The sequence below is a fragment of the Homo sapiens genome, chromosome 5 (assembly GCF_000001405.40).
Source record: "Homo sapiens chromosome 5, GRCh38.p14 Primary Assembly".
NCBI lineage: Eukaryota > Metazoa > Chordata > Mammalia > Primates > Hominidae > Homo > Homo sapiens.
The window spans coordinates 111,067,080-112,141,538 of record NC_000005.10 but is presented as its reverse complement, the minus strand read 5'-3'; the positions used below and the strand labels follow the sequence as shown (position 1 = coordinate 112,141,538).

Here is a 1,074,459-nt window from a genome sequence, read left to right as displayed (position 1 = left end):
TAAGCTGAATACTGGGGGAAAAGGTGATATGTATAGTTTTAAAGCATCATTAATATCTTAAATGTTCACATTTTATTTATCATTTTGGTAAATGTGCCACTTTAAACACCAGAATAGTTTCTGATTTTGGAATCTGGTGGTCAGGATGAGATGGGGGTATGGGAAGAAGTGCAGTGTATTCTCATCACCAGTGGGGACCAGACTGGGATTACACTTTCCCTGACAGGTTTCTTAAGTGATTTGTTTTAAGACAAGGTGTGCATTCTGTGTTCAGAGCCACACAGAATCTTGGATTTGGAGAATCAGTTTCCCCTCTGTTCTGTTAGCCTTCATCTGCATGCTAGCCTTGGATGACTCTGAAAAGAGAGTGTGGCCATTCGGCCTCTAGGTCAGCAAGGTTTGGTCTAGAGTCAAGCCAGGATCTTAGGGCTGTGGTACCTGACATTACTATATTCCATGTTTGATATTTGGTATTTGGTTGTCACCTAACTGCAGACCTCTTTCCCTAACATCAAAAAGGTACAGAATTCTAACCATAAGAATAAGAATTCTATATAAACCCAAATCACTTTTCAATATGGACCATTTGAGACAATAGATCTTTTTATAATATTAAGGAAAACAACCCAATGAAAGTAAAAGAAACCCTCAGATCAGTATCTATTAGATACAAATGTGCCTCAGAAAGGTGACCAAAAAAATGTTCAGGAAGGGCAACCCTGCTTAATCAATTTAAGCTTTTAAATTACAGGTTTGAGCTGAAGCAATTACTTTATTGATAAATATAGAGAAAATGCCAGCCATTGGAACCACTTAACTTGCATTTGTTCAAAGCACTAAATCAATTAGAGAAAATTTTGTAAAGTTTGGAATTTTACTGTAATGTTACACACACTCAGAATGAAAGGGTTGTTGAATCTGCATATAGATATATATATAATATAGTTACTGTAATGTGACACATACTCCAAATGAAAGAGCTGTTGAATCTGCATATATATATATATATATATATATATATAGTTTTGCAGTAGTTGACTTCCTTCCAAATCTGCAATTTAAAAAAGGAAGAATAGTAACCAAACATTAAAACAATTTTACATCCTTTATCTTCAAGTTTAGTTGAAGATATTTGAAAAGTCAGGATAGTTTTTCGTCTTTAGTGGCTTAGACATGTGTAGAAAACCAGAATATAATTCAGGTATTTTCTACAGTATTATTGTTACTAAGTATTATTCTTTACAAATTTATAGATAACAGCTGCCTCCAATTTTGCTGTCTACAAAGAGATATCCATCTGTGGTGGCTTCCTTTTACTCTTTGAGTTTCTGAATTTTTATATCATAGGCGAACTTTGCTCATATATGTATTTATTTTTAATTTTTTAAAATATCCCTTTTAATTTGGAAAAACTTCAGATGTACAGAAAAGTTGCAGAGTGTATAGCAAGGTCTTGTATATGCTTTACAAATTTCCTTCTAATGTTAACATCTGTAGTGGGCTGGACTGTGGCCCCCAAAATATGTTCATATCCTAACTCCCAGAGTCTGTGAATGTGGCCTTATTTGAAAATAAAAGGTCTTTGTAAATGTAATTAGGTTAAGAATCTCAATATGAGATTATTTTGGGTTGTCCACTGTGGGCCTTAAATCCAATGACAAGTATCCTTATAAGAGACACACTGAAGAGAAAATGCAGGGAGAAAAGGGAAAAGACTAGTTTTTCTACTGATATCCCTTTTCTGTTTTAGGATCCAATCCTGGGTAGTACATTGCATTTAGTTGTCATGTCTCCACAGTCTCCTTGTGGTCCGTGATAGTTTCCTAGTCTTTCCTTGTTTTCCATGATCTTGATAGTCTTAAGCAGTACTGGTCAGGTATTTTGAAGAATATCCCTCACTATGGGTTTGTCTGCTGTTTTGCTCATGATTAGACGAGGCTGTGGGTTATGGGAGAGAGTATCACAGAGGTGAAGTGCCCTTCTCATCACATCATATTAGAGAATATAGTATACCTATCCACATGACTTATCACTGGTGATGTTAATCTTGACCACTTAGATAAGGTAGAGTTTTCCAGTTTTTCTTACAGGAAAGTGACTATAGGTTGAGCTTTCCCTAATCCAAACATTCAAGATTCAAAACACTTCAATATTTGAAATTTTTGAATGCCAATATGATGCCACAAGTGAAAAATTTCATATCTGTCCTTATGTGCTAGGTCCCGGTCAAAATGCAATCACATCACACACAGTTTATTCAGCATCCCAAAGGGAAGAAAGAGACTTGAGCCCTCTTCAGCTGCAATATATATTTTCTGTACATGCCCAGTTTCCTCCATGCAAGCACACAAAAGAAGTGTAATAAAATGGCACATGTGCAGGCCAGACATGCCATTGGCAGGTTCCCCCCAATGCCCTATGTGAGGCCAAGATTTATGTGCATTCCTTACTGTGTTTTTTTTGCTTATTCTATGCTCTGTGGTGTGAAGATATTGTTGAAAATGTCAAAAAAAAAAAAAAAAAACCGCCTGTTTATACCCCTTGGGCAACAGTGGTAAGGAAAAGAGAAAGCATTTTTACTTATCCATAGCACAGAAAGTCAAGCTGTTGAAGAGACCAGGTAGCAGTATAAGTGTGAAACATTTTACAGAAGGGTATAGTATTGCAATGACCACCACATATGACCTAAGAAACAGAAGGATAAACTGTTGAAGATCTATGTGGAAAGTGGTGGACAGAAGTTAATGAGAAATAGAAAAACACTGCATAAAGCTGAACATGAAGATCTTGATCATGTGTGAACAGAGTGAATCCATCAGCACTGCAGTGAACATGTGCCACTTAGCGGTATGGTAATCAGGAAACAAGCAAAGATCTATCACAACGAACTGCAAGTTGAAAGGAACTGTAAATATTCAACAGGCTGGTTGCAGAAATTTAAGACATTGAAGAAAAGACTTGGCATTAAAGATTTGTGGTAATAAAACATCTGCTGCTCATGAAGCAGTGGAGAAATTCATTGACGAGTTTCCAAAGGTTGTTGCTGATGAAAATCTAATACTAGGACAAATCTATAATGCTGATGAAACATCACTGTTTTGATGTTATTGACCCAGAAAGACAACGACTACAGCTGATGAGAAAGCCCCTAGAGGAATGAAAGATACCATGAACAGAATATCTGTGCTCGGATGTGTTAATGCAGCACACACACATAAATGTACACTTGCTGTGTAGGCAAAAGCTTGTGTCCTTGCTGTTTGCAAGGAGTCAATTTCTTACTAGTTCATTATTATGCTAACCAAAAGCCTGGATCATCAGGGACATCTTTTCTCATTGGTTACACAAACAATTTGTACCAGTGGCTGAAGCTCACTGTAGGGAAGCTGGACTGGATGTTGACTGCCAGTATTATTCCTTGACAACTGTTCTGCTCAGCTTTCAGCTAAAATTTTCATCAAAAGTAATGTTGTTTATGCCATGTACTTTTCTCCAAATGTAATTTATTAATTCAACCATATGACCAGGGCATCCTTAGATCAATGAAAAATACATTTCTTGAACAGCATAGTAGCGTGGTGAACAGAGGCAAGTGTGTGAAGGTTTTCAAAAACAGTTTAGCATGAAGGATGCTGTCCATATATGCTGTTACCAACACTTTGAACAAAGTGACTAAAGACACAGTTGTATATGCCTGGCGCAACCTCTGGCCTGTGACTACGTTTAGTGGTGGTGGAGAACAATGTGACAACTTTGAAAAATTCTGTATGTCAAATAAGAAAAAATGATCTCTGAACTCTTTACATATGCAAAAAAATACCTTCAGAGTCCATCAGCAAGCTGGAAGAAGTGGATATCAAAGTTTTTAATATTGATTGTGAGGCTCCAGTTGTTCACTCATTGACTATAGCCAAAATGGTTCTGAATGAAAGTGATTGTGATAATAGTGTTGATGAAGATGATGTTGTTAACACTGCAGAAAAGTGCCTATAGACATGGTGAAAATGCATGTTGGGCTTACTGAAGGACTAGAGCAATCTGCACTCATTGCAGAATAAGAAATCATGTCAGTTTATAAAATTAAAGACAGACTTTTAAGACAAAAACTGTTGTCAATGAGGCAGATGACTTTGGAGGAAACATTTTTTTTTTCTTTTTTTTTTTTTTGAGACAGAGTCTTGCTCTGTTGCCCAGGCTGGATTGCAATGGCACCATCTCGGCTCACTGCAAGCTCCACCTCCCAGGTTCCAGCGATTCTCCTGCCTCAGCCTCCCGAGTAGCTGGACCTACAGGCTCCTGCCACCATGCCCAGCTAATTTTTGTATTTTTAGTAGAGACAGGGTTTCACCATATTGGCCAGGCTGGTCTCGAACTCCTGACCTCATGATCTGTATGCCTTGGCCTCCCAAAGTGCTGGGATTATAGGTGTGAGCCCCCGCATCCGGCCTGGAGGAAACATTTTTAAAAGCCATTCGGCAGAATGCTTCCTTCTCCCCAGAGGACCCACTTCCTGGTCTGTCAGCTACTTCAGATGTTTCTTCTCACCAAAAAAAAAAAAAAAAAAAAGTGCACAGTAACCTTTTAATCAAAACACAGCATCATGGGTGGAGATTGAAAGCCTGCCGATGTTTGTTGTTGCTGTTGTTTAACAGAGGATACGGGTATTCTGTTGATGCTACTGTGCTGCTTAGTTATTGTGAACTCATTATGTTTTATGCTGTATTAATGTTATATCATTTTTTTACTGTTAAGTACTATGTGAATAAGTGTGAGAAAATGTTTGCTTATTGGTGGCATATAAATTTAGAGTCAGGGGTGATGATGCCAAACAACCACAGATCGTCTACATGGATGGCTGAGGTAGTGACACCTTCGCTTTCTGATGGTTCAATGTACACAAACTTTGTTTCATGCACGAAAATACTAAAAATATTGTACAAAGTTGCCTTCACGCTACGTTTATAATGTACACATAAAACACAAATGAATTTGTGTTTAGATTTAAGTCCCATCTGCAAGATATCTCATTATGTATATGCAAATATTCTAAAATCTTGAAAAAATCTGAAATCTGAAACGCTTCAGATTCCGAAGCATTTCAGATAAAGGATACTCAACCTGTATTTTCCTTTTACATACTCAATTCTTTGGAAGCCAGTCTTTAAGCCCAGCACATACTGTAGGAGCTAGGAGGTTAAGCTACATGTCCTTTGTGAGAGGGTGTGTGGGGAAAATATCCACATATATTATTTACAATTTGTCTGTAAAAAAAGGTGTCTTTCTTTTTTTCCTCCGTCCCTCCCTTACGCTCTATCTCCCTCCCTCCCTCCCCACCTCTCTCTTCCTTCTTTCTACACTTCTTTTCTTTAATCATTTATTTGTATCAATATTAGTCAATATTGATACATTTATATCAATATTGATGCAGTCCATAATCTAATTCTGCATTACAATCTAGTCCAACATTATCTTGTTGCCCAAATTGTTCTATCATTTTTGCCACTTATTTTTTTTAAAAAAATTACATTGTATAGTATTGGCTTAAGATTTTTTTGTTCCCTAGCCTATTAGTTATCTATTTCTGTGTAACAAATTACTCCAAAACTTAGTGATGTAAAAAATAAACATTATCATGTCATAGTTTTAATGGATGAGGAATCTGGATGTGGCTTAACTGGGTGCTTCTGGCCCCTCACAAGGCTGAAATCTAGTTGTCAGTAGGATCCTCAATTGAAGAGGATCTGATTTGAGGCTTATGCACATGGTTGCTGGTAACCCTCAGATCCTCACTGTCTGTTGAATGGAGACATCAATTCATTCCAATGTAGACTTCTGCATAGAACAGCTCACAAAATGGCAACTGGCTTCCCTCAGAGTGAGTGAGTGAAAGAGGGTGCCCAAGATGGAAACCACAGTCTTTTTGTAACCGTACCTTAGAAGTGACATTCTATCACTTTTGCCATGTTATATTTATTACACTTGTGTCACTAGTTCAACCCACACTCAAGGGGAGGGAATTATAAAAGAGCATGAAGATGAGGAGGTGGGAATCACTGAATGTCATTTTAGAGGCTGCCCACCACATCCACTACTCTATAGTTACATCCAATCACTTCAATTAATTAGAATGAGGAAAGGGAGAAGAAGGAGGTTTTGAAAAACAAACCACTGATGGATTAAATGTTTTGTTTGCAATACCTTTTGATGTGATGCCACATATTTCATGATGTCACCTCTTACTCTTATTGGTAATGTGTACATTTATTTATTCATTCATTTAGGAGTATATTACATGTAGCTTCCAAGCCAAATGTGACTTTGCTGAACCCAGGGTGTGGTCTACCTGAGATTTTTGGAAAACCTTTTCTTTCCTTTAATAAATAGCACCTGTTGCACTTATAGGTCATTTAGGTCCAACCAACTGAGCATCACTTCCACCAGTTGTCATGTGAGCAGAAGTTGAACAATTAGTGACTGTAACAGAAGCTAAATGTAATCACTTTCATGATTTTGAGTTGTTCATATTGAATTCCATACAAATTGTCACCTCTATGCAAATAAACTAGAAAATCTAGAAGAAATGGATAAATTCCTCGACACATACACTCTCCCAAGACTAAACCAGGAAGAAGTTGAATCTCTGAATAGACCAATAACAGGAGCTGAAATTGTGGCAATAATCAATAGCTTACCAACCAAAAAGAGTCCAGGACCAGATGGATTCACAGCCAAATTCTACCAGAGGTACAAGGAGGAACTGGTACCATTCCTTCTGAAACTATTCCAATCAATAGAAAAAGAGGGAATCCTCCCTAACTCATTTTATGAGGCCAGCATCATCCTGATACCAAAGCCGGGCAGAGACACAACCAACAAAGAGAATTTTAGACGAATATCCTTGATGAATATTGATGCAAAAATCCTCAATAAAATACTGGCAAACCAAATCCAGCAGCACATCAAAAAGCTTATCCACCATGATCAAGTGGGCTTCATCCCTGGGATACAAGGCTGGTTCAATATACGCAAATCAATAAATGTAATCCAGCACATAAACAGAACCAAAGACAAAAACCACATGATTATCTCAATAGATGCAGAAAAGGCCTTTGACAAAATTCAACAATGCTTCGTGCTAAAAACTCTCAATAAATTAGGTATTGATGGGACGTATGTCAAAATAATAAGAGCTATCTATGACAAACCCACAGCCAATATCATGCTGAATAGGCAAAAACTGGAAGCATTCCCTTTGAAAACTGGCACAAGACAGGGATGCCCTTTCTCACCACTCCTATTCAACATAGTGTTGGAAGTTCTGGCCAGGGCAATTAGGCAGAGAAGGAAATAAAGGGCATTCAATTAGGAAAAGAGGAAGTCAAATTGTCCCTGTTTGCAGATGACATGATTGTATATCTAGAAAACCCCATTGTCTCAGCCCAAAATCTCCTTAAGCTGATAAGCAACTTCAGCAAAGTCTCAGGATACAAAATCAATGTACAAAAATCACGAGCATTCTTATACACCCATAACAGACATACAGAGAGCCAAATCATGAGTGAACTCCCATTCACAATTGCTTCAAAGAGAATAAAATACCTAGGAATCCACCTTACAAGGGATGTGAAGGACCTCTTCAAGGAGAACTACAAACCACTGCTCAATGAAATGAAAGAGGATACAAACAAATGGAAGAACATTCCATACTCATGAATAGGAAGAATCAATATCGTGAAAATGGCCATACTGCCCAAGGTAATTTATAGATTCAATGCCATCCCCATCAAGCTACCAATGACTTTCTTCACAGAATTGAAAAAACTACTTTAAAGTTCATATGGCACCAAAAAAGAGCCCGCATTGCCAAGTCAATCCTAAGCCAAAAGAACAAAGCTGGAGGCATCACGCTACCTGACTTCAAACTATACTACAAGGCTACAGTAACCAAAACAGCATGGTACTGGTACCAAAACAGAGATATAGATCAATGGAACAGAACAGAGCCCTCAGAAATAACACTGCATATCTACAACTATCTGATCTTTGACAAACCTGAGAAAAACAAGCAATGGGGAAAGGATTCCCTATTTAATAAATGGTGCTGGGAAAACTGGCTAGCCATATGTAGAAAGCTGAAACTGGATCCCTTCCTTACACCTTATACAAAAATCAATTCAAGATGGATTAAAGACTTAAACGTTAGACCTAAAACTATAAAAACCCTAGAAGAAAACCTAGGCATTACCATTCAGGACATAGGCACGGGCAAGGACTTCATGTCTAAAACACCAAAAGCAATGGCAACCAAAGCCAAAATTGACAAATGGGATCTAATTAAACTAAAGAGCTTCTGCACAGCAAAAGAAACTACCATCAGAGTGAACAGGCAACCCACAAAATGGGAGAAAATTTTCGCAACCTACTCATCTGACAAAGGGCTAATATCCAGAATCTACAATGAACTCAAACAAATTTACAAGAAAAAAACAAACAACCCCATCAAAAAGTGGGCGAAGGACGTGAACAGACACTTCTCAAAAGAAGACATTTATGCAGCCAAAAAACACATGAATAAAATGCTCACCGTCACTGGCCATCAGAGAAATGCAAATCAAAACCACAATGACAAATCATCTCACACCAGTTAGAATGGCAATCATTAAAAAGTCAGGAAACAACAGGTGCTGGAGAGGATGTGGAGAAATAGGAGCGCTTTTACACTGTTGGTGGGACTGTAAACTAGTTCAACCATTGTGGAAGTCAGTGTGGCGATTCCTCAGGGATCTAGAACTAGAAATACCATTTGACCCAGCCATCCCATTACTGGGTATATACCCAAAGGACTGTAAATCATGCTGCTATAAAGACACATGCACAGTTCTGTTTATTGCGGCACTATTCACAATAGCAAAGACTTGGAACCAACCCAAATGTCCAACAATGATAGACTGGATTAAGAAAATGTGGCACATATACACCATGGAATACTATGCAGCCATAAAAAATGATGAGTTCATGTCCTTTGTAGGGACATGGATGAAAGTGGAAATCATCATTCTCAGTAAACTATTGCAAGAACAAACAACCAAACACCGCATATTCTTACTCATAGGTGGGAATTGAACAATGGGAACACATGGATACAGGAGGGGGAACATCACACTCTGGGGACTGTTGTGGCGTGGGGGAGGCGGAGGGATAGCATTGGGAGATATACCTAATGCTAGATGATGAGTTAGTGGGTGCAGCGCACCAGCATGTCACATGTATACATAGGTAACTAACCTGCACGTTGTGCACATGTACCCTAAAACTTAAAGTATAATAATAAAAAATAATAATAAAAAACAAAACAAAACAAAACAAAAAACTGGGGAATTATAAAGAACTATTGATGATAAATATTAACAATTCCACTTGTATTCAACTTGTCTTAAAATTAGGTCTAGGTACCTTTAAATAAAATCATTTATTTGTTTCTTTTAATTAAAAAATTAATTCATGCTCTCTGCAGGAGACTTAAAAAGGATGAAAAACCCAAAAGAACACAAGAGCTACCTCAGATTATACATCTTATTGTTAACATTTATTTTTATTTTTATTTTTATTTTTTACTTTTTAGTGCTAACATTTTGATGCAAAAAGCTTCCATATTATTTTATTCATGTGTTCTGTATACATATCTTTAACATACATGTGTGCACACCTGTATACATATTTATATATATATATATTTAACAACATTTGTATCAAATTTGTGGAATACCTAGAAATATATTCTGAATATTTTCTTAAGTAAATCCCTCTTTTAGCAAGGACCCTCTGAACTTAACCAGTGATTGTCACTGAAATTCCGTGCATGTGAGTTTCTACTTTGTGGCCACCTCTGGACTCATCCAGTAAACATATATTGGCTGCTGACTATTGGCCAGGCACTGTGCTGATGGCTTATTTGACATGGTTCTTGGTTTCCCTACATTATAAGCTCCTGTTTTCATTATTCTCCTTTCACCATGGGCTTGACAGGGATCCTGGCACAGGGGAGAGTACCAGCCAGAAATTTGGAAAACTCAATTTTTGTTCCAGCTCTGCTACTAACTGGCACAAATAAAAACTAATAGATAACATATATTGAATATTCACTATGTGCCAGCTGCTGCCCAAAGCCCTGCACTTATACTCTCATGTATGGTTCCAAAAACTCTGTGAGGGAGATGCTATTATAAATAACCATACTCATTTTACAAAGGAGGAGACTGAAGCCAGAGAGATTAAGAAGCTTGCCCAAGGGCACATAACTACTAAGTAGTGGAGTAATGATTTAATCCTGGTAGCTGATTCTAGAGTTGATGTTCTTAATCACAATGGTACTTTTGAAGTTACTATGAAGAGATCGTCTCTCTAGGCCTTCATTTCCTCATTGCAAAAATGTGGAAGTTGCCCTAGAGTAGACGATATCCTTTCCAGGTCTAAATTTTTGAGTTAGTCTGCATTAATTTAACTTTATTATTTTAATTTGGGATTTCTTGTTTGCAAGTACAATATGATTTCATCACATGCATCATTAACTTTCCAAACTTCAAAGTTTCCCCAAATGAAAAGTGAGAGAAAGCCCCAGTTAGGGAGAGAACTAGAGAAAAAGTGGAGGCAAGAGTAAGAAAATTTGAATAATGCTGGGGATTGAAATAGTCAATAGTCAAGACACGTTTGTCAAGAACCATGGAAATTCGTGTATAAATGATTTTATTTTAAAATCATTTTATCACTGAAAACAGAGAAATGTACTGCTCAGGTGACCAGGTGAGTTACTGATGAGATATTCACCTACATTCTTGATGAAAGTGAAGTATTAATTGGATTCAATGGTAAAACTTTCACAAATGATAAATTAGGAGAACCAATAAACTCATCTTGCAGAGTTGTAAAAAAGTATAATGTCTGTTAAAATGTCTCTGAACTTCAGAGATCTGCAGAATGAGCCAAAGTGGGGGTTTACTGAGCCCAGACCCTTAAAGGTGCAAATGACTCCATTCTCTGGTCTTTTCCATTTTTACAGACATTATACTTTTTAAGCACTGTAAAGTATTTTAAGGATAATCTTTACTGTATGTGATTTTTTTCACTTACAGACTTTAAAACCAAACCTATAAGTAAGCTGTAAATCCATTTTAACAGGTACCTACTCAAATTAAAATTTATTGGAAAGATGCAGGAGTATATCACAGAATCAGAAAGCGAATATTCATCTAGCTTTCCAAGAGACTGGGTCCATGACCAGGAAAATCATTAGGGTCTAAGATAGCAATTTTCTGGCTCTTTTTCTTTATTCCTCTGCCCTGTCCCTTCCCAAAATACTATATAGGAGAACCCACTTTATTCTTTTTCTCTTTTCACACAAGCTTTCTTTGCTTCTCCATGCATGGGTGGAAAATGGCCACCCTACACAGTCTTCCAGGCCAAGCACTCAGTAGAGAATGACCAGTGTTTCTGAGACTTAATTTGAAATGTTTGAGAGAATGTGCAGTCTCAGGTCTGTGGGGCATGAGAGAGTAGGGCCCTATGATCCACTTTCTAGGAGAAGCCACGGGGAAAGATCCAGATTCAGAACAGGAACTGATAGGCAGTGCATGTTAGCAGGCCAGCCACTGATGTCCTGACAGAAGTTTCTGGGTCCCTCGAGCAAGACTCAGAGCACTGGAGAGAGTTGCTGGACTCACAAGGACCCCACAGACAGAAGTGAGTGTCTCTGTGGTGAGAGAGGACCAGATAGGCCACAGATGCTTTAGTAGGTGACCAACAGTATAACACTGTCAAATCCTTGGGGACTTAGACACAACCAAGGAAAGAGAGAGTGAGAAAGGAAGAACACCAAGCCAACAGATTAAATTTTCTGCCTTTTTAGCAAAATGGAGCTTGAAATAAAAGCTAGGCTGAATTATAGAAAAGTAATATTACATTGCTATAGAAAAGTAATATTACATGGCACACCTGCTGTGTGGGCTGAGACTTGTATTTGATATAATGGAGACCTTTCTGAAATTGCTGGGATTCCTTATGTAGCACGTTTCTGAATTAGCATTACTGACATACTCTAGAATTAGGGCCAGGTCATTGGCAGGGCAATAGCCATGGTCCTGTGCAGAGACAAAGTATGTGCTCAGAAGGCTTCTGTGATTTCAGTAAAACCAGTGGGTTGTAATGTGGCCAAGTTGAAAAGAGCTCTACAAAAATGCCTTAAGGTTTTCAGGCAACCTGAGGAGGGTGGACAGAAGGAGGAGAGGACAAATGTAACCTGAATAAAGTCTATGGTTGGATTTGAGTTCTATGCACGCTAGGAAAGTAGTTAAAAAGGAAGGTGCACGAGATATTCTTTTTAAGGCATTTTTCTTAGACTCTGAATTTAGAATGGACTTCGAAGAGGGAAGAGTGGTTCCAGCAGCAGTGGCTCAGGGCCTGCCAGATGGCACAGCTGGGCACTTATCACAGCAGGTCTTTTGGGATGCCCTGCTTGTAAGGCAGCTTCTAAGGTAGAAGGATCCTGGTGCCCTGACAGATGGGTGTCCCCTTAATGTGCTGTGGATTGACGTGGTGGCCTGGGATGCAGTCAGACACTCTCTTGGGAAAGGAGATGGGACTACTTAACAAGCTTCAGGAGAGCACTGCTCTGCATGGGAAGGTGGACATTTCTAAGACTCCAGTGAAGCACAAGCACACCCGTATTTTGTTTAGTTTGTAGGAAAAAAGAAACATTTTCATGGCAACTTTTATTTATAGGAAACCCTCATCCAGGAGGAAAGTGTCTCAGAAAATGAAAAAGACCAGAGAGTGGAGTCATTTGCACCTTTAAGGGTCTGGGCTCAGTAAACCCCTACTTCGGCTTATTCTGCAGATCTCTGAAGTTTGGAGACATTGTAGCTTTTGGATATGAGGAAGTTCTGGTGGAGATTGAGGTTGGGGAGCCTGCTTACAACACCTGCCACCTTATTTAGGTCACAACAGCTTCTCACTTCTCAAGTAAACTGGGTCCCTCAAGGTCTTCTCTCAGTTCAGTGGAAGTGATGGGTGAGTTTGAGGGATGGATGGTGAAGGCACTATTGGTGGGAAGTGGGTGAATTTCATGGGTAATCTCAGATAAGGAGCATTACCAGGGGAAGAATGCACCCAAGGTCTCTTCTTACTTATCTCATCTTTGGGGAACTTGGAGAAAACATCACTCTGGCAGTCAGGCTGCTTTGTGCACAACAGTTCTCATCCTATTGGGATTCGGACCCAGATTCAGAACAGGAACTGGAATGTGTGTATGTTTGGAAGGGGTCATTTGGGGAGGGTGAGGATAACACCAAGATGTGAAGGAAGTTTTCCTTGCAGGGATGTAAATATTTAATTCCACAGGAGATTATGATGTAATACCATATTTGGGATTTATTTTTTACTTCCTTTGGCACATCTTTTCTTTCCCAATTGGAGCAGATGGGCAGCTCTGAGCTCATCACCTTGGGGAAGGGAAGTGACAGTGTAGAAAGAGTCTCTCCAGAGTTGTGTTCCAAAACCCTAGGTCCTTAGATAACTAAGAGTATTTTGGGAAGGGACAGGATATTTAAAGAAGCAGAAGGAAGAGAACAGGGCTTCCCCTAAGATTAGAGTTAAGATCCCCTGGGCTGGAGGGTGAGAAGAACCCGCTGAGCTATTGGTAGGTCTCAGAGAAGCCCTCCGAGACGTGGTACCTGAATGCTATTCTAGAGAAATGGCTTTATGGAATGCCTCACTAGTGGGGCCACAGACGACCTCTCAGATATTCCCATGCACCAGGGTGGGGGTGAGGGGGAGCAGCAGACAGTTTCCCACACTAAGATCTCCAGACTTTTACCTTGTTCAACTTGGCTCATGGTCTTCAGTTCATGTGGGCCTTTACCAACTCATTCTTTACAGTGAGTGATCTATGTGGCCCCTTCCAGTCAGAGGAAGGGATTGGAATATAATTCTTTGATTGTTCTTGCATTAGTTGCTTGTGTGCCCCTGGAGACAGAGGTGAAGTTAACTCCATTATAAACACTTGAACTGAATAAGGAAGAAGTTAGTTTCCCAGAGGAAAACTGGGGTAATGTGATCTGGAAAAAGGTGAATGGATACTGGGTAGAAAAATGACATTCTCTCTTTTTTTTTTGAGACAGAGTCTCGCTCTATTGCCCAGGCTGGAGTGCAGTGGCATGATCTCGGCTCGCTGCAAAACTCCACCTGAAAAATGACATTCTTTAAAAAGTTAAAAATGTTGGACATTTCTAGGCAGAAGAATGATATTCCACAGAGTACATTGTAAAGCTTTAGACAATTGGTAAATGGGAGGTAGGATGAAAGGAAAAGTCAGATCAAAGGGCAAAGGGCTAAGCTGGATGGGATTAAATCCAAAGGACTAGGGAGAAAAACACTTGGGTCAAGCCTGGAAGTGACAAGGATAAAGCATAGAATAGGTAGACGGTGAGGAAGGCACTAACTTCTGGGAGTCTGAATCTTGGTGTAAAGTTGTTTGTCCAGTAGTCCTAGGCCCTTCACTCTTCTGGAGTATTCACAGAGGACCTGAGACTTTTGAGGGTAGCTAACCAGAAGACACACTATTTAGATGAAGAGTTTTACCTAAGTACAATAAGAAGTTTCCAACGATTATTCATGAAGTAAGAGTGTGTTGTGCCTTGCTCTCTTTTATTGTCTCTCTTGTTTCCTGCTTAGGGTAATTATTATTTTTAAAAATAATTTAATTTTTTAATTTTTAATTTTTATAGGTACATAGTAGGTGTATATATTTCTGGGGTACATGATGTATTTTGGTACAGGCATACAATGTGTAATAATCACATCAGGGTATAGGGTAATTATTTGAAGACTGTGTAGAACAAGAGTAAAATTAGTTTCCCTAAAAGATCACTGGAGTTTTCTCCTATGCTTTTTGCATCACAAGTGAGATTAACTGGAAAATGACAGAATTGAAGATGTGTTTCACTTGTTTTAAGCAAAGGCCAGCTTTAATATAATGCATTTGTGGGTCCTTCATTCTGAAAATAATTATGAGCTGATTTATGTATTACAGAATCTAATTGTTGCTTTAAAGCATTAAATTATTCCTACAGAGCTCCTGAAAAAAATTGTGAAAGATATAAAAACAAGAATATTTAACATTTTATATATTATCAGATGGCTATTAGTATTTTAGCAAGTCCTATATTGTTATTGGATTTAGAAATATATGTTATTATTGTTTTGAAATTGGCAGTAACTTAGACTGAAGCATTTTATTAGAAAAATCAAGAATGAAAGTGTCTTTTCTATGAGAGCGCTGGTTAGCTTTGCATTTGTTTTGGAGATTTAATAGTTGCCATATGTTAGACCTGTTAAATGAATGATGTAATTTAGGCTGCCTGTTGTCCTGCCAACTGCTTCATGCTGCCTCCTCACTTTTAGTGAGCATTACTCCAACATGTGCATATATCACCCAGCAGTAGCTTCTTATACAATCCTGTTAGTCCTTGGGTTCTTAACCCCATCCATCATCTATATAGGCTCTATCTCCTTCCCTCCAGAACCTCGGCTAATGAAAAACAATGGTAGATCTTGGCAAAGAGTGTGCTTGGAGGATAATAATCAACCTAATATTCTGGCTAATGGATAGAAAACCAATGATAAGGTTGATGCTTTAGGACAAAATCACAATGGATGATTAAGAGAATTCAAATTTCTCTACAACATGAATGACAGATAAATGATTTTTTTTGTATGAAACATTAGATGGTACATTTCTTTATTTTTGTGAGCAGGATGATACAATAAGAATGACTACAGCAAAAATAAAACTCATATGTTGTGTGCCCCTTGCTTGTGCCACCTCTAATGACTCTTACCTAAGAAGATGAAAAGTTCCACCTGAATATCTCAGATATTTATGTAGCTATAACCTATATATATATATTTTCCACTTTATAAATGAGGAAGCAGAGGGCCAGAATTAATCAATGACTTGTTCCAGGTTGTCATTTATATCAGTGTTAATGATAAGGGAATTGCTACGTATTTCATTTTTTAAAAAATTATGTTAGGAAAAATCTATTATCAATGATTCAATAAATCGAATTGAAATGGATTTGTCAGCCTAGGTTTCACAGTGTTACAATCATCTACAATTTTTACCATCATTTTCCAAAGAGTAAGTCAGTTAGTGAGACTTTTTCAGCATTATAAGGAGATCCTAGGATTTGCCACTGAGAAACTTCAAAGATCTTAAAATGTCTTACATATTTAAATGTTAGGACTACTTATTTTAACTCAATGCCCTTATATACTTTCAATATGGCAGATTTCTTTTTCTACTTTATATTTACAAGTTCTCTTATTTTTTTTTCCTTTATGCCTAGGGTCAGAGAGATAATTTTCTTTAATTTACACCTTTTACATGGTTCAGCAGGACCTAAAATTAATCCTTTCCTTTATGGGGAGTGCATAACAGTTGTACTCTTATGTAACCTGTTGGCTCCCACGTGTCATCTTAATGAACTTCCCCATTTCCTACTGTTTTACAATCTGTGTTTTTGGCATCTTGAAACTTCCTGCACTCTTCTTCCTTTGGTGGGTGTATTAGTTTGCGAGGGCTGCCGTAATAAAGTCACAAACTGAGTAGATCAAACAACAGCAATTAATTTTCTCACAGTTCTGGAGGTTAGAAGTCCAAGATAAGGTACCTGTAGGGTTGATTCTTTCTGAGGGCCACGAGGGAACAATCTGTTCCGGGCCTCTTGCCTTGGCTCGTAGATGACCGTTTTTCCCTCGTATCTTTACACTGTCTTCCCTCTCTGTCAGTGTCCAAATTTCCTCTTCTTACAACACCAGTCATATTGGATTAGCGCCCAATCTAATGACCTTATTATAGCTTAATTATCCCCGAAAAGACCCTATCTCCAAATATGGTAACATTCCGAGGTACTGGGGATTAGGATTTCAATATATAAATTTTAGGGGATGGGGACACAATTCATAACAAGTAGGAAAGAAGAGCACAGAAATATTTAATGTCACATGGCATTTCTGGATTATTGAGATTTCATGCAAAAATATAAATCTTAATTATCAGGCAAGAAACATATGGATAATCAGTTACGTAGTGATCCTAGTCTTCTGATGGTCAAAATGCTAACCAGGGAGGACATATCCCCTCCTCCATGTGAAGAAAACAATGCGATCTGAGTTTGCAAATGTGTGGAGAGTGGGGATCTGAAAACAGAGGTGGGAAAACAGATCCTTCAGAGCCTTCCTTGCACACCAAGTGGTAATGAAAGTTAGATATTTTAAATCACGTAGCCATGTTTTTCATTCAGGTTATAACACATATACAAGCCGACACCCTTCCCAAAATTTCGGCATGGTAGTATATTGAATATATGCTGTTTCATGGGAACATATTTTTCTACTGTTTTGAAGCCTTCAAATGTAGGAAAAGATCTCTAAATAATTAAAAAAGATTGTACAATAATTCCAAAATTTTCAAATGGATCAGAACCTATTTCTCTGGAGGCATTATTAAACACAGAACTACATAAAGAATCAAGTATTACTGTTAATAGGGGACAGATGAGATTAGAAGTTCTGTAAATACCTTCTGACTTTTAGTGACATTGTTTCCTCCTCTGAATCAGAAAATGCGATTGTGCTAGAGATCTGAATGTTTTTCATTATTATCTAGTGAAAATGACTTAGGAGAAGGCTGGTGGGTGGTGAAATTCTAGAGATGGAAATTAGCTTGGTGGTCAATCCTGGGGATTATTGTCAGATCAAATCTAGGTCTGTCTGCTGTGATCATTGGGCTTCCAGGTTAATTCTGGGTACAATCCCAAAAGTAAGGTTTAGTTTGGGGGAGGAGAGAGTGGAAGGAAGATGCCCTCGCCTTTTTCTCCCTGATAATTGACCTGGCCCCTTAAAGTGCTGCTCTGGATTAAGGACGCCAGACCAAGATCTGTTAGGGGCTAGACCTTCTTCCTACACAGTGGTCACATTCAGAAGAGGGCAAATGAAGGGAAATGGGGGAACCAATACCTCCACTCAACTGTGTCTAGTAAAGGTTCTCGAAAAGGCTTGTATGTCACATTCAAGCTTAACATGCTCCTTTTGAAAGCACACATTTCTGTGTGCTGCCCATTTTGCTTCAATTAGTCATGGATAAGGAGGATTACATTATATTGGAGTGTTTTTAGCAGGGTTTTAGCAGGAGTTTCTTACATTAATCTGCTTGCAGTTCTTTAGAGTCACACTTTTGAGTCACACTTAAATTAGGGTGAGTCTACCCTAGAAACAATGGGGATTACTCTCAGGTGGTGGTGTTTTTTTGTTGTCGTTGTTCCTAAGCAGAAATTTCTGGAGCTATTATAAAGAACAGTGCTCACTAATATGCTTAAGTCTAGAAATTGCTGTTTCATTAATAAGTAGAAACTGGACAGCTTATCCCTTTTCTCAGAAAGTATTAGTGATTTCCTGTGGGAGGCAAGAAGTAGGAGAAAAACGCTTCCTACGCTCTTCCCTAGTTTGTATGTTATTTTCTGTGGCCTAAAGAGACATGCTTCCTCTTCTCTTTTCCAAATTTATCACTTTCTCTCTTATATTCAATCGCAGCACACCCACGGGGACTAATTCTCACCTCTGTGATTTTTGTTGTACATTTCATCATTTCTACAATTCTTCCAAATTGTAGAAATAATCTGGGGGGACTCCAAAAAGTGAATGTATATGTATTCTTAGAGCTGTCATCTCACTTGCTTTTAAGTTACAACACCAAGCGGAATTTTAGTCAACCTTCCTAAGTCAGTTAAATACAAAGTTTGGATGTAGTCCAAGGCTTATAGTTTCTGTTATTTATTGAGTTTTCTGCAATGGACATTTTAATAATGGGGAAACAATTATAGTGACACATGACAAGTCTTTATCTTGTAGGTTAGAGAGGAGAATGATATAAATGTTCTCTCCTGTCAGTTTCGTCTGTGACATGAGTAGATCAATTCAATGTGTATGTTCTTCAGATTCTCAAGAGTCTTGGTTCAGCGGAAGGACTGGGCTCATTGTGTGTGTGTTTACTGTCAGTCATTGGTCAAGTGGTGAATATCCTGGGCTCTTGTATTGACATTTTGGGGACTTTCTTTTCTTTTTTTATTTTTAAGCAAATTAAGGTTTGCTAGAGTTAGTGGTTATGTTAGGCTACACAATTTGAGAGGAGAATTGGTAGGATTTGGAAAGGGTTTTTTAACGAAAGCCTCAGGAGAAGTGTCCACTTATATTTTGGAGCATGGACTGAATAGATTAGTCAAAAAGTGGTCAGAAAAATAAGCACTTATTTTTCTTAGTACTCATGTGAGGGCAGAGGGCTGAAAGCAAGAACACAGCCATGTTGCCTAGGAGCCAATTGTAGCATACTGCTAAGCATAGACTATTTTTGATAAATGTTAACCATCTTCAAGATGATAAAAAGATAAGGAAGACAAGCCATATTCTTTCTTTTTATAGGACCAATCAATATCATTTTGTATTTCAACCAATTAACATGCAAAGAGGGGATTCCAAAGAGATACGCAAATATGTTTCCACAAAGAAATCCAATTTAGAAGCAAGAGATTTTAATGTCCTTGCTGGTCACGAGGTCAGGGTTGTATCTCCAGTCAACTGTATCAATTAGTATTGCTCTATATGTAAAACGACCTAATTAAAAAAACCCACTTCCTTAGAGAGATGTGGAAAAGGACACAAGTAATGATTCAAAGAGGCTTTGAAAAGTAGGCAAAGCTACTGTAATCCGTCAGAAATGTATTGACAATTTAGGGTATATTTATCATATCTTCTGTTCAAATGAGCTAAGGACTCACGATGTTGCTTGGACTGTAAAGAAGAATTTATATAAGGTCTAATACGTGAAACTTGTCTTGACATTCAAGTAAAAAGATGTTTAAGGCAAATGAAAGTGCAGGCAAAAATAGGACTGGGGAAAGGGATGAATCACACAGTCAGAGCTGTAAAGACCGTCAGGGGAACAAGATGGATGAGGTCAGCTTGAGAGCTAAGTTGGGAGCCTTGGAGTCAAATGGGAGATGCTATTTCTCATCCCAGCATCCCAGGAAGGATTAACATTCCAGGACTGGAATCATAAAAGTCTCTAAGTATGATGCAAAGTCAGTTAAGAATGAACTAAAACTTGGGCAGGGTGAATATATGAGTAGTAGATGTTGAGGGTGGAGATAGCAGAATAAGTAAAAACTGCAGAAAAACTACACGGTGATTTTTGACAAAAAGTGGTGACAGTACTATGAATACCTGGCAATGAAATAAGCAAACCTGCAAAGCAGGTTCACTGTGAACTAGATATCAACTTGTCTGAGTCTGGTGAGACGAGACACACACACAACACACCACATGAAGCAAGTTTATTACTTACAGATAGGTAGGAAGGGACAACAGAAGTGTAGAATTCATTGCAAGTCAGTCAGTCCCCCAAGGCTTAGGAAAGCTTCCTGTGGAAGATGGAGTCTGCTTCATGTGCCCTATTTGCACTGCAGCTAAGGGACCCAGGAAAGCAGCCCTCACTAGGTTTTATACCCCAGGGTTGCTAGACTCACTGGGCTAAAGCACTGAAGGGCATCCTGTTTCTGGGGGACTGGAACAGAGCCCAGGATGTGCTGGCCAGTATCTCCCTATTTCAGGATGTTACATTCTCAGCACACCCTATCGCTATTCTTGAGAAATAGAAGTGAGAAAGGAGGGATCAGCACAGGGCCAGTCCAACGTGCTGAGAGCTGTCCTGCCAAACCTACCAGATCTAATGGACTTAACAACTTGACTGTGTGTCCACATGAGTGTGAACCAGGAGGCAGGTCCAGCACTCAGTCTCACCATCAACTAGGGTGCAGCCACATCCCACATGCTGGCTAAGAAGGGAGTCCAGGAAGTGGGCATGGAAACTACAGCCCTTGCTTACTTCACATTTCCCTGGAATCTAAGGAGCATGGTAACTCTGTGAGCATTCTTGAAACTGGAATTTTGTTAGGATGATATTTGTTAAGCTTTGTCAGTTATCAGTAGTGAAAATTGTCGGAAAGAAAATGAAAAGCATCATTTGCTTGTTTCAGGGACAGGTAGTATGGGAGAAGTGGGGTGCAGCAGGGTGTCTATCTCAGTCTATAGGGAGAATCGGGGGAGAGAAGTGTCTATAACAGTGATTCTCAATGTGGGTGTGGGGGATTTTCCCCATAAAGGAACATTCTGTAATGTTTAGAGGCATTTTTTATTATCTTGACTGTGGGAGGACATGCTACTGACATCTGGTGGGGAGAGGCCAGGGATGCTACTAAGCTACACTGCACTGGACTACACCTCCTACCTACCCAACAAAAGATTACTGGGTTCAAAATGACAACGGTGTGGAAGTTGAGAAACCCTGGTCTAGAGGAAAGTAGATAGTTCAGCTGAAAACAAGGGAAGTGAATGAGTCTCACCACCAGGCCTGGTGTGAGAAATGGGTGAACTGGGACCCAGTGGGAGGGGAACTGGTACAAAGAAAATAATGTCCCAGGGATGGGAGTAGGGTGGTGTAGAATAGAGTGGGGAGTATTTGGAGGAACATCCTACATTCCTTAACAAATGTATCTGGAGGAGAAGCCAACATCTGTTACTTTAGAGGGGGAGTTAATCTTTTCCCAGTTCCTTTTCTGGAGAGATTTGTGGTCAAAATAATTCTTGTCTAGTTAACTCGCTTTTACCATCTTCAGAGCCAGAAGGAAGAGATAAGATCTACTTCTTCTTTTAGGTCTCCTCTACCTTGAGCAAAATCTTTGATTAACGCTGTTCCTCCCTTGAGCTATCCTTTGCTTCTGTATTTCCTTTAATGGCCACTGAGTGGTTTATGCTTAGTGCCTCTAGTTTCTCCTAGCACAGTCTGTCGTTACCATTCCACTCAGCCTATTCAGTGAAGGTCATTGGTGTCCTCCTCCCTGCTCCACCCAGGCTCATTTGAATAGTTCTTACCCTGACTGCTTCTGTTTGGCAGTTGGCACTGTTGTTTACACTTTTTTTTCTTGGAATTCTTACCCTCCTTTATTTATCTACACCCTTCTTGCTCCACTTTTTCATCCCCAAATCCTTCTCTTGCTTCTTTCCTCACTCAGTGCTTACTCTGGGTTCCCATAGCTATAGCTCCTGTCCTACTTTCTTTAATATATTTTGCTGGCAATGTCACTTCTTCACCCTCCTCCATCAACTCATTATGGAAAATTCTTTTATCTAAAACCATTAGTCCTGTTTTTTCTAAGTTACAGACTGTTAGTGCCAACCTACTGAACAATTCCACTTCACTTCCATGCCATAATATCAAATGTATATTTGAGTACAAAGCTTATCATATCCTTTTTCATCAACTGCTGGAAGGTTACATGATACCTTTATGAGGACCCAGAGAAGGCAGGACGTAGCAGCTCCTGCCTATAATTCCAGCACTTTGGGAGGCTGAGGAGGGAGGATCACTTGAGCCCAGGAGTTTGAGACCAGCCTGGGCAACATAGCGAGATCTCCGTCTCTAAAAAAAAGTTATAAATTTAGTTAGGTGTGGTGGTGTATGCCTATAGTTCTAGCTACTCAGGAGGCTGAGTGGAAGAATGGCTTGAGCCCAGGAGGGTCAGGCTGCAGTGAGCTATGATCGTGCCATGGCACCCAGCTTGACTGACAAAGTGAGACCCCTTTTAAAAAACAACAACAAACAAACAAGCAAAAAGATGCCCCAGAGAAAAACTCCTCTGACTTATATCTGATTTCCTTCCTTGGCACATGCTTTTCCTGTATCTCCTTACTTGCTTTTATCTCAAGACTTTGGATTTCTGCTCCAGTAGGAAGATTCGTTTTGTCCTGTCAGTGAACACCCATTACTCACCATGTTACTTATGCACAAAGGTCCCAGTTTAGTGACACTGTACTTTCTCATTTCACCCACACAAGTTTATTGTGCATGAAATTTCCACTTTAGTTAGTCTGGATTTTGCGGTCTCTCACTATTGTGCTGGCTCACAACTCTTAGAAGGTCATTCTTTTACCTTTCACTTAATCCTTGCTATGCTATTATCTTCTAGGTAATATTGGTGTTTAGGCAAGAGTCTCCACTTCCTTGGGTCAAAGGGTGTAAGCTATGGAAGTTTCTGGCTCTGAAGTAGAAGCTAGTGGGAAAAATTTGGGGGGCATGGAGGCCTTTTGGAATGTTCAAAATCACATCATGCTGGCAGCTGCCCCGTGTAAGCTTGGCCATAGCACACTCAGTGCTACTTCTGTTTAAACCTTCCTGCTTTGTATGGCCATTGCTACCCTACCAAGCAGGAACAGTGAGGTCTTGAGAGTTTATCAATCAGGGCAAGAGCAAAGGATGGAAGATGGAGAGAAGTAGAAGGAAATTAAACCGAGTGCCAGGGTTTCCTTTTTCTACCTATTGTGCAAATAATTTAATAAGTTTTGTGTGCTTTACTTTAAATACAGTTTTGAAAATTGCATGAAATGAATTTTTGCAAATCAAGTTCTATTTCAAACATAGTATTTAAAATTCATTCTGGTAAATTCCATTAGGTTGCAAGGAGTGCTTAAAAAATATCACACTTTCATTTCAGAAAAGCTGTTCCTTTTAATATCAGGTTTGTTTGCATTTACTCCACATTTGATTTCATAATCACAAAGCCAAGAAAATAGTTTCTGTTCTGCCACCGGTCAATAGCAATATTAAAACTGTCAGCTTGAAGCTGGCCCAAAGAGAATGTAATAATCTGATATTTCTTCTGCTTTTCTATGTTGAAAGCCATGATGAGCAATTTAGGTTAAAATAGTACTCTGTAGCCCAAATTAGCCACACTATACCAAATCCATAGCAGATTTTCACTTCTTTTTGTGCCATTATGTTTTATTCTTTAATGCCATCCAGTTTCTTTTCTACTCAGAAAAAAAAATTATTGGAAGTTTTTTCTTTTTTTTTTCCTTGACATTTCTAGAGGTAAGTAAAGGAAATTACTGAGTGCAATGAGAATGATGTGATATGTGGGATTGTATTTAGGATACATTGGGTAGGCATTTACCTCTGTGTTTGGTTAGTTCATGAAGAGGATTATGAACAAAGTCAGAAATTCATATAATTTAAAAAAACATATAATTTCTGTTTTTCCTGGCATTTTAACTATGTTTCTTGAAACACTAATTATGGGGGGAAAAATGAAGCTAAAACTTCTTAGCTGGTGACAGCATTGGGTTTTTCTTAGAATTGGCAGAAAAGTTTAGTAAATATATTTAAAACATCTATAGTAATTCAGTTTTATTGAGATTTTAATGTTATAGAATGTCAGAGTAGATCCTGTTGTTTCTGTAGGTTGATATTTGGCAGGAAAAACCCCCACCACATTTCACCAAATGATATAATAAAATTAGACACTTTTTGGTTTGATTTGTTTGTTTTCTACTTTTGTGGCATATCAGTGTTAGAGATAACATTGTATTCATCTCGAAAAGTGCTATTTAAAAGGCAGGTGAAATTCCATTACTGCCAATTTATAGAAGCATGAATTTCATAATGGCAAAAGCAAGGCCTAATGCAGCCAGCAGGTAGCCCTGTTTTCTGGCTGTTTCATCTTGCAGATAATGTCACCAAAGTATAATTTTGCTATTTTGCTTAGAAATTATGTAGTGTACCCAGGGAAGGTCCACAGAATATAACATGAAGGCTTGGGATACATTTACCAGGGTCTGAAAAACAAGTGAAAAGAAATGGCATCCTGTATCATCAGGATTTGTTTCACCCTATACTTTTAAATTAATATGATAATAGCAAGCCTTCAGTTGCATAATAGAGATATGGGTGGTTTCACATGGGATGTTTTTCTAATGTGAAAAATTCAACTGTCAGTTTCAGAACTGTTCCTTTTCAGGTCCCTGTGAAAACCTCTGTGGGTTATTATTTGCCAAGTGCTGACAGATTTTCTCATTTCTCTTCCTCTCAGTCCATTCTTCTTACAGAATACCAAATAACCTTTTAAATATGTAAGTCAGATCCCAGCATTCTGATTAGAAACATTTCAATGGAATTTTATCCCATTCAACTTAGAACAAGAGTCACATTCCAAGCCATGCTCCACAATACTCTATACCAGCAGTACTCATTCATTTTGGTTTCAGGACCCCTTTGTATTCTTAAACATTGTTGAGGTTCTCCAAAATACTTTGTTACATGAGTTATATCTATTGATAATTATATTAAAAATTAAAGCAACATTTAAAAATATTTGTTAATTCACTTAAAAATAACAGTAATATACATATTTAATAAAAAACTATAATTTTCAAAAAAAAAGGTATTGAAAATAATAGTATTGCCTTACATTTTTGTCAATTTCTTCAATGTCTAGCTTAACAGAATTTGGGTGAATTCTCATACCTAGTTTTTCATTTAATTTATTGCAATCCCGTATGTCCTTTGTCTTGAATGCTCAGGTCCATTTCACTCAGGTCTCTGCAGATGGGTCTCCCTTTTCCATACACTTATGTAGTCACTCTTCTTCCCATTACCCTGTTTTACTTTCTCCATAATATTTAAAAGTATATAAAATGATATTATCTATGTTTATGTTTATCATCCATCAGTACCTACTCAATTGTAAGCTCCACTTAGGCAAGGACCTTGTCTTATAAACCGTTGTGTATTAGTTTTCTATAGTTGTCTAACTATCCCCAAATTTAGCAGCTTAAAACAGCAAAGATTTATTATCTCCCAGTTTCTGCGGGTCAGGAACCTGGATGTGGCTTAGCTGGGTTCATCTGGCACAAGACCTCTCCTGAGGTTGTAGTCAAGTTAGGAGGAAAGATTTGCTCTTGAGCTCATGCCTGCAGGCTTAGATGATCTGCTTTCAAGCTAATTCACATGGGCCAGGGATGCCTCCCTGTATGGTAGTAGGCTTTCTCCAGGGTGAGAGGGCCTCCAAAACAGAAGCCACAGTATTTTCATAATTTAATCTTGGAAGTGACATCCCACCACTTTTGCCATTTTGTTTATTGGAAGAGTCACTAGGTCTAGCCCACACTCAAGGAGAGGGGATTACAGGGTAAATAATAAGAGGCAGAGGACATTGGGGGCTGAGATGCTACCTAACATCAACTGTATCCTGAGGACACGGCATAGCATCTGGCACATAGTAGGTGCTTAGTAAATACTTGTTGCATGAGCATAGTGCCCATGAAGTGCTCAGAGGGTTTGGTTTGGTTTTCTGAGCAGAAGGGGGTCATTTGCCTTGGAAGGCTCTTGAAATCTATGGTATTATTCAGGGCTTCTCTAGTATGTTGTGTTATTTAGGTAGTTGGTATAAGCTTATATAGAAAGGAAAATATTAATTTCTTCTATGGGATAAAAAGACTTGTTGCTGGTGCCTTCTGAGGCTTAAAGTAAAAAAATGGTTGAATATATTAGTCCCAGGCTGTGATGTGTTCCTGCAAAGGAAATAGAAAGAATAATATTTGTTTCACCCATTCTTCTTCTTATATAACATTTTATCATCTAGAGAGATTGCACTCTTGTGGGGCCATTGTTCTCTTCTGATATCTTTGTTTGACATCCCCAGGGCAAGGAATACATTGAGTTGTCTGGCTGGCTATATTTGTTCTAAGATGTAGTAGTTGCAAATTCATTAATGTTATCCATAAATAATTGTAAGCATTTTCTAAAAATTGCAATATGGCTGAATTTTATTTTATGACATAGAACTGCCATATGTACTTTTAAATTGTAATACTATTTTAGGTCTTTTGATGGAAATTATAGCTAGTTTTCACTCTTAGTCACTATATAATAACATTTTTTACACTTGTTTCTGGGACTGTACACATTGATCAATTGTTAGTATGAATCAGTCTTTAAAATGTTTTCCTCTATGAGGCTCAGCTGGGAGGATTTGATAATTTCAGTAGAGAATGAGAATAAAGGAAAGGATACTGTCAGTGAATTAGAAGTAAGTCTGGGCTGGATATCTGGTCAAGAAAGGGGTGACCTAAGAACAATGTAAGCCTGAAAAAGGCAGGTTTCTAAATCAATCGAGAAAAAAGGGGCTGGAGTATTCAGAGACCAAATACATTGATTTTACTGTTTTGCTTAGGGTTTTTCAAGTGTAGATAATGTAAACATCATGGATAGAGGTTTTTTTCCAGCAGGCCTCTTGTGATGATGGGATGACCCTCTGGGATTTCTCCAAGTGCCCTAACTTAGGCAGAGTGATGTGATTTAGGAACACAGATTTTGGTGTCAGACAGATCTGGACTTAATTCTCTGCCCTGTCATTTTTGACCATTAGTGGAGGACATAATTCCTATACTTTATAATTGTTAAAAAGATCATGTGGGAAAATACATGTGACACAAATGCCTGACATATACACTAGGTGTTCAATATTTGTAGCTCTCTATCCTCAGCTGAGATTTGGCAGAACCCACAAATCTCGCTAACACATTTTCAGTTAGAGAGTTCTTTTTTGTGGACACATTCAGATTTTAATCAAGCCTATATTTGCAACCCAACAAGAGCTCTCCTTAAAACAAAGAAGATAGCCAAAGTTGGGTATTATTCTATTTGCTACTTACGGTCTCTGTGTATTAAAATTATTCCCAGGGAGTTTTATGTATGACAAAATCCAGAAAAACTCAGATTGCTCAGCATGGGTAGTCAACTCCACAATTAAAGTTGTCATCAAACATCAGGCTTTTTCACAGATGATGGAAGTGTTTTGAATAAAACCTCTAAGTGCTATAAGGAGAGAAGTAGTCCCAGAGAGTGAGAATTGATAATATATGGACAAATTACTGAGAGTGTTGTGTAGTCTTCAGGCTGTCTCATTGTTTCAGCTCAATGAATCTTTAATTCTCGTGAGACAGTGTTTTCCAAAAGCATTATGGGTAATTGGGTTAGTCTTTATGCTATTTAACAAAACATATTTATAATTCTTAGTTATATTTTGAATATATAAAGAACAGACATCCATTTACTCACCACACACTCAGATTTAAGAAATAGTCACAGTTTGCCATATTTTTATGGGCTCTTTTTTTTTTTTTTTTTGAGACGGAGTCTCAGTCTGTCACCCAGGCTGGAGTGCAGTGGCACAATTGCGGCTAACTGCAACCTCTGACGCCTGGGTTCAAGTGATTCTCCTGCCTCAGCCTTCCGAGTATCTGGGATTACAGGCGCCTGCCACTGCGCCCAGCAAATTTTTGTATTTTTAGTAGAGACAGGATTTCACCATCTTGGCCAGGCTGGTCTTGAACTCCTGACCTCATGATCCACCCACCTCAGCCTCCCAAAGTGCTGGGATTACAGGTGTGAGCCACCACGCCTGGCCTGGGCTCTTTCTTTTTAAATTAAATTTGTGTTTTTGCTAAAACTTCAGTCTCATCTCTTCTCCCTCCACTTCACTACATTGAAATTAGTATGTTCTTTTCCATCATGTTTTTATTCTGGATTACAAATATGTATATCCATAAAGAATGCATGATATTACTTTGTATGTTCTTTTAAAATTACATAAATGGTATCACATTACATGTAGTATTTTGTACCTTATTTGACCCACAATGCTTTTTAAAAAACATTTGCCACGTTATCGCATTAACTAACATGTAAATTTTATTATATAAGTGAAGTATTTTTTATTTCCCCATTCCCCACTGATAGACATAATTCCTTGCTTATTTATAAACAATGCTATATACATATCCATCTATATGTCTCCCTATGCACATGTGACAGAGATACTTTAGGTTACATTCTTATTGTTTATTGAATCATGGGACTCAAATCTTTATTCCTCTGTAGGAGTAGTATACAGTCACATCCTTGCCAAGGTCTCATGGAGAGCAGAATTTACTTGCCTGCTCTGACTTTTGGCTTGCTTGACCTTGTGATTTGCCTTGGCCAAGGGGATGTTAGCAGACGTGACGCAAGCAAGTATTTGAAATGTGTTTGGGTATTTCAGCATGCTTTTATGCTCTCTGCCATCCCCATGAGAGAATGCCTTGGGTAATCTGTTGAGCCCAAAATGAGGAAAGACAGATTTGGAACCCAGAACAGATTTGGAATCATCCCACAGCTTTGTGTCAAGCCTGGCCATGCCTGGACTTCAGCTGAAGCCTCCTCACCTGCAGACAAAGGAGTAAGAAATAAGTGTCATTGTTCCTGTGACACTAAAATCTTGTCATTGCTTTTTCTAAAGCAAAAAACTGACATACATTATAAATTTTATTAGGTATTATAGCATGCAATGTATTTATCTGTATTGTTCCCTATAGTCAAATAATTGTTTCAACTATATGAATTATATCTATTTTTTTTGGTAAGAGAGAGATTTTAATTTCTTATTTAATATATCTTTTATAATGCTTCTGGAAACCATTATTTCTATTTTATGGTATTTTATTTCTGCAAACCAAATATAGGTGTTCCAAAAAGAAAGTATCTAATATGAGGAAAGTTGTAATTTCTTCCACCAGTAGACCCATACAAAAGAAATCCAAGACAATTGTGGGTTAGTACCTAAGGATTGGCCTATATAATTCCTCAGTTACCAAAGGCCCCAAGTATTGTTAGTTCGTGACATAGTTTACTTGGCACAAGAACTAGAATAGCAAAGACAAACTTAATCCATATTGTAAAACTATTAATATGGCTAGAAAAACCATCCACTTTAATATGTGGTTGATGTAACTTTGGAGAGAAAAATATCATCTAGAGAAATTTTATGGATAAAAGTATTTCTCATACCACAGAGGACAGTGTTTCTGAAATGTGAGAAGGCATTTTGAATACTGGGCTTCCTTCTATACATAGGTAATTGATGCTATCTTGGAGGCTTACAAGATGGAACTTATGTGTATTATAAGTATGCAATTATTTTCCTTTAGAAACAAGAGATTTTCACATAAAACTATACCATTCAGGCCAAGAAAGAGAAATAGATAGGTGAAAGCCATTAGTGATATTGAAAATGGACTGAAATTGGCTTAGCTACTTTTGAATTTCCTTACTACAACTCATGTGAAAAATAGAAACTAAGTCCAATGAATCACGAGTCATCTAGGAGGCAAGTTTTAAGGAATTTCTCTGAAGGGACCATTCAGACCTGTTAATTCTTATCAGTAAATCATAACTTCTTAGGCACTTTTAGGTCAGAGGAAACTTGGTTAGAAAGAGATGAAGCTGATCCTGGTCATTTTTACTTTCTTGCTGTAGTTGAGGAAAAGAATAATATTTGGTTAGGTGACTGTCAGTTTCAGCTTTTAGACTCCTGAACTAATAATAGCTATCATTTGTTGAGTACTTGCTATGGTTCATGGCCCAGAAACTGTACTCTTTTTTTTTTCAAACATGATCTTCACCCTCAAAAGATGGTGAAACTGAGGCACACAGCAGTCACATTGCTGGTAAGTAAAAGAGCCTAGATTGAAGCTACCTCTGTTTGGCCCTTGGCTGTCTGTACACATTGCCCCCTCTGAATGGACAACATGAATTGAGTGTTTGTTGCATGTGAAGAATTACATAATATTGTAAAATGTGCAGACCAAAAATGTCTATTTTTAGGTCTTTTTTCCCCATTTATTTCAGAAAAGTTACAGTATACCACTCTTTACACCTTTGAATTGAAATGAATATTTCTCTCTCTTATAACTAACAGTATATACATGTGCAACTGCTTATTGTCTAAGAGGAAAGAGCCTTTAGTGTGGTGAAATCACTCTTTAAAGCTTTGAGAAGGGGATTCAGAAACAAATTTGCTGAAGGGGATTCCCTGGCTTTTAATGTTGAATATAGCAGAATTATTTATTGCCTGGATCAGAACTTTGCTTCCACCATCTCCAATTTTGTTCAGCTTTGAGACAGAGAAAATGGTCTTCGGGTAAATGGGCTTATTCTCTGGCTTGGAGTGGTCAAGAGGCTGGGTTCTGACCCAGGTACATTTCCTAGGGGAGCTTGGGAAAGATTTCTTCTCCCAGTGAGAGACAGCTATCCCTTTGTGCTTTTTGTCTTTGCAATTCTGGTGGAAACATGATATTTGGAGCTTTTGCAGCCACCTTGAGATCATGAAGATCTAGAGAATTACAGAGATGCAGCTTAAAGTCACCTGATTATTGACACTGGGAGAGGGCTGGAAATGTTTGCTGTTGAACATGATCATTTACTTTCTCATTCTAGTTGTTGGTAAAAACTATACCTCAACTCTTCTGTTTCTTAGATGTTTATATGAGAAAGTTCTATCTTGTATTAATTCATATATCAAATTTGATTCTCTATGTAACTATAATATATGACATATACATTTGCTATGAACTTTTGCACAATAACGCAATTAAATACTGTTATTTATTGAGAACTAGGTTATCAGACTCTTAGTGGTCTAATAACTGTACAATCTTATGTGATAATAATTAATGGCAAATCATTTGAATGTGAATTTTTCCATCCTAATTTTATCTTGGAATCTAGCCCCTTGAGTCTTACAATCAATTATGTTCAGAATTGTTAACTATGTTTTCAAGTAGCCTTGACACTGCAGGAGCATACTTAAAGATGACCTCTTGACTAATCTCAGGCCTGATTGGGACACTTTGCCTTTTTAGGAACCAGCGCTTTGTCTTTGCCTGGGGAAGCTCAGGCAATAGTCAATACTTATTAAACAAAGTTAAGCAGAAGTAAACCCAAGCTCAACTTATCAAGGATATGAGTCATACTGGCAGATTTGGGGTGGGGGAGAGAGTACGTGTGTTTTAGATTATATTACTTAAAAGAAGAACCTGAGGCAGGGATTTGGGTATATGTGAGTTAACAAGGAAATGCTTCTCAGGAAAAATCTGTAAGGGAGTGAAGGCAGCAAAATTGGCAAAGGGGAGGCATTGAGCAATGATATGGTCTTGGATAACATCCAGCCTTGGCCTGATTTGCAGAGGGCTCTGGAGTGTAAGTGGTTCCACCTGGAGCTGTCCGGTCTCCAGGCAAGAGGAACCTGCTCTGTATTCTGTGTTAGCCAATCATTGGCCATCCTCAGGGGTGGGCGTGGCATGGTGATAATGGTGATGTGATTTTCCAGGCATCTCCAGCTGAGGCAATGCTCTAGAGATGGTCACAGGTATAAGCTGTTAGCTAGAGCAATTTCAGCAGCTGGGAGGTGAGCTTATCTATCCACAAAGGTTATCTGAGAGGGGCAACAACTTCTACTGCTGTTAGTTTACCTTTGGGTATAAACCTCAACTTTGAGGAAAGAGTTAAATTCAATGGAAAACAAATTTGTTGAGTGCCTACTATGTGCAAAACAGTATGTTGGGGCAAAAGGGGAACACAATGTGGAAGATCTGTTGCCCTCAAGAAGAAAAAACTGTGCATATCAGCAAGGTATCTCTTCCTGAGGCCGGTCTTCGTTAGCGAGCTTGGTAAGTTGTGATTTCCTATGAAGCTCTACTCTCTATACTGTACTATTCCTATAAAGATAGTCAAATACATTTTAAAATACATACTTTAAAATTAGATATAGGTAAATTGTCTCCAAGGTTATTTCTACTGCTTGAAACTCATTGTGAATATAAAAGAGCTGACTTCAAAAGTTTAGACCCCTTCCACTCATGTAGAAAGGAAAACATTACGTACCACAGCTAAAGGAAAATTAAAATTAAGCACAAATATTTGAGACCTTTATTTGGTTGTACCTTTGGTATTAGAATTACAAAAACTATAATAAGGAATCCTGTGTTTCCTGTGTTTCTAGTGGTCAACATTTGCAGACTTGGGTATTAAATGGAAAACATAAATTATGTTTTCAGGCTTTATGAAATATAGTTTGACTTCTCAGCTTTACTGAAAATGAAGCCCCTGTTATTGCATTATTTTATTCATCAAGAGATGTGTAATAAAAAAGTGTTCTAAAGAAGCAAAATGAGTGCCCACTTTAGTAAACATAGGAAAAATTTCCCTTATAAGGTATGACTCTTTAATTCCACCTGGAATTCATAAATTAAAGAGAAGTATATTTAGAATTTATTCTCTTGACAGAGGAATTTTTATTTGAAACAGACCTTTTAATTTATTTAGGATGTGTTGATAACTACTGCACTCAGAAAACACCTAGATCAGGGGATTAGAGGATTATTCTGACTGCCTGACAGAGATGACCTACAATCAGATTTAATTATCTCCTTTTCACCAAGAAAATGAAGTGGGACTATCCCTGCTATTTCTGTTCCTATTTCTATGCAAACCTTTCTTTCAAGGCTGCCTTTAGTGTACATGTGGCACCTACTGGGTGCTGGCTGTGTCCTAGCATCCCAGATATAGCAATGAACAAAGAGGAATGGCTGTTGTCATTGTGGCATTTCTAGTCTAGTAGAAACAACAGGCATTTACTCATTTTCAAGAATTAATTTGGTGATCATAGTTGTACAAAGTGCTGTGAAGGAGCTTGTGGTTTGGAAATACATGGTGCTCTTAATCTTAACAGTACAGAACAGGGACGTTTTGGCAGAGGTAGAGGAAGGATGGCCTAAAGATAATTTGCCCCAATCTGAACCTTCTCTGGGATGGTCCTGATTACTGTATCTCTGTGTTGGATCCAGGAGTTTTGTTTGAAGAGTAATATTGGTTGTGTCTGTGACTGGGCTTCTACAAATGACATTTGGAAAATACAGGAATATCAGGACAGTGGGAATGGAGACAAGGAAAGCTCAGAAGTTTCTCGTTTTCATGCAGTAACCTAAAAAAAAAAGTGAAATAACATTCCTATAATAAAACACTGTTCGTGGCTATTTTTACATCAGTATTTTAAAGACATCTTTGTTTTCAACCAGATTAAGGCTTTATACTATTTCAGAATTTCATTGAGACTCAAGGTCAGAAATACTCAATTCTTCAAAATGAGCAAAAAGTAAAAAGTAACAATAATTTTTGTGTAAGGACACAGCTTTAATTACTTTGTCTCCCAATTTAGTTCTGTGATTTAAAAGTAACTGGTGAATTAGATGAGAATATACTCCATTTAACCAGAAACCTAGTGTTAACACATTCAGATACTAATTTATCTTCATGTTTCTAGAGCCTTTGCTGCTAATTCAAGGCATTATAATCAAATCCTTAGAAATTTTGAAAGCATTAGTTTTGTACAACATTTTTGGATGAAAATGTTATTGCATGTTCAGTGTTGAAAACTTAGAATATTCAGAATTCACCATGAAAATAAGAATAACCTGTATTCAGTTTTTTCTCTGCTTTTATATACATTTTTGTTTGGTATGCCATGAAAATCTTTGCAAAAATGCTATTAGCATGTAATTTATATTGGGAAGTGGTTTTAGGGAACAATCGTGATGGACTAGGAAGAGTGAGACTGGGAAGGAGGAAGTGTCAATCAAGTGACTGCAATCATGTGTCACTTAATGGTGAGGATATGAGAAACGTGTGGTAGGTGACTTCATCATTGTTCAAATGTTGCAAAGTGTACTTAAACCTAAATGGTATAGCCTACTACACACCTAGTCCATAGGGTATATAGCCTGTCCCTCCTAGGCCACAACTCTGTATAGCATATACCTGTACTGAATTCTGGAGGCAACTGTAACACAATAATAAGTATTCATATATCTAAACATAGAAAAAGTATAGTAAAAATATGGTATAATAGATTAAAAATGGTAATCCTGAAACCATCTGCCAAAGAGTTAAAGAAATGAATGATAGAAGTTCTTGAGGCAGGATGGCAGATAAGAAAAGATATAACTTGCCGAAACACTGAAACTCTCTCCCTTCTGAGATAAAAGAACTGGCTGAAATTTGTCATAACCAAGGTGGCTGACTGGAGTTTGTGCAGAACAAGCTTGCTGATGTTACAGCCTAAATTTCCACTACATGTTTTATAGTAATTCCACCCTGAATTTGCACATTCAATCCATAAGGTAGCATGAAGAGATAAGTGTGCATGCCCAAGGGCTTTCTAGACCTTCCCCTTCCTTCCACCAGTGATCTGCTAATCTCAAAATCCACCCTCTAAACCTCTTCTAATAAAAGTACTGTCTTAAAGCCAGCATGGGGAGACAGATTTGAGCTTGACTCCTGTCTCCTTGGGAGTTAACTTTCAACATAAAGCTTTTCTTTTCTCAAAAACCTGGTGTCATAGTATTGGCTTCGAATGCATCAGGCAGAGTCCCTTTCGCTCAATAACAGATAATACACCTATGTAGGGCACTTAGCATGAATGGAGTTTGCAGGACTGGAAATTGCTCTGAGTGAGTGAGTGGTGAGTGAATCTAGAAGCCCAAGGACACAACTGTACACTACTGTAGAGTTGATAAACACTATACTTAGTCTACACCAAATTTATTAAAAAACTTTTTTCAATGATAAATTAATCTTAGCTTACTGTAACTTTCTTACTTTATAAACTTTAAAAATTTTTAAGCTTTTTGATGCTTTTATAATAATGCTTAGCTTGAAACACATTGGACAGCTGTAGAATATGTTTTCTTTGTATCCTTATTCTAGAAGATTTTTAAAATTTATTATTTTTACTTTTAAAATTCTTTGTTAAAAGCTAAGATGCAAGCATAAGCACACACATTAGCTTAGGCCTAAACAGGGTCAGGATCATCAATATTATCGTCTTCCACCTCCACGTCTTGTCCCACTAGAAGGTCTTCAGGGCAATAACAGGCATGGAGCTGTCATCTGCCATGATAACAATGCCTCCTTCTGGAATAGCTCCTGAAGGACCAGCTGGAGGCCCTCTGAGAAGCTGGGAGGAATGTGCCTCAGAATTATCTACCTGAGGGTCGAAGAGGAGAGCAATTATATCCCTTGGTTCTTACACCCCCATGCTTAGGGCTTCTCTATGGACTATTAATTTCCTGCAATTCAGGCTCCTTCATGCATCCAACAGACCACATGGGTTCGGCAAGTGTCCCACACAGCAGCATCAGAGAAACCCTGGGTCAGACAATGGGAGATATCTCCCTCCTTTAAATCCACTCCATTACAGAAACTTCACTATGGCAGTGGCTACAACATTTCCAAAAGACTTAATAGAGGAAGGTTAGTAGAACAAGCAGGTTGTTGCTGCTGTCATTGTTCTGAGCCTACAATGGGTATTTATCATCTCCCATTTCTACCACCTGTTCTGGTTTCTTCCACCTTCAGGCAGCACTTCAGAAAGCCTAGGTTTCTATCAGATATAGTGATCTAGACCTTCATTCCTGAGGGATCTGAGTCTTCAATGCTTTGCCCTTACTGGGCCATAATTTTTTTTAGCTCAAATGTTATTTAAGCCTCAGATTAACCCTATGAGATGGGCAATCATTGTTGTAACAGTGTTTTTAATCTCATCTTAATGTTCACTAAGGAAACACGAGGAGATGTCCTAGTGGGTTTCTTGGGTTTCAAATATGCTGTTTCCGGTTCCCATTGTATAGTGGCAACTCTAGCACCTCATGGTATTCAGGGCCAATTATCTGTACCCCCATGGTGATTTTTTTCTTTGCCTGCTATGACAAAGTCCATATGGTTGTCAAAACTCCAGGTTGAGTGGAACCCCGGCTGGGTCTCTTGAAGGAAGTATCTAGTAGAGGATAATGTTGAGGGGACAGGAAGCACAAATTCTGCAAATGAGTCATGGAGTGTGATAATGAGAGACCAATCCTATTTGCATCCTGTTTTTGTATTCCAGCTATGAACAACATAGCCTGCTATATTGATCACTGATTCCATGCCTATAACTTCATCTGGGAGGATGGTGCCCTGACCACATAGAGTCTTCTCCTAGAACTGGCTCCTTAGTTGAGCCTTTAATGGGCCATTTCATTGTCCTGTTAGGCTGTGGACATGTGTCCATTGTTGTATCTCCTTCACTGCAAATTACTGCTTTGAATCTTATGCCAGTGAATCAAGAATCTGCCAGCTCTCGGACAGCTGTTTTATATTGACCATAGTTGTAGAAAACCCCTGGTAGAGATGAGGGACATGCTACACCTGCATGCATTTTGTTTCCATAGCAATGGCTGTTGGCAAAGGTGGGTCATGAGGGTGTGAGGTAGGGTGTAAGATGTGTAGAATATACTCTGTGTGTTGTTTTGTAACTTGCATGTTTTTTTGAGTCAGTTTGTATGTGTTTTTTTTTACTGTTTTAACCTGACCTTATTAGTTCTGCTCATTTTTTGGTTTTTAAAATTCATTAATTTCTGGTTTTACACTTATTATTTTATTGCTTTTTCTTATGGGATTGTTTTGTTTGCCTGTTCTAATCTATTGAATGTAATGCTTAGATTTTCTTTTTTTTAAATTAACAATGTAAGTATTTGAGGCCATATATTTTCTTCACAGGCTATGTAGCATATTGGAGTTTTCTTGGTAATAATTTTCAACCTTTATTTCATTATTGTCCTTTTAAAAAGAAAAAATTTAAATTTATCATTAATAAAAAATGGTATAGTGAAGAATAAAATTTTGTTGAATAGAGTTGAGCTTTGGTCAACCACAAATGATTTTAATGTCTAATATTTTTCACTTCCCAAGAACCAATTTTCACCTCTTGGGAGGTAATATACTCTCTGTTGAGAATGCATCATTTAATAAATACTTCCTAAGCACTTTCAAATTTCATTTAAGTCTCAGATTAGCCCTATGAAATAGGCACAATCCTTGTTGTAATATAGTGTTTTTAATGTCATTAAAGACATTCTGTGATTTTGGGTTTCTTCTTTGACCTAAAAGTTGTTTGACAGAGAGGTTTTTTTCTTCAACGTTTTATTTTGAAATAATATCAAACTTTCAAATAAGTTGCAAGAACAAAGAGCCACCCTATACTCCTGAGTCAGTTTCACCAATTGTTCACATTTTACCACATTTACTTTATCATTCTGTCTCGCTCTTTGGCACCGCCCCTGCCGCCCCCACCCCACCAACCACTGCCCACAATTTCTTTTCTGAACAAATTTACAGTGAATTGCAGTCAAGATGCCTTATTTCCTCTAATATTCAGTATGCAGTTTCTGAAGTAACCACTATACAACCCAGGTAATCACAGTATAACCAACTGAAAGAGAAAATTAACATTGACACAATTCTGCCATTGAATCCAGAGACCCTACTTACATTTTGCTAATTGTTCCAATAATACCCTATAGCAAATGGATGCAAGACCTAATCTAGAATTACATGTTGCATTTAATTGTCATGTCTCTTTAGTTTTGTTTGGTCTAGAATAGTTTTAGTATTTTCTTGTCTTTTGTAACTATGACATTTTTAAGGTATACATATTATTTTTTTGCTTTGGTTGAATGTCGCCTAATTTAGGAGTTCAGTATTTCTTCACGATTAAATTCTATTTATGAATTTTTGGCAGGAATATTACACAAGTACTCTGTTCTTCACGATGTATCATATCAGGAGATATACAATGTCAATTTGTCCCATTTTTGGTGATGTTAAATTGAATCATTGGTTTGAAGTGGTGTCTGTCAGTTTTCTCTTCTGTGAAATAATTATATTTTCCCCTTCCCCTTTGTAATTAGTTAAGTACTTTGTGTGGAGAAATGTTGAGTTTATATAAATGTTTCTCAGCAAACTATCTCCTATTACTTTTAGTACCCATTGTTGATTCTTGCCTGATTCAATTATTACTATGATGGCTGCAATTTTTAAATTCTCTTATTTCTTTAATATTTATTAAAAAGAAATATATATTCCTACATATTTCTATGAGCTTGGATGCACAGATTGGAACACTTTATTATCACTATTAATTTTAATGCTGAAATTGATACAGTTTTGGCCAGTAAGAACCTTCAAGCTGTTCTTAAGTTTTTTATGACAACAACGGATCATATGATGCCTTCTGCAAGACTTGGTGGTATTTGCAAAAACTATGGGAGGCACAGAATGTCTGGTTGTCTCTATTTTTGTCATGTGAACATACTATATCTCTTAATTCATTGAGTTCAAAAATAATCATTACCCAGTGGTATAGGGCATAATAGAAAGGTAGAATTTGAGATAAGGAATTAGTTTCTTATCAATCTCTGAAGGTGACCAATGACTACTTTTTAGTATCATTATAAACTTATGGCTTAAATATGTTTGGTAGATTTCAATTCATGGCAATTATTGTCTTTATTGAAGCTCATCTTTAACCAGTGGAAGTCTCTCCAAGTTCTTGAATTTTTGGATGTAACCCTAATAATCTTTGATAGTGGCTTCTTATCTGGCGTGACAAAATATTCCAGATTTATTTTATATATTTCTTGTTCTAGCTCTGTAATCAGCCATCTGAGACTGTATCTCAATCTCTCAAAAAATTTTCACCCCCCAAGAAAAAATCAAAATTTTTTAATTAAGCTAAAATTAATATCTAATAACTAAAATTAAAGTAATTAAATTAAATACTAAGAAATAAGATTTTTTTTCAGGTTGGGTTGAGCTTTGGAAGATCACAAACAATTGTAAGACTTTTTTCATCCCCCGTAAACCAATTTTTTCCCCTTTGGGGGCAATGTCACCCCTACTGAGAATCATGCTGTAAGATGCCCTAGTAGAAATGATATTTTAAGACCACAATCTGAGCACTAGGAATACAATTTAGTTTTCTTTCCTCTATAAGTCACTTGTTCTTCTTTTTTTAAATGCCTAATGGATATTTCACTTTTTCTTTAAACTCCAGAAATTCTACTAGCATATGTCTTGTTGTTAGTAATTATGAACCTTCATACGTAGTTTAGGGGATTTTTTTTTTTTTCAATTGATACAGAGTCTTGCTCTGTCGCCCAGGCTGGGATGCAGTGGCATGAACACGGCTCACTTCAACCTCCACCTCCTGGGCAAGTAATCCTTCTGCCTTAGCCTCCCAAGCAGCTGGGACCACAGGAATGAACCATCATACTTGACTAAAAAAAAATGTTTTTTGTAGAGATGGGGTTTCACCGTGTTGTCCAGGATGGTCTCAAACTCCTGTGCTCAAGCAATCCTCCCAGCTCAGCCTCCCAAAGTGCTGGGCTTACAGATGTGAACCACTGTGCCCAGCTGGGAAAATTTTAAGGAAAGTTTTATTAAATTATAGTTTTTAGTAAATGTTCTCAAATCTTGCTTAGGTTTTCTTTTTTCAGGGACTCCTTTTATCAGTATAAATTGTCTTTGCTTATGTTCAATATTTACCACTTTGTCTTAAATCATTTTTAACTGTCTTCATTGCTTTTATATTTTTGTCTTAATTCCCTTTTAATTTTGAAAATAATCCTTCTTTTCATCTTATCATTCTCATAAGACATTACATACTATGTCTATTTGCTTTTCTGCTCCTTCATGTTTATTCTTCATTACTAAAATGGTTTTTAAAAAATTTATTTTGAATTATTTTTTGAGCTGTCACTTCATTTATGAGTTTTTTTGGATTCTGATGTTCTTTCATATCTTATACTATTTCTTAATATCTATTAGCTCATTTTGAAGTAGTTTGTCTGATATGTGGGCACATTTTTCTGGCATGCTTTCATTATTGGTAGTGTTTTTCTGCTTCTTAGCCTTTTTTTTTTTCTTATATCAAGGCGTGAAATTTGACCTCAATTGTTGTCTCTCCAAATTTTTATGAGAAATTAGTTTTTCTCAACTTTTAAAACACATGGGCCAGGATAGTATTTCTAACTTCTCATAGTTTTCCCTATTGTTGTTTTCAGGTATACCCAAGCAAGATAGTGTCTTGCTTTCTGAGATTTCCTGGCCTCTTTCCATAAGCCCCTTCTCCTCTTTTGTCTTAACACTATCCTGCTCAATTTGATATACCCCCAGGAGTTTCATCCCAATGTGGGGGTTCTGTTCTGGAAGAGAGCCCCAGCTGATCACTTCTGAAAGTTCATAGACTGCTCCATTCAATTCAAAGCTTATGAAATACTTATTTTTCTCACCTGTTTTAGATTTGGAAACTTGGCTAGTTTCTGCCTCCATTCTCAAATACGCTCTCCACGCTTTCCAGTGAATACTGGTTGGCTATTTGGAGGCTCTCCCATTCTCAGGTTCCTCACTTGCTCTGTGATTACTCTGCTTTCTCCCACACAGATTTGATACCATGCAGGTCTCTGGTGGATGTTGGTGACTTGTCCTCACACATTTCCATTTTGAGGTTGGGAACATCTTATCTACTTTTGCTCTAAGCATTTCCATTGGTTTTTGTTTATTTGTTTGCTTGTTTGTTTTTTGGTTTTGCCATTTAGTTGCCCTTTCTTTTTCTGATGCTGGCATTTGGGAGTTTAAAAAACTATGTCACTGCTATTGCCATTATTTTTCAGAATTCATAAATTTTTTTTTTTGACATTTACCATCCATCATGCAGGCTGTGGCAATATTGCTTCTTACCTGAAAATGAGAAGATACAAATGGGAGTCACAGACTTTTTTTGTAGCATGAAAACAGTATTAATCTTACCACCTTGTTTTAGAGATGAAGAAACCAAAGACCATGTTGGTTCCTTTGTTTATTTATCAATTTATGTTCAAAGAGATCTGATAATAAGGAATGCATTTGGAATTTAATGTAGCAGGGTACTTGAAATATTTTAGGAGCTCTGTATATTTTTATTGTGCTCATTCAAATCAAATAGACATTTCTCTATGCTCCTTGAATCCATAAAGTTTGTATTAAAAATGTGAAGTTATGTTCTTATTGACCATAATTCAACATATTCCACTAAGCATACAATGAAACAGTTTTTCATTATTATTTAGTTTCCTTCAAGCTGAGCTTGGAAATAAAGAGTTTTTAAGGACAAGAGGGGAAACGCTGAAATAAAAACAACAATTAATTTAAAAGCCAGTTAATGTTTATTTTGGGGGAGTGCATTTCTCTAACTGGAGGTTTATCACTTAAAGTTCTTCTAAGTATGGCCTGCCATATTTGTTCGTTTTAACAAAATTAAGATAATTAGAATAATGTGAGTAAGAGTTTTCACTTTTTGGTTTGGAGAGAAAAAAGTAATTTTAAAACATAAAGGCCAACTTGCTGTTTTCTTTTTATTCTTTTTGGAGAAATGTCTCTTGCTAGCGGAATTTAGGAAATGAAATAATTTATCATCATTTCAACAATAAGTTACCTGAGCCAAGATTTCAGAATGGACATAAAAATAATTTTCATATTTGTACTTTCATTTTTTTTTTTTTTTTGAGAGGGAGTCTTGCACTGTTGCCCAGGCTGGAGTGCAGTGGCGCTATCTCCACTCACTGCAAGCTCCGCCTCCCGGGTTCACGCCATTCTTCTGCCTCAGCCTCCCGAGCAGCTGGGACTACAGGCACCCGCCACCGCACCCGGCTAATTTTTTGTATTTTTAGTAGAGATGGGGTTTCACCATGTTAGCCAGGATGGTCTCGATGTCCTGACCTTGTGATCCGCCCGCCTCGGCCTCCCAAAGTGCTGGGATTACAGGCGTGAGCCACCGTGCCCGGCCCGTACTTGTATTCTTTAATGATGCCTACTTCCCAGTTAGGTCATTTCTATACTCTTGCTTGGTTATTACTAAGCCAAGAAAAGAGAATCTGTGCTGAGGACATATTTATGAATTGGCACTGAAAGAATCCACATTTTCCAAGGACCAAAATCTTCAAGGAGAATTAGGAAAACTGTTGAATGACCACCCAAAGAACACCATAGTAAATAATATACAGTAAAAAGGAATAGAAGAAGAGAGACAAAAGGAAAAATACAGGGAGATGAAATTGTGGAGGTCATTGTACAGCAGATTACAACTATTGGGCAAAACTAGAATGCCATTGTGTACCTCCATATTTCTCTTCCACAAGGGAGAAACACACACACACACACACACCCCTGGAATGACCTTTCAGTTTCAAAGCCACATTTAGATACAGCTTTTATATATATTTCTGAGGGAAAAATTGAGGTGGGAAAAAGGAGGGAAAGAAAATTACTGGTTATACTAGAGATAGATTACTGGAATTTAGGTACATTTACTTAGAGTCATATTTTGGCACAATCACTATAGCTGTCATTGATCAGGTCTTCTCAACTCAGAGATGTACAGGGTTTTCAATATTTGCATTTTGTATTGCACATTGAGTTGTAATTATTTATTATATTGAAACCTTCCACAAGTAATGATAGTGAGGCCTTAAAAATTCTAATGTCTGTGTAGTGATAATGAATAGATTAATTATGCCACGTCTATTGAACTGTGTCACAGAAACCAAACTTGTAAAAATGCAGGCTTAAACTTTGAGATCACAAGTCTGTATCAGCAAGAGTACTTTGATTGCAGGTAACACTAAAGCTGAGGTAAGCAATAGAGGAGACTTAACGGTTTATGTAACTGGAAGTCCCGAGTTAGGGCAGACTTAAGATTGGTTTGATTCACCAATTCAAAAATGGCATGAAGGGCCCCTTTTCCTACCGTTTTCCTTTCCTGCTTTCTTGGTTTCATTTTTATACTAAGGTGGAGTGCCGAAAAGGATGTTGAAACACTACAAAATGTTATGACTGCCAGCTACTCCCAGGATCACAGGCTTCCTCATCCAAATCCAGACAGAGAGGGAGAGAGCTGGCTTCTCAGAGCTCTCGTAGAAATGCGTCCATCAAGTATTTCTGTTATGTCTGAGAAATCATGATTTTTCTAACTTTATTTTTTTATTATTGACATTCTACCTCAAAAGTTTTTCCTTTCCTTCCCTCCTTCCTTCCTTTATTTTTTGTCTTTCTTCCTTTTTCATTTCAATATGGATTTATAGATTATTATTTTATCCAATGTATTATCATCTGCTATGATCATTATTTATTTTAATGCTCAAACTCTCCCAGTTTTGGTCATACTTTGAGCACTTCTTACTTTCTGAAACAATGAGATGTTCTCAGCTCATTTTGTACTTTTCCTATCCTTGCCTTGGAATCAGTCATTTCTCCAAGGTAGTCCTATTCCTTTGAGTGGAGAATAGTGTTTAGAATTTAAGATCTAGGCAGCCACATGTGCTTGTTGCTACTGAGTTGTTTTTAAATCTAGGCCCTCTGTCAGAAGGTGGAGGGAGGGAGGAGGGAGAGGACCAGAAAAAATAATGGGTACTAAGCTTAATACATGAGTGAGAAAATAATCTGTATCACAAACCCCCATGACACAAGTTTACCTATATAACAAACCTACACATGTACCCCTCAACTTAAATAAAACTTAAAAAAATTCTAGGCCCTCTTAGAAACTTAGATAAGAAACACACACACTCACACTCACATAATTTCTTAAAAGATTGATGATATCTTAAAAGGTTTTAGGGTCAATTTGCTATTTAATTGTAGTTGAAAATGAAAGGCAGTTTATTGATCTTATGATTCTAGTTTGGCAAAATATATGTAAAATGAACCATTAAATACCTTTAACCAAGAATAGAATTTGAGCCCCTCGAATGATGTGTCTGCACTTAAAAACTCAACAAATGATCTATTTGTGACTTACGGTCACTAAAGAACTAAAGATTAGACCTGGGCCATCGATGTTAACCAATAAAAACAAAGCTTTGTTTATATCTATATATCTATGTGTGTATCTATTTTGGTATGTGACCGTGAAATAGATTTGAAGTTATCATGTCCATTTTACAGACAGGAAATCAGAGAAGACCCTTAGAGTTTTAGTTACAGTCTTACTAGGATATGCTTTCTGATCATTAGTTCAACTTGTGTTTCAGTCTTTGCTGCTTTGTGAACAATGCAATTTTCCAGGACAACCCCATCATTTTAAGCAGTGAATACCTTTTACACGCTTTCTTTTGGTAACTGCAAATGTCTTGTCAAGGAGTCTAGCTCACTGAGGCTTTCAGAGGCTAGTCAGTATACAAAGTTGTAAAAAAAAATTTGAATCCTGAAATTTAGGAGGCTATATGCATCTTCTTGATATGTACCTCAACAGTGTTTGTCAAGCTTAGGGTCTTCTGCATGGAGTTAGGAAGGTTTCTTAGCTTTCCTTCCAGGAACACTTTCTGGTTACTCATTGGCCTAATTCATAATTGTGTGTTCCAATTTTAAGCTATAGGTCGTGCTTGGTATCAAGTCACAGGACATGCCCTGTGGTGTTGAAATTTGTTAGGAAGTTAGATACGTGGTTCTGTGGAAGTAAGAAATGGCATATATGAGTGATACAATTAATCACAGACGCATAGGCTTCCTTTTTGAGAGAATTTAAAAGATTTTTAAATCCACAGGTACTCCTCTTTCAATAAAGAATCAGTTCAGGATAAAGTTGTAGAAGAATTTCTTCACTCCCTGTGGAGCAGATTTAGACAGCCTACCAGGGGCAAAGTTGGCTTCCTGTATAAAAGGGAAAACATTTTTCAAAGTCTTGTATTTAGATCTTAAGGATTACCCAGTTGACCTAATGCTAAATGACAAGTTAATGGGTGCAGCACACCAGCATGGCACATGTATACATGTGTGACTAACCTGCACATTGTGCACATGTACCCTAAAACTTAAAGTATAATAAAAAAAAAAAGGATTACCGAGTTGAAACTTCTTAATTAAAAGCAGGAAGCAAATAATGTGCTAAAGGGTGGTAGAGAGATCCAGGAGATATAAGAAAGAGTGGATATTTATAGCTTTCTTTATAAAAGAAAACGTGTAAACTACTTGAACCCTCTTAAAACACTTCAATCTAATTAACTCTCACCATTATATTTCAGTGAGATTAATTTAGAAATATTCTTAAGTTCTATATTCAAAAGAAGAATGAAAAAATCCATAAATTATGGTTGACTTGTGTGTTAACTGAATTCATTTAGGGTGACTCTGTTTAGTAAGTATATATTACATCTCTAACAGGTACTAGTCACAAGACATTAAAATTTTTTTATTTTAATTTTTGTGGGTACATAGTAGGTGTATATGTTTATGGGGTACATGAGATATTTTGATACAGGCATGCAATGCATAATAATCACATCATGTAAAATGGGGTATCCATCCCTAAAGTATTTATCCTTTGTGTTACGAACTACCCAATTATACTTTAGTTATTTTGAAATGTACAATTAAATATTCTTGACTAGTCACCCATTGTGCTATCAAATACTGTCTTACTGTGTCTGTTTTTTTAATACCCATGAACCCTTCTCACTTACGCCCCCAACGCCCCCAATACCCTTCCCAGTCTTTGAAAACCACCCTTTTGCTCCCTATCTTCATGAGTTCAATTGTTTTGATTTTTAGATCCTGCAAATAAGTGAGAACATGTGATGTTTGTTTTTCTATGCCTGGTTTATTTCACTTAAAATAGTGATTTCCAGTTTAGTGATCCATGTTATTGCAAATGACAGCATCTCATTTTTCTTTATGACTGGATAGCACTCTTTTGTATATAAGTATCACATTTTCTTTATCCATTCATCTGTTGATGGAAACATAGATTACTTCCAAATCTTAGCTCTTGTAAACAGTGCTGAAACAAACATAGGAGTGCAGATACCTCTTTGATATACTTATTTTTCTTTCCTCTAAGATATACCAAACTTCCTTTGAGCTGGAACATATGGCAGCTCTATTTTTAGTTTTTCAGAACCTTCAATTTTTTCTCCATAGTGGTTGTACTAACTTAAATTCTTACAAAACAGTGTGCAAGGGTTCCCTTTACTTCACATCCTTGCCAGAGTTTGTTATTGCCTGTCTTTTGGATATAAGACGTTTTTACTGAGGTGAGATGATTGCTCATTGTAGTTTTGATTTGCATTTCTGTAATCAATAATGTTGAGCACCTTTTCATATATCTGTTTGCCATTTGTATGTTTTCTTTTGAGTTATGTCTATTTAAATATTTTTTGCCCATTTTAAAATTGAATTATTAGATTTTTTCCTATGGTTGTTTGAGTTCCTTATATATTCTGGTTATTAATCCCTTGTCAGACGAGTAGTATGCAGACATTTTCTCCCATTCTGTGGGTTGTCTCTTCGCTTGGCTGATCATTTCTTTTGTTGTGCAGAAGCTTTTTAACTTGATATGATCCCATTTGTCTGTTTTTGGTTTAGTTGTCTGTGTTATGGGATTTTGCTTAAGAAAGTTTTGCCCAGAGCAATGCCCTGGAGAGTTTCCCTATGTTTTCTTATAGTAGTTTCATACTTTGAGGTCTTAGATTTAAGTCTTTAATCTGTTTTGATTTGATTTTTGTATATGGAAAGAGACAGGGGTGTAGCTTCATTCTTCTGCACATGGATATCCGGTTTTCCCAGCATAACTTATTGAATAGATTGTCTGTTCCTTGGTGTATATTCTTAGGACCTTTGTTGAAAATGAATTCACTGTCTGTGGATTTGTTTCTGGTTTCTCTATTCTGTTCCATTGTTCTATGTGTCTGTTTTTATGCAAGTACCATGCTGTTTTGGTTACTATAGCTCTGTGGTATAATTTGAAGCCAGGTAATGTGATTTCTCCAGTTCTTTTTGTTTAGGGTAGCCTTGGCTATTCTGTCTCCTTTGTGGTTTCATAAAATTTTATGATTTTCTTTTCTATTTCTGTGAAGAATGCCATTGACATTTTGATAGGGATTGCATTAAGTCTGTAGATTGCTTTGGGTAGTATGGACATTTTAACAATATCGATTCTTATCCATGAACATGGAATATCTATCCGTTTTTTGGTGTTCTCTTCAATTTTTTTCATCAGTGTTTTATAGTTTTTATTGCAGAGATCTTTGATTTCTTTGGTCGAGTTGATTCCTATGTAATTTTATTTGTGACTATTGTAAATGGAATTGCTTTTTAAATTTTTCAGATTTTCACTGTTAGCATATAGAAATGCTACTGATTTTTGTATGTTGATTTTGTATGCTTCAACTTTACTGAATTTGGCAGTTCTAATAGTATTTTGTTGGTGTCTTTAGATTTTAATATAAGATTATATCATCTTCAAACAAAGACAGTTTAACTTCTTCCTTTCCAATTTGGATGCTCTTTATGTCTTTCTCTTGTCTGATTGCTTTAGCTAGGACTTCTAGTACAATGCTAAATAACAGTGATGAAAGTAGACATCCTTGGCTGGGTGCGGTGGCTCACACCTAAAATCCTAGCACTTTGGGAGGCTGAGGCATGCAGATCACAAGGTCAGGAATTTGAGACCAGCTTGGCCAACATGGTGAAACCCTGTCTCTACTAAAAGTTAGCCAGGCGTGGTGGTGCATGCCTATAGTCCCAGCTACTCAGAAAGCTAAGGCAGGAGAATCGCTTGAACCTGCTGGGAGGTGGAGGTTGCAGTGAGCTGAGATTGTGCCACTGCACTCCAGCCTGGGTGACAGAATGAGAGACTGTCTCAAAAAAAAAAAAAAAAAAAAAAAGAAAGTGGACATCCTTGTCATGTTCCAGATCTTAGAGGAAAGGCTTTCATTTTTCCCCCATTTAATATGATACAAACTGTGAGCCTGTTGTATATGGCTTTTATTATATTGAGGTATGTTCCTTCTATACTCAATTTTTGGGAAGTTTTTATTATGAAGGAATGTTGAATTTTATCAAATGCTTTTTCAGCATCAATTGAAATGATCATATGGTTTTCATCTTTCATTCTGTTAATATGTATTATAGTGATTGATTAGCATATATTGAACCATCCTTGCATCCCAGGGATAAATCTCACTTGGCCGTAATGAATGATCTTTTTAACGTACTGATGAATTTGGTTTGCTAGTATTTTGTTGATACAGGTCGGTATCTCAATATTCATCAGAAATAGGGGCCTGTACTTGTTTTTCTTTGATGTGTCTTTTTCTGGTTTTGGTATTAGAGTAATACTGGCCTTGTAGAATAAGTTTGGAAGTATTCTCTCCTCCTGTATTTTTCAGAATAGTTTGAGTAGGATTGGTATTAGTTCTTCAAATGTTCGGTAGATTTCAGCAGTGAAGCCATTGGGTCTTGGGCTTTTCTCTGTGGGGAGACTTTTAGATTATGACTTTGATCTTGTTACTTGTTATTGGTCTGTTCAGGTTTTGGATTTCTTCCTGGTTCAATTTTGGTGGGTTGTATGTGTCTAGGAATTTGTCCGTTTCTTCTAGATTTTCCAATTCATTGGCATATAGTTGTTCATATTATCCACAAATGATCCTTTGCATTTCCGTGGTTTCATTTGTAATGTCTCCTTCTTCATCTCTGATTTTATTTATTTGGATCTTCTCTCTTTTTTTCTTAGTCTGGCTAAAGATTTGTCAATTTTAACTTTTCAAAAAACCAACTTTTTGCTTTTTGTATTGTTATCTTCATTTCAAATTTATTTATTTCTGCTCTGATCTTTATTATTTCTTCTGCTAAATTTGGATTTCATTTGCACTGATTTTTCTAGTTTTTTAAAGATGAATCATTAAGAAGGTTGTCTTCTTTTTTGATGTAGTCACTTATAGCTATAAATTTCCCTCTTAGTACTCCTTTTGCTGTATCCCGTAGGTTTTGTCTTCTTGTTTCCATTATCATTTGTTTCAATAAATTTTCGGTTTCCTTAGTTTTCTGATTGATCTCCAGGTCATTCAGAAGCATATTGTTTAATTTCCATGTATTTGTATAGTTTCAAAAAATCCTCGTTACTGATTTCTAGTTTTATTTCATGTAGTCAGAGGAAATGCTTGATTTATTTCAATTTTTTTTGAAAGTTTTGAGACTTGTTTTGTGACCTAACCCTTGATCTATCCTTGAGAATAACCCATGTGCTGAGGAAAGGAATGTGTATTCTGCAGTTATTGAATGAATTATTCTATACATATCTATTAGGTCCATTTCTATAGTGCAGATGAAGTTCAATGTTTCTTTGTTGTTTTTCTGTCTGGAAAATCTGTTTATTGATGAAAGTGAGATTATTGAAATCTCCAGCTATTATTGTATTGGTATCTCTCTCCTTAGCTCTGATAATATTTGCCTTATATATCTGGGTGTTCCAGTGTTGGGTGCATATATATTTAAAATTGTCATATCCTCTTGCTGAAATAACCCCTTTTTCATTATACAATGGCCGTTTTTTGGTCTCTTCTTATAGTCTTAAAATCTATTTTAGCTGATAAAAGTATAGCTACTCCTGCTCTCTTTTGGTTTCCATTGGCATGGAATATCTTTTTCCATTCCTTTATTTTCAGTTTATGTGTGTCTTTATAGGTGAAATATGTTTTTTGTAGGCAAAAGATGATTGGGTTGTCGTTGTCTTTTTTTAATCCAGTCATCCACTCTGTCTTTTGATTGGAGAGTTTAGTCCATTTACATTGAATGTCATTATTGATAAGACTGATTCCTGCCATGTTGTTATTTATTCTCTGGTTGTTTTGTGGTCTTTTCCTTTATTTTTTCTTTCTTGTCTTCCTTTATCTCTGGTGATATTATTTAGTTTCTTGCCTTTTATTTTTTCTGTATTCGTTGTATGTTAGTTTCAGGTTACCAAGATGTTTGCAAATACTGTCTTACAACTCAGTATTTTAAGTTGATAACAATGCTGTTTGCATAAACAAACAAGCAAAAAGAAAACTAATAAAGACTCCATACCTTAACTTTGTTCCCTTACTTTTAAACTTTTTATTGTTTCTATTTATATCTTATTGTACTGTCTACATCTTGAAAAGTTATTGTAGTTATTACTTTTGGTTTATTGTTTGGTCTTTCTACTCAGGAGAAGTTTACACACCACAGTTACAGTGTTATAATTTTCTGTGTACTTACTATTACCAGTGAGTTTTGTACCTTCAGATGATTCCTTGTTGCTCATTAATATTCTTTTCTTCTGGGTTGAAGATTTCCTTTGAGCATTTCTTGTAAGACTGGTTTGGTGTTGATGAAATCCCTCTGCTTTTTTTGTGGAAAGTCTTTATTTCTCTGTCATGTTTGAAGGATATTTTTACCAGATATGCTATTCTAGAATAAAAGTTTTTTTTCCCTTCATTGCTTTAATATTGTCATGCCACACTCTCCTGGCCTGTAAGGTTTCCACTGAAAAGTCTGTTGATAGATGTATTGGAGCTCCATTGTGTGTTATTTGTTTCTTTTCTCTAGTTGCTTTTAGGATCCTTTCTTTATCCTTAACCTTTTGGAGTTTGATTATTAAATGCCTTGAGACAGTCTTCTTTGCATTAAATCTACTTGGTGTTCTATAACCTTCTTGTACTTGGGTATTGATATCTTTCTCTAGGTTTGGGAAGTTCTCTGTCATACATTTGAATTAACTTTCTACCCCTATCTCTATCTCCTCTTTAAAGCCAATAACTCTTAGATTTGCCCTTTTGAAGCTATCATCTAGATCCCACAGGTGGGATTAATTGTTTCTTAGTCTCTTTTCTTTTGTGTTCTCTGACTGTGTATTTTCAACTAGCCTGTCTTCACCCTCACTAATTCTTTCTTCTGCTTGATTACTTCTATTAAAAGACTCTGATGCATTCTTCAGTATGCTAATTGCATTTTTCAGCTCCAAAATTTCTTCTTGATTCTTTTGAATTATTTCAATTGCTAATTGCATTTTTCATCTCCAAAATTTCTTCTTAATTCTTTTGAATTACTTCAATCTGCTTGTTAAATTTATGATAGAATTCTGAGTTCCTTCTCTGAGATATCTTGAATTTCTTTGTGTTTCCCCAAAATAGCTACTTTGAATTTTTTTTCTGAAAGGTCATATATCTTTGTCCAAAATTGGTCCCTGGTGCCTTACTTAGTTCATTTGGTGAGGTCATGTTTTCCTGAATGGTGTTGATGCTTGTAGATGTTCTTTGATGTCTAGGCATTTAAGAGTTAGGCATTCATTGTAGTCCTCTCAGTCTGGGCCTGTTTGTACCCGCCCTTCTTGGAAGGCTTTCCAGATATTCAAAAGAAGTTGGGTTTTATTCCAAAAGCAATGGCAACAAAAGCCAAAACTGAGAAATGGGATCTAATTAAACTAAAGAGTTTCTGCGCAGAAAAAGAAACTACCATCAGAGTGAACAGGCAACCTACAGAATGGGAGAAAATTTTTACTATCTACCCATCTGACAAAGGGCTAATACCCAGAATCTACAAAGAACTTAAACAAATTTACAAGAAAACATCAAACAACCCCATCAAAAAGTGGGCAAAAGTTATGAACAGACACTTCTCAAAAGAAGACATTTATGTAGCCAACAGACACATAAAAAAAATGCTCATCATCACTGGTCATCAGAGAAATGCAAATCAAAACCACAATGAGATACCACCTCACACCAGTTAGAATGGCGATCATTAAAAAGTCAGGAAACAACAGGTGCTGGAGAGGATGTGGAGAAATAGAAACGCTTTTACACTGTTGGTGGGACCATAAACTAGTTCAGACATTGTGGAAGACAGTGTGGCGATTTCTCAAGGATCTAGAACTAGAAATACCATTTGACCCAGCCATCCCATTACTGGGTATATACCCAAAGGATTATAAACCATGCTGCTATAAAGGCACATGCACATGTATGTTTATTGTGGCACTATTCACAATAGCAAAGACTTGGAACCAACCCAAATGCCCATCAATGATAGACTGGATTAAGAAAATGTGGCACATATACACCATGGAATACTATGCAGCCATAAAAAAGGATGAGTTCATGTCCTTTGCAGGGACATGGATGAAGCTGGAAGCCATCATTCTCAGCAAACTGTCACAAGGACAAAAACCAAACACCGCATGTTCTCACGCATAGGTGGGAATTGAACAATGAGAACACTTGGACACAGGAAGGGGAACATCACACACCAGGGCCTGTTGTGGGGTGGGGGGGAGGGGGAGGGATAGCATTAGGAGATATACTTAATGTAAATGACGAGTTAATGGATGCAGCACGCCAACATGGCACATGTATACATATGTAACTAAACTGCACATTGTGCACATGTACCCTAGAACTTAAAGTATAATAATAATAAATTATTTATGTTAACTTTATGTATTTATTTATTTATTGAGATAAAGTCTTACTTTGTCACCCAGGCTGGAGGGCAGTGGTATGATCTCGGCTCACTGCAACCTCTGCCTCCCAGGCTCAAGTGATCCTCCTGCCTCAGCCTTCTGAGTAGTAGGGAACACAGGCACATGCCACCATGCCTAACTAATATTTGTATTTTTTGTAGAGAATAGGTTTTGTTATGTTGTCCAGGCTGGTTTCAAACTTCTGGACTCAAACGACCTGCCTGCTTCAGCCTCCCAAAGTACTGGGATTACAGACATGAGCCACAGTGCCTGGCCTGATTTTTGGTTCTTATGAAGGTGATTTGTTTGGCGTAGACAGTTGTTGGCATCCTTGCAGGAGAGTGGGGGACACTCAGTGGAAGCCTTTTATTCCACCGTCTTGCTCTGCCCCCAAAAGATACTTTGAGAAGTAGAGGTCTTGCATTTTTATGTTTTATTCCTTTTCATTTTTATTCCACTGTGAATGAGAAGTGATTGGCTGTATGTAACTCAGAGCAATTCATTATACTTCATTCTGTTTATTGTATACACAAAGAATATTTCTTCTGTGGGCACTGCCGCAAATGTCTGATGGTTCTATAGATGACATTTCTTTACATTGAAAATATTGGTTAGTGGTTTTCTGAAAGAGTTCTGTCTGGTCATCTAAACTTTGGCTGAAAAGGTAAAGCATATGTACGGAGAATTTTACTACTAAATATTGTTATTGTAAAGATTTATTATTCTATATAAGAAAGTAAGAAACTGTTGTATCCCCCTTATTTTTTAAAGTTAGATTTTCTCAAAGCTCCCATCCTAGTAGATTGCACAGAAATTCTATCTCAATTATTAATAAGGCTCTTTCCCTACCACCCAAATCACCAAAATGTCCTGGGGGTGCACCACAATCTACAACATTATGTTCCTCTGGTCTTTAATCTTCACTGCTCCTTTCCTCAGCCACATAGTAGCATTGTCACTTCTGTGCCAAGACAGGGCATATAATCTTTCCCCAAGGCACTCAGGGATATGATTCTTAATATTCTATGCTCATGTCTCTTCTACAGTTCACTTTTAAGATATGTCAGAAAGCAAGTCACTTTTTGGGGAGCGAATGCCGTCAGCACATCTCTGTTGCAATAAACTGGTTCTCCCACTCTTCAAGAGAAGCTGCCCTACTTCCTTTTCCCCTACATCAAGTCCTCATCTCCCTCTTCTCTTTATCTGGAATGACCTAGTAATCTTTTTTATGTCTTTAAGTATTTGAACATAAAAGCTAGGGAGGGATATTATCTCAATAGTTTCTGTTTTATATTTGAACATACCTCACTTTTGAGGCAAGGCAAGGGAAAACATAAGCTTAGAAACCTGCTTGGGATGGAGGGAGAAAATTTCTATGGATGGGAGAACAAAAAAAATTGATATTTTGATAGGCTATTCAGCCTCATATTATTTTTCACTCCTTGAAAGAAAAATAAAAGACATAATGATATTTAATGTTTAACTTTTAGTAAGCACTCTCTCAAAATATTTTAGGAATCTAAAATAGCTTTGTTGTAGTCAATGTGTCCTGAGCAGAAGAAAGTTCTTACTTATGTAACTTCTTTTCTAAAGAAAGCTAGAGAAGTTGAGCAAATAAATCAGCCCAAGGTTAGAAGTAAGAGAGTGAGAGGAAGCCTCCTCTTCATGATGTGTGGGCTTGTCGGAGCAGACCTGCCTTCTGGAGAGGACCTTAGTAGGACTAGGGGTGAGATTAGGTGGACACCAGAAAAGTATAACACTTAGTACCAGACCTGAACTACTGGGTTGGCTATTTCTCCATATTATTTTGGTAATTCCTCTGGCTCTCTATCAACATGAATCTGTAGGAAGTGATATCCACGGAAATCCCAAGAAAGAATCTACCCCTCAAAGGAATTTAAGGACCTTATGAGATGACCATTTAAAAAAATCAGATGATTTATATTATTTATATGAAGTCTGTAGGAGGTGACTATTATCTAAATAAGGCCTGAAACTATAAAAATTCTAGAAGATCACATCAGAAAAAACCTTCTAGACATTGGCTTAGGCAAAGATTTCATGACCAAGAACCCAAAGCAAATACAACAAAAACAAAGATAAATGGGTGGGACTTAATTAAACTAAAGAACTTCTGCACAGCAAAAGGAACAGTCAGCAGAGTAAACAGACAACCTACAGAGAGGGAGAAAATATTCACAATCTATACATCCAACAAAGGACTAATATCCAGAATCTACAAGGAACTCAAACAAATCAGCACAAATAAAGCAAATAATCCCATCAAAAAGCGGGCTAAGGACATGAATAGACAATTCACAAAAATAAGATATACAAATGGCCAACAAACATATGAAAAAATTATCAACATCACTAATAATCAGGGAAATGCAAATCAAAACCACAATGTGATACCATCTTACTCCCGCAAGAATGGCCCTTATCAAAAAATAAAAGAAAAAATAAATGTTGGCATAGATGTGGTGAAAAGGGAACACTTCTGCACTGCTGGTAGAAATATAAAGTAGTACAACCACTATGGAAAACAGTGTGGAGATTCCTTAAAGAACTAAAAGGACTACTATTTGATCCAGCAATCCCACTACTGGATATCTGCTCGGAGGAAAAGCCATTATACAAAAAACATACTTGCACATGCATGTTTATAGCAGCACAATTCACAATTGCAACATTGTGGAACCAGCCCAAATGCCCTTCAATCAACAAGTAAAGAAACTGTGGTGTATATATATATATATATATACATATATATACCTGTGTATATATATATACATATATATACCTGTGTGTGTGTGTGTGTGTATATATATATATATATATATATATATATATATATATATATATATATATATACAGGTATGTGATGGAATACTACTCAGCCATAAAAAGGAATAAATTAATGGCATTTGCAGCAGCCTGGGTGGGATTGGAGACTATAATTCTAAGTGAAGTAACTCAGGAATGGAAAACCAAAAATCATATGTTCTCACTCATAAGTGGGACCTAAGCTATGAGGATGTAAAGGCATAAGAATGATACAATGGACTTTGTGGACTCAGTGGGAAAGAGTGGGAAGGGGGTGAGGGATAACAGACTACAAATTGGGTTTAGTATATACTGTTCAGGGGTTGAGTGCACTAAAATCTCTCACAAAGCACCACTAAAGAACTTACGTGACCAAATACCACCTGTTTCCCCCAAAAACCTATAGAAATAGAAAAAAAAATATTGGGTGAATCACCTGAGTTCAGGAGTTTGAGACCAGCCTGGCCAACATGGTGAAACTCTGTCTTTACTGAAAATGCAAAAATTAGCCAGGCATGGTGGCATGTACCTGTAATCCAACCTACTCGGGAGGCTGAGACAGAATTGCTTGAACCCGGGAGGTGAAGTTTGCAGTGAGCCGAGATTGTGCCATTGTAGTCCAGCCTGGGTGACAAGAGTGAGACTCAGTCTCTAAATAAATAAATAACCACAAATGAATAAAATATGAAGAATTAAATTTTTGCTTTAGTTCTAAGTGTTTTTTTGACATACCGTGCTACTACTTCATTGCAAAGCTAGAGAAATAAAGACATGGGGTTAATAATTTTCTTTTGATTTCTAATTTTCATTTTTACAGAAAGGCATGAAAATCTTTGAATAAAATCTAAGACGCAAAGTGTAGAGATTGTTTACACACATGTAAAAGGAAAATACTACCACATACGTAGAGATGGAGAACATAATTTCATTTTCTCTGTAAATATCTTGAAGAATGTATATTATTTAAATAATGAATTCTGCTTACTGATTTTTTTCTTTTTTTTTTTGAGGGGGATGGAGACTTGCTCTGTCACCCAGGCTGGAGTGCAGTGGCGTGATCTCAGCTTACTGCAACCTCCGCCTCCTGGGTTCAAGCGATTCTCCTGCCTCAGCCTCCCAAGTAGCTGGGATTACAGGCATGTACCAACACGCCCCGCTAATTTTTATATTTTTAGTAGAGACGGGGTTTCACCATGTTGGCCAGGCTGGTCTCAAACTCCTGACCACAGGTGATCTGCCCACCTCAGCCTCCCAAAGTGTGCTTACTGATTTTGTGTTCAGTAAGGCCCGTTGGGCCTTCTTAGTGAGATAGGATTCCAGCTTTGCTTACTAGATAAAACACAGCTGCTCTGCTTATCACAAGGCAGAGTGTGTTTACATCCCAAGTCTTGTGATTTGATGATGCAGCCGGTTCAGTACCATTCTGATGTTGCCAACTAGTTGCTTTACATGATTATCCTACTTTAAAATACAAAACTGGAACTGGAACTTTAAGAAGTCTTGAATTCATTGATTTCCTTGAAATATCTTGTAGTACCTTTTAAAATATACAGTTGTATAAATCTCACTGAATCAGAACCTCCTGTTAGTAGAACCCAGGAACCCTCTGGTCTTGTCAGCCACTTCTCTTTCAGAAATGATACCATCTAAACCATCTGCAAACCACTTAGTAAAGTGATAGGTGTGGGGGAATTCTAGCTTAACTTTTTATTAATCTTTAATTAGATTTAAAATGTGTAATCAGAGAATTCTGAAAAGGGAAAACAGCCTCAAAATAAAGACAATTGAATTTTAAAGGTTTTCTATTTGCCAACTTGTTTTCATTTGGCACAGAAGATCTTGAAGTATTAAGATGCTCTGTGAAGTCATTTATGACTAATTAGAATAGAACTGCTGTCCTCAATTGCATATTCTCTTAAACTGCCAGCCACTCGCTGAGATAGAATGTGAACTTATCCTTCTGTTTGTAATATTTAATGGACTTTTTGGTATTAAACAGTACAAAACATCCATTAATTTAGATGAGTCAATTCTAAACAGTATTTATCGGTCTACGTTGGCATCTCTGACGTCAAGATCTTTTTTTTTCTGTTTAATTTTCTTTGAATAAGAATTTGGTAAAACGAAGTACAGGATGAAGATAAAGATTGACAGTGTCTTTTTATAGAATAAATAAGGACTTCTTTCATAGCAAAATAGTCTAACTTTAAAAATTAAAGATTTTATAAAATGGGCAAATTATTATGATGTTGATTTTTTTCCCTTTAAGTGAATAATCAAGTCAGAAGAGTTACTTCATGTAGTTTTACCTTTTTGAACTCTATAAATGGAATCATTCTGTGTGCTTCTGTGAGTGCCTCCTACTGCTCAACAATGTTTTTGAGATTTTTCTCTATTCATGCTCTTTGTATATTGTTTATTCATTTTCTTTGACGTGGATATTTCAGAGTATAAATATGCAAGTTTATTTATCTGTTCTATTGATGGATATTTAGGTTATTTTCAATTTTCTTTTGTTACAAACACTATTGCTATGAACATCCTTCTAAAAACACTGTATTGATATATAATTTACACACCATAAAGCTCATTAATTTACAGCATACATAAAGCTCAATGGTTTTTAGTGTTTTTACAAAGGTGTGCGACTATCATCAGAATCTAAGTTTACAACACATCATCAGCCTTACCAATTAGCAGTCACTCCTTCTTCTCAACCTTGTTTCCCCCGTCCCTGGAAACCACAAATCTACTTTCCATCTGTATAGATTTCCATATTCTGGATATTATACATTAACGGGATCATATAATACGTGGCCTTTTGAGTTTGGCTTCTTTCACTTAGCATGATGTTTTCAAGGTCCATACGTGTTGTGTGTGTCAGTAATTCATTCTTTTTTGTTGACAAATGGTATTGTATGGATACACCACATTCTGTTCATTCTTTCATAGGTTGATGGACATTTGGGTTGTTTGCACTTTCTGGTTGTTATAAATAATGCTGCTATTCAGGTACAAGTGTTTGTGTGGACTTAAGTTTTCAAACGTTTCATATGAAGATAACTATTAGTGAAATTGCTTGGTTTTGTTGTAATTCTGTGTATAACATTTTGAGGAACTTATAAATTGTTTGACAAAGTGGCTGTAACTTTTAGATTCTTATTAGCAATATATGGGAGTTCCAATATCTCTACATCCTTGCCAACACTTGTTATTGTATGCTTTCTTGATCATAGCCATCCTCATGGTATGAACTGGTATCTCATTATGATTTTGATTTGCATTTCCATAATGACTAATTATGTTGACCTTCATGTCCTTATTTGTCATTCATACATCTTCTTTGGAGAAATGTCTGTTAAAATCTTTTGCCCATTTTATAATTTGACTGTCTTTGTATTGTTGAATTGTAAGAATTCTTTATTCTGCATATAAGTTCCTTATAAGATATATAATTTGAAAATACCTTCTCTCATTTTGTGGGTTGGCATTTCACTTCCTTGGGGTGTCTTTTGAAGCACAACCTTTTTTAATTTTGATAAAGTCCACTTTATTTTTGTTTCCTTTCTTGGGCTTTGACACTAAAGAGTTGCACCTAAGAAACCATTGCCTAATTTGAAGTCCCCAAAAGATGTGTACTGGCATTTTGTTCTGATATATTTATAGGTTTAGCTCTTACATTTAGGTCTTTGATTTATTTTTGAGTTAATTTTTATATGTGATGTGTGACAGGGGTCCAACTTCATTCTTTTACATGTGGATGTTTGTTGCCCCAGCACCATTTGTTGAAAACTTCTTTCTCTCTTGAATTATCTTGGTGTATTTGTTGAAAACCAATTGAATGTAAATTTAAGGGTTTATTTCTGGACTCTCAATTTAATTCCATTTATCCACATGTCTATCCATATGCCAGTACTACACTATCTTGATTACTATAGGTTTGTAGTTAAGTTTTTTTTTAAAATTGGGGTGTAATTTTTTACACTAGCTATGATAACATTTATTTGATCTAAAAAGTTTTACATGTTAATAATAGTATAAACTTGTAAAATATGAAAAATAGCAAACAATGAATATCACTGATAATTCCACCAACCAGAATTAGTATTTTAAGACCTTCTTTTGACTTCTTTTCACACAGCATTTTGAAGTTGTTAGCTGATCCACATGCAATGTGGTGAGCAGTGACCATATTTTCTTTGTAATACTAGAAGTTTCAGGAAGCTCTCATGTAATATTTAAACTTTAATATTTTAATAACTTAGATCTAATTGACTCACAAATGACAAAGGGAGTTTTTTATTTGCAACTTATAGTCCTCAATTCTGTTTGTAAGAGGAGACAGTTTACTTTTGTATATGATACAGAGTTTTTATTGAGCTGAAGTTGGATTACCTTGTGTTATTTCTCCTTTTTTTTTTTTTTTTTTTTTTTTGAGACAGAGTCTTGCTCGGTCACCAGGCTGGAGTGCAGTGGCGCGATCTTGGCTCACTGCAACCTCTGCCTCCCAGGTTCAAGTGATTTTCCTACCTCAGCCTCCTGAGTAGCTGGGACTACAAGCATGTGCCACCACGCCCAACTAATTTTTGTATTTTTAGTAGAGACAGGGTTTCACCATGTTGGCCAGGCTGGTCTCGAACTCCTGACCTTATGATCCACCCACCTGGAACTCCTCAAGTGCTGGGATTACAAGCATGAGCCACTGCGCCCAGCCTATTTCTACTTTCAATTACCTCCTATATACCGTTACATAATTTCTATTATACTCATAATCAAAGCTAGTTAGAGATTGGCATTTATAAGGTTTCTAAAAAGATCTTATCAAAACTAGTGGTGACTCAATTAGACAAAAAGTCATCATAATTATAACAGAAGCAGTTTCAAATATAATCAACTGGGTTCTAAATACAGGCACACTTCAGAGTTATTGTGGGTTCAGTTCTAGAACTCTGCAATAAGTGAGTTTGCAATAAAATGAGTTACTTCAATTTTTTAGTTTTTCGGTGCATATAAAAGCTATGTTTATACTATACTATAGTCTGTTCGGTGTTAAATAGCATTATGTCTCAAAAATGTACATACCTCAAATAAAAAATACTTATTGCTAAAAAATGCTAAAGATCATCTGAGACTTCAGGGAGTCATAATCTTTTTGCTAGTGGAGGGCCTTGCCTCTTCCTTTGCATTCACAACTTGGCTGTTTGTTATAAGAGGCTTAGCTTTTGGCCTGTCTCAACTTCTAACATGCCTTCCTCACTAAGCTTAATTATTTCTGCCTCTTGATTTTAAGTGGAGATGTGCAACTCTTCCTTTCACTTGAACACTTAGAAGCCATTGTAGGGTTATTATTTGGAGTCTTTTCAACATTGCTGTGTCTCAGAGAATAGGGAGGCTTGAAGAGAGAGAGAAATATGGGGGAACAGCCAGTTAGCTGGTGGAGCTGTCAGAACACACACTACATTCACCCATTAACTTGGCCATCTTATATGGGCATGGTTCATGGCATTCCAAAACAAGTACAATAGTAACATCAAAGATCATTGATGGAACTAAAGACAAAAACCACATGACTACAACAATGTATAAAGGCTTTCAGTACCATTCAACACCACTTCATGTTAAAAACTCTCAATAAACTAGGTATCGAATGAACATACCTCAAAATAATAGCCATCTGTGACAAGCCCACAGCCAATATAATACTGAATGGGCAAAAGCCGGAAGCATTTCCTTTGAAAACCAGCATAAAACAAGGATGCCCTCTTTCATCACTCCTATTCAACATAGTATTGGAAGTCCTGGCCAGAGCAATTAGACAAGTGAAAGAAATAAAGGGCATCCAAATAGAAGGAGAGGAAGTCAAACTATCTCTGTTTGTAGATGACATAATTATATACCTAGAAAACCCCTAGTCTCAGCTCAAATGCTCCTTCAGCTGATAAACAACTTTAGCAAAGTTTCAGCGTACAAAATCAACATCCAAAAATCACTAGCATTTCAATACACCAACAACAGCCAAGTCAAGAGCCAAGCTAGGAATGCAATCCCGTTCACAATTGCCACAAAAAGAATACATATCTAGGAATACAGTTGCCAGGGAGGTTAAAGATCTCTACAATGAGAATTACAAAACAATTCTCAAAGAAATCGGAAATGACAAACAAATGGAAAAACAGTCCATGTTCATGGATTGGAAGAATCACTATTAACATGGCCTTACTGCCCAAAGCAATTTATAGATCCAATATTATTTCTATCAAATTACCAATGACATTCTTCACAGAACTAAAAAAAACAATTTTAAAATTCATATGGAACAAAAAAAAAAAGAGCCAAAAGAGCCAAGGCAGTCCTAAGCAAAAAGAACAAAACTGGAAGCATCACATTACCTGACTTCAAACTATACTACAGGGCGGTAGTAACCAAAGCAGCCTGGTACTGGTACAGAAACAGACACATAGGCCAATGGAACAGAATAGAGATCCCAGAAATAAGGCCACAAACCTACTTGACAACGCTGATAAAAATAAGCAATGGGGAAAGGGCTTCCTATTCAAAAAATAGTGCTGGGATAACTGGCTAGCCACATGTACGAAATTAAAACTGGACTCCTTCCTTACACCATATACAAAAATCAACTCAAGATGGATTAAAGACTTAAATGTAAAACCCAAAACTATAAAAACCCTGGAAGACAACCTAGGTAATACCATCCTGGACATAGGAATGAGCAAAGATTTCATGATGAAGATGCCAATAGCAATTGCAACAAAAGCAAAAATTGAAAAATGGGATGTAACTAAAGAGCTTCAGTACAGCAAAATATACTATCCATAGAGTAAACAGACAACCTACAGAATGGGAGAAAATATTTGCAAACTATGTATCTAATCAGGGTCTACCATCCAGCATCTATAAGGAACTTAAATTTACAAGAAAAAATGCATTCAAAAGTGGGCAAAGGATATGAGCAGACGCTTTTCAAAGGAAGACATACATGTAGACAACAAGGATATGAAAAAAGCTCAGTATCGCTCATCATTAGAGAAATGCTAATCAAAGCCACAGTGAGACACCATCTCACACCAGTCAGAATGACTATTTTTATTAAAATGTTAACAAATAAATGCTGGCGAGATTGTGGAGAAAAGAGATCACTTATATACTGTTGATGGGAGTGTAAATAGTTCAACCATTGTGGAAAACAGCAGGGCAACTCCTTGAACTAGAAGCAGAACTACCATTTGATCCAGCAATCCCATTACTGGATGTAGGCCCAAAGGAATATAAATTGCTCTGTTATAAAGACACATGAACGTGTATGTCCATTGCAGCACTATTCGCAATAGCAAAGACATGGAATCAATGTAAATGCTAATCAATGGCAGGTTGGATAATGAAAATGTACACATACATCATGGAATACTACACAGTCATAAAAAAGAATGAGATCATGTCATTTGCAGGGACATGGATGGAGCTAGAGGCCATTAATCTTAGCAAACTAATGCAGAAACAGAAAACCAAATACCACATGTTCTCATTTACAAGGGGGACCTAAATGATGAGGACACATGAACACATAGAGGGGAACAACAGTCATTGGAGCCTACTTCAGTGTGGAGGGTAAGAGGAGGGAGAAGATCTGAAAAAGTAAAAAATTGGACAATAGGCTTAGTATCTTGGTGACAAGCTGCACAATAAACCCTTGTGACATGAGTTTACCTGTGTAACCTCCACATGTACACTTGAACCTAAAATATAAGTTAAAAATTCAAAAAAGAAAATTTAAGATTAAACAAGAAATAGAGAAAGCTCTTTGTGTTGTGTAATGTTAGAGGCTTTGAGAAGGCTCCCATCCCAACTCCTCTCATCCTCAAAATTAGGGATTAGTTGATAGAATTATAGAGTGCTAGACAGAGTCAGATTCACCTTGAGGTTAATGGAGCATAAGCTTGCACAGGTCCCTTTCAAAGTCTTGAAAGGGGCTCTATAGAAGTTGTTCATTTAGAAATACACATATAAAAACAGTTTCCATGCTCGCACGCACACACAAACACACACATTAAAGCAGGTCGTTTGCAGAAATAAAGTATTTTCAACCAAAATTGTTAAGAATTTTGTCTCTTTCTACCCTGGCTTCCCTTCCATCACATATCTAGAGTTGAGTACCATTAGAGTAGAAGTCATTTTGGGAATCTGAATAAGGGGAATTTTAATTGTGGATACATTTAGTTTTGCTTTAGTGGGAAATATTTATATAGCTCACAGTCACTTTGTACAGAATTGTTTTCGCTTTCACTTCTAATCTAAGAATGGCTTCCAGGAATGTTTCTTCTGCACATTATGTTGACTCATTTGTTAGCTATCACAGCATGAAGATGCAGAACTAAGGTCAAGACATGATATGAATGTGTCCTATGGCACCTGGCCCCCAAAGTATATGAGGAGTAGAAGAGAAGCAAGGCTTGAAATATACATAGCTAGAAGCTAGTCTATGGAAAATTCTTCTGATCATTAGACATTGTAAAATTGTGAATGAAGGATAAAGTTTTCATTGAGGCCAAGTCAAAAGAGAAATTTCCTTCCTAAAATAAATATATTGATAAGAAGGCAAATACAATTATAAATACACCATTTTTTTTTTGGTGGAAGTCACCCAAAATAGAATTAATCAGAATTGTTCTTTTTAAATTTCCTGCTGATTTGACATGAAATACTGACCTTGATGAATGTAATATAAAATTCACATTTAGCTACTAAAATGAGAACATCAATGACAAAATGGTTAATGAGTATTGTCAGTTCAAGGAATAGTTATGACTGGTCATTGTACAAAAATTTCTTTTTATCTTACAACTCCTACAGGAAAAAAATTTTACAGTTTATATTGAAAAGAAACCAGAAGTTCTCCTAAAGTTGATAACAATCCTGAACACTTACATGATAACCAGTAATGAGCTAAAAGGAGCTAACTGGAGCTAAAATAAACTTTCTAAATTATCACTAATAGAATAAACTTTGATCAACCATGCTAAAGGCAAGACTGAATTTTCTTGCCTTGTCTCTGTAGAAAATGATATTCATTGTCGTGTGAAAAGATGACCAGGGTATGCCTCCAATAATGTGGCAAAACTGTATTATTAAGAGAGATGACAGGCAGTTAATTGATTTTTAAAAATACTAGGTGCTTGTGATATTTATGGTATTTTTTGTCTCGTTTTCTTTATTGTGATTGAATCCAATTTAAATTAAAATATGAAATACTTAACAATTATAAAATCAATATTTGCTGTGGGAAACAGAAGAGATCTACAGTAGTATTTACAGCTCTTCAATTTGTTTATAAAGGAGGCAATATAACAATTTTAACATACTTTTAAACCTTTTGCCTCTAGAAGATATATCAATTAGCAGACAATATTCAAGGAAATCAGTGCTGCATAGATATTTTTGGTCTACTAAGGTACAATTTATAGTACAGAACCGACACAATACTGCAGCAGAAACCATAAGTTACAAAGTGGTAACTCTCACAGACAGTAATTAGAACTACCCTGTCCTATATGCCCCTCCAGATATAGCAACTTACATTCTTTGAGAAAACAGGTTCTTTACCTGACTAGGATACTTCACTGGTATTTCCAAACTAAAACACTTTCCCACTCAACACTGGTTTTTAAAAACCATTAGAACTTTTAGTTTTATAAGTTGCAATTAATGAGTATTCCTTTAAAAAGAAACTATTTTCAAAGATAATGTATTTTACTTGTTGAATTCACTTATAGTGCATTTGATTTCAAGCAGAGAGATAATTACCAAATATAGCAATTAAAAATTTTTAAATATTCAATTCATTAAATAATTGCTACACATCAATCTTCTAAAAGGCCTCAGACTAGACACTGAGGAGAAAAGAACATTGACCAAAGTATCAACTTCACTCTTCAGAAGCTCACCTAATGCAACAGTATACATCATTGTTACACAATTTACAGATACTCAGTTATTCCATCAAGCAGAACATTGCAGAATTAAGTTCAACTATTGAAATCTACATCCAGGCCGAGCATGGTGGCTCAAGCTTGTAATCCTACCAATCTGAGAGGCCAGGGCAGGCAGATCACTTGAGGTCAGGAGTTTGAGGCCAGCCTGGCCAACATAGCGAAACCCCATCTCTACTAAAAATACAAAAATTAGCCGGATGTGGTGGCATGTGCCTATAATCCCAGTCACTCAAGAGGCTGAGGCAGGAGAATCATTTGAACCTGGGGGGTGAACGTTGCAGTGAGTCAAGATTGTGCCACTGCACTCCAGCCTTGGCGACAGAGTGACACTCCATCTAAGTAATAATAATAATAATAGTAAAATCTACATCCAGAGGAAGAGATAGGAAACAAATCATCAAAATCAAGGAAACTCAGGTAAACTTATGTCAGAAGATGACAAAAGTGTAGCATGTGTTCAAGTCTTAAATGTAGTTATTAAGTTAATGCTTAGTGTCCCTCCATTTGTACTAGAAAGGGCAAAAGAAACACCACTCTTATCCTCCTTTACCAAGGTTAAAATTAGGATCAAGCTCCACCTGACAAAATTAAGAGACTGAGGGACACGTATAAAAGGAAAAGTGAGTTTTGCCATAGAAATGGGTTGAAGGGTTTATGGACCTATTGGATATTTATATGAGACTCAAGTAATTTTTTCCACAAATTGACAGAACAATGACCCAGACAAGATTGCTTCCTGTTTTGCTGCCAAAACACCAGGCAAAACAGGCAACATGTTCATCATGGCTGAGGGTAGCTCTGACTACACTGGTACTATGTAATATGTTAGTTTCAAACCATGTTAATGTCATAAAATGGCAAGCATTGCATCTTGCCAATTATAGCCAGTTCATTATTAACATTACTGAGTGAATCTTATATATGATATAATTCACTACAATGTAAATAGCCATTTATATCCTGAGGAATTCCTCACCGAGACTATATGGAATATTTTTGATCAGTGGAGAAGACACATTAAGTAGCTTTATCCCATTGCCCATAACTCTTATATTTCATTTTATTAAAGGTATCATGCAATGAGAGTTATGGTATTTATCAGCTCTTGAAGATCTTTTTTCTTGTAATTTCTGTTCTCATTATAAATAAATGCCCATGTTTATACATAAAAAAAGATCACCAAACACAGATCATTAAAACAGATAATAATGAAAAAGTTTGAAATATAGCAAGAATTACTAAAATGTCACAGAGACATGAAATGAGCACAAGCTGTTGGGAAAATGGCACTGAGAGATGTGCTCAACACGGGATTGCCACAACCTTCAATTTGTAAAACAAGAAACAAAAGCAACAAAAAAAAAAAACCCAGTATCTGTAAGATGCAATAAAGTGGACTGCAATAAAATGAAGTATGTCTGTATGGACAAATGTCAGCATACTACTATATTCCCCAAAGGGAACTGTCTGCCGGGAAAGGTGATGATGGCACTTTTTGTTTATGTGTGATTTATTCCTAACTCAAGGCTATAGCGTTTTAATGCGTACTATGTGAGACCTCTGTCTCTCCAGGCCTTTGAGACAGCCCTTTTGGAAAAATTCCTTTGAGGTAGGTGAGAGATCCTCCATCAGGAGGTGGGGCGACAAGAGCACGGTATGACTGATGATTTGAAATCAGTCGTATTGAAAGATTGATAAAGTTTGAGGAAAATTAAATTATAGGACAAGTGAAGTATACTCACTACACTACAGTGACAATCCAAGAATTAATCTAAATCCAATAAAGTTTTTTTATATAAAGAAAAAAAGACCCAAAATAAAATTATCCGTAGATGGTAAAATGCTAAAACCAAGAGTTACTTTTTCTTTCTTATCACACATCAAACTTATCCTTAAGTCTTGTGGACTGTACCTTCAAATACATGTTAAATCTTTCTACTTCTCTCCATCTATAGAGCCCTACTCTACTCCTAGCTATGTCATCTCAAACTTGTGTGTCTCCTGGCATCTGTTCTTTCTTCCTTTTATGCCATTCTTCATACAGTGGACACATTTTTGCAAAACGTAGGTTGAGTCATGCCATTTCCCCATTTAAAACTCTTGATGATTTATTGTTGCTCTTTTATAAAAATCCTCAAATCAGCAAAGAAGCGGCTGACATGTTCAGTAAAGAAGTATGTATATTAAATAAGAACCAATATAGAAACAATACAGAAATATTAGAGAAATGAGTGACAATAAAAATGAGTGAAAGGATAGAAACTTAGCCTCTGTTCTAATGTCAACTGGTTATACAACCCACTTAACCTTTTAAAAGAGACTCCAATATCTAGGGCCTGTTCAGTTTCAAAATTCTAAGGATTTATGTTTTGTCTTTTCGGATGCTGAACAATTAAAGGAGAAAAATACGTCAATTTCTAAATAAACAATACCTTTAGTTTGCGTAATGCTGTATGGTTTAAAAAATGTTTGTACATGAGTTACCCCATATAATGTCTTTAATTTCTCCCTTCTTTTGCTTTTTCCAGATTAAAAGATAAAACATAGTTTCCCAAGACTTCCTGTTCCTTACTCTACCTTGCCTGTTCTAGAAAATGTCATGCAGTATGTTTGTCATAGGATACTACTACCTTTAAAAATAAATTTCCATCTTTAGTTGAATTTGGGAAATAAAAATAGCTCAGAGACACTAATACTTGCTAACATGGTAAACTTTGAAGAATTTTACTATGTACAATCTAGTTTGAATAATTCTATAAAAATTTCACAACACATAAATTTATGAACATAGATGAATATTTTCAGGTATATTTATTTTTGTTCCTAGAATATGTAAATATAACTTGAAATATACCAATGGTCTGAATAATGATTCTGAAAATTCTTTTAATCCAACTAACAAATTAAAATTTTATATCAATACTTCATTGTAGTGTGGCAGGTCTGGCTGTCTGCAGAAGGAAAGTGGAAATCTAGAGGAAATGAAATGGAGAATGCTCAGGGATAAATTTCCATCATGCACATGTAATATTCTGCTATGTTTCTGATAACCTCTAAGCCCTAATTTTCTAATGGAATGAGATAACTCTGTCAGAGGCAAAATCAGTACTTTGAAAGTACACACCAATGTTCTGTGAAATTAGAAATTGACCTTATTTTCCTTTATAGAATAAACACAAGTGGGCTTACATATTTGGAGCATATATAATATTTGAAATAAATTTTAAATGCTTTAAGTGTGTCATTGTATATCTTCTTATTGATAACAGATTAAAATATAAAAAAACTTGATTCTATAAAATATGGTTACTAATCAAGAACAATTTTTGTTTTAATAACTGCCAGTATATATTTTTCTAATTGCAACTTGAACAGAAATAATGTATTTCAAATCCTAGATACTTTATTATCAATTAATAAGGTAATACCATTTTTCCCCACAATCCTTATGCTTAAAATTTATACTATTACTAACTTGGGGTGATTATACATATACAATCTTTATGACAAAATTTTTTTCACAAGTAACAAATTGTTGACTATAAATTAAGTTGCTATGTTAACTCTGTAAGCTAACTATAAAAAATTTTAGCTGTTAAGATATTTCAGATAGATGCATTGTTGAGATTATTGAGTTAATTCACCCAACCAATATTTATTAAGTTCTTTATATGTTCCAGCCATTTGGCTAGTTGCTGTTCTAGCTGGGGTCATTTGAAAGGAGAGGTAGATAGATATTCAGCATAAAATAATACAAGAGTTTCTAACTAATGTCTTGAGATGTATCTGCAGCTTGGTTATTAGATATTAAAGACATTTGCTATTGCTACAATTTCTACTACTATGATTCTTTTCCATATTTGTTGTCTTGGAGACAGTATATGGTTAAGGGAATGGGCATTGGGGTCTCCATGGGTTCAAGTCCTAGCTTTGCCAATTACTAGTCATGTGAATTTGGGGGAAAGTATTAATTTTCCTACCACACATTTTTTTTTCACTGGAAAGATGAAGATAAGAAGGATCCCACTGGCCTCTTGAGAAGTTAGAATGAGATATTGCTTGAAAAACACTAAAAGCTATTCCCAGAGGTTGTATGGTTGTTATACTTTTAATGAAAAACAAAGTGATTCCTGAGATCGTTGTGGGACCTTTCTTTTTTTAAAAAAAATTAAAAATATTGTACCTTAATTTTTTGATTTTTTTAATTGGCAAATAACTGTACCTATTCATGGGGCACATAGTGATGTTTTGGTAGATATAATGTATAGTGTTTGGACCAGGATAATTAGCATATTCATCATCTCAAACATTGATCATTTCATTGTGTTTGGAATGTTCAACATCCTCCTTTTAGCTATTTAAAGCTATTTAATACATTATTGTTAACTATAGTCATCCTATAGGATATAGAGCACTAGAACTTATTCTTCCCATCTAACTGTAAATTGGTATCCTTTCACAAATCTCTCCCTATCCCTCAAGACCTTTGACACTCACTCTTCTTTTGTTGGAGCCTGTAATCTATGAATTTCTCTTTCCTGACTGACTCCCTTTTTTGCTGGAGCATATCCTTCAAAAGGGGGCATGGGTTGTCCTTTTGTGTCTAACCTGTTTCTAGTTTGTCATCATACTTGGTTGATACTTTGGCTTCAAACAGAATTTTAAGTAGAGATAATATTTCCTCAGATTTTAAAGCATTGTTCCACTGTCTTCTAGCATTCAGTACTGCTGTTGTGAAATTTGATACCATTCTTAGTCTCACTTTTGTATTCACAGACTTTTTCTCTCTGGAAACTTTTAGGATCTTCTCATTTTCTCTGGCATTCTGAAATTTTGTAAAAAGTACATATGCTTTCATTGTTCTAGTCACTTTATTGGCCCTTTCAAACTCCAGATGCTTACCTTTTAGTTCTGGAAAACATATCTTGTGTGATTTCTTTGAACTATTCTTCCTAACTATTCTCTCATTTTGGTATTGCTGTTATTCATTGGCTATCCTGAATCAATTCTAGAGAGTTTTGTTCTGTATCTCTTTTACCTTTCCTTTTATATTTTCTGTCTATTTATTCTACTTTCTTGGTAATTTCTGTTTTAACTTTCTAGCATTTGAATGATTTCTCTATTTTGGATGTATTATGATGATAGTTAATTTCCAGGAGCTCTTTCTTATCTTCTGATCATTGTGTAGCTTTCTTACTTTGTTTTATGAATGCAGTATCTTTTCTCTCTCATTGAGTTGATTAATTATACTTTATTTGAATTGTTCTCTGCTGTCGCTTTGTTTCTATCTCTTCTTTCAGCTTCTTGTTGTTATGTTTTTCTTTCATGTTGGAGGTAGGTTGAGCAGGAAAGGGTTAACTCAGCAGGCCTGGGTTACTCAAATCCTGTACATTTCAAAGAAAGGCCTGCCTTTAGGATTGGCTCTTGGCTGGCTCTTGGGAGATAAATCCTGAGTCCTTGGCATAGTCTGACTGATAAGATGGCGTTTGTGTCCTGGAGGCCTTGGTCACCCTATACCAGTTTGATCAGATATTTTATGCTAACCATGTGATTTATGGTGAATGCCTGTTTTTGCTCTGAATGATGGGGGCTGAAGTGTGAGTAGCTCAGATTAGTCATACATTGTCTTGCTTTCCTGTATAACTGACTCCTTGATAAAAACCTGTACCTCAAAACTCAGGTGAGCTTTCTTGGTTGGCAACACTTTCATTGTGTCACATGTCATTGCTAAGAAATTAATTGCAGCCCTTTGTGACTCTACTGGGAGTAGACACCTGGAAGCTTGTGCCTAGTTTCTCTTGGAATTTGCCCCATGTGTCCTTTCCTTTTGCTGATTTTTGTATATATCCTTTCATTGTATTAAAATATAGCCATAAATGTAACCACTTTTCTGAGTCCTGTGTGCCCTTCTAGTGAATCATTGAGTCTGTAGATGCTCTTGGGAACCCTCAACACATGGGTTACTTTTAATTGACTCTTCCTGTTCTACATAAGGGACTAAATGCATCTTGGACTCTCAGAACATGAAGACAGTATTTGTTTATTTTACTGTAGGGCAGTGGTTCTCAAAGTGTTGTTCAAGGACCCCTGAGGTCCCAGAGAACTTTGTAGGGAGTTCATGAGGTCTGTATTATTTTCATATTAATGCCAAGATTTTATTTGCCTTTTTCACTACATTAACTTTTGTGCTGATGGTGCAAAACAGTGATGGGTAAAACTGCCGAAGCCTTTGCCATGGATGAAGGAAATGGCACGAAGGTATACTTAGTATACTTTTAGTATATTCTTTACCACCACACACTGTTGTAAAAAAGAAATATGCTAGTTTTACTTGATATTGGCCTTGATAAAGCCATAAAACTTGTAAATTGTGTATACATCTTTTAATTTTTCGTGTGAGAAAATGGGAATTATGCCTACTATTCTGCTGCATTCTGAAATACAATGGCTGCCTCAAGGAAAAGCACTAGTGCAATTGAATTGAGAGTTGAAGTCACCATTTTTTTTCATGGAAACCATTTTTACTTGAAAGAATGACTGACTGAAAAACTGGTTATGCAGATGTGGGTATTTGCCAGACATTTTTTGAAAATAAATAAAGTGGCCTTACTGGTAATGATAAAATGCAAGCTTTCAAAAAATCAGAATTTGGAAAACTTGTATTGGCAACTAGGAACTTAAGAGCTTTCCAGTAATTACCAAATTTTCTGATGAGATTAGTGGTAATATTAACAAGTGTAATTTTTTGATATTATGTAACGAAATTTGTCAACATTTGGGAGATCTTTATAACTCTGTGAACAAAGGTTTTCCAAATGATAAATGCATGATGCTACAAAATTCCATGCATGGGTAAAAATATATTCAAAGTGCAGGACAGACTTTACTGTAATAGAGTCAAAAAGTTCATTGATGTGGTTTCAGATTCTGCCTTGCAATTGACCTTTAAGAAACTACTCCTTTTCAAGTTGGAGTGTAGTTTCAATCTGCAATTATCTCAAAGGGCTATTAAAATACTCTTCCGTTTTCCAACTATATATTGCTGGGAGGGTGCATTTTTTTCACAGACTTCAACAAAATTTACGTGTTGCAATAGATTAAATACAGAAGCAGATATGAGAATCCTGGTATCTTTTATTAAGAGAGACATTAAAGAGGTTGCCAAAAATACCACACTTCTACTAAATTTTTTTTTGAAAATATAGTTATTTTTCAATAAAACATTTTTTATATTATGTAGTGGATTATTGTTATTTTGAAATGAATATATATATTTTTTAAATTCACAGGTTAATTTCTAATATGGTAAAACTTGGTAGATATAACCTACATAAACAAGAGCTTCTTGGGATCTGCAATGATTTTTATGAGTGTAAAGAGGTTCTGAGACGAGAAAGTTTGAGAATTGCTATTATAAGTCTTAAGGGAGGAAGTTAGTCTTTTAATTGGGATGAGACCAAATGTTGTTATTTGTAGGTGCATTTCTCTGAAATTCCTTTTTTTTTCCCCCACTAGAGAACAATCCTTCAGTTCCCTGACTTGGAGCTTTATGATGGCATCTTGAGTTTGAAAGTCCTTTAGTTCACTGAGTAGACTTTGCGTTAATTTTCTAGTTTTCAGTCGTGTGTCACACTTCTCTCCTCCATTCTGCTTTGTGGCCATAACTCTGGGATCCTTCTGATTTTCTTTCTCCAGAGAATAGCCTCGGCTCTCCTGTTGAGTTTAGGAGCAGAAGCTAGGTCCGTGCTATGGTTCAATTTTTGTTTCCATTCCCCTATTCCTTTACTTTGTTGTAGTAGTCCCCACTGCTCCATCTATCTTAATCTTCCAAAAAGTTGTGCTTCCTTAGTCTCTGGCAATTTCCCTCTTGGCATTGTTTTGGGTATGTGCTAGGCTGAATAATGGCTCCTTTCAAAGGTAGCCATGTCCTAATCCCTGGAAATCATGAGGTTTTCTTATGTGGCAAATACTTTGCAGATGTGATCAAGTTAAAGATCTTGAAATGGGAGATTATCCTGGATATCCTGGATATGCAGGGCTCCAAATGCAATAACAAGAATCCTCATCAAAGAGAGACAGGTGGAGATTTGTAGCAGGCAGAAAGGGATAAGAAAATGGGACCACAAAGGTAGGTTGGAATAATGCACCCCCACACCGAGGAATACTGGCAGCCATCAGAAGCTGGAAATGGTGAGGAACAGCTTCCCCTCTTCCAGAGGGCTCGTGGCCCTGCTGGCATCTTGATTTCTTCCTAGTGATATTTATTTCAGACTTCTGGCTTCCAGAATTGTGAGGGAGTTAATTATTACTGTTTTAAGCCACCAAATGTGTGGTCATGTTATAGAAGCTTCAGTAAACTAATACAAAGCAAAGGGTTTTTTTTTCTTCATTTTATGTTATGCAATGAGGTTTCGAAAGGTAGAGCAGGTAAATGTATAGGGCCTCTATATGCTATGTAAAAACAGAAGCTTTTTAATGAGCTTCTAACTGCCATAAAGGTGAAGCAAGTTTGGGAGAGTGAACATTTTACCAGAATAGAAATTCTTCTGATTATTTGGGGTGACTCAGATGTCCTCAGGGGGGCCTTAGATTTCAGTCACTCTTTTTGAATTCTCCAAAAAGGAAGCACATCCAAATGGTTGTAACTTATCTGGAGTTGTTAGAACTAGCCAATGACAATCACAAATTGTTTATCCAGTCCTAGAACTTGGAAGGATTGGGGAATCACCAGTTTCAGAAAGAGGGGATGGGTTATACCTCACATTTTACACTATTGCTCTGCCGTGGGGCATTATACAACTTTCTGTCTGAGCTGTGTGATCATTTTCTCTCTGTCTCTTGAGCTTTTATGCAGTTTAAAGAAAGGAAGAAGAATTGTTGCTTCCCCAGCTTTTCCCATGTTTGATGTTAATGATGCTTCTCAATTATATTGTCTGCACATGTGCCAGAGATCATGGAAAGCTGCAAGGGAACATAGGTCAGGGAAAGTTGGAGCTGTAGTAACACGGTGTACGCATCGTGAGGCCGGTGGAGAGAGACCGAATGATGGAAGTGGGCACTGGAAAGCGTGCCTTTCTTTCACAGTCAACAAAGATTTAGGTAGCCTTCACCATGTGTGTAATTCAGTACCACAGCTATTTGGGGAAAAGAGTAACCTGCACCCTGACCTAACTTTTACATGAGGAATCATAATACACAAGAAATTATAATGCACTTAAAAAGATACATACCTGAAGGGAATAATTTCTGAATTTCTGGAGGTAACAGAAGTAAAGCAAAACATTTAAAATCTAGATTTGCAACATTAAAACAAATAAAGAGGCTATTATTCAAATTGTATCAAGACATTAGAGAGAGCTCAGAATTTATAACACAGTTGGGATTCAGATATTTTCTGCAAATTAGATTTTTCTTTTTTTCTTATGAATAGAATCACTTGGGAATATTTCCTGGTAGATATAGGCCTTTAAAAATAATGATGAATAAGAGATGACTAGTAAAAACTAAATTAACAGGATAGACCAAATGAACAGAATTATATTAGACTGAAGCAGGAAAATGACCATTTTAGGCAGCATTCCCCCTGGGCTGTAATATGTCTAATGCTGTTGTTTATAGTACTTCATATGCTGCTGGTGGTCAGTGAAAGTTTAAAACACAATCAGTAACATGTTCTGCAGTAATAAATTTTACTTTTGGCTGCAGAGAGACTTGAATATAAAAATTACTGTCTACTAATTCAAAAAACCACTTCCCCCAAATGAACAATTGCCATTAATCAATTCTTCCCAGTTGCTTGGCAACTTTTAAATAACTAGCAGATGTAAAGAGATGCATTTCTTTAAAAAAATCACTGAATATTGGATAAGCCACTGATTAGTGTTTATGATAAAACTGGGGGGGGGGAATTGGGAAATAAGGAGAGGAAGAATCATAGATGAAAAATATGTGCAGTCATTAGGGCATAAGTTAACAAATGGCTAGTATAATAAATCCTGGACTTAGAGAATTTATAATTCCTTTCTTCTGTCTGCGTTGTTCCAGACAGGTCTAATGTTTACAGATGTGTGTGTGTGTGTGTGCGCGCACGCACGTGTGTGTGTGTGTGAGAGAGAGAGAATAAGAGAGAGTAAAATAACATAATGTTAAAGGAAAATAAAAGACAACAATACAAAGGCATGGATATTAGAATGAAGCAAGGGGTGAGGTGTACAAAAGATACAAACATATTTGTGGCTTTGGAGATACAGAAGTATTCCTGAGGCTGGGGACAGGCAGGTATTTTCTGAAGTCTTAATAGAAATGGCATTGTGTGATATAATGAATGACATTCTTGACAGAGCTCTTCTGTGGTGCGTTGTTGATTGTGCACATCTCAACATAGGTCAATGGCTTCACACACAACAACGATTGAGCAAAATTATTTCTACCAAGAGCTGTTACATGGACCATGTATATAGCTGGATGAAAGGACCAGAACTTTCTTCTGAGGCAAAGGTGCTCTGGAAAGGAATGAGTAGAGGTAGCTGGGCTTGCATGTCTTTCTGACCCTCTGTGCTTCTTTAGTGCTTAAGAGTCAAGAAATGACTAAGTGCATCTACTTTTACAGAGGAGGAAGTGGCTTTCTGCATAAAAGCAAGAAAAATGGAATGGACTGAGGCTCATTATGTACATTTAAGCAGCCTATAACTTGCCCTTTCCTCGTTAATTACATAATTCTAGATGTGGACCTAGGTAGGCTCTTTATCCTCTAGAGGAGCAGTTATTTATACAACTAAAAATCCACAGAGTATGGATAAAATACGAATGTGCTTTAATGATCCTTTCTGTCCGAAGGCCCAGTGGGGCTAATTCAGAGCTACCCACATTGCACAACTTCAGAGGGTATCATTTAAATGGAATTTTATGAGAACTTCCAGGAGTTCCTGGAGTTGTGCTACCTAGACGTTCTGGGAGAATCTTTTGCCAAAGAGTGGCTATAAGAGTTGCTTTTCTCCTATTTCAAGCAGGGTAAAGTGCATATAAATATTAAAGAAGAGATGATGGTGATGTCTCAAGTAAGCTGAGTCTGCTTTTTTTTTTTGGTCAAGAGAAGAGACAGAATTTCCATGATTAGTTGGCAGAGATGCAAACACAGCACAGACCACCTACATCTGCTAGACACTCTGTTGGCGTGATGACTGTGGGACCATCTGGTAAATGTATTTTTCAAATAGGTCAAAACGTAACTCATATAAATATAAGCACCTGTCAATGATTTCACTCAACTCATCAATTAGTGCAGTAATCAGTAATATAGAAAGCTGATTCCAAGTGTATTTGAGAAACTGGGTATTTATAGGAAATTCAATAAGAGAATGTTAAGATGAGATTACTAAATTAGATTGGAAACTTGTTCATGGCCTTAAAGGCAATAAATGATAACATATGGGGTAATTTTTTTCCACCAGATAGAAATAATTTGCATACAATTTAATACTCTTTTTACAGAATCAATTGGGTGCAGTCCTGATTCTTATCAGGAAATGTTAGGCATCCTAATCATAGCAGAGGTGATTTAGGACTGGGCTGCTATTGGGTTCTTAATATTAATTTTTATTAACTTATCCTGAGTGCACACACAAGGCATACTGGATCAGAGAGAGATTTCTTAAGCATGTCAGCCCCTGCTGCCCCAGACTTCACCTCTGGGATGATGTGATAAAAGCGAGGCCAAATGTTCTGCTGGAGTAGCTGAAGACTGCAGAGGTAAAGAACAAGAAAAATGATTTTTATCTGCTTATAATGGGGAAGGAGGTAGCAGCAGTCCCTTCCCCTCTTGAAAGGGCCTCTTTGAAAACATAATGGACCTGAATCCTTACTCCAATTCTTTGGTTTATAAGTGAAATCTCTCCAGCATCCAGAATGCCCTGTGTGTCTTGATTTTTACCACCAAGAAATGTCTCCAAGTTCTGAGGCCTGCTTATTCCTCCTTGAAATGTAAATACCATCTTCTAGATGACGCTCCAGTCTGGGAAATAACCATTTAACACTTTGGATCTTTTTGGAAGAGAGTAATTAGCTCCATCATGAGGGAAACAAATGTTAGGGAAACAGACCTAATCCCTATAGCATGTAAAAAACGTTTCTAGGTGAAACGAAAAATAAAAAAATTGCATATCTTTATACTGTACACATTTTTTGGAGGGGTGTCTCAGGAGGTTAGGGCTTTTGGCAGGAACAAATATTATAGGTCAGTGGTTCTCAAAATGTGGTCCCCGGACTAGCAATGTTAGCATCACTGGGAAATTTTTAGAAATGCAAACTTTTTAGATGGTATATTACATCAGACTTACTAAATTAGAAACTCTGGGGGTGGGGCCAACAATCTGTTTAATATGTTCTCCAAGTGATTCTGATATAGGCTACAGTTTGAGAACCACTGCTGTAGGCCATGTGTTCATGAGATGGTCTTAATATTTCTCTTTATTTCCTACTGCTGTCTCTTTGCTCCCTATCATGTATTGTTGATTCTTTATCAATGAACAAAAAGTCTTATCTGCTGCCATGGTAAGATCTACTTTCACTGCAGTGGGTTTAATCGTAAACAGAAAGAGTAAATTTATATGAAGGAAGCATCTTATTATAATGAAGAGATTATAAGATTTCTATTTCTGAGGGGCTTTAAAAATTAGATGAACAACTACATATTTTGGATTATTTAAGTATGGACATCTGAACAGCAAGGGGGCTGAACCAAATCATTGTGGACTATTTCAGTTTCCTCGAGACAAACAGTATTTGGTAGACCAAACAATAATTTACTTTTCTAATTGAGGAGAAACTGAGCAGGATCATGAGTAGTAAGATCCACCATGCATAAAGCTGACTTTCATCATATTTTATTTTATATTCCATTCTCCATCACCAGTACATGTAGGAAACAACAATGGCTACTCTTACATGTTTTGTATTTTAATGTTTTTAATTGGTTGAAATTTTGGTGTCATCTCTCTCTTTTGATACAATAATTATTTGAAGTGTTCGGTGGTGTGTGACACTTGTTTTCTGGTACTCACAAGGCATACATGAGAATTCCTTTGATGTATAAACAGTGTATTCTCTCACACAAAAGTTAGTTCAGTCTTATCAGTAATAACTCTAGGAGCTCAAGAGAAACTACCTATTTGTTCAGGTAATCTGCCCTTCTGGAACATTAGTAAATTATATCAGACCACATAAAATTCTGTTTTTAAAATCCCCAAATAGTTTCTTGAAATTCTCTTTCAGCTTTATGAATCTCAGCAGACAGAACATCTGGGATTGATGACAGACATTTCCAACATTCTTCTTCTATTTCCATGAACATAAATCCGATTTTCCAGGTTTTCATGACAAATATCAGAAGAATTAACCCATAACAGAGAAGAAACACATAGTAAGGAACATGTAATTACTAGCATGGTGTTTCTGTACTGTAGCGGTGCAAATGTGGCATAAGAAAAATATGACAAAGAAGAAAAGAAACAAATTTAGGTAACAGTATGTTACTTAAAAAGGGAATAATCCAGGTTAATATACATACCACCATAGGAAATGTGGATGCTTCAGAAATAGAGAATGTTTGCTTGTTTCTTATATCACCCATTTTCATAAAGCAGAATTGTTTTTATGAACTGCAGAATGACTCCTTGCAGTGCTATACTCCTTGTTGCCTCTGAGATTGGTTTGGAAGGAGCAGTCATTATTTTTTAAATTGCAGTGTTTGTCCAAGTTTCTGAGATCATTTTGTTGTAGTTTCAATAGATATTCCAAATGTGAATGTCTGAATATAAGCAGTGTACACAAATCTTTTTTTTTCCTTTCCCCTTGAGGGCTTGCTCTGGAGAGGGAAATTAAACAAACAAACAAACAAAAAAGGCCTACCTTGTAGGAAACGTTTCTATGTGATGACTCAAGTAATCTCTCCTTTTAACTACTTTTCTATTCTGTTTTACTTTGATTTCAAAACTGCTCAGCATACCAAGTTGTGGAGAATCACTTTAGTTCTTTAGTTTAAGGGGACAGTTTCTGGCTTGGCTTGATGGGCCCACAATACCAGAGAATAATAAATGCCTGGACATTCTTTATCAAATTCTCTAAATAGGGAAAAGTGTTTTGGTTATACCTTCTTCAAGACAAAGTCAATTGAAAACATTTTGTTGAACATGACCCTGCTGGTCTGGCATATGCTACAGTGGTACGGTGCTTTGCCTAAACACAACCCCATCCTTACCGCCCCCAAAGGGGAAGGCAGAACAAGGATCAGCAGTCCTCTGGATTGTGCATTTGTCACTGCTCTGTTGTGACCTCCCCTCATCTCCCACAACATGGCCCACATTGTCCCAAGGGCTCTGGCTTTCTTCCTTTTATGTCTTCTGTTTTAACTGAGCCTGGAGTCTTGTCTCATTAGATGATGCTACTCCTTAACTTCTTACTTCTTGTGTGTGTTTGGTGCAAGGGGTTGGGAGGTGCCCTGTCTCAATGAATCTGGCTGAGGACTCAGATGCAGTCCTTCCCTTTTGCTTTCTGTACCCAAAGACAGAATACGCGATCTTTTTATTTTAATTGTTTAATAACGAATCATCCAAAGGGGTAAAGAAAGGGGATAATAAAATGAGCAAACTCGGAGAGGTTAAAAATATTTAAGAAATCTGACAGTTTCTTGCTTCCTTTAGGTCCTTTCCAAATCCTCCATTTTCTTATTGCCCGCCTTGAAAACCAATTCCACAATGGTGTATGACACTATGTCTTATGTGTTAAGAACCCAGAAAACAAATCCTAACACAGCAAAGGAATGAAAGGTATTGGCTACGCAATACATTTACTCAAAACAAGCTCAGCATAAAGATAGAGAGGATGCAGAATTGGTTATAAAACTGATTTCTAAAAACTAACTGAAGTCTCTATGCAGTAAGATTTCTTAATACATAGCCTATAAAATTGAAAAATGCATTTCTTTACTGAAACAACAGAATGTAACCTTGCCATGCAGATAAAAATAAAAGGCTGAGGTGGTAACTGAAGGTGTCTTTGTGGATTTCAGTACCATCATAGCTAAGATTTACAAATATCACATTCTATTCCCTGAGAAAACTGGAACGATTGTTTTGCTGTCCGCATCCTTGTCCTTCTTACTTCTGTAATTTGTGCACTTGTATACTATAACTATTCTCCTTCAGCTAGTACAGTTTCTATGACTCCTTGGGAATACATTTCTCTGAGACTACCTGCCACTGAGCAATATGTCCAAGCCTAATATTGTGCTCCTCCTTGGGAAGGAAACTAATAATGCTGACTATAAAGTTAACTATAGCACAGTAAGCCATCCACATTTTGTGGTTCTAAGTCTTTATTCTTGGCAGTAGAAATGTGCTTGGTGGTTAATTTTATACCATGCTGCAACTGAAGAGTTTGTGTCTGACAGCTTTAAATTGAGAAAATGAGTATTTTTGAAACAGCCCAGTAACTATTGGTATGAATCAAGTAATTTTGGGCTACAAATGGATAATTAGTAAAATCCACTCTCTTCTGTAATTTTGTTGCAAGGATCTGCTCCTGCCATGAAAAGAAAAGTGGGCATTAAATCTAAAACACATTTTCTTTAACTCTAGGGGTGCCTATGGTACCTTTTCCTCACTATAGATTGAAAGCAAAATGAGATTTCTTGCCTTAAGCTTCTCTTTGGCTTCCCAGAGCACCAGGCTTCCTAGGATGGTGAAGCAGGATACAGGAAAGACCTGAGTTTGGCTTCCTGTGCTGGGGATAATAATAGAACTTACCTCCCAGGGTTATTGTAGGATTCAGTGAAATATGCCTGCAAGACTCTCAGCACACAGCTGGCGCATAGCACTTAGCAAAGGCTATCGCCATTATTAATATCAGCTGCCTCCTTGGTCAGAGTGTCAGTTTCCTTATCAGTAAGATTTGGAATATATGAATCATCCCCATATCCTATATCTTTCCTCAAGGCATATACTGAGTGTATGTTATTTTTCTTTGTTAATTTTCTCTATGTTAATTTTCTTTCCTCAAGAGAACCAGGGGACACGTGTCTTCTGGGCTGGATCTAGAAATGTTTCCATGTAACTATTTTATTTATTGGTAAGATGCTGGCAGGAAGAAACTTTATTTCATTATTTATTTTTACCTTGCTCTTGAACTCTTTTTGTCTGCTCTGCCTTCTTCATCCTGGGAAATGATTTCAGACAGATCCCATAGTTTTCTAATCATATTCAGGAATTGGAGAAAGTCTCATTTTCAGATATTAGAAACTTTGAGAAAGTCTCACTTTCAGATATTAGAAACTTTGGTTTTATCTAAATACAAACCTCTATCTCTTACCCAATTAAATTTTTTCCCCTTTCCCAGTCTGTTCCCGCCCCAGGATTGGAAGGCAACCCACAATAGGGAAGAGGAGCATAATTTACCCTTTGATGATCCCTCTTGGATTTTTCACCCCTTCATCCCTATCCTTGAAGTTGTTTCTGGCTCTTGCAGGGTGAGGGAGAGGAAGGGAAAGAGGAGAGGGAATGGGACAGGAGAGTCTAAACTGAATGAGCTGGTGTTGCTGCCCCTCTATGGCAGTTGCCCAAATGCTCTTCCTCTCCCAGGCTGCTTTGTGGGTTTCTTAGGAAGCTCCAGTGTAGGGAAACTTCCATCTGCAGTTTCTTGATATAGATGATATTTTTCTTTTCTTTACTTTTAGTCATTTTATTTTCAGGTTATTCTTTTCTGGTCTGGAAAGCCCTTGCCCTCCCTCCCTTCCTCTCTCCCTACCTCCCTCTTAGGCACAAGGGTCAGCTGTCCTTTCTGTCGGTCAGACAACTTTGCATTATTAGTCTCTGCATTTTATTTACAATCCTAAAATCCAGTTGGAACCAAGAGGTCTATGTCTTTCCCTGGCTCTTTGAGAGATAAAGGTGGAAGGTTAGATGCTCTCCCCTCTCAAAAGCTGTATGGGGGACAGCGATGTGCAATTTTCATTCTTCTTTAAAGTACAAAAGGGAACCACAGTGGACTTCCAACCTGAGCAATTTCAACCTGCCTGCCTTCCTGATTTTTTTTTGTCTGACATGACTTATCTAAATCAGTAGTTCTCCAGCTTGAGCAAGCATCAGAATCACCTGGAGGGCTTGTTAAGACACAAATTATCCCACCTGCAGAGCTTCTGTTTCAGCAGAGCTGGGTGGGGCCTGAGAATCTGCATTTCTACAATTACCCAGGTGATACTGGTCTACGAACTACACTTTGAACTACTACTTGTCTAGAGCAGGAGTTTTTCATCTCTGGCTACATTAGAATTATCTAGGAGAGCTTTTTTTGAAAGATCACTGTCAGATCCCATCCCCAGAGATACTCATTTAGTTGGTTTAGGGGTAAGAGATGAATAATGGCATGTCTAAAACTCTTTCCAGGTGATCCTCCCAACTCTGCCCCAGACCCTGTGAGAAGTTGTTTAAGTGTCAGGTTCCCACTTTCTGAAAAAACTTGTAGGTTTGGGGGTACATGTGAAGGTTTGTAACATAGGTTAACATGTATCATGGGGGTTTGTTGTACATATTATTTCATCACCTAGGTATTAAGCTCAGTACCCAATAGTTATCTTTTCTGCTCCTCTCCCTCCTTCCACCCTCCACCGTCAAGTAGATCCCAGTGTCTATTGTTTCCTTCTTTGTGTTCATAAGTTTTTATCACTTAGTTCCCAATTATAAGGGAGAACATGCAGTATTAGGTTTTCTGTTCTCGCATTAGTTTGCTAAGGATAATAGCTTCCAGCTCCATCCATGTTCCCACAAAAGACATAATCTTATTCTTTTTTAAGGCTGTGTAGTTTTCCATGGTGTATATGTGCCACATTTTCTTTATTCAGTTTGCCATTTATGGTCATTTATGTTGATTCCATCTCTTTGCTATTGTGGATAGTATTACAAAGAACATTCATGTGCATGTGTCTGTATGGTAGAGTGATTTATATTCCTTTGAGTATATACCCAGTAATGGAATTGCTGGGTCCAATGGTAGTTCTGCCTTTAGCCCTTTGAGGAATTTGCGTACTGGTTTCTGCAATAGTTGAACTAATTTACACTCCCACCGACAGTGTATAAGTGTTCTCATTTCTCTGCAACGTCACCACCACCGGTTATTTTTTGCCTTTTATTAATATCCATTCTGACTGGTGTGAGATAGTATCTCATTGTGGTTTTGATTCACATTTCTCTAATGGTCAGTGATACTGAGCTTTTTTTCATATGATTGTTGCCTACATTTATGTTTTATTTTGAGAAATGTCTGTTCATGTCCTTTGCTTACTTTTTAGTGGGGTTGTTTTTCTCTTGTAAATTTGTTTAAGTTACTTATAGATGCTGAATATTAGACCTTTGTCAGATGCACAGTTTACAAACATGTTCTCCCATTCTTTGAATTTTCTGTTTACTATGTTGATAGTTTCTCTTGCTGTGCATAAGCTCTGAAGTTTAATTAGATCCTACTTGTCAATTCTTGCTTTTGTTGTGGTTGCTTCTGGTGTCTTTTGTCATGAAATCTTTGCCTATTCCTATGTTCGGGATGATATTGCTTAGTTTGTCACCAGGGTTTTTTAGTTTTGTGTTTTAGATTTCAGTCTCCACCCCGTCTCCCTGCCCTCCCGCCGAGACAGAGTCTCACTCTCTCACCCAGGCTGGAGTGCAGTGGTGTGATCTCAGCTCACTGCAACCTCTCAACCTTCACCCATTGGGTTCAAGGGATTCTTGTGCCTCAGCCTCCTGAGTAGCTGGGATTATAGGCAGGCATGTGCCACCATGTCCAGCTTTTTTTTTTTTTTTTTTTTTTTGTATTTTCAGTGGAGTTTTGCCATATTGGCCAGGCTAGTCAAACTCCTAGCCTCAAGTGATCTACCCACATCATCCTCCCAGAGTACTGGGATTACAGGCATGAGCCCCTGTGCTCGGCTTGCATTTAAGTCTTTAATCCACCTTGAGTTGATTTTTGTGTATGGTGTAAGGAAGGGGTCCAGCTTTAATCTTCTGCATATGGCTAGCCAGATATCCCAGCACCATTTATTGAATAGAGAGTCTTTTCCCCATTGTTTGTCAGCTTTGTTGAAAATCAATGGTTGTAGATGTGCAGCCTTATTTCTGGGCTCTCTGTTTGGTTCCATTGGTCTATGTGGCTGTTTTTGTACCAGTACCATGTTGTTTTGATTATTGTAGCCTTGTAGTATAGTTTAAAGTCAAGTAATGTAATGGCTTCAGCTTTGTTTTTTTTGCACCTGACTATTCAGGGTTTCATTTTGGTTTGATAGAAATTTTTAAATAGTTTGTTTTTCTTGTTCTGTGAAGAATGTCATTGGTAGTTTGATAGGAATAGCATTGAATTTATAAATCGCTATGGGCAGTATAGTCATTTTAATATTGATTCTTCCTATGCATGAGCATTGACTGTTTTTCCATTTGTTTATGTCTTTGATTTTTTTTTTTTGAGCAGTATTTTGTAATTCTCATTGTAGATATTTTACTTCCCTGGTTAGCTGTATTCCTAGGTATTTTATTCTTTTAGTGGCAATTGTGAATGGGATTGCCTTTTTTATTTGGCTCTCAGTTTGGCTGTTGTTGGTGTACAGGAATGCTAGTGGTTTTTGCACATTGATTTTGTATCCTGAAACTTTGCTGAAGTTGCTTATCAGCTGGAGGAGCTTTTGGGCTGAGACACTGAGGTTTTCTAGATACAGAATTATGTTGTCTGCAAATAAAGATTGTTTGACTTCCTCTCTTTCTATTTGCATGCCCTTTGTGTTAGTCCATTCTCACACTGCTAATAAAGACATACTCGAGACTGGGCAATTTATAAAGGAAAGAGATTTAATTAACTCACAGTTCAGCATGGCTGGGGGAGGCCTCAGGAAACTTATAATCATGGCAGAAGGGGAAGCAAACATATCCTTTTTCACATGGCAGCAAGAAAGAGAAGTGCCAAGCAAAAGGGGGAAAAGCACCTCATAAAACCATTGGAACTCTCATGAGAACTCCCTCACTATCATAAGAACAGCAGGATGGGATTAACCACCCCCATGATTCAATTACCTCCCACTGGGTCCCTCCCTGACATGTGGGGATTATGGGAGCTACAATTCAAGATGAGATTTGGGTGGGGACACAGCTAAACCATATCATTGCATCTCTAGCCCCTCCCAAATCTCATGTCCACACATTTAAAAGCACAATCATACCCTTCCAACAGTCCCCCAAAGTCTTAGCTCATTCCAGCATTAACTCAAAAGTCCAAGTCCAAAGTCTCATCTGAGACAAGGCAAGTTCCATCTGCCTATGAGCATGTAAAATCAAAAGCAACTTAGTTACTTCCTAGATACGATGGGAGTACAGACATTCAGTAAGTATACACCCATTCCAAAAGGCAGAAATTGGCCAAAAAAGGGGCTACAGTCCCTATGCAAGTCCAAAATTGAATAGGGCAGTCATTAAACCTTAAAATTTCAAGATGATCTTCTTTGACTTCATGTCTCACATCCAAGGCACACTGATGCAAGAGGTGGGCTTCCATGGCCTTGGGCAGCTCTGCGTCTGTGGCTCTGCAGGGTACAACACCCCTCCTGGCTGCTTTCATGGGCTGGTGTTGAGTGTCTGGCTTTTCCAGGTGCACAGTGCAAGAAGTTGGTGTATCTACCATTCTGGGATTTGGAAGATGGTGGCCCTCTTCTCACAGCTCCACCAAGCAGTGCCCCAGTGGGGATTATGTGTGGGGGCTCTGACCCCACATTTCCTTTCCACACTACCCTAGCAGAGATTGTCCATGAGGGCTCCACCCCTGTAGCAAACTTCTGCCTAGACAGTCAAGCATTTCCATATATCCTTTGAAATCTAGGCAGAGGTTCCTAAACCTCAATTCTTGATTTCTGTGTACCCACAAGCCCAATACCATGTGTAAGCTGCCAAATCCTGGGCCTGAAGCAATGGCCTGAACTGTATGTTGGCTCCCTTTAGCCACGGCTGGAACTGATGCAGCTAGGAGGCAGGGCATCATGTCCCAAAGTTGCATAGAGCACAGGAGCCCTGGGTCTGGTCCATAAAACCATTTTCCCTCCTAGGCCTCCAGGCCTGTGATGGAAGGGGCTTCCCTGAAGGTCTCTGACATGCCCTGGAGACATTTCCCCCATTTTCTTGGTGATTAACATTCAGTTCCTCATTACTTCTGCAAATTTCTGCTGCAGACTTGTATTTCTCTGCAGTAAATGGGTTTTTCTTTTCTATCACATCATCAGGCTGCAAATTTTCCAAACTTTTATGCTCTGCTTCCTCTTGAACTCATTGCCTCTTAAAATTTCTTCTGCCAGGTACTCTAAGTCATGTCTCTCAAGTTCAAAATTCCACACATCTTTAGGGCAGAGGCAAAATGCCACGTCTTTTTGCTAAAGCCTGACAAAGGTGACCTTTACTCCAGTTCCCAGAAAGTTCCTTATCTCCATGAATCTACCTCAGTTGATTGTCCATAACACTATCAGCATTTTGGTCAAAGTCATTCAACAAGTCTCTGAGAAGTTCCAAACTTTCCCACATCTTCCTATCTTCTGGGCCCTCCAAGTCTCTAAGAAGTTCTAAACTTTCCTACATTTTCCTGTCTTCTTCTGAGGCCTCCAAACTGCTCCAACCTCTGCCTGATACCCAGTTCCAAAGTTGTTTCCACATTTTCAGATATCTGTATAGCAGTGCCCCACTCCCTCAGTACAAATTTACTGTATTAGTCCATTCTCATGCTGCTAATAAAGATATACCTGAGACTGGGTAATTTATAAAGTTTAATTGACTCACAGTTCAGCATGCAGGGGAAGCCTCAGGAAATTTGCAATCGTGACAGAAAGGGAAGCAAACACATCCTTCTTCACATTGCTGCAGGAAAGAGAAGTGCCAAGCAAAAGTGAGGAAAAGCCCCTTATAAATCCATCAGATCTTCTGAGAACCCATTCACTATAATGAGAACAGCAGCATGGGAATAACCGCCCCTGTGATTCAGTTACCTCCCACTAGGTCCCTCCCATGACCCCTGGAGATTATAGGAACTATAATTTAAGATGAGATTTGGGTGGGGACACAGCCAAACCATATCACCCTTTATTTCTTTCTCTTGCCTGATTACTCTGGCTAGGACTCCAATATTATGTTGAATAGAAGTGGTGAGAGGGGGCATCCTGTCTTTTGCTGGTTTTCAATGGGAATGCTTCCAACTTTTGCCCATTCATTATAATGTTGGATGTGAGTTTGTCATAGGTGGCTCTTATTATTTTGAGGTATGTTCTTTCAATAATTTATTGAGAGTTTTTAACATGGAGGGTTGTTGAATGTATCTTTTCTTGGAGGGTTATTGAATGTATCTTTTCTGCATCTGTTGAGATAATCATGTGGTTTTTGTCTTTAGTTCTGTTTATGTGTTGAATCACATTTATTAATTTGCATATGTTGAACAAACCTTGCCTCCCAGGGATGAAGCCTACTTGATCATGGTGCATTCACTTTTTGATGTGCTGCTGGATTTGGTTTGCAAGTATTTTGCTGAGGATTTTTGCATTGATGTTCATCAAGGATATTGGCCTGAAGTTTTCTTTTTTTGGTCATGTCTCTGCCAGGTTTTTGTATCAAGATGATAGTGGCCTCATAGAATGAGTTGGGGAGGAGTCCATTCTTCTGAATTTTTTCAAATAGTTTTTGTAGAAATGGAACCAGCTCTTCTTTGTACATCTTGTGGAGTTCAGCTGTGAATCTATCAGGTTCTGGATTTTTCATGGTTGGTAGACTATTTATTACTGATTCAATTCCAGAGCTCATTATTGGTATGTTCAGGGAATCAATTTCTTCCACGCTCAGTCTCAGGGGGGTGTATGTGTCCAGAAACTTACCCATCTCTTCTAGATTTTTTAGTTTGTGTGCATAGATGTGTTCACAGTAGTTTTTAATGGTTGTTTTTATCTCTATGGGGTCAGTAGTAACATTCCCTTCAACATTTCTAATTGTGTTTATTTGGACCTTCTCTCTTTTCTTCTTTGTTAATCTAGCTAGTGGTCTATATATTTTATTTTCTAAAACAACTCCTGGATTCATTGATCTTTTGAATGGTTTTTCTTGGCTTGATTTCCTTCAGTTCACCTCTGATTTTTGCATTTCTTGTCTTCTGCTAGCTGCAAGGTTGATTTGTTCTTCTTTCTCTAATTCTTTGTTGTGAGATTGTGTTGTTAATTTGAGATCTTTCTAACTTTTTGATGTGGTTATTTAGTGCTATGAGTGTCTTTCTTAATACTGCCTTAGCTGTGTCCAAGATATTCTGGTATGTTGTATCTTTGTTCTCATTATTTTCAAAGAACTTGGTGACTTCTGTTTTAATTTCATTATTTACCCAAAAGTCATTCAGGGCATGTTGTCTAATTTTCATGTAATTGCATGGTTTTGAATAATTTTAATTGTGCTGACTTCTATTTTTATTGTGCTCTGGTCTCAGAGTATGTTTGGTATGATTGCATTTCTTTTACATTTGTTCAGGATTGTTTTATGTCCAATTATGTGGCTGATTTTAGAGTATGTGCCCTGTGGTGATGAGAAGAATGTATATTCTATTGTTTTGGGGTGGAGAGTTCTTTAAAATTCTATTAGATCCATTTTGTCCAAGGTCGAGGTTTGGTCCTTTGTTAATTTTAGTATCTTTGTTAATTTTAATATCTTTGTAAATTTTATGGCTCAATGATCTGTCTAATACTGTCAGTGGAGTGTTGAAGTCTCCCACAATTATTGTGTGGGAGCCTATATCTCTTTTTAGATTTCTAAGAACTTGCTTTATGAATCTGGGTGCTCTTGTATTGGATGCATATATATTTAGGATTGTTAGATCATCTTGTTGAACTGAATCACTTACCATTATATGCCCGTCTTTGTCTTTTTTATCTTTGTTGGTGTGAGGTATGGTTTTTTTTCTGAAATTAGGACTGGAACCCTGCTTTCTTCTGTTTTCCATTTGCTTGGTAGATTTACCTCCATCTATTTATTTTGGGCCTATGGGTGTCATTACATGTGAGATGAGTCTCTGAAAACAGCATACCATTGGGTTTTGCCTTTTTATCCCACTTTCCTCTGTGACTTTTAAGTGGGGCATTTAGCCCCTTTATACCCAAGGTTACTATTGATATGTGTGGATTTGGTCCTGTCACTGTACTGTTAGCTGGTGATTATGTTAGCCTCTTTGTATGGTTTGTATGGCTTTACAGTGACACTGGTCTGTGTGGTTAAGTGTGTCTTTGTATTATCTGGTAGCAGTCATTTGGAGGACATAAAACACTCTGTCCACTTGAGTCACTGGAGTTCTTTCACAGCTTCTTTCTCATCTCTGCATGTGGGTGTTCCTTTAACTTCAGTGTAGAGTGAGGATAGTCAATAGACTTTTTTTTTTTTTCTGGGTGTATTCACTGGACCAAGGCATTGTGCAAAGTGTTTATTTGAAGCTGCCTTTTTGTCTCTGGTTTTAGAGGTGGGTATGTTAGTGAGGTATTTTTGGTGTTGAAGCTTCGAGGTGTGATCCAGCAGGTGGCACTTAGGCTTATTGGTCAATTGGTAGACTCTTGTTTGGTTCTGTGGCTCCCCTATGTTTTCTCACAGTTTGGCCATGTTCCCTCTTAATGTTCTGACAGTGTGGGTTCTTCTCCCCCTCGAGTGCTGGCTGTAGATCATGACTTGGCACTCCTGGACTACCCACTGCAGCTCTGGGGTGATCTCAGTGTTTATGTTCCTTCCCCGATTTGTAGGCAGCAGAGAAAGAGATCTTAGTAATAGTTGTGGCCAAGGATTCTTTGCTTGTCTCCTGGGGGCTCCACACCAGAATGATGCAGGTCAGCAATTGCTTAGTGCAGTCAGATCAGGATGGAAGGTCTGTGCTGTGGGCCCAAGCCAGGGGTTCGCTGTCTGGTGATGAGCAGCGGGGTGTGTATGGGACCCATGGGAGATGGACTGGCCTCCTCTCCTTGGGTCAACTGCAGCTTGTTGGAGGTGTGGATAAGGTACTTAGGGTTTTTGCTCCTTCATTATTCCAAGGATGGTAAGGGCAGTTCCACTGCAGAGGGTGTAGCAGAGAGGCTTTCATTTGCCCCTGGAGGCTCTGTACAGGGAATTGCTGGGTTGCTACTGGCTTAATAGCTCTGGTTGGGTGTGTCTGGAGGCCCAGGCCTGGAGGACCTGCCAGATGAGGAAATACGGAAACAGACACCCATGTAACCATCTGGCCACTTTTCCGTAGGGCTGCTGTGAAATGCTTAGGGCCCACTCCAGTCCGTAGTTGCCTTGGATTTTCTAGAACCTGGAAGTATCACCAGTGAAGTCTGCAAAATGGCAAAGATGCCAGCCTGCACCTTCCTGTGGGAGCTTTTTCCCAGGGAGGTATAGGCCTGTTGCTGGCCCAAAGGAACCAATAGGATGTGACTGGAGACCCCATTTGGGAAGTCCCACCCAGTGAGGAGGAACAGGATCAGGGACCCACTTAAAGAAGCAGTCTGGCCACCTTTTGATAGAGCAGCTGTGCTGGGCTGGGGGTTCACTTCAGCACCTGGTCACCTCAGACACTCTAAAGCCCAAAGGCTGGAATGACTGAGTCACCCAAACAGTAAAAGTAATGACCAGCCTCTTACTCTAGCAGCTCTGTCCCAGGAAGCTTACAAATATTTGTTGGCTGGAGAACACTGACAGGGTGGCTGGAGGTCCCACTTGGGAGGTCCTGCCCAGCGAGGAAGAATGGGATCCAGGACCTACTTAAAGCAGCAGTCTGGCCACGTTTTTGTAGAGCAACTATGCTGTGCTGGGGCATCCCTTTTCTCCCCAGTCGGCTCAGACTCTCCAATGCCTGAAGGCTGTAACAGCTAAGTTGCAGAAACAACAAAGATGGCAGCCCACCCCTCCCTCTGGGAGCACTGTCCCAGAGAGAATTCAACTCTTTGTTGACCGGAGAACACCGACAGGCATGGCTGGAGGCCCCGGTTGGGAGGTCCCTCCCAGTGAGGAGGAATGGAATTGGGCACCTGCTTAAAGCAGCAGTCTGGCCATGTTTTGATAGAGCAGCTGTGCTGTGAGTTACCTTCTGCCCCTGGTCTACTCAGAATCTTCAAAGCCTGAAGACTGGAACAGCTAAGGCACCTAAACAGCAAAGATGGCAGCCCGCCCCCTCCCCCCATCCCCCTAGGGGCTCCTTCTTAGGGAGGTACAATGTCGCTACCAGTGGCTGGCTGGGATTCCAAGCCAGTGGGTCTTATCTTGTGAGGTGCCATGCAAGTGGGGCCTACAGACTGTCACAGCTCAGCCCGCTGGATTTAGCATTTTTCCTAGGGGTATATATGGGGGTCTAAACTCACACTTAGCCAGAGCTGCAGCTACTTTTCCTGGACAGCCTGAGTATCTAAGGCTCCAGGGTCTCCAAACATGCCTGAGCAGCTGCTCTGCCGAGACTCCACATAGCTCTGTCTGTTAGACTGAAGGCCCTTGCGGTGTGGGTTCACAAGGAGCTCTCCTGACCCTAGGGTTGCAAAGATCCATAGGAGAAGCATGGTTTCCCGGGGTCACATGTTCACTCATTGCTTCTTTGGGTGGGGGAGGTTCCCCTGGCTCTGGGTTGCTCCCAGATGGGCTGTTGTTCTGCCTCTCCTCCCCTCCCCTCCCCTCCTCTCCTCTCTCCTCTGACAGAGTCTCACTTTGTTTCCCAGGTTGGAGTGCAGTGGTGCTATCTCAATTCACTGCAACCTCCATCTCCTGGGTTCAAGTGATTCTCATGCCTCAGCCTCCCAAGTAGCTGTGACCACAGGCACACGCCACCATGCCCAGCTAATTTGTATTTTTAGTATTGATGGGGTTTTGCCATGTTGGCCAGCCTGGTCTTGAACTCCTGACCTCAAGTGATCTGCCCACTTTGGCCTCCCAAAGTGCTGAGATGACAGGCATGAGCCACAGCGCCTGGCTGCTGTCTTGCTTTTCTTCATTCTCCATGGGTCAAGTTGTTTGCTTGATTATTCCCAGTGTGAGTACCTGGATGTTTCTGTTGAAGGTATTGTATTTACTCACTTGTTCCATTCCTCTTCATGAGAGTCATGCACACTAGCTACTTCTAGTCAACCATCTTGGCCTCTCCCTCAAGTGATACTTCTCTTGCTGAGGGTTTTGGGCTTCCTCTTGGGTCTGGCCCCTGTTGCCAACTCCCAGAATTTCTTGTGGAGTAGGTTCCTCTGCAGGCAGTGCTCATGCTTGCCATTTGTGGATGTGTGCCTGCTCCCACTGCAGCACTCTTCTCACCCTGGGTCAGTTGTAAACCAGGCTGTGTCACCCCCTAGTTCTGGGGAAGTACTAGGGGGAGATCGCACCACTGCACTCCAGCCTGATGACAGAGAGAGACTCCATCTCAAAAAAACCAAACAAACCATTTTGTAGATGTTATAAGTTATTTTAAACTGATGAAAATCAAACTTTGATTACAACAAAATAAAAGAAACAAAGGAAAAACTAAAAATCTATACACTTTAACTTCATCCTCCATACATTTTGACTTTTTATTATCTACCTTAAATATTTTTTTTTTTTTTTTTTTTTTTTTTTTGAGATGGAGTCTCGCTCTGTTGCCCAGGCTGGAGTGCAGTGGCGCGATCTGGGCTCACTGCAAGCTCCACCTCCCGGGTTCATGCCATTCTCCTGCCTCTGCCTCCCAAGTAGCTGGGACTACAGGCGCCCACCACCACGCCCGGCTAATTTTTTGTATTTTTAGTAGAGACGGGGTTTCATCGTGTTAGCCAGGATGGTCTCGATCCCCTGACCTCGTGATCCACCTGCCTCGGCCTCCCAAAGTGCTGGGATTACAGGCGTGAGCCACCGCGCCCGGCTACCTTAAATATTTTTACATTGTCTGTCTCTCATCAGGTTGCTGTGGTTATTATTATTTTTGATATATTTGTCTTTTAGTCTTCATACTAGAGATATAAATGTTACATACCATGATTACAGTATTAGAGTATTCTGAATTTGTCTGCTTACCTAATATTACTACTGAGTTTTATTTCTTAATTGTTTTCTTTTGGCACTTTATCATCATTTTCTTTCAGATTAAAAAACTCCCTTTAATCTGAAATGGGTCAGAAATGACCCACTTCTCATAAGATGGGTGTAGTGGTGTGATGGTTAATACTGAGTGTCAACTTGATTGGATTGAAGGATGCAAAGTATTATTCCTGGGTGTGTCTATGAAGATGTTGCCAAAGGAGAGTAACATTTGAGTCAGTGGACTAGGAAAGGCAGACCCACCCTTAATCTGGGTGGGCACAATCTAATCAGCTGCCAGCAAGTCCAGAATAAAAGCAGGAAGAACATGAAAAGACTAGACTGGCTTAGCCTCCCAGCCTACATCTTTCTCCCTTGCTGGATGCTTCCTGCCCTCTAACATTGGACTACAAGTTCTTGACCTTTTGGCCTCATACTGGCTTCCTTGCTCCTCAGCTTGCAGATGGCCTATTGTGGGACCTTGTGATTGTGTGAGTTAATAGTCCTTAATAAACTCTCCTTATATATATACATCTGTCTCATTAGTTCTGTCGATATGGAGAACTCTGACTAATACAGAATTTGAAACTAGGAGTGATTCTAGAGGAACAGAATATTAAGGGTGGAGTTCTTTGATTGGTTTTGGGGTTTCTGGAGTTAGCTGCTTAATGTGATTAGACCCAAAGATGCTAAGGACTTGACTCCTAATAGTATGGAGAACATTGATAGTCCTTGGCATGAACTCTTTAGAGAGTTATGCAAAATAAATGCATTTGACACTTGTGATTCACTAATCATCAGAGGCAAGGAGTTTAGTGACTCTATACATAATACCTTTTACCATATGCGGAGAACCAGGGAACATAATGAAGTTGGTTGGTTGCTCCTGAGTTCACTGGACAAAGTGAAGAAAGGAAATGATGAACTCAGGGATTCTAACTCCCTGCCTCAGAAGCAGAAACTGAGTCTCAAATCTTCCAAGATTGCCCTGAGTGAGGATCTTATCTCCTGTAGAGAAAGAGCTAGAATTGTGGAAAATCAGATACAGGCTCTTATCATGAGAGTGGCTGACCTGCCATGAAAGGTGTGTGCACAGCCTTGCCAGGTGTCTACTGTTAAAGTGAGGGCATTGATCAGAAAAAAATGGGACCCAGCAACTTGGAATGGGGATGTGTGAGAGGACCCCAATGAAGCTGGGGACACTGAGCTTATAGACTGTAATGAACCTTTTTTTGCCAGAAGAAACAGCTTCCACATTCTCAGTAGTGGCAACATCCTCTCCCTGACCCATGCTTCCATCAGCTTTTCCACCATTGTCTGAAGAGATAAACCGTACACTGTCTGAGGCAACAGTGATGGCCTCCCCCAAGGCAGTTGCCAGGCAAGACAATGTTGATTCTCCTCAGGATCCACCCCCACACCCCTGTTTGCTTTTAGACCTATAACTAGACTAAAGTCCCAGCAGGCCCTTAGAGATGAGGTTCAGAGTGTAACCCATGAGGAGGTCAGCTACACTCAAAAAGAACTACTTGAATTTTCTAATTTGTATAAGCATAAATCTGGCGAACAGGCATGGGAATGAATATTAAGGGTGTGCAATAATGGTGGGAGGAACAGAGGTGGATCAGCCTGAATTTATTGATTTGGGCCCACTAAGCAGGGATTCTGCATTTAATTTTGCAGCTTGGGGAGTTAAAAAAAGGTTCTAATAGTTTGCTTACTTGCTTAGCTGAAATATGGATTAAAAGATGGCCCATTGTGAGTGAGCTGGATATGCCTAATCTCTTTTTGTTTACTGTAGAAGAAGGGATCTAAAGGCTTGAGGGATAGGGATGCCAGACTGGATTAGTCACTTTTGACCTACTTATCCCAGATGGGAGAGTCCAAAAGATATATCCTTTACCAATACTTTGTGAAACAGATCTGTGAGGGGAGCACCTGCATCCTTGAAGAGCTCTGTGATTGCTCTTCTCTGTATGCCAGATATTACAGTAGGAACTGCAGTCACTCAACTACAAAATTTAAATGCAATAGGAATAACTGATCCTGAGGTGCCAGGGGCCAAGTGGCAAGTGGTGGCACTCAACCTTCAAAGGCAAGGTGGGTGTAGCTACTATAATAGACAGCAGAGGCAAAGCAGCCATCAGAATAGTCTGACTCATGTAGAGCTCTGGCTTTGGCCAATAAATCAGTTTTCTCATGTAGAGCTCTGGCATTGGCTAATAAATCAGTTTTCCTAGAAGTGAAATTGATAGGAAGCCTACTGCATTCTTATTTAATTTTTATAAGCAGCAAACTTCCAGGTTGAATGGGCAACAAACTAATTTGAATTATAAAAACAGAGAATCACAGCCCCTCAATCAGTTTCCAGACTTGAGCCAGTTTACAGACAAGAAGCCTTGAATGAAGGGGAGGCGGGGTCCCCTTGAGGAAGGACCTCACTACATTATTGACAATTTATGCAGTGAATCTTTGTCCCATCTTTCCCCAAGGAGACCTCCGGCCTTTTACCACGGTAACTGTGCACTGGGGAAAGGGAAATGATCAGACATTTCAGGGACTACTGGACACTGGCTCTGAGCTGATGTTTATTCCAGGGGACCCAAAACACCATTGTGGTCCTCCAGTTAAAGTAGGGGCTTTTAGAGGTCAGGTAATTAATTGGAGTTTTAGCTCAGGTCTGACTTAATGTGGGTCCAGTGGGTCTCTGGACTAATCCTGTGGTCATTTCCTCAGTGCCATAATGCATTATTTGTATAGACATACTTAGCAGTTAGTACAACCCCCATATTGGCTCCCCAACTAGTAGGATGAGGGCTATAATGGTGGGAAAGGCCAACTGGAAGCCATCAGAGCTGCCTCTACCTAGAAAAATAGTAAATCAAAAACAATATTGCATCCCTGGAGGAATCACAGAGATTAGTGCCACCATCAAGGACTTGAAAGATGCAGGGGTGGGGATTCCCACCACATCCCCATTCAACTCTATTTGGCCCATGCAAAAGACAGATGGATCTTTCAGAATGACCATGGATTGTTGTCAGCTTAACCGAGGGGTGACTCCAATTGCAGTTGCTGTACCAGATGTGGTTTTATTGCTTAAGCAAATTAAGACATCTCCTGGTACCTTGTATACAGCTATTGATTTGGCAAATGCCTTTTTCTCCATTCCTGTCCATAAGGTGCACGAGAAGCAATTTGCCTTCAGCTGGCAGGGTGAGGAATATACCTTTATCATCCTACCTCAGGAGTATATCAACTCTCCGTCTTTGTGTCATAATCTTATTCAGAGAGACCTTGATCGCCTTTCACTTCCGCAAGATACCACACTGGTCCATTACATTGATCATATTATGCTAATTGGGTCCAGTGAGTGAGAAGTAGCAAACAAACTGGACTTATTGGTGAGACGTTTACATGCCAGATGATGAGAAATAAATCTGAGTAAAATTCAGGGACCTTCTACCTCAGTAAAATTTCTAGGGGTCCAGTGGTTTGGGGCCTGTCAAGATATTCCTTCTAAGGTGAAGGATAAGTTGCTGCATTTGGCCCCTTCTACAATCAAGAAAGAGGCACAATGCCTAGTGGGCCTGTTTGGATTTTGGAGGCAACATATTTGTCATTTGGGTGTGTTATTCTGGCCCATTTATCAAGTGACTCAAAGGCTGCCAGTTTTGAGTGGGGTCCAGAACAGGAGAAGGCTCTGCAACAGGTCCAGGCTGCTGTGCAAGCTGCTCTGCCACTTGGGCCATTTGACCCGGCAGATCCAATGATGCCTGAGGTGTCAGTGGCAGATAAAGATGCTGTTTGGAGCCTCTGGCAGGCCCCCATAGGTGAATCACAGCAGAGGCCTCTAGGATTTTGGAGCAAGGCCCTGCCATCTTCTGCAAATAACTACTCTCCTTTTGAGACAAAGCTCTTGGCCTGTTACTGGGCTTTGATGGAAACTGAATATTTGACTACAGGTCATCAAGTCACCATGCATCCTGAACTTCCTATTATGAACTGTGTGGTTTCTGACCCATCTTGCCATGAAGTAGGGCATGCACAGCAGCATTTCATCATAAAATGGAAGTGGTGTATATGTGATTGGGTTTGAGGAGGTCCTGAAGGCACAAATAAGTTAATGAGGAAGTGGTTCAAATGCCCATGGTCTCCTCTCCTGCCACCCTGCCTTCTCTCCCCAAGCCTGCACTGATGGTCTCCTGGGGAGTTCCCTATGATCAGTTGACAGAGGAAGAGAAGACTAGGGCCTGGTTCACAGATGGTTCTGCACAATATGCAGGCACCACCCCAAAGTGGACAGCTCCAGCACCACAGCACCTTTACAGGACATCCCTGAAGGACAGCAGTGAAGGAAAATCTTCCCAGTGGGCAGAACTTTGAGCAGTGCACCTGGTTGTACACTTTGCGTGGAAGGAGAAATGGCCAGATATGTGATTATATACTGATTGCTGGGCTGTAGCCAATGGTTTGGCTGGATGGTCAGGCACTTGGAAGAAGTATGATTGAAAAATTGGTGACAAAGAAATTTGGGGAAGAGGTATGTAGATGGACTTCTCTGAGTGGCCCAAAACTGTGAAGATATTTGTATGACCTCAGCAGAAGAGGATTTTAATAATCAAGTGGTTAGGATGACCCGTTCTGTGGACACCACTCAGCCTCTTTCACCAGCCACCCTTGTCATGACCCAATAGGCCCATGATCAAAGTGGCCATGGTGGCAGGGATGGAGGTTACACATGTGCTCAGCAACATGGACTTCCACTCACCAAGGCTGACGTGGCTAAGGCCACTGCTGAGTGTCCAATTTGCCAGCAGCAGAGACGAGCACTGAGCCCTCGATATGGCACCATTCCTCGGGGTGATCAGCCAGCTACTTGGTGGCAGGTTGATATATTGGACTACTTCTATTATGGAAAGGGCAGCAGTTTGTCTTCACTGGACTAGACACTTATTCCGGATATGGGTCCACCTATCCTGCATGCAGTGCTTCTGCCAAGACTACCATCTGTGGACTCACAAAATGCCTTATCCACTGTCATGTTATTCCACACAGCATTGCCTCTGACTAAAGCACTCACTTTATGGCTAAAAAAGTGTAGCAATGGGCTCATGCTAATGGAATTCACTGGTCTCACCATATTCCCCATCATCCTAAAGCAGCTGGATTGATGGAATTGTGGAATGGCCTTTTGAAGTCACAATTACAACACCAACTAGGTGACAATACTCTGCAGGGCTGGGGCAAAGTTCTCCAGGAGGCTGTGTGCTCTGAATCAGCTTCCAATATATGATACTGTTTCTCCCATAGCCAGGATTCAGGGGTCCCGGAATCAAGTGGTGAAAGTGGAAGTGGCACCACTCACCTTCACCCATAGTGACCCACTAGCAAAATTTTTGCCTTCTGTTCCCTCAGCATTACATTCTGCTGGCCTAGAGGTCTTAGTTCCAGAGGGGAGAATGCTGCCACCAGGAAATACAACAATTATTCCATTAAGCTGGAAATTAAGATTGCCACCTGTATACTTTGGGCTCCTTCTACCTTTTTTTTTTTTTTTTTTTTTTTGAGACGGAGTCTTGCTCTGTCGCCCAGGCTGGAGTGCAGTGGCGGGATCTTGGCTCACTGCAAGCTCCGCCTCCCGGGTTCACGCCATTCTCCTGCCTCAGCCTCCCAAGTAGCTGGGACTACAGGCGCCCGCCACTACGCCCGGCTAATTTTTTTTTTGTATTTTTAGTAGAGACGGGGTTTCACCGTTTTAGCCGGGATGGTCTCGATCTCCTGACCTCGTGATCCGCCCGCCTCGGCCTCCTAAAGTGCTGGGATTACAGGCGTGAGCCACCGCGCCCGGCTGGGCTCCTTCTACCTTTAAGCCAACAGGCTAAGAAGGCAGTTACAGTGTTGGCTGGGGTGATTGACCTGGATTATCAAGATGAAATCAGTCTATGAAGAGTATGCATGGAATACAGGAGATCCATTAGGGCGTCTCTTAGTATTACCATGTCCTGTGATTAAAGTCAATGGGAAACTACAACAGCCCAATCCAGGAAGGACTACAGATGGCCCAGACCCTTCAGGAATTGGTCCACTCTTCTAGGAAAAAAAACCATGGCCTGCTGAAGTGCTTGCTGAAGGCAGAGAATACAGAATGGGTAGTAGAAGAAGGTAGTCATTAATACCAGCTACGACCACGTGATTGTAATTGTCATGAGTATTTCCTTCTCTTTTTGTTAAAAACAGGTTTGTGCATGTATACACTTCTACTAAGAAAATATCTTCGTTTCCTTTTTTCCTTTATCATGTGACGTAAGATTTATTGACTTCATATCAGCATTTGTGTTGTTAACTTTATGTATACACATCATAGTATACATATAAATATATCATAATATATAATATATTGTACATATGCCTATAATACACATGTTAATGTGTATTATGTATTTGTATATATACATATATCGTGTATATATGCATATATAATATGTACATACACGTGTGATGTAGGTATGTATATATATGTATTTAAAAATATTCATGTGATTTCCTATTATGTAGGGAAAAACTCACTGCAATTGATTGTTTACATGGCCTCTATTTCAGGCAAAATTGTTTATCTTCATTAATCTTTTAGTTTAGTAAGCAAAAGGATAGCTGACACAGTTAGGATTCTTAGCTAAAGAACTCTAAAGAAATAGGTGACATATACAAATTAGAAAATTTGATGAAGGATCAATTACAAATATGTTGGTGGGTATAGGAGAACCACAGGTTAGTGCAAGAATCCAGAGCTAAGGGTGTGGAATTTTACTGCCCCTACACTGAAAGGAACAAGGGAAGGGAGATGCTACTAGAAGCCAGAGAATAGATGGTAGGAAACAGGTTGAGAGAACCAGTGACTTTCTCTTCATGGATGCTGCCAGTTTTAAGTGACCCCTCCAAGAAGGGAATCAGAGGAATAATATCCTCACTTCATTTTCTTGCATCTTTACTTTTTTGCTTGAGCTTCCCCATTGGCTGAACCCAACCAGAAGCTTAAATTCACAGAAGCCTTTTGGGTAAGAGCAGAGTGTAAAGGAGGCATAATGAATCTGTATAGGCCAAATAGAAAATAGCTAAATATTTCAGTCTAAGCATGTATCCTTACATTGTCTGACAAATCTTATGGCTTAGAAGCATGGTATGCTAACTTAATATCTTCTTCACTCTACTAATAGAAAGGAAAAACACCTTTGCTCCCTGAATACATGTTACTAACTAGATAAGGATTAATTTACATTTTTATCCCTATCCTCTCTATTTTTTAAAAATATTACTCATTAAAAATAAAGTATATGGAACCAAAAAGCAAACAAAACAACCCTAATTATTAGTCTAGGTAAATAATCTATAACATTTCTTTTATCTACCTGTATATTATATATATATGAATATTATTTAAAATGAACAATACATATTAAGGTACATGAACTATTATAGATTTGAACTGATAATACTAAGTTCCCAGCTTAACTTTGCTGGTCATAATGATGACATCAAAAAGATCTTTCATCCACTATTATGGTAATTAAGTAAATATTTGTATCAATCAAGGCAGGTTGGGTTATAGAGCTGTAATAAATAATTCTCAAATTGCAGTGGCTTGAAACAAGAACACACCCAAGGATGGCCAGCAGCAGGTCTCTGCTCTTCACAGTCACTCAGAGACCCAGAATGAAGGTGCACCCCATCTTGTGATACTGCCAACTCATATGATCATATTTATGTGATCAACATGGCAGAGCAGAACTCTGGGGGGTCTCACAGCAGTAATTAAATGTTTCTGCCTGGAAGAGGCACCCAGCAGTTCCACTAATAACATTGATCAGAATTAAAAATTTGCTAGGAAGTAGAGTTTTCTGTGTCGAGGAGGAAGATCTGAACATTGGTGAACACTGATAATGTCTACCACAGCATGAGGTTCATTTCTGTCTTTAGTTGAATGAGATGAAGACACCTTATGAATTAATACTCTTTCTCTTTTGTATATTCTTTCTTGATACTCAGCCACAATCTGCCTCTAATTTTAATCTTTGTATTTTTATTTTATTTTATTTTAGCATTATCTTCTCCATTTCTTCTCTCTTTTTTGAAATTATACTTTAAGTTCTGGGATACATGTGCAGAACATACACATTTGTTACATAGGTATACACGTGCCATAGTGGTTTGCTGTACCTATCAACCCATCACCTACATTAGGTATATCTACTAATGCTATCCCTGCCCTGGTCTCCCATCCTGTGACAGGCCCTGGTGTGTGATGTTCCCCTCCCCATGTCCATGTATTCTCACTGTCCAGCTTCCACTTATTAGTGAGAACGTGTGCTGTTTGGTTTTCTGTTCCTGTGTTAATTTGCTGAGAATGATGGTTTTCACCTTCATCCATGTCCATGCAAAGGACATGAACTCATCCTGTTTTATGGCTGCATAGTATTCCATGGTGTATATGTGCCACATTTTCTTTATCCAGTCTATCATTGATGGGCATTTGGGGTGGTTCCAAGTCTTTGCTATGGTGAACAGTGCTGCAATAAACATACGTGTGCACGTGTCTTTATAGTAGAATGATTTATAATCCTTTGGGTATATATCCAGTAATGGGATTGCTGGGTCAAACGGTATTTCTGGTTCTAGATCGTTAAGGAATCGCCACACTGTCTTCCACAATGGTTGAACTAATTTACACTCCCACCAACAGTGTAAAAGTGTTCCTATTTCTCCACATCCTCTCCAGCACCTGTTGTTTCCTGACTTTTTAATGATCGCCATTCTAACTGGAGTGAGATGGTATCTCATTGTGGTTTTGATTTGCATTTCTCTAATGACGAATGATGATGAACTTTGTTTTCATATATTTGTTTGCTGCATAAATATCTTCTTTTGAGAAGTGTCTGTTCATATCCTTCACCAACTCCTTGTTTTTTTCTTGTAAATTTGTTTAAGTTCTTTGTAAATTCTGGATATTAGCCCTTTGTCAGATAGACTGCAAAAGTTTACTCCCATTCTATAAGTTGCCTGTTCACTCTGATGATAGTTTTTTTTGCTGCACAGAAGCTCTGTAGTTTAATTAGATTCCATTTGTCAATTTTGGCTTCTGTTGCCCTTGCTTTTGGTGTTTTAGTCATGAAGTCTTTGGCCATGCCTATGTCCTGAATGGTGTTGCCTAGGTTTTCTTCTAGGGTTTTCATGGTTTTAGGTCTTGCGTTTAAGTCTTTAATCCATCTTGAGTTGATTTTTGTATAAGGTGTAAGGAAGGGGTCCAGTTTCAGTTCTCTGCATATGGCTAGCCAGTTTTCCCAGCACCATTTATTAAATAGGGAATCCTTTCCCCAGTGCTTGTTTTTGTCAGATTTGTCAAAGATCAGATGATTGTAGATGTGTGGCTTTATTTCTGAGGCCTCTGTTCTGTTCCATTGGTGTATATATATATATATATATATATAATCTATTTTGGTACCAGTACCATGCTGTTTTTGTTACTGTAGCCTTGTAATATAGTTTGAAATCAGGTAATGTGATGCTCCAGCTTTGTTCTTTTTGCTTAGGATTGTCTTGGCTATATGGGCTCTTTTTGGTTCCACATGAAGCTTAAAGTAGTTTTTTCTAATTCTGTAAAGAAGATCAATGGTAGCTTGATGGGGATGGCATTGAATCTATAAATTACTTTGGGCAGTATGGCCATTTTCACAATATTGATTCTTCCTATCCATGAGCATGGAATGTTCTTCCATTTGTTTGTGTCCTCTTTTATTTCGTTGAGCAGTGGTTTGTAGTTTTCCTTGAAGAGGTCCTTCGTATCCCTTGTAAGTTGGATTCCTAGATATATTATTCTCTTTGTAGCGATTGTGAATGGGAGTTCACTCATGATTTGGCTCTCTGTTTGTCTATTATTGTAGTATAGGAATGTTTGTAATTTTTGCACATTCATTTTCTATCCTGAGACTTTGCTGAAGTTGCTTTTTAGCTTAAGGAGTTTTGGGGCTGGGATGATGGGGTTTTCTAAATATACAATCATGTCATCTGCAAAAAGAGGCAATATGACTTCTTCTCTCCCTATTTGAATACGCTTTCTTTCTCTTTCCTGATTGCCCTGGCCAGAACTTCCAATACTGTGTTGAATAGGAGTAGTGAGAGAGGGCATCCTTGTCTTGTGCTGGTTTTCAAAGATAATGTTTCCAGCTTTTGTCCCTTCAGTATGATATTGGCTGTGGATTTGTCATAAACAGATCTTATTATTTTGAGATACATTCCATCAATACCTAGTTTATTGAGAGTTTTTAGCATGAAGGGGTGTTGAATTTTATTGAAGGCCTTTTCTGCATCTATTGAGATAATCACATGGTTTTTGTTATATGATGGATTACGTTTATTGATTAACCTTTGTATTTAAGTTTGTTTTTGTGGTAGCAGATAACAGTCTTATTTTTTCATGTTCAGCACTCCCTTAAAGACCTCTTTTAAGACAGGTATGGTGGTAATGGATTTCCTTAGGGTTTGCTTGCCTGTAAAGGATTTTATTTCTCCTTTGATTATTAAGCTTAGTATGCTGTTTTCAGGAGAAAGACAGGACTCCCAGTTCAATAAATGATGTTGGGATAATTAGCTATCCACATGCAGAAGATTGGAACTGGACCCTTTCCTTACACCACATTAAAAAAATCAACTTAAGATGGATTAAACACTTAAACATAAACCTAAAACTATGAAAACCCTGGAAGAAAATCTAGTAAATACCATTCTGGACATAGGCCTTCACAAAGATTTCTTTGTGAAGACTCCAAAAGCAATTTCAACAACAACAAAAAAATTGACAAGTGGGACCTAATTAAGCTAAAGAGCTTCTGCGCAGCAAAAGAAACTATCAACAGAGTAAACAGACAATCTACAGAATGGGAGACAATATTTGCAAACTATGCATCTGACAGTTGTCTAATATCCAGCATCTATGAGGAACTTAAATTTACAAGAAAAGAACAACCCCATTAAAAAATAGGCAAAGAACACGTATACCTATGTAACAAACCTGCATGTTCTGCACATGTATCCCAGAACTTTAAAAATTAAAAAATAAGCAAAGAACATGAACAGACACTTCTTAAAAGAAGACATACAAGTGGCCAACATGCATATGAAAAAATCCTCAACATGACTAACCATCAGAGAAATGCAAATCAAAACCGCAATGAGATACCATCTCATAGCGGTCAGAATGGCTATTAAAAAGTAAAAAACATAACAGATGCTGGCGAAGTTGCAGAGAAAAGGGAACGCTTATAAACTGCTGATGGGAAGGTGAATTAGTTCAGCCACTGTGAAAAGCAGTTTGGAGATTTCTCAGAGAACTACCAGCAGAACTACTATTTGAACAGCACTACCCAGCAATCCCATTACTTGATCTATACTCAAAGGAATATAAATTATTCTAACATAAAGACACATGCATGTGTATGTTCATCACAGTACTTTTCACAACAGCAAAGACATAGAATCAACCTAGGTGCCCATCAACAGTGGACTGGATAAAGCAAATGTAGTACATATACACCATGGAATGCTACATAGCCATAAAAAAGAGTGAAATCATGTCACAGGCAGCAACATGGATGCAGAAACAGAAAACCAAATACTGTATGCTCTCACTTATAAGTGAGAACTAAACATTGAGTACACATGGACATGAAGAGGGGAACAATAGGCACCAAGACTTACTTGGTGGTGGAGGGTGGGAGGAGGGTAAAGATTAAAAAACTACTTGCCAGGTACTGTGCTAACTACCTGGGTGGCTAAGTCATTTGTACACCAAACCCCAGCAACACGCAATGTACTCACGTAAGAAACCTGCACATATACCCCTGAACCTAAAATAAAAGTTACAAGAAGATTAAATAAATGAATAATCCTTGGAGTTCTGTTACCAGGATTTCTTTCTTCCTGAGGTCAGCTGCAGTGGAGTTTTGCTCATCAAAGAGTCATCATTTTGAATTTTGGATCTGTCTTAAGATGACCACACGTTTCACTTGAAGAAGAATCTAGAAGTAGACTATAGAAGGAAAAGACTATCTTGCTCTAAATGCATATATAAGATTTGAATTAAAGTGACTGTGAGGTACAATTATTTAGCAGTTATGAGGGCTGTCATCCAGAAGATAAAAAGGGTATAAAGAAGCAAGCTGTTATTTTTTTTTAACGAAGGCTGCCCAGAGACACGTAAGGTGTGCATGTGTCTGTCAAATATACACACCTCTAAACTATTACCAAGTTACAGAAGATGGGTTGGTGCTTACTGCCATATCTGTAAGTCATCCCTATGTTTAGCAGTGTAACAAAAAATAAATTCCTCAGGGAACTTTGGCTCTCTGTCTTCGAAATAATTGATGTGTTGATTGGGAGAGTTGGTTACTAAACTATATTTCTCTAAGCACCTTCATCATTTTTATTATTGCCTACACTGTGGAAATATAAATATGTAGGAACATACAAAATAATATATATAAAGCAATGTAATATATTGTTTATTATGTAATAGTCAATACTGTACTAAACTGAATTGTTATGGTACTGACCCAATGCAAAGAAGGATTCAAAAATTTAGTTCAAAAGGTAAAAACTCTCATCTTTACTCTGCTGAGTAAGGATAAAAATTCCTAGGAGGCCTTCTGCTGATAAGACATTTCCAAAGTATTAATAAGGAGTAGTACTGTCCAAGTAAGTTCTTTGATTCTTAGTTTTATTGGAAACATCACAAACTATCTTGATATAAACAACTTTCTGCTGCTTCCCCAACAGAGTTCTTAGATTGCTGACTTGGCAAAGTACAATAATTTCCATTTCTTTTAGATCATTATTTATATAACTCAGCACTAGCTTTCCAACTTTTCTTGCCTAATGGTTCTTAAAATCAACAATCTGAGCACTTTAGAGAGACAGATTGTGTCAATGTTGGGTGTTAAAGGTAAAGCTTTGATGGAGACCATTCCATTCTCTTCTATCTTTTCAGTCATTGAGCAAAGAGGGAGAGAGGCCACAGCTGGGATGGAAGTAATAAACTGTCTCTATGGGGGGCTTAAGATAAAGACTGGGTAAGCAAAAAGTAGGAGTGAAACCAATGTGGAAGAAATGCTTTTTTTCTAAGCTTGCTTGCATTTTTATTTCACTTTGAAATATTTGATCATTTCAAAAATCATATATACTTGTTATAAAAAATTAAATGCTGTGCAAATATTTAACAATAAGATGAAATTCCTCTATAATCTTACTCTCCAGAAGCAATTGTGACCAACAGTTTGTAGACATTTTTCCAGAACTTATTTTTCATATTTTTATGTAGCAATTCTTTCTTCTCCTTCCCCTATTGTTTTTCCTCCTCCTTTGGCTTCCTCTCTTCCTTTCTCTTCTTCCCTTTCTCCTTTCTATTTATCTCCTACACTTTTCATTCTCCTCTTCTTATTTCTCTTTCCCAGAACCCCTTTTTTCATTTACTCATATCCCTATTTCTCATTTCCCCCTATTCTTCTTTCTGTTTCTGTACTCTAAATTAGTACACACAGTATTGCTGGATCAAAGATTCTTAACTTGTAACATTTTAATAGATTCCTAATAAATATTTTGCTGGTCAATGTATTAGTAATTGCTCTACCAAGTAAAGTTGCGTTAAGCCTCTCCAGACACTCGTCAGTACTGGCTAGTATCAATATAAAGATCTAAATTAATCTTTGCCGATCTTGTTTTAGTTTGAATTTATTTCTTCTTTTCATAAGTTTATTGGCCCATGATATTTCTTTTATGAGTTGCCTGTTCATGTACATTTTTTCCCGATTGGGCTATTTGCCTTTAATAACCCAGTAACTCAAAACAAGGTTTGCCTTGTGAATTGTTTTATTGTTTGCCTTTAAACAATACTTATTTATACATATATGCTAATATGGTATATATTAATATCTTAGGTATATTGATATATAGTGATAAAGTGTAGGCCTTACTAAGTTATTTGATTCTTAGTTTTACTGAAAATATCATAAATTATCTTGATATAAACAACTTTCTGTTATCTGGAGGAAAAAGAATAGGGGAAAGAGAAAAAAGAAATTGCTCCATGAAAATCTAAAAAATAAAATTTGGAAGAGTGTTGCTGTTTCTGTGCATTGTCTATACTTTCTCCTTATTGTCTCTATTTATTTTGCTTATGTTGTATTTTGCCTTGCAGAACTTTCTAATTATCTGAACATATGTTTTCATAATTTCTTCTAGTTCTTATGTCATGCTTATAAATATCTCCTCCATTCTAAGCTTATAATATTTACCATAGTTTCATTTAGTTTTTTGTGAATTTACTCTTCAGCTCTTTGTGTACATTTTTCATCTTTCTGGAATATATTTTGTAACAAAATATAAGGTAATGGATTCAGTGTAATTATTTTCCAAATTGCTGTCCTTTTCCAAGTGGCTAGTTGATTGTAAAACCTTCTTCTTTGAATAGTTACATTTCCCCTCTGCTGATTTAAAATACTGTCATTATCAAAGACTGTATTTCTATATACTTGGGTCTATTTTATTTTGCTAATTCTGGCTATTTCTGTGCTGATACTGTGATGTTTTTATTTACTGTAACTTTAATATGTTTGAATATCTAAGAGGCTTTTCACTTTCCTTTTGCTAAAATACAGAGCCATTTTAAAAAAGTAGAGTGGGGATATTACTGACTTTTATTTATTTATTTATTTATTTATTATTATTATACTATAAGTTTTAGGGTACATGTGCACAATGTGCAGGTTAGTTACATATGTATACATGTGCCATGCTGGTGCGCTGCACCCACTAACTCGCCATCTAGCATTAGCTATATCTCCCAATGCTATCCCTCCCCCCTCCCCCACCCCACAACAGTCCCCAGAGTGTGATGTTCCCCTTCCTGTGTCCATGTGTTCTCACTGTTCAATTCCCACCTATGAGTGAGAATATGCGGTGCTTGGTTTTTTGTTCTTGCAATAGTTTACTGAGAATGATGATTTCCAATTTCATCCATGTCCCTACAAAGGACATGAACTCATCATTTTTTATGGCTGCATAGTATTCCATGGTGTATATGTGCCACGTTCTCTTAATCCAGTCTATCATTGATGGACACTTGGGTTGGTTCCAATTCTTTGCTATTGTGAATAGTGCCACAATAAACATACGTGTGCATGTGTCTTCATAGCAGCATGATTTATAATACTTTGGGTATATACCCAGTAATGTGATGGCTGGGTCAAATGGTATTTCTAGTTCTAGATCCCTGAGGAATTGCCACACTGACTTCCACAATGGTTGAACTAGTTTACAGTCCCACCAACAGTGTAAAAGTGTTCCTATTTCTCCACATCCTCTCCAGCACCTGTTGTTTCCTGACTTTTTAATGACTGCCATTCTAACTGGTGTGAGATGATATCTCATTGTGGTTTTGATTTGCATTTCTCTGATGGCCAGTGATGGTGAGCATTTTTTCATGTGTTTTTTGGCTGCATAAATGTCTTCTTTTGAGACGCGTCTGTTCATGTCCTTCACCCACTGTTTGATGGGGTTGTTTGTTTTTTTCTTGTAAATTTGTTTGAGTTCATTGTAGATTCTGGATATTAGCCCTTTGTCAGATGAGTAGGTTGCAAAAATTTTCTCCCATTTTGTAGGTTGTGTGTTCACTCTGATGGTAGTTTCTTTTGCTGTGCAGAAGCTCTTTAGTTTCATTAGATCCCATTTGTCAATTTTGTCTTTTGTTGCCATTGCTTTTGGTATTTTAGACATGAAGTCCTTGCCCATGCCTATGTCCTGAATGGTATTGCCTAGGTTTTCTTCTAGGGTTTTTATGGTTTTAGGTCTAACATTAAGTCTTTAATCCCTCTTGAATTAATTTTTGTATAAGGTGTAAGGAAGGGATCCAGTTTCAGCTTTCTACATATGGCTAGCCAATTTTCCCAGCACCATTTATTAAATAGGGAATCCTTTCCCCATTTCTTGTTTTTGTCAGGTTTGTCAAAGATCAGATAGTTGTAGATATGCGGCGTTATTTCTGAGGGCTCTGTTCTGTTCCATTGATCTATATCTCTGTTTTGGTACCAGTACCATGCTGTTTTGGTTACTGTAGCCTTGTAGTATAGTTTGAAGTCAGGTAGCGTGATGCCTGCAGCTTTGTTCTTTTGGCTTAGGATTGACTTGGCAATGCGGGCTCTTTTTTGGTGCCATATGAACTTTAAAGTAGTTTTTTCCAATTCTGTGAAGAAAGTCATTGGTAGCTTGATGGGGATGGCATTGAATCTGTAAATTACCTTGGGCAGTATGGCCATTTTCACGATATTGATTCTTCCTACCCATGAGCATGGAATATTCTTCCATTTGTTTGTATCCTCTTTTATTTCCTTGGGCAGTGGTTTATAGTTCTCCTTGAAGAGGTCCTTCACATCCCTTGTAAGCTGGATTCCTAAGTATTTTATTCTCTTTGAAGCAATTGTGAATGGGAGTTCACTCATGATTTGGCTCTCTAACATCAAATTTGTAGATTAATCTGAGGAAAAATAACACTTTTAAACTACTGAGTCTTTCTGTTCAAAACTAAACTAGTTTTTCAAGTCTTTTATGTTCTGCAGTAGTTTTATACTCTTTTTCTTATAGAAACTATGCATTTCTTGTTAAACTCTCCTGGAATGTTTTGTAGTTCTTGTTTCAATTATTGATATATTTTACTACTATGTTCTATAAGAAAATACAAAGCTATTTTTGTATATTGAATTTGGGTCCAGGTAAATGCTAAATATCTTGTTTTCTTCTAGTACTTTCTTACTGGCTTACTTTTGGTTTTCCAGATACACAATCATATAGTCTACAAATCATTAAATTGACTTTTTAAAAATGTTTCTAGATCTTACTCCAATAATCTGTTTTCAGAGTTCTTCCAGAGCAAAGTGAATCTCTAATTGTAATATTGGGCATCCACTCATCTTGCTCCTTATTTTTAATCATTATGCTTCTAGCGTTTTAAGATTAAGCATGATCCTGGCTTTTGGTTATATATGCTATTATCTTAATTTAGTAACTAGACATTTTTACTATATTGACTTAAGTCAGAAATCAATAACTTTTTAAACCGATTTTTATAAAGTAGTTTTTATAAATGAATTTTGCCATTTAGATGACTATATTATAAAATTCATTTTATAAAATCATTTTTTGCCATTTATTTGGATGACTATATGATGAACATTATTAACAGAATTCTTAATTTTGAGCCATCCTTGCCTTCCTGAAAATATGAACTTTGTTTTTTATGGTGGCAATGATATGCTAACTTTACAAATAATTTGGGAAACATTTCTTTTTTTTTTTTTTCATGTGTTCTGGTATAGTTTAAATAGCATGGAATTTTTATCCCTTGGAGATCTGAAATAATTTATTTGTGAAACTGTCAGACTTGGTGAAATTTGAGGAAATAGCTCTTTGAAAGTTAAAATAACCTACCATCATGGATTATTTAATTAATATAGTCCAATTATTTAATATAGTCCAATTATTTAATATTGTACAGATTGTTATTTAAATTTTTATAGAGCTACTTCCTCAAACTTCCTTGATCCCAGGAGTTGAAGGCCAGTCCGGGCAACATGGAGAAACCTTCTCTCTACCAAAAATATAAAAAAATTAGCCAGGTGTGGTGGTGTGCACCTCCTTCCAGCTACTCAGGAGGCTGAAGTGGGAGGATCCCTTGAGCCTGGGAAGCAGAGGTTGCAATGAGCTGAGTGAGATTGCTCCACTTCACTCCAGCCTGGGCAACAGAGTGAGGCTCTGTCTTAAAAAAGGGGGAGGGGAGAGCATTAGGACAAATACCTAATACATGTAGGGCTAAAAACCTAGATGACGGGTTGATGGGTGCAGCAAACCACCATGGCACATGTATACCTATGTAACAAACCCACACATTCTGCGCATGTATCCCAGAACTTAAAGGATAATAAAAAAAAAAAAAGAAAAAAACCCAGAAATTTTTAATTTGAATCATCCACTTTATTTTGGTTTAAGTATTTATTCGCTCAAAATTAGGCAAATCTTTCCATACATAGGCATACCTTGGAGATAGTGTAGGTTTAGTTCCAGACCACAGTAATAAAGCAAATATCATAATAAAGCGAGTAAAAACTCACACACATTTTTTGGTTTCCCAGTGCATATAAAAGTTACATTTATACTATACATTAGCCTCTGAAGTGTGCAATAGCATTATATCTAAAAAAAATGTAAATAACTTAAAAATACTTGATTGTTTAAAAAAGCTAATGATCATCTGAGCCTTCACAAATCAATCTTTTTGCTGGTAGAAAGGGTTGCCTCGATTTATTTATTTATTTATGTATTTATTTATTTATTTTTTAAGACGGAGTTTCGCTCTTGTTGCCAGGCTGGAGTACAATGGTGTGATCCCAGCTCACTGCAACCTCCACCTCCCATGTTCAAGCGATTCTCCTGCTCAGCCTCCCAAGTAGCTGGGATTACGGGTGCACACCACCATGCCCAGATATGTTTTGTATTTTTAGTACAGATGGGGTTTTGTCATGTTGGCGAGGCTGGTCTTGACCTCCTGACCTCAGGTGGTCCTCCCGCCTCAGCCTCTCAAAGTGCTGGGATTACAGGTGTAAGCCACTGTGCCTGGCCTGCCTCGATTTTGATGGCTAGTGTCTGATCATGGTGGCGGTTGCTGAAAGTTGGGGTGGCTGTAGCAATTTCTTCAAATAATACAACAAGGAAGTTTGCCACATCGTTGGACTCTTTCATTCATGAAAAATTTCTCTGTAGCCTGCAGTGCTCTTTGATAGCATTTTACCCATTGTAGAACTTCTTTCCAACTTGGAGTCAATTGTCTCAAACTCTGCTGCTACTTTATCAACTAAGTTTATGTACTATTCAGAAAACTTCTTGTCATTTTAACAACAGCATCTTCACCAGGAGTGAATTACGTTTCTAGAAACCTGTTTCTTTGCTCATGCATAAGAAGCAATTCCTTATTCATTCAAGTTTTATCGTGAAATTGCAGCAATTTAGTCACATCTTCCAGCTCCCTTTTTAATTGTGGTTCTCTTGCTATTTCTACCACATCTGCAGTTCCTTCTTACACTGAAGTCTTGAACCCCTTAAAGTAATTCAAGAGGGTTGAAACCAACTTCTTCAAAATTCCTGTTAATGTTGATATTTATATCCACATATAACTTGTGGCAGCTTCTACATCTGTGCTTGCTGCTTCACCTTACACTTTTAAGTTATGCAGTTGGCCTCTTTTGTTAAACTTTATGAACCATCCTCTGTTAGCTTCAAACTTTTTTTTTCTGCGGCTTCCTCACCTCTCTCTGCCATGATAGAATTGAAGAGAGATAGGGCCTTGCTCTGGATTAGGTTTTGGCTTAAGGGAATGTTGTGGCTGGTTAAATCGTCCATCCACATCACTAAAACTTTCTCCATATCAGTGATAAGGCTGTTTTGCTTCTTATCATTCATGTATTCACCAAAATACTACTTTCTTACAAGCGATGTGAAGGACCTCATCAAGGAGAATTACAAACCACTGCTCAATGAAATAAAAGAGGACACAAACAAATGGAAGAATATTCCATGCTCATGGGTAGGAAAAATCAATATCGTGAAAATGGCCATACTGCCCAAGGTAATTTATAGATTCAATGCCATCCCCATCAAGCTACCAATGACTTTCTTCACAGAATTGGAAAAAACTACTTTAAAGTTCATATGGAACCAAAAAAGAGCCCACATCGCCAAGTCAATCCTAAGCCAAAAGAACAAAGCTGGAGGCATCACACTACCTGACTTCAAACTATACTACAAGTCTACAGTAACCAAAACAGCATGGTACTACTACCAAAACAGAGATACAGACCAATGGAACAGAACAGAGTCCTCAGAAATAAGACCATACTTCTACAACCATCTGATCTTTGACAAACCTGACAAAAACAAGAAATGGGGAAAGGATTCCCTATTTAATAAATGGTGCTGAGAAAACTGGCTAGCCATATGTAGAAAGCTGAAACTGGATCCCTTCCTTACACCTTATACAAAATTAATTCAAGATGGATTAAGATTTAAATGTCAGACCTAAAACCATAAAAGCCCTAGAAATAAACCTAGGCAATACCATTCAGGACATAGGCATGGCCAAGGACTTCATGACTAAAACACCAAAAGCAATGGCAACAGAAGCCAAAATTGACAAATGGGATCTAATTAAACTGAAGAGCTTCTTCACAGCAAAAGAAACTACCATCAGAGTGAACAGGCAACATACAGAATGGGAAAAAATTTTTGCTATCTACCTGTCTGACAAAGGGCTAATATCCAGAATCTACAAAGAACTTAAACAAATTTACAAGAAAAAAACAAACGACCCTGTCAACAAGTGGGCAAAGGATATGAACAGACACTTCTCAAAAGAAGACATTTATGCAGCCAACAGACACATGAAAAAATGCTCACCATCACTGGCCATCAGAGAAATGCAAATCAAAACCACAATGAGATACCATCTCACACCAGTTAGAATGGTGATCATTAAAAAGTCAGGAAACAACAGGTGCTGGAGAGGATGTGGAGAAATAGGAACACTTTTACACTGTTGGTGGGACTGTAAACTCGTTCAACCATTGTGGAAGTCAGTGTGGCGATTCCTCAGGGATCTGGAACTAGAAATACCATTTGACCCAGCATTCCCATTACTGGGTATATACCCAAGGGATTATAAATCATGCTGCTATAAATACACATGCACACGTATGTTTATTGCGGCACTATTCACAATAGCAAAGACTTGGAACCAACCCAAATGTCCAACAATGATAGACTGGATTAAGAGAACGTGGCACATATACACCATGGAATACTATGAAGCCATAAAAAAAGACGAGTTCATGTCCTTTGTAGGGACACGTATGAAACTGGAAACCATCTATCTGAGCAAACTATCACAAGGACAGAAAACCAAACACCACATGTTCTCACTCATAGGTGGGAATTGAACAATGAGAACACTTGGACACAGGGTGGGGAACATCACATACCATGGCCTGTTGTGGGGTGAGGGAGGGGGGAGGGATAGCATTAGGAGATATACCTAATGTAAATGACGAGTTAATGGGTGCAGCACACCAACATGGCACATGTATACATATGTAATAAACCTGCACATTGTGCACATGTACCCTAGAACTTAAAGTGTGTGTATATATATATACAGGCTTTCTAAACCTAGAATTCTGATTCTATGGGCTGGAGTTTTGCTAAATGTCCTGGTCACCTCATCTCAACCAACGAATAATTAAGGAGTGCCAGCTATGTGTAGAACATTGTGCTTGGACCTGCAGAAGGCACAGTTCCTATGTTTTGGGGATTAGTTCTCTCTATATCTAAACAAATTAATAAAAACAAACAAAAGTAAGATAAAAAAAATTCCCTTCAAGAACTTCCCCTTTGCATTCACAACTTGGCTAAGACTGCAAGAGGCCTAGCTTTCAGTGTATCTTGGCTTTCAAAATGCTTTTCTCACTAAGCTTAATCTTTTCTAGCTTTTGATTTAAAGTAAGAAACATGTGAGTCTTACTTTCACTTGAGACACTTAGAGGCTATTGTAGGGTGATTAATTGGCCTAATTTGAATACTGTTGTATCTCAGGGAGTAGGAAGGCCTGAGAAAAGAGAGAGAGATGGAGAAACAGGTGGTTGGTGGAGCAGTCAGAACAACACAACATTTATCCTTTTAGCTCACTGTCTTATATGGGCATGGTTTGTGGTGCCCAAAACAATTACAAAAGGAACGCCAAAGATCACTGATCACAGATCACCATAACAGATATAATAATAATGAAAAAGTTAGCAATACTGTGAAAAGTACCAGAATGAGACATAGAGACACAAAGTGAGCAAAGCATGTTTGGAAAATGATGCTGATAGACTTGTTTAATGTAGGGTTGCCACAAAGCTACAATTTGTAAAAAAAAAAAACACCATATCTGTGAAGTACAATCAAGGGAAGAACAACAGAATGAGGTATGCCTGTAATTTTCTTACTTTATGGAATATTTGTGTTTTCCCCTCATTCTTATTCCTAATTTTGTGCTTATTGATTGTGTTATTTTTAAATATTTAGGAATTCAGTTACTTAATTTTTCGCTTTAGGAGTTACCTCTAGGATTATTCATCTATTGTATGGCATTGCTACTTTCTAATTAATTAATCTTGCTTTTAAAAATTATTACTATTTCATTCTACTTCCATTAGGTTTATTTTGTGTTTAAATTTCATTTGATTAATGAGTATTTTTATTTTATATTTAGTAATATTGTGTTTGTAGATTGTGAATCTTCTTCAGTTTTTTCCTTTGTTTTTGTTAGGCCATTTTGAAAGTTTTACACTGATCACTTAGTGTATTATTATAACTAATAGTTATACAGGTTTTTTTCAAGAGTGGTAACATTACTACCAAGGTCATTGTGAATATTTATATTATTTTGAGTCAGTGTGTGCCACGAGTTCTTTCACAGTCAGTGTTCTTCACTTGTGATTTTTTTGTTTTGAATCATTTTCCAACTGGCTCTATTAAGACTTCATGCATGTTTCTTTTTCAGAAAGAGCTTTTAAGTGATGTTATTCTAGAAGTATTGCAAAATTGAACATTTCCTCCTGCTCTGTAAATGTCAGCATGTCTCAATATATAGTTCTTGAGTTCCATCCCCTTTCTTTCATCCTTTTGGAGATGTAGTTTCTTTGTCTTTTTGGCCTTGAGTTTTTCTGAAGTGAAGTCTGAGTTTATTCGTTGTTTTTTTTTAAACATTTGTAGGGGATCTGATTCTTCTCTTTCAATACTTACAAGAGCCTTTGTCTTTGGAATTCAGTAATATCATTAGGAAATATCATGATTTTAAAGTTATTTGTTCATGGAACACAGCAAGCCCTTTCAATATGAACATACACATTTTCTTTTAGAAAACAAATGTTTATTGATAAATAATTTCACGTTTTATTCTCCTTTTTATGTAATGACTGCCTTCCAAATCTACCCTCTTCATTTCTGTGTTATTTTCTTGAGCTATCCTTCCATGTTACAACCATGTTTCTGCCAGGGTTGGTTTATCATCTCGCTGTTTCCAATTTGGTTTTCGTTTTCTGTAATGGTGTTTTCCCTTAGCTATCCTGGCTCACTTTTAAATCTTCCTCAGTCAAAATAGCATCTCACATTTGTTCTCTTGCATCTTTCTCTTTGCTATAATTATGGATTTAGGATATTTTGTCTAAAATTTTCTTCTGTTTCCTGTAGTATCTATTTCAAAATATTTTCTTCACCTGCCTTTTATTATGTTTCATTCTTTTTTCTTTCCTTTATGCTATCAACCTTATTAGATTTTTTCTGCATATAATTAATTTTTGACTGAGGTATCAGTCACGGTTAAGGTGCAGATACAGGAAGCTACTTTAGCTACTTTAAGTGCAAAGCATTTACAGCTGGAAAGTTTGTGTTACAACATTACCAGAAGGACAGGAGAAACAAGTTCGAAGCTGGGCTACAAGGAATGATTCCTAGAACAGTACTCGAAAACTGGTATACCATGGTAGCTACTTCCTCTGCAACAGTTAAGCTGCCATGGTAACAGGTGGGAGGTACAGGCACTGGTGGTTGGGTAGATGTGGTAGTAGGAGTTTATAAAAGTTGTCTTCTGATTATTTAAATTTTCATAGTGAAGTTGGAAGCAAGCTCATCTAAGAATGAGGAAGCAGGAAGAGATGATGAAAATTTGAGGCAAAAGAGAAAAAGTAAAATGGTTTTCTAGGAGAGTAGCAAATGAACAGGCTAGGGAAATGTAGTATGAGAGTCAAGGAGTATTAGAGGGTGGTTTTAGATTTGCAACTATGAATTCAAAGTGACACCAGACAGGGTAATTGTGTGTTTTTCTTCAGCCATGTCCAGCTACGGGAGTACAAGTATGGGATGGTTGAAAGGTTACATTTAACCAGGGTTAGACATTTCCAAGTCATTACATTTCCAAGACATTACAATGATGGGGAGAAAGGGGAAGTAAGTTAAAGGTATAGGAAGGATTATAATGATCGACCATGGAAATAAAGCTAGGTAAGAGAGAGAATATCAAGAATGTTGGGGACAGTAAAATGTTGGTAAGACAAATAAGCTGGAGTCTGGTGGGGTCAAAGGATTGTTGGAGTTGGGGTGCTAAATGGAGTGAGAGGAATAAAATGAGGTAGTTATTCAGTAGTAGGATATGTGAAATTATGATTATGTGGAGATAAAAGTTATAATAATAAGGTCTATGGTATGACAACTAAAATAATGTTGAAGACAAGATCATTGGAGAAGAGTTCAAGCAACTGAGAATTTAAAGGGTCATCTACATGTATATTAAAACTCCAAAAATTAAGGAAGGAATAGTCATGAGGATACGGACAATGAGCCAGAAGCGGAAGTATTTGAGAATCAAGAGGGAGTGATCTGGGGGAAGTTCTAGAGATGGGGCAACATTGAGAGACAGGAGGTGATATACTATGATGCCAAGAAATGTCAAGCTGGAAGTTTTTAGGTAGACTGAAGTGAGAAAGTAGCAATAAGCAACAGAGAAGATCTCCACCCACTCCCATGCTCAGCAATATGAGGGCAGGGAGAAAATCAGCCTTTACTTGAAAGGACTGTGTGGGGAAGCAGTGCCAAGTTTACCTTGTGAAAAGGAAGTAAAAAGATAAAGGGAACATATGAAAGAAGAGGCTGGGGATGGGTGAGATTATGGTGATGATGGACAGATTATGGGAATCTGAAGGTCTAGTAGGAGGATTTCAAGAAGGATGAGAGAAGGTAATAGAAGAGGCGCTATCAGAGCCTTATGGAGATCATAGGGTAGGAGATGAGTGTCGAACGAGACATCTGGGGATGTTTAGTTTAAGATAAAAAAGACTAAAGGCCACAATAAGATTCACCTTGGTTAATTCAAGGTGAGTGGTAGCAAGGCTGAGTGTTATGGGCAGGAAGAGTTATGTGCTTGAAGCTCCCTCAAGAAATGGGGAAGCAAGTCTTTGACTCAGTAAATGAAACCCAACTGGACCCTATACTATAGGGTTAATAAGCCTGGGGGAGGCATTTTCCTGACTTTGACACAGTCCAAGGATTTACTGTGGACCCCAGGTCAGGGAGGGGCTCTTTTTTGAACGTTAGTGGAGTTGAAATTCTGGGGAAGCTTGATGCTACTTTATGTAGCATCTTCATCACTGGTAATCTAGGTAGAAGGCCTAGAGGAGGACTGATCTCAGTCTCTGTGAACTGTCCTTACTGATTTCTGGTGAGTGAGAATAGGGTTATAGATGGGGACCATTGATCTTGCTGTTTGTCAGAGTGTTGTTTCTAAACACTTTCTCTTGAGATCTGATTAATCATCTGCCTTAAGACATGTGTCACTGTGTGTGCATGTGTGTGTGTGTGTATAGGGTTGAGTTTAGGGTAGTATATAAGAAAAAAGGACCGTCTTATAATTTTTTTTTTTGAAATATCATAATGATGGATTATCTCAGGTTCACACAAACTAAAGATATCACAGTACATGTATGTGGTACACATATGTATGTACGCATGTGGGGGCAGTGCTACATGGTACCTTCTTCAACTTTGCCACATGGTTTGTCCCTGAGTATGCAAATCTAACTCAAGTTGGGTGCTTCTTTTTTCGTTCCATGGTTCCACCTGACCATTGGTATTTTCCCTGGCTACTTAAAGGATATTGGCCTATTTATTTATCTATTTGTTAATGTTAAGATATTTAGGTGACAAATAAAGATTATATATATTTTCAAAGTACACAACATGATTATTTGATGTATGTATATATTGTATAATAATTATAAAATCAAATTAACATACCCATCACCACACATGCTGTACCTTAGATCCCCAGAACTTGTTTATTTTATAACTGAAAGTTTGTACCCTATGATGAACATCTGTCCATTTCTCCTACCTCCTAGTCCCTGGTAACCAGTGTTTTAGTCTCTGTTTCTATGAGTTTGACTTTTCAAAATTTCACATGTATGTGAGATCTTACAGTATTTGTCTTTTTGTGTTGGGCTTATTTCACTTACCATAATGTCCTCCAGGTTCATCTGCGTTGACATATACATTCCATGTTCATTGCAGCATTATTCACCAAGGTATGGATTCAATCTTAGAATTTGATGGACAAATGGATAAAGAAAATGTGGCATACACATACACACAAATGCACATATACACATATACATACTATATATAATACATTAGAATATGATTCAGCCAATGGAAAAAAAGGAGCTCTGTTTTTAAAAAATCTGCACTCTGATCAAGATTACGGAGATAGATTTTCTCTCTCAGTATTCTCCTGTGGTTGGGTTTAAATTATATATGGAAGAGTAGATATTATTGGAAATCTTTATGTTGTGGTAGTTCCCTAGTGTTATTAAAGATGATACGTTTGTCTTTAGATCAGGTTTATGTTATTTATTTTAATAGACCTCAAGAAGAATGGTTATGCAGGTATGTTCTCATGGTGCCATCTTCTTGTAAGTCTTTGCTTGTGTCTCTTGTTTTCTTACTAAGTAACCGAGTATTATCTTTTCAAAAGCTTTCATTTATATGTTGCTAGAGTATGTGTTGACTAAATTATTAATAATTTTGCTGATGTCAACAAAGAACATGGATCACTAGGTGATACTGATGTCTGCACATATCCATGCTACTCACAGTTTTTCATGACTTGAGGAGAGAATTCAAAGCACATAGTATCATGAACACAGTCACAAATATTAAATATTTTTTAAACGTTCAAAATATCTTGAAGTTAAAATATTTTGAGATTGTATTAGTTTTCTATTGCTGAGTAACAAATGATCACACATTTAGTAGCTTAAAACAATATTCATGTTGTTTTGCTTACCCTTTCATAGGTTAGAAGTCTGGCATGGCATGACAGAGTTCTTCGTTAGATTATCACAGGGCTAAAATCAGGGTATTCATTTGGATGAATTCTCATCTGAAGACTCTGGAAAAATTTGCTTCTAAACTCATTTTTTTTTTCTGAGACGTGTTCTTGCTCTGTTGCCCAGGTTGGAGTGTAGTGGTGAGAATATCTGCTCACTGCAGCCTCAACCTCCTGGGTTCAAGCAGTCCTCCTGCTTCAGCTTCCACATAGCTGAGACCATAGTGAATGCCACCACTATACACAACTAAGTTTTATATTTTTTTTATAGAAATGGGTCTCTCACTCTGTTGCCCAGGCTTTTCTCGAACTCCTGGGCTCAAGTGATCCTCCCTCCTTGGCTTCCCAAAGTACTAAGATAACAGATATGAGCCACTGCATCTGGCCTAAATTCATTTTTTTGTTGTTGGAAAAATTCAGTTCTTTGTAGTTGTAGGGCTGAGGTTTGTCTGCTTTGTGCTGGCTGTTAGTTGAATGCTGCTTTCAGCCCCTATAGGCCACCCACATTCTCTACCACATGTGTTAGTCAGGGTTCTCCAGAGGAACAGAACCAATAAGATATTTATATTTATATTACTTGAATATTTGTTAATATTTATTTATTATAAGGAATTGGCTCACGTGATTATAGAGGCTGAGAAGGCCCATGATCTGCCGTGTGCAAGCTGGAGACTGAATACCCACAAGAGCTGGTGTTACAAGTTCTAGTCTGAGTGCAGAAGACTGATGGCCCAGAGTGAAAACAGGCAGAAAGAGTGAATTCTACTTTATTCTGCCTTCTGCTCAATTCAGACCTCCAATGGATTGGAACAGGCCCACCCACATTGAGGACTGTAGGCTGCTTTACTCAGTCTATTGATTTAAAGGATTCAAACTTTTAAAGTGTCTTTGGAGTCATCAAGAAACATCCTTACAGACACACCCAGGGTAATTTTTAACCAAATACCTAGACACCTGGTGGCCCAGTCAAGTTGACACATAAATTCACCATCATGTCATGTAACTTCTTTCATCTTCAAAGCCAGTGTGGTAGGCTGAATAATGCCTCACTCAAAAGATCTCCATGTCCTAATCCCTGCAACCTCTGAATGTGATAACTTATATGGCAAAGAGGATTTTTGCAGGTGTGATAATTAAGATTTTTGACATGGGAGATTATCCTGGATTATCTGGATGAGGCTGATGTAGCCGCAAGGGTCCTTTTATGGGAGAAGGCAATACGACAATGAAAGCAGAGATTGCTGCAATACAGCTAAGAGCCATGGAGTGCTGAAGCTTCTGGAGCTGGAAGATCAAGGAACAGATTGTCCCCTGCTGCTTCCAGAAGGAACCAACCCTGCTGACACCTGAATTTTAGCCCCTTAAGACTAATTGTGGATTTCTGACCTCCAGATCTGTGACAGAATACATTTACATTGTTTTAAACCACCAAATTTGTCATAATTGCTTACAGTTCAATAGCAAATGTATAGTCTGCAATGGGGAATTTTCCCCTCATTAAATCTCACTTGCACCTTGAAACTCTCTTAACTTCCTCTCCTGAAACCACAGGGAGAAAATTCTCTGCTTTTAAAGGGCTTATGTTATTAAGCCTGGCTCACTTATAGTTGAGTGCTAACTTAAGGTCAACCGATTTGGGTCTGTAATTATGATACAAGTACAAAATTCGTTCACAGAGGCACTAGTATTTGATTGAATAACTGGGAGAAGATGTATGTATACAAGATGCCAGAAATCTTGGGGGGCTGTCTTAGAATTTTGCCTACCACAAAGATGGAAAACTTTTAAGGTGTCTTGGGAGTCATTTAAACTTTAAAATAATTTAGACTTGAAATTTACTTGGTCTTATGGTTATTAGAGATTAAAAATTTTCTAGTTTTTTGATTTATTTAGGAGTTCCACTGCAATTCTGAATTAACATAGGAACATATTATATCTATCAATTTTTATGACAGGAAAATTTATAGCCTTCCACAAATACTGTCTTTCTTTGCTTTCTCTAAGTTTTCTTCCTGATCACAAGATCTACTGCCTTACAATGCATGAACACACAAGAAATGGTTTTCATAGCTCTACCTTAAGTTAGCCAAAAGACACATGTAGTGGCTTTACTTTGGAGACCTGCCTCTGGGGTTTCTCTTGATTGCCACATCTCCTTTTGTTGTTGTTTAGGGATATATTTTGTTTTTTCACTGTCATTTTTAACTATCAGCCATCTCAAGAAAATAGAATACTATGTCTATTTGGTCACCTGTATTATTCATCTATTGTCAAGCATTACTCCTAACTCTCATAAAGATTAAATTTCTTTTTGTGGACTGTGTTTCTTAATGAACATTGTTTCATTTTCTTCTTTGTGTATTATTTTGAAATATTTTTTTTATTAGTGGCAGAGAGCATCCAATGGGAGTAAAATTTACTTCCATTAGAAGCTCTGTTATAGTTTGTAAACACTGTTTATCTAATAAACCAGCATTTTGTTAGGAAAAGATCCTGGATCTCAATAAAAAATTAAAACTGAGTTATGTTTCTTTAAGAGGCTCACTTGAAAAAAAATAAACACCTTCTTAATATTCACTGTGAGAACCAAGTGTAGTGTTTTTAATTTTCCAGCTAGACCAATGGAGGGACACAGGTTAAAAGAATAACATCATAAGGTTTCTGAATGTGCCAAATGCTTTCCCTACAAACGTCTTGGCTATTCTGTAAAGAAAATCTCACAAGAAAGATGACACTGCTTTACAAGCCCTGCCTGAGATCTGAAAACATGAAAATTAGGCATAGAAATGTCTGAAATGGAAGAATACTGGGAGGATATTTAATTGAATTATATTCTTTCAGTTGTTAAGTCCTTACACACACATTTTCATTTAATGTGAAACCTAATCTTGCTAATTTGCCAAAAGAAAATGTCAGATTAGTGATTAATTTGCTTTCATCAAGATGTTTATTGGAACCTGATTATATTAGCATGTATTCAGCAAATAGTTTTTATATTTCTTAACTTCCAAGTAATACATCCTTGCAGATTTTACCAGTTATACTGCTAATAGATACAAGTTAGGCTACTTAGTTTAAATTTTTATTTTATATAGTTAATCATTTTTAATACTAAATCTATAACTGAGTTGGGAAAATTAATTTATTGATGGTTAGCTTTCTAAGTGTGTTTTAAAAATCATACATTGTGAAATAATTCTGGGGTTTATTTCAGTGTATGGGCTGTATTAATAATAAGCTATTACCAAAATAATGCTCTATAACCTCCAAAACTTCATGATTTACAAAAACATGAATTTATTCCCATGCTCAAGGGTGTACATTTGACTGCAGTTTGATCTAGGCTGGCGGAGTTGGGCAACTCTTCTTCAGCTGTTGTTTGGGGTTACATCTGCTTTACATGTCTTTCACTGTTCTTGGACCAGTACGTCTACTCAGCAGTTCCTGTGTAAAGAGCGAGAACACAAGAGCCAAACTTAACTGTGCAAACAAGTTTAAGGCCTCTATGCCTATCATCCTCTAAGGTTCCATTGGCTAAAGTCAGTATGTGCCGGAACCCCAAATCCATGGGACAGGGAAATACGCCATGCCCACAGAGGGGTGGTGAAGGGTAGGAGGAGTAAGTATTTACTGAACAGTAATCTGGATAATCCAAACTATTTCGTGTGTTTTGTTCTTTATGTTAAACACTGTATAATACCGAAAGGATCCCTTTCTGTGAATTGAGGTGCAGGTAAACGATCTCTTTTTTTAGGCATCTAATAATATTATGGTTAAGTGTTAATTTAAGTGTAAATTTGCCAATCCTTATTTTAGAATCCTGAGATGAATTCTTATGTATTTAAGCAGCTATTTGACTTGTTTTTGGTTATTTTCATTACAGATATATAATCATGTATATTATATACATATATATATGATGGATTGATAAAGCTCACGCATTACTTATTCCTCTTATTTTTCCTCTAAGAGCAAACATAGCACTGGTAGGACAGAATAAGTAGAAGAATGGATGCCCTGTTAAACTGCCTGCTCTTCCAAGGCAGAAGCCATATCTGTCTCTGCTGCTGTGTCTCAGGACCTAGCCCAGTACATTGCTCTGAGTAGGCTGTCAGTGAATACTCAACCAACTGATTACCGACTTGCAAGAGAGTCAACCACTGTGGTGTCTTATTTTATCTTGGCTTCATTTTGCATTAGTACATACAGTACCAGAGAATACAAGTAATATTTTCCTTATTGTGATAAAATACAAATGACATAAAATTTATCGTTTTAACAGTTTTTACTTATTTACTTATTTGCTGTAACACATGCTTCCGCTTTCCTTTTTATAAAACGATAATGTCCAAATGGTACTTTCCCATTTATTCCCATGCTTTTATTACATTCACAACTGTTGTACAATGATTGCCACTATGCAGTTTCAGTAGTTCATCATCACCCCAAATAGAAATCCTGTCCCTATTAAGCAGTTGATCCTCGTCCCTCTTCCTCCAATCCCTTGGCAAACACTAATCTGCTTCTGTCTCTATGGATTTACCCATTCCAGACATTTCATACAAATGGAATCATATAGTATTTGGCTTTTTGTATCTAGCTTATTTAGCATCACGTTTGCAAGGTTTATCCATGCTGTAGCATATTAATACAGTCATCACTTGGTATCTGTGGGGGATTGGTCACAGGACACACCCCCACATACCAAAATTCACGTGTGCTCAAGTCCATTATATACAATGGCACAATATTTGCATATAACTTATGTCTTCCTGTATACTTTAAATCATCTCTAGATTACTTATGATAGCTAATACAATATAAATGCTATGCAAATAGTAGTTAAAATGTATTTTAAGAATGTGTATTATTTTTATTGTTCTTTTATTTTTTCCCTAAATATTTTTGATCTGTGGTTGGTCGTATCTATGGATGTGAAACCTGTGGATACAGAGGGTTGACTGTACTTCGTTTGCATGGCCAAATAATATTCCATTGTATAGATATATCTATGTGTTGGTTGATGGATATTTATGAAAATAATGTTTTATATACATAGTAATTGATTTTAGATATCACATGAGATCTAATACATTAACAGTCTCAGAGGTTTTGTTTGATTCCCTCTGGAGAACACATCAGTGGAGCAGGACTGTTCTATTAAGCTGAGTTGGAAACAGAAAAAAAGAGAACTGGAAGATTTTCTAGCAAAATAATATTAACACAGTGAATGGTGAACTTCCACTGCCCAATTAAACTGTGATAGTGTGATTTATTTTTTAAGCTTCAGTCAAGATTGTTATGATCAGATATCACAATCACTTGACAGCAATTTGGTAGGGAACCAGGAATTGCAGCTGCTTATTTTAATTGTGACTTTACTCATGTATCTTTTACTTATTTGCTGTAACACATGCTTCAGCTTTCCTTTTTATAAAACAATAATATCCAAATGGTACTTTCCCATTTCTTCCCATGCTTTCTGTGCCAATTTTATGTGCATTTTCCAACCTCCTTCTGCTCTCCAGAAATGTTTTAAATCTCAGATCATGTGAGATTCTGATTTAAGATTTAAAAATACTTCCCTCCCTGAAGGTTTATTACCCAATTAGTATCTGAAAGGAGCTGCATAACTATTTCATTATCCATAGAGTCCAAGAGGAGTGCAATGGAATTAATTTAAAAGCTTGGAAAATAAGATATATGAGTAAAATGAAAGGAATTGGCATTATGTAACCTGGAGAAATGAAGGCTGAAATCTTTAATACATGAAGGACTATAATATAGAGGAGGATGAATGATTTTTCTCTGTCTTCCAAGAGAATAGAATAAGAGAAAATGGATTTAAGCAATAGCAGCCTGGATTTAGATCAGAAATAAAAAAAAGCTTTCTAACTCTAGGGAATGTAAGGTGGTTTATCAGTGTCCTTGTTAAGACCCAGCAAAGATTTAAGGAAAAGAAAGTGGAGGGGAAGAATTGCTTTGACTGTTAACATTGTTTATTAAGAGATGTTTCTAAATACCCTTCCTTGCAAATGTCTACACTATGATAGATTACTACCTGTTTTGGATGATCACAGCCCCTAAGGAAAATAACAGGCACCAGACTCCCATGTTTCTCCTCCATAGAAGTGCCTACTACATTCTTTCCAGGAGGAAACCATTTAATAAAATTTAGTTAAGTGAATAATCCCCTCTTCTTAAAGATGAGACAACTGAAGTAGTGTAATTGTCTACCCTCAGATCAAGCAGCTAGGATTAAATTCACACAGTTATTTAAGACAAAATGTAGATTTGTGGCAGAAAATAGATTTCTACCTGTTTTGGACCTAGAACGCTGGATAACAACCTGGAACTGAAACTTGAGCGGAAGCACTTCCTGCAATGCCCTAGATGCCTGGAGGGTTTATGGATCAACAATTCAGTAACCTTCAATCAGTGAAGTCAGTCAGTAACCTGGTTCTAGTGAGCACGATACATCTAATACAGAGCCATTTATTTTAAAATGATTAAAAATAGTACATTTGGTAATTATTTATTGAGTCCCCACAGTATATGAGGCATTGTGTAAGTCCTAGTGGGAAGCAATTCATAAGATAAGAAAGATGCCTATGGAATAACTTGGAGCTGAACTATCCCTCCTTTGTAAGTCATCCATGCAGTATGAAGGTTAAATGTCAGGGAGAAAGTAAACAGGAAAAAGCCAAAAGCAAGCAGCTTTGTGTTTTCTCTGAAGGTATCAGAGTGCAAGCTCACAGACTTATCTCTCCACCTTTTTGTCCAGCCTAGGTTGACCTGCTCCCCTCAGCACTTCACTGTATTCTACTTCCAGCATGTACTTGTCAGATCCCCAGCTCCTCCTATGCAGACCTATAACCTACATTTTCATTCTCTTGGTGCCTCAGACATCAGGACTTCCATGGTTCTGAAGGGAGGGACAGCAGTTAAAATGGCACTTGAAGGACTACTGTCTTGGTCCAGGGTGGGTTAGTCACTGGCAGGGCACAGACAGGAGCCCTGGGCCTAACTCTGAGGTGTCAGCAAAGAATCTTGTTTTAACTTGTATGAGAGAAATAAAGTAATAAGAATTAAAATTTATCATGGAGTGAGGAAAACTGTCAAGCAGCATTGACAGTAGATGCCGAGAAGTAAAGAGGAAAAAAAATTGTTAAAATATTAGTTACAACAAATATGTAAATTGGCAATTAGGTATAATTGCTATGTACCACAACAATGATCATCATTAAATGTCAGATTCATTTAGCATATAGTTAATTTCATTGCAATATAACCTATTCCTTTGCTCATTTTTCAAAATTATTTGCTTTTGTGCCTGGTTGTCTGTTCGGGGCATATAACACAATATAGGGAACAACACCCATTTATAGAATAAAATATCCATCTCTATAATTAGTCCTGACATTGGGTTGCTGTTTCATAGATAATGCTGGTTAAAAAAAGATTGTTATGTTGAAATAGATAATATTTCAATGATATTTCTAACCTGAAACAATTGGCATATTGTTTTAGTTGCCTTAGCTGCCTTCCCTAAAGAAAACATATTTATTTTCAGGGCTAGCTGCTGTTGGCATAATAATAAATTGTTCTTAATATTAAGTTGAGAAGAAATTTAATCAGTAAGACTGTTTTAAATTTGGCAATTTTAGGATTTCTAGTTTCTACCTCCTGCTTCTTTAGCAAAAATTGAACAGAGAATTCAGTTTTCTGTTCATGAGATACTTTACTCAAGCATTGCCTAAAAAAAATTTTTTTTAGATAAGATTTAACCAGAAGATAATCAAAAGTAGTTTTTCTCTTGGCCATGTCTCATCCTTGGTTGGGCATTGCTTTTAACCTTGATGAAAGTAGTATTAAGTCTGTATTTTGATTTTAAGATTGAAAAGTTAATGTAGGCACTAAGGAAGTCAACTAAAACAAAACTTGGGAATAAACTTTTACAATTATGAGAAAAAAGGCAATTAGTTCCTTGATATCAGATAGGCCCTGGGCTGACCCATTTAATGAAATTTCTTTAACCCTCTATTGTCTATTATATGGGTTGAGCTGTAATTCTTTGTCATCAATTTGATGTTTGTTTGGTTTTTTTCTTTTCCCTTGAAGGAATTATCCCAGATTCTTGGCAGCCTTCCTAAACTGCAGTGGAACCAAGGACTTTGTGTATTTGAATTTTTAATTGTAAACATTGTGACAAGCATTTGCAAACTGGGAGTTGGCAGAGTTGGTGTGATGTCATAGAAAATAATTTCCTTTGTTTTATTTAAAAAAGGTTTCCAAGTTTCCCCAAGTAAGTCTGGCTTTTATCTCAAGCTATGAGAGAGCCGTTTACCAGATGTCAGAATCAAGACATTGTCTTTGATTTCTAAGGACTTTACCCTGGGTGACCTGGATTATTCCTCTCTGTGAATTGAATGCAAACCTCTTAAATATCACTCCATTTCTCCAGGGCACTGCACTGACTCCTTCTTCCATTTATCTTGCCCTATTTATCTTCAACCTTTGTCTTAGGCAATACTTTCTCCCTCTCAATTCCCTTAGCACAAAAGTGATTCTCAAACACTGTCATATCCTTCAAATATTTTCAGAAAGAGATATTGATCCCCAGCCTGATTTCATCCTTTAGAAACATGCAAGTTACAGATTCATAAGTCTGATGTCAGTTAGTGGCAAAATCCTGTACCAGATTATTAAACAAGTGGTTTGTTAGCACTTAGGATAAAATTCAGTGACGAATTATAAGGGTCTGTCTAAATTTTCTAGGAACAAATGGCAAACCAATTTCTCCTTTAAATAGGTTCCCTGATTGGGAAGTCTGAGAAACTAGATAGGGCGTTTTGATTCTGGCAAGGCATTTGAAGTACTTGCTTGAGATGGCTTCATGGACAAGATGGAGAAAAACAGATCGGTGTGAAACGGGATGTCTGGTAGGACAGTTGTAGCTACTCAGTAAAATTATATAATTTAGGAGGTGGTCTTTAGGGGTATGTCACAAGCTTCTAGTCTTACCCCAACCCTAGTAACCATTTTGATTCATACTTTGGATGGACCGTGGAAAGCCCTTTTTCATTCTCTTGTTGACTAAGTCCTATTTGATCTTCAAAACCCCATTCCAGTGTCCCCTCTTAATGGAAGTCTTCTGTCACCCTCAAGTCTGATTTAGAGGTCTTTGCTCTGTACTCCTAGAGAGTTTTTCATGGTGCTTACCACACTGTACTGTGGTTCCTCATTTACCTGTTTTCTTTGCTAGACTATAATGTCCTTGAGGTCAAGTTTTATTTAACTTTATATCCCACAGCATCTGGCACTTAGTATCCATCAGTAAAATTTTGTTGAATAGGTGAATGGATGAGTGGATTAATGCTATATTTATCATTATTTTTACATGACACAAAAATACATAACGTGACAAATAACAAAATTAAGATTCTGAGAGAATAAGTGCTTTAAAAAATGGGTCCAATTAAAAAGATTAGTATATCTCCTTCATTGATCCTACCATCTTTTATTGTCTCTTATCCCCTTGCTATTCCATCACTTGTTCACCAAGCTTAATTTCATGCTTTATCCTTATAATCACTGTTTTGTGCCTCTCTGGATTTGTCTTTGACACATGTATAACTCTGGATAAATACAATTCTTTACTTACATCATGGATAAACATGGCTGGGGATAAGCCCACCACCATGCTGACTTGCCGCACTTTCAATTCATGACCGCCCACATGAAGTGGGCTCCTAGCACAGCCAGCAATCATTGTCTACATCCCTAATCCATTTTCTCACCAACTCACTCAGATGGCCATTTTAGACTTTTCCCTGTCTCTCCAAATGCTATCACCACCTCCTCATTCTTGCTCTCAGGAGACGACCATTCTTCCTGTTCACTGAAGTAATGTAAGCAATCTGATGAGAATTTCCACATCATCAACACTTCCTGTGCACCCACATACTTTGCCTTCCTTCATTTTTTAGAGAGATGAATTGTCTTTTGACCCAGCACATAGCCACCATTATATACTGGATCCCACTTCTCTCATTTTCACAAGAATATCATCCCAGCAATTACAGCATTCCTTACAGTCATGTTTTTTCCTCTCTACTGTGTCATATTCATAAGCATATAAGCATGCTAATATTTCCATGGATTCATAAAAAGTTTACAACATCAAAGAGCCTCATTAGAATCATTTTCTAATGATTCTTTATAATCAGCACCACATTGTCCATTTTGTCGTCACCTGCCTGTCATTTGCAGCCTTGGAGATCACACCATCTCTTAGCACAGCATATTGTAACAAACTGATCTTCTCCTATTATGTGGTGTGACTAAACATGTCTAATCATAAAAAGCCTTCTTTTAAAAAACGAAAAATAAGTGATTCGAATGCTTATAGTATTTAAACTCTCAGATAAATTATCTTCTGTTGTACCATAAACAGTTGTTATGAGGAATTTAAGAAAGTGTAATGTATATAAAGAACTTAGCACAATACATGGCATAGAACAATTGCTTAATAAATGATTTCCATTATTATTGTATAATAAATTAATATATATTTAGAAAATTGTGAAGAGATTCAGTATTATGTAAATAATTTTGCTTAGCTTAAAGAGAATACTCATAAGCAAGTGAGATCTGTGTCCTCAGACATGAAAAGCTCTTATAAGGAAAGGGACCTATAGTTTATGTGGAGTATCATCATGCCCAAAAAGGACAGAATCACCGTTTTAATATATAGACAAAATTCCTAGATGTGTGACCCTGTCAGTAGTGCTCTGGCCTGCCTTAAGAGGAGGTGAGGTCTCTGTGCCTGCAAGTATTCAAATGCAGAGGGTACTTATCTGTCACAGATACATCTGAAGAATGCTTTTACAGGTTGGGAGGCTTGGGCAGATGACAATAATGTTCCTTGCTCCACGAGTACACGTTCATATATATATTATATGTATTATTTATATATTATGTTATTTATTATATATTATTTGTATATATTTATTTATATACATGTATCCGTATTTCCATTAGAACTGTTCCCATATGTTGTCCATATTAGCTGATAAGTTCCTAGGTAGCAAGAGCCATGTCAGTTTTAACTGTTTTTTTTCAGTCTCTAACCAAGTGCTAAGAATATTGTAGATACTTGGTATTAGGATTAGACAAGCTAATTGAATATTTTTCTTTCCATTGAAGGAGATTGAGAGTTTCCATCCATTCCTGGAAATAATTAAATTAGGATTAATGATTATCTATACAGAGAATCTATACTGCATGGCTTGATGTTAGACAAGGTGAGAGATTTTTTTGCTTATTCAGCCTGTCACTTTCAAATCAGTCAATAAACATTAAGCGCTTCTTACTTTGCATTAATTATACTTGATGTTAGGGAATCAAAGATTATAAAGAACTTTTCAGCTCTATTAATGTGATTTGTATTTATGCTGAAAGACTATTTAGATGTGAAAAATATTTAGATGTGAGAGATATGTGGGGAAGGTTTAGCCTACTTGATGAGGAAACTATACTAAAAAGTTTTATTTTGAATATACTTATGTAAAAATTCATGGTTGTATTAGATGCAGTTATTGTAGTTTGATAGAAAACCCAATCTAGGGCTGGGCGCAGTGGCTCACACCCCTAATCCCAGCACTTTGGGAGGCCGAGGTGGGCGGATCACCTGAGGTCAGGAGTTTAAGACCAGCCTGGCCAACATGGTGACACTGTCTCTAGTAAAAATACTAAAAAAAAAAAAAAAAAAAAAAAAAAAAAAAAGCTGGGCTACTTGGGAGGCTGAGGCAGGAGAAGCACTTGAACCCGGAGGCAGAGGTTGCAGTGAGCCGAGATCACACCATTGCACTCCAGCCTGGGCGACAGAGCAAGACTGTGTCTCAAAAGAAAAAAAAAAAGAAAAGAAAAGAAAACCTAATCTAAACTAGCTTAAGCAAGAAAGGGAACTCATTGGATCATGTTTCTGAAGTCTAGGGTATTTCTTGTTTTTAGCACTGCCAGATCCAGTTGACAGATATAATGAGAATGAAATCACCCTTTTTATCTTGGTGCTACATCCCTTCAGAATTTGGCTTCCTTCTCAGGTGAGCTTTCTCCTTGGGCTGTCCCCTAGCAGCGCAGACTTGTGTCTTCCCAAATTCAAGCACAACAGAAAGGAAAGAAATTCTCACTTAGTGTCTATAGCCAAAGGTCTGGAACCATCTCTGATGTGGTCATGCGCTCTTTGCTTAATGAATTGTTGTGCTTGCGGATAGGGAAATGATGTTCTGATTGACTCTTAAAGATCAAATGTTCACCCCTAGACCTAGGGATGGAATTGATTGTATCTGAACCACTTGGTTTGAGAGTTGGCAAAAGTATCATCTGGGCCGTGTTATTCAAGGAAGAGGGAATAACCAGTGAGCAGCCTCACAAGTATCCACAGCAAAGATCCCTGTGTGAGGCGTAGAACTGTTAGAAACTGCTGGAGTTGGTAATAGGGAAAAGAACATTGGTGATCAGATAGTCTATTTAGAAATATGGTTTACTGTGTTTTCTCTAATTGTATTATGAGACAGTTCCTTTTTTCAGTATTACAGAGCAAATATACTGTTAATTCATATAATAAGGTATTATCTGGTTTGCAACCTATTTATATTGACCCAGGGACTCTTTTGAGAAGCTTCAGATAGACAGGAGGGGTTATAATGGAAACACCTCTAAAGAAGAATGTGCCTTTAAAGACTTTTAGTTTCTTTGTGTTGCTAAATGTGTAACTACCCATGAATGTGCATTACAGATAATAAATGTTCCAGGTTTTATAGCATCTATTGCTTTAAGCTTCCCTCATGAAACTGCCAAGTCCTTCCTCTTTATTAAAAAACAACTGCAACAAGGGCAGCAGCAAACAGCTAAATGCTCCGATGCTATCCTTAAAGACATATTGTGAAGAAGAATATTAATTTATTTTCAGAGGGGAAAATACATATAATTTTAATTCTATATTATATAAGAATTCCATGGATGCATTACAGGTACCTTCACTCTGCCAGATGCTGTGAATTTATAAATTCATGTAATTATTACAAAGCCCAGCAAGGCAGATCTTATCTCCATTTTTCACATTTCTCAAATGTCTGATTACCCTTGCCTATCTATTTATATTTCAAAGAGAAGCAGTAAAATACTGATTGGAATCAGTGTGTTTGGATGGGACATATAGACTGATGGATATTATCAAGATGGCTAGCAGTCTTTTCCCTCCAAATATGAGTTTCTGTTGATTTTTATTCTGGAACGATCCTCAGAAAAAGGATTTTCCAACTTCCTTCCTGTGGGGTGCAGTGATGGCTTTTAGCATATTGACTCTGGGCAGGCAGAGGGGCTTAGGGATTTTATTGTTTTTTTTATGCAGATAAAATTGAATCTCCAGTTTTCAGTAAAGCACTGTGCCCCAGCCTCCTCTGTGCTTGATGTCCCATTCAGGCACTGGGTTAGTAGTTGGGTGAGATGGGAGAGGTATGGTTGCCCAGCTGTAGAGACAGGGACCTGAAGTTTTCACTGCTCCCTATATGGACTTTCAAACTGGCTTAAATAATGACTGCCATCTCCATTTCCTGAGAATTTCCAGGGTTCTGAGGATCAGATTGGCTTGCTTCTCATTGATGTCATGCCAGTAGGTTTTATCTTCCTGATGAGTCATTTACCATTTCCCCATATGCTTTCTGCAATCATATATTTGGCTCAGGGTTATAGAGATCTCCTAGTTGCACAGAAGTTAAAGTTTTTGTTACCCATGTCTTTTGAGAGTGATTTTTAAAAGAAGTGGGCAAAAATGTCTTTACTATCTTGAAATCAGATGTCATCTAACTTATAATTCTCTCTGTCAGTTTCTTCATATGTAAAATGAACTAGTGGCTTCTAAAGATGTAAATTCTACCATCATTATTGTTTTTATACTTCTATAGTGGGGTGTGTGTGTGTGTATTAAGTTACTAGTTTTATTGATGCAGGACAAATTTTTCCTGTAAACGAGGTTTGAAAAATAAAATCTTATATGTTAATTAATTTTATATCATGTATATTAGTACAAGTTCAGATGTATGTGCAATGATGTTATAGGGTGCCCCATATAAAAGTGATTAGTTAATTGAAGCATGTATTTGAAATGGGACATCTTCTAAGCAGACTAAACTAGATATATGAGAAAATGTGATTGTTTACTAACTGCCCTAGTATAAGAGCCCTGTGGCTTTGAAAAAAAGTGACTTTTCAAAATGCAACCAATCTAAACCTTTTATTTTAGGTGACACAACTACTTGATTTTAAAATAGTTAAAAAATACTAACCTTATGTAGGAATGCTAATGCATCTTTCTTTTTGGAGTGAGTCGTTTATTCTATTATGATTCAGATGCTAACTCATGAATTGGAGAAATAATAATTTTTAAAACAATTTTTAAAACTTCTATGCTCTTCCATTGTAAAATCTTAGGATGTAACAGTTCCCCTGGGGGAATTTACTCTTAGAAAGCCAGTTACAAAATAATACAATATAAAATAAATTTCAGTCTGCATTTGGGATTTGCCTATAACACATCAGTCTGATCCATAAGCCAAAAGAAACATTTTTATTTATGCTTCCATTCTCCTTCCCTCTTTTCTCTCTCCATTTCTCCATTTCTCTTCTGAGTGCCTTTAGTTCTGTTTTGTCACTAAGAAAAAATTCTTACATGTTTGACCAAAGGCCAAAGGTGAATGCCAAGTAAATTCAGTCACTTCTTTGAGGATTAATGATGGGATTTCTACCCAGCATGCCCCAGGTTTGCTGTGTCCAAGTTTTGCCAAGATAAATCTCTGGGCAGTCCAGTACTTGTTTGGAAGAGGACTTGAGAAAAGTTTAATCATTTCTGGGGTTGGTTTTTTGACAGGTCAGCAGAAAACTGCTTTATTGAATCCAGCTTAATGTATTTGAGTAAGATTCAGGAAATAAAGAGTATTGGCTTTGGCAGCAGGTTTGGGCAATAGGCAAATGCAGGGCGTTCTCAGGAAAGCCACCAATAAGCATATGTATCTCTCAGGAAACAGAATACCAGGAACCCATAAAGAAGCCAGTTTTCTAGCTGGGTAGACATCAAGTATCAATTGTTCCTAGACACAGTTGGATAGAGAAGGAAAAACTGGGTCCTGGCCTAGGTTCATCATATGACCATGATCTCTAATGACAACAATAGCAGTGTCAGCAAAACCATGGGTTCCCAGAAAACTCTCCTGGTATCTCTAGTGAAGACCTAGGAATAGAAGGATAACTAGAAATCAAATTATTATGAAATAGTGGTGAAGAAATAAAAATGGGAACATCAGGCACAGAATGAATGTACAAAGGAAAGAGGAAGGAAGTGAAAACATCCCAAAAGAGTCCAAAGGGACATGTGTTCCTATATGCCATGTCATCTAAGAAAGATACTGGCTACATATGGTTCTTTTGAAGCCCTAAAGATTTGCATTTCTCAGGAGTGATCAGGCCCTGAGAATCTGACTCATGCTTACCAAAATACTTGCATGACTGAGGTCAACATAAAAATGACAATTTATTAACAAAGGAAAATATAACTACTATGTGGCCTGGGAGTACATGCAAGAGCATGATCACCACAGTCTTTCCCCTGGAGACAAACCTCCGTTAGAGACTTCATCATGGCTAGAAACCATGGGAAAAGTACAATGATTTCAGGGATAAAATCTGTATCATTAGCCTGTTCTTTCCTCAAAGTCAAGCAACTTAGGAATCAGAAGCTGCCTGGTGATCTTGGATGCAGAACAAAGGGTCTTTAAAACCAAAGGTCTAATTGTACCAGTCTAGGGACATGTGATGCCTCTATTTCTTGAGAGGGATGGTTTTTCTGAACAGGCCAGGGTAGTCACAGTCTGATGGAAATGGCTCCCAAGATCCAGTTCTTGCAATACAGCAGCTTTGCAATTAGACCAGAATAAGCATAAGAAATCTCCCTTTTTGATTTACTTGGATTTTCAGGCTTGTTCAAACCTCATTCCTAAATCTACTTTTATTTGATAATGGAGTGCTTCTATGCAAAGGTTTACTTCACAGCTGATGTTCACCACCTGTACTCTCCAGGATCTGTCTAGCTCTTTCATCAACCAAGTAGAGAATCAAAAGACAATGAAATAGAAGTAACCGTGCATATACAGTAGTCCCCCTTTATCTGTGGTTTTGCTTTCCATGGTTTCAGTTACCCACTAAAACAGGTAAACACAGTACAATAAGATATGGGGGGGGTGGTGGTTGGGGAGAAAATGAGACCACATTCACGTAACTTTTATTATAGTATATTGTTATAATTGTCCTATTTTGTTATTAGTCATTGTTGTTAATATCTTACTATTCCTAATTTATAAATTTAACTTAATCAGAGGTATGTATGTATAGGAAAAGAACATAGTATATAGGATGCAGTACTATTTGCAGTTTTAGGCATCCACTGGGAGGTCTGGGAATGTGTCCCCGGCATTTCCAGTCTTCATTGTTGATATGACACTGGTCAGTCCTCAGAGTTGCAGTTTGGCTTTTGGTTAAATATTGTGGTAGGGAGAGATGTTTCAGAGTATATCATTTATTACTTATTTCCATATTCTTTACTCTTTGAATTAGGAAGCCTATATTGGCGGGAGGCTCTGTGATTCAGGGTATCAGTTCTTCAGCTCCTGAGTGTGTTATTACAGATAACCACATAATTGATTCCAGCGGGGCCCACTGATGAGGATGCTAACATTCCATTTTAAACCTGAATCCCCTATGCCCTTAATCTGATTCGTAGACTATAGAGCTATTCCCAGTCCCCAGGAATTAGTGTTAGCTCAAAGCCAGCAAGCAGTAGTACAAAGGGTGTGTTTCACATTCCCCAGTGTAAAATTATTCCATTTAATGCTGTAGGTGCCTGTGTAGATGGACAATATAAATAGAGAACATTTTTTGAGCACTTACTATGTGTCAGGCACTATTCAAATACTTGTTTCTAAATATTCTAAATGCTGGTATCTCCATCAAATATCTAAGGGCCTTGTTATAAAAAATGTTTTTTCTGGGCTCACATAGGGACATATATAAGGGATGGGCAAGCTACACATGTTAAACCCTCCACATATTCCATCTCTCCAAACATGGGCAAGCTACGCATGTTAAACCCTCCACATATTCCATCTCTGCAAGCAAGAAATGGGTCTCTAGGCTAAATGTCTGGTAAATGTCTCTTACATACCCATGGATCCACCTCATTTTCTTGAACTGCCGCATAGTATTCCATTGATTTGATAACCCATGGTTTATTTATTCTCTTCCATCAACAGACATTATAGTTTCTCTGTTTGTTGCTACTTCAAACAATACTTCAATGAATAGTTTTATATGTCTCTGAACACATGTGAAGGTTTCTGTAGAATTTCTACCAAAAGGAGGCTTTAAGTTTGTTTACATTTTGCCTCTGTGTTTAGAGAGGCCAAGTCCCTTTATCCCTTCCCACTTAAAGAGAAGACGCAGTAACTATAGTTATGAACTATGAGGAGCAGAGATAGAAGGCTTTTAAGGAAAAATCAGTAAATGGTAAATGGAACACTTCCAAATAAACAAATGAACAAACACATAGGCAAAACCCCTAAACCCACAAACACCTTAACCAGTAATCTTGTCTTAATAATGAAAATCAACTTCTGTGTAGATACCAGAAAACTGAAAATAGGGCAAGCAAATCTTGGCCCCAAAATCTGAGTAGGGACAATTAAAACTTTAGAATAGGCTCCAACTTTCAAAAGACAGATTTAAAAACACAGTTTTCTAAGCCAATTATATAGAGTGTAGGGTTTTACATATCCAATGCTCTCATCTATTTTTTCCCCTCCAAGCTTACAGGAAAACACTGTTTATTTCTGACATTTGGAAAAGCTGTTTCAGCCTCAGTGTTGACTGATAGTAATAGATATAAGAATTAATAAAAGAGATGTATTTGGTGAGTCACCAGCACAAGAGCTAAAACAGGCCACATCCCAAGGTAAGTGAAGCAGAACCTAGCATCATCCCATGGTGTTTTGAAGCTATGATTGAAAGTCAGAAGGGAGGAATATGTGTTTGCCAAGAAACATCAATGCTTTTGACTTCTTTCAACCTAGACTCATTGGTGGCATTTCCAGGGAGCTGATGATGTCTGGAGGGGAGAGTATAAATCTAAAGTCAAAAGCCTTGCTGAAATAGATTTGCTTTAGCTTCTTATTTTAAATGCATACATGTTTCATGGTGAAAATTTTGAAATGGAATATGTTAGCAGGAAGTGATAGGCTAGTCTTCACTGGTATTCAGGCAGGTCTGCCTGGTTTTTCACTAAGGGTAAAAAAAAGCCCAGGAAATCTCACATTTTTCATATTCCTACTCATATCCTCTTAATAAAAAAGACAAACCTAAAAACAAAAAAAGCCAAATACTTCAATTAACGAACTTATTCTAATAATGAAAATCAGCCTATATAGATATCAGAAAACTGAAAAATTGAGAATAAACAATATCATTGATTTGATATCCCATATCATTATAATCACAATACTTTATCGTGTTTTCCAGTAAAGAAGTTTCATACGTAATTGACTCTGATTTTAACATAAAGAATCCTAAATTTATCTGTTCACTTTGCAATTAAAAGTGTTTCTCTAATTTGTTGATGAATCTCTATCTTTGGATAGTATTATTGTTACTATGAGGTAGTAAGGGCCAAATGTATGGATCAAGGTGTCTCCTTCAAATTGTCACTGCTTCTTTTCTAGTAAAGAATATGTAGAATTTCTTCCTTCATCTACTTTGGGCTCTTGCTTGACATTTAATTCAGTTATGTGGGTTCTGGTGAACTTACATATTCTGAATTAAGTGGAAAGGCTTTACTCCTCCATTCACTGTAGCTCTTTAAACAAACTAAAACAAAGACTCCAAAAAACATCTTAGCAAAAATACATAGCATGTATATATGGGCTGAATTATGTTCCCTCAAAAATCCATATGTTGAAGTCCGAACTCCCAGTACCTCAGAATGTGACCATATTTCGAGACAGGGTATTTACAAAGACAACTAAGTTAAAATGAGGTCATTAGGGCCAGTCTAATCCAACATGACTGATGTCCTTATAAGAAGAGGAAATTTGGACACTGACACAGAGAGAAGATGATGTGAAGGCACAGGAAGAAGACAGCCACCTAGGAGCCCAGCAGAGGTGCCTGCAACAGACACTCCCCTCACAGCCCTTCAGAAGAAAGCAATGCTGTTTACATCTTGGCCTTGGACTTCTAGCCTTTGGAAATGTGAGAAAATAAATGCCTGTTGTTTAAGTCACCCAGTGTTTCTTTTTTGTGGAGGTCCTAGCAAATTTATACTGCATGGATGCTTTATTCCTCAGATTTCCCTGCTTGAAATCCTCATACCACTTCAGATTTGAAAAATAATCTCTACACACTAAATAAAAGGTTATTATTTGTTTCTCTCCCTGAACTCAACATGACATGAGTTTTGTGTCTTCACTGGAAAATATTTTAAATTTTTTTAAAAATGTATATAATATAAATATTAAATATATATTATATAGACTATATAGTATATATCAAATATATATGCTATATATTTTTAAAAATTATATATAAATATATAATATATGTATTTATATATTTAATATATATAAAATGTATTGTTTTGCTTATGGCCTATGTATCATTTTAACATTATCCAATTGCTGGCTCTCTGTCAGGGGCCTACATTGCATGTATACTGTAGGATCTTCCACCCGCATATGCCTGGATTTCTTCATGATTTTTTTCTACTTTAATGATGGTTTGTTATTAATTCATAATTTCAAGGGACCTAATATATAACTGATTTTTAAAATGTCTATAAATTAACAAAGAAAAGACTAATCATACTTTTTGGCATTATTAACAGCTGTATTCCCATCTCCTGATTTTTAGATATGCATTTAACTTGCTTTCATGGCCTGTGGCCCACAGGTTAATTATATAGTTTGTTGTTTTAGGCATCTGGACAACTTACTCTTCGCTATAAAAATTTATTTTTCTCCTTTCATACTTTTATCTATGTAGAATACTGTCTCATTACCTCAAGACCAAACTGAATGTATGAGTGCAAGATAGGCAAATTTGTGTCACAGGTCAAGTGTCATGCCCAGTTTGCCCTTGGCAGGTAAATTGGAAATAGGGTAAGGATACTCTGAAGCCCTTAGTTTTGAACTTACATTCCAATTGGATTATATGTATATTTAAGATTAATGTCGCAGTGAACACATAGAATTAGTTTGTGACTTATGAGTGATTCCTTACTCTTCACTCTGGGTGTTTGGGAGATAGTGACTAAATGACATTTACAAATAGCAAATAATATGATTTCAAAATTCAATCTCCAAGGCAAGTATGCATACAGATTAAGATAAATTTGTAACCCTTGCTGGTGGTTCTGCTTTGGCATGAGATGGTTTCTTTGTGTAACTAGCAACTGCAGATGGTTTATAACTATCAAAGGGACTGAGGATTAATGTAGATATTTTACAATCTGCTGTAAGCATCATTTGTATTATACATTTATATGACACAGTAGGTTACAATGATAGATTTGCTTTAGGTTACTCTGAAAATATTTTGAAAATGATAGAAACTTTTATATATAGCCAAATGGTTTAATTGATCAATTCTAGTGATATTCCTCTACAAAAAAAGGCATCTGGTCAGATAAAACTGCTTTTGCTGACAAAGAAAATAAAAAAGAATGGTCAAATAAAAAGTAATTCATCTATTTATGCTTTCATGAAGAAACAAATATCATTAGCTTAGGAGCTTTATGGCTTTTAAAAAACTTGTTTCTTATAGGAATGATGTGGTTTAATGTTTGTGTTATTGTATTTTTGTGGTTAAATGTGTCAGTGGTTTAATATGGGAGTAATCTAAGAGAGGGTATTGTAGGAGGAGATTGAACTGAACACACATCTAGCTCTCCTCCTGCCCTAAATTCCTTATGTGACCTAAAAAAGATTACACACACACACACACACACACACACAGAGAGAGAGAGAGAGAGAAAGAGAGAGAAATTCAGAATAGTGTTGGCAAGAGAGAAAGAATGTCATCAGCCGGTAGAAAATTGTGAGAATTTTTGCAAGTTAGAAAGGACACAATCCTGAGAATCCCCAAGCTGAGAGTGACCTAATGTAGAGAAGGAGATCAAGTGACAGCCATCACAGTAATTAAACAGGAGCTAAAATCTGAACAGTACAACTGTTCTGTCCTATCATTTACGCCACTATACTAAATGGCAAGCACAAATAGAACTCAATGTCAGGCTAAGTCTGAAAAGTATTATCAAAATTAATCTCTTTCGGGTCTGAGCAAGAAGAAGATCAGATTGTGGACTGACTTGAGATGCCCACGGGCATGAAGCCAGGAAAAAAAAAGGAGCACTCTGCTGTCAGGAGGTTAAACCTTGAAGTGCTTCTCTGCTGAACTCATCACCTTCCTAGGCTGGCAGTCAGGAGAGGGCATGAGCTCCTTGCCTACCTGCCAGTCCATGCCTCAGGAAACTTAACAGACACTGTCCAGTAGACCCACCTTAAATATTTACATAGAACCTAAAAGTAGCCTTTTCACTCACAGTTGAGACCTGGTGGAACATCAGACCTATATCACCACAGAGGATTGATGAAAACCAATAGGAGGACAAGGATGAACTAACAGAGCCACTGATCCAAGGTTATAAAATAAATAATTCAAGGAACAGATGAAAACTTAACCAAAGACACTTTTTACAGATCTTTAGAGAGAATCAAGTGGTGATTATCTATTAAAAGGAAAGAAGAAAAAGGAGGGAGAGGAGAAGGAGGAGAAAGATAAGGCTCTTAGGAAGATGAGTAATTAGAGAAGACAACAGTGGTTATAGATTGGCAAAGTAGAAAAAAATCTAATGCAAGGAAAATAATTAATTAAAAAACACTTAACAGGAGTTCCAGAAAAGAGAACATGAACATAGTAAATGGAAAAGATGAAAAGGAGGTAACAGAGGAATTTCCCTTGAGCTGAAGATTTGAGTCTTCAGATTAAAAGGGTGCACTTATGTGTCTACATCCTACTGAAATTTCCAACCTCAAGATTAAAAGAAAATTTTTAGAGCTTTTAGAGAGAAAATAAATCATTTAATCAGTCAAACTCACTAACATGTAGGTGAGAAATAAGTGAATAATCAGACTTCTAGAGGCTTTTTTTTTTTGTCTGTGAGCAGATGGAAGACCTTACTCCCACTCTTCATGCCCACGTAGATTAATTTTAATTTGGTCCTCTGGTTCAAACTTGACTGATTATCTTAATCACCTGTGAAGCCTTTGAAAAGTACACATCCATGGGCCCTACTCTCAGAGATGTAGGTGTATTAGATCCAGGGTGTGGTCTGGGAATCTGTATTCTAAAGAGCTCCTTGGTTTGGAAACAAGTGACTTAGCCCACAGACACTGATGACTCAATTCCATTAGCTGTTTGGTGCACGTGGGGCTCCATTCCATGGATATGAGCTCCTCACGCTAGACCACAAGGCTGACTCAGTGTGTTCTGTCTGAGGCCATATGAGTCTCATATGGCCAGCACCCAGGCCACAGAAATTATATTCATGGCTTCTGCTTTTAGACTAAACATGTCTTAGATGACAAACTATAAAAAGATGTAAAATATTTTTGCAAATCCAACTCTATTGGTAGCCGTTATCTTTCATTTCTGACTCCCCAATCATTGTTTGAAGGCTTAAATTTCACAAATAGAACTAAGGGTTCACTAAGAGTTTTGCAGTAAAGTTGCAGCTGTCCCATTCATGTGGATTTAATTAGAAAGATTTTGCCAATAACATTTTACAGATTTATCTTATTTGTAGAGAAACCCCCAGAGTGCCCTTTAATCCTGTCAAATGTGTCATTAAGGGAATATCTTACACCGATTGCATAATCAGAAGTTATATGAAGTAAAGGTGCAGCGTCTACAATACAGTACATGACGTAAGCTCTGACCAGCAGGGTTAGTTATGCTCAGGAAGTCAACTATCCACCATCTTGTCGGATCCATGCAGTCTTAGCAGACTTTCTTCACACCATGGATGATTGAATCCACTACTCTTTGCATGTTTAAAGACAGAGAAGGCAGATTCTCTGCAGAGAGACGTGAAGAGAAGGTATGCCATGCCTATAGTTGAACGCTGCAGTGGTAGGTGGTGTGAAACTAACTTTTTTACCTTTTTGAAGTATTAGGAAAGAAAAAGTATGTAGGTGAAAGTGGAATGTAATTTCCAAACACTAATCAGATGAGAAGCATTAATTTAGTGTTACTTTTCTTTTGGTCTGCTTTTGAAACAATGGCAGACTTTTGAAGGCTCTCTCCTTTCTTTCCTGTTTGAATTTATTTTCTGATTACACTTTAATACAATAAAATAGATTCATCAGAAACTTTCATGGCATTTCCCTGCCATGGCTCTTTTTTCACCCTGATTCTTCTCTCCAGTGTGTTCCTTTGTTCCTTTGTTTAGCCTCATAACACTCTTTCAGCCTCATAACACTCTTTCAGACTGTCTTCAATCTTAAAGGAAAAGGAAAAACTGAAAAAAAAATTAAACATTAAAAAAATCACTTTTATAAGAAGCAATTCCCCTTTTGGCTACACTGAACCTCACTAGCATTAGTTTATGTGGGTATTGTCCAGCCAGCAGAGCTTCCCTTTGGAGGTACAGTCATTCAATTTCTTTGATACACACAATGGTTAAATATGTTTCATTTTCATTTTCTAATCAGAAAAGAAGAGTGCTAAAATAAAATTTGGCTTCGAGGAAATCTGTGTGTTCAACTGAGTGTGTTGGAATTTCCAAAAGATTATGCTCCTTTCAGGTCCAATAAGTTAGAAGGAAATTTTGATTGCGGTGCCTGGTACTTGTAGAGAATGTGATTAAAAATTGATTAAAGGCCTATCCAAAGATATAGTTGAGATACTAGCTATAATTTTAGAAGATAATAAAAGTCATGACCTGTATATTTCTAAATTTCTTTTACAGTTAAAGAATATTTGCTTGACCCGATGAAATAAAATGAAACAATAAAAACCTAGTTTATATAAGAACCCCAAATACAGTCCTAGTCATCAAATCCTAATAATTGTGTGTCCAGGGGAGAAGAGGTCCCAGTAATCCTACTTTAGCCTTTACATGTTTGTGATATTTATTTTAAACACTTTAGGAAGTCAGTATGACATATATTCCTCTTTCCTTTTCGTTAAATTGAAGACACATTGAGTACCATAACTACACTGTAGAAATAGAATACTGATTCTATTAGAGAAAGGTGACATTTACTTTATCTTGATTTAGAGGATAACTTATGTAAATTACCAAAAAAAGGCAGGAGATGTCAAGTCTTTCGCATAAAATTCAAGTGAGATCAACACATTCATTGACACATCACTGAGGGATAAATTTTTTATTGCATCCTATATATTTGTTCTAAGAATTCTGATTATATTTTTATTGTTAAAAGCTACTACAGATAGTTTGGTCACATCTTAGAAGTAATGAACGGTCACCATGACCTCATTCTTGGGAGTGTTGTCATTTGAGACCTTGTGTTTGAAAAGTGTCCGGAACTGGCAGTACTGTTGATGTGCTACTCACCTTTTACATCTGCATACATTTATCAGAAGTGGATTTGAGGTTTGCATAAATATTATGCATTTTAAAAACTATACTACCACGTTCTTTTTGGTTTCTTTTATTGTTAGAGTCCTTACTGTGTAGAAATAGTTTTTAATATTCCATTATGTTTAATTATTTTGATAAAATAGCAAGTTTACACTACAGTTTATTTTAAATAAAAATAAGTGCAAAATAAAAGTTTAAAGTAGACTTTGCCACAGTTTTTGCAAACCTGGCTTTTTGCTTTTTGTTTTCATTTTTTTTTAATTGTGGGAAAATGTTTCTGGAGAACCTCAAATGAAATAAAGTTAGACACAGAGTCACATTTTAGAGGCATATAGAGAAAATGTGGCTTTTTGTTTGCATTATTCTTTTTTACTCTGTACGGTGAAAAATTGGTTTTATTTCTTATCATATATCAATAATTTTTTTTTTTAAATTTGAGACAGTCTTGCTCTGTGGTCCTGGCTGGAGTGCAGTGGTGCCATCTCGGCTCACTGCAACCTCCACTTCCCAGGTTCAAGTGATGATTGTGCCTCAGTCTTCTCCTGAGTAGCTGGGATTACAAATGTGAACTGCCACATATGGCTAATTTTTTAAAAATTATTATTATACTCTAAGTTCTGAGCTACATGTGCAGAAGGTGCAGGTTTGTTACATAGGTATACATGTGCCATGGTGGTTTGCTTCAGTCATTAACCCGTCATCTACATTAGGTAGTTCTCCTAATGCTATCCCTCCCCTAGCCCCCCACACCCCGAGAGGCCGTGGTGTGTGATGTTCCCCTCCCTGTGTCCATGTGTTCTCATTGTTCAGCTCCCACTTATGAGTGAGAACATATGTTGTTTGGTTTTCTGTTCTTGTGTTAGTTTGGTGAAAATGATGGTTTCCAGCTTCATCCATGTCCCTGCAAAGGACATGAACTCATCCTTTTCTATGGCTGCATAGTATTTCACAGTGTATATGAGCCACATTTTCTTTATCCAGTCTATCATTGATGGGCATTTGGGTTTGTTCCAAGTCTTTGCTATTGTGAACAGTGCCGCAATAAACATATGTGTGCATGTGTCTTATAGTAGATGGATTTATAATCCTTTGGGTATATAGCCAGTAATGGGATTGCTGGGTCAAATGGTATTTCTGGTTCTAGATCCTTGATCTAGATCACCATACTGTCTCTTCCACAATGGTTGAACTAATTTACACTCCCACCAACAGTGTAAAAGCATTCCTGTTTCTCCATATCCTCTCCAGCATCTGTTGTTTCCTGACTTTTTAATGATCGCCTTTCTAACTGGTGTGAGATGGTATCTCATTGTGGTTTTGATTTCCATTTCTCTAATGATGAGTGATGATGAGCTTTTATTCATATGTTTTTTGGCCACATAAATGTCTTCTTTTGAGAAGTGTCTGTTCATATCCTTCACCCACTTTCTGATGATGTTGTTTTTTTCTTGTAAATTTTTTTAAGTTCTTTGTAGATTCCGGAGATTATCCCTTTGTCAGATGGATAGATTGCAAAACTTTTCTCCCATTCTGTAGTTTGCCTGTTCACTCTGATGATAGTTTCTTTTGCTGTGCAGAAGCTCTTTAGTTTAATTAGATCCCATTTGTCAATTTTGGCTTTTTAAGAAACAAATTATATTCTGCTTTACGTTACTATTTTTTAAACATATTGTATCCCCTTCCTAGTTTCTACACTCTTTTGGAGTTTATATACCTTCCCTAAGATATAACCAAATCCTGGGCACATAGGTGCATTGATATTAAATAAATGCACAACTCAAGTTTCTACTTTACATCCATATCACAAAGCTTGGCATCAAATAGTTTACAGTCTATTTGAGGAGAAAATTTGTAGGCTAACCGTAATGCAAAGTAGGATGAAATAAACACTTTAATGGTGATATGAGTAAAATAGTGGTGAAACCCAAAGTAAGAGTGATTAGCATAAATTTGGGAGTGGAGGAAGGAAGGGGATTAGTATAACCCTCACAGAACAAGTGACATTGAGCCTGAGTCTTTCAGAATCAGGAGCACTTCTGTAGGCTAAGGAGGTAGAGGAAACATGGGTTTCTAGCTTAGGAGCTGTAAAAAGCACTACCCATATGGAGAATAGAAATCGGCCCCATAAACCTGGAGCTTATCTTCTCAGAGGGAAACAGTAGCACCACATCACCTCTGTTAAATGCACTCTCAGGAGTTCAGACTTTGTTCTGCTCAGAGAAAAGAGCCAACAAAGATTTCTGAAGGAGAAATAACATACTATGGGCTCTGAGACTAAGGAGAATGACTTTGGTATCAGTAGGTGGGGTTAATTGAAGCAGGGTTCTCCAGGCAAGGTATGGTGAGCCTCTGAGTTAGAATGATAGTGAGAAAAGAAAGGGAGGGGACAGATACGGGTGACATTGTGAGGTATAGTTAATAGTGCATGGAAACAGCCCTGTCATTGTCCTTATCATACCAGAGGGTTTCCTTGTACTTGCAGCACACAGCTGGAATCCCTGGTATGACACACAAGTCATTTTCCACCTGCATTGATTCCTTTCTCTTTTCCCTTTTTCTTCCCACTCTCCTCGTGCAAGCATGGCATGCTGGGCTCCACCTATGTAAACCTTCTCTCCGTGCTTTATGCTCTCACATGTCTCCTTGGTTTTGAATATTTTATTCGTTATGCTGGATGTATTCTTCCTTTCTCTCCAGTTTCTGAACATCTACTTAGTTTTTAAAAGCCCAGCTCAGCTGAGCATGGTGGCTTACACCTATAGTCCCAGCTACGGGGTTGGGGAGGGTTGCGTTGGGAGGATTGCTTGCACCCAAAAGATCAAGGCTACAGTGAGCCATGATTGTGCCACTGCACTCCAGCCTGGGTGACAGAGTGGGACCCTGTCTAAAAAACCAAAAACACCCAACCCAAATGTTACCTTTTTTTGGAAGCTTTCCTAACCAGATCTCTACTGCCCCCAACACTCCCACATCCATTGCTCCCTGGACTTAGTCACTCTCTCCCTTGCCTCCCAGAGCAGTGTATTTATCCTTTTAAAATAAAACTAAACACACAACACTATACACCCATTAGGCTAAAATTAAAAATTGTGACAACACCAAATGCTGGTGAGAATGCTGCAAAATTTGATCACCCACACATTGCTGGTAGGAATGAAAAATGGTACAGGCATCCTGGAAATAGTTTGAAAGTTTCTTTTTTTTTTTTTTTTTTTTTTTAAATGTAAACATTCAACTATCATATGACCCAAAATTGTACTCCTGGGTGTCAATCCCAGAGAAATGAAAATGTATGCTCACACAAAAATCTGCACACAGACATTCATAGCAGCTTTATTGTGATAATAAAAAACTGGAATTACCCCAGATGTCCTTCAACAAGTGAATAAACTGTGGTAAATACATACCATGGAATACTACTTAGCAATAAAAAGGAATAAACTATTGATAAATGCATTTGCATTTATCTTGGATGAACTTCCAGACTATTATGCTGGCAACAAGAAGCCATTTCCCAAAGGTTACAAACTGTATGTTCTGAATAGCTTTCTCATTTTATAACTGCAGTCTGTTTAGTAGCAATAATCTTGATGCAGAGTTTACATTTTCATCTCTTTGCCAAGGAGACTATCACCTGACTTTTCTCAAATCTAAGTAGTTACGTGTCACTTTTAATTAGCAATTAGAAATGGACGTAAGAGGTGGAGCCAAGATGGCCGAATAGGAAGAGCTCCGGTCTACAGCTCCCAGCATGAGCGACACAGAAGACGGGTGATTTCTGCATTTCCATCTGAGGTACTGGGTTCATCTCACTAGGGAGTGCCAGACAGTGGGCACAGGACAGTGGGTGCAGCGCACCGTGCGTGAGCCAAAGCAGGGTGAGGCATTGCCTCACTCAAGAAGCGCAAGGGGTCAGGGAGTTCCCTTTCCTAGTCAAAGAAGGGGGTGAGAGACGGCACCTGGAAAATCAGGTCACTCCCATCCTAATACTGCGCTTTTCCGATGGGCTTAAAAAACGGCGCACCAGGAGATTATATCCCACACCTGGCTTGGAGGGTCCTATGCCCATGGAGTCTCCTTGATTGCTGGCACAGCAGTCTGAGATCAAACTGCAAGGCGGCAGTGAGGCTGAGGGAGGGGCGCCCGCCATTGCCCAGGCTTGCTTAGGTAAACAAAGCAGCCTGGGAAGCTCCAACTGGGTGGAGTCCACCACAGCTCAAGGAGGCCTGCCTGCCTCCGTAGGCTCCACCTCTGGGGGCAGGGCACAGACAAACAAAAAGACAGCAGTAACCGCTGCAGACTTAAATGTCCCTGTCTGACAGCTTTGAAGAGAGCAGTGGTTCTCCCAGCACGCAGCTGGAGATCTGAGAACGGGCAGACTGCCTCCTCAAGTGGGTCCCTGACCCCTGACCCCTGAGCAGCCTAACTGGAAGGCACCCCCCAGTAGGGGCAGACTGACACCTCACACGGCCGGGTACTCCTCTGAGACAAAACTTCCAGAGGAACGATCACACAGCAGCATTTACAGTTCACGAAAATCCACTGTTCTGCAATCTCTGCTGCTGATACCCAGGCAAACAGGGTCTGGAGTGGACCTCTAGCAAACTCCAACAGACCTGCAGCTGAGGGTCCTGTCTGTTAGAAGGAAAACTAACAAACAGAAAGGACATCCACACCAAAAACCCATCTGTACATCACCATCATCAAAGACCAAAAATAGATAAAACCACAAAGATGGGAAAAAAACAGAGCAGAAAAACTGGAAACTCTAAAAAGCAGAGCGCCTCTCCTCCTCCAAAGGAACGCAGCTCCTCACCAGCAACGGAACAAAGCTGGACGGAGAATGATTTTGACGAGTTGAGAGAAGAAGGCTTCAGATGATCAAACTACTACGAGCTACAGGAGGAAATTCAAACCAAAGGCAAAGAAGTTGAAAACTTTGAAAAAAATTTAGACGAATGTATAATTAGAATAACCAATACAGAGAAGTGCTTAAAGGAGCTGATGGAGCTGAAAGCCAAGGCTCGAGAACTACATGAAGAAGGCAGAAGCCTCAGGAGCCAATGCGATCAACTGGAAGAAAGGGTATCAGTGATGGAAGATGAAATGACTGAAATGAAGCAAGAAGGGAAGTTTAGAGAAAAAAGAATAAAAAGAAACGAACAAAGCCTCCAAGAAATATGGGACTATGTGAAAAGACCACATCTACATCTGATTGGTGTACCTGAAAGTGACGGGGAGAATGGAACCAAGTTGGAAAACACTCTGCAGGATATTATCCAGGAGAACTTCCCCAATCTAGCAAGGCAGGCGACCATTTGGATGCAGGAAATACAGAGAACACCACAAAGATACTCCTTGAGAAGAGCAACTACAAGACACATAATTGTCAGATTCACCAAAGTTGAAAGGAAGGAAAAAATGTTAAGGGCAGTCAGAGAGAAAGGTCGGGTTACCCACAAAGGGAAGCCCATCAGACTAACAGCGGATCTCTCGGCAGAAACTTTACAAGCCAGAAGAGAGTGGGGCCAATATTCAACATTCTTAAAGAAAAGAATTTTCAACCCAGAATTTCATATCCAGCCAAACTAAGCTTCATAAGTGAAGGAGAAATAAAATACTTTACAGACAAGCAAATGCTGAGAGATTTTGTCACACCAGGCCTGCCCTAAAAGAGCTCCTGAAGGAAGCACTAAACATGGAAAGGAACAACCGGTACCAGCCACTGCAAAATCACGCCAAATGGTAAAGACCATCGAGGCTAGGAAGAAACTGCATCAACTAATGAGCAAAATAACCAGCTAACATCATAATGACAGGATCAAATTCACACATAACAATATTAACTTTAAATGTAAATGGACTAAATGCTCCAATTAAAAGACACAGACTGGCAAATTGGATAAAGAGTCAAGACCCATCAGTGTGCTGTATTCAGGAAAGCCGTCTCATGTGCAGAGACACACATAGGCTCCAAATAAAAGGATGGAGGAAGATCTACCAAGCAAATGGAAAACAAAAAAAGGCAGGGGTTGCAATTCTAGCCTCTGATAAAACAGACTTTAAACCAACAAAGATCAAAAGAGACAAAGAAGGCCATTACATAATGGTAAAGGGATCAATTCAACAAGAAGAGCTAACTATCCTAAATATATATGCACCCAATACAGGAGCACCCAGATTCATAAAGCAAGTCCTGAGTGACCTACAAAGAGACTTAGACTCCCACACAATAATAATGGGAGACTTTAACACCCCACTGTCAACATTAGACAGATCAACCAGACAGAAAGTTAACAAGGATACCCAGGAATTGAACTCAGCTCTGCACCAAGCAGACCTAATAGACATCTACAGAACTCTCCACCCCAAATCAACAGAATATACATTTTTTTCAGCACCACACCACACCTATTCCAAAATTGACCACATACTTGGAAGTAAAGCCCTCCTCAGCAAATGTAAAAGATCACACATTATAACAAACTGTCTCTCAGACCACAGTGCAATCAAACTAGAACTCAGGATTAAGAAACTCACTCAAAACCGCTCAACTACATGGAAACTGAACAACCTGCTCCTGAATGACTACTGGGTACGTAACAAAATGAAGGCAGAAATAAAGATGTTCTTTGAAACCAACGAGAACAAAGACACAACATACCAGAATCTCTGGCACACATTCAAAGCAGTGTGTAGAGGGAAATTTATAGCACTAAATGCTCACAAGAGAAAGCAGGAACGATCCAAAATTGACACCCTAACATCACAATTAAAAGAACTAGAAAAACAAGAGCAAACACATTCAAAAGCTAGCAGAAGGCAAGAAATAACTAAAATCAGAGCAGAACTGAAGGAAATAGAGACACAAAAAACCCTTCAAAAAATTAATGAATCCAGATCAACAAAATTGATAGACCTCTAGCAAGACTAATAAAGAAGAAAAGAGAGAAAAATCAAATAGACGCAATAAAAAATGAAGAAGGGGATATCACCACCGATCCCACAGAAGTAGAAACTACCATCAGAGAATACTACAAACACCTCTATGCAAATAAACTAGAAAATCTAGAAGAAATGGATAAATTCCTCGACCCATACACCCTCCCAAGACTAAACCAGGAAGAAGTTGAATCTCTGAATAGACCAATAACAGGCTCTGAAATTGTGGCAATAATCAATAGCTTACCAACGAAAAAGAGTCCAGGACCAGATGGATTCACAGCCGAATTCTACCAGAGGTACAAGGAGGAACTGATACCATTCCCTCTGAAACCATTCCAATCAACAAAAGAAGAGGGAATCCTCCCTAACTCATTTTATGAGGTCAGCATCATCCCGATACCAAAGCCTGGCAGAGACACAACCAAAAAAGAGAATTTTAGACCAATATCCTTGATGAACATTGATGCAAAAATCCTCAATAAAATACTGGCAAACCAAATCCAGCAGAACATCAAAAAGCTTATCCACCATGATCAAGTGGGCTTCATCCCTGGGAGGCAAGGCTGGTTCAATACATGCAAATCAATAAATGTAATCCAGCATATAAACAGAACCAAAGACAAAAACCATATGATTATCTCTACAGATGCAGAAAAGGCCTTTGACAAAATTCAACAACCCTTCATGCTAAAAACTCTCAATAAATTAGGTATTGATGGGACATATCTCAAAATAATAAGAGCTATCTATGACAAACCCACAGCCAATATCATACTGAATGGGCAAAAACTGGCCGTAAGACAGGGATGCCCTCTCTTACCACTCCTATTCAACCTAGTGTTGGAAGTTCTGGCCAGGGAAGTTAGGCAGGAGAAGGAAATAAAGGGTATTCAATTAGGAAAAGAGGAAGTCAAATTGTCCCTGTTTGCAGATGACATGATTGTATATGTAGAAAACCCATCATCTCAGCCCAAAATCTCCTTAAGCTGATAAGCAACTTCAGCAAAGTCTCAGGATACAAAATCAATGTACAAAAATCACAAGCATTCTTATACACCAATAAGAGACAAACAGAGAGCCAAATCATGAGTGAACTCCCATTCACAATTGCTTCAAAGAGAATAAAATACCTAGGAATCAAACTTACAAGGGATGTGAAGGACCTCTTCAAGGAGAACTACAAACCACTGCTCAATGAAATAAAAGAGGATACAAACAAATGGAAGAACATTCCATGTTCATGGGTAGGAAGAATCAATATCGTGAAAATGGCCATACTGCCCAAGGTAATTTACAGATTCAATGCCATCCCCATCAAGCTACCAATGACTTTCTTCACAGAATTGGAAAAAACTACTTTAAAGTTCATATGGCACCAAAAGAGAGCCCACATCACCAAGTCAATCCTAAGCCAAAAGAACAAAGCTGGAGGCATCACGCTACCTGACTTCAAACTATACTACAAGGCTACAGTAACCAAAACAGCATGGTACTGGTACCAAAACAGAGATATAGATCAATGGAACAGAACAGAGCCCTCAGAAATAACGCCGCATATCTACAACTACCTGATCTTTGACAAACCTGAGAAAAACAAGCAATGGGGAAAGGATTCCCTATTTAATAAATGGTGCTGGGAAAACTGGCTAGCCATATATAGAAAGCTGAAACTGGATCCCTTCCTTACACCTTATACAAAAGTTAATTCAACTTGGATTAAAGACTTAAACGTTAGATCTAAAACCATAAAAACCCTAGAAGAAAACCTAGGCATTACCATTCAGGACATAGGCATGGGCAAGGACTTCATGTCTAAAACACCAAAAGCAATGGCAACCAAAGCCAAAATTGACAAATGGGATCTAATTAAACTAAAGAGCTTCTGCACAGCAAAAGAAACTACCATCAGAGTGAACAGGCAACCCACAAAATGGGAGAAAATTTTCGCAACCTACTCATCTGACAAAGGGCTAATATCCAGAATCTACAATGAACTCCAACAACTTTACAAGAAAAAAACAAACAACCCCATCAAAAAGTGGGCGAAGGACATGAACAGACACTTCTCAAAAGAAAACATTTATGTATGCAGCCAAAAAACGCATGAAAAAATGCTCACCATCACTGGCCATGAGAGAAATGCAAATCAAAACCACAATGAGATACCATCTCACACCATTTAGAATGGCAGTCATTAAAAAGTCAGGAAACAACAGGGGCTGGAGAGAATGTGGAGAAATAGGAACACTTTTACACTGTTGGGACTGTAAACTAGTTCAACCATTGTGGAAGTCAGTGTGGAAGTCAGGGATCTAGAACTAGAAATACCATTTGACCCAGCCATCCCATTACTGGGTATATACCCAAAGGACTATAAATCATGCTGCTATAAAGACACATGCGCACGTGTGTTTATTGCGGCACTATTCACAATAGCAAAGACTTGGAACCAACCCAAATGTCCAACAATGATAGACTGGATTAAGAAAATGTGGCACATATACACCATGGAATACTATGCAGCCATAAAAAATGATGAGTTCATGTCCTTTGTAGGGACATGGATGAAATTGGAAATCATCATTCTCAGTAAACTATCGCAAGAACAAAAAACCAAACATCGCACATTCTCACTCATAGGTGGGAACTGAACAATGAGAACACATGGACACAGGAAGGGAAACATGACACTCTGGGGACTGTTGTGGGGTGGGGGGAGTGGGGAGGGATAGCTTTAGGAGATATACTTAATGCTAAATGACGAGTTAATGGGTGCAGCACACCAGCATGGCACATGTATACATATGTAACTAACCTGCACATTGTGCACATGTACCCTAAAACTTAAAGTATAATAATAATAAAATAAAAAAATAAAAAATAAAATAAAAAAAAGAAATGGACATAAGAATATATGACATGAAATCATAATATTAGTCAGTGGTCAAATATAAATCCAGTTATTTACATCATAGTTATATATCACTTTTAATGTCACTTTGTAGGGAACTGTTGACTGTAAAACTAGGGTGCAGATTCTAGTATCACAAATGTATAAGGAAACTTGAGTTATTATCTCGCTCTATGCCCTGATTGTGATGATCTGGAGTAGCAATCGATTTTCTTCTTGACAATGTCTAGGCATTTATTCATATTACATACTCTCCTTCAGCCAATTCTTGAGTTTTATCAACTGATTTTTTATGGAATTATGTTCTATGTCCAAATGAAATGCCTTTCATTAGCAGGGACTATGTTGTACTCTCTTCGTGCTTCTACAATCTTCTGTTGTTTTACGTAACAAGGCAGATACCCCTATTATGTGTGTTTATTGATTGGATCAATGGCTAAACACATGCTTTAATTTTATCCCATTGTCTCACATCTGAGCCTTTAAGGAAAACAGCATCAAGCCTCTCTCAGTCATGAAGATGATAATCAAGTCAGCCCTTAGTCTTCTCTAAGTTAAGGAACTCTAATATAACCTTTTCCTATGTAACCTAATTTTCTTTGTTAATCATTCTTACTATTTTACTTTGAATCTGCTCTAGTTTCCACACATCTTTTAAAAATTTGTCACCAATTGGACACTCTGTTCCAATGAGATCTCATTAATTGTAAATATATCAGATTGATTACTTCCTGTTGCCTGCAGATTATTCATGTGTTACCTGTTTTCCTTAGGCCTCAACTTTGTGACTGCGCTACATTGTAGGCTCTTGATAAATATTTGTTGAATGACTAAATTTGTTTACAATTTGGTGATATTAATCTTTCTTTTTGGGAAAAGTGTACCAAGATGTGTTCCTATCTGGCCCAATATCACTTATGTTAGTAAAAACAGCTGTTTCTGTTTTTACTCAAAGAACAGAGCAAACATCCAATTGACAGCCATAGGCTGTCAGAATTGCACTTACCCTCTGACCAGGAAGGTACAGAAGTGCCAGACTTACCTGCCTGATGCTGTCCTCGTGATGCCGTCCTAGAAAGAGCCTCATGTGGTTGGATTTCTGGCAGGCCTATCATAGCAATCCTATAGATATAATCAGGCACACCCTGACACCTTTGTGACATATTATAGCATCATATTATGTTTTTGGCAAGGGTTTTTTTTTTTTAGTTTTTTTGTTTACTGAAAAGTAGGAATTGTGTTTTAGTCACCTTGTGTCTTGCACATAGTAGGCACTCAAGTACTTGTTGAACTAGAGGCTGAATAAATGGAATTTTCATCTTATGATAGTTCAATGAAGATGGCCTGTTTAATTTTAATAATAGCAAGCAATAAATATTTTCCCATTGATAAGCTGAGATTTTTATGCTATTAGTAGAGCAAATTTGTCAAATGTTATTGTTTCAGCATTCCTGGGTTCTATTTAACTCAGAGTCTGTCTTTATACAAAGCAGACGTTCAGTATTTTCCCAGTGTTTTCTAAACTGGGAGTTGACCCATAGGGAGATCATGGGCTATTCTCAGGAAGCCACAGAGACGCAGCCCCTGTGCTCTGGATAGCTGCTTGGGGAAAAGGCAGTGAACTATGGGTGACCTGGCATTCACCACCTACTCCCTCCCCTTGGGCACTTCCTCCTTTCAGATTTGATGTGATAGTGAGGGGGAGACCAGAAATACCTCAGAATTTGTAAGATGAAATGTGAACTTATTTTGTGTGGACAGTAGATGTGAGTCATGGAAAACCCAAGGGACTTCACAGGATAAAAAACTTTAAGAAGTCCTGAGGTAACCTCAGGCTGATGCTAATTGAATTCCCTTGACAAGGAATCTTAAATGAAGTAGAGCAGTTACTGTTTTGAAATGAGCGCAAGGAAAACAATTTTCCCAGGGCGTTTCATTGGAGATGAAAAGGTCACTCAGATTTTGCAGTTACCAGTCATGTGCAAATCAGAGCTTGGATTAAGTGAGGATTCAATCCAAGGGATTTGGAATTGGAAGTCTTGGATTTGTCCTGCTAATTTTATTATTCTTATTAGTTGAAAATAGTGTGATTTCCTTTTACCATCAAAGCTTGAAATGTGTCAAGTAAAATATCAAAATGTCTGTTATCTTTAGAAGGGGTTCAGGATAAATTGACAGTCTTAACAGTTGGCATTAGGTTTGATTTATGTTTGTTGTATCTCAAGGTGCAGATATTTACTTTTCTTTGTATTTTAAGCATCTCACAGAACAACCTCCGATTCATGATTTCATCATCCCCATAGATAGTAGTTTCTTGGGACATTTCCAGTTTAAGCCAATTTCCTGGGGAAATTCTTAGTAGCCACCTGTTCTAAAAAATGTCCTAGAAAGAATGCAGTTTACTTCTTTTCTGAACTCTAGACTGGTAAGTCTTTTAGATACCTCAACCTTGAAATAACAGACACTTTACTTTCAATATGCCCAATATTGAACTAATTGTATCCTTAGCACTCCTTTCTTTCCTACATTCCTACCCTCCCTCAACACCTCCGTCTCCTGTGATCTTTACATGTAGGCTTTTTTTCCAATGAAGTTCATGGACCTTTACCCTGCTTGAAGGGGTTACCCATAAACTTTCTAGGTGCTCCCCCTCATTCATGGAAGATTCTGGGTGGATTCTGGCTCCCAGTCTCTTTCCCCCAAGTCCACCATTTATATGAATTGCTTCAGTATCTATGTAGATGACTGTGACAAACTTCATTGATCGCCTACCCAGAAGCCACCCAGTTGTTCCTTTTTCTTCCCATACAATAAACCCTGCTTTTTTTCATGTAGAAACATGTTCAGCCCCAGGAAATGAATGATGATTAGTTCAACTGGTGGTTCTCATTCCTGGTTACCTATTAGAATCTTCTTAAGAGTTAAAGAAAAGAAAAATACCACTACTAGGAACCACCTGAAAGAGTCTGCCATGATTGGAGTGAGATAGGGCACAGATGTTAATGTTTTCTAATTTGTTAGTTACTTTGCTGATAATTCTAATATGCAACCAGGCATGACAACCCTGGCTCCAAACCCACCATGGCAAACCTCAGTACACTTTGTGATTGGTCCAAGGCTATGCATGCAAAACAATTTGAGAATTTCTACCAAGGCTTTCTGGGAAAACTTTTTTTTCATGATAAAGAATTTCATAAGAAAATATCTGTTTTGCCCTTTCCATTTCTTCTGTCTTGGTTGCTGTCCTAAGAGGATGCTTGTGGCTATTGTAGCTATCTGGAAACTCTGAAGTGGTAAATCAATCTGATAAAGATGGCAGAATGGGAGAGGGTAAAAATCCAGGGTCTCTGAGGTCATTGTTCAATCTGTGAACCAACTGGGCCTGCCTACCTCTAGACTTTAGGTGAGATAAGCAGTAGTCTTACATTAAGGCCACTGTTTGTCAAATCTTATGTGTTTTGCTAAAAGTACATTGAAGATAGATTGCCCCATCCAACCTCCTACATCAAGGGTAAACAAACTCTTTCTGTACGGGCCAGATGGTAAGTATTTGGGGCTTTGTGGGCCATATAGTTTCTGTTAGATCTACTCAGTGCTGCCATTGTAGTGCAAAAGCAGCCACAGACAATATGTAAACAATTGAATGTGGCTGTTTTCCAATAAAGTGTTATTTACACAACCAGATTTTACCGGTGGGTTATAGTTTGGTGAATCATGTCCTAGATCATCATTAAGAAGTGGCATGGTGGCCGGGCGCGGTGGCTCACGCCTGTAATCCCAGCACTTGGGGAGGCCGAGGCGGGTGGATCATGAGGTCAGGAGATCGAGACCATCCTGGCTAACAAGGTGAAACCCCATCTCTACTAAAAATACAAAAAAATTAGCCGGGCGCGGTGGCGGGCGCCTGTAGTCCCAGCTACTCGGGAGGCTGAGGCAGGAGAATGGCGTGAACCCGGGAAGCGGAGCTTGCAGTGAGCCGAGATTGCGCCACTGCAGTCTGCAGTCCGGCCTGGGTGACAGAGCGAGACTCCGTCTCAAAAAAAAAAAAAAAAAAAAAAAAAAGAAGTGGCATGGTATCAGCTTTTGCAGGGTTAACTACATCTTTTATTTTTAAATATTTTCCTTTTTTGAGACAGAGTCTTGCTCTGTTGCCCAGGGTGGAGTGCAGTGGCAAGGTCTTGGCTCACTGAAACCTCTGCCTCCCAGGCTCAAGTAATTCTTGTGCCTCAGCCTCCCAAGTAGCTGGGACTACAGGCACGTGCCACCACACCTAGCTAATTTTTTTATTTTTTGTAGAGACAGGGTTTGGCCATATTGACCAGGCTGCCCTCAAACTCTTGATCTCAAGCAATTTGGCTGCCTTGGCCTCCCAAAGTGCTGGGACTGCAGGCGTGATCCACCGTGCCTGGCCCTACATCTTTTACATTTTGAAAGTAAGAGATTAACTTTCTCTTGTGGGGCAATGCAGGACACTACTGGAGAATTGGGAATTTAGTACAGGAGAGGCAAACAGAAGTGTGTTACCTAGACTAAAAGGGTAAGAGAGAATTATGAGGAGGCAAGAAACTTACACAGGGTCCCCTTAGAGGTTTTAGATGGTCCTTAGTAATTTTAGAGATTTTTATCATAAGAACAGAGCAGTGGGCATTGCCTCCATCATCGCAAACTTTATGAGATTTCCTGAAGCAACAAAATCTATTTTGACTCAGACCTTCGATGTTTGTTATTTGAAGAGAGAAATATTTACTGACATTTATAAATGATGGTGGGAGGACAAAAGGGCTAGATGGGATTCCAATTTATCAGACTGAACATCTGGGAGTTTCCTACTGAATGGACAGGTTTTTCCTCCTGCAGCAGTCTTATTTAATGGGACATAAAATCTGGTCTTTGACACCAGCTAGCTTTTACCCACCAATTCTTGTATATTTTGGCGACCGCCTAAAAGGTGCTATCTGACTTGCACAAAGAACTTTCACTCGGATCTGATGGAGGCAATCAGTTCTGCATTGTGGAATTTTCCCTCTGAGGTTTCTAGCAAGACAGTGAGACTCATTAGGCCTCTTAGAGGAAGAAAAGGAGCCCACTCTTCAGCTCCATAAGGCCCCTGCAATTGTCCAAATAAATTGAGTATGATTGCTTTTCTTCCCTATTTCACCTTTAGCTACCTTTTCCCATTTACATTTGAATTTGTTTGTATAAAAATTATGGAAGCATAGTTGCTACCTTTAGGGAGGGGTAATAGGAGCCTTGGGTAGGAGGTCAGGGAGACGTGTAGTTTGTTAGTATTCTTGTATAATATTTGAAATTTTCCATTTGCATATATTACTTTATAAGAAAAGTTGACATTTACCTGTATTTTAAAAATTGTTGGATGAGTGCATAACAGGTAGCCTTAGTAGATGAAAGTGGTAAGAGAAGGGTGTACTGTGTAATTCATTTAGGTCTTTATGTATACAACTATGTGTACTTACAAAGTACAACTATGTATACTTATGTAGTTGTATACATATTGTCCCCCAGCAGGGCTCAAAACCTAAAGTTAGCCAATGCCTATGAATATTTGCCAAAGAATGCGTATATAGCTGCCTTGCCTATTCACACAAGCGAAAGCTTGAACACTGATAAAACTACGTAACACAGGTCTGTGAAGTTTATCTATTGAGAATTAATAGCTCGGTAAATGTTACACTGGTTATGTCCATCCCAGTATTTGTTAGGACCATGGCCGCTGGGCCCTAGATAGACATTTGCAGTATGACAAATGTCTGCCTCCACCTGTCCATAGTCGACTGAGCTAGACTAAGCCAAGTAGCAGTAGGAGCTGATGGTGCAGTTGAGGAGAAGATAAAATTATACATGCATAAATGTCATGAGAAAGAATAGGAGCTGTGGGGGGTTATGAACAAATAGAAGTTATAAAGAAAGAAGCAGTAAGTAAGTAGAGGTATTAATGTAGAAAAATGCTACTAGGTAGATGTTGAGGAAACAGCTTATTATTATTACAGGAGAATTAAGAAGCTATAACAACAGAAACAGGAAATGTAGAGAGTAATTGATAGTATATCCTTTAATAGTATGGCCATTAAAGAGAAGATGTGGAAATTTTGCTGTTGAAGTCCCCAGTGCAACTTTTGTATTTGTGGGGTTTTTTTTTTTTTTTTCTGTTTGTGGATTCCTAGGAAGTCTCTGTTTTTGTATCTTTTTATAGTTATCCCCCTTACCTTGACTTAGCCTGAGTGACTCTGTGTTTTTTTCCAAAAACCTAATTCAGACCAAGTGAAAATTCCTGCTCTAGACCTCAGTCATTTTCTCCCAAATAGAAGATCTCTTTAGCTAGGGAGGCTAGGTTGGCATTATTCTTAATGGCTATGTCATGAATCTTAAGTTTCATGTTAATAGGGAATTTATAAAACTCCAAAGAATGTTTCAAGATCTACAAGTAAAAAAGTGCAAATGATATGCAGAGACTGAATATAAAAGAGAGAGGAATGTGTATGTGAGAGGGAGGGGTAGCTGAGTAGAGGAGAAGAGAAAAATTGTGAAATAGATTTCCTCTGTTCATTTCTCTTCCTACCCTCTCCAGGCACACATCTTGCACCCATTTCTTTCTTTCTTTCTTTTTTTTATTATACTTGAAGTTCTAGGGTACATGTGCACAACGTGCAGGTTTGTTACATATGTATACTTGTGCCATGTTTGTGTGCTGCACCCATTAACTCGTCATTTACATTAGGTATATCTCCTAATGCTATCCCTCGCCCATCCCCCCACCCCACAACAGTCCCCGGAGTGTGATGTTCCCCTTCCTGTGTCCATGTGTTCTCATTGTTCAATTCCCATCTATGAGTGATAACATGTGGTGTTTGGTTTTTTGTCCTTGTGATAGTTTGCTGAGAATGATGGTTTCCAGCTTCATCCATGTCCCTGCAAAGGACATGAACTCATCCTTTTTTATGGCTGCATGGTATTCCATGGTGTATATGTGCCACATTTTCTTAATCCAGTCCATCACTGATGGACATTTGGGTTGGTTCCAAGTCTTTGCTATTGTGAATAGTGCCACAATAAACATACGTGTGCATGTGTCTTTATAGCAACATGATTTATAATCCTTTGGGAATATACCCAGTAATGGGACTTGCATCCTCTTTCTACAATTCTTGGCTTCCCCAACCAATTTTACTTGAATTGCCATTGTTATAACCTATTTTTCTTCTTCCACACTTTATATTATTCTAGGGTTGAGATACCTACAGAGACCTGAAAGACATTGCAAATTAATGAAGCAGTAGGGGATAGGCTTTTTTGCTTGTTGAACGTATAGGATATTTCTCATTTCCAAAAAATGTATGTTCTGTTTAGTCAAGTCAGGTTAACTGCGGTAACAAACTACCCTCACATCTGAGTGGCTTAACATAATATATTCCTTTTCCATGTTACACAGCAGAGTAGATTTGGGGCTGTGCTCCATGCTGTCATCCAGCGATCCAGCTTACTTCCAGTTTGAAGCTCTATGACTCCCTAATCCTCCACGGAATCTTTTGCATTTGGATAAAGGAGAAGTTATGAAGAAGGTACCTCCATTTTTAACTCTTTCAACCTATGTGATCCTGCCGCTTGATCACATTCTGTTGTTCTAGATTCCAAAGGGCTGAGGAACGTAGAACCCATGAAGAAGAAAAGGACACAGATGCTGGTGAACACGAGAAATCTCTACCATATGTAGTCCTCTGAATTAGCAGGGAGGTGGCAGACACTTCTCTTTGCTTACTCAAGAGGAAACAAAAGCTTCTAAAGAGCAAGAGCCCTTCCTCTTCTTTAATGTTGCTGGATCCTTGAACCTGCCTCCCACAACTGAGACTATAAAAATGCCAGACACGTTTCTTTCCTAGCATCCCTTTCAGCTACAGACAGCCCTAAAACACACTTCCAGTGAGACATAGGTAAAATATGACTGATTTCTTGCCTGATATAATGAAAAAAGTGCAAAAGCAGTGGTATTTTCCTATTCCTTCCTTCTTTCCTCAGTTTGGGTACAGTTGAGGGAGTGCAGCTGTCTTGCAATCACTGGGCAACAGGCTGGAGGATGAAGCCAATGTGTACAAGAGGGTAGGGTGAAAGAAACAGCCTGGGTCCTCGATAACATTATTGAGCTACTGAACAACTCATAGGCCTGTTCAGCTTTGGGCTTTCCTATTCTGGGAGAAAAAAATAAAACAACCCTTTTATATAGGCTTCTCTCTGTTTGGGTATTCTGCTAGTTGCATTCCTAAACATCCTAACTGGTACACTCATAGCAGGTTCAGTGGAGTGATGAGGATGGGAAGTGACGGCTGTCATTGGAGACTGATTAAACTGAATTCAAAGTAGAGAAACAATGGCCATAAGAAGGCTGGCTGTGATGGGAGGTAGGGAAAAAGGAGATTCAGCTTAGAACTTTTTTCTATAGGACAGTGTATGTGGGGATTAAGGGTACAGACTCTGGATTCAGAAAGACAGTGGCTCAGGTTCTAATGCTATCATTTATTAGTTATGAACAAGTTGCTTAATCTCACTTAGGCTCTTTTTCCTTGTGTGTAAAATGAAGAATAAAGCAGAGCATATCAAAGAATTGTTGCAAGGGCTAAGTAAAGTCACATAGGCTAAGCTCTTAGCACAGTGCCTAGCAAGTGTTTAATACATGTTAGCTATGATTTAGGTCATCACTGATCTCTAGCCTTTTATATCTACTAATGCATATCTCCCCCTGGATTGCCCCATACATACCTCAAACTTCTAGAGTCTGCCCTTTCCCTCCCTCCCACCATATGCTCTTCATTTCTGCGAATTAGGCCAATGTCTTGGGGTAGCAGAAGGACATGTGGTGTGCTGTATGAAACTAGATGTTGGGGCTTGGGCAGATTTGATTCATGGAGCATGCTATGAGCTGTCTGGTTATCCAAGGAGCCCAATAAAAGCTGATCTCATCCTACTGATTGAGTTTGCTGACACTCTCATCATTTCCTTGTACAGTTTTTATGGTTCAGAATGACTGTTGCCAGCATCTAGAAGGAATTACTTTTCCAGGCAGTGCAATCATGCTATTTATCAAAAGAAACATTGGACAATCAGAATGGGCTGCAGAGCTGTGTCCTGAGCTGTCTGGCCAACTCCCGGCAAGAAGCTTCTTTGTCCTTTAAAGACTGAACTTTATCCTCAAGCAGTAACAGGACTGGAATGAAAGGAGTTTGGAATTATTCTGCTTTGGTATGTGAAGAATAACTTACTGTGTATGCATATGAGGGGACATTTTTAAAGGAAGAAAACAATTATAGGATGTTTGTCTCTGCCTCACTGACCTCTCCATTTTAACCTTGTTCATTTTGCTTGAAGGATGTTTTGACTCTGTTTATGAATACAAATATTTTATGTAATTCGTTCATTTATTCAATATTTGCTTATTGTCTTCTCTGGCCTCAGCACTGCTGAAGGTACTGGGATACAGTGCCACATGAGTCAGAGGAGGTTCCTGCTTCCAAGGAGGCTGAGCCTCAGCTTTTGGGGTACATGGTGTAACAGACCTGGGATGAAGGGATTGGATATGGCAAAGAGGAATGTTCCAGGAAACAAACATCAAAATTGTTTTAAGGGGAATGTTGGCTGTAGAACCTATACCTCTTAAAATGTCAGAGATGCCATAGAACAAATATTAGTTTTTCTATCATGCTTCTACCTATAGTTTTTCACTACAGCATTGAAATATGCAGAGCTCCTATTTAAGTCAAAAGCTATTGTATAATCTTTTCTGAATGAAGGCAGTAATTACTCCTTATAATATGGTTTATTATAAGAAACTGATAAAATGTTAGATCTCAAAACAATATGCACAATAAAATCCTGATACAACATAGTTAATCTATACTTTGGGGGTTTCTTTCAATTATCATTATAAAAAGGTTTCACTCTAACAAGAAGAGCAGATTAATTTGTAAAAGAATTAGATATGCTGGTTTAGTTCAATAAAGAAAAACAAGCAGGAGGAAGAAATGTGGATATAGTGAGACACTGACAAAGAATACAAAGCATCAGTGAGTCCTTAAGATAAATCTACTTCAGCATTTTGTTCTAATAATTGCAGGTGAAATTAACTATTTTTGGGGAAGAATAACAGGAATGAATCAATTCTATTTCAGGTTGACATTTTGATGTCAGGTTTTAAGCATTTGTAATTTCAAATTGAGGAGGTTAAGAAATGGAAAATATGGCATTTGAAAATTTTAATGAATATCTATGTTTATGGATACTGTTTTTCTATGTAATATGTATGCATTTTTAGTATAACCATTTTCTTTGTCAAACACCTTTTTTAGAACCACACCCCTTTCTAAAGTACCCTACATCCCTTGAGTTAATCTCTGGGCTTCTCAAAAGAGTCTTCATGGAAATAAACTGATCCTATACCCTGGCCAGTCAGTGTCCTTCTCATTTTAGAAATGAGAACAATGCCCATTCTCCTCCTCTCTGAATTGCTGGAGCTGTGAGTTGTGGCACTCAGGGGGGTCAGTGCTCACGTTTTCTACCATGTGTCTTGTCTGCAGAGCCGAAGAGAAGATGAAACACGAACCCAGAGGAGCAGGATGACAGACAGAGTCCCTTGTTCCAAATGTTTCCAGGTTCACTGCCAGATTTCTGTTCTGAATTGTGTAAGACAAACTGCTATCCTGATTTGCTCGTGTTTGTTAAGCTAGTTCAAGTTGGGTTTCCATCACATGCAACCAAGTGATTCCTGAACTGGTGCAGTCATTCCCACCATTGCCCCGTGAAAGCCTTTCCATTAATTCAGGCTTTTCAGCCTATTTCCTAAACCCCATTTGTGTGCCTTCCTCTGCATCTCTGCATTGTAACTGCCATCACTTCATTCCCTGTGGAAGTGCAATCCTTACTTAGCATCCATCCCAAGTCCCTCTACCATTGTACACCTCTGGCCAACCACCTCAGCCCTCAGCATTCCCTCCATTCTTGGAACTCACGTGGTCTTTGTTCTCAGTATGTGATCACTGGCTCTTTCCTTTTCTCCAAACTCCTTGAGTACTGAGACGGTATGTCTTAGCTTTCTGTCTCTGCAGTGCCTTAAACATTGTAGCTACTCAGTTTTGATAAATATGATGTTGCCAACTATCATTTTATAGGTATGTAAGAATCTTGAAAGTACAATGGGAAATGAACTTAAATATAATAACTCATTTTAGCTGAGTAAGAATTTTAGAATTAGGTTAAATTGAACAGCAGTAGTTCTTATAGTGATGAGTTTTATAGGAAGATGCTACTGTATTGTACACATACACCCTGTTTGTCAACGAGGATGTATATTGGAACATAGGATTGCTAACTTAATTAATGTCATACAAGGTTGTTATAGCACAGCTGTCAAGACCAAGCATTCCTGGCATTTTATGTTGATGTTGAATACCTTTTCTATTTTCTTCAACTGACTTGAAATTATGTCATGCTCCTGGCCCAGTCGTCTTCTAGGCAGGTCAATTGTCCCATGCTACAGATATGTTTATGATGCGTTCTAATGTCACCGTGCTTCCACCAATCCCTGAAAGAAATTGTCTTTTGAGCTTTACCCTGTTTCCACATCTATTTCTTTGAGGGTAACACCAGCTGCCTTACAACTTAAATAAATAATACAGCATGATATTTTCCTTGCATTCTTGGATGCAAGCCCACCTCTATTAATTCCAAACATTTTGTTAGCTGTTAAAGTGCTTGACCAGACCCAGAATAATTGGCAGAAATAAAGACTGAGGAACACGGACACTATACAGAACACACTCACTGTAGAAAGGGAAAACACAGTCACGGTAGGAAGGCAAAATGAGAGAACTCAGCAGTGAGCATTTTTTAGCTTGTGTATAAACTCTTGCAGTCAAGTGCTTATTGTAGCAGTCAGAGCACAGAGAAAATGTTCAGTATTGGAGAACTGAAATAGAGTGTGTATGTGTACTGATATATGTGTACATACTTTGGGGAAATATTTCCAAAACAAAATGCTTTACAACAAATTAGGGGTAGATAAAACAGCATTAAACCAGGTAACTTGGACAGAAAAAGAAGTTAACTGTAAACATATATTCAATGTTTCTAAATATGCCTTGTTTGCTGAACACAAATGGACTCAAAATGTAGTGCTTTGATTTAGGCTTGTGAATAGAAATTGAAGGAGAGAGATCCTTAAATGTAAAAAACTAAATCACAAAAATAACAGACCATAAGTCAGAATACCAAGGTAGTCATAAGCTTGAGCTGGAATGATGATTATTCTAGTTAGCAAAAACAGCAAGGTAGAGGAGAGACTATGATAAGCAGAATATAGGAACACAGAAATTTCAGAAAAGTTTGGGTCACAGGGCTTGGCAGGCTGGTGAAGGTCACCAGACTAAATATTTTCGCAGGATGCAAGACTTTTGACTGGAAAATAAACTCTGTTCTGGTGAAAATTCTGACAAGCCTCCATTCTACTCAAATGACTGGCATCTGTATTGTTTAAAAATAGTTTTGTATGGCTCAGGAAATGTGGGAGAAATACTTTTTTCTCAAAAAAGCTAATACCTGCAAGTGTTGCGTGTGGATAAGAGATAGCTCAGCATCACAGATCCATTAGGTTTCATCTTAATAAGAAAAACAAATTACAACCATTTTTTTTTTAAAAGGGGGTAGCAAATTTGCTATGCAGGGAAAATTATAAATTAAGATTTCAGCTGCTGGCACTGCAAGATCAGAAGAAATGCTGAGGGCTATATTTTTGAGAAATGAGTACAGTAAAATACAGAGGAAAGAAGTCCCTCTTCCTGTTGTGCTCCTAAGATGACAGCATAAATGGTCACATCTACTTAATTCCCAGGAACTGCATCACTTCTCTTTCCAGCAGGGCCAGTTTCATGGGTGCACAACCTGGTGCAGCTACACACAACCCTTCTCTCAGAAGGGGCCCCGTACTTGATTTAGTGCTCTCCTGTTGCTCTCTTGAATTCTTCATAATTTTAGTTTTGTGCTTATGGAATAAGGAACATCTGCATGAGCAGAGGAGCCCCTGAAGGTGCAGCCCACATGGGTTCAAGCTGGCAGGCACCCTAGCAGCAGGCAGTGGCACACAATGAGCATCTGACCTGGCAAGCACATGCCTTAGGCAGTCTGGGATCCCTTGGCTCCCCTAGTGGGGTGAGGTGCAGCTGGGGGTCAAGACTCGGGTCTAGATTGGTGGTGATGACAGCAGTATCCCTGGCCCTGAAAAAGAGGTGGGTATGGCGTGGGGGCAGCACTGGGACCTGGACTGTGACCCCAGTTTGCAGTCCATCTTGGGAGCCCATCCCTTTGACTTGTGCACAAATATTAATTCTCTGCTTTGAGCTCTGACATAGGAACTGCTGCCACTAAGGCAGTAAATGTTGTCAGTAAATAATTAAAAAATAAAATCATATGAATGGACATTGCAATTAAAGCAGATCAGTGAGCCATTATGATTCTTCAAAGAGTTTAGAATCTTTAGGTTTGAAAACCACTGCAATCCTGAAAAACAAATATCCACAGACGTAGAAATATGATAGTTCTATTTTTAATTTTAATTTTTAACTTTTTGAGGATGCTACGTACTGTTTTTCATAATGACTGTACCAACCACATTCAACATCAACAGTATGCAGTGGTTCCCTTTACACTACATTCTCATCCATACTTGTTATTTTTTTCCTTTTCTATTAAAACCATTCTAACAGGTGTGAGGTCATATCTCATTGTAGCTTTAATTTGCTATTTCCTGATGATCAGTGATGCTGATCATTTTTTATATGCCTGCTGGCTATTTGTATGTCCACTTTTGAGAAGTGTCTATTCAGATCCTTTGCTCATTTTTAAATAGGGTTATTTGTTTTCTTGCTGTTTGAGTTTTTTATACATTTTTTATATTTAACCCCTTATCAAATATATGGTTTGCAAATGTTTTCTCCCATTCCATAGGCTGTCTCTTTATTCTGTTGATTATTTCCTTTTTTGTGCAGATGTTTTTATTTTGATATACTCCTTTTTTGTCTATTTTTGCTTTGGCTGCCCACGCTTTCAGGGTCACATTAAAAAAAATCATTGTCCAGTCCCATGTGAAGGAGCTTTTTGTTTCTTAGTGTGCTTTTCGCATCATTTTCTTCCAGTAGTTTTACAGTTTTAGGTCTTAAATGTAAGTCTTTAATCCACTTGAGTTTACTTTTGTCTATGATATGAAATAAGGGTCTAATTTCATTCTTCTACGTGTGGGTATCCAGTTTTCCCAACACTGTTTACTGAAGAGGCTGTTCTTTCCCCATTATGTATTCTTGAAATGTTTGTCAAAAATCAATTGACCATAAATGCATGGATTTATTTCTGGGCTCTCTATTCTGTTCCATTGGTCTATGTGTCTGTTTTTATGCCAGAACCATACTGAATTTGTTTACTCTAGCTTTGTAGTGTATTTGAAGTCAGGTAGTGTGATGCCTCCAGCTTCATGGTGTTTTTTTTATTTGTTTAGTTTTTTGTTTTTTGCTACAGATTGACTGGCTACTCAAGGTCTTCTGTGCTTTCATACAAATTTTAGAATTGTTTTCTCTATTTCTGTGAAAAAAATGTGATTGAGACTTTGATAGACATTACATTGAATCTGTAGGTCACTTTCAGGTATATGGATGGGGAGACATATTTACTTTAATCAGTCATTAGTGTAAAGAAGTAGATCATCAACAAATTTTATTAGGTCTGATGAGAAAAGTACTACAGTGTACATCTCTCCTCATACCAATTTTGAATCCTTTAGAGATTGTTTCTCAAAGCATAATCTATTGAATTCCTGTGTAAATAAGTAAATAATAAATATATACCCGGACTAGGGGAAGGGGAACTTGTTAAAAATGGTTTCTCCCTGTCAACATCACATCGGAACACCTAAGGATGCTGCCTTGGAATTCATATTTTTAACAAGCTCCCTAGGTAATTCTGATGCACACTAAATTTGGAAACTGCTGTCGCAAGAGAAAGGAAAGGCAGAAAAATGAAGTTTTGAGAGCTCTGGCCAGCAAGACTTCTTTTTTCTTCTTTCTTTTTTTTTTTTTTTTTTTTTTTTGAGATGGAGTCTTGCTTTGTCAACCAGGCTGGAGTGCAGTGGCATGATTTCGACTCACTGCAACCTCCGCCTCCTGGGTTCAAGTGATTCTCCTGCCTCAGCCACTGGAGTTGCTAGGCTTACAGGCGCATGCCACCATGCCCAGCTACTTTCTGTGTTTTTAGTGGAGGCGGGGTTTCACCATGTTGGCCAGGCTGGTCTCAAACTCCTGAGCTCAAGTGATCCACCCGCCTCAGCCTCCCAAAGTGCTGGGATTACGGGCATAAGCCACCACGCCCGACCCAGTAAGACTTCTTGCCATATCTAGTGCTTCAAGGAAATGCGTGATGAGGTGGTGGGGAATGGGAAATAGGCACGCTAGAGGCCTGGAAGTCCTTAGGAGCTTGAGACAGTGAATGTGTCCGTGAATCACCGATACAAAGCCAGCACAGGTAAATCCTGTAGGAACGTTGACCAAATGCCTGTAATATTGTTGAAGAGCAAAAACACTCAGACCAATGCCATCATTTTGACAGCGATGTAAGAAGAGACCTATGTATGTAAGCAGATATGTTTATTTTACTAGTTGTCTTAGACACAAAATAATTTCAAAAAAAAATTAGAACCACAAATTGTAGTTCTCAGTACCAGATTTATTTTACAATCGATTGTCAGGCTTTTACTTAATTATAGTTGAAAAATTACTCCTGGAAAATGCCTAGCAAATCCATGTTGTACACAACCTAGAAAAGAGATCTTACAGAGTATTTAGGAAGAGGAAACATTTTTAAGTTTTTACAAAGCATAAAATGGAAAGAGAATTTCCCCTATAATTCTATTATTAGATTTTGTACCAAATGAGTGTGGAAGTACAGTTCAACATGTCTAATAGAGCTTTGTTCAGAGACAGCAAGAGTTTTGCTCCACAATTCTTGAGAATGGAGCAACTTTCCTTCACTAGTCCCCACCCTTCTCAATCCACCAGTACCACATTTTTACCCAGTGACCCTCAGCTTTCTGGGATACTCAAGCTGTAGAATCTCAAGGTTTAAAATACCAAGTTATTTATTCTAATCTCCTCTCTAGGACTTAAGTCCAACCTACAGTATATGTAAAACTGCTCCATTCTAGTAATGGAGACCTTATTCTCTCTATGGCAGTTCTCATTGCTAGAAAGAAAACCCAAATTTATCTCCTCTTTTATTTTACCCATTGTACATTGAACTTTTGAGGGCTGCTTCAACATGACACCTTTTAAAAATATTTAAAGAGAACAATCAATTTACCTTCTTTCTCCAGGCTAACCATCACCAATTCCTTTCTCATTTAGGTTATAGAAGATGGGGGAACGTTTATCTTCTTTATTATGGCTACTGTATGTCTATTAATACAACCCAAGATTATATTAGCTTCTTTTCTGATTGAGAGTCACACTCAGGTTAAGCTTGCAAGTGTATGAAATCTTTATGCCTTTCCCACAAATGGTTCTGTGATGTCATTGTCTCCCTGCCTTTGTTGGGTTTTATCTGCTTTTGTTCAGTGTCCTGGTCATATAGCTTTTTATTTCCTGTTTCTCCCTTTCAGTGTATTTGCTTTCTGTCTCAGCATCTTGAAATCTGTAAATGTGATGAGCACAAGTTCAATATTTTTAACCGTGTCATTGAGCAGGCAACATTCTGTGTTCCACCATTAGAAACATTTTTAGGCTGGCAATCTTCCATTAATCAGTATTTGATCATCATCTAGTTACAGATCCTCCTAAATGTCCTGATATCTGGTTCATATTTCTCTAACTTGACCATAGATTTTCAAATTCCTTTATACTCTCTGGATGCATTGTGTCTGTAACATTTTCCTAAGTCAGTTCTTTAACTCTATCTAAAAAGAAACAAAGTTTGACCTATTTTACATCCACCTGGCTGAGGCAGTGGGTTGAGTGGTGATGAGCAGGTTGTGAAGGGCCTTGAAAACCATGCTGAGGGGTTATGACTTTGTTTTGTAGACAACAGGGGGACTTCTGCAGTTGAGCAGAGAAGCAATATAATTGCATCCAAGTGTGATATGTAGTACTGCCCAGATGCTGAAAGAAGCTGGGATCCAGACGTTCTGAGAAACTGAAGCTAGAAGTAGTGGGGCTAGGGCATGCATCACACATGACACATTAAGGAGGGAATTCTGCAGGAAAGGTCATCAGTTTTTGGCCATAGGACATTTTCCTAACTGAAATGATGGTGTTGAGACATTCCTGAAGCTCTTTCAAAATCAGATTGGCAACATGACTTCCTCCTTATACAGAGCCAAAAATCTTCCCTTTGCAACTGCCTCCTGTTTGTCCTGGTTCTCCCCTAGTAAGCAACTTTGAAAGCTTATCTAATCATCTTTCTGTATAACAACTTCTTAAATATTTTAAAACAGTGCTCATTTTTCTTTTATTCAAACTAAACATGTCCAGTTTCTGTACTAGAAATGTTATGGACTTAGCCATTATCTGAAATAGGGGAGTAATTTTCTTATGCAATAGGTTTTACTGGAAAATGTAAATCCAATTTTCATAACTTATCTTTTCTTATACCAGTAGGGTTTAATATGTAAAGAAAGTGTTTTAAACCTGAAGTACCTTTTTTTTAAGATTTTTAAAAAGGCATGAATGATATCTCCCTAATTTACTTGGTTTCTAAAGCAACATTTTCATTAAAAAAACTATACTAATTAGACCTTTTAGAAAATAAGAAAGTATAATTAATTGAAATGTTTTTGCTTGAAAAGCCTTTTTGTTTGTCTTTAATGTTGAAAATAGTTTCCTGACATAGGAAATGAAGAGAAGCCTAGTTAAATTCCTTTAATTTATTTAAATTTGTATTAGAGTGGTGCAAAAGTAATTGCACCAACCTAATAGGAGTTTCTGCTATTGTTCTGCTCATCCATGGTAGAAGCAATTTAAAAACTTTTTTACTTTTCATGAATTATTCTTTACCAAACAGCAAAAAACAACCAGGAGGCAGGTTGAACCAGGTGAAGGGAAAGAGAGGGAAAAAGATCTTCTTTTTTTTTTTAAATTAAAAAGTTTACAAGTTGGGGAAGACAGAAAAGATCACACACAAGGCTGTCACTTCACACTTGGAAGGTTGCACAGCGGCCGGGCAGAGGCGATCCTCACATCCCAGATGGGGCGGCAGCTGGGCAGAGGCGCTCCTCACTTCCCAGACAGGGCGGGGGCCGGGCAGAGGCGTTCCTCACAGAGAGGGAAGAAGATCTTCTAATGCCTTGGCTGGAGCAAAGAAGCTATGGTGATTGAAGGTAAAATCATAAAAGTGAAAAATCAATCTTGATGGACTAGCTTGGTGTCAGGATGAGGACTTTAGCTTTGCTGTGGTAGACAAAATGGAAGCCACTGCAATTCTTTAGGTGAGAGGGAATGAATTACAATGTCTGAAAAAAATTAATCAGGAAGCTGTGTAATACGAATTAAAGTGAGCCAGGAGATCATTTGCAATAAACTAGAAAGGAGTTTTTACATTTTGATTATGGCGAAGGCAATGACAAAGAAAAAAATATAAAGAAAGAATTTGTTGGACAAAGGAGAGAGAAGTTACTGTGTGAATGTTAATGGTGCATGACGGGCTCGTGCACTGAAGTTGTTGAGCTCTATCCACTAGGTCAGGGTTTCTCAATCTAGCACTGTTGGAGTATTGGGCTGGATAAGTTTTATTGTTAGGGGGCTGTCCAATGCATTGTAGGGTATTGAGTAGCAGTCTTGATCTCTACCCAATAGATGACAAAAAGTACCCCAAATGGGCATTTTGTTTGACAACAGCACAAATAAAAATGTCTTTAGACATGGCCAGATGTCTCTTGGGGGCCAGATGTCTCTTTGTTGAGAAGCACTGGCCTAGACCCTTTCTTGGGCACAGCCATTCTTCCATGCCTAACCCCTGGAGAAGCTGTGCTGGTATTCAGCATTTTCTGTTCATTGAACTACCACAACTGACTTATGATCTTGGTTCCCTTACATAGTGGACAAAAAACAGATTGGAAAAATGGAGAAAGAGGACAGCAAGCTTTTTAAAGTTTTGTTAGTTTTATTACTTGTTTAAAATAATATTAAATAAATGCTTAAGTATATAAAGTAAAAGGAATTTCTTGCCTTCATTTTCTGTTTGATAATACTTTCCTTTAAAGCCCATGTTTTCTGCTTTAATTCTCCTTTTTTCCTCCTTCTCTCATTTTTTGAATCCTGCCTTTTTACTCTGCTTTCATGTTTTTCCTGTCTTATCAAATCTATATATTTGTTATTGCAAATCATTTTTAGAAGCAGGAAAGGTAGTAATAAACAGCAGCAAGAGATCTTATTAGCTCTATATCACTTCCCCTTCTGTTAGTAGTTTCTCTTCTCAATTCTACATTTTAAAAATCCCAATACCAATAATTTCAAGTATTTATAACCTAATTTTAAAAACAAAGCATAGATTAAAAGCAGATTGATTATAATGAAGTGTTGAGTTGGAGCCAGTATCTTTTATACCTTTTAATTTCATTTTAATCAATAGATATTCTCCAGGGAACTATAACTTTCTGGTCTTTCACAATCTGCATGAATCTCTTGATAATGGCTAATTTCTTAAAGACAAATTCTTGCTGAAATTAAATTAAGATTAATTCCATGTTCTTCCCTACTCAGTTTTTAATCATCTTCTTTTCTCTTTGATAAGCTTTTCCTGAGAGATCTGAATCTTTAATATTTCTTGCCCTATTCAGGGACACAAAGTTCTGCTAGATTATAATGTAACTTGCCCTGATACAGCATCTCTGGGTGTGATCACTGACCATCATCTGTGGATCTTAGAGGGAGGCCATTCACATCACGGTTGCAGCCTGTTAACCTGGGGGCTTCAACCTGTGCTATCATTTCTTCAACTGTACATCCTCCTCATTTACTGAACTTTGATTTTTTTTTTAAAGAATAACTGGTCCTACTTAGGAGACATATCAAGCACTTGTAATATTTGGGCCTTATTTGAATCCCAATACAAACAAAATATTTAAATACATACACATTTATGAGGTATTGGAGAAATTTGAACATTGACAGTATATTTGTTGATGTTAGCAAACTGTTATTTTTAATAGATATCATGACTGTATTGTGGTTTGGTTTTAAAAAGAGTCCTTTTAAGATATATAGTGATATGTTTACAGATGAAATGACATTATAGCTGGATATGTTTCAAATGAATCTAGGGGAAGATAGGGGAGATGGGTGGGATATAGACAGAGGGAAATGGGCCATGAGTTAATTGTGGAGCTGGGCAATGGTGAGCTTATGGGATGGGGTTTATTATTTTATTATGCTCTTCTCTCTAGTGTGCATATGTTAGATATTTCATTTTTCATAATAAAAATACACATCATCATATTTAATGACAGCAAAAGTTAAGAGAAATGGGTGAAAGATACAACCTCCTGCCAATAATTTAGGTGCTCAGGGAAGGGGCCTCTCTTCAGGCTCTGAGTGTGTGTATTAAATATTTTAATTGGCTTAGATGAATTTTATTTCCCTTTCCAGTGATTCCTTTAGGTAGGGTATGTGATGCAATTCTTGCCTACGAGGTGGGAGAATGTTTGCTGGGGTCTTCAGGGAAAGGTTTTCTTATACCAAAAAAGAAACATCAGAGGAGATGGCTTCTTCTCTCTCCGGGTGTAGTCATGATTGTATATAATATCTGGAGCTGTTGCAGCTATCTCATGATTATGAGGGGCCTGGCCTGAGAGCAAAGTGAGAGAGACCCTAAGGATGGCACAGTGGAAGATGGAAATTACCAGGATCGCTGATGACACTATTGAACCACTGAGATAAACAATGTTAGATTTTCCTTACGTCTGGACTTCTTATTACATGGAATAGTAAATGTTCTTATTGTTTAAGTAATTTTAAGTTAGAATTACATGGTTTCTTTTTTTTTTTTTTTTTTTTTTTTTTTTTTTTTTTTTTTTGCTGCTGAAAGCATTCTAAGTAGACTATGTGCACCTTCCACAACCTAGAAATTGTAATCTCTACAGGTATATACCCTAAAGAAGCTCTTGTACATGTAAGCTGGAAGGCATGTTTAAGAATGTTCATAATATTTTTTATAATAGAGCCAAACTGGACACAGCCAGTTGTCTATCAACAGTAGAATAGGCTCAGCATGGTAGCTCACTCCTGTAATCCCAGGACTTTGGGAGGCTGAGGCAGGTGGATCACTTGAGGCCAGGAGTACTAGACCAGCCTGGCCAACATGGGCAAACCCCACCTCTACTAAATATACAAAAATTTTTAGCCAGGCATGGTGGCACACACCTGTAATCCTAGCTTCTCAGGTGGCTGAGGCAGGAGGATTGCTTGAACACAGGAGGCGAGGTTGCAGTGAGCCCAGATGGTGCCACTGAACTCCAGCCTGGGTGACAGAGTGAGACTCTGTCTCAAAGAAAACCCCCCCAAAACAGTGGAATACATGACTAAAATATGGTATATTTACATATATGAAATATGTGGAATATTATACAGCAATGACATGAACAAATTATAGCTCTATACATCAACTTTGTTAAATCTCAAAATATATGTTAAATGAAAGATGTCAGATAAAAAGTTTACATATGATGTGATTCTATTTAATAAGCAAAAATTAGAAAATACATTCTTGGGGAATAAGTAGTAAAACTATTAAGCAAGGGAACGGCTATTACATACATAAGAGAACGATTTACCCTAGAGGGAAGAAGGAGGTACAAAAAGGAGTGGCATGTGAAGGTTTCCCTGGGACTAACAATATTCTCATTCTTTATTTGGCTGGTGATTTCACAAGTGCTTGCATTATTATTATTAACTTTTAAAATGTATATCTGTTTAATTGCTCTTCTATGTGCACATTGGTATTACTTCAATAGAATTTTTTAAAAAGTCCTTACCAACACAGGCAGTGTTGAGTGGTAGAAAAAGAAGTGGATATGAAGTTAGAAAAAAATTAAAATCAAGATCACCACTCACATTTTTCTTGTTTTGACCATGGCACTACCAAAGGCTCAGTTTCTGTTCCTGTAAAATGAAGAATTGAACCAACTGAGTCCCTTCTTGCTGTAACTTTCTATTTTTTAATCAGTTATCAATTCATTCTGTCTTTTCTTCCTTTTTCAAGCTCACAAACTACTGGTCTTGAGTACAAACTGTTTGAAATTTGTGAAATTGATCACAGAAACTTCTGCAGTAAATACAACCATGAAAACAGCATGGCTAGTAGAAAGCCCTGAAATACATCTCTGGGCAGGGTTTCAGGGAGAAGTTTAGTCTCATTTAATTGACTGTCTCAGTTCTCAAATTGCTCTATTTCTTCTCATTCTGAACTTGGTTTAAATGGCCAGTTAAAAAACATATTTTTTGTGCTTTCTTGGTGGAATTATATTTTGGTCTAAGGCCTGTAGCTTATGGTCAAGAGAGTTTCTCTGAGATGCTTGATGCAGGAGTTTTTCTGGACCCCATTGTTGGACTTGCAATGGGGGTGCCCCATTTACTTGGCCCACCACGCTCAACCTCTTGTGTGAGGGAGTACGTGAGCAAGCGAGTATGAGATCTGGCTGGCTGCTTTGGGCGCTGGCAGGAGCAGGCTCCATGCAGGCCCCATGGCGTTGCTCAGCTGGGGGTGCCTGTGACCCCTGAAGCCCCAGAGGGTTTTTCTCTCTTAGCTCTGCTGTCTGTGGACAGCCATGTGTTATCCACTCAGTGGGCCCCTTGCCTCGTTGCGCAGGGCGGCTGCCCTCCACCAGCAAGGGCAAATGGCCAGTGTGACAGCCTTTTTTGGGTATCCACACATGTTGGGTCCCAAGCTCTTGTCTGCCGTCCAAAAAGGATGAAGTTGCATGGACACTTGAAGGATGGTGAAGGTAGAGAATTTTATTTAGTGATGGAAGTGGCTGTCAGTGGAGAGGGGAGCTAGAGAAGGGATGAGACAGGCAGATAACCTTCCCTTAAGTCTGGCCATCTCCAGCCATCTCTCCTCCAAAGTCCAGCAGTCCCTCTGAAGTCAAGTTATCTCTTTCCAGTCAATCCACTTCTTTCTCTCTCTACCGACTGAGTCTTGGGTCTTTATAGGCACAGAATGGGGGATGGGGCAGGGCGTAGGTAATTTTGGAAAAGGCAACATTCAATTAACAAAAAGACATTATTCAGAAATAATCAACTGAGAGAGAGTGGGCAAACAGGGATTGGACTGCGGGTTTCAAGCTTTTTGGCTCAGGGATATGGTTTTGCTGGGGACCTGCCCCTGTCTGCCTAGGATTTCTCTGCCTCCTACATCTATCACCATCATTCTGTCTGAGAAATTAATTGGGTATTTAGATGCACAGTTTAGGGAAACAACTATTTAAGAAAGGAAAAGCTGCTTGAACATTTCTTCTGTGATACTGATTTCTCTCCTTTTGTAGATGAATGGGGGTTTGGGATTGGAGAATGCCAGGGGTGCTCTTTGTGCTTCAGTTTTATTATTGCTTTTTGGCTCAGTCATCTACATCAGTGATTTTTTTTTAATGATGTAAGTTTAGGATCATGTATTCTTAGCTAAAACTAATGAATAAAGGCATTTTCTCAGGCAAAATAAAGCATAGGAAAGGAACTGTAGGTGATTAAAAACAAAATGTAGTCATCATTGGTCAAAGCTAGGATAAAAGAGCCATGGTACTGGAACTGAACTATTTACAGCACTGAACTATTTAGGCAACCTGAGCTTGGTTCTTGTGGAGGCTGCTAGAGCACGAATCCTGCCTCCTCCTCTGGGATTTGTCACTCAACACTTGACTGGAGCCTGAATTGAAAGAAAGCAGGACTTCCCTTTTTAAATGATCATCTCAGTTTTTCTTCCCTTCTTCCAAAGCTTTTAGCTAATTGCTCACTGACATTCTCCCCAATACTTCTGTTATAATTCTACATGATTTCAAAATCCAGGTAGAATAAAATAAATGGCGTGAACTCTCCTGTTAAGTCCTCACCACTCAAAATGGTCACTTCATGTGTTTATGTTGTTGCTTAGTCTCTAAAGGCATTTATATTTGGAGCTCTAGTTCATAAAACCAGGAGAGATTAGGGAATCAGTAATATTCAAGTCTTCCTGAAGTGTAGGATTCAGAACAGGAAGACATTATATGCAGGAACTATAGGGTCACTTGAAATCCATAAATGTAGAGTAAATAAAAGCAAGTATTTTTCCTCTTAGAAAAATGGCAAAATTTATAATCCTAAAATACCATATAAAAACCCTTTGAAGTTGAGTGAACAGAAAACAGTCTTAAATGAAACTAGAATATTTTCAGAGCATGTCTTTACCATTTAAAGGAAGCCAGGGAGAAAAACGGTCTTACATCAAATGTTATTTTATTTTATTGTCAAATTAAGGAAGCTCTGCTAAGTGGACCACAGATGAATGGAACTTGGCACTTATTGCTTCTTTTTGGACAAGAATACTGCATTTTGTGCTGCTTATTAACACTTATTTTCCTCTTCAGACTTAAATCCACTGGGCACTGGTGGCTGAGTGGGTAAGGTGTACTCATCTTGAGTGGGCTCAGTTTCTGTCCCGCTTACAAATAATCCATGAGAAGCAAAGTGCTGCAGCTCATGGATCAGTGGACTGACAGCCAGGGAACCTTCGTTCTGGCCTAACTACTTATGTGGCCTTGAAAAGTCTTGTCACCTCTTTGGGCCTCAGCTTCTTCACTTGCAAAGTGGGAAGGGTTAAGATAAATGTTACAGACATTGGAAGTGGAAAGTAATTTGTCAATGGGCAGAAATCTAAAATATGACCAAGCCAGGACTTTTGCCATACCATGTCAACATTTTATGACTCAATAAATGTTTTAAAAATATTTCATAATGTTGGAAGTTATTTTGGCTCATAGATTGATTTTTTAAAATTACTTTATAGTCTTTACATAACTGAAGGATCAGTTTTTCATCTTTTACAGCTTTATAAATACCTAACTGCTTAACATTTTTAATGTAAAACTTGCAAGGCATTTAAACTTTTAGACAATATATAGACGTCTATTTCTAGACTGTAAACTTAAGTTTAGATACAATGAGAATGAGTCAGAGTTAAGTGTAAATCCCATGTTAGAATACCAAGCTTGTTCCATTTCTATTTGTCACAACTGCTCCAGTGAGCCAATTCAAGTGGGCTCTAGACCTTTACTGCCCTTTGATTTTCTAAATTCTTGCCTACTCAGATTGCCTAATACAGTACTCATGAACTATTATATTCAAACAGAGATGAGGTTTTTGACCTATCCCCTGGATTGTTTTTCACAGTGATGATGGATTTACAAAGATCCATCTATTTCTATTGGCATGCCCTTGTTAACAATGGCACATATTTTTGCAAGTCCTCTCTGTGGAATTAAATCAACCTAATTGATCAGTGTGTCTCAACCCCCTTCATATTAATCCATTAAATATGTTAAAGAATGAGTGAGTGATTAATGCCATTTTAAAGGATCAATCTATGACTTTGACCTACTTGGGACAGCTGAGGTATGGAATAAAGTAGTGAGTCAGGCTTTGGGATGTTGAATATAGTGAGATTTCAGAAAAACAATTGAAGATGCACACAGATTCTCTGATTTTTAATTTTGCTAGGTGCGAATGTTAAAAATCTCACAGCCAGTGTTAAGAATCAACATAATTTGTAATAGAATGAGCTATTTTTATACTCAAAAAGTTGTGAGGACAATCTCAGAATTTAAAAAATTAAATTAACAAATTTAGTTTTTTGAAAAACTTGACTCTGATTTCTTCATTTGGGCTAGTAATAAGCATGTCTTAAACTGGCAGCTGTCCATGGACCAGTATTTTGGTATTTTCCCACCTCAACTATTTTATTATTTTCATTTCATGAAAAAATCCTGGTTATAATACATATAATAAATGTATAATACATATAATACATGAAGTTGATTTATGAACTTCTTCATGAGCCACAATATACAGCTTGAAAATTAATGCTGTATGGTGTATATACATCAGTGGAATTGCTGGTTTGTAAGGAATACAAATGTTCAGTTTTAATAGAAATGATGATAAATTGCTTCTTAAAGTGTTCAACTTAGTAATTTTTTCAATGTCTTTATATACAAATACCATTTTTCATAATTCTTTAACTGTTGATATTTGAGGTCTTAAAAGTTCATGTCAATTTTGACCATAGGTCAAAAATCGTATATTGTTTTAATTTGATTTTCTGAAGTTTTACAAAAATATATATTCTGGATACTAAGTTTTCTTTATATCTAATCTAAACGCTCTTCAATGCTGTGTTTGCCTTTTAATCATGTTTAGACTATCTGTGTTTATCTTAAATTTTAAATTTAGCTAATGTACATATAGAAAAGTACACATGTATGTATACAGCTGGATGAATTTTCAGAAAGTGTAATCACCCAGATCAGAAAAAAGAACATCAGCCCCCAGAGGCTGCCTTATACTCCTCTCTAATCACTACTCACTTACCCCTTCCTCAAAGTTAACCACTATTCTGATTTCAATCACCATAGACTAATTTTGCTTACTTAAAAATGTACATAAGTGAACTCACAGAGTAAGTTAGAGTATATTTTGATGTTCAGCCATTGTACATTTTATATAGTCAAATATATTTATCTTTCTTTTTGCTTTTTTTGGCAACTTGCTTAAGAAAACCTTTCCCACCCTAACTCATGCTTTTAATAGGTTTGCAGTTTTGATTCCCACATTTAGTTTCCTAACCAATCTAATTTTTTTCTTGTATGAGGTAGAAATATAATTTTTTTTTCTTTCTGAAAACCAAATGTACTGCATTGAACAGTGTCCTTCCCCAGGGATTTGTGATATACCGTAAGGCTATCTATTCTGTCTCATTACTTTATTTGTACATTCTTGTGAAGATAACATGGTTTAAATTATTTTTGATGTCTTGCTATGTGGTAGCACAAACTTCTAATGTTATCCTTAAAAAAATTCTTGATATTCATACAGCTTTATAAAGTAAATTTTATAATCAGCTTGTCTGTGTTTTTGCAAATTCTTATAGGAATTTTTGATTGGAATTGCATAAAATCATAAATTATTTAGAGAATTTTTTTTAAATGTTGAATCTTATCCATGAACATGTTTTGTTTTTCTAATTATTTAATTCTTCTTTATGTCTTCAATAGCTTTGTGCATATTTTAGCTAAAAATCTTGTGTATTTTAGATTAAACTATGTGCTTCTGAGTTGTTAATATTTTGAATGAAATTTTTTAAATTGGCTATTAAGTGTAAAAATAAGTATAAATGTTTGAATGAATATCAATTGTGAGCCCAGAAACTTTGCTGAATTTTCCTCTTAGTTTTAAAACACTGCATTTTGCCTTCCTTGGATTTCTCTATGTGGTAAATTTTATCAACTATGAATTGTGACAATTTTGTTTCTTCTTTTCTCATCTTTATATCTCATTTGTTTCTCTTATTGCATTAGATGGGATTTATGTCCAATTTTTTTTCTGGATAAAGACAATTAGCTTTATTTATGTAAATTAGAAAAATTAAAATTATAGTATTATAATTCATCAACTGTTTTAATTCTTAACAATTTAAGAGTATAGATATAAAACATAAAATAGAATATATCACATTACTCTTTTTTGAGTTAAAGTGTTTTCTTATTTTTACACATAAATTTTATGATATAATGAAAAATAATGTCTCTTATTCTTGCTTTCATGGGAATGCTTCTAAAGTTTGTTATTTCATAAGGTGTTTGCTGTTAGCTTTCGAAAGCTTCACTTTAGCATGTTCTCCTTTGGTGCTACTTTGCTGGGCTTTTTTCTTTCTTTTAATCATGAATGGGTATTGTTGCATTTTTATCAAGTTCATCGTTAATCTATTGAGATGATCATTTAAATTTTGAGGTAGTCAAATGTATATTTCTTGTCCTTAATGCTTTTCTTGTGACTTTTTAAGTGTCTATTTTTCCCTAATGTATTTACATTGATAGGCTTTCTAATGATGAACTATACTTCCTAACTTACCTGGTTATGTTGTATTTTGTACACATACCTTACATATATAAAATTACAGATATATATGTGTGTGTGTGTGTATATATATATACACACACATGAAGTTGGACTTGCTTAGCTCATATTTTAGTTAAAAATTTTGCATTCATGTTCATAAGTGAAAATGGATTATAAATCCTTTTCTTGTACTCTATCTTGGTTTGGTGTAAATATTATATTAATATCATAGATAACACATTTTCTTTTTTATTATTTGGAAGAGTTGTTATAAAATAGGGGTTATCTATGCCTTCTAGTTCATATAAGATAGGTATTATTTGTGCCTTTAAGTTTTATAAAACTATATGGTTATGAGTCTTTGGGGAGGGGTGGTTTTTAAAACTACTAGCTCAATTTGTTTAATATTTATTGACTCTCCATTGAGATTTTTAAAATATTTTATAGGTAGGTATATGAAATTTAACATTTTCCAGAAAATTTCCCATTTTATCAAATTTAAAAATTTATTGCCATTAAATAGCCCAAGATTATTATTTTATCAAATCACAATTATAACTGATGTTAATTACCATTTTAAATTCCTGATATATTTAATTTGTGTATTTTCTCTCTCTCTCTCTTTTGCTCTTTCTTTCTTTTTCTTTCTCTCCTTGCCTCCTCCCTCCCTCGCAATTGTTATTTATTAGTAACAGTCTCTTCTTTCCTCTCTGGACAATTGTAATATTTCTCTATAACTTTAATATTCTGAAATATCACTCTACTGTATGTCATTGTACTTAACTGGCATTTTATTTATTTATTTATTTATTTATTTATTTATTTAGAGACATGGTCTCATTGTGTCATCCAGGCTGGAGTGCAGTGGTGCAATCTCTGCTCACTGCAACCTCCATCTCCCAGGTTCAAGCAGTTCTCATGCCTCAGCCTCCCAAGTAGCTGGGATTACAGGCATACACCACCACGCCTGGCTAACTTTTGTATTTTTAGTAGAGATGGGTTTTCGCCACATTGGCCAGGCTGATCTCAAACTCATGGCCTCCAGTGATCTACCTGCCTCCACCTCCCAAAGTGCTGGGATTATAGGCATGAACCACCACGCTCAGCCTTAATTGGCATTTTAAATATGAAGACCCACATCTTTACTTCTGGATAACTGTCAACCACTAGCTTTTTAAAAAATATTGTTTTTACTCTTTCTGTAATTCCTTTTAGATATTTATGATTTTTATTTAGAATTTTTTAAAGTTTATATTCTTCATGTCACTTGATTTAAAAAAAAATCTAATTTGTCTTTCATTTTGGAAATTTTTTTTAGGTCTCTTCAAATTTACTAATTTTTTCAATTGCTTTAATCTAGTATTTAATTCTTTGAGCTTTTTAATATCAATATACTATTTCACAACTCTGTCGGTTTCATAAAAAGTATTTTTTCATGTCTTTGAAGACTTTAAATATACACCTTTTAAAATCCCCTTATTGTTTTGTTATTTCTGTTGGTGTGAGTTATGTCTGTTGTTTATTTTCTTGCTGCAGACATTCTCATATGTTCTGCAATTCTTGTCTGTGAGCCCATTTTCCTGAAGAATTCTCCTGTCTCTGAGCTCCCTTGTGTCTGTCCTGGGTTGTAGAGGTTTCCCTTTGAGGATATCATGGTGGTATCTACCCAATCTGTAGAGGCTCTCACTGTTCCTTGGCAACTTCTTAGGTTTGTGTTTCGGCTCTGGATTTTTTGGATTTAGAGAGGGTAACAAGCCCTCCAAATCATATGACAGAATAAATTTTGGAATTACATGGGAAACTATATCCAATCAGGGGTTAGGTGAATGATTTGCTTTCCAGGTCCTGTTCTTAAACAGGAAGCCCAACGTTTTTGTTTTTTTTTTTTTCACTACAGGAATGAGATTTTTAGTTCCAACTCTCATCCCTTATGTTAGTGTTGAAACTCCAAACCTTTTGGCTCTGTCTACTCCCATGCTCTGCCTCTTACACCGTGGGTTGCTAGACTTTAGCTCAAAATCGTGACATTTCTGGCACCTGGATATTTCTCATTATTCTTTTCTTTCAAGCTGTGTACATAAAGACAAGTGTAATTTAACACATTTTACTTAGTATTTCTAGTTATTTGAGTGGAAGCGAGTATTTCAATCGGTATTTAATGTCATCTTGACTTGAAAATCTCCACGAAGTTCCCCTTACACAGACTCAGAAAGAAATTGCTTACAGGTCTCTGTATAAGGAAAAGTTGTTTTTCTTATCACAAGTCTTAGAACCGAATGTGTTTTTTTTTTTTGTTTTTTGTTTTTTGTTTTTTTTTTTTCTGTATTGGCCCCCTGTGTAGTTTATGGCCAAATTTGTTGTTCACATCTAACACCTATAGATACAAGGTCCTGGATGGCCTGCATTTATGTGATTCTTTCGCTGACTCACTCAACTATTAATTTTATACTTCTGCATTGTGTGAATTTTTATAAAATTTCTCATTTTTTGTAGGATGAGGTGGCACATAAGAATAATATTTCTCTTTGAATACATACATACTGTGATAATCCCAGGTATTGAGATGGTACTCAACAAATGCTGGCTGAGAGAAGGAAACTCTGAGAGCTGGCTCTCACCATAACCTTTTACTTATTCTTCTGCTTTCTGTTTCTGTGTCAGGCAGGCATAGCTTAAGTCTGATAGTAGAAGAGAATATCAACGAATGGAGACACGTTCTTCTTTCTAGTGAAAACAAACAACCAGGCCCACTAGAAAATTCAGTTAGCCTTCTTCCTCATGCATCTTCATTGGAAAATTAGTTTGTTCTTAGTTATTAATTTAACAAACTCCCATCCTGCTCTTTTTAGCATTCTTCCTTGGCAGCCAGCAATGAGTCATGTGCAACAAGGGTTTTATGCCTTTCAGGCTGATCTTCATTGAAAGAGCAGCTTGGAAATTTTTGTTTTTAAAGAAAGACTTTTAATAAACTGTTTAATGTTGACTTCTCAATGAAGTTACATTCTTCATTTCTTGATGGTAATAGTTTTTGCTTTTAAGTCACTGTCCTCACTGTAGCATGAAGGGAACCTGTCACTCTCTATTTTACATATTTATTACTTCCTGCTTTGTATCTCTGTTCCCTACCCTTCTTTATCTCTTTATTTCTTTTCCCCTTTGACATCAATATTTTTTGAGCTTAGGAGAAAATGTTATTTTCCAATCTAACAGTGGGCACTTTGAAGTAGAGAGAAGTTATAATTTGTTAATGCAAGTTACTTCAATGGTATCAAAATGCATCTATTTGGAGTTCTAAAAAAGTACCACTCTTTAACAATTTTTGGAGCTCAGAAAAATCAAACCAAAACATATCACTAGTAAAACCAATGATAACATTGACAACCTCTGCCAAACCAAGAACATGTGTGCAGTGAAGCATTTCCTTTTCCTATTAACATAATTATTAGCCATTGCCTAGAAATTTCTCTTTTTTTTCTAACCCAAAGAAGTAATCTGCTTCCCTGTAATTTTAATTTATTGATTCCAGCTTTTCCTCTGGATATGGGCATAAAATATAAAATCCCTCTTTCACCTGACAGTTCTTCTAATATCTGAAGATGATCACATGACATCCAATATGCCACTGCAGAGCCTATATTTTTCCATCTTGGCCATAGATAGATGTAGATATAGATATAGATAGATCATGAGAGACTTAATCATGTGCTTGGCTGAAAGCTAAATGTCAATTCACTTTACCTCAAGTTAGATTTGCAGAGCCCTAGAACATAAAGTTACAATTCCTTAGCAGGCATATACCTTACTCTCTGGCCCTAACCCATGTTAAACATGCTGATACTCCCTCAGGTACACATGGTGATACTTTGAGGATGTGAGACTGGGATGTATCATCCCCAGGGGTAATTATTTCAATACACTTCCCTAAATATATTACATATTTCCATATTGTTGTGCCTTTCTTTGTCTACACTGGTCCTTCAACCGAGATGATTCTTCTCCCCTTTCACTGTTATTTGTCAATATGCAACTTAAATATCACTTTCTAAGAAATTTTCCTCCTCTTTCCCAAGCAGAATTCATTGTTCCCTGTTCTATTCTTCCTGGACACTTGGTTCCTATCCTCGTTCTTTCCATTCCATAATGTAACCTAAGTGTCTGAGGTTTTTGAGGGCAGGGACCATGTCTTTTTAAAATTTTTTGTATTCTCACTACTTAAACTTACAGAGTTGGCCTGCGGTAAATAGTGCACGAACTCATGATGCCTGAAGAATGAAAGAATGTTCAGATAAAGTTGGAAAGAAGTTTTTGGTGATGACTAATCTCATAGAAAAAAGAAAGATAATAGAGGAGGAGGTTGCCAGTGATGCAGAAGAAAAGTCTTTGGGAAAAAAAGTTATAGCCTCAGAGGGTTCTAAACCCAGGCATAGAGTGTTCAAAAGGAAACTTGTTGAATCAGCCCCAAGATATCCCATGCCCACTGCCATGTTTGCTGCAATGGCCACACAGCACCAGCTTGTGCACTGCCCATCTGAGAAGTTTGTGCTTGACAGGGCTTTGAGCCTATGCCTTCCTAAATCATTCACCCTGCAAGGTGATGCATTGGTTGAAGGAAATTGGTTGAAAGAAAAAAGAAAGAAAATAATTCTGAAGGAAGACAATAACAACATGAGAGAAAGTTGAAGAAGAGGGCTACTTAGTAAGATATCTAATCATAAAAAGCGTAATTTCAGCTGCAGCAAAGTATAGGTTAGACTATCATAATTTGACAGGTACATGTGATAAGACTTAGAGGACATGAGGCAGGGACTCATGTCTTCATGATGCAAATAATGCATGCATGTGGTAAAAACAGTACAAGCAAGGTATCAAGTAAAAAGTGAAGAGTCCTCCCTTTCACATTCCCATTCCTACTCTCTAATTTTTTATATATCTGTTTTGTAAGCTATAATACAGAGAGATTCCATATATTCTTCACATACTTTCCCCAATGGTAACATCTTGCATAACTACAGGACAATAACAATCAAGAGATTGACATTGATACAATCCAACCAACTTCCCCCTCTTCTTTTTCATCCTGTTCCCCATGCCTTAAATTTCCTTAGATCAACAGCCTTTACTGTAAAACAGAGGCATAAACTGCGATTTCAATGCTCTGGGTATGTTCCAATAACTGCCACACAGGAGATTCTTTCTTCACTTCTTGTCCTATTGCTATCTCCAGCTACGTCCTTGCCTCATTTACTTGTCAAAGTTGTAGAAATATCCACAAGGAAGAGGACTGCTCTTACCATAACCAAATAAATAAATAATAATAACCTCGACTGGTCAATCAACACTTGCTATTCCAACACAAGATAAAGAAGAAATAAAAAGCAGATTTCTTTCCATCAAAGAGCATGATGAAAACCAGATAATCCCAGATGTACCTTGACAGGGAACATCACCCTGGGAGCATCCAAAGGCACAGATGAATCCTTATTTCTTTGACTGTATTCTCATTCTTGCCTAACTGGCTGGCCTTAGGTGTAGATGGTAGAGACGGCTCTTAGGTGATGCAATGTGGAGACCAGGTGTCCCATGTTGAAAAAGACAGGGCTTCTTTCCTCTCATTTCTTTTCTCCACTTGACAAAGGCTTCTGGGAAAACACTTAGTTGTATGATTCGTCGGGAAAGGGAAGGAGTAGAAGGCCGTATATTGCAGGCAGCAAATTAAGCACTGTAGAAGAACTTTGTCCACATGATACAGACAGAGATTCTGAGTGATAGTTGCCTGGGACAGGAGTGTCAGGAAAGAGAATAGGATATAGGGTTTGGAAAAGAGGAGCTCTAAGTGAAATCAAATGGGGAGGTATCCACTTTTGTGCCTTAGCCTCATCTTGGTACAGTTATATGATTGCTCTATTATTTCTAGTATTACCCGAAAACATATGGCATACCTCGCAAACATGGATATAAACCATTATAACAACTCTAGGATATTTAAAATGAAACCACAAATAAATGGACACGATTTTAAAACTTTTGAGATTTTAAGTGCTGGTGAGCATGAGGAACAAGGAGAATGAATATATTTTTATATTATTGAGGGGAATGAAAATTGGTACATTACTTTAGAGAATATTTAGAAACATTTGGTAAAATTGAATACTCATAGAGCCTTCAACCCATCTATGTGACTGCTAAGTTTATACCCTAAAGTAGAAGTTGACAAACTTTTTCTGCAAAAGATCAAATAATAAATATTTTCAGTTTTGTGGGCTATACATTCTCTGTCATAACTGCTCAACTCTGCCACAGTAGTATGAAAGTAGCCATCAGCACTATGACCACCGCTATGTTCTAATAAAACTTTATTTACAAAAACCGATGGTGGGCCATATTTAGGCTACAGGCATTGTTCGTTTACCCCTGCTGTAAAAAAAATACTAAATCATCTACATAAATAGAAATATATAAGAATGTTCATAACAACATTGCTGGTAATAGAAAAAAGTAGAAACCTAGGTGTCCACTAGAAGAATGAATAAATGAGATGTTATGTATATGTGCAGTGCAGTGCTATAGCATAATAAATGAGTAAACAGAAGCCCTCCATAGCACTATAAATAAATGTGGCAAACACAGTGTTAAGTAAAAAAGCAAGAAGGATGCATACAGCATGATACAATTTATTTAAAGTTTTAGAATATATGAAACAATTATATACATTGTCTTCAGAGATATTCATATGTAATAAAAGTATAAAGACATCTGTGGGAAAGACAAACACCAAATTCAGGATAGTGTTAACCTATGGCAGAGAGTAAGGATAGTGCTCTCAGGGAAGGGCAAATAGGAGACGTCAATTGCACTTTGAAGGTTTTATTTCTTAAGCTCATGGAGGATGCACAAATGGTGAGTAAAGCAGTACTCATACTATTTCCTAGACCTTTTTGTGTCTCAAATGTTTTATGATTTAAAAGTCCCTAGGGTGATGATGAGCTTTTTTTCATGTGTTTTTTGGCCACAGAAATGTCTTCTTTTGAGAAGTGTCTGTTCATATCCTTTGCCCACTTTTTGATGAGCTTGTCTGGTTTTTTTTTTTTTTCTTGTAAATTTGTTTAAGTCCCTGGAGATACTGGATATTAGACCTTTGTCAGATGAGCAGCTTACAAAACTTTTCTCCCATTCTGTAGGTTGCCTGTTCACTCTGATGATAGTTTCTTTTGCGTGCAGAAGCTCTTTACTTTGATTAAATCCCATTTGTCAATTTTGGCCTTTGTTGCCATTGCTTTTGGTGTTTTAGTCATGAAGGCTTCGCCCATGCATATGTCCTGAATGGTATTGCCTAGGTTTTCTCCCAGGGTTTTTAAGGTTTTGGGTTTCACATTTAAGTCTTTAATCCATTTTGAGTTAATTTTTGTATAAGGTTTAAGGAAGGGGTCCAGTTTCAGTTTTCTGTATATGGCTAGCTAGTTTTCCCAGCACCATTTATTAAATAGGGAATCCTTTCCCCATTGCTTGTTTCTGTCAGATTTGTTGAAGATCAGATGGTTGTAGGCGTATGGTATGGTGTTATTTCTTAGGTCTCAGTTCTGTTCCATTGGTCTATATATCTGTCACTGGTCATTAGAGAAATGCAAATCAAAACCACAGTGAGACACCCACCATCTCACACCAGTTAGAATGGTGATTATTAAAAAGTCAGGAAACAACAGATGCTGGCAAGGCTGTGGACGAAAAGGAGCTCTTTTACACTGTTGGTGGGAGTGTAAATTAGTTCAACCATTGTGGAAGACAGTATGGCAATTCCTCAAGGATCTAGAACCAGAAATAACCATTTGACCCAGCAGTCCCATTACTGGGTATACACCCAAACGATTATAAATCATTCTACCATAAAGACACGTGCACATGTATGTTTATTTCAGCACTATTTAGAATAGCAAAGACTGGGAACCAACCCAAATGCCCATCAATGATAGACTGGATTAAGAAAATGTGGCACATATACACCATGGAATACTATGCCGCCATAAAAAAGAATGAGTTCATGTCCTTTGCAGGGACATGGATGAAGCTGGAACCCATCATTTTCAGCAAACTAACACAGAAACAGAAAACGAAACACCACATGTTCTCACTCATAAGTAGGAGCTGGACAATGAGAACACATGGACACAGGGAGGGGAACATCACACACCAGGGCAACCTAGATGACAGGTTGATGGGTGCAGCAAACCACCATGGCACATGTATACCTATGTAACAAACCTGCATGTTCTACACATGTATCCCAGAACTTAAAGTAATATATTTAAAAAAAGCATAAACATCATTGAACAACAAACAAATAAAATAAATAAAATCATTTGATGGGATTTCATTATGTGTAAGGAAAGGAATTTTCCAAATAAAATTTTGTTGTTTACTTAAAAAAAAAAATCCCTAGGGCTTTTAATTTTGAATGTCTTTTCCTGTGCACTAGACTGCAGTTTTTGACCCACTGTTGATGCAAGCTGCAATCACCTCAACTCTTTGTCTCATTCAATGGTGTGGCCCACATGTTCCATGTTTTCAGCCCATTTTATAGCATATTTAACATGACAGCATTTGTGGTGGACAATAAATATGCTTTAATTGCCTTGGTTGGCCAGCAGGATTATTATTTGTGATTGGAATAGATTGCTATGGGAAATTGCTGGTTGAGGAAACAAAGAAAGAAAGGGTTTCCAGAATTTCATTTTGTTTTTTCCTTTATTTGTCTTTAGTTACTTTACTATGACTTTAGTTTTCTTGCTCAGGTTCCATGGTTTCATTGTTTTTCCTTGTGTTTTCTCTTTGTACATCCTAGGAAGAGATTAATCAGCAATATTGTTCTTTGTTATTTATCTTTGCTGGATGAGTTTTGGTCACCAAGTCTTCAAGTTAGGTGACTTTCTTGTTCTCTAGAGAGGATGAGAAAAAATTGGAAATGCCTTATACATGGGGAATTGATTAAGTTCATATTTTTCCCACACTGGAAAGACTCATAGTCATGATATGAGTCAGACACAGCTGGGAACATTTCATCTACTTACAGTGAGCTGTTCTATGCTTGAGAAAGGTGACAGACTGATAGGGCAGGAGAGAGAAGTGTTGGATTTGTTCTGGTGTTTCGAAATTTTTTCCATAAAGGCATGTCTTGGACAACCAACTCACTTTTGCATGGCCGTTAGGCACAGTTGTCAGGGAGGGGCTCTTGTTTTTGTCTCTACTGGGTACATAAGACACATGATTTTTGAACTCAATAGAATTGAAATATTCAGGATAGATTCTAGCCTGTAGATAGTTGATATAGAACCAAATACTGCCAAAGTGTTTCTCTTATATGTATGGCATAGGCCAGAGTTGAGTTACAATGAAGACATGAGGCATATAGTTTGCATGGTTGTTTTTCTAAAATAGTGGGAATTCATTTCAGTGAGACTTGGCTAGCATTTATCCAGCACACTGCAGTCTATTTTCTCCACAGCTGTTCGCTGCCATACATTTCTGATCCAAAATACAAAACTGTCCAAAAATGTGGAACACGTTGACCTGATCTTTCCACCAGGGAAATAGCATTACAGGAAAGATGAAATTACTAGAATGAGGCTTTTGTGGGAAATTAAATATGTCTGGATTTATCAGGAAGATTAGTTTCCTACCTCTTTCAACAGCAATTTCTTTTTATTATTCAAAAATTGGGACTAACAAATGGATTTTCTAACAAATACAGATATTCAAATAATTTAATATGGTTCTTGGAAACTGAGGTGGCAGCAACGATTGGATTAGAAATTATGAGAAATGTGAGTGAGGTTTACAGGTGTAGAATATAGCGTGTGAACTTGCTAACTGGTAGTAAATGGGGCAGAGAAGTCTAGGAGTCTCAGTAACTCAGAGGAAGACATTTGTAAGATCAAGGAGGAATATGTTTAATTACTTTCTAATGTACAAGATAACTAAAATATGCTATCAAATATTGCTTGCGAAGATGTCCTACTTTATGTACAACAAGAATTTAAAATCACTGCATTCATGTGCCATTCTGAAGAGCACTCACCTCTTAGAAGGAGGAAGAGTATAGTATTAATTAATAGGCTAATATTTATAGGTATTCGAACCTCTATAGATACCACGTGGATGATTTCTCTTTCTAATTTAGTTTTTGTGTCTGTAAAGAACAGATTACATTACCTCATAGGTTTGTTGTGATAATTTAATAAAATTTAAGGCAGTTAGCATTAGCATAATTCCTTGCACTTCCAATAAGCTCTCAAAAAATGGTATCTATTATAATTGCATAATACAATTTATATATAAATGTAAAAACATGAACTCTTTTTCAAAGTCAATAAATACCCTCCCTCTTTATATAATACAATTGAATATTACCCATTATTTATTATGTCATATTTCTTATTAATAGTACTAAGATAGATAATTTAGTTCAGTTCTTAATTGAAAGAACATTGAATCTGAATTAATAAAATCTGAATCAAAAAGGTTTTTTCTCTAGCAAGTTTAGTATGTAGGATCTCCTAAGACAATGTTTTACTTAAGAAAGCGTTTTTAAGTAGCTACTGTGTACAGACAACTATGAGATATTGTGGAGGAGTGGATACAAAAATAGGGACTTCTATAGTTATACATTATTTCTTTGAATTTATACCTTTTAAAATGTCAAAGTTATTTTTGTTAAGAACGTGAAAAGTATAAACTGTGATTTGGAATCTTACAAATAGCCATTGTCCTAGGAGAGTTAAAACTCATTAACTAAATTATGCTGTAGAAAAACATTGGAATAGTTGTGAGGAGACTAGTATATTCTTATTTTTATTATTTATAGGAATTATTATATTTTCTTGGTTGGTTGGTTTTGGTTTCCTAATTGGTTGACTACAAAACTGGAAGAAGCAGAGATAATTTTGGAGGAAGATGTGGCTGCTCTTGTAACAGTAACATTATAGACCTGATCTTCTCCTAGCAGGGTTCCTGATTGGCCTAATTCTGCCCAAATTAGAAGGCTTAGGTAGTGGTGGGCCTGGGGCCAAAAGGAATTTATTTTTTGTTGGGAAAGAAAAGTAAAGAGGAAATTCAATGCCCTCTACACGGGTGTCAGCCTCTTAAAAAGAGGCCCTGATAGAGGCTGTACTGAGGGACGTCCCTGGGCTTTCTTTACATGTGACTTTACTAGAAAGAATAAGAATAGGAGGGGAGGAAATGACCAATCCCATGTGACAAATGAGAAGGAGTTTTCAGGGGATTATCTTTTACTGTGGCCTGAAAAACAAATGCATCATATATAAAATGAAAAACTTTGTATTTTCTGGTTTTGTTATTCAGATCAAACAATATTTAACATGAAAGGCTTTAAAATGAAAATCTTCATACATGTATAGATTAACATTGTGAAGAACTTCAGTGTAGGGCCCACACTTCAAACATTTGCCATTTGTGATGTTGGCAGTACTTTGTTAAGGTTCATTTGAGGATCTTGTTTTTTGGGAGCAGCTGGTGGCATAAATTCTATGCCCATTTTTTTTTTTTTAGAAAGAAACTAAAGCAAAAATAAAATTGAATTAACTTGACAAAATCTCACCAATGGATGATTAGCAGAATTGGCAACTCTATATTATTAGATTATCCTGCTCACTAGCTCGTTCAAATTTATTTTCTTATGTGTGTGTGTGTGTGTGTGTGTGTGTGATCAAAATCTCTTTGGAGAGTCTCCTCTTTTCCACTCTTAGTCCATTTGTGTCAGGTAGGGCTCACATGCTCCTTAGCTTTGGGAATGGCAATGTGTCCTGGGTCTGCTTACTGTATATACAACTTGTCCTTGGTTACAGTGATTGGTTAGGGTTGGGCACAAGATCCAAGGTGAGCCAATCTACAGTAAATGTAAGAAACTTGCTGATGCTGTCTAAATGAGCTTGCTAAATTGGTGATCACCTTCCCTCTTTTTTTGCAAACGTTCTGATTGAGAATGAAGCAGATCCTGAGGAAAAACAGGGCTGTGAAGGGCTGTGAAATAGAGACATAGTGTCCTAATGATATCATGTAAGACCCTGGATCCAACTATCCTAAAGCCAGATTCAGTTCTTACATTCCTAGTTCTCTGTGTCAACAATTTCATTTTTGTGGTTAATTTATTTTGAGATTACAGTATGTCACTTTCAACAAAACAAACCCTTGTATTCTTTCTGACTTTCCTCTTTTCTTCTGTTTCTTCTTTCCTTTTTCATTTTTTCTTCTTTTTCCTTTTTCTTCTTTTTCCTTTTTATCCTTTCTTCTCTTCCTTTCTCCTGTTACTTTAAAAGTTCTACCAGGGCCTGTTGTGGGGTGGGGGGAGGGGTGAGGGATAGCATTAGGAGATATACCTAATGTTAAATGACGAGTTAATGGGTGCAGCACACCAACATGGCACATGTATACATATGTAACAAACCTGCACGTTGTGCACATGTACCCTAAAACTTAAAGTATAATAAAAAAAAAGTTCTTTATAAGAAACTATAGCAAATAGGATCAACTCATATGGAGCCTTGAAAACTAGGATAAAAGCATTAGACTTTATCATTTATACCCTAATTTTTTAAATTTTGGAAATAGCATGATAAGAGTTAGGATGATAACAAATGTGTAATAAACTATGAAGAATGAAGTGAGTGCGTGAAGAGGGGTTAGGGTGTTGTCCAAACCTTCAAGGAAGAATTGTTACCTTAGAATGTTAATCTGTTAGAAGTAGAGATGTAGGGACAGGTGCAAATAATAATAGTCTTTAAGGGAAGCATAGGTAGAAATTGTTAACTAATCAAATATTAGGGATAAAGGAGAGGTGAAGATGATTCTGAGGTTTTAAGCACCTATGACTAAAACACAGATGGAACAAAAATTTATTATCAATAGAGAAATGAGGATGGGGATGAACTAACTGAAGTCTGCAGGGGACTGTAGGTTAGGTTAATTTGTGTTCTTGCTGAGTCTGAGCAGGGGCTCAAAGAAGCAGGTTTGGAACTCAGACATCATTGCTGAAAATACCAATCTTGAAGTCATCCTAATCAAAGTGATCTTTGATACTGTGGGCCAGAATTGAGTCAAGAGAGAACCAATCAAGTTAAGAACAGATATTCAAGAATTTAGCTGTGGGAAACAAATAAAATTGGAAAGAGAAGAAGGCTGGTTGTCATGGCCCATGCCTGTAATCCCAGCACTTTGGGAGCCCAAGGCTGTGGACTGCTTGAGCTCAGGAGTTCAAGACCACCTTGGGCAACATGGCAAGACGTCATCTCTACAAAAAATACAAAAATTATTCAGGCATGGTGGTACATGCCTATGGTCCCAGCTGCCTGGGAGTCTTAGGTGGAGGGATTGCCTGAGCCCAGGAGGTTGAGGCTGCAGTAAGCCAAGATTGTACCACTGCACTCTAACTTGGGTGACAGAGCAAGACCTTGTCTCAAAAAAGAAAAAAATGGAGGAAGAACAAAGAGGAATGAGAAAATAGGTACAGGAGAGAAGTGTCAAAGTTCGAAAAGTAGGAAGAAACCTAACAATTGTACTGATAAACCAAGGAAGATTTAAATTTCAAAACAAAAATTGGTGGTCTCAAATGTTACAGCAATAAAAGAGAATGTCATGTAGGCATCCCTCATCCAATATACTAAGAAGACTTTTGGAAATTTTCATAAATAAAACTTCACTGATATCTCATCAAAACAAATTCTAGGTGGGATAGAATGAAACATAAACAAATTAAACTAGGGTACAAATTTGAATATTCATCAGCTCTCTCAATAGAAGAAACATTTCTAAGCTTTGAAGCGATAGAAAACCTCATAAAAGGAAAGCTCATTAGAGTTGATCACATAAAAATCACAATTTTCTTGAATGCAAAAAACGTAAGTTGCTGAACAGAGTATATGCAGCAAAATATGACCAGGAGTTTGTCAGTTTTATAAAGAGCTAATCGGAAAAATCCAAAGAAACAATTCACAAAACAGAAAATTAAGTATGGCTTATTTATTTGTTTCCTCTACTATATCCTCCAGTTAGAAAGAGGATGCCCTCTAAGCTCCATGAGGGCAGAGCCTATGCTTTTGCTGTTTACCACTGCAAATCCAGCATTTAACCCATTGAGGTAGGGGTATTTCCTCAGACAGAAATGTAAAAAGAGGCATAGCTTCAGCATGAAAATGAATTCAGATTTGTCTGCACTGGCTTCGCAGTGCAGTGGGACATCGAAGTTGAGATTTCAGTGCCCATCTATAATACAAAGTTCTGGAGCTCAGGGTAGAAGTTCAAGCTAGAGATATAGGTTTAAGAGTAATCATTTGGTTTGTAATTGATGACATGGACTCTTCACCACCCAGGGAAATGTGTATAGAATGAGAAAGGGCTGGGGAAGGAATGCCAAGGAAGCCCAGCATTTAAGAGCAAGACAGAGAAGGCAAGGAAAATCAAGGCAGTATGTGCCTATGAGAGTTCAGGCAAGAAGATGTATAGGGAGTTCAATGTGTTTCACAATAGGCAGCATAACCGGCACCTGATGAATGCTCAAAAATGTTAGCTATTATTAATATGGAAATGACTAATAGCAGGCAGCTTTATTCATATAATATTGAACTTGCCAGAGGACAGAGTGGAGATGCAAAAGAGGAGCCAGTTGTCATAGCTGCCTAGAAAGCTGAAAATGGAAAAAAGGAAAGAGGACTACAGGAGACAGCAGTGATGAGATGGGAGCCACATATGTATAGGAGATCAAAGGGGAGAAAGGGGAGAGGATAATACTTTTAACCCCATTTATTGAGTGCTGCCTAGTGCCAGATGCTGTTCTTAGTGCTTTAACTGATTCAGTTTCAAAACAGCCTTACAATATAATTACTAGACTTAGTCACATTTTACAGTCAAGGAAACTGAGAAATGGACAGTTCCAGTAACTTGCCTAGTGTTGACTACTACTATGAGATGAATACAGGATTTGACCTCAGGCATTCTGACTTTTGAGTCCATGTTCTTAATCTCTTTTATGTACAGCCTCTTAATTATATGGGTGATGACAGTAAAATATTTTGACCAAATCTGGAGTATAAAACTCTATTTTCAAGGGTTTTTTAGTATCATTATCTGATGCTGTTTTTTTTTAAAACTAGTGCTTTAGAAGTCTTTAAAGAAGAATATCAACTTCTATATCATTTCAGATTTCTTTGCAATTATTTTGTACCCTGTCCCTGATTTTCAGTCTTGAGTCACACTTGCTGCTATTTGATAGCACAAACTGCTTTGCAATGAAAAAAAGACACCTGCAATGTTGCAGATGTAGTTAGTATGATGCAGGCAAGACACCAGGAAGAGCAAAAGCGCCTATTTTAGGGACTGTTTTTAAGCCGCACCAGGGAACCAAAGCAATGACTGCATCACATGTGACCATGACTTTCACTTTTCAGATGGAAAGGCGACTCTCATGAGATTTTTTTAAGTGAGAAAATTCAGAATATGAATCATTTTTATTTTAGTGTTATTTGGTGTCATTCGAAATAAAAATATTAAAAAATATAAACATTTTATGGTAAGCATCAGGATTGAAATTTTATTAACAAATAGCAATTAAATCCTGGCTAACAATGTTTGCTAAGATGGTTACCATAAGAAAATAACTTTTGTGAAGCTAAGTTAATATAACTGTTTTTATGGTAATAAAATGATGTCTCATGGAATCGATCTTTGAGACAAGTACTCTTACCACAAAAGCAAAACAAAACAAAAATTAGTTCTGCTATCCTACAAAATGTTGTACTGAATTTACCAAAAATCTAATTCAGAGTCCACACACGGTGTTAAAAATGCAGGCTAAGAAGTAGTGAGTATATTATTGTGGTGATATAACACATAGACATGTCTAGGAAGGAAGACATAGTTGTAAATAAGCTAGAATCTATTTAGAGGATAACAGAATGTAGATTTACATTCCTTTGGTGGGATTATGTTAGGTCAGCCTCTCAATTGGTTTTAAAACAGATATGGCATGCTCTGGTCCAGAAACATTGAAGCTTTTATTATCAATCCCATTCCTAGATGTCCTGTCTGAAATGCTAATATTAATAATAGGCTTGCATTCATCAAATGTAAAAGTGTTAGGAGCAGAACTATGTCATCCCCAAAATTTATATGTTAAAATCCTAACCCCCTAATACTTCAGAATGTGACTCTATTTGGAGACAGGCTGTTTACAGAGCCTGTTACAGTGCAGTTTACTGCACACTGTTTACAGTGCGCAGAGGAGGACACAAACAGGTACAGAGGAAAGACCATGTGAAGATGTGGAGAAGACAGCCATCTACAAGCCAATGAGAGAGGCCTCAGAAGAAATCAATTCTGCTGACACCTTGATCTTGGAATTGTAGCCTCCAGAACTATAAGAAATAAATTTCTGTTGTGTAAGCCACTCAGTCTGTGGTACTTTGTAATGGCAGCTTGAGCAAACTAAAACAAAAAGGTGTGATGTTGGGCTTTCACCCAGGTTTTATACTCTAGATTATAACAAGATAATTAAATAACCAGAAAAATGACTGATTAATAACTTCCCATATGATCTTCATCAGTTTCTTCCTTTGCAATTGAATGCCTATTTACAATTCCTTTGTGAAAGAAAAGTTTGATGTCCATTTATTTCTTGGTAACCCAGAGATTTCTGGGATCCCATAGTTATTCTGTGGTTTCTCCCAGCAACAACCTTAAAGCAAGAATCAGGGTTTGCTCCCTACCCCAAAAAAGAAATGTGTTTTATAAAACATAAATGTACTTTGTGGATTTTACTGAAGACTTATTGAAGACATTATATGACATATCCATACCCAGAAATCTCGACCTTGCCCTATGTGCCTCTCCCTTTGGCTGATTTTTAATCTGTATCCTTTCACTGTACTATAACCAAAAGTATAATGGTTTTATTGTGTCCTCTGAGTCCTTCTAGTGAATTTTGGGGCATGAGTGTGGTCTCAGGGACCCTCAAACTTGCAGTGAGTACCAGAAGTGAGAGTGGCCTTGGGCAACTCCAAACTTGCATTAGGTTTCAGAAGTGAGGGTGGACCTGGGTACTCCTAATGTTTGCATGAGGTCACCTGCCTCTCTTCTCTGTCTTCAGAGTCGGGGCCCATCCCTATAATTGTGACTCCCCTCCACTAGGACAGAGTAGTTGGGTGATGAGTGGTGTGTGGTAGAGAAAGGCATGCCTACTTTAGCTCTTCTCTCCAACGTTTTTGCCAGTTGGAAGGGATGGGAGATATGTGTCTACTGAATTCTCTTTCTGTGGACCTGGAACATGGCAGACAGACAGACACTTTGATCTCCTTGCCAGTACGACTTCATGTCTGCTGTAGTTTGGAGTAGCAGAGAGAAGGCAACAACTTCCTGGTTGTCTTCTGAACTGTACTTTGATAATCAGTAGGTAGAAAAGAGAGGGAACAGTATTTCAAGAACTGTTTTTGTTTTATCTTTTATCCCTATCCTTAAACTATATTTTGTTTTTGGTATTTCGTAGTCTTTTTTCAGGTAAGGTATATTAGGCATCTTTATTTATCACAAAAGGCTATCACAGTGTTTCCCTTTATGTAAGGAGTAAATTGAAGGAATAGTTTTGTTTTGACAACTTACTGTGCTATTCTTGTAGAGTGGCTAGCAGTGGTAATTTTTCTTTGAATGCAGTAATTCAGATTGGGATGTACACTTGATTCTTCTTCTTCACTGTAAATCTGTAAAGTTTCCATGAACGCCAAGTTAATTGAACATTGAATGATTACTCCCACAGGAAATAAAGAGTCAGATTCCTATAAGCCTGTGATAACAGTATTTTTGTCAGCTGATCAAAACATAACCTTGTCTTATATGTGTTTCTTTTTAAAGATAACGTATTTAATATGTATCATTGATTCATTAACTTTGGACTCATGGCCAACAGCATGGATGAAGCTTATCCATTTTCTCCATAAGGCACATAGCAGCCCTCTTGTGCTCAGGAACACTAGATAGAGTTTCTGTATTACACTTGGGGACCATTTTAAACAGCAAAATCACCAACAAAAAGCACAAAAATTCAAATAACGTGGTACTAAATAGATCATGAAAAGGACACTTGTTTACGGTAAGAGCTGAAACAAAGAGGTAGAATATTGCCTTGTTTGACCTCAGCTGTGCACTTGCACGTGCGGCAACTCGAATTTTTTTTTGCCACACTGTGCTAATGACCACTAATGATCACAGACATGCTGCAAATACTGATTTCAGGGTTACAAATAAATTTAAGTGAGTAGGCAACTTCCCAAATATGGAATCCACAAATAATGAGGATTTCCCAGACTGTAATGTCTGGGAAAAAATGCTGATTGCTCTAAAGTATCTTTAAAAGGGAAATTGATGCTTTGGTTATGATGTCCTGGCTCTGCCAGAAATGATAGCTCCTTGTATTTTTCCTACTCCATCATTCCAGAGGAGACAGGATCAGAATCTCTGCCCCTTGAGCCTACTTTTTGCATCAGATGTTTGCTGTGAGAAGTAATGAGTCTTGTAAAGGAATGTGGTTCATTTGCTAGGAGGTGTTCCATGCTGGAAGATGTGAGGCTCCATGGACTGTTTGTCAGGAATAAAAGTAGTCGTAGGGAGAGGGTAGAAAAAGGAAGGAAGACCAAGAGCAAGGGGGACGGTAATTTCTAGGCATGATTAACAGCAACAAAAAATCTATCTGTGAGTCTATCCTAGATAGATTATGAGTAAGATACTAAGTAAGATCAGAGTCTCTCCAGTAATCGATGGACTGATCCAGGTTGCTTTTCCAGCTACTACAAGCCATAATGGCAGGGTTACATTCTTTTCATCCAGTAAGAAAACTACTTTATGTTTGTTACAAAGTAGTCATTATCTATCTTAATTGCTTGTCAAAAGGTTTTGAGAGTGTTGTTAGAGTTCATGGGTGATCTCTGAGCTGCTGACTGCAGTATACTAAGCTGTTGATCAAGAACAATAATGGTAGCTAGTATTCACCAGCTTTTTATGCCCTAAGTTCTGTTCCCAGTACTTTACACGTACGAAGGCATTTAAAGTTTACAATAGGCCTTTGAGGTTGGAAATGATATTATCCCCAACATGATATTATCCCCGGCATAGGTTCGGTAACTTGTTCTAGAGGTCACACATACAGTAAGTGACCGATCTGAAATGCAAACTAGGCCATGTCATCTGCCTACAGAGTCCATACTCTGATACCATCAGCCATTACACCATACTGATTTTTCTCAAGGAGAAAATGAATCTTGAAATTTTAGTTTAAGTTTCACTTGCCTGGATGCAAAGATTGATTTTAAATTGAGGAGCATACTCTTATCATGAAATAAAATAAAAATAGGATGCAATTGTTGACAATAAATCTGGGTAGTTTTGGCTTATAAAATGTTTATCTAAATTGTGTTCAGTAATTTGGTGATCCATCTGATGACTTTATTAAATAGATAGGATAACTGGAAAAGGAAAGTAAGAATCAGCCTTTGTATAACAGAAACAAACTATGAGTGAGGGAATGGAGCTCCCAGAGAGGAGTGCAGCAGGGGGCAGAAGTCCAGTGCCCTGGGTGAGCATGGCCAGGAAGAGTGTGTTACTATGAGAACTCATAGACCAAAGCTGGAGTCACTGGTAATCTTAGAAGGACTGGATGGACACAGGGCCAGAGGAAACCCTGAGGGAAAGCTGAGCCAGAATGGAGTCAAGGCAGAGAGGCAGACACTGAGGTTAGATTACAAGAGCAAGACAGAGCAGGCAGAAATGGGTGCAAACGTCAGCACAAGGAGAATTTGGAGAGGACTAAGAAGTCAAGAGCAGGCATAAGTTGGAGGTCAGCTTTGGCCAACCTAACTTTGAATCAGGTGACCAGGTAAATTGGAGTCATGGACTGTTGGGTCCAGTACCCTGTGAGATTATGTGGGTGACAGGCTGCTGCCCACTCAAATGCTGAGTTACCTGGTGGGACAGGAAGAGGGAAGGATCTGGTACAAGAATGAGAAGTAGAGAAGCCTGGAAAAGTACCCTTTAAAGGAGTTCAAAGGAGTTGGGGACTTGGGGCAGATTTTTCCTTTGGGGAAAATAGATGGGTCCTTTCTACCTGAAGGTTCTATTTTGTAATTGACATGGTTGTTTTATACTTTAACCAGGATTGTGTCTCTTCAAACTTTGTTGCACTATCAGAAGGGAGGATGTTAATGCTCCTTTTCTCTGTATGCAGTTAGATAGCTGCAAGTTCAGGGAAGAGAGGAGGTAAGTGTTGAGAGCTGTATATAGAAAATTAGTATTTGAAAAATACAACGGGAATAATCTTTACTTCATACTTGGAAAGAGACCATTAAAAAGCATTCAAAAGTCTTGAACAATTCAAGTTTGATTTGTCCATTTAGTGAATCATGCTTGAATACTACGTGCAGGATTCTGCTAATCTTGGAAGTTATTCCAGTGAGAAAGACAGTTATGACCCCTGGACTCTAGGGTGTTACACTTATCTGCTACACTTTCTCAGTAAAGTCCAGTTTTTGCTTTTGGCATCATTTAAAACTGAAAACCTCAGAATGTACTGAAGTTTAACTGTTAAGCTCTTCTCTGATTATGTTGTGAATTATTTGTTAGGTAAGATCCCTCTCCTCTGAAGGTGAAAGGTGCTGTTCTCCTGAAGGGAGTGGCCATTCCTATTGTCAATTGTAAAGAAATTAATCCCAGGGCAGGAAATGAAGTCAGGGAGACAGATGCTGGACCGTAGTGAAGGAGAAATGCTTCTCTGGGGGCCTTAGGAGAGCCCACTGTCCAAGGACACAGAGTCAAAAACACTTCCATGAGTGAGAATAATTCGGTTCTTGCGCATGAAAATAGCACCTTGTGTTAGACAAACACCTAGATGGCCTAGAGCTGCCCACTCAGAAAGTAGGCATTATTAGTACAGTTCTAACTCATTTTCTTTGCTGTGTTACGATTACTTTTCTGTGCACCTTTAGTAAAAAGAAATTGTCAAGTTTCCATTTGGTTTCTGTTCTCTCTGTAGGGAATCAAGGAGATTGTAGTCATGCATTTGGGACAACTGTGTGGGAGAGTAGCGACAGCCTTTGTACAGGGTTGAATACTGTTACACTAAAATACATGTCCTCAGAATCTCAGAATGTGAATTTATCTGGAAATAGGATTGTTGCAGATATAAATATTTAAGATGAGGTCATACTGGGATAGGATGGGCCCTGTATTAGTCCATTTTTACACTACTATTAAGAAACTACCTGAGACTGGGTAATTTATAAACAAAAGAGGTTTAATTGACTCATAATTCCACATGGCTGGATAGGTCTCAGGAAACTGACGATTATGGTGAAAGGTGAAGGGGAAGCAAGGCACGTCTTACATAGCAGCAGGAAAGAGAGAGTGTGTGAAGGAGGAACTGTCACACACTTATAAAACCATCAGATCTTGTGAGAACTCACTATCATGAGAACAGCATGGGGGAAACTGCCCCCATAATCCAGCCACCTCCCACCAGGTCTCTCCCTCAACACAAAATTATGGGAATTACCATTCCAGAAGAGATTTGGGTGGCAACACAGAGCCGAACCATATCATGCCCTTAATCGGATAGGATTGATGTCTTTATAAGAAGAGGAAAAAACCACACAGAAACAAAGACACAGGGGAGAACACCATGGGAAGACAAAGGCAGAGATTAGAGTGACTCATCTACAAGCCATGGGGCACCGAGGATCCCAGCAACCATAAGAAGCTAGGAAGAGGCAAGGAAGCATTCCCTCCTAGAGCCTTCAGAGAGAGCATGGCCCTGTTAACACCTCAGTTTTGGACTTCTGGCCTCTAAAACTATGGGAGAATAAATTTCTATTGTTTAAAGCCACTTGGTTTGTAGTCCTTTGTGATGGCAGCCCTAGAAAACTAGTACAGCCTCCTATCAAGGTGTGGTACTAAAGCCTGGGGCATACCATTAAAATGATAGAAAGGGGATGGTATTCCTCTATTCTAAGATGTGCATTTTACATTTCTGAAAGAGGAGTGGACGTTACAATTTTACTCTATTTTAATGTGATTGTTGCAGGGATAATCTTATCCCAAACCAGTTATGCCCTTATTTTTGTCTATATTCAAACTTAATTTTTATTTTATTCTTATTGGAAAAGTGGAAACTTGATCAAGCTGCCTTTATCTCTGCCTTCTCCCTGGAGTTATAGCTAAATTTCAAAGTACCTGTGTAGTAAGTGCCACAGTGTAGAAAGGAGTAAGACTTCATTTGTTCTGTGTTCTGTAGCATGCCTCCCTGCAGGGGTACATCCTCCCCTCTAGTCCTCAGTCCTTGGTCTCTGTTGTTCAAAGCTTAGATTTCCTGTTTCTTTGTGCCTGGCCCTTCAGGTCCATTGGTCCTCTCTGCTAAGTCCAAGCCGTGCTGGGGTAAGTTGATCTCTGGGATATTGTGTAAGGTCCTATCTGCCTACATTCAGTAAACAGCCTCTCTCTGTGCTCATCAATTGGCTGCAATAGTTCATTTATCTGCTTTCCATTGTCACCTCCCTCCCATGTGATCATGAGCACAGCTTGGCTGCTCTGAGTGCAATGTATCAAAGGAGACAGTGGGGAAATATTGGAGGGAAATTACCAGTTTTCAAAAGTACTGTATATCTACATTTCTTATCTAGAAAAATAGTTACTAAAAGCTTTTAATCCTACAAAAGTACTATTTCTTTCCCTGATGGCCCTTCCACACCCCTTCTACCCACTTGCCCCACCCACCCTACTATGTTTCGGATCTGGATCCAGAATGTGTTCTTCCATGACAGTAGCTCCCATAGGCAAAGCAGCATCTGGCTCTGTGGGCTCTCCAAATTTGTGTAGGTAAGTCTGGCTGGAATTATTGCCTCCCTCACCTGGAGGTTGCTGCCTCTTCTCCCAGGAGGTTCTCCATATTTCCAGGACAGGCTTGTTGCCGCCAGGCTGCTCAGCCACCTGTGTTAGCAGAGCTTCCCACTGGGATAATCCTGTGTTGGGCCTCAGATAATGGGTATTGAGCAACTCATTGCTTAAGACAGCAAGTAATGTAGGCTGATTCCCCACATGGAACTGCGGCCATACATTCCTCCTGAGAGTCAAGGAGAATTCTCTGAGCAGCTCATGTTTAACTCCAGGGAGCAAATAGACTCAGTGAGCCTAGTCTATTTTTCTTTTCTGGTCCTATGTGGCTTCACTCAGTGTACCTGTAACTGAGTATCCCCATTTTTCTAAGAGAAAGAAAATGAGTTATTTTAATTACTATCTTTTCATGTTCTTTTCTCTTTCCTCCTCTTCCCCTATTTTCCACTTCCTACTTAGCTCTTTAGAAATGCAATTATAACCTTTACCTTCCCTTCACCAGATACTCCCTATATGGTAAGCTTATCTAACTATCCAACTATATGCTTACTTAGAAGCATAAGAGTCAGAAATCTCTCCTAACAGGAGCTTGCCCCAAGAGACAACAGTCAATTTATAACCCAACGTATGCCCGCAATGGAACTCTCTCTCACCTGGAGAGTATCTTGAGACAACATTCACCTTACAACCTAGGTCTGCCCATGATGGTGGCAGCTCAACCATCTGGTAGATAAGACACCAAAGCAAGCCACGTAGACCCTGCACCTGCTCATTCCCTCCTCTGCATACTATTTGTGCAAAGTCCCCCTTTAAAAGCCTCTGCTTTCTGTCCCCAAAAGGAAAATGGTACTTTAAAGGAAGGAGGCTGTACTTCTTCCCCTAAACTAAGCTTTGGAATAAAGTCACCTTCTTTATACCAAACCTCGCTCTTTTTAGCTGAATTCTGCAAGTGGTGAGCAACTGAACCTGCATTTTGGTTACAGACCCTTTCTGGTTTCTGCGACTATCTAAGTCCTCCCTAGCTTCTGGGTTAGTAGCTGTGGGTTCTCTTTATAAATGCAGTCTACAGTATAGACTTTCTTTCAAGTAGAGCAAAAAGAATTCTTCAGGTATTCTTTCGTTCATAGAAATTCTGGGACTCAGTGATACCCTTCTCAGACTTGCTGATGAATTGGATATGGGAAATTGGGAAAGCTGTAGACAAGAAATCCCTCATATCAGGGAAAAACTGGAATTTGAAAGTTTGGGGAGTGATGGGTCTGAGTGAGAAGAAATGTAGTCATTCTGTCCTTGGCTTGGATGGCAATACTTCCTCTGTCTCTCAATAAAGGGGTATGGGCAATGAGCTAATAAGCCAAAAAGGAGTCCAAACAGATTTACCTGCCACTAGGGCCAAGGTGCAATTGTTATAGTATTAGAATCCCATCTTCTAAAATTTGACCACTGAAAAATTATTCCATAATTCCATTTATTTTCTTTTGGAGATCCCTTTTAAGATAACAAATACCTAAATGACAGCATGTCTCCTTCCTACTAAGGATACTGACTAAGGAAAATAATCTGTGTCCTCATTTGAACCACAGTTATAAAAGCAGCCTCCTTTCCCGGGTGGCAGACAAAGTGAAAACAGCAGGAATCAAAGACAGAGAACCATAGGCATGGAGAGAGAAATTGGGGTTCCTTATATATCCAATTGCATACATTTGTTCCCATAGATCACATTTCTGCTGAAGTCTTAAAGGGTGGTTTAACGTGGTTTGATTTTAAGAGTCAAAAAAATTCTTTCAAAGTTATAATGCTAAGGAGGAGTTAGAGGCAATTATTACCTCCTCAAAGCTCCCTCTCTGAAGGATCTTTTTATTCTGGGCATGTCAAACTTGGCCCAGCTCCAGGACAGAACCGTTTCCTTTATGGGACCTTGTCTGGTTAGGGTAAGTCCTAATCAACTGCTGTGAGTGGTCTTCCTACTCACTGTAGGAGTGTGGGGCTTCACTCACTTGACTTTCGGGCTTAACATGATAGAATCCAGGGATTCTGTTGCCAAGGCACTACCAGTCAAGAGGGCTTTGGCTTCCGCGGCAGTATGAATCATAGGTGAATTACGTGACCTTTTAGTTGGCAGAGGCATGCTAATTCAGGGTCTTATATACCAGATATCAATATTTAAGAAATCTCTGTAAGTTTTTTATTTATACCAAATGTTTCAGATGAAACATTTTCCTGCAGTAATAAAATAAACATTTTAAAAGGAGGGGGCAAAATGTTGTTGTTTAATAGGAAACAAGAAACTAATCTATATGTCTGGAGTTTTGAAGACAAGTCCTGATCTTTTTGAATAAATGTATATGAGTCCTACTTGCTACTAACTGCACATTGATAATTCTTGTACTATTTCTGACTCAAGATCTAAGTCTAAACTTAGATGCTGTGGATTACTCAGATAATGAATGTGACTGTATAACTGTGGGATGGCTATGTTATTTTGAGTATAGTGTTTTGGATTATTTTGATCATTCATGTTAATACATTCCATTCAGTGTATATTGTGATGAGCTCTTTCTCATCCACACCCATATTTCCATGTGTTTGGTACAACATTTATGCCCCAAGAAATGCTCATAGGTATTTTTATTGGAGGAAAGGAGCATGGAGGGGACCATCTATAGTTACCCTGCCTTTGAGAAATTCTAAGTTACACAAAAATTAAACAGATTTTCTCTTTTTCTTTTCTTTTTTTTTTTTTTTTGCAAAAAGTCTCCACGGTCTTTAATATGCTTTATTTTTATTTTAAAACTCAAAGTCTCCCCCACTCTTTTTGTAGAATATCAGTTAGTATCATTCAGGATACTTTTTCTGTAAGAAAGTTTGGGAAACACTATTCTAAGGATACAATGAGATGCAATTGGTTTAATCATAACCAGAGTGATTTCAGCCTCTCACCAGATGGTTGTGAAAGTAATGCCCTGGAACAACTGTTGTCTCCTTTTTCGGAAGGCCTAATGAGAAAGATATCTATTTATCTCAAAGAGCATTACGCAATCTTTCAAAAAAAGAGAGAATGAACCAGAAGACCCATGGAGGAACCTGTAATTCTCTGGTTTTAGGATGCAATCTTTTAGAACATTTTATCAATTACTATGCCTTTGTTTGAGAAGGTCAGAGAATCCAATCTTAGAAATTGTTTTAGTTATCTACTGCTGCATAACAAATGTCCCCAAAACTTAATGAGTTAAAACAACAAATATATATTATCTCACAGTTCCTACAAGTCAGAAATTCTGGAGTGGCTTAGCTGGGTTGTTCTAAGTCTCTTATGATGTTGTAGTCAGAATGTAGGCAGAGACTGCAATCATCTGAAGTCTTGACTTAGGCTGGAAGGTCGGCTTCCAGTATGACTGACCTACTATCGATTGGCAGGTGACCAACTAAACTCCACACCATGTGGGCCTCGCCTTAGGTTGTTTGGGTGTCCTCATGACATGACAGCTAGCTTCAACCAGTCTGGGTAATCCAGGAGAAAGTGACTAAAGAGGAAGCCACACTGCCTTTATGGCTTAGCCTCTGCAGTTGCATACCATCACTTCTACTTTATTCTGCTTGTGAGAAGTGAGTCACTCAATCTAGCTAAATCCACTAAATCATACTCAAGGTAGGGGAATTAGGTTTCATCTCTTACAGGAAAGAGAATCAAAGAATTGTGGACATATTTTAAAACCACCACAGAAGGTTTAAATACTAAGGGCACAAGAAGAAGGGGCAAGATAAGACAGTGCCTGGATTATTTAATTCAGCATCTCAATGCCTTGTCAAAGATCCAAATTCTTTCTGTCTTCTACCCTGCCATGCTCAGTGTCTTAGCTGTATACTCAGGCTAGTTCCCCACATAGATGCACAATGATGGCATAAGTAAGAGCTATCATGTACCATCACAACATCCAGCAGGACAAGTGGATTGTGTCTTCATTGTGACATTATTTTTGAGTAAGGAAACCTTTCCTGGAAGACTTAACCTGGCTTCTGTCTTAACTCCTTGACCACATCTGTGTCAGATGCTCATGACAAAACCCATAGCAGGCAAGAGGAGAGAGACTGCTGTGAGTGACTTAGACCAGAGATGTATGCCTGAGCTAGGTCAAGTCAGCTGTGCTGAAGGACACTAAAACAAATTAGAGTTCCCTTTACAAGGAGAGAGGGAAATAGCTACTGGGCTTGCAATTAACAGCTAACTAACTGTGAATCCTTGACCTCCTTCTAGTCACAAAGTCATGTGCATAGGTCTGACGACATCATTTCCTTTGTAGAGTATAAAAGCTTACACTTTAGACAGAAGATCAAGTCTAGGGAGCCCTTTAGCAGCTCTTGACATAAAACTCATTCTGGTTAAAAGGTGTAAAAAATTTCTGAAAACATAATCATAAAATACATTTTTAACAATATCCAGTGTTGATAGAAGGGAAAGTTTAGAGATTAAACTAAATTCGCCACTTTCAAAGAAACCATTATATCTTTGAGGGTGGGGGACTACATTTATTCTCATTTGGTGTTAGTAACAGATGGAGTGGAATTTGTCCTTATGGGAGCCTAACATTTAAAGAGAAATCCTGAGCTGTGTAATCAGTTAACTTGGTTGCCTTATATCTCATCTCCTCTCTGTTTCACCTCTCCCCTTCTACCATCCCCTCTGCTCTTGCTAAATCAGAGTATTGCATAATTCAGGCAATTGAGGGCCATAGGCCTAGTTGCTCTTGCCTCGCCCTTTTCCTGAGACCCTGAGAGCAGTTCATGGTGATTTCAGCATTGCTCACCCCAAGTCTAGCTCTCCAGCAGTCTGTCATGTCTCAGCTTTACTGTTTTAGTCATTTCAAGGAGTTTTTAGAATTACTGGACAATTGCCTGCAGACAAATTCAGGGGAATATAAAGGAAAGGAAATGAAGGAATAATCTGCTCCTTGAGAGGAGGACTAAACTTGCTTAACCCAGAGGAATTTGGCTAGATGCTTTGCATTTAATAGGTTTTCATTCATCCATTCAATCACTTAATCACTTATTTAACTTTTAGTCTATCTGTGAGTGTCAGTTTCTCACCATTCAGAGAGCAAGTAAAGGATTGAGAATGGAAAACATGGTTTGCCACACAGGAATTGCCTTGACAAATTGAATAACACAGAAGTTCCCTAAGGATTTTGCCAGCCATGAAAATGTGTAAAGGTTACTGTGTGGATTTCTCATTTCTTATAGAATTCTGCATCAATCATGTACATATTTGAGAAAGAAAGGAAGATTTCTATTTAAAACCAACTTGACAATAATAGTGGAACCTAGGTTAAAAACTGTCTAAATATATGTGGCCAGCACAAGCTTTAGAACATGTGGTACAGAAAGATCCTTGCCCTGAGGCCAGACCTCTGCAGAAGTGGTTTGCTGGTATTGGCTCCAAAGGCCCTTAGGCTTCCTACCATGGTAGGTAAAGAACCAAGGACTCAGTAGCTCCCCAACTCATTGGCTCTCCTCTTTAAAACACTTTGGCAAAATTCCTTAGTATACTAAATTTTGCTTTTTCTTGAATTATATATTTGCTTTAAGTAGGATAGCACTTTATAAAATATTCATATCATATCACAATTAAATGAAATATTTTGCCAAGATTAATTTAGAACTAAAGGCATTCTAGGGCCCCGTAAAAAGTTAAGCTTCTAGCAAAAGACAGTAGAATTCAATGTGTAATCTAAACTATTAGTACCATTTACTAAGTGATCCTTTTCTTTAGTTGTAGAGGGGATAAGGAGGAGAAGAGTGTTACCCATTCCACCATATTAGTACTGATTTGCTAAAACACTAGATATAAAACAAGTACATTTATTATATGCATCCTGATGGAAAAACTACATACAATAATTTAAAGATTACTGATTTAAATATTACTCTAGGGTTTTTTTGTTTGTTTTAAACTGGGACATACACACTAAGGGGTGGTATATGAAGATTTTCCAGTGGGCATGTTAGCTGAGATCTTTTTAAGGAATAAACTTCCATACTTCTAAATGTATTCTTTCCTAAATTGGCAACATACAAATGTGTCTGTGGTCTATGGGCTCTCTCTTCCCATTTCCCCTTTTGCAGCTGACTTCCTCCCACTTCACTTATCCTAAATTTGACTATGGTGCATTGCTCAGGACTTAACCACTAAGCTACTCAGGGGAAAACTTGACACTTCACAGCTCATGAGGGAGTATTGTATGAGAGGAAAACAAAGAGAGGCTCCAGTAGAAAAATATTAGAGGGGGCAACACATTATTTCATCAGGCCTCAAACTCATGGCTGAGTTCCATGCCTTCTCTATCTCTTCTAAAACTGGAATTCAGAAGTCAGATGGTTAGCACAGGGACGTAGATTCACACATATATTTCAATTCAAATACAGTCAGATTTTTTTCTGACATAAATTAAGTCTGCTTTCCTCAATTTGAAACTGAGAACCTTATTTGTCATTTTCCTTATAAGGAAAGACAATTTCTAAAAATTAAAAAAACTAAATCAGAAGCTTCAAGATTTTGAGGAAAATATATTTAAAGCATCTCTATTATGTGCCAGAAATCACCACATTTTCAACTATTTAAATTTATGATAAAAATTCTAGATGTTAACTTAAAAGTCTATGCGATGTAAATAGTTTGCAAAATTCTTTTAGGGGATATATGAGCAAAAATACTTGAAGTCTACTGCTGAAGAATGCCATATGATCTCAGGGTGGCGGGGAGCAGGTGTGGGCCATGGTGCAACTGTCAAGTGGAGAGGTGTTTAGCAATCATCTCCTCCCTTCTCTTCACTCTGCCTTGTACCAGGATTTTTCCTCACACAGATTTCTGGCTGCCAATCTTTTCCAGTCCGGGGCCTATGAAGCCCCAGACTTTTTCACAGTCCATCCTATTGTAAACCAAAAAGAGAGTGAGGTGGATCTCAATTGATTTAGAAGTTTGTATTGCCAAGGTTGAGGATGCACCTGGGAAAAAGAAACACAAGTTACAGTAGGATCTGTGGCCTCTGCCTTTCCCAAAGAGGTTTTTGAGGGCTTAAATATTTAAAAGGAAAGAAGCAAATAGGAAGGAAAGGAGGAAAGGGAAAAAAGTGGGCAGGGTAGTTACTCTTGTGAGGCCTTGATTAGAGCTTATGAACCTACATTTTACATGTGAAAGATGGAGGGAGGGGAAAAGTGAACTGTGCATTCATCTTGTGCTCAGTAAATCTATATTTTTACATAGGATACAATCACAATGTGAAATTACAGCTATCTGTTTGGGAACAAAAGGAAGGTAGTTTTTGCATCACTTAGTTCTCAAGCTTAACTTTCCCTTAGGAATAGTGGGTTTGGGCTCCCAAGATTTTCCTTTCCTTTCACACCATGTCCCATTTCCACAGAGCGCTTATCTCAGAGGGCAAGAATTTATCATGCCACCCATCCTTTCACCCTTTCTGCTAGCTTAGATAATGGACACTGGTCATTCTTTTTTGGATTGCTTATCATGTGGTTTGGAAATTTTCCCATTTTGAGTCTTGATTGGATGCTGAGCTCATCCCTCATGAAAAAATTTGAAAGCTCAAGATATTTCCTGTTTCAATTCTTCATAGTAATAGCTATTGTGTTAGAGTAGGTAGCTAGTCAGGCCTCAGTGGCGCAGGAGAGGGCTCCCCCACCACACACCAGGAATGTCAGGTGACCATCAGGTGATGGTTTGGCAGTTATCAGACCATAATAGCAGAATATAGGGCCCAATTCAGAATACTGCCTTCACTGAGGGGCCTGGCCCAGATGCAACTATTACATAGTCTCTCCCGAGATCCATCTATAGGGGAGACACGCTGGCCATACAAATCTAAGGAATCAAAGGGGAATTAGCGGAGGACTAGGGTCTCACACAGGTGAACGTGACTATTCCTGCCTGACCCACTCCTCCGGGTCCATGGATGGAGGACCTAGAGGAGTGGGTCAGGCAGAAATAGTCACACTTGCACCCAGGAGCAGCACCTTTAATGGATGCCAGGGCTCAGGGAACAAAGGAAGGAGAATAGTAGTGGGGAAGCCCCCACTGTCTTCCTCTACACCTGGGTTACTCCAAAAGGAGGGAGAAGACTAAGGGACGTCTTTTCTTCCCCCTCTCTTTCTAGATGGGTAACAAACCATCTTCAGCCTGCACTCCTCTCGAGTGCATTCTGAAGCACTGGAAGTCCTTTGACCCCAAGACTCTGAAGAAAAAGTGGCTTACATTATTTTGCACAAGGGGGCGGCCTTACCAGCTTGGGGACAGACAAACCTGACCTTCTAAGGGAAGTCTTGATTTTAATATTATCCAACAATTAGATCTTTTCTGTAGATGGAAGGGCAAATGGTCTGAAGTCCCTATGTACAGGCTTTCTTTGCCCTGTGGGACAACACAGACCTCTGCAAGCGATGCACAATCGACCCAGCTCTTTTAGCAGCCATATCTGGAACATGCATGGGGAATGATACCCCAAAGCTAAGAAAACAAATTTCTGGGGAATCCTGAGACAACTATTAAGTGTCTCAGCTCCTCTTGTCCCCATTATCCAGGGCTCCCTCCTCCAACTGCACTGTTGGCTCCTCTAGTTTCACCACTTCCAAAACTCCCCACTTCCCCAGTTTCGCTTTTACCCCTGCATGAAATGCCCAGTGGACATGGTGCCAGTAGGGTTCAGGTTCCCTTCTCATTGAAAGACCTTAGACAAATAAAAGGAGACCTGGGTAGGTTCTCTAATGACCCCAGCAGTTATATAGAGGCTTTCCAAAATCTAGCCCAGGTGTATGATCTCACATGGAGAGATGTTATGTTAAACCAAACCCTAACAGCTGCTGAGAGGCAGGCAGCTCTGCAGGCAGCAGAAAAATTCAGGGACAAATAACATGTTTCTTATAGCAGACCAAAAAAGAAGAATGGAGATAAGGTAGTGGAGGAAATTATAGAACAACCATTCCCAACAGGGAGAGAAGCAATACCCCCTGAAAACCCTGGCTAGGACCGTAGTGACCCCACAGATGAATGGAAGAGTAAACACTTTTTAATGTGCATACTGGAGGGCCTATGAAAAACTGGGGCCAAACTTCTTAATTACTCTAAGCTGTCCACAACAGATCAAAGACCAGATGAGAATCCCTTGGCTTTCATGGAAAGGCTAAGAGGCCTTAATAAAACATACTTCCCTGTCTCCTGACTCAGTTGAAGGACAGCTAGTCCTAAAGTACAAGTTTATTACTCAGGCAGCCCCTGATATTAGAAGAAAATTACAGAAACAGGCAATAGGACCAGACAGTATTCTGGAGAACCTCCTCAGGGTAGCCACCTCGGTCTTTTACAGCAGGGATCGGGAGGAGGCCCAGGAAAAAGAGAGGAAGCACAGGAGAAGGATGGAATCTCTGATGGCTGCTTTAGAGGTCTGTAAAGTACAGGATCCACTAATTGCTATCCATGTGGCAAACCAGGGCACTTTAAGAAGGACTGTCCTGGCAGTAAGAAGCCACCTCGACCCTGTCCAGCCTGTGGCAAGGACAACTAGAGGTCGGACTGCCTGCAGAGACGGAGAGACATCTCCGTCCAGAACTGGTCTCCCAAATGCTCCAGCAGAACTGATGGGTCCCAGGGCTCAATTCCTCAACTCTAGTGGCCCAAACTGCCGTTACGCCCAGGAGCCCTGGGTGATTCTGGAAATTGAAGGAAGGAGGGTAGACCTCCTTCTGGACACTGGAGCTGGTCTCTCTGTTCTTTTCCAATCCAGGCTTCCCCTCTTCCCGTAGCACGATTGTGAAGGGCATCTCAGGAAAGGTTCTAACCCTATATTTTTCTCAACCCCTTAGTTGTAGCTGGGGGGACCTACTATTTACACATGGCTTTTTAATCATGCCTGAAAGTCCCACTCCCTTATTACGTGGAGACATTTTAGCTCACATGGGAGCCAGCATCCTTATGGCCCCAGGACAGACTCTTTGACTTCCACTGGTGTAAACCAATATTAACCCAGAGGTGTGAGCAAGCCAGGGGAAAATTGGCCAGGCTATAACTGCTATACTGGTCCAAATACATCTTAAGGATCCCACTTCTTTTCCTAACCAAAGAAAATATCCCCTAAAGCCAGAGGCTAGAAAAGGGCCAGAGGTCATTATTAATAATCTGAAGAAGAAAGGCCTCCTCAGACACTGCAGTAGCCCCTGCAACACCCCAATATTAGGGATGCAGAAACCCAATGGGGAATGGGGACTAGTTCAGGACCTCTGCCTCATTGAGGCCATAGTCCCAATTCATTCAGTAGTCCCTAATCCCTATACTTTGCTAATCCAAATACCTGAGGAAATGAAATGGCCCACAGTGCTAGACCTAAAGGATGCCTTTTTTTTTTTTCTCATACCACTACACCCTGACTCACAATACCTATTTGCCTTCCAAGATCTCTCTGGCCAGACTGCCCAGTTAACCTGGATGATGTTGCCACAAAGGTTTCGGGATACCCCTCACTTGTATGGACAAACACCGTCTAAAGACCTTTCTGAGTTCTCTCATTCTCAGGGTAAAGTCCTACAGTATGTAGATGCTATTCTTCTCTGTGCTCCAACTGAGAAAGCTTCTCTGGAAGGCACCAAGGCCCTTCTCAATTTCTTAGCCAATAGGGGATATAAAGTTTCAAAATCCAAGGCCCAGCTTTGCCAAACCTCAGTGAAGTACCCGGGTTTAGTGTTATCTGAAGGGTCCAGAGCATTGGCAGAAGAAAGAATTAAGCCCATTTGTTCCTTCACCCTCCCTAAAACCCTAAAGCAGCTAAGAGGATTTTTGGGCATTATAGGATTTTGCAGGCTATGGATACCTGGGAATGGGGAAATGGCCTGTCCCTTATACCAATTAATAAAGGAAACTCAGGCAGCCAAGACCCATTCCTTGATTTGGGATCCAGAATCAAAAAGGGTCTTTAACCACCTTGATTTGGGATCCAGAATCAAAAAGGGTCTTTAACCAGTTAAAACAAGCTTTGCTTGGGGCACCAACCCTTAGTCTTCCAATAGGGAAGGCATTCAGTCTTTACATGTCAGAAAGAAAGGGAATGACCCTGGGAGTTTTAACTCAGACCTAGGAGCCAGCTCAACAGCCAGTGGGTTACCTAAGTAAGGAACTGAACCTGGTGGCTAAAGGATAGCCAGCCTGCCTCTGGGCAGTTGCAGCAGTGGCCCTACTGGTGCCAGAAGCCACCAAATAAACCCTGGAGAATAGCTTAACTGTTTATACCCCACATAATGTGGCAGAATTGCTGTCTTCTAGAGGAGGCCTTTGGCTAACAGATAGCCACCTCCTTAAATACCAGACTCTACTAGTAGAGGGATCTGCAGCCCAACTAAAAACTTGCTCTCACTTCAATCCAGCCACCTTCCTCCCAGAGGAAACTGGGGAACCTGAACATGACTGTGAGAAAGTTGTAATAGAAACCTATGCAGCCATGGAGGATCTCAGGGAAATTCCCCTAGAAAATCCAGACTGGACCCTCTTTATAGATGGGAGTCTCTTTGTGGAGCAGGGAGTCTGTAAGGCAGGGTATGCAGTAGTCACCCTGAATCTTTAAAAGTATGTCTCTTTCACTAGGCACAAGCGCCCAATTAGCTGAGCTGATAGCTCTCACAAGGGCACTTGAATTAAGCAGAGGAAAAACAGCTAACATTTATACCAACTCCAAATATGTCTTTCTTATCCTCCATGCTCATGCCACCAATTGGAAGGAGAGACAGTTTCTCACTCCTAATGGGTCTCCCATGAAATACCATCAGGAAATTAATAGGCTTTTATCTTCACTTTTCCTTCCAGAAGAAGTAGCAGTAATGCATTGTAAAGGACATCAGAAAGGATCGGATGAAATAGCTGAGGGAAATAAGTTAGCCAACCAGGCAGCCAAGTCAGCAGCACGAAAGCCTCAGAGTGCCAACACCCTTGAAGCCCCTCTAATCTGGGAAGGCTCCATCAGGGAAATAAACTTCAGTATTCTCCTGCAGAAACAGAATGGGCCATTTCTCGCAGATTCACTTTCCAGCCATCAGGATGGTTGCAGTCAGAGGATGGCAAGCTCCATTTGCCAGCCTCCAACCAGTGTAAGGTCCTTAAGACTCTTCACCAAACTTTTCATCTAGGGAAGAATAAAACTTATCAATGTGTCCAAAGATTATTCTCAGAGGAGAACCTACTAAAAACAGTCAAGCAGGTTGTTAATGCTTGTGAAATCTGCCTTAAAAACACCTCCCTCAACAGATGGCTTCTTCTCCATCGAGCTCAGAGAATGGGAAGTTATCCAGGGGAGGACTGGCAAATAGACTTCACCCATATGCCAAAATCAAGGGGCACTCAGTACCTCCTGGTGTCAGTGGATACGTTCACTAACTGGGTGGAAGCATTTCGATGTCAAACATAAAGGACCTCTGAGGTAGTAACAGTATTAATCAATAAAATAATTCCCCGCTTTGGACTCCCTAAATACCTCCAAAGTGACAATGGCTCTTCATTTAAAGCAGCTGTCACTCAGGGGATCTCAAAGGCACTAGGCATACAATATCATTTCCATTGTGCCTGGAGACCCCAGTCCTCAAGAAAGGTAGAAAAAAATGACATTATCAAAAGACACCTCAGAAAGTTGTCTCAAGAGACTCACCTCCCCTGGACTACTCTCCTTCCCATGGTCCTACTATGGATAAGAAATACCCCTTCAAAATTAAGTTTAAGCCCTTTTGAAATGTTGTATGTATGATCTTTTCTTACCAATTGTATTAGTCTGTTTCACACTGCTGGTAAAGACATACCTGAGACTGGGAAGAAAAAGCGGTTTAATTGGACTTACAGTTCCACATGGCTGGTGAGGCCTCAGAATCATGGCAGGGGGTGAAATGTACTTCTTACCTCATGGCAGCAAGAGAAAAATGAGGAAGAAGCAAAAGTGGAAACCCCTGATAAACCCATCAGATCTAGTGAGACTTATTCACTGTCATGAGAATAGCACAGGAAAGACTGACCCCCATTATTCAATTACCTACCTCCCTCCGGGTCCCTCCCACAAGATGTGGGAATTCTGGGGGATACAATTCAAGTTGAGATTTGAATGGGGACACAGCCAAACCATATCAGCTGGGAATCATAGCAAGTGTAGGGACCAGGGCTGAAGGACTAGCAACCTCTCTGTCCTACTATGAAGGCTTGTCCAAAGACTTTACAAAAAGTTTAAAGGACATTGCCCGAACCATTGATACTATACAAAATCAAATAGACTCCTTGGCAGCAGTTGCTCTACAAAATATGAGGGGACTAGACCTCTTAACTGCTGAAAAGTGTGACCTACACCTTGTTTGAGAGGAAGAATGCTGTTTCTATGTCAACTAATCAGGGAGAGTAAGGGATGCCACCCAAAAATTAGCTGATCAGGCCTCTGAGATATGACAACTGTCAGAGTCATGGGGGGCTCTTGGTCTAAATGGCTGAATTGGAGATCATGGCTCCTGTCTTTGGCAGGACCACTATTCTCCTGAGGACCTCTAGATCGACTTCAGGAGGAACGCTAGCTGCTGTTTCCCCACTCAACGACCATCTCCAGCAGGAAGTAGCTAGACAAGTTGTTGCTTAAACCCTCTAACAACTGTTAGGGTCTCCACTCCTGAGGGAGGAATGTGAGAAGAGAGAGAGAGAGGAGAGAGGAGAGGTAGATCAACTAGGCAGATAGTTAAGGCAAGGGTCCTTGGTAGAATTCCCTTCTAACAAAAAGCGTCTGTCTTCTGACAAAAAGCAGCCCAAGAGGTCATTTCTCTTTCAGCAAAGAGCAACCTAAGAGATCAGGCTGCAAACACAGATAAGGAAGGAAAGCTCTAACACATCTAACACAGAAAGGGGCCTCCTGTGTGATGTACAAACATACAGTGGGCCCCAGTAAGCACAGCCCTCTCCTTTCTTGGACATGTTCAGACAAGATGGCTCACACAGTGGGAACTGCTTTCAGCAGTACCAATTAGAAGAGCTACCTTGAACCAGGCACATCCACTTTGTAGTGTTCTGCCCCGCCTTTTTTATAAATGTGCAGTAGGAAGAGATAAGGAACATGGAGTAACTCAGGCTAAGAAGCCCATATAAGCACTAGAAAGGGTGGGGTGGGGATTCAGAAATTCATGCCTTATGTAAATGAAGCACCCCTCCACACCAGCTTGTCTATAAAAACCCTTACATTTCACTGTAAAATGGCAACCCATCTTTCTGGGACCCCTCACTGCTTCAGAGATTTTTCTTCCTTTTGCTTATTAAACTTCTGCTCTAACCTCATCTTTGGAGTGTCTGTGTCCTTGATTTCCTTGGCTGCAAGACTAAGAACTTCGGCTGACACCTCAGACAATGAGGCAGGTTTCATTAAGACAAATAGCTAATGCATGCAGGGCTTAAAACCTAGATGATGGACTGATAGGTGCAGCAAACCACCATGACACACGTATACATATGTAACAAATTTGCAGGTTCTACACATGTATCCTAAAACTTTAAAGTAAAATTAAAACATAATAAATAAAGGAATAAAAAAATAAAAATGATAATTGACAGCCAGCACCAGGGAGACACAATTTCCTGATGGTCCAAAGTTGTCACACTAAAGTGATAATTGATTGCAGGCACCAGGGAAAGGCAATTTTCCAAACAGATAAAACACTTGAAATTGGTAATCAGCTTCCAGTAAAATCTCAGGAATTGGGTGAGTAGGCTCAGGCATGCACATTAAGAGAAAAAATGATGGAGTATGACCTTCCAAGGGTATTCCACTGCAAAAGGGAAGAAAACTTCATATGAGCATGCATATGACTTCTTTGTGTGTGTGGGGGGGGGGGGTATTCTTTTTATTAATTAATTCAGTTCTTTTACTACATAATGGACAGTTCAGATCTTTCTTTCTTTCTTTCTTTCTTTCTTTCTTTCTTTCTTTCTTTCTTTCTCTCTCTTCAAGTTCTGGGATACATGTGCAGAATGTGCAGGTTTGTTACATGGGTATACACATGCCATGGTGGTTTGCTGCACCCATCAACCTGTCATCTACATTAGTTATTTCTCCTAATGTTATCCCTCTCCTAGTCCCTCAACCCCTGACAGGCCCCGGTGTGTGATGTTCCCTTCCCCGTGTCCATGTGTTCTCATTGTTCAGCTCCCCCTTATAAGTGAGAACATGTGGTGTTTGGTTTTCTGTTCTTGGGTTAGTTTGCTGAGAATTATGGTTTCCAGCTTCATCCATGTCCCTGTAAAGATATGAACTCATCCTTTTTTATGGCTGCATAGTATTCCATGGTGTATATGTGCCACATTTTCTTTATCCAGTCTATCATTGATGGGCATTTGGGTTGATTCCAAGTCTTTGCTGTTGTTAATAGTGCTGCAATAAACATACATGTGCAGGTATTTTTATACTAGAATGATTTATAATCATTTGGGTATATACCCAGTAATAGGATTACTGGGTCAAATGGTATTTCTGGTTCTAGATCCTTGAGGAATCGCCATGCTGTCTTCCACAATGGTTGAACTAATTTACACTCCCAGCAATAGTGTAAAAGAGTTATTTATGCACATCCTCTCCAGCATCTGTTGTTTCCTGACTTGCTAATGATTGCCATTCTAACTGGCATGAGATGGTATCTCACTGTGGTTTTGATTTGCATTTCTCTAATCACCAGTGATCTTTTTCTCATATGTTTTTTGGCAGCATAAATGTCTTCTTTTGAGAAGTGTCCGTTCGTATCCTTCACCCACTTTTTGATGAGGTTGTCTGTTTTTTTCTTGTCAATTTGTTTTAAGTCCCTGTAGATTCTGGATATTAGTTCTTTGTCAGATGAGGGGCCTATAAAACTTTTCTTCCATTCTTTAGGTTGCCTGTTCACTCTGATGATAGTTTTGTTTTGTTTTGTTTTGTTTTGTTTTCTGTGCAGAAGCTCTTTAGTTCAATTAGATTGCATTTGTCAATTTTGGCTTTTGTTGCCATTGCTTTTGGTGTTTTAGTCACGAAGTCTTTGCCCATGCCTATGTCCTGAATGGAATTGCGTAGGTTTTCTTCTAGGGCTTTTATGGTTTTAGGTTTTACATTTAAGTCTTTAATCCATCTTGAGTTAATGTTTGTATAAGGTATAAGGAAGGGGTCTAGTTTCATCTTTCTGCATATGGCTAGCCAGTTTTCCCAACACCATTTATTAAATAGGGAATCCTTTCCCCATTGCCTGTTTTTGTCAGGTTTGTCAAAAATCAGATGGTTGTAGATGTGTGGTGTTATTTCTGAGGCCTCTGTTGTGTTCCATTGGTCTATGTATCTGTCTTGCTACCAGTACCATGCTGTTTTGGTTACTGTAGCCATGTAGTATAGTTAGTTTGAAGTCAGGTAGCATGATGCCTTCAGCATTGTTCTTTTTGCCTAGGATTGCCTTGGCTATACGGGTGCTTTTCTGGTTTCATATAAAATTTAAAGTAGTTTTTTCTAATTCTGTGAGGAAAGTCAGTGGTAGTTTGATGGGGATAGCATTGAATCTATAAATTATTTTGGGCAGTATGGCCATTTTCACAGTATTGATTCTTCCTATTCATGAGCATGGAATGTTTTCTGTTTGTTTGTGTCCTCTCTTATTTCCTTGAGCAGTGGTTTGTAGTTCTCCTTGAAGAGGTCCTTCACATGCCTTGTAAGTTGTATTCCTAGGTATTTTATTATTTTGTAGCAATCGTGAATGGCAGTTCACTCATGATTTGGCTCTCTATTGGTCTATTATTGGTGTCTAGGAATGCCTGTGATTTTTGCATATTGATTTTGTATCTTGAGACTTTGCCTAAGTTGTTTATGAGCTAAGGAGTTTTGGGGCTGAGATGATGGGGTTTTCTAAATATACAGTCATGTCATCTGCAAACAGAGACAATTTGACTTCCTCTTTTCCTAACTGAATACCTTTTATTTCTTTTTGTTGCCTGATTGCCCTGGCCAGAACTTCCAATACAATGTTGAATAGGAGTGGTGAGAGAGGGCATCCCTGTCTTGTGCCGGTTTTCAAAGGGAATGCTTCCAGCTTTTGCCCATTCAGTACGATATTGGCTGTGGGTTTGTCATAAATAGCTCTTATTATTTTGAGATATGTTCCATCAGTACTTAGTTTATTGAAAGTTTTTAGCATGAAGGAGTGCTGGATTTTATCGAAGGCCTTTTCTGCATCTATGGAGATAATCAGGTGGTTTTATCATTGGTTCTGTTTATGTGATGGATTACATTTATTGATTTCTGTGTGTTGAATAAGACTTGCATCCCAGGGAGGAAGCTGACTTGATTGTGGTGGATAAGCTTTTTGATGTGCTGCTGGATGTGGTTTGTCAGTATTTTATTGAGGATTTTTGCATTGGTGTTCAGCAGGGATATTGGCCTGAAATTTTCTTTTTTTGTTGTGTGTCTGCCAGGTTTTGGTATCAGGATGATGCTGGCCTCATAAAATGAGTTAGGGAGGAGTCCCTCTTTTTCTATTGTTTGGAATAGTTTCAGAAAGAATGGTACCAGCTATTCTTTGTACCTCTGGTAGAATTCGGCTGTGAATCCATCTGGTCCTGGGCTTTTTTTGGTTGGTAGGCTATTAATTACTGCCTCAATTTCAGAACATGTTATTGGTCTAGCATATGACTTCTTAAACACACTGTGCATGCTCACCTCCAAAGTGCAAGGACACCATGCATGCGGGAAGCCCACCCTAAGGAAAGAATCATGGGAAAAGGGACACAAGACCCCGAAAGTATGCCAACATATAAAACCCCAAGTCAAAAGGTCAAATGCCACATTGGATCTCCACGGTGCCCATTTGGGTCTCTTCCAAGCGGGCAGAAACTTTCCTTTCTTTCCTGCTCTAAAGCATTTTAATTAACTTCCATCCCTGCTCTGAAATTTGCCTCTGTCTCTTTATCTGCCTCATGCCCCTCAGTCGAGTTCTTTCTTCTGAGGAGGCAAGAATTAAGGTTGCTGCATACCCATATGGATTTGCTGCCAGTAATTCAGATATTTGTCACAACCCCTAACAGTTGATTCTAAGCACTTTACAAGTAGTAACTCATTTAATCCTTAAACAACCCTGTGAAGTAGGTACTACTACTATCTAATTGATACATTTGAGGAAACTGAAGTACAGAGAGAGAAAGTAACATTTTTATGATCACACAGCAAGTAATTGGAAAGCCAAGATTTGAAGCCAAGGAATCTCACCCCAGAGTCTAAACTCTTAGTCACCACGCAAAGGCCCATGGCTCAGGTTTAAACAGTCGGATACAATCACTTCAGATTTATATTCAAGAGCTGGTGCTACAGAGATGTGATGATAGGGTACTCCATCTAGGACTGGGGAAGGTCTACTGTGGCTGCCACATAGACTTTTCTAAGGCAGCAATGGCAGTGATGTCAGTGATAGTGACTGGGGTCCAGGGTGGGCTGGGAGTGCTGGCCATATATGCTGTAGCTTGGAGGGCTCAGCAGAGGCCGCAAAGTTCCACTTCTGGGGTTCAATGATGACTGTGATTATGGCTGTGCAACTCTCTACCTTGTTCTCTCTCTCTCGGTAGTCCTGGGAAAATGACTCTCTCTCTATCATCAACATCTACTATATCTCTCTAATTATAAAACTATATACAGTCATATTGATCACTATATACTATATATAATATATATCTCATATGATATGAATCAGCTGAAATGGGCTTCTTTGGCTTGCGACTATGGCTCCTAATAGTGAGCTTTTAAAGGTGAGGTTTGATGCCTTCTTATGTTTGTATCCTTTTGGCTTCCAGCAAAAATGTTCTGCATAGAGCAGATGCCCTAAACACATTTGTGGCATGAATAATGAGCTGCTGCACAACAAGGTGATCGTGGATGATAGTGACTTATTGGGACAATTCTTCTAGTAATATTAGCGTTTAGATGCAAACCGTTAATGTCCCAAGGTACTGGTTATAACCAATGAACAGGCCGTGAAATCAATTTAGTTCATTGCTGCTAGCATTTTTAAAAAATGAAATAGACTCAATTATAACAGAAAACAGTGAAAATGGAGTTTATCACAGGTAGGGAGAGCAAGTATTATTTCACAAATATTTGTTTTATGTTTATATGTTTTATGTGTAGGTGCATGTGTGAGGGAATGTTGGGTTGTGGTATTACTACGGGCCAAAAATGTTTGAAAACCATGCCAAAATGGTAGCTGTGTCTGCTGGTTAATGTGTCATATTTCCTAGCAGAAGAGAAGAGGGGAAGGATTGTGAATGGTTGGAAGAGAGGCACTAGGACCTAAGTGCTTTTGAGTTCCGGTTTCCAAGAGTATGCTGTGCTGTTTCTCTGTCATTGCCTCTTGTAGTAGCCTCACCAAAATGACTCCAGCCTTTTTTTTAATGTGAGCTGGTATCTTAGGTCAGGTTCCCTAGAGGTTAACTCTGCAATGAGGATTCATGTGCAAGTGATTTATTAAAGAAATAGAGGAAGCATTACAGAGAGAAGAGTAAGGTGTGATTTCAGGCAAAGTCCCTGGACAATTTCTTCAACATCAGAGCTCTCCTGACCTGAGGCCAGAACACTGGACTTTCATTGTCTTTCACCATCAATCATTGTTTTAAAACCACCCTGGGGGAATGCAAACTCTCAGGCACTTCCAGTTCCCTGTGTGCATAGCTCAGTAGCCTGAGGGAAGTCTTAGAAATAAAAGTCCCTGATGAGGCCACAGGAAGCAATAGCACAAGGAAACAAGCACAAAGACACACAGAAATAGTCAAAGGGATTCAGAGGGCATCTGGTTTTAGCTGGTTTGAGTGGCTACCTTTACCTACAATGAAAAGGACTTGTATTAATGCATAGACATAGTTCAAGAGACTAATCAATAAAAAAGAAGAGCAAGATTTTGATAAAAATGGAAAAATCTCTTCCTGAAAGCACTCTTGGGCACATTCCTAAGTTCATATCAGATAAAATTGCATGTTTAAGCTTTTCTAACAACCTAAGACAAACGTTCAACCTTAAAAGTGTATTCTTTAAGTGGAGAGAGGCCAAAAACTCCATTTTGTGGAACTTCAGCTTGTTGGGAACAGGTGCTCAGCGTCACAAACATTAACACTGAGACAAAGGATCTCTCAGTAAGGCTACTTTACTTTCTGCAGAAAGGGTACACTCACCAGCAGTTTTGCCAGGAGAGTACAACGAAAAAAGGAGACAGGGTCATTTATAACCTGACACGTCCATCCTACTGCTGTGTCCGGTTTCCACTGGCTGGAACGGGACCTTACATTCTGTATTTGTCCCGATTGGCTAGCAACTTAGAACTTTCCAAAAGAGGCAAAGGCAGAGGAGAACAAAGGAAGGAGGAAGTAACTTGTGGAATGCTGAGAAAGGTAAGAACACCTTCAAATAAGGAAGTGGAACAGGCTATGACCTAATGCTTGCTTGGACCAGTATAAGCATGTGAGGGCAAATATTTAGGGTAAAATGTGGGAGCTAAGAACACAAAGTACATTGATTCTCTATTATGGCTAGCAGATATCTAAGAATGTTAGCATAGGTCTTTGAATAAATTTTGCTTCTAAGAGAAGTTACTGTTTATTCCTAATTGGACAGGGAGGAGTCTCTTTGAAGAGGAACCTCTACTTCACTTTTTACAAGCTAAAGACCTACTGGACATTCTTAGATGGATCTTTACAGTGATCTATGGACCTAAAGTAAGAATTTATCCATAGCTTGGTGCCAACTTTTGCCTCTGGCTGCCATTACTATTACAAAGTTTTATCTACTAAATTGACTCATATCTAAAAGTACCAGCAGCCACCAAATAATTTTGCATTTAGATGCGTAAGGATGGTTGCTTCCACTTTATTCCCTAAATCAAGCTTGGCATGCTTTTAGTTTTTAAAGTAAATCTGTAGTTTGACTTGAATACCCTCATCCATCATTAGGTAACTTTTAAAAGCTGATGTTATTTCAGGGTGGAATTCTCTTCTACTTCTCTTATCCTCTCATACCCTTAGTTTTTTGTAGTAATAGCCTCATCCCTATAATCAAATCCAGAGACGGGGAGAAGGTAGAGCTGGGAATTCATTTTTCTCCCTACAAATCTTAATTATTCCTCAAAATATTTGTGAAGTAGGAAAGCATGTTTTCAGCACCCATTCCTCACTATCATCCTCTTACCCAATTGTCTGATTAGTTCCTCCTTTTATCTTTTGTTACTGTCTCATCTGGGCATTTAGCCTCCTCATTTTACTCTTCAGTCACTTAGGACCCTGAACTATGAACTCACATCCCTGTTAATCTGGGAAGATGTCTATCCTTTGAATCTTTTCAACTTCCTTTTCTCACATCAAAATATAGTGATGCTGGGTTCCATTTATTCAAGGTCATTCTTTTTCTTCTGCTAGGAAACAGCTAGATTATCTTGCAACCTAGTCTGCTGTAATGGATTAATGAAAGGCAATGTGCTAGTTCCTTATCTCCTGAAAAACACCTGAAAAATTTTAGAAGGATATTTTATAAGACCGCTTTTAAAATGAAGTAGTGCAAAATAGCAGAAAGAGTAAAAGAATTTAGAATTTGAAATTAGAGTGACATGGGATCCATGACTCCTATTCATTTCCTAAGAAATCTTCTACAAATTACTTAACCTCTCTGAACCTTCTATCCTGCCTTTACTGTAAAAAATGGATACTAACACTTACCTTCAACTTTTGTTGTGCTGTAAAATGAAAAATTGTAAAAGTACTCAAGATATTGGCTGCTGTACAGTAGGTGTCTTACACATTGTAGCTAATAAGTAAACAATATTGTAAGCCAAATAAGTGACTCAAAATCAATTACTGGTCAATGCTAATAATCTTAATGAACAAATATTTCTTAAACACTTTGTGTAGGAAGAAAAAAATACAAGTGGTACCTATGAAATAATATTCTACTTTACCTAGGCACGATGCCAGTTCTTCTCCAGCTATTCATCAAACAACCAACTATTCCTTCATTTATTGATTAACTTATTCATGTACCTATTAAGTGCAGAAGGCTGGACTGGGTAATATGAAGAATACAAAGATGTATACATAATCCTGTATTGACTTACTGTTGAATGTGACAGAATATTCAGGTATTTTGGATAGGTTAGAAAGATATCTTGATCCTGTCTTCAGTTATTAGCCTAATAAGAATGGAAACAGCTTGCAAAAGTAAGACGCAAGTAGGGTAGCAGCAGGCTCATCTGGGGAATTACTGGTCTGAAGTTTGGGCACAAATTATTGGAGCCAAAGAAGAGAGAAATCTATATCCTTTAGGAAAGTTGAAGTAAAGATCATTTTCAGAGATACAGATAGAATAGATTATGACTCAAGCTTCAGTGGCAAGGTGTGTATACAGTCACAATATATAGAAAACAGACTAGTAGTCAAGGGCACCAGGGGACAGGGCAGGCAAGGTGCAGGGTGGATGAAGTGAGGAGGGTCAAGAAGTAATTCAGATCTGTCTGAATTATAGCAGGGCAGACCCTAGCTCATTTTGCCAGGGTGGGTTTTAGTCACTTACGGAAGCCACACCATTCTGGATGAGGGAATTGGGGAGAAGAGCATGATGAAAAAAGGGTGCAAGGAAAATACTGGAGAATGTTACCATACGAATGTGTGCACAAGATGAAAGAAAAATTAAACTGGCCAACAAAAGTTCAAGGAATGCTCTAATTTAAATATTAGATATTCTAGCATAAAATTTGCAATTCAAGAGAAGCTGGTTCTCCTAAATTTACATCTTTATAAGGTAGACAGACAGGAATTTATATTTTGTCTTTGGCACTTATCAATCGTGTACCATTAGACAAATTATTTAGCCTCCCCACAACTTAGTTATCCCATCTGTAAAATGGGGTGAAGACTAGTACTTGCTTATAGGATGGTGGTGGGCACTACCTGAAATGCTGTGTGTATATGGCTCAGCACAGTGCTAGGTACATAGTAGGTAGGCAATGAGTATAAATTATTTTCGGTTTGGATTCTATGTCTATGCAGAGGTCTCCTCAAGCTTTTGCAACTTGTCATATAATTGGTGTCTATTTTTATGTCTTTTAGATGGTCAAAAAAATAGACCCTCTCACCAAAGTCAAAAAGAGGTCAGATTGAGCCTGAATAATAGTAGCACACTTATGAGTCATTTAATTTCTTTGACATCTCCTTTTCTCATCTAGTTGTGAATTATTTATGACATCTGTGCTCTTGGGAAGAAGTCCAAGCATATAACATATCTCCAGCTCACTCCTGGAGGGTCTTTCCAAGGCCCAGGGTTTCTGCCACTTAGTATGTGCTTACTCAATATTGTCTTGATTAATGGCATTGGAAGTAGAGATAATAGCAGTGCAGAATTAATGGGCTAGATACTTTGTTATTGAACACAATTGTGTAGGGTTGAACTAACAAATAGGTAATGCTTCTGCAAAGTGTGTAAGTAAAAAATATAAAATAAGTAAATAGATTATATATTCATCAGTCTATTTAGAAAAACTTACTGAGTAGCTACTATGTGTCAGACACTGTTCTATGCACTGGTAATATCCAGAACTCTGGATGCAGATATGATATCAAGAACATTGGGTACAGGGGTGATATCCAGATTGCTGGGTGCCGGGGTGATATCCAGAACACTGGGTGCAGGGGTGATATCCAGATTGCTGGGTGCAGAGGTGATATCCAAAACACTGGGTGCAGGAGTGTTATTGAGATCACTGGGTACAGGGTGATAGCCAGGATACTTGACAACCAGTGTCCCTAGAGCATTAGTCAGAACTGACAGTGGTGGTGCTCAAACAGTATCCTGGAGGTGCTCTTCTCTGCCAGGTATGAGCCTTCTGCCAGGTGATGCCTCTCTGAAGCTTCTAGTACCAAGAAGGGGCTGGAGCAGTAGGAGATCATTTGGAGGAGTCACAATAGCAGCTATCCATGAACTAGTCAGAAATAACTTAATATTTTGAAACTTTTGCTTTAATAAGCTGAGCAAACTCTCGCTTCTGGCTGTGACCAAGATAGATAAGGTCCCTTATCACAGGGCTTCCTTTTGGAGGTAAACTTGGTGGCATCAGAGGGTTTCTGTCCTGGGGGAGCTTTGAGTTTGTTCCAGTCTCAGAAGCCAAGTTCCTCAGCTCCACAGCCTGGTGCTTTGATAGTGCCCAAATCTTCATGCCTAAACCCATACTCGGCAAGCATTTTTTATCCTTAGCACCTTTCAGACTTTTTTGAATCTTATATTTACATACAATATATAATTTTCCATAAGTTTCTTCTCAGGAAGAAAACCATTATAAATATGTGGGTCTTTCTAAGTTATTCCATTCTTAAGGCCTTTTTGGTTGTGAGAACACCCTGCCACTAGTACCCCCCAAAAAAGATAGCAGCCAATTTGTCGCCACACATTGACCCTCTGTGCTGTTCCTTTGAGAACTCTTATTATGGAAAAAAAAGATGATTTAACTTGCCTTTATAGGGAGGTAAGCAATAAGTTCTTTGTTCAATCTGTATTTAGAAAAATTGTAAATGCTTCCACGTCAAAGACTAAACTGAGTATTATCCTTCTTTGGTATCCAGAGTGAAAATTCAGGGAGGTATATGGGCAATCAGAAGTGCAGATGTTTTAACCAGAATATAATCAGGGTAAATGTGGCTTGCTGAGGATAATTAAATTTAAGGAAATGGAAAATATAACATTTTAGTCTACAACAAATTCAGTAATATATGTTCTCTTGCAAATGTGCATTATATGATAACAGTAAATTATATCGTGGCTGCTAAAACTTACTAATCAAGTCAGTCTTTTACATGAAAAGAAAGAAATCACAAGTATAGCTGTGGCCCAGGCATTTAATCATAATTGCCTCCTTAATCCATGAAAGAAGCATTTAATAGTTAGAATTGCAAGGATGATAATGCAGCGACAGCAGAGCAATGTATCCAATTTTGCATAACATGTTCATCACAAAACTGTCAGATGAATTGTTATCTGGTGTTGATAGAAAAGGCTGAGAGAACACAGCTTGGCATTGAGGCTCTGGTAGGATTTCGTGTTAGAAAATGAAAACTTTGACATGTAGGTGGAATAAATTTCATGTCCAAGCCATTATGAAAGGATAAATGGAAATTCACATAAAAATCGTTCCTGCTGCAACCCAAGTTCAAGTATCTGTTCTCTCTTTGGTGGTTTTAGATCATAAAGACTTAGAAGACACTTGGACTGCTTCATGTGGAGAAAGCAAGTTTGTCATCCAGCCTATTTCCCAATGATATCTTGAGCTGCTAAATACACTAACAGATATAGAAGCTGATTGCATTTTATTTTAACATATACTATTAATAAATCCCTTGATTAAATAATCATTAATATAAAAATAGAGTAAAAGGCTTAAAGTATTTATAATCAAACCAACTCCAAATATGCAACCTAACTCATTGTGTTTTGTTCTGCATGTCTTAAACCATTGGTTAAGGGAAGATGCTAAGCTCTAAGTTCATCTTCTTGCACCATCTTAGACTTCTTTTTATATCTCTGGCATTGTTCCCATTGCTAAATTGGCACTTATTACTTTGCAACTTAATTATCTCTTATGGCAGCAAAAGAAACTATCAACAGAGTAAACAGACAACCTACAGAATGAGAGAAAATATTCGCGAACTATGCATCAGAGAAAGGTCTAATATCCAGACCCTATAAGGGACTTAATTCAACAAGCAAAAACCAAAAAGCCCCATTAAAAAGTGGCCAAAAGACATGTACAGACACTTCTCAAAAGAAGACCTGCAAGTGACCAGCAGACATAAGAAAAATGCTCAACATCACGAATCATCAGAGAAATGCAAATCAAAACCACAGTGAGATACCAACTCACACCAATCAGAATGGCTATTATTAAAAAGTTAGAAAAACAACGGATGCTGTTGAGGCTGCAGAGAAAAGGGAATGCAGTATGGAGATTTCTCAAAGAACTAAAATAGAACTACCATTTGACCTAGCAATTCCGTTAGTGGGTATATATCTAAAGGAAAATGAATCATTCTACCTAAAAGATACATTCACGTGTATGTTTATTGTAGTGTTACTCACAATAGCAAAAACACGGAGTCAACCAAGGTGCCCATCAACAGAGGATCGGATTAAAAAAAAGTGGTATGTATACAACATGAAATACTATGCAGCCATGAAAAAGAATGAAATTATGTGCTTTGCAGCAACATGGATGTAGCTAGGGGCCATCTCAGCAAATTAATGCAGGAACAGAAAACCAAATACCACTTGTTCTCACTTATAAGTGGAAACTAAATATTGGGTACACATGGACATAAAGATGATACTAAGAGACACTGGTGACTCCTAGAGTGGGGAGGAAGAGATGTGGGCAAGGGTTGAAAAACTATTGAGCATTATGCTTACTACCTGCGTGATGGGATCAATCATACCCCAAATCTCAGCATCACATAATATCTATGTAACAAACCTACACATATACCCCCTGAATCAAAAATAAAAGTTAAAATTATTTCTTAAAAATTATTATTTGTGATGGGCTTAGGACAGATATTTTACTCATTTTTTTATTCTATTAGCATTTAGTGCAGAATCCAGCATTATAAAGAAACTATTAAATAAATAGATGAATAACACTAATAATCAATGAAGAAAATATTGGTTCAAACAGAAGATGGAAGTTTTCCATGGAAGCTTAGTAGTCATTTACTAATTTTTACCAGCTTTTTAATCAACTAGTCATCATTCATTTTCCAAAATCAATTTCCTAGCTTACTGTTGTCTTTAGCCTAGTTTTCAGCTATGTTATATTTATATACAAACAAATACTCATTAGTATTTTCTCAACCAATGTTTAAATGCCCAAGTGCCAGCACTGATCTTGGTAACAGGGATATAAAAAAAATAGTAATAATTCCTACAGGTATAGTAAGCAAAGAATTCCATGGAAGCCCTTGAGAGGAACACTTCATCCACCATGGGACAGACTTAAAAGACTTCTTGGAAGAAGTGTCTTATTAAGTAGGAGTTTTCTAGGTGAAAAAAAGGTAGATAAAGTGAGCAAATATAGTCTTGAGGGTTAGGAACAGCAGAATTTTACAATAGAATTGGTATGTGCTAAGAAATAGAAGTAAAAGTTTAGAGTAATAGTGATTATTTGTGCTATTATTAAGGGCATTTAACAATTATTATTGAAGATATACAATAAAGTTATAATAACCAAGATGATATGGTATTGGCAAAGGAATAGACGAGTAGGCTAATGGAGCAGAAAAGAGCCCAGAAATGGATCCAAACAAATAGAGCAAATTGATCTTTGGCAAAGAAGCCAAGGCAATTCAATGGAGAAAGGATAGTTTTTCAAAAAATGTTGCTGGAACAACTGGACATCCAATGCATAGGTATAAATCTAGACATTGTCCTTACAGATTTCACAGATACGAACACGAAATGGATCATAGACCAAAGTAAAATATTAAACTATAAAAGTACCAGAGTATAACAGGAGAAAATCAAGGAGACATTGGGTTTGAAGATACGTTTTTAAATACAATATCAAAGACATAATCTATGTAAGAAAAAATTGATGCCAGACTTCATAAAATTAAAAAACTGCTTGGCAAAAAAAACACTGTTAAGGGAATGAAAAGACAAGCCACAGGCTAGGAGAAAATATTTGTAAGACTTTTCTGAGAAGGAACTTGAATCCAAAGTATACAGAGAGGCTGGGTGTGATGGCTCATGCCTATAATCTTAGCACTTTGGGAGGCCTAGGCAGGAGGATTGCTTGAAGACAGGAGTTGGAGACCCTGTCTGGACAACAACACGAAACTCTGTCTCTATAAGAAATTAAAAAATATATTTTTGTAAAAGGAAAGAAAATAATAAAAAACAAACTATAGAAAGAATTATTAAAATCACATAGTAAGTAAAAAGTTTCATTTAAAAAATGGACAAGAGATATGGACACTTCACCAAAGAAGATACTTAGATGCCAAATAAGCACATGAAAGATGCTAAAAACCATATATCCTTAGAGAAATGCAAATTAAAACAGCAGTGAGTTCACTACACACCTATTAGAAAAGCTAAAATCCAAAATGCTGTAATAAGTATTGTATATATGCTAAAGGCACCCGGAAAAAGCTTAGGGAGCCCCGTAGAGTGAGCAGTTAACTCTGCCAAAGGGGATCATATCATTTGTGATATCACTAAAATGCTTTATTATCTAAGGTAAAAATTAGTTTATTTTCAAGCAATGTTGTACACTAGCATTAAAGCATAGCAATTTTGCATTAAAATAGAGTAATTTGGATACATCATTATAAAGCACTCCATCAGTCTGTATTCTTAAAATTGTATTTTGTGTTCCATTTGCTTAATTGCAGCTGAATATAGTCCATAATTCTTAAAAAGCTACTTGCCATCAATTTCGTAATAAAGTTCTGACAAAATCCAAAAAAAATTTATCTTTTTTCTTTGTGAATCTATAAAAATATTGATCTTTTACCACATGTATTAGAATACAATAAGAAACACATTGCAAAATTCCTGCCTCTATAGAGATACCAATTAAAAAACTCTAGATGTGCAACAGATATTAAAAGCCAAATAAAACAATGGTTATATTATGAGGCACTAGCACAGTGGTATCACAAGGCTTATGATGGGTTACCAAATGAACTCTGTAATTCATAAATGTTTTATACTTAGAAGAATAAAAAAACTAAGAAATGGTCAGCAAAAATTTTTAAATGAGCTCTAATCTTTGTTTTCTTGATTATATTCTTTACTGTTATTACTAATTCTTATCATAAATTAGTAATCTCAACTTTACCACTTCAAAAACCAATATAAATATTACTATGTAAGACATGTCTTAAACTTTTCCAGATTACTTTTCAGAGATTTATGTTTTATTTGTATACATTTACACAGGAATGGGTCAGATGTATTTAATTTTATTAAACCAATCAATTTGTATTAAAGCCTTAAAAAGTCATATATAAAAATACTCTGCATGTATTAATAATAGCGTATATTTGATTTAAGTCTAACTATGATGCATATAGTACTCTTAGCTTTGGTGTTTTGTTTCACTTGGTTTTTTTACCAACAGCACTAAAACATTGAATCATAAAGTTCTCTTTCGATTTGAACTTTGCTGTCTTGTGAAATTAAAATGCTGCTGTCTACATGCAGTAGCAAACGTACTTTCAAGCTGTAATCAATGATCTGTATATTTGGAATTAGAAATAATTTAAGCCACGGTCTATTCTTCAGTCTTCCATGGACCGCTATTTATACAAGAATGTTACCTTATGTTATTGGTTTAACTGTTTTATTAAGTCTACTTCAATATTTTAGCACAATTAAAAATCAATACTTATTTAAAAAATCCAAAATGGTGATGACACCAAATATCTGCAAGGATGTGGAGTGAGAGGAGCTCTCATTCGTTTGCTGGTTGGAATGCAAAATGGTGCTTTGGAAGAGAGTTTGGTAGTTTCTTACAATGTTAAACACAGTCTTACCACGTGATCTACCAGCTGCCCTCCTAGGTACTTACCCAAATGAATGGAAAACAAACTATGGTACACCCATGTGTAGAGGTCAACGGAAAATTTTGCCCTCTGCAATTTTGCTGAAAAATCATCTGACAAAAGGCATATAGGAGAAATAACATACAAATTTATTGGTGTGCATAAGGGAATTTACAGAGTGATTACCTGATATCCCAGTGGGGTTCAGATACTTACATAACCTTATTTCAGAATGGAGAGAGAGAGAGAGATATGGGGAATACAGGTAATTCTTTTGGGAGCAATAAACGATTACTAGGGAGGACAAATGGATCCCGAAACAGAGGTTAACTTGGAAATGGTTCTCTTTGAGAGCTGAATGAGCCTGAGAGACAGATACTGTCTCGTGAAGGGTCTGTTCAGGTGTGGTTATATTCTTGGTCTTGTTTTCTGCAATAGATAATGAGATAACAGAGAAGGGAAGGAAAAACAATTGTTCTCCTTGGTGGGTTCCTGCTGTCTTTATTTAGATAGCAGGGAAAGGCTCTTCTAGCATCTGTCGATCTCCAAGGGCCTTTAATTCAAAATACTCATTATACCATGGAGCCACATTTTATGATGAAGTTCCTGGGGCTCTTTCACATACAATGGAATATGATTCAACAATAAAAAGAAAATTGAACTATCAAGCCACAAAATGACATGGAGGAACCTTAAATGAATATTGCTTAGTGAGAGAAAACAGCCTGAAAAGCCTACATACTATATAATTCCAATGATATGACATTCTGGAAAAGGCAAAACTGTAGAGATAGTAAAATGATCAGTGGTTGTCAGGGGTTTGGGAAGAAGACAGGAAAGATGAATGGGTGAAGTACTTGACAGTTTCTGACCAGTTAAACTAAATACTAAGTATTTACAGAAAATATTTACACACAATTATTTATCATACAGCTATGATACTACCATGATAGATATGTGACATTATACATTTGTCAAAACACATCAAACAGTGTTAAACCAAAAGTGAACCCTAAACTATGGACTTTAGTTAAAAACAATGTATCATTATTGGTTCATCAATAGTAACAAATACCACATGAATGCAAGATATTAATAATAGAAGAAACTGAGTTGGAGGAGAGAGGGAGTATATGGGAATTATCTCTAATAGCTGCTCAATTTTCTGTAAGCCTAAAATTACTCCAAAAATAGTGTATTAATTATAAAAATATTCTTAAGATGTTTCTCAAGTATTAATGTTCTATGTAAAAATAATTTGTATAGACAAATTACTTTCATTAATTGGTAGACTAAATTGAGGTTACCGAAAACTTTTGACTCTAAAAAAGTAAAACCACCAGGAATTGTGAGCTTTCAGCCAGTGATAAGATCATAGGTCTAGAGATTAGAATAACTTGGACCTTGTAGACAGAATAAACTTTGCTTGGTGAACAATATTTTGGCTGGAAAATCTAGAGAAGAAATGTCTCCATTCATCGGGAGTGTTTTTCTCTGTGTTGCTGCTTATTTAATAAGAGATAAGCATGTTATTTAAAATGTTGCCCCTTGTTTTTTCCCATAAGAAACATCAAAAAAAGACTCAGTGTCTCTGGAACAATTACCATCACCCTAAAATGTAACCACTTCTGAGATAAATGATGAAAATTGCTGGCTTAATATTCACAAAACAGGTTACCATACCCAGCTGAAACTATGAAAATCAGTTAGGTAGAAAAAATGTAATTACCAAAGTCAGATATTAGCAAGCACAGTTCTAATTTGAGTATGACTCCTCTATTCAAATTAAACTTTATAATTACCAACGGTTTAATTCTTTCTTCTAATCTCATCATATATGATGAAACTTCAAAAATTTCATGGAGAGCTGGGTGCCGTGGCTCACACCTGTAATCCCAGCACTTTGGGAGGCCAAGGCAGGCAGATCACTTGAGGCCAGTAGCTCAAGACCAGCCTGACCAATACGGTGAAACCCCGTCTCTACTAAAAATACAAAAATTAGTCAGGCATGGTAGCATACAACTATAGTCCCAACTACTTTGGGAGGCTGAGGCACAAGAATCATTTGAACCCGGGAGGTGGAGGTTGCAGTGAGCCAAGATTGTGCCACTGAACACCAGCCTGGGTTACAGAGTGAGACTCTGTCTCAAAAAAAAAAAAAAAAAAAGAGAAAAGACAAGACAATTCATGGAAAATAGAATTAAAAGATAAAAATATAAAATATAAACTTCTCAACATAAAAGTCAGGACACTTTTGTAAGCAATAATACCACCCATGTAGTCTATCCCTGAAGAACTGAAGGTCCTAGGAATTTAACCATATCAAAGAAGTCGTTTTTACATTATTAACTGAAGAAAAATGGGTGCCTTTACAGATTTTTTTTAAGATTAGGAAACAAAAACAAGTCAGAAGCCAAAGCAGGACTCTTTAATAATTTCCCATTGAAACTCTCACGAGATTGCTCTGTTTGATGAGAAGGAGCAGGAACATTGTCATGGTGGAAGAGGACTCTCTGGTGAAGCTTTCCCTGGGTATTTTTTCTGCTAAAGCTTTGGCTAACTTTCTCAAAACGTTCTTGTAATAAGATGTTATCATCGTTCACTGCTCCTCCAGAAAGTCAACAAGGAAAATGCCTCCAGCATTCCCCAAATCTGTTGTCATGACCTTTGCTCTTGAACAGTCTGCTTTAACTTTGGACCACTTCTTTCTACCTCGTGGTAGCTGTTACTTTGATTGTAGTTTGTCTTCAGGATCATATCTGTAAAACCACGTTTCATCTCCTGTTACAATTATTTGAAAAAATACTTCAGAATCTTGATTCTACTTGCATAAAATTTCCATTGAAAGTTCTGATCTTGTTTGCAGCTGATCTGGGCTCAACTATTACAGCACATGTTGAGTGGAATGTTCACTCAAATTTGATTTTTACTTTTAAATCTTTAATCCATCTCGAGTTGATTTTTGTGGATGGCGAGAGATAGGGGTCTAGTTTCATCTTCTGTTTATGGACTCTAGTTTTCCCAGCACCATTTATTTAAGAGAGGGTCCTTACTCCAATGTATGTTCTTGGTGTCTTTGTTGAAAAATCAGTTGGCTGAAAATATATAGATTAATTTCTGGGTTCTTTATTATGTTCCATTGGTCTGTGACTGTTTTTATGCCAGTACTATGCTGTTTTGGTTACAGTAGCTTTGTAGTATATTTTGAAGTCTAACAGTGTGGTGCCTCCACATTTGTTCTTTCTGCTCAGTATTACTGTGACTATTTGGGGTCTTTTGTGGTTCCATAGGAATTTTAGAATTCTTTTACTGTTTCTATAAGGAATGTCTTTGGTATTTTGATGGGAATTGCATTGAATCTGTAGATTGCTTTGAGTAGTACAGTCGTTTTAACAACATTAATTCTTCTGATCCAGGATCATGGGATATCTTTTCATTTGTTTTTGTCTTCAGTTTCTTTCATCAGTATTTTATAATTTCAATTTTGAGGTTTTCACTTTCTTGGCTAAGTGTATTCCTGAGCATTTTATTTTTATTTTTTGTAGCTCTAGTAAATGGGGTTTCTTTTTCAGCTAGTTGTTTATTAGTGTCTAGAAACACTACTGATTTTTGTGTGTTGATTTTGCATCGTAAAACTTTACTGAATTTGTTGACTAGTTCTAAGAGTTTTGGGGTCGAATCTTCAGGTTTTTCTATATATAAGATCATGTCATCTGCCAAGAGGAACAATTTGACTTCCTCTTTTTCAATTATTTTTTCCTCTTGCCTGGCTGTGTCTAGGACTTCCAGTACTGTGTTGAATAAGAGTGCTGAAAGTGGGCATCCTAGTCATGTTCCAGTTCTTAGAGGAAAGGTTTTGAGCTTTTCCTCATTCTGTGTGATGTTAGCTGTGAGTTTGTCATATATCAGCTTCCTTTGATGCCTAATGTGTTGAGAGCTTTAATCATGAAGGGATGTTGAATTCAATTACTTTTTCTTCTAAGAAAAGTAATTAAATTCAACATCCTTCGTGAATAAATCTGTTTTATGATCATTTATAATGTGCAAACCAATAAATGTGATATATTATTACATCAGTAGAATGAAGGACAAAACTTCATAATCATCTTGTAATGATGTATGTGTCACATTTACTGGTTTGCACATGTTGAACCATTCTTGCATCCCTTGGCTAAATTCCACTTGATCATGGTTTGTTGTCTTTTTGATACGTTGTTGGATGCAGTTTGCTAGTATTTTCTTGAGGATTGTTGCATCTACGTTCATCAGGAATACTGGCATGCAGTTTTCTTTATTTGTTGTAGCCTAGTCTGGTTTTGGTGTCAGGATAATGCTGATCTCATAAAATAAATTAAGAAAAATTCCCTCCTTTTCAATGTTTTTGGAATAGTTGAGAAGAATTGATGTTAGTTATTTATAAGTTTGGTAGAATTCAGCAGTAAAGCCATTTGGTCCTGGGACTTTCCTTGTTAGGAGACTTTTTTTATTACTGTTTCCATCTCATTATTCATTATTGGTCTGTTCAGAATTTCTCTTTCTTCCTGGTTTAATGTTGGTGGTTTGTATGCCCAGGAATTTAGCAATTTTCTCTAGGTTTTTCAGTTTGTTAGTGTATAGTTGTTCATGATAGTCCCTGGTGATCTTTTGTATTTCTGTGGTATTAGTTGTAATGCCTCTTTTGTGTTTCTGATTTTATTTATTGGACATTTACTCTTTTTTTCTTGGCAGTGTAACTAGCAGTTTATCAACTTATCCTTTTTTAAAAAAAAACTTTTCATTTTCTTGATCCTTTGTATTTATTTTTAGCCTCTATTACATTCAGGCCTATTTTGATCTTTATTATTTCTCTTCTACTAATTTTGGGTTTGCCTTTCCTAATTATTTGAGGTGCATCTTTAGACTGTTTATTTTAATTTTTTCTACTTTTTTAATTTAGGCATTTATTGCTATCATCTCTCTCAGCACTGCTTTTGCTGTACCCCATAGGTTTTTGATATGTTGTATTTTAATTTTTTCTTGTTTTAATATTTTTAAATTTCCTCTTTAATTTCTTCCTTGACCCATGAGCATGTTGCTTAATTTCCATGTATTTGTACAGTTTCCAAAGTTTCTCTTGTTATTAATTTCTAGTTTTATTTCATTATGGTCTTACAAGACACTTTATATAATTTTAAATTTTAAAATCTATTGAGACCTGTTTTGTGTCCTAATATATGGTCTATCCTACAGAATGCTCCATGTGCTGATGAGAAGAATGTGTAGTCTGCAGCTGTTAGATAAAATATTTTGTAAATGTCTCTTGGCAGATTAAGTCTGATGTTTCTTTGTTGATTTTCTGAATAGATGATCTGTCCAATACTGAAAGTGGGATGTTGAAGTCCCCAGCTATTATTGGATTGGAATGCAAATCTCTCTTCAGTCTAATAATGTTTGCTTTATTCATCTACATGCTCTAGTGTTGGGTGCATATATATTTTGGTTTCTATTTGCACGGAATATGTTTTTCCCATTTTAAAACTTTCAGTCCATGTGTGTCTTTAGAGTTAAAGTGAGTTTCTTGTAGGCAGCATATGGTTAGGTCTTAAAAAAATCAATTCAACCAGTCTATATCTTTTAATTGGAGAATTTAAACCATTTACATATGTTGTTATTGACAGATGAGGACTTGCTCATGTTATGTTGTTAATTGTTTTCTTTTTCATCTTTTTTTAAGTTTTATTTTTTCTTCTTTTTTTAGAGACAGGGTCTCATGCTGTTGCCCAGGCTGGACTCTAGTGGCACAGCCATAGCTCACTGCGGTCATGAATTCCTAGGCTCACGTGATTGTCCTGCCTTAACCTTCCAAGTAGCTAGTACTACAGGAAAACACCATTACACCTGACTAATTTTTAAATGTTCTGTAGAGATGGGATCCTTCTATGTAGCCCAGGCTAGTCTCAAATTCCTGGCCACAAGCAGTCCTCCTTGATTGTTCTGTATATCCTTTGTTTTGTTCTTCTTCTTTTATTGTTTGCTTGTATGAGTTGGTGGTTATTTTGTAGCAATAAAATTTGACTCCTTTCTCTTTCTCATTTGTATATTTGCTCTACCAGTTAGTTTTATACTTTTGTGTGTTTTTATGATATTATATATTGTCCTTTGCTTCCAGATATAGCACTGCCTTAAGCATTTCTTGTTGTGCTGGTCTAGTGATGATGAATTTCCTCAGTTTTTCCTTGTCTAGGACTTTATTTTTCCTTCATTTTTGAATAATAGCTTGGCTGGGTATAGTGTTCTTGGCTGACATTTTTTTTTTCTTGCAGCACTTTGAATATATCACCTTATTCTCTCCCAGCCTACAAGGTTTCTGCTGAGAAATCCACTGTTAGTCTGATGAGGATTCCATTATAAGTGAGTTAACAATTTGCTCTTGCTGTTTTCAGAATTCTCTTTGTGTTTGACTTTTGACAGTTTGATGATAATATGCCTTGGAGAAGAGTTCTTTGGGCTGAATCTGTTTAGGAATTCTTGAGCTGCATATATCTGGATGTCTATAACTGTTGCAAGATGTGGGAAGTTTTTAGTTATTATTTTGTTGTTCAAATTGTAATTTTGAGGGGAGACAGTTGCTTCAGAGTCCTACTCTGCCATCATGTTCCACTCTCAAAAGTTTGCTGATCCCCAAATTCCTGTCTCTGGTCTAAACTTCTCTCTTACACTCCAAACTAATGCAGCCACTCCTGCTGACTGGGAGATCATTAGATAGTTTGATAGCAACATATCAAAAATATGTTTCCTCCCAACCTGCTGTACATTTACGTTTCCCCGTCTCAGTTGGTAACAATTACTTAGGCCAGAAACTTTGAGATTCAGTCCTTCTCTTTCTCTTCCACCCCTCAGCCAATACGTAAGAAAATCTCGTCTCTATCTCTAAATTATAGTCAGAGTCTTTTTAATTTTTTTACCACCTCTGAATTACCATCCTGCTCCAATTCATCTTTATCTCTTGTCTTTATTACTGCAATCGCCTCCTTCCATATTTTCCTGCTTCTACACTTTCCTCTTTATAGCTGTTCTCAACGTAACAGCCAGATTGAGCCTTTAAATTAGATTACGCCACTGCTCTGCTCAAAACTCTCCAGTGGCTCTATTTCCATCTGGTAAAAGCCAAAGTTCTAACACTTGTAACGCTCTAAATGATCCAGGTACATGTTACCTCTCTCAATTCATGTCCTATCATTCTCTCCCAAGGTTACAAGATGTAGTTGAAGTTGTATTTTGAGAAAAATTTATGGACTTGAATACTTTTGCTATTAATAAGAAAAAATTCAAAATCATTAATTAAACATTCAGTATAGGAAACAAAAAAAGCAATCAAATTTTACCTCATCTTTGATTAGTGAGAATATGGGTAATTTATATTTTTATCTTTTTACTTTTATGTTATTTTCCACAATATCATATATAAGTTTTAAAATTAGTAAAAAAATTTTGTTAGTACAAAATGAAAAATTTGGGTTTGAAAAAGAGAGACTTATTAATAATAGAGAACAAAGTTAGGAAGAACCCATTAAGCATGGAAAAGAAGAATGTAATTCCAGTTTTATAGTTGGTGCACTGTTTTAGCCATAGTAGGATTGAAATAATCAGGGAAAAGTTAGGATGACATCAAAGAAGTCTCAGGAAGATAATATCAAGTAGAACAGAGACAAGCCAAGAAAGCAGAAGGAAAGCTCACAAGTTTAACCCAGCTGGCAGTCACAAGAATTTTATTAAGTGTGGGAAAAGTATATTATATAGAGGGAGCATAGGAAATATGCCTGGGTTGAGAACCAGCTCAGATTATTTTCTGGAAAAAGTAAAATGAGCCGTTAACATTTGGCATCACATATAGTGTGAGTTGCCTTGTAGAATGCACTGGCACAGTGTTGTCTATTCTTTCAGTGCTGGATTAGTTTTTAAAGTACTTGTGTTCCAGTTATTTTCTGAATATTTACCAGCTGTAGGGCCCTGGGAAAATTGTGTAATCTGGTTGAACAATATTTTTTTAAATTTAAAAATGGGTATCCAAATATCTGCCTTCCCTATGTTGTAAAATTGTGGTGAAAATAAAAATGTATCATTATGAAAAGTGCCTTGAAAATCACAATGTGTTATTTAAATGTAATAATTTGTAGTTTATTAACAGTAGTCTATGCTGGTGTCTGTTAAAGCCAGGTTTGAATCTAATAGAGTGACCCCTGTTCTCCAAAACCAATAGTATAATCAGGAATTTAATAATATTAAATGAAACATATGATGATAAACTGTTTTGAATGTTGAGAGAATATATGGTATTTAATTGAGGGTTCCTGAGCTGTCTGGGACTAAGGATAATAAATCATATTGTAACTCAAATATCTTCTGTTAGTATTTCTCCCTGTTCTTACCCCCACCTCAGTGTCTAATAGATTTACATTCAATTTTGCATTTTCAGGAGATCTTGTAAAGATCACAGGGGTGTTTGCTCAAGATTTTTCAGTAGACAAAAGGAACCTATTAAGCAGCGAGGTCTAATTGTTAATTGAGAGTAAACGAGGCTGATCTTTATCAAATGTAAGGAGGATAAAAGAAGTTATAAGAGGTAGGGCATGAAATATGTAAGTTAATCCCTGGAAAATGCACAGATACTCCGGTTTAAATGGTTGGTAGCCTCTCTTGTGTTGATTACCTTTGTGAACATAGGCTTCTGGATATTAGTCGTTTTTATATGGTGTATACTAGGGATGATAAAATGTGTATGTAGAGCTCTGACCACTCCACAGTCCTTTAGACTCAAGTACCCAAGTACCTGCTAGACAACTTCATTTAGTTGTTTCACAGGCATATGAAACTTAACATACCTGAAACAGAATTGTTGATTTTTCCTCTAAAATCTGTTTTTCTCTTAGTCTTCCCATCTTAAAATGACCACTATCCACTCAATTGTTAAACCAAAACTTCGTTATAATCCCTGATTCTTCATTTGCCTCCCACCTCTAGAATCTATTCTTATCACTTTGATTCATCTTTATGGTTGCCACCCTAGTCCAAGTCAACGTTTTGCACATAGATTTCAATAGCCTCCTACCAATCTCTGTGCTTCCTCTCAAGCTGCCCTGCCCCTGCCCCTGCCATGAAATCTATTCTGTTTAACAGCTAAGATGATCTTTTTGAAAACAAAAAAGAATCATGTTACTCTCTTAAAGCACTACTATAACTTTCCATCACTATTATTATAAAATCCAAACTCTTTACCATGAGCTATAGCAGGGTTGATGTTCATTCAGGATGTGCTGGAACAGTCTTATCAATCGTTTTCAGACAGCATACATTCCAATTGGCTGCTGCCTATGCCATGAGTTAAGCATTTTGCCCATCACTCCTCCTTCTAAGGCCGTACATGAGCCTGTGGTTCTCAGTTACAGAGTTTCAAATGTCCCAGAGTAAATTTGGTGATATCTGGAAATATTTTTTGTTGTCATGACTGGGACGTGCTACTGGCATTCATTGGGTAGAGGCTAAGGAATAATGTTAAATATCTTACAAGATACAGGACAGCACCCTGCAGCACAGAATTATTTGGTCTCAATATCAATAATATCCAAGTTGAGACAACTTGGGTAGTAACCCAAGTTAAGGTATTAACCCTTAGATAACTCTCTTATCCCTGCCTGCCTCACCCATACTATCCTCTCCCTCACTCATTATGTTGCACTGGCCCTCGTGCTCTGCCTGGCAAATTCACTACCATCCCAGGGGTTCTCTATCATATAACCTGCTTAATTTTTTTTCCATGGCACTGAAATATCTAAAATTACCTTGTTTTGTTATTTTATTTGCTGGTTCTTCACTGTCACTCCCACTTGGATTGTCAGCTGCATGACAGAAGAAAATGTTTCTCTTCCCCAGCATGGAAAACAGTGCCTTAATATTTGCTGAGATTTTGTCTGTCCCTTCCCCGTTCCTCATCTCCTCTAGAAGCCTCACTCATTTTTCACTACCATCAATTCCTGAGCCCCACTCTGTCCTCAATCTCTAAAGGGTGTAGCAAGGTTTGAGGATAAGTTGAGGATATTCATTTCACACACCATTCTGTAACAAACACAATTGAAAGTATATTGATTTGTTTTTTAGCCTCTATCAAATTATCTCTAAATTAAAACAACTATTTTGTCAATATTCCTAGTATTAGCAGCATAAAGCTGCTTTGAAAGGCATGGTAACCAAAGCTATTCTCTGGAAACTTCTACTCAGATGGTATTCTAAGAGCTCTCTAAACAGACTATTTGCCTAGACATTCTGTACTTCAGATAAGTTCTCTGATGTTGATTAAATGTTTTATAATTGTTATTGTTGCAGAAGGTCTGATTACACTTTGCCATGATCACCATATAAATATTGTAACGACTCTTCACCTCACATGAACAGCCTCCCCATTCTGGTCTTGATATTACCCGAGTGTGGTGATGATCTTAAGGATCACATCCATAGGGCTGTCGGCTGTTGTGCATCAACAATCATGGTTTCATTGCCTGTAAGTAAAATTCATGCGGGCAGCCTGGATCATAGGTACAGTAAAGAGCTGGACCAAGGTCTTTGTTGCTTTGAATCAGTAGGTTAATTTGTCTTTGGAACTGGAGAATCACGTTTCAACACAGAAGTGGCTGTGGTCTTGGAAAGCTGCTGTTTTTCCATTTGGTTTGACTCGAGAGATCAAATTTAGAGAAAATGATAGGAGTCTCCAAATCCCACCATATTCAAATCTTGTTACAGTAGGACCTCTAACTGAAAAAAAAAAAATCCCTCAAGATTATGCTGACAGGAAACCTGATTAGAATGCATTTATTCTGAGCCTTAACCACAGAAATGTCCTTAAAAGAGGCCAGTTTTTTTCCCTTAAAACAATAAAATTGTACATTATAAATATAGCCACTTAAATTGATTCTCTTCAATACCCTACACTTGAACTAAGATAAATCAAATTTTTGTTGGAAAAATTTATTATTAATTATTATTATTTTTATTTTATTTGAGACGGAGTTTTGCTCTGTCTCCCAGGCTGGAGTGCAATGGCGTGATCTCGGCTCACTGCAACCTCTGCCTCCTGGGTTCAGGAAATTCTCCTGCCTCAGCCTCCCGAGTAGCTGGCATTACAGGTGCCTGCCACCATGCCTGGCTAATTTTTTATATTTTTAGTACAGATGGGGTTTCATCATGTTTGCCAGGCTAGTCTTGAACTCCTGACCTCAAGTGATCTGCCTGCGTCGGCCTCCCAAGGTGCTGGGATTACAGGCGTGAGCCACTGCGCCCGGCCTGTTATTATTATTAATATTACTACTACTATTTACAAAATAAAGCAATTCATAGTTTAACATCATTGTATTTTTTAGCCCGCCCTGTAAAAATTCTGTTCCCATTCCTATACACATCATACAGTTACAAGATGGTAAAATGAATTATGAATGCTCAGGTTTTCCCAAAATAATTGAAAAACCCTTAACCAATTAGCAAATTAAATTAAGACCAAATAAAAAGGTGCCTAAAAATGCATCTATCTTAAGGGTTAAATATAACCCTTAACCAATTTAACTTGTTAATTGGTTAACTTGTTAATTGGTTAAGGGTTATATTTAACCCTTAAGATAGATGTATTTTTCATGCAACTTTTTATTTGGCCTTGAATTTCTATTTTTATATTTTAAGCTGAGTGTATAGTTTTCTTACTGTAAATAGTTTTATTTGGCTTGGAAAATACAAAAAAGTTTCACCAGAAACCTTTTAAAAGGATGTTTGAATGTCACCCTAATATAGTGCACAGTGAGAACCTACAGAAGGGAAAAAAAAGCTGTAAGAATTTACCTATTTTGTCTAATAGATGAAATAACTGCACTATTTCTTTTCTTAAAAGCCCTCAATTATTTTCTAACTCACAGTTTACATAGAATCTATCAACTGAGTATTGCCCAAGTTAATGTTTTTGTGTTATTTCCCTATTTAGTTCTGAACTGTTTGTATGGTAGTTGCAATGAAAGCAAAAGGCCATCCTGATGACTGGACAGAAATTATTTGCAGCTGCTGGGATTTTTATCCTTTGTTTTGTTTTTCTGGGATTTGAATGGTATCTTCATCTAGACAGGAAGATCTGGCTGCAACTGTCATACACCAAAGCGAACTTTTCTGCCTGAGCTGGACTTCCTGTGTAATATCATGAGACCTGCTGTGGGTATGTCAATGGCAAACATGGTGAATCAATAAAGTTGTTTTTCCACTGGAGTTTTAGATTTTCTCTAGTTTAATGCTTGGTTTGCTTAATCAGTATTTTCCTTTCACATAGTAGAAGGTTCATATTGCTGGTGGGCTTGGCTTTTGTTAATGAAAGATCCACTACCCTCAGATCCTAAGAAACCCAAATTTTCGTAGGGTTTATGGAAGCATAAACCAGTGCCTTGAATGGCTGCCCTGTGGCACTAAGTCTCCAGAGCCTCTCCTCATGTTTTCTGGGTGGTTTTGTTAATACATTCAGAAGAGAAAGTCACTCTTTTAATTATATTAGATCGTAGGCAAACTGCATGCCAAAGTTTTAACCCACATTTCCTTCAGGCATTCACTCCCTTTTTTTGTTTTTTGGGTTTTTTTTCCAAAAATATAGAACAAGTTAAACTTTTTCAATGTATCATAATGTCCCTTTATTTCTAACTTTAGTTTTTTAAATTTAAGTAACATATAAACATAATGAAAAAATAAAATTGTTTAGATGATCATATAATGGAAAGTGCATCTTCAAGTAACCTCTTCATATGAATGTGTGGGATTGTGCCCTGAGTGACTCTCTTTTAGTACATTCTGAGATAGGGCTTTTCATTTCCTGTTTAATGGAACCCATTTTCCATTTAATGTTTTTTGTTTTCGTTGTATTTCTACAGAACCCCAGATACCATGAGCAGAGCACATTGTTTAGCAATTTAAGTAGATGCCCTCTATTGTATGATTTGTTTCTCTTCTTCTCCAGTCTCATTCTCATTCCTATCTACCTCTCCCTCATAGGTACCCATAGTAATGTATTCATATGCCCTTAAAAGATGTAGGTAGTCTTTTATAATATGCACTATTTTGTGTTAGTCTTTAATTTTCATGAATGAGAGTGTGTTTTTTCATTCCTTTTCTACTTTTCTCACTAAATATTTACTTATTTTGTTCCTTACTTTTCTACTTATTGCTTTCTAGTGTCTCATAGAATGCATTCACTCCTCTACTTCTACATTCTGCTAAGTTTCTTCTGGCTCCTTACTGTCATAATGACTGATATAGTTTGGATATTTGTCCCCACCAGAATCTCATGCTGAAATGTAATCCCGAGTTGGAAGTGGGGCTTGAGGGGAGGTGATTGGCTCACGATGGTGTATTTCCCAGGAATGGTTCAGCACCATGCCCTTGGTGCTGTCCTCACGATAGCGAGTGAGTTCTCGCTAGATCTGGCTGTTTAAAAGAATGTGGCACCTCTCCCCTCTTGCTCCTGCTCCCACCATGTTAGATGCCTACTCCTCCTTTGCCTTCTCACTTGATTCCAAGCTTCCTGAGGCCTCCTCAGAAGCAGATACTGGCATTATGCTTTCTATACAGTCCATAGAACCATGAGCCAATTAAACATCTTTTCTTATAAATTACCCAATCTAAGTTATTTCTTTATAGCAGTGCAAGAATGTCCTAATACAGAAAATTGGTATTGAGGAGTGGGGCATCGCTATACAGATATCTGAAAATATGGAAATGAGTTTGGAATGGAACTGGGTAATGGGCAGAGTTTGGAAGAGTTTTCAAGACTCAGAAGAAGACAGGCAGATGAGGGAACATTTGAAATTTTTTAGAGACTGTTAAATGATTGTGACTAAAATGCTCATAGTGATATGGACAGTGAAACCCAGGTTGATGAAATCTCAGATGGAAATCAGAAACTTATTTGGAACTGGAGCAAAGATCATGTGTGTTATGCTTTAGCAAACAACTTGGCTGTATTGTATCTCTGCCCTAGATATTTGTAGAATTTGAACTTGAGAGTGATAGTTTAGGTATGTGGTGGAAGAAATTTCTAAGCAGCCAAGTGTTCTAGACATGGCACGACTGCATCTAATAGCCTGTGCTCAGATATCTGAGCAAAGAAATGACCTAAAGTTGGAACTTATATTTAAAGGGGAAGCAGAGCATAAAAATTTGGAAAACTTGCAGACTGGCCATGTGATAGAAAAGAAAAGCCCATTTTCAGGAGAAGAATTCAGGCAGGCTGCTGTGCAACCTCTTGCTAGAGAAATTTGCATAATTAAAAAGGAGGCAAGTGCTGATAGCCAAGATAATGGGAAAAAGGCCTCAAAGGCATTGCAGAGGCTTTTGTGGCAGCCCCTCTCATCACAGGCCTGGAGGCCTAGCAGGGAAGAATGGTTTCGTGGGTCAGGCCCAGGACCCTGCTACCTTACCCAGTCTGAGACACTGCTCTCCACATCCCAGCCAGTCCGTCTCCAGCCTTGGCTCAAAGGGACTTAGGTACAGCTTAAGCCACTGCTTCAGATGGTGCAAGCCATAAACCTTGGCAGCTTCCATGTAGTGTTAAGTCTGTGAGGGCACAGAGTACAACAATTGAGGCTTGGGAACCTCTTCCTAGATTTTAGAAAATGTATGGAAAAGCCAGGGTGCCCAGGCAGAGTTTGGATGGGGCTGTCACAAGAACCTCTATTAGGGCAGTGCATAGGGGAAATGTGGGTTTGTAGGCCACACACAGAGTCTCCAACAGAGCACTGCCTAGTGGAGCTGTGAGAAGAGGGCCACCACTCTCCAGAACCCAGAATGGTAGATCCACTGGCAGCTAGCACCCTGTGCAAGGAAAAGCTGAAGGCATTCAACTACAACCTCTGAGAGTAGCTGCAAGGGCTGAACAGTACAAAGCCATAGGGGCAGAGCTGCCCAAGGCTTTGAGAATTCACCCCTTACAACAGTGTGCCCTGGATGTGAGATATAGAATGAAGGAAATTATTTTGGAGCTTTAATATTTAATGACTGCCCTGCTGTGTTTTGAACTTGCTTGAGGCCTGTAGCCCCTTACTTTTGGCTGATTTCTTCCTTTGGGAATGGGAATGCTTACCAATGATTGTACCTGTCGGGTCTCTGAGCCCAAGCCTGCACATATACATCCAGATGGCCTGAGGCAACTGAAGAACCACAAAAGAAGTGAAAATGGGCAGTTCCTTCCTTAACTGATGACCTTCCACCATTGTGATTTGTTCCTGTCCCACCCTAACTGATCAATTGACCTTGTGAAATTCCTTCTCCTGGACAATGAATATCAGAACCTCCCCACTGAGCACCTTGTAACCCCCACCCCTGCCCGCAAGAGAATAACCCCCTTTAACTGTAATTTTCCACTACCTACCCAAATCCTATGAAACTGCCCCACCCCATCTCCCTTTGCTGACTCTCTTTTTGGACTCAGCCCACTTGCACCCAAGTGAAATAAACAGCTGTGTTGCTCACACAAAGCCTGCTGGTGGATTCTCTTCACACGGACGCATGTGACAGTACCCCCATTATATCTTGAAAGCAAATAACTTGTTTTGACTTCATAGACTTATAGGCAGAAGGAAATCATCTCCAAATGAGACTTGGGACTTTTGAGTTAATGCTGAAATGAGTTAAAACTTTGGGGTACTATTGAGAAGGGATGATTATATTTTGCAATGTGAGAAGGACATGAAGTTTTAGGGGGAGTAAGGGCAGTATGATGTAGTTTGGATATTTGTCCCTTCCAAATGTTGTGTTGATATGTAATCCCCAATGTCGGAGGTGAGGCCTGGTGAAAGGTGATAGGATCATGGGGGTATATACCTCATGAGTGGTTTAGTGCCACCTTCTTGGTAATGTCTTTGGTATAGTGAGTGAGTTATCATGAGATCTGATTGTGTAAAAGTGTGTGGCACCTTCCACCACTCTCTCTTGCTCCTGCTTCCAACATGTGAAACACCTGTTTCCTCTTTTGCCTTCTGTCATGACTGTAAGCTTCCTGGGGCCTCCCCAGAAGCAGACACCAGCAGTATGCTTTCTGTACAGCCTGCAGAACCATGAGTCAGTTATTCTTCTCTTATAAATTATCTAGTCTCTGGTATTTCTTTATAGCAAGGCAAGAAGAGCCTAATACAATGAACATCTGTGTACATGCTCCTACAGCCTAAGTGAGAATTTCTCTGACATGCATTTTATGAGTGATTGCTGTGACATAGACCATAGACATCATTTCATTTTCTGTCTTTATATATTTATGGAAATCTATCAATCCACTGATGATCACAACCCCACTCTTGTTCTCTTTGCAGTTACATATTTGCTCATTTTGTACTCCTATGTTCTTATTTCAATGAGGTCTCGAGAGAGACTGAAGGCAAATCTGAGGGTTTAATCCAGCATTTGAAATACAGCTCAATCCATCTCCTTTTCAGTGCATTATGTTTGCTTGGGGCAAAGCACAGAAGGAGAAGTAGGAGAGAAAGACAGCATGGAAAAGACTTTTCTAGCAATGCTATACTATGTACAACAGGTTGTACACTTTTCATTGCAACCCATTACCTAGTAGTGGGACATAGACTGGTATGGTTTGGCTCTATGTCCCCACCCAAATCTCACCTTTAATTGTAATCTCCGTAATCCCCACATGTCAAAGGTGGGACTAGGTGAAGGTAATTGAATCGTGGGGGCAGTTTCCCCCATGATGTTCTCATGATAGTGAGTGAGTTCTCATGAGATCTGATGGTTTTATAAGGGGCTTCCCCCTTTGCTTGGTACTCACTCCATCCTGCCACCCTGTGAAGAAGTTGCCTTGCTTCTCCTTTGCCTCCCACCATGATTGTAAGTTTCCTGAGACCCCCCCCGCCACCCAGCAATGGGGAACTGTGAGTCAATTAAACCTCTTTCCTTTACAAATTACCCAGTCTCAGGTATCTCTTCACAGCAATGTGAAAACAGACTAATGCACAGACTAAAATAAAATATTGCATCTTACTAAAGATAATTATTGGCAATCATTAATGCTTCATAATTTAAAAGATAAGAGACTGACTTCCAACCTAAAAGCATGACAGCATTTCTAGACCCAAAAGCCCCTTGCCTTAGCTGACCCTCACCTCAAACCTATAGCCTTCAGGATCCCATTCTAAGGTCATTGTTTTCCTTCAATACTACAACAGCTGTTCCATGTAAGTCTTGTAAAATACAATCATTTTAGTAATTCATTTGACAGGACTTTTCCTTCAATTTCCAAAGATTTTGTAATTGCTGTAACAAGGTACCTCTGGGAATACTGCTATGAAGTAATCAGAATTGTGTTTTCTAGGCCAGTCAACTAGGTGGCTGTGGGAAGTCTTTTTCCAATTTGTACTTGGGTAAAGCTGAAGTAGAAATTTATAAAAATATGAATGTGTTGCTATCAAGTCTGCCTACATCTCAACAGCAATGCCCATGGACACGTCAGCACTTTTTAAAGTTCGAGTTTCCTGGGTAAAGGGATATCTTCATTTGGATGTGAACAGTCTCAGTGAAAAATAGCCAAGCAAATCCCAGATGCCAGCACATTCAGCTATATTTTAAGGTACTTAACTTCCTCTTTTCCATTCTTTATATTCATTGAAGTGTCCAAATTATAGGCTGCTACTCTGCATTGTGCAAGGCATCTGTCCCATAGCAGGCCCACTCTGCCTTCTCCAAATGGACTTCAGCAGCTTATAATTGTATCTCACTGAGAGTCATGGAAGTGACAGCATATAGAGATATTGTAATCTTGGGGATACAGTACTTTATTTGAAGTAACAATTCTGCATATGGTTAACCTTAGTTTTCTTCTTTTTAAAAAATTGCCTGGAAATACGCTTACCCAACCTCCGTCTTCATATGTGCACTGAGGATAATGGTAATACATGTCATCCTGCCACATTAGAAAGTTGCTATAGAAACCAAAGTAAATAATGTACCGGAGGGTTTAAAAGGTTTATGTACACTGGGCATGGTAGTTTACACCTGTAATCTCAGCACCTTGGGAGACCAAGGAAGGAAGATTGCTGGAACCCAAGAGCTCGAGACCAGCCTAGGCAATATAGTGAAACCTCAACTCTATAAAAAATTTAATAGGTAGCTGGGCATAGTGGCATGCACCTGTAGTCCCAGTTGTTTGGGAGGGTGAGGCATGAGGATCACTTGAGCCTGGGATGTTTTTTTTTTTATTTTTTCTATTTTTTATTTTATTATTAATCTACTTTAAGTTTTAGGGTACATGTGCACAATGTGCAGTTTAGTTACATATGTATACATGTGCCATGCTGGTGTGCTGCACCCATTAACTCGTCATTTAGCATTAGGTCTATCTCCTAATGCTATCCCTCCCCCGTCCCCCAACCCCACAACAGTCCCCAGAGTGTGATGTTCCCCTTCCTGTGTCCATGTGGTCTCATTGTTCAGTTCCCACCTATGAGTGAGAATATGCGGTGTTTGGTTTTTTGTTCTTGCGATAGTTTACTGAGAATGATGATTTCCAATTTCATCCATGTCCCTACAAAGGACATGAACTCATCATTTTTTATGGCTGCATAGTATTCCATGGTGTATATGTGCCACATTTTCTTAATCCAGTCTATCATTGTTGGACATTTGGGTTGGTTCCAAGTCTTTGCTATTGTGAATAATGCCGCAATAAACATACGTGTGCATGTGTCTTTATAGCAGCATGATTTATAGTCCTTTGGGTATATACTCAGTAATGGGATGGCTGGGTCAAATAGTATTTCTAGTTCTAGATCCCTGAGGAATCACCACACTGACTTCCACAATGGCTGAACTAGTTTACAGTCCCACCAACAGTGTAAAAGTGTTCCTATTTCTCCACATCCTCTCCAGCACCTGTTGTTTCCTGACTTTTTAATGACTGCCATTCTAACTGGTGTGAGATGGTATCTCATTGCGGTTTTGATTTGCACTTCTTTGATGGCCAGTGATGGTGAGCATTTTTTCATGTGGTTTTTGGCTGCATAAATGTCTTCTTTTGAGAAGTGTCTGTTCATGTCCTTTGCCCACTTTTTGATGGGGTTGTTTGATTTTTCTTGTAAATTTGTTTGAGTTCATTGTAGATTCTGGATATTAGCCCTTTGTCAGATGAGTAGGTTGCGAAAATTTTCTCCCATTTTGGAGGCTGCCTGTTCACTCTGATGGTAGTTTCTTTTGCTGTGCAGAAGCTCTTTAGTTTAATTAGATCCCATTTGTCAATTTTGGCTTTGGTTGCCATTGCTTTTGGTGTTTTAGACATGAAGTCCTTGCCCATGCCTATGTCCTGAATGGTAATGCCTAGGTTTTCTTCTAGGGTTTTTATGGTTTTAGGTCTAAAGTTTAAGTCTTTAATTCATCTTGAATTAATTTTTGTATAAGGTGGAAGGAAAGGATCCAGTTTCAGCTTTCTACATATGGCTAGCCAGTTTTCCCAGCACCATTTATTAAATAGGGAATCCTTTCCCCATTGCTTGTTTTTGTCAGGTTTGTCAAAGATCAGATAGTTGAAGATATGCGGCATTATTTCTGAGGGCTCTGTTCTGTTCCATTGATCTATATCTCTGTTTTGGTACCAGTACCATGCTGTTTTGGTTACTGTAGCCTTGTAGTATAGTTTGAAGTCAGGTAGCGTGATGCCTCCAGCTTTGTTCTTTTGGCTTAGGACTTGGTGATGCAGGCTCTTTTTTGGTTCCATATGAACTTTAAAGTAGTTTTTTCCAATTCTGTGAAGAAAGTCATTGGTAGCTTGATGGGGATGGCATTGAATCTATAAATTACCTTGGGCAGTATGGCCATTTTCACGATATTGATTCTTCCTACTCATGAGCATGGAATGTTCTTCCATTTGTTTGTATCCTCTTTTATTTCATTGAGCAGTGGTTTGTAGTTCTCCTTGAAGAGGTCCTTCACATCCCTTGTAAGTTGGATTCCTAGGTATTTTATTCTCTTTGAAGCAATTGTGAATGGGAGTTCACTCATGATTTGGCTCTCTGTTTGTCTGTTATTGGTGTATAAGAATGCTTGTGATTTTTGCACATTGATTTTGTATCCTGAGACTTTGCTGAAGTTGCTTATCAGCTTAAGGAGATTTTGGGCTGAGACAATGGGGTTTTCTAGGTATACAATCATGTCATCTGCAAACAGGGACAATTTGACTTCCTCTTTTCCTAATTGAATACTCTTTATTTCCTTCTCCTGCCTAATTGCCCTGGCTAGAACTTCCAACACTAGGTTGAATAGGAGTGGCAAGGGAGGGCATCCCTGTCGTGTGCCAGTTTTCAAAGGGAATGCTTCCACTTTTTGCCCATTCAGTATGATATTGGCTGTGGGTTTGTCATAGATAGCTCTTATTATTTTGAGATACGTCCCATCAAAACCTAATTTATTGAGAGTTTTTAGCACGAAGCATTGTTGAATTTTGTCAAAGGCCTTTTCTGCATCTATTGAGATAATCATGTGGTTTTTGTGTTTGGTTCTGTTTATATGCTGGACTGCATTTATTGATTTGTGTACATTGAACCAGCCTTGCATCCCAGGGATGAAGCCCACTTGATCATGGTGGATAAGCTTTTTGATGTGCTGCTGGATTCGGTTTGCCAGTATTTTATTGAGGATTTTTGCATCAATGTTCATCAAGGATATTGATCTAAAATTCTCTTCTTTGGTTGTGTCTCTGCCTGGCTTTGGTATCAGGATGATGCTGGCCTCATAAAATGAGTTAGGGAGGATTCCCTCTTTTTCTATTGATTGGAATAGTTTCAGAAGGAATGGTACCAGTTCCTCCTTGTACCTCTGGTAGAATCCGGCTGTGAATCCATCTGGTCCTGGACTCTTTTTGGTTGGTAAACTATTGATTATTGCCACAATTTCAGCTCCTGTTATTGGTCTATTCAGAGATTCAACTTCTTCCTGGTTTAGTCTTGGGAGAGTGTATGTGTCGAGGAATTTATCCATTTCTTCTAGATTTTCTAGTTTATTTGCGTAGAGGTGTTTGTAGTATTCTCTGATGGTAGTTTGTATTTCTGTGGGATCGGTGGTGATATCCCCTTTATCATTTTTTATTGCATCTATTTGATTCTTCTCTCTTTTCTTCTTTATTGGTCTTCCTAGTGGTCTATCAGTTTTGTTGATCCTTTCAAAAAACCAGCTCCTGGATTCAATAATTTTTTGAAGGGTTTTTTGTGTCTCTATTTCCTTCAGTTCTGCTCTGATATTAGTTATTTCTTGCCTTCTGCTAGCTTTTGAATGTGTTTGCTCTTGCTTTTCTAGTTCTTTTAATTGTGATGTCAGGGTGTGAATTTTAGATCTTTCCTGCTTTCTCTTGTGGGCATTTAGTGCTATAAATTTCCCTCTACACACTGCTTTGAATGTGTCCCAGAGATTCTGGTATGTTGTGTCTTTGTTCTCGTTGGTTTCAAAGAACATCTTTATTTCTGCTTTCATTTTTTTATGTACCCAGTAGTCATTCAGGAGCAGGTTGTTCAGTTTCCATGTAGTTGAGCGGTTTTGAGTGAGTGTCTTAATCCTGAGTTCTAGTTTGATTGCACTGTGGTCTGAGAGACAGTTTGTTATAATGTGTGATCTTTTACATTTGCTGAGGAGGGCTTTACTTCCAAGTATGTGGTCAATTTTGGAATAGGTGTGGTGTGGTGCTGAAAAAAGTGTATATTCTGTTGATTTGGGGTGGAGAGTTCTGTAGATGTCTATTAGGTCTGCTTGGTGCAGAGCTGAGTTCAATTCCTGGGTATCCTTGTTAACTTTCTGTCTCGTTGATCTGTCTAATGTTGACAGTGGGTTGTTAAAGTCTCCCATTATTATTGTGTGGGAGTCTAAGTCTCTTTGTAGGTCACTCAGGACTTGCTTTGTGAATCTGGGTGCTCCTGTATTGGGTGCACATATATTTAGGATAGTTAGCTCTTCTCATTGAATTGATCCCTTTACCATTATGTAATGGCTTTGTCTCTTTTGATCTTTGCTGGTTTAAAGTCTGTTTTATCAGAGACTAGCATTGCAACCCCTGCCTTTTTTTGTTTTCCATTTGCTTGGTAGATCTTCCTCCATCCTTTTATTTGGAGCCTATGTGTGTCTCTGCACGTGAGATGGCTTTCCTGAATACAGCACACTGATGGGTCTTGACTCTTCATCCAATTTGCCAGTCTGTGTCTTTTAATTGGAGCATTTAGTCCATTTACATTTAAAGTTAATATTGTTATGTGTGAATTTGATCCTGTCATTATGATGTTAGCTGGTTATTTTGCTCATTAGTTGATGCAGTTTCTTCCTAGCCTCGATGGTCTTTACCATTTGGCATGATTTTGCAGTGGCTGGTACCGGTTGTTCCTTTCCATGTTTAGTGCTTCCTTCAGGAGCTCTTTTAGGGCAGGCCTGGTGGTGACAAAATCTCTCAGCATTTGCTTGTCTGTAAAGTATTTTATTTCTCCTTCACTTATGAAGCTTAGTTTGGCTGGATATGAAATTCTGGGTGGAAAATTCTTTTAAGAATGTTGAATATTGGCCCCCACTCTTTTCTGGCTTGTAGAGTTTCTGCCGAGAGATCAGCTGTTAGTCTGATGGGCTTCCCTTTGTGGGTAACCCAGCCTTTCTCTCTGGCTGCCCTTAACATTTTTTCCTTCATTTCAACTTTGGTGAATCTGACAATTATGTGTCTTCGAGTTGCTCTTCTTGAGGAGTATCTTTGTTGCGTTCTCTGTATTTCCTGCATCCAAATGGTCGCCTGCCTTGCTAGATTGGGGAAGTTCTCCTGGATAATATCCTGCAGAGTGTTTTCCAACTTAGTTCCATTCTCCCCGTCACTTTCAGGTACACCAATCAGACGTAGATTCAGTCTTTTCACATAGTCCCATATTTCTTAGAGGCTTTGTTCATTTCTTTTTATTCTTTTTTCTCTAAACTTCCCTTCTTGCTTCATTTCATTCATTTCATCTTCCATCACTGATACCCTTTCTTCCAGTTGATCACATCGGCTCCTGAGGCTTCTGCATTCTTCACGTAGTTCTCCAGCCTTGGCTTTCAGCTCCATCAGCTCCTTTAAGCACTTTTCTGTATTGGTTATTCTAATTATACATTCGTCTACATTTTTTTCAAAGTTTTGAACTTCTTTGCCTTTGGTTTGAATTTCCTCCTGTAGCTCGGAGTAGTTTGATCATCTGAAGCCTTCTTCTCTCAACTCGTCAAAGTCATTCTCTGTCCAGCTTTGTTCCGTTGCTGGTGAGGAACTGTGATCCTTTGGAGGAGGAGAGGTGCTCTGCTTTTTAGAGTTTCCAGTTTTTCTGCTCTGTTTTTTCCCATCTTTGTGGTTTTATCTATTTTTGGTCTTTGATGATGGTGATGTACAGATGGGTTTTTGGTGTGGATGTCCTTTCTGTTTGTTAGTTTTCCTTCTAACAGACAGGACCCTCAGCTGCAGGTCTGTTGGAGTTTGCTAGAGGTCCACTCCAGACCCTGTTTGCCGGGGTATCTGCAGAGGTGGCTGCAGAACAGTGGATTTTCATGGACCGCAAATGCTGCTGTCTGATCGTTCCTCTGGAAGTTCTGTTGCAGAGGAGTACCCGGTCGTGTGAGGTGTCAGTCTGCCCCTACTGGGGGGTGCCTCCCAGTTAGACTGCTTGGGGGTCAGGGGTCAGGGACCCACTTGAGGAGGCAGTCTGCCCATTCTCAGATCTCCAGCTGCGTTCTGGGAGAACCACTGCTCTCTTCAAAGCTGTCAGACAGGGACATTTAAGTCTGCAGAGGTTACTGCTGTCTTTTTGTTTGTCTGTGCCCTGCCCCCCAGAGGTGAAGCCTACAGAGGCAGGGAGGCCTCCTTGAGCTGTGGTGGGCTCCACCCAGTTGGAGCTTCCCAGGCTGCTTTGTTTACCTAAGCAAGCCTGGGCAATGGTGGGCACCCCTCCCCCAGCCTGGCTGCCACCTTGCAGTTTGATCTCAGACTGCTGTGCTAGCAATCAGGGAGACTCCGTGGGTGTAGGACCCTCTGAGCCAGGTGTGGGATATAATCTCCTGGTGCGCCGTTTTTTAAGCCTGTCGGAAAAGCACAGTATTAGAGTGGGAGTAACCCAATTTTCCAGGTGCCGTCTGTCACCACTTTCTTTGACTAGGAAAGGGAATTCCCTGATCTCTTACGCTTCCCGAGTGAGGCAATGCCTCGCCCTGCTTCGGCTCATGCACGGTGCGCTGCACCCACTGTCCTGTGCCCACTGTCTGGCACTCCCTAGTGAGATGAACCCGGTACCTCAGATGGAAATGCAGAAATCACCCGTCTTCTGCGTTGCTCACGCTGGGAGCTGTAGAACGGAGCTGTTCCTATTCAGCCATCTTGGCTGCCTCTATGAGCCTGGGATGTTGAGGCTGCAATGAGCCATGATCACGGCACTGCACTCCAGCCTGGGTGATAGAGTAAGACCCTGTCTCAAAAAAAAAAAAAAAAAAAAAAAAGGCTTATGTTCCTAGTGTTATGCACTAAATTGTATCTACCTCTGTAATCCATTCATATGTTAAGTCCTAACCCTAGTACCTTAGAATGTGTCCACGATTAGAGATGGTCTTAAAGGATTTAGTTGAAGTCTTTATGATGGTCCCTAATCCAATATGACTGATGTTCTTATAAAAAGAGAAGATTTGGATACACAAGGAATGAAACCAGAAAAATGCACAGACAGAAGGACGACCATGCAAGAACACAATGAGAAGTAGCCATGCCATCTGCAAGCCAAGGAAAGAGGCCTCAAAAGAAACTGAACCTGCTGACATATTTGATCTTGGACTTCTGGCCTCCTGAATCATGAGAAAACATATTTCTATTGTTTAAGCCACCTCGTCTGTGGTATTTCTTATGAGAGCTCTGGAAAATGAATATACTTATTCTACCCACTTAGACACATTTTAATTTTAAAAAATCATATATGGAGTTTTGTGCCAGGTATTAACACGTTTAATTCTCATAACCCAATGAGGTAGGTACCCATTTTACAGATGAGTAAACAGAGAGAGGTGAAAAAAAAATCTGCCTAGTGTCTCACAGGTAATAAATGGTAGATGATGAAATTCAAACCTATGCACCCTGGCTCAAGAATACATGCTCTGAATTTTGGATCCAATTTGCTCAGATTCCTCTACTTAAGGAAATGAATATTAATTTCAAGCACTGTTATAAACTGAATGTTTATATCTCCCCAAATTCATATGTTGAAGCCCCAGCCCTTAAGGTGATGATATTTGGAGACTGACCTTTGGGAGGTAATTAGGGTTAGAAGAGGATGGGGCCCTCATGAAAAGATTGGTTCCCTTACAAGAAAAGATGCCAGAGCACTTGCACTGTCTTTTTTTCTCTCTCTCTCTTTCTTTCTCTCCCTGCCATATGGGACTACAAAAAGAAGTTGGCTTTCTGCAAGTCAGGAAGGAACTCTCACCAAAGCTCAACTATGCTGGCCCCTTAATCTAGGATTTCTAGCCTCCAGAGCTGTGAGAAAATAAATTTTTGTTAAGTTGTCCAGTCTACGGTATATCGTTACGGCAACCTGAGCAGAGTAATGTAAGCACCAACAAAGATTCATTTAGCATCTACTACATGGGATCAGGCACTGAGTATATGGTGGGAATAAACTGTACCTGTACTTAAGATATTTCCAGTCTAGAAGACAGGACAGACAGTAAGTATACAGAAAAATATTTTCAAAAAATGCCAACCTTTCTATGCTTTGAATTTATCCTTATCATTGAGCACTTAACATACTGCAATTTTGCTTATATATTTTGTTAAACTATTTTCTCCATTAGAATGCAAGCTTCATGAGGGAAGGGATCTTTTATCCTCAGTGCTTTATCTGATCTTCCTAGAACACTGTGTTCGTCCATTTTTGTTGCTATAAAGAAATACTTGTGACTGGGTAACCTTCAAAAAACTAGATGTGTTTGGCTCATGTATTTGGTTTGGTTTCTGGTGAGGCCCCAGCAAGCTTATACTCACGGCAGTAGGCAAAAGGGGGGAGCCAGCATGTCACATGGCAAGAGGGGGAGCAAGAGGTGGGGTGGGAGCAGGGGCAGTTGCCAGGCTCTTTAAACAACCAGCTTTCAAGTGAACTCATTACTATGCGGAAGGCACAAAGCCATTCATGAGATAATTTGCCCCCATGATCCAAACATCTTCCATTAAGCCAGACTTCTAACATTGGTGGTCACATTTCAACATGAGACTTGGAGGGGACAAAACATCCAAACTATATCAAACAGTGTCTGGCACATAGTGGGGGTTGAAGGAGTATTCGCTGAATGAGTAATTACAACTTAGGCTAAATAACATAAAATACATGAATGGAGTGCCATGATCAAGAAAAGTTTGTGAGCATCTGAAGCTTGCAGATGGTCAGAGCCCTTGCTTGGTTACAAAGCCCATGGATGAGAGAAGTGCTCAAGTGGCAGGGGGGTGGGGGACAGGCCTATCTGACTGTCGACCTCTTACCATTTTCACTGTAGCCATTTGCTGTCTTCTGAACAGTGCCTTTTCTAAGGCCTTTAAGACAACGGCAAACAAATTCATTAAAATCTAAAACTATGCCATGAAACAAACTTCTTATCTAGTGATATGGTTGGGCTTTGTTCCCCACCCAAATCTCATCTTGAATTGTAATCCCCATAATCCCCACGTGTCAAGGGAGAGACCTGATGGGAGGTGATTGAATCATGGATGCAGTGTCCCCCGTGCTGTTCTTGGGATAGTGAGTGAGTTTTCATGAGGTATGATGGTTTTATAAGTGCCTGACCATTCCTCCTTCACCCTGTTGCTCTCTCTCACCTGCCGCCATGTAAGATGTGCTTCTTCCCTTCAGCCATGATTACAAGTTTCCTGAGGCCTTCCCTGCCATGCAGAACTATGAGTCAATTAAACCTCTGTTCTTCATAAATTACCCAGTCTTGGGCAGTTATAGCAATGAGAGAATGAACTAGTACATCTATTATATGAATATTTAATTTTAGCAGACATAACAGAAAATGATAAATAACATACAGCTAAGCTTGGGTTTAATGGTCAGTTCTTCTTGGGTATTGGTAAAGGCCTTCACCAGGGGAGGTTTTAGGACTGTCTCTAGTCTAGTCCTCGTCTGAGTCTTCCTGTTCAATGATCCAGTTCCATATCTCTAACCTGAGTTACCCACCGTTTAAACTGTCCTCCTTGCTTCAATATCAATGAAGTGATTGTGGTGGATGCCTAAGGCATGTCCTCTCAGTTGTCCCTCTCTTTCACATAGCTGTAGCTGGGGATGCCATACTCCAGTGTGGCCCTATGTGTGGTACCTGGTAACACTAGTTGGTGAGGGGGGAACACCCAACTCAACTTGGTCTGTCTGAGCTTCTTCCCTGAGAGTTCAATTAGGGCCCCTTTAGAGTCTTCAACTGTAAAACCTAAAACGTAAGAGTTATATCAACCATGTTTTTGGTCATGTGTAGCAAGAGTGATAAATGGAACAAAGCTTAGGAATGGGAGATTCCAAACAGTGTTCAAATTGTCTCATGTCCAGTTGCTTCTTTAAGGCTGAGTTTTGTAAAATATTTGAGTATTATTGCACATAAGATTTTCATTTCCATTTGCCCAGTTCATGCTGGTTTCTGTCACATGGTTACAAAAGCAGATTAACTAACACAACCAACTCCCAATCTCCCTGCTGTCAGTTGCTTAAAGTTTGTTTCTAAACAGCAAGCAAATCTCTATTTTTTGAAGATCCTTAGAGTGATTCTGATGTTGGTGATCCATGGAGAAACACCTCAAGAATCACAGGTATAGAGGGTGGAAAATTATGTGAGGGTTTTCATGAGTGTGAATAACATGATATTGGTTTAGAATTATTGGAGAAAGAATGAACAAAGGATTGAAAAGTGACAGGGCAATCATGGATGGAGTTTATTGCCGGAGACCCAGGCGGTAACAGGGCCATAGCAGCAGCAACCAAGAATGAAGGAAAGATTGAGAGATATGTGGGAAATAGTGTTGATATGTTCCAGTGACAGGTTAGCTTTAAGGAGTTATGATGAGAATATTTGGCTTAGGTAACTTGTTAGGTTTGTTATACCGGTAACCAGAATCAGTAATATCAGAGTAAAAGCAGGTTTTGAAAAAGAAGGTGATTTCAGTACTGAAATATTAAGTCATACAAAATATGTTATTATTTTATTATTAGAGAATGAGAAGCAACTTAGCATATGATCAAGAGCACAGACTGCCTGGGTTTACATTCTGATTCTATCACTTAACCAAATTTGTGACTTTGGACAAGTTATTTAACTTTTCTGTGCCCCAATTTCTTCATTTATAGAATAGATTTAGTAATAATTTCTTCCTCACAGGATTCTTATGAAGATTAAGTTAATATTTATAAAAACACTTAGACTAGTGCCTGGCAGAGAATAAGTACTACATGATAAATAAATAAACTATGAATAAAATTTGATTAATGTTATGGATATGCATAGTCAAACAGGAGAGTCTGTGTTGTGCTTTGTGCCTCATCCTCACAACTTTTAAATAAGAGAATGATGATGGTCTTTCCTCACATTGGCAGATTGCATTTTCTTTTTTGTTTTGTTTTGTGAAGTTGAAGAGTGCAGTACACACAGTTCAAGAATTCAGAATCCTATTCCTGTGACTGTCTGTGGGAACTGTGTTTCATTGGAGACCAGTGGCTTGCCCCCTGAAGTGCTTTGGGATTCTGCTCAAAAGGAAAAGTTGATCAATTGGTACCCAGGCTTTATTCTTTTCTCTGAGCCCCATCACTAATGGCCAATGAAGTTGGGCTGTGAAACCAAGAAACAAGTGATACAGGAGGTAGAAGGAAATTATTTAGGCGGATAGTGAGGGCAAAAGAGTCCTCACCAGAACTTGCCTTGTAACAAAAGCAGCCCTAGAAATTATTTTTTTCTAATCAAAAGCAGCCTGAAAAATTGAGCTGGAAACATACATAAGGAAGCTAGAAGCATGCATGGGGATGTGGGAATGCCAGCAGCTGTGCCAGTAAAAAGGGCTACCTGGGGGCCAGGCATGTCCACCAGGGACAATAAGAAAGAAATGGGCAGTATAGTACAGCTCATGCTGAAAACCTGCCTGCATAATTAAAGATGGGGGTATGCACTGCCAGAGATTTGCACCCTAGGCAAATGGCACAACTGGCCCTAACCAGTTATTTGTGCTCTATGTAGATCAGACACCGCCTCCCCACCAGCTCATGTATAAAACCCCTTACATTTCACGGCAGATCGGCCATCCATTTTTCCAGGACCCCTCTCTGTAGGAGAGAGCTATTCTCTTTTTTTGCCTATTAAATTTCTGCTCTTAACCTCACTCTTTGTGTATCCACATCCTTGATCTCTGTGGCCATGAGACAACAAACTTCAGTTGTCACCCAGACAACAAGGCTGCTTCACCAGCATGAGGTGGAACTCCTTCCACTAATTTAAAATTACTTCCACTAGTAAGAAGTGTAATGAGAGTTAGGCAGAATGTACCAAAAGGGATGAGCTAGGTTAGCTTGATTGTTTCTGAATGATGTTTTTAAATTGTAATACTGTTTTATCTATAATGTAATGAGATATACTGGGAGTATACATAGACAGGGAGTAAACTTCTGGTGGTCTAAGAAATTTTATCTGGCAGAGCTCTGCATCCAAGAGCCATTATATAAATTGTTGTGTGATATTCTGAGTGGTGAAAACCACAATAAGATTTCTATGTTATCCAAATTTTATTTTATTTTTCCTGATACGTTTCTGGAAAGTGACAGCTTTCCAGAAAAAGATAATGAGAGGTTTTTAGTTTTTTTTAATTAATTGATAACTCCAGATCTGGTAAAATGCATTTTCTATCTATCTTTTTCTTTTTCTATTTGCCTCAGAGGCCTATTATTACAAGATGTTTTTAGAGTATGTATTATTTTAAAACTGAATAGTTAAGGGAACTTTTAGAAAGATAAAATTCTAAGAAGCTTCATAGTAAATAAAGTCACAAAATAAGGGAAAAAATCGCTTTTGGTAAAATTTTGGTAAGTATGCCTTGTCTTTGTTATTTCTGATTTCACTGCTTATCCCCATTTTTGATCTTTCTCCATGATCCTTCTTATACAAATCTACTCTTTGGAAAAGTTCTGATAAAATAATTATCTTGTTCAAAAGATGAGTGACTGGGAAAGGTTGTTTTTCTTAATCTGTGGTATTTGCATCTTAACAGTTTGGAGTCCAAAATAAAAATCTTTGGTAATGTGATTTCAGATATCCTAGCCTACTCAAGAGTAGAGGGACATCATTGTGTTAGATCTGGCATTCCAAGCCTATCTGAATCATCCTATTTAGTTCACTTTACAATGGGGAGTATAGAAGAGAGCAGTCTTTGAAGCACCCACCCTGTGACAGGTGGCCAGAAGCAAGGTAACACCGAAAAAGCCTAAAAATGGGTCATAAGGTATCAACTTAGTCATGCTTCACTCTCAGAACTGATGATTTGGAGGGAGAAGTGTCTCTCTTCCTCTACTCCAGCCCCAAGCAATCCTAAGGTTTCCGGCTCCAAAGGTCTTTACTGTCTTTACTCAAAGATTTAGTCACCTTAGCCTAATTCTCCTGATGCCAGTCCCAACAAGCCAATCTAGAAAAAGCCTGTTAAATTCCCCAAATTTTTTCATAGACAGGGTTACCCTCACTTGGGCCTACCATGAAATGCACAAAGCAAGGAACAACTCTAGTGGAAAACTATCTTCTTAGGAGCAAGTTACTGGAGAGAGAAAAAGTCATTTGAGAATCAAAGCACATTGATCTCAATAAGTGAAAGAGTTTATACTTTTCCATCTTGAACTCATGAAATAATTGTTTTTAGTTTTTTCCAGATTGAGTTCTTAGTTTTACCATAGAGCACACATACAGTGTTAATACAAGTGATTCATTTTAACATCTGGACTGATAAAGAGAACAGTATATGGAGAGTTTTAAAACACGTCTTATATTTAAAACATATATGAAAATGAACATGTCCTATCTTGGGCCTGTTCATTGGATACCCCAATGAACCCTGCAGAGAACTAGCTCTGGGGCAAGTGGATAATTATGTGTCCAATCTCCCTATCAACAACTTCCTTTCCCCACCCTCCCGTCCCTGGGAACATTCAGAATAACAATCACTCACCCTAACAGTGAGGCCTCATCTTTAAGCTGTTGTTTGTCTCTGTCTCCACCTGAGACTCTGACTACCTTTGTTTGTAGAAAGAAATTCAGAGGGAATGGGAAGAGAGTGGGAAGAAGATGCAAGATTTGATGGAGTAACTAGTGTTCTGCCTGCAGTCTCTCCCACAGCCCTTGTAGTAGGCAAAATAATGCCCCCCACCAAAGATATCCACATTGGAACATCTTGAACCTGTGAATACATTACATGACAAAAAGGATTTGCAGAAGTTATTAAGGTTAAGAATCTTGACATGGGGGGATTATCCTGGATTATTTGGGTAGGCCCATTCTGATCATATGAGTCCTGAATAATGGAACAGGAGGTCAGAAGAGTGCGTCAGAGAGAAGAGGTATGAGAAGGACTTGACCAGTCATTGCTTGCTTTGAAGATGGAGGAAGGGGCCAGGAGCCAAGGAATGCAGGTATCTTCCAGAAACTGAGAACAGCCTTCAGTTTACAGCCAGCAAGAAATTGGAGACTTCTGTCCCCTACAAATGAAATGAACCAAATCATTCCAACAGTTTGAGCAGAAAATGGAGTATCCTCTAGAGAGGAACATGGCTTGTGGATACCCTGATTTTAGCTCAAAGAGACCCACATTGGACTTCTGGCCTATATAGCAATTAGATAATAAGTTTGTGTGGTTTTCAGTCCATAAGTTTATGGTAATTTATTACAGTAGTGATGGAAAACTGATACCGTTCTTCTTCTCTGTGTCCTTTCTGATGACCACTCCCATTTATCTCTCCTCAGTTATTCTTCTGACTTGCAGATGAAAAATAATAATAGCATCCTTTAATGGATATTTAAGATGTGCAAGGCAGGCATTATGATAAATATATTACTTGCACTATTTAATTTTCACAACAGCAATTGAGGTAGGTATTTTTATTTCCCCAGTTTACCATTGTCCAAATGAAGGCTTAGTAGCTCAATGATACCTTGCAGTTAAATAAGTGATGCGACCTACATAACAATGGGAATGCCTTATCCCTGAGACCCAAGTTAAAATGGCTGAAATGCTGATGGTTCCCCAGCCTGTGAAAATCCAAAGCCATTTCCAGGAATTTTGTCATGTACTACTCTTATGTTCTTTTGGTAGCTAATGTAATCCAGGAAAACTTCTGAGAAGTGTTAGGGCTAACTACTTCCTCTCAAAACTTGCTGTCAAGATACAAGTGAAAGCAAGTCTCACTTCAAATTCTGTCACAAATACAAATATTTATTAAACAAGCAGTTACCAGTATGCAGGGCCAACACAGTTTGTAAACCTATAAATTAGAAAGTTTCAGTATTTTGTCCTTTAAGGTGTTCTAACCATACCTTGTACAAAACGTTCACTCAAGCAGATAGGACCATATTCCAGACAACACACTCTCCTAGCCTTACAGCTGGCACAGACAACCATCAATCCTCCTAAAATAGTGGCCGGACATCGGACTTCCTAAAGATCAAGCTTGAATATAGTGATGATTAATTTTATGTGGCAACTTGACTGGACCATGAGGATATCCAGATATTTGGTCAAATGTCATTATAGGTGTTTCCATGAGGGTGTTTTTGGATGATATATACATTTAAATTAGTGGACTGAGTAAAGTAGGTTGCCCTCCACAATGTGGAGAGGCCTCACCCAATCAGCTGAAGACTTGAAGAAGAACAAAGGCTGACCATCCCTCAAGTAAGAGAGAATTCTTCCAGTCTGATGGCCTTTGAGCAGGAAGTGAAACATTACCTCTTCCTGGATACCTGATATGCTGGCCTCTGGACTGGAACGACACCATCAACTCTCTGGGTCTCCAGGTTGCTGGCTCAGCCTGCAGATCTTGAGACTTGCAGCCCCCATAATCACCTGAGCAAATTTATAATAAATCTCTCTCTGTCTCAAATATATGTGTGTGTATATATATTTATTTATATATGCTATATATAGATTGTATATATATATATGAAATGGAACCAATAGCAGAAAGATTATACATATGTGTGTGTATATATATGGTAAGCACACATATATGCTAATGGAACCAATAGGATATATATACACACACTGAAACGTCATTATGCAGTGTTATGCTATATAGAACGAGATTTTCATATATATATAAATATATATATATATATAGTCTGTACTACATAACATTTTGGTCAATGACAAACTGCATATATGACAGTGGTGCCATAAGATTATAATGGAGCTGAAAAACTCGTATCACCTAGTGACATCTTGATGATCCCAACCGTAGGCCTGGGCTAATAGATGGTTTGTGTCTTAGCTTTGAACAAAAAAGTTTAAAAATGTTTTAAAAGATTTTTTTAAAATAGAAAAAACTTATAGAATAAGGATATAACTGTAAAATGTGTTTGTGTTTTAAGCTTACAATAGTCAAAAAGTTAAAATTAGGTTTACAAAGTAAGTTATAATAAGCTACAATTAATGTATTATTAGAGAAATAAAACTATTTTAAAAAATATATTTAGTGTAGCCTAAGTCTACTATCTACAGTAGTATAATGTACTAGGCCTTCACATTCACTCGCCACTCACTCACTGACTCACCCAGAGCAACTTCTAGTCCTGCAAGCTCCGTTCATGGTAAGTGCCGTACAAGTATACAATTTTTTAAATCTTTTATCTTTACCATACCTCTTCTATGTTTAGACATACAAATACTTATCATTGTGCTATGATTGCCTACAGAATTCAGTGCAGTAACACGTTGTACAGGTTTGTAGCCTAGGAGAGCAATAGGCTCTACCATACAACCTCAGTGGGTAGTGGGCTATATACTATGTGTATGTACACTCTATGATATTTGCACAATGATGAAGTTGCCTAACACGCCTTTCTCACAACATATTCCTGTTAAGCAATGCATGACTACACACACACACACACACACACACACACACACACACGCCATTGGTTCTGTTTTTCTAGAGAACCCTTACTAATACAGATGCCAGCCCTAAGGGTTCAGGCTATAGACCTTTCCAGAATTTTATGCCTTGTGTTAGTTTCAAAGTACTTTTAAAAATTTACACTGTACTAGTTCTGGAGTCTAGAAGTCAGAAACTGAAGGACCAGCAGGGCTATGCTTCCTATAAAACTCTGGGTAAAATTCTTGCATGTCTCTTCTTAGCTTCCAGTGGTGGCCTTCAATCCTTGACAGTCCTTGGCTTGCAGCTGCATATCTCCAATCTCTGCCTCCATCTTCATGTGGCATTTTTCCTGTGTGTCTCTCTCTTTTCTTGTAAGGATGTCAGTTATACTGGAAATGGCCCACCTTGTCTTAACGGATTATATCCCTTCCAAATAAGGTCCAAATAAGGTGCTGGAGGTTAGGACATCAACATACCTTTTGGTATGTTGGCATACAATCCATAATTTGTATTTATGTAATATTTTAACCAATCCAGACATACCGAAGACCTTTTAATTTTACCAATGAAATCAATTTTTAAAAATTAATCATGCTAATTAAGCCATTAGTTTCACGCAAGAAAATTCATTTGATGTGCTAATTTTCTTTTTTTCTTTTTGAGTCAGAATCTTGCTCTTTTAACCAGGCTGGAGTGCAGTGGCACAATCTTGGCTTACTGCAATCTCTGTCTCTCAGGGCTCAAGTGATTCTCCTTCCTCAGCCTCCTGGGTAGCTGGGACTACAGGTGTGTGCCACCACGCCTGGCTGATTTTGTATTTTTAATAGAGACAGGGTTTCGCCATGTTGGCCAGGCTGGTCTCAAACTCCTGACCTCAAGGGATCTGCCTGCCTCAGCCTCCCAAAGTGCTGGGTTTACAGGCATGAGCCACTGCACCCAGCCTAATGTGCTAATTATTCATGTCATGCTAAAAAGCCTTAGTTGTTCATGGAGGTATCAAGAGCTGTCGGTACAAGCTGGCTGGCCACCCCTGCAAGGGCATTATTAGGTCAATAGTCTACCTGGAGAGTTGAAGTTTAAGAGGCATATACACAATATAACACTATCTATGCTGAAGTTCTTTAAAGTAAGTCACAGACAATGGAACGTGTGTACAATGTCTCTTCTGATCTGCATTGACTCAGCTGCAGATACATATTTCTTCATCAAGAAATTCATTCATACGAGTCATTTCTTACATTTGCTCAACTTTAGGCTGGTCCCTCCTCTTTTTACCTACTCTTTCATCAGTTAAGAAACAAATTCCTCTCCTTGCTCCCTGCTTCTGTTGTTTTTGAGCATGCTCTTTGGGTGTCATTCTTTACTCCATAATGCTTCTCAAAATATATCCCTTCCAAGCAAATCCATTGCTTCTCCTCAGGAGAATCCTCATGATTCCGTTTTCTTTCTCTCCACATGAGCATTTGAACCCAGACCTGTCTGACAGTAGAGCCTGAGTTAGCCATGACATTATACTGCATCACCTGTATTACACTAAAACCAAGAATAGCCCAACTATAAACAAGTCCAGCACACCATGCAACTGCTGATAAGACCAGGGTAGTTAAAACTTCATTAACTACTATTAATTCAAAAGCAGCTGTACGATTGGGTTTTAGAGGGAAGATGAAATGTAAATGAACTAATTTTGGAAAGTCCTTTTTTATTTAAATAAATTGGTCATAACTACATATATTTGAAATAACACTTAAATGGAACTTCAACAAATGGAACGTAAGGAAATTTTAAAAATTACTCTCCCACTGAGCAGATGAATCATTTTTAATGAGCCTCTAGGCTTCGCTTGCTTCCTCTGATGTTGGCAATATATACTTCTCCTCAACTAGTGTGAGTGTGGAGATTCTATATCTACTTCTATATCTGTATGAGACATAAGCACTTGCATACAGACTCATAGTTGCATACAGACAAATAGCAATATTTGCTATTGCTCAAATTATTCCCACCTTGTGGCTCCCACGTATTTCTTACTAGGTTCTAAGTGAGCATGCGTGTTCTATGATAAGACCCAAAATACAATGGCTATTAGCCACACAAGCAGAAATATCTGGGTGCCTTTAAAAATAGTAAGGTGTTGTCATTGGACCACTACTCAAAAACCTATACTTGCAATTCATGTTGCTAAATCCTTAGGAATAGCATCCCTCCTTCATTGTGAGTATGGAAAATTCACAATTGTGGTAAAAAAAAAAAAAAGAAAAACTGGATGATGCTTCAAATTTGTCTGCCATTTAGATGAATTTGTGTTTGAAGTGTCATTGAAAGAACACATCTCTGCAACCTATCTGCAGAGGCAGTTCTGTAATAGAAGAGGCAAGTTCAAGTTCCATCAGGGGTCAGGCAGCTGACAGGTGATGAAAATGGACCAGCTAAGTGCTGTAGTAAACTCAGACATGCATGGCTCTTCTAAAAACAGCAGTTGTCTCTCATCTTCACCTCATTGTTATCAATGGCTATATATTGCCACTTAACACAGTATTTTTAACTGAAGCTAGAAATCTATAATTTTGTGTGAAATTTATGGCTCAATTTCTTTGAAAAACAAAATCCATTTGGGAGTTTGGTCCATTTGCCGTGAAAAATCACTAGTTTGCAACTCGTATTCTACAGTGATGACAAAAACAAAGAACAAAAACCTCCTTACTGGTGTTCTATTCATTTTCTTTGCTCTGCAAAGAAATCTGTTAACAGTTTAACTTAGGATTTCCTAACTTATTTCAACATTAAATTTGTTTGTTTCCTTGTTGAGAAGGGTGTATGAGAGCATGCTAGCTATAACTTTTTTTAGTTGTTTGGTAAAACACATTTGGAAAGACACTGGAGACTGACATCCTCTGTATTATCTCTGATTCCACGTTTCCATGAAGTTGTCTTTTCCATAATGAAATGAGATAAAGACGCGATGTTTGTCTTTGAGTTAGTGTTTCCATTAGCTTTTAAAATGCCATCTTTTTTTTCTCATTTTTAAAAATGAGAGTACCTTTATAACTTTCTTTCTTGAACTTTATAAGACCAACACCAGGGACTAGGGATAGGGGAAATGGGTAGTGACTATTTAACAGGTACGGGGATTCTTTTTGGAATTATAAAAGTGTTCTAGAATTAGAGGTGATGATTGCACATCATTTTGAATATACTAGATGTCATGAAATTATACAGTTTGAACTGGTTAAAATGGTAATTTTTGTTATATAAATTTTACCTCAATTTTCTCAAAAAAAGAAAAACTATTGTCATAGGGCTAGGATGTGTACTTACTATTAAAGGGGGCATACAGCATCAGATAAGGGTACCATATTTTATTCTGTTTTGTTTTCTTATTCGATGGCTCTGTTTCTCAAACTCCTATGTGACTCTTAATCTCCCTAATATTCAACCAAAAATTTCCTTGCTGATATTTAAACATTTCTTGCTCTATATTTATAGGTGCTATGAACTGAATTGTGCTCCCCATCCCCAATTCATATATTGAAACACTAACACCCAAGATCTCACACAATATTTGAAGATAAGGTTTTTAGGAGTAAGTAAGGCTAAATAAGACCATAAGGGTGGGGTCCTAATCCAACAGCATTGGTGGCCTTATAGGGAGGGAGGGGGAGAGAGAGCAAGTGAGCACGTGCAAGGAAGTGCGTCCTCCCCATGCATGCATGAAGAAAAACCCATGTGAGCACACAGCAGGAAGATTAAGTCTGCAAAGAGAGGAAGAGAGCCTTTGCCAGAACCTGACCTTGCTGGCACTCTGATCTCAGACTTCCAGTCTTTAGATCCATGAGAAAATCAATGTCTGTTGTTTAAGCCACTCAGTCTATGGTATTTTGTTGTGACAGCCCAAGCTAAGACAACAGGTTAGCTGAATATTAACCATCACCTTCTTTTTTTTTTTTTTAATTAAAGTTCTAGGGTACATGTGCACAACGTGCAGGTTAGTTACGTATGTATACATGTGCCATGTTGGTGTGCTGCACCCAGTAACTCGTCATTTAACATTAGGTATATCTCCAAATGCTATCCCTCCCCCTTCCCCCCACCCCACAACAGGCCCCGGTGTGTGATGTTCCCCTTCCTGTGTCCATGTGTTCTCATTGTTCAATTCCCACCTATGAGTGAGAACATGCGGTGTTTGGTTTTTTGTCCTTGCGATCGTTTGCTGAGAATGATGGTTTCCAGCTTCATCCATGTCCCTACAAAGGACATGAACTCATCATTTTTTATGGCTGCATAGTATTCCATGGTGTATATGTGCCACATTTTCTTAATCCAGTCTATCATTGTTGGACATTTGGGTTGGTTCCAAGTCTTTGCTATTGTGAATAGTGCCGCAATAAACATACGTGTGCATGTGTCTTTGTAGCAGCATGATTTATAATCCTTTGGGTATATACCCAGTAATGGGATGGCTGGGTCAAACGGTATTTCTAGTTCTAGATCCCTGAGGAATTGCCACACCGACTTCCACAATGGTTGAACTAGTTTACAGTCCCACCAACAGTGTAAGTGTTCCTCTTTCTCCACATCCTGTCCAGCACCTGTTGTTTCCTGACTTTTTAATGATCGGCATTCTAACTGGTGTGAGATGGTATCTCATTGTGATTTTAATTTGCATTTCTCTGATGGCCAGTGATGATGAACATTTTTTCATGTGTCTTTTGCCTGCATAAATGTCTTCTTTTGAGAAGTGTCTTTTCATATCCTTTGCTCACTTTTTGATCGGGTTTTTTTTTCTCGTAAATTTGTTTGAGTTCATTGTAGATTGTGGATATTAGCCCTTTGTCAGATGAGTAGGTTGCAAAAATTTTCTCCCATTCTATAGGTTGCCTGTTCACTCTGATGGTAGTTTCTTTTGCTGTGCAGAAGCTCTTTAGTTTAATTAGATCCCATTTGTCCATTTTGGCTTTTGTTGCCATTGCTTTTGGTGTTTTAGACATGAAGTCCTTGCCCATGCCTATGTCTTTCTAACAAGTCCTACCTGAGTGTCCATAGAGAAAGCCACAAGAGAGCTCTGCATTTTAAGGCAATGGAATGCATCTAAAGTTGGCAGAGAATGGCTATGTGTCCCCATCGTGTATTTTAGCATTAGTTTTTATGCATTGTTGAACAGTTTATGATCTAGACCTGTGTCACATATATTTATAGTCTTCTCCAAAATGTAGTTTTGATCAAAGTTGCTCATGATGTGACTTGGAAGTAAGTCTGGGGAAGGATGAATTGTCTAAGTGAACTTTTAAAATTAATTTCAGTGCTTTGTATCCACGTTACCTCACAGTGCTCTCTGTGGAGTTTCCATGCAATTAGAATTCAGCTTTACCCATATCAACTGGGATCACTGAAGAAAGACAGGAACTCTGATGACAAATAGCTACGATTTTGCAAGATCAGTATTAGGCTAAGTCATAACTATTTATTGCTTCCAAGTCTCTTTATCTTTTCAGGCAGCTCTCTATTAGTCTTAGTGCCATCATAATGTCATGTGGCCTATGCCATGGGTTGCTGCTTGCAATACTGGGCGAGGTGATTCAGTAGAATATGGTCAAGCTCTCAGTGTTACATGTTGCCATTCACATACCAGAGTTAAGTCTAATGTTGCTCATCCCTGGTGGCTTTAGCAGTTGAAGAGCTACAACCCTCCCATGTATTTTCAATGTTCACGAGTGGAGATTACAACAAGGACATACTTGGTTTGCTTTTTGTGTAGTACTGCAAGAGGACTGCCAAGCATTTATGATGACCATGTTGTCTTGTTGTGTGAGCTATACCACTGATACACTTTAGAAAAAATTTTTGCAAATCTAGATGTTACTAAGGGCTTTTGTTGTCCACATTGCATCCACCTCTCTGCATCTTATACTTGCTTCTCCCATCCTGGGGTATGAAGGAGGAAACACTTTAGCACTGGGAGAACTGTAGTGGTCCTTCACAGCTCTGGGAGAGGAGCATGCTGTCTATTGCTTCAGAACGAGGCAGGTACACACACTAACTTGTCTTTTAAAACTGCTTTATTTGAATACACAATAATAATAATAGACAGAATTTCACACAAAAAAAGTTTACTTTATCAACTTCCCCTTTGAATAGCTAAGATAACTGAGCAAAATTAGTATTTCTTTGCCTACACTAGGCTTTTAAAAGTGTAACATTTATATACACTAAAATACATGCTGAAAGAGTTCCTACTCAATAATGGTATGTCATTAAATAAAATCAATAACCTTTTTAAATTTCCTTTTTTAATTTAAATTTTGATAGGTACGATATTTCCATGGATCTAATATCAAAAAATATAAAAGTACACATTGAATATTCTCATTCTTCTCTTTTTTCCTGATAATCCATTTCTACTCTCAGGCAACCATTTGGACTCATTTCTTTGTTCCTTTCAGAGCAGTGTTTCTCAAACTTTTTTTTTATTATCACTACCCTAAGGAGATCTTTTAAAAATACATTATTTTCAGATTACTTCACCCCGCTCCAGTTTTAATATACAGATATACTGTCTATCTGCTTTTTCATTATATGTATGTCTTTCCATTATATACAAAAAGATTAAGGATCTGCCCTTCCCCAATAGCTACTTTTTGCCCTTCTGGGGGGTGATATCTCCCTATTAGAAATGCATGTTTTAGAGATGTTTTATTCATATTCATATATTGCCATGAGATACTATTCAGCTAAAAGAGAGCACTGCATGCCTTCTTAACTCAATAATATCTCATGGCAATACTTCCACAACATTACATTAAAAGTATTTCCATCTTTTCATTGGGTACATAGTATTTCATCTTATAAATTTTAATTAATTTACTTATTTAGGACCCCAGTAATGGATGTTTAGTTTAAATCCAATCTTTTGTGCTTACAAAACATGGTGCAGTGAGTAGGATTGAACATGTCAAGTATTGCGGTCTTTGGTAGATTAGAGATGCCATGATCTTCTCCTTCAAGAAGTTCTTGACAGTTCTCCTTCTTGACAGTTCTCCTTCAAGAAGTGTGGTCTATGACTCATTCTCTTGAATCTTTGTGAGCTCTGTAACTGCCTGACAAATAGAATATAGCAGTAATGATGCTGTGCTTGTCTCTGAGCCCAGACATTAAGACTCCATATATCTTGGAACACTTGCAGTTGGATCTAATTGCCAAGGTATGAGGAAGTCCAAACAGTCCCACATGGAGAAGAACTGAGGATCCCAGGTGATAGCTCCCCATTGAGTTTCTAGCCAAAAGCCAGCATTAATTTACTGGCCATGTGTATGAGCCATCTTTGAAAGAAAGACCAGATAATTAGAATAAGGTCTTTATGTTATTCAACTTCTCATCACTACTTGACATTAATTATGATTGCTTATTAAAGTACTTACTTTACCTTGATTCAGTGATACTACACTCTCATAGCTTTTCTCTTTTTTCTCTGGCCGCCATTTCTCAGACTCGTTATTGTTTTATTATCCTGCCCTCAAACTTTAAATGTTAAAGTTTCTTAAGGCTTGGTCCTGGACCTGCTTTTCTCTTATTTATGTTATCTTGAAGCAAACTCATCTATGCCCAAATCTTTAGCCATTTATGGAGATAATTCCCAAATGTGCATTTTCAGCACAGACCTCTTTTCTGATTTCCAAATCTGTGTATCCAACTACTCACCTCGACTTCTCTATTTGGATATTTATGGGTATATCCCACTTAGCACATATAAAATAGAACTCAAATCTTTTTTCTACCCAGTGTAATCTGTGAATGGAAGACCACCCAAAGAGAGACCAAGAAATCATTTCTTCTCTTACTCACTCTCCATGTCTAACCTATCACCAAATCATCTTGATTTTAACTCTTACTCTATGTTTTTCATGTTTCTCTCTCTCTACTACCATTATTCTGTGCCTAACCACCACCATTTTTTACCTGGACACTGCTACAGCCTTCTAGCTGATCTCTAGGGTTAATTCTTGCTCCTCTTGAATCTATTTCTACCTTAAGGTCAAAGTGATCATTAAAATTGCAAATCAGATCATACCATTCCCTAATTAAACACTCTTAATGGCCATTGCTCTTAGAAGCAGTATCGAGATATTTCATATGTCTTTTAATGCCCTAGCTGATCTAGTATCCTGCTCACCTCAGCAAACCTCCTCTTGTGTCACCCTCCTTTTTCTTGGATAAGATGAGCTACACTGGCTGTCTCCTGTTTTGTAAATACGAAATGCTTCCACCTGACTTTTTCTTCTGCTATACTTACCACAATTATAAGCAAATAATAATGCCATGGGTAGTTTTGTCTGTCGTCTTTAGTAGATTGTAAACTCGATATTTTAAGTCCTGTCTGTCATGTTCACTGCTGTGTTCCCAGAACATAGCACAGGACTTTGTACAAGAGTTACGTGATAAAAGTTGAAGGATAAATAAAGTTGATCTTCTTCTGGACTATGATTTATAAAAGATTTATAAATGTGTAAAAAGATACAGCATGGCCCAGGCAGGCAATTTTTCGAGAACGTTGCCAACTGTTTTGCAACAGTCATACATCCCTCAACCTCCCAATATTGCTGCCTTGAGGGAAAGAGCTCTGTGTCCTGTAGGTCTCAGTAGGACTAAAGCTGCCCCTGCAAGCCTCGCCGTACTCTGTCATTCTTTGGAAAGAGTTACAGCTTCCTTTTCTGGAATAAAGAAGTGGGTGCACATACTTAGCTGGCTTCCCTGCTATCTGACATATGTCTTTGGAAATATTTCAATGACAGTCTGTTTTCTGCACCAGCATGCACCTTAAATCTACCTACTATTGGAGAAATGTATGTACATGATTTGTGCATGGATAAATGCTGGAATCAAAATCCATTGTAACCATACTCAGGGAGTTTTAATTCTTGTCTAAAATTGTAGACATCTTGCCAAACATAATTGCCAAGTGAATCTACTCCCAATGGAGGTTTTATACAAAGAATTGCACTTGATTATTTGCTTGTATGATGTGACTTAATAAATCGTATTGATAAAAATTAATGTATTCCCAAAATTATACTCATTTCTTAAAAATAAGTTTTATAAGTATTTAGAAGAATAGTCATTATGTTAAAAAGGTAAATAAGAAAATCATATGTAGATGCACCATTTCATTTCATTTTTTACTTGATATTTGAATGATGTAATGTCCTTTATATCACATATTACATAGTCAGAACTATAATAACTATCTGTGCTGTGCTTTCCATTGTTATTAAAAGCTTTTTGTGGGATATTTAGAATTTTACTGGGGAACGTGATTAGGATTATCATTAATATTTATTTCATACCTACTATATCCAAGCTATTGTTATTGGTCATATTCCTACATCTAAAGCAAAATGTATTTCAGACTAGAGTCTAAGATAACCTAATGAAAAGCATTTCAAGTTATTCTCTATAGCAATACAGCAGCTGCTCTATTCTCATAGTTCTGAAATCTAATCATAAAATGACACAGTAATGTTTGTTATGGCTCCTTCTGCTATCAAATATGATGCAAAGTGATAATTGATACAAGGGAGATCTGTGGAAGGTACAATAAGCACAGAAAGAAATACTGGAGCCTATCTAGCCCTTGGGAGATCAAGGAAGACTTTCCTGAAAACATGATGTTGAGTCTTTAGGTGGATGGCATCAGCTTCTCTTTGCCTTTAGCACCTTCTTTTCCCTGGCGTATCAGTAGCCACCAGAGTCACTACTATGCCTCTCTGGCCCAAGCATTTCATGCATTAATTTGGGGGCAAAGACCTGGGCAGCCACTGCTTGGCCCAAGCAGAAATTAGGGAGGGGACGCTGCATACCTGGCTGTTTGCAAAGCAGAACCCAAACCCACCTCATGGCAGGTGCTCTAGGAAACTTCCTGATCTCTGTACCTGAGGTCTCTGAGTTCCTGGTGCCTTTGGTACTTCCTACTTTCAGAGCAGTTCACTTCTGAATGCACGCTAGCTTGTGGCTTCCTCTACTATTTCTTTCCCATCTATTTCTTCCAGGGATTCCTTATACTTTTTTGGTTTTTCTTTGTTTTTACAATTTTAAGATTATTTTCCTGGCCATTTCTAAAGCTTTGTGGCAGAAGTAGACACAGTCTTGTGTTCTCAGAACACCATCTTTATCCCACTTCCAGAGCAATCATTGTTGAAATGTTTTATGAGCCATGAACCTTAGTTTAGATAAAAGCCATGTTACAAATGTTTCCTAAGTGTTTTTGAAAGATTTGTTTATTTGATTCTTTGCTTTGGTGTAATGGCTTCTGAATATATAAAGTGTTTTCATATGAATTATCCATCCCTTCCTAACACAGCTAGTTTTCACATTGTCATTTTTAAATGGTGTCTATTATATGTCAGGTGACAAATAGGAAATAAAGTTAGAAATATGGAATATTGCTAGGGATTGCTCTGAAAAAGATGCAAAGAAATTTCCTTTGGGTACCAACTGGAAGCTGAGCTTATGACAGATTGAAGGAGAGAGAGAGAGAGACTGGACTCTGGGAGGCCAGCTAGGCAATTTCTGCAGTAACCTAAGCACTAACTGACTGGACTCAAGATTAAAGTATAAATTGCTAGAATGGATAAAGTGCAAATGGAATGAATAGTGAGAAAGAATGAGACCCTGGGTCTCATCACTAACTGATGATATCTAGGATTAAAGTGCAATACAATGAAGAAAAAGGCATAAATGGAAGAAATAGTTCAAAGAAACACATGACAGATCTTGCTGAAATGTTGGCTCTAGGTAAACGGGAAGAGGCAATCAAAGGGGGCACTAAGGTCTTCAGTGTAGTCTGAGGGAGACAGTGGTATCATTTGTGGAGACAGAGAACTCAAAAGAAGTGTTTCCTATTCCCCAAGTACACATACTCACACTGGTGCCTTGCAACTGTTGCTATAATCCCTGAGTTCAGTATAAGGTGATTTCATTTTGGACCCCATCCAAGAAAGTTTATTCCTGGAAGTCCTAGAAGGATTTCATTACAACATTTTTCACTCACAACGTGATTATGCAACTTGCATGTAATAAGAGAATCATAAGGAAGGCTCCAGAGTACTTGCCTGCCCTGAAAATTAGCCCACAGACCTGAAGTCTGAAAGAAATTTGGGTGAGCCTCTAAAATCAAATTGATGGAGAGTAAGAATGCTAATAAAATATATGACATGACCTGTGCTTTGATCCTGAATTAATTTAGGTTTATGTTTACTGCCCCCCAAGAAACAGAATTGCCATGGCACTGTTAGGAGGATGACCTGATTTAAAAAGACTGGACAGATAAAGTTGCCTGTGGGATGGTAGATATTTTTGGACTTCTCAGCAAGATTCCTGGAACCATTCTGTTTTCAGCATGGCCGGGCTTGACCTCTTTCAGTTTTTAGAAAAATAAATACCTACAGGTACGGTAGGGTAGAAGAGGGGTGAGCCAGCGGGGTACAAGGTTGTGCCTGACTCCAGATCCCATTAGCATTGCCATTTTAAGACCTGTCTCTCAACCTTCATCCCTCATGGCCTCTAACAAGCTTCCAGCCTTGGTTTCCTAATTTGCACTAAATAGCCAGAGGAGATCTTATGGGACAGAGCTGCCCTGGCACACTCTCATCTCTGATTCAAATATTGACTTTTTTCCTTGGCAAAATTTTTTGCATTCTTAAAGCAATTTGCCTTTCTAAACTTTTTATCATTTCCCTTTCTTTGGATGGATATTTTGTTGCACCATTTAAATTGTGCCTGAGATTTTTTTGGCTAGCTACAACTAATAACTACTTCATACTGTGAACTCCCTTTCTGAGTGTCTAGCAGCCAAAGACAACAATCTTTGTTCAGAATGACTCCTTCCTAGATAAAGGCTTTTCAATGGGTGAGAGACAAGGAGCTAGCTGTGTAAGCTATAATTTGAAGTACTGGGAATGACCTCTTTAACCATCTTCTTCAGTCTCAACAATTCACATTATGTAAGTCAGCTGATGGTAGAGGATACCAGAGGCACATGGGCAGCAGGATCTACCCCTGTGCAGTGCTGTGGAGTAGAAGGGAAAAGAACTTTCTTGGCTCATTTATTTTTTATGACTGGTTCTTTGGCTGGTTATTCATATATTACCTTTCCCTTTGCCTTCTTGGTGGTAAATGGGAATGAATTTGAAGGTTTTTGTGATAATTACTAAACCATAGAAATGTTTTATGTATTCTTGTTGGTGGTTGATGCTCGTAAGGTTGTTTGGAGCATTTTAGCATAATGGTAGAGGAATCTTGTTTAAAAATGGCCAGATCAAGTTCTAGCCTTTTAACAGTCTTTGATTTGGGGTAAGATATTTAGTCTTAGACTCATTTTCCTTGTATATTAAAGTGAATGAATCAGACCTTATGATCGAGAAAGCCCCTACTAGCTCCCAAATTCTTTTGAGTCAGGGTCTCAATCTCTTGCCTAGGCAGGAGTGCAGTGGTGTTCTCATGGCTCACAGCAACTTTGAATTCCTGGGCTGAAGCGATGCTCCTGTTCAGACTCCCCAAGTGCTGGGATTACAGGCTAAATTCTTATGTTTGCTAAATATTTTTGTCTAGATTTCTTCATGAGAGCTACCCTACTCCTTTCAGTCAAAAGCTGAACACAGATGCTACCAAGACATATAGGATGAGACTAGACCAGTTAATGTGGGTGCTCTGGACTTGGTGGGAGAGACCCGGGTTGTGGAAAAACCAGATCATGTAGGGAGAGAAAAGTAAAAGGAAATAAAATAGAAAGAAACCTTACTGCAGGGGAGGGAGGGGAGTGTAGAAACATGCACCCCAGACCTCTAAGTAGTGTTTCTTAAACGAGTGTGCATCAGAATCACCTGGGAGGCTGGTTAAAACACCAACTACTGGCTCTACCTCCAGAGTTTCAGACTCAGTAGGTCTGGTGTAATACATAAAAATGAGCATTTCTATCAAGTTCCCGGCAACGTTGATGATGCTGGTTGTAGGAAACTCAGAGAACCATTGCTCCCTGTCATTTTCTCATTTTTAGGTATTGCAGTCTGAAAGTGAGCATGTTAGTTATAAAGTAGACTCAAATAGCAGAGGACTGAATGGGTCTTTTTTTTTTTTTAATCTCCTTTGGAGTTGATTCCAGGCTTGGTATTGAAAGAGACTCCCACTTGGGACAGTGGCTATTGTCACTTCCTATTGCTTTTATGTGCTATAGGAAGGTAGACAGCTACTCATTTTCTCTCTGCTGCCATCCTGAGGAAAACAGAAAACAGCATATGCATCCATTTATTTTCTCATTTAACAAATATTTATTAAGTTCTTACTGTGTTGTAATCACTTTTCTAGAAGCTAGGGATCTAGCAGTGAACAAAACCAACAAAAAGCCATCTACTTGTGGAGCTTCTATTCCAGAGAGTGGTGAAAAGAATTCAAGGAATTTCTGTGTCCCAAAGAAGACAATTTAGTGATCAGTTGGATATTTTATTGATCACCTACTCTACACCCATCACCCCGATACACAGCTGACAGTAGGGTGAGACTACCATATGATCCACACCCTCAGGAAGCTTAAGACTACTAGAGTTTGATTTCAGGAGTATTTATGGAAAATGCTTCATTTTTTCACTACGTGATAAGTTATGTGACACTTAAGTTATTTTAAGGCCAGTAGTTCAGAGGTAGGACAACCATCATGTGGGCTGAAGAACTATCATTGGCTTTTGGATTCTGCTCTCCTGTCTATAACAAGCACACCTTGTGCTCACAGTAAAGCCCGTACTACACAGCACCACATGGCCCCAAGGCCTGACCTACTTCCTGCTCAGATAAACTTCTGGACATAGTGCTGCTATGGCCCACACTGTGGGGTGACAAACACTAGGACAAGACTCCCACGCTTCCTCTCGGCACTCCCAGCCCTGCTTTCCAGGGAAACCTGCAGGCTAGCTTCCATTTGTAAATCAAGCACAAGCACTTTGGATTCTGGGGAAATTTCCTATTACAGCTGTGTTTTGTCATTATGCAGCAATATTTAGCATGTTTCTATAAACATAAAAATCTGAGGTAAAATTACAAAAAGGCTAAACTGAAACATACAGAAACAAAAGCAACTTAAAATCAAGACATACTGGGGCTGGCATCAAACTTATAAAAACAATCTAGCACAGAGTAGACGACAACTGCATGTTGAAAGCATGACTACTCAACCAGCCGCCAACCAATCAATACAACTTTACTTTTTGTCAAAAGGAAGCTGAAAAGAGGGCAAGGATTTAAGTTTAAATGTTCTTTCAATGTCTCTGAAGCAAGTCATCAAACCAGTCGGTTTTTTTCAAGTTAAAAAAAAAAAATCTTCGTATCATAAAATAGGCAAATTTGAATGCCCCAATACAATCAACTTGGTGATTATTTAGGGTACCAGTAGGCACTGTCCCAGGTGGTCAGGTAGTTGAGCTAAGGATAGAATGCATTCCTTCTAGTAAAGGCAGTGTGCAGATTAGTTACTAACATGGGCTCTGGAATTCAGATGGAGATTTGGTGACACTCTCAACCTTTCCTCTTAATCTCCCATCATACTGCTTCGAACACAGTACTTTATACAGAACACCAAAGTCCAAGCCATATGTCTGAGAATAAATTTATGTCTTAGGAGCTTTAATATAAGAATATGAGTTTTTTGTTTAGGTCGCTTATTGTGTATATTAAAAAGTGAGTGTCATGTGTGGAAAGGGCATTAGGCTGTGAAACACACATTGGGTCCTTTAGAGGCTCTGACACTATCTGTATGACCTTAAGCAAGTCCATTAACCTTTCTAGGCATCAGTAATTATTCTGTAAAGTTTTACTAAAATAAAATCTAGTTCATATGTTTACGATCCCTTTGAAAGCAGCTAGATTTGGTAACCCTTTGGGATGAGCTTCTCTGTGAGCAGACAGCATCCTCGCTGGAAACCTCCCAGATCCCCCACCATGCTTCCCCTTGCCTCAGTGGCAGGTGTACTAGTATACAACTAGCAAAAGAGGGAGGAACAAAATGGAGAGAGGCCTCTCCAGCTGGTGCCCAGCAAGTTAACCAAAGCTGGCCCACCCAGGGTCTGTCCATGCTCAGGTGTTCTCTAGTAACATCAAAGAAAAGTAGACAAAACAGGACCTTCATTCTTCACAAACTTCCTTTCAGCTGCAAACAGTTTTCTTTCATCTTTTTTTTCCCCCTCCAAGCTACATTTGGTGTGCATTTTCACCTGATTTCGCCTGCATGAAAGTATTATTGGGGAGGTTGGCCCTGTGTGATTTGTCCTGGTCCTGCAACCCCTAGGGGTGGCTTTGCATGTGGGATCAGGATGGTCTGTGTTGGAGGTCTTTTGCTTCTTAAATATTAATGAAATCAGCCCCTTCCAAGAACATCCTCAAATCCCCTGAAGGTTCTTAGATGTTGCAGTTTGCATTTAGCTATTTACATTAGCAAAGATTGTTGTACAAACAGGCTCTGGTGGCCTGTCAGTCAGGGCCCTGCTGGCTTCACTTCACAGAAAGATAAAGAAGTGTGAGTTAAATGAGCCCAGCAGGCATTTAACCTCTGGGTCTGGAAAAATGTTGACTCATTGAGTGATTTGGGAGGTGGGATTATAGACCTATTTGGTTAAAAAGCTTGAAGCTCCTCAAACCAAAGCTAGTAAAAATAGTGATTAGAGCTAACATTGATTAATTACCTGTGCCGACAACTGTGCTAATAATCCCTAGAACAAATTATCATGTATAAGCATTTTATTTCTATTTTATATATGTGGAAACACAGGCACAGGGAAAATATCTTGATCAAAGTCCCAAACCAATAAGCGTTGGTAGGCAGTCTGTTTCCAGATCCTATGTTTTTAACCATTAGTCTACCTGACCCTTTGAAAATGTATTCCTTATAGGTGTACAATTTGGCATAGACACTTTCTGGAACAATTTAATACCTATTAAATTGAAGTAATTAATTCAGGAGTTCCACTTACTGGTGTCTACTTTAGAAAAATGTACCCACTCATTCACCATGAGGCATTGATTGTATCATATTAATAAAAAAAAATCAGTGACCTGAATAAACATTGGTAGGGAGGTAGATGAATAAACAAGAATTTATTCATACTATGGAATAGTACATAGCTATTAAAAATAAAACAACTAATATTATTTACGTAAAAACTGAAAACAATATTGCCTATTTTCTCTGGATCTATATGGGTGTGTAAAGATCTGGAAGAATACATGCAGAGTAATAGCAGTGGTTATTTCTGGGAAAGGGCAGAAGGGAAGGTAACAGAGCTGGTAATCAGAGGGGCTCTGGCCTTATCTGTCAAGTTTTTTTCATGTTTTATTATTCATTTTCATGTTTCACTTACGCAATGAAAAAATAGAAATTGAGAAACAGACATATACATGAATTAATTGATTAGAACTATTTTTCACAAAGGATTTCAGCTCTGGAAAACCACTGAATTGGAATTTGGAATCACAGGATGGTGGGGCTGGAAGGCACCCTAGAGATTTTCTAGTCTAACCCACATGTTTCACCAATGTAAACAGTGAAGCTCGGGGAGATTATGTAGCCTGTCTACAGCTTCACAAAGACTACTCATCTCAGTGAACCTGGGCTGCCAGACTTCTGGCACCCTGGGAGTGCTCACACCCTCACTATGAGCTTGTCAACTAGGGCTCCATCAGCAGGTGAAACCCTACAAAGTGCTCCCTGACAGAGCCAAGGAAAGGTTGGCCCCGGGCTGGGTGGACTTGGGATATGTGCTCTAATAACTCTCAGCATGAAGAACTGCTGAGCCCCTCAAATTAAAAAGCTTGTGGCCAGATTTTTCACAGACTTTATGACAATTCTCCCACATGCAAATTCATCATGAAGGAGAGTGTTTCTATATTTGAAACTACATTTTTCTTGTTTGTTTTGGGTGGCTGGGTGGCTTGGATTTTTGTTTTTAATTCTTCTTTGAGAATAAAGAGAAGGAAAAATCCTACATTGCTTTCAGCTTGTGCAGCCTCCCCAGAGGTGTGAGATATAAACACAGTCTGTTTCCTGTATGGTTTTCCCAAGGGCACTGAAAATGTGATATTTAATTGGCTGTTGCATGTCTTCAGTTCCGGCAGACACATCATGAAACGAGAAAGAGCATCTGTGGCTGAATCATGGTGCGCAAGAGCAGCTCAGGAGAAAAGAGCAGCTTCCATGTGCAGTTCAGACCTCAGATGCTCAGAGAGGGACACACTTATAAGCTTATATTAACCTTAAAAATAAGTATTTAAGAAGTTTGTATGGGGAGGAACCACCCTCTGTTGCCTTTTCTTTCACTTATCTCCCTGAGATCCAGCCCAAGCCTAGGTATCTCAGCATGGTTTTAAGAAAAAAAAAAGAAGAAAGAAAAAGAGACACTTTGGTTGTTTTTATAGGAAGGAATAGTAATAATAGTAACAAACTTACTGAGTGCTTCTATTTAAAACTTTTTTTGGTAGTTGTAATTTTTTGTAATTGAGTTGACTTTTCAGAACAGTTTTAGATTTATGAAAAAATTAAATGAAAAGCATAGAGGGTTCTTATATACAACCCTCCCCCCTCCCAAAGCTCCCCTTATTATTAACATCTTGCATTGATGTGGTATATTTGTTAACAACTGGTGAGCCAATATTTATACATTATTATTAACGATTATAGTTTACATTAGGGTTCACTCAACATTGTACATTCTATGGGTTTTGACAAATGTATAATGACAATGTGTCCACCACTGCAGTACGATAAAGAATAGTTTCACTGCCCTAAAATTTCCCTGTGCTCCACCTATTCATCCCTGCTTCCCTACCTCCTAACCCCTGGAAATCATTGATTTTTCTACTGTCTATATAGTTTTGCCTTTCCTAGAATGTTATATAGTTGGAATCATACATTTATTTTTAAAATCAGGTTTCTTATGGTAAATTAACTCTTTTTAAGTATACAGTTCTGAGTTCTAACAAGAGTATAAAGTAGTATGACCACCACCACCATCACCACAACCAGGATATATAGAGTGCTTCCACCACCCCAAGCAGTTCTCTCATGCATGTCCCTTTGTATGAAGTTCTTCAATAAGCTCTTTCAGTCCTCCCAACAACCCTTTGAGGAAGCTTCTCTCACTCTATCTACTTTAAGGGATCTAGGCACAGAGAGGTTTAGTGATTTTCTCAAGGTCACACAGGACTAAAGTGGCAGAGCCAAGATTTGAACCTTAGTGATCTGGCTCCAGAGTCCATGTTCCAGTGTCCACTTGTAATGGTTTAATGTCCTGCTTGTACACTCCAAAAACAATGACACTGTATTGAGTCACAGAACATATTACCCTAAGGAAGACTTACCTCCCAATTTGCTAGTAAAATACATACACACCCCCTCCCCCACAAAAAATGGAAAGGGCTTTCCTAAGGTCCCAAGGTCATTGATGGGATGGAACTAAAACCCAGGACTCCCGGCTTTAAATACAACCTCAATAGCATGCTTTGCTCATAATAGGTACTTCATAAATGTCTCTTCATTTGACAAGAAGAATATTTAAATTATCAAGAGTAATGATCATAAACAGGGTGATTGTAAACCTGAGAATCTCTAAGATGCTGCAAATGTTCAGCTTTGAGGCTGTGCCAGTATTTGAGACTGCGCCCCTCGTCAGAGTGTGAAGGGGACCTCACATACACTAGAAGATGTAAGGCAGCAGCGTAATACTGATAAATTCTGAGGCCCTCTTAGAGGCTCTGATGCAACAGCAAGAGATACAAAAAAATAGACTATACATGTGAAGCTAGAAAAATCACATAACACTCCCTCACTTGCCATCCTTCCTTACCTTCCACCACCATTGGGAGAAAAAGTCTTATTGTTAACAGCTGAATCCCCTAAGGTGATCTCTAGAACTCCTCACCTGGTGGAATATAGAAAGGCAAAAAGGACCTAAGCTAGTTCCCTCCAGCTCTTTTATAAGGCACTACTCCACTCATGAGGGTGGAGCTTCATGACTTAATCACTTCCCCAAAGGCACCGCCTCTTACTACTACCACAATGGGGGGTAAGTTTCAACATGAATTTTGGAAGGGACACACATTCAAACCATACTAGTATTCATGTCTTACAGGACATTGTCTCTTTTTAAAACATTTTATTTTAAGTTGACAAAAGTGTTTATACTTATCATGTACAACATGGTGTTTTGAAATACATGCTCATTATGGAATGGAAAACATGAGCTAATGTATACATTACCTCACACAGTTATTTTGTGTCATTAGAACACTTAAAATTTACTCTTAGCATTTTTCAAGAATACAATATATTAACTATAGTCACCATGTTGCACAATAGGTCTCTTTAGCTTATTCTTTCTAAGGGAAATTTTGTATCCTTTGATCAACATCTCCAACTTCCCTACCACCCCAGCCTCTGATAACCACCCTTCTACTCTCTGCACTTTCACGTTAATTGCAGTAATAGTCACAAAAGCCAAGATATGGAATCAACCTAAGTGTCCATCAACAGATCAACGGATAAAGAAAAGGTGGTCAGTCTGTCTCTCTCTCTCTTTCTCTCTTTATATTGGAACTCTCTATATATGTACACACACATACGTATATATAAAATTCCATTCTATTAATGACTTTGGTAACCTTAGGAAAGCCACTTCCCTTTTGTGGGGGCATATGTATTTTACTGTTGTAGAACACCAGAGTATCTGCAGGAGGCTTCATGGAGCTTGACTACGTCATAAAAATGAGCAGGATTTAAGTAAGTGGCTGGAACAGTGCCTGGCACATTGAAGGCTCTTAATAAATATTTGTTGAATAAAAAAGGAAAGACATATCTTATGGGATATACATATGTCATATACATATCTATGCCTCAATGTAGGCAGAGGTACAGAGGTGGAACTGAGCATAGTCACCCTGAGGCAGAAGAAACTATATCTTAGACATTGTGACTATAGGAGTACTAGATTGTCATGACCCAGTAGGAAAATGACACTGACTGTGCCAGACCCCACAAGGTATCTTATTTGAGCCTAACAATAACCTCCAGATGTGAATTCTTACTATCTCTATTTCTTACATGCCACTATTTAAGCTTCAAGTGGTAAAAAATTTGCTACAGATCACACACCTAGTGATTAATGAATTAGTAATTCAAACCCTGTTTTGTCAAACTTTAAAACCTTCATTCTTTCTACTGCATTACAGTCTTTCTTAGGGAACTGGTGTGATCAAACCTAGACACCCTCCATCAGTTCTTGAAGGGAAAAAGAAAAGTGGTGTTTTACGAAATTGGTCACAGCTTTACATATTTCAAAAAGGGTAGTAAAGGAAGAGAATGGAAGAAGGAGACTCAGCTAGCAGGCTCAATTGAAAACTGGCAACAATAATAGGAAGAACCGAATATAACTGTCATTTGAAACAAATCAAAGCAACAAGACACAAGAGATGAAGGGAAGGGAGGCAGTAAAGGTTAACCATAAGATTTTGGGGCTGACAAGGTAGAAAAAAAAATAATATTGCCTTGGAAAGAAAAGACAGGCCCAAGAAGTGGAATCATGTGGGTGAGGAGAAGAAAATGACAAGCTTTGTTTGGGATATGATGGTTTGGAAATGATAGTTAGAGACATAAATGGAAATATGCTGCAGACATTTGAAAATGAGTCTAGATAAAGATCAGGCTAAAATATAAAATTGGAAGCTGGCTGTATTGAATAAAGTCATGAGTCCAAAGCAGGAAGTGTAGAACAGAGCCTTGAATCACACCCACAACGGGAAAAAGACAAAGAGAATTCAAGAAAACTACTAAATAGAGAGTAGCTAAAGGATGAAGTTATAGCTACTAAATAGTGGCTAAAGGACAAAGACATGGATGGGTAGATAGATTATAAGCTGTAGAGAGGTAGACACGGAACTTGTCATGAAGAAGAGGTAGTATAGTTTATGGAGAAAGTGATTAACTGTCAAATGACATAAAGACAGTGTATTAGGATACTAGTTTAGCTTCTGTAACTGAGAAATCAAAATGACAGTGTTAGATGGTTCAGGGCTAATATGGTGAGTCCACAATCATCAGTGTCCCAGGCCCCTTCAGCCTTATTGCTCTGCTTCCTTGGCACTGGGCTTCCATCTCATAGTCTAAGGTAATTCCTTCACTTCTTGCATACATTTTTATTCAAGACTGCGGGAAGGAAGAAAAGGAAAATGGGCAGGGCTTGCCTTAAGAGTTGTATGTATCATATCAGTTTAGATCCCATGGCCACACCTAGCTACAAGGGAGTCTAGAAAATGTATATTTCAGCTGGGCAGCTATGTGCCCAGATGAATTTCAACTTCTTACTATATATAATAAAGCATGATATGGAAGGACCACTAACAGTCTTCACTACAGATGGATAAGATAATAATTCAAAAAATATCCCTGAATTTGACAAGCTGTTGGCTACTAAAAAAGCCTATGTAACTCTTCTTCCTGCCTCCAATCTTGCTGTCTTCCAATTCATTGTCCATACTGCAATTAGAAGTAAGTTTCTAAAAAGTGTTACTCCTCTGCTTAAAGCTTTCATTGGCTCCTCAGTGCTTTTAAGATAAAGTTCCAAACTTTAAACATAGCTAAGATCTCATAAGTATAACCCTGCTTACCTTTGAAGACTCACCTCTCTTTACTCTCCTCCCTCACACAGCCTATTACACTCTACATTCCTCCCTCAATTTCTTCAGCTGACTGGAACACCGTGTTTTTTCCCTAGTGCCTCTGAAAATTTGCATCCCCTGTTCCCTCTTCTTGGTATGCTTTTCACCACTTTGCTTGGATTCCTCCTATCGTCCTACAGGCTAGATACCATGTCTACCAGGGTGCTTTCACTGTCCTTCTAGGACTGAGTTTTGTTCATATCTGTGTGTTCCAGAAGCTCCCTGCTTGTCACATGTACCACTTATCCAAATCTGCTTTGCAGTGCTCAGTTTCTCTGTGTTACCCACAAAACTATCAGCTCATTGAGCAAAGAGGTAATCTCAAACCCAAATTTGTACACCAGAGGTTAACCCAGGGCCAGTGAAGAGTATGAGATCCAAAACTATTAGTTCAAAGGAAGAAAGGCATAACTCTAATGAGAAAAAGACCCCAAAGCTATCATTTATTGAAGCAAATGAAAACACTAAATTTCCTGCCCATTCACTGCTGTTTCTTAGGCTCAGGCTCCTCTGCTACATAATGAGGAACTTGTAACTCTGCTGACAAATGGCAAAGAAAATGAATTACTTTGACAAGGAACATTAAAGCATGGCATTCATCTTACGCACTGAAATATCGTTGGATGCCATGGTTCCATGTCTTACAGTTAGTCAGATTGTCTTTGGCAATTCACATTTCAAGGTGGCAGGGGATGGGGGGGTTGGGGGGAATTGTCTATCGTAAAGGAAGCATCCACAACTCACTATTTAGCAGAGCTGTAAAAGCTTATTTGTGCATTACCATGGCAACCACTGGCCCAACACTGCACTGTAGTATACTTGTCTAGACAGCACCAAATTCATCAGCACTTTCTCTTTTGTATGCCTGATTTTAAACAGGCAGGTGTGTATCCAAGGTGCTACTGGGAGAGAAAAAAACTCTCCATGTAGGCAAATGAAAGTGTCAAAAGCATCCTGTGAGCATCTAAATGGCTAGCATTGAAATCTGCACTAATTTGAAAGCTTTAGCATTAGTCTGTGTTTTTCTTTTTAAATAAAACCTTACTAGAAATAAAGAACTAGAAATATATCCATATGGCCTGCCAACTGTGTCTAAAAATAGTTGATGTGAAAGAAAGAACTTACTAACTTTTAAATTTATATCAAACTAAGAATCAAGAATGTTTGATTATATTCTTCTTGTCACCAGTATTTGGACACAATACCAAATTGATACCCAAGACCATAAATCAGACATGTATTAGCTTAGAGTATTTGTACTGTTCTCTTCAATGGAGATATTTGGATAGGACCAAACCTTCAGGACCCACCAGTTGAGTTTTACTGAAGCTCAGGGTCATGCATACCTGAGGCAAGAGCCTTTCCTAGGTCCTGCGTGGTCTTGAATCTTTGGCAATGTTGAAATAACTACACCAAAGATCCTCCAGGAATATTTTGGAACAGAAGAACTAGAAAGAAGACATGTACCATTTCCCTTCAGACTTGATACAACCAGTGGTTTTGGCTAGCTTATGGATATGAATAAAAACTTTGAATTATATTTGTATATAGTTAACTGTGTGTCTTGTATCTGTATATATAATTTATTGTAATTTGCTAGTAAACAGCTGGAGCCATTTGGCCCAGGTCTCACATTCAGAGAAGCCATCAAATTTAGAAATTTGACCTTGTCTCCAAACACAGATATACAGATAGACACAGGCTGACCAGATGGCATTTAACAGATAACTTTAAACTTGGGTCTATTATTGGACCATACTGCTTTGCAGGACACTATGAGTTAGTATAGTTTATAAATCCCACTATGATTGCATGGAGATAATACTTATATCACATTAGTTTGTTAAATGTAATATGTGCTATGGACTGTTTATGTCTTCCCAAAATTCATATGTTGAAACACTAACCCCTAATGTGATGGTATTTGGAAATGAGACCTTGGGGAACTAATTAGGGTTAGATTGGGCCGTGAGGGTTACAGCCCACATAGTAGGATTTATTCCCCTACAAAAAGAAAAAGAGACTCAAGATCTTTCTCTCTGTGCATGCACTAAGGAAAGGCCATGAAAGGATATAACAGGAAGAGGACCCTCACATAGAACCCAACCGTTCGGCAGCTTGATCTTGTACTTCCAGTCTCTAGAACTGTCAGAAATAAACATTTGCTGTTTAAACAACCCAGTCTGTGGTATTTTGTAATAGCAATCCAAACCAAGACAGTGTGTAAAAAAAAAAAAAAGTGTGTCATGTCTTCATTTTAAAATATGTGTCAGTAGCCTCATGGAACTGAAGCAGCTTAGGTCTTTCTCATAGCCCAGCAGTCTCTGGCATCAGTCGTCGCCTTTATTAGTGTTTGGTCCCCTAAGATTTTTTTACTGACTTTATGACATTTAGTAGATGCATAATGAAACGTTAGATTGATCAATACGTGAATGAATGAAAAATGGACATGAATGAAATAAACAAATTTTGGTTTCTAATCAAATTCTCTTAAATTATGTACAAATAGCTATTAAATGTGCCTTAGGCATGGTTAAGCTAGTGAAAGAAATCTGGTAAACAAGGAGCAAATCCAAGAAAAATATAGATTTTGGTATTATCTCATGGAACTGTGAAGCCAGACAGATGCAGAGCATAGTAAAATATCTCTAATTAGGAAAACTCAAAGGAGAAGGTAAATTTGAATTACTGAAAAGTGAGCTACAGAATATTTTTTAAAGAAATAAAGTTTCAGGAGGACCAGCAGTATCCAGGCAGCCCTCCTTGCTACCAAGATGCTCAAGAGAAGGTCAGCTCCACTGGAAGAGCAGTAAAGGAAGAGCCCAAGAGATCAATGAGCTAAGCCTGTTCCTGCAAAAGTAGAAATGAAGCCAAGAAAGGCAGCAGGAAAGGATAAACCTTTAGACAAAAAAAAAAAAAAAAAAAAAAAAAGCAAACAAAAAGGTAAAGGGAGCAAAGGGAAGTGACTAACCAAGAGACCAAATAAAATTTACCTGCAGAAAACAGAGAAACTAAAAATGAGGAGAGTCCAGCCTCTGATGAAGTGAAATGAAAGAAGCCAAGTCTAGTTAATATTATATATCATGGCTTATCAGTGATTCTTGTCTCCCTTCTTATAAATCCAGAGGAATATTTTTATCAACCATTTTGTAAATGCAAGTTTTTTAGTAGTTCTAGAAGCATTTTTAGGAAAGGGAAAATCCCACCTCTTCCCATTTTTTAAGTGTAATTTTTTAAGAGGTAAAATCATTTTCTGTTTTTTATTATTATTATTATTTTTTTGGTGTAACCAGAAAATCGTGGGATATTGACTTACGGGAGACTTTGACTGTCTTGGGTAGCAGCTTAATATTCTAGCTGGTGGTACTTTTTATCCTGTAATACAAAGCATACTAAATGGCAATATGGAGTCATAGTTGTGCACTTAACATGTCTTGAACATGTAAAATTACTTCTATTCCTATGAGGTTTCTTTTCTTTTCTTTTTTTTTTTTGGTAGAATTACTTCCTAAAGAAAACCGCTCCTTGATCATAGCTTTCCATGTCAGAATTACATGCACTCTGTAACACCTTTGGTCATGTTAGTCCTGTTTTCCTAGTAATTTTGTGAAAGATTAAAAATTTGAGTGTGTAGTATATATGATATTAAATTGTGCTTTTTTGAAACTTATGTAACAGCTTATCAACATTTAAATATATTAGTACTTGATATCATCTTAAGGAAACTTTGCTTCCAGATTTTAAGCTGAAAAGTCACTGGAATAACTGTTCAAAAAAGATTTATAACGCATGACTTTTTACATTTTGGGTATGTCTGTTAATAATTGTGTACAAATTGAAATGTCTGTGTGTGAATTCTCAACATAACCATTTAAATCTCAATTATGAAAGTAACAAATATGCCTTCAGAGAGTGATATCAGCAAGATGGCAGAATAGGAGTTGCCAGGGCTCATCCCCTCACAGAAACATCAATTTGAACAATTTATGCACGAACATACTTTCACAAGAGCTCTGGAATCCAGGTGAGAGATTATAGCACCTGTGTAGGGCACAGAAATTAAAAAAAAAAAAAGATGCATTGAGTGAGGTAGAAAGGACAGTTTCACATTACGTTTGTTATTCCACCCCAAGCCCACACAGTGCAGTATGGAGACAGATAACCTCCAAGTAGGGGAAGGAGAGTGAAGTAAGCATGTAAATTCACCTTAGACCCTAGCACAAGGTCTGCCCTACTGAACCATGATTCAAAGCTGGCCCTTGCAGTCCGAAGGCAACAGGCAGACCTCTGTGGCCCCAGGCTCCCGACCCACCCCAGCACTAGGCTGGCCCTCAGAGTCCCAGAGACCAGTTCTGCATCAGTGGCAGGCCAGCCCACATGAACCCAGGCTTTATATATATAATATTTATTAGTTATATTCATGTAAAATACATAATAATAGATAAATATATCAATCACTAGGTTGCTGTGAAGATTCGAGAATTTAGTATGCACAATTCACACAATTTGCATATAACAAGTGCACATAGCCCTTGTTAGGAATTATTGGGGTATTTTATCTCCAGAAACATAGTTAATTTGAGAGCAGAAATTTCAAAAGTAACAATAAGAGTCAGGCAACAATAGAATATATTTTTCAATGGCTAAGAGAAAACAGCTATTATATATATATAATATATATATAATATATATAATATATATATTAGTTGATATATAATGTATATCAACTAAATATTCAAGAATGATTGCAAAATAAATCTTGAAATAAATGAAGACTGAGAGGGATCACCAACAACTCTTTGGCTCTGTATTTCCTATTAAATATTACCTTTCCATATGTAAGAAATTTATCCAGATAGAACAAATGAGATAAAGAAGCAATGATGAGCAAAATAATGCTTTAAATTGTGCATAAATATAAATATTCATTAACTGTAAAAATAATTATTAATTTGAAGTTTATAAGAGGAAATTGGAACTAAAATTTTGAACACTTTAACATAAGATGAGAAAGAAAATAAAAGTCAGGTGGTCCAAACTGCTGAATAAGGTTTAGGAGGATAGCAGTAATGTTAACTAAATATAGAATTTTATGTCAAATATTCATATTTAAAAAAGTAAAACAGTGGAAATTAATTTTACACATTTTATACTTATTTTGGATTTCCACAGTAGCATTCTTTTTTCACTTTATAACTCTTTTATTCTATCTTTTTAAACATATATTTTATATGTAAATCTGTATACTGAATATTAATATTGCTGCATCAGATTTATTTTCATATTTGCCTGATATACCTTTCTATTATACCTATACTTGTCCTTTTACTTTCAACCTTCCACTATCCTTTGTCCCTCTGTTAAAGAGCATATAGTTGACATTTAGGAAATCAAATCTGAGAATCTTTGTTAACTAAATAACTTAGGCTGTTCAGATTTATTTTGTTTAGTGGCCCAGGCCTTAGACTATCCTCTGTGAACCCAGGCTCTAAGCCTATCTCTACAGACCCAGATTCCAGATACGCCTCAGTGGACCCAGAAACCAGGGCAACCAGCCTGAGGACTTCAGCACCATGGTTGCCTGTAGACCCCACCTTCCAACACTTCCAGAATCTCTAAATGGGCTGACTGGTAAAGGGCTTTCCCAGCTAAAGCCAGTCTGTAAAGACTGGAGGAGGTGCCTACCTCTTCAAATGCTCAAACATCAACACAAATCCTCAATGATCACTAATAATAAGGCTCAAGAATGACAATGACATCAACAAACGAACAAAATAAAGCCCCGGTAACTGGCCATAAAGAAACAGAGATCTACAAACTGCCTGAAAAAGAATTAAAAATAATCATCTTAATGAAGCTCAGTGAGCTACAAGAGAACACATATAGACAACTACACAAAATCAGGAAAACAAATAATTTAAACAAATAAATACAAACCATTAAAAAGAACCCAACAGTAATTCAGGAGCTAAAAAATGCAATGACCCAAGTGAAAACTTCCATATAGAGCTTAAATACTTCCACAGTAAACTTAATCAAGCAGAAGAAGGAAGCAATCAGCAAGCTTGAAGAAAGGACATTTAAAATAACCCAGAGGAACAAAAAGAACAAAAAATTTTAAAAAGTGAAGAAAACTTATGGGACTTTTAGGACACTATCAACAAAACCAATATATGTGTTATGAAAGTCCTAAAAGGAGCAGAGAGAAATAAAGGGGAAGAAAGTCATTTTAAAGAAATAACAGAAACTTCCCAAATCTGCAGTGGGAAATGAACATCTAGGTTCATGGATCCCAAATAATCAAAAATAGATTAAACATAAAAAAGATCTTCACCACGACACATTGTAATCAAACTTTTTTGCCAAAGACAGAGAATTTTAGCGAGAGAAAAGCAACTTGTCGCACAAAATGGAACCTCTAAAAAACTATCCGTGGATTTCTTAGCCAGGAAGAGTGGAATAATATATCGTAAGTACTAAAAGAGGAAAACTCAATCAGGAATATCTCACCCAACAAACTTGTTCTTCAGCAATGAAGGAGTGAGAGATAACGACTTTCTCAGAAAAGCAAAAGTTGTGGGAGTTCATTACCATTGAACTTGCCTAACAAGAAATGCTAAAGGGAATTCTTCAAGTTGAAATGAAAGGGCACTATTAACAACTTGAACTGTATGGAAATATATAATGTAAAAATATAGTCAAATTTAAAACACTCTAATATTGTAATGATAGTATACACATTACCTTTATAGCATAAAAATTAAAAGGCAAAAATGGTAAAAATAACAAATAATTTGTTAATGTATGCACAATATAAAATATGTGAATTGTGACAGCAATAACATAAAATGTCGGGGCAGAAGAAGTTGAAATGTAGAGTTCTGGGATGTGGTAGAAGTTAGGTCTTTATCAATTTAAAATAGAATGTTATAACTCTAAAATATTTATATAAATCCCATGGTAAGCACACAGAACTTGGTGCTAGTTTCTCCTTAACTAAACTCACAATATTCTGCTACCCTTGAAAATCCTCTGGAAGGAATGTAGTTACAAACTACATTGTCTCTAGCATAGCAAATCATATTTCAGGGGAAAATATATCCATGCTCCAAATTTATTATTGAAATTGAGGCTCTAGAAGTTTGGAGAGTGGAGATATCACAGACTTTTTCCAGCCAACAATTACTGTAAAGAGTCTAGGTGTTGGTAGGTGCATCAAGGAGTCACATCTTATACAAAGATATGGCTCTAAACTCAGTGTAGATGTTGGGAATCATGTCAGAATGAAATGAGATAATACATAGAGGTCTACAAGAAAGTATAGCACTCAACAGCAATGTTTCATAACAAAAATACAATCACACCAGAGTTTTCCATCCAGTAGGCCCATAGATATCTCAGGGTAAATCACAGAATGCTGACCAGAGAGGCTTGTCACCAAATGCATCTTGGACTCTAGCCTTCCAATCTATAAGATTCAAAAAGCATGAAACATTAGCAGTAAGCAAAAGCTGAAATGTTAACTCTAACCCAAAATTTTCTTATCTCTACTCTGCTTATTGACCAGAAGAGGGGTCTCTAAACCTATTCGAAATCACTGAGTCCTCTGAAACTCTAAGGCCTCCCACTAAGAAAAAATACAGGCCCGTACTTATATAAACAAACCCCTACATATAATTCAAGGGTGTGCCCTAAGGAGGAGGGAACCCCAGGTTTACGAACACCCCTACCACCAGAATTTAAGGCTTTTTAAAAAAATTAAGTCCCTGTCTACCCTTCTAGTCTCATCTGTAGACATTATGTCTTCCACTACAACCGTATCACAGTGTATCAGACCATCTTTTGTGCCTGGCCTTATATCCTATTGGTCTACCTTTTAGTCCAGCTACTGCTATAGAGACCAGCTTTCTAAAGGTATAACTTAACAATACTTCAGCTGTACCTCTTATCTCTTGATTTCTGTCCGGGGACATTCCTGAAAGGATGGAAAGAATGCTGTTGAGAACTTTCTTGACATGTACAAACCTGAAAGTACAAAGTAGTTAACAATTCATGGGGCAACCCTTGACCAGTGGAGGAAAGGAGCTGATGGATAAATATTCCCATGTTCTAGCTTTCAGGGGCACAATTCTGAGGCATGTTTTATATAGTTCTTCAGAGAGTCTGAGCAGAATTGTGCTCCAGATACCCAGTAGGACCCTACTTGATAATGCACCCTTGTATTGGTTCTTCCCTATCCTTGTTTCACTCTTCCAAAACTCCTGTACTTATTCTCTGGGATCATGTTAATAAATCGCATGCATGCAATCCCTTTTCTAAGACTATACCTTCAGAAGAAACAAACTTAAGCACACAGATCTACACAAAACAACTGTAGTTCCACCTGTATGCCTTTCCTGCTGCTCCTCCTTGAAGCTGAAATACCCTTCTCCTTTTATATTAGGCAAATCTCTTTCTCTTTCACACCCTTGCGCAAATATCTTCTGAACCACAGGTCATAAACTGGATTTGCCTCTAGACCTATTTTGTTTGGTTCATAGTTTTTCCTGTCAACATCTTTACTATTCCTATTTGCTTACATGTTTATCTCCTTGACTTGTGGAGTTAAGGAAAAAGATTGTGTCTGATTCATCTTAGTATTTATAGTAGCAGTTTATAAGTATTTAATAAAATATTGTTGACCAGTAAGTGGATATGAGACAGCTTTCTAAAGAGTGACTGACTTAAGCTAATCTAACCTGTGCCTCTTATAGGTTGCATGACCTTGGGGATGTCACTTAAACATTCAGTCTCAGACTCAATTGAGAATGCACTGGACTGCAGGTAACAGAAAACTTAACTACAGTCTCTAATGAGAGTTTGTTTATTCTCTCCTGTAACAAAGTCCAGAAGCAAACTGCTGAGCCAATATTTCTGATTCTTTTGGTCTTTCCTTCCTGGTCGCATAATGGCTATGGTAGCTGTAGTCCTTAAATTTACATACAAGGCAAGAAAAAGAATGAAGAAGAGAGACAGCTGTGTTGGTTCTTTTAATTAAGAAAGCAAACAAAACAAATAACCACCACCAAAAAAATCCCGAGCATACAAAGACTTCTCAGAAATACTAGCCGATCTCTTTTTTTTTGAGTCATGAGCCTGAACCGTGTTATATACCCCTAACAGCAGAGCTATGACATATATGTGTGGGAGTGTGTGTGTGTATAAATTATATGAGACATGCATATAATAATGATTTATACTTACGTCATTATACCTAAATCGCTAAATAACTTATGTCATTATACTTAAATCACTAAACAATGATTTGTGAAAACAAATACTAAATTGAGGAAAAGCACATTTCTCTCTGAAACACGATCAGGATGTTGTTAGCAATTTGGATGCGTTGATGGGATGAATGGATGTCAGGTGTCTTCCAAGTGTCTGCCACACTCCTACTCTGTAAAATGGAGTTAATAGTAACTAACCTACCAGTTCTACAGAGTCTCATGAGGTTCAAATAAGATAAATATATGTGAAAGGGCTTTGTAAAAAATACTATGCAGATTAATACATTGTGCATATAATTTATCCAACACTAAAATCATTATAGGTACATAAATATTTATTAAGACTTTATATTATTATAACAACTTTTGCTCCTACTTCTGACAAAGGGCCTTAAGTAATATTATATATTGAACTAACGTGGTTGTTCTTCTTTTGGAATGTATAGGACTATCCCCATAGCAATAACGGTAACCATAACAGAAAGGTCACCAACACTTCATTATAATTTAATGACAGGAAAGGAAAGAAAAATACGTCATTTTAGTTGTACAGGAGAATTTTGGTAAGAACATACTGTAACCTGACCAGGACAACTGCACTCTTAAGAAAACAATACAGAAAGCCAAAATATCCATTTAATAGCTGATTTCAGAGTCAGCATTCTGAGGCATGCTGTCCTTGGATGTGATGTACAGACATGGGCCGAATGGGAAAAACTTACATATTGAACCATCCACATCACCACCTATGACTCTGGTCATTGCCCTTCATGCTCTGGAAGCAGAATGCCTTGTGTTCCCCCAGCTAGTGAGAGACAACCACATCATAGCCTTAGGTTCTTGTTTAATTTTTTAAGCCGATTTATCCTGCAGTAAAATTTTATTAAATATTAGGCTAAAACTTTGATAACTATGATTTGCTATGCTAGAGACAATGTAGTTTGTAACAATGAAGATGAAGTCTGAGTATGTTTTGTTCATTGTACTACAGGGTTATGATTTCATGTATATTTGATCAATAGAGTATAATCTAGAAACGTCATGACATCCCATTCTGAAATACTTCAGAAGGTATTTTTTAAAAATACGGACATTTTCCCCCATTGAAACATTAAATTATCCCACTTATCAAAATTGACAATACTTTAATTGTCTAATTAAATCCATGTTCAAAATTTTCCAGTTGTCTCCAACATGTCCTTTAGAGCTCATCTGTGTATACATCAGCTACACATATGTATCTATTTCTATATATGTGTTTTTATAGATTATATACGTATCATTATGAATTCAACATATGGGTCATATAGATTATATCATTATATGTATGTCTTATAAATTTATATATGCATACAAACACACACACATATATATATATCATCATGAATTTCAAGGAAATAATCTATAAAATTGTGGGGACTGGCAAGTCTGAAATTTGTTGGGAGGCCAGCTGACAGGAAACCCTCCGATAGAAGATGCTGCTATAGATTTGAAGCAGAATTTCTTCTTCCTCAAGAAAATCTCAGTTTTGATCTTAAATTCTTTCTATTCATTTAATAAGGCCCACACATTATCAAGGATAATTTCCTTTTCTTAAAGTGTTTGTAAATGTTAACCATATTTACAAAATACCTCCACAGCCAATACCTACATTAGTGTTTGGTTGAATAAGGATGTACTATAGCCTAGTCAAGTTGACACATAAAACTAACCATCACGGTATTATTTAGCTTATTCCTGTAGCCCTATAGCCCTGTGCTGACCAGTGTAGTAGCCACTAACTTTTGAACACTTGAAATGTACTTAGTCTAAACTGAGGTGTGCGTAAGCACAAGTCCACATCAAATTTAGAAGACATTCTGCAAATAAAAAGAATATAGTGTCTCATTAATAGAGTTTATATCACATATTGAAATAGTCTTTTAGATATATTGGGTTAAATGTTTTAATTACTGATATTAATTTTGTTTTTTCATTTTACTTTTTAAATGTGGCTACTAGAAAAATTTAAAATATATATATGGCACACATATTTCTTTTGGGTAGTGCTAATCTAACCCCTGTATTTTCTGTAATCTAGAAAATAGACTCTAAAGGTTTAATTAGATTAATTAGCAAAATTGCATTGTAGATGGTGTTATAGACTTCACATAACAGTAGAAAGTATTATATTGATACTATCAGTTATTTACGGTTTGGCCACTGGAATGAGGTGACGACCCTCTGATTCCTCTATGAAAAAATTATGTTTTTCCTCTTTGTGACCAGAAGGTAATCTGACTATGCTACTTTGCCACCATATGAAATGTGTGGTTTTTCATCAACAATTCACCTAATGATTTCAATAGCAATTTATAATTCTTTCCTGAATCATTTCATCAAGCACTGAAAAATAGCTAATGTCCAATCTTGTCACTCTTTGCACATAATTATTATTCCTCTATAACATGAGGCTTTCCTGTTTAACTCAGGCTATTTGGTTGCTATGAATACTTACTAGAAAGGTAAGATAAAGTCTTATCTCTTTTAATTACCACTTTTCAAAGTAAGGAAGTGACTTAATAGCTACCATGAATGATGACAAAATACTTTTTTCTTGTTTTCTCTTTTTGAATATCATTATCAACTCATGGATTTTTTTCATATATACAATATCTTTCAATCAATTTCAACCATTATTCTTTTTGAAGCTTGGATTTTTACAACTTGGACAGTGGGAGCCCCTTAAATAAGGTTTCAGTGTCCTTTTCACAAACCTCATCAGTCCTGAAAAACTTTCTGCTTTCTGGAGCAGCAATACATCCCAGACTTACCTTGTATCTTCCCTACCTGGATCTTGAATCAGTAATTTCTCTAAGAAGCTCTGGTTCTTGATTGTAGGAAATGTATTTAGAAACTAGGATCTTCTGTTTAGAGTCAGACTTTATTCACTGTAATAGTATCTAAATTTCAGTCATAAACTTAGAAGCCAAAAAAAATTTTATTTTTCTATAAGTGAATTTCCACTGATGTCAGAAAACTAAATCTTGCCCATCAAAATAAACTTAGTACCTTCTGGATTTTCTTAGGCTTAATTGGAATTAAATTCAAGTGAATTCAAGTCTTCTTTCTTCCTCTCAATTCTTTTCCCATTTTCCCCAAGATGATACAGACTTAGAGGTTAGGGTGGAAAGAGTGTTTTGTGTTGTCCTAGCACCCAGAAAGAAGTGTCTTATTCATGTAGGGTTTGCCAGATTTCACAAGTTAAAACACGGGACACCCTTTTGAAGTTATATACACAAAAAATGTACATACTCTTTTTCCTCCTCAGTTACCAGGTCTTTGCAGACTACCCTGAGTCCTCCTTGTCTCAGCCTATAGGAATTTCCATGTCACAACCACTGCCAGCTCTCCCTGGCTATAAGAAAATTTAGAATGCTCTCTCTCCCTTCTCTGGGGCTCTGGGAGATTCAAGGCACTGTCTTTCTCCTATTTGTCACATGTCTACTTTAATGCTGGCTTCTCTTTGAAATGTTTTGTCTCCCACCCAAAGCAATAAATACCACTAATATTGATGTAGAGAGCCAAAGAAAACTGAAAGAAAGATTTTTGTTAATGTTGCCAATTTTATTTTGTTGCATATTCCTCAGAAGAGACTTGCTCTTCCCTGACTTAGGTCCTATCTCTCCCCACCTCCAGAATTTTGCTAATGTATTGCTTTTGCACAGTGACCTTCCTCACCCACACCCCTCTCTGTATATTCAGATCTACTCGTTCTTCAGATCCCATACAGACCTAAAAAGCATGCCTTTCCCTTTCTATTCTAATAATACTTCATCTTTGCCTGTTTTGAGGGGCAGTGTTTAATTCATTCATTCTTTCTATAGACATATATTAAGTACCTATTGCCTACCAAGGTTTATGTTCTTTTTACCTGAACTAGATTGCAAACTCTTTGAAAGGAGAATCAGTGTCTAGTTCATCATTACATTCCTGTGCTTAGTAAATATTTTTGAATGAATGAACGAAGGGAGGAAGGACTGAGTTAAGCATATGAATTGCTGACCACACAGATTGCAGGAACCTTATTTCTTTTTCACCTCCTAGTGCCAGAACCTGAATTCTTGGCTTTCCTCACTTCTCTTTTAAAGTTTCTTACATCTGCATCCATTTTCTTTTTGCATATCTTTCTAAGATGAAGAAGGGACCCATTTTCAGTCTCAGACTAGCCTTTCTACTCACCTTCTGGTCAAGAAATCATTTTGTCCTAATTTCCCTATGAACTTTATACAGCAATGACCTTTTTCCCCCTATCTTCAGCCTCTCCTCTGTCTTCTTCTACTCAGCATATAAACAGGCTCAAAAGCCTGAAGTCTTAAACCCACAAACCACTTATCCCAGAATGTTCCTATCTGCCTATCTTTATTTCCTTTAAGGTTACAAGTAACCTATGTTCCAGCCTTATTAAAGTATCTGATCTTCTATCTTGGTTGACCTCCCTTGCTTTTATATGCTCTTTCTTTTGCTTGAATATCCTCATTCTTTGTCTACTTAGTTTTACCTATGAACCCCCTAAATCTTAGCTCAAGGATTTCCTCCCCTGAGAAGCCTTTTATAGAAGAGCTGTTCATGCCCCTACCTTTATAATTTTAGCCTGTATCTGGCTGTATAATAATTATCTGTTGGTAGATAATGCCTCCTTCAGGCGATTGCGAGATCCTTGTGGGCAGGTATAAGGTCTTATTAATACTATTACTATTCCTATTGGCTGGCTGTGGTAGGTCCTAGAAACTTTACTCAAATAGACAAATGAATGAACAAATTAGACTAATAATTATTTTATAGCTACTGCACTGTGCCCAGAAAAAAAATCCTATGATAGTCCAAGTGAATGGGTGTGTTCCTTCTGTGGCTAGCCCTGGCAAGGGCAGCATGACCTTGGCAAAGTTGTGTCATGTATTGAATAGGAAATCAACTAACTTTCCTGTTTGTGTAATATGCTGGCCACAGGAAAGATGGATGTGTGTGGTGAGAGCAGCAAATAAAAAGACCTTCTGTGCAAGGAATGTTCCTCTCTTACATTTCATTTCATAGGAGGTGCCTTCTTGGAATGTGAACCCAAATTCAAAGAAGGTTAAAACAGATCTTGCTTACATGTGCAAAGAAAAGTAGACAGTTGTAAAAATCTTTATTCCTGGTCTGAACCTCCTGCTAAAGCAAACATAGGGAGGAAAAGAAACTTCATAATTCCCCACTTGGCTATAAATTCTTCCTACTATTCACTGAAAATAAGAACTGGGGGGAAAAATTATCTACCAAAATGAATTCATTTTTCCCACTCCAATACACATCTTAAAGATGAATAATCTGAGATGCAAAGCAGTGGGAGGTAATCTGTCCAAGGTTCCACAGCCAGTAATGGGCAAAACTGGCTCTTCAACTCAAGTTTCATAATATTTCACCCTACATTTTTTCAATTACATTCTGCTAATTATCTGCATAAGTTTTAAAAGTACCCAAAGAGGAAGGGATGGCTTCAATAGCTGGAATATATTGTGAGAGTGTAAAATAGTTTGTTTGGATATGTTTCCAAATATTACTGCATTTGCCATTTTCTTAATTAGTCTATGGCCTGATGTTGATCTTTTCTGGCACTTAAAATATTATTAGTTTGAAAATAACTATTTCATATCTTGGTGCTTCAACTACAAAATGTATGGTTCTACTTTTGGAAGCATCAGAGAGATCAATGACAGAACTAAAGAGAGCCATGGTATTTGATAATGAATCTCCCTAGTTGCCATAGGGTAGCTGTTAAGAACTGTGAAGTATGTGAAATTTTATCTTACTTATAATTTTACAAGTTTACTTCATGGATGCTGACAGAAGACATAAGACTCCTGAGTTAGGATTAAATACTTAATTACTCATGGCAATAGCAGTAGCTAGTATCTCCCAGCATTTGCTCTAGAATCTCCTGGCATTTGCTCTAGTTTTCTACTCCAGTTCCCACAGGGCAACACAAAAAAAGTCAGGTGACATCTGCATTCAGTAGGCTGATGTTACAGGAGAGGAGCCTGAGCTTAGGGAATTTGAATCTTTTATAACAGGGAGTAAAACTGCCTACCCTTTGCCCTATAGGGAGACACCATCTCTATCTTCCAAGACTGTTTGCTGCATAAACATAAACAAATATCTCAAAACTATAGTCTGAAACAAAGGAATTCAGTGCCTCTGCTCAAAGACATGCAGAAACAAAAGGGACCTATGGAGTATTGTCTCCCACTAATACCCACCGCATATTTCTATATTGCCTTGGCTTCTAATGAGTTTTCCCATGAGTATGCCACTCCATCAGCCACGCTGATCAATCTTACTGACAGAGGCTGGGACCAAATCTGTTCAAGTAGTCTTAGATAGCATTTAATTAAGGTTACCACCATCAGAACTTCAAACAATAGGATGAGGCCATCCTGCAGTACTGACCTCAATCCTGTCCCCAGGGTATCAAACCCAACTAACTCTACAAATCCCATAAACCATCAGTATTTACTGTAGAAAATCAAGTGGTTTTCTCCCTAAATTGCTTGGCCTGAGGCATTAATCCAGATACAGTATGATTTATTAGTGATGAACAGATTTTACCTCGGTCTGCAAGGAGAAAAGTCTAGAATGATTCTGTCATTCATAACAACCCTGGAAAGTGAATTGAGACTGACCTAAATGCCTTTTGGCGCTAAAGTAGTATCATTGATCAGTTTAGGTAAAGTCAGAAAAACATTTTGTATTGGCTTTTCTCATGGAATAATTGCCATTGTAGGATAAACTGTCCTGAGGGTGCACACAAATAACAAGTCAGTTATCCCTCTGAGGATTTTCCTTGAGTAACTAAAAGTAACCTCATTTTGGAGAGATTTTCACAGTCATCTGAGGGCTACGTGATGTATAGGTGGTTTTTCTTTAAACATTTTCAGGTCTTTTATGAACACCTTTAAGGTACAAAACAGTGTTTTAAAGAGGGAAGCAAGTCCATTTCTGACTTCTGCACAAGTAGTACAGTCCTGGGGAAGTAATTCTTATTTGTAATCATTGGAGCCTGCCTGGCGGGAGCTACATTAGTCAGGGACAGATGAACACTGCTTCCAATGTGGCCTCCAAGCCAGGTTAGGGCTCTACTCTTATTTAGAGTGATTGAGTCTAATCCTTGATTTTGGAGGAACTTCCTGAAGAGTCCAACTTGCCCCGTTTGTTCAAGGTACCACCTGGGTGGCATTTGTCCTACCATGGAATGACTGCGTATTGGCTATGGGAATGGGAGTGGTAAAGAGATTCAGAGATGCTATCAGGCATTTTGCCTGGAAAGCGTAGCAGCTGAGACCTTCCCCTGTTGTTTCTAAGATTTCTCAGTAAAATTAAGGGAAATAGTAACTGTATTGGGGTCAGAACCATCTGGTAGAGAATGACAGACACAGAAGTTATTTAAAGTGCTTGCAATGGTTATAGGGAGAGCCACACTATTGCATTTTCCTTCCTGAGGAAGCCTCCAGGATGGTCTTTTGTTTGTTTGTGTTCTGAGACAGGGTACCACTCTGTCACCCAGGCAGGAGTGCAGTGATGCTATGTCCGCTCATTGCAAGCTCGTCCCAGATTTAAGCAATCCTCCCACCTCATCAGACCCACAAGTAGCTGGGACTACAGGCTCATGCCACCCCCAGCTAATGTTTTGTTGTTGTTGTTGTTTGTTTTTCTGTAAAGGTGGGGTTTCGCCATATTGTCCAGGCTGGTCCCTAACTCATGAGCTCTAGTGATCTGCCTGCCTCGGCCTCCCAAAGTGCTAGGATTACAGGGTTGAGCCACCACACCCAGCCCCAGGGTGGTTTTGAAAGACATAGCTCATTAATGTCCTTTTTTCCTCTGTACCTACTGAGGTCTAAGGTTTTCCTTCCCCAGAGGCCAGGGTTGTGGCTCTACCTCCACTGCCACAAAGTTTTTATGTTCCATTCCCGTAAGAGTAACTTCACTTTGTTATAAATCATTTCCTACTCACTCTTAGACCTTTCGTCCAGAAGGTTCCAATACATCCAGAAGGTAGAAAGCGTTCTTATAACACTCATAGAGACCCTTTGTCCTACACTTGGCCTACGTGGGCCACTCAGCAAGCAGTGTACTCAACCCAGTGACCTTTATCTTGTGGGGGATGTCAACCCCACAAGAGGGCCAGATAGTGGCACCAGAAATAAGTTTTTATTCTCTAGGCCCTTTTTGTCTGGCAGCTATCTTGAGGGCGTGCCAACCAGACTTCCCTGAGGCTGCCATTAACAGAAAGAAAGAAGTGTTGTGTCCAGGAATGATCAGGATAGAACCTCAAATTTTTAAAACAGATCTGGATAATACCCATACTGCTTTCATTTTAGTTATAACTCAGGAAGAGGCTGAGAGAAGATGATTCCTTTCTGGGGACAGCCACCTACAGTGAACAAACTGTCTTGCACAAGTGGGTGAACCGGTGGGAGGAAAGAGTGGTAGAGTCAAAAATCCTTTGGCATTGTTTTTTGAGAAGGATGTTCCAACATGCCCTGATACAGGATGCCTGTGGATGATGAGAAGAGCGAAAAGCCCATCAAATATGTTGACAACCAGCCCATTGTTGAGTGGCTTTTGTAATAAAAGCCATGCATTTTCAGACTCCAGATCGACTAAAAAACTGAAGACATGCCATAGACTAGTTTCAATGGCCCAATGGTATGACCTGAGTTGGCTGATGGAACTGGTGCAATTAACACCAGAAACTGTGAGGATGTCAGTGGAGGAGAGAAACCACTGATAGCCACCAAGAGAAGGGTAAGCCCAGTAGAAAGCTAATTGGTACTTCCAAAAGGGATGTACCCAGTAGCCATGTCAGTAAAGTGATGAGTGTAAAACCACAGATGCGCTTCCAGATGGAAGCTTTCAGTAAAGGTTCCCTTTGCCAGAGACTCCAATAGGCAAAATCATCAGTTACACAGACTTGTAGCTTGTAGAGGTCATTATGGTTTGGGGGCCCTGCTTGGAATGGGCCAGAGAGATGGCTGATTTAAACTAGCGTTTTTCTACATGTTGCTCTTCCCATATAGGAGAATTCCTTCCATCACTTATGGAACAGGGAAGTACAAGTAAATAACACATCAATTTCTGCTGTAGTTTCAAGTTTAGAAGTAACAATAATAGTACATTAAATTAGTCCAAAAGGCCCCACCAATAAAATCACATTAGCTTTCCTTTATTACTGTGGGTTCTGTATAACTCTTATCAGTAGAATCATGGTGTCCCCATCCTTCATGGAACTGATGGGATGATAAATTGGGCACCTGTATGCAACAGAACCATAAAAGTTTGAGTTCATCTCCCTGAAATTCCTCAGCATACTCAAACAGGTATATCTAGCCATTAGAGACAAAGAGACCTCAGCCACACCCCTAATCACACCTTCTCTTAAAGCAGCTTAGGCTGGAGGGAGAATGGCTTTGTGCCAATAAATATGTCTTTGCATTCACATTCAAGTTTGAGTGTTGTGGCTTGTGACTCAGCCAAATAAACTGTTGATTCTTTATATCAGAAGATGAGATCATCATGGCTGACAACACCCATTTCAGCTTTCGCTATCTCTTGATTCCTCAGGAAAGCCACAATGTTTTCCTCTGGGGCTCTGAGGTTTGTATCCTTTGCCTGATTTAGGATTGACTCTTCCAGTGGCACCTTTTGTTTATTTGTTTGTTTCTGAGAAATCCATCTTAACCCAGGGTGTTAGCTCCTTCTGTGTCATTGTAAGATCTTTTAAACTTCACTTGGCTTTAACCTAAGACAGGAGTGTCCGATCTTTAGGGGGCCACATTAGAAGAATTCTTTTGGGCCACACATGAAATACACTAACATTAACAATAGCTGATGAACAACAACAACAACAAAAAAAACAGCTGAAAACTCCTAACATTTTAAGAAAGTTGACAAAGTTGTGTTGGGCCACATTTAAAGCCATCCTGGGCCACATGCAGCCTGTGGGCCATGGGCTGGACAAGCTTGACCTAAGATCTAGGAAAGTTTTCCTGAGTGGCAGTGCTAATTACAAGAATCTGTCTAGATTCTTTTGGGAAATTTTTTCATTCTTGAGTGAGTCACTTTCATCAGCACTGTACACCCAGTCCAGGGCTGTAAGAGCTGGTATAGTAGTCAATACCTCATCTGTGTTTCCCATGGGAGCTTTTCCAGCCCATGGCACGCTATGTGGGTGAAGTCATTGAGTTTAAAAAGCTAGGAATGGGTTGGATAAATTCAGTAGCTAGTCAATGTCTAGATCTCCTGTCATCCAACACAGAAAAATAGCAGGGTGAGTGGGCTATTATCCCTCAGCTCAGAAGATTGAGTTCAGGTAAAGTCTAGACTGAGAGTCAGATACCAGGTATTTACAAGGGATTTGATCTCTGAGTGCATCCATTGTGAGGCAAGAAAGAGAAAGAAATTTGATGGAGGAATTGAGCTTAGAAGCCAGAAAGAGCAGATGTAAAGGGACATAATCTGGAATCAAAGGTCAAAAACCTAAAGGGAACTAGGTATATGTGGGTGCAGATTGGGAAGAAGCCAGAAGTGTCAAGGCACATTACATTGTCTTTATGGGCCGGTGGGTGTCAGATTATCTTGCAGAAACATGTTTATGATAATCATCTCTCATTTGGTCTTCTGAATTAGAGTCTTAACTGGTTTCTCTGACTCCAGCCTCCCCCTGCCAATTCTTCCTCCATGTGGCTGCCAGAGTTCCATTTACAAAATACAAATCTGATTATGTCAGTACGTTGCTTGAAAACCCTTTTTTGGTCTCTCACTGCAAAATGAAAGTCTCAACTCCTTAGCATGCCGCTTAATGTCCTTCACAAGTTGAACACGGTTTGCTTTGCAACCTCATCTCTGTGTCTTCCCAACATGTACCCAATGTTCTAGCCACATAGAATTATATGTTTTTGTTTTTTTTTTTCCAGATACACTATGCTCTTTCATGATGGTTTGCCCTTATTTCCTTGCCTGGAATGACCTTGTCTTTCTCTGCTTGGAAAACAACTAGCTTCAGCTCAGCTGTCTCCCCCTCTAAATGTCTCTCTAATCTACAGGCTGTGATCCCATAGTATCACATGCACATTGATTATGATGTTGTGTTTGTGTAATGCCTATTATCTGTGCTGTCCACCAGGCTGTGACCTTCCTGAGAGAACTTGTCTTATTCATTATGATAGCTCCTCTACCTATTTCAAACCTTGGCATACAGTAGTCATTTATTCAATATTTGTTGAATGTAATAATATCTTAGTGATACAACAAATTGTTTGAGGCAGTAAGTTTTTTTATCATGCTAAAAATTCAGATAGGGACCCAAGTATCTAGATTATTATTAATAATAACACCACTCCACCAAGTATAATATTAATGATTTTGTATTACATAGTCATTTTTTTTATTTCCAAAGCAATCAACGGTAATTGCTGTAATTAAGCGCTCTAATCTTTAAGGCTCTTAAGTGTGAAATTAAGCTGAAGTCATCCAAGGGACAGCAGGTAAACATTGTTTTAGGGAATTAATATTTGTTTGTGGTTTTTCCAAAGAGACATATAGGTTATACATATACTCAACAATTTTTTTTTCTATAATACTCTTACTTGGTCCCAAAGTAGCACATCCCCTCCATACTCCCTCACTCCCACCCCAAACTCCAAAGTTCCTCTTCACCTATTGCCTAGAAAACAAATATCCGGCCGGGCGCGGTGTCTCACGCCTGTAATCCCAACACTTTGGGATGCTGAGGCGGTGGATCACTTGAGGTTGAGAGTTCGCAACTAGCCTGACCAACACAGAGAAACCCCATCTCTACTAAAAATATAAAATTAGCTGGGCATGATGGCACATGCCTGTAATCCCAGCTACTCAGGAGGCTGAGGCAGAAGAATCGCTTGAACCTGGGAGCTGGAGGTTGCGGTGAGCCGAGATCGTGCCATTGCACTCCAGCCTGGGCAAACAAGAGCGAAACTCCGTCTTAAAAAAAAAAAAATTCTAAAGGAAATATATATTTTGTATCAAGTTACCTAAAAATACAAAAGGTGCTGTGGAAGCATTATTTGAAATAGTTTTCTGAAGGAACCTCTGGAAAACATACTTCTTGTGCCTTTGGTACTGTCTTGGATCTCCAGAGAGTACATAGGTTTTTTGTTGTTGTTTTTTGTTTGTTTTCTTTTGTTTTTTGAGACAGAGTCATCCCGTGTGGCCCAGGCTGGAGTGCAGTGGCATCATCTCGACTCACTTCAACCTCCAACTTCCAGGTTCAAGCAATTCTTCTGCCTCAGCTTCCTGAGTAGCTGGGATTACAGGTGCACACCACCACACCCAGCTAATTTTTGTATTTTTTAGTAGAGACAAGGTTTCGCCATGTTGGCCAGGCTGGTCTCGAATTTCTGACCTCAAGTGATCCACCCACCACAGCCTCCCAAATTGCAGGTGTGAACCCCCACACCCGGCCTAGAGCACACAGGTTTTATTCAATCTGAAGGGCAACTGGCATAACCATTTTCTGGAAAAGCACTGTAAATGGATGACCTCATAACCTTGGAGGAGCAGCCTGGTTCCTCAGTAACTTGGGCATTGTGTAGCCATTTTGTAAAAATCTTTGACTCTGCCAGTGATCCTTGTCTTCATGACAAGTATTAATGAAGTGGAACTAAGAAAATATTAGTAGCCCCAAACAACCCTTCTGGTGTAACATGTTGGTTCCTTGACATTAAACTACAAGTATAGGTAGGAAGCAAACCAAACGTGTGCATCCCTTACACTGATGGTATGCAGCAGTGCCCATTATTCCACTAGTGAAGTTTTATCAAACATACATTTAGAGTAGTAATAATCCTTCACTATATAAGGAAAACATCACTGATCAATCTCAACATTTTTCCCACTGGACATGGGAAAGCCGACTACTAACAAGCAATCAAAATTAGTGTTTAAGAAAATATCTAGCCAACTATTAACGAGCAATCAGAATTAGTGTTTAAGAAAATATCTATTTGCCAATTTTACCCCAGTGCATAAGGATACACTCTCAAATAAGAAAATATTATTTGTAATAAGGCAACCCAACAAATATTAATTGGCTATTGTAATGTACATTACATGTGGGCTTATTCCATACCCATTCCAACCCTCTTTCAACTTACCTTCTTCCACTAAAATGGGGGAAAAGCTCAAAATTATACTTCCGGCTAGGTGTGGTGGCTCAGGGCTATAATCCCAGCACTTTGGGAGGCCAAGACAGGTGGATCACTTGAGGCCAGGAATTTGAGACCAGCATGGCCAACATGGCGAAAACTCGTCTCTACCGAAAATACAAAAATTAGCCAGGTATGCTGGCACGTGCCTATAATCCCAGCTACTGGTGTGTGCAGAATTGCTTCCTTCTGGTGGGTTCTTTGTCTCACTGACTTCAAGAATGAAGCCACGGACCCCTGCGGTGTTAAAGTTCTTAAAGATGGTGTGTCCTGAGTTTGTTCCTTCAGATGTTCAGATGCGTCTGGAGTTTCTTCCTTCTGGTGCATTGGTGGTCTTGCTGACTTCAGGAGTGAAGCCGCAGACCTTCATGGTCAGTGTTACAGCTCATAAATGCAGTGCAGACCCAAACACTGAGCAGCAGCCAGATTTATTGCCAAAAGCAAAACAACAAAACTTCCACAGTGCTGAAGGAGACCTGAGTGGTTGCCAGTGGTGACGCGTGGCCTGCTTTTACTCCCTTATTTGGCCCCACCCACATCCTGCTGATTGGTCCATTATACAGAGAGCTGATTGGTCCATTTTACAGACTGCTGATTGGTCGTTTTCTACAGAGTGCTGATTGGTGCGTTTACGAACCTTTAGCTAGACACAAAGCACTGATTGGTGGATTTACAATCCTTCAGCTAGACATAAAAGTTCTCCAAGTCCCCACGTGACCCAGAAGCCCAGGTGGCTTCACCTCTCACTGGGAGACTGAAGCAGGAGAATCGCTTGAACACGGTAGGCGGAGGTTACAGTGAGCTGAGACTGTGCCACTGCATTCCAGCTTGGGTGACAGAGCAAGACTGTCTCAAAAAAAAAAAAAAAATCCAAACGAGCAAAAAGATTATATTTCCACACTCCCTTGCAGTTAGAGTGCAGTCATATGACCTAGGTGCCACCCATCAGATGTCCCTGAGGGAGACCTGAATATTAAAATGAGAAACTTTAAGCTATGGCCTCGGATAGAGAATAGACCTCCTGACAAGCACCATGGAGTTAGAAGCTGGTTCTCCTGGAACCACTGTGATGGTAGATAGTTGTGTTTATACCTAAGCATGCTCAGGGCTAAGTTTTGGGCTGCAGTTGCAGTGGTTTTATTAGAGTAGTTCATGATGTGAACTGAGCATTTTTCCTACCTACATCCTTCCTGACTACGCAGTATCCACATCTGATTTTCTTGCATTCCAGGAGATTTGTGAGCTACCAAAAATCCTTTCTGTTTCAATAAACTAGTGTCTTCTGTTCTTGGTAATCAAGAATTCTGCATGTGCCTTTCATGTGCCAATCACATATTCCCTGCTTGTTAGTGTATTCTAGAAAGAGAGACAGTAAACAAAATTAAAAACATGTCATTGCAGTTGTGGAGTTAAAATGAAAAAAGCATAGGGAGCTATGGAAGATAATGAAGTTTGCAGCTGTGGACCTGTCCTATTCTCCCACCCCAATACTTAGTATCCATTTGGACTGAAGACTAGAGGTAGAAACAATGAGCACTTTGCTTTGATATGAACATTGCTGCCTAGGCCTTTTCTGAAAATATAAAGAAGAGTTTTATTTATTTATTTATTTTTCTATATTTATTTATTTATTTGAGTTTTATTTTTAATCCATTAAATGTCAAAGGATCTAACATTGCTATTAATGAGCATGTATGATAACAGAATATGAAAGCAGTTTAATGCAAAAGGAAAATAGAGTCTACATAACTGCACACTTTTTAGCTGTAATACATCACAGTTCTTAACTCTGACTAAGGAAACACTTAGGTTCTGAGGAGACGTATATCTCTTCTGTGACTATGAATTAAGCACAACACACATAACAACATAGACGATATATGTAATGCATTTATTGAACTATTCATAGCACTTTACATAAAGACCTATGTCTTACTCCTGTTTTGCTTCACATAATTTATTTATTGTAACCAATGTATACACTATACACCTATGCACTCAAGGCTACATAACTGGAACAACTGTGTGCTAAATTCACCTGGAAAAGATTATAAATAATAGATACAAAAATACGTATGGAATTCTATACACCTTTGAAATATGAGATCTACTTTTGATGAACTTTCTGGCCACAGTCAAATTAGGAATGTAATAGACTTCATCTAAAAATCCCATTAAATTCCTAATGGGATTATTGCCTTACCAATTTTAACATAAATGTGCCCTTCCATCAACATATTTCTATAGATAAAAAAGTACAATGTGTTTGAAAAAACATGGGCTTTCAAAAAACATTAAAAAAGAGCTGTGTTTCCATCCCAATGCTTCTGTTTGCTAGCTTTGTGCCCATGACTAGGTTACTTAATTTCTTGGCACGTCATTGCATAATGGGAAAGATAATATTGGTCTACAGGGGTTAGGCTCTAAAACATATTTTTTATTTATTTATTTATTTTTTGAGACGGAGTCTCGCTCTGTCGTCCAGGCTGGAGTGCAGTGGCGTGATTTCTGCTCACTGGAAGCTCCGCCTCCCTGGTTCATGCCGTTCTCCTGCCTCAGCCTCCCGAGTAGCTGGGATTACAGGTGCCCACCACTACGCCAGGCTAATTTTTGTATTTTTAGTAGAGACGGGGTTTCACCGTGTTAGCCAGGATGGCCTTGATCTCCTGACCTCGTGATCCGCCCGACTCAGCCTCCTGAAGTGCTGGGATTACAGGCTTGAGCCACCATGCCGGGCTAAAACATATTTCTTTCCCATTTTCCATTAGTGCCACTCTTACCTTTGGTCCCTCAGAATTTCTAGAAAAATCAGTATTAATTTCATTAATCTGTGAACCAATTAAAGTAGATATTTATCTGTATGCATGTATTTATGTACTTAGATACATGCTACACTAAAACTAAACTTGTAAAATACCTAAAAATACATCTGTATCTAGGAAACATCTACTTTTAAAAAGTAGTGATTAAGCTCCTGTTTGTCATCTGACTTTACAGAGTGATGATTTTATTAGAATAAGTAAGATCGTGAGATTTTTCACTCAGAAGACACATTGAATTACTCTGGACTTCTGCCAGGATATGTAAAACAATAAGAATTTAGTGAAATTTTGAAACCCAAAGACTTATCTATAACCCACAGTTTAGACTATAATCTTATAGCGCTCAGCTCAGACATTCTTCATTAATAATAAAATTATAGACAATCCTAGTTAATATTTTTATACTTGTCTATTAAATAACATAATACACATTTAGAAATTATGGTATATGTAATGTTTTTATTGAACTCTTTATATCATTCTATTTTAACAACTGGACATTTTTCTTAGGGAAAAAGTATATTGATAAAGATAAATATATATGAGTACTTTAATTAAAGTTAAAATTCAGGTTAATTCCAATTGTCAGGAGACAGAGCTAGACTGGGGATTAGATAGGAAGATAGAGATACATGCAAACATGTATGGTGCTGTAGTTTGGTTTATTTGACCCATCAAAATTTCATGTTGAAATTTGGTCCCCATTGTTGGAGGTGGGTCTTGTGGGAGGTGTTTGGGTCATGGGGTTGTATCTCTCATGAATAGATTAATGTCTTCCCTTGGAGGAGGCAGTGAGTGAGTTCTCACTCTATTAGTTCTTGTGAGAGCTGGGTATTGAAAAGAACCTGACCCCTACCCTCTCACTCTTTTGCTTCCTCTCTTGCCATGATTTCTGCACATACCGGATCCCCTTAGTCTTCCCCCATGAGTTCAAGCAGCCTGTGGCCCTTGCCAGATGCAGATGCCCAATCTCAAACTTTTCCAGATTCAGAACCAGAGCCAAATAAACCTTTTTTCAATGAATTACCTAGCCTCCAGTATTCCTTTACAGCAACATAAATGGACTAAAACATATGGCTTTTAGTTTTATAATTTTTACTTGATTCTTATTTATTGATTCCAGTGATATGTTGATGTTCTCCATTTTTCATTTATACTTTTCTGCATACTAATGACAAATATTTTAAAGTCTGTGTCACATAACTACAATATATGGATTTCCTGTGTATCTGTTTCTGTTTTCAATTATTTTCTGTTAATTGTTGACTATTTGAGCTTGTTCACTGGTATACCAAGTACTGTTTTTTAATTTACATGGTGGACATTATCCATGAAAGTTATGGAGAAAATTTCAGACTCTGAATGATTTGATGTTTTCCTAGAGCGTATTCACTTTGGATTTATGCAGGCAGCTACAGTAAGGGCAAATCAGTAGTCTAATAGGAACAGAGATGAAGCTGTGTTTCAATCTTTGTAAGGACTGGTATATTTCCATTTGACTTTACTCCTAGCATGTAAGCCTTTCAGGAATCCCGATTGATAGCCTGGATGTTTACCGAGGTCTCTCCTCTTTTGAAAGCTCTAAACTCAAATTTTTGTTGCCCTAATTCTATTATATCAAACTGCCTAAGGGTCTTCTCAGCTTCTCAGTCTCTGTCACTGATTTCTAGCTTCCCAGTCTTTTAGTTATCTGTTGTAAGTTTACAAATAACTCCAGGGAAAAGTGACACCAAATCTTGAGCTCATTATTCTTTATTCCCCTTCTCTCCAGGACCTTGGACTTTCAAGTCTTCACTGCTTTGATAACTTTCCAATGCCTTCAAAGACTTGATTTCCATATTTCCTACTTTTTTTAGTTGTTTTCAATGGGAAGGTTGGTCTGAAATGAGCTGGTCCACACTAAATGGAATTTGCCTGTGTTCTTCAGCTCTTGCTGATTCAAAATTTGATTAACTAGTTTGCAAATTAGCTGTGGTTTAAAAATAATAAAAAGTTTACTTAAAATATATATACAGAAAATATTTTAAGCATTTTCATAGTAGAAGAGGTTGTTGGTACTGTTTACAAAGCAGCATATTCTACGTAATATTACTGCAACACAAGATGCTTTTGTCTTCCAGAAAAAAAATACATAAATATTTCTTCTCCTATAAATACCCTCTTCTGAGTTCTTCTAAGCCACAGTCAAGCAAAAAGTGAAGGCAAGAGAGAGCTAAATAAGGAGCTGCTAATACCAAAGCAAGGACAATGATGCTGAATGAGTTTGGTGAAGAGAGAAAGGGAGAAAGAAAGGACATGAAACTCAACACACATCTCTGCTCTACTTGCTTCTTGTTTTATTGTTTTTTTAAAAACAGGCTCAGCTAAAAAATACCAACACAGACATTTTAATAGAGAAACTGTCTGCATTTTTTTGGTCAAGAAATTTCTTTGATGTTGACTGGTTCTAAATATTTTTCCTTTGATGTGTTTGGATTCAGATTTAGAAATATAATTGTGTCCCCAAATATGATTACATTAATGACTTTAACTAGGATTCCATTATATCTATTTATACCACATTTGAAAAGTTTTGTTTTTCATGTACACATGCTTGATTTGAAAGCAACCAAAGACAGGAGTTGATTTTTTTTTTTTTAAAGAAGGGAATGATAAAACGGAGCTAAAAATATTTGTGTCTGGAGCTACATTTCAGATTCTATAGTCTTAAATGATTCATTAGATCTTATAATTCCTCATAGTCCTAATCAGGAATACAAAAATAATATAACAAAGAAAGCATGAGAATCTAACAGGGCTGCTACACTGCACAGCTCTTAGAGGTACCAGCGGAGTGCTGTGTGCATGGTATCTTCTGAAGTATTGCAGAGCAGTGGCCCTGGGTCTAAGGCTAACATCTAGTCTGGTGGTTCTCTAACCTAATTATATATCAGAATGCACTTGGTGTGCTTTTGAAGAACACTGACTTCAGACCTACCCAACTGAAATCTGAAAGACTGGGGATTCAGAGGACTGTCTTTATATTTCTGAAAGTTACCCAGTTATTTTTACAGTACAGCTGACTTTAGAAACTTCTGGTTAAATTACTTCTCATCTCTGTTTCTAAAATATACTTATAGGATTAGATTTTTCTTGTTTTTAGGCAACATCATTAATTGGAGACTTTCCTTATCTTCTATCAATAATCCACTTCAATCACTGACAACTTTTTCCACAAAAATTCTTTATATCTTATCTAATATAATTCAGCTACAAATTAAGCTTTGTAAATAGTCTCCAATGAAACCATAAAGGCAGACAGATCACACTTCTATAATTTTTATTTTTAAATATGAAATATTTTAAATGTGTAGAAAAGCACTAACAATAATGTAACATATTTATGATCAGCCATATATGTCCCAGTTTTGTCTCTTTCCAATTAAAAAAAAAAATCAGCTCTAGCCCTGCATCATCTTTTTCCATTTCCCATCTCCCCAGAGGTTATCATTATCTTGAAATTGGTGCTTATCATTCCCACACATAGTTTAGTAATCATACTATATGTATATATAGTTAATCCCAATCATTTGTGGATTTCATATTTGTAAATTTGCCTACTCTCTAAGACTTACTTGCAGCTCCAAAATCAATACTTGTGAAGCTTTTGCAGTCATTTGCAAACGTGCACAGAGCAGTGAGAAATTTAAGTTGTTCAACGTGCACATCCCTAACTGAGATTAAGCAAGGTGGCGCTCTGCCTTCTTGTATCAACTTTCATCCTGTACACAAGCACTTTTTTTTTGTGATCTATTTAGTACCACATTTTGAGCTGTTTGTTGGTGATTTTGCTGTTTAAAATGGCTTCTGACGGTCAGGGTGATCAGATGTCAAAGTGGGAGATTCTCTCTCTACGGACTTAGCAGGATTCTTGTTAAATGTGAGCTATGGAGACCAGGCAAGGAATAGGGGCCTAGGTGGAGATCTAGTTGAGAGGAGAGCTCAAAAATCTGACTAAAGTTTGATCAAGGAGAGAGTCTTTGTCAGTATCTGTGGCAATTTTTTTAAATTACTGAAAGTGAGGCTTATTTACATTCTTCAAGACTTACCAATTAATAAGCTCTCTTAAAATCTCCAGTTTTAATGTCTGTCTGTTCCAAGTGTAGTCCTGAAATACTGTCAAGTATTCCTAAGTGCAAGAAGGCCACAATGTGCCTCTTGGAGAAATATGAGTTAAATAAGCTTCATTCAGGCTTGAGATATAATGCTATTGCTTGTAAGTTCAATGTAATGTATCAACAATGTATATTAAATAAGGTGTCTTTAAAAATAAATACACATAACACAAAGTTATATTCATCTGTTGATGAAAATGTTATGACCAGAGGCTTGCAGGAACCTAACCCCATATTTTCCCCAGGAGCAATGGTTCACTATTTGCTAATTCAGTATTCATGGCAACTTCATAGAATATGTTAGAAGCAAAATGCTTGTTCCTTGGTGCTGCAAAGAAATAGTGCTCGAACATTAATTTTCTCAGCAAGGCAATTTTTACTTCTATAGAAGGGTACGACTTGCAGATGGAGTAATGGCGGGAACACACCTGGACAAGGGAGGGGAAGGGGTTCTTATTCCTGACACAGGTAGCCCATACTGCTGTGTCATTCCCCTATTGGCTAGGGTTGGACCACACAGTCTATGCTAATTCCGTTTAGCTATTTTAAAGAGAGCAGAGGTACAAGCCAGAGTGGCAGGGTGAGTAGTTTGACAGAAAGGGTGGTTAGAGAACAGGTGACTCAGGATGATTCAGGTCAGAGCAGGTGACCAGGGGTGACTCAGGTCAAAGCAGGTGACCAGAGGAACAGATATGAACTACTGATTAGAACTGGTGGGAAAGTTGTTTACTGAAACTAGAGGCAAGCAGGTAAAGAGAACCAGGAAGTTAAACTTTAAAATGGAGAATCAAAGAATAAGAGAGCTGAACATACTGACATACTGATTCTTTGAAGAGAAACTTGGAGTTCACTATATCTAACAAGTATAACTACCATAAATAATGGGAATCAACTCTACTTACAAATAATAAATGGTATTGTTTTATGCATTGTAGGTTTAAATAGTTTATCTACCTATCCTTTTGTTACCTTTTTCCATTCCACACTATACTGTTGAGATTTATACATATCTAATTCTTTCATTTTAACCTGTAAAATCTGTACAAAAATACTACAGTTTTTTTATCCTTACCACTACAATCAGATTGTTTTCAATTTTTGTCAAACAATGGTACACTACATTACTTTACACATGCATATGCATGAGAGTGTTTCTTTGGTACATTTCTAGAAGGCCACAGTTCTTCAGTTGGTGTTGTTTCAAATACTTCAGAGAAATCATTAACTTAATCCCAATATCTCTTCTTCAGAGTCATGCAATATATCCTAATTGTTTACATTAGTTTGTAAACTGAATGCTTTTCAGCAAATCATAGCCTTAATCTCAGTTTACAAATGAAAGTCACTGGCCACAGAACAAAACAGACAACAAAAAAAGGCTTTATATTGATTATGTGAATATTAAAAATATTAGCAGAATAATTATTCTCAGTACATAATCAAGGACTTCATTTTACCCATATCTCTATAACACCACGTCACTGCCATTTTTCTGAAGAATGTATTTTTTAAAGTTTCTTTTTGTAAGGAAGTTGCTTCAAAATTGCATTTTACAATTATTATGTTTAAAATTGTTGACACCTTCAGTTAACTCTTCACAGCAGATCAAACTATTAGATTGAATAATGTGCAATTAATTATAATATGACACTGCAGATTTTCTGAATTACATTTTTAAAAATGTATGATCTAATTATTTAATGTTTTTCTACAAAATTGCCTTTAATCATCTTTAAAGTTGCATTTTGTAGTTAATACATTTCAAATATCTGATAACTTCAGTTGAGAATTCTGGGTATACCATAATAATTAATTGAAACTTGTGGAATTTCTGATATTTGACTTTCTTTCACCTACCAAAGAATGGCTCTTTCAGATGATGTGATGTAATATTTTTATTGAGAAAATATTATGTTTATGTGTTGAACTGATAAACTCAGGGTCAATTCTTACACATGTGAAATATTTTTTGTATTCTAATATATGTGTGTGTATACATACACATATATCAGTGTATGTATAACCTTTTTTTTTTTTTTTTTTTTTGAGATGAAGTCTTGCTCTGTTGCCCAGGCTGGAGTGCAGTGGCACGATCTCAGCTCACTGTAAGCTCCGCCTCCTGGGTTCATGCCATTCTCCTGCCTCAGCCTCCCGAGTAGCTGGGACTACAGGCGCCCGCCACTACGCCCGGCTAATTTTTTGTATTTTTAGTAGAGACGAGGTTTCACCATGTTAGCCAGAATGGTCTCGATCTCCTGACCTCGTGATCCACCCACCTTGGCCTCCCAAAGTGCTGGGATTACAGGTGTGAGCCACCATGCCAAGCCTCTAATATATTTTAAAAGGAAAAAAGTTAAAAATCAATTATCTAAAAAATCTAGAAAATAGCAAATTAAATCATAATAGAAAGGATGTTCTTTAATCTGATTGACAAAAACTTCAGAAATCTTACAGCATGCATCAAAATTAAAGGTAAAAATTTAAGCTTTCCCACTGGTATTGAGAATGAGAAAAGGAAGTCTATCATCACCACTTCCATTCAATGATGCACTGAGGTTCCGTCCAGTGCAATAACACAATAAAATTAATAAAAGATAAAGAGTTGTGAAGGAATAAGTAAAACTGTCATCATTTGTAGATAACGTAATTGTGATTGTAGAAAACAATAAAAAATGTACAGATAAACTGTTAAAGTCAATTTAGCAAGATGGCTAGATTCTAGGTCAATATACAGAAATCATTTGTGTTTCTAATTAGAGATAAGCACTTAGAAAATGAAAGTTTAAATAGCATAATTAAAATATTATTAAAAAGCACATCAACTAGTTATAGGAATAAATCATTTGGTTGAATATATTCCAAATTCCTATTATAATTTTGTCATAAAGCTACATTTTTTTCTTATTAGTATAGTTACTTCAACATTATTTCAGCTAGCGTTTTTACAATTTATCTTTTTCCATCCTTTTACTTTCAAATTTTTGGTTGTTATAGTGAATATTTTATTTTTATATAGTCTGCAGTGTTAGAATATTAACTGGAAATGTTTACACCATTTACATATTATAATTGTGATATATTCAGTTTAAAACTATCATCTTACTTTTTTTTGTTTGATCAGTTTTTTTTTTCTTTTCTTCTTTTGGATGAATTATTTTTATCATTTTATCATTCCATTTCCTTTTCTTGTTGATTGTTCGTGTTCTATTATGCCCTTAGTATTAGGTATTATGTATATCCTTAGTCTACCCTAGGTATTATATATACCCTTAGTATACCCTAGGTATTATGAAAAACAAGTAGCTTTATTAGACTCTAAGATAAGTTAGTAATTTTAGTACTTCTCAGACAATAAAAGGATTTGGTAATACTTTAAATCCATTTACCAGCCTCTCATCTTTTCACAATTGTTGCTATGTACTTTTTGTTTATATATGTTTTAAACCTCACAAGACATTATTAATCATTGATTTAAACATCCGTATTCATTTATATTTACCTTCTTATTTACTCTTTCTGGAGCTATATATTTTTTCACACAATATTGTGCCTCTATGTAGGATCATTTTCCTGTTGGTAGAAGAAATCTCTTTGGTATTTCTTTCTAGGCGGGCCTCTTGGCAAAGCATTCACTCTGCGTATGTTTGTTAGAAAAGTCTCTATCTCTTATTCAAAAACTTTTTTTTGGAAATATATTTTTAAAACATCAGAAATAGCATTTTTGATTAACATTTTTACTGATTACAGAATTCTTCATTAGCGTTTAGTTCTCAGCACTTTAAAGGTGCCATTTGATTACCTTCTGGCTTTCATTAATCTTGTTGAGAAATCAGCTGTTTGTATTACCTTTGCTCCCTTTGAAAGCCATATGTCTTTTATTCTGAGTGGTTTTAGATTATTTTCTTTATGTTTAATTTTCAGCAGTTTCACTTCGGTGTGACTAGATGTGGTTTTCTTGGACCTTATCTTACGTGTGGTGTCTTGGATCTGTGAATTGACATGTATTTTCTTAGAACTTTTCTTACATGGGGTTTCTTGGACCTGTGGCTTGATTTGTATTTTCTTTTACCTGTATCTTACATGGCGTTTTTTGGATCTGTGGCTTGTTATGTATTTTCCGTTTCTTTTTCTTTCTGTGCTTCGGTTTGAATATTTTTTACTGATCCATCTTCCATGTCCTTAATCATACCTTCGGTTTTGCCGAGTCTTATGCCGAGTCTTATTTTAATTCTTTATATCGGTGATTGTATTTTTCAGTTTTATAATTTTCAGTTGATTTTTTATAGATACTCTCACTGGTGAAAAATTCTATCTTTTTATCCATTTTCTTCAATATATTTACGATAACTAAAAAAAAAAACTTTCTTTGATAACTGAGTCCTTAGATGCCTGGCAATTTTTCTTGAATTACAAAGTTTTTAATAAAATTACATAAGCTGTAGATAGTTTTATACCTCATCAGAGAAAATTCACTTTTCTTCTAGAGAGAAATTAGAGTAAAAGAGGATCATTTCAATCCAATCAGTTATGGGGATGGCTCAATGCCAAGTTTCAGGCTTGCCAATTTCCAGTTTTCTCTTATTCCTAAGGAATAGTCCTACTGGGTTCTGAACTATCAACTGAAAGCCTGAATATTTACCAGGCATATCCTTTTTGGTGGATCCAGGGCAGAAAGTCCTCTTTTAGCCTTTAAGACTGTGAAAGTCTATAGTCTAGCCGGTTTCTGTTAGGTTTCTTCCTAACTTTTCCCCACACAGTTGGGGATTTGGCATATGCTTCAAGGGAAAATGTCGGCTCATTGTTGGATTCACTTCTCTAAGATTCCTCGCTAGGTTAAAATCCCTTTTTATTACACCAGTTCCTTTGGTATTCCTTTTTTTTTTTTTTCCTCTTGGTAACTTATCCCATTATTTTTATTTCTTTTAATATTCTCCATATCCTCTGTTCTGACCTCAACGCTTCCTTATTACTCCTTTCAAACTCAATATTCCTCAGTTCCTACTAACTATTCAATAGCATTCCAATACTACCAGACCAACCAGTTTCTTCTCATCAACTCCTAGAGCAATGTGTTCTTCTAATATTTTGCATATACTCCCATTCTTTTAGCCTTCCCAAGTCTCTTTGCTTATTTCTTTAAATCTCAGTCTCTCCCAGTAAATAGTGAGGGAATTTTTTATTTTAGCAGCAATACCCCCTAAAAGTCCTCAGCAATAGTCAGCACTGTACCTGGTACATAATAGTTGCTCAACAAAGATCTGCTCATTGGACGAATCAATTAATAGCAGACAGTATAAATTTCTAGACCTGGGGAGTACTTTAATCCTACTGTTTCTCAAAAGAGGGGCAGAAATCAAGCAAAAAGAAAGTTACGGAGGCAATGGAGGGGAATCGTTGTTTTTCTGCCTTTGCCCTTTCTTTAATGTTAAGCTCTTCGAATGGCATGTAATTGCGTTCACTTTATTTTGGCCCACAACATACCCTACTACAAAGATGAATAAGAAATGTCTTTCAGATGTTTGCCTCTTCCTTGTATCTTGATTAAACATTTGAAAATTTGTATAAATAGATAAGTCAGAGACTTAACTCTCTTTGCATATTTTAACTGATCATATCTGCAGGTGTTCAGTGTCCTAAGTAAATATATCAAATAATCTAAGGACATTATATTTGCATAACTGAAACTAGTGCCTTTTGATTTTTGCATAACTACCTGCCTTCAGCAGAATCCTAACCAGACAAATACTTCTGCAACAAAGAAAACTGGCTGAAGGTTAAAACTGTCTTCTTTCTCAAACATTTGTATAGTACAGTTCTAAACTATACAAATGTTTGAGAAAGAAGAAAATAATTTTCATAAGAAAATTATGAAATAATTGTGTGTTCAGAGGTGAGAGCACTTATGTAAATTATTTAAGGGTATGCACACAAAAGGATAGCAGGTTCCACATCTTTGGAATCTGGAATATAGTATATACCAAAAGAATTAAGAAATAGCACTTTCCATGCTTATGTATATTAGTTCTTTGTTTCCTGAGAGGATGGTGAAATAAATCAGCTGGGAAATTGTGAATGTGATCACTCAAAACAAAACTCTACAGCAATTTAAAAGTGAATCCTCCTTCCCCTTCTCTGTTTTCTATGGTAACCATAACAACCAGTTCCTTTCAGAGAGGTCAATTACTAAAAATAGTATGATCCATATATTACTTAACATGATCATCTATAAAGTACACTTTGGACAATATTTTTTATAAAAATTTTTGAAGACTGTGAAATATCCTCAAATTACTGATTAAAAGAAGAAAAAATATATAGGAGGATCTGGAAAATCAAATGGAAAAGACATGTTGGAATATAAGCATGAACGAATACAAGCATGTTAGAATATAAGACAGGTTAGAATATAAGTCATCACCTTTATATGCATGATTACTAACTCACAGGATTTGGTAAATGATTTATCCTCAAAAGCATGAAGATAGCTCATTTTGGAAAAATATTATAAGTGTTATTAAGATTATTTATTGAAACTGTAACAACAAAAGGAGACTTTTTTGTGGCTCTAATCATATATGCCATATGCCTTGAGGCCATCTGTTAGAAAAGTCTATAGATGAAATCACCATCAAGAAGCCAGCTCTGCCACGGACCAGCTAAATAACTTTGGGGAAGTCACTTAATATACCTGGACTTCAGAATTTTAATTTATAAAATGGGCTTGATAAGGTCTTCTTTATATACTGATGCTCAAAGCCAAATGATATACTTACTGCATTGGAACACACTTAAAGAGTAGGGTACCTATAAGATAAAATCCAGTATAGTGTAGTTATTAAAAGGTGGCATTTGGGTTATGCTGGTGTAGGTTAAAACCTGACTGAACAACATACTATCTATTGACTATGGCCTAGCTACTTAATAATGGAAATCTTTAGTTTCTCACCTACAAAATAAGAATAAATCATACACAACTCTTAGGAAATCATGACATGTATGAAGTTCTAGCTAAGATTAATATTATTATTATTCTAAATTGATGTTTATTCAATAAGTAGAATATATAATAACTAATGATAACAGTATAGTGACTGTAATTACTATATTAGGACTACCACTGAGTTACATAGAAATGGCATCTTTGAGTTATACAATCTGGGAATGAAGGTGTAGAGAATGTTAAGGGTCCCAAATACTTAATATTGGTGTGACTTTTTAGAGGAAAGAGGCAAAAAGCAAAGATTTTTTGGTAAAATTTAAAAATCTGTTACTTCTAAGTCATTGCTTAAATTGTTTAATAATATATTGACTATAATGTAGAACTGAATCTTGTTTGTGTTAATAATAATTCCAAAGCAATTTTCCTTCATCCTCTCTTTTTTTAGCTATTAATACATTACATGAAGGAATTACTGGATACCTACAATCTTAAAATATTTGGTTTTCAAAGATAATACTTCATGATCTTTGCTTAGGTCAAAGTAAATGTTAAACTAAGCCACAGTATCTTACTTTCTTAAAAACTAAAGTTTGATTGTTTGTTTGTTTGTTTGTTTGTTTGTTTGAGACAGGGTCTCACTCTTTCACACAGGCTGGAGTGCAGTGGCAAGATCTCCCCTCACCGCAACCTCCACCTCCCAGGCTCAAGCAGTCTTCCCACCTCAGCCTCCCAATTAGCTGGGACTACCGGTGTGAGCCACCAGGCCCAGATAATTTTTGTATTTTTTTAGAGATGGGATTTCACTGTGTTGCCCAGGTTTGTCTCAAACTCCTGCACTCAGGTGATCCACCTGCCTCGGCCTCCCAAAGTGCTGCGATTACAGGCGTGAACCACTATGCCCAGCCAAGTTTGATATTTTTTGCAGCAAATTTTCAGGGACCAAATTGAGATGAAACAAGTCGAATCCAATTTCATCCAATTAGAGAAACATTAGTTTTTAATTTCTTTAAGTTATATTTTCCTTTTGTAAACCGATCTTTGCTTCTCTGGGACTCAGTATCAGTGAGGATAAGGCTGAGAAAGGATCAGATCATTTCCACTTATTTATCACTGTATAGAAAAAAACCCTTTGTGATTATTCAATAATTCAAAATTTAAAAAAAACCTGCAACCACATCTGAGCTTCAGTTTAACATTAGTTCTGAACAAAAGTTTTGCTAATATCAAGAGAAGAATAAATATCCCAGAAAAATATTTGTCCTGCTCAGAATACTTCCAAAACCCTGTGTGGGCAGCACTCCCTTCTGGACTTGATGAGTTTGTGCTTTGATATGTCCCAGCTTCAGAGACTGAACAGAAGGTCAGAGATAGATTCAAACTTAGGTACCTTGCAGGAGGTGTTATATTTTGAGTGTGTATGTGTGTATGAAAGGTATAGCAAAGTCTTCGTTGAAAGAGGTGGGACCCGAGTTAGGGGACTCAAAAAGAGCAACTCAATATTGGTTTCTTTCCTACGGGAATACGAGTGACAGCTGACCAAGCACATAAAAATATTTAGCAAGCCGAGGTTGAAGAGTATATGTCTGATACACATGTCTTAATAATTGTTTTATTTTCTCAGTGGTGTTCAATATTCCAGTAATAGAAGGGGCAAATTCAGAAGGATTCATCAGAGACTGGGTCTTGCAGAACAGTAGAAAGGACAGAGGAACAAAGAGAGTAAGGCTGATGACAAGAGTGGGTCTAAAGGCGGGCATAGGCATAAGACAGAAGTGATGTTAAGTTCAGGAAGGAAAGGGTAGCGAAGGTTTGGGAGCACAAGCTAAGTGTTTATTCCACACTATTGTACTGTTTTTCTCAACAGTATGTGGTTTTAGGCTCTATAATTACTTCATGTAAAGCTCCTTGTTTTTTTTATTCCCAGTGAGCACCAGGAATCAATTGCCTCAATTAATTTGCAGAGTATTGACCAGATAAGCCAAGTAATTTTGAATAAGTATGTAGTACTTGTAATGCACTTGAAAGAATTACTTTACTTAACATTCAATCTTACCTGTCAATGTTGAAAAGTAATTATAGGACTCACACAATTCAGTAACTATTTTGTACCCCCCAAAACAAAGACTCAGTATGTATGAAACTTAATAGGGAAACCATTTTTTAGCAAAGCAAGATGCTCATTCACTTTTTGTAGTAATGGAACAGCTTATAAAATTTGGGTTCCAGAAACTACATGATACAAGAAGCTGTATTGTGGTTCTATAGGTTGAAAGTTGAATGTTATTTCTGTTTCATGAGATTACTCCAAAATAAATTGTACTTTACTGCTTTATGAAGGCAAAATGAATCTATGTGAAGCTTTTCAGGGTGACAGTAACAGAGATTCACTCAGGATACCTCAAATTGAATATGTGATTATTATGATAGTACAAGTGGAAATAAGGGCGGTTCCAATCTGGGCCATACATTGGGCATTATGGAAATGGAACAAATAGTACAGTTGATTTTGTGGAGACTGGCTCATGGCCCAGGAACTGGAAGGTTATTCATTGTCTAGTTGGCACTGGTGAGCCGGTTATCTCATAGCTCCACAGCAGCAGAGAGTCATTAATTCCTGATTTTTGAGCTGCTACCAACCATCTCACACTCTATTCTGTGTATTTTTCTGCTTCTTCCTCACAGTTTCCGTTGCCTCATGGGCTCTGTACACACAGCTCATTGTCGACTTTTCTCATATGTATCAACTGTTTCCTCTCTACTCCAACTTATTTTTTACTCCTTCTCTCCCTCCCCCAACCCCTCTTTCGGTCTAGCTATATCTCTCTCATTATTTATTTGGCTAACTAATATCCCATTTAGTCTTTTTTTATGAGATTAGTCTGATTGGTTCCTGGATCACTGCTGTCTATACTTGGCAGAATTTGCACTCCAGGCTACTTCACAGAATCTAGCTAGTCTAGAGATTTGCTGTTATTTTATCAATAACTCCACCATGAATACACACACACACACACACACACACACACACACACACACACACGCCAAAGTCCCAGTCAATGAGGTGGTAAAATTTATATGTATCAACATAGTAACTTTAGTGAAAAAAACTCTTTGTCCATTTTGTATTGTTATAACAGAATATCAGAAATGGGGTAATTTATTTTAAAAAAAGGTTTATTTAGTTCATGGTTCTGCAGGCTAGGAAGTTCAAGGGCGTGGCCTTGGCTTCTGGTGAGGGCTTACTGTGCTGCATCATAACACGGTGGAGAAGGTCAAAGGGGAAGTGGATACATGAGAAGAGGCAAAACCCGAGGAATATCCTGGCTTTATAAGAATCCACTCTCACAGAAACTGATCCATTCTCACAAGAACTAATCCAGTCTCACCTGAGAGAGAACTCTCTCACTACTGGGAATGGCATTGAGCCATTCATGAGGAATCTGTCCCCATGACCTAAATACCTGCCACTAACTCCTACCTTCCAATGCTGCCACATTAGAGATCAAATTTCAACATGAATTTTGGAGGAGACACACTCAAACAGTAGCTGACTTCTTGAAAGGGAGACTATGGTCAAAACTGCAGAGAAGGGAACTATGGATGGAGCAGGCATTTTTAGGGTTGGACTGAAAGTAGAATCATAGTCTCACAAATGAACATATGGTTTGGTTCAGAGTCATATAAATCTAAAATAAGGTAACTGGCCTATTTTGAGTGGAAGATACAAAGAGAAGTAGAAGGACAAAAAGTGAGACTAGTAGAGGCATATTTTAAAAAATGCCTTAACATCTAGATACGAAGTTTAAGTTTTATTATGTAGTCATTAAAGTGGCATTAAAAGATTTCAAACAATAAGTTGATGAAGGCAGAATTTAAGAAAGGCCAACCTGGAAGATGTACAAATGATGGAGAGGAGAGCAAGAACTTGAAAAGAAGAAGGTCATTTGTAATTATAACATAATTATAATAGTGTAATGCTAGTCACTCAACAAATATTTCTTAAGTACATACTACATACCAGCATGTACCACATGCTAGAAATACAAAGGTTAGCAATGTGGCATGGTCCTTGCTATGATGGAGCTTACATTCTGGTAGAAGACATAGAAAAGGCAGTGGCAATACTGGACAATAAAGGTTATCATAGGAAAAGTGTAGAGTGCTGGAGTAGCACATCAGAGGGTTACCCAAACATGGCTGGAAGCACAAGGAAGGCTTCCTTAAATGGAATATTATCGAAATTGAGTCCTATGAGCTAAGTAGAAATGATTCCAGCAGAGGATCAGATTGAGGGGAAAAGGGTAAGAGGCTCAGTTCCAGGACAAAGAATAGTTTGCTAAACAAAAAAGAACAATATTATTGCTTATTAGTTATTCTTAAGTAACATTTGAAAGAAAGGTTAGGATTGTTATTCTCCAATGATAGAATAACCTGATGGGACTTGATAAAGTTAGTTACATTTTTCATCTTATAAAAGAGACTACACTAAGCAGTTTTGCCTGATTAACCAGCCTAATAGAGAAGACAGGCTTTGGTTTGATTTTAAACACCAAATGTTCAGCATTCTGCTGGAAGCAGGAGATACAGTTCTGCCTGAGATAGACACCCCCTCCCCAGCAGAGACTTCCAAGACAGTGGGGAAGGCAAACAAGCAATTAGAGTAAGTGTGAGAAATTTCTGAACACCAGAAGGGCCTGAGATGGTAGCCCATTGGAGGAGAAGCCTACACATTCTTGGGTATAAATCTTTGTGCATTCTTATAGATAAGTACAAGTTAGCTGCTTAAAGAAATGAAAGAAGATTATTGCACCAGATAGAATGAAAACTATGTGTATGTGACCAGACGCAAAAGACTACAGAACTATTGAGAGATTGTAAAGCAGGAGAAAAAGTCATTTCTGTGCTTCCCCCACAGAAAGGAAAACCTCATTTATGCCTTATTTAACTGAATTGAGAGGGTTTTGTTGTTGTTGTTGTTATTGTTGTTGTGATAAAGAAGAGCCTCTTCCTCTTTCAAGTACCATCTTCACATGATATTCAGAGCTGGTGGGTTAACATTCATGAAACTTGAGACATTTTCTGTGGAAATTTTATACATTTATAAATTCTGATATTCAGAGTTGGTGGGTTAATTTCATTCATGGAACTGCTGAGACATTTTCTGTGGAAATTTTATAAATGTATAAAATGTGCATAATGAGGCATATTACAAATGTTTGCAAATTGTCCCTGAAATCTGGTTTTTTTTTCTAAGTCTCTTTAGGGTTTCTAAGCAAGCAACTACCTTTCACTCTAGTATCTCAATCCTATCTTATAAAATTGATTTTTACCTTCTACTGTTATTCTAAAAATTGTCTTTAAAACCCGCTATCTTAAAAGTAGAAATTTTCTTGTTTAAAATGAAAATTTTAAAAATAGAATATATTTCTATAAAGTTTAACCATCATAACATGATGAAATTGGTTGAATTGTTTTAATCAATATCATTTACATAATATTTGGTAACTTCCCAGCAAGATTCCTTAGTGCTTATTGGTTATTCTTAAGAAACATCTGAAAGAAAGGTTAGGATTGTTATTCTCCAGTGATGGAATAACCTGATGGGACTTGATAAAGTTAGTTATTTTTTCCATTTTATAAAAGAAACTGAACTAAAATTGGGCTTGAAATAAAGAATTTCTGGCTTTCCAGTTTAACAATGAGTCAACAACTAAGAGGTGTAAGGTTTTATTTGGGGGTTAGTTTTAAGACGAAGTCAATAGAAACATGAAGTTTTTTTTTTGTTTTTTTGTTTTTAAGATAAATTAGGTTTAATTATCTTACATGCAGCCTTGTAAAGACATCAAAATTTGCCAGCCCACATTTTTTTAAAATAGACTTTCCAAGTTGCAAATTCCCCAGCACAGTCTGTTCCCTTTCCTATAGCCAAGAGCCACATCAAGTCTGGCTCTCCCTGGAGGTCTAGGCAGGACCAAGGCAAGTCTCAGGGTTCTGCTCCCAGAGAATGATCTCTGGGAGTCTAATGCCCATACCAGGAACCTGTTAGTAAAGTACACTCACCTACCCCTCTCACATACATAACTTTAGATCAGGCCTGTCACCTAATCCACACTTTAGTTCATTTCCGAGACAAGGCCAGAGGGACCCATTCAAAATCGTAACAGAGAACTGCATCCTTCCTTTAAAACAAACAAAAAGAAACTTAGATTGGCACCAGAATACAAGAATCTAAACAGTCAGGGCTAGAAAGGACTGAATTCGATGCTTAATATCTTTCTCATGTTTGATCAATAAATCTAGGCTAAATTGCAATCAGATCAATTTCCAAGGCTGATGGCTGTAACAAATTCACTGAGTAACTCACCTCTCCCCCAAAATACTGGTGAGAAATCATTTTTCTCTTCCATATTCTTCTCCAAACCCCTTTTTAAGGCTGCTGATTTACTGTGACAGAATATGAACACACGATCGTAAATCCATTACCCTTTTCTGCAGTAGGCAGAGATGAAAGGATGAAGAGTAACACATTTTTAAAACCACATGAATCTCCAGTTTTCTGCTTGTGTGGAGATACTCAGGGACAGGGCAGGATGTAGCTAAATTGTTATCAAGCCTGTGCCATCAGAGGTAGCAGTACCCATTCATAGGGATAGTTGGGTGTATGTATTCTTTGACCCAAGGGGGCAAGAGGTGGGACAAGGGTAGAGACACACACAGCTATTTCTGTCCTTGATTTATAAGTCTATGCCTGTTCTTCTAAGCCTAACCCCTAGCTTTTTATTTTGAAAAATTTCAAACCCACAGAAGAGAGGCAAGAATAACACAATAACACTTATATACCTTTCATCTAGATTTACCAATTATGTTTCTTAATTGACAAATAAAAATTATATTTTTAGTGTGCAATAAGATGCTCTGACATACATGTACACTGTGGAATCTAATTAACATACCCATTACTTTGTTTACATTTTTGTGATGAGAACATTTAAAATATACTCTCAACAATTTTCAAGCATGCCATACATTATTATTAATGATAATTGCCATGCGGTACAGTCGATCTCCTGAATTTATTTATCCTGCTTACTGAAATCTAGATTCACCAATTGTTAACATTTTGCCATATTTGATAAATTTTCTCTTCTCTATCTCTGTGTAGTAAACATATATAACACCTATTGATTTATTTATTCATTCAGTCAGTCCTGAACTTATTTGCTGAAGTATTTGAGAGCTAGTTGCAGGCCTTGTATCACTTTACCCCCAATTACTTCAGCATAGGATGTATATATAAGCACACACATATATATGTACATACGTGTGCACACATCACATATACTATTTTGTATCTTGCTTTGTTCAGTTAACAATATATTGTGATAATAACTCCATATCAGTTTATACAGGTATTCCTCAATATTTTTAGCCACTACAAAATACTCCATTATGTGGCTGTAACATAGTTTATCCAATCTCTCTCCAGTATACGGGCATTTAGGTTGTTTTCAATATTTAGCTACCACAAATATGCAATGAATAACCTTGTACATATTTTTTCTGGGTTGTTGTAGTCTTAACTTTAGGGTAAAATTCTAGATGTGGAATTACTGGCTTGAAGAATAAATGTCTGTGAAGCATTTTTCCCCTTCAGAGCAGTTGTGTAATTTTACATTCCCACTGGTGATAAATGAAAGAGCCCATAGCCTGTGTGTTGCCATACTTCTGAAGTTTTACCAACTTGACAGGTGAAAAATTGTATCTCAGTTGAAGCTTTATTTACCTTATCATCAGTGAAGCTGAACCTTTTTTTAGGTTTGAGAGCTTTTTGTAGACGTCTTTATGGCTGTTCGTGTCATATGCCCATTTTTCCAATAGTTTCTTTTCGTTTTGTTGTTGTTGTTGTTGTTGAGACGGAGTCTCGCTCTGTCGCCCAGGCTAGAGTGCAGTGGCGCCATCTCGGCTCACTGCAAGCTCTGCCTCCCGGGTTCACGCCATCCTCCTGCCTCAGCCTCCCCAGTAGCTGGGCCTGCAGGCGCCCGCCACCAAACCCGTCTAATTTTTTGTATTTTTAGTAGAGACGGGGTTTCTCCGTGTTAGCCAGGATGGTCTCTATCTCCTGACCTCGTGATCCGCCCGCCTCGGCCTTCCAAAGTGCTGGGACTACAGGCGTGAGCCACTGCGCGGGCTCTGTTTGTTTGTTTTTTTTTTCTCTTATTCTCCTCCACTCTAATTAAGAATTTGATTACATATTAGGGATAGCAGCGCTTTCCCTGAACTGTATATTGCAAATATGTCTCCCAATTTACCTGTGTCCTTGATTTTTGGACAAATTATTTTCTGCATGAAAAATTTTATTGTTGCTTAATGTAGTCCAAATTGTCAATCTTTTCCTTTATACATACACATACACACATCTGGATTTTGAGTTACAGTTAGAAAGTTTTACCTAAACTCAAATTATAATGAATTTATCTCTGTTTTCTTCTAGTCCTTTTATGGTTTCATTTTATGTTAAGATTGCGATCACTGATGTATTTGCAGTTTATTCTTTTGTAGGATCTGAACTGTGGCATCTTTCTCTAATTGGCTATTCAGTTATTCCAAATCGTTTATTTAAAAGTCTATCTATTCCTCCAGTGTTTTGAAATGTGACCTTTATCGTGTACTGAATTTTCATATATATATTCTCTTTCTGAATTTTCTATTCTATTATGGTTCTAACGTTCATGTGCTAGTACCACACTATTTTAATTCTGAAGGCTTTTTTACATTTCTAATGGGACAATCCCTCTTTCATTTCTCTTACCTTTGTCATCTCATCTCAAATTCCTCATTAAACTTTCCCTGACCACTCCAGAAAGAGTTCCATGCAACTTTGGAATCAACTTGTTAGATCCAGGGAAAAAAGGGACTACTAGTTGTATTGGGGTTGCATTATAGTTATAAATTAATCTATGGAGAACTGATATGTTCATGACTTTATTCTCCTAATCCAAGAATAAGGAATATCTTTCTATATTTTCAAGTCCACTTTTGTGTCACTGAGGAGGACTTGTACATATCTTGTTAAGTTTATTGTTATTTCATCTTTTGTACCTGCATAATTTTTATCTCCCACATTCAAAATTTTTGAACTACTCTCTGTAAGGGATATACAACATAAAATGACAATGAAAAGTTTCCATCAGGAAATATAACTAAGAGAATATTTTAGGTAATAGGACTATCAATTATGCTAAATATTCTTGCTTTGTGACAATAATAAACATTAATAGATATTTAAAATGCAACTTTGTCTTTCCTACTTGCATTAACATAAATGCTTTGAACAATAAAAGATAAGCTTTTATTGTTCTCCTACAAAGGGAGACCCCCAAATGCTGAAATATCAAAATAAGCATGTAATTGAAAGGAACGCAATGAAAGGATAAGAAAAAATAATTATTGGAAAGATGTGTGCAGAATTCAGACACAGCAACTTGCTGTCTAGTGAATGTGCATTTTAGACAAAAAATTTAGTTGATTCCTGCAACTCTGTATCAAACTAGATTTATTGAAATCTCAGTGAATTTTTTCTTCTCCGCCTTTGATAATCACCTCTATTCATTTTTGCCAAGATCTTCTCTATTTAAAGCTTCTCCTTTGAAGGGTTTACCTACTCTCATAACTTCAAGCATCTTTTATTCAAATTTTATTTTATAAAATAGAATCCCTATTAGCAGACTTTACCTGAGTGATAACCTCTTTTTATGAACTCTGACTGTATGGCTGGTATCAATGGCACTTGGGAATTTCCACTGACCTGCTCCAACATTATATTAAAATCACCTTATCTAAAACTAAATTTATTCTCTTTTCTGAAATCCCAGTTTTTGTCTTTGGCAACACCATTCTCCCAGTTTTTTTCTTTCATCATTCCTTAGTTATTTGCAGTCAATCAGCCAACAAATTCTATGATTATCTTTTCATATCCTTTCTTGCTTCTGCTCTTTCAGCTTCTTTCTTTGGGCCATTGCCATTATCTGGTCCAGTTTTGCTCAGTCATCTAAGGAGCTCATAGTCCCTTGCAACCCACTAAATATTCTGCAGGCTGTTTTGCATCTTCAGATTTAAAAGTTATGAAATGATTATTTCCACATACATTTTGTAAAGTTGAACTGTAAAATCAATTATAATTTTCAAAAGAATACATTATGTTTTAAATAATCTTTAACCCTTAACATGTGCTGAAAGACATGTTGATTTGTTTTGGCTAACATTCAGATAATGGGATGCACTTCAGGTGACATTTTTCATGCCATCAGTTTGTTGTTTTTTACATTTGTTAAATTGCATTTTAAAAAAATACAATGCTGATCTAGGCCTTATTCATCTCTTGCCTGGAGCTCTGCCGTATGTACACTCTGTCTTTCCTGCCTCCCATCTTTCATTTCAACAGTTTCTCCTGCATTAGGTACCAAGTCCATTTCTTAGAAATATTCTGTGCTCCCCAGTGTTTTCAAGACTAGGCTTCACCCTAAAAGTCTTTAACAATTTGGGAGTCATCTGCCCAATCATTCACCTACTTTTTTTTGCCTAAAACAGTCTCCTTGCTATACTTTTTTAACAGTGTATTTGACACCTTCTTAACATTTTTCTTCATTATGTGCTTAGCCTTAATACCATCACACTTAAACTTTCAACTAAATCTTATTTTTCCTTCATGGCTCTATTAAAATTCTTCATTAAGCCCTTTCTGATCACTCTGAACAGCACAGTCTTCTCCTAACCGTCTGTGGTACTGGTTCTTAAATAGAGGTATTCAGCCGAAACCTCTATTTTAATTTAAATTTTAAAAGTACAGATGGCTGGGCCCTCTGTCTGGAGGCTGTTATTCTATGGTCCTGAGGTATAGAATGTAGGAGCCTCAGTTTTTAAAGCTCCACCAGGGATCAGAGCTGCCTATGTCATTTGCAGAGTCCCATGCACAGCAAAAATGTGTGGCCCCTTGTTCAAAAAGCAGGAGAAAATGTGCCGATAAAAATACAAGAACAGAGAGCTTTTCCTCCTTTCCCATGATCTGTCTTTCTCAACTTGTCATGGTATATTTTACTTGCTATTTAATGCCATTATTATAAGAAGTATAAAACTTAAGTTAGAATAAATTTTATTGTTCATCTTTGTATTGTACAATGACAGTTTTCAATGTACATATAAGCATATTTAACCTGTAAGTGGAATTACTGAAATTACATAATTGCTACTGTGTAGCTCATACTTGTATGTATATATTTTTTTCTTATCAGGACAGTGAAAAACTGCAAAACTAGCTCAACTGTTTTTATTTCATTTCTGGATATGCACACATTCTGCCAACACTCTCTACCTTCTGCTTTGATGAAAAAGAAGGACTGAAAAGAAAAGGAACTATGAAAGGCCTCTTTTTTCTATGTCACCATCTTTAACATAAGTGATTGGTGAATACAGATAATGAACACAAGTAAAGAAGGGAGAAGGGATAATATGATTCCTTGGTTGCCATTGCCTTCTTTTCGAATTTAAAGCAGGTGTTGGTTTGAATGTAAAGTGTGGCCTCTCTGCACCCCCTCTCTCAGCACCCCCACATTCTCAATCACATTGTAAGGGTAAATACAACTTAGAGGCTTAATTCTCCCTGTTGAAAATAAGAAGTCTCATCCTTCCCTTTTCTACTAGCATTTACTGTAAACATTTGTAATTGTAAATTCTTTCTCTTTCTCTTTGATATGTATGTAAATCTTTTAAAAACTAAATACTTTCTTTGATAGCTTTATGACACAGGAATGTCTTTCTCAAGGACAAGCCCCTGTCTCCCAGTTTCTGTGGTAGTGGAGGAGACAAGCTTCTTCAGGGAGTTGCTCCAAAACTACCTCCTGTCATAAATATATAGAAGTTTTTTTTTTCCTTTGGCTAAAGCCAATTAGCTAACACAGATGGTCACTCCAGTTACCAAGTGAATTTAGGATGAACTATATGTGACAAATGGTGCTGTCAAGTCCTCTTACTTGAGGACTAATTATTGTTTATCTTGAGAACATGCATGTAACGGGTTGTATTCACCTGGTTATATAAAAAAATGAGATTTCTGTTTTTGCAATTTCTTGAGCAGATTGGCTAATAACATATATCACATTCTGATTGAGTGCTTATTCAATAATAAAACTTGTTTTCCTCTTCTACCTTTATGGAGAGATTTTCTGGATAGGGAGAAAATTTCATTTTTAAATCTACCTCCCCAGCAATGTGCACTTTGAATCTTGCTCAACTCCCATGAACTCCACTGGAATTCTGGGCTAATGGAGCTTCATGAATGTTCCACACAAATTGGAAAGGCAAGAAATGACTGGAATGGCATGCCACACATGCGCTATCATTCCACAGGACTCCGCTGTAAAACAGATTCACAGACAAAATGATGAAGAATTTCAAGAAAGCAACAGCAGAGCATTAAACTAAGCACAGGACCCTTCTGTGCAATGGCACAAGTGGCATGCCCATGAAGCTGGCCCTGTCAGTGATTCTAACATGAAACCGTGTTAATAATCACCGATGTACAGCAAGTACTCTCTGAACCTTTGGCCCTGAACCCTAATGAAATTCTTTAAATAATGAAAATGCCAATAAGTTTTCTGCTAGTTTATTCCTTTTAAAATTACATTTCAAACCGTGTGTGGTGGCCCGCGCCTGTAATCCCAACACTTTGGGAGGCCGAGGCGGGCGAATCACAAGGGCAGGAGTTTGAGATCAGCCTGGCCAATATGGTGAAACCCTGTCTCTACTGAAAAATACAAAAAAAAAAAAAAAGTAGTTGGCGTGGTGGTGGGCACCTATAGTCCCAGCTACTCAGGAGGCTGAGGCAGGAGAATCACTTGAACCTGGGAGGTGGAGGTTGCGGTGAGCTGAGATCACACCACCGCACTCCAGCCTGGGTGACGGAGCGAGACTCCATCTCAAAAAAACAAAAATTACATTTCATTAAATATAAAACTTTACTACCAACAAACCAACAAATCCTGAAAAGGCAACATTCTTTCACTGTATTTCATATCTACCTTTACTCCAGACAAGTGGACTATTGGCTAAGCCTTAGAAATGTCTTAGTTACAAATAATTTCTGAAGTAAATAACACCCTTTGCCTGATTCAGAATTATGTACGCATAAGTAAGTAACTATGTCCTCTAGGCAGCCTTAAATCGGAAATAACTGGTATTAAGCCTAAGGTTTTATTTCTTAGTGGGAATATGAAGCCAGTCTCAGACTTTCATGCAAACATTTGCTTATGCAATACAACAGCAGATTAAAAGCATATAGGAAATTTTGGCAGTAGAAACAAGAATACAAAAAAGGGAGAAAACAAAAGAGAATTTGAAGGAATTGTATTCTGGGATTAATTATCCTAGGGCAATTGGTCTTCTTCAACATGTGTTAACCACAAATGGGATTTAACAATGATAATGTCAAATTTTCTGGGAAACAAACACATCCCATGCTCATGGGTGGGTAGAATCAATATTGTGAAAATGACCATACTGCTAAAAGCAGTCTACAAATTCAATGCAATTCCCATCAAAATGCCACCATCATTCTTCACAGAACTAGAAAAAAAATCCTAAAATTAATATGGAACCAAAAAAGAGCCTGCATAGTCAAAGCAAGACAAAGCAAAGAGAACAAATCTGGAGGCATCACATTACCCAACTTCAAACTAATCTGTAAGGCCATGGTCATGAAAACAGCATGGTACTGGTATAAAAATAGGCACATAGACCAATGGAACAGAATAGAGAACGCAGAAATAAAGCCAAATACAACCAAGTGTTAGTGAAAAGGAAACACTTTTACCCTGTTGGTGGGAATGCAAACTAGTACAACAACTATGGAAAATAATGTGGAGATTTCTTAAAGAACTAAAAGTAGATCTACCGTTTGATCTAGCAATCCCACTGCTAGGTATCTACCTAGAGGAAAAGAAGTTATTATACAAAAAAGATATTTGAACACACATGTGTATAGCAGCACAATTTGCATTTGCAAAATATGGAACCAGCTTAAATGCCCATCGATCAATGAGTGGATAAAGAAACTGTGATATATATGTATACACACACACATACACACACACACACACACACACACACACACACACACACACACCATGGAATACTACTCAGCCATAAAAAGGAACAAAATAATGTCATTTGCAGCAACCTGGATGGAATTGAAGACTATTATTCCAAATGAAGTAACTCAGGAATGGAAAATCAAACATTGTATGTTCTCATTCATATATGGGCCCTAAACTATGAGGACTGAGGATGCAAAGGCATAAGAATGAAATATTGGACTTTGGGGACTCGGGGGAAAGAGTTGGGGGTGGCAAGGAATAAAAGACTACGCACTGGATACAGTGTACACTGCTCGGGTGATGGGTGCACCAAAATCTCAGAGATCACCACTAAAGAACTTATGTAACCAAATACCACCTGTTCCCCAAACACCTATTGAAATAAAAAAATAAAAACTAATTAAAAAAGCCCAAATTTTCCAGGAAATTATAGACAAAGTTATGAAATTAGAAAAAGTCAATTTCCAAAGATTTTTGTACTTAATTTTTAGAATGAGACTTAAATGATTTTATTTTTCATTTCTCTATGATCTTATATGAATGGAAATTTACTTTAATCTTATTTGTTAAAATTAAATTTGACCTGCCTTTCAAAATTCAGCTTTGCTAAAAATAAGATAGTAAGTTGTTCAAATAACAACTATTATTATAACAGGTCAAAATATCCAAGTTAAGTCATTAAATTTAGGGAAAAAACTGAATAACTATCTAATTCATTCCCAGTAATCTGTGCTTAGTGTAAAGTCCCCAATAATAACTATGTCTGAGAGCTACAAAATGAATAATTTCTCTGTTTCTTACAGATTTGGTGGGTTTTCTTATCAGTTTTCACTTACTGCACTTTTATACATTTCTTTGTTCTCCCCTTACCTAAACTCTACTTTCCTTCTTCCATAAATGTGTTCTATTGAATTGCCTAAAATCTACCTCATGCTATTACTTCCCCTTTTCTGAGAAAACCGATTTTTCTAAGGAGACTGAAAATCCCATCCTCATCAGGGCCTTAATGGTTGGAAGGCTATTCTGACTCATTGAGGCCGCTACCAGCTCTCTCATTTCAATTATCTTGTTTAGCGGGCTCATTTCATTTGAAGATGAAACTGGCACAATTTTGTACTCATTTGACATCTGAGACTCTGCAGCCTAGCACCTCTGCCCTGCTGGCCTTCCCAGTTTAGCTGCAGACACTCTAAGAGATCCAGCAATATTATCAGCTTTATATTTAGTAAAAGAAAGTATATATTTAAGTGATGAACTCCATAAAATCAAGGGAAGACAAATCATGCAGAACATGATACTTGTAAGGTCTGTGCTCTTGCTCCAAATTTTTCTTCTTCTCTAGATTCTAATATATATAGCCATAAACCTAAATGTACTAATACTCCTTAGAGGATAACAATTGGACTAGTATTCCTCCATCATAATTTTGGAGTGTAAGCAAAAAATGCAAATGCAAGAAAATAAAATGCCACACTATAAGGACAAGCTGTAAGCTTTTAAATTTTTTTCTCTGACACTTGCATAGTGCCTGGAACTTAATGGGTACTAAATAAACAAATATTTATTGAATGGATAAATTGATGAATCTCAGTTTTCATCTCTAATCTGTCCCACAGTCTATGTGTATTTGCTACCAGTGATGTTTTTTGAAATATCTATCTATCTATCTATCTATCTATCTATCTATCTATCTATCTATCTTAGTAGACACTGCGCTTGCGTTTTCTTGTCTCTTTAGTGAACCTTGTCATTCCCAAGACTCCACTATTCCTCTTAGCAGTATGGGCCCCATTGGTTCTTCAGATTTTCCTTTTATTATCAAATTTTACATCAGGGACAGCAAGCCCTTAAATACAGTTTGGTTCTTATTTACCAGTTTGCATTTGTTCATTTGTTTAATGGTTTCATGCAAGGTAACATTGTCTCTGCAATGTGATTTTAAGCTTCTTGAGAACAGTGAAAATGCTGCAGACCCTTTTGTATTACCTATAGGTCTGACCAAAATATTAGGCAATTATAGTGGTCATTATATTATCAGTGTTTGATTGACTAAGTCAAATGAGTTATCTATTAGCACTTACTCATTCATTGCCAAATATTCACTGAGCTAGACTATGATACTGTTGTAGGCTTCAAGCAGGCATTTTTTCAAGATATTTTTCTTTTGCTGTGACTAACCTTGTAATCTCTGTCTCATAATATGATGCAAATAAGAATTACACGAGTAAGCAGATGACCTTAGACTTGCCTTAATTCTGCCTTCTCGGCTTAGAGACTTTGGGATGCCAATTAATATAGTGGTTGTGATAGGTAGAATAATGATCCCCTAAAGATATTCACATTCTAATCACCAGAACCTGTGAGTATGTTATCTTACATGGCAAAGGGACTTTGTACATCTGGTAAAGCTAAGAATTTTGAGACAGATTATCATGGCTGGGCCCAATATGATCACGAGGGTCCTTAAAAGATGAAAGAAGGAGGCAAAAGAGTCAGAGCAGGAGGTGTGAGGACAGGAGCTAGAGGCGAGAGGCAAGAGACAAAAGGAAAGAGAGACTGAGAAATTTGAAGCTACTGTACTGCTCGGGAGGAAGGAGTCACCAGCCAAGTAATGCAGTTGACTTTTAGAAGCTAAAAAAGGCTCTTCCATAGAGCCTCCAGAAGGCATGCAGGCTGCTGACAGCTTGGTTTTAGCCCAATAAAAACCATTTCAGACTTCTGACCTCTAGAATTGTAAGATACAAATTTGTATGGTTTTAAGTTTGTGTTAATTTGTTACAGCAGCAATATGAGACTAATACAGTGGTTAAGAATTCAGGCTTTGCTGTTCAAAGACCTGGCTTTGCCTCAGTGCTTCTATCTGCACAATGGGAATAATGAAAGCACATACCTCATAAAATGGTTGCTCAGCTATGCTTGAGTATTAATAAATGCATATTTCTGCTTTCTATTCTGCTTTCCATTGATTTTAAAATGTAGGCTATATCTGTCTTTTATATACTTTTGACCTATTTGATTACTTTTGACCTATTTAACCCTAGAAAGATTAGCTAACTTTTACGAAAACAATTTACTTCAAAGTAATTATACATGAATAGGTTCTTAAACAAAAATGCAAAATGACTGGATTTCAGAATTAAAGATATAAATTATTTGATTTGAATATTAATAAGAATAGTAAAAGGAATTTATCTCTCATATAGTTTAGACAAATTAAGTATCTTTCTTTAAAAGAAGTCCTAGACTATTAGGGTGATGTGAGACCAAAATTCAAAGAATATTTCAAGCAACTGTGGAAAACTTTTGATGTTAAGGGAAGTGGTTCAGAATAATTCAGATTGATTGTCTACCTAGCTTGAGTTTGCCAAATGATGGCCAAGTTTCCACTACATTCTGCTTTGCAGTCCTTCCTTGTAAAGCAGAGTCAGCAAAATCATCTTGAAGTTTCCTACAGGAATCACAGTCTGGAGCAGAATATACACCTGAGGCAGCCAGTCCACTCCCTAGCCGCTGACATTTTCATTTTATTTATTCTTGTGTTTGCATCTGATAATGATCCATCTTTGCTTCCCCATTTATTTGTATGAAGCAGAAAGACTAAAAGAAAGCAAAATAGAAACACAATATGGAAGAATATCAATGTCCCTTCGTATAAGTCATTATAATGCTACTTGAATCAAAGATACTTAAACTGGTTAACTGTTTTAAGACCAAAACAATTTATTCACATCACATTTTTCCGGCTTTTTTTCTTTTTTTTTTTTTTTTAGAGCAGCTTTAAATTCACAGCAAAATGAAGAGGCAGTTACAGGGATTTTTCACATATCCCCTGACCCCCATATATGCAAAACGGCCTCTGTGACCCAAAACAACCAGCCCAGTGATACATTTGTTACAATTGATGAACCTACACTGACACATCATTGTCACCAAAAGGCCATCGTTTACATTAGGGTTCACTCCTGGTGCTGCACATTCTACGGATATAGACAAATGTGTAATGGCATATATCCATCATGATAGCTTAATACAGAGTATTTTCACAGTCCTAAACATCCTCTGTACTCACCTATTCATCCCTCTCACCTCTTACCAAACCCCTGGCAACCACTGATTTTTTTTATTGTTTCCATAGTTTTGCCTTCTCCAGAATGTCATGTAGTTGAAATCATATTGTATGTACTCACTTCAGATTGGCTTCTTTCACTTATTAATATGCATGCAAGTTTCCTTCGCGTCTTTTCATGGTTGAAGAACTAATTTCTTATTAACACGGGATAATATTCCATTGTCTGGATATACCATAGTTTATTTACCTGCGTACATACTGATGGAGGTCTTGGTTGTTTCCAAGTTTTGGCAATTATGAGTAAAGTGCTGTTAATATGAACATCCTTGTGCAGGTTCTTATGGAGACACAAGTTTTTAACTCCTTTGGGTAAATACCAAGAAGCCCATTTGCTGGACTGTATAGCAAAAGTATGTTTAGTTTTGTAAGAAACTGTCAAACTGTCTTCCCAAATGACTGCAGCATTTGCATTCTGAACAGCAATGAATGAGAGTTCTTGTTGTTTGACATCCTTGCCAGCATTTGATGTTGTCAGTGTTTTAGATTTTGGCATTGTAACAGATGTTTAGTTGTATCTCATTGTTTTAAATTCAATTGAACTTTTATATTGAATTCTGAATGAAAACACTGCATTAACTTTATTTCTTCTCATAGGGTCTTGCTGTGTTGCCCAGACTAAGCATGGGCATAGCTCACTGCAGCCTTCTCCTCTTGGCTCCAGTGGTACTCCCACCTCAGCCTCTCGAGTAGCTGGGGGACTACAGGCATATGCCACCACACCTGGCTATAATTTTTTTTTATAAAGACAGGGGCTTGCTTTGTTACTCACGCTAGTCCTGAACCCCTGGCTTCAAGGTATCTTCCTGCCTTGGCCTCCCAAAGTGCTGGAATTACAGACATGAGCCACTGTGCCCAGCCAGAAATTTTTTACAGTAGATATGTGCCATCAACTTTACTTAGCATTCATTGAGCGTAAAGCATTATGCTAGGGAGTGAGGAGGGCTCCTGTGATGGTTAATTTTATATGTCAACTTAACTGGGCTAAAGTCTGCCCAGTTAGCTGGTAAAGCATTATCTCTGAGTGTGTTTGTGACTGTGTTCCAGAATAGATTACCATTTGAATCAGTAGACTGAGTAAAGAAGGCCCACCCTCACCAATGTGGGTGTACATGATCCAATCTGTTGAGAGCCTGAATAGAAGAAAAAGGCAGAGGAAGGGTGAATTCTCTCTCTTCTTGAACTGAGACAATTATCTTCTCCTGCCTTCGGTTATTGGAGCTCCTGGATCCCAGGCCTTTGGACTCCAGGACTCACACCTTATCACTCCTCCCCTCCCCCTTCAGACTCATACTAAATTACACTGCTAGCTTTCCTCGTTCTCCAGCTTGCAGATGGCGTGTTGTGGGACTTCTCAGCCTCCGTAATCACATAAGCCAATTTGCATAATAAATCTCCTCTTATATATCTATATATATCCTATTGGTTCTGTTTCTCTTGAGAAGCCTGACTTACACAGTTCCTAAAACCTAACAATTGTCAAAATGTAAAAAAGGCAATACGGTTGGGAAATGCCCATGTTTCATTTGAATTTACAGCACCTAGTTTACTGGGTGACTTGTGGAGAGTTCTGTCATTTGTCATGCCTGGTTATAATTTTTAATTAGTACGACATGTCCCCTATTCCTTCCAAAGGCCCATCTGTATCCTTTGCATAGTGATGTTCAACTTCCAAAAGCCAGAAAAACTAGAAATAACAAAGTTCCACCAAATAAAAAGAAACGTCATCAGAAAAAAATTTTCCCATCCTGATGTGGCTTTAATATGTGCCAATTTAACCAAGTGCCAGCCACATTTTAAATGACACACATAAAGCTAAGTCATGGTTGAATCACCAGCAGAAATAAATTTTGTTTGTTCATTTAATTCAACCAATTTCTTTCTATTTTCTCATCTCTCTGTCTTTTCTTCTCTCTTCTTTCTGTTATTTTTGGATGCTCAAAGATTGCCAAAATCATTTTTTTCTACACATTCTGTCGCATCTAGCCATTTTTCTTTTTGAAAGTATGATAGATACTATTTATAAAAGCAAAGCGTCTTGAGAAAACTGCTTCACTCTTTTTGCACATGGGTCCTGTAAAAGGAAAATCCTAGTTGTTATTTGGCTTGTTAAAACCATGTCCTTTTGTAAGAAATCAAACCATATATTTTTTATTGTGCATCCAAGTTTAAGCTACACAATCTTTACAATTATTTTCTTTTAATATGTTGATAACAAAACATATATTAAACCTCTTCCAATCATTTTATTAAGTTGGGTTAATTTGTTCTTAACTATGTCCTGTGTCATTCTATACAGGCTATTTAAGGCAGTGTATCAGAGTCTAAATAAGACAACACAAATTTGAAAATAAAAAAAGTTGACTAGTAGAATGAGACTGACAGTGTGGTAGGTTAATATGCATTCATGCAGACTACAAGAGCTTATATCATTATAAAACCTCGGCTATAAAATTGGCTCTAAGCTATCAATTATATGTGAATTTCTTATTGTCAGCCTGTCAAAATATACATATTCTAATATATTTGTTCTTCCAGAGAAACAGATAGTTTCTTCACACCTAGGTCTAAAGCAAATTATTTATGTGATAATAACAACACTGATGATAGTTTATAACTATATAGTGTTTCCTTTGTTCCAGGTAATTCTAGGGACTTTTCTCATTTAATGCCTATAACAATCCTTTGAAGTGGGAACTATTTTATCCTCATTTTAAAAGTCAGATAACAGAGTCCCAGACCTGGCAAACTCAATAAAAGAGGCAGTTCGAAACATAGCCCAATTAGACAGTTTTTTAAATGATTAATACAAAGATAATGGTAGTATATCTAAAAGAATGAATAAACAGCACATTTAATTTAAGTCACAGGGTGCCATGGCTCATGCCTGTAATCCCAACACTTTGGGAGGCGGAGGCAGGAAGATTGCTTGAGCCCAGGAGTTTGAGACTAGCCTGGGCAACACAGAGAAACCCTGTCTCTACAAAAATTAGCCAGGTGGGCATGGTGGCACACACCTATAGTCCCAGCTACTCGGGAGGCTGAGAAGGGAAGATCGTTGGGCCTAGGAGGTTGAGGCCACAGTGAGCTGACATGTCACCACTGCACTCCAGCCTGGGTGACAGAGTGAGACCCTGTCTCAAAAAACAAACAAAAAAAGTTTGTGTCAAAATGAGGTCATGTTTCTCACAAATGTTGTCAAAATCTAAAAAAAAATCAGACTTACAGAAGCGGAGAGTTGATTGATGGTTACTGGGGGAAGATGGTGGTGAGGACTGGGGAGATGTTGGTCAAAGGATATAAAATTCCAATTAGGAGGAATAAGTTCAAGGAATCTCTTGTACAATGTGGTGATTATTGTTAATAACAATGCATTGTATACTTGAAAATTGCTGAGCAGATTTTACATTTTCTCACCACAAAAAAGTGGTAAGAATGTGAGATAATAGATACATTAATTAGTTTGATTTAATGATTCCACAGTGCATACATATATCAAAACATCATGTTCCACTCCAAAAATATATAATGTTCATTTGTCAATTACAAAAGCAATAAACAATTGCTATAAACAGTTTAATCTTCTATTACAGTCCTCTTTCAGTATACTCGGGGATTGGTTGCAGGACCCTCTCCCACCCTGCACATATTCCAAAATATGTGCATATTTAAGTCCCACAGTTGGCCCTGCTGAACCCACATATATGAAAAGTTGGCCCTCTGTATATGTGGTTTTGCATCCCATGAATATTGTATACTGTATTTTCAATCCTCATTTCGTTGAACAAAAATAGGCGCATAAGTGGAGCTATACAATTTAAACCTGTGTTGTTCAAGTGTCATTTGTACTCAACAATATATCCTAAATAACTTCCCATGCAATGGAATAACTAGATCCTCATTTTAATGACAACCTTGTGTTTCAATATATGGCTCTACCATAAATCATTTAGTTACTTTCTATATTCTGCATTTAATTTGTTTCCAGCTTGTTATAATTTTAAACATGGATAGGCGAAACCTTTTAAAATTATGCTTATTTTTGAGAAAGGATATCATTCTGCTGCTCAGGTTGGTCCTGAAGTCCTGGACTCAAGTGAACCTTCCACCTTGGCCTCTCAAAATGCTGGGATTACAGGTGTGAGCCACTGTGCCCAGTAGGTAAACATTCCTGAACAAATACCTATGTATACTTTTTCTGATTATTTTCCTAAGACAAATCTCTAGAAGAGGAATTGCAGTACCAAGATGAATACAAAAAAAAAAAAAAAAAAAAAAAAAAAAAAAAAAGTTAAGGTTTTTGAAGTATAGGGTGAAGATTCCTCCAGAAAGTTTAGTCAGACTTAAAGACTCACCAGTAGGGTATGGGAGTTCTTGTTTTTCATGTATTTAGGATGTCCTGGATTTTATACTTCTCTTTTATTTTTGTCAGTTCAAAAAAATCTGATATGTGTATATCTTTACAAGAAAAATTCAAAACTTTTCATGTGTATTGATTATTTGTAGTTCTGATTTTGAATTAACTATGGTCTTTGCTCCTTTTTCTATCAACATAGTCTTTATTTTATTATTTGCTCATAATTGTTCTTTCTATATAAAGAAAACTACTTGATGGCTGTAATATATGTTGCAAGTTGTGTATCTAGGGTGCAATTTGCCTTTCAATTTTGTTTGTATTTTCTCCTCTACATAAATTTATTTTATTCATGTCAAATCTACAAATCTTGTCCTTTATGTGTTTTGAGTTTTATGTCATTACAAGGAAGCTCTTCCATTGCCTATAGCCCTAAGATCTTATAGTTATTTGCCTATTTTTTCTCTGAGTAATTTCATGTGAGCTCATATGGTTTGGCTCAAGACTATTTCTTGCCAAAAGATTAATGACAAAGAGAGGGTCAATAAAAGCTGCTAATAATCTCATATTATTAATAGAGTCCTCCTCAAGGTTAGAAAGAGAATCTACAGCTGTACTGAAAGTACAATGAGAGCAACCATGGGGGTCTATATGCTTTACCCATGGTAGAGAAACTATAGACCAGTTATTAAATGAATAAATAAGAGCAAACAGTGGCATATCCCTGCCTAGAGCCACCAAGCTTCTCTGATAAAATATGGGCTTAAGAAAATCAAGCTAGGAATTTGTCAAAGATAAGTCTATCATAAAATGTACATGCGGCACTAATAATTTTTATTCTGAAGAAAAAACATGAATGTAGACCTTTACTCTGCCTCTATTTAGGTGGAATAATACACATTAAAAATATGTTTAAGTGGAAACTTCCGCATGCATCATTAAATGTGGTAGTTTGAGAAAACAAAGTCAATTTTTTGCACAATGTGTTTGATAACATCTTTTTCTGAAATTTGTCAAGAGAAAGAAAAAAAGCTGCAATTGGGTATGTGTATGATGCTTCCCTAGAGAAACAGAAACAATATATTACACACACACACATGCATACACAGGCATACACATATATGTGTATATACATGAACACACACATATGTGTATATACGTATTTATATACACACAAAAAGGGATTTAGAATAAGGAATAGGCTCACACAGTTATGGAGGTGGGCAAGTCCAAAATCTGCCCAGCCAGTGTCCCACTTGGAGTCTGAAGGCCGGAAGCTGCTGTAGAGCCACGAAGAGCTCATGTCAGGCGGGAAGAGCTGATGCTCCAGTTCAAAGACTATTAGGCAGAAGAATTTGCTCTTAATCAGGGGATGGTCAGCTTTTTGTTATTTTTAGGCTTTCAACTGATGGGATGAGGCCCACCCACATTAGGGAAGGCAATCTGCTTTAGTCAGTCCATGGATTTAAATGCTAATCTCATACAAAAACATTCTCACAGAAACCACTCAAAATGTTTGACCAAATATCTGGTGCCCCATTGCCCAGTCAAGTTGACACATAAAATTAACCATCACCATGTGTGTAATTTTGAAATGTGATTGTGTAGCCCAGATATTACCTATGATGCCTGTCCTTTGAGATTCAAATCAAATTCATTCAAATTCCATTCCATGTGAAGTGAACGCCTGGCTGTCTCCCTGGCTTTTCCAGGAATTCTGGGTGCATGTGAGACTGAATTATGTTCTTCCCAGTCAGTTCTGACTTCATGCTCTGGCTTGAATTTTCATTTTTATGGATTTCTCATTGTTCCATGTGTGTTTTGTTTCTACATCACACAGTGTCAGCAGAGACACAGCTCAGTTTCTCTCCCTAATTTCCACATATATATGCACACAAATACAAACACACACACGCCAACACTTCGTCCAAAATATTTGTATGTATGAGAGATTTAATGAAGATATTGAGAATACAGGAAGATTTCCTATACCAGAAATGCAAACAATTTATGTTAGACATTTTTGATCATAAATATTTTGGCCATTTTGGCCCATTGAACCTACAAAAGTAAAGTGAATACACCATGAGGGGTTGCATTACAATCCACTGGGCTCAAGAACACAATATTAGAACTTTTGCTGATGTTTCTTTTCTTTTCTCTTTTCTTTTGATTTTTCTTGTTGTTGTTGTTGAGATAGGGTCTTGCTTTGTTACCCAGGGTGGAGGGTAGTGGCAATCATGGTTTACAGCAGACTCCCCCTCCTGGGCTCAAACAATCCTCCCAGCTTCCAAAGTAGCTGGGGCCACAGGTGTGCACCACCCTGGCCAGCTAATTCTTTTTATTTCTGTAGAGACATGGTCTCACAATGTTGCCTAGGCTGGTCTCAAACTCCTGGCCTCAAGCAATCCGCCAGCCTCAGTCTTTCAAAGTACTGGGATTACAGGCATGAGCCACGATGCCTGGCCTGATATTTATTTTTAATGTAAAAAATAAGAAATTAAGCTTTACCAATATCAGATCAATAAGTATATTTACAGAATTTTAAAAGAAATATACATATATTTGAAGAACATCCTCAAAAATATTTTACTGATTAACATGCAGAATAAAAAAACGCATTTGGAAATTACGGCTTTAACTACATGCCTGATTTCTTCACCTTTTTTTTTCAAGCCCTCCTTTCTTTTCTTTCTCCAATACTTGTTTCCACCTTCTGTGGCAAAAATAATAATGCCAATGAGTGTCAGTTATGAATATCTCCAACTCTCATCCATTATAACTGAACTTTCTCCAGTACTTATCCCCAACTCTATCATGGGCTTGCTTTTGGATTTCAAAGATGCATTTACTGTAGTTTTCTTCGCAACCCACAAAGCCTGGAGCAAAAGAACAATAAGATGGTTTACTTTCTCATTGTTAGGAATAACAATTGGAAGGAAGAATTATCCAGTGGTTAGTTTTAATTTTAAACAATATTTCTCTCTCTCTTTCAAACTACTGGGCATTGGAGCTGAAGTGTGTGTGGCTTCAGAATGTTTCCCTACTGAGATCACTGGGAAATTCCAGTGTCAGATGAGAAGTGGTTGTGGGGACCTTGAGCAGAGAATACAACCTGTTGGGATGTGGGAGGAAGCACAGGGAGGGGTATCCAGCAGGGCTGAGAATATAGGACAGAGACATTTCCTAAGTTAAGAGTTCTAGTGGCTACTGCTGGTTCCTTTTTTCAATTTATTTGGTCATGCCAACCTTTTTCTCAAAGACCATCAACAGTGTAAGACATCATTGCTCTGCTGGACATAGTTTAAGAAGGGTAGCATACATGTAGCCTAGTACCTGACCTTAAATAGGTACTTAATAAATATAACTTTCTTTTCCCTTCCAAGGCAAAAATAATCTGCCCACCAAAGATTCATGCCCTTCTTTACTGTTGTTGTACAGAAAAACAGCTGCCACTTCGATATACAAAATTCCTACCCCAATATACAAAATTCTGATCATTTAACTTCCCCAAGGAAGATTAACATTGATAAATCTCAAAAGATCCTAATTCCCTGAAAGTGCTGTCTTTAGATGCAACAGCATTCATTACAAATTGTACATTTACCATATTTATTTCATGCTAAATTTTAAGGACATTGAATACCTGACATATCCAGAGGAAAGTGACAAGAGTGGGAAAGGCTTCTCAAATCTTTATATCTGAGAAACATGTGACAGGCTTGGTCATATTTGGAGAAGAAAAAGAAAAATAATAGTATATCCATGCTTACTCTATTTAAATATTTAAGAGAGTCCTGTTGAAGACTTTTGGACATCTTTCTGGAGGTCAGGAGAGAGACAGAACTAGGCACTGTGGGATATTTTAACTAATATAAGAACACTGTATTAGTCTGTTCTCACGCTGCTATAAAGAACAGCCTGAGACTGGGTAATTTATAAAGGAAAGAAGTTTAATTGACTCACAGCTCCACATGGCTGGGAGGCCTCATGAAAGTTACAATCCTAGAGGAAAGGGAAGCAAGCACCTTCTTCACAAGGCGGCAAAAGGGAGATGAGTGAGGCACAAAGTGGGAAGAGCCCCTTATAAAACCATTGGATCTTGTGAGAACTCACTCAAACCCTCTAGCAATTAGAGTTGTTTAAAAATTGAATGAGCTACTTTGAGAACTGTCTAAGTTCCCTGTCTTTGGAAGCAAATGATCAGGAGCTGAATGAATATCAATGAAAGAGGCTGCTTTTGAGGAAATCGGACAATGTGGCCTTTAAAGCCTTTTCCTGCTCCACACTACGTGATAAAAAGAGAGTGACCTCTCTTCATTTTTCTTTCCAGATCCTGCTCTTGTTTTCATACTCTCTCTGCAACCCTCTTCCCTCTCCCTATCCATCTCCTTGCTACAGTTTGTATATATGAACTATGGGGACTCAGGAAGGCAGGAAAGAGATTCAAGTCTTGCTCCTGCCCCATTGTTGCCTTTCTCATCCTTTCCTCCATGCCATTTTTATTCACTGCTATGGATAATTGATATTTCCCCCAATCTAATAAAACATACTAACTATATACAGCTTCATGTCCCCTTTCTTATCCCTTCCATGAACTCACCACTCCTAAACCACTCATATATATAATTTCTGGAGTTACCAAAGTATGCACATATTTTTACCAACAGTAGCTTCCAAAGCTTCAAATAAGAATAGTCATTTTGGGCCAGGCACAGAGGTTCATGCCTGTAATCCCAGCACTTTGGGAGGCCGAGGCAGGCAGATCATGAGGCCAGGAGATCAAGACCATCCTGGCTAACATGGTGAAACCCCGACTCTACTAAAAATACAAAAAATTAGTCCGGCATGGTGGCATGCGCCTGTACTCCCAGCTACTCAGGAGGCTGAGGCAGGAGAATTGCTTGAACCCAGGAGGTGGAGGTTGCAGTGAGCCCAGATCATACCACTGCACTCCAGCCTGGATGACAGAAGGAGACTCCATCTCAAAAAAAAAGAATAGCCATTTTAAAATAGAAATGAATCATGTCTGAGTAGAATATCTCTACGTTTAACAAAGCCATGCTTCCCTTAATGAAGAAAGCATGATGGATATTTTGTGGTCCAAAGAATCTATGCTAAAGGAAGAAATGAAACAGGGTTGCTAGTGATGGATTGGCGCTTGGAAGACTTCCTCTTCTTTCTCTCCAGGCAAAACAGGATATAGATTCTGGGCTGCAGTTCATACACATCTTTAATGTTCTCCCTAGGCAAGATAGTCAATGACTGTATAACTCCAGGCCTAAGGATGGCACCACAGGAGCCCTGGGAACATAAGCCTTCCCTTGGCTAGAGCAGCTCCCCCCTGCTCAAGCACACCCAGCCTGACTTTGTAGAAAGTAATTTCTTTCCCAGATAGAATCATCATACTTTCTTTATAAAAATAAGTGAAATGAGTGATGATTGGGAACCTTGAAAAGTATAACTTTTTAATTAAATGCTGTTTTTAAATATCCATATTCCTAAAATCTCTCAAACTGAGTCCTATAGTGCTCTAGGTAATTTGCAGCCAAATAAGGTTTGGAAATGCCTTACATTCTGTTCATTCTTGGAGAGTCAAAAATGCATATTAATATACTAAGGACCTTGAGAAGTCCCGAAGAAAAATAAACTTGTTAAAATATGTTTGAAATAATATTTCTTCAACATCTTTGGCCATGCTAACCTACTTCTCAAAAACTATCAATAGTGTAAAACAGTAATGCTCTGCTGGACATAGTTTGAGAAACGTGCATTATAACAAATCAAAGAAAGTGTAGCATACATGTAGCCCACTTCCTGACCTTAAATGAGTTCCTAATAAATATTGCTTCTTTTTCCCCCATATGAGGCAAAGATAACTAGCTGCCCACCAAAGATTCATGCTTCTTTTCTTTACTGTATTTCTACAGGAAAAGAGCTGCCCAGTTAGGACTACATTCCCAGCTTTCCTTGCATCTACACAGGCATACCCACAGAATTCTGGCCAGTAAAATATGGACAAAACTAAACATACCACCTATGGGCCTAGCCTTAAAAAAAAATCCAATATCCTTTATACCTCCTGTAAGTCCATTGCTTAGCTATATTTTCTTGCTGAGGATAACATCAAAAGCCCCAAGTAGAAAATAGCAAACCTTCTATCAGCTTGAATTCCCAGATTATTTGTGGAGCAGAGTCCTCTTCTTGCTGAACTGTCCACCCCCTCTACCCCACATATATATCAACTGAACTTTATGTGATTAAATGAAAAGCAAAATTTTTTAAAGTCTTATCCCAAACTTATGTTTGTCATGCAGATTACTGAGGTTATCACTACTTGTGTAGGAAGGTCTTATAATTAGTAAACAGAAATATAAGGCCACAGATTTTCTATATGCATAGGGTCATTTATTCATTCATTTAACACTCATTATTCATTCATTTAAACACGCCAGGTTTAGGGATAAAAGGTGAGTAAGACAGAGTCTCTATCTAAAGGCAGACAGATATTTACAAAACAAAATTGGCAAATTTCTCAGGAGGTTATATTAATAGAATGAAGGAGAAAAACCACATGATTACGTTAGTAGACGTTTGTATGCCTGACAAAATTCATCACTCATTCAAGCTAAAACATGTTCACCAAACTAGGAATAGTAGGAAACTTCCTCAGATGGAGAAGGGACATCAATAAAACAGAACAAAATGAAACAACTACAGTTGATATCATGCTTAAATGTTGGAAGGCTGATTGTTTCCTCCTTGAGATCAGAAATAATGCAAAGTTGTTCCCCACAGATATCTTAACTAACTTTCATTTCGTTGCAGTCCACCTGGGTGATAAAGTTAAGCATAACTGACAATTTGAATTGAATACTTGAGCCAAATAATCTCCTAGTGTATCTTTTCCCCAACATATAGAATATACTAGGTAATCTTAGGAAGATTTTTAACCATTTAAGGAAATCAAAATTTCAAGTTACAAAATCTGCTAAAGCAGGAATTTATACACAACACAAATTACCTCAGGGAGTTAGTACATGATCCCTGCTCCTTTGCTCCTTTTCTCATGACAAGAATCTGCATAGGGATTTTAAGGAGAGATACTGTGACTATGTAGTTGATAAGTCTGTTGAGAGTGTCACCTATAGTCTGGAGGGTTGCTTCTTTCTGATACTGTGGAACAATGAAACATTCTTACCATGAGTTCACCCAGAGCCTGAAAAAAGTCTGCTAAAAAATGTCGTGTGGGGCCAGGCACAGTGACTCACACCTGTAATCCCAGAATTTTGGGAGGCTGAGGCAGGTGGATTACTTGAGGCCAGGAGTTTGAGACCAGCCTGGCCAACATAGCGAAACCTTGTCTCGTTTAAATACAAAAATTAGCCGGGTTTGGTGCCATATGACTGTAATCACAGCTACTCGGGAGACTGAGGCATGAGAATTGCTTGAACCCAGGAGGCAGAAGTTGCAGTGAGCTGAGATCATGCCAGTGCCTTCCAGCCTGGATGACAGAGCGAGACTGTCAAAAAAAAAAGAAAAAAAAAAGAAAAGCCATGTGGTTCTTTGTTGTTCTATACCCACTTACTTGAGTTTTCTACTTATTGTGTATTTTATGGGAAATTTCTGGTTTTTCTCTGTTTTACTCATCAAAATATTATATTTAGAGTTAATTTAGAACTATCAGATGCCCAGAGAATCTATTTTCAGCTCTATTTCACAGAAGAGTCAAACGTTTCCTATAGTTAAGTATAAATGAAATTAAATACCCAAAATGTAAGAGTCTAATTTGAAACACAGATTCTCCAAGTTATGAATTTGTTCCAAGTTTGGCAGAATATATGATCACATCTCTGAGGCTTGCCATTTATACTCCAACACATGCAGAGATGAATCAATGCCTTTTAAGGCGGATAACTAACAAAGTGCTTTAGGTTAGGACATTTTGAATGGGTTCAATTTTATGATGAATTTATTAGTCACACTGATAAGCTGCCAGTTCCATATACTGCAGAACTTTTTGTACTCTACATGTGGATATTCCAGGAACATGTGGATTAGCCAGGGAAATGAGAACGTGGAATTTAGTGATACAGGTTAATATGTTACAGTAAATATTTGGAGTACTACAATAATCACAGCTACCATTTATTAAGCCATTAGCTAGTATTAGGTGCTATGCTAAGCATATTATTAATGACATTTCTAGAATGTTTATTTTGTACCAGACACAAAGCTAAACACTTTACATACATTTTCTCTGTAAATCCTTATCATTATAAACATAATTAGCCTCATTTTACAAATGAAGAAACTGAGGCAAAAACCAGAGTAAATTTTTAATCACATGGTTAGTAAATAGCTGAATCAGTGTGTCAAGCCACTTGTTTTCTCATTGGCTATCCTTGAAGTTTGACTTTTTATTCCTGAAAGATGAACCAATTTCTTCCCCACCTCCCCTTGGCCCCGATAGCCTTTGTCTTTCAGGCTAAAGAACCCTTGAAGTACAAAGAATAGTACTTGAAATCTAAAAAGTGCCATGAAAACAGATATGACCCAAGTCTTTAAGCTTTAAATAGAATTAGTCCAAATTTCATCACAAAGTTGTTATTTTTTCCAAAGATCCTGGAAGTGAGGATGTATTATTTATTTAATGTAGCATAACAAATTATCCTAAACTGTGGAGGCTTAAAGCAATAATTATTTACCATTTCCCACAGTTTGTCTTGAGTCAGGAATTCAGTCAGGATACAGTAGAGATGGCCTGCCTGTGCTGCCTGATGTATGGGCTCTCAGCTGCAAAACTCCAAGACTGGGAACTAGAATCGTCAGAAGGCTTTTGCTTGCCCACATTTTTAGTGGTTAATGCTGGCTGGGTGCCCATCTGGGGCTGCTGGTCAGAATACAAACACGTGGCCTTTCCATGTTGCATGGACTTCCTCACGTAGGGGTGGCACTGTTCGAAGAGCAGGCATCGTGAGAGGAAGCAAGAAAGAGCCAGACAGAAGCCATGTTACCTTTTTGACCGAGCCTCAGAAACCATGCAGCCTCACTTATACCCCATTCTATTGGTCAAGGCTCTTACAAAGATCTACAAGGTTCAAACAGACACTGGGGCCTATCAGAAGTGGAGGGTGGGAGGAGGCAGAGGATCAGGAAAAGTAACCAATGAGTACTAGGCTTAATACCTGGATGGCAAAATAATCTATACCACAAACCCCTATGACACAAGTTGACCTATATAAAAAACCCTTGAACTTAAAGTTTTTTAAGAAAAGATGTTGTTTGTTAAAAATGAAATAATCTATATAACAAACCCCTATGACACAAGTTTACCTACATTACAAACCTGCACATATACCCCTGAACTTAAAATAAACGTTAAAAAAAATGTGGGAAGGAACATAGACTCTATTTCTTGATGGCAATGTGTCAACTTCACATTGGAAAAAGAGCATATGGGATAGGGGTTATATATTGGCGTGGCCTTCTTTGCAATGTAGAAATTGCTGCAAAAAGCAATAGTGAGGATTTAAAAGATTTCCAAATCACCTATGACTATTAGCTCCTGCTTTTTCTGTTAGTTTCATTAGTGAATTGTCTAACTGTGCTTCATATTATTTCCCTATTCTCTACCACTCAAAACAAGATTTGAAATCCAGTCTCCTTCCATGATTTACATACACAATGAAATACACTCCCCACCAAACATATACTAGCAAATAAAAATACTCCTTCAAGTCGGTTACACTGACTTGACTGATGTTTGCAGCAATGAGTGGGATTTACATTGTAGCCAAATAACTTAGAATATTGAAAACCCCTAATTTAAAAAGCTCTATGACTCTTTCCTGTGTTCCAGAGCTTTCCTCTCTCCCTGTTTCCCTCTATTTTCTTATCTGCCTCTTCTCTCACAGTAGCAAAAACTTTAAATACCTTTCATTTTCTTATGCAAAATAATTCAGTTTAGCTCTGCTAAATCTCCATACACCATACTCAGTGCATAGACTCTTTTTAAATCCAAAGTCCCACTAATGTATTCTGCTAAACCAAATGCCATCTAAATCTGAGGGTCACTCTTGCTTCCTACTCCATCTCTTTCTGCAAGAGAAAGGAACAGTGAAGAGATTTATTCCTCCAATTAAATAAATTATGCCCCATTCCCACCCCCGTGTTCTCCACGGGAAGGCAGAAGTTGCTCTGTTCAGTTGTGGTTTAAAATGACAATTTCCCCCTCTGCATTGCACTAGCGTGCATTGGATCACGGCCAGCACTATCCACTTAAGTTTTCCATCTCTGATTTCCAAAGCATTCAGGGAAAGCCTCAGCCTCAGACATTATGAATATGCCTAAGAACAGAACTTCTGAGGCAAAAATAAAAATAATAAAAAATCACAATTTAATCAAGAGAGAGCCCTCAAGTACCCATTTAATAGGTAAGCTATGTTCTTGTCCTCTCTCATACTGTACAATTCAGCATCTGATTGAGTTGCCTTTCCAAAGCCTACTGTTAAGTCCTATAAACTTTCAGAAATGGATTGACCCAGGAGAAGCCTTTATAGAAACATCTAAATATGAAAGATATACTCTCTGAATAGTCTCTAGCCAGATTCTGGAAGAATATTGGTTCTCACGGGCAAGCCATAATACAAATTCCCACTTGTTTCTCCACAGTCATGTCCTCACTACTGCCCTTACCCCCTTTCTTGGAGAGTTTGACCTAAGCCTCTCCTCCTGGTTCTCATAGCTCCAGTGAATGGGAGGGCACATGTGACATCACATACCTGTTTATGGCTAAATGAATCATGGTAACTAATCCAATTAGATTGTTTTCCTGGGGCAATGAGCTAAGACTAACAGACAGTAGCTAAAATAGTCTGAGCAGAGCAGAGCAAACCTCCCGGCAGAGACAGAAGCACAAAGCAGGTGCAGAGCTGTGTGACAGGATGCACACTGGCGTCTAGAGCTGGGAAAAGAAGTGAAGTTCCAGAAAGCCATCTAGTTCCTGCTTCCAACCCCTTAGGAGGTCTGGATGCACCCCTTGCTTTCTGGCTTGCTGAGATAGCCCAACAACACAGCAATAAGCTTATCTTAATGCATCAGCTAGTTTGTAGCCAAGTGAACAGAAATTATTCTACATGGGATGGGAGAAAGAAAAATAGGAATGTATTTTAATTTCTTTTCATATATTTCAAATAAATTTTCAAATAAGTTTATGTACTCTTTTTTGGGTATATATGTTAAGTAGGGAAGACTCATATATCAAGGAGTTTCAATAAAGTATGATTGCAACGTAAAGGTTGCTACAAGATGTTCTTCTATGATATTCGAGGACCATTAAAAAAATAAAACATACTTTAGTACTGAATGAAATGTCATGGTGAACTTCTTATCCTTGGTAACCAAAGAACTTGCTTAAAAAATCATCGTATGCTGTTGAAGTATCTCTGAAGATATTTTACATGTAGTAACCTCTGTATAGTGAATTTTATTTGAGGGGGCTTCATAGGAGAGCTTTGCAAGATGTTAAAGAATATGCTGTTTGTCAACTTTCTGAAGAAATCTCTGCTTTTTAGGGCCTCACAGCCAAACAAACAAACACAAACAAACTTGTAAAGCAATACTGAAAAATATGTGCCCATTCCAAGAAATGGAGTGAAATACATTAGCAAATTAAGAAATGTAATGGAGTGTGGGAAAAGCCTACATCACAATTAAATAAGGACTTTGACTCCATGTAAAGCTTCATGTATAACTCTTTATATAAGGAATTCATACTACTGACAATTGGCCATGAAATAGACAAAAAGGACATGGTTTAGAGGACAAGAAGTAGGCCCCACACTCACTAACTGTTAAGCACACTACTTAAACCCAGTGAGCCTCTGTTTCCTCACTCGTAGTGAGGATGACAACATTATTTACCTCAATGGGATGTTGTGGACATTTAACACTATGATGCATATAAAGCACTTGGCACGTGCATTGATGTTGTCAATAAATCTCAGACCACTTGTAGCAGTAATTTTTGTTATCTGCATTATTACAAATGTATCTGGATATTCTAGGGCAATTCTCTTAGCATATGAAGAGTTTGATGTGCTGGCTGGAGATTGGCAAGCAACTTGCCTCTGCTTGACAAGACCACTCCCACTTCTGATGTGTGCCTGTGTGTATGCATTAAATTGTTCTGTACTAAATCCTATGATTTCTGCCACCAGGTATCAGTTTCTTGGGCTTTCTTTAGCTTGTTCTACGTACAGGCAAAACAGAGAAGTTGTTTTGATATTTTGCTGTTTAACATTTCAAATTACCAGCAAAACAATGAAATTCCTGGACCTCCCATACCCTATTTATCTCAATCAGCAACCTATTTCATGTGAGCCATCACACAGGCAATCAGAGCACAATTGGACTAGATGGGGAAAGTGATGGGACCTACTAGGAGAATACAATTGGGACCTGGCCATACTTTAGTTATACAAAGTATAACTGTGATACATTTCCCTTGTTTTCTCCACACCTATAATTTCTAGAACTTTGCCAGTCTTAAACTATGCACCATGCCCTCAAAAACGTTGCTTTTTCTTCCTTAGATCACTCAAAGTTACATAAACAGCATTTTGGACTTAAAAATTGAGCTCAAAACACTCTTGTTACTGAATACCACAAATATACACATAATGGTTAATGTGCAACTACACTGAAGCATTGTCGTATTTACTCCTAGATGTCTCACCTCTCTAACATTCCCAATGTATCATTTAGGGAGAAATTTGTGTGTTTTTACATGCACGCAGTACACAATTTAAATTGTAACATAGGTCACACACTGAAAAGTGAGCTACCCGGTTTCCTCTCCAGAGACAACTACTGTTAGATTCTCATAATAAATACGTACTTAAAACACACACACACACACACACACTCACACACACACCCACACCACACACTGTAGCAAACATAAACATTCTCAGTGAGAGTTCCTTGCGAGAATTAAATTCTCATACTCTAAGTCATCCATTGTATGTAATAAATTGGCTTTTCTTCTAGGCATCAGGAATGATATTAATTATGTACCATCCATAGAAGAATTGAGGAAATAGTTACAAATAATGGTTCTGTGAGCTGTGGTTCAAATGAGGAACTCTAGTTGAGAAATACTTTCACTTAACAATCTAGCTTGGAGATTATTTATATGGGTACATATATAGCTGCTCTCCTCTTCTTCCTCCTCCTCCTCCTCCACCTCCTTCCTCCTCCTCCTCCACCTCCTTCCTCCTCCTCCTCCTCATCCTTTTTCTTATTTTTCCTTCTTTACTTTTTCATTGAGGTATAACCTAAATTAGAAAGTGTATATAGTGCACCAATCTTAAGTATATCATAAGGTAACACATGACCAATTTTATATATTTATATACCTTTGTAAACACCATTCAGATCATGATATAGAATATTTCCATCACTTTAGAATGGTCTTCCATGCCCCAGGGCAAATCTCTAGTCTAACTTCTATCACTACAGTTAGTTTTGCCTGTTTTGGAGCTTCACATAAATGAAACCACATTTGTATCTTCCTTCTTTCCTTCAACATGTCAGAGTGATTTTCCATGTTGTAGTGTAAACTGATGTTTCCATCAGCTTATTCTTTTTGTTGTTGTCTATTATTCCATTGTATGAATCGACGACTATTTATTCATTCTCTTGTTGATGGACATATGGAATGTTTCCAGTTAAGGGCTATTTTGAAAAAATCTGCAATGAACAGACTTGCGCATGTCTTTTGGTGGATATATGCATTTATTTCTCATACACCTAGGAGCAGCTGGGGTCATGCAATAGGTAGGTGTATGTTTAGCTTTAGTGAACATTGCTAAACAGTTTTCCAAAATAGATGTTCCAATTTTGATCATTCTTTTTAACAGCTGCATAGCATTACATTAGTATTCCCATCATGTATTTAAACTAGCCCACTCTTAATAAAGATGAAAGTTATTTTCAAACATTTGCTTGGAACAAAATATGCTCCAAATAATACCCCTTGACATAAATTATCTTGCACATATACAAGTTTATCTAGAGGAAAAATTATGACATGAATTTACTTGACCCAAGGATATGCTTATTTTTAATGTGAGTCTATATGACCAAATTGCTCTCCAAAGTGTTTCAACTGGTACATACTGCTCCTGGCAGGGTTTGAGGCTATTCACCTCATACTTACTGACAGTAAATCATCAAATGTTTTAAACTTGTTAATCCAGTAGTTATAAATTACATTTTTATGGTTTTTTATAGTTTTAATTTGAAAGTCTCTTATTATAAGTGATAGTGAATATTTTCATAAGTGCAAAAGCACTTATCATTCCTTTATTGTGATCTATCTTTTAATATCCTTCACCCCTTATTAGGTTCTTGGTCTTTTATTGATTTAGAAGAATACTTTTTAAATGGAAGAAATTAAGTTCTTTCTTTGTGATAGGAGTCACAAGTATTTTCCCCCAAATTGTTGTTTGTCTTCTCCCTCTGTTGATAATTGAGAGAATATTTTGGAATATTTTCTTCGCATCAAATTTTCAAAGCATATTTTACAAAGCCCTCGTCTACCCTTCTTCTGCCACCTGTAAGATGTATCTTAATCATTATTAATGAATAAAAAAATTATGCTCTAAATATACTCTCTGGATTATTAAAAATAATCCTGCTCTAATGCATATTCCCGAGAATTGAAAGGAAGACCGCATGTATAAAAGTAATTGGCAGGCACACAGAATATGAGTAGGGCTGCTGTGTTGCAAACTTTCTCAAGGAAGCAAAAGGCAGTTTGCATTCTTAGCAAGATTCTGCATTAGGATCATGTGCTCAGCTTTGACAAGTATTTATATGTGGTAATCAGCTGCCTCCTGCTACCCTAGGGCAGCCCACAAGTCACAGGGAGATTGCCAGGCACTCACTTCACACTGCTCCCTAAAGATTTGGTCATTTTGGAGTATCCCATAAAATGCCCTTAAAATGAGGATTGGTATAGAAAGAAACTTAAGGAATTGTTCTAAATGGTAATATCTCTGTGATACTTGAAAGAATTGAAGTTTAAGCCTGGTATGGTGGCGTGCATCCGTACTCCCAGCTACTTTCGGGGCTAAGGCAGAAGGACTGCTTGAGCCCAGGAGTTAGAAGCCAGCCTGAGCAACATAGCAAAACGCCATCTCTTAAAGAAAAAAACAGAAAACAACAAAATCAAACTATTACTGTGATTCTTCAGGAAAATTTCTCCTCACATCATAAGAGCATTTACTCACTTTTTCCCCCATTAGAATCTTTGCAGCCAGGGACATTTATTATTTGTATCAGTTTTCTCTTCTTAACCATAACCAATTACCACAAATTTAGCAATAAAGACAACACCCATACTTTATCTCATAAATCTGCAGATTAGAAGTCCAGGTCACCATACTGGTCCTCTGTTTAGAGCCTTACAAGGTAGAAATCAGAATGTCAGCAGGGCTGCATTCCTTTCTGGAGGCTCTGGCAGTTAATCCACTTCTAAATTCATTCAGGTTGTTGGCAGAATTCAGTTCCTTGCGGTCACAAGGCCGAGGGCCCCATTTCCTTACTGGCTGTCAGCCAGGAGCCTCTCTCAGCTCTTTAAGGCCATCTGCACTGCCAGTTATATTGCCCCTCCATCTCCAAACCCACAGAAGGACACTGACTCGTTTACACACTTTGAAACGCTGCATTCCCCTTTCTGTGGCCTTTCTCCTTGCTGCAGCTGAAGGGAGGTTCTATGTTTTTAAAGGCCCAAGTGTGATTAGGTGGGCACAACTGGATAATCCAGGATAATCATCCTATTTTAAGGTCTGCAACCTTAATTATATTAGCAAAGTCTCTTTTACCATGTAAGGTAACATATTTGGAGGTTATAGAGATAGAATGTGGACATCTTTGGCAGCCAATATTCTGCCTACCATAATATCATATGTCTTTTTCCCTTCTTCTCTCCCTTCTTCTCTCCCTCCTTCTCTCCCTCCTTCCCTCCCTCCCTTCTTCCTTCCCTCCCTTCTTCCTTCCTTCCTTTCTTCCTCCCTCCCTTTTTTCCTTTCCCTCTCTCATCTACAGTATCTAGCATAATGCTGGACATGTAATATAAGGAGAACTAAATCAATGCTAATTAGTTCAATGATGTTTCTAGAGTTCTTTGTCCTGAGGCTTCAGTCTAAATTCTGGGAATACATATTGAATGGGGAATTTGTCAAGTGGTTTATAAATTCTCAGATCAGAGTAGAAAACTCTAGGGACGAGCATGCTTTGTGTCACCTCCCCCACGGGTAAGAGCCCAGGTTGAAGGGTCTTCCTGGTCCAGGAGTGTGGTCTTTTGGTATAAGCTACACTCTTGGGATTGCCCTAAGCCCCGCAAGATTTCTCTACAAGCAGGGTACCAGGGAGAGAACACATAAAACTCTGTGTGCCAGAACCAAATTTGGACTTGACAGTGTTTTTCAAAAAATAAGAAAGAATATTAGGCACTCTGTAGAAGGCATTATATTTTTGAACAGAGAAATAACCCACTTTAGTAAAGGAAAACTTTAGATGATCTCAAACCTTAATTTTGGTCCTAGAGTCTTCCTTGTAGATAATATAGAGACATTTTTGCGTGAAAATTTTGATTATAATGTACCAAGGGGCAAATTCTTGTAGATCTTTGTTGCACAACTGAAAACAACAGATTTCCAATCCTCCCCAACAAATTTTATTAAAGATAAATCCTCATTGTTAAATATCCTCAGTAGAATAAATAATCATCTTCTAATTTCTTGAGCAAAGAGATTTTGACTATTACATTAGCTGCTAATTCTTGGTTTATGTGAAATAAAAGCACTGTGTGACCACTATTTTCTTGGAGTGGCCAAGGACCAATTAGTAACCTCCAAATACTATTTATTGTTACATCTGCTTTAGAGAAGTAGGTGTTTATTAGTTTTTATGTATGTTTATGATTCTCTCTCCCTCCTAAGGTATATCTTCCCAGAACATAGTTTACTGCTGAGCAGATAATAGTTCCTTTTCTTCTCTCCTTTTTTTGGTTTCCCCTCAGAGAATTGAAGCTCAGTCTCCTGCAAAGACAGTAGTTTAAAAAAAAATTTAAAAAAAAAGGCTCAGAGAATTGAATGAAAGTTATATGCACTATGACTTGCACAATCTATTGTCTGTTGGGATTACAGCTAGAGACATATAGATGATGTATGAACAAGTATGTTTATAGTAAAATTCTAGAATTATCAATACTATGTTGACTTAGTTGAAAACAGATAAACACGGAACCTAAAATGGAACATTTGAATATCATCATTTTGCTATTTAAGAGAAACTAAGCAGCAGTAACCATTAGTAACAAGATAACATTACCTAATCCAAAGCTGTCATGCTATGAAACACAGCATCGTTTATATTAAACTCCTATTATTAATAATACATAATAAAGAAGATTAATGAAAAGATACACTTCAGGAAAACAACATCTTTCAGGTGCTGAGTCAGAAGTGACTCCAGTTGTGTCTTCATGGGAAACATGCTGCTTTCCCGGGTCGAAGGCTGTGATTGCAGTTCCCATAAAGGACCAGCAGCATCCCTGTTGGTGTCTCGGGGGAGGGGCTGAATGAGAGGACTTGTTGCTGCTTCTCTGAGGCTGCACACCTGTTCCTTTTAGTAGAGCCAGGCTGATGATGCTTCTCAGGTGCATAAAGATGTTCCCTCAAACCAAACCATGACTTGCTGATTGCAGCTGAACCTCCAGACTTTCGGAAACTGGAATATTTCTTGGGTCAAAATGTAATCACATTTTTTAAACAAAAGTTTTGTATATTAATGATGAAAATCTCAAAATTGTTTCTATAAATTTAGTGAAACAAGGATGAACAAAAATAACAAATGAATTGTATTTCAAAACTACTGAAGAGTTTAAAACAAACAAAAAACCTTCTATTCTCTCACCTCTGGTTATTTATCAGGAGTGGAAAAATAAGGCTCTTGGCCAAATATACTGTGATTGAGATGATAATTTTACAAGTCACAGCATGAGGGCAACTAAAGAATCACATTTAAGCAGAAAACCTAGCTTGTAAATTTTCACACAGTAATTACATTTCAAGCTGTAGAGTTATAGGATTTTAGAATGTTAGTACTGAAGGAATTTGGAGAATCTTCCAGTCCAACTCCTCTGTTTTACAGATCGTGGAATTCCTAATAACTTCATTTCCTCTAAAAGTTCTCCTAATGACAGCATCTTACAGTAGCATTTATAACAACTGATTAGCTAAGTGTTTTTAATGGATTTTTAAAAAAATCATTCTATAATCACAGTTTTTTTGCTTCAGTTCTCTAGCTAAAATCGAAGTAATATAGTTCTTAGGGACTTTGCTATAACTTTTGGTTTTCATTAGGATAGGGAAATACTGAATATTGATGGCACAATAAAATCTTGCTTCTAAATATTCTATTGATTTTTTTGTTTTTTTTTTTTTTTGAGATGGAGTTTCACTCTTGTTGCCCAGGCTGGAGTGCAATGGCATGATCTTGGCTCACCACAACCTCCACCTCCCGGGTTCAAGCTATTCTTCTGCCTCAGCCTCCCAAGTAGCTGGGATTACAGGCATGTGCCACCACTCCCAGCTAATTTTTGTATTTTTAGTAGAGACGAGTTTTCTCCATGTTGGTCAGGCTGGTCTCGAACTTCTGACCTCAGGCTATCCGCCCCCCTCAGCCTACCAAAATGCTGGGATTACAGGCATGAGCCACCGCACATAAATGTTCAAGTGTGCATATGTGTGTGTGTGTGTGTGTGTGTGTGTGTGTGTGTGTGTAAAAGACTATGAAGCCTCTCACCAGGCAGTTCTGCTTTCAAATCCTGTCTCTGTCATTTATTAACTGTGTGTGATCTCAGGCAGAGTATTTACTCAGTAATCTCAGATCTGTTAAAATGAGTTAACGAATGCCTAACTCAAAGAATCTGTGAAGTGTAAGAGAGATTTCACAGGTGAATGTGCTTTACATACTACTTCTGAAAATGTACCTCCTCAATAGCTGCTCCTTTTATTCTTCCCTTCCATCATTCATGTGTCTTTACCTACTATGTGAAGCATTCTGCATCATTTTATTATTTCTAAATAAAGTATCAATGCAATTCTCCTAATAGTTGTAGGAAAAAAATTATAAAATATTGTTGTGTTCTTCATGAGACAAGAATAAGTTTGAACACTTTATTCTTCAGAGAAAAACAAAATTTCTATATTGTTTGTTTCCTGGAAGAGAGAAAAGTTCCATGCATGAACTTTAGAAAATGTTTTGAAAGAACTCATTCAAATTAAGCTGGAGCTCTTCTTCTCTTGCTTGCTGAAGAGGAAATTAGAAATAATTCATTAGCTTGGCTTAGTGGCTCACACCTGTAGTCCCAGCACTTTGAAAGGCTGAGGCGGGTGGATGGCTTGAGCCCAGAAATTAGAGACCAGCCTGGGCAACACGGTGAGACCCTGTCTCTACAAAAAATACAAAAATTAGCTGGGCATGGTGGCGCGCATGTGTAGTCCAGGGTACTCGGAAGGCTAAGTCGAAGAATGGCTTCAGCCTGGGAGGGGGAGGCTGTAGTGAGCCGTGATTGTTTCGCTGTACTCCATCCAGCCTGGGTAACAGAGTGAGACTCTGTCTCAAAAAAAAAAAAAAAAAAAAAAAAAAAAAAGGAAATAATTCTTCTTTACCAAATAATATTTTTTATTCCTAAACTGTAGGCATGTTAGCATCAACTTAATTTCAACTTTGGTACTAAATCAAGCTTGAGCTAGGTATGGTTAAGGATTAGGAAAACTAATTTTAAAACCTCAAATGAATTCTAAAGTTAAGAACTTGCCTCTGCAGCATAGAGAAATTATAGTTTCCTTTTGTAATAATCCACAAATTCTATGTATCTTTATAATATTGATTTAATTTATGAAATAGTCAATAAAACCTCAATATCTTGAACAAATCTGGCCACTATAAACTCACTTTTTGAAAGAAAAACATGAATGCTTTTATACTTGTACACAGACTCTGTCTCAGACATTGGGGTTATAAAAATTGAAAAATATTCCTGAAGTCTGGTGATAAGCAAAGCCAGCAGAAGGTTTACAATAGACATGATAAGTGCTAAACTAGAATGTCTAATTTTCTGATCTTATATTGATTGTTCTTTCCTCTTGCTCACTATAGTCCAGTCACATTATCTCAATCACGGCCTCCCTATCTCTTGAACATCTTCAGGGATTCATGCGTGAGTACCTTTGCACTTACTTTCTGCCTCTGATAGGAATACTCACTGATATGGTTTGGCGTTTGGCTCTGTGTCCCCACCCAGATCTCAAGTCAAATTGTAATTCTCAGTGTTGGGGAAGAGACCTGGTAGGAGGTGATGGGATCATGGAAGTAGGTTTCCCCCTTGTTGTTCTCATGATATTAAGTGAGTTCTCTCAAGATCTGGTGGTTTAAAAGTGTGTAGCACTTCCCCCTTTACTCTCTTTCTCCTGCTCCACCATAGTAAGACGGGCTTGCTTCCCCTTCGCCTTCTGCTATAATTGTAAGTTTTCTGAGGCCTCCCAGCCATGCTTTCTGTGCAGCCTGCAGAACTGTTTGCCAATTAAACCTGTTTTCCTCATAAATTTCGCAGTCTCAGGTGTATCTTTACAGCAGTATGAAGACAGATGAATACACCCCACTCCCCCAATATCTTTCAACCTTGGCTTCTTATTCAGGTCCTAGCTCAAGTGCTGCCTCAAAGAGGCCTTGCCTAAATACCGCTTTCCTCACCCTCCCCCCAGGCATTCTTTGCCCGGTCATTTTGTTGTTGTTGTTAATTTTCTTTATCTGAAAATGCCCTGCTTATACTAATTTGTTTCTTGTGCCTTGGATTTGTGATTGTAATTATAGAATTAAGTTCCATTAGGACAGTGTGGGGGTCTATCTTGTCCACCGCTGTAACTCTGGTGCCTAGCATTTTGCCTTGCAAATAGCAAGTGGATGCTCAATAAATATTTATTGAAGATGAAGGAATAGTGCTGTGGGGAGTAACCACAGCCATCAGGGAAGCTTCACACCAAAGGTAATGCTTAAACTGATGCTTGATGTATCCCATTTAAGATATAGGATTAACATCAAAGAAATGCAAATCAAAACCACAATGAGATGTCATCTCACACCAGTCAGAATGCCTATTATTAAAAGTCAAAAAAAACAACAGATGCTGGCAAGGCTGCAGAGAAAAGGGAATGCTTTTACACTGTTGATGGGAAAATAAATTAGTGCAGCCACTGTGGAAAACAGTTTGGAGATTTCTCAAAGAACTTAAAACAGAACTACCATTCAACCCAGCATTCCCATTATTGGGTATACATCTGAAAGGAAACAAATGGTTCTACCAGACAGGTATATATACTTGTATGTTAATTGCAGCACCATTCACAGTAGAAAGACGTGGACTCAACCTACGTGCCCATCAATGGTAGACTGAATAAAGAAAACATGGTACATATAAACCACAGAATACTACACAGCCATAAAAAATGAAATCATGTCCTTTGCAGTAACATAGATGCAGCTGGAGGCCATTATCCTAAGCAAATTAATGCAGGAACAGAGATTCAAATACGACACCTTCTCACTTAGAAGTGGAAGCTAAACATTCAGTACTCATAGACATAAAGATGGCAAAAATAGACACTAGGGACTACTAGAGGGGGCAGAGAGAGGAGAGCAAGGGTTGAAAAACTAACTTTAAGGTACTGTGCTCATTACCTGTGTGGCAGGATCATTCATATCTCAAACCTCAATACCACACAATATAACCAGGTAACAAACATGCATATGTACCCCCTGAATCTAAATAAAAGTTGAAATTATAATAAAAGCAAACAACAAAAGCCAAACAACAAAAGCAAGATGTGCTTCCAAAACAAATCAAACCAAAAAGGCACAAAATCCATAATCTCCTTCTGCTCCTATTTTCTTGAGGCTACCACTGTTGACCCCCTGGTATAAGTCATTCCACCTGGTTCTCTACTCTCCCACCAATTCTACCTCACAGACAGAGAGAGGGGCAGCTTCTTTTTGTTTATTTGCTTTAAACTGTTGTTAATGCCATCTTACAAAACCTGATTTGTAATATGCATATTATCCTATAGATTTCTTTTCCATTTTGACAGAAGGACATCCTTGTGGACATCCTTCAAGACAAGAGATATAGTTCTAACTAGAATTTTAAATAGGTGCATTATATTTCATATTAAACATGTACTACAGGCTAGGTACCATGGCTCACACTTAGAATCCCAGCACTTTAGGAGGCCGAGGCAGGAGGATCACTTGAGCCCAGGAGTTTGAGACCAGCCCAGAGAAAACAGGGAGACCCCATATTTAAAAAAATTAAAATACTAGCCAGGCAGGGCGGCACAAGCCTGTAGTTCCATCTACTCAGGAGGCTGAGGTGGGAGGATCACTTGAGACTAGGAGGTGGAGTCTGTAGTGAGCTGTGATTGTGCCACTGCACTCTTGCCTGGGTTACAGAGAAAGACTCTGTCTCAAAACAAAAAAACAAACAACCAAAAAGCAGCCATAATTTTTTTGGAAAAACACACAGCATTAACACAAATTGGGGACAAGTGGAAGAGGGAGTTGAGGAAGGTTTTCACCTTGATGGAGTACGTGGACGTGAGACCATTTGCATAAACAGAGAACAGAAAATAGTCCCAGCTATTCAAGGGAGATGGTAAGCAGTTTTGGATTAGCTGAGTTTATGATGCTTGTGGGTCCTTCAGGTAGAAATGTGCTGTGGACACTTAGACAAAGGGAAAGATGTCTGTGTTAGAGAGATTTCTGCTGCTGTTTACGTTGTAAAGCCACTTGAGAGAGCTGCCAGTGAACTATACCTATGCATAGATTCTTCGGAAACTAATAAGATTTTTTTTTTGGCGGGGAGGAGTAATTTATGGTACATTTTGTGAAAATTACTGAAAGTGTGCTCAGACTTTAAAACATAAATATAAACTTTTAAAAGCTTAAATCCAGTTTATCTAATTTCTTTCATAAAAATCTTCCTTCATATTCTATCTAACCTCAGATCAGCCTAACCCAAGTTGAAATAAAAATTCTTGACTGCTTAAATTCCTGAAGATGTGTTTATGTGTTACCAATTGAGGCTTTTTTCACGTGTGCATTCAAATTCTTAGGGTGGGAGGAATGTTAAAGTAAATTGCAGTTTGTGAAAAGTAGACAAAAAGAATTCAGGACATTTAAAACTGTAAAAGTGTAAAAAGTAAATTTTTTGACAGAAGGAATGAAGAAGTTTCAGAACTTAGCAACCAATGAAGAATTACCACTACCACCCATATGATTTATGACCAAGAAAAAATGCTTTCCTTGCCAAGTCCTTCCGAGGAAAATTCACTCACCCACCCTTTCTTGGGCCTTTGGCCCTTCTCCTTCACCAGAACCAGAAGGAAACCCAGCTCCATGGAGGAGAAATCAGTGAACTGACAATCTGAACCTGAGGTTGTAGGGAGGAAGCAACAGAACTCTAGGGGATGGCAGGAGAAAGAGGGAAGAGACAGAGGGTTAGGATGGCCTAGTTGACAAAGGGAGCAGAGGACCCAAGAAGAGAGATTTTTGGATATCCATCTGAAGTAGACTCAGTATGTGGGAAGCAGCTGAAGGTGGATAAGAGGGAATAACATTACACTTCCCTTCACGCTTGTGTTCTTGGTTCTCTAACCATAAGATTTTTCTCTGATGAATAGCAGAAGCCTTTCATTACCCTTTCAACTCTTTTCAACCCTTTCACAGTTAAGGGATTATAGCTGGAGGTTTTAAGGCACTGACGTTTTGATGCAAAATGAGGCAAATCCGTGCAAATGGAAACCTGACAATTTTTCTTGGAACTGTCCTGATATCAACTTTTAATATGAACAGTCTCAGAATCCTCTTAGGTTTTCCCAGTCACAGAGTCAAATTCTTACTGTTTTATTGTGATGCCTTTGAGGATCAACCAAAGTAAAACTTTACAGTGTTTAAAAAAAATGACTAGGACACATTTGATTCCAGCAAGTTGTGTAATTTAGAATGAAAAGGCTATATGCAACACTGAAATCAAGATGAACTTGAAGTTACGAAGTGCAGTTTTAAAAGGAACTGTAATAATATGTAAATGATTATATGTCTGTGAAGTGGGGAGAGGGAACCTCAGTTTTTTAGTTTTCTGACAATATTTCATTATCAGTATGTGGTGGAGTAACTGGCAAATGGTGTGGTTCAAAACCATTTGTGAAATAATCACCTCAAAAAAATCACAAGCTGATTTAGGAAGTGTAGGTGCCATTTTTACAAATCGTTCTGCCTGAAGAACCATTTCATACCTGGAAAATGCTAGAATTTATGGGATAGTAAAATGAAGATGAGTCAGCAAAAAAAATCAAGAAGGAGAGGTCAAAGAAGAAACCAAGAGAACCAAGTGAAGCCAAGAAATAAAGAGATGCCAAGGGATGAAGCCCTAATCATGTCCATTGGATCTGCAAATTTCTAGGCTTCTAGGCACGGCAACGAAGGTGAGCATGACGGTTAAGAGACTGAATTCTGGAGCCAAACTTCTTGGGTTCACATCCCAGCTCCGCGGCTTACACTGTGTTAAGTAATGTGGTGGCTTAACCTTTCTCCACCTCAGTTTCTCATCTGTGAAGTAAGGATACTGATGATACCTATGTCACAGAATTGATGCAAGGGCTATATAGTTCTTGAGCTAACAGTGCCTGTACACGGAGAATGCCTGCTTTAAATGCAACTTTATGAGAAATTAGGGCTTATGCAGTCTAGTCATGATTTAGACCTGGAGTCTCCAACCCCAAGGTGCAGACTGGTACTGGTCTATGGCTTATTAGGAACCAGGCCATACAGCGGGAGGTAAGTGGTGGGTGAGCAAGCATTACTGCCTAAGCTCTGCCTCCTGTCAGATCATTGGTGGCATTAGATTCTCATAGGACTGTGAACCCTACTGTGAACTGCACAAATGAGGGATCTAGCTTGTGCATTCCTTATAAGAACCAAATGCCCGATGATCTGAGGTGGAACAGTTTTCTCCCAAAACCATACCCCCAACCTTCCATGGAAAAATTGTCTTCCAGGAAACCAGTCCCTGTTGCCCAAAAGGTTGGAGAATGCTGATTTAGACAGTCCAATCAGTGTTATTAACTAGAGCTGTGATCCTATGTAACGGCCTTCATTTTTTTCTACCTCTGATTCTCATCTGTGAAATAGGAATAATAAAATCAGGTTCTCATAGCTTGTGAGATACATACTGAAATATTTTTACAAGTTAGAAAGTGCAACAAACATATGAAATTACTGTTAAATGCAAGCACCTTCATAATTCTTTATATGTGTACTTCTATGAATTCCAGAGGACCATACCATCTAATGTCTGAAGTTTCTGTCAGGGGTTTACCTTCTTGGGTATCATTACAAGAATAAAAATACTACCCTAACATTTGAAAAGAAAAACCTCCTTATTATTATGTTTTTAAGAACCTCATTCTAAAGGCAAAGATCTTTCACCTTTGATATAGTTTGGCTGTGTCCCCATCCAAATCTTGTCTTGAATTCCCACGTGTTGTGGGAGGGACCTGGTGGGAGGTAATTTAATCATGGGGGCAAGTATTTCCCATGCTGCTCTCGTGATAGTGAATAAGTCTCACAAGATCTAATGGTTTTATAAAGTGGAGTTTCCATGCACAAGCTCTCTCTTTGCCTGCTGCCATCCACGTAAGATGTGACTTGCTCCTTCTTGCCTTCTGCCATGATTGTGAGGCCTCTCCAGCCATGTGGAACTATAAGTCCATTAAACCTCTCTTTCTTTTGTAAATTGCCCAGTCTCAGGTATGTCTTATCAGCAACATGAAAACAGAATAATACAGCCTTCAATCAGCCCTTTCTTTTTGGGCCAACCCCCTCCTTCCATCTCTGCCTCTGAACTGAAGCAACTTCACAACTAGTGGTCAGCTGAAGAAGGTGCCTAAATGGAGCACCTGAAAGCATAACCCTGGATGCTGCAGGCCCTATTGAATCCTAAGTTCTGAGGCTAAGGTCAATGGAACAGGATAGTATTTTGCCTAGCTGTCAAGATGCTTAAGTTAACTTCAAAATTATATTTAGTATGTATGGAATTTGTTTTAACCATGGCATCATATCAGGGGATATGTACATATAGAGGTTTTTTTTGTTAATCCACCGTTTGGTTGGTAAGACAAGCACTACCTTGTCTATAACCAGACAGTATATATGTTATCAGCTTCTTAGAGCATGTTTCTGCATTTCCCCAGTGTTACAGAAAATACCCATTTATAATTGTAAAATTCAAAAAATTCTTCCAGGGGGAACAAACATTCTACTTTGTTAATGCAAATTCGTTAACACAAATAAGCATGCGCGTGCGCGCACACACAAACACACACACACACACACACATACAGACGTACTGGGATTTTAAAATAATTTCTTTTTCTTGTTTTAGAACAGCATTAACTACCAGTATTATTTTTACAGTTTTGTACCATGATGCAGATCAGTTTTAAGGCAAGAAGGAGGATAATTTTAAAATGTGTTTCATATGGTCTGTTTTGCGTGGTAGGATAATCTGGATAAATCTTCCTTTGAGACATTCCTTTCGTTTATCTCTTTGTTTCTGCAACAACCTCCTTGTTCTTCACCTCCAGGAGGACAAACTTGACTTTTCCAGGGATTTACAATTATTTCCAGGTGTTGAGTAAAATACAAGATTGAAAGCACCATAATTTTCAAAAGTTCCTCACATCTTACATTTGTCCTTTATCTTTTAAATGCTCTGTTCATCATATTTTATAGAGTCATGTAGGTTGTAAGTCCTCCTGTGTTTGCTTTTGCATTCATATTTCACAATTTGCTAAGTTTACATCTATTTTTCCTCCTCTCATTGTCAGCATCCCCAGTGTCAATGGCTGAGTTCCTGATATTTTGTGTTCCTCCCTGAGACTTACTGAATCGTCTAATACGAAGACACTGAGCATACTCTTGGTGTGGGTTTCTCAGTGATGAAGGGGAGAATCTCTCATCTGTGCTGCCTTCAGCAGCTGTGTAAATACAGCTGGAAACTTGAAAGTGGACAGGGTCAATTGTAAATCGGTTTCCTTTCCCTTATGTGTTTTGGAATGCTGTTCTGAGAAAAACGAGCCGTGAATTTTAGTGGAGCCCTCCTGACTTCAACTTTTATACACATATGTAAGCAACCTTCTGGGTTTGGATAAAGCCCTGGACGTATAACTTCTTTAGCTTCAGGCTCTTCCTCAGACTTTGCATTGTAGAATATCCGAAACCTCATAACAAATGCAAATACTACAAATCCTTTACTCTTCCACATGTTTGCTGCAAGGGCGGTCTATTAGTTTCCCACGGTTGCGATAACAAAGTACCACAGACCGGAGGGCTTAAACAACAGGCATTCATTTCTTTACAGTTCTGGAGACTAGAATTCTGAGATCTAAGGTGTCACTGGGGTTTGTTTCCCTGGTGTTAGATGTGTTTCTTCCCACATCTTCGTGTGGTCTTCCCTATGTATGTGTCTGTGTCCTAATCTCTTCTTAGAAAGACACTGGTCACTTCAGGTTAGAGCCCGACCATATGACCTCATTTTACCTTAATTATCTCTTTAAAGACCCTATCTCCAAATACAGTCACATTCTGAGGTACTGAGAGTTCAGATTTTAGCATGTACATTTTGGGGGTGGTGTGTGGGGGGAGGGGACACAATTCAGCCCATAACAGGAAGGAAGCATGAGGAAAAGGGAGCTGGTGATAAGAAAATTACTCAAAGATAGCTACTGGAACATCATTGAATATGTGTGTTATACATTCAACAGGTATAAAATTGAACTCAGTGTCACCCACTGATCCTCCCATAGACACTTTTCTTCCTGTATTTTCTGTTTTAGGAAATCCCATCATCATCCAAGCAGTCACAAAGCCAGAATCTAGAATCATCTTAGACTCTTTTCTCCAGCTAATCTCCTGTGCTTTCTGAACCCATAATGAGTCCTGCAATTCTAACTCCATAATGCAACTTGACTCCTTCCCTCTTTTCCTTTCCCATGCCCTCCATCTTAATTTGGGCCATTCATATTTACTCATGTGAATTACTCTAATATTCTCTGAAATTGAACTCATTTCCTCATTTCTGCCCCTTCTCCGTGCTCAAATCCATCCGCCAAATTACTCTCAGAATAACCTTCCCTGGAAAAAAAAAATCTTGTCACTTTCAGATTACATTTCTTCTACAGTTTTGCATTACTTTAAGAATAGCATTCACATTTCTTAAGCATGAAATACAATTCTTTCCCTTCGGTCTGATTGGTTGAACTTAGGTCACCTGCTTATTAGCCCATTATCAGATCCAATTCAATACACTGATTGGCTAAGATAATTAGAATCTATTCCTTGGCGTCACCTTCCCTGGATCTAGCAGGCTGTATGGGAGGGATGGAGACCAGGACAAAAATCAAGATTTCGTTGAGAAGGAAGAAAGGGATAATGGATGTTACATATGCGATCAACAATGTATCCTGCGATCTGTTCCTTCATGGAATTTATAGTCTAGTGGTGAAGACAGAAAAATAAAGTCCAAGTTCAGGTGTAGAGTGGTAAGGACAAGTGTAGAGTTCTGTACCTGGTGCACTGTGACCACAAAGACTCCTTTCTAAATGAGATCAGCAGTTCAAAGAACATTTCTTAAAAAGGTGGTGATGCCTAAACTGAATGTGAGAAGAAGGAGCAGGAATTAGCAAATTGAAGAAGTGGGAAAGGGGCCTTCCAGCAGGAGGAATAGCATGTGGAAAGGCTCAAGGGTTGTGCAACAGTGTAACTCACTGCAAAAGTGCCCTCATTCAATCTGACCAGAGAGGACAAGACATGAGGCCAGAAGGAGAGGTGGGATCCATCAGGAAACATCATATAAGTTTTGTTCTATAAAGCAGTCTATAATACCTATTGCTACTGTATATGTAATGTTAACTTATATGCTAAACACTGTACACAGTCTCACATAATACAACAATTTGGCACTATGGTATGAACTCCAACTGAAAGATGAATAAACTGAGACTAAAAGGTTAAATGACTTATCCAAGGCCACATAGAGCTGGCTCTAACCACTTTTCTACTAACCTTTCACCTGGAACTCAGACTCATGGAACTGGTTACCCCAAGCAATGACATTGACCAAAAATTAATAAAGTTGCAGGAATATATAGATTTGAGATACATTTAGCTATAATCAGGAAATACTTGAGAATGACATATCTAAGGGAGAAGAAAAATCCTGTGTCTAAAGTACATCCTTTTCTACTGAGCAAATCCTGTGAGGGACTATTCTTTGGCATACTTGCCAGGGACAGAACCCAAGAATCAGGTTCTGACCCAGGGTTTTTATTTTCTTATACCATCTGGATGTCATCAGTCATCAGTCAAATTTCTTAGCTCATGATCTGCCCCTGCCTCTGCTCAGAAGGCCCCTTTCCTCCTTCAACTTGCTGACTCTTTCTCATTCTTCACAAATTCAGTTTAGGCCTCACCTCCCTTAGCAAACTTTCTTTGAACTGCTGGTCTGATTTAGAAAGGAGCCCTGGCATCCACAGTGAAACCTGTGCAAGAACTCTACAATCATCCTTATCACACTGCACCTTCACTTTGGCTTTGGCTGTCTCTTTACCCCTTCACCCCAGACGACAAATTCCATGAAGATAAGGACATCGCCTACTTCCCTTTCCTCCTCCCTACGAAAATCCTGATTTGGGTCAGGTCTCTGTCCCTCTTCAATGCAGTGCACATAACTCAAGGGAGGCTACCTCTTTCCACCTCAGGAGATGGATCTGATTGTTAGAGCTAGTGGTTCTCAATCAAGGATGAGTCTCCCTGACCCCTTGGAACATTTGGTAGTGTCTGGATACATATCTGGTTGTGACAACTGGCGTTTCCTACAGGCATCTGATGGGTAGAGGCCAGAGATGTTGTTAAACATTATACTATGCACAGGACAGCCTCACCCTCCATCCTCACCCCGTCAAAAAATTATCTTGTCCCAAATGTCAATATAACTGAAGGGTTGAGACATCTTAGCTGAAGTCAATCTTTGCGTGACTTTGCTTCCTGACTGGTAATGGCTTAGGGATAATTATGTGCCCTAAATGATCAATCAGAGTGAAGTGAAGGACTGATATTCTATGATTGAGAGAGAGATGATAAGGTTAGAAAGTCAGACTATAGTCACACTGTGGCAAAATATGGCCTTTATCCCGTAATGGAGCAGGGGATACCATGATTAAAAAGAAATTTTAGAAGAGTGGGTCTACTGTAACACCTACAGGATAGATGGAAGAGGGCAGAACATGGCAGCTAGGAGGACTGTGAGACAGCTATAGCTACAGTTTGAGTGAGGTGACATGGCATGAGTTTCTCATATATCCTTAAGTGATTAGCACAGCCCCCTTCACCTAGAGGAGACTCAAGAATGTTTCTTGGATAGTTGGATGATAACCGTTTTCTGGAACACAACAGATAAATAAGCTATGAATCTGACCCAGTGTTCTTAATACTTAAAAATCTGTCACCTGAATGTCTATCATTACAATGAAGAAAAATTGGCCAAGAGAGGTGGCTTGTGCCTGTAATCCCAGCACTTTGGGAGGCCGTAGTGAGGATTGCCTGAATCCAGGAGTTTGAGACCGGGCAACATGGTAACATGGTAAGTCTCCATTTCTTAAAAAAAAAAAAAGAAAGAAAGAAAGAAAGAAAAATTAACACTTCTCTGTGAAAGAACATCTTAGGGAAGTTTTACATAAACGTTAAAGTCCCTGTGTATGTATGTGTTTATATGTATGTTTCCTTGTAGAAGCAGCTTTTGAACAAATATCACTGGGATAGATTTTTGGTAGTCTGATTTGATGGTGCGCCCTTGGGGTCCTTTCCCAGCCTGACCCTGAGGTGAATGCCAAAGATCTCAATGTTGAGGTGCCCTTGAGCAGCGTGTTGGGGTTCCAGACTTGCAGATCAGCCCCCAGGCGTCTCCCCTCTCCCACCACCCAGCCTATGCCTTACACCTTCCTTCCAGTACTTCCCTGGCTGGTAAACTGGCCTGAAAGGGTCAAGGGAATTTGTTGAGTTTTATATTTCTTCCCTTTGTTCCTAGCTATGGCTGCCAAATCATCTTATTTTTGCAGGAAAATTACTGTGATGTTTTAGATTAATTCAGAGAAGCTTTCAGTGGGCTCCTTAAACATCATACCCAGTGCAGTCTAACAGGCATTTGTTGTGGCAATGGCTTTGTAGTTTTAAAGGTGACCTATAGTCCCAGCAACAAGCATACAGAGAACTCAGTGCATTCTTTTAGAATTGTGAGTGTAAAGTATTGCTTTTTAAGGTTTGCTATTGCTGTACCCAGTATGTTAAATCTAAAACATCAGACATTCTGTAAACACGTTTAAAAATTGAGTTTTGTAAATTTGCCTTATTTTCTTTGTTACAATGGAAAACATTGCTTTCAGTGATTAGGGGAAAAAGTGGATGGCAAATTTAGAAGACACTATGATCCTTTATATCTTTTTTTCTTGGAAAGGCAATTTAATTAGGAAATAATCTTCTCCTGTGACATCTGAGAGTTACCATAAAATGATATCCTGCTTTATTGGCAACAGAACCAGTTTATTTGAGTTTGTTGCAAAATTTTGAGCTATTACATTACTATGAAAAGATAGATTTTAAATAAGAACGACGAGTTTACAAAAATCAGAAATGGCAAAGCACTTTATTTTTTAAAGCAATCCTCGATTTTAAAAAGTACAATTTCAGACGGGCAGGCAGTGGGGGAGCGTATAGGGAAGGAGAAGGAAGCACCAGGGGAGTATGTCTTGGGCCGATCACGCCAGGCCGCAGCTCTGGCTGGTTGTGCGCGTGTGACTGTGTGCACGTGTGTGTGTGCACGCGCAGCCACAGGACCTCTGGGCCCGGCCTTCAGGGGCGCTCCCCGCCCCGGGCTTCCCCGCGGAAGGGAGTGGGGCGCGCGTACCCAGCTGAGGGGCAGGGTCCGACCCGAGGCCGTGTGCAAATGCATCCTTCGCGGACTCTTTGTGTGTCTGAGCGCGGCTCCGCGCCGCCGCAGGCACCATTTTCTGCTTCGCTCAGGACAGGCACATAAAAGGAAGGCGGCTGCCGCCCGTCGCCGTCCTCTTTTCCTCAGATGCCCTCTGCTGCAGGTTTATTATTACAGTACGGGCCGCGCCGCCTCTCCCCACGGCCCTGGCGGGCCGCCGGGCTGTGCAGCACCCTGGCCGCCTTCACGCTTGGCGCGCCCCCAAACCGCCTCCTCCACCTCCTTATTTGTCTGAAAAGCAACCGCACGTCGAGGCGGAGAGGCTGGCCGGGGGCGGGGAGGAAGGCCGGGGATTTGCGCGCGCCGTGCTCCCGGGGCGGGGCCGGGGCGCAGAGCTGCGGGTCCGCTTTGTCTCCCCGGGGCGCCGCGCGGTGCAGTGGGGACGGCGCGGCGAGCGGGGCGCCCGGGGCGCGGGTGCGGGGTGTCGGGGCGCGCGCGCCTGTTGGCCGCTCGCCGACGGGGCCCAGAGCCGCCGATTCCTGCCGAGTAAGCAGTCTGGCTCCTAGGCGGCTGCACAGTGGCAGCAAGGCTGGGGCGCTGGCTCCGCGCCAGCTCCATCAGAATTAGCTCATTGTTCACTAGCACCCTAGCGGGAGAGAGAGGGAAAGGGAGAGAGAGAGACTCTTAGAGAAAGAGAGAGACACACACACTCTTGGAGAGAGAGCGCGAGGCAGGGAGATGATCTCCTCCTCCTTTTTCCAAGGCTGCACTTCTTGGAAGTGAAGCCGGTTTGGGTTTTGTTTCCCTTCCCCCTCCTCCCTCCTCTTCCTCCACCCCTTTCCCCTCCCCCTCCCTCCCCCAATCCCCCCTCCCCCCCCAATCTGTCTTTCTAGCATGTTGCCCTTTTTCAACCACATTTGTGTTTCAGGTGTAGAGAGGAGAGAGAGTGAACAGGGAGCGGGGCTTTTGTCTGTAAGTATATGCCATTCCTATCCCCGGCTGGGAGCGCTGGTTTCTCTTTTGTGTCGATTCCTTGCCGTTGCTCTTAGCTGGACCCTTCAACCCTGCAGAGTTCATGCTTCTTCCCTCTAAATTTTAAAGAGCTGAAGCGTGTACCTTGGAGAAATTCTGGCATTTTGGTTGTGCTGCATTCAGGCTGGAATTTAACTTGGGTTTTTTCTAAAATGCACAAGTTCGGAGGGAGAAATGAATTCTTTTGGGAAGGGGTGGGGTTTTGTGCTTGTTGGTGTGGTTAATTTTGTTCTTCTTGCTCCTAAAGCCTTGTTAGAAACTGTTGTGTTTCTTTGCATTAAATGCACTTTGGTGCATGCAAGCTTTTCCTCCCTTTTTATAAAATGAATTTGTGTCCCTCCGCCCTTACACTTGATTACTCTTTCAATGCTGCTGCTTCCGAGGGTCTTCTTAGGCATTCGATCTTGCAGCACTTTTTTCTGCATTTTCTTATAAAGCAGTTGAACTTTGGCGGGGAGGGCCTTAAAAATAAATGACTGTTTTTTTCTTGGTGATTATAATAATCTGATGTGCATTTATGTGTATCTATAATAACATTATAGGAAAACTCTAAGAGCGAATGATACCCTTTTTGAGAACTTTTAGTTTCTCCATTCATCTTAATTTTTGTCATAACTGTGTTAACAAAAGAGCGGTCTTCTGATAATATAAAGGTTGAGGGTAAATCACTGCAGCAGTATGTACATTAATGTTTATTTGGTTTAGGGAGAAGGACAGAATGGTGTATATTCCTGACTCCCCCCACCCCCCCCGCCGTGTAGGGTTTTTTTTTTTTTTTTAAACACGGAAGGTTATGTAATGCAGTGCCATTTCCAAAAATATCCACTCTGAGGCATTACACTACACGGTGGAAGGCTGATTCCTATTCTGTCGTCTTGATTGCAAATATACTGCCAGTAGTATGTCTGGGAACAAAGAGCAGCCAGAAAACAATCTATTTTTATCACTTGGTTCTACTTTTAAGTTGCTAAACCTTTTGAACTCATGCAATTTAAAGATGAACCAAACACTAAGAATAGCCCAGGACTCTGCAAAGCCAAGTACCAGGGATTCCTTTGTCCCTTAGTTAAGCCTATAGGCCACTTGGAAAGCTCTTTCAGAAATCCCAGTAGTTAACAATAATTTGCATGTAACTTATCTTAACCACAGAAAATGGTTATTCGTCTGTAACCTCTAAAGAGGCATTTTTCGTTTGCTGACCTGTGGTGAGGCGATGTGTCTACTGTATTTAAACATATTTTGCAGGTTGGTCTCCCTGGACTGAAGAGAGGGAGAATAGAAGCCCAAGACTAAGATTCTCAAAATGGTAAGACTTGGTCATCAGAGGAGATTCTCAGTACTTCTTACCAGTCTGTTACATATAAATATCAACCACCCATCTTCATCCGCCTCAACCCTTCATTGTTCTACACCCCATCTGACCTTTAAAAGGTTCTATCTCCAGTTCCTGGGAGCGTTGCAGTACAGCAATTTATGTGAATTGGATGTGGCAAATTAGTTCTTTGACTTGCAATTATTTTGAATAGAAAACTAAAATTCCTCTTTCAGAAGTGAGGATTTATTTAATTTGAACAACAGAAACTATTCGGTTCTTTAAGAAGAGTGATGTGTTGTGACACGCATGGAGGTGGTGACAGCAGTAGGGCTCAAACAAAGCCTTGGGTCTTAGAGCTAGGCCGAAGTTACCCAAAACTGAGGAGTCTGTCCAGCTGATCAAACAGCTACTGTATATGCTATCCTTTAAAGCAATATAGATGAAAAGCATGAATTTTTATATTAATGTGCCCCATCTATTTAAATATAATTACTGTTATTTTTCTCGATTTATAATTTCATTTGTGAGAGACATGTACTCAATTTTAGAAGTCAAGCATGTTAACCTCTAAATAAAAGTATAACTATTTCTGACAAAGCTTATGATCCACAGAGAATGCAGTTTAATGTTTGATTACTGATTAAGGAAACAGAAGGAATACACATTAAAAGCAGCTGAATAAGTATATTAATCATCTATGAAAAATTTCCTCTTTGGAAATAAGATGAACTAAAAAAAATAATAGAAATATCATAAAACTTTTTAGTGAAGTACAGCGTGTCCTACTGCAGATGTTTATACTCTTTAAAACACCTCTTTGTCACTTAGAATGTGTGATTTCCAAATTTAGTTTTAGTTTTTTTCTTTGAAACGAGGGTGGAATTTAATGAATCAAAATTTAATCTGATATCTTTGATGTTTTCTTTGAGAACAACCCAAGTATAAGCTTCCAAGGAGAAAAATGAATCAGGCAGTTAAATGAGTTCAGTTTGATTTTTATTAACAAGTGTTTTATTTTTTATGTATGCGTCACTTGTCATTTCAACAAGTGGGTGTCAAAGCACCACATGGACCTTGTTTGAAAATGATCAAATTAAGGAACTTGAGGTAGAAAGACAAAAGAAGTGAACATAAAATTAAGCTAATCAATGGATTTTGTGCAAATGGTTCCCAACTTCATATTAAATTCTTAATTAGCTGTTGTCATAGAATAATAGGATGGTAATAAAATCAACTGCTGTAAAGTATTTGTGTTTACTTATTTTTTACTGTGACTGGCCACATCACCTTGCCTCCAAGCTCTTTATCTCAGAACGTTACCTACTTTCTGTGACCATAAATAGATCACAGAGGTTTCATGTATGTTGCAATATGTCAGGTGACCAGTTTAAACATAAATATGACTATGGACCCTACCAAAACTAACTCTATAGATCAAGCTCAAAGAGTAAGATACCATGTTTCTGTAGTAGTAAGTAGAATGAGCTTTGTAGAAGGTAAGCATGCCTGCCAAAGCTGAGAGTGGAAGTTGGAACCATTTGAATGCAGAAAAGCAAATGCAAATTATTATTACGTGTTAATTTTTTTGCAGTTGTCGTTTATGTATGGTGGCAGAATGGGGAATCACAATTTGTTGCTCCTGGAAGGATTTTTACTCATGAAAAAATTCTCACAACTTTTTGGTGATCCTTTCATCAAGATGTCAGTCCCTTTTGGCACAAGCCCATTGCCTGAAATGAAACCACTGACAGTTATTGTCTGTGGGTGATTCCAAGTAACTTTCTAGCAATTCTCTTTTTCCAGAAAGTCTTGAGATCTTAAAAGTCTTTGCACATATTAATGTAAAAAAAGGTTTCACTTTTTTTTTTTTTAAGAAGTGATATTAGAGGTGTCTTTGTATCTCCTCTTTCTGCCTTTTGGCAAAATCAAGTTAGTTTTCTTCCCTTGATTAAAATTGGAATTACTTTGTGGACCTCTGTAACTGGCTTACTTAGAGTGAAGACTTAGCCCACATACAGTAGAAACTGCTTCTAGTGAAGCAGTAGATTTGTCTCCTGGACACCTCTAGAAAATACATAAGCATGGCTCTCCTGTTAAACTTGTATTTCCAGTTACATAATTTAAAACGCTAAAGAGGATCTAATTTCAGTATATTTTACCTATTTAGTAAAGGGCTTATTTCAAATACAAATTTATAATCAGCTCATTTTAGTGTAAGAAATTATTTAGTAGATTCCAGAATTCGTAACAGTGACTCAATATCTAGACTTTTTACGTATCTAAAATGATAATGTTTTACAACAATAATGTGGAGACACTTAAGGATTCTCGAGTCCCTTCTGTATCATTTATATATCTATAAAATATATATATAATCTATATATATCTACATATCATATATATATACATATATATATATATATATATATAAAATCAACTTGTGCAGCTCTAGGAGGCACCAATTACATGTGTTCTGTGTATGGGCCTCCTTGAACGCCACTGCACGGAGTGCTATTTACATAAAGTTGTGCATGGTGGCACCTAGGGTTGTGCAACTCAAGAGTACTGTTAAAAGTGTCAGTTTTGAGTATAGTTTGCTGTATCTTAGTTGAACAGAACATTTTTTTCAATAAGTCATTCTCCAACTTTTTGTTTTCTAGTAAATATGCCTCTCCCACCCCCACAGTTTTGTGTTTTTTTTTGCAATTAGTAGGATATTAAGTCTTCAGCATTTCTTTAATTTACATTTGGCTTTCTGCTAAATTTTAATTGCTATGATTGTATTTTACATGAGATCTATTTAGGTATTCTATTTTAAAGGCACTTGCTTTGGATAAGTTAATGAGAAGAAAACAGTTCAGAATGAATAGATGATCCTATTGAATAGTTTGAAAAAATAAGTTATTTAATCCAATGTCAAGGTTAAGTCCTGGTTTTCAACATGATTGCCTTCTACACAGTGAACTTGCCTCTCAGTGTGTGTGTGTGCCATGGACTCACAGTGACGTAAGCATGAGTTCATTATGTTTTAACAGAGACCTAGGAATTGGAACAATATAAGTTCTCTTTAAGACTGATGCTGAGCTTTTAAAACAGATGAGTTGACTCCATTGTACCATTCATAGAGCTCTGCTTTCTGTATAGTTTGTGAAGTGGCATTCATGGGCTTACAAGAAGACTCTTTCAATAATCTCTCCATTAACATAAGGTTTCCTTGTTTAAAGAAAAAGACAAAGATTGGGGAGGGATGCGGTCCTATTCATAGCTTGTACCATTGGGCTTAGAATGTAAATATACCAGTTGCTCAGTGACTCTTGATTGTGGAGATGCTGAAGAGTACCTAAGAGAATAATTTTATATGGTACTGTCTTTTTCACCACAGTTTCCAGTGAACAGTGAGGGAGAGAATTGGGAATCGTTTGAGGAATTAGGACAGTTGGGATAGTCTATTTGGGTTAGCCCAGTCCTGCTTCCTCTTGAGCTATAGAGATAATTCAGGTAGGAAAAGGTATTTGAGCAGCAATCTTAGAATAAACAGCTGTTCCGAGTATCATTCCATTTTAACCTGATACAGTTCTTTAAAAGATGTAAATCAGATCATCATCATAAATACATTGAAGAAATTTACTTTGTTTTAAATCCTGAGATGACTACTTCTAAAATAGGAAAATATACTTCTAAAATATGAATACTCTGCTAAACCAAATGAGTGAAACCCAAATTTATACTTGGCCATTAATGAATTTTATACTTTGAAGTATTAATTTACTTGGTCAGTTAAAGACCTGATGTGGCATTCAGATGCACTGGGCTGACTGGGGATCCTTGGCGTAACTTCGTGGTCCTACATTTTTTTTAATTAGTGCTGTTCCTGGTTGGAAAGTCTTTTAAGGCCATATCCTCATAGCCAAAGTGAAATGGAGGGTTGAAATAATTATCTGAATAATTATGCTCAAAAAATTGATTTTGTCTGATTCATCTTGGTAATTCCAAATGTTGCTGGAGTGATGTAGGAGTGAAGGATTTGCCTGAATTATCTGTATAATTCCCGTGTTATACAAGAAAAAACTAGGGATAAGGAAATCGTACCAGCAAATCCAATTTGAATATACCAGAGGAAAATGTACTGAATGTACTTGGATTATGTCATCTTGGTTGGTAAAGATATATTACAATATATCAATTTTAAAGGCTCCTCTACTTTGTACTGGATAGCAGGTTAATCATAAATTCTTAGTCCACATCTGTAGAAATTATGATTGCTAAGAATATTTATTGGGTGTAAATTTATTTGAAATAGATTTTTCTGAATATATTTTGTACCTAGGAAGAGCTTCAAGAATAGTTCATTTCAATGGTTTAAAAAATAGCAGTGATCCTGAAATTGATCTGTTAGTGCAAAAGTATTAACAGCCCTAATGGTTTGGGACTTAAGCATTAACACGGCTCTCAGCTAAATTCTAAATATCACTTCAGTTATTAGTAGTAATACCATGGTATTAACCAGGGTGCGATTATTTGTTAGTTGGATCATATGCATTTCTTTCCTTGCTCAACTAAATTATAGGCCCCAGAAGGTTTTATAAACTTCATATAGTGCTTGGTAAAGTATTAAGTACATGGTAGAAGCTCAACAAATATTTCATCTATGCATATTAACATCTATTAAGTTGAATTTTTTTAATTCATTCTTAATGATTTAATCGTGTTTAGTTTTTGTGAACTAGAAGTAATTTGTATCCTTAACCTCTTTTTTAAAAGAGGTAGGAAGCCGAAATGAATGCAATTTTAGTTTACACAGAAAATTATTTTCCATTATTAAAGGGATAAAACAAAGTGCGGTGAAACCATAAAGTGTGGCACTTGCCAAAAGAACGTGACTTGCAATGGCTAACCTTTCCCAGCTTCCAGAGCCACACTCCGGCAGTGTGGTGCGATGCCATCTCTCTGGGTTGGATCCAGCTATGGTATTTAAAGCTCACAGCAGCTTTTCCTGCAGCCTGGACCCAAGAGGAGCTTTACTCCCAGTATTGGAACTTTCTAGCCTTCACTTAGTTCAGTAGAAGCTATTTCTGTGATTCTGTGATGTGCAGCAAACTTAACAATGTAAAACAATATAATCTAGTGCTAAATGGTACGAGTGATGTTAGTGAGGACTGGGGATTGGGGATAGTGGAAAACTTATATTAAGAAGGTAGAAATTAAGCTGGAGCCAGAAATAGCAAGAATATGGCTATCTCCATCACTAACTTTTATACCTGTGGGAGACATTGCTAATCAACCTTGACACTCGTTATTATTCAGCTTGAGTATGATTTCAAAATCCTCAATACAGTGTTCCAGGGCGCCATTAACGATTGGAGTTGGCACAAAATTTGAAACTAGAAGTGGACTATTTGCTCCTTGAGAGTAAGTACTATGCTTTTATTAAGCTTTTTATTTCTAGGACTTAGGACCAGTCCTTATATTGAGTGAGTGAAGACTTAAGAATATTTGGGTAGATTTAGATGAGAGAGAGGAGTATTCCAGATAAAAGGAGTGCATTAGAGAGTTAGGCTTGCAAGAGTAAGCATAGTACCTTTTTACTATCATAGGGGAGATCTTCCTCCTTGTTTAGGACCTCTGTGCTGTCAAGGACAGACCTCAAAAACTAGACCTAGAAGTCAAGGACTTGATGTGCTAAGCAATAGGAAGCCCCTGAGCAGGCATCTTAGAGATGGCCCAGGGCTCTCACTCAGGTTACCAACCTGTCTCAGGTTCTTTGCCTTTTGATTGTGCTTAACAGGAAAGAACACACACACTCACTCACTTACACTTTCTGGTTAAAGGTACAGCTTACTTTATTGCTCCCTCTCACTCCCCTTAGGCTGGGGTGGAATGGTGGAGAGAAGAAAGGTCTCTAGCTAGAAGGAACTGGGAAGGGAAAAGGGAGCATGCTTATCCTTTTCTTGAGAAACTGGCAGCACTTTCATTGGCAGATCCCAGCAGGTTCAGCAGTGTCTGCTTGGCCAGAGAGTATGTTGCTGCCTTGCAAGCTCCCCGATAGAAAGATCATGCTTCCCTCCTGTGAGGCTGACTGGGTGCTGGCATGTGCTAATCAGTTGCACCCCCATGTACCTAGCTGCTTTTCTCTTTCCATTTCTTCCCGATTAACCATACTTATTGAAAATGTAAGCCAACGCTTATGTCATCACAATAAAATTGTTTACAATTTGAGGCCTACATGCTGTTACTAATGTAGTCAGTAGTGTGGTGACCAACCAAAGAGAATCTCCTCACATGATAGACGAAAATCGAGTAAAGCCAAGTCCAAGAGGGATTTTTTTTTTTTCCTGCAATCTCTTATAAATAGCACAGAATGTTACCTTGGAATGCATCAGCTGCAAGATTTTCAACATGAAATGATGTGACTAGCTCTTTTAACCCCTTTAGATGAGGTGGTACTTGTCTGTAAATCTCTCAGTAAAAGTGACATAGGTAAGCATTGCTCCTTGAATTCTTTATGCCTTCTCCACCTCATACCTTCAAGTAATTTTTTTTCACCTGCTATGTTTAGAACTTCCAAAGTTTTATTTCTGCGGCTTGACAGATAAGCCAGGAACTATATGAATTAATCCTTTATTTCTAGCCATAGTGGATTGTATTTTCTTAGAGGGAGCAGGCTACTTCTTATTCTCAACTGCCCCAGGATTCCCTCTTTCTGTGCCTTTGCTTATCTTGATTCTAGAAGGAATACACCTCCTGACAAAATAAAGCCATTCTTCAAGACTGAATTTGAATGGCAACTCCTCTATGAAACACCATAGTACATTCAGCAGGAATCTTCTTATGTTCCTCTGTATACTTATCACATGTTTAACTTTCTTCTTGCGGCTGGCTTATTTCTGCATGTTTTTCTACCCTCCGAGGTTGTATACTTGATAGAAGAATATTGACCACTTAGTAACTGAGCAACACCTTTCCCTTTTTGGTAGCAGTTGAGGCTGTGATGCCTTTTTTTTCCATTTCCTCTACCAGTGGGATGGTGAATTCAGATGTAGAAAAGTTTCATTACTGAGAGAGAACTTTCAGTAATGAAATTGTAGAGAAATTGGTGTTCTCTTTCTACAAAGTGGTTTGGTGTTCTCTTTCTACAAAGTGAAAGGAAACTCTAACCTTCACTGACATTTCCTAATGAGACCTTGGAATAGATCCCACACCATGAACCAGTCTAATCTGTGCTCCCATACCTAACTAGGATCTGGCACATCCTCAGTGATCAACAACTGTCTGCGGAATAAATGAATGAGTCAGTGGTCATGGATACATGACAATCTGTTATTTCTGGGCAGGACCAGGTTGCCCACTTTGGTATCATACAATGAGTCATGGCCGGACACTGCACTGCTGTGATAGCTTGGTTATAAGTCAGGCATTCCGGGAAATGAAATGAACAGGCACTGATGAACAATTTACTACTGAAAAGAGGCTTTCAGTGAACATTTTAGAAGGCTCAAATGTTTGGGAAGTAAGGGGGAAGAGTTAAGTGAGATCTAAGCACACTACAAAAATGACTCCTAAAATTCTGTGTTCCATTCTTTTGCACTCCTTTGGGCAGAAGAGGTCCTGAGAATCCAGAAAGCTAGGTTGGTATGGTCTGATAAAAAAGGAATATCACTTTAGGGTAGTGGCACACATCTTATCCACAACACTGGCTGTGGGGCGCCACTATGCGTGAGGGTATTAATGGTGCTTTTCCAGCGGGCAGCACAGTTTGTCTCAATAGTCTGACTGAGGCAGTCATGACAGTAGACCAAATCTGCCCTGGTTTCACAGGGTAATGAAATCTTTTAAAGTGAAATTGTTGCCCATTATGACCTTAGAATGGTTTCTAATCTAAGCTTTTTGCCTTGAAAGTGTTATGATAATCTAGCTAGAGATATTTTTAAATCCCTGATTTTAGACTGCTTGGTTCAGTGTTCCTCCTTATTTTCATGGAGCAAAATATAAATATAACTTATATTCAAGAAGGAGAAGGAGTAAATAACATAAGAGAACGTGGCATGAAAGGAAGGTCTGTCTGCCCCTTTTCACTGAAATTTGGGAACCAGAGCCATTGATTGAAAAGGAAGGGGGAGTAGCCAAGTAGTTGTTGCCAATAAAAATGCCAAGCCAAAGACTCACCAATAGGTAATTAAAACAACAGGGAGACTCATAATGTGCACAGAAGTTTTGCTGTGGCTGCCAGCTCCAGCTCTTCTCTCCCCCATCCCAGCTCTTACTCAGATCACCATCACACACCATGTCCTTTGATTACTGGAGCAGGTAACAGCCTTCCTGCTGAATTGAGTTTGATACATTTCCAGCAGGGAAAAGTACTACAGTCCAGTGGCTGAACAAGGAGAAATCTACAAAAGTTGTTTTGTTTAAAACGGGTCCAGGCATCCTGAGGACGCTTTCATTGGATAAAGTTGGTGTCTGATATATAACTTATTCTTGGACAGGAAAGAGTAGAAATTAGGAGAAGATACTGCTTCTTTGCCAGCCAACTTTCAGACTATCAAGGGAAAACTAGTCAGTATTTATATGGATAAAACTTATTGACTAAGGTGCTTATAAACATGACCCAAGTAAGGGTTTGATATTAACTATTTCCTCCACGAAGTACTGTTTCATGCCTCCCACTCAGTCATCCTAGTGAAAGCCACCCAGAAGGCTCATTGGGACCATGATGTCAAAGTCTGTTCTTGTGCTCATTTGCCAGACATTGTTGAGTGTCAGTAGATGAGTGCGCCATGTGGGTTAGGCAGCACATGGTTGAACACTTAACCTAGTGCCTTCTGCATCAGAGGAACTCAGTTAATAGTAGCTTAAAGAATGAATGCTGTGCAGGGAATGTACCCACCGTTTAAAAGCATGCAATATCGGAATTTCAGTTGTGTTGTTAACAGAATTAGAATTTGAATAGATAAATCATATGAACTAGCCCACCCCTTTCCTGAGTAGACTTCCGGGGATTTGGTGGCTTAGTTTGAAAAAATCTTTTTGTAAAAGTATTTTCTTTGCTACTTTGATATTTCCAGCCCAAACTAATGGGACTTACTCTTTGATAAGATGCTAATTGTATAGGATTAAAAACTGCCTATGAAATATTCAATACCTGCAGAATGTACTTAGTAAATATGTCTTTATTGACTGGGTAATTGAGATTATATACCTAGCCAATTTAGTTAATATAGGATCAAAAATTCTGTCCATATCTCTGAGCCCTTATCTTCACAATTTTAGTCCTTTATTAATTGGATTTAACTTTTCCAAAGCCTGGATGCTGTGGACCAGAACTGAGTCTCCATTTCTTACTGCCCTGTGGAGTCTTGGGTCTAAATATATACCATGAAATGCCCTGGCCTTGCATATTTTTTTTACTTCTTGATAATAGAATCTTAAATTGTTTTGATCTTGTTATCAAGGTCTGGGAGACAAGTCTCCACATCTTTTCATTTAATCTTTATTAAACCTGTTTTTCCTTTTTTTAAAAAAAAATGATAACCACTTTTTGAACTTTAATTTTACTATATGAGGCTTGACTGTCTACACTGGCATAATCAATCAATTCAATCAGAAATCCAATTAAATTTGTTCTTTGCATCATAGAAACAATTCATCTGATAATCATTGTGAATTTTTACTAAATTGATGAGCTATTATGTTGTTTAGATGAAGTCAGAGGGTCACTACATCTTTGACTGTGATTGAATACAGTACTCTACCTGCAATATGAGGATCAAATACAGCATACCTAATTATTTGCTATTTGATACCTTTAGGATGTTAATAATTAGTTTGTTGCCCCATCTGCATCTTTCCATTTGTCCATCTTTAGAACTGGCTGGATTTCTAATACATTAATTAAAGGTTTCCAGATGGAGTCTGGTTAAATTTATTTTTCTTCCTGAATTTATCATTCTTAGTAGTTTATATACTGCCTCTCTTGTCTGAAAAGTGTTTATATTCTTCAACTGAGAGGAACAAAAACACTTCATATTTTTATGCAGTATATGGTTTGTGTGTCTGCAGATCATTGATAAAATATTTTTTAACTAAGCAGTTTGTTTTTAAATTGAGTTAACATTTCGAAAAGCAAAGTTATAGTGAACAGGATTTCAAATGCAGTTGATGAAAGAGAAAGCTATACTGAATTAGATTGTCCATTGGTAGCCATCTGAGAAGGAACTGTTTGAGAGTTCATTTGGGGGTCATATAAAACAATCTGGTTTCTCAGCAAATGCGTTTTGTTATTAGCTGCAATGATGCTACATATTTATATTGTGCTGGACATTTCCTTCCAGGGAACATTGAAAAAAGAAAAAAACTGTGGTTACTAGTATTGCTTGGGTTTAATTAGATCCAAAGTCTTAATGTGGCCAAGCCAAAGTTGTTACTCTAAGACTGGTCTTTCCTCCAGGACTGTAGCAACACATGAACACTGGAGACCTTGGGCAGGTTCCCTGACTATTCTCCCTCAGTGTTCTCATCTGTAAAATGGTGACGATGATGATAATAGTAGCTAACACAGATCTGCTTACTTATGTGCCTGATCCTGTTGCCAGCGCTTTATATATATTTGGGTTTATTTCTTCCTTGTGGTAACATTGTGAAGATTAAATGAGTGCACCTGGAAAACCTGCCCAAAGTTAACAAAACATTATAGTGGATTGTACTATGCATTTCTACAGAAAACTGTGGGTTCCCGAATTTACATACTCTGTCTCTGTGGGTTCCAACTACTCCTGTTTATTGCTCATAGTTCCCTTCTTTTGGAGAAGTATAGTTGTGGTGTTTGGTTTACAATGGAAGAAAGACTGAGGGGAAAAATCTATGGTTGAGGTCTTCTCTTGTTGGAGAATACAGTCAGAATTTGGAATGAAAGCCTGAGTTTCCACTACTACCTTTTTCATATTAAACTACCGATGATTCTTTTTCTAGGGAACTTAAGCCTCTAGTTTGGATTTTCACAACTCTTGAAGCCTGTGTTTCTTGGGTGACAACTAGCCCTGAAACACATCTGTTTGGGTTGGGAGCTCCTCCCTTCAGTCTTCTCTGCCTCACATGGTACTGCCGGACTGAATCCCTCATCAGAGAGAAGCCCTCTACTTAATCAGACTTGGCTCCACCCAGAGGGGTTGAAAACCCAGGTGGTGTGCAGGGGCATATCCATTCTAACCCTATTCCATTCCTCTTGTACTTTTAGTTTTCTGACAGTTTTCTTAGAAGCCTCTTAGTGGCTTCTTTTTGTCCTGAGCATTTAAATAGCATGTGGATACAGATCTGGATATATTTTTTCTTCTTTAAAAAAAAGTCAGAATTCTTACCAGATAAGAATTCTGTACCCTGTGATTTACACCAATTTTAATTACATCCATCTGCAATAGAAACCACTTTCCCTCCAAATTTAGTGGTCTGTTATGATACTATTTGCTATTGAAGAGATACCAGTTTTTAAATGACCAGGACAGTGCAAGACAAGCATTGAATTGTGAAATAACTTTAGCTAAATGCTGAAGGGTTTGCAGCTACCAGTAGAAGAGGATACATTGATGGAAAGAGTGAATAGTTTCTTTTGGAATGAGCACTTCGGGGGAAAATGCAGACTTTCTGGAAAGCTCTGTCTTGCACATGTCAACAAGAGGAATGCTTTGAAATCGCTTCAGACTCTTCAAAGCAACTAACTATCTCATCCACCCAGACCAAGAAAAATCCAAAATCCTATGTCTAAATAAATACTTACCTCATCAGCCCTTAACTGAAGGCTTTAACAAAAGAAATCGTATTTTTGAATAATTATTCTTTCATGTTGTTGGGGGAAAATTTTCATAAGATTTTAGTGGATAGCACAGTAATTTTTGGACAGAAGGAAAGAAAACATAGCATTCTTGGTGACTAGAAATTAAACTTCATATAGTTATTTGAAGGTGAAACTCGGCATAGCAAACTTAAAATTATTCAAACCAGCTAATAAAAGCAAGTCTAGATGTTTCCTATTAACCTTGGAATGTGCTTGGAAAAAGCCCTGCTACTCCAGATGTCTAGTATTAGAAAGCATATCAACAGCTTTTACTCTCAATTGTGGTGAATAATACCATTCTAAAATTCACAAGTGCAGTTTGGTGTGCTGGGGCATAATATAGAATTAGTATTCAAGTTTGTTCTTTCTTTTTAAATTCTTAATATATCTTAAAAGTCGGAGAAACATCACAAGATGTCATATTCCTAATTTCTTAGTTACAAATTAAAACCAATTTATATAATGGAATAAGGTGGGCCAGACTTAGAACTCAGATGTGTTAAGTAAATATTTATTCTGGTTCCACTCCAGGGAGGTAAAAGATTTTATTAACATATTTCTTGAATTAATATATTTCTTGAGGTCACAGGGGCAAAGAAAAGCTTATGCAGTGCTTAAATGCCTGAGGGGCCTTTTTGCTGCAAGCTAACAAAGGCTGATTTTTTTTTTTTTCTTCACTAAAGAGAGCAACTATCTTGTATTGTGGCCTTTGCTTTATTATTGTTCACTCACAACTGCATAATCTCAAACCAAGTTTTAAAAAGGCTGCTTTATTTTTTTCCCATTGTTTGGAAAGGCTCTTAGATATTACTTATAAGATTTGTATCCAAGCTTTATTCTTGTGCTTTTTCTCCTGGTTTACTTTGGGCTGTTACCAGCCATTTGTACTTTGTTTTCTCTTCATTGCTGAAAAGAAAAATTGCCCATTAAAAGTCAAGATTTGAAGTGCTGAACTTAATTCCTTGAGTCCAGTCCACAGTTTGGCTCCGATTACTGTACCAGGCTGACCTCCAGTCCAAGGGAGGGTGCCTTGGCAGAAATCTGAGAATTCCTCGATCAGTGACTCCCTTTTTTGGATTTATGGAGTCTTTAGGTGGATTGCTTTGTGCTAAATGTGCTCTTATTGGAAAGGAATGGGGCTGGAATGAGAGGAACACGATGTTGCACAACGTAAATGTTTGCAGCTGACCTCCGTGTTCACTATGCTTGAATTAGCTGGCTGTTGCTGCACCTGGCCTTGAACCATGTACCATCAAAGCCCAGAAAACTCACGTAATGAATGGTTTTAAGTCGTGGTGAAAAAGAAAAGTCGGGTAATTCTGTTAACCTTTTGTGGCTGGCTCCTGACCTGATTTCTTGCCCCCCTTGAAAGTCTTTGCTATTATTCTTAGAAATGAAATTTTAAAACACTCAGCAGCCAAACAAGCAGAATATTACATTGTGGAACAGAGTGACTGTGAAAGCTCTTTGTGCTGACGATTAATTTCACATGTAAACACTTTCATTTTGTTGCCAGCAAGGAGATTTCCTTTTCCTTTCTGTGCCTAGTTAAAGTCTAGAAATAAAATTCCACAGCTGTCAGGTTCCCACATATTCATCAGTGGCCTCTCAAGATGGCTTCACGATGAGCAGAGTGAATTTAGAGGATTCCACTATTAAAGTCTGCAAAGCTTGTTTCAGACACCCCAACTCATAAGATCAAGAATTGTAAATCTTTTGCCTTCCTGACATGTAATGTTGGACAGTAACATCATCTGTGGCATAATATTAATAAAATATGAACGCTTTCTGTGCCCGTAGTGGGAATACACACCCGAAGCGAAGCTAATGCCAATGGGTTTAACCAATTAGTGAGCCATCATTGTCTTCCTTATTGAAACACAGTTGTCTCCCCCAACCTCTATTTGTACATGTTAAGGACTTACCAGGCAATGAAACTCAAGGAGTGTCAGCAGGTGCCACAAAGGCCTTCCTTTCCTTTCTAGCAGGAGGGCATTTATGAGTCTAGAGTGCAGTAGTTGGGTGTTCATAATGCATACTCTGTAATTACCCATTGTTACCACAGCCAGCTCCAGTGTGTGTGTGTGTGTGTGTGTGTGTGTGTGTGTGTGTATGTGTGTGTTTAAATTAGGTCAGTGCATGTTTCGTTTAGCCCCCAAGCCAGAATGCTTGCCAACCTAAGCCCCAGCACTTTTATTCTGCTTTCCAGAATGTGCAGAGGTTACGTACATCATCTGAATGGCCCAGTGTTCTGCAGGCTTACCTTTTTGTCTTCCAGTGGCAACGTGTTTTCCCCACTGTGTGCTTCTTCTCCAAGCAGCATTCACAAGGTTAGGCAGATCTCTAAGACTACGTCTCTAGAGAGACAGCACAGTGCATCATCTTTTGGCACCATCTAATCTTTGATGTAATGTTGTTCAGAGAAAATGATCCTTGTAGCTCATTTATGGTTTCAGTTTACATTTGGCCCTCTCATATGACCAGTAACACCTGGGAACAGAGTGGCTTTTGAGGGAGATTCTTTATAGCACCACCTCAAAGGGTTTTTGCAGAAAGGAAGTGTATGTATATGCGCATGAATTCTCCTTGAATTACAGTACTAGGTTTCACAACCTCCTGGCTAGTTAGGCAGAATAAAACATGTACACATGCAGACACATACTATTTAATTGGCAGAAAGATTATGAAATATACCCCTTTGCTGCAGAAAGAATTGATTATACAGGTTGGACCCGTGCTGCCCTAGTCGGCTTTCCTAATTGCAGGAGACAGATACGCATACCCATCCTGTTAAGTTATAAAGGACCCGTGTGTGCATTCTTTAACCCTATAGGACCCCATCAGGGATAAAGAATAACATTACAGTTATGGTCGTTAACAACCAAACCATGCAACATATCTTCATGGCAGATTTCTGAAAATGTATGTTAACTAATGAAGTAAGCAGTATTTATGTGTGTGGTGTATTTAGCCTCTGCAAAAAGATATAATCCTGCCTTTAAGTATCATTCTCATAGAACAGTCTCCCCAAAGAAATATTGATAAAGACAGTAAATGAACAGAGGAAAATACAAATTTAGAAACAGGTAATAAGTAGATATGATTCAAATTTTACCTGCAATGTAGTAGAAGTGATAGGAAACATGTCCGAGAACTTTTAGATTGATTCTGTATTTGGACCATGCCATTGAAAAATAAATAGCAAATTTTGAAATGAAAAGCTTAAAAAGTGTTTGAAAAATAATTTAAGCAATAATCTAGTTTGCATATTTTTTAGGACCTTGGGGGACTGGTCTCTGAATTTTCCCACATTTCATTTTTCTCATTTGGAGCACTAGTTGTCAGCTATTAATAATAGTTTATACTAAGCAATAATTACCGGTGAGCTAATTACTTTATAGACTTTAAAAATGCAGTTATTTTTCATGATGCACTGTCCAAAGAGTAAAACAAGCCTCAAAAGAAAGGAAAGAAGGAAGGGAGGGACAAAACCCTGAGTATTTTATTTCCAATTTGTATGCTGTGATAGAATATTGAAACTTACCCAACTATCAATACATTCAAGAGAATCAGTACGAAATAGCACATTTTCACTATAAGTAATATTTAAATATATAGTGGGTTTAAGTATATTAATTATACCCAAAAGCATAAAATTGGTATTTCCTAAGAATTGATCAAGGATATCTAAATACAAGTCATGATTAGTATATTTTAAACCAGTGTGGTTCTTTATGACGTTCTGTTGTTTTTCAACCTAATTGTCAGTGAGATAAATATAGCATCATAGAAAAAGATGCATTAACCAATATATTCAGTGACAAGTATAAACACTCAAACTTCCCCAGAATTCAAACAAAACTGTTGCATATTCTCCAAATTAAAGTAACAAAATTTTCCTTCCCTCTACTTTTTTTTTTTTAACTAGCATTTTTGTTTTCTCAATTGTTGAAGGTACGATTTGCTTTTCTGATTTTCTAATAGACTTCTGGAAGAATAGTATTCTAGAGGGTTTTGAGGATTTTATTTGGGCAAAAACAATTGTTTATTGTATACATGGAAAAAGCAGTTTTAAAAGAAGACATACTTTTTGTGAAGATTAATGCAAACTTTGGTTTGTTTAATGAAACAACAGTTTTGAGGTATTCCCATACCCAGAACGCTTAAATTTTCTAGATGCAAACCACCGAAACAACAATAGAGAATTCAATGAAGTGTCAAAAAGAAAGTTAATTTAATTGGCCTTCATGAAAAACACAAACTTGAATTCAGACAATGAATGAATGGAATGCAGTATCAGCCACGTGTCCATGTTTGGAGTGTCAGTTGATGAGCACCAAGAAGAATGGGCAGCTTTACAGTTCAGCAAGCACAGATGGACTCTAGATAGATGGATCAGCTTACCAGTTTTCTGACCCTCATATTATCAGCACTCAAAAGCTTCAGTGATAGGGTCATTGTCAGTTCCTAATATTCTGAACTAGTTAGAAAACTGAGGGCACAGAAACTCATGGGTTCATGTGGGTCTTGTTACTGCTGTGGCCCCTAGGAGCTGCAGGGAGACCTGGCTACAGGGCCACTTGCCTGCATGGAGCTTATTCTGCACTTATCCCTCACCCTTCTATCATCTTCCTTGGCTGATTCTGACAGCCATCAAATGCCCTCCCAGATGTGCTCACTGCCACCCCCATTTCCTTTGTTGACAGCACTACTGGATATTATGCTAAATGTTGGTTTTGTTTGTTGTTTAGTCTGTTGATAGATGTTCCAGCAGCTATTACATTTGACTTAACCTATATATTTCTTTTTTGTTGTTGCCCTTAAAAAGCACACTGTGTTTAGTTTGCGAGGGCTGCCATAACAAAGTGCCACAGACTGGGCAGCTTACACAACAGAAATTTATTTTCTAACAATCTGGACGCTGGAAGTCTGAGATCAAGATGTTGGCAGGGTTGGTTTCTTCTGAGGCCTCCCTTCTGGGCTTGTAGATGGCTGTCTTCTCCCTGTGTCTTCATATGGTCTTTCCTCTGTGTATCTGTGTCCTAATCTCTTCTTAGAAGGACATGGGTCACTTGAGATTAGGGCCCACCCTGATGATGTCCTTATTTTAACTTAATTGCCTCTGCAAAGATCCTGTTTCCAAATACAATCACATTCTGAGGTATTGGTGGTTAGGACTTCCCCATATGAATTTTGAGGTGATACAAGTCAGCCCATAACACATTTTTAAAAGTAAATTTTTGTGGATTGATCACCCCTGCTGTACCTGCCCCACCCCCAGACGTGAGCATCTAGAAGGCAGAAACTCTGTTTCTCTTGCAATTCCCACAACCTAACAGTGTCCAGCACTTTGCAGCTATTTCATGAACTCTTGCTGCATGAATGCAAAAAAGGTTGGTAAGAAACTTGAAGTTGAAAAGTGGCACTATTTCTGACTGCCAGAAGTAGCACCTGGCGAGTAGACTAGAACATGTTCCGATGAGAAGAAGAGGCAAAGAAAATACAGTACATTTAAACCGAGACAGCTTTTGACAGAAAGGCAAATGATTGTTGCTTGGGATCACCCATTCTCCACATCCAGCACTGGGAATGGAATGGAAGTTCAGGCCCTTGCGGAATACCAAAGGTCAGGTCTGAATCATTTGAGAGCAAAGGTAATTAATGATTGTCAATAGATCTTTTCTCTTAAGCTCTTCACTTTAGAGTCTCAAAATACTGCAGGTATAAGAAAGAACAATGCTGTAATGCAGATAGATCATATTTGTTTCCAGTAATTTACCACGGTTTCTTAAAACTAGCTGTGCTTAAAAAAATGAAAAGTTTAAATATCTCCTTTAGGTACTATGTCTAGGGATATGCTGAGTTCTTAGATACCAGCCAAGCAGGTTTTAAGAATGTAACTGAGACTCCTCTGTCCCTGCCATTTTTGGCTTAAGGTTCTGACTTTGAAGGAGATTGGAAAACTACCAGAAGGCCAAAGCAACGTTCATTTTTCTAAAAGTATACAATGATTACTTGATGATTCAAATACTAAAAAATGCCTAATGTGCTAAAAATGCCTAATAGTGAAAAAAAAAGCCTTGGTCAGTGTAACAAATATGAAGTAAGGGAGAAAGTTTCCTTAGTCATGTGTGTTTTGCTGTCAGATATTCATGTTCCCAAGTTCTTTGGCAAAAGTCATTGGCTTTTTTTTTGTTTTTGTTTTTGTTTTTTTTTTTTTTAGCAAATGGAGAGTTCTTAGAACAACAGATTGTTAGAATAGGTGTAATAATTTCTGAAAGGCAAGCTATTTTCCCCTACAAATTAGACTTTGGTGGTTTTAGTAATGATGCTTAGAAGTTAAATGTTAAAGCAGTGTCATTTCGTTAAAATGGAATATCCCAGAAAAGCACAAGAACGCAAGAATGACAATACTTACCTGACCTTGCTTTTCTTTGCTTCCTGTGCCTACAAAGTTTTTACATGTACTTTTATCAACGTTTTTGGTTTCCAACAGAACTTAATTTCTCACTAATATTTTAAGACTGTACTTGAAATATGATTTTTAAAGTGGTAATATAGAAATGTAATCACTTTATATCCATTTATATGAAGTGAATTTAACAGTAGATTCAAACTTGGGGTCCCCTAAAGTTGAGCCCAAACTGGGCTTTTGTGTGCTGTGACTTTGTTATAAGTCTGAAAAAAGCTTGTGTATTTGAGATTATTTTGTTTTCTTCACCCATTCCTGGATAAAGGAAATGTCAGAAGTGGCTGCTTGTCCCAAACAAGGCAGATGGTGGATTACTTTCTGAAGGAGCTGGGCACAGGAGAGGAATATGTGGAAAAGTAAGGTGGTTGGGGTGAGGGGAACCACATGGCTCAGAAAACAGACCCAGTCCAAAAAGAAAATAGTTCTAGCTCTTGCAGAATGAGCTCTCTTTAAGACCCAAACGTGGGTGGCGGCTGTGGACTGGTATAATTTTGAGGGAGTGGTGGTAGGCGATTTGCATTCTGGGATAATGCGAGGGCAGCAGGATAGTGGAAGGAACTGAAGTTTAGAATCTGGAAACCTAGTGTGAGTTTCAGTCCTACCCTACACTACCTGTGTGACTTGGGGCAAGTCGACCTTTTTGAGTTTCAATTTCTTCATTTGTTTAATGATAAGACCAATATTATTGGCTTATCATCAGGACAAATTAAGTAATGTATGCAAAATTGCTTTGTAAGCTAGGATGTGCTACAAATGTCACTGGTGTAGAGCAAAGATAGTTAGTTACTGTTCAATTATTCCGAAGAGTGAACACACTTAGCCATCTACATTTCCTACCCTAGATTCCCTGACAAAATGGATTGATCGGGGTATACCAAGCATTACAGTCAACTCAATGATTAGGTTACCTCAATTACGGCTTCCAAAACCAAAATGTAAACACACATCTAAGTCTGTTTGTTAATCTGTTAATGAGGTGTGACTCTTAATTGTTGTTTATTAAATGTGAGGCTTATTTATTGCAGAATTTGGAGAATCTGATCTGGAGGGAATCTTACCTAATTTCACTCTGCTTTCAATCAGAACTATATTAAATGTGAATTAGCCCTGACAGATGGTTGTTGGATTCTGTTTCTAAATTTTTTAAAGAAGATTTCACAGTTTTTCTCTAATTTCTTTTAGTAATTTGACAATTCTTATGCTGAGTTCTTCCTTAGAGCTGACCCAAATCTTAGTTGTAATTTTAAGGCCTTTCCCCTCTCCTGTCATTACTTGAAGATGGAGAACAGCTGGTCGGCAACCTTATGCTAATCATCCTTTGTATATTTAAAGAAGAGTTACTCAGTTCCACTCCCTCGCTCCACCCCCTCCCACCACCGAATTCATCAGCTAGTATTCTCTGAATCATTCATGGTGATGACACCTATCTCCCGCCCCTCCCTCAGACACTTGGCTGTTTCAGGCAGCTGGGCAGAATGTGTTGTCACTGGCCACATGGACTTGGAGAGAATCTGGGCTGCTGCTTTCTTTCCTCTTTTATTTTATTCATAATCTTTGGCCTTCTAATAAATGATCAGAATAACCCTTAACAGTGTTTGATGGAGTTTTGCAAGGATACTTATAGAATCCTTTGAAAGTTAGACCTCCCCGATGACTTAGTGCACTCAGCCAGACATACCATGAAGCTGCTACTTTGCCTGCTAAAAATAACATTGATTGATATCTCTGCTTTATTGGACTTAATCTTGGAAGACATCGAGCTGAAACTCTCCTGAGTGCAGTGCGTGTTCAGAAGCACACTAACAGTTTGAAAGAGTTAATGGTTTCCCCAGTGCTCTAAGTGGTAGTCGGGAATAAGTAACCATTGAGGAGAATTGAGCTCATTAAGGTTATCCCGTGTAGTTTCAGAGTGGATCCTGTTTTTAATCTGAATGTGTATGCTTTTGTGTCTCTATAGGTTTATTACCCAGAACTCTTTGTCTGGGTCAGTCAAGAACCATTTCCAAACAAGGACATGGAGGGAAGGCTTCCTAAGGTAAGATCCTTAGATGCCATATTGTTAACACTATTTTCAATATAGAAACAATTGTTTTAAAATATCAGAGCTTTTTCATTTGAATACCCATTATAGGCTGCTATAACAATCCATTAATCTGATACTATGATGACCTTGGAAATAATGTACTTTTAAAAAATATCCTAAAGTCCTATGACTTAAAGTTCACATTATCTTCCTTCATAAATGAAAAATTTTCATTTAAAACATGGAATCAGTTTATCAAAGTACAGTTTACAGGTTTTAAGTCTGTTCCATTTCTGGTTAGACAAACTCAAATACAATGATCAAACTAAAAGATTTCTTAAAAGTATGATGACTATTAATTGTCTGCTAATGAAGTCTGAAGGTCTGATAAGATTATCCATGAAGCAAAAGGGAGGAACAAAAAAACTGTTACATTTCTTTCTTCTAATTTTTGAGCCTAAAAACCATTTTTTATAAACGTGGTTTCATTGTTCTGACATCTTAGGTGTGGCAGTTCTCTGCCTCAAGAAAATTTGTAAAATTTATATTTTAGATTTTAGCATAATTTCTGAAACAAACAATAACAACTACTTACCAGTTTTTACTGTAGATACTGGACTTTGCCTCTTAGGGTGAATACTTGTTTGACTTCAAGCGGGGAGAGTATACTTTTTAACCAATGACTTGCTGATTTTGCAGTTAAGAAAGAAAAACAGAATCCACTGAAAATAAAATTTCTATTTGAAAGTTTCATAAGTGTAATTGACTAACGGTGAGTCCTCCCCCAGCTGTTACTGGTATTTCAATGTTTAAGAAATTATTTTATTTACACTAAATAGTATCAACAATTCCCTATCTTATACTGGCAGGCAGAAACTGAAGAGGTTGTATCAACTGGCAGTTTGCACTGAAAGAAAACAATCTTAAATCACTTTTAATCTTGCAGAGCATTTTTGAAGGTCAAGGTTGAAATCACTGGCAGGAAAGTAGGTGAACAAAATGGTTTGACCCTGCCTGAACTAGACTTGCACTGATTTGTAGAGCTGGAGTGGAAGAGAGCTAAAATAGTAGCGCTTTCCTTAAAAGACACCCACACCCCACCACCTCACCAGCAGCACACCAGCGGCACGAGCAGTATAACCACAGACATTCGTCACTGTGCCAGATCAGGGCATAATTCTCTTAAGGCAGCTGAGGCCTTCACATTAGTTCTTGCCTCATTCAGGCATCCAGAGGTCCTCTCTCTTTGATACTGGTGACATAAACCAGAGGGGCAAGACTAGGCATAGTTCCTTGATGAGTTCAGTGGTGCCTCACCGTACCCTTAGAAAGCCAGCCCTGCTGTGCTAGGTCTTGTCTCACACAAAGACATGCTCCCAGGGGTGGGCACCGTGGATCATGGTATTCAGGTCTTCTGCTATTTTAAGTTCTTTCTTCTCTAAATATGTGAATAATATTTTAAGCATAGTGTTATTTGTTCTTTTTCCAGAAGTTCCCTTCTGGAAAAGCATATCTTTGTATAATTGTAGGAAAAATAATCTTGACTTACTTGGTCCAAAGCACATTATTAACTGGGGATTAATTTCCTAGTAGTCATCTGTCGGGAGGGCTGATCCACCCCGAGGCACATTAACTGGCGTGACTTTCAGGACGGCGGGGCTGTGGGAGCCACTGGACACATCTGCCCCCCAACCCCTAGCCTCTTGAATTACTCAAGTCCCTCAGCTCTGTTGGCACAAATACGTGCTGGATGATAGAAGAACCGTTTTTCCCATGGATGAACTTTTTTTGGCTTGAATTCTTACAAGGCCTGACTTCTGGATCTGGAGAAAGAAGACTTCTTTGTGTCCCATCTTCAAAATGCCTCCTCCACTTGTTGCAGAAGCCTAAAATTCCTTTAGTTGGGGCAGAAAGCCTATTATTATTTAAAAAAAAAAAAAATAGTGGGAGGGTGTGTGGATTGAAATCAGTCAGGGGAAGAGGATTGAAATCTAGTAAATGCAGGACTCCATAGGGAGAACGCACAGAACTCTGTCTCCTCAGGAGCACCTCTCTCCACGGGCATGGTGGGCTCCAGGCCCTCAGGGTGCTTCAGTAGCACACCTCCCTGTGGGCCCTACTACCATTGCCTCATGAGGGTCCAGTCTGTATGCTTGTCTTCCACACAGCAAGTTAATGAAGGGTGAGATGGGCAGGGACTGTTACTGTTTCTGTTTCAATCTCTCTCTAAGCTTGAAATCGAATAGAGTACTCCAGCCATAGTAGGCACTCAGAAAATGAATAATTAATGAAGAAATGTATATTATCTGGGACCTTGAAACAGAAAAAATGGTAAAAATGGTAAATTCAAATCTGAAATAATCGTCACTTTCTTTTTTTCTGGAAGTGCCTCTTCCCAAATCCCTAGCTCTTCCTTTTGTTTTGTTGTGTATGTTTCATGGAGGTAGAAGATTAGTACTGAGACTGAGATTTAAATAGAGAGATACACTAACGTTCTGTATATTCACTTTTGAACAGAGTAAGTCTGAACTGGAGCAGTTTTAAGGCAAGCTGTGTAAAGACTATAATTGTTGAGTTAACATTTATCAACTTTTGGTTTTCCTTCTTTTCTTGCCTGTGACAATTAACAGCCATTGAACTCTTCATTTGTCCAAAACCTAAGTTTGTCCTATCCTGAACCATGGTAACTGGTTGACTGTGGGGTGAGGTGGGGTCGGGCTGGCAGCATTATTTTAAAGACACTGGGATTACAGTGGATTTCCTTTTTTTTTTTTTTTTTTTAAATTTTGGGACTGTGTACCAAGATTCCAAGATTGAAATTATTTTCACAACTGCAAGTAACTACCCAATATTATGCTTTTGGAAATTGAATCTAGACCCTTAAGGGTGTGTGAGTGGTGAATTATATTTTTATTTAATTTTCTGGTTTGGTCCCATTGGTATTTAATGATACCAAAACAACCTCTAAAATCACAACCTAAGATTGGAATATTAAAGTACATCATGGTTATATATGTGCAAAAAATGCTGTATGCTCTCAAAGTCCGAGACTTTTAAGTAAAAAATTGAGGCATACCAGATGTTTAATATGGAAAATCTGTACAGTAAGTAAGACTTTTTAAAGTTGAATAATCTGTTGCATTTAGTTCACCCCTGGGTTGCTGAAAATATTTATTCAATTTCAAGTTGTTTGGAAGTTACTGGTTTCTGAATTCTTAAAAAGAAATTCAGATGTGTTAATTTATAGGCCACAAAGTAAGATTATCACTTTAATCCAAGTACTTTACATCTAGTCAAACTGGCTTATTAAAACTGTCTTGTTAGAACATGTGACTTGAGCAACAAAAAAAAAAGCCCACATGTTTTAAAACCACAAAGGATAATTTCTTCCAAGAAAATGTCAGTAATTAAAACTCCAGAGTTCAGCTGAAAGAGAGACCATCGTCAAATCTTCACTGTGTTCATACCTGTACAGGGCATAAAATCTATCTGTTGTAAATGAATACCTGTATTGTGCATCATGTGGGCAGGTGTGCTTCACTGTGCTGTGCTTCTGCTGTCTGGTTGTGATGGAGAGCTCCTCTCCACTGTTGGCGCTGCAGCAGTGTGTCCGGGAAGCCACGTGGCGGCGGATCAGTAGTCACACTGAGATTGAGTTATTCTAGTCAGAAACACAAAAACCTTTCTCATCAGGATTGTGAGGAGAGCCTTAGAATAGCCCCAGTCAGTCTAGATGAGCTGAATCTCACTCTCTTCTGGCCTTGGTTTCCCCACTAGCCCCCACTTTCCTATGACCGCTGTCTGGGCACCCTCACATCATTTCTCTCCCAGACAGACACTTCCCATCTTTGGTAGCCACTTCTGTCATGCGCCGATTGCACATAGAATAAGCCATACATAGATAAGATTGATGCAAGTTGAGATACGTTTTTAAATATTTTTATTACATATTAGAAAATAGATTGTTAACCCGTCTTCATCACACCCACTGGACTCTTTTTTTTTTTTTTTATAATTATCAACTGACACTCCTGTGAGTATCTATCAATCACCCAGTCTAAGGTTGGGCCCTATCTGATACTAGAAACTGTCCCAAGAAACCTGACACTGGGGAATGCTGCCTCACACATGGCTGGCACCACCGTAACAGAAGCACTTCATTCTACTGAAGCAAAGGTGGCCAGTGTTTAATTACTTCATTTCCTCACAGACCTAATATTTACATTCAGGTGAACTGTGTTTAATATGTAAACTCTGTTTTGCAAAACAGCAAGAGTTCAAGGGTATAATGTGGGCTGGGCAGGAAAAGCAAAATTTTAAAAAATGGTTTCAGAAGCATGACTAATTTTGTCTTTTATGTGTGTCTGTCTGTGTGTGGGTCTGCCTGCTTTGCAGGGAAGACTTCCTGTCCCAAAGGAAGTGAACCGCAAGAAGAACGATGAGACAAACGCTGCCTCCCTGACTCCACTGGGCAGCAGTGAACTCCGCTCCCCAAGAATCAGTTACCTCCACTTTTTTTAATCGTAACACCTCCATTTGTATTACATATGGTGTATGGGTATTGATGAGGTCATGGTATCATATATGGGATTTTTTTCTGTGTAAATCATCAAGTATAAGAAGAAACTATGGGACTCTGAGCCTTGCTTTAGAGAATTTACAGTGGACAAATAGGTGTCATCAAACCAGTTTTTAATCATTCTGACTCAAGTGAAAACGCTCAGAATTTCACACTGTGAATCCACGTTTACAACCCTTACAGGTGGGCCTTCAGGCCTGGTTCGCTACAACAATGTCTTCCACAACTCAAACTCCCACCGCGCTCACACAACCGGTCCACTCCTGCCTTTTCACTCACACAGCTCCCGACTGCTTCTTGCAGAGGCTGAGAGTCCCCCCCCCACCTTTTTTTTCATTTAGATGTAACAAACCTAGTAGTTTATGTTCATCAATTGTCTGTATATCTCTATATTTTATCCATGTACTCTTTTGATGTATAGAAGTAGTTTGAAACTCATTGTTTCCTTGTGGTAAGTGACCGAGATGCTGCCACAGGACCTGAGACACTGATGAATGGTGCTATTTTGGACTTTCAACATGCTCCTTGGCGAGGTAGCTCTGATGGAGTTATTTTTTATTTCCATGTTCTAAGAAGGTGTTGGTACTCTGTTTCCCTGAATGTTGTTCTCTAGACTGGATTGACTTGTTTTCCTTGTGTCTTCAGTGTGGCTTTCTTCCTCAGTGTTGTAGGTTGAGCGAATGCTACCAGAGTGTGAGAGACCATTGTCTCGTTGGCTGGCGCTCACGGACATGCAGTCACGGTAGCGGGAGCAATCACAAAACTGTAATTTACTTACCAAATCTCTTCCTTTCCGTAGCCTCGCCTGCCTGACTTAGAGAAAGAAAAGCAATAATTTTACAGGCATTTTGAGGTGTCTCTTTGGGTTCTTTCTGTTTGAAAGGATATTTGTCGAAAAAAAGAGCAAAACCGTTTTAAATAAACTCCCCCTGGAAAAAAACCCAAAACACTGGCATCTGAGTGGGAATATGAAAATGACACCTTTTCCAAATATTAAATTGGAAAACAAGGTCTACAAAATCATGATACTTTTTTAAAAGGCAGAGCATTCTTTTTTCGGCAATTTTGATAAGCAAGGTGTAGATTTACATTTTTGTCCTTGCTCCCAACGAAATGGATAAACAAAAATAAATTACCATCTACTCATGGAATGTTGTTGTGTTAGCCAGTCTGAAAGCCCACCTTAATTTTTATATAACTGTCTTTAGCTCTTCTTTTGACAGGGCAGGCCTTGTTCTGAACTGTTTCGCTTCTGACTGTTAAACACCGATGACGCATGCACTGCACTTCTTCGTTTTCTTCTTGCTCCCCCATTGGCCTGAGTTTCTTGTGCATTACTCCTCTCCCTCCTTCGTTAGAATAGGTATATCAGCTGTGTAAATAGAGCAAGAAAACAGTATTCTGCATCTGTGGCATTTATGTAGAGTTGCAGTTGTGTACTGCTGAAAATGCAGGCTTTTGTAACAGTGTGATCTTTACTGATGCACTCATGACAAGTACCCAATGTATTTTAGCTATTTTAGTAGTATTTGTTCAATAAATACGCAAGCTGTAAGGTAACTGTCTGATTTGGCTCATCATTGAAGAGGCCTAGTTTTGAATGTCTTCTCTGGTTCTTGCTAATTCATGTGTTTCCAGAGCCCCAGAAGTCAGGCCAGCAAACCCAAGGGCAAATATCAAAAGAGAGAGAATCAGCTCTGCCTTTCATGCGTTTTCCCTTTTGAGGATTTTATGAGATTAGGGGCTAGGCAGTGGCTCATTAAGATGGTATTTGCAGAGCTGCCTCTGGACACAAAGCAGAATTAGACCAAGATCCTTTTATTTCTACACTTTTTCTCCCTTCCAAGGCATTCCCATACGCTTCAAAACTTACTCTTTCTCACTCCTTGCCATTAAGACCCACTCTGTGGTATTCTTTAAGACCCACTCTGTGGTATTCTTTCTTTTTCCCTGCCAAAAGAGATCTGACCTCCCTTCTTCATGGAATATGTGCACTTTTCCTCAGACAAAAAGCTTAAACTTTTGTAAGAGGATAAAAATTTGAGACAGAATTTAAAGTCATTAAGGCTTAATTCATGTGTACCCAGATACCTGGAACCTACCAGATGATAAGGTGATGATGAGCAGAGCCTTCTAGAGGTCTCATGTGACCCTGAAACCTGGCAATTCAGGGGATTCATGCACTCCCTGTGCATGAGAAATGTCTTCTGGTTTCTCCTCATCCATTACGGGAGTGAAATTTTAACTTGGCTTGTACACAGGTTGCTTATTTGGCTGGTGGGTTCAGATATTGGAGTTTCACCTCAACAGAGACTAAGGAACAGACCTGTGAGATAAAAGCCAGAGAGAGAAAAAAGAGCTAAAGTTAACAGGTAACATTGCCCCTACAGTGGGAGCTTAGCCTCTAGAGAGAGAGTGGGCATCAGATTCTCTCTGAGAAATCTTGGTTCTTGATATGTGTGTTATGTCAGGAAGGACTTTTACATTTGGGGGTTATTGAGCTTAACTTGAAATTAATGGCACATCTCAGATTTTGTTTAAGTTTCCTATTTACCCTCAATTTTTAATCTTATTAAGAGAAAGGAGCCTTAGGGCAGAACCAAATTCTAACTAACTGCTTACCAGATCATTAGAATTTCATTCTGAAGGAAAATTCTTAAAAATGACACACCACCATTTTGAGTATTAACCTCTTGATATAATAAGGGAAGTCCTTCTTAAATTTAATTACCTTTCTTTTTAAAATTTTTTTTTTATTAAAAAAAAGAAAAAAAAAACCATCATCTGAAGACTTACGTGGAGCTGGAGAATCTGCTCCCAATACAGGTTAGTCCATGGCTGTTTGCAGGATGCCTCAGTTCTTCTACTCATGAGCCTCTCCCTAGTGCTGCTTGAGTGTCCCCATAACTTCTGGCTTCCTGAAGAGCAAGTAATTCAAGAGAAAGCTGGGAGCAAGCTAAAATGCCATGACCTATTATCAGAAGTCACCATCATCTATCAATCATATTCTATTCATTAGAAGCAAGTCACTAAGTATAGCCCACACTCAAGGATGAAGGAAATTAGTTTCCACCTCCTAAAAGGAATACCAAAGAATTTATGGATATATTTTAAAAATAGCACATGATCTGAAGTTGAAGAGCTCAAGGTAATTATAGGTCAGGGTCTGCAAGTAGGAAGGGCTGAAACTAGCATCACAGCTACTTCTTTCTATTGAAAATTTTTTACAGTCCTTTGAAGCGGCGTATGAGGAGAGCATCCAGGAACTATAATACTGGGATTCCATAGCCTCCATTTATTAATCCAAGTTCAATGAGACCCAATACTAATATTTAGAGAATGTTATGAGAAGCTATAAAAACAGGGGAGCTGGAATAAATGATGTTTAAAGTTCCATCCAACTCTTTGGATTGTGGAGGTTGCTGATGACAATTCTTCAGCCTCCAGAAAGCTTGAAGTAATGATTGACTCTGCACTTTAAACTTGAAAGATTCGTGTGAGGATCCAGCAATGTTTTGTGAAGCATTGTAAGAAGTGGAGAGATAGCTGGGCTCACTTCAGAAGACCCAAATTTTGATTCAAGACTGCTTTGTTCTCTCACCAGAGGCAAACATATCACCAGGTTGCCTTTGGGAGGAGACTGCTAACAACCATTGAGCAGACATAACCTGGAGATTTGTTTTGCAATGTGTTGTATAACAATGTTGATTTAATTGCCTCAGGCGATTTCACATGAAAATCCAGGTAGAAAAGTGGAAAATATAGCAACAGTGGGATTGGAGGTGAATAGCTGCCTCCACCTGTGGATGAGGCATGTCCTCTCTTTTTATCAAACTCTCATCACCTCTTTTCTTATATCCTGTCTGCTTCATTTATTTATATCATCTGCTTGCCTCTGTTGGTATGGCAGTTAGCAACACTAATCATCTGGTTTGGGGAGGACGGTGCTGCACTTATTTTCACCAACAAAGGGCCAGGGGACGTTTTGCACTCATTTTTTGATAGCAGGAACACTTACAGGATCATGAACACCACATTGGAATCAGAGGTTCCTCAGTGCTACTCAAAACTTCTCTGCTGCAATTCCAACTCTACCTCCCTGGGCCCTCGTTAGAATCCTTTGATCATCCTCCTCCAGGGATTGAGATCACATGATAAACAATCTTGGATTGGGTCAGGTTAAGCTATATGCAGGTATGATAAATTCATAATTTTCAAACTGCGGTATGTGTACCTAAGGCTTTTCACGGATTGCATACTCAGGACAATTTTCAGGAAATTAATTTCCAGATCCTCTATATACACTATACTCTTTCCTTAAATTGATCTGCTGAGAATGAGTCTTTGTTCATACTGTTTCTTTTCCCACAGAAAAAAGATATAGGCTACCCATCCCAAATCTTAATACATTGCTCTTAATGTGACACCAAAAACCTCAGATGTAGCAAACAGAGGAAAGGTTTGATGATTAATCATAAAACCATAGAGCCTTGGGCTTTTGCCTCTTATACACATGTTAAAGCTGATTATGATGTTAGATAACATAGAAATTGGGTGTTTGGACTCACAAATAGATTTTCAGAATTCAGATGTATGATAAAGTGGAGTGATGGTAACAATTTTTTTTTTTTAACGGCTTTTTGGTTTTCTCTTCCTGACTCTTGTCAAAGAATTTCTTGCTCTTGAGGGAAAGCCATGGGAGAGTGAAACAAAGAAAATTAGTAGAAGGCACTGAATGCCAAAAATGTCTTCTTACATATAATTATAATCAATTATTTCCCATTATTGTCAATATCCTTCCCTAGGATGTATCTTGACTGGGAAAAAAAGTAACTTGGAAGAGCTAAAGCAGTATAGATTTGCCATGCTGATTATTTTAAATGTAACCAGAATGGCTTTTGGGAATGCCAAATTTTTATAAGGTGCAGTAGACAGATAGAACCCAAGGATAAAAACTTTCACATGGTTCTTTCAGATTTGATGTGCATTCATTAATAAAGTTGTCAGAACCCATTGTATCAAACCATAACATGAAACATTTATTCAATTTTATTCAATTCTTGTCTTAGTCTATTTTCTGTTGCTGTAACAAGACACCGGACTGGATAATTTATTTTAAAAAAGAAACATTCGGCTCATGGTTCTGGAGATTGGGAAGTCCAAGAGCCTGACATTGGAATTTGCTCAACATCTGGTGAGGGCCTTCTTGCTGCCTCAAATTGTGATAGAAGGGTGGAAGGGCAAAAAGTGCATTTCAACTCAGGTCCCTCCTCTTCTTATAAAGCCTTGGGTCCCATCATGGGGTCTACTCCATCAACATATGAATTTGAGGATTAATTTTTCAACATATGAAACTTGGGGAACATACTCAAACTATAGTTGTTTCTACCATTTTATCTTATAACATATTTCTTGTTTAATCATTCTCCAAAGCCAGTCAGCAGTATTCAATGCCCGTACATAATTTTACTACAGATATACCATGCCTTTTATCATTTTCCTGCTTTATATGAGAAATAGTGTATTGGTCATCTTGTTTTTATAACTTAAACATGGAAAAATCAATTATATTAGATCTTTATCTTAATTGTTTTTAGTGATCAGTTTCATAAGATATACTTTTAGTTCTCATTGATTTTTATAATATTCCTCAAAATAGCTATTTGAATTGAAGAATGAAAAACTTTTTCTCACAGAAAGTGTATCTGATTTGGCTGACTGGTTTGACAGTGAAGACTGGCCCTGCCAATGAGGTTTTATGACAGATATTTTTCATAAATGAGCTAAATCTGCAACTCCAAATTAGTGGCAATACATTTAAAACAAGAAATAAGATCAAAGCATTTTATCAAAAAGCATTGTTTTGGCAAACATGTAATAAAACTAAAAATTTGTTTGATTTTCCTGCCATTTCTGGTGATACGGGTTTTAAAAGGTGGGCCTAAGTACAAGTGTTACAGCACAATTAACAATAATTTGATGAATCTTAGTAAAGCTCTCTTGGTATACTTCCCAGAAATTGAGAAAGTAAATTATTCAAATTGCTGGAGAACAAATCTCTTTGCTAGTCAGGTGCTTCCTAGTTCACTGTTTAAAAGAAATGAAGAAGGACTTTATCAAATTGTCATGTGCCCGAAGATTAAAAATATTTTTGCTAATAGACCATTACACAAATGTTGACATATAACATAGAAGGAATTCAAAGAACTGAATTACATTGCTATAATAAAACACTCTCAATTCCTTCAACTTACATCTATAAAAACAAAAAAAAAAAAATAGAAATAGAATTGATACTGACCCCTTATTTCAGCAGTAAGTAATGTTCATTTACAGATAAAGGAACTAACTGAAAAAAGTTTATCATCTCATTAAAGGATGCATTTGCAATATAATTTTACTTTTTGTGTTTAATAATATGTTTGTTTAATCAGTAGTGTATTGATAATAATTCAATTGCATAAATTTTTTTAATGTTCAGAGCTTTATGGTAACAAAATAAAAGTAAAAAATTGAATTTAGGTATATTTCAATTGCGGATACATGTGATAGCGTAAGCAGTATTTTCAAACAAAATTATGTTACATTAAGGTAAAGATCTTTGGAGGAAGTTGAATAAAAATTTAAGTTCAAGTAGAAAAAGAAAGTCAGATTCCTAAAAGTTACGGAAGTATTTGTTTTGTTTTGTTTTGTTTTTTAAAGAATGCAACACTCTGGGGGTGTTTGCATTTTTTTTTATTATACTTTCTGAAACTATTCCAATCAATAGAAAAAAAGGGAATCCTCCCTAACTCATTTTATGAGGCCAGCATCATCCTGATACCAAAGCTGGGCAGAGACACAACCAAAAAAGAGAATTTTAGACCAATATCCTTGATGAACACTGATGCAAAAATCCTCAATAAAATACTGGCAAACCGAATCCAGCAGCACATCAAAAAGCTTATCCACCATGATCAAGTGGGCTTCATCCCTGGGATGCAAGGCTGGTTCAATATACGCAAATCAATAAATGTAATCCAGCATATAAACAGAACCAAAGACAAAAACCACATGATTATCTCAATAGATGCAGAAAAGGCCTTTGACAAAATTCAAAAGCCCTTCATGCTAAAAACTCTCAATAAATTAGGTATTGATGGGACATATCTCAAAATAATAAGAGCTATCTATGACAAACCCACAGTCAATATCATACTGAATGGGCAAAAACTGGAAGCATTCCCTTTGAAAACTGGCACAAGACAGGGATGCCCTCTCTCACCACTCCTATTCAACATAGTATTTGTTTTTAAAAATGGAATGATGGTGGGTTATCCATTTTCATGGTGTTTAGATTCAACTATATACATTATGGGAGAAATTCAACTTTCATTTTAACATGAAAACATTTATAATATGCCCCAAATTACATCCTTTAAAGTGTTTAAATATATGATGAAAAACATTACTATTCATAAAAATTACATGACAGTACATACTTTAATACAATTCTTATAGGGGATATAAAAGCAAAAGAGTTTGAAAACCTCTGAGCTAGAAAAGAAACCTAGGTGCTATGTTTTGAGGAAGTCACTCCTGGACAGAAATACTTCCCATCTAGTCTCAATGCCTGAAAATTTGTCCCATTAATTCTCTTTGATAGAAGCCCTGAAGGGCACTGGCCATTAATTTACTATACTGCGGGGACCAAGACCCTGAGGAAACAGCACCAGTGAATTTTGATGGATGGAGAAGGGAAAGAAAGGTCCAGACTCCCGGTCAGAGGTCAAGCAGGACAGGCTGTGTGGCTTGGAGGCACTGACCACACAGGGGAGTGATGAAAGAGGGTCCCAGAGAAGATGATGTCTTCCTGGGCTGCAAGTTCAATGAGTGTATAAAAGAAAGACTGGCAACTCTTCTTAGAGCCTTCACATCATTCCTCCTTGACATAGTCAAATCTTTTTAATGCTACTTTTTTTTTATTTCTCCAGATTCTTCATCACATCTCTATCCAGCATATTCAAAAGGGCTGAGTCAATTATTCCTCCCATAGGAGAAGGGGGCACAAGTCAGTAAGAGAAGTGGGATTATACCTCAGGTCGCAACCCTGTAGTACTTGAGATCCCAGTACACCTAAGAAAAGCCTATACAACAGCAAGCAGCTCATGAATCAGGGCAGAAAAAGAGGGTCATCTTTTCTTTTATTGCATGTCTCCATTAGGCTTCCTTCTGAACATAACTTCATAGAAGGAATATGAAATTAATCTATTCCCTTGCACAGTACACGGTGCCACTAATGCATGGCTTAGCACCAGGAGATCCATGTGGCTATGTGAAAGCCTCATAGAAAGAGAATTCTAATCGCTTCTCGGCCTTTTGGCTAAGAACAAGTGTAGTGGAGAATTCTAAGAATGCATTAATTTGCTGATTTCAAGTTGAGCAGCTTTATTTATTAGCTGCAACCTTTCTGAGCCCAATGCTGCTATTAATTTCCACCAACACATTGGTCCCAGCTGAGCTCAGGGCTGCACAGAATGAGCTGGCTCTTTCTCCAATGCAATAACCTTTCACATCCTGCTCCCCTTGTCCTTTTAACAACCTCAGTTCCTTTAGGCAGTTTTTCTGTGACTGGTTTTCTGGGACTTTCACCACCACTATTGCACTCTTACACAAACTCTTGTTTGCAACTGACCCAGCTTCCTTTTAAAAATGATAGCTGAGGCCTGGAAGAAATCAATGACAGAGACATCCACTGGAGGAACACACTGTATAGTGCTGTGGTTGTTAGGGGATTCTAAGACATAACTAAGTAGAAGGGAGTTATGAGTCCTATTAATGTCTAAACAGCTGCTGTAGAGCCCCAGGTGCTCTATTCTACCTATCACTTCGGGTAGTCCCAATCCTGAGCCACGTCTCCAGTAGGGTCCTATATTAGTCTGTTTTCACACTAATTCAGGTAATAAGGAACTACCTGAGATTGGGTAATTTATGAAAAAAAGTGGATTAATTGACTCACAGTTCTGCAGGCTTAACAGGAAACATGATTGAAAGGCCTCAGGAAACTTACAATTATGGTAGAAGGCAAAGGGCAAAGGCAAAGGTGACAAGAGAGAAAGAGTGAAGCAGGCGAGTGCCACACACTTTTAAACCATCAGATCTTGTGAGAACTCTATCACGAGACAGCACTAGGGGAACGGTGATGGTGAAAAACCATTACAAATTACCCCCATGATCCAATCAGCTCCCACCAGGCCCCACCTTTAACACACTGAGATTACATTTCCACATGAGATTTGGGCAGAGACAAAGAGCCAAACTGTACCAGCTCCTAACTGTAGTGCTAGTCCCAGTGCTGGTCTCAGGCACCCTGAAAAAAGGGGCGACAGTCACTTCTTTTCTTGGGGGCCATAGACCACCTCCTGTTTTCTCTTTTCCCTGGGCTTTGTGACAATGTAACTGGATATCTGGGAGAAGGGAGTAGGCAAGGAACCTCATCAGGTCTACTTAGGGGCTGTCTCACTGGCTCGTTCCTTAAAATCCCAGGGCTAGTTTCTGAAAAGCAAATGTTCATCACAGAGCAGAGGAGTGCTGCTTTCTAGGACAGAGAGGTAACTGGAACATTCCAATTTGTCATTAATAGCTAGGATTTGCTTTGTCGGATGTGATAATGAGGGGGTATTTGATGTGAGTTCTTGAGGAGGACAATTAGCTCAGAGGGACATTAAAAAAGTGTGATAGCAGCACCCAGGAAGGGTGTGAAAAATAGCTGCTTCCTTTTATTGCATGTGCAGGACACCTGAGGGGTTGTGATATATATCATTTCACATATGGGCCTTCCACAACACTGTGAGGTCACCATGCTTGTCTCAGTTGAGGGATGTTTAATTGCTCAGAGTGAAATATCTTATCCAGGATGGCAGAGCTAATCTTTACCTTTTCCATGCTACCACTTAGGAAACCTAACCTTGCCATTCAAACTTCCCCTTTTTTCATGACCTTTCTTACGGTATTAGAAGAAACATTAGAAACTAAGAAAAGTAGTCTCCAGAGAAACAGAACCAATAAGATTTATTATAAGGTACTGGTACACACAATTATGGAAGATGAGAAGTCCCATGATCTGCCATCTTCAAGCTGGAGACCCAGGAAAGCTAGTGTTGGTGTTTGAAAGCCTGAGAACCAATGGTGTAGATTTCAGTCCAGGTCTGAAGGCCTGACAACCATGAGTACCAATGACAGAAGACTGATGTCCTAGCTCAGTCAGGTAGAAGGAAGATGATTCCAAATTCCTCTGCTTTTTTGTTCTATTCAGCTATCAATGGATAGGATAATGCCACTCACACTAGGGAGGGCCATCTGCTTTATTCAGTTTACCAATTCAAATGCTAATCTCTTCCGGAAACACTCTCACAGACACACCTGAAAAGAATGTTTAATCAGACATCTGGGTCCAGTCAAGTTTACAGATAAAATTAACCACCACACTTCCCTCACATGTAAACTTGCTCTCAAAAAGTATATGTAATTCTTTCAACATAAGAACTGAAAACTCTTATCTTGGTTTTTATAAATGTATTTGTATAGCAGAAATCCTTAAACCAAAGAATAGGGTGCTAATGGTGAGATTTCAGGCATCAAAGATGGGAATTAAGAAACATGGGGCAGGATTTTACCACTACATACATGGCAGAGAAGTTGTGGTTTCTCTGAGCCTGACTTTCAGTAGAGTGGTGTCAGCCAATTGTTCCTGGGCAGGAGCACTCATGGCAGAAAAGCTTTTTCCCCTAGATTCCAGACTTCTTTGGTGTATTTATGAAGTGGATGTGTGCACCATCTGGTTGGGACATCTGTCATTGTGCTGATCTGCAGGGCTGATTCAACTAATCTGGCTGGTTAGGTGGCTGTCCCTATTCTCCCTCACTATTCCACACAGCTTCCTCCCAAAGTGGTGTGGCAATTTGAGCAAGAAGGCCACTCCCTGGTCAAGGACACCTATCAGCTACACACAGAGAAACTTCTCTGGCTTGTTTTGTTGAAAAACTAATAGTGGACAAAAACAAATGACCTTTTACTTTTTGAAGGAAGGAATTGAAGTGACAGCTTTTTGTTCTTCCATGTCCCATACTATGCCTTTGTAAGACATAAAAAGAGACAGCCTTTGTCCCAAAACTCTAGGCATGACAGAAGCAGCTATTCTCAAAGCTCACACCTGACTCCATCTCTGATACGGTGTTATCTGGGCTCCATCCTCTCTAGTCAGCCTGCATCTTCCTTGTTCTTATGGTGAAGTGGGGAGAGGGACTTTGTCCTGCTGGTTGACTTAAGACCTTCTTCTGATAACAGGCATCAATGCTACAACTCCCACCTCAGTCATCTTCATAATCTCAGGCCAATGGGTATTCCTGACACTTCTCTTTCTAATAGTGAAATGTCAAGAACAGAAAGCGTTACATATAGTGATTCTGAGAATTACCAGTCTTTCCTCCATCCATGATTATTTATGTTAAGGAAGTTAATGATGATAACTCTGGGCCAGCCAATGATGTTTACGTAGAAAGTATCTGATTAGATAAGGCATAAGTCACTACCTGAGCAGAAAAATGGAGACTAATGTGGGAGGGATTTTCCCCTTTCTGCAGTCCCACATGATTTAGCTAGAAGTCAGAAGCAGCATTGGCCCTGCTCTTAACCAGCTGCTCTTTTATCTTGACAATATTTTTTTCTCATTTGTTGTATAGAAAGAATAATACCTACTTGTCTATTGGAAAGGTGTGCTATGAGAATGGAAGGCATGTTCCCAGAGTGGTGGGTGTGCCGGTTGTGCATTTTTCTTGACCACTAAATGAGAGGTGAAGGAATGAAGGACGGATATGGGAAAGGGTGGCAGGCCTGTGGCAATCATCCAGGTAGACAGCCTAGGAGATAGAATATGGGAAAGGTCAAGATGGTGGAACTGGCAGGGGCAGGAACAGGAAAGAAGGCAGAAAAAAAAAATTCAAACAGGTGACATTGTGTGTCAACTGCAGAAAGTCCTTTGGGAGATGAGGAGAGGAGAAAATAAAAACAAATCTACAACCTGCATCCAATTTTGTTCTTGTAAGTACAGGAGAAATAGAGATAGAAGGCCAAGAGCAGAGGCAGCTTCCATGGGCTGGGGTTGTGTGGAGTCAGGAAGCAAATGGCAGGAAGATCTTCTCTATTCCAGAGTAGGTGCATGTCAGTATGATGGCCCACAAAAGTGTGATGTGGAAAGCCTTGCTACTGCTCAATTTGATGAGCCCTGGGGGCTATGTTTTCCATCTTATTCCTATAAACAGAAAATTTGAGGAGGGTCTCACACAAGTAGAAATGCCAAGTTCACTTTGAGCATTAGCGGGAGAAACAGGACCAGAATTTTTGGGAAAACTATGAAAGGAACAACTAAACCTATTTAAACCAAAGCTTCAGGAGTGGGATGATGAATGCAGAAAACTTTAATCATCACAGATAAAGCATCTTCTTGGGAGATAGTCTTTGGTAAAAAAAAAAAAAAATTCATGTAATTTCAGTCATGAGGAGTCTATTCCAAGTGTTGAAGATCATGGCACAATAACAGGGCAGCTGGGATGGCTGGCATTTTCAAGAACTTGGCATAAAAGGACTGGAGCTGAGCAGAGTACCTGTACCCAGAATACAAATAAACTACCTGAGATGATAAAAGAAGCAGAAGCACTAAAAGTACTTATGGGGGAAGGAGATAGATAAGGAGTAAAGGTGATGTGTGCAGAAAAATAAACCTCAATAAAGACAGAATATTCACATGAAGATGAACAATAAATCCATAATTAGAAGGTGGCTCCTGTTGAAGAAAAAAGCTGGGAAATATCAGCCGTATCAGGGAGTAAACCAAGCTCTTATTCTGGGAAGAAGCCAACCTGGAATGAGTAGAAAAGGATGAAAGTGCCCTAGCAGAAGTTGCAGCAGGTAGAATATCAGGCAGAGGATGTCAGGAAGGAAAAAGGAAAATGAGAACCTGTACTCAGCTTTAGAAAGGGCAGAGGAAAAGTTACATGATCATATTGATCAGTGCAGAAAAATCATTTGATGGAATTCAAAACCCATTCATGAAAAAAAAATTCTAAGAAAAATAGAAATGGGAATTTTCTCAACTGGATAAAAAGCATCTATAAAAAACTACAAAATTACACTTAATAGTAAAAGACTGAGGGTATTGCTGGCAAGATGGCCGAATAGGAACAGCTCTGGTCTGTAGCTCCCAGCGAGATCAACGCAGAAGGTGGGTGATTTCTGCATTTCCAACAGGTACCCCATTCATCTCATTGGGACTGGTTAGACAGTGGGTACAGGCCATGGAAGGTGAGCAGAAGCAGGGTGGGGTGTCACCTCACCTGGGAAGCACAAGGGGTTGGGGAACTCCCTCCCCTAGGCAAGGGAAGTGATGAGGGGCTGTGCTATGAGGAACGGTGAACTCCGGCCCAGATACTACGCTTTTCCCACAGTCTTCACAACTGCAGACCAGGAGATTCCCTCTGGTGCCTACGTCACTAGGGCCCTGGATTTCAAGCACAAAACTGGGTGGCCGTTTGGGCAGAAACCAAGCTAGCTGCAGGAGTTTGTTTGTTTGTTTGTTTGTTTGTTTTTTCATACCCCAGTGGTGCCTGGAATGCCAGCAAGACAGAACCGTTCACTCCCCTGGAAAGGAGTCTGAAGCCAGGGACCCAAGTGGTCTAGCTCAGCAGATCCCACCGCCATGGAGCCCAGCAAGCTAAGATCCACTGGATTGAAATTCTTGCTGCCAACACAGAAGTCTGAAGTTGACCTGGGCCACTGGAGCTTGTTGTGGGGAGGGGCGTCCACCATTACTAAGGCTTGAGTAGGCGGTTTTACCCTCACAGTGTAAACAAAGCTGCTGGGAAGTTCCAACTGGGCAGAGCCCTCTGAAGTTCAACAAAGCCACTGTAGCCAGACTGCCTCTCTAGATTCCTCCTCTCTGGGCAGGGCATCTCTGAAAAAAGGCAGAGCCCCAGTCAGGGGCTTGTAGATAAAACCACCATCTTCCTGGGACAGAGGACCTGGGGGAAGGGATGGCTGTGGGCACAGCTTCAGGAGACTTAAACGTCCCTGCCTGACAGCTCTGAAGAGAGCAGCGGATCCCCCAGCACAGCGTTTGAGCTCTGCTAAGGGTCAGACTGTCTCTTTAAGTGGATCCCTGACCCCTGTGTCTCCTGACTGGGAGACACAGCCCAGCAGGGGCTGACAGACACCTCATAGAGGAGAGCTCTGGCTGGCATCTGGCTGTGCCCCTCTGGGATGAAGCTTCCAGAGGAAGGAACAGGCAGCAATCTTTGCTGTTCGACAGCATCCACTGGTGATACCCAAGCAAACAGGGTCTGGAGTGGACCTCCAGTAAACTCCAGCAGACCTGCAGCATAGGGGCCTGACTATGAGAAGGAAAACAAACAGAAAGCAATAACATCAACATCAACAAAAAGGACATCGACTCAGAGACCCCTTCCGAAGGTCACCAACATCAAAGACTAAAGGTAGATAAATCCACGAAGATGGGAAGAAACCAGCATAAAAAGGCTGAAAATTCCAAAAACCAAAACACCTCTTCTCCTCCAAAGGATCACAACTCCTTGCCAGCAAGGGAACAAAATTGGACAGAGAATGAGTTTGATGAATTGACAGAAGTAGGCTTCAGAAGGTGGGTAATAACAAACTCCTCTGAGCTAAAGGAGCATGTTCTAACCCAATGCAAGGAAGCTAAGAACCTTGACAAAAGGTTAACTAGAATAACCAGTTTAGAAAAGAACATAAATGACCCAATGGAGCTGAAAAACACAGCACGAAAACTTCGTGAAGCATACACAAGTATCAATAGCCAAATCAATCAAGCGTAAGAAAGGATATCAGAGATTGAAGATCAACTTAATGAAATAAAACAGGAAGACAAGATTAGAGAAAAAAGAATGAAAAGGAATAAACAAAGCTTCCAAGAAATATGGGACTATGTGAAAAGACCATATATACATTTGATTGGTGTACCTGAAAGTGATGGGGAGAAAGGAACCAAGTTGGAAAACACTCTTCAGGATATTATCCAGGAGGACTTCCCCAACCTAACATGACAGGCCAACATTCAAATTCAGGAAATACAGAGAACCCCACAAAGATATGCCTCGAGAAGAGCAACCCCAAGATACATAATCATCAGATTCACCAAGATTGAAATGAAGGAATAAATGTTAAGGGCAGCCAGAGAGAAAGGTTGGGTTACCCACAAAGGGAAGCCCATCAGACTAACAGCAGATCTCTCAGTAAAAACCTACAAGCCAGAAGAGAGTGGGGGCCAATATTTAACATTCTTAAAAGAAGTTTCAACCCAGAAATTCATATCCAGCCAAACTAAGCTTCATAAGTGAAGAAGAAATAAAATCCTTTACAGACACGCAAATGCTGAGAGATTTTGTCAACAGCAAGCCTGCCTTACAAGAGCTCCTGAAGGAAGCACTAAACATGGAAAGGAACAACTGGTACCAGCCAGTACAAAAACATACCAAATGGTAAAGATCATCGACACTATGAAGAAACTGCACCAACTAACGGGTAAAATAACCAGCTAGCATCATAATGACAGGATCAAACTCACACATAACAATAGTAAACTTAAATGTAAATGGGCTAAATGCCCCAATTAAAAGACACAGACTGGCAAATCGGATAAAGAGTCAAGACCCATTGGTGTGCTGTATTCAGGAGACCCATCTCATGTGCAAAGACACATGTAGGCTCAAAATAAATGGATGGAGGAATATTTACCAAGCAAAGGAAAGCAAAAAAAAAAAAAAAAAAAAAGCAGGGGTTGCAATCTTAGTCTCTGACAAAACATCCCTTAAACCAACAAAGATCAAAAGAGACAGAGGAGGGCATTACATAATGATAAAGGGATCAATGCATCAAGAAGAGCTAACTATCCTAAATATATATGCACCCAATACAGGAGCACTCAGATTCATAAAGCAAGTTCTTAGAAACCCACCAAGAGACTTAGACTCCCACACAATCATAATGGGAGACTTTAACACCCCACTGTCAATATCAGACAGATCAATGAGACAGAAAATTAACAAGGATATTCAGGATTCGAACTCAGCTCTGGACCAAGTTGACCTAGTAGACATCTACAGAACTCTCCACCCTAAGTCAACAGAATATACATTCTTCTCAGTACCACCTTGCACTTATTCTAAAATTGACCACATAATTGGAAGTAAAACACTCCTCAGTGAATGCAAAAGAATGGAAATCATAATAAACAGTCTCTAAGACCACAGGGCAATCAAATTAGAACTCAGGATTAAGAAACTCACTCAAAACCGCATAACTACATGGAAACTCAACAATCTGCTCCTGAATGACTACTGGGTAAACAACAAAATTAAGGCAGAAATAAGTAAGTTATTTGAAACCAGTGAGAACAAATACACAATGTACCAGAATCTCTGGGACACATTTGAAGCAGTGTATAGAGGAAAATTTATAGCATTAAATGACCACAAGAGAAAGCAGGAAAGATCTAAAATTGACACTCTAACATCACAATTAAAAGAACTAGAGAAGCAAGAGCAAGCAAATTCAAAAGCTAGCAGAAGACAAGAAATAACAAAGATCAGAGCAGAACTGAAGGAGACAGAGATACGGAAAACCCTTCAAAAAATCAATGAATCCAGGAGCTGTTTTTCTGAAAAGATCAACAGAATAGATAGACCACTAGCAAGACAAATAAAGAAGAGAGAAGAATCAAATAGACGCAATAAAAAATGACAAAGAGGATATCACCACTGATCCCACAGAAATACAAACTACTATCAGAGGATATTATAAACACCGCTATGCAAATAAGCTAGAAAATCTAGAAGAAATGAATAACTTCCTGAACAATACACTCTTCCAAATCTACACCAGGAAGAAGTCAAATCCCCAGATAGAACAATAACAAGTTCTGAAATTGAGGCAGCAATTAATAGCCTACCAACCAAAAAAAGTCCAGGACCAGATGGATTCACAGCCAAATTCTACCAGAGGTACAAAGAGGAGCTGGTACCATTCCTTCTCAAACTATTCCAAACAATAGAAAAAGAGGGAATCCTCCCTAACTCATTTTATGAGGCCAGCATCATCCTGATACGAAAACCTAACAGAGACACAACAAAACCAGAAAATTTCAGGCCAATATCTCTGATGAACATCTATGCAAAAATCCTCAATAAAATACTGGCAAACCAAATCCAGCAGCACATCAAAAAGCTTATCTACCACAACCAAATCAGCTTCATCCTTGGGATGCAAGGCTGGTTCAACATATGCAAATCAATAAACATAATCCATCACATAAACAGAACCAATGACAAAAACCACGATTATCTCAACAGATGCAGAAAAGGCCTTTGACAAAATTCAACAGCCCTTCATGCTAAAAATTCTCAATAAACTAGGTATTGATGGAATGTATCTCAAAATAATAAGAGCTATTTATGACAAACCCGCAGCCAATATCATACTGAATGGGCAAAAGCTGGAAGCATTCCCTTTGAAAACTGGCACAAGACAAGGATGCCCTCTCTCACCACTCCTATTCAACATTGTATTGGAAGTTCTGGCCAGGGCAATCAGGCAAGAGAAAGAAATAAAGGGTATTCAAAAAGGAAGAGAGGAAGTCAAATTGTCTCTGTTTGCAGATGACATGATTGTATATTTAGAAAACCCCATCGTCTCAGCCCAAAATCTCCTTAAGCTGATAAACAACTTCAGCAAAGTTTCAGGATACAAAATCAACATGCAAAAATCACAAGCATTCCTATATATCAATAAGAGACAGAGAGCCAAATCATGAGTGAACTCCCATTCACAATTGCTACTAAGAGAATAAAATATCTAGGAATACAACTTACAAGGGATGTGAAGGACCTCTTCAAGGAGAACTACAAACAACTGCTCAAGGAAATAAGAGAGGACAGAAACAAATGGAAAAAGATTCCATGCTCATGGATAGGAAGAATCAATATCATGAAAATGGCCATACTGCCCAAAGTAATTTATAGATTCAATGCTGTTCCCATCAAGCTACCATTGACTTTCTTCACAGAATTAGAAAAAATACTTTAAATTTCATATGGAACCAAAAAAGAGCCCACATAGCCAAAAAAATCCTAAGCAAAAAGAACAAAGTTGGAGGCCTCACGCTACCTGACTTCAAACTATACTACAAGGCTATAGTAACCAAAACAGCATGGTACTGGTACCAAAACAGATATATAGACCAATGGAACAGAATAGAGTCCTCAGAAATAACACCACACATCTATAACCATCTGACCTTTGAGAAACCTGACAAAAACAAGCAATGGGGAAAGGATTCCCTATTTAATAAATAGTGCTGGGAAAACTGGCTAGCCATATGCAGAAAACTGAAACTGGACCCCTTCCTTACACCTTATACAAAAATTAACTCAAGATGGATTTAAGACTTAAATGTTAGACCTAAAACCATAAAAACCAAAGAAGAAAACCTAGGCAATATCATTCACTACATAGGTATGGGGAAAGACTTCATGACTAAAACACAAAAAGCAATGGCAATAAAAGCCAAAATTGACAAATGGGATCTAATTAGACTAAAGAGCTTCTGCACAGCAAAAGAAACTATCATTAGAGTGAACAGACAACCTATAGAATGGGAGAAAACTTTTTGCAATCTATCCATCTGACGGAGGGCTAATATCCAGAATCTACAAAGAACTTAAACAAACTAACATGAAAAAAACAAACAACTCCATCAAAAAGTGGGCAAAGGATACGAACAGACACTTTTCAAAAGAAGACATTTATGCAGCCAACAAACATGAAAAAAAGCTCATCATCACTGGTCATTAGAGAAATGTAAATCAAAACCACAACGAGATACCATCTCATGCCAGTTAGAATGGAGATCATTAAAAAGTCAGGAAACAACAGATGCTGGGGAGGATGTGGAGAAATAGGAACTCTTTTACACTGTTGCTGGGAGTGCAAATTAGTTCAACCATTGTGGAAGACAGTGTGGTGATTCCTCAACAATCTAGAACTAGAAATACCATTTGACCCAGCGATCCCATTACTGGGTATATACCCGAAGGATTATCTATCATGCTACTATAAAGACACATGCATGTGTATGTTTATTGCAGCACTGTTCACAATAGCAAAGACTTGGAACCAACCCAAATGCCCATCAATGATAGACTGGATAAAGAAAACGTGGCACATATCCACCATGGAATACTATGCAGCCATAAGAAAGGTTGAGTTCATGTCCTTTGCAGGGACATAGATGAAGCTGGAAACCATCATTCTCAGCAAACTAACACAAGAACAGAAAACCAAACACTGCATGTTCTCACTCATAAGTGGGAGTTGAACAGTGAGAACATATGGACACAGGGAAGGGGAATATCACACACCAGGGCCGGTCAGGGGGTGGGGAGCTAGGGGAGGATAGCATTAGGAGAAATACCTAACATAGATGATGGGTTGATGGGTTGATGGGTGCAGCAAACCACCATAGCACATGTATATACCTATGTAACAAACCTGCACATTCTACACATGTACCCCAGAACTTAAAGTATAATAAAAAATAAAAATATAATAGTAAAAAACTGAATGCTGTACCCCTAAGATTAGGAACAAAGTAAGGATATTTGCTCTTACTCTTCTAATTCAATGGAGTGCTAGCCAGTGCAATAAGGTGAGAAGATACAATAAAAGGCAGACTGAAAAAGAGGAAATAAAATTGCTCTGATTTGCATATATCACAACGGTCTATGTGGAAAATTCCAAGGAATCTACACAAAAAATTTCTACAGCTAATAAGCAAGTTCAGCAATGTTGACAGATATGAGATAAACAAAAAACAATTTTATTTTTATATACCATCAGTGAGTCCATGGACCCAAAATTAAAAGTAAAATACCATTTATAATCACTCAAAAGAAAATATTTTGATGTAAATCTAACAAAATGTGTGCAGGACTTGTATAATGAAAACTACAAAATGCTGATGGAAAAAAATCAAAGAATATTATAAACTTAGAGACACACCATTTTCATAGATTGGATGATTCAACATGGTAAAGATGTCAGTTCTTTTCAAATTGATATATAGCTTTAACAAAACTTCTACCAAAAATAGGCAAATAGTATCAGCAAGACTATTTTTAGATATAGACAAGAGTATATGTATATAAATTTTATATATATATATAAAATTATATGTTAAGGCAAAGGAACTGGAATAGCTAAAAGAATTTTGGGAAATAATAAAGAAGGAATGAGGCTCTGAAATTTCACTTATACAACTACAAGACTGTGTAGTATTCACAAGGGGATACATTTGTAGATCAATGGAACAGACTAGAGAACCACAAAGAGACTTACATATATTTGCCTGGCTGATGTTTGCTAAAGATGGAAAGGCATTTCAATAGACTAGGAAAGACAGCCTTTTCAAGAAAAGGTGCTGAAGCAATTGGACATCCATAAGGAAAAAGAATGAAACTCTACCTGTCAGACAACTTATATGTTTATTAATTCAAAATGGATCACAACCTTAAATGTAAAATATAAAACTAAAAAGTTTTGAAAAACACATAGAGGAAATATTCGAAATCTAAGGCTAGGCAAGGAGTTCTAAAACTTGACTATAAAAGCATGGCCTATAAAAGGAAAAAATTATAAACTGGATTTCATCAAAATTAAAGTCTTCTGTCAAAGACCATATTAAGAGGTGGAAAAAATAAGATATAAACTGAGTAAAAATATTTGCCAACCACATTTGAAAAGAAATAGTATATGGAATATATAAGGGACTCTAAAAGCTCACCGATACACTCACACATTGCTAGTAGGAATGTAAAGTGGTGAAATAGCTTTTGGTGAGCAGTTTGGCATTTCTCCAAAAATTAAACATAGTGCCGTCATATGACACAGATTCGACTCCTGAATATATGCCCAACAGAAATGAAATATGTGCATACAAAAACTTATATATGAATGTTCATAGCAGCATTATTTATAATAATCCCAAAGTGTAAACTAAATTATCAATAAACAGATATACAAAATGTGGCATATCTATACAATGCAATATTATTCAGCAATAAAAAGGAAGGAAGTACTGATACATGCTACATCATAGACAAATCTTGAAAATATAAGCCAGGTAAGAGAAGGTAGTCACAAAAGGCCACATAGTGTATGATCCTATATATATTTAATGCACAGGATAGGCAAATCTATAGAGATAAAACACAGCTTCGAGGTCGTTAAGGTATGAGGGAGGCAGAAATGGGAAGTGATTGCTCATGGAGATGGAGTTTCTTTTGGAGCTGATTAACGTGTTCTGAAATTACAGAATATGTGATGGTTACACAACCTTTTGAATATGCTAAAACTACTAACTTGTATATTTTTAAAGGGAGAATATTATGATGTGCTAATTATTTATCAATTTTTAAAAGTTAAACAGTAAACAAAGCAAACAATTCAATCCTAAATTGGCAAAAGACAAATGAGATTTCACCAAAGATAATATGCAGGTGGCAAATATGTACAAGAAGATGTTCAACATTATTAGCTATTAGGGAAAAGCAAATAAAAACCACAATGAGATATTACTACACACCTATCAGAATAACTAAAATAAGAAATAGTGACAACATCAACTGCTGATGAGGATGAGGAAAAACTAGATCACTCATTCATTGCTGGTGGGAATGTAAAATGGGACAGCCCCTCTGGAAAACAGATTGGCAGTTTCTTTAAAAACTAAATGTACAACCAACCTATGACCCAGCAGTTGTACTCCTGGTGATTCATTCATGTAAAAGCCTATACATTAATATTTATAGCAGCTTGATTCATAATAACCCTAAACTGGAAACAACCCAGATGTCTTCTAACAGGCTAAATTGGGTACACTTATACCGTGGAATACTACTCAGCAATAAAAAGGAATGAACTGTCAATACATGCAACAACTTGAATGAATCTCCAGAGAATTCTGCTGAGTGAAAACATGCCAATCTTCAAAGTTATATACTGTATGATTTCTTATATGCATCTGTCATGTTTTCTTTTACAGTTTTGCAAACTGCTTTTCCAAAAGTGTATACCACGTTAAACTCTTTATCAATAGAGTAGGCATGGATGCCTGTCCCAGAACACCTTCATCAGGTGTGGAGTGCACAACTGGTTTTTAATTTCTGCTAAATTTGTAGGTGAAAAATAGTACCCTCTTGCCTCTGTGCTTATTTATTATTGATGCTGAAAATATTTAAATGTTTTTAAATCATTTATATGATTCTATGATTAGTCTATTCATCAAGGACGAAGGGATTCCTCTGGCTCATCATGCATGAAGCAGTGGGCACAAGAAACACTATGAGCTGGTTAAAATTGGTTATAATTTGTTAAAAGTTACCATGAAACTAACAAACGGGTTGGAGTGTCAGGGGAATCCTGAGGTGAAATATAACCAAGAAGTCGAAAAGATGAACAGTACACCAAAGCAAAGTCAGAGGTGGGGTCCAAGATTTAGGCTTGGTGGGGGATGGTCAGGAAGTGATTTATTTATAGATAGCAATATTATAGCGGGAATCTTGTAAGCCAAGAGCTGAGTGTAGCTTTTTCAGGTGGAAAAAGGAGCAGGGATGCAGGTAAATATACAAAAATTGTGCAAGAATCAAATAACATAAAAGTACAAATGGCAGAAAGCTAGAGAGGCACCCCAGGGCACAGTTTTAATTCCAGAAACAAGGTTTTATTGTTTCAGTAGAGACGTAGCCTTTAACACAAATACAGCAGGGGTGTGGTTGTTTGAAGGCATTTGTGACTAGGTTGTAGATTGGGAAATGCAAAATGTGAGACTGGTGAATGTGTATGCACTTTCATTGGTGAATAAAAGCAGAGAATTATTTACACTGCTTAGGAATGAAGGTGCCAAATAAATGCTGACTGTGCTTAAGAAAAAGGGTATAAAGTTAGAAGAAGAAAAAGTGATTCCTATACATTAAGTTCTCAATCTATAAAACTGCAAGGCTAGAGAGCCCTCCTGTGAATACACATGGATGAACAGGATCTAAATTATACCTACAAGGAATGAAAATAGGCCAATATCCCAGAATCTCTATGTTGGAGAGCAGTAGAGACATCTATCTAATTCTCTGCCCTCAGCATAAATCTCTTTTGAAATATTTGTTTCTGTTAAGACCTTGAATAGCTTCTCCTTGGGTACTGCCCTTGATAGAAATTTATTTCGGCAAAAGATAACTTAATCTGTTTTATAATACTATGATTTCCAGAAAATTCTCCCTTTGAATTGACTCATTTCTATTCTCCTTCATAAATGTTATCAATAGCTCTCCCTCTGGAACCACATGAAACAATGGCAATAATACCTTTACATTTAAAAAGTTCTGACTATGTGACTCTATGTACATTATATTTTTTAGTTCCCACAACATTCAAAATAGGTAGTTTTTATTATCCTTACCTTTCCTATAAAGAAATGGAAAGCAAAAGAGATTGTGTAATATTCCCCAGTCAGTGCATGGTGACAGCCACTATTTGAACCAAGACTTGTGTCTCTGTCTGTGTCTCAGGCTCTTTTCTCTTGAGAATTTGTTAGGTTCTGCTAAACTGCCTTAGAAGTCTAATCCTGTATCCTTGTGAGAGTTAAGTTTTAGAAGCCAGCTGTTCCATAAGACTTATAGATTTCTGCCACTGAAATACTGTCACATCTGCTTCTAGTGATTTCTTTATGAAAAAGTATGGTCAGATTACATAAAAGAACAGAGAGCTGGGATTTCAGATTGTGTGAACTCTTTGGGGTCTCCTTATCAATAGATGTTTGTTTAATAAACGTCTGGGAGATGTGTGGCAGAATTTGGTTGGAGACCTGCTTTTGTTATAACCTGGTAGGGATTTTGTGAGAGGGTAATATCACTAACCCACCCATCACGAACTATTATCTACCAAAGTACCTACCATTATCTACAAAAATAAACAAAGAACCTCAGAGTCAGTGAATGATCACGCTGGCTCAGGAGAATTCGCAACAGCTGGTCTTAAAGACAGGTTTTTTTGTTTGTTTGTTTGTTTGTTTGTTTGTTTGTTTGTTTTTCCCAGGAGTGATCATAAAAGACTAAGCGATCAGATTAGTGTAGAACGGAGGCAGGCAATCAGCTTCCTCTCTGCATATTCTCCTCTCCTCATAGCCTAAGATTGCAGCAGCTCTTGGCAGGTTCAGCATTCTGTAATCTCCAATGGAGCCTTGAGGACTCGACCTCCAGCCAGGACACTTTCATACTTGCTGAAGTTCCATCTCCACCCTGGACAAACTGCTGGAAGTTTTTTTTTGTTTCACCCAAAGACAGCTTTTCTACCTAGAAAAGACTATTCAGTCATTTATTTTATTTTGAAAAATTGATATTCATTTTATTAAAGTCACCAATTTTTAATAACCTCATTCTTCCTTAAGCTTTAAGTTCAATTTACAAATCCTCTTATTCTAGTTATGCCTAGCACTTTTAGCAATCACTCTAATTGCCTTTGAACAATACTTGATCCCATTTAAAAACTAGTTAATTAAACACTTTCACATATTTTATACTGCATTTATAAGTTTAATGCATTTTATTTCTCTTTAGAGTAATTCAATTGCCTGATTGGCAAACTTTCCCAAGGACGAAGTAATCTATATAAATCTAATAAATTAAGTTTATAAATATCGTGAACTCTGAGTTCTCTTAAGTGCCACAGTAGTATATATATAGTAAGAATTTCACTGCAAACCAGAAGTCTGAATTAATTACTTAATTAGATATTTTAAATTGAAGTTACAATGCTATCACTCAAGTGCAATTTCTAAACATTACAATAAAAATTGAATATTATTTCCATAATTCAAAAGTATTAATATCGCTGGATTTTAATTTTCTAAAATATTTCTCTACTTAATTTGCAATTCTGAGTTTGAAAGATGCTTATCTCTTAAGGAGGGATAGTACCATCCTAGTTAAAGTAGGTACTAATGATCAGAATTTTTGGCTTGGGCCCTAAATGGGATGCAATAAATCTCATTTATATTTGATTCCATAAATTCAAGGAAGGTGTGGCACATGGCCTACATCTTTGGATTTAAGCCATATACATTACCTATTTCTTCCTTAGTCTATTCACAGAAATCTGCGACTCTCTTATTCCTGCCAAAATGATCACATGATTGACTCTTTGTCTCTCAATATATGAAATCAACTTCCTGCCCAGGCCTAAAGATCTTTGACCATAGCTAGATCCCTGCATTCTTTTTCATTGATTTTCTAATATTACAAATATTAAAATGAATTTTGGATGTTTCCTATGTTACTGGAAGTCACAGTTGATATGGAAATTTTACTGACAGACTTGTTTTTAACCTAATCTTTGGTTTTTATCTGACTTAATATGAAATCATTTTGGATCCTAACTCTGCTCTCTTCTCCAGTTTCATATCATCCTTGGATTTGATAAACTTGTCATTGTTATCTAAGGTATTGATAAGAATGTTGACTGAAACAGAACCCCATATGGCACTTTGGGAAGACTCTCTTCAGTTTGTCTTTGGTCCATAAATCGGCTCCCTTCAGGGATGTCATACCTGCCTGCACATGGAACTTATTTGGACTGCTTACTAAAACTCGATTTTTGGACTTCACTCTTTAGCCTAAAGGGTTGTGCCACAGGCATCTTGAACTATTTAACAACATCCCTAGGTGACTCTTAAGCAGCTGTTTTGGCATCAGTCCAAAGACCAGCTTTCAAAGCTGCTGCCTCTGTTTCTCTGTCTTGACCAAGGACAGAACTTAGACATTATCCAGTGCCATAAGTCCAGACTCACTAGGTCTACAGTACCCCCATCCACCTGTTGATTAACCATAGCCTTAGAGGAAATAACAGTCTGGCATTACTTCTCCTTATAGTGCAGACAGGTTCTAAAAGATCATCTCCTATCTCACCACTTGCTCAGGAGAATCCCCAGAGATCAACGTTAAATTCATTCACTAGTGTTCATTCTTCAATATCTGCCTTATTTTCTTTTATAAAGTTAGGTCATTTCCTCCCTTCATGCTATCCTCCTCCTCTACCACATCCTCTAGTACTGTCCCTGGTCTTCACGGTTGGTTTCTCAACAATTATCTGTGGTGGATTAGTGATCTTATTGTCAGCTTTCTCTAACCCATGAATGTAAGTTTTCCAGGCCTGGGGAAACAAACAACAAATAGTTATATATTTTAAAAATAATAAAGCCATATCAAAGAGAATTCCAGAATAAAGATGCACAAATTAGGCTCCCAATCAACAATACTAGTTGTCTTGGATACATAAAACAGAACTTGTCTGGTTTTTATCTGAATACTTCATTGACAAAATGATCCTTCTGCACTTATGGTTGATAATGACTCTACTGTGCTCTTTGTGTTCTTATTTTGTTTGGTATTCCCATAAACTTGGCCTTTTTTTCCACACTGCCTATCCTTGATACCTTCTTTTTCCAATCATTCTAATCTAAACATTCATAATGGAAATGCATTTTATCTTATGAAAAATACTGTCACCAGAACATCACCCCTTATGAGACCATCTTTTCCCAATCCCCACACTTAACTGACCTTTCATACATAACTGGCCAGTCCAAGATGTCAGAGCGGACACTCCCTAGATTTGGAGGAAGAGTGATCCAGGAGACCCAAGAGCTGGAGGGTCTGCACCAAAATCGGCTGAGGATCAAAGAAGTTTCAGTCCTAAATAGTATGTGTCCAAGGGCCAGCAGAGGACTCAAGATAGTTCCTGCAGCTCTCCCCAAGTCGAGGTGCAGCAACTCCTGTGCACCTTGCCTCACATTTGTCCAATGCATGCTGGCAATGTGAAATGAGGTTTCCTTTCACATACAGCCTGACAGTTGACAGACAAGGACTTTACTTTCACTTCACTGCTGGGTTCTTCAGCAGTTTCCTCTTTTGAGATTTCAGTTAAGCCAAGCAGATGTTTTCCAGGTGTCAGGTTTTTCTGGTAAACATAGCCTTCTACTACTAGAGTAGGTGAGAGCTATATGCCCTCTTCGAATAGTTCTCTACCTATGTGTATATTGTAATAAAAAATTATATGTATTATAGTGACTAATAGACTCAGTGCTCTCTCACTTTGTAAGCAATGAGGTACCAAAACAGTAAGACAATTCATTCTCTAAACTTGCTAAAGTCCTCACTCTTCATTCTTTCTGGTGTCTTAACACACACCTTGTATACAAGAAAGGTTTCTGCTGAGTGAAAGGTAACAATGTTGATGAGGCTCAGCTAGCCTTCAGGTAGAATCACGCATCTAAGTGTCCAGGGAACACAGGACCAAACAGCATTCCAGATCAAGGGCACCACCCCCACAGATGTTAGGCTGCTAGGTTTCCTATAACTCATTAATGCAGGGGAAAAACATCTGCCTAAATCTTCCTGATCAAACATCTATCTTGAAAAATCTCTAATTCCAATAGAAAAAAAGTATTTGCTAATATGCTTTGCCCTAATTAAAAACTCTCTAGTGCATATTTAGATAGCAATATTTGGAGCTATTGCTCATATGTGGATTTCTGATTATGGGGTTTCATATGCTAATTAACACCCCTAGAGTATATATTAAGGTTCATTTGCAAACATATACATGGAGCTGTATAGATTGACATATTTTACAAAAACAACAGAAATGATTATCTCTTCATAGAGGTCCTCCTCGAGGTCTCTTGCCTGGTTATCCCTTGATGATTGTGCTGCTCCTGGTAGACCCTCTGCCTGGTTCAGGGCTCCCTTCTCCCCTCCCTTCCTTTTCTTTCCAGCCTCCCTAACTTTATTCCAACTTCTGCTTTATCCAAAAGCTCAATCTTCTTTATTTTCTCTCACAAAAGACCTTAATGGCCCTTCGGTAAGAAACTTGACTATGTTTAAACAGGAGCCCAAATCTTCACCATCAAAAAAACTGGCCTTACTTCACCAACGTATGGAGGTCTTAGTCCTCAGAAACATAATCACTCAATCCATTTGATGCCTGGGATGAACAGGGGATGTTTGCATTCTACCCTGAGGAAGGTCACTTTATATCTTAGAATGTGCCAAGAGGTAGTTAGTTGAGATTTTATCCCCAGGACAGCTTAATTCATATCCTGAATCATCTACAATCAGCTCACCTTTATAGGTGAGTGGACAGGTGGTAAGAGGGTGAGTAGGGTTAGGAGGTGGGAAGGGTCATGAGAAAGAAGGGTGCATGGGTGGAAGGTGAGAGGGTATGGGGGTAGGAGGTGGGACTTTGGGTAGTACTCTGGATGGTTGGGCCTTTCTAGGGCCAGGGAGATATCTGTAGCACTCCAAACCTATTAGAATTCTCCGGTCCATTATATCTTATAATCCAACCGCTTAAATCCCTTCTTTCTTTTTCTCCCTTAAGCTTGGAGTCTTTGCTTAGCATGCTGATAATACTTCTATGATTCTGGAGAAAAGGAAGCCATTTTAAGTAGAAGTAAATGGAACAAAGTTTTTGTAAATTCTTATTATGACGCTAAACAGAGAATTTTGCAAGATACTGAAATTCTTGCCTCATTATAGAAGACACTGTATGCAGAGAAGATGGCCAGTGACAGAAATGAGACTCAGAGAAAGAAAAACAGCAGTGTTTCTAAAGGTTGAATTAAATTGAAATTCTGAATAAACAGGTAATAGGATTTATCATTCTGTAATAGAAGCATCATATTGCCAGGCAAGCTAAAAAAGTATAATTTTGTGGTTCTCATTCCTGTGGGAGTATTATTGACTCAGGTAAATGAAACCATGTTCACTGAAAAAGTATCTATAAAACCTGTCAATTAGAAAAGTATTGTTGAGAGTCCACTGACTGCATCTTCTTGATCTCCTGGAATATTTGATTTTTAGCTACCTTCAGGAAGAGAGTGAGATTGGTGTCTGCCATCCATCACCCACACATGTACATGAGCCACCTAACTTCATAGCACCTGGAACCACCCATAAGGCTTGATTTCAAATTCAGGGAGATGTTTTTCTCATTAAAAAAAATTTGAGAGTTTTTGCATATATTTGCATGTTGACTTTCAAACATATGAAATCATATGTACAAAAACAAGTTTGATTGCATCTTACTATTTTGTAGGCTAAACTCACTTGAAAGAATTGGCATGTGTAAAGAATTCTAAATTGATTAGGTTCTGAAGTATAGAAAAACAAAAATTGGGATACAGGGACTTAAAGAGAAAAGAGAAGTCATTTTAAAACCTTCCTAAATTCAGAAATAGAACCATCTAAAAAGAGATTTAAACCATAAACAAGCTAATTAAATCCAAACTTTCAAAATATCCTTTTGTTTAATATTACTGTATTCCTGTATTCATTTCAATAACAGAAAGACCTTTTTTTTTTCTCCTCACCCTGGGAATTCTAGGAGATTTCCCTAAGTTTATTGTCAAACTGCAGAAGCATCTGGAAAGAGTAGACACAGACCGCAGTGGAGTCTTGACATTCTAATGTCATTGAGAAACATTTCTATGTGACTGCTGTCACTTTGTGGAAATGAAAATAAATATAAAGCAGTTGATTATAATAAGGTTAACAAAAGGGTGCTTGCTCCTTCTTGGTTTTAAATTTCCTCTGAAAGAAGAATGCCTTGTGTTTTGGTTTCTTACCAAATACCTATGATTGACCTCCCTTATTTTCAGAATTTACATAGCATCTGTTACTAAATTTTTCAGAAGTAAGTTTGTTTTTCCCTTTTTTTCCAACTATAAAGGCAAAAGGTAACTGGGAAAATAAGTTCAAATGTTTTAAGAAGGTGAAACCATTCCCAAATCACATAGCCAAGAGATAACCTCTTTATTTTCCAAATCTCTCTGCTTATATATATAACACATTATACGTATCTCATGATTTTGATTTCAAAAGTCCAGTTCTTTTAGATATACTGCATGCAACTTACTTTTTTTTTAACTGAACAACATATTGTGAACATTTTTTCATGCCAGTTTATGCATCTCTCGCTTGTTTTGAATGTCTGCTTAGTATTCTGGGTTTTTTTCACTATACCACAATTTAATGAACTAGTACCATATTGAGAGACTTTTAAGTAATTTCCACTCACTCATTATTATAGACAATTCTGCAATGAAAATAATTGCATAAATTATCTTTGTGACCATGTGTAGGCATTGCAGTAGCGAGGCAAGGAAATGGTTTCTCCTCTAGAGCCTCCAGAAGTAAAATTGTAAGGAAAAAGAATAGGCAAAATTAAAGTTTTCAAACCTTTTACCAAACTACCCCCACAAAGATTGTACTAATTTATACAACCACTAAAAGCAAATTTGAGGGCTCCAGTATATTTTAAGCTTCCTATGTATAGGTGCATTGTGCTAAGCCATTGCAGATGGCATGATGCCATATCATGAGTACCTACGCCATATGGAGCTACACCCTGGCCCTGCAGAGTTCACAGGGCCACGTGTGCAGCCCAACCGCTCCGGAGCACAATTCAGTCAGCTACTGCAAGGAAAGCAAACATTTCTTTGGCTTGGCTTTCAAATCAATGAAGCCCTTCTTTGCAGTGGAGCCGAAGTCTGGGGCTCTGACTCAGAGCCACTGGACCCATTTACAAGTTATGGGTGAAATAGCAAGCCTGAAATCTCAGAAAGCTGATGTTTCTAAGATGGAAGGGATGGAGAGGGTTGTGGTTTACTTAAGCCGACCATAAACTTAAGTTCTACTCCTAATTTCATTGTTGAATCATTGAACTCCTAATTTTCATTGTTGAGGAGGAACAAAAAAGAAGTGTAGCTTTATTGGCTTTCAAACTTCAAATACTTTTAAATACACACACATAGTCACCTACACACAAACATACACATATACACATATATATCCCCCAACAAACATACACATATACACACACATACTCACCCACAAACATATACATACACATACAGAGCATATAAAGTACATTTATTCATTCATTAATTCCCATTCACCCAACACTCACTAAGCTGCTATATGCCAGGCATCATACTAGATAAACAGAGAAGGAGGAACTGGTGGGGAACAAGGCTTGTGGCCAAACTGATGCTGTGAATCCATCTCTAGTGGCCACTAAGTGTGTTAATTATTCAGAACCACTTTTCTCTACAGAGTAGAAATTTTTCTTGAGAGGGTGAAGGGCGTGACTGTTGAGCAATGCCTGGGAAAAAGAATGTGGGTCCTGGAGTTTCAAGCATAATTGGGTGAAGAAGTGGGAGGGGCACTCTGTATGCAAGGAGACAAATGCACAGCAACAAGAAAGAACAAGTTAAGGAACAACTGTGGAGAAAGCAAGCAGGGAGGTTTAGGGCAGGCTAAGGAGCATCTCTAATATGGGGCCATGGTGTTTGAACCTTTGTAGGGAAAACACTGAAGGAGTTTGAGGAGGCCAGCAACATCATGTGTCATCTGTATTCCTTTGTTCTCTGAAGAATGAATGTGCAAAGCTACCAAGTGCCATTTAGCTGCTCCAGGGGCTGGCTGGTAAAGAACATGGACAATTCCTGATACAGAAAGACAGGCGTACCCTCGGGCTTTTTGGATGCATAGCTCATGTGTTTAGACCTGTTATTTTGGCATGCAGAAAGCTGACCTGCATGGTTTTGAGTCTAGGGTGGCATAATGGGATGGACAGAATGGTGAAGAAGTACTTGAGGACCATACAGTATACTGTAATGAACACTGAACTGGAAGTCAGGGGACTTGAGTTCTACATACAACTTCCCAGCAATGAGCTATATACCATGCAAACTTAAGCAAATTAATACCATGTGTCTCTGGGACTCAGTTTTCCCACCTGTGAAATAAGGGTGTGAGGTGGACCATGTTTGGCAAGGGTGGGATATGCAGTTCAACTGTGCTGATGACACCTGAAGCATTTTCACTGTGACTCTAGGCCTGGAAACCCTGGGTTTCTGGGCTGACAACGATGCTTATAACAGGCAACATTGTACAGCTCAAGTTTCTCTTCACCCACTCCTCACTAAGTGATCACATGCCTTAGTTTCTTTCTTTGCAAACAACAAGTCACTGAGCAAACCTTACTGGCTATTTGGTCCAACAGCACAAGCCAGGAGTTCAGAGCCAGGACTAATGAATACCACTGCTGAGTTGCCAGATGGGAGGCAGGGGGCACTGTCGGATGGATGGTGTTCTTGAGAACATGGTTCTTTGCTGAAGACTGAGTGGAAGAAAGCAGAAAGGGAGACCACAGAAAGAGGAGAATACAGCAAAGTATGTTTGATCACCTATGCAGAGACACAGTAAATTGAGAAGCAAATAGCTTTAAATAAGCAGCTAAGTTTCTCACAGATTATAAGAAAAACTGGGCTTCAAAAAATTACCGAGTATTCCCCAAAAATTCACGTTTATGATCAACATTAATCTTCAGATTTCAAGGACTGACCATATGAGTCATCCATTAAGCAAGGATTTCTGAAGCAGCCCTGGGCTAAGGGCTCTTCTAGCTGTAGAAATTGGAAATCAAGATTTCACAGGCAACCCAGGGTCAATGTTGAGAGTTCAGTTTGTGTATTTTGTTGGAAAATATTCGAATACCAGGCTTTCTTCCTGAGACTGGATGTGGGGCAGGGAATTTGGCAAGATTTAGAGTTAATTCAAGTTCAGACACTGGCAGGAGAGCGACTTTGACACAGGAAAACCTTTTTGACGGCTAAATATACAGACAACACTGCCTTTCTTCCCTGAAAAACTTTGATGGTTGTGCCTCATTGAAGCCTTCCAGGGAGATTTAACAGAACAATTTCTTGTGGTTCTGTCTAGCTTTTATGATTTGATGAGTTAAATAGGTCTCCCTAGATGTCATCCTCAACCAAGGAGACTAAAGGAGAGCCCAGGGTAATGCCAGGTCATGTTACAGTATAAGAATAAAAGCCACGGGAGACAACTTGGTAGAAAAATCATCATTTTTTAAACTTTGTTTTTTGCTGTTTTGATGCAAGAGAATCAGTGAATTAGAGAAATAAGCCTGGGCCAACTAAGCCTATTACTACAGGGCCTTTGGCTATTACTTGCTGACAGATTGCTTCTGACTCAAAAATTCAGAAATTGCTCACTATTAACTGCATACTTGATGCTTATGCCAATAATATTCTTTGTTCCAGAAAGTAAAATTCGGAAAACTCTGAGGGGACTTTGAAGTAAACTGTGAAGCAAGTGGCATATCAGCATCCTGGATGCTTTGTGTAATTTTCTCTGTCACCATTAACAAGAAGAATGAAGTACTGGCAACCTGCCAGAGAAATGTTCAGTGACGGTTTGAGCGCTTCGCCTTGAGTGCGTTTGAATGAAGTATTGGATGCCTCCAGAGGTATTTGGGAAGTGAGTGTAGGAAGCAGATTTGCCTGCAGCACAACTTGTCATCTCTTAACTGTGCTCCTACATGCTGGGCCTAGAGGCAGGAGCTTCCTTCCTTTCCCGATTTTACCCTTGCAGTCCTTTCCATCCTCCCACTCCTGTGACCTTTAATGTAGGTCTCTCTATTAAAATCTTCTAGAGAAATAGCATCTAGAAGACAGCCTAGGGTTTCTAGAAAGACAGTCAGTTAAAGATGATGCCACGCTTTGCAGAGGGTTAGGGAGAGTATCAGAGTAAGGAGGAAAGAGGCTGTTACCCTGACATCGACGTCCATCATGTCGTTGTGTTTTTCAACACTTTAGGGCTGAAATATGAATGCATTTTAACATCTGTATGAACACCTGTTACGGGCTGAATTGTGCCCCCCACCCTCCCCCAAGTTCATATGTTGAAGCCCTAGTCCCCAGTACTGTGGCTGTATCTGAAGATAAGGTTTTTAAAGAGGTGGTTATAAGGCCATCAGGAGGGGCCCTAATCTCATATGCCTGGAGTTCTTATGAAGAGAAAGAGACACCAGGGATGCACATGAACAAAGGAAAGGCCCTGTGTGAGGACACAGAGAGAAGATGGCCCTCTGCAAGCCAAAGGGAGAGGCCTCAGGGGAAGCCAAGCCTGCCAGCACCTTGATCTTGAACTCCTCAGCCTCCAGAACTGTAAGAAAATAAGTGTCTGCTGTTTAAGCCACCCAGACTGTGGTATTTGTTACGTTAGCCCTAGCAAGTTAATTCAGCTTTAATGCCGGCAAACTCTCCCACTTTCTGGGTAATTTTTCCTTTTAATTCAAACAATGATGACAATAAACAAACATAATAATAGTCCCATTCTGTGCAATGTGGAAATGTGGTCATACAAGATTCTTCTCTACCCTCCTACTATCTTTAAGTAAATTTTGGAGAATTCTCTTAGGAATGCTTTTATGTTCCATTAAACTACTCGGTCATCTCTGGAACCCCCAGCCAGCTTTCTTGCTCTGGACTGGTATTTTTTTTCTCCCAGTCATTCATCTTTTACCATCTCATAACTTGCTTCCTCCTTAGGTATGGACATTAGATTCTCTCATATGGGCATTGCTAATTCCTTGAAGTACCAGCTAAGACTATGCAGCAATGTTTACCAAAGGATTGTTGTAGTACTGGGCATGAAAGGAGGCAATTAAAATGCAAAAAGAGAATATTAAAAACTGCCTTCTAAAGAGGATATCTCCTAGGAGCTCCTCCTAGGGTTTTTCACAGGCTGTCTCATTCCTTAGGCTTCCTGCATTTTACCATGAAGGGCCCACCTAACCTGTATGCATTGCAGGACTGACCTTGTTTTTTAGCCATTATTGAGGTCTCCAAATTCAACTCAGTCCCAAGAAAAAAGAAGTGTTCTCTTTTATAAACATAGGATCAAGCTATGGCTTATATTCTGCCCTAGATAGAAAGTTGACAGAGGAGAATTCTCCTCCCTTCAGAAGACATCCTCACATCCACTCACAGCACGTGTACTTGCCCACAGCAAGGGAATCCCAGGATTCTGTGTTTCATTTTCAAAGTCTTGCACAAAGTTGTGTAACTAATGGAAATAGTAACACATGACAAGTCACTCAAAATAATCTGTTCTATTACACTGGCTAATTAAAAATTAATTTTAACAAAATTGCAAAATGTCTTTGGCACATGAGAGATGACATTTCTTGACTTAGTAGAGAGCAAAAGAATCATATCTCAGCTTACTGCTTTCCCAAAGATTTTCTTAATGGTGGTTGAAAGTTGTAAACTAAGAAGAAAAAATCCCCATGAAAGAAGAACATTTGGGGATAAGAATACATGTCACTCAAGAGTACATACTTTTCTCACATTCTTTCCAACTTTAATCTTCTAATATCCTCACTATAGTGATGACAACCACAACACAGATTTCCTGACCTATACTGGTAACTGCACTGGGCTGTAAAAATAACAACAGCAGCAACAATAACAATAATAATAATTTAGAAACCATGTATTCAGGTCATCAAATGTGAGAGGCACTATGTTATTGCTTTACAAAGGTTATCTTGAGTAATCTTCATCATAACCTACTCTGAAGTAGGTAACATTACTCCTATTTTAGAGATTAAGAAATTAGATGTAGGAAAGTGAAGTAATTTGCCCCTTAATCCCACTTCTCAGAAAGTTTTTGTTTTTACCTTTACTCTCTTTTCTTTTCCTAAATTGATTCTAGGGATGTTCTTTTGTCTAAGAGAACATGATGCTGACAGTATTTTATTTAATTCAGTACTGGCATTCCTCTTAGCCAGAGTCATAAATAATGTCAGATCTCCCCTCCAACCCCACCTCCCAGGAAAACCTAATATCCTGAATTGATCTTGGAAACATAAAATGGTCTTAAAGTTAGCTTCTTCCAGATTGGTAATTTAATTCAACTGGGCCAGGAGTCAATGAGGGGCTAGAAAGACCATGATGTACATACATTGTGCTATGAGAATACAAGGTTGAGCAAGAGACTATCCCTGCTTCACAGAGCTTGCATTAGTATTGTCACCGAAGCCTCCTCTTTAGGGACAGGTTACATGGTACATGCTTTCTGTAAGTGCTTCAGGTACAATTCTATGAGGCACTAAGCTTATCCTTTGCTCTCTGAAAATAGGAATCAAATTCAGCCACATGATCCATTTGAAACATTGTCTAGAAACAGTAAAGGACCAGTGACTCTTCCAAATGGCATATAAGTGATACTCCTGGGATTTGGTGGCCAAATGTTTGCAGATAAGAAAAACCTCTTCTTTTCTAATCGCAAATGGAAATATAGTAATTGCTGGTTGGATTCCTGCTCAAACAACCTTTAGGGGAAGGGCTGAGGTGAAAGGCTGCAGACTAGTCAGCTAATGAGAAAGCACAACCCTGGGGCAGTCACTAGTCTGACTAATACTCAACTTACTGGCAAAACATTGAGTAAAGGAATTAGCAGATTGGGCAATGATAAACCATGGGCAGGCAAAGGTTGTGAAGCTATTAAGATTTCTTGGGTTGGAAAACGATGTCAACAAATTTAGCATTGCAAAATAGCATCTTATTTCAATGGAAAAAGTATTCTGGTATTGCATTAGAAAAACTAATAAATACTAATGGCTACTTCTAGGGAGTGATATCCATCCACTGAGCACAAGGCTGGGATGTGTTTACTGATCCTATCCCTAAGAGGGACAGTATTGGTCCTGTTTTTAAGGTGAAGAAACAGAGACAATAGAGGGCTAGGGTTGGGTCATTCCAGCTCATGACAGCCAATTGTTAAATTTTCAAGAACTTTTTTTCTTTTTCCTTTTTTTTTTTTTTTTTTTTGAGATGGAGTCTTGCTCTGTCCCCCAGGCTGGAGTGCAATGGCGCAATCTCAGCTCACTGCAATCTCCGCCTCCCGGGTGCAAGTGATTCTCCTGCCTCAGCCTCTCTCAGCTGAGATTACAGGCAAATTTTCAAGAATTTTGAAAGCTGATTATTAAACTGTTGGTAGTTTGAAATCAACCATGGTTGGAGTCTTTATACCGAGGAAATAAGCAAACACTACAAATTAAGCCTATTGTTTTCTTGTGGAGAGCTAGTTTTCCAGCCCACTGCTATTCAGAGAGTTATTTGTTCAAAGTCACTCTATTCTATAGTCATTCCAAAACCTGAGTTTTAATTTGCTATGCTACGTTGATTTATTTCCACTGTAAGAGGAGAGATATAGCTTAAGCTATCCAAATACCTGATAATAGAAATTTAAAGCCTATCATTAGGTATCCTTCCATGTACCAGGAATTCGTAACATTTCACATTTTCCAGTTTTGCCACAGTTTTCATACTCTTTCTCAATTTCTGTTTTCAAGTCTTCACCCAACTCTTCTGCATGAGCCATGTCCTTAGCAAGACATTATAGTAAGGCACTTAAGTATTTCTGCAAATTAATTGGAAACATATTTTGGAGGCATCTATGTAGTGTTGCTAATATTGACCTTTCCTCCTGGTTTGCTAGTCTTACCTATGACAACTTGGAACTCCATCCTTGTTCTTGTTTCCCAAGGCTTCGCCCTCTCAAACACCATAGTTCTGTGTGTTTTTACGCATTACCATTTCACCCTTGTCATCAAAAAAGGAGTTTCCAGGCCACTAGAGATCTTCCCAGTGGGGGAGGAACGGCAGCTTTAGAAGATCATGAACGAGGTTTGAGTGTTCTTTATGTGAAAACTCCTGTGCAACTCTTTTCCTTTCTCTGGGGTAGAGGTCAGTGGGCAATGGCAGTTCTGACCCTCCTTCTTTCTTCCTTTCTTGCTCATAAATTTTCAACTTCATCAGCACTTGAATCCAGTGATCTTGAAAATCTGTAACTGCCTCTTTCATCTTTCTTCCATTTCTTTATGTCTTCCTAGAGCTTGCTGTCTTTTTATTTCCTCCCTTTGGCATTTTTCTTCTTTCTCAAAATCACTCAGAAAATATGGGACTATAGTCTTAACTAGTGCAATCAAAACTTCTTCTGAAATCTCACCGTGTACAGGGTTATCTAGCGTAGGTGCCAGGTGGTGGGTGTATCTACAAGCACCAGTCATCTGATGAGCTGCTCCCTTTTAGGCTCCTAGGTTACTGGGGTAAAGATTATACTTTGTTTTGTCCTCTGGCTTTTTGCTTATGTGAGAGAACTGCTTTCTTCACATGTTAATATGAAGTGTAGTCAAATTGGTTGGGCACGGTGGCGCACGAGTGTAATCTCAGCACTTTGGGAGGCCGAGGCAGGCAGATCACCTGAGGTCAGGAGTTCGAGACCAGCATAACTGACATGGAGAAGCCCTGTCTCTACTAAAAATACAAAAATTAGCTGGGCATGGTGGCACATGCCTGTAATCCCAGCTACTCGGGAGGCTGAGGCAGGAGAATCGCTTGAACCCAGGGGGCGGAGGTTGCGGTGAACTAAGATCATGCCATTGCACTCCAGCCTGGGCAACAAGAGCAAAACTCCATCTCAAAAAAAAAAAAAAGTGTAGTCAAATTTATACCAATGGAAGAAACAGGAATATCACAAAAAATAGGAATTCTCTAAAAGACAATAAATTCTTATGGTGTAAGGTATATTTGGCTTAAAATATGTTAAAAGAAGTGGAACCACAGTTCAGAATGGAAGTCTCCTTCACAATCATTCTTCTTTCCCACCCGTAGTGCCAGAGAGATGATCCCAGCCAAGTCAGCAGACACTGAGTCAAGAGCTCTCCACCATTCCTGTAGCTAAACCAGCAAGAACCGTAGTGGAAACAAAAAGCCAGAAACTGCAAACATTGCAGGATGAGAAAAGGAAACCTCATCTCTGTAGTGAGAAGTACTATGTTCCTGGGAATGCAAGTGGTAAAGAATAAAGGATGGAGAGGAAGGTAGCAGAGAAAGAAAGTAAAAGTAAACATAAATAAAGAGACCTAGAGAATCAGGAACACTACAAAGGTCACACCCAAAGGCCTCACAGTGAGAACTCCTTCCCTGACGATATCAGGTAATGATACCAGATGACATGAGCAGGGGAAACATTCAGGACACAGCCAGTCCCACAGTAACTTCATTACAGAATATGAAGCCACAAGGAGCCTAGTGGAGAACTGGAGTCAGTGGCCCAGTCAGAGAGAGACTATGATGTCATGTATCTTATAATGTACACCAAAGGAGAGAAGAGGCAGGGCCCGTGTCACAGATCTAATGGGTAATTTTTAGGTAATGTATACACCTTGGCTCAGCTTCCAAAGAATGCCAATTATACACCCAGTTTCAGGGTGTTAAAGGCATGTGCATGGTACTAAATAAAGACCGTTGGAAACCTGGCTCCTTATATGTACCCAACTTCTGAGTAAGGGCCCCACAGAGCATGATTGTTTTCTATGTGCTGATATCCAAATTAAAGGGATGAAATAACATCACACCACTTTGGGTAGAAAATGTTAATTGCCAATCCAGTATCTATCACCCCTCCACTTTTTAAAAGTTTTACTGAAGTATAAATAACATATAATAAACTGCACATATTTAAAGTGTACCATTTGATGAGTTTGGGTATTGAACTATACCCATGAAACCATCACCACAATCAGGAGAGTGAACATATCCATCATTCCCCAATTTATCCCCCCGCCCCTTTGTAATTCCTCCCTCCCACCCAACTCTTTCTCTGTAGGCAACCACTGACTTACTTTCAGTCATTAAGGATAAGTTTGCATTTTCTAGAGTTTTATATAAATGGGATCACAGGGCATGTAGTTTGTTTGAACTCTTTCTCTCAGCATAACTATTTTGAGATTTGTCTAGCTTTCCTATGTATCAATGATACACTCCTTTTCATTACAGAGTAGTATTTCATTGTTAGGATGAACCACATTTACTTATCAGTTCCCCAAAAGATGGACATTTGGGTTGTTTTCAATTTTGATCTATCACAAATATAGCTATGAAAATTCACTTTATTTTTACCAAAAATAAAGCAAGCAATCACATCCCTGAGTTTGTTCTAAACATCAACATTACCAGTTGGGGCTGCATGCTAACTCCATAGTTCTTAGGTGCTTTTGCCATCATGGACCCCCTTCCTCCATTTAGATATTAAAATTATATTTTACAACTGCACTGTTAAACAAACACAATCCTGACAATTTATTATTGTATACTCATATTTATTGTATTCATTTTGTCTTCTGATTTTAAAAGAAATTAAATGAAAAACATTTTTGTAAGTCCCTAAAAGTATGGCGAGCTCTAGGTACTGCACCTGCTATGCCTAATGGATAAGTTGGCCCTGTGCCCAGCTAAAAGTACTTTTTTTTTTTCTTTTTTTGAAATGGAGTCTCACTCTGTTGCCAGGCTGGAGTGCAGTGGCATGATCTCGGCTCACTGCAACCTCCACTTCCCAGGTTCAAGCGATTCTCCTGCCTCAGCCTCCCGAGTAGCTGGGACTACAGGCACATGCCACCACACCCAGCTAATTTTTGTATTTTTAGTAGAGACAAGGTTTCACGATGTTGGCTATGATGGTCTCGATCTCTTGACCTTGTGATCCACCCTCCTCAGCCTCCCAAAGTGCTGGGATTACAAGCCTGAGCCACTGTGCCTGGCCCTAAAAGTACTCTTTACCAGACTCTCTTGTGCAAAGGGTAGCCTGCAACATCAGCTCAGAGTTCCTAAGAATTCTGGAAGGGATGATTCTTCACTCTTCTTTATTCTTTCTGCCTAGATTTAAGGATGCGAAATCCATAGATTCAGCAGCTATCTTGCAACCATGAAGTGATGGTGTCTTCTTACTAAGAATGGTAGAGCAGAATATAGAAAAAGATTGTTCCTAATGGTATTTTGAGTTGCAACATTACACAAGTGTCTTGTTAGATGAGAAAAAATATCCTACTTGTTTAAGCTAATGGGGGTTTGGTTTTCTGTTATGAGCAAGTAGCTTCTCTCCTAAGTCATTCATTGCTGCAGGGCCTCAGCACTGTTTTGTGGGTTAGACACAATGTCAGCACATCACACAAATCTGTTCTAAACATCAGGGAGCAGCCTAAGGACCTGGAAACTTATGTAGTAACCACAGCACAAAGGGTGACTGTAAGACTTAATAATTCTCCAAGAATAAATGCAGTGTGGGACCTTTGCTCAACCTCCCAGGTATGACTGTAAAGCAGGAGGACTGGAAGCAGCCATGCTGGCTGTCACAAGGACATGGAAGTACTCACTCTGTCATGAGACAGAACCTTGAGATCCAGGCTTTTGCTGCATACACTCGGCCAATTCTGCACTGTTTACAGCTGCTGGGAAATCACAAGGGGAAGAGTATAATAGGAAAGAGAATTGACTCAATCTTTTCAGGGATATGTAGCTCCTGGATAGACCCTTCAAAGATGGGGTAACAGGCCACCTTCTATTGCTCCAGGTTCATGCAGGATGACCCCCCTGTGGAAGAGGGCCAGGGCACAAGCTTGAAGTAGTCCCTAATCTTGCTCTTTTGGAATCCTAGGGGGTGGCAGGCAGGTGTCCCTGGATCCCTGGGCTGTGCTGAATTCCTTAGTAACCCTAGAGTAGCAAAAGAAAACTCAGCCACGCAAAATAAAAACTGTAACAGAAAAGTTTCTTGATGGCATTTGCAGGGCAAAGATGAAAAGGTTGAATGTGTAAAGAACAGCAGTTTCTACAAGTCTAATATGAAAAAGTCAGACAAGTTATTTTAGGTAAAAGGCTTTATGAGAGGCCCTATTCTACTGGGGCTGATGATGAGGATAATATCTTTTACATATTCATTTTCATTTTTATTTTTAATTTTTTTACATATTCAGCAAACACCTATTAAGTACCAGGTTTGTAAAACAGCATGAGAAGGTCAGTGACCTGGTAGGGCAGATTAGACAAAAGCAAAGACAAAATAGGCCAACAAACTAACAATTGCCATAATTAAAACATAATGAGGCATGGGAGGCACTGTGAGTATTTAGATTCCTAAACTTGTCTGCATATTGAAATCTCCTGAAAATATTTTAAAAATTCAACCACGATCTCTGGGATGGGACACAGGCACCAGTAGGTTTTGAAGCTCCCCAGGGGATTTCAGTGCGCAGACAGGTTTGGGAACCACTGATAGAGAGAGGAAGGGAGCTCTTGTTTATCCAAAAACAATTCAGGAATATTTTGAGCTGAGCCTTGAAATCACGCTACTCAAAGTGGGGTCCCTGGGAGCTTGTTAGAAAAGTAGAAACTTGGGACCCATCCCCGAGCTACTCAATCAGGCCTGCATTTAAAACAAGATCCTCAGCTGATTATGGATACAGTAAAGTTTGAGAAGCACTGCAAAGGCAAACTCAGACAGGCTGTGCTAGGAAAGCAGGTATGAACTGAGTATACAGTATATGTAGAGGAGAAGAGGGAGGAAAGATCGGGGAAGTGCACCAGGGCCAGGCAGTTGAAGGCCTTGGATCCTCTTCCAAAATACACCTCTAAGACAATATGTATATTCTAGCAATGCTGCCAGAGAGGAAATACTTTAGACCTTTCTCTATATGCTTGACTTCAAAAAAATTAAGAAAATCCAATTCATTGCCCTTTATCAAAATATTTTGGAACCCCATATGGGTTATTCACATTATCCAACTTAGTCATTCTCTTTATTCTTTGAATATACAACTGTTTTCAGACATTCAATTAACTCCTAAAGAATAAATATTTACTATAACTAGAGATATTCAGAGAAAGGTACTAAGGGCTCTATAGACAATCTGAAAAATAATATTCTCAGCATTATTGGAGTGTATAGCCTTGCAAGGTAACTACTGTAAAGAACACAACATTTATCTGTTATGTCAAGGCTCTGGTGTATATAGTCATGCCTCCATATCCATGGCGAATTTCTTCCAGGACCCCTGTGAATACCAAATCTGAAGATGCTCAAGTCCTTGATATAAAATGGATTAATCTTTGCATATAACATATGCACATCCTCCCACATACTTTAAATCATCTCTAGACTATTTATAATACATAATACAATGTAAATGCTAGGTATATAGTTGTTACACCATTTTTTATTCATATAATTTTTATTGTAGTTTTTTTTTCAAATATTTCTAATTTGCAGTTGCTTGAATCCACAGACAGGGAACTCGTGGATATGGAGGGTTTATTGTACACAAAACTCGGGTTCTTTAGTTAAGATAAATTTACTCTAGTACTTCCTGATGAAAGGATGTAATCCAATTCTATATGGTTAGTTGTTCTGAAAGGAGTCATTTTTAGAAGGGCTTTGGTCTATGTATAGTATGAAAATAGATATGCAAACGTGTCTGTGTGTGTGTTTCAGTAATATGAAAATGTTAGTAGTTTTCTCTGGTAGAATATTAGATTATGGGTAATTTTTTGCTAGAGTACAACTACGTTTTCTATAGTAGGCATGTGTAACTTGTATAATAAAATGTTATTTTCTTTCAAGAAGAAAATGGTGTTAAAAGCAAATACAATAAAATTCCATTTTACATGAGAAAACAAAACCAACAGAGGCTCTGAGTAAGGAGCTCCCAGCACTGAAGAGGGCCTCCATGCCACCCCACCCTGCCCCAGCGCTGCCCATTTTATCAAAACTGATCCCCTTCCATATACTTTATACATGATTTTTTTTTTGTAAGACTTAAAAAAATAGACTTGGTAAAAATAATGTTTGAAAACCTCTGACCTGAGCCATGGATAGGTGACTCCCTACTATCCTGAAATGCCCTACCAGGTCATTGACCTTCTCATGGTATCTTATAAATCAAGTACTTAATAAGTGTTCACTGAATAAATAACACACAGTTATGACAGGACAGGGTGAGCTGCTGTGGAAGAAAGCCATTCTGGGTTTTTGAGACAGGTAAGATCAATTTGCTTTCCTTGCCAGATGTAGAGGTAGCATTAACCTACTGTATGAGTCACGGTTCTCTAAAGAATCAGAATGAATGGGTTATAGATACAGATATGGATATAGATACAGATATGGATATAGATATAGATATATACATAATACAGATTGAGAGAGGATTGGCTCACACCATTAGGGAGGTTGACAGATCCCAAGAGCTACAGCTGACAAGCTAGAGACCCAGGAGAGCTGACAGTGTAGTTTCAGTCTGCAGGCCAGAAGGCTGGAGACCCAGGAAGAGCCAATGGTTCACTTCAAGTCCAAAAGTGGGGAAAAAAAACTGATGTTCCAGGCCAAAGACAGTCAGGCAGGAGCAACTCTCTCTCATATGGGAGAGGGTCAGCCTTTTGTTCTATTCAGGCCTTCAGTAGATTGGGTGAGACCACTCACGTTACAGAGGACAATCTATTTTACTCAGTCTATCAACTTAAACGTTAAACAAATTCAAAAACAACCTCATAGAAACACCCAGACTAATGTTTCACCAAATATCTGGGCACCCTGTGGCTCAGTCAACTTGACATATAAAATTAACAACCACAGCCACCTAGAAAAATCTCACCTTAGATGGAAAGCAGACCATTTCTAGAAGACCTGCATTTTTTTCCTGGCTTACTTTTTGCTCCCAAAAAACTTAGCTTCCAGGTTGTTCACCAGAGCCAACCCTGACTGCTCCATTAACAGAGTTGGAGGGGCTTGAGGCCAACCTGTAGACACTTCCCTGGAGAATCATTGCCCTCTACAGTTATCTGGGATGTAGTACAGTCATACAGGTGTCCCCAAAGGCAGGATATTCATTCTCTCTGGCAGCACCTTCCTTGTGCTCCACATCTATGACTGGCCTGTTGCTCCGAGATGCTTTAAGGCACGGCAGAGCATAGAAAAAAGATGAGTGAATCCGGAATCAAGTACCATACACCCCTGTTCTCCCGCTTCCTAGCTTTGTCTCCTTAGACAAGAAACTATGTTGCCTCTTTGTCTTCACCTGTAAAATGGTAATATTTACAGCTCACATAAGATTTTGTGAATCTTAAACCAGTGCCACTCATCAAACATTATTCAAGTGGGAATTCCTATTATTAATTTTTAGTAGCAAAAACTAGAAGCAATAAATTATCAACTCATCACAATTTTTACATTCAAATGACTGGTACTGTAAGCTCCTGGAAGGCAGAGACCATACCACACATTTACATAGCAGCTAGACAGACATCATATACAGATATGTGCTCAATTCAAGTTTAGATGGTGATAAAGGAATAGTTTTCTAATTTTAAAAAATTAGCTCAGGGCTGGGCACTGTGGCTCATGCCTGTAATCCCATCACTTTGGGAGGCCAAAGTGGTAGGATCACCAGAAGCCAGGAGTTCAAGACCAGCCTGGGCAACAAAGGGAGAGCCCGTCTCTACGAAAAAATTTAAAAATTAGCTGGGCATGGTGGTGCATGCCTGTAGTTCCAGCTACTCAGGAGACTGAGGTAGGAGGACTGCTTGAGCCTGGGAAGTCGAAGCTGCAGTAAGTTATGATAGTGTCACTGCACTCCAACCCGGGTAACAGAGTGAGACCCTGTCTCAAAAAAAAAAAGAAAAAAGAAAAAAGAAAATAGCTTAAAATGTTCTCATTTGTTACATATTAAATATATCTTCCAGAAATAGGGCTGCCAGATAAAATACAGGATGCCTGGTTAAATTTGAATTTCAGATCAACAATGAATACATTTTTTGGTGTAAATATGTCCCATGCAAATCATGTGTTGTTTATCTGAAATTCAAATTTAACTAGGCATTATGTAGTTTTATTTGTTAAACCTGGCAACCTTATACAGAAAAGGAGATGAAAAAATTTTATTTTAGAATTGAACATTAACATTTTCTTGGATGACAAATATTTAACGTATACCATGTGAAAATATCACATTTAGGAATTTTTAATGGTTACTATAATTGGCATTAAAAATGATTTACTTAAAAAGCTGATTGGGCCTAAATATGTGTGTTAACCTTACTAGTTTCATGTGTAAAATAAGGATAATAGTATGTAATACAGGGAGGGGTTTGAGATTTACCTGAGATTACATGTGAGAATGTTCTTTGTAAATAGATCCAAAAAAGAATCTCAGTGGAGCATGAGCTTTACTGTCTGACACATCTGCATTTGCATTCTAGTGTTGCCATTTACTCGTGGAATGACTTTGGAAAGGCTACTTAGCCTCTCTATACCTAATTATCTCATCCATAATGACGAAATAGTAATACAACTGACAACATACAATTTTTATGAGGAGAAGAGAAAATGCACATATAGTGCATAATAAAGCACTTCCTAAATGTTAGATTGTATTAAAGATCTAGAAAAAAAGTCCCTTTCTAGAAAGTCACTAATGTATGGTAACAGGAAATTATGGCCCTAACTGCAAGTATAATAAACTCTTCCTTTGTCTGAGTGTTTCTTACAATACGGGATGTTTTGTACCTGTGCTGTTAGATGCTCACAAGATGTTTTTGAAGGAATTAAGTAATGAATGCGGTGAATCGCTTACTCCATACCAAAAATGGTGACTGTCTTCGTATCCTGAACATGTCATTACAGTTTCATGTAAAAGCGGGACATTCTCTGAATGTTTAAATCAGTTCAGATCATTCTTGTTTTAATTTCATAGAGAACATTAATATTGTCATTAGAAAAATTATAGATGCTTTCATTTTAGAAATCAGCCTGGCAGGGCAATAGTGGTAGATATGTAGCCACAATCCCTACTAATACAGAGCCCTCTGTGTGTTCCTTCTACAGAAAGAAACCTAAATAAACTATTAAGCATGAGCGGTTCAACTGTTAGGTCAGGATTTCAGACCCATGGGCTGAGCTCATTGAGATGTCAGAACTATAATGGGCTTGTTCATCTCTGAAGGGGGTTCGGGGTCAGGTTCAAAAGCAAAGATTATCTAGTGAAAGGCCACACGCCTTTATTTTGTTTGTTTCCAGTGAATCAGAACAGCCTATTGTCATTGCTCTTACTATATTGGAAGGTTCTAGGTTCCTCAGTGGCTGATGAGTATGTATGTTAAAGGCAACATAAGGAGACTCAAACAGCCCGGGCAAGATCAGGAGAACCTGTCTCTACAAAAACAATTTTAAAAATTAGCTGAGAGTAGTGGCACAGGCCTGTAGTCCCAGGTACATAGGAGAATGAGGCGGGAGGATCACTTGAGCCCAGGAGTTTGAGGTTACAGTGAGCACCATCACACTCCATCCAGCCTGGGAGACAGAGTGAGACCTCATCTCAGGAAAAAAATAATAATAAAATAAATAAATAAAGGCAACACCCACGAATATATGAACTCAAATTTCTTCCCTGGAATTATCCAGTTTTTTCTGTTGCTTTATGAAGACAAGGAGTGTCTTAGATCACAGGCCACCTATTTTTCTCCCAAGGTTCAAATTTATTTGATTAAGAAGGCAATCAGTGGCTATTTGTTCCAATAGTTGTGTTGCCACTCTTCTTAACCCTATAATCTTAAATCTCGTTTTTTACAAAGTAAATTTCACCAGTTAGGCATAGAGTCATGCTTTACTACAATTGCCAAGTCTCGCGGGTTGTTTTTTTTTTTTTTTTTTTTGGAGCTTTTTAGTTCAGACGAAAAAGAGAGTTATGGTCTCTAACTTCCTGTCTATGGCCAGCTCTGCCATGGATGGCACTATGCCCTCTTAAATTCCCATTCTCTCCATCCACTCACATGTTGCTGAACAGCTTTGCCAGGATTTCATACAGGGAAGCCTTTATGCCATACATACAGCCTTTTCAGATGTCACCTCGAAATCATCTTCATCAGCCTTGAATACTTGGATCCCTAGAGGGGTTCCTGGCACCCTAAACAGCAGAGGCCCTGTGTGTGAGCTTGAGGCATGAAGCCACAGAGGCAACGGTACCCTCTGGTTGAAATGGGTTTTCAATAACCCATTTCAGCAGCTCGTGTGTCACTGAGCTGCTGCTTCTCCGCTCCTTTCAGTGAAGGGAAACTTCAAAATATTTGGGGCATACAGGATTCATGATGCATGTTGAACAGAGGGATTCATGCATCATTTAGAGTTTTCCTGTGCTTAAGGAGACATATGGCGGTCGTGTTTTCTAATGTAAATATCAGAACCCTTGGCTACATTTGTCGAAGCACAAGGACAGAATATTTGAAATCAAAATGATCTTAGAAAAGCCTGTGTATATGGTAAGCACATCTCTCAGGAGTTTCCAGACCAGCAATCTTTCTTTGCTTCGGGATCCCCTTGGAATTCAGTTCTCTCTGCTCTTTTTCCCAAAACACTCTCAGTTTTTCTGGTCTCTCTTCAGTGTTTGATGTTGATAGAGGTTATTTCTTTACTGAATTATTTGCCTATCACCCAGGCCACAGGCAAAAACATCAAAATATGACCATCCTTCCTGCCCCCGGGAACGTCACTAGCTGAAAACCTTGTGTGGTTCCTAAACATCAATGTGGCTGAAGTGCCATCTAACTCTAGAATCAGCTGTCTGCCCCTCACTCAGTGCTGACTCTCTACTTCCACCCCAAACTTATTTCTGCTCCGTAATGGTAATAGCAATGACGACAATGATAACCGAAATTTAGCCAGGGCTTCCTAAATCTCGGGGCCTTATTACTCATTTATATTCCCACATAGCTTCCTTTAACCCCCACCTGGGAATTTTGAGAGCTTCCCTGAGGATAACATTTAAAAGTTAAAATGAAACCTTGTTTTAATATTAAAAGCAATACTTAGAATTATATCAGACTACTAACATCAGAAAATACAGATAGCCAAAATGAAAGAAAGTGATAAAAGCACCCATGGCACAATCCCAAAGATCACAAGACAGCCTGGGTGTTCTTGGAAATTCTGCTGTTTAACAGGATTTAAACAACAACAAGCGCAGCGTTATGAGGCAGGATCTTGCACCCCAGCAAAGGTCCAAGGGAAGTGGGACTTTCGTTCCTCCAGGACAGAGTTGTGAGGAGGGGCCTTCCCATGCAGGGTGAGTTAGAGGTACCGGTCAGCCTTCCACTGCCCGGCCTTGCTCACTAAAAGCTAACATCGTAGCCCTTTGCCTCAGCCCTCCATCCCCTGCACTCTTCCCTGCCCCCCATAAATACCTGGGAAGTTGGGGAGAAGGGGTGGCTCCCAAATAGCTACTTAAGAGGGATCTAGGTTTGGCAGACACATGCAGCCCTGGTTGCTGGGGGACATGTCTGGAAACCACATTCACATAGAAAGCATACTGCTTTTATTTAGAGAGTATGTTTAAATAAACATACACAGCAGATGTTGGAGGCTGATGGAGACTGTAGTGGGGCAAAAATCCTCCTAAGAAAACCCTTGACATTGGACTGTGGTTGACCCCACCAAGGAGAGAAACTTCGTATCAGATTATGCCCCAATAGAGTGCCCCTGCCTAGAAAGAAAAGGCAGCCTCGGGTGGGCAGGGTGTTGGAGACAGAAGGGACAAAAAAAGGGGCCCATGACAATGGCTCTAGGTTATCCATTTGCCTGGGTCTGATTCCCTCAGGACCCAGGCTGCAGCAAACAGCTTGCTTTCTTTATCCTTATTGAATTAGAAGGAAGTCAAGGAAGCCTGCATGATTGTAAGTCAGGGAAATGTGAGCGACTTTCAAAAGCTTGCAACATCAAACTTTCCCATTGGAATAGAGCCAAGCCAGGGCAGATGTGTCAAAGTCTGCTTTTGGCTCCCTTGCTTGCTCACTCCAGGAAGGGGGAGGATGAAAGGAGAGACGGGAGAACAGGAAGGTGTACATATAGTCAGTAATGCTGCATTTGGTCCTAGGAAGGGAGAAGTACAGGTCAAAGGGGTCCCACTTATTGGCCATCACAGTCTGTGAAAACAAAAAGCAAAAACTGAAAAGCAAACAGCTCTCTGCACAGGAATAAAAGAGGAGGGAGGAGGACTTAATGGAAAGTCAGGGCTGCCTAGAGGCATAACAAATAATCACAGGCCGGAAAAGTACAGTGGAGGGGAAAAGGAGGGCTAGGCAGATTCCTCGGCAGGGCTTCGGGCTATTTTCTTTGGCATCGTATCAATTATGTTACTGTGGCCTCTTTGAATTTGGTCATCTAATGCTCTAAATAAATACACTGTCCACATTTTTACAGTCTTGGAGTGGGGAGAACCTTCTAAGTCTAACAGGAGGCCCAGAGTCCATGAAGGAAAGGTTGACAGTTTGGAATGATTAAAAAGTCAAAACTTCTTTTTGGCAAAAACCAGTTCACAAGAACAAATTTAAAAGCCAAATGAGGACTGTGGGAAAATATTTGCAACACAGATAAAAGACAAAGAGTTAACATCCATTATAGCTAAAATATTCCAATAAAACAACATCAAAAGACCAAAATCAGAAGGAGGGAGACTAAAATGAACAAATAAGAAGAGGCATTTTAGAGAGAAAATTACAATTGGTCAATAAATATTTGAAAAATGCTCAAACTGACAATTACATAATCCATAATACACAAAGGTTATTTTTTATTAAATTGGCAAAATTTATAAAATTTTGATGACATATAGTGTTTTTAAGCGGATAAGGAGGTAAACCCCTTCAAATTCTGTTAATGTGTAATTTCTGTCATGTGTAAATTCGTATGACATTTTTGAAAGACCGTTTGGCAGAATTTTTCAAATTTAAAATAAAGACATTCTACAACCCAGAAGTACCACTTACAGAATTTATTTTAGAAAAGTACTGGGTCTACTGGGAAAGGGACATGTGTGAGTGTGTGTGTGTGTGTGTGTGTCTGTATGTGTATATTGTAACACTGTTATAAGTGCAAAAAATGGGAGACAATGCAAATACCATCAATAGGAAAATGGATCAATAATTCATGTAACATCCATACCAAGGAATAGAACAAAATGACCAAAAAAAATGAGATGTATCTACATGCACTGATGTGGTGCTATGTTAAATGAATAAAAAGCTGTAACATCCCTTGGGGCTCTGCGGTTGCTGGCATCTCCAAGTTTTTGGGCACTGCCACATCCCGCCTTGTCCAGACGCCAGTGCCCAAGGAGGAAGCCTGTCACTGCACACCGGGACCAGCCACAGGCTAAGCGCAGAGCATGGTGGGCACAGGATCTGGGCCAGTAGTGTGAGCTGAGAGCAGCCTGCGAGTGAGCCCAGTGGGCCTGAGTGAAGTCCGGGCAGAGGCACTGATGGCCACCGAGATTTCTGGCTGGCTAAGTGGCACCAAAAGGAGTGTCACATAGGTACATATAGCATATATATGCATATAGGTAAGCATGTATTGCATATCCTTTTTACAACAATTAAGACAAATATCTATATATGTACACTTGTATCTACACTGAGGAAAGTATACACAAAGAAAACATACACACACACACACACTCAAACTGTTTAAAGTGGTTAAACGTAACGGGATGAGGCAAATGACTAACCAAAAATCATTTTTCATTTGTTACATTTCTTTCTTGTTTGAATTTGTTATAGCATTTATCACTCTTACAGTTAAAAAGCACAATAAAAAGATGTAAACCGACATGCATACATTCATATTACTCTCCTACTGTAAGCAGCAAAGTAATTGTAGCATAAGAGTGTGATACACAGAACAACACCTTTTCCTATTCCTTCAGTATTACTGACTAGTGATCATGTAATTTTGGAGAGAGCTCTAAACTGAGAGCAAAAGGACTTGGACTATAATATTCTTGGGGCTGTAATACTGAGTATTTCGGTAGAACCTATGAAGCAGTATTCACCATACTTCTACCTCAGTATTTATAAAAACAAAAGAGTCACTTTCTTTAGAATTCCTACTTATTAGAGTCATGATGAGGATTAAATGAGTTATCATGTAGAGTGTTTGTAAAGTAGTTGGCACACAGCAAGCGCTAAGTTGGTTTTATTATTATTGAAGTAGTAAGTGTCCCTTTCTTTCCCACCTCTATTGTGGGAGGAGGTAAAATTCAACTGATTTCCTGACTTTCCAAAGGCAGAGGTCTTTAAGGACTTCTCTAGTGAAATGAGGGCACATGGTAGATGGTACAAAGGGAAGACTGGCATCTCCTTCCTCCTGGAGGATTGCAGGAGCCTGTGGCCCCACCATGGGGTTCCTGGAGCACAGAGAAGGGGCTAGGGGAAAGTCAAGGAAGGTTAGTGAATGTCCAAAGAGCAAGGATCACTCTCCTGGTTTTCCATGGAATCAAGTCAAGGGTGGCAGAGACTCTTAGGATTCTCATGAACCTAGACCTGACTGTAGAAGGAAAAAACACAGGGGCCTGCTGGCCATTCCATGAGATTGCCAATTGAAGCAACAAACAGTTGGGCAGGAAGGTACAAGGGAAAAAGGAAAAAATGGCACTGACCACTGGGCTTCCCAACACGGTGAGCACAAGCTGGACATCTGTCCATGATGGAGGTACCACTGGCTACCCTGAGTGACAGCCTGGCAGATGATGACATGAGCTGCAGGAGACCTTGGTTTAACCAAGGGATCATCATTCTAATAAGCTTCTTTCTAAGCTCTGCAGCAAAGGGTTAAAACTAGGGGGTGGAGAATAGGGAAAGATCCTTGAGATAAGGATGCTCTGGGGTTAAAATGATAAACTAGAGTTTATAAAAACTTCATTGAACTAAAAATATCACTGTCCTAGACTAAGTTTAACCTGGAATGAGAAAGAAGATAAGGTATCTGTTCCAGAAAGATTTTGTAGCATGTGTATGTGTGTGATAGGAAAAAGGCTTGAAGAAGAAGAGGGGAAAGACCAGGAAAGGTTATGTAGTATGAGAATAAGGTAGGCTCTATGCTTGCACAGATTTCCCATCTGCTGTACATCTTCTTTCCTCTCTTTGTTCCTAAGGAAACTTCTCTGTCCCCTTTCATGGAGTCATAACAATGGAAGAGGTTCAGGAGAAAGGAATCAGCTCCTTGCAAGGTAAAAAGAGTTAAGAGGGTTTTTTTGTTGTTGTCATTGTTTGCTTTTAAATACTATAATTTTAAAACAATGTACTGGGAAGAACACTGCAAATGGAATTCAGGAGATCAAAGAAACCTGGGATAAATATCTCGAATTCTCTCAGGCTCAATTTCCTACTCTATAAAGTCTGGTATTTGGTAGCATTAGATGACTTCTAAGATTTCCTCCATTATACTTACATTATAATTTCTGCTCTACTTCATGAACTGGAAGGGACCTTAGGGCCCGTCAAAACCCTGAGCCAATATAAGAACATTCTCTGGGATAATTCACAAAGTGTGTTACATTTTATGAATAAGTGTTTTTAATGCCTTAGTATAAATTGGTACTTTTTTTAATATAAAGGAATTGTGGACCAGAAGAGTGGTTTTCTTCGTCATGTTACTAAAATTGAGTTCCATCAGTTTTGTGTGCGAGTACATTATTTATCCACCAAAAACCTCAAAACTGGGGCTACAAGCAGAGTTTCTCAGAAGTTCCTTGTAAAGAAGTATAAGGGCTAAGCCATTGCTACACCTTTGCCAGGTGATGTTCAAGGATAAATGCTTTTAGGGTTGGGGGGTTATGCTAGTGGCAACAATAGAGATACCCCTAAACTGCAGGTGCTCAATAACTGCAAAATTTTGTTTCTTGCTCATGTGAAGTCACGTGGGTCAGCAGAGCTCTCTACTATCCAGTGACTCAGGGGTGAAGGCTCTCTCCATCTTGTCTGCCAGCACTTCAACATATGACTTTAAGTTCTTCTGATCAGGAGGAAGAAGGATACGGGAGACACAGCAACAGTTAGGAACCTAGGACCAGAAGTGCCATGTCACTTCTGCTCTCATTCCTATCTGCCAGAACTCTGTCACATGGTCCCAACCCAGCTGAAAGGACCTGGAAAATGCAGGAAAGCACATGTCTATTCAGTGGGCACGAGTTGTCTCTGGATGAATTGATGCAATCAGGGACATAAAGCCACCAAGTGAGAGCAATTCCCTGCCTTGTGTGTTTGGAATAAATGACCAAAAGTCTTGGTTTTTAATCTGTGGCTTCTTTAAACTATTTTTATTCTAAAAAACACTTAGTTTTGAAAAACTGAGGGAACTTTGCTAGGAAGTGTGTCTTCTAAACTCTTCTTCATCACATCTGGAGAGGGAGTTGCCTTTAAGTGGCTGCATCACACTGTTGATTCATCATAAAGTTTAAGCCAACAAAAATCCCGATTTAATTGTTGGGAGAAATTGCTGCCAAGCCAGACCTTCAGATCCTGTAACTGTGCCATTTATTTTGCTTTAAACCTAAATGTAAGACTTTATATTTATTCTAAGTGTCATCCTGTTATTTTCAGACAATTGCTTCAGCCTTCTGAATTTTTAATTCAGTCATCTACTGTAATATCTATTTCTTCAATATTTGCATCATACAGCAATTTGGTGAGCATATCTTCTGTGTCTACATCCAAGTTCTTGAAAAACTAGGCCAAGGGCAGAGCCCTCCAATAGAACCAGAGACCTCCCTTGAGAGGCATCACGATTCATTAATAAACACAGTGGGTTTATTTGTTCCACTAGCTTCAAATCCTCCTTACCTTATTATCAACCAGTTCACATTTCTCCAATTTCTCAAGGACTTTTAAGATTTCATAGCACATCTAGATGAAAACCGAACTCGTTATCTCCCTTCCTAAGCCCCCTCCTTCTCCTGAATTATCTACCCATTAATGGCACCACCATTCAGCCCACTGTGCCAGCAATCTGGGAGCAATCCCACAGTCTCTCTCCTTCCTCTCCCTGAGAAGTGAACTTGAGTCAGTCCTGACACTTCGCAACTGGGGCTGCCATCCCCTCAAGCCTGTACCACTGCTTCCAAGGTTTTCTGTGGGTCTCTGGGCATTCCTCCTCCAGTCTATCCTCTTCATCTTCACTCAGTGATCTTTCAAAACACAAGTCACATCATATTACACCCTCTGATGAAAACCCATTGAAACTCCCCAGTATAAGGAAAATGTTAAAAATATTTAACATGTAGTTTGGCATAGGCAATGACCAAACAGAAGGCCAGCAGGGCTACTCCAGATGGAAAGCAGGGCACCTTCTATTCTCAGATCCTAAATGTTTCTAGGTGGCACCCTTCCATCTCCTCAGCCTCCATGCAGAGGTTTCAGCAGACCCCACATTTGCATCTGAACACGCTAGCTCTGCTTTCTCAACTTTCTCAAAGCTCCTCCCTCAACACAGAAAGGGTCTTTCTCCTCTGAGGCAGGAAAGCATTTTATACATTCAACCCCATGCCCTGGTTTTTGGTAGAAACTGGTCAGTCTTCCAGGTTTTACTCTATTGAAGCAGAGCCAAGGTTTTAGAATTTGAAAATAAATGAAATAAATAAAATAAATGAAATAAAATAAAATATATAAAACAAAAGATAAGCTCCACTCCCTCTCCCCCAAAGGCCAGGTGCTTAGAAATTAAAGCTTTCCAGGCTTTCTTTTTATATTCTCAGCCAGTAATTTGACTCTGTTCTGGCTGGATTCTTTTGTGTCTTTTCTTCTCTGAGGCAATCAGCCTAAGTTTCTCTGCCTGGTTAAATGGTGAAAAGACCACAAAGTAAAAAGATTTTCCGAGAAACAAGGTGACTTCTCATAATATTTCAAAATATCATCCCAATTCTTTGTTATTCCATGCACCTATACTACAAAATTCAGCTTCATGTAGGCAGGGTCCACTATTTGATTCATCTCTGTTTTTCCAGTGCCTGGGACATATTAGATGCTCATTAAATATTTTTTGACCAAATGACTAAACCAATGAACAAAGATAGACAGTATTAACAGCATTTTGCTAATCTACCAGTATGCTAATATCATAAAAAAGGGAATGGAGTGATTGGGCTTAGTTCATCTGTTGATGGTTGGCTCACATTGCAGGAGTAGAAAAATGTATTGCTTCTTTTGAACACTGCAGGGATTTTAAGACCACATCTGTGACAGTTTTTTAAGAAAAAAAAAGGGTGGATGCATAAAGAGGAAATCTAATAACATATTTGCAGATAATGGATAATCCCTGTGTACTAAGGATTCTTAATTCTTCAAATAGAAAAGATTCACTTTGCTGCCTTCTAACCTTATGTATGTTTTCTTTCATTATAACGGTAATCAATACAATTTTATAAAACGAAGTCAGTGGTTTTGTCTGGATTCGTCTTTTCAAAGCCTGTTCAACTTATTGGACTTCCCAGTGCAGAACTGGGCTTTAATAATGAGTATATTAACACAACAAAAATAAACTCATATTTTCCAGGTGCTAAGTATTAGCCCTTCTTAATTATTTCTAAAAGGCCCTTTTTTTCTCTTTCACGTGATTCCTTCTTTCTTTATGTGACATTTCAAAATAAATTATCATTGACCTTGCATGGTCCTTAACAGATTTCAGTGGCTTTGTGACATTGATCTCTTCCCACAACTGGTGCCACCTCTGTGGAATGCAGGTGAAAGCAAATATTGCTGTGTTGTTAGAAGCAGCATTATAAAGAGAAAGTAAGTGCGTGGGTTCTGGTTTGAATTATTCTACTAGTCACTCTGGGGAATTGCGTATTGCTCAGAATATGTACAATGAGCCTAAGATCATGTGCGATTACAATAATTAAATAAGATACATTACATAAGGGGACTGGTATAATTTATAACAACAATGAAGATTACACCAAATCTATGGATTAAGCAAGTAACTTGCTACCTAGATCCCACTGATCTCACTGGAAATGAGAGTTAGGTCAGAAAGTGGGTGTGAAAATGGCCTACCACACTAGCTGTCCAGATTGCCAAAGCTGACTCAGCTAACCTGGCCTGCTTGGACAGTGTCCTTCTCCCTTCCTCTGCTCCGAGTGCTTTCCTCAAGAAGTCACAGTGTTTGCAGACAGAAGAGGCCACACTGCCTACCCCGACCCCCAGTAGTTTTGCTTTCCAGTAGAATGGGTCCGCAGGCGCTTAAGGTCTATTAGCGGGTCAGGAAGCCTCTTGCTCCCCCGATCTCCAAGCACTGGATCATCACACAACCAGATAACTTATTAAATGTACAGGAGGAGAAGATTTTCTTAATGTATTGCGTGGCTACTGTATTAGCACTCTCTCTCGCTCTCTCTCTCGCTGTCTCTGTGTGTGTGTGTGTGTGTGTGAACAACTAAATATAGTGAGTTTTCTTTATCTCTTGGTTTCATTTTTATATTCAGTTCTTGAAAAGACATTTTACTCATTTTTAGTTCAAAAAAAATTAGGCCCACTTTTCCAAGCTGTTTTCAATTATGTTACTCCACCCACTCTCCATGTTTTTTCCTGGGCCCTCTTTTACCCCCTGAAGGATTTACAGGGCAGCCCTCTGCTCTTTCTCAGCCACTGTGGTCACACTGCCTCCACACACCTGATCTGATCTACAGGGAGCCTGCTGGTTCAGATTCAGAGACTGTGCCAGTTAGAATAGGAAAGTTCCTCTTCCTTCCCAGCCCTCATTCCCAAATATTTGTTGATATATGAATATCAGCCAACAGATCCTATTTTTCAAGAATCACTATGTTTCTTCATAGATTTAAATCAGTTGAAATCTGCCCTGGCTCCCCCTCCATCAAGGCTGGTGGAAAATATAATTTCAGTCCTCAATTGGACTCCCCACCTCCAAGGACTGTGCAAAAAACTTATATATTGTCAGAACATCAGGTTGGTTCTTCTGGTCATGTGCTGTGGTCGTACTGAGATGGCCTGTTGCTACAGTCCAGTTGGGGCTGTCAGCCCTAGCAGCCAACCTGAGGGCACTGGATTATAGGACCAGCCTTAGGTGCCCTCTGCAACCACCCTTGGGGTCTCTTCCCTTTGTCAGAGTTGGCCACGGAGCAATATGTGGATCTCTAATATTAGAGAAACCCTCTCACGTTCATCTCCTTACACGGTCTCTGGAAATCCCTGCCTTCTATTTCTGCTGGACTTGAAAGTCATTATCTTTTCTCTCTTTCCTCTCTGGGGTACCTGGCACCATTTCTTTAAAGGGTTTAAGCCTTGGCACAAGATAAAAAAGGTCGATATCGAGTTTTCTGTCAGGTATTAGGATGTTTGAAACAAAAGGAAGGAAAAAGACAAAGAGTAAATTATTTGCTCAAATAATATCCTGTTTGCTCTTTCTAGAATGAGTAAACTCTAGTTAAGAGAACAACCCCAGGGGATCCCTGGCAGTGGGGAGAAATGTAGTGTGGCACAGAGACATCTGTGGAGCAGCTGGGGGCGGTGGGGGGCTGCAACAGACCTGAGGATGGTGAGGGTCTTTGCTATAGCATGTGTGTGATTTCCCAGGTCTCCCAGAGTGATGCCCCAGTGAGGCATTTGGACTCTAATTTTACATTGCTACATTAGTATTTCTTCATTTTACCTTTCTTGTTTCGTGCCTCTTTTTCACTTATTGTACTTTTCTTCTTTGTCTTTTCCCAACATAATTTCAGGTTGTGCTCATGGAAAGTATAGCTACTGTAAAGTCAGATATTGTTTGTCAAGGTACCAGATGCCATGAAGGCCTGATTGCTGGGTGATTGCTAGTCACTGGGCTAACTTAATAAGGAGAGTAGCCCACAGTTCAGTCATTGTAATATTCAGATGACCCTATCAGATCAAAGGTGATTTGAAGTTTGAGCAATCACTCTGCAAGTCACTGAACCGGTGTAATGCATGTCTCTTTAATTATGGAGTCAGAAGGAACATTAGCTCTTTGCTACAACTTTAGTTTCTTATGCTTTTTGCATGATTTCCACCTTCCTGTCTTCTTTCAACTTGCAGCAAATATGAATTTCTGGGCTACTCTTTTCCATTTCACTTATTTTATATATTTATGCCCAGGTTTATAAACATTTAAGCTTATGAATGCCGTTTATTGTATTTCTATTATCCACTTTGGTTGTAGAGCATCTGCTTTCTTTCATATGCTCAATATAAAAAAAGTTTTTGGGCTACACAAATATGTTATAAGCTTATACAATTTTACAGTACATGATTTGCTGTGTCCTTTTTCCATTACAAATTGCATTTCACTTTTCTCCACTTTTTAAAATTCTATACAACAAAGGTCAGCACATAACTTCCCATGGGTCAACTCTCAACCACAGCCTAGTTTTGTAAATAATGTTTTGATGCAACACAGCTATGCCCATTCTTTCACGTACTGTCTGTGGCTGCTTTCACACTACAATATCAGAATTGAGTAGTAATGCCAGAGACTATAGATCTTTACAGAAAAAGTTTGCTGACTCCTACTATGGAACAATAATAAAAAATTATTTTCATCACTGAATCGTAGAGCTTCAGAGCTAAAAAAAAGGATAGTAGTCCAAGAACTTCATTTTAGAGAAAACAGGCCCATACAAGCATCAGACTTTACCAAGTGTTCACTATGTGCCAAGCACTGTACCTTAGCAAATATTATCTCATTTACTACCCACAACCAATATTTTTTCTATCGTATACAAAAGTAAATCAGGATACATGAGCTTGAATAACACTCCCCGGTCATACAGTTACTATAATCAATGGAGATGGTGGGATTGGACCCACAGCATGGGGCTTCAGAGTCCAGAAACAAAACCCTTGCACCATTCAGCCACTAGGTGAAATAATTTCCTCTACATTCCACAGAAACTATCAGAACAAGGACTAGTGCCCAGTTTCCTCTTGTCTCATGCCACTTATTTAAAGTAAAGATTTTTATACACCTCTATGTTCTGTGACCAAGAAAAGAAGAGGACCTTTTTTTTGTGTCTTCCCTGAGTCTTGGCTAAAAGTACACTGACTGTATGCTCTGGGGTAGGACATCTGTCCCAGCATGCCTGGAACTAGTGCTTTCCCAGGTGAGTCACATAGCTATGGCTGTGTTTCCTAGACACTCACTTGAGGGCTGACTTAATCCCTTAAGGTCTGTCTAGAGGGGCAGTGAACCATCTATTAGAGGCCCTTCAGTTCCCAGGAGGAAATGGGACTCTTCCTCCCCAAGTCAACCTGTTATGCTTAGCCTTCCCCGTGCTCAAAAAGTAGAAATCACTATTTGGATCATAAAATTTATGACTAATATTTGCAATTGGAACAAGCTTAGGGGTACATGCTGCAAAAATTATGGACTTGGCATAAAATTAAACAGCCTGTTAATGCTGTACAGGTTTTGTCAGTTACGTTAACGACTGCAGCTTCATGACTGTTGCATTTCCACATGTCAGCACTCCCGGGCCTCCACACCTATATGCCCCACTGCCTTAGAAATGTCTACCTGACTCTTTAATCAACCTACTGCTAGGGTTTAGATGTTTGCGTCCCTTCAAAGTTCATGTTGAAACTCAATCCCCGTTGTGGTGGTATTAAGAGGTGGGCTTTTTAGGAAGTGATTAAGTCGTGAGGGCCAAACACTCAAGAATGGAATGAATGCCCTCATAAAAGAGGCTTCAGGGCCAGGCACGGTGGCTCACGCCTATAATCCCAGCACTTTGGGAGGCCAAGGCAGGCGAATCATGAGGTAAGGAGTTCGAGACCAGCCTGGCCAACATGGTGAAACCCCTTCTCTACTAAAAATACAAAAAATTAGCTGGGCATGGTGGCAGGTGCCTGTAATCCCAGCTACTCAGGAGGCTGAGGCAGGAGAATCGATTGAATCTGGGAGGCAGAGGTTGCAGTGAGCTGAGATCACACCACTGCACTCCAGCCCAGGTGACAGTGCGAGACTCGGTCTCAAAAAAAAAAAGGCTTCAGAAGATGAACTGGCCCTTTTGCCATGTGAGGATGCAGTAAGAAGAAGGTGCCATCTTGGAAGCAGAGAGCAAGCCCTCCCCAGACACTGAATCTGTTAGACTTCCCAGGCTTCAGAACAGTGAGAAATAGAATTTCTACTATTTATAAGTTACCCAATTTAAGGTACTATTTATAACAGCAGGAATAAACTAAGACATTTACGTTCATGTCTTAACTCCTTAGTCTTTTGTAATTTGGTTCTCTCCTCAGGTTTCTGATACTGTCCTTCCTGAAATGAAGAGCTCCTCTACCTTAACCCAGCCTGCTAAGACTGCTACAGCAAGATTGACAGCTGGTCAGATTGCTGTCCTCATAAAAGCATGGTCATCACCTTCAGCTGGGCTCTCAAATGGAACAGCCGGGCAATCTTTGTTTCCCTGGTCAGTTTGTCTTCCCATTTCCATGTCAAAATTCCTGTCAAACTTCTGAATCTCTCACCTATCTCAGCAAATGGGAAGTCTCCACATCTCTACACCTACCTGTTCTCATGCTCCTGTCCTGCTTCGCTCCTCACATTTGACAAGGAGCTCCTCCTCCTATGAAAGGCCACTTGTCCCATAGCTTTCTTCCATCCCATCGTGTCTCAGCATCTCAGGGATCTTGCACTGATCATTGTCCCATTTTCAGAGCCGGTCCAAGAGGCAGATTACCTGAGCAGCAGCCTGGCATGCCAATTTGTAAGAAGTGAAGAGCATCCTTGAAATAATTAGAGAAGAACAGTAACAGTTAATTTAGGTTTTCCTATATAAACAAAGCATAAATTGGCCTGTTTCTTACTGAATAGAAATTTAAACCAAACAAAATGAAACAAAGAAGCATATTCCTCTGACTCTGGTCCATCACAAATGAGTTTTTGTGATCTTTCCCGTTGCAGGATGCAAGGATGTATAAGTAGAATCGCAGTGTTGCCAACAATGAAGTTGGCCAGCTGACAATTGTTTGGAGGCAAGTGAAATCCTCAAGCCTAACACAGTGGAGAAACATCAAACGTGTATTTGATTATATAAAATCAATTATATATGAACCACTAAAGAGAGAGTAAGAATAAAAGTGAGAGCTGAGCAAATAACAATTTAAATATTATGAGCAATTCTGCCTGCAGGTCCCCTCACTGCTCATATGACCCAAAATAGTGCTGTCAGAGAGGAGAAAAACTAATCCCTGGAGTGTGTACAAGGCCCATCTTCATTATCTCATTCCTCATCACACAGACACTGGAGTAATCATTACTGTCAGCATCAGTCACTGTGGTGAATCACCATTATTATCCTCAGAGTCACACAAAGATATTCAGAATGTATAGGGTTTACTTAGCATTATTGTTTTTCTTTTAAAAAAATGCTTTCATTCTCCTCGTTACCCCATAATTAAAAATACTCTAGAATTATACTTTGCATATGTACAGGCTATTATATCCTTGACATCACTGTCTAGTTTACACATGTATACATGCATATTACCATAGAGCAGTGTATATACCAAACCATGGACACTCCACTTATATTTAGTGTAAGGGATACCCAAGAATTAATTTGAGAAAACATTATTATCACTTAGGACTTTGACTTTACAACTACCCCCTACATAAGCTGCCATCCTTGTAATGTAGAGTACATTGTAACATAAAGAATAATACTGTTTTGCAGGAGAGAGTGACTTATCTAATAAATACACCCAAAATATTACCTGATTTTGAAAATTATAACAGAAAGAAGTACAGAAAAATTGGAAAACTTCTTGCCAACATGAATCTAGGAAAAAAGGACTTCAAAATATTTTGAACAAAACCTGTAGCTAACATGCTTAAGTTACTTTTATCCATAGAGATTTGGAATGAGTAAATATCCAGTTTTGAGTAAAAAAAAATCTCTGAAATATAAGACAATTCCAAATAAATTAAACGCTGTATAACGTTTAGTGCTTAGAGATCCCTTATTTGAATCAGAATTTTAATAATAAGCTATGCCATTTCTTTTATATTAAAAGTCAGTTTCCCATCCCCATTAAATATTAGCCAAATTTTTTTAAAAAATCACCTTGTTGAGGGTTCCAATTAATAGCCTATATCAATTTTGGTTTGCTATATTCTTTCATGTATCTTCAGACATTTATTCTGAACTAGCTCTTTCCTGTGTTAAAACCAAACTAAAAATCCAACGAAAAAAACTCCTTTGACCCAATGTCCTCTCCAGCTACTGTTAAATTATCTCACCTTCCCAGCCAAACTTTGTTTGAGACAAGATGTCACTCTGTTGCCCAGGCTGGAGTGGCAGTGGTGCGATCATGGCTCACTGTAACCTCGACCTCCCAGCTCAGGTGTCCCTCGCACCTCAGCCTCCTGGGTAGCTGGGACTACAGGCGTGGGCCACCATGCCTGCCTAATTTTTTGTATTTTTTGTAGAGACAGGGTTTCACCATGTTGCCCAGGCTTCTCTTGAACTCCTGGGCTCAAGGATCCTCCCACCTCAGCCTCCCCAAGTCCTGGGATTATAGGCATGAGCCACTGCACCTGGCCCTAGCCCAACTTTTTAAATTAGCTAAGGTTGTTTGCAATTCTGAAACTTGACTTATTCAGTCTTTTAAGTGGTCTCCTCAATTTAATTTCTGTTTCAATTCGTTCTCCAAACTGTAAGTTGAGCAACTTCTAAAATACAGATTTCATCATGACACTCTCAATCTTGAAATCATTCTATTGCTCTCTATTCCTATAAGGATACAGTGTCAATTCCACTGCATCATTTATGAGGTTCTCCACCACCTGGTGCCTACTACCTCACCAGCTCAGCTCTTGCTGCTCACATATACCTGGAACTCTAGCTCATTAATCTTTCCCTGTTCAGTTTCTCAATTGTGTCATGCTCACTCTCACCTAGAAAGTTACTCAGACTGTTTCCTCTGTCTGGGACTTCTTTTGTCGGATTTTCAGGGCTCTCACCCTTCACCTCTCAGCTTAAATGTGTCTTCTCCATCATGGTCTTTGTTAGGGTTCCTTGCCACATGTTGTCCTTGTGAGACAGCCAGGTGGGAGGGGGTCCCTGGAGAAACTCCAACAAGCCTGCCCACTGAGTTGGAGCCTCTGAAGTTCACCGTGTTTGCAGCAGGGAGGAACCTGGCCCCTCCTCTTCCTGTGTGGAACCTGGGATTCAAATTGCCGGGCTGGAAGTGCTCTAGCAGAGGGAGTTTCCCCCGTTTTTCCTTTTTCACTCAATGAAACCCTGCTTTACTCACCCTTTAAGCCATGGGCCAGCCTAAATTTTCATTTTCATGGCCGTGGGAGGGACAAGAACCCCCATCTTTAGCTGAACTAAGGAAAAGTCCTGCAACATTTTTGACGCACAACGTGGTGGCTTGAGAAGCCGTGAGTGAAATGGGGACTCAAAACTTCTCTCTGTTGCTCCTAAGCATTTTCATCCTCCGACTTCTGAGGGTGAGGGAAAGATGCCCCCAAACCTGGTGGCTCCCGGGGGCGGGGGGGTCAGGAGAAAGGCCCTTTCCTTCCTTTTTTGGGAAGGACAGGTGAGCAGGAAGTCCTCTCTCCCCCTCCCCTTCCTGCAGAGGCTGGGACTCATAGCCCAAGGGTCCTGCACAGCCCGCTGGCTGGAAGGGGTTCAGCTTTGAACTTTAGTTTTGAGTAAGATAGGAAAAGCCGAAGAAGTGGCGGAAGAATTGTGGAAATTAATCTTGCAGAAGAGGTTCTCTGTGTGAACTTATTAACTAAATTTAAAGGGGTTATAAAAGGTTTTTGCTTCTTTAAATGTCTAAGTCATCATTTTGGCAATAGAAATCACGTATGATAATCTGGAACTCTCTTTCGTAATATCAAGTGTTTTAAACCTTGAACATTTAACCTTGAACCTTGAACATTTAACCTTGAACCTTGAACAGCCTTCTCAAAATCAAAATTTTGAAAAGTTTCAAAATTGTCTTCCCTGGCATCTGGCTTTTCGAATACTTAAGAGGGCCCCTAAAGTGTCCAGAAAAGAGAGGTAAACAGGATTATTTGGCATGTTTAGGTACATGGGATTGCCAAAATGATGCTCAGTCTTCTTTAGGTTATATCTTGGTGAATAATGCTAATATATATTCCAAAATTGCATGGGATTTCTAAAATTCTAATGTCTGAGTATATGCTATCAATCACAATTAAGGTTTTTATGTTAAGTTATTGTAAACCACAGGGATAACCAAGCTTCTTTGTCAATTGTGTTTCTAATTTTAACTACCCTGGACATTTTGCTATTCACAGACAATTGTTGTCTTGTTTTAATTCTTTTCAAAAGATGGTTTATAATAGGGTATAAGACTCTGATAAGTGCTTTCAGATACAATTTCTGATTTTATTTGAGACAATCAGGTTTCTGATAACTTTGCAGATTGTAACATTGGAATAAAGGAAAATGTACAAGACTCATGAAGAGCTGAAATGTTCACGAATATCGAGCAAAACCAGAGTTAACTAAATGGACTGAACTCAGAAAGCTGAAGAAACCTTTTTACTTTTGCTTGGAATATTGGTGATCCTTTTTTAGTTTTTCAGAGCCAAGGAAACTTATTTTGAGCTATTTATGGCCTTTAATAATTAAGTAAGGTATACACTCCTGTGATCAAGATTTGGAGCATGTTTGTTTCTCTCTGCCTGGTTTCTCTAGAATTTGGAAACTGTGAGTATTCTTATGGCAATATAGTTGTTTGCATCAGTGCAGTAAGACTCCATTTTTCTTTTGCAACAGGACACAGTTGGAAAAACTGGTAATTTTACCAAGGCTTTGACTGGAAGGGTATGCTTCCCTTTCAGGAGTCAATCTAGATTTGCAGAGTCAATAAAAGCCTAGTGGGGAAACTAGCCTCATACTATCACCTACACAGTCCCTGTACAGGGTTACTGACCTGTGGTCAGTAAAGAATGTCACTAACAGCTCTAGGAGCTTCAAGTTTATCTTGGGACCTTAAGAGGAGAGGATCACCCAACTCACAGGTATTTGAGGATACAAACCCATGGTTGGGCTTGGCTTTAAAAGGTCTTATCTGAGATTCCTTGTGGAACAGAATTCCATCAAAGCCAATCCAAAAGGCCTATGTAGAAATAATTATTCTTGCTGCACTTTATGCAAATAATCAGGCCAAGTATAAAGCTAAAGTCTGTTTTGCAAACCACTCAGTTCCTATGATGATTTGTTTTTTAATAAATATGAGGACTGGAGAGAGAGAAATCATATTTGAAAACTTATCATACATTTGTCATTAAATTCTAAACTCACTAGTTGTTTTTAAGTCTTTGCCTACATTTTAGGTTTGCTCCTGTGAATCAACTAGCAATCCCTGGCTGCAGCTCAGAAAGAACAAAAGGGGTGGGTAATATAGAAATTCGGATCAATATTCTAGTTCTGAGCAATTATCCTGCAAATACTGCCAGGTGATGCACATCATGCGAAGGTTTCCTTTTTGGGAAAGGAAGACCAAGGGAACTAACCAAAGCTAAGCACCATGCACCCAAATCCTAGCAAGCATAACTATAGCCACCAGTTATCTGGATGTGTCACAAGACATCCTTTCCTCCCCCTTGTTGGAGGACTCAGTTCCACAGTTTCACCTTAGCATTTGGTTTATGATAAGGAGTCCATACAAACACCTCCCCACTATTCCCCAACTCCTCCAGACACATTTTTGTCCCAGACTCAATTCCAAGCTTCAGGTCAAAGCCCTAGGAAAGAAAACTGGATCTAAGGGATCCAGAGGCAAATGACAACAGAGGTTAAAAAGCACAGTGCAGGTGAGCATGGCTGATTCCTGTCAATTAAGCCAACCCCAAGCTTCCTATTTCATGGATAAAGGCCATGTTAGTATCCATGGCATAAATGAGGCCTAGGGAATCCAAGACCACTGACAGCAGGGGAGATAGGGCATATGTGGGTAAGAGCAGATGATTCCTACCCCCTAGGCCCCCCTGCTTCATGGGTACAAGCTGCTTTGGCACTCATGGTGGGACCTGACAAGGTCACCAGGACTCGGGGATGCAAGGATGGAAGAGGGAAAGAGGATGCTCTTCCTTCTTTCCCTCATGTACCCTGGGTATCTGCTAGGAAGAGAAGGGAACCAAGGATGCCTGCTCCCTTCTTTCTAGATGGGTAGCCATTCATCTTCAGTCTGTTCCCCTTTAGAATGCATCCTGAACCCCTGGGACTTCTTTGAAAAATACACCTTCTTTTTATTCCTTTCTCTTCTTTTGTTGTCTCTTCGCCAATAGGTAATCATGTCTCCATATTACAAGACACTCCCCTCAGATGCACCCTCCAAATTGGAAAGAGTTAATTCCCCAAACCTTAAACTGGTTGGCTTAGGGCTGGGGCCCACAGGAAGTGAACCCAGACACCTGATATGCAGCAAAAGGGTAAAGTTTTTTTTGCCAGTTGGGCTTTTGGCCTTCCTCTCCCTGAGCAAACTGGTAAAAGGCCTCAGAATTTTTGAGCTGTCTTTACCCCTCCCCTTGTTTTGTTTTGATACATGTTTTCTAATAACCTGGTTTGTCGGTTCTTGCCTTCAGGCCACCAAACTCCAAACAGTCATGCAACTGGAACCTCTGACAATGGCCCCTTTTGCTGGGGACCCTTATATCAGCCTCTGAGAGAGCTCTGACTGCTGTTTCCCCAAAACAACACCCCCTGTCAGCAGGAAGGATTTAAGATCGGTCTTTGTCCTTGTCCTTAATCCAATGGCAGTTAGATGTACTTCTTTAGAGGGGAGAATGAGACAGCCAGGTGGGAGGGAGTCCCTGGAGAAACTCCAAACAGCCTGCCCACTGAGGTGGAGCCTCAGGAAGTTCATAATGTTTGCAGCAGGGAGGAACCTGGTCCCTCGCCTTCCTGTGTGGAACCTGGGATTCAAACTGCCAGGAGGGAAGCACTCTAACAGAGGGACTCTGGCCTTGCAAGAGTCCCTGTTCCTCAGGTTTTTCCCTTTTCACCCAATAAAACCCTACTTTACTCACCCTTTAAGCCATCTGACAGCCCAAATTTTCATGGCCGTGGGACAGAGAAGAACCCTGTCTTTAGCTGAACTAAAGAAAAGTCCTGCAACAGTTTCCTATCCCCCTGTATTATTCACCACACTTGCAATACCTGGTTTAGTGCCTGTACAAAGATCCCATGAAGGTATCTGTCTTCTTTACCCTTTTACACTTCAGAACCTAGTATGGTCCTTGGCAGACAGAATGCCTCCAATAAATATTTGTGAAATAAATAAGAATCTAAGCGTTCCTTTCTGGAGTCTTACAATCATTTTAATTTCTTTATCACTGCTTTGCTCTGGAATTACTTCAGTTATCCTTATTTTTTTCTAGAAGAAAAATGTTTTATAATCTGAGAATATGGAATGCTTAACAAAATTGGATTGTACCCTGAGTAGATAATGTACTTCAAAAGTGTATTCAATGGTCAGTAGATAATGTACTTCAAAAGTGTATTAAAAAGAAATCAATGTTACTTCTAATTTGAAAAATGGAGATATAGAAAAAGAAGATCTGAGAATCACTCTCATGTATTTTCCCCAATAATATTAAGTCAAAAATAATATTAAGTTAAAAAAAATAAAGTACTAAGAATATTAGCAAAACATTTAAGAGATTTTAGATATTACATAGGTGCTGGAGACACACTTATACTCTATTAAATCTAAAAGCCGTGAAAGAAAAAATAGACATATTTGATTATGTAAAAGTTTTAAATTCTGTATGGGAAAAGATGTTTATGTGATTTGGCTGTGTCCCCACCCAAATTTCAACTTGATTTGTAGCTCACATAATCCCCACATGTCATGGGAGGGACCCAGTGGGAGATAATTGAATCATTCGGGGCAGGTTTTTCCCATGCTGTTCTCGTGATAATGAATAAGTCTCATGAGATCTGATGGTTTTATGAAGGGCAGTTCTCCTGCACATGCTCTCTTGCCTGCCATTATGTAAGATGTACCTTTGCTCTTCCTTTGTCTTCCACCATGATTGTGAGGCCTCCCAAGCCATGTGGAACTGTGAGTCCATTAAACCTCTTTTTCTTTATAAATTACCCAGTCTTGGGTATTTCTTCATAGCAGTATGAAAATAGACTAATACAGTAAATTGGTACTGGTAAAGTGGGGTACAGTTATTAAGATACCCAAAAATGTGGAATTGACTTTGGAACTGGGTAAGAAGCAGAGGTTGGAACAGTTTGGAGGGCTCAGAAGAAGACAGGAAAATGTGGGAAAGTTAGAAACTTCCCAGAGACTTGTTGAATGGCTTTGACCAAAAAGCCGATAGTGATATGGACAATAAAGTCCAGGCTAGGTGGTCTCAGATGGAAATGAGGAACTTGTTGGAAACAGGAGTGAAGATGACTCTTGTTATGTTTTAGCAAAGAGATTGGTGGCATTTTTCTCCTGCCTCAGAGATCTGTGGAACTCTGAACTTGAGAGAGATGATTTAGGGTATCTGGCAGAAGAAATTTCTAAGCGTCAAAGCATTGAAGAGGAAGCAGAGCATAAAAATTTGGAAAACTTGTAGCCTGACAATGCGATAGAAAAGAAAAACCCAGTTTCTGAGGAGAAATTCAAGCCAGCTACAGAAATTTGTGTAAGTAACGAGGAGCCTAATGTTAATCACCAAGATAATAGGGAAAATGTCTCCAGGACATGTCAGAGACCTTCACAGCAGCCCCTCCCATCACAGACCCAGAGGCCTAGGAGGGAAAAATGGTTTTCTGGGCCAGGTCCAGGACCCCCTGCTGTGTGCAGCCTAGGGACTTGGTGCCGTGCATCCCAGCCCATCCAGCCATGGCTAAAAGGGGCCAAGGTACAGCTCAGGCTGTTGCTTCAGAGGGTTCAAGCCCCAAGCCATGGCAGCTTCCATGTGGTATAGGTCCTGCAGGTACATAGAAGACAATAATTGAGATTTGGGAACCTCTACCTAGATTTCAGAGGATGTATGGAAATACCTGGATGTACAGGCAGAAGCTTGCTGCAGAGGTGGAGCCCTCAGGGAGAACCTCTGCTAGGGCAGTGTGGAAGGGAAATGTGGGGTTGAAGCCTCCCTCACATAGAGTCCCCACTGGGACACTGCCTAGTGGAGCTATGAGAAGAGGGCCACCATCCTGCAGACCCCAGAATGGTAGATCCACCAACAGCTTGAACTGCATGCCTGGAAAGTCAGCAGACACTCAGTGCCAGCCTGTGGAAGCAGATTACAGGGGGACTGTACCCTGCAAAGCCACAGGGGTAGAGCTGCCCAGGGCCATGGGAATCCACCTCTTGCATCAGCATGAGCTGGATTTGAGACACGGAGTCAAAGGAGATCATTTTGGAACTTTAAGGTTTAATGACTGCACTATTGAATTTTGAACTTGAATGGGGCCTGTGGCCCCTTTGTTTTGTTTTCAATTTCTCCCCTTTGGACTGTGTATATTTACGCAATGCCTGTACCCCCAATGTATCCAGGAAGTAACTAACTTGCTTTTGATTTTACAGGCTCTTAGGCAGAAGGGACTTGCCTTGTCTCAGATGAGACTTTGGACTTGAGTTTACATTGGAATAAGTTAAGACTTTGGGGGACTGTGGGGAATGCATGATTGTGTTTTGAAATGCGAGGACATGAGATCTGCGAGGGGCGGGGGGTGGAATGATATGGTTTGGCTGTGTCCCTACCCAAATTTCACCTTTTTTTTTGTTTTTGAGAAATAATCTCACTCTGTCACCCAGACTGGAGTGCAGTGGTGTGATCTCGGCTCACTGCAGCCTTTGCCTCCCAGGTTCAAGTGATTCTCTTGTCTTAGACTCCCCAGTAGCTGGGATCACAGATGCCCACCAACATGCTTGGCTAATCTTTTTGTATTTTTAGCGGAGATGGGGTTTCACCATGTTGGCCAGGCTGGTTTTGAACTCCTGACCTCAAATGACCCACCCACCTCGGCCTCCCAAAGTGTTAGGATTACAGGCATGAGACACCATGCCCAGTCCAGATTTCATCTTGAATTGGAGCTCCCGTAATCCCCACATGTCATGGGAGGGACTTGGTGGGAAGTAATTGAATCATGGGGGCAGGTTTTCTCATGCTGTTCTCATGATAGTGAATAAGTCTCATGAGATCTGGTGGTTTTATAAAGGGCAGTTCCCCTGCACATGCTCTCTTGCCTGCCACCATGTAAGATGTGCCTGTGCTTCTCCTTCACTTTCCACCAAGATTGTGAGGCCTGCCCAGCCTGTGGAACTGTGAGTCCATTAAACCTCTTTTTCATCATAAATTACCCAGTCTCAGGTGTTTCTTCATAGCAGTATGAAAATGGACTAATACAGGTGTCATAAACAAAGCTGAACAAATGAAAGATCAGGGAAAATATCTGCAATGTATTTTCCAGATAAAAATCTAACACATACAATTTTATTGATTATCTAATGCTATAAAATAAATAACCTCAAAGTTAGCAGCTTAAAACCACGTACATTTTTATCTCAAAGTTTTTGTGGGTCAGAAATCCAGGCCACATTATTGAGTTTTCTGCTTCAGAATCTTTCATAATGCCGCAATCAAGATGCCAACCAGGCTATAGTCTCATCTAATGGCTTGACTGAGGAAGGATCTGCTTCCAAGCTCATGTGGATGTTCAAAGGATTCATTTCCTCGAGGATTGTTGGGATAAGGGCCTAAGTTTCTTACAGGTTATTGGATAGGGGTCATCTCAGTTCCTCACCAAGTGGCCCTCTCCATCACACAAGCATAAAGAAGAGCCACAGAGAGAAAACTGACAAAATGGAAGTCATAGTCTTTTGTAACCTAAATGCAGAAGTGATATCCCACCACTTTTGCCATATACTAATCTTCAGAAGCAAACCACTACATCCAGCCCACACTCATAGGAGGGAGTTATACAACAGCACAAATATCAGGATGTGGAATCATAGAGAACCATTTTAGAAGGCTGTCTACCACAGAAGTATACAAATTGCTTTGATTGGAAAAAGATACCCCAACCTGAATGTGAGGATAAGAATAGGCAACTTATACAAAAAGATAGGAATAGGTAATTCACACAAGAGCAAATCTAAATGATCATTTTACATATGAAGAGACTTTCCTCTTTTCCAGTAGTCATGGAAATGCAAATTAACAGGTCAATGAGAGGATCATATTAACTCTCAGATAAGACTCAGATTAATTTATAAAGTTGAGATATATTCTCATAAATGCATTGTTAATGGAATATGAATACTACAGCCTTTTTGGAAAGCAATTTAATATCAATTAAAAATAGAACTATACATTCTTTTTGACTTAAAAATGTAATCCAAAAAATTAAATCAAGAGCATACACCCACACACACACACACATACACACACACTTACTGTAGTATTGTTTCAGTGCAAAAAACTGGAAACAAAATGGATAGCCATCAACAGGGAAATAATAAAGTGTGGTATGTGAATATGTAATATTATGTAGCCATTAAAAGGAATATATTAGAGGAAGAGGATGCCATGCCATAGAGACAGAGACAGAGAGACAGTAGACAGAGACAGAGATGTAGACAGAGACAGAAGAAAAAAAGAAAAAGAAATAAAAATAAAAATGGCAAAAAATACTATGAGACAAGTATGCATTTTTATAAATTTGCATTTGTGGCCATATATACAAAGAAATAGATTTTTAAAATTTTAATGGATTAACTCTATATTAAGTAATTGGAGGAGTTTCCATATTTATGAGTCTCATATTTAGATTATGAGTCTACTCTGAAAGTGAACTAGTAACATAGAGTACATCTGATTATAAGTGCATAAAGAAAGGTATGAGGAAATAAGCAGCGACTTGTTAATATTGCTTACTTGTGGCGAGTTTGTCAGAGGGAATGGTGTTTGAACAGCATGAGAAAGGAGTTTATTGTTTATTTGCAATAAACAAAACAAAGTTATTGTTTTTTGTTATTGCAATAAACAAAAAAAAGTTATTGTTTGTTTGCAATAAACAAAACAAAACCCAAGGTTTTATTTCTATATAAAACTAGATGTGATTTAAAAAGATAGGTATGATTTTATACCACTTATATAACAGGATAAATATATATCTTTTTGTATTCATACATAAAGAAATACAAGAAAGGAGAGTCACAAAATTGTTCGTGGTGGTTATCTGAAGTTGGAATTCCAAGTAATTTTTATTTTCTTCTTTATAGTTTTATGTATTAATTTTTTTAAAGAGCCTGTATTATTTATATAATTGAATGAAATTAAATATGCACATACATACACATACATGCATATTTGATATACATATGTACCTATATCATAAACTACTACATACTATGGATATGAAGTGAACCTGGAATGGTAGGCAAGATTTCTATAATCAAGAGGGTAAGAAAAGGGTATTTTGTGTAAAAGGCATAGCATAAAAAGAGATGCTATCTGAGATGCTAACTCACAAAAGCCAAAAGTCACATGGAAAGAAAACAAGCAGTGTGATTTGATTGGACCATAGGGAGTGGGAAAGAGAAGAGTAAGATTCTAAATGTAGGCTGCAGCCAGACTGTGAAGGGCTTCAAAGACAGTTCAGACTTTATCCAGTAAGCGGCGGGGACCAACACTGGAGTTTAAAATGACATGATAAGAATTTGATCCTGCGGCTGGGCGTGGTGGCTCATGCCTGTAATCCCAGCACTTTGGGAGGCTAAGGTGGGCTGATCACTTGAGGCCAAGAGTTCAAGACCAGCCTGGCCAATATGGTGAAGACCCATCTCTACTAAAAAATACAAAAAATTAGCCAGGTGTGGTGGTGCACACCTGTAACCCAGTTACTCAGGAGTCTGATGCAGGATAATCGCTTGAACCCAGGTGGTGAAGGTTGCAGTGAGCCGAGATCATGCCACTGCACTTCATCCTGGGTGACAAAGCAAGACTCTGTCTCAAAAAAAAAAAAAAAAAAGAATCTGATCCTGGTGTTTGGGACAGAATGGTCAAGAGGGTCCTGGGGACAGACAGTGCATTAATGAGGTTAATTATACAGGCCAGACATGAGGCAGTCAGAGTCTGAAGTGGGTTGTGTTGGGGGATGAGAGGGACACAGTGATTATTGCAAAATACAGCTTAATGATGGGCTACCTGATCTGGAGATTTTGAGGAACAAAGTATCTGCAGACACCAGTCATGCTGACACACTGTGTCTCCCCCTATGCTTGTGTAATAGAAGATGTGCCGACATTTCTAAAATAACTAAGAACAGTAATTTGTGTATATATAAACATTTACCATTCAGAAGGAGTGTGTAAGTCTATTGTCTCTTATCTTTACAGCAGTTTAGTAAAAGGTGGAAAGAAGTGGTGACCACTTTCTCAGATAAAGAAAGTAAAGATTAGAAAGGTTAAGCAAACTGCCTGCCCTTATATAGCTTAGAGTCAGCCTAAAGATTTGACCGAACTCTGTTCTTTGAGTTGGACTTCATCCCTAGCCTTTGGAAGGCTGGATAGTCTTCAAGGCTTTTAGCATTTCTGGACATGTTTATGATCAATGGTAATACCAACCACCAGATAAAATCAAATCTAATCAGTACAATGAAAATAAAACAAACAGGACTTACTATTTGAATGTATCACTAATTACCGAATATTCACTTTCAAATATAGGGTAGATTCCAGGCATAAAGTCAAAATCTACTTATGTGCTTTACATATTGAAATTCTAGCAGTTAGTAAAATTCTGCAATAACATGATTACTGTGAAAAACGTTAATTTTATATAGAAAAATTTTAAGTTGGCTTCTAAAAATATTCAGAAAGCATCTTATTGAAGCAGTAAACAAAGCTTCCATTTGTAGCAGTTTCAATAAAATTCATTTAGTAGATGATAAGAGAAGATAAGTCTTTATCTGATTAAATTACTACTAGGAAGAAAGGAATACTCAATGTCTGGGTGCCAACACCATTATTAGCAGTATCTGAGACTAGCAGAATTGTCCAAAAAATATGTTGTTCCTCAACTACCTGCACTGGAAGATGAGTGAGTATTTGGTATTGCAAATTTACAGTGTAATCATAGGAGAAATCTACTACCTGACAGTACTGATAAATTATTGTTCCTGCAGCAGGTCAAATTTTTTTAAATTGTCAATTAAAAAATTAATAAAATTGTCATAATTAAATTATTATTGGACTAGAAATATATTTTATGATGAAATGATATTTAAATTGAACTTGGATTTATTGAAATTTGATATGAAGACTTGACCATTGAACACTTTGTCTCCCACTAAACTATCTGATGTAACTAGCTAGGGAATATGAAAGCCCAGGTTCAAACTCAGTCACTGGCTTCATGCTTTGTCCTCTTCCCTTCCTACCATGCTTACTTCCACCAGCCAGGAAAAAAGATACACAGAAACTCTTAGCTTTTCAAATTTTTTAGATAGTATTGTTCTCTTATGAACCAGAGTTCCTTCAAAGCCTCAGTATTTGTAGTGAGGTCATGGCCAATTCGAGTCACCCAGAAATATAATTTGTGTTTCCTCCTAGAACCTTGAGTTGCCTCATTCCCAGAGCAAAAAGGTCCATGTGTTAATGCTAGCATTAACTGGCTTGAGTCTGGAAGGCGAGTTGATGCTGACTTAGAGTCTTATGCAACAATAAACACAGTACTATCCAGAATAAACTCTGAATGACCTAAACTAATTTCTTGGAAAGTGTTCTAGGTATTTTCCAAAAAAGACTAGAGAAATATAGGAAGTTAGCCAGTTTGGCATTGTTTTTTTGAAAAACCTGCCAAAAGTCTGGCCCCATTTGCCAGTGTCAACACTCTAGAGTGCAAACATATTCTTGTGCAAGGGACATTATGTAAGCTAGAAATTTATCTTAATTAGTCACTCTTTGTCCAAGGGTGGATGCTACAGAAGAAAGCCCAAGTGTTTTCAGAATACATGTACTTCAAAATCTCTGGTGAAGCTATTCTTAACTGCCCCTTTATGCAACAAGAGAGGAAGGCCCTTGGATAGCTTGACTGAAACAGTGTTCAAGGCCACTGGTGTTGGGGATTGTTGGTGGAACCTAGTGTGAGATCTCATTGCTTGCTTTATCTCTGTTCAAAGCATTAGAATGAAGAATGTGATGAAAGCCTTTTGCATCCATCCATGATGGGTTTTATTTCCTTATCCTTGTTTCCATTTCAGCAGCAATAACCAGATTGGAAGCATACCTGAAAAGGTTAGTCCTAGCTGAGCCTTGCTAACAGGAAGAACTTCTTAATCCCTAGGACCTTCAACTGAGAGGAGGTCTGAGTTTCACAACAAATAGCAATGTGGATAGGTGGAGAATACAGTCACATGCTGTATAATGATATTTTGGTCAACAACAGATGACATATACAGTGGTGGTCCCACAACATTGTAATATGTAATTTTACTGTATTTAAATTTACAATAAATCTGCTATATTTACTTTTCTATGTTTAGATACATATATACTTATTGATATGGTTTGGCTGTGTCCCCATGCAAATCTCAACTTGAAGTGTATCTCCCAGAATTCCCACATGTTGTGGGAGGCACCCAGGGGAAGGTGGTTGAACCATGGGGGCTGGTATTTCCCATGCTATTCTCATGATAGTGAACAAGTCTCATGAGATCTGATGGGTTTATCAGGGATTTCTGATTTTGCTTCCTTCTCATTCTTTCATGCCACCACCATGTAAGAAGTGCCTTTCTCCCTCCACCATGATTGTGAGACCTTCCCTAGCCACGTGGAACTGTAAGTCCAATTAAACCTCTTTCTTTTGTAAATTGCCCAGTCTTAGGTATGTCTTTATCATCAGTGTGAAAATGGAGTAATGCAGTACGTTGGTACCAGTAGAGTGGGGCATTGCTGTAAAGATACCCAAAAATGTGGAGGCAACTTTGGAACTGGGTAACAGGTAGAGGTTGGAACAGTTCGGAGGGCTCAGAAGACAGGAAAATATGGGAAAGTTTGGAACCTCCTAGAGACTTGTTGAATGGCTTTGCCCATAATGCTGATACTGGTATGGACATTAAGGTCCAGGCAGAGGTGGTTTCAGATGGAGATGAGGAACTTGTTGAGAACTGGAGCAAAGGTGACTCTTGCTATGTTTTAGTAAAGAGACTGGTGGCATTTGCCACAGAGACTTGTGGAACTTTGAACTTGAGACAGATGATTTAGGGAATCTGGTAGAAGAAATTTCTAAGCAGCAGAGCATTCAAGAGGTGACTTGGGTACTGTTCAGCATTCAGTTTGATGAAAGAAGCAGAGCATAAAAGTTCAGAAAATTTGCAGCCTGACAATGTGATAAAAAAGTAAAACCCATTTTCTGGGGAAGGAATTCAAGCTGGCTGCAGAAATTTGCATAAGTAGCAAGGAACCTAAGTTAATCCTCAAGACCGTGGGGAAAATGTCTCCAGGCCATGTAAGAGACCTTCACAGCAGCCCTTCCCATCACAGGCCTGGAGGCCCAGGAGGAAAATGTGGTTTCATGGGCCAGGGACTTGGTGCCTTGTGTCCCAGCTGCTTCAGCTATGGCTGAAAGGGCCAACATACAGCTTGGGCTACGGCTTCAGAGGGTAGAAGCCCCAAGCCTTGGCAGCTTCCACGTGGTATTGAGCCTGCACGTGCACAGAAGTCAAGAATTGACGTTTGGGAACCTCCGCCTACATTTCAGAAGTTGTATGGAAATGCCTGGATGCTCAGGAAAAAGTTTGCTTCAGGGGTGGGGCCCTCATGGAGAACCTCTGCCAGAGCCATGCAGAAGGGAAATGTGGGGTAGGAGCCCCCACACGGAGTCCCTACTGGGGCACTGCCTAGTGGAGCTGTGCGAAGCGGGCCACAATCCTCCAGACCCCAAAATGGTAGATCCACTGACAGCTTGCACCGTGCACCTGGAAAAGCCACAGACACTCAATGCTAGCCCGTGAAAGCAGCTGGGGGGAGGCTGTACCCTGCGAAGCCACAGAGGCAGAGCTGCCCAAGACTATGAGAACCCACCTCTTGCATCAGCATGACCTGGATGTGAGACATGGAGTCAAAGGAGATCATTTTGGAACTTTAAAATTTTGACTGCCCTGCTGGATTTCGGACTTCCACGGGCCCTGTAACCTCTTTGTTTTGGCCAATTTCTCCCATTTGAAATGGCTGTATTTACTGAATATCTGTACCCCCATTGTATCTAGGAAGAAACTAGCTTGCTTTTGATTTTACAGGCTCCTAGGGAGAAGGGACTTGCCTTGTCTAAGATGAGACTTTGGACTGTGGACTTTTGGGTTAATACTGAAATGAATTAAGAATTTGGGGGACTGTTGGGAAGGTATGACTGTTTTAAAATGTGAGGACATGAGATTTGGAGGGGTCAGGGGTGGAATGATATGGTTTGGCTGTGTCCCCATTCAAATCTCAACTTGAATTGTGGGTCCGAGAATTCCCGTGTGTTGTGGGAGGGACCCAGAGGGAAGTGGTTGAATCATGGGGGCTGGTCTTTCCCGTGCTATTCTCGTGATAGTCAATAAGTCTCATGAGATCTGTTGGGTTTATCAGGGGCTTCTGCTTTTGCTTCCTTCTCATTCTCTCATGGCACCACCATGTAAAAGGTACCTTTCACCCTCTGCCATGATTGTGAGACTTCCCCCAGCCATGTGGAACTGTAAGTCCAATTAAACCCCTTTCTTTTGGAAATTGGCCAGTCTCTGGTATATCTTTATCAGCAGCATGAAAACAGACTAATACACTTACTATTGTATTGCAGTTGCCTACAGTATTCGGTGTAGCAACATGCTGTGTAGGTTTACAGCCTAGGAGCAATAGGCTGTACCATATAGCCTAGGTGTGTAATAGGCTATACCATCTAGGTTTGTATAAATACACTCTATGATGTTTGCACAATGACAAAATCACCCTACAATGCATTTCTGAGAACATATTCCCATTGTTAAGCAATGCATAATTGTTCTATACTATCAAGTCATGTTAAGACTTATAATGATGTTAATCTTGACATATCAAGATGTTAATGTGGCATGTTTTAGGACAATAATTTCTTAGTAGGGTAGATCGCTAATCAGTAAAACTGAATTTCCTGTTTTTGTAGAACTTTGGGCAAGTCACTCTGAGCTCAGCTGACTTACTATCAAGTTGAGAGGTTGGTTGATGTGAGGCTGGTAACAAACCCTAAAATTGTGTGTGAACCATTGGACAGGAGTTCAGCTTACTGTGATATTGTGAAATATATATTTGGTCTTCCTCCAATCTCCTGGCATACAACTCTTAAAATCCTAGTAATCTTCAAAGCAATGTGTCTTTTTTTTTTTTTTTATTTTCTTAGATAGGGTCTTGCTCTGTCACCCAGGCTGGAGTGCAGTGGCATGATCTCAGCTCACTGCAGCCTCCCCCTCCCAGATTCAAGTGATTCTCCAGGCTGGTCTCAAACTCCTGGCCTCAAGCGATCCACCCACCTCGGCCTCCCAAAGTGCTGGGACAGCAGGCATGAGCTACCATGCCCAGCCCAAAGTGATGTGTCTTTGTGTATACTAATGTGTTGATTGATTGCTGGCTGCCCCAGGTAGCTTCATGGTGGAAGCTGGTCACTGGAAAGACCAAGGCATGATTCGAGGGTTGGGACTTTAAGCTTCACTCCCAGCTTTGGGAGAGAAAAAGGTGGCTAAGTGTTGAGTTGATCATCAATGCCCAATGATTTAATTAATCATGTTTACCTAATGAAGTTTTCATAAAAACCCAAAATACTGGGTTCAGAGAGCTTCTGGATAGCTGGCTGAATGAGTGGTTTCCAGAGGGTGGTGTGCCTGGAGAGGGCATGGAGGCTCTGCACTCCTTCCCTCATGCCTTGCCCTATACATCTCTTCATCTATATCCTCTGTAATATTCTTTACAATAGATTGGTAAATGTAAGTACGTGTTTCTCTGAGTTCTGCAAGCTGCTCTAGTAAAGTAATTGAACCCAAGGAAGGGATCATGGGAACCCCAATGTATAGCCAGCCAGTCAGAAACACAGGTAAAACAATCTGGGGCTTGTGATCAGCATCTGAAGTGAAGGATTGAGGGCAGTCTTGTGGGACTGAGCCCTCAACCGATAGGAGGTGATGCTATCTCCAGGTAGTGTCAGCATTGAATTGAATTAGAGGACACTCAGTTGGTGTCTGCTGCAGACTTAGTTGATTGCCTGGGGTATGGGAAAATAACCCCATACATTTAGTCACAAAAGTGCTCTGTATTGATTACTGAATAAAACAATGGGAAAGATGCTTTGGTAGTTTTTTTCTTATAACCACATACCTTTTTGGAAAAGGGCCTTCCAGTACTAACCAATGCAGTATCTGCCACACCCTATCCACTGCCCTTCCTTCAGGGATTAGAGTGAAAATAATCCATCTATTTCTGCAGTTCACACTCAAAACTTAGAGACCAGAAAGGGAAATTTTAAAAAAATCTTCCTTAGGCCAATGTCTCATTTTCCTCTGGCTTGCCCCCTTGTCTTTCAGCTCCAAATAATGTGGGCAAATGTTTATACTTGTGATTGACTTAATGGGAAAATAAAATGGGAAGACGAGGGTCAGGTTCCTCTGTCAATCCAGAGATCAGTTTACAACTCTGCTTTTCTACATTCTCTAGCATGGTGGACTTGCCCACGAGAGATGAGAATAATGAAACTTGTATGGGAAATCGTGTCCTCTGCTAAGCCAAGACCACCCAGTGGAAAAACAGAGGCCAAGCAAAGCCACAGGATAAATATTGAAAAGGATATCTACTTAGACATAAGAAATAAAATTCTTAATGTCTTATTTCTCCAAATTGTTTTTGATATAATCAGAAATTGTTTCCCCTGTTTACTCTACTTCTGTAGCTTCTTCTGAAACTGAACACTTTTTCCTTTTCAATTTTTATCTTGTATGGATCCCTTTTCTAACACCAGAGATGTTAAATGCTGCAGATCCTGCCAGTCAGTGACTCATAAATCTCCTTAGTATTAAAAATTTAAAACCTCATGGAATTTGGGCAAAACACAAAACTAGTATTGTCAGAATATTTGAAATTTTATAAAAATGAATATAAAGACTTACTTTAAATAGTATAGTGACTAAAGAAATTACTCATAGTAGTAGTTCTTATTTATTGAGTATCTACTATACATTTTAAGATACCATTGATCAAGTTTCACTAGAGCAGCCTCTGTTCAAAGGTATTTTTCAAAGCAAAAGCCTGGATCTTTCCAAAGGGGCTTCTGGAAAGTATTCAAAAAATTCAGAAGCATGTTTTCTTTTTGAGCCCTGAGTCTGGCACTGGAAATGGAATCATGGGGGTTTTGAGTCTTTCAAAACATAGTGGTGGCAACTGGTTGACAGTGAGCTATGGTGATCGTTGCCAACAAGTGGTGAGGAGGTCCTGGGAGAGGGAAGAGCTGGCCCAGTTTTGCCACTATGACCTTGTGGGTTTTCATGGCCCTTAATTACAGAGTGGGAGGCCAGATTTGAAGTGTCCTAAGTCAGCTAAGGCAGTGGACTGGATGATTGGATAACAGATTTGGGCTCCAAGGAGGGCTGGCAAGCTGCCTTTTTAGGAGCTTTCAACCAAGCACATTTGCCATTTTTCCTCCCCATCCACTTCTAGAGTAATTTTAAATAGTCATATATAGCATATATTCAGTGCTTGCTTTGTTTCAGGCTCTGTGTTAAGTAATCTACATGTATTATCTCACTTTTCCAAATTACAATTTATGAGATAGTTAATATCATTCTCTATTTATAGATAAGAAACTTGGGCCAGGTACAGTGGCCCATACCTGTAATCCCAACACTTTGGATGGTTGAGGTGAGTGGATCACCTGAGGTTAGGAGTTCGAGATCAGCCTAGCCAACATGGCAAAACCCCATCTTTACTAAAAATAGAAAAATTAGCCGGGCATGGTGATGGGTGCCTGTTATCCCAGCTACTCAGGAGGCTGAGGCAGGACAATCGCTTGAACCCAGGAGGTGGAGGTTGCAGTGAACTAAGATCGCGCCACTGCACTCTAGCCTGGACAAAAAACAATAACAAAAAAACTTATGGGCCAGGTGCAATGGCTCATGCCTGTAATCCCAGCACTTTGGGAGACTGAGGTGGGCAGATCACAAGGTCAAGAGAGACTAGCCTGGCCAACATGGTGAAACACTGTCTCTACTAAAAATACAAAAATTAGCTGGGTGTGGTGGCATGCACCTGTAGTCCCAGCTACTCAGGAGGCTGAGGCAGGAGAATCGCTTGAACCTGGGAGGCAGAGGTTGCAGTGAGTCAAGATCGTACCACTGCACTCCAGCCAGGTGACAGAGCAAGACTCCGTGTCAAAAAAAAAAAAAAGAAAATAAACCAAACTTATGTTCAGAGAGAGCTAATAGCTTGCCCAAGGTTACACAGCTAAATGGTAAATTCAGGATGTCTGACTCCTAGCCACTATACTACACCCTCCTGTAGAACAATTCCTCTCTTGCTTTACCAACTTCCACACTGCTCTTTTTTCCTAAATGCCTACACTTTTTCTTGTGCAATTTCTCCCACTATTGTAAATTACCAAGTAATATTAAAATTTTGGAGGTTTGTCTCACTTGGGAAGGTTAGATAGATCACTTGAATATGTTGTACTCTAAGTGGAAATGCCCTCCCTTAAGGTGGATAATCAGGCCAATCCACAATATTTATAAGTAAGAAGCCGAAGTCATCCAACAACTAACCAGAGATTCCAATTCTAACAGGTACAATGAAATATGATAGCTTATAGTGATGACAAGAGGCACTGCAAGATCCAAAACTACCTCTTAAATATTGATTTTGCTACTTATTAGGGCACTAATAATGTACATATTATTATAGTTCTGGTTCCAGCAACATGGGGAACTAATATGTGATATCTTCGTAATATAATTACATAGAAATTACAATAAACTATACAGCTGGAACAAAGCATAAAGTTTAAATCACAGCAGAGCTCTGAGAAAAAAGTTATATGCCAAAAATGAATGATGAAGTAAAAGTCAGAGCCCTAAGCAGCAGGTGTCTGATAGGTGGGCTACTTTTTGACAAGCTTTGATGCAGGGACCCAGGCTTTCCCTGTCTTATGGCTCCATCATCTTTATCATGTAATTTCTAAGGTCACCATGCTTATTTTCATTAAGCTGATGAAGGCAAAAGGAATACAAAGAATGGCCTTTTGGGGAAGTTTTATGGGCCAGACCTAGAAATGGCCTACATCACTTCCATTCTTATTCCACTGGGCACACATGACTGCAATGTGAAGTGTAGTCAGGCTGTGTTCCCAAGAAGAGGAGGAATTGAATTTGGAAATTAGCTAAAAGCCTGTGTCGCAGTAAGCAAAACAGCCCTACCATCTTATCATTCTAGATGCATGGGAGTTGGAAAAAGAAATATAAGCTCTTTTAAGTCTCAAGTGCTTACATTTTCAGGAATAGTAGATTGAGAAATTTTTAAGTAGACTAAGAGTTGAAAGTCTTTGCGGGTACATTCTTTTTTAACCTTACTTTTTACCTTTTTTAGATGGATTTGATGTCTCCATACTTTGATCAGGGTGAAAGGGTGATATCCAATTTTGCAGCAAGAGAGTACTTTACTTTTTCATCAATAAGTTTCTGCGTTCCCAATAGAGTTATTCCTTGATCCAGGAGAATCTGTTTTTCTTTCACTATTCAAAATTAGCACGCATTTGATGCTTTATGCAGAAAGTGTGAATGGATATGAATCAGGAGGTTAACATATCTGCATACGGGTTTAGAGGTAAATGAGTTCAAGTGCCAAGGCCAAATCTACTGAATTATAGATGTATTAAATCAGATAAAACATTAATTATTACATTTCTGGACATTTGCTTGTTAATTATCTAAGAATTTAGTTTTAATTGAGTACATGTGGACACAAAGAAGGGAAGAGCAGCACTGGGGCTTACTTGAGGGTGAAGGGTAGGAGGAGAGTACCTATCTACCTATTGGGTACTATGCTTATTACCTGGGTGATAAAGTAATCTGTACACCAAACCCCCATGACACCTATATAACAAACCTGAACACGTACCCTGAACCTAAAATAAAAGTTTAAAAAAGAAGATAAATAAGTAAATATTTTCTCTCAGAAAAACAAAAAGAATCTAATTTTACACAAAGCTTAAATATTTGTTTGATTTTCCTTAGTTTGCCTTAAAAATTTGAAATTCATCAGCTAGAGATATTAAATCAGAAGCTAAAGAGCAAAATCTAAGAAGGAGAGCTCGAAATACTCCTTTCCCTATCTGGAAGCTTTTGCAATTCTTTTTCTCCATGGGATGTGGAAATCCTTAAGATGGCCTGCCAGCCTCAGCCCAATGGAGGAAGGCTCTCTGCTCACTGGGTTCTAGATTTGCTGTTTTTCTTTCTCGTGGTAATGCTCTATCCTCTTCCTTGGGGCCTTGCCGTTGCTTTTTCCTCTGACAGGAGCACCATCTTTGCTAGTAAGCTCCTGCAGATATCAGCTTAAACCCCAAAACACAACCTCAGGAAAGCCTTTCCTGAACCACATGCTGGGTGAATGCCCTTGTAATACACTCTGTAAAACTTAGCACTTCCTTGTAGTAGTTTAGCATCCCTGCAACTAAATAATTAACTTATGAATTCGGTTGTCCAAAATTTGTTCTTCCTTGAGAATGTAAGTGCCACTGTGGGGGAGACCCTATTTGTCTTGTTCACCATTGTACCCTATTTGTCTTGTTCACCATTGTATCTCTAGTTCCTGGTTTAATGCCTGATTAAGACGGGCATCATCAGATGTTAATTTAATACATGAATATTGTGCTTTTCCATAAACAGTTTGAAGAGCCTTGCTTGTCTCCCTTTTATGCATCTCTATGACATTTTACCAAGTAGAAGGCTAGGAGAATACCCTTCACAGATCCTCACAGCTGAGAACATCCCTGTTCCCTAGTTTCTCTTTGCAAGGACCACTGGTGGCTCCCAGAACCCCTAAGTGTTCCAAATACAGCCCTACAGCACCTTCAAGGGGAAGAAAAAGGATGGTCAAGTGTTGTTTTTGGCCAGCCACATTGAAGAGGTTTAAGAAGTGTGATACATCAAGCCTCTCGAATTGTGCCTGCACTTGTTATCAGAATAGGACAAAGCCCAAGAAACCAGAAGATGTATCAAAGGTACTTCAGATCCTGAGGTAGAAATGGGGGCTGTGCCTCCTAGTATATTGCTAATAATACTGCTGGTCTAATTCCCCAGTCATTCTCTTTATAATCCTAGGGGTAAAATGCTGTTGGGTTGGGCTACAGGAAGGCTGAGGTCTGAGGAAAAGTGCTTCTCACGCATTCTCCTTATCTGCTCTCCATTCAACCATCTGAGGGGACTTTGCAATCTTAGAGAAAAAGGAATTTTTTTAATCCTTTCATGATTTCATTTCTGTCCTTGCCAGAGGGATAACTGAGAATTTTGTCAAGGCCACAGCTGCACGGGGTTGTCTCAGGTCAGTCAGAAAGACTGATCCACCCCTTAGAGTGAGACTAAATAAAACTGTAAAGTTAATAGGGTTGCGTGTTTCACAAAGATCCCTGAGAAGACTTAGGTCACCCAGGGCTACCTGACCACAGTGAGCTCCACGTGTGGACTTGACCTGGGATTCCCTTACAGCCAGGGCAAAGAACAAAATACCCCAAGAGAGGTGTTCTTTCTGTGATCTACAAGTGGGTGTCTGCGTTTCTGCTCTTAGTTTCCATTTAAAATTTCATTATTTGGCTTTTATGGGATGATAGATGTGATTCCGATTCTTGCTTCAACTATTTCTGGAGTAATAGGTGATTAAATTGCACACTTTTTTCTTCTAAGCCCTAAGAGGTGTTTGAAACTAACGTTGTGAGGAGAGAACGAACTACCAGTACCCTCTCAGCCAGCTGGAATCCTCCACATGGCTTCTTGGCTGGGACCTTCATTCAACTAGACCCTCAATACTCTCTCTCCCCAGGCTTTTCTTCACTGAGTCCTACCTTTGTGTATGTGTTTCCTGTGCCCCTTCAGCACTCATGGACTCATTTTTATCATAGTATTGTGCATAATTTCATTTCCTACATAGGTTATTCTAAATATATGCCTTCTCTTAAGTCATCTAGAACTTAATAGAGTTTTTCTTCAACCGAGCAGCAGTTCTGGAGTCATCTATTTTGTTATGACAATGTCTGGGTCTCCCCTATACCTCAAATTACCCTCTCTTTGCATATGCACTTGCCTTTTGTTTGTAGAGGTGTCAGGACGTGGTGATATGTGCATAATGCTCACACTATCATGGCATGTAACTTCCTGAGGATCAGCAGATGGGTGGTCTGAGAAGAGTAGAAAAGCTAACTTCCTGACTTAATTCTCTTATGTCCTCCACTTTCTATAATCAGTTTTTGCAACTGCTACATTATCAATACATGAATTTAATAATATAACCTGCTAACCTGCATTTACTTATAGAAATAATAAACTTAGAGAAGATAAATATAGGTTTCTGAAAGGCTAGGTGTTATTTCACAGGCTCCTTTCAATTTCTTTCTACCCTTAGAATCTACTGCAATATTCTGCACAGAGACTGCTAGCTAACTTCCATTATCTATGCTTTGCTTCTTGGCCATAGGAGACCACATCTTTAGCTGGGTGTGTAACTACCTAGCAAAAGGCACAATTTTTCAGCCTTTCTTGCAGCCCTCTTAGCTGTCATTAAGTTTCAGCCAATGAGATGTAGATATAATGGTTAAATGGAGTTCCAGGGAAAAATCCCTTAATGGAGAGTCTCCTTCATTTGTTCCCCAGTCTATAAATGTGATTTGGAGGCTTTGGGGGGCTTTTAGGGACAGAAGCCACAGTTAGGGATGATAAAACAGAGACATGGAAGGATCTTGGGTTCCTGACAACTCAGTGGAGCCACCTTATCAGTTCTGGACTGCCTACTTTTGTATTCTGTTTGTGTGAGAGAGAAATAAGAGACATCAATCTTGTTTAAGTCACTGTTGTTCTGAATTTGTCTGTTACATGCAGTTGATACTAATCCTAACTTACACAATCTACCATCTGCTTGATACCATTGATATAGAGATTAGTGGATGTGTATAAGTATTTTCAATCTATGGCTTTAGAGATAAAATGGTAAGTGTAATGACTGATTACAAGAGCTAAAGTAATTGCCAAAATTCAGGGGAATAATAAAGCTTAGAACTGTCAACTTTATATTCTGTCTTGCCCTTTCTGTCAAGTGTAGGATTATTAAAGTCATTACCTCAGAAAAAATGTCCACTGCTATCCAGTCTGTAGCCTCACATCCCTCATTTCCAACCTTGCACCCTTCTTAGTACACACAAAATGAAATTGTTTGCCAACTGTACTCAGTAAAGATTAGAGCACTTTTGCAAACAAAGTTTGGTTCCTGGACTTGAACTAAAGAAATGAACTATGGTTTACGTGAACAATTACTGGGGTGCAGAAAGGATGTTTGTTCAAATAAGAAATGAAGTTAGGAAAGAACAAGCCCAGAGTGTTGTTTATTATCATCATGTAATGAGAACGCTTCATTGTTTTCCAATTAGATACAAAAAATGTTAAACTTTGTTTTTAGCCATAGTTGTTTGAATAATGGATACTAAACTTACCAGAATGTCAGAGAGGAAAAGAGAAGAAAACAGAGGCTGTTTTACTTATTTGAAAAGAGGTAAATAAAACAAGAGGCATACTGTTCTCTGAGTATGACCTGCTACTTAGAGAGTCATGTTGTTCTCTATGTATGACCTGCTATCCAATCCACTTCTCCTTTTTTATTTACACAGACTTGGAATTAGAAACATTACACAGATCAGTGTATCTACTTAAAATAAAAAGTATAGAAAGAAGATATTGTGTAAGGAATGTCTGACTCCTTCTTAGTAATATTGACAGCATGGAAACATGTTAATTCTCTTGAGTCCAGTTGTCCCCAAATGGTGTTTTTCTCATTTCAAGCATATGATGGTGCCATATGATTGGCAAATACTCTCTGCTAAAACTGAAAATCTATAAAGAACTAAGTAAGCACGGAAAGAGCTTGGAATATCCTATTTCTGGAGTGAAATGCATCTGTGAATTATAATAGCTGCTAGTTTCATGATCCTTCACTCCTAATCCAGTTCCCAATATTGTTGAAAGAATTGTCACAACACATCACCTTTCTATCTCAGACCACTGAATTTTTCATATCATTATCAAGTTATACTCATTCAACTCTTCTTTCCCACTTTGGAGAGATGGGGTACGATTAGAATGAAAACCAAAGTACAGCCAACTACTGGTTATGTGAGAAGACTTAACCATGAGTAAGAAGTAGTAAGACTTTTCCACCCAAGTTTTGGTCTTTTTAGTCCAGCCGATGTTAACAATTATCATTACTTGGCCAGTGCCCAATCATGACTCCAAATTAGATACCTGCACCTTACCTGGTCGTGGCCACACAAGTTATTCCACACCAACATATGTAACAGGAGCAATAATTACCCTAGGTAACACACAGTGCTACTCAGCACTCAGTAGGCACTCTTCCAAGCTATATATGAGTATTAGCTCACTTAGTCTTTACAACAACTCTGAGATTCTGTTATAATCCTGTTTCAGAGACATGCCAACTGAAGCAAGAGATTAAATAATTTGCTCAAGCTCACCCAGCTACTAAATGATACACCATGGGTAGAGTGTCTTCAAGTTTCTAACCACTGCACACACTGCTTCTCTAGTACAGTAAATATAATAAGAAAAGCAAATTAGGAAACATTCAAGTAAAACTCAATCTCATCCTGCTTGGAGCCTATCTCTTTTCAATCTGCAGGAGTATTAGTAATTGACTAACTGTTGTCCCAGGTAATGATTCTACAAGGAATACTAACGACATCCCTGGGTATATATTCTACCCAGAAACTTTGCTTAGTGAAAGTAAATGTGAGTCATGCATTTAGAATTATGTCATTCTCAGACTAGTATCTTTCTAAGTCTCTGCTCCACCCCAAGTTCAGGCTTTTGAAGGCATGTTAGTGTTTATCATTCTCTGGAAATACTCCCATCCTCTCCAAATATTGCTGTGTGGACATGCCAAATGGATTCATCTGCTCTTTATATGCATTCCCTAGACACTGTACACTAATAACTCAAGGAAATGGTCTGTCATCTTTCTCAAAGCAAAAAAAAGCCTTTGCCTCTGGTTTTTCAATCCCTTGTCCTTTCTTATTTCACTATTTTTATAAATTATTAACATTTGACTTCTTTCTTAGGTAGGAGAAATAAACGAAATTAGGCTTGTTTGTTTTTATATGGGAATAGTAGTTATTTAAGCCTAATAAATCACCAGCCTGATGAATCAGGACCTGGGAACCAGCCTGACTTGAGAGTCATGCATTAAACATAGCCTCCGGGGAACCTATCTATGAAGAAGCTGTATCTGATTCTCTCTTTTGCTTCATAGATTGTTAGACTCAGGGATCTTTTTTTTTTTTTGAGATGGAGTCTTGCTCTGTCGCCAGGCTGGAGTGCAGTGGTGCAATCTTGGTTCACTGCAACCTCTGCCTCCCAGGTTCAAGTGATTCTCCTGCCTCAGCCTCCTGAGTAGCTGGGACTACAGGCACCCGCCACCATGCCTAAGTAATTTTTGTATTTTTAGTAGAGACAAGGTTTCACCATGTTGGCCAGGATTGTGGTCTCGATCTCCTGACCTCGTGATCCACCTGCCTCAGCCTCCCAAAATGCTGGGATTACAGGCATGAGCCACCGCGCCCGGCCGGATTGTCTATAACATAGAATCTATGTTAATATTTTTATTTCCAAATGGGGATAGTAAAGCCCAGGCAGTCTGAGTGACTTGTCTAAGGTCATATAAGTTTTGGCAAAGCCAGGACTGGACCTATGTCCCAGAGCCTTCTTCTGGTAATCTTGCCATTTCAACACATTTTCTCTCTGGGTGGGTGTATTAGTTTGTTCTCATGCTGCTATAAGGACATACCCACGACTGGATAATTTATAAAGGAAAGTGGTTTAATTGGCTCACAGTTCTGCATGGCTAGGGAAGCCTCAGGAAACTTAACAATCATAGTGGAAGGAGAAGCATGCATGTCCTTCTTCACATGGAGCAGGAAGGAGAAGTGCCAAGCAAGGGGGAAAAGCCCCTTGTAAAACCATCAGATCTCATGGGAACTCACTATCATGACAGCAGCATGGGGAACCACCTGCATGATTAAATTACTTCCCACCAAGTCCCTCCCATAACACATGAGGATTATGGGAACTACAGTTCAAGATGATATTTGGGTGGAGACACAGCCAAAAAATATTACTGTCCCCCCGACCCCTCCCAAATCTCATGTCCTCACTTTTCAAAACACAATCATGCCTTTCTAACAGTCCCCCAAAATCTTTGCTAATTCCAGCATTAACCCAAAAGTTCAAGTCCATAGTTTCATCTGAGACAAGGCAAGTCCCTTCTGCCTAGGAGCCTATAAAATCAAAAGCAAGTTAGTTACTTGCCAGATACAATAGAGGTATAGGCATTGGGTAAATACACCCGTTCCAAATGGGAGAAATTGGCCAAAACAAAGGGGCTACAGTCCCCATGCAAGTCTGAAATCCAATAGGGCAGTCATTAAACCCTAAAGTTCCAAAATGATCTCCTTTGACTTTATGTCCCACATCTAGGTCACACTAATGCAAGAGGTGGGCTCCTACAGCCTTGGGAAGCTCCATCTCTGTGGCTTTGCAGGATATAGTGCCCTTCTGGCTGCTTTCACAGGATAGTGTTGAGTGTCTGTGGCTTTTCCAGGAGCATGGTGTGAGCTGTCAGTGGATCTACCATTCTGGGGTCTAGAGGACGGTGGCCCTTTTCTCACTGCTCCACTAGGCAGTAGCCCAGTGGGGACTCTGTGTGAGAGCTCTGACTCCACATTTCCCTTCCACACTACCCTAGCAGAGAGGTTCTCCATAAGGGCTCCACCCCTGCAGCAACCTTCTGCCTGGATATCCAGGCATTTCCACACATCCTCTGAAATCTAGGCAGAGGTTCCCAAACCAGAATTCTTGACTTCTGTGTACCCACAGGCTCAACACCACGTGGAAGCTGCCAAGGTTTGGGGCTTGCACCCTTGAAGCCATGGCCCAGGCTCTACCTTTGCCCCTTTTACCCATGGCTGGAGCTGAAGTGGCTGGGACACAGGGCACCATGTTCTGAGGCTGCACAGAGAAGGGGGGCCCTGGACCTGGCCCAGGAAACCATTTTTTCCTCCTAGGCCTGTGATCCTGTGATGGGGGTCCACCGTGAAGGTCTCTGACATACCTTGGAGACATTATCCCCATTGTCTTGGTGATTAACATTAGATTCCTAGTTACTTATGCAAATTTCTGCAGCCGGCTTGAATTCTCCCCAGAAAATGGTTTTTTCTTTTCTATTGCATCATCAGGCTGTAATTTTTCCAAACTTTTATGCTCTGCTTCCCCCTGAATGCTTTGGTGCTTAGAAATTTCTCCTGCCAGATACCCTAAATCATCTCTTTTGAGTTCAAAAGTTCCACAGATCTCTAAAGCAGGGGCAAAATACTGCCAGTCTCTTTGCATAGCAAGAGTAACCTTTACGCCAGTTCCCAAGAAGTTCCTCATCTCCATCTGAGTCCACCTCAGCCTGGACTTTATTGTCCATATCACTATCAGCATTTGGGTCAAAGCCATTCAACAAGTCTCTAGGAAGTTCTAAACTTTTCCCACATCTTCCTGTCTTTTTATGAGCCCTCCAAGCTGTTCCAACCTCTACCTGACACTCAGTTCCAAAGTTGCTTCCAAATTTTCAGGTATCTTTTTAGCAGCACCCCACTCACTGTGGTATGAATTTACTGTATTATTTCATACTCATGCTGCTATAGGGACATATCTGAGACTGGGTAATTTAGAAGGGAAAGAGGTTTAATTGACTCACAGTTCTGCATGGCTAGGGAGGCCTCAGGAAACTTACCATCATGGCAGAAGGGGAAGCAAACACCTCCTTCTTCACATGGTGGCAGGAAGGAGAAGTGCCGAGTAAAGTGAGAAAAACCCCTTATAAAACTATCAGATCTCATGAAACCTAACTCACTATCAAGAGAACTGCATGGGGGACTGCCCTGATGATTCAATTACCTCCCACTGGGTCCCTCCCATGGCATGTGGAGATTATGGGAAACTACAATTCAAGAACAGATTTGGGTTGGGACACAGCCAAACCATATCATTGAGTGAGGGACACAGAGAAGGCCTCTTTTAAAATGTGCAAGAGATGAAGGATAAGAACTTATCATGTTATATGGCTCAGGATCTCATGTTCAACTTTTAGGAGTTAAGACAGGCATTTACTATCATTCTCCCAGGAGCTGCTTTAGGTTCTAAACTTGTAGGTTTTCTAGAATCCCCAGGAGGCAGGGTGAGTGAGGAGCACTGGGAGAAATACACAGCATGTTACTGTGCATCATGGCTTCACTATAGAGACACAGTCATAAAATATGTTGTCTTTTCTCTACAAGTCTCAATTATCTTACCTTTTTGTAGCAGCATTAATTCTAGCTCAACTCTGGTTCTTTTTAAAGCACTCTAGCTTCTGACCCTTAGAATTCCCCCAAGTCTTTGTCTGTCCTACTTCTTACCCTTGCATATTTTAACCCCTGGGGCCCACCTCCATCCCTTGCCTTGTGAGTCCTCTCATCCCAGATTCTGCATTGAATTTTCACAGCAGAAGGTAAGATTAACATCTTACCTTCCAAACCAATAGCTAGCTCTTTGACCATGCCCTAAGAAGTTTCTCTACCTGTAGCCCCTAACATCCTCCAACTGATCTCTGTAAAAACTTACAGAAAATTAGAAATTCATCAATTTCCCTTAAAGTATGGCACAAATAACTTTAGTTTCCTTCTCCTCTATTTTTCTTTCTTTGGTATGGTAGGAAGAACACTGGGTTTGGAATAAAAATAACTCAATTATGGTTCCAATGTAGTAATCTAGCAGCCTGAGTTCTAGGGAAAATGCATTTACCCCTAAAATGTATTCAGAGACTTCATTTCCTTATTTGCAAAATCAGGATGTATGACAACAGCTCTGCCTACATCATTGGTTAGATTATGGCTACCAAGTGAAAATGATAGTTCTTTTTGTTAATCATAAATTCAACAAATACTGGCACTTATTCACCATCAGGCTGTGGCTGTGGTTGGGTATAATCAATAATGACCAGATAGTCTCTCCCATCTTAGATATGAAAATAGTTTGTAAGCTGTAAAGCATTATGCCATTATTCTATACAAATTCTACCTCCTGGAGTTTCCCTGTCCCTTTAATCTTATTAATTAAAACTCCAAGTTCCAAGGCAAGCTTGACTGAAGCACTCACTGCACACCTCAGAGCCCAGGAATACCTTTGACTAGATGAATAAAGTTGCAGGCATTCTGGAGATGAGAACTCACACAGAGGTTACTAACCCCACATCTATTCTGAGAAGCTAGAGGAAAACTTCTCAAAAGTCCTTGAGAATGATAATAGGGTGGGGTGGGCTGCCATGAAGTCAGAAGCTGCCATCTGGCTTTATGCTCACCCAGCCTAGTCTTGGCTTCATACACTAGTCTCTGGATTCCACCTTGCTTCGTGTTTCAGCTAACACAGATTCAGGGATGGGGAGAGGCACCACCAGCCATCATAACCACCTCAGACATGGCCTTTTGCTTTTATTGGTTTATCTTCTAATACATCAGAAAGGCTTTCTCTCCCAATTTCCAATGCTCTCAGAAAGATTATTTAGCAGTGCAAGTGGAAGAGCAGGACTTTCATCTACCACATCCCAAATCAGCAAACAAGAGAGAGAAACATCCCAGCAGCTGTCTATCTATAACTTGCATTCTCGCAAGTTTTTAATCAATGCCAATTTTCTTGCTGTCAACACATTCTCTATAAATTTAGACACTATCTGTTAAAGATCACTTCAAAAATATAATGTTACAGGTTTTCACTGATTTTCCTGAGCCCCATTTACAGTGAACCAATCTGTGCCAGAACTTTTTGGGACTAACAGCAAAAATTCAGTCTTTGAGAAACGTCTTTTCATGGAACTAGCTATATGTAAGTCCAGAACATGTTAAATTGACAGAATATTCTTTCCTCATTCTCTCAGCTTTCTCCAGTGCCAGGACATTCTGAAATAAACACTTAGCTTGCAGCTGATTTTGAAGAGGAGGTGTCAGTGCAATTCAGGATTTTGCCATGAGGGAATCTATGTCTTTCCTTTTCATAAATAAATCCAATACTTACATAATCATTCGAGGTCATTCTTGGAACCCATGCTGAGAGTAGTGACAACTGCTGATGACAATTTTTTTTTTAAAAGGTGAAAAGGTATGAGGTATATCAAAAGCATCTTCACATCATAGACTGGTAGTGAGGAATCTGGAATCTGGTGGCATAAGTGGTCAATAAATACGGGCATATTCTATCTACTCCTCAAGAAAACTAGGACCTGAGTCCGATAAAACAGAAAATAATCACTACACACCCAAGCAGTGGCCTCACAGTGTCTACCACATTTTCCAGCAGAATACACCACCTGTGTTAAGAACTAAAGTCATCCTGCTGCTGACAGATTGTCAACAAACCTAAGGATGTGTGGTTGGGTACCACTGAGCATGGCACAGACTTGGAGATAAAACCTGAACTAATCTTTCTAAAATGCTGCTGGCCCTTAGCCATCATATCTCAAGTTATGAGCTCTGGAACAGAGAAGTATAAAATATTTAAACAACAAAGTCACATATTGCAGCATTCCCTCCTGCAACCTCATGAGGGCTAGGTCAATTCATGCTATGCCATGTAGATGGGTCAAGGTAGTAATATCCACGCTGCAATGTGTTTATTCAGCAGGAAAGATTATCCAGATTCTTCATATCCAGAATCAGTAAGATATTTCAGAGAAAGGCAATGAACTTGCACGTTGTTTATTGACCTTACTTAAGCATTTCATACCAGTGTGTCTGGCAGCTTTGGGAACTATTGTGTAAGTGGGGTTACCCAGAAATGATTTCCAACATTCTGAAAATGTTTCATAATCAAGGATTTGGTGAATTCAGTGTGAATCGCATTGCCCCTAACCTATCCTTTTTTTATAAACCAGATTTTAGCACTGAAACAGACCTTACATAATTATGCCATTTGAAAATGCAGCCTTGCTTGGCAATCCAAGCAGTGCATGTCAGTCCAAGGATCCATTTCTAATCCTCCAGTCAACCCTCCCATTTCGACAGGCTGCTGTCTCTCACTGGCACCCTTGAGAAGAGTAAATCTGAGCTGGTGACGGAACATTCTTTGCACACAAAGAAAAAGCTGCACAATCAACTACCTGTGTGGGCTCAGGAAGGCATCACAGGTTGGAAATTAGGCTGAAGAATAAGTATCAAGTTTCGAACTCTTTTGGGAAAACCCCAGACCCAGCCAAGAACCGTTGGCAAGAGCACATGGCTGAGAGCCTGGGACTTGGCTGCTTGGCAGCTGACTGATATTTGATTCTTTAAAGAGACAAAGAATTAAAATCCAATCAGCAGACACGTCTTCATAGACATATATAGACACAGCGAGCAAGTCACATATTTAGAACGGCAGAATGGTCCAGGATGATTTGCCTAAAAGCTTGTAACCAAAATGGTCAGAGACAGAATTGCTAGCCATTAGTGTCTGGGTTTCAGGCAGAGCACAGGAGGACAGACTTTGGAATCCTGACTATCACTAACAAGTTAGGTAACCATGGGCAAGTTATTTAATCTCTGAACCACCTGTGAGATGGGGAAAATAATAGGAACACCCATGCAGGGTTCTTGTGAGGACTAAATGAAGATTGTTCACCTGTGATTGTTAAACATAGGAATGGCCTCAGAGTAAATGCTCAACAAAGGAAAGCTAAAATAATTAGAGGCTTAAATTCACAACTTTTGAAGTGTTTCTTTAAACCAGGTTAAATAAATTCAGAGCCTAGAGACAGATATATATATACAAATGAATATTTGATTTATGCAGAGCAGTGGGATAGACATTTTAATAAATGAATAAATGGTACTAACACAACTGAGTGTGCAAATAAGAAAAAAGAATTCAATCTTTTTTTAATGGGTTGTACCACAAATCTAGGCACAATATAGATGCTAAATGAAAGAGTGAACAAAAAATAAATTTTGTTCAGGATTAATTAAAAGCTTAAGTGTAAAATGCAAAATTATAACGTTTTTACAATAACCTAAGACAGCAGTCCCTAACCTTTTTGGCACCAGGAACTGGTTTCACGGAAGACAATGTTTCCACGGACTGTGGGGGTGGGCCGATGGTTTCAGGATGAAACTGTTCCACCTCAGATCATCAGGCATTAGGTTTTTATAAGTAGCACTCAACCTAGATTGCTCACATGCGCAGTTCACAATAGGGTTTGCACTCCTATGAGCATCTAATGCTGCTGCTGATCTGACAGGAAGCAGAGCTCAGGCTGTAATGCTCACTTGCCCACCACTCACCTCCTGCTGTGCAGCCCAGTTCCTAACATGCCATGGACAGGTACCCATCCACAGCCTGAGGGTTGGGGAACCCTGATCTAAGATATCTTCCTGAGGGAAAGTGGTAGAGTTAAAGAGGGCATAGAGGGAACTTCTGGGTGCTGGCTGGATTTGATTTCTTGGCCCAGGAGATAGCTGTATGGGTATACATTTTATATTATCCTTTAAGCTGCTCATGTGCTTTTTACAGTCCTCTGTATGTATGGTCTCTCTTTCCCTTCATGTCCTCTGTGATCTCCATCCCTCCGAGTGCCTTTGCAGCACATCCATGATCAGGCCATTTAGAGGGCTAATCCTATTTTTAATGGAAAAAAGAAATAAAATATAATAAATATTTAAATAAATACAAATATGTTGTTTATGTGAGAGCATAGGTGGGCTAGTTATAAATACATAGTGACACCGTTTGACATAGTCCTCCTTTTGGCTTTAGTCAGGCACAAACCAAATGCTACTTCTCTCTCTCTCTCTCTGTCTCTCTCACTCTCTCTCTCTCATTCTCTTTAAAATTTCATCTGCTACTTGTGCTCACATTCTGCCCAGCTCATCTGTCAAGCTGCAGACCCCAGGCCTTTCCTGTTTGCACTGACCATTTCCTGAAAATCCACTAATTCTCTCCTGCTTTTTGACCCTTTCTCAGAAAGTTGCATCTTCTGGTTGGTGGATACATTCCTACCCATTCCTCGCTTTCTGATACAGTCTCTCAAAATGCTTCCTTTTCTTTTTACAAATTTGCCCCTTATTCCAGGTCCTCAGGCCCAAAATATTGACCTAGAGACTGCATTCTCATTTAGTGGACTTACCTTATCCTCATATGCCTATCAATTTTAAAGCAGCAGATCTAAAATCCATATTTACCCAATTACCTTTTGAGTCTACGTTAAGAAAGATTAAAATAGAATTTACAGAAATATTAATAAAAGAATAGTTCTTTGTACTATCAATGTTAAACACAAAGTATATGTTTAATAAACACTTAATAAATTAAGAAATTCCACATTAGGTTAAGCATTTAAAGCAAATTAATGTTCAAATAAAGAAAGACATTACAAACTTGGGCCTATAAGCACTAAATTGGATCTTCCTAATACACTCACGGGTAATTAGTGTTGTGTATGCATGCTCTTATTTTAAATAGAGTTCATTTTTAAACAGAAATGCTTCAGTTATTAGCTACATGTTCTATTCTCTTTGTTACTCCTCCTCTACCTAGAAAAAAATCCTGGTTATTTACTCTGCCCCACCACACCCATACTGACCGCTATTCACTTGGTAGGCAAAATATCTACAAGGGAATCATCCGTCTCTCAGTGCTAAAAGGAAATGAAGAAACAGCAAGTAACCTCTAGGTCTCATGATTTCCCCTTCAAGTAATGTCCAAAGCACACCTTCCCTAGCATTACTCCTCTCACATCAGTATCTGAGCTTTTATTTAATTCTTGCCCTAACCTCAGTGAGCTGATCCTGGCTCCACTAGGGTCAGTTTCAGTTTTTCAATCTCCTCTAATCTTATACCCTTCTTCAGAGGACGTAGGTAGTAGATCCTTCCCTAAGAGGTAGGAAAGCTTTTCCTCCAATATACTCCAGCTTACCCTGCACCCTAGGCCAGAAAGGAGACCTGAGAGACAAGCGGAGAGACAAAATCATCAGTGTTACTAGGGTTTCTGACACAGTACAAGACACCGTGGGAGAAGGAATAAGGTCAGGGAGAGGCTAGAATTTCGTCTCATGGAGACCAAGACTGTGCCATTCATATTTAGGGCAATCTGATGACCCTTTGCTGATTTTTCTAATCCCTACAGTTTCACTGCTCTGTGTCCTTTTAGAGAAAAAATAAAGTCCCAGGATAAGATATCACCTCCAGAGACAAGTGTAGATAAGTTACTTTTTTCATTCACTTATTCATTTATTTAGCATCTATATTGTACCTAGATTAGAGAAAGAATATAAAAGAGGCATAAATTGTGGTCTATAAAAACCAAATGAGAGAAAACATCAATAACCACTGTAGGCATTTAGGAGAAGAAGAAATTCTCACCAGTCAGGATGGTCTAAAAATGCCTTGTAGAGAGGGGTATCCAAACTGGAACTTAAATCTAAGGATCATTAAGGAAGGAAGGGAGGAGAGCATTGCAGATAAAGAGAAAAGCACTTTAAAAATCTAGGATACAGGGATGTGCCCAGAATGTTTGAGTACAGTAAAGAAACCACGGAAATTAATGATTGTAGAAGGAAGCAGCAGGAAAGAAGCAAGGTTTTAGGATGGTCTGTCAGGTAGAGGTGCCGGGGACTTTTTTTCTGTAGGTAATATGGGATCATGGAAGGTTTGATCTAATGGTACAGTGCAGTGAGGTTAAAGACGGGAGGCAGAGAGTCCAGCAAGGATAGTATCCAAGGTCCAGAGGAAAATGGCTAAGTGAGGATGCAGAGGAAGGCAGGGGAGGCTTGGGAGAACAAGAACAACCATTCTCTAGCGAAACATTTTTAGGTAAAGAAATCAATGTCTAAATGGATGGCCTGAAGCAGGTGTGATAAAAGGGGAGGACCAGGCCCTGCCTTATGGGGTGATGGCTTCTCTGCAGACTCTTACAGACAAAAGACTTAGATCATGCTTAGTGTCAGTGGGCAGCCTCTGTATATCATAGTGTGTACATGTATATTGTGTTTTGAGATATTGACCAATGATATTATAAAGCTACAAGATTAGAAATATAGTATTTATTTTACCTTTATCCCATATTTTAACATAAATTTTGTAATGTTTAACTACAAAATATATTAGGACATTGGTGTTTGTGTAAAATTTATAAATAAATAAGTATAAATGTATTGGAAGTGTTTGCTCATATTTTTTTAACTGATAAGGGTATGTGATCAAAAAGTTTCAAGATAAGGAATGTGAAATAACCCTTGAGTCCAGGTTCCCATCAGCCCGAGTCGTAAGCACTATCTAAAATACACAGAATATTGCCAGGCATGGTGGTATGTGCCTGTAGTCTCAGCTACTTGGAAAACTAAGCAGGAGGATTGCTTTAGGCCAGGAGTTTGAGGCAGCAGTGTGCTGTCATTGCACTTGCTCATAGCCACTGTGCTCCGGCCTAGGCAACATAGCTAGACCCTATCTCTGAAAACAAAACAACAAAACAAAAACATAAAATAAAAGAAAGTAAAATATACAGAATATGGTAATGTGACTCGTGTCACTAGAAAGAACAGAGCCAGGAGGAATTCCTCTACAGAGGTCTAGACATGGGCTTGATAAGTAGCCTCCAGGCCAAATGGAGCCCTCACTACCAGCAATACCACGGGCAAAGAAAATATAGGGTCATCTTTGATCATAAAGATACCAGCCTAGGACTCAGTTTCAAATCATGGAGATCAGTACAGCTCATTTTTAAAAACATCTTTTTCATTTTTATCATGAAGTTTTCCTGGAACATTTTATATTTTTTATTATAAAATTTTCACCTATGTATTTATCTACTGTATATATATATCATAGATTGATAATTGACATAATTATCAATCTATAATATATTCCTCATAGCAGAGAATTTGCTGTAATTATCTCTACTCTCTCTCTCCTCTCTTTCTATATATATATACACACACACACACAGACACACACACATATATCTTATAGTAGAGAATTTAGTGAATCTCTATTTAACCATTACTCAGATTTAACAAATATCACCATTTTGCTACACTTGCTCCAACTAGCCCTCGTTTTTAAATTTCTTCTTAAATTGCATTTAAAAGCAAATTCCTAAAATCATGCTATCTTACCTAAATTTTTTTCATATAAAAATAAAAATAAAGATTATTTTCTTACACAGCTTTGTCATCTAGAACAAAATTAACAATAATTCTTTGATATCATCTAACAGTCTGTTCATTTTCACATTTCTTTGTCTCAAATATGTTGTTTTACAGTCAAGTTTTGTTGTTGTTATTGTTTTGTTATTTTGTATTGGGATCTATACAGTGTCTACATATTTGATGATAATGCCTTTTTCTCTCCATCCCCCCTTTTAAAATTGTAGTATAATTTATATACCATGAAAAGCATGAATCTAAGTATATCACTTAGTTAATTTTTGAAAAGTGGATACACTTGTGTGACCCACACCGTTATCATGATGGAGAACATTTCCATCGCTGAAGACAGTTTTCTCACGTCCCTATCTGGTCAGTTCCCCACCTCGGAGGCAATCACTTTTCATAGATTGGCTTTGAACTTGCTCTAGAACTTTATATAAATACTATAAAGTACAAATCTTTTTTGTGTCTGTCTTTTTGACTTGGCGTAAAGTCTTTGGGATTTAGCCATATTTTGGTTGCACTAGTAATTCATTCCTTTTTAATGCTAAATATTATTTTATGGATATATTATGATTTGTTGAGTTATTTACTGTAGATTGTTTCTTGTTTGAGGCTATTATGAAGATAGGCACTGTAAAGCTATAAACATTCTCTTTTAAGTCTTTTTGTGGATGTAAGCTTTTGTTTTTCTGGGGTAAATATCCGGGATTGAACTTAGTGGTTCATACGGTAAAAATGTATGTAAATATAACATACATTATATGAAATTATTAAAAAATTTTTGGAAGTGTTTTTATCACTTTACACATTCACCAGAAATGTATGAGAGTTTTGGTTGAGTCATATCCTGTCAAAATGCAGCATTTTTAATGTTTTTATTTATTTTACCTATTCTAGTAAGTATACAGAGGTTTTATTTGTTGTTGTTTTGTTTTAAAGAAAAGAAACTAAGTCAGGAGAAATAAGAAATGTTCCATGTCCTGGATTTGGCTGAATTTTTTCTTCCTGGTGTAGTTTAACTTGGTTCCCTATCCCATTTATTTTCAGTAAACATTTCTGGAGCTTTTTACTCCTTTTTGTAGAGCTATGTTTTTATCTGGTATAATTTTACTTCTGCATAAAAGGCTTATTTTTAACATCCCTTATAGTGCAAATCTGTTGGTAATAAATTATTTCAGCCTTTGAATGTATTTAAAGTCTTTATTTTGACTTTGCCTTTGAAAGATTTTTTAGTGAGATAAAGAATTCTATGTTGACTGTTTTTCTTACAGTACTTTAAAGATGTTGCTTTACTGTCTTCTAGCTTATGTGGTTTCTTACAAGAAATCTGTCATCCTTACCATTATTCCTCAGTGTGCATGTAAGGTACTTATTTTCTGACTGCATTTCTGTTTTTCACCAGTTTTAAGAAATTTTATTGTGCTATTTCATGGTGCATTTTTCTTGGTTTTCTTGTATTTGGGTTTTGTTGAACTTCTTGGATCAGTAAGTTGTAGTTTTTATTGAATTTGGAAACACTCAGCTACTATTACTTCAAATATTTTTCTGACCTCTTTCCCATTTCTTCCTCCAGAGATTCCAATTTCACAATCTTTGGCTCCTAGAAGTTGTCCCTTGGTTCACTGATGCTCTACTCATTTTTTTCAACCCTTATTCTGTTTCATTCTAGATAATTTCTATTCAGGTTTCTTACCTTTTTTCTTCAATCTCTAATCTAATCAACCCATCTAGTATATTTTTCACCTCAGTTTTTATCACTAAAATTTTTATTTTTGTATCTACTATGTCTCTCTTGGTATAATCAATATTTACTCTAGTTTGTTGAGTATATGGAATAGTGTTATATTAATGCTTTCCATATCCTTGACTACTAATGCCATCATTGGTGGCATATCTGTGTTAGTTTCAATTGACTTATTTTTTCCCTCATTATGGGTTGTATTTCCCTGCCTCTCAAGATACCTGATAACATTGTATTGGATGCCAGACGTTATGAATGTACCTTAGGTGGGGATTATTTTTGTATTCCTAAATATATTCATGAACTTTGGTCTGGGGCATAGTTATATTACTTGGAAACAGTTTGATTCTTTAGCTCGTGCTTTTAAGCTTTTCAGGTTGGACCTTCAGCACAGCATTTCGTTTAGGGGTAACTATGCCCCACTACTGAAGCAAGACCCTTAGTAGTTCTCTATCTGATGTCCCATGACTTATGAAGTTTTTTATTCTGACTGGTGGGAATCAGCATTAGTCCCCGTCCTTTGTAAGCTTCAGACATTTTTCCCTCTAATCCTTTTAGTGATCTTTTTCCTGGCTCAAGGTAAGTTTCTCACATGAATGCTCTGATCAGTAATCAACTGAATATTCAAGGCAGACTGTCTATGAACTTTCTAATTTATCTCTCTGAGCATCTATGTTCTGTAGTACTTGTATTAGTCTGTTCTCATGCTACTAATAAAGACATATCTAAGACTGAGTAATTTATAAAGGAAAAAAGTTTAATTGACTCACAGTTCCACATGTCTAGGGAGGCTTCAGAATCATAATGGAAGGTGAATGACGAACAGAGTCACGACTTACATGACAGCAGGGAAGAGAGTGTGCGCAGGGGAACTCCCCTTTATAAAACCATCAAATCTCATGAGAACTCACTCACTGACATAAGAACAGCATGGGAAAGCCCCCTGCCCCCATGGTGCAGTTACCTCCTACCAGTTCCCTCCCATGACATGTGGAAATTATGAGAGTTACAATTCAAGATGAAATTTGGGTGGGGACACAGCCAAATCATATTATTTATTCTACCTCAGCCCTTCCCAAATCTCATGTCCTCACATTTCAAAACTAATCATACCCTCCCAACAGTCCCCCAAAATCTTAACTTATTTCAGCATTAACTCAAAAGTCCACAGTCCACAGTCTCATCTGAGACAAGGCAAGTCCCTTCTGCCTATGAACTTGTAGGATCAAAAGCAAGTTAGTTACTTCCCAGATACAATGGGGGTACAGGAATTGGGTAAACATATCATGGCAAATGGGGACAATTGGCCAAAATGAAGGGGCTACAGGCCCCATGCAAGTCTGAAATCCAACAGGGCAGTCATTAAACCTTAAAGTTCCAAAATGATCTCCTTTGACTCCATGTCTCACATCCAGGGCACAATGATGCAAGAGGTGGGTTCCCATGGCCTTGGGCAGCTCTGCCCCTGTGGCTTTGTAGGGTGCAGCCCCAATCTTGGCTGGTTTCACAGGCTGATCTTGAGTGTCTATGGCTTTTCCAGGCACATGGTGCAAGCTGTCAGTGGATCTACCATTCTAGGGTCTGGAGGATGGTGGCCCTCTTCTCACAGCTCCACTAGGCAGGGTCCCAGTGGGGACACTGTGTTGGGACTTCACCTCCACATTTTTTTCCTTCTGCACTGCCCTAGCAGAGGTTCTCCATGAGGGCCCTGCCCCAGAAGTAAAATTCTGCCTGGACATCCAGGAGTTTCCATACATCCTCTGAAATCTAGGTGGAGGTTCCCAAAGCTTAATTCTTGACTTCTGTGCATCCACAGGGTCAACACCACATGGAAGCTGCCAAGACTTGGGGCTTGCAACCTCTGAAGCCATGGCCTGAACCGTACGTTGGCTCCTTTTAGCCATGGCTGGAGGTGCTGGAATGAATAGCACCAAGTCCAGAGGCTGCACACAGCAGGGGGTCTCTGGACCTGGCCCAGGATACCATGTTTCCCTCCTAAGCCTCCAGTTCTGTGATGGGAGGGGCTGCTTTCTGACATGCCCTGGAGATATTTTCCCCATTGTCTTGGTGATTAACACTTGGCTCCTGGTTACTTATGCAAATTTCTGCAGCCAGCTTGAATTTCTCCTCAGAAAAATGGGCTTTTCTTTTCTATCACATTGTCAGGCTGCAAACTTTCCAAACTTTTATGCTCTGCTTCCTCTTGAAGCATATTCTGCCAGATACCCTAAATCATCTCTCTCATCTCTCAAGTTCAAAGTTCCACAGATCTCTAGGGCAGGAGCAAAATCCACCAGTCTCTTTGCTAAAGCATAACAAGAGTGACCTTTGCTCCAGTTCACAACAAGTTCCTCATCTCCATCTGAAACAATCTCAGTTTTGACTTTATTGTTCATATCACTATCAACATTTTGGTCAAAGCCATTCAACAAATCTCTAGGAAATTCCAAACTTTCCCATATTTTCCTGTCTTCTTTTGAGCCCTCTAAACTGTTCCAACCTCTGCCTGTTTCCCAATTCCAAAACTGCTTCCACATTTTTGGGTATCTTTACAGTAGCACCTCACTCTGCTGGTACCAACTAACTGTATTAGTCTGTTCTCACGCTGCTAATAAAGACATATCCAAGACTGGGTAATTTATAAAGGAAAGTGGTTTAATTGACTCACAGTTCTGCATGGCTGGGGAGGCCTCACAATCATGGTGGAAGGTGAATGAGGAGCAAAGTCATGTCTTACATGGCAGCAGACAAGAGAGCATGTGCAGGGAAACTCCCCTTTATAAAATCATCAGATCTCAGGAGACTTATACAGTATCATGAAAACAGCATGGGAAAGACCCGCCCCCATGATGCAAGTGCCTCCCACCAGGTCCCTCTGATGACACATGGGAATTATGGGAGCTACAGTGTAAGGTGAGATTTGGGTGAGGACACAGCCAAACCATATCAGTACTCTACCTTGTAAACTCCCACTTCATTGGCTTCTTCAAACACCCAGCTTCATCTCTTTAACTCAGGAAGACCTCTGAGATTTGCCTTGGTCTCCCTCCATGCACCACAGCCTGGAGATGTTCCCCAGTAAGCTGGTCAATTATAGTGGTCACTTAATTTGTCTTTGTTTCTCAGGGATCATTGTCTTTATTGCTTGATGTTCAGTGTCTTGAGAGCCATTTTTTTCCACATATTTTGTCTGTTGTTTTAGTTGTTCCAGTCAGAAGGATAAGTATATACCCTGTTACCCCCATCTTGGTCAGAAAGCACATGCTTCTGTACAAATCTGTCTTTTCAGCTCTGGAAGTAGCTGCTGAGGCACAGAGCAGCCAAATGACAGATGACAAACCATAAGGGCCAATTGAAGAGGATAACTAAAAGGCAAGACTCCCAGCCAGAAACTTAGCCTAGTATACTTTCTCTTAGACAATATGATGTTGGCAATAGCTTCACACAATTCACTCAGGTCTACCAGGAGAATCTAATGAGGCCTTGGATACAAGAGTGCAATGGTTAGGCTGAATACTAGGAGAAAGAAAAGAACAAGATTAAAGCAGGGACAGAGGCCTCAGCCTATTTTAAATTGTCTACTCCATCCTCCTTACTTCCATAGCCTCTGGCAGCTTACCTCTGCTTCTTTACCTTCTAGGAAACACAGTGCCTCCTTGGACCTTGGACCATCTCTGTGTGATCTTAAAATAAACTTAGTGCTCATCCCAAAGCATAGAGCACATATAAAGGGGCCTGAAAAGGTGTGGTTCTCAGAGTAGGATGTTAAATGATTCACAGGATGCACTAAGAGGCACACAGCTGTTGCTTTCTTAATATTTCATGCACTTCAGCCTATCCACTTTTATCATTGACTACAAAAATCTCCATTTCTAAGTCTTTTGAAGCCGATATGGGCAGTGGTGTCATGACTTGATAGCACACTGTACACTGAAAATGTTGACATCTTTCTCCTGCCTTCTCAAGGCACAGCTCAGTGTAGTGCCACCAAGATCTGGAGATTCAATCAGGATGGTTTATTGTGTGAACAGAAGATGAAGACAAAGACATAGGATGAGAGAACCCTAGTGGGAAGATTGTTAACAGGCACAGTCTCATTCCTCTATTGTAGGTATTTGTAGAATTTGTTACTATTATTATCATTAAGTCCACCACAGCCAAATATTATCCCCTAGGGGCATGTGTTAGAATGTGAAGGTTATCCTGATTGATGAAACTAGGAGCACTGGGCTTTGGCTAGGCAGATAGGGGCATATAATATGAAACTATCTTTCCAGAATATCAGTTATCTTCCAGGAAAATGCAGAATGTCTATCCTAACTTTGAGAAATCCTCATGGAATATCTGTGATGACAACGTTTCATGCTCTAATTGAACTAGGTCTACCTTCAAGGTATCCTTCAACTTACTGAGGAATAATTGGTTATACTTCAGTACCTGTAGTGATAGCTTAGAAACCTGAAAGGAAAATACTCCTGGTGAAAAACAATTAGAGAGAAGGCCTCCACGGGAGCTTAGCCACAATGCTGATTATGAGAGGATCAAATAAAGCTACACAGTTATGGGCTTCCCTAGGGAATTTTCATTCTTTTGTTCAGATTTTCAGCTAGGTCATGTCTGAAAATGAAGAACAAATAGTTCATCCCAAAGGTTTACAATTTTACAATACCAACGTTTAGACCAAAAAAAAAAAAAAAAAAAGAAAGAAAGAAAAGAAAAGATGAAGCCATGACAATGGATTTTATTTTTTTTAAGAATTGCCAAACAAATCTTCCTAAAACATATTTTGAATCAAGTCACTACGAGTTCTCTGCGCTACGTCTGCTTACTTTTTTCTTTTCCCCAAGAGAAGGAACATAGCTGATTTTACTGCAAACTTATTATGTATAAAGCATTATTTGACATTTACATGGATATTTTTATGTGATTACCCTCATTTTAAGGACTGATAAATTCAGATGATGGTTCAGAGAGCTTGAGTGACTTACCTAAAGTCCTGCAGCCAGAAGGCAACAACCAGGCTTATAGAAGCCAAGTTTGCTTGATTCTAAAGTTCAGGCTCCTTCAATTATATCTCACAGCCTATGCACCATATTTTTTTCTTTTAACATATAAGTAATCCATGAATACAGCTCATTATAAAATATTGAAGAAATACATTAGTATGTAGGGAAACACAAAAGTTCCCACTCTCCCACATCCAACTCTCAGATGCCTCCCAGATGCAATAACTGCTAACAGTTCGTACATCTTTCTGGTCTTGCTTTAACATTGACAAATATGTGTGTGCAAATACACAAAGAAATTTTTTAATAGTTAAAAAAGTTCTCAAACTTACTTTTTTTACCTACTATCATGTCATACTGATATTTCCCTTAAGCACATATGAATCCATCTACATATTTTAAACTACTACACAGCATTTCACACTTTGGATATATTTCCCTTTATTTATCACTTGCTTACAGAATGGCATCAAAGATTTCCAAATAAGCATTGTGTAAACCTGTGTGAATGTTGTTTAGATAGATAATCAGAGGTAAAATGCTGGCTAAAGGTAAATACAAGTTTTGCTATTGCCAGCAGCATATACCAGTGCTAGTTTATCTACAGTCTGGTTTCAAATCACTAATTATTGGTGAAGTTGATGATTTTCCTAACTTTACTTGTCATTTGCATTTTTTGTTCTGTGAATTGCTTGCTGATAATTTTGGTTCATTTGGGAGGGGCCCCAGTTCCTTTTCATTTTCTTATTTATATATAAATCCCCCTTCATATTACGGATATTATTTTTGTTATGTGGACTCCAAATATATTCTCTCAAGCTGTCTTTTATCTCTTAACATTATTTAAGATGTCTTCAGTCAAGTAAATTTAAATTTGTAATTATAAATTTGTAATGAGTTTAATTTAAATTTAGACAAATTTAAATTTGTATGTGGTCCAGTTTACTCACCTTTTTTACCTTATAGCATTTGGGTTTTGTGTCTTAGAAAAAAAATCCTCCTCCTTTCATTTTAACCACCTCCTTTGGTAAGGATAACCATATTAAAAAGTCTTCATTTTTTCCTAATCCTGCATTTCATTTAGAATTTACGTTGATGTGAAATTGGGCACTGATTTATTTTTTCCCAAAATGAAAGTTCCAGAGCCTATGTTTCTAGTAATGGTGGACGACATAATTTGAACTACCCTTTCTGCTGAAAATAATTGAAAAGCTAGAGGAAAAGATAAAAATTCGTTATTAAAAACACCAAATGACTAACAAACTAAAGAATGTAAAAGAATGAAAAGAGGCTGTAACTTCCAAATTAATAAAGGGGAAGAAACGGAATGATAAAATGATATGAGTCATTATTCATTTTACACATTTTTGAGATTAATTTATTAACAATTATTTAAGAGTTTTGCAGCTTCATTCATAAGTTATATTTATCTACAGTTTCCCTTTTCCATGCCATTTTTTTTTTTTTTTGATTTGGGTAGGTGAAAAGGTTATGCTAACCTCACAATTCAAGTTACCAAAACTTTCTTTATTCTATCTTTTTAATAGTTTACAAAACAGAAATTATCTGTTCTTGAAAAGTTTGGTGATCAGGATAGGCTGCCTTTTATGGTGTAGATCTTTGGGTACCTTTTCTTTTTTTTTTCTTTTTTTTTTTCCACTTTTAGCAAGTTTAGGTGCTGCTTTCCTATAAAATATTCATTTCATATGGATTTTTTCATATGGTAGTTTCCTGTAATACTAAAATTTTACTCATAATTATATCTTTTTTCTCATATCTGCTTTATTATTTTGTAGGATGTACTGTGTCAGTGGAATATCTGATGCCAAATTGGTTCTCATTTTGTTGAGGTAACTCCAGCTGTGAAACCCAAAGAGAGCTTTACGGTTTTTCCTCTGAGTTTTAAGGTTTTCTATCGTTGGTGTCATACAAAATATGTAGAAAGGCAAGGGTTGGGCCGGGCACAGTGGCTTACGCCTGTAATCCCAGCACTTTGGGAGGCTGAGGCAGGCGGATCACAAGGTCAGGAGATTGAGACCATCCTGGCTAAGATGGTGAAACCCCATCTCTATTAAAAATACAAAAAATTAGCTGGGCGTGGTGGTGGGCGCCTGTAGACCCAGCTACTCTGGAGCCTGAAGCAGGAGAATGGCATGAACCTGGGAGGCGGAGCTTGCAGTGAGCCGAGATCGTGCGACTGTACTCCAGCCTGGGCGACAGAGCAAGACTTCGTCTCAAAAAAAAAAAAAAAAAAAAGAGGAAAGGTTGTTTTCCACTTTACACTCAGACTGCTCAGCATTCAGGGGCCATTTAATATAAAAATTCATTTTTTTTTTCTCCAGATTACCCCTGGCCCCTTACCCTCTCCTTGTCTTTTATATTTTCTCATTCAGGAGAGATGTGGGAACTTCTCATCTATCCTTCATACCACTCATATTTTTAAAATCTTCATTATTTTAACACGTTTTCTAGAAGAATTTTCACTCACTATTTTTTAAAACCTTTTAGCTAAATGCATGCATCTCTTGTTTTTATGATCACATTTTTAAAAATTTCCACACTTGCAAATTGCTTCTTTAGCATAATCAACTTGTCTTGTTTTCTGGATGTAATATCTTCTCTTAAACTTCTACAGAAGTCACTTATTTTAAGGTATTCTCTGTTCTGATAACTTTTTCTTTGTGGATTATTTCATCTTCTATGTATCTGTATATTTTGCTAAATAAGCAAACTAAGGTTAGTTTGTTTCAAATGTTTTGTGATTATTAGTAACATTCTTATCTTTCCATTGAAGACTTTGCTCACTTCTCTATGGAAGCTGCTTCTGTTTATTGTAGCCTGTATCTGAGGATAGAGAGAATGTGCTGATCGGTAGGGTATGCCATGGTTTCATTTTTGGTTCTAGAATGGGTCCCTTTTCCTCCTCAGGGGTAAAAAAGTATCTAGACCAGGCTTTGGCAAACTTTTTCTGGAAAAGGCCACATAATAAATATTTCAGCTTTATGGGCCACATGGACTCTATTGTAACTATTCAACTCTGCTGTTGTAGTATAAAAACCACCACAGCCACTTTGTGAACTAATGTATATGGCTGTGTTCCAATAAAACTTTATTTTCAAAAATAGGCAATTAGCCTATGAGTTTGCCATAGGCTGACTTAGACCATTAATCCAGAGATGGCACTAATGGGGCTTCTGTTATCCAGTCCTGAATGTGGTAGGTGCTGAACAGCGGTGGCAGGAAATTTTAGCTAGAGAGGCATGGTTAAGCATCGTTTTGGGCTGTATAGCTCTACAATTTGATTCTATTCTTCCTTCTCCATTCTGAGAGGTTGTTAATATCCCTTAATAAGTTCATTTTCTGCTTAAAACAGACAGAATGAATTCTGTTATTTTCAACTTAGTAGTCTGATTTATACAGCCTCCTAGTAACTCCTCTAAATTTCTACTCAATAATGGTGCTTGTTTTCTTGTACTAGTATAAATTAACTCTACTTCTAAAATTGTTTTCTGTCATCTTTTGCAATGTACTCATTCTATCACCTTCACTACCAATCAGTTGGTTTGGGAAGAATTTTGGACAGTGAGTGCTTATTCTTCGCAGCTGTTGCCTGAGGATCTCGCAGCTTTGGCTCTTGTGGAACATATTCCTCAGCCTCCTCCTTATGTGCAACGTTCACTTCATTTATATATGTATGACATTGCCAGAATTATTCCTTCACCTTGCAAGTTATACCTGTATACAAAACTGAGCTTCAGTATCACCCCCTCCATAAGGCCAGCTCTAACTTCTCCAGACTTTATTGACATATATATGTGTTCTGAACTCTGAATGTGGTTAATATTATTATCAGTTGGTCCCAAATTAGTCTAGTTTTTTAAGGCAGTTACTATATTAATATCTAACATTTACAGAGCCTTTATCATGGCTTAAACACTTCAAAAACATTTAAAAGTGCAACTGTTCCTTGGTATCCACGGAGGACTGGATCTAAGACCCTCACAGATACCAAAATCTGCAGATGCTCAAGTACCTGTAAAATGATGTAGTATTTGCATATAACTTATACATACCTTCCCATATAATTTAAATAATCTCTAGATTATTTATACCTATTACAATGTAAATGCTAATATAAATAGTTGTTATATTTATTGTTATTTGTATTATTTTTATTGTGATGCTGTTATTTTTATTAGTTTTTGGAACATTTTTCATCCACCGTTGGTTGAATGTGCAGATATGGAGAGCTGTTGTATTAATTCATTTGGCCATTATAACTTCATGGGGCAGACTCTATTATTATTATCCTAGTTTTACAGGTAGGGTAACCAAAGCATGACATAGATTAAGAAAAGTTTCCATGGTCTTACAGTTAGTGAGTAGCACAATCAGGATTCAAATCTATAGTCTGGCTCTAGAGCCTTATCCATTCTAATGCCTCCTGGGTGTTAGTTCTGTTTCTTCTATTAAATTGTAAATAGTTCTGCATTTCTTTTGGATCCTAGTAAGGGTGATGGATCAGAATGAATGTAATTTGGTTCCTGAAGATTAATTATATCACCACGTGATTGATGTGTAGTTACCATGATATAATATCAGTGAAAGTTATACTGATCCGCTCTTATAATTATAAGCACAAAAAATAGTTACCATCCTCCTGGGAACTTTCTACGACATGTGAAGTCTTATATTCTTACATGGCTATGACTGTTTGGAAAAATTTATTGGGATCTGCAGCCATCCAACAGTTCAGAGGAACCTAAGTCATAAGTGAAAGATACAGTTTACCACAACTTCATGTTCAAACCAGTTAGCAGTCTTTGACAGAGACCATGCACATAAGGTCACCATACTCACTGGGTTACACTGCCTCTGATCATCTTCAAAAAGACAAGACTATGATTGACTTGAAGCCAGAAAATGTAGTACTCATTTTTAACACTCCAGAGGAAAAAAAAAATACTGACGGAATTCAAAAGAATCTCACTTTACCTCAGTGACCACAGAAAGGTAGATATATCTTCAAGATCTAGCTAAAGGCAATATGTGGCAAGATGACAGCTGAGAACCAGAGTTTTGATTCCCAGGATTGATGGTTCTAACAAGCATCATCTCTAAGCAAACAAATGCAGACAGAGGGATTTCTGTCAGGCAACACGATTGCTTCCATTTGCAGTGTGTAGGGTTGTTTGACGTCTTGTGAATCATAAATTCTAGAGACAAAGGAACAGATCTTCCCTCGCTTCACTTGGGAAATGATTAAATCCCTTACTGCCACTTATTGCCAGACTGCATTTGTTGGCAACTTAGAGTGTGTGTGTGTGTGTGTGTGTGTGCGTGTGTGTGTGTGTTTTGGGGGGGTAGGTAGAGTGATGAGGAAGTGTGGAAGGATGGAGATTTCCTAAAGATTTTGTCGTGTTTCTTTGTAAACTTTTTTTAAAATCTCCGAATTTGCTGCTGATTTGTAAATATTTCACTTTTGAGTCACCATAATGCTTCCTTCTCTTTAATTTCTTTCTTAGAAGTACATTTTCTTGGTACAGATTTACTCCTGTTTCTAGTCTTTTCTGTCCCCACTAATTCCTCATTGCTTCCCCTGAGGTTGTAGAAGGGAAAGGATGTGCTAACAGAGGCAGGGGCCCAACAGCATGGAGTCAGCATTGACAGTTTCCGGCCTCAGGGATGGAGGAAGACTCATGATACTCAGCATTAGAGCAAGTGTAGACATCACAAAGGGTGATTTTCCCAGGCTGCACAACTAGAAGCCTTGGAAGGGTGACTCTGAGCATGGGCTTTTAATTTGAAAAAAAAAAAAAAAAAAAAAGGAATTTGGAATTATCTTCCTCTACTGTGAGGAAAAGCCACCCCCTTGCCCAGTCTACAGGGAAGCCTTTAAAAAAGCCCAAGCTACCTCCTACAGGCCCGGGTGTTCCCATGACATTCATGAACCCAGCCCCTCTGTAATCCATAAGGGTGGAACATTTGCATCGTTTTCGAGATGGAAAATTGCTGTTAATCTTAACTCTGAAGGAAAAGAGAAACAGGAAGCCATTGGGAATGTAAAATGACATGCTGAACTTTGAAATTAAAACAAGAAAATTCACTGCCTAACTTGCTCTCTGAAAGCAGCTTTTATGTTCCCTTGAAGAAAACAAAAGGGATCTGTTTTTGAAAGATTCACTAAGTCATATATATTTGCTCACACTATTTGCTGCAACTTGGAAGTCTGACTTTGTAGAAGCTTACTGAAGTAAAGGGGTCTGGTTCACCAAAGAAGTTTCAAACACTACTTTTTGGTTTTTCTTCTCTTCCATGTTCTTTGTGTTCTTTCATTTCAAGATCTACAGCAACATCAGCTAACATCTCATAAATGTTCCTATAACTAAGAAGCACTACATGAACTCATGTTGTGTCTGTCAGCTAGAGTGACTTCTCAAACCTTTTCCATTAGCCCAGTGTGGTGAAAAGAACACGGAGAGTCTAACATCTTAGATCCAGTTTAGCTCTACCAGGGACTGCTTATGAACAAGTCAAGTAATCTCTCTGTCTTATAGCTTTATTTTCTAAAAGTGGGGAGAAAGTAGACTTTGCCAGAAAATATAAAGTAACTTTCAAATGATTTTTATCTCACAGCTCAAGCTTGTTTATGCTTAAATTGCATAACATTCACTATACAAACCATAGGAGTAGGGTCTTGGTCTGTTTTGTTCACTATAGTGTTATCAGAACCTAGAACAGTACCTGGCTGGCACTCAATAACTATTTGTTGAGAAAAGAATGAATGAACAAAATAAATAGAAAGCATTGGTTCATAAAGAGATGTGATCCAAGCTGAGTGATCATGTTGAACATGAGAAGAATTCAGCTTCTTTCATTTTAAAGGGAAGAGCCTAAAGGGAGCTCAGAATGTAAAACAGGGCTCACTTCAGAGGAAGGTCCCTTTTCTGAGCCTCTGAAAAATGTGTGCTGCTGTTATGGAGCCAAAATAGAGAAATAAATAAGATTCTCATCTACAGGTGAAGGTGGGCAAGAAAGAAAGCCTCAATTTCAGGAGCCAAGTGAACACTAGATTCAAGCATTGGCATGTAGGGTGATACACAAAAGTATGGAAAACCTCACAGAGAGGAGAGAGAAGATTAACTCAACTCATGGAAGTATGGTGGGCAAAAGCCTGTGGGTCATCAAAGTGACTCTAAATATAATTAAGAAAGCAATATGTGCTGTTACTAGGAAAGCAATCTTTTGTAATGGATGGCACTGGTCAGATCCTTTTTAGGGTGCTGCATCTTGTTTGATTTCTTTAAGTGAAGGAGGCTATAAGTAGGTTTTTTTTCCCTAAGACGGTGGATTGGAGGCTTTTAGTGTAACTCAGCCACTTGAAAATAGCAAAGTAGCGCATTAAGATCAACTCTGTGAGCTTTAATTTAAGAAAGAAAATGGAAATCCACTGGAATAGAAAGGATAGCCCAGGGGAGGAGCAGGTGGGCCAACAGCCCCTGTGACAGTGTCTGGCTTATAAAAGTGGGCAAAGCCCTATTACTTGAGAGGGGCAAAGAGGCTCCCTATTTGACCTACCCTTCCACTGGGGATCCATGCAACCCAGACCAAGGAAGAGAACTTTGAGCTAACTGGTGGAGAGGCTTGGAGACGCTGAGAGGGAAAAACACTAGGAAAAGTTGCAGGCATTTTTCCAGACCCAGGACTAAGAGCAGGAAGCCATTTATAATCCAGGCTCAATGTCAGTCATTCTTTGGCAACTCAGCAGCATGGTCACACAGACATTTTATTCTAAGGCCAGAGATTGGAGCACTTGCAATGGATTGGGGTAGGGGCCGTCACAACCAGAATTGAGTGGTGAGTATGGAAAGCATCCCAGCAGTAGGCAGTGGAATTGTGCTTCCCCCTGTTGCAGGTCTGGGGTGGTAGGAGAGCTGCTGCAGCTGTAGTTTCTCATAGGCAATGAGACTTGCATCCAGAGCCAGCTTGGAGACCTGGAACTGGTCTGCATGTGTCATTGCTGGGTGCCCCAGCCTGCTCCCTTGAGATTGTGATGCATCGGGGCCCTCTCTGCTCCATGCCCAGGGAGATCACCAGGGAGTCATAACACCCACTTAAATGGATTAGCAGCCTGAGCCTGAGTTGCCCCACTCTTCTTGTGTATAGATTGTGGTGCAGCAGGGCCCTTTCTGCTTCACATCCAGGCAGATCTCCAGGCAGCTGGAGCTCCCACTCACCTGGATCAGCAGCCTGAGCGACCCCAGCCTTCCTGTGCATAAAACATGGGTCAACAGAGCCCTCTTTGCTCCATACCGAGGCAGATCTCCAGGCATCTGGAGCACCCACTTTCCTGGATTAGGAGTTTAGATTGACACCCACCTCCTCATTCACAGAATTTGGGGCCAAGGAGGTTTTCCAGCTCCATACTCAGGCACACATCTGGGCACTCAGTGGCCACCCACTAGACCTTTCTTTGGCATTGGTGCTTGTGCCTGCCATTTGGGGACCTGTAGGCAGGCCTGTCCAATCCAGGCCCACATTTCTTTGTCCCTCTTACTCCACAGGGCTAAGCAGGGAATTCAGACGACTGTGTACTCCACAGATCAGCCTATTGCCTGAGGTAACAGAGAGCTCTTCCCAGTAAGCAAAGATCAAGTATATACCCATCTGCATTGGCTGCAGGTGGTTCTTACCCATAAGTGTCATCTACTGGTTTGTAGGTTGAACTACACAGATCAATATAAAAGCTGCCCACAGAAATGCATAAGGCTATAGAAGCAAAGCCAAAAGAGTCTACCCAAAATTCTCAACAGTCACACCCCCTAGGGAGGAGGGGAAAGGGAAAGAAAAAATATTTAATTATAAGAAAAGAAAGAAAAAATCCTATCCACATGAAAAGAATTACAAAAATTGGAAGTGCCAACATCTCCAATGAGAAGGAAACAGCACAAGAATTCTGGTACCATAGAAAATTTGGATCACGCTAGCTCTCCAGCGATGGTCCCTAATCAAAATGGAAACTCAGAAATGACACATAAAGAATTCAAAGCATAGGTTCCAAGGAAGCTCAATGAGATCCAAGACAAAACAACACAAAGAGACTTCTAAAGCAATCCAGGAAAGGAAGGAAGAGATAGACATCTTAAAAAGAAATCAGTCAGAGTTTCTGGAATTGAAAAACTCACTTAAGGAATTTCAAAATGCAACAAAAATCTTTATTAATAGACTGGTCCAAGCAGAAGAAAGAATTCCAGAGCTTAAAGACCAGTCTTTTGAACTAACCCAGTCTGAAAAAAATAAAGAAAAAATAATTTTCAAAAATAAACAAAGTCTTTGAAAAGTATGGGATTATGTGAAGTGACCAAACATATGAATTATTGGCATTTCTGAGAGAAAAGGAGAAAAAGTAAACAACTGGAAAACTTATTTGAAGGAATAATCCAAGAAAATTCCCCTAATATTGCTGGAGAAGTAGACATGGAGATATGAAAATCCAGAGAACACCTGCAAGATACTATACAAAATGAACATCATCAGGGCATATAGTGACCAGACTGTCAAAGTCAACACTAGGGAAAAAAACATAAAGGTAGCTAGAGAAAAAGGTCAGGTCATGTACAAAGGGAACCCCATCAGGCTAACAGTGGATGTCTCAGCAAAAACCTAACAAGGCAGAAGAGATTGAGGGCCTATTTTCAGGATTCTTAAATAAAATAAATTCCAACCAAAAATTTATATCCTACCAAACTAAGCTTCATAAGTGAAGGAGAAATAAAATGTTTTCCAAACAAGCAATCTCTAAAGGAATTCATTACCACTAATCTTGCCTTACAAGAGACCCTTAAGGGAGTTCTAAACATGGAAACAGAAGAACAATACCTGCTACCACAAAAACACAAGTATATAGTCCACAGACCCTATAAATTTAGTAACTACACAATAGAAACTACAAAGCAACTACCTAGCAACTTTTTGACGGAATAAAAACCTAGCATTTCAATATTAATATTGAATGTAAACAGTCTAAGCCATCCACTTAAAAGGCATAGAGTGGCTAGTTAGATAAATAAATAACTGGGCAAAAGTTGTGAAGCAGCAATTCTGTCATACGGACAGGGTTCTGCTTTTTAATCCTATTTAGCTCATTTCGGAAATTCTCGCTTTTGTTGACTGCCAACATACAAAGTAAGGGAAACTCAATATTAAGCTGTTAAGATGGCTGTATCAATTCTTAAAATCTGCAGAGCCTCATTCATAATCAGTCAATTCCTTCAAAAGCAGACATGGCATCTGTTCCTTGCTTGCTTGTTGGTTGTGCCTACCTTTCACTAGACCTGAATTTTAGAATTGCCCAGTGAGTGCTGCCAGAGTGAGTGATTGTAATTCTGCTTTCAGGTAAAGATAGTCTACATTAACACTGCTGAGTGATTCAAAAACATATCAAAAAATAGCATTAACCCATTGTATTTCCTGGTCTTAGTGTCTGAAGACGCTCACCAGTTTTCTATGTACAGTAAGGCAGCATGCTAAAATGCTTTTGTTCAGTTCTGTATTTTCAAAAATAGCAGTGTGTTCTCTGATGGTTACCTGCAGTGGCACCCTGTACAAAAAATAAAGACTTATTGCCATAAAAAATAGAAAAATAAAATAAATAAAACCTATCTGTTTGCTCTCTTTAAGAGACCCATCTCACGTGTAACGACATGCAGACTCAAAGTAAAGGGTTGGAGAACGATATATCATGGAACTGGGAAACCAACAAAAAAAGCAAGGGTCACTATTCTTACATTAGATAAAACAGACTTTAAACCAACAACGGTAAAAAAGGACAAAAATGGGCATTACATAATGATGGAGGGTTCAATTTGATAGGAAAACTTAACTATTATAAATAAGTATGCACCCAACATTTGAGCACACAGATTCATAAAGCAAACACTTTTAGACCTATGAAAAGACTTAAACAGCCACACAATAATAGTTGGGGACTTCAACATGCCACTGACAGCATTAGACAAATTATAAAGGCAGAAAAATAGGGAAATTCTGGACTTAAATTCAACACTCGATCAATTGGACTTAATAGACATCTACAGAATACTCCACCCACCAACCACAGGATATACATCCTTCTCATCTGTGCACAGAACACAACCTAAGATTGAACACATGATTGGCCATAAAACAAGTCTCAATAAATTCAAAAACTTTGAAATTGAGAGGTGACAGCGTGCTGGCAGCCCTCGCAGCCCTCGCTCGCTCTTGGCGCCTCCTAGAGGGCCTCGGCACCCACTCTGGCTGCACTTGAGGAGCCCTTCAGCCACCACTGCACTGTGGGAGCCCCTTCCTGGGATGGCCAGGGCCAGAGCCGGCTCCCTCAGCTCGCGAGGAGGTGTGGAGGGAGAGGCACGGGCGAGAACCGGGGCTGCGCGTGGCGCTTGCAGGCCAGCTAGAATTCCGGATGGGCATGGGCTTGGCACCCCACACTTGGAGTGGCGGGCCGGCCAGCCCCGGGCAGTGAGGGGCTTAGCACTGGGGCCAGCAGCTGCGGAGGGTGTGCTGGGTCCCCCAGCAGTGCCGGCCCACCGGCGCTGTGCTCAATTTCTCGCAGGGCCTTAGCTGCCTTCCCGCGGGGCAGGGCTGTGGACCTGTAGCCCGCCATGCCCGCGCCCACCCCGCCCCCGCCCCTCCTCCACCCCGTGGGATCCTGCGGGGCCTGAGCTCCCTGAGTAGCGCCACCCCCTGCTCCATGGCACCTGGTCCCATTGACCACCCAAGGGCTGAGGAGTGCGGGCACACCGCACGGAACTGGCAGGCAGCTCCACCTGCAGCCCTGGTGCGGGATCCAGTGGGTGAAGCCAGCTGGGCTCCTGAGTCTGGTGGGGACTTGGAGAACCTTTATGTCTAGCTAAGGGATTGTAAATACACCAATCAGCACTCTGTATCTAGCTTAAGGTTTGTAAATGCACCAATCAGCTCTCTGTGTCTAGCTGACCTGGTGGGGACTTGGAGAACCTTTATGTACAGCTAAGGGATTGTAAATACACCAATCAGCACTCTGTATCTAGCTCAAGGTTTGTAAATACACCAATCAGCACCCTGTGTCTAGCTCAAGGTTTGTAAATGCACCAATCAGTGCTCTGTTTCTAGCTAATCCAGTGGGGACTTGGAGAACTTCTGTGTCTAGCTCAGGGATTGTAAACGCACCAATCAGCACCCTGTCAAAACAGACCAATCAGCTCTCTGTAAAACAGACCAAGCAGCTCTCTGTAAAATGGACCAATCGGCAGGGTGTGGGTGGGGCCAGATAAGGGAACAAAAGCAGGCTGCCCAGCCAGCAGTGGCAACCTGCTCAGGTCCCCTTCCACACCGTGGAAGCTTTAGTTCTTTTGCTCTTTGCAGTAAACCTTGCTGCTGCTCATTCTTTGGGTCCGCAGTGCCTTTATGAGCTGTAACACTCACTGCAAAGGTGTGCAGGTTCACTCCTGAGCCAGCGAGACCACGAACCCACCAGAAGGAAGAAACGCAGAACACATCCGAACATCAGAAGGAACAAACTCCGGACACGCCACCTTTAAGAACTGTAACACTCACCACGAGGGTCCACCTCTTCATTCTTGAGGTCAGTGAGACCAAGACCCCACCAATTCCAGACAAAAAATGATACTAACCGTACTCTTGGACCACAGTGGAATAAAATGAAAATCAACATAAATATCTCCCAAAACCATACAATTACATGGAAATTAAACAACTTGTTCCTCAATGACTTTTGGAAAATGAAATTAAGGAAGAAATCAAAAAACTACCTGAAATTGATGAAAACAGAGACACAACATAACAAAGTCTCTGAGATGCAGCAAGAACAGTGTTAAGAGGAAACCCTACCTCAAGAAGTCAGGAAGAGCTCAAATTGATGACCTAACATCACACACACAGAGGAATTAGAAAAACAAGAATAAACTAAGCCCAAAGCTAGCAGAAGAGAAGTAACTAAAATCAGAGCAGAAGTGAGTGAAATTGAGACCCAAAAATCCATACAAAGGATTAATGAAACCAAAAGTTTGTTATCCAAAAGGATAAACAGATCATTAGACAACTGGCTAGAGTAACAAAGAAAAAGAGAGAGAAGATTCAGATAAGCACAATTAGAAATAACAATGGTAACATTACATCTGATCCCAAAGAAACAAAAAAGATCCTCAGAAACTATTATAAACACCTCTATGCATGCAAAAATCTAGAAGAAATGAATAAATTCCTGGAAACACAACCTCCTAAGATTGAATCAGGAAGAAGTTGAAACCCAGAATAGACCAATATCAAGTTCCAAGTTTCTTATTGAATCTGAAATAAGAAACCTACCAACCAAAATAAGCTTTGGACCAGATGGATTCACAACCGAATTCTACCATGCATTCAAAGAGGAACTGGTACCAATTCTACTGCAACTATTCCAAAAAATCAAGGAGGAGGGACCCTACCCTAACTCGTTCTATGAAATTCGCATCATCCTGATACCAAAATCAGGCAAAAGCACAAAGAAAAAAGAAAACTACGGGCTAAAGTCTCTGATGAACATGGACACAGTAATTCTCAACAAAACACTAGCAAACCAAATCCAGCATCTCATCAAGAGGTTAATTCACCACAGTCACATAGGTTTTACTCCTGGGATGCAAGTTTGGTTCAACATATGCAAATCAATAAATGTGATTTATTACATAAACAGAATTATGAAAGCCATATGATCATCTCAATAAATGCAGAAAAAGCTCTCAATCAAATCCAACATCGCTTCATGATAAAAACTTTCAAGAAACTAGGCATTAAATAAGCATGCCTAAAAATAATAAGAGGTATCTATGACAAACCTACAGCCAATATCAGACTGAACAGCCAAAAGCTGGAAGCATTCCCCTGAAGAACTGGAACAAGACAAGGATGCCCACTCTCACCACTCCCATTCAACATAATACTGGAAGTGCTAGCCAGAGTAATGAGGCAAGAGAAAGAAATAAAAGGAATCCAAACAGGAAAAGAAGATAAATTATTCCTCTTCACTGATAAAATGATTCTATACCTAGAAAATGCTAAAGACTTCACCTAAAGGCTCTTAGAACTGATAAATGACTTCAGTAAAGTTTGAGGATATAAAATCAATACACAAAAATAAGTAGGCCAGGCACGGTGGCTCACACCTGTAATCCCAGCACTTTGGGAGGCCCAGGCGGGCAGATCACCTGAGATCAGGAATTCGAGACCAGCCTGGCCAATATGGTGGAACCCTGCCTCTACTAAAAATACAAAAAATTAGCCAGGCATGGTGGAGTGCACCTGTAATCCCAGCTACTTGGGAGGCTGGGGCAGGAGAATCACTTGAACCCGGGAGGCCAAGGTTGCAGTGAGCTGAGATTCTGCCATTGCACTCCAGTCTGGGTGGCAGAATGAGCCTATCTCAAAAAAACAAAAACAAAAACAAAAACAAAAACAAAAACAAAATCAGTGGCATTTCTTTTTTTTTTTTTAAGACGGAATCTTGCTCTGTCACCCAGGCTGGACTGTAGTGGCACGATCTCTGCTGACAGCAAGCTCCGCCTTCCGGGTTCACGCCATTCTCCTGCCTCAGCCTCCCAAGCAGCTGGGACTACAGTTGCCCGCCACTATGCCCGGCTAATGTTTTGTATTTTTTTAATAGAAACGGGGTTTCACTGTGTTAGCCAGGATGGCCTTGATCTCCTGACCTCGTGATACACCCACCTTGGCCTCCCAGAGTGCTGGGATTACAGGCGTAAGCCACCGTGCCTGGCCAAATCAGTGGCATTTATATACAGAAATAATGTTCAAACTGAGGGCCAAATCAAAAGTGCAATCCCATTTACAATAGCCACAACAGAAATAAAATACCCAGGAAGACACCTTGCAAAGGTGGTGATAGGTATCTATAAAAAGAACTACAAAATATGGCAGAAAAAAAATCATAAATGACACAAACAAATGGGAAAACATTCCATGCTCATGGATTAGAAGAATCAATGTCATTAAAATGGCCATACTGCCCAACACAATCTACGGATTCAACACTATTCCTGAAAAACTACTAACGTTATTTTTCACATAATTAGAAAAAAATTGTTCTAAAATTCATATGGAACCAATAAAGAGCCCGAAAAGCCAAAGCAATCTCTAAGCAAAAAGAACAAAGCTGGGAGCATAACATTACCTGACTTCCAACTAAAAGGCTACAACAACCAAAACAGCTTGGTACTGGTACAAAAGCAGACACGTAGACCAATGGAACAGAAGAAAGAACCCAGAAATAAAGACACATATCTACAACAATTAGATCTTTGACAAAGTTGACAAAAATAAGGAATGGGAAAGGACTCCAAATTTATTAAATAGTGTGGTATAACTGGCTAGCTATATGCAAAATGAAACTGGACCCCTACCTTTCACCATATACAAAAATGAACTCAAGATGGATTAAAGACTTAAATGCAACACCTCAAACAATAAATCCTGGAAGAAAACTCTGGAAATAAAAACCATTCTGGACATCAGCCTTGGCAAAGAATTTATGGCTAATTCCTCAAAAGCAATTGCATCAAAACCAACAATTGACAAGTGGGATCTAATTAAATTAAAGAGCTTCTGCACAGCAAACCAAAGTGACAACAAACAGACAACCTGTAGAATGAGAGATAATATTCACAAACTCTGCATCCAACAATGGTCTAATATCCACAATCTATAAGGAACTTGAACAATTCAGCAAGTAAAAATACAAAGGGCATGAACAGACACTTCTCAAAGGAAGACATACAAGCAGCCAACAAATGTGTAAAAATGCCCAACACACTAATCATCATAGAAAGGCAAATCAAAACTACAATTAGACACCATTTCACACCAGTCAGAACGGCTATTATTAAAAAGTCAAAAAATAACAGATGCTGGCAAGGCTGCAGAGAAAGGGAGTACTTTATACGCTTTTGGTAAGAATGTAAATTAGTTCAGCCTCTGTGGAAAGCAGTTTGAAGATTTCTCAAAGAACTAAAAACATAACTAGCATTTGATCCAGCAATCTCATTAATGAATATATACCCAAAGGAAAAGAAATTGTTCTACCAAAAAGACACATACACACATATGTTTATTGCAGCACTATTCACAATGGCAATGACATGGAATCAACATAGGTGCCTGTCAATGGGAGATTGGATAAAGAATATGTGGTACATATACACCATGGAATACTATGAAGCCACAAAAAAGAATGAAAGCATATCCTTTGCAGCAACATGAATGCAGCTGGAGGCTATTATCCTGAGTAAATTAACACAGGAACAGAAAACCAAATACCACATGTTCTCATTTATAACTTTTTTTAAATTTTATTTTTATTTTTTATTGAGATGGAGTCTCACTCTGTCACCCAGGCTGGAGTGCAGTGGTGCGATCTCAGCTCACTGCAACCTCTGCCTCCCAGGTTCAAGCAATTCTCTTGCCTCAGCCACCCGAGTAGCTCTGATTACAGGCACATGCCACCATGCCTGGCTAGTTTTTGCATTTTTAGTAGAGATGGGGTTTCACCATGTTGGCCAGGCTGGTCTCAAACTCCTGACCTCAAGTGATCCACCCACCTTGGCCTCCCAAAGTGTTGGGATTACAGGCATGAGCCACTGCACCCGGCCCTCATTTATAATTGGGAACTAAACATTGAGTACATATGGACATAATGATGAGAACAATAGACACTGGGGACTACTGGGCTGGGGAAGAGAAGGAGGAGGGTAAGAGCTGAAAAACTACCTATTGGAGGCCGGGCACAATGGATCAAGCCTGAAATCCCAGCACTTTGGGAGGCCAAGGCAGGCAGATCACCAGAGCTCAGGAGTTCGAGACCAGCCTGGACAACATGATGAAACCCTGTCTCTACTGAAAATACAAAAATTAGCCGGGTGTGGTGGTGGGTGCCTGTAATCTCAGCTACTTGGCAGGCTGAGGCAGGAGAATCACTTGAACCGGGGAGATGGAGGTTGCAGTGAGCCAAGATCATGCCACTGCGCTCCAGCCTGAGTAACAGAGTGAGATTCTGTCTAAAAAAAAAAAAAAAAGAAAAAGAAAAAAAAGCGAAAAAAACTACCTATTGGGTACTGTGCTCTCTACCTGGGTGACAGGATCATTTGTATCCCAAACCTCAGCATTGCATAATATACCCATATAACAAACCTGTACATATACTCCTTAATCTAAAATAAAAGCAGAAATTATTTTTTATAAATAAGTAGGAAAAATAAGAAATTATTTAAAGGGAAGAAAAGTAAGCTAATGCATTCATTTTTGCTTTTTCTTTGGAGGAAACTAAGGGATTATGCTTTTAACATTACTTTTATATAAGGAAAAATAAGGTTTTGATTCATTGTGAATAAAAACTTCCTGACCAGGAAGTTAAGAAATTTGCAGCCAGTGTACAGGTTGCAGTCTCTTAGACTGGGTAGAAAGTACTTTCAAAACGTATCAGGAAAGTAGTCTGGCAGTTTATTAAACACAGAATTATTACGCAACCTAGCCATTTCATTCCTAGGTACATACCTAAGAGAAACAAGAACATATATCCACAAAAATTTGTACATGCATATTCATATTAGCATTATTCATAATAGTCAAAAAGTAGAAATACCCAAATGTCCATCAACTGATGAATGGATAAAGAAAATATGCTGTATCTTTATAACAGAATATTACTCATCAATAAGAATTAATAGAAAACTGATACATGCAATAACATGGATCAACCTGGAAAACATTATGCAAAATGAAAGAATCCAGTCACACAAAGCCACATATTTTATTATTATATTTATATAAAATTTATAGAATAAAAAAATTCAGAAAAAGAGGAAGTAGGTGAATATTTACCTATATCTGGGGATATGAAAAATGGGGAGTAAACTGCTAATGGATATACAATTTCTTTGGGGTTGATAAAAATAATCTAGCTTGAGGTGACAGTTGCACCCATCTGTGAATACACTAAAAACCATTGAATTCAACACTTCAAATAGGTGAATTTTGTGTCATATAAACCATATCTAAATAAAGTTATTAGAAAAATTTTTTAAGTAGACACATATGGACTGAAAGGTTCTGAGTATAGCCAGGCTGAGGCAAAGAATATACCATATGGTCTCTCACCAGCTCTAGAATCCTGTTCTGTGACTTTGACCCATAAACATACCAGATTTACATGTGACACAGAGATTAAATAGATTGGATGTTTAAAAAGGGTCACAAAGACCTTTTCATATAGATCATAAGGGAAGTTGCTTTACTCAAAATGCTTGTATACAGATGCTGTGGAAAAACAGTTAAGACTCAACTTTTACTGTCCGAAAGTAGAACGTTCTATTTGTAGAATCTAAGCCACATAGTCTCTTTCCTGAATGACTGTCTTTGACAACCCAATCTTCCTACTTCCACTCTTGCAATCCTGTACATAGAGAAGACAACATGATCTTTCAAAATGTAAATCAGAACATGCTACTTTTCCTATTGTACTTAATGTGAAATCCAAACTACTTATCCTCATCTACAAATCTCACATGAGCTGACCCCTACTTCCCTCTCTATTCTTACCTTTACCCATCAGGCTCCAGCCATATTGGTCTTTTTCTGGTTTTCTGAGGTGCAGAGCTTATTTCCACCTTATAGCCTTTGTGTTAGTTGTTCCCCCTACCAGGAATGCTCTTCCTCTTGACTCTATGTGGCTGACTGCTTCCTTCTTTTTATTCAAGCTTCTTATTAGAATGTCAAACTCATAGAAGCACACTGCCTCTTCCTTGGTGTCTATCATATAATGGAAACTCACTAATATTTGTGGAAAGAATAAATAACTGAATTAACAATTTCTTACTCTTTTTGAGAAACTATGGTGTTTATTTCCTATAACAACCCTACAAGATACCCATTTTATAAACAGAGGATTAGAAACCTGGCCTGTATAAGTTTGCATAACATCTACAGTTGTATCGTTGTTCTGTGCAGGGTAATTTATCAGGAAAGTAATTTAGTGACTCCTGGTATTTTTTCTCTCACTCTGCCAATCAGGTTGTCAGGCTTTGCATTTTGTTGTCTCGGGAATTGCTCCTGGCTTGTTCGAGAGCAGTGGTCCTTCCTGTATTTGTATATCTGTCCTGTATTTATTCTAGTTGAAGAGTTGATGCTAGTGTACTGGAGAGGTAGGAGAGGAAAGAAATGCCTTTGAAAAAAAGCAGTCTGAAAAGGAAAATTCCAGTAGACTGAGGATGAGATCTGAAGTCCTGAGGAAGAATGCCTAGTTCATTGCAATGTCCCAGTACAAAGTAATGAAGAAGAAGCATGATCCCAAATATGACGTAGAAGGCCACAGCTTTTCTGCTTCAGTATAGCTTCACCTCCCCAGGAGGGTCACAGGCATAGAAACAGGATTTCTTGGGCTTAGACCATAATGATGCTAGAGTGACCATGATGTACGGAGACAAGAAATCCATATCATATATCACTATACTGTGTTATCTTCCATTTGAGGTTGCAAAAATCTAGCAAAAGTGAAAGTCGTCCATTTCTTTGACAGAGGAGTATGAAAATTGGGTAAATATTTGACCAAAGTAACATGTCCACTAAGAATCTATTCACACCACACAAGGTAAATCAACCACTTGCTCCACAGAGACAAGTGGAGGAGTGAGGCACCCTGAGAGAAAAATCAGAGCCAGTGTCGATTGCATGGTACATTGAGGGAGGACAGACAGGTGTGTATTTTTAAATAAGAGAGAAATTTGTTATTCATAGCTGTTGCTTCAGAGGTTACAAGCTAGAGATAAACCATTACCAATTTCAAAAGTATATCTGAAGGGAATTGGCAAGAATCAGTCAATGACTTGCTGAGGGTTCAGTCATCCTGGGAATAGCATCTTTTTATCAAGGTCCACTGGGTAATTGATGGGGTTCTGCCTAAACGACTTGTCCCCCATTGGCATCTGAGGATCTGCTCCGATCTAGAGTCAGCTCCATCCTCTCAGTGACTACAGCCTCCATAGCAAGGGCCATGTTGTCCTCACTCATGAATGTATGAAAGGTTTTCTACTCACATCATCATCCCTCTGGAAAAGGCAACTCATGTTTTTTGCTGAGTGGTAGGAACACAGGACTCTGCCAATATTTAACTGATAAAACCACTTAAGTGAAATCTCAGCTGGGTTAACAAGAGAGCAATGGGTGGTCAAGCAAGATTTATGAGCTAGCACATTCCTGAGCAGTCAGGGTTACCAACATAGTACAGTTATCAGTGAACTTAAAGTTACAGATCGCCTCACTCAACTCATGAAACAAGAATTTCCATAACACTTCCTATAAAATGGTGTTTTTCTTTCTTCAGAAATCCTAATTCCATACTTTCGCAACAACATAAAAAAATAGAGGTAAACATATGCTCTTGCTGTTATTTTGCTGGGTTAATTGTCTCTATCCTCCTTCTCAGCACTTTCCTGGAACTTCCCATGGCTGATCTTCTCTCCCACCACGCCATGCTCTAAACACACTGCTTCTCAAGCAGGACGCACCATCTGATTATTTCCTAAACTGAGTTGGATACCAGCCCTGGCCCAGGACGAGACAATGGTACAAGTGAGCACAAAGACTCCTGCTCATGCAATAAGCCTGACTCTTCAGGCTTCTGCAAGTAGCCCTGCAAAAAAGTAGACACATTCCTAGTCTTTGTCCTTTCTCCTGAGAGAAGCCATCCAACTGGACATTTTGTAGACATGCCAAATGAAATCTAGCCAAAACACTTAGCACCTGTTCATTACAGGGGTTCACAGTACTAACACCATCTTTCTCTTAGTGGCACTCACATTTCTGTTTCCCTATCTAAAAACTGTCAAGTCATCTGACTCTTCTTTCACCTTCATTTCCGGTGTTTGAGATGGTCTGTATGTGTGGACTTTTTTCACGCTGTCTCTGCTTTCCCATACTCCTCCATCCAAGCACCTGGACTTTTGTCTTCATCTCCTAGGAGGTTCCATAGCCTGAAGTCTGTATCCACCTCATTCTTCCCTGCTCCACTATCAGATAACTCTTTCTAATCTATTTTTCATTATTCTTTCATTCATGCAACAGATACTTTTTGAGCTCCTACGATGTGCTGGGTACTGTTCTAGACATTGAGAATACTTTACCAAAAAATAGGCCTAGTCAGCCGGGTGCGGTGGCTCACGCCTATAATCCCAGCACTATGGAAGTCCAAGGCAGGCGGATCACGAGGTCAGGAGATCAAGACCATCCTCGCTAACATGGTGAAACCCCGTCTCTACTAAAAACACACACACACAAAATTAGCAGGGCGTGGTGGTGGGCGCCTGTAGTCCCAGCTACTCAGGAGGCTGAGGCAGGAGAATGGCATGAACCCAGGAGGTGGAGCTTGCAGTCAGCCTAGATAGCACCATTGCACTCCAGCCTGGGTGACAGAGCGAGACTTTGCCTCAAAAAAAAAAAAAAAAAAAAAAAAAAAATAGGCCTAGTCACTGCTATTTTGGAGCTTACATTTCTAGTGGAGAGGGCACAAAATAAACAAGTATGAAGTAAATCAGATGCACTTGAATTGGTGAATGCTATGGAGAGGAAGAATGCCTAGGAAGCAGAATAGAGAATGTTGGGGAGGGGATAATATTTTATATTGGGTGGTGAAGGAAGGCCCTTCTGGTAAGGTGATATTTCAGCAGAGACTTTAAGGAAACGGATGAGTGAGCATGTGAGAGAGAGTCATGGAAAGATCTACAAAAAGAGCAGCCTATATAGAGAGAACTGTGCAGAACTGTGCCAAAGTCCTGAGGCAGATGCAGACATGGTGTGTTCAAGGAGCAGCAAGGAGGCCAGTGTGCCTGCAGCAGAGTGCATGTGAGAGAGGAGAGCATGGTAGGCAATGAGGATGAGTGGGAGGGAAGAAGACAGGGGCCACATGGTGTGGGGACTGTAGGCCATTGTAAGGACTTTAGCTTTTGTACTATATGGGATTCAGAGCCACTGCAGGTTTTGAATACAAGTATAATTAGAATTTTAAAAGGATTCCTCTGACTACTTTATTGAGACTGAAGGCACAATGGTGAAATGAAGGAGACCAGTTAGGAATCCATTATAATAACCCTGGAGGAGTGATGATGGTGACTTGACTAGGACTTAGTACCAAAGGTACTGAGAAGTAGTTGTTGAATTCTGGAATTATTTTAAAGGTAGAGCAGATAGGATTTTCTGATAAGTTCAATGTGGGGTGTGAAAGAAGGCAGACACCATAGTTTTTCTCCCATGCAGTTGGAAGACATGAGTATTTATTCATTGAGATGCAGAACACCAGGAAAAGAGAAAGTTGGGGAAAGGTGTGAGAGTCAGAAGTTTTGTTTCGAACATGTGAAGTTCATTTTGAAGCATTGGAAATTCTTTTTTTAGATATTTGCATGGAAATGTCAAGCAGGCACTTGAGTATGTGAGCACGGTGTCCTGAGGAAAAACTGGGTCTGGATATAGCACACATTTGAGAGTTATCAATGTACGGATGGTATTGATGGGACTGGATGAGATCTCCAAAGGAGTAAGCTTGATGTAGGGTATGTAATAGCACTGGGGATTTTCTACTGTCTACAGAGAACAATAAGCCTTTACTCCCCAGGCTGCTTCCCGAGGCTGTCTGTAACCCAGCCTGACCCTGCCTGTTCAAAAACCTATCCTCTCCTCTGTGAGCCCTAGACACCAGCTATTACTTTCATCAACTCTTCTTTGAGCCCTAGGCATAACTTGTTCATTTTTTTATTCAAATGCTACCCATCTTTCAAGGTCCAGCTCAAATTCCACCTTTATTTATCCATTCACTTCCCAAACATTTTTTTTTTGCAAATCTATGATGTAAGTGCCAAAGAGACAGCAATAACAAAGTCAATCACTTTCCAGAAAGCCTAATCTCCTGCCTAGTTGTCTTTTCCCCGATCTTCTGTAGCTAACAAACCCAGAAATTATAATTTTCACTGACTATGGAACAAGCTTCATGGTAGACACTGGAACAAGATTGGGAAAAGGAGATAGTCACAGTCTGTTAGAGAAGCAGGCAAGTAAGCAGGCAACTGAAAAAAAAAATATTTCTTGCTATGAAAGGAGAATGCACTTGCAGTATGCAAAATAATGTCATGTTGCCCAAAGATGTCCACGTGTTAATGCCCAGAACCTGTGACTAGGTTAGTTTACATGACAAAAAGGACATTCAGGCTGCAGGTGACATTAAGGTTGCTATTCAGCTGCCTTAAAATAGGGAGAGTATCCTAGGTTTTTCAGGTGGGTTCAATGTAATCACAAAGGTACTTAAGAGTGGAAAAGGGAGGCAAAAGAGAAGAGTCAAAGAAAGATACGTGATTATGGAAGGTATGTGGTTGGCTTCGAAGATGGAAGAAAGGATCCATAAAGCAAAAACTGTAGATGACCTGTAGAATCTGGAAAAGGTAAGGAATTGGACTCTTCCCTAAGGCCTCCAGAAAAGAATGCAGCCCTGTTGGCATCTTGATATAGCATCATTAGACCCATCAAACTTCTGAACTATTGAACTGTACATAATAAGTTTTATTGTGATCTCCCTTGTAGCAACATGGATGGAGCTAGAGGCCATTAAACTAAGCAAACTAATCCATGAACAGAAAAACAAATACCACATGTTCTCACTTTTAAGTGGGAGCTAAACGAGAACACATGGACACAAAGCGGAGGAAAATAGACACTGGTGAATGCTTGAGGGTGGAGGGTGGGAGTAGGGAGACAATAAAAAACAAACTACCCGTTGGGTACTATGCTTATTACCTGGGTGATAAAATGATCTGTACCCAAACCCCCAAAGACATGCAGTTTACCTATATAACAAACCTGCACATGTATCCCTGAACCTAAAATAAAACTTAAAAAAAAGAAAAAAATTGTATTGTGTTAAACCACTAAGATTTACAGCAGCAATAAAAACTAATACTATTGCCAATACTAAAAACTAATACTAATGTTATATAATACATATAGCACTCTATGGTTATTTAACTTTTTCAGAGGTGTGTGTTACATCCCCAGTATTGGCCAATTTTCAAAGATTCAGGACAATGAAAACACCTTTAAAAATTCCCTCTGTCAATAATCATATTAGGGTTCTTTGGGTTGCAAGTAACATAAAAGTTATCAAAAATTTTCTTAAGCTGAAAAGCTGGTTCAATAATTGAAAAGTTCTGGGGTAGGTCTAGCTTCAGGCACAGCAGAAAAGAGATGCTCGAGTGGTTTTGATGTTGTCAGAAATCCATCTCTCCTCTGCGTTTCCCTCTCTGCTCACTCCATTCTCCAGCTGCACTTACTTGGTGGCAAAGATGTCCAATGGCAGATCCAGGCTTACATTCCTCTGGCTTGGCAACCCCAAAAGAAAGAAGGTGGCGGATGCTACTTGCACTTGACACACACTCAACTAGTTTCCTCTGGCTGACACTGACCCAGTCATGGTGGCCAAGGGAGTACTATAATCTCATTGCCAGATCCAGGTCATGTGCCCATCCCTGAAGTCCAGGAGATGCATCACCACCTTCTACCCACAACGTGGGGAGTGAGGGAGAATCCTTCTCCCAATAATGCTGGAGCAGAGAGTAGTTGCCAGCAACTACTATCAGGGAAGTGAAGGTAGGCAGCCTCCTACAGAACATCTGCACTGTGGCTCATGTTCCCCCAGGCTCCAGAAAGCCTTAGTCACCTCTACCTTCTACCACCTTGAGTCTACGAGCTCCTCAGAGGAGTTATTAGCAGCTTAGAATTTTCCATGCTTCTCTTCCTGAAAAGGAAGGCTCTTCAGTTAATTTTTTAGAAGCAATGACACCCTGCATCCCTACAAGTGGTATCCCAGCTAGGACCTTAATTTGTAGTGCAGGGAGATTGCAAGAGATTAGGTGCCCACAGAGCTGATTTCTCTTTCCCTGCAACCTAAATATCCCATATCCCACTGTCCTGGAAAGATGGGACGATGCTGCTTGCATTTCAAGGTAGAGAAAGCAAAGCCCAGAGTCATTACAGAAGTTGCTAAATGTTCAGCAAACAGTAGCAAAGCTAGGAGTGGATGTTCAGAACTGAATGAAGCCAAACTTGGTGATTTTCACTTATAAAATTAAGGGGGAAAAAAGCCTACCTGGCACTGTCAGGAAAGACATTCTGTTCACTATCTCACATCTTATCTCGAGCTATCATTTATCACCCCTATCAGGTACTAAAACTTGATTGGCAGAGCCCTGCACAAAATTCCAACCGACACTAGCTCATTTCTATGAGGACTCAATACAGAGAGACAAGGAAAAGGTAAAAAGAGTTTCCCTTAGCCCTTTAAGACCCGCCAGTAGTTCATTACTTTCTCCATTTCTTCAAGTCTGGCCTTATTTTATATACTGACCTAGGCACCTCAACTTCAGGCCTCAACCATTCCTCTTAGGTATGTATTGTAATGTTTTCTGAGCCCTGATGGAGAGAGTGTTCCTTATTACCCACATGCAGCCAGAAGATAGAAAAACTTCCAAAAATTCCATTCCACTAGAAACCAAGTGGAAAATCACATTGCAATTCTGTTTCCAAACTGATAAAGATGAACAATCCAATAGTGGGGACAGCAGGAGAAGTAGAGAAGAGCTTGGGAGGGAATGAATAAAGGGAGAGAGAAAATAAAACCTTAAAGCTATCTTCAAATGTCAGGTGACAAAATGAAATGAATTTTCCTTGATGCATAGAATGAAAATGTTATTTAGTCATTCTCCCAAATTTTCAAACATAAATATTAGGCTCCATATTAACCTACACAAACCAGCCAAAAATCCCATTAGGAGATCTTAAAAAGAAAGAAAATCTCTGCAAACATCATTAACTCACCCCAAAGCTGCTTCCAAAAGAAAATGCCAAGTTACTTGCCAACTAATAAAATGATACTAAGAGATGCAGGTCACAAATAAGGGAAGGCTGCAGAGTAAATAGCATCCTTGTCACCTGCAGAGCTTTAAGGGGAAACTATGAAAATGGCTGGTTTTGATTTTCCAGAGACAAATTCTCAGATGGCTTACTGCACAAGTCTTCATTTTCTGCACTTTTTTTCCTGAGGCAGCAGGAGAATTTGTGATGTCTTATTTTACATATTTAGCTTTACAGAAGGAAAGCAATATGGCATACCAGTAGGGGAAAAGTCATCGCGGTCTAAACTTTTAAAACTAAATTCAAGTCACAGTCTTGCCATGTTAATCTTTCTTGAGATACTGAGTTAGTTTATGTTCAGACTGGATGATGGTTTGGCAGGGAGGGTCCCAGACTCTCTTCTTTCTGAGCCTGAGAAGATTTTTGTGGCAGCTCTTAACACTACTAACCATACCTCCTTTGGGGAACATTCTTTTCTCTGGGCTTTGCAAATACCAAACTCTCCTAATATTTTTTTCCTAAACTTCTCTGGACATGCCTTCTTAATCTCCTGTGGGGTGACGTTTCTTTTCTTGCTGTTCCCCTGGAGTTGGATCATACCTCTTCTTATTACTGTGCTCATTCTCCTAGGGTGTTCTGGTCTGTTCCTACAACTTCAGTTGCTATCCATGTGCCCAGAGATGTCTTCCTTTCTGAGCTTCAGAGCTACATAATAACCACCTCATTGGAAATCTTTACCCCGCTCCTCAGTGCAACTGTCCTACAAGTTCTCTTACTTCTCTTCCAAAACTGCTGTGTTCTTTGTACTTCTGCCTCAGTGAATGGCCTGTGTCTCAGGATCCTTGGGGTGTCACTTTTCCAGCCAGAAACCTCTGTGGCCAGTGGTGCCTTTGCCTAAGTTTTGCTTGGGCTCCCTGGGCTCATTCTGCTGAGTCAACCTGCTGGGCTGTGCTCAGCTCACACTACTTGCTCAGCTCCCACGCCTGCCAGTGGTGAGCCAGGTGTGGAGCAGCAAGGGGTGCATGAGCAAGCAAGCACAGGGTCTGGCCACTGCACACAGCTGGGCACGCCAGCTGCTGTCATGGGGCGGGCAGCTCCAGTTGCAGGCACAGGCGCCAGCTCCATGCAAGCCTGCGGTTGGATCTGATGCACAAGTATCTTCTGCTGTGGGCACCTGTGTTTGTACAAGGGGAATGTGGTGCTGCCTGGAAGCTTGGAGATGCCAGGAACCACAGAGCCCCAAAGAGGGTGTCACAGCCCTGGCTCAGGAAGCCCCTAGGTCTGGGCTGTCTGAAAGGCTGCAGCTCTTCTCTCCTTCTTGTTGCCTACAATGTGGCAAGTAGGGTGTGTGGCGGGAGATGGGAGTATGTATCAGCCCTGTTTGTGTTACACCTCTTTCAGTCCCACCATTTGGCAGGTCCCGAGTTTTTGTCTTCCGTCCTGGAAGAATGAGGTACATAGATAACTGGAGGGTGAGCAAGGCAGAGAGGTGCTTTATTGAGCGACAGAACAGCTCTTGGGAGACTTGAAGTGGTTAGCTCCTTACTGCAGGCAGGTCATCCTGATGAGCGCAGCCCTCAGTGGAGAGGAGACCCAGAGTGGGTAGTTCCTTTCTGCAAGCAGGTTGTCCCAATAAGTGTCCAGCTCTCAGTGGAGAGAAGACACTCTCCACTGAGTGGACTGAGTGGACAGCTCCTTTATGCAGGCAAATCAACCTAATGAGCTGAGGAGACCTGAATTGGGTGACTCCTTCCCACAGCTGATAGTCCTGATGCCTGTGTGAGCCTGGCTGGGTCCAGGGTTTTTATGGGCTCAGAAGGGAGGAAGTGCATGCTGATTGGTCCACAGGTGACCATGGGTGGGCCTGGAAAATGTACAATAAGTTCTCACTTGGGGCCACTAGGAACTGACAGTCTGGTTCCCAGGCTTCAGGCCAACCCCAGCTTGAAGGTGGAGCTTCACCAGGGACCTGCCCCTTTCTGCCCAGGAGCCTGTCTGCCTCCTGCCACCACCAATCATGTTGTCCATGGTGCCCAGGCTGTTCCTGCCAAAGGGTGCCTGCAGGCCCACACAGAGCCACCCTGAGTACTCCCTTGGACTCCCTCCTGTGCCCATGTGTGCCCAAAGTCCAGATGGGGATGAGGCAGCAGGGGGCTGGGATGTCAGTGCCACCCTTAGCACATGCACACCCAGCTGGGGTTGTGAAAACACCTGGGCTCAGCCACAACTTTGCTTCACCCCGGAGCAGGCACCAAGAGTGGGAGCAGTCACTCACTCTTCACGTTCATGTGCCATGCACCCCTCACCACCCTGCACCTGGCTTGCCCTTGGCAAGTGTGGGATTCAGGCCAGTAGTGTGAGCAGACCCTGCTGGGCCGAGTGGGAGGAGCAAGCCCAGCAGATGTGAGCAAAACTCAGGCAGAAGGTGCAACCGGCCACAGAGTTTTCTGGCTGGCAAAGCAAGACCCCAAGGATCCCATGACATCAGTATCTGAAACTAGCAACATCCTTAACATATTTTTCTTGCCCATTCTCCATATCCAGTCAATCCTCACATCCTATTTTACCTTCTACATATTTCTTGAATCAATCTACCTATGCCCATCCATTTTGCCATCACCCTTATCCAAATCACGGTATCATGAGACAGTGTAGAGTATTATGGTATAGTGAGACAGTGTAGAGCCACCACCCTCATCCAAACTATGGTATCATGAGACAGTGAGAGAACTATCCCTGGAACCAGGGTTCATACTCCCACTCTACCTCATAATAACTGTGAATAAGTCATTTAATCTGTTTATGCTTCAGTTTTATCACCTGTAGACAGAGATGATAATAAACCTCATAGCATTGTGAAAATTAATGATCATACATGTGAAGGGCTTAGAAGAAGGACCAGCACATAGCTCAAGAAAGTATTAGTTGCAGTGACAATTATTACCATTATTATCATTGCTGTTATCATTATAACCCATTTTGATAACTGAATCTCTCACCTAACTTTATTTTTTTATATCCACTGACACTTCTTTCCAATTCTTTCTGCTCATTATGGTAAGAGTGATGGTTCCTAAAGGCAAATCCTATTATAATACCACCTTGCTTGTTCAGTTTACCTCAGGATAAAGCTCAAATCCCTTAACATAACTTAGGAGGCTCTTTAGTGCCTGGTTCTTCCCTGCATTTCTCTTGCAACTAGTTCCTTCTGATATCTGTGTTCCTTTTCACATGACTGAGACACTCTTCCACTTCTTCACACAGGTAACTTCTGCCCTCCTATCAGTTCTCCATTGGTTGTCCCTTATCTGTATTGGGAAAATACAATTGAAAACAAAATCTCCCATCCCAGAAAACCTCTCCACAAAGGTAGTATAGACAGAAAAGAGTTTTATTCTTAAATGAACATTGAACCAAAATATAATGCATATCACAGGCAATCCCCTAAGAGATAACAAAGACAGAAAGAAGTTACACCCTTTTTATAGCCAAGCAGATACAATAAATTATGTACATGTTTTTATAGTATGTAAGGACTTTACAGTACTATCTGATATACATAGTTCATGGGACCCTGGTAATTGGGGTAAACATCTGTGTTACCTTATTAGCTTTATCTAGAAAAAAACACACACACATGCACACACACAACAACCTTCTCACACCTTTATGGTAGGAGGTAGTTTTGCAACTTGCAGCAAGATGCCCACTGAAGTTAGATTTCTTTTTTCTTCCTTTTTTTAAATAAATTATACTTGAAGTTCTGGGATACATGTGCAGAACATGCAGTTTTGTTACATAGGTATACACAAGTCATGGTGGTGTGCCACACCCATCAACCCATCATCTACATTAGGTATTTCTCCTAATGCTATCCCTCCCCTAGCTCCTCACCCCCTCACAGGCCCCAGTATGTGATGTTCCCCTCCCTGTGTCTATGTGTTCTCATTGTTCAACTCCCGTTTATGAGTGAGAACATACAGTGTTTGGTTTTCTGTTCCTCTGTTAGTTTGCTGAGAATAATGGTTTCCAGCTTCATCCTTGTCCCTGCAAAGGACATGAACTCATCCCTTTTTATGGCTGCATACTATTCCATGGTGGATATGTGCCACATTTTCTTTATCCCATCTATCACTGATGGGCACGTGGGTTGGTTCCAAGTCTGTTATTGTGAACAGTGCTGCAATAAACATACGTGTGCATGTGTCTTTATAGCAGAATGATTTATAATCCTTTGGGTATATACCCAGTAATGGGATTGCTGGGTCACATGGTATTTCTGGTTTTAGATCCTTAAGGAATCACCACACTGTCTTCCACAATGGTTGAACTAATTTACACTCCCACCAACAGTGTAAAAGTGTTCCTATTTGTCCACATTCTCTCCAGCATCTGTGGTTTCCTGACTTTTTAATGATCGCCATTCTAACTGGTGTGAGATTGTATCTCACTGTGGTTTTGATTTGCATTTCTCTAATGACCAGTGATGATGAGCTTTTATTCATATCTTTTTTGGCCACATAAATGTCTTCTTTTGAGTAGTCTCTGCTCATATCCTTTGCCCACTTTTTGATGGGCTTGTTTTTTTCTTGTAAATTTGTTTAAGTTCTTTGCAGATTCTGGATATTAGCCTTTTGTCACATGGATAGATTGCAAAAATGTTCTTCCATTCTGTAGGGTGCCTGTTTACTCTGATGATAGTTTCTTTTTGCTGTGCAGAAGCTCTTTAGTTTAATTAGATCCCATTTGTCAATTTTGGCTTTTGTTGCCATTGCTTTCGGTGTTTTAGTCATGAAGTCTTTCCCCATGCCTATGTCCTAAATGATATTGCCTAGGTTTTCTTCTAGGGTTTTTATGGTTTCAGGTCTTACATTTAAGTCTTTAATACATCTTGAGTTAATTTTTGTATAAGGTGTAAGTAAGGGGTCCAGTTTCAGTTTTCTTCATATGGCTAGCCAGTTTTCCCAACACTATTTATTGAATAGGGACTCCTTTTCCCATTGCTTGTTTTTGTCAGGTTTGTCAAAGATCAGATGGTTGTAGATGTGTGGTGTTATTTCTGAGGCCTCTGTTCTGTTCCATTGGTCTATATATCTGTTTTGGTACCAGTACCATGCCGTTTTTGTTACTGTGGCCTTGTAATATAGTTTGAGGTCAGGTAGCGTGATGCCTCCAGCTTTGTTCTTTTTGCTTAGGATTGTCTTGGCTATACGGGCTCTTTTTTGGTTCCATATGAACTTTAAAGTAGTTTTTTCTAATTCTGTGAAGAAAGTCAATGGTAGCTTGATGAGGACAGCACTGAATCTATAAATTACTTTGGGAAGTATGGCCATTTTCATGATATTGATTATTTCTATCCATGAGCACGGAATGTTTTTCAATTTGTTTGTGTCCTCTCTTAATTCCTTGAGTGGTGGTTTCTAGTGCTCCTTGAAGAGGTCCTTCACATCTCTTGTAAATTGTATTCCTAGATATTTTATTCTCTTTGTAGTAATTGTAATTGGGGATTCACTCATGATTTGGCTTTCTGTTGGTCTATTATTGGTGTATAGGAATGCTTGTGATTTTTGCACACTGATTTTGTATGCTGAGACTTTGCCAAAGTTGCTTATCAGCTTAAGGAGATTTTGGGCTGAAACGATGGGGTTTTCTAAATATACAATCATGTCATCTGCAAACAGAGACAATTTGACTTCATCTCTTCCTATTTGAATATGCTTTATTTCTTTCTCTTGACTGATTGCCCTGGCCTGAAGTTAGATTTTTATCCAGCCACAGAAACTGGGAGATAGACGTGCCATCTCTCTTGATGCTTGCACTTCTTATTTAATTTTTTTTTTTAAATTTTAAGTTCAGGGAATACTTGTGCAGATTTGTTATATGGGTAAATTGCATGCCACTGAGGCTTGGTGTATGAAAGCTCCTGTCACCAAAGTAGTCAGCATAGTACCAGATAGGTAGCCATCCAACCCACACCCCCCTCCCCTGTCATGCAGTCCCCAGTGCCTGTTGTTCTCTTCTTTGTGTCCATGTGTATTCAGTGTTTAGCTCCAATTTATAAGTGAGAACATGCCATATTTGTTTTCTGTTCCTTCCTTAGTTGTCTTAGGATAATGGCCTCCAGCTGCATCTATGTTGCTGCAAAGGACATGATTTCATTTCTTTTCTATGGCTGTGTGATATTCCATGATGTATATGTACCACATTTTCTTTATCCAGTTTACCACTGATGAGCACATAGGTTGATTCTATGTCTTTGCAATCATGAGTAGTGCTACAATGAACATACAAGTACTTGTGTCTTTTTGGTGGAACAATTTGTTTTCCTCTGTGTATATACTCAATTGTGGGATTGCTTGGTTGAATGGTAATTCTAAGTTCTTTGAGAAATCTCCAAACTGCTTTCCACAGCTGAACTAATTTATATTTTCACCAGCACTGTGTAAGTGTTCCTTTTTCTCTGCAGCCTTTACAGTATTTGTTTTTTTTTGTTTTTTTATTAATAGCCATTCTGACTGTCTCGTTATAATTTTGATTTGCATTTCTGTAATGATTAGTGATATCAGCATTTTTTCATATATTTGTTGGCTGTGTGTCTGTCTTCTGTTGAGAAGTGTCTATAGAAAACCTACAGAATGGGAGAAAATAGATGCAAACTATGCATCCAACAAAGGTCTCATATCTAGAATCTATATGGAACTTAAATCAACAAGCAAAAAATGAAAAATCCCTTTTTTTTAAAAAAATGCTTGCAGTTCAAAGAGATGGCTCTCAGGTCCTTGAGAAAGACATTCCTTGGTAATGAAGCTGATAAAATAATTTTTATATATTTCAAAGAGAAAGTGTTATCATTAGAAATTTTACTTTTTTGTCTTTTTAATTTTAATTTTATTTTATTTCATTTTAAGTTCTCGTCTAGGAAACATGTGCATGATGTGCAGGTTTGTTACATAGGTAAACATTTGCCATAGTAGTTTGCTGCACCTATCAACCCCTCACCTAGGTACTAGGAAAAAAGGAGAGACAGAAAATCTCTTCCCTTCTTTTTAACAGGGAGAATTTAGCCTCTTATTTTTAATTTGTATTTGTCTTTACACCTTCCCCAGACTATGCTATGAGCCTGCCATGTCTGATCATGGTACTCTTTTCTCCCCCTGTATTACACTTGATGCAGCCATTCAGTATTTCATTTATTCACTACATAATGAGTGCCTACCAAGTGCTGGATACTGGCTATACTGTGGTTAAAAAAACTGACATGGTCTTGTCTTAATAAGTCTTACAGTCTGTTGAGAGAACTTGACAAATAATTAAACAAATAAATAACTGTATATTTTAAAATGTGATAACTATAAAACTATTGTTTTCAAACAGAAATATTTTGTTCAAGAATGAATTGATGATTGAATAATTACATTTCCACAGCTCTATAATTTAGGTAAGAGAAATTTCTTGAACAGATAAAAAAGCAAACATTAGGACAAGAATCTATCTCTATCCCCCATAGAGTATGTCTCCCACTACCTTGTGGTCGAAATGAATTGAGAGAGTGAAAATTAGTACATGTTGCTATCATCTGTACCCCCTACCTTTAGATGATAAGAGGATGATGTGGACAAAATTATGAAGCTAAAATATTACCAATGCTGACATAAGGTCAAGCAGTCAAGTTGTACGGATTTAAAACCAATGCTTTATTTCACAGGACACTAATTAGGAAAAATACCCAATTCTCTGAATGTTGGCTGACTGGTAACCTCCCCCTGACCCAGACTATATATTTCATTTTAGGACTTGTGAGAAAGAGTTAGATATCAGAGATTTACATGCAAGAAAGAGGCAACATCATTACCAATTCTAGCAAGCCTTCTTCCAAAGGTCCTGCCATGTGAACAACATCCGTGCCTGATTCTCACTCCCATCCTAAGTCCTAGCCAGAGAAATGCCTCACTGCTCTCCAAGATAAATTTCATCATTTCATTCTACGCCTTGACCTAATTTTATTTTAAATGTCAACTCTGGTTCCGCCAAAGAGGCTCTCTACTTAGATGTAAGGATGGCATAAACAACTTTTTAGAATCTGATTTTGGTTGTCTGAGAGAACATTTTTAAAGATAAACACCCTAAGAAACAATGCTCTAAAACTGTAGCACTGCCCTCTAATTCCTGTTTGTTGGTCTTGGGAAGGAAGAATTCAAGGAGAGTCAATGAATTCGTGTGTTTCAGAATCTCCTATAGGGATAGGAGTTTCTAATTCAACAGGCCTGGGTTGGAGCCCAAGAATTTAGTTGCTGAAAAGTTCGCAAGTGATGCTGATGCTGCTGGTCTGGGGACCATACTTTGAGAATCACTGTTTTATGTCAATGGTTCTTAATCTTGACTGCATATTAGAATCATTGGAAGTGCTTTTTAAAAAAATACTGATAACAGAGTACTATACCAGACCAACAATACCAGAATCTCTTGGAACAGAGCCCAGCCATCTGTATTTTTTAAAGTAGCACAGAGATTCAGGGTTGAGAACAACTACTTTTAATAAAACCCTTGAAAAAGAAAGCAGAGTAATGAAGGGAAATTAGAAAGGATAGTGAGTGAACATCAGTGAACACTCTCTTTTAACATGGCAGTATAGAATGTATAGTATAGAAGGTATAGAACGGAATCAGAGCATAGTAGATTAAGATTATGTGCTTCATAATCTTAATCTACTATGAAAGATTGGACCAGATTTCTCCTATGAAAGATGAACCAGAGAAGGGGAGTGACTTGACCAAGATTTCACAGCAAATTAATAGCTGATCTGACTTGACCCCAAATCCTCATGATTTCTAGTTCAGTGATTTTTTCCCCTAACTAAACTTGGATTCCAGTCTGATAGTCCTTAAAACACTTAGAAGAAATTTATAAAACAATAATAAGCAGACATGAAAATACAATGAGATAAATAGCATAAGATGGGAACAGCAACAACAAGGTGAGTCATTTATCTCAGTCTAGTAGAGAGGGGTAAAGAGAGGAGGTAGCATTAACCAGTGGAGTAAAAAGGACAGTTCAGAGGAAGAGAAAAGCACAAGCCAAGGCACAGAGGCTAGAATGACATACTTTGTGAGGCATTGGAAAACCTTTCAGAAGAGTGTAGCCTAAAGAGAGAGACTGGTAGAGCTCAGATCTTAAAGGATCCAGAATCTTATAGATAATGGGGCAGGCACTGATGCGTTTTAAATAGTGGAGTGTAGAATAATAACAGGGTGATATTTGCATTTTAGATAGGTCACTTTGTCAGTGGCAAAGGAGATTGATTTGAGGAGAGCTAGCCTGAAGGTAAAGGAAAAATTACAGTGCTGTTGGAAGAGTTTAGGAGAGATATATTCATGGTATAAATTAGGTCAGACATATAGGGACGGACAAGGAGCAATGGATCTGAGAGGACTTTGGAACTGGATAACCTAAGACTTAGTTATTGATAGGAGGTGGAGTATGGGGAAGGTGGATCAAGGATGATGCCAAGCTTACTGGACTGAACAACAAGGAACAACTGTCATGAGGTCAGTGGGGCAAAAGCATGTGTCGAGATGATGAGTGCCATTCGGAGAACACTGGGTATTCAGTAGGTTATCCAAGTGGCAATGTCTAGTATGGGATGGACGTGAGACTTACATGGGAGAAGAAAAATTATTAATGATTCCCATTCAAAGAGGAAGTTAGGATCACAAAAGTAGCTGAGAAAAACCTGCAAGAGAAATTCAATCATGGAACTTGGCAGATGCCAACATTTCAGGGGAAGGTGGAGTCAGAGGGGGCAAATAAAGAGAATGAGAATGTGGTAAAGCCAAAGTACTTACATGTGGGTCATCACCCCTCTATACTTTTCTTCTGCCCCTCACCCATGCTTTACAAAGAAATCTATATTCAGACCCTCATTTCCTGCCTCTTCCCCTTTGCAAAGTAGTAAGGAAAGTGAAAGGAAGACAAACCAACTAAGTCTACATAATCAAGGGTGGATGGAAGAAGTGAGTGAGAGAATAAAGAAACAGAATCTTATATCTGGGACTGAGAGAGAGAAATTTAGAGGTTGTGGTATAAGAGGCTCCAGACCAGCTGTGAGGTTTAAGAAAACATGTGAGTGATGTAGGAGTCTTTGATAAGTGAGGGTGAGTTAGATTCCCTTTGATATTCTTTGAGGACCAGAGACTAAATTGCTTTGAGTTGTTGCTCTGGACATTTTTGAAAATGTCTCTAATAGAGTCTGAGCAATATGACAGTCAGATATTATAGGGTTATAAGAAGAAATCATCAAGAAAGTAGGAGATGACCCAGAAGAAAGTAATAAAACAGAAACCAATGAGAAAAAGAAGAGGTCCATGTCATCAAATGCAGCTGAGAGGTCAAACAGCCAATGTCAACTATTGTCAATGCAGTTTTGGATGAGTTAGGAGTCAGAAATCAACAGGCAAAAGATGAATGCGACATAAAAAATTAGAACAATGAGTTTGCTCTCCTCTAAGGAGAAACTTGACTGATAAAGGAATGAGAGAATTCAGAGTAGCTAATGGGAAATAACAATATTTTTGAAGTGAGATACCAATTTATACATGTGCAAAGTGATTGATCCATCAGTTCAAACACTTTGATTCTCCCTTATTCGCTAGTCCCTGGGTACTTTATCTCTGAGCCACTCTCCTCATTATTGTTGTTTAGCTGTACATTGTTCTCATGACATGATGCTAAAGAAAGAATCACTAATAAGAAGGAATTTTGCTTATTCAAGAATATTTGAGAGACTGCTTCCCATGCTTTCTTGCATGCTTCCTACAAATGTTTTGTTGTTTATTTTTTTTTTCATTTGATAGTTTCCTTATGTATTAGGGTTTTCCAAAGAAGAGAACCAATAGAAGAGATATAGATGATACTGATATAAATACAGATATGATATGGTTTGGCTTTGCGTTCTCACCTAAATCTCATGTCAAATTGTAAACTCCACGTGTTGAAGCAGGAGCCTTGTGGGAGGTAATTGGATGATGGGGGTATTTTCTTTTTTTTAATTTTAATTTTCTTTTTTTTTTTTTTTTTTCTGAGATGGAGTCTCGCTCTGTCGCCCAGGCTGGACTGCAGTGGCGCGATCTGGGCCCACTGCAAGCTCTGCCTCCTGTTCACACAATTCTCCTGCCTCAGCCTCCCGAGTAGCTGGGACTACAGGCGCCCACCACCACGCCCGGCTAATTTTTTTGTATTTTCAGTAGAGAGGGGGTTTCACTGTGTTAGCCAGGATGGTCTCGACCTCCTGACCTCGTGATCCGCCCGTCTGGGCCTCTCAAAGTGCTGGGATTATAGGCGTGAGCCACTGCGCCCGGCTGATGGGGGTATTTTCTAATGCTTTAGTACTGTCCCCTTATTGCTGTCTTGTGAGTGAGTTCCCATGAGATCTGTTTGTTTAAGCATGTGGCACTTACCCCGGACCCCCACCCTCTCTCCCCTCCCCTGCCCTTGCTCCATCTTGGTAGGACATGCTTGCTTCTCCTTCACCTTCAGAGTCATGATTATAAGTTTCCTGAGGCCTCCCAGCCATGCTTCTTGTACAGCCTGCAGAACTATGTCAACTAAGCCTCTTTTCTTTATAAATTACCCCATCTCAGGTAGTTCTTTATAGCAATGTGAAAACAGACTAATACAAGATAAGAGGAGATTTATTATAGAAATTGGCTTATGCAGTTTTGGAAACCAGAAAGTCCCATAATCTGCTGCAGAGAACCTGCAAATGGAGAACCAGGAAAGCTGGTGGTGTAATCACGTCTGAATCCAAAGGCCTGAGAGTCTGGGAGAGGATGGTTGTGGTGTAACTTCTGGTCTGGGTCCAAGGAGCTAGAACGCCAAAATCTGAGGGCAGGAGAAGCTGGATGTTTCAGCCCAATTAGAGACAGTGAATTTGCCCTTCCTCTGCCATTTTTGTTCTATTTAGGACCTCGGTAGATTGGATGATGCCCACCCACGTGGGGAAGGGCCATCTGCTTTACCCACTTCATCAATTCAAATGAGGATCTCTTCCAGAACACCCTTACGGACACCTAAAAATAATCTTTTGCCAACTATCTGGAAGTCCCTTAGTGCAGTAAAGTTGAAACACAAAATTAACCATCATAGCTTGTAAAAAATTATTATAGAAAATTGTTAACAAAAACCTGATGTCAATTCTCTTTTAATTAAAAATGTTTAAATTACATATATTTCAACAGTAAACATGGTGTCTCTATATAGACTAACCTTTGTGCACACTGGGAATAAAATGTCTCCTGCTTACTTTAAACAAGGCAATAGCTTCTTTAGAGAGGAAGATTTGTTTAAGAATCCTCTGAAAAAGTTTTAAAGCCCATGACCATTCTTACATTCTTACTTGCAAATTCAAAAGTCTCTTTTTTGGTGATTTCCAGATAAGATAAGCTTGCCTTGAAAGCAGGCTTGGCAACAGTGCGCTAAGAAAGTAGCACAATGTCTCTTAAACTAGTGTAACAGAGTGGACATTCCACTGTTAGATGTCCATTCTTTAGGGTTTTGTGTTGCCCTGACTCAAAATGTCAGACCAGTGCTACCCAAAAATGTGACCTATAGAAGAGCAGCAGAGGCAAAAATGGTAGAAATGCTGACTCTCTGCTCCTACTCTAGATCTACTGAGTCGGAACTGCTGGGATGTAGGGCTAAAGAATATGTTTTCCCAAGCCCTTCATGGCACTCCTGTGTCTGCTGAAGTGTGAAATGTGAAGGCACTGCCCTAGGCTCCTGAGAAGGAACTATCTTATTTATCTGTGTTACATACTTTTTTTTTTTTTTTATCTTTGCAGACCTATTTCCCTGCATTCTCACAGTGCTATGGTCCTAAAAAAAGTTGATCTGCATTGACGGTATCAGCAATATTCTGTGGGCTTTGATTAATAGAAGGTGCCACAGGAGATTGAATAATGTGAAAAGAATGAGGTCAAGATGTTTATTTCTGCCCAAAGTCCATCTTGCAAGGCCATCGAGAGCTGACAGCTTCCTAGAACTGAAGGTCACAGCTTCTTGTCAGTTAGCCCTTTCCACACAGCTCTCTCTGACTCAGTCTTCCTCCTCTCACCTCTTCTTTAGTGGTAGCAATGACTTCACCACCCCTGCTGATAATAGCCCCAGGAAGTAACACTGTTCATTCTTCATGACTTAACTCCAACCTACTCACAATTTGTAAATAGTCAGTTTATGATATCCTCCTGAAATCACACAGTTTAAGTGTGCCAGCTTTTCCTTTCAGGACCCTGAGTGACAAAATCCATGTTTCCAATGCCTAGCATAAGGATTAATAAATATTTATAGAACGAATAAATGAAGGAAAAATACACTCGAAAAGGAATAACCCTCCTCATGGGTATCAGTCATTAATAGCTTAGTGACTTTATAAGGTTTTTTAAAAATGCCAGCTAACAGGCTAATTTGAAAATGGGATATGAAAATATGGGATATGAATTTTAATACGCATGAGGTCCATAGCACTCTCTTTGAGAAGACTGGCCTGAAGGCAACCTCAATGCATTAAATGGGAGGTGATTTCTCCTGGCAATGAAGCTCATCTAGTCTACTTATCTTAGTTGCAAAAAATAAAACAGGTCTGCACAGTCACAAAGGAGAAAAAGATGTGGTAGACAATTTAAAAATAATGAATAAAGTTTCAAAATTTAGCAAGGATGGTTGGTGAGAGAAGAGTATTTTGCAGCAGTAAATTAACTCCTGGCTTTTACGGGCAGTACAGAATATCCAACTGGCTCATGCTTAAGATGTGGCAATATTAAGAACAAAGATCTAGTGCTTGGAATGGTGCCGGGTCTGTATTATCACTCAACAGATATTTTGAAGGATGACTATTTTCTTTTATCAAAGAAGAGATCTATAAATATTAATGTCCTCTGTCTTAACGGCATCTGTTCATCCTTCTTGTTAACAGATCTGTGGTACATGGCCTGGCCTTTTCCAACATTAGAAACCAGTGACTATGAGTCACGAAGACCTGGAAGACTGGTAGTTTGGGACCTAGTGCACAACCCACCCCACCCCAGCCCCATCACCTTATTTTATTTCCTCCAGTTCAGGTTGCCAGACCCATCTGTAAGCACTTATCATAATGTGAACAAATGCACATAGATGAACAATGAGCACTGTTTGTTTAGAGTGATGATATACTGGCTGTGTATCCTCTGTATTTTAAAAATTCTTTTCTAAGGACAACTAAATTTACCAATCAGTTTATCCAAGCAGGCAATCCTGGAAAGATATTTTTTGAAAAAGTTTCCATCTGCCACCTAATGTTGTATATCCAGACCTGCTTCTTTTATCACTTCTTACACCCAAAGTTCTCTCAACACATCTTGATTCAACTCTTCAGATTTCTATTCTGGCTCACCACATGTCAAATCTTGCTAAGCAAATGGAGAAACAACACTCAACATATCTCCGCCTGTCAACAGCAACATCTGTGTTCAAGTCATTAAAGACTAGAACCTGAATTTCATCCCCCTGCTTTTTCTCAAATCACACTCTGCAAGGAATGTATACAGGAACTTTCTCTTATTATTACGGGTTGAGGTATGCAAGGGCTCAGAATCAGTGCTCTAAGGTTTAGCATTTTGTGCCTTGACTAGTAATGAAAGTAACTAATCTCCAAAAAATTTCTCAACTACGTGATGCATATCTTGCCTAAGAAAATGCAAATTTAGCAACTCTGCCAGACACAGCATACCTTCTACTGAAGATGAGGAAGTCTTTTAAGCATAGTCACCAGTATGAAATGCCATCTGGTTAAATTGTTTTAACCTCCGAATAGTGGTGTCTATAACTGTGCTTAAATTTTTTGTACTTCACTCCCTGCAAGGATTATCTCTACTTGAGAGCACTGAATGCCAGTAGATTATATGTTCTCAAAGCAGAAAACAGATACTAAAGCCAAAACATTAATCATGCCCAAGAAATGACACTTAGTCCAGGCAGAAATGAGTATGTTTGAGTAGCTAGTAAATTGCAATATTTAAAAATCCATCTGAATAAAATTTGAATGAAGGAGTCATTCTCCCCATCCAAAAAGGTTGGTGGAACAGTAGTTTTATATACTATTAAAAGTAAGACATCAGGTTTTAAAATTTAAGTAGGAAAGGAACATTGGCCATAGTTGATTGTGTGTGAGGGTTTCATATCTTACTGCCCACATTGTACCAAGTGTCTAAATATCAGATAATTCATCACATATCATCAGTCCCTGTTGGAAATTCCACGATCATGTCAAACAGTAAGTCAAAGAGGGATCTGATCACTCTTCCACTTACTTTGTTCTCCTTTTCTTTGTTATCTCACTGAATGGTAACCTATTTACCCAGATGCCCCAAGTGAAATTCTACCATCTCTAATCAGTTATCAAGTCTTCTTTCTATTTCTATTTCAAACCCATCTTTTCTTCTCAACTGCTAATGTCTTCATTTTGTTCCTCAAAATTTCATATCTGAGTAAGCAAAACATTCCTCTAATTAGTCTCCCTGACTCCATACTGTTTATCTTTCAATTAATTCTTCATGTGTAGGTCAAATTGGTTTTTTGAAAATCAAATATGATCCTTGGTTTAAACATCTCCCAGTAGCTCTCAAATCTTTAATTGATTTCTTAAACTCCAAACTCCCATTATGGCACACAACTGCTTTGAAACCTGGCCCCAGCTTGCAGCTTGCAGCTTCAGCCTTATGTCTTGCCACTCTCCATCTCACATTTTACATTCGGAGTATAACGAACTACTTGAGGTTTCATGAGCAAGGCCTGATCTCTCCGGACTTCACACACTGGCTTAGATCTCACTTGGAACAACTGTGCCCCATAAAGCACATTTGGCAATATCTGGAGACATTTTTGATTGTCAGGACTGAGAAGGGTTCTACTGATAGCACAGGGCAGCCCCCAACAACAAAGAACTGTCCAGCCCAAAATGTCTATCATGATGGGGTTGAGAAACTCTACCCTGGTCCCTTGTCTTCCCTTTGCAGCAGACACAGTATCCATTATTCATCTTGCTTTTAATAATCTAACCTCCCAAGTTTTAGTTGGGCACACAGTCACTTCATTAGACTGCAGTCCTCAGCCTCCATTGGAGCTGAGTGTAGGCATGTGTGCCATGAAGAGTTCACATAGCAGGCTGAGTCTGCTCTCCTTAGTAAGGCCTACTTGGAAGGGTGACCTTTGGCTTGCATCTAGGAACCTGGATTTCAGGAGGGTTCTCACCAGTCCCCAGTATGAGTGGCTCACTGTAACTAAACTGTACAAGAAATATAGCTAATGCTGAATATCTTCTTTCCTCTGAGAGTCTAGAATCTGGGGATATGCTCAGGCAGAGAGGGCCGACATGACCAATCCCAATTAAAACCCTGGTACTGCATCTCTAATTAACTCTCCTGGTAGATAGAATTTTATATTTCTCACAATTTGTTGCAGGAGGAATTAAGCACATCCTGGGTGACTCCACTGGGAAAGCACTCTGAGGAGTTTGCAGCTGATTTCCTCTGGACTTTGCCCCAAGTGCCTTTTCCTTTTGCTTATTTTCCTTTGTATCCTTTGCAGCAATAAATGTTGGCCATGAGTACAACTATATGGTAAGTCCTGTGAGTTCCTCTAATGAATCCATGAAACTGGGAAAACTCTGGGGACTCCTGACAAAACATGTGACTAAGTTCTGGTCAGTAAGAAGTGAAACAGAAGTCAACTTCTGGGTCAGATGCTTTAAATAGGAAATTGTTTGCCTCTCCTTCCTCTTTTCCCTCTTCCTGTACACTGGATTGTGGATATGGTACTCATCAACCAGCTTTAATCAGATGGAAGAGGGCCATACCCTAGAGCAGAGGTTGGCTAATTTTTTCTGTAAATAGGCCATACAATCTCTGTTGCAACTACTCATTTATGCCACTAAAGGAGCCATGGAGAGTACATAAATGAATGTGCATGGCTGTGTTCCAGTAAAATTTTACTTACAGACACAGGACACAGGACAGATTTTTCTTGCAAGCCATAGTTTGCCAATTCCTGCCCTAGAGGACAGAGATAGAAGGCATTGGAAGGCCCCTGACCCCTGACCCCCGAGCAGCCTAACTGGGAGGTACCCCCCAGCAGGGGCACACTGACAGCTCACAGGGCCCAGTACTCCAACAGACCTGCAGCTGAGGGTCCTGTCTTTTAGAAGGAAAACTAACAAACAGAAAGGACATCCACATCAAAAACCCATCTGTACATCACCATCATCAAAGACCAAAAGTAGATAAAACCACAAAGATGGGGAAAAAACAGAGCAGAAAAACTGGAAACTCTAAAAAGCAGAGCGCCTCTCCTCCTCCAAAGGAATGCAGTTCCTCACCAGCAACGGAACAAAGCTGGATGGAGAATGACTTTGACGAGCTGAGAGAAGAAGGCTTCAGACGATCAAATTACTCCGAGCTACGGGAGGACATTCAAACCAAAGGCAAAGAAGTCGAAAACTTCGAAAAAAATTTAGAAGAATGTATAACTAGAATAACCAATACAGAGAAGTGCTTAAAGGAGCTGATGGAGCTGAAAACCAAGGCTCGAGAACTACGTGAAGAATGCAGAAGCCTCAGGAGCCGGTGCGATCAACTGGAAGAAAGGGTATCAGTGATGGACGATGAAATGCATGAAATGAAGCAAGAAAGAAAGTATAGAGAAAAAAGAATAAAAAGAAATGAGCAAAGCCTCCAAGAAATATGGGACTGTGTGAAAAGACCAAATCTACGTCTGATTGGGGACCTGAAAGTGACGGGGAGAATGGAACCAAGTTGGAAAACACTCTGCAGGATATTATCCAGGAGAACTTCCCCAATCTAGCAAGGCAGGCCAACATTCAGATTCAGGAAATGCAGAGAACGCCACAAAGATACCCCTCGAGAAGAGCAACTCCAAGACACATAATTGTCAGATTCACCAAAGTTGAAATGAAGGAAAAAATGTTAAGGGCAGCCAGAGAGAAAGGTCGGGTTACCCTCAAAGGGAAGCCCATTAGACTATCAGTGGATCTTTTGGCAGAAAATCTACAAGCCAGAAGAGAGTGGGGGCCAATATTCAACATTCTCAAAGAAAAGAATTTTCAACCCAGAATTTCATATCCAGCCAAACTAAGCTTCATAAGTCAAGGAGAAATAACATCCTTTACAGACAAGCAAATGCTCAGAGATTTTGTCACCACCAGTCCTGCCCTAAAAGAGCTCCTGAAGGAAGTGCTAAACATGGAAAGGAACAACCAGTACCAGCCACTGCAAAATCATGCCAAAATGTAAAGACCATCGAGACTAGGAAGAAACTCCATCAACTAACGAGCAAAATAACCAGCTAACATCATAATGACAGGACCAAATTCACACATAACAATATTAACTTTAAATGTAAATGGACTAAATGCTCCAATTAAAAGACACAGACTGGCAAATTGGATAAAGAGTCAAGACCCATCAGTGTGCTGTATTCAGGAAACCCATCTCATGTGCAGAGACACACATAGGCTCCAAATAAAAGGATGGAGGAAGATCTACCAAGCAAATGGAAAACAAAAAAAGGCAGGGGTTGCAATCCTAGTCTCTGATAAAACAGACTTTAAACCAACAAAGATCAAAAGAGACAAAGAAGGCCATTTCATAATGGTAAAGGGATCAATTCAACAAGAAGAGCTAACTATCCTAAATATATATGCACCCAATACAGGAGAACCCTGATTAATAAAGCAAGTCCTGAGTGACCTACAAAGAGACTTAGACTCCCACACATTAATAATGGGAGACTTTAACACCCCACTGTCAACATTACACAGATCGAGACAGAAAGTCAACAAGGATACCCAGGAATTGAACTCAGCTCAGCACCAAGCTGACCTAATAGACATCTACAGAACTCTCCACTCCAAATCAATAGAATATACATTTTTTTCAGCACCACACCACACCTATTCCAAATTTGACCACATACTTGGAAGTAAAACTCTCCTCAGCAAATGTAAAAGAACAGAAATTATAACAAACTATCTCTCAGACCACAGTGCAATGAAACTAGAACTCAGAATTAAGAATCTCTCTCAAAACCTCTCAACTACATGGAAACTGAACAACCTGCTCCTGAATGACTACTGGGTACATAATGAAATGAATGCAGAAATAAAGATGTTCTTTGAAACCAACGAGAACAAAGACACAACATACCAGAATCTCTGGGACGCATTCAAAGCAGTGTGCAGAGGGAGATTTATAGCACTAAATGCCCACAAGAGAAAGCAGGAAAGACCTAAAATTGACACCCTAACATCACAATTAAAAGAACTAGAGAAGCAAGAGCAAACACATTCAAAAGCTAGCAGAAGGCAAGAAATAACTAAAATCAGAGCAGAACTGAAGGAAATAGAGACACAAAAAACACTTCAAAAAATTAATGAATCCAGGAGCTGGTTTTCTGAAAGGATCAACAAAATTGATAGACTGCTAGCAAGACTAATAAAGAAAAAGAGAGAGAAGAATCAAATAGATGCAATAAAAAATGATAAAGGGGACATCATCACCGATCTCACAGAAATACAAACTACCATCAGAGAATACTACAAACACCTCTACGCAAATAAACTAGAAAATCTAGAAGAAATGGATAAATTCCTCGACACATACACTCTCCCAAGACTAAACCAGGAAGAAGTTGAATTTCTGAATAGACCAATAACAGGATCTGAAATTGTGGCAATAATCAATAGCTTACCAACCAAAAAGAGTCCAGGACCAGATGGATTCACAGCTGAATTCTACCAGAGGTACAAGGAGGAACTGGTACCATTCCTTCTGAAACTATTCCAATCAATAGAAAAAGAGGGAATCCTCTCTAACTCATTTTATGAGGCCAGCATCATCCTGATACCAAAGCCGGGCAGAGACACAACAAAAAAAGAGAATTTTAGACCAATATCCTTGATGAACATTGATGGAAAAAGCCTCAATAAAAAATACTGGCAAACCGAATCCAGCAGCACATCAAAAAGCTTATCCACCATGATCAAGTGGGCTTCATCACTGGGATGCAAGGCTGGTTCAATATACACAAATCAATAAATGTAATACAGCATATAAACAGAACCAAAGACAAAAACCACATGATTATCTCAATAGATGCAGAAAAGGCCTTTGACAAAATTCAACAACCCTTCATGCTAAAAACTCTCAATAAATTAGGTATTGATGGGACGTATTTCAAAACTATAAGAGCTATATATGACAAACCCACAGACAATATCATACTGAATGGGCAAAAACTGGAAGCATTCCCTTTGAAAACTGGCACAAGACAGGGATGCCCTCTCTCACCACTCCTATTCAACATAGTGTTGGAAGTTCTGGCCAGGGCAATTAGGCAGGAGAAGGATATAAAGGGTATTCAATTAGGAAAAGAGGAAGTCAAATTGTCCCTGTTTGCAGACGACATGATTGTATATCTAGAAAACCCCATCGTCTCACCCCAAAATCTCCTTAAACTGATAGGCAACTTCAGCAAAGTCTCAGGATACAAAATCAATGTGCAAAAATCACAAGCATTCTTATACACCAACCACAGACAAACAGAGAGCCAAATCATGAGTGAACTCCCATTCACAATTGCTTCAAAGAGAATAAAATACCTAGGAATCCAACTTACAATGGATGTGAAGGACCTCTTCAAGGAGAACTACAAACCACTGCTCAAGGAAATAAAAGAGGATACAAACAAATTGAAGAACATTCCATGCTCATGGGTAGGAAGAATCAATATCATGAAAATGGCCATACTGCCCAAGGTAATTTATAGATTCAATGCCATCCCCATCAAGCTACCAATGACTTTCTTCACAGAATTGGAAAAAACTACTTTAAAGTTCATATGGAACCAAAAAAGAGCCCACATCGCCAAGTCAATCCTAAGCCAAAAGAACAAAGCTGGAGGCATCACACTACCTGACTTCAAACTATACTACAAGGCTACAGTAACCAAAACAGTATGGTACTGGTACCAAAACAGAGATATAGATCAATGGAACAGAACAGAGCCCTCAGAAATAACGCTGCATATCTACAACTATCTGATCTTTGACAAACCTGAGAAAAACAAGAAATGGGGAAAGGATTCCCTATTTAATAAATGGTGCTGGGAAAACTGGCTAGCCATATGTAGAAAGCTGAAACTGGATCCCTTCCATACACCTTATACAAAAATCAATTCAAGATGGATTAAAGACTTAAACGTTAGACCTAAAACCATAAAAACCCTAGAAGAAAACCTAGGCATTACCATTCAGGACATAGGCGTGGGCAAGGGCTTCATGTCTAAAACACCAAAAGCAATGGCAACAAAAGCCAAAATTGACAAATGGGATCTAATTAAACTAAAGAGTTTCTGCACAGCAAAAGAAACTACCATCAGAGTGAACAGGCAACCTACAAAATGGGAGAAAATGTTCACAACCTACTCATCTGACAAAGGGCTAATATTCAGAATCTACAATGAACTCAAGCAAATTTACAAGAAAAAAACAAACAACCCCATCAAAAAGTGGGTGAAGGACATGAACAGACACTTCTCAAAAGAAGACATTTATGCAGCCAAAAAACACATGAAAAAATGCTCACCATCACTGGCCGTCTGAGAAATGCAAATCAAAACCACAGTGAGATACCATCTCACACCACTTAGAATGGCAATCATTAAAAAGTCAGGAAACAACAGGTGCTGGAGAGGATGTGGAGAAATAGGAACACTTTTACACTGTTGGTGGGACTGTAAACTAGTTCAACCATTGTGGAAGTCAGTGTGGTGATTCCTCAGGGATCTAGAACTAGAAATACCATTTGACCCAGCCATCCCATTACTGGGTATATACCCAAAGGACTATAAATCATGCTGCTATAAAGACACATGCACACATATGTTTATTGCGGCATTATTCACAATAGCAAAGACTTGGAACCAACCCAAATGTCCAACAATGATAGACTGGATTAAGAAAATGTGGCACATATACACCATGGAATACAATGCAGCCATAAAAAAGGATGAGTTCATGTCCTTTGTAGGGACATGGATGAAATTGGAAATCATCATTCTCAGTAAACTATTGCAAGAACAAAAAACCAAACACTGCATATTCTCACTCATAGGTGGGAATTGAACAATGAGAATACATGGACACAGGAAGGGGAACATGACACTCTGGGGACTGTTGCGGGGTGGGGGGAGGGGGGAGGGATAGCATTGGGAGATATACTTAATGCTAGATGACGAGTTAGTGGGTGCAGCACACCAGCATGTCACATGTATACATATGTAACTAACCTGCACATTGCGCACATGTACCCTAAAACTTAAAGTATAATAATAATAAATTTAAAAAAAAAGGCATTGAAAGACAATTCTCCATGGGTCTTACTTTTCTGCCTTTTCTGCCCAGCTTTGAGCAGGGGTTCTGAATTACTCTGTTTTCTTCTTTTCTTTTCAAGGCCCATGGTATAGCAAACAGCCTTGGAAGATAGAGATAGTGTCTTCTTCCAGAGCACTGGGAAAATGTGTTAACTACTCAGGATAGTAAAAACAATGTCTTCCTCTGGGGCAAAAGTCAGGCAGACTTACTACTGATTATGAAAGATTTCATTTTCAAAGTTTAGGGTTCCTTTCTTATAAAGTAAACCACTGCCAGTACAGATGTCTCCTGCTCCTTTCATTGTGTCCTGTGAGATTTGAGCCTCAGGTAACTGGAACAAATGCTGATATTCTGGCTCCCACTATTGCGTTGACTAATACGGTCCGTTGTTGCTCTGACCCAGGAATCTCGTATCTGTTTCCATTCATGGAACTATGACATGTGAAATCATTATCTCACAAGTAGATAAAATCTCAGACCCTTCATGTTCTTGACAGTAGGAACTAGGGTTCCTAAATGACGTAATGATGTAGAGCTTCCTACATCCTTGCACTACCTTCCCATGTTGGAATTTTTATAAAATGAAGAGATAAATTTGTAACTTGTTGAGGCACTGGAGAGCAGCTTAGCCTGTACCTTAATACTCCTCTGCTAATTCTTAAACATCCTTCAGTTTCCAAGTTAGAGGTCATTACCTACAAGAAGTTTCCTGTGATGTAGTCCAACCACCCCCCAACAACACACACACACTATCCATCCAAATTCTGTGATAGCCCCCACTGCAATGTTTCCGTTGCATTTTATGTATATCCCTATCAAAACAAGTACATTTTCTGAATCATTGTCTGTACTCTTTGTTCATCTGTAAGTTCTTGAGAGCAAGGATCTTTTCTTCCCCTATCTTCAAACCTATTACAGTGACTGCCATGTGACTAGACTCAAAAGCATTTGTTGATGCAGATGATCAAGCGCATTTCACTTCCTGTGCTTCTTTACTACTCATCCCATGGTGTGCTTGGCAGTCAGATGAGTGAAGGCAACATCATTTATTCAGTCAGAACTCCACTTGTGGTATTCCCCCAAAGCCTTCCAAGCTCTAATCTACATGTCAAAAGGAGGCTCACTTTAAGGATGTACATGTTTAAATTTAGGGGTGCACATATTCTAGACCACACATAGCATTTAATGCAGTGGAACAGGATATACATTTAAAGGATGTATATACCTGACTTCTAGAGTCAGGTCCAGCATTTAAAAAATTTTACCCGGTGAACTTTGTATTCATTTACCACAGGACAATACTTCCTCCTGTGTTAAAATTAGGGTACCAGAAAGTTCCAATAATTCAGGTGTTATAACTTTGAGAAATATTTTCTAATATAGCCAAAGGACAAATGACCCATAATGGGACTACTTGTCTTGTTTGTGAGGGACAAACTGTTTACTCTTTGGCCAGGTTATCTGGCGTTTGTGCATACTTCAAATATTGTTCCACTCCACATTTTCACTACTCTCTACAATGGAGTTCCAACCGAACACCTACTTATAAGCCCTCCTCTGTTTTTGGAAACAGCCCCACCGCACATGTTGAAGCTGTAATTTGCTCATGCATATGGTTTCTCTTCCTTTTCCCCATAACCATGCCTGGGTGTTTATCCTCTGAGGATTCACGTCAAGGTTGCATGAGATAAAGGCTTGATCAGTACTGAGAGCACTTAGGTAAAGCAGAGATTTTGTTATAAGGGCAGACTGTCCTAGTCTGGAAGTTTAGGCATGCTCTACAGTCTGTAAACTTTCTTGGACCAACTGGGCCATCCCCTGTAGTTCAGATTAAGCATATCACTACCCATATGGAGCATTTCTGGTTCTGAATGTTCTCATGGTTCCCATCATGGCTATCTTTCTTGGTATCTGTCTTCAACTGTGGGGTGGCATGAACCCCTTGATAGGTCCCAGAAAGGGTCAACAAGACCAGCCTGTTTCTGGCCTCAGGATGTCCTGAGGCTGCTGGTACATTTCCTTTGGATGTCAATTACTGGCTGTTTATTGGACATTCATTTGAAACAGAACAATTAATAGACGGATACCAAAACCTTCTGAAACCCAAGATGAATATATATTGAATGTATGAATACTTTTTAGTTGGATCTTATCTGACTTGATGATTCATAAGGCAGAAAGAGTAAAGGTTATAGGAAAGTAGTATATCAGGGTCTGGGCAAATCCAGGGGTAGAAATGGACCTGATCACAAATAGACAATACCAAGCATAATAATATATAATTGTTGGCTGAAAGAAAGTGTTGTGATGTTGAAGAAGCATGTGGTGTCTTGGCTGGAGTTTATGAAAACCAGGAGTATCATCCTTGGACCCAAAAGGTAGAGATTAATGGGGACTAACAGATTATCTGAATCTGTAGCAAACAGAAATCAAACTTTCTTAACACATAGCATATAAAAAAATAATATAAGATGGTGAGGCAAGGTGCTTTGAAATTAAATGATCCCCTAAACAAGACAAATATGCTACACAAACTTACAACCTGTTTAAACTTGTTGGAAGAGTTCTCTGCACTGCTAAAGTTGACATACCCATGCTTGGTGGCACAAAATGCTTGTTCTTGTGGGCTAATTGACATTTACGAGCTTTACGCTTTGGCCAAGTCAGTTGGCTCCCACAGCCTTTACTTCGCTGTTTCTTGGAAAATGGCTGAACTCCAAAAGTCTTCTGTGATTTATGGACTACTGAGTTCATCTGATACTAGTCAATAAGAAATAAGGTGTGGAATGTGCTGATGCCCGTGGACTAATCTGGCTCTTCTGTCCAAGGTTTCTTGGATATTTACCACATTACATTTCTTTCTTCAACTGGAATGGACAATATACTGTCACTGAAAGAACGTGGTAACACAAAATTAGAACCATCTCATTTCCAAGAAATGTATGTTTTGTTATGACATGGGTGGGGTCAGTGGAAATAGGAGATAGTCTGAAGTCTTTCTATCTTGTTCTGTGTCAAGAGGATTTTTACACAATTGCATTTGAATAATTTTTACACAATTGCACTTGAATAATTTGCTGTAATGCTACTTTTTTGTCTGAAGAGTTATCCCTTCCTGCTAACTTTTTTTGGCTTCATTTCTACTTTTGCAGGAGCAGGTTTAGCTGACAACCTCACTGATCTCCTCTTGGGCTCTTCCTTCACCACCCCTTGTGCTGAGCTGACCTTCCTTTTGGGCAGGGAAGCAAAGGGTAAACAGGCCAAAGTGGCTAGCCAAGAAACTAAAGAAGATTTACCTGCACAAAATGGAGAAACTAAAACTGAAGAATGTCCAGCCTCTGATGAAGCCAGAGAGAAAGAAGCCAATTCTGATTAATATCATATACCCCACCTTATCAGTGGTCCCTGTCTCCCTTGTACAATCCAGAGTACTATTTCTATCAACTATTTTATAAATGCAAGTTTCTTTAGTAGCTCAGGAAACTTTTTTTGAGAAAGAGGAAGTCCCACCTTATCTCATTTTTTTTTTTAGTGTAAATTCTTTTTTAAGGGGTAAAAACATTAGCTGGTTGATTATTTTTGGTACAATCAGAAAATAGTGTGGGATATTGAATTATGGGAGGCTTTGACTGTATTGGGTGTCAGCTTAACATTCCATAAATAGGCAGTTAGTTCTTATATCCTCTAATACTAAACATACTAAATGGCAATATGGAGTCACACTCCTGCATTTAATGTCTTGAGCATTTTGAATCACTTCTATTTTCTTGTTGTTTTTTAGATTTGTTTCCTAAAGAAAACTGCTCCTTGATCATGGCTCTCCCTGTCAGAATTGTGTGCACTCTTGTTATATCTTTGGCTGTGGTAGTCCCATTTTCCTAACAACTTTGTTAATGTAGTGTTTAAGATTGAAAATTTGAGTATGTAGTATATATGTTATTAAATTATTAATTGGTGGGATGTATGAAACAGCTTATCAACATTTGAAGATACTGGTACTTGATAGCCTCTTAAGGAAAATTTACCTCCAAATTTTAAGCTAGAAAGCCCCTGGAATGACTGTGTAAAGAAATTACAATTCATGGCCTTTCAGATTTTTGGTATGTATGCTAAGAATTGTGTACAAATTGAAATGTCTATGTACTGATCCTCAACACAACCAATAACATCTCAATTATAAAGTAAAGAAAGAAACCCAAATGTCGGAGCTTCAAGGGAGAAGAGAATGTTGTAATTGACCATTATCTCAATCATCATAGTTATAGAAGGAAAAGAAAAGTCATCTCATTCTCAGGAAGCCTGGGACCAGGTTATGTTCATAGATCTTGATCATGGACAAATATATTTTTATACTCCTCTTCTGACATTGTGAGAAAATGGCAAGACTATTTACATAATTTTGACTTTTGAAACAATTTAAGAAAAGAAATACCACCCTCTAAGTAATAGAATCCATTGATAGCAAAGTATCTACTAATTCACTTAATATTATTTCAGAAATAAAATAAAGGAGTTTTTTTTTTGGGGGGGGGATGCCCTTTTGATAGGTATTTGTCTCTTAGAGCTTTGTACTTTTTATTAACTATCTTATAAAACGATTATTTTGGGCTTGGCAAAAATGCAGTCTCCCTTGATCAGAAACCCAAATTCCTTTTAAAACTATATGCTCTCACAGCATAAACATTTCTTAAACACCTACTGTATTCTGGGAATTGTTTTAGATATTTGGTTTGGGTGAGGGGTGGGTGTGAAATACAAAGAAAACGAAGACAAAGTTCTTTCCAAAATTATAGAAATATGCTATGATAAGGGTTAAGGTAGAGATATTTTAAAGTGCTATGGAAACAGGTAACAGAGTATTCATCTGCTGTTGTGGGGGGAGTTGGGGGATTTAGAAAATGTTCCCTAATGGGGTAACTTCTGAACTCATCCTCAAATAATGAGAAATAGTTAATGAGGGGTAACAAGCATGGGAGGACTGGAGTATACCGCTCTGGATGTAAAAATCTGTGATATCTTTTGAGAAAAGCAGGTAGTGTGCTATGGCTGGAATCAAGAGTAAGTAGTAGGAAATGGTAGACAGGATCAGAAGGAAGACCCAGGGCAAGAACTTTGGGCCTCAAAGGCCAAGGATTGCAAATTCAAATGTTACAGGGCAAAGTTTAGCAAACTACATCCTGTGAGCCAAACTAGCCCTCAACCTGTTTTTGTAAATAAAGTTTTAGTGGAACATAGCCAAGCTCATTTGTTTATGTATTATTAAGGATGCTGGGGAGAATGGAACCAAGTAGGAAAACACTCTGCAGAATATTATCCAGGAGAACTTCTCCAATCTAGCAAGGCAGGCCAACATTCAGATTCAGGAAATACAGAGAATGCCACAAAGATACCCCTCGAGAAGACCAACTCCAAGACACGTAATTGTCAGATTCACCAAAGTTGAAATGAAGGAAAAAATGTTAAGGGCAGCCAGAGAGAAAGGTCGGGTTACCCTCAAAGGGAAGCCCATCAGACTAACAGCTGATCTCTCAGCAGAAACTCTACAAGCCAGAAGAGAGTGGGGGCCAATATTCGACATTCTTAAAGAATTTTCAACCCAGAATTTCATATCCAGCCAAACTAAGCTTCATAAGTGAAGGAGAAATAAAATACTTTACAGACAAGCAAATGCTGAGAGATTTTGTCACCACCAGGCCTGCCCTAAAAGAGCTCCTGAAGGAAGCACTCAACATGGAAAGGAACAACCAGTACCAGCCACAGCAAAAACATGCCAAATTGTAAAGACCATCGAGGCTAGGAAGAAACTGCATCAACTAACGAGCAAAATAATCAGCTAACATCATAATGACAGGACCAAATTCACACATAACAATATTAACCTTAAATGTAAATGGGCTAAATGCTCCAATTAAAAGACACAGACTGGCAAATTGGATAAAGAGTCAAGACCCATCAGTGTGCTGTATTCAGGAAACCCATCTCACGTGCAGAGACACACATAGGCTCCAAATAAAAGGATGGAGGAAGATCTACCAAGCAAATGGAAAACAAAAAAAGGCAGGGGTTGCAATCCTAGTCTCTGATAAAACAGACTTTAAACCAACAAAGATCAAAACAGATAAAGAATGTCATTACATAGTGGTAAAGGGATCAATTTAACAAGAAGAGCTAACTATCGTAAATATATATGCACCCAATACAGGAGCACCCAGATTCATAAAGCAAGTCCTTAGAGACCTACGAAGAGACTTAGACTCCCACACAGTAAAAGTGGGAGACTTTAACACCCCACTGTCAACATTAGACAGATCAACGAGACAGAAAGTTAACAAGGATATCCAGGAATTGAACTCAGCTCTGCACCAAGCAGACCTAATAGACATCTACAGAACTCTCCACTCCAAATCAACAGAATATACATTCTTCTCAGCACCACACCACACTTGTTCCAAAATTGACCACATACTTGGAAGTAAAGCACTCCTCAGCAAATGTAAAAGAACAGAAATTATAACAAACTATCTCTCAGGCCACAGTGCAATCAAACCAGAACTCAGGATTAAGAAACTCACTCAAAACCGCTCACTCTACATGGAAACTGAACAACCTGCTCCTGAATGACTACTGGGTACATAGCGAAATGAAGGCAGAAATAAAGATGTTCTTTGAAACCAACGAGAACAAAGACACAACATACCAGAATCTCTGGGACGCATTCAAAGCAGTGTGTAGAGGGAAATTTATAGCACTAAATGCCCACAAGAGAAAGCAGGAAAGATCTAAAATTGACACCATGACATCACAATTAAAAGAACTAGAGAAGCAAGAGCAAACACATTCAAAAGCTAGCAGAAGGCAGGAAATAACTAAGACCAGAGCAGAACTGAAGGAAATAGAGACACAAAAAACACTTCAAAAAATCAACGAATCCAGAAGCTGGTTTTTGTGAAAAGATCAACAAAATTGATAGACCTCTAGCAAGACTAATAAAGAAGAAAAGAGAGAAGAATCAAATAGACACAATAAAAAATGATAAAAGGGATATCACCACCGATCCCACAGAAATACAAACTACCATAAGAGAATACTATAAACACCTCTACGCAAATAAACTAAAAATCTAGAAGAAATGGATAAAGTCCTCAACACATACACCCTCCTAAGACTAAACCAAGAAGAAGCTGAATCTCTGAATAGACCAATAACAGGCTCTGAAATTGAGGCAATAATTAATAGCTTACCAACCAAAAAAAGTCCAGGACCAGACGGATTCACAGACAAATTCTACCAGAGGTACAAAGAGGAGCTGGTACCATTCCTTCTGAAACTATTCCAATCAATAGAAAAAGAGGGAATCCTCCCTAACTCATTTTATGAGGCCAGCATCATCCTGATACCAAAGCCTGGCAGAGACACAACAAAAAAAGAGAATTTTAGGCCAATATCCCTGATGAACATTGATGCAAAAATCCTCAATAAAATACTGGCAAACTGAATCCAGCAGCACATCAAAAAGCTTATCCACCATGATCAAGTGGGCTTCATCCCTAGGATGCAAGGCTGGTTCAACATATGCAAATCAATAAACATAATCCAGCATGTAAACAGAACCAACGACAAAAACCATGTGATTATCTCAATAGATGCAGAAAAGGCCTCTGGCAAAATTCAACAACCCTTCATGCTAAAAACTCTCAATAAACTAGGTATTGATAGGACGTATCTCAAAATAATAAGAGCTATATATGACAAACCCACAGACAATATCATACTGAATGGGCAAAAACTGGAAGCATTCCCTTTGAAACCTGGCACAAGACAGGGATGCCCTCTCTCACCACTCCTATTCAACATAGTGTTGGAAGTTCTGGCCAGGGTAATCAGGCAGGAGAAGGAAATAAAGGGTGTTCAATTAGGAAAAGAGGAAGTCAAATTGTCCCTGTTTGCAGATGACATGATTGTATATCTAGAAAACCCCATCGTCTCACCCCAAAATCTCCTTAAACTGATAGGCAACTTCAGCAAGGTCTCAGGATACAAAATCAATGTGCAAAAATCACAAGCATTCTTATACACCAATAAGAGACAAACAGAGAGCCAAATCATGAGTGAACTCCCATTCACAATTGCTTCAAAGAGAATAAAATACCTAGGAATCCAACTTACAAGGGATGTGAAGGACCTCTTCAAGGAGAACTACAAACCACTGCTCAAGGAAATAAAAGAGGATACAAACAAATGGAAGAACATTCCATGCTCATGGGTAGGAAGAATCAATATCATGAAAATGGCCATACTGCCCAAGGTAATTTATAGATTCAATGCCATCCCCATCAAGCTACCAATGACTTTCTTCACAGAATTGGATAAAACTACTTTAAAGTTCATATGGAACCAAAAGAGAGCCCACAATTCCAAGTCAATCCTAAGCCAAAAGAACAAAGCTGGAGGCATCACACTACCTGACTTCAAACTATACTACAAGGCTACAGTAACCAAAACAGTATGGTACTGGTACCAAAACAGAGATATAGATCAATGGAACAGAACAGAGCCCTCAGAAATAATGCTGCTTATCTACAACTATCTGATCTTTGACAAACCTGACAAAAACAAGAAATGGGGAAAGGATTCCCTATTTAATAAATGGTGCTGGGAAAACTGGCTAGCCATATGTAGAAAGCTGAAACTGGATCCCTTCCTTACATCTTATGCAAAAATCAATTCAAGATGGATTAAAGACTTAAATGTTCGACCTAAAACCATAAAAACCCTAGAAGAAAACCTAGGCAATACCATTCAGGACATAGGCATGGGCAAGGACTTCATGTCTAAAACACGAAAAGCAATGGCAACAAAAGCCAAAATTGACAAATGGAATCTCATTAAACTAAAGAGCTTCTTCACAGCAAAAGAAACTACCATCAGAGTGAACAGGCAACCTACAGAATGGGAGAACATTTTTGCAATCTACTCATCTGACAAAGGGCTAATATCCAGAATCTACAATGAACTCAAGCAAATTTACAAGAAAAAAACAAACAACCCCATCAAAAAGTGGGAGAAGGATATGAACAGACACTTCTCAAAAGAAGACATTTATGCAGCCAAAAGACACATGAAAAAATGCCCATCATCACTGACCATCAGAGAAATGCAAATCAAAACCACAATGAGATACCATCTCACACCAGTTAGAATGGCGATCATTAAAAGTCAGGAAACAACAGGTGCTGGAGAGGATGTGGAGAAATAGGAACACTTTTACACTGTTGGTGGGACTGTAAACTAGTTCAACCATTGTGAAAGTCAGTGTGGTGATTCCTCAGGGATCTAGAACTAGAAATACCATTTGACCCAGCCATCCCATTACTGGGTATATACCCAAAGGATTATAAACCATGCTGCTATAAAGACACATGCACACGTATGTTTATTGTGGCACTATTCACAATAACAAAGACTTGGAACCAACCCAAATGTCCAAAAATGATAGACTGGATTAAGAAAATGTGGCACACATACACCGTGGAATACTATGCAGCCATAAAAAATGATGAGTTCATGTCCTTTGTAGGGACATGGATGAAGCTGGAAACCATCATTCTCAGCAAACCATTGCAAGGACGAAAAACCAAACACCTCATGTTCTCACTCCTAGGTAGGAACTGAACAATGAGAACACATGGACACAGGAAGGGGAACATCACACACCGGGGCCTGTTGTGGGGTGGGGGGAGGGGGGAGGGATAGCATTAGGAGATATACCTAATGTAAATGACGAGTTAATGGGTGCAGCACACCAACATGGCACATGTATACATATGTAACAAACCTGCACGTTGTGCACATGTACCCTAAAACTTAAAGTGTATATAAAAAAAAAGAACAAAGGTATTAAAAAAAAAGAAGAAGAAATGATAAGAAAATGTGAGGCTGAGTCCAGGAGCTATAAAAAAGAAAAAAAAAGATGCTCTCTTAAGTCACTTTCTGTTGCTACGGCTGAGTATCACAGACTGGGTAGTTTATAAAGAATAGAGGTTATTTGGACATAGTATTGGAGGCTGGTAAATCCACAGTCAAGGGGCCACTTCTGATGAGAGCCTTCTTGCTATGTCATAACGTGGTGAGAGGGCAAGAGCGTGCCCTCTTCTTATAAAGCCACCAGTCCCAACATGCAGGCTCCACCCTGTGACTTTATTTAATCATAACTACCCTAATCTGCCACATCTACCATAATCATCACAAAGGCCCTACCTCCTAATACTATCAGCATGAATTTGGTGATTGTTTCCAACACATGAAATTTGCGGGATGCATTCACATTGTAGCAGATGCTTTAGCACTATAGCAGCTGTGTGGAGGATTTGTGACAGAGACTGTATGGCACAAAAAAACTAAAGGGTTTATTCACCGATTGTTCACAGGAAAACAACAACAACAACAAAATGCTTACCAACAGTTAGGACACGTCACTTGGATGAATGAATCAAGCTGAGTGGAAAGTGGATGTCCTTTGTATGGTCTATATGGTCAGGGAAATTTAGATCCATCCAGAGAAATTTGATCTAGAGTCTTTCAGAACACTATCCCATTGTCTCTCTCTCTTTGATTCCTTTCTCTCCATTGCATGCATGCAGTCCTGATGCTTTTCTGCTCTGATGTCTCACATGTCTGTCTTTTCCTCTCTGTCCCTGCCTCTAATATCTTCTGGATTCACTTGCCTTTGCCCGTATTGTTGAGACTGTGGTTCCTGGCTGGTCTCTCACTCCATGCAATTGGGTCCTTCCTGGGCACAGATGCCAGTTTTATCTTCCTATGCTGCTCTATGCAGCAGAAATATTATCTGATGCTTTTTTTTTGTTTCTTATGAAATCCATTCTAAATATTTTTGTAGGGTTTTCAAGGCTTCTCAAATCTGTAAAGCCTTGATCAACCCCAATTTTATTCCTCACTATACTGTAGGAAATAAAACCAAATAAAACTGAATCTGGACTGTTGTCTTATGCATCACTAAGTACATTATTTCTACATATCTGAATGAATTCAGATAATTTATTTTGCCTATAAAGTCCTCATTATCCACCCACAATTCAATTTCTACCCATCCTACAAAGCCTAGAACAAATCAATTTCTATTAGGAAGCATTAAAATTCTTATAGACACCATTGCTCTCTTTTCAGGTTCTACTTCCACAAAACTTGTTGTCTGCCATCCACAGTTTAGGCCTTCATGACACACCACCTTGCCTTAGTAGATGTTCCTTTGTATGAATTATTTTATCATCTTATGTCAGGTCTAAATTTCTTGAGATCAGAGCTCTGCTTCTGCCTTTGTAAAGCAGTTAGCTTAACACAATTATATTGTGTTAGGACTCAATACATACTTGTTGACTGGTGAGTTTAAACACTTTAGAAGTAAAAAAAAAATAGTGAGAACCATGATATAATGGGAATGAATGATGTAAAAATGAACAAGTGTGGTGGCTGAAGTCTCCTGAAGGATTTTAATGCTTCTACCATGAGAAGTTCCCAGAATGGCAGACCTGTAGTAGGAGTTCCAAAGGCAAGAGCTCCCTGGCCGTTCCCTTCACTGAATTCTAAAATCCCATATAAAGTCATATGCAAAGGCCTTAAATTCCCTGTCCAGAAAGAAAATTCAACTTCATATTGCTTGAGAAGTCACCTCAAAGGACAGGCCCCAGGCTTTAACAGATGTCTTCAATGACCCAAGCACAGGATAGGACATTCGCAGGAGTTCTTGGATCCCAGCAGAAGGCCATGTAAGGTGAGTCACATGGGGCTTGAGAAAAAACAGATGCTTGGGAAAGAATGAACAGGACACACTGAAAACACTGTACGGTCTAGACTAAATGCTTCAGTGGTCTCAAGATAAACAAAGTAGGCCAAGGGTGAAATGTGTGCGCTCAGTCAGCTTTCCCCATAAGAGTTCCAGCTCCTATCTTCAGGAAACAGCTAAGACGCATTTATGCTACCACAGGCAAACTTGGCATGCACTTTACTCACTTTCTTGCAGCCTGATTGGTATACTTAATTTTATAGGATGACACATTCACATCACAAGGATTTTCTCAGATTCCAGGGTTTGATCTTAGGACATATGGAAAGGAACACTCCACAGACATTTCCTTCCTGCAGAAAGTGCTAACTGAGGTGCCTTCCACTGCTGAGGAAGGATGGGTGTTATGTTGCTCTGCCCTAGCTATTTGCTTTCCTCAGATGTTACCTGGGGTGGAACAGTGTTGATTTGCAGCATGTTTACCAGGAATAGATTTGCAAATGCTAAGGAAGAACTAGCTGGCTCTAGGAGAAGCATGAGCTCAGAGCTTTGGATGCGATATGCAGATGGTGTCAGAGAATGTAATCATTCATGCAGACTTGACAAATCATCAGTACAAATATCTCATTTGACGGACTATGAAAACAATGCTCCAAAACTAGTGCTTGCGAAATCACCTGTCAATACTGCTCCCTGACCACCAAATTGTATGAATCCACCAAGACTCGGGTACTGTCAGAACAAGGGCTTTGTTCAGCTGGGCTCATCAATATTGTTCCCTTCCTATCAAATCATATGGATTCACCCAGTCTCTAGTACTGTTCAGAAAAGGGCCTTGTTCAGCTGGGTTCATCAACCTATGCATAAGATGTTGCCAGAACATTGTCTTAGACTTCCCAGGGAGCTTCCTGACTTGGCTTTGTTTCCAATCATCCTGTTTCTGACCCTCACTTTGATGCTTTGGATCCCGTTCCACTCAGCCCCATTAGCTAATCAACTTCTTGATTTATTATTTTTTAGAGCCTACTTAACTGGACTTTTAATTAACATTCTTCCTCCTGACTGTCCCAAGCAAGCCTCTGTTGGCATCCTTCCAGGATGCCTACCCCCCGACCACACACACACCACATACACATCTTCAGACTCTTGTCCAGGGCAGCTCTGATTGGAGACGAACTAACTTCACAGTCTCATCCGTATTATGACTTTGCCAGGGAAAGCTCTAATAAGCAGTTCTTTAGAAACAGGTGTGTAATCAAGTTGTATCAGACAGGCAGAGTCTTATTATTTAAAAGGTCCAAACTCTACATCAATAACTAGACTATTGCAATGTTTAATCTAATTATTTACTGGTCAAATTAATATTGAAACCACCAAAACCTTGAAGATCACAGGAAGCTGGTGTCAGAGAAGGCACCTACAATTTACTTCAGTAGGCAAATAAACTTTTGACTCTTTGAGAGAAATCCATCCTTGAGATCCAAAGCTTACAAGTGAAGTTCAAAATTCAGCTTGTCGTCTATTAACAGTGACAGCATACAGAAGTAATAAACATAAATGAAGAAATATAATTAACCTTATGTGTACAAAGTCTTTTGAGGGAAATTAGGAGAAAGTGTGGCCACATGAAGACAATGTAGGTAAATGTTGTGAGCACTAAAGCATGCCTTTTAGACTGTCAGGTTTTCAGGCAGCCTTATTCAAATACCTGAGTTTGTACTCCCCAAATAAGTTAAACTTTTCATGCCTCTGAGCCCTAATAGGGGAAGTTAAGGACTGTAAATAAGCAGTAATGTTTTTTCTTTGTTTTGCTTTGTGTTAATGTTTGTTTTGCCCAATATTGCCTCTGTGATGGTTCAGTCTGTCCAGTAGAAAAGAAAGCATCTTATAGTTTCCTCCCATTGAACTCATGGTTCTACTGCGCCTTCTGCCCAGAAAAAACTTCCCCTCTAACCTGTTTTGTTTTGTTTTTGTTTTTTCAAATCTAATGACCCTGTGAAGGACAGATCAAGTCCTACCTCTTCTTGAAGCCATCTATAACCATACCAGACAACCGTGTTTTGTTTTGTCTTTGAATTCTTACATTGCTCATTGTCCATCCCACTCTTCTGGCATTGCTTGATTATATAAAGCAAATGCCTAGGCTCATGAAAATTTACCTGAGGATACAGATTAGCAGAAAACTTCATCTAGTATTGTTCTCTATCAGAATGTAATTCCTTAGTCATTTACATTTAATATTTTAATAATATATTAGTTCTAGAATTAAAAATTACTTCATTTTAAGAGGATACTGGGACGATGCAGAGGGGGAAGCACAAGGATTCTATCTTCCCTTGTAGACAACAATTGAACTGGCAGACTCTGTCTGATGTAACTGTTTTGGAACTCTGGAGTCTATCGAAGACTTGAAATTTCCAGGGGAGGGCATGGATGAAAAACTGTAGTCAATTGCAGCTTTTAGCACATTGGCAGCTGTCCATCCCCCACCTCTTAGCCTCATGGCAAGAAGTTGTTTTGTGTTCCTGGAGCAGCATGTAAAGAGTTACCAGGAGCCAGGGTGGGCGTAAAAGGACCCTGTCCTACAAATATCAAGGATATTTCATCACTTATTGCTGCTTCTGATCACAGAGTGGTGAACAAAGAGGTGGAATTTAAAGGGCTGATGCCCTTCCCCCTCTTTATTTTTCTCTTTTTTTCCTTTTGGGAGCCAGACGTTAAAGAATAGGGCATCCAAAAATAACTGCATATATGGGAAAAATTAGCAAGTGACTTCACATGCCCAGAGAAAGGCTCAGAAAAGACATGAGAAGACCTTAAATTTACATCTCAGGCTGATCCTCAGCCCAGAGACAGCCTACAATTTTTAAAAAGCAGTAACAATAACTCAAACCTGGGAAAGAGAAAAACTGATTCTCAGAATTACCAGAATATTAGATTCAAATGTCCAGCTTTTAACAACAAAAAAAACTATAAAACACACAAAGAAACAGGAAACTATTGACCATTCAAAGAGCAACAAATAAGCAACAGAAGCTGCTCCTGAAAGAGAACTACTAGATAAAGACTTTAAAACAATTGTCTTGAAGATGAGCAAGGAACCAAAGGGAGATGTGGAGAAAGTCAAGAAATGAAGTATAAACAAAAGGGAAATATTAATAAACATATACAAAACCTAGAAAGAAACCAAAAAGAAAATTTGAAGCTGAGAAGTACACTAACTAAAATGCAAAATTTGGCAGAGGGATTCAAAGGCAGATTTGATCAGACAGAAGAAAGAAGCAGTAAACTTGAAGAGGACAATGGAAATTATCAAGCCTGAGGAACAGAAAGAAAAAAGATTGAAGAAAAGTGAAGAATCCTCAGGGATCTGTGGGACGCCATCAAACAGACCAACATATACATTGTGTGAGTTCCAGAGGGAGGAAAGAGAGAGAGAAGGGGGCAGAAAGAATATTTGAGGAAGCAATGGCTAATAACTTCCTGAATATGTTGATGTTAATATAAACATCCAAGAAGCTCAATGATGAACTCAAAGAAACTCACACCAAGACACACTATAAACAAACTTACAAAGGACAATGAGAGAGTTTTGAAAGTGACAGAGAAAGGTGGCTAGTCACAAAAAGGGGATCATGAATAAGATTTTCAGAAAATTTCTCATCAGAAACTCTGGAGGCTAGAAGATAGTGGGTCATATAGTCAAAGTGCTAAAAGAAAAAAAAAATCTCTCTGCTAAGAATCCTATTTCTGGCAAAACTGTTGTCCAAAAATGAGGGAAAAATTAAGACATTCCTAGACAAACTAAAGCTGAGAGAATTTATTACCACTAGACCTTCTCTGTAAAAAAAGAAAATGATCAAGGGAGTCCTGCAGGATAAAATAAAAGAACAATGGATGGTAATTCAAAGTCATGTGAAGAAATAAATATCTCAATGAAAGTAAATATGTGAGCAATTAGAAAAGCTAGTATTGTAACAACAGTTTGTAGTTCCACTTTTTTTTACACCATGATTAAAGAGACAAAGCCATTAAAATCAGTTTAAAAATGAGTATTATGGTAACTTCAGTTTCTAATTCCACATTTTGTTTTCTACACAATTTCAGAGACTAATACATTTTTAAAAAACTATTAGTTTATGTTTTGGGGCACACAGTGTATAAAGATGTAATTCTGTGACATCAGCAACTTAAAGAGGTGAGGACAGAGTTGTAAACAAGCAGAGTTTTTATACGTAACTGAAGTTAAAATGGTATAAATTCAAATTAAAGCATATTCACTTTAAGATGTTAAATGTAATCTCCATGGTATGGGAATTTAGACATGAGAAAAATTTAAACACTTCACTATAATATAATAATAAATAGTGAAATATAGAATAATAAAAATAAAATATAAAATAAAAAATAGTGAAATAATAGAAGTCTCTTCTTATCAGTAATCACTCTAAATGTAAATGTACTAAACTTTCCAATAAAAAGACAGCAGTATGGATGAAAACATGTGATCCAACTAAGTGCTGTCTATAAGAAACTCACTTTAGATCCAAAGATACAAATAAAGTGAAAGGATGGAAAATGATATTCTATGGAAATAGTAACAAAAAGAGAGCAGAAGTGGCTACACTAATATCAGACAAAATACACTTTCAATCAAAAAAGATTACAAAACACTGAGAAGGAAATTATATATTCACAAAAATATTAATGCAGTGAGAAGATATAATAATAAAAATTATTTATGCACCTAATAACTACCAAAGTATAGGAAGCAAAAACTGACATAATTGAAGGCAGAAACAGACTGTTCTACAATAATAACTGGAGACTTTATTATGCCACTCTAAATAATGACTAGAACAACCAGATAGAAGACGAGTAAGGAAACAGCAGACTTAACATAATAATAGATATATACAGAATATTTTACCCAACAAAAACAGCACACGTTTCTCCAATGCACATGGGACATTTTAGAGGATACACTGTATGTTTTACCACAGATTAAGTTTCATTAGGCTTTAAAAGGCAAGTATCATACAAAGCATCTTCTCTAACCACAATAGGTTAAAGTTAGAAATCAATAACACCAGTACAATTTTTTTAAGTTACAAATTTGTGGAAATTAAATGATGCAGTGTTGAAAAGCTAATGATCAAAGAAGAAAACAAATGGGAAATTGTGAAATTCTTAGAGAAAACTAAAAATAAAAACAGAACATACCAAAACTTACAGAATATAGTGCACAGTGAAGGTCATGCTAAAGGGGAAATTTATAGCTACAAATGTTTACATTAAAAGAACAAGAAAGATCTTAAATCAATAACCTAACCTTACAATAAGTAATAAACTAAAGAAGAATAAACTAAACCCAAAGCCAGCAGAAGGAAGAAAATAATTAAAAATTAAATCAGAGATAAGAGAATAGAAAAGCAACAGAAAAAATCAATGAAACCAAAAGTTGATTATTTGAACAGATCAATGAAATTGACAAACTTTAAGCTAGATTGACTAAGAGAGAAAGAGATGACTCAGTTTACTAAAAGCAGAAATAACATTGGGGACATTATTCCTGATTCTACAAAAGTAAAAAAGCTTAAAAGGAAGTACTATGAACAACTTTACACCGACAAATTAGATAACCTAGATGAAATGAACAAATTTCTAGGAACATAAAACCTACCAAGACCAAGTCATGAAGAAACAGAAAATCTAAATAGACCTATAGCTATTAAGGAGATTGAGTCAGTAACCAAAAATCTCCTGACAAACAAAATCACCAGATATTATGACTTCATGGGTGAATTCTACCAAACATTTAAATAACAGATACCACTACTTCTCTAATTTTTCCAAAAAATTGAAGAAGAGAGAACACTTCCTAGTTTGTTCTATGAATTCAGCATTACCCTGATAATGAAGACAAAGACACTAAGAGAAAAGAAAACTGAAGATCAATATTTCTTATGAACAAAAGGGATAAAGTTCTCCAACGCAAAAATTCTCAACATAATACTAGCAAACCACAATTAGCAGTATATTTAAAGAATTATACACCATGACCAAGCGGGATTTATTTCTAAAATGCAGGGATAGTTCAACATAGAAAAAAATGTTCAACATAATACATCATATTAACAGAATAAAATAAAAAATGAATGATCATTTCAATTGGTGCAGAAAAAAGCAGTCGAGGAAATTCAACATATTTTCATGGCAGAAATATGCAACAAACTGAAAATAGAATAAGACTACCTCAACATAATAAAATTCAGTAAAGAAAAACCCACAGCAAACATCATACTCAATGGTGAAAGACTGAAAGCTTTTCCTCTAAGATCAGGAACAAAATAAGGATGTTCAGTTTCACCATTTCTGTTTGATATAGCACTGGAAAACCCAGCAAAAGCAATTAGGCCAGAAAAAAAATAAAAATTATCCAAATGGGAAGGGAAGAAGTAAAATTTATCTCTGTTCACAGTGGATATCATGTTACTATATGTAGATAATGCTAAGGGTTCCACAAACAATTGTTAGAGCTAATACATGAGTTCAGCAAAGGAGCAGGATACAAATCAACACACAAAAATTAATTGGATTTTTTATACACTAACAATGAACTGAAAAAGAAACCATGAAAACAATCTCATTTACAACAAGACTAAAAAGAGTAAAATACTTACGAATTAACCAAAGAGCTGAAAGACTTAAACAATAAAATTACAAAATGTTGCTATAAGAAATTAAAGAAGACATAAATAAATGTAAACACATTCCATGTCCACTGATTGGAAGACTTAATATTGTTGAGATTTTTATACCACACAAAGTGATCTTCAGTGCAATCCCTATTAAATCCCAATAATACTTTTTGCAGAAATAGAATAATCTATCTTAAAATTCATATGGAGTATCAAGGGACCTTGAATAGCTATAACAGTCTCTAAAAAGAAGAACAAAGCTGGATGACTCACCCTTCCTAATTTTAAAACTTACTGCAAAGATAGAGTAATAAAAACAGTGCGGAACTGGCATAAAGAAAAACATATAGACCAATAAAATAGAATAGAAGGTCCAGAAAAACCCTCACATATACGGTCAAATGATTTTTGAAAGGGTGCCAAGGCCATTCAATGCAGAAAGGACAGTCTTTCGACAAAGGGAGCTGGGAAATTGGATATCCACATGCAAGAGAAAAGCTGGACCCTTACCTGACACTAGCTACAAATTTAACTCAAAGTAGAAAGGTGGTTACCAGAGGCTGAAAGCGAGGGGAGGAAATAGAAAACGGGGAGATGTTGATCAAAGGGTACAAAGTTTCAGTTAGACTGGAGGAATAAGTTTTAATGATTCATAATTGTACTGCCTGTTAATAATAATGTGTTATATATTCCAAAGTTGCCAAAATAATATAATTTTAATGTCCTCACCCCAAAGATAAGTTCATAAGGTGATAAATATGTCAGTTAGCTCCAGTGAATCTTTCTACAATGTATACGTAAATCAAAACATCACATTCTACCTAATTAATATACACAATAATTTGTCACTTAAAAATAAATTAATTTTTTTAGAAAGTTAAAAAGAATCCTCAAAATATGTCAAAGACCTAAATATAAGACCTAAACTATAACACACTTAGAAGAAAACATAGGGGGATAATGGCATGGCATTGGATTTGGCAATGATTTCTTAGATATTTTAGGTTGGTGCAAAAGTAATTGCGGTTTTTGCCATTAAAAGTAATGACAAAAACCTCAATTACTTTTTCACCAACCTAATAATACCAGAGACACAAACACAAAAGAGAAAATTAGACTTCATAAAAATTCTTTAAAAATGTGCATCAAAAGGTATCAGTAGAGTAAAAAGGTAACACACAGAATGGAGAAAAAAATCTGCAAATCATACATCCAGTATGGGATTAACAAATATATTGAGAACTCCTACAGCTCCAACAATATAAACAACCCCATTCAAAAATGGGCAAAGGATTTGAATAGACATTTCTCCAAAGAGGATATACAAACTACTAATGGGTACATGAAAAGATGCTCGACATCACCAATCATTAAGGAAATGCAATTCAAAATTACCATGAGATACCACCACACACCCTTTAGGGTGGCGACTACCAAAAACAAACTAACTTCAGAAAATAAGAAGTGTTTGGCAAAGATGTACAGAAATCGGAAGCTTTGTGCCCTGTTGATGGGAATGTAAAATATGCCAGCCATGATAGAAAACAGTGTAGTGGCTCGAAAATTAAAAATAGAATTACCATCTGATCCAGCAATTCTACTTCTGGGTATATACTCAAAAGAACTGAAAGCAGCTGCAGCAATTAAAAAGAATAAGTTCATGTCCTTTGCAGGGACATGGATGAAGCTGGAAACCATCATTCTCAGCAAACTAACACAGGAACAGAAAACCAAACACCGCATGTTCTCACTCATAAGCGGAAGTTGAACAATGAGAACACATGGACACAGAGAGGGGAACATCACACACTGAGGCCTGTTGGGGGGTATAGGGCAAGGAGAGAGAGAGCATTAGGACAAATACCTAATGCATGCAGGGCTTACAACCTAGTTGACGGGTTGATAGGCGCAGCAAACCACCATGGCACATGTAAACCTATGTAACGAACCTAGACGTCCTGCACATGTATCCCATAACTTTAAAAAAAAAAAAAAAAAGGAAAAGAAAAGAAAAAAAGAGGAAGAATTGAAAGCAGTATCTTGAAGAGACATTTTTTTACCTATGTTCCTAGCAATCTTATTCACAATAGTTAAAATGTGGAAGCAATCCAAGTGTCCATCAATGGTATGAATGGATAACCAAACAGTGGTATATACATACAATGAAATATTATTCAGCCTTAAAAAGCAAAGAAATTCTTACACATGCTACAACACAGATGAAACTTGAGGACACTATGCTAAGTGAAATAAGCCAGTCGCAAAAGACAAATACTGTATGATTCCACTTATATGAGCAACTTAGAACAGTCAAAATCATAGAGACAAAGTAGAAAAGTGGTTGTTAGGGAATGGGAATGTATCAATCCATTCTAACACTGCTATAAAGAACTACTTGAGACTGGTTAATTTACAAGGAAAAGAGGTTTAATTAACTCGCAGTTCTGCAGTTACAGAAGGCATGGCTGGGAAGGCCTCAGGAAACTTACGATCATGGTAGAAAGTGAAGGGCAAGCAAGGCATGTCTTCACATGACCAGCAGGAGAAAGAGCAAAGGCGGAAGTGCTACACACTTTTAACAACCAGATCTCGTAAGAACTCACTCACTATCACAAGAACAGCAAGAAGGAAATCCACCTTCGTGATCCGATCGCCTCCCACCAGGTCCCTCCCCCAGTACTGGGGATTACAATTCAACATGAGATTTGAGTGGGTACACACAGCCAAACCATATCAGGGAGAGAGGAGTATGGAGAGTTATTGCTAAATAAACACAGAGTTTCAGTTTTACATGATCAAAAGACTTATGGAGATAGATCATGGTGGTGGTTGCTCAACACAATGAATGCATTTAACACCATTGAACTGTACAGTGAGATTTCAAACTTTCTTCAGCTATGAGAAGATCTGGCAGCACTGGGCCCTCCTGATAGCAAATGAAAAAACACTCCCTTTAGATGGGGTCAGCACTCTCTGGACTGATGTAATGCTTATGTCATTTGTGTTTCCACAGCAGTGGAAAATCAGTGCCCATTGTCTTCCATCCTCTTTCATTCAGCTCACTTCATTCATTTTCCTTCTCTGTCTTCTCCCCGTAACCACTTGAATTTGCAAGGTTCCTCTGCACTAAATTGTTTTTAACCACTGTTTAATCTTGTTTTGCTTTATTCAAATTTAATCACATCTTAAAACATCCTCTTGTCTTCATTTTATTTATTTTTTATTTTTCTCTTATCTTAACTTTAGGTGTCAAAATCCATCTACTTAGCTCACTGGTTGCTGAGCATCTTCAGGACTTTAAATGGCAACTTCATTTCAAAAGCTCTTAACTGTTTCATTAAAATAATCTATCATGTTAACACTCTTAATTATTCAAATACTTCTAATTCACTGTTCTCTCTCTAACCTTTTTTTGAAGAGAATCTGACTTCTGATTAATATTGCCTCCTTTATTCAGTTTAGCTTAAGTTAGAAAAAGCAAGATGGTAACAGCACCCCTGCCCAGGTTCCTAAACATTGGAGAGCTGCTGATCTTTCAATTAAAACTAAGAGAAGTCTTCGGCAAGTTTGAGGGTCATGTTGGTGTTCCATATTATATAGTAAGTTGGCTCTAGGAAGCAAGAACTGATACCTCCATGTACCAGAAAATTGTCATGAACTTCTCCTTAAATGGGACCCAAGGAACTAACCTGGCACTCATGGAAAGCTAAACCTGGGAGACTAACTGTGCAGCTCAGCAAATTCTCTCCCTGATCCACACTGTAAATATGCAATCAAATCTCTTGACACTGTAAGCTAATGGAGATCAGCTAGTAGAAGGTCTTTGGAGGGCAATCAGGTGGTATTAAAAATATGCTAATGGCAGCTTGTGATCTAGCAGCAGGACCCCAGGATTTGGGGTTGGCATGGTAACTGCCAGCAGATAGTTCACACAGAACAGGAACAACGGAAAGAATTAGAATGAACTGCTTAAATGCAACTGTTAATGAAAAATGTGGAGCACAATCAGAAAGAATGTTTGGTGCCCTCAGTGGCAAAAACAAACAAACCAACAAAAACACATACATACAAAACACAAGACCAAAAAGTGAAGTGAATGCTTTCCATTTTGCTATGGCAATCAAAGGTCATAGGAGCCAGCCATTGGGAAGAATTTAGAATTTAACCTGATGGTTTTATAGAGGACCTGTGACTTTGTTGAAATACAAGTGTTTCATATGTGAATGACAGAAGTGTCATATGTGTATGTGTCTCCTCACCAAGGCTGAAAGAAAAGGTCTGACAGGGAACAGCTTTTAACAATCTACTCTATCAAAGGCAGTACAGATGGTTGTTTTTGCTTTTAGCTTAACTGAATGTCAAATGAAAAAAAAAAAAGGCTTCTTCTCATACATATATCCAACACATAGAAAGAGGTTGAATTGGGGCTTGCACTCAAGTGCACATACATTACTGGGCAAACGTAATGCATGCTTAAGGGTGCGTGCACCCGTGTGCATTCCTGTATTTTAGGTGTGCCCTCTACTTTTTCCCTTCTCTGCCTGAAGCTGGAAATTTCATAGCAACTCAGCCTCTGCCAGTATGGGCTTGAGACCACAAAGAACGAGATTCTTTCCTGTTTTCCCATTGCAAAGCCTAAATGCCATTGTAAATGATTTTTCCTGGCGGGATGTATTAATACAAAAAGACAGGCTAAGTTCACTGTACCCATTAGCCTTGCTAACCCTTGTGGCTGAGGGCAATGATACAGAGTCAAATAATGTGAAGGGAGCTGCTGGAAACAGGCAGCAGTTGGATGACTCCAGGAAAACAAAGGTAATATGTCTGCATCCAGCACAGAGGCTCTCACGTGCCAGAGATGGAAATGAAGCTGTGAAAACAGAAAGTAGGCATGCACATCTCTGGAGGCTAAGGAAAAAAGGAGACAGAGAGGCAGACAGACCATGAATTAAGTGAGCTTGGGAATGCAGAGAAGACAATGGGAAAACTAGTGAAAGCTCAAAGAACAATTTGTATGCAGAGGAGTAGGAGCACGGCAAAGAAGAAATTCAACTCCTTAAGGATCTGTGTTTCGATCCACACTGTCCTTAGCCTAGCCTGAAACCCCTGCTTGGGAAAAAGTTTTGTCGTTTGAAAAATGCCCTTTTAAAATGACTTAGGCATAATTTCCTTCTCTTAGTCACTTCCTTCCTTCGCTTTGATACAACAGTCGCTTAAAGAAAAACCAGGGGAGAAAAGGTGGTGGAAATGCGTACAATTGGAAACAATTGCTATTGTCCTAGACATGTTCAATCTAGCAGAGACTGACAGGTGCTCTGCTGCTCAGAGGATGCAGTTAGATATGCTGTCATAAAATTAACACCTGGGGAACTAAGGTTTTGTGGGAGCAGCATGAAACATATATAATTTGGGACTCTAAGAAAAACAATACAGAATTACAATATGAAATTGTGAGAACATTCTTAGAGAGTTGGAAAGAGCCTAGGGAAGTAAGGGCCTTATCAGTTAATATCCATTATTTATCACATGTTACCATGACAACACCTGCAGGGAGCGGGGAGCACCTTTCCAATAAGGGGCCTTTAGTCAAAGAAAAATACAGGTCCATTTGTTTTTTCAAGACACAGCCTGCTCTTAAAACACCCACAATGTTGTCTGCTCATTAGACTAAATTCTGCATCCTGTACTGCTAATAGCACTTCCTGAGGAAATGGGTGGGAATTCCAAGATAGTATCACTAAGAAACTAAGTGACTTTAATTTCTAAGGGACTTTAGTTTCTAGGCATATTTCTAAGGGATGCCTAAATGACTGTATTATTTCACCTAAAATAATATACAATCTCTTGGTCTTGCAGCAGATCTGATGTTGATGTGTATGGTGTGAAATGAAAGAAGACAAAAGGTTCACCTTGAATCTTTCTAGAGGCCAAAGACAGCAGCTCATTGCTTACTTGTTAAGTACGAACTTAATGAGTACTGTTACAAATAGTGGGAGGCTCCCACAGAATATGACTTAGGAGAAAATAGAGCACTGCTGCTATAAGAGGAGTCTTTTGTTTGTGAAATCACAAGAACACCTGTGATTCAGCTCCCCAGGAACTTCAGTGGGCCAGTGTCCATTACTTTCATCATCAGGGATGTTTTCGTGTTGGGGCCTCTCTCTGAAGGTCCTGGTTTACCCCGAGGGAGCTTAGTGAGTCAGGCGCACAGGATGTGAATGGATGAGCCAGGACTTTCTTCTACCAGGGCGCCCTCTTGTGGGGATCTTATTAATTATCTTGCAAGGAAAGGGACCTTATACCCGGTTGCCTTCACAAGGCACAATTGTGAAGATTCACTTGTCCTATAAAGCCTCAGTCATCAGGCTTCAAATAGATATGCTCTCTCCTCTCTTCTCACTGTGGTTGAACTGGTCTACTTCTCTGTTTTCTTGTGACCAAGGTATGGGCAGCAACATGCCGCATGAAGAGTGCCCTCCTTCTGGTAAGAAGGCACATCACCAGTGACTTGCCCTTGTCCTTCTGTAGCTGTGTGCTTCTAAGCACAGGTAACCTAAAGTTCTCTGTCAGGCAAAATGAGTGTCCTGAGCATACTGCTTGCACCCTACTTGGGCATTCTTCCAAATCTTCCTAAATGTGCAAGACCCAGGCTACCATGCAGTAGTAGCACGATCATAGGTCACTGTAACCTTCAACTCCTGGGCTCAAGCAGTCCTCCTGCCCTAGCCTCCTGAGTAGCCAGAACTGCAGGCACACACCACCATATCCAGCTAATTTTTTTGTAGAGACAAAGTCTTACTATGTAGCACAGGCTGGTCTCAAACTCTGGGCCTCAAGGAATCCTCCTGCCTCAGCCTCCCAAGGCGCTGAGATTACAAGTGTGAGCCACCATACCTGGCTTATGCTTCTTAATTTTCTCCAAATCTTAATCACCCTTTAAGTCTCAACCTGAAAGTCTGGGTACGGTTGCTCTCATCCTCCAAGCAAGAAGTTGATAGATCTCTTTGATGTTTTTTCAGTCTTCTTTTTTGTTTTTTTTGAGATGAAGTCTTGCTCTTGTCCCCTAGGCTGGAGTGCGATGGTGCTATCTCGGCTTACTGCAACCTCTGCCTCCCGGGTTCAAGCGATTCTTCTGCCTCAGCCCCCGAGTAGCTGGGATTATAGGCGCCTGCCACCATGCCTGGCTAGGTTTTGTATTTTTAGTAGAGACGGGGTTTTATCATGTTGGCCAGGCTGGTCTTGAACTCCTGACCTCAGGTGATCCACCCACCTCGGCCTCCCAAAGTACTGGGATTACAGGCGTGAGCCACCGCTCCCGGCCTCTCAGTCTTCTTTTTACTTATCAAAACCTCCCAACAGACCAGGCTTACCAAGGAGAGAAATTGTGTTTGTTTCTGACTATGTTGCTCCGGGTTATGATCCGAGTGCCGGCCTGTTATCTGTCACATAACAGGTGCTAAATAGGCATTGGATGACAAATGACCAGACTCCATTCACTCACATTGCACACGCTCTTCTTAACTGCTAATGCATACACATTTGGTGCAATTCCTTGGCAGTGCTGCACGGCTAACAACTTATTTACAGAGTAAACAACTACCCACACCTCCTGTGTGTCAAACACAGAACTCCCTGGAGTGGAAAAGCAATCGACAAAGAAGATAAAGAGAAGTAGGGTCATAACCAGGAAAAAATGGTGTCTACAATGCCAAAGGAGGAGAGAAATGATCAGATAAAGGTGGCAGATTGCCACCTGCTGAGAGGGCAAAATTCTTAAGGGATTTGCCACTTATGTGGCCATTGTTAGAAACACTATCATGAGCAATTTCAGTTAAGTGCTGAAAATGACTGGCTCTGTGGTCAGAGACATAAACAGTACTATTTTTAATCACTCTTCAAGGTTTCCATGAAGAGTAAGGAAGGAGTATTAGAGGCTGGCACTTTGTGTCCACTACAAGAATGGTCTCTAAGCAGGTGTTAGATTTTATTAAATTGCAATCTTCATGTGGCTCCAGTGACAGGCTCTGATTTGGATGGCCTTCCAGTTGTGACCAATGGAGCTTCACATCCCCCCAAATCACTGGGCCTCCTTTAAACACGTCTCATTTAGCCTCTTTGGCTTCTTATCAGGCTCAAGAAACAATCTAAGATTGCAAGCGAGTGCACTCTGGAGAAGGATAATTGCTGTGAATGACTAAAGAAGGCCTCTCAGCATTAGTGTTATCATGAGCTTGAAAACCTGCAAATCATATGATAATTATTCCTGAAGTTCCTTGGCAGCCCTTAAGTATAATTATCATGTAATCTGCAAGGCTCAGAATGTTTTCAAAACAAGCGTGCATGGAAAAGAAATGGAATGAGCCCCTCCTTTTTTATTAGCATATCCCTGCTCCCAGGTCAAGTGACCAAGGTACGGGCAGCAACATGCCGCATGAAGAGTGTCCTCCTTCTGGTAGGGAAGCACATCACCAGTGACTTGCCCTTGTCCTCCGATCATGACAGCCTTGTTTGCCTGCTGGCATTGAACAGTGATCTGTTCCATGGTGATCTGTGCCTTTGTGCTTTGTTTCCTTTCTGACACTGCAGGTGGGTACTGTATTTCCTAGGTGAGCCATTCAAGTGAGTCCTAAGGATTTTAAGATTAACCCACAGAAAATTAATTTTGTCAGGTGTGGTGCATGGGAGGCTTTTTGGTTAGCTTAGATTGCCAAGTAGAAAGGAGAAAACTCGATGACTCAATAAAGCCTGTTGATTCTGCTCCTTATCCAAGGTGAGGATGTCCCCTATCCTCCTGGAGAACACTGGTGATTACCTGCCTCCTCTGGAGCCAGCACTGCACTGGTGTGAAATGCAACTTGATTTAAGAAAAAAGCAGGCTGGGTAGGGTGGCTCACGCCTGTAATCCCCGCACTTTGGGAGGCTGAGGCGGGTGGATCACCTGAGGTCAGGAGTTCGAGACCAGCCTGACCAATATGGTGAAACCCCGTCTCTACTAAAACTACAAAAATTAACCGGGCATGGTGGTATGTGCTTGTAGTCCCAGCTACTCTGGAGGCTGAGACAGGAGAATCACTTGAACCCAGGAGGTGGAGGTTGCAGTGAGCTGAGATCACACCACTGCGCTCCAGCCTGGACAACAGAGTGAGACTCCATCTCGAAAAAGAAAAAAAGCACAGCAGTTTTACAGCTTAGGGTAGAAGACCAAGAAAATAAAATCATGTAGCTATTTGGGAAACATTAAATAAAAGGTGATTTTCAAATCTTAGCCGATCTCTAGCAGAGAGTGCTTATTTAGCTGCAGTAGTGATGAGCAGCCTTTCCCATGTTGGATGATGGATGGAATCATTGGATTGTGAAGGCCTACAGGATAAAAGCTGTACATTAGTCCTCTTGGTATCACAGGACCCAGGTTCTGACACACAGAGGGCCCTACACGTGACTAAATGAATATGATCCCTTCTCTGTACAAAAGTCTAGTGTTTTTCGAGAATTCCTAACTTGTAGCAATTTGAGGTAGTAGACAAGACAGTGAAATGGGAATAGGGTCTGTATGGAGGCTACAGCCACTGTCCCCATGAATTATCAAATGTGCTCCTGCTCCCACCCTTATCCCTCACCACGTCTGCAACTCTACAGCAACTAACTCTACCCCAGTTAGGGGAGGAAGACCTTTTTCTTCAAATATCTATTCCTCTGGCCAATTGACCAACCTGTCAGGACAGAGCAGGAAGACTCAGTATAAAACAGTGCTTATTCTCACATCTGACACAAAATAGCGAGTAAATTTTTTTTTTTTTTTGAGACGGAGTCTGTCTGTGTTGCCCAGGCTGGAGTGCAGTGGCACCATCTCAGCTCACTGCAAACTCCGCCTTCTGGATTCACACCATTCTCCTGCCTCAGCCTCCTGTGTAGCTGGGACCACAGGCACCCACCACTACGTCTGGCTAATTTTTTTTTTGTATTGTTAGTAGAGATGGGGTTTCACCATGTTAGCCAGGATGGTCTTGATCTTCTGACCTCGTGAACCGCCCGCCTCGGCCTCCCAAAGTGCTGGGATTACAGGCGTGAGCCACTGTGCCCGGCCGTGAGTGAATTTTTTAAAAATAAAATTGTGTGTTTTGGTTTATTTCATAAATATATTTAAAGAAAATTAAGGAAATATAGAAAAGTAGAAAACATTGAAAAAGCTACCCAGCATCATCACTCTAGCCTACCTTTGTTAACGTATTTATCGTATTTCCTTCTCATCTCTTTTCTAAGCAGTATTTGTTTTTGTTTTCCTGTTATTATGGGCATATAGTACATATAATTGCATCTTACTTTAACTTAAGTCATGATTGTTTCCCTGTAACATTATTGTACACTCTTAATAAATATTTTCCATAGCCAAAGGATGATAGAGTCATAATTTACGTACCCATTGCTCTATGGTGGCAACTCAAGATTATTTCAGTTTTCACCATTCACTAATAGTATTGCAAGAAATGTCCTTATGTATACAGCATTTTCTTTCTTTAAAATTATTTTCTTAGAGAAAAATATTATAACATAAGGTTAGGTGAAGAGTTCTTAGGACTGACACCAAGGTGCATCTGTAAAGACAAAAAATTGACAAATTGGACCTCATTACATCAAAAATCTTTTCTCTGCTTAATATGCTGCCAAGAGAATGAAGAAATAAGCTACAGACTTGAAGAATATATTCGCAAATCATCTATCTGACAAAGGCTACGTGCCCAAAATATATGAAGAACTATCAAGACTCATTGATAAGAAAACATACAATCCAATTAAAAAAGGGGCAAAGGACTTGAACAGGCATTTTACCAAAGAGGTTTTAAGGATGGCAAATAAATACATGAAAAGATGTTCAACATCATTGGCCATTAGATAAATTCAAATACAATTAAACATTACTACACACCTTTTGAAATTGCTAAAATTAAAAATGCCAACAATACCAATGCTGGTAAGGAATTAGAACTCTCACACATTCCTGGTAGAAAGGAAAACTGGTAAAGCCACTGGAAAACAGTTTCATAGTTTTCTATAAAGCTAAACACACCCTTGCCACTGATAGCAACCCCACTCCGGGGCATTTATCCTACAATGGGGAGAACTAATATTACACACACACGTGTAAGCCTGTACACATGTGTTCATAGTAGCATTATCTGTGGCCGCCAAAAACCTGAAATTACTCAGTGTCCTTCAATGAGCAAATGGATAAACGAACTATGGTTCGTTCACACAATGGAATACTACTAAGTAGTAAAAAGGAACACACTATACTAAACAACTTAGATAACTTTTAAAAGCATTCTGCTGGGTCAGAAAAGCCAGTCTCAAAGGGTTACATATGTTTCATTTATTTGACATTTTCAAAAGACAAGACTACAAGAATAGAAACCAGATCCGTGGTTGCCAGGGGCTATAAGTAGGGGATGTTACTCTGAAGGGATAGCTTGAGGGAGTTTCTTGGAAGACGGAAAAGTTCGGTATCCCAATGGTGGTGGTGGTTACATGAATCTATATGTATGTTAAATCTCATAGAATTCTACTTCAAAAGAAAAAAAGTGACTTTACTGTATGATCATTAAAACAAATTAAATTCAATTTTAAAAATAAAGATCTTTTTTTAAGTTGCATAAATGAAGCAAACAGCAGTGAAAGGATGAGAGTCCTATGGAGCTTCATTAGCTACTTAGCTCAACCTATGTGGAAACCAAGATGTGATGGGACTTGCCCAGGGTCATGGGCAAGCCTGAGATGAATGAGTAGGAAGAGTTACACCTTCCTGCTTCCGTGTTGTTTCCAGAAAATGCTTGAGTCTCTTCAGCTGAAAGATGTGGTGTGGAAAGTTACAGAATTATTTGCTTCTCATGAATCCAGTCTAGAGAGGATATGGTGGGGACAGGGAAGCAGAGGGGAATTTACATCATGGCACTTGGAAAATTAGCCCCATTCTGCAGAAAATCTTGTTTTAATCAGCCTGAAACTATGCATTCTCTTGACTAATGAGCAAACACAGTTAACTCTGCAGGGTTTCTGATCCCAGTGCTGTGTCAAAAGAAAAAGAAGTTCAGAAAGCCGCTCCTTGGTTGGCCCGTGAAAGCTTCCATAGATAGAGAAAAGACTAACAAATGATAACAAAGGTGTAAGACCTGAAAACCCCATAGAATTGTATAATCATTCCCCAAAATGAGGACTAAAGAAGCAATTCGATCTTTTACATCATTGAATTATCTATTAGTTATATGAAATATATGTCTTTAAATATAGATATTCTTAAGGCAAATTTATTTTTTATCCATTGATAACACTATTTCATGGTTGTTAAATGTTCTATTCAAGGCTGAAGAGAAGGTTTGATATATTTTTCTGTTTAGGATGACAACCAATCATAAAAGATATGCTGGAAAGTTTTAATTCAACTATCATGTATTTCTTAAATGTTGGTTGTATTATTCATTATTCCATTTATTTAATCTAGTTTTTTTTTTTTTTTTTTTTTTTTTTTTGGAGATGGAGTCTCGCTCTATTCCCCAGGCTGGAGTGCAGTGGAGCAGTCTCGGCTCACTGAAAGCTCTGCCTCCCAGGTTCATGCCATTCTCCTGCCTCAGCCTCCCGAGTAGCTGGGACTACAGGCGCCCTCCACCACGCCCGGCTAATTTTTTGTATTTTTACTAGAGATGGGGTTTCACCGTGTTAGCCAGGATGGTCTCGATCTCCTGACCTCGTGATCCGTCTGCCTCGGCCTCCCAGAGTGCTGGGATTACAGGTGTGAGCCACCGCGCCTGGCCTTTTTTCTCTAGTTTTTTTTTTATAGTCTCATAGTCATTGAAAACCTCAGGGTAATAAAGCAGCATAGATATGTTAATAAATAAGACAATTACAATTCTAAATAAATCAACCCAGAAATAAATTTGTAAATACATTACCAGCTTCTTGGATACTGCAATAATGGATCACATATATTGTCAAAATTGTAATTTTAATAAGAAAAATACATATCTAGCTTGGATTTGTGTCAAAAATTCTAAGACACTAACAATCTAAACATGTCTTAATAATCTTTGATATACCTTGAAATATTGAAAATACATTATATGTTTTTCAAATTTAGGGAGGGAGGAAGGCAGGAAGGAAGGAGGGAACAAGGGAGGGAACTCATTGGACATAAAATTCCTACAGCTAGTTTCAAGAATTTGGGTTGAGGTTTCAAGATGTCAAATTAGGGGAAAGGGAGAATAAAATAAAGCAGAAGGAAAGAATTCTCACTATTTAGACTATGTGGTTGTTGAGGAAAGGGGTGGGAAAACTGTTTGAAATTCTGAACTAAAATTCTAGGAGTATTTCCTTAGAACTAATGTTAGTTATGGTGAGCTTAGGTTAGTTCAGGTTTGTCTAACTTCAGGTTCATTGTTGGCTTATGAGGCCTGGAGGGGATGGCCTACAAACCCCAATACCATATGAGTGGTCTATAGTGAAATGTCTCTTGTGCCCAACTTCTTAGTTACAAACAATCCAACTGTTCTTAAGCTGATGACTTGTCTGCGTTCAAAGGGCAGAACTTCTTTGTTTGGAATACGTAGAAACACAGTGAATAACTTCATTTAATGGCCCTATCTATGTATGTCCTCTGTGTTCCTGCTCATCAGGCTATCTCTTCACAATCTTTTCCTATTTCTAAAAGTTAGAGTTTAGTTGGGATGTGGAAAAGTGGTGGCTTATGAATTTATGTTGAAAACCGAGAAAGGAACCATCCAAGTGAGTAGCTGTTCAGAAGGAAGATGTTCCATTTTATAGGCCCTTCCTGGCCATTTTGTGACACCAGAACAATCCTGGAATTTTCATTATGTCCTTTTGGAGTAAAAAGTTCTGTTTGGTAAAGTCTTCCACGGTCAAAAATAAAGGAGTTCATATGGCATACCTCTCAAGGATATTTGCATTTTAAGAGAAAGCAATCCAAAATCTAAAAGAAAAAAAAATCACTGAATGAGAAATTCTGTGTGACTTGTATAGATGTGATGTGTATATCATTCTATATAATATGTATACATATGTATTTTTACATTTACGTGAGAAACATTTCAGAGTGGAACGGCCTTCCTGGAGTCCATTAAATGGTACCACCGAGATCTTTCATAGGGCTGTCTTAAGGCTCAATAATGGCCAGAATTTCCTCTTGGGTTTTGGGTCCTGCTCCATTAATGTATTTCCTGGAGGGTTTGGGATGTCTCCTGGCTATCTAGCTCCTCTCATTCAATAACACCAATAATGTTAATGTCTTTCATGGGTGAGACCATGTTTTGTTAATCTCTGTGTTCCTGGCATCTGATACAAGACATGGTGCTGAGGAGATGCATCACACAAGATGCAGAGTGAATAAATGAATGAAAGCTCACCAAGACTGCACTGTAAGACCCACAGCAATGAGGATCTATATGTTTTGGTAGGCAGGAGTCTTACATTTACCACTACTTCTCTTTAATAAGTGTTTAAGATTACTTACAGTGGGTAAAAACCACATGCATATGTACAGTCCACTAAAGAAATAGGAAAAAATGGGAGAAGTCATTCAAGGAAAGCTTAATAAGGATGGCACTGCATTCATTCATTCAATCATGCTTTGATTTATATGCTTTGCAAAATTATCAATGCATAACAGCAGTTCTTCTTATACTCTGCCATGGAGAACATTGCGGTAGGATCCAAAGCAGAGTGGATGGGCATTTTTCTGGAGTTCACAAATCTAGTTGATATATGTAATGGCTGCCAAGTCAAGAGCCTGAGATGACATAATCAACAGGTACTGTATGTAGCAACATAAAAGAGCCTAACAGTGTTCTGTGTCTATCAATGACTTCAAAGTTTGTTCTTAGGACTTCAAGGAGTATTTTCCCTCTGCCCTTCTAATGTGATTTAGCTTTTTATTTCCTTTAAGTTTTAGAAAGGTCTGAAAATGATTTCGATTCCAGAGCAATGGCATGATATTAAGAACCTTAAACAGGAAAACAAGAGAAAGAGACAGACAGGCAGAGAGAGACTTTTTTTGGCTGGTACACGATATACTTTTGCAGAACTGTGCCAAACCCATTACTCATTGCCTTCACTGATCTGCTTAAAAGAGAAGTAGAATCATAACAGTTTTGTCCATTTTGCTCTTTACCACATATAAATGGAGCCAGAGAAAATCTCTAAGAGGAGGGATAGGAATTATTTTGTTTGCTTGCTACCTTGTGGTTATGCCTACATTACCTCAATATTTGATTTGCAGAAGTAACAGGAAAATGTGATAATTTCTCAATTGCAAAATCAATTCAGAGAAGTATTTCAGGAGAAGTAGTTAGCTTTGTTGTAGGAAAAGATGTTTTCCTACAAAGTTGGGGTTTGGTGTTGGAGGAAAACAATTGCAATTGAGTTGTACATATCTCAAACCTGACTGTAGTCTGACTTGTGTGTAGAGTCTACTTGAGTGAATGTCAAGTGGTAACTAGCAATAACTGTTCAATGAATGATTGCATCGTGTTTTTCACCCATAAAAACATGGACCATGCCTACAAATACTTAAGCATTTAATTAAGGATGAAGTTGATACTTCAGCTCAATAAAAAGAAGAATTTTCTCAAATTAATTTCACTCAAAAATGGAAGAGGAAAATTATTTTTTAAAAGAATGAATGATCTTGTAGAATATTTACTCTCCAATTCTGTATGCAAGCAGAGTCAGAAAAATTATTGATAAGGAATCTAGTAGAGGGCATAAATATACAACATTTAAGATTACTTACAACTCATTCAACTTACAGCATAATTCGATTGTTCTGTGGTAAATATGTTGCTTCATATTAAAGATTGTTCAAAGCATTAATCTCCTTTTTTCCTTTTTTAAACATCTTTTATTTTAGGTTCAGGGGTACAAGTGCAGGTTTCATATACAGGTCAACTCGTGTAACAGGGTTTTTTGGTACAGATTATCTCATCACCCAGGTACCAAGCCTGGTACCCAATAGTTATTTTTTTCTGCTCTTCTCTCTCCTCCCACTCTACACCCTCAGGTAGGTCCTAGTATCTGCTATTCTCCTCTTTGTGCCCATGTGTTCTCATCATTTAGCTTCTACTTAAAAGTGAGAACATGCGGTATTTGGTTTTCTGTTTCTGTGTTCGTTTGCTACGGATAATGATCTCTAGCTCCATCCATGTCCCTGCAAAGGACGTGACCTCGTTCTTTTTATGGCTGCATACCGCTCCATGGTGTATACGTGCCTCATTTTTTAAATCCAGTCTACCATTGATGGGCATTTAGATTGATTCCATGTCTTTGGTGTTGTGAATAGTGCTTCAATGAAGATACATGTGCATGTGTCTTTATGATAGAGTGATTTACATTCCTTTGGACATATACCCAGTAATGGGATTGCTGGATCAAATGGAAGTTCTGTTTTTGGCTCTTTGAGGAATCACCACACTGCTTTCCACAATGGTTGAACTAATTTACACTCCCAACAACAGTGTGTAAGCGTTCCCTTTTCTCTACAACCTCACCAGCTTCTGTTTTTGTTTATTTTTTGCCTTTTTAATAATAGCCATTCTGACTGGTATGAGATGATATCTCATTGTGGTTTCAAATTGCATTTTTCTTACCATCAGTGATGTTGCATTTTTATTCATATGCAAAGCATTAATCTCTTATCCACGTCGTTCTTTCTTCAATTTCTTCCTTTCTTCAATGAAAAGCATTGATAAAAATATTGGTGACCACTGATGTAATTGTGCTATACGAATACATCTTCTATCACTTCAAGCTAGGATATATATTTATACATATACTATATATATCCATGTATTCCTATATATAAAATGATTTTAAAAGATTCCCAGATCTCAGTTCTATAACTGATTTATTTACATATAAATTAATTTTATTTATCTATTATGAATGTTAAGTGCCAAGCAGTAACATCTGGTCAGTAAGATCAGCAAAACACCCTAACTGACTTCTTCTATTCTATTTACTACTGAAAGGGATTTTTTATTTGATGACTTTGTCTACAACTTGGCAAAGGACCTATATGCCATTGAAACTAATGACAACAGGCTGCTATAAGCCTCAAGTAGGAGTTCATATTTGTAATTTTTTTCCAAATTAACCTTTCTCTTAATGAAATAATAATATGATAAATGTATGTATAGAAATTTATAATTTCTAAAGCAACTCCACATACTTATTTGATATGGTACTTTTCATGCCTTTTTATAGCCCCACAACAATCCTGCTATTATTACCATTTTATAGATAAGCACATTTAGGCTCAGAATAGTCAAGTGACTTTTCCAAAGTTATCCAAATAGTAAGTGATTGAGTTGAGACTGAAAACCCAGTTTTCTGATTCTGGATGCCACATTCTTTTCCCAGTTTATTAATAATTGATAAATGTTCTTAGCAATTTCTTCAAAATGGTAATTGAGTTAATGAGGTTCTTTAATTGCTATTTGCATACTCTTCATTGTAAAATGTAGGAATATGATGAATGTAAATACTGTAGAAATAGGCCCTGTAGAAACAGATGGTTGGCATTAAAGAATTTGCTCAAAGTCCCTTTAGAAGTTACAATAATGACATACAACTTTTTAATAAACACAATTAGAGAGCATTTACATTTTTACAAGATCTGCTACTATGGAATGAGATTACAAATTAAACTGTGCTATAATTTCATATAGTAATATATCATGAATGTATCTACATGACTGACTAAAACAATTGTTCTGTTTTTAATATTGCTAATTAACCTTTCCTATCTTTGTTTACATTTTTCACATAGCAAAATATCTTTTTCTCAAATAAATTATTTTGCTAATTATCTTTTTAAAAATATCTGATTTCAGCGTCTGCTTTTAGACTATAAGCTTTTTGAGTACTGAAACTATATCTAGATTATATTTCTTCCTTGTGTCTCTAACACACATTTAGAAAGAGGAGTGCTTCAATAAATGTGTATCAAATTGAATCAAACGTTAAAACAGATGAGTTTCTACAAGATCCCACTTTATGATCTTTGATAATTTCCCTCAGGTATTTAAGTTTCTCAACAAAATGAGAACCGTTATTTTCAACATGGATGACCACCCCTTCTTTCCTGAAACCATCTCATCTCTTGCCTGGAAAACACTGCTCTCCTGGTTTCCAGCTCCCCATCTTGATTTGCCACTGTCTTGCCCCTTAGTGTTGGTGCCTCCCAGGATCCACTGTTCTACCTGTCTCTATTTCCTTCCCAGATTACCCCTGGGTATCTTTTACGCCATTCCCATCCACCACAACTTTTATAGAGACTCTTATCCTTTCACTTAAATGAACTGACCTCCCAATCCATTCTCCATGTTACAGCCTGAGTCCTCATTATAAAGTGAAAAGTGTGACCAGGTCCCTCTTGACTTAAATTATACTTCATTGGCTCACCCTTGACCTTGGGATAAAATCCAACTTCTCAGCAGAGCCTCGATGCATTCATGATCTGACCCTTCTCCCTCCTCTAGCTTCTTCCTTTGCCCCTGTTCTCTAGTGCGAGCCATATTAGCCTACTTTTATTTTTCCATGCACACTATCTTTCCTTATGCATTTAGACCATTGCAGGTATCTCATACTTTCAGGGCAGAAATGAAAGAAGGAGGTGGAGAAGACATACCCCATTCTAGCAGATTGGAAGAAACAGGACATTCAGAGACAGTATGTTAGTGGCAGTTTCCAAGAGGAGAGGAAAGTAGGCTGGGTCCTAGAAACCTGTTGTTAATAAGAAAATAAGAATGTAATTTGGAGGGTGGAACACCCCTGTGGGTTTCTTGAAAAGGAAAGACAAGGAAAATGTGTGGAGAAGAAAGAAGAAATGTTGTTACCCACAGTCAACTCGAGAGCTAAGAGAACCATGAAACTTTCTTGATCTGATTCTCATATTTCTCCAGTAGATATTTCACCTATTTTCTCTGACCTTTCCTCCCCTGATTATTCACAAAATGAATAATGGCTAGTATTTACTGAGAATGTAATATGCACCAACTGTTTTTCTTAAGTGCTTTATAGAATGTCTTATTTAATTGTCACATCAGCCTTAAGAGACAGGTGGTTTTATTCCCTTCTTACAGATGAGGACACTGATGAACATGAAAGTCAACTGACCTGAAATAACTTTCCAAGCTAGCACAGCTAAGAAGAGGAGTAATTTGCTCATGTATCTGTCTAGAATCAGGCTTAAAGAAAATTGACATCTCTTAGACAGCCTAGCTCTCTCATCTGTGGGTAAGGGCTTTGTTTTCAGGGAAGACTTTTTATTATAAAACAGTTCTTTTATGACTGATACTAAATATATTACATTTTGTCTCTTTTATTTAATGATTTCCATGTGCATGCATACCATGAAATTTCTCCTTGAGAAAAACTGGAGCAAGATGATTATCTTTGTTAGACTATTCTTTTTTTGTTTTCCTTTACAGCAGATATACAGATTGAGAAGTGGTTAACTGTAGCAGTTTGAGCTATCTTAACAGAATGTAATTTATTTAAAGCAAATTCAATCATGTTTCCATGGCCTTGAAGAGACATGACCTTTCTCATGAGGGAACTAGAAATACAATTCTTCGATGACATCATTCCAAACCTCTATGGATATAAACAAAAATCTTAAACTTGAAGGACATCCAAAGATATAAAACACCATGAACTAGCCTTAGTAAAGTATACTAATGGCAATGTTTCCCCAGCATCAGAGCCTAATGTCACACCTAATTAATAAGATGTCAGCTACAAAAGAGCAGGGTTTTTTAAAGCATCTAAATGTGTACTCTTATTTCTTTTTCTTATACAGAAGATATTTAGGAGGAAACATTTTAAAAACTAATATAAATAACAAACCTCTCACAAACAAGACTCCAATCACAGACTCAGACTTAAAAGTGCTAAAGAAACGTCTTATATATTCTTCCCTTGAGAGTCCATCTTATGTATTTTTATCATACAACTTATTTTCAACCTAGCAGACATATCAATCCCCATGTGAATAAATCAGATAACCATATTAAAAATACTCTGTAATTGAGAAAAACAAGGCAATGAAAAAATAAAGGGACTTGGGGGAGAGGTATTTGCAAAACAGTGGGTCATAAGAAAAATGTTTTATCTTGAAAAACCTACCCTCTTTGTACTTAGAAATTGTTCTTATGTTCTAGCAAGAACAAAATGAATTTAAATGCACTTTATCATTAGACATGTATATGATGCTATTTTCTTGTCATCTGGTGGTCTGGACATAACTGACTTTCTGAGAATTGGCCAATAAGAGTTTGAAGACACATATTAACTCTTTTATGTGAAGAGATTCATATAATAAACCATTGGTGCTGTGTACAAAACACTAGTCTAGTGACCAACAAGGATAACTGTCGGTCCACAATTGCTAAAATTAATCTCAGGAATAGAATAAAGCACTTGGCAGATATAAAATATCAACTACACTATACTCCATGTTTTGGGTGTGCTTGTGAGCCAACTGAAATTCAAGGTAATAGGCTGTGTCTAGTCAACAATACAATAGGAAAAGGATGTTGGCATGGTATTTTCAGCCATCTGGATGGCTAAATAAGATTACTGCTAAGAGCTAACTAAAATTGTCTGGTAGATGTAATCAAAACAGATACAATTCAGAATAACTCAGACCAAAAGAATATTTCCTCCTGTTAGAGTCATTTTAAGAGGAATTTGAAATCAATGCAAACCATGTCTTCAAGGTTTTCCTTCACCATGTGAAAACAAAGGCTCTGCCTGTATAGAAATAATGGTAGAACTATATAAAGGGCAGTTGGTTTTTCAGCTGATGAGCAATTGGGAGCTACTTTATTACTCAAACTACTTTTCCAGGAGCTACCATCAAAGCACTCATGAAGGTTCTTCTTTGTTCTTACCATCCATGGGTGTTACTAAAAGAGAAAGTAGAAAACTTACTGTCACAATGGTGAGAATTTGGCCAAAAATCACCCAGTCTTTGAACTGAGCTTAAACTAAGTAGTAGTACATAACATTAGAATTCTGGTCACTTAAATTAAGGACGTTTGTAAACTATTCAAATTAACAAAACAAAGCAAACAAACAGGAAAACAAGTTATATGTGATAGATGGATGGGGGAAAAGTGATAAAATTGGCCAGTTTCACGGAAAGGTCGAATAGTGAGAGTAGTCAAAATAGCCTGTATAAGTTACTAAGATTTAGTTTATTTTAACAAATATTTATTCTGCATTTTCAACCATGCAATCATCATTGAACTAAGTGATGAAAAAAGACATTGTCTCTTCCTTAAATGTCTTAAATATATAAATTGATACTTGCAGTTTAGTTCCATACATTGGAGTTGAATGTATGAACAAGAATCAGAGTTTCTGTAGATGTTGGAATACAATATTGGGTATAGGAGAAGGAAAGAGAATCAGAAAGTGGGCCACATTTTCTATGACTAAAGATGGAATTTACAAGATGGCTTTAATATTCCCTTCAGCTTGACTAAACTTTAGACATGTTTCTTTCTGATTCTAGGCCCTTGACCTCTCCTTCTTAGAACATTGACTTTAGAATATTTGTAAGTTATTTATCTGCCCCCTTTGAGATATAAATCTTTTAAAAAGCCCCTTGCCAATTGTACAACTCAGAACTGTCCTTCTCAAGGACCTTGGAGCCATTCCACTGAAATGTAATCATCAAGGAAACTGTGCCCTATCTTCCAGTCTCTGTGGGAGAATAAGAGCCTAACTTCCATGGAGACAATTAGTAAGCTCGGGTGAACTAATCACCAAGAAAACCATTTGCAAACTTAAATAACTCAATTTGCTAGACATATCCCATTGATAAATCTCCTTCAAACATCCTCCAGTATTTTTCTACTAGCTCACCTCAGCTCTTAAAATACCTCCTGAGTTCAGACTTCGTTCTGGTCTCACTCCCTATTGCAGTAGCCTTGAAGAAAGTCTTCCTTGCCTGTTTCACTTTGTGTGGTACAATTTTGCTTTGACAATAGAGAGTCAACAAATAGACAAACAGAGGGGACCTTTCCAAGCAGAAAGCACAGCATTGGTGAAGACCTGGAAACATCATATTTTACTATGTATTTGTGGAGATCTAGATCTAGACATATTTGCTACATCTGTGAGGCTACCATCCTGCCTGCCTACAGCAGCCTTGTGTGCATTTGTATCTGAAGATTTTTCACCTCTACTTCATTGGCAGTACCAGGATTCAGATCCTGCTTCTGAGAATCCCATCCATTGCCTTCTACTCTCTCCCTCCCAGTCTGGAAGACTCTTATTTAAGATCTACATTCTCACTCTTGTTGTACTGCATTTCCCTCTGTTCCCTGCATACAGTCTGTGAGGCAAGTAGCTCTGAGTACAAATCACCCTGCTACAGTCCTTCCCTGGGGTTAGAAAGTAGAGCTGGTTAACTGTCTTAATAGGGAATAAGAATAACGAAAAATTTAGGCAGAAAACATAAATTTTGTGGAAGATATTAACTTATCAGACCAAGTCCAGCCTGTCTCCAAAGCAGTTCTTAATGCCTGAGATTTATTTAGAGGTCTCATATCTGTGATCCCAAAGCCCCACTCCACTCAGCATAATGGGATCTCTGTTCTGGGGTACTCCTGACACTGAGTCTAAAGGTGCAGAATTTTCTTCAGTTTGTTTCTTCTTTAGATCTGTGATGAGAACTCTTCAATGTCCACTCACTCCTTCCCATCTTCTTGAAGAAAAAAATCCTAAGGCGTCTTGTAGTAGTATAGCTCTGCCATTCTATAGAGGGAAATTAGGCCCACAGAACTGTAGGAAAAAACCTAAATGCACGAAGTTTGTCAATTATACAGTCTGGATTAGATGGATTAGAATCCATAACTTTTTTCCTGAGACAAGATCTTGCTCTGTCACCCAGGTTAGAGTACAGTGGCACGATCATAGCTCCCTGTAGCTTCCAGGTCCTGTGCTCAAAAGATCCTCCCACCTCAGGCATGTGCCACCATGCCTGGCTAAGAACCCATAACTCCTTATTTGTTTAGTGCTTGACCTCTCTAAACTATACCCTGAGTATCCATGGGCAACTTGCATGATCATTTGAGGTTTCAGATTTTTTACCTGTAAAATGTGATAATGGTAGCCACTTCACAGGACTGTTGTGAAGAGAAACAAAGTGGGTGAGTACTTGGTGCAGTCTGACAGTTTGTGTTCTACAAAAGCTAGATCTCTTGCCAGTTTTCTTTTTGCCTTTCTCTATCATAGCATTCACCACACTGCACTGACATCATTTATTTATGTCTCTTTCTCAATTCATTGCAAGCTCCTTTGCGAAAAGAATTGGTATTTATTGGATAATCTATTCCTAATATTTCATTCAGTAGAGTTGCCTAGTAAATATTCTTTAAATAAATGAAATGTTAAAGTGCTTAAAAAGAGGTGTGAACATAGCCACCGACTTTATGGGCACCAAAACAGCTTAAAAATAACCCTCCCTCAGGAAAGGAGGAATGGGGAACTATTGTTTAATAACTAGCACACAGAGTTTCTATTTGGGATGATGAAAAAGTCCTGAAAATGGATAGTGGTGATGGTTGCACAACTTTGTACTAAATACCACTAAGTTGTACACTTAAAAATAGTTAAAACGGTGAATTTTATGTTTTATATAGTTTACCACATTTTTTAAAAAGCCTCTGAGAAGTTTCATTTATAGAGAACACTTTGTAGTATTATAGGAAGAAGAATAGAGTCCACGTTTAGACCAGTTGGAGACTTGGTCTCTATCTGGAAGTTACTTTCTCTTCTCTCCTCTAACAAAAGGGAGATGGAATGTGATTCTCTCTCCATCTCTACAGCTGTGCCAGGCAGAGGCAGCAGCAAGAGCTACAGAGACATTCTTCCTGCACATGCAAACAGAGTTATTCCTGAGCACGAAATGACTGGTGACAGCCATCTCCAGGAGAATATATCAGAAAACTTTAAATACAGTCACCAACCCTATAATTCAAACCCAAACGTTTAGGACCTGCAGATACAGAGACTAAAAATATTTTGTATTCGTAAATTAGAGCACTGACCCCATAGGCACTTAGGCCTTCTCTTAAACTTGCACAGGCTGCTGGATGAGTCTCTGACAACCTCCCCAGCAACCAGCCTTTCTTCTGCCTTCATCTTCCTGCTTCAGCCTGTGTCCCAATTGTGTTAGTCTATAGCATTCACTGTCCACCACCAACAGAACAGTTAGCCAGAGGGAGGCTGGAGTTATCTATTGTTAGGTAGCATTGGGGTGGAAAGACCAATATTCGCCGTATCCAGAGTGCACATGTCAGGTAAGCAGTACCTCTTACACAACACTACCTTTGCCAGGTTTCTTGTTGTCTGGGTGTGCAGGCAGGCTATGGAGGTCCTCAGAAACACTGCCTACCTCTTCTGACAAGCCCCTTGGGCTCTAAGAGGAAGAGTTGTGACTCCTAGTTCGCTTTCTCTCCTGTCTTTCTATTTGCTGAAGGAGAAAATATGACTTAAGCAATACTGAACGTTTGTTTAAAATACAAAAATTTCTTGGTGATTAAAAAATTATAGCTAGTGTTGGCCGGGCGCAATGGCTTACGCCTGTAATCCCAACACTTTAGATGGCCGAGGTGGGCAGATCACCTGAGGTCAGGAGTTCAAGACCAGCCTGGCCAATATGGTGAAACCCTGTTTCTACCAAAAATACAAAAATTTGCCAGGTGTGGTGGCACGTGCCTGTAATCCCAGCTACTCGGAAGGCTGAGACAGGAGAACTGCTTGGACCCGGGAGGCGGAGGTTGCAGTGAGCCTCGCACCGTTGCACTCCAGCCTGGGCAACAGAGTAAGACTCCATCTCCATAAAAAAAAAAAAAAAAAAAAAAAAAAAAATATATATATATATATATATATATATAGAAAGAGAGAGAGAGAGAGAGAGAGAGAGAGAGAGAGAGAGAGAGAGAGAGGGAGAGAGAGAGAGAGAGCGCGCTAGTGTTTTATAGCCACCTAGTGGCCGAAATTGGGCTTTGCAATTGGAAATTCAATTTTCACTCAAAACATTAGCTCTAAATTAATTTTGCTATTTAAATACTTTATTTGCCATCTAAATACTTCTTTAAGAGAGATAACGTATGGAAGCTTAGATTAACTAAGGGGATGAAACATGAGGAAGCCAAATTTCAGAATGCTTCCTAAAGAGCCTCTAAACTTCTGGGTTCTCCAAATGTACACATGACTGAGTCTTGGTTCTTAAGGTATGATGATAATGATAACAATAGGTATATTAGCATAGCTAACATCATTTGAGTGCCTAGTATGTACCAGGTAATATTCTGAATGCTTTTTGGTAGTATTTATTTAATCTCTGCAACAACTCTATGATATAAATTCTCTTATGCTCAATTCTTAAAAGAGAAATCTAAGACAGAAGTGAAACACTTTGTCCCAAGACCAACAGCTATTAACTAGTAAGATCAAGATATTCTTTTTCGGCCGGGCATGGTGGCTCACGCCTGTAATCCCAGTACTTTAGGAGGCCGAGGCAGGCGGATCACGAGGTCAGGAGATCGAGACCACGGTGAAACCCCGTCTCTACTAAAAATATAAAAAATTAGCCGGGCGTGGTGGTGGGCGCCTGTAGTCCCAGCTACTCGGGAGGCTGAGGCAGGAGAATGGCGTGAACCCGGGAGGCGGAGCTTTCAGTGAGCCAAGATCGCGCCACTGCACTCCAGCCTGGGCGACAGAGCAAGACTCCTTTTCAAAAAAAAAAAAAAAAGAAAAAGATTTTTTTTTCCTGTTTGATTAACTTTTATTTTAGGTTCGGGGGTACATGTGCAAGTCTGTTACATAGGTAAACTCGGGTCACAGGGGTTTGTTGTACAGATTATTTCATCAGCCAGGTACTATGCCCGGTATCCAATAGTTATTTTTTCTGTTCCTCTCCCTCCTCCCAACCTTCACCCTCAAGTAGGCCCCAGTGTCTGTTGTTCCTTTCTTTTTGTATCCATGGGTTTGTATCATTTAGCTTATAAGTAAGAACGTGTGGTATTTGGTTTTCTGTTCCTGCATTAGTTTGCTAAAGATAATGGTCTCCAGCTCCACCCATGTTCCCGCAAAGACATGATCTTGTTCTTTTCTATAAAGCCAAGATTTAAGATCCAACAATCCAGTTCTAGAATCTTAAGCCTCTTTAGCATAGGGTAAATATGTACATCAAGTACAATTACGGCAGTGGAATCAAATAGGCTCTCCTGCAATCTCAAACTTGCTTATACTTTAACTCATATATGGTTAGGTTTCAAACACGTGGGAGAGACAGAAGAACCCTAGGAATTTAGAGATGGAACTTGATAAAGGCATTTCTCAGAAGAATTTCAGACAGCAGGAACTTGACTTCAAAGGTTGGTGTGACGTGGGCAGACACAGAGGGGGAAGCACAGCCCAAGTACGAGCGGACGGCAGGATGGGTGGAGGCAGCAATGCAATGGAGTGAGGAGAGGAAGTGTGGGTGAGTCAGCAGAAGGATGTGATGAGGCGGAGAATGGGGGCACTCGCGTGGGGACAGAGGAAAGGCAGGAAGGTCAGATTGGGCCATGTTGTTCATGTACGATCTTCATGTCAGATGAAGAAGTTAGATCTTTAGCTCAACGGTTATATGGAACTATTGAGAGTTTAAAAATGATATTTATAGCCTTTATAATTTTTCAAAGCAAGTGTGCCCACTGTGAAATATTTGGAAACCAAGGAAGACACAAAGCTAAAAGACTATCTGTAACTCTCTCTTTGTTAATATTTGGAATATATCTTTCAGTCTTCATACCACACACATAAATTTTCCCCCAAAACAATATTTACTGTATTTTATATAATAATTATAGAGTATTTTAATGTTTCGGTTTTGTCATTTATTATAGTACATGTCTATTATAAATAAATAACAAAATAGAAGCAAAAACACTAAAAGCAAAACTAAAATTATAAAAATTCTAGGCTCTTACTATTATTTTTATTGTATATGTGTATGTGTATATATGCATCCTTTTGAAAAAATATAGATCCCGTTAAAAAATAGAATAATAATTTACCTACTGTTTAAGACCCTATACTCTTCTCTTAATATATCAGGAAAATCTCGATATGTTGACATGTGCATTTTTATAGCAAAATTTAATACCTGCATCCTATACAAAATAATTTATACGATCTCATATTTTTAAATTGCCTTTATGTCTTTGTTGAAAATCAGTTAATTATGTAAGTATAGGTCTATTGCTGGGCTATTTCATTGACCTATTTGTCTATCTTGATTGAATATCATAATTTTGATCAATGTAACTTTATACCAAGATGTGAAGACAGGAAGTAAAAGTTAGATAACTTAGTTCTTCTTTTTAAAAGTTGTTTTGGCTATTCTATGCCCTTTGCATTTCCACATGAATTTTAGAGTTAGCTGTCAACATCTACAGATGAGCCTGCTGAGATTTTAATTGGGATTTCATTATATCTGTAGATCAAATAGGGAGAATTGATATTTTAGTCATGTTTATCCAAACACATGCCATTTATCTCTATTTACTTAGACTTTAATTTCTCTCATTATGTTTGCTAGTTTGCAATATACAGGCCATGTTCATTTTTTTCATATTTATCCCTAATATGCATATTTAATGGCATGTTTTTATGCCAGTATAAATGGTATTATGTTAATTTTAATTATGTATGTATGTATGTACCTAGTATATAGAAACAGACTTGATTTTTTATATTGATCTTGCATCTCCCAACTTTGTTAAACTCACTTATTAGATGTAATACATATATATAAATTCCATAGGGTTTTCTAGGTAGATGATCGTTTCATCTGTGGATAAAGAAAATTTTATTTTCTTATGTCCAATCTGGATATCTCTTATTTCTTTTTCTTGACTGGCTGGACTGGCTAAAGCCTCCAGGACAATGTTGAATAGAAGGGAGAGAGTAGACATCCTTGCCTGTTTCCTCATATTAGGGGAAAACATTTCATCTTTCATCATTAATAAGACGCTAACAGTACAGTTTCGTAGATGCCCTTGATCAGGTTGGGGTTGTTCCTTTTATTCCTATTTTGCTGACTGTTTTTATTGGGATTAGATTTTGGGCATTTGTCAAATGCTTTTTCGTCATCTCTTTTTTTTTTTTCCCCAGTCTGTCAACATGGTGAATTACATTGATTGTTTTTCAAATGTTAAATTAACCTTGCATCCCTGAGATAAACCCGACTTGGTCATGATGTATTATCCTTTTAATAAATTGTTTATTATTTTATTTGTTATAATTTGGTAAGAATTGTTGTCTCTCCGTTCGTGAGGAATAACGTTCTGTAGTTTTCTTATAATATCTTTTTCTGGCTTTAATGTAATAATGCTGGCCTCGTGGAATGAGTTGGGAAGACTTCAATTTTCTGGAAGAGTTTGGGTTGCAAGGCTATTATTTCGTCCTTAAATGTTTCATAGAATTCACCAGTGAAGACATCTGAAAATGGAATTTTCGTGGAAAGTTTTAAAGCTCTAAATTTAATTTCATTCATTGATATAGTGCTCTTCAGGTTATCTATTTCTTCATGAATGAGCTTAGTAGAATAGTTTGTATCTTTTAAGGAACTTGAAATTCTTTTTTCTTAAGGTGGAAGCTGATGTCATTGACTTGAGACTTCTTCTTTTTTAATTTAGATATTTAGAGCAAAAATTTCCTTATGATTACTGCCTTAGTCGTAAACAATAGATTTTCATATGTCTTTTTTATTTTCATTCAGTTTTTAAAAATCTTAATTTTTTGTTTATTTCTTTTTTGACTCATGGGTTATTTAGCAGTGTGTAATTTTCTTTCTAAATATTTGAGTTTTGTCCAGATTACTTTACTGATTTCTAATTTAATTCTATTGTGGTCAGATAATATACTTTGAATGTCTTTTGTCAGGCTTCTTGATTGGAAATGGAAATTTAATCACGTATTTTTGGACTTGCAGTTTCTAATTTTTATGCTACTAAAAACAATTCTTAGATGAAGATGAACTTGGGTTCTTTTTACCCTTTCTTTTTTATTTTCTTAAAAGTCTCAGAAACAAAAGTTTTGAATCAAAGAGTATATAGTTCCTTCTCTAGAATTTATATATACTGTTACATGCCTTGTTTCATGTTTATATTCAATAATTTGCAAATATTTTCTTCAGATCAATATTTTTTCTATAACATATTCTTAACGACTGTATATAATTTTACTTTATTGATACCCCAAATTATATTAACAATACTCTATTGTTGGACATCTAAGCTCTTTCTAACTTGAGGCAAGTTTCCATAATGCTTTTAATAAACTACACTGTAGATCATTAGTCTGTGGGAGAGGATTGGCCTCACGGAAACAATGATTTAGGAAAATTAGTCAGGAACTACTATAGAAGACGGATTTGGGCTGAGAAGGACTGGAAGTAGCAAAATCTGTTCCATACCATTAGGATTGTAATATAATGCTTAAAAATGAGGCTGTGGTAGCAGCAGATGAATGGAGATGTCAGAATGGATGGAAGAAATAGTAAAATGGAAGAATCTATCACACTTAGCCACTGATTTTGGGAGAATTAAAATCAATTTCTATCTTTAAAGTAGTAGCATTTCTAGATAAAATTGAATCTTCACATTTATCTTTAAAATACCTATTTTCTCAGCATTTGTGCTTATTTGTCAAGCAGTAATGTTTTCTAATTACTCAAAAGAGGTTTCATCACAGATGATAAAAGGAAGCCAAGGAAAATATTTTCTAAAGCAATTATATATAAGGAAGAGCAAGATTTATATAATTCACATTACTTTTCAAGGAATTCTCTTAGTCTCAAAATGTTTTGTCCTTTTGAATTATTAGGTTGGTGCAAACATCATTGTGGTTTTTGCATTGTTGGAATTTGCTGTTTGATATTGCAATGCATTCTTAAATAAATGTGATTATATTATATATCATTTTAATGGACATTTCTCGCTTTATGTTTTTTGCTAGTGACTTATTACTTGCTGTTTATTTTATGTTTATTTTAGACTATGGAAATGATGTTAGACAAAAAGCAAATTCAAGCAATATTCTTATTTGAGTTCGAAATGGGTCATAAAGACAACTCACAACATCAACAATGCATTTGGTCTGAGAACTGCTAATGAATGTACAGTGCAATGGTGGTTCAAGAAGTTTTGCCAAGGAGATGAGAGCCTTGAAGATGAGGAGCGTAGTGGCTGGCCATTGGAAAGTGACAACGACCATTTGAGAGTAGTCATTGAAGCTGATCCTCTTACAAGTACAAGAGAAGTTGCCCAAGAACTCAGTGTCAATCATTCTATAGTGTTCAGCATTTGAAGCAAATTGGAAAGGTGAAAAAGGTCAATAAGTGGGTGCCTCATGAGCTGACTGAAAATACAAAAATCATCTTTTTGAAGTGTCATCTTCCATTGTTCTATGCAACAACAACAAACTATTTCTCGATCAGATTGTGATATGCAACGAAAAGTGGATTTTATATGACAACTGGCAATGACCAGCTCAGTGGCTGGCCTGAGAAGAAGTTCCAAAGCACTTCCCAAAGCCAAGCTTGCACCAAAAAAAGGTCATGGCCACTGTTTGGTGGTCTGTTGCTGGTCTGATCCACTACAGCTTTCTGAATCTCACTGCAACTGTTACATCTGAGAAGTATGCTCAGCAAATCAATGAGATGCACTGAAAACTGCAATGCCTGCAGCTAGCACTGGTCAACAAAAAGGGCCCAATTCTTTTCCACAACGCCTGACTGCACATCACACAACCAGTGCATCAGAAGTTGAATGAATTGGGCCATGAAGTTTTGCCTCAACCGCCACATTCATCTGACCTCTGCCAACCAACTACTACTTCCTCAAGCATCTCAACAACTTTTTGCAGGGAAAATGCTTCCACAACCAGCAGGATGCAGAAAATGCTTTTCAAGAGTTCATTGAATCCTGAAGCACGGATTTCTATACTACAGTAATGAAAAAATGTATTTCTCATTGGCAAAAATGTGTGGATTGTAATGGTTCCTATTCTGATTAATAAAGATGTGTTTAAGCCTCGTTATAATGATTTAAAATTCAATTACTTTTGCACCAAACTAAGACAGGAACTTTGAGATCTCTAATCTTATTACACTTTTCCGTATTATTCTCTTACAATGTTTAAAATCAAAACATATTTGGTCATTTGACCTAGAGAAAGAGAATTCATCATGTCTTCTTGCGAATAACTCCCTGAGAGGACACAGCCCATACCTTGTCTCCTGCAGCGCCGCATAGTGCCTGGAGCATGTTAGGAGCTTGTTGGGTGTGTTCAATGAGTGGAGCAGACCTACATCTAGGCCTTCCAGGTCCTATCTTTCATTACCCATTCATTTCTCTTTGGAGTTCTCTTACCTACAACTCTCACCTTACAATTTTTCAATGTCAAGACCTATGAAATGTTCATTATTATAGGCATTTGCATAATTTATCTCTTATTTTAGCATCTTATTCAGTTCTTTGTTCATATTTCTAAAAGTAAAATCTGCCGTCTCATTTTAAAGTCTCTTCTGAGCACCTACCTGAAAGTGTTTGCCTCGGCCAGGTCATCACAGTCACAGTGAGAGAAAGAATAGATGCCTGACTTCATTGTTCTTGGGAGCCTCCATCGAATGGCCATGTCCAACTCACTAGACTTAGCACCAAATTTCCTCACAAACCCAAAGAAAAATAGGAGGCACACTGTCAGTTTCTTGATTGCTCATACAATGTCAAAAACCCAATACTATCACTAATCTAAATAAGAGGATTATTTATAAATAAATAAGAAGTTTATTTGGATTAGTGATAATAGGTCCAGTTTCCATTTTCCTTGGGGTCTTCAGGATTTTTTCTAGGAGACCGGCTACATAACTACCTCAGGCACAAACTCAGTTCCATAGAAGCTGTCTAAGACTGTTTGTGCTGCTATGAAAGAATATCTGAGACTGAGTAATATATAAAAAACAAAAACTTATTTTCTCACAGTTCTGGAGGACAGAAAGTCCAAGATCAAGGAGCTGCAGGTTCAGCTGTCTTTTAAGAGCTTCTCACTGCTTGCAAGTTGGCACTTTGATGCTGCATCCTCTGGGGGAGTTGAATGCTGTGCCCTCACATGGTAGAAGGGACACAAGAGCAGAAAAAAATAAAAGTCCTTTGTCAAATCCTTTTTATATGGGCACCCAATACCACACATGAGGGGAGGAGCCCTTATGACCTAATTACATCTCTAAGCCCTCACCTTTTAATAGCATCAATTGGTAACACCTGTATTTTGGAAAAACTCAAACCATAGCAGAAGTCAAGAAGCATTGATTTTAAATTTATTAATTGATGGATTCTTTCTCACTCCTTAAGTCCCATCTGCAACTTTTATCATCTTAAGCTGTTTAAATCCCTTTTATGCCATGTGTGTGTAATAATATTGGCAATGACTACCCCTCCAAATCCTACCTAAAGATTTTAAGATACTAAAAACTTCTCCACTTCTGCCTTGGTACTCATTAGCTAATTCCCTGAAGTGAAGACATTGAAGGCATTTATACTATATGTTGCAAATTTCTGCTTAGCATTATGTTTTCAGCAAAAAGAAAAAAAAAAGAAAACCTCTCTTGATAAAGTATAGCTTTTTTATTTCTGACAGAATAAATAGCATTCTATTTTCGATCTTTTTATTAAACATTTACTGGTTTAGTGACCGTGGGAAAGTTATTTAAACTCTCTAAACAGTACTGCATTGAAGCTGAAGCCAGCTCGTGAGAACCAATTGCTAAGTATTCAAGAGACTTGCCTAAAAGTTGTATGACCTTTGCGGGTTTGAAAGTGGTGTTGGTGGGAGTATGCACCAGAGGTGGGGGCAAGTGCTACAAATAAGGGCACTTTTTTTCCCAGAGAGCTGCTTTACCAGCTTACTACCATCGCTAAGCCTTATTCCCTCCTCCACAAAATGAGAATAATAATTTCAACCTGTATTAGATATGTCACATTGCAGAAAACAGTCTTTCTGCTAGTTTAAGTAGAAAGGCAATTTTCTAGAGGGTCTTAAATGTCCTATAGAATTTCAGGGAAGACTGATGAAATAGGCTATAGATACAGCTCTCTAAAATAAATGTGACAGTCATACCATAAAACTGGGCCACCATGGACATACTGCCTGTTATATGTTCAGGAAGCCGCCTGCCTATTTTGGAAGCTGCTGCTATGGTTGCCAGTTCTAGACCTACTTTGCCTCTACCATGATCAGGAAAGCCTCCTTGATCAAGAAGCCACCACAAAACAGAGATCTCCACACTGCCTCAGTCTATGCCTCACCTTCAAATATTTCAAAAGAGCATCTGATTGGTAGAAACTAAGTCACAACAAGAACTGTAGCTGCATGGGAGGCTCAGAAATACAGTCTTTATTTGGAGTGGCCTTGTGTCCGGATAAAATTCAGGAATTCTATGGGTACAGATTAGACAAAAGGGCGAGAACAGTTATTAAAAGATATCTAGCAGTCTCTGCCATAGATAGCCCTTTCCTATCTCCAATACCGTTGAATGCCTTTTTTCTCCAGAGAAAAATTCATACCCCGTCCAAGAGACACGACCCCAAAGTCCCATTCAAAGACTGAATTGAGCCCAAAAGAAAGAATCTCTGAGTGACAAAAAGTCCTCACCATGAGGTCCAGGCCTCAAGCAATCCTCTCACCTCAGCCTCCCAAAGCACCGGGATTACCGATGAGGGCCACCATGCCTGGCTGAGACAGGGTCTTTACAGAGGAAATAAAGTTAAAATGAAGTCATTCAGGTGAGCCCTAATCCATATGACTGGCAGTGTCCTTATAAAAAAGGGAAACTTGGGGCATGCTGCAGTGGCTCATGCCTGTAATCCCAACACTTTGGGAGGCCAAGGTGGGAAGATCATGAGGTCAGGAGATTGGGACCATCCTAGCCAACGTGGTGAAACCCTGTCTCTACTAAAAATACAAAATTAGTTGGGCAGGGTAGCGGGTGCCTGTAATCCCAGCTACTTGGGAGGCTGAGGCAGGAGAATCACTTGAACCCGGGAGGTGGAGGTTGCACTGAGCCGAGATTGCACCACTGCACGCCAGTCTGGCGACAGAGCGAGATTCCGTCACACACACACACACACACACAAAGGAAACTTGGATACAGGAATGGCACACAGGGAGAATGTCATGTGAAGATGAAAGCAGATGTCGGGGTAATGTGACCGACAAGTTAAGGAATGCCAAAGGTTGCCAGCAAACCACCAGAAGCTTGGGGGAGGCATGAAACAGACTCTCTTATAGCCATCAGAAGGAGCTAGCCTTGCAGACACCTTGATCTTAGACTTCTAACCTCTATAACTTTGAGATAATAAATTTCTCCTGTTTAAAGCACCCAGTTTTTCGTATTTTGCTATGGCAACCCTAGCAAGCTAATATAGGCTTGTATTCATAATGCCCTAAAATCAGGAACTTCAATGGTAGGGCAACATGCTTTATTTGACCTATATTCATTGTGTACCCAAAATGCTTTGGAGATATGCTTGTAAATTGTTGGAGTCACAGTGCTCCTTCAGAGCACCCTCATTATTGCTTCAGTGTGGAAGTGCAGACAATTGACTTTTTCAACACTGTGTAGAGGCACCAAATTATCAGACTCATAAATCTTTTAGATTCTTGACCACAGGTTGAAATTCCCTGCCTCAGGTTTAAATTCTCTGTCCTTTCCTTAGCAGAGATCTATATTCCCTTTATTGTCCTTGAAGCCTGGCTAGATCTAGATATAGTTCAACTCTCTCTTGCAAAACGTTGCTGAAAGTAGCAGAAGCAACCAATTGACATCAATTGAATTTTTCCAGTGATCTAGCCTATAGCTACAGACTTGATAAGCATGTAATCGCCTTTCCAAGTTAGCTTAGGCAGGAATTTGTTCAATACCCTGCCACTGAATAACTATGGTCTCTAGTTTTCCAGACTGCTATGCTTGTTCTTACCATCTACTGCCTGGACTGCTAAGACAATGAAATGTGCATTAATATATTTTAGGGCAGCACCCTACTTCTAAATTCTCAGTTTTGTGTTGTTCAGTGTTCATTTGTAGAGAACAGAATCCAGTCTAGCTAGTTTAATCAGAAAAGGATTTAGTACAGGTTTTGTTATGGCTTAGAGAGTTGGCTGGAGGGCTAAAGAAACACTCCAAGAATGCTTTGAGAACAATACAACAGAGTTGGGCCACCAATGCAGGTGTTCTTATAGATACTGGAAAACTGCCATGATCACAACTCAATTTTGAGTCAGGACAGGGGATGGGGACAGAGAGACCCAGAGTGGAACTGCGGAAGAAATAGAAGCATGACTTCTACCTTGCACATCCCTCATGTGCGCATCTGATGAGCAGAATCTAAGTCAATCCAGAGCTGTATCTGTAAGAGTATCTGGACAATGTCTGTCATTCTGGACAGTAATGTCCAGAATCAAGGGTTCTATTTCCATGAGACAAAGGGGAAAGGAGATATTGAAGAACAAGTGGTCAGATTGTGAATGTAAATATTTGAAGTTTGTTTTGGCACAGAGTGGGCCCTTAACAATTGACAGACTTATGGAAGTATAAGACACGTGTCCTCCTTAGGAGAAAAAAATCAGAAATATAAGATCAGGTATGTAAAAGAAATCTATGTCACAATCGGAAATACAAGATCAGATACAAAGAACTCAATCACTTTGACCTTTTGCTCATTTTGGTGGAACACAACGTCCTCTGAGCTAGAATATTTGCAAATGTAACCTTATGTTTAACAAAGTTCATTCTCTGGAGCAACTGACTTTATAAAATAAAAATGCTGGCCCAATTGAATTCTCTTATACCTTGTTCTTTCTCAAGTGGTTTCACCATCCCATGCTTTCTAATACCCTTGATCCAAACAGATAAGAGCTCTCAGATGTATACCAAGCCTGGTTTTATCTGTTTAAATTTAAATCCTAAATCTAGATTTGTAAAATATATTTTAGAGCAGAGGTAAGCAACGTTTTTCTAGAAAGGGTCAGGTAGCAGTATTTTCAGCTTTGCAGGTCATACAGTGTCTGTTGCAGTTTCTCAGCCATGACATTGTAGCATAAAAGCTGTCATAGAGAGTGCGTGTGTGGATAAGTGTACTTACATCCCCAAAACACTCTTTACAACAAAGGTTGGGGGTGCTAATTTGGCACATAGACTGTGGTGTGCTTGCATGAAATAAATTTTAAAAAACCTCATCAGAGGTACCTTGCTGATCTCTTAAAAAGTGGACTCCAGTTGGGTCTTTTTCTTCCCTGCTATGGAGTCCATTCTTTCAAACACTGTACTTAGTTTAGCTCTGGTATTTGAAACAACTTTCTTCTGCTCGGTTTCACTTTAAAATCACATATCAATGTTCTTTGGACCATTTGGGAACTGAAACACAACATGAAATTTTGGAAACTTAGATAACCCCATCTTCATAATGGAGACATCAAGTTGCTACTAACTGTCTCAGATACACATGAAGCAGCCCAGTGTTTTTCTGTCAGCCTCAACTGTGGGCTGGATTCATCCATTGGCTTCTGACATTCTTTTCAATACCATGAGAACCTGTGAACTCACATGGCCTCTCACATCCAATTGGAAGTCCCAGGTAGCCCTAGTCTAGTTTATCCTATTGCTGCCCTGTCCTGACAGATTCTGTACTGAGAGGGAGAATAGAATAGTGAATAAGAGTACAGGAATCACACCTGACTTCTGCCACTCATTTGCTGTATGAACTTAAGGTAAGTACTTAAGCTTTCTAAGCTTTAATTTCCTAAGATGCAAGATAGGGATCATGATAGTGCCTACTTAGAGCAATGCCTGGACTATATATCAAGCACGTGATACATGTTATCTGTAATGGAGGATTTGGCGTCAGTTGTTTATATAATTTATGAGGATTATAATATTGTTAATTGGCTTTCATTGAAATACTTTGATATATATGAATTAAATATATATATTTATTCATATATATAAATATATATATGAAGTAAATTTTGAATTGTTTGCTTGTTTTTGTTTCGGTTTATTTGTTTTAATTATGATCTCATAACATGAATATTTTCTATACATCGGTATAGTGTGTTTTACTATTTAGTTGCCCTAAGTTTTCTTAAAAGTATGCTTCTTTTTTTAAACAATTGAGCATATGTGTTAAACAACAGAACAGATAGCACAAAAGAGTACACAAAAATGTGAGTGAAAACATAAGTTCCATGGATATTTTAGTATTTGATCCACTGATTTTTTTTTTTTTTTTTTGAGACTGAATCTTGCTCTGTCACCCAGGCTGGAGTACAGTGGCGTCTTCGTGGCTCACTGCAACCTCCACCTCCCTGGTTCAAGCAATTCCCCTGCTTCAGCCTCCCAAGTAGCTGGGATTACAGGTGCATGCCACCATGCCCAGCTAATTTTTTTATATTTTTAGTAGAGACAGGGTTTAACTATGTTGGCCAGACTGGTCTTGAACTACTGACCTCAGGCAACCTGCCCGCCTTGGCCTCCCAAAGTGCTGGGATTACAAGCATGAGCCATCACACCTGGCTGATCCACTGATTCTTAATGGTTGCCTAGCCTATGTATAAATGGCTATACCCAAAAAGTTGCTCCAGGCAGGTGCAGGAGCTGCCGAGGAATGTGGAAACCTTGTCTTCTCATACCCACAGATGAAAAATTTCAGGTTCTCCTTCCTGTATTAACTGCTGCTAGGATGTCTCCTCCCCAAACCCCACCTCCTCCCTCTTTTCAGCTGATCCCAGGACATTCCTAGATAAAACTAAGGAAGAAAATGTTGAACAGGGCAGGCTGACAGTTCCCTGCCAGAAATAGTCCAGGGAGCGAAACTCACTTAACCAACTGGGTCATCTGGTCATTGGCGAATTTATTCCCTTGCTAGAGCAGCTGTGATGTACTCATTTGCCAAACCTGGGTCTTGAGCTTAGCCCTGGAGTAGGAGAGCAGTCAGTGTATCTAAATCACTGAGAATTGTAGTTGGAAAAGTAGTGGTTCCTGAAAGCAAACTGAAGTACAACTAACAGAATAAAGGGGATAGGATCTTGGACTTCTGAAAACAACTGTCCTCTACAGATTCCTGCACTTCCTCCCCAGCACACCAGCAGCATCCTCACTCTCTGGCCTGCCTGCTGGAAATGTAATAAAGCTGCTTAAGAACAAGAGGGCCGGGCGCGGTGGCTCACACCTGTAATCCCAGCACTTTGGGAGGCTGAGGCAAGCAGATCACCTGAGGTCAGGAGTTCGAGACCAGCCTGGTCGATGTGGTGAAACCATGCCTCTATTAAAAACACAAAAAATTAGCCAGGCGTGGTTCCAGGTGCCTGTAGTCCCAGCTACTCAGGAGCCTGAGGCAGGAGAATTGCTTGAACCCAGGAGGCGGAGGCTGCAGTGAGCCGAGATCAGGCCACTGCCCTCCAGCCTGAGTGGCAGAGTAAAACTCCATCTCAAAAACAAAAAACAAAAAACAAACAGAAACAAAAAACAACAGCAGCAAAAACAAAACAAAACAAAAAACAAGAGAAGGGACCACAATGGCTGTAGTGGAATTGGATCAAGGAGAAAAACTGGGCACTTTTACAGAACCTAAGGGCAAATATAAATTGGGATGACATCTTTTCAAGTTCTCAGGCCCAAATTCCTTTCTCAATTTGCTAGGGGAAATCCCAACCAGGTCAATTTCATGTTGGCCCTAACGTTATGCTATTTGGGAAAATCCGTTTTTCTCTGCTCTCACACCACAGCAATTAGCACAGAAGACTTCTGTGACCACATGTGGGGACTTTTCCCACACACCAAGCAGTAGACACCAGCTGGTGTCCTTTAATTCAATTTGGACACTATCTACCTGGAAATAACTTCAGATCCCACAGGGTGAGGGCTCAGTCACCAAAACTGTCCTCTGCTTCCCCCTGTTTCCCCCTGGACACCAGTTTCAAGTCCCAGCCTCAGGAACTTCTGACCTACTGGCTTCAAGTTGGGTTTCCTACAACCCCGTCTTTAGGGTTGATTAATTTACTAGAGTAGCTCACAGAATTCAGATAAACACTTACGTTTACCTGTTTAGTATGAAGAATATTAGAAAGGATACAGGTGAAGAGATGCATAGGGAGAGGTATGAAGGAAGGGGTGCAAAGGTCCCATGCCATCCCTGGGTGCACCACCCTCCAGGAACCTCCATGTGTTTAGCTATTTTGGAAGCTCTCTAAACCCTGTCTTTTTGGGTTTTTATGGAGCCTTTATTACATAGGCATGATTGACAACCATGTAGAAATGTGACTGGACAAAAAGGGTATGATGTCACACTGAGTGGGGAAAACTAGCAAGACCTGTCTCTTCAGATTCTTCTTGAACCTGAAGAAGGACCCTCTCTAGAATGAGGTTCTTTGTACCCACAATCAGTTTGTAGTCTCACCTTGAACAGGTAAAAGGAGGCCAGGAGATCAGAGAGAGAGAGAGATTGTTTCCTGGGGCCTGTTCCTGAGGCCTAAAGCACCCCAACATTATAACAAAAGACTGTAACAAAGGCTAAGGGAATTACGAGGCAGGAACTGTGGATGAAAATCAATATATATATTAAGTCATAATATCACATACGGCTAATAAGAATTTTTAGTCCCTTCTATAATTTTCTTCAAGATACTATTTTTGAGTTTGGACAGTAAATTGCCCCTCTTTGCTTGTTGATGGGTGGGATATCACCTCTGGGTCTCTGGTTTCCGGAAGCCTTTGGTACCCAAGGAGAAGAAGGCAGGATATGGATTCTGGCTGAATCCAAATTTCCTTTCCAGTACCAAAATCCAGTCACTGAAATGTATTAGCTTTGCTTAGGTGTGTCTTTTGTCCTCAAGCAAAACTCTTACTGATGTGTCATGTATCTCTGTTCTATTTGGCTTCTCAAAAGCATATTCACTAGTCTAACATTAAAGTTAAGTACTATTTCAAAAAATAAAGATTCTTCACTTTTCATTCTAACCCTGTGTCCAGCTATAAATCATCTATTTAGTCTTTGGCCTCTGAAGTCTGGAGACATATTTCCTCTACAGCTGATGCCATCCTTCTTTTTATTAGGGACAGTGACAGACTCATTTTTTTTTTCCTTTTGATCATTTTGCAAAGCTTCAGTGGTTAACATACTTCAAGCCCTTCCTGGTTCAGATATATAGGTGTTCACTTCAATTGTTTCCCTTTTCCAAGGATCAAAACCTTGTGTTGCCAGTTTCTCAATGTCTGAAACCATTTTTTTCATAAATTTAGTTGAGGAGGTAGGAGAACAAGTCTGACACCAGTTACCACCTCACAGCAAGATACATTACTAAGATTTTCAAGTGTCTTATTCGGATATCAGAGTAATGCAAAATACTCAATTTATGAAAAAAATAGATTTTTAAAACTTATGGTCTAAAAGCAGTTTTAATAGAAACAGAACGACTAGTTTCTTTGGGAGTTGAAAATTATCATGTGAAATCCTCTGGTCCTTTTCTTAGTCATAGTTTTTCCCTAATATTCTCATAGTTTTTATTTTTACAAGTTTATTAGACTTCTTAACTCAAAATTCTTCTTGTATCAATTTTGGTGATTTGTGTTTCCTTGGAAGTAGTATCCATTTCACCTGGATTTAATTTGTTAGTTCACAAAGACTTACTATTTTAATTTACTCTTTAATTATGATTTCTTCCCCTTTCTTAGTCATAATTACTTGACTTTTTTTTCCTCTGCCATTTCCTCTTCTCTATTAGACTGTTTATTTACCTATTTTATTATAGTCAAACCAATCCCCAACAGGGGAAAAAAATCATGTGATGTATTTTTTTAAATTTAGAGTTCCAGGATACATGTGCAGGATGTTCAGGTTTGTTGCATAGGTAAACATGCGCCATGGTGCTTTGCTGCATCTATCAGCCCACATGTGATGTAGTTTTAAAATTAATTCTACTGTTTCTTTGCTTTCCATTTTTCCCAATTTTTTGTTTGTATATTTCTTAATTCATTCTTTCTGATGTTTTTCTCTAACTTCTTGGTTGATTCTTTTTCTTTTTAATTGAGGTACAATTTACAATGAAGTGCACACAATTTAAATGTACAGTTCAATGAATTTGTACAGTCTTAGTTCTTGGTGGCTAAGTTCTGGCTTCAATCATTTTGAGGCTTAGCTGTAAGTCAAGGCTTTGTGCTCTATAATAGTGCTTCTCAAGTTTTTTTTTTGTTTTTTTTTGTTTTTTTTTGAGACAGGGTCTCTCTCTGTCACCCAAGTAGCTGGGACTGCAGGCATACACCAACCACGCCTGGCTAAGTTTTGTATTTTTATTAGAGAGGGGGTTTCACCATGTTGCCCAGACTGGTCTGGGCACTTCAAGTGATCTACCTGCCTTGGCCTCCCAAAATTCTGGGATTACAGGCGTAAGTCACCACGCCTGGCCTCAATATTTAATGTGCATAAAACCATCCAGATGTCGTTTAAAAATGTAGATTCTGATTCAGTAGGTTGGGGCCTGAGATTCTGCAATTCTGTTAAGCGCCCAGGTGATACCAATGCTGCTGGTCTGTGGCCCCGACTTTCAGTATCAAATTTTTATAAGACATTTCTATATCCTTTTAACACATTTTTTTTAGCTTAATTCAGGTTGAGTTTCTTCTATTAGCAAATAAATAGCTCTCTGTTAAGATACACTATACCCACAGTCCTTGGTACAGGTAGCAAACAACTAATAAATATTTGTTGAATTAAATTAAGGCTATGAATTTTCCTGAATTGAAATTTGTTCTGTTCTCTGGCTTTGATATATAGTGTTTTGATTTTTATTATTAATATTAATATTTTAAAATATTTTTATTAATATTCTTCAGCATGTAATGTTTGATTTTTCTCTTAAACCAATGTGTTTGGGGACAGATTTTTAGAAATTTTCAAGTAGTTGGGGATATTTGTGAGCGTGTTTTTGCTTTGCTTACTTCTAGATTTATTGCCCAGGTTAGAAATTGTGGATATATTATTTCTGTGTTTTGGAATTTTTAATGTTTTTCTTCTTGAAAATTCTTTCTTTAGATGTGTTACTATATTCAGTCAGATTATAGTCAGGACTTGGCAGGGCAGTTGTTTTGTCTCTTTAGGTTAAGTTTCCATTTAGCTGATCAAATTCATTATATGCCTCTTTTATATTTGAATTCTAGATGGAGACCTTATTTTCCCATTTTCAAACTATTTGTAGGGGAGATCTATCTGTTGTGTTACATACTACAGTTCTCTCATGTGTATAATGAAAATAGTAATAGTACATGCCTATTTTCAGGCATTGCTGTAAAATGTAAAATGCTTAGCACTGTGTTTGGACCATACTAAACCCTCAAAAATAGCTCCAGATGATGTATTTGTATATGTATTTCTGAATCTGAAGCTTTGCTGTTAGTAGCATTCCACTTTGATAGAGTGGCTTCCAATTACCCAAACTTCATTCTAACCAAGAAAAATGGCAACAGATGAAGAACAAAAGCAAAAGAAACAAAAACCTCCCAGAAACTGGCTGGAAGATAAGAAATCCCATGGGGGCATAAGTGTGATGTAATGACTCCCGCCGTCCAAAAAAAAAAAGCCAAGTTAATTTTGTTTTAAACATGTTTTACACCATCCTGCAAGAGAATATATAGACTGTTGAGCAAAGTATCCAGAACTGAATCCTAATAATGACAGATACAACTTTTTTACTTTTTTGAAATAGATACGTGGATTTATTCCTCTCCACCATTAAACCTGTGTAAACCCTCACAGTAGGAATTAGGCCTTTCATTTATGGTCCCAGTGGTCTTCACAGGTGCCTTGACAAAGAGCTACCAAGCACCATCTGAATTTTATGGAGACTAAGAGCCCAGTTTCAGAGTCCAGCAGACCTCAGCCAAATTCCAGTTTCTCCACTCAGTAATTAAGCAACCTGCCTTAAGATTTATGTCTGGGGCTCCTCGCCTGTAAAACACACCTACCTTAGGGGGCTGTTAAGAGGATTCAATGTAATTGAATTAAGTAGGTACAACTTAATTACAAAGCACTTTTCCCCAACCATTTCAAATTATTTATCTACGTATTCATCCATCCATCCAAAGCACCTCAATAATTGGCCAATAATTCCTAAGTGAAAGGAGCTTTACAACACACGAAGAACTCTTCTATTATGTCACACGAAATTATAAATATAAATATAAAACAAATTATTTTACATATAAACGATGGAGGTAAAAAATAAATCGGCCAATAATAACTAGCAAGTAGTATTTGGTAATTCTTTTGGTGAGGCCGACTTAAAAATTTACGAAATATTATTTATTTTCATTGCAAGTCTATCAGAAATCACTAATGGTGTAGCACTGCATTCTTCCCTGCTTTTGGTTCTCAAACTACGTATCTTAGTAAACGCAATTTGCAGACAAACCAAGCCTCGCTAATCAGTGCATCATGGCTACTCTGGTAAAGGAAGAAATTCACTGTTTGCCAAGCATCCCATCAGATGGGTGACTTCACAGCCACTGGAAGAAATCTTTCTCATGTTCGAGTAGATGGAAACTCCAAAACTGTGCAGTTGCTAAATCCACTTGTCACACCTCCTCCTTTTCTCTGCTTCTAAGGTTGCCCTCTAAACTCTTTATCTGAGGATGGAAACACACACACGCACCCACACACACCCACACCCACACACACACAAACGTATTTGGCTAAAGGTCAATTCACATAGTGGCAGGGACTTTCGTTTATATGCATTTTCCTTCCCAGCTCTCTCAGTTCTGAGTCAGGCTAAGCAGGAGGCAGAGAGCTCGTCCTCCTCTGCATGGGCGCTTTTTCTTATTTGACTTTTAGTCCTGGGAGGAGTAGCGTAGTTGCGAGATACTAGGATATCCACAAGCGGGATGAATTTGGACCTTATCCCTCACTGTGATCCTTCACTTCGCCTTCTGTTTCAATTTCTCCCAGTCGGTTTACTGCTTGACAAAATTCTTTCACAATTAAGTGATCACAGGACAACCCAACCCAACCAATCCAAACCTGCAGGCAACCCCAGACATCCAGGGAACCCTGGCGCGGCTCGGGCCAGCCCACACCCACGCGGAATCATTCCATTTATCGGCCACCAATCAGCCCTCCACACGCTCCCGCGCCAGCCAATCCGAACAAGCGCACGTTGTTCCGGCCACCTCCTCTCAGCCCCCCCTCCCCGGAGCCCCCGGGATCGGGCCAGGGGGCGGGGCTGGGGGCTCGGCCCGCCTTGCCCTGAGGCGCTGGGTGCCTTCCAGTTGGCTGCGACCAGCGGTGACTTACAAGTTGGCTGCTGTCGCCTGCGCATCGGCGGGCCGGGAGGCTGAGCAGTACTGTTGAGAGCGGTGTGAGGTGCTTGGTAGCGCGCCGTAGCTGCTTCCACGTCCTTGCTTCACCTCAGGTAAAGGTAAGGAGAGCCACGGAGCCGCGGCAGGATTGGGGTGGCCCGTGTGGAGGGCGACTGTGGCGCCCGGGGCGTCCTGCCAGGTGCGTCTTCTGGACCTGCTCCAGACCATGGATCTGGGGAGCTCGCGGTGGACGTTGGGGATGGCGGGCCCCGGCGTCCGGGCGGGAGAGGACCTCACAGATGAAAGAGAAACCTGAGCCCCTGGGAGGGGAAGCGGCGAGCTGGAAGGATCCCAGGGCTTGCAACTCGCCCCTGCGCGCCGCTCACCTATTTAAGTACTTGGAATCCATTAGACCTCAGTGTCCTCAGCTGTTAAATGGGAGAGGGGCGGTGGTAATCCCGCTTGATTTGGGACAGTCCTGTTCTTTGGAGGTCACCGCGCTTCCTGGTTCTTAGGAGGTGCACAGACAGCGCAGGGGCAGCCGCGTCCCACCAGGCTTCGCGGAGGTGATGCCAAAGACAAGAGACAAAGTTTTCCCAGGGCTTACTGCCTTCCAAGGTCCCTGCTAAATGTATTAACTCAAATAATTTCTCACCAAATCAGTGTCATTGTTTTCCCGAATTTACACTTGAGAAAGATTACCTTAGATTTTTAGGTTCAGCAGCCAGGACAAAACTTGACAAATATTTGGTGGGCCCAGGTTTTTTATATGAAGTCTTTTCCAGCCTGTGATCAGCTTCCACAGTTTTACAAGAGAGAGCTTTAGGCTCTGAAGTCAGACGCCCTGGGTTGGAATTCTGGCTCCATCACTTATGAACTGTGTGATCTTGGACAAGTGACTCAACCTTCCTGTTGCTATTTTCCCTTTCTGTAAAACAGGGAAAATGTATAGACATTAAGCTACTATTCTCACTTATGGAAGACCTCAAGATATCTAAAGTATGCCCATTTACACCAATCCTAGAGCTTCTGAATAACTAAAATTCCTTTACCATAATGAAACACATTTTCTCAAGGAGGACTATTACTGTTGTGAGGATTAAATAAAATAAATGCAATGTAAAGCAGCCAGAAGGACTGACCATGTAGTAAGTGATCAATAAATGTTATTGTTATTTTTTAAAATCAAGTACAGAGCATTAGGTTTTTTTTTTAATCAAGTATTAGAGCATTAGGGGTTTGAACAGTAAGTTGGCTCACTATTCATATTGTAGAAATATACTTCCATGTTGCATTTCTTTAAATAGTGAGCTCCTGCCAGAGCCAGTCTCAAAAAATGAGAAGCTGCTGTACTTGTCTGAGTTAGAAAACTTAACAGTTCAACATTGATTGGAAATCAAGCATATGCTGAAATTTTTATGTTAGTTAGAAAATATAATTTAATTTACAAAGCTTTGGTTTGTATGACATTGGGGAAAGTCCATGGCATGTTAAACTGAAGCTGTTGACGGAAGTGAAAACCATATTAATCAAGTAATGCAAGGTTAGACCGTTCTGATACCTGCATTTCTTTAACAAGTGAATTCTGACCTAGTCGTACTACAAAAGTCCAAACAGATTTTTATGGCATTCACTTTACATTACAGGTTAAATGTTTTATTATGTTCCATATTTAAAATAGAACCTATGCCATCTCACTGTGACAGATATTTGAGAATAATTGGAGTTGGATTGGTCAAGACTATGGTGCTGATAGATGGCCTCAAGAAAAGTAACTTGAGACAGCTGCCCTCCCTATGATGGCAGCCACTATCACCACTAGTGATAGCTTCAAAAGCATGGGCATAGAAAACATGAACAAAAAGATTAAAGGAAAAACATGGAGGTGGACATTACTCAGCATTTGGCCATGGGACTGACAAGAGTATAAAATCTTTTATATGAACCTATTATATTCTGATAAGGTTAAGTGGTGCCTGTTCTCTCTGACGTGTAAATGTTAGAGTTGGATAATTTCCTGATATAAGGTCAAGATAAGGGAATAAAAGACTGAATTAGTAAAAGGAAGTTCAGAATGGGTTCAGAATGGCATTTAAAACATTTACCTGACATTCTCCACAGTTGGAGATTGCAGGAGGGCAAATTAGGTGTTTTCCTCTCAATTAATGTCAGTACCCTGTTATATTAGGAGAGAGAGCCAAGACCTTGATAACCCATCTCCCCCAACCCTCTTGGTTCTAGAATATATTAATATTTTGAGAAATGCTCAATTATGCCTGTTTACACAGAGGTAGCAGTTTTGATGGCAATGATTATTTCATTATGGACTTAATCTTGATGAAAATAATCCATGCAAGACTTAACTGTTTGGTTAAATACATTGCTGGACATATTTAATCAGAGAGAGCTTTCTGATTTTGTACTTCTTTCTCTTCCTTTCCTACCTCCCACTGCACCACTCTTAAAAAGGCTATTAATAGAATTTTTTAATGTTTTAGTTTTTGTTGTTGTTATTTCTGTTAAAGCTTAAGGGTGGAATAAGTCAATTTGAGAGTAAAATCTGAATTCCATCTGTTTCTGTAGTTCTAGGACCTGGTATATAATAGATGCTTGATAAATATTTAATAGTAGTCCTTCTTGAGAAATGGTGTTTCATTATGGTAAAGGAAGTTTTAGTTATTCAGAAGCTCTAGGATTGGCGTAAATGGGCATACTTTAGATATCTTGAGGTCTTCCATAAGTGAGAATGGTAGCTTATTGTCTATACATTTTTCCATTTTTTATTCACTGTGTTCCTACTGAGTGCTAGACGTAAGGAGAATTAATATTGAACAAGCCAGATTTCCTACCCCCCAAAGATTTTACAGTTAAACGGGAGAAGATAACAAGTGAATAATTACAGTACAGAGTTGCTGTCAGAAAATATTGGAGGGGGAACTAACCCAGGTTCAGGGGAATCCAGGAAAGATAAGTGGAAATTAGGTAATGAAAATATGCCACATTATAAAAGGGCCTGTAAGCTATAGTAAGGAGCTTGAACTTTATACTGATCAGTATGAATTACTAAGTCAAGTACCTTAAAGTTGCAGATTCTCATCTCTTCTAGGTAGCTAGCTTTCTAGGTAACTTTCCGTGCACTGGATTTGCCCAGTGATAATGTTTGCTTATGATAATAATAACTTTCTGTTTCACCTTTGATTTCTATCAAAAAGTTTTGCATAAATACTCTTATCTGCCAACCACAGGAACCTAGCAGGTGACCTTTGGGTTTAAAGAATATGTTTAATCATAGTGATCCCTGTAATAGATAAATTAAATCTCTTTTACAAGCCTTCTGCAAGAACTTCTGCTTGTTTGTGGCATACTCTTGAATAAAGTTATTGAACTGGCTATCAAGTTGACAGCCTCTTGAATGGAAATTAGGTATATTCTTGACTGAGAGACTTTTTGAATGAGCTCATCAACTTTTCATCCGTGGATTGGATCTATACTTATTATATATTTTGCATCACTTACATAGATCCTAAAAGTTATATTGAATTTTCTTTGTATACTTTCCCATGTTTCTACATAATTTTAGTATTTATAAATTTTAATGGCTTATATGCTCTAATTAGTGGTATTTAAATATTGGCTACAACCTTAATTTATTTCTGTCACTTTAATTTTTAGATCAGTTAGTTCTGATCTCTGGCTAGACAACAGAATAATTAGTGAGACTATTTTAAAGGACCTACATTTCTGAGGCCCATTCCAGAACAAAGCCACTGAATTAGACTATTTGGCACTGGGCCCTAAAATCTAACACCTAAAAGCAGCGACAACTAGTACAAAGCATAAAAAGGTGATTCTGATGTGTGCATCCATAGTTGACAACTGCAGCCTTATTCCCATAGAGGGTGATTTCATTTAGATTAGGAGATTTCATTTAGATGTTTTCTTGACCTCCTTTCCAGCAATTTGATGGTTCTGTAATGGGCAACTTTACCCCTAAAACTCTTTTCTTCTTTAGCCTTTTACTGAAGATGGGAGGAATAGAGATAGAATAGTGAAAAGTAGGAATTATGCTAAGAAATTGGTGCCCTGGCACCAAAAGAAGACAAAGACCAAGTAATTCTTGTTTTGAGACAATAACATATCAACAAAATAAGGGCCTACTATGTGCCAGGCAGTGTTCTAGGTGGTGGAGTTATAGTGGTGAATAAGAAAAGGACCTCTATGCTATTAGTTAGGAATGAGGTGGTCAAAGAGTAGAATCATACACCTATAAATAAGTTATTATATTGTCAGATAATGATAAGCACTATGAAGAAAATAACGATGTAATAGTAACTTAAGAAGGCTTTATGAAGGATAGGAGGTTTAAACTGAAATTGGCATTACATTGTTATTAGTGATGCTAAGATTTGGGATCTAGCCGTATCAAAGACCACAAGTCAGCGATAAGCTAGCCTGTTTGAGGGACAGAAAGAAAACCAGTGTAGAATACTGTAGACAATGAGGTATGATGGTGTTAAAAGGAACCTATTCTTATTAAGGGCAATTCCAAGCCTTTTGACTTGAGAACTTGGGCTCAATTGCCATTTTAATAGTAAATTGTTAAAATGAGGAATACTGTGACAAATTGAGGGAAGCCAGGGGAGGCAAGAGATTCCCTTTAGGCTTGAAGCTTTAAGTAGGCTTCTGGATCTGGGATTTTTGAGCTCATTGAAACAAAGAGGACTGGAGGTAAATGTTTGAGAGTTAACAGCATATCTATATATGAGATACAATTGCTTCCCCTTCCTCCTGTCTTCTCTTCTACTTTCTGTATGAGTGATTTTAATTGTAAAAAATATGTAATTCTCACCTCTGGCTATGGGTTATTCATCTTGGGAGCAATTAGAAAAAAACTATGCCCGGGTCCTACTCTCAGAGATTATGATTAGTTGATTTGGGGTGAGGGTAGCTATCTTTTATAGCTCTGGTAGGTTATTATATTGTGAAACCAGATTCGAGACCCACTGGCCTATTGCCTCAAACTGTGGTATTTGCTGATGCTAATCTTGGTCTCCATAACAGAGAGAAGTAATGGAAGGCCTGTCTGATGTTGCTTCTTTTGCAACTAAACTTAAAAACACTCTCATCCAGTACCATAGCATTGAAGAAGATAAGTGGCGAGTTGCTAAGAAAACGGTAAATTAGTTCAATTACTTATATTTGGGGTATATCTTCTATCTAATGAATTGGTTGATGACTTTTAAAATTAAATGGAACAATATGGACAAAGACCATACTTTGGATGGATATGCAAGAAAAATAATTGAGCTAATAAAGTTGATAGTCTAATGTCACACAGAGGAAGAAATGCATCAGTGGTAATCCTATACTGCTTTCATTAGCTCTTTGGATATTAGACAAGAGAATAGGCTCATGGCAACTAGAACCTAAAGAATGGCCTCTTAAGTCAGCAAATAAAATGTATCATTATTAATTTAAGAAAGTGTAGTACTTGAGAGTTTGGAATAGTTTCAGGTATATCAAAAAGCCTATGAAGGTAGCTAGTTAGTATTCCTTTTTACTAATGTGACTTGCCCAAACTATTACATAGGTGACTTGAGTGTTGCTAGAACTAATTCTAGAACCCAGGACACTTCTAGTTAAGTGCTCTAGCTATTCTGATATTCAGAATTACTTGGGAAATGATGAGGAAAAAATGTAGGGACAAATTCATGTTAACACTGTCGTAATAAATGTGAATTGTTTAATTTTTTAAAAGTTATGAACAATGTCAGAATGAAATAGTGTTCCTAGTGTTAGAGTCTGAATGCATCAGTAATGGTAAATAGATAAGATTGGACTAAGATAGTGCCATCATTGAATCTTACAGTGTTTGGATATCATTAAATACTACTGAAAATATTCTTTGGAGGTCTGTAATTTAAGTACAATGTGAAGAACTTTAGGATACAGAAGAAATTCAAATACAAATCCTTTTATGGTATAGATGACTTTTATGTATTCTGAAAATGTACTGGTTTTATTTTAATGCAAAGACAAATTCTATAGACTTATAAAATTATCAGTTTTGTGTCTAGGGTTCCACCTATGCAATTATTACCATATAATGTTTTTATTTTTCTAGAAAGATGTAACTGTTTGGAGAAAACCCTCAGAAGAATTTAATGGATATCTGTAAGTAACTTTTTATAGACTTACACAGCTCTTAAGACATTTCAAAACTTATATCCATTGTCACTAAGTAGTCATTGCTAGTAAGATTTAGCTTTTTAAGAGTTCTTTAACTTTTTTTTTTTTTTTTTTTTTTTTTGAGACAGAGTCTCACTCTGTCACCCAGGCTGGAGTGCGGTGGCACAATCTCGGCTCGCTGCAACCTCTGCCTCCCGGGTTCAAGCGATTCTTCTGCCTCAGCCTCCCGAGTAGCTCGGATTACAGGCACCTGCCACTGTGCCTGGCTAACTTTTTTTGTAGTTTTTAGTACAGATGGGGTTTCACCATCTTGGCTAGGCTGGTCTTGAGCTCCTGACATCCCGCCTTGGTTTCCCAAATTGCTGGGATTGCAGGCATGAGCCACCACACCTGGCGATTTTTTTTTAACTTTCCGGAAAGCAAATTGGGCTTATGAATTCAGAGCCTTAAAAATGTCCGTGTCCTTTGTAGACTGAGTTGGTGGTGAGGAGGTCATAAATAATGATATAAAATGACTGCTAAAATCTGAATTTCTTAGCATTGTATACATGACCCTTCTAATATTCTACATTTACTCAGTGCTGTAGAACATTTTATCTTAGGAACTTATCTTGAAGAATTTATCAGAAAGATAACAGTGATTTAAGTACTTGCTCTTCTATCACAGCATTATTTATAATATTAAAAATTATAAACCTGAATAATCAATAGGAGGAGACAATTCAGTAGGAAACATTTGTGATAGAATATGCTATAGCCTTTAAAAACCACATTTTTGAAGATTATTTAATAACATAAGAAAATAATATATTGTTTTTTAAAGCTTGTAGAGACAACTGCCTTGCATACTTGGAGTAGAATGTTCACATCCTTAAGACTCAGCCATTTTTCAAAATAAAACTGCTGGACCCTGTTAGTATATACAGAATGTTCTGAAGTGTAATGCCAAAGATAACATTTCCAGAAAGATGAATTTTACAATATTTATGATGAGGACAGGGAAATTGGAGTTGGATTAAGCATTGTAAGCAAGTATGGAAGTTAATTCTTTAAATTAGTAATTCCCAGTGAGGGTTGAAAATATCACGAGTGTCAAGGGAGCTTTATGCTTGGAGATCTGAAAAGACTTCATAGAGAACTAATGTTTGAGCTAACACTTAAGGGAAGAATAAGTATTTCTTAAGGAATGAAAGAGTTCATGTTCTAGGCAGAAGGAATTGCATATCTACTGCATAAACACATATGAGAAACACTGGTTTTTTTTTTTTCAGAGTCTTAAAGGGATATGTGATCAAAAGAGGTAGGACCTGATGTGTTGAGTTGGACACAAAGTGCTGTAACTGAGGCCGCAGCACAGAAGTCAAAAAGGGCAAATGCATGTGAAAGATTTAATGATAGCGATGGTGGTGGCAATGATAACCAACGTTTATTGAGAGCCAAATATTGTTCTAAGTACTTTACATTTAGGAAATCGTCCTGATAAAACCATAGTGACTGATAAGTTCTGACTATGGAAATGGGGTTAAGAGAAGAAGAAGAGCCATAGTTGAATCTAAGATTTTCTAATTTGACTAGATTAATTTGTTTTACCTCCTTCTACCCCAAGTTAAAGAATACAAGATGAGAGAGCAGATTTATGGTGGGGGAGATAATATAAGTTTGGCTTGAGTTATAAAATGATTAAATAGCTTCACATGCTTTTTTAAAAAAAAGGTACTGATAGAGCTGAAGCTAGTTTCTTATTTCATCTCCTTTCTTTCATCTCCAGAAGTAACTGCTGTCCTGAAGTTATGTGTGTTGTTCCTGTTTCATACTTTGACCATATATTTATATATCCATAAACAATGAAAAGCATTATTTGGTGTGTTTTTTATATTCATGTGTATGTCTTTGTATGTACATATTTTATTTAGTAATTTGCCTTTTTTTATTAAATATTATGTTCTCAGGATTTAGCCATGTTGTCATATGTAAATCCATTATTTTCCCTCTATGTGAATATACCACAATGTTTTTATCTATGTTTGTAGATTCACCTATTGATAGATTTTTAGGCTGTTGTCAATTTTTCTCTATAAAGTACAATGCGATAGTAAACCTCTTGGTATATATCTCTTTGTGCACACGTGTAATTTTCTTTGGGTCTTAGGGATGTATATCTTCCAACCTTACTAGACATTACCAACTTGCTCTCTAAAGTAGCAGTTTCAGGATTCTCATCCCCCTCCATTCACTACTTACGAGTTTTTAATCTCTGTCAGTCTGAGAGGTATTAATCAGATTGTTCTTGTTAGTATTTACTTGATTACTAGTGAAGTTGAAATCTTTTGTATATTTCTTGACATTTCAGGTCAGTCTTACCATGTCCTTTGCACATCTTTTCTTTGGATTTTCTTTTTCTCATTGGTTTATAGGAGTTATTCATATATCCTGTATAATAATTCTCTGTTTATATGTGTTATACTACCTTCTCCCAGTGTGTGGCTAGTTTTAAAAAATGACTTATTTTTTCTTGTGTGGTATGCATGTTTTTAATTTTAATTGATCTTTTGTATTATTTGTGTTTTTCTGTGTTTTACATATTCAAGAAATCCCCCTGTACTCTGAGGTCACAAAAATGGTATCTTGTATATTTTTCTCAAAATTTTAAAGTTTTTCCTTTTATGTGTTTTTTTGTTTGTTTGTTTGAGACGGAGTTTCGCTGTGTCGCCAGGCTGGAGTGCAGTGACGCAATCTCAGCTCACTGCAGCTTCCGACTACCTGGTTCAAGCTATTCTCCTGCCTCAGCCTCCGAAGCAGCTGGGACTATAGGCATGCGCCACCACACCCAGCTAATTTTTGTATTTTTAGTAGAGACGGGGTTTCACCATGTTGGCCAGGATGGTCTCAATCTCCTGACCTCGTGGTCCGCCCACCTCGGCCTCCCAAAGTGCTGGGATTACAGGCATGAGCCACCGCGCCTGGCCCATTTTACATGTTTTACACAGATATTTAATTTATCTGGAATTAATTATTATGAGTGGTAGAAATAGGAATCTAAGTTTTATTTTCTCCATAAGGATAACTATTGAATCTAGGCACACCATTTATGGAATTGTACATTTTTCCCCACTGATAAGTGATGCTGCCTTTGAAATATGTCAAGTTCTGACATATTTATGAGTCAGTTCCTTGGTGTTCTGTTCTATTGGCCTATTTCTCTGTTCCTAATAAAAAGTTTTAAAAAGTCAGGGTAAAAATATTCATGTACTAGTATGTCAGAGGATAACTGAGGAAAGAATATAAAAATAAGTGGAAACCTTATGGCATTCTATAAACTGTTTTTGGCTATGTTATTACATGAAGGGACTTTATTATCTTCATTATGACACGTAGTATAGCCCTCAGTTCTCTTATTAGATTTGAGGACGAAGGGTACATGCTGATAACAGTAACCGGTAGAATGTAATTTATCAGAAAAGTTATTGGGATTTATTCCCTTTAGAAAAAAAAAAACCCTTCATTATTATTATTTTTTTTTTGAGATGGAATTTCACTCTTGTTGCCCAGGCTGGAGTGCAATGGCGTGATCTCGGCTCACCTCAACCTCCGCCTCCCAGGTTCAAGCGATTCTCCTGCCTCAGCCTCCCAAGTAGCTGGGATTACTGGCAGGAGCCACCATGCCTGGATAGTTTTGTATTTTTAGTACAGACTGGGTTTCTGCATGTTGGTCAGGCTGGTCTGAAACTCCCTACCTCAGGTGATCTGCCCACCTTGGCCTCCCAAAGTGCTGGGATTACAGGCATGAGCCACCATGCCTGGCCCACCCTTCACTAATTTTTATTCTTTTATTTTTATTTTTTTTTTGAGATGGAATCTCACTCCGTCACCTAGGCTGGAGTGCAGTGGCATGATCTTGGCTCACTGCAACCTCCACCTCCGGGGTTCAAGTGATTCTCCTGCCTCAGCCTCCCAACTAGCTGGGACTACAGGCGCATGCCACCATGCCTGGCTAATTTTTGTAATTTTAGTAGAGACAGGTTTTTGCCACGTTGGCCAGGCTGGTCTTGAACTCCTGACGTCAAGTGATCCACTCACCTCAGCCTCCCAGAATGCTGGGATTACAGACATGAGCCACCCTACCCGGCCTAATTTTTTTCCTTACTTTCAAAGTTAGCTATGCACTATAAGGGTATGCTGAAATTTTTTTATTGTAACAGCGGTTGACTTAAACTTTTTTTCTCCAGCTACAAAGCCCAAGGTGTTATAGATGACCTTGTCTATAGTATAATAGACCATATACGCCCAGGGCCTTGTCGTTTGGATTGGGACAGCTTGATGACTTCTTTGGATATTCTGGAGAACTTTGAAGAGGTATCTATTTAGAAACATTACTTTAGACTGTGTGTATGTGCATGAGGGAGGGCATGAGTGAGCCAGAGCATGTGAGCATGAGCATTTGTACACACTTATATTCATTGCTTTGAGAATAGCAGTCACGACAAAGATATCACAGGGGAGTCCCATGCTGCCTCTTAAAAAGTTTGTGTTTCCTCATACTAATTAATGAGTGTTAGACTGAGTTTCTTTTCCACAGTACCTATACCCTTGCTGCTTAAAACTATATTCAGCATCCTTCATTGTAAAACTTTAGTTAAGATTCTGAAATCTAAAATTCTGAAAACACCACCATCATATTTAGGTTTCTAGGTGAATGTGTGCAGCTTTTCCATTAATACTAAGCCAACATCAATGACCAAAGATAAAAATGCCACCTTAGATATTCTAAAATTATATAGCCAAAATGACCTGCCCTGTTTCTATTTTTATTAATTCATTGCTTAATGTTTGAATTTTTTACTTAAAATGTTTGATGTTGCAGTCAAAGTATTTGTGGATTTGATCTTAAACACTGAAACAGTCTACATCCCTAATTCCATTTGGAATGTTATGTAGAATAAGACAACTGCATTTAATTAGATATTTGGATACTGGATAACTTGTACCTCTGTATTTTGATTATATATCTTCTTCATGGCCATCCAATAGCAGTGAGATTTAGAATAGAGATCTAGACCTGTCAGAATCAGTGTAAGAATTATTATAATTATGAAACATTTTAAATAAATATTAGTTTCTTTCCAGAGATAAGTTTATGATATATGAAGCTATGTATGTTTCCTATAGTAGTAACACTTGTCTTATCTCTTCTTTTTCAGAATTGCTGTGTGATGCGTTACACTACTGCTGGTCAGCTTTGGAATATAATTTCCCCAAGAGAATTTGTTGATTTCTCCTATACTGTGGGCTATAAAGAAGGGCTTTTATCTTGTGGTAATAATCTCAACATGTTATGCTTTTTTTCAGTATGGTTTAAATATTTGTGTTTTCTTGGCTGGATGTCTCTTTCCTTGTGAGATATATTTTCAACTCTGACTCTGTAATCACTAACATTTTTTGCAAGTGCTAAACTCTAGGGAGTAAAATAGCAATATCAAAAGAGTTTTGAAACCCTTCTGATAAGTTTTTGTTCCCAGTTACACAGTATCCTCTAGGTCAGAGGTAGCAAATGTGGATCACATGACTGCCTCTAAGAAAGGGTTCTAGTAAATGGATTTTCTTCTAAGCCACTCTCAGAAAACAGTTTCTTGGTCATACACAGAGAAGTACTAGATTTGGTGTGTCTTAGAATATTCTTCCTTCCTTGAGCTGTGTTGTATTTTTCTTTTCAAGATTAAAAATACTGCCATTGGAAGGCTCCTGTTTTCTAAAACGTACCTATAGGTAAATTAATATTATTTTGTATATAGTGTATACTTAAGTTAGCAGTTGTAAGTAAACATCTACTTGTTTATTCTTAACTAGCCAGTACCAAACTATAATATGGTAGTCGCTGTGGGGAATAGTTACGGTACCATGGATTTGATTTTTGGCACCTCAAGGCCTGGATACTACAACCAAGATTTGTAGCTTCCAAGGAGTACTAAGATGATATGATGTCATGTATTCTGAAAGGATTAAAAGTTTCCCCATTACCTATCTGCCAACCTCTTGTCAGAATTCTCCTTGGTAAGTCTCTTTTTCACTCTGCCATGGTCACTTTGGGATTTAATTTTCATCTATATGGATAATAATAAATATTTAAATAAGAATTCTGGTAATATTTTAAAATGAGAGTTTTATGTCAGTTATTGCTATTAATAGTGCTATTTTAAAAATTGCCTTATAGGAATAAGTCTTGACTGGGATGAAAAGAGACCAGAATTTGTTCGAGGATATAACCATCCCTGTGGTTGGTTTTGTGTTCCACTTAAAGACAACCCAAACCAGAGTCTTTTGACAGGATATATTCAGACAGATCTGCGTGGGATGATTCCTCAGTCTGCGGTAGATACAGCCATGGCAAGCACTTTAACCAACTTCTATGGTGATTTACGAAAAGCTTTATGAGAGGCAAAATACATTCAAACTTGTAGTACTACAGATCAACTCTCTCAGCTACATGGCCTGTAAAAATCATTGATTCCACTTTTCTGCATAGCCGGTAGAAAAATTTGAAATGTTTTTGGTTCACTAGTACAATGTTTGGTTTTATTCCTAAAGTAAATAGCTATCTAAGAGAGGGCATTTTCACTTTTTTTTTTTTAAATTTTGAGACAGGCTCTCACTCTGTTGCCCATGCTGGAGGGCAGTGGTATGATCACAGCTCACTGCAGCTTTGATCTGACCGCTCAAGGGGTTATTCTACCTCAGCCTCCTGAATAGCTGGGAATACAGGTGCACGCCACTATGCATGGCTAATTTTTGTTTAATTTTTTGTAGAGATGTGGTCACACTGTGTTGCCCAGGCTGGTCTTGAACTCCTGGCCTCAAGTCATTCCCCACCTTAGCCTCCCAAAGTGTTGGGATTATAAGCGTGAGCCACCATGCCTGGCCCCAATTTAAAATGTGGAATTCAGTTGGTGTCCAAGACTTATCTTGAGACTCTTAAAAGCATCAGTCTGTAACTAGAACAAATACAGTCTTAGATTTACCCAAGTGCCTAGATATCATTTTATAATGATTAGAATTGAGTATTGTGGGTCCCCTAATTCTGTGGGTGCCTTAAGTGAGAATTTCTAAATGATTTTCACATTCTAAATGACTTTGGGTTTTGAACTCTCCATCTAGTTTACTTCTAAAATGGGAACTTGAGGCAATTCAGGTATCCAGGCAAATCTTTGTATATATTTTTTTGTGTACATGCACACATCTCGAAATCCATTTCCGTGTTTAATGTTAGTTGTTTATGTGTTAGTATTCCTGTGTCTACTGTTTTGTTGTTGTTAATATGGGTAAAGTGAGCCCTGAAATACATGCTAAACAAGACATGAAATGCAGAAAGGTACATAGTGTTTCAAGTGCATGGTAGTTTGATCTGTGTTTTACTTTATTGTGTTTTCTTGAGTGTAAAGAAAGAATAAATCAAAGTTCTTCATACCCATTTTGACAAAGTGGAACAGTGGAGCTGTTTTTTGCTTTTGTTTTTATTTATTTTTTGCCACTGGTGATGATAGATTTCAAAAAACAAAAGGTGGCAGCAGCACAATGTTCATGGTGAATTATCTCATAGTATCTAGATTGATCAAGATCTGACAGAAGGAATGCACAAAGGATTCTATATTCTTAATGATTTATTAATTACCAGGATCCTTTTCTAAATTGAATGTACTTTTGAATTACTAGGTTTCTTCTTTTTTTTTGTTCTGCAATAGTGAAAGAAAACTCAGTAGTTTAGTTTCAGTTTCTCATGGAAATTGGTAAATGTTAGTTTTGACTTCATCTATTTTTTATTTGTTTTTATTAGCGTAGAGTAGGAAGTCTCATATTCTACTGTTCTATCTAGGATGGTGAAATTCCAAAGGTGCCTAACTTGAGTAAGGGATTTGTGACAAGATAGTACACATTACTATAAGGGCTATTATTTCCTGAACTGGATGTCCCTAAAAGCAAATAAACTGCCCACTATCTCTACTCTAGTGCTCTCTTTGTCCTTATCAACATATACCTCCAATAAGTAATTACATAATTCACCGTTAAACATGGACCCACTCTAGGTAAAATTACCCTCATGGAAACATTTTCACTGTGAGAATGATGAATTTAAAAATTATGTTTGAATCACCTAAAATGTATGTGCAGCTTCTAGATGGCCCCTTAGATCTGCTGGGCTCTAGCTGTGTACTTTAAAAAAACAAAAACAGCTTTATTGATATATAATTTACATATTATGTAATTTACCCACTTTTAAGTATCTAATTCAGTGATGTTTTAATACATATGTAGAACTATGCAGCCATCAGCACAATCTGGATTTAGAACGTTTCCATCATTCCAAAAGATTCCTTTTGTCTTTTTTGCAGACTCATACCTAACACAAATCTAAAGTTTATCACTGTTGCCAGGATAATTACAGCAGGTTATGTTTGGTTTCATTTTTAAGAGTGGAGGTGTTCATGATTCTAAGCTCAGGAATCTTGTGATCATGTATTAAATATGTTATCTCATACTATAATGATAAAAAAGCTTAATGATGTGGGTTGGGATGGATATTAACATAAATAATTGAGTCCGCTGCTTCTATAGCAATGCTGTAGGATAGAACAATAATGTAAGTGATATATGTAATTAAAAAATTCTAGAAGCCACATTAAAAAATAAAAATAAACAGCTGAAGTTAATTTTAATATTTTATTTAACTCAATACATCCAAAATGTTATCATTTTAACATGTAATTGATGTAAAGATTTATTCTGATAGTTTGTACTATTTCTTGTACTAATTTTTTGAAATCTGGTATGCATTTTACAAATTTGGGCAAGCCACATTTTAAGTGCTCATTAGCCACATGAGGCCAGTGGATACTGTATTGAATAGCACAGTCCTATAGCATATTTATTAATTTGTCTTGTAGTAAGATGAAATAGACAATAATACGGAATAATATCTTAAATGGAAATCTTTGTTAGTCTCTAGAGCCTTCATTGCTTGATAAATAGGACATCTAAACTTTAGATATAAATCAGTTGTCAATGAGATAAAATTATTGCCAGCAAATATTTTCCTTCAAAGATAAGTAACTTTTGATATGGCAGTTGGTGAAATGAAAGAATATAATCTGCCTTCTTGTTAAATGGTTGACTATTCTGTAGCTTGTAGGTAGTACGTATTAGAAACTTGTGTATGTGGGAAATATTTGGCATAATACTGTTTTCAGTATATAGTAGCTATTTTTTAAGGAAATTAGTTTCATACAAGAAAAAGATTATTATAAAAGTGATACTTTTGCATGAAATATTAGTTTGTGTTGATAACTCTTAGTTAACCCTTAAAGTTTAAAACAGTACTCAAAAAAAAATAATGAGAATCTAGTATTCTGTAGTTAACTAATCTATAAGATAAATTGCTAAAGTACTAGGGAGCTTGTAAATCTTAAAAATCTTTTTATTTCAGTGTTCATTCAGGTTGGATATATTTGAAATTGTAGATTTCTATCTGTACAACATCTCCTAGTTAATAGAATTTTTTTCCTTCCCCTCCCTTCTCTCTCCTCCTCCTTTTCTAACCAAAGGGCATTTTATCAACAATCATGCTGAATTCAATTAATATCTCAAGCTAAAAAACTATGTAATTGAGGTTGTATCTGGAGAAGATGGGAAAACATTGTATAATTTAAGCCCTTAATTGTCTGTTGAGCTTTTAGGGCTGAGTAATTGCCTTTCATACAAATAAAAGCTTTAACTCTTTTCTCAAGAGTGTACCACCGTCCTTAGAATCAGGTGTTTTAAATCCAGTTTCTTTTAATTAAATGGGACTGTAGTGATCCCTACCCTGTAGAGAAATCAACAGAACTAGAGAAGCTAAGGGCTTGATCAGGTTTCCCCTAGAACCTGTGTTGCCTGCCTGCTGTATCTTCCATGTCTTTCTTATTCAACTTCTAGAAGTAGAGAAGGTTGGGACTTGAGTGTAGAAGAAACATCAGAATAATTTCAAAAAACAGGAAGTTGGAACTATAATTTTTAAATTATTGTATTGTTTTTACGGATTTTACATGTATAGTTAAATATTAAAATTCATCTCTTGCAGTTCAATAAAAGCTATAGTATAGATTTTATTTTTAAGAAGTTTATATAATTCTTTTGTGAACCAATATGTAAAACTAGAATATTTATTAAACTAATAATATGTATTAGTATCAATAAAATATGTATTTATTTTTAAATTGGTATGAAACAAAATAAAAATTTGTAGACACTCTTAAAATTGGTCATTGATATTATCTTTGTAATTTAACATTAAGTACTATTTAGTTTCATATGCCTGAATTTAAAGTATGTAATTTAACTTCCTGAATTCTTACAAAAGGAAAATATAAACCTGGAAAGTCAAATTAACAACACACATGCTGATCTCTCCTGCCAGTGTCTCATATAATATTAGCTGTTATACAATACTGCTGAAACTTTATTTGCTATTATATATTCAGAACAAATAATATATTGTGCCTTTGTAAATTATGGACAGGATTTATTGTACACATGTTGAAATAATTGTGTTACCTTGATTAGGAATTATGATATTTTGTTTGGAATTGAAAAAAACTAAAAGTGATTACAAGGACACCCACGATCTATGTTATAAGAAGGCAGTTAGGGATGCTGTGGTAAGTATGTAATAGAAAATATGACTGTGAAGCAGGGAGTTACTTTCCTCATTTAATAAAACATCTGGTACTATGGTTTGAATATTTGTGTTCCCCTAAAACGCAGATGTTAAAATCCTAACCTCTAAGATAATGGTTTTAAAAGCTTTGAGAGTTGATTAGGTAACCCTAATGAATGTGATTAGTACCTTTATAGAAGAGGCCCAAGTGAGATGCTTTGGTCCTTCTGCCATATGAGGACACAGCAAGAAGGCATCCTCTGTGAGGAAGCAGGCACTCATAGATACCAAACCTGCAGGACTGTTCTTGGACTTGTGCCAGAAATGTCAGAAATAAATTGTGATAAGCCACCCAGTTTATGGTATTTTATTATAGCAGCCTGAATGGTAGTGAGAGCACTGGACTAGGAGCTGGGCAACCCTGGTCTATTCCTTCTTCAGCCACTGTGACCTTAGGTAAGCCATTACCTCTCTTGGGCATAATAGCTCTCTTTAATAAAGTGAGCTTATTGGATTAAATGATTACTAATATCCTCTTTTAACTCTAGTGATTTTATAATTTTACTCAACAGAAAATATGTGAGCACTCAGTGTTAAAAAAAAGGCTATGAAACTCAAAGTATAATTTTATCTGAGAGAATGGGAAAACACTCAAGGAGTGATTCAACTGCACATTTCAGGTGTAAGAAAAATGTCCATGGTGTCTCTCTTGAATTGTGGTAACATTTGAAATCACAGAATGCAAAGTTTTGGTGGTTTCTTAAATGATTTATTATCGTATTCTACATGCCAACTGCTTTACATTTCCCAGCAGCAAGATATAGGCTTCTTTGGGCATGTTCTGACATGTCTGTCTGAGTGAACTTACACCAAGTAACATTGGCCCTCAGGTCAAATTTCTACAATTAGTCTTCCAACACCCATTTTTTATAATGTCACGTACTCTTCAAGTTCCTAGAAAACACCCCCCAACCCCCCCCAAAATTTACATATTTAATTACTGAATTGGGTTATCCAACCTGAATCCAAGAAGAAGCCACAGCTCTCATGTGGTCTGCCTCAGGCTTTGGGCAGCTGAGACAGCCCATGACTGTTGTGTCCCATCTGTAAGAAGTAGAAACTCACTGGTCAGTCACCACCATTGAAGAATACTGTAGCTCTACAACAGCAAATGGGCATGATTTTGATGAATTCTCTACAAACATTTTCTGTATGTACATTTATGCCCAGGCCAGACTTAATACATTTACCTAAAAATATTGTAATATATCTTTGTATTAAGTAGTCAATAGCACCATATTGTCAGGTTTTAAAAATGAAGTGTTCACAGCTCCATTTTCAGTGCTCTTCAAATTAGAAGTTGGGAAGGTAGCCTATAATCTTGGTTGTGTAAACTTAAAATATTTATACTTTGTCCTCCAAATCTTACATGCTCTTGTGTTTGGCTACTGACTTGCAGCCTAAACTATTGGAGATGTAGCTTTCCTGTATGCAGTGCTGTTCCATTAATCTAATCCTCTATGCTGCTATTGAGCTGCTTATATCCTTTTAGTCCAGAAAGCTTTCAGCAACCCAGGAATAAAAATTTCTCCTTTAGGAAAGACTAGAAAACACATCCAGATAATGTCACATAAGCCTGAAAAGCCCAAGTAGGAAGTTTTCCTTTCTCAATGTCTGCTAACTTACGATTTTTGTAACCTCACAGTAATTCTACTTCTCTTCCATCATTCAAATGACAGTCAATCTTGCTCCCTATCTTCCTTCATTTGTCTTCAGGAATAATGCCGCCATTCACTAATCACAGGCATTATCTGAAATAAAGAGGCAAGACAACTAAAAGTACACATACTAAATGTCTAAATGTCTCCCAAGTTTCTTGAAGATGGATGTAAAAATACTGCCTGCAATAAATGATATCAAAAGGAACTTACAAAACAGTATGTAAAGGGACAAAAGGGAGAGATGAAAAAGGACTTGACAGGAGCAGGTTGATGTTTGGAGAAACAAGTTCTGATGGTTTTAAATTTTGTTGCCTGAGACTTAGCTTCCTACAGGTTGTCTTTTAAAATCTAAACTTTCAGGTAGAATTCAATCAGAAATCCTGGGGGATTGCCTATTCAGGTCAAATAACTGAAAAGGTTGAAAAAATGAGGTCAGCAATAACCTTGATTCGGTCCTCCACTGGCAACATTTTAGGAAGTACGTGATTTTTTGGAGTCATGAGACATTTTTCAGAAATTGGAGTCTTGGAAAACTTGAAATTATCTGTCATACTATCATTTACTCTGTTTTGTCAGTGGAGACCTGGCCAATTCAGTTTTTGCTTTCAGTGACTGAGGCTTTGCTTTAACCTGGTGACTCCCAAAAATATCTTCGATGTGTTTGATGATTTTTATTTGGCTTAGAAGCACAGCAGATGAGCCAAGTATGTCAGGCTAGATGCTCTGAGGAAAGGCTGCACATGGACCTACCCAGAGTAAGGAAGGAGTAAGGAAGTCTAATTCAATTTTGCACGAGATGAGATTCTGTTGCACACTGGCAACACTTCCCTGTGTATTTCAGCCTTTCACATTTAGTATTCTTCCTTCACCTCTGCCTTTCATTTTTCCACTCTATGATCAGGCCGGTTCTCAGCCAGACATGCCCCCTACTTCTTCCCTACCTGCAAAGATTCACCCATCTTTCACATACAGCCTGTGTTTCCATAAAGCTTTCCTTCATCATTCCTGGCAAAAGGGAGCTTTTCCCTCTTTCCATTCCTAGGGCTTATCATCTGCCTAAATGCAGCATAGGTTATATATGTACAGGTTGTATCTATAAGGTTGGCTTTTCTCTCCAACTACAAAGCTCACTCCTGGAGGATAGCATTGGATTTAATTCATCTTTGACTCCTCCATGGCATATAATAGTTTCTCAGTGAAAGTTCACAGGGAAAATTGTTCCTGGAGGGGGCTGCTCCTGGGAAGCTTCAAAATTAGAAAATCACTTCCTTACAATGTGATTAGAATGTAGGCCTAATATCCCCTAAACTATGTTGTTTAGTTTCTGGGAGAAACATTAGCTATTGACTTCATTCATTTCTAAAGTATTTGTCCATCAATGATCGTCTTCAAACTGAGCAATCAAGAAGATGGGCAGGGGAGAATGTGGAATCCTAATCTACATTTTGTTATCTTTCCCCTCACTCATTCCAGTAAAGTCTCTGCTACACATAATGATGCGGACTGGCAGAAGATTGATATCTTTTGTTCTGAGTTCTACAGCGAGTGTATCCTAGTGGCTATATTATATTATTGATTGCTGTAATAATAGAGCAATAATATTGCTGTATATTATTTAGAGTTATAATTTTAGGTACTCCTAATAAATTGATATTGCACTTTCTACTAAATATTTCATTTGTGACCTTTTGGTTACAGATGTTGAAAGTCAAACGGAAACACAAAGGTCATGAATGCCTATGTTTTTCTCCATATCTCGGTCACTAGCTTCCCTTAAGGTGGATATTTTGGAATGAACAATTTCTCTGTGACAGAAATAGACTAAGACAAGGGCCCTTCTTGGATTTCTAAATATGTAAGGAAAGCAAACGAAAGCATTTACTCAAGGCCCTCTCTTTTCAAAGAAATAAAATACGTAACACTCAGGAAAGCGTGGGGATTAGAAAATGGCTTTCTTACATAAAAGAGCTGGCTGTTTGCGTATTCCCTGAGCTATTGTTGAGAAAGTCATTGTCATATAATGCCACAAAATAAAACATAATATTTCCTAAAATGATTAATGAAAATTCAATTGATATAAATTACTTCAGAATATTATGAGAGATTCAGAACCATAGGGATCTTCTTATTTCTTAGCTTAGTAAGTAACAGCTGTAGATTGACTTAAATGTGAGCAAATGCCAGTGAAAGATGTCATTTACATAATTTTAAATGTAAGGATCAAATTTCTAAAACATGCTCAAAGTGCTAGAAATCTTTTTAATTCTACTCTCAACCAACTCAATTCATACTCTAAATTTCTTTTCTTCAGGAGTGATGCAATTTTGCGTTTTTAGTTCTGTAGGAAAATTTCACTAAGTTGTATCTATCTCCAGCACAATTATTGTTGTGAGAGCATCTGCAACATAAAACAAAATTTTCCTAACTTTCTCAGAAGCAAATGGGAATACGAACCTTAAGCTAAGGAGAAAAAAAAAAAAACAAACTGGAATATAGGAATCTGTATTCCTGCAAGTCACCAAAAAGGCATTGGGGTGCCATGAAAACCCAGGGTCATTGTTTTACTGTAAGGGTCCAGATACACATTTTAGGCTTTGCAGTCCATATGGTCTCTGTTGAAAGTACTCAACTCTGCCTTGACAACATAAAAGCAGCCACAAACAATATGTACATAAATGAGCATGCCTGTGTTCCAATAAAAATGGGGCTTTGGTAGATTTGCTCTGTGAATCATTGGTTGCTTGAGTTCTGAAAAATTTTTGGAGATTTGAGTTCAGTTCTTGGGGAATTATGTGGAAATTACTCTTTAAAAAAATATGCACATAAGTTTTAATGTGTGTATCTCAAAGACGAGAGATAAAATGAATGACTGACATTCAAGTAAGAGCATAAATAACTAATTTGTTTACTAATAATCTTTTACTGATACCTTTAGTTCATTGGGCATAAGAAATCACCTAAACCCCAACTCAGCTGTACCCACTCACTAAACTCACAAGACATTGAAAAATGTTGAAAGAAACACAGCAACATCTGTTGGACATGGAATGGACTACTATTACTATGTTTAGGCCTAACTCCTTAATAAATGGATATGTTACAACGTTCTTTTGGCTTATAGAGGACTTTTAAAATATTACTGAGACTTAAGGGTGCCGTAAAAAGAAAAACAAAATTACAAATTATGAATATGCTATTTGTTCTCTACGCTGCTGCATATTAACTGTATTGTAGGTATATAAAATAGGTCAGGTTAAAAGGAGGCAGTATGAGATGATAGTTTTCAATTTATGGTCATATATATATATTTTTTTTTGACGGAGTTTCGCTCTTGTTGTCCAGGCTGGAGTGCAGTGGCATGATCTTGGCTCACTGCAACCTCTGCCTCCCGGGTTCAAGAGATTCTCCTGCCTCAGCCTCCTGAGTAGCTGAGATTACAGGAGCGTGCCACCATGCCCAGCTAATTTTTGTATTAGGGGTTTCACCACGTTGGCCAGGCTGGTCTCAAACTCCTGACCTCAGGTGATCTGCCAACCTCGGCCTCCCAAAGTGTTGGGATTACAGGCATGAACTATCACGCCCAGCCTATAGTTATGCTTAACTGTACCTTTACAAAACAGATGAACTGCTCTACATCTATCAAGGAAAGGACAAACCTAGTAACTTTTTATCATTCACAAACTGTCAAAGTTGAGAGAGAGCTCAGGGAAAACAACCGCTTTCAAAAATTAGAATGCAAGGTCTTGTATTTAAGTAGCCTGAAATAATCTTTTAAATGGAAAATAAAGATTAATCAGAGTGAAAATTAAATGTTATTTTGACACAATGAATCACAAGCAACGATTAAATGTATATATTCTGTATCTATATGTTTTCCAGGTCAATCTTCAAAATGAGCTGAAAACAACTGTTTAGAATAGTGTGATTTTGCAGTCTTTGCATTGCTGTTTAGAGTATCAAACAAAATTCTGGGCCACAGATACGCTGCATTTCTCCAGTCTGGGATGCTCCTGTCAGGGCTTTAGAGATGACCATAGGGATGGAACAAAACACTGATCTGGGATAAGGCATAGCAAACCAAGACAAGAAAAGAGTAACCCACTGGTGGAATCTCATTTTTCCATTACTGACCAATGACAATATACCAATATTCAAATTGTATCACTTTCAATCAGAGGATGAGAAGAGGTTTTCTCCCACTTGCCTCATTTGAGCTCAACCAGGTAGATGCCTGGAGTCTTCTCTAGAGCAACATCTGATTCCTTTGAAGGAGTAAGACAGTTCACTTTCTCGGCAAGGCTTCTATTTTGCCCTGGTGGACCTCTGAACCAGACAACAGGGAACAGACTGAGTTCTTGAAGGAAGTTAGTATCACACAACCCAATCGTCTTGAGTACATCACAGAGCATTTATGAAAGTTGGAATTTTAAATAACCAAACAAATTAATCAAGTTTGTTATTGCTCTCCAAGATAAGTATAGACATGGCCAAGCTTTATGAGCTGAGATTATATTATCTGATCTCAGGTAATAGCCACAAGGAGTAATAATGACAAAATTTGCTCTTAATATATTGGTCAAAATATAGAAAGAGGAAATACTGAACTTGGTTACTGTGGGTGGTTTGCTGATATCTCTCCAGTGGTCTCTCTCCTTTTTTTTCTTATTTGCCAAGGAGACAAAAATTCACCCTGAGTGTGTCAGGGGAATAAAAGGACTTTGAAAAATTTTATAGGAAATTATTGGGTACATTTCTGTTTATCATGTGGTTATGAATATTGTAATACCAATAGTGAAATAACATGTACACAATTTTTTTAAATGCAGACACACATAACATCTAACCATTAAACAATGTTCAACCAGTAAATGCTCAACTACTAGCAATGACCCTGATCAGGAACATATCAGTGATGAACATAAGGAAATCAGAATATGGACTAATAGGCAGGAATTACAAGGAAATTACAAATCCTTTTACATAGGTTACTATCTGGAAATTTTGCACCATCTAAAGTAAATCTAGACAACATGACTGAATACTTTGCAATGACAAATAAGTGACATAATGGCACTATGATTAATTGACTCTGCTATGTATATTTGTTAATTATACATTGAGTCAACCATCAAGAAAATGCTAGTGCTGATTCACTTTGTTGACCTTTTTTTAAAAAAATTTGCTTTGCAAAAACAATTCTAAAACAAAATAAATGGCTTACTAAGTTTATCCTTTGCCTTTTCTGGCATTTACTTTTCTTTTTCCAACTTGAAATACAACCAGCTGCTTCTGTGCAATAAAAACTGATTTATGAAACAAAATGGCTCTCTCCAAATCTTCAGCCTGTAGGCAACCCACCATCAGTTACCATGCATGTGAAACAGGACATAGGGATTGCTAAACATTCTGAATTACAAAATATGTTTAAAATACTATGAAATTGAAGTCACAGTAAAAATTGTTCCTTTCTTTTTAAGTCTTCCACTAAAAATGACTATAGAACCTTGAGGATTATTCTAAAATCAGTATGTAAAAAATTTTCAAAAGTCTTTTGTTAAATCCATGTGTAATGGCAGTGTTGATTAAACCCTTCTAAGGAAATCTTAAAAAATGCCAGCTAATGGTCATATTCCCACTTTGAGGATAACTGGCATGATATCACCATCATTACACAATCTTCATCATGCAGATTTGGTATGGTTCATTAGATTTCCAGAAAGACATATTGCCTGTGATACAAGGATGGCATGAAGCTTAATCCAGGCCTCAAAATCAGATTCTATGTGCAGTTCTTCCTGAATGAAGACACATAGTTGGCTGAGAGTAGATTTTGGTAAGCAAGAATGCTATTGGCATCATGGCAGTACTCAGGAGACTCTAGGCTGTAGTCAAGACTCCAGGGCCCATCAGGAATCAGAGGGATTGGTCAGTAGATAATTTAGTAATGCCCGTTCTTTGAAGTCATGTTAGGAATCATTTCTCCTCTGAAGTAAATGAATGGGCAGGAGTGGTCAATAAGCTTTTACTCAGTGTGTAACATTTCTGAAACACTTTCTTTGTGGCCTCCCACCAGCTCCTCAATGTGAAAACTGAGGCCACTTAAATCTAAGCATAGAACTTCAAGTGTCACTTTGCTTAAAATAAAAAGTACTCTAGACTAGTGCTGTCTAATATGGTAGCCACTAGCCACATGTGACTATTGAGCACTTGATGTCCCAAAGGCCTAACATACACTCTTGATTTTGAAAACAGTATAAAAATAAAGAATTCAAAATATCACATTAAATTTTAATATTGACTATATATCGATAGAATAATTTGGATGAATTGGATTAAAAATACTATACTTTCATCTATTTTTCTTAAAATGTGACTAATAGAAAATCTTAAATGACATGTGCTTGCATTATATTTATATAATGCACTTGTTCTGGACAATTAACTTCTACCACGATATTATTCTAATTTTTACCTATTTATGTGTCCTGGGACAAGTGAAATTACAGTTTGAGAAAAAATACTGGATTCCAATTAGACTTTGTTAATGGGGGAAATAATTCAAGACTGTCCTTCATGGTTATAAAAAAAAACCTAGTTTATGCTATGTAGCTGAACTTATCTCAAAATAAAAACCCATAATGTAATGTGATAAGTGTTAGCTCTAAAATGTAAAATGTAATTTATTGTTTGCTGAAATTTGAATTCTTTTGCTTTGTGACTATATTGCCAATTAGGAGTGATGTTATGAAGTATTTTGTGAAATTAAATCTCCATTTGTCTACTATTATTTAGCTAAGTAATCTTTGAGATAGACAATACATTCCATTTTAACAAGCAATATAAACATTGGCTGTTCTTTCAAAAATGTTAACATAATTATCCTAACTTAGGATGTATGTATATGAAATCTTTGAATAATTTGACTGAAATGACCAACATTTTTGAAAGTTTGATTTGTTTCCTACTGAAACAATGAAATTAGTCACTATATAGTCATTATCAGAATCTTATCTTTAACATGAGTCAAAATTTAAAACTCCCATTGATTTTTTTAAAAATGTAGTTTATGGGTTTAAAAAGATAGAGGGAATTATCAACTCGAGTACTCACATGGAGGAATGGTAATATGCACTCATTTAAATGAGTAAATTCTAAAATACACATTGGGCATGGTATTTGCAACGTTGTTTCTATAGTTCTCAGGGCCAAACAATGCAGTCCGCCCTACTCTAGTGTTGAAATAATGTAACAACTGCCCTTGGAACAATATGGGGGTGGGCAGGGAGGAATGATGTGTTCTGATCTTTCAGCTAAGCGCCAAGTGCCACTTTCTAAAAAGACCCCCTTCCCTCTCTTTGCTCTTCCAACACGTGTGTGTGTGTGTGTGTGTGTGTGTGTGTGTGTGTGTGTGTTTCAGTCTCATGGTAAAAAGTACAACAGGAAATTGATCCTCTTAAATGGAAATCTTAATGCTTAACAAAGAAGACATTCTTAAAGGTTAAAAATAGCGAGCCCCTTATAATGGACAACATGGGAATTCTGAGAGGGAATAATTAAATGAGGAAGGAAGGAAAGAGGGAATAAGAAAAGTGCTCTCTACTAGATAGTACAAATAAAACAAAACAAAAAATAATCTTCTGAGCCCAGATGATGTGCTTCTTCAGGGGCTCCATATCAGTGACCTGTCAGATTCTTAAACTATGAAAGATAAGAAGTCCTACCTTGTTTTCTTCCCATGAGAACAGTAGTAGAGAGAGATTTGTGATTGAAAAGAAGAATGTCTACTGAGGTCCAACAGCCTCTACAAACTGGAGCTTTAGTTTCGTTTTCTAATTTAATAGTTTTGAGGGAGAGCCAACATAATTTAAGATCTCTTTTTTAACAAGGATTTTTATGTGATAGTCATTTTTATTGTCTTTATTTGGTCTCTGAAAATAATTATTTTTTAAAATGAATTCTTTTTTAAAATTGAGAAAACCCACCAAAAATGTGACACATAATTAATCTGATAAAATATTCATTTCAACTCAAACTAGAAATAAATTGGAGATAGTGCAATTTCTATAAGGGGAAAGTGTTTCTATGAAAGTCAAAGAGAAATTAAACTTATTCTGGGAAAAATCATAATAAAATATCAGGTCTAATGTTCCAGCTTTTTAAGAGTCTGATTTGAAATCAGTATTTTTCTTTATTTTTGTTTTTGTTTGTTTTTTAAGGTAAATAAATTGCATTGTGCTAAATTTATTGGCAGCCACATTCTCAACACTACATTGTAAAATGTGGGTACTTTCATTCCAAATACGAGAAAAAGACATACTAGCTTTTCATAAATAACTTTAGTTTATAAGTGATATGTGTAGATAACCATCAATTGGATAAAAAAAGAGCTTTGATAAACAATAATGTTTTCTTACTCTATTAAAGTCAATAATGAATAATCTTAAAATGGAATATTATTCCTACTCTATGAAGACATTTTGGCACTAACCTGTGAAATAGAATTTTCTAAATATTTGCAACTTGGTAATTATAGAGTTTATCCATTAAAATGTTCTTATCTGTAAAGTTGTATAAATTCATGAGTAAATACAATTTTATCTGGAAAATGAAAAGGAATCAATCTTATCTTCATCAGTTTAAGTACAGTCTTACCTTCTTTTCTTCCCTGTTTATTACACCCTAAGCTTTGTCTATCAGAAAGTCATCTTATTGGAGAGCAGGTGAAGGAAAGAATGGAACTCAGCGTGAGTTTGTAAATTACTTCCTCCAGGGTTGTAAAATGGCAGAATCTTAGAACATTTTGGTTATTATTAATATAGTGTATATAAATAAGAATAAAATAAAGCATTCTCCACACAGGCTTTAGGGACATATGGCTTCATGGCCTTTAAGGATACTTCAATTTCTTACCATTGCAAGTGGATTTTTTTTTGCACATATGTACAACTATCATCTATAAGCATCTCCTTGTAAACAGTTTGAACACATCAATGATAAAAAGTAAAATGTTGTAAAAGTTATGGGAACATGTCTTTTAGCACTACCTAGTATTAGCTAAGCAGTAGTTCAAAGGAATTACTGCCTTGTGAAGAAATCCAAAGGATGTAGGATGGCTAGATTTTCAAAGCAAAAACAATTTGCTACTATTCACTTCAAATATGTGCCACTGGTTGCTGAAAATGTATGCTTTTAAGTGTTACGTTGTGTTAACTTGCAAGATTTAACTCATCGGTATTAGGTATCCATTACATGCCATAGAAGACACTATTATTTTCATAAAGCAGTCACATGCATTGAAGTTAGAATTACCAACTGGTATATATGTATGTTTTTTGCACCTCAAAAACAGAATCACTATAGTACATATCATGCTTCCACACCTTTCTTGCTGAAGGACAAAGTACATAAAATGCCGGTGTTTGGCTTCCAGATCTGAAGGAAGCTGTTTAGTACTCTGGCAGGATCACATCTTGCTGTGGAACTTCAAAACCCACAGCAGAGCTTCCTTGCCCTTCTCTGGGAGCTGCTGCCTCCTCCACAGTCTTCAGCTTCTCCTCTGCTAGGCCCTCCTCTAGTTCCAGGTCAGCCACCTTTATCCCATCCTCCACTGCCTTGGGCACCATTTTGGGGGCCTCTTCAGCATTTATATCTGCACCTTTAACTTTCTCTAAGGCTTGCACCTTCATCAGCTCAGCCTGTGCCCCCTTAACTGCGGCTTGGGCCCCATCGCCTTGAATTTTCTCTCCTTCTGGAATAGCTTTCATGTCCTCGTTGCCATCTTGGATTGGAGAAGGGTCTCGGCTAGCCTTGTGGCTCTCCTGGATGCTGCCATGGCTGCTGCTGGCACTTCCCAGGCGCGAAGAGGCCACCACAGCCTTCACCGCTGCCTGATTGGAAACAGAAGAGTGTCAAGTGTTACCTCTGCTTTAACACCCCACATCAGAGCTCAACCCCAGCTTTGCTTTTAGGGATTCCGTTTTATAGGTTAGCGTTAAAGTTTTCAAAGTACCTTATTCCTAGATTGTTTGCCAAAAGAAAATTTGGAGAATGAACAGTAAAACCTCTTTCATCTCAAATTAAATACAAATTAGTGTATTTAATCATCTGGACAACTGAAAGCCTGAATACATGTGTTTACCTGTGGCTAACCAATTTTTGAAAATTTTAATCTGTGTTTCCCGGTGTATTTGTTTTACGGAACACTAGTTCTGTGGACGTTAGTAGTTTTTACCACATGGATGTCATCATGGGGATATAAGAGTTCCGTGATCAAACTAGCTGGAGAAATCCTAGGTGAAGTCAATACTATTTAATTTGGGGTATTTATAATTAATTTGACCATGGAGCCTTTCAGATTTATTTAGTCTGTATCAGACCGTAAGCAATGGCTGCATAGGACCCTAATTCTGACCCCCAGCTGCTCTCTGAGATCCTCTACTTACATAGCTAGTCCTAAACACAGTTATGTAATAGAAAAGCTCCTAATCTCTATTCGATAGGTACTATATAAAATGATATATTTAGTTAAGTAATTTATTATATCACTTAAATTTTTAAATTTTTGTCAAGTAATTATTTATCTATATTAGGAAATATAGTTTCAAAAATTGTTTACCAAGTTTTACATATTCTGAAAGAAAACAACTTTCTGAATAAATATCAGTTTTCCCTGAACAATGCTGTTTAAGCAGTATACTTTAATTAGATGAGAAGCAGCAATAATATATTTGATATGTAAATATCAACTTATATAACAAATTTCCCTTTATTAATCATATATTCCTTATGAGAGTATAAGAAAACTTAAGTAGCTTTGTGTCAGCCTTATTGGAGTTTCAAAGCAGGATTTTCCCTGGTGCCTTAAGAAATAGATAATAGTATTAGATGAAGAACGGTAGAACTATTATTGATAGATCAAGATGAGATAAATTTTTTGAAAACAAAACAAAACAAAACAAAATATATGCTATCTTACCTTAAGCTTACGCCGGGCATTGAATTCTTGGAGCTTCTTTTGAGCGGTATCCATGTGTACAAAATTGGCTGCTTTACCTGTGACCCACGGATGCTGGAGAGCTTGAAATGTAGTCAGCCGTTTCTTTGGATCCAAAACAATTAATTTTCTGACCTGAAATAATAAAGAACCATAAACTTAGCGAGGTTTTTAGGATGACCTGGGCTTGCCCTCAGCTTACAAACTTCCAGATCTTATTCCATTTCCCAGCAGTACCACTAAATATATGTGAGAAAAAAATTGTTTAAGTCCTCAGGGGCCACTGTAGGTAGGCACAGCTTCAGGTAGCAGTAGCTGAGGGAGTATGAGAAGACAGGGCCATGTACCACCTGAGACCCCCAAAGTGGCAGACGGCTTTCCAACAGAAGTCAAGAAACAGCTCCTCACTTGCCTGTGGACTGGAAGTTCTTTGAAGGCAGAACCAGCAAAATAATTCTGGGCTGCGCTTCACAATCACCTAGAATTCAGAACTTAAAGTACATCTCTATGGTAACAGAATGGAATCATTCATGCATCATCATTCTTTCTGTGGGGATTAAATGGCAAACAAAAGGGAGAGTATCCCAGAACTTATGGAATACTACCTTATGTTTCTATCTTGGGGTTTATAGTTCTTTCTAACCCCTTGAGGGTACTTGAAGGACTAAGCCCAGAGTTTAAAAATCATTTTATAATCCAAGAAGTCAGTGGCTTGAGGGCATGATTTGCCTAAAGAATGGAATCCAATCAATGGCAGCCCATTCTTGGAGGTTTACCCCTGCTTGTGAGGATGGGCAGTCAATAAATTCCCAGGAAGGTCAGCAAATAAAATAATCCACAGTCCTGGGCTTAGTAGGGGTGACCTGATATGAGGCAGAGACTATTGGGAGTCAGGAAGTGTGTTCAAGCCCTGGTTATGCCACTCGCCACTTTTGTGACCCTAGATATAGACAAATATATAAATTGCCTGTGGACACCCCCTCAGGCTCTTTCCTTACAGAATCTTATTTCCACTTTAATTCCTTTGTAATTGCTTCTTAGATGCATATATAACTTTTTAAAAACTCATGTAATCTTTTAGCAGCCTTATCATTTGGAACTACTAGTGCCAATTCATAAATGAGGGAAGCAGGGTAGCTCAGAAAGATTTAGTGACTTGCCTCAGGTCAGACAATTTGGAATTGATGGAGCCTGTATTTAGACTCAGGTCTGTGTATGTCAGAGCGCATCTTGTGGCCACTACAGCATGATGTCTCCAAGGTGGTCAATCTCCCTGTACCTTGGCCTGCTCATGTGCAAAATAAGGAGCTTTGAATGATTGTAGGTCTCAGGTCTTTTCTAACTCTAATTACCTAAGGAGACGTGAACATAGGCTAAGGAAATCAGGCGGCAAGTCAAATGAGGAATAAATACTATCTGGTTCTCTCTTCACTTCCTTTCTGCAAAAGAATGTGTGTTTGGGCTAGATTTGTAGTGGGCAGAGACATGAGGCTCTTTAGGCTTAAAATCTGAGAGGACATGGAGGAAGGTAGGATGGTTAAGAGAAAGAAGGCATGGTAGTAAATAAAAATCTGATAGTAGTCATGGCTATTATCCGTTGAACAGGACTACTAATAATTTTATGTAAATGAGCCCTAATCCTTACAACATTTTTGACAATTAGGTATTTTCTTTTTCTTTTCCAATCATTTTTCTCCTCTCCCTCCTCATTACTATCTTCCTCACAAAAATACAAAGAATTTATTGAAAGTCAATGTGCACCAAAAATTTATATACACCATTGTTAATCTTTACATTTGAAGATATTGATAACAATCCTAACTGAATTATTAGGAAACTTTCTGAAGGTTATAATCACACTCAAAGCCTTGCCATTACCCTGCAGTACCCCTTACATCCAATTCCCCAACTCCTTAGCACTTAGTCTCTGCCGATGACACAACAGATGTGGGTTTTGCTAGTAAGTATACATTTATGGAGCTCAAGGATTCTTCCAGTTCTGAAGTTTTAAGCAGTGATAAACTAACAAGGGATCTAGCTGAATGAAGGAACATCAAAGCTAACCCTCTTATTCACTTAATATTTATTAAGGGTGAAAAGAAATGGAAGGAGGGCTAAATAAGATTACTATTATTAAGTTAGTTGATATTAGTTACTTAACATATATTATGTTCCTTAATTCTCACAACGACCTAGAGATAGGTACAATTATCATCCTAGATGAGAAAACTAAAGCATAGCAAGGTTAGATCATGAGCCTGAGGTTACACTTCCAGGACATGACAAAGGGGGCACTTAAATCCAGGTGTGTCAGACTCTGAAACTTCACGGTGTACTTCCAGATCCATTGTTTCATCCAATAAACATTTACTGAGTCAGTCCTATATGCCTATGTGGTTCTAAGGTCTGGGTACACACGCTTTGTCCTGCCCCAGAGCTTAAAATCTAATTAAGGAGGACCATTAAATATATAAGTGATGACTGTTATGAACTGGGGAGTGCAGGGGGTAAAGGAAGATTTTGGCAGAAGGAACCAACTATAGGTGGGAGGGACTGAAGGGGAAGGCCGACCATGCCTCCCAAGGGATATCTAGTGGCAGCTGGGGCTTGAGAATAAGAGTTACCCAGGGGTGTGTGTGTGTGTGTGTGTGTGTGTGTGTGTGTGTGTGTTTACATGCCTATGTGTAATGGAGAAGAAGGTGGGGAGGAAGAAAGAACATTACAGAGCAGAAGAGCCATGGCAATATCCTGAGCTATGCTGATGAGAAACTAGAAGTGTGGTGCACTAGAGTGAAAAGTGATCAAAGGGGAGAGATGTGAAGTGAGTGATGGCACAGGAGAGAGTGGCAGGCCCCAGACCAGGCAGCGTCATGTAGATCTTGTTATGGGTTTTGGATTTTATCCTAAGATTCTTAAAGCAGGACAAGGACATGATGCGATTTATTTATAAGACCATCCCTCTGGATCCTGTACAGACTGTATTTGAGAAAGGCATGAGAAGAGGCAGGGAGGTCAGATAGGAGGTTGGGGCAGTGGTCCGGGGGAGAGAACTGGATGGATTCAAGAGGTGTTTAGGAGCATGGGGTATGACTTGAGGAAGGAGTTGCAATGACATATTTATACATCACACATCACACACACTGACTTTCTCTTCCCACTCATGCTGGAAAAGCCATGAGCCTTAGGGAATCTGTTCCATGAAGGAACACAGAGGGTAAGGAAGAAATGCTTGAAGAAAAAAGAGCACAGGAAAGGGAGTCTGGACGACTGGATCAGCCCTAATAATGTCTTTCTGCTGGGAAGCTGTGTGACCTTAGCAGTCATTTCACCTCTCTGGTCTTTAGCATTCTCATCTTTAAAATGAGAGGAGGACTAGATGCCTCCTAAGACCTCTTCTATATCTAACCTTCTATGATTCAAAAGTCAGCTTTTGATTATGTCTGTGTGGTTGTTCTCTAGTGGATTGATGAGAAATGTTTCAATCTCATGTTAGCATCCTCTTTATTTTATAAGAGGTGAGTGACCTCCCCAGAAGGTATGGATTTCCTGAATGCAAACAAATGTCAATATTAACTTAAGTGAGAAGCAATGTAAAAACAAACAAACAAAATGAACTATTAACACAGTGGAACATTTTTATAATGCCAATGATGCATAATGGGACTTACGTTACTATTAGGATATTTTAATAAATTTGATGAAATTTCAGGAAGCAGTATTGTTTTACTTGAAGTATATCTAGGCTGGGTGCAGTGGCTCACATCTGTAATCCCAGCACTTTGGGAGGCCACAGTGGGAGGATCGCCTGAGGGCAGGAGTTTGAGACCAGCCTGGGCAACATAGCAAGACCCCATATTTCCAAAAAACTTTTAAAAATTAGCTGGGTGTGGTGGCATGCACCTGTGTCCCAGCTACTCAGGAGATGGAGGTGGGAGGATTGCTTAAGCCCAGGAGTTGGAGGCTACAATGAGCCATGATCATGCCATTACACTCCAGCCTGGGTGACAGTGAGACCTTGTCTCAAAAACAAAGAAACAAAAAAGAAATGAAGTACATCTAAATTCTAGGCAATTGCAAGCCATGTTAAAACAGAATTCTGTGTAAATTGTGTTTGAATTCACCCAGCACAGCTTTCTTCATAAGCAAGGTTTTTATACTTATAAGGTAGTAAAAGCTCATTAATACTGTAGTAATTGTAGTTTATGATAATTCAACTAGTGATGAGTCAAAAACATATCTAGTTTTTATTCTCTAAGGAAAATGTATTAATGAACTAATTTTATTAAAATACTTTAAAATTGAAAGAAAATATGGCATTAATATGGGTAAAATTTTAAAAAATTGTACTTCCCATTAATTAGTTAAAAATAAATTTATTTCATTTTGTTTCATTTTGTTTTGGTTACACTTACCAAGTCCTTGGCATTTAGAGATACTTCATCCCACCAGGGGGAGATAAAGTAATATTCACAATTCAGAATTCTCCTGAACATGAACTGATCGCCTCTTTCATCATAGAATGGTTCAAATCCACAAAGTCTAGAGGAATAAAATATAGAGAATAAAATGTCTTTAAAAGCTCAAGTATATTTCATCCAATTTCTGTAGGAATTCAGGACTGTTCTTTTTCACTGCTTCCTGCCATGGAAGCAAGTCTACTCAGCTTAAGTATGCAACTGCCTTATTACAATTCACTATTTATAGTGTAAACACACAATCAAGTCCTCAGGAAGTAGGAATTAATATAAAACCAACTTAGGATTTCTACAAAAAGCTATAATAATAATTATAATTATTGTGTAATAATAATTATTATTATAATTCTTATTACACAGAAGAACAATAATAATAATAGCTAACATTATAGACATTATGCTAAAGCCTTTCCATGGATTTTTTGACAGGTATTGAGAAGACAGACAGACAGGCAGACAGAGATTGAATAGACTTCCAATTTAGTGTGAAAGGGAAGAGCTGGGATTTTGAGAGTAAAGAAATTAAAAAGTGGAAATTAGAAATTTTCACTTATTTTTATTCTGCCCTATTCTATGAAATCCTCCATAGAAATGAGTAAAGCTTTATGACATTTCCATTCCATTCCAGTTTGGATTTCAGAGTGAACAAAGACAGAAGCTGAAACTATTGTCAGGCAATGACCTTAAAAAATGTATAAGATTAATATAGTCACCAGATGCAGCCAAAGAGATGAGCACCCTCAATTTACCTCATTCTTTGTATCATTTTCTACTATGGAGTCAACTTAAAAATGAATGGGAAAAGTGGGATAAAAGGGACGGAGAACTATCTTGGGCATCTTAACAAGAGAGAAAGGAAAAGCGAGTTGTTTGTGACCACCAAGCATCCACTGTTTACAGACGGGTGGAAGTTCTAAAATCAGTAGGGACCAAGAGGGAACTGCTTAAAAAAGCCCATGGCAGGGCATGTGTTGCATGTGTTCCATTTGAAAAAAAATGAGGGTGGGAGGGAGGATGAATAAAAGACATTTTCCCAAAGGCTTCACTCAAGCTGGCCAGGTTGGTACATAGCATGAAAAATTAAAGTGCATCCTAATACAGTGAGTTTTTAGAAAGAAGCAGTTTCGTATGTCCTTTTACTCACAGAATGTCCCACTGGGAGAATGTTTGTCTCTTCCAGATATTCTGGAGCCAGTGAGAAAAATGCAAGGCCTGACAGTGCAGACCCCTGGGCCAATGTGTTCTCCCTTTCCCTACTGAGCAGTCTGCACAGAGAATCCCGCTCCTGACCCACCTGTGGAAGAGCAGCCTAAGGTGAGACAGGGCACATGTCCTCACCCTGACAACGAGAGAGTCTGACCTTGCCTGCCCTGCCCTGCTCTCCACAACACTAGAAACCTATGGCCTGTTGCAGTTAGTCATGGAGAAATGAGCCAGCTTCCTAGACTTAGTTTAGGAGTTTCCTTATATTTCCCCTTCTGAAAATCTAGAGACAAAAATGACCACTGAAGAGTTATAGTGCTCAAATGCCTTTTCTCTCATTTCATTCCTATCAGTGACTTTTTGCTTTGGTGACAGAGGTAAAAGGTGACAACTTCAAGCCTTAGGGCAGAACTGTAGTGTTGAAAGCTGAAGGAGAGAGTTTGAATCTCTGATGTTATCTGATTTCTGATCAGATCATAAGGCCCAGTCCTGCAGCTTTTGTCTGTAGGGGAAGAGGGTTTAGGTATAAAAGGTAAAGATATGAGAATTCCTGGGAGGAAAAATAGAATGGCCTTCATTTTCAGCCTAATGGCATTCTTAGAAATAGCAAGGCCCCATCAATAGCCTGGTGGTGACAAGCTAGAACTCTTAAGAAGGAAAGAGTGGGCCATGCGCGGTGGGTCACACCTGTAATCCCAGCACTTTGGGAGGCTGAGGCAGGTGGAACAGGAGGTCAGGAGTTTGAGACCAGGCTGGCCAGCATGGTGAAACCCCATCTCTACTAAAAATACAAAAAATTAGCTGGGCATGGTGGCACGTGCTTGTAATCCCAGGTACTCGGGGGGCTGGAGCAGAAGAATTGCTTGAACCCAAGGCGGAGGTTGCAGTGAGCCGAGATCACGCCACTGCACTCTAGCCTGGGAGACAGAGCAAGACTTCATCTCAAAACACACACACACACACACACACAAACACACACACACACACACACACACACACACAAAGAAGCAAAGAGTGAAGTTAAAATGCAGCAGTAGCCACAAGAAGAGGGACAAAAGAGGTAACAGAATTCTTTACACTGATAGGAAGAATCCAATGTCTATTCATGGCTTTATTAAAAAAAAACAGCCCCAGAGTTTATGTACATACAGACAAGTATCAGTAAAGCAAATGCCTCAACATTTGGAAGACAGAAGAAAGAATCTGACTGAAGCTTATAACGTAGCTTCATTGTAAGATTTACTTTCCCAGGAAGCATTAACAAAATGGATCTTTAGTTCTAATTCTTCATTTGGTTACTTCTCTACTCTACTGTGTCTGTCTCCAAGCCACTCTGGTGAAATGAGTGAGATGTTAGAGGTCATAGTCTCAGGTGCCCAGCAGGCCACTAAATGTACATTAAACCAATCTAATAAAGAAGATACAGAGATCAAGTAGCACAACCCACCAGAGAAAATGTGCCAGTCGACCGTGCCAGTGGACTTCACCAATTATTAAAGAACTACAGAGTAAATAAAACGTCCTCAGGCTTAGGGCCTGACAGAAGTTAGCCAAAAACTAAAGAATATTAGTTGTAAGCAGCACTGTTATTTTCATTTTGGAGGCTACCACTCTTACTTTCAACTAAACCTATTAATTAATTACCTAAAGTGTATAAAGATAAAAGAAATATATAAAATAGTTTGCATAATTTGGTAATGGACTAGGGGATAGGACAGATTTTTAGAACTATCTTCAGGGTTACAATAAAATATTTCTCAAGTAATTATATTTTTCCCTTCATTTTCCCATGTCAGTGATATCATTAAGTTTTATGCATTCCACATTCCAATTTTTCTGGGTAAATGTAACTTAATTTCCTACTTCCATCTCTCCAAGTTCTTTCATATCATTAATACTTAATGCCTCCCAGTACATTTCAACAATGTACCTACCAATTGTTGGTACACTGGTACCTAAATTGGGTATATTTATACTTTAGGGGCAAACCTACATTTTGGGGACAAAAACAGGATCTTTATCTCTCCAAATTCCTCTCAAGCTTTTCTTTTTCTTTTGTTTTGTTTTGTTTTGTTTTTGTTTTTGAGTCGGAGTTCTATCACCCAGGCTGGAGTGCAGTGGCAAGATCTCAGCTCACTGCAATCTCCGCCTCCTGGGTTCACGCCATTCTCCTGCCTCAGCTTCCCGAGTAGCTGGGACTACAGGCGCCCACTACCACACCCTGCTAATTTTTTATATTTTTAGTAGAGACGGGGTTTCACCACGTTAGCCAGGATGGTCTCGATCTCCTGACCTCATGGATCCACCCGTCTCGGCCTCCCGAAGTGCTGGGATTACAGGTGTGAGCCACTGTGCCCGGCCCCTCTCAAGCTTTTCTAAAGACACAAGGAATTGAGCACACAAAATATCTTTTTGTATTACATATTAGTGGATGGCTATTTTATCAGTTGCTTGTTAAACCTTTCTGTCTTGGCGATCAACCATTGTATATCAGGTAAATTAGAGTTTGCTAACGTGCTTGTGGGCCCTACCACAGTTAGCCCATTCCTAGTCCATATCACCTGGATATTGAATTTTTTAAGATCACTATTAAGTTAAAAACAACTTTAATTAAAAGCATTCTGCTACGGACTGAATTGTATTCCCCCCTCCAACCCCAAAATCCATATGTTGATGCCCCAGCTCCCAATGAGATAGTATTTGGAGATGGAGCCCTTGGGAGGCAATCAGGTTTAGATGAGGTCATGAGAGTGGGGTCTTCCTCATGGGATTAGTCCCCTCATAAGAAAAGAGTACACAGAGCTTGCTTTCTCCTTCTCCCCATCATGTGAGGACACCGTGAGAGGGCGGCCATCTGCAAGCCAAGAGAGGGCCCTCAGCAGAAGCTGACTGTGCTGACACTCTGGTCTTGGACTTCCAGCCCCCGAAAACTGTGAGAAAATAACTTTCTGTTATTTAAGCCACCCAGTCTATATATTTTGTTATGTAAGCCCAGGTAGACTAGTATACCTACTTTCAAACCCTTCAAAATTTCTCTAAATTGGAATATTATGCATTCCAACAACTAACTTTGTAGTACTCTCTAAATGGCAACTAAGTCTCCTTGTTTTGAACTAAACTCTTGAAAGCATCGATATCTTATTTTCTAGTTGTTCTACAGTATTCTTCCATCTCAGACGCTCTTCTATTTGGTTGATTTTTTTCATCACCACCTGCAGTTCCACCATGTCTTTGGCAAATTTCATGAAACTCCTTATTTCTTATTAGACAGGAGCTCAGGAATGGATGTGGGGATACCAGGGATTAAAATATTTCACTCATTTTTTTTCCCAAGAAATTTGTGTAGGGTGTTAAATTTAAGACCCTTGAAAACCTAACAGAAATAAGAAACAAAATTGATAGCTAAAAATGCATTTAAAATATTCCTGATAAGAAATATACCAGTTTGGAATTGCTTAAGAAATTAAATAGTCATTTGCCCATTTAAAAGGACTAAATCTAATAATTTCATATAAGATGCAAATAAGTAAAACAAGAGCAAGTTTACACAGCTGGTCTTGGGCTCATATTCTTTACTAGTGTCAAGTAATAAACTGTTCCCTAAATCTGCTGTATATTACATAGTGGATATAGACATAGGAAAGCCCTGGACAAGAATTCCGGTCTCAAGAAAATTCCAAAATAAAAAGCAATGTTCATTTTCAGGAAATTCTATCACTAACTGCATTTAGTATGTAACAGAAAATCACAAAAAGGCAAAAAGTAATCTTTATGGTTTTTATGAGCATTAGAGGTATCTAGAAAATGTCACAGCAAGGTAAATAGTTTACATAAATATTGCTTTTCTTCACTTACAAGATGTAGGTGATTATTCCTACAGACCACATGTCCACCTCAGGTCCATAGGCACAACCTCTAAGAATTTCAGGTGCTGCAGAAAAAGTGAAAATTGTGTTAAATTAGAGCTTAGTCAATATTTATATTTTAATATCAAGCAATGGGAAAGAAATAAATTCATCAAAACAATTTCTGAACAGTTTTATAACCAATCTTCTCTCCCCAAACCACAGTATGAAGCTATAAATACTTATGTCTATTTTAGTAGGAGAGATTATAGTCTATCTGTTTTGGGATGCATAAAATAACACTATTAACTTTAATATTCTATGTCAGAATATCATGATACTGCTCAAATCAAGTAGATAGAGCTGTATGTATGCTACAAAAGACGCAATACTTCAAAGGGAGTTTTGTACATAGAAAACAAAGAAATGAAAGTTAAGCATAACAAGGGAGAAAAAAGTCACAAGCATGCTGCCTTGAGATCTAGACCTGCTGGGAGCAGGGTGTGTCAGCGAGTGTGTGGGTCTGACAGTGTGCAGGGTGGGAACCAGTGTAGGTGGTGAGGAGGGTTGACAAGTATCTAGTCTAGACGGTTGCAGCAGGAGCTAGGAGGTGTCCTGGCACATGTCCTGGCATTGAGAGATGCATGTAGGTCTCCAGAGAGCAGCTGATCCCAATCAGCTTGAGGTCATGAACTGAGAAAGGGGAACTTATCTGTGCACAGTGAAGCAGCTTGTATTAGTTCTGCCCGCTGTTGTGAAAAAGGAAGGCTTTCTCAGCCATAAAATAGCCCTGGTGTGGAGAATAGCAGTATCTTTTATATTTTTATTACCTTAGATTTGTGAAAATGGGTAATTAACTGGATCCAGGCACTTTCCCTGAGTACTAAGGGTGTTATTTGTTTGCCTAATTAACAACAGAAGAAAAGGGAAAGTAAGAGCCCCACCATCTATGGAGAAATAGAGCTCAGGCCTATTGTCCAGAGTGGCCTTTCTTGATTTTGAACACAAGTGCGGCAGGTGCCAGCAGCGTACTTGAAGAAGGAGCTTCTTGATTAATGCTGATGGCTGCTTGAGGAAGGCCTTGGGGATGAGGACACCATACCATTCTCTGGGATAGGGGTTGGAATGCAAGTAAACAGGATTCTCTGTCCATGCTGGCTGGAAATGTCACATTCAGTGTTGCCTATCAAGATGAGCTCTGGGGCTGGGCACAGTGGCTCACACCTGTAATCCTAGCACTTTGGGAGATCGAGGCAGGTGGATCACCTGAGGTCAGGAGTTTGAGTCCAGCCTGGCCAACATGGTGAAACCCTGTCTCTACTAAAAATACAAAAAAATTAGCCAGGCATGGTGGTAGGTGCCTGTAATCCCAGCTACTCGGGAGGCTGAGGCAGGAGAATAGCTTGAACCCAGGAGGTGGAGGTTGCAGAGATGGCGCCGCTGCACTCCAACCTGGGCAACAGAACAAGACTCTGTCTCAAAAAATAAATAAATAAATAAATAAATAAGTGAGCTCTGGAGGGAGGCTATCCTCATGGGACTGTGGATTTACCATACAGGAAGGAATACTGTGGGCATTCCACTGACCTCTTCCCTAACTATCCCTTAACTCTCATCATGTTCCAATTTCCCTGTAGAAGCTGGGTTACATAAAATATGAGGAGTCTTCAAAAGGTCATGGTAAATGCATATTATAAAAAATTATGCATGAATTTCACAATTTTTTGTACCAAAATAAACTTGTACTAACTTGTCATAACATGTCCAAACAGGATCTAGTCTGAGACACTAAAAAGGCTAAGACTTCAGTTTGAAAAGAGCCTCTATCTGAGAAACATGAATTCTGCTAAAATTGAAGCAAGAACAAACATCAAATTTATGGTAAAGCTTGGGTGGAAGAATGGCGAAATCACTGAGGCTTTATAAAAAGTTTGTGGGGACAATGTTCTAAAGAAATTAACAGTATACAAGTGGATAACTCATTTTAAGAAGGGATAAGACAATGTTGAAGACAAAGCCCACAGTGGCAGATCATCCACATCAATTTTTGAGAAAAAAATAAATCTTGCTCATGGCCTAATTGAAGAGGACTGGCAAGAGCAGAAACAATAGTCAACATCACAGACATCTGTGAGTTCTGCTGACACAATTCTGACTGAAAAATTAAAAGTTGAGCAAAGTTTTCACTCGATGGGTGACAACACTGTTGCATCCAGATCGATGCAGACAAAAATAGAGCTTTCAATGGAAATTTTAAACAAGTGGGATTGAAATCCTGAGCCTGATTCTTCAAACAATTGTTACAGGAGATAAAACATGGCTTCAACAGTATAATTCTGAAGACAAGGCACAATCAAAGCAATGGCTACCAAGAGGTGGAAGTGGTCCAGGCTAAGCAAAAGCAGATTGGTAAAGAGCAAGTGTCATGGCAATGGTTTTTTTGGATGCTCAAGGCATTTTGCCTGTTGACTTTCTGGAGGGCCAAAGAAAAATAACGTGTTTCATATGAGACTGTTTTGAGAGAGTTAGCCAAAGCTGTAGCAGAAAAATTCCCAGGAAACCTTCACCAGAGAATCCTTCTCCACCACAAAAATGCTCATGCTCATTCCTCTTATCAAACAAGGACAATTTGATGAGACTTTCAATAGGAAATCATTAGGCATCTACCTTACAGTAGTAACTTGGTTCCTTCTGACTTCTTTTTGTTTCTTTATCTTAAAATTTCTATAAGGAACACTTATTGTTTTTTCAGTTAATAATGTAAAAAAGACTGCATTGACATGGTTATCCCTCAGTTCTCTAGGGATAGACTAAATGGCTGCTGTTATCACTTACAAAAGTCTCTTGACCTTGATGCAGTTTATGTTGAGATATAAAGTTTATATTTTTCATCATTTTCACCATTTTTTGACAAACTTTTTGAAGTGCTCCCTATATGAGATAAAGAACCTGTATGGTGAAAGGAAGGTGTGCATTCTAGCACTCTACACAGCAATTCAGCAAGATGCACCCTTTAAGGAACTGTATCTGTAGCCAAAAAGCTTTTTTTAATCTACAGATGAATTATTCCTAGAAAACTTTTCTTTTAAGGTTTAATTAACAAAATTAAGAAACATGCATGGCTGATACGAACTACCATCATTCACTCTGTCAGGTTAGCTTTCATTCTCTGGGGCAATCTGTACCCCACAGAAAGTGTCTTTGAGCACAACAGCCCTGACAGTGAACTTTCCCTTGTAAAGGGGAACTCAGATTATGCTGCCATTGCAGGAAGGCTGCTATTGCCTATTTTTGTCTCTAGGAGATGTTCCAGTCAAGGAGCCGAATGCACACATATTGAGCATGCATATTCCACTTGCATTAGTCCTTCTCCATGCAGGTCTTCACATCAGTGAATCTTATTCAGTCTGAAATGCTATCAAGCCCCATACTGACATTTAAACATAAATATAGAAATATGTTGAGAGAGTCTTTTATATTTTCTGGATCTTGGTTTTTTACCTCTAAACTGTAAATGAATCCAAATAGCTGATTTCCAAGTTAACTTTGAGTTTTAACCTGCTACCCATTATATTATTAGTAAAGGATGTGTTACTGATCATTCAACAAGAAGAGAGGACAAGAACAAGCATTCTAACCTGCAGACCTGTTGCATTTCTCATTTCTTCTGCTACAACAGCTACTGTGTATGCTGCCCTATGGGGACTCATCCTGTTGGCTCTAGTGAAATCAACCCTCCCACCCCGTGCAGGCCAGAGACACATACTGGCAAGGGTCAGATGTTTTCTCTAGGCACTGCTAATAGCTCCCAGCCAAAGAACTCTAAGGAAAATGAATAGTGTGTCACAAACTGCTTTTTGGATCCACTATACAGGGAGTCTGAGTTTCATACCTGACATGGCAAGTTCTGATCTGTCGCAGCACTGGGTGTAACCTTACTCTCCAAAGGCAATTTATTTCTTTGTGAAGCACTGTACTGCAATGTGAGTAAACTTGCCATGTAAAAAGTTAAATGTCCCACAGTGAAGTTAACAGACAAAAGGAATAAAAAATGTTTATGCCATCCATAATAAATTCATCTTAAAAATAATTGTTTTTAAAATAACTTATTTTGAAAATCATAAAAAAATGGGGTGAAACAAAGTCAAAACACCTAGACACAATTAGATATTATTTTCAATAACTTTCAAATATATATATATATATATATATATATATATATATTTTTTTTTTTTTTTTTTTTTTTTTTTTTGAGATGGAGTTTCACTCTTGTTGCCCAGACTAGAGCCCAATGGCACGATCTCTGCTCACTGCAACCTCCGCCTCCTGGGTTCAAGCGCTTCTCGTGCCTCAGCCTCCTGAGTAGCTGGGATTACAGGTGCTTGCCACCATGCCCAGCTAATTTTTGTTGTTGTTGTTGGGACAGAATCTCGCTCTGTCACCCAGGCTGGAGTACAGCGGCACGATCTCAGCTCACTGCAACCTCTGCCTCCTGGGTTCAAGCGATTCTCTTGCCTCTGCCTCCTGAGTAGCTGTGATTACAGGCAGGTGCCACCACACCCAGCTAATTTTTGTATTTTTAATAGAGATGGGGTTTCACCATGTTGGTCAGGCTGGGCTCGAACTCCTGACGTTGTGATCCACCCGCCTCGGCCTCCCAAAGTGCTGGAATTACAGGCATGAGCCACAGTACCCAGCTTAATATTTTAAATTACTAGTTAATATGGCATTGACTTTGTTCAGAACCAGTAGAACACACTCTAGCAATCTAGACAGGCCTTTTCCAAGAGCCAGAAGAATTTTTACAATAAAGTTCAGGCTCTAGCACCCCAGCTTCAAGTCTCCTAAGTATCAAATGTCCTTGCAGGTAATTCTAATAATTTGTGATCTTCTTAGGGCAAGAAAGTTGGCTACTTTCAATTTAGTTCAAGAAAAAACATCAATTAATGTATCTTTTAATGGTATAAGCACTCTGGCTGTCCTTCATATCTTTTCTCACCTCATTATCAAAACAAACAAAATAGAAGAAAATCACTTTAAGGTATAAAACAGTTTTCTTGATATTTTTATTTTTATTCCAGTAGTTTTGGGAAAATAGGAGGTGTTTGGTCACATTGAAAATTTCTTTAGTGGGGATTTCTGAGATTTTGGTGTACCCATCACCTGAGCATTGTACACTGTACCCAATGTGTAGTTTTTTATCCCTCACCCCACTCCCACCCTTTCCCCTGAGTCTCCAAAGTCCATTTGTATCATTTGTATGCCTTTGCATTCAAATGCTTATCTCCCACTTATGAGGGAGAACATATGATGTTTGGTTTTCCATTCCTGAGTTACTTCACTTACAATAATGGTCTCTAACTCCATCCAGGTTGCTGCAAATGTCATTATTTCACTCCTTTTTATGGCTGAGTAGTATTCCATGGTGTGTGTGTGTGTGTGTGTGTGTGTGTGTGTGTGTGACAATTTCTTTACGAACTCACTGATTGATAGCCATTTGGGCAAGTTTCTTTTTCACATGACTTCTTTTCCTCTGAGTAGATATCCAGTAGTGGGATTGCTGGATCAAACGGTAGTTCTACTTTTAGTTATTTAAGGAATCTCCACACTGTTTTCCATAGTGGTTGTACTAGTTTACATTCCCATCAACAGTGTAAAAGTGTTCCCCTTTCACCACATCCACACCAACATGTATTATTTTTTGATTTTTTGATTATAGCCATTCTTGCAGGAGTAAGGTGGCATTGCATTGCGGTGTTGATTTGCAATTCCCTGATCATTAGTGATGTTAGGCATTTTTTTCATATGTTTGTTAGCCATTTGTATATCTTCTTTTGAGAATTGTCCATTCATGTCCTTAGTCCACTTTTTGATGGGATTGTTTGTTTTCCTCTTGCTGATCTGTATGAGTTCCTTGTAGATTCTGGATATTAGTCTTTTGTCAGATGTATAGATTGTGAAGATTTTCTCCCACTCTGTGGGTTGTCTGTTTACTCTGCTTTTTTTTTTTTTTTTTTTTTTTTGCTATGCAGAAGCTTTTTAGTTTAATTAAGTCCATCTATTTATCTTTGTAAAAACAAAGTTGCATTTGCTTTTGGGTTCTTGGTCATGAAGTCTTTGCCTAAGCTAATTTACAGGATGGTTTTTCTGATTTATCTTCTATAATTTTTATGGTGTTAGGTCTTAGATTTAAGTCCTTCTTCCATCTTGAGTTGATTTTTGTATAAGGTGAGGGATGAGGATCCAGTTTCATTCATATACATGTGGCTTGCCAATTATCCCATCACCATTTGTCGAATAGGGTATCCTTTCCCCGCTTTGTTTTTGTTTGCTTTGTCAAAGATCAGTGACTGCAAGTATTTCAATTTATTTCTGGGTTCTCTATTCTGTTCCATCGAGCTATGTGCCTATTTTTATACCAGTACCATGTTGTTTTGGTGACTAAGGCCTTACAGTATAAAGTCAGATAATGTGATGCCTCCAGATTTGTTCTTTTTGCTTAGTCTTGCTTTGGCTATGCAGGCTCTTTTGTGGTTCCATATGAATTTTAGAATAGTTTTTTTCTAACTCTGTGATAAATGATGGTGGTATTTTGATGGGAATTGTATTGAATTTGTAGATTGCTTTGACAATGTGGTCATTTTCACAATATTGATTCTACTCATCCATGAGCATGGGACATGTCCCATTTGTGTCATCTATAATTTCCTTCAGCAGTGTTTTATAGAATTCCTTGTAGAGAGGTCTTTCATGTCCTTGGCTAGGTTTGTTCCTAAGTATTTTAATTTTTTGCTGCTATTGTAAAAGGGGTTGGGTTCTTTATTTGATTCTCATCTTGTTTGCTGTTGGTGTATCGCAGAGCTACTGATTTGTGTACATTAATTTTGTATCCTGAAATTTTGCTGAATTCATTTATCAGATCTAGGAGCTTTTTGCAGGAGTCTTTAGGGTTTTGTAGGTATGCAATGATATCACCAGCAAACTGACAGTTTGACTTCCTCATTACCGATTTGGATACCTTTTATTTCTTTCTCTTGTCTGATTGCTCTGGCTAGGACTTCCAGTACTATGATGAATAGAAGTTGTGACAGTGGGCATCTTTGTCCTGCTCCAGTTCTCAGGGGGAATGCTTTCAACTTTTCCCCATTCGGTATTATGTTAGCTTTGGGTTTGTCATAGATGAGTCTTATTATGTAAAGGTACGACCCTTCTATGCTGATTTTGCTGATGGTTTTAATCATAAAGCATTGCTGGATTTTGTCAGATGCTTTTCCTGAGTCTATTGAGATGATCATGTGATTTTTGTTTTTAATTCTGTTTATGTGGTGTATCACATTTATTGACTTGCATATGTTAAACCATCCCTGCATCCCTGGTATGAAACCCACTTGATCATGGTGGATTATCTTTTTGATATGCTGTTGAATTAGGTTAGCTGGTATTTTGTTAAGGATGTTTTCTTCTATATTCATCAGGAATATTGATCTATAGTTTTCTTTTTGGTTATGTCCTTTCCTGGTTTTGATATTAGGGTGATACTGGCTTCATAGAATGATTTAGGGAGGATTCCCTCTTTATCTTTTGGAATAGTGTCAATAGGATTGGTCCCAATTCTTCTTTGAATGTTTGATAGAATTCAGCTGTGAATCCATCTGGTCTTGGACTTTTTTGTTGGCAATTTCTAAAATTACCATTTCAATCTTGCTGCTTCTTATTGGTCTGTTCAGAGTTTCTATTTCTTCCTGGTTTAATCTAAGAGGGTGGTATATTTCCAGGAATTTATGCATCTCCTCTAGGTTTCCTAGTTCATGCACATAAAGGTGTTCATAGTAGCCCTGAATGATCTTTTGCATTTCTGTGGTATTGGTTGTAGTATCTCCTGTTGTGTTTCCAATTGAGCTTATTTGGATCTTCTCTCTTCTTTTCTTGGTCTATCTTGCTAATGGTTATCTTTTTTAATTATTATTTTAAAGAACCAGCTTTTAGTTTCATTTATTTTTTGTAATTTTTTTGGTTTGTTTCCATTTCATTTAGCTCTGCTCTTATCTTAGTTATTTCTTTTCTTCTGCTTGGGTTGAGTTGGGTTTGTTCTTGTTTCTCTAGTTCCTTGGGGTTTGACCTTAGATTGTCTATTTGTGCTCTTTCAGACTTTTTGATGTAGGGATTTAAGGCTATGAATTTGCCTCCTAGCACTGCCTTAAGTGCAACCCGGAGTGATCCTTAGGCAACACCATCATTAGTAGGCCAGAGAGAAGAAAAGGAAGATTTATTATTTACAGAAATTCAAACAGTAGAGGAAACTCCACAGGGCAGAATTAGGAATTGTGAATGGATGTTGCAAGGCACAGATGTCTGGCTCAATATACGGGACAATATTCTAACAACTAAAGCTGTCAGCAATAGTAGGGGCTGTCTCCTTGGTTTGGGAGTGTTCACAAAGCCGATTGACTCATCACTCAGGATCCAAGGCTATCAGCAAAGAAAGAGAAGGAAGACTCCTGTTAAGTTTTTTATATCACCCATTAGATACATAGTGTGTGGTATTAAATAATATCACCAGAAAACTGTCTATGTATTCTATACATGTAAACTAAGTTGAGGATTATGGCAACCACTTACTTAAATCAAAGTTAACCAAATATATTTTGGCTTGAGATGGCTGATAAAATCAAATCTCAAGAGATTGTCCCCACTGTCCTCTCTTGACTTCTCGTGTTCTCTTTGAGTTTAGATACAGTCTTTTAATGTAACGGTAATCCTTAACTTCTGGGTCCCTAGACTATAAATCATTTTCGATGCCCACTTCCATAGAATACATGGCTCTTAAGATTATTTCCTCTGTCTTGACTTTAGATAACCTTATGACTCTGTGCCTGGGTGTTGATCTTTATGCAATAAATTTCCCAGGTATTCTTTGAGCTTCCTGTACTTGTATGTCTAGATCTCTAGCAAGGCCAGGGAAGTTTTCCTCAACTATTCCCACAAATATGTTTTCCACATTTTTAGATTTTTCTTCTTCCTTAGAAACATCCATTATTTTTAGGTTTGTTCATTTAACATAACCCCAAACCTCTTGGAGGCTTTTTTCATTTTTTTAAATTCTTTTTTTCGTCTTTACTGAATTGGGTTAATCCAAAAACTTTGTCTTCGAGCTCTGAAGCTCTTTCTTCTGCTTGTTCAGGTCTATCGCTGAGACTTTCCAGTGCATTTTGCATTTCTCTAAATGTGTCCGTCATTTCCAGAAGTTGTGATTGTTTTTTTATTTATGCTATTTCCCTGAAGATTTTTCCCTTCATATCTCATTTTTTTTATTTCATTTAATTGGACTTCACCTTTCTCTGGTGTCTCCTTGATTAGCTTAATGACCGACCTGCTGAATTTTTTTTCTGCCAATTCAGGGATTTCTTTTTGGTTTGGATCCATTGCCGGTAAGCTAGGGGGATCTTTTGAGAGTGTGAAAGAACCTTTTTTTGTCATATTACCAGAATTGTTTTTCTGGTTCCTTCTCATTTGGGTGGACTATGTCAGAGGGAAGATGTGGGGCTAAAAGGCTGCTATTCTGATTCTTTTGTCCCACACTATACTCCCTTGATGCTGTGCTCTCCCCCTTCCTCTAGGGATGTGGCTTCCCGAAAGGCAAACTGCAGTGCTTGTTATTAATCTTCTGGATCTAGCCACCCAGTGGAGCTGCTGGGGTCTGGGCTGGTAGTGGGGGGTGTCTACACAGAGTCTTGTGGTGTAAACCATCTTCAGGTCTCTCAGCCATGTATAGCAGCACCTGCTCCAGTGGAGGTGGCAGGAAAGTGAAATGGACTCTGTGAGGGTCCTTAGTTGTAGATTTGTTTATTGCAGTGTTTTGTGTTGGTTGGCCTCCTGCCAGGAGGTGGCACTTTCAAGAGAGCATCAGCTGTGGTAGTACAGGGAGGATCAGGTGGTAGGTAGAGCCTAGAGCTCCCAAGAGGTTATGTCCTTTGTCTTCAGAGTTTTTAGGTTGTCTCCTGGGGCCTGCAGGAACAATCTGCTTCCTATACACAGGGTCTGTGGATTCTCTCCCATTTGTATATCTTCTTTTGAGCATTGTCTATTCATGCCCTTTGCGCCCTTTTTTTTCTTGCTGATTTGTAAAACAGTTTTTAAAAATGCATTTTAAAAGACTTAGAATCATCATCTTTTCTGAATTAGTAAATAATCATTTATTGATTTTTCTGGCTGTGTTCCAAGTGAATCCAATCTGTCTACCACTTCCTAAAATTATCTTACCATTCATGTTATTGCTCATAAAACACTAAATGATACCAAGCTCCCACAAAACCTCATACTCCAATCTTCAATGCAGAATAAGTTTGGTAAACGGTCTTAGAATTCTCAAGATGCCAGACTTCCTTTTTAAAACAGAAAGTTTAACTAAATATAAAAATTACACAAAAATTCAAACCTTATATTATATATTCATTAACATACCATCTAGGTCTAAGTGTGACTCTTTTTAAAAATAAGATGATGGCACCATTGAAACATTTAGAGACTGAGTATCCCTCTAGAGATTGGGATGAATTTCACTTTATCAAATAAAATCATTGTAACTAGTTTTGGAAATGATCCTAAAATAAAAAGCATCAGATATGGCCTAGGGCTCACTTACAGGGACCACTGGTGCTAAATTTGCCTTCTTTTCTTAAATTCCTAGAAGAAAAATTAAAAGGGACGATTTTGGTCATTGACTGTACTTTCATTTTGTCAATGCCCTAGTTGAGTTTTATGATTCTTTCTTACTTACTGAGTTAAAACTACAGAGTGGCATTCTTCATCAGAAGAGCTTTCACACTATTAGTAACTCTTTTGGAAAAAATTTGAGGGAGACTAAGGTGAATGAAATCAACAGGTTCATTCACTCACTCATTAAAGAAATCATCAAATATTTATTAAGCACCTGCTGTGTGATGGGCCAACTATACTTGGAGGTGCTAGGGGAATAATGAGCAGGTTAAAGAGAACAAGTCTTTTTCATCTAGGAGCTTACAGCTGGGTGGGGGATGTAGACATAAATCAAAAACATCAAAGGAAGAAATGCAAAGTGATAACTGGAAATGCTTGGAGGAAGAATATTTTTAGTACGGGGTTGGCCTGGTCACAGAGGTCAGCGAATGTGACTGGTGCAAAGAAAGTTTGAACTGAGATGTAGAGGATCTAGAGAAGTTAATTAGGCAAATGGGGAAGAGGTTGAAGGAAAAGAGAATAGACTTGCAAGTGGAAAAAGTTATGCAAAGACCCTGTGGCAGGAAGAAGCAAGGGGCACTGGAGGAACTGAAAGAAGCCAACATGGCTGGAGCATGGCTCAAGTATCCAGCCATGCCTAGGTGGGATGAGCAGTGCCTGTGAGGCAGGTAGAGGCCAGACTGAAGATCCAGTAGGTCAGGGGTCTTGTTTGTTTCAAAATTCTTTCCACTCTTTCTGTTTTAGCAATTCAAAACATATGGGAAAAGATCTATTTGCATCTAAAAGCCTGAACCTGACTTTCCAGAATTATTGTCCCTATTAGAGCTAGGGGCAAATGCTGGGATTTTTTTTTTTTTTTTTTTTTTTACTATAGAGGCTTGTTTTGAATTCAGTGTTTTCTGCGAGCCACAAAAATCCACTGTATCTTGAGCCCAGCATCTAGAGTCTCTCTAAACTGTGCCTCTGGGAAGGAGGAGGGAGGAGGGAGAAGAGTGAAGGGTGGAGGGGATTTATCTAGGGAGGCTGAAAAGCAGTGTTAGGAAATTCTCTGCCTCTATCCTTTTCCTAGCTTGGCCTAGGAACCCAGAGGAGAAGAATGCACTTGAGGCAGCTGCCTATGGGCGGCAGCAGTGCCCACAGTTGGGCAGACTCCACACTGGGTGATTTTCTCAGCATCTGTACTTTGTGCGGTCCTTTGTTTAGCTGTCATCTACATTTGCTAAGAAAGGAGCACAACCTGTTTAAAACTTGGTGCAATTTTTGATTTGATAAAAAGATAATGCCCCAGTTCAGGAGATTAAGTGCAGTGACAAAGGTGCAGATGAGACTGAATCACACCTGAGACTTCCAGAGGGGGTTGCCTCTGGCTAGAAGCTGCCTTGTCAGCTTACTACAGTGAATCTCAGAATATTCTCAATTCTATGCGTGCCATGCTCTGAAAGGTTGAGAAGGACTGAGAACGTATTTGGGGCTTTTGTCATTTTAGTTTTCTGTGACTTGAGTGGAGTGAGAAAAGAAAAAGTTAGGTGTTTTGAAACACAAGTGATATACTTTATGTTCTAACTCACTCTTTCCTTCCTCCAGGGCTCTTGATTTTTTGCACTGCAATTATCAGTCAATCCAACTCCCACTTCATGTTTTTCATTTAAGCTGTTAAAAAAGTCTTCCTTACCGCAAGAATTATATGATTTTCTCTTTGTATAAATCTAATAAATGAGTGAAAATAGTCTGTTTATTTCCCTCATCTTATTTTTTATTTTTAAATAATATCCTGAAGAGAAAATCAAATATTTGAGAATACCTAGTGCTTTCAAAAAAGGAAAAAAAAATACAACTTATTTTTATTGCCCTGTGAAATTTGCTTTTCTGTGAAATTCCATTGAGCCTTCCTATCTTGAAGTCATTGCCATTTTCTCCAACTCTGAATCAGACTGAGTCTCCAGGTCACTTCAGAGTTGTGATGGATGCCAGCAAAGTGGTATTAACTGTTGAAAAGCTACCTTTCAATTTTCGTGGGATGAAGTAGGATAAAATAAATAAACCTATCTCATCCTAATATTAAAATTACATAAAAATATCTTCAGTAGATGGAGGTGCAAAGATAAAGTAATGGACTTAGAATTTAAAGTGTCTCGTGTTAAGTGTGAAAAATATTACAAGGTGGGTGGATTGTCTGAGCTCAGGAGTTCAAGACCAGCCTGGGCAACACGGTGAAACCCCGTCTCTACTAAAATACAAAAAATTAGCCCGGTGTGGCAGTGTGCGCTTGTGGTCCCAGCTACTCAGGAGGCTGAGGCAGGAGAATTGCTTGAACCTGGGAGGTGGAGGTTGCAGTGAGCCAAGATCGATTGCACCACTGCACTCCAGCATGGGGGAATGAGTGAGACTCTGCCTCAAAAAAAAAAAAAAGAAAAAGAAAAGAAAAGAAAAGAAAAACATTATGTTTTTCTCTAACGGAGATATAAACCTTCTCACTGATGATAATCAATAATAATTCTTGCAAAACTTTTTATTTTTATTTTATGCATATCCTTTCTGTAATAACATTTTAAAGTGGAACATTTTGTGGGTGTTCTGGTCCAAAATAAGACATTTTAAGCAAATCTTCTACCCACTTGCTATCAATCACCTCTTCCTTTTGACCTCTTTTCCTCCCATCATCCCACCCCCACATATATAATAATAGAGTTGAATCCTCACAGAACTGTGAATTCTCTGGCACAGTTGGTTCTGTTCTCGAAGTAGTGTCTTCTGAAGTGGGCATCAAAAATGATTTATGGTCTGGAGACCCAGAAGTTAAGGATTACCATTACATTAAAAGACTGTCTCGGGCACCTGTAGTCCCAGCTACTTGGGAGGCTGAGGCAGGAGAATGGCGTGAACCCGAGAGGCGGAGCTTGCAGTGATGCAGTGAGCGGAGATCAAGCCACTGCACTCCAGCCTGGGTGACACAGCGAGGCTCCGTCTCAAAAAAAAAAAAAAAAAAAAAAAAAAGACTGTCTCTAAACTCAAAGAGAACATGAGAAGTCAGGAGAGGACACTGGGGACAATCTCTTGAGATTCGATTTTATCAACCATCTCAATCCAAAATATATTTGGTTAACTTTGATTTAAGTAAGTGGTTGCCAAAATCCTCAACTTAGTTTACATGTATAGAGTATATAGGCAGTTTTTGGTGATATTATTTATTACCACACACTATGTACCTAATGGGTGATATAAAACTTAACAGGAGTCTTCCTTCTCTTTCCTTGCTGATAGCCTTGGATCCTGAGTGATGAGTCAATCAGCTTTTGTGAACACTCCCAAACCAAGGAGATAGCCCTTACTATTGCCGACAGCTTTAGTTGTTAGAATGTTGTCTTGTATATTGAGCCAGAAATCTGTGCCTTGCAACATCCATCACAATTCCTACTTCTGCCTTGTGGAGCTTCCTCTACTATTTGAATTTCTGTAAATAATAAATGTTCCTTCTCTTCTCTCTGGCCTACTAATGATGGTGTTGCTGAAGCATTAGTCTGGGTTGTCTCCTTTTCTGCCTTGGGGATGCCTGATAGTCTCATGACTTGAAATACCGTCTATATGCTGGTAACACCCACATTGATACCAGTAGCCAAGTTGACATGTGGACCATATATTCCCTTCTGCCCACATGTCACTTCCACTTGGATATCTAACAGACATGTAGAAATTAACAAGTCCCAAGCCTGATGCTCCGATGTCTTCCCATCTCAGGAAATGTTAACTCCATTCCCTCAGTTGTTAGTTATCCCCTCTCCTATCTACTATTTTCTGCCCTTGTCACTGCATTCCAATCAACCAACTAACCTTCTTGGTGGACTTTAAAGACACCTGGTGTGTTCTTGCCTCAGGATTAGTGTGCCCCATCCCCTTCACCTAGAACATTCTTTCACTAGGTATGTATGTGGTTTGCTCTCTCCTCTCTCAAATTTTTGCTTATATATTCCATTCTAACACAAAGCCTTCCTTAATTACCTTGTTTAAACTGTAACCCAGGCTCCTTTTCCAACTTTATATTATAATTTCTATGGGAAATTATCACCTCTTTCTGTATATTTTACATGTGTATTGTTGTTTCTCCCACTAAAATGTATTACAGTATACTTAAGGAAGAGTTCTTTTGGTCTGGTTTTTACTGCTATGTCTTTACAACATACAACAGTGCCTAGTGCATAGAAGCACAACAAATATTTAATAAATGACAAAAAACCTGATTGTTTTACACAACTAAAGTTCCAGAGAAACCGCTTTGTTCAGGGCAGTACGAAACCAATATAAAGACTCCAAAGACGCAGTTTTCTTCAGATTTCAAACTTCTAACACAGCTTAAACTAAGCTCATGCCCAACCTGCAGAGTCCCTTTCCTCTCCATGATCAAGAACAAGATGAGCTCTGGATGACCCTTCCTCGCCACCCTGTATCTGTCCCTACTTTTCCTTTACCTGGCACTACTCAACTGACTCAGATGCTGCAAGCATGCCTGTGGCAGTTATATGACGGCTTGGGGACACAATCTCCTTAGGGAGAAAGTAGGGCTATGGTCAGGAGGGGAGATGGATATGGGGTACCCTCCACACCTGGTTAGCATTCTCTGCCTCACTTCCTCTCCCCTTCCCTGATGGTCGTTTTCCCATTGTCCAAAAGCCACACAGGAACCCTAGTGTGCAGCACACGAGCCGGTCAAGTAGAAAGTTACAGTCAGTGCAACTGGAATTTTACCATGCATTTAATTAACTAGATTTTTTAAAAGTTCATTGTAAAAATGAAGTTGCCACTTTGGGTATTTAATTCATTCTTGGGTGAGATCGTCCTTTACTTGATTGGATTGCAGTATAATTTAAGACTCTTATTATTTCACTTAAGCTATTTATTCTTCTGGAAATGAACACAAACACTATGCCTTTTGTGAAACTATACTAAAAGTTTCTATTTTAGATTATGAGATGTATTTCTTTTATTTAAATTTTCCTACATTTTTCATATGTGTTCATGTTAGAGAAAATGTAGCTTATTGGCTAACCCAACTTTCTGTTTTGTTAAGAGTTAAGCAGAGATCTCTTCTGTTCAACTATAAGCTGTTGAAAATTTGTCTTAAATTTTGGCATAGTGAATCTAATGGGTTATTTCTTTTCAAAGTAGCAATGTGGCAAGTGTGTGGAATCATCCTTGAAATCATGAATGGGCACTAATGGAAGACAAGACTTGCTTAATTGTGCTGTGTCATCTTAGAAACTGTTCTGTTAATAGCATTTTAAGAAATACTTTCAATGGTAATATTCATAGGACATGTTCAAATGTAAGGTCTGCTTGATATGTTCCAATAAGCTCCCTAGAAATTATTCCTATTTAAAAGCTTTTTAGTTCCTGGATTCTTGAAAATGGCTCTGCATAATGTGTGTGTGTGAGGAAGAGAAGATTATTGTTTATTTTTAATAAAGTACTCTTAAATTTATCCTTTTAACCTATTAAAATATTAAGTTAAAATATCCTTCATTTTTTCTGTGGTTGTAAAAATTTCAGAAACTCATAGTCCCATAGCTATCCAAAGAAACTTGAATTCCCCTGATAAAGGCTGTCAGAGCACAGTGTCATCTCTGAGCAGCTCATTGACCTCCATAAATAAATACAATGCAGTGAACTCCCAGCACAAAAGTGGCACTGACAGATCAGATGCTGGAACTGACTCAGTGAACTTCAGCATATCTCCTGTTTCATTCAGTGTCTGATCACTGAGGAGACTTTGTCTTCCTGTAGTCATCAAAACTAAGGAACAAATCCCATCTTTTGTCCAATCATTTCCAATTTTGGAATAATAATTTTAAGTAGGTATATATTAAGTTACACAGAAGGATACATTTTTCAGTGTAACTTCATACTTACCCAGTAGGAAGTGTCATATTTACCTAGTAAAAATACCAAAATTTCTAAAACTACTATTTGGAAAACCAGTAGTCTTTAAAAAGATTCCATTTCTTTTCTCTACCTTTTTTTTAATGGTTTACCCTATTAAAACCACTCTCCATTCTCAGGAACTATCACATTCATATTTAGTAAGTTTAAAAATCTAAAAAACTATTTAAAAATGGCCATAAACAATAAAGTTTAGAACCATCAATGTCATTTAAATCTTAGGGGGAAATTTTTATTTTTATTTTTATTTTTATTTTTTGAGATGGAGTCTCGCTCTGTCGCCGAGGCTGGAGTGCAGTGGCGCTATCTCGGCTCACTGCAAGCCCCGCCTCCTGGGTTCACGCCATTCTCCTGCCTCAGCCTCCCGAGTAGCTGGGACTACAGGTGCTCGCCATCATGCCCGGCTAATTTTTTGTATTTTTAGAAGAGACGGGGTTAGCCAGGAGGGTCTCGATCTCCTGACCTCATGATCCACCCGCCTCGGCCTCCCAAAGTGCTGGGATTACAGTCGTGAGCCACCGCGCCCGGCCGAGAAATTTTTTTTTAATGAGTGTTTTTATTTCTAAACTAAAGAACTGTGGCAGAGATGTAGTAATTTCAAAGACCTCAAACCAACTCCCCGAATATTAGGACTTACTCTTGTGAGGACAAAATGGAAAAATCATACTGCATAATAAAAGGAATTGATACATTTTTAACAGTAATAAGAAAAGATGAGGATGATGATATTCATTATAATGACTTTAGTAATGCCTAACATTCATTACATGTTTTAGTTACCAGGTACTGTGCAAGAACTTCACATACATTATCTTATTTATTCTTTATAATAGCCCTGTGAAATAAGTGTTCTTATTATTCCCATTGTATAGTTGAGGAGACTGAGATTTAGAGGGTTTCACTAACATATTCAAGGTCAAGCCTGAAGTAGGAACAGCCATCTGACTTCCAAGCCTAGTAAAGCATGAAAACATGAACAACAACAATACCACAACAGCAACAACAACCAGCAATCTATGCCTGTGAGCATCAGGTAAACAGGGCCAAATATGGCCAGCCCATCCCTGTAGTCACCCATATATCTGTGGAGACCTACCACGCCTTAGGGTAGATGAGCAATATATGTGTGGTTTTAATACTGAACATCAGGTTGGTGACACTGACTTTTGTTAGCCCATCACTATTTGCTGATCCTTTGGGAGGTATCATTCAAGGATAGTTTTAAGAGCTGGAAGGTGAGGGACTCTCTCTTTTACCTGTCATTCTACACTTTCATCATGCCTTCACATTCAATAGCTGAAGTGCCACATTTAATCATCTCTTTATTATACCACCTCCATTTATAATTATTGATAATTATGACAGAATTAATTGGTTACCAAGCAATGAGAGTTTTTAAGACTGAATCAGTCATAGTATATATGAAATATATGTATTCCTTCTTTATGGAAACTCAGAATATTATTGTAGAATATTATTATTCTACAATATTATTTGTAGAATTAGGCACCTGCAGACTCTAAGTACAGGGATTTCTGCATATCGTAGGAACTCATTCTTCAATTGTTAATAATTAGCCTTCATTTTGGCTTAAATAGAAGCACAATATATATTTGCCATTACTAAAGCCTGAAAATAGCAAAACACTGTTATGCTTAGAGGCTTAGCACATGGGACATTTTTATGTATTAATACTTCCTCTGAGTTATGCCAGTAGGACTGTCTCAGAACTAATGAGACCTTGGCAAATGCCAAAAGAAAACAAACTCCTAACAGCTTGTAGACTCTGAAAATAGAATTTGAATAAAGACAAGTACAAATATGAAATATGAACATACTTAAGCTTATGAATAAATTAGATAATTCGTATTAGATATAATTTTTTTTTACCTAAGCCCTTAACATAGTGGTTTCTTTTCTACTCTAACAACTTGATTTTCTTTTCTAGGATTGGCGTGGGTGGGTTTGAAACATCCACAAACTTCAAGCCTTAAATATCTAGACCAGTTAAAACATTTTGGCAGTTAATATTGTATAGTTATATTGTAGCACATTTATTAGGAGCTATGGCCTGATCGATTTTTTCTTTTTTTTTTTTTTTTGTCTGTGTGACCTACTTATTTTCTCATCCACAAGATGTTGAGAATCCCTTCAACACTGAACTCTTCATGGGTTATTTTTGAACACTAATCATTGATTTCACTTATCTGGACCATAAATTTTAATTTTCTGGCCTGGAGTTTGGTTTTGACTGGGCACATTTCCAAGGAAATAATGAGTATTTGCTTAAACATGAAGCATCTGTGATTTTTCTTTTGCGATTCACTTATAGGAGAGCCCTGTTTATTAATAGCCTGGGGCAAGGGTTCTATGAAAGAGACAGAATGGATGGCTTTTCCTTTTTTACTTCCTGAGAAATGACAGATGGTATAACATAAACACCCAGTCTCTCACAAGATGTAATTTGAAAAGCCTTCCATTAAAAGTAGAAACTAGACACAGTGCACTTAAGGATAATCGACCTTGGATATAATCATCCTAACAAGCAACGAAACAAGCTCGCATCTCATCTCTGTCAATTATATGGGTGTCAGACACTTTTTCAAGTTCAAAGTAAAGTCTCTGTATTGTAAATATTTTAAATTTTTCTTTATATATATTATGATGTTTTTGACATCTTAAAAAGCTTTTCTGGTTGCAGAGAGCCTGTCTCTCCTGTGGCTTGTTAATTCTGAAAGATAAGAAAGCGTCCAGCCTGGAGCATGCCTTTCACATACCGATTAACCAGTCCAGTGCCATACCTCATCCATCTGACCTACACACCCCAGGAGGGGATATTCCTCTGCCTTAGTCATCCCAGGGCCAAGAGCCAGGAGCCAGGCAACCCACACAAATTATTCAAACTAGGCAATCCTAAACTGTTCACCCTGCCTTGCCTTGCCTTTCCCAAGAAAATACCCCAAAAGGCAGTAGTCTAAACTTTCCCTTTCTCCTGTCTTCTGCCTCCTGACCACCCTGGTGTCTTCTTTCCTGCGTGGCCCTGGGTGGCTTGCTGTGCCTCCTGTCTCTAGGATATGTAAGTTTAATACACTTTTCTTTTTTTTTCCTGAGGCTCTCCTCTGTCTCCTCTTGTGGCCATAAAAGAATATAAAACAGTCTCTGCGTAAATTCTTTGCTTTCTATAGAATCATAATGATTCTCACCAGTCTTGAGCTTGGCTCTCATTTCCAACTCCTTCTATAAATGGACAGTTTCCTCCCCACCAACTTATTCTCAGAAAGATACATGCCAGACTGATGAGAGTATCTATCTGTGGTGAGGGAAGAAAGGGCTAGAACTGATCTTCAGAGAGGGTTTTAGCTTTACCTGTTAACAATTTAATTTTTTATAAGATAGATGAAACAAATATTCATAACTAGATTAAAATTTGTATTTAATTCAAAACCCTAGATATTGCCTCTGCTCTAGGTTATCTACTCCTGGGCCCTAGTATTACTGTGACTTCTGTTTTTCCCAAGTGTTTTCCAATGTTTCCTATGTTACCACACACAGGTGTATCCTTAAAATCCTACCCCCTCTTTGGCTCCCATTGTGAGGTAATATTTTAGTGTATTTCCTTTGGGTCAAGAGTATGTATGAACACATATGTATTTACTTACATAGAAATGGAACCTTTGTCTGCTAAAGAAATATGTTAAACTTACTTGTTTTTGACTTCCAAGACTGCCCCCGCCTATATAATAGTAATTACATTTCTATGTTTAGCACTTTAGAGCCAAAAAAACACTTTTATTTTCCATCTCAATCCCCAAAATAGTTCACTAAGGTAAGTAGAGTCTACCTTCCAACCCCCATGCCAAGCTTCCTTGCTGCTTTCACTTCCTTTTCTTATAATATGGCAAACTACTTTTTCCTGATAAGCCACTACCTATAGTAGAATTATCCTGGTCACTTTCAACCTCTTATTTCTGTTTCCTCATTATTTACCATCTAGGCTGAAACGGATATTTGCAAGAGAAAATAATAATAGAAAATAAGCCTCCATTATAAGATGGCATTATTTGTATGAAGGGCCTGTTTATGGAAAGGACAATATATTAAAACAGTATTTTTACAATTTTTAAATATTTTAAAAAAGTAGATAGATTTAAGAATAGATTGAACATGTCATCTGCTGAGAAGCTAAGGAAGGACATGAGCATGTGTGTAGATTTCTGACATGAGAGTGGTAGAAAAGAGCATTTACAATAGCTAATTTGTCTGTTTTCTTTCTATCCCTTTCCCCCTTAAATTCATGTCATAATATGTCATAATGTTATCATCAAGATATTTACAAAATACAGACCTGATTTAAAAATATTGCCTTGATTAAAAACCTTTGCTGGATCACCATTACCTACCAAGTCAAATCTGAATCCCTTAGCCTGATGTATAGATTCTTTAAACACATGGTCCATCCGACCTTTCTAAGTCCATTTGTGCCCTCTGTACCAAAAACTCTATGTTCTAGTCATACAAAGTTGACAAAGTGACAAACAGCACCTAAACTCACCAGATGCTGCCAATCCTCCATGACTTTGCTCTCCCTGTACCCACTGACAAAGAATGCCCTGTGGCCACTTCTTCACTTGTTGAACTCTTACTCATCCTTCATGTCTACCTAAAATGTTCCTTCTAAGAACTCTCCATCCAGAATTAATACTAACTCATTAAAACAATATTATAAAATGCTTAGATGGACAAGGAGACATAGAAGAGTACAAGAGAATGCACAGGAGGCTGTTAATATTGAGTATAGTTATTTGGATTTTTATTTCTGCCAATGACCAAGGAATACTTTTTCTTTTCCCTGAGACCAGGTTTCCTTTTATTGCCCAGGCTGGAATGCAGTAGTAAAATCATAGCTCACTGCAGCCTCTAACTCCTGGGCTCAAACAATCCTCCTGCCTCAGCCTCCTGAGTAACTAGGACAACAGGTACATGCCAACATGCCCAGCTAATTATTTTGTTGTTGTTTTTTTTTTCACCATGTTGGCCAGGCTCGTCTTGAATTCTGACCCTCAAGCAATCCTCTCATTTCAGCCTCCCGAAGTGCTGAGATTATAGGCATGAGCCACTGCACCTGGCCAAGTAATACTTTTGAGGTATAAAAAATTAAAATGAGCTGGACATGGTGGCTCATGCCTGTAATCCCAGCACTTTGGGAGGCCGAGGCTGGAGGATCACTTCAGGCCTGGAGTTCGAGACCAGCCTGGCCAACATAGCGAAACCCCATCTGTACTAAAAATACAACAAATTAGCTGGGTGTGGTGGAATCCCAGCTACTTGGGAGGCTGAGGAATGAGAATCAATTGAACCCGGGAGGCAAAGGTTACTATAAGCCGAGATCTGTCTCAAAAAATATATATATATTAAAATGAAGATTTTAAAATAAAAGCAATAATTGATAAATACTTCTATGAATAAAACTATATTGATTTATAGTTTTATAAATATATAAATTTCCCTATAGTACAGGGAAATTCTATGATTTTTAGGCCCTTGGATACCTGGATTCTTATTCCTGAGCCACTAACAACTAGATGTGGAATCTTGGTGAAGTCAAAGTCTCTGAACTTAATAAGATTAGAATGTTAATAAATGAACTTTAAAGTTCCTTCCAGCACTAAAATTCTATGGATTTAATCACATATATGCTTCAATGAATATATTATCGCACTTCGCCTATCTGATTTTTATGATTTCAAAAGTTGTTAAAAGGAGTTAGTTTTGTAGTACTTCTTTGTCTATTTCTGGGGCAGGGGTGACCTCAAATATAAGCGCTATAGAAAACAAGACAGATAATTCAAAATATCACCCTTCTTCTATGTTTCCATGGTGGCTTTCGATACATACAACACAATATTTCTTAAGACGCTATAATTTCTTGGTTTGCATTTCTGGATTTTTCCTTTTATTTTTGAGATGGAGTTTCACTCTTGTCACCCAGACTGGAGTGCAATGGTGCAATCTTGCTTCACTGTAACCTCTACCTCCCAGGTGCAAGGGATTCTACTGCCTCAGCCTCCTGAGTCGCTGGGATTACAGGCACCTGCCACCATGCCGGGTTATTTTTTGCATTTTTAGTAGAGACGGGGTTTCACCATGTTGGCCAGGCTGGTCCCAAACTCCTGACCCCAGGTGATCCACCCACCTCGGCCTCCGAAAGTGCTGGGATTATAGGCATGAGCCACCGCATCTGGCCACATGTCTGTTTTCTTGTAGATTGTGAGCCCCCAGTGTGGGTGTAAGGGCAGGAAAAGCATCTCCCTGGTGCCACACACTGGCTTGACTACACAGTAGGTGATTAACAGTTCACTGAAGAGATGAATTGAAATAAAGGACATTTGTGTAAAAATATTCTCTTTGTTTTTGTTTTTAGAGATGGAGTCTCTGTCGCCCAGGCTGTAGTGCAGTGGTGCGATCTTGGCTCACTGCAACCTCCGCCTCCTGGGTTCTAGGGATTCTCCTGTCTCAGCTTCCTGAGGAGCTAGCTGGGGATTATGGTGTGCACCATCATACCTGGCTAATTTTTATTTTATTTATTTTTTTTTAGTAGAGATAGGGTTTTACCATGTTAGCCAGGCTAGCTTTGAACTCCTGACCTCAAGTGACCCGTCTACCTTGGCCTCCCAAAGTGCTGGGATTATAGGCATGAGCCACCACACCTGGCCTGTGTAAAAATATTCTGATCTAAGAGAAAAGGATCACTAATCTTGTGATTGATAACTTGAAATCTTGTCTTTTTTCTTTATAATTTAGATTAGAATTTTAATTGATCTGTGACATATTCAATAATCACAACAATTTTAGGAATTCTTGATAATTTTTACAAACTTTATTGGCTTTCAAGTTGTTGCCAAATTAATTTGACCATCAAGAAAAACAGAGCAGGTTTTATGCTAGTATGGGTCAAAAGCTTTTGTTCTTTCTGATTGCAATGCCTTCAGCCCACTCTGGGCGATGAGGCGGGAAGATGTGAAGAGCTCAACGTAGTTGTGGTCCATCTGCAGGGACTGGAGAACTCTTCTAGGAAAATCTCACCTGAAGTCCTTGTCTTAGTGAGGCTAGGCCAGGCCATGGAAAGAACTAGGGACCACCCCATTCTCACCATCGTCCTATATGCCATCTGAATTAAACACACACTCTCCATCCAAGGAAAAGCAAAGAAAAGTGACAAAGGGCCCATGGATTTAATTCCAACTATAAACGATGGTGTTTCCTTGCCCTCTGTGGTGATGGTCTTTCTGCTGCCCAGTGGGTCTAAGAGTAGCCACTGGCTCAAAGGCATTCTAACAGCAGTGCCCTAAAACCAACATCCTTGAACCTCTCATAGAAAACAAGAAGTGATCTGAGTATTATTTATGTATGCCTTCCTCATAGAGATTTGCAACAAATTTTAAGCATTTATAAATAGAAATATTAGGAATTTTTAAAAATGAGATTGCTAAACAAAAATACATTTCAAATAACAATAAAAGTAAAATATAATTATTAAAGAGCATACCGCAGTACCCTGGGGTTCCACATACTGTCTTCATGAGCACTTGATGTTCCACAATTTTAGAGAGTCCAAAATCAGCTAATAACACAAGAAAAAAATTTAATGAAGCACGTCTTCTCAGCTTTTATGACAAAATATTTGTTATTCAAAAATAAAACTAACTTATTTATCTATTTGCTTTCTTTTGTATTTGATGATGGGGTGAAGGTGGGTGGGAACAAGTCACCCAACAGGAAGCTAAAGAAAACAATCCATGTGTTTCTTTAAATTGGAGAAAAATATGACTTCCAAATACATTTACAAATAAATCTATATTTAATCTTTGTTCTTCTGTACAATTCCCCGCTTTCAGCAAATAAGCAATTTTTTTCTTTCTTTCTTGTTTTTGTTTGTTTGTTTGTTTAGATAGAATCTTGCTCTGTTGCCTAGGCTGGAGTGCAGTGGCGTGATCTCGGCTTACTGTAACCTCTGCCTCCCGGGTTCAAGCAATTCTCTGACTCAGCCTCCCAAGTAGCTGGGATTACAGGCACGTGCCACCACACCCGGCTAATTTTTTTGTATTTTTAGTAGAGACGGAGTTTCACCGTGTTAGCCAGGATGGTCTCGATCTCCTGACCTCGTGATCCACCCACCTCAGTCCCAAAGTGCTGGGATTACAGGTGTGAGCCCCCGCGCCCAGCCAAGCTATTTTTTCTTAAAGTAATAGTTGCAATAGTTATATTTTGTCTAATGTTGTTACTTCTGAAATTTATGTAACAGTAACTCTAAGGGACAATACAGAATTAATGATATAATCCAGAATCTTCAATTTATTGACAGAGAGGAGAAAAAAAATAGACTTTCATCAGTGACACGAGAATTAACAGAAACATCAAAAGGTTTGTTCAGCTTGAAAATACATTCAGTCTCCAATGTATTTCACTTATAAGAATTTACTCTCATAAGAAGACTATAAGATTTTTTTGGTAAGAATCCTTTTTATTTATTTCTCAGAATATTACCTAGGTAAAAGATTATCGAAAGTTGCTACCATTATGAACTATTTGCTGAGCTATATCGCTTGCACTCAGGAAACATCAGGAAACCATTCAAGGGCATTCTTCAAGAGAGGCAGGTGCAGAATGAATTCCATTTTAGACTTCAAAGATAAACCCACATTTCCTGGCAGGTGCCTGATCCTTATCAGTGGAAGCAGCAGGAAGCCCTTCAGAAAGAAAACCTCTCCTGCCTAAATTAGTATCTATCCATCCATTTAAAGAAATTGCTTTAAGGATTAAATCTTTGAAAGTGATGTGAAAGGAAATGGAAACTGCCTGCTGTCCCCTGCCTTACAGGAGTGATTATGAGAACAAGCTGGCTGCCCAGCAGGACTTTCAGGATTTTTTCCTTAGGTTCTTGCATTCATAAAGCACATTATGTTATCTGAGCTCTTCCCTGATATGAACAACTTAATTGTTAAAGGTGTTAACATCTGTAAATGCAGTGAACTTCGCAGATTAGCACGATAAGGAAGGCACCAGAAGAGCAATGCCCTTCAGAGGATTTAATGAAGATTCCACTAGTGAGAATTCATCGAAAATAAAGTTTACAATATTTTTTGAAATGAAGATTTGCTTTGGAAGATACTTGGAAAGTAACATTTATTTTTTTCTAAAGTGCTAATTAAAGGTTTCTTTGGGTAGATCAGAATTTCCCAAAGTTCACCTTTATAGTTTTTCAAAATGCTTATTGGTAAAAATTTTAAAAAAGTCTCATAGAATATGATATAATATGTAAATTTATATGTTAACAGGTTAAAGGTTCTGGAAAGTCCTACAGAAATACAAATCTTGTTTAACTTTTTTAAAGTTGGCATTTCCTAACTTAGTTGATCAGCCATAGCATTTCTGTGAATCACTCCCATCCTCATCTACCCTGCTGAGAAACCAGTGTTCTATGGAGTGCATTTTGGGAAAGGCAGATCTTAATTTATCTCTGTTCATATAAACAAGCGACTCAAAGCCTAGACTCACTAATATGTGCTAAATATTTTATGTCAAAGTTCTTTATTACCTAAAATTAAGCTCCAAGCAATCTGTGGAATAAAAGTTAATATCTCCAAAAGATGTGTTACTTTTTCTATCATTTTGTTCACTATAAACTTATTTACAAAATACAAGGTCATCTCCTGTGGTCCTTGCCATTTCTAAGCTGTGATTCCTTTGTGTGCCCAGCAACAGAATACTAACTTCTAAGCAATATTTTCCAAATAAACATTCCAGGAAAGAGCAAAAACTTCCAAAACAACATATTATTTCCTTTACAGATGTCAATTATTCAGGAAAACTGAATGGATGTAAAACTGGATGGAGCAATATTTAAAAATTCCACACAGTAAAATTTTTTCTGCTCTGAAAAAAGGGGTCACAAAACAAGAAGAAATGTTCTCACCGATTTTGAGTGGTGCATCTGGGGCTGGAGTTGCATAAAGAAGATTCTCTGGTTTGAGATCACGATGGACAATCCCATTTTCATGTAGATACTAAAGAGGGAAAATAATGAAATAACATTTGTGTAATGCTATTTATGGTTCGAATGTCTATACTTAATCTTTTAAGAACTATAAGTTATGTGATTCAAGAACACACATAGTATGACTTAACAATAAGTACCATAAAGGAAAATCTGTTTTAAACTGTATACATTAAATAATACTTTATAAATAGTTACCTAAATGTGATGCAATTTAAATTGTATAGAATCTATTCCCAGAATGAAATATTTACTCCTCAGCTAATATTAGTTACAATTCTCTTTATGCATATTACTATATCAACTGGAATTAGCTAATTACTATAATGATGTCAAGGTGCTGTGTACTGAAATTTGTCTGGCTTATTATCTAAAAAGCGTAATTGGATGTGTGATCTTATAAACCTGTATAGCAAAGACTTCATAATTATTGTCTGAGCAGACATATAGATGTGAGTATTTTAGACATATAGATGTGAGTTATTATAGAGAACTATCCTTAACAAGACAAATACTGTTTGATAATGATGGATGCACTCATAGGCTCTTCTGAGAATTAGTAAATCTAACTGTCAATATAGATGTTGAAAGCTGTATTTGAGATGAATCTCAAAGATCACATCTAGCAACTCTGCTCATTTTATTGTACTTTAAATTATTTTGTAAAATCACGTATAAGCATACATGCAACATATTCTCATTGTAAATGCTGAAGTCCTACCTGATTTCCCTTCCCCCAGATCCAGTTCCAGTCCCCTCTTCAAAAGTAATCCCTCATCAGTTTGAAACGTTTTTTCCCAAAAAGTTTGTTTGAACATTTTTTCTATGCATTTACAAACGAGTCTATATACACTGGGCTAGATTCACTAATGCATAGAAAAAGCATTCTAGGCATTAGTGAATCTAGGTTCTGAGTCACTTGTTTATATGAACAGATTTCTTTACATATATCAAATATTCAGGACATCTGTATATTACACTGGCTCATGACCGTAATACCAGCAATTCGGTGGGCCGAGGTGGAAGGATCGTTTGAGTCCAGGAGTTCGAGACCAGTGTGGGCAACATAACAAGAGCCCATCTCTATGAAAAATTTTAAAAAGCCAGGGATGGTGGTGCATGCCTTGTAGTTCTAGCTACTCTGGAGGCTGAGGTGGGAGGATCACTTGAGCCCAGGAGGTTAAGACTTCAGTGAGCCATGATCATGCCACTGCACTCCAGCCTGGGTGATAGAGCAAGACCCTGTCTCAAAAGAAAACAAAAACAAAAACAAAAAACCAAACCAAAAAAAAAGACTACATATGTATATACACAAGGTAATATCCCTGGTTTCCTCCATTTTCCTACTTATATATATCATTAATACAATTTTTAGGTGGCTTTTTTTCTGCTTAACAAAATATCTTTGAAGGCTTACCTTCGTATCAGTTTAGTGTATTCTATTGAATTCTTGCATCTTTTATTATAATTAATTTACTTATTCATTTTTAATGGACATTCAAGTTGTTTTCAATTTTTAAAAAGTTACAAGTAATACAATATAAACATTCCAGCACTTGAATATTTGAGTGTTTCTGCTGGTATTTTTCTAGGACAGATACCTGGAAGCAGGTGCAGTTGTGGAGTCAAGGCATACAGCATTTTTATTTTAATACACACTTCAAAATCACTTTCCTAAAAGCCTCCATCAATTTTCACTCACACAAACAATGTATGCATATATGTTAATATCTTTGCTAAATCTGTAGTTTTAACTTTTGCTGAGCTGGAGTGCAAAGATTGTGTCTTAAGTTTGGTTTAATTTGCCTTTCTCTGTTCACTAGCATAGTTGAGCTTCTCGGTCAATCAGTTTTCCTCTTCCATGAATTTCCTGTTCATAACATTTGCCCATGTTTCTGTTGGTTTAAGAGAAAAAGTTTCCAGTGTGCTATACTCTCTCTCGTTTCCTACCTCATGTGGGAAGGCAAGGAGTCTTTTATACTTAAGCCAAGTAAGGGGGGTTGGGGAGGTACAGTTTCAAGATGGCTTCGTGATTTGGGGAAACAGATAACTGGCTCATGCATGAAAATGGAAAGAAGAGTGGATAGTTGCAGCAAGAGAATGCAGAGAGGGCCTCAGGGAGATTCAGCTACTCTCAAATAATAGCTGGATGTACATTTCTCATGGGCCCAGTGTGGATTCTGCAGGAAGGAATTAGACATGAGTCTCCATGAAGAAACTCTTCATGGGAGTGTTTCCTGCCAGGGGATACCACCTTAGCATCACAGAAAGCAGAGTGTGAGGGTTGTGACAGTGGCACCTGAGGCTCTTACATGTTTTAAACACTTACTGTATTTTAAGCTCTATTTTAAATACCTTATACCTGTTGACTCATTTAATCTTCACAACAGCTCTAACCAGTAAGTCGTCTAATATTTGTTTTCCAAATGAAGAAACTGAGGCACAAAGAGGCTACGAAATCTGTACAGTATCACAACTACACACTAGAGTTGGGATTCAGACTCAGGCATCTGGCTGTAGAGCACATACGTCTTGCCTATTACATAATTCCCAAGGAGATGCTCAATGAACATTTGTTACTTGATTGATTAAGGTGAGGGAACAAAAGAAAAATAACAACGAAGGAAAAGAGGGGAGGATACTGGAAAGGAAGGTAATGAAGGTAGGAAGAGAAATGAGAGAATGACAGAGGAGCATGCTCGACCACGAATGATACCCAGGGAAAACATGCGGTGTCCCCAAGAAGGAAGATACTGTATCTTGATATAAGCTGAGTTTGAAGGGGAAGATAGATAGAATATCTCATATAGTACCTTTGGAACATATCTAAGAATTGCATAGTTTGGGACTAACGGAACATATTGATTTTTCCCCCTAATCTTACCCAATTTAGAAACTCCATTGTGTTGAGAAGAAAATGACGCTAAACATAGGAACACAGTAACAAAGACAAATGAAATGACCTGGTAAGTTTTGTTTAGCAAAGAACTAATTATATGAAGATCCTCACTAAATGTTGTTCTGGCTTTCTTGAAACGAAAAGGTGGTTGCGTTCTAAGTGCAAGTTAAACAACAGCAACAAAAACAACAAAAAAGAAAACATCATTTGGCACTCCATAAAGGAGAACTAGACTAGATAAAGGAAGGAAAGTTTAGAGAAAAATACTAGAACGAGGAGCTATACACTACCAAAGGAACAAGCTTTAAAACAAAACAAAGCAATTAAATGCTAAAGGTCATGATCTTGGCTTTTAAAAAGACATGCAGAGATGATTTGCTAAACATTACTTGGTGTAGAAAGATTATCAAAAGTCATGATATATTCATATATATATACTATATATATAGTATATATATAGTATATATAGTATATATATATAGTGTGTGTGTGTGTGTGTGTGTGTGTGTGTGTGTGTATATATATATATATATATATATATATATATATATATGGTAGGGGGAGGCATTTAAATATATCTGACTGATAAAATGTCAGGAGTCACTATTTCATTTTTGTTTACATCCCCTGATAAACTTTGACCAATAGAATTTCTAACCTTTACATTATCTCAAGTCAGGAAGACAGGTAGAAGGAAAATGTGAAGTATGATTTTTCTTTTCCCAAAAAGATACAAACATTAGAAAGATCAACACTCTTTTAGAGCACATGTTCTCAAACTTTTTGGTCTCAGTAACCCTTTATATTCAAAAAAAATGTTGGAAACCCCAAAGAGTTTTTGTTTATGTGAGTTACATCAAGCAAGACTTACTGTATTACTAGTTAAAATGAAAATTAAATTAATAAATTAAAATGCCTATTAATTTTGAAAAAGCAATAAGCTCATGACATTGCTTATTAAAATATTTAAAAATATAACTGAAAATATTAAATATATTAATATTATGTTAATAAGATATATAATATTTATATTTTAAAATTTGTTAAAATATACTACATTCTAAAATAAAAATAACTGTATTTTCTAAAACAAAAAATTAGTAGAGTGCTAGTCTTTCAGTTTTGTAAATTTCATTAATTTCTGGCTTAACAGAAAACAGCTAGACTTTCATATTTGCTTCTGCATTGTCTGGTATAAAATCACACACCATGTAGCCTCTGGAAAATTCCACTGTATGTATGTGTGTGTGTGTATATATATATATATATATATATATATGTTTTGGTTTTTTGTTTGTTTGTTTTTGAGACGCAGTCTGTCGCCCAGGCTGGAGTGCAGTGGTGCGATCTTGGCTTACTGCAATTTCCACCTCCCTGGTTCAAGCGATTCTTCTGCCTCAGCCTTCCGAGTGCCTGGGACAACAGGCACGCGCCACCATGCCCAGCTAATTTTCTTTGTATTTTTAGTAGAGACAGGGTTTCACCATGTTGGCCAGCTTGGTCTCTAACCCCTGATCTCGGGTGATCCACCTGCCTCGGCCTCCCCAAGTGCTGGGATTATAGGCATGAGCCACAGCACCTGACTGAGATGCCTTCATATTATGATAAAATGATTTTGACATCACAGAACCCCCTAACAGGATATCAGGATCCTCCAGGGATGCCTAGCCTAGACTAGACTTTGAAAACTGCTATCTTGGAGCATCTGAAGACATAAAAAGATCAATTTAAAGAGCTGAATAATAGGCAGGCTTCCCTTTATTTTAAAACTGATTTTTAAATGAAATACACACTTCTAATATCATCAACACTAATCTCATTACTTCACAATCACCGTACATAGAGACGAGGAAAAGAAAATAAAGAATAAAACATGCTGCTAAAGATTGTGTGGTCATGGGAAAATGTGCAAAGATATTTTATGATATCATATTAATGCTATCTATAGAGCTGACAAAGAAATACCTAATCATGGAGAAACATATCTTACCAAGATATTGTTGATTTTAGCTACAGATTATGTAAATCATGGGGATTAACATAAATAGATAAATGCACTAGAAAGAATAAAAACATGGTAACTGGGTATTCTAGAATAAACCATGTGTTCAATGTAATCATAATTAAAGTAAAGCAAAGACATGCAAGAAAACAGAAAAAAACAAACCATAAACTGGGGAGAAGAACTGGGGAGAAGATTTTTAAAATCTGCTATGTCAGTCTAACAATTTAATGGAGACAGAAACAACAAATCTGACAATTGTAGCACCCTACTTCTAAAGGTTATCTTGACAAATGCTAACCTTTAATAAAGAAATTACAAAAGCAAATAACCAGGGGTATACAAGTTAATGAAAACTTTAAGGAATAAAAATAAGGAAGAGGAGGAAAAGAAATAGTAGGAGTCAGGGATGCACAATTAATTTATTGGCTCATATTTTAAGTGTGTTATATTTTTAAAAAGCATAAGACAGAAATATAATTTTATCTGCAGAGTAGTTGAGAGAGACTAACATATTTTTAATATATATTATAAAATAAATGCAATATTTGCTGCCAAAGGCATATCTCTGCTAAGTTCTGTTTAAATATCTTGCCCTCAGTCTTGATCATGGGTTGACAGAAATACGTATATTGAGATTTTTTTTGCATTGTTTCTGAAACAATTATTAAAGAAAGACTTCATGAGTGGTGCTTTGGGGTAATATGCCCAAAGTATATCATTTGTTAGCTATGTGACCTTAAGCAATTTATCTGTCCTCTAAGCCTCGGTTTTCTCATCTGCAACGCCCACTTTGCAGATTGTAGTGGGAATTAGAAATGAGGTGTGTAATTACTTAGTATGTTATGAGCATGTAGTAGATATTCTATGTGTAAATGGTAGCTATTCGGACTCTATCCTTGCTATTTCACATCCTTTGTAAAATACATCACATTGAGCAATCCTTTGAGACTTGGAAAACTTGCTCTTTTCTAAAGTTTCAAAGGATACTTTGATCAGAAAATACTTGCTTTATAATTCATATTTTTTCCTTCTGTTTTGCTGCCAAAAATCTCAGTGAAAAAGAGGTTTCAATTACAGTAAATAGCTGAGTTTGGATATGTTTACCTCTTCCTTCCTCTACCTGGCTTTTGATTCCTTTTTCTAATTTAATAGAAATTTTGTATGCATTTTTCATTTAATTTGCCACAAATCTTCTACCCAAGATGATGCAATATAACTTATAAATAGAATATGTCATATTTATGTCTTTCTTCACTCTTGAAAAAGGTCTCAGTGAAATGTGTACTGAATTTTCTCTGTATGTGTTTATAGTTTACAGTAAGAAAGTTTAGGTGTTAGAAAAGAAACAGTTTGTGGTGACTAGGATTTGAAACATTCTTACTATAGTTTTGTCAACTACGTAACAAAAAATTTCTAAAATAAATAATATTTGTCATTGATAAACAGTTGCACTTCCAGTCCTGTTACTTTGTTTATGCTCAGTTCTCCTGGGATTTTCTGTAGTTCTTCCAGAGCCATCCCTTAGTGCTGCTTGGATCTCATCCCATGCCCTCCTGACTCCTGAGTCAAGGTCCATGTCTCCTGCCTTCTCTTTACCTCTTCCTCTCCATTTCCTCTTTGTTCCCTTGCATCACATTAGTATGCTCTAGACTAGGAGCTATGGTCCTCAAAGAGAAATAAGAAAAAGAAAGCAACCACTACCTCCATATTCTCTCAAACCCACATATTCCCAGCTTTCTCTGGCTATACTCAATTATTTCCTATTCTAGTCAGCCAATTTCCTGAAAATGTAGTCTCCCTTCATTTTTGTTTCTTTAACACACTATAATCTTATTTTTGTCCTATCAAACCCAATACCCTGTTCTGACTCATTTTTCTCAACCCAAAGACATCTGACTACATTGGCTAGTCTCTCCTTCAGACTCTCATAGGCCAGTGTTCCTGGCATCAGCAGCCTGGCTTTCCTGACTCCTCTGTTCTTTCAGCCTCCTTCCCTGGCTCCAGGTCTTCCACTTGCTTAGGACCCTCTGCTTTTTCTGTGTTTCCAGGGTGAGCTCATCCAAACCACAAATTGAGTTACCCCTTATTCCACTGTGTCCCAAATCTCTATTGCCTGCCTATACTTCCCTGTAGCTCTGGACTCCATTCAACTTTCTACTTTACATTCCATTGGAATGTTTCATTGGTGCTCCAGTCTCAACATTTCTAAAACTAAACTCATAGTTTACCCTAAGTCTGCTTCTTCTGTACCTGTATTCCCAATCCCTACAAATGATACGATCCAATTGACCAAGCCAGAAACCTGAATTTATCCTATTCCTTCATCTCCTTTATTTGACACACCCAATCTGTGTTGATGTGTAGGCTCTCCCTCCTTAGTGGCTTGTGTATCCCCACCTCCTTTCCCTGCTTACTGCCCTTGCCTCCAGCCAGGCCACTAGCATGCTTTCCCTCTTAATTACTCTAATAACCAGCTTAGCTGTCAGCTTCCCAATTTCCAGCATTAACCTCCTCCAGTCCCTGCTTCGCACTGCCACAAGAGTAGAAAGATCTAGATATGGCACTCCCCTGCTTATAACCTTCAGCATCTTTCCAAAGTTTCCAGCATGCAGGGCAGCAGCAATGTTGTGTTTGATTGTGTAGCTCTTGAGTAGGGATCACAAACTCTCGAGGGGCGAGGAAGATACCCTAAAAGAATGAAGGAGGTAGGCATGGAGTAAAATAAAAGGGAGACATTGGAAAGTTGTAGGGACTGTGCCTGTTTGTGGAGAGAGCATGACCCTTTAAGAGGCAAAGGCTACTCCGGTTCAGCCAACTGTGGTCAGGTGGGATGCAGACCCCAGGTTGTTAGCTCTTCTGATTTTTCAAGGCGAGGCAGAAATTAAGATTCTTTTGATGTAAAATATTCCAAATTTTAAATGTTGGCAACTAAGTTGAAAAATGTTAAATCCTGCACAGGCCAAACAAAATACTGCAGTCTGTAATTTTGCTTTAAAGTTTAAAAGGGAGCTGGGCACTCAGTAGATGCCCAATAAACATTTGTTAAGTGTATGAATAAATAAATGATTATTTTTCTGACTCCACTTCCTAAATTGAACATTTACAGTGTTTGTTCTCCTAGTCTTCTTTTTTGCTGTAAACTCTTTGAGCACATTTGTCTACTCTTTCCTTCTGCTACTTTTTATAGCATAAAGGAGTATACATGAATGTAAAAAATTATGATTAATCTTAAATTTTTTATATAAAATTTAACTATAACACTTACGGATTACTTGGATAATTTTTTACAATAAATTTTCTCTAAGTGGCAGGCATTTCATATATTTGTTAATCCTGAATACCACATGTTTGCTACAAATGATGTGATTTGAATATGACAGATACAGGGTACATTTAGCTGGCAACTATATCTATTCTCACATTAACTAAACATACTACGTAATTACATTGCTAGCGGTTTGAGAATTAAAGGTCATTCCATGACAGTATCTTAAAAGGATTTCCAATTCAATGTTGTTTCTTAAGCTCCAAGATCATTTATCCAACTGCCTTGTCTCATTTTCAGTTGGATATCTTGTGGGCACGTTAACTTTATCATGTCCATAGCAGCACTCTCGACCTCCCTGCCCTCTTCCAATTTCTTCCACCTGAAAACGTAATCTCTCCATCAACTTAAGTGTTCAAGTCAAAAATTGACTTTCTCTCCCTCGCCATCTACATCCAATTCACAATTAAGTTCTTTCAACTTTAATTCCAAAATGTCTCCAGAATGGCCCTGTCTCTTTCATGAGCAGTACTCCAGCTGGATGGCCATAGCAGCCCCTTTAATACTTGCTTTGATTTTCAGCATGCCACTTTACACACTACTCTTTACATAAAGCACAGGGAATCAGGCCATTTCTTCTCCTTGTGAAAGTCTTCAATGGTTTTCCACGACTTTATCCTGGCCTTCAAGGTCTTGGTGATCTGGTTCCTATGCTCCTCTCCAGCCTCATATTCTGTCACTCTCCCCTCTCTTGTTCTGTTCTCTGATACAGATTTTCTCTCAGTTTTTCAAAATCCTTCATCTCTTTCTCACCTCTGGCTGTTCCCTGCCTGAGCCCTTTCACACTTCTTCATCTGGCCAGCTCTCCTCATCCTCAGGACTTAGCTATAATGTCACTTCCTCAGGGAAACTGTACCTATCCTTCCAAAGTAACATATGTGTCAGCTCTTATATCCTCTCATTGATGCTGCCTATTTTTCTTTACAGCATGTATGTTTCTTTGCAGGCTTTCCATTCAGGATGCCTCCTCCACTGGACTGAGAACTCCATAGAGACAAAGAATCCCCAGATACTACATTTCCTTCACAGAGCCTAACACTAACTATGCATTCAGTAAACGCTTTTGAATGATTAATAAATAACTCAATTTTCCTATAGATGCACATATTGTTCTACTTTTTAAATCACAAACTTATAGTCAAAAGGTGATAGTAATCTAGACCTTTTATTCATTTGTTGTTATTCATTTGTAATAGAAGTTAAAATATTAAAATAGAAAATGCTGTGCTTACATCGTGGCAATCTATGTCCACAGCAATGCCACTTCATCATCTTTAGCAGAAGCATGGCTCTTAGCATCTTTGCACTTATTAAACATATACTATTCTTGGTAGATAATAATACTTAGTCACCTCAGTGGTGCTTATTGAGTATTAGTGAGATAAATGAGATTTACCTTGTCACTTTGAGAAAGGCCAAAAACCGATAAGAATATTTTAACTGCGAGATCAGAAGAAAGAATTTCATCTTCCAAATGACATTTTAAACCATTACCTAATTCATTTTTGTTCTATAGTAGCATTATGTTGGTAGTTATAGCTGAATTAATTTCTTCACATGCTTTGAAGTTGATCTGAATATTCAATACAGCGTTGCCTCAGGGGAGTTTGGGGAAAGACTGTTGAAAATTCAGCTGTTAGTTTTCTCTTCAGTACCCTTTGTGTCTGAAACTTTTCATAAATTGTACTGGTCAGTGTATTAAAGCGAAACTGATGTGTTGACTTAAAAATCAAGTGGCTAAAGAAGTAGTGATGTACCTAGCTGTAATAATACACTAGGGAGAAGTGGGCAAGTTCAAAGGCATCTGTTAATAAATGAAGGCATCCTGTTAGACTCCAGTAGTGAGAATGAAGATGGCCAAGGTTGCTGCTGGCCCTGCAGTTGAGGTTTATGTGTGTGCTTTGTTGCTTTAGGATTTGGGTATGGCCCAGAAGTCTCAGAATGAAGCATCATTTTGCTGGAAAATACTTGCTGGGATGGCAATGTCATAGGGGAAAAGAACAGGATGCTGGTAGAAAGATAATGATGAAAGCCTCTGGGTAGGGAATCCAGGGGTGTCAGGTTAGAGTAGTAGACAAGAGAAGAGGTCACAAAGAACACACTGACAGTGGCATGAGTCTCCTCTACATACTAAGTCAGAGTGGAGAAACATGGATATTTTCATTGGATTAGAAATTTATTTTCCTGTCTATTTATACATATGCATGCCATAGAACTATATTAAGTACGTATTTCTAAGATAAACTATATGGCACTGGTGGAAAATGTCATTTTGCCTACATTACTTTTCTTAGATTCAATTCAAAACCTGAAATCCTTACTCAATTAAGATTTTAATGAAACACTTATCTTTGTTTTCAGTAGCAATCCTTATTAAGTGAATGGTTATTATTTTTAATTAGATATTATGCAAAAAAATGAACAGAAAAAGCTAGGTGTCTAGATATAAACAGACAAATTTCATGCTGACAGGATAAAAGTATATAAAGAAAACTGGAACAATTTATGTGCAATCTACAAATCAGCATATAATATTTATTTGTATATAAGGTTAGAACAAGTATATGTTGTGAGGCAACTGAGAAGATGTTGAGATTAAGAGGATAAACATGATTATGACATTCTCTAATTTCCACTGTATGTGCCCATGTTTCAGAAAAGGTGAGAATTTAGGAATGGAGGCTATGGAAAGGTTTGGCTAATGAAATAAAGGTGGTATTCAGGAAAAACTTCAAAGCTTGGGAAAAGGTTCAAAAATGATCTACAATTAAGGAGAAAGAAGCAGCAAGCAAATTTTTGTAATGGGAAAGAAGAGATTAGATTGGAGCACAAAAGTAAAAAGGGAAGCTCCTGAGTCTGCACACTCTGGCCAAGCAGAACCTGGGGATCTTGACCTTGGCCCTACAGACAGGCTGAACTGTTTGCATTGTCCAGAGAAGCTGATTGGGCAGGACTGAGGATGAATGAAGAAATTACTCCATCCTCAGGCAAAGAGGTGAGCTCTTTCACTAGGATGAGGAAGCTGAAAATATCATTATGAAAGATGGCTGTGCTTTAGATGACAGTATATACTTTATATATTAAATAATATTAAAAAATAAGAGTAGATATTTGGAATGTACTGGAGAAAGAAAAGAGTTTTGGGATGCAAGTAAAAGGTATGTCAAACATGACAAAGAGTGAAAATTTGTAGTTTTTCCTTGGAAAAATTTACATTCACCAATGTATAAATGATTCCTAAAGCAAATATGCATTAAAGTAGAATGAGGAATTAAAAAATATAAAAGCTCCAATCTTACCTTACCATTTAGTCTTTAAAAAAATGCAATAACCAAAATCTCAAATTCCCTTTTAAAAGAGACAAAGACTGCTGCTCTGAATTCAGGGGGTGTCTAGACATGTAATTAAACTCTCTCTACGGTCTAACAAAAACTGTTTCATTGTGTAATGAAAGCTACTGCATAGTAATTTAGTTTAATTACAGCTATGCTGTGTTCAATGGGCTGTGTGTGGTTAATTGATAATGTCTCAGGAGTTGGTAGGAGGAAGTTTGAATCTCTTTAAAAATCTAACAGGACAAAGAAGAAACAGTCATTACAGAAAGAAAACAGTATTCTGACCACAGTTTTCTTGATGGAAAGAAAAATTAAACTACATGAATTTACTCTTTTCTACTCAAAAAAATTAGAGTGAGTACACATAAATTTAAGTAGGAACTTCAAAGTGAATACCCTATTTTGGTGTCATGTCTGCTTTGGAGACCTAGTAGGTACTACCATCGTCTTTATCATTGACCTCTACTCTGTGATGCCTTAAGAATCATCAACAGAATATACGAGAAAGCAATAAGGAACTACTATCTCCCATGACCAGCTCAACAGGCCTGGTTAGGACTGTCTGGCTGTGAAATCTGTGCTAAGCCATGATCCATGGAGCATCCCAGGACCAGAAGAATCTATTTCGGGCAAAGTAGCCAAGCTTCGGGGCCCCTGAGACATTCTTACTTGTTTTGGAGTCATCCTTAATGCCTCCTTTTTCCTCACCGGCCTTGGCCAATCAGTCATAATCCTACCTCCAAAATATGTCTCATATCTATTTGTTCTTCCCATTTACATTGTCACTACTTAGTAAGGCCCTTCATATTCTCTAGTGGCTCTATTTTTTTTTTTTTTTTTGAGACAGAGTCTCGTTATGTAGCCAGGCTACAGTGCAGTGGCGCGATCTTGGCTCACTGCAACCTCCGCCTCCCAGATTCAAGCGATTCTCCTGCCTCAGCCTTCCGAGTAGTTGGGACTACAGGAGCACGCCACCATGTCCAGCTATTTTTGTATTTTTAGTAGAGACGGGGTTTCACCATGTTGGCCAGAATGGTCTAAATCTCTTGATCTTGTGATCCGCCTGCTCGGCCTCCCAAAGTGCTGGAATTACAGGCATGAGCCACCGCGCAAGGCCAGCACTATTACATTTGTCTTTTAAGCACCCCCATATATCCAAACACCAGGTCATCTTTCTAAATCACAAATTAACTCATGTCAATCATTGATTTAAAAACAAAACAAGTCACTTGAAATCACTAGCTATAAGCTTAAGTCTAATTTCTCCATTATAAGAATTAAAGGCCCTTCAAAATTTGTCCCCAATTTGTGGCTGTGCGTCATCCTGGGACAATTCTTGCCATGCCCTAGCCACACAGCCTTACTTACTATTCCTAAGCCATGCTGTACACATTTCTACTTGGTTTCCAGAGGGTAAATCTTTCATGTACTTAATAATGATTTTTTAAAAATGTATTTTATAGAGATTCTTGAAAGAGGATTACTCATCCCACATGCTCCTCCAGAATCTTACCACTTCCCCATCCAGAGGTGGAGTCTAATTTTCCTTCCTTTCGTTCTGGGTAGGATTGTAACTTGTTAGTGGCCAACAGAATGCAGGGGAAATAATGATGTGTGATTTCCAAGGTTAGGTCTTGATAGTCAATACAGCTTCTATCTTGTTTGCTAGATATTCATTTCTGGGTCCCTGAGCTGTCCTGTAAAATGCATGACTATCCTAAGACTATCATGCTGCAAGAAAACTGGGCAACATAGTTTCATCAAGTGTAGTGCTTGTGCTCCAATCAGCAGTCCCTGCTGAGATTCCATGTGACAGACATTATCAACTTCCAGATGTGTGAATGAATACAACTCTAGATTACTCCTTCCTCAGTCATCAAGCCCTTTTAAACCTTTGAGTCTTGTTGGCTTAGACTCTAGATGTTATGGAGCAGTCCTGACCCAAAGAATATATGAATATAAGACAGTGGTTGTTTTAACATGGGAAACAGGATAATCTGTGAACATATCAGCAGTGACTGGAACACTTTATAACCCAGATTAATACCATCTTCTCTGTGAAATCTTCCTCTAGTCTCATAAGCAAAATGAATCATTTTCTCTGCCTCCCATGACATTCTTTTTATCCATAGTCAAATATTTTAATGCTGTCATCATATTTGTGTGCTTGCCTATCAAAGTAAAAATACACTCCTTGAAAGCAGGATTTGTCTTATTCATCTCTGTACTCTTAGAATCTAGGCACAGGACATGGTATTTAGTAGGTTTTTGACAAATGTTTATAAAAATAATATATGAAAGGAGTGAATGAATGACTGGAATTATGAGCTAAATGAGTATCTCTGGTATATATCAACAAATAGACACAAAATACCAAGGAATGGCTAGAATTTGCTCTGAAGTCTAGCACATATTTGTGCTTAATAAATGTTTCTTAAATACATAAATGTATATATATATATATATATACACACACATATATACATATATATATGTATATATATATATACACACACATATATATGAGGTACATGAGATGTTTTGATACAAGCATGCAATGTGAAGTAAATACACCATGGAGAATGGGGGTATCTATCCCCTCAAGCATTTATCCTTTGAGTTACAAATAACTGAATTAGTTATTTTTAAACACACAATTATTATTGCCTATAATCACCATATTGTGCTATCAAATAGTAGGCCTTATTCATTCTTTTTAATTTTTCTTGGTACCCATTAACCATCCCTACCTTCCCCGAACCCCCTACTACACTTCCCAGCCTCTGGTAACCATCCTTCTACTCTCTATGTCCATGAGTTCAATTGATTTGATTTTTAGAACTTACAAATAAGTGAAAACATGCAACGTTTGTTTTTCTGTGCCTGACTTATTTCATTAACAAAATAATCTCCAGTTCTATCCATCTTGTTGCAAATAATAGGATCTCATTCTTTTTATGACTGAGTAGTACTCCATTGTGTATATGTACCACATTTTCTTTATCCAGTCATCTGTTGATAGACACTTAGGTTGCTTCCAAATCTTAGCTATTGTAAACAGTGCTGAAACAAACATGGGAGTGCAGATATCTCTTCAATATACTCATTTCCTTTCTTTAGGGTACATACCCAACAATGGGATTGCTGGATCGTATGGTAGCTCAATTTTTAGTTTTTTGAGGAACCTGTTCTTTATGGTGATTGTACTAATTTACCTTCTCAACAACGTTGTACAAGGGTTCCCTTTTCTCTACATCCTCACCAGCATTTGTTATTTCCTGTCTTCTGGGTATAAGCCACTTTAACTGGGTGAGATGATATCTCATTGTAGTTTTGATTTGCATTTCTCTGATGATCAATGATGTTGAGTACTTTTTCATATGCCTGTTTGCCATTTGTATGTCTTCTTTTGAGAAATGTCTATTCAAATCTTTTGCCTATTTTTCATCAGATTATTAGATTTTTTTCCTATAGAGTTGTTTGAGTTCCTTTTATAATCTGGTTATTAATTCCTTGTCATAGGAATAGTTTGCAAATATTTTCTCCCATTCTGTGGGTTGTCTCTTCACTTTCTTGACTGTATCCTTTTCCGTGCAGAAGCTTTTTAACTTGATGTAATCCTGCATGTCCATGTTTGCTTTGGTTACCTGTGCTTGTGGGGTATTGTTCAAAAAGTCTTTGCCCAGACCAATATCCTGGAGATTTTCCCCATGTTTTCTTGTAGTAGTTTCATAGTTTGAGGTTGTAGGTTTAAGTCTTTAATCCTTTTTGATTTAATTTTTGTATACAGCAAGACATAGGGGTCTAGTTTCATTCTTTTGCATATGGATATCCAGTTTTCCCAGAACAATTTATTGAAGAGACTGTCTTTTTCCCAGTGTATGTTCTTGGCACCTTTGTCAGAGATGAGTTCACTGTAGGTGTATAGATTTGTTTCTGGGTTCTCTGCTCTGTTCCACCTGTCTATGTGTCTGTTTTGGTCACTATAGCTCTGTAGTATAATTTGGTTTGGTCACTATAGCTGGTTTGGTCATTATAGCTCTGTAGTATAATTTGAAGTCAGGTAATGTGATTCCTCCAGGTGGTTTTTTTGTTTTTTGTTTTTGTTTGTTTGCTTGCTTGCTTAGAATAGTGCTTTGGCCATTCTAGGTCTTTTGTGGTTCCATATAAAATTTAGGAGTGTTTTTTTCTATTTTTGTACAGAATGTCATTTGTATTTTGATAGTGATTGCACTGAATCTGTAGATTGCCTTGGGTAGTAAGGGCATTTTAATAATACCGATTCTTCGAACCCATGAACTTGAAATACTTTTCCATTTCTTGGTGTCTTCTTCAATTTCCTTCATCAGTATTTTATGGTTGTAATTATAGAGATCTTTCACTTCCTTGGGTAAGTTTCCAGCTATGTCATTTTATTTGTGGCTATTTTAGGTGGGATTACTTTTTAAATTTCTTTTTCACATTGTTCACTGTTGGCATATAGAAATGCTACTGATTTTTGTATGTTGATTTTGTATCCTGTGACTTTACCAAATCTGTTTATCAGTTCGAATGGTTTTCTTGTGGAGTCTTAAGGTTTTCTCCAAATATAAGATCATATAATCAGCAAACAAGGGTAATTTAACTTGCACACTGGATACGCTTTATATCTTTCTCTTGTCTCATTGCTTTAGCTAGGGCTGCCAGTACTATGTTAAATAACAGTGGTGACAGCGGGCATCCTTGTTGAGTTACAGATCTTAGAGAAAAGGCTGTCAGTTTTTCCCCACTCAGTATAATACTAGCTGTGGGTCAGTCATATATGGTTATGTTGAGGTATGTTCCTTCTATATCCAGTGTTTTTGAGGTATTTTATCATGAAAGGAGGTTGAATTTTATCAAATGCCTTTTCAGCATCAATTGAAATGATCACATGGTTTTTTTCCCTCATTCTGTTGATATGACATGTCACATTGATTGATTTGCATATGTTGAACCATCCTTGTATCCCAGGGATAAATTCCAGTTGGTCATGATGGATTACCTTCCTAATGTATTGTTGAAATTGGCTTGCTAATATTTTGTTGAAGATTTTTGCATCAATGTTCATCACAGATACTGGCCTGTAGTTTTCTTTTTTGATATATCATTGTCTGGTTTTGGTATCAGGGAAATAATGGCCTCATAGAATGAGTTTGGAGGTATTCCCTCCTCTTCTATTTTTTTTTTTTTTTTGGAATAGTTTGAGAAGGATTGATATTAATTCTTTAAATGTTTGGTAGAAATTGGCAGTGAAGCCATTAGGTCCTGGGCTTTTCTTTACTAGGAGGTTTTTTATTACGGCTTTTTTTTTTTTTTTTTTTTTTTTTTTTTTTGAGATGAGGTCTCACTCTGTCACCCAGCCTGGAGTGCAGTGCAGTGGTGTGATCTAGACTCAATGAATCAGCCTCCTGGTTTCAAGCAATCCTCCCACCTCAGCCTCCTGAGTAGCTGGGACTATAAGTGCACACCACCATGCCTGGCTGATTTTTTTTGTATTTTTGGTAGAGATCGGGTTTCGCCATGTTGCCCATGCTGATCTGGAACTCCTAAACTCAAGCAAACAAATAGAGAGCACCTGGGCCTCTCAAAGTACTGGGATTACAAGTGTGAGCCACTCCACCTGGCCATGGCTTCGATTTCATTACTTTTTATTGGTCTGTTCAGGTTTTAGATTTCTTTCTGATTCAATCTTGGTAGGTTGCATGTATCTAGGAACTTGTCCATTTCTTCTAGATTCCAATTTATTGGCATGTAGTTGCTCGCAGTAGCACTAATTACCTTTGAATTTCTGTAGTATTAGCTGTAATGAATCCTTTTACACCTCTGATTTTATTTATTTGGATCTTCTCTCTTTTTTTCTTAGTCTGGCAAAAGATTTGTTAATTCTGTTTATTTTTTCAAAGAAACAAACGTTTTGTTTCACTGATCTTTTGCACTTTTTTTTCACTTTAATTTCATTTGTTTCTGCTCTGATATTTATTACTTTTCTTCTACTAAGTTTAGGTTTGGTTTGCTCTTGCTTTTCTAATTCTTTAAGGTGCACTGTCAAATTGTTTATATGAAGTTATTCCTCTTTTCTGATGTAGGTACATATAGCTATAAACTTCCCTCTGAATACTGTTTTGCTGTATCGCATAGGTTTTGATATGTCATGTTTCCATTATCATTTGTTTCAAGATATTTCTTGACCTTTCGGAGTTTGAATATTAAATACCTTGAAGTAGTCTTCAAGAAGTTACATCTTCTTGGTATTCTATAACCTCCTTGTACTTGGATATTGATATCTTTCTCTAGGTTTGGGAAGTTCTCTGTTATTAAACTTTCTACCCATATCTCTTTCTCTACCTTCTCTTTAGATTTGCTCTTTTAAGACTATTTTCTAGATCCCATAGGTGTGCTTCACTGTTTTTTATTCTTTTGTCTTCTCTGTGTATTTTCAATCAGCCTGTCTTCAAGCTCACTAATTCTTTCTTCTGATTGATTCATTCTGCTATTAAAGGATTCTGATGCATTCTTCAACATGCCAATTGCATTTTTCTGCTCCAGAATTTCTGCCTGATTCTAATTATTTCAATTTCTTTGTTAAATTTATCTGATAGAATTCTGACTTCCTTCTCTGTGTTATCTTGAATTTCTTTAAGTTTCCTCAACACATCTATTTTGAATTCTCTGTCTGAAAGGTTACATATCTCTGTTTCTCCAGGATTGGTCCCTGGTGCCTTATTTAGTTCATTTGGTAAGATCATGTTTTCCTGGAGAGTGCTGATGCTAGCAGATGTTTTTTGGTATCTGGGCATTGAAGGATTGGGTATTTATTGTAGTTGTCACCGTGTGGACTTATTTGTAGCTGTTCTTCTTGAGGAATCTTTTCAGATATTTGAAAGGACGTGGTGTAGTGATCTAAGCTGTATCTACTTCAGGGGGCACCCCAAGCCCAGTAACACTGTGGTTTTTGCAGACTTGTAGAGGTACCTCCTTGATGGTCTTGGACAAAATACGGGAGAATTCTCTGGATTACCAGGCAGAGACTCTTGTTCCCTTCCCTTACTTTCTCCTAAACAGAGTCTCCGTTTGTTCTGAGCCACCTACATCTGGGGATGGAGTGACACAAGCACCCCTGTGGCCACCACTGGTATGACTGTGCTGGGCCAGACTTGAAGCCAGCACAGCGCTGGGTCTTGCCCAAACCCTGCTATAACTACACTCTGGCTACCGCCTACATTCACTCAAGGCCCTGGGGCTCTACAATCAGCATGTGGCAAAGCCATCCAGGCTTGTAACCTTCCCTTCAGGGCAGTGAGGTCCCCAGGCCCCCGCTGGGTCCAGAAGTGCTGTCCAGGAGTCAGGAACTACAGTCAAAAACCTTAGAAGTCTACCTGGTATTCTGTTGTATTGCAGCTGAGCTGGCACTCAAACCACAAGACACAGTCCTTCCCACTCTTTCCATCCCTTTTGAAAAGCAGAGCAGCCCATAGCCACTACCACCTCAGGCCACGAGGAATGCCAAACTACTGCCAATGTTCCCTTAAGGCCCAACTTATGTCAGCTTGTCGTGAATGTTACCTGTCCTGGTGCTCACCCTTCATGGCAGTGGGCTCCCCTCTGGGGTAGGGCGGGTCCAAAATTGCCACCCAAGATTCAAGTTCTGGAATCAGAGCTGCCAAGAACCCACTTGGTGTTCTACCCCCGCTGAGGTGGTGGTGGTATCTGAAGCCAGAAACTTTCACAGGCTAAGGTCCTTGACGTAGTACCCATGTATTGCTGGTGGCTTTTCGGGGATCAAGGGCCCTTCCCTTCCGTTAGCAGGTGATGAATACTGCCAGGACTGGGTCCTTTCTTTCAAAGTATCAGGTTCCCTTCTGGCCCAGAGTGTGTTTAGAAATGTTGTCTGGGAGCTAGGGCCTGGAATGGGGACCTCACAACTCTGACTGTTGCCCTATCCTGCTGTGGCTGAGCTGGTATCCTAGATGCAAGATAAAGTCCTTCCAACTCTTTCCTCTCCTCTCCTTAAGCAAAAGGAAGGGGTGTCTTTTGGAGTTGTAAGCCTGGGGTTAGAGGAGGGGTGATGCCAGCACTCCTTTGGCTGCCTCAGCTGGTCTCTCAATATGTCACCTGCCCTCCCCAGTCCACTGTCTCTGGGCCTAATTCAGCACTGGGACTCTTGTAAGAGTTGCAGTCCTTGTGGCCTAGACTGCCTTGCAAGTTTACCTGGAGGCTCAGAGTGCTGTAGCCCAGGGTGATGAGGTTTGTGGAAACTCAAGTTCAGACCACTGGGATCCACAATTTCCCTCTGACTAGGACTGGTTTAAGTGTCCCCTCTGTGGGCAGGCATCAGCTGAATTTGGTTGGGGTTTCCTTTCTGCTCTAACAGGACAGCACTGAGTTCAGTGCCTCACAATTGCTGTGTTCTCCCTCCCCCAGCACCCAGAGATGCTCTCCTTACCATGCTGGTACCATTGGGGGTGGGGGAGGGGTGGCGTTAGTGATTCAGGACTGATTTTTAATCTCTTCAGTGCCTCTTTCAGCGATATGGAGTTAAAACCAGGTACCATGAGAGCTCACCTGATTTGGGGTTCTTATGAAGGTGCTTTTTTCTGTGTAGATAGCTGTTGACTTGGCGTCTTTGCAAAAGAGGAGATGATCGGTGCACCATCTTTCTCTGCCCCAAATCTTATATTCTTTACTAAGTAATTTAAAATTATGTTCACAGTGTAATTTTTGGATAATGCAATGCATATATGAAGAATAACTGTATTGTTATCACCCATCTGTGAAGTCTACTTTCTCTAGTTGAGGTATATAAAAATTCACTTTAACATAACATCTCTTGCCTTATGAATATTTACACAATAAAATTTTAATTTTTCATTTGCCCACAAACATGTTGCAGAATTGTTTGTTATTAACATTGCTTATGTGAGATCTCAAAGTCAGTCCTTTCCAATACTGCATCATTTGATATGATCAATGAAATACAAAACCAGAGAAAATAACCTACTTAGATTTTTTTTTAATTTGGAATACTTAAAAAAATTGTTATGGCTTTTCAGGTACTTTACACATGAATATAAGATATATTAATGATTTCAAGGATTCAAGGATTAAAAATACAAAAATGTTCTGTCATGAACTTGAACTCCATACAGTATCACACTATTCTTTAAATTGTCTGATATTGCCAATTCAGGTTAAATGACATAGTTTAAAAAAAGTATCTATTCCTTTAGAACTCGTGATACATTTCAAAGCTATTAATAAAATTCCTGAGGTGATATGGTATTAAGGTAGAAATGTAATATTAAAACCAAATTAAATGCATCTTAATACATTGTTCATCACATGAAAATTTCATGTGAATATACATGTGTTTTCTGGTGTTTATGGGGAATAAGATTTTGCAAAGCTAATAAGTTAATAAATTCTTCAATGCCAAAATGATTATTTTAATACAATATTGGTTATACTTGTCATAACAAACCATGCTAATTCCTTTTAGCTTTTCTTTCTCATCATTCCTGGTACTTAAAAAAGTTGGGCAAATGAATGAAGAAAGTTATGAATCCTGCCAAACTATGTGCTCTTAGTCTTTCTATTTGTGGCTAGACTTAATTCAAAGGAAAAAGGATCTGTTCTACAAAATCTTGAAGGAGGAGGTGGCAGGTGCTTGCATTTTGAAAGCACAGGAAGCTGCTATGCCTGGAAGTCAGCCTTGTTATGCATAGGCTCTGGCACCACCTGTGCCAGGTGAGACCAATCTGATTCATCAGCCCATGGGGGCTGCACTATATTTTACGACCTCACAAAACTGGCACAAATGTGCAACTACATGTGAAGAAATATAATAATTGAATGAAAGTTGCAATTGGCTACAAAGATTTAAATATATCTTCTACCCAATCTCTACTGACTCACGTCAGGGATGTTAAACTTTTTTTTTTTTTTTTTTTTAAGACAGCGTCTTGGTCTGTCACCCAGGCTGGAGTGCAGTCGAGTGATCTCAGCTCACCGAAACCTCCACCTCCTGAATTCAAGCCATCCTCCCACCTCAGTCTCCCAAGTAGCTGGGCTACAAGTGCATGCCACCATGCCCAGCTAATTTTTGTATTTTCAGTAGAGATAGGGTTTTGCCATGTTGGCCAGGCTGGTCTTGAACTCGTGACCTCAGGTGATCTGCCCACCTCTGCCTCCCAAAGTGCTGGGATTACAGGTGTGAGCCACCACACCCAGCTGGGATGTTCAACTTTTGATTCTTTCATCATTCCAGATATTGACCAATTTACACAGCTAATCACACCTGGAAGAGTTGTGCCTGTGGAACTATTACTATTCCCACCTACTCCTGAACTAAAAAGAATAGAAGATGTGGCTGGACGCGGTGGCTCACGCCTGTAATCCCAGCACTTTGGGAGGCCAAGGCGGGCGGATCGCAAGGTCAGGAGATCGAGACCATCCTGGCTAACATGGTGAAACCCCATCTCTACTAAAAATATTTTTAAAAATTAGCCGGGCGTGGTGGTGGGCACCTGTAGTCCCAGCTATTCGCGAGGCTGAGGCAGGAGAATGGCGTGAACTCAGGAGGCGGAGCTTGCAGTGAGCCGAGATCACACCACTGCACTCCAGCCTGGGCGACAGAGCGAGACTCTGTCTCAAAAAAAAAAAAAAAAAAAAAAAAAAAAGAATAGAAGATGCATATATGCATATATTCTTAATTGGAGACATTTAATTTTACAAATTACAGCATGTAATGTGATTCTCTTTCACTAAGGCAAATAAGTAGTTTTCAAGAACTGAGTTCAAGAGTCAAAACAAGTGGAGGAAATTGTAAACAGGCACACCTGGTGCAATGCACCTGTGTCTTTTAAAGGTGTATGACTTTTTTTCCTGCTATGTGACTTTTAAAATGGATGCATCTCACTTGTCTAATTTCAGTCTTACCTCCTGAATTCCTACCATGGTTAGGTCTCTGCCTGCTCATTTGTGTCTCTAGATTTTGGCCCAATATAGTCTATAGCAGGGCATAGTAGTGGGTGACAGATGGCAAAAGGATTAAGGATATAAACTCTGGAGTCACTTATTTAGGGTTCTAATCCTGCTTCGTCCATGGACCAGCTGTGTGATCTTGGAAAAGTTACTTAACCTCTCTGAGTCTTGGTCTCCTCGTATGTAAAATGAATCTGTATAATGAGCCTGATAGCCTTATTGGTGTAAAGATTCAGTAAAATGATGTACTTAGGGCTTTTAGCTAAAGCTTGGTCCACAGTAGGTGCTTAATAAGTCATGGGAGTGTTGTCTGGGACTATTACCGAGATTGTTATTGTTAGGTCTTGAGTCACACATATTCCAAGAAGAATAGAGCAAAAGCATTTAGCCCCTTTCCTAACTGGCCCATTTTATACAAAGAACTGAAGGTATAATAAATGTTGTGAATCAGTGTGTAACAAGGCTCTCCCTCAGTGATATTCAACTTAAAATAAGATGGTATTTCTGGAAATCTGCAGGATCGAGAGCCATTAAATCTTGAGTGTGGCTAATTTTCTGCAACAGCAATTTTATAGGCAAGAGGTAGAAGGTTCTGGAATGGTTCCAACATTCAAGGGAACATTTCAAAGGATAAATTGCACAGATGGTCAGAACCTATAGCACGTTCAACATGTTATTCATAGAAATGTATGTGTTTCAATGTTAAATTGTGAGAAGTAGAAACCAAGACTGGAATGCAAAGTGTATTTGTGAAAAATTATGTTTTCAACTTAGATTTTCCCCTGTATCTATCATGTCAAGTTCTATAAAATTAGATTTCTTTTTCAAAATATAGTGGAATGTGCCATGTATCTTTATTTAGATTTTAAAAGCCATTATTTTCCATGGAAAGTGCTCTCCTGCAGAGTTAGATTGGTACTATCATTTTTGAAAATAATGTGATTTAACAGTTTCTTGAATAATTAAACATTTGGAGCCTCGTTTTCCTTTAGAAACCATGGATATAAGGCCAGTTCTAAAATATTCCCAGCACTCAAAATGCTAGGATCCTAAACAAGATTTTGTAAATAATTAGATTCAAGTCAATGAATATTTATTGTGCCTGTTCCGTGGTATGAACACAAAAGGGTATGTGGGGTGTATGGGGGTGGTGGTGGATGGTAGAGGAAAAGAATGACAGATAGAGATGAATAAATCATCATTCCTAGTCTGGAGATGACCCAACCTATCACAGGAGACAGGCCTGTGTATAATCATAATATAGCATGGTAAGTGCTACAAACTGAGCATAAAATGCCACAGGATTTCAGGAAAGTGAATTTGTTGAAATGATTAATTTCTAACTCCCAGGAAGAGAAAAAGATAAAAACAAATACAAATACATACATTCAGCTTTAGAATTTATTATAGGTGAAGGAAAGAGAGGGTAGGACCTTTGATTAAAGATAGCTGCTTTCAGACATTAAGAAATGGGCCAGGAAGCCATAGAAACAAAAATAGTCCAAATGTTCCATCTGCTTTGATTTAAACAGACAAATTAGGAAAATTATCAAAATCCCACAAGACTGCTTAAATTAGTGGACGTTTGTACAGAATGAGACTTAAAAGACTCAGAACTCCAAAGGCTAAGAAGACTTCTATAGATACCTACCTGTTGTGGTTAAGCTTAGAACAGGAGTTTTAACAGCCTGGGGTTTCACTGGTGAGCAACTATGCAAAGGCCCATCTCTGAGTTTCAGTTTGTTCATAATTGTATAAATAATGACATGGGGAAATACTATTTCTACTTTCCTCATAGGAAAAGAGCCATGAAAAACTGGCAAGCACCTGCTCGTTACTGAACTTCAAGTATAAAGAAGGCATTCTTAGACCTCTAGGTAGAAGAAAGCAGATCATCTATATGAAGGGAAGTAGCAAGTTTGTGTCATATTTCTGCAAGGCAACTTTCAGTGTTAGAAGAATATAGAGGAATGTGTATAGACTGCTAAGGTTAGAATCAAGTGTCTCACAGATATTTTAAGATGTCTGTATTAGTCCGTTCTCACACTCCTAATAAAGACATACCCAAGCATGGGTAATTTATAAGAAAAAGATGTTTAATGGACTCACAGTTCCACATGGCTGAGGAGGCCTCACAATCATGGAGGAAGGCGAAGGAAGAACAAAGGCACATCTTACATGGCAGCAGGCAAGAGAGTGTGTGCAAGCGAACCGTCCTTTATAAAACCATCAAATTTCGTGAGACTTATTCACTATCATGAGAACAGCATGGGAAAAACTTGACCCCATGATTCAGTTACCTCCAACAGGGTCCCTCCCATGACACGTGAGGATTATGAGAGCTAGAATTCAAGATGTGATTTGGGTGGAGACACAGCCAAACCACATCAATGTCTTTCAACATAATCATTAAAAATCATGAAAAAACTTGGGGAATATAATGCTGATATGTCCTTCTGGAAACAAACAAACAAACAAAAAAACAAGACAAACCTAAGCAAAACAGAAATAACTACTTGACTAAATACAGCTAACTAAGAAATGGAGAGAAAAAAGATTAAGTTAAGGGGAATTTTCCACTTGGATGCATTTAGAATTGTGTGAAGATGTTTTTCATTTTTGCAGTTAGAGTTTTTGAGCCTCCTACTGGCATTCACGGTGTTGGGGCCAGGGATGCTGAACATCTATAAAGAAATTGCCCTGCCCAAATGAAACTAGCACTCTTATTGCTCCCTTTGAAAAATTCTGCATCTTAGTCAAAGTAAAAAAACAAAACTTTTGGGGGCATCCCTTATTCAGAAGCTACATACTTGGGATGGGATTGAAGACAGTAACTAAAACCAGAAAATCAGGTTAACCTGTTTCCATGACAGGCGCAGTGTACATAGGCTATGACATAGGGTTTGTGCTGAGGAATGCAGATATTGTTGCGGGAAGTCAGGGACCCCAAATGGAGGGACTGGCTGAAGCCATGGCAGAAGAACGTGGATTGTGAAGTTTTCATGGACATTTATTAGTTCCCCAAATTAATACTTTTATAATTTCTTATGGCTGTCTTTACTGCAATCTCTAAAAGTAAATTGTAAAGATTTCATGGACACTTATCACTTCCCCAATCAATACCCTTGTGATTTCCTATGCCTGTCTTTACTTTAATCTCTTAATCCCATCGGCTGAGGAGGATGTATGTTGCCTCAGGACCCTGTAATAATTGCATTAACTGCACAAACTGTACAGCATGTGTGTTTGAGCAATATGAAATCTGGGCACCTTGAAAAAAGAACAGGATAACAGCAATTGTTCAGGGAATAAGAGAGATAACCTTAAACTCTGACCGCCGGTGAGCTGGGCGGAACAGAGCCATATTTCTCTTCTTTCAAAAGCAAATGGGAGAAATATCGCTGAATTCTTTTTCTCAGCAAGGAACATCCCTGGGAAAGAGAATACACGCCTAGAGGTATAGGCCTATAAACGGCCCCCTCAGGTGTGCCTGTCTTTTATGGTCGAGACTGCAGGGGTGAAATAGACCCCAGTCTCCCATAGCGCTCCCAGGCTTATTAGGAAGAGGAAATTCCCACCTAATAATTTTGGTCAGACCAGTTGCTCTCAAAACCCTGTCTCCCAGGGATGCCCTCTCTCACCACTCCTATTCAATATAGTGTTGGAAGTTCTGACCAGGGCAATTAGGCAGGAGAAGTAAATAAAGGGTATTCAATTAGGAAAAGAGGAAGTCAAATTGTCCCTGTTTGCAGATGACATGATTGTATATCTAGAAAACCCCATTGTCTCACCCCAAAATCTCCTTAAGCTGATAAGCAACTTCAGCAAAGTCTCAGGATACAAAATCAATGTACAAAAATCACCAGCATTCTTATACACCAATAACAGACAGAGAGCCAAATTATGAGTGAACTCCCATTCACAATTGCTTCAAAGAGAATAAAATACCTAGGAATCCAACTTACAAGGGATGTGAAGGACCTCTTCAAGGAGAACTACAAACCACTGATCAATGAAATAAAAGAGGATACAAACAAATGGAAGAACATTCCATGCTCATGGGTAGGAAGAATCAATATCGTGAAAATGGCCATACTGCCCAAGGTAATTTATAGATTCAATGCCACCCCATCAAGCTACCAATGACTTTCTTCACAGAATTGGAAAAAACTACTTTAAAGTTCATATGGAACCAAAAAAGAGCCCACATCGCCAAGTCAATCCTAAGCCAAAAGAACAAAGCCGTAGGCATCACGCTACCCGATTTCAAACTATACTACAAGGCTACAGTAACCAAAACAGCATGGTACTGGTACCAAAACAGAGATATAGATCAATGGAACAGAACAGAGCCCTCAGAAATAATGCCGCATATCTACAACCATCTGATCTTTGACAAACCTGACAAAAACAAGAAATGGGGAAAGGATTCCCTATTTAATAAATGGTGCTGGCAAAACTGGCTAGCCATATGTAGAAAGCTGAAACTGGATCCCTTCCTTACACCTTATACAAAAATTAATTCAAGATGGATAAAAGACTTACATGTTAGACCTAAAACCATAAAAACCCTAGAAGAAAACCTAGGCAATACCATTCAGGACATAGGCACGGGCAAGGACTTCATGTCTAAAACACCAAAAGCAATGGCAACAAAAGACAAAATTGACAAATGGGATCTAATTAAATTAAAGAGTTTCTGCACAGCAAAAGAAACTACCATCAGAGTGAACAGGCAACCTACGAAATGGGAGAAAATTTTCACAACCTACTCATCTGACAAAGGGCTAATATCCAGAATCTACAATGAACTCAAACAAATTTACAAGAAAAAAACAAACAACCCCATCAAAAAGTGGGCGAAGGATTTGAACAGACACTTCTCAAAAGAAGATATTTATGCAGCCAAAAGACACATGAAAAAATGCTCATCATCACTGGCCATCAGAGAAATGCAAATCAAAACCACAATGAGATACCATCTCACACCAGTTAGAATGGCGATCATTAAAAATTCAGGAAACAACAGGTGCTGGAGAGGATGTGGAGAAATAGGAACATTTTTACACTGTTGGTGGGACTGTAAACTAGTTCAACCATTGTGGAAGTCAGTGTGGCGATTCCTCAGGGATCTAGAACTAGAAATACCATTTGACCCAGCCATCCCATTACTGGGTATATACCCAAAGGCCTATAAATCATGCTGCTATAAAGACACATGCACACATATGTTTATTGCGGCACTATTCACAATAGCAAAGACTTGGAACCAACCAAAATGTCCAACAACAATAGACTGGATTAAGAAAATGTGGCCCATATACTCCATGGAATACTATGCAGCCATAAAAAATGAAGACTTCATGTCCTTTGTAGGGACATGGATGAAACTGGAAACCATCATTCTCAGTAAACTATCACAAGGACAAAAAACCAAACACCGCATGTTCTCACTCATAGGTGGGAATTGAACAATGAGAACACATGGACACAGGAAGGGGAACATCACACTCTGGGGACTGTTGTGGGGTGGGGGGAGGTGGGAGGGATAGCATTAGGTGATATACCTAACGCTAAATGACGAGTTAATGGGTTCAGCACACCAATATGGCACATGTATGCATATGTAACAAATCTGCACATTGTGCACATGTACCCTAAAACTTAAAGTATATAAAAAAAAAATCCCTGTCTCCTGATAAGAAGTTATCAATGACAATGGTGACTGAAACTTCATTAGCAATTTTAATTTCACCCCATCCTGTGGTCCTGTGATCTTGTCCTGCCTCCACTTGCCTTGTGATATTCTATTACCTTGTAAAGTACTTGATGTCTGTGACCCACACCTATTTGCACACTCCCTCCCCTTTTGAAAACCCCTAATAAGAACTTGCTGGTTTTTGCAGCTTGTGGGGCATCACGGAACCTACTGACATGTGATGTCTCCCCTGGATGCCCAGCTTTAAAATTTCTCTCTTTTGTACTCTGTCCCTTTATTTCTCAAGCTGGCCAACGCTTAAGGAAAACAGAAAAGAACCTACGTGAATATGGGGGCAGATTCCCCAACAGATATATTTTTAGGACTTTCCCAAATGAAAATCCCCAGGACTCATATTCTCCTAAAAAAAAAACCTCCAAAATATCAGTTGTAAGTATCACAAAACTGCATGGATGGAAATTAACATTTAAAAATCACAATAAAATATTACAATAGTCTCCAATGACAAAACAGGTTAAAGTGCAAATACAAAAATATATCACCAGGGTAAAAGATATCAGAAGTCAGCAAATTAAGGTAATAAATGGACGTTTTGAATTATTAGATAATACAAGGCTTAGCAAGTGTACAACCACACATGCTTTTAAAAGCATTTGTCACGGAGATCTTATTGCAAAGTCAAATATCTGGAAATTTCCTATAATCATTTTGAGTTGAACAGGCATACTAACTTGTTAATTTCAAAGTTGATAAATTGGTCAGGCATGGGGGCTGACATCTGTAATCCCAGTATTTTGGGAATCCAAGGCAGGAGGATCACTTGAGCCCAGTTTGAGATCACCCTGGGCAACAGAATGAGACCCCTTCTTTACAATTTTTTTTTTTTAATTAGCTGGGGCCAGACACAGTGACTCATGCCTGTAATCCCAGCACTTTGGGAGGCCAAGACGGGTGGATCACTTGAGGTCAGGAGTTTGAGACCAGCCTGGACAACATGGTGAAACCCCATCTCTACTAAAAATACAAAAATTAGCTGGGCGTGGTGGTGGCGCCTGTAATCCTAGCTACTTGGGAGGCTGAGGCACTAGAATCCTTTGAACCCGGGGGGCGGAGGTACTGAGATCGGGCCACTGCACTCCAGCCTGGGTGACAGACTGAGACTTTGTCTCAAAAAAAAAAAAAAATTAGCTGGGTGTGATGGCACATGCCTATAGTCTCAGCCACTCAGGAGGCAGAAGTGGGAGACTGCTTGAACACAGAAGATTGAGGCTGCAGTAAGCTCTGACTGCACCACTGCACTCCAGCCTTGGTGACAGAGTGAGACTGTGCCTCTAAAATAAACAAATACATACAAATAAAAAAATTAAGTTGATAAATTGAATCCAATATTTATTTACCAAAATAGTTCCAATTACACACTTTAAAACATCATGACTAGTCTTTTGGAAGACTGGCTGAACACCTAAGCAGTTGTCCTTACTTTTGACTATGAATGTTCATAACATATGGAAGATGTCAAAATTCTACTCTAAATTTGAATAATATTAATTTATTAACAATTTATAATACAATTATAACATTAGTATTATGGTATTAATATGTTAATAGTAGTGTCTTCCTAATTTATCAGTCCTTCAAATTATAATGAAATTTTTAGCTAAGTTTTTTGCATATAGCAGTAGTTAATGGTTTTTGAATGCCTTCTATGTGTCTCACATTATTGGAAATAGTTCACATGCAAACTCAATGACTTTCACAGCATCCTTATTATTTCTACTTTATAAATGAGAGGTCCCAAGGTTCTCGCACCTGGTGAAACAAAGGTGGAACAAAATCTTGAATCCAGGGAGTCTGATGGTATATCCAACATCTTGAGGTTCTATGTATCTTGGAATATTCCTGTAACCTTAAAGCATACAACTCTTTCTTATTCATACATTTTACTCATTTGTAATTAACATCCTTTCTCTGGATAATTTCATCTTTGTTGTTTAACAATATTTATTATTTATTAAAAGCAATATGTGTTCATTATAGAGATGTGGAAGATTCTAAAATGCAGAAAATATTAATATAATGTAATATTCCTCTGGCAAGAAATAACCACTGTTAATGGTTTTGCTTCCAGTCTTGTTTGTGTGTGTGTGTGTGTGTTTATATATGTGCATGTATATGGGAGTTTGTTCATATATATGCATAGTTTATAGTTACTTTTCTATTTAATTTTTCTGGAAATTATTTTGGTATATCATAATAAGAATTTAACGTTTATTCCAGCAAATATTTAACTAACTCCCCCAACAGCAGTTACTGGAATATCCTTTTCTCTCTATTCATGTAGATGCCTTTATGCAGTCTTCTCTCAGTATCCCTGAGGGATTGGTTCCAAGGCCCACACAGACACCAACATTCAGTGATGCTTAGGTCCCTTATATAAAATGGTGTAGTGTTTGCATACAACTACACACATCTTCTTGTATACTTTAAATCATCTGTAGATTACTTATAATAACTAGTACAATGTAAATGCTATGTAAATAGTTGTTATACTGCATTGTTTTTTATTTATTTTGTTATTCTTTATTATTTTTTTCCAAATATTTTTGAGCCAAGGTTGACTGGATCCATGGATGTGGAACCTAGAGATTTATACAGGTACAGAGGACCCACTGTATCAAATCTGTATAAAACTAGAGTTTCTTGCTCAAGTGTCTACTGTATTCCATTGATCATTCTTTGCAACATACTAGTTCCCTTTATCTGTGGGGAATACATTCTAAGACCTCCAGTAGATGCCTGAAACCATGGATAATACTGAAACCTATATATGCTATGCACGAATTTCTTTTCCCATCTATAATTTTGTGGCTAGAACATATTTTTACTGTAGACCTTAGTAACCTTAGCATATAATTTCTTTCCTTATTAAGTCAATAATGATCACCTTTTCACTTAAAGGAAGCACTTCACAGCTCTCGCTGGCATTCTGAATTGGCAATATCACTACTCTTGTACTTTGGGGACATTATTAAGTAAAATAAGGGTTCCCTGAGCAAAAGCACTGCCATACTGCCACAGTTGATCTGATAATCAAGATGGCTGCTAAGTGATGAAAGAGCATGAGGGTATACAGCATGGATATGCTGGACAGAGGGAGGAGTCACATCCTGGGTGGGGCAGAGCCAGAGGCGCAAAATTTCATTGGGCTACTCAGGTCAGGACAGATCACAACTTAAACTTATGAATCGTTTATTTCCAGAACTTTTCATTTAGTAATTTTAGTCAGCAGCTGACCACAGATAAATGAAATAGTGGAAAGTGAAACCTATGATGACAGGGGCACTGTACAACATTTTTATATCTGGCAGAGAAATGTCCTCTTCCTTATTCTTTTTTTTGTCTAAGACTATTCTTCCAGATGAATTTTACAATTACTTTATTGGATCCCAAAACAAAACCCTTGCTGAAATTCTAACAGCATTAATTTGGGAGGAAATAATATCTCTAAAATATTTGAACCTAGGGGATATGGTACATATGTCTTCTATTGTGTCTTTCTTTAAATGCTGTAATTTTATTTATACAGGTCTCATTCATTTTTGGATAATTTATTCCTAGTTATTAAATAATTTTAGTACTAATATAAACAGACTTTTTTCTATTCCATTTTCTAACTTATTTTTCCTGTTATATAGGCTAAATATTGGTTTTAAAATACTTTTTATTTGACCACAATATTTTTCACTGCTTCTACAATCCAATAGATTTTGTTTTTCCAAGAACACAATCATATATGCAAATAATTATTTCATTTTATCCTTTTCTATTTTATTCTATTTCTATGTCATGTCTTATTGCCCTGAATCAGGCTAGCAAAATTATGTTAACTAATAGTGGTAATGGAGTCATTTTTGCCGTATCTTTGATATTACTGAAGATGCTGATGTTTGGTGTTGATTTAAATCATTAACCTGGTAATGTATTGTGGATGGTGTTGTTGCTGCTGTTGCTGCTGCTGCTGCTGCTGCTGAGAGGTGGAGAAGTGGGGAAAGAAGAGGGGGATGCTGCAGTTTAGTCTAAGTGATACATTTCTAGGTTTAGATATATTTGCTTAAAGCTTTGGCAGCCAGAATCTACTGGTACAAAGAACTAAATTTTTTTCTCAGGATAGCATCAGGCAATACTCTGTGCTTTGGGAGTAACAAAGGGTTTTCAGGGGAGACAATTCTGAAGTTAGCAGCATCTCAGTCACTTAATTATCCCTGGTCCTGAATACTTAGTCCAAAGTCTGACTCACAGCAAGTGAAGGGTTGTAAAAATTGGGAGCAGTTTTTATTCAAAGTTACAAATTTGCTTCAGAAACAGAATTCTAAAAGTTTTGATATATAGTGTTCTCGCTATCATAAGTTTTAAAGATAATTTTAGTTGACCATTATAATAGTTATCTATATATATAGATTTATATTTAAATTTCTAATTTATTATCAGTTTATGACACTTTTTATACATTTATTCTTTTTCCACTTTAAAAACATTTTATGAACTTTTTGGGTTATATTTTGCCCTTGCTTTCTCTAGTGCTTTAGAAAATATATCTCTAGTTTTTAAGCGTATTGGTAGTGATTTTACAAAATATTTGAACCTATATTTTCTGTTTATCCTACATCAAGAATGAAACCAAATCTACTGACTCTTGGCTTTTATGGCTATATTTATTTTAGGCTTAAGCATTTTTTTTTACATTACATGTTTTCTATTTCAAAATTCGTTGACAACTGCATTCAGTTTTACAACAATTCATAGCTTTAGCTCCATAATAATTTTTTTTTTTTTTTGAGATGGAGTGTTGCTCTGTCACCCAGGCTGCAGTGCAGTGGCACGATCTTGGCTCACTGCAACCTCCACCTCCTGGGTTCAAGTGATTCTTCTGCCTCAGCCTCTCTAGTAGCTGGAACTGCAGGTGCACATCACCATCCCTGGCTATTTTTTGTATTTTTAGTAGAGACAGGGTTTCACCATATTGGCCAGGCTGGTCTCAAACTCCTGACCTCGAGATCTGCCTGCCTCAGCCTCCCAAAGTGCTGGGATTACAGGCGTGAGCCACTGCACCCGGGCAGCTCCATAATAATTTTAATAACTGCCTCCAAACCTTTTATATGACAATTTCCCCATTTAAAATCCTATTTTTATTTATTAGTTGGCTGAAATATATCATTAAAATATTTATTTCCCATTAGAAAATTAATGTTAGGCAGGTTTTCTGAATACTGATGATGTAGGACAGGCAAGCCCCCAAACTGAGGCTTAGCTTGGGAGGGTTCTTGGCTTTACCGAGGAAAGAATTCAAGGGCGAGCCCATGATGTTAGACAGCAACTTTTATTGAAGCAGCGGCGTACAGCAGTACAAGAATTACTGCTTCTTGAAGAGCAGAGCTACCCCATAGTCAATGTGTCCAGAGTAGCAGCTCAGAGGCAATTCTGCAGTCATACTTTTACCCACTTTTAATTACATATAAATTAAGGGTTGGATTATGTAGAAATTTCTAGGAAAAGGGTGGTAACTTCTGGGTCATGCGGTTATTATCATGGCAAGAGGTGGTAACTTCTGGGTGTAGCCATGGCAGTGATAAACTAAGATGACACACTGGTAGCTGTGTCTTATGGAAAGCAGCTTCCACCAAGTCTCTGTTCTAGCTAGTCCTCAATTTGGTCCAGTGTTCGAGCCCTGCCTCCAGAGTTGAGTCCCACCTTCTACCTTACTTATATATTACAGATGTTTCAGAATATTTGCTGCCTTTACCTATGAATGACAATTTAGTGGTTGTAGAATTCATGGATTACAATGCATTCTTCCCTGTAGACACTTGCTCTATTGTCCTCTAGTGTTAAATACTGGTTTGAGGACTGAGGCTGGTTTGATTTTGTCCTTCCAGTATATTGTTTATCTTCTTCTGGCATTCTGTTTAAAATGTTGCTATTATTTTTGAAATGTTCAAAAACAACAGGGTAAATCTGGATGTTTATCAGTTTACTCAGTTTTGACTAAAATGAGACATGGAGTCTTTTATTTTTGCATGAAAAAGTGGTTTCTTATTATATCCTTGACTACTGTCTCTGTTTTATAGAGTGCTCATCTCCTCTTTGGGAAAACTGTTTTTTTAGACTGAATGTCTGTTGCCATATCTACTATCGACTTTCTTATTAGTGGCATCTTTTCTCTTTTCTTCCTGCATTTTTGTAAATCTTATTACATTTTGCATCTGAATAAATAATTACCTACAACTTCAATTCTGCACTTTACTATTTTTAGTTCAGATTTTAATTTTTTAATTTGGTTTCTGTAACCTTTTATTATTATATTATGCTTCCTTATCATTTATGCTCCTAAGCAGAGCTTTATTTTTATTTCAAGCTGGTGATTAATAACTTCTTAAACATCAAGCTTGTTTCAATGTCAAAACACATGAATCTTTTTGAATAAACAGAGCAGATGCTTTTAAAAGATATCTTCCATACCCTTTTAATGTCTTTTTCCAAAAGTATGCTGTTACTCTATATCTTGAAGACAAATTTCTTCCTGTTTTTGTATTTTAGGATATTTTGAAAAGTTCATATTTTTTATTCCTCTTTACCAAACTTAATTAAAAAGGGATTAGTGCAAGTCTAATGTTTGCCAATAGAAAACAGAAGTGGATTCTTCTTTGTGATCATCACCATTTATCTTAATTGTAAATCATCATTTACCTTAATTGTAAATAGTGATGATCACAAAGGAGAATCCACTTGTCTTGTTTCTATGCTGAAGTTCCAGTGAAGCAGTTCTTGTCATGTTTCCAGCCTCCAGCAATTTCCTATCAGGTTGTGGTTTGGATGCACAGTGGAAGAGTCATCTGTTCCTCCACCTGACTATGCGGAATTTATTTCTGAATAATTTGGAGCAATCTGTTGCCTTCTCTTGCATAAAGCATTACATAAGAATTGACAACTCTTAGAACTAATACTTCCATAGATCCTGCTGCCTTTAGCCCAACCTACAACTGCTGTCACATTCCAGGGGCTTTTACTGACTCTTTTGCAATTATGAGACTTAAAGTCCAAGCTTTGCTATGGTGGGAAGAAAAAGGATTTGAAACAGACTTGGCTCTCAGAGAAAGCCACTCACATAAAATAAGATGCTGGATGCTAACTCTGTCTGTGTCCCATGTCTTGGTAAAGGATCTCAGTAGGTGTGAGTGAGAACACACAAGTCTCCTCCTGCTTGGTTCTTCTGTCTTGCCTTAGGATCCATCTTTACCTTTTCCAATGCTGATTCCTTTTAGAGTTTGGAAGATTGTTGACAAATACCTCTTGGTCCTAGAAGCATTAAAACTTTGAAACTTTTGTGTGTGTGTTTTCATTGAACACAACAAAAAAAATCTGAGAAAAGAAAATGAAGCACCAGGAGGTACCTTCTTTTTTAATCTGGAAATTTCAACACCACCATTTTACATGATTCTACCAACACCTAGGAAGTGTGTGGCTATTACTGTTTAATAATAATAAAATCAAAGTTCCACGGTCAAGCAGTGAAGTTAACAGAATATTATTATAGCATTGCCTTGAAGCTCTCCTTCTGACCCAGAAATAAAATATATCCTACCTGATTATCGCAGAGAACTGTTCATTTTATCAACACCCCTCCTGAATTAGCCATTACCAAATAAAAATTTATTTTTTATGGGTCAAAGACATCATAAATAGTAAATTCACATCACGCCCATATAATACAAAACAGAACTTTATTCCCTAAGGGAATACTTCAGCTTTTTGGCAAACAACTACTACCACAGAGTAAGGAAAAAAATTTTATGGTCCCAACCCATCCTCCAATAAACAATCAATGAAAGAATAACACAGACATACAGTAGTGTTATTCACTCTTTACTATCTGATATGGCTTGGCTGTGTCTCTACCCAAATCTCACCTTAAACTGTAATAATCCCCTTGTGTCAGGGGTGGGACTAGGTGGAGATAATTGAATCTTGGGGGCAGTTCCCCATACTGTTCTCGTGGTAGCGAATAAGTCTCATGAGAACTGATGGTTTTATAAATGGGAGTTCCCCTGCACAAGCCCTCTTGACTGTCGCCATGTGAGATATGTCTTGCTTCCCCTTCTGCCATGATTGTGAGGCCTCCCTAACCATGTGGAACTGTGGGTCAATTAAACCTCTTTCCTTTATAAATTACCCAGTTTCAGGTATGTCATTATCAGCAGCATGAGAACAGACTAATACAGTAAATTGGTACCAGGTAGAAGGGCACTTCTGTAAAGATACCCAAAAATGTGGAAGTGACTTTGGAACTGGGCAACAGTCAGAGGTTGAAAGAGTTTAGAGGGCTCAGAAGAAGACTGGAAAATGTGGGAAAGTTTGGAACTTCCTAGGGACTTGGAGGGCTCAGAAGAAGACAGGAAGATGTGGGAAAGTTTGGAGCTTCCTAGAAATTTGTTGAATTGCTTTGACTAAAATGTTGATAGTGATATGGACAATAAAGTCCAGGCTGAGGTGGACTCAAATGGAGATGAGGAACTTCTTGGGAACTGGAGTAAAGGTCACTCTTGTTATGCAAAGAGACTGGCAGCATTTTGCCCCTGCCCTAGAGATATGTGGAACCTTGAACTTGAGAGAGATGATTTAGGGTATCTGGCAGAAGAAATTTCTAAGCAGCAAAGTGTTCAAGAGAAAGCAGAGCATAAAATTTTGGAAAATTTGCAGCCTGCTGACATGATAGAAAAGAAAACCCCATTTTCTGGGGAGACATTCAAGCCTGCTGTAGAAATTTGCATAAGTAATGAGAAGCCAAATGTTAATCACCAAGACAATGTGGAAAATGTCTCCAAGGCAAGTCAGAGACCTTCACAGCAGCCCCTCCCATCACAGGCCTGGAGGCCTTGGAGGGAAAAATGGTTTCATAGGCCTGACCCAGGGCTCCCCTGCTGTGTGCAGTCTGGGGTATATGGTGCCTTGTGTCCCAGCTGCTTCAGCTCCAGCCATGGCTAAAATGAGGCAATGTACAACTCAGGCCATTGCTTCAGAAGGTGCAAGCCCCAAGCCTTGGTGGCTTCCACATGGTGTTGAGCCTGTGGGTGCACAGAAGTCAAGAACTGAGGTTGGGAACCTCCACCTAGATTTCAGAGGATGTATGGAAATGCCTGGATGCCCAGGCAGAAGTATGCTGCAGGGAACGTCTGCTAGGGTAGTGCAGAGGGGAAATATAGGGTTGTAGCCCCCACACAAAGTCCTCACCAGGGCACTGCCTAGTGGAGCTGTGAGCAGGGGCCACCATCCTCCAGACCCAGAATGGTAGATCCACCAACAACCTGAACTGTGCACCTGGAAAAGCCACAGACACTCAACACCAGCCCATGAAAGCAGTTGGGAGGGAAGCTGTACCCTGAAAAGCCACAGAGGCAGAGCTTCCCATGCCCATGGGAGCCCACTGCTTGCATCAGCATGATCTGGAGGTGAGACAAGGAGTCAAAGGAGATCATTTCAGAGCTTTAAGATTTTTCTGCCCCATTGGATTTCAGACTTGCATGGGGCCTGTAGCACCTATGTTTTGGCCAATTTCTCCCATTTGGAATGGCTGTATTTACCCAAGGCCTATACCCCCACTGTATCTAGGAAGTAACTAACTTGCTTTTGATTTTATAGCCTCATAGGCAGAAGGGACTTGCTTTGTCTCAGCTGAGACTTTGGACTGTGGACTTCTGAGTTAATGCTGAAATGAGTTAAGACTTTGGGAATTTTTGGGAAGGCATGATTGGTTTTGAAATGTGAGGACATGAGATTTAGGAGGGGTCAGGGGCAGAATGATATGGTTAGGCTTTGTGTCCCCACCCAAATCTCACCTTGAATTGAAACAATCCCCATGTGTCAAGGGTGGGGCCAGCTAGAGATAATTGAATTATGCAGAGGGGTTTTCCCATACTATTCTCATGGTAGTGAATAAGTCTCACAAGATCCGATGCAAAAGCCCTCTTGCCTGTCACCATGTAAGACATGCCTTTGCTTCTCCTTTGCCTTCTGCCATGATGGTGAGGCCTCCCCAGCCATGTGGAACTGTGAATCCATTAAACCTCTTTTCTTTATAAATTACTCACTCTGGGCTATATCTTTATTAGCAGCATGAGAACAGACTAATACACCATCCTTAGAGGGAAACACTTATAAAAAGAAAGGATCACTGTTCACCTTTAAGTCATGAGACATTGATATTTCCCACAGAGTCTTTCTCTCTCTCTCTCTCTCTCTCTTTCTTTCTTTGATGGAGTCTCACTTTGTTGCCAAGGCTGGAGTGCAGTGGCGTGATCTTGGCTCACTACAACCTCTGGCTCCCAGGTTCAAGCGATTCTCCTGCCTCAGCCTCCTGAGTAGCTGGGACCATGCCCGGCTAATTTTGTATTTTTAGCAGAGATGAGGGTTCACCATGTTGGCCAGGCTGGTTTCAAACTCCTGACCTCAAGTGATCTGCCCACCTCAGCCTCCCAAGGTGCTGAGATTACAGGCATAAACCACCATGCCCAGCCTAGTCATTCTTTCTTAAGCCCTTCTCTTGTGGCCTGCAGTAGGTAGAGGCTATTGCACATAAACTATATCTATATATCTAAAGAAAACACTGTCCTCTGAGGGAGGCCATTGTGGGTGGCAGAATTCCTTGTTCATGATTTCAGCTTTTCAGAGCATTGAATATCATAAGAACAGAATACATACAGGCCAAATTGTCAATTAGGGTAAAGTGTTGTTTTTGTTGTTGTTGTTTGTTTAAGATATTGTGATAATATCCTTCCTGTCATGGTCTACATATACTTGTTTGGAATGAGCATTTTTTAATGTAATTAAAATGTGTAATCTTAAAAGCTTATTTCCTTACAGCTTGATTCCTCACTTTTTTCCTTCTCTTTATTCATGATAATCAGAAACAGTGCATGCCTTTCTGGACCTCAAAAGGACACTGTGAGTACTTCTCTATTAGTATACTTTGGGGTGTTGTTTTTGTGTTTTTCTTTTCTTTTTTTTTTTTTTAAGGAGTCTCTCTCTGTCACCCAGGCTAGAGTGCAGTGGCGCGATCTCAGCTTACTGCAACCTCCGCCTCCCAGGTTCAAGCGATTCTCTTGCCTCAGCCTCTCGAGTAGGTGGGATTAGAGGTGGCTGCCGTCATGCCCAGCTAATTTTGTATTTTTAGTAGATAATGGGTTTCACCATCTTGGCCAGGCTGGTTTCGAACTCCTGACCTCGTGATCCACCTGCTTTGACCTCCCAAAGTGCTGGGATTACAGGCATGAGCCATCGCACCCGGCCTTGTGTTTTTCTTTCATGCTGCCACTATTAACTAGACATATTTCTCATCCTGATTTGAGGCTGTCTAATTCTCCTACTTAAAAGCCTATGATTCTGAGAATTAAATCAACTGAAACCTAACAGAATAGCTGCTGAATTAACTTCTAAAGATCATAATCCAAGGATATCAAAGAAGAGGCAGGTCATATCTATTAAATAACCTCATATTCATGGCACTTTAATTGAGTTTTTGCAAAAGTGAAGACACTCATCTTAATCCTGAGGCATTTCCTTGAGGTATTCTCTTCCAAGGAAGATAAATAAGTTAGATGTTGCTTTATTATCCTCTTTTCTTAATCACCTTTCAGAAAGAGACTGTGTCTTGCGTTTACTTTCAGTAGCTCTCCTCGGGACCTAGAATTCATGTTGTGTGCAAAGTGAGCCCAGAGTCATCTGGTCTAGAAGCTTTAGTGGGTCTTTAAAAAGTTTGTTATTTTTATTGTTCTTTAATTAATCATTAGTTCTCAAATAAAGCAAAGGAAAAAGAAGAGCGTAAAAAGAAAAAAATTGGCCAGGTACGGAGGCTCACACCTGTAATCCCAGCACTTTGGGAGGCCGAGGCAGGTGGATCATCAGAGGTCAAGAGTTCAAGACCAGCCTGGCCAACATGGTGAAACCTCGTCTCTACAAAAAATACAAAAATTAGCCAGGCATGGTGGCGGGCACCTGTAGTCCCAGCTACTCAGGAGGCTGAGGCAGGAGAATTGCTTGAACCCAGGGAGGCGGAAGTTGCAGTGAGCCAAAATATCACACCACTGCACTCCAGCCTGGGTGACAAGAGCAAGACTCTGTCTAAAAAACCAAAAACGAGAGAGAGAGAGAGAGAGAGAGAGAGAGAAAATAAATTAGGAGAAGGAAACAGGAGTGGAAGAGAAAGAGGTAATCAGAGGAACTACTAGACCAGATAGAAGAGAATGAGATAAAACCTTATAAAGGAAGTAGGAAGAGAAGTGACAAAAAAAAAAGAATGTAATGCTAAGTGTTAATAAAGGTGAGAAAGTTTGATGAAAAGTTCTCATTGATCCTCTAAGTCCTGCTATCTGCAGTTTCCTACTTTAAATTATTTTTCATTATACCCAACTCTTCATATATGTAACACTCATAGATCTTGACAGTAAAGATCTAAGGGAAATTTTGAGCTTAGTTGGTTAGCAAATTTCATTCACATACTCAAAAACTATTCTTTTTGAGGGGAAGGTCGTGCTTTTCATTTCTTGACCGGCCATTTTTAATATCCTCTCCACTGCTTTCGGACTTCATGCTGCCATCAGGGTGATGGTCTTATAGCAAAAGTCCCTCAGGACCTCTTCATCTGCAGAATCATGTGAACCATTTTAGTAAGTCACCTGAGCCCCTCCAGGCCAGTCTCCCTGTCTTTTTAAGCCTTGGTTCTCACAATATGTACCTTACTTTCAAGAAATAACTAAAGACCAGAGTTTGTGCCTTTGTACCTTTATTATGTTCCCTAAAAAGGGAAAAAAGGAGTATTATGGAAATTCCTTTTCTTTCATATTGGCTGTTAATTAAACAATAAACTTCGTCTTTTTTTTTGTTTTGTTTTGTTTTGAGACGCAGTCTTGCTCTGTTGCCATACTGGAGTGCGGTGGTGCAATCTCAGCTCACTGCAACCTCTGCCTACCGGGTTCAAATGATTCTCCTGCCTCAGCCTCCTGAGTAGCTGGGACTATAGGCGCACACCACCATGCCCAGCTAATTTTTGTATTTTTAGTAGAGATGGGGTTTCACCACGTTGGCCAGGATGGTCTCAATTTCTTGACCTTGTGATCCGCCCGCCTTGGCCTCCCAAAGTGCTGGGATTACAGGCGTGAGCCACCACACCCAGCCAAATTTTCTTTTAAACTCCAATTCAGATACAACTTTCTCTGGCAAGATATTTTCTGACTCAGTTTCTCTCTAGATACATCAAATAGCGTATTCCCTCTCTGATGACTTTGAATCACTAAGTGCACTTTTACCATCTTGTAGCCATGTGTTTATGTGTCTATCCACCCAGTTTATTGGTGAATTTCTTGACCTCTGTATCTCAAAGTCTAGAACAAAGTCTAGAATAAACTAGGGAATCAGTAATTGTTGAATTGAATTGTTGATCTTATCCAACATTAACAAAACCCCCAAACAACAAAAGTCATCTAGACTATAATCATCAAAATAATATTTTATATATGGTGTAAGCTAAGAATAACATAGTAAGTCCCCAACCAACTAAACGAACCTCCTTTTGGCCAAGGAGACCCCAGAAAAACCTTAACAATGGAGTTCTTGGTTATGATGGGACGGGAGGTCAAACATGACTCATTATACTTCCTCCCTTTTGCAGTTTAGACACAACAACTGACCAGCATTCGTGTTAAAATAGAGATCTTAAGACTGACAAAAACAGACTCTTTGTGGCAATGAAATACCAACTTATAAACAGGACCTAAGGCCATGACAGACAAGAGTTAAGTCATGTATCCCCACACTTAAATAATGAACTATGTTCTATCTGCCACAAGGTTTTTCTTTTTCTCTAGCAGCTAAACAAGCATTGACCTTGAGATAAGCAATGTTCAAACAACTGCAGCTCCCCTAGGCACTGATTAACTGACCCTCAGCCCCTGTTTCACCAGCTATAATTACAAGAGACTGATTTCAGTAACTTTCTCCAGATAAGAACTGACCATGGACTGGTTCTAGACAGTTTACAGAGGCTGCACACTTGAGTGTCCTTGTGTCCCAAGTGCCTATTGGCATTTAGGGCCCAATTATAATACATTTAGTTGTTAAGTCTCCATCCCAAAGTGAACATGGGTCACATGTAACATGCATGTTTGTTCAATATGCATATGTTAAGACTGTCTTCATCAATATTCATAACTCCTACTGTACCATGTTAAATATGTATGCTTAGCCAACCCATTCAACATAAAATTCCTACCCCGACCCCTCCTCCTTCAAAATGCCTGCTAATAGGCTCTGCTGCAGGCTGCACTGGCTGCACTTCCCAACCTTTCAAAGGGTCACCTTACAGCCTGTAACCTTTTATAAGAAATAGAGGCTCCTTTCCAAATTTATAGATTGAGTGATTTTTAAGTTAACGAAGACGATCAGAAAATTCCTAGACACATGCTCCAGAATCTATTGTGGCTCACTTGAGAATCAAAAGAGGGAAGTCCATGTAGGCAGAATTCGGTAAAATTTTGATATCATTATCATTAGTGATAATGGTGTGCAGAAACATTTAATGAGAAGGAAATCCCCTCCCTTGCCCAGGAATTGTTTTTAGATCCTCTGTGTCCCAATATTGCACTGTAATTTCAGAATGTTGATTATTATTCTGTTCCAAAATTTCTGATAAAATGTCTATGCTCTGATTGGGCCCCTAGTCTACTTTATTCTATGTCTATAAATCAAAATATTATAACATTAAGAGAACAGCTTGTTATTTCTTCTCTGGGAACTGTGATCTCTCAATTCTTAATATGAATTAAACCACTTTTACTTTTTACAGGTAAAATTATCATTTTAGTGCTTCAACTCTTAAAACTTTGTATTAATTAAAATCTATCCTCCAAAGATCAGTGCTCAAACCTGAGCAGCAAGAAACAAAAGTCTCCAGAGAAAGAAATGAAAATACCATAGGAACTGATAGGTTTCAAACAAACAACAAAAAAACTTGCATTTTCTGTTTTAACCTTTCATTACGTACTTGAACTCTCTGAACCTATTAATTGACAAGAAGTGGATTCAAGCAGGAATGACATTCATAGAAACAAAAAACAAGTGTCAAAAGCAATTTTATTTTCAAAACCCTTAAACTTCATTGTCCCTTCAAATCATACTTAATCCTGATTTAGCAATATGTGGGTGTATGTTTGATATTCAGTGAAAATCAGTTTTTAGAAATTTGTGGGACCAGAATCTTTTTATTTAGAAGTATGCTCTTTCTGTTATGTTTAAATGGATGGAAAATTATACAGCTTGCTCTGACCACAGAAAAGTTGTTAGCATATACTCAAAAAGTTTATTGAAAAAACGGTTCAGTATCTTATTGCTTCAAGTAACAGGGCATATAATTTAAAACCGAAACATTGAGAAACTGTATTTATCCTCCCTGAGATATCAAGAAGTTGGAGAATTCCAATGGTGTCATCTTTCTTCCCTGCCTTCCTCAGGATGACTTATGTTTCTCTTCATAATTACAAGATAGCAAAAGCGGTTCCCAGCATCATATGCAGACCCAACCAGGCCAGTGAAAAGGAGAAATGGCTTTTCTTCCCTTGAGTCTCCTTTACTAAGGGAAAATTTTTCCCAAAACTCATGAGCAAACTGTCCCAAGGAACTCACTGGGCACAGTCAGGTAATATGACCTTGCCCTAGCTGCAAGGGAGGCTAGGAGGATAAGTTCTGGTACTTTCCATCTTCCTACAAGGGAGATCGGCTTTCTGCCAATGAGGAATAAGAGGTCAAAGTGGAAGATTGTTTTAATGTGTCAGATAATGTAAGGTTGAATAATATAATGCCTGTTAAATGGATAAACATCATTAAGCATAACACTCAGTACTAAATACAGACAGTAATTTATTTTTGTGTTACTTCTCTTATTTCGATTTCACTGAACTCTAGAACCATTTCATGCACTTTAGTAGACTATGAACATTTTGGAAGACTCTGAATAAAAGCAGAAACTGATAATTTATTTTTGTTTTTGAATAACATCCTGTACAATTTATTAAGCTATTGTCTCCAAACCTAAAACCCATTCTTCCACTTTATGATGCTGAGATTGAAATTTCAAGCCACATTTTTCCTTCTCCAGTTGGCTCTCCATTTGGATCTGCCACGAGAGGGCATGAGGGAGAGAGAGTGGCAGGCTAGAAGAGAAAGAAGGGATTGCTCCTTCCTGTTTGCTTTCTGACTCTGATTTTCTGCTTGTTATTCCTATGTCTCTCTGGAAGCACTCTTTCATCCTGCAGTGGCAGGTCGTTCCAGGAACAACAGTTGAATCCAGTTTGCAGCTTTTGCAACTCAAACAGAAACAGTCTCAGTGCCTCTTATCAGCAACACCAGCACTGGCTGGCTGGAGCATCATCCTCAGAGACCTGAGGTCCAGCTTCATGGGAAATTCCTCTGAGGTCCGAGCCACCTACACCAGCCAAACAGGGAGCCCTCTTCACAAGTCCATAGAGAACCTCCTTCAATCCTCTATGTTTTAATAATTTTAACCTCTTCATTTTGTTCCCCCAGTCCTAGGGGTAGCTGTTTCCTGAAGTTATCACACGTCCTCCACACACAATAACTTAGCTTAGTGTTCCTCTTTTGCCTTTTCCGTTTTTGAGTATCTAGTCACCAATTCATTATCAATTGATTTCCTATGTAAAAAGCTAAATCTGTTTCTGTTTTAGAGAGTGAGTTACAGGTTAATTTTTTTAATCAAAAGGAGCTTTTGCAATTTCATCTTTTCTTGCCTCTCTATAATAATGTCCATTTTCTATTTTTTTTGATGCTCAGATACCATATTGACTTTTAAAGGGTTAGATTCTTCTGGTTGTAACTCTTCACCACCATCATCACAGTCTTTAACACAAACCTAACCAAAAAGCTATGTTATACAACAGCAAATAGATTTAATAGTTACTCACCCATTTCCTTGTAGTTCCTGAAGAAATGCAGTACTGACAGCCTGGCCTACATAGTGAAATCCTGTCTCTACTAAAAATACAAAAATTAGCCAGGCATGGTGTCGCATGCCTGTAATCCCGGCTACTTGGGAGGCTGAGGCAGGAGAACTGCTTGAACCCAGGAGGCAGAGCTTGCAGTGGGCCAAGATCACACCACTGCACTCCAGCCTGGGCGACAGAGCGAGACTCTGTCTCAAAAAAAGGAAGAGAAGAGAAGAGAGAAGAGCAGAGCAGTACTATGTTCGATATGTACAAATTTCTCTAGGCTCCAAAGTCACACTTTGAAATTAAGACATACAAAAGAGAACTGTAGCTAGAAAAAGGGAAGAAAGGCTGTATCAGTGGGGGATAATGTAGGGGATGATGATGTTTTGGAAACAGAGAAACACTCAGCTGTCAGTGGTGACAAAGAAAGAACTGAAGGTGGTGGCAGCAGAATTAAGTATCAGAGGAGAGGGAATATTCCCTAATTATCCCTACAAGTCCATGGAAAAGGGGTTTGGTATTGTGCTACTACAGGATGACCCTTCCAGAATGTCCAGACTGACCTAGACCATTTAACTTTGGACCACTGGAATTCATTTCAAGAAGAGAGAATACTCAAGAGGACTTAAGGGTCTGCTCTCGAGGACTGACTGAATGAATTCAAATCCAAAGAGGGAAACATCTTTCAAACACACTTTAAAAGCTTTCACAAAAGCTATTTAAAGCCAGAAAAGCAGAAGGAGCAAGGTTAAAGTCAGAGAAATACTGTAAAATATGTGGGGCAAGAATTAGCATGGAATGGGGAGGGAGGGAGGGATTGCAAGATATGTTACGTAAGGAGTATAATTATACTTTCATTATATTTCCCAAGAACTTTTCAATCTTTAAGTTTTCTGCTTCTATGCTTTCAACAACCAGCCTAGATATAAGTTATCTAGAGGAAATGTGAGATGTACCACTGATTACTCTGAGTTCCCACCTGTCCCAATTTTTATAGCTATGTATAGCTGTGTAATTGACAATAAACTATTTCATAAATGCCAGCCATTTCTGGCAAGTTTTAAATTGCTTTGCTTTCTACCTGTGGAATTCTTAGGGAAATTAATTTTTTTTCTTTAAGTTAACCCTTAATTGCAATAATCAGAGAAAATCTGATTTTTATAAAGCTTCTTTTAAGGAACATTTGATTTGAATGTGTTAGCTCCTAAACTGGAACTTAGTGACAAAAAAAAACAAACCCTCAACAATTTCTTTTTAAATGTAGGATTAGCTATACGTTAATTAATTTATCTTTGCAGACTTGAGTCAGAGTTCTAGGAACTCTTATCCTTCTGTGTTATGTGGGGCACCCCTATCTGGAACATCCCTTCTTGGACTCTTTTATTTCTTAACTGGTATAACTCCAACAGGTGGAAAATTCTGATGCTGAGAACATCCATTTTTCACCAATTGAATAAGAGAGTTTCCCAGTCAGCTACATGAGGTATTACTATATTGAGGCATACCCACTGTAATAAGCCTCCTAAAGAATCAAGAGCTGATCTGAACGGACAGAGGTAAAGAAAGAACATACCGAGGAAGGTGAGTTTTGAATGACAGGAAAGAATGAAACAGTAGTAAGGAAATAAAAAGAATCTCATTCACAAAAGTAAGTTATAAAGCTTTGTCTCCTATGAAATTAGTAGAAAAATAACAGTAAAGATGTTTAGTACATGGCTCGTTATCCAGAAAGAAAAAATACAGAATGATGGCTCTTTCTTCATGTTTTCATCAATTTCCATTTACTTATTCAGTAAGTGTTTATTGAGCTCCTACTTTGTCATGTACTGTTTTGGACGCTGGGAATATAAAGGTGAACAGCACAAAGTTCCTACTTTTATGGAGAGATAATAAACACAAAACAGACAAAATACTGTTCAATTTTAAATAATTATAAGTGCAAAAAGACATACCACATGGTAATAGAAACTAAGATGGCTTGGAGAGGTAGTGGTGGTTATTATTATAGGTAGAGTGGTCAGGGAAGGTCCCCCTGGAGAAGTCACACTTCAGCAGAGACCTGAAAGAAGTAGAGAAATGAGCCATAGAAAGACATGAAGAGCTCCCCAGGCAGGAAATGACAACTACTCTGAGATGGGAATTAACTGAGACCTTTCTAAGGGTCGGAAAACAAGGCCAGTGTAGCTCAAGTGTAGTGTAGTCAGTGATGTTGGGGTGATGAGAAGGAACCTGAATATGCAGGACATCCTACGATATGTTAAGGCATTTTGATTTTTTTTTTTACTTTCAATGTGATGCCACTGCTGCTATAAGCATGGAAATGATATAATTGATGTATGATTTAAATAATAACTGGCTAATGTGAGGGGAATGGAGTGGAAGTAGGTTTCATAGCAGTCTGAGTGAGAGATTATGCAGACTGAAACTAGGGCAATGGGTTAGTGCAGATGAAGAAAAATTGTCAAATTTGGGTTATAATTTGGAGATAGGCTGACTGGACCTGTTGATTATTATTTGGGATTATTTGGACGTGAGGTGAATTCTAGGTTTTAGCAGACAATTGCTGAATGGTAGTGCCATTTACCAAGATGAAGAAGATGGAGGGAACCTTATAAGAGTTTTTTGCTGGTATCAGTGAATGAGAGAATCAGGAATATACACCTACTGAAAACAGCTTGAATTACAAAGACGGAAATGTGGGAATGTGAGGAGTGACTAAATTTGGTAATAGAAAAGTTAATTCCTACATGATAAACAAGTAGGGCTTCCGCCGAAATGAAATCATATTCCAAGTAAAATCATGGTTTTCTGACAAACAACAGACTGTCATTCAAAACCGCACCTAGGATGCAATGATACTTTAGGAATTGAGAGAAACATGAAGAAACAGTAAAAGCAAAAAAACCACCAGAACAGATAGTAGAAAAAGGTATGCCTTTTGGTGTGGCAGCCTAGTTCAAAAGAAACTATTGTCTTTCCCTTAGAACAACCCCCCTTATCCCCAGTCCTGGCCAGCCACATTTATACTGCACAATTCACACCCCATCCACAGCTGACTGGACTAGGGAAGGAAGCCTGAGTCAAGTTGAGCCACATGTGGCTTCTGTTCTGAATTTTGAAATTAAGATCAAACGATATTTGTGTTCATTTTGAGTCAGATTTAGGTTTTTACTTTAATATGCTAATGCAAGATGGTTAAGTTAACCGTATGTCACTTTGTGGATCTAAGAAGTAGAGACTATTGGTTGGAAGAGAGCAGAGGGAAGCAGGTGATGAGAAAAAAGCAGCAGTGGGGGAAGAGTTCTGCCCAGTGTCCAGGCTGCTGGCTGTCTTTACACACCTCTGTAGCCTTACAGTACACTCTTCCTGATATATGCATTCTGTTACTCGCATATAGATAAGCAAATAGAGATCACTCAGAACAATTATTTTGAAGATTACTTCATTTTGATATAACGTTTTGTCAGTAGAACAACATAAAAAGAGGAGGGCGGTAGACTGAGGGGCACATGTCCCTCTCCCCTCATTGTCACATTCTCTACCCACTGTCACATGTGATATCAGAGAATAATGTGCTACTGTCCCAGAAAGGAAAAAAGAAATCTGTTAGACAACAGTATGTGATAGAACTAGAAACATGAAAAAGTACATGAATCCAGGTGGGTAAACTGCAAACACACACACACACACACACACACACACACACACACACACACAGCATGCTGACTTGAGGATATTACCTGTTATAACCATACAAACATACTAAAATTTCAGCACAATTCCTTTTTAAACTTTCTATTGGTGTAATATATGAATAGAAAAGTACATGTAAGTGTACTGAATTTTTACAAACTGAACTTTTCTGTGCAATCAGCACCTAGATCAATGAGTATAATATTACACAATTGTTTTTGTTTTTTGTACTTAGCTGGGGAGTAAGTGTGTCTGCATACATCTACAACATCTAATAAATCTTTAAATGAATGTGCTGAGTATGAAGTTGGTTACCCTCTTTTCCCTATTTTATGAACATTGCTATGATTTCCGCAAGTTATCTCATTTAATCTTTTCCACAATCCTGTTAGGTTAATTGCTATGCCTATTTTACAAGACTAAATTGAGGCTCAAAGATATTTAGTGACATGTCCAAGTTCACACATCTAAAAACCAAACCTAGCTCTGTCTCACTGCCAAAGTATTCTTAACTGCTGTATCAGCTGCCTGACTGATTCAGGTAAAGTGATAGTGGGCTATGGCCAGCAAGTTTACTTGATTAATTTATTATGTATAATAACAAGAAATGAGGTTTTAAAATGGGTATTTAAGAAAAGTATAAAATTGCCATTATTAAATGGAGAAGTAACAAAATAAAAATAGTGATTGCAAGAGATGATTCTAGACTTATATATTTAGGAATAGGAATTGTGGCTGGGTGCGGTGGCTCACGCCTGTAATTCCAGCACTTTGGGAAGCCAAGGTGGGTGGATTTCCTGAGGTCAGGAGTTCGAGGTCAGCCTGGCTAATGTGGTAAAACCCCATCTCTACTAAAAATACAAAAATTAGCCAGGCGTGGTAGCACACACCTATAGTCCCAGCTACTTGGGAGGCTGAGGCAGGAGAATCACTTCAACCTGGGAGGCAGAGGTTGCAGTGAGCCAAGATCACGTCATTGCACTCCAGCCTGGGTGACAGAGCGAGACTCCATCTCAAAAAAAAAAAAAAAAAAAAAAAAAAAGAATATGAGTTAATGGCAATTAAAGTGCTTCTTCTTTCTTTTTTAAAGCATGCCAGCAACAGTCACAGAATGATGGAGAACAGGATTAAGTTTATGCACATTTGAAGAAAGATTCAACTGAAGTTGGAAAGGTCTATGTAAGATAAGAAAATGGAAGAGTTGAAACCCATTACCTAGTGTGCAAACCTAGGAAACCAGAATTGGTAAATATGTTATGTGTGATGAAAATCTGAAATGGGGTGGCTATTTGGGTACAGTGAGAAGATGAATTTGATATTCAGTATTTATATAATCAGAAGCTGTGTTGGCATCCTCTCCAGGTTTTATTCACTCACATTTCAAACTTTTCATCCCTCACCATAGCAAAAAGATCAAAACACTTTTATGGGGAATAAATAATTTGGAAGGACTGGGCTATAAAGCCAATTAAAATTGGCATTAATAGCTCAATAACAAATTTGGTTCAATTGGCTATTTCTAGAAGCCTTATGCAAAGGTTATTTTTTCCCTTTTCATCATTGGTACAGAGGCTAGTTAGATATCAGAGTCCTCCCTCCTCTCTCCCTCCCTTCCTCTTTTCTTCCCTCCTTCCTGTTTTTGATGTGGGTAAAACTCATAGGACCTGTGCTTCTGTCACTGTGGCTGACTTCTCAAGGTATTGGATAATGATTTTAGTTAAATAACTAACTCCGAATAATAGAGTATATCTTAATTCTGGATATATTTTATAGATTTGTCTCTTTAACTGATCCTGATAAATACCCCTCCCTGGGCCCTGTCTTGAATGTTCAAATAATAATTTGTTCTGGTTTCATATTCAATAAATGAATCACCAAAGTGTTCCAGCACATATTAGACAACATCAAATACATGGGAAGCTTTTAGTCAGTTGAGTCTGATTTATACAGGCAAATATTACCTGCTTAATGCAATCCAAAAAAGCTTCTCAACAGTATATATTTTTGTAAATGTGTATGTATTTATTTCCACCATTAACTTACAAAACTTGTGTTCCAATTTAAAATATTAACTTATGTTTCTTCCTTAAAAAAACTGATACATTCTTTCTTTCCAATTAACTCATTTCTTTTCTGGAAAGAAAAGTCAATAATCTCTATGCTCCAAGGTTTACATCACATTCAACCCTCTTCCACATCTCTACCAAATTAAAAAAAAAAAAGCAATGAACAAACAAACTCAAGAAATGGGAAAGAAAGAGTTAAAGAACAAATAAAGGCACCAAAATCTCATTTGGTCTCACAATAATAGAATGGAAATTAATTTAACACACTTATGGCATTATATAGAGGATTGCATCTTTCAGACTTTGAGTCATCAATAGAAAATACAAATTTATTCCATACATTTTCTTTCTTTTCTTTTTTCTTTTTCTTTTTTTTTTTCTTTTTTTTTTTTTTTTGAGACAGGGTCTCTCTCTCTCTCGTCCAGGCTTGAGTACAGTGGCGTGACCTTGGCTCACTGCAACTCCCCACCTCCCAAGTTCAAGCAATTCTTGTGCTTCAGCCCCTGAAGTAGTTGGAATTACAGGTGTGCGTCACCATACCCAGCTAATTTTTTTATTTTTATTAGATATGGCGTTTCACCATGTTGGCAAGGCTGGTCTGGAACTCCTGACCTTAAGTGACCTGCCTGCCTCAGCCTCCCAAAGTGCTGAGATTACAGGCTTGAGCCACCATGCCCACCTTATTCCACACATTTTCTAATAAATATTTCACAACTTTATGCTGTAAAATGTATGGCTTATCACAGATGCGCATTTCTTAAATGATGATTCTGTAAAAGGAAGAGATGACTAAGAGTTACACCATTGCTGTTACTTCATACTTACAGCAACTGCCTCCAGGATTTGTTTAACGGCATCTGCAGCATCTCGCTCACTGTAATATCCCTTTTCCACAATCCTGGAACAAAAAGAAAGGAAATGCTTCTCAGGCACATTCATTCAGAAGAATGGATATTAAAAGAAGTTAAGTAAATTAATGTTAAAGATGGTGCACATAAACAATTGAAACAAGCTACCATACTACCATGGGAAAGATTTCCACAAACTGACACTCTAAAAATCTTTGAGTTTACTTAGGAAAATGAAATACTTTTATTTTTCCTTGGCTTGAACTATCCATTGCATTTGAGGAGAAAACACTTTGTCTGTTTTAAGCTTTGTTTTGTGAATCATTTTAAACATATGCCAGTAGATATTATACAATGAAACACCCCCATGTAATTGTCACATAGCTTTATCTGTAAATTCATGAAGTTTTGTTTTATCTGCTTAATTACTTCTACTCCTTCCTTATTATTTTGAAGCACGCATCAGACATTATATAATTTCATTTATAAATATTTGAGGAGGTTATCTCTAAAAGATAAAGGACCCTCTAAAAATCAGTCATAATTCCAATATCATACCTATAATTAATTTCTTAATATTATCAAATATGCAGTGTTTCAAATTTCTAATTGTCTGAAACATGTTAAATTACTTGTTTGAATAAGTATCCAAATAAGGTCCATGAAACTTGAATGGTTAGCGTATCTCTTATTATTTTTTAACGAGTATTTTCTCCCTCTCTCTCTCTCTTCCCCCCGCCAACCCTCTTTCTCTTTTTCCATCCTTCCCTTTCATCCCTTCTCCATCTCTGTTTCACTTTTGCTGCGTTTCTTTTTGGAAAGCTGGTCACTTGATCTTTAGAGTTTCCCTGCTTGGTAATGTGATTCTTTAAAAAAAAAAAAAAAACACAAAACTTTTAAGTTCAGAGGTACATGGGCAAGTTTGCTACACAAACTTCTGTGATGGGGCTTTGTTGTACAGGTTATTTCATCACCCAGGTATTAAGCCTAGTACCCATAAGTTATTTTTCCTGATCTTCTCTCTCCTTCCTCCCAACCTCCACCCTCTTATAGGCCCCAGTGTGTGTTGTTCCTCTCTGTGTCCATGTATTCTCATCACTTAGTGAGAACATGTGGTATTTGGTTTTCTGTTCCTGCGTTAGTTTGCTAAGGAAAATGGCCTACAGCTCCATCCATGTCCCTTCATAGGACATGATCTCATTTCTTTTTATGGCTACATAGTATTGCATGGTGTATATGTACATTTTCTGTATTTAATCTGAACCTAATCAAGACCCCAGCATTACCTATTAATTAAAAAAAGGGGCAGAGAAATATCTCCAAAGACATCAAGGGGATAGAATCACATTTGATTCTAGAGGATTACATTTCATTCTATACCTTGATGTCTTTGGAGCTATTTCCTGCCCTCTCTACTTTTTATTAATGGATAGCATTAGGGTCTTGATTAGACTCAGGTTGAATTTTTAGCAAATACGTTTTATAGGGAGTATTGTGTATTTTCACAAGAAGTTGCATGTTCAATTATGCTCCATTTCATGTTGACAATAACAGTAATTGATTATCAATGCCTACATCCATCAAGTCATTAGCAGTTTCAAGTTGGTAAAATCTATCATTGCTGCTTCTTTGTTAGCTAAAAATTTTCTAGTAATACAATTCTTATAGGAAAGAGGGGATAAATTATTAGTTTTTCAACTTACCAGTTTTCAAAATAATGAGTTCATTCACCAACATTTTCAGTGACCAGTTAGTGTTTTTGTTCATTTTTTGGTATCATTTTGGAAGTATGGATTTAACCATATTTGATACGTTTCAATCTGCTCTAGCTCTTCCTGGGTCAGTAATAGGCTATGCAAGTTGGCTTTTGAAGTCTTTGGTGGTTATTTTACTATCCAGTATAATATAATACCTGAGACTTATTTTGTACATTTGCTGCCTCAGACCTAGAATAAGTCATTGTCTCCTAGAAGTACACTTTTAGTGGCAGGTAGTATTTTTCTAATTTTACATGTTATTCTTGAATTAAAAAATAAATATATATGTACATATGTTCATATTCCATTTCCTAGACAAACAATATTATCAGGTTAATATGTACAAAATGTTTTATATATGTTTTTACTATGTGGTCCATTTTATGTGCTTTTCCTCTTTAATTTTAATTTTTTTTCCATTTAGGAGTGTTTGTATTTATGTTTTCATGTTTTTAACATTAGTTTCTTCTTTTTTGGTTTGTTCTGTACTCTCAGCAATACTGACATTAACCAGCTGATATGGTTTGGATTTTTTGGATTTGTGTTCCCACCCAAATCTCATGTCAAATTGGAGGAGGGGCCCAGTGGGAGGTGATTGGATCATGGGGGAGGATTTCTCCCTTGCCATTATCATGACTGTGAGTGAGTTGTCATGAGATCTTATAGTTGAAGTGTGTGGCACTTCCCCCTTTGTGCTCTCTCTCTCTCCCGCTCTGCCATGGGAAGATGTGACTTGCTTCCCCTTCACCTTCCGTCATGATAGTTAAGTTTCTTGAGACCTCTGCAGCCATGCAGAACTGGGGGTCAATTAAACCTCTTTTCTTTATAAATCACCCAGTCTCAGGTAGTTCTTTATAGTGTATGAGAACAGACTAATACACTAGCAATCCAGCTAGTATGAACTTACAATACAGATACAATATATAGCTGTCAAAAATTACGAAGAATAAGAACAGCTTGAAAAAGATAAACTTCTTGATTGCTGTATAATTAGCAACAAGTAAAAGAATATTATTTCAAAGTAGCAGGAGGAAAGAGAGCCTCATTATCTTAAGTAGGTGACAATTTTCTTCTGACACATGATGTGATTTTCAAAAAATCTGATGACAACCTGATTTTCTCCAAATAATTGACTTGCTCTTTTTGCATGAATGTGGGCAAAGAATTTTTCTTTTAATTTAAAGTCTTTTAAGACATGTTTTATGAAAAACACGGTAGTTGTTCTGGGTTTAGTTATTCAGATTTGTGGCATAATCTTTCAATTTAGAGTGCTTTCATTATTCTTTTTAAATCTCAGGAATATTTTCTTGAAGTAGAATGTTTTGTGTTTGTTTTCTTCCATTGCCTTGGTTTTCTTCTTTGGGGTGTGCAATTATAGATATGTAAGAATTTTTCTACCTTTGATTTATATTGTTGTCCTACAGTTTTCTTAATTTTAGCTTATTTTGTAACACTGTCTTATTTTCATGTTTTTTTTTTATGGGTGTTCTTCCTGACATGCTTTCACTGCCTAAAGGAACTTTATTCTGCTCCTTATTGTCTGTCCTCTATTGACCTCCAGCTCCATCCACGTCCCATAATCATTCTCTATTGGAACTAAATCAGATACTTTTCTGTTGCCGTCCATTTTTAAGCCAAATTGGTTTACTTAACCTTTTGACAGAGTGATAGTTCAGGATATCTTTTCTAGTTTCATGGCTCTTAAGTTTCTGGTTATGTTCATGAAGCGTTCAAAAATATGCCCTCATTCTTTCTGAGATCTCTTCCCCTCCCCTGGAACTTCATTCCCTTGCCTTTACCGTCTCTACACTGATTAATTTGGATTCTCTTCCTAGCAGTTTTTCCTAAGTGTAGAACCTTTTCCCCAAGGGACTTTAGATTTTTGTTTCAGGAGTTCACAAGGCCTTGACAATGAATTAGCTTTTTAGACCTTACTGCAGGTGCACCCCTTGTACTTTTCAGAAATTTGGATGGTAAAAATCACTCCCAATTTCAGCTTCTCTTTTTGTATTGACCTATCCTTCTTCCAAATAACTTGAAGATTTGAGAGATTTGAGTGTTTGCCTGCTTTGGGGTCTCTCATTTGTCTTCTTGCTTCCCTTGCTTCTTCGTGTACAGGTGATCATTCCACATGGCTCTTCCTGTTGTCATTAGTTGGTCCTCACTCACTTGTATGTTAGGCTTCATGGGGATACCCGGCCACCTGGTTTTGCTGTAGATATTGTCATTGAGTTTTTGATTTTTCAGAACAAGTTGCTGTCTAGTCTTATGAAGAGCTTTTGGAGGACTGAAAAACTACTTTGTTGCTATGTCTAACTTTCCATAATTTCAGGAGAAAAAACATTTCTAATAGCACTGCATAAGATGACTTCAGCTGGCACAAAGTTTGAAAATGGTCAATTCAAAACATAAAGGACAGTTTCAACAATGTTTGTCATTTTAAATAGAAACTTTTCTTAGATGGTACCTCAAATAGCATATTTTTCAGAAAGTACTTTTCTTTGATTTCTGTTTTCTTTAGATATTGTGACAAGAAGTTTTAAGTTCTCAAAGTAGCTGGTATTAAAAGTTGAATTTAAAATCTGTAAAATGTTTCCAAAATAGGGGATGGGGCGGGGGTGAGAAGCAGCAGAACAAAACAGATATGTCAAAAGTATAAAATATATCAAAAAACCTCAATGATTATAGTTTTTAAAATTCAGAAACAATATATTGAGGCAAAAATTTCAATTACCTCATTTTCCTTATTTAGTTATTTAGAACACTGGCAAGCAATTCAAATTCATCCTCTTTTTATTTTTGGGATACTTTACCAGCACTAGGGTCAAATGAAAGGAGAAAATAGATTACAATATCTAGGGAATGATTATTCATTTGTTCTTGAATATCATTTTCTTATGATATTTACTTACAAACCTATGAAATTTTCCAATTCATGATTAGGTTAAATGGTCTACTTATAAAAATTTAATTGACATGCTTCATGGGACTATACTTTCTGAACATTTTAAGTATGAGGGAAGGGGAAAAGAAGTACTACTGTGACAGAGAAAGTTCAGGACTTTGGCTACCATGACATCATTCTCTGCATTTTACTCTAAACGTGGATTTTGTGGTATCTCTATCATCCAGCACAAATGTAATTAGTGTCTCCTCTGTGCTCTGTACCTATAGCCTCAGGAGCTTGGCTTTCTCCAGTTTTGTTAAAAGAGGGGAGTTGTTACAAAGATGATGGAGAAGAATAGCTGTTAAATTTCTTTGCAACCTTATATTATCTCCAGAAGGGAATAAAATCAATTACCTTCTGGCCTACAACAAACAGTGTGGATTTTCCCCATAGTCACTCACCCAGGCTAGAGCTTTACCACAGCTGCTTTGCAGTACTTTTCCAGAGGGCACTACTCATGCAAATGGCACTCCTTGTGGTTGAAGAGAGCCAACTTCCACAACCATGAGCTGTCTCCCTTAGGTGTCTATTAAAGACACAGTTCTTAGAGGCATCATCACTCTTCATAAAGTAGGTGCTTCACCCACTACAATCTCCTCTCTATATTTTGGTTTATTATGTAGTCTCAAGCTTCAGCCTAAATATCTTCTGTATTTTCATTTGGCTCTAAGTTAGGGTTAAGTGCCTACTGTGAGCTAAATGTTTATGTCTCTCCCAAATTCATATGTTGAAACCTAATCACCAATGTGATGTTATTAGGAGGTGGGGCCTTTGGGAGGTGATTCTGTCATGAAGGATGAACCTTCATGAATGGGATTCATGCCTTTATAAAAGACACCCTAGAAAGCTTCTTTGTCCCTTCCACCATGTGCAGACACAGCTAGAAAGTGCCATCCATGAATCAAAAAGCAGCCCCTCAGCAGGCATTGAATCTGCTGACACATTTATCTTGGACTTTCCAGCCTCCAGAACCATGAGAAATAAATTTCTGTTGTTTATAAGCCACTCAGTATAAGAAATTTTGTTACATCAGACTGAAAGGTCTAAGATAGTGCCTGTGTTTCAGAATATGTTCTTGTGGGAATGTCTAGGGCCTGGCTTGATGGAAGAGTGAATTTTCTTGGGAGCTGTGTTCATGTGGGAGGGAGAGAGGAGTAGTAGGTATATGAAGAATAGTTAATGGAAACTTTACTGATTTTCCCCAACATACGTTAAGTTAGTGAAATAATTCATTCTCTTAACCAGAGGATGCATTCCAACAGATGTATCTGCTAATTTATTTATTCAATAAATATTACGGAGAGACTGTTATGTGCTGGCCACTCAGTAGTGAACTGGACATGGCCTCTGCACTCATGGGCTTTCTCTTGGTATAAGTAGACAGACAACATTCAACACAGTGTGCTAAATGATGTGATAGAGTTATTAAATAATGGCCTGAGAGCTCTGAGAAAATGCAGGTAATCTATTCTGGAGGCCATGAAGGGTGAGGAAAGGATTCCAGAAATAGCTATATCTCAGCTCACACCTGAAAGGTGTATAGAAATTTTTCAGATGCAAGGAGGGTGGCAGTTGGGGGTCGGGATAGGTATGGAAGAAGAAAGTGGTGATATTCATCCACATTCATAACTTCTAATGTGAGCCAGGTACTTGCTGGATATAAACAGAATAAGATTTGGGCTCTGCCTGAGATGAGACCACAGATGGTGGAGTAAAGAAAGTTACAAACAAAAAACATTATCATAGATGTAATGTATGTTATGTAAGGTTTGTACAACCAAGGGATTTATTAATTCTGTAGTGAGAACAGCATCCATAGAGTAGATATGTGGGGCAAGGGCACAAAACTCAAGTGCCTCCCCACCTCATTTCAGTGTGAACTCCGCACACTGCATCTTGGCCAACCATCACCCTTCGACCACTTCTATTCCAGGCAGTTTCTGCTAAAAGGAGCTTTGTTCCCAGATGATTCCTTAAACAGATTGTCACAGGGTTAGTTTTCTGAAACTCAGACATCCCATTTTAAATATTTTATAAGTTGAGCTGCCATTCAGGCTATCCATGGCTGACTGAAAAGTTCAATAGCAATGAACTCAAGTCATAAATGCAGGTTTACAACTTAGAACTATGACTGCAAGTGAAGATGCTAGTGACCAAGCAAAGGAAAATGAAATCTTGCAATTTATTTCTCTTAATTTCAGTTGTATGACATCAGTAGATGTGTTTGTCCAGAACCTTCTGCAGGGCACTGTGGTAAAATTATTAGCCTTCTCATTAGATTGTTGCTTGGATCACCCACAGAGCCTAGCTGCAAAACTTGCCCATAGTAAGTAAATATTTATGGAATCAATACCAATTGCCAAGTGAATGGACGTCAGAAAAATTTCAGATTGAGGACATTTGGACAATACTTTTGCCTATGTTCACTATCATGGGGAACAAAAGCACTGGACTCAGAAGTGATTCCCATCACAAGTACATTGGCCATGACTCCAGAGGAAGAACAGCTGTGTGGATGCTTCCCAGAGGACAATGCAATAAGTGAAAAGATTACTGCTGGCTTTAGGAAGAAACTCAGAGTTACATAGTTTTAGATATTGCTGGAATAACATGAATCTTTTTAGAAACTTATTTTAGACAAAATCAAAGTAATTTAAATTCCTTAAAATGGGGTATTTGTTTCATGAGGTGACACGTAATTTCTTTATACAATTTAGCTGGCATCTCAAAAAATTTGCCAATGAAATTGAACCATGGGTAGAGACTCAAGGTTTTATAGCTTTATACGAAATATACTCATGACTCTGAGTTTTAGAAGCAACGAAATATTTAATAATTGTAGGGGTTTTAAAGCTGTAAAAATAGAGGGATAATTTTGGCTGGTATTTTTGTTTTTTCATATTTAAACATAGTTATTGCTGTATTTCTCTTGAGATTTAGTAAACTAATTTCTGTTTCGTGATTTGAAAAATAATAAGGAAGCAGTTAAGATGCTACCAGCATTTTAAGATAATTGTCACAGGCCCAGGGCCCTGTGGTTTGCCTCTGTGCCACACAGTTTCCCAGACTTCCATTGTGGGCTAGGCCAGAGGGCTCAGAGCTCAAAACAAAATGTCTTCTAGGATTTTAATCACAACACTGACCCAAAAGGCTGCCCTGAGACTCCAGTTCCTACAGGTCCCTCAGCTGCCAGGGGGCCTAGCAGACATCTGGAGATCTGGGAAGGAAGCACGAAGGTGGTACATTTCCCCAAGCTCCTCCACTGAAAGCGTCTGGCTTCAACAGGCTCTCTTACACCACAACTGTGCCTTTTACTTCCACTGCTCGCTGTGCTGGTGCCCGTGCTCTTCTCCTCAGTTGGTGTGTTTTTCTTCCCATCATTTAAAATTTATAGGATGAAAAAATACAGGCAATGCCTATTTCTCTCTATGGAGCTGCTGTAACATATGACTCTGGTGCATTTGCTTCTGTAACACTAATTGCCACAAATTGAATTGAGCTCATCTCCATCCAGGCAGTTAACACGCGCACAGCAGCTGAAGAGCTCTAATCTGATCATATCCTGAGGCCCCAGACTTCCTGGCACATAGATTGGGAGCCCTGCTGCTCTGCCCACCACTCGCAGCTTTTTCTCAAATGGCTGCATAATAACTGTAGATGACTAGGTTTATGTGAGAAAGATAATGGTCTGATGAGAATGTGTACTGAAGGATCAAATGACAGAGAGTAAAAGCCCCAAATAATATAAAGTTTCAGGAACCAAGTCTTAAGGGCTGCCAGTACACCATTATGCTGTTACATACAAAATTATATTAAAATGAAATCTGCTGTACTCTGTGTAAATCTACCACTTCTTTGTAAGTTTCAATCACAGCTTCTCATTTTATTGATGACATCATTGTCTGTTTTGGTGCTTTCTGTAAAAACTTTCTTGCCAAAGAATGTCAAGTTCATATACTTTTCAAAAAAGTAGTTTCAAAGATACTACTAGCACCTGTTACATTCAAATACTAAGAAGAAAGTCAGGGAATTGTGGATCAATGTGGGTGCTGGCCAGGGAGCTGACAAGAGAAAGAGGAGGTCAAATCAAATTGCAAATCTGGGAATGGGCCTAAAAGATTCCCAGTCTACTTCTCTCATACTATAGATAAAAGGCCTGACTCAAAAGATATATATATTGCAGCCGGGCGTGGTGGCTTACACCTGTAATCCCAGCACCTTGGGAGGGCAAGGTAGGTGGATCATGAGGTCAGGAGATCGAGAGTATCCTGGCTAACACAGTGAAACCCCATCTCTACTAAGAAAATATAAAAAATTAGCTGGACCTGGTGGCGTGTGCCTGTAGTCCCAGTTACTGGGGAGGCTAAGGCAGGAAAATGGAGTGAACCCGGGAGGTGGAGTTTGCAGTGAGCCAAGATCACGCCACTGCACTCCAGCCTGGGCGACAGAGGGAGACTCTGTCTCAAAAACAAACACAAACAAAACACACACATATATATATATTGCTCAGGAGCACACTATTCAATCATTCACTTAACAAATATCTAGTCCCTGCTTGCTTTCTACCTAGCCCAGCTTTTAAAATTGAGACTAAGATGCTCATATTTTACCCAACAGTGTACAATTGTGCTTTTGAACATCATTTTGCCACAATAGGCCCTTCCTTCTGGCCTCTGCCTGCTAATTTCCAATTTCTCACATAAGAGTCAGCTCAAAAGATTTTACTCCTTCCTGAAGCAATTTCTGACTTACAAAACCCCCTTGTTTTGTACTCTACACACTGTGTTTATGCCCTAATTATAGCACTTATCATCCCCACATGAATACTTAGAGTTGAATATGGGGCCAATCTCTAACAAACACAAAACATCTGATGATCTCTCTTTTATGTCCTGATTATTATTTTTATTTCTTTTTATTTCCTAGCCCTCATTAAAAAAATTTGTGATATTGTAGTCATTATAATCCCTAATATGCTTTACTTGGAAGGTGATGCTTAAAAAATATTAGCGTCTATGTCACATTTTTACTTTCCCTCTTTAGACTATGAGCTCCTTGAGGGTGGAGACAATATACAGTGGTTAATACATTGGTGGGAAGAGAACAAAGTGGGTGGTAAAGCCAGCATGGTAAGGTGAGGCCAGATTGTAAGTGGGCTTTTTTTTGTCATGTTTAAAAGTATTGACTTTAAGTGAAAGTAGTGAGTAGCTTCCTGGGCTGACCTGATCAAATCTATGCTTAAATACAGATGGATGGAAAGGAGTGAAAGTAATACTCTCCAGGAGTCTACTGCAATGGGAAACAATGCAAAGGTGCAACAGGGCAGAAGCACTGGGAAAGGGAAAAGGGAACAGATTTCAAAGCTGCTCAGAGGAAGAATTATAGGGAATAGAGAAGGAGAATCTAAAGGAAAAGGGAGAAATTCATGTTGATTAGTTTAGTTGGTGAATCAGTTCACAGGGAAGGGGAGTGAGATTGAGAGAGGGATGCTGAGTTCATTTGATTTAGAGGTGCTAATGGGACTTGGTGAGAAGCCTAGTAGACTGCTGAAAATACAGTTTTCATCTTAGCTGATACTGTAGCCACCAGTGTGGCTCAAGCCACAGGTGAGTGTCAAATTCATCTAACAAGAATGTAGAAGAAGTTTAAAGGGAACTTAAGAGGTGGGGAGGGGAAGAGGAACTCAGGAAAGAGATCAAGAGGGAGACGGCTGAAAAGTTGGACGAAAGCCAAGAGAAAAAGAGACGCTGTCCAAAACTCCATGAATGATATGAAGGAGTAAGCCAGTAATATATAATGCTACAGAGACCAGAGTCTCCAAATATGCATAGCCTTCAGCATTAGCAGACCTTCAGTGCTCCTCAAAAGCCCTTTTTCTTGCCCTTGTCTGTTCACACAATCTCACTTAAAATCTTCACCAGTTCCTTCTTCAAGTGCCCTATTCCATTCTTTACCAGTTAATATTAGGAGATCAATTTCCCTTCTTTAACAATACTGGAAAATTAGAGGCTATCAAGACCGAACTACCCAAACGTCTTCTAACCCACCACACTTCAATTTCCAGACCTAGGAAACCACTGTTTTGCTTCTGTCTATATATTTTCCCCTTCTGGAAATTCCTTATAAAGTCATAGAGTCATAGCATATATAGTCTTCCATGTCTGGCTTCATTCCCTTAGCATAAACTTTTTAAAGTTCATCCATGTTGTAGTGTGTATCAAAGGAACATTCCTTTTCATTGCTGAATGGTTGTGCATTCTCCAGTTGATGACATTTAAATTATCTCCCCTTGGCTGGGCGGGGTGACTCATGCTTGTAATCCCAGCACTTTGGGAGGCCGAGGTGGGTGGATCACGAGGTCAAGAGATCCAGACCATCCTGGCGAACATGGTGAAACCCTGTCTCTACTAAAAATACAAAAAAAAAAAAAAAATTATCTCCCCTCTTGTAACACATCTAATTCCAGGTGTAGGCATCTATCTGGCCCCACTGTACTGCCTCCATGGAACTCAAAGGGCAAGGGGAACTGACAGACTTGCTAATGCCCATAACGTTTGCTGTGCCATGAGTAATAAGGCCCTTTGTCTCTGATTCAGTAATCGTGTGCTTTCCAGCATCCACAAAAGAATAATAGGCTCTTTTATTAGTTTATAAGCAAGGTACAATTACATCTCAGTCCCAACAGTGTCTTCCAACTTATTCCAAAAGTCTTTCTTTTTCAAAATTGCTTTGATTAATCTAGCTCCTTTGACCCTTTGTCTCTTTCTTTCTGCTTCAGAGGAAGAAGAGTTTTTTCTAAAAACCAAATCCGTTTATCTGACTCTAGATCTCATTCCCTTCATGCCTTTTCTAGAATGTTGTTCCAAATTTAGGTCCCTCTCATACAAATCTCTCCTGCTTCTCTTTCTTATGAGCTCCTTCCCATCAGCAAATCAATGTGTTCCTAGACCTACAGCTTAAAATAATAAACTTCCATTTATCCAGTGTGTTCTACTACCTCACCTCTATCTTTCATTTTATGGCCAAGCTTCTAGAAAAAGTAAACTATAAGTCTAGTCCAAATCAAAGTATAAGTTTTCTTTACATATAGCCAGATAAAGCCACATAAAGAGATGTATTTAAAATATCCATGGTTGAAAAGCAACTATATACAAATTAAAGGTCAGCTTAAGCCAACACTCAAGTAGGACAAACATTAGATTACTAATCTCAAGTTTTATTTTTAAGCATAAGAGTTCTGGCATTTGCAGCAGCATGACATGGTAGCAAAATTATATACTTTGGAATGTGACATACTTGAGTCCAATCTTATTTAATTATTATTAGATCATATATAAGCTGAATGACCTAACGGAAGTTAACAGACCTCTCTGATCCTCAGTTATCTTGTCTATAAAATGTATATATCAAAGCCTACTTTATATATGTGTTGCTCTAATGATTAAATAGTATCATGTTAATAAATTGCCCTGCATACTCTGCCAGCAACCCAATAGGATCTCAAAAATGTTCCTCATTATATTCACTAATTATCCTTTCTGAACAATCACATTTTACAGAATCACTCATTAGATAATTACATTGATGACTAATTTCTGATACAAAGGTCTTCACAAATGCAGACTTTTTCTAAGTTTGTTAAATCCTAATACCAACCATACTACAACTCCAGAAAGACTGGGACAAGAAACAGCCTCAGTTCCATTTCTCAAACCTTTTTCTAATAGCAATGCCCTGAAAATTCAATTTGTTTCCACCAAGAATGAGAGATCTAGAAATGCTGAAGTACAGATTACTATTAGGACTCATATAGTAGGACTGGAGGTGAGGTCTTATGACCTATTAATAACTTTTTAAGTGTATGCTATGGAAAGATATGGATAATAATACCTCAAAAAAGGTGAAGAGAGAGTTATTGAGTGGGCTATATAGATACATAGGTTTGCACAGGACCAATCAATACATCATGGATTTTCCATGTATAAACAGATATTTATTTTCTTGGAAATGATGTGCAAGAGACAAACTGGACTTAATAAGAAAGAAAGTGAGGCCCTAAAAGAAGGAAAGGATTGGATCAGAAGACAGTCTGGTTGCCTCGACTGGGAAGATCATTACTAATTCTGTTTTCATATTTGCATAGTGAGTATACTGCTTTTCACCCTGCTTGCTCAAATAGGCTGACTTTTTAAATCAGGAAAATACATTAGTGTCTGTGAAAAAAATTTAAAACCGTATGTGAATTTTTGCTCTCAGCAATGGTGGGTCAGACAAGCCTCCAGGTAAGAAAAATAAAAACAAACTCAATAAAATAAAAAAAATCTATTTGAACAAATCAGAGAGTTATCAGGTGTGATGGTAATATTGAGTGTCAACTTGATTGGATTGAAGGATGTAAAGTATTGTTCCTGGGTGTGTCTGTGAGGGCGTTGCCAAAGGAGATTAACGATGAACTGGGAGATGCAGACCCACCCTCAATCAGCTGCCAGCATGGCTAGGATAAAAGCAGGCAGAAGAACGTGGAAAGACTAGACTGGCTAAGTCTTCTGGTCTCCATCTTTCTCCTGTGCTGCCTTTGAACATCAGACTCCAAGTTCTTCAGCTTTCCGACTCTTGGACTTACACTAGTGATTTGCCAGGGGCTCTTGGGTCTTTGGCCACAGACTGAAGGCTGCATTATCGGCTTCCCTACTTTTGAGGTTTGAGAACTCAGACTGGCTTCCTGGCTCCTCAGCTTGCAGGTGGCCTTTTGTGGAACTTCACCTTGTGACTGCGTGAGTCAATTCTCCTAATAAACTCCCCTACATATATACATCTATCCTGTTAGTTCTGTCCCTTTACAGATCCTTAACTAATACACTAAGGAAGGGAAGGATTTAGGAATCAAGATCCAGAAGAGAAGAAAAACCCAGCAAAGCAAACCTGCCATCTGATGCCTCTGATTTCCTTCTGAAGTCATTTACTTATTCCAACACAGCAGCTGACAGGCGGAGAAGGTGAATAAAGTTTCTGGCAATTACACAGAGCTAAGGGTACAGAAGTTGACATTGAGGGTCTGCCAAGTAAGAATAGCCCTGGTATAATGCCCTGGCTTAAAGTTGAGACCTTCAAAGAGCAAAGCCTTGTGAATAAGACTTGACAAGAAGTATACCAGCCATTAGGAAGCCCAGCTTTGAATTAGCCTAATATCTGATTGCATTAAAATGATCTGTTTGTTAACCTTAAATGCCCACCACAACAAAAGAAAATCTCCTTTTTTGGAAGGTAACAGCATTCCAGGTCTCAAATTCTAAAACCTTTTACACATAATGTTTGGCATTGGAACAAGCCTAAACAGGCAAGCAAAAACACAGAAAGAAATGGATCATATCCTTTGCAGGGACATGGAAGGAAATGGAGGCCATTATCCTTAGCAAACTAACACAAGAACAGAAAACCAAATACCGCATGTTCTCAATTATAAGTGGGAGCTTAATGATGAGAACACATGGACACATAGTGGGGAAAAACACACATTGGGGCCTTTTGAAGGGTGGAAATTGGGAGAATGGAGGGGATCAGGAAAAATAACTAATGGATTAGTGGATATTAGATTTAATATTTGGGTGATGAAACAATCTGTACAACAAATCGCCATGACACACATTTACCTATGTAACAAACCTGCAAATGTACCCCTGAACTTAAAAGTTAAATAAAAATAAAATTCTTTAGGAAAAAGTGATAAAACAAAAAAAGAAAAAGAAAACAGAAAAAAAACCCATGACAATGTTTACAAAATTCAAAACTATACTTAGATACTGGAGTTATCTGACAAAAATCAAGAAAAAATACTTTTGATTTAATTAGAAGACAGTAAGGATATTGCTAAATTTGCTGTCTTAAAATATAGTCATTTTTGAGGGAAAAAAACTTCGAAACTTGCTCTTAAAGCAAAACTCACACCTTGTCCATTTCAATAATTCAATGAAAATGATGTTGAGGTTTTAAGAGTTGAGACCAAACTGAGAACGGTTAAACAGAAACTTCATGGGAGCTTTCTTCTTCTCATGATGTCATAATTGTGCAAATTTATTTATGTTTTAGATTTTTCCTGGGCACAACAAATCATGGATTTTATTCCAAAATTTCTAATAAACTGTCCTATGTAATTTACTATTTAAATTCTACATAAAATAGCAGATTCTACTTGGATTTTGACTATGTTTAATTTTTATAAGCATTATAAATAGATTTTTTGCTAATTAAATACAACCTTTTTGAGTATAATTGACTCATATGATTATCTCTTCAGCAATTACTCCCCTAGTTCATTCATTATGTACTATTAGAGTCATCATTAGACCAGGAATGAATTCTTATCATCACAATTAAGTAAATTTGTTTTGACCTAAGTACAAAAAAAGAGATCATGTTACCTTTTAACTCTCAAGAAAGAAATCAATACATTGGATAATAATGCAGAATGTATTTTCAGCTTGATAAAATTTAAAGATAACTGCAGAATTAAGTAACTTAATGGAGAGACCAAGTTCATATCAGCTAGGTCAATGTTGTAGACCACAACATGCAAAGGAAAAGAGTCTATCTTTTAAAACCACTAAGAGTTGAGTGCTTTACTGGCTGTATGCCATTCTTCAGAGGTTTTCTGTTAAATATGAATATTTCATCCACTTATCTCTCCAAATGAAATTTATCAATAGCATTTACTTTTTCCATTTTTAGCTATAGCTGAATTAAATTTCATCCTAAATTCTTTCATGGAAGAAAGGTTGGGAAGAAGAGAAGGAGAAACCCATGATTCCCAATTAACTCAAGCCAATAGAGGTAGGTAAGTAAACAGCAAACACTATTAGTAGATGATTGCTTCAGTGTGGCATTCCTGTCCTGCAATTATTTATAATTTAAAAACATGAGAGTTCTCACTGATAGACCATAATTAGCAGAGAAATATGCAAGGTCTCCTTAGAGAGAGCTCATAGCTCCAAAACCAGCAGCATCTGACTATAAACTGCTCTATTAATGTAACTAAAGAAGGAATACATCCATAAAAAAGTCAGCTAAAGAGGTGTTGAAAAAGGAGCCATTATAGGCATATTGTGGCAATACCCAAATTAGCTAGGCCAGGAGACTCTTGCTTGAGGACATGGGAACATGTGAACAAGAGTATCTTCATAGTGGATTAGAGCCATCTAAGCTTTATTAGCAACATAAAGCCACTTCAAATTTGTTCTAAGGTTCAGAGAAGTTAAGTAAATTATTCTAGGTTAGTTAGTTATCTTTCAGTTGTAGAGTCAGGATTCACAACTGTGAGTCTTTCAAAAAAACAACTGCTGCCAGAACTGTATGGCTTTAAGCTACTGATGCTTACTTCCTTCAGCTGACTTATTATTCTTAAAATGTGAAAATAGTCAAAATGTTATAATGTTTAAAGTCTAATAATATGTTGAACCTGCTCTAAGGAAGTGTCAACATATATATGAACAAAATTCAGATGTGTATCTGTTACACATACATATGTAGTTGCAATGAAGCTAGACCTTTTGCTCCTTCTCACCTAAAGATCCAAATTTTCACTGGGTAATGTTAAAAAGAGACAGAACCTTTGAAAAACAATATGAATACTTTTGAAAGCTCTTGAAGAGGCAGCAAATTTAACTGGGTAGAGTATGGGTGTGAAGGAAGGTGTCTTAGTCCATTTGAGCTGCTATTTAAAAATAGCATAACCTGTGTGTCTTATACATATCAAACATTTATTTCTCACAGGTCTGGAGGCTGGAAAGTCCAAGATCAAGGCACCAGAAGATTTTGTGTCTGGTGAGGGCCCGCTTTCTCATAGAAGGCACCTTCTTGCTGTGTCCTTACATAGTAAAAGGGGAAAGGCAGCTCTCTAGGGCCTCTTTTATAACGGCACTAATCTCATTCTGGAGGGCTCCACCTTTATGACCTAATGACCTCCCAAAGATCCCATCTCCTAATACCATTATCTTAGGGATCAAGATTTTGGCAAATGAATTTTGGGGGCACACAAACATTCAGACCCTGGCAAAAGTGAAGGAGTGTTCCTCTCTCAACGCATTCAAAACTAATCCCCTTTAGATATTTCTCCTCAGAGTCCATTCATTGTAGCAGTTGTTCATTCATTCATTCAGCAAATATTTATGGAGCATTTGCTGTGATCCAGGCACTCAGGGTACATCAATGGTTCCCTCAGTCTCTTCTGTCTTCCCCATAAACTGCAGTCTACCTGTCTCTTGCCCCATTTTTTAACCAAAACTTTTCCATTCACGCATGGCTTCTTACCATTTCTAATATATGCCTACTTAGTCTCTTTGTCTTCTTTAAAGTCCATTCTTTTTTGATTACCTGATGAACACAGCAAAAGGCTCTCAAGAGCCCATCAGGACAAATACAGAATTCTCCTAAGAGGGTGGGGAAGATGGAACAACTATAGAAACATAAAGTTTGTGTGTCTTGTACAAATAGTTTGCATATATTATGCTCTGCCAGATTTCCAGGCTCCAACCCCCACCCCCACCCCCCTCCATTCTCACTCCTCTGCTTTGAAAGATGAACATATGAACAGGAAACCAAAGTTGGCAATAATTGGCTATAACAGAACATGTTTACTTTGCAACATGGAACTCTTTACACAGACTTCTAAAGAAAATAAGCTTAAAAATAATCATTTGAAGATTATTGAGTTTTATGAGCTTTTGGATCATAACAGAGGACAGAGTACATGTTTAATTTTTTATAATTTTCAAATATTTCAAATATTTTCTTAAGATATTCTCATAAATCTTACTATTTAGTTTAGATTTAATTTGATTTTAGACATTCTATCTTTTTATTGAGGAGACAAATATTTGCAAAGATAAATAGATATTATAGTGTTCCTCTTTTTACTCACTAAATATCTCAAGTTTTCATGTACCTACATCTTACCACTACCCACCTTCCTTCAACATTCTTCTTAAGACTTTTTTTAGTAGTATTTATCAACAAGTATAATCTGTCATTATAAAAAGTTTCAGGAGAAATGTCCTTTAGATTATTTTTTGGTGGCCAAAAGCAAACCTTTCTGTGGTTATATTTCCAGAACCAACTCACCTATCAAACAGTTCTCCTCCTGTGACGAGTTCTAGGACCAGACTGATTTCTGTAGGGGTTTCAAATATCTCTTTAAGTTTTATCTAGGGAAAGATATAAAAAAAAGAATATCACAAATTTCTTATTCCATCTTTCTTGGAAATAGCTAATACTATGGCTAAAACAACATTCTGCAGTAGTAATATGTTGGATCACTGTTAATAAAGTTTCCTCATTCTTTTATCAGCTAGCTATTTCTCACTCTCTTTCTGGGTTGTTGATTTTATCAGTTACCTCATTTTTTTCAAAGTTCCTATAAAATGTTTACATTTTTCCTTTTGTCAGTTGAAAGATGTCTGCCTTGGAAACACTTTCTAACTTTTCTAAAACATCCCAACTTCTGAATTGTTCAAAAATCAAAAACAAAAACAACACAACTTCCTAAACCATTTGAGGCATCAAGGTGGCTAGAGGTACAAAATGCCTATTTCTTCTGGGAATTACAAAACTTAAAATTAGGGGTCTGCGGCAGGGTAGGACCAGCTTAAAGTCGGCCTATATGTAAAGGGTATATCAATCAATAGTTAAAAAGCTGTCAGTGGGTGAAGGAATCCTCAGAAAAGCAGTGGTGACAGTGACTTGATTGAGCATACCATGGTCTTCATCACATTCAGCTAATCCAAGCAGTTTTATATATTTTTCTCCATATATACGAGAATCTAGTAGCCAGGACTAGTCTACACTTGAGGAAAATTCTACATTGACTTATCTTTGTAGAGAAGAGATGGATAATGTAAAAGTGGTGATGGAGTGTGGGAGATTTTATTAACTGCTTACCCAAAGCCCTTTTCTCCCTACTTTAATATAAACAGAACTCTGATTTGTTCAGAGATGGTATCTAGCCCCAAATTGTGGATCATGAATGGTCTTAGCCACTAATTTCACAGCCCCCATGCAGTTAAGGGTAATCTTGTGACTAGCTCCAGCCAATAAAATTTGAAGAGACTTCCACTGCCATAGTTTCTGAGAAAGCTTTTACTCTTCTTATGAGAACTGGCAGCTGAGATCCTTCCATCTTCTTCCTATTTTGAATATAGATGTGATGACTTGCAAAAATTGTGGAGCAGCCATGTTAGGCCCAGGAGGGAAAAGCATGAGGATGAAAGTCAATGCACTGAGGATGGCAGAACCAAGGATGGTATTTGGGTTCTGGAACAGCAGCACCGGCGAGCTGAGCCAGAAAACTGCCTGATTTTTGTTGCTTGCAACATATGGAAAATATTTGTTTAAATCATCCTATTCAAGTTTTCTGCTATTTACAGCTGAATGCTTCCCTAACTCATATGTTAAGTTTTGAGCACTTTGCCTGGAGTCTAAGCGTTGCAGGCCATCTCCCTGGACATCACAACTTCCTCAGAGAAATGGGCAAAAATGCTTTCTTGAAGTAGATGGCTTAATTCATAAAAATAACTTGCAACCTGGAAAATAATTTTATTCTTTTTCACTTCATCAGTTCAAGAACGCTTTTTACTAGATCTTTGCCTCAGAGGCTGTCTGGACAAAGCCTGAAGCAGAGCTTCTGAGGACATTTTATTTTCTGCATTCAAGTACATCATTTATTTGCATCTTCACATTGTTCATGAAGCAGATCCTCTCTCAAAGCAGACTGAAATTACTTGGGAAAGCAATGTATTTTCTTCACAGGCTTTTTCAGTAATGGAAAATTAATAAGATAGGCACACAAAAGAAGGAAAAAGCCAGTGTTTTGTTGGAGAAAAACAAAACTCTTCGATTTTTATCCTTTTATGAATGAAAATAAAGATGGCGTATATTGCTAATTTGTCTATTTTGGAACTTTTTCAGAGGTATTACTTGTAAGACTTATTCAGCCAAAGGATTGAAAAGGTGATGAGATGAGGACAAGAGCTAGCACATAGTAGCTATCAGTGGTGGGAGAATCCCTTCTCATTATCAGCACTGACAGTGAAGGACAAAGGTCCCTTTCTCTAGCTCTGGCAATCATTTGAAATAGTAGGTTAAAAACCACTTACAATGTTTGGATGTGAGAGGCGAAGAAGAACTCCTATCTCAGTTCTTACGATTTTTTTGTCCACCTAAAAGGCAAAATAAAAGAGATAAACTGAAAGAAACTCCCCCCTTCATTGTAGCAGAGAAATAGAAACAGCAATAACTACCTGGGTGAATCAGGCAATTCGCAGAGCCTAATTCCTTAGCTTTTGTGTGTCTCCTTCCTCTCTTTCTTTTTCAGCTGCACATCCTTTCTCTCTGCTTCTGACGTAACATACAGCCAGAAACTAGTATGCATCACAACTTGTCAGACTCCTAACATGGCATCTTCCCCACTTTCCTATCAAAAGTCATCACTGTCACAACTAATGCCCAAGCTCATTTCAACCTATCCTTCTTCTTTGTCTTCCTTTCTTATATGGAAGTCTGTCTAAACCCCAGTGGAGCCGTCAATCACTTCACTTGTCCTTCTCACACGGATGTAGCACAAAACCCAACCTACCCAACAAGAGTATCCTGTTCCCTGGCCATTGTGATAGGGTTAGGAATATTCACCAGACCCAAGTCATCCCAGTCAGGAGCCTCTCCAAAAATTTTGCTCAAACAATCAAGAAATAGGTATTCCATCTTTCTCTGAAATTATGAGAGCAAAAGAGGATACAGTCTGCTTCTAATAGTGAACAGTTTTGATAGCATATGGAGACCACTTTATTAAAATGAGGCCAACACAGGAAAAAATATTGCTGAGTTATGAAGAGGACTGTTAATACAATTTAAGCCCCTAGATTCAGTTATGCTGGTTTGCCTTTTGAACTTCTAATTATATGAGCCACTACATTTCCTTTTTCTGTTTAAGTTATCCAGAGTTAGTTTCTGTTGCTTGCCATGAAAGAATCCTAGTTAGTTCACCACTTGGTCTCTTTGTTTGGGACAATGGCGATTTAGTTCAGGATATTCCAAAATTAGGGATATTCTCTCTAGCCCAGTGATTGACCCCTTTAATCACAATGAGTTGGCATTTCAGAGATCTAAAAGTTATATAGTAGACATAAACGTTTTAATGTCTTCCTCTCCAACAAAATTTATCAAAACAATCGATAGATATGATACCTGCACTCTTACTATGGTTTCTGCCATTTGAGCTGTCCCGAACCTTTGAACTAGCAAGAGTTTACATGGTTTTAGAAGTGAAGAAGTTTATGTGCAATTCACAGCCAAACTCTATAGGCATATCCAAGAGACTGCTTCAAATGGGAAATGGGTTCTCCCCTTTCAGTTACTTCTCCTGAGGAAGAAAAGGTTGACCTCAGGAGAAATCCAAGCGCATATCAATGGTGATAACCAATCACAACTTTCAAGACGACAGAGAACAACATCCAGTCATTTAATTTTCATTCTTTAATGAAAACAGTAACCAAAAAGGATGCAATCTTTAAAAAGGAATGAATACTCAAAAAAATTTTTCCAACTTTATATGTTCTTTTTCTTGGTTGCAACATATAAATATATTTTACATTTATTTTATCTGGAAAATATAATTTTGCCAGACCCTAGAGTACCTCATTTAAAGAAAGCACGCACCATTTCTAAATGCCTTTAGTTTTTATGAGATGGAAAAATGTTTACAAGGAGATCTTAAGGAGTTCCCAGCCCAATGAGAGATTTCTCCAGAGTTTATTTCACCCGTATACGCAATAAAACATTAAATTGCCATAAAGTCATGGTAAACTGCAATAAAAGTTTTGGTTATTCATACAGGCAATCAAGAGGCATGGGATGTTTTAATATATTCTTGCTAAAGAAAGTCAAGCTATTAAAATCAATTTGCAATATTACAAAACAAAAATGTATTTTACTTTTGTTGTTTGGATGCCAGTCTGTGCAACCCAGCATACTTCTTAAAATATTTACAAACATCCCACATAAAAATGCAATATCAGCTATAAATTCTTAGAGGAGAGGATGAATATATGATCTGTACATTTTAATACCTGACAGTTAATATGAGGCCATTATATAACAGGGAAGACTCACTGTGAGCAGAGAAAAGCAACCTAACTCTAGTGACTGTACATCAAATTGATAGGCTCTGGAGCTTTTGCAGCAAAGGAGTAAAGGAAGACGCACATCTTGATACATCCAGTGCTAACCCAGGAACTTTGGAGGCTGTTTCAGCAGTCTTCCACGGACACTAAACCATAGCTACTCTGCATGATTCAGACCATGTATTGATCAAAGCTCTTTCAGTTTCAAGTAACAAACACGCAGCTCAAACTCACGTAATAAGTCCCAAATGGTAATTTATTGGCACATGTAACTGGGAAGTCAGAGTAGATCTATCTGCAGACATAACCAAATTGAGAGGTTGAGACTCAGATAATCTCTCTCTCCCCTGTGCACGTTTGTGTCTTTGTCTATGTCTCTCCTTTCCAAACGGCATGAAACATGGCCACAGAAGCTCCAAGTCTGTATTTCTAAGATAAGAGAGATGCTCTCTCTCAACATCTATCTAATCTCAAATAGTATTATCATTAGCCTTGCTTGATTTATGTGCCTATTCCTGGATGTAGGAGAAATATAACCATGACAAGGCCAAGAATGGGTCATAAGCGCTCTCCTTTGACCATGGTTGAGGGAGATGGGAGGCTTGGTTCCCTCAAATAGTGAATGTTGTCAGACACTGAGGACTCCGTTATTGTTTGCTTTTAGTATTTGTTCCCTTCATTTCACATTTTCCTAAGATCCTGAAGTATTACTCTCTCAGTTTCTTCCATGTCCCAGACTAATCGATCAGTAACTAATAATTATTCATTCATAAGAACTCTTGCCATCAGTTTATTTCATATTCAAAGTTTTGACCATTTACTAGTAACCCAAATGGGCCCTACCAAATAGCAATTTAGAATTTTGCCTAGAAACTCTTTTGAATCCATACTGAAAGCTGATGTAGGAGCAATCACTTAGCTGGTGAACGAACCTAGCAGGCTACCTAGTTTTGTACCTCAATTCTGCTGTTTTCTCTACTTCTGGGCAGCAACCTTGTCAATTGTTTTGATGTCATTGGTGATATAATTTGAAGGAAAGTAAAGAAGCCTAAGAAAATGATGGCTGTAGCCAATATGAATGGTTGGAATAGAAACTGGGATAAATAATTTACTGACATCTATGTGCTTTGTGAGGCAGAAGAGAATCATAACCTCCATCATATTGTCAAAACTTCTAAATCGGAGAATATTAAATAGATAAAATTTAAAAACCAAAAAATGTGTTTTATTGAACTGGAAATTTTAGAATGTCTGAGTAATTTCTTTAGTTTCTATGTAATGAATGCACAGTACACAGTAAGGATGGGTCTAAAATAGGTTTTATGCACTCAGCCCCATGTTAAATAATTGGGTCACAGGAAAAAACAAACGAAATATGGTCCTTCCTAAAGTAAGATTACAATCTAATTTGGGAGATGCAACTCATCTACATAATGTTATCAGAAGATAGTGAAAGATGGAAGAATGCAAGTTACAAATGAATTTTGTTTTAAAACTTCCATTGTTCAGTGGAAGATAGCTTTTCTGAGTCAACTGCTGCTAATATTAAAACAGTGGGCTTATTCTAAAAGACTTTTGACATTACCAGTTCTTTAAGAAATCACACTGTTGCTAATACAAAATGGAGAATGTTTTGCTAGAGTGTGCACCAGGTACATGGAAGTAGTGTAAGATATGGGTTGCTGGTAGCCAGTCAGTGGTGTCAGGCAGCTCAATCATGGGGTATAGACAGCATGGTCTAGGAGGTAATAGAATGGCAGCAAAAGACTCTAAAAGTTCTTTCGTTTAGTGAAAAAAGCATACATTTTGTAAAAATTATCAAGCAAGAGACAAACACTTATACCAAATGACAAATGAGAGATCTTTGAAAAAGAGAGGCGTTACTAGAACAGTCAAATGGCATTGTCATCTTCTATTTCAGTTTCTGCAGATGCTATTAAAACATAAGGATACACGTTGTTTTTGTTTTTGTTTTTTGAGATGGAGTCTCGCTTTGTCACCAGGCTGGAGTGCAATGGTGCAGTCTCGGCTCACTGCAACCTCTGCCTCCCAAGTTCAAGCGATTCTCCTGCCTCAGCCTCCTGAGTAGTTGGGACTACAGGTGTGCGCCACCACATCCAGCAAATTTTTGTATTTCTGGTAGAGACGGGGTTTCATCATGTTGGCCAGGATGGTCTCTGTCTCTTGACCTCGTGATCCACCCATGTCGGCCTCCCAAAGTGCTGGGATCACCATCTTCTCTTCAGGTCAACAAGGATTTCCTTGCTAATATCAAATAAATGTATTTGTCACTACTGCACAATGCTTTAAAGAAAATTTTAAGGACATAGGTGTTCCTAAATTAAGATTGTTATACTAGAATTTATTTTTCTCACTATATATTTGGGTTTTTGTAATACAGGTTTCTCCCACTCCCACACCCGCCATTTTTCAGATATTTCTGATCAATGTAAAGTGTGATAGTAGAATCCTTTAATTTTTTCACATTATATATTTATATTAAACAAATATTTTCTAACACAAATATGCATTCTGAACAAATTTACCTATTACCATGTTGTATAGGGCATATTACATATTAAAATGCTATTTCTTTTTAGCTCTTTGAGAGTTAAATGATCTAAAGTTCAATGATCTAAACTCAAAAAATACTCAGAACAGGCCAGACTGCAAAAAGTCTGGGCTAGCAAACTTCTGGTAAAATCATTTGCTTTTAATTCAGAATTAATTTTTCTATGAAAACATTTCTTAAAAAGGTAATTATTTTTCCACGATACTCCACATCATCATTTCTCAATTTAAAATATGGTCTCAGGGTGACTGCAGGTTCTTGAGGCCCTTTCAGGGTATACGTAGGGTTCTCCCTTTTCCAGCTGCATATCTGAGTAAAGTGAGACTTTTTCCACATACAGTCAGCCCTCCATATCTGTGGGTTCGGCATCTTCTATTCAACTAACCATGGATGGAAAATATTTGGGAAGTAAATCCCAACAACAATAAAAAATAACACAACAATTAAAATATTCATATAAAAATACAGTATAACAACTGTTTACATAGCATTTACATATTAGGTGTCAGAAATAACCTAGAGATTATTTAAAGAATATTAGAGCACGTTCATAAATGATGTGCAAATACTATGCCATTTTATAGTATAAGGGACTTAAACAGCTGTGAATTTTGGTATCTGCAGGGGTCTTGGAACCAATCTCCCATGGATACTGAGGAATGACCGTACTTCAAACAAAACAACAAATGGCAACAATTGAATGCAAAACTTTGTGAGAATCAAGCTGTGTTCGATTAGATCAGATAGTAAAGAGATTTGCAAAACAATGATACTCTTCTCATTAAATATTTTTTATTTTGAAAAATATAGACATTTTAATTTAATTGTTATTTATGTTAAAATATAATGGGTTTATTGTAATTTTAAAAATTAGTAAATTTAAAAATATATCAATTTTAATCTCTCATACAGCAAATATGCGTAGCTATTTTGAATTCTCAATAATTTTGTATCAGCTGGGTGTAGTGGCTCACGCCTGTAATCCCAACACTTTGGGAGGCCAAGGTGGGTGGATCACTTGGAGCCAGGAGTTTGAGACCAGCCTGGCCAACATGGTGAAACCCTGTCTTTATTAAAAATACAAAATTAGCGGGGCATGGCAACACATGCCTGTAATCCCAGCCACTCAGGAGGCTGAGGCAGAAAGATCACTTGAACCCAGGAGGTGGAGGTTGCAGTGAGCTGAGCTTGTGCCACTGCACTCCAGCCTGGGCAACAGAATGAGACCCTGTCTCAATAATAATAATAATAATTATTATTATTATATTATTATTATTTTGTGAGTAGAAAGGGCTCCTAAAGCCCAAAACTTTGAGAGTCAGTACTCCAAAAAATTTAACATTATACATTTGAAAACAGAATAAAAAGAAGAAAAAAATTCTAGTAAAAATAATTTAAATGAAAGAAAAATGTCAATATAGTCTCATTTCTGCTTCTCTGAATGCTGGGGCCCAGGATAAATAATGTGCAGGGCATAGTTTGGTGGAGGCTGAGAAGGGTGAAGCAAATAAGAATCTCCGAAGAAGGAACATGGAGAAAAGTAAGGCTAAAACACTGTCAATCCAAAGAGAGTAAACTAAGCAACAAAACCTGATTTACGAGTCTAAGTAATGATGACCAAGGAAACCAGCAGAGGGTAATTTTGAACAAAATGGAAATGGACAGCTATATAGCTAAGAAGCCAAGGATAAGACCATACTGAAGCCAGGAAATCCTTCCCAGAAGGATAAGCTGAGGGTCACCTGTTGCTTTTTGGAAAGAAGTCTGAGAGCTTCTTAAATAGCCATACTCTCAGGGGCAGTTCTCTTTAAAGGTATCATGTCTTGGAGATCACACAAGTGTGGGTCTTGATAGCCATCTCCTTTCAACCTTTCCAATATTCTTCTCATTACAGAAGTTGGTGTTTTCCTCGCACTTCTAAATTCCCTTTCCAAATTCCTGGGGAGCTCTCACATTACCACTCAGAATGAATAATATTTTCCTAGAAAATAACTGTCAAGCAAACCACAAAAGTCAATGGGCAGCTATCTGAGCAGTCATTATTGCCACTTGAAATTAGCTTCCAAGTGTGACCATAATTAACATCTTGAGAAGCATCAACAGATGGCTTTAAGAAACCAACATGACAACAACACTGAAACCCATAAGACATACCTTTAGTATCTACAAAATACCTTGAAGAATAGCAGTTTTTCCTTACTAACAATTTACAATAAATATATATTTTACTAAAATCTTAACTTGGGCTAATTAGCCCAAGTTCCCTAGAAAAAACACATGAGGCATGGATCAACATTCCGTGCTTTACTTGGGAAACCCAACACAGTGAGAGTGAGGAAAAAGGGAAATGCAGAAAGGTCGGAGACACAATGCATTCAGCACCAAACATCCTAATGAGCTATAAAGACATACAGCAGGTCATATGGGCAGCTGCATCCAATGGGCACATGGTACTTCTCCAGAGACATTGTACCAGGCTACTACTCCTTGAAGAAGTCCATAGGAAGAAGGAAGAAGGGGGAATTCACCTACCCAGTAATTTCCTTTGTTTCCCATTGCTGAAATTTGGCCCATGGGTTAACTTTTCCATTTTTCTGGGAGGTATATGGGGTCTCATTGGCAGTCATTTGTGATGGTATATTCCTCCACAGGAGATGTCCTATCTCATTTAAACCCAAAAGTAGCTATAACAGCCAGAAATTTTAGGCATATGCTTGCTTGGCCTAACCTGCATGAAATAGCTAAAGGGCATTCACTTCCCTTGGCTTAGGTAGCAAGTAGGCAGAAAAAAATATAAGGTGGCCCATCAGAGTTTTGTCCAATCACAGTGCATTCTAGAGTTTTTATCTGTTACTAGGTGCTATGATTTGAATGCATCCTCCAAAAGTTCATGTGTTGGAAACTTAATTGCCATTGTATCAGTATTAAGAGGTAGGGCCTTTAGGAGATGATTAAGTCATGAGGTATGTGCTCTCATGAGTGATTTATTGCCGTCATCCTGGGAGTGAGATAGTTATGATGGGAGTGGCTCTTGATGAAAGGATACGTTCAGTTCTGTTTCTCTCTGTGACACAAGCACTTGCTTCAGGATCCTGCCCATCTGCCATGGGATGACCCCCTTCCAGAACTATGAGTCAAATACATTTCTGTTTATTATCTAGAATGCGGTATTCTGTTTATAGCAACAGAAAATGGACTAAGACACCAGGTAAACTAAATTGACAGCAGTGGACTCATAGTCTTGCTTCTCTAATTTATGGTGTATTATTGCTCATCAGAAAGAACCTTGTCTCCATTTATTTGTCATTGCTCTTGTTACTAACATGAAGTGGATAGCCATCAAATGGATTGGGCACCTGGGGTTTTTCTGTAATGCCTTGTCCTAGCTCCTTTACTTAAACGGCCCTAAATATTCTAATGGTCTTTGATATACTTTTTGAAGCTTATACACAGAAAAAAATTTAAAATTTAATAAAAGAAATTATACAGGTTTTTATAGTTTCAAGACTCCATGACACTCAAGATTTCTTAAAACTGAAAGAAATCCCAATTTTCCTGTCTGTCCCCATGGTAGGGGAGAAAGAAGTAGATAAGAGGTATAATTCTAGAGTAACACCAGAGAAAAAGGCTCCATCACTGGAATGGGATTGATGAAACACAGATCCTTCACTAAGATATGCAGCAAATAAACACTCTTGTGCTGGGACCAAGACTGTTGATGAGGAAAAGAGAAATAATTAAAAACATATGAAGAAAAAAGCAATGATGGCTTAAAGGAAAACCAGTTTCTGCTTTGTGGTAATTACAAATGGAGAAAGGGGGTGAATAAACTGGAGAATAGAGAGGACAATAACCAGACTTCTGTTAGATTTGAACAACCTGGCTATCTTAGATGTAGCCTATATCCAGACTCTGGAAGTTCAAACACTCTTGGAAAACTGGGGTGACCTGTGCAACTAAAGACTGCTGCTCTTTTTGTTTTAATCATTCAGGCAAGTAAAGCAGCATTTCCACAGAAAATGCTCAGCCTTATCTTATTTTCCTTGCAGAGATTAAGACTATAAATCTTGTTTTGTCTCTGTATTCTGTCTTTGGCTTCTTTGACTTATTTTTGGTATGAATGATGTCCAGAGATATTATGCTAAGTACATAATTGTGCTCTTCAAATCCTTTATGGAAACAAGCACAATATAAATCATTAATGCATAAATAAATAAGCAACCAAACATCTTTATGCTTTCCCAATGATTCCCTATGCATAACTTCTGCTTAATTTAGCATCCTATTTTTTGACATTCAACAAGTATATGTTGGCACTAACATGCTTGGTGAAAAATCTTGACCACTGGAGTTTTGTTAAATTCAAGAATGACAGTTTTAGTCTACAAGAATTTGAAAGCTAAGAACTTCTGTTTGAACACCCCAAAATCAAATGCAGGACACATACAAATATCGAGGTTTTCCTACATGAGGCTGGTACCTCCAATAAGTACAGAATTTTAATCAAGTCTGATTATTTATCTTTATCCTCTTGTTCTACCAGAAACCTGGGCATCTTATGACTGTCTCACATTTTTCAGCGTTCTCAAGGAGTGACTTGTTTTTGGTCCATGAAGAAATGTACCCCAAGACCTGGAAGCAGGATAGACATCCTTCTTGCTCCTCATTGCTATGCCCAAATCATTTCTCCTCCCTTCTTCCTCCAAAATCCCAGCTCCTTTGAAATGTCTTCCATCAGCAAATGCATCCTGCAACTCTACCTCATTGTAGTCATTTTCCCACCTCCCTTTCACTATTACACATTCCTATACTGAACATTTTAGCATGTATGTCTCCATCTCAACCATTATTCTCCATAATCATTCTTAACAACTTCAACTTTCACATGGATGGTTCATTCAACATTCTTGCCTCTCAGTTCTTTTACCACTTCCTCGATTCTTCCTTAGCAACTCATTTCCATGACAACATCTCAGGCCTTCTTGTTACCATCAACTGAACCACATCACAAATCTTGATTTCAAACATTACACTCTCTGATTTCTACTACCTATCTTTAAAGCTCCTACTTGGCTTAGATTCTATGGTCCACTAGTATATACTAATAATGCCTTGGCCCTGTCCATTGTGCTGAACTCTCCTAGTATTCTTCCTCTTCTTTTACACCGGCTCACTGCTCATCTTCCAGGAAGCCAGGATAGTCTCCACTGTTGGGTCCTTTCACTTGGCACTTGATAGTACTCTGTCTCAGATGCTCTTTTCCCAGATTTTTCAGTGTGAGTTTAGGCTCAACAAAGAAGAGAATGGAAAGGATCACTGCACAGGGTGGGTGACGGTTTAGAGGTGAGGGCAGCAGCAAGCATTGGATATGGTGTGCTGGAACAAGAAGGAGACTGATATTGTAAGGAAAACCAATACTCCATATTACATTTAACACTGACTAACATGAAGCCAACCTTGTTCTGATCAGTATGGGAAGACAGGCTGTAATCATCAGATAAGCTTGTCTTTGAGCATTGTAAAACCCAATATTTTATAGCTCTGTTACTAGCCACTTCCTATTCCCTGCAGACTCTAAGACATTGGGAAGAACAAAAAGAAAAAAGAAGGGATTTCCAATAGAGGAGGAAGCCCAGGATTGAAATAAGAGTCTAGGCAAAACAAGAGTGCCTCTGGGAAGCTTAACCCAGAAAGACACTTCTATTTCAGAACTTGAAGCCTTTGTAAGACACGTAGATTCAGAACAGAGCAGCATCTCCAAAGGGAGTTACCTCTCTCCCTTCATTCTTAGATTCTAAATACAAACCTATGTGCTTGCAGATACCAGAAATTCTTTTCACAGGAAACAGTCTTTTTATTTTGCAATGAATGAAATAGGCTTAAAATATTCCTGGGAGATATAACAAGCTAAACAAAGTTAATACAAAGAATTTGGCTGATGCCCGACTCTCAACAGAAAGAGGTTGGGCTTAGCAGAGGCAGGGAGAAGAGGAAAAGAACCTGATAGATAGAGCAGAAGAAGAATCTTCATGTCTTTACCCAGCACTTTTTTCTCTTGCTTCTTTTATCTGTATCTCCCTGGGATCTAGAACACACGAGCATGATCCTGATTAATAACTCTCATCTTTAAAAAGGTCTCTCAGTCCCTTACCATCCCCTCCCACTTCCAAAGCATATCTCTGCTTCCCTTCACAGAAAACCTCTCTATTGTTGCCTCTGCACTCTTTCTTCACTTCTTCACCTGGGAGTAGAGGAAATAAAATGGATTATTTCATGTCACCATTCTGGTCTGATTTCTCTCCTACTTTAAAGGCAACAGCAATGTTATAATATTTCCTAACTTGCCTCACTGCTTTGATCCTTACCCTTTATATTCAGTCCTTCTACACACAACATCCAGAATGATATCTTTAAAATGTAAATCAGATCATGTTACTCTCAGCTTAAATGCCTTTGTTGGAGTCCCACTGTGCTTAGAGTAAGTATAAACTCTTTGCCATAGACCTTAAAACAGGATGGCTTGGCCTCACCCTATTGGTCTGATGTCACTGTCCTTCATATGCAGGCCATTCAACTAGACCAAGCTTCAAGGCCTTTGCATTTGCTGTTCCCTCTTCCATCAGGCCTCTTTTTTCACTTGGTTCATTGAGAGTCACCTAGAGGCCTTTCCTGGCCACTCCATCAAAAGTAGTTACACACTAACACACATACAACATACACACATACACACACGGTGAGTCATACCATTCAATTTTTTATAACAGTCACAAAAAGCTATGTTATCATTTAGTTACTAATTCATCATCTATTTCTTCCATCGGAGCATGAGTTCTATGACAGAAAGGATCTTGTCTGTTTTCTACATATGCTATCTTTGGCGTTATTTACCAATACCTGGCATTTAATAACTTGTTAAATGAATGAATGAGGTATGGAGGCTGGTGATTGAATACAAAATGCTGGCAGCTCAAAGAAAAAAAATTCTGGTTTAACATTAAGCTTCAGTTAGATGAGATTAGAATTGGTTGGTCAGTTCTCATCCTGCCACTTAAGTCTACATGACATTTTTTCATGTTATTGACACCAGTGGAGTGGAGAATGTCTGTTTCAAAGAGCCTCTAGATTCTCTTTCAAGGTAAGTGAAGAACACTTGGAAAAATATAAATTATTAATGCACAGGTGAAGTTACTGACCTTCTAAATCCACTGCAGCAAGTACTGATACTCCTGCTCACTCTTCTCCCCCATTTCAGGCTATAGAGCTTTTATAGCTGCCAGATAGAAATCCCGTACTTTTCCTTCCAACAGCACACCTTGCGTTTAATTTGAGTGTTCCATCATTTGTATCAAACACAACCAGAGTGATTAAAAGAGAATGAAATGATAGAGATTAGAAAATGATAATGGTGAGAATTGGAATGTACTATCCATTCTCAAAGAAGCAACTATGATATCCTTGGTAAGCAGAAAAGAATTCTATGGATGTAGCTGTGGATATTTTGACTTGCCTCTGTGCCCTCCATGGGCACAGAGCCTGGCTGGGTCTTTACTCCTCATATTTCCCAAGAAGGTGCCAGCATCAGCATGGTCTTATGAAAAAGAAACTGATTAACAAAGAGAGAATTAATGTTAAGCCTCCCAAATTATTTTTTAAGATTCATGTTGTCAGGGATAGAAGGAAATCAACACATATTATATATTTTTCTAGAAGTATCATAGTCACATTTAAAAATATAGAAAATATAAAAAGAGTGAGGAATATATCCACCATTGTAACACAACTAATCATTAGCATTTTGGTTTATTTGTTTTCAGATATGTATGTATACTTCTTTTTACATTTTCAAATATAAAAATATTTGAAATTTTGTTATCTTTTACACAAAAACATAATAAAAATTTTATGAATATCTAATATCCATAAGCAGAATGTAAAACACCTTCCTAAGGCCCAATGTCATCAATGCCTAGCCCTAATGTTAGACATGAATGATTCCTTAAGATTTATTACTAATATATTCTATAATCAGCATCCTTGTCTGTACATTTTTTAAAGAATTCAATTTGAATCCTGGCTTGATCATTTAGAGTCTTTAATCAAGTCCCTTAATCTATATGAGGACTGCTTCAATTTCATCATGTGTAAAATGGGGATAATTGTTATTCTGGAATATTATTGTTTTAAGGATTGAATAAGAGTATGTGTGAAATTTCCTAGTCCCTGTGAAACGTTCACTAAATGTCAGTGCCTTTCCTAGAATGACTTTTCAAATCAAAGTGAGCATTTCTAATCTTCTGTTTCCAATTTTTTAATTCTTAACAGAGAAGGCACTACAATTGCAGCATACTAAATTTAGAAATATAGGGATTTATGAAAATGTTCCACCCCAGTCAGAGAAAGTATCTACTAAACATGAAACACAATTTTATTTTTATTGTTATTCTAAAAAATTTTCTAAAAGTGAATGACAACTTCATCAGAATCCTAAACTGTATCCTAATATAATCTTCCTGCCTGAGGTTAATCAAAAAGAAAACTAATGCCTATTTTCACTTAAATAAATGCCTTCTCTCACCTTTTCTGAAGACTAAGAGCTGCACTGTCCTGTTTAAACTTTAGGGAGGTTTTAAGACAATTTCATATGTTTACTAATCACTGTCAACCACCAGGGTCACATCTAAGTTGACCATAAACCTGGGTATCAACCATGTCCTTTATATATTCAAGTCTGACAGAGGTGTAATATACTCCGTCCTTTCTTCTTAGTGCCTTTTAGTAATTTTTATATGGTAAAGACAGTAATTTTGGTAATTTTTATGACCATTTCATATGACCAAGATTTTTAAATTATCAAGAAGCCATGAAAATAATGAAATATAGGTTTTCATTGTATATTATTTCAATCAAACAACAATGATTTATGTGCACAATTCCCAAACTTTAATTTGAGTGATTAAAGGGGCACAATATTATATACACTCAGAGACCCTGAGATATTCCTTTGATCTTTTCCTTGATCCTTAAAACTAAGTGATTTTCTATTAGTTACAAAGCCAAAAAAGCTTATGATTTTGTATACTGTTAAATAATAAAAATAAAAATAATACTCCTGAAAGTATTAACATTTTAAGCTTCATCAATTACATCTTAGGGTTCAATGGAAAAAATAAAAACCTGGATGCTCTTAGAAGAAAGCTTAGCTCACTGCCTATTCTTTCAAGGACAATTCAGACCTTTTTCAAAGAACCTGGCTAATGTTGTTCATGAATGCTAAAAACTTGGTGGAAAGAGAGGCTCTCACATGGTTCTTCTAGAGTTATTCATGACCAGAAAAGTACAGAAGAAATTAATGTTGAACCAAAAAATAATATAATCATACTCTTGGTTTAGAATGGGAAAGACAGAGATTCTAGAGATCTTAATGATTTGAGGTTTGATAAAAAAAATTTCTTTGTCAGTGTTGCCCCATAGCAATATATTCTTTCTAGATGTAGAAGTCTAGATTTTCTGAGGTAGCATTTTAACATGAATTGAACCCAGAGCTTCACTTTTCTCTGAAAGACCAGATAAACAAAAGTGTGTCAGCTCAGTCCTTCCCAGCATCTTTCTCCATACAGTGGTGTGCACATCCTCAAAGCACTCTCTCATCAGCATGTCTGTTAAGTCTCTTCTTCTGAGTAAAACTGCTCACAGTTTAAAAGCTTGTAAGAGTTAATTGGGTAGTATGCACACATTCCATGTTTATGCCCTATTATTTCTCCATCTCTGATATTTTCCAAGACTGTCCGGTTTCAAAGGATATGGTGGCCAAGGGGCTTGTGACCCCTGGACTGGTTTGGTCTCTGAGTGTGTGTTCAGTATTTATTGGCCTCTCCCATAGAGCCAGTGAGCACATGATCTGTCCCTAGTCATCTGTAGCTGTAGATTTCCTGACCTATCCAGGTCTCTACTGCAGACAGCATCTGGCAGTGGCCCTGGTATGTGGCCTCTTCATGCTCACCACGCTTCCCTGGGTTATCTAAGCCAGAGGCCAGTGGGAAATAACAGGGTAAGGAAAACATTGCTCTGAGAGACAGATGAACTCAATCTTCACCCTAAAGAAATACTTTTAAACTAAAAGAGACTCTTAAACAGGAATAAACTAAGATATCTTTGACTGGAAATTTTTAGTATGTTTTCCTCCCAGGTATCCAGTGATAGCAAGAGGAATTCAGGTTCAGAGTAAATGCTGTTGTAGAAAATAGAGGATACTGATACATTTTTTTGCAGATGTAAGTGTGGTGGGTAAATTTTGATTTGACACTCACCCACATTCCCCTCCATAAAAATACATCAAAATTTAAAAGATGAGGATGATAATCTTGGATCTGCTTTGATTTATCAATAAAAGGTATCATATACAGTTTATAGTACTTTATTATATATGCCACTCCTTGAAACTGATCAGGACACTCCATATGTCCTGATGGTAAAAACAGTTCTAGATTGTTCTGATCCTAAAATCTCAAAGAAAAATGCTGGGAGTGAAGATTAAAACTGGACTCCTTCCTTACACCATATACAAAAATAAACTCAAGATGGATTAAAGCCTTAAATGTAAAACCCAAAACTATAAAAACTCTGGAAGACAACCTAGGCAATACCATTCTGGACATAGGAATTGGCAAGGAATTCATGATGAAGATGCCAAAAGCAACTGCAACAAAAGCAAAAAATTGACAAATGTATCTAATAAAACTAAAGAGCAGAAGCTCTTTGCTGTGCTTCTGCACAGCAAAAGAAACTCTCAACAGAGTAAACAGACAACCTATAGAATGGAAGAAAATTTTTGCAAAGTACGCATCTGGCAAAGGTCTAATATCCTGAACTTAAAAACGTAATCAAATTTATAAGAAAAAAACAAAAAAACCCATTAAAAAGTGGGCAAAGGACATGAACAGACACTTTTCAAAAGAAGACATACCTGTGGCCAACAAGCATATGAATAAAAGCTTAACATCACTGATTATCAGAGAAACGAAAATCAAAACCACAATCAAATACCATCTCACACCAGTCACAATGGTTACTATTAGTCAAAAAAATCACAGATGCTGGTAAGGTTGTGGAGGAAAGGGAACACTCATACACTGTTGGTGGGAGTGTAAATTGGTTCAACCATTGTAGAAAGGAACTCTTCAAAAAGCTGAAAACAGAACTACCATTCAACTCAGCAATCCCATTACTGGGTATATGTCCAAAGGAATATAAATCATTCTGTTATAAAGATACATGCACACATATGTTCACTGCAGCACTGTTCACACTAGCTAATACATAGAATTAACCTAAATGTCCATCAATGGTAAACTGAATAAAGAAAATGTGGTACATATATACATAGAATACTATGCAGCCATAAAAAAGAATGAGATAATGTCCTTTGCAGGAACATGGATGGAGCTGAAGGCTGTTATCCCTAGGCCATTATCCAAACTAACACAGTAACAGAAAACTAAATACCGCATGTTCTCACTTATAAGTGGGAGCTAAATGATGGGAACATATGGACACAAACAACACATATTGCCACTGGGGCCTACCTGGAGGTGAAGGGTGGGAGGAGAGAGAGGAGCAGAAAAAATAACTATTGAGTACTAGGCTTAGTACCTGGGTGATGAAATAATCTGTACAACAAATCCCCATGACACGAGTTTACCTACATAACAAACCTGCATATGTATCCCCTGAACCTAAAATAAAAGTTAAAAAAAAAAAAAGAAAAATCCTGCCAGTGACAGATTGGTAGGTTGTGTCGGGGAAAAACATCCATCTAATGTGTTCTTTTAGATATAACTATCCATCTGATACTCTTCAACTTTGGGGTAGAGATAAGTATAGGTAACTTTAACTGAATTTATCCTGTGACATATTCTCACAGTAGGAAGGAAATTGGAATCTGACCCATATAGCCACACCTGTGTTCATACTGCATCCCACCTACCACTAAGACAAAGAGTTAAGAATCACATCAAGCCATGTGTGTAGTCTGTATATCTCACAGTTCCCAGTTGTTTTTCCTTCATTTGCCAGTGGATATTGTATGTGAGACTCACTAAACTCAGGTTTTAACAGAATTTGGCAAAGATAACATGTTGCTTGCATTCTCTGCACACATCGAATATTATTTGCCCATTCTTCACAGTGTAACTTACAAGCAGCACTCCGCTTCTCTGTGCCTGTGTCAATAAAGGCTTAATCATCCTTTATCAGGTAAATAAGGAGAAACATCTAGTTTTAGTCCCAAATCTGGACCAAAATCATTCCTGATTGAATTCTTTTTTGCCTTTGTCTCTATCAGGGCCTTCATGGCATCTATAAAAAATGCCCAGATTTGGAATTCAAAAGCCCTGAGTTCTAGAATACATGCTATTGTGTATTTTGAACATGACACTTCTCTAAGACTCTCATAAGAAAAATACTTCCTTGGGGAGCTTTGTGTTAACATGTGAAAGCGGCACTACATTACATAGTGTTTAACAATTCAGTGTGGGTTCCATTCTTATTAGCATTATGCTCCTTTACCGTTAAAGTGAGTGACATGACATATGGTGAGTTGTGAGTACTTAATTTTAAAAAACGTTGAAAACTAATTCAGTACTGAAAACTATATGGATCTCTTTTAATTAGTATCCTCTGTACATAGTTCATTTCCCCTCTTCTAGAAAATAAATGGTTTTGGAGTTCCATGACTTGATCTTTTTAGCTTTCTTTTCGTCCTGTTTACAGTGACTGGATATATGCAACTCTGGCCACCATTCAACTTTTTGTACCATAAAAAAATACAAATTAAAATTTATTAACACATTTTTCCCTGTTAACTCTAAGATGATAGCTTTCCCCTTCTCACTAAGGTATGAATCCTAAGTCTGCTTTGAGGCTGATAGCCTGTGTCCTTCTGGCTCTCTCAGCTCTCCTGGTTGTGGTCCATTGGACAGCACTCTCCAGCTTTGATCTCCTGACCCTGAGCTTCTCTCAACTTTCCTAGTGCCCCAGCAGCTCCCCTTTGGTAACAAGGCATTTACCACTGAGCTCTCTGAGAAGTTCTTAAACTCCTGCTTCTACCAGAGTGAAGTAACATAAGCTCTCCTTCTGAGGTTTCCTCTGTTTTTAGTTGGTTATATATCTCCTTTTTCTGCTCCATAGATTCCATTTAAAGAGTGAAAATCACTTTAGTTCCAATTGCCCAATGCTTATAAAAGTACTAAGGGGTTAAATGTCATAATTTGAGTGGATGGCATACCAGCAAAGTAAATTCATCTTTTGGGCAACAGCACTCAGGCCTGTTGGTGCTCTAGCTCATGGTCTGTCTGTCTGTCTGTCTCTCTCTCTCTGTCTTTCTGTCTCTCTCATCAGCCTGCTTTTGAATTATAGTGTTTGTTTTCTAAAAGGCAACAAAATATCTAAACGAGATTGATATAATGAGAAGATGAACAAGAATGCCTCAGAAATAACGCCGCATATCTACAACTATCTGATCTTTGACAAACCTGACAAAAACAAGAAATGGGGAAAGGATTCCCTATTTAATAAATGGTGCTGGCAAAACTGGCTAGCCATATGTAGAAAGCTGAAACTGGATCCCTTCCTTACACCTTATACAAAAATTAATTCAAGATGGATAAAAGACTTACATGTTAGACCTAAAACCATAAAAACCCTAGAAGAAAACCTAGGCAATACCATTCAGGACACAGGCATGGGCAAGGACTTCATGTCTAAAACACCAAAAGCAATGGTAACAAAAGCCAAAATTGACAAATGGGATCTAATTAAACTAAAGAGCTTCTGCACAGCAAAAGAAACTACCATCAAAGTGAACAGGCAACCTACAAAATGGGAGAAAATTTCCGCAACCTACTCATCTGACAAAGGGCTAATATCCAGAATCTACAATGAACTCAAACAAATTTACAAGAAAAAAACAAACAACCCCATCAAAAAGTGGGCGAAGGATATGAACAGACACTTCTCAAAAGAAGACATTTATGCAGCCAAAAGACACATGAAAAAATGCTCATCATCACTGGCCATCAGAGAAATGCAAATCAAAACCACAATGGGATACCATCTCACACCAGTTAGAATGGCAATCATTAAAAAGTCAGGAAACAACAGGTGCTGGAGAGGATGTGGAGAAATAGGAACACTTTTACACTGTTGGTGGGACTGTAAACTAGTTCAACCATTGTGGAAGTCAGTGTGGTGATTCCTCAGGGATCTAGAACTAGAAATACCATTTGACCCAGCCATCCCATTACTGGGTATATACCCAAAGGCCTATAAATCATGCTGCTATAAAGACACATGCACACGTATGTTTATTGCGGCATTATTCACAATAGCAAAGACTTGGAACCAACCCAAATGTCCAACAATGATAGACTGGATTAAGAAAATGTGGCACATATACACCATGGAATACTATGCAGCCATAAAAAATGATGAGTTCATGTCCTTTGTAGGGACATGGATGAAATTGGAAATCATCATTCTCGGTAAACTATCGCAAGGACAAAAAACCAAACACCACATGTTCTCACTCATAGATGGGAATTGAACAATGAGAGCACATGGACACAGGAAGGGGAACATCACACTCTGGGGACTGTTGTGGGGTGTGGGGAGGGGGGAGGGATAGCATTAGGAGATATACCTAATGCTAAATGACGAGTTAATGGGTGCAGCACACCAGCATGGCACATGTATACATATGTAACTAACCTGCACATTGTGCACATGTACCCTAAAACTTAAAGTATAATAAAATAAATAAATAAATAAATAAATAAAAAGAATGCAGAATTGTAATAAATTCCACCAATGTTTATGTCAATAAAGAAAATGCATCAAATCATAACAATGCTCTGGAAGAATGTTCTGACTTTCAAGTATATTCTTGAATGGTAAAGCATACAAATCAGGCCAAGATTTAACATTCCTCCCTGTCACCTTTGCTCTCTTATATACATATTCTTGTCACAAACTGGATAGAAATATTCCTGTTCCTATTCCAGGAGACCTGGTTTGATAGTCCCTATGAAAATCAATAGGTTCCAACTGACAGAATCCTTGAAGAAGTTTCACTTCACTTGACACGGCTCATTGTCTGAAAGCTACTTTCCTTAATGTGTTCTGAGATCTCAATTGGCCCCAAAAAGTCTATTTGAGCTGGTGATTTATTATTCTCTTATCCATCACTGACCAAGGTGACCCTGCCTGTACTTCCAGAGCACATCAGTAAGAAGTTAAAAGTGGCCAATAGCAGCATACAATAGATGCATATCTTTCATCCAGATTGAACCATCCATCCCTCTTATGTACATCATAGCAATTAGAAAATGCATGGCTCATTGTCAGTTTTCCATGTTTCCAAAGTTTAGGCAGAAAAAGACAGAGCAGGGAATCTCCATTCTGCATCCTGAGTCTGCCTGGTTGAGGGCACAGTGGCAAAGTGTAGAGGATCTCCCTGGAGAGGTTGGTGGTTCCTACTCACTAAGGTGTGAGAGGCTACATAAGCTTCCTCCTCTTGGCCCAAAGGAGTCTTATTTATTTTGTAATTTTTATTTACTTATTTATTTTTGAGACAGAGTCTCGCTCTGTTGCCCAGGCTGGAGTTCTCAGCTCACTGCAACCTCCATCTCCCGGGTTCAAGTGATTCTCCTGCCTCAGCCTCCCAAGTAGCTATTTTTCAGCTTTATAGTGGTAAAACTGAGAAATAAAAATTACACACATTTAGTGTACAATGTGACGTTCTGATGTACGCATTGCAAAATGATTGCCACAATCAAGCTAATTAACAAATCCATCACCTCACGTAGTTTTTTTTTTTTTGTGGTGAGAATATTTAACATTTACTCCTAGAAAATTTCAAGTATACCAACACAGTGTTATTAATTATACTTCCCATACTATACATTTGATCTTTGGAAATTATTCATTTTACACAACTGAAAGTTTGTACCCTTTGACCTACATACCTCCATTTCCTCCTGCACTCAATCCCTGATAATCATCCTTCTACTCTCTCTGAGTTCAACTTTTTAAATTACACATGTAATTTGTAATTTGACTTTGTGTCCAGTATTTGACTTTGTGTCCAGCATATTTCACTTAGCATAGTGTCCTCCAAGATCATTCATGTTGTCGCAATTGGCAGGATTATTTTTTCCTTCTTAAGGTTATCCATACCACATTTTCTCATTCATCTTTTGACAGACAGAAGCTGTTTCCTCATCTTAGCTGTTGTGAATAACGCTATAATGAAATAGCAGTACAACTACCTCTTTAATATATTGACCTTATTTCCTTTGGATTCACTGGAATTTTGATAGGGATTGCACAGAATCTGTAGATCACTTTGGGTAGTACTGACACTTTGGCAATATTAATTCTTTCACTCCATGAACTAACCTTTCCATTTATTTGTGTGCTTTCAGTTTCTTTCATCAATGTTTTACAGTTTTCAGAGTACAGATCTTTCACCTCCTTAAATTTATTCCTAAGCATTTTAAGTTTTTGATGCTGTCATAAAAGAGATTGTTTTCTTAATTTCTTTTTCAGATAGTTTGTTGTTAGTGTATAGAAATGTAACTTATTTTTGTACCTCATTTATATATTCTGAAACTTTACTGAAATGATTTATCAGTTCTTATGTAGTTCTTTTGTGGAGTCTTTAGAGTTTTCTATATTTAAAATCATATAATCTACAGAGACAATTTTACTTCTACCAAGAATTCTCATTTAAATGCTGCTCAAACTATTTACAGGTATTTTTTCCTACTGTTATTTTTCCTCCTTTATTCGTTGACACATCTAGCTACTTTCCTTGGAGGATGATAATAACATCCATATAGCAAGGACCTCAAGCAGTCACATATTAATATATGTAGTTTTCACTTGGTGAGACAGAAAAAAAAAAGTGAAATCAGACAAATCCATTTCCAGAACCTCGCTCTGTATTTACTATCTCGGTGGTTGTGGGTAGCTAGCCTCTCTGAGCCTCAGAAACCAAGACTGACCTTACAAAGACCATGTGAGGAAACATGAGATTATTTATTTTTGCATGCAACACATTTTTATTGCAATAGTGTATGTAAAGTTCCTGGCACACAGTGATTGCTCAATATATTGTAGTTATTACCATTTCAGATTCTGTATTTAGGTACCTGGCTTTCTATAAACCATATACTCTGTGCATTACCTCCAACCGCACCTACCCTTATCACTGAGAAACTGTTTCCTATAGCAGGTGATGCAAAATGAGGAATGGGGAACAATTTCATAAAGTCTGTGTCAATTTTGCACTCCCATCCATAGAATGTGAGGGAATCCTTTTCCCAAATCCTGGGCAAAGCTAGATATTTTTATTCTTTGTTTAGTTAGTAGTGGTATGGTTTGTCTGTGTTCCCCAAAGTTCATGTATTGGAAATTTGATCCTCAATGCTGTGGTGTTGAAAGGTGGGGCCTAAAGGGAGGTGTTTGGATGATGGTGCACCATTCCCATGAATGGATTAATGCTCTTATTGCAAGAGTAGTTCCCTTATAAAAGCATGAGTTTGGTACCCTCTTTCTTTCTCTCTCTTTCCCCCTCTCCCCTTCCCTCCCTCCCTCTCCCTCTCTCTCTCTCTCTCTCTCTCTCTGCTATTCTGCCATGAGTTGACACAGGAAGAAGCCCCTCACCACATGCTGGCCCCTTGATTTTGGACTTCTCAGCCTCCTCCAGAACTGAACCAGTAAATTTGTGCTCATTATAAATGATTCAGTCTGTGATGTTATGTTATAGCAGCACAAAACAAACTAACATAGTAGTAAAAAGTATTGTCTTATTAATTTAAGGTTATTTTTATTGTTAATGGCTATAAAATATCATTTTAATGTTTTCTAAGAAGTATCTTTCCAAATATTTTGCCATTTGTGAACAGCATGAGTTTGAACAAGATATTGACCCTTAGTTTTCTCACCTTGAAATTGAGAATCCACCAGTCTCTGACACATTATAAACATTCAATAAATAATAGCTATTTTCATTTTTTATTTGGGCTTTGGTGCTTTTCTTAATTGATTTCTACATACTTTTATATCATTAAGGCTATCAACACTTGGCAAGTTGGTGATTGCTATGGACTAAGTATTTGTGTCCCCTGAAAATTCACATTGAAGCCTAAATCCCCAATGATAGCATTTGGAGATGGGCCTTGGGGAGATAATTAGATAATGAGGGTAGAGCCCTCATGATAGGATTAGCACGCTTATATGAAGAGACAAAAGAGAGTTTACTTCCTCTCTACTCTTTTGAATTTGAACTCACAGTGAGAAGATAGTCTTCTGTAAGCCAAAAAGAGTGCCCTCATCAAACACCAAATCTGCTGTCACCTTGACCTTGGACTTCTCAGCCTCCAGAACTGTGAAAAATAAATTTCTATCGTATAAGCCACCAAGTTCGTGTTATTCAATCTCTTGGAGACGCATCTATAAAATAATGATAGCACCTACCTCACAAAGTATGACATATTATTTTTATGAGTACCATTTTAAAATCATGAAGTGACTTAAAATTCCAAGTTGTGGCCAGGAGTGGTGGCTCACGCCTATAATCCCAGCACTTTGGGAGGCCGAGGCAGGTGGATCACCTGAGGTCAGGAGTTCGAGACCAGTCTGGCCAATACGGTGAAACCCCATCTCTACTAAAAAAAAAAATACAAAAATTAGCCGGGTGTGGTGGCATGCACCTGTAATCTCAGCTACTAAGGAGGCTGAGGCAGGAGAATCGCTTGAACCTGGGAGGCAGAGGTTGCAGTGAGCCAAGATGGCGCCATCACACTCCAGCATGTACAACAAAAGCGAAACTCTGTCTCAAAAAAAAAAAAAGAAAAAGAAAAAGAAAATTCCAAGTTGCCAGTTTCCTTGTAAAGAGATATGCACACATGTGTACCTGTGTGTAAAAAGACTGGTGGATGTGGGAGCTAATGTCTGTCAATTGGCCAGTGCTCATCACTTGGCCAGTTAATACAGTACATCTAGATTCAAACATAGTTCTCTATACAAATGTAGTATATTCTTCCTAAAGAAATCTTCTGGGGAAGTTGACATGAGATGTAAAAGTTACAAAGAAAAAGAAGGCTAGAACAGAGAACAGAGCCCACATTTGAAGAATGCCTAATATATGCCAGGCAATATACATGCACATATATAAAAATATATAAAACTTCAAGTAATCCTCAGTTTACCCAGTGGTATAAATGGTGTTATCCCCATTTTAAAACTGAGAAATCTGAAAATCTCTAATGGAGACATCCTGGAGATTCATCTACCAAGAAATTGGAACAAAGCCTATGTAGTCTGTAACTTAATCTTCAGATTGCCCTGCAACATCATAGTTATATACTCAAATGCTAACTCATAAGAATGTAAGGACAAATAAATGGAAGTTAAAAACCAACTCACAGAATGATTAACAAATCACAATGTGTGCTTCTTTGATTAACTGAGAAGAGAATAAAAAAATCAAACCAACATTTATGGAAAATTTTGTAGAATTTTGAGACATTTGCTAGGTGAATGTTCATTAAATTACTCAAGCAAAACCTTTCCAGAACTTTACTGGTATTATAATAACTAAAATATACAAAAATTAGACCTGGAACCGTTTTTCTATTGTAGATCTAGGCACACTGCTCCAAAGTAAGAATCACACAGAAAAGAGCTTAGGGTTGAAAGTGTTCTAAATCTAGGTATTATAGGCATCCGAGATGTACCTAAGTAGAAGGTCACAGGATGGGAAATCCTTATTGTGTGCCACATTACATTTTATTGATAGCAATAAGAGAATATGTATCCATTTTCAGCAGTAATTTCAAAAGTACTCCAAAACCAATGTAGTTAATTTTGTTCATAGAGAAGTATGTAAAAATCGTCTGTGCTACTCACTGTTTGACTTTAAATCAAGCTAATGAGAACATTAAAATTATATAGAATGAACTGGTACTCTTATGAAATATCTGTGTGAACACATTGCAATTAATAAGAATAATGTTCATCATGTATATTACATGCTTCCTATGTGGTGGGAAATATTTATTTTAATCTTTAGTAGAACACTCTGACCTAGATACTCTTAAACCCATTTTAAAGATGAAAAAACAGATTGAGAGATATTCTATAACTTCTAAAGTCACACAATCAGTAAGTAGCAGAAGTAATCCTAAACTCAGTCTGTCTGGCACCACAGACCACAACATCACCCCACTACTACATAGCAATTTTTAAGGAGAGTCAGAATACCTAGAAATTATGATTTTACACACGGAGATTAGATCTCAGACTCAATACTAGGTATTTCATGAGAGGCATGTATTTTATAGTTAGATTAATACAAGCTTTTCCAAGAGTTGAGCTACATAGTTAGAAATTTCATCTGAATTCTGAAGTTCAAATATCTGTTTCCAAAATTCTAGAGATACTATAAATTATTGGTGGAGCATAATTTTCTTAAATCTCAATCAGTTCTCCTTGAAAATAAGTCACATTTATAGTCTGACATGTCATTTAGATACACTCTGAGGTATATACTCCTAAGGAAGAAAGATAAACTATAATTCATGTGAATTACTCCTGAAATAGAGACTCCATCATCATAATGATGTCATTCTTCAAAAGCTGGCATTCTATTTAACTCAGCAGAGTTCAGTCCAGTTTGAAGTTTCCAACTGCTTAATTTGTTCAAATTTTGACACTTTCTCGAATTTATTTTTTTCCTTTGATATAGTTTTAAGTTCATCATTTAACAACAATAAAAAGGTTACATCTTATAAAACACTGGTTGTCCCCACTAGCCATGTCTGTCAAAATCCCTTAAAGACCCAAAGTAACTTAATAAAATCTTTCTACTCTACTTCAAATATCACATACAGTGGATATACTGAAGGGCTTATGCATGAAAGAAAAAAGTTAGCCTTGTTTCCTTCACCCTTGATTCATGCTTTACAAACTACAAAGTTAAATTTCCACCGATAATCACAAGCAAATTAGACAATATATACAAGATAATGTAGCATGCATGGGGAACAAAAATGGCACTTAGGCCATCCCCACACAAGAGGAGAGGATGAATGTCATGTCTAGGGAATTGATGACTTCTTCAGTACAAGAATCACTAATACTAAGTGGAAAAAAAGGAAACAAACAACCCAAAAGGCACTTCAATCCATTTTCCTCTCTTGTTTACAGTTAACACCATGAAAGCTTTATCCTCATTAATGGCACAATGAGACAAATGGATATTGTTACAGGAAATATCCAGGGTTTTTTCAATACAATAAAAAGTGGTTCAGTTATCATTTTCTATTTTCTGGCACTTCAATACATTTATAACAGTGAGTCACTGATGTTTGTCATAACATTTAGAGAGTGCAAGATCTTGAAATGCTTTCTGAATAGCCAGAAGAAATGCTCAATTATGCGAACAGGGTCTCAATGTTGAATTATGTTTCTCCACAGACTTCTCATTATGAGAAAGCTCACGTATCTGAAATGTTGAAATACCAGAATGAATAATAATATACTACAATAATTGTTTAGTTTTGCCATATTTGATTTTCCTCTCTCCCCCAACCTGTGCATACACAAACCATTTTTTTTGTTGTTGTTTAACCATTTGAAAGTAAATTGCAGACTTTATGATGCTGGCTGATATGTAATTTAATGCATTCCAATTCTTTGAAATATAGGTCTCTATATATTAAATACATGATGTTATACCCATTTATAAAATATATATTAACTTAAAACATGTCTCATGTTATAATTACCTGTTAATTTATCACAAGGATATTTTACTATCCATAGTATCCAGTTATCTAAACATGACAATTCACTGTATGTTAATTATCAGTGTTGACTCTGTCCTGCACCTGACCACCATAAGATTTCTCCACAAGAGCTGGTGCTTTAACCTGTATTCCTATGGATAAGTCAGCGCATTCATCTACTAAAACCCAGATATTTGAGTACTTAATGGAATCTCATTGAAGCTCAGGGTTTTTTATGGAAAAATATGTCTCATTGCTAGTGTAAACTAAATTCTTCCTAATTATTTTATTAAGCTATGAGAGAAGACCTTCATATTGCCGCAAAATGGAATTTGGGTAAACTCCCATGGAAAAATGTTTAAACAGATCCTGACAAAGAAGATTCATGTTATCAAAAATTTAGCTGTAAAAGAGAATTTTAAAAGTCTCTCACTTTAAGTCTGAGACAGTCTGAGGAAATCTTTCTCGGACTTAAAAATATTTATACATTAAATTATTTATAAATTAGATGGGTTTCCTTATTAACTTTCTTAAATGTGATATGTTTCACTCATCTTCAAATAAAATATTGAATGGAATATTTTGAAATTCATCTTAGAGGTCCTCCCTTACAGACAGAGTAGAATTAAATCTCCCTCAAAACAGACATTATCCTAACTCCCAGTACCTTAGAATGTGACCTTATTTGGAAATTGTGTTGTTGCAGATACAATTAGTTTAATTAAGATTAGGTCATACTGGAGTAGGGTGGGTCCCTAATCCAAGAGGACTGGTGTTTTTATAAGAAGAGAGAAATCTGGACAGGGATGTGCACAGAGGTAAGATGATATAAAGACACACAGGGAGAAGATGGCCATGTGACATTGTGAGAGGGAGCAGAGACCCCACTTAGGGGACTGCCAGTCTCCCCTGGCCCCCTAGCATGGAGATAAAAGAAAAATTTTGAGTTCCTTCTAGGGAGATTTCAGGCATCTAGCTAGCCCTGCCACAAGCAATTTGAAAAGTAAATATAAATAATCCACTAATTAAAAAGGTAATAATAGCTTAAACGATTGTCATTCAAGTAAGTTAGAGTCACAAGATGTTTGGTTCCTTATAGAAATTAAAGATAGCATCTCATATCCTTGAGCTGTTATTCAGAAACCTTGACCCTCACCAGATGAAAAATGCCAACCACTGTCATGTAGACCTCAGATAAGGAGGAACTAAGAAGTGAATGCTGACTACTGTCCTTATTCTAAATTTCTTCCTTGAAAGCCTGTAGAGTCATGCCCAAAGGCTAGATCTTAACATTCCTTTCTTCTGACCCCAAGTTTTTAGACAAAACATTGCTTCCTTAACCAACTGTAAATCAAAGAATCTTAGAACCCACCTGTTTGTAAGCCTCTACTTTAAGATACTCCCACCTTTTGGGGCCAAACCAATGCATAACCTCCATATATTGATTTATGATTTTGCCTGTTACTTCTGCTTTCCTGAAATGTACCCTTACCTTTCATAGTGTACCCGTGCTCATAAGCCATCGGGGAGTTTGGGTCTTAAGCGTGAGTTGCCTGATTCTCCTTGTTTGTCACCCTGCAATAAACGCCTCACTTTCTCTCACTACAAGTCCTGGTGTTAGTGTTTTTGTTTGTTTGTTTGTTTGTTTTGCACACTGGGTGAGCTGACTCAAGTTTGGTTTAGTAACAATTGGAGGCAGATATTAGAATGATGACCTACAAGTCAAGGAATGCCACAGATTTCTGGCTGTCACCAGAAGCTAGGAGAGAGGCATGGAAAAGATCTTCTCTCAGAGCCCTAAGATGGAACCAACCCTGCCAGCTCTGTGATTTTGGACTTCTTGCCTCCACAATTGTAAGAGAATAAATTTATATTCTTTTAAGTCATCTAGTTTGTGGTAGTTTATTGGACCAGCTCTAGAAAAACAAGATGGTTGGAAATAGATAGATGGATGGAGATAGATAGATAGATAGATAGATAGATAGATAAAGTTTCAAGCCTCTTGGGCTTAGGGCTAGTCATAAAATGAGGACTGAAGAAACCATCCATTGAAGTAATATAGTAGTCCCAAAGTTGTTAGTTGGACCACATAAAATTGCCATTTTTGAAGGCCAAGAAATAAGTAAAAAATTGCATTAATAAAGGCAATTTTATGTGGTTGAGCTTAATAGATTACATAAATAATTCAAGTTTTCTGAACCCTTTTGTTTTTTTTCCTCAGGAGCAGACCCCTTGGCTGAATTCTCTAAGAAAACATTTTCCCCACATCACTTTTCCTCTATAAACAGATTCTTAGGCTTCATTCATTTCCTTTAGACAAGGAAGTTTCAGTCTCCGTGACCTATATGGAATGAAACGCTAGAGGCAACTGGTCTTTGAGGTTTTGTCTGCTATTTCTCTCGTTTACACATCTCTGTGCATGATTTATCCTAGGAGACAATACTGGGGATTCTATCTAATTCACATTCAAAGCTGAGGTTTTTCCAGGGCATTTTCTCTCATTCCATTTGGCACAGTAGTAACTGTGTTTGACAACATCTGCCTTACAGCACCATTCTGCAGCTCCATCTGACACTTCATTCTCGTTCACATGCTCTTCCTGCCTGTCTTCTGAGGGAGATGTTTTCACAACAGCGAGAAGACAGTAAGGACGAACCAGAGCGGCACTTGCCCAACGAATATACGTCATGAACCCACCAAATGGCTTCACTGACCTCCTTCTCCAATTTATCCAAAGACTTTTGACATAAGCCAGCCTTTAAACCAGCCTGTTGCCCTTGGGGATTCTTGAGCATTCACATGTAATTTCTAAGTATTTATTTCCTAGACTTTCATATGTCTCTTCCCTCTCAAAGTTTCCTCAACTATGAAAAACAAATAGCCCTTCACAAATTTTACTGACAGTTTTTTAACCAATAAGAAATCGTACAAACAAGTCCTAAAACATCTTGTGTGTGACTACTGCTAAAATATGCCGTTTTATTTTCATACAAACTAAATATTTAACAGGAAATTCTATTTCATAAAAGTTTTAATAATCCTTACTTCAGATAAATTTTATGACTGTAAGAAACTAAATTAAGGGAAAATTCCAAATCTTATCAATCAACAGATTCCTCTACATTCTGGAATAAGTTAAATCATTGCCTACACCAAACAGAAAATTCAGAATATAGAATTCATTAGTAGCAAGTGCCATTGAAATTATTACTGACTTTCATTAAATTGTTTTTGTTATTTTGCTATGACTGTAAATTCTAACAGATTGTTTAAAAATATCATTCTATTTCTATTTAGCTGAAAACCTTGTAGTATTATGCTCTTCATTATATGAGATTCTAAAATTTCCCTGTGCCAGACAATACATAAACAGCTGGTAATTTTAAGCTGCCTTGAGGAAAAAAAATTCCTTGGCCTAAAAATGTATTTGACTTCAAAATTTATGATACTTCTCAGCATACTTTACAACTGGGTTTTCATATATATACATACATTTCACATATTTGTTCACATGAAATTTGAAAATGAATGTGTTATAAAAGAATATCTTGTCTTTTTGTGGTTTTATGAGTAGAAACTGCATAAGAACACAAAATCCAAGTAGGGCATTAAAATGGCAAAATACTCTCTGGGGGTATAGACAGTATTACACAGGTGTTGGCATTTATATTTTGAACTCCCATCTACTGTGTTTCTTACTCATTAGAGATAAGCCTAAGTCACTTTTGCCTCCTCAGCTTATCTATGAGTGTAGGGCAAAAGAAGCAACCCCCAAAACAAAAACCTTCCTTTTTTTCCAAGTACAAACTTCTAGATGAGCAGGTTCAGTCCCAGAAAAATTAACTCAATAAAATTCAATTATACTCTACTGAAGCAAGTGCAACATTTGAAAATTAAGGCAAATTAGAATCTGATGACTCCTTTAACAAATACATTTGTGCTTTATTTCAAATTCTTTTCAATAGCAAGCTTTTCTAATATTAAAATGTGGTTTTAATATTTAAATATTGAAATTATTATATAGTGTGTGTGTGTGTATGTGTGTGTGTGTGTATATACATATATATATATATAAAATCTCCAAGAACATGCCTGATATGCAAAATAAGGTCTACCTGCCAATTCTAAATGTTTTTCCTTGCCAATCTTCTCCCCAGAACCACATCCAATCTGAGATCCAGCTGCTTTCAAAGACTCATGCAATTTCCACCAGACAACAACCTATTTGGGTTGCACTCCCGTAATCAAGAGTCAAATGGGTTATTTGCACACAGCAGCTCTCTGGCCCCTTTGTTCTTCAAATCAGGTTCCTGCCTTCTCCAGGTCACAGGCCCCTTAGAGATGCCATTATATAAGAAATAAACTTACTGTTTTCTTTAACACTTTGAGAGCATAAGGCTTCTGGGTCCCCTTCTGTTTGCATCTGTACACAATGGATGTAGCACCCCTTGAGGGGGAAAAAGACAAAAAGAAAATGTTATGCTTTGGACATGAATTAAAGGGGAAAGCTTGAAAATAAGTGTATCTTGCAATAACCCACATAACTGACAAGTGCTTATTATAAGTTCTATTATAGGACCAGCCCTAGCTGTCAAGAGTATTTTTTTTTTTATCACAATTGAACACAGTTTGCTCAAAAAATTCTAGGTTTTCCAGCTTGCTCTTTTCCTTCTGCCTTATCCCTATACAAGTAACATAACTAGGGCTACTGCATTGAGAAGGCTCTGGAATAAATCAGGTCCTCAGGTGAATGTTGTTTTTGAAGGAAACCCACCCAATTTCAGAATCCCAGAGCTTTCCTAAAGGTACATGTCTGGAATAAAACAAACCATATGACTTCAGGGAGAGGGTTTAGGTTAAGCACTCTATATAGTCTGTACTTCCACAGTGTGGCAAGAGAGCTGGGACACCCCTCCTACTTTTTAACGTGTAGAGGAGATGGTAATCTGTGAAGCAGATGGTAAGAAGGCATTCAATAACTATTTTCACATATGTACAGGGTTATTAATAAGAAAGCATTAAAAAGCAGGACAACGTGGTCCAAATGCTCCAAACACCACATGAGAAGCAAAAGAGTAAAAGAGAGATAAAAGAGAAATATAGACCAAACAGGCTTACACTTCAACTTCAGAAAGAGAACTTCTAGAAACAGCTTAAGATCAGTAAACTTGTCAGACTTTGAAGATTAGGCCAAAGGACCTCTTATACTCGGTCCCATGGTCCTGAAATTCCAAGTGAGCACAAAGAATTATAAAAATAAAACACATTCCCAGCTATCTAAAGGCAACACATTTTTAACAGAGCCAAGAGAAGTCAAAGACTGGTGTGTTGTAAATGCAAATAGTTAAAAATATTAACATGTATTTTTAAAACCTTGGTAAGGTATGACATATACACAAAGTAATAAAGGGTTCAAGAAATAGAATAAATGAAGGTAATATAAAATTCATTTCCTTATTTTAAATTGCTTTAAAAGATAACTAAGGCAAAAATATTAAAATTTAAAAAAATTAAAAATGCATTGTGTTTCTAGCATGTGTAAAAATAAAAAATGTACGACAACAACAGCACAAATGATGGAAGGAAGAAATTGGGAAATACTGTTGTTAAATCCTTATACTACATGTCTGGTAGTCTAATATTATTTAAATATAGACTGATTAAAGATGCATATTATGTAACCTATGGCAATGACTAATTCTTTAATAGAAAAATCAACAATAATTCAATAATGGAGCTAAAATGAAATATTCAAGAATGGATTGCAAAGGAGCAAAAACAAAATAATAGATTTAAAAATGAAACAGCTAACAATGTGGTGGTTTTTATTCTAATCATATAATTACATTAAATGTAAACATTATAAACTGTTAATTAAAACTTAAAGAGCAGATTGGATAAAAAAAAATCAACACCAAACTATATGCTGTGTACAAGAAACTCATTTTAAATATATAGGCATAAATAGGTTAAAAAATAAAATGATACATTAGGTTGGTGCAAACCTGGTAAAAGAGATACTACACAAACCCTAACCATAAGAAAGCAGGAACAGCTTATTAATATCAGACTAAGTAAATTTTAGCAAAAGGATAAAGGGGGACATTAATTACGAAGGCGTCAACTATGCAAAACAACATAATAAATATAAATATGTGTGCACCTAACAACAGGGTTTCAAAATACCTGAAAGAAAATCTTATAGAACTAAAAGGAGAAATAAAAAATCCATAAATACACTTGGAAACTTCAATACACTGTCTCAGCACTTGATAGCAAAAGCAGACAAACTCTCAGGAAGGATTACAGAACAACAGAACAGCCCTACCAACTAAATTATACTAAGTGACATTTAGAAAAAAAAACTCTCCACCAAAACATCAGAATACATATTCTCTTCAAAGTTATAGGACTCACATACTTTATAGACTTACTATAAAGCTACAGTAATCGAGAGAGCGGTGTTGAAGAAAGAATAGACATGAATACAAATGAAATGTTTTTTGCATGTGTTTCATATAGGTAGCTAAAGTTGCAAACGAAATAAAGAACAGTTGTCATATTCGAGATAAGGCATTGGATTGGGGTAGAGGTGAGCAAAATAATAAGGTGATTAAGAAGGCAGCTCCAACAATTACTAGCTACATGACCCCATGCAAGTTACATGACCTCTTTGTGCCCTCAGTGTTCCTATCTGTAAAATGGAAAAAATAACAGTACCTATCTCATGAATTGTAAAGAGTAAATGTGTTAATCTATTTAAAGCATTTAGAGTGATACTTGGCACAGTAAGGTCTATGTAAGCATTTACTGTAATTGTTACATATTTCTAAATTTTTATAATTTTTACAAGAAAATACTCATATTCTTCATGTAATTCTTGGTGTATTCCTAGTGTAATTTTATTTTTATATTTACTTTTTTTTAAAAAAGGATCCAAAAATAGTCCTACACATATATGATGGATTATTTTCTGACAATGGTAAAAAGGCAATTCGGTGACAAAAAAAAGTTTTTCTAAAACCTAGTGCTTGAATGACTAGATATCCATATGTAAAAAGATAAAAACAAAATTTCTCCATACCTCACACCTTATATTAAAAAATTACTCAAAATGGATCACAGATAGAAATGCAAAACCAGGAACTGTAAAATTTCTCTTAAAAAACATAGAAAAAAAGGATTGTGATCTTTAGTTAGGCAATGATTTCTTAGATACAAAATCAAAAATACAATAAATGAAAGAACAAGTAAATAAACTGAACTTCACTTAAGAATGTCTGCTCTTTGAAAGTGTGGGAGAAAATATTTATGAATCACATATCTTAAAAGGACTTGTATCTAGAATAAATAAATAACTCTCAAAACTTGATAAGAAAATAACACATTAAAAATAGGCAAAATATCGGAACACATACAACTGATAGTACAGAAATGTAAAGGGTCTTAAGAGACTAGTATGAACAAATATACATCAACAGATTGGATGACCTAGAAGAAATGAATAAATTCCTAGATACATACAACCTACCAAGACTGAATAATGAAGAAATAGAAAATCTGAACAGACCAATAATGAGTAAGAAGATTGAAATTGTAATAGTTTCCCATCAAAAAACAAAAAGAAAAGAAAAAAGAAGCCTGGACCTAAAGGCTTCACTGCTGAATTTTACCAAACATTAAAAAAAACTAATACCAATCCGTCTCAAACTCTTTCAAAAACTGAAGAGGAGGGAATACTATCAAACGAATTTTATGAGGCCACCATTACCCTGATATCAAAGCCAGACAAGACCACTATAAGAAAAGAAAATATCCCTGATGAACACAGATACAAAAATCCTCAACAAAATACTAGCAAACTGAATTCAGCAGCACATTGAAAGGCTCATTCATCATGGTCAAGTGTTATTTACCCTTGGGATGAAAAAGTAAACATATTCAAATCAGTAATTGTGACATACCACACTAACAAAATGAAAGACAAATCACATGATCATCTCAATAGATGCAGAAAAAGCATTTGACAAAATTTAACATCTATTCATGACAAAAACTCTCAACAAATTACGTATAGAAAGAATGTACCTCAACACAATAAAGGCCATATATGACAATTCCACAGCTAATATACTCAATGGTAAAAAGTTGAAAGCTGTTCCTCTAAAATCAGGAACAAGACATAGATTCTCAATCTCACCACTTCTATTCAATACAGTAGTAGAAACCCTAGCCAGAACAATTAGGCAAGGCAAAGAAATAAAAGGAATCTGAATCAAAAAGGAGTAAGTTAAACTGTCGCTATTTTCAGGTGATATGATTATATACACAAAAACCCTTGAAGACTTCACCAAAATACAGTTAGAAATAATAAATGAATTCAGTAAAGTTGCAGGATACAAAATCAACATTAAAAAATCAGTTGGGTTTCTCTATACTGATAACAAGCTGTCCAAAAAAGAAATGAAGAAAATAATTCAATTTACAATAGATAAAGATATAAAATACTTAGAAATAAATGTAAACAAAGAAGTGAAAGATCTGTATACTGAAAACTATAAACATGCATAAAAGAAATTGAAGAAACCACAAAAAAATGAAAAGATATCCTGTGTTCATGGATTGAAAGAATTAATATTGTTAAAATGTCCATATTACCCAAAGCAATCTACAGATTCAATATAATCCCTATCAAAATTCCAATAACATTGTTCACACAAGTAAAAAAAAATTCCGAAATTCCTGTGGAATCACAAAAGACCCCAAATAGTCAAAGTAATCTTGAGCAAAAAGAACAAAGCTAGAAACATCACACTACCTGATTTCAAAATCTACTACAAAGCTATAGTAGTCAAAATGGCATGATACTGGCATAAAAATAAACACATAGAGCAATGGAACAAATAGAGATCCCTGAAATAAATCCACACATTTATGGCCAACTGGTTTTTGACAAAGATGCCAAGAACACATAATGGGGAAGGAATATTTTCATTAATAAATGGTGCTGGGAAAACTGGACATCCAAAAGCAAAAGAATGAAATAAGACCCTTATCTCACACCATTTACAAAGATCAACTCAAAATGAATTAAATACAAATGTAATACCTGAAGCTGTAAAACTACTAAGTGAAAACATAGGAAGAAAGCTCTATAACACCGGTCTGGGAAATAATTTTTTGGATATGACCTCAAAGGTACAGCTAACAAAAGCAAAAATAGATAACTGAAATTATATCAAACTAGAAAGCTTCTGCACAGCCAAGGAGACAATCAGCAGAATAAAACAGACAACCTACAGAATGGGAGAAAATATGTTTAAACCATACATCTGATAAGGGGTTAATATGCAAAATATATAAGGAACTCAAACACATCAATAGTAAAAAACTAAGTAACTCAATTAAAACATGGGCAAAGCATATGGCTTAAAGCAATCTATAGAGTCAACACTATTCCTATCAAACTACTAACATCATTTTTCACAGAATTACAAGAAACTATTCTAAAATTCATATGCATTCAAAAAAGAGCCTGAATAGCCAAAGCAAAAAAGAATAAAGCCGGAGGCATCACATTACTGGACTTCAAAATACGCTACAAGGATACAGTAACCAAAACAGCATAGTACTGGTATTAAAAATGGACACAATATACCAATGGAACAGAATATAGAACCCAGAAATAAAGCCACACACCTACAGCCATCGGATCTTCAACAATTCGACAAAAGCAAGCAATGGGAAAAGTTCTCCCTATTCAATAAATGGTGCTAGGATAGCTGGCTAGCTATATGGAGAAGAAACTGGACCCTCCCTTTCACCATATACAAAAGTTAACTCAAAATGCATTAAAGATTTAGATGTAAGACCTCAAGCTTTAAGAATCCTAGAAGAAAATCAAGGAACCACCTTTCTGGACATTGGCCTTGGCAAAGAATTTTTGCCTACGTCCTCAAAAGAAGTTGCAACAAAAACAAAAATTGACAAATGGGACCTAATTAAACTAAAGAATTTCTGCACAGCAAAATAAAGTAAAGTATCAACAGAGTTAACAGACAACCTACAACCACCAGAGGATTGGAGTGGAGACACTAGGGAGATATGATGTTACTCAAAGGATACAAATGTTTAATTAGCCAGGAGGAACAAATGCAAGAGCTCTTAATAATATAGTTAATAATAATGTATTGTATACTTGAAAATTACTGAGTAGTTCTTAAGTTCTAAGTAAATTTTAATTTACACCATTAAAAATGAGGTAATTCATATGTTATTTAGCTTGATTTAGTCATTCCACAGTGTATACATATTTTAGAACATCATATTTACACTATAAAAATATATAATTATTTCCAATGAAAAATGATTTGACCATATACTTCACCAGAGAAAATGTATGGCTGGCAAACAAGAACATGCAAAGATCCACAGCATCATTAGTCATTTGGGAAATGGAAACTAAAATCACATGAAGATGCAACTACACATTGTGAAAGCTGATTACACAGATTGGATTATCCTTTTCATACCCAACTAAAACAGTCTAGAGGCAGCAGGGCAAGACATTAGGGACACATAACATTGCTCCAAAAACATAGTTCTTTACAAGTCCGGCTGCTGAAACTTGCCTGTTGTAACTAGAGACCAGTTTTCTTTGTAACTGCTGCAACTTTAGTACTAATTTGGCCCACTGCTGTCACTCACCGATCAGAGCTTATCAGTTCCTCAGAACCTTACTAGTGCCAATGACCTTTCTCAAAAAGCAATATATAACATTTCTACTTTTTATACAACCTCCAACCTCTTTGTTCTTTTGACATACTGAAGACCACCTAGTCTGAAAGTACACCCCAAATTGCAATTATTTCTTCTCAAATAAAACATTAAATTTAGAGATGTGTCTTTATATTTTTATTGTGACTTCAACAACACTATTTGAATGACCTAAAAAAAAAAAAAAAGGCTGGCAAGGATGCAAAGCAACTGAAACTCTCACACATCACTGGTAAGAATACAAAATGGTATAGCCACTTTTGAAAACAGCTTGACGATGTTTTATAAAGTTAAACATATCATATGACCTATGTATGTCACTTCTAGGTATTTACTCAAGTAAGATCAAAACAATGTTCACTCACAAACTTGAACCTGAATTGTCACAGCAGGTTTATGAGTAATCACCAAAAGCTAGAAACAGTTTCACTATCCCTCAACTGTGAAGTGGATTAACAATTTGTGATACATCCATATGGTGAAATTCTACCTAGAAATAAAAAAGGAATTAATGAGGGTACACAAAACAACTTGGTTGAATCTCATTTATAATACTCTCACAGGTTGGAGAGGGATTGACTACAAAGTAGTATAGGGGAATTTTTTTCACATGATAGAACTATTTTATATCTTGACTGTTATGGTGTTTACACAACTATATACAATTGTAAAAACAAGTAAAACTGCAATAAAATAGGTGAAATTTACTGTCCAGAAATTATAGTTCAATGAAAATACAGTAAAAAAAAATTTCCAAAAGAACTATATTGTTTAAAAATATTAAAAACCACATTACCAAAATGTGGCTTATAGCATTCAACCCATTCTATGTTCATTTAACAGTAAGTGGTGAAATTTTAAAAAAAAGAAAAAATATAAGAGAAAGATTTTCAAACAGAAGAAAACTAAAAATCTAATTTTCATTCTTATGGAAAATAAAATTGAAAAATTAATGTTACTCAAAAATTCACATAAAAAATATTAAATGGCATCCATTTCTTAATTTCCTCATCACATTCAATTAACCTATCAATAAATTCCATATATAAATCATTGTCTTAGCAAAGCTTTTTAAGAAACAATTAATAAATACGTTTTTGGCTGATCAACTTCAGGACACAAGTATACTAGAAATAAATTTTTAAAGGCAAGAAAGAGTAAGCTAAAAGAAGAACTTATGTGGAAATAACAATTCAACAGTTTCTCAAAAAAATAACCTATATTATTAATTGAAATTAAATAGTTGACTTAAGTGTGTAAATATAATTTTAGAAAGCAATCACATTTTCAGCATGTTCATATAAAAATAAAAACTATTTTGACATAAAGCATATTAACAGTTAATTTTTAATACAGAAAGAACATCTTGTACAGTGTTGCATCTTCATTTCAAAATGGAATAAAGAGAGAACTACCACAAAATTGCCTGAGATTCAAAAGAAGCAAGGAGATTATACATTAGAGGATATTATATTTATGGAGTCATTCAACTGAAAAAAATAAAGCTTTACTGCTCATGTCTATCCATTTATAACATATTCTTCAGCAAAAAGACCAAAGAATTATAGAAATTATTCCATTTATAATTTTTTCTGCCATGAATTTGATGAGAAATGAAACTAATACTTTGAGCCTGATTTCTACTACTTTCTTTTACATTAGTTTTAACAGGAATTCTAGAAAAATTATTTTTGAGCTCTAGTTTTGTCTAATATGGTTAGTTGTTTATTTAAAAATTTAAAGGCAAAAAGTTAAAAATATAGACCACCATATTTTTCATTACACAAAAAGAGAGAGTTGTCAAACCTGTAATGTGTTTGTAAAATCATATGTAGTATTTGTACATTATAACTGAAATACTACGTATAAACTATAATATGTGTACATACATATACAAAATATATATTATATCCCCACACATTGTTCTGTAAAGCTATTAACACCTGATGTTGATACCTGGCACTGCATGCCAAACTTATGGATGGAGGGGAAGGCTCCAGATATAATATTTATTTTCCTGAATATGTTTCAAGTATAAAGCCCACTGCTACCACATTTAGGACTACGTAGTGTAGAAAGGGGCTCTTCATCTGTCAGTTGGCCTTAACATGCTCCTCACGCCTAATTCATATGGAATAACTTTTCTTTCTTTTTCTCCCATAATCTCACCATTTTTTTCTTCCTGTCTTCTTTCTTGCTTTAAAAAAAGATAAATTGGTTTAATTTTATTTTTTCCTCCAAAAAACAATGCAGGAGTGTTGACATAACTATTCACCCACTAGCTGAGAGACAGATACCCATATGGATTCAAAGGGCCAAATACAGATCAAATCTGATTCAAAATGGAATTAGGAAGTCTGGGTTCATATTAATATTTTTGGGAATGAAGATGAGATTGCACAATGTTCAGACAATTTAGCATCAAGGGCATTCTCCTATTAAGGGAGGTTATAAATCAGAAATTGTCTCTTCTAGGAGAGGACATAGTGGGATGTTTGTGATTATTTGAGGGAAGCATTAAAGTTTGACTTCCCTTGCCATCAAGTCTACAATGTACTCCTTGCAAATGCAAGGGAAATTCAGATATGGAATCTCTTATCACACAGAAGTCTGGAAGTACTGCTGACTACCATGTTTCTCCGCTCCAGCTGGATCTCTGCAATGATATGCTTCATGGCCATGTAAAAGTGTCTTTGCTGAGGTTATTAGGTCACGTAAGCTATTAAAGAGTTTCACTTTTTTTTTTAAATGGGAGGTATCTTGAGATGAAATCAAAAAATCTTGTTATCTTTTTCTAATGTTGAAGATGCTTGGTTACAAAGTATAGTTATGTCAAAATATTAATCATTTTTTAACATTTCAATTGGTTTGATTTTATTCTTTTGTTTTTGCATTTGATTGTTAAAGTTTTTGTTTTCAATCTATGTGCTTACTGGAAAGATCCTCTTAATGCTCATTAGGGAAAAGGTTTAAAAGCAAAGCTGTGATTTAAAAGAAGTGTCAATCATAGGTTGAAAATATAATGTGTGCAACTCTATATATCATCACATTACTCTTACATGATTGACTTGCTATTATTTAATAAGCTCTTCTTTTTATTGACTTTTAGGTTATATGAATTATTAAAGAAGACTGGTTATAACCTCAAAATTGATTCTTCTTAGGGGTGAAAGTGTGTCATATTAAAGAGCAGGAACCTAAAAAACGTCAAAATCTGTAAGCATTTAATATCAGTATACATCTTGGCCCATTCTTGGGACAGCTTTTCATTGTTTCAGTCTCTATCTCTGTTAGCCTGCAACTCATCAATGCTCTTCAACACTAGAATGCTTCAAGATGTTCTTTGGTCACCAAGAGGGAAAAAAGTCTGAACCTTAAAATCAACAAACAACTGGAGGAAAGCTACTTAATTGATTTAATTAGTGATTTGACATTTTCAGTCTACAACGTGAAGAATGGCTAACCTTTAGAATTTAGAAGTTGCCGTTAGATCTGGAGGTTTCCCAAGTCAGTTAAATATTACACTCCTAAAATAAATCTCAAATATATCATGTCAAGGAATGATACTAATGATACTAAACTCCAGATGTTAAGAAAAGTCCAAGCCCAAGGTTTTGGCATCAGTCTGTCCACAACTGCACTCTTTCTTATCAGGTTCATTTACTTGCTGAATCCTGCAGAAAGCAAGCGTAAGCACCTCACTTCAGTCTTCTCATGTCCTCCTACTTGGTGCCTTACGTCAACTTTTTGGTCTGTCTCCCAGATAGAGTCCTCATTTGTTGTTTCAGCCTCATGTCAGCTTATTCTACAGCCACTGTCTTACAGGTATCATTCCTGACCTACAAACCCTTTTTCAAGACCTTATATTGGCAACTAACTATTAACTCTTCAACTCTGATCAACTCAAACTATGAATTATTATATTCTCTACTTTGTGGCTCCAGTTTCTCAAAACCTTGCTTGCCTGGTGAACAATTTCCTTAAGTTGTTGCCTAACAGCATCCAGTTGTGACTTTGGACCTAGTGCTTGGATCTCCATAAGCATTGGCTTAAATATGGCTCCTCTTATTTCAGACATTTAATAAAACTTCTGCCCTAACATAAAGTAAAAGCGTAAGAAGCTCTGGAACCCAAATGCTGAATTTTAGCTACCACAAGGTAAAGCAAAAACAGCCTCAAATTATCAGATAGCTTGAGTATTGGTTCTCAATCACAAAATACATTAATAACAATAAAACTATGGAATAAAGGGTCTTAATAACTCTTATCAGTCCTCTTTGTTTGCTTCAAAATATTTTATGCATCATATTGTTAGCTATTAGTATCAACTAATCAAACATCTTGCGAAAAGTTTATTTTCCTTTTTTTCTGTGAGTGGGTGTGTGCACATGCATGCAGCACACAGAACTGAATTTTTGATCAACCATTTAATGTTATAATACATGAATGAAGACAGCTATTGTTCTTTTTTAACCTTTATCCTCCATTCCCAGTCCTCTTTCCTTCTATTCCATACCATCTACTATATTTAATGTGTATCTACACAATTCCATCTCCATACCTTCAATTATGCTTAATATTAATAAGCAATATATACCATTGTTTTTATATACTATTTAGATTTTATAGAAGTGTTACTATACTATATACCTCAGTCCTCAATTTGCATTTTTTCACTGAACATGATGTTGATATCTATTATTGTTGATTAACACAGTTCTTAATAAGTCCTGTTAATTGCTGCCACTCAACGAATATACCACATTTTACTTGTTCAGTATGACTTTGATGGACATTTCGGTTTTTAACTATTTCAAACCAAAATTTAATGAATATTCTTTCTTCTAAGTTTTTCCACAATTTGGTTGTAATTTTCTAATGGCCCTGCAATTTTTCCTGCTGTCTATGGGAAATCTTTTTAATTGAGAAGTAAAAGCACCAATGTTGTAATCCCTGAAGTCAGGCATAACACCCAAATGCACTAGACCAGCAGCTCACAGAAATCTCACCCTGCATCTTTATGCTTGCATTCTCAAATAGCATCAAGAATAAAATGTAATTAATTTTGAAGTACTAGAAAAGTTATTTCATTGCAGCGAACACTCTCCTTAAGACTGAGGTTAAATCATGCTGCTATAAAGACACATGCACACATATGTTTATTGCAGCACTACTCACAATAGCAAAGACTTGGAACCAACCCAAATGTCCAACAATGATAGACTGGATTAAGAAAATGTGGCACATATACATCGTGGAATACTATGTAGCCATAAAAAATGATGAGTTCATGTCCTTTGCAGGGACATGGATGAAATTGGAAATCATCATTCTCAGTAATCTATCGCAAGGACAAAAAACCAAACACCGCATGTTCTCACGCATAGATAGGAATTGAACAATGAGAACACATGGACACAGGAAGGGGAACATCACACTCCGGGACTGTTGTGGGGTGGGGGGAGGGGGGAGGGATAGCATTAGGAGATATACCTAATGCTAAATGACGAGTTAATGGGTGCAGCACACCAGCATGGCACATGTATACATACGTAACTAACTTGCACATTGTGCACATATACCCTAAAACTTAAAGTATAATAATAATAAAAAAGAAAAGGATGCTTAAATTGTGTGGGTGTGAGCAATATTTAGTCGTATATTTAAAAGCAGCAGAAATCACTGTTCATTTTTAAAACGGAGTTAGATTTCATCAAGTGAAAATTTATTAGGCACTGTGCTAGGCACTTTATGGGAATATAAGGATGGTTCTGGCCCCTAATGAACTTAAAACATAATATGAAAATAAGAAAAAATCTATAAATAAATATATAATTTTCAAAGTAGGCTAAATACTAAGATCAAAACTATGGAACTTTGGGTAGCACAAATTTATAATTTATTGTCAAGCCTGTATGTTTTTGAGTAGGATTAATCGATTATGTCAAAACCATATATATAAATCAGGACTATCCTTGGTAAACAGAGATATGTAATCCCTTACTACTGGTGACTAAAAAGGAGGGAGAAAACTGGGGAGCCGTCTTGTAGGAGGGCAAATTTAAGTGGGTCTTCAAGATGGATAGGGACTAACAAAGGCAAAAGAATAGACTGGCAGGTGTTATACACAAATGATCTTACTCGAGCCTCAATGTTTAACTTCTGTAAAAACTGTCAAATAGTTTTTCAATGTGGTTGTACCATTTCATTCCCACAAGCAGGGTATGAGAGTTCTAGTTGCTCCACATCTTCATCAACATTTGGAAATGTCAATTATTTTAGTTTTTGCTATTTTAGTGGGTATGAGGTGGTGTCATATTGTGATTTAATTTACATTTCCACGAATAATGATGTTGAGTACTTTTGCAGGGACTTATATGTAATTCATTCATCTTTTGTGAAGCATTTTGGTCTTTTGCCCATTTAAAAAATATAACTTTGTTTTTATTATTTTTATGTTTTTTTAAAATTCCAGACACAAGATTATTTGTTATATATGTGTATTCTCCCAGTCAATAGTTTGCTTTGTTATTGTTCTTAATGGTGTCTTTTGATAATCATAATCTTTTAATTTTGAGATCCAATTTATCAGTTCTTTTACAGTGAGTGCTTTTTTGTGTTCTAAGAAATCATTGCTCATCCTCAAGTCATAAAGATATTATCCTAGTTTTCTTCTAGTAGTTTTCTAGTTTTAACTTTTATGTTTATGTATATGACATATCTTGAATTTTTTTTGTTTGTGGTATAAGGCATGTATCAAGGTATATTTTTTCCATGTATTTATGTAGTTGTTCCAGCACCTTTAATTGAAAAGATTTTCTTTCCCCATTGCACTGCCTCAGTACTTTTGCCAAAAATCAACTAACTATTGATCTATGGATCTGTGCCAGGACTCTATTCTCTCTATTGTTATGCCAACGCCTCACTACTCTGATTTCTGTAGTTTTACAGTAGTTATCTATGGGGGATTGGTGTTCTCAGATCCACTATTGACACCAAACTCCATGGATGCTCAAGTCCCTTATATAAAATGGTATAGTATTTGCATATAATCTATGCACATTCCCCCTTATACTTTAAATCATCTCTAGATTACTTATAATTAATTATAACTTGGGGTATTCTGGTTATTCTACTTTTCCTTGTAACACTTAGAATCAATTCACTGATGTTTACCAAACAACAACAACAAAAAACCAAACAACAACAACAACAAAAAAAGAAAAACAAAGATCCTGCTAGGATTTTAATTAGGATTATATTGAATCTATAGATCAATTTGGAGAGAACTGACATCTTAATGTTGAGTCCTCCAATCCATTTACAGTGTGTATCACTCCATTTAGGTTTCCTTTTATTTCTCAGCAATATTTTGAAGTTTTCCTAGTAAAAGTCTTTTATGTCTTTTGTTAAAGTTACAGTTCATTGTTTTTTATTTCTTGATGTAATTATAATAATATTGTAGAATTTTCTTTTATGGGTGTTTGCTTCTAATATATATAAATACAACTTATTTTTGTATGGTGACATTTATCTTAAAACCTTGCCAAATTAACTTACTAGTCTTCTAGAGTTTTTTATTTGTTTGTTTTTTTGTAGGGGTGGTGGGGAGTAGAATTCTGAGGACTTCTACCAAAAAAAATATGTTTTATCTGAATAAATAGTTTTACTTCAAACTTTACCTTTTTCTCTTCCAATTGCACTAGCTTGGACCTCAAATATAATATTCTATTGAAGTAGTGGGAGCAGATATCCTTGCCTTATTCCTGATCTTAAAGTGAAAGCATTCAGTTTTTCATCAATAAAAATGACATCAGCTGTAGTTTTTTCATAGATGTGGTTTGTCAAATTAAGAAAATTCCCTTTCTTTCTTACTTTGCTGAGAGATTTATTTTTCTTTTTTTAATTATGAATGGACAGTGAATGTTGTCAAATACTTAATCTACCTTTATTGAGATGACTGTATGATTTTTTCTCATTAATATCTAAATGTGGCTACTTCCACTAATCAAGCAGCTAATGTTAAGCTCACCTTGCATTCTTGGGATAATCCCCATTTGCTGATGATGTATTATTTATACTTCTGGGTTCTATTTGCTAATAATTATAAAAGGACTTTTATACCTATGCAAAAATAAAACCATGAGGGACAAATCTATAATATTATTTTCTCTTAAATATTTATAAAATAATGTGGTATTAGTGTTATGCTGCCCTCATAAAAAGGTGGAAGATTTTGTCATCTGTAAACAGGGACAATTTGACTTCCTCTTTTCCTAATTGAATACTCTTTATTTCCTTCTCCAGCCTGATTGCCCTGGCCAGAACTTCCAACACCATGTTGAATAGGAGTGGTGAGAGAGGGCATCCCTGTCTTGTGCCCATTTTTAAAGGGAATGCTTACAGTTTTCGCCCATTCAGTATGATATTGGCTGTGGGTTTCTCATAGATAGCTCTTATTATTTTGAGATACATCCCATCAATACCTAATTTATTGAGAGGTTTTAGCATGAAGCGTTGTTGAATTTTGTCAAAGGCCTTTTCTGCATCTACTGAAATAATCATGTGGTTTTTGTCTTTGGTTCTGTTTATATGCTGGATTACATTTACTGATTTGCATATGTTGAACCAGCCTTGCAACCCAGGGATGAAGCCCACTTGATCATGGTGGGTAAGCTTTTTGATGTGCTGCTGCATTCGGTTTGCAGTATTTTATTGAGGAATTTTGCATCGATGTTCATCAAGGATATTGATTGTACATCTACAAAACCCCATCGTCTCAGCCCAAAATCTCCTCAAGCTGATAAGCGACTTCAGCAAAGTCTCAGGATACAAAATCAATGTACAAAAATCACAAACATTCTTATACACCAATAACAGACAAACAGAGAGCCAAATCATGAGTGAACTCCCATTCACAATTGCTTCAAGGAGAATAAAATACCTAGGAATCCAACTTACAAGGGATGTGAAGGACCTCTTCAAGGAGAACTACAAACCTCTGCTCAAGGAAATAAAAGAGGATACAAACAAATGGAAGAACATTCCATGCTCATGGGTAGGAAGAATCAATATCGTGAAAATGGCCATACTGCCCAAGGTATTTTATAGATTCAATGCCATCCCCATCAAGCTACCAATGACTTTCTTCACAGATTCGGAAAAAACTACTTGAAAGTTCATATGGAACCAAAAAAGAGCCCGCATCGCCAAGTCACTCCTAAGCCAAAAGAACAAAGCTGGAGGCATCACGCTACCTGACTTCAAACTACACTACAAGGTTACAGTAACCAAAACAGCAAGGTACTGGTACCAAAACAGAGATATAGACCAATGGAACAGAACAGAGCCCTCAGAAATAATGCCACATATCTACAACTATCTGATCTTTGACAAACCTGACAAAAACAAGCAATGGGGAAAGGATTCCCTATTTAATAAATGGTGCTGGCAAAACTGGCTAGCCATATGTAGAAAGCTGAAACTGGATCCCTTCCTTACACCTTATACAAAAATTAATTCAAGATGGATTAAAGACTTAAATGTTAGACCTAAAACCATAAAAACCCTAGAAAAAAACCTAGGCAATACCATTCAGGACACAGGCATGGGCAAGGACTTCATGTCTAAAACACCAAAAGCAATGGCAACAAAAGCCAAAATTGACAAATGGGATCTAATTCAATTAAAGAGCTTCTGCACAGCAAAAGAAACTACCATCAGAGTGAACAGGCAACCTACGACATGGGAGAAAATTTCTGCAACCTACTCATCTGACAAAGGGCTAATATCCAGAATCTACAATGAACTCAAAACAAATTTACAAGAAAAAAACAAACAACCCCATCAAAAAGTGGGCGAAGGATATGAACAGACACTTCTCAAAAGAAGACATTTATGCAGCCAAAAGACACATGAAAAAATGCTCATCATCACTGGCCATCAGAGAAATGCAAATCAAAACCACAATGAGATACCATCTCACACCAGTTAGAATGGTGATCATTAAAAAGTCAGGAAACAACAGGTGCTGGAGAGGATGTGGAGAAATAGGAACATTTTTACACTGTTGGTGGGACTGTAAACTAGTTCAACCATTGTGGAAGTCAGTGTGGCGATTCCTCAGGGATCTAGAACTAGAAATACCATTTGACCCAGCCATCCCATTACTGGGTATATACCCAAAGGACTGTAAATCATGCTGCTATAAAGACACATGCACACATATGTTTATTGTAGCACTATTCACAATAGCAAAGACTTGGAACCAACCCAAATGTCCCACAACGACAGACTGGATTAAGAAAATGTGGCACATATACACCATGGAATACTATGCAGCCATAAAAAATGATGAGTTCATGTCCTTTGCAGGGACATGGATGAAACTGGAAACCATCATTCTCAGCAAACTATCACAAGGACAAAAAACCAAACACCACATGTTCTCACTCATAGGTGGGAATTGAACAACGAGAACACATGGACACAGGAAGGGGAACATCACACACCAGGGACTGTTGTGGAGTTGGGGGAGGGGGGAGGGATAGCATTAGGAGATATACCTAATGCTAAATGACGAGTTAATGGGTGCAGCACACCAGCATGGCACATGTATACATATGTAACAAACCTGCACATTGTGCACATGTACCCTAAAACTTAAAGTATAATAATAATAAAATTTAAAAAAAAAACAGTTTCTTAGAAAGCACTCAGCTTTCTATTTTGGAATTTTATTTTAATTAAACATATAATAACAATGTGCAGAGAATTCGATTAGTCATCACCCTGTTTCATGACACACTGTTGCCATTGGTCCATGCACAACCCTATTTAATATTAATTACATAATAATTTATTAAGTAGATAATCCAGTCCAATGACTCAAAAAGTATCTATAAGAAATACCTACCAATGTACTCCTTCCCTGTATTGTGCAACTGCTTAGCCTCGTCCTTATCTGCAAATGGCAACATTCACAGAATGTTTCTTTGTACTCTTTTTTTTTATTTATAGCTTTACACACACACAGAGAGACACGCAAAGCATATATTTTCTAGTTTGCCTGTTACCGAAGTTAATAAAAAATTTCCTTCTATTTAAAAAAAAAAGGTGGAAGATTTTTTTTTAATTTTCTGCAAAAGATTGTGTAATACTGGCATTATTTACTTTTTAAGGCTTTTGTAGAATTCAACAGTGAAAATATCTGGGCTCTGGAGTCTTCTTTTGAGGAAGACTTTTAATAGAAAATGTATTTACTTAACAGATATAAGGTTATTTCTATTTTTATTTCTTATGTCACTTTTGGAAGTTTGAATTATTTTAGAAAATTTTCCATTTAATTTAGTTTGTTGAATGTATTAGCCCAAAATTGTTATTTGTTCATAATATCTTTTCAATATCTATAGGGTTTATAGAGATATTCCCTTTTATCCCTAATATTGGACTTCATTTTTTTGCTTGTTTTCTTCAACAGTCTTGCTAGGGGTTTGTAAATTTCATTAATCATGTCAAAGGGCCAACTTTTAGCATTTTAAATTTTTCCCATTATTTGCTGTCAATTTTATTGACTTCTACATTATCTTTATTTCCTCTTTTCTACTTCCTTTGAAACTGAATTGTATCTCTCTTCTTTTATATTTATTTAGCTTCTTAATGTAGAAATGTAGGTCATTAATTGTAAACCTTTTTAAAAAACATTCAATGCTAAAATTTTCCTTTAAACACTACTTTAGCTGTATCCCACAAATTTTGATATGTTGTATTTGCATTATCATTTAGTTGAAAATATTTACCAGATCTCCTTTAATTATTTTCTTTATCCCATGGCTTTATCCCATGGTTCACTCATCAGAGTGAACAGGCAATCTACAGAATGGTAGAAAAGTTTTGCAATCTGTCCATCTGACAAAGGTCTAATATAGAGAATATACAAGGAACTTAAACAAATTTACAAGAAAAAAAACAACCCCATCAAAAAGTGGGCGAAGGATATGAATAGACACTTCTCAAAAGAAGACATTTATGTGGCCAAGAAACATAGGGAAAAAAGCTCATCATCACCAGTCATTACAGAAATGCACATCAAAACCACAATGAGATACCATCGCATGCCAGTTAGAATGGTGATTATTAAAAAGTCAGAAAAATGGCAATTATAAAAAAGACAGATGCTAGCGAGGCTGTGGAGAAATAGGAATGCTTTTACATCGTTGGTGAGAGTGTAAATTAGTTCAACCATTGTGGAAGACAGTGTGGCAATCCCTCAAGGATCTAGAACCAGAAATACCATTTGACCCGGCAATCCTACTACGGGGTATTATATCTAAAGTATTATAAATCATTCTGCTATAAAAACACATGCACATGTATGTTTATTGCAGTACTATTTACAACAGCAAAGACTTGGAACCAACCCAAATGCCCATCAATGATAGACTGGATAAAGAAAATGTGGCATATATATAAATATATATATACCACAGAATACAATATAGTCATAAAAAAGGATGACTTCATGTCCTTTGCAGGGACATGGATGAAGCTGGAAGCTATCATTTTCAGCAAACTAACATAGGAACAGAAAACCAAACACCGCATGTTCTCACTCATAAGCGGGAGTTGAACGATGAGAACACAAAGACACAGGGAGGGGAACATCACTCACCATGGCCTGTTGGGGGGTTGGGGGAAGGGGAGGGAGCGCATTAGGAAAATACCTAATGCACGCGGGGCTTAAAACATAGATGACGGGTTGATAGGTGCAGCAAACCACCATGGCACATGTATACCTATGTAACAAACCTGCATGTTCTGCACATGAATCCCAGAACTTAAAGTAAAATAAGAAAAAAAATACATACTATAAAGTTTGAAATTTTTAGAGATGTATATTATGTTTCAATATATGATCTATTTTGAAGAACTGCTTATGTGTTCTCAAAAAGGAATATATTTTGCAGTTATTTAATCTGATGTTCTGTAAGTGTCAATTAAGTCAAGGTGATTGGTAATATTCAAATCATATATATTCTTTATTTTTTGTTCACTTGTTCTAACAATTTTTGAGAGGGGGGTGTTAAAATCTCTAGCTTTGTGAATCTATTTTTCTCTTCTCCTTCAATTTTTGCCTTATCTGTTAGTAGCTGCATATACATTTAGAATTATGACTTTCTGATGTATTAAACTAGTTAAATCATTATGAAATGCCCCTTCATTTCTGGCAATGCATTTTTAATTGAAGTTTGTTTTCCATCATACTAAAAATAGCATGAACTATTTTATCATCAGCTAAATATAAAAGACAACTTTCTTATATTTAGAATTTGAATATTTCTTTTTATATCCTTTTATTTTCATTCTATTTGTCTTTATATTTAAAGTGCATCTCCTATAGATAATCTTGAAACTTCTTTCAATGTATCAATCTCTGCCTTTGAATTGGAGTATTTAGTTCATTTATATTTATTATTATTTGTGATATAATTAGGTTAAGTCATCCTTATTTTAAAAAATTGTTTCATTTTTTCTACTTTCCTGCTATCATTTGGATTATTTTATTATTTTTTAATCTTCTACTTTATCAATTCTCTTGGTCTTTAAGGGATATTTTATTATTTTGTTAGTGGTTGTCCTCAGGATTATAGTATATATCTTATTTTTCTCAGTTTACACTGTAAAATATAAACATCTTAAAACAGTAATTCCATTTAACCACCTCCTCTTGCTTTCCTATCTTTTGGACTGTTATTATCCTATATTTTACTTCAGGGACTTGATTTTGCTTTAAACGATCAATTGACTTAAAAGATAGTAAGGGCAGAATAAAAATGTGTCTCTCATATTACCTACATTCTATTTCCCATGCTCTTCACTGATTTCTATAAATCTGAACTTCTATTTAGTGTTATTTTCCTTCAAATTAAAAAGTTTGTTTGGCATTACTTGTGGTTTATGTGTGCTGACAATAGATTCTTTCAGTTTTCATTTATTTTAAAATGTCTATTTTAGTCTCATTTTGAGACATATTTTAACAAGATATACAATTCTGGGAAGACAGGTTTTATTTTATTTTTTCTCTGGAACTTTGAAGGTGTTGTTCCATTGTCTTCTGGTCTTCATTTTTTTTTCAAATGGGACATTAGTCATCATTCATATTCACTGTTTTCCTGTATGCAAATGCTCCTTGACTTACAGGGTCCCAATAAACTCACTGTATATCGAAAATATCATAAGTGGAAAATGCATTTAATGCTGGCAACACAGCCAACGGTCCTCAATTTACAAGTGGTTTGACTTGTGATTTTTTGATTTTACAATAGTGCAAACATGATATGCATTTAGTAGAAATCATCAGTTTGCTATGGGATTTTGCCCTGATAAACCCATCATAAAGTAAAAAAAATCGTAAGTATAGGACTGTCTGTATATCATATCTTTGTTTCATGGTTCCTTTTAAGATTTTCTCTTTATCTTTGGTTTCTGGCTTTTGAGGATATGCCTACCTTTGGTTCTCTTTGCATTTACCATGTTTGCTGTTCAGTAAGCCTCTTGAATCTGTAATGTTCTTTACCAGCTTTGGAAAATGCCTTCCTCTTACATCTGTAAATATTTTTTCTGCCCATTTATCACTCTCCACTCCCTCTGAGACATATATTCCATTTATGATAGCCTTCTTGATATTTTCCCACAAGTTGTTAAGACTGTTCCTTTTTACCAGTTGCTTTTCTCTCTATTCTTCAGATTGGACAATTTCTATTGATTTGTCTTCAAGTTCACTATTTCTTTTGCAGCCTTTAATCCATTCTTAAGCTTATTCATTTTAAATTTCATATAATGTACTTTTCAATTCTAAAATTCCCATTAGGCTCTTTTACATAGTTTCCATTTCTGTGCTGAAACATTCTCTATGTTTATTATGCCCATATTTTGCTTCATGTTCTTGAATATATTAATAATTTGTTTTACAGTCTTTATCTTCTAATTCCAACATCTGTATTATCTCCAAGTCTATTTTATTGACTCTCCCTACACCCACCCCACCCTGATTCTAGGTCACAATTTCTTGCTTATTTGAATATCTAGTAATTTCTTAAATTGTATGATAGATATTTTTAAATGATACACACTAGAGAGTCTGGATTATGTTATCTACTTTTAAACAGAGTTTACCTTTTTTTAGTAGCAGGCAGTTACATTGCTGATAAATCCTTTTGATCCTATCAAGTTTGGTTTTATTTGTTATTAGGATAAAACTATTTGAATTTTGATATTGATTCTGTGTCATGGTCCTTGCCCTAGGACGTGATCCTTCTTATTTAAGTGTGATCGTTTTGAGGTCTCAAATAAATATCTGAGGTGATCAGCAATGTTTCTCCACCCTGGCCTGGCCAGAGATCTAATGTCTTCCAGTTGTACATGCCTACCTACCCTCAAAGATCTCTGTTACCTCTCAGCTTCTCCACATTTGTTTCTACTTCGTCTCAAAAAATCTCATCATTCATTGTCCCAGTTAGAGAATCCAGGTGAATATGGTACTCACCTGTGTTTCCCTTCTCTCAATGATCACAGCCCTTTATTGCCCATTTCTCAATGCCTGAAAACAACTGTCTTATAACTATAGTCTAGGTTGTTTATAGAAGAAGGGCAAGTGTAGTACCTTTGATTCTCACAAGCAGAAGTCCTCCCCCATAGTCTTAATTTTTATCACCTTATTGAATTTGATTCAGTCATGATTGTTACAGAAGGGAAAATAATATGTTTATTCTTTATGCATTTATTAAGAGTAAATTGAAAATGTTGACAAAACTTGTGATTGAAGGAGATTAACAAATGATAAATCTATTTAAGGGCAGAATTAAGAAATTTCCCTTTGGTGTTCCAGGCAGCTTTTTAAACATCAACAGCATCTGTTATTGTTTCTGGAGAAGAAAAGGATTTTGAGGCATGAGATATAATTATACTATGTCAAAACACTGCACTCAAGAATTTTTCCTGTTGAATAGATGATCAAACAGACATATTTTAGGACAAAATAACTACCCATTTTAGATCACAGGCCTTGAGACTACACCCACTGCTGTTTCTAAAGGATTCATGTGGCTGAGAGCTATACCAGATGGCTGATACAGACATGGAAGAGAGTTCATATCTCCCAGCTGTGACTTAGGCTTGTCAGTGACATTCAGTAATATCTAGCATTTAATATTAAGAAACTGTATAAATTAAAAGTTCAGAAAATTACTCCTTCAACAAGAGGCTTAGCAGAGGCAAGGTTGGTGGCTTATTTAGCAAACAGATGTGTTTTGTTTGGTCTGAACAGGGTTTTTAAAAAATGCTGAATGTTTTGCCAACATATAAAAATTGGGAGATTTCACCAAAATTCAGATTTCCAGCTTCTCTTGAATACAGCAACACTAACTCCTTCTTGTGTCCAGCAGCATTGGTGAGACCTGAGCAGCAACTGTTTTTGACAGCCAGCAGCTTCACACATTTATACCACCTCCCAGCTCCTGTTGACATATACATTTGCCTCCTCTAATCTCATGAACACCCAGGAAGTGGGAGTTCCTGGTAACCAAAGCAGAGAAACGTTGAAAGGCTCACTTCCAGGGGTGTAGGTAGGATTATCAATTATTAGAGCTTATTTCATGTCACCTCTTTATAATTCAGTCTAGTGGTTAGGAGTCCATAATTATTCCATTTCACAAATCAGACAATGTTGATATTAGGAAATGTCATTATGCTATGATCACTATAAAAGAGAAAAGCTAAAACCAATTTAACTGTGACAGCCCATAGTTATGGCTGCAGGATGCATCTTGACTGCAGAGATGTTAAAATGTGAAAGACAATGCACTTGAATATCAATTAAAAATGGCAATATTAGCTGGGTACAGTGGCTCATGCCTGTAATCCCAGCACTTTGGGAGGCCGAGGCGGGTGGATCACCTGAGGTCAGGAGTTCGAGACCAGCCTGACCAACATGGTGAAACCCCGCCTCTACTAAAAATACAAAATTAGTTGGGCATGGTGGTGCATGCCTGTAATCCCAGCTACTTGGGAAGCTGAGGCAGGAGAATCACTTGAACCAGGGAGGCGGAGGTTGTGGTGAGCAGAGATTGTGCCATTGCACTCCACCCTGGGCAACGAGCGAAACTCCATCTCAAAAGCAAACAAACGAACAAACAAACAACAACAAAAAAGGGCAATATCATATATGAATAGTACTACATACACATTAACGCTTTCTAAGTTACAAATTAATTTCTGTTTCTATCATTTCCGTTTCTACTCCATAGCTTTCTTAAATAGGCTCCAGGTCTCTAGCCTTATGCCCCTTCAGTCCTCCTCCATTGTACTACTGGAACAATCTTTCTAGAATGGAAATCTGACCATGACCCTCCCCTATGCTCACTATCCCCACGATGATAAGAAAAATCCAGTTTCCTCAGCATGTCATGTGAGACCATGTGCCATCTTGCTCATTCTTTCTTCTGGTCTTATCTACTTCTGTCTTCCCTTTTCTCCCTAGCAGTATCAGATTCACTGAGTTGAGCATGCTTCTCTTTTTGTTTACATCACCTCCTCCAATTTTGTGATGAACAAGGTTTTAGGCATTAATGAATCCAATATAACCACCGTCTCGTATGGCACATAAATCACATTCTTTTTTATTCCATCCTAGACTCATTGGAAGTTAAGCTTTTTCCACTCCTATACCTAATATCTCCTCTGTGGTTGATTCACATACATGCCTATCTAGACTAGAGTTTGCAAACAGCCATCTCATAAGTTGATTCCACCTTTCAGTTATATCTTGCATACAAAATGTTTAGACAGTTTTTTTTAATTGGATGTCAACATTAACAATAGGCACATTTTACATTTTAAGAAAACAAAGCCTAGAAATGTAGTACTAGCATTCCTGGATAACCACAATCAGTTAAAGGTAGCAGTAGCTGTCTCATCAAAACTGGATATGCTTTCTACATTGTATCAGGGATCCCAACAGTCCCCATGATTTTTAATGTATCTTCTCACTCATTTACAACACAGGCCTGCCCTTTATAAGCATCAGAATTAGCAATTTTCATTATACACTGGGAACTCATCACGTTCACAGAGCATCTTACTGATCTATGTCCCAGGTGCCTAGCACACAGCCTGGAATATATAACTGGAGCTCAAGAAATGTTTTACAGATTGGAGAAATCTGATATAATAATCACAACAACCCAACAAAAAAGGCAAGGGATATTATGATATACAGCTGATAAAGAAAGCACAGTTTGGGAAGTTAATGTCTTGTTCAAAAAGACATAGTTAACAAAGGGAAAAGCTGATACTGAATCCAAGACTGCTGTGTCTCAGGCCTTCTCACTAAGACACACAGTCTCTTGTGGAAGTCTATCTAGAAAGGTCCCAAAAACTTAACACTTTTTCAATTGATAAATTAATCACTACTACTATTGGAACAAATCTTTCTAGAATAGAAAGCTGACCCCACCATTACAGAGCATATTGCACACTGCCTTGAATTGTAGTTAATTGTGTGCATGTGTCTCTCCAGTGTGACTTGAGGGTGAAGGCCTGTGACAAGCTAGTGTCTTTCATATAGTAGACCTGCAATACTGGCTTGGAGATTTAAAATAAATTGAATGAATAACTCCTTACCAGCTCTATCATAACAATGTCTTAAATCCTCTAAGAAGGGAAGGAAGAAAAGGGAGGAAGAGAGGAGAGAAGAATATTGTTATAAAAGAAAAATAAAAATACAACAAAGAATCCACTTACATCTACTTACTGTTTTCCATCTTTGTCAACAGTATTTGCATCATAAGACTGATAAAATTATACGGTTTCTAATCTATTTAGATTTTAAGGTGTTATCTTCATTATCCTCATACTTACTCTGTCAGCTCTGTCAAATATTTGTATTTGTTTCCAGGAGTCATAGCCAATTCTGTCTTTATTAACACAATTATCTGATTCTTTCATTAAGGCCAGAAGTGACATTAGCGACATTTCATTACAATTTAAGAGACATTCCTAGAATTAGAAGTGGCACTGCTTTTCTGGACAGTGTTGTCTAAGTTGAATTGCCTAGGACTGGTATCAGAGCTTGGTATTTCCACTCTGTTAGTTCCTCCACCTCCAACCCCACCTTCCACCCCAAAATAATATTTTCTTTCACTCCCGCTTAGATAATAAAGTCATTAGGGAATAAAACAACTGTTCCACATGGCTATGCTATGGCAATCAGTCTTAAGAGAGTCTTATACTTTATAAACAGTATTGAATGAGCCTCACTTTACTCATCTCAGAAAACAGAAACCACATCTGGGATTTTATTACCTGACAAATTATGGGACAGGCACAGGGGTACTACACAGCCATGTGGATCATAAAGAATTGTGATCCACCTAGCCATACACTTTGCCAACTTTAAATCCAAATATGGAAATTCTGATCACCTTTTTCAGGCTATTACTTAGTAAGCCATTTTGTGTCATAGATAGATAACACACTTCCTCCTAATGCATTTACTAAATTATGTAATACACTTCCACAAACCAACCATTACTAGTCATAACTACCTTCTTGCCATAAATGAAAAGCTGAGGTATAAAGGGATTAAGCAACTTGTGTCAATTAAATCAAGTGTTTCCATTCTCTTCGCATGTAGTACAAATCTGCTTTTCTTTTTTAGCAACCTAACTTTATACAGTCCGATAAAAAATAGCCTTTTAATCCTGTTTTCCTTTTTTTTTTTTTTTTTTTTTTTTTTTTTTACATATTACTCCACCGGCTTTAGGATTCTGAATTTATTTGAAAACAAAATGTAATATTTGCATTCAGACAATACAGGGCCCGTTGTTCAAAAATTATTAAAATTTCAACATGGCCATGGCAGAGCATTAAACCAAGTGCAGAGCCCTTTTGAGCAGAGGAATCTGTGGGGCTGTACAGGACACATGCCCATGAAGCTGGTCCTGACCACAGACAAATCATTTGGCCTACTTGACCATCAGATTACTCATCTACAAATGAGGGGCATAATCACATATGCTTTATCTACCTCATGGACTCATTATAAGGATCATGTAAGTTCAAACTCTTTGTAGGGTCTGAAACATGTTAAAAATAGAAGTTTGTGTTACAATTATTGGCTGAGGCACTTTATTTATTTAATAAATGCTGTATTATAAAACACTTTCTACAGGCTAAGCTTGAACGAATGAGTATTGCTTATTGCCCTAAGAAAACTCAAATTCTTTCTTAAAACATAGGCTTTACCGTGATTTTATATCAGTTGTGTACTTAGGGAAGTTAACAATATACTCCTTGAAATAAGAGTTCACTATATAGATCTAACTAGGAACAAATGGTTGCCTTAAACTAACCTGAACTAATTTAAATCACTATGTAATGTAACTGTGAAATTTGACATTCATTTTTTAGCACATTTCAGTCCCTACATTAGCCTGACCTATAATTTCTGGGAAGAAAGTCTCCTAGCACTTGTTTCTTATCAGATGCATTAATATTTAGTCCCTCTTACAGGTATCAGAAGCCCATGGTGTCTTCGGTTCCAAGCCCATGTCCTTTATTATTATTATTTTTAATGCCTCTTCAGTAGTTTTCGTGCATTCTGTTTTTGGGTCAAAAACAAAGGAGAGAAGCTTGAACCAGCTAGAAATTTCAAGACGAATTCCTATGTGCTCTTAATCCTCAAAATATATTAGGATACAATTACAAAAACAACTCAATTTTTAGTGTAGAGGTCAAATGTCTTCACTTCGTGTTCTGGTTTTGTTCTCAACCAGTCTTTCAGAGAACATTTAAATAGCTAGGAAACAGGTTAGAATGTTGCTATTCCTATTCTTGAAAATGCAATATTAATTGAAATTATAGATTGCTTGCTCCTGGTGATTTATCAATGCCAGAAAAGCACTGAGGTACTATGGGCTCCTATCCCTTTTTTCTTCTAATATAACCACAATGTCACCTAAGAAAACTCTTTTTTAAAACAAATGATTTAAACAAATAACGCAGTTGCAGGTCAAACATGACACTATCTCTACGCCTGTAGAGGAGCCTTCACCGTGCATCTTCACATTCTTCAAACATCCAGTTAAAGCTAAGGGGCCAGTCCTCAGAGCTAGAGGAAGATCAATCACTCAACATCTATCAGAAGCTCAGAGTTAAAAGAAAAAGTCACCTCAGGTGTTCTCATCTTAGAAGAAGAAAAGAAGGAAAAGAAGGTTACAACTCAAAGTATGTTTGCAAATGTCAGTCTAAGCCTCCTGGGCAAATGTCTGTGGAGTGAGACTAAATGTTGAGAACAGTTAAGTGGGACAGTGGTGATCACAAAGTACCTCAAATTGAAACAGCAAAGGATGGTCATAGAAAAAGAACTGAGCTGATCCTTTATCCTCCCTAGGGGACTGGCGACATCTCCTGCCCCGTTACTGTGGAGCAGGAATGGCCAAGGGAGGCTGGAGAAAAAGGATTAGAGTATTAGGCCACATGTCAAAGCTTTGATGTGATTAGAAATTATTGGAAAGCCCTTGAGGGAATGTCAATTTCCTCTTTATTATTGGTAATGTTTGCTTAGGGTCATGAAATAATTTGAGTTCCCTGAATATGCAATCTTTAATGAATAAAATGTGGTGGTCTGTTTTGCTTCCTGCATTAATTAAAAATAGCATCAAATTATTGCCTAGAGAGCCAAACAAAATGATAAACTCTTTTGTGCCCTCTGTAACTTCAATCCTAGATTTCCAACCTGCCTCTGAAGAAAACAAAGTATTGTGGCTATGGCATTGCAGCCCTTCGCAATATCTCAGGTGACAGTTATCTAGCAGAAGAAGCTGTCACTGGCTGCAGACTTTAAAAAACTGAGAATGAGCCTTTTCAAAAAAACATGGCAGAATTTGTCTAAATATTGCCAAACAGAAAATCGCTTTTTCCAAGCTAACATTTATTTAGCTCCTCCTACGCACATTGGGGTAAAAGAATTAGAAAGTTTAAGTCTTAAGAGGAAAAGAGATTAAGAATGAGGTTTAGAGTTCCTTTATATACAAAAAAAATGAAGATCATAATCTTCCACAACTAAGATTGTCGTGATGATTAAATTAGATATTTTATGTGAAAGGTCCTAGCCCAGTGCCAGGCACGTAAATGAAACTAAATGAATTTTAATTTTCTTCTTTCTTCTTTATCTGATTTCAGAATACCAGGTGAAAACTAACCTAATCAGGGAGACAAGAAATCATTAATAAATGAGCTTTTCTATGTTCTGTGCACCACCTACAATGTTAGTATTTCAAATTAATCTGTATGAATCAATATTCATTAAACTGCACCAGGCAAATGGTGCAGAAAATTAAAATAGCTCACTATTCCTCTCCCTAATCAATTGAAAAGCTAATGCTACCAAAAGTTTCTAAGTATCTGTGCAAGCAATGACTTTTCCCGCTGATAAATTTTGAGGAGAAAATAAAACCTTTTCATTAATACTTTTCTTCTTTAAAAACTCTGCCAAAAGCACATCCAAATGCACACACACTTCAAATAAAGTATGGAAAATTTTTCCAGCTAATTCGGCAATAAGCAAGGTAACAATTTGTTTACCAGGAAACCAAGTGTCTTGAACAGAAATAGCCATGTAGAACCATAACATGGTATCTATTTAATCATGTCATTTTGCTACTGCAGTATCTTATCTTTGATAAGATACTTTTTTTGATATCAAATCCATTATCTCAGAAATTACATTTCATCATCTAAATTGATATGATCCACTCTTCAAAATGTCAACATTAAGAAAGCCTTTGTAGTTGTTTCTGGATTATTTTAAACAACAATAAAAACTCCCATATTGGTAAATGTCAGCTTTCTTCATTTGTAATTGATTGTCATTATAAAGACAGAAATGGTATTTTCAACGTATTAACAAGACACTTATTTGATGGTCTTAATGGTTTTCAATCATATTCAAGAACAGAAATGAAACACACAATTACATCAGGGTATATCATTATATTGGTGGGAACTAATTAATTGGTTCATTAGCTTCTGCACATTTTTAACTATCAGCTTTTTAAAGTTCTAAAAATACTAGAAAATTATTCTGAAAAGATTATAAAGTATTTTTGTTCCTTTTCTGAATTAAAGGCACTGTTAAATTTATTAGTTAATTAAGCAAACTTTTGAAATGTAAAATGTGGGTTACAGGGCAAATAAAGAACAATATATGCACTGTTATAAAGCTCTGTTGTAATATGTGCTTTACTAATAAACAGATTTGCAGATCCATGATTGCAAAAATGTTGGAACTGTATTAAAACATGACTTTCCATTATATGGATATGCTGTTGGTCAAGCCTTATCTGGATTTGAACAATGATGGAAAAAGTGAGTCTTCATAAGTAGTTCCAAGACCACCAAAAAGTATCATTAACTCTTCACCAAATTACACAGCCTAAGACTAACAAAATCCTATACTTAAACTCCACTCTAGGTACCAGCCATACCTTATATATTAAATAAATGCATTCCCCAAAATTTCACAGCTGTTTAATAATGTATTAGTTTTTCCATTACTTCCTATTACACTTTTGGGGAGTGGCTTCTACAGAAAAACAAAATTGTCCTAACAGAGAAAAAGACACACACTTAAGAATACTAACATTCACTACAAAGAAGATTCTACTCCTATAATTCGATATACCCATACAAATTATTGCAAAAAGTTACTGAAAGGACAATCAATACACATATCGCACATCATTTAAAAGAGCATATATTAAAGTTAAGTCCAATTTCATTGGCTTCCTTTCTGACTCCACCACAGTAAGATATGTAAGCAGCAAGTAGCTATGTCTGTATTCTGGGTATTCTGTTGAAATCCTTCCAGATGAAATTCACTTAAAGAGAGGGGTTTTTCTTTGACAATTAAAATGAAAAAATACAAATAACCAATTTATATTGAGTTCTACACTCTAAGCACTGTATTGATCACTTTGAACACATTATTTCTTAATGGTAATCTATCATAACAGGAGATAAGAAGATTGAGGTTAAGAGACCTAAAGGAACATGACCAAGATCACAAAGCTTACATGTAGCAGGGAGGGAAGGTTGAATTCAGATCCAGTCTGACTTCATCACTTATGTTCTTAGTCACCCTGCTTTACTCATTGCCACCTAGACCCTGATTTTCACTGTTGATATTTTTGAGAAAAGTTGTGTGGATATTCATATTTCTTAAGTATAAGGACATATTAAAAGGTAACAAAGAGTTTCTAACAGACCGTTCAATAGAGGGAAAAAACATCTCAAGTTTTAATTCTGTTAACTGAAGAGACTCCCACACAAAGAACAGTGAGAACATTCAGCTTAGCTGCTCCATGGGGTAGAAGCATTTCTGTTATCATAACTGGGGGTGAGACAGAGCTGCTACTGACATCTCATAGGCAGAGGAGAGGGATATTTCAAAACATCCTGCCATGCACAGGATGACCCCCTCTCCTGCAGAGCAAAGAATTATTGCTCCAAAATGCGAGCAGTGCTGAGTTTGAGAAACCCTGGCTTAAGTTGAGACCTACCCAATTTAAAAATCATAAACTGTTGAGGAACACAGGGTACCCAGAATAGAAGGGGCATCCCTTTGGTGTAGTGAAAGGTCTCAAATCCTTCACACTTAGCTTAAGTTAAAGTTGTTTTAAGTTAAAAAGTTTTAAGTCTGCAAGGAAGTTAGTTTTAATATTTGCCCAAAGACAAAAAAGGAGGGCCGCATTAAAACGTGAAGTCTGCAAAATGTATACTGGAGCCAATGCTCCAAAGATTGTCCCAGAGAAGATACCATATGAGCATAGGGCTCTCCGCTAACAAATCACATTCGTCAACGGGGAGTTGGCCTCCAGTTCATTCCTACTCTGTATTTTAAACTCAGAGACATTTCTGAGTTTCTTGGATGGTTCCACAAGACTTAGAAGGCACAACCTAAAGAATCTTATTTAATTTGTGGTTGAAGTATCATTCATTTGTATCTTGAAATTTCTGGCTGCCACTAGAAACTTCAGAATATTCCATAAGAAAGAAGTCAAGGAAGACTCTAGATACACTGACTGAGTCTGCTGGAATCCTAAAAAACATGAACAAATTCAGGTCTCTTGGAATACAATAATAACTGACACCTACTACCCAGTTACTCACAGCCAGGCATTGTGTTATACTCCTCACAGGCATTATCTCATTTCACTCTCAGAACAACATTATAAGCTAGCTATTTTAATGTCTATTTTACAGATGAAAAGAGTGAAGCACTTGCTCAAGGTCATACAATTAATAAGAGGTAAATTTGGAACTTGAAGCTGGTTCTCTCTAGTATTAAAGTCTACGCCTATAACCACCATGATATCTGGCTTGTTTGGTGATCCCTCAAACCCATATTCTCTGGGCATCTATTAGGAGTCCTCCACTTTGGTCTTAAGGTCTTGGCATCCAGCTGCAAGAAAGCATTTGGCCAGGTTGCAGGGTGCATCACCTCACAATGAAATAGAGTTATTTCTTAGAATGAATAAGTTCTTTGTATGAAAATTCATAACTAGAAAATCAAGAATTTGCTTTCCTTCAAAGAAAAAAGGACTAACATTTTCTAGGATGAAACTCTATCTCATATTTTTAGATCTTTGACTTTTCTAAAATATGATGTAACTTTTAATCTGGTTTTCTACACATACCAAGAGATCTGGCAGCTAAAAAATACCAAGGAAACAAAAACAAAAGCCAAATAGCAACAACACAACATCACCTCACTGCTACCGAAGATTAGGAAGACTGACAAATTACCCATATTGATTCTCTACTGGAATGAGACCAAAGATGACAGCAAACACAGCTGGTTTATATAATATTTATGATTGTCCTTGAGAAACAAGAAATTTGAGAACAATTTGATGTCTTTGAGGAAAAAATGTCTTTTAGAAATTTATGAAGGCTTTGCAAAAATTCCCAAGAAGAGCAAAGAATCCTTCAACTTTCCTTTGGATGAAAATGACAGCTCTGCCAAATGAACAGAGGGTGTGAGGCCAGCTCTGGACAGCCTAGATGTCCCCTACATGGCTGTGGAGGTCACAAACTGTCCAGAACAACCTGGCCTCAATCCATTACATAGGCTTTTTACTCTCTTCTGCACCCACCTTCCTTCTAAAGAGAGAATGGGGCCCATCAACGTATCATCTATTTAGAGTTTTTCATACAAAGACCAATTATTCTTCAAACAGAAATCCCAGAGGTACAAGTATAAACACTATAGTATGCTAATACAAGAACTCTCTCTCAGCAAGTCTTCTCTAAGGACAGCAAGTGTGCAGGTGGTGACTGCCACATGGCAGCAGGCAGCCCCTCCATCTGCCAGTTTTAGAAAATCTAAGGAAGAGGAACTATAATTTTTTTTCTTTTTGCTTTGGACCTAATTACAACCTTATGCCAGATAAACCGATGTCACGTTCCCTTGCAATAAAAAAAGGGTGGTGGGAGAGGGTTTGGGTTTAAGATTTTACCTTCACCCAGGTAATGCTCTCACTATAAAAAGGTTGATGACAACCAGATTCTTTAATACCATTCTCTCTGAAAATAAGCTCCACTAGTTAAGAAGCTTATTTTATTTTGAATTTTTATCTAAATTCAACTGTATTATACTGGTGTTCTTAGAACGGATATGTGTGAGATCTGTTATGTGTCTGTGAAAATGATCCTCACCACTGCTGTCAGATGAACACAGCTAAAGCGACTCATCATCCCTACAGCCCAGAAAACTAGAGAAAGCATCCCAAATGCACATAAATAAATGTTTCATATACTCAAAAAGAAACATATTCACAATTCTTATTATAGTTCTGCTACTATTTTAAAAGGCCAATATACTTTTTATAATTCAGTAGAAGTTTCCTTAAGGGAATCGCTCAGAACATACCCTTAGTCTTAAAGCTATACTGTGTTCACTAGGACAGGGATTACCAAAGCATGAAAAGTAATACTAGCTGTCTTTGTTGAGGAGTTCCTATGTACTAAGTGCCAGGCTTAGTATTTACATATATACCCCTCTGAGCCATCTTCCACACTGCTGTCAAAGTAAGCTTGAGTCCTAAAGCGACATCTTCTTTTTAAAACCTTTCAATTACCCCCTATTGCCAATGGGTAAAATTCAGATTTCTTAGCATGACTTACAAGGCCTTCTATCAATTGGCTCATGCCTCTTTTGTCATTAGTGCCGGAACTTCTGTCAACCAACTCCCTGACGTCTTACTCACGATGTAGCACAATATCATTTATCTTTATTGAAAGCATAAGTACACAGATAACACTTTATTTTAGAAGGATACATTTATTTCCAAAGAAGCTACTAAACACATTGGATGTTTACTAGAGAATGGAGGTGAGGAGGTAGAAACAGTGATAAAGAGATAACAAAGCAATAAAACTAGAGAAACTTTGCACAGGTGGGGATACAGGTGGCCATGACGGAGGAGCACAGTTAAGTCAACTCTACCCCCAAAACGAGGTTGAATATGCCTTGTTAGCCTAGGTAAATATATGCACCAGGTAAATGTATGCACTCATGAAACGGTGTCAGTAAACTCTCCTCAGGTTGTAGAAAAGAGGACATAGAAGCCTGAACCCTGCTGTCTACTCATTTCCTTAATCTAACAGACTATTTATCTATTCTGAAGCATGTGTGAGATAGCACATTTATTTTCCTGCAAATTAAGGTATCAGCCTAGCCTATGTCCCTTATCAATATCTGCCCCCACCTCCACATGACACTGAGACCACCAGTGGTCCTAAAGATGGAATGAATTCCAAGTCTAAAGTCCCATATCCAACCCACATTTATTTCAACTCACTTTTTAAAAATAAGCAAAGTTTTAGAGAACAGACATTTTAGTGAGATAATAGAAGTTAAAGGGTGGTCATGGAGGGACACTTTACCATGATCCGGACCTGGAAAACTCCAGGTGAACAAGTCGGAATAGAAGAAATAACCTGTGCCACAGCTCACCCAGAGAAAAAGCCAGGAGGATGACTAAGCAGGCAGTAAAATGGATTGTTAATGGCTCAGAACCAGAGTCAGTTCTCACTCCTAGATTTGACTTTAGCTTAAGGAGGTTCAGCTTTAGTGAGACCTTATGGGGATGGTTAAATGCAACAACAACAACAACAAAAATGGGCACATATTTTGCCCAAGAGTGGCCAGGGCTCCTTGAGAGGGAGTGGGGTGTTGATCCCAGACACCTGAAAGGTTCCCACCACAAATGCACATCTTTGATCATGCTGCCTTTTCTGCCATTCACCCTGTCCTGCCCACCTAAGACCCAGGTCAAAGGTTTTCCTCTCCTACATCTCTCAGCCCAGGCAGAATTGATAAGTCCCTTCAGGAGGCATTTGGTTTGGTGTACATGCTTACTGACAATGAATAGTCTCAAGTTGCAAAGCACAACAATTGTTAAGCGATGTGCCCTCAGGGTGCCCTGGACCGTCAGCTAGCAGAGCCTTGTGACACTGCATTGCTCTTTTGTGTGTGCTTTGTTTGTTTGAACTCAAAGACTCTAAGATACTCAGGTCCAAGAACCATGTCTTATTCACTCACATCTCGACCACGGATTGTAGTTCCTGGACACTAGAAAGAATTTACTACATGTTTATGGTACAAAGGAAACATCAGTCAATGAAGTTAAACAAATATAACCACAACACAGGTAATCCCCATATGGCAAATAGAAGGTTAATTATATCTCAATTATTTTTCATCTATAATTAAATACATGTAATTTTAAGATTACTGAATATTTAATTTTCCCTTTACTTCAAAATAAATAATGGGTTTCATTTTAAGATTACAGAAGGCACTTTTAACGAATTCAGTATTTAGGGCTAAAGCTCCGGTAATAAGCTATTGTTTTCCATAACATAAATGATTCTAGGAGAATTTTACATAACTGACTTTTCCTGAAATCTGAGTCAAACTGAACCTCTCTAAATAACATTCTGTTTCCCACTGGACTAAATTTCAATTCCAGAGATGCTTAGCTGTCATTTTGGATTGATCTCCAAAAAGGATTGCTCCCAAAATTAATTTTTAAGTTTCATCTGCAAATTTTGTAGCTTGTAGATAAATATCTTTGAATGAAAAGTAATAACTACAGTAAAGGGAATTAATGTTTTTAAAGGAAACACTGATCAATTATTTCATAAAACAAAAATATTCTTTAGTAATCCTTATTACCACCACCTATTTTATATGTTTTATATATTTGGATTTCTGAGCCCCAGGCTTTTGAAAATTAAAGCTTGCTCATATTTTATTAGTTAATAAAGTGCATTTTAAAATAAGAACTAGTTTTGATACATTTATTTTATTTTATTTTTTTATTATACTCTAAGTTTTAGGGTACATGTGCACATTGTGCAGGTTAGTTACATATGTATACATGTGCCATGCTGGTGCGCTGCACCCACTAACGTGTCATCTAGCATTAGGTATATCTCCCAATGCTATCCCTCCCCCCTCCCCCGACCCCACCACAGTCCCCAGAGTGTGATATTCCCCTTCCTGTGTCCATGTGATCTCATTGTTCAATTCCCACCTATGAGTGAGAATATGCGGTGTTTGGTTTTTTGTTCTTGCGATAGTTTACTGAGAATGATGGTTTCCAATTTCATCCATGTCCCTAAAAAGGACATGAACTCATCATTTTTTATGGCTGCATAGTATTCCATGGTGTATATGTGCCACATTTTCTTAATCCAGTCTATCATTGTTGGACATTTGGGTTGGTTCCAAGTCTTTGCTATTGTGAATAGTGCCGCAATAAACATACGTGTGCATGTGTCTTTATAGCAGCATGATTTATAGTCCTTTGGGTATATAACCAGTAATGGGATGGCTGGGTCAAATGGTATTTCTAGTTCTAGATCCCTGAGGAATCGCCACACTGACTTCCACAATGGTTGAACTAGTTTACAGTCCCACCAACAGTGTAAAAGTGTTCCTATTTCTCCACATCCTCTCCAGCACCTGTTGTTTCCTGACTTTTTAATGATTGCCATTCTAACTGGTGTGAGATGATATCTCATAGTGGTTTTGATTTGCATTTCTCTGATGGCCAGTGATGATGAGCATTTCTTCATGTGTTTTTTGGCTGCATAAATGTCTTCTTTTGAGAAGTGTCTGTTCATGTCCTTCGCCCACTTTTTGATGGGGTTGTTTGTTTTTTTCTTGTAAATTTGTTTGAGTTCATTGTAGATTCTGGATATTAGCCCTTTGTCAGATGAGTAGGTTGCGAAAATTTTCTCCCATGTTGTAGGTTGCCTGTTCACTCTGATGGTAGTTTCTTTTGCTGTGCAGAAGCTCTTTAGTTTAATTAGATCCCATTTGTCAATTTTGGCTTTTGTTGCCATTGCTTTTGGTGTTTCGGACATGAAGTCCTTGCCCACGCCTATGTCCTGAATGGTAATGCCTAGGTTTTCTTCTAGGGTTTTTATGGTTTTAGGTCTAACGTTTAAATCTTTAATCCATCTTGAATTGATTTTTGTATAAGGTGTAAGGAAGGGATCCAGTTTCAGCTTTCTACACATGGCTAGCCAGTTTTCCCAGCACCATTTATTAAATAGGGAATCCTTTCCCCATTGCTTGTTTTTCTCAGGTTTGTCAAAGATCAGATAGTTGTAGATATGTGGCATTATTTCTGAGGGCTCTGTTCTGTTCCATTGATCTATATCTCTGTTTTGGTACCAGTACCATGCTGTTTTGGTTACTGTAGCCTTGTAGTATAGTTTGAAGTCAGGTAGTGTGATGTCTCCAGCTTTGTTCTTTTGGCTTAGGATTGACTTGGCAATGCGGGCTCTTTTTTGGTTCCATATGAACTTTAAAGTAGTTTTTTCCAATTCTGTGAAGAAAGTCATTGGTAGCTTGATGGGGATGGCATTGAATCTGTAAATTACCTTGGGCAGTATGGCCATTTTCACAATATTGATTCTTCCTACCCATGAGCATGGAATGTTCTTCCATTTGTTTGTGTCCTCTTTTATTTCCTTGAGCAGTGGTTTGTAGTTCTCCTTGAAGAGGTCCTTCACATCCCTTGTAAGTTGGATTCCTAGGTATTTTATTCTCTTTGAAGCAATTGTGAATGGGAGTTCACTCATGATTTGGCTCTCTGTTTGTCTGTTGTTGGTGTATAAGAATGCTTGTGATTTTTGTACATTGATTTTGTATCCTGAGACTTTGCTGAAGTTGCTTATCAGCTTAAGGAGATTTTGGGCTGAGACGATGGGGTTTTCTAGATAAACAATCATGTCGTCTGCAAACAGGGACAATTTGACTTCCTCTTTTCCTAATTGAATACCCTTTATTTCCTTCTCCTGCCTGATTGCCCTGGCCAGAACTTCCAACACTATGTTGAATAGGAGCGGTGAGAGAGGGCATCCCTGTCTTGTGCCAGTTTTCAAAGGGAATGCTTCCAGTTTTTGCCCATTCAGTATGATATTGGCTGTGGGTTTGTCATAGATAGCTCTTATTATTCTGAAATACGTCCCATCAATACCTAATTTATTGAGAGTTTTTAGCATGAAGGGTTGTTGAATTTTGTCAAAGGCTTTTTCTGCATCTATTGAGATAATCATGTGGTTTTTGTCTTTGGCTCTGTTTATATGCTGGATTACATTTATTGATTTGCATATATTGAACCAGCCTTGCATCCCAGGGATGAAGCCCACTTGATCATGGTGGATAAGCTTTTTGATGTGCTGCTGGATTCGGTTTGCCAGTATTTTATTGAGGATTTTTGCATCAATGTTCATCAAGGATATTGGTCTAAAATTCTCTTTTTTGGTTGTGTCTCTGCCCGGCTTTGGTATCAGGATGATGCTGGCTTCATAAAATGAGTTAGGGAGGATTCCCTCTTTTTCTATTGATTGGAATAGTTTCAGAAGGAATGGTACCAGTTCCTCCTTGTACCTCTGGTAGAATTCGGCTGTGAATCCATCTGGTCCTGGACTCTTTTTGGTTGGTAAACTATTGATTATTGCCACAATTTCAGAGCCTGTTATTGGTCTATTCAGAGATTCAACTTCTTCCTGGTTTAGTCTTGGGAGAGTGTATGTGTCGAGGAATGTATCCATTTCTTCTAGATTTTCTAGTTTATTTGCGTAGAGGTGTTTGTAGTATTCTCTGATGGTAGTTTGTATTTCTGTGGGATCGGTGGTGATATCCCCTTTATCATTTTTTATTGTGTCTATTTGATTCTTCTCTCTTTTTTTCTTTATTAGTCTTGCTAGTGGTCTATCAATTTTGTTGATCCTTTCAAAAAACCAGCTCCTGGATTCATTGATTTTTTGAAGGGTTTTTTGTGTCTCTATTTCCTTCAGTTCTGCTCTGATTTTAGTTATTTCTTGCCTTCTGCCAGCTTTTGAATGTGTTTGCTCTTGCTTTTCTAGTTCTTTTAATTGTGATGTTAGGGTGTCAATTTTGGATCTTTCCTGCTTTCTCTTGTAGGCGTTTAGTGCTATAAATTTCCCTCTACACACTGCTTTGAATGCCTCCCAGAGATTCTGGTATGTGGTGTCTTTGTTCTCGTTGGTTTCAAAGAACATCTTTATTTCTGCCTTCATTTCGTTATGTACCCAGTAGTCATTCAGGAGCAGGTTGTTCAGTTTCCATGTAGTTGAGCGGCTTTGAGTGAGATTCTTAATCCTGAGTTCTAGTTTGATTGCACTGTGGTCTGAGAGATAGTTTGTTATAATTTCTGTTCTTTTACATTTGCTGAGGAGAGCTTTACTTCCAAGTATGTGGTCAATTTTGGAATAGGTGTGGTGTGGTGCTGAAAAAAATGTATATTCTGTTGATTTGGGGTGGAGAGTTCTGTAGATGTCTATTAGGTCTGCTTGGTGCAGAGCTGAGTTCAATTCCTGGGTATCCTTGTTGACTTTCTGTCTCGTTGATCTGTCTAATGTTGACAGTGGGGTGTTAAAGTCTCCCATTATTAATGTGTGGGAGTCTAAGTCTCTTTGTAGGTCACTCAGGACTTGCTTTATGAATCTGGGTGCTCCTGTATTGGGTGCATAAATATTTAGGATAGTTAGATCCTCTTGTTGAATTGATCCCTTTACCATTATGTAATGGCCTTCTTTGTCTCTTTTGATCTTTGTTGGTTTAAAGTCTGTTTTATCAGAGACTAGGATTGCAACCCCTGCCTTTTTTTGTTTTCCATTTGCTTGGTAGATCTTCCTCCATCCTTTTATTTTGAGCCTATGTGTGTCTCTGCACGTGAGATGGGTTTCCTGAATACAGCACACTGATGGGTCTTGACTCTTTATCCAACTTGCCAGTCTGTGTCTTTTAATTGCAGAATTTAGTCCATTTATATTTAAAGTTAATATTGTTATGTGTGAATTTGATCCTGTCATTATGATGTTAGCTGGTGATTTTGCTCATTAGTTGATGCAGTTTCTTCCTAGTCTCGATGGTCTTTACATTTTGGCATGATTTTGCAGCGGCTGGTACCGGTTGTTCCTTTCCATGTTTAGTGCTTCCTTCAGGAGCTCTTTTAGGGCAGGCCTGGTGGTGACAAAATCTCTCAGCATTTGCTTGTCTATAAAGTATTTTATTTCTCCTTCACTTATGAAGCTTAGTTTGGCTGGATATGAAATTCTGGGTTGAAAATTCTTTTCTTTAAGAATGTTGAATATTGGCCCCCACTCTCTTCCGGCTTGTAGGGTTTCTGCCGAGAGATCCGCTGTTAGTCTGATGGGCTTTCCTTTGAGGGTAACCCGACCTTTCTCTCTGGCTGCCCTTAACATTTTTTCCTTCATTTCAACTTTGGTGAATCTGACAATTATGTGTCTTCGAGTTGCTCTTCTCGAGGAGTATCTCTGTGGCGTTCTCTGTATTTCCTGAATCTGAACGTTGGCCTGCCTTGCTAGATTGGGGAAGTTCTCCTGGATAATATCCTGCCGAGTGTTTTCCAACTTGGTTCCATTCTCCACATCACTTTCAGGTACACCAATCAGACGTAGATTTGGTCTTTTCACATAGTCCCATATTTCTTGGAGGCTTTGCTCATTTCTTTTTATTCTTTTTTCTCTAAACTTCCCTTCTCGCTTCATTTCATTCATTTCATCTTCCATTGCTGATACCCTTTCTTCCAGTTGATCGCATCGGCTCCTGAGGCTTCTGCATTCTTCACGTAGTTCTCGAGCCTTGGTTTTCAGCTCCATCAGCTCCTTTAAGCACTTCTCTGTATTGGTTATTCTAGTTATACATTCTTCTAAATTTTTTTCAAAGTTTTCAACTTCTTTGCCTTTGGTTTGAATGTCCTCCCATAGCTCAGAGTAATCTGATCGTCTGAAGCCTTCTTCTCTCAGCTCGTCAAAATCATTCTCCATCCAGCTTTGTTCCGTTGCTGGTGAGGAACTGCGTTCCTTTGGAGGAGGAGAGGCGCTCTGCGTTTTAGAGTTTCCAGTTTTTCTGTTCTGTTTTTTCCCCATCTTTGTGGTTTTATCTACTTTTGGTCTTTGATGATGGTGATGTACAGATGGGTTTTCGGTGTAGATGTCCTTTCTGGTTGTTAGTTTTCCTTCTAACAGACAGGACCCTCAGCTGCAGGTCTGTTGGAATACCCTGCCGTGTGAGGTGTCAGTGTGCCCCTGCTGGGGGGTGCCTCCCAGTTAGGCTGCTCGGGGGTCAGGGGTCAGGGACCCACTTGAGGAGGCAGTCTGCCCGTTCTCAGATCTCCAGCTGCGTGCTGGGAGAACCACTGCTCTCTTCAAAGCTGTCAGACAGGGACACTTAAGTCTGCAGAGGTTACTGCTGCCTTTTTGTTTGTCTGTGCCCTGCCCCCAGAGGTGGAGCCTACAGAGGCAGGCAGGCCTCCTTGAGTTGTGGTGGGCTCCACCCAGTTCGAGCTTCCCGGCTGCTTTGTTTACCTAAGCAAGCCTGGGCAATGGCGGGCGCCCCTCCCCCAGCCTCGTTGCCGCCTTGCAGTTTGATCTCAGACTGCTGTGCTAGCAATCAGCGAGATTCCGTGGGCGTAGGACCCTCTGAGCCAGGTGTGGGATATAGTCTCGTGGTGCGCCGTTTCTTAAGCCGGTCTGAAAAGCGCAATATTCGGGTGGGAGTGACCCGATTTTCCAGGTGCGTCCGTCACCCCTTTCTTTGACTTGGAAAGGGAACTCCCTGACCCCTTGCGCTTCCCAGGTGAGGCAATGCCTCGCCCTGCTTCGGCTCCCGCACGGTGCGCACACACACTGGCCTGCGCCCACTGTCTGGCACTCCCTAGTGAGATGAACCCGGTACCTCAGATGGAAATGCAGAAATCACCCGTCTTCTGCGTCGCTCACGCTGGGAGCTGTAGACCGGAGCTGTTCCTATTCGGCCATCTTGGCTCAAGACCCCAGTTTTGATACATTTATAAGGTAATTGGGACCCCGAGAATTTTAGGCAGTTTCCAAAAATGTTTAATTTACAGCTAACTAGTAGCTGGACACTGAGAGAATATGGCTTATTAATATAAAATGTTTTAAGATTTCTTTTCAGTCCAAAGCCAATGGTAGCTGAAAGGCTTAAAGAATCCAGGGCTTTATAATTTAAGAATATTTACCCTTCAGCAAACATCCTCACCGAATTCTAATGCCAGTTAAATCATTACATCAAAAGCTCTTCAGAATAAATACTTCTTAACTGAGCAAAGAGATGTCTCTCTTTCTCATATGAAAACCAACTAAATTTAATCATCTTGCAAGTGAACTGTAGAGAGAATAAATGACCGAAGAGTAAGTATGCAAAAAAACTACAATGGCTTATACTTTAGTTGAATCCTAAAAATAAAACTTAATCTATAAATGGAAGCAAGTTTATGTATAGGAAAGTTGTGGAGTCCAGTCAAAAAACAGGATTCCCAAAATGATAGTGGGGGAGGGTATAAGGAAGTTATTTGGCTAGAATGGAAGAATTGTCTCTGAATTGGGAAAATAGAATTCATTTTATTATTTTATGTTATCCAGACGCTGGTACCCCTATGAGAGTTATGTTTATTAAGAAAAATTCACCTTCCTATCTATATTTTCTCCCATTCCCCCTTCAAAGGAAAATAATGACTTCTGATGCAATGAAGGATTCATTAGAGACATTCTAATCCTACTAGACATAGTTTCCAGTAAGATCAGGACTTAGTTCCTTTAATCACTCCATTCTAAGTGTTTCATCACCATCCATGTAGGAGCAAGTCAGCAGTTATCACCAGAATTATTCTTTATTTGTCAATTCCTGTAATTTCAAGTTAATTAAACATACATATTTATATTCATTTTAACTGTTTAGTTTGCTGTATATAAATCATTCTGTAGGATATGTTAAGTCTTTTTTGAAAAAGCCATTTGTTGACATTCTCCAGTAAATAATCTTTTCAATTATGCTAGGAAGAGATGTTGCCTGAAATATATAGAAGCAAATCACATTTATAGTCAAGATGCCCAGACCTAGTACGTTAAGGAGGGGGGTCATATGTCTTACAAAAGGCACCTGAACAGGGCTGATGAAAAAAAAAAACCAGTAAGCCATGAAGCTATTAAATCCTTCTCCAGCATGTGGACTTCACTTACGGGTCAGTTCAAATTGCAAATTTGTAAACTGCAAATTTTCTTAATAATAAATAAAATCCCATATGTAAAATAATGGTCACTGAGTTTATAAACACAACAGAGAGATGTTTTCAAACAATTTGATTTTCAAGTTTTTTCCCAAAATTAATTTTTCTGCATATCCATTTGACTAAATCTAATTTAAATATGCAGTTTCAATTCTTAGGAGAATTCTTATGTTAAAAATGATGTTAAAATAACTTCATTTGCTTTTAATTCCAACAATTACAATTCCATACTTTTTTATAACATCTCTCTCCAGCCAATTTAAAATAGGTTGCAAAAGTTTAAATGGGTCAATTCTTTAAAGCGGTGTGAAGTTTGGCAGTTTCAATGAAGGAAAAAACTCATTTATTCATTTAAAAAGTCAATTATATTATTTTCTTCAGCTACTTATCCATGACATCTATCACTGTAATGTCTGAAGTAAACATTTTAACAAAAAAGGAGAAAATAAAACATTAATTTAAATTTTTTTCTTTGAGAAGAAAGCTTAGACACAAAAAAATCAATGCAAAGATTATACTTTTCATCAGTGACTTCATTTTTACTAAAACTACACACTTTCTTCAAAAAGATTCTAGAATTTTAAAATAACTTGAACAACTAGAGGAAGAGGCAAGTCCTACTCCCCCACAAGGCAAAGTTTCAGATTTCAGAAAAGGAAAAATGTAAGCATCTTAACATGCAGCAATTCGAAATGTGGTCTATGTCTCTCATATTTTTCAGTTTCATTAATGGTAATAATTCTGTCTCGTTTCACAGCTCTTATGAGCAAAGAAGCCCCATGATTCTGACATTAGTATACAATTGTTTTATCATTTCTGTGATTTCAATTAACTTCATCACTCCATGCTTTGTTTCATTTTCCATTCTCTGGTCATTTTCTCTAGCCTCAACATGAAATCATGGATGAAAGTGACAAAGAAGGCAAGAGGTGCAAAGAGAAAAAGAGACTGAGTTAGAACCCAGATATAGCTGACTCTTGGTGAACAGAAGGGGCTGCTTGCTGGCTTGCTTAGGGAGGGGACCCCATGAAAAGCTCACCACAGGTGACATTTAAAAATATTGTGCAACTAATAAACTTGGCAACCACAAAGAAACACCGATACTATGTCATATATGGGCAAATGATTAGGAGTTATAGAAACCTTTAAAAAAAACACAGAAATGGGAGGAAATCAACTTGCAGATGTCACTTGTCTCCAGATTTTCCTGTTTTATCAAATTTAGAACAGCACTTTTCAACAGAAGCAAAGCACTAGCTACGAATGCTGGTCACATAGGGAATTACAAACTCCTAGCAGTCACAGTTTAGAAAGTAAAAAGGAACAAGGGAAATTAATTTCTAAAACATACTAAATATAATCAATATATTCAAAATATATTCAATATAAGTGGAATATATCCAAAATATTTTCATTTAAACATTTAAACAATATAAAATTATTAATGAGATGCTTTGCCTTCTTTTCTGTCTTTGTACTAACTCTTTAAGATCTAGAATGTGTGTCACACCAAGTGCCAGGTTCCAGCCCAAGCTGAGGTCCAAGCGGGGGTGGTGAGTGACAGGTAGCTGGGAAAACACTCGAGGAATCACAGAGAGTTTCGACATGCCTTTATTCTCTCTCTGGACACAAGCCGTTATGTACAGCATTAGCAGGGTAATTATACCTTATATAGACAATAGTGGCTCCCAGCCAAGCACAAGCTCACATGAGTGGTTACCTAATGTACTTCATGTGACATGGTTACATAATGTGTGGAGTTGTGAGCCTGCACTACAAACCTGCTAAGTCATGCTGTGCTGGAAGGTCGCCTTGGCCTACTCCTGACTAAAGCGCAGCCATTTCCCTTACACTCCACCTCCTAGGCCGAGGGCATCTTCCAGGTAGGGACATGTGCCTATAGGGCAGAGCCCTGAATTTATAACCCACGACAACAATACAAAGAGCAACAGCTCACTACTAGGATCCCAGCTAAGCTACTTATGACTGAGGGCCCAGCATAGGCCAGAGCCTAGAGATGCCCACCATCTCTGCAGGTGGTCGTCAATAAGGCTCTGGACTGCCTTAATCTCTCATTAGATCCCCTGCAGGGCTGTTATGTTCTGCCAATTGTCAGGGATAAAGGTACAACATTGTGTTCCTAACGGGGCACGGGTGCCTCCTTGGGCAGTAGTTACTATGTCTAAGGCCATTTGGTTTCACAGCCTTTCTCATCTGATCAACCTCATCTGTTAACAGGAGGAGCGCCATGCAGGTGTAATTCAGAGCCCGAGCGGTGTGCTCTGCAAGAGCAGTAACTTGTGCTTCTTCAGTTATGACACCTGCTCCAGGGATAGTCACTGCCAAGGGGTAGAACCACCAGGGGCTAGTCGCACCTGCACAAACCAAGAGCATAGTGGCTCCCCGTTATGCAGGTGTCTGGGCAACGTGGGGAGAACAGTGGCCTCAAAACTCCTATCTCCACTCTACGTCCACTGACAATGCTTTACCTTCTCAATCAGGACCTGTGAGTGGGAACAAGACAGAATGGAAGAAGAAAGAGAAGCAGTTGAATTCTCTCATTGGGTAGACTGTGATCATAGCTGAGTTCCCTAGCTATTCTTAGAGCTTTGCAAAAGACAGTATTCAAAATAATCTAAATTAAGTGTATTGTGCATTAATTATATTTCAATGAAAAGCATATTGTTTTTATTGCAAACTATTTTCCTTTACTATTTTTGGTTTTATATGGGCTCCAATTTTATAATGCATGTTTATAATTCATATTACTTAGAACTTATATACATAATTTTTAAGTGGCCAATAAGAAATTTTAAAAATAAAAGGCTACTGAAATAAATACCATTGCTCAATCATAAAATGTTCTCAGTGTACAGATGCTTAGAATAAAATTGAGCAATATTCCTACATTAGGTGCTATGGTGAGGACAGCACTTCATCAACTTAGAGATACCACCAGTTGAAAAACATACCAAAAAGAAAAAAGAGCTGCCAATTAGCAGATGCCATTTACTATAAAATATATCCCAATTTCAGAGAAATGTTAAAATACGCAAATCCTGTGTGTCTAATTATTGATGAAATACAGTATTTTTTAAATGAGCTAACACAACTACAGGTAAAAGGCACCAGAATCATGAAATTAACACTGTATTCATGGTATTGAGACCAACAGCTCCAAACCTAGAGGAATTAGTACCAGTAGAATGATGTGTAACAACTACAACATTCAGATATTTGTATTGGTACAACGGGAAAAATGAGATAAATCTCTCAGATCTCTTTATCAGAATCACCATAGACAAGGCCCAGCCAATGAGAGTGAGGCATTAGCCTCCAGTGGAAAATTTAAAGGGGCAACAAAATATTAATAATCAAGATTTGTAATATTTTGATGAAATATTTAAACAAATCATAGTCAATGCAAAAAAAGCCAGAATGTCAGAATTTTAAATAAAAACAGAATCAGTATAGTTGAATTTCTCTTTTGCCTCAAGCTCTAATATGGCTCAGCAGGACACTGAGAGCCACTCATGTCAATTGGAGGTGAATTAAAATCTCTCTTAAATAGGTTTGACGAAGTGCAGTGAGCTAATTTTCCACATCCTAGCCTAACTTTGTAATACCACACTGCCCCAGGAAAGACTTGAGAACTTATAAATGAGTTATTAAGTCATACTGAAAGTCAACTGCATTGTGCTATTTTTGGAAAAAAAGAAGAGAATGCCTCATTGTTTTCCATTGGATTTCAAAGTATTTTTTATTATTTAATTTTTAAGTGCTGCTAGAAATAACTCATTTTTGCAATGTGATTCTAACCAAGCAAATTTTCAAAAAATTGGAATTCTAGTTCGCATTTTAGTTTTAAAAAGTGTCTGAAGCTTTTGCTCATTAAAGGAGCTTAAGAGCAAGGTGGATCCTCCACCATTCAAAGCAACTGAATGTAAGGATTTGGGGCCAATTCTAAATAATTATAAGCAGGAAGGCCCATTAAAGTTTTCACCTTTAAAACCTCATAAAGGTTCTGATCAACATCAATTTCGGTGCATAAAACCATTTTCTTGATTCATGCCATATTTGTGTCTAAAATGTATTGATTTAGAACAGAATGACCCATAATCAATTGGGTATTATGCACAGATCCAGAACTGCTGCTACTGAATCAGAAGTGTCTGGCTCTGCAGGCATTTGGCTCATCACCCAGCGGAATTTCCCAAGAGTTTGTGATAGTATCCTCATGAAGCTGATAACCTGAGGGTTGTGTTCTGTTTTTGTTTAAACTCCACTTTCAGTTACTGATTCCTTTTCACCCTAAGCCCAATTTCTTTCAAGCCACGGGTTATTTGTCTATCTATACTCATTTATAGAGTTGTCCTATTTATATGAATATTTGGCAAATTATTTTTGGTAGAACATACTTATTTGATAAAACAATCATAGAATGCAAATGCAAATTTAAATAAATGTAAAAAATCAACTGACAGCAAAGATTAAAGTTTGCTATCTGCCCCTTTTAAAAAGATTTGCCAAACCAGGAGTTAATTTTATTTTTTGTAACCCAAACATTCATCCCTAATGAACCAAGCATTCTTGATTATGACTTCTATAATATAAATGCCAACTAAGAAAACTTTCCAGACTTTTCCTGAGTAATGGAATATAGGGGTGTTATTAACAGACTTGTTTTCCTTAGGCTTAAATATTTCCATATATTTCCTAAACGGAAGCTTAACTTCTTATAGGAAGCTTATGCTGAGTGTCCAGATGCTTCTTTCTCCAACACAGCCAATAAGCATACACTGATATTTGCCATACCCACAGGGGTGGAGGTGGGATACTGAGAGGGTGATAAAAAAGCTGCCAATATTCTAGAAGAAAGTATGTGGGCTATTACTTGTTTTTGTTTTCAGCAGGCAAATTTCCTGAAAGAATACATAAGTTATTTCTTTCTAAATGAAAAAGCTAGGAGAATATATGGTCATCATATTATACCATTAATACAGTAAAATTTCCACTTTGAAAGAAGTTCACTATGTTCAACTACGTAGCAAATGAAGACTGATAACAGAATCAAAACTCATTATCCCAAACTCCAATTTTTGTTATATGCTTCAACCTCACTTTTTGAAACCACGTGACCAAAACCGAAAAGCATATTTGTTCAAATTGTCCTTGTTCCCCTCTCATTTTCTGCTCTTTCCATTCTCCTAACCACTAGACAACAGTGGGGATAAGAAGGAAGAGCCCAGCATATGAAAGTTTTAGAATATTGCAGATTTCCTCTAGCAAGTAAATTCCAGAATATATTTTGGAATTAAAGAGTAAATGAAGACAACATCCTTTCTTATGTGTTCCATGAGCCATAATTCCATTATAGCTTTTCCCTAAAACACATTTGTCTTATTAGAGAGAGCTTTTACAGACACAGATCTGGGTTGAGCTCATCTTGCTCACTACCACTAACTGTGGTCTTCACTGACACCAAACTGGAAGCTAAAGGATAAACTGATAATTCTTAGGAATCATTTTAGGGCTGGAGTTCTTGAACCTAACTTGAACCAAAATTCCCACGGTTCACTTTCAAGTTTGCAGCAGCAGAATATTGACTATGATTTTTAGACTGGGAAGTGAGCATGGTGCTGCATCTAAATGAGAAATTTGTAGGATATGGAGGGACATGGACAATAGTCATGCTTTTAAAGATATTTATTGTTGGACTCCCTACTGTAACCATCTCCTTCTTACACTGTTTATTCCTCTGCAGATATGCTGGCTTCTTTTTCTATTTTAAACTCTTAAATAGGAGATAAAGGGGAAACCAATTTGGGCGAATTATCATGAAGAGTTAAATTTGAAGCCAGAACAACTGCAAATAAACCCTTTCAAACCACAGCAGCTGGCAATATGTTTTTAATTTGAAATTTAAATCTGTAAGACTTTTAAAGTCACATATTTCTAAAATAAAATTTGCCTCTCGATGTTTTATGTAAAGAATTACTTCCCTGTATAGATATCAGAGCTTTAAGGCAATCAGCTTTTTATCACTTTGGATTAAAAAGTGAAAAACATAACAGTTTCATGCACTGCACATAGCTTAGTAGCATCTGCAGCAATTTAATAATCATTCATGATAATAATAGCTTGACTCCATAATTTAAGAAAAATGCAACCTGCTTTTCAAGAAAGGAGGAAACATTGCCTAATTTGAGGACATGAACTCAAGCACCAAGGGACTTCTGGTACAGTATCACTCAGATGCATGTGCTTCTGAGTTCCCACTGGATTTTCTCAAAAAAAAAAAAAATAGAAATAAGCAACATTTGAAACAGAATACAGAACATGTGCATCAGTTGTGTCTTCATAGTTTAGACAGTGCTAGCATTTATAAGATATCACCATCTTGCTTTTGAACTGAATAATATATATCTCAACCAGGACTCTGAAAACCCTAGGGTAAAAATTTAAGAGAATATTTGTGGCATCCTCCACCTTTTAAGCTGTTTCTTCTAATATCTCAAAATAATATTTAGTAAAAAAAGAAAATTACAAAAATATGCACATTCCTAATGCAGCTATTTTTAAAGTATGCACATGTGTATGTGCAAAGTAATTAGAGGGTACTACGCAAAATGAAATGTGATGTAATTGGGGGTGATTTTTCCTCAAATTTACCTAAATAGCATTTTTAGCATTGTGAATATGTGTAGTTTTATAAGCCCATGACTCAATCATCTGTGCAGTTCTTAACTTTCCTATTAATGTATGGGGCTATTATTTTTATTTCATTGATGGCATCAAAACAACTGTGAGCTTTCTATATGTATTCATTTGAATATATTAGCAAATGAATGGGTGAGTGAATAAATGGATATATACAAACCAATGACAAACTTTCACAATTTTCATGAAAGCAAGTCATTTTTAAAAAGTAGGGCCGGGCGCGGTGGCTCACACCTGTAATCCCAGCACTTTGGGAGGCCGAGGCAGGCGGGTCACGAGGTCAGGAGATCGAGACCATCCTGGCTAACACAGTGAAACCCTGTCTCTACTAAAAATACAAAAAAATTAGCCGGGCATGGTGGCGGGCACCTGTAGTCCCAGCTACTCGGGAGGCTGAGGCAGGAGAATGGCATGAACCCGGGAGGCGGAGCTTGCAGTGAGCCGAGATCGTGCCAATGCACTCCAGCCTGGGTGACAGAGGGAGACTCCGTCTCAAAAAAAAAAAAAAAAAAAAAAGTAGAGCAGCAGCCAGGCGTGATGGCTCACGCCTGTAATCACATAATCACAGCACTTTGGGAGGCTGAGGCGGGTGGATCACAAGGTCAGTAGTTCGAGACCAGCCTGGCCAACGTGGTAAAACCCCGTCTCAACTAAAAATACAAAAATTAGCTGGACGTGGTGGCGGGTGCTTGTAATCCCAGCTACTCCGGAGACTGAGGCAGGGGAATCATTTGAACCCGGGAGGTGGAGGTTGCAGTGAGCTGAGATCACGCCATTGCACTCCAGCCTGGGCAACAGGATGAGACTCCATCTCAAAAAAAAAAAGTAGACCACCGCCATAAAAGCATCGAATATAAAGTTTCAATAAGCATAGTGTTTTCCTTCAAAAGTTTATATATAACCTTAAATTAATAGGTTTAAAAATATTGAAACTAATATTTTCCTAGAGAGTCCTATTCAACATTTAACTGAAGGTGTTCTGCCAAATAATAAGGATTGGCTTCTTAGTCCTCTGGGCACCCCAGAATCCAGAACAATGTATGACACGTGCCATTTCTCCATACGTGTTTGTAGCAGGGAATAATAAATGTGTGTGTCAATGATGGCTGCTTTACTTCCTTTTAAATAAAGAGAAATCACTGGTTGTATTACTCTGAATACCAATTATATTCAGTTTAATAAAAATCAAGCCCTTTCTCTGTCAATGCTTCCGATATAAAATTATCTCAAATACAGGAAGCCTGCCCACTTTTAAAGGCAGGCACATTGCTTCATTCAAGCATTAAATTCTGCAAAAATTCATTTTAAAGGATACTTCAAATATATATATTTGAGACAATGTCTCTGTCACCCAGGCTGAAGTGCACTGGTGTGATCACAGCTCACTGCAGCCTTGACCTCCTGGGCTCAAATGATCCTCCTATCCCAGCCTCCCAAGTAGCTAGAACTACAGGTGTGCACCACCACACCCAGCTAATATTTTCTTTTTTGTTATTATTGTTACAGACAGGGTGTAACTATGTTGCCCAGGCTGGTCTCGAACTCCTGGGCTCAAGTGATCCTCCCACCCCAACCTCTCAGAGTGCTGGGATTACAGGTGTGAGCCAGCATGCTTGACCCTCAAATATATTTTAAAAATCCAAATTCATGATTAAAAAAAGGCTAAGGGAGGACTTAGATTTTTCTCACTATGCTATTAAACAGAGAAAAATATGTCTTTTTCTGAGGTTATAGTCTTGCTTTCACCATTAAAATAAGGTGGGCTTTTACTGTATGTGTCCTCATTTATATACACTCACACACACACTATATATACATATATATACACATATATATGCACATACATATACACATACATATACACACACAAACACATATGTACACATACATTCATACTTTATATAACATTATTTTATTTAACAATCTGTGGCTAATAAGTAGTTTGAAAAATAAGTTTTAAAGGCACTTAGATACATTTAAACATGATAACAATATAGAATGTTGCTGAAAGCCAACCTGTTTCAGATACACTATCACTATCCATGAGGGTGATATCATGGAGATAATTATGAGGACACGTTGTCCTGGTGCTATTGTCAGACTGACTGAATATGCCAACCTAGTGTTACCATCACCTAGGTTATGCATTTATGATTTGACAGAAAATTTGCTGCAAATGTGCATGTTTCTTTATTCCTCTGAGGACCACTGATTTTGGTGCAGGATGTTGGAATATAAATATATACCCATTGTGGCTTTTGCATTTTCTTAAGCACCTGCAAATTATTAAAACACATGTTTTATGGAATGTCTAGACACTGTCCTTATAAAATAGTATGTTGTCAAGAAAAACCTAAGATATCAAACAAGTGAAAAGTATAATTTCAAAGGTACATAAGGAAAAGAAACTAAGAAAGCAAATGCCCTACATACAGGTTTAAAAATATAGGCCAGGTGCGCTGGCTCACACCTCTAGTCACAGAACCTCAGGAGACCAAGGCAGGAGGATTGCTTGAGGCCAGGAGTTTGAGACCAGCTGTGCAACATAGCAAGACCCCATCTCCACAAAAAAAATTAAAAATTAGCTGGGTATGGTGGTCCTTGCCTGTGGTCCCAGGAGGCTGAGGCAAGAGGATCACTTTGGCCCAGGAGGTCAAGGCTGCAGTAAGCACTGATAATGCTACTACACTCCAGCCTGAGTAACAGAGTAAGACCCTGTCTCTACAAATATCAAAAATAAAACTACAGATTAATTAAAGTCTTAATAGAGACTTAATATAAGTCACCAAGGAGGTATGACGACATAAGGATGAGTAAAAATTTCCACTTGCTTCGGTTAACTTTAAAGAAAAGCAATGAAGTGTGTCTATAGATATCAAGAGAGAAACCATGATTAGAGGAAAGAAAATCAACAGACATTTATCAACTTTTTTGTTATTTTTTCATTTCTAAAATAATATTTATTGTATTTTTTATCACAAATGTAATATATGTTTCATATTGAATATTCAGAAAATACAGGATATCATAAAGGAGAAGATAATGTCACCACTGGATATGACCAGTGTTAACATTGAGATTTTTCAAACTGTTATTATTTTTCGAACACATAATAAATATATCTCCTACATTCAATAATTAAATCCAATGCATAATTATTTTAGATAATTTGACATAAAAATGAGGGATTCATTAAAAGTTTTGGGCTTATTTCACTTATAATTGTCAATCTTATGTATACACAAACCACAAGAACATTGATTCTGAGATTCTTGCCTTAGAATTTCCCATGGTAACATAAAGAGCCAAGTGGCATTTTCTTAATTTAAATGGGATTTGGACTATATAAGCCCAAGTTTCTTGATGGAATCCAAATCTGCTTATGTGGTTCCATACGTTTTACATATTCACTTTTAAATAAACCTCCAAGAGACGTGTGATTTTCTACTCCCCAGGTATTAGTAGGGGACCCTTGACACCTTACCTCATGCCTGCCCAGCACTTCTCCCACTTCTCACCATGTAGTCTCCCTGCTGATTCCATCACTCGACCCCATGGCACCCGCACATATGCAACTCACAAATGTGGAAACACCAGTGGAAACACTAGCGCCTTTTAGTGCTTGTCTGTGCCCAGCTCAAGAGTCACTGAACAAAACGTTCCCCTTGGCTCTGCCCCGCATCCTGGCCTCTGATGGATGGTTCTGAGCAGCAGTTTATAAGACTTCTCAGGGGATAGTCCCATGGATTTAAGTAGTTATACTTTGGGCTCACACATCTGTATATTGGCATTCCTTCATTTCCTGGTTCATTTCTCTTATTGCTCACTCCTACTGCCTGGAATTTAATTCCCTAATGAAGTATAATTCCCTAACTATACTTCATAATAATTTTGCCTCAGGCTCTAATCTCTGGCTAGGGATTAATGTATGACAAGAAGATGCAAAAATGTTTGCATAGCCATGGGACCTATTGGTCTTGCTTCTAAGATTAGAAGCAGGTGGCCTAACAGCACAATGAAATGGCCAGTTATAACACCATCTTAGCTTCCAGCTCAAGGAAAATTTTTATGGGTAGGGGAGCAGGCGTCTATACTCCAAAACAGGGTTTATGTGTTGAACCAATGGCATATATACGATACTTGACAGGCCTTGAATGCACAGGTCTGGAAACCTAGGGATAAAGGTGGGATGGGCTCTTCTCACCAATACTTACCATCTTCCATGTGTGTAATTTGTATTTCCTGTCCCCACAGCTTTACACCCTGCCATAGAATATTGGGTTCCCAGGGAGATACTACTTCCACCAGCAGACATAATCAAGTTCCAACTAAATTTTAGATTCCTCATACTTGTGGACCAACAGGTAAAGAAATGAGTTACTGTATTATGAGGAGTAATCAACCCTGAGAGCTAGCATTTCTGCTACACAATGGGGATGGGGAGAAGTATGAATGTGGGGTGATTCATTGGGCATCTTTTGGTGCACTGTGATAATGGTGAATGAGCAACTTTGGCAGTTATAGGCCAACAAAAAAGCAAGGCATCTAAAGGTTTAGATCTCTTGGGGATAAAGATGTGGAACTACCCAGCAGTCAACCCACAACCCACAAAGACTGGTGTCCAATTATGTCCAAGAGCAAGAAAAAATCTAGAATAAATGGTGTGGCAAATTTATAGTGAATATCAAATACAGCCTTGAGATTACTTGCAACAATTAAGACTATTAGCTGTTTCACTACCCTTCTTGCCTTAAGTCTTTTAGAGATTGTGACAGGCCACTACACTGAAGGGGTTACTTTGATAATTCAAAGTGGTGAGGAGGATATCTTATATTCACAAAAAATAAAGGTCCCTTATGTAAGCTGGATATTTGACTTCATTGTATTTCTTTTTTCTTTTTCTTCTTTTTTGAGACGGAGTCTCACTCTTTCTTGCTCAGGCTGGAGTGCAATGGCGCAATCTCTGCTCACTGCAACCTCTGCCTCCCCGGTTCAAGCAATTCTGTTGTCTCAGCCTCCCGAATAGCTGGGATTACAGGCGAGCGCCACCATGTCCAGCTAATTTTGTGTTTTTAGTAGAGATGGGGTTTCACCATGTTGGCCAGGGTAATCTTGAACTCCTGACCTCAGATGATCCACCCATCTCAGCCTCCCAAAGTGCTGGGATTACAGGCATGAGCCACCACACCCAGCCCATGCCTGTATTTCAACATCTCCTCTCCCACCATGAGCTTCCTATTTAGGCTAAACCACCAGTACCCATACATATGTAACCCAGAAGTGTAAGAAAATTAGCACTCTGTGCATGGGACTTTAACCAAAAGGAGCTAGGAACTGGCTGATAAATATTTCCCCTTTCTCTCCTACAATGGAAGGTCTTGAGGTAGTTTACTGACCTTGTGGAACAATCTTCTGAGACTGAGTAATCTATCACAACTACTAGCAGCTTGATCAGTAATGCACCATTTTATCAGCTTTACCTCCTTTTGTTTTATTCCCCTTACTATTCACCCCTGCTCCTTGGGACTACACTCTCTAGTACAGGAATAGCATATATACTCTCTACCCCATGTTCTGCCATAAGAGGAAAGGAGGCTAAGAGAATATAAAAGTATTTTCAAAAATCAACACAGAAAAGATAAACAATATAATAGAAAAATAGGCAAATGTCTGAATAGGGGCTTCATAAAAGAGGAAATAACAAACAGGCCTTAAATGTGAAACAGTGCCCAACTCTTAGTAATCAGAAAAATATAAATTAAAATGTCAGGCAATGTCTCAAAATAGTGTGATATGGCAAAGATGTGAGGTAATGGAGACTCTCATACACTATTGGTGGTACTGTAAATAGGTATAATTTCTTTGATAAAAAGATACATTTTATCTAATGAAGCAAAAATATGCATCCCTATGAGCACCAATCCTCTTCCAATCACCAACCCCAGAGAAACTCTTGCACATGTGTGCTAGGTTACAAAACAAGATGTTTAGAGCATCATTATTTGTAACAGCTAAAATGTGGACCCAAGCCAACTGGCCTTGAGCAGAATAGAAAAATAAATTGTGATAATGTTTTTACAACAGAATACCATATAGCAATGAAATAAAAGAACTAGAACCATGCTCAAAACATGAATAAATCTTAAAAACTTAATTAGACCAAAAGAAACAGATCAAAATATTATACACTACATAATTTCATTTATATAAAATTCAAAACAGGAAAAACTCAACTATATTATTTAGAACGGCACACTTTGTGGTAAAAGTATAAAGCAAAGCAAGGAAGCTGATTACCATAAAAACGAAAGGGATATGATTAGGAGAAGGCCTGCCAGAGGCGTCTGGAGTGCTGGCAATTTCCCATTTCTTTTCCTGGGTGGTGGTTTTGCTTAACAATATTTCATTAGGGAGCATATCTATATTTTATACATTTTTCTATAGCTATGGGGTTTTTGCAATAAAAAGGTTAGGATGTAATTTTTAATTTGCTTTTCATGAGACAGAACCACCTTTTAAACACTTGATCATCTCTAACAGTCATATTAGTAGATGCAATAGATGTCTGAATGACAAACTTTTACATAAGCATCCAATCATTCCTTCCACCAACACTTTTTAAAGTATTAAATATGAAACAGGATGCAAAAACATTTTGACATTTTGACAAAAAAGTCAAAACAATATGACTATCGTATTAGTAAATACGTATGTTTGAAAAGTAAACTTTCCTTAAAATCAAATAATTCTTTAAATCATCATTGACAGTATTAAATTCAAGACAGAATAAATGAAATCTAAATTTTTCAAGATTTCATATAAACTATGAGAGTTGCATTTTCTTTTGAAATATGAACCAAAGCTTTTTTTTATTGATCTTTTCTAAACTCTAACTATATTCACAACTACAATCACCTGATCCCATATTATTAACTTTCTCTGGAACTTTGTTCCTATCCTGTCTCTTCTGGCTTGATTCACTCCCCTATCACCTTAGCATGAGCTGTACACTCTTAAGCAGTATTCCCTATTCAGGTTTCTCCTAGTAGCCTGTTTACACTTTTGGAAGGAGAGAAGGAAAGTGCAGTGGTTTTCTCTCTATGGGAAACTCTAACTACTTGACATAGGAAAAATTTAAAAAGTTAAAAAAAGTTTCAGTAAGGCCATTCTTATGAAAAGATACTAGTATTTCCACCAATCAGCATCTTTTAACAAAGAGGTGATGGAATTTGATTACCTGTGATTTCCAAAAACTCTCAAGAACCTACATAAGGATAAATGCTTTTGCTGAGGGAAGAAAGAGACAGAAGCAAACCTACAAAAACAATAACCATCAAGAAGAAATGAACTTGTCTAAAAACAGTGAAAACTCTACTTCAAAGAAGTTCAACCATTAAGCAATCAAAAAGTTAGTTTCAGTAGCATTAGTAGCAGTTTTCTTTTTTTCTTTCTAACATGCATCAGTTAATAAGCTCCCAACCAGCTTAGACAAAAATTTTATGTTCTATATTTGGAACTTCACTATTGGAAATAATACTAAAAATATATTTATAATATTAGTGATTTAATAAAGTCTTTATAGCAGCTAAATCTGCATAAGGTGAACTTTTTGATCACTGTTAGATACATAGCAAATAGCATGTAATTTGGGACCAGAAGAACTGGATTTGAGTCCTGCCCTTGAGACTTACACAGACATGTTATCTTGGACAAACATCTTGAACATTCTGAGCATCATTTGAAAGAGGGGCTGCAAAGGACTGTTAAGTGGAATAAATTATGTAAAAGCTGTTACATAACTTACAATCACACCACATCACTGTTCATCATATGCCAATTTAATTTCATATTTAGTGTTCTAATTATATGGACACATAAGCAAAAATTAGCCAACTATACATTTTCAAGTAAAAATCATCTATATGGTATTGTGAGATCCCAAATGGCACACCTATACAACACCGGACAAAGGTTTACTCTCTCTGTAGCTCTATTTCTCCATCTTTACGAAGATGCTAAGAATTACCTCAAAAGGGTGATTATGATGGTGAAATAAGATGATATGTGCAGGCTGCTCTGTACAAAACCTAGAAACCTTAACCCTTAAATGTTGCTCTCACTATTGGAATATGGGTTTCACTGAATTTTACATACCTCCATTTTTCTCTTACAGAAGTATCTCCCCTGCTCTATGACTTCCACTTTGCGTTTTGGTCACATACCAATTCAGCCTCTGATCGACTCTGGCTAATGTCCCATTTATCCTAAGCTTGGGTGATGGCAGCATGGTAGCAATGCTACTAACAGCAAGTCTATGAGTAATGAAGGGTCCTTCTCACCAGAGTGCTGAAACTCATTATGGATTTACTTTATCAGAGAAATGGATGACAACACGTAAATGCCAAAAGCAATTCCCTCAAACACTGCTCTGTCATCACACGGGAAACTACCCAATGATAGAGTAGAGATTTACCTGCTGATAAAAAACACTAATTTTATCATTGGACCATAATAGCATTGACAGGGAACATAAGCAACTCACCATTAAGAGGATGACCATAGAAACAAATAAATACACTACTTTATTCTAACAGCACAAAAGAGTTACAACTGCAGTCATAAACAAAAGAGAAAAGATGTGAAGAATTATCCACATGAAAAAGCACGGATTTTGAATGAATTAAGAAATTACATCCATTGCAGCCATGCTTACACCACAGTGGGTGACATCATTATGTAGAGGAACCTCAGTTTGGGCAGCACTTTTAAGTGTGTTTATAGAAAAACATTTAGAAAAGCTAATAGGTATCATCCTGCTGACATATTATGTTATTGAACAACTAAGTTAGTAAAGTACCACAGCATTCTGATTTTCATTAAAATCACATTGGCCACCTGTGCTTATGTGAATAAGCACATTGGAATCTATAAAACCATAAATTTCGTAGGATTCATAATAATACACAAGGAGATACATGAATATCTCAGATGTGTGTGTATGTGTATAGTTCATTTCCCAAATCATATATAAGCTGTTCATTAGTATATTTCTTTCTGCATATTCTGCAGAGTACTGTTTTCCTTCTAGTGTACCATGATCACTTTAAGACAATTTTCATTTGTTTCGACTCCTTGGAGTAGGGCTTTATTTTTATGCTCCAGCCAAAAGAACAGTATGTGATATAGTTCTTATTTTAGTGACAGACATTCCATATGCGCCATGCATGAAATGTTAAAAAATTAGAAATCATCCAGTATTTCCAGGATGTGTAGCATATGACATAGCAATAGCTTCTGCTGATTTACAGTTAGGTTCCATGGGCAATTTTGTGAAAAAGTGAGTTTGTCATAATTTTAGAAGGAGATATCTCTTTTTCATGATTTAGAAAAAGATAAATAAATCAGGAACAAAAAAAATCAAGTTAGATGGGAAATAAAAATCTCACTACACACTTGCTTATTATCCATGGGGATCAGAAATACTGGAAAGGCACTAGTATGTTTAACTTCCAAATTAGCAAAAATAACATCAGGAAAAAGAAGCAATAACGCTCTCGGATAGCTCTCCCTTCCTTTGGACTCTTTTGCCTATTACGGGCCTTTAAACTTCAACAGTTCTGCTGTGCTCCAGGGAAGTTCTTGCAGCTCTAAACTAAGCATCCTCATCAGAGGGAGGTGGGGAGGTAGAGCAAGAGAGACTATCTGAGGCTGGTGATCCGCCCAGAGCCAGACAAGGCTTCTATCTGTGTCTGGGACCAAGTTTGTACAAGTCAGCCCTCAAAGGTTAGCAGAATCCAAATATGAAGTGATATGTAAGAAATAGGGAAAGATTCTGAGGAAAGCCATGATGCAGAGACCAGATAACTTTTTAGTTTCTCGTTAGTTCATCTTTATGTTTCTCATATTACCCAATACAATGCCTTGCAATATCAGACTACCAATAAAGGTCTTTTGATTGAATATATTAATGTTTATTTGACAAATCCACATGGATACATAACTTAAAAAAAATGTCAAAGCCAAATATAAAGTATTTGTTGCCTATGATCACCTTCTAGCAATCTAGATATTTAAAATTTTCTGGCCAATAGAGTTAATAAGGGAGATATAAAGGGTGTCATTTAAATAATTTGTGATAGCAGATTTAAAGAAGGGATACTATAATTTTTACCTCACAGTTACCTTGTTATTAATTTAGTGATTTGTTTTAATTACGTAATAAAGTTTCACCATATTTAAAATGTCAGACCTATTTTATGAAAGCCTCACAAATTACCTATTTTAAAACTTTAGGACACAATTCACATAAAATGATTTTTCAAGTGAAATGGAATAGCAAAGAAAAAGGAGACAACCTAAATGCTCATGAGGATGGAAATAGATCATTAAAATATGTTACTATTTTAAACAGAATACTATTAATCAGTTACAATGAATGAACTACTTTAGCTCATCAATTCCATGGTATGTTTTAAATTGATAGCATCATATACTTGCTGTTGAATAGACAGTAGGAATGCCTCTGTTGCCACTGATTAAGAATGAAAAAAAAGGTTATTGTTGATGGCACACTTGGACAACTACAACCCTGTAAGATTGCATGCAACAAACCATTTAAGAGTTATTTGAAAAATGAATATGAATTCTGATTGTTATTTGAAACCTTCCATTCACACCTCTAGACAGATCAAGAAAGTGTGAGCCTCAAGACTGCCACAATGGCTATCAGCAGCTTGGAAGACATTATTGGGGATAATAGTGGAGCATTCTTTAAAGAACTGCTCATTCATTGATACTTTTGACGGCACAGAGTATGGTACTGTTTGGAAAAACACAAGCATCCATAACTGAATCAAGCAGTGATTAAAGAATTTAACTCTGACTGTGAAGAGGTTTTAGAATATCTTAATTAATTTTTCTTATGTTTTCCTTTCTATATGCACAGAGTATAACAGTCATAAATAAATGACTTAAGATCTACATATAAGTCTAAAAGAGCTTCCAATAAGGGTGTCAGTTTAACTGGTAATGGTTTTTGTTTTCTATCTCAGTGATACAAAAATACTAAAGAGTCAAATATGATAGATCTTTATGCAAATCTAGACAGTCCCTGGTTTACAATCGTTCCTCGACTTACACAATTTTGACTTTATGATGTTGTGAAATCAATACACCTTAGGTAGAGACTGTATTTTGAATTTTTTATCTCAATCTTTTCCCAGGCTAGCGACAAGTGGTACAACCTGTGATGCTGGGCAGCAGCAGAGAACTACAGCTCCCAGTCAGCCACATGATCACAAGGATAAACAACTGATACTCTGCAGTGTGATGTGCTGCCAGGTGATTTTGCCCAATTGTGGGCTAATGTAAGTGTTCTGAGCACATTTAAGGCAGGCTAGGCTTAGCTATGATGTCCCATAGCTTAGGCATATTAAATGTGCTTTTGACTTATTGTACTTTCAATTTGTGATGGGTTTATTGGGACAAAAGTCCATCATGAACTGAGGAGCACTGTACAAGGATAGATCTTACAAACATATTGTTGAAAAAAAGTAGGTTGCAAAAATATGCATACAGTGTGATCTTATTTATATAGGAAGAACTTAAGTAAGAATGGTAACCTGTATTCTGGTGGCTACATATACTAGCAAGTCAAAATATAAAAAATAAACTGAAAGAAAACACACAAAGCTAATTACAGAAATTAATTTGATCCAGGAGGAGGTAAAAAATTCGGAATTAAGGGTCATAGAAAAATGTGATTTAACTGATTCACGCAAAAAGTTCTACTTTTAAAATGAGAAATATATCCTTACAGTACTGATATTTTTTCAAGCAATGTATACTAGAAAAATTGGCCAAGAGCAATATATACAAATATTACCCAGTAGTTAATTACCAGTAGTTAATGGGACTGTCAGTCCTTTTCTTAATTTTCTAGCTGAAACTTTTTCAATTTCCCCATCAGCCACCTAATTTAAGAGTAAAATAACAGTAGGGAACTGCATATACACTTGTATTTTAAATGTTAGATAAAAGAATCAAGCATCTATCAGAGTGGCCCAGTAGTATTAGCCAAACAGCCCCATATTTGCTTTGTCTTTTGACTTTCTCTTTGAGGAAAAACAATGCAATGAAGAAAAAATGCAATAAATTAGGAAGTCATTGCCCTAATTCCAGAAAATTTCTTTTTTTTTTTTTTGAGACGGAGTCTCGCTGTCGCCCAGGCTGGAGTGCAGTGGCGCAATCTCGGCTCACTGCAGCCTCCGCCCCCTGGGGTTCACGCCATTCTCCTGCCTCAGCCTCCCGAGTAGCTGGGACTACAGGCGCCCGCCACCTCGCCCGGCTAATTTTTTGTATTTTTAGTAGAGACGGGGTTTCACCGTGTTAGCCAGGATGGTCTCGATCTCCTGACCTCGTGATCCGCCCGCCTCGGCCTCCCAAAGTGCTGGGATTACAGGCGTGAGCCACCGCGCCCGGCCAATTCCAGAAAATTTCTTGTCAATTTTAGATAATTTTCCATGAGACGCAGCCCATTCTTTCATCTTCTATCTTGATATATGTAATTTATAAAAATGGCTTCAAACTCTCATGAACTTGACTTCTTAAATCAAATGTTTATCCTTATATCTCTTGATAATCTTCTCATTACATAACCCAGAGAGGCCAAAAAGATCTCTCTGGATTATGCAGTAAAGAGGCTTAACCCCTTTCTCCTGAAATGCTATTCTCTTCCTTCTAGAGAGAGAGGAATGATATGTGTGCTTTACAATTCAGCATGGAAACAAAGACTATGTATACCATAGATTAAGGGAGAGGGGATGGGAGGCAAGCAATATCTAGGCTAGAATATTTTATTCCATGTACTATATCACTTACAAGTGGGTTGCAAGAAAAACATTATTCTAGTTATATTAAGCTATAAAGCTAATACAGGAAAGCAGGAGTGCAAAATCACTGGCAGAACTACAGTAGCAGGCTTTAGGATAAGCCCCCAGGAGCAAAGCCCAAAACAGCACCACAGAACTGTCCAGCATGTCACCATCAGAAATTTTTGGATTTCTAGATCCACGAGTCTGGAAGCCACCAACACCTCTGCTTTAATAGTCTCTTGACACCTAGCAAACTAGGGCCTTGCCTGTAGAATACTGTTATAGAAAACAGAGAAATAGAACTTTCCACAACTTGATTTGGCAATATCAACACCACAGCAGAAATATTGCCGTGACCTTCCTTTCTCCTCCAGATGTTATTTGAGTGTATCTAACTGGCAGGGCCAAATCACACCCAGAAACTCAGCAAAATCTAAAGAAGATTCCAAAAACTCCCCTGCTTTTCTCACTGTTGGTATCATAGCAACCATCCAACCAATGCTAATATTCCATTAATATTCTGAAGAAGTATATCCAAGCACTCTGAATTTTGTTCTGCGTTTTAATTAAAATTCTCAGAGGTCCACAGTGAGATTATGTTTTCTCTCTAGCCTGCTTCCTTTCTGGTCCTGGTCTCTGCCAATTTGCATGTAGAGCTCACTGTGTCACAGTTACCATCTGTTTAAATAACCCACATCTCAGAGATTTACACGGCTGCACGTGTCTCAGCAAACCTTTCAGTTTGGAGATCTAGGTCAGCTAGCCTAGATTTTTAACAGAACAGTTGGCTTTCCTATAGAAACAACTGTATTTAGAATTTTGGAGTGCTCATTTTTGTGCCAAGTTCTTTATCATCTGCATATATTTTAATCGTATTAAGGCAGCATGATAGAGAAGCAGCAACATAGATATTAAAGATAAGACCTCTGGTAGGTCACTTAAAACCTAATTAATCACTAGGTTATGTAACTGGAAGAGTTACTTTGAGTCCCAAAAAATAATGTAAAAAAATTTGAGCCATTGCATTTTTGTCTGCCTTCTACAGCACAATGTTTGTCCAGTGCCTTCGGAATGTTCTTTATATAAAAATCTGTAATTCGCTAAAGCTGATTTTTAAAAGTAAGATGTTATCACTATAGCCTGATATTTTTCTAATTAGAAGATTCATTTAAAAGCTTGTTCTGTTTCAAAATAATCCCTCTTACTGTGATGCCTGGGGAATATTCTTATTCCATTAGTAAATCACAATCAGATAAATAAAAACACATTTTAGAAGATATTCACGTTCTTTTCATGAAAACTGCCTTCCAATGTTTTTACTTACAAACTATAATACACACATGAAATTGACAGGTGTTTCGGACATCTTCTGACCTCAATACTGCTGTGAATACCGGCTGTATAATGCTTCCTTCTTCCAAATGACCATGTCCCTCAATTCGCCCAATGAAAGCTCATCAGGAATGATCCTACCACCCACTAAATTTAGCCATTCCTAAGTTTCAACATTGCAAACAGCATTTGTGGATTGCCTAACTAAGCATCAAACCCAGGGGCAGGCACAAAGGACACAAGGATAAATATTATTCAATTCCTGCCCTCAGAGCACTCAAAAACTATGGGTAAATATACACACACATACACAGCAGGCACATACACACATACACACACTGTGTAGTGCACTGCCAAATAAAAAGCAATATAATGAGTACCATACTTTTGGCATAAAAAATAAAATGATTCAAAAGTCTTAAAGATAAGAAATAAATTAGCAATAGGAGTTAGGATTTGCTGAATTAACTGTACCCTGACACAAAGTAGAATAATTGTGTTCTATAATCAGTAATTCTATCATATGAAGGAAAAAGATCACTCTCTGAGAAAATTTTACTCCCCACTCCCTCTGGCACATCTGCGCTTGGTTGGTACATCTTTGAGTATGTAGCATCTAGCTTTCTCATACATGGATTTGATGGCTCAGGGCTGGAGCTGACTGACAGAGACAGCTGAGATCTGCAGAAGGGTCCCAGTGTTGCTATGATGACAGAGCTCATCCTTCCAAATAGCTCAGTCAGGGTTTCTCAAATTGAACTACAGTCACAGGGCCGGAAACCCAGGTCCCTTTGAACTTTGGCCTGGCCTCACTCCTTTCCTCCAGTAATATTCATCATTCTATCCCGACTTCTCAGGTCAGTGTATACAATAAGTTCAAGCCTACGACCAAATTTGCTACAAATAAAAGAAATAATGGGTCCAAACTAGACTTATTTTCGTTAATTACACAAGGACACCTCGCTGAGCAGGCCCTGTGTTGCAAAATTCCAAGGGTTGCCACTCATACTAAGGCCGTGCTCCAGGGGGCGCCCTTGAGCCATACACCATCATAGTCTCTAACGGTTGCCCCAGAGGTTGTATTGCGGTACCCTACCGCCATTGGGTTAGTGTGAACCAATCTTAAGGCATTTTACAATCCTTTCTAGAGCTCTCCAGGGTTAGTTTTCCCACTAAAAGAGATCCGCTATATATTTATATTTTAAAAAGTCTTGTTATCACTGAAACCATCCCTTTTTTCTCCCTCTCTCATTTCTTTGGAAAGCAAAGGATGGAGTGGTTTCTTTGCAGGAGGCAAAAACCCAGTTTAAGATGCCTGGTAAGCCTTGCTTAGAAAATAACAATTATATCAGATTCACTGTAACAGACTCAATTGCCAAATAAAAACTACTACATTAGATTTTGAACTTCTTTATATCAGGGATTTCTTCTCACCTGGTACTTTTGAACTGCACACACTACCTGGTGCATTGCATTTACTCCGTAAATGTTTTTATATTTAGCTACAAATTTTAAGTATTAGTTTATTCACATGAACCTAACAGGCTCTTTGTTTATAATATAATGTAGTATATATGTTGTCTTTTATTTCTTCCATTAAGATAAAGGTTTCTATAATTGTGAGTGACTTTTCCCAAATTATTTTGAACTATTTAAGCTGCACTGTAAAAAAAACAAACAAGCCTGATTCTCCTAATTTCATAATGAAACTGACTATTGCATAAATCTGTGAAATGCAACATTTACAGGGATTTGAGTCAATGTCCATTTCCAACACAAAGGTAGGCACTCCCACGTGTCCAGGGCTATGCAGTGACTCTAACACTACCAAGCATTTCTTCACTGAGCATTGTGCAAAGCACTAGAATTATTCCTGTAGGAGGGCAGCAAAAGGAAAACCCTTGCCTTTATGGACATTATAATCTCAGTTAAGAGAACTAACGCATACAGAGGAATGCCCTAAAAACATTATTACAGCTTCTGAAACATAAAGTAACAGAATAAGTTGATTCTTCAAATTCTACAATGGCATAGTTTTACCAAATACTAACTTTTCTTCTTTCTCCAAGTTACACTGCATCCTGAAATTTTTAAATAATTATTACCCATGCCTGAGAAATGATCAAACATTACTTATGACAGTACTGAATTTAAAAATTTTCCAGGATCACAGTTTTTATATTTATATACCAATAAATCCTTATAACACATCCTAGATTCTCACCATTAAGAAGCAGTTTATAAAATCATTTGGTCCCTTAAACATCAATAGAAGCAGTGATATTATAAAACATATGAAATGGTACATGCAGTCTAGAAGCCACTGAGATACACAAAAAATTGTGTATCATAAACTTAAAGAAAAAAAACACGACTGAGTTTCATGGCCAGCCTTTTAAAATTCATAATTTATTTTTTAACATCTAAAAACTATATTGGTTGCAAAGTAACATTGACTATCTCCATCCTTTCAGGGCTGCTGGAATTTATGATCTCCTACCAAAACTGAAGTAACTGTAACTCTTACTATGGGGAACTTTGAAAAAGAGGTAAAAAGGAAAATAAAAATAAGATAGCTTCTAGTCTGTTGAAATTGCAACAAGCAACTGGCCGAATGAAACATTGCTTTTAATCCCAGAAAATCAGTTTCAGGGAGTTTCTGTGATATATTATGCTTCTAATGCTTTATGACATAACATGCCCACATTCCTCTGTTTAATTCAATGGATATTTTTTAGCCAACTGCTACAAGATCAAGCCAAAGACTTATTCCAGCTCCTACTAGACTCCAGTGTAAGTGGTTGAAAGCCTGTGGCCTCCAAAACCACAGTTGACATCTCAAGGATTCAAATACTTCCAGTATTCATGGAGCTTCATGCGTTCTGTCTGTAAAATCTAATTTCTCAAAATTTATCATCCATGTGTTAACATCTTAATGAAAATTAGGTAAAAGATAACTTTTTCAATAGTACATTTTGGGCTATGTGGACACACCTCCTGAGAAATGGAAATTCAGTCAAGTGGGGAGATTTTCATTTAAAACGTCTAATTTCAGTCTAGCAAGATACTATCTGTGGCAAAGGAACAGCAATTTTAAGATCAAATTGCTTATTGCCTTTGAAGGTTAAAAGGGGCCAAACTTTTGTGATCAAAAAGGATCATAGTAAATGATAATGGAAAGATGGTCAAGATCATATTTTTAAAAATTTTTGGTAAGGATTCTTCAGTCTTAACAACTCTAATGTTTAATAATTATTATGATAAATTTTTACTATTTTCTAACTCTTTAAGCAAGAGATGGGATCAAAATGACAGAGTAAGAATTCATAGAAGCACCCCTATCCCACCCCAAACCCATACAAACAACAGAAACATGTTTGAAATATAAAGAAATTCACAAAGCTAGTGGAAAACAAGGCATGACCTAAGTGAACAAGAAAGTATAAAAAAAACTTTTTTAGATTTTGACTTAATATATAAATACATATTTTTACAGATGGGGTCTTGTTATGTTGCTCAGGCTGAACTTGAACTCCTGGGCTCAAATGATCCTGCTGGACTCAGCCTCCCCAGTAGCTGGGACTACAGACACATGTCACCATGCCCAGCAAAAATTATTTAAATGACAGAATGCCAAAAGGCTAAAAACAATTTTAAATAAAAACAGTGGCGAACAGCCCCAAGATAGCTGCAAGATTTTGGGGGAGTAGGGTACACTGCCAATTAGAGGAGTAGAGGTGGCCCACAGGCTATGGGTGGTTGAATACCAGTGTGCTCCAAAAAAGGGGAGAAAAGAGAGTTTAAAAGAAAAACAGACAGACCTAGAGGATAGGTAGAAATCCTTAAACACATAAGTAATAATAGTAGTTCACAAAACAGAGAATAGATACAGCAGACTGGAGGGAATGCTTCAGTAAATTATAACTGAATATTTCTCAAACCTAAATAAAAGCATTAGCCCTCACAATCAAAGGAATGAGGGATTTTAGAGGAAAATAAGCAGACACAGATCAGTTAATATTAGAATTAAACTGAATTGTCAATAATATTTGATACAAGAAGATGGTGGGACTATATATTTAAGGTCCTGAAATATACCACTTTGAACTTAAAATTCTCTTTTCTTTTTTTAAAATTGATATATCAGAGTTGTACCTATTTTGGGGGTATATGTGACTCTTTTTATACATGTATATAATGTGTAATGATGAAGTCAGGGTAATTGGGATATCTATCACATCAAACATTAATCTTTTATGTGTTGGAAAAAATACAGTTTTTCTCTTCTAGTTATTTTGAAATATGCAATAAACTATTAACTATAATTTCCCTACTGCACTATCGAATATTAAAACTTTTTCCTTCTATCTAACCATATTTTTGTACCCATTAACCAACTTCTTTTCATCCTCCAAAACCGAAAATGCTTTACTCCCAAGCTATAATTCATATTTTAAAAGCAAAATAAAGACATTTTCAAGTATGTGGGATTCTAAGTCTATTACTGTCAGACACTATCTGAAAGAATCACTACAGGAGGTATTAAAGTATAATAAAAAAATGAATACAAGAGGAAGACCAAGCAAAGATGTAATGGTGAGCAAAGAAACAGTAAGATGTATGATAAAGTACCAATAAGTATGCATTGTAATTTTTTAAATTCCAGTAACAATTTAGAATTTAAATCACAGGTGCTATCAACAGGAGAAGTGTCAAAAAAAAAGAAGAAGAAATTAAAGTGTTCTAAGATTCTGGTCTTGTTCTCGGGAGAATATAACTCATAGCATGCTGAGAATACAAAGTAAGAAACATTCTTGACTCAATAAATGGAAGCTGCAAGAACTGCACAGCATAGTGACCACAGTTAATAGTAATGTATTGTATATTTCAAAACTGCTAAGAAGGTAGATTTTAAATGTTCTCACAAGAAAGAACTGATAAGTATGTGAGGTGATGGATATGTTAGTCTGATTTAATCATTCTACAATGTATACATGTATCATAACATTACATTGTGCCTCACAAATATATACAATTATTTGTCAAATAAAAATAAAATAACATTAAGAAAAAAGTCAAGAGCAACCATCATATTTACTGGGGAAAATTAGTTAGATATAACAATATACTGGACTTTTTCATTACATAGGCTTATAATTTTTTTTAAAAAAAAGAGTGGTATAACACTTAAAATGAAATGGACACATTTTAAGGAAGAAACTGATAGTTGCCTACTCAATAGTACTTTCTCCTTTTTCTTTTATAACAAACTTCAGATTTTCCCACAGACTCACATTAAAAAAGTTATTTCACATGTAATGTTAGCAAGGATGTAAGGAAATGGGTACTCCCCTGTTGAAGGGAATAAATTGGTATAACCTCTTTGAAGGGCTATTTTTTTCTGTCCTATTAAAATTTTAAATGTGCATACACATTGATCCAAAAATTTTTCTTATCCAAATCCACCCTGGAGATATATATGTATGCATGTAGACATATAAGAAGATGTTCACTGTGGCATTGTCATAGTGTAACTTGGAAACAAATGTCCATCAGAAAGAAAATGGTTTAACAAACTAAAGTTTCATACTTGTCACTCATTCACAAATATTTATTGAACACCAATTATGTGCCATTCACTGTTCTAAGGCCTTGGGGATGTATTAGCAAACAAATTCCGAAAATAAACCTTTCATTCTAGGGGAGGAAGACAGACAATGAAGAAATAAATCTATTACATGTCAGGTAGTGATAAATATAAAGAAAAATAAAACAAGTTAAGGGGAAACAGAGAGGGAGAATGAATGGGAGGATATAGGAATTGGAGAGGAACATCAAGGAACTTCTGATGAGGCTGTATTTGAGTAGAGACTTGAATAAAGTAAGGAAATGAGGCAAGAAAATATTGAGGACTGGAGCTTCTCAGTCAAGGAGACAGGTGGGTTTGTGTTCCACGTGTTCCAGAAACATCAAGACACAGCCAGTGTGAGCAGAAAGGAGTGGGTAAGGAGGAGGATGCAATGAGAGATGAGGTGGCCATACTCCATAGATGCCATCAAGTAAGAATTTGGGATTTTATTCTAAGTCTACTGGATAACATATAGCTATTAAAATTAATAATGTAAGTATATATGCCCTGATATAAAGAGCCTGCAGGACACACAGACTAACAAATTTGCAGAACAATACATAGCTGTTAACACCTTTTATATTAAAAAGACACACACACAAGACAAACATAAAATGTTCTATGTGTATACATATATATGTATGTGTGTGTATATATGTGTGTGTGTATGTGTGTGTGAGCGTGTGTGTGTGTATGTATGTGTGTGTATATATATATATATATATATATATATATATATATATATATAAATGCATTTTTTAAAGCTGACGGATAACATTTCAAAGAGGAAACATTAGTTCCTCTGGAAAAAACTCTGGGACAGAGAAAAGCAGTCAAGAGGAATTTTGGTAAATCTATACACTTTTAAATTTCTTTATTATGAGAATGAATACATGTATTATTAAATTAAAAATTAGACTAAAAAATAAAGATCATCTTTAACCATCCAGCAACTTTTGTATACATAAAAGACTGGGTATTGTTACTATACTCTCTTCCAGATGAACACTTTGGAATCTTACAATCTGCATATAAATTGTTCATGAGTATAATTACCCAAAAAGATTGCCTTTTTCTAGACAACTGTATCTGTCTTTGTGAATGTGTGTGTATGTGCTTATATATATTTATGCATTTATATAAAAATACATAGCAAATTTATGCATTTATATCTAAATATATAAATACTGTATCATAAATGTTTGTGGCTGGGCCATTAGCATGAGATGGTAACAAATATAGAAAGTAATTAATGAGAAATCATAACTAAAATCATCAGTGACTATTGGTGCAGAGATAACAGTTGTATAATTTTTGACACAATAATGTGTCCAACATGACAACAATTTCCAGACTTACAGAAAAGTGAATCAGTGAGGCATCCCTTTACAACAACTCCTGACTCAGGGAAGCACAGAAATAGATATGGCACTTGTGTACCTTCCTGGAAATGCAATATTTTAGAGGGATACTGATAATTAAGTTGAAGGCATAGTCCCCTAAATTATATCTGAGTGTATCAGAGTGGAAAATAATGTAAATAATCTGACGACTGGGTATCGATAGTCCTAGCAAATTCATTTTCTTATTGCTAAGTAGTTCATAAACACTCTGTATAGAGACAAGGATTATACAGAGAAGTGATGTACAAGACTGCAGAAATATTGGTGCTCCCTCCTTTCTATCAAAGCGTCTATTCTCAGAGGAATTTTTTAGTTCCTCTAAAATGGCATTCAGACATTTTGCAACTTTGTTGAAATACTTGAATAATTTTATTTACAATGCTTCCAAGTAATTATCTTAATTACAAAAAGTCAAATATGTAACATTACCTAATTTCTAATTCACAGACACTGCCATAGTACATGATATGAATATGTTAAATCCCGTTTAAGTTTTATGTGAATGTATGTAAGCTGTAGTTTCTCAAGATTATAGCTCCAAAATATATTGCTCAGCTCTAGGCTCAAATCTAGGTTCCTGCCACTTAAGAGTATAATGTCCTTGGGAAATCTGCACTTTATATATATATTAAAATGCTTAACACCATTATTGGCATGTATATGGTGGTTCTCCTTTCTGTAGCACAACAGAGATGGTAAAGAGAGACAATGGAAAAAAGAAAGCAACACTCATCCATAAAATACTTGTAAAAGACACAAAGAAAGATTTGGCTAGTGAACTCTTTGGCAGAATTAAACCCGAGAAATCATAAGTTGGAACAAAAATTTCCATAACACCTCTCTGACCTTCATGGCAAATTACTCATCTTTTAATTTTATTCAATAACCACACACACACACACAAACACACACACAAACACACACACACAGAGGGCTGTCTGTGGGCCAGACACCATGATTCATACCAGTAACAAAGGGAAAAAAGATATATTCCATGCTCTCTAAGGGTTGGTGGGTTGGGAGATACTCAGATAATACTTCTCAGAATATTTAAAAAGACTATTCAAGAATCGCGGGAGAGAAAAGTGTTGGAGGGAGACACCAATGACATCTGGATAATAGTGTCCATTTTGTTCTCTACCTTTGCTGAAGCTTTGAATACACAGTATATATGAACTTTTATGGCACACTTAGAGGACCAGTGTCCTGGAAAGAAAACTTAGGAACTAAACAAGAGCAGGAAGAATGGTGATTAAGACAAGGTAAAAAACCAAGCAAAGATGAAGTACAAGCCTATGAAAAATCTAAGATGTGGTCTTGCCAAATATTTGGTAATTCTATACTTTTCTATGAATTTACTTGCATAGTAATAATACTATGATCATTTTATTAACTTCTAAGAGATGCTCCCACCTAATGCTTGTTGCAGTCTCACATCCATCTGACTTCCAGCTCCTTGCTCCCATCTCCTCCCACTAGCCAATCCAATTGCAGCTATTTTTTTTGAGTAGTGACACAATATAGTAGAAGAATCATGGTGAAAATGTAGGTGTGCATTCAATTTTGCTTCAGCAACTACACATTAGCTAATATGCCTTGAAGCGCACCATGTTCCAGCCCTCCATCAAGTGATTTACTCTCACATGCCCTTGAATTCTTATGTAAGGTAGAGACTATTGTTATCCTTTATCTTAATGTTGAAGAAACCAGAACCCAGAGAGAGTTCATGAGCATGCCCAAGGTCTCACAGTTTAAAATGTCATAAATGGCTTATCCAAATTCTATGATCTTAAATATTACCAGATACGTGTTCCACTGACATACTCATTGATATGGTTTGGCTCTGTGTCCCCACCCAAATCTCATCTCGAATTGTAATCCCCATTATCCCCAAGTGTCAAGGGAGGGACCTGGTAGGAGGTGATTGGATCATGGAGGTGGTTTCCCCCATGCTGTTCTTGTGATAGTGAGTGAGTTCTCACGTGATCTGATGGTTTTATGAGTGTCTGACAGTTCCTCCTTCACACTCTCCCTTCCTGCCGCCTTGTGAAGAAGGTGCCAGTTTCCCCTTCTGCCATGATTGTAAGTTTCCGGAGGCTTCCCCAGCCATGTGAAACTGAGTCAATTAAACCTCCTTCCTTTATAAATTACTCCATCTTGGATATAACTTTATAGCAGTGTGAGAATGGTCTAATACACTCATTCGGCAAATATTAGATAATTACTACATGCTAGGTTCTAGTGCCTGGCACTCAGAAATACATGGTAAAGATATTGAACTAGACTGATCCAAATTGAAGTTTTGTCAGGCTGGTGACATGAAGAATAGAATTGGGGAATACTTTCAATAGAGTATGGAAGGTGTGGTTCATGGAATTTAAGAGGAGTGAGAAAGGAAGGGAATAGGGGTAAGCTGATAGGTAAGAAAAAAATTGAGGAGCCAAAGGCTGAAGAAGAAAGGTTGTTTTGACAGTAATCATGTCAGAAAGCTGAAAGGAGAGGTTGTGATCCAAGGTTGGGATGTCAGTGTTAATAGTATCAGGTGTGTAGCTATTGTGTAATTAGGTGAAAGTCACCAGGGACAAGGGAGTTGAAGGTTCCAGAGGCCAGGGGCATGGCAGCAACTAGAGGGAGAAAGAAAATGTGACCTAGGTGCTTAGTTGTTGAATGTGTGAGAGGGAGTGATGGTGAATTAAGAAATGGACAGGAAAAGGAAGAGTAGCAGATAGGATGGTGAAAGCCTTAATGAGGAGGGGTTTTACGTAACCTTTTAGAACAGAACTTATATCAACTAACTTTTATTTTTGTAACAGAGTTAACATGTTTTAAATATTGCCTAGATGTGTTTTCACTTCTCCTCAGAAAATCATGATTTCCAGCAGATATTCTGACAGTATAACACCATGGAAGCGGAGAGAGAAAGCTCTTTGGGATGAAGAAGGACATGACACAGGAAGCCCTTGTAGAACTGGAGGAGGAAATGAAACGCTGCCATATCTGGTCCTGGTGATTGCAGGAGTAGAGGAGAGACACAGGCAAGATCAAAAGGTCAGATGCATAGGTCCCTTACTTTCCCACTGTTGGGAGGAGCATGACATTATGAAAACATCCAATTGGATGTGGGGAGCTCTAAAAAACACGGGACAGACTGGTTAGTGGCACGCTTCCCTGTGTGTTGGCTGAGGAAGTGCTTTACATGCCCATGGACAGCCTTGTATGCCAAACAGCAGACCCACAAGTACAAGAAGGTGGCTCAATGGGTGAGCTGAGTTAGACCTTCTGGCTCCCTATGCTCTCTTTAGGGACTGCAGGGAGTCCACAGGTTTCTATATGTCCCAGGGACGAGAGAAGGTGCTAACAGGGCTGGATGTGAGATAAAATAAGCTGAGTATGCAGGCAAACTGCTGGGACCAGGGATGTCAGCCGTAAGTGCTTGCATGGTACCCAAACTGCAGGTCACGGCCTGCAGTTTAAAATCTATCTCAGCAGCCACTATTTCCAAAAACAGACCAGCCACTGCACAGCAAGGACCCAGGAAGGTCCAGATGATGTGGACTGGTTATGTGGCCACTATTTCTCCTGCTAAGAGTTCATGGAGGAAGGCCCTTTCCCCCACACAACCAGATGTCACTTGAAGAGGAACGGGAAAGGGAGACATATAAAAGACTGAATATTCATTTGGAAAAGACCAAGGTATCCAAAATAGGTTACTGAAGTTAGAAGATAATGTGATACCATAAATTGTCAAGTCAAAAAGGTTTGCCTTCTCAATTCTCTCCAATCAGACCCTTCACAAACCCCCACTACTCATTGCAGAAGATCAGCTCACATACAGAACAGTAGGTACCTCCATTTTCTTGGCAAATACGTACATGATGGGCATGTTTACAGTTTCCATGCACAAAACTATAAAAGCATTTCTTCCAAGTTATCATTATTGGTATCAAAATACTTTTAAACCAAATTTTCTATGCCTTGATTTCTTTTTATTCCTTCTAGTCATATATCCCTACATCACCAAAAAGTCTTCCCTGCTTTCATATTTATTTTTTGCTGCTTTTCATTATTTGTAGGTCACATCCTTTCTTAAATTGATATAATACAAGTTGTATGTATTTAGCTTCTATAATCTTTCCTTTTCAATAGATCTTTATGTTCCCTTAATCCCATTTTTCCTACAATACATATCATTTTTTAATATTTAATCCTTACCAGGTATAGAAGGAGATAGAAAGGAATACTAAGTTAGATGTCTCTTTAAAATAGAGTGGAAACAAATTATCTTTGACATGTCACATACCACACATCAGCCTTCTCAGCTATTATATTACATCATAAATATTTATAATATGATCCCCACTATCATTTTTCTCTCCATCTACTTAGTTTCCAGAGTTAGACTTGAGTTTAGCTTCCTCAAAACTTGCTGCACAAAAGTTCAAAAGACTTTCTATTTACTTTTTCCCATTAACTCCCTGCAAATGTTTAGATTTCCTTGTACAAAGTAGCAGTTTACACATATAACTAAGTGGGGATCATTCCTTGGCTGGAAATTCAAGGGGCTTGCCAAAATAAAAGCTCCAGTGTTTCCATTATTCCCATGAAAATTTGTTTCAGCTTCACTTTTCCTCCAAAGAGATGAACACTTACATGTGCTATTCCAAAATGAATGCATTAACCCCCATTTCTATCCCAATTCTCTCACAAACACACCTCAATTCTTATTTGAATAAGAATTATGATCATCTCAAAGTGGCTTTCAAGGGATTCACCATAAATGTATATTTTAGCAGGAAACAGAAAATCAGTACCATATTCACTGGAAGTAAATATATAAAAGGAGAATCGCTCATCCCCAATGGATCTAATGTGTCCATGGATCTACAGTAGTAAAAATAATGAGTAGTAGAGGGCCTACCTCAAGCTTCCACCAGGCAGCTCTTCACAGTGAATACACTGGGCCTAATGATGCCAATCTGCCTGTTGAGTGGAACTCCCAATAGGCTTCTCATGGAAAACACTGACAGCCTCAAGTATAGAGAAAGGCATAGTGAGAAAAAAATCACTTCAACTAATCAGTACCGTTTGCTACCCAGACAAATAAATAATACAGAGTTCTGTAACTTTCCAAATCAATTACACTATGCACACTATATGTTCATCAGCATTCTCACTAATATTTACTGAATCAAAAGCCGTGGTGATCATATTAGTGTTATTAATCTGAGCTATTGTGTTTGTAACGTGGGATATTCTAATTCTATCATCCCCTGTGTCCTTCAGAATGAAGATTCTTTTTTTTTTTTTTTTTTTTTTTTTGAGACGGAGTCTCGTTCTGTCGCCCAGGCGGGAGTGCTGTGGCACGATCTCCGCTCACTGCAAGCTCCGCCTTCCGGGTTCACGCCATTCTCCTGCCTCAGCCTCCCGAGTAGCTGGGACTACAGGCGCCCGCCACTGCGCCCCGCTAATTTTTTGTATTTTTAGTAGAGACGGGGTTTCACCGTGGTCTCGATCTCCTGACCTCGTGATCCGCCCGCCTCGGCCTCCCAAAGTGCTGGGATTACAGGCGTGAGCCACCGCGCCCGGCCCAGAATGAAAATTCTTAATGTAGAAGGAAAACACAGATGTAATACACAAGAAATGAAACAAAAACACATAGTTCTGAATTTAAATTACAAGTATTATTGTTAATATAATATATACATAATAGGAAAGCCTGGAAACAATGACAAATCCTGTCACAGTAAGCACCTCTAGGGCCCAAATTACGATCTTGAAATACCATTTCCAACTAAAAGAAATGAAGACTTTTTGGAGAAATGGCTTATTCCCTATTTAGGGCAGAAAATGTACAGACAACCTCAGAGTATCTTAAAATAGACAACAAGGAAGCTCTCAGAGACTACCAGAATCATATTAATAGGATTCAGGGACCAACCTGAAGAGGCTCCTACTGACCAAAGATGTGGAATGAAGGCAACAGCTGGAAAGTAGGCAGAATTAGAAGAGAAGAGGACCTAGACTCTGGAAAATGTTGATATTTACTGGCCAAGTAGAGACTATACCAGTAGAGAAGAAATCGACTGAGAGGCAAGGGAAAAGAAAACAGAGAGGCTGTTATAGCATAGAAACCAATGGAGAACAGTATCTCAAGGAGGGTGTGGTCATTGACATCAAATATTACTAAGAATTCAAATAAGGTAAGGACTGAAACACAACCAATAGATTTAGCACTTTGGCACCCCTAGCTAGAGCTATGGCATAGGGCCAATCAAAATATTTGAGTGAGATCTATAAACCATATGCCACAGGGCTTAGACATTTTATTTGTATGGCAAAACATCTCCAAAACGAGTATGAGTCAATCTGGGGTATGCATGTCTATACATGTGTTGGTGGGAACAGGTAGGAGTGAAAGAGTTTACAGAGAAAAATGGCCAACTATGTCAATCTATTGAGAAAGACTAATAAATAGCAGGACAGTAATTCATAATAAGGAGACCACTGGTGTCTAAACTCAAGTCTCGCTATTTCAACTGTGCCAGAAATGTGGGCATTTTGAGAATTCATAGATATCTTAAAAATGCTTTTAAATACCTGAGAATAGTAAAATACACCAAAAAGCAAAAAATCTATTCCCCAAAGTGTAGCTTATATAAAGAAAGAATTCATGAATGTGAAAGTGAAAAGGGCTGGGTTGAAGAGGGAAGCAACTGCAGTTCAGAATAAATATAATAAGGGAAATGTTCTCATGGGCAAACGTCTCTCTCTCTCTCTTTCTGTGTGTGTGTGTGTGTGTGTGTGTGTGTGTGTGTGTGTGTGTGTGTGTGAATATATTTATTTAGGAAACCTTCTATTCTACTTTTCAAACCCTTATTCTGTCCTATCTAGGCTGTCATCTCAGAAAAGATTGCTAATTGATTGATCTTCCTGTCTCCAGTTTGCCCTTACACCAATTCATCTACCAAAAGATGTCTAAATTTCTCTCTCTGAAGAAATGCTGTGCTAATGTTGGTCGCAGTAAAACTCCAATGGCTCCCACCACCTACCAAGGAAATTTCAAAGCCCTCCATGACATAGATCCTTTCCAAAACTTTATGCTGATGCTGCAGCTCAACTGGAAAACTCATTTCCTTCCCTTTCCCTTTCTTCTGTATCTCCACATGTCAAGGTCTTGGTGATTATTAAAGCCCAAGAAAAAGTAAATCTTTTAATGAAGCATTTCCTATTCATCTCACTTCTGTGTGACAGCTTCCTTCTCTGGATCCCTCTATTACTCATTCTGCCTCTTTTATAGAATTTTCAAAATACAGCCTTATTTCATGTTTACCAGAATAGAGTTTATCTCATCTACTAAATTTTGCATTCCTTGAAGATTGGGTAAATATCTTACTCTCATGTGCATACCTTATAATGAGCTATAAAAAGCCTTGAATCTGGTACCTGCTGGATAAAGCCTTAATAAAGTGAAAAATAATATATGTAAAATGAGAGAAGCTAAATTTTAGAGGTTCTTAGGGAGTATATATAGAGTACAGTTACAGAACCAAAGAATCCGACTACCCGCGAATATGCTAAAATATCAACTTATCTTGATACTTCAGACAAAAGTTAAATTTAAATCCTAAAAGATGGTTTAGTAGCCAGATGACCAGATAAAGATAATAGCCAGCCAGTAGGCTACATGAAGTATAAAACCACACCACATTCACGTTTGGTTCCCAAGACAATGTTGCATTTCACCTGGCAGATAGTAGGATATCAATAAATAATATTATTTAGTAAATTCATTAATTACTTCACTGAAATACTTATGAAGCATATCAGTGTTTCAGGGGGTGTTTTGGTGCTTGGGTTATAGCAGAGTATATAATAGGCAAGATCCTTGCCTTCATGGGGCTTACATTCTCATGACAATGGGCAAGCAAAACGAATGAACATGATACCTGTAGTTATAATTACCTGAAGTCATCAAAAAAACAAAACTGGAAGGTGGTGATAGAGGGTGTCTCGGAGGAAGGGGACTAACCGTATATTGGATAGTGTGGGGATCCTCATGGATGAGGGGACATTTGTACTGAAAGGTCAACGGCAAGAAAGCCAGTCATGGAAACTTACAGAGGGATCTGACACCATGTCAATCAGCAGATTGCTAGTATCAGCATCAAGCAAACAACATCAGACCTCAGGGAAACAGGGGAATTGCCATGTCCAAAGGGCCAAGACTGCAAAACACCACCTATGCTGCTTGAGTACCTGCCAAAAGAGATCCTGGTTCCATCCTTGGAACCTTGCCATGAAAGAAGAGGGCTCAATCTCTGCAGCCATTTCAACAGAGAAAATGACTCTTAAAGTATCACCAGTGACAAGAGAGGACAGCAAGCTGAAACGGATATCGGCAGTGAATTTTCCTCAGTACTGAATCACATCAATGACTTCAAACACCACATGGACAATAGATTTAGTGCAGTGAATAAGACTCTCAAAGCACTGACAAACGACACTGAATAAAGGCTTAGGGTATCTGATAGGAAATTGGAGAAACTTCAAACCAACATACCCTTCATGCATTCAAGAACCATGCAAGGAGTTCTTTACCTGCTGGGAAGTTTTATGCATCTATGCATCGTTGGGAAACTACTAGGTCCTCCACCAGTTGTTTATACATCAACCACCCAGGCAGCTGACATCACCATCGGCACACCAAACCCCTGGAGCGACTGGTAACCACTGCACATGGAACAGAGCCACTGCTGCACCAAGATAACTGCAAATCACACCAACAAAGCTGACAATCCCCAAGGCACCTGTGCAACACCTGCCACCATCTTGCAGCAGGACCACAGACAACAACACAACTCCACCCACAACTCCCACCAAACCAAGTCAACATCACACCAAACTACATTTAAAAAAGAGAGCCAGTCATTCAAAAATTGGGTAGCAAAACTGTCCACGGAGAGAGAACAATAAGGGCAAATGCCCTAGGAAAGTAGTAAGCTTGGCAGTTTCAAAAGACAGAAAGGACAATGTTCCTGGGAACTCATAAACCAGGGGAAGAATGGGAAGAGGTGAGGTGGCTTTTTTTTTCTATGAGAATGCTTTATTAGGCAAAACCACATACTATGAAAGTGCTTTAAAATGCAACAGGAGGAGACGTGAAGACACAAAGAAAAAGTACATAGTGACACGTGGCTATCAGAATACACTAAGTACAGAATCCACACTGCTTCCGCCCTTTACAGAGTCTAGAGCCTATTTTGGGGGTTTTGAGAGCCACAGTTAAGAGTTTGGAATTTATTCTGAGCATACTGGAAAGCTATGGGAGGGTTATACAGCTATCAATCAGAACAATTTGGACTGGTTTACATTTTTTAAAGTTTATATTAAAAATGGATTATAGCAGGATGTCCAATAAAGAGATTATTTCAATAGGCCATTTGAGATGTAGGGTGTTGAACTGGATTAGGGTAGAGATGAAATGGACATGGCAATGATGATAAGGTTTGGAAGAAGTAGACTGCTGTGGGAGTAATAACAGAAAAGAAATGGAGTTGTGAAGAAATCTGGAAATAAAAGTAGAGAAGTAAATAACAGTATTTCCCAAAGAGCTCAAATTATTTATTGTCCCTTAACAGCCTTCACTGGCCACTCAGTCAGAGCCCTGACCCAATTCCTATCTTTCCTTCATTTTCCTCATTCCATCCAACTTTACCATTAACAATAATTATGATGTATATAACATAAAAGTTCCAGTACTGCCTGAAGATCACCAGCTGTATTTATGAAATATATTTCACATAATAGGTATGGAAAACTGATGAAACACCTTTCCACAGAGTGAAAAAAGGAAAATCACCTGACATAGTCAAGATTTATCATTGAAAGTGTTCCCTTTAGAAAAATGGGGACATGAACTATGATCTCTTTTCGCTGTCTTACTACTTCCTTTCTCTTCAGCTATCTGCCCTCTGGCTTAGTATGATTCACTTATATTAGAAACAACTCAGCCAGGGGGTTAAATTATCACTTTATATGTTGCCAAAAGACTCACTCTAAGGGATACTTCTATGACAAAGAGAAAGCAATGATACAAACCAATCAAACCAAAGTATCTGTCTGTGTGATAAATACATTCACCTTTAATAAATAGTAAGTCAGAAGAAAGAAAAGTAGTAATTGCAAAGCATTTATTTTGAAGTGTATTTCCGTTTTTGTTCAAAAGGACAGAACCTGGGAGACAAATTGTTCACAATTTTAGCATATTATTACAATCTATGTATAAATTTCCTTAATAATAACAACTGCCCTATTGCATAACCGATTTCATTGTTATTGATGGAATATAAAAAGCCACATGAAAGCAAGTAAAGTGGGTCATTATTTACTTTTTAGTTTATATTTATGCATCTGGAAAAGATGGCCATAAAATCCCCCTCAGATTGATTCAACTTTAGACAGGCTTCTTCCTAAGGCCTCTGACCTCCTTTTTAAAATGTGTTTCCTTTAGAAAACTTTCCATTATAAATTCTTGCTCTGCTACTTTAAGACATAAATATTCTACAACCCAGGAATGTCTTTCTCAAGAACCTGGGAGCCATCCCTTTTGACATGTAATCAAGAAAGATAGTACCCTCTCAGCCTCTGTAGGAGAGTGGGAGCCTAACTTCAATAAGCACCAGTGGCCCAATCATGTTGATCAGCCCTCCACTAACATCCTCCCGCAATTTTCCACCAGCTCACCCCAGTGCTTAGAAACTCCTCCCCCTTTGGTTTAGTGGAGTTGAGTTCAATCCTTCTCCTCTATTGCAATTTTCTTGAATGTCTTTTTTTTTTTTTTTTGCCCGTTTAGCTAGTCTAGTGCAATTTTTCTTTTACACATCAAGTGCCAGAATGAGGACCTTAAACTGTGTCTCTACTGCCTGTGAAGGTATGTCAGCAGAGTGAGGGGCTCAGAAACCCATGTAAGGTGCTAGTGAACGAACACAAGGATGACTCTGCAGACCTAAGACCTCAAAAGTATTAAACTCTCAAAGATAAGGACTTCTCCTTAATATCCCAGGCTGTGTACCCCAAAGAAAAGAGAAGGCTTGCTGCACAAGTTTTGCCTCTGGACAATGGCTAAGCATGTAAAGAGGAAAAAAAAATACTTTTAAGAAGATCATAGTCCCCAGATTGGCACATATCCCAGCCCCAGAGAGCCTAAACTGGTTCACAAGGGGAGAGAAGCAGTAAGGAACAGTGAGTCATAGGCAGGGCCCCATACCTGAAGGGGTAAGAGGCAAATTCTGCTTGTAATCAATGCATAAGTCATTAGAGAATACAACAGAAGTAGGGATGGAGGGCATTCTCTCCAACTTTTGCATGATAAACGTGACACTAAAATTTTTAAAAAGATGGCTCTTTTCCAACTTTGGAAGCAGAAAAAGTCATTGTGGTGACCTGGAAAAAAAAAAAAAAACTATTAGGGTCAGAGAAGGAAACTATAAGGATATTGAGGTGAGGAAACTGAAGATAATTATTGCTATGGTTGTTTGTGATTACATGAGGCTATCCTCGAAACCTCAGAGATCCGGAAGGGAAATACCTAGAGGAAGGAGTAGAGCCCAGCTGCTATAGGGTGACAGCTATATTCCTAGACTGGTGCAGCTGGGTAATGTGTGCTACGCTTAGCAAACAATAACTAGTGCATATTATGCACCAGACATTGTGCTAAGTGTTAGAGCTACAAAGATGGAAGACGACAGAGGCTCTCAACATCCTAATGGGGTCCAATATTGTGGAAATAATGTAATGTTATCAATGGTAATAGGAGTATGGAAAGTACTGTGGAAAAAAGGCAATAACTGAGTTTGGGAATAATCAGGGAAATCTTCACTGTGTATGACATCCAAATTGTGTCTTTAAGGATAAAGTGGTTGGACAAGATATGAGAAAGGGCATTCTAGGAATAAAGACAATCTATTTTAGGATGGGGGCCTCAAAAATTAAGGTGACTGTTGGAATGGCAGCCTATTTACATATTTTGAAAGGTAGGGTGAGAGCAGATTGTAAACTGTCTTAAGAACTATGACTGAGACAACCAGATTTTAATTATAAAGGTAATTTTGAGGATAAAAGATAATCAATGAGGAGGATGAATGTTAAGGAGATGAAATTAGGGACCAGGACACATATTAGGTTATTCCAGAAATAATATAACTGAGAAAGGTTGACGGTTTCAATGAAGATAGCAGCAGTAGGGGTATAGATAAGGTGCAGGATCTGAGGAATCTTTAATGGTTAGGAAATAAGGGAGTAAACTGGAAGATAAGGAACGAACAAAACCTAATAAAAGATTGAGGCTACCTCCTTGAGAGACTGGAAGTGTAAGAAAAGACAGGAAGAGAGGCAGTGTTTCTGGAGGAGGATAAAATATTCAGATTCAAAAATCAGGCCTACAGCTCAGAAGAAAGCTAGGGACTGCAGATGCATATTTAAGACAAGAACACTGGGTTATAACTGAAAATATAGGAAGACAAGAGACAAGAGGCTGAGGGGAGAGCCTTGGAGAAAGCCCACACCTAGCCAGCAGGTGAAGAAAGAGAAACCAGTGAAGAAGGCAGAGGAGGATCAATGAGGTATGCAGGAGATTTTACCAGCGGACATGGTGTAGGTGGGGCCAAAGGAATGAATTTCAGAAGGTTTGTATAATGAAGACTATGAAATGCCAGAAAGATATTGACTAATGTAAGGACTGAAAATGTTTCTGTTGAATTTGGCCAATATTCAACAGTAAGGAGATCTTACTGTTAGCAGCTTTAGTGACCTGATGAGACAGAATCAAGATTGACCCAGACAGTCAAGACAATGAGAGATCAGGATGGGGGAACACAAGTGAACAGACATGACCTTCAGGAATGTGAATCATCAAGGGAACAAGAGAAACATTTATTTTGTCTTTCAAAATTCTTTTCGGCTATTATTTATGACATTAAAAGAATTTATAGAACTTACCAAAGAATTTATTGTACAAGTGTATTTAATCGATATGTTCTTAAGAAATGCTTTATAAATTACTTTCTGCTTGATTCTTCTAAAGCGTTCAGAAACACTCGATGTCACTTTTGATTGATCTTCAACTGGCATTTTTCCTAACACATATGTTTTATATTTTTCTGCTCCCAGAACCTGTCAGGTTGTTAATGATCTATAAAAATCCACTTTCACACCCTACAGGAATTCACTCTTAAATGAGTCACAGGAAATCATTTGTTAATATGAAGGGTCCTTTTGTAATACTTTTAATTAGTTTTATACAGGGGAACTTTTTGTAAGTCACATTTTCTTAATTCAAACCAGAACATGTAGGAGATACCACATATAAGTTTGGCATTTTTTCAAAGGACACCAATGACTTGGAGCAATAAATGTGGGGTCACCGTTATTGCCTGGATAAAAGAATTCAGGGTGCTGCATATATACCTACAACCCATCCTCCAAAGACAGTAAATTCCTGATCATTTCCAATGAGCTGTTGGAAACTTGCCCAAATCCTTTGCTTTCGTATTTTTTCCGTGAATATCATGAGTTCAGTGCAAATATCTTTCAGGGAACTTGGGTTAAAATCATTTCTTCTTCTCTATACTTCAAATCAAATTACACTGAGAAAACTATTGTTTTTTATCATTGCTACAACTTTTCTCTGACTGCTCTCAGTTTTATTGAAAATTCATTTTCCATTTATTTAGAGACTCTTAAGTTGTCAGTAGTTAAATATTAAATTCTATGGCAAAAGCCAAGGTATGGGAGTGAGAGATACAGAGATTAACATTAAATGTATTTACCCTCCAAGAAGCATATATTCTGTATGTTTAGGGAAGATAAAGAAAACAAACTCTGCCTCTTTTTATGGGTTCTTGCTCTATGACTATGTGTCCTTTTATTTCATTGGGAGAAGGGTGAGAGTAGAATTGGAAAAGGTACAAATAGCATAATCCCAAAATGAGTTACCACTTGACAAATTAGCATAAATCTCTTTCTTCCCTGGATTTGGGGCTGACAGTTTTACATAAATTTCATACCGTATGTTGAGATTTACTTCCTTAAGGGTTTTTCCTAGGTTCTCTTTGACATACATAGATTGAGTTGTTTACTTTTCTTAGCTAAATTAGAGACCCGTATCTTTTTGGATTTTTCTTAAGTGTTAAACAGAAAGTAAACAAGTTCATATAACACAAGACCAACAAGGCTAAGACTGCACACACACACACACACACACACACACACACACACACACACACGCTGATAACTCTGTAGAGGTAATGGTGATATGATTTGGCTGTGTCCCCACCCAAATCTCAACTTGAATTGTATCTCCCAGAATTCCCATGTGTTGTGGGAGGGACCTGGGCAGGGGGTTGGTAACTGAATCATGGGGGCTGGTCTTTCCTGTGCTATTCTCATGATAGTGAATCAGTCTCACGAGATCTGATGGGCTTATCAGGGATTTCTGCCTTTGCTTCTTCCTCATTTTTCTCTTGCCACTGCCAGGTAAGAAGGGCCTTTCACCTCCCACCATGATTCTGAGGCCTCCCCAGCCATGTGGAACTGTAAATCCAATTAAACTTCTTTTTTGTTCCCAGTTTTGGGTGTGTCTTTATCAGCAGTGTGAAAACAAACTAATACAAATAGGTATGTTAGTCAGCCTGAATGCGGTATTTTCTGAAGTATACATATATCAAAACATCAAGCTGTACATCTTAAATATATCTTATATAATTTTTACATCAATGATATCTCATTAAATCTGTTAAAAAAAGACATTCAGACTAGGTACTATTGGAATGTCCAATAAAGCCATGTCTATTTTTAAGTTCCAGGATTTTAAGTTCCATACACTGCAGAGTGTGTGGGTTTGTTACATAGGTAAACATGTACCATGGTGGTTTGCTGCACCTATCAGCTTATCACCTAGGTGTTAAGCCTGCATGCATTAACTATTTATCCTGATACTCTCCCTCCCCCGACACCCTCCCCGTGCTAGGCCCCAGTGTGTGTTGTTCCCCTGAGATGGTATCTCATTGTCCATGTGTTCTCAATGTTCAGCTCCCACATGAGTGAGAACGTGCAGTGTTTGGTTTTTCTGTTTCTGTGTTAGTTTGCTTAGGATAATGGCTTCCAGGTCCATCCATGTCCTGCGAAGGACATGATCTTGTTCCTTTTTATGGCTGCATAGTATTCCTTGGTATATATGTACCACATTTTCTTTAGCCAGTCTATCACTGATGGGCATCTGGGTTGATTCCATGTCTTTGCTACTGTGAATAGTGCTGCAATGAATATACGTGTGCATGTATCTTTCTAACAGAATGATTTATATTCCTTTGGGTATATATCCAGTAATGGGATTTCTGAGTCTAATGGTATTTCTGGTTGCAGGTCTTTGAGGAATTGCCACACTGTCTTCCACAATGGTTGAACCAATTTACATTCCCACCAACAGTGTAAAAGCATTCCTATTTCTCCACAGCCTCACCAGCATCTGTTGTTTCTTGACTTTTTAATAACTGTCATTCTGACTGGTGTGAGATGATATCTCAATGTGGTCTTGAACTGCATTTATCTAATGATCAGTGATATTGAGCTTTTTAAAATATGTTTGTCACCACTAAATGTCTTCTTTTCAGAAGTGTCTGTTCATGTCCTTCGCCCACTTTTTAATGGGGTTGTTTTTTTCTTGTAAATTTGTTTAAGTTCCTTGTACATTGTGGATATTAGACCTTTGTCAGGTGGATAGATGGTAAAAATTTTCTTCCATTCTGTAGGTTGTCTGTTCACTCTGATAACAGATTCTTTTGCTGTGTAGAAGATCTTTAGTTTAATTAGATCCCATTTGTCAATCTTTGCTTTTGTTGCAACTGCTTTTGATGTTTTTGTCATGAAATCTTTGCCCATGCCTATGTCCTGAATAGTATCACCTAGATTTTCTTCTAGGGTTTTTACAGTTTTGGGTTTTACATTTAAGTCTTTAATCCATCTTGAGTTAATTTTTGTATAAGGTGTAAAGAAAAGATCCAGTTTCAATTTTCTGCTTAAAAGCCATGTCTATTTTTTTAACGGATTTGTCTGAAGGACTGCTGGAATGTTGCTGGCATGACTCTTACTGTCCAAAGTGGTAAACTTTCAAAATACAGAAGACCAAAGATACTGTTGTGAGCAATGAATATCACTTTACAAGTGTGCCCATGGTAGTTAATACATTTTCAAAAATAATAAGCTGCTGCCAAGATTAGAAGCTATAAACAGCTTTAAAAAAAGACTTGGGCTGCCACATTATTCTGGTACTTATGTGTGAATACTATATGTCTTTTCTAGCTCTGAGAGTCAATTACTGCATTTATTACCGATATTGATTGGTAAGAAAAGGCTCATTTTTATTAGGGCTCTCTAAAACTATTGGCCCATTTCAAATAAAATATTTTGAAATAATTCTAGATTCACAAGAAGTCTCAAAACTAGTATAAAGAAGTCCTACATGCCCTTCACTCAGTTCCCCCAAAGGTTATATTTTACATAATCATAGTAATATTAAAACCAGGAAACTGACATTTGTGCAATGTGTGTGTGTAACTCTATGCCATTTTCTCACATGTTGATTAATCTGACCACCAACACAACCAAGATACAAAACTATTACATCCCCACAATAGTATCACTCATGTTCCTCTTTGTGATCACACCCAATTCCACCCCACCATAGCACCACCATACCTAATCCCTGGCAACGACTAATTTGTTCTCTACCTCTATAATTTGGTCATTTTGAAAGTGTTATATAAGCAGAATCACACCTTTTGAGATTGGCTTTTTTCACTAACATATGGCCCTTGAGTCCATCCAAGTTATTTCATGTACCAATCATTTTTTGCTTTTTATTACTGAGTAGCAGCCATGGTATGGATGTAAGACAGGATCATTTTTGTGAGATATCCAGTTGAATTCTGTGATCGATTAGTCTATATCAAAATACATACAGCTATATATATGTGTGTGTGTATGCATTCTAAATATAAGGAAACTGACCTTGGGGAAATGTTTTTAATCTTTACATCATTAGCCTTAAAAACAGTTAATTTCCAATAACACTATTGATTCAACCCATTACTCACATATCCAAAAATACACTGGGAGAAGTTGGCATTTTAAGCGGTATAAAACAGTGGTGAGCAGGAAATGGGCATTTAATTAGAACATCATCAGAGACTCCAAATAGCCATAAAATGATGATACAATGAATCCATAAATGCAAAGCTTCTGAGACTACAAAGACAAATAATGGAGGCTTTGCAAGAATGGTCTGGGGCTTCGGGTATGCAAACACACAATTCAGCTGCTGTTTCCATTCCCGAGACAGGCTCAGCTAAGGTTGTGACAAAATCATGACTCTAAAAGTCAGCAATAAAGATCTTAGGGAACTTTAGATCATGGCTTTTTTAAAGCTTCACTGAATTTACACAAACTCTGACCTAGCTGAAGTTGTCAGCAAAGATAAACAGTTCGGTAAACTCTACAAAGAAATGTACAGAAAAATCAGAAAATCAGCCTACTACACACAAAAATAAACTTGCTGGGCATGAATCCAAGAAAACCCACTCAGATTATCATAAAGATCACTGAAAACACTTTCTGTTTGTAAGGAGAAATATAATTGCTTGATACTTGGGAAGAGTTTTTCCATTCATAGCTCACCAAAGTGAGCAGATCCAATGGAAGTGATGATGGCACAGGATGGGCAGACCAAAGTTATTTATAAGGCTCAGGAACCAGGGCTTCATGGCCATCAACAGTAGTTCAGACAACATGCAACTACAAAATTAGACCTTCAAACAATGTCCATCAGAAATGTACTTCAATTACACCAGGGAATTTTGATACACAGCCCAGTTTAAACACCACATAAAACCATTCTTTTTTTTTTTTAAGTACTAAGTAAAAGTTGGACAAAGTATAGCTTTAGGAGTACTGGGATTTTGTTGGGTTCTTTTTTCATCAATGAGCTCACTGTGATGCTACTGCCATGAGGTGCTTCACATTTCCCCCCAGCATCTGATGTGGGCCTCATCACAGTATTTGCACAGACTACAGAAACAGCTCCTCCAAACCACAAAAGTCCCCAGGGAAATCCCGAGAACCTGACTGCAGTACCCTTTTTACCCAATGATCCACACATACTTGGCTAGTTTCATTTTTATCACCATCACTCACAGAAAGGCAGGTGCCTAATGATGTAGAGCGGTGTGCATGATGCATTGATGGGGGATTAGCAGAAACAACTCCTTCGCCTGGGGGAGCTGGCAATCAGGTGGAAATGTACATACTCAGGAGTAGATGGGATGTGCAGGAAGATTTCTGTGAATGCTGAGAGAAACTGACCCCTTGGTTCTTCAGTTTCCTTCTCAATATGTTAATTTCTTCACATTCTGCATGAACATCATCTCTGACACACTTTAAAACTTGTATTTTGATATTAATATTAGTTTCTGGCATTACAGAGTGTGAAGGCATTAAATGAGGTTAGCAGGTCTGTTCCCTGTGTTTTACAAGGGTGTCAACCCTCTCCACCTCCAGGAAGGGATTCTGTGCAGACATCTGGGATCATCTCACAGCGCACACTGCCATGGCCACGTGGCAGCAATCTCTGCCAGCCTCCCAGAGGGTCTTGTCCACAGTGACTTCCCTTTGGGTGTCAGTGCCCCCTACCCTAAATTCATTTCCTGTCAGTTTCTGTCTTTGTAACAAACTTATAGACATTAATGAAGCAGGAGCAGAGCTGGTTATACCCTAGAAGGCAGAACAAAGGCCCTTGCCCTCAAGTTCCAAAACAGACCTTTTAAGAGTAAAATTTGAGTCACTTCCACATCCATGTGCGGGAATAATCAAGACAATGATAATTTATTCTGAGCTTCTATTTTTCATAAACCAGATTCAATATTCAGATCTTAAACTATGGTAGTTTTACCAGAGTTTTATTTCTGCACACAAAAAGATTTCTGAAATGCTTTTTCCAGGTGAAAAGAAAATGCTTATATATAACATTACAGATAATTTATAATTTAAATAATTGAAATTTATTTGGGAATGGTTTAAATAGTGAGTTGACTTGTCATTATGTAACCAAATGAAGCTGATAATGACAGTCTTATCTCAGATGAAGAAATATCCATGTGCATATATGAATATCAAATTAGAAAATTAAAATGGAAATTTTTGTCTCACTTACTATTGAAAAATGAAAGAAAAGCCTGTATATAATATACTCAATAACCTCTCAGTAGCTAATCTTTTCTGTTTTTCACAAAATGGAATAAAGTCAACATCATAAAATTGTAGCTAAGCATTTTAGCAAATGCACCATGTACATTTGTTCATTTCTGTTCTCTTCAAAAAATTGTCTTTCATTTTTCTCAACATGGAAGCTGTCAGCTATTTTGATATGGCATGGTGCTTCTCTTTCTGCTTCTTTTTAAATGAAAAGTAAGAAACAGAACATAAAACAGTATTGGAGTTCCCCAGGTGACATGACTGAGAAAACCAAATGCTGACCATCTGTTGCAGCAGAACAGCCCAACCCTGTCCGGAACTGGAAATGTCTCTCCTCCCAGGTTCCGGGGCAAGCAGGGCAGCCGGCACCTGCTGCTGGCTTGAGAGGTCTGCCTAGAAAAGCACCATCAGCACACAGCTCTGAGTCTTCTCCATGGGCAGCTGCCAGAACCCGAAGGTCCTTTTAGAGGAAGATGAAAGGCAAAAATGATGGGACAGGAAAGGTGCACTAAATTACCATCCATGCAGACATTTGTCAAATTAACCCACCTCCACATCAAAAACTAAGCCATTACCAATGAGAACATAAATGTGTGTATGTACATGTGTCTGTGTTGCTCCAGTTATTTAATCAGCGGAAGCCAAGTAACCTACAAGAAACAAGTTCTCTGTAGATAAGAAAGCAAGTTTGACAAAAATAAGAAAGCAAAGACAAATGCAAACATGACTGACAGCCTGAGCCCTCTATCTCTTTCTGCATTGTCCATGCACAGCTGTCATCAATAGAAGTAGCATCACTTGCTATTGCTAAGTATTTGTCAGATTGGTGAAAATCTGTAGACTACTAGAATTATTTTTCTAGTCTATACAATGCTGTTTTCACCCCTACCAAAAACTGTCATTAATTACAGACACATTCCTTATCTAGCCCTTATTTTGAAAATCTGTAGGATCACGGATAAAATAATTTCTCCAGGAAAAATGTAGTGAGTCACAAATAATAGAGTCAAAGTTTTTCTTACAAGTTCTTTTGGTTAACATTACATTATGATTAACTTGTTTTGTAGTATTATTATTACTATGTTAGTTACCAGCTTACTGCTAAGAATATCATTGTAGAGTTCTTAAACTGAGTATTACGTGTAAGTCCTTTTGGGACCTATAAGACTCATAGGATATTTTTTACACTAACTCTACCAGCAACCACAAGTTCCCCAAAAGTATGTTTAAATTTAAAGGTGGTTAGGAGAAAGGATCTATAGAAAATATGTAAGAAAATGCTGGTCATATCATAAAAGCCCAAGGAAGAATGCAGTTTTCTTTGTGTTCCTCCACACTTCTCCATACTAAACAAAAATGTATAAGAAGGTACTCACCCCATGGTTTATGGTTATGCCATCCTATTTACAGCAAGAGCCCTGTATCTCTAGGCACGGATGATACTACAGCAGCCAACAATCAGAGTCCCCACTCAAGTCAGCTGAAGAAGCCAAGACAAGTGACTCTGACGAGGTTTAAAATACTTCTCCAACTAGATCCATTCTTGGAAAGTGTATGACGACAGACTTAGGGGTAATTCCCAGAGCTGCCATGAATACGACAGTGTCTTGGCACCCTGTAACTATGACTATGCCTTGGCATCCCATAACTCTGCCCTAGCCCAGATGCTTTCTGTTATGCTAACACGACTCCAGAAGTAACACAAGCATAAAGAAAATGTACAGAGACGCACAAGTGTGGACTCATAATTATTTTCTGCCTTCTTCCACCAAATCTATCTGAGTTCATTAGTAGCAATAAGATATAAACACTGGTTAAAAAAAAAAGTCAGTGAACCCCAAACACAATACCACAAAGTCACATACACATAACATTACGTGAGATGGAAAAACATGGATTTCCTCAATGTACCTTGTGTACCAGGAAACCTTCATTAGTGAATACATATTGAACTTTCCCTGCCATCACAGCTCTGTATCACATTCTCATGTATTTCAATTTAATATTTAGAAGCCTTTAAAGGGAGGGAAAGACTAAGGAGAAAGAAAAAAATAAGAAGCAAAGGAAAAGCATAGACATAAGAAGACTCACAGAAAGGCCTTCTCAAATTAAATCCATATAGCTGTATTTGTTTTTTATTTGAGAAAGAACTTAATGAAGATAAGGCTGTAACTGGCCCAGCTCTGCCTTCCTTCCAGCTTTGTGATGCAGTGAACATGGTAAACACACTGGACATGTCTTGTTAGGAAGTTCTCTTCTCTGACTGTCTTGGAGTTTTTTTAGGTTCTGACTACCAATACACTTGTATATTTCTAAGACCAACCTGGACACCCATATAGACAAGGCCTCTGCTGGCTTACATGATCCTCAGAGAAAGAATTCAAAAAGAAATCTCTTCCTCTGAAATGAAGTGTCTTAGTCAATGAAGAATGAAGTGGATATCATTCTTTTGGTCAAAAGCCCTTGTGTAGAGCACAACAGACTGTGGAGGAGTAAAATGTAACCAGACTACTTACAACCCAAGAGCCTTTCCACTAGTCACAGAACAATCACTTCATGAAAGTGCAATACCTTACAGGAGTGGATAACACAAAATACAGCTACGCAACTCTAACAGATACAGCAATGTCTCCCACTTTTGAAGCCAGTTTTATTTAAGCATAGCAAGCCATAGCAAAGAATGTCCAAGGATTTACAAAGCCAAGGCAGCTGTTGGGCTGGAAAGTCACATTCATGGAGAGGCTAAGAAGTACTACATAAATAATGGCTGGGTGCAGTGGCTCGTCCCTGTAATCCCAATGCTTTGGGAGGCTGAGGTGGGAGGCTGAGATAAGAGGGTGGCTTGAGGCCAGGAGTTCAAGACCACCCTGGCAACACAGGGAGATTCCATCTCTACATAAACTTTTTTAAAATATGAGAAAACTGAAGGGTAGGGGCTCAGAATTGGATGTTGCCTCGCAGGAAATGTAGAGGATAAATGGATGTCAGAAAAGATCATAGTGGTGATGGAGAATGGAAAACTGAGAGAGGAAGAAGAAAGATGGTAAAACAGGATCTAGGTAAGAATAGAAAAGACAAAGAATAAAGCAGATATGAGAAAGAAAAATGGATACTACAGGGATGAAGACATTCTAAGAAGGAGAAACAGTATACTGGGAAGTGGAGTTGTACCTTTAGTATGTCAGCATTCTTCTAGAAATACAAAGTCCACATATAATGAGCCCATAGGCATTGAAAATGGGTAGCAAAATACATGTTACCAGCTAGCCTCAAAGTCCCCAATTTGGGTCCTCTGATATTTTGAGCCCATTATCAGAAACAAAGCTGATTTTTAAGAAGAGTCAGTAGAGAATATCTTCCTTCTTTAAAGAAGTACACCATGCCTTCAATCAGGTAAGAGAAAGCAACATGATTCTCTCCCTAAGCTCTCTGTAGCTGCCTGATGGTGTATTCATGTACTCTGTCTGAAATGTAAAAGCACTATGCATTACCTCTGTCAAGTTCTGAACACCAAATTTGTGTGCATGGCCAATTTGCTCATAATTTAGTTTCATTTTATCTTAGATATTTTGTCTAGGACATAGTAAATTTGACAGAAAATTCACTTCAGAAGAGACCATAAGACAGAGTATAAGCTTTGGAGTCAGACAGATAATCAGGTAGTCCTGGGGTAGGGCACTTCCTGCCTGTATGAAATGGCCAGGTTACTGTTCTCCCCAGGCCTCTGTTTCCTAAGGTTAATAATACCTATCTAGCAGGTTATTGTGAGAATTGAGGGCAGTAAAAATAATGTGCCCAGCTCATAGTACACACCTGTTAAATATCAGCTGCTCCTCCTGTATGCAATTTTGTGTACTCAGTGGAAAAATATGTTAAATATGTTTTTATGTTTTATATAAATTATATAAAAGCATATTGAGAAAGCAATCAACAATGAATATATTCTTAAACTAATAAAACATTAACCTATAGCCCTAAAATAAAATGTATGGGAGATAATTAGGTGAAAGCAAATACACACACACACACACACACACACACACACACACACACATATATATACACACACACACACATATATATATATATATACACACAAATATAAAAGAACCAAGAATAAAATGAATAGTAACCATTTCTGGGTAATGGGATTGAAAGTCATTTTCATAGTCAGCCTTTTGTTTATCTAACATTTTCAAAACTTCTATACTCAAAAATAATTTATTATAATTATTTAGATTTACATGTATAAATGTATATTTATTTAAAATACATATAATTATATTCAAATACTATATTATACATACAATATATAACATCTAGAACATTTAGATTATATTTTTTAACATTTTCAGTTTCAGTTATATTTTATAATCTTTTTCAGTTTTCAGGCCATTGTCTCAAGTAGAACAGATAATTTCCAGATCATCTATGTTCTTGGAAGGAAGGAAACTTTCAAGTTTTACAGGGCTGGGTTTTACCCAATTATTTGATGAAGAGAAGGCTTTAAATCCTCTCTTTCTTGAACAATGAGGAAAGGAATAGGAAACTAATATGCCCACTTTTTCATGCTTGCACACACAAACTGGTTTTTAAATAATCTGGTTGAATTCAATCAAAATGGTTATTTTAAAACAATAATCGCTTCAGATTGAGCCAGTGCTTTTCTAATTAAACTGAACTTCAAATTTTGATTTGTTTTTTCAAACACATTAAAAACATCCATGCAAACAGATTAAGGTGACCCCCCCACACACCGCCCCCGCAATAGGAAGTAGCTCAGAGGATTTAACAGAGATCCAGGATACAGTTCAGGGACCTATGGGTGACAATCAGATCTGTCTTTCATGCTCCACGCCTTTCCTGGCTAATGGATCTAACCACAACATGATTTGATTACTGGTCATAGTCTCTGGAGAGGACTCTAAATCACATCTAGACTCTAGACCATATGACATTACTGATATATTACAGAAGAGCAAACCTCATCTCTGTTTGATCTGATAATATATCATCACAATAAGAAGGGATTTAAGTGGTGTCCAGAGGAAATATTTAATCTCCTCTAAGAATCAGGCACAACATATACCAAGCAGCACTGAGACTAAAGCAATGTGCTAGATACTGTGAGAAAACAGTAAAACAAAACAAATAAAACCAGATTCGCTTTCAGGACCTTCACTTGTCCTGTTTTTTTTTTTCATGACTTGTTTTCTCTGGATTTAAATAATTTCTTAAGTGACACAAAATTATAGCCTGTCACATTAAAAAGTAAGTGCTAAGATGAGGCTTATCATGCCCAGGACATAGAACCTGCTCGATCTTACTGGCTGGTTCCCCACAGTAAGAAAATCTCCAAAGACCAGCAAACATTTAAAAGCTATTACAATTTAATTTCTGCCAAGAGAAAGTGATAGCTCTGAACAAATATTAAAATCATTAACCCAAGAGTTAATAACCATTTAGTTATTTAAAAATATCTCTCAGTCAACATTTATTAAATTTCCACTTTGTGAAGAAGACAGAAGATATGATTCCAAAGGAGCTTACAGTTTAACAGAACAGAAACAGACATAAATACATTTAAGAACACAAACAACAGAAACATACAAACAAGTAAAATAGAACCGAATTATAGTAAAGCCCCTCCAAAATGTATTCTGTAAAACACTAGTCCAGTGAGATAATCTGCAGGGGAACAAAAAGTCCTTGATCAAATAAGTATGAGAAACAGTTAAAAACCACAATGCCCCTGAGCACATTAAAGACTGGAAAATTCTAGAGCAATCCTTAATCTACCATTTCTCAAATTTAACCTCGCAGTACTTCTTTGGCCTTATAATTATTAACATCTGTGATAGTTTTATGTGTAAATTTTTCTAAACTATAGTAGCACATTATTCAATTAAAACACTAGTCTTGATATTGCTATGAAGTTATTTTATAAATACAGTTAACGGCTACAATTAGACAACACTAAAGTAGATTATCCTCCATTATCTGGGGTGGCCTCATCCAACCAGTTGAAAGTCCTTAGGAGCAAAACTGAGGTTTACCTGAAGAAAGGGAAATTCTACCTCAAAGCTATAGTATTAGTTCCCGCTCCAGACTTTCGATTGTACTGGCCTATCCTGCAGATTTCTGACTTGCTAGCCTTCCCAATTCCTTGAAAAAAATAAATATATTCATTTATTTATAAATAAAATAATATTTATAAGGTTATATTTATAATCAATTTACAAATTTAAAACCATTCTTAAATTTTATGAAATTTATAAATTTATGTATCTATAAGTATAAATATACATAAATTTATATATAAATATAAAATAAGTTCCATTTATAAGTTTATTAAAAATATTATTTACAAATTTCTTTATAAATTTATATAGCTATAAATATAAAATATAAAAATAATTTATATTTAATATAAATAGAAAATATTTATAAATAAAAATAAATGAATCAATGTGTGTGTATGTAATTTGCTAGGCTATATCCTACTATTTTTACATATGTACACATACACTACATACATACATACATATACTATACATATCAGTAGTAGCTGATATTTAACAGGTGTGTACTATGAGCTGGGCATAATATATATATGTATTTTATTGGTTCTGTTTTTCTCTACTAAACTCTGATTGATAAAACATCCCGAGGAACTAATGTTTTCCATAACCTTCTTCAGGAAACACAATAAATTCCCATCTTCTACAGCAATAAAATCCTATCTTCTGCAGCACATCATAACTATAATGAGATACCAGGAGCTGTATGCTGGAACCCCACTTAATTTAAGGGATATAGTAAACATTATTGGTTGCTGCTCAGCATGTTTTCTAACAGCATGCACACACACTCACAAAAGTTGGGGTTGCCAAAGTCCTAAAAGTAGACCCTGAATGACATAAACCAACAATTGTAACCTCATCCCTGCTGTCTCTGGTTTGTTTAGGTGTGGTGGTAATCTGGGCCTAGGTCAATTAGTGTACAGACATCCCCCTGGCCAGGATGGTGGATTCTGCTTCATTAAACAATAGGAGGATGTAAAGATCCTTACTGTCCTGGATGATGATGGTTGGCTGCCAGTAGGAGGACTTAAATGCTGCATTTTGCTACCATGAGGGAAGCTGGTATGAAAACAAAACCAACACACCTGGGAGAGCAAAGCTAAAATAAATGCAGAGAAATAAATCTGTACCAAGTCGAACTGCATGTAAAACCTGAAAAAGTTCTGGACTTTAGTGACTTGAGCCAATAAATCTATTCCATTGGTTAAGATGATCTCAGCTAGGTTTCTTTTGGTGCTTCAGTATTTACTTATTAAATTACATTTGTACATTAAAGCATCCTAACTGATAAAAGGGAACATAGAAGCAGTAAAAACTGGGAATATAAGAATACAGAAAGCCCTTCTTGGGGGTAGACAGACTGGGCAGGGCAGTGGCGAAAGAAAAAGTGTGTTAAATGAATAGGTGAGCACAAGCTTTGTGCTTTCCAGCTATTCTGAGAATATGTACAAATACATTTATGTGAACAAACCTCAAACATCAGTGCTCCTTAAACATCTCGAGAATTCGATGAAAGCTGTGGTGACTTGCTTCAGAAAAACACGTCCACACATAAAATATAGCTTTCAATTTCAGAAGCTTCATATAGTCCCAAAACCTAGTCACAGGAAGATCTATGGATTAAAGTTAGAAATCCCTGCTCTATATGGTGGCTGGCAGAAAAATAATGTTAACATCAATGCTTTCTATAAATGGTTATAGAAGAATAAAAATAGAAACATGCTTTGGCTGAACACAAGTTATACAAACTGCAGTCATTTGTGAGAACCATTTACTCCTGTGGCTGATAGGTTTGTTCACATGATTATGACGTACACACCCAACAGTTTTGTGTTAAGTTTTGTTTATATCAGAAAATTTGTCCATGAATGCGCAGCATTTTATGGCACACACAGCAGTCATCTTACCACTTTCAAAAAGTTAAGGCAATCTGTATTATCAACAAATTTACACACAGTTAACAGGTTTAAAATATTAGATCAGGGAATCAGTTGGAGAAGTCAAGTGAAACTCATTTGCTGCTATTTAATGGAATTATGAGAATAAAAAACCAAATTGAAGGGGTCAAAGTAGAGCTGTTTGAGAGAAATATGAACATGGTAGTTGTAACTCATGTCAGAGAAAGTAGACCAAGAAAGGAAGAAAAGATATGGCAGAAAATGTATTAGTATCCACATTTTTCAGTGCAAGCTTAGATATAGGCATGTGAATAAAAGACAACACTTGCAATTTTCCCTTTTACCAATAATAAAAATTTCTGCTATTATTATCAACAATAAATTAAAATAATTTTTCTTATCAGTTAAAGAAACTTAAAGCTTTACTTGACAGCCTATCACCATAGTCAGTGAAATTACTGACTGGGGTAAAGAAGAAAAGAGAAGAATATGTATTTAATGCAAATTGGGTGCTGGCAGTATTAATTGAAATTAAGAATAAATATCAAAGATATTTCTCTTGTAAATAACTTATGGAATCAATATGTCCCCAACTGTAAAAAAGTAAAAAGTAAGCTTAGTCCTGTAACATGTGCAAGCCCCATAAAAGTACTACCTCCATGTGAGTTTTGCTAAATATTCTAGTAATATATTCATCAATCCATCAATATATTCATCATATTCATTTCTGCTAAATATTCTAGCAATATATTCATCAATCCATCTGCTCAAACGTTCACTTTTCCTGGAGTTAGAAAGAGTCAGAAAGTTAGAAACAAAAAAGGATTTATTTTATGTTATGTTATATTATTTATTTATTTATTTTATTTTTAATTTTTTGAGACAGAATCTCGCTCTGTCACCCAGGCTGGAATGCAGTGGTGCGATCTCGGCTAACTGCAGCCTCCACTTCCCGGGTTCAAGCAATTCTCTTGCCTCAGCCCCCCAAGTAGCTGGGACTACAGGCACGCACCACCATGCCCGGCTAATTTTTGTATTTTTAATAGAGATGGGGTTTCGCCATGTTGGCCAAGATAGTCTTGATCTCCTGACCTCGACATCCGCCTGCCTCAGCCTCCCAAAGTGCTGAGATTACAGGCGTGTGCCACTGCGCCCAGACTATTTTATGTTATATTTTAATATAGGTCAGCTTTTAAAAGTGAGTGGGACACTAGCATATTTAACTAGTATCTTCAAAGAGGTATGACAAAGAATATCTCAGCCCCAAATCACTCATAGACCAGAAGACAATGCAAACCAACATCAAGGCTAGAATTCTTAACTGTGATTCCAATACATTTGAGGACAAAGATTTTTTACAAGGTGAACACTCTCCAAAATGGGAATGAAGACAAGTATAAAATATTCTGCAATGTTTAATAATTTTTGATGCATTTCAATTTTTAAGACATATCCTCTGCAAAAAAAAATAGTAAGCAAAACATACAAGGTAGAAAATAGTGCATATTTTTAAATCTAAATCTGTAATAGTTTCTTGGAGATACAGAATTTTGTATTCTGAAATAATTCAGGAAAGCTGTAGGAGGAATAGCTGGGAATGGTTTAAGCCCAGCTTTCTGTAAATGGCACTTGTGAAGAAAGGAAGTACGTCAGAGACAAAAGTGCAGAAGACCAAGGTTCTGGTTCCATTTCTACTACTAACTAGTTTTGAAGGGCTGGAAAAGACAGGTGACTTCTCTGTGCTCCGGTTTCTTCATCTGTATTAAAAAAACAAAAACAAACAAACAAAACACTGGACTGGTTGAATTTTAAAGTTCTATCCAGCTCTAAGTTCCTGAAAAAATCTAAGTCAGAATCTTAAGAATGGTGAAGATGAATGCATGTTGCATTCGTGCAGCTATAGGCACAAGATACAGTCACAATATCTTCAGTATTTTTTACATTACGAGGCTTGACATTCCCCAGCAGTGCCCCTTTGTAAACACAGGAAAGAACCGCCGGCTAGGAGACTCCCAGAGATACTTGCCTGAATCCTTCCTCATCCTCTCAATAGGCTTCAGAAGGTGCAAAAACAAACAGACAAAAAACAAGAAGATATTGGCAGAGAGGGAAATTGGAGCCTTTCCCATGATAGGGCTAGTAAAATTTCCAGTTAGGTTAACTCAGTCATGATAGAACCTATAACTGGCAGGCAGTAAACATTTTTTTAGTCTACCCTGTGTGACAAAGATTCTTTGCTTGACAAAACTTTAGTCAGGCTCCTGAGCCTTCTGCTACGCCCATCTGTGTGCTTCCTTGTACAATACAGTTTTCATAAGAACCTTGCTAAGTCAATCTGGCAATAACCCACTACTCTCAATGTCTGATTACACTCAGAGTCTGATCAAGTTCCTCATCCTTCACTCTTCCCCAGGTGATGCCTGATCACCCTGGCTATCTTCAGGAAGAACCACAGGTTCCCCATATCACCGATGTTTCCTCTTAGTAATTTTCCATCCACTGTCCTTGCCCCTTGGCTATAAAATCCCACTTGCCCTTGCTGTCTTTGGAGTTAAGCCCAATCTTTCTCTTCCCCACTGCAGGACCCCATTGCAGTGGTCCCTATTCAATGGTCCTGAGTGAAATCTGCCTTACTGTGCTTTACTACAAGTCATTGAATAATGTTTTAAACATCTGCCCGGAACTGTGGAGGTACATGGGAACTAAAAAGTCTTAGAGGAGCTCCCAATCCAGGTGTAGAGGCAGACAGGACCTCGCCACAGTGCACTAAAAAGTAGAGGCAGAGAGAGCATCAGGCTGCCTGCATCTGAGCCAAGCAGGGCTTCCCGAGATGACACCTGCACTATCCTGAATCAGAAAAGGTGTTTACAAAATATGGAAGAGGGGTGTAGAAAGAGGGGGCGTGGAGTGAGGGGGCGCGGTTTGGGAAGGTGCACCATGGAGGTGCTGCACAAGAACACAGGACAGCATGACACATCCTGGGTGAGGAAAAATAGCTGTAGGGCTGGAGCCCAGGTGAGAACGCAGGAGTGGTGGGCGTAAGACGGCAAGCGCAACGGCTGTTCTGAAAAGACCTGCTGTTCATGCAAAGGACTTTCACATCCTGGATGGGATGGAAGATGTTAAAGGATTTTAGGCAGGGGAGTGACATTATCAAACTTGGCCTTAGAAAGGTCATCTTACAAGCAGATGGGATGCAATAAGATTAGAGACAAGATTTAAATACCAGTGCAATAACCTAGGAAAGAGTTCCAAATGATGTAAATGAAAAAGATCAGTGGCCACACAGAGGAGGGAACGGATTTAAAGTATATTTAAGAGATATAAATCATACCTATTAACCTTTATTGAATGTGTGAAATATACTAGGTACGATGCCAAGGAACTTTATGATACACTGTTTCATTTAATCTTCATAATAACCTTATGAGATTATTATTATACCCCTTCAAAGACTCAGAAAGGATAAGTGACTTGCCCAGGGTTATACATGTATTAAGTGGGAGAATATGTCTTATTAGGGGAAGGGGTGAAGGAGAAATCCAGAATACCGCTGGATTTCTAGGTAAGGAGCAAAGCAAATGGGGGTAACATGTACTGAGGTGGGCTACACAAGCAGGACACCAGGTTTTCTTGTGGCTGTTGTTTGGGGGTGAGTGGAAGATGGAGTTAGTTTCGAATAGCCTGTGTCAAAGTTGCCTGCGTGGTCTTCCAGTGGGAAGTTCCAACAGTCCATCTTAAATAAGGGCTGTTCCTGCCATGAATTATTCACCAACAAGACATACACAGAAATCAGTTATTGCCTAGAGCTGATCTACCTCTGTCAAGATGAAACAGACCTGACTTCAGGCCCTCCCTTTGAGCCCTCAGCTCCAATGTGCTCCGCTCTGTAACAGCAAGATTCCAGGGACAGCTTCTCCTATTAGATTCAAAGCTTCTCACTGGTTAGTACATTCCCAATTGCATGATTTACTGGCAGTAGTATATTTTCACAAGATTTTTCAAAAATGACTTAAGACATTCAATCATTATTTTATATATATAAGAATTTATCAGTTATAAAATAATACCTCAGAAATATTCCTTACAGAACGATAAGCAATTTATGTAGATATTCTCCACTCTGGGCAGTGAAGTTTAACCCCTTTTTCCCCAAGGGTGAGCTAGACTTAGTCACCAAGTTCCAAAGACTAGATAGAGTAAGAAAAGAGGTAAATAGTAACTGTACAGTGGAGAAACCTGGAAAGTGACAGAGGTTGACATCCATAGAGATGTCACATGACATCGTGCAACATCTGATACGATGTCACAAGGAGGGCACTTCATTTTTGTGGTATTCTTCCCCAGTTAATCATGAGAAATGACAGACAAATCCAGACTGGGGGCATAGGGGCTGGGGGTGGGTATTCCACAGGATACTTGTCCAGTATTGCTCAAGACTTTCAAGGTAATGAAAAACAGGCAAAGACTAAGAAACTGAGCAAGGAAGACATGGTAATTAAATGCAATATATTTGCCTAGACTGGACCCTAGAAGAGAAAGAGGACATCAGTAGAAAAGCTGGTGAAATTCAAATAAAATCTGCAGTTTAGTTAATAGTAAAAAAAAAAAAAAGTCATAATTATTATTATTCAAATAAAAATTTGCAGTGTGTGCATAGCTTTTACACTTAACTACAGTCAAAGAATTTACCTTTTTTAATCTTTGCAATAATCCTGTGAAAAAAGGCACTAGTATTTTCATTCTACAGAGGAGAAAATGGGGCTTGTTACAATTTAAAAGATTCATTAACAATAAACAGCTACTAGGTACCAGAGTTGGAATGTATCTTTGTACCACCATCGTTGCCACTGGGGGTTCTATTAATATCTACTAAAGTCATAGGGTTATTTAATGTGGGCTGCAGCCCTGCTTTTGACTCTTAGCATTGCCCTATAGCCAAAACATTTCTGAAATCTCAGAATCAGAGAACAACTTGAAAGGCTGTGATATCCAATCATTTGTAATCCCTCCTCCTTTACCGAGAGGCCTTCCAGAATGAATGACCCTTACCTAAATGACACTCAAGTAAGGTGTCTCCTAGGTCATCTAATTTCTATCCCCCCACTTTTTTCCTTAGTTATGAGTATCTCATTAACAGCTTTCTTCAAGGTTATTAATTTGTTTTCTTAAGTACTGCAATGAAGTTCCTTCGCCAGAAGAGAGGGTAGGACAATTAAAAGCAGCTATAAAAGAAATGTAAGATGAAACTGGAAATCAAACTTTCTTTTACAACTTAGGTATCACGTTAGAGAAATACATTTTTTAGGTATGGCTAATAGTAACATCATTTAAATATAAGTCTCTTCCATGTGATGTATTGTTTTATCAGCGTGCACAAACTAATAGACTGCTTTCAAATATTCCTTACTACTTATGGGTTTTTTTTTTTTTAGATTGTTAAATGATTTCCAGAACTCTATTTCTAAATCACAGGTAAGTTGCAGTGATTCTGGGTTTGGTTATTTAACTTCCCGGTGAAGAATGCAACATTTAGAATGAAAAATTAATCTATGAAGAAGAGGTAAAGTTAGTGTAAATAAGACCTCAAAGCAACAAAAAGATTAATATTTTCTAACACCCTTTTAGAAGAAAAAAAACTAAAAATTATACAGAAAGAACCACATGCAGCAGTTATTTTAAACTACCCCAACTTTCCTTTTGTCTGCAGATGTGGAAAATCTTACGGTTATACTACACCTTCTTTTCAATACATGAAATATCAAAAAACAGTAGTCAAATATTTACAAATATTGCACCATGTACTACCCCTGGGTAAAGGGGAAGCTTAGATGCTCAGAAAGCTTACTCAGAAGCTGCAAGCAGTAGCAGAGAATTACTAAGGCCTCCTGCCAACGCATTTCCAGAATTTTAGAATCTTATGACATTTTTGAGAAAGTGTGCTATCCAATCACCTAGAATCCCTCCACCTTTACAGACAGCTATTCCAGAATTAATATCGATAATATCTAATGCTTACTGGACACTTACCGTGTATAATGAATGCACTGACCTCATTTAATCATTATTATCTCTTCTTATGGGTGGAGAAGCTGAGGCTCAATGAAAATTTGTCTAAAATGACACACTTCATGAGTGGCCGAACTGGGACTCTATTGCAGGTCTTTCTAACTCCAAAACTTGTCCTTTTCATTTATCTTAATATTTAACAATCCCTGCAAATAAAAATCTCCCTTCTTGGATAACCTCATGTTCATGCAAAGACATGCAGTAAAGGTCCCCATTTCAGTGTTGTGTGTTAGCTATTCATTAACCTGAGAAACATGAATCTTATTCTCGGGAATTTATAATTTAAGATAGAAAACTGACAATAACAGCCAGAGAAAGCAACCTAGTGCTAAAGAAACACTGACAAGGTTAAAAAAAATCCAATAAAACCAAGCAAAACACAAGTAAAACAGACCTCGAATTAATCGTAAGCATCATAGGTTTTTCAAGGTTTGAGAATATATTCAGAATAAGGTGAAAACACGGTCAAAGACCCAGAGGAATACTGGGTTCCTAGTCCTGAGAGAGGTCCCCAAAGTGATCGTGTGAGCTGTGCCAGAATACAGATCCAAGTCCTGATGAAAACATATGATACTCAAGATGCGCCAAGTTTTATTTTTTAATAGCTGAGCTTCTAGTTGGCAACAAAAAATCCCGTGCCAGCTGCTGAGGAAATAATGTACCAGGAGCTGGCAGGCATTGACACTTGGAAAGCCAACAGGTACGGATGCACAGTGGGATCCAAGGTGCTAGTGCCTGGAAGGCACGAGTGGAAGTGGGGATGTAGCCACAGAAGAATTGTCCCAGTCTAGGGTCTGGCAAGGTGGAGGCATGCTAGGGAGCCCACCTCCTGTTAAAAAAAAAAAAAAAAAAAAAAAAAAAAGAAGAGCCTCTGAGAGTCAGCTTTAGCCATCCTAGATAAAACAAGTAAGGAGCTTTACTCCTTGTGAAGTGGGGTTCTGGCCTCCTTTACCCAGTATCTGGGAGGAAATGTCAGGCATCTGAGAAAGAAGAGCAGATCACTCCTCAAACTGCGACGTCAGACAGGTGCCAAATGGGGGAAAAGGGTACAGGGCTGTCTTTCTCTGCTCTGGCTGGTAACAAAGTGCCACAGACTGGGGTGGCTTAACTTAAAAAAAAAAAACATTTTTTTCACAGTTCTGAGGGCTGGAAGTCTGCAATCGGGTGCCAGTGTGGTCGGGTTCTGATGAGAACTCTCTTCCAGGCTTGCAGACTTCTTGCTGTGTCCTCCATGGTCAGTGATGAGAGACAGCGAGCGAGCAAGCTCTCACAACTCTTTTAATAAGAGCACTAATGCCTCATCACCTCACCTAAACCTAATTTTCTGCCGAAGGCACATCTCCAAACCCCATCGTATTGGGAGTTAGGGTCTCAATACATGCCTTTGGAGGAATAAACATTCATTCCATAAGATGGGCAGATACAAGGAAATGACTGGTACCTAGGCTCTGGAGAGATGAAGGAAACAGGGAGAAATCAGGAGGGGACGGAGAAGTGCTCTGGGCCTAGGGGTAACTGGACTCAGAAAACAAGAAGTAAAGCTGGTAAGGAGTGGCCTCCCTTCTGCCCCTCAGCCCTGTGTCTGCCTCTCTGCTTCCCACCCACAGTTTCCTTTCACCACGCTCCCCTGGCCTCTGGTTGTCAAAAGAAAGATGGGAAGGTACACATTTCCAGAATAATTACTTTGACAGTGCATAAACATCAGGAATGTAAAGTTAATAACCCTACTTGGAAGTTATGTCAAGCTGCATTTCTTTTTGATCGATGATTAAGCATTTCAGTAGATGGCTTTTAAATAATATCCCCAAATATAGATAGACATGGAACAGACTATTTATGCTCTTATCTCCTTCAAGACCCTCTCCTTAGGTCTTCCTTCCCCTCCTATGGTCAAGTCAGGGGATATGTTACCCAACCATGTGACAGGACATTGCTAACTGGTTACATAGCCACAAATAGGTCATAAGTCAAGCTTTTTAAAAAGAATGATTCTTTTCTAAAAGCAAAACTAGAGGGGTAGAGGAAGCCAGGAAACATACTTTCTTCTAAATCTTGTCCTAGATATCTACAACTAGTGCTAGCATTTGTATAGTCTACAGCAGGAAGTACAAATGAGTGAATGTAACAATAGGTACATTTTTTAAAGGTGATGCATTTAGAAAGCACAAAATGAGAATAAAATTTATGTGAGGATCCTCCAACACACTTAGAAAGCCTTTCAGGCTTAGAGCCCTACTTACTTCAAAAGCTGCTCTGTCTCCTAAACAACATAAAGAACTAAGGTGATCGCCCAGAGAATTCAACTGGAAGAAAACGCAGGTGCACACATGGTTGGGACTAGAAGGGATCTTAGAGGTAGATAATCTCCTCACAGAAGGTGACAGTATCCCTGATCACTTAGAGATGGGGGCTCTTTAAGATAGAGATGACTGACAAAAGACCAGAGCTCCCTGGGTTCAAAAGGAGTTTCAATTGTGGAAACCCCATGGGTGCAACTGATATATTACTCAGCAAATATGTAATGAGTGTTCACTATAAACTAGGCATTGTGCTAAGATTCTGGGGACACAGCAGGGAACAAAGGGACAGAAACCAGAGCCTCAAGAGCTTACATTCTAATGAGAGGGAGACACGTACTGAACAAGTAATTTCGGTGTGCTAGTTTAGAAGTGGGTTCGTATAGAAAAAAACATCCTGAAGAAAGACAGTTTTAAGTACCGCTGATTTTCTTGCAGCTATTTGCCTAATTCCTCTGACATTTGTTCATTCACATAATGTTCCAGAAACACTTAAGGGGAGGCAGGCATTAGGCTGAGGGATGGGCCTAGTAGTAGGAATAAAAGAGGGATAAGATATGGGGTTCCTCTGCCCAATAAGCAGATGTTCTGGTGGTGAAGACGACAAAGCATTCACCTGTAAGACCATAAACACTGGAGATGGGGAATTATGAAATGGTGTGAGTGGGGAAAGGGCAGAAACTTTCTACCTGAGGTGGATGACTGTCCTGGAGGGATTCATAGGAGAGGCACATTTCAGGCCAAGAGAGTTTCATGCTTAACACCACAGAGATATGAAGATCACTGAGGCATCTGTGCAGCCAAGGCAGGTAGAGCAAAAGAGCATGAGTGCTGAAGTCTGACAAACCAGGGCTTGAATCTCAGCTCTGCTCCTCTCCACCTGGCTGTGTGAGCTTAGACAAGGTGCTTCACCATTCTGAGCCTCAGGCTCATCCTTGTGAATTGGTGCTGGTGATAAACACCTGGTAGTATTCTCGAACTAACTAGCAACGTACTTAAAGACAGTATAATCACACCAAGCTCCTAGTAAATATCCCATGATGGTAATTACAGAAGAGAAGTGGTGGGGAAGGAGGCTGGCCTGGAAGTTGAGCTCAGATTGCTAACAAGGCTGTATAAACTGAACTAAGTAAGGTATTTATCCTATCAATACACAAGTGGGAGTCATTATCTCCTACTTCCCACCTTGTGGCCTGTGTGGGGAATAATATTAAGTTTATGTGCTGGGTATGGAGCTCAGTGTTTCACATTTGTGATCTCATTTGATTGTCACAGAAATGACGTGGAGAACACACTACCACAATCTTCACTTTACAAATGAAGCTGAGTGAGGTGCGGGGCTTTATGCCCAAAGAGGCAGGGCCGTCAAGTAACAATTGTGTCCTGCCTGTTCCTGTCTTAGCCCCTGCCTTGCTCAGCAGACCTTCATCTTCACCAATCCAGCTGTCCAGAATGGCCTGCTTGGTGCTCCCCGCCTCAGAGCCACCCTGAGTAGCTGCCTCACCCACCTCTCCCCTTAGAGGTGGCTCCCCGAGGATCACTCCCCTCCACTACTTGGCTCAGGCTCGGACCAACGCTCTGCTGCCCTTGCCTGGCCCAAGCCAGATCCTTAGGCCAACCACTTCCCCCAATCCCAACAGCCCTTAGCTCAGTCCTGACATTCCATTTCCTCAGTAGGTCAATATTTTAAAGAACTGCACTGGTTTTCTGGAGATCATCCTGAAAATTTTCTCAGGTTCCCACTTCATTGGTGTGTCACACATACATATGATAAGCTCTGTTTATTACGTTCTTAGTTTGCCTCCAGTTACAGGTTGCACTCAGAGAGCTCACGAGTTTACCTCATTGAACATTGTTATTAGTGTACATGTTCACATTGAGGGGAAAAAGAGAGGAAGAGCCCAGGGTCCCTCAGGAGTCACTAAAATGTTTCCAGTCAAGAAGAACCCTTTAGAGGCCTATTAGAACTGAACACTCTAGGCCAGGCTGATTTATTGAATTACATATTTTGAATTTGGTCACATTTAATAGCATAGTCTTATTTTCTCAGTGGTTGCCCTGACGGAGAGCTTTGAATAAAAATGACTTATTTGAATGAATAAGCAGCAAATATGAAAATCCAGGTAAACACTAATCTTAGAGCAGTTTTCGCAACTAAAGAACAACTTTGTGTGTCTGTTAGAGTCCTAAGTGGAAGGCAGCTGCTTACTAAATTAAAGTAGTCATGAATTGTCCCTTCAAATCAGTAAAAGTAAGGCAAACCAAACTAACAGTGCAACATTCTGAGCAATGAAAAGTAAAATGCAAGTGAAGGTCTCTATTAAACAGTCCATAAAGACCTAAAATAGGGAGACATCATTCAAATACTTCATTGTAGGTAACAAGACATGTGTGAGCACAATTATAGATCTGTTATCTTCTCCACTTCTATGTTCCAGTTTATAATATTAGTCAAGTTCTGTCTACAGGCATGACATATATCAAAGAAAGTGCACTTTTAACAAAGCATGCTACTACAAACTTGTAAAGAAAACAGGTAAGAACGTGTCCTATCCATTATCTTTTTTCAGAGACTATTCCAATCAGATGGTGGTCTCAAATCTAGCCTTCTTTATTTTTTTCCATGAAATATTTCGGTACCTGGTAAATTTTTGAGCCATACTACCCTGAAACATGACTTAACAAGCAAGTGGTAACAACACATTTGCTAACAGGGTTAAGCTCAGCATCCTGGCACTAATGCCCACAACTCTTCAAGTACTGTCCACAAAACACTTTAGGTCAGTGCCTTTAGCTGCCTAAGCCAGCAGTTGGCAAAATTTGCCACGAAGTGCATTAGTTATATTAAAATTGAGATTCTTGCAAACAAACCCTATTTCTCTACTCTTTTTCCCTCTCAACTCCATGACCACTGAAACTTTGTTGTTGAAGCCAAAGTTAAGTTCACCCTCTGCTTGATGTGCAATCTGTATTCCTTTACTCTCATTCTGTTTTCTTCTATGTGACTGTTTTGGTTACAATGGCAGTAAGTTCTTATCAAAACCGTTCATCAAGTAGTCTTGAGATGCATAACAGTTGCACGTATGTACCCACTTCCCCTTTCTGCACAAAGACACACCTTGCAATATGATTTTTTGTTTGCATATTTATCTGTATATTTGCTTTAAACTCACTTTTCATAAAGTAGAATGTTATTTAAATATAAAGAAGTTTATTCAGTATCCACTTATGACTACCATTCTTTGACCCAGTCACCATCCAATAAAATGTTTTTTGAGCACATGCTTCCAAACTGTGTACACTAACGTACCTATTAATGGTATATATGTGTTACTTAACCAACATTAATGTGCTTTTTAAAACATCCAAAAATAAAAATTAAAGACAAAAATTAAAAAAAGAAACCAAAACAGATTCTCTAATACTTTCTTCTAGCACCTCATTGTATTACACATACCCTGGCTACGGGCATCCCACCTTATAGACCTCTGCTATAGTCGAAATATGAGTGGCTGATTTAATTTAACTCTATTCAATATATAAAAAAGGAGTAATTTTAAGTTTTCAAAAGATTGCTTAAACAGGTTCCTCATTTAAATGACCTTAATTATCCACCTGAGACATCTGCATAGCATATAGAAGGATTATTCAACACACAGCTAATACTAGCAAATGGAAAAATTAATTCAACTTTACTAGTTAGAGGAAAATCTTTCATCAGTAATTTATTTAGCATATTATTGTCACTCTAAATATAATAGAGGAATTATCAATTTGAAACCTATTTAGTTATTATGTACAAAACAAATTACCCGCCAATAAATAGTCTTTTGATATGAACATTGTTCACGGTATGGAAATTTAACTTTCACGCCCTTCGAATAAAGGCTCTTCATTTTCACAAACATTATGTGAAGTAAACATCAGTCATATAATCAGTATCAGACAAAAAGAAATAGGAGGAAGAAAGAGAGAAATGGAACTAGCCAACATGTTACATTGGTAAGAACTGTAACTGTAGCAGTTTCAGTAGATTTTGATAAAAGATGAGTATGCATTTAAAGCTTGTGCCCACGTGGAAAACTAATAAAAAGTTGACATTTTCAAAGTGAAAGAGAGACTAAAGGTAGTTCCTTGAATAAGTTAAGATTTGATATCATTTTAACCTGAAATTCTCATGCAACTGGGGAGGAGCAGAAGTTTAGCTTGACTGGTCTAGGTTAGCAAACCACAGACCAGACCTAGGAGCCGTTTGATTTTCTAGAGTCTGCAATCTAAAAACAATTTTTGCATTTTTAAAAATCAAAAGAAGAATACTATTTTGTGATGTGAAAATTATATGAAAGTCAAATTTTACTGTCATAAATGACATGTCACTGGAACACAGTAATGTGCTATTGTCTGTATGTTGTCTATGCCTGCTTTCTCTCAACCATGGCAGAGGGTAGAGCTGCATCAGAGACTGAATGGCCTTCAAGCCTAAAATACTTACTGTCTCTTTTTACTCACTCTTTACCTGGTCTAGGTAACCAATCTAAGTCCAACATTTCTCCTTTCTTACCTAGTCATAGGCTATGGGATTGTTTTTTCCTTAAAAAAAAAAAAAAATTTACATCATCAGTTTTCTCTTATCTAGCCCCATGTTTGATCTACATTATAGGTAGTGGCAAATTCTGAGTCCCACAACCTCAGCCCAAGACCCAGCTGCTTCTATAGCTGACGTTTTTCTCTCACAATGGTTACTTTATCTACAAAGTGGTTTTCAAGTGACACAAGCCTACTCTTTTTGTTTTTTTTAAACAGGTTGTCTTTGGTCTGACATCAACTTACCCTGCTGACCCAATCTGCCATTGCAATGTTCATGCTTTATAAATTTTGCAAAACAAAAATGTATATCCTGAATTTTTCTGTCCTTTTTTTGCCTCTTCTTAGAATGTACCATCTGCCTGACATGCTGTTTGCCAGTGCTCTACCTATTAAAATCCTGCCAAATTTCAGAGTCTACCCCTCCCCCATAAAGACACCCCAGTCCTCTCTGTCACAACTCTGTCATGAAGATGGCTATTGTTCTTAGATTTCTAATAAGTTTTATTCATTTTACTTATTCATTAATTTATCTTTTATTAAATATATTGTTGGTGCCTTATTAGTAGTACCCTATGCACTTGGAGGCCAAATATTGATTTATCATGCTCATTTACACTCTAGGCCCTTACCCCACCACATGCACACTGCCAGCATACATCGTCTAGGTCAGAATTATTGAAAAGCTTAGACTTATAAACAAGAGGACTTTAGGTAGCACAAACGCATGGAATTAAATAACAAGGAATAAAAGAGAGAGCGAGAACATCCTTTTCTTTTCAATTACTTTTCAATGATTCTGATTACATCAAGAAGAAAACTTCAATTTGTGCTACTCTGGTTTTAACTCTGCTAATCTTTGATCATCTCTTTTTTAAGGAAGAAATCAGTCCTCAGAGTTACAGCCTTCTGCATGTGGACAAGTCTAGCTATAATTTACTAAAAATGTTATGTTTCCATTACAATTTATTTTTACAATTTGTTTCTATTTATGGCATATACAATTTGCTTTTATTCACAGTTTTCAATTTAGTGAAAATTGTATTCTTGGTAAATAAATTTAGGTTAACAAAATAAGGTAATTTAAATAAAAATATTAAGCAAATAGCAGAAGTGGAATACACATAAAACAGAAATCTTATGGTAATACATAGAAATGGGAGAAACATTTGGTTGTAGCAGATACTCAGTAAAGCCAAATTAACATAATCTATCAATCTCCTTGTTGTTGTTCACTATCTACATAACTGAAAGAAAATGTGTAAAACACTAGCTTCAAGACATGATTCTCAAGAGGAGAGAGGGGACACATTTGACAATGTTTAGAGACAGTTTTGGTTTAACAACTTATAAGGGTGTCACTACTGGCAGCTAGTAGGTAGAGGCCAGGGACACTGTTAAACATCCTACAGTGCACAGGACAGCCCCCACAACAAGGAATTTCCTGGGCCAGAAGTCTATAGTGCCTAGATTGAGAAACCCTAGTCTAAGAGAAAAGAGGAAGGTCTACTTGCATTACCCTTTACCCATCACTATGAATCACTGTCTCTCCAGACACTGTTCTTTTCTTTATTTGATCTTTACCACTGACAAGATAATGACTGAGGAAAATCTCTGACAAACTGTATTGAAGGGTCCACATCCTTTATGTGCTAATACTATGCCTTCGATATTTAGACCTAACTTCCTAATTAAACCATTGGAGTCATGAAATCTTCAGATAATCCTGTACTACAAATAGATCAAGAAAACTGAGGTAAAGATCAATATAATTTGAGTAAAACCTTGACTCTAGCTGCTATCAACTTCATGAAAAGTTCCTCTTTGTCCTGAATTACATGGTTCCTTGCCTCAAACACCATATTTTGCAGTATGAATTTGACCTTGAAATTTTACAAAATCAATATTCTGTTTATTAGATACGTAGCTTTCCCAAAAGAGTTTTTAAAAAACCCTTTATTTTTTTTAAAAAAAAAGAGGAAAAAAAGAAAAAAAATATTAACAAAAAATAACTAGTAGTTGAAACACTTCACTTGGCTAACACTACTTTGTTCTTAAATGTATTACTGCAAACACATAACCCACACATATATGTCTGAGGGTAAAGTGTTTACAAGAAAGTTCTTTGAAGCTATTTTGTGGTTAGTGTTCTTTTTCTCTCTCTCTTTCAAGTTCTCCAGAACAGTTTAGAAGCAGATGGCACCTGTGTCTTTTTTTTTTTTTTCCCCCAAAATCTGGAGTTATTTTTAACCTTGTGACAGTATTTAAACATGGAAAAGTAGTGTGCTCTTAAAGCAATGATGTTATCGTAGCCTTCACTTGATTTTAAGGTTTTTACAGTGAGTATATTTCCAAATTTAGCATTTACTATGCATTAACTTTAGTGGATGGTATAGCTTGGAGGCATTTCATGCCTTTTAGTCCAACTTGATTTAACTCCTAATTCTGATACACCTGTGGTAAAGTGACAGTGAAGGTGAAACTGAATCCCTTTCATTTCAGAGCCACAAAACACTCTGCCAACAGAAAAGTGACATTATTTTTAACAACAGCAAGCTACAGAGGTGGCAGCTACCAATACTCACACTGAAGAAAGAAAACCAATGCTGATTGAGATTAGGGTTATTGTCAGGCAAGTTTTAGGGAGAAGAGAAAAGGGTTACAGTATTCTCCTTATCCTAGGGTCACTAGAATCAATATCACTACGACATCAGGACCAAGACCTCAAAGAAGAGGAAGCGGGTACACATGCTGCACCCGGCCCATTTCATTATCATTGATTCACCCTCTTTAAAATCATTTGTTGAGTACCTGTTAAGTACTAAGTGCTCTGCTAGACATGAGCACATAATAGTGAACCAGCCAAACCCACAGACTCTGCCTTCTGGAAGCTTACAGTCAGTGTTCCTGGGAAGACCCTATGAAGCCCCAGTTTTTATTCTCCCACTTGCAATCCCACCTTGCTCCTGAGTCAACTGCCTGAGAAAAGAATCAGATGCACAGAGAACAAGACAGGGTTGGCACAAGTATATTTTTAATTCCTAGTAAGATAAAAAAACCTACCATCCCCCAAGAGCTGGAGCTTCTAAGTGCAGTGTGTGTAGCAGGAGATCAGAAGCCAGCAGTATACCTACCCAGATAGGCCATGGGGCCCTAAAGCATGGTGTCGGAAAAAATCAAGGATCTAAGAAGCTCTGGTCACGAGAATGGTTTAGGAAATTGGTTGACCAAAAAAAAGGAGAATCTGTTTCTTCAGCAGCCATGCTGTGGACTGAATTGTGTCCCCTCAAAATTCACATGTTGAAGCCTTATTCCAACTCCAATATGATGGTATTTATAGGTGGGGCTTTTGGAAGGTAATTATGTTTAGTATGAGGTTATGCAGCTAAACCCCTCATCGTGGGATCAGTGCACTTGTAAGAAGAGGCACCAGAGAGCTTGGTTTCTTTCTCTCTTCCCCTCTCTTTCTCTCTTCCTCTCTGCCTTGTGACGACACAGCGAGAAGGCAGCCATCTGCAAAACAGAGAGTCCTAACTGAGGAAATGCATTGGCTGGGACCCTGATCTTGGACTTCCTAGCCTCCAGAGCTGTGAGAAATGCATATTTATTGTTTAAGCCACCCAGTCTAAGACATCTTGTTATATCAACCAGAGCCAAGAGCACTAAGACAAGCCAAGAACATTGGCTGAAGCCCTTCTCTTAGAAAATGCACGCTTTCGTGTTTCCTTATAGAAAGCATTTGCTCACTGTGACCTGGAGCCAGAATACATGTTACCATGTAGAATATACCACTTCTCAGTCTCTGAGTTCCTTCCCAACACAGCCCCTGGCACTCTTAGCCAGTTCAAATTACTGTGTGCCCAGCAGACCTTAGGGAGACACCAGAGTTTTTCCAAAATGTTTAGAAGGGGAAAAATCAGTAATGACCTGGAGGCAAAGATAGGAGCCTTTTTCTCTACAGGGCTGTGCCAAAAGGATACCACCCAATGTTGCCAATTGGTCTGCAGGGAATTTCTTTAAAAGACTCTGCCTCATAGCTTAATCTATCACACACAGATTTATGGCCTACAACAGCACTTTTCAAACTGAATCACAACACATTAGTGGGATGTGAAATCACATGGGTTCAGCCAAGTTTTTTTAACAAAATAGATGAAATCAAACAGCATATAATAGAAAATATTAAAGTGCATTGCTGGTAATAAGAATAAACACTGTTTTATGAAATTGTTTCTGTTTTATACACACACACACACACACACACACACACACACACACACCCCTTACTATGGAAATCTATTTGGTTCCTAAACAATAATACATATAGCAAGGGATCCTATATAATTAGTTTAATTGAGTTGACAAATAAATGTATTTAAAATTATAAATGTATACACATAATTGTGTTTACATAAATGTGACACATAAATGTATTATTTAAAATTACATTGCAGTGGGGAGGAGTATGCAAAGTGCCTAGCCTAAAGAAACTACAGTAAGTGGAATGGGAACTAAATTTAAAGAAAAAAAAGGTTCCAAAATAGTTTAACACATTCTTCTCTTGTTCTAATTATCTTTCATTTGGTTTGGTTTCCTTGGATTTGTATGTCTGGGAATACATCTGGTTTTCTTATCATCTTTTCTTTCAACATGGAACAACAGTGAGAAACTAAAGGTGAGACAACTGAAAACAGGACATGGGTTTGCATGCACAGACGAAATCTGCACCACCAAGCAGGCTGGGCCATTTCCTGTCATTCCATGTGCCAAACCACTGGGCGGGATCTGGACCAGAGGCAGCTCCCTTCTCCCTCAGAAAAGCCTTTAAAATGCCAGTTTCTCAAATCACTGGGCAAAAGACCAACTGCTCTCGAGGATCTGGAGCCCTGAATAGGATCATGGCCAATTCGTATTTTTAAGTAGAGTTGAATGTGTGTGTGTCATGATTTTTGTAAACTTTTTGAAAAACTCTATGAACAAAACAGTGTCTTCAAATGTGATTTTAGGAAAATTACTTTGCCTGATACTTTTAATTCACCCGTAACCCCTATACTCTATGCCCTCCCTGCCAAAAGAAAGTGAGCACATCTGTCTTGGTCTCAATGGCTCCATGTGGATCAGTGCTGCCAGCACCTGCCTTCGCCAGCACTATCCAGGGGCTTCAGGTGGATATAGCCTTGGGAGTTTAGCTCCCCTTGAGTTCCCAAACACATCCTCAGGGTGTATCGCCCCAGTGGTCACCGTCCAATCTTCTTGCAATCAGGAGTCACTACTTTACAACAGACAACTGTAATGGAGGAGCCAACAAATCACTAATTCTGGTGGAGACTGTCTACTTTCTAGAGCTAACCACAACAGCAACACGTAACACCAGAAGCACTGTTCTCTTAGTATATTAATGACAACTGCATTACTAATGAATTAGAGTCACACTAGCAGGTGGATTTGGTCCAAAGCTGAGAGTAAAGGCTTGAAACTGATGACCTGAGTTCAACTTGATCTCTAGTGTAGGAAGAAAGAAGATTTTAGTCACTCAGCCAATATCTACGATCATCATTCTGTTGCATTCTCTGGCTCTATCGATTCTTAATAATTATATCTAGAATAGTAGTTGATGTTTTAAGTTTATTTACTTAAAAATTTCTGATAATGAAAATGATACTTCTCAAAGTCTCAGCCAGAGTAAGCATGCACCCCACGAATGCTGCCATGTACAGAAAACTTACCTAACAATACGCTTTACTGCTGACAAACAGAGCCTAAGTAAGACATTTTAGCTTTTATTGTTCCTCAATGTAGTTTAACTCTGTGATCTTTTACAGTAATCATAAGACTAGATAATAGAGCGAGAATCTTAGCAATGTATAGACAGAGGGTCTCCAATAGGATGGGCTTAACTTACAATTTTTCGACTTTTATGATGGTGGGAAAGTGATAGCATTCAGTAGAAATCGTACTTCAAATTTTGATCTTTTCCTGAACTATACATGGTAGGATACTCTCTCTGATGCTGGGCACCGGCCATTAGCCACAGCTCCCAGTTAACCACAGGAGGGTAAACAACCGGAACTCTAGAGTGTTCTCTGTTGTCAGTGTTTTTTGAATATTGTGTTTTGTGTTTCATATCTCACCATGTCTACAAAATCCCATCTGTACACGGTATTTAACAGTTATTATAAAATAGGCTTTATGTTAGATGATTTTGCCCAAATGTAGGCTAATATTAAGTGTTCTGAGCATGTTTCAGGTAGGCTAGGCTAAGCTACAACGTTTGTTAGCACAGGTGTAGTAAATGCATTTTCAACTTCTGATATTTTCAACTACAGTGGGCTTATTGGGACATAACACCATCATAAGTTGAGAAGCTTCTGTATAACCGATTAATATTTGTCCTCCAAAATTTACTGCAACACGTAATTCTGAACTGAAAAATAAAAAACCCAAACTTCAAATTTCTCAGTTTTTTCCTATGCAGGCTACCATCTCATAGGGGTATACAATTGGCAGTTTATTTTTTTCCCATTTTTCAAATTAAAGTGAATTTCTTGAGTTTCATGACGATGAAGCTTATTCATAAAGACAACGTGTGTGGATAAGTCAGCCTATTTGAGGCATCTAGGGTTAATGTTACTCTGAAAACAGATGTGCTACTGGGACAGTCCCTGCAGCAGCATCAGGCACTTCCTCTACTACACAGTAGTTTATAAAACACCCAGTAAACAATTTTAAGTAGATCATCCCTTTACTCAGAGGTTTACATGGTTCCACTGTCACGCATCATACAATTAATAACAGGCATGTTTTGGACCTTACAAAAATCGACATCATTGTCCTTTCATTTCCACCTATATATATAATAGATCTTCAGATGAATACTGAAAAACTTGATCAAAAATGGATGTTTATGTATACATTATTCAGTGCTCAAATACTTCAAAACATTTTTAACAGTGACAAATCACTGAATTTTCATTCAGAAGTTTGCCTATTTTACACATCTATATTCAATGAGCCTTCAATAGTACTAGCAAAGTGGGGGGAGAGTGGGCAGTGATCATTACATCTTCCCACTAAATACCAACATCCAGAATCCTGCTCTGGATCCTCCAATGACTTGAAAAAATAAAAAGGCTGTTAGCAATACTATTTCCAGCAAAAAGAGAATGAAAAATGAAATTGCAAAGGAGTAGTAAGTACAGAAGCTGCAACTTGTCAACCGTTGAAATTACATCTTCAGATTCCCTATACTAAAGAGCCTGGATCTAAAATAAGTGTTGAAAATAAATCTCCTTACCTATGGATAACAGAGAGAAAAGACAAAAAAAAAGGAAGTAAGGGAAAGAAAACTATAATTTTCAATGGATACAAATACGAAAGCATATGGAATCATGCAGAAGGCCAAACTGCTACCTGTTTGGATCTTCAGAGGAGGGATAGGGGACATATCTGCAATCCTAGGGAGATGGTCTGTTGCATATATAATTTAAATAAATCACTCCAGCCCATGAAAGAAGGGAAGCAGCAGCATTCTCACTAATTACCACTGCCTGGATCCCATATGCTGCTTTCTCTTTAAAGCCACACTAGTTCATTATTCTGCCTTCAACTCTCTTAAATGATTCATTTCTCCCTTCACTCCTGAGCAGACTCTGCAGGGAAGCTAGTATTTAAGTTTAATTTCTCGTGTCACTTGCTTTGGAGAGCTTGACGAGGGGAAGGAGGAGGAATCTAACTTAATAATTCTGTCTTGATTTGGAGGGGCACCCTCCGGCCCCCACCCTAAACAATAACTAGACAAACAGGACCCTCTGGCAAGCTATAATCGTGAGCAAAGATATCAATTGGGAAAGCAGGGCCCACGTGCGGTGGGAGCTGTCACCCAAGGGAAGTGGCAGCCTGCGAGAAGGAGGGAAGGTGGGAGGGAGTCGGGCTGATCCTACAGCTGCACCGGCCTAGGCGCTCTGGTGGGGTGGGAAGGACTCGAGCCGCACCTGAATGAAGGTTAGCTCTCTCTCAAGACACTAACTAGGTAGGGAGAAATCGAAGGGCACGAAGGCAGGCTCCCGCACCCTCCGAGCCGTCGCTGCGAGAGGGACAACCCCCAGTGCACGCCGCGGGCTTCCCCAGCCGGAGCCCGCGCCTTACCGTCCCAGCTCCGACTCCACCTCGAAGAAATCGCTCAGCGCATCCCTGTTGGAGCCGTCGATCCAGTAATCCGGGACGAGGCTCGCGGTCCCCGGGGCCGCACTGGCGGTGACCGAAGAGCAGGACGAGGCGGAGCAGGAGGGCACCGTGACTTTGAGCATCTTCGCAGCGGGACTCCGGAAGCCGCCGCCGCCGCCGCCGCCGCTGCCCGAGCGAGAAGCCGGCCGCCAGCCGCCGCCTGCGAACGCAGGAGCGAGAGAGAGGCGGCGTCCTTCACGCGCGCACACGCCCACCGCCGCCGCCCGCGCTCGCAGGGACGGTGGGCGGGGAAGGGGGCGAGCCTCTGCGAGAGGGCGCGAGGGGGAACCCGGAGTCGCCGCCCGCTGGAGGGAGACTAGCTGCACCGCTGAGGAGAGAGGCTCCCTCCCCCTCGCTCCTTCCCTCCTCACCCGCCCTCCTCCCGCGCCGAGCCTTTCCCGCCGCCCTCCCTCTTTCCTTTCTCTCTCCCAGGCTGTGGCTGCCGCGGTGCCGGCTAGGGCGGCTCCGGATGCTGGAGCTTGGGGAAGGCACAAGGACCCGCGCATCATCCCACGCGCCCTCCCGCGGGGACCGGAGCTGGAGGGAGACCGTGCGCAGCGGGACGCTGCTCTGGGATGGCGGGCGCCAGGCGTACCCTGGCAGCACCTGGGTCCGGGCGGCCCCGCCGGATAGCGAGAGAGGGACCTAGGTGGTGGTGGCGCAACTCATCCCTCCTTGAGCGCGTCTCCGTGGCGAGTCCCTCCCACCTAACACCAGCTAACCAGCCATCCTCTGTCAAAGCTTATATTGGTGGCCGGGGAGGGAGTACTGTGGTCGCCGATCCCTCAGGGCTCCTGTGCCTGGACCCAGTGAGAGCTGGAGGAAAAGGAAGCGCCCAGGTCCACACTGACCTGACTCACCTTTGAGTGAAGTCTTCAGTTGGAATAAATGCTGTCGTCGCTGCTGGTGGCACTGCCTCCTCGGCACTGCTGGAGCTCCTAAAAGAGGAGATACTTGGCTGTGTCGAGTTCAATCTCAGCATCTGAAGTGGCTCAGAATTACAGTTCTAGAAGGGCCTTGTGGAAGCCAACTAGTAAACCCTCTGCCTTAAGGCAGGACCTGTCCTCATTCATGACAGGGAAGACTGCTACATGTAAAAGCCCTTTTTCTCTTCCCAAGAGATGTATCCCATGATAAGCATTCTTATGTCCTGTCCATCAGCTGTCATGGCTCTTCTTCTCAGTATTAAACATACATCACTTAAACTACCCTTGAACTTTTTTCTTTTCAGATTTCAGCAAAGACGAACAACAATTAGTCATGTTCTGATACATATCTATGACAGTTATTATACCACAACTCATTTCTGGCTAAATAGCTCCAGGCGCTTTCACCTTACTTCACAGGTGTTACTTTTGGCCTTTTTTTTTTCCTGAGTTTCCTCCAACATGCGCTAAACTCTTCCTAGTAAGTCTCCATTCCTGATAGCACCAACCATTAATATGGTCCAATATTTTAATCTAATTTATGGATTTATTATTCTTAAAAGCCTGCCTGCTATACTGGTGAACAAACAACCAAAAATATCCAATCAAGTAGTTACAGGAATGTGATTCCTAGCTGATTGGAAATTGAAAATATATATAGTCATGCATCCCTCAACCACGGTGAGAAGTTGAAGAGATGCATCCTTAGGCGATGCAGTTGTAAGAACATCATAGGGTGTACTTGTACACAACCAGATAGTATAGCTTACTACACAGCTATGCTGGATGGAATAGTCAATTGCTCCTAGGCTTCAAACCTGTACAGCATTTTACTATACTGAATACTACAGGCCAGCGGTCCCCAACCTTTTCGGCACCAGGGACCAGTTTCTTGGAAGATAATTTTTTCCACAGACAGGGGGTGGGGAAGATGGTTCTGGGATGATTCAAGTGCATTACATTTATTGTGCACTTTAATTCTATTATTATTACATTGCAATACATAGTGAAATAATTATACAACTCACCGTAATATAGAATCAGTGGAAGACCTGAGCTTGTTTTCCTACAACTAGACGGTCCTATCTGGGGGTGATGGGAGACAGTGATAGATCATCAGGCAGTAGATTCTTATAAGGAGTGCACAACCTAGATCCCTTGCATGTGCAGTTCACAATAGGGTTCATGCTCTTACGGGAATCTAATGCTACCACTGATCTGACAGGAGGCAGAGTTCAGGCAGTAATGTGGGAGATGGAGAGCCCCTGTAAATATAGATGAAGCTTTGCTTGCTTGCCTGCAGCTCACCTCCTGCTGTGTGGCCCAGTTCCTAACAGGCCACAGACCAGCCCATGGCCTGGGGGTTGGGAACTCTGCTGTAGGCAACTGTAACACAACAATAAGTATTTGTGTATTTAAACATATCTAAACATAGGAAAGGTACAATAAAAATATGGTATAAAAGGTAAAAAATGGTACACCTGTATAGGGCACTTACCATGAATGCAGCTTGCAGGACTAAAAGTTGCTCCGTGTGAGTGAGTAAGTGGTGAGTGGATATGAAGGCCTAGGACATTACACTACTTAGACTTTATACATACTGTATGCTTAGGCTACACTAAATTTATTTAGAATAGTTTCTTTCTTCAATGGTAAATTAACCTTAGTTTACTGTAACTTTTACTTTATAAACTTTTTAATGTTTTAAAACTTTTTGACTCCTTTATAGTAATGCTTAGCTGAAACACAAATACAAGGTATTTTATACAAAATATATTGTAAAGCTGCACAAAAATGTTTTCTATGTATCCTTATTCTATAAGCTTTCTTCTTTTTAAAACAACTTTTTTAACTTTTTGAACTTTGTTAAAAACTAAAACATACACACACACTAGCCTAGGCCTACACAGAGACAGGCATCGATATCATGTCTTCCGCCTCCACATCTTGTCCCACTGAAAGCTGGAAGGGCTTTAGGGGCAATGACATGCATGGAGCTGTCATCTTCTATGATGACAATGCCTTATTCTGGAATACCTCCCGAAGGACCTGCCTGAAGCTGTTTTACAGTTAACTTTTTTTATAGCTAGAGGAGAAAACTCTAAAATAACAATAAAATGTATAGTGTAGTAAATACTATACTAGTATTTACTGGTAACATAGTATAAACTAGTAACATAGTCATTTATTACCATTATAAAGTATAATGTACTATACATAATTGTATACACTATACTTTTATATGACTGGCAGCACAGTAGGTTTGTTTACAGTGGCATCACCATAAACACATGAGTAATGTATTACACTGTAAGATTAGGCTATGATGTCACTAGGTGACAGAAATTTTTCAACTCTATTAGTCTTGTGGGACCACCGTTACACATGCAGCCCATTGTTGACCAAAATGTTGTGTGACACATGACTGTACAAAAACTATTCCTCATGATAATTTTATAATGATGAGCACAAACTCAATGTACAAATGCTCTAACAAATAACAAGTATATGCAAATTCATACAAATTCACTTACATACTAGCTTGTTTGGTGAAAGACTGAAAATGCCCACGTGATGTTACTTTTCAGAGAATAGATTCACTAATCGTGTTGAAAAATCAAGTTCACAAGCAAAGCAAGATAATAAAGCTCTCTAAATTCTAGCTTTGACTCAGTAAGTTTCCCTTGGCTTGCACTGACCAGTGGACAAATGGGCATGAAATAGTTGCTAGGCCATTTTTATTCTCACTTCTTTGAGGCAAGTCCAGCAGCAGCAGCACTGCATGTAAATGCTTGTCTGTTCTTAGCAATTCTTTTACAACATAAGCCCAAAGCAAGCATGTTACATTAAAGGAGATGGTAAGCCTTTTTTCTCCTGCTACTTTAGGTAACAATGGTGCAAGAAAGCCATTTCATGGTACAGAGGTGATTATAGAATTCATTTTATATTCAGCATAATTTTAGTCATTTGACATCTATGCTTTTCATAATTGACTTTTGTAAAAATGCTATTAATTGAAGTTTAAAAACAGGATATTTTGTATAATCCATGCAGCTTACTTTCATTTGAGACATAGATAAAAATTAATAAATATTAAAATAGATGAAACAGGAATTAAATATACAAAATGTACCATTACTTCTTATCAAAACTCAACTGAAATGACCAGAAAAGGAACAGGGTTATCATCCCACAAAAAGAAAGAGAGAAGTGATGTCAACTGAATCTTGAACACGTAAACAAACAGTAACAGAGGAGTTAATAAATCAGAAACCTAGATTTGCAATGGGAAAAGCCAATAAGAAGAAATCTAATCCCTACTATAAAATCAAGACATGTTCAGAAGTTAGAGTACCAGATAGTTCTCAAGGTGAGGCATAGAACAGAGAACAAAACATTGGTTAAAAAATTTTATAAAAAGTTATTAGGCCCCTTCATCCAAATTAGAAAGGAAGAAGTCAAATTGTCCTTGCTTGCAGATGATGTGATCTTATATTTAAAAAAGCCTAAAGACTCCACCAAAAAAAAAAAAAAAAAAAAAACTATTAGAATTGATCAGTCCAGTAAAGTTGCAGGATACAAAATCAACATATGAAAACAGTAGCATTTCTGAAATAGAAAATGAAAAAGTAATCCCATTTACAATAGCTACAAATAAAACAAAATATCTACGGATAAACTTAACCAAAGAAGTGAAAGATGTCTACAATGAAAACCGTAAAACATTCATGAAAGAAATGGAAGAGGACACAAAAAAATGCAAAGATATTTTATGTTTATGGATTGGAAGAAACAATATTTTTAAAATGCCCACACCACCCGAAGCAATCTACACATTCAATGCAATGTCTATCAAAATGCCAATGACATTCTTCACAGAAATAGGAAAAATAATGCTAAAATTTATGTAAAACCACAAAAGAAGCCAAATAGACAAAGCAATCCTGAGGGGAGGCCAGGGCAGGGGGAAGCTGGAGGTGTCATATTACCTGGTTTCAAATTATAATACAAAGGTAAAGTAACCAAAAGAGCATGATACTGGCATCAAAACGAATATATAGGCCAGTAGGACAGAAGAAAGCACCGAGAAATAAATTCATGCATTTACAGTCAAATCATTTTTGAGAAAGGCACCCAGAACATACATTAGGGAAAGGACAGTCTCTTCAATAAATAGTGCTTGGAAAACTGGATGTCCATTTGCAGAAGACTGAATCTAGACCCTCTCTCTCACGATACAAAAATCAAGTCAAAGTGGATTAAATACTTCAATCTAATACCTGAAACTATGAAACTACTAGAAGAGAATATTGGGGAAACACTCCATTTCATAGGTCTGGGAAAGATTTCTTGAGTAAGGTCTCAAAAGAACAGGCAACCAAAGCAAAATGGACAAATTGAATCACATCGAGCTAAAGTTTCTGCACACAGCAAAGGAAACAATCAAAAAAACTGAAGAGACAACCCACAGAATGGGAGAAAATATTTGCGAACTATCCATCTGACAAGGGTTTAATAACCAGAATATATAAGAAACTCAAACAACTCTACAGGAAAAAAAATCAGATTGAAAAATGGGCAAAAGATCTCAACAGACATTTCTCAAAAGAAACATACAAATAGCCAACAACTATATAAAGAAATTTCTATTCATCAAAGAAATGCAAATCAAAACAAGGAAATATCTCACCCCTGTCTTTCTGATAAATGACTTTTATCAGAAAATCACCTTAGAGTGAAACCTACCATTAAACAGGCTCAGTGACCCAAAGCTTCTAATGAGATACAATCTTTCTAATAAATGACTTTTATCAGAAAGACAGGCAATAATGAATGTTGGTGAGAATGTGGAGAAAAGGGAACCCTCGTACACTGTTGGTGGGAATATAAATTAGTACAGTCACTGTGAAGAACAGAATGGAGGTTCCTCAAAACAATAAATAAATTAAAAATAGAACTAACATGTGGTCCACAATCCCACTGCTAAGTATATATCCAAAAGAAAGGAAATCAGTATATCAAAGATACATCTGCACTCTCATATTTATAGCAGCCATGATAAAGAATCAACCTGAGTATCCATCAGTGGATGAATGGATAAAGAAAATGTAGTATGTATACACAAGGAAATATTATTCAGCCATAAAAAGAATGAAATCTTGTCATTTGCAACAACACAGATGAAACTGGAGGACATTAAGTGAAATAAGCCAGGCACAGAAAGACAAATATTGCATGTTCTCACTCATATGTGGAAGCTAAGAAAAATATTGAACTCTTAGAGATAGAGAGTAGAATGATGGCTATCAGAGGACGGGAAGGGTAATAGCAAGGAGGGGATAAATAGGGGATAGTTAATGAGCACAAAAATACAGTTAGATACAGGGAATAAGATCTAATGTTCAGTAGCATAATAGGGCAACTATAGTTAACAGTAACTTATTACATATTTCAATATAACTAAGAGTGGAATTGGAATGTTTCTAACAACAAGGAAGTGATAAATGCTTGAAGGGATGGATATTCCAGTTACCCTGATTTGATCACTGCACACTGTATGTTTGTATAAAAATATCACATGTATCCCATAAATAAGTGCAAATATTATGTATTCATAACAAATTCTTTTTTTAAATTAAAGCTTTTAGGCTTCCTGGATTACCTCTTCTAACAATTCACAGCCAAAAAACACTCCTACCAAAGCCTAGAAGAAGATAATATATTTAATTTTGTAAATGTTGAACAAGGAACGAAATATGTTTTAGGTCAGAAGATACAGCTGAGGCCATATTGAAAAGAGAGATTAAGTGAAACTCTGCACGATAAGTAGCGAGACCCCTGAGGGCACACGCTCCCAGAATGTTGAGAAATAGGTTTATGTCTATTTTGCCCCTAGCCATACAACTATTGGTGGATTTTTCACTGAACAAAATAAATAACCCAAGGAGGGTTATATATATAACACAAAATACTACAAATAATTCCCTCTATATGATATTCAAGGAAAGGCAAAACTGAAGTGACAGAATGCAGATCAGTAGTTCTCCAGGGCTAAAGTGGGAGGGAATCAAATGCAAAAGACTCTAAGGGATTTGGGGAGTGATGGAAAGGTTTTATATCATGGTTATGGTGGTGATTACAGGATTTTATTCATTTGTCAAAACTCTGAATTATACTTTTTAAATTGATAAATTTTATTGTACCTAAGTTACATCTTAATAAAAACAATTAAAATTAAAGGCACAGCCAGTGCTCTAACTTAGGTAAAATTAGAAGTTATTAATATTGGAAAGAAAGAAGTTAAATTGTTGTCATGTACCGATGACTTGACTATTATATAGAAAATTCTAAAAGTTGGTTTAGACTACTACAATTGATCAGTGAATTTGTCAAGGTCACAATATACAAGGTCAATATAAAACAATCACAATATAAAACAAATACTAATAGGAAATGATAGGAAAATTCACTAATACCATTTCATTTACAATAGAATAAAAAGCATAAAATACTTAGGAATCAATTCAACAGAAGATGTCCAAATCATCTACAGTTAAAATTACCAGATATTGCTAAGTGAAATTTTTGCAAATCAAAACTACAAAGAGAAATAATCTCATACCAGTCAGAATGACAATTACTAAAAAGTCAAAAAATAACAGATGCTGGTGAAGCCGCAGAGAAAAGGGAACACTTATACATTGTTAGTGGAAATGCAAATTAGTTCAGCCACTGTAGAAAGCAGTTTGGAGATTTCTCAAAGAACTTAGAACTACCATTTGGCCCAGCAATCCCATTACTGGGTATATACTCAAAGAAAAATAAATCGTTCTGCCAAAAAGACACTTACACTTGTATGTTAATTGCAGCACTATTCATGATAGCAAAGGCAGAATCAACCTAGGTACTCATCAATGGTGAACTGGATAAAGAAAATGTGGTACATATACACCTTGGAATACTACACAGCCATAAAAAATAATAAAATCACGTCCTTTGCAGCAACATGGATGTAGTTGGAGGCCATTATCCTAAGTGAATTAACACAGAAGCAGAAAACCAAATATCACGTGTTCTCACTTATAAGTGGGAGCTAAACACTGAGTAAACATGGACATAAAGGTGGGAACAACAGACACTGGAAACTACTAGAAGAGGGAGGGAGGAAGAGGTGGATGGGATGAAAAACTACCTATTGGGTACTATGCTCACTACCTGCATGATGGTGTCAACCATGCCTCAAACCTCAGCATCACGCAGTATACCCATGTAACAAACCTGCACGTGTACCCTCTGAATGCAAAATAAAAGTTGAAAAAAATCTAAGTGGAGAGATATATCATGCTCATTGACTGGAAGACTCAGTATTATTAACATAACAATTCTCTCCCTAACTGGTATGCAGACTAATCTTAATAGGCTTTGTTTGTAGAAAATGAAAAATGTATGCTAACATGTGTAAAGAAATACAAAACATCTGGGATACCAAAACAGTCCTGAGAAGAACAAAGTTGGAGAACTCTATCTGACCTTAAAACTTACTATAAACAGACAGAAATAAAGACATTGTGATATTAGTATAACAAGAAAAAAAGGGGTCAATGGTAAAGAATAGAGTACAGAAATAGAATCATATACATGTGGTCGATTAAATTTTGAAAAAAGTATCAAAGCAATTAAATAGGCAAAGGTAAGTTTTTACAGTAAGTGGTACTGAAATAATTAAATAAACACATAGTAACAAATGAACTACAATCTTTTTCTTATACCACAAAGATTAACTTAATTTAAAATAAACTTTTTATACAGAAGCTAAAACTATCATAGCATTTCTAAAAAAGACATTAAAGAATATCTCCAGGAAATTACAGTATATAAAAATATCTTAGACAAGACACAATGAGCTCTAAATATAAAAGAAAAAGATTTTAAAATTGCGTTTGTCAAGTTTAGAAACTTCTGTACAGCAAGAGACACAATCAAAAAAGTAAAAACAGAAGCCACGAGCTGAGAGTAAGTTCTTTCAATACAAATATTTGACAAATAATATGCATCCAGAATATACAAACCCTTAGAAATCAATAAGAAGAAAACTAAAAATATGATTAAAAGACTTCTAGTGTCTCCTCAAGATATAGAGAATTGGAAAGAACAATATTTTCCACCCTTACAAAAACAACAAAAAATGCAAGGTCAAGATTTTCTTGAAAACTTCAGAGAAGTGAAGTCACAGGAAAACCAACTAGTCTAAAATCTAAGGAGAAAAAGATGTCTGTGAGGAAAGATGGCACTTGCTAACCAGGAACAAACACAGCCAGAGACCAGTTAGAATTTGGTTAGAAGAGTTAATAAATTGGGGAGGTGTATCAGTTTGTTTTCATATTGCTATAAATAACTGCCTGAGACTGGGTAATTTATAAAGGAAGGAGGTTTAATTGACTCACAGTTGCGCGTGGCTGGGGAGGCCTCAGGAAACTTACAATCAGGGTGGAAGGCAAAGAGGAAGCAAGGCACCTTCTTCACAAGGCAGAAGGAAGGAGAAGTGCTGAGTGAAGGTGGCAGAGCCCCTTTAAAAATCATCAGATCTTGTGAGAACTCACTCACTATCACACGAACAGCATGGGAGAACTGCCCCTCATGAATCAATTACCTCCACCTTGTCTCTCCCTTGATATGAAGACTATAATTCAAGATGAGATTTGGGTGGGGACACAAAGACTAACCATATCAGGGAGTGTTGAGTGTGCGTTCACAGGAGAATGCAGAGCCCCTGGGAGCCACATACTCCCACACATAGGGGGAGTTCACATCTTCTTGCAGTCTTTTCTGGACGGACTCTACTGGGCATACAAAAAAAGGATGGGTGAGAGTCCTGAGAAAGCATGCTTCATGGTGCAGACCTGGAGGAGAATGGTAGCTACTGTGAGGGGGTACAAAACCAGCCAAGAACTTCTCTCTTATCTCCCCTGATAAATAGAAGCCTTCATATACAAGTGGTTTTGGCAACAAGCATTGTCACCTTTAGGCACTGGGACAAAGGCAGTGCAGCTGGGGGAAGGGAACAGGGAAAAATCCCCTTTTCCTGGAGGGAGAGGCAGGCATATGTGCTGAGCACAGAACTACAGATGGTGAAAAGGCAAGAGTTCTGAGAAGGTCACATTCCCAAGACCCATGTATATAGGGCCCCCTAAGACTGAAGTTTAATCAAAACAACAGAGACTGTCCCCTCTGCTCCCTAGTACCAAGCTAACACGCATCAGATAAAAAGTAACAGTGGGGTGCTGCTAGGAAGTTGTAAGAACGGGGAGACAGACCCTCTCAACAGCATAATGCAAATAAGAGAACTAAAGCTGAGTGTGGACCAGATAGAGGAACCTGCTCAGGAAAACCAGGCCCCACCCAAAACTAAAGATGTGGTTAGAGAAATCTGAAGCATGTGGTACACCAAGAATAAGCATAGCATGAATAAACTGCAAATCCAAACAATATCCTCAGTAGATTAACCCAAACCTCCACAAAAAATGCCTAGCATAAGGGAAGGCATGCTTACTTACAGGCATGAAAACTACTATTTCCACTTTCCAACACACGATGCACACATTAAACGCAAAATTATAAGCAAACAAAATGGCAAGAAATAAACAACATACTGGTAAGAAACAAAGCGATCAACTGAACTGGACTCAGATGTGACAGAGATGTTAGAATTATCTGACAGCAATTTAAAAATAACTATGACTATGATGTTAACAACGGTAATGGAAAAAGTGAAGACATGAGATAAGTGGAAAATTTCAACAAGGAGATGAGAACTAAAAGAATCAAATGAAATTTCAAGGAACAAAACCCCCTACAGTAACATAAATGAAGAGTGCCTTCAACACACTCATCAGCAAATGTGGCACAGCCTGGGAAAGATTCATTGAACTTAAAGATAGGTCAATTGAAAACACCCAGATAGAAACACAGAGCACCCAAGACCAATGGAACAATCTTAAAAATTCCATGCAGTCTCACATATGCCTACGTGGAATTCCAGAAAAAGAATAGGACGGAAATTTTCTCCCATTCTGTAGATTGTCTGTTTACTCTGTTGATAGTTTATTTTGCTGTGCAGCAGCTCTTTAATTAGATACCATTTGTCAATTGCTGCTTTTGTTGCAATTGTGTTTGGTGTCTTCATCATGAAATCTTTGCACGTGCCTAGGTTGTCTTCCAAGGTTTTTATAGTTTTGAGTTTTACATTTAAGTCTTTAATTCATCTTGACTTAATTTTTGTATATGATGTAAGGAAGGAACTGGAGGCCATTATTCTTATCAAACTAACACAGGAACAGAAAATCAAATACCATATATTCTCACTTATAAGTGGGAGCTAAATGATGAGAACTCATGGACACATGGAGAGAATCAACACACACTGGGGCCTACTTGAGGCTAGAGGTTGGGAGAAAGGAGACTATCAGGAAAAACCAATAATGGGTACTAGGCTTAATACCTGGGTGATGAAATAATCTATACAACAAACCCCCATGACTCAAGTTTACCTATGTAACCAACCTACAGATGTACCACTGAACTTAAAATTTAAAAAACAAAGAAAGAAAGGATACGACAAAAAAATTTGAATAATGGCTATGAATTTTTCAAAATCAGTAACATACACCAAACCACGGATTCAAGAAACTTAGAGAACTGCAAGGAGGATAAACATCAAATGTGTGTGTGTGTGTGTGTGTGAGATATGTTTGTCTACACACATATCATCTAGGCATATTATAATCAATCTACTGGAATCAAAAGACAAAGAGAAAATTTGAATGTAGTTGGAGAAAAAAACAATACCACACAAATATAAAAATGATAAATTTAAAAAAAGAGAAAACATATTCAATAGGGGGAAATAAACTAAAAACACAAGAAGGCAAATTAATGAAATAAAAAACAAATATACCATAGAAATACTCAGTCCAAAGTCTGTTCCTTAAAAGGACCAATAAATTGATGAACTCCCAAATAGATTAATAGAGAAAGAGATACAAGTAACCATGATCAGGATTAAAGCAGGGGAAATCACAACAAGTTTGATAAATTCTAAAAGTAATAAAAGAATATTATAAAATTTTGAATGAAATCTTTCTTAGAAAAACACCATTCACCAAAACTGATGCAAAAAAATTAAACACCACAAACCTTGGATAGCTCTATACCTACTAAAGAAGTGGAATCTCTAATTGAAAACCAACACACACACAGAGAGAGAGAGAGAGAAAGAGAGAGAGAAGCTCCAGACCCAGATGGCTTCACCTGAAAATTCTACATTTTAAGAAAGAACACCAGTCTTATACAAACTTCGAGAGATTTAAAAAAGAGAACAATTCTTAACTTGTCCTTAGAAGTCAGAATAAGCTGGTTTACAACAAATAGGTTACGGCAGGGCGCCTGTAATCCTAGCACTTTGGTACGCCAAGGAGGGCGGATCACCTGAAGTGAGGAGTTCAAGACCAGCCTGGCCAAAATGGTGAAACCCTGTCTCTACTAAAATAGAAAAATTAGCTGGACATGGTGGTGTGCACCTGTAATGCCAGCTACTAGGGAGGCTGAGACAGTAGAATCACTTGAACCCGGGAGGCAGAGGTTGCAGTGAGCCGAGATCGCACCACTGTACTCCAGCCTGAGCGAAAGAGCAAGACTCCATCTCAAAAAAAAAAAAAAAAACAAGTAGGTTACAAGGAAGAAAATTTTCAGGCAAATATTATTTATAAGCTAAAATTTTTTAATTAAGCAAAATATATAAATTATACTATATTATGACTCAATTGGGTTTATCCTAAGAATTCAAGATTAACTTAATGTTTCAAAATCAATCATGTATTTTACCTACATTAGCAAAAAGAGGAAGAACAAATTATATGATCTTCTCAATAGAGGCAGAAAAAAATGATAAATGTCAAGTCCATTAATGATTGAAAACACAAAAGCCACTTTAAAAACCAGAATAGAGTCTGCAAAAAAATTCACATTTAATGGAGAGATGCTGAAAAACTTCCCTCTGAAATCAGAAACTATACAAACTTACTCTCTGTCACTACTTTCACTTTTACTCAATATTGTACAGGAAGCCTTATCCAATGTAATAAGGCAAGATACGAAACAAAAACAAAAACAAAAACCTAAAAGGAATAGTATTGAAAAGAAAACATCTGTCATTATTCACAGAAAATGTAATTGCTTATGTTGAAAATACAAAAAGAATCTAAAATGAATTCCAAAAATTAATGAGTTTATAGTTACTAAATGCAAAGTCAGTATGAAAAATTCAGTATAAAAATTGCATTTCTGTATGTTAGTAATAGCTAGACAAGAAAAAAATTAAATCTGTAGTGTTCAGGGTAAACAAAATTAAACTATTAAAATAGAAAAAATAAAGTTTAAAAATTATTAGCACGTAACATAATAAAGCAGAAGTATCAGTCTAGAATTGTGAAAAGTGGTAGAGAAGAAAAGTCCAAAACAGAAAACAAATAAAAGTAGGCTACAAATCCTGTCCCTTGTAGCTAGAGATATTCTGATTAAACATGGACATTGACAGAAAGTTATAGGGTTAAGTATACATCTCAAAAATATAAGAATAAAAATGAGAAGAGTAGAAAGTGTATAGCTTTCCAACAACAAGGTGGAGGAAGAGGAAATAGGACAAAGTTTGATAGACAAAAGGTAGAGGGGAAAAAAATCACGAAATAGTTAAAATGGCAGTATATGGGATGCTATAGTACACTGTCATGGATATTTCATTCAAAGTTAGCCTCCTTTCTGGGGGCAACCTACATTCAATAACTGATCCCAGACTCCTTGCTTCAATTCAGGACAACTCCTAAGGTCCTTCCCATCTCCAGAGCTCTCTGTGAGACTGGCTGGGACCTCTAGGATTGCAGTTCAACCTTTCCTTCTGCCCAGTCTTTCCTGTACGCCCTCACAGGTACTGTTTCTGATTATTCCTCAACACCTTTTCATATGCATATGCCTGTCTTCTCTATCTTAACTAATGTTTCTCAGGGGACCTGATTTCAGAGAGTTGGTGCCAAGTGGAACAAGAAAGCGGAACTTTAAGTGTGGAATTTTGGAGCCAGATCACCCACCAGGTGGCTAACAGTTAAGATTTCATCATTGGTAGCAAATGAAGTGTGGAAGATCCTAGAATACTGTGGCAACATATTCTGATTACATTTTGTTGCTTAACAAATATATGCAAAGCTGAGTGGCTTAAAATAACTATTTTATTGTCTCTCATGATTCTGTGGGTTAATTAGGCTTAGCAGGACAGTTCTCCAGCTTCAATGATGCTGGATGAGGTTGTAGTCATTTGGAAGCTTGATTGGGCTCATTCACTTGTTTGGAAGCTGAGGCTAGCTTCAGCTTTGAGATCACCTGTAACTGGTGACCAGTGTGCCTATAAGTGGACTCTTCACAATATGGCAGCTGGGTTCCAAGAGGAACATCCCAAGAATGCGCTTTCTGAGAGAGAGGAACTAGAAAATACAAGATCGTTTAAGGATTAGGCTAACATTTTGCATGGTACAGTATCACTTACACCATATTCTATTATCAATGTAATCACAAGCATAGACCACATTCAAAGAGAGAGGAAGCAGGACATGGAGCATGTATACGGAAGGTAGGGTAAAACTGAGGCCACCTTAACAGACCAGCTAGTGCACAGTATAATTGTTAAAATTTCACTAGTGGAGAACTCAGAGGGTATAATAGTGAAGGAAAGGCACTGATGGGTGCAATATCTCAAAAGTTTGAAAAATTTGGGGAAAGTAATAATTATAGACAATGGAATCAGATGCATTTTGCTGCATGCAACCAAGGCACTAGAGAAAGAAAACAAAAGGCTGAGGGTGATTATCATGAACTACAGGCAAAGTGAGAAAGCTGGTGGGCTTCCTTGGCAGCTTTTGAAGAAACTCTCAACTGCTGCAGCTGGATAGCAGAAAGAGTGGTGGATCAGGTACAGGACTTATTTGTAAAGCTGGCCAGTTGCAAAAACACTGAATTCTCAATCTTGGAAGTGCTTCTAAACCCAGGTCAGGTCCTCTTTTGGAAGGAGTCTTGAGATGGGAACTTCTTGGTTGACACACTAAAGAAATTTGAAACCCCCAGTTTCCCTGAACCACCTGCAGAAGTGGCCCATTCCTCCCTATTAAAGGCTATTGCACCTCCCTTGATTGAAGATGCTACAGAGACCTCTGGCTTATCAGAGAGTATGCATCTTCCTCAGGATCTGTCCCACCAATCAACAAAATCAAAACTGTTTTTGGAAAGACCATTAAATTCAACATTTGGCAATTATAATGAAAAGAAAACTAGAAAAGATGTGGATAAACAACATTGTAAGTGCAAAGGAAATTTAAAATTATATTAGAGCAAGAATCATAGGAAAATATTTTTATTACCTTTATGCCAGACATTTAGAAAACTAGGTGAAATGTATCACTTCATAGAAACGTATATAATAACTAATTCAAGAAGTACAAAAGTAGGGCTAGAAGTATTATGAATAAAGAAATGAGCAGGCAACTAAAATATACTCTTTAAAAAGACCTTAGGTCCAAGTAATTTCATAGAAGAATTTTATAACACTTCAAGCAGCAGACACTTTTTATATTATATATAAAGTATTCCAGAGCAGAAAAAAATATGAAAAGCTTCGTAGTTATTCTATGAGAATAGCCAAACTCTGCCATCAACAAAGGACAAAAAATGTACAAAAAAGAGAAAGATAATTACATTTCTCCTCATGTGCATGAATATTAAAATCCTAAAGTAAATATTAACATACTAAACCCAGCAGAAAATTAAAGAACACTGTACTTCATATTCAAGTATAAGTTATCTCCGTCTCTTAGACATTTGCAAAAATCAGAGAACAATTGCTTCTCTGGGCATATATATGATAAATAAAGAGGCAGAAATTTCAGGATATGAAAAAATTTAGAAAATAGAGTGTTATTGCACTAACCACTTATTCTATACCCAATATTATATTACACAAAATTCAAAAATTGTCACCGTGGTTTCAGCCTTTGCTTATGAGATTCTGTTTCTTTTTCTTTTTTTCATTTGTCTGAACTAATATTGACTCCTTTCCTTCTCTCTTTGTGGGAGATAAACAGATCTTTGCCTAACCTCTCCTGGTACAGCCTGTATTGGCAGTAATTCTAACCAGTTATTGTTCCATTTCCTTATTCACACTGGTTAAATGGTAAAGTTCCTCTCTGTTCGTTAGTAGGAAAGGGAGAGGAACATTTTGAAATGTATACTTACAAGGAAGAGTCTAACCAAGGGTTTTTCAGAACACCTAGTTAAACATTAGAAAATAAATGTATATATCATTATAGTAGACTAAAAGAGAAAATCCATTAGATTATGTTCAATACCCTTTAATGATTCAAAAAATTAGCAAGCAGAGACCAAAGGGATATTTCTAATAAAGGATGCTTTCATGAAATCTATAGAAAATACCATAGTTGATGGCAAAAATATGAGAAATATTCTCACTAAAAACAAGAAAAGAAAGGGGTACCTGTTGTGGCTATGGCGTACTCAGTGTAATGAAGACATACGAGAAAGAAAAAAGAGGCATTGCTATGGGAAACAAAGAGGCAAAGCTAACACTTCTTTTTGCAAACAATATCAGTGAGAAAATGGATCTCATTGAAAAATATAAGGACTTAGAATATAAAACTCAAGGGATTATGTAGATATATATACATATCTAATTATATATTTACCTAGCTATATAATCTCCTCTTTCATAAGAAAGAGAAGATACCACAAAAGAGCCAAAAAATCTGAAAAAGACTATCAATGAGAGAGGACTTTTATTTAGATATAATTACATGTTACTAGGCCTATACTAATTAAACTTGAAGAGTTTAGAAATTGGAAAATGAGTCAATAAAATTGAATAGAGTATATAAGAAGATTCGTGTATATGTAAGACTTTAATTTACGATTAATTTGTTTTTTAAGTAGTGGGAAAACATTGTGTCATCATTAAATAGTAGGAATAGTAGCTATCAATATGGAAAAAATAAAGTAATGTAATATTTATGCCTCACATCTTTTGCTAAACTTCAGATGGTTTAAAACACAAAACATTAAGCAAAAATAGAAATGTGTTAGAGAAAAATACAGAATACTTTTTAAAGCTATGGGATAGCAAAGGTCTTAAGTGAAACCTCGACCCAGAAACTTAAAGTATAAATAACAATTTTCACCTAAGAAACTTAAAAACTTCTGTATAATGGGGATGGGGGAGGGGGACAGAGAAAAGATAAAATACAAGTGGCAGAGATGAATTACTGCAACACATTTAGTAGACAAGTTATTAATAACCAGAATGTATAAAGACTTCTATAAATAATTTAGGAAAAGGCAAACAACTCAATGCTAAAATGAGTAAAGGATGCCAGATGGTAATTCTCAAAACGAGAAACAAAACGGCCAATAAACATGTAAAAGATATTCATTCTCACTGGCAATCGTTTGTGTGTGTGTGTGTTTTTGTGTGTGTGTGTATTTGGTTGTTCAGTTATCAGATGGCATACATTGTCAAATTTGGGACGGATATAGGGAAACCAACACGTTCATATACAGCAGATAAGAGTCTTTTTTGGTGAAGTAAGGAAATTAGGAAGAATATATTCTAAATCTTAAATTTCCTTGGCCCAACAATTCTGGCTCTAGCAATATATTCTCAAGCAATACATTCATGAGTGCCCAGTGATGTCCATTCAAGGCCATTCATAACTTCATTGTATTAGTACAAGACTGGAAACACTAAAATTTCCATCACTAGGGGAAAGTTGCGAAAGGAATATGATATATGGCATATATAACCAACCTATATTACATGAATAATTTTCCAATCATATTTTTGTAAGTTCAAGTAGTAGAATACGATCCCCTTGTGTTAAAAAGTCAGTAAAGGTATATGTAAATACATGTAATTGCACGGGAAGCGACAAAAGTATGCACACCAGATGCTTAACAGTGGTACCATCTGGGAGAGGAAACCAGGAAAGGCATACTGCAGGGGTCATTTCAGGGTTTGCTCTCAATATTTCTGTATTTTAAAAATCTTCTACCGAGAGAATATGTTCATGCATTAGCAAGGTAAATCAAAAGATAAAACAGTTACAGCAGTGAGGTAGCAAAAAAAAATTCATTTTTGGTCCCTAACAATATCTGTCTATGATGGACAAACTGGACTCCAGTTTGGCCATTCCGTTGATTTTGGCCATTTAGTAATCATGCTTTGAGATACAGCCAAATTTTTAATAGATGCAAAGGAAAAGAAGCAGCATATTTCTCAAAGCAAATTATTCATCACAACAATCATGTGAAAAGCCTTCTCTTTTGCTACATATTTACCTACCTTCCATATTTTTCTCCAACCGGAATTGAGAATTTTCCTTCCTGAAACCTCTAGTTGCTAAGCAACATTTTCTTCTCTATGGAGCATGGTTGCTGTACTATACCAGCTTCCATCTCTTCCTCAACTTCATCTTTCTCTTCTTTTTCTTCTAATCATCTTCTCTCGTACACATAAACACACACATAGAATGTTCTAGAGCTTGTCTATGTACATGTTTATTCATTTATTTGTTCTGTAAGAAAGTGTCTTGTCTTTTTTATTGTTGTAAACTCATAACTAAAAGAATGAAGAGAGGCTTCCTTTTTCCAATTCTAAGATGATAATAACTTCAGAGATGGCTTTCCAAAAACTCAGAAGAGGATTGGTCTGAAGGTTAGAGTTTGGGAACAAAGTCCTAGGTCTTACACATTGCTTTAGGATGATGGTTCTCAGATGGCAAAGACCTGTTATAATTCATTCAGTAAATAGTTATTAAGCTACTACTATGTTACAATATTCTGGATTTTGAGAATGCAATAGTTGATGAAAACAGTTGCCACACTCAAGAAGATTACTTTAAAGCTTTGTATAAAATGAAGGCCTATATCTGCTTCCAGCTTATTCAAACTCTGTCCTAGCTTCCAACTACATTTTGCCCTGGACAATGGCTGGACAAAGAGGCAGGGTATGTAGTGAGTGTGTGCAAAGCCTCTGCCCTTCCTGGGTGTTGAAGGAGTGAAGGGATGCAGGATGTTTTCCTTTTCTGACCAACAGAGCTTGAAGACTGGCGGTGAACAGGCCTCAGGCAAGGAGCTGAGCCCTGAAATTTTGGCCCCTGGAGAACCTTGGTCCCTCTGGAGGAGCTGCTGGTTTCCCTGGCCCTGGAATGCCTATTGGGTATTCACACATGTGGCATGCCCTCATATTGTTTGAGAACCATTGTTATGAACAAAGCCTGCTCTGCTGGGATTTGTATGTTCTGGCTCCATTACTTTGTCACAATGGAAGCTTGGGCAAGTTTCTTAACTCCTCTTTTGTAAAATGAAGATAGTAGTATCTAGATCAAAGAGTTATTATAATTAAAAGTTTTGATTTTTATAAATTGTTTAGAACAGGACCTGGAGCATAATATGCCAAAAAGAAGACTGACTTCCTATTCCATCAGCCAGACTCTACCAGTTGAAACTGGGGAGGAGAGAGCCTTGTCTGGGAGAAAGCCATGCTTATCTATCACTGACTCGCAAGAGCACATCATGCCACCTTTTTAAAATTATGTTCATAGCACCCACGTAGGTCAACCTGAGTGCTAAAGATGGTAAAAGCCAGTTCCCTAAGGGATCAATCATTAGGGTCCCAGAACAAGCAACGCTTGTAGCTCCTAGGAAAAAGGTAGCTTCTAGTAATAGAGAACTGCTGATAGAGAGAGGCCACACATTTAACATCATCAACAACAACAAAATAATAACAGCACTTAAGGGCGTTTAATCACTGCACTAAAATATACTTCCTGGAAATAAAAAGCTGTTTTTTAAAATTTTTTCAAGTTCAGTGTAATAGAATGAGCACTGTGTTGAATTAAATTATTGTCATGGAAAATCAAAATGTAGAAATCTTTCAAAACATGGAGCAAAAAATAAAAAGCAATAGAAATCCTCAGGGAAGGGAAAAGTGATTTGGAAAAAGTATCTAGAAATCAAAATATGTAAATTATAGTAGATCCATAAGAGAGAGAGAAACAAGAGAAAAGAGGCAATAATTAAATACTAGAGAAAAATTCTCTAGCTTCAAGACAGATTTGATTCTGCAAATTGAAAGTTCTCACTAACTTTGAGCAGGAGTGACTGGTAAAACATGTCCAAGATAAAGAAAAAAATTAACAACATAAGTTTCAAAACAGAAAGAATCAGTTACAAAAGAAAAATGAAACAGACTGACATCAGATTTTTTATCTGTGATCCTTGAAGCTGGATGACATTTAAATAACTCCACAGGCTAGTGAGAGAAAAGATCTGTGACCCAATGAGCAAGAAATCACAGATGGTATCCACACACATCTCTTCCAATGAGAATACTTAAAAAAACAAAAAACAAAAAAACCACTTTAGCCAAAGAAATGAATCAGAACAGAAATCATAATGTAAGGAAAGGTGAGGAAGAAAGAAAATGATGGTTAGAAATGAACTTTGCAATATATATCTCTCTATATAATGAGAGAATGACTTGAAATAATAAAGGGCTTTGAAATAAAATGGAACTCTAAAATAATACAGATTAATAGTTTATAATTAAAGCACAAAATATTTCCCTGTAACCTTTGGGTTGAGAATGAGGAAGAAGGAGGAGAAGTAAAAGAATTCTAATCATTGTTTGGAGAGAGTAGGGAATTTGGGCATTCATCTCATTCATCTTTTGAGGGGCTGCCAGGGATTAGAGGTGCTTTGGTCAGTGGGGAGTGTTTCCATTAGGGTTACCTTCAGCTACACAAAACAAGAAATCTGACTAAAAAGGGGCTTGTGTTTCTCACATAACAGGAGTCTGGAAGCAGGCCATCCAGTGCAGTTCCACGGTGCTAAGAGGGGCCTAATCTCCTGCATTCCCACTCAGTCCTCTTTCTTGTTGCTTTTGTCATCATCACCTGGCTGCACTCCCTTTAGGCATGATATCTGTATTTTAGGCAAAAAGGAGAGGAAGAGCAAAAGGCAAAAATACATTGCCAGCTGAGTCTAGAGTTGTTTTCCCTAGAGCCGTACCCAATAAATTTCTGCTTCCATATCATTAGCCAGGGAGTGGTCCATGGGCCACTTCTAATCAAAAGAAAGCAAGGGCAATCAAGTTGGCAACACCTCCTGCCTCCTGAAATATCTGCATTCTGATTAATAGAGAAAAAAAGGAGAATCAGTTAGGTAACTAGCAGTGTCCACAACTGGAACAGTTAATAAGTTGCTTTTATATCACAAGTGAGAATTTGTACTTGAAATGAGATGGTAACCCCCAGTGTAATGGATAAAGTTCAATAAAGTTAAATTTCCAAATTATCAAGTGTAAACAAGAGAAGAAGAGTGGTTTGATCATACCAAGAGAAACAAGTAAAAGTAAGGAAGGAAACAATAAAATAAATAGTAAACTTTAGTAATATGGCAGAAAATATATAACTTCTTACTTTAAATATGAATGAACCAAATTGCTCAATTTTGTTTAAAAAACAAAACCCAACTATATGTTATTTGTAAGAAATATCGCTAATGTGATAAACTAAAAAAGACATTAAAAAGGCAGAGACCTTACCAGGAAAATGTAACAAGAAAGAATCAGAGGGAAATAGATACATTGAACAAGATAAAATTGTAAAATGCAATCACTGCTCAGACAAAATGAGCCATTGTATAAAAGAAAAGACACAATTTTTGAAGAAGGTATAATAAGCAGATACATGTATGCATCAGATAACACGATGACCGAAAACACTATGTGATAACTATTATAACTATAAAAATAACAAAAAATTTAGAGGGAAATTTTAATATGCCACTTTAATAATTAATTCACTCTAGTAGAAAAGAAGCTTATTTTCTAATAGAGTTGTTGGGAATGAGGGAATGAACAGGCAAGTAGACAGGCAATTATAATATGGGAAATAATTGCTATGATAGAAATTAATACAGGCTGTCCTGAACCCAGTTTCTTTTCTAGTAGATGGCACAGTCACAAAGTAGGTTAGACAACAATGGTTTCTACCTTGTAGGAGTTCATAATTATGGCAGATATTTCCATTATGGGAAACACTTTAAGGTGAAGTTTTCTGTCTATAAAGTTTTTCCTCATGTAAGAAAATACCTTCACCAATACCGAGTACCAAAGTAATCTGCAATAACATGTATGACTTTACTAAATAGGAAAACATTTTGAAAAAGATAGCATACTTTCTCTTTTAGATCATTGATATCATTCATTAGAAATTTTTAATGAAGTTTAATGAAGTAAATGTCTGGGGAAAACGCTCAGCTAATTAATCATTTTTTTCTCATTATATGAGTGTATAAAACAGGTGTTCACAGGTTCTTTAAAACAATCACTGTTCCAAGATGTGGGTGCTGATGAAAGTTACCTTTGCTGCTGTAATGATCTGCTTGGCTGACAGGTTTCTAGGGGCTCCCAAGATCGACTTCATTACTCGAGTTACTCACTGTTACCTTCATTTTTCAAGATTTGACAATTTCCCTACCATGCTCCCTTCCTCCTCCAAATTTGTTCACTTTAAGGTTTTATTTCCTGAGCTTATTCTGATGTAGTTATTGTTGTAGTTCTCAACTGTGATTCAAATACGTGATAGTTACTAGAGCAGTTGTTCATATTGAGACCTTTAATTTTACAGAAAACAGAACTGAGAATTACACAATACAATGTTTTGTGAAAGATTGCCTTTGTAAAATGCCAACATAGAATGATGCTTATGAAATAGATACACAAAATTACTTTAAAAACATGTGAATACAGCAATTAGAGGCAAACTCTTTTTAAAATATGTGTTCGATTACATGGGAATATAATTGCTTCTCTGAATTACAAATTTTGTGGTTTTTTTCCTCCTGATTGCCTCACTTCTAGTAGCTTCAGTGAACGCTGAGCATTAAAAATCACTTAGCCATTTTTCAGATCATTGCTAAAAGTTCTCATTCTTTGAGTCTGACGCTAACAAGCTGATAATTAAGATAAACAGTGATTTTCAGTGAAGTTTTTACCATGTCCTAGGGAGAATTCTGTAGATCTGCAGGGCCGTTTTGGGTCATCACAGTGACTGGGGACTGCTAATTACACTTATTTATTTATTTTTAGCAGCTTTACAGAGGTATAATTAATATACTAAGAACTGCATATGTCTTATGTATACAATTTGATGAGTTTGGATATCTGCAAACACCCATAATACCATCAACACAATCAAGGTAGTAGATACATCTCATAGCTCTCAAAAGCTTTCCTTGTATTCCTTTGTTTTTATTTTTGGTTTACGTTTTGTGATAAGAACACTTAACATGAGATCTACCCTCTTAACAACTTTTGAAGTGCACAATACCACAGTGTGAACTGTAGGCACTATGTTGTACAGCAGATCTCCAGAACTTACTTAGCTAGTGTAACTGAAACTTTATACCCATTGAACAACTCTCCACTTCCCCAACCCCCAGATCTGGCAACCACTGCTGTATTCTCTGCTTCATGAGTTTAATGATTATGGATACCTCATAAAAATGAATGAAATCATGAAGTATTTGAGATACCTATAGCTGTCAAACTCATAAAAGCAGAGAAAACAACAGTGGTTGCTACTTTCATTTAGTGGACAGAGTGAGAAATGTTAGGGGTCCTGCAATGCAAGGAACAGTTGTGCACGTTGAAGAATTGTCTCACATAAACACAACTTTCCAACACCTTGACAGATGTTTATGCAATTGAAAGAATGGTTTATAATTAGCTGAGTTTAAAACACTTGACATATAAACACACAAAATCTTTAAAATATAACCACAAAATATTTCTCATGGTTTGAATACTTTTCAAAAACACAACTGAAATATTGACCATTATTTTAGGAAATCGCATTATGGAGAGCAACACTGCTAGTGGATTTTGAGTTGCCCATACACTACACTACTATTGGCCTGCCTTCTAATGCTTAGTTCATGTGCAAATATGTAACAGAAGACATTGAGACTCCTTCTGACAGACTTAGAACAAATATTTTTAAATTAGCAGGGGCAAATATCATTTAGAAATTTTACTGAATCTATTTTAAAAGTTTTATTTAATTTTCATTTTATTGACCTCCTATGTAATTATAAATTATAGCTCAGAATAAATCTAGGTTAGAAAATTATATCTTAAAACTATTTCTTTTGGAGTTACCTGTTACTCTTACTATTTTCCTGTGCCCAGAATCAACCACACAACCTCTCTATGGCCCTTGATGTTTCTGTTTGTTTCAGTCCATCCTCTATCCCCTGTTTCTCAGTGTCAGAGACAGAGGTAATCGTCTATAATTATCTGTTGTTATCCCCATATCATTTGAGGTAGGCTCACTTTTATTGAACACAAATAAGTCCTGTTATTATATATCCCAATGCTGGTTTTTATTTTTATGTCTTCTGTACCTCTGCTGTATGATTCTTCTGTGTTCTTGTACTGAAAGTGTCAGATTAATTTATCTTAATCCATATTTGTTCATTTTGAAAAAGTGCATATATCTAGCTTGCTCAGTATGTTTTCTGTTGTAATCTTATTTAATATTTACATATCTATATATAATTTTATGAACTATTTTCTATTTTTAATAAAGTTAGGGCATTATATTGATTTTAAAGGTATGTCATTTTCAGGTTTTAATATTCCTAAATTTAATCAAAGAACAGTGAATGGGGTGTCTAGTTTGATAGAGTTAAGAGCCACAGATCTGTTATTTCACAAAGATTCAGTGAATATGGGTATGATTGTGATTGTGGTTATGATTGTGGTAAATAACCATGGCAATGGTTATGATTACCTCAGGGTTATATACCAAAGTTAAACCAGAATGTCAGCTAAGTACTAATCCACAACCCTTTGGCAAAAAAAAAAAAAAAAGGTGAATTTACTTTTTTGTTTTTCCTTTTCTATTCTCTTTTTTCAACCATCCCTGCCAACATATTTTCTCCCTTTTTTCTTCTAAAATGTTCACACTTTCCAATTTCATCTCATGCCTTTATTCAAGTGCTATTCACCCTTCCTGGAATGCCCTTCCCCCATAGTCTGTGTTTCAGGGTCAAGTCAAACACTGCAACAGTGAGTATTCCCTCATTGTCTTTATTAAAGGTAATTTTTTCAGAATCTGAATTTCCTTAGCACTATTTCAAAGCAAATATATTTCTCTTCATACTAACTTTCTTCTTTGTATTATTTCTATTTATACACGACTTACTTTGTCATAGGAATTCATAAGCTCCTTGAAGCCAGAATGTTTGCTTTTGTTTATTATCCCCCTACTATGTGCTTTGCCTGACCAAATGAATGAATAATCTATAATCCACCAGAAGCCTTTATTCCTGGAAATTTTGGACAGTAAATAATTGTTATTTTCAATATGACTATTTCAATATTTTCCATAACTATTGTTATTTTCAATAAGACTATTACTTAGTCTTAAAAGCAATTGGGCTTATACAATATCTGCAATGTAAAAGATTTCGGTGAAATTGCGAAGAAAAAAATATTAGTGTTTCATGTACAAATGTTTAGGTCCCTAATAACATTTCTACTGAAACTTAGCTATGGTTCACATTTCTGAAGACTGTTTCCAGTGACAAAAGAGGAATGGCCCTATTAATATCACTGTGGTAGGATCACATGGTCTAGCAGAGAGAATGGATATTTCACAAAGGAAGATGCTATTTGGATTAATGGGTAGGTGGAAACATTTAGTCTAGTTCTTTCTTTAGCAGTATGCTGTAACAAATTGTACTGGAATGCAGAGGCATCTATTAGAGCAAATTCTCTTTGCAGAATGTCAATGATTTTGTGTACTTCTAATTCCTCTCTGTCTTGAACTTCTGAGCCTCATAAAATAAAAATTACTTATTAGGAAAAAAAAAGACAATTGAAACCAGACCCTGAGGTTGTACCTCGTAAGGTTATAGGGGACTAGCTTTGGGAGAGTATAACCCGAGATACAGCACGTGGGGATCTCCAGGGGCAGCCCTGCAGTGATAGCCAGGGATCTTGCAAAACCCACGCTGAAGAACAGCAACACAGGTTCTGTAAGGTGAAGCATAATCAGTGCTACAATTAAGAGGATTTTCCAAAAACTTTTAATGGAGAACATGTATAGCTTGCCAAAAAGGATGAAAAACAAGCAGTAACACTCAGTAATCAGGTTTTTATGCCTTAGTAGATATTCACACTAAAAAAAATTTTACTCATTTCATGTTTTCACTTTTTATTACATCTATATTTTTTCAAATGTACATTTCTCTCCCAATCCCAGTGATTAGGATGCAATTCAATTTTTTTTCTATTTTGGATAGCTTACTGCTGTCACATGAATAAACTTGTAAAATGTGCGCACCTTTTCTTTGCCTTATAAAAAAAATTAATCTATCGGTTAGGGTCCAGTCATGAAAACAGAAACCGTAGTTATTTTAACAGAGTAAATTTCATTTAAGGAATTGGTTAAGGAATTATTGGAGAATGCAAAGGGAAACACTGAAGTAACAGATACAGAAATTCTAAGAGTCAGCTGCTATCTTTAGGGCTGGAAGAACGAAGGGAAAGCTTAAGGTTATTGAAACTGACTAGCTGGTTCTGGTATCTCAGGAGTGTGGAAGAGGGATCCTGCATAGCTGAGACTCAGAAGTCTCAGGAAGGCCACTGAGGGGGCACTTGCAAGCTGGTGCTGCTATTTCTAAGGAGGCAAATGAGCCTGGCTCTGGGAGTGTAAGAAATAAACTGCTGCTGCCAAGGTGAAGAATTGCTGTGGTGACACTGCAGGAGCAGGACACAAAACTGGAAGGAGAGAATCTTTTCTGCCTCTGGTTTTGCATTCTGCCTCCGGAGCCCCAGTTTGGCAGGAAGCCAGGTGGTGAAGAAACACAGAGTCCAGAGTTCCAGTTCCAGGATCATAGAGAAGAGTGGGCTTGAAGCTAAGAAATAAAAACTAATAAACAGAAAGTATCAGGAACTACTCGTTTACGTCTTAATGGATATGCATACTACACAATTTTAACTAATATTTTAAGTCTTCATTATTTCTATATTATACCAAATGCAATTCCTTCAAAAGGGAAAAAATTGTTATAATAATTATAACAATTATATAATTATTAAAATAATTGTAACAATCATATAATTATTAAAATAATTATAACAAGTATTATATAATTACATATAATAATCCTAATTGTTACTATATTTGCAGTTGAACTTTTTGTTAATATCACATTAATCAGTTTCTAAAAAGTGATTTTTTCTTGCCTTAAAACAAATAATGGATTACTTATGTCATAATTTTATTCAAGTTGCCAATGATACACTAAACTATTTAATGCCTTTGCTTATGACACAGTGTAAGAATTCATTGATGAAATTACAGCCTTATAATCAGTCTTTGCTTATCAATTAATCTCCAAGGTTTTCTCCAAATGTGATTTTTTTCAAATATTAGTACTACTTATGAAAAGAATATTATAAAATTATAGTATGAAATAACATAATTTTGATCGAATTAGAAAACAGTCTTTATAAATGTAAATATAGAAGTGTTTGATTTCCAACTTTGGCTCTAAAATATATGCATATATGTTTTTCTGTCAAGCTACATACTTGGAATAAATAATGTCAGTATTTTTGTAATACCTGCCTTGTGCCAGATACTGTCATGCTCATTACAGAGAAAATCCTCATTACAAATTTTTGAGTCAGGTATTATTATAATGAATGGGACTGAGGATGTAAAAGCATGAGTAATTTCCACTAAAATCACATGGCTAATTAATCGGATACCAATAATTAAGCTTTGTTATACTGCCATTAACATCAACTACGTTGTCATTGATATTACTTGCTTAATCTTACCATTGGTAAGATTCAAACTTGATTTCTTTCCCTAAAATATTATAATTTTTTCAGAAAGAATATAACCTACAATCTTCACAATTCTCTCTTCACACAGAATTATGTCCTTAGCAGTGGTTTATGATGCATACTACTAGGAGAGTATAAATTATGATCATAGTCTAATCCAATGATGGAATAATAAAGTCTCAGAGTTGGAAAGGACCCCAGTAACTAACCCTCAATCTAATTAACAAATCTCTTCTTATAATACCCTAACACTTTTTGAGCCCTTGCTCTTCCTAGGCACAATGCTATGTGGTTTACAGGCACCATCTCATTTAATTCTCATCACAAGACAACCGGTAAATCAGTATATGAAGGTTGCCAGATACAACACCAATGTACAAGATTTAATTCTATTTCTAAATATCGGCAACAAAAATGAAAAACAAAATAGCACCATTTACGATATTATCAAAATTCAGCAAACATCTAGGAATACATTTATTAGATAGTAGGAAGAATTTCTATGCTCAAAACTATAAAATATAATCCTAGCACTTTGGGAGGCTGAGGCAGGAGGATCACTTGAGTCCAGGATTTCAAGACCAGCCTGGACAACATGGCAAGGCCTCATCTCTACAAAAATAATTTTAAAAAATTAGCTGGGCATGGTGGTATGCACCTGTGGTCCCAGCTACTTGGGAAGCTGAGGTAGAAGATTTCTTGAACCCAGGAGGTCAAGGCTGCAGTCAGCCATATTCACAGCCTGGGCAACAGAGCAAGACCCTGTCTCAAAAAGAAAAAAGAAATGCATGACAAGAGTAATAAACCATGCATATGGATTGGAAAACTCCATGGTGAAAAGATGTTGATGTCAATTCTTCTTAAATTAGTATATACATTTAGTTCTGTCCCAGTCAAAATATTAGGAAGTATTTTATTTATTTATTTTCAAAAAAAAAAAAACCTGACAAGCTGGTTTCAAAATTCACATAGAGGTACAAAGAGCTAAATACAGTCACAGCAATTTTAAAGAATGAAACTAGAGATATTACAAAACCAGATATTAATATCTATTAAAAGGTATATTACTTAAGACAAAAGTAGTATTGGCACACAGATTAGCAAATTGACCAGTGGAATATAATGGACATTGCAAAAAATCATACTTACTCTCTGGCAAAGATGACACTGAAGTGTTTTCCATAAAAATAATTTAGTCAATTGGATATTCATATTAAAAGTGATATATCTTGACCTGTACCTCACACCATACACAGGAATCACTTTCAGATGAATTGCAAATTTAAAAGTAAAAGGTAACAAAAGAAAGCCTGTAGACAAAAACATGGAAGAATATCTTCAAGTCTGTGAAGTAAGCAAATATTTATTAAACTGGGACAAAAAGTCAAAGGAAGAAATAGATACATTGGATTATATTAAAAATATATCACGTTTGTGCATACTACAAAAAAACAGGTCATAGATTGGGGATGACTCATATCTGGTAATATATACAACTCCTACCAACCAGTAAGAAAAATGCAGCCAGCCGAAGAGAAATATAGATAAAAGACAAACAGATACTTTCTGAAAGAGGATATTCAAATAATCAATAAACATATAAAATGGGCTCCACTTCAGTAACAATCAGGGTAATGCAAATTTAAATTTAAACCATAATGCAACACCACTATACATCCACCAAATTGGCTAAAATGAAAAAGAGAGAAAATAGCAAATTTCAATGAGGATGTGAAAGCACATCCTCAGAAGATTGTAAAGAAACGATTAGACTTAAAATATTTTGTTTTGTATTGATAGGAGGTAGGTAGAATTATTGATTAATTTGAAACTTAAAAAAACAAATATATTACAAATATATATCTGAAATATTAAAATATTAAAAGAATAAAAATAGAATACACAACATTCACATCTCTAGAGGAGGAAAAAGTAAAATAATGAAAACTAAATTATGCTAATATGAGGCAATTAATAAAAAGAAAAGCCATGGTAAATAGAAAACATAAGCTAAAAGATGTAAGTATTAATAAATCTGAACTTCCAATAAAATTGCATAGTCTTTTTTCGTTTTCCCAGAAAAAATAAGGTAATATTTGGCATCTGCCTTTCAAAAATAGGAAATGATGTTAGGAAACTAATCTTGTAAGCCAGGCTGCTGCCTTAAGGAAAAATCTTCTTACTCCTTTCTCCTTTAGTATTGTTAATGGATGAGATGCAAGTTTCGAAAATCCCATGCCTTTTTACTTCCTGAGGAGAGAAAAAGAAGGAAAAGATAAAGGGAGGAAAGAGAGTGGTTTTAGCAGGTCTCTGTTCTATCTAGTATTGCCTCTGGGAGGGGGAAGGAGCATGAAAGAAGTGGGGTCAGAGGAATGATCTCACCTACTTGGTGGGTTGATGGCTTCAGCAAAAAGCCAACTAGCAGATTCTGGCTGGATTGTCTTGGAGGTGCAGGAGGAAGGCAAGAGTAGTAAAAGTTTAAAGTGAGATTTAAAGTATATATTTTCCAGATATCTATTTTAACATTTAAACTATTGCTTATAGTCTTAAATAATAATATTAATTTTAATTTTTTTCTTTTACATCCTGATTCCTTTGCTCAGCTCTATAGAAGTAAAAATGTAAGTTACTTATTTTAAAATATCTGTTCCCCAGTTTTTAAAATGTTTTACAATTTGCTTTTAAGTAAATTCAACAAAAATCTTTCATAGAGGATCACTATGTTGGTCTATATTCTAGCCTGCCCTCTTCTACATACTCTGCTCCAGATCATAGTATAAATAAAAGTTCATGCAATGAAATTAAATCCCAGGAAAAAAAAAGGGAAAGAGGATGCCATCAAACATTTTTATTATGTCTCTTAATTCTGGTACTTTTTTGTATTGGTAGGAGGTGGGTAAGATTATTGGAATGATAATTGACACCATCTCATAAGAACTGTGACATCATTCCCATAATTTATGTAAGTCAAATATATCAAAAGCCTATTCAAATGAACAAAAACTATAAAATAAATGAGAAAAGCACTTTAGAATGCTCTTCCTCTCTGTCAAATGAAAGAATAAATACTGTATTTAGATCTAATGAATTTATAGTTGAACATTATTCATTTTCATTAATACCTATTATTTGTTGTTATTAGGAAGGCTAAATTTTCCTATAATTAATAAATGACAGTAAGTTTTATTTTATATGGATTTTTTTTATCTCTTCAATAAGGAGGCCATTTTGTTTTGGTTTGACAAATATATATCTTTTTATAAGTAACATCCTTCTCATGAAGTAGACTTGACAAATTTTTTGTGTGTCATCTCATTGTATTTTATTCATGATAAAATAACATTTCATAAAAATATAGGAAAACTAAAATCACCTATAATTCAACTATCTAAATATAATTATGCTTAGTTTGTTTAACAGTCTTTTACATATACATAAAATTTTTTAATAAAAGTGAGATTTTCTTGCACATTTGAAACCTCACTTTTTTAACCTCATACCTTTTGAATATCTCCTCATCAATAAATAAAAATATATCACCTTTTTGGCTCTCTGACCAGCACCATGGCAGTTGGCAAGAACAAGTGCCTTACGAAAGGCGGCAAAAAGGGAGCCAAGAAGAAAGTGGTTGATCAATTTTCTAAGAAAGATTGGTATGATGTGAAAGCATCTGCTATGTTCAGTATAAGAAATATTGGAAAGACGCTCGTCACCAGGACCCAAGGAACCAAAATTGCATCTGATGGTCTCAAGGGTCGTGTGTTTGAAGTGAGTCTTGCTGATTTGCAGAATGATGAAGTTGCATTTAGAAAATTCAAGCTGATTACTGAAGATGTTCAGGGCAAAAACTGCCTGAGCAACTTCCATGGCATGGATCTTACCCGTGATAAAATGTGTTCCATGGTCAAAAAATGGCAGACAATGATTGAAGCTCATGTTGATGTCAGGACTACCGATGGTTACTTGCTTCATCTGTTCTGTGTTGGTTTTACTAAAAAACGCAACAATCAGATACGGAAGACCTCTTATGCTCAGCACCAACAGGTCCGCCAAATCCGGAAGAAGATGATGGAAATCATGACCCCAGAGGTGCAGACAAATGACTTGAAAGACCCAGAGGTGCAGACAAATTACAGTGGTCAATAAATTGATTCCAGACAGCATTGGAAAAGACATAGAAAAGGCTTGCCAACCTATTTATCCTCTCCATGATGTCTTCGTTAGAAAAGTAAAAATGCTGAAGAAGCCCAAGTTTGAATTGGGAAAGCTCATGGAGCTTCATGGTGAAGGCAGTAGTTCTGGAAGAGCCACTGGGGATGAGACAAGTGCTAAAGTTGAACGAGCTGATGGATATGAACCACCAGTCCAAGAATCTGTTTAAAGTTCAGACTTCAAATAGTGGCAAATAAAAAGTGCTATTTGAAAAAAAATATATATATATATGTGTATACATATCTTGCTCTACAATTAGATATTCCATAATTTTTCTCTTAGGATAAATTGTTAACACTGTGTACTCAGCTAGGTGTTATTTTGGTATATTTTGATTTTCATATATTTTATAGTTTTTGTTCATTTGAATAGGCTTTTGACATGTTTGACATATAAATTATGAGAATGATATCACAGGTTCTTATGAGATGGTCTGAATTATCATTCTAAAAATTTACAGAGGTATTTTCAGCCAATGAATGCTGAAACCCTGGAGTATCACAAACAAACTTGTCTACAGGGCCATGCAGGTAACATAAGTGTGTAAATGAAGCTTAAATAAGATAGAGATAGAGAAGATGTGATGACGAGAAGAAAACAAGTACAGCCTAAGGCATTCCTGTTCAATTTTTCAAGAGATATTTTCAGCCAAGTAAATCAAGGTTATGGGTGTTATTTATCTATTTATGGGCACCAGTATGCAACCTCCACTCTCCTCTGTGGTCATCATTGTGCAAGATGCTGGCGGGGGGATACTGGACAGCCTAAGATCACTGTCCTCAAGAATTTACCTTGGGTAGTAAGATGAACAGTCATGAATCACTGACAGCAATACAAAACAGTATATAATTATCTACTAGGGTATTCAGTATTGACCACAAATGTTGTAGGTGTTTCGAAAAAGGCATGAGAATAAATGCTGGGAAAATTGAGAACGTTTATGAGAGAGATGGCCATTGAACTTAAGAATATGAAGAGGGGGTAGAATTAGGCTATTCATAGCGATGTGGAGAATAATGGGAAGCCAGAAAGGGAACCCAGATTGAAGACATTAAAATGAGAATGAGCCTACTGTGTTTTGTATGGGACAGTAGAGACTGGCCTCACAGAGAAAAGTAAACATTTAGGAGAATGGTACAAATTAGGTTTGGATAGGCAGAACAGGTTCAGGTTAGTGAGGTCTTTGGAAAATACACTGTTAGATTCCAGACAGCAGGAAAAACATAAAAACTGTAAAAGCAAAAGAACATTGAGGGCAAAAAGTCTGACACAAAGGAAACAGCTTAATAAGAAAAGTACTCAGGAAGATTAATAAAAATGCGCCAGTAAATACTTTCCTTAGATAACTATGCCATTTATTTATCCATTCACTGACTTCTGCATTCAATAAACATTTGGTCAGCATGTATGTATGCCCCAAAGGCTAAACTAGGTTCTGGAGTTACAATCCTAAAACAAGCAAACAAACAAACAAAACAAAAATCCATGCAATTGGGTTATACAGAATGTAGTGAGAAGACCTTCAAATATCTACGAGTATTCTTCTTAAAGAGCTTTCAAAACAAGCTAAAATCATGCTGTGAGATTTCCTACTCAAAGAACATTTAATATAGTTTTGGATGTGCTAGCTGACCTAATTAGCCACCAGAAAGACAAGGTATAAACAATGGAAAGAAGAAAGCAAAAATATTATTTCTGGATAATAACATTGTACTTCAAGAAACCATAATAAGAGAGTGTAATCCTCTAAGTGGATATGAAACTAACACTGAAAAAGCAGTCGCCTTTTGGTTTTGGACTTACATATGTAAGCAACAGTCCGTTATAGAATATAATGGATGAAAAAATTGCAGTTACCACTAAAGAATGAACTTTAGAAGTGTATACAATCTATAGGAAGAAAACCATAAAGCTTACTGAAAAATTAAGAGAAAACTTTTGTAAGTGGAAATACCTACGTGTTTTTGGTTAAGAAGACTAAAAATTATAAGGACTTCTATATTAGCTTGTAAATTTAGCATGTTCACAACTAAATTACTTCACCTCTCTGTGGCTCACCTATAATATAAGGGTAATAATAAAACCTACCTTATGGAGTTGTTATGAAAATGAGTTAAGACTTAGTGTGTGGTAAGCACTATACAAGTGATAAATGGATAGATAGATAGATAGATAGATAGATAGATAGATAGATAGAATGTCAATGGATTTTTTTATGGTAGGGGTTGGGGGAGACAATATTCTTTGTTTACATGAAAAAATAAAGTTGTACTAAATAACTCAAAAAATTCTCAAAAATAAGCTAAAATATAAATTAAAAAATTGATGCTAGCATAGATTGAGTAAACAGAATGCAGAATCCAGAAACAGACTCAAATGTCTATGGGAATTTATTATATGATAAATATGGCCCTTCAAATCAGCAGGGAAATATGAATTACTTAGCAGATGAGATTAGAGCAAGAAAACGACTATCAGTAATGAATTAAGTTGTGACCAGCTGACTCAAGCTTATTGAGTATGTACAGCTAAGTTTGGATATATAACAGTAGCCACTGAAAACCCTTGAGGAGATGGACAAAGTCAGGTATTCCTTTGGTTAGAAAGCAAGCAAATTTCCACATATAAACACTGATTAAACAATCAACAGCAAACAGCACAAAACAATCCATGACCTGCTCTGTAAACTTGATGAAGTCCAGTTGACTAAAGTTTGAGGTGCTCTAACCACTAACTTCCTTAAAAGATGCACATGAGGTAGACCTGACAACATTCATGAGAAAAGATTTTGTTACTCATATAATCAACAGCATCATATAATCAGCATCAACCAATCTTTTAAACCAATGGCTGGATCCGGAACTGTTTCAAGATTCAAGGCTCTAGCTCCATCCCTAAAGGTGCAAAGTATGGCCTCAATGTATTCTTAAATCCTGTTCATGCATGAGTAGAGAGTGACTCGAAATTTTTTTGACCTATCTATGTATCTTAAAGACCTTTAATTTCATCAATAAGATTGTATTTCTAATTTTCATCAAGCTAGTGAGCAGGTAACAATTTTCAATAGAATTTTTATCAATAGAAAACAATTTCTGATGTCCAATATACTAATTAGAAAAGCATGGCTTGATGGAGATTGGGATAACAGAAGAGCCTGTGGTTGCTCCTCAGGAGTACTTGTTTTCTGATGTAACACTAGCTCATCTGCAATATAGCATAAGCTAAGTAACACACATGGTATCATACTATATGTGCAAAAAAAAAAAACTTCAAAGTAAATTATAGATATAGTGACAGTTGAACTCATACTTCGCTTTTTAGAGCCAAATACATCCCAGGTAAAGCATTTTTTGTGTAACGTGGATTTTAAAAGGTAGTTGAGGTTACTAAAGATTGCTAAAAGAAAATAAGAGAAACATTTTGAACTCTTATTCTCTCTCTGAACAATCAAACAGAAACCAGAAGCAATTAAAATAAGATATATTTGGCTTCCTAAAAACAAAAATTTTAACATAAATTGGTTCAAACAATAACTAAAAATTAGGAAAAAATAGTTGCAGCACAAAAGATAATAAGAACTAATGTCATTAATATAATAAACTTGTACCAATCAACCGTCCAATAGAGAAGTAGGCAAAGAATATAAAAAGTCAAATCGAAATGGCACTTATAATAATGAAAGAATGCTGGACCTTATTTATAATAGATAAATGCAAAATAAAACTAAAAGAGTCCAGATTTTTCAATCAGGACAGAAAAAATGAAAATTTTTTTTTTGGTAGCTTTTTTTTTTATTATACTTTAAGTTTTAGGGTACATGTGCACATTGTGCAGGTTAGTTACATATGTATACATGTGCCATGCTGGTCCATCATTCTCAGTAAACTATCGCAAGAACAAAAAACCAAACACCGCATGAAAATTTGATAACATATGTGGTATGGAGAACCCAGACCATCCATACATTCAGTGGGATTATAAACTTGCAAATTAGAAATGTCTCTCAAAATGGTAAGTATACATACTTCATTCCCCAGCAATTACATATTTGGGAATTTATTCTGCAGATATTTATCCCTTATGTATGAAGAATATATACTAGAGTATATATTACCACATGTTTGTAGTAACATAAAAGTAAAAACCACCTAAATTTTCACCAGTAGGATATATGTTCAGTGCTGCCACATCTACGCAATGGCAGTCACAGCTGTTAAACATAAATATTCCTAAACAGAAACTCTCCTATGTATATTATGATGTGATAATGAAGGTTCAAAAAGTATGTGTGATATGCAAACCTTTGAGAAAAATTAAAAATTTAACATCTGTGTATATACACATGTATAGCATAGACTATATCTAGAATGATTCACATTAAATTGGCTGTTCCCCAGCAGGTGCCTATGGGGAGAGAGACAAGAGACTGGTGATGAGCCATCAACCTGTTTTTACCATATACCTTTGTACTTTAATTTTTTTACTATCTATCAAGTATTACTCCTTCAAGGCAATGTGTGAGAGGGAGAAGGAATGAAGGAAAGACAGAGGGATGGAAGAAATGTTAATTTTAGAGTTTTATCAGCAGTCAGTATTAAAATTTTTATCTTTATGACAGCTGTAATATCCACTTTCCTAGCATTGCTAACTATTGTTTTTGGATTGAGTGGTAAAATGAAAATATGGTCAGTTATTTTATTCTTAACATCAAATGGATTCTCTTCTGTGAGTCAATAAATGTCAGTATAAATGTACATAAGAATGCTCCATTTATGATAAATTTGGTTCTCTCATTTTCTCTATTGAATGAAGGCCAATGCAAAGAACATTGCAACGAATGGATGTAAGGCTTCTGTAGGGAAACTTTATCAATCCAATGATTTTGAGGAGAGGAAGAGGTAATTATTTCATGAACAACTTTTTGTGGATAGAAAGCAGTTCTTGGAATGGAATGTTTATGTTTTTTCCTGGGAAAACAGGCAGTAACAGGGTTGAGAATTTATTATAGTGTACCACATATCATCATGAAATGAAATTTATTTTACTTGACATAAAATGACAGCAATTCACTCTGTTGCCGTGTTCTGTTTTTTTTCTGGGTAAGATTTAATCTTATTTCAAATCTAAGCAAGTTGCTTATATTGAGAATAAGTGGATTAAAATGGATAATGAGAACTGAACAGAAAAACTTTCACCCCCCTGTCAGATCCAAACAATTTAATTAAAGCACAACACACTCTGGTAGAAGATTTCCTATCACTGCAGCCTTTAAAAAGTTCCTTCTCTCAGCTGTGCCTGTATTTTGCAGTATACAAGTTAATTAAAATAATAATAATCTAGTGAGAACCTATGGTGGTTTACCTTGGGCTAAATTTTATTACTATTTCATTGTCTAAATTTTATTATCACTATATTATTGTTTTATTCTTCATATTTTACTATTGTTTTAATTATACAAAAATGAATAAGTCATAGGTATTCTTTCAGAGGATTTTTAATTAGTCTGAGACAGATAAAGTAATAATTACAGTACTATGGGAAGATTTCTAGTGGAAAAATGTATGTAAACACATGCATTTATCGTTGCTGTCATATAAAACTCCATAAATTGACAGTAAAACATAAAATAAAATTAAATAATTTTAAAACACATTAACCTACATAAAAATGTAACAGAAGTAGACATAGAGATAAAATTTATAAAGATGAAACCCAGATGAATGAGTAGTACATAACAGCAAACCTGAAATATCATAAACTTAAGATTACTCCGAAGAGTCCCATATTGGTCAATTCCCATTGAACAGAGTTCCCTGTTCAATTGTCAAGACTACAGAGTAAGAAAAGTTGGACAAGACAAAAGATAACATTCTCTCCATTAGAGACACTATACACACACACACACACACACATACACATATATATGTACACATATATGTACATATGTGTATATATATATACACACACATATATGTACACACATATATGTATATATGTGTATATATATATACACACATATATATGTGTGTATATATGTGTGTGTGTGTATATATATATATTTTTTAGCTTGATCTTTTTCAGGTGAAAAGTACTGATTCTGCTAGTGTGATGGCTCACACCTGTAATCCCAGCACTTTGGGAGGCAGGTGGATCAGCAGAGGTCAAGAGTTCGAGACCAGCCTGGACAACATGGTGAAACCCCATCTCTACTAAAAATACAAAAATTAGCTGGGTGTGGTGGCGGGCACCTGTAATCCCAGCTACCCAGGAGGCTGAGGCAGGAGAATCACTTGAACCCAGGAGGCGGAGGTTGCAGTAAGCCGAGGTCGTGCCACTGCATTCCAGCCTGGACAATAACAGTGAAATGCCATCTCAAAAAAAAAAAAAAAAGTATTTATTCCATTAAAATATTTTAGTGATTGTATATAGTACCGTTTCAGGATTGATAGGTGCATATTTTTGTGCAAAAACTGGCAAAATAATTGGCAGCAAGACATATTTACATGACTTCATTTCTAGGTTTGTAATAGTCTCACCTATGAACAGAACCAAGGCACATATTTTATAAACTATATTTTAAGTGAATCTGTAAAGCCCTAAAGATTCGGCAATACCTAATTCTGCCCATACTACCCAGAATCAATGGGGAAAATAGAAGGTGAAAACAGAACTGTTAAAAATAAATTCACCAAAGTTTTTAAGGAACCAGACATACTATCCGTGGCTCATGTGATTATGAAATTACCTCACTCATGAAATTTTCATGAATAGACCCACGAGACTTATGGTTGTATAACATGATGGGCTTGGTTGGAATAAGGACATAACATGAATAGATGAACAGAAAATGGAACAGAGGAGACAAACTTCCTACATTCCAAATTTGCTTGTTCCTAGTCTGTAGTACTGTGTAAATAAATAACCACAGCACTGATTTAAATCATCTCCAATCAGTCAATCAATCAATCACACCTCTGGTTCAGTAAACCCACTCTGAAAGTCACTTGTTCTCTAAACTCCATGCTAAGTGTCAGCCAATCCTTAAAAATTTCTCAGTTTTGAAAATTAGCCAATTCTTAACCTTCATATTTCCCCAAACTCTATACGGTTAGCTTTTTGTTTTATTCAGAAAGACCGTCTCCTAAGAACATATTTCTCTGTTCCATAACAAGTAATAAATTTAGCATAGTTTCAGATATATTAGTAGTTATCTCATATTGCTTCCCACTTTCTCCTCTGTTGATAGAACAAAATAAAATGTTCAGAAATAGAGCTACATTCATGCTTAGATTTAATATGTCATAAAGGTTATATATCAAAAAGTCAAAAAAGTTAGACTGTCTAATACATGGTGCTTGGGCAATTGGGAGCCATCTGGAAAAGATAAAATAAGATCCATGCCTCAAACTAAGCACCAGAGTAAATTTCAGATAAATCAAATATGTAAGTGTAAAACAAAAATAAAAGTACGTGAGATGCCTGTGGTGGTCCAAACCTGTAATCCCAGCCAGTCTGGAGGATGAAGAGGATGAAGGAGGATGAGCCCAGGAGTTCAAGACTGTAGTGTGTGATCATTGTGCCCATGAATAACCACAGCACTCCAGCATGGATAACATAGAAAGACTTCCTCTCAAAAAAAAAATATATATTATATATTTTATATATATATATATGTGTGTGTGTGTATATATATCTATATATATCTATGTACATATATAGTGTCCATGAATAACCACAGTATTCCAGCATGGATAACATAGCAAGACTCCCTCATATATATAAAAACATATATATATATATGTATACACACATACATATATGTATATGTGTATGTAAATGTATGTAAATATATGCATATAAATATATTTATATATACATAATATAATATAAATATATAAAAATATATTTATATATTATATATTTTATATAATATATAAATATAAATATAAATATATAATTATATAAATATAGTATAAATATATAAATATATGTGTATATGCATATATAAATATATGTATATATAATATGTACGTATACATATGCATACATGTACATATACATACATATACATATGCATGCATATACATAATATATGTATATATATAAATGTATGTAAATATATATGTGTACAGATATATGTATAAAGTAGATGGAAGAATTCCTTTATAACCTTGGATTTGGAAAGGACTTTCTAGGACTTAACACTCAGAAACTATAGAAGAACAACTAAATTAAAAAGAAACAACCTCTTGCCTGGTAAATATATACCATAAGTAAAACCCCACATAAATGACTTTCTGAGAATAAATATTTGTGACTTATGTTAAAAGAGCCAATCTGTCTAATTATAAATATTTCTTAATATAAATAAGAAAAGGTCAATAAATTTACAGAAAAGCAGGTAAAAAAATTGAGTTCACAGAAATAAACATAATTTATTATTATGCATATAAAATTATTTAAGCTGACTAATAAATTGGGCAATGTATATTGGAACTACATTAAAATATGACTTCTTTATTATGTTGTAAAAAATACAAATTTGACAACATACTGATGACAAAGCTATGAGCAAAGCCAATCTATTTGTAAGAGTAAGAAATTGTACAAACACTTTACAAAGAAATATGACTATTTGTCAAAGTTATAAATGCATTTGCCTTTTGACCTAGTAGACACACTTCTGGAAATTTATCCTACAGCTAAACTAGAACACATACCAAATAAAGTACGTGTAAGATTTTTTATTGCTGCATTGCTTATTATAGCAAAAGATAGGAAACAACCCAGGTGTACATCAGGAGTGGACTGGTTAACTAAAATATGATATGTTCACATAAAAAGTAACACTGTTCAAAACTGGGTGCAGTGGTGTGCACCTGTAGTCCCAGCTATTGAGGAGGCTGAGGTGGGAGGATCACTTAAGACCAGGAGTTCAAGGCCAGACTGGGACAACATAGCAAGACTCCGTCTCTAAAAAATAAAAAAATACTACTCAATACTATATCAATATTCAGGTGAAAATATCTCAAGACTATATTATGAAGTCAAAAAGCAAAGTTCATAGTATGCTATATGTTATGCTAACATTTGTATTAAAAAGAAAAAATGCATACTTAAAATTGCTGTGTTTGCATTAAAAACAACTGAAAAGTTAACACAAGAAATTAGTAAGAGAGAAGGGGGAAGAGTGAAAGTGATTGGGGGATGAGGGGGGAGCAGTAATTTTCAACATATACCTTTTTGTGTTGTTTTCATTTTTGAATCATGAGGATCTGTTACGCATTGAAAAATTATTCAATGTTGAAAAAATATAGAAAACGATGGACTTGTACCTAGTGCTTTACTATACTCCTTTTTACTGGTGCTCCAGTCTCAAAAAAAAAAAAAAAAAGTAACGATACACTCTTTGGGCTGTCAAAAAAATCTATGCAGAATGCTTACAGTTCCAAAGTTGGATCTAATGACATACATCTCAGAATAGTGATGGAAAAGCCTTTGTGGTACCAGCGCCTCTCAACTAAGGAAGTACTTGGAAGCGTTGGGTGGCTCTTGCTGTGTAAACCTTATACAATTGATACTTTTCCTTCTCACATTAGTGAGACAAGATGGATGTATCCATCTTTTAGCAACTGGCATATGCAGGTCAAGGCTCTGTGTCAACAATGACACTGTGTTACTGGAATAAGCACTTGTAGCTCTAACTTAACCTGTGCTAAATTGTGAACTTTGTAAATTCTAATGCCACTTTGATTTGGGGAAAAGTTGAAGTTTTAGAAAAGAAAAGATGACTTTTTTTTTTTTTTTTTTTTTTTTGTGTGTGTGTGTAGATGGAGTCTTGCTCTGTCGCCCAGGCTGGAGTGCAGTGGCACCATCTCAGCTCACTGCAAGCTCTGCCTCCCGGGTTCAGACCATTCTCCTGCCTCAGCCTCCCTAGTAGCTGGGACTACAGACGCCCGACACCACGCCTGGCTAATTTTTTTTATTTTTTTATTTTTTAGTACAGACGGGGTTTCACTGTGTTGTCCAGGCTGGTTTTGAACTCCTGAGCTCATGCAATCCGCCTGTCTTGGCCTCCCAAAGTACTAGGATTACAGGCATGAGCCACTGCTCCTGGCCGAAAAGATGACACTCTTTTTTTTTTTTTAAAGTTCTTTTTTTTTATTTTTTTATTTTTTATTTATTTTTTATTATTATATTTTAAGTTTTAGGGTACATGTGCACATTGTGCAGGTTAGTTACATACGTACACACGTGCCATGCTGGTGTGCTGCACCCACTAACTCGTCATCTAGCATTAGGTATATCTCCCAATGCTATCCCTCCCCCCTCCCCCCACCCCACAACAGTCCCCAGAGTGTGATGTTCCCCTTCCTGTGTCCATGTGATCTCATTGTTCAATTCCCACCTATGAGTGAGAATATGCAGTGTTTGGTTTTTTGTTCTTGCGATAGTTTACTGAGAATGATGATTTCCAATTTCATCCATGTCCCTACAAAGGACATGAACTCATCGTTTTTTATGGCTGCATAGTATTCCATGGTGTATATGTGCCACATTTTCTTAATCCAGTCTATTCTTAAAGGCGCATATTTTATTTGCAGAACCCATGCTTACCCACGATTGCCATGAGATTGGTTGGGCTTACGCTGTATAAATTACCTTGCTCCTACCGTCACCTTCCCTAGATGAAATTTTTTAAATTGCAACTTTGTAAATTTTTGTAATGAAATAATTTTAATTGAAGCACATTAAATGTATAGGGGATGTAATTATCCCTACATTTGGAGTTGGGAGTTCTTTGAGACAAATAAGAACTTTAGCCTTTAGAACAGAACTGCTTTCCCAAACCTGCTCACAGTTGAGATGGTAGCAATTAGAACTAGTTCCTGAGAAGTTGCATGGGAATTTCCGGGAAGACTTTACATCTCAGTGGCAAAGAATGCTGTGCCTAATACCTGAAATATCAGAATTTATCCCTGATTTATTGAGCCATGTACATAAGAAAATTACTGTTAAGTTATACCAGTCTGAGAGCTGGGACCTAGTACATGGGCTGATAGCCTTTCATGGAATTAAGGAATATAAAATTTTATATTTTAGTAACGGAGAAATACTGATTTATTTATTCAGGGTGATAATACATACACAATGTTGCATAAATTAAACTTTAAGGAAGGACAACAGAAGCCTTTTCACCTTAATTATAAGCAAGCAGTACATCTCTTGTATTTAGAAATATGAAAAATGAATCCAAAAGAATAAGTAATCCACCTCATTCTAGAGAACATTTCCAATGTGCCATTCACAGAGGGGGAACACAGAGAGCCCTCACAATCATATTGAGTTGAGGAGAAAGGGCTGGAATTTTAAAACCAAAGCAGCTAGAATCTGTTGGGGGAAACACAGGAAGAAAGGACTTTCACAGAAAGAGACCTCTAAGATCTCTAGAGGGGTCCACTTGAATCTTCGGCTGAGTATTGATCTATGCATGCATGTGAGGAAACTACCTAAGTCTGGGTAATAAATCACTGAAAAAAAAGTAGGCAAAACAATTTTCATGTTAAAAATAAAAAAGGATAGAATTAGTGTTCGTTTCCATCCACCAGAATGGAAAGATTTTCCAATATATGGGTCATTGGTTAGTGTCATCAGAAGGTTATTGCTTTAGTAGTGAGGCTAAATCAGCCCTAGAATAATCCTGCTTTCGGCCTAGTCTGAGAGATCTTTAAAGCAAGCCTCAAAAGCAGCCAACTCCTTTCATGTAAATTAACTTATAATATATAGATCAGGGTGGAAATCAATGAAATAGAAAACAAAAAGAGAGAAAATTAATAAGCACAAAAGTTGAATTTTTTTCTTTGAACTGAACGATAATAGTGACACAACCTATCAAAACCTCTGCGATACAGCAAAAATGGTGCTAAGGTGAAAGTTCATAGCATTAAATGCCTACATCAAAAAGTCTGAAAGAGTGCAAATAGACAATCTAAGGTCATACCTCAAAAGAACTAGGGAAACAAAAACAAATCAAACTGAAATCCAGCAGAAGAAAATAAGAAAGATCGGAGCAGAACTAAATGAAATTGAAAGAAACAAACAAAAAACAATAGAAAAGATAAACCAAACAGAAAGCTGGTTCTTTGAAAAGACGAAATTGATAGATCATTAGTGAGATTAACCAAGAAAAGAAGAGGGAAGATCCACGTAAGCTCAATTAGAAACAAAACAGGAGATATTACAACTCATATCACAGAAATACAAAAGATTATTTCAGGCTACTATGGACACCTGCACACACATAAACTAGAAAACCTAGAGGAGATGGATACATTCCTGGAAATATGCAGTGCACCTAGATTAAACCTGGAAGAAATAGAAACTCAGCAGACCAATCCAAGTAGCAAGGTTGAATCCATAGTAAAAAAAAAAAAAAATTGTCAACAAAAATAATGTCAAGGACCAGACGGATTCAAAGCTGAATTCTATCAGACATTCAAAGAATTGGTGCCAATGCTATTGACAACTATTTCAAAAGATAGTGAAAGAGGGAATCCTCCCTAAATCATTCTCTGCAGCCAGAATCATCCTAATACCAAAACCAGGAAAGAACATAACAAAAAAAGAAAACTACAAACCAGTATCCCCGAAAAGCACAGAAGCAAAAATCCTCAGCAAAATACTAGCTAACCAAATCCAACAGCATATGAAAAAGGTAATCCACCATGATCAAATGGGTTTCTTACCCAGGATGCAGGGATGGTTTAACATATGGAAGTCAATAAATGTGATACACCACATAAACAGAATTAAAAATAACAGTCACATAATCATCTCAATAGACACAGAAAAAGCATTTGACAAAATCCAGCATCCCTTTATGATTACCACCCTCAGCAAAATTGACATAGAAGGGACATACATTAAAGTAACAAAAACCATCTATGACAAACCCACAGCCAACATTATACTGAACATGGAAAAGTGGAAAGTATTTCCCCCAAGAACTGAAACAAGACTAGGATGCCCACTCTCACCAAGGAGGACCACTCTCACCACTTTTATTCAACATAGTACTGGAAGTCCTAGCCAGAGCAATCACACAAGAAAAGAAATAAAGGGCATCTGAATTGGTAAAGTGGAAGTCAAACTGTCACTGTTCGCTGATGATATCATTGTATGTCTAGGAAACCCTAAAGACTCATCCAGAATCTAGATCTAATAAATGAATTTGGTAAAGTTTCAGGATACAAAATCGATGTATGCAAATCAGTAGCACTGCTATACACCGATAGTGACCAAGCTGAGAATAAAATCAAGAACTCAACCTCTTTTACAATAGCTGCAAAAAATTAAAATACTAAGGAATATACTTTACCAAGGAGGTGAAAGACCTCTACAAGGAAAACTACAAAACACTGCTGAAAGAAATCATAAATGACACAAACAAATGGAAACACATCCCATGCTTATGGATGGGTAGAATCAATATGATGAAAATGACCACACTGCCAAAAGCAATCTACAAATTCAATGCAATTGCATCAAAATACCACCATCATTCTTCACAGAATTAGAAAAACCGATCCTAAAATTCATATGGAAGCAAAACAAAGCCCGCATAGCCAAACAAGACTAAGCAAAAAGAATAAATCTGGAGGCATCACACTATCAAACTTCAAACTATACCATAAGGCCACAGTCACCAAAACAACTTGTTACTGGTATAAAAATAGGCACATAGCTCAATTGAACAGAATAGAGAACCCAGAAATAAAGCTAAATAGTTACAACCAACTAAGCTTTGACACAGCAAAGAAAAATATAAAGTGGGGGAAGGACACACTATTCAGTAAGTAGTGCTAGGATAATTGGCAACCCACACGTAGAAGAATAAAGCTGGATCCTCACCTCTCACCTTGTATAAAAATCAACTCAAGATGGATCAAAGACTTAAATCTAAGAGCTGAAACCATAAAAATTCTAGAAGATAACATTGGAAAAACTTTTCTAGACGCTGGCTTAGGCAAAGACTTTGTGACCAAGAACCCAAAAGCAAATGCAACAAAAACAAAAATAGATGGGACTTAATTAAACTAAAAAGCTTCCGGACAGCAAAAGAAATAATCAGCAGAGTAAACAGACAACCCACAGAGTGGGAGAAAATCTTCACAATCTATACATCTGACAAAGGACTAATATCCAGAATCTACAAGGAACTCAAACAAATCAGCAAGAAAAAAACAAACAATCCCATCAAAAAGTGGGCTAAGGACAGGAATGGATAATTCTCAAAAGAAGATATACAAATGGTTAACAAACATATGAAAAAATGCTCAACATCACTAATGATCATGGAAATGCAAATCAAAATTGCAATGCAATACCACCTCACTCTTGAAAGAATGGTCATAATAAGAAAATAATAGATGGGCATGGATGTGGTGAAAAGGGAACACTTTTATACTGCTGGTGAGAATGTAAACTAGTACAAGTACTATGGAAAACAGTACGGAGACTCCCTTATTTTATTTTTTATTTTTTTGACAGAGTCTCGCTCTGTGGCCAGGCTGGAGTGCAGTGGCACTGTCTTGGCTCACTGCAATCTCTGATGCCCTGGTTCAAGTGATTCTCCTGCCTCAGCCTCCCAAGTAGCTAGGATTACAGGCATGTGCCACCACTCCCAGCTAAGTTTTGTATTTTTAGTAGAGACAGGGTTTCACCATGTTGGCCAGGATGGTCTTGATCTCCTGACCTCGTGATCTACCTACCTCGGCCTCCCAAAGTGCTGGGAAAACAGGTGTGAGCCACCACACCCGGCGGAGACTCCTTTAAAAACTAAAAGTAGATCTACCATTTGATTCAGCAATCCCACCACTAGGTATCTACCCAGAGGAAAAGAAGTCATTATATGCAAAAGGTACTTGCACACACATTTATAGCAGCACAACTCGCAACTGCAAAAGTATGGAACCAGCCCAAATGCCCATCAATCAATGAAAGAATAAAGAAAATGTGGTATATATATAACCGTGGCATACTACTCAGCCACGAAAAAGAATGAAATAATGGCATTTGCAGCAACCTGGATAGAACTGGAGACCATTATTCTAAGTGAAGTAATTCAGGAAGAGAAAACCAAACATCACCTGTTCTCATAAGTGGGAGCTAAGCTGTGAAGACCCAAAGGCATAAGAATGATACAATGTACTTTGGGGACTTGGGAGAAAGGGTGGGAGGGGGTGAGGGATAAAAGACTACACATTGGGTAGAGTTTACACTACTTGGGTGACAAGTGCACCAAAATCTCAGAAATCACCACTAAAGAACTTATCCATGTACCAAACACCACCTGTTTTCCAAAAACCTATTGAAATTTTTAAAAAGTTGAATTTTTTGAGAAGATAAAGCAAATTGGTAAATGTTTACTTTTAGTCATCGGGAGAAATGAGAGAACAAATGACCAGTTTTGATAAAGAAATAGATAGCATCACTTCACTTTCTACAGAAAATAAAAGGATAACAAGAAAATATTATAAACAATTTTGTTTAGGTAAATTCAACAACATAGATGAAATAAATAAATTCCCTGAAAGGCAGAGACTGTGCTCGCTAAAGAGAAAATAGCATGAGTAGTCATACAGATATTAAATAATTTGAGTTCACAGTTAAAAACTTTTGCCTAAAAAAAGATAGTTGGTTTTGTTGGGCACAGTGACTGATGCCTATAATCCCATCAATTTGAGAGGCTGAGATGGGAGGATTGCTTGAATCTAGGAGTTCGAGACTAGCCTGGGCAACATAGTGAGACCTTGACTCTACAAAAAATGCACAAAATTAGCCAGGTGTGTTGGCCCATGCCTATAGTCTCAGCTACTTGGGAGGCTGAGGTGGCAAGATTGCTTGAGCCAAGGAGGTCGAGGCCGCAGTGAGCTGAGATTACGCCATTGCACTCCAGCCTGGGTGAGACCCTTTCTTAAATAAATATGTAAATAAAATTGAAAATTAAAAAGAAAATATTTGGGTCTGGGATTTGGCTTGGCCCTACTTACAATCTACTAAGTCAACTGATTACTGATTTCATAGATGCTTTATAGAAAACACAAGGTTTGCATGTCAGAAAGGATTTTATCACTCACACCACAAGGAGCATGAGCATTAGCACAGTTGCTTTGATTTCTCTTGCTGTACTTGCCAGAGTTGCACCTCGGAGGGATCCAGATGGATTCTATATACATAGTGAGACTGTATTTCACCTGAGGAAGACTAAACTTAGGGATTCCACTACTTTTATAGTGAGTAGTAACACGGCCTTCTCTCTGGCTCTAAGAGAAAATTTTAAATTAATAAATAAATATATAGTTTGTGAGAAGTTCTGTGAAAAAAGACAAACAGGAATTCAGTAGCTCAGCAAAGAGTTGGGGTAGAGTTTTCTCAGAGCAAATTATTCCTTAACTCATCAAAAGATAAATTGGAGTTAATCACAAGATTGAGGGACAAAGGTGCTAAATGGCATTCAGCTAAGTGACATTCAAAAATATGCTTCATTGGCGAGGACCCCAAGTAGTTCAGATGAGTGGGAATGGGGAATGTAGGAGAGGAAGCAACTGTTGAGGGAGGAGTTGGCTGAGTCAATGTTCAAATCATGGAGGAGGATCTTCTATGCTCAAAAGGGGATTGACAGAACGGATTTGTCTGAGGCAAGAATGATCTTTCAAATGGGAGATGTGTTGGAAAATGAGGAGACAAACAGGTCACTTAGGAGGCTGGTGAAGTAATCTAAAAAGAAATGATAGCAGTAGAGATGGAGAGTAAACATACCCTACACATTCTAAAGAGATGAAATATATAGGTCCTGGGATAGGTAGGGAAGGTGAAGTCACAGCTGAATTTCAGGTTTCTGTTTTGTCTTCTGGGAGAATTTACTGGGAAAAGAATTTAAAAGAGGTACACATTTTTATAGGAAATAATGAGTAGTGTTTCACATTTGTGTTTGTAAGATGTGAGGTGTCTAGGTTCAGCTGCCCAATAGACAAAGGATTCAGGAAAAAGTGTGGACTGGAGACAGTTATTGGAGCCCAGAGACCAAGTGAATTCTAATGAGAGTACATAAAGTGATGAGTCCTTGGAAAGAACTCTAAAACATACCAACATTTAGGGGAACATTTATAGAAGAGAGACTAAAACTAATAGAGAAGGAATGATCAGAAGAAAACTTGACAAGAATAGTGTTTCAGAAATTGAGAGAATATTTTTAAAAAAGAAGAAGACTGGCAAATGCTACAAAAAAACAACACAAAGACAAAGAAATTCTGTCTTGAATTTCACAATAATAAAATAAAGGATGATGCTGGCAAGGGCAGCAATTACCTTAGCTACCATGTGGCAGTGGGGTGGAAGCTCCATGTTACAGTGAAATGGAAGGAGAAAGTAGAGAGAGCAAGGGTAACCATTTTTTTAAATTTTATTTTATTTTAAGTTTCGGGATACATTTGCAGGACGTGTAGGTTTGTTACACAAGTAAATGTTTGCCATGGTGTTTTACTGCACGTATCAGCCCATCACCTAGGTATTAAGTCCCACATACAGTAGCTATTTACCCAATGCTCTCCCTCCCACCCCACTACTCCCGACAGGCTCCAGTGTGTGTCGTTCCCTCCCTGTGTCCATGTGTTCTCATTGCTCACCTCCCACTTAGAATAGGCGGTGTTTGGTTTTCTCTTCCTGTGTTAGTTTGCTGAGGATTATGGGTTCCATTCATGTCCCTGCAAAAGACACGATCTCTTTCTCTTTTACAGCTGCATAGTATTCCATGGTGTATATGTACCACATTTTCTTTATCCAGTCTATCATTGATGGTCATTTGGGTTGACTCCATGTCTTTGCTATTGTGAAGAGTGCTGCAATGAACATACAAGTGTATGCATCTTTATAATGGAATGATTTCTATTCCTTTGGGTATTTACCCAGTAATCTATTCCTTTGGGTATTTACTTAAAAGTAATCTTTTAAGTATGCAGGTCAGACAAAAGTCAAGTTATCTGCATCCTTTCGACAACTGATTTTGAACTAGGATTAGCTATATTTAATCATTTAAAAATCTTAATGCTCAAGGACTAAGGTGAAATAGGATAAATAACCTGTCTAAGTTTATGTGACAATGTTGGGATTTAAATTAGGCCTTCTGTAACCTGTGCTCTTAACCCCCACGTTTTCTAGAACACTGTATACTTACTGTGTTCATCTCCATATGACCTGTGTCTTCACAAATCAGATATGTAAGGAGTCTCAAGAAAGGTCTTAAATCATTCCGTTGTATAATGTTCAAGCTGAACAGAATGAATTCAACTTGATCATGTTATGGATGTTCAGTTGAACCAGGTATGTTAGGTAAATTTCCCTAACCTACACAGCTACTAAGCCTGAGGCTGAAAGTAGGAGCGTTATTACCTGCCTCCTCATCAGTTCAACATATTTCCAAAAACTGCACTCAAAACAACAGTCTAATGTGTAGGAGATACAAGTTTTCTTGTCTGAATGAGCCAGATCATTACAATTAATCAGATACGTTACTCAACCCTGCTTTGGCAGAGTCTACATCCAAAAGTTCAGAAATAAGATTACTTTGATTTGAAATAACTGTGTGGATCCTACATGTCTCTAAACCAGACTCTCCTATGAGTAATGACAAAGACCCAAACAAATTGTGCTGATTTTCTCCTTATTTGCTTAAGACCACAAAGGCAGGCTGAAGACAGAGTTGGGGATTATTTCATAAAAGAGGCCAATTCTTTCCATTCTGGAGATTATGCAAGGCAGCCTGGGCTAGTGAGAAGATAAATTAGCATCTGGAACTATACGAGAACACAGTTCTCATCTTTTTAACATTTTCCTTTCTTTCTCTTCCCCATCTCCTTCCTTCTGCTGCTGTTCCTTTTTGCTCTCTTCTTTTCTCCTAGTTTTACTTTCCTTCATTGTGCCTTTCTTCTTATCATTCTCACTCACTTTCCTTCATCTTTATATTTCTCCTTTTATTAAGAACATTATCTTGCGTGATATTCCAACAATACTGAATTATTGTGACTCTTCAATGTCTTCAGCATTGACCCACTCAAGAACAAAAAACAGACCATCAGTCTTATCTCAAGATTCTAGCACCGAGGTAGGAAGAAGGCTTAAGTCCCTGTTGGTATTAACTTATTCCCCTAGTTTATCTACTTGTGGATGGCTCTTTAAAGAAACTCACATTATTATTAGGTGGTTTTTGTTTTTTGTTTTTTTTTGGTATGGTGTGTTGATAAGTTTTACAGAGTCTGTGCTCTGATTTTGCCAGCAAATTAATGAGATAAACTTAATAAGGTCTTTAACAGGGTGGAAACAAATTGCTGGGAGCCTATTTCTGCTTTTAAAAACCCTTTCCAAGTGTCTTCAGGTAATAAAAATAAACATTAGAAATAACTAGGAAATCAATGGAGTTTGGGGGACAGTTAAGAATCGAAACCATTTTTTCAGTAAATTCTCAAGATAACAGAAATGCCTAGGTAAAGAAAAAAACTGAGGTGTGGACTGGAGAGAATCAAAACAACATAGTTCTATGTATCAGCTCTGAAGTTTGCCACATGTTCTGACCTCATTCCAAGGTTTAGAGGACAAAATAAATGGGGGTGTGGCTTGGGGGTGGGGCTTCAAAAGCTGTGTGTGTGACAGGTTCAAACTCTCTCAGGGCTGTTGTTCTGTGGACTGAAGCCCCACCCCAACCTCATTGCTAGGAAAGGAGGCAGCCTAAATCAACAATAAATACCGATTCAGCACCCTGGGGCATCAGCCCAGTTCCACTCTTAAGCATTATAGCCGAAAAATAATATTCTGATTTCCATATAAGAGAAGTAGGGGTTGGCTAAATTCCAGCCCTGAAATTCACAGACACAGGGTAGCACTAGCTAAAAATTAAAGTTTTTAAAAATTTTTTAGTATTTTTTTTGTTTAATGAGTACAGTTCTTCCTAGTTGTACCTCATCTTTTTGCTCAAAAACAAAGCTTAGTAAAATCCCCTGACCTCAAAGCTAAGACTGCCTTGATAAGCAAATTTTAATGTACACTCAAACCCACAAAATGTTTTTATTTCTTTAAGTAAAAAATGAAAAGATGGTTGGATAACCTAGGACCAGTGATGGGAATGTGGAATAGAGAAGTTGATGTTCACTTAGGAAGGTCTTGGTAAAAGGAGGCAGAAAAGAGGGTTAGGAGAAGGTAAGGAGTAAGGGGCATAAAGAATAAGTCACTTAAAATAACCCTAATGCAAAATAGTGCTGTCAGATTTCTGGTTTATATTAGAAATATAATATAACATGTGTAACTGATTCCCATGAGAATAGGTTAATTTACAAAAGAGTCACCTGACCTGGAAAACAAATTTAAAATCGTGTTTGAAATTTGCATTATTAAGAACTGATAGCTTAACATTTCTTCTGCACTTCCCATTACTTAATCACTGCTAAAAGTACATGTACAGTTTCTCTTGAGATCTAAACCAGTGTTCGTGCAATTTAACAAAACCACCAGCCTTGTATTGCTGGAAACAAAACCTAGAACATTTTCTAAATCATAATGATTTCTAGGTTTGCCCGCCTGATTATGGTAGGGGTTTTTGTAACGAACCATAGATTATTACCACAACCTATGTCCCAGTGCCTAAATTATGCACATCCATATTTTTCTCGAGAAATTTAGATCTTCTACGTTTTCTCAAAAGCAGATGCTTTTCTTCTTAGACAATATTTTGAAACGTATTCACAAGACCCTTAAAATAGAAGGGAAAAACCAAAAGTGTGCATTTTAAGAGATGTATTGCCATAGTTCTTAATTGCAGGAGAAAGACATTCTGGTTATTTAAGAAAAAAAGAATTTATTGTAATAATCTTGCATTGATCTAAGAATCTCAGAGGAAGATGGAGAAGGTGCTCACAAGCTATGCAGGCAGAAACAATACTTAAAATAATCCAGCAGAAGTGGTCTGCTTGGAACACCAATATCATCATTACTGACATATGCACTAAGTACTTCAGTTTGTACTGCCAATATCACTAGCACTGGATTCTGGACACAGCCATAGCATGACTGCCATGGCTGTCCTGAAAACTCCATCTCACTGCAACCACTGCTGCTGCCAGAGGTTTCTCGAGTTTCCCATGCTCTACGTTACTAGCTTGCAACTTACAGATGCATTTGATTAGAGAGCTACATCACATGCTCACACTCTCAATACAAGGAAGGCTGGGAGAGAAATACGTAGCATCTTCAACCTCTATATTAGGAGATGGCTTCTCCTCCTACCAAAATGTATGAGATGAGGAATTCTTCAAACATAGGAAGAAGGCTTAGATGCTGGGCAGGCAAAAAGAATGACAAATGTCTAAGCAAAAAAGATAAGGTTATACTACTATATCTGTGCACAGTCCTTTGTGATCTCTTTCATGAGCTCCTCTTCTACATGTTGCTGCTTCCTTCTTTGCTCTCTTCTCTGATCTGCACACACACTCTTGTGATCTCATCTACTCTCACAGTTCAATGGCTCTTAAATATAACTCTTTAGCCACCTTCATTTACTTAACTGTAGCAGAGACTGCTCACCGTCCACCAAAATCCATTATCTTCTTCCTTCATAGAAATGGAATTGCAAGTTGACATAGACGTTCCCAGACATACAGAATTTCCCAGTCTTTTTTGACATTAGTTGTGACCACGTTCATTTCTCCTCAAAGGAATGTGAAAAAATGTGTGTGCCATTTCCAGCTCTGAGACTTAAGATGTCCAGACCTGTTTCTTCCATGTTTCATTTTCTTTCCTCTTTGCAACATCTGGAATCTATGGAACCCAGCCTCAATGCAGATGATGACAAGGCTTTAAGGAATGGAAGAGCAACCTAGGAACCTGGGTTACTGAATAAGAAGCAGAGCTACGCACCAACCTGGAATGCTGACCTTGAACTAAGGTGTAAGAAGCTGTATTTAAAGGCCTATCTCAGGTAAGCTACTGGATTATTGTCAGTTATCTTTTTAAAGCTGTTTAGTCTTATGCTAACACACACACACACACACACACACACACTCTCACAAATTTACCATCTCTCTTAATAATACAAACCTTGGGTTGTCCTAGACCCCTCCTTCTCTCTTGCTCTCCAAATTCAACAAATCACTAAATTGTGTTATTTATACCCCATTGAACTATTTCTTTCTCTAAATCCAAAGCTACCACTTCAGTTTGGGCTCTTAGTTTATTGTTCCCAATGTGCCTTTGTTTAGTTGTCCTGTGTGTATTAAATGTCTTCTCTCTCTTTCTCTTTCTGTTTTTAGAGATGGAATCTCACTGTATTGCCCAGGCTGGACTCGGACTCCTGGGTTCAAGCAATTCTCCTGCCACGGCCTCCCAAAGTGCTGGGATTACAGGCATGAGCCACTGCTCCTGGTTTGCTCTCTTTCCTCTAGCTATTTTTTAAAGTGTTAATTTAATTTAATTTTAAGTTCCGGGATACATGTGCAGGATGTGCAGATTTGATATATAGGTAAACGTGTGCCATGGTGATTTGCTGCACCTATCAACCCATCTCTAGCTATTTTTACTCATCTTTCAGAACTCAACTTAGTTACCATCTTCAACCAGGGTCCCCAGTGATGTACAAATGTTCTTCCTCTGTGATCCACTAGCACACAGTGGCTATCTCTAGCTTAGCTATTGCCCTAAAACATTGAAATTAACTATAAATATGAATAAGTAGGCTGTAAAAACCTTGAGGCAGAGATTGCATCTGTCGATAGAATGACTATATTCCACTATTCAGATGTATAAAGAAATAATGACAACTTCACTCCCTTGCAATATCAGCCTTGCTGCTTGCCTAACACTGAGCTCCCTATGGGAGATTGCAGGAAATGCAGATACCTTTTATTGTGCATGAGAGCAAAGACAGACTCAGAGAGCAGTACTTTTGTCTGTTTCTTTACCTAAATCTCTCCCTTAGCCGCTACTAATCAATTATCTACAAAACAGTTTGAAGTTTTCTAGTCTTCCAAAAAAGCAAGGAGTAAGCCACTTATCTCTGGGACTGTCCCATTTTTTTCTGGGGATACTAACCACATTCCAGGGTCTTGGTCCAGGAGGGAGTCACACTGTTTTCTGACTTTCTTTTCTGTGTGAATGGAATCCTCCTTGCATTCTGTTTACATTATCTCTTTAAATTAATTCTAAAATCTGGAATCACATCCAGCTAGTCTCTTCATATATAAAAATAAAATGTGCAAAGAAAATTTGAAATTTACAATTCCTCTCACACAACAAATACTGGATTTCAATATTATTATCCTGATATAGATTGAAAAACTCTAATTTGGATATTCAAAAATGACTCCTTTGCATGCCTACCCTAGTGCTTATCTTCCTAGAGAATAAAGAGATGTCTCTGACAGAAGAGCAGTTCTCTCACTAGGGAAAAATACACGAAAACATTTTTCTTAGGTTAATTCCCAAGAGACAGAATCTGAGGTGGAGAATTGTGTGCAGGAAGTTTACTAGGGAGTGGTCTCAGCCACAATCTCATAGAGGAAGCTGGGGAAGCAGAGGGAGACATGGAATTGCTGTGCAGTTGCAATTAAGCCTTCAGTCATTCCCATGAAGTGCTCTGCAGCAAGAAATCAGAGAAATAATGAGAATGGCTTTAGGTTCTCATAAGGCAAGTGTGGTAGATTATCTTTTCCAAGATGGCCCTAACAATATTTCTCATTCTACATGCGTTTTTGCAATGTTACTTCTCCCACTCTGCCATTAGGAAATGAGATCTGTTTCCCATACCCTTGAATCTGGCTGGATGACCTGAAGCAGAAGTGATGCCATATAACATCTAAGGCTGGGCCTTAAGAGATCCCTGCCTTCTGACTTCGCTACTGAGAATAGTTCTCCTTGGAAACCAGCTACCATATAAGAAATCATGCTACCATGAGACCACCATTTTGTGAGGAAGTCCAAGCTACACATATGAAGAGAAACAGGATACAAGAGAAGCACAAAAATACAACATATAAATACGTAAATAAAGCCTTCTTGGACCTCTAAGGAACTAACTTAACTCAGTTGACTGAGTGACCTGGCCAATGTCACCAGTAAGGCCTGCTTGAATTCTTGACCCTTAGAATCATGAGCAAATAAAATGGTGGTTGTGTTAAGTCACTACATTTTGGTATAGTTTGTTACACTGCAATAGAAATGGATGAAGAACTCAGCATCATAATTTTTTTAGATCTCTAGATGTCCCAGCTGACATCTAGATTACATTGTCTTAACCAGACATCCATGCTGAAGACTTTCCAATAATGCCAACTTTCTACACATAGGAAGCGGTCAAGTTGGACTCTCTTTGTAACAGTTAAAAGATGGCATCTCCCACTTCATTCACCCTCAGGTTTATTCAATTCTACCCATCACTTCCTGTCCTAAACTTCTGAAGCTAAAGACCACTCGAGTTTCAGTGGAAACCATGAGTTTTAAATCAGAACAATTTCATTTCCTTGAGGAGAATTTTCTGAGTTCTGAAGCCAGTCCCCTGAGAAAACACTCATGGAAAACGTAATTACAGCATCCTAAAGCATTAGGCTTCCTGTCCTGATTACAACAAAAGACTCCTGGGCTTTCCATGAGACAGCCACTCCTGGAAATGGTCCTGTAATTGGGATAAAAGGCAAAAGGAAAATGAAATTCAGATCAATTCCCTGGGTTCTTCCTGTTTATCCTTATTTTAATTTTTCACATGAAGTAAGATTTCAGTGTGCTATTCTAGCATTCACTGCTTCCTTGCCTTCGGTATGCAAGTTTTAAAGCCTTGATGTATTGCATAGAAACAATAGAAAATTATCATACTGTGCTTCTGGTTGGGTGGAATCATCCCATGTCAATACTAAGTAATGCAGCTCCCAAGGAATCAACTGACTTGCCTGACCTTGCAATGTCATCACCATTAATCATGGCAAAATTTTTCATAGAGACCATGGTAGTTACCAAATTGTGTTATTCTCTTTGTGCTGCTATAGTAAAATATATGAGACCAGGTAATTTATTATAACAACTTATTTCTTACTGTTCTGGACATAGGGAAGTCCAAGATCAAGGTGCCTGCAGATTCAGGGTATGGTGAGTTAGGCATTCATGTTGCATCTTCACATGGCAGAAGGGGCAAACGGACAAAAGACATGAATGCTGTGTCTTCACATTGCAGAAGGCAGAAGGGCAATAAAGGGCCTAGTTAGTTCCCTCCAGCTCTTTATAAGGTCAGTAATTCCATTTATAATCATAACTTAATCTCCTCCTAAAGGCTCTATCTTTTTACATTATAATTCATTTTATCACACTGGCAATTATGTTTCAACATATGAATTTTGAAGGACACATTTAGATCATAGCACAAATTGTAATTATGGAAAATAATAGACAAAAACAAATCATGTTGTTATATTCATCCTACAGTCTCATTTTACTCAAATTGTTGAACTCTAACCTTTTGTAACCTGCAAAAACAGCAACTTCATAGACTTCAACCTAATATAAATAATAAAACTAAAGCCTGTAACAAACTGAGTGACTGCCCGAAGGTGACCCAACTAGCTGGACAGTGGCAGGGCTGGTATTAGAATTCAGTCTTCACTTGACACTCCCTATGATGATTCCTTTTAGCATCTGCTACCTCTTATCATTAATCAACATTTTAATGAGGTTAGGTGGAAAAAGATCAGGATTTAGAGACCTTGATAAATTCAGAATACAGTGTTCCAAGTCATTGAAGTTCCATGAGCCATTTATTCTTTACCTATAGAATGGAAATAATAAATTCAAGGTCAAGGAGGCTGCATATAAAACATCTATTATTCATTCAGAGCCTGTGTGTAGGTAGGTTGGGCTGCCACAGATGTAGAGTGTTCTTTGACCTTCCAGGAGGAAATCCCTGAAAGACTCCATTAAGCACCCTTCAATCTGACATCCTTGTCTCCCTTGTTTGGTTACCTCTGGGAATGTAAAGCGTTGTATATTGAGAAGACCTCTTACTTGTTTAAATATCTTTACCTGGTAGGCGGTTTGCATATGTCTTTCTGGTGAGTTTAGTTAATGAAACTAGTTAGATCAGCCAGCTATCATTCCACTAAGAAAGTTGATTTAATTCTGTTGGAGTCTTGAAAGGAAAATGAGAGATCTATATTCAAATAATGACTCTTGGTTATTAATACCATCAGTCATAGTTTGAATAATAGAAAAATTAACAAGTAGACATATTAAGAAAGGTCTTGTGGGAGAAAAAAATATGTGAACAGACTTTTAAAAGATAGCATCTGGCCTTGCAAATATACAAATTACAACAAAACAAGGTAAAATGTAATGAGACTTCAAAGATTCACAGGGGAATACTTCTCAGATAAGAGTCTTCATTTGCAAGTAACAGGAAACAATTCGGGTTACTTAAGCAATATAGGGAATGTATTAAAGGGATAACAAGCACTTTATGGAATGGACCAGAGGCTGGAAACCCAAGTCTGGATGCCAGAGAGGAATCAGGACCAGATGCAAGAGCAGCTCTGGCTATACAGACACCATTTTTTTTTTCTATCCATGTGTCTTTTCTTAGGCCTAAGGGTAAAGGAATTAACGGGACAAGTTTGGATCAAGTCCACAGAGAATAAGGCTACCAATGTACAGCCCCACCAGAACTGTACAGCATAGATAAATCTACCAAAAGGAAATCAGGTTGTTTTCAGGAAGAAGAATAGATGTTGAACAGACATATGAACCAAATAACGTCCACCCTACAGTGGAACACAAGACCAGTTGGTTTGAGTAGGAAGGAAAGGAAACAAATTTATTGAAGACTTTCTTTGTGCTAGGTACTGTGATATTCTATACTTTCTATCATTTAATTTTCACAACAATCCTGAAAAGCAATTATTTTCTCCTTTTCCAACTGAGAAAACTCAAGCCAGGTTAAGGAAATTGCTCAGGTTTATATGGCCAATAAGCATTTGGGCTGGGATTTGCATTTGTGTCTGCAGGCTCTGCATTTGTGCTCTTTCGAAATGAGAGATAAGGCAAAGTCAGTAGTGCGACTAGCCTATAGGAGGAGCAGGCTAGCTTAGATGTCACAGCAGGAGGACTGGCAGAGTTATGGGTCCTCCATAAGGGGAATAAAAGAGAGATAACAATGAAAAGATCAGCAAACAGGTACCAAGACAGAACTGGGGAATAACAGAGGAAGGGTGAAAGCTGTAAAAATCCCCCCATAGGCTAGTGATTAGTCTTATTTTATTTTTTTAGATAAGTAAATAATAAAAGCAAACATGAGTACACTGACTTCCAGGTTGGCAGGACAGGAGAAGGGGCAGGGGCCAGAAATAAAGGTGGAAAAGGGATATGAAGCAGGAAAGAAGCTGAGTGTCTGAGCTGGCCCAGTGTCTGAGTGTCAGTAATTTTTATAGATGGACAGACACTTATTTTTCCAATAATTTAGCACTAAAAATGTTTATTGAACACTTGCGATAGAGACTACAGTGCAAAGAAAGAGACTGGTGTAAACTGAGATTTATGAAACAGGCAGAGAATCAAGTAGGCCTGGCAGGCCATGGGAAGGATACCTGCAGTAATTAATTTTAAGGACAACTTGGAGCTATTGAAAGATTTCAAAGACAGGAGTGACATAATTCCATTTATACTTCATCAAAATTACTCTGGCTACTGGATAGCGAATAGACTGAATGGCAAAGAATGGCAGCAAGATATCCACTTATTTCTATGTAGTCACTTCCTCAGTGAAAGAGAAAGCCTTCCTTAATTGAATTTAATCCCCGTGACATCAGCCTTTGCAGGTGTTCAGGGCAGAATTGTGGAATGAGCTTTCTGGCCCTAGTGCCTCCTATAGTTTGGATATTTGTCCCCTCCAAACCTTATGTTGAAATTTGATATTCAAGGTTGGGCCTCCTAGGACGCGGTTGGGTCATGGGGGCAGATCCTTCATAAATGGATTAATGCCTTTTCTTAGGGAAGGGTGAATTCTCATTCTGTGAGTTTTTTGTTTGTTTGTTTTGAGACAGAGTCTCACTTCTTGCCCAGACTGGAGTGCAGTGGTGTAATCTTGGCTCACTGCAACCTCTGCCTCCTAGGTTCAAGCAATTCTCATGTCTCAGACTCCCAAGTAGCTGAGATTACAGGCATGCACCACCATACCCAGATAATTTTTGTGTTTTCAGTAGAGACAGAGTTTCGTCATGTTGGTCAGGCCGGTCTCAAACTCCTGACCTCAAGTGATCCGCCCACCTCAGCTTCCCAAACTGCTGGGATTACAGGTGTGAGCCACTGTGCCCAGACTCATTCTGTTTGTTTCCACAAGAGCTGGTTGTTAAAAATAGCCTGGTACCTCCCACCCCCTCACTTGCCTCTTCTCTTGCCATGTTATCTCTGCACACACTGGTTCCCTTGCACCTTTCACCATGAGTGGAAGCAGATTGAGGCCCTCACTACGTACCCAGTCTTGAACTTTCCAGGCATCAGAATTGTGTGTCAAATAATTAGCCTCAGGCATTTCTTTATAGCAACACAAAATGAACTAAAAGAAATCCCTTCCCTCTCTGTGTTAATACTCTTCTTAACTCTTCAGTTCACACTTACATCTGTAAATAAGAAGCCTCTGCTTTCTTTTTTTCTTTTGGGGGAGCATTTAGTCACCTGACTAGGAAGAGACTGTTAAACCAATTCAATAACTGACAACATTCTAAAAAGTGATCTTTCCCCTCTAGGAGGGATGTTCACATTTTAAAAGGTGCAATCCATTGAACCAACAAGAGCATTAATGATAAATTTTCAGTCTTGAATTACTGAGTGGGGCTATCAAGGTATTTGAGGTGGGAGAATTTGAACACCACTCAAATCCATCACCAAGTATGAAATACGTAGGCCTGTATTTGGACTCCAATGAAAGGTTACTTTTGATGTCAAAAAGCATGTCTTCATATAATTGACATAACCAAAGGTCCTAAAGCACAGCACATGGACCAGTCCGTTAGGCACAGACTGCACAATAGACACAGAGAATCACCCATCCCACCATCACCCCACCTTATCAGAGCTCATATCAGGGCCTGAAACTGAATTTGGCATCAATTTTAAACTCTTCATTGAGGCACCTAACATCTATGTTAGTCATAAACATTCCATTTATGACCTTGACCTTTATGATTCTTTTAGTGCTTATATTGTAGCTCTAGGGGCTTCCCACACCACAGCTCCTTTTTATCATTTCTCAGATGTGGATGTGGAAGAATCAATGCAAAATTAAGATAACAAATGCTTCAACAAATACTAAAATGAAGATAGCAAACACTTATATCACAGGATTTCAATACACAAACTTGTTTGAGCGCTTTAAAAATGAAAATATGCATATATTCAAAGCTCATGGCCTCCTAGCATCTCACATGGATCCTCCCAGGATCACTTAGATGCTTCTTTCCAGGTTCTGGAGTCAGATTGTCTAGATCCAGATGTGTTTTTACCCTTTCCTAGCTGTAAGAACTTCAACAAGTTATTTTACCTTTCTGTGCTTTCGTTTTCTCATTTCTGTGTGGAAATATTGTGGACACCTACTTCATAAGGAACTTCTGAGGATTAATTTGAAACCATAAAGCATGGAGCACAATGTCTGGCACATAGTAAGTACTCAATAAACCTTAGTTATTATGAGTTACTCTGAATAGTTGTGATGGTTAATATTGAATGTCAACTTGATTGGATTTAAGAATGCGAAGTATTGTTCCTGGTGTGTCTGTGAGGGTGTTGCCAAAGGAGATTAACATTTGAGTCAGTGGACGGGAGAGGCAGACACACCCTCAATCTGTGTGGGCACCATCTAACCAGCTGCCAGTGTGGCCAGAATAAAAGCAGGCAGAAGAACATGGAGAGATTAGACTGGCTTAGCCTCTGAGCCTACATCTTTCCCTCATGCTGGATGCTTTCTGCCCTCAAACATCAGACTCCAAGTTCTTCAGCTTTGGGACTCAGACTGGCTTACTTGCTCCTTAGCTTGTAGATGGCCTATCGTGGGACTTGAGTTGTGATCATGTGAGTTAATACTCCTTAATAAACGCACATATATATATATATTCTATTATATATATATCCTATTATATATATATATATCTCCTATTAATTCTGTACCTCTAGAGAATGCTGATTAACACAGTAGTATATCAGATGTATTAGAAAATATGTTATTTTATACCACCATTCTGAAATTACAATGTATTCATTTGCCTGAGCTATTACTATAAGCTCCTTGTAGGTAGTGTATTAATCTCTTCTCACACTGCTGTAAAGAACTACCCAATACTGGGTAATTTATAAAGGAGAGAGGTTTAATTGACTTACAGTTCCACATGGCTGGGAAGGCCTCAGGAAACTTACAATCATGGCAGAAGGGGAAGCAAACTTGTCCTTATTCACATGGCAGCAGGAGGAAGAGCCAAGTAAAGCGGGGTAAAGTCCCTTTAAAACCATTCAGATCTTGTGAGAACTCATTCACTATCATGAAAACAGAAGTATGGGGGTAAGCACTTCCATGATTCAATTACCTTCCACTGGGTTCCTCCCCTGACACATGGGGACTATGAGAATTGCAATTCAAGATGAGATTCGGGTGGGGACACAGCTGAACCATATCAGGTGGAATCTATGACTCTTTTAACTCTGTATCCTTACTGCAATAGCTAGTATATATCAGATTTTTATTAAATGTTTGCCTAATAAGTGAATGAATAAAATTTTCAGACTTTTTGCTCATGCTTTTCTTTGTTTAAATAATCATATTATTTAAGTGGTTTAAAATTTTTGGAGGTTTTCTGGGTGTCTTAGTATGTGCAGGCTGCTATAACAAAATAAACTGGGTGGCTTATAAACAATAGAAATTAGTTTCTCATGGTTTTAGAAGCTGGGAAGTCTAAGATCAAGGTGTCAACAGATTCAGTGTCTGGTAAGGGCTTTCTAATTCATAGACAGCACCTTCTAGCTATGTCCTCAAATGGCGAAAGGAACAAAGCAGCTCTCTGAGGCCTTTTATATTTACTTAATACAAATTATTTATTTGAATGGAACTATTTCTTTTTTAAAAAAACAATTTTATTGTGCACATTTAAGTCATACAACATGATGTTGTAGGATACATATATAGTAAGATGGTTACTACAGGGAACAGATGAATGTATCAACATATTCATCATCTCAGTTACCCATTTTGCTTTTCTGGGGCCTCTTTTATAAAGGCACTAATTCCATTGATGAGGGTGCTCTGCACTAAGGACCTAGTCATCTCCCAAAGGCTCCAGCTCCTAATACCATAACTTTGAGGATTAAGATATCAACATATGTATTCTAAGTGAAGTAACACAGGAATGGAAAACCAAACATCGCATGTTCTCACTGATATGTGGGAGTCAAGCTATGAGGATGCAAAGTCATAAGAATGATACAATGGACATTGGAAACTTGGGAGGAAGAGTGGGAGAGGGACGAAGCATACAAGACTACAAATAAAGTGCAGTGTGTACTGCTTGTGTGATGGGTGCACCAAAATCTCACAAATCACCACTAAAGAACTTACTCCTGTAACCAAATACCATCTGTACCCCAATGTCTTATGGAAAATTTTTTTTAAATATCTAAACATAGAAAAGGTAAAATAAAATAAAATAAAATAAAATAAAGATTTCACATATGTATTTTGGGAAGACAAAATATTCAGATCATAGCAATGAGTCTAGAGAGGCAGTAATGTCTAAGTGTCAGAAAGATAATAACAGGACGCACCGCACTGGGATCTAAACAGTGTGACCTTCGTGCTGTGCTCTGAGCACTTTTAAATATGTTGTACCTTGTATTTCTCAGTACAACTCTAAGATGTAGGGGCATTAACATTTCCAAATAATAAATAAGGAAATATAGCTAACGGACTTGGAGGCATTCAGTTCATAAGGGCAGCAAACATGAATGAGAAGGGTGAAATGCATTGGTTGGAACCCCAAATGGTGCAGCTCTGCCACTTACCAGTTAAGCGATTGATATGGATTGTCTGCGTCCCCAGCCAAATCTCATTTTATAGTTTCTGTAATCCCCACGTGCGATGTGAGGGACCAAGTGGAAGGTAATTGAATCACGGAGGCGGTTTCCCCCATGCCGTTCTTGTGATAGTAAGTTCCCATAAGATCTGATGGATATATAAGGGTCTTCCCCCTTCACTCAGTTCTCATTCTTCTCTTTACTGCCACCATGTGAATAAGGACGTGTTTGCTTTTTCCTTCTGCCCTGATGTAAATTTTCTGAGGCCTCTACAGCTCTTTGGAGCTGTGAGTCAATTAAACCTCTTTCGTTTATGATTTACCCAGTCTCAGGCAGTTCTTTATAGCAGCATAAAAATGGACTAGTACAGTGACCTTGGCCAAGTTATTGAAACACACTCTTGTTTTTTGGGTTGCCTTATATGTGATGTAGACATAATGCCAGTATTTCACATATACACCATGGAATACTATATGTATTCCATGCAGCCATAAAAAGAATGAGTTAACGTCCTTTGCAGGGACATGGATGAAGCTGGGAGCCATCATTCTCAGCAAACCAACACAGGAACAGAAAACCAAACACCACATGTTCTCACTCATTGGGAGCTGAACAATGAGAACACATGGACACAGGGAGGAGAACATCACACACCACACACCGGGGCCTGTCGAGGAGTGGGGGGCAAGGGGAGAGAGAGCATTAAGACAAATATCTGATGCATGCGGGGCTTAAAACCTAGATGATGGGTTGATAGGTGCAGCAAATGTATACCTGTGTAACAAACCTGCACATTCTGCACATGTATCCCAGAACTTAAAGTAAAATTAAAAAAAAAAAGAAAGAAAGAATGCTAGTATTCTCTTGTAGGGCTGTTTTGAGGATTAACTAAAGAAGTGATTATATTGTCTCCCTGTGTTCTGTAACGTATTCTGTCTGTTGAGCTCCCCAGTGGCCCCACAACTTGATCTTTGGGTCCTACTGAGCCTATCCTCTTCGAGCCATGCCCAAATCTTTAGCATTTGCTCACTTCTTCCTCGACATGGTCAAACTCCAAAACTCTCTTCCCTTATGTCCCTTTCACACAAAGAACATTCATTGAAACACAATTAAAACAAATTAATAGCAATGTTGAATAAAGCTCAGAGTGTGATTCTCCTGAATTTTTCTGTTAGTTTGTGATTGGTTTGTTTTACCATCTATCTGTGCAACGAAGAAATGCATTCATGATGGTAGATGTGCAGACACCATGGTTTTTTTCCTAAGGAGGAGCAGGGGCCTTCCTAGTTTCACAGATTACACCTGGTAGATAATCACCAACTCTGTATTTGGGTGAGATCGGCCCGTTTAAGCAACTAATTGCAACATGGGGTGATGGGAGCCTTAAGCCAAGGGCAGGTGTTCTCAATATGGGCTGCAAAATAGAATCACCTGGGAAGCGTTTAAAAGGCTTGACTCTCAGACCGTACTGTAGACCAATTAAATGAGCGTTTTTTGAGTTAAGAACCAGACAGGTATTTTTTTAACTGCCTACATTATTTCAATATAATCTGGGCAGTTAGTACAAATATATTTCAATATTCAGTCAAGATTGAAAACCAGTGGCTGCCATAAGACTTTGTGGCCACAACAGTTAAACTCATCTAATCAGTTTTCCTCTGGCTCCTTCACAAAACAGTTGGTTCACCTGGAAACTTGTGCTCGCCTATAATAAATCATTTGCATTGCCTTGAAGATGATTTTCATTTTGCAGAAATTACCACTAATTGAAAGACAAATACACACCAAATTCTGATATTTAATGTTACTATTTCAATATATGTTTCTCATTTCTAAAATCAACTGGTAGGAAGTCAAACTAACATACTTGATAACAGAAAATAATTTCTAATTCGATGCTTGAAATTTAAGGGATTTCGGGTAAGGAGTCCTCACATGTTAGATGGTGTCGTCATCTACTGGCACAATGTGGTATTGCAGCTCATTCCTGAGATGCTGAGGACTCCGAGAGAGTAAGAGTGCTTCTGCCCAGAAGCGGTTTATCATTCACTTCAGCGAAACATAATTTTTCTGGGTCCAATACGTGGATTCCGCTATCCTCCAAGGAATCTTGGTTCTTACATAAAGACTAGTACTAGTGACCAAAATCTGATGCTGTCTCTGAATATCAGAGTTAGTGTTCAATCAAATTGTGTTCTGATGCAGAAAAAAATATTTGTGGAGAATAGAAATACAGAAAAAAAATGTTTTGGAGGAAACTTTAAAAGAATTCTGTGGATTAAACTAAAATTTCAAAGACTTATAAATCCAGAATATTAGGAGCCTTCCCCGCTCCTGATTTATTTTAATTGTACTGAATAATGCTTGTGAGTGTTATAATCAGCCTATCTGGAGGAACCCTATAACAAACCCTGAGATTTATCTTCCCAATATCTATTAGCCTCTTCCCCTTTACTAACAGCATTCAAATTTTGTTCCAAGAAAAATTGTCCCAAGCTACAAAACTCAACTAGCACCCCATGCCCTTCAGTTACGGGCCTCTGCATGAAACAGTTCTCATCAATGGAATGTCGATAACAACAGTCTGCTGGGAATTTCTGGGGAAAAGTTTTGCTTCCTGATAAACATGCAATTCTTCTTCATACTTTCTACCAGTAACGTGGGCAAATGTAAAATAGGCATCCTGTGGCCATTAGAACAGAAGCTACATGCTAAAGACAGGAAGGTAGGGAGGCAGATGGAGCCTGGAACAGCAATGGCTTCATGGACTTACTACCCTAGCTCTGGACTCTCTGTCTGCCTAAAGAAAGCCATTATAGACTGAATTTTGTCCCCACAAAATTTATGTGGAGTCTTAACCCCTCATGTGACTGAAGATAGGTCCTTTTGGAAGTATTTAAGGTTAAATGGGTCATAGGGGTGGGACCTAATCTGATCAGACTGGTGGTCTTAGAAGAAGAAAAAGAGATCTGAGGAACTGAAAAGAGCAGCGCCTTAATCTTAGACTCCCTAGCCTCCAGAACGGTGGGAAATAAATTTCTGTTGTGTAAGTCACCCAGTCTAGAGTATTTAGTTACAGCAGCCTACACAGACTAAAAAAAACCTCATCTGGTTAAGCCACTGTAGTGGGTTTTCTACTGCTTGCCTGCACCCTCTCCTCTGATGCAAAATGGGGTACCTGAAAGTGGGATATTGCAAGTAAAAGGAATAAAAATGTGAAATCTCCAGGAATACAAGGTAGAGAAGTAGACAGGTCTCACCCATTACAAGCTGCGAAGTTGATGACCTTTTTAATGTGGTTATTAAATATTTATATTTTTGTGCTTATTGTAGCTGCAGCATCAAGGGAAGTAATAGAAAAATTTAAAATGTGCGTGTTTCTTATTGCTGAGTTTTGCAAAGTCCTACTTGAAAGAAATGAATTCATACTAAAGCTAGTCATTCTGACAGCTAAGAGAGCAGGTGTGGGCCTGTGGCCTGCAATCTAAGATGTCTGAGAAGCCTATATGATAAGAGTCTACCAGCTTTGTGAAGAAAACACATTGCTTTCCTACCTTAAACTGAAGCCTTTCACGTCAGAGCTGAAGCAGCAGCCCTAGCAGGGGCTGGTATTGGGTTCCCAGCTCTCTCTTCCAGGTCTCTGCTGGACAAAAGAGGCACACCTGCTGGTAAATAGAGATTAAAGGGTGTTGCTTTTCCTCCAAATGTGTGATTTCACATTGCTGATGACAGAAGGTAAAAGGAAAGACTATGTGTGAAAAATGAAGACCTGTGACCAGGAAACAATATTTCTCAGACATTAATATTATGAGTCCATACTATCTTTGGCTATGGTTTCTCACATGTGGCATTGAATAGACTGAAAGGCTACAAAATTTCAGAAAGAACTGTATTTCTAAAGAAATATCAGGTCAGTAGAGGCAGAAGGAGGAGGTAGGGTTGCACACACCAGGGTGGGCAGCAGTTCACTCCTCAGTGCCCATGGGCTTTGGTCCATGCCTCTCCCTGGAAAGGCAGGAAGGCTTTGACATGGAGAGGGAGCTGCTGCCGCCATAGTTCTGAGCTTGAGGTTGCTAGGACTTATCTCAGACTTGTGTACTGAGGAAACTCAGATATTGGCCTCAGCTCCTAGGCTGCATTTAGCAGATCGACCTATGAGAACTTCTATACTGAGACAAAGGAAAGGATCCATCAGAAAGTAACATCTATTATCTTGAGCTTGGCAGCAAGGAAGAGGACAGGTATTGGAAACCCTGCTCTCTAAAAAGCTGACCGAAAAGTGACAAAAAAGCTGAAGATGGGTGGTGGAGACAGGTATAACATTCTAGCCCCTCAATCTAGAAATATTAGTAAGAACCAAAAGCAACTTAATAGAAGACCAAGGATCAGAATTCCCAGAAGATGGTTCATAAGAAAAAAGAAAGAGGATGTGGGTGGAATTAATTAGCAGCTGCATAACAGGTCATGCAAAATGGGGGGAAGAATAAAAATTTCCCAAATAATCAAAATTGGAGCTCTAGCTTATCAGGTCCCAGCTTACTTTTTTTTTTTTTTTTTTTTTGAGACAGGGTCTCACACTATCGCCCACACTGGAGTGCACTGGTGCCAACTCGGCTCACTTCAACCTCCGCCTCTCAGGTTCAAGAGATTCTCCTGCCTCAGCCTCCTGAGTAGCTGGGACTACAAGTGCCTGCCACCATGCCTGGACACTTTTGGTATTTTTAATAGACATGGTTTCACCATATTGGCCAGCCTGGTCTTGAACTCCTGACCTGAAGCGGTCCGCCTGCTTTGGCGTCTCAAAGTGCTGGGATTACAGGTATGAGCCACCGCGCCTGGGCCCCAGCTTACTTTTTAAATCTCAAGCGAATCACAACTATACTGGAGCCAAATTGATTGAGCTGCCATCACGAAGAGTTCTTCCCAAACTATCCTTCCACTGGGTTCCTGTTTCCTTTATTCCTTCAGATAAGGAAATAATGATATTTCAAATTAAAACCTTACTTAAAGTACAGGTATAAAATAAGATAAAGTACTGATGTTTAAATTTAGTTGTGTTGCTGGGCGCGGTGGCTCACACTTATAATCCCAGCACTGTGGGAGGCCGAGGTGGGCGGATCACCTGAGGTCGGCAGTTTGAGACCAGCCTAACCAACACGGAGAAATCCCATCTCTGTTAAAAGTACAAAATTAGCCGGGCGTGGTGGTGCATACGTGTAATCCTAGCTACTCGGGAGGCTGAGGCAGGAGAATTGCTTGAATCCGGGAGGTGGAGTTTGCGATGAGCCGAGATCGTGCCATTGCACTCCAGCCTGGGCAACAGGAGTGAAACTCCATCAAAAAAAAAAAAAAATTAGTTGTGTTTACAGATAATTGTCAGTTGGTCTGAAACAAATTCACCAGGGAATTAATCTATTAGTGTAGAATTGCTAATTAATGTAAAACATATAATTAGACTTCACCTCATTTGTTTTATGTGCATTGTGATGTAATGTAGCATCAGTGCAACTTAAAGTAATTAAATTAATAATTGTACTTGATATTAAGTGTTCTCAACTGAGTAACTTTTAAGTGAAACCATTCAAGTTTAGATGTGGGGAGTGGTAAAGGAATCAACTTGTTCTTTTGCTTGTTCGGGGAAAATGGTGATTTAAGTTTATCATTCATGGATCAGTAGATTTTGAAAGTTAGTGAATCAGATTATAAACATTTATCTAAAACATACAAGGACTGAGGACTAGGTAAACAACTGAAAGTTTAGTCTCTAGAAACACCCAAACTAGGAATAAGCCAACAACCAGATGCACTGCTAAAGGAAAACGTGAATGTTTTTAATAGTTGCATTTCAGTCAATTGTACAGTGGTGAAGGTGGAAAGGGCACTTGGGACTCGTTAGAATGAGGCATAGTATACTCCAATGGCCCTGTTTCTTAAATGTAGTCAGTAAGGGTCTGACAACAATATACCAAAACCATCTTTTATATAAACAGTATTTAATGGTCACTCAATAGCTTTCAAAATATATTTTTGTCTTACAGCACTGCACAACCTATTCTGAAAGTGATCTGGAGTCATCATTCCTGCAAAACATGCTTTGGAGAGAGGAAACTTGCTTGGGGCAGTTCCATAATATGAAAGTCGTAAGTACCTAGGGAAGAAAGAGGCATGTAAATACGTGTAATAAACTGATGCATGTGTAAAATTCTCTTGGCCTTTATCCTACAGAAATTAAATATTTAATATGAATTTTCTGAATGTAAGATTATGGACCGTTTTTTATACTATGGCCTAATTTTAAAGGCCCAAAATAATATTTTTTTAAGTTTGCCCTTGTGCTGAACTACCAGTGTATGTATGTTATACTTGATTTGGTTGTAAACTATATTTCAAAGTAAACCCTAGTGTAATAAGCTTTATAACCAAAAAGGTTTAGGCTGCTGAACCATTGTTTTTAAGAGATATAAAATGCAGCAGGGGACTATTCTTTTTCCTTCTCTAAGCCCAGAGAAGAACTACTAAGTGGTACCTCCAACCTCAAATATTTGTTTTGGCTTTTATCAAGACTTGCAACCTATGATACAAAGATAGTTTATATACGGTGCCAGTGGTGTTTGTTTTTTATTTGGTCAAGAGTAAGGGTAACCCAGGGGGCCACTTATGCAAAAGATATAAACTCTTGCATAATACATTGATAACATGTTTTACCAATCTCAAGGGTAAATGCTAAATATAAGTTAACCAAATAGCAAGTTAAAAGAAAAAAGGTGTGAGGGTCAATTTAATATTTCCAATTGTTAATGTTCTGTTTTCCAATTTTTCATCTTTTGTGATGTTTATGAGCAGACGGCTAAGTTGTATTTCTCCGAATACATTCAGATAAAATAATATTGCCCAAGTAAAATATTAATATCCTAAAGACAAGTTTATATGATACTTAATGTACATAACATGAATTTGAAGCATAAAATTAAAATAATAAAATTGTTTTACCCCCCAAAAAAAGAAATATCCAACATCAAATGATTAATCAATTAATAAAGAAATAACGGAGCCCCCACATTTCACCCACAGAAATGAGTTGTGGAAGCTGTGCAGTCCTGAAAGGTTATCCTCTCCGTGTCTCTTTTTGAGTGGCCACAGAGAGTAATAAACAACAGGACCCTAGCAAATTTGGCTAGCCAAGAAATTTATTTCACTGCTAGAGTAGGGAGTCCTTATTGTTCCTGCCTGGCAATAATTGGTTGATATGTGCTAATGTGGGCCAGTGCCTGCTATGTTTCTTGTTCTTCCTTTTTTCAAACAAAGACTTATAACCTCCCTTTAACCTTATTGCTCGACAGATAATGAGGAGCCACTTCGAGACCTGATGAAAATCAGAAAGCACATTACAAAAGATCCTATCTTTGAAGTGAATGAAATAACTGGATGAGACAATGGTGTGGTATTTCTCAGGGAGAAGCTGGAGAAGGTAGTCTATTTATGAGAGGAAGAGTGTGTATGAATATTACAAAGCCAAAGGGGTAGAATGTGGTAGAAGCCACTAGTTTTTTACCCAATAAACTTTCTCCTTTTATTTCTTATTAATGGAATCCCAATTTTGTTAAAATCAGCAATGTGCTCAAGAGCTGGGGATATGGTGACTGATCAGTTTTCCCTTTTTATGTTAACTGCAAGATGGCTTAGAACTAAGTTTGGAGCTCGTCTTTAGCCAGGAAGTCTCTGTGATGTGCAGTATTGTAACAGCCCCATTCCTAGTTACAGCTTATCTTTCCACTCATGATTTCCATTTTTCTTTTTCACCTATTTTCATAAATACTATTTTGCTATACTTACTTATCCCATCAAACCACCTTAAAACATTTAAAAATCAACCATGTAGAAAGAGCAGCAAGGAAAGCCAACAGAAATAAAGAGAAGGAGGAGAGAAAGAGAAAGAGAAGGAAGGAAGGAAGGAAAGAAAGAAGGAAGGAAGGAAAAGAAAAGAAAAGAAAAAGAAAGGAAGGAAAGAAAGAATGAAAATAATGGGAGAAAGAGAGGAAGAAAATAGAGAAGAGAGGAAGAAATGAAAAAGAAAGAAAGAAAACGAAAGAGAAAGAAGGAAAGAAAGGAGGAAGGAAGGAAGGGAAAGAGAGAAAGAAAAAGGGTGACATAAAAAGGGAAGAAGGAAAGAAAGGGAAAGCAAAGGACGTAAAACCTACAGTTTGAAACTTGCAGGTCTAAACCTACAAAAGGAAGATAAATGTCATTACTACTGATGACTTAAGAATTACACAACATGATTTGTAGAGAAAGGCTAATAAAAGATGTAAGGCATTACAAAGGAATACAAAGATAAAATTAATTGTCTGAAGTATGTGCTTGTAGTTCCAAGCTTTTGAAATATTCTTTCTCTCAGTTTCTGGTGGCATGTAGGAAATACTTTGATGCATGATAGCCTGTAAGCACACCATCAGGCAAGCTATTCCAGGGACAACTCCCCCCACCCACAGTGTCACTTGCCAGGTAACCTGATGAGCAGCTGTGGTTCATGCCATTCTCCTGCTTCAGCCTCCCAAGTAGCTGGGACTACAGGTGCCAGCCACCACGCCCAGCTAATTTTTTGTATTTTTAGTAGAGACAGGGTTTCACCGTGTTAGCCAGGATGGTCTCGATCTCCCGACCTCGTGATCCGCCCGCCTCGGCTTCCCAAAGTGCTGGTATTACAGGCGTGAGCCACCGCGCCCGGCCCTAAGGTATTTCTTTATAGCAATATGAGAACAAACTAATACAACTACTAATACACACAACAACATAGATGAACCTGAAAACATTATGTTGAATGAAAAAAGCTAGACACAAAAAAACTACACACCATATAATGTTATGTACATGAAGTCCAAGAACAGCCAACAGTAATCTGCAGTTAAAAAAATCCACGCAGTGGTTGTTTCTGAGGTGAGTATGTGGAGGGTAGGGGAACTGACCAGAAAGGGGCAAAAGAGAACATACTGGGGTGATGGAAATGCTTTGATAGTTTCATGAATATTTACCATTGTCAAATTTTGTTGACCTGAACACTTAATATTACATTGTGATATTTGTAAATTAAACTTCAAGAAGAAAAGTTAGAAAGGAAAATAAAGGGCTATCACAGATGTGGGTGACAGACTTGCCAACACTTTCCCTAAGTTAAGGATCCTGAAGTTTCAATTACCTTCTTGAAAACTGAGCAGACTGTAGCCAAATAATCCATTTCTGGCTGGCTGCAATTTTTTTCCATTGGAAGTAATGTGAAGAATAGGTCTCAGGAAGTCATTTTCCAAAGAATTCAATATTCCTGAATATAGTAAGGAGTGTTGGGCACTATAGGAGATCAAAGCCAGTAATTAATGAGTCTTGCTCTCCATTAGCCAGGCTCTTTGATACACTTCCAAAACGAACAGGTCTAGAAGGCAATTGGATGCGAATTTTTCACAGTCTTTTCTATGAAGGTAACGTGTCAGCAAAAGGGTTCTCCAGTTAATGAGAAAATTAATAGGACATTTTATTTATCTGTGCAAGTACAGACCTTACCCCAGTGAGAAGAAGAAGAGCCTGCCAGTACTAAATAACCCCAGATGGGATACTCCAGTGTTTATATGATGTTCAAAAATAGTCTTGTTTATTATTAATGATACTGTACCAGTTTCCTTAAGTGGAATGGGCTTTGGAGTCAGAAAGTCTGTCTACCAATAACTAGATAGACATCTTGGCCAAACCACCTTCAAACTACTTCACTTCTCTGAAGTAATTGGAGAATTCAATGAGATAATTTTTTTGGAATGACCAAATGAGATCAAATAAATGTAAATTGTGAGATAAGATTATTTCTTAACTTGTTCTTAGAGATCTGCTTGCCTAACACATATGTGGAAGGACAATTTTGATTTCCTTTTAAGGTAAAGACTTCCTCAGAAACATAATGGAGTTGTCAGTAAATTATTTTACCATTCTATCAGGTGACTTGCTTCTCTAATATCATAACTATGTAGAAAATATCAAAATCTTTGCAAGCATTAGGGAAGAATAAGAAATTCAAACATTTGAATGATTTTTAAGTACTGCTAAATTATTGTTTCCCATTAGAAGTGTATGACTCTTCATCGAATGGTAGTACTGGGATATGGTACTTTTGCTGGCGTAGGAGAAGGGTAGAGTCAAGGTAGGAAGTGGTTGCTTACTGCATGGGTCCTCAGCATTACAGCAAGGATGGAGAAATATATCATCACACTAGTCAGCTGTCAGAGGAGGAAGTTGGGCATGTTAGCAGATTTGAGATACCTTTAAAGTTATAAAGTCCTATTCATTTTCTAATAGCTCCTGTCAAGGCTTTTATACATGTGAGAGGTTGAGGTCTCTGATATAATATGATTATCCTACCTTCCTCCATTCTGATAACAATCAATGAAACCCATGAACATTGCATATGCAGTACCATGGATTAATTAAAAACTGAAGTAATGCTTAAAGCTACTGCATCTATACACAGACAAGAGCTCCCCTGGACTTCATCCATTTGGCTAATTCTGATGCTGGGCTTTTTAAAGCAGACAATATATGTGAATTTTTATCATTGCATAAATTGAGAGCAGTGACTCTCAGAATGGATCAGTGTTGAGGGTATTTGTGTTCCATCTGAGTGTCACCAAAGGGCATCCTCTGCATAGGAAGCTTCCAATAATCAAGTGGACAAGATGACACATTTTGTAGATATCAGTAGGCCTCTTTCCCTAGACACCCTGGTGCTTGCATGAAATGTCCATATACAAAATAGGTATGGTGGCAATGATGAAGGTAATGCATAGCCTTTTTTAAAAAAAGTGCATAAGTTGGTCTGTCTACTGCTGAGTGCATTTCCTATGCACAAGACAGACTAATGCTGAACCCCTGATATTCCAGCCCTTCTTCACTGTTTTGTGGTGGGCAGGTCTATGCAAACCTACTGTAAAGTGTGAGGAAGCTGAGAGACCAAAGAAAGGGGCTGACAAATACAGTTTCTCAGAAAGAAGCATTTGTCTAGGTGCAGTGGGTCATGCCTGCCATCCTAGCACTTTGGAAGGCAGAGCTGAGCGGATCACCCAAGCCCAGGAGTTCAAGACCAACCTGGGAAACATGGCAAAACCCTGTCTCTACAAAAATACAAAAAATTAGCTGGGGATCCTTGTGCATGCCTGTGGTCCTAGCTACTCAGGAGGCTGAGGTGGGAGGGTCACCTGAGCCTGGGAGGTCGCAGCTGCAGAGAGCCATTAACCTGCCACTGCACTCCAGCCTGGGTGACAGAATAAGACCCTGTCTCAAAAAGAAAAAAAAAAAGAAAGAAAGAAAGGAAAGAAAGAAAGAAAGAGAGAGAGAAGGAAGGAAAGGAAGACATTTAATAGGGACTTAGGAACAGAAGACATGTCTGTGTCTTGGGAAGCAGCAAGACAAGCTGGTAGATCCCCATGCATTGCCCACCAGACCTAGGGGTTTATATACCACAGGGAAGGAATGTGTCCTACACATTCAGAAGGCATGTGTAGGACAATTCAAGTATGATAACATCAAGGTTGTTTGACATAGGTGCAGGATTTATGGTAATTACCTGCTCTTACACAAGGAACAATAGATAACTGGAAATCTTAGAAACCTCACTGTAACAGGGGTTGATCGAAGCCAACATAGCAGATTAGCTTTCAAGTTGGAGTTGCTTCAGCCTCCACACTGAGAGAACCAGCCAGCCACCTGATGGCAGGTTGATTACACTGGACCTTTGTTATCACAAGTGAGGACAGCAATTTGTCCTCACTAGAATAGACTCATATTCTGGATATACATTTGTATTCCTTGCCTTCAATATGTCTGTCAGCACCATTATGGATGAACTTATGAGTTGCTTTATTCATTGCCATGGTATACCCACAATATTGTTTCAAATCAAGAAACTCATGTCATGGCAGAAGTAGAGCATCAATGGGCTCACCCCCATGGATTTCACTGGTCTTACCAAGAACTTGATACTACAGAAGGAAGTGACCTGATATAACGGTGGAAGAGCTTACTGAAGACTCAGTTATGAGGCCAGTTGAGAGATAATATTCTGCAAGGATGGGTATTATTTTACAAAGGGCAGTGTATGCTTTGAATCAACAACCAATACTTGATGCTGTTTCTCCCATAGACATAATGTGTGAATCTGAGAATCAGGTGGTAGAACCAGGAGAGATTCCTTTCACTATTACATTTAATCACCCTCTCTCAAAATTCTTGTTTCCCTTCTTCTCAACTTTGAGCTCTTTGAGTTTGGACATCTTGGTCACTAAGGGAGGAATGCTTCTACCAGGGAAAAATCAAAGATTCCTTTGACTTGGAAATTGAGACTCTACTTATCTTTCAGGCTCCTTGTGCCATGGATTCAACAGGCAAAAGGAGACAAATACGTTATTCTATTATCTGGTTGATTTCTTCTGATTACCAAGGGGAAAAGTATAGCTGCTATTTTCCTAGGGCTAGGGAAGACAGGAAATCAGGGGGTTCTCTGGAATGTCCTGTCGGACTCCACTGATAAGAGATTGTTGAAGGCTGACTGCAAGGCTGGAGCAGGAAGAGACATTCTCTTTCTTCTTTCCTTCCTGTTCCTGTCAGCAGGCCCCCAACAACACTGCACTGATCCAGAAAGAGCAATTTATTCCAGAAGCAATGGTTTATTCCAGTTCACAGTTATTCTAGACTACTAGAACCTCATAGCCTCATAGCATCCACTCGGAGGTATCAAGACCAGTTTACCAATGCCACCTCCTCAGAGATCTGGATTCTTTCTCCATGGTGCACCTCCTCCAAGTTTCTCGGGCACAAATATCAGCCAGGCAGCACAACTCTTCTTAGGGTTCTAAATACCAGATCCATGGGCCATCACTTGCATTTGGACAGGACGCTTGTTTTAGAGGTCCACTGTGTCTAACGGGGGTGCCTGCTCCTCAAGGCCTCTTCTCCAGGCTTCTGCATTCTGGTAATGCCGACCTCTCCTTCTTGTTTCTCTGACCCTACAGGAGGATGGTCTCTAATATATCAAAATTTAGAAGCTTCGAGAAGAGGCCTTGAGGAGAAGCCTGACTAAATCACTTGTCAGCAGTTGCACCTTTAACATACACTGTACATATCTAAGGAAGCATAAAGCAATGAACAGCATTTACTAAAGTATGTTCCCATCAAAACCTTTCAGGTATGAAGTCTTTACCTTGAATCAGACCTCATGTTTTATGGTTTTCACACTTTCTATGTCTAATTTTCATTGTTGGGAAGAAAAGTCATGAGTTAAATTAGGTAAAAATGCATCTTACTGAGTTTAAACTAAACAGTATTTTTAGAAATAAGCAGTTAATCTGAGGATAAAGTCTTACACAAAACAAATAAACAGAGAAAAACCCCCAAAAGTCAAGGACTGATAACATAGATCAACTGATGTTGACAAGAACTGATGTCCACAAGAGCAAAATGGAAAGACAATCTCTGGTTTTTTGTGTGTCACAGATGTGAAATATAGTTGGCCTGCAGTGGGAAGAATACCAAGAATAGGTAAGGATATCACCAAGGAAGGAGAGTACAGTTATCAAGAAAGACTTGAGATACCAGACCATCCTACACAGTACAATGAATGGCATATGAAGAAGTGGATGTACAGAGCTAACTGGGACATCGCATGGTACTGATCACTACCAGGAAGACATCGGATAGGAACCTGGGTGAAATCAGAAGGAACAAAAAGAGAGAGAATTATAATTGTGAGAAATACAATCAGTCTTGAATGTCTGACGACTCTGTGTGCATTGCAAACCTAATTTTCTATTGGTTCTTTCTGGAAAAAGACAAAGGCTCACTCAGAGGGACCTCTGTGACTTGGCCAGGCATCGGTTTCATATACTAACCTATTTCTCAGATTGCTGCCCTGCCCAGGAGGGTTGGACCTCTCAGAGTTGAGAAAAGAAGAGAGTCACTGCTCATAAAAACCCTGTGGGGCAAGATTAGTTTCATCTCCTCTTTACTGAGGAGAAAACTGAGACTCAGATAAGCAAAAGCTGCCTAGCTGGCAGGTGACAGAGCTTTGCTTAGAAGCCAAGTGTCTCTGACTCCAAGGTCGTCTGATGTCATACCTTTCCAACTGTAAGTTCAAAGTGTAGGCAGTTTAGAATTTAGGCTACAATATAAATCCCTTATTAATATCTCTCTCTGTCTCTCTTTTTACTATAATTGGGAAACTCTAACTGTAAGCTTCTTTGGGAGCAAAAATTTTGTGATCTTGTGATACTGTCTCAGTATTTTTTTTCACCTAAACAACTCTACTCTATAACTCTCAAGTTTAGTATTTACTTAGAAGCAGGAGATGTGAAAATTTTGAGTGCCCTAAGTATGTCTGGAAATACCTCAATTTGATTTTCACAGTCCAGTGCTACTCAACAAACTATAACTGAGCACTTACTCTGTGCTAGAAACAGCATTTCTGCTTTCCAAGGACCTCTAAGGTAAGAGATAAATAAACAAATAGTTTTATAACAACATAACTTAATAAAAAATATAAAATTACTATGAGACTTATGTGTAGGATGTTTTGAGTACACCGAATAGGAACACTTAACCCATCCTGGGGTAAGGTTAGTGGTCAGAAGAGGTTCCCCATAAGAGAAAGAATTCAAGTCTTGATGTCTAGTGCAGAAGTAGGAAAAGTGCAATCTGGGGAGTGGGAACATCTATTTAGAAACCACCAAGTCACTTCAAACTCAACTACCCTCACTTCATCCTCAATTACCTCCTTGCATTTGCATGTGCACACCTCTCTCTTTCTCTCTTACACACACACACACACACACACAATTTCTTATCGTGGTGAATAACAATCACACAATCATCCATCCAGTACTACAAATAGAAACCCAGGAGTTGACTTTATTATCCACCTCTCAACTATCACCAAGTCTATTTCTACCTCCTAAATATCTTCTTAGTTGCATCCCACACATAATGATATATCATATTTCTATTACTATTTAGTTCAAACTATTTTCTATATTGTGTCTACTGTTAAATCCATCCAATGAATGTTTTAATTTTTAAATTTATAATTGACACATAATAACTGTATGTTTATGTAGTACAACCTGATATTTTAATGCATATATGCATAGTATAAAGATTAAATTGGGGTAATTATCATATTAACCACCTCAAATATTTATCATTTCTTTGTGGTGGCAATGTTCAAAAATCTTCTAGCGATCTTGTAATATGCACTGTATTGTTATTTGGTACAGTCACTAATGCTGGTGAAGATGCAGAGAAAAGGGGATTTTTATACATCATTGGTGAGAATATAAATTGGTACAGTTATTATGGAAAACAGTATAAAGATTTCACAAAAAATTAAAAATAGAAGTACCATCTCCAGCAATCCCATTACTGGATACATATCCAAAGGAAATGAAATCAGTATGTTGAAGAGACATTTGCACTGCCTGTTTATTGCAGCATTACTCACAATAGCCAAGATTAGGAAATCAACTTAAATGCTCATCTGCACATTAGTGGATAAAAAAAATGTGGCATATATACATACAGTGGAATACTATTCAGCTATAAAACAGAATGAAATCCTGTCATTTGTGGCAACATAGATAAACCGAGAGGGCATAAATTCAGACAAGCCAGGGAGAGAAAGAGAAACTGCATGAACTGACTCATATGTGGAATCTAAACTTGATTTCACAGAAGTAGAAAGTAGAATAGTGGCCACCAGAGGCTGGGAGGAAAGGGGAAAGGGAGGACTTGGAAGAGGTTGGTCAATGAATTTACTAACTTAGATATTTAATAAAATATCTATATTTTATTTTTCAGTTCTAGAATATTATTTTAGTAATTGTCAGGAAATTATAATAGCTCTGTTAAAATTCTCCATCTTTTCATCCAGTTTGTTCATATTTTCTTCAACTTCTAATAGTTTCAATTTATCTCTGGTTTCAAATGTCTTCAGTGCAAGATCAGTCCTGTATGTATTACAAGTCCCTCCCTTTGGCAAGCCTTTGGGATCTCAGCACAATGAGTTGCCAAGAACTCCCTCTATCTGGGAGGGACTTACTATCCAGCCTTCAGATTACTGGGCTACCACATCCTCTCACACAAGTCTCCCGAGGGAGAATCGGTGGGCGGGAGAACTTGGCCTTGAAACTCCTCCAGATTCCAGTTGGTCTCACTAACCCACACACAGACATTTAAAACTCCACTGACTGCACCTTATGCAGGAAGAGTCTCCCTGCTTGAATCAGGCCCAATCCTCACCAGCCCACGCCTGACTCAGTAGTTGCCCCTAGCGAAGGTAATGCCTACTGATTTTCATTCTCTAGGAAGCACTTGTCTCCCTGGAATAGGGTTCCTTTGGACTTCTTCCTATCCACAACATTTTGATGGCTTAAAAAACATGTATGTTATTATATTATACTTTATTTTTTAATTGTTATAACTAAAACTGCAAGCCCCTTGTTATATGATCAGTAGTATGTTGTGAAATGCTACAGTCGAATCCATAAATAGCCCTTGAATACATCCAGTTTTCTCTGTCTCTGTTCTACCACCTGATCCAAGACACCATCATCTTCCCCAAATTCCTCATTGGTCTCCCTACTTTTATTCTCATTTCACTAGTCTTTAATCTGTTCTTCATTCTGCAATCATTGAACTCTTTAAAATGCGGACCTAATGATAGCACCCTCTTGATGAACACTTTTCAATATCTTTACTCGGAGGATAAAGATAAAAATCCTTAAAGCGTGATTTTTGGATGATAATGATGTGTCAGTGTAGGTTCATCAGCTATAACAAATTTACCACCTTGGTGGGGGTATTGATAACGGGGGAGGTTGTGCTTGTTTGAGGGGAGGGGGTGTATGAGAAATCTCTGTACCTTCCTCTCAATTTTGCTGTGAATCTAAAACTGCTCTAAAAATAAAGTCCATTAGAAATATATACATATATACAATTTGTCCATAAATAACAATCTTTACAGGCTATTCATCCCGACAGATGAGGTGATGAAAAGACTGACTCATCAATACTTTCCTCAGACATCCTAGACTAGGCCTGAGATTGGCCTTAATTCTTCTTGCTGAATGAGTATGGGATCAATAGAGGGCCCTCCAACCTCAAGGTCGCCACAGCATCAAAGCATCCCAGAATCTAACTTAACTTTCCATTGTTTTAACAATTATTTTATTAGGGACTTTACTCATAAGTGACAATCAGTAGAGTTGAGACCAGGGGTCGAGAGCAGTTGAGACCACCCGGTGCCAGCCCTTAAGTCGGGAGAGGCCTGGAATTCGGGCTGCTGTTTAGTAAGCTTATAGAAAAGAGTAGGGTCACTCTCACAACTGTCACCTTCTTTTCTTTTCTTTTTTTTTTTAGACAGAGTCTCGCTCTGTCCCCAGGCTGGAGTGCAGTGGCGCGATCTCGGCTCACTGCAACCTCCGCCTCCTGGGTTCAAGCGATTCTTGTGCCTCAGCCTTCCGAGTAACTGGGATTACAGGCATGTGCCACCACACCTAGCTAATTTTTGTATTTTTAGTAGAGACGGGGTTTCACCATGTTGGCCAGGATGATCTTGATCTCCTGACCTCGTAATCCTCCCACTTCAGCCTCCCAAAGTGCTGGGATTACAGGCATGAGCCATCGTGCCTGGACTCTTCTTTTTTTTAAATTTCATTTTTAAAATTTCAATTGTTATCTGAGTACAGGTCATTTTTGGTTAAGTTCTTTCGTGGTGATTTAGTGCACCTTTAGTGAGATTTTAGTGCACTTGTCACCCGAGCTGTGTATACTGTATCCAAAATATAGTATTTTATCCCTCTCTCCCCTACCATCTTTTTTTAGGCCTTTGCATCCTCATAGCTTAGCTCTCACTTGCAAGTGAGAACATACAATATTTAATTTTGCATTCCTGAGTTACTGCTTCACTTAGAATAATGGCCTCCAGCTCTATTCAAGTTGCTGCAAAAGACGTTTTTTATGGCTGAGTAGTATTTCATTATATATATATATATATATATATATATATATATATATATATGCCACATTTTATATATATATATGCCACATTTTTTTTACCCACTCGTAGTCGATGGGCACTTAGGTTGGTTCCATAGCTTTGCTGTGTGAATTGTGTTGGTATAAACATGCATGTGCATGTGTCTTTTTTGTATAATGACTTCTTTTCCTTTGGGTAGATACCCAGCAGTGGAATTGCTGGATCGAATGGTAGTTCTACTTCTAGTTCTTTAAGGAATCTCCATACTGTTTTCCATAGTGGTTGTACTAATTAACTTTCCCACCGGCAGTGTAACCTTGTTCCCTTTTCACAACATCCACACCAACAGCTATTGTTTTTGATTTTTAACTATGGCCCTTCTTCCAGGAGTAAGGTGGTAGGTATCTCATTGTGGTTTTGATTTTGCATTTCCTTGATGATTAATGATGTTGAGCATTTTTTCATGTGTTTGTTAGTTGTTTGTACATCTTCTTTTGAGAAATGTCTATTCATGTCCTTTGCCCACTTTTTGATGGGGTTGTTTTTTCTTGTCGATTTGTTTGAATTCTTTGTAGATTCTTCATACTAGTCCTTTGTTAGATACATAGCTTGCAAATATTTTCTCCTACTCTGTGGATTGTCTGTTTACTCTGCTGATTATTTCTTTTGCTGTGCAGAAGCTTTTTGTTTAATTAGGTTCCATTTATTTATTTTTGTTTTTGTTGCATTTGCTTTTGGAGTCTTAGCCATGCCTAAGCCAATGTCCACAAGAGTTTTTCTGATGTTACCTTCTAGAATTTTTATGGTTTCAGGTCTTAGATTTAAGTCTTTGATCCATCTTGAGTTGATTTTTGTATAAGGTGAGAGATGGGGATCTGGTTTTATTCTTCTACGTGTGGCTTGCCAGTTTTCTCATCACTCTTTATTGAATAGGGTGTCTTTTCCCCAATTTATGTTTTTGTATTCTATGTTGAAGATCAGTTGGCTGTAAGTATTTGGCTTTATTTCTGGGTTCTTTCTTCTGTTCTATTGGTCTACTTGCCTATTTTTATGTCACACTGTTTTGGTAACCATAGCCTTGTAGTATGATTTGAAGTCAGGTAATGTGATACCTCTAGATTTGTTCTTTTTGCTTAGTATTGCTTTGGTTATGTGGGCTCCTTTTTGGTTCCATATGAACTTTAGGATGTTTTTTCTAGTTCTGTGAAGACTTATGCTGGTATTTTGATAAGAATTGCATTGAATCTGTAGCTTGCTTTGGCAGTATGATCATTTTCACAATATTGATTCTTCCCATCCATGAGCATTGGATGTTTCCATTTGTTTGTCATCTATGATTTCTTTCAGCAGTGTTTTGTAGTTTTCCTTGTAGAAATGTTTCACCTCCATGGTTAAGTATATTTCTAAGGTTTGTTTGTTTGTTTTTTTGTTTTGCAGCTGTTGTAAAGGGGATTGAGTTCTTGATTTGATTCTCTGCTTGGTCGTTGTTGGTGTATAGCAGTGCAGTTAATTTGTGTACATTGAGTTTTTTATCCTGAGACTTTACTGAATTCATTTATCAGATCTAGGAGCTTTCTGGGTGAGCCTTTACAGTTTTCTAGATATACAATCACATCAGCAGCAAACAGTGACAGTTTGACTTCCTCTTTTCTTTCTTTCTTTTTCTTTTCTTTTTTTTTTTTTTTTTTGAGATGGAGTCTCACTCTATCACCAGGCTGGAGTACAGTGGCACAATCTTGGTTCACTGCAACCTCCGCCTCCTGGGTTCAAGCAATTCTCCTGCCTCAGCCTCCTGAGTAGCTGGGACTACAGGTGCATGCCACCACTCCCAGCTAATTTTTGTATTTTTAGTAGAGATGGGGTTTCACCATGTTGGCCAGGATTGTCTTGATCTCTGGACCTCATGATCCGCCTGCCTCAGCCTACCAAAGTGCTGGGATTATAGGCTGGAGCCCCTGCGCCTGGCCTGACTTCCTCTTTTCTAATTTGGATGTACTTTCTTTCTCTTGCCTGATTGCTCTGGCTAGGACTTCCAGTACTATGTTGAAAAGAAGTGATGAAAGTGGCATCCTTGTCTTGTTCCAGTTCTCAGAGGAATGCTTTCAAGTTTTCCCCATTCAGTATGATATTGGCTCTGGGTTTGTCATATATGGCTGTTATTACTTTGAGGTAAGTCCCTTCTATGCCTATTTTGTTGAGGGCTTTTATTGTAAAGGATACTGGATTTTATCAAATGCTTTTTCTCCATTTATTGAAATAATCATATGGTTTTTGTTTTTAATGCTGTTTATGTGATGTATCACATTTATTGACTTGTATATGTTAAACCATCCCTGCATCCCTGGGATGAAACCCATTTGGTCATGACGCATTATCTTTTTGGTGTGCTGTTGGATCCAGTTAGCTAGTATGTTGCTGAGGATTTTTGCCTCTATGCTCATCAAGGATATTGGTCTGTAGTTTTCTTTTTTTGTTATGGCCTTTGCTGTCTTTGGTATTAGGGTGATACTGGCTTCATAGAATGATTTAGGGAGGATTCCCTGTTTCTTTTGGAATAGTTTCAGTAGAATTGGTACCAATTCTTCTTTAAATGTCTGGTAGAATTCAGCCGTGAATGCATCTGGTCCTGGGCTCTTTTTTTTGGCGGGGGGACATTTTTAAAATTACTGATTCAGTTTTGCTGCCTGTTATTGGTCTGTTCATGGTTTCTATTTCTTCCTGATTTAATATAGAAGGGTTGTATATTACCAGAAATTTATCTATTTCCTCTAGATGTTCTAGTTTGTGCACGTAAAGGTGTTCATAGTAGCCTTGAATCATCTTTTGTATTTCTGTGGTATTGGTTTTAATATGTCACCTTTTTTCTTTTTTTTTTTTTTTTGGGAAATGATATTAATTTATTATTTCAATACACATTTAAATACCATCCTTACGTGTAGCTGTCTCATCCACTAATATATAAGGAAAGAATTTCTTCCTGGGGCAGTTTTTCATTAAAAACAGGTTCTCTTTGAATCAGATGGCTATGAATGTCAGTTTGCCATATTATCTCTACTTGTTTAATATTTTTCTTTTTTTTTTTTTGATTTATTTATGGTGTTTTTTTTTTTTTTTATTATACTCTAAGTTTTAGGGTACATGTGCACATTGTGCAGGTTAGTTACATATGTATACATGTGCCATGCTGGTGCGCTGCACCCACTAATGTGTCATCTAGCATTAGGTATATCTCCCAATGCTATCCCTCCCCCCTCCCCCGACCCCACCACAGTCCCCAGAGTGTGATGTTCCCCTTCCTGTGTCCATGTGATCTCATTGTTCAATTCCCACCTATGAGTGAGAATATGCGGTGTTTGGTTTTTTGTTCTTACGATAGTTTACTGAGAATGATGGTTTCCATTTTCATCCAATATGTCACCTTTTTTCTATGAGCCATATTACTTCCAATTCTAGAAGCATCATTCAACTCTTACAGCTACTTAGAGATGCTGAACCAGGTTCCCAAGCCAGAACAAGTTGGAGTATTTGTACCAACTTGTTTTATTTCACACCAAAATATTTTGCCATTGATAAAGTATACATCAAAATGTCTTTAGTTTAAACCATCCCATGTATAACATGCATGAAAACTATCTCTATAGACAGTGAATGGTGTAAAAGGAGTATTGGGCCTTATGAACTAGAAGACAGAGTCTACTGCCAATGTAACAGCGAGCTCTGCTTTCCCTTTCTTTCTAACAGAATCCTGATTTTGTGTTTAGATAGTGGCCAGAGGTATCTTTCCCATGCCTCTTTTATTTCCTGATTTAGGTTTTCTGAGGTCTGATGTCTAGAGCTGTGGTAGCCAGCTTGAGACTGTAAAATGACACACATAAGGAAAAAAAGTCTTGTTGTAAAAATGAAACAGAGGAAGTAGGGGAAAAAAAGCCTGTGTCTTTCTCAGGACCATTGAGTAATTGCAACATTGTGAAAAACTACTTTTAGATTTCTTGATGTACGAGAAAAATTAATTCCTACTTGTGAAAATCAAGGTTACTAAGTTGTTACTTGGTCTTGAAAATATTCTTTTTTTTTTTTTTCTGAGATGGAGTCTCACTCTTTTGCCCAGGCTGGAGTGCAGTGGCTCTACCTCAGTTCACTGCAACCTCCGCCTCCCGATTCTTCTGCTTTAGCCTCCCTAGTAACTGGGACTATGGGTGCACGTCACCACGCCCAGCTAATTTTTTGTATTTTTAGTAGAGATGGGGTTTCACCACATTGCACTGGCTGAGAAAATATTCTTAACTAATAGAGAATTGTTTCTCCTTTTAGGAAAACACAGAGCAAGATGTTTTTCCCTCTGTGAAGGACAGTATTTTATTATAGCTGCTGCTGTTTTTGCTACTAGAAGTTTAAGTGTGAAAACTTCCCAGTGTGTTGCGAAGCTGGGCAGCCAAGGGGAGGATTGTCCTACTTTTGACTCCCAACACTTTGTGAACACTATTCTATGCTTGGGGAATTCCCCATTTACAGTCTCTGCTTCCTGAACTCAGAACCCAAAACCTTCGTCTCTCAGCATTGGGTATAGGCCTGAGCCCTAGACTGTTCTAATGCACTAACATTACAATATGTTATGCACTACATATGCATTACAATATGGATGCACTAACATTACAATAGGAGTTGTAAGTGCCATGGAGAAGCAGATGCTGTGTGGACTCTGTTCAGTGAGGCATCAGGGACAGAGGTTCCAGTATCTAGGGCCAGTATCAGCCATGTGAACCTTGGGATGTTCTAGACGTAGTTCTCAGCCACGAAGTCTTCAAGGGACTTGGAAAAACCCTTAATGTACTTAAATAGTAGTTTCTGCTGAAAATAACTAAAACTGGTTCTGAGTAATACATTTCATTATGTTAATTAAAAAATTTTTGTTTATGACCTAATTGTTTTATTCTAAACTTTGCCATCTAGTCCTAATTGAACTCAATAGGTGACTGATCCAACTAAATCTGAGGTTGAATGGAGTTTTAAAACCTGAGACCAGCCCTGACCTCACTGGCTCTCTCAGAGGATGAAGAGCAGTACTGATTCATATTCCATGTCTTGGAACATCAGATTTAAGGCATTTTCAGAGATAAGCATTGGGTATTAGTATATGCTAGCACCTCTTGGTAAGGCTATGTATTTCTCTAACCAATCAATTGGTGCAATGATTCTCAACATTTTTTGTCTAAGGAGCCCTTCACTTTCTAAAAAATTATTGAGGATCTCAGTGTGACATTAATTATATCTGTTGATATTTCCTGTACTTGAAATACTGTGAGTAAACACAGTTTTATGAAAATAGTTTTTAATCATATTTTGCTGACCATCTGGAAATATTTGAAGGACCCCTAGGGAACACTGGACAGACAACTCTTAGAAAACCACTAAATTAGGTATTTATGGAACACTTGTGTGCACAAAATTGAGATGGGCTCTATAGCAAATTTGGACATTTAGCTGATGGCAGACAATGGGAATGAGACTTCCACACTGGCACAAAAGGAGGAAACCAACCCATCAAGGGCATTAGAGATGCAGGCAAACAGTGACAGACACTTTCCTGCATGATCTAAGTTTACCCTAACTGTCTCTGGGCAGTGCTATTTATTGAGGAGTTTTGCTGCAACAAAGGCTATGAAAAAAAAAGGCCTTGTGTTTCATAAAGGAATAATATTTTAAGGATTAGTATTTTTTTAATAGATAAAACTGGTTTCAAGTGACACAAAGTATGGTGTATTTGCTGCATGATTGTCATTTCCCAGCAGGATGAGAATGGTAATTTCCATCTTTGAGTTCTGGTAAAGGGTAAAGAGATAAGCTAATGTGAGATTATGTTTTTCTTCAACACTTAGTTCATGTGGAATCAAGTGGATTATTTCTATTTGTCGCTGAGAGTGAAACTCTCCACCCTGATGTTCTTCGTGCTTTCTGGGAAATCTCAGGCAAGTACCACACCATTGAGATGAGGATCTCTTCTGCCAAGAGCCACCCTTTCCACCACTCCCTGGAGAAATCTCTGACTCAGTCAAGCTAGGTGACTCAGAACTCCCTCGGTTCCTCTGCCTTCCAATTCATGCCAGCTGGGCACAGAGAGAAAGAGACAGGGCTCAGTGCTGACCTGGAGACCATCTGCGCCTCATAAAGACCCAATGCCAGGGACTTGCATCGAAATGAATGTGGTTAGGTCAAGTGGTGGCCTGGAATTTTGGGAAAGGTCCAGTGACTTGGGTGGCAAACACAATTGCAGCTTCCAAAGGCCACCTTCCAGAGGAAATAAGATCTGGTCAGCCACACAAGATATATCTACGAAGTAGCATGAATGGATGGATGGATGAATGGTTAGAGATGTGTAAATACATTCTATTTGAAAAGCTAGACAAAAAAAAAGATTGAAATACAATTAAAAAAAACTAAACTAAATATAGAGTATGAAAATATATAGACATCAACACCTAGAATCAATAGTAGTTGATGTTTTATCTTATTTTGTTTAATTTAAAATTACACAAAACATTGCAGATAAAGTCTCCTTTGTACCCAGTTCCAGGGCCACTGACCTCTACACATTCCCAGAGGTAGCAGCTGGCATGACTTTGGCCATCCCTGACTTTCTATTGCCTTTCTCATGGCCTCATCTCTGAATGCTGTCCTGTCTCTCTCTGTAATACCATGCCCCTCCCACCCCCTTTGTTCAAGATCAATGGCAGTTGTCCTCTTTGTGCAGCCTGCCCTGGCTCCGAGAAGGCAGATGTGTGCTGCCTTTCCTCCTGCAAGGCTCATCTCCTGGACTGGGGGTCAGGCACCCTGTCTCATGTGTGTTGGGATCTCCATCTTGCCATACCCCATACACGATTATTTAGGAGGGAATGGGACAGGTTGAGAGAAGCACACAGTTCCACAGGCACCTTTTTCCTCACGTGTTGTAGCTTACATTTTTGAAGTACCTTCACTTCACCTCCTTGTCACCACAGCAACAGAGATGAACATCTCATCTCTGCCCCCTGCCTCCACCTTTCCACGCAGTGTGCCAAGAGCTAAAACTGCACCCAGGCCCCTGGGGGGTGGCCCTCAGCTCCAGGAGCCACGTCTGACAAACTACAAGGCTAATTCCTAGTCTCTGCTTCCCTATGCCTGGCCATCTATTATCAGCCAGAGAATGGAGAGGTGGAGTCTTCCAAGGGAAAAAAAAAACCAGTTTTTTTTCCTCCTTAATTGTTTTACTTCTTCATATGCACTGCTTTTCTAAGTTACCAAGCCCTTTGTTAAAACAAGAATGGTAGTGAAGCAGCATGCAGGCATTTTTTTTTTCATATGGAGGCTATTTGGGAATTCCTGTACACACACACAAACACGTGCACACACGTGTGCGTGCACACACACACACACACCCACGTATGCCACATTTTGAAATAAAGGGAGAAACTCCTGGCAGTCACTCTTTGCAGAGTGTGAAGGCCTAGAAACATCTTCTTCTTTATCTTGATTCTAAAAGAGAGCAAGTCAAAAGGCTAAGCAAAAGAATATAAAAGAATAATGAGCTAAAATACAAGCTTCATAGGACCGGGATTTTTATATGTTTTGTTTTCTAAAGTATCTCAAGAGCATAGAACAGCATCTGAGACAGGGTCAGAGCTAAGTATTTGTTGAAGATAGAATGAATAAATCAATGATTGAAGGAAGGAAAGAGGAGTGATCACAGCGCTGTGAGCTGGGTGGGGAGGCTGTCGGGTATGTGACTCCTTTGTTTGGTATATGATGCTTCTTGTAAACTAAATCCACATGGTTAAGTGAGTCCAGGCTTCGATAACTCACTCTCACCCACCATTCAGTCACCCAATGGGCTTGCATCATATTTACTCTAGAGAATAGAGTGTGGCCAGGAGTGAGGAAACAGGGCCAGAGTTATGAGGCAGACATCATACTTGGAAAGTTCAAATGAGAAAAAATAAATTAATAGTAAAGACTGGAATTTAGCCAGAGATAGTGGGGGAAAAAAAGGGCAGCCAAACAAAACAAAACAAAACAGAACAAAACCCCCGGCTTTGAAATATCCATTCTTGGCTGTGGTAGCAATAAACAATATTGCTAAAAATTGTTTGCAAGGATTTATGGAATTTTTGTGTTTTCAGAGGACATTAAACTATTGTTATCTACATGTCTGCAGTGTCAATAAATCACTAACAACACAGAGATAAAACTAAGTATTGAATATTTTACGTACCTTTTCAGAGACATTTAGTAGATTCAGCTGGAAATGGAAATTAGCATGGTTGGAATTGGGAAATTCAGCATATAGTACACAGATACTGAAAGAAAGATCCCTAAAGAATATTTTATATATCAAAATGATTAAATTTCATCTTGAGCCCTCATATTACTAGATTTAGGGTAGGGAACAAAATTACCAATTAAAAAGTATCTCAGTCTCTTTCACATTAGCCTAGTCTCTTTTGGATAAATATTTTGTGAGATTTTATGTTCAAATTCCCTACCATGTCTGTTTCTTTCCTCACAAAGGAAGGTTCACTATGTGTGAGTGCCTTCTGTGTTGCCAGACCCTCTTCTCACCTCCCCCGACCAGGACCACAGTCCCACTTAGCCTGTGCCCTGAGTCTCTGCCTATCTTCCAGCTGGGCCCTGGGCCAGGATGGTGTGTCCACACTCTGCCACTGGGGCTCTATGGCAGGCCTGTTGGCATTCTACTCCCAGCTGCCTCCCTCATTCCCCTCAGGGAGCAGGTGGAAACCTCCAGATCCCTCCCAGTGTCACCCACAGTCATGGAAACTCTGTGAGCTGTCACAGTCATTTCTTGCCACCTAAGTTAAGTCACACCCCTTGACTATGGCCACCATGTGTCAGGATAGAGGGCTTGTGAGCCAGTCTCCTCCAGGGGAGTCAGGACCTAGCCCCACAACTCTGGAGTTCCACTTAATGTACCCAGTGATTTCTCCAACTAACCCTCCATCCCCACTTCCCCTTTTACTTCTAGATCTGGGGCCAGGGCCTACAAAATCTTTAACCCTTTTGCTCACTTTCCTTCCTTCAGGTTTCTTCCTAGAACCAAGTGGGAACATAGGTGAGAACCTTATGCCTCATAGCCTTCTTTTTTCCCTTCTCCAGTTCTAAGTTCAGTTATATTAAGTCACCAAAACGGAGATTTGTTAAAATACATATTGCTGGCCCCTACCCACAGAGTTTTTATTTCAGTAGTTATGCAGTGGGGCCTGCAGTTCTAAGTTCCCAGGTGATGTTGATATTGCTAATTGGGGAAACACACTTTGAGAACTACTGACCTATACTGTGACCTTCTCTAATATCACTGCTCCCTTTCCCTTGCAATAAGTCCCATGGCTTAGCCTTAATGGGGGAAGGACTGCAAGGTATATGCCTTATATTGTATTAAATTTATATCTGAATCAGTGAGATTACTCTTGGAAACAATTTTGGCTTGAGACTTTCAGGATCTCAAACTATTAACAGCAGAAAACAAGAGAGTCTGCAGAGCTTAAATAAGGCTAATAATGACCAAAAATGTGTAAGAATAATTCTTTAAAGGGTGATGTGGTCTTCTTCCTTTGCCTTTCCAAACGTATCACCTTTTCTGAGATTTGACGCAACTGTCATATTAGAAGGGGACTACCATTTTGTTTTGCAGGGCTGTAAGGTGAAATACTATGCGAATACTCATAATCTACCATTCAAAAATGGGATTTTTCAGTGAGATGATAGCTTTCCATCCTCTGAAAATGTAATCTTCCCTTTAGCATAACAGAGTTATAAGAAACATGAAGACAGGAAGGTGGGGGTGTGTGGGGGTGGGGCGAAGCTTTTTTGTCCCTGGAGGATGGTGAAAAGATTACAAAAAGAAAACAGAAGGATTCCTCTTCCTTCAGAGGAAGAAAGGGAAGTGTCATAAGTGAGGGGGAAGACTTAGGACCCAGAAGGGAGGGTTTTTAGTCTCCAGTGTGCAATCTTGGACTTTAGGAAGAGGCTGCACATCAAGTGGATTGTTGACTGCCTTTGGCAGGCACTAGTTGCAGAAGAAATACACAATCAAAGGAATGCAGCACTCTGCAAAGAAAAGCAGAATTCAAAGAGTATTTCTTGAATTTCTCAGTGTCACAGATCACAAAAAAATTCCGGAAAACAAAGATATTATTAGATAATCCAGTATTCCTGAATTCTTAAATTTCCATTCCTGTTTAAACATAACATTTCTGTAATTTGCAGTCAAGAGTCCTAAATAATGTTAGAAAGTATAATTTAAAAAATATTAACATTGGCCTTGCAGGCAGAGACATTAGTAAAATCTTGTTTCAGTGACCTGGCTCTCTCTGGGCACTTTGATTGGACTATATAATGCTAATTTAGCTTGTCAGAAGACAAAATTACAACATATTTAGTTATAAATTTAATTGCCTTTTATCCACCATTCATCAGGGAAGCCCTTCATTCTATAAAGTAGAATGAGAAATCCCACTGGACAATAGCAGAACAAGGGGTTTTTTAAGGTGGGAAACAGAAAAATAGAGAAAAAAGGTTAACATCGGGTTACTTTTTTGTAAGGATTAAAGTAGAGGGGACTTCCTTATTGTGCTGACTCAGGTAGACTGAAATCTGTTTTCAAAGGAAACAATGGTCTGCTTTGGAATTTATCTGCTTCCTTGAAGTTTCAGTTTGATTATGTGGCATTTAGTATGAGCAGCTCCATTAGTTTGTTCTGGTCTGCTGGGACCCAGTGCAGAAGTTCAGTGCAAAACCATGGCCTTCCCCAATTTTTTGTTTAACAAGCTCTTTACGTCAACCTAAAATAATCAAAAGGGTATGAATCTAATTTAAAGAGCTTATACAAGTGCAAAATTTGAGGATAGCCCACCCGGAAACATCAACTCCAAAGATACAGAGTCAGTATTCTAAAGTAGAGAAGTTAAGGTTTCATTTATGTAGGCAGAGACAGAGGAGTTTCCTTTAGCAGGATTACAACATTATTCATACAAGGTTGGAAAATAGTTACAGGAATTGGTTATAGGTATTTCTTTTTGGGAAGGGTACATTTAACATTTTTTTATAGAGGGTGAAATACTCGTGGGTTTTCTGTCATCTGGTCCAAGCGAGGCAGGATAATAAAGGGGAAATTTATAACAAGGTCATTAAGAAGGCAAGAGGTTTTTGTCTTTGACATCATTTAAGTATCTCTAGTCATTGTACAGAACAAACAAAATAAGAAAGTGAGTTGATGGGCTATAATCTAAGAAAAAGAAGTAGCCATATGTGACTCAGATCACAGTCACATCACTCTCAAGGCTTAAAATGTTTTGGGGGTTACAACAGCTTTTAAATCATATTTATTTTCACGCAATACAAAATATATATTTAAGTCTATGTATTTTCTATTCTCAGTGCTTTTATCTTTAAAAAGGGCATGTATTTAAAGTATAAAACTTTCTAATGCACAAAAACTTCAAAGTACACAAATACTGCATAGGAAATACAGTCTCATCAATTGCAGAAGATAGAATTCTCTTGGATTTTCTAGTAAGACTGTATTGACAAAGGGTTCTGCAGTGTCATGACGGATTGGAATATAAAAATTAAGTCATTTTACCACAAACAGAAACAACCAATTATAACATGCATTAGAAAAGGATATTTCCTTATAGTAACAAAAGTAAAACTCCCAGAATGTCAAAAAGTGTTTATTATATCATATATATATATGAAAATCTATGAAACCAAAAGCTCTCCCACAAAAGATGATTTAATGAAGACATTCATTGTTCTTGAAGAGAAATACAAATGATCTTTGAACAACACAGGTTTGAAATGCTAAGTTTCACTTATATGCAAACTTTTTTCAACCAAACACAAATAAAACATATGGTATTTGAGGGATGCAAAACCCTCAAATACAAGGACCGACTTTTCATATGCATAGGTCCCATGATCTGCAGGGCATTGCTTGGATTTTGGTATCCACAGGGGTCCTGGAACTAGATACCAAGGGAGGACTGCACTCGGTATTGTCGGTCTCTCCAAATCAGTCCTATAAATGTTGTGCAACCCATATCAAAACTTCAAGAGATGTGCTCACCAGCAGTTAACCAATTTTTATAGAACATGAGGAAGGCTTTACCCAAATCTGAGAACATACCAAAGTAATGCATCATTTACTAGGAATATGGAAGAGCTCAGTGAAAGAATTTAACACATAATGAAACAGCATTTCAAATCAGACATATGAGTGGACTTTTCAATAAATGAATTTTGAACAGATATTGGAAGCAGCGCTGTTTCACTCTTCAGAAAAATCAATTCTAAAGATCTACATGTTAACTACTCACACAGAAACATGTCGTAGAGGAAAATACATGACGTGAAATGAGCACATGTAAACATAGGAAAACATACACTGTAAATGTCTTAGAAAATAATTTGCTTTATATCCTGAAATAAGTCATGAAAATTAATCAATTTGATTGTATACAAATATAAAACATTTATTTAAACAGACACCATGTAAAATTAAAGCCAAATGGCTAAGTAGGAGAAAACATTGGCAACAGACATAAAATACAGAAAATACAAGAGAACTCCTAACAAATCCATGAGATAAAAGGACAAATCATTCAATAGAAAAATGAGAGGAAAAAGAAAATTAACAAATGTTTATATGTTCTAAAATAAACATACAAAAATATGTCCATCTTCACTAGTGAGAAATTTCTGATTTAAAACCAAAATAATTTTTTCAGAGTAATTAAATTACAAAAATCCAATAGCAAGTGTCATTAATTACATGGGGAAGCAGATGCTCATATCTTGCTCAGGGGAACTGTAACTTGATACAGCCATTCTGGAACCCAAATGGAAGTATCTCTTCAAATTAAAAATGGTTATACTCTGGCCTGAAATTCAAATCCTAAGCATATACCACAGAGAGAGCCTTATATGTACAAAAAGGGCTCATGTAGGATGATGTTCCTTTCAGCATTGTTTGTAATTATAAAGGAATAAAAAGAAGGAAAACTTCCTTAAGTGTCTATTATAGGCAAAGTACTGTTGGACAGTGCACAAGAGATTAGGTAAATGTGAATGTACCAAAATAAAAAACTCCCAAGTAGAAATAGCAAGTTGTACAATAATATACATACACGTATGTAAAAATCGTAACTATACATTTCCTGTGGCTGTAGATAATATATACACATTCCTACATTAAACACTCATAAAAACACTCTAAAAGAAGATCTAGGAGAGTTAAAACTATTACTTCTACAGAGGATATTGGGACTGAAGATGGTTTTCAAAAAGCACACAAGCAAAATGTAGTCATATATTACATGAGTAATTAAAAAACTGAAAGAGTGTGCACAGATTGATATATTTTAAGGAAAATATAGATAAAATTATATTTTCTATTTCTTTCCCTCCCTTGATGGAAACAGTACATGAAAGGTTCTAGAAGATTACCTGCCAAAATGATGTATTCTATCTAAATATATCTCTGGTAACAATACACTTAAGTCTTTATGCTCACTTTAAAAAGAGAAGAAAATTCGGTTCATGATTTCTGTAAGCAATACAATTTCAGTTCACAGCTCTTATCATTTTGTTTTAGTTATTTACAATCTTTACTAGGTATAGAATTATATATTGGGATTTTGCCATATTCCAATTTAGAATATAGTATTTAGGAAAGAGGAAAATAGTTTTTTAAATTAGAACTTAAGTCATGATTAACATTTCTGTCAGTGGCTTTAATAAGTCAATACACATTTCTAAAAGAAAAACGAAATTGAGTACAATAACCACATTGGCTTATTTCCTTAGTAGTTTATTAATTCTATCTTACATCATTAAATAAAAACATGAATATTAAAAGATATCACTGGTAAATGCCTTTTGAGGACTGCTTCTTTTGGAGATCATTCTACAAAACTCTCTTACCCTAACAACGAACGAGAATGCTACTGGTGTTCATATTCAAACCACTGTGTTTCATGAAAGACCCAACTTTTGAGGGTATAAACTAAGAATAGTTTTTAGAGCGCTATGCTTTAAAGAACTGCTTATTTTTAATTCATGTATTGCAAAAGTCTTGAACCATAAAAAAAACAAAACAATGATGATGAGAAAAAAAGAAAACTCCAGGGCTACCTGGGTTTGCAATGGTTGTGAAAGAAAAGTATACTCAGCATTTTCTTCCCAAATTAAAAGGTCCCCCCCAAAAAAGTGTAGCCAAAAAAAAAAAAAAAAAAACAAAACAAAACAAAATAAAAAAAACCCTGGCTTTGAAATACCCATTCTTGGCTGTGGTAGCAATAAACAATATTGCTAAAAATTGTTTGCAAGGATTTATGGAATTTTTACCTTTTCAGAGGACATTAAACTATTGTTATCTACATGTCTGCAGTGTCAGTAAAAGGCCATCTTCCAATGGAATTTGGAATTTCCCTTACCTATCCTTGGTATCAGTTTAACCATCTACAGCGACTTGCCTTGGGCAAGGAAGGGCCTCCCACATTTCTGATCCATGAACAACTTCCTTTCAGTACATTACAATGGAGAAAGCACTAGGCCACTGTTAGAAAGTTTTAATCTGTCACTGAAATACCAGCAGACTTTAGCCTGATTCCTCTCCTGCAACACAACAGGGCTGTGCTAGAAGATGATTAGTTTATCCTCCAACTCTGAGAGTCAATCATTCATATTTTTATCAAAGGCCACCGAGGAAAAAAGCATTCCTTTTTTCTTCATAACAGCATTTTTATAACTACATCATGTATCAGTTTTATCTGACATTTTCAATTTAATTCAGCAATACTTCACAGTGAACATGCAGCATCTCTTTATATGAAACAGATACTCAAAAAATATAAGCAGGTAATAATTTTTTAAAAATCATATAAAAGTTAATGTGAAGAGACTCAGAAAATAAATCATTTGAGCAGATTCTTTAAGTCTTCAAAACAAAAGGCAGGTGTAATTTATTTTTTTAACTTTTTGTAGAGATGGGATCTTGCTTGCTATGTTGCCCAGGCTGGGCTCAAATTCCTGGCTTCAAGCAATCCTCCCGCTTTGGCCTCTGAAAGTGCTGGAATTACAGGCATTATCCATCATGCCTGGCCGGGAGGTGCGATTTTATTTCAAGAAAGTATTTAGCATTTAAAGTGGAGATATACTGACTAGTCAGTAGTGCTAGCATTTATTTTCTTTTCACATTGACACTTGGAAAATAAGAAATGAGTTCAATTGAACCCATTTAATATGAAAGTCTTTGTTTAGTCACAAATTTATTTTTACAACAAAGCACTTTTGAGATAATTTAAAATACACATGCTTTGATTGAAGAGTGATTGCAAATGGGTCCAGTTTTCTTCCACCTGGGATGACAAATTTGTTATTTCTTCTAGGAGTACTGGCTCTGAAGGAAGCATTTTAAGGTGTAACTGCAAAGAAAAATATGATGATTGAACATTTAAGAAAATTAAAATTTTACCTAATCTGGATTCAATTTTTCTACCAAGGAACCACAAAAGACACTAGGTGAATATTTGTTTTCTTAAGCGCTGGTTTATTACTATCTCCCATTTTCCCCTCCTCTATCAAACTTTTTTTATTATAAGGTCCTTTATGATACTGTGACTTCCTTGGTAGAATTAAAGTGGTCATCACTCCTCTCCACCTAAGGACAGTCCTGATACTTTTAAATAATCAGATCAAGTGAACTCATTTTAGGTATAAATGGGATAAAGAATCAAATCTATTATCACCAAAAATCGGCATCATCTACCTCCTTCAACACATTATACCACTAAAGTAGACCCTCAAAACATGAGTTCACCACTATATTAATCATAAAAGTAACAGTCTTATTGTCAAATGATCAAAACTCCTTTAATAATGATAGAAGTGAACATTTTGATTTCAGTAGTAGAAAAAAAAACAAACAAACCCAACTTTCTATTCATAATCACAAAAAACTTCCAAAATGTAACTAACCACTAAAAAAAGAAAAGTTAATGGTTCAGCACATTGGATCAAGCAGATAGCATAAAAATGTCAGGGGGTAAAGTCAAAATTATTGTGCAGTTGAGTAAAAAAACAAAACAAGACTCCCAAGCTGCACTGTCTAGCTGTCCAATGTGGTAGTCACTAGCCACATGCGGTTATTTAAATTTAAATTAATTAAAATTCTATAAAATTAAAAATCCAGTTTCTTGATCACACTATTTACATTTCAAGAACTCAATAGCTACATGTGGCAAGTGGCTATGATACTGGAAAGGATGGATATACAGCATACCCATCTTTGCAGAAAGTTCTGTTAGATAGCACTGCCCCAGAAGAAGACAAGCTGGGCAGTACTGTCTTACATTAGACTTACCTTTAGAAACAATGCAAGGTATGCCTGGGCTAACTCAAAATCACGCTTTCTGTCCAGCATCATCCCAATCATTTTCAAGAAGCTCTGCATAACTTCTATGGACCCACCACAATCAGGAGACAAGCTTCGCAGCTCTGTTTCAATTCCTGATGGGCCTGATTCTTTCAGAAGGTTGAGAGCAGTGTCATCTGCATTAAATTTTAATCCAGTTATGACTTGATTATAATCATTTAACTTAGAAAATTACAGTTTTCCTTTTATACCCCAAATAGGATATATTTAAATGGTACAGGAAATTCTTCCTGTGGGTTAATTTTTTCATATTATGTAGTAGAATGAAACCCAAAATAATTGAAAATCAGTACAAACGATGACACCAATATAAGAGAAAGTACTCAAAACACATTTTTTTTCTGTAATTTAAACCTTTTTCCTGTTAATAAAGAAAATCTAATGCCTTGCAACAGGCACGTTAGAATTTTAAAATGCTCATATATCTTCTCTCAGAGTAAATCCTAATTAAGAAGCCTATAACGATACATACAAAAGTATTAATAGTGGTTAGCATTGGGAATCTGATGAGGTAAAATAATTTTTCTTTTCTATTGTTATAAAGTTATAAAAGTACATAATCATTAGGAACTATATTACTAACAGTACAGAATATATAAAATCAGAGGGGGAAGACCCCATCCCTTATTCTTACCCAGCCCAAACCTACTTCTTTTCCCTAGAAGAATTGTTTCATATGCACCCTAGGAAAACACACTCAGTACACTTACAGCTATTTTTATGAGTCATTTGAGAACTGCAATGACTATGCTTTAGCTTTCTGAAAAAGAGTATCACCAATGACAAAAGTCTAATCACTTTTAGATCCTTCAGTATATAGTAAACAATAGTGTTTTTATTTCTTTGTCTCCCCATAAACATAACAAGTCATTTACAAGGGCTCATCAGTATCATTCTCTGACTTTTGCTAATGTGGACTCAAGTAATCTCGGTATGAAAACAAAAGCATTTGAATCAAAACAAGAGGACAAGTTAAAATTATTAGGAGAGTGACTACAGTTTTTTAAATGATTACAGTTCTTATGGCTAATCACTATTAGCTACAGACTGTAGCCTTCGAAATTTAAATATATGAACACAACAGACAGATTAAAACATTTCCTTTTTAATAAAATAATTTAGGAATATATGAAATCACCTAAGCAGTCCGCTGAATTACAAATTATAAATAAAAACAAAAGACTTGCAAATTACTTGCTACAAAAACGACAAACAAAACTTTTACATTTAATTCACAACAAGAAGGATCTCCTTATTATAAATATAGTCAATAACTGTGTCCATCTCCAATAGCAAAAAGTAAGTTAGATATATGAAAAATCTTCAACAGATTTTTATAATATCAATACCATTTGAGTTTAGTGGGCTTATTTAATATAAATGCTAAAATTACGTCAAATTAAAACCAAAATTTCAATCTTTTTGATTTTTACTATCTTAACTACTGAGAACGCTGATATTTCCTTCAATTTCTCCTCATATACAGTAAAATAAGCTAAATATATTAGTTAAAATATCTTATAATTCAACTTACACTTATTATTTACCAGTCCTTCTTCAAGTTTCAAGCAGAAATCTGATTTTTGAGCCAAAACTCCAAGATTTACCACTTTAGACTTAAACAAAAACAAATACACATTATTCAAATAATTCAAGTATCACCCAAAAATGTATAGTTTGTAATTAAAAGCTATCATTAATTTACCCTATATCTGTAAAACTAGGTCTTGGTAAAGAAGTGCAGAAAACACATACAAACATACACCGATATACTTAGAATCTTCTAATTTGTTTTTTACCTGCTGGGGATCATTATTTTGTTCAGGTGCAGCATATCTGGGTACAAGGCCAGGAATTGTTGGAATGAAAAATGGTGCTGATTTGGGTACTTTGGGTGGTTCCTTTGGTTTATTCTTTTTCTGATTAAGAGAAAATGAGAAAGAAAAATAGGAATTATCTTGCCAACAGTTTCTCATATTTAATTTCAAATCAATTTTAAAACAAATACCAAAAAGTAAAAGAGGAATGAAACTCTTTCACATAAGAATGTTAAAATATGATCTCTTCTGACCAATACCACAGCTATCCTTAACTTGGGCTTCCCAATGCAGATCTCTAGCACCCTTGCCGATAAGGCAGAAAAAAAGTGACAGGGCACAGGGGAAGTTCTAAGACAAACACAGCTCATTTTCCTGAAATATGAATATATTTACATGAAGATATAACAATTAAGTAATTTTAAACTTCCTTTTGTATTGAGTACAAACTCTTTCACAAAACAGGATGGAAAGCAAAATTTACATAAATGCTTAATACAAAAGAGTTTCTTAAATTACTTTTCTCCAAAGGAACTTTGGAGCCAGAAGCAGACTGACATTATAAGTAATTTGATAATTTCCTTTCAAAGTACAGCTCTAATTTTTCTATTTTGCTGGAATTTTTTCTTTAGTACCTTGTGCTTTTAAAATTCAAGAAAACATGATTGCTGGTTTATAAGTATTTCAAATGCTAGTAAAATTATATTAGCAAAAACTCTACTGAAATTTCCATTGAAAGAATTTTGTTTTGGTAAGTACACTGCTACATATCAGTATCTCAGGAACATTTTTTTTTTTGAGATGGAATTTCACTCCATTGCCTAGGCTGGAGTGAAGTGGTGCGATCTCAGCTCACTGCAACCTCCGCCTCCCGGGTTCAAGCAATTCTCCTGCCTCAGCCTCCTGAGCAGCCGGGATTACAGGCACGTACAACATGCCTGGCTCATTTTTGTATTTATAGTAGAGATGGGGTTTCACCATGTTGACCAGGCTGGTCTCGAACTCCTGACCTCAAATGATCAACCATTTCAGCCTCCCAAAGTGGGACAGGCGTGCGCCACCGTGCCCCACCTCTCAGGAACATTTGATGGAAGAGCGTTTCTATGGTAAAGTGCCTAATAAAGAAGTCTCACAATTTCACCTCACATTATTCTTCCATTCTTTAGGAGCTATGCCGCCCTAGGGAGACATTCTATTCCAAAGGGAAGCCATGGTATAAAATAAAATGATCACATGAACACAGGACAAAGCACCGCAAACTGTAGTGTAAGCAGAGCCCTTTAGGATGGTGGAGACTGTTATGAGTCACAGTTACCATTCTAACTCACCATTCTTGAGTTAGAAAGGGGATGGTCACTGATTTGTTAAAACCATAAGGCTTTGGAGGAACTCCACAGTGCCCTGGAAATTATCTAGTCTTATAAAGAAAAGCAAAAATAGAAGTTATCCACAGGACAAATGTAAACTATAGTCTTGGTACATTCTCTTTTATTCAGCAGAAAATAAAAATATTAGAGGTTTTAGCATATTCCTATCATAAAGATAATCCACTTATGTTTTGATATAAGATTTTATGCAGTATAAACTATATCTTAGTGAGGACCACAGTAGCCCCAAAACTCTGCTCAATTAGTTAAGCATTATTCTGATTGCTCCCCTCACACTAATCTATTTGTACTTATTAATGCCTTGCATTTGAACTATTTCATAAAGTACTCCCTTTAAAGCTGATGTGTGGACAGCATGATGAAGAGATTCCACACCATGCTCCTAGACAGCACACCTTTATGCTGATGACTAATCTCTCAAAAAGTTAGCAAGTAAAAAGAAGCAATTTTAACTTCTGTGAGGAAATGTAATGTGAAAACTTCTCTTTCCTTACCCAAGACACACACTTCTTTTCTTGTGTTATTAGTTACAAGGATAATTATTAGTTACTTAGTCAGTGTTTCTTAAACTTTTTACCACAGCCCATACTGTGACTTAAGTACATCCAGCAGATCTAGTGTATGTGTATGTCTAACCAACTCAAGTTTCACCAAACAATACTTGCATTCATGATCAAAAGGTAACCTGAAATTTTTCACTGTATTGTATTCCTTTCAGTAGTTTTTGCTACTCACTAGTGGGGGATCATAAAACATACTCTAAAAAATACTAATCTATACCATAGTTGTCCATTTTTCATGCAGAATCATAAATTCCTCAAGGACAAAGGGGCTGTTTTTTCTTCACCACCATACTCTCCAGGTACATTATTTAGTACCTAGCTCATGTTAACTTATGTACCTAGCCCTGACACAGCAAGTTCTAAAAATCTTTCAGTAGTTGACAGGGTGTGGTGTGAGATAAAGGGTTAACTTAATAAAATGAAAGTCTAGTGGAATTTCTCTGGTTCTCAAATGACTAGCAGTAGAAATATGTTATAATAGCCATATGTGTTCCCGCTCGTTTTAGAAACTTATATAAAAGTGATTTCTTAGGCTGGATTTTAAAAGATCAGTTTCCAGTAGCTCTGTAGTTACAGGCTCAACTTTTGCCACATCCAAATGTCTGCTGAGTGTTCTCAAAGTTGATATATATATGAATATCTTGTGATAATCATACCATATTAAACAATATTTGATTAAATAGCATTGTCAGTGCTGTCTTACATATTAATTGCTCTTCTAATGCCCTCAATGTAGGAGAAGTTCTCTCTGCTTAAAAAAATAAAAATGCTTCTGGATGCATGCTTAGGGTCTATAAAGAATGTTAATTATTACCTTAATAACATCAAGGTTAAGAAGGTTTTTCCATCGTGATTCAGGAAGAAGTGAAAGAGTCACCAATTGCTCATTCAACTGTTCTGGCGAATCATATTCTATCAATTCATCACTTGGTTCTACTGTTTCTTCTGATACTTCTACATCTTAAAAAAATTTTTCAGGTAAAACAAAAGATTTTTATCATATAAAAGCAACTTAATTCATTCCAAATCCATCTGTATTTCATAACATGTTCATTTAATGCAGCCTTGTAGACTGTTCATTTATTTCATTTACTTATCCCTGTCTTTTCCTTATTTTCTCATATTAACTAAAACTCCCATCACTAGACCCAAAACACCTTCTTCAATGGTATACTATTTGATAGCTTATCAATACCACATCAATTATATTTTTGCATAAATTCATGAAGTCATTCAAAGTCTTTTATATCAGTTAAAAAACACTTTGATTGAATGCACTAAACTTTGCCTTTGGTAGCAATATCTCCTACATTAGGTTTATAATATTACACCTCAAAAATTACTTTGCAATTTTCTAATTACCTTGGGTTTGACAAGTACCAGGAAGCATGACTATTGAAGGGACATAATCTGCAGGAAGTGGCCGTAATGAAACAACTGAATACAGGGAAATATTGGACCTGAAAAATCAAAACATAAGCAATATTTTAAAAATTATAAAAAGTTTCTTTCAGAGAAACACTCTACAATCTTGAATTTGACTACAGACTTTTATTAGTTAAAAAATACCTCAAAGATAGATTGTTATCAATTTAAAAACGCCTTGACTTATGTCATAGATGCCATCATAACAAAGCTGTGTAAATACATTATTGAGTCTCTTTCCTGATGTAGTACAAAAACATATTAAAGACAGACCAGTAGTAGATAATAATTTTATAAGGTAAAGTAAATTTCATATATTGTTTTGACATATATCAACCTTTATTTAAGGAAATTAAAAGGAAAGATGAACTCAGAGAGTAAGTCAGAGTGCGAATATGCTGAGCATATTCTTGTGGCTGCTGAAAGGTCATAGATTCCCCTTCTCTAGAATGGCCCTCTAAGTAGCCATATTTCTGCTACTCAGCCTGCACCCTAGCCATGGATGACTAATCAAGATGTAGATACCGGTCTTTTAGGGGACAGGTTCTTTTTCCCACACCTTATGAATCTGGAATAGAAAATAAAAATTGAGAATCTCAGGTTTCAAGTTATTAATAGCAGTACTTCATTGAGAAGGGCCATACTCCTGCTGTGAGTGCTCATAGCTATTCTTTTCTAAACTGTTGAAGCCTCATGGATTCTAAAACATACTCTGTTTTACAAATTAAGGTGAACAGGGTCTGTTTCTATTATATATTAAAATTCCCTTTGTATCTTCAAATGTAATTATAACATTTTATAATTAATTCTTTTATAAAAAATCAATTTTTTCTTTTACCCAATACAGATATAAAGTTAGGAAAGAAACAAAATTTTTTCTAAACCCAGGTGATGTTCTATTTATTATGAGCAATGACAGTCCCTTACAGGTTCATCAAAAGAGAATTTGAAGTATCTTTACACGGTTATAAAAGTCATGCAACTAGAATAAATCTCAGAAAGTATTCTGCTTATACTTGTGCCTTATTTTATATACAAACTAGGCTGAAGTTCAGAAGGGATTGGCCAAGGTCGTAAAGTAGTTGTGGGATACTGGCAGGAAAACCATGGCCTGGCTGGGGACTCCCTTTTCCTAAACTTTTAAAAATCACTCATTCTTTCTGCAAATAAAAGCCAAATGTAACAGACAAAAATCAATCATGTGGTTTAGAATATACTTCAGCAAAGCTGTCTACATTATCAAGCAGATGTTGAATCACTCAGACTTACAGTGAATTAAGTATCTGTGTTAACTTGTGACATTTCCATTTAATACACTTAAAAACAGCCTAAATGACAATTTTAGCAACTCTAACTCTCTGACAATACAATCTTCTTCATCCCAAAACAGAACTGTATGAAAGAACTTACCATAGATAAATTCCAAGGTGGTCCACATGGGAAGTTGCCAGAAAGTCTCCAGTAGGAGACATAGAAACATTGAGAGGAGCCGAGTCCAACAAAAAGCAGTCTATAAGGCTACAGAAATAATTAACATGTTAAAAGTATTTGAACTCTACCAAAAAGGAGATAATTCACAAAAATATTTTTGCCAAAAAGATAAGGGATAAGAGATGCAGAAAATGTTTTCTTTTTTTTAATCACCAGCATTGATCAGAAAGTCACCACTAATAAACAGCTTTGTTAACTAAGTTACTATGTGAAAATAATCTCACTTAATGAGAAAGACAACATTAACTAGACTGACTAACTGGAGAAGCAGTTTCAACAACAGGGAGGAAACAGGAGGAAATTTTCTGTTTTTCTCGAATACTAAATTTTGGTAGACTGACTTGGAGACAATTCTAAAGATATAACATTTAAAATAAATCTAATTATCAGTATTCTGTATTTCTGTTACTTCAGTGAAACTAATGAAAAGCTTAGGCAAAAGGAGAAAGTAATATAACAAAATGGATGTAAATAAGAATAGTAATTTAAAAAAAGCTTTTGAGCAACTGTACCTATTTTTCAAATAAGTAATCATGCTATACATGAAACACCATGAAAATTCAGTCTCTAGAGAAGAACCATAAAGCAATTTATGGAAACTAGTCCCATAGCTTTAAACTGCTGAAGGGATTTACAAGTTGGGGTGAAAGGGAGAGTAACCACAAACCAGGTAGAAGACTCAGAATGGGCTTCACAGAGAACACTTATGTTTGAGAGGAGCTTTACAAATGGACAGGATTTCAATGGATATTGGTGTCTAGTAGAGAAAGCATTTCCTGGCTAAGAGAAATGTGGTGGATAAGGCAAGGGAAAATACAATTGTGTAGAGTGAGGAGTGCAGTTTTGTAGGACCATTAAGCATAAGCATAAGGCTGCATACAATGTCTTACATATCAAACACCTGAGTTTGTGTTAATCTTATAATCGATGGAAAGTCATTAACCACTTAAGAGGAGATAGTGGCATAATCTTCACTTCCATAAAAACTTGCCATCAGAATGCAGAATATATTTGAACAGAGAGAATGGTGACAGTATGGTAGTAATCATCTAACAATCAACAAAGATAACTAGGATGGTGGTAGCAGGAAGTGAAAAGAGGTAGATTTAAGAAGCAAAGAGAAAGGCCTACACTCATCTGAATCCTGCTGAAAGACCCCTTAGGCTGGCTAAAAGCGAGAATAGCTTTAAGCAGAGTATACTGGTTTTTAATTACAGCTTTTCTGAAGCCAATATATTATCCATAGGAAGGTACACACAAATGACTCAAGTTCCGGATGTACATTAATACAAATTATTTCAAGAACAAGATTAACACTTTTTTAGTGTTCTGTGTGAGGAAGTATCCTCAGCACTTGAGCGTGCTAACTAATCGAATCTTCACAAACCCTATTAAGGCGGATCAGTCCAGAAAACTGAGGCCCAGTAAGATTTGAAAACTCGCTCAAGGTAGAAAGCAACTGGGTCAGGATTTTTACCCAAGCAGTTCTACCCAATTTATATTGTTAGCCAATATAAATTCTAGTAAAGCCACTACTGAAACTAAAACACAAAAACAGGGCAACAGCTTACACACACTGAGGGTATGCCTACATCAGTGATTCATGGGACACACACTGTGAGCAGCTCAAATGTAAATGAAGACTGTCCAGTGGGAGGCATTAAGTTGCTTGCCCATGGTAAAACGCCTCTCTCAATTTGCTAAAAGAGCCAATAAAAATGTAAACCTTAAACAATGAATGCAAGATGGAAAGAAAAGACAACAATTAGAAGCACTGGAAACAAACACACACACATCAAAGTGTGTTCAGGAAAAGGACTGCTGTTTAATTGTCCATTATGGGGAAGGGAGCAATAACCTGTCTGATTTCTGTTCAAGTCTGTTTTGAAAGCCCACAAGAATGGCTTTTATTGGGAATCAAGAGAATTGGGGAAAAGAAAACATTTGCTAAATACTTATTCTATGCCATACACTATTAAATTATTTATGTTAAGTCATTTAATCCAAACAATCCAGAGATGAAGATATTATCCTAACACATATAAAGATTAAACCTAAAACACGGCAATTTCAAATCTTAAGGTATTTCCTTTGTCTTAATATTACTCATCAAAAGTTTACATACGTGAAGGGTAAAACTTCCTAACATGTTTAGGTACTATCTGTTAAAAAGCTTACTGCTTGAGCAAACTTATTTTACTTCAAACTATAATTATCTTGTCAACTTCATTGTGTAACTTCATTTCCACAGCTGTGGTGTGTGGGTAGATGGGACTTCCATTATATAAAACCACCAAATTGAGGAAGGTGGTTTCCACATACACAGCATATTCTACACTGCCACATTAGTTCATGAAACATAAATGCACAGGCTCATCCCAGACCTAAAACTACCATACAGTTTCATGGTAATCTTAAAAAAGTAAGTCCCAAGGTACCTTACAATTTTTTCTGAAATAATATTAAAACAATTCCTATTCTAAGAGATCAGATTTACAAGATCAGAGCCCTGCATAACAATTCAGAAGGTTGTTTCTGATTATTATTCTGAGCAAATGGAGACTGCTTCCATATGTTCTATTTCCAAAGTGCTAAAATCACCTTCCACAGAAATCTTTAAGGAAGAAGGGGATGTTTCTGCCTCAGTGAGAAATTGAAAACAATGTTCTATTCCAATTATTCTCATGTAATTCTCCTCAGGAAGTAGGGGTGGGGTGAGACAGAACAAATGAAAAATTCTATTAAGATTATTTAATTTTATATATTTCTCACCCCTCAAAGAACTCAATCTGGCTGGGCACCGTGGCTCATGGCTGTAATCCCAGCACTTTGGGAGGCTGAGGTGGGTGGATCACTTGAGGTCAGGAGTTTGAGATCAGCCTGGCCACATGGTGAAACCCCAGCTCCATTAAAAATACAAAAAAAAAAAATTAGCCAGGCATGGTGGCACACGCCTGTGGTCCCAGCTGCTCGGGAAGCTGAGGCAGGAGAATTGCTTGAACCTGGGAGACGGTGGTTGCACTGAGCCGAGATCGTACCACTGTACTCTAGCCTGGGCGACAGAGCAAGACTTGGTCTCAGAAAAAAAAAATAAGAAAGAATTCAATCTGAATTTCTATTAGATCAAAAACAACCAGACATAAAAGGTGGTGGTAGTGGCAGAGGAATGATAATTTTAGATAAAAAATTTCAACTTTGCTCCTCTGAAAATTTTACAAACATAAAAAATGTTTCACCACTTTAAAAAAACTTTACAGGAAACTTTAATACCCATGCAATTTGTTTCAGATAGGCACAATTCCAGATGGATATACCTGTATGTTAATACACTCAAGGGTTTACTCATAGATAGCTTCACTTTCCAGGCTATGTAATTTGTTTTCATTATTCAAATTATTTAATTGAAAGAAGAACTAGGAATTTCCAAAGGTTGTCATACTAATTATGTTTTTTTTTTCCAAGCAAATCAGTTCATACTTAAAACAAGACACAGTCTGAGCAAAGATGATAACATAAGTGTTAAGAAAGCTATTTCTTTCTCCTGTGCTGATTTTGCGCTCTGTCATTTATAAACTAAGTCACCTTGGGCAAATCACTTAATTTCTCTAATAGCCTCCACTTCCTCATTTTTGAAATGGGACTAATAACAGTAATAGTACCTACAACTTGTTAGGATATGAAAAATAAAAGCATAAACAGTGCCTAGCAGCACATTGTAAATCTTAGCTTAGTTGCAATTAAGCAGCAGCAGTTGTTGGATAGTTATTCAAGCTCTCTCATTTGGTCCACTTCAAATTTTAACCAAAACTTTTTTCTTTAATAAAAATATACTTTTCTTCAATCAATGTACATTTTATTACATTTTCTTTTAACAATTCGATGTGGTCACTTCTTGCTCTTGTGCTACACCCAGCTTCATGCCTCTCTATTCACTTAAAATTGCCTGTTCACCTAAAAATAAAGATACTAGAGCTGAAAATCTATCAGATTTGAATCTGTTCAACTTCTTACTGATATAAGAAATTCAGCAAAAGGCTAATGCTGAGTCAAAGGTTAGTGGCTTTGAATGCTACTTTCAGATCCTAATTTTTTCATTCCAAAGACGAATTTACCACTTATAATACATTGCCAATTTACTACTACTGAATAATCTATCTCTCTCACTAATATAAACTAAAACTATTAAACAGGAAAATGAAAAAGGCACTATGCCAACTCTACTATTTATACAACTTTCTTATTTTAAAGCAATTCAAATTATATAACATTAACTTTTAGAAAATAGCAACAGCCCAAGAAGTGACAGACCACTAATATTTCTAATAGTGTCTTTAACAAAATGTTTTTTTAATTGAAGAAATACCAACTTTAAGTGAACTTTCTGAAGCCTGAGGAGGATACAGTCAATAAATTCGATTTTGCTTCACTCTATTTTAAGTGAAAGAGACAAACCTGTGGACAAAGGTCCCTGATTATTAGAGCTGGACCCACTAGTGACAATCGTTAGCTGTGCTTACTACAAATCCAGTGTATATGCAAGATGGGTAGGTATGCCTCAGGCCTGTTTCGAACTCGAAGGGAACTGAGGACATCAGGGTTTTTCCTTCCTAAAGGTCAAACTGTTTTCATGTATGAGCTTATCCAATTCCTGAGTAGGAAGAGGAAGTGAACAGAGCTTAATTTGGGAATATTTTAGATTAAAAAGTACCACCTTCCTTCTCATTTTTCTCACCTATCTTTCTCTAATGGTATGTTACTGTTAAATTAGATGTTTTGCTATTCCCACAATTCTTCCTTTCTTCATACTCATCTAAGCAATCCTATGTTAAATGAGATGATTTTAAATGGTATCTATACCTACTTAATTTTTAACAACAAAGCCGACACATTCTGTATGTCTCCTCTGTTCATACCACTTTCTCTTTAAAGCCCTGGATTAGCAGCAAATTTCAACCCATGAAACAGATTTCTGAACATTTGTTACGTTTTAACCAAATCCGAAGACACACATTTTCACCACTTTAAGATATAGTTAGAATGTCCCCTCCAAAACTCATGTTTAAACTTAATCCCCAATGTGATGGTATTGAGAGGGAGTGCCTTTAAGAGGTGATTGGATCATGAGGACTCTGTCCTCATTAATGGATTAACCCATTCATGGATTAAGGGATTATCATGAAAGGGAAACTGGTGGCTTTATAAGAAGAGAAAGACAGACTCAAGCTATTACATTATCACGCTCAGTCCCCTTACTCTGTGATTCTCCATACCACCTTGGGACTCTTCAGAGTCTCCACCAGCAAGAAGGCTCTCACCAGATATGGCCCTTTGACCTGGGGCTTCTCAATCCCCCAAAGTGTAAGAAATAAACTCCTTTTCTTTAGAAATAACCAAGTTTCAATATTCTGTTATAAGCAACAGAAAATGCACTAAGACTATCTAAAATGCCTTCTTTTAAGAATTATGTCAGAGAAGCAGAAGAGACATACAAAAAGGAAAAGTTAGGGGGTTTGACCTTTTAACTAAATTCAGCATGAACTAAAAAAACTCAAAAGTTTGCCATCCTTAAGTCTGAGCTTTATTTTGGAGTATCAAAAAGGTCAAATGAGCTTTCTTAAGGTTTAGGCATCTCGCTTCTGTATCTCAATTTTGCAGGATGAGAAAACCTAAGAGAGATTTCATTTTTCTATTATGTTTCATGACACTACTACCTGCTGTTTAGTTATCAAAAACACTCCAAGGATACAATATAGTCATGTCAGAAAAATCTCCAAATATAGTCACATTGAAAAAGCATATAACCCATTAACTATCGGTAAAAGTCACATGTGAAAAAAATAACTTAGAAATCTTATAGAGGTTAGGGAATTAGAAATATAAACTTACCACCCAGAAGGAAGGTCCCAAGTCCTAATAGAGCAATCCATCGCAGCACTTATTAACCAACGACCATCAGGACTAAAAGCCTTTAAATTAAAAAAAAAAAATATATATATATATATATTATTTATATATAAATATATATGAATATATTTGTATGTATGTGTGTATGTATATATAGTTAACACCTTAAAGAATGTAATAAATGAAAAGATAATGCAGGCTTCATAAAAAAATTAATTTGACTAACATTCAGGCTGCCTTATTTTATATAAAAGAAAATACCACTTCCTAAATACCACTGATTTGGAATCTGGATAAAGATTAGACTTTTAAATGAATTATTAAAAGTTAAAAAAGTGTACTGCATTAATTTTCAAATCACAATCTTCTATTTATTTATAGACAATGTTTATGTGTGTGATAAGGGCTTACTTTTCTTGAAGCTTAAGTTAAAAATCTTTTCTCTTTTAATAATGCTTTATTTCTAAACAAACTATAATAATCAGATTTTCAAAATAAATTTAAATAAACTACTTATGCCACCCATTATTTTTTCTAGCTATGAAAATGGATAAATAATAGATCTCTCTGCCTGTAGTACCTAAGGGTTGTGAGGCACAAACCAGATCACAGGTGAAAGATGACCCAAAAGGAAAAACTTTAAAGTTTACAGTTGTAGTAGACTGTTCATCCATCAGTTTAAATTAGTAGATGATACTGGGATACGTAAATGTTGATTTGTTCCTCAGGCTGCAGTAATACAATGGGAACTCAAATCTCAAGTTATAGATAGATCAATTTACAGAAGGGTGGTACAGATAGTAAAGGATGGGAAAGAATGATTCTGAGAGGTAAAGTCATGTTATAAATGCTCACAGATTTGACTAACCGGAATAACTTATTACTGAGCAGGGAAACTCGAGATATACAAGTTGAAAGTAAGGTTTGAAAAAGAAATAGGAAGAGCAACTTGACACTGACAGATGTTTTCAAAAGTGCCATTTCAGCACAATTAACCCAATCCCACCCTCATTTCTACAGATGCTGTCAAAACAAATTCTGCTGATGTATAATTTTGCCAGCCTCCTATCTGCAGAACACAATGTCCTGACCATGTTTTTTTTCTTCAATTTTGAAGGAAAGGAGTAAATTCTGATTTTTGGTGTGAGAACTAGTAAATGCAGCTGTTGGGTTCGTCACTAAGTATTAAGATTTTATTTTTATTTTACTTTTTCTATTTTCAAGCAAATCAAGGTATCTGCAATTGATGAAAGATGATAATATACACTTAATATGGTCCTCAAGTGACAAATTTATTTTAAAAGTTCTTTTTAATGAAATATGCTATTTAAACTAGTTTACTTCTTTCCATATCATATATCCCATTATAAGAACATAATAGTAAACTTAAGCACATTTTTATTAATTAAACCCTTTCAGAGTTAAGATATGTAAACTCTAGAAATAGCACTAAACTAAAATAAACCAGATACCAGATATTCCAGGGAAATGGTCTTCTACTATTAATTCATTCCATACATAGTAAATCAGAAATGAGTTCTCCCAGCCTATTTTAATATTAAGTTAAGAATGACATATATACCAATGGATCATTCATTCTCTAAAGTATACTTTGGCCTTGTTTAGAGTTAATGAAAAAAAAGATGAGTTCTAAAACTTATACTTTAATTTGATCGCATCAACTCCCTGAAAAATATTAAACTTTTAATTCAAAATTTTCCTTTAAAATCTTTGAAAAATAGCCTGCAAATTAAAATTGATAACCACCTCATATAATGATTTTAAGGCTATTAAAGGATAACACACCCAAACAAAAGTAGAAATGAGTCAAGTTTTATTAGTTAGAGTTTGTTTTACCATGTCATTTATTTGGCCTTGGTGTCCAGAAAACTCTCTGACAATCTTCCTAGTTTCTATGTCCAGAACACTAATGGAGAAGTCATCCAAGGCGAGTCCCAGAATGCCACTAGCAAGATAAATGCACCAGTTTTAATAAACAAAAAACCCTTGAACTAAAATCTCACCTCCACTTGAATTTTGTTAAATCAAGTACACTTTGGGGGAAATTAAGCCAAATGTTGTTCTTTATTAAAGAGTCTGATTTTTCCCACTTGGTAAATTGTGACTTTATGACTTTTACCAAAAGAATCAAAGAGAAAATCCATTATCATTAAAAGTTTACCTGTCCCTATGTAGCAACATGATATTTGGAGATGAACTGAGGCTCACAGAATGGATTAAAATTTTGTTTTTAAAGTTCCAGAATTTGAGTAATCCTTCACTACCAGTTGTAACTGTCAACTGGTTTAATCCATCCACTGCGACACCTCTAACAGATCCCTTGTGAGCTGTAAGGTAGATGTCAAAAGAAAAAAAAAATCAGAATTGGCAGTGTTTCTCTCTGAACAATACACACAGTGATTCCTTCATTCAAATATGTAAGGTGCCACTTAAATATCCTTTAAAATCTTGAAATTAATCTGGATTTTAGGGGTGTAAGAAGATTCTTAATTATTAATACTGTTCGAGTAAAAAAACAGAAATCAGATCGATACAACATAGGTTTGAAAAGTTTGTTAAGATTTTCTGCTTAAAGGAGAGAAGAAAAAAAATTAATCTGTATAATATCCACGTAACTCTTTAAGTACCCATGACTTTTCTCTTTCAACATGGTCCTTATGATACAATTGCAGTATCTGCCATATAGGGTTGATTATAACCCATCTTCAACTTTAGCAAAATGCCCAGCACTTAAAGATTATACATACCAGCTTTCACTACTAGTTTTGTATCTATCTACATTAATAAAAAACAAGGAAAAAAATTCTCTACCTTGATCCTTGCCAAAACTTCCTCGATGTATGCCAGACTGCATGTTATATACATCTACAGTTCCTGATGAGAGGCCAATTACAGCAAAGTTTCCACAAGAAGTTATATCCACTGCCTTTAAGAAAAAAAACCCACAAATGACAAAATAACTAACATTTTTATTGCACTTTATGCTTTCCAAAGCATTTTTTTATCTACTTGTTCCTTTTTATTTAACAAAAGAACAATAAATGAATTGCTTCATTAGTTTTTTTAACATAAAGTAATTATATTTGGGTGTATAAGAATATATGCTAGATTCTATCTCCATTCTTTAAAAAGTATGAAGAATTACTATCTAAGAAAACAAAACATAACTAAGGTTAACTCAATTTAAATGTACAAAGTCAAGAGAACTATATATGGGACTAGCCTTCAATTTTTAATTTATTAACAAAGCCAAAGTTAAAACATTCCATCGCCTAATTTCTTTTTGTCTTGCCTTTTGTAACTGCTTCCACAGCTGACATAAAACCAAAAACATACCATTAGTTAGAATGGCCAAGCAAAAGCCCAAAATATTTTAATTATGACATATTAGGAAGGAAATATATAAGACACTACAGAGAAAACATTTGGTTTATAAGCAGGTTCTATAATATAATCTCATTTTAATACTTAAAATATCAATATTATGTCAATATATTTTTTCTATACTGAAAACATGAGACTGGCTACATATTTGGTCACTGCTGGAGAAATAACTGATTGCCAATGTGTGTCAGTCAGATGTCATCCACCAAGAGATAATTCAATTTACATCTAAACAGATGACTTATACAAACTAAGTAGAAAGTATTTAATGAAGGTTTATTTAACTAAGCAAAGCAACATAAAGTTTGACATACCACTTTGTCACGACATATTTACATTGCATCACATAAATATGTTTTACATACATACATTTTTCTAGATAAAGATTTCTTTTAAAAAAAGTATTTTAGATGGGAAATTACTATGGTTAAAAAGCATTTTATCTTCCTAAATGAAACACAAACATTAAGCTGACCTATTTTGAAAAATTCATAAATGTTTATGCTATGTTGTATAGTTATACAATCAAGAAACTAAAGGAGCTTGTATGCTATAACCTGCAAGTAATACAGGCCCTACATTGTCCTGCTTTACATTTTTTTAGGGGAGTTATTGTTTTTAGTCGGCCTGCTCCTGGCATTCTCTTCTTCTAATTTATTCATTCTAATGTATTATCTAAGCCAAACAAAGCAAAAATAAATAAACCGTGAATGTTATCTTTGAGTAACAAATTGTACTTTAGTGCACAGGCTCTCTATACGTATTTTTGCTTATTACTTATTGGTTACTAGCTTTGCTCCAGATAGCTGAGACTGTCAGAAAAATGACTCAACTCCAGCTAAATATCATAGTATACATACATACTAAATGTTCTATAAGTGATCCCTATGGGCTATAAGAATATAGATTCTAGAATGAATTGTCTTAGGTTCAAATCCCAGCTCTGCCCCTTACTCGCTTCATTGATCTTAGGCATGTTGCTCATAAAGCCTGTTTTACTGTCCATAAAAAGCAGCTAACCAATGTACCATGCTGTAGGACTGTTGTAAGGAAAATATGAAATAATCCATGCCAGACAGAAAGCCTGGAACAAAGTAATCACACAGAAAATGTTACCTGTGATTATAATTACCACTACTATTACAACCATTATTCAAAACTATGTAGGTAAATGTCCCTACGGGAGCGTAAGATAGAATCTTTACGGTTTAGAAAATTATATAAAAGCTTAAGACTGGATTTTCATACTACAGAGAATAGAATATACAAACTTACAATGCAATTTGTATAAAATAGGGTCAAATGTTGAGTTACACTTTTAATAAGCATTTTCAAAAGCAGAGGCATCTATTAAAAACTATTAGAACTAATAAGTTCAGCAAGGTTGCAAGATATGAGATCAATAATGCAAAAATCAACTGCATTTTGATACACTCTCAATGAACAATCCAAAATAAAAAAACAAAACAAAACAAAACAAAAACAAAACAAAACAAAAAAACTCTACTTCAGTAACATTAGAAAGAATACTAGGAAAAATGTACCCAAAGAAGTGTAAGACTTATATACAAACAACTACAGAATATTGTTGAAAAATTAAGGAAGATCTAAACAAATGGAAAAACACCCCATGTTCATAGATCAGAGACAACACTCAAACTGATCTATAAAATCAAAATGAAATCCCTATCAAAATCATAGCTGCTTTTTTTTGCAGAAATTGATAAGCTCATTCTAAAATCCATACGGAAATGCAAGGGACCAGAAGAGCCAAAACAATCTTGAAAAAAGAACAAAAAACCTGGAGAAGTCACACTTCCTGATTTCAAAACTTACCACAAAGCTATCAAAATCAAGACAGTGTGGTACTGGTATAAGAACAGACATACAGATCAATGGAAGAGAATTCAGAGTCCAGAAATAAACTCTTACATACATGGTCAAATGACTTTCAGCAGAGGAAACAAGATCTTTCAATGGAGAAAGAATAGTCTTTTGAACAAATAGTGCTGGGACAACTGGATATCCACATGTAAAAAAATGAATTTGGACCCCTTTATCATACCATACACAAAAGTCAATTCAGAGAGAATAAATCTAAATATAAGAGCTAAAACTAGAAAACTCTTAGAAGTCACAGGAGCAAATTTTTGTGGCTTTGGGTTATGCAATGCTTTAAAATGTTAAACTACGTTTTTTCAGTCAATATTATGATGAGAAACCTTGAGTATAACAAGATTTCCATAGGAAAGTTTTAAAGAGAAGATACTCTTATAAACAAGCTCACTTACTGTTGCAGTTATGTCATCTTTCTTCAACTCTTTTGGCTTGAGAAAGTAAGCGCCTATTGTAGATTTCTGATAATTCCAGGTTGAGCAAGATAGCTTACCTTGATGGCAAGCAATGATACCATCCCAGTCACTTTCACGAGCTTCCTCTAAAACGTAATGAAAATCATAAATCAAATTACTTTTCATTCTGTTATTCATTTATTACTTATTAGGCATCCAATATTTCAGACACTAGGGATACAATGGTAAAACAAACAGGTAATATCTGATAGCAATATGTTTCCAATCTAACAAGAGATTATTTTTTAATTGACAAATAAAAAATGTGTGTATTTATGTGTTTATGGCATAGAACATAACGTTGTGATATGTATACATTGTGGAACGGCTAAATCAAGCTAATTAACATACCTAACAAGAGATTCTAATCAGAAGAAATTACAATAAAGTATGACAGTGTCTTATAAGACCACTCAGGAGATTTGGGGAAAGTAAATGGCTCTCTGGATGGAGTAGTAGAACAAGTAGAAATTACCTGGGGGGGATAACATGCACAAGAAAAAAATGAACAAAACGGAGGACAGCAAGTAAGTGTAGTATCTTCTTGGGAGGGATAGGAGTAGGGCAAGGCAATCAGGACCACACTACAAAGGGTCTTGAAAGTCATGTTAAGGAGATGAGATTCCACTCTAAAGGTGTTAAGAAGCCACTAAAAAATTTTAAGCAGATGTGTGATGTGATTCAAATGTTTTTAGAAACATGACTCAAGCTCTGAGAAAACAGAAAGGTGGTCATAATAACAACTTTCAAATAGAAATGGTGCCTCTACAGTAATTTCCCATGATAGATTTCACGCAACAAACCCATTATCTATATTTTTCTTAAAATCACTTCTTTGAAAGTGGCACAGGTCAAATGACATAGTATACTAAGACCTCAGTATTCTTAGATCTTAATTAGTCAGAGCTCTATGTTCTCATACTCTGCTGTTCCAGTTCTTTTTACATTAGTGACTTTCATTATACCAGGCATATGACAGAATAAAAAGGCTATAAAATCAAATATTATTAATACCTGTTATACAGAAGAGCAAAGCCTGATGTTAATAGATAAGAAGTTCACATTTAAAATAACTCATTTTTAGTCTTCACACAAGACCAGCATGCACCTGGGGTTACCTTCTGAATGCTTATTAATATTTGTAAAAGCATTTATTAAAACAGAAAATAAAACAGCATACAGTAGGAAATAAATGACAAAGGAGAACTTCTCAAAACACAGTTTGAAGTTACTTACCTGCTGCAAACTTTGTGATGGGTGGAAGTCTCACTGACATGGTATTCTGAAGTCCTTTACGTTTAACTCTCTTTTTATTTATTAATCCTAAGGATGGGGGAAAGGGGAACATACATAGCTATGAATCCTTCTTAATAAAAAGTGTATATAAAAGAAAAGCTATCAGTCTTGTAACTATAAAGTACAAGATATTCCCATTTAAGTCAGAAACAAAACAAAGATGTTATTACCACTGTTATTTTTTAATTCTAAGAAAAGTTATTTTAGATATTGTTAAAAATAATCTTAAAATTTATATACATGCATGAACAGTATAAGATAGTAACTTAAAAATTAGTAATCATAAAACCAAGTAAGATTTTGTTGTTTAATAAACAAAATCTTTCAAAGGCTGGAAACCATGAAAAGGGAAAGAGAATAAATGATTGCTTTAAAGCAAAAATATTGGATGCCACTTACTTTGATGCTTTCTCTAAGCTACCTTCCATTTTAAAAACTGTGCACTCTACAGATAGCTCAAGTGAGGCCATGAACATCTTTTGGGTGGCAGCAGTATGTTTTTACCACCCAAGATGTCTAACTTTTTTCAATAACCTTATAGCAGAACCTCAATCACTTCTATAGCAACTTTGATGCTAGGAATCTTACTACCTCTTCCATACATGTTTATCTAGTTCATCCAAGAAAAAATAAAATGCATTGATGAAACTTCCTCCAGTTGTTTCATAGAATGTTGAAATGTTTCTTTCGTGACCAGCTTATTTTGTCTTGTAGAGGACCTACCATGTCCCAAGCTCTTATTGAATTTTTCATGTACCGTGGAAAATGACTGAAGAGTTCCATCTTGACCTGTTGATATACACAGAAAATCCCTAATCAAGCTTCATTAAAACAAGGGACTATGTGAATCACAAATTTTATAAAATTCAATTTGAAAATCTTGAAGTTACAGTTTGGGACACTTTAAAGGGAAAACCAGATTGCAACTACTTCATTAAAATATTCAACTTTTTATAGAATGCCATTTAGTAAGAACAAAGGATAAAATGAAAATGAGGTACTAATAATTTTCAGCAGACTAACAGAATTTTTAGAATCTAACCATTCTGTCTCTGAGGATTAGTAAATAGAAGGACACATTAAGCATAGATAATAACATCTATAGTGCTTCTCAAGTAGACAAAAAGGACTCTTAGTTTTACCCAGACTTCTAAGTCACTCAAAGAGATATGTGAATCTAAGTATGTGTAAATATCAAACCTCATACTGGGCACCCACATCTCAATACTTGCTGAAATAAACTAATAGTATGAAGCAGAAGCTCACTTGCACTTAGAATCTGCTGTCCATTCTGTCCATAATATCTGATATTGGTAAGAGGAGCACTATGACCCATTCTGAATCTCAAAAGTCGGCCTTCACCTGTAGGACCATCAAATATCCATATCTGCCAAGAAATAAAAACGTCAGTTCTTCTACAATGTTCCATCTGATCTGCAAGCAGTCAAATCACCCCCTACATAAATCAACTGGTATTGAGTAGTGCTTGCTAAGCCACTGACTCTGGAGCTACAAGGGAGGGAGTGGGTATTGGGGGAGAAATAAACTGTAATTCTTTCCCGCTTCACTGCAATCATGTCACCTGCTGTGCTTTTTGTTTCATCTATACCAATATCTCATTCCATATTCCTTTCATCTTCTAGGTTGAAAGCTGATACATTAAAACAAGCTTGTAATAACCCAAAGGGTAAGTTAGATGAGCCAGGAAGATGTTAACAATAATCATAATACCCTAAGAGCATTGTCAGCGCCATTTGTGACAAGAAGTGGCTCTCTATGGAGAAATGTCAGTCCGGCAATTGCTGTAGAGTGTGCATTTCTCATTTGGTTGATTAATTTTTTGTCTTCTAGATCCCAGAGTCCAATATGGCCACATGGGCTTCCAGCTGCCATTACTGGATGACCATCTGTTATTAAAATAAAATACATTAAGAAAAATACTTCTAGATCCCCCAAAATAAACAAGAATTCTTCTCTCTTCCCTTTTAATCCATAAAGTTAGAAAAAAACTATATACCAATAATCTATTCATATTTCTTTGCCTTTTACTCCAGTATTCATTCACTTCTATTAGATTAAGCTACCAGAAGACAAAAAAAATTGACTTTTAAAGTAATGAATTTTAAGTGTTCTTAACTCCTATCAATAAGTATGTTAAAAGTTACCTGTGCGAAATGAAATTGAAGTAATGGGTCCCCAGTCTTGACGAAACTTCATTAATGTTTCATTAAATTTAATGTTGTGAATGATAACTTGACCTGACATAAGACCAATAGCAACAACATCCACGGCTGGTGCCTAAAAATTAAATTATTCAAACTTTTACTTTCTTAAGCAAAATAGCTTTAATAATCCTGATGATACGCATCATTATTAGGTGTTATCAAAAGAAATAATGAAGTATCTTCTAAAAGATGGCAGAAAAACTCAGCAAGTATTACCATTCAAGCATACTTTTTTATTCAGCATAGAAGTATTCAGTAATGATTTTTCCAAATTACTTCCCAGCTTCAATTCTGCCAGTCAACATCCCATCCTCATTCCCAAAACCTAGCTGGTAAGATTTTGGAAAGAAAACAACCACAACAGAAAAAGAAAGCTATGTATAAAATCACTACAGATCACTGGACTGGATGGAAACAGAAAAAGGAGACAACTAGAAAACATAAAGGCTTGCGCTATGTGTGGCAACATGTAACCAATTACAAAGGAAGTGAAGAATTGCTTATCCAAGAAAGTAGGAAAAACCTACAAAACATGTGAAAAGGCAAAAAAAGTTTTACAATTAGTCTGTTCCAGTTCTAATATTCTATGGTTATAATGGTCTATAATACAAGTCTTACATACAGGCTCTATTATGAATTTCTCTATTTTAGCAAAGATCAATGTCCAATATCATTATAGAATGGAATCAGGCTACACGTTTTATTAATTTGTCATCAAGTGTCTACTATGCATGAGACCCTGTGTAGAAATTGGAGATACTAAAACAGATATAATCCCTTGTCCTCAAGGGTCCTAATCCTCTGATACTTATGGAGTCTTCTGGATAGGCAAAAGTGGAGCTAGGCTGATGACAGCAAGAGAAGATAAGGAATACATATAAATTGGGCAAGTATAGACAATGGATACTGAAAAAGATAAGGGTATAGTGGCTACATATGTGGCCAATATAAACACAAGATTCGCTGTAGACATGCATTCATTTATTTATACATATTTTGCAGATTCATTAAAAAAAAGCAGTTATTTCTTAAATAGTCCATCATCGAATCAAACATTAGGATTTTGGCTCCAATTACTTCAAACCATAAATCTCAACATCTTGACAAATTTCTCTACATGACTTACAATACCGCTTGCATTGCTGAACACTCATTTCCAGTCTACACAAGACAATGGACTACATATACTTGCAAAATGATTAGAAACAAGGATCCATAGCAACCACAGATTTAAGTCAAACTATAAGCACAAAGGACTCCAATAAGTGTTATTGGCAAAGGCATTATTACTTGTTTTAACTTACATTTCCAAAACACTATTTCCTCAGGCTAACAATTTTAAAGGTAAACTAAGCTATATATTGTTTCGTCTTTACGTCTAAAATTATGATTGATTCCTGAAACTGAAGGATTTTCCTATTAACTTTGTTCCTCTTTGACTTAACAGAAAAATACTAACCTGCTGAAGAGCTGTCACTCCAACTTTCCATCCTGGAAATGTATATAGAAGTTTACTACAAGAAGAAAAATAGTTGAAAGCTGTATTTTTTTTTTTTTGGAGGAAAACAATATCAGCTACACATTAAAAAGTGAAATAATAATAGGTGATATTTATTAAGTTCTTACTCTTCCACACACTATTCTGATGATTAAGCTAATGTCACAAGGTTAGTAATATTGTCCAGACAAATTCTAGGTCTCAAACTAACTACTATGCTATGCCACCTCATTAAGAAATTAAATGTCCTAAGTGGAAAAAAAAATACGTGTGTAAAAATCATGTTATATTACAGGCTACAGTAAAAAAAATTTAGGACTGCAGTATCTTTATAGAAACATCATGAAAGGGAATAACTTATATTTTAATAAAAATATTATTTGCATGTTATATGACTGTTATATGACAACAGTAATGCTGCTCTCAATTTCAGAAGCAAGTCATGAATGATAAATAACACATCCATGGAGCAAACAGAGGTATCTGAAATCATTATAATTATCATTAAAATATTAAATCATGTATTAAATTCTGTAAATGGGCAAAGACAGTATTTCAGTCACTATTGCTGAACCTAGCACAAAGTAGGCAGTCAATGGTATTTGTTAAATTGTAATGAAACACTGATTTAAAACATCAAACCTTTAATAATCTTATTTTCCCTTTTGAATTTAAAAGGACTTTGGAAAAAAACAATTTGGATGGTCAAATATTTTTGTTTGCTTTTTAAAATGCTATACAAAGAAGTGTGAGCTGCCACCTTTTTCTACTGATAAATGTTTACATAATGGATAGAAGTATTCAAAATCATGTATCCAGCCCTCTAGCTACATCAATATTAGATATTTGCCATATCTATGGGAGATTATGGAAGTACTTTTAACCCTAAAAATCATTTCTAAATGCTAGCACTAAATTATTGATTTGCCTTTCCATCTTTTACCTTCTTCATGTATAGAAAATCTTCATGTATGGAAAATCAGAAGCTCCCTAGTAATAATCTCATTATTATTATTTTCTGATGGATCTCATAGACCTTTATTAGAGCCTTCTCTATAGCAATTCTTTACAGTTATTAGGTCATTAGTACATACTTTTCAGTGAGCATTTATGAAGCTGTCTAACATGTGTCAGGATCACATGCCACCTTTCACATATGTGATGCCACCAGCAACAACTCCAAAAGCAAACATATAGTTATATCTCACTACCTGTGGGGGATTGGTTCCAGGACTTCCCCAACTTCTCTGCTGATACCAAAATTCACAGATGCTCAAGTCCCTTACATAAAATGGTGTGGTATTTGCATATAACTTTCACACATTTATGCATATACTTTAAATAATCTCTAGCTTACTTATAAGACCTAATATAATGTAAATACTATGTAAATAGCTGTTATACTGTACTACTTTAAAATGTGATGTTTTATTGTTGTATTATTATTTATTTATTTTTCCTTGAATATTTTTGATCCCAGGTTAATTGACTCCTCTGATACAGGGGACCAACTGTTATTTATAGACAACCCTCCAAATAAATATACAAGGGCAGGGAGAAATGAGACTTAAGTATACATTAGGAAGTAGTAGATGAGGATAAGGTGACAGCTATATTATTTTCTAACTAAAATACTTACTTGGATTTTACATTCCACAACTGCAGGCTTCCTTGTTCACTGCCCAGAAGTATTTTATTCAAGTAGGTACTTGGATGCAAAATTGCAGAAATTTTAAATACTGATTTATCAAAAGTCAACTGCAGGTATTCTTCTACAAAAGTGAAAGTTATAAATATTTTTTATAAAATAGTTTAAAATGTTTTATGTAACCATATATTTATCACTTAAAGTAAGTCTATCACATCAAAGATTTATATGTTAAAATAAACCACAGACTTAGATACTAATCTATAAACATTCCTTGAGAAATAAAATAAATGAGAGGCAACTTGTAAATGTAATTTAATTTAGACTGTCAAAAATTTTCTGTAACTTCTAATAAAAATACTATTAAAAGTTTCATTCACTTTTGAATTACTTTACAGAAAAGGATAATAAAGTTAAAAAAAAAAGATCCTAAGGATTAGCATTCATGTTTCTGTAATTTGATCAACAGACAGGAGTGAATATTCCAAGTGAAGTGCTTATACTTAGCTCTTTCAGGGAACGAAGAGCCAATTATCTGGAAAGTTTGATGGGCCACTCAAAAAATGCCAAAAATAAAAGACACACCTCAGTGAAATAAGAGTACTTCTCACACATTTCCACAAAATAATCTCTAATAAAGGAGAAAAAAAAAACGTATAACCCTGTGGAGTGGGGGGTGGCATCACCAGTGGTCACTTGCTCCAAGATAAAAAAATTCTCTGAAATCTTTGGTTACATTCAAAATTTCTATGTTTGAATTCTGCTTTTCACTTTACAGTTCCTCCATGATTAAAACAATGTTCCACTCTATTTTCCAGTAAATTTGTGTATCAAAGAAGGTACATTTCACTTAATCTTTAGGTTCACATACTATCTGGCACACTACTGTACAATCCCAGGGTATGGGTACCACAGTTTAGGATGTACAGGTATAGGTGAAAATTATATAAACTTTACTTTGAATGCTATTTTAAGAGATCCTTGCCTTTATTCGTCAGTCACTACAAATGGCTCCCTGAATATACTGGTTCAAGAGAGTCTGCTGGAATGTAAGAACCAGATCCTGTAACCTAATAAAAGCCCTTTTAACTTCTATCTGCACAGGGAATACTTTTGGAATTCTGTTCCCTCCCTCTACTTGAGCAAAAACAAAACAAGAAAAGGGTTACTAATCTGAAACAAGAACCTGGAATAATTCCCAGAAATGCAATCTTCAGGATATTTACTGAAAAAAAAAAAAAAAAAAAAACAAAAAAAAAAACAAAAAAAAACCAAGAGGCAATATAAGCTAAAAATGTAACCAGATTAAAGAACTTAAAAGATTCAATTCATGATGAACCCAGTATTTTATTGAGGAAAGGTGTAGATATCCTAGGGATAAATTCTTCATGTTTAAAGATACATAATCCCATAAACATAGCCACTGTCTAAGCTATCACAGTTGAAAGAAACTGACTCATATCCCTAGGAAATGGATGTATATTTTCCTTCAGATTACAAGATCAAGTTTACTATTACAGTCTCCTTTACTAAAAGGTGAAAATACAAACCAAGAATTACTCAGGTATGAAAATACATCAATATTCACTCCACAGGGAAAACAATACAACAAATCATTAAAGTTGGAGAACTGCAATGGAAAATACATTAGTTGAGGTAAGCACATTAAACAGTTTATAAGTAGTTAACTTGCTAAAGTTGTTTATCTCTTTCTTACTTAGAACTTTTTTTCTTACACGTTAAAGATTTTTGATTTTTTTAATTTCTTACTATTTACAGGCAAAATCTCTGGCATAGATGTTTACATAGATTTTAAATTTTAATTAAACACATACTACCCTAAGATAAAGCAAATAAATGAGTTAACTCTTACCTTCTGAATATATGTGCCAAATAATAAGAATGCCATCAGTATCAACAGAGATAATGTGGTCTCCAAAGGGTTGCAAGAAATGGATTTCTGCCTTATGACCCTTAAAGGTATGTACTATCTAAAACATCGAAGTTTAAAAGAATTTCATATTATTACTCAGTCATCATGTCATATTATTCATATTATCCCAAAAACATGCTAATCCTGAGATGCTTCTGTTAAGAAATGTACCCCAACTTTTGATTATTCAAGGTTAGGATGAACACATAAATATTAAGGGACCAGGCATGTTCATCTGCTCCCTCAGCCAGTTCAACAATAAGGAAGTAAACTGTCCATTAAGAACAAAGAAATGAGACCTCTGAGGCTCTGCCTTCCATCTTGGGTTAGAGAGGAGGCATGCACACACACCTAGTTCCCTCACCCAATTCAATCAGTGCAACTACATATATCCTAGCGAGATGGTATATTCCAGAAGGCTGATCTCTAAAGACTCCATCACCAACTGGCTTTCAGATGAGATGGGAAAGGGGGATATAGGGTCTTCTTCCCCATACCCTTCTGCTTTGACAGAGATCCTTACAGTAGCTGATCCCTCCATAAGTATAGCCCCTTCTCCATGGTTTCAGTTCTCACTAGATTCCAGTAACACTGTTTCCTCTCCTTGGCCCTTTGGCCTTAGGGGTGGTAACAACTTCCTACAGTTGACAGTGTCTGACGCCTCCCCACCCCTATTTTGTTCCCCTAACCCTGACCACACCTGTGCATAAAGGTCCTTTATTAAAGTCTCCACATCTGAACCACATATAGGTTATACATATAGGATAAAGTCTCCTCATGTAAATCACATATATCTCCCTGGGAAAACTATAAACAACAATACAAAAATGAACATTTTTTCCAATTCTAAAAATCTGAACACCTTCCATTAAAGAACTCTACAGATAAGTTACCTTCCTCTGCCACAGGAAGTGATGATGAAAGACTGTGGGAACCACCTCACTCCAAGTCCCTGACAAGTACAGTGATACTATCATTTGGCTATCTTTGTACCCCCATTCCTACATTTCCTTTCATTCTAGACCATTAAGGCCAGGTCACTTCTCAAGCTAGTTGTTCCAGGACAAATTCAGAAACCAACTGGTAGATTTAGACCAGAAAAGATCTTTCCTTAGCAGTGGAGAAAACATAGAATCTAGCTTTCTCTAAACAGCGAACAGGCATCTGATTTTTAGAAAAAGAGTTATAAGCTAAGTTATACATAATAAATAACCAATCCACATAAAGTGGTGGTGCAAATATGAATTTTCTAGGAAAGTATTTTAAAACTACACTTAATAATACACATTATGTCCTATCTCAACAAATATACAAAATAGAAAACTCCTGAGATGGGAACTAACGGCATAAAAAATTTTGAAGAAGGTCTCCAAGTAATTTTGATATTCATCTCTGGCAAAGAAACTGAAGTAAAGCACCAGTTTTAAGTAAGCCTTTTCTGAAAATTTATCTTCCTCCAGAAAACTGAATATACATTAGAAAAAAAAGAATACTGTATAGTTCCAGAGTGTGCTGGGTAAAGAATGACAAAATTAAAGTTCCCTCCACTATCATGACAAACAAATACTGACTGACAAACAAGTAGTTTAGCGATACCAACCTCTTTATTACGGGCAAATGCAGAGAAAACATTTCCATAAGCAGCAAAGACTAATCTGCCATCAGCTGCCATACAGCAGATATCCTGTGGAACAGAATTACCTAGCAGAAAATACAAAATGAAAGAAACAGGGATTTTTAAGATGTTAAAGAGAAACCTCAAGTATACATATAACATTTTTCATGGCTATAATTTAAAAAAATATATAAATAAAGATCAAAGTTGAGAATCAGTGTATAAAATTTTAACTAAAATATTTTAGATATCTAATAGTAACTATCAAACTAAGGATAGGAAATCACCTTGTCCTTCCCTAAGAGAATGTCTAGGATTTGCAGAAATAAAAACATAATCCTAGAGAAATGAAAACAAGCTTTTTGAGGTTATTTGGAAAAAACTGTCATTTGAAACACAAAGCTCTGACAGATAGTCATCCAGTCTTCACGTGAACATCTTTTTTTTTTTCTTTTTTTTGAGAGACGGAGTCTTGCTGTGTCACTCAGGCTGGAGTGCAGTGATGCAATCTTGGCACACTGCAACATCCGCCTCCCAGGTTTAACTGATTCTCCTGCCTCAGCCTCCCAAGTAGCTGGGATTATAGGAGTGCACCACCACACCCGGCTAATTTTTGTATTTTTAGAAGAGACAGGGTTTTGCCATGTTAGACAGGCTGGTCTTGAACTCCTGACCTCAGGTGATCTGCCCACCTCGGCCTTCCAAAGTGCTGGGATTACAGGCGTGAGCCACATGCCTAACCCATGTGAGTATCTTCTGGAACATCAAGTTCACTAATAACTCCAGAAAAATTTTAAAAGTAACTCAAAATCTAAATCTCTAACTCTACCCTTTGGACCAACCCAAAAATATTACATATGGTATTCTATATGCCTATTCCTAAAACATTTAAAGACAATATTGTTTCTACAGTCTTCTCCAAGGGAAATATGCCTATCAATCTTTAGCATTTCTCACGTGACATATGATTCTTCTCTCAGTATCCTGGTCACACTGACCTTTTCATTTCCTCTTTTGGGGCAGGAGGGTTAGTAGACACAGGATTGTTGTACTTTTCATGCTGCAAATTCCATATTAGTATTTGTTTGCATAACCCTGTTTTATAAGTTTATCATTCACTTTTGTATTCAACTTAAGTTCCAATGCCTTTCTTCTGCCTTCTAATCTATTATTAAAATATAAGTTTAATACACATACACATTACAGTCCTTGTAGGTCTTCTGTTTCTCTCACAAGAACCATATTTGATGGTAAAACAAGTACCTCTCTGCCCTGAGAAATGTTTTATTCTATTAGATAGTTTAAAAAAAAACCCTTCCATTGGAAAGAAATACCAAAATGTGAGAAAAGGGAAAACTTCTCCTTACAGTAGAAGGAATGATGGCAAAAGAAAATCACTATAGGCTGACTATGCTTTATCTGAAATGTTTGAGACCAGAAGTGTTTCAGATTCCGGATTTTTTTGGATTTTGGACTATATGTATAACCAGGTGAATGTTCCTAATCTGAAAATCTGAAATCGGAAATGTTCCAATGAATATTTCCCTGTTAACGTCATGTTGGCTCTCAAAAAGTTTCAGACTTAGGAGCATTTTGGGTTTCAAATTTTTGGATTAAGGATAATCAACATGCATTTGGCAACCATCATACTAATAACTGATTCAGGCAAGTATCATCATAAAATATAAAAGCAGCAGGTAATAACTTTGAAGAGTACTAAGATATTTACATAGTCCCAGTGCATACTACCAAAAGATACTTATTCGTTACAAATGACAAAACACTAACTTAAAAATAGAGCCTCCTAACCAATCACTACCAGGAACAGAACCAACTAACAGCATGTGCCTTCTGATACAATTCACTGTGATTCCTCCCAAGGGGTACAACCTAAATCTAATCCTGAAGAAATGTCAAAAAAACTCAAACTGAAGGACATTCTAAATGAGCCTGTACTCTTCAAAAATGTCAATGTGTCAATGTCATGAAGCACAAAGAAAGTCTAAAGAACAGTTCCAGATTAAAGAAAATAAAGATACATAACAACTAAAAGCAAAACATGATTTATCCTGGCACCCTTTTTTGTTGCTGATAATGTAAGTTTATAAGACATACATGTTACCTTGGCTTCCTTATATGCTCTGTAAGTCTCACATTTATGTCAAAATAAAAAAAAAGTTTAGATGTGCATAAATTCAGAATAAAGTCCATACTTACTTACTGCAACCAGACTAAGTTTCTGAACCTGTTTAAAAAAGAAAAAAGGTTAAATTTTCATTAACAAACATAATCATAATAACCTAACACCTGAAGATTAAGATATAACCTCATACGTATATTTGCTATGCTGTCCTTCATAAGAAAGACACTTACTGACACTAATTTTCTTTATTAGGAAAGTTTATATTTTCAACTGTATTTCACCAGGAGTGGTGATGGAAGGGGTAGGCAAATGTTTTCTATAATGGGCCAAATATTAAATATTTTAGGCTTTGCAGGCAATGCATGTGGTCTCTGTTGCCAACTACTCACTTCTGCCACCGTAGCATGAAAACAGCCATACGTAATAGATAAATAATGTGCATGGGTATATTAAACTTTTATCTATAGATACTGAAATTTGATTTTCACATAGTTTTCATGTCATGAAATATCCTTCTCCCTACCCCCAGCCTGCCCCCACAAACATTTAAACATGTCAAAATCATTCGTAACTCCTGGGTCATACAAAAACAAACAGTGGGCTAGACTGGCTTACAGACTGTAATTTGCTGACCCCAATCATGGCTACTGATCCAGCTGTATGACCCTGGAAAAATAAGCTCCCTGTGCCTCAAATTCTTCATCTGTAAAACAGGTATTTATTTACTTTATGGGATTGTTATGAGGATTCAATGAGTAAATTTGTGTAAAACAGAATGGGGCCAGTCATATAGTAACTGCTCAATACATGATAGCTACTACCATCACTACCACCACCTATTCACAACTTGTCTAGTTTCCCCTGTAGAAGAAACTAATCTGTAGGACTGTAGGAAGTCTGACTGGGGACAGCATATATAGCCATAGTCATGGGATAGAGCACTTGTAGACCCAATTAGTGACTTAGGTTCATTAGCTCCTTTTTTTTTTCTTTTTACTCCCAAGTATTTTCAGTTTTAGAGGTCACAGCCCAATGCATTGGTTAATCTGAGCAGTGTACAGTCTGGGTAAAGAACATTTACATGCCATGATGTTACGAATGTATCATCAGTGTTAGAACTAGAGGAGAACTTAAAAGCCATCTTTATTATGACTAAATGTCAACACACAGTAAGTAAATTGTTAACTTTATAAAATGTACAAATATGTTACTCTCCTCACCACAGGGTTTCTTTGGAAGTAGAATATAGGGAAAAACACCTGTGTCTGTGTGTAATGCAGTGTCAGGAAAGACACTGTACCAAAGACAAGATTTCAAGAGTTATTTCAGTAATAAACTCAGAAAAATTACATTTCAAGGAAGAAAACATTAACCAGCAAAAGCAAAAGTTAGCAAGCAAGGAACAAGTGCAGAGAATGGTAACACTAAATACTTTCACATGATTAATATGGTTCTAACCCACCCTGTCTCCATTACCAGCTCAGACTCTGAGAAACCCAATTGCTCTTCACCTCAGCTCTGCCCTCACTTTCCTTTTCCACTAACTCAACTAGTTCCTACCTCCCAGCTCTTTTTGCTAATAAGCCATTTGATATTCACAATCCTCCAAGAGAGACAACTCTACCTGTTTTCCAGAAAAGAAAGTACTTAATTAACACTGACTATTATCATCCTCCTCATCAAGGTTTCTGTTCTCACAGAGGTTACATTCTTTCGGAGAAGACAAAAGAAACAAGTAAACAAGAGACACTATTACAATGATCGATGAACTGTTATAGGAGAAAAAATCATCACTAACAAGTGATTTATCTGAAATTTACTTTAATAGATTATATAAAGGTGCTACGGTATAATGACACCTATGTTGCAAAGAAACGGCTGCAAGGCTTAGAGTGACAGTGCCAGACACTTTGCGTTAGTTGAAAATAACTGATTGCTATTAGATATTTTCCCTAACGGTAATTAATCTCACCATCTCCGGTTCTCCCAATGTATTCTACCTAGAGTGAATTTCTAACTCAGCTCGTGTCACCAATAACGTAATAGCGTGCATGTTTTTCTCTCTCATTAAGAATGCAAGAGGTAGAGGTTTGTCTTAATTATGTTTCCACCTTCAAGGGAAGGTCAATAAATATTCACTGAACAAATATTACTGCCATACAACTGAGATGTTCTCTAGCAGTTTCCCCTTGGCCAGGCTGCCTCTGAAACACGCCCCAGGAGGACTGCAAGTGCCAAATCAGCACGTGGACGTGACCGGATGGCGAAATATTAATAGGACAGGGAGGGGTTAAAGAAGGGAAGCCCGTGGTAAATGGGAAGGGAGAACCGGACTGCTCCAGGACAGAGTTAGAGGCCAAGGAGGGTGGTTTTCCTGGGAAGCTAACAAAAGAAGTCACTCACGTCATAGGTGTGGAAACTCTTGCCCACGCAGGTTGTTACATAGAACCGGCGCTTGAGCGCGCTGAACCGCACCACGTGTGGAATGTCGTTGCTGAAAAGTCCCAAGGCCCGGAACCCCGCAAAAAGCGCGCTGGCCGTGCGCCTTTCTGAGGCCCGTTCCATTGCCGCCGCGATCCCAGCTCCTCTCAGCTCTGGTCCTGAAGGAAAACACGTACCCAGTCCCTTCAGCGTGTCTAGTGGAACAGTCCTCTGCCAGAGCTGCAGACACAACACCGCTTCCGGCGCCCGCTGCGAATCGCGTTTCCGGAGACTGCCCTCAGTGCAACACATAAAGTTCTCCCTCCAGAGCTCACATGGGAGGCGTGACTTGGGTTCCGAGGGCCAAGGTCTCCAGCACGTTGCCTAGCATTGTTCTCCAGCTCTTTTGCGGTGGAAGGAAGCTCGTTAGGTTCCGACAGAACCGCAAGGGCGGGAAACAAAGAGGGAAGCGCGACGCCCAGGAGAATGGAGGGGAGGTCGACGCCTTGGAGATGGAAACGATTTAAACATGTGATTATTTAAAAATGTACAAAAACATGAGACTGGAAAAATTTAAACACTGGATATCTGATGATATTAAGGAATTATGTTTCATTTTTACATATGATAGTAGCATTATGATTACGTTTTTAAAGATCCTCATCTTTTGGATACATATTGACATATTTACAGATGAAAACTATAATGGGACATTTCAAAACTGACAGAGGGATTCACTCACAGACCCTCTGGGGAGTAGAACTAATTACTTGTGGGGAGGGAACTGCTCACTTGGGCAACTTGGATAAGTGTAGATTCCTCCCAGAAAAGGAAGATAAATATTAAATGTTATTGGGATTCCTGGATTAAGTCAGTATTCCTTGAGGTCGGCTGTCAAAAGCAGACAGTAGAGGTTCTAAAGAGGAGCTTATCATAATGCAAACGGGAGTCCGGGCAGTTCATTAGAGCTGAGTGCCTTAGGATGCTGAAGGAGACTGATTCCAGTGAAGTGGGTGTCAAGACGCCTCACTCCTCAGGAGCCAGCTGCCTTACCAAGATGTAGGTTTGGGGAACAATCTCTGAGCATGTGAACATTAACTAAAACAGTGGTGAGCTTAGAGCCCAGGACCAAAGTTCAACATATGGAATAACCTCTTCTCTTACTGTTTTATTTCCATTTCATTTCGTTTATGAAAACGTTTTGGCAGCCTATTAAGGTTTGGGTCGAGTGACTAACGTAACTATACTAGTACTTGAGAGGGATAAAAAGGGTATATTTACTAATGTAAATGTACTTGAAAGAGATAAAGAGGGTCTGTCTCTACACAGATCAGTGTACTCTCTCGGGTTCCTTCCAGTTCTAAAATGTAATTATTATGAAACAAAAGTCACTTGTTAGCTAATTTGAATACCTGACTCATACATTCTTGAACAAAAAAAATCTTGATTTATTTTATAGTTCTTGGCACAAAGCCTCAAACACTTTGGATGTTAAGATCATTAAGGGGCAGATGCTAACAGAATGAGAGCTTGTTATTTAGTCCTTGACATGTTGTACTTACTTGTATTTTCATTTGTACCCCGGATTTCTCAATAGCAGTGCACATTTTCAGCCATGTTTTTGGTATGACTTAAAAGTGAACAAGTTGCTAATTATTTGTAAATGTTCTTTAAATTAAAAAAGAGGGGAGAGGGGAGGAGCCAAGATGGCCGAATAGGAACAGCTCCGGTCTACAGCTCCCAGCGTGAGCGACGCAGAAGACGGGTGATTTCTGCATTTCCATCTGAGGTACCGGGTTCATCTCAGTAGGGAGTGCCAGACAGTAGGCGCAGGTTAGTGGGTGCGCGCACCGTGCGCGAGCCGAAGCAGGGCGAGGCATTGCCTCACTTGGGAAGCACAAGGGGTCAGGGAGTTCCCTTTCCTAATCAAAGAAAGGGGTGATGGACGGCATCTGGAAAATTGGGTCACTCCCACCCCAATACTGCGCTTTTCCGACGGGCTTAAAAAACGGCACACCACGAGATTATATCCCGCACCTGGCTCGGAGGGTCCTACGCCCACGGAGTCTTGCTGATTGCTAGCACAGCAGTCTGAGATCAAACTGCAAGGCGGCAGCAAGGCTGGGGGAGGGGCGCCCACCATTGCCCAGGCTTGCTTAGGTAAACAAAGCAGCTGGAAGCTGGAACTGGGTGGAGTCCACCACAGCTCAAGGAGGCCTGCCTGCCTCTGTAGGCTCCACCTATGGCAGCAGGGCACAGACAAACAAAAAGACAGCAGTAACCTCTGCAGACTTAAATGTCCCTGTCTGACAGTTTTGAAGAGAGCAGTGGTTCTCCTAGTACGCAGCTGGAGATCTGAGAACGGGCAGACTGCCTCCTCAAGTGGGTCCCTGACCCCTGACCCCTGAGCAGCCTAACTGGGAGGCACCCCCAGCAGGGCACACTGACACCTCACACTGCAGGGTACTCCAACAGACCTGCAGCTGAGGGTCCTGTCTGTTAGAAGGAAAACTAACAAACAGAAAGGACATCCACACCAAAAACCCATCTGTACATCACCATCATCAAAGACCAAAAGTAGATAAAACCACAAAGATGGGGAAAAAACAGAACAGAAAAACTGGAAACTCTAAAAAGCAGAGTGCCTCTCTTCCTCCAAAGGAACGCAGCTTCTCACCAGCAACTGAACAAAGCTGGACGGAGAATGACTTTGATGAGCTGAGAGAAGAAGGCTTCAGACGATCAAATTACTATGAGCTACGGGAGGACATTCAAACCAAAGGCAAAGAAGTTGAAAACTTTGAAAAAAATTTAGAAGAATGTATAACTAGAATAACCAATACAGAGAAGTGCTTAAAGGAGCTGATGGAGCTGAAAACCAAGGCTTGAGAACTACGTGAAGAATGCAGAAGCCTCAGGAGCCGATGCCATCAACAGGAAGAAAGGGTATCAGCAATGGAAGATGAAATGAATGAAATGAAGTGAGAAGGGAAGTTTAGAGAAAAAAGAATAAAAAGAAACGAGCAAAGCCTCCAAGAAATATGGGACTATCTGAAAAGACCAAATCTACGTCTGATTGGTGTACCTGAAAGTGATGGGGAGAATGGAACCAAGTTGGAAAACACTGTGCAGGATATTATCCAGGAGAACTTCCCCAATCTAGCAAGGCAGGCCAACGTTCAGATTCAGGAAATACAGAGAATGCCACAAAGATACTCCTCGAGAAGAGAAACTCCAAGACACATAATTGTCAGATTCACCAAAGTTGAAATGAAGGAAGAAATGTTAAGGGCAGCCAGAGAGAAAGGTCGGGTTACCCTCAAAGGGAGGCCCATCAGACTAACAGCGGATCTCTCGGCAGAAACCCTGCAAGCCAGAAGAGTGGGGGCCAATATTCAACATTCTTAAAGGAAAGAATTTTCAACCCAGAATTTCATATCCAGCCAAACTAAGCTTCATAAGTGAAGGAGAAATAAAATACTTTACAGACAAGCAAATGCTCAGAGATTTTGTCACCACCAGGCCTGCCCTAAAAGAGCTCCTGAAGGAAGCGCTAAACATGGAAAGGAACAACCGGTACCAGCCACTGCAAAATCATGCCAAAATGTAAAGACCATCGAGACTAGGAAGAAACTGCATCAACTAACGAGCAAAATAACCAGCTAACATCATAATGACAGGATGAAATTCACACATAACAATATTAACTTTAAATGTAAATGGACTAAATGCTCCAATTAAAAGACACAGACTGGCAAATTGGATAAAGAGTCAAGACCCATCAGTGTGCTGTATTCAGGAAACCCATCTCATGTGCAGAGACACACATAGGCTCAACATAAAAGGATGGAGGAAGATCTACCAAGCAAATGGAAAACAAAAAAAGGCAGGGGTTGCAATCCTAGTCTCTGATAAAACAGACTTTAAACGAACAAAGATCAAAAGAGACAAAGAAGGCCATTACATAATGGTAAAGGGATCAATTCAACAAGAAGAGCTAACTATCCTAAATATATATGCACCCAATACAGGAGCACCCAGATTCATAAAGCAAGTCCTGAGTGACCTACAAAGAGACTTAGACTCCCACACAATAATAATGGGAGACTTTAACACCCCACTGTCAACATTAGACAGATCAACAAGACAGAAAGTCAACAAGGATACCCAGGAATTGAACTCAGCTCTGCACCAAGCGGACCTAATAGACATCTACAGAACTCTCCACCCCAAATCAACAGAATATACATTTTTTTTTCAGCACCACACCACACCTATTCCAAAATTGACCACATACTTGGAAGTAAAGCTCTCCTCAGCAAATGTAAAAGAACAGAAATTATAACAAACTATCTCTCAGACCACAGTGCAATCAAACTAGAACTCAGGATTAAGAATCTCACTCAAAACCGCTCAACTACATGGAAACTGAACAACCTGCTCCTGAATGACTACTGGGTACCTAACGAAATGAAGGCAGAAATAAAGATGTTCTTTGAAACCAACGAGAACAAAGACACAACATACCAGAATCTCTGGGAGGCATTCAAAGCAGTGTGTAGAGGGAAATTTATAGCACTAAATGCCCACAAGAGAAAGCAGGAAAGAGCTAAAATTGACACCCTAACATCACAATTAAAAGAACTAGAAAAGCAAGAGCAAACACATTCAAAAGCTAGCAGAAGGCAAGAAATAACTAAAATCAGAGCAGAACTGAAGGAAAGAGAGACACAAAAAACCCTTCAAAAAATTAATGAATCCAGGAGCTGGTTTTTTGAAAGGATCAACAAAATTGATAGACCACTCGCAAGACTAATAAAGAAAAAAAGAGAGAAGAATCAAATAGAGGCAATAAAAAATGATAAAGGGGTTATCACCACCGATCCCACAGAAATACAAACTACCATCAGAGAATACTACAAACACCTCTACACAAATAAACTAGAAAATCTAGAAGAAATGGATAAATTCCTTGACACATACACTCTCCCAAGACCAAACCAGGAAGAAGTTGAATCTCTGAATAGACCAATAACAGGATCTGAAATTGTGGCAATAATCAATAGCTTACCAACCAAAAAGAGTCCAGGACCAGATGGATTCACAGCCAAATTCTACCAGAGGTACAAGGAGGAACTGGTATCATTCCTTCTGAAACTATTCCAATCAATAGAAAAAGAGGGAATCCTCCCTAACTCATTTTATGAGGCCAGCATCATTCTGAAACCAAAGCCGGGCAGAGACATAACCAAGAAAGAGAATTTTAGACCAATATCCTTGATGAACATTGATGCAAAAATCCTCAATAAAATACTGGCAAAACGAATCCAGCAGCACATCAAAAAGCTTATCCACCATGATCAAGTGGGCTTCATCCCTGGGATGCAAGGCTGGTTCCATATAAGCAAATCAATAAATGTAATCCAGCATATAAACGGAGCCAAAGACAAAAACCACATGATTATCTCAATAGATGCAGAAAAGGCCTTTGACAAAATTAAACAACACTTCATGCTAAAAACTCTCAATAAATTAGGTATTGATGGGAGGTATTTCAAAATAATAAGAGCTATCTATGACAAACCCACAGCCAATATCATACTGAATGGGCACAAACTGGAAGCATTCCCTTTGAAAACTGGCACAAGACAGGGATGCCCTCTCTCACCACTCCCATTCAACATAGTGTTGGAAGTTCTGGCCAGGGCAATTAGGCAGGAGAAGGAAATAAAGGGTATTCAATTAGGAAAAGAGGAAGTCAAATTGTCTCTGTTTGCAGACGACATGATTGTATATCTAGAAAACCCCATCGTCTCAGCCCAAAATCTCCTTAAGCTGATAAGCAACTTCAGCAAAGTCTCAGGATACAATATCAATGTGCAAAAATCACAAGCATTCCTGTACACCAACAACAGACAAACAGAGAGCCAAATCATGAGTGAACTCCCATTCACAATGGCTTCAAAGAGAATAAAATACCTAGGAATCCAACTTACAAGGGATGTGAAGGACCTCTTCAAGGAGAACTACAAACCACTGCTGAAGGAAATAAAAGAGGATACAAACAAATGGAAGAACATTCCATGCTCATGGGTAGGAAGAATCAATATCGTGAAAATGGCCATACTGCCCAAGGTAATTTACAGGTTCAGTGCCATCCCCATCAAGCTACCAATGACTTTCTTCACAGAATTGGAAAAAACTACTTTAAAGTTCATATGGAACCAAAAAAGAGCCCGCATCGTCAAGTCAATCCTAAGCCAAAAGAACAAAGCTGGAGGCACCACACTACCTGACTTCAAACTATACTACAAGGCTACAGTAACCAAAATAGCATGGTACTGGTACCAAAACAGAGATATAGATCAATGGAACAGAACAGAGCCCTCAGAAATAATGCCGCATATCTACAACTATCTGATCTTTGACAAACCTGAGAAAAACAAGCAATGGGGAAAGGATTCCTTATTTAATAAATGGTGCTGGGAAAACTGGCTAGCCATATGTAGAAAGCTGAAACTGGATCCCTTCCTTACACCTTATACAAAAATCAATTCAAGATGGATTAAAGACTTAAACGTTAGACCTAAAACCATAAAAACCCTAGAAGAAAACCTAGGCATTACCATTCAGGACATAGGCATGGGCAAGGACTTCATGTCTAAAACACCAAAAGCAATGGCAACAAAACCCAAAATTGACAAATGGGATCTAATGAAACTAAAGAGCTTCTGCACAGCAAAAGAAACTACCATCAGAGTGAACAGGCAACCTACAAAATGGGAGAAAATTTTTGCAACCTACTCATCTGACAAAGGGCTAATATCCAGAATCTACAATGAACTCAAACAAATTTACAAGAAAAAAACAAACAACCCCATCAAAAAGTGGGCAAAGGACATGAACAGACACTTCTCAAAAGAAGACATTTATGCAGCCAAAAAACACATGAAAAAATGCTCACCATCACTGGCCATCAGAGAAATGCAAATCAAAACCACAATGAGATACCATCTCCCACCAGTTAGAATGGCAATCATTAAAAAGTCAGGAAACAACAGGTGCTGGAGAGGATGTGGAGAAATAGGAACACTTTTACACTGTTGGAGGGACTGTAAACTAGTTCAACCATTGCGGAAGACAGTATGGTGATTCCTCAGGGATCTAGAACTAGAAATACCATTTGACCCAGCCATCCCATTACTGGTTATATACCCAAAGGATTATAAATCATGCTGCTATAAAGACACATGCACACGTATGTTTATTGCGGCATTATTCACAATAGCAAAGACTTGGAACCAACCCAAATGTCCAACAATGATAGACTGCATTAAGAAAATGTGGCACATATACACCATGGAATACTATGCAACCATAAAAAATGATGAGTTCATGTCCTTTTTAGGGACATGGATGAAATTGGAAATCATCATTCTCAGTAAACTATCTCAAGAACAAAAAACCAAACACCGCATATTCTCACTCCTAGGTGGGAATTGAACAATGAGATCACATGGACACAGGAAGGGGAACATCACACTCTGGGGACTGTTGTGGATTGGGGGGAGGGGGGAGGGATAGCATTGGGAGATATACCTAATGCTAGATGACGAGTTAGTGGGTGCAGCGCACCAGCATGGCACATGTATACGTATGTAACTAACCTGCACAATGTGCACATGTACCCTAAAACTTAAAGTATAATAATAAAAAATAAAATATTAAAAAAAAGAGGGGAAAAGAGCATCTCACTGTACTATTAACTTCTTTATTAGGCTTATTTTATTTTAATAGTTTAGTGGGTAAGCTCCATAAAGGTAGAGAATTTTTTTTTTCTGTTTTGTTCATTAGTACATAACAAGCACCCAGAAAAGTGTCTGGAACAAAAGGGGTGCTTAATAAACATTTGTTTTTTTTTAAAAGCTACGTTTAAATACAAAAGTGCTAAAAATGTGGAATGTTCTCCCTTTATGTTAGTCTATTCCCTCCCAAAGTAATGAGTTGTGTACCCTGGCGTCTCCAATATTTAAACTCCCTCCTGTAAGAAGTTGTGTATCTCTGTCCTTTGCCCAAGACTTGTAGCAAATCCTTCATGGTGGAGCAGGAATAGGAAGCGTTTGACTTACTTTGGCCAGTGCATATGAGCAAACATGATGTTCAGCAAGTCTCAGCAGATGCTTGAAGAGTCATTGTCTGTTTCTACCAACTCTCTTGCTCTTTTCTGTTGCCAAAAGAGAAAGGCATGTCTCAAACTGGAGCTGCTTTTTCAGCCTGGGTCCTGAAATGAGGTCTGTAGACAAAGCCTGCAGCTGACTTGAGGTTGCCCGTTTGTAATGTGAGTGAGAATTAACTGTTGTTGCAAGCCAGTGAGACTTGGTGTTTTTTTGCCTTCTGATTACAACCTAGCGAAAGTCTATGTGAATTTTGGAGAAATGTGTGAAAATTAGCATGTAAAAATAAAAAAACATAGTTTGTTATACTTTATAGAAGTATTAAAGCTGTGTTACAGAAGGTGAGGACTGGGCCACAGGTTCACAAAGGACAAATATCCTCCAATATGATGTTAAGGTTTCCAAATTATTCATGTTCTTAGTTGTGTGTCCAAGGATGACACAGAATAAAGGCTCAGTGGATGTTTGATGATTGAATAAATGCAAGTTTAATTTTTTTTCATTTTGCATTTTTTGGGGAAAAGAAGGCGTAGGGTTGTTTAAAAAGAAACTGTGGGCCAGGCAAGGTAACTCATGCCTGTAATCCCAGCACTTTGGGAGGCCAAGGCGGGCAGATCATGAGGTCAGGAGATTGAGACCATCCTGGCTAACATGGTGAAACCCCATCTCTACTAAAAATACAAAAAACAATTAGCCAGGTGTGGTGGCATGTGCCTGTAGTCCCAGCTACTAGGGAGGCTGAAGCAGGAGAACCACTTGAACCCGGTAGGCGGAGGTTGCAGTGAGCCAAGATCACACCACTGCACTGCAGTCTGGGCGACAGAGCGAGACTCCATCTCAAAAAAAGGAAGCTGTGAAGAATAATGATAGGTTGCAATGACATTGATTGATAGTTTCCTTTTCCCTTCTGCACAGAGCAGGTGCCAGCAATCAGATAGTTTATCTGATAGTTGCTGCTGCCAATTCAGTTTCTGACTCATGATGGACTTTAAAACAGTTTATTCTTGGGAAACACGTATTTAACGTTTAATTCATTTTAATTCCTTCATTCTTTTACTCAGCGTATCTATTGAGAACTATTATGTGGTAGATATAGTACCAAGATAAAGTATGGGCTACACTCTTAAGATATTACTGGCTGGGCGCAGTGGCTCACGCCTGTAATCCCAGCACTTTGGGAGGCCGAGGCGGGCGGATCACGAGGTCAGGAGATCGAGACCATCCTGGCTAACACGGTGAAACCCTGTCTCTACTAAAAATACAAAAAATTAGCCGGGGGTGGTGGCGGGCACCTGTAGTCCCAGCTACTTGGGAGGCTGAAGCAGGAGAATGGCATGAACCTGGGAGGCAGAGCTTGCAGTGAGCCAAGATCGAGCCACTGCCCTCCAGCCTGGGTGACAGAGCGAGACTCCGTCTCAAAAAAAAAAAAAAAAGATATTACCAAATCTTCCTCAAACTCCACATCCATTTGATATATACCCTGAATCATCCCATAAATTTTATATCTAAGATATCTGCTCCAAACACAATCTAAGTTCATCCTCAATACAATTTGGAATGCCCTGCCACTCTCTTCCACACAAGAATAGCTAGCAGAAGGGAGAGTAGAAGAGGGAAGAGTATAGGGGCATACAAATACTGCATTTATGAGCACCATCTTGAAAAGTGGCATCTCAGCTTTAATTGCCAAGGCAATGATCTATTGACATGAGAGTTGTTTATAGAAAGTTTCTTAGCCCATTTGTGCCACTATAACAAAATACCTGAGACTGGGGAATTTGTAAACAACAGAAATGATTTCTCACAGTTCTGGAGGCTGGGCAGTCCAAGATCTAGGTGCCAGTGCCAGTAGGTTTAGTGTCTGGTGAAGGTCTGTTCCTCATATATAGCACTGTCTAGGTGTCATCACATAGCAGAAATGACAGAAAGGGCAAAGGGGGATGAACAGTGTGTTCTCACATGGTAGAAGATGGGAAGAACAGAAGAGACTAGGCTAGTTTCCTCCAGCCTTTTTATAAGGAACTAATCCATTTATGACGGTGGAGCCCTCAGGATTTAATCACTTCCCCAAATACAATGGGGATTTAAGCTTTAAATTGAATTTTGGATAGGACACATGTTCAAGCCACAGCAGGAAACAATGTGAAATATGCCAAAGAATGGCATCCTCTTTACATGTTTACTTTTCCTGCATCCTTACCATCCCAGGTCATAATTTTTGGCTTGTTCCCTAAGATACTGGGGCCTGTCTTCATCTTGCTCATCTCTTCTTCCCACTTCAAATTAAATCAAGATTAATTTGCCTTGTCTTGGCATTCAGGTAAGTTGTAGCATTAATCAGTAAGAATAACCACCCACACAGAAAAACCAAAACAAAACCTTTACTTAAGTAGCTCACGGAATTGGAAATCAAAAGGAGGGTGAGGGTAAGGTTGATTAATCTACTTGTGTAATTATATATTTAAAGCTTCAGGCTCTTCCCTTCTTGTTTCTCTGCCATTCATGGCTTCATCTCAATCCTGGTCTTAGGATAATTGCTAATTGTAATTGCCACTGCATGCTTCTTTGTTTGTATCTCATGAGAGGGGAAGACTATCACTCTACTGCCTTTTTTTTTTTTTTAAAGTAAGGAAACGTTTTTTCAGGGTTTCCCCTCAAAAACCTTATGCTTATTGTTCATCACCAAAGGTGGCTATATGTTTATCCTGAATAAGACCAGAGTCAAGGTACTTGCTTACCAATATGCTTATCAATATTAGCCTGGTTACCTCTATTAACTCCAAGCAAGGATATTGGGACACCCATACTAGGTTAGACTAATCCAGATCCATCCCAGGAGCTGGGATCAATCCCTAAAGCCCTCTGGTGGATGAGGAAATAGATGCAAAATTAAGAAGTGGTAGAATCCATGTTGAGGAGACAACTACAATATCTATTAGTTAGGTAATGAGGATAATTTCCACTTAGTGGAAGGCATTTTTTATTTTAAAATCTCAAACTTTAATCTCAAGTAATAGAAAGTGTGCACTTCAGAATCAGCCAGATGCTACACATACTAGTTGTGCTACACTGGATAGTTCACTCACTGAGCCTTTTCTTGCATCTGTAAAATGGGGATAGCACATAGCTCACAGGATTGTTGCAAATATTTCATAAGGTAGTATAAGAAAAATAACTGATAAAACTACTCAGTAAGTGTTGGTTTCATTTATGACAATCCTTGTCTTTACTTCAAGAATAGTGGAGAATGGAAAAGAATCTTCCCACCCTCCTACTTAAACAGAAGCTAACAGGTAGAAATCAATAATTAAGGCCAACCAATGTAAAATTTTTTTCTACTTATATCATGACATTGTTCATGAAATACTATATACGAAGTACAGGAGAAAGGGTTGAAGTGCTCTGGAGAGGAAATCCTAAGAAGAACATGCTGAAGGTCTTTACAATACCATTGGCTGCTTTTAAGATTTTCTGGTTTTGAGCAATTCGATTATGATGAGCATTAGTGTAGTTTTATCTGTTTCTTGTGCTTCAATGAGCTTCTTGGAACTGTGGGTTTAGAATTTTTTAAAGTTTGGAAATTTACCATTGTTTCTTCCTATATTTTTTTCCGTACCTCTTTACTTAAAGAGACTTATTACATGTATATTAGGCACTTGCAGTTGTTTCACAGCTCTCTGATGGTCTTTTCATTTTTAAGTTATTGTTTTCCTTCTGTGTTTTATTTTGGATAGTTTCCCTTGGTATGTCTTCAAGTTTACTCATCTTATTTTTTGCAACATCTAATCTCTCATGATTACCATTCACTGTGCATTTCATTTCACACATTACAGATTTCATATCTAGAAGTTGGACTGGGATTTTCTTTATGTATTCTGTGTCTATATTTAACTTTTTGAACATATTGAATATAGTTACAATAACCATTTTACAATAACCATTTTAATGTCCTTGTCTGCTAATTCTAACTTCGATGTTAGCTCTGAATCAGTTTCACTTTTCCCCCTTATCATGTGTTATATTTTCTCACTTTTTTCATGTCTGATAATCTTTAGTTGTATACAAAATATTGTGAATTTTCCTTTTTGGGTCCTAGGTATTTTTTATTTCTACAGATATTCTTGAAGTTTATTGTAGGATTCAGCTAAGTTACTTGGAAACAGTTTGATTCTTTCAAGTCTTACTTTTAAGATTTCTAATGCGGGATTATTGCAGCAATTAGCCTTGGGCTAATTATTATTAATTACTAAAGTAAGTCTCTCCTGAGTGCCCTACCCAATGCCTAATGAGTTGTGAGATATTCCAGTCTAGTGGATGAAAATAGGCAATTTTCCTGGCTTTCAGTAAGTAATGGACACTATTCCCTCTAACCTTTCAAGTGACTCATTCCCCAGTGTTGGGTAGTTTTCTCATAGCCATGTGAGTTTTCAGCCATGTGCTGAAAAGTACTCAGCTAAATATTCAAGAGATATACCTACAGGTCTCTGAGCTTCTTTCTCTGTGCACCTCTTACCTGAGGTACTCTGTCTTATGAACTCTGCTATCTTGGTAGAGTTCAAAATTGCTAGGCTGTCAATAACTGTGTGCTTAAACTTTTCAACCTTCTTTCTATTGCCACAAAGCAGTCCTAGACAGAAAACTAAAAATAAAGTTACTGACAGGCTGTGTAACAGTCTTTATTCCAAATCTTTATAATGGTTACAAATAGGCATTCAAATAACTAAATTTAAAGTATTTTCCTTACCATTTGCCAAGGACATTATTTTTATAATGTACTTTAATTCTAATAATAACCCTAAAATACAGGAAGCATCATCCTTATTTTAGAAATGTAGAACCTGAGACTCAAAAAATTCAATTTGCAATTAACTTTGTATATGAGCTATTATCCTTTGTGTTTAGATATAAATAACTTTTGCATGATAATCATCAGTGAAACTATATTATTTGGTAATCTGTAAATACTGGGTATCAAAAAGTATAGGTGTATTTACAAAGTGCAATGCCAGACAAAAGCCAAGAGATATTCTCAGAGCTACAGCTAGAACAAAAACATTTGAGAAAACCTAGTACTTTTGAATAATAAAAAGGAGAGAATACTAAAAAATCTCAGATCAGTTTAATGTTATTGTCTGGTATAATTCTCAGAGAGTTGGCTTGTAAGATTTAGAAAGGAATATAATTGAAATATTTTAAAATTCCCATTTTTAGATAAATTTATTTGATCTGTAGGTTTGATATGGGCTTAGTATGTTTTGACTTCAGTAAAGCATTTGATAAATTTCCCCTCACCTTTATTTTGATATGGATAGAATGAAAAAATTGATATTTGATTCTTAAAGGAACTTTTTTTTTCTTTTTTAACAAAGAACATTGACAAATAACTTTACCAGCCTATAGAGTTGCCTCCTTTGATGGTAAGGAGGGCTTAGTCCTGCCTTGGTCAACACTTTTTCAAAAACTGAATTAAGCAATAGAAAGCCTATGAGGGAGAGTTATGTAATAATAGAACCAAGAGCCAAACTCTCAAGATATCAACATGCTGAGGGGATAGGACAAAAACCGATAAGAAATGGTTAAAAGGAATAAATGTAAAGATCTGTTCTTAGGTTAAAATTATACAAATAATGTGGAACTAAGAAAACAGAAAACTTAAAAATGCAGCAACAGCACTAAAAGTAAACATGCCTTTGTTTGGAATTCATCCACTCCCTCTCGCTCCCCACCTCCACACACTAAAATGACATGCTATGTATAAGAAATATCAAAAGCAAAGAGACCCAGAAAGAGTTTAATAGAGAGCATAGATTACTTGGCAAATAAGATGTGGAAATGTTGTAATGGTAAGGGTATAATGATCAATAAATGGCTCCATTGATTTTTTAGGCATTGGATAAAAATGGTTTCAGCAACAGGAAAGCAAAACTTTATGGATACAAAGAAATAAAGAATTATATCAGCTAGACTTTCTTGTTTTTTCTGTTTTTTTGAGAGGGAGTCTGGCTCTGTCGCCCAGGCTGGAGTGCAGTGGCGCAATCTCGGCTCACCGCAAGCTCCGGCTCCCAGGTTCACGCCATTCTCCTGCCTCAGCTTCCCGAGTAGCTGGGACTACAGGTGCCCGCCACCATGCCTGGCTAATTTTTTTGTATTTTTAGTAGAGACGGGGTTTCACCGTGTTAGCCAGGATGGTCTCGATCTCCTGACCTTGAAATCTGCCCACCTTGGCCTCCCAAAGTGCTGGGATTATAGGCATGAGCCACCGCGCCCGGCCGGCAGTAGACTTTCATACAGCTCTCTTATTCTCTGAATGAAGGAGACAAAAGTGAGAATATAGATTATATAAATAGCATAACTAACAATGTAGTCTCAGTATGTATATAACCAACTTTATATGCTTAAATCACAATTTGCAACTTCCTTTTTATTGACCATGAAACATTGACATAACTGACCGTATACTATACTAGTCCACCAAGAAAGCCTCAATACATTTAAAAAACCAGAGATGTATGATCCACATTGTTACAACATTTGGGAACGTTCTTACTAAATTAGTATGATGCAATCTCTTGCCCATTACTTTTAATTGACAGTGTAATTTAAATGACTAATTTTACATTAAGATATCTATGGAACACATAGAATAAAATATATAAATTATACAAATTTTTAAAGATAAAGCAGAAGATTCAAAGAAACTGCACTTAATGGGATGACTTTGAGTTGTCTCCTTTCTCCCTAATCCTCAATTCTTTTAGGGGAATTGGGCCCAAAATTTTGTGAAAAATTATGTGTATTTATTTTCATAGTTCAGTAAAATCTAGTCAGTGAATCCCTACTAAAATGGAGTTAATAGACAAAGAAATTTCTCTTACAATAGCATTTAAGAGCTTGGGTCAGGTCTTCAGAGGAAGATTTTTAGAAAGCAGGCATGTCCTGATTTTCCTCAGGACAAAAGAAACTGCCTATTCAGCTATACCCTGAGCTTCTCTGGACAAAGGCTGAGTCTTACCTACTTTTCTATCCCCATTGTTTGGCTGAAGGCTTGTTCCACAGTAAGTGCTCTTTAAATGTGGACTGGACATGTAATGTAAGCTTCCTCTTACCTGTTGGCAAGTAAGATGGATTTAAGGACATTGAACTTCCCCACTTCTGTCATGGTTTAGCCCCAACTAACCCTCAGGGAGTAATTAGAGGAACATGTCTACTCCTAGGAAAAATCAGTGCATTCCCACGTGCAGTGGGTTGCCCTTCCCACTGGTGTTTATAGGGTTCTGAGTGGAAATTGAGTGAGAGGGTGCCTGCGGCTCTAGCTTGCAGCGGGAATTCAAGAATCGATTTGACATCCCCTGTTCACTTTTTCCTACTTTGTTTCTTCCAGGTGTGAGGAAAGTTCAAGAGGGGAAAAAATAAAAGACTAGTGACATAATTTAAGAAAAGGATGATTGCAATGCATCCTGAAGCTGCCTATCTCCAAATATTCTCTCCTATAGGCAGGGCCAACAGGTATAAAGGGGAGCAGTCAGTGGGCTCTAAGGATGAGTGGAGGTAAAAACCTGAAGGAAGATAATGTCCCTTAGAAAAGTATGTGTGCAAATTGTCTAACTAGATTTGAGAGATGATTCATAAGAAACAAATTTGAGAATTATTTTATTAAGAAATATATAGTGTCAATTACAAAGGAACATGTACATTTTCAAAAGTGTTCACAAAATAAATTAAAGTAGATTCTATAATTTATATGTATATTTATAGTAGCTGTAACAAAGGTACTTCTCAGGATCTACTTGTATATACCACTCTTGTCTGTTAGATAATATTTAAAACTTGGCTTAGAATACTTTCACAATACTTTGCTTGAAAATTATTTCAAATTGCTTCACTATATTTACAACTATTTGTGAAACCCCATTTGCTTTCACTTTCTTCTCTTGTAAATTTTTAGTTTAACACAAGAAGTGTCATTACATGTAGAAGGAATGTCTGTCTTTTAAATGTAAGTTTAGGTGCTATCATTGAGTTCAATATTTTTCCTTTTTCAGGGAAAAGAGTTCTCCTGCTGCACTTTTGGATTTTCCTCTTGAGCAATGCTTATGCAACTACAGCCGAGAATTACTGCCATGAAGCCAGTCATCAATGTTATGGAAGCTTCCCTCAACATTTGAGGAGTAGTACTTCCCCTGCATTATAAACTTACACAATAAAAACTTACAAAAGTAAGTTAAGAAACTCTTCTGTAATTAAAAGATAACTATTTGTGGTCTTCTTTGTCACAGTTAGAGTTAATGTTTCATCTACTTAATAAAGATGATTTATTTTGGTGCTGTGAAATATGACCATAATAAAGATGGTTTACTGTTGTTTCAGTAAAGGTCGATTGAAGCGACGCCACAATCCTTGTAATTGTGACACTTGTTCCAGACATTTATTGGTTGTGACTTTCCTTTTTCTCCTCTTCTTCATTGCCTGAGTAGCATTTATCTGCAGAATATAAGAATCAATAGTCAAAATTACTTTTCACTATCTTTAGTAACTGTTGAGAGCAGGTTTAATTGCCTTCTCTATGCAAATCCATCTTTCAGTGTGTCTCCAAAGCACCTGCTTACTATGTGCTAGCATGTGCCTTTTCCAGGGGAATGCCTTCCTGTTTCTGTACCCACCTACTTTTGCTTCAAGGCCAAGCACCACCTCCTTCAAAAAGCCTCCACTAATTGCTCAGACCTTGCTTTTGGAAACTCTTCCAGTACTTAAGAGTGTGTGTCATTTAACTTGGCTCTCACTTAACATGCTTTTCTTTATATTGCATCATAGGTATTCCCCATAGCACTGAATACAGTGTCTTAATCATAGGAAACACTGAATATTTGTTGAGTGATTAAGTAAATGAATAAATTGCTGATTTCAAGACCTCCCTGACAAGATCACAAGTTCCTCATGGGCAAGAGCTATCTTATACCTGTTTATAGACATCATTCAATAAACCTAGTCTATTTTTTGGACCCAAAATGCATGCTCCTGCTCCCCATCCTTCCCCCTCCCCTGCCCCATTGTCTAGATGTGTCACAGACATCTGAGGGCTTATTTTAAAGAGGATTGCAGTATATACCTTTATCTGAATTACCTTTGAGTAGTACACTGGGCCTCCTAGACACATGGTATGCAAATTAATAAAGTCACAGGGTTATTAAGCACAAATCTTAAAAAAACCTGCAAAATCATTATTATTAGTCTTAGACTCTCCATTTGGGCTTGGGAGGGACTGAAATAAATTTCTCCAAACTCTCCCTTTCTCACATGCTGTCCAAGAACTTGATCTAGCTTTTTGTTTGTGCTCTTATTTAAATGAATTTTATTGTAGCCATCTGCAGATTTGCCAGGGTCTCCTTCATAAGAAGGCATGAAGCCAAATAGGTTTCCCATATGGCTGTCTGGTATTGAGTTTCTAATTCAAGCTCAACCCAGATCAGCGCTATGGCTTCAATCCTCAACCTCTAGAAAGTGACAGTTTTGGCTGGGCATGGTGGCTCATGCTTGTAATTCCAGCACTTTGGGAGGCCGAGGCAGGCAGATCACAAGGTCAGGAATTCGAGACCAGCCTGGCCAATATGGTGAAACCCCGTCTCTACTAAAAATACAAAAGTTAGCCAGGCGTGGTGGCGGGCACCTGTAGTTCCAGCTACTCGGGAGGCTGAGGCTTGAACCCAGGAGATGGAGGTTGCAGTGAGCTGAGATCGTGCCACTGCATTCCAGCCTGGGTAACAGAGCGAGATTCTGTCTCAAAAAAAAAAAAAAAAAAAAAGTGACAGTCGTGTCCATCTACCTAGACTGTAGACATATAAAGTCCACTAGGCTAATAAGGAGCAATCAAACATATCTGCACTTGTCTCTCTCTGTTCCTTAAACTTGTCACCATGAAGATAAATCCTCTACTTGCTGACTGAAATAAATATTGAGTGCCTGTTGTGTACCAGGCACTGTTCCAACTGCATTTACATGTGTTGACTAATTTAATCCTCAGAAACAACCTGTATAAGACTAACTGATATGATACTTACTTTACCCATGAAGCTACAGTACACGGAGGCTAAGTAATTTAACTAAGTCTTCACAGAAGTTATAGGGCCAGGATTCAAAGTCAGGCAGGTTGTCTCCAGAGTTCCTGTGCCTAACTTTCCACTACACTATCTCCATATTTAATGCTACACGAGCATTCAAATGCAGATAACTACATGTGCAAAAATGTGTAAAGAGACAGCAATAGCGCCCACACAAGCAATTAAGCAAACATAGGATAGAGATTTTATGTATAATGTAATTATACATTTAGCAAATAAGCACACAATAATTAAGTGATAAGAACAAGAGGTGTTGCTCAAACTTTGGACTGGACAAGAATCTCTTAAGGAGCCCCATAATCTGAGATTTTAATGTTGAAGGTCTGGGTTGAGTACCTGGGAATTGGCATTTTTAGCAGCCATACTCTTATGCTCCAGCAATCAAAACATTCTGATATAGAAGTCTCACTCATCATAGCTTGAAACATTGCCCTAAGGTTTAGAACCATAATTCAGCCAAAACAGTATCAGAACCGTAGAAATAGGTGAGTTTGATTCCGGGTATCAACGTGGGTCTAACTGACATCCTACCACTTTTACCCGGCTCGTTTGCTCTTCGAAAGATAAAACCTAAATAAAAATAAGAGAACGACTTCTGCACCAAAGCCCCAGTTTAATTTGAGGTTAGCCCCAAGGTACAGCAAACGTCTGAGGCTTCGGGCTTACCTGAGTTTCCGAATAGCCTGGGCACCAGATAGCTAAGGCAGCCTTAGTTTTCATGGCGAACATTTCTTTGGCGAGCGACGCGCAGCCGGCGGTGGGATTGAAGGTTAGGCTCTGGATTTCAGTAAGGCAATGTGGCTGCTCATAGGCGGCAAAGTTTACGAGAAAAGGAGAAAACACCAGAGAGAGAAAGAGTTGGTGAGAATTGAGTGAAAGGGGAGGGGAGGAAGGTCAGGGAGGAGCGGGGAACACAAGTCGAGAGTCAGAGAGAAGAGGTCAGGGTTGAGTAGAGCAAGGAAGAACCAACCGCGGGGGAGCAGGGGCGTGGCGAGGGTGGCGGAGGGCACTCGTCGCGAAAAGACTGTCACCCACGCTCGCTCCTCCCAAGTCTCCAGGGGGCGGAGGCTGCCAAAATTCCGAGCCCGAGCGCGGAGGCGCCGGACCCCAGCAGGTGGTGCCCCTAACAACGTTCCCTCGTCCCAGTTCCCAATTTGCCTTTCCTCCGGATAGAGACTTCCTCTCCCTAAATTGGAACAGAAGTGTTGTCCCAAGCTAGGCGCAGCCCCGCTCTGACAGCCCAGATGTCCCCTTTCCCCCGGCGGCGGCGTCCCGGAGCCCAGGCACCTCTCGGAGTTCTGCACGTAGCAGGATACTCCCTCTCCAAAATGCCTGGCGTCTCCCTGGAGAAAGCCAGCAGCACTGAACTCTCTACTCACCCGATTGCTACAAGAGACGGTGTTGTTGAACTCGGTACTTTTGGTCTGGAAGAAAGAAAAATAGGACAAAGAGGGTAAAGACTTTTAAGTCCACAAGGAAAATCATCCCTCCACCCTTTGCTCCCAGGCTTTAAAGGTGCCCTGAAAACAGTTTCCACTCAGGTACCTTTTTCCTATGTCATTGACAAGGCAGTGAAATAGCCATTAGATAGTGCTGGTTAGTGCTTGAAACCACACCAAAAGGTTCAGGTCTCAGAGGGCGACCTCCCCCCTCCCTTCCCTCAAGCCATAACTGCACATAGCACTATGCTTGTGAGTAATAATGCCATCCTTTGGATGTCCGCATCTGTACTGTGGCCATTCATGAATGCAAACTCTGTCTAGAAATTAGGTTAATCAGGAAAATGATTACTACTGTATGTTAAAAAAAATTCCAAGTACACCATATTCTGTAATAAATAGCATCCTGAAACATCTAAAACACTGGAGAGACCTGGAGCACAGCATCAATCCTTAGAGTTTATCTCATGAGAATTATCTCTTTTACTCCTCTTTCTTAAGCTCTTACCTCCTGCTTTTTACAGCATAGTCAGAGTAACACTTTAGCAAAGGATAGACATCCTTTGACGCATAACGCGCTGTCTATCAATACCTGCTCCTCATCAGCATCTGCACACTTAGAATGTGCCAATTTCTAGATAATCATTTTAGATTAGATATTTGAATATCACTTGTAAGAATCCTTGACAAAATGTGGGGCCATGATTTTTTCTAAATTATTTTTCTTTCCTACAAAGTTAAATTGTAGAGTGTGTGTATGCCGACTCCTCTGATGAAAATACATTTGTTTTAAAAAAGCTTCTTCACTTACCCCACTCATATATGTAATCAGGTCTTTAGAAATAGTACTGAGATAGGCTGCTTTAATCTTCTCAAAGTCACAGTTAGTGAAGTCGTAAGTTAACACCAGCCCTACAAGTTGTAAGATGAAGATTTTCCTGAAAGAAACTGACAGAACATATAGTAAGGCAAAAGGGAACATACGTGGACACCCAATTCCACCCCAGTTTCACACTAAACTCTTCCCACCACGAGTGTAAGAGATCTGTAAGGCCTGCCTTAGGGGCCAGTGCTCAAGCACCAGGTTTTGCCTCTCATTGCCAGTCCACAGGAAGCCCTTATTCACCCATGCTGTTGCCTTAAGTTGGAGTCTCCCTGATGCTCCAGAGCTTTCTGGCTGCACTATATAACACCTAAACGCCTACGGGCTCTTTTCTCCTAGGCCAATGATTTTCTACCATGTCATTCTCTTCCTTTATAGAATTCTGAATTGATGATGTGAAAGGAAAAAAAAAAAGGAGTAGCTAAATCTATGGAATTTTAACATCAGTAAAGTCATCAGGAATTTCCCTCACCTTCCTCCTTTTTGCTTTGCCCTAAACACTTCATAAGTGTGAATGTCCTTTAAGAAACGGATACCAGTGTCTTTCTCCTACAGGGCATTTCCGTGACCAATCCTTTCTATTTGGGAGAAACACCTTCTGAAACCAGCAGCCACTGTAAGGATTTGGAGTCCTTGCATATGTCCCATGCATTCTGAACATCTTTGAGCATTTCCTGTGGCCACTTTCAACTAGTGCTTTCCCTTCTCCTTGGCTAGTAAGAAACTGTGCTTGCTTATGGGATGCTTTGGAGGGTGGGGTGCAGTCTCAGTCTTCGACAGCACTTCCATGTGAAAGCATTAAATGTGCAACCGTGACCAGAACCTTAGGGGCAGGAACGATAAGAGGTTGAAATAAGTGGGGAAAGATCTGATGTGGCTTGTTCTCAAAAACCCTACTTTTCAAATTTCCCATATCAATTTCAGGAAAAACGCCTACTCTTGGTGGCTAGGGGCACCTTAGGGGCTGAAGAGTCCTCTAGCACTTTCTAGCAGGTGTCAAGAACTTTTAAAACCACAAATTCCAGCGCCCAGCCACCTTCACAGTCCCACTCTTAAGGCCAGCGACACAAGAAGCGGAGCCAGACCGCGCTGCTGGGTGCCCAGCGGCGACCGCACGGAGACGATGCTGTCCTGAGCTCAGCTCTCCCGGAGGCGGCGCACGCTTTAGTGCGCTCTGCCTCGCAGAGGCTTAGCCCCGCGCAGCGTAGACTGGAAAACGTCTGTCACCTGGGGCCTCAGCCCGGGCACCAGTTTTAGAGACAGGAGAAGCATCGAGATGGCGGGCTCAGATTTTTACTAGCAAACTCTTGTTGATCCAGAAAAGAGCGCTTAAAAGCACAGCAAAGTGAGTCAGGGAGAGTGCCCTAGAGGATGTCTGTCTAGCAGTCTTCCCAGTTCCAGCAACACCAATGGAGGGTTGAAGGGAGGGAAAGGCCGACACCGATCAGGTTGCTGAGATGAACCCCCTGCTCCTCCCTGGCTTGGCTCATGCGGCCCTGGGCCCTCTCTACACCCAGGTCCCCTCTCTCTCTCTTTCCCTTCCGCTCCCCCGTCCATCGCACCCCTCACCCCCGCCCCCCGCCCTCGCGTGTCGGAGCCTGCATCGCTCTGGTCCTTGGGAAGTTCCTAGGAGTCATCGCTCGGAGAAAGGAGGTTGGACGCCGTGTGTGAGTCCCAGCAAATGTCACAGGCCATGCGGTGCCTGGGGAAAAGAGCAAGGAATGTCGAGGGATTCGGGAAAAGAGTAGGGGACAAACTGGAGCCAGAGTTGAACTCTTCTTCATAGAAGGCACTCGAGAGGGTCAGAAAACCTCTGATTCACCGCTGACTTCAAAAATGGCTCTTTTCTGGAATTCTTCATGTGTTGTACTCGAGTCACCACAGCATTCTTTGAAAAAAAAGTCCACTCTTCCCCCATCACCAACTTCTCAGGGTATTGTGGGATGATGCCAAAACCTGATTAATCTATTGTGACATCAGAGATTATTCTGGTCGGCAGCTGGACATTATTATATAGGCAGACAGGAGCTAAACTTAGATTTCTTCACTGGGCTGGGATAGCTCCAAGAGACAAAGGAAAGGGCATGGTGGCTGCTTCTGTCACCCTCACCTGACATGCCTTCCCCTCTAGTGGCTTGCTGTAGGGCCAGAGAGTGTGAGTGCCCACTAGAACCTTCGGCTTCATCTCTTGATTGCTGATGGGGGCAAGAACAACAGAAAGCAGCCTACACTGAGCTTCGACTTGCATTCTTCTGGAGGTATAACCAGGCTGCCTCCCTTTTTTTGTTTCCTCTTTTAAAAACCCCTTGTGTCTATGATCTATGTAGAGTCTTTGTTCAGATGAGGTAGGCAGGGTATCTCTTTCTAAGGCATCCCAGGTGTCTCTTTGTCTGTTAAAACATTGCTAAACACTTGTTCCTTTTGCCCCCAATTTCCTTATCTGTAATTATGTGACCTCTTAGATCACCTGGATTATATTACTTGTCTGCTCAAAAAGTTATGGCAAAACAACCTACTCAAGGTTGTTTTGAGATTACAATTATCCCTCCTGCGTTGGCTCCAAGCTGTCTTTCCAGCCCTATTTCCTTCATTTTCCTAGGCTTCCAGCAAACAGTATCTGAAGGTAATATGCTCTAAACATGCTCTGAGCTGTTTTCTTCCCAATCTGAGATGTTAGATTTTCATGTCTTGCCATGTTCATCTTATTTGATGTCTCCAAAAGTGGTCTCCTACCAGGATGTGACCTCATTATCCTGTAAGCCGTATCTATTTTGGACTTCTTTCTATGGCTTCTATAGATTACTTAACATTTCAATAATGTTTTTCAACCTTATCTCTCTATTAGATTGCGAGTTCTTTAAAAGTAGGTAATGTTTTATAGCAGTTCATTTGTTCACTATTTACCTTTCCAGTAGCATTTGAAGTGATTTGCAATAAATACATTGGTGTCAAAAGGTAAAAAAACAGTCAAGGTGAGACAAGAGAATGGAGCAAAGGAATAGGGCGGTTAGAATCAGGTGCAGGGAAGGCTATAGAAAAGCATTACTAAAAACTGGAGAATTATAACAATTGATCTCAAAAGTGAGTTTTGAGCTTCTAAACTGCCACTACAAGGGGTAGACTATGACAAGCTCTACCACACACAAATTCATCATGAAAGCCAGTTTTTCTTAAGCTTATGGTCATCATCATAACCACAATAGGGCTGTCTTCTGTACTACATGTAATAGATATTCAATGAATTCTCAATGTGCTTAAGCATATTAACCTTCTATGAAGATCATTGTCAGGAAGCAAATTCTTTTCCATTGAAAGAACCTCTCTATAAATACTTCTTTTTCTAGCTCTTTGCTGCTGTCTTCCTGGAATCTGCTTATGTCTCACCTGGGGCAACAATTCAGACCAGGGCCATCTGTGAAAATTCAGGGTGAGCTGAAAAGCTTCCTGTTTTCCTTCTCTTTTCATTTGTCCAAATGCTGAAGGAGTGAACAGTATCTGCATACGTAGTTTGGGAAATCCTAGGTTAGGTCAAGAATGGTGTGTCTTCCATATGGAAATAGAAGTGACATCATTTGTAACACTCTGTGATTACTCAGGAAGCTTAGGCAATACTCTTACCCATGTGAAGGACCAGAAAATGATCCATGACATAGCTCTTTTCTCCTACCCTCACTAAAAAGATAAATCATTCATTAATTTTCTTAATACTTTTATTTCTTGTTTTAATAATGCTTCTCACTGTTTCTTTCATTTCGTTATTGTTTCCCACTCCTTCTTTTATTCTCTTATTCTTTCCCTCCTTCTTTTTAAATTTATGTCTTTCCTCCTCTTCCTTGAATTGTCCTGAATATTTAAAGTAGCCTAGAACTCATGCAAAACTCAGTTTGGATTTGAAAAATAGTTGCCAAAAGGAGATTGGTATTTTTTTTTACCTTATTCAATAATATAATTATGGGATTTTAAAAAATGGAAGGGATATCAGAGAGGTTATTGATGAGATGGGGGAGATCTGTCTCTTTGGATTAAGAAAAGTCAATGACACAGCTTAAGCTTGGTAATAATTTAGAAAGGGTGTAATAATGGAGTTTCCCTAGCAGAAGGGTGTTCTTTGGTCTTGAAAGTAAAGTGTATTGCTCTGGACCCTCCAGGACACAAGTCATAAAATCATTCTACTTCTTGGTTTTCATATGCTCATATAAAAGAGAGTGTCACACTTTCAGAGGTGGACATTGTTTCTTTTTTTCATATTCTACCTTGTTTATAGCCAAGCATGGTATTTATGTAAGGAGAAGTGGCTAGTGTTCACCTCTGAAAGTGATATTTATTTTGCCTGTTTCCTTTGCATTTTATGTTTATGCTCATGCAGATTTGCTGTTGGTCTGAATCATTGATGTGGTTCACCAGACTCCATAGTTCCTCTAAGATCTCTTGGGAACATTTGTGGACCAGAAAGTAGGTGAAGGAGTTTCCTATGACAAATGTGAAAAACAACTTTTTTATTTCATTATATTCCCAGGCTGATGATACCTGCATAATCAGCCCATGGCTGTGAAATGTTCCCAGATCTTTTTGAATTGGAGAGTGAGGAGACTAAATATATTCATGTAAACCTCATGCTTACGTTCATTGCTCTGTGAAGAAACAGTCTTACTCCCAGCCGGTGGGGGTAAAACAAGTTCTTGCTTACTTTACTGTTTTTCTACAACATAACAGGACATGAATAGGGAGAAGGTTGTTCAAGAAGAATATAGGAGTTGAGCTTTCTTAGAATGCTTCAAAAAAAGTTTTGGAAGAAGTCAGAGCTAAAGGATAGTTTCAGTTCTGGATACTTTGCAAGGATATTTACTATGCCGGATATCTTCTAATTTCCCCTTTAGGTCTAATCTCTGTCCTTCCCTATGTGGCTTTAT

General features: G+C 37.9%; 5 protein-coding genes, 5 long non-coding RNA genes and 5 pseudogenes across 47 annotated transcripts, besides 33 other annotated features; 7 read left to right on the top strand and 8 right to left on the bottom strand.

Moving 5' to 3' along the window:
- Nucleotides 76,296-76,435: an enhancer, noted in NCBI's record as "active region_22904". NCBI's record gives its function as "activates an Ori minimal core promoter by ATAC-STARR-seq in GM12878 lymphoblastoid cells {active_cell/tissue: GM12878}" and the evidence as "EXISTENCE:reporter gene assay evidence [ECO:0000049][PMID:35858748]".
- NREP-AS1 (NREP antisense RNA 1) lies at nt 124,233-229,031 on the bottom strand. The gene is made up of 4 exons (NR_046678.1): nt 228,819-229,031; nt 201,405-201,502; nt 167,033-167,164; nt 124,233-124,399 (listed from the first exon to the last, which is right to left on the bottom strand). It is a non-coding gene; the product is annotated as an NREP antisense RNA 1 (long non-coding RNA).
- Nucleotides 142,838-144,037: an enhancer, noted in NCBI's record as "BRD4-independent group 4 enhancer chr5:111333199-111334398 (GRCh37/hg19 assembly coordinates)". NCBI's record gives its function as "activates an origin of replication core promoter dependent on BRD2, P300/CBP, MED14 and CDK7 cofactors, and independent of BRD4, by STARR-seq in HCT116 cells {active_cell/tissue: HCT116}" and the evidence as "EXISTENCE:reporter gene assay evidence [ECO:0000049][PMID:35650434]".
- Nucleotides 149,380-149,879: an enhancer, noted in NCBI's record as "H3K4me1 hESC enhancer chr5:111327357-111327856 (GRCh37/hg19 assembly coordinates)". NCBI's record gives its function as "activates a minimal SCP1, AML or CMV promoter by ChIP-STARR-seq in primed H9 embryonic stem cells {active_cell/tissue: H9 hESC(primed)}" and the evidence as "EXISTENCE:reporter gene assay evidence [ECO:0000049][PMID:30033119]".
- Nucleotides 149,880-150,381: an enhancer, noted in NCBI's record as "H3K4me1 hESC enhancer chr5:111326855-111327356 (GRCh37/hg19 assembly coordinates)". NCBI's record gives its function as "activates a minimal SCP1, AML or CMV promoter by ChIP-STARR-seq in primed H9 embryonic stem cells {active_cell/tissue: H9 hESC(primed)}" and the evidence as "EXISTENCE:reporter gene assay evidence [ECO:0000049][PMID:30033119]".
- NREP (neuronal regeneration related protein) lies at nt 164,607-412,737 on the top strand. 11 transcript variants are annotated; one of them, NM_001142476.1, is made up of 5 exons: nt 383,321-383,594; nt 384,360-384,403; nt 385,709-385,769; nt 406,032-406,109; nt 410,493-412,236. In NM_001142476.1, exons 3-5 carry the CDS (start codon nt 385,767-385,769, stop codon nt 410,616-410,618), a joined length of 207 nt encoding a protein of 68 aa, NP_001135948.1. In that variant the 5' UTR covers nt 383,321-383,594; nt 384,360-384,403; nt 385,709-385,766; the 3' UTR covers nt 410,619-412,236. The 11 variants fall into 11 exon arrangements, with proteins under 11 accessions (NP_001135946.1, NP_001135947.1, NP_001135948.1 ...); NM_001142477.1 differs by having other exon boundaries at nt 383,443-383,607; NM_001142478.2 differs by lacking the exon at nt 383,321-383,594 and adding an exon at nt 383,810-383,977 and having other exon boundaries at nt 410,493-412,737.
- HMGN1P14 (high mobility group nucleosome binding domain 1 pseudogene 14) lies at nt 294,973-295,489 on the top strand (annotated as a pseudogene).
- On the bottom strand, nt 296,177-314,770 carry LOC105379122 (uncharacterized). 2 transcript variants are annotated; one of them, XR_007058900.1, is made up of 3 exons: nt 314,662-314,770; nt 300,130-300,162; nt 296,177-296,228 (listed from the first exon to the last, which is right to left on the bottom strand). It is a non-coding gene; the product is annotated as an uncharacterized LOC105379122 (long non-coding RNA). The 2 variants fall into 2 exon arrangements; XR_948673.2 differs by having other exon boundaries at nt 296,210-296,228; nt 300,130-300,212.
- Nucleotides 383,215-383,574: a silencer, noted in NCBI's record as "silent region_16235". NCBI's record gives its function as "represses an Ori minimal core promoter by ATAC-STARR-seq in GM12878 lymphoblastoid cells {active_cell/tissue: GM12878}" and the evidence as "EXISTENCE:reporter gene assay evidence [ECO:0000049][PMID:35858748]".
- Nucleotides 383,595-383,994: a silencer, noted in NCBI's record as "silent region_16234". NCBI's record gives its function as "represses an Ori minimal core promoter by ATAC-STARR-seq in GM12878 lymphoblastoid cells {active_cell/tissue: GM12878}" and the evidence as "EXISTENCE:reporter gene assay evidence [ECO:0000049][PMID:35858748]".
- Nucleotides 384,588-385,145: an enhancer, noted in NCBI's record as "H3K27ac hESC enhancer chr5:111092091-111092648 (GRCh37/hg19 assembly coordinates)". NCBI's record gives its function as "activates a minimal SCP1, AML or CMV promoter by ChIP-STARR-seq in primed H9 embryonic stem cells {active_cell/tissue: H9 hESC(primed)}" and the evidence as "EXISTENCE:reporter gene assay evidence [ECO:0000049][PMID:30033119]".
- On the bottom strand, nt 401,813-629,313 carry STARD4-AS1 (STARD4 antisense RNA 1). Its single transcript, NR_040093.1, has 7 exons — nt 629,031-629,313; nt 471,904-472,120; nt 413,473-413,594; nt 412,779-413,002; nt 411,859-412,048; nt 406,693-409,758; nt 401,813-403,235 (listed from the first exon to the last, which is right to left on the bottom strand). It is a non-coding gene; the product is annotated as an STARD4 antisense RNA 1 (long non-coding RNA).
- RN7SKP57 (RN7SK pseudogene 57) lies at nt 421,478-421,770 on the top strand (annotated as a pseudogene).
- Nucleotides 569,300-569,437, top strand: HMGN1P13 (high mobility group nucleosome binding domain 1 pseudogene 13; annotated as a pseudogene).
- Nucleotides 591,027-591,106: an enhancer, noted in NCBI's record as "active region_22903". NCBI's record gives its function as "activates an Ori minimal core promoter by ATAC-STARR-seq in GM12878 lymphoblastoid cells {active_cell/tissue: GM12878}" and the evidence as "EXISTENCE:reporter gene assay evidence [ECO:0000049][PMID:35858748]".
- On the bottom strand, nt 601,947-608,230 carry LOC124901042 (uncharacterized). Its single transcript, XR_007058899.1, has 2 exons — nt 603,251-608,230; nt 601,947-602,119 (listed from the first exon to the last, which is right to left on the bottom strand). It is a non-coding gene; the product is annotated as an uncharacterized LOC124901042 (long non-coding RNA).
- Nucleotides 610,296-611,495: an enhancer, noted in NCBI's record as "MED14-independent group 3 enhancer chr5:110865742-110866941 (GRCh37/hg19 assembly coordinates)". NCBI's record gives its function as "activates an origin of replication core promoter dependent on BRD2, BRD4, P300/CBP and CDK7 cofactors, and independent of MED14, by STARR-seq in HCT116 cells {active_cell/tissue: HCT116}" and the evidence as "EXISTENCE:reporter gene assay evidence [ECO:0000049][PMID:35650434]".
- Nucleotides 610,998-611,047: an enhancer, noted in NCBI's record as "active region_22902". NCBI's record gives its function as "activates an Ori minimal core promoter by ATAC-STARR-seq in GM12878 lymphoblastoid cells {active_cell/tissue: GM12878}" and the evidence as "EXISTENCE:reporter gene assay evidence [ECO:0000049][PMID:35858748]".
- LOC105369177 (uncharacterized) lies at nt 615,723-625,954 on the bottom strand. 2 transcript variants are annotated; one of them, XR_948671.3, is made up of 4 exons: nt 623,788-625,954; nt 622,566-622,661; nt 616,672-616,795; nt 615,723-616,357 (listed from the first exon to the last, which is right to left on the bottom strand). It is a non-coding gene; the product is annotated as an uncharacterized LOC105369177 (long non-coding RNA). The 2 variants fall into 2 exon arrangements; XR_001742458.2 differs by lacking the exon at nt 623,788-625,954 and having other exon boundaries at nt 622,566-622,949.
- Nucleotides 623,353-623,572: an enhancer, noted in NCBI's record as "active region_22901". NCBI's record gives its function as "activates an Ori minimal core promoter by ATAC-STARR-seq in GM12878 lymphoblastoid cells {active_cell/tissue: GM12878}" and the evidence as "EXISTENCE:reporter gene assay evidence [ECO:0000049][PMID:35858748]".
- Nucleotides 628,540-628,679: an enhancer, noted in NCBI's record as "active region_22900". NCBI's record gives its function as "activates an Ori minimal core promoter by ATAC-STARR-seq in GM12878 lymphoblastoid cells {active_cell/tissue: GM12878}" and the evidence as "EXISTENCE:reporter gene assay evidence [ECO:0000049][PMID:35858748]".
- Nucleotides 628,760-629,129: a silencer, noted in NCBI's record as "silent region_16233". NCBI's record gives its function as "represses an Ori minimal core promoter by ATAC-STARR-seq in GM12878 lymphoblastoid cells {active_cell/tissue: GM12878}" and the evidence as "EXISTENCE:reporter gene assay evidence [ECO:0000049][PMID:35858748]".
- Nucleotides 629,004-645,506, top strand: STARD4 (StAR related lipid transfer domain containing 4). 14 transcript variants are annotated; one of them, NM_001308059.2, is made up of 7 exons: nt 629,004-629,154; nt 634,097-634,210; nt 635,160-635,209; nt 636,496-636,524; nt 639,451-639,577; nt 640,423-640,537; nt 641,433-645,506. In NM_001308059.2, exons 5-7 carry the CDS (start codon nt 639,542-639,544, stop codon nt 641,651-641,653), a joined length of 372 nt encoding a protein of 123 aa, NP_001294988.1. In that variant the 5' UTR covers nt 629,004-629,154; nt 634,097-634,210; nt 635,160-635,209; nt 636,496-636,524; nt 639,451-639,541; the 3' UTR covers nt 641,654-645,506. The 14 variants fall into 14 exon arrangements, 11 of the variants coding, with proteins under 11 accessions (NP_001294988.1, NP_001294985.1, NP_631903.1 ...); NM_001308056.2 differs by lacking the exon at nt 636,496-636,524 and having other exon boundaries at nt 629,004-629,148; NM_139164.3 differs by lacking the exon at nt 636,496-636,524.
- Nucleotides 629,160-629,369: an enhancer, noted in NCBI's record as "active region_22899". NCBI's record gives its function as "activates an Ori minimal core promoter by ATAC-STARR-seq in GM12878 lymphoblastoid cells {active_cell/tissue: GM12878}" and the evidence as "EXISTENCE:reporter gene assay evidence [ECO:0000049][PMID:35858748]".
- Nucleotides 632,236-632,355: an enhancer, noted in NCBI's record as "active region_22898". NCBI's record gives its function as "activates an Ori minimal core promoter by ATAC-STARR-seq in GM12878 lymphoblastoid cells {active_cell/tissue: GM12878}" and the evidence as "EXISTENCE:reporter gene assay evidence [ECO:0000049][PMID:35858748]".
- Nucleotides 638,681-638,842: a silencer, noted in NCBI's record as "fragment chr5:110838395-110838556 (GRCh37/hg19 assembly coordinates)". NCBI's record gives its function as "represses an EF-1alpha promoter that drives an FKBP-Casp9 reporter gene in an ReSE screen in K562 erythroleukemia cells {active_cell/tissue: K562}" and the evidence as "EXISTENCE:reporter gene assay evidence [ECO:0000049][PMID:32094911]".
- A 1,146-nt stretch (nt 645,507-646,652) lies between the features above and the next one.
- CAMK4 (calcium/calmodulin dependent protein kinase IV) lies at nt 646,653-917,956 on the bottom strand. 7 transcript variants are annotated; one of them, XR_948303.3, is made up of 12 exons: nt 916,895-917,155; nt 797,437-797,515; nt 766,627-766,689; nt 764,597-764,679; nt 746,757-746,829; nt 694,763-694,853; nt 692,336-692,410; nt 668,153-668,228; nt 663,032-663,158; nt 658,602-658,754; nt 657,007-657,513; nt 646,653-651,949 (listed from the first exon to the last, which is right to left on the bottom strand). XR_948303.3 is itself a non-coding variant. In NM_001323375.2 (12 exons), the coding sequence occupies exons 2-12, from the start codon at nt 917,053-917,055 to the stop codon at nt 657,073-657,075; spliced, it is 1,422 nt and encodes a 473-aa protein (NP_001310304.1). In that variant the 5' UTR covers nt 917,056-917,132; nt 917,833-917,956; the 3' UTR covers nt 646,653-657,072. The 7 variants fall into 7 exon arrangements, 6 of the variants coding, with proteins under 6 accessions (NP_001310304.1, NP_001310303.1, NP_001735.1 ...); NM_001323375.2 differs by adding an exon at nt 917,833-917,956 and having other exon boundaries at nt 646,653-657,513; nt 916,895-917,132; NM_001323374.2 differs by adding an exon at nt 917,568-917,622 and having other exon boundaries at nt 646,653-657,513; nt 916,895-917,132.
- Nucleotides 693,258-693,848: an enhancer, noted in NCBI's record as "OCT4-NANOG hESC enhancer chr5:110783389-110783979 (GRCh37/hg19 assembly coordinates)". NCBI's record gives its function as "activates a minimal SCP1, AML or CMV promoter by ChIP-STARR-seq in primed H9 embryonic stem cells {active_cell/tissue: H9 hESC(primed)}" and the evidence as "EXISTENCE:reporter gene assay evidence [ECO:0000049][PMID:30033119]".
- Nucleotides 832,105-832,698: an enhancer, noted in NCBI's record as "OCT4-NANOG hESC enhancer chr5:110644539-110645132 (GRCh37/hg19 assembly coordinates)". NCBI's record gives its function as "activates a minimal SCP1, AML or CMV promoter by ChIP-STARR-seq in primed H9 embryonic stem cells {active_cell/tissue: H9 hESC(primed)}" and the evidence as "EXISTENCE:reporter gene assay evidence [ECO:0000049][PMID:30033119]".
- Nucleotides 886,351-886,400: an enhancer, noted in NCBI's record as "active region_22897". NCBI's record gives its function as "activates an Ori minimal core promoter by ATAC-STARR-seq in GM12878 lymphoblastoid cells {active_cell/tissue: GM12878}" and the evidence as "EXISTENCE:reporter gene assay evidence [ECO:0000049][PMID:35858748]".
- Nucleotides 886,561-886,830: an enhancer, noted in NCBI's record as "active region_22896". NCBI's record gives its function as "activates an Ori minimal core promoter by ATAC-STARR-seq in GM12878 lymphoblastoid cells {active_cell/tissue: GM12878}" and the evidence as "EXISTENCE:reporter gene assay evidence [ECO:0000049][PMID:35858748]".
- Nucleotides 887,051-887,140: an enhancer, noted in NCBI's record as "active region_22895". NCBI's record gives its function as "activates an Ori minimal core promoter by ATAC-STARR-seq in GM12878 lymphoblastoid cells {active_cell/tissue: GM12878}" and the evidence as "EXISTENCE:reporter gene assay evidence [ECO:0000049][PMID:35858748]".
- Nucleotides 887,949-888,038: an enhancer, noted in NCBI's record as "active region_22894". NCBI's record gives its function as "activates an Ori minimal core promoter by ATAC-STARR-seq in GM12878 lymphoblastoid cells {active_cell/tissue: GM12878}" and the evidence as "EXISTENCE:reporter gene assay evidence [ECO:0000049][PMID:35858748]".
- Nucleotides 888,179-888,228: an enhancer, noted in NCBI's record as "active region_22893". NCBI's record gives its function as "activates an Ori minimal core promoter by ATAC-STARR-seq in GM12878 lymphoblastoid cells {active_cell/tissue: GM12878}" and the evidence as "EXISTENCE:reporter gene assay evidence [ECO:0000049][PMID:35858748]".
- Nucleotides 888,279-888,368: an enhancer, noted in NCBI's record as "active region_22892". NCBI's record gives its function as "activates an Ori minimal core promoter by ATAC-STARR-seq in GM12878 lymphoblastoid cells {active_cell/tissue: GM12878}" and the evidence as "EXISTENCE:reporter gene assay evidence [ECO:0000049][PMID:35858748]".
- Nucleotides 903,776-903,875: a silencer, noted in NCBI's record as "silent region_16232". NCBI's record gives its function as "represses an Ori minimal core promoter by ATAC-STARR-seq in GM12878 lymphoblastoid cells {active_cell/tissue: GM12878}" and the evidence as "EXISTENCE:reporter gene assay evidence [ECO:0000049][PMID:35858748]".
- Nucleotides 907,164-907,213: a silencer, noted in NCBI's record as "silent region_16231". NCBI's record gives its function as "represses an Ori minimal core promoter by ATAC-STARR-seq in GM12878 lymphoblastoid cells {active_cell/tissue: GM12878}" and the evidence as "EXISTENCE:reporter gene assay evidence [ECO:0000049][PMID:35858748]".
- Nucleotides 907,234-907,283: a silencer, noted in NCBI's record as "silent region_16230". NCBI's record gives its function as "represses an Ori minimal core promoter by ATAC-STARR-seq in GM12878 lymphoblastoid cells {active_cell/tissue: GM12878}" and the evidence as "EXISTENCE:reporter gene assay evidence [ECO:0000049][PMID:35858748]".
- Nucleotides 916,917-916,966: an enhancer, noted in NCBI's record as "active region_22891". NCBI's record gives its function as "activates an Ori minimal core promoter by ATAC-STARR-seq in GM12878 lymphoblastoid cells {active_cell/tissue: GM12878}" and the evidence as "EXISTENCE:reporter gene assay evidence [ECO:0000049][PMID:35858748]".
- Nucleotides 917,077-917,566: a silencer, noted in NCBI's record as "silent region_16229". NCBI's record gives its function as "represses an Ori minimal core promoter by ATAC-STARR-seq in GM12878 lymphoblastoid cells {active_cell/tissue: GM12878}" and the evidence as "EXISTENCE:reporter gene assay evidence [ECO:0000049][PMID:35858748]".
- Nucleotides 917,927-918,026: an enhancer, noted in NCBI's record as "active region_22890". NCBI's record gives its function as "activates an Ori minimal core promoter by ATAC-STARR-seq in GM12878 lymphoblastoid cells {active_cell/tissue: GM12878}" and the evidence as "EXISTENCE:reporter gene assay evidence [ECO:0000049][PMID:35858748]".
- RPS3AP21 (RPS3A pseudogene 21) lies at nt 948,472-949,354 on the top strand (annotated as a pseudogene).
- Nucleotides 983,160-983,329: an enhancer, noted in NCBI's record as "active region_22889". NCBI's record gives its function as "activates an Ori minimal core promoter by ATAC-STARR-seq in GM12878 lymphoblastoid cells {active_cell/tissue: GM12878}" and the evidence as "EXISTENCE:reporter gene assay evidence [ECO:0000049][PMID:35858748]".
- PNRC2P2 (PNRC2 pseudogene 2) lies at nt 985,572-986,292 on the top strand (annotated as a pseudogene).
- Nucleotides 1,010,976-1,011,581: an enhancer, noted in NCBI's record as "OCT4-NANOG hESC enhancer chr5:110465656-110466261 (GRCh37/hg19 assembly coordinates)". NCBI's record gives its function as "activates a minimal SCP1, AML or CMV promoter by ChIP-STARR-seq in naive H9 embryonic stem cells {active_cell/tissue: H9 hESC(naive)}" and the evidence as "EXISTENCE:reporter gene assay evidence [ECO:0000049][PMID:30033119]".
- On the bottom strand, nt 1,011,037-1,049,191 carry WDR36 (WD repeat domain 36). Of its 2 annotated transcripts, NM_139281.3 has the most exons (23): nt 1,048,921-1,049,191; nt 1,046,592-1,046,619; nt 1,044,360-1,044,460; nt 1,042,700-1,042,817; nt 1,040,818-1,040,950; nt 1,039,140-1,039,194; nt 1,037,621-1,037,753; nt 1,037,187-1,037,362; nt 1,036,722-1,036,842; nt 1,036,179-1,036,244; nt 1,035,396-1,035,482; nt 1,034,100-1,034,245; nt 1,031,236-1,031,350; nt 1,030,586-1,030,751; nt 1,030,261-1,030,369; nt 1,028,386-1,028,465; nt 1,022,419-1,022,526; nt 1,020,946-1,021,043; nt 1,020,398-1,020,543; nt 1,017,615-1,017,734; nt 1,017,350-1,017,431; nt 1,015,744-1,015,931; nt 1,011,037-1,014,805 (listed from the first exon to the last, which is right to left on the bottom strand). In NM_139281.3, exons 1-23 carry the CDS (start codon nt 1,049,080-1,049,082, stop codon nt 1,014,656-1,014,658), a joined length of 2,688 nt encoding a protein of 895 aa, NP_644810.2. In that variant the 5' UTR covers nt 1,049,083-1,049,191; the 3' UTR covers nt 1,011,037-1,014,655. The 2 variants fall into 2 exon arrangements, with proteins under 2 accessions (NP_644810.2, XP_047272685.1); XM_047416729.1 differs by lacking the exons at nt 1,011,037-1,014,805; nt 1,017,350-1,017,431.
- Nucleotides 1,048,902-1,049,341: an enhancer, noted in NCBI's record as "active region_22888". NCBI's record gives its function as "activates an Ori minimal core promoter by ATAC-STARR-seq in GM12878 lymphoblastoid cells {active_cell/tissue: GM12878}" and the evidence as "EXISTENCE:reporter gene assay evidence [ECO:0000049][PMID:35858748]".
- TSLP (thymic stromal lymphopoietin) lies at nt 1,063,513-1,071,477 on the bottom strand. Of its 6 annotated transcripts, none has more exons than NR_045089.2 (5): nt 1,070,022-1,071,477; nt 1,069,478-1,069,614; nt 1,068,607-1,068,651; nt 1,067,894-1,068,028; nt 1,063,513-1,065,593 (listed from the first exon to the last, which is right to left on the bottom strand). NR_045089.2 is itself a non-coding variant. In XM_047417847.1 (5 exons), the coding sequence occupies exons 2-5, from the start codon at nt 1,069,484-1,069,486 to the stop codon at nt 1,065,465-1,065,467; spliced, it is 318 nt and encodes a 105-aa protein (XP_047273803.1). In that variant the 5' UTR covers nt 1,069,487-1,069,614; nt 1,071,119-1,071,449; the 3' UTR covers nt 1,063,513-1,065,464. The 6 variants fall into 6 exon arrangements, 5 of the variants coding, with proteins under 5 accessions (XP_047273803.1, XP_047273802.1, NP_149024.1 ...); XM_047417847.1 differs by having other exon boundaries at nt 1,071,119-1,071,449; XM_047417846.1 differs by lacking the exon at nt 1,070,022-1,071,477 and adding an exon at nt 1,069,793-1,069,826.
- Nucleotides 1,071,478-1,074,459: the final 2,982 nt, after the last annotated feature.

What these genes read in the sequence shown, in the direction of transcription:
- NREP (NM_001142475.2), top strand. Translation starts at nt 164,800, where the DNA reads ATGAAAGGAGTTTGGAATTATTCTGCTTTG. An exon ending in TTTGGAATTATTCTGCTTTG is followed by an intron (nt 164,830 to 166,160) that starts GTATGTGAAGAA and finishes TCTTGTCTGCAG; the next exon opens with AGCCGAAGAGAAGATGAAAC. An exon ending in TGGAGGGAAGGCTTCCTAAG is followed by an intron (nt 406,110 to 410,492) that starts GTAAGATCCTTA and finishes CCTGCTTTGCAG; the next exon opens with GGAAGACTTCCTGTCCCAAA.
- STARD4 (NM_001308056.2), top strand. Translation starts at nt 634,106, where the DNA reads ATGGAAGGCCTGTCTGATGTTGCTTCTTTTGCAACTAAACTTAAAAAC. An exon ending in GGCGAGTTGCTAAGAAAACG is followed by an intron (nt 634,211 to 635,159) that starts GTAAATTAGTTC and finishes TTATTTTTCTAG; the next exon opens with AAAGATGTAACTGTTTGGAG. An exon ending in GAAGAATTTAATGGATATCT is followed by an intron (nt 635,210 to 639,450) that starts GTAAGTAACTTT and finishes TTTTTTCTCCAG; the next exon opens with CTACAAAGCCCAAGGTGTTA.
- CAMK4 (NM_001323375.2), bottom strand. Translation starts at nt 917,055, where the DNA reads ATGCTCAAAGTCACGGTGCCCTCCTGCTCCGCCTCGTCCTGCTCTTCG. An exon ending in GGAGGAGAACTGTTTGATAG is followed by an intron (nt 746,830 to 764,596) that starts GTGAGTTGGTTC and finishes TTTTTGTTCCAG; the next exon opens with GATTGTGGAAAAGGGATATT. An exon ending in GGAATAATCACCTACATCTT is followed by an intron (nt 663,159 to 668,152) that starts GTAAGTGAAGAA and finishes TTATTCCTCTAG; the next exon opens with ACTTTGTGGATTTGAACCAT.
- WDR36 (NM_139281.3), bottom strand. Translation starts at nt 1,049,082, where the DNA reads ATGGAACGGGCCTCAGAAAGGCGCACGGCCAGCGCGCTTTTTGCGGGG. An exon ending in AGAGTTTCCACACCTATGAC is followed by an intron (nt 1,046,620 to 1,048,920) that starts GTGAGTGACTTC and finishes TTTTTTAAACAG; the next exon opens with GTTCAGAAACTTAGTCTGGT. An exon ending in CAATAAGAGCTTGGGACATG is followed by an intron (nt 1,035,483 to 1,036,178) that starts GTAGGTCCTCTA and finishes CCCCATCCTTAG; the next exon opens with GATTAATAAATAAAAAGAGA.
- TSLP (NM_033035.5), bottom strand. Translation starts at nt 1,069,648, where the DNA reads ATGTTCCCTTTTGCCTTACTATATGTTCTGTCAGTTTCTTTCAGGAAA. An exon ending in TGATTACATATATGAGTGGG is followed by an intron (nt 1,068,652 to 1,069,477) that starts GTAAGTGAAGAA and finishes TCTTTCTTCCAG; the next exon opens with ACCAAAAGTACCGAGTTCAA. An exon ending in CAGGCTATTCGGAAACTCAG is followed by an intron (nt 1,065,594 to 1,067,893) that starts GTAAGCCCGAAG and finishes TATATTCTGCAG; the next exon opens with ATAAATGCTACTCAGGCAAT.